General features: G+C 39.3%; 2 protein-coding genes, 1 long non-coding RNA gene and 2 pseudogenes across 8 annotated transcripts; 3 read left to right on the forward strand and 2 right to left on the reverse strand.

Moving 5' to 3' along the window:
- Positions 1-271: 271 nt before the first annotated feature.
- Positions 272-7369, reverse strand: IL12A (interleukin 12A). The gene is made up of 7 exons (XM_036117226.2): positions 7236-7369; positions 6392-6546; positions 3125-3238; positions 2730-2771; positions 2613-2654; positions 2372-2515; positions 272-901 (listed from the first exon to the last, which is right to left on the reverse strand). Exons 1-7 carry the CDS (start codon positions 7249-7251, stop codon positions 746-748), a joined length of 669 nt encoding a protein of 222 aa, XP_035973119.1. The 5' UTR covers positions 7252-7369; the 3' UTR covers positions 272-745.
- LOC118551458 (uncharacterized) lies at positions 7175-52642 on the forward strand. The gene is made up of 4 exons (XR_004925064.2): positions 7175-7311; positions 17415-17525; positions 47972-48052; positions 51558-52642. It is a non-coding gene; the product is annotated as an uncharacterized LOC118551458 (long non-coding RNA).
- Positions 52643-92507: 39865 nt separating this feature from the next.
- LOC118551455 (IQCJ-SCHIP1 readthrough transcript protein) lies at positions 92508-830171 on the reverse strand. Of its 6 annotated transcripts, XM_078069950.1 has the most exons (11): positions 830023-830171; positions 644037-644101; positions 630912-630992; positions 619395-619530; positions 209810-210511; positions 120524-120642; positions 102022-102139; positions 100859-101056; positions 99812-99935; positions 97116-97209; positions 92508-93152 (listed from the first exon to the last, which is right to left on the reverse strand). In XM_078069950.1, the coding sequence occupies exons 1-11, from the start codon at positions 830029-830031 to the stop codon at positions 93101-93103; spliced, it is 1698 nt and encodes a 565-aa protein (XP_077926076.1). In that variant the 5' UTR covers positions 830032-830171; the 3' UTR covers positions 92508-93100. The 6 variants fall into 6 exon arrangements, with proteins under 6 accessions (XP_077926076.1, XP_077926079.1, XP_035973116.1 ...); XM_078069953.1 differs by lacking the exons at positions 619395-619530; positions 630912-630992; positions 644037-644101; positions 830023-830171 and adding an exon at positions 609859-610519; XM_036117223.2 differs by lacking the exons at positions 619395-619530; positions 630912-630992; positions 644037-644101; positions 830023-830171 and adding an exon at positions 211031-211161.
- On the forward strand, positions 137990-138106 carry LOC118551468 (5S ribosomal RNA; annotated as a pseudogene).
- A 248356-nt stretch (positions 830172-1078527) lies between the features above and the next one.
- On the forward strand, positions 1078528-1099246 carry LOC118554687 (uncharacterized; annotated as a pseudogene).
- Positions 1099247-1107927: the final 8681 nt, after the last annotated feature.

A 1107927-nucleotide genomic window follows, 5' to 3' on the forward strand; every position in this document is an offset into this window, starting at 1 on the left:
CCGTAACTCACCCGATGGCCTTGGTATTAAAGCGTATCTAGTCTTAGAAGTCTCCCTTTAAAATGGGAGATTAGAGGAAGTAGGACTTGGGTAAGAATATCGTGGCATTCTTTCCAAGGGAATTTTGTTCACATTGGAGTTTTCAGTTTTCCCACAATGTGTATTTTAACGCTTAAAGTATTCCAATTATATTAGAAAAAATATGAGACTTATTTTATTCAATCATTTTATTTTTAGAACATAAGGTATTTCTCAAATCCATTTGATAATAAATACTTTAATAAATATAACATAAATAAATATAAGTTAATTCACATGCCTTCATGAACACAAAATTATATAAATAATTATTTTAAAATAAATTATGCTTGAGCGTTTGTTTCTACAAACACTTTGGTACAGAAATAGCTTATAAATTCTTGCTCTTCTATTAAAGGGAAAAGAAAAACATGTTCAGTGAGGACATTTTCCCTCTTTAGCAATTTGCTCACAAAAACTTAAAAAATAACTTATCCATAGTAAATGTGAAATCTACTTGATCAAAGGCAGCCTGTGGATATAACAGTCACATCTTTCAGATTTGCGGGGGCAACTAATGTAAACAAGCATGAGAATTATTGTACTAGTTTAAGTAGGACCAGGTCAAGCCACCCCCTCCCTGGTTCTTAACCCACATCCTGTGAAAAATATTTTTGGTTCACATTATTATAAGAATGACTTGAAGGTCGGGAGGGACCTCAGCTTTTTAGGAAGAATTCAGATAGCTCATCATTCTATTGATGGTCACCGCACGAATTCTGAAAGCATGAAGAAGTATGCAGAGCTTGATTTTAGTTTTATAAAAATCCGGTTCTTCAAGGGAGGATTTCTGCGGCACAGTCACACTGTTGAAATTCAGGGCCTATGAGGATAAATATTAAGGATGACATACATGGTATTCCAAAATTAAAACATTCATCCGTAAAAATGGGTGAAGCCAATACATGTCTCAGAGTCTGCAACCCACTCCCTCATTATATCTCCTAAACCCGACCCAAATCTACTCCCAGCCAGATGGCCAGGCAGAACCTGAGAGAAGAAATACTCATTATCCAAGCACATGTATCTTCAGTGGGCTCTGAAAAGACACTTAAAGCTATTTAGAAAATCATCAGTGGGAGTTGCATTTTAGAAAGGAACAATTCTGTTCAGATGACATCTGCTGCAATACCTAATTAATTTTGGTATGTTATACTAAGAAGCTAAGTCCTTTTTAGAACAGAGAGGTGATGAATTGCTACTGATCGGAACTCCTTGAGTAACAGACCTGTTGGCTGCAGACACTCATTTGTACCAGATACATAAACCTGGCAATGGATCTCTCAGTTTTACCCTTTCATTTCATAACACAATGCAAGATCTTATATTTTCATAAGGATCAATACTTCCACTTGTTCCTTGCAAAAAGCCCAAGAGAAAGGTAAGGTGGGTAAAGCCACGCCATTTTAAAAGGGAAAATACCGACTCCCGGAGGGGGTGAATGGTTTGGGCATGGTTGGCTGATTCCTGGTAGAATGGATTCCGATGCTCAAGTCGACTCTTGGACCCCCGAAAATGAGATAACTCTCGAGATGCTAACATTCTTTGATACTTGCAGGAAGCTCATTGCCTTTCAAACAGTGATTTGGCACAAAGAGAGAAATCATACTTATTTGTATTCCATGCCCTGGTCACCAAGGTAGTCACCCTGCTCTTTCTTATGTGAATATTTCTCTGTTTTGTATTAGCATCATGTGCTATGGTGATTCAGAAAATTACAAAGCCAGTTCTTGTCTATGAGTGACACTGTGGATGTCCCAGGTGATAGGTCATTCTTTTATTTCATACACATTTTAGTTCAAAATGGGTCATACCCAGGCATTACCCCACTTGTTTTCTCTGACAGTATTTGCAGATATGCATGCTGGCCCCTCAGTGCACATCCTGGAGCCTTTAGAAGTGAGAGAGAAGATAAGTCTCGTGAAATCTCTCTGATGGGGGTTTCAATCCTGGCTCTGTCACTTACAAGCCATTTGGACAAGCGGCTGACTCTAAGCTTGGCTTTTCTCCGTTGTACACACCCCATGTGGTTGTTGTGGGGATGGTAAGAGAAAATCTATGAAAACATCTGCAGAGAGGCTGGTGTATACCACATGATCAACAAGTGGGAGTCTGCTTTTCTTGCCGTGGCCTCTCACGAGTGCCCTTTGTCAAGAGGCTCTGTAGGGGATATAGGAGGGGGATTTCAGGCCTCTCCCAATCCAGGAAGGGGCGATTTTATACTTCATCATGGACCCTGACTAGCCGTCTCAGCATGAAGAAGGTGCTCTTACTGGTAGTATGAAGTTCTTACCTGTAACAGCTCATCAATAGCTGTCAGCATGTTTTGATCCAGAAAGATCTGCCTCTTAGGATCCATTAAAAGTTTTGCGTTCATGGCCTTGAACTCTACCTGGTACATCTTCAAATCCTCGTAGATACTGCTAAGGCACAGGGTCTAAGTGATATGACAAAATGGGGAAAGAACCACTGAGATGGCTAAAAATGTTTCCCCCACATTGCATTTGAGGAAAGAAAGAGTATTTGTGTCTTACCGTCATAAAAGATGCCTTTCTGGAGGCCAGGCGACTCCCATTCTAGAAGAAAAAATAATGAGACATCAATGATATGAATTCATCATATAGGCTGAAACCTTTAATTTTCTGACTTACAGTTATCAAAGAGATCTCTCTGGAAGCCAGGCAACTCTCATTCTAGAGAAAAAAAATCACATCAAAGATATTAATTCTTAATATACATCTTCCTGGCTTTTCTCACACATATCTTTTTTATTGTGGTAAAAAACACATAACATAAAATTTACCATCTTTACTACTCTTAAGTGTACAGTTCAATAGTATTAAGTATATTCACATTGTTGTAAAACACATATTTGTTGTGTATATATATATATATATTTTTTTTTTTTTAATTCAACTTCTGAAGTGGGACCTGTTAAAATCTCACGATGATAGAAACCAGAAACATGCACATTTTTGGAAGAAGATGAGGTTTGATGCCTAGCTCTTAACTGTATTACATGCTTGGGGAAGAAAATCATCTATACCATGGTTAATTCCAATGGTAAGCAGGCCTCCACTGTGCTGGTTTTATCCTTTGTGATATCTTCATGATCAATCTCTTCGGAAGTGCAGGAATAAAGTTCTAGGGTTTGTCTGGCCTGTAAAAAACATAAAGAGTAACCCAGCTTATATTATTAACAAGGCACCTGGCTTCATATAAGGCTGGTCCTGCAGGGTGCCAGCAAAGAGAGAGCTGGCTGCTTCTGACATCCATCTCTTTGACCTGTAGGAAATTTGGGATCTTCCTAAGACAAAAGGAAACAGGTTATTTACATTCTCTCTCCATCCCTCCTCTCCCTTTGCTTAGGACCTGTTTCTCTGGATGATCCATTTTTCCATTATGTAAACACTATAAATCATTTCAACAGGCTATGCTAATCAGCATCTACACCATGCTGTGACACTCGTTTCTGGTGAAGACAGTTTCTTCCTTTTGCCAAAGCACCTGTGTTTTATGAATATCCTTTTCAAGTATAACTTCTAAAGGCAGAACTGTTAAGGTCCCAACCTGATGGATATAACAAACGTATAGCCCTAAAGACAAGTGGACATTTAATTTGCGGTTCACATACACAGACTGTGTTACCACACTGTCTCCATTGAGACAACCACACACACAGATGTCATCTTACGAGCATGCTGGAAAGCACTGTTGAATTAGAATTATGAAATTTATCTAAGAAGTCCGTAAATCTGATTGAAGATTGAGATCGTTTTTCTATTCATTGAGCCCCAGGTGTACGAGCAGTCCCCCCTCTTATCTGTGGCTTCACTTTCCTTGGTTTCAGTTGCCTGCCAGCAACCGTGGTCCGGAAGGAGACGATCCTCCTTCCAACGCGGAGTCAAAAGGTTACTAGTAGCCTTATGCTACGTCGCAGTGCCCGTGTCACTCACTTTACTTCACCCCATCACATAGGCATTATATCATCTCAGATCATCACAAGAAGAAGGGTGAGTACGGGACAGTAAGGTATGTAGAGACCACATTCCTATAACTTATGTTGTTAGAATGGCTCTATTTTATTATCAGTTATTATTATTAATCTCTTATTGTGCCTAGTTTAGAAATTAAACTTTATCATAGGTATGTGTGTATAGGAAAAAAACACAATATAGGGTTTGGTACTGTCTGCAGTTTCAGAGGTCCACTGGGGGTCTTGGAAAGTATCCCCCTTGGATAAGGGGGGACTTACTGTACTAAGGAACATGACAAAGAAAAGGACTATCATCTGCTGCTCCCTTCCCAGATTCCAAGTTCAACTGCAGAGACAGGAAAGTGCCCAAATGATGAGGAGTCATGTCAGCAGGTGAGAAGTACTGAGAAGGGTATGAAGGCTTCACCAGAGATGAGACATCTGCATTAAGAGGATTAGAAGGTGGCAGGCAGAGGAGAGAGAATTTCAGGCAGAGGGAACTGCATGAACCATAATCAAGACTTGAGATGCAGAGCATGTTTGGAAACAAGTAGTAAAATCTCTGTGGTAAGCAGAATAACGCCCTATCCCCCAACCGCACATCCACTTCCTAACCCCTAGAACCTGAGAATATGTTACACGGCCAAGGGGAATTACAGTTGCTGATGAAATGAAGGTTGTTAATCAGCTGACTTACAATAGGGACGTTATCTTGGATTATCTGGGTGGGTCCAATGTAATTCCTGGGTCACCATCAGAATAATGCAGCATGTGGACAACTCAACTGGCCATTGCTGGCTTTGAGGATGGAAGGGGGCTATACACCAGGGAATGTGGGTTGCCTCTAGAAGCTGAAAAAGGCAAGAAAATGGATTCTCCCCTAGAGTCTCCAGAAGGGACATAGCTCTGCTCACACCTGGACTCTAGCCTATTTCAGATTTCTGAACTCCAGGGCTGTAAGATAAGAAATTGGTGTGGTTTAAAGCCGCTTACTTTGTGGTAATTCGTTATAGCAGAAACAGGAAACTACACACTGGTCCTGGAGGTGTTCACACACACCTGGGCAGTCACCATCCTGAGCAGGTGGTAAAGAGTTACATTTTGGAAATATGGTCCCTCTGTTGTAGTTCTTTAGATCTTTTCAAGAGAAGCTGGAAATCTGGATTCTTATATGAAAGGTCCTCTTTTTCAATGGCATCAAACTCAAAATCAAAGACAAAAGGTATGGACCAAACTCTACAAATCTGTGGGCTGTGAATCGCATGCATTTGCCACCTCTTTCTTCTGTAAGTAGCCAGCTGATTTGTTCTAGCTAATTTGACAAAGGAATGGTATAAAAAAATATCAAACTGAGTTCTGCAATCTTTTGACCATTAGTGCTATACTGGGGAGTCGAAGAGTTAGCTTTTTCACATAAAGCATCTATTTAAATTGCAGCTCCTCAATTGTATCCATATTGAAACTTTCTTCAGGAGTCAAAGCACTTTTCTCTGCAGTTTTCACTTGGCCTTTTTAATTAAGATTGAACTGTGAGAAGCAATTGGCAGCACATTGTGAAAGCTTAGAGGGGGAAAAGAATTCTTTAGAAGGTCTTGTGGCCTTGAGCTTATTTTAATATATTCATAAAACAACAAGCTAGAAAATATTCAGGAAAGATTTACTAGAGAACAAGAAGCCAAAAGACAACTTTTAAAACATCAGTCTTCGGCTGTTCCAGCAGAAGCTATAGGTATAGAAGTACTTTTAAAAGGAAAGAAGATGTTTTTGCATTAAAATATGAAACCTAAAAAAATGAATGAAGCTGTAAATAATATTAGATAACTCTCTCCCTAGAAAATGAAGGCTGGATGCCCACTGTCACAGGCCCCCTGGAATGTGTTGCTCAGACAGAGAACTGTGTTACCACACTGGAAGCTGGTGAGCAATGTGAGGGGCAAGTCTAATTCATCTTTGTAGCCCCTGGAGCACAGAGGCTGCACCTAATAATGGTTTCCTGGATTGATAAGTGTGTCAGAAAAACAGTGTGGGCCTGACACAATTCCATCTCTGTTGGCAGGCTACAGGGAACACTGTAAATATTCACTTTCCTCTGTGTAGACATAGCCAAAATGAGTGCCATTATAATTTATTACCACTCTTCCTTTCTCTGGAGACACAATTCCATTGAGACTCTTTAGCTAATAGTTGGGCCCTTTGTAAAGTTCTGTCTCCCCGTCTTGACAGCTCCTGATTAACGTCCCCAATTTCTCCGCAGTTCTTTTCAGGTGACCAGGGGTTCAGAGAAGCCCCTTCCCTAGAGAGGCTGCAAAGTGGGAACAAGAATATTGAAAAACTCACCTTCTGAAGCGTGTTGCTGATGGCTTTCAGCAGGTTTTGGGAGTGGTTGAGGCACTGGAACATTCCTGGGCTTGGTGAGGCTGTGGGGAGGCTCCTGGCCAAACTGAGGTGGTCCAGGTGGTTTAGGAGGACCAGGATGGTCACAAGGAGGAGGCCTGGAAAGGAAGAGGAGCAGGCTGAGCTTGTCAGCTTGGTTTGGCCTGCCTCTACCTTCTATTCATTCTGGTCATCTCCACCCATCCACATCTTAACCACACCAACTTCCCTGCACCATTTCCAATCTTCTTCAACACCTGAGAAATGAATCAAGTTCTTGGAAGGCAGGGCTCTATTGTAGGGCTAGAAGCCAACCTGTGAGGGCCCCCTAATGAGCTCAGACAAGGATGTTGGATTCAGCGCTCACCCAGAAAAAGCCTCTATTTCACCAGTAGGGAGACTGAGGCCAGGTAGGGAAGTGACTAGCCTAGACTCATGGCCTAGTGTTTTGGAAACAGTGGGGAGACAGCCTCACTTTGAAGCTGGCTGGAATCTGCCCTCTCATAGCTGTAGCTGAGGGACCCTGAGAAAGAAAGGTACCGCGTGGGGCCTCAGTTTCAAACCTGTGAAGTGGGCATAATGATAGCCCACGAGGCTGTTTCTAGATAAGGAGACAGTGTCCTATTTAGGGCATGGTAAGCACGCAGTCATTCTTTCTTTCACCTTTGCACGAGGTTGCGCACTGCCCTCCAGTCTTCCCTTAGCTGCTCCCAAGTTTCTGCCTCCTCCTCCCCGGCTGCCGCCCCTCCCCACCCGAGCGCCTGCGAGCGCGCCCAGCGCGGCGTCTCCGGTCGGGCTGGGTACTCACCGCGCGGCGGGCACATGCTGAGCGGGCACTGCGTGGACACTGAGCCGGCGCTGGACGCGGACTGAGGGCGCAGCAGGTGAGGGCGGTGGTGGGAGGCCGACCCAGGGGGTCACATTTTTATAATTGTCCCGAGGCGCGGCAGGACTTTCCCGGGACTCTGGTCTCCTGCTTGCTTTCTCTCTCTGTCTCTCTCTACATCAGCTTCTGGGTGACACGTGGAGTTCGGCCCGCGGGGTTTGCGGCGCTTTCGGATTAACTCCACGGTGCCCGGCCGCAGCTGTTCTGGGGACGGCCCCGCCGCCTCCAGCTGGCCCAAAGCGAAAGCGAAATTCGCGCAGAGTCGTGGCGCAGGGTCCGCGGGCAAGCCCGAGCCCTCGCCGGCCACCCTCGGTCCCCGGCCTCAGACGCCCCCGCCCCTAGCCATCCAGCCCTCGCCCCGCCGCCCTGCAGCGCCCCCTCCCCACGCAGCGCCGAGTGGTGCCACTCACTATCTATCTACATCCAGCATGTGCCCTGATCGTGACCGCCCACCCAGTCCTGAAGGGGCGTTCATCATTCATCCACTCATCATTTGTTCATTCAGATGGGCCACCGTGTGCCAGGTTGACATTGTGCTAGGCGTTCGACACCCAGTGGTGAACAGGTCCCTTTGGGGGCACTCCCACACTAAATCTGACTCCATGTATTTTATTCACGGTTGTATCTTAAATATGAACAGAGATGAAACCAGACTGGTTATGCAATAAACTATTGTCATAGAGAATCCGGTTTCCTACAGTGAGAGAATGTTATAATTTAGTGGGATGGATGCACAGGGTCTTAGGAGAAGCCCAGAGAGAGGGCACCTCAGCAGGACAAGGGGGTGAGGAGGCAATGAAGGCTCCCAGGAGCAGGGCCCCCCAACATGCTTCTAGGGGCATTAGACTGTTCCCACTAAATGGGATGCAGGTTCTAGGTAGGGGGAACAGGGATCAGAAGCACAGTCAGGGAGGGTAGAGGGAAGTGGGGATCTGGGGGTCCTGCCATCAGGGTGTGAGGTTGGAGAGAGCAACGGGGCTGTGCTATGAGAGTAGTAGCTGCCATGCTAGGGAGCATCTGCTCTGACAGTGGTGGGGAGCCTTCTAAGGTTTTAGGCAGGAGGCATGGTTAGAGAGGCATGAGGAAGATTCCCTTCAGCAGTAGTATGGAAGGTGGATCCCAGGGGTCAGGAGTAGAGCACAGGGAGCAGCTGGGAGGGTATGGCCAAGGCCTCAATCAGAATGGGGAGGAGAGAGTGGGCCAGAGAGACTCTCAGGGTGCTGAGTGGCCAAGGCTTGGTAACTCCTTAGGTGTGATGGGTAGGAAGGTGCTGAGGATGGTGGAATGGAGATTGTTCCAGGGCCCGGGCAGGGGTTACTGTAAGAGGGGAGTGATTTTGGAGGAGATGGTGAGAAGTTCCATTTTGGATGTACTGGGTGTAAGGTTCCTGTGGGGCTTTTCAGTTCACTCATCTCTACCACAAGTGTTAGTCACCCTGGGTATGTGTAAAAGGAAGGGGTGTGTTTGGTCACCTACTCAGAGCTTCTGATGGGTCTGACTGTGCTCAGGCTCCAGGACTACATGATGGAGACACCAGTACCCACTTCTGTACAGATGAGCCAATCTTGAATAGGGAAAAGCCTTGAGGACACAAGAAAGGAGAGTGGATGTTTCCTCTTTCTCTCCTCTAAGTCCCCATTGAAGTCAGGATGGATGAGACACTGTAAGCCTTGAGATGCTGCCAGGAATGCTAAGCAGGGCCAGTTGAAGCTGGAGTGATGAAGCCAATTAGGAGAAAGCTGTGTTAGCCCCTAGTCTGACTCAAGCTCTCTCAGTTGTTAGCATCAGCCCCCCAAGGTGTATCATCTGCTCAAGGGTGATGAGGCACCCACTATAGGGACTTTCAGATGTGTGTAAAATGAGAGCAACACTTGATCTCTAAGGCTCCTTCCAATGCTGCTGTCTGTGAATTCCCCCATGGGGATGGAGACCAGTGTGTTGTCAGAAGCAATTGCATCTAGCAGATTGCGTGAAGCAAGTGACAGGTGCAGAGCTGTGTTGTTGCTATAGGGCTTTAGGATGGAATTAAATGTACTTAAAGTCAGAATGAAGTCAAATTTATCACAACTGAGCTATGTCTCCCCCGGAAGGGCTATCTCCTAAGGAAAAGTAATTTCTGTGGCATAGATAAGCACAGGGCCTGTCTGCTTAGAATGGATTCTTGACCACCAGACACAATTTCTAACCTATACTCTGTGAAACAGTTCTCTGATGTGCTGCATATAGTATAGCCAAGATAAAATGAAAACCTTCTTCTGGGACAACATTGCTTTTTTTAAGAGACATTCTTTGTCCATGAGCTCTTCTACAGAGAGTCTACCATTTACTGGAAGTCTTGGCCAATGCTATAAGGCAAGAAAAAGGAATGAGAAGACTTAAAAATTGGAAAGGACAAGACAAAATGGCCATTATTGACAGTTGATATACCAAAAAAAAAAAAAAAAAGGCAACAGAAACAATAGACCATAGAACTAATTAGAGAAATCAGCAACTTCACTGGATGCAAATATCAACTTTTAAAAATCAACTACATTTCTGGAATTAAAAAAAAAAAAGAACACTGGGTGATGTATGGAATTGTTGAATCACTATATTGTACACCCGAAGCTAATATAACACTTTATGTTAACTATACTGGAATAAAAATTAAAAAAAAGAACAACATTTCTCTACAACTGCAACAATAAATTAGAAAATATAATAAAAATAATTTATCAGATAATGAATGAATAATAATACAAAGAAGATACCATTCACAATAGCAGCCAAACTATAAAGTTTATAAAGTTACTGCCTGTAAATTGAGAGGCAATACAGTGGTTAAGAGTATGGACTATAAACTATTTGAATGTAGGCTCTGTTACTTACTTTACTCACTTGCAGTGAGTTCTTGGGCAAGTCCCTTATTTCTCTGGGCTCAGTTTCCTCATTTGGAAAATGGTGATACTAGAAGATTAAATGGTGGTTGTGATTATTACATGAGTTAGTGTAAGTATAGAATAGTCTTTGGAAAAAAAATTTAAAGGCTAATCAAGAACATAGAGTGATTTAATTTAAATGGAAACACATTCCATACCCTTGGGTGGAAGATCTTAATATATAAAGAGCTCAGGTCTATCTTAATTAATTCACATATTCAATGCCATCCCAATGCAGATTACAAATAATTTTCTGAGGAACTTAATAATAAGCCTACCATAACATGTATATGTAAGAATAAAAGCCCGTGAATATCTAAGCTAAACTTGTAAAGGAGTCATAAACAGGGAGAGTAGCCCAGATATAAAGACATCATTCAAAACAATAGGAATAAGAATAGTGTTTGGCAAAAGAATGGCCAAATAGACCATTGAAACAAAATAGAGAAATTAGAGACAGACGTGTACATATGAGTATTTAGTATAAGATTCAGATGGCACCCAGGTCAATGAAGAAAACATGGATTGTTTAGTAGAAAATGTTCACTATATGGTGAAATATAAAACTGGACTCCAACCTAAAACAGCATACAGAGATAAATCCACTTGGAAGCAGATTAAAGACTAAATAAGAAAAGTAAAATTGTTATAGTGCTAGAGGACAATGTAGGAGGCTATCTTTGTCACTCATGAATGGGGAGGACTTCTTAAAAACATCAAAGCTCCAAGCCATAAGGCAAAATACTGATAAATTTGATTACCAAAAAACTAAGAATTTTTTAAAAAAGATTTTATTTATTTATTTGAGCTACAGATCAAGAGAGAGAGAGAGAGAGCATGAGCAGGGGACAGAGGGAGAGGGAGAAGCAGGTCCCCACTGAGCAGAGAGCCCTATGTGGGGCTCGATCCTAGGACCCTGAGATCATGACCTGAGCTGAAGGCAGATGCTTGACTGACTGAGCCACCCAGGTGCCCCAAAACTAAGAATTTCTGTAGTATGAATTTCTGTTAAGCATGGACAGTTAACAGACAGCTGACTGAAGGGGAGAAGATATTTTGCACTGTCCCATAGGAGAGTAGACCAGGACCTCTTGCAAGTCAACAAGAAAAAGACAGAAATCCCAGTGAAAATTGATAAAGCTTATGAACAAGTGATTTACAGAGAGGAAACCCCCAAGGCTAACCAGCATAATGAGATGCCCGGATATATTATAATCAGAAAAACACAAATGAAAGAAAGAATGAGATACCACTTCATACCTATTAGATTGGCAAAAATTAGAACATTGGATACTGACAAGTGTCGGGGGGAAATGTCGGATTCCAGAATACTTTATATAATGCAAGTAGACCGATGCAGCTATGTCCTGTCATCTGACTCGGTCAGATTAAATACATGCACATCTGATAACTCAGTGTTCTACCTTCGGTGTCTATCCCAAAGAGATTCTTATGCAGGCTCACAAAGGGACATACATGAGGACGTCCAGCAAGTCATTCTTTGTAGCGGCAGGGAGTTGGAAGCTGATCTGGGTGGAATCAGGTTCTGGACAACTCAAAATGAGAATTTTTCCCTAATCCATCGCACAGGAGGAATGACCCATCTCTTCTGGCCAAAACAGTTAAACCGGAAGACATTTAAACTCAACTGTTTGGTATCATATATCTCTGTTTATTTGGTGACCCACTGCATGGGAAATTTATAGGGTCTGATAACACTGATCTCAGAGTATGGAGAAGGAAAATGGGACAGGAAAACACTGGGCATATTTGTACTTCTGAAAGGGAAGAGTTGAATCAGTTTTCTGTTCCCAAATACTACCTTTTGGCAGGAGACCCAAGCTTTTTATTTAGTAGATTTCCAAAGAAGTCCCAGGTGAAAACAACAACCCGGACCTTTAACTGATATCCTACAATTTCATTTCCTCTGTTGTTTTTACAACGTAAAATGTCCCAGGGTTTCTCTCCTAAATAATGACACAAATTTACCCACTGTCAAGGAACTTCAAAGAATCTAGAACACATTCTGAATATTCATGCCACTGGTAGGAAGATCCTCTCAGACAACAAATACAGAACAGTTTTGTTTCTCTCTAGAGCTGAAGACTAATGTTCCCCCACACAATAAATATCTCTATAAAAAATTAAGCTAATGTGTTCTCATAAAACAACTGAAAATGATCTATTTTGGATTTAAATAGAGCTAAACTGATTTCATGCAAGTTTTAGGGCCTCCATCTGATAAACGGCTCTCTACAAATGATTTCATTTATCTTGGGATCACCTCAACCAAAAATTCTGGGGCAGCCAAATAGCAAACTCATTGAATTCCAAATTAATTGGAATGAAATTCTTTTTTTTTTTTTTTTTTGTAAATTTTTTTTTTTTTTTTTTTAAGTTTTTTATTTATTTGACAGAGAGAGCCACAGCGATAGAGGGAACACAAGCAGGGGGAGTGGGAGAGGGAGAAGCAGGCTTCCCGCCGAGCAGGGAGCCCGATGTGGGATTCGATCCCAGGACCCTGGGATCATGACCTGAGCCGAAGGCAGACGCTTAACGACTGAGCCACCCAGGCACCCCAATTGGAATGAAATTCTTAGTTAAGTTGCTCAGGGACTTTAAAACAAACAAACAAACAAACAAACAAGCATTGCTTTCTTTTGAAAGCCTATGGCCAAAATGTAGTAGGTCGATACCTGTGAGGCCTGTGGATGATTAGACAGCTGTTCGTGCTGCAATAGTTCCAAATTGTGGCCATTGCCCCTGGAGTAGATATGTTTCCCTTGAAATAATAAGAAAAATACCATTGTGAAAATAATGTATAAAGCGCAGAAAACACCTTTCAGAAGATCCTCTTTGCTTCCAGGTGGTAACTAAAGAGGCTGCCATTTTTAGAATCCCGAGGCTTTGTGTGTGGATACAATAATTGCGTGACTTCAGCTATAAACAGTTTTATTAAACAGGGAAGCTTGGTACTTTTCCCGACTGTGTTAGGGGATTTTGCACCCAAATATTACGCTGGTTAGGAGTGAATCGGGTGGAGTGATTTTACTGGTTACTGGTACCAGTTGATAATACTTATTGACTGCATGTTATGTGCCAGGGACTATAATAGGCAATTTTATGTTATCATTTCATTTAATCTTTATAACAGCCTATGAGCTGGATACCCCGTTACTATCCCCACTTTACAGATGAGGAAATTGAGCTTTCATGAGGTTAAATAACTTTCCTAAGAGAGTGGGGCTGGGATTTGAACCCAGCACATCCTTGCTAGTCTCTTAGGGTAAAGAGTGGGTGACAGGGATGGTTGAGGGTAGTAGGAAGGAAGTGTAAATTAATACGACCTTTCTGGAAAGAAAATAAATAATAAAACTCAGAAAGAACTTCTGAAACACTTAACAAAAGACTTTAAAAACATCGTATATTTTGGCCAAACAGTTACACATTCGGGCTCTACTTCAGGGCATTGATTAGAGATTTGTTCAGCGATCATGTACAAGAATGTTCACTGCAACACTGTAAGAGTTTATAATATAGGTTGAAAACAATTGTCCATAATAGGCACATAATATAAATTATGACAAAGGCATAGTTGGAACATTACTTTATCTTTTACTAATATTAAAAACATGTTATTAAGGGGTGCCTGGGTGGCTTAGTCAGTTGGGCATCTGACTCTTGGTTTCAGCTCAGGTTTTGATCTCATGGGTTGTGGGTTCGAGCCGCATCAAGCTCCCCGCTCCGTGCGGAGTCTGCTTGGATTCTCTCCCTCAGCCCCGCCCTCCACGTGCTCTCTCAAATAAATAAATAAATCCTTAAAAAAAAAAAACACATGTTATTGGGAAAATGTTCAGAATTTGTTGTCAGGGGAAAAAGAAAGATATAAGACTATGTGTGTACAGTAGGATCAAAATTATGTTTAAAATGGAAAGAAATCCAACAAAATTTCAATAGTGGCTGTCCCTGGATAATGGGTTATTGTGTAATTTTTATTTTCTACCTTATGCTTTTCAGTATTGAAACATTTTTCTACAATGAGTATGAATTACTTTTATAACCAGAAGAAAATGTTATTATTAATTTTGTTTGAAGAACAGTAAATTAACCAACATTGCAATTTTCATTGTCAGCAAATCACGTTTTCTCCTGAAGTTAATTTTTTTAAAATTTCTTATGCTCTTATTTAGTATTATTTTTTTTCTGTGTGACTTCTAAAGTATCACTGTAGAAGAAATTGTGATCTCAGGCAGATATGTTGGGGCAGAGTGAAGCCCTGGGTTTACTCAGACCTGTGTCTTAAATACTGTCAGTGCTCTCTTTGGTCACATTTAAATTCCTCAGACCTTCCCTGCAGATGTAAGAAGATGCCAGGGCAGGGCTCAGGGAGCTGTCCTCAAAAATCTTCAGAATTGGAGAAGAGAGTCAAAATGTAACCTCTGAAATTGACGCTAATCAAAACAATAGAAGAGCACCTACAAAGTAAAGGTACTTTTAGAGAAGATTTGTCAATACATTCTTTTGTTTATCCAGCAAATATTTATATTTATACCACCTTCTGTGTTAAAGATTCTGTGTTAGATGGCTTGGGGAAAATTAATATAAATCAGCTATCATGAGCCCATGTTGCTGCCTGAGTTTTTATTAAGATGACAGGTCTTGGGGCGCCTGGGTGGCTCAGTCGGTTAAGTGTCCAGCTCTTGGTTTGGGCTCAGGTCATGATCTCAGGGTCATGAGATCGAGCCCCACGTCAGGCTCCATGCTCAGCAGAGTGTCTAATGAATAGGAGACCGAGAAGGGGCAAAACACAAAAGTAGATCTGGTCCCATCTTTCTCCCTTCTCTTTTAGTGTCCTCAGACTAGAATCTCAGATCCCTTTGGCCGATATAATGGATCCAAACACCTCTACGAATGGCTGCGAAGCCCCTCGCGGACACTGCTCCTAGTGTGCATTCTCAGGTCTGACCTGGCTCCCTATCCACCCACATTTCCTGCGACTCTCAGGAGTCACTGCCTTTCTGGAACGTGCTGGGCAGGTTCTCACGGCAGGGTTTTTGCACTTCCTGTTCCTTCTCTCTGCACCACTGTTACCCTCGGCTATCTTCACAGGTCCGATCACATGTTTCTTCCTCATCGTTGCTTCCTCACAACTTTGTGTAAAATGCGCTTTTTCCTCTGTCCACTCTGTGACTCTCCAGCCTGCTACTGTTTTATTTTGCTTTCCTAGCAGTTACCACTACTTGACAATATGTTACCTGTTAGTTGTTTGTTTAGTGTCTGTTGTTCTGCCTTAGAATGTACAGTCCCTGAGGGCAGGGACTTTGTCCATTTTAATCACTGTCCTATTCTCAGCATACAGAATAGTGCTTGGTCCAGAGTAGGTGTTCAAGAAATAGTTATTGAGTAAATGAAAGAAGGGATGTACTTTTTGGAGGGCAGTTTGGAAATAGGTATCAAAACATAAAATTATATATGCTTTTGACCTAGCCAAAACCTCTTAGATTTGTATTTTGGAGATAATTATACAGATGGGAAATTATATGCATAATAAGGTTAATCACAGGATTGTTTATGGTATCACACAGAGAGAGAGAATCTAAATATCCATTAATGGAACATTGTGATATAGGCAGACTGACATTATGATATGTAGGTCAATGTTTGTCAACACGGAAAAATGTTTACAACATATTAGGGGCTGAGGAAAATTGATTGTGGAACAACACATATGGAACACATTAATAAAATTCTATCATACTTTGTATATATCTGTGCATACAAGAACGTGTGGAAAGGTATTCACCAAAATAATAACAGTAATCTTGGTGGATGGGAGTGGGATTTGGGGTAGTTTTTACTTGTTTCTGTATACTCTTGTGTATTTTTATTTTTTTTATATTTATATATATTTTTTAGGGTTTTATTTATTTATTTGACAGAGAGAGACACAGCAAGAGAGGGAACACAAGCAGGGGGAGTGGGAGAGGGAGAAGCAGGCTTCCAGCTGAGCAGGGAGCCCGATGCAGGGCTCGATCCCAGAACCCCGGGATCATGACATGAGCCGAGGGCAGATGCTTAATGACTGAGCCACCCAGGCGCCCCTACTCTTGTGTATTTTTAAAAATAAATGAACTTGAATATTTCTGAAAAAATGTTTTAAGCCAAGCTAATAGAACTGTTTTATAAGTGAAAAGTTTTTTCTACTTTAGAATTTATTCTAGTGCATCTTATGTCAGAGCAGCCCACAGTGAACTGACTCGCTTCCTGTGATTCCAGTGAAAAGTGTTGCAGCTTTATCTCACGGATCCTACAGGGGTGGTTCACTGTGCTTCCCGATGTCATTCCTTTCTCCATTGCTCCTGCCACTGCCCTAAGTTAGACTCTTACCCGGACATGCGGACTAGAGAGCAGTTGGTCTTCCTGCCCCCTCCTGGCTCTCTCCTCCAGGGGAGCAAACCACAAGGGCTTCCTGTGACCCATAGAAAAGTCTGGCTGGCTCAGGCTGGCTGGCTCAGGCCTTCCACACAGCCTCTGCTTCTTTTTCTAACCTCATCCTCAACCCCAACCGTCTTCTGCCATCGTATCTGCCCAGTGTGTTTGGCTCTACCTTACATCTTCATGCCTATCTTTCTCTCTGGAATTCCTTCCTCTGTACCTACCCTTCTCTTAAGGCTCATCTCACCTTCAACTTTTTCATCTAAGCCTTAGAGAACTACCTTCCAGCAAAGCTACAGTACTTAAAATCAGTACCAATTCTTAGCTTCTTAGAAAATTGGTTTCTTTTTATTTATGTATTATGTCTGTATAACTGGTAAACTCTTTCAGGGCAGGAATATTTCTTATGCTTCCTTGAATTATCCATAGAATCTATTTATTCCTTCAACAAATATTTGTTGAGCACCCCCTGTGCACCTGACCTTGTGCTCGGTTCTCGAACAGAGCAATGAATGCATCAGAGCTTCTAATCCAGGAAGCCACTGAGAAGGGCCTCACTCATTTGAGATCTCTTGATTGATAGTCTTCCTTCCAAACTGCACATCTACTAGTAATATTTTCTCTGTCCCTTTAGCAAGAGAATAATTTGTAGAGAAAAGGGATCAGTAACTAACACTTGCCTCTCTCTATTATTAATGACTAACAAAAGGGTTTTGAAAGGAGATGGTCTCTTCTCTTGGTCTTCCAGGCACTGTAAACTCTAGGATCTATAGAAGGAAGCCCTCCAGATTTCTGATGAACAAGGTCCTTTGAACCAGGCAAGCCTCCTGCTGAAGAGAGGATAGTCATAATTCTGAAGGTGAGATCCTGACATTCATAGACCTTTGTGAACCTGTCAAATGGATCATTCAAGGCATGATTTCCTCTGTGAAATGCAGCAAAATATAAGATCATGTCATATTATACACATCCCAAGTTTTTCATGGATAAAAACCAGGAGGTTAAATCTAAGAATGCTAAGAGTCTACTGTTTCTTTTAAATACAAAATATGAAGTTATTATCATTAATAAGTTTGAGAAGTTGCATAAATATTAGTAAGCAATCACAGTTCTCAGCAGTTAAATTAATGAAATGCGCAGTATCTCAGTACTCACCCTAAGTGTTTTAGGGGGATCCTTGGCCAATAATTTCCCTTGTTTTTTTCAGACCTTAAAGTAAGTATTTAGTTCTTTTTTGGGGGAAGTGAATGAAAGATTCAGAACCCTGAGAGACAAACGTAATTCAGAAGGCTTTTTCAATAGAACCTCTTTTGCTGTCTACTCAAAGTAACATTAAATAATAATGGGTAATACTATTGCTGGATTTTTTTCCTCTGGCCGCAAAAGTCCAAATGGGGACAGACTTCTAACCCTTTACTTAAAACCAAAACGATTCTCAGTAGACATTCAATTACAACTTTTCTTTTCTCATTTAGATACTGAAAGGTCAACTTTATTTTTTAATAGAAATATCACAAGATAGCAAGCATCTATACGTTTTCAAGATATAGAGCATGTTATAAAATTTTGGAAAACATCTTTTTTTACATTTTATTATTATTATTTTTTAAAGATTTTATTTATTTATTTGAGAGAAAAAGAGAGAGCGTGTATAAGCAAGGGAGAGGGGCTGAGGAGAGGGAAAAGCAAGCTCCCCACTGAGCATGGAGCCCAATGTGGGGCTCAATCCCAGGACCCTGGGATCATGACCTGAGCCAAAGGCAGATGCTTAACCAACAGAGCCACCCAGGAAACCCCAAAAATGTCTTTTTTTTAAAGCTATCAATATTTTAATTTATTTTTATTGAAGTATAGTTGACACACAATATTACATTAGTTTCATGTGTATAATATAGTGATTCAACAAGTCTCCATGTTATACTATGCTCACCATACAACACTATTATAGTACCATTGACTATATTTCCTATGCTATACCTTTTATCCCCATGGCTTGTTCATGCTATAACTGGAAGTCTGTACCTCCCACTCCCCTTTGGCCATTTTGCCTATCCCCCAGTCCTCCTCCCCTCTGGCAACCATCAATTTGTTCTCTGTATTTATGGGTCTATTTCTGCTTTTTGTCCATTTTGTTTTTTAGGTTCAACGTGTAAGTGAAATCATATGGTATTTGTCTTTGTCTGACTTATTTCACTTAGCATGATACCGTCTATGTCCATCCATGTTGTCATGAATGGCAAGATCTCATTCTTTTTTATGGCTGAGAAATCCATTGTGTGTGTGTGTGTGTACTGCATCTTTATGCATTCATCTATTGATGGACATGGGTTGTTTCTTGCAAAGTGTCTTATGCTTGCATTAATTCCCTTGTGGTAACACACATTATCCTTTGAGAATGAGACATCTTGCACCTATAGCTCATACCATTCTCTTCTGGAGATAGGTTCCAGATGAAAGAAGTATTGTCACAAGGTAAATAGCCAAGAATTTTGGTCTATAGGTGCAGGATTTTTTCAAAAAGTACCTTCATTTCCGCCCCCCCCCTTTTTTTTCTGTTGGGAAAAATGGTCATAAAGATGGCCATGCATTGTATTATTATTTTTTTTTTAAAGATTTTATTTATTTATTTGACAGAGAGATAGAGAGAGAGCACAAGTAGGCAGAGAGAGAGGGAGAAGCAGACTCTCCACTGAGCAGGGAGCCCGACGCGGGGCTCGATCCCAGGACCCTGGGATCATGACCTGAGCCGAAGGCAGCCGCTCAACTGACTGAGCCACCCAGGCGCCCCCATGCATTGTATTATTAAGGATGTAAATACTGATGTTATTTTAAAGACAAAGGTAGCAGCAGCTTAAATAAGGTAGGCATTTCTCTAGCTCACTTTCTTAACAATGTGGGTGGATAGCCAAGGTGGGTTTGGTGACTACATGGGGGTAGGGATCCAAGCTACTTTCATCTTCTTGCTCTACCCTAACATGTAGCTTCCACCTTGTGGGTCAACGTGGCTGCTGTAGCTCCAGGCATCACACTTGCATTTCAGCTGTTGGGAAGGGGATAAGTGGAAAGGGAGAGCATACTTCTTTCCCTCAAGGGTATGACCCCAAAGTTGCATACATCATTCTATTTTCATTCCACTGGCCAGAACTTAGTCACATGACCACACTAAGCTGCAAGGGACGGGGCAAAGAAATATCAACTTTACCTAGGCAGCCATAAAACAAGCTAAAAACTCTAAATCACATGTAAGAAGATGAGACTGGAAACAAGGAGACAATTGGCAACCCCATCCCCATGTATGAACAAAGGAGGAAAAGAAAGAATGAAAGAATTTGGGAAGTTAAGAAAGAGTGAAGAGAATGGGAGAAGGATAAGTTGAGATTGTGTTGATAAGGGCAGATTATATTTTATGGTGTTTCTTATTTTCTGTTGTTCAGTTGCTTCTAGACTTCTGAGTTTATTTCTTATCACTGCAATTTGCAGTGCTATGTAACAGATTTAAACCTCTGTTTATTTCTTCTCAGAAGCTCTTAATTATTGAACTCCATTCAAGGAATAAGTATTTGTGAGTGCTTTCAGCAAACCTGAAATTGTGGTAGGTGTTAGTCATACAGTGGAGAAGAATAATTATCAGTTTCTGCCTTCAAAGAATGATGTCAAAGTTTGGGGCAGGAGAGATACCGACCAAATAATTAAACAATGATTAATGATACAAAATGAGAAGTACTATAAGGAACTACAGTGGCATAGAGGTGAGTGCCCAGGCTATGTTGGGGAGAGAATAATTTCTCTTATTAAATTCCTTTCTGAGCAAGATACCTACAGAAGTCCATTGGAAGGAGGATAATTTTTCTGGATTGCATTGATCCCAAGAATGTTACAGTAGAGGCTAAAGATTCAAGCCCATTTAATTGAATCTAATGAAACAACCATATCTTGAGTATCTACTGCATCTGAGGTACTGGGCCAGATACGTTGGGGACTACAAAAGAGAATAAGAGATGGTCTTGCATCTTAAGTAGCTCATGCCCTGATGAAGGAAATAATAGTAGAACTCAGGGCAAATGTGATCAAGAGCTACAGTAGAGATGTCCTAAAACCTAAGGGGAAAGAGACAAATTCTACCTTGGTAAGGTCACTGAGCCTTCAGGGAGAACATGGCGTGTTCACTGAGCCTTGGCTAATGTGATTGGGTTAAAAGGGTCTTTTGGGAAGACACAGCTGGGACAAAAGGCAGAAACTGCAGTGTATGTTTAAGGACTGACATTCAGTCAAATGTAGCAGATGTGGTAGAGGCGGGTGTCTGGTGACCCCAGGGGCATGCAAAACTGATACTTCTGGAAAGGCAGAGGGCAGATGGAGGGGGGAGGCTTGATCACAATGCTAAGGAAGCTGACTATGGAGAGGAGGAATCTGAGGGCAAGGAAATAAAAGGAGGCTTTAAAATTGGCTAGACAGAGAATATCAAAGAGAGAGTCCCTGTTGAAGAGGCATCTTTAGGCTGAGCACCGACTGGATGTTCACAGGGGTTGGAAAGGGGAAGCACAGAGGTGAAGAAAACACAGAGGTTTTAAAAGCCTGAGTGATTAGGAGGGTGATGGTAACATTTAGTGGTTTAGGGAAGAAAAGGAGGAAAGAAGCAGTGTATAGACACTGCTCGTTTTCTCCTCAGCAGCCATGTCCCTGTTCTTCACAGCACCTTGATTTTGTCAGATGTCCAGCCCATCCTCAGCCCCTAGGAACATCCTAACTGGTGTGAGCTAATCAGCTCAAGACATCCCCCTGCAAACTGTCACTGGTCTGGGTGTGGGGCTGAGGCTGGGAGACACGGCACTTAGATTGGCCTTATCATATTGAGTGTGTATTTCACGTTTGGGAATGCATACTCTGTGTTGTGGGAAGTACACAGCCAGGGGGTGGAGGAGACTAAACACCCAGATTGAAAGGGAAGCCCCCGGGAATGAAAACGTATCAAGAAGATCATGGAGGTAGAACAGCTCAGGAAATCAACCCCATCAGATAGTTTATGAACCCCTGGGCTCACTCCTGGGCTCACTTGGACCTGCATCTGTGTGATCCTAAATAGGTTATTGGACTATGAGAACAGACCTGTGGACTGACACCATGCTGGTCCCTTACTGGTCACTGGATGGTACACACAGGGCACAGATCTGAATAGCCCTGCAAAGACACTGAAAACTGAACTGTTGTTGGAACTACGATCCACAGAAGGCGGGTTGGAACTTGTGGACTGACCCCAATCAGGTCAATTGCCTGTTAAAACAAAAATATCAAAATTCCCCATAGGATCTACGCATGATTCCAGGTCTCATTACATACATTTAGAATGTCAAAGGTACAATCCAAAATTACTCGTCATACAGGTAAATGTCATCTCACATAAGAAAAGCTAAGCGACAGATGCCCCTGCTGAGATGACACAGATTTTGGAATTGTAACTTTTAAGTAGTGATTATAGAAATGTTCCAAGAAGTAAAGGCAAGCAGTCTTGAAATGAGTGGGAAGATAGACTCAGCAAAGAAGTAGAAAATATAAAAGAACCAAATGGAATTTTAGAACTGAAAAATACAAACACCAAAATAAAAAGCCCTCCAGATAGACAGAATAGCAGGCCTCAGATAACAGAAGAAAGAGTGAGTACATTTGAAGACAAATCAATAGAAATTATCCAGTCTGAACAACAGAGAAAAAAGATTTGGAGGGGATAGGAAAGGCAGAGCCCCTTTTTCCTGTGGGAGAATATCAAAAGGTCTGATGTTCATGTCATCAGAGTCCCAGAAAGAGTGTGGAAGGAGGAAACTTCAGAAAAAACAGTTGAAAGAAAAATGACCAAAAATGTCCCAAATTTTAAAAATGAACAACAGGGATACAGGATAAAAGGAAAAAGGCAAAAAAAAATGTCATAGAAGACGACGAAGGATTGAAAAGGTTTTGAACACATGAATGCCCAATACTACCCCTTACTTATTGTGTGACCTTGGGGAATTTTGCTTATCCTTCTAAGTCTCAGCTTCATCTGTAAAATGGGTAGAATAAGACCTACTTAAAATAAGGCTATCATGAGGACTGAATGCATTAATCTAAATGAAGCACTTAGCATAATTCCTGACTCACAAGAGGTACTTAATAAATAATAGCTTTTTAAAAAGGAGGAGAGTGGTCAGCAAAGAAGTCAAGGATGGTAAGGACTGAACAGAGAACACAGGGTTTTGCAAGGAGATCTGAGATGATTTTAGTAGCATGGCCCGGGGAAATACTGATATTAATAAAAGAGTGAAAAGAATGACTTAATATGTGAAAGATCCACACACACATATAAAGATAAATATCTGAAAATTACTAGATTTTCTTTTTTTTTTTAGATTTTATTTATTTGACAGAGACATAGCAAGAGAGGGAACACAAGCTGGGGGAGTGGGAGAGGGAGAAGCAGGATTCTTGCAGAGCAGGGAGCCCGATGCGGGGCTCGATCCCAGGACCCCGGGACCATGACCTGAGCTGAAGGCAGACGCTTAACGACTGAGCCACCCAGGCACCCCTAGATTTTCTATATACTAACTATAACCAGTGAGGAAACATAATGGGAAAAATATTGCATTCCCAATAGCAACAAAAGAGATGAAATGCGGAATAACTTAACAAGAAATATGAAAGATTTATATGAATAAATGACAAGATTTTACTACAAGATATAAAAGAAAGCTTCAATAAATAGAACCATACCATGTTCTTGGGAGGGAGAATGGAATATTATAAAAATGTCAATTCCTACCAAATTATAGTTATAATATAACTCCAGTCAAAATCCCCAAAGGGTTATTTTTGGAATATGACAAAATCATTCTAAAGTTCATCTAGAGGACAACAGACAATATAACTAATACATTTTGAGGAAAGAAAAAGAAGAGGGGTGGCGGGGAGGGATCGGCTTTCCCAGAAAGTAAAAGACAACAGAAAATAGCAATAATGTTATCAATTTGTTTCTACTGTTAGCGGAGTTTAGTGAAACAGGAGAGGGCAGAAATAGCCCATAGAACATCCACGGTGATGATAAAGATAGCATCACAAAACAGGACAGCAGTGAAGGGTTCTTCAGTGAATGGTGCTGGATGTCGCTGGGTGGGGGGAGGGGAGGGGAGAGTGGGGTGGGAGGAAGGGATAGAGAGAAGCTGGTTTCCTGAGTGTGTGTTTCTAGGTACGGGGTCATCAACTAGAATCACACTGCCCGCTCCCCTCCCAAGCCCTTACCTTCTCCTTTCTAGGGGAGGAAGAGGGAAATACCTGACTGATGAGTTTAGAATTCTAAGAGAAACAAGAGTGCTTGTGACTCAAGCCCTTCCTCCCTCATTTGGATCTGCTGGCCTGCACATAAACTGGATGCTGGTCTGCCCTCTGCTTGGGGGTCCCTTAGTGAGAGGGTTCCTGCTCCTGCACTTCTGGGATTCACTGGGCGTCTATCAGGGCCTGGGGGGGAGGCAGCTTAATCCAGGGAGGAGGTGCACTAGCAGATTATTTTGGCTGGTTATCTAACATTACATGTTTTAATCAGCTTTACAGCATTAAGAAGACAACATCTGCCCACATTGTATCCTTATCTCTTAAGTAGTTTCTAATTCACGAGGGGGAAATGGTGTTATTTGTTGGTCCAGCTAAAACTCCAAAACTGGAACATTAGTGGTTGGTTAGTTGGAAGAAAAATTTATATGATAACACTTGCCATGCCAGTATATGAAGAGCAACTTGAATAAATCTCAAACTATTAAAAACAAAAACTAGAGGACAGTATCAAATTTCTGGATCAGAGAAGACTCTTCAGGGCTAAAAGCAAATGCGAAGAGTCCCAAGGCAATGATACATAGCTTTAACAAGATTTAAAAACAGTGGGCACAGGGGCGCCTGGGTGGCACAGTCGGTTAAACGTTGCACTTGGTTTCAGCTCAGGTCGTGATCTCAGGGTGGTGAGATCACCCCATGTCATGTTCCTCGCTCAGTGCAGAGTCTGCTTAAGTTTCTCTCTTCCCTTCTCTCTGTCCCCCCCAAGTAAATAAGTAAGTCTTTAAAAACAAACAAAAAACAGTGTGTATATATAAAAAGGCAGAAATGAATGAAAAGGCAATCATCAAACTGGAAAATTACTTCTGCTGAATGTTACACATAATTACTACACTAAATTTATCAAGTGCACACACAAAATGTTTAAAAACATGGGGCACCTGGGTGGCTCACTTGGTTAAACATCTGCGTTCGGCTCAGGTTATGATCCTGGGGTCCTGGAATCGAGTCCCAAATTTGGCTCCCTGCTCCTTGGGGGGCCTGTTTCTCCCTCTCCCTTTGCCCCTCCCCCTGCTTATTCTCTCTCTCTCTGTCAAATAAATAAATAATCATGTTTAGGAACATGAATACCTCAATAGATGAAAGAGAAAAAAAAACATTAATAGGCAATTTGCAAAAAGACAAGTACAAATAGTTAATGAATATGTGAAAAAATGTTATATATAACTTGAATGATCAAAGAGATGCAGTTAAAATAAAACACTATTCTTTGGCTATCCAGTTGGGGAAAAAATGGTAACATGAGAACACCTAGTCTTGGTGAGGGTATAATGAAATGATCACTGTGACTAGGAACATAAATCAGTACAGCTTTTCTGAAAAGAAACTTGGCAAAATTTATCATAAATCTTAAAGTGTTTATACCATTTGGCCCCAATAAATCTAGAAACCTACCATAAGGAATTTGCAGAACTGCAAAATAAAGATTTATGTCTCTAAGTTTTTACGATAACAAAATAACTGGAAAAATATATCTGTGTCCAACATAGTATAGGTTAAGTACATTATTACATAATGGAATATAACACAGCCATTAAGCTTAAGCTTCATAGAGCCTTTTAAAATCACCTAAGAACACTAAAAGAAAAAAAAAACAAAAACAAAAGAAGAAACCGAAAACTTACAACTCTCTCTATTAAAACAAAATGATTTAGGGCAGCTTGTGAGTAGATTGAAAATTCAGCAAGAGTGCTTAAGTTAGAAGTAGATGAGGGAAAGAGGCCAACAAATGTACGGACAAATTAAGAGCTGGAAAAAAGGTATTGCAAAAATGAAAACAACCGCTCAGGTCTGAACGTGGGCTATAGGTGGGACTCTAATCTGGCTCTGTGCAAATTCAAAAAGGAAAGGTGTTCTAGAACATCACAGTGTGGAATTTGCTAGGGAGGCAACATGAGCTAAATACAAAAATGGTTAGGTATGATTAAAGGCACACGTGAGGCTTAGCAATATGATTTTGTGGTGTATCCACTTGGCAGACTCTCAGCAGCCTGAAAATAGTAGAAGCCACAGCATCAGAGGCTGAAAAAAATGAGTGTTATCTAAATTCAAGTTTGGAAATTGACACAGTAAGGGTGGGAGAGAGCCAGGGTGGTAAAGGCATGTGGAGTGCTTGTTTGAGCGATCGTTTATTCATTCAACAAAATGAGTAAGTTACTGACACATGCCATGTGCCAGGCACTGTCCTAGTCTCTCTGGGGATACATTAGTGAACATAACAAAGATCTCTAACCTCAGGAGTGGGGTGGATAGGGGACACAGAATAAATACTAAAGACCATACTTTTGCGTGGTTAGGAACAAAAGAAACCATGGAATAAGGTATAGGGAATTGGGAGTGTGGCCCAAGTGGGTGTGGGTGTGCGTGACCAGGGAGTGAAGATTGGAAGGAGGTGCGGGAGTGAGTCATGAAGATTTCTGGAGGAAGAAATCTGGAGATTCCTTCACCAGGGGTGAAGGCCTCTGGGCCATCAGGATCTAGAATGGGCAGTGAGGAAAGAAAGGTGGGGTGAAGACCTGAGTATTGGAAGGAGAGAATAAAGAGGGTCTAGGTACAGTTCTTGAGGGAAAGAGAGAGAAATCAGGAAGGTCTGCCAAGAGTGGGGAATTCCTGAGTTTGGAATCTTAGAGACTCAAAACCCTTATCTTGAACCTATCCCCTTTCGTCACAGAACTATTTTTAAATTTTCCAATTACACATGTCTCCAGAGGTATACAGCCCTTTCCCTGCCTTGAGTTCAGAGCAAGTGCTATGTGGGCCTACTGAAAATTAGGATTTTAGGATAGAACTCTTTGATAAAAAATTTAAAAAAGAATTGAGTGACTCAACATTTGAAAGTGCCTTCTTCAGAGGTTTAAAAATAAAAAAATAGAATTGTAGAGCACGTAATTGTACAAACAGAATGATCACAACTTTGTCAGATAACAACATGATCCACAATCATATATGCATAGAACAAAAAGGAAAGAAGGATGGAAGAAAACACCAAATTATCTACTGTGGCTGGCTATCTTTGGGTGGTGGCATCATATGAATTGTCTTCCTATATTTCTTCTTGTTTTTTAATACTTTAATAATGGCTGAAGAATCTTTCGCCTAAAAGTAGGGAAAGTCCTGCTAGAAAGAAAGGGTATGCAATGGATGAAGGGCACAAACAGATAATTAACATAGGAAATAAAAACAGTAAAGATAGTATGAAAATATACTCAACATCACTATAACCAAAGAAATGAAAATCAAACATTTAAAAATTTATGTGTTTTGCTTATTACATTGGCAATTAAAAAGTTTATAACGTGGAACTGAAAAAAATCAACAAAGAAATGGTTCAACAAAATTTTCTGGAACTAAAGGAAACAGAAAGAGCTCACTGAGTGGCTATCAGCATAAATGAAAACAGACTCACATCAAGGCCTCGTCTCATTAAATTTCGTAACACAGGGATGTAGATGTGATCCTACAAGTTTCTAGAGAGAAAAGAAAACAGATTATGTAACAAAGGATGATGAATCATAACAGTTCTGGATTTTTCACCAGCAAAACTAGAAGCTAGAAGAAAGTGGAGAAATGTCCTCGAATATATCAGAAACAAAATGTTCTACAATCTATAATTCTATACCCACCAAGCTATCAAGCAAATGGAGATGAGGACATTTCCAAGACCTTATAAATTTACCTCTGATCCATTCCTTTTTTTCAGGGAGGCTACAGAAGGGTGTGCACCACAAAAACTCAGTAGTAAACCAAAAAAAAGAAAAAAAGAGAAAAAAAAAGAATTGCTGAAAAAAAGAGACGGAAAAAAAGAACATCTTAGGGTGATGTTAACAAGTATCCCCAAATGGCAGCTAGCTCTGATCAGAACAGGTCAGAAGTCTCCAAGAGAAAATTCTTCAAGAATATGATTTTATAAATTTCTCATGTTTCCGAACATCTGGAGAGGAATTTAGATGATTAATGGAGACTTTTTGGTTGAATCAATAGTAAGTATGTTCAAAAATAAGTAAATAAAAATAGGTAGTTGTAAACTCCAGGGAAAGCCCAAAGTTTTACAAAAAAGACTATAAATCATAGGATAACATCTGACTCAGTCTGAGTAATGTCTAAATAGTCATCAGAGTGTAAACACTGAATATCTCTCTAATCAAAATGGTGATGTAACTCTATTGGGAGAATGGAGGACTAAGAAGGGGCTTGTGTTTGGTGGGAAAAGAAAGCGACATCCTTTTCTTCCAGAGGGGGAAGTTAAAACATAATGCATAAGTCGGATAGATACCTCTTCTCCCTTTGGGTACCCTTCTATCTGGATGGGAAGTTACCAGAAAGGCAAGCAGCCTGAGGACCAAGGTGACCCAGTGAGGATAGATAGCAGAGTGGAAATATAGAATCTGGGTCCTTGGTGATCCAGCACTGAATTAATCAATCCTGGAGTCTCCCCCAATCTACTTGGTGTGCAGGCACCACCCCCATGACACTGTGCACGTCTGTGGCTTCCACATTCGAGCACTGTGCACAACGATCCCCACAAGTTGGCACATCTTCTATACAAGATTTTCATAAAACTCGAAACGCGAAGAAAGAGTCAATGTTAATGGTTAAGATACATTATTATTCAGTGCTGACAGTGTGCCATGTCCTTAAGGCTGCCTGAACTTTGATGGCCCTTTTGGACCATGAATTTTACTGCCTATAGTTTTAAATCTTTGCATACATGGAATTATTGAAAGAAAAAAAATGACTTACTTAAAATACCCCCTAGTGATTGTATAGAAGTTTATACTTTTATTTAATTAATTAATTAATTAATTAATTTATAGATTTTATTTATTTATTTGAGAGAGAGAGAATGAGAGACAGAGAGCATGAGAGGGGGGAGGGTCAGAGGGAGAAGCAGACTCCCTGCTGAGCAGGGAGCCCGATGCGGGACTCGATCCCAGGACTCCAGGATCATGACCTGAGCCGAAGGCAGCTGCTTAACCAACTGAGCCACCCAGGCGCCCTAGAAGTTTATACTTTTAAAGAATAATTTCAACACGTGACAAGTTCCTATTCTAAAGAGACACACTACTATGTGCTAGTTACTTCAGAAAGGCAGAACTAAAGAAATTAATATGACCATTTAAATTTCTACAGGGACTTTCAACTATATAAAATTACCAAAAGAACCTTGTCCTAACATCACAGGACAATAAATAAATAAGTAAAGATGAAGATAGGTGGAATTAAAGAAAATCATAATCACAAGTATTGGAACTAAGCTTATATATATATCAGTATGTTTGCTGGTATTGGTCGAGATTTAAGGAAACTGACTTAATCTCTAACCATTTATCTCAAGTAGCCAAAAAAGAGCCCACCTACATCCCATGACAATAGCTTATGATTTTTGAGTTCCTGGATGTGGTAGGTGCTATATGCAGTACTTTATGTGCATCCTTTCATTTAATTTTCACAATTATCTTAGGAAGGGGGTATTACTATCATTCCCATTTGGCTTGAGAAAAGTATAGTTCATGGAAGTAGGGTTTGAACTCAGCTATGCTTGGTTCCAGAGCCTGAGCCCTTAACTACTGTACTATATACTCTTTCAGTAAATGTGAAGAAACCTGATGTTAAATATGCTTCAACCATTTTTTAATAGATTTCCATATTAAATATGCAGTGTGGGGGTATGTTGATGTGGGTCAGGGGTTCTCTGATTGCCGGTACACACACCTGGTATTCCTCTCAGCTCCTGATCTCTCTTTATGCTCAGAGGTACTTGACCCTGCACTGGATGTACCATGTAAACACTGCTTTTACATTTGTTTGGGATTTTAGCATTCTGTTTGTAGTCTTCTACTTACTCACCAAATCGTAATGTCTGGTTTTGATCCCACGCTCCCATAGACCAAGGCGTTTTGTCTGCCTCACCTGCTTGTTTCAGAGTTCTGTCACAGTCCTGAATTTTGCCAGTCATTCATGCAACCTGCAAGTAAGAAAAACGGGTGAACAGGAGGGGCTCAGTAAGGGGAAGGTGATGATCAGACCTCACTCAGGCATGGAGCCTGGGAGCTGTCTGAACCAAGTGCTTGGGGGAGCAGAGACCCTTTGGGCACCAAACACAGAATCACGGTCTGAATTCTCCTTATGGCCACCGTTAGCCTGCCACCCTCCAAAGATTTTTCACTTGCTTACCAAGGAATTGGTACAAAATGGCATGTGAACAATGTCCCAGCATGCTCCTGACAAACCCCGAAATGGGATTGGAAAGCATTAAACAAGATTGTATTGTCAATAAATGATATGTAAGAACATCAACATAAAAAGCTTTTATGTCCGTCTCCATTATTTAATCTCTGCTGGTTCACATGCACATCTTTCCTGCCCTAGTGTTAATAAACACTGACATCTGAAGTGAAGCGAGCTGTTTCCATATCCTTTGAAAATGGGAATGGAGGTGTCAAGGGAGTGCAGGAAATAGAAATGGGAAAATGCTGTTCATCATAATAGCCCCTGATTAAAAATGCACAGTAATACCACCAGCGCTGTGAATCCGTACAGCGGGCCTTCTGGATGATAACAGTGTTTGTCAGATTGGGCCTTTGGCTCTGATAGTACGGTAAGCCAGCTGCCCAGGCTGACTGTGTAGATGTTCCTCCAAGTTTCGCTTTTAGGGAAGTCTTAGAAATATGAATATCCTATACTAGAAGAGACCTTAGAAAACATCAGAGTCGGGGCACGTGGGTGGCTCAGTCGTTAAGCGTCTGCCTTGGGCTCAGGTCATGATCCCAGGATCCTGGGATCGAGTCCCGCATTGGGCTCCCTGCTCAGCGGGGAGTCTGCTTCTCCCTCTCTCTCTGCCTGCCATTCCCCCTGCTTGTGCTCTCTCTCTCTGACAAATAAATAAATTAAAAAAAAAAAAAATCTTAAAAAAAAAACAAACCCATCAGAGGCAATGCTTTTGTTCTACAGAAAAGGCAATATAATCTAGAGAGAGGAGGCAGCTTGTTAAGGTCAAAGCAATGGTCTACCTGCATCCAGAACAGAACACAGGTTAACTGTTGGCTGTTAACTATCAAGAGACATTGTCACATGATGCAGACAAGCACATGGTTTAGTTGAAAGGACAGGCCCATGCTGTGAAAGACAGGTTGGCTTTCTCTTAGGCACCCAAACACCTGGGGGCAGACACACACAGCCATGTTTTGTTATTTCTGGAGGGTGGGATCATGGGTGATTTTAATTTTCTTTTTGTCTCTTTCTTTTAAAAAAAAAAGTTAATAGTATTTACACTGTTTCTTTTACAGTGAGTTTGTATTGCTTTTGTGCTTTAAAAAAAGATAAAATATTTAAAACAGCATTTTAGGGTCCAGGATATGACCATGGGAATGGGTTGTTAAGATCAAAGAGTATTGAAACTGGGGGTGGGGGTAGTGTCCACAATTGAACGGCGGGTTGTGAGCTGATTTGGTCATGTGGATGCTGAAGTCACTCTTGGCGATGTTGTGAGATGGGTCAGAGAGAAAGCTGGAGTCAGGGCCAGTGTTTTCAGTCAATGGGCCAAGGTAGGGATGTGTGTGTGTGTGTGTGTGTGTGTGTGTGTGAATCAAGACGGATAGTGGGCGACTGAGCTTGGTGGCATGGATATCAGTGGAAAATAAAAGAGCTTTGCTCTAGGGGCGCCTGGGTGGCTCAGATGGTTAAGCATCTGCCTTTGGCTCAGGTCATGATCCCAGGGTCCTGGGATCGAGTCCTGCATCGGGCTCCTTGCTCAGCAGGAAGCCTGCTTCTCTCTCTTCCACTCCCCCTGCTTGTGTTCCCTCTCTCGCTGTCTATCTCTCTCTGTCAAATAAATAAATAAAAATCTTTAAAAAAAATAAAATTCAAGTGGCAGTAATCTTTGGTCAGCTCTTTGGAGATAGGACTGCATTGTCTTCTTGTTTCCATTATTGCTGTTGAGAAATTGTCAGTTTAATTGATGCTCCTTTGAAGTTGATGCCTTTCTTCCTCTGGAGGTTTTTAAGGTTTTATTTATCTTCATCTCTAGTTTTCTGTACGCTCACTATAATGTGTCTAACATTTTTAGGTATATTGCTAAATATTGTAGTGATTTTTGAATTTTTGGATTGGCATCTTTCACCAACTCTGGAACATTTTCAGCCATTATCTCTTCAGATACTGTCTTGCCCCAATAATATCTAGCTTCTTCTGACACCAGTTAAATACACATTAGACTTTATCCCTCTGTCTTCTGTTTCTTACCTTCTCTTCTGTGATTTCCATTTTTTTGTCTTTCTGTGCTCCACTGTGGATAATTTTTCTGACCCATATTTCAGCTTACTAATTCTCTCTTCAGCAGCATCAAAACCATCCACTGAATTCTTAATTTGTTATTGCATTTTCCTTTCACAGAAGTTCTATTTGGTTCTTTTCTAAATACATTATATTGCTTTTTTATGGTTTTATGTTCTCTGCAGATATCTTCAAGCATGTCTTTCATAAACTTTAAACACAAGCATAATTGTTTTATAGTCTTTATCTGATACTTTCAGTATCTGAGGTTGTGCACGAGGGTTTTTGTTTATTGCTTATTGCTCTGGAGTTGTTAGCTGTGATTGTGTGTGTGTCATTATAGTTGAAAAAAATCTGTAATAACTCAAAACCTATGATGAATTCTACAGAAAGAATGTTCTTTGCTTCTGCTTGGGATCTTGGGGCACTAATAACCTAGGACCACCTTGTAGATTTAAGGATTGAGGTTCCCAGGGTGAGCCAGTTTAGCCTCACTCTCAGGCTGTACTCTTTGGAAATCCTAGCTTACTATGGAGCCTGTCTATGTGTCTCCTCTTAGACCCTCGGTATTGTGCAGGTCCAGGGATTGGTAAATGTGCCCTTCACCCACAAGGCCATTAAAACCAAAGTTCAAAATTTTCAGAATGGACACATGCTCTTAGTAACTTTTCTGCTTATTGAACTCACTGGGCTATCAGAATTTCTCTTCAGTTTTATAATTCCTTGCTGACTTCTTTGATTCTTTCAAGAAGACTTAAAAGTGAATTCAGCTCTTGTTTAGTTGTTTCCAGCAGGATGTTGTTCCAAATAATCTATATTACTAGAAATGGGAGACTTGGAGGTTTTTGTTTGTTTGTTTGTTTGTTTGTTTTTTACACAGAGTGAGGATTCCAAAGGGAATGGTAGGAAGTTTCCTTAGAAAAAAAATCATGGTGGAAAAAGATGAGAAAGAAGCTCTAAGGAATACAGAATTAAGACTATGTGAGGTATGAGGAACTGAGAGAGGCTTACCTTTTTTACTATAAGGAATTATGGGATTAACTGGCTTCTAGTTTCCAGAGAGGACAGGCAAAGACCCCAGTGATATCAATCCAACAACTGGTCAGACTTAGAGATTGGGGTTGTGGGCACCAACTTTGCTGGGAAAACAGCAAAGCTCTGAAAATCCATTGTTCTGGTGATTCTGGAGATTCCTCTTCCTGGAAGGTTGGGAAGGGAATTCTTAGTTCCAAGAATGCTCACCTCTTAAAAAAATTAGTGATATTCAGTGTCTTGGAAGCCTCTGTGACCTCATTGTAATCTGGGATATTAGCAGGAATTATGAACATTGCTCATTTAAGACTAATTTTAAATGGTTATAGAACTCTGTAGTTGTAGCTATGTTTTATGGCACATCATTTGTGGCCCCTGGGATGAAGTGCTGAAATCCAGATCAGAGGCAACCCCAATTATAATTTTCTTCTATGGGGAAATAGACCATGCTTTTAATGTTGTAATTACAGATGTATTCACATATGTTCAGAAAAAAAAAACCTAAGAAAACACATCAAATACTGACAGGGAGTTTATAATTCTTTATTCAGACTTTTCTTTTTTTCCAAAATTTATACAATAAACATATATTATTTGTATAATCAAAAAATAACAGAGGTTATTTTGGAACAGTAACAAGGTGTTGTCTACTCCACAGTTGATTCAGAACAATCCACAAATTCTTTGTAATGTGGGATTAGAATGTAATTACACCATAATTTTAAAATAGAATATGCTGAAGAGCAAACACTCGGGATATGGGAGTAGGTGTCTTTAATTCTCAGGTACAGGAAATAAGGTCAAAAGCCAGGTAGCTCATAGAAAATTTGGCTGCTGTCTTGTCATGGGGATTCTATTAGTCAAGGAGTAGTCATCCATTAATTTGAAGCTATTCTGGGACTGTTTATGGAATCCAGAAAGACCTTTGATGGCTTCGCTCTCTGTCTCTGGAAGATTCTCCTGGACAGGAGCTCTGACCTTGTCTCAATCAGTACGAAAGCCTGAGAGAGAGAGGTGGGATGGGGCAGGGGGGCAGTGGGAGAATGGGAGAGAGGAAGAGAGAGAGAGAAAAAAAGAAAGACTAATTTGCTTCTTGATTCAGTCTTGCTTTATAGCTGCACTTGATGGAAACATTTGTTCTTCAGGTAAAGGGTAAACATTTTAACTACTCAGGAGTCAGACCCTATCACTGCTTTTGGATCAGTTTTTGGAAATGAAAATTGCAAAGTCTCAGTTGGCAAGTTAGAGGATCCCACTTTGTTTCTCTCCAGCAATTTAATGAAGTAGCAGCTATGTCAGGAGCTTTGTGGTGGGAATGCTTTGCTGGAACTTTGCTTTCACTTAGTTCTCTATCACCTCAATAGCTCTGGGAGAATCACCTCTCTTGGTCTCTGCTTCTGACATCCAGCTTCCAGATGACTCCCAATAACTGCTGTCTTCTCCTATTCATACCCTTGTGTAGTCCCCTCCCACCCTATACCAAGGTAAATAAATAGGGACAAATATTTTTATTTGTACTGCATATCCAAGAAAGTGAGTTGTTAAAAGAAGTGACTTGATTAGTTTAATGGGCTAAAGGGAGCAAAAATCTGGTGTCACCTGATACCAAATCCACCTTCTCATGATGCTGTTCCTTGGAGGGAGAGGAAATGAAATGAATGAAATCAGTAGTTTTGCATTCATTCAAATGGCTGCTCACAGGATAAGTAGCGCCCTCACACCCAGAGGAAATGCACAAACACGTATTTACCCTTCAAAATTCTTTTCAGTTAAATACATTAATAAATGATGAGTAACATCAAGAGGGATGTGTATCCCTCTTTCCTCCTCTATCTTTTTAATTAATCAACCCACCCCCTTTTCCGTTGGCTCTGAGATAGATTTGCATAACATCTTGGTTGCCATGGCTGATAACGTCCTTTGTTAGTTAACCCTTAAAGGAAGAGTCATGAAAAAGCCTGTAAATGACCACATGAATTATGCATAAGGAACTCAACTCAAGTCATGCATATAAAATGGGCATTAAGAACACAAGTTTGACTCTCTTATTCTTTTATAAAGAACCCCACACAGGGCTTGCTAGCTTAATCTGTAGCTCTCTCATAGCATGAAATGGAGTTTAATTTATTGGTTTGAACTAATTTACAAAATGGAGATCACTAACCAAGAAAATCAAGTTATATAAACACAGTTGGCATCTGGCAAATAATAATATGCATTTTACAATTTCTGTGTATCTTGTAGACCATTATATAATATTCTGTGCACATGGTGACTGATGAAATCTAACCCTTTCTTCTCCCACCCAGCCAAGAAGAACCAGTTTTAGACTGGTGTGTGATTTGCTGAAGAGCTCAAAATGTACCAGAAGAGATTCATATTCAAATCCCAACTCCCGTTCTCTAACCTTACTCTCTATGATCCTTTGAAGACAAAACTGAGTTTCCACAGGAATAATCCTCCACCAAAAGGACAGATAACTGCTGATTTAGTTAGCTGGAGATGCAGGGTGTCCCCTGCTCTTCAGTATGGCAGCCAAACTCCCTTTCAATCTCTGCTGTCCAAGACTCAGTCCAGCTAGTTCAAACTCATCTTCTCAAATTCCAAAGCTGTTAAAGATTCAAGGACACCAAAAGGGGTGTTTCCTCTATTCTTTTGTCTGAGACTAAGACAACTCTAGCATGGCTTGTTGGAAAAGGGCATCCCTATATGGTTTGACTGAACCTTATTTGGGAGAATTCATTTTTGTTTTTCAACCACCAGGTAACTTAAGAACAGTTTGCTGATGCTTTCCCATGATGGCAATGGAAAAATTGAGATTTGGGTCAGCTGGCATGCATGCCTCATCCAAACCATCACCCTCTCTCACCAGGCTACTGCCACGGCACCTGGTGTGGCCTCCCTGCCCCCGCCTCTCACTCTGTACGGCCCATTTTCCACTCAGCAGTTGAAACCATCTGTGGCTTCTCATCACACTTAGAGCAAAGTCCAAGCCCCTGACCGTGGCCCATGAGGCCTACCATGACATGGTCCTCCTAGCTTTCCTAACTAATTTTGTCCCACCTTCCTCCTGCTCACCACTTTTTAGCCCTTGTTCTCTTTTGGTTTCTTGAACACATTAAGTGCTCCTACCTTAGGTCCTTCATGCTTGTTTATTTGGCCTGAAACAATCATCCCAGTACCCTATCTTTGCCTTCCCAGCTCCTACTCATCATTTCCTTTTCTTATCAAGTGTCACTTCCCCCAGAAAATCCTTTCCTGACCACCCAATCTGAATTAATAGTTCTAGTACATTACTTGGTTTTATTTTCAACCTATTACTTCCAGATATTTACTTGTTTATTCAATCTGTTTTATTGTCTGTCTTCCCCCTACCAAACTGTAAGCTTCAAAGGCAAGAACCTTATATTCTCTTAGAACATTGACTGGCACTAGTAGACACTCAGTGTTTGTCAAAGGAACAAATGAATGAATGAACGCCTTTGTTTTAATTTTTATTGGTCATCTTAGAAAAATATGGTTGGTTTATTTCCACTTGGGTTGATTTGGTCATTTTAAAAAAAACAAATATTTTCCAGTTTAAGTCAATTCATAGTTTAATAAAAATTACTACATGAGCCAGCTCAAGCTTCAGTAAGTTAGTATGCTATACCCCTCATGTATACAATTCATATCCCTGACTTAGATACCTGAAAATATCATTTGAGTTACAGTTGTTGGTTCTGAGATTGCTTTACTTTACTTTGGTCTGGGCTCTAAGGGCCCAACACAAGTCCCATGTCCTCTGTAAGTTTTCTTTGACTTGCTGCCCCCTGACCCACAGAATCGCTTTCCTCGTTGGCTCTTTCCTCTTTTATAGCACTTAGTATTTCAGTCACTTAGCGGGCCTTGGGTAGAGGTGGCTATTAGATAGTGTCCGCTCTATGGGGTGAATTTGCAGGTAGGTTGTTAACTTTCTGTATCTCTGTGTCTCCTGGGCTTCTCTCTTGGACCCCTTCATACCGTGTTTGTCCTAATGATAGTCTGTTGACCAGCAGACCCAATTCCAGTAGCTTTTTCTCCAGTTTTGTTTATTTTTAAATGAGTGTCTCCACCTAGCCGGGGTAGGCCCCCAGGACAGTCTATCCCTAGTTTTGGCCATGGCCAGTGGCAATGGGCAGGGCAGAGTTCAAAGGGGGGCTCTTCCCAGGACACCCAAAATGTGTAGGGTGTTTCCCCTTTTCCTTACTGTTGAGATCACCCAGTGAAGTTATCCTTAGCCAGAAGTGGCTCATAAAAAATAAGAACTATATCCCTTTCCATCCCAAATAGCTTTCCACAAAAGAAGGAGACCCTTCCAGCTGAGATAAAGCCTAATTTTAGCTGAAGCTGTAGGGCAGACCCACGACAAGCCCACCTCCATGGCCAGGGACCCATCGGTATCTCTTAGCAGATAGAAGATGATGCATTAACAATAGACTGCTGACATCTTGTTCCCCTGAGAAAGGGTTTGAGTCTTGGGAGAAATAGTGTCCTTAGTGTAAAGATATGGTAAAAAACACTGCTTTTCTTAACAGCAGGCAAACCTTCCCCTCTCCAGAGAGAAACCTTTAGTATAGGTGATTCTTTTGATAAGATGCTCGGCATGAAAGTGGGGCATCTGAGTTATAATCTTGGCTTTTGGGGATGCCTTCTAAGGAAGGTGGAATCAGATGACTGAAAAGTGCATGGAAAATTCCTGCCCCCCATCTCTCTCACCAGTAAGGAGTGTCTGCCACAGAGATGGATTCCTTTTTTGTCTTGAAAGCCTTTCTGCCTTTCAGCACTTTTATTAAAACGTAATTCTCCTTGACAGGGGTAAACTGTAAGACATTCATCAGGTGGTGGGTTATGGGTATAGACTCTCATGCACACTCCGCAAAGTCTGAAAATAAGATAACCAACTTATGATACAGAATTTACTACATTGCTTTTTTCATGGTTGTGACCCCACCAGGTGGACAGGGACCCTGGAGCACAATTTATCTTATTTATCTTTTCACCCTCAGGGCCTAGTACAGTGCCTGGCACATGGTAAGTCCTTGATAAATATTTCTGAATGAGTGACCAACATTGCTAAATGCTTCCAAGTGTAGGAGCCAGCTGAGCCAAAGAGTAGAACACAGATTTTAGCCCAAGAATAGTTGTGGGGAGAGGGTCTCTATAAAGAGAAGCAAGAGGTTCCCAGGACTTCTGCATCTTTCACCCTTGGCCACATAAAACGGGGATGGTGACGAGGAGACCTGATTTGGCAGGGCAAAAGGGAAAGTTCTCAGGAGATGCCATTGGTGTTTTTTAAATGCTAACTTTCTCTGTCCTGCTGACACAACGAGGCCCCTCCTTCTGCGACTGTGACAACTGAGCTAACCCATTTCATCCCTTCACTCATCAGTAAAAGTCTCTCCTTGCTAAAGCATTTGGAGGGTGAATTCTAAAGATAACCCTGGGAACTGCTCCTTTGCCAAACCGAGGGGATTAATGAAGGCTTCAGGGTCAGCTGTGCCAGAGATGAGGGCAACGTGATTTGCTCGGGTCACATCTGCCCCTGCAAGGAGGAGGCTGCGTTTCCTTGCTGACCGCGTGCTGGGGGCTGAGGCTTGTGGTGACCGCTCGATGGTCCCCGGTGGGCCCCAGTCCCGGGCAGCCCCAAGCCGATGGTGGGGCAAGACAGCCTCTGGCAGGATCCCGGGCGCTGGGCCAGAATGGACCATCCCTACAGCAGGGAGAGGGCAGTCAGCCCGGCAGAATGTGTTTAGAAAACATTTCTAGCATGCTGTCACGAGGCACCTTTGTCACCGAGTGTTGTGTGGGTTCCTCTGGCAACTTTCTTTCCAGGAGCCGTTGCTGCCTCTGTCTGGGTTTAGTAACATCAGCAGCAACAACTAATACTTACTAAGCACGTACTGCGTGCTCAGCATAATTCCGAGTGACTGTAGGTATTTGAATTCACCCAATCCTCATGCCAACTCTATGAGGTAAGCTCTGTCATCATCCCTGTTTTACAGCTAGGAGCTGTATGAAGACGCACAGCTTAAGGGCTCTACCTTAGCCGTCCTCTTCCCATTGAAGAGTGATGTATTATAAAAAGGTCTCAGCTTTTGAGTTTCTGAACTCAGAGGGTCTCTATCTTGCTGGCCCTTCCTCCCGATTTGCTTCCCCCTTAGCGGCCCCCTCACCCTTCATTTCTGTTGTATGTCTGGCAGTTGATTCTGCCCTCTGAGTGCCCTGGGCTCTGTACTCCCGGCCCACAAACCAGCCCTGCCTCACCTGCATCACGAGCGGGCTCCTGAAACCCCTAGCTGGGGTCAGATGGGTGGTGCCACAGGCTGCCTCCGTCTGGGAGCAGAGTACATGATTGTGTGGAAACACCAGGTCCTCTTGCAAAAGCCAGTACTTAGCACCAGGCAGGTCTCTCTATGCAGGCATGTTCCATTTTGTCTACGGGAGTGCTCTCCATTTTCTGGGCCTTTGGGGAGTAAGTCAAGTTCCTGGATAGTAGAGTAATGTCTTTGAAAATCCATGTGCAATAGCCCTCCAACACATCACTGAGAAGTCAGCTTCTCTAAGATACCTTCACTTGAATCCCCACCGAGATAGCTACTCCTCCCACCCAATTCTGCACCTTTTATCTTTTATCTTCTGCACCTGGCATCATTTAACTGTCACTTCAGCCACTTCTCACACCCCTGTCCTACTAGTTAATTCACACCTAGCTTCACCACCACACATGTCAGCAATCTCTATCATCCCGGTTGTATTGGTTGCTCTCGCTTATTCTTCTTCTTGTGTGTTACGTTGTTTCCTTAAGTGGATTGTAGATCTGGAAAGTCATTTATAATTTCTGTACCACCAGTATCTAGTCCAAGGCTGGGCAGAAAACAGATAGCTCAGAAATTGACTTTGCTGTTGGTGAGGTGCCATATTGGCTCCTCACCGCACGGACATCAAGGATTCTGGTGTTGGATGTAGGCCTTCCTTAAAACTGTGGTCTCCTCCATTGCTGTCTGCCTCTCTTCTACACAATCTATGAATCTAGACTAACCTACATTTTTTTAAGAAAAAAGATTTATTTATTTCATTTTAGAGAAAGAGAGAAAGCACGAGCAGGAGGGGCAGAGGGAGAGGGAGAGAGACTCTCAAGCAGCCTCCCTGCTGAGCGTGGAGCCCGATGCCGGGCTTGATCCCATGACCCTTGAGATCATGACCTGAGCCGAAACCAAGAGTCAGATGCTTAACTGACTACGCTACCCAGGCACCCCCAGACTAACATACTTTTATAAAAATTTTATTTTTTAGGTTTTTATAGACTTTTTAAAAGAACAGTTCGAGTCATAGCAAAATTGAGTAGAAAGTACTATGAGTTCCCCTATGCCCCTTTTCCCCACACATGTCCTTTTCCCTCCACTATCAACGTCCCCACCAGAGTGGTACATTTGTTAAAATCAGTGAACCTACAACAACACATCATTATCACCCAGAGTCCATAGTTTACATTAAGATTCACACTTGGTGTTGTACATTCAGTGGGTTTGGACAAATGCATAAGAACATGTATCTGTCATTACAGTGCCGTACTGAGTAGTTTCACTGCCCTAAAAATCCTCTATGCTCTGCCTATTCATCTCTCCCTCACTCCAACCCCTGGCAACCATGGATCTTTACTGTATCCATAGTTTTGCCCTTTCCAGAATGTCATAGAGTTGGAACCATACAGTATATGGCCTTTTCGGATTCAACCTTCTACTTTTCATTTTTCAATTACTTCCTTTGTTGGACTTTTTCAAATCCAGGATTTGTGTCCCTGGATATGTTGGGTAATCGCATAGCATAGCCTGTAGGGTGTCCACAAAGAGAGAATACAGCGGAATACTATGAGTGCAGTTCAAGGGCCAGAAATCCCCCTCCCACTCTACCTGATGTTGCAACTGCCCTTTAGGTTCAGATGTTGAAGTTCCCTGTTAAAATAAACATAGTATCTGGAGGGGATGATACAGATTATTAAACACTAACATGCTGACTCAAATTAGATGAACAGAATAGCTAAAGGATATCATGAATTTGGGAAAATGTGCCCAAAAGCTAGGGCTTGGGAGCCAAAGAATAGCATGAGGGGTCCCCTGGGTTGTTTGTACTTAAACAATCTGGACTCTTTGAAAAGTAGAGAGAGATAAAAACAAAACAAAAACAAAAACACATGGTATGGTGAAAAGAATACACTTTTGGGAGACAAGGAACAGAATGAAGAGCTCTCTAGTTTATTAGTTATCTATTTCTTTTTTAAAAATTAATTAATTAACTTATTTATTTATTTATTTATTTATTTATTTATTTATTGAGAGAGAGACAGCATGAGCAGAGGGGGAAGGGCAGAGGGAGAAGGAGAGAGAGAATCCAAAGCAGGCACCCAGCTCAGAGCCTGACACGGATCTCCACATGAGATCATGACCTGAGATGAAATCAAGAGTCGGAGGCTCAACGGACTCAGCCACCGAGGCACCCCTATTAGTTTTCTACTTCTGTGTACCAAATTAGCCCCAAAACTTAGTGGTTTGGAACAATAAATATTTGTTATCTCACAGTCTCTATGTGTCAGGCATTTGAGAGTGGGTTTTGGGCAGTTCTGGCTCAGAGCCTCTCATGAGGCCACAGTCAAGATGTTAGTTGAGGCTACCGTCACCTGAACCCCTGACTGGGCGAGCCCCCTGCCAAGATGGCTCACTCACAAGGCTGTTGGCAGGAGCCTTCGGTTCATTGCTGGCTGTTGAAAGGGGGCCTTAATTCTCTCCATAAGGCTGCTTGATTGCCCTCACAACTTGTGTGTTGGCTTCCCCCAGATGAGCGAACCAACAGACACAGCAGCAGCCCTCTATGACCTGGTCATTACGTGGTCTTTTCTCCATATTCTGTTTGTTAGGAGTGAGTCATTAAGTCCAGTTCATGCTAAAAGGAAGAAGAATTGGTAGGCTCTATTTTTAAGGAGGAGTTTTGAAGAATTTGTGGACATATTTTAAAAACCAATGCCTATGTGGTGTGTCCTTACACAGTGGACACCTGGAAAAGTGAAGAGAGAGAGAAATGTGAAGTCATAGAAAGAATAATCTCTTTGGTATTGATGACCTGGCTGGAGTACGAACTCTTCCACTCACCAGCTGGTGATTCCTAGAAAATCATGAGTGATCCGAACCTTGGTTTCCATGGTCAGAATTGTATGGATGATATGCTTTCCCTCCAAGCTGCAAAGAGCCTTATAGAGGTCTAAGGGTGAAAGCTGTTTGTCTTTCACAAAATGCTGTGCAGACTTTTGCTCCTTTTCTGTTCTGGCTGGCTTTCTGTGTGGTGGAGGGAAGCATCCATAGCAAAATTTATCTTCACTCAAGCTTTCCCTCTTCCCCTGTGGGCAGAACACAGACCCCCGCCCCCTTTCTCATCAGAAAGTGCAGGTCACAGAGTTCCTACCCAGTTTTACTTCAGGATCAGGATTTTAGATTCCAGGGAGGAATTCTTAGGGTTAGGCCTTCTTGTTACACACTCTTTCCCAAGCTCCCCTGGAAGCCTGGGTAAAACATTCCATCCAAACTCTAGTCCCGTTTCTCGCAGAAACAAGTTGAAGACATCTCTAATTAAGATCAAATAGACTCCAATTCAGAAAGCAGATTTTGTATTTTTGTGCCAATGGAACATTTTATATTAGTCTTTTCTCCCTATTGCTAAGCCATCCTGGACTTTCTGTTTTATTTACTTACATGGTGGCAAATTTTTATCAAAATGTTGTAAAGACAGATTTGTCTATTGGGGATAATATCATTTTCCTTTCTTTAAACTTGCTTGCATTGGCCATGGCATTTCAGGTCCCTTCTTTAAAGGATTATTTGTGATTGAATCATCAAGCACTGAAAAATGTGTATCTTAGTGGCTTGTGATGAGAAGTTCAAGTGATGTGTTTGTTTAGTCCAAGGCTGCTTTCCGCCTCCACCCACCTAAATGGTTTCCATGTTGGGAAGAATCTTAGAAATGGAAAAGAGAGTAGACATTCAAATTTTAGGGAGGGATAAGTGAAATCACTTTCGGCATTGTAGTCATCTGAGAAAGCGTCATCTGAAATACTTTCTCGATGTACACTTAAGAGGGGAAAAAATACACTTTGCAACTTAGAAATGGGCTCCTGCAAAGTTCGTTGTAACTTTTATTTCTCAACCAAGCCAAAACCATCAGCTAATCCTGTGTGGCTGAACATGACAATATATTTTTTAGGTTCTTGGTCTGTTCAGCATTTCTATTCCTTTGGGGGTTGATGGGCCACAGTAGAGTGAACCCAGATTACCTTTAGGGCAAATTTCCCCTTGCAACATGCCAAGGGATTCCTTTGTCTCTGGGCATTCAAAACTTTCACAGCAAAATCAGTTCAAATCCTCTAGAAAATATTTAATAATAGATTATAAATATTTTTTAAAGAAACAAAAGGTTGGGGTAAAGTAGAGCAAGTGAAGAATTAACATGGCTCAAATTGGAAATCATTGATTTCTACCCAATCCCCTTTCTTTTCTATGGCAGAGATTGCCAGGTGTCTTGATATCAGATCTCTTCTTCTTTTACACTCTAGAACCTACAGAAACATGCTTCTAGGTTTTAGCAGGACACTAGGCCACCCAACATCACTTGCAGCAAGGTGCACCATGTGACTGAGTTCTGGACTGTGGTATGTTAAGTAGAAATAGTGTTGGCGCTTTCCAGAAAATTTTCTTGAGAGGAGGGTTGCATGCTTTTCTCTTCTTTCTGTCTTCTTAATGACTGGAATCCAGATGTGATGGCTAGAATTGGAGCAGATATCTTGGATCAGGAGATGATAATTGGAAATGGAAACCATACATAAGAGAGCCGCAGGATAAAAGGTGTGTGGGTTAGCACCATGGAGAGTGATGGCAACCCTGGCCCATCCATCAACTCCACACACCCAGCTGCAAGGTGGTCCAGCTGGTATCTTCTGGCTACCATGTTGCCTCAGGAGCAGTGTCACCTGGTGGTTAAGAATGCTAGCTTTCAGAGTCAGGTGATTCTGGCTTCACCACTTACTAGGTGTGTGACCTTGGACAAATTGTTTAACCTTCCTATGATTATGTATTGCCATGTAACAATTCCCCCCATTTTGCATACTCATAAATTTTAAGGTGAGAAATTTCGATAGGGTATCTCAGGGCAGTTTGTCTCCGTTCTCTGCTATCTGGGGCCTTCGCTGGAAGACTCAAAGTCTGAGGAGTAATTTGACAGGTGGGGGCTGCCCCCCCATGTCATCTGGAGGCTCATTCACTCACATGTCTGGTTGTTGATGCTGGGAGTCAGCTGGGACCTCAGCTGGGACCTCAGCCAGAGCACCTACACATGGCCTCTTCGTGTGGCTTGGGCTTTTTCTACGTGGTCGTTGTATTTCAACAGTGAGTGTCCCATGAGAGAGCCAAGTAGAAAATGAATTGCCTTTGCTAACCTAGCCCCAGAAGTCACACAGCATCATTTCGGCCACATTCTGTTCATTGAGATCACTAACCCAATCTCTAGGGGAGGAGAAACAGAGGCCCACTCTTGATGGGGAGGTGACAAGGTTCTTGAAGGCATGCATGACTGGAAATTTTGTTGTAGTCAACTTTGGAGAAGAGAGTGTGCATACTCTTTAAAGCTTCTGGTTCTTCATCTGCAAATGAGGATAATCATGTCTACCTCCTAAGTCAGGGGTGACATTGGAAATATTTAACCATGGGTACAGCATGGACACTGACCAATCACAACAGTCTCTGGTATCTATGCTTTAGTCCTGGAATAGTCCTGGATGTCCCCAGGGAAGAGGAAAGGGTGAACAAGGTGTTGTGTGCATGGAGACGGAGGGCACTGTCACTCAGTGGTCTCAGGGCAGTGAATATATACTAACTGGTAAAGAAACATTTCAGTTACTCCACAGTCTACCACTGCATCCTGGCTGAATGTCAGCTCTGCTTGTAAGATCGTTTGGAGAATTAAATAAGACACTGCGTATAAAGCAATTGGCACATGGTAAATATGGAATAAACCGCAGCTATTAATGTTGTTGTGGCTCTTTTGCTACTTTTCCATTCTAATACGTAGCATTGAAATTAAAATCTTAAAAACATGAGGTCCCTAATGCTTTCTCTTTCTTTTCACATGAGGACACACCCCACTTTCCCAAGAGCTTATAGACCATGTGAGCATTGGAGATCTTTACAAAACAAGTGGATGACCTTTCAATGGATAGATTATTCGTAAGAAATAAGGAGTCTGTTTTTTTCCCCTTTTATTGGAAACCATGAGTCGTGACAGTATTGCTCTGCATAAATCTCTTTAACTGTTGTACAAAGCTTGAAAATTTCCTAGATGTTTTGGTACATGTTGTCACTGAATTGATGTGATAATGGAATAGAAACAAAAAAGTATTACCCAGCTGTAATTTCAGAAGGGATTCCTGTGGCTTTATAGAGAAGTGTGCTTTGCACCATGGAACCCCACATCCTAAAATTAGAATAGGCTGAGAGAGACAGAGTGCAGATGTATAGTTCCTCATAGGATAGGAACCTTTTTTAATAATGAAATTATGCTAACAGGGCCTGACTCATTAGCACATTTCCTGGACCTGAATGAGCCCCTCAGAGTTGGGCTGGCGGATATGTGAATTCTCTGGAAAAATGTGATTGATGCTGAAGGATTTTCCACAATGCTGTGTAGCCCCATTTTCTGCCAAGCCACATCAGTGGGAAAGGTCAGACGAAGGGTTGGCTAATAACGGTGACAGGAATGAAAGCTAACTTTAGTGTCGAGTAGCTAGCTAACCGACTGGACCCGAACACCCCTCAGGGCTCTCTCCTCGGTCTCAGAGTGACTCCCTGTTCTCCATGGTGCCTTCTAGAGGATTTCTGCAGCAGGTGTAGGCTCCACACATGGTTCGTGCTGGGGGCTGTGAGCAGGAGCTGCTGTAGCTGGGTTTCCTCCAGTTCAGGGATTAACCCAAGGCCACACAGTAGGCATAACTTCTTCAGTAGGCTCAGCAAGGTTGGTAAGAAAGACAACCTTAGAAGTGTTTCCGTTTAGCTCAGTAATAGTGGAAACTCAATAACCTGTATTTTTTTTAAGATTTTTATTTATTTATTTGAGAGAGAGAGTGAGATAGAGAGAGAGCATGAGCAGGGGAAAGGGTAGAGAGAGATGCAGACTCCCCGTGGAGCAGGGAGCCTGATGTGGGGCTTGATCCCAACACCCTGGGATCATGACCTGAGCCGAAGGCAGACGCTTAACGAACTGAGCCACCCAGGTGCCCAATAGCCTGTATTTTGAAGAAACTTTACTTCAAAAATCAAGGCCAGTGTTTTTCTTTCTTTTTTTTTTTTTTAAGATTTTTATTTGTTTTAGAGGGAGAGAAAGAGAGCACAGAGTGGGGAGGGACAGAGGGAGAAGGAGAGAGATAATCCTGAGCAGACTCCATGCTGAGTGCAGAGCCCGATGCAGGGCTTGATCTCACGACCCTGAGATGATGACCTGAGCCAAAATCAAGAGTCAGAGGCCCAAACGGCCTGAGCCACCTGGGCATCCCAAGGCCAGTGTTTTTCAAGTGTTTTCAGGCTGTGATTTTTACATCATATTCCAGGTAAACATCTATATTTAAAAAATGACTGCCAGCTGAAAATTGTTTCACAAAACAATATTGCTCATAATGTGTGGAACGCACTTTATTTTCTCTTTTTCTTCTCCCTCTCTCCTTCCCTTTCTCTCTTGATGGTTACTACCCACTAAATTGATTTAACATGTAACTAATGAGTTTTAAAAACACAGCTCTAGAACACTGAATGAAAAGTTTTGAATTGCCAACCATACCCTCATAGAGCTGAGTGACTCATAAATTAAATGCTATCTTTGTATCATGTCCACAATAAAGGCAATTAGAGCCCAAGGTCAAGGTGGGATCACTGGCTGGATCAAGATGGCTCACCTGGAGCACCATTCTGCTCTGCACAATTGGGTGAATTTATTTTTCTGCCCATGGTTGTTGAAGCTTGCAAGATTACCCAGAGCAGTTGGTCTTGCTGCATCTTGTAGCAACTTTATTCTATAATCCTCAGAGCTTCCTTGACACAATAAACCTAGACACTTGGAAATTACTTCAAATTGCATTTGGAGCCATTTTAGAAAAATCAACTTCAGAATCAATTTGTGCTCATAACGAATACTCTGCTCGTGTTTAACACCACTTCATTTCTTGGGCTTGAGCCTCAGGAGTTGTTAGAAAAAACTTCTCAATGTGTTGTAGTGGTTGTGTTTATGCTTGGAAGTCAGGCCTGCTATTAAACCAATTGAGCCTCCGTTTGCTCGTCTGTTAAATGGGGGTAATACAGGTTCTGCTCTCATCGGAGAGTGGTGAGGAGTGAACGACAGGGTGACTAACTTACTTTGCAGAGTGCAGATGTGCAGTGGCAGCTGAGGTCACTGGTGTCACCACCCCACACCACTGTAAGCTCATCACCTCGCCCACCCTCTCATGTCAGCAGTCCCTGCCTAGGGCTCCTGGAGACAGTTTTGCTGACTATAGATACTTGACATTTTGAGACTTCCTTGTTTAGGGACTACTTGTTTCCTCCCCAGGTGATCTTCACTTGTTGAAAGACAGAAGAAAACTTTTACAATAACAAGGAAGTGGAACGTCCCTGCTCTTCAGGAGGATACGTAAGTGAGGGCGCCAGGCTCAAACTTCCCATAAATATCTTGATTTGAATTTTCATGGGGATGTCCTCCATGCAGGAGACTTGCCCCTGAGTGAGAGATAGTGAGAGAAGACTCTTAAATCTGCCTGAAGTTGGACTAAAGAGTGACAATACTGATTTGTGCTTGGGGAGGGGGAGAATGGGGAAAGATGGGGTCCCATGAATAACTGAAATCTGGAGAGCATTTAATATAAAACATTTATCGTACACCTACTGCTCACATTCCCCTATACCAAAAAACACAGACTTAGTTTTCCAGAAACTTGCCATCTAATTGAGGGTTAAAATATATGTATATGTTCACATTTAAAAATAACCCAAGAGAACTCATGGGCTGTTGGATAGTGGCACTCCACGTCTATGACTTGGTGCAATGTGCTGTGACTTCTAGACATTGTGCAAACCGGAGGTGGGACTGGAGCTGGGTTCTCCTAGGAGTGAACTCCAGATAAGTGAACAGGACGGTGAGGAAGTCTATATTATGGTGGGGGGAGTTGTCTTGGGAGAAAGTGGATGTCAAAGTGGAAATGGAATAGAGCACAGGGGTGGGTACATGTAAGCAAATAGACGGAGCAGTTGGGTGGGGGTCAGATTGTACTCAATGACCAAGGTGCCTCCTTTTATCCAGGTGTTTCATTTTCCTGCAACAAGCCTTTCACTAGAGTTACTAACAAATAATGAATGGACCAGGGCTAGATTAAGGTCAATTGATACCCTAAACATAGTCAACAATGGTACCCTCTTGGCCCTTCCATCGCTTCAAATAAAGGGTCTGTTACACAAATCACTGGTTGGAAGTGAAACACTCATGCCATGAGAGATGGAAAAAAAAAGGAGATATCTGACAACACCTTCAAACCAAACTTAGAGTTGAGTCACCGTGCCAAAGAAAATGCTTAAAAAAAAAAAAGATTGTATTTATTTATTAATGGGAGAGAGCATGGCGGGGAGGGACAGAGGGAGAAGCAGACTCCCGGCTGAGCAGGGAGCCCATGCGGAGCTTGATCCCAGGATCTGGGATCATGACTTGAGCCAAAGGCAGATACTTAACTGACTGAGCCACCTAGACGTCCCAGAAAATGCCTTTTTAATGATGCTGGTTCAAGGTGAACGTAGGCAGATAAAGACAATTATTAAGATATTCCACTCAAGTCAAGAATGGCAGTGAAAGAGTTAAGGGCATCAGCACCAGGAGGAAAACTCCAAGGTGCCCCTTTCCCTTGGTCAGTTAAGTAGTGCTTATTTTGCCTAATAATCCAGGGCTGGAAAGAACAAGGGGAAGAAGAAAGGGGAGTGAAAACTTCCCAGCTGTAGGCAAGGCTAACTGGAAGGTGATAGCTGTGAGCTCCTTGAGGCAAGGCCCTTGTCTTACTCATTTTACTCTGACCCAGGCTCCGTCTCATAGAATTCAAATTAACAAACATTTCTTGACTGTCTACTATGTGCCAGCATTTGGAACTAGGAATAAAATAGAGTCAAGACTGAGTCCTGCCTTGAGGGTACTCATAAACTGGTAAGGGATGTAGGTGTGTGAGGAGGTAAAATATTGTATGATAAATTCAATGAGCAATTATTCACAAATAAGGTAGCCCTAAGGACGTGATATGTGGGCTGGCTCTGAAAGAGAGGAGGAGGCAGAGGGTTTATGTGTTTTTTAAAAAAGGATATTTTATGGGGCACCTGGGTGGCTCAGTCGGTTATGCGTCTGCCTTCAGCTCAGATCATGATCTCCGGGTCCTGGAATCGAGCCCTGTGTTGGGCTCCCAGCTCAGCGGGGAGTCTGCTTCTGCCTCTCCCCCTGCTTGTGCTCTCTCTGTCTCTCTCTATCTCTGTCTCTCTTTCTCTCTCAAATGAATAAATAAAAAAAACTCTTTTAAAAGAAAGATATTTTAGGCAAATCTGACTAGAAATAGAAGGAGATTGATACATGTTTGTTGAATGAACGAAGACGTGATTGAAGAACATGTACCCAAGCATGGAGTATACAAACTTGGGTGGGGGGGCAGACACATAGTCTAGAGAGAGAGCTTATCATTTGGGGTAAGTTTTGTACACAGGGAAACACTAAGAAAGTTAGTCTTGACCTAAGATGCATTATTGCTGCCAAAGTCGCCATAGGCAGACTATTTCATTTCTGTGTACACTGTCCTGGTAGAGCACTAGTTAGTTAGGTACTTTGTTTTGTTTTTTAAACGTTTTTTAAAAATTTAATTCAATTAATTAACATATAATGTATTATTGGTCTCAGAGGTACAGGCCTGTGATTCATCAGTCTTATATAATACCCAGTGATCATTACATCACATGCTCTCCTTACTGTCCATCACCCAGTTACCCCATCCCTCTACCCCCTTCCCCTCCAGCAACTTTCAGTATGTTTTCTATGACCAAGAGTCTCTTATGGTTTGTCTCCCCCTCTGGTTTTGTCTTGTTTTATTTTTTCCTCTCTTCCCCTATGATCCTCTGTTTTGTTTCTTAAATTCTACATATCAGTGAGACCATATGATAATTGTCTTTCTCTGATTGACTTATTTCACTTAGCATAATACCCTCTAGTTCTATCCATGTCATTGCAAATGGCACGATTTTATTTTTGATGACTGCATAATATTCCATTGTGTGTGTGTGTGTGTGTGTGTGTGTGTGTGTGTGTGTGTACATATATATATGTGTATATATATATATATATATATATATACACCACATCTTCTTTTTCCATTCATCTGTTGATGGACATCTGGGCTCTTTCCATAGTTGATTGGCTCATCAATAGAGAGAATTCAAAGGACCTGTAGAAGCACAAGGTATGGATGATTCCAGTGAAAGGACTGGCTTCACACCAATATAAAACTCCTGGTTTTATGTATCTACAGCTACATCTCTCTCTCTCTCTATATATATATCATATATCATATATATGTCTTATGTATATAAAAATTTAAAATAGGAGCAATGTATGGAGCAATATAAAAGCTCCTAATCCTGCCCCGTCCTTCCCAAGGTGGATTGTTTCCAGAGTTGAGAGGTCAGCCAGACTTATAGGTATAAATCGATTGTCCCAGGAAAGGATCAGTATTAACGTGGCAAGGCTCATAAGAATGAGTACACATTGCTTTCTTCTACTGCTGTCTGTTTTACTTTACTTTGTCCTCAGGGAGTGGTTGGGGGAGCAGAGTTCTAGGGCCACAAGAAGCAGAAAAGGATAAGTTGAGTCTCTGTCTCATACTGCCAGGGTGGGGGTGGGGACCTCTCTGCAGCTTTAAGAACTAGCGGGGCCTGGCCTTGCAGGGTGTCCTGGGAGTCTTTACCCCTGATCTGTGACCACATTTACCATGGTGCCTGCTGGAATCCCCACTCCGCTGGTAATTATATGGCTTGTATTTTTATAGCCCTTCTCAAAGCACTAGCACGCATATTATCTCATTTGAAACTTGACAGTAGCCCTGTTTTGTGCTTTATTTTTACAGATGAGGGAAATGCAGCCCAGATCTTCAGGCTATAAAAGGCCTCGGCGCTGAACCAGCCTGTTTGACTTGGCCAGGAAGCCAGCGTTCCTCTCCCCAGAGGGAGACACATATGCCTACATGCATAGAAATTGGCTACTTTTTTTTTCCGTAAAGAAAATGGGCTTCATTTTTTCCTAGTGCCATAGAAACTAAAATGCTTGGACATGTTTTTATATGCAAAAATATCCCCACAGCAGAGAGAAGTAAAGTTAATTCAAGAAACAAATATGTCCTTCTATAGGTACATGGAACAAAGGTGGCCACATAAGCCAGATTTTAAAGGGCAAATTCCAACTTCTAATGTTTAAAAATTGTATAGCTAATGATATATATAGTAAATATATATAGCTGAATTTATCATTTTATATGGATTTGGCTTTAATGATAATTTGTTAAATGTGTCACTAAATAGGATACACAAGTCGGAAAATTATTTGTCATCATACTTTATGTCCTACTTTTTGGTGTTGAAAAGTGGAATCATCATACCTAAACGGAAAAAAAATCAACTTTCAAATGAGAGTGGACTGACCCAAAGCAAACTTCAAAAGGGACCAGATTGGTATAAGGTGGGGATATGTCTTTGGAACATGACAGAACTCAGTGATGGACAAGTGGGGTACTACCATCCGAACAGGACTCTGAAACCAGCGTGATGCTGAGCCACCAAGGAACTGGTCCTGAGCTCCTTCTCCTGCCTGTCCTTCCCAAGGGGGATTGCTTCCACAGTTGAGAGACCAGCCAGCCTTACAGGTATAAAGACATAAAGCCCACGGCTCTCAAAACCAAAGGGATGCTGGGTCAAGGAGCAGATCATTGCTGTGGCGCCGTTTGCCCGTCATGCCCAGCAGGCTGTTGTTTTAAAAAAAATTCTTAGAATTTTAAACTTGTCCTTAAACTTTGAAACAAGTCCTTACACTTGTTGCAATTATGTACGAGATAAAAAATAAGTTGGCTCTGAGTGAAAGTATGAGGGTCACTGCAATGAAGAAGGTGTATACACTTCTGGCCGTAAACCATGAAATAAATGTCTCTTTTGGCCACTCGGACCGTTTCAACTTCGTATTTCTTACCTGCTTCTGACAGCGATTTCTGGATAGATACAATATTATTATAATTAACTGTAAATGCATATAAGGCACAGATGCATGAAAAGTTGTGGATTCCTTTACATCTCTTGGCTCAGGCATTTTCTTGGCATCCACAGAAGGCAAGGGAAGCAGGTGTCTCTAGGGAAGCACGGGAAACTGAATTGTGAATTGGCACTTAAGCTTCTAGGATACATACATGCCCCTCAAAGGAAAGCTACTGCATAAAAACCATACTGACATTAAAAACTGTGGGTGCCTAATTTATTTGAATCAGGTATTTTGGGCAGAAAATAACAATAAATCACCAAATAGCCTCTACTATTTGGGACCCAAACAATCGGTCAAGTTCTTTAATGCCTATGGATCTTATAAAAGGCCAGTAATTCTCTCCTGTGGTGCTTTTTTGCGGGACTCCCTGAAAAACTGACTGCACAGGTAGGAAACTCTTGTGGTTTGGAGAAAAATATGCATTACAAAAATAGTTATTTATTTTTAGGTAGTTTTGAGTCAAAGATATGACTGGCTAAAATATAGCAGAGAAATCACATTGGAGGGAAAAAAGGAACTAGGTCAGCATTTTCCAAACTGAGTTCTTCAATATAATAGTGTTCCATGAAATGTTAGTTGATGTTCAGTGAAAAATAAGAGAGGGATCCCTTGAGCAAGTTTTGAGCAAATCGTCACCCTCTTGGAGATTTATAATGCATACCAGAACTTTAAAGTTTTTGAGAAGTCTTGCAGATATGTATTTAATCCATGTATTCAATTAATAGTACTTACTGTGTATCTATTGTGTGTCACTGGGGTAGAGTGATAAACCTAATATTTTCCCTTCTTATCTGATCATGGAATCCTGGTGTTGGTGTAATCCACTAACTCGACTTGTTTCAAAGAGCACCATTTGTACAATGTTGGCTAGGTCTTCCTGATCTTATGTTAGCATTCCTGCCGGTATTACTTGTGAGCTTCTCCTCCCAGAGAATAGAAGCCTTCTTCAGGGAGCTGAATTGTGGAATAAGAGCTGCTTGGTAATGTTGGGTGGGATTTTCGGATAAGCTGCAAGATATGAAACTGAGGATGAGACGACCAATGAACTGGGGCTGAAAAAAAACCAAAAACCCAAAGTTTCAGGACAACTGAGTTATCCATCCAGAGGCTCTGTGGAGACTCCAGGTTTGGGACAACAGAATGGCATCTTAGGGAGCCACACCAGAGGGAGAGGGCTTGACGCCAAATGCGGTGTGAGAGAAGCCCAGAGAGTTCTTGAAATCTTTGAAGCCTGTTTATCATTTTTATAAGGTGCCAGTGACCTTGGCCATGGGTAGCGAGGGGATTTTGAAGGACAGAAGTGATGGCTAAGGTAATGTGTCTACTTATTCAAAATCTTATATTTTACCAATGATCTCATATTCTGTTAAAGCGTGGTCAATAGCTGTTTGGCAGTCATTTTAAAAAGTGATGGCTATGAAGATAAAGCCATAGAATGAATTAAGAGCATATATGGTCTCGAAACACAAACTTCCAGGTTCTGTAAGTAGCTTTTGGATCAGAGCTTAGTAGTTGGAGGAAGGAGTGTGCAAAAATGGGCTAGAGGACTAGGTGGCTAGTTAAGTGTACTTTCTCATTTCCCCCTGTGGATTTTTTTTTATTTTTTATTTATTTATTTATTTATTTATTTATTTATTTAAAGATTTTATTTATTCATTCGAGACACAGAGATACAGAGAGAGAGAGAGAGAGCACGAGCAGGGGGAGAAGCAGAGGGAGAAGCAGGCTCCCTGCTGAGCCAGGAGCCGGACGTGGGTCTTGATCCCAAGACCCTGGGATCACGACTTGAGCCGAAGGCAGATGCTTAACCACCTGAGCCACCCAGGAGCCCCGACCCCCTGTGGATTTGAAAAGATCTGGCTCACCATCTTTTACATAACTTCTTTTTTGTTTTTTTTTTAAATATCTGATGACTGTTACCAACTGCTCTTCTCCCCAAGGTTCCCTCAGCTTCCCCAGGGTTTTCTTCTTCAACTTAGTTCTTCAAACCATTTCTGGTGTCTTCTCACGTAACTATCAATTTCCCAGCCCATTTATCATTTTCAGTGATCACTGAAAGAGTCCCTTCGTTTACGGATTTATTTTGAGAAGCCAGAATTCGTCAAAGCTGGTCCATGCCTGTCCATGTGGGTCTCACCTACATCAAGAAATCCTCTCTTCTCAGAACCCAGAACCTGAGGGACTGCAAACTCCGGGTACTTGAGCTGTAGTGTTAGGGCAAGACGTGCTTCCACGGGGTGATTTTTATTTTAGACCCCTCCGTAAAATAACTGCTAGTTTCTTGCTTGAGAAATGCTCATCATTCAAGACACGGCTAATATTTACATTTGTCAAGTTTTCATCAGTCTTTTCAAAGTGACCTTTCAAGAGTAAAGACGAATGGGAACTCGGAGCACTAGGGCCTCATGTCTTCCTGAGCTGAGTGCAGGCAGAAACAGAAGGCTGAGGTAATGAATCATTGCTTTCTGTCTTGTCTGGAGATCGGCCTCATGAAACGCTCGTTCCTAAACAGCAAAAGGAAATTCCACTCACGCTGGCTGTGCTCAGGGAGCCACCGTTTACAGTTGTGGGATTTTTTGTTTCCCTCTTTTTTCTAACCAACTCCATGCTGGAACCTCTTCTTTGTTTTGGTTTCCGAAACGGGTGCCCAGTCCTGCTAGTCCTGAGGGCGGGGCTAGGCTTCCTGAGCCCCGCCCCCACCTGGGGGAAGCTCACAGGTCTTTCCTTCTGTCACTTCCCTCATGCTTACTGCTAAGCCGTGTGGGGTTTTTAAACCATTAGCTTGAGTAATGAGGCTCTATCCGGGTTATTTGCCGTAGTAATGCTGTTTCTGGTGAAAGGCCTCAATGTGTTGGTGTTGCTGTTCATACCTGCTCTGAGGCCAAGAGAAAATGAAAGTTCTTGTTTACCCTTTTCTGTGAAACGCCCATGGTCTCCTCACACTTCTTCCTCAAACGCCTAGCTTTGGTTCCCTCTGGTGTTCGCTACTGCAAGTGACCAGACGGTCCCTGACCTTGTGGAACTGTTTTGAGTGAAGAGCTTCAACCTGTTGATTATAAGTTGGAGGGCTTTAGTTTTTCCAAGAGCTATGACTGAGACCTGTTGAATTCCCACCCCAGCCCCACCCCCCCAATCCCGAGCCAGATCCCATCACTTATTAGTCACGGCCTATGTCAATCAAAATTTCCAACTTTCATTCAAATTGAGCTCTGTGCCTTCTCTGCGTGCAAGCTAAGGTGCTCAGGGAGGCCTTTCTGAGAAGGTAACATATGAGCTGAGGGCCAGGTCACTTACCGACTTGAATACAGCCTGTGGTACGATGAGGGGTCAGCCAGACACACTCTTGCTTACATAAAACCCAGTAACGGCCTCTATTTTCTTCATAAATCCACCTTGGGCCTTTGTAATCTCTCCAGCCTTTCTCCACAGTCCATTGCCAACCCGCCCCTCACGTTCTTCACAACATTCATTCCTTGAAAGTCAAGGGTTTCTTCTCACCAAGGCTTCTGCACACGTTCCTTTCTACCTAGAACACTTTCCCACCCAGTCCTCCTTCCTTTGACTTCTGCTTGGTTAAACTCCACTAATTCTTCAGACCTCAGATTACATATCTCTTCCTCCAGAAAGCCTTCCCTGACCACCCACACTGGCCTAAGTTCCCTAGTCCTGTACTTCATGGTCCTGGTCATGATGGTCTGTATCCCCACTGGACCATTCTTTCCTTAAGGGCAGGGACCATATTTGCTTTCTTCATCACTTGATCTCTGGCATGGAGCCTAATGCCTGGCACATAGTAGATGCTCAATAAATGCGGAGCAGATGATGGCCTGAAAGCAACTGTGAGGCCCTAAACCAGCAGCAGGGTCGGGGTTTTTTCAGACCAGATCCCTGGTATTTCAAGGGTATGAAAGGGGCTCATGCTGACACAGATGGGAGCTGGAAACCCCAGCACAGAAAAGACTGGAGTCTGTTCTCCTGCAGTAGGAAGTAGCTGCAAAAATGTTCTGATGCGGAGACGAGAGTGTCTTTGCAGCAGACTCAGGCCTGGCAGGCTAGAGGCCTCCATCCAGATTCCATGGGCCTACCTTACTCAGGGCCAGCTGGAGTGCTTTGCCTGGGAGCCCTCTCGAAGGGGCTCTGACACCACATTTTATGAGCCGCCCCCTGGATCCAATCCGCAGATCTGTCTCGACCCATCTGTTGAAGTTTCTCCACTCAAATGGCAGCTCAAATTGGAGGCTGAGGACTTGTTCTCTCAAAGTCAGGTAAAGGGCAAAGGAGGGTGCAGGATTTGAGAGAGAACAGTGGAGAGGGCTCAGCTGGAAGGATGCGGGGCTGTTTTCTCAGTGCCCGTTGTGTTGCTGGGGCTTTTCTGTGTGACTTGGGAGATTCTGGGAAACCACTCTCTCTGGCTGACTAAAGGCTAGAGGAACAACAGCAGAGGACAAACCCCTCTCTTGTTCATTCTCTGGGTTGTCACTGACAGCGTCTCTGCCCTCTGGCTCAAAACTGGGCCTTGTCGGGCCTGCCGGAAGTGGGGGACAGGACACCTGACGGGTGTGTGGGGAAGGGCTGGTAACCTGGCAGAGGGGCCTGAGGTCCCCATGCTACTCCTCACTCAGTAAGACAGGTTGAGGGTGTGGATGTGGAAGCCCGAAGCTCTGCCATTTATTCCTTGCCATGTGATCTTAGGTAAGTTTCTTAAAAGTTCTTAGGCTCCATTTTTTCCTTTGTACCTATCTCACATTTTAAAAATCCTTAGAATATGGCCTGGCACCTAGTAAATTCTGAAGCAGCGTTGTCATCTGTAAAATGAGAATATTGGACCTCGTGAATTCTGAGAACCTTTTCAGTATAAAATTCCTGACCTGTCTGGGTTCAAATCCTGACTCCACCGCTGCCCAGTTAGGCATTCTCAAGGTCAGGGACTGACTGGACCTGGGTCAACTCTGTACCCACAAGGGGCCTGGGACAGCACCCAACAGGTTGTAGGTATGTGCGTGAATTGCTTGCTGAGGCTCTTGTGAAGAGGTGGAGAGGCTTGTTCTGAAGCAATGGATGCTGGTCTCCCTCTGCCGCTAACAGCTGGACTCAGCCAGGGGCCAAGGCCTTCAGGAAAAAAGAGGGGCCTCCTCTGTCTTCACAGATGAATTTGTGGTCTTGAGGAGCCCTGAAACCAAGAAGATTTGGGAATCAGGAATTTGGGGGAATCAGAGTAGAGGAATATGTGGGGGAACTCACCATAGGCTTTGGCCTACCCTCTTGAGAGAGAGACGGGCCCCCAGCTGACCTGGACCCCAGCTGTCCAGCAGAATGGAAAAACTAGCAGACTCAGAGCCCAGAGACCAGAGTGTGAATCCAGCCCTGCTTTGCTCTATTATGTGCCTCGAGCAGAGCACATACTATGTCAGACAATCAATTTTAATAAACTAGGCCATGAATTTTAAAGCACTTCTCACAATATTAAGAGAATGGATAACTAGGAGCATCACTAAATCTATTATTCTCTCTTCCTTTTTTAGGATGCCCAATCGTGACGTTTTCCACAGACATTTTTAGTCTCCAGAGTGCTCTTAACAATAGCTTGCCACACCCAGAACACTCCTGCAGGGCAGGAGCCATCCTTGTACTCATTTAAAAGACTTGATTCAGAGTGGTTGCTCAGATCGCCTAACGAGTTGGGCCCAGATTTGCAGCCTTCAAATCTTGCCATCTTTCCCTTCTGCCTCCCAGCACACTGCACAGATCTCCAGACGAACACGAGATCTAGCTGGGTGGCTGAATAAAGAAGAAATCTGGAGAACATACACGTGCGGTGTGTGTGGTTATGGCTCAAACTCTCAGGCTAGTGCCGCCATTGCTGGGAACTGGGGACAGAGCGAGAGGACCCATGTGCCGGCGGGCCCAGCTGTCAGCACTGGAGGGCGTTCAGCTCAGGCACGGGCGAGGCGCCCAGGAAGGCACGCAGATAACCTGCTTACTGAGAGTGTAGATGGCGGGCTCACGGTAGAGAAATTCTTCTAAAGAAGGGAAAGCACCGCAGGAAAATAAATGCAATTGCTTCTCATTTCGGGCATTTTGATATATGTCTCCGGAGAATGTCCTCTCGTTTGGAAGGGAGATTGGAAAACTTGGTTTGGGGGTTAGAAGCCTAATGAGAACAATAAAGAAAGTCAGTTACGCGTCTTCACGAGATCTTTACCAGGCAACATTCCAATACACATTCATTCATTCCAGATTTCCTGAGCCCCTATGATGTGCCAAGCACTGTCCCAGGCAATTTGGGGGGTATAGACTCAACCCAGGTGTAGTGCCTGAACTTGACGGACCCCCAGAAGCTGAGTGGTATAGTCAGGATTTGAACCCAGGCAGTCTGACTCCATGTTCTGTGCTCTAAATTAGTACTATGTCTCCCTGTTAGAAAACACACATAACTCAGCCTGGAGCAATCAAGGAAATCTTCTATGAAGAAGTATCTCTTTTGAGTTGAGTTGAGTTCATCAAGTGGACGAAGAGGGGAGGATGTTCTAGGGAAAGAAAACAATATGTTCAAAGGCTAAAAGGTGTGAGGAGAGAAAGGCATATTTAAGGAATTGCAAATTATGTGGAATGACAATAATAATAATACTACTACGATTGACATGTTTGAGGCAGGACAATGACATGATCAGCACTGTGACCTGGGACATTGTTTAAGGGGTTCTTCTAAAATAGTAAAAGTCACTTACTTACTAAAATAACCATTTTTTCTTCTTTGAACCCACTCCTGTGCCAGCCTTCCCCACTGTGGTATACAGTACCCACAAATGTCTGTGTTTCAGGTAAATATCTAGGAGTCATCCTTGATTCCTCACATTCCCACACCATCTACATTCAAGCCATCAGCATATTCTCTCTTCTGCTTCTAGAATATATCCCAGTCCATTCACTGCTCTCCATAGCCATCATCCTGGCCTGAATGATTGTGTCCGTCTCATGATCAGGTTTCTCCTGTCTTCCCCAAATCTAATCTTCATGCGGCAGCCAGAGGGATCTTTGCAGAAATCAGATAATGTCAACCCCCTCCTTGTATCCCTTTCAAACAACTTTCCATTGCCCTTGGAGTAAAATCCAAACTCATGACGGCCATCCGAATGGTGGCCACCACTCCAGGAATCTGGGAATCCACTTACTCGCTCTCTTTTGTTACCAGGCTCTGGCCAGCTGGCCCTTTGACAGTTTCTGGGACTTGCCACGCTCTCTCTGACTCAGTTCTTTGGACTTGCTATTTCCTATTCTTCGAACACCCTTCCCTGAACAGTTCTTGTGCGTTGCTCCTCCTCCACCCTCCAGCTTAAATAGCATTTTTAGGGAGGCGTCTGCCTCCTCACAGTGACTTTCTTTCATAGTATATATATATCTATCCCTAAGCCTAGCACAGGGGCTGGAGCCCAGAGGCACTCAATAAATATTTGTTGAGTGAGTGGTTGAATGAATAAATTGAATGCAATTTACTCCTCTAAGAGCAAGACTTTTTCTTAAGTTGTCTCTCTCATTTTAATAAGGGAAAGGATGCAGAGTGGAAAAACAAAACAAAACAAAAGAAATTATTCCCTTTAGTCTTGTCTCTTGTCTTTCTTCTCTGCCAAATTTCACTTACTAGTTATGAAGATGAATTTCTGACACTGCTTATTCCCCCCCAAGACTGGTTCAGAGTGCCGACTGGTTGTGGCCTGTGGCGACAGCTTTTCATCCAATGGAAGAGGTGTTGCTTGCTCCTGCAGGTCAGAAAACAACCTGAGTCCCGACAGGGGAACAGAAACGCATTCAGCCCACCACTCAGTGCACATAGCAGAGCAGAAGGGACTGGGGAGAGCGACCCAGGCTCAGCCCCTTGGTTGTATAAAGGAGGAAACAGGTCTCTGGGAGGTCAAGGGAACAGACTCTGGTCCTCTTTTCTCTGACGCCCCCGCACCACCCCCCAATCCTGCTCCTAATGAGAGTCTGGATCTGAGTGACATCACTGCCCTGTGGCCTCTTCTAACCAACATCTGTTCTGATGGAGACATGAAGGGCTGCGTCGTCAACAGCCTGCTTGTCCTTCTTGATCCATTAGGAATGTACTTGACATCTCTGAGTGTCCTCTGCAACTCTAATTTGGGTTATGTTTCCATGAATTTAGGGGAAGCTTATTTTTATTCTCAACCCAGATCATGCCTAGGAGTTGATGAGGTTCTGAACTCTCTGATTTATTATGTAGTAGTAGAAGTTTCTGTCATTTACGTTTAATTTACTCCCTGCAAGATCTACAGCAGGGACCAGCATGGCGACCTGAGAGTTGCGTGTGGATTGAGTGTCTCAGAGCCCAGCAGGTGCACTTTGTTGAACCCCCATAACTAGTTTGAATTAGTTGCTAATGGAAAACTTGGGTAGTTTCACGTAATAATCTGAGATTATGACTTCTCTTGGAAAATACAAATGTACCGCAGTGCGGGGCCCACAATTCTTTATGATAAGAGCTGGCTGGAGCTGGGTAGAGGTTGCCCTGCATAGCCCTGGGCACACTCCCCAGTTTGATGCACGTGTCACTATGCTCAGTGGCCTTCCATGCAGCTGGCTCGTGCTCTCCACTGGGGCGTGGTCATCAGGTGCTTTCAGCAGAACAATTGTGACATCTGAAGCAAAGTGAGTCCAGAGAGATTTGGAAGAAGGATGCAGGAGAAACTCAAGATAGGGTGTAACTATTTTAAGTGAATAAGGGGACAGGTAAAAGTTCTGAGAATCTTCCACAAACATTCATTTAATGTTATCTAGTAAGGTCCTACTATATTCCAGGCACAAAGAGCTAAAAATATCAAAGGTTACTCCCATTCACTTTCTACCATTACTATCTGCTTCTGCTCTCCCCACTCCTCTCAAGTTGCTCTCTCAAGGGTCATTAACAGTCTCCACTATGGACAAATTGTGTCCCCATCAAAATTCATATTTTGAAAGCTTAACCCCTAATGTGATGGTATTTGGAGATGGAGTCTTTGGGGGTTAATTAGGTTTAGATGAGGTCGTGAGAATGGAGCCTCTCTCTCCTCCCTCCCACTCTCTCCTCCATGTGAGCACACAGAGGCAAGGCAGCTCTCTGCAAGCCGCAAGAAAGTCCTCACCAGAACCCAACCATGTTGGCACCCTGGTCTCAGACTTCTAGTTTCCAGAACTGTGAGAAAAATAAATGTCTGTTGTTTAAGTCACCCAGGCTATGGTATTTTGTTATGGCAGCCCGAGCAGACTAATCCAGTGTCCTAATTGCCTTTCCTGTGGTTCTCATCTTACTTGGATTCTTTGCAGCCTATGAGAGGGTAAACACTCTTTCCTGCTCAACTCTTATCCCTTGGCATCAGGGAAACATGCTCCTCCTACATCTGGAGCTGCTTCTGAGTGTCCTTTGCTGACCACCTCTTGAGAGTTGGTGAAAACCCAGTGTATATGAGGGGATGAGGGTGGAAGGAAGGGCGAGGGTCCATCCTTGATCTTAGCCCTTCTTGCTCTGATGCTTTTTCCTGGAAATCTCATCTATTTCCAGTGGTCTCAAACTCCTGAGTTCCAGACAAAATCCCCACTCAGAGGCACATAAACCAACAGGACTCAAATAAACCACTGCACTTTTGCCCATACATAGATTCCTCCTCCCGTGGTTTTGCCTATACATGTCACTATTAAATATATCTTCCACCTTACAGACTGGGAGTCGTACTACATTTATTCCTTAGACGATTGGTTTTTGAGTATTTACTGTGTGCCAGGAATTGGTGTTAATGCCAGGGACATGGCTGTGCACAGACAGACAACCATCCCCTGTTCTCATGGAGTTGCCATTCTTCAACTGCCCCTTCACTTCCACGTCCAGTTGGTCTCCATGGACTCAATGCTTAAAACTTCTCCAACCTGTCAGCTTTCCTCCACCTCCACTGCTTTTCTGAAGCTCTCACCACCTCTTGTCTGGACTGCTTCATTGCTTCATTGCTTCCTAATTGGCCTCCCTGATACCAGTCTGTTCCCACTCTCCACCAGAGTTAACTAGAAAAAAATCAAATCTCTTCCATAGCTAAAGACTTTTTCTAGCTTCCTTTTCTTCAAGGAGTCCTTTTGTTTGGCTTAAGGCATCTTTCCTCCCCCTCCCCATCTTCCCCCTCCCTTCCCTCTTCCTTCCCCTTCCTTCCTCTTCCCCTCTCCTTCCTTCTCCCTTTCTTCTCCTTCTTTGTCTTCTTCTCCTTCCCCCTCTTCTCCTTCCCCTTCTTCCCCTTCCTCTCCTCCTCCTCCTCCTCTTCCTCATCCTCCTCCTTCTTCTTCTTCTTCTTCCTTCTTCTTCTTCTTCTTCTTCTTCTCCTTTCTTCTTCTTCTTCTTTCTTCTTCCCCTCCTTCTTCTTCTTCCTCCCCCTTCTTCTTCCTCCTCCTCCTCCTCCTTCTTCCTCTCCTCCTCCTCTTCTCCTTCTACCTCTCCTCCTTCTCCTTCTTCCTCTTCCTCTCCTCCTTCTCCTTTTGATCTGGCCTCTTCCTACCTTTCCAGCTTTTTCCCTAAGAAGTATGCAATACATACAGAATAGTGCCCGCAGTGGACACAGAGTGAACTTTTTCCTGTTCCCCAAATATGTCAGAGTCTTTCCTGATACTTCATTATCTTTACACTCACTATTCCTTCTACTTGCACTGTTCTTGCTTCACCTCTTCTTGGCCTGAAGTTTGAAGAGGTAGTTCAGGAGGTTTCTCCTTTGTGAAACTTAATTTTTCAAGGTAGGGCTCCTCTTTCTGCCAAACTCCCATGAAACTGTTAATTCTATTGAAATACCTGTTGCATTCTAGTGTTACTACCTGTCTGTTTGTTTTGAGGTCAGGCTTTATGTCTATTTATTTTTAAATCTCTAGTACCTGGTGGATTAACCAGTTCATAGGAGGCACGGGATACATCATTCATAAATAAAAATGTGTTCTCAAAACTCAAAGGGCTTTTTAGTCTGCTAGGGAAGCAAGACCTGGTGCTTCACCAGAAACTCTGTGATTAGTGCTGAACAGTATTAGATTTGTTCCTAAGTATCTTAAAGTGTTTATTGCTATTATGAGTGGAAACTTTTGTTCATTATGTCTTTTAATTAGTTTCTTCTGGTGGGTGCTATAGGGCTGTGCATTAGTTCCCCAGGGCTGCCATTTCTAAAAGCTTGATGGCTTAAAACAACAGAAATTTAGGGGCACCTGGGTGGCACAGTTGGTTAAGTGTCCAGCTCTTGGTTTCGGCTCAAGTCTGATCTCGGGGTTGTGAGATGGAGCCCCGAGTTGGGCTCTGTGCTCAGTGCAGAGTCTGCCTGCATTTCTCTCTCCATCCCCCTTCCCACACCACTCTCTCTTTCAAAATAAATAAATAAAATCTAAAAAACAAAACAAACAAAACAAATTTATTCTCTTACAGTTTCAAGGCCAGAAATGCAAGATCAGTATTACTGGGCCCAAATCAAGCTGTTGGCATGGCTATACTTCCTCCAGAGGTTCTAGGGGAGAACATGTTCCTCACCTCTTCTAGCTTCTGGTGGCTGCAGTGTTCCTTGGTTTGAGTCCACATTAATCCAATCTTCAAGGTCAACCTTCAAATCCCTCTCTGCTCTATCTTTACATTGCCTTCTCCTCTTTCTCTCTCTCTCTCCGTATGTGTATGTGTGAAATTGCCCCCTTATGAAACATGTGATTGCATTTAAGGTCCATCCAGATAATTCAGGATGATCTCCTCATCTCAATCCTTAACTTATCACATCTGCAAAGATCCTTTTTCCAAACAAGGCAAGATTTTCAGGTTTCATGGATTAGAACCTGATATCACTGGGGGCCACTATTCAGCCTACTATAGGCTGCTATTGATTTTGGTGTGTTGATCTTGGAATCAACAACATTTAAAACGTTTGTCTGAGAGTCAACTCTTCTATAATAATATCATAAACAACTAATTTTGTGTTTACTTACTGATTAAAAGAGCTTCTGTTCTTTCTTTTCATTCTCTCTTCATTTTCCTGTGTACTTCTTCTGCATTCTTCTCTTTCTTCTTCTTCTTTTTAATTTTTTGGTCTTATTTTCTTATTTTTAAATAATTTAAATAATTTTTGAATATGTTTTGGTGTTTTGTAACAGCTTTATTAAGACATAATTCATATGGCATATAATTTACTCATTTACATTGTAAAATTCAATGGCTTTAGCATATTTACAGAGTCATGTAAGGGTCATCACAATCATTGTTGGAACATTTCATCACCCTATAAAAAACTGCACACTCCTAAGCTCTCCCTCCCTCTGAGCCTTACACAAGGACTAATCTTCTCTCTGTCTCTATGAATTTGCCTATTCCGGAATCTCATATAAATGGAATCATACCATATGTGACTTGTTGTGACTGGTTGCTTTCACTTAGCATAATATTTTCAAGGTTCATCCATTTTGGAGCATGTATCAATACTTCATTTCTTTTTTTATTGTAGTAAAATATACATAACGTAAGATTTATCATTTTAGCCATTTGTAAGTTTACGTGTCAGTGGCATTAAGTACATTCACTATGTTGTGTTATCATCACCATCATCTATATCCCAAACTTTTTCAACATCCCCAAGAAAAACATTTTATCCATTAAGTAGTACTCCTTCCCTTCACCCTCCAGCCGCTGGTAGCCCGTATTTTACTTTCTGTCCATGAATTTGCCTATTGTAGGTATCTCATGTAAGTGGAATCATACAATACTTGTCCTTTATGTCTGGTTTATTTCACTAAGCAAAATGTTTTCAATATCCATCCAAGTTATAGCACATATCAAAATTTCACTCCTTTTTTATGACTGAATAATATTTCGTTACATATGTTACATATATATTATATACATATAATATATATAAAATATATATGATATATATATATATATGATATATATATATATCACATTTTGTATATCCATTCATTCCTTGATGGACACTTGGGTTGTTTACACTTTTTGGCTTTTGTGAAAAATGCTACTGTGAACATTGATGTGCAAATATCTGTTTGAGTCTCTACTTTTTAGTTCTTTAAATTCTTTTCAATTCCCTAGGAGTGAAATTGCTGGGTCATATGGTAGTTTCATGTTTAACCTTTTGAGAAACCACCAAACTGTTTTCCACAGTGGTTGCATCATCTCATATTTCTGCTAGCAACACATGAGGGTTCCAATTTCTCTGTATCCTTATCAACACCCATTTTCATTATTATTGCCATCCTACTAGGTGTGAAGTGGTATCTCACTGGAGTTTCGTCTTGCATTTCTCTAATGATTAATGATATTGAGCATCTTTTCATGTGCTTACTGGGCACTCGTAGATCTTTGGGAAAATGTCTATTCAAGTAATTTACTAATTTTTGAATTGGGTCTTTTTTTGTGGTTGAGTTTTAGGAGTTCTCGATATATTCTGGATGTTATTCTCTTATTGGATATATGATTTACAAATATTTTATCCCATCCCGTAGGCTGTCTTTTTTGCTGTCTTGATAGTACCCTTGGACGCACAGAAGTTCTTATTTTTGTTGAAGTCCAATTTATCTATTTTTTCTTTTGATGCCTGTGCTTTGGTTGTCATATCCTAGAAGTCATTGCCAAATCACTTCCTTTCATTTTGTTGCCAAAAATATTCCATGATACAAACATGCCACATTTTATTTATCCATTCATCAGTTGATGGCTATTTGGGTTGTTTCTGCCTTTTGGCTATTATCAGTAATGCTGTTATGAATGTTCACGAAATCATGGTCTTGTGTAGACTTAAGTTTTTATTTCTCTTGGGTATAAATCTAGAGTAGAATTGCTGGGTCATGTGGTAACTGTTTAAAGAACTGCCAGACTGTTTTCCAAAATGGCTGTACCATTTTACATTCTCACCATTAAGTGTATGAGGGTTCCAATTTCTCTACATTCTCACCAACAATGGTTATCACCTAACTTTTGGCTTATAGTCATCCTGGTGGGTTTGGAGTAGTATTTCAGCATGGTTTTGATTTTCATTTCCTTAATGACTAGTGATGTTGTACATCTTCTCATGTACTTATTGGCCACTTGTACATCTTCTTTAATCCTTTACCCATTTTTGAACCAGTTTGTCTTTTTATTACTGAGTTGTAATAGTTCTTTATATTTTTTAGATAGAAGTCTCTTATCAGGCATATGATATGCAAAGATTTTCTCCCATTCTGTGGGTTGTATCATCACTTTCTTGATGGTGTTCTTTGAAGCAGAGAAATTTTATTTCTATTATTATTATTTTTTAAAAGATCTCACTTATTTATTTGTCAAAGAGAGAGAGAGGGAGCACAAGCAGGGGGAGTGGCAGGCAGAGGGAGAAGCAGCCTCCCCTCTGAGCAAGGAGCCTGATGCGGGACTCGATCCCAGGACCCTGGGATCATGACCTGATCCGAAGGCAGACTCTTAACCAGGGCCACCCAGGCATCCCTGAAGCAGAGAAATTTTAAATTTTGATGATGTCCGCTTTGTGTATTTTTCCTTTTGTTGCTTGTGATTTTGGTGTCGCATCTAAGAAATCATTGCCTAATCTGAAGTCATTTATGTCTCTATTTTCTTTTAAGTGTTTTATAATTTTAACTCTTACATGGAGGTCTTTGATCTATTTTGAGTTCATATTATGTAAAGTAGGGGTTCAGCTTCACTCTTTTGCATGTGGCTATTCAGTTGCTCCAGCACCATTTATTGAAAAGACAATTTTTTCTCCATTGGATCATCTTGATACTCTTGTTGAAATCAACAGATCATAAATAGGAGGGTTTATTTCTGGAACTTTTCTTTATTTAATAGAGAGATGATAGTGAGCATCTTGACATGTTCCTGATTTTATTTTATTTTATTTTTAAAGAGTTATTTATTAATTTGAGGGGTGGGGGAGGAGCAGAGGGAAAGGGAGAGAGAGAATCTCAACTAGACTCCCTGCTGAGCACTGAGCCTGTTGCAGGGCTCCATCTCACACTGAGATCATGGCCTGAGCCGAAATCAAGAGTCAGACCCTTAACTGACTGAGCCACCCAGGCGCCCCTGATCCTGATTTTAATGGGAAACTTTTAGGCCTTCATCTTTTTGTGGTGCTGCTGTTAGTTTTTGATAGGGTAGCCTTATTAATAAAAGGATGTTTATTTGCATTCCTGGTTTGTGAAGAGATTTTTAAAATTTGTGAATGATATTCAGATGTTTTCTCTACATCTGTGAAGATGATCGTATTTTGTTTTTATTCTTTAATCTGTTAGTGTGTTGAGTCACACAGATGGGTATTTCCTAATAGCAAATTCTTGTATTCCTGAGATAAGCCCTTTTGGGACTTGCTTAGGTTTTATTTAGGACTTCTGTATCCGTCTGTGTAAGTGAGATTAGCCCATAGAGTCCTTTTCTTATATAGTTTTGATCTGGTTTTGGTGGCAAAACCTGTTTTTAGTTTTTTTATCGAACATCTCTTGAGCATTAAACATCTTTCCAGCCCTACCTCTAACTCCTGGATGACCAGTTCCATGCTGGCTTTGTCCCAGGACAACCTACCGTACCTTGTCTCAGTTCATGCCATGTTCCTTTCACATCCTTCCTCGGGCTTTCCCAATGCATAGGTGAGCGATGCCCACAAAACCTGCTCTGTGCTGAGGAGTGAAGAGCTAACACCTGTTGGGGGGGCACTCTTTTTTTTTTAAGATTTTATTTATTTATTTGAGAGAGAGAAAGAGAGAGAGTATGAGCGCAAGCAGGGGGAGCAGCAGAGGGAAAGAGAAAGGGAGAAGCAGACCCTCCGTGGAGCAGGGAGCCTGATGGGCACTCAATCCCAGGCCCCTGGGACCATGACCCGAGCCAAAGGCAGATGCTTGACCGACTGAGCCACCCAGGCGCCCCAGGTGCCCAGGGGAGCACTTTTGACCAAGGTCGGACCTTGACCAAACTACTCAGGTGAGCCTATGCACCTTCCTTTCTTTCCCAGGCTGACGGTCCCGAGATGAAATTAATAGGGCCTTTCGGTCTCCCTTAGTGGAAGCCAACTCAATGAAGTATCCTTACATTAGCTTTCCTCCTTCCTCGTTTCAATCTTCCGTCCCTCACTTCGACTTCCCGGGATCATATTCCAAATAAACGACCCACACGCAAGCCTGAGTTTCAGGCTCTGTTTTCAGGGAAGCCCAGGCTAAAACAGTTTTGTTCCAGAAAATAAGTTGGTAGCTTTCTTTTTTTCTTTGAAAAATGTTCTGTTTTTTTTTGTGATGGTTGTATTGGATAAAATAATCTGTTGAATGTTGTTAAAACCTGCCTATGACCATACTGTGCCGCTTGTGAGAGGACAAAGGAGCACTTCTTTCCCTTGCAACTTATTCAAGTTTTTAAACAGTTGTTGGTTTATTCAAGTCTTCCATTTCTGTTTGAATTTATTTTTATAATTTATATTTTCCAAACTTATGTTTTTCTCTTATACTTTAAACTTTCAACTGCATCTGTAGTTATATCTTCCTTTCATTTCTAATGTTATTTTGTGCCTAATTCGTGTCTTCTCTCTTTTTTCTTGATCAGTATAACGGGGGGCTTATTTATTGTCTTTTCAAAGAACTGGCTTTTAGCTTTATTGATCATAATTAGTTTCTGCTTTTGTATTTATTTCTTTTTTCCTGCTTTCTTTGAGTTTACTTTGAGTCAAATGTTTCCTGAGTTAACTCATTTATTTTTCTTAAAAAGTTTTAATATATGAGATATCCCAAATACCCAGAAAAACAAAAAACCAAAAAATATATATGTAATAAATACCCATGTAACTACCACACAGATTTAAAAAATCAAATTATTTTCAATCTTTCTTTGTTACTAAAGATTTCTTACTTACCAATAAATGCATTTAAGACTACTAACATAATGTAATATAACATACATTGCATCTTACAATTCTTGATTTATAGAGCTTTGGTTATCTTTTAGTTTCCAACATTTTGAAATTTATGTTGTAATTTCCTCTTCAACTCATACACTATTAGAATGATATCTTTAAAATTCCAATGTATTTTCCCTTATCTTTCTATATTGATTTCTAATTTTATTGGAAAGAGAATATTAAATCTATTCTTTTAGATTAGCTGATACTTCTTTATTGATTTGGAAAGATGCTCAGGACATATTATTAAGAGAAAACATCATTATGTTCAAAATTATTGCATTGAGGAGAAAAAGCATGTGCATACTTGCAGGGAAAAAAGATAAAGGGGATACAAACCAAAATATTATTCTGACAAATAGTTATCAACAAAGTGAAAGGAGATTGGTTTTCTTTAAGTTTTTATTTTAATTCCAGTTAGTTAACTTACAGTATTATATTAGTTTCAGATGTACAATATAGTAATTCCACACTTTATGGAAGGTTTTCTTCTAATTCATTTTTCTTCTTGAATTTTCAATGATTTCTCTAATGACCATGTTCTCTCTTAAAAAATTAAAAATCAGCTTACTGATTTTTAAAAATATTTCTTTGTAAAAATATTTGATGCCCATTCAAAAAACTTTTTAAAATATAGAGATGTATACTATACAAAGTTCTTGCTTGACTTCTAAACATACAGAGCATACATTTGTTAATTTAAAAATGGTATAGATGTAGATATATGTATATGTAGATATTTCTACAACTTGCTTTTATCCCTTATATTACATTACGGAGACTTTTGCTTTGCTGTAGCAGATTGACCATATGACTTACACACGTATTCTCCTGAAAACTCATTGAAATGACAGCATAGATGTACCCCTAAAGAGACGAAATCAAGATAATAAATTCTGAAAAGGATAACAAAAAATAAAATGTAAGAAAGAGAAACCAAGTCTCAGGAAATGGTGGTACCATTATCAGGAAGGTAGGGGTGAGGTGGGTTGGGGCATAAGGAGCGGACCACCTCCACTTTCTTCTTGGCCCCAGTCAAGAGTTAATTCAGAGAAATAGCCCAGGGAAGCCTTAAATTTGGGGATACCAGGCATGGAAATTACTCCGGGACATACTGGTGAGGGAAACAATGATACACATGAGGTCATGTCTTATATATTAATAGAACAATATATGCACATAAATAGGAATGTGAAAGCATGGACCCACCCTGGAAAGATACACACAATATCTGTGGTTACATGATAGTTTCCCACTGGCATGGTGCTGGGCTCTTCTCTAAATTTTCTCCCTGAGTGATCCTGTTCATTTCTGTGGCTTTAAATGCGGTCTGTGACTTTAAATTTTTGTCTCCTTTGGGTGGGGCCCCCCCCACTGGCTCAGACTAAGCCAACCGTGGTGCTGTATTCCTCAGCCACGGTGCTTGCTTTAGGGAAGCGCATGAGACTAGAGCCTTTGGGACGTGGTGGAGCTCCGAGGCAGACACTTTTCCTGGCTGGCTTTGCACCTGAGAGGGAGAAAGTTCTGGCAGCATTCTTGCTCTAAGCTCTACCAGTTCACATTGCCACCCAACTGTTACTAATCCCGAGTAACATCAATTATTTATTTTTGTCTTTGCCAGTGGGTTAGGAGTAAATATATCTGCTTGACATTTTGTGTGTTGTTAGTGAGGTTAAGCACCTTTTCATATTGTGTAGTCATTTGTATTTCTTTTATAAGTTGTCCATTTATTCTCTTTTGTCATTTATAAATTGCCTTGTTAGCCTGTGCCTATTGATAAGTAAGATGTTTTAACATATTGTGACTATTACGCCTTTCTTATAGGTATTACAAATATATTTAGCACACTGTTTTAAATAACTATTTTCTAATTATTTTAATGTTGTTATTGATGCTGAATGTGTCCCGGGAAGGTCATTAATCTACTGCGCCTATAAATTCACATGGGAATTAAGGAGTGGAGCAGCCTCTTTCTAAGTGCTTATCCTCCTGGCAACATCTCCCAACACTGGTTTACTGTGGATTGGTCAGATATGAAAATTCTCCTTCACAGGCTGTTAAAGGTGTGCAAGCATAGACTTCATTCTATGAAAATTTACAATAAAGAGAGTAAAACATTTGAATAATCATTTTGGCTTTATTTATCACTGAAAATACAAATGTTTCCAACATATTGACTTCACATATAATTTACCTTATTGATTAAGCACAATGTGAGTTTTTGTCTTAAAAATTAAGTCCATTTACTCTGAAAAACAAACTGAGGGTTCTAGAGGGGAGGGGGGTGGGAGGATGGGTTAGCCTGGTGATGGGTATTAAAGAGGGCACGTTCTGCATGGAGCACTGGGTGTTATATGCAAACAATGAATCATGGAACACTACATCTAAAACTAATGATGTAATGTATGGTGATTAACATAACAATAAAAATTTAAAAAAATTAAGTCCATTTAGTGGTAAGTTTTTGTGGCCTCTTTGAGTTCCATGGACCAACAATTAGGAAATGCTGATTTATCTGACCAGCAAATAATACAATAAGAACAAATAGAAGAATAGCTAAACTTTATAAGCATCAGTAATGTGGTACTATTCTAAGTGTGCTACACACATCACACCCTTTATTTCTTAAAAGAACCCCATGAGGGGGCACCTGGGTGGCTCAGTTGGTTAAACATCTGCCTTCGGCTCGGGTCATGATCTCAGAGTCCTGGGATCGAGCCCCACATCGGGCTTCCTGCTCAGTGGGGAGTCTGCTTCTTCCTCTCCCTCTGCCTGCCGCTCCCCCTGCTTGTGCTCTCTCTTTCTCTCTCTGTCAAATAAATAAAATCTCAAAAAAAAAAAAAAAAAACCCAACCTCATGAGGCAGGTACTATGATTATTCCTATTTTCCAGATGAAGGAACAGGCACAGCAAGGTTAATTAACTAATCCAAGCTCACCCAGCTACTGGGGAAGAGCAAGTCTTTGAACTCAGGCAGTCTGTGCTCACTGGCTGCACCTTGAGCCATTAGGCCCACTGCTTTCTTAGTGTTTTGTTTTATTTTGTTTTGTTTTGCTTGTCTTAGGCTTGATTTTATCACTTAAACCCATATGGTTCAGATATGAGTTTATGTTCTATCACATGAAAATGGGAATTCAATGTGATAAGGACTCTTAGTGTGTTTAATCCTGAGTTCCGCAAATGGGCCTGGCATATATTTTTAAGAGATCAAGAATTACTAAAACACTCTGTGGTGTCTCATGCAGCCCTAAACAAGAACTGAAGTCAAATTTTGGAATGATTGCCATTTTGACCTATACCAAGAATATGACATGTATGTATTTTCACTGAGTGTGTCTTTATCAAGCGGTGGCTAGTTATTCCAGATTATCAGAGAAGCAGATACCTGCTGTCTTGGCAGGGTAAATAGGGCTCCTAAGTGTCACCTTAGGGAGTGTCGGCCATTGCCTGGAGCCAGGCTGAGCTAGCAGGCTGCTCTGGGACAGCCAGCTGCCAGGGACCTGGCCACAGAAGCTGAAGGGAAGAGCTAGGAGAATCTAGGTGAGAGGACCTCTGACTCTTGGGTGCCCAGCCTGAGGAAAGGGGTGCTTGGTCAGTAGGCATGTGGGCCAGGCACAGTGGGGCCTGATGCTCAGGGATTGGGCTTGGGGGAGGGATGGTCCGGAGGAGCTCCCAAACACCTGTCTGAGAAGCGTGGTGGCCAGCAGGTCATTCTGAGTGGATTTGGTACCACTTGGGGGGCACAATTGTGCATCTGAAAGCAGCCCCATTCTTAAGCTCCTGCTCTCACTCCGCTCCTCTATCCCAGAGCTGGTAAGGACATTTCACAGCCAGTAACCTCTCATGAGGGATGCACTGGGGAACCCTAGAAACAATGTTTATAAATATTAATAAGAACTAATATCTACTGAGCTTATACCACCGGTCAGGAATGATTCAAAGACCTTCCACATGTACAAACCCTCTGAGGCAAGTATTATTTACAGAAGAGGCAGGTGAGGCAGAGGGAGCTTAGGAAAATCGCCCAGGGTCACACAGCATGTAAAAGGGGCAGGTGGGAAAGGTGGGGGGCTGTTCCATCTGAGCGAGTTTGGCTCCAACCCCAAACATCAAGCTGTTATGCTGTACTGGCTTCTTGGGATATTAGTAAAGGACTCTTCTCTGTAGATGTAAGAGGAACACTGAACTTGCTACACTGCTTACAACAAAATGTCTCAGTCTCAAGGCAATAATTTCTTTCAGCCCCTCAGCTGTCTTCCAAATGTCCTTCACCTCTGGATTTTCCTGAGCTGGGAAGGGGCTCAGTTCTTAGCGTTTAAAAAGCCACAAGAGGCTACATTTAATACATATTTTTACTGCTGCTTTTTTTGTCCTATTGGGCTCATTTTGTCCACCAATTTCCCCTGCAGAACCAAGACCAACCATGTATACTGACTGCTGTCCGGCCACCTCATGACTGCTAGGTCTGGCACAGTGACCTTGGGTCCTGGCTCTCCCTTCAAAGAATTCATCACTTACAGTACTGTCCACTGAAGGCTGCCGGTCAGAGCTGCTGGAACACTGAGAAGTCCAGTAGAGGAAGGCTGCTCAGGTTCACACTCAAGTTCCAGACTCCAATAGGGCAGAAGGAGCAAGTCAGTATGTCATCCCCCTAGAGGTTAATGATAAAACTAGACAGCATTGTCATCAGCATCCACTTCAGGGCTCTGGAAATCGACCAAAGGCAAACAACAAATTGAGAAGTGTTCTTTTCATCCAGAACTGCTGTATTTTGGTACGAAGAATGGGAAGATATGGCATTCTTGCCTGGCACTGTCCCCCCACCACCCCCACTCCCGTCCCAGCTCAGTCAGTGCAAAGCTTCTAGTAGAATGCAGCAAGCCGAAAGGACCCACGGCAGGTTTGCTGCTGGACAGAGCACAACTGAGTTCCAGCAAAAGGTGAAAAACACCTCCCAGTCATGTCGTCAGGATCTTGGAGGCAAGTGAATGAGGGCGGCCAGCACTTCATTCAGCAGAGGTTGTTGTCAGGTTGGAAAAAGCAATCTTATGGCCAACAAGCCAGAAATTTCATAGAGAGATCTGGAAATGAGACAATCACTGAGGAGCTTGAAAAATTCTCCACACACCTGCCTTCTGAGAGTGTGCAGTGTGGGAGCAGAGGGGATCCAAGTTCTCCACACATCCCTGGCGAACTGACACAACAGACTTGCAGAGGACATGTGGATGGGCATGTGGGAATCCTACTGGGCTGATAGAAATGTTCTAAAGCTGGATTGTGGTGATGTTTGCACAACTCTGTACATTTACCAAAAATCGCCAATTTTATACTCCAAATAGGTAAATGATACATCAGTAAAGCTGTTAAAAAAAAATATTTAGGTTCTAGTGAATGACTCTAAAGAATGTTGCTTGGAGAATTTTCCTTTGGTATATTATGGCACTGCAAAACCAACTTCTGACAGAACAAATGAGCTATTTTTGGTAAGAGATATTGGTCACCTGCAATGATTTCGTCAGTCCATCATGCACTGCATTAGAGCTTAGAAAGCGTTAACTTTCAAAGACCATCAATAAGCAAGACTCACTTGAAAACTATATATTTAAAGACAAAGATGTGTGTTCTGAGACATCATGTGTCAACATTGATTGAGCACAGAGGCTAGGAGGCATACTACTTAAATTTGACAGCCTTCAAGGGGTTTATACTATTACAATTATAAGTTAATTTACAATAGTATGTTAAAGTTAAATATTATATTACTGTTACTGGGATAGGGCTCGTAGAAAACGAGATGTTGCCAAACACATCTGATAAATTATAAAATATCTTCTTCATTCGTTACTGCATTTAATCCTTGTAACAATCCTATGGGTATTGCCAAAAGACAGGGAAACTGAGGCTCAGAGTGATTCAGCAGCTTGTTCAAGATCACATATCTTATGCCAAAGCTGAGATATGAATCCATGTGGCTGATTCTCAAGCAAATGTTGGTGAAGATCTGGGATAACTGGCACTCATACCTGGTTCATTGGGGTGTAAATTTGTAAAATTTCCGTGGAAGATAACTTGGTAATATCTAGCAAATGAAAACTGCATATATTCTTTGTCTTTGAAATTCCACTTCTAGGATGTTTGTGGTTCAGTATAAATGGCCATCAGTAATGAATTAATTAAATAAACCTCTGTCTAGAAATGGAATACTATGCAGCCATCCAAGGATGTGTATTTGAATATACTAATACAGAATAATCTGCAAGGTATATTATCAAATTAAAAAAAAGCTGTTCTCCACACTTTTTTAAAAAGATTTTATTTATTTATTTGACAGAGAGAGACAGTGAGAGAGGGAACACAAGCAGGGGGAGCGGGAGAGGGAGAAGTAGGCTTCCCGCCAAGCAAGGAGCCCGATGTGGGGCTCGATCCCAGGACCCTGGGATCATGACCTAAGCCGAAGGCAGACGCTCAACGACTGAGCCACCCAGGCGCCCCTGTTCTCCACACTTTTTTGTATTTTTTAAAAGGGACTGGCTGCCTAAAGAGACAGGGAGTTGTGGATACTATCATAAAACCAATTATACAATTTTAAACTGAGGTCTGTGGTTAATTATTTTTATTTTTTAAAAATTATTATTGTTATTTTGATTTTCCATAGCAAGATTTTATGCAACAAAGTGGTTATTAAAAAGCTCTGCACATATATTAAGTATTTGTTTGTTTGTTTTATTATTAACATATAATGTATTGTTTCAGGGGTACAGGCCTGTGACTCATCAGTCTTACACAATTCACAGCACTCACCATAGCACATACCCTCCCCAGTGTCCATCACCCAGCTACGCCATCCCTCCCACCCCCCACCACTCCAGTAACCCTCAGTTTGTTTCCTGAGATTAAGAGTCTCTTATGGTTTGTCTCCCTCTCTGGTTTCTTCTTGTTTCATTTTTTCCTCCCTTCCCCTATGATTCTCTGCCTTGTTTCTCAAATTCCACATATCAGTGAGATCATATGATAATTGTCTTTCTCTGACTGACTTATTTCACTTAGCATAATGCCCTCTAGTTCCATCCATGTCATTGCAAATGGTTAAGATTTCATTTTTTTGATGGCTGCATAATATTCCATTGTATATATTATGTGGTTAATTTTTTTAAAAGATTTTATTTATTTATTTGAGAGAAAGAGGGAGAGCATGAGTGGGGGCCAGGGGCAGAGGGAGAGGGAGAAGCAGACCCTGAGCAGAGAGCCCGACACAGGCACGGGGTTTGATGCCAGGACCCTGAGATCATAACCTGAGCCGAAGGCAGACACTTAACCAACTAAGCCACTCAGGCGCCCCCATGATTAATTTTTAACTAGTGTCTGTGGTTTCCATATTTACAAATGGCAAAATAGTGAGCTGTTGACTAGGATATGGGATGGCCTCATCGTATATAAGTGAGTGTTTCTATGGTATTAGTTAAAAGGGATTCTTCCTAGTCTTTTAAGCTCTTCTCTTTTCTGACTTGGTCTATCCAAATCTTCAGAGTTAGAAGGAAACTTAGAAACTGTGTGGTTCAATACTTATCAACAGCAGGTCACAGCCTCCCAGTGAATTCTGAAATTAAATTTGTGGGTCAAAACTAACATTATTTCATTCACTAAAAATTGAAAAAAATAAATAATATAGACTAAAACCTTATGGATAAGGAAATGGAGGCTCTGACAGGCCCAGTGACTTGCCCAAGATGAGTAACAGGGCTCGAATTTCTACTCTTGTGTCCAGACTTACAGATTCCTTCTTTGTTTCATCATATTTTATAGATGTTTCTGTTGCCAGGGTCACTGAAGGACTTTAAAGAGTGGAAAGGTAGGTAACTGAACTTTTATTTTTGAAAGACCATGAGGAACAATGTGGAGGGCGGGCTGGAGGGGACCAACGGGAGGCTGGGAGCCCAGGTGGGAGCTCCAGCGAGAACTGATGAGCCCCTAAGGCACTGGCTTTACGCCTTCTAAGGAAGAGAAAGGTGTGAAGTTCGTTTAGAGGACAGCAATGACAGGACCTGGAGATGACTGAGTTTGAAGTGGTACAGGAGAAAGAGTCAAGAAGAAATTCTAGGTTTCAGACTTGGGTACCTGGGTAAATGGTAGGGTGGTCTGCTGAGCAAGAGAAAACAGGAGAAGGATCAGTTTTGGGGGCAAAGACAATGAGAATGGATTTGAGATGTCTTTGGAAGTTTCACGTAGAGACGTCCAGGAGGGAGTGAGAAATCCAGCTTGGAATGCAGAAGAGAGCTCAGGGATAGAGCTTCTTATCTGGGGGTCATCAGTAGAGGGTGAAGGATAGCTGTGAAAGGATTTCTTCTTTTGGGTTCCTTTGGTCCTTACCCCTGAGTGTGGTTTCCAGGATTTCTTATTGGAAAGCCATGAGCAGAAACTTCTCACCACACATCACCTCAACCAAATGCCACAGATATACAAAATGAAACCACTGGGGGCAGACTCAGAAACCAAAGCAACAAATTCTCCTCTCAAATTCTCTTATTTACTTGTTTGGTTTCCATTTGTGCCAGTGTAATTAAACAACTCTTTCTTTTACTTGGAACCTCTTTCTTTGGCCACTAGGGACTTCCCTCTGGTAGTGGCAGCAGTGACTTCAAGGACTTACCCCAGAGACCTCAGAACAGAAACAACTGCTTTTCCACTTGAACTGTTATTTCTCTGCCTGAGGGAATCTTCTTGACCAGTAATCCTGCTAACCCTTAATGGGAAGTTTGGCCTCTGGGCTTCTTTATAGATATTAAATTCACAGTGAAACCGTGTAAGAATCCCATTCATTAAAAATTTCATTCATACTCTCCAAGCTGAAAACAAGAAACCATATTTTGGGTTATATGGATAGCCACTCTCAGTGACCCAACTGACCAGTTGTTTCTGTTATGATACATTATTCCTGTGAATTCCAAGGGAATTAATGAAATAGAAACATTTTCTTATTTCACATTTCATGTAGATGCTAAGGCTTTGTTGGGAGGTTACTTGGTTATGGAGCAGGAATATTTCTCAGTGGAGGCTATCAAGTTGGGCTATGTTAAAGGACACTGGATGTAGAATTTGCCTGGATTGGAAGGATCTAGAGTTTCCACTGGCCACAAATACAAGATCTATCACTGACTAGATTCGTAACCTTGACAAGTCACTTTGCCTTTCCAGTCTTCATTTCTCTTCTTCAAGAAAAGGTGAAATGGCTTTTCTGTGCTGAGGGTCCATATGAGGGTCCACATTGTTCTGGGTCCCCATGGAACTTAAAGGGAAACTTTCACAATGTCTGGAGCCTTTGGCATTCTCCTGCAAAGGGAGGAGGATGTCCTCAAATTCCTTGCAGCAGGAACCCATTTAGGTGGCACCAACCTTGACTTCCAAATGGAACAGTACATCTACAAAGGGAAAAGTGATGGCATCTACATCATAAATCTGAAGAGAACCTGAGAAAAGTGTCTACCGGCAGCTCGTGCTGTTGTTGCCATCAAAAACCCGGCTGATGTCAGTGTCATCGTCCAGGCACAGTGGCCCGGGGGCTGTGCTCATGTCAGCTGCTGCCGCAGGAGCCACTCTGATTGTGGCCGCTTCGCTCCCGGAACCTTCGCTAACCAGGTGCTGGCAGCCTGCAGGGGGCTGTGTCTCCCGGTGGTTACGGATCCCCGGGCTGACCACCAGCCTCTCACAGAGATGTCTCTGTTAACCCGCCTGCCATCGCTCTGTGTAACCAGACTCTCCTCTACGCTGTGTGGACACGGCCACCCACACAACAGCGCGGGAGCTCACGCAGTGGGTCAGAGGTGATGGATGTTCGAAGTTCTGCACACCGTGTGGCACCGTCTCCCGTGAACCCCCAGGGGAGGCCAGGCCTGATCTCTCCTGAAAAGGCCGTGACCAAGGAGGAATTTCCGGGTGAATGGGCTGCCCCAGATCCCGAATTTACTGCTACTCAGCCTGAGGTCTCAGATGGTGTGCACGTGTCCTGCAGTTCCCTACGGAAGACTGGAGCTCCCAGCCACGGCTCAGGACTGCTCTGCAGCTCCCACTGCTCAGGCCACTCGGTGGGGAGGAACAACCCCTGCGTGATCCTAAGCTGCTCTTCCACAGACTCTTAAACAGAAAATGGATATAAGGTTGATGGAGAATAAACAGTTTCCTAAAAAAAAGTAAAGGAGAAATGGGATCAAGTGGTCACTAAGTTTCCTTCTGAATCTAAAACTGCTGTGATTTTATAAATGACTCTAGAGTGGTCCTCATTTAAAGGACAGTTTATCAGACAATTAATTAAGCAAATATGCATGGAGAGCCAGTTGTGTGCCCGCACTCTACCTGGAGCTGGGGAAACGTAGGACAGAGGTCACAGCGCCCGGCCCTTGCAGGCTACCGGGAGACGTGACAGCTGTGTCCCAGGGGCCGCAATGGCCTGAGCTTTCTATTTCTGACTCTATCATGATCATGTCCCTAGTTTGCTCACTGTAAAATGGAGTCAAATTCTGATAACTTCTTGTCTATCTCCTCTACTAGCACAAAGGACAGTCTCTTTTATTGGTTGTTGTATCTCCAGTAACTGGAAAAATACCCACCACATCGTTGGTGATTGAGGTACGAGGTGTAATGATGGGGCACAGATTTGAAGGATATATTTAAAAGTGGTAGAAGAATGAGCTCATACAATGGTGTTCCAATATCAGTATGCAAATCCCAAGAGAGTTTACAAAGACTTTCCATGACATGGGCGGGGATTGATAGCTTTAGGGGAATCAATCAACTTCCACACGAACCATTTCTCAAAGTGGATCTGCCTGGGAACTGCTGAAAAAGTTGTCCTGCTGGCATTTCCCCCATCTTCCCTCTTACAAGCTTCTCTTACTCAATAAATTAATGACTTTTCTCCCAGTCTTACTGAGATGCTTTCCCCCAGGTGGTAAAAAGCACCTGAGAAGAAATGCCTGGTGGTATAGCGGTGGGTTTAAGACAGTAAATGGCTCTAATGACTGACTAATACATTTTTGCAAGCCAAGTGGTCTCCAATTCTTTTGTCAACAAAATTTAAGTAGAACCTAATGGGTTGTCACCTGATAGATGGCTAAAAATAATTTTTGATGGTGGATCAATCACAATGTGATTTTTGGCATATACTTCACAGGGAACTCACAGAATTGATTGACATTGCTGTAACAAGACACCTTCCATTTTCACCTACTTATTTATGAACGGGGTTTCTCAAGGTTTATATCTATAAAAACAAAAATGGAAATAGAAATGATGGCAAACTCTTGTCTTATTCTGTTAATAAGTAATATTCATTGAATACATGAATGAATTGGAAATGAAAACAAGCTCCTCTCAATAAAAGGTGCATTTCCAATATAATTTCCTTTTTATTCTATGATTATTCAAAGTTTATAATATATTTCTATTGTTTTAATTGATTAATAATAGTAATTATAACATTAACAATATAGAAGAATTTTATTACTTAGAACCTTATGGTCACAGGAAACTTAAAAAAAATAAATTGATATTTATATACTATTTTTGTGCAAAGAAGTTTGATCAATAAAACATTTCAATAAATGAAATAAAATTACATTAGGACTGAATTTTAGGCAGAAGTGGAATGGGAATATAAATTCAATAATAAATAAATGATATAAATACAAAATTTCCAACAGTTAAATAAGAGCTTGTTCATTTATTCATTTTTTTAAAAATGGAAGTGCTAGTCAAATTGCTTTGGTATTTAAATTCCATTGGATACATTTAAAAGATACATTCATTGGATGTACCAAATATATTTTTAAATGTTTATATCTAGAAAGTTCTGGAAATTACATTCTTTGCAATTCTTTAAATTCTTATGATTTTAAGAATTTAAATTCTTATGATGGACAAATTTTGAAGTGAATTTAGTGATGTATGAGGAGTATGTTTTTTTTCTTTTAAGATTTTATTTATTTAGAGAGAACATGAGCAGAGGGAAGGGCAGAGGGAGAGAGAGAGAGAGAATCCCAAGTGGACTCTACCCTGAGCATGGAGCCCAATGTGGGGCTCAATCTCATGACCCCGAGATCATGACCTGAGCCAAAACCAACAGCTGGACACTTAACCAACTGAGCCACCCAGGTGCCTCAAGGAGTATGTTGTTTTAAACATTTTGGGGGGACCTACAGGTTTGAAGAGTATTGGTTAGTAATACAAGTGTGACATTCTAGGGGCGCCTGGGTGGCTCAGTCGTTAAGCGTCTGCCTGTGGCTCAGGTCATGATCCCAGGGTCCTGGGATCGAGTCCCACATCGGGCTCCCTGCTCTGTCGGAAGCCTGCTTCTCCCTCTCCCACTCCCCCTGCTTGCGTTCCCTCTCTCGCTGTGTCTTTCTCTGTCAAATAAGTAAAATAAAATCTTTAAAAAAACCCACAAAAAACAAGTGTGACATTCTAATCCTGGCTGCATGGTTGTTATCAAGCCTTGGGAAATGCCCTTCTTAATCCCTCTCTGTCCATTTCTCTTTCAAAAAAAAAAAAAAAAAGGGCACACCTGCTTCCTTTCCCTTATTCTCAGGAAAATTCTGAGATCATATGAGATAATGAAATAATGTGAAAGGTCTAGATTATTTCCTGGGGGCAAGTTGGACACCTCTGGGAAGTTTCAATAACTTTTCAAGGCTAACAGGATACTGGCTAGTTCCCCAGAAAGTATACATGGAAGGTATTCTTATTACTACCTTTATGTCACTGTAGCCTCCTCTTCCCCGGTTTTGATTCAGCCCTTGGAATTTCACGAAAGCAGTCTAACCTCATAGGATTAGTTCTGCATCTCTGCATCAGAGGGTTAGCAAGAAGAGACCTCACTCTATTTCAGGGCACAGTCCAAGGTTCTACTCTGGTGGTCAGAAAGAGAAACCATAGACTCTACAACAGAAAAGCCAACAAGCCTGAACTCCCTTCCCAGATGGCCATGGGGCACATGTATCTTAGCCCAGAGTATATTGTCTGAGGTTCCAAGTGTTGTCACTGTTAACACCTATTCAGGTAACTGAGGTGAGTCAATCCACACCACATGGGCCCCTTCAGCTTGGTAGATTATCTGACATCTTGTATTCAAGCCCTTTCCTCTTTTTTTTTTTTTAAGATTTTATTTATTTATTTGTCAGAGAGACAGAGAGAGCACAAGCAGGGGGAGTGGCAGGCAGAGGGAGAAGCAGGCTCCCCGCTGAGCAAGGAGCCCGATGTGGGACTCCATCCCGAGACCCTGGGATCATGACCTGAGCCGAAGGCAGGCGTTTAACCGACTGAGCCACCCGGGTGTTCCTCAAGTCCTTTCCTCTTAAAGATGCTTGTAATTTTGTAAACAATTAATGGAAAGTTAGACCTCAAGCCTCTCCTCCCAGTTCATAAAGCTCATTAGGTTGTGTTATCAGGTGGGCCTAATGTGCTTCAGAATTGGCTTTGCTTCGGAGGCCTTAATGAGAACATCGAATTTCAAATGAGGACTTTTAAGACACCTGCGGTCTTGAAAAGTCATGGAGTTTTAAGCTGTGGCGTCAGTCTAAGAACTTGTGAGGAAATTGTGGTGGGGAACTGCATAGGAAAAGAGAAGCTAGAGTAGGATTTCTCCATCAGGTGGGATAGCACATTCATTCATTCACTCGTTCAGTGTATATTTGTTTAGCTCCTGTCATGCCATTGGCAGAAATGCAGATAAATGCCCTTCCCCGTTCTCAGGGAGCTTATACTCTGGCTGCAGGAAGGCGAAAACAATGACAATACTATGCAATTACCCAAATGAAGACACTGTTGGAACAAAGGAGAATAAACAGCAAATTCTAAGTAGGGAAGCAAAGGAAGACTTTCCAGAGGAGATGGCCTTTGAGCTCAAGACAGGGAGGAAGGCAGTTCAAGAATAAAGAATGTCGTGTCTCCCTGGAGGCCAAGGGGAACTTGGGGTGAACAAGAAGCTCAGATGCCACCCACTCAAAATCAGAGGGAGCGTGGCTTGAGTTAGGCTCGATGGGAAGACGAGTATAAGCAAAATGGGATATTATGTCCAGGGGAGGATCCGGCTTCAGACTCAATCCAAGAACTCATAGGTTGTCGTCAGTTCTTTCTCCGTATCCCCCACTGTCTCTCAGCTCTGCTGCTCTCCTTAGCTTCTGATTCATAGTGTCTCTCCAGAGTAAATGAGATGGCTACCAGACTCTTATTTTCTCCATGTAGCAACTCCAATATCCATATACCAATTCCAGGGAAGTTTCTGATTGCCTCTGTGGGGTCACATGCACAATCATAAACCAATTATTCATGGAGGTTGGGGGAATGGGGATTCCATTCTGGGTGACCGCCTGGGCCATTCTTATGATCGAGGGGGCAGGCACCAAGTCTGACAGCTCCAGCAGAATCCCAACAGAAAGCTGGGAAAGAGATCTCTAAAGAAACTAGAAGAATAGACACACGTTGGGAATATAAAAAGTGTAGCTACCACTGACCACAAGAGCAGAATTTGATTACAATATGGCAGTGGAGATATGGAAGAGACGATAGACAAAATAGGTTTTCAGGGGCTATAATTGACATTGAGACTTGGTTTTTGCTCCCCTGATCTTCTAAAAAAATGGATTTCTGTCTTTGGCAGCTACCTTCTCCCAGTGGATGCCGCCACTGGGAGAAGATTGAAAGTATTGGTAGTCAGAGAGGGCTAAATAAATATACAGAGATAAATATATAAGTAAAAATAGATAGATGATAATAGAGATATTTATTTGTTTATGATACCTTTCTTGGTTCCTCCAAAGAATTTGAGGCAACTTATAGGGATAATATAGTAAACTAAGAGTCATATTACCCAAGTTCTTATCCAATTTATTATAGGTGGGCTGCAAATGTAGTTCTTTGCTTCCTGGAAGCCAAAGCAAAGGGGGCAACATTATCAGTCAAAAAGTTTACAATGATTGGGCGCCTGGGTGGTTCAGTTGGTTAAGTGTCCAAATCTTGATTTCAGCTCAGGTCATGATCTCAGGGTGGTGGGATCGAGCCCTGTGTTGGGCTTCACACTGGACATGGAGCCTGCTTGAGATTCTTTCTCTCCCTCTGCCTCTGCCCCTCCCCGGTTTGCACGCTCTCATTCTCAAATAAATAAATAAGTAAAGTCTTTTTTAAAAAGTTTGCGATGATCATCAGAGAAACTTGATCATTATTGATTCTGAAACCTGAAAAGGAATATCTCTCTGGCACTCATAAAGTTGTCATTGTGTAAGCTTGTAGTAATATCGTTCTGTCAGTAAACATAATAATACAGTTTGTGGGGATCTTAGAATGGTTTTCAGTGGCGGCTAATATCATATAGCTAAAGCACTGGTTAAGAGAAGTAATGTACTCTGTAACAAATCCAGGATATTTTGCAATCTTGGAAAAGTCTTGCAGAAGCCAGGTTAATCCAACAGTTAGATGAGTATTAGCGTTTATTGAGCTGTGAATCCCTTTAGTCAGGGCATGGGCTCCCCGTCATTCTTAGTGTCTTACACCCAATTTATTTCTGTTACTTGTATTACCAGTCTAGCCCTTAAATGCATTTGCATATATGACTTCTGGAAGAGATGTACATAACCCAGCAGTCCAAGTCCCCCTCCACATTTCTCCACCTGCATATCAGGATACTGTGGTATCTCCGCCCCGCCCCCCCCTTCCTAGCTGCCTCTTATACTAGTTTATCAAATGCCCCTTCCATTCTCCTCCAATCTTCTTTGGGCGAATCATCCCATTCACCCCCTCCTGCTCTTGGCTTCAGGACTGGGAAGGTAAAGCTACCATCTTCCTAAAGACTCAGCACCCCCACTTGCAGCGTGGTGAGACTGATCCATGTTTTTGGATTGTTTGCATGACTGGCCTGGAAACTGAAGCCAAAGGAATTCCCAGTGAAAATGCTTTCATCTTGAGCCAAGAAGCCTGGGTAACTTTGAGTTCGGAATGACCATAGCTGCTTGTCTCGGAAATCTGAAGTAGCCCAAAGATTTGGCTTTCATTTTCTGGTGTGATGTGAAAGCAACACTGCTTGCCTAAGTAATGGGTAGTGGAGGAAAATCCATGCAAACACCTGAAATGAGAGTCATTTGTACGTGAACTCCCTGCTTTCTTTGAAATTCAAGATTCTGAGGATGAGTGAGTGTATTTGGCTCCAGCTAGTAAGTACAAAGACTCCCAAGATGGAGGAAGGCAACTGCAAGGTTTTAAAGAAGTAGCTAACTACCTCAGATGAAAACCAACTGTTGGATGATTTTATCGTCTAAGATTCTTGACAATGAATGTAATTTAGGAAGTGATACACATGTGTGTACTTTTAAAAAGAGGAAGTGGGCATTTAGAATTTTTATTTTAGTGTGTTGGGGAGAGCATTGTTAGTACTATATTGGCACACCAGCTATGCAAATCAGGGGGTTGGGCTGACCATAAAAGAAACAAGAGGGAGAGAGAGAAAATTAGGCTTGAAATGAACTGAGATTTCAAAACCTCGGTGGTTTATCTAGGACTCTTTTTGATAAGGGGCAAATGGACAACAAATTTCAAGTGTAGTCAAAGAGGGCATAATTAAAAACTTTAATTTTTAATTTTTTATTGTTGAATTTGCCCCTGTCCTGCAAACCTCATTCATTTATATTTCCTTAACGATCCTTGCCTGTTTTTGGGGAGGTAGCCCCCAGATCAGCTTGGGAAGTAGAGGAAACTAGAAAGAGGTTGTTTTTTTTTTTAAATTTTATTTTATTGACGTTATGTTAGTCACCATACAATACATCATTAGTTTTTGATGTAGTGATCCACGATTCATTGTTTTTGTATTCGAAAGAGGTTTTTAATTGTTTAGGTATTGCCTACAAAATCCATAAAACCTCAGTTGTTCAGCCCCTCTCAGGCTGCCTTTGGCAAATGCCTTCTAAGCCCCCGCACTCCTGGGGTGGCCCTGGCTCTAAGGCTCACCGGGACCCACTGTGGTGACTGAAGAATGTCCTCACAGGAAATGGCCCCTCCCTGAAAGGCACACTGGGTAGCTCTCCAGCTCTGACTCTCACAGAGGCAACATGCCCAAAAGCACCTGCTTGGCAAATGGGCTCCAGGCACCAAAATGCATTGGAGGAAGTGGAGGTAAGGCCTGGAGTGGAGCTGCCCCCATCAGCAGATGCTGCTGGGGCCCGGGGGTCTCTTACTGAACAGCACTTCTATTCTCCTCAGTCCTCACATTCACCTCTCCTGCCCTTGGCCTCGGGTCCAGGAAGTGAAAGCTCTGTCTCCTTAAGGACCGGCACCCCCACTTGCAGTGTGGGAGACCAGTGTGGGAACTCCGAGAAGCCCCATGTTCTCTTCTACTCCCACTCTTGGTTTAGCCAGAACTGTAGGGAGACGGATTTATTACTCCCATACAAAACGTCCCACGCGTAATTATTCCTCCTGAGGCATGTATTACTTCCCTTAAAAAATTACTTGGCCTGACAGAGTTGCCTGGCACTTCATTCTCACTCTGATTCGCATCTGAGACAATGAAATTTCTTAAAACCAGCCTCCTTAAGCAGAAGGACAAGAGTCCTTCGCATCACTGGAAAGAGGAAATAGATGCTTTGTGATAGATTAGTAAAGTCCTTTCTCCTCCTTGCCTGTGAGAGTCACCACCGTTTTCACCTCGAACCCTCCTATCTAAATTGCTCTTAAGGTGAAGTATGGGCTCCCGGCTGTCTTTGAAATGCCATTCCTAATACGTGGGGATGCTCTGTGACCTAAAAAGCCCCCTCACAAGGTGAGATGACACGTCATTACAGACTGTAATTTCTCCCAAGAACTAAGAGACATCTGGAGCGAAGTAACTTTATGAGGCAGAAAATTAAAGAACTCACTTCCAGCCTCGTCTATGGTCTGCCAGAGTCAGGATACATGCCACTATTCTCTGCAAAGCCTAAAAGCAAATAAGATATTGATTGAATATAAAAGAAGAGAGACTCTAGTAGTAAATAATCACCAAGAAAGTTTGAATGCCTAGTCTGGAGGGTGAGAATAAAATCTCTTTTCCCATAAGTATTGCTTTTCTACTTTGTATTCTTATAGCGTGGTGCAGGGAAGTAGATTGAATAGTTTTTAAACAAAGGCCATGTTATAACCACAAGCAGAATATTGCTCTAGAATAGAGAAAGGTATGAAGAAAATTACGCTATGGCGAAGAATTTCTTACAACCAATTAATTAGTTCTGGTGACTCGTTTCCTACCAAAGCTATTAAATGAAATACCTTTTGGATTCTCATCTTGGAAATTAGGAAGACACTTTCATTTTGCATAGCCAGACCATGAATTCATAAATTATTTAATATAATATTAATTTATACCAACTACTGACTATAAACCTCAATTAAAATATTCTGGAAAACTCATTACCCATCAACCTATCTCATAATGAATGTGTCATATCTTATTTAGAGAAAATAAATGAATGTCAGCGCAAAAGGTAATTGGGTTTTCTGAGCATCAGAATTCAGCTGGGATGGTAATAATCAAAATGTGGTCTTGAGGGTTGTAGAAACCCAAGGCTCTTCCAGATGGACACCGAAGAAGTATCCTGTAGTCACTTGATAAATATTTATTTCTAGCTTCATAAAAAAATATGCTTTCTTGTTTCTGGCATGAATTGTTTGTTCATGACAAATCTCATTTTGGCCCTCTCTGCTTTCTGCCAAATGGCTAGAGAAAAAGAGAGAATGGGGGACAGTATTTCAACCAAACTGAAGAGGTCTATGAATTGAAAAAGCGTGAGTCACTCACTAGAGAAGATCTTCTAGAGGAAAGAGGTGGGTCTCTAGCAGTCATGTGGTATGATCGTTAAGAACACAGGGTTTGTCTTCACAGACCTGGGTTTGTGTTCCAGTTCTTTCTTAAAGCACTGTGGCTGTTCTTGTTTGGACTTGCATTAGTTACAGTAATGCTAGCCATCGTAATAAGGAGATTCGATGCAGTATAATGGCTCAGACATAATCACAGTTCATTTCTCCTGTAACTGCCTGAGGCAAATCCTATAAGCAGCAGGCAGCTGTGCTCACGCAGCGAACGAAGTGACCCAGACTCCTTCCATATTGTGGCTCTGCCACCCTCTAGGTCCTTGGGATTGCAGCTGGTGTAAGGAGAAAGAGAACATGTGAGGAATGCAAACCCCTTCTTAAAAGCCTTGGCTGGAATGAAGACCCCTCACACCCACTAACATCCCATTGGTGAAAATCGATGATGGGTTGCATCTCGACGTAAGGGGATGGTGAGTGGGAAATGTAGTCCCTGTCTGTTCAGCTGCTTGTCAGGAAAAACTCTGTTAACTATGAACATGATGAGGAGGCATACATTTTGGCAGATGGCTGGCTATATCTGCCATAGGGCTGTTTATCAGAGACAATACATTCTGTGGAAGGGAAGTCGCTGGATTGTTGATGAAAAGTTTGGAGAGGTGAAGGACTTAAGAAAGAGTCAACCAGTAATGGGGGAGCAGGCTTGAGAACGGTGAGATTAAACCTGGGTAAAAGTCAGGTCAAGGAGCTCACCTCTCAGCTAAGCGGAGAGGCATCAGACATCAGGAAGACTAGAGTGCCACCAGTTAATGCCACTGTCAAAAGGGTGGGTCCCAATGATCAGAGACTTTCTCTTCCAGGGAAGCCTCCCTCCTTGGTTCTGTGCTGAGGGCTATAGTTACTGGAGTGGCTGAGGCTGGCCTCTACCCTCAAACAGGAAATGGAGAAAATCCTGTATTCAGGAAGCAGATGATGGCCCTTGGAGGCTGTGTAATAGAGAGAGAGACAGTTGTGTCAAGGAAGTGATACCCATGCTCTTTAAAGATGAAATGATGACAGATGAAAATGAGTTGGTGTTTGTCAGAACTTCTCTGCAGAGGCCTCACCTGGTTTTTCCTACCTTAGTTAGCTTTCTGTAATCTGAAGTATCTAAACATGATACCAAGTAACAGTTAAAGAAAAATGAGGTGATCACAGAATGAAAGCACAAGTAGATGTAAGTACATGCATGCTTATTGATTGCATCATTGTTTTTAGTAGAAATCTGGAAAGATCCTTAATGTCTATCATTTAAGAGAATGGCTGAAGGGGATTACTATACAGCTATTAAAAAGAATGGCTTAGATCTGTATATACTGACCTGGAAGGATGTCCATGGATAAAGCAGGTTGCAAAGCCCTGTTTGATGTGATCCCACCTTTGTATAAACAAAGTGAAACACAAAACCCATATGTGTGTATCTGTTTGTGTAAGCATGGGGAAAAGTGTGTAAGAATACATTCCAAGTTTTAACATTGATATTTGGAGGAGGGAGGTGTTAGAGATTGGAGTTTTTAACTTTTTCCTTAAGTATCTGTTTTGTAAGTTAATGATTAATAAACAAGAAAAAAAAGGACCCACAAGGGTGTTTTAAATCTCAGAAACTGATAAAATACAGAATGCTTCCTCCATCCAAACCCTGATCATCTACTTCTCTTTTCAGTAATTATTTATTGAGGATCTACTGGGTGCCAGGTGCTTTCATGGACATTATTTTATTCAAGCTTTAGAATAATCCTGAGAGATCTTATTTACAGGTGATAAAACAAAAGAAAACAGAGCTTTAGTAACTCGCTCAGGGTCAAATCACTGGGAAGATGGTAGTGAGCATTTGTGCCCAGGCCCTCTGGCCCCAGAGCCTGTGTGCTCTTGTCTGGACTTCACGCTCCTAAAATCAGGGAGAGAGGTGGCCCTCTTCCCTATTTCTGAGGTCAGGGAACTGAGCATTCTAACAAAGCCTGGTTAACTAGTAAGGGTCCTAGTTCATGAACAGAAGGGTGACCTAGAGCAGGTCAGAATCCTGTTGGGAATAATCCTAGTCCTTGCTGAAAAACATAAGCAAAAGGACTGGAAAGACCCAATCTTGAAAGAATCCCCTTGGAGGTGAGTCACTTGGTGACAGCCATAGGGGGGCAGAGAAGTACACTGGCTATAATCTTCTTGAGGGTCTCAGGGCAGTGGGAAGAACCGCTCTACTTTTGCAGAGAACCACTTTGCCCTCAGAGGTGTTTTCGGGGGCCCTTGTGTGTGTCAGCTCACTCTCTTCCTTCTCCAGTTAGGAGCTCTCTGGTTATGATCATGCGTTTCCAACAACTGAAGAACTGAGAGGCCGTGGGTTTCTTCAGAACACATTTCCAGCCAGAGAGCATTGTGGAAGACAAAGAAAAAAACTCATTTCTAAGTTTTTGTTGGAATTGGCAATTCTGGCAAGGATTTAAAAAACTAGGATAGTTTCTCTTGGTGGGCTGAGCATTAGTGTCGAGACTCGAGGCTGTGGACAACCCAGGAGGCTTAGGTCACGCTACTGCGCTTCTGTGGGCTCAGGCGTTTTTGTGGCACGCTTCCTGGGTCAGCTCTCTCCAGAAGTTTCAAATTAGTAGGAACGTGTTTTAATTAGACAAAATTGTAGATATTTCAAAAATAGCTAAAAAAGAAGAATGTCTAAGGCAGTGGTTCTCAGTATGAGTATCGAGTTCAGGCCACACCCCGGACCAGTTAAATCAGTATCTGGGGCCAGTGTTTCTACAGTTCCCAGGTGCTTCCACTGAGCGGCTGAAGGTGAGAGCGACTGGCTTACTGACCAATATTCTCACCCAGCTGCCCCAGCAAAGGTCCGGCAGCTGGGCCTGTTCTCAGGGCTGAGGTCACTCCGGGCGATGACTGACAGCTGGTGCAGGACTCCGAACCTCCGAGAGGACCCCTCTTTGGGCCCCACACTTCACTCACTGGTGAGCAGCCTATCCTGCTCAATAGCCAACTCACAAAAGCCAAAATATATTTATGGGCTATAGTATTTTTCCATCCCAAACAAAAATAACTTGATTAAGGCCCATAAAAAATGATTAGTGTTACAACTTTAGGTTACCTATTTTATTAAATAGAAGACTGAAGTTTGGCAACTCTTAATTACTCTTACTTAAAATATCTATCTGGGTATTTTTAAGAAAGGGACAGGTAGACAGTTGTCTAAACTTCTATCTTCATGTTGTGTAAGTGATGAATCACTAAATTCTACACCTGAAACTAAAAATAAAACAAAAATAAACTATCTTCAGATTACATCATGGACCAAATAATGAAACCAGGTGGTCTGTGGGTGGTTCTGGAATGTTGACTGCGCATCTCCGCTTTAGTTTATGATTCTCTAATACCTGCATGGACATTAGCTAATTATTCCATTTTGAAACTCTACTTACTGGGGAAAATCTGTAATCTATTTTAGACTTGGCACGTTTCTTCATGAGACCAAACAGAAGTGGTTAAAATCTGAAACATGGCAACAACTGGCCTCGGGAAAAGAGTAAACGCAGCATCATTTGTTCATGTGGCAAATTTGGTAAATGGAGTTTTGATGTGGTAACAGGCTCTAACAAGACCAGGGGCTTGTAAATGGTAAAGCGCTAACATTCCAGATTGATAACTGAGCACTGACAGAAGTGGTGATGTTGCTGAGGTTGTCCTCTTTGGATCACACACACACTCACACACACACACACACACACACACTCACTCACACACACACTCACACACACTCTCTCCCTCATACACACACACACACACTCTCACATACACTCTCTCTTACACACACACACACACACTCCACACCCTTCACAGTCTTCCTGTCAATTCTCCACATTGCTTTCCTCTGGAGTACTTTATCTTTTTTACTGACAAAAGCTTCACGGTGGGGAGTTCAGTTGAGGGAGTGCGAAGAGGTGAGAAATACAGCCAGTATCAGGCTTGCTAGTGAGCAAAAAGACATATCCTATGAAACAAAGTTTTAATTTTTATTTTACATATTTATACATAAAACTTTCAAGGAACCCTCTGAATCCAACAGAATGTTAATAGCACATCTAAAAATGAACTTCAGGTAGTCAACATTCACAAAATGTTGAAAACTGATTAAAATGTACGTATTACGGAGAGCGACAACTTCACTACGAGGCAGGCATGTATTTTCTGACTTGTAGAGATAGCACCGTCATTTACAGTTCTTCTTTAAAACTACAGTGAAGAATGAAAGTAGTCAGTGGTAAAATACTGCTCCAACTTAAAATCTCTAAACAAATAAAAATAAAGTCAAAACTACCCTCTTTGAGAACCATGACTTGTGATGGTGTCAGTACTGTACATTTTTTGTAACAATATTTTATTAAAATGCCTGATATTTAGTGGCACAGTAAAAAAATTAAAATAAATTAAGAAGCAAAGGCCAGTCACTGGACGTTAAGCTTCAGACATTATCAATGGCTAACACTGATATTCGTTTGTTTCTGCGCCACCTTTAGAAACAGCATTTTTACAACCACGGAAGCAAAAGAAATTCTAGCTTGTCCTCTCGGTCGGATGGCTTCTTTTACTTGGCAGGCATTTTCTCTGCCATGTGTTTCTGCTGACTTTCCGCATGTCTGTAAAATGAATCATACGATCATTTAGTGCCAAGGGGGAAGATTCAAACTGCTTTCTAATCCACAGCTACAACAATCCCCCAAACTGAGGCTCAGAGTTACTCATAGTGAAACCCAGAGAATTAAGTAACAGTACTTAATCCAAATGGCTTTTCCCTCTTTAATTGGTATATTTTATGTACGATTCCATTTATTGAATAAGCCACTAGATTAACCTGAGAATGGTAGATGTCACTACTTTTGAGAAGAAAAAGCACGGTGCTTAAAAAAAAGAGAGAGAAGTATCTGGGAAAATACAGCCAACAAATGTTTCATGTGTTTCCATGTGCCAAGTACTGCTCCTGGTGCTGTGAATTTGGCGGTAAGCAGACACTCAGTTCTTTGGTTTCGTGGCATGTATATTCCAGGGGAGAGGGGCAAAAAGGGAACAGATAGCAAAGAAGGAGATAGCAGATAGAATGTAAGTGCTAAGCAAAAAGTCTAAACAAGGTGTTGTGACAGAAGGGAACCGCATGACTGCTTTATCTAAACATGCACACAGACACAAACATAAGCATTCAAAAGGCTCTTGACAGAAATTAAAGCCAATAATCCAGTTCCCCTCTTACAAAACCTAGTCTTCCTAACAAACTGTGGGTCTCTGGAGATGCCAAGATTTTCCATGTTTGCATACTTCCCCCGCCCCCCACATTCGTCCCAAGGGCATGATCTTGGCAGTGAGAGTAAGCGGTAGAATGGGAGGAGTCTTCTTAGTCATTGAGCCCTATTACGGCCTGTGAGCCCCACATCCAGCCAACCTAGCCACTGGCCAGTGGAGACAGAGGGGGAAGAACGGCCAAGCTGATGACAGCACCTGAATAAGTGCGCTAATTAAACGTTTTCCCAGAGAGTGGGAGGGTTTGACGTCTGCAAAAGACAAATGTTTTGAAGGACAATTTTAGGAATTTATAAATTTGGCAAGAGAAAGCATCTAAGGCTGTGGTTTCCAGCTGTAATCAAAGGCTCAGGGGCAGTTTTTGTGTGCTGCCTAGATTTGGGTAGTCAATGACGTCAAGTTGAACTCACTGGTTTTGTGCAGAATGTCTCCTATCTATGGAATAGGGGAGACAAACCACAAATACTTTCAGAAATAGGGAAGTGACAACAGCGTCCTTGCCACATTCAACAGCCCACAAATAATTGGTGATATTCATTTAACAATAAAGGAACTTGAGAAAAAGAGATCAGCCCTTTATTCCTAAAAAAATATGCCCTTCAGCAGACCCTGTCACGGCCCTGTTTATGTGTATAGAACAGCCTTGATCACTTTCATCAAGTAGCTTATGGGACTCACTTAAATTCAGCTCAAGAAATATTTTGATGCCTACTGAGCTCAGATTCCACTGTAGCTAATTAAATTATAGTTTCTATAGCAGTTTAAAAATCTGTATCCATGTGAGTACACACGCGTGTGCACGTACACATTAGCGAGGGGTTTTTCTGAGCGAGAGGGACAGGACAGGAAATAGTTTCAGAAAATATTGAAAGCTGGGTGTTATTTTGAGACATACATACATACAAGCACGAATTTCATTAGCGTTTTAAACAAAGGAGGGAAAAGGTTTTAGTCCATAAAACTAAAAGGTTCTCATCAACTATTTATATGAAAGTCCTTATTAGCATTTGTTTGACTCAAGCCCCCCCACAAGGACTCCTTTTTTAGCAACAGTCATTACCAAGGACCTGTGCCAGGCGGGCCCCGTCCTGGGCTCTGGGGACACAGCAAAGAATGAAAACGGCGTGGCCTCTGCTTTAGATGGAGGAGGGGGCTGTGTGCAGTGAGTAAGGAGAAACAGCAGACGATTTAACACAATATGATTGGGCTCCACATGGAAGGGATGCCATGTTGCCAGGAACACCGAGAAGGGGGTCCTACCCCAGTCTTGGGGGCTGGGGGGACAGTCAGGGAGCACTTTCCTAAAGGGGTGTTCTTTAAGCCAGTACATCGCAAATTCCGCTCTGCATTGGAATCACCTGGAGAGGTTTAAAAAAATCCGAATGCCCAGGCCACCCCACAGAATCATTAAATCAGGATCTCCGGGGTGGGACCCAGGTGTCAGCAGTTTATAAATCTCTCCAGGCGATTCCAATGTGCGGCTGAAATTGAGAACCACTCATCTGCACTGACACTGGAATGGCAGAATGCCTCATTCTCCACTGGACAGGTGACGGGGACAGGTGAATGGGACTTCCCAGCCGGTCGCTCTCAGCCTTCTGGGATCTGGCTGCAAAATTCTGACCTTGCCACCTTCAGGTATGTTTAAGTACCCTCAGATTCCCCCCATGAGCAAAGGTACAGCTCGTAGCCAGGAAGGGACATAGAAACATCTCCCCACCTGCTCCACTTTAAAGAGTTCCTCTAACAATTGTAAATTAGTAACTCCTCTCCTTTGCACCCCACGGTTCTGCTTGCCCTGTTTCCCATGATCACACCAAACTTAAGGACTAGCTTAACACCCGGAGAGCGGACAGGGGCCTCTCGGCGTCCCCCTGGCGATGAGGAATGCCGGAACTGCTTTGAGGAGCGGAGGAAAGCTCTCTGCTGTCACAGGTAAGTCACAGCGTTTACAAAAGAGCTCACATTGGCTTTAGAAGATGCAAGTTTTGGTCTTAGATTTCACTAGTGATTTCCCATAATCTTAGTATCTATATACAAATCTCTTAGACAAAACAAAAAGGGACGTGTCTTACGGTTGCTGGAGCAGCGCCTGAATACATGGGTAGGGGCAATAATGTTATGTGAGTGTTATTGTGACATTTTAGATACACACGAATGTACTAAGAAGGTCTGAGGCCTTCTGGCTCTTTGTTTTTGTTTTTTGTTAGGGGCGCGGCAATACAATATCCAAAGCATACAACACAGAGTACTGCCCGTAGGTCTTTTTTAAGAAAAAGCCTAGACATAGTTCTATAGCATTTATTTTGCTACCCAAACTATTTTTATAACACTGAATTTAGAAAAATATTTTTTTACCCAGCATTACAATTGAGAAGGGGTCCTGTGGTAGGTTCTAAGTGCATTTTCCCTACATATGTTTTCAAAGCTTCTCTCGGATGGTTCTGGATCGTGTGGTTAATTCCTTATGTTACTGTGACAAGCAGCGTTCTTTCTCTCCTTGGGGAGCCTTCTACTCTCTGAATCCCATTTCTGGGATTAATAGTAATTATTACCTCTTGGTTTAAAGACTTCGTATGTACTGTCTCAGAAAAGGTAGCAAAGTAAATATGAGATCATACGAACGTTCACAGTATTTCATATACTTTATATACTTACGGGGATAGGCTTTTCTACAAAGAAAACTACTAAGAAATGCGAGATCTTGACTGGCCTTAACCTCCTTTCTGTATCCCGGTGGGGCGGGGGAGGCAACATTCTTTCCCTCTGTATAGAGGGGTGCTTGGAGCCAGGCCCAGCTGGAAACTCAAGTCCTGGAGTCTCCTCCCCAGTGAGAGCAATCTGGTGGCACTGGTGTGGTGGAAAGATGCCAGTGTCCCTGCCTTCTGGACATGGCAGGTGCGAGCGAGAGCTGGGTGGCACCCACCGCACGGCTGCTCGTGTGCTGGACGCGTGCCAGCATGGAATGGCTTAGGGCTGACTGCCCAGGGGGACAGTCCTTCAGGAAAAAGTCCTCCTGGGCCAGAACTGCTGACCTGATTTCGGTGGGGGTGTAAGAAATTCGAATGCACTGGGAGGGCGGTTGTGAAAAAGCAACACATTTGTGTGTGTGTGTTTAAGCAATGCATCTGGAAAGGAGTTTTAGGCACTTCCTCTCCATCTCAACAGCTGACACCAGCAGAGATGAGGTGAGTTACTCATGGAAGTAAAGGGAAGGAGTTCTCTAGAGCTTGCTGTTGCCTTAGTTCTTAAACTTCAGAGCCCCCTGGGCTTCTTTCCTTTTTCGGAAAGGGTGAGGCATCACTGACCTGGTCAAGTCCTCGATGTCCACCAGCATGGCGTCTTGCTCTGTGTGCAGCTCGTCTCGGATGAGGAGCAGCTGGACCAGCTCTTCATTCAAGCCTGGAGCAAAGAAAAGGGAGCATTTAAAAAACAGATAAAACTGCGTCTAAGTCACAATGTGCAGCTATACGGACCCATTATACAAGCTACTTTTGCTAAGACTTGGAATTCTTCTATTAGCCTTTCACAAGCCCGGGAGAAGTCCTCAGTTTGAGAACATGACGAGTTTGCATAATTACAGAAGTGTTGGAAGAAAAGGACCACAGTATGAAGGATTTCCAATGACATTCACGTTAAAGTGGGAAATGAAACCGTTACTTGTTAGGGAAATAGCTTGCTAGAAAAAGCAGGGTTTTGTTTTGCACAAATGTGAACAAAAACGTCTGGGCCATGTTAAGTTTTCCACCTTCCGTCTTGAGGATGCTCCCACCCCCGACAGCTGGAGGGACATCCGGCACCAGCAGAGGAGGGGCCTGAGAGATGCTCCAAGGCCTCCTACGGCCCCACAGAAGCAACAGCCCCGGGGCGGGCTGTTCTCAGTAATATCTAAGTCCTATCTCAAGTTATGTGAAAGCCAGATGCGTAAGACCTTGAAATCCCGGATGAGTGCCAAGGAAAAGATTCCTTAGGATTTATGCTGGGAACCAAACACACAGAGAGAGAAACGTTTCTAATCCTCCTGAAACCAGTGCACTGGGTGAATTTAGCTCCTGTTCCTGAAAAACAGGAACAAGCAAGGGGCTCTCTGATTTTTAACCCTTAGATCGAAGCTTCTAGGTCTGGACGCATGGACGCATGGGCCATAGCGTTCATTTAGCAGCAAGAGCTCTGGGCCCAGAAATAAAAGAAAGGAAGGAGGTATTCAGCTAGGTCCTCCTTGGAAATGCTTTTAGAGATCCTGACTTCAAACGATGCATTGATCTACCTTTAGTTCAGACTAGTTTCCAATTTAAAAAAGGGAGGGAAAAAAATCATACGAAGAGGTCTAAATTCATCAACTACTGAAAGGAGCTAGATGATAATTTTAGTATTTAGAAGTCAAAGGAAGATGTTTCAGTGGTAAAATATCAGAAAGCCTTTAGGTCCTTGAAAGAATTATAGTCCTAGTAATTTGCTCTCAACTAAAATTAAAATGTAGTAGAATTAAAAAAAAAAAACCCTGTGAATCTATGGTTTCTTAATTAGAATGTCAAACCCTTTCTCTTGATTTTAAAACAACACTGAACATATTAACTTAACTCTGAATATGCCCAATTCTATTTTTTTCACTATGTTCTCAGGGTAGCTTTTTAAAAAATTAAAAAAAAATCCCAATGGAGTTGCTTTTTATATTAGCACTCAGTAGAGGGCCCACATAGTGCATGGAATTTTTTTTCCCATATGAAGTTTTTCACTTTTTACTCTGGAAATTTTCAAACTGATATAAACGCAAAGAGATTGATTTAATGAATCCCCATGGCCATGCATCCAACCAGCTTCAAAAATGATCAACTCATGGCCAATCTTGATGCATCTATCTCCCCTTCTCCTACCAGATTATTTTAAAGTAAATTTCAGATATTGTATCATTTCATCTGTAAATATTTCAGTATGTATCTTTAAAGACAGGGCTCTTTTTTTTTTTTTTTTAAAGTTAACATACCCACAATACCTCCATCATACCTAAACAAATAAATAAATCTTTTTTTTTTTCAGAGAGAGCTTGTCAGTTGGGGAAGGTGGGGAAGGACAGAGGGAGAGGGAAAGAGAGAATCTCAAGCAGACTCCATGCATGGAGCCTGACGTGGGGCTCTATCTCATGACCCTGATGTCATAACCTGAGCTGAAATCAAGAGTGAGCCACTCAGGTGCCCCATAAATAAATCATTAATAAAACATTCAGTCCGTGTACAAATTCCTTGGTTGGCTCTTAAGTGCTTTTTTATAGTTAGTTTGTGTGAATGCATTTGGTTGGCGTGTCTCTTAGGTGGTTTTTAACCTGTAAATTTTATAGAATCGTATGTTCCCAAGGTTGGAGGGCACATGGTTTCCGTTGGACTAACCACACTGCCCAAGTGAGCATTTTCTATGTTCTCTCTCTCATCAGGCCGAGCAACTGACTGCCCTTTTCTGCACAACCAGCCACCTCAAGGGAGTGCTACTCATCTGCCACCTACTTGGCACACTTCTCTGAGAGGCCCTTCTTTATTCTGGGGAGAAAAAGGCCCATAATTTGTCATCCTGTAATTGTCACATGCTGCTCATACATATTTTCCCCACCTGGAGTCCCCACAAAGTAAGCTTAATCTGACTGATGAGCTAAAATGAAGAGATACACAAGTAAAGTTGAGGGTATAATTGCATAATTAATGAAGTGTAACTACCAAATTGTAGTCTAGAAACACATGTTGCGAGCCAAATACACACCAGCCACTGTGCTAGGTGCTGGGGGTTTGAGATGAATAAAAAGGACCTATCACCTCTGCGAACCTTGAATAATTCTTGAACTTTCTGAACATTTTACGGTAAAAAAACCAAAAACAGAGCCTTGTGATTCTCTTCCTTCTCTTGCAGCACGCAGGAGGAACCCAAGGAAATGGACAAAGGAAGTGAATCAAGGAGGTAGTACTATCCCACGATATTTCACACTTGACACCCCATTTTCAAGCACCCGCACACTTACTTTCTATCTGGGAATGGAGATCATTGACTATCACTTGTAGCTGCCCGAGAGTCATGTCCCGCAGGTCGGTGGGCTTTAAACTTCTTTTCATCAGGCATTCGCTTATGTGAGGCATGTGTGGTAGCTGAAGATGCAGAGGGAAGAAATGGAGGTGTGACCCGAGCAGCCAGTGCACTGAGCACAAGACCCACTTTTCTCCTGACAGACCCGCTCTCACCCACTTCCGTTCAGGTTCTGCGCTCCACAGCTTTCCCAGTCTGAGCTTCCCAGCGCGAGCTCCCTGCCCCCCAGCCCCATACACCATGTTGTCCAAAGCTCTACTGGCATCAAAATGCTACACTACTCAGATCAAAAGCTATCTGACTGGTCATGAACACAGGCTGTGACAACCGTGAGTCAGTGATCATGTCCACAAATGAATGACTAGGGAGCTCCACGAATACCAATGACACGGATAAAATTAATAATATCCGCTCTTTATGAGTTTGCACCATGTTACAAGCACTGTGCTGTGTGCTTTGGATGCTTTGTTCACTGACTTCTCACAATTGTGCTCTCACAAAGGTGTTATTATTCCCATTTGATAGATGACACAACCGAGACTTCAGTAACTTGCCCAGAGCCCCGCGGCAAGTTAACGGCCGTGCTGGATTTCAAAGCCCAGGGCCCTTATCCACCATGCCATACTGTCTTCCCTGAAAGGTGGGAACGACAGCCAAGGCGATAGTGAATTTACCACAACCAGTAGGTTCTAAACTGATACTGCTTTAATGACACTAAAATATTCCCCTGACAGCTAATACCACCTCTAAGAAATACAGTAGATATGAATCAAAAACAGTTTACTTTCGTGTAATCTCTTATGTATCTTTCAGTGATACAGTAGGAAGGAAAAGGAAACAAACTTAAATATTTCTCAATGACAGTACTTTTTACAAACTGCCTTGTAGAAACCCAAGTTTGCATAACTCTGGGAAAGAACTGGGACCACGTCAACCATTTGCAGCCACCAAAACATTCTCTGGCGTTTCAGTGTCTACTGCTTACGAGATCAGCGACGGGAGACTTTTTCCTGTTCTGTTTTTCCACTTCTACTTGCATTTTGGCCATTGGTTTGGCCATGGCGAGGGCCATTTTGGCTTCGGCTTGCAATTTCTTTTGCCTTGTGAGGAAATCCATGTCATCCAGGGATTCGGATTCCTCTTCAGTAGTGTCTCTATCAGAATAGGAAGAACTCTGTTTGCTCTGTGAAGGAAAAAAGAGCAGGCCTGAGCTTTCTGTGTCAGGCGCCATCTTTGGAGATGGGCTACAGCAGTCCCTGGGACCTCCCAGAGTGGCTGAGAGAGAGTCCCCTCCAACAACGCGACTCGCCACCTGATTTGGTCTGTACAAATCTCAAATAACATTAAAGCAGATGGTTTCTTTCCTCAGTGCCAAGAACAGACTCTGATTTTAGCAGAGTCACATAACAATAGGGAGAATCTACTTATGACAATAAACTCGAGAGGTCCCTTTGATTCTTGGTCTCAAAACTTTCCTGAAGGGATCAGACACAGCAAAATATTTAACCCAGAGCTAAGGCAGTGTGTTCTCTGGAGTGGACAGGATCTCAGGCGTCCAATGGAGTTCTGACCTTGCCCTGCACTCATGGACCAACACAGTTTCCCGCTGGTTGGTCTTTGGTAAGAAAGGTGATAAAGACTTCACAGAGAGTAAAGGATTCCAGCAATTAGCAGCCTGGATCATTAAGTCATCCTTTGTAGTATGTGTGCAAGGAATGAGTAAGGAATGTTTTATGCACATTATCTTGCTGGTTTCTCTGAGCAACGTCTCTGCGTGCTAGCGCTCCCATCCTCACCTGGATCCCTGCCGCTGCCTTTTAAAATGTGTCCCACTGCCGGTCTGCACTTAATATTTCTAAGCCCAATGGAGAAGGACTGGCATCTAGCATAATTTTCTGGGGGCATATGTGATTTCTCTCATGGCTTAATGTGAAAGTAGTTGCTAACTTTAACAGAGCTTATGTCTCCTTGTTGTATCACAGCTTTGATTCTTCATTGCCAAATTTTAGGAGCACGCTATGTCAAGAAATGGCACGAGACGTTCCTTTTTTAATCTCTGCCATGTTTTTTTCCTGACTAACAGCAACAAAAAAGAAGCTAGGTGACCAGGAAAGCACACACACAGGGCTTTGGTGGCTTTGGACTCACCATGGGAGACAAGGGGGTGTCCAAGCTGGTTTCAGTCTTACTGTCATCAGCATCGCTGTCCTTATCACTGCCGCTGTCGTTGACGAAGCATATCTGCAGGTTCATCCCACTCTGCAGCCTGCGTGGAAGCAGACAGGACACCAATCCTGCTCAGCTATTTGTTATCTGGGGACACGCGTTACAACTGTCTGGCTTTGGTAACAGAAAGCAGGTTTAGGTGTTCTTCGCGTGGAGAAGTGGGTGACCAGTATCACTCCCAACTTACAAATGAGAACTTTTACTAAAGGACAATGATGATAACTTAATGAGTTCATAAGCTGATAAATGATAACTTTTGCTAATATTATTTTTTTTCACACCAATTTCATGTTAAGTGAAAGATAATTTAAGGCCACATATAATAGCCCCCGGCACAATACCAAACACATGGTGGGTGCATAATAAAAACGTGTGGAGTCACTGAGTTTACATTCCTGTTGATAAAGATGAATGGGCTCCTCAGCCTGCTGTCATCTAGTGTCCTGTCCCATGGGGACAATCCAAAGAAGTGCACCAGAGCCAGCCTCCCAGGGCCACGGCTCTCTGAAGAAAGAATCCTTTTTTCCCTCCCCCAAATAGACAGAATAGGGCTGTCTGAAGGAAAACTATGCTTTGAGTAAGCTGCCAAAAGCCACCCAAGGGAGCTCATTTATGTCATTAAAAAAATACACCACAGGTTCACCGTAGAGAAACTTAAGGAAACCCTGAGCCCAGTCAGAAGGGCCCAGCCTTGCAACCCAGCAGAGCGCCTGGAGCACAAGAGCCTCCGAGGTGGAGACTTCTCCGGAGCTCATGATGTCTGTGGTGAATCCTGTTGCTCCACGAGAGAGGCTGCTGGAGAGGTGACCACAGACAGTCGCCCAGCGGTGTGTCCGTTCCACACGAGGGCGGACCCCAGATACAACTTCTGTCCTAACCTTTTTTTGAAATTGAACACATTTCCATACTGTTTGGCTATGAAGAGTTTTCAAAGAAGTAATTTTCCAAGCATCCCTGGTAGTCCCACTGTGTGTGTCAGGGTAGAAGAAAAGGCAAAGGAAGCTCCTCAGCAGCGAGGGATCATAAGGAGACTTGTCTAAGCCAGGTTTAGGAAGCCGACAGTGAACTGCTCTGGCATTATTACTGTCACAGGGAGGAATGCAAAGAGCAACTCGTCTGATAGTTGACATTAGTATCTTTTTTTATTCCAATGGGCAGGGATGCTTTGTAAAAATTGTTCAGATGACTCACGTAAAGTGATTCTTTGACAACGATAGGGAACCTGGGAAAAGAAAATCTACCGATTTAACACAGGCACCGTCACTGTTACGTGTATGTACTGCCACCTATCGGTAACTTCTGGAATTACTGAAAATCCAGTAAGGAAAGGCAACCTTCCCCTGAGCAGACAAGGAGCCAGGCCCTCGCCAGGCCTGGAAGGCACACGTTCTGCTGTGGTCAGCTCAGGATGCCTGGGGTCCGTCGGACTTAGGTTCTGAATCCTCACTTCTTTCTCTGGGCCCATTACTTAACCTCTATGAACCTCAGTTTCCTTATCAGTAAAATGGGGTGAATAATTCCATGTTTTGTTGGAAGGATGAAATTAGTTCAGCGCTAGGCCAAGGGTAAGTATTCTGTACATATTCATAGTCCTCCTTTTTCTACTTTCTGAAAGCCCAAAGGAATACAGAATTTTAAAGGTGATGCGGCTTTGTAAAGGGACCTCTAAAGTCACTTACTTGAAGACCTCGCCTGGCCTTGAGTAGCTCTGACAGTATTCTCAAGCTGTCTTAAACTATTCGGCAGTTTGGGCTTCTACTGAGCTGGAATTTATTGCCTTTTAATTTTTTTCCATTGGAGTTTTTTTTTCCCCTGGAGAAATCTAATATGTTCAGGTTACCCTATGATCCCACATAATTAAGTTTTAAAATTAATTATCTGTAGTTTGTCAACCACCCCCTCCAATCAACCCATTTTTAATTTAAAACTCAAGATATATGGATTAGGAAATAGTGGGAAGTAAAACTGCAAATTAAACAAAACACATTAAAAGCATATTTTAAAATTAAAAAGGCATTTTAAATTAAACTTAATTTGAATCTAGGAATATGTAACATTTTCTATTTACTGAACTGCTAAAGTCTTGAAAAGAAGTGTCTGGCCACTGGGTGCACAGATTATAAAAAAATATAATAACCCATGATACCATTACAAAATAAGGTTTAAAACATCCGGGGATATATATTTTCATTCTGAAGAAAGTCTGATCATAAATTCTGTCATTCTGCCCCCAACTGACCTTTGTGCTAAGGATCAACGCAGACCTCAATCAACCAAACCATACAGCATTTCTAACTCAGGAAAGGCAAAGGAAAAAAAAAAGGGGAAAGATTTAGTAGTCAGAATGAAATGAAAAAACACCTCAGGTAGAAATTCAGAAAATCGCCTTAGTACCACATTATCACCGTGGGAAACTGAACAGAGCTTCTTACGGGGTGAGACTTATAATTCCTTACAGCAGTAATCACCAAGAATGTTACTCTCAGGAAAAGGAAATTATATGACATAACAGCTAATGGTTCAGAGGGGATTTTAGTAAAGACATCTTAAAATGGACTCAGGTTTCAAGAAGGATTTGTTTGCCTTTAGCCTTTAAGCAGGTTTTAAGATGAAGACGGCTTTGGGGAAACTCAATCGCAGTCCGGCTGGGGGGTGAGTGGGGCCACCTGGTGCTCTCGAAGGCCTCTGTGTCACAGGGTCAAGCAATGATAACCCCTGTTCTGCCTCCCCCCCTCCCTACCCTGGGGGGAAGCACGGCTGCTCTGAGGCTCACTCCTGCAACCTGGAGTCCCCGGCCTCGGTCCCGCACACTGCGGTGCACCCGGCCTCACTTAGACCCAGGCTACACAGTCTTGCCAGATCCATGCTGCCAGGGGTCTAATTTGCCTGGATCTCTCAAGCAACGTCAGAGGTGAAAACGAAACATGATCCTCATCTTTTAATTAGCGATATAATTTAAGGTATCCAAGTCAAGGTTGCTTGATGTTTCGAGCAGCATTTAGCAGAGTGTTGCACGCAAAAGGCTGCCTGCCATCTGCCTTGCCTGTCGATATTAGAGCTGGAAGGTCTGTGTCCTGGTCATCCCGGAAACCTCTTCCCCTTATGAACCGCGAGGCAGTGAAAAAGCACACTGCAGCCCGGAGTTACTGACAGGGAGCCCCGGGACCCGGACAGAGGGTGTTCCGGCTGGACAACGCTCACAAATATGAAGACACAAAGACTGTGTCTTCTGGGCATCTCAGCGTGAGTGGAAGGGGCTTCCTTAGTGACAGCGCCTGCTCACCAGCAGCAGGAAGGCATTTAGTCGGGAGGGCGTTCAGCACAAACATCTGCTGGCTTTTAGGGCGAGGAAGACCTTTTTTTGTAAAACGCCTGTGCTGACTTCCAACTACCATTGCCGGGGATATTATTAAAATACGCACAACGCCAAGAGGATGGCAGAGGTGAAAGGTTTTGAACTACCAAGAGGACGGTATCTCAAAAACCTAGCCAAGTGATAATATAATCTGGTATATAGATAATATTTTTTTCAAAATACAAGGGCAAGACCAGTTTATTCCCGGAGGAGACTGATGATCCTAAAGTCTGCTGTGATTCCTAGTAGGGCGGTAGCCACTGTGAATCTGGCCTTTGTCCTTGGCCGTGGTTTGAGGTGACTGGGACTGGGCTGTTGTGAGGCCCGTTCTGAACCCCAGAGCTACTTGGTGTTTTCTGATTTTAGAAATAGCAGTGTCCCAGCACCAGCTTAGACCGCCGGTGTCTACACAGAAACGTTTAAGATTCTGTGGTTTTTACCCCCTACACCATCCCTTAGTTAACTTCACTTGAACTGTTGCACTGAATTTGAGTTTAAAATGATGTTCGCTCGTATTGCCTTGTTAGGCTGTAAAACCACCTGTGGGTAACAGGCAAGGTAAGAGCTAGTTACTCAGAGACGTCAAAAAAGTTCCCCAGACCCGTAACAGCCTGCTTTGTAAAAATGGTCCCGATTCTCCCCTCCCTGCACCTGCCCCCTCTGTAATGTGACCTTGCAGCTTCTCCCCTCAAGGGCTGGAGTCTATTTCCCTCCCCCCGGGCTGGCTTCTGACATGTCTTGCCAACAGGATGCACACGAAGTACCAGTGTTCCGGTGCCAAGTCTCCCCCTCAGGACAAGTCCAGGCTCGCCTGCTGGCAGATGAGTGACTTCCTAGCACCGAGCTCCATCAGCAGTTGTCCCCACTGAAGCCCCGAATGCCCGAGAGAGCTCGGCCAAGGGCGGTAAAGGCCCCTGACCCACTTGCAGCGGACTGCAGACGCGAGTAAGCCCACAGGAGCCCATCTCTGATAGAACTGCTCGGCCAACCTAGAGGCTCCTAAACAGAAATCAATGTTTATTACTGTATGCCGCTGATACGGCTGTTTTTGGATTAGACATCATCATTGTGGTGACAGGTAACTGGTACAAAGTCACAAAGAAGAGACTACAGGCTGAACCTCTGGCTTTTGAATCCAGGGCCCTTCCCCCCATACTACACTGAACCTCAGGTCTGGGTTTATTAGCTCTTGCCCGTGTGTCTGCTAATAGAATCTTAGGGGGCTTATACCTCCTGCAGTTGCTTATACTTCTAAGGTAATTGTTTGGTTTTCCTCAAGAAGCGGACCGAGAAGGAACTACCCATATGCTTATGGTTTCAAACATGCCTTGCTCATTTTCTATCCACAACCAGAGTGGCTGTGGGAGCCACTGGCCCTGCTCTATCATTTGTTGCTCAATATCCCCAACTAGTTTGTGGCTGGGCCATTAAAATATGTTATTTCCATGTATTTTAATGGATCTTTGATGCATTATTCAAAGACTTTATGCACAATAATCACCCATATTTTTATAATATATCTTTTTTTGTTTCATGAAACCTTCAAAGGAGAAGGAATATAAAATGTGGGTTGTAATTACCTAAGGGTAGCTGTAAACGCATTTCATCTTTCTAAGGATGTGTTGTGAAGAAAGAATGCGAGAACAATTGTGGTTTGGGTGAGCTCCCGATGTCCTGAATGTGTGATGGGTCCCTGCGGGGTGTGCTGAGGTGGGTTAAAATGAGGTGTTGCTACTCCTTTGATAAAAGACTTTTCCCATCCCCAAACCCTGACACCCCCCCTCTTCTGCTACCCAATATTTGTTATTGTGGAAATACTATTCTAAAATGCTATTTCTTATTTTGTGGGATTGTGTTCATTTCTTTTGCTAAGCGGTGTGTAATGCATGGGATGATCATTTATTGGACTTTTAGAAAAGACTGGTATTTATGTAACAGGTGTGAATATTGCTGGTCCAGCATATATCATCACAGACACACACAAAATATAAATGATTTTTATACTAGAGAAGGGATGTTTAACTGTTCACTCATTCACTCATTCATTTGAGGATCAGGGAATACCTTCTCTGCAAACTCCACGGCACCAACATGCTGGTGCTAAATAGCTGCTGTCCGTTTTGGCCAGGGCATAACAGTTTCTAATTTGTTACAGTCCCTGCTACTCCCTATTGCCTTGTATCTGGGCTTTTTCACTCATGTATGTTTCTTGCTGACCCCTGAAGGCATTTATAGTTCATGACCCCTCTGTTAAGTGGATGCATAGTTAGTAGTTGAACCACGAACAGAAATCCGGTTTTTTAATGGGTACCAAGTCTTCCAACAGGTACCATGTGCTTGGATCATTAAATCATAATGTACAAATAGAAATGTGGACTACATAGAGCATTGGAAGAGAACTCGAAAAACACGTAGTAGATACTATCTATCTATCCATCCATCCCTATACTCCCTATATGAGAAAAGAATACTTTTATGACCTGGACATCCATTAGTAAATAAGGTGTTAACCAAGAAGGGTGACTGAGCAGGGAACTGCAGAAGAAAGGTCTTGGGAAATCGGAGCAGGGCGGGGGGCGGGGGAGATAAAGGCAGGAGAGATGGGAAAGCCCACCCTCTGGCACGCACATGCCCAGAGAAGTTCATGGTAGCTCCAAATTCCATGCCGCAGAGAGGACTGGGGACAAGAGGGGACACCATGTCTCTTTATGTCCCATCCTGACCCCACATCTTACAGGACTCAGGCATTCGGCTTCCTCTGCGAAAGCTGAGGAAGGCAGCTCCAAAGGTGGCTGGGGTGTGAGTGGCCCTCTCTAGGTTTTTTTTTCTCCTAATCCTGCACATAATTTCTTTTTCTGCTTCCTTTTCTAAGGCTAGTTCTGGACCTTCCATCTGTACATGTTCGCATGATGGCTGGATGGCATCCAACACCACACAGCCACAGAATCTTCTCACCACGTAAGAAACTGATAGAAAAGGGGAAGAGGCATTCATCAGCTTTTCTTTGGTGAAGCATCACAGCCCCAGTATCCTCACCCGATTCTCCCAAGAACTATGAATACTTGCATTCCCCAGACAGCTGTTGGTTCTAATTTCACATCGGTGTCCAGTTTCTTCACTAATGACCACTTACATGTAATTAAATTTGGAATTATACGATCTTAATGTTGAAAAAAATGCATTTCACCTGAAATATTTTCTACCATGAATTGAAGACCAGAATGAGGCTTCTTGTGTTATTGGAATGACGATGGAATAAAACAGTCATCTCTCTTAGGTACCAAATGTGGTCTACTTTCATCTTAATCAAAACCAAATGATTTCTAAGCAATTTACATTCTGAAATAAAAAGTTACTTTTTTTTTTAGAGAGGAAGAGGAAGAGAGAAAATCCTAAGTAGGTTCCACGCCTAGTGCAGAGCCCGATGTAGGGCTTGATCTCACGACCTTGAGATCATGACCTGAGTCGAAATCAAGAGTCACACGCTTCACTGACTGAGCCACCCAGGCACCCCAAGAGTTTCCATTTTAGATCATCTACTATGTGTTAAGGCACTTCATATATATATTACCTCTACCCCTTAGATACACTAAAGTATTATGAGCCTCATTTTACGTATGAGAAAACTAGGATTCAGAGGTTAAATTGCACAGGTCACAAAGATGGTATTGTACTCTAGAAGAATCTGTTTTGAGAGGCCAGGGCACTTTAAGAGGACAGAATAAATTCATGAATGGAAGAAAAGAAAAGATGAAAAAAGAAAGCAAAAAAACAAAAACAAAACAAAAAACTGGAAACAATTCCAATGGCTAACAATAAGAGATTGATTAAGTTTATTTGGTGAAATATATAATGGCCATTATGCAGCTAGTAAAAATACATATGATAGAAGAACAGTTATGAACATGGGCAAATGTTCCTGATACACTGTTAAGTGAAGAAAAATCAGGCTATAAAACAGTAGGTAAACTACGATTCCAATTTTGTAAACAAAAATGTGAAGATATATTATGCATAGAAAAAATGGCAGGAAATATACCTAGATCTTTTTTGGTGGGAGAAATTCAGTTGACTTTGAATTTCTCTCCTTTGATCTCCTCTGAGTTGTCATGTGTGGGCATTTAGCAGGAATTAAAAAAGGAAAAGGAGAGAAAATGGGTGAGTTGATTAGCACTTGTGTGTTGAAGAAAAGGTGAGTAGGATGAAATGTTTGACAGCTGGAAGAGGACGGCTGTGTGTCTGACTCAGATGTGGCTATGCAGGGAGCATCACTCACATATGAGTCAGGCTGGCCTTTTGGTTTTGGCAAGGGGCTTGGGACAGCAGATCCTCTTGGAGGGCAGCAAGAACCGTGTTCTTTTAAGCAAACATTTCTGGAGATGGACTCTTTTATCAAATGTTGACATCCCTTCCAGGCCCAGTCTCAATCCCATTCTCCCCGCTCGGATCTGCAGTAGATTGTAGACTCGGAAGTAATTGATACACATTTAAATGTCTGTGCTTTTAAAGCCAGCCTGCTTATTTACTCCTCTCAGCCCAGACAGAGTTTAAACTTGTATTTTTCTGACCTGTTACAAATAAATACAGATGAATTTCAGCTGCTGGAGATGAAGAAATGCTTGTTGCCCCCAGACCGATGATAATGTTCATGTGTCGGGGGTAAAGATATGGCAGTTGGAGAGTCAGTGCCTGTGCATGGTTTTGAGCGGTATGACTGGATTTGATGACAATCTCAAGTGCAAATTCTTTTACTCTCTTGTACACTGAATCCTGTTTTCACCACTTTTTATATTCATGTTTTAAAAAAGCTGGGCGATCACTTAGGCTTGGTTGCAGATAAGCTTTATCCCAAAGACATTCTTTTTTTTTTTTTTTAAGATTTTTAAAATTATTTATTTATTTGACACAGAGAGAGCAAGCAGGGGGAGCAGGAGAGGGAGAAGCAGGCTCCCCGCTGAGCAGGGAGCCCGATGCGGGGCTCGATCCCAGGACCCTGGGGTCATGACCTGAGCCGAAGGCAGCCGTTTAACCGACTGAGCCACCCAGGCGCCCCCTGCAAAGACATTCTTTTTCATGATTTAATTTGTGGTCATTTGAATTATACACAGTCATTCAAAAGAACGTAGATCTACTGAATTTCATTGATTCTAAGAAGCGTGGTTGTTCATATTTTGCCATCTTTAAAGACAGGTGTCTCACAATCTCAGCCACTCCAGCGGCTGGTGGCATGACTTTCACTGAGCTGTCACCCCCTCAGCCAACAAACCAGTTAAGGACCACTCATGAAGAGGTGGGATCTGGTAGTTCAGGTATTCATGCCTTCTGATAAGAACAACAAAGCTCCAGCATCCAAACCTGCAGAACAAGGCTTGGAAGGTGATGCACAGCATCTCCTGATGGCAGAGAGGGGGACACTGTGGGGAAAAGCAAAGACTGACAACTCGGAGGCTAAGTGGTTAAATGGAGAGTTGGATGCTGAACATGAAGAGGGTTTCAGACTATCTTAACCAACATACATTACTTTTTTTAATATGTACAAGACACAGGTGATAAAAGTATATATCCAAATAAGTCCAGAAGGCTTCTTTCAATCACTAAAATAAAAACCCTAAGTGTTAAGGAGGCATGTGGAATGGTGGTGGCAGGGGGTTTTCAAAGCATGTGATAATGTGGACGAGAGCAATCTGAGGGGCACGGAAATTTTCCAAGATTGAACAAAAGGACTGTGTTAAACCTCCAGATGACACAGCCCACTTGCAGTCAGTGGGAGTGTTTTCTCGTAGCAGTGAATGCTTTTGTGAACTCTCAAAGGAATGCAGTCTTCATCTGAGCTGCATGTGTCCAGACACATGTATGGGAACAGTGTCCAAAGGGAGTGCGAACAGCAGTAATGAAGTCAGGATCACTTGTCAGAGATGATGCGCCAATGAAAAATCATTCCTAGAAGCTCTTTTAATTAAACATTTAGCTGTCCACTGGAGCCATTTTTAAATATAAAATGGAGCCCTGTGGCCTTTTCCTCCCTGCCACCCACCCTTTTGCAACAGTTCCAACAATTGAATTCTCATTGGTGATAATAAAAAAATTCGTAAGACAGGGTACAGCACAGCTGGCTTTGCCTCTAGCAAGATGTCAACTTCCGCTTGCACAAAATTAATTGCACCTAATTAAACTGGGGTCATTGGCATTATTGTAAAGTGAGGCTATTTATTAGACAAAGAAAATTTCACAAATACCATTTTGCTTTTCTTTCAGGTTTGTGAGAGAGAAGAATTGCTTATATAATTAAATTTGTTTTGCCATTTTCATCTTATGACTCCTCAAAAGATCCACTTCAAATCTTGCTTTACTTTTAAAATTGTGTGCTATTTTAGAATAGTAGAGGTAATCCTTGGAGGAGGACATAAAAAAATGACAGGTTTCCTGTAGATTACCTAATTGTTTTTCAAACAGCGTAAAAAAATAATTTGTAAACTACCATTTACAATGACATGTATCTTGGAATTACTTACACGAAGGGTTTCCTAAGCAAATTATTGGTACATGTGTAGGAGATTAATAGGAAGTTTAAAAGATACGTTGCATGTTATAAATAGGTTGCTAGAGTATGTACCTATTACTTCAAGAGAGATGCCACGGAAAGCAAATTTCATTGCGTTGAAATGGGATTATCTCTTTCCTCACCCATGCTGGGTATATAGGACTACGCTGCTTCTTTCTCCAGGAAATAATGCAAAAATTATTACTGTTAGAGACAAAAGGATGATTTACTTTCCTGGCAAAATGATGCTGGTTCAACTTGGGATTCTGTGGCTATGTATATGCAGATTCCCAATTCCTCATAGTCAAAGCTCCTGTGAATCCAATTTCTTTAAAGGTTCTCTCCATCACTGTTATCTGTCCAGTTGATACAACTCCCTGGGCTGGGTGCCTCCCCAGCCTCCATCCCCAGCCCAAACCCAAGAGAAGGGGGTAGGTATCTATGATTGGTCTGGTCTCAGCCATTCACCAAGAAACCTGTAAGAATAACAAAGAAATGGGTTCTGATTCGGGGATGTTGGAATGGTTGAGATGCGTAAACAGTAATCATTATTCAAACCAGCTGCTCAAAAGCTCCCTGGGGAATTTGCTTCTCATAATATTTACAGTGTTTAGAGAGAAGGGTATAGCCTCTTCCAGGTGCCACCTTCCCGCTGTATGCTTCATGAAAAAGATGGTATTTATATTTATATGTATATGTATGTAAATAAAAATCTATCTTGGGGTAAGGTAAGAAGAGAGGGAAGAGTCAGGTTTATTTTATGGTTAGTCTGGGGCGAGGAGAATGGAGAAGGCCACAGACGTTTTCTCCGCAATGTCAGATCAGGGTGTAATGTCTGAAAAATGAAAGGTCTCCCCGCTGTCTGTTACAATGACCGCTCTGTGCTCCCACAGCAGTCAAGCCGGCTCCAGGCCTTTAATAACACCGAGCTGTACCAACTCAGAGTCCCAAAATATTACGGTGATTCAAGATTAATTTCGTCAATGAAAAAAATAGTTTATAGGAAAGTATGATACTAGTATTAAGAGAAAAGGAGTATTTTTTTTTCAAGAACGTGACTACACTGAATATTTCTTAGAAACCTATTTCAAAAGTAGAGTAGGTAATTCACTTTTCTCCTTTCCTTTTAAGCTTTCTTAAAGGTTTCACCGAAACATTTCTAAACAGGGAAAAATAACAAAGGTCATATAGTCTCAGTTCGAAAAGGCTGATTATGTGTGGATTAGCATGTTCTGAAGAAGAAATGGCGCCTCCTATATTTGCTGTATTTCAGTGTAAGTCAAATTTAGTTAGTTGAGTTATGAAGCAATATCAAAATTTCTTTTGCTGCAGTATTAGGCATGAAATGTCTTTATGGGATTATTATAAGCCTCGCTTACATTTAACAGCTTGTCGCTCTTTTAAGAAGTGCTTTGGGAGACAGCACCAATTAGAAAAATTCAGTGGGGCTGAAACCCAAAGGGCAACTCGGAGGCCCTTACACTCACAGGAACAGCTCATACATGTCTTCCCAGAAGACCCGCAGCTTACTTCACAATTTCTCACACAGTGTGTATGAAGATAATTTTTACAGGTGAATGCACCTTCTTTAAAATACATAAATAGAACTCCATGATTTTGCCAAAGGTCCCACTTACTTGGGGACGTCTCATCTTAAAAGTAAGCTCAGCACCTCAGAATCCATTGCTTGGCCAATTAATTTTAAGTCCTCGGCCTCATTTAAAATTGAGCACTGAGCTCTTTGGAGTCATACAGTCAAAAAAGATTTACCTGGTTCTGATGATTTAATAATTCAGCACATGTACTCTCGTGCATTCTGGAGCATCATATTAATGGACTTCCAAGTTCTAACGTCCCTCAAGTGCTTTTGTAAGTAAGAGGTGAGGTATTTCCGGCTCAATGAAGAATTTCAGGGATTGTAATACATTAGAAAAAAATTAATTCTAATAGGGATGGCGAATGTGGGTTACACAATCGCAACTGAACATTTCCTGAGGCTTTTTTCTTACATTATTACTGACAAGGGGAAATGACAGTCAGTCTTTGCAGACTTTCCATTTACAGGGATAAAGCGATATTTCTTAGAAACATTAAGTCTCATCATTAGCCATCATCCTAAAGGGTATCCAAAAAGTCACCGTGTTCTCACCGAGGATGATCTCATCCCAGAATGTGGAGATGAAAACATCTGAAAAAACAGGATATAAATAATCTTCCTTATGGCGAGTCAACAAGCAGAGCTTGTTATGAGCTACTGTGAGATCCATATGTGTTTCAATAGCTGTGTCTACACCGGGGGTAGATGACTCAGTGATTTTCAAATTTGGCTCTGCCTGAAGAGTTTCGGGTAGGCTTTGGGGGCGTGTAGGGAGTGCTGGAGAGAGGTTCTCTGGTGGAGGCCTGGGGAGGGGCACTGAGGGGAAATGACAGGGAGGCATTTTCAGGGCAGGGGTATCCCAGACCCTCTTCTTCTGTCTTCCCAAACCACAGGAGGACAGCTTGGTTTTACACACAGGGTTTCTGCACAGGATTTTATTTGAGAAGATACTTCTGCTATTAGAAATAATGAAAACCATCCTCCAGGAAGCCATCTGGCCCAAACTTTCAAGAGACTTCTAGTTCAACATGGCATTTTGAACACAGGTATTTGTCTAGTCTCTCTTCTGAAATCCTGGTAAAATAATACTAGAGGAAGAAAGAAGGCATAAACCTCTAGGGACAAAGAAAGTGGGAAAGGAGACAATAGCACACAAGAGAGTGTGAAAAAATATTGGAAGATAAAATGCAGATGGGTGAGAGGTATTTGACTTAAGATTGCAATTTGCTGGGTGCTTGCAGGATGGCTGGGGGAGGAAGTACATACACAAGCACTGCCGAGGCCCAGACACGCTCAGGTACACTGCAGCCCGGGGAGTGCGCTGGCCCTGCACACCAAGAAAGACTCACTGAGCAACCGAAAGGACTATCCAGACCCTCTATTTGCCCTGTCCGCTGTGGCCTGGGAGAACGAGGAAGTTTACTATCTCGAGAGGTTGAACCAGGGGAGCTCTGAAATGGGGCACACTCAGCACAGCTGAAGTATCAAACGGAGGGCCTTTACTGACATCAAAGGAATTAAATAACATTCTACATGACGAACCTTCCACCATTCCCCTGCTAGAGCCTTAAAATACTGGCAGCCAGGCTTAAAACCCCTCAGGATGAGGTTGGAGAGTTCTCGGTGGCAACTTAGAGTCCAAAAGAAAAGAGCTTTACATACTTTTATCTGGAGGCACCCTAATGAAATAGTTGCATTTTTATTTGACCATTCTAAGGGGAAGTTCACAATTCCTTAATTCAACAAAATTCAACAAATCTTTAGGGACTATGTATTAGGTACTAATTATTTTTATTTTTTTTAAAGATTTATTTATTTGAGAGAGAGAGAGAGCATGTGAGCAGGGAGAGCGGGGAGAGGGGAAAGGGAGAGAGAGAGAATCCTCAAGCAGACTCCCCACTAAGCATGGAGCCCGACACAGGGCTAGAACCCAGGACCCTGAGATCAGGACCTGGGCCGAAATCAAGAGTCAGTCGCTTAACCAACTGAGCCACCCAGGCATCCCTGTATTAGGCACTATTTAGTCAATAGTTATGGTGGAGAACAAAATAGACCTGCTCTCTTGGAGCCCATATTTTAGTTTTAGACAAAGACAAAGAATGAATCAAAAGAAGAAAAAATATCTATATAATACAATATTAGGTAGTGATAAGGACCACAAAGGAAAGCAAATTAGGGTAAGAGGATAAGCAGGGTAAGAGGAGAGAAAGTGATAGGTATGTTGGGTGTTCACTTTTTAATTGGGAGGTCAGGGAAGGTCCCTCGGAGGAAACAATGTATGTCACCAAGCCCCAACCATAGAGTTCACTTACAGTATTTAGCATTTTACACTTAATTGTTGATGGGCAAAAATCAAAACAAACAAAAATAAACTCAGAAAACATCATGGACAATGTAGAAATCAGAAGAAAACATTTTAAACAATTTACCTATAATCAATACCTACTGTAAAATGAGAAAGCATCATTTCAAAAATTTTTGAAAACTTAAACAAAGTGGGACAAATTTTTAGAAAAATACAACCCACCAGAACTGACTTAAGAAGAAATAAGAAGCATGTACAATCTTAACACCATCTAAAAACTGGAAGCATTAAAGCAAACACACAAAGTAAATACCAGGCATGAGAGTTATACAGGTGAGAAATAGCATATTCTAATATTATGCAGACTTTTCTTAGACATTATGTAATAATGTAACCAACTAATTTTTTTAAATTTTATTTTATTATGTTATGTTAATCACCATACATTACATCATCAGTTTTTGATGTAGTGTTCCATGATTCATTGTTTGCGTATAACACCCAGTGCTCCATTCAATACCTGCCCTCTTTTATACCCATCACCAGGCTAACACATCCCCCACCCCCCTCCCCTCTAGAACCCTCAGTTTGTTTCTCAGAGTCCATAGTCTCTCATGGCTCATCCCCCCCCTCCGATTTCCCCCTCTTCAATTTTCCCTTCCTACTATCTTCTTTTTTTTTTCTTTTTAACATATAATGTATTATTTGTAGCCAACTAATTCTTAAGCCAGCCTTGCCCTGATACAAAAACAAGAAAAAAATACCATAAGAAAAGAATACAGCAGACCCATGTCACTCATGAATATAAGTGTAGTAATCTTAAACAAAATATTATAAATAAAATTCAATAGTGTCTGAAAAAAAAATCCAACCAATTTTGCTTTATACTAGGTATGCAAGGATTGTTCAATATTTTAAAAATCTATACAGTAATTCATTAATAGATTAACAGAGGTAATCCTATAATGATCTCAACAGATGCAGAAAAAGCATGTAATAGTTATATGCCTAGTCATGATAAAAATTCTTTACAAATTATGAATATAAGGGAATATAATTAACTCATATAAAGAGAGACGTTAAAGAAAACCTAAAATTAACATCATCCTAAATGAGGAAACACTAGAAGTATTCATTTAATATGAGAAATGAGCTAAAGATTCCAACTACTACCATTTTTAATCCTCAATATATTAGGGCGCTACCCATGCAATAAAAGAAAAAAACCAGAGGCGTGAGGATTGGAAAGCAATAAAGCTGCTGTTTTTCAGATGACAGTATTTAAAAAACCCAAAGAATCTACAGACAACTTTATTAGAAGTAACAGGAGGGCAGACAAATAGTAGGAACAATATAACGAAGTGGATGTATTTAAGGCTAGTATAAAACCTAAGCTGCATTTCTGCTCACCAGCAGCAAAGCAACGAGAATGCATTATCAAAGAGAACTTAAAATAATATCAGAATGCCAAGTATCTAGAAATAAATACAACAAAGGATGTACAATACCTGTAAATGAGAAATTACGAACCTTATTAAGAGATACTCGATAAGATCTAAATAAAGGAGACAAAGGCCATGTTGATGGGTAGGGAGATACAATATTGTGAAAAGGCATTCTTCCCTGAATTGATCTATAGATTCAATACAATTCTAGTCAAAATCCCAAGAGAGTATTTTACTGCACTTGATTAGATGATTTAAAGTTGATATGGAAGAATACAAAAGCAAGAACTGGTAGCACACTTCTGAAGAAAAAGAGGAGAGGGACTTGCGTGCCTGTCCAGATATTAGGACTTATTTTGAGGCTACAGTAATTAAGACTGTATGGTATTGGTGCCGGGATAGAAACACTAACCAATGAAACAGAATGTATTCCCATTAATGTATAGTATATGCAGAAGTGGTCTGTCAGATCAGTGAGTAAAAGAGGGATTGTTTAATAAACAGGATGGAAAAAATGGTCATGTGAATGGAAAAAGATGAAATTAGACATCTCCTCCATAACCATATCAAGAAACCAACTCCTGATTGATTACAGACTTTAAAAAATCACTTTCAACTCTTGGTAGGAAATCTAGGTTAATGTCTTTTGGACCCTGGGGTAGAAGATTTTTTGTACAAGACACAGAAAACATGGACTATGAAAATTTGATAAGAAGAACTCTGGTCATAAAAGACACAGTGAGGAAGTGAAAAGACAGGCTACAACCTGGGAAAAGATATCTGCAATACATACAACATATTAAGGATGAGTATCATGACAAAAGAACATTGATAAAACAATTTTAAAAAGCATAAAGAATACAACAGAAATTTGGACATAAGACCCAAACTGACATTTCACAGAAGGGAAAGCAAAGATGGCTAATAAACACAATGAAATACTATTTAATATCCACTGAATTAACACAACATAAAAGGGATGAGCAATATCGTGTGAGAAAGACTATGGATCCACAGGATCTCTGCAACATTGCTGGTAGCAGTGTAACTGCTGCAACCACTCTGGAGAACACTTCTGGCATTATCTTCTGAAGGTGAACATTCACGTATTTTCCTAGTAATTCTGTTTCTAGGTGTGCACCAAAGAGAAGCTCTTGCACGTGGGCAGCAGGAGACATGTTCAAGAGTGTTTACAAGCAGTGCTGTTTACAAGAGCAAAACCCCCGAAACAACTCAGTGCCGATAGTCAGAAGAGTGGCTGAATGAAGTGTGACAGACTCACACAGTGGAAGATAATACAGCAGTAAAAACCATGGACTGGCAAAGGGAAAAAAATGGGGCAGTTCTCATTTCAAGACAAACAGTGATGCTTCTCAAGTAATCACAGCTTACTACATGGTTCAGTGTAAATAATCAAAGATCTTAATAATGTAAACAATGAACGTTATTTGACCCCAGATTATGAAATAATTATAAAGGGAGAATATGGGGAGTTATATTGACATGTCTGTGGGAAGGCTGCAAAAGATGTGAATCGTCATTTTCTATAGTTGGTAGTCAGTAGATGGTTATTTAAAGTAAAGACTAAGAAAATAGGCATTTTACTTAGAGATATATAGGTAAATTACCTTTTATTAAAAAGGAGTTAAAAGTTAGTGTTAAGAGTTAAAAGTTAAAAGTTATTGTTTCTGGAGAGTGGGACAAGATAGAGACAGATGGGACAGGGGACTGTAACTTTTATTTTGTGTTGTTATTATACATCTCGTAGTTATTGTTAATGCTATTTTCAGAGCCTTATATGCACGTGTGTGTGTATGTGTGTGTGTAACTTTGATTTTAAAAACAAAACCTCCCATTTGGGCCAGATGAATGTGACTTCGCTGAGCAGAGAGATGGGGCTTCTAGAAGAAAACTTTTTGGGGCTTTGGGGAATATTAGAGAAAAGCAGTAAAGATCTATATGGTCAAATCTCATTTTACAAAAAACAAAGAAACTGAGGCATGGTACAACGAAATTGTTGAAGTCTCAAAATCAGAAACTGACTAGGACTAATCCTCAGTCTCCGGGTCCCCAGGTGAGAGCTCCTCCTGCCACACCCTACTGGGAGGGGAAAGAGGTGCTTTCCAGCAAAGGGAAGGCTGGCCTTCCAGCTCTGGAATGACACGTGAGAAAAGTAAGGGAATTCTAGGAGACCCAACTAGCACCCAGCTGAGGATGAGATGCCGTGATTCTGCAACTCCTGTCTCCACGTATGAACCCGCAGCGGTGACTCCTACATGTGCATATATGAGAGCGTGTGTGTGCTTTCTGATTTTTGCTGATTCAGATGAGTCTCTAAGGATGAGACTGAAATACAAGGCTTACTGAAAGCCAGACAGAATAGATTTAAATAGACGTTAAAGCGTCTAATTCTGGGCATCACAGTAAGGAGAGAGTGGAAATCTGTTGGTTGAATAAATGCATGAACGCTATCATGTGTCTCCCACACCTGGCTTAACATGGTAAATATAGCCAGTATTTATACAGGGAGTGATTCATATGCATATTAAAGTTTGGGAAGCTCTAGTCTACAGCCCTGTTTTCTAGGTAAAATTATAATTTTAATACGTTTTAACTGGAATTAAAAGCTATGCAAATGACCAATGGTATCCTGAAATAAATTATAATAAATGAGCAATGATATCCTGAAATAAATTAAGATTAAGGAAAAATGCCTGGAGGACAGGTTAAGTACTGTAATAAACATCGAATGATCAAAGTGGGAATTGTATTTCTCAGTTACCAGTATTCATTGCAATCAAATGCATCAGGGGCTGGCGGGGGGGATGCTGGATGCTTTGGGACTGCTTAATGGGAATTCTGGTGGTCTGCCACACTTCTCTAAGCATCAGTTGGCTTGATTAAGAGTGTGGCTTGATTCCCCCATCAAAGTGCAAAATCAGAATTGTGCTTAGGAAAAAAAAATGAAATATAGAAATATGACCTCAAGTGGCTAGGCGAAAACTAAAAAGCAAAAAACAAACCCAACAGGTGGGGAGGGGGCTGTCTAGAATCCAAATAAAGTGGTAGTATTATGGGGAAAAATACTCAAGGGCTTAAAGGATATCTTTTATTAAACGTATAGTCAGATGACAAAATCCATTAGGGACATATCAGAAAATCAACTCAAAAGAACACTCACCGAGAGGAAAGGCTTGGCTTCCCACTTTTGCTACAGCTGGTATAAATTCCTGGGCCATCATCAAAGAAACTTCCAAGTGCCAACTTCTGTCGGATAGATTCTCTCTCATTTTTCTGTGCCTAAAATTTCAGGAAAATAAAAAATGCTGATAAGCGGGCAGATCCATCACAGCCATAGCCTGTCTAACTGCTAAGTTTCTTAGAACTGCAACCTCAGAGGAAACACCAAGAGACCACAGCACAAGAGCATGGGAATTATGAAGAGCTGAAATTCACCCAATCTTTCCTGGTTTCACCTCCGCAAGCAATTTCAGTTCTTCAGAGCCTTTCACGATCACGGGTCTAGGAAATCACCACGGTGGTATTAAATGGTGGTCACCCGAAGACAACTAGATTATTGGGTGCTGCAATCTTTCTTCTTCTTACCTGCTAGATTTGACAGCAGGTAAGAGTAAAGTCGTGGAGGGCAAGCACTTTGTCCCAAATCAAATCACTTTTATCCCAAATGTGGCCTTTCCCAGGATCTTGTCTTCTCTCTTCTGTATATCGTCTCTTTGGCCCACTTTCTCTATTGCAAGAATATTAATTCATTCAGCCAATATGCACCAAGCCTCTAGGAGATGGCAGGTGCCACATTACAATGTGGAACCCAGCCCAGGCTGGGTCATCGCAGCCCCTGACTGCACCTAGCTTACAGTCTTGGTTCAAGAGTTCTCCTGATCTCACCAGGTTCAGAACCCTAACATAGGGCCTGGAATAGCTGGAGAATTCTAATTGGGCCCATCTGTTTCATATTTTGAAGGGAAGTCAGGGTCAGTGTGCATAGCAAAAGAATGTGGGAAACTATACTACTGTGATAATTTGGATATGTTTACAACACTTGGCTTCCCATAAAAGTCCCATAAAAACTCACCATGCTGAACTTTTATACCCTTTAAACAACAGGGGAGAAGATTAGAAATGGTTTCCTTAGTTAAAAATAAAACAACTACAAAAACATAGTGAGTGAGAAATCCTGGGGTGAGAACGAGAGCTTGGTTATCTGTTCTGTGGGATGATGAAGGATGGGAAAAGCACCTTCGGATGTTCTGAGTGGGGGCTGAAGACAATAAGCAAATTTTATTACCAAAAGCAGCTCACATGATTGAGCGTGGCTACGGAAGGCAAGATGGCCCTTGATTCTCCCCGTAGGAGGTTCTGGAGCCACAGCTGCTGCCACAATACCCAGAAATTACACGTGAAAACTCTGAGCTACCATCCGAGCATCACTGTGTCAGTGACGAGACGCACAACCTGCTGGAAGGGTCTCTTTTCACCCCCAAGTGAAGGTGGTGTACTATAGGTTAAGGCTGCTCTAACATGGTGGTTATCAACCACACGTGGCTATTTACATTTAGATGAAAAATTAATTAATTAAAAGTTCAATTCCTAGGTCACACTAGCTGCATTTCATGAGCTCCGCAGCCAGGGGGCTGGGGGGCCCCATATTCAACAGAGCAGAATAAAATACACGAGAGCACAGTGCTGCTGAGACAGTGGTTCTCAGCTGCCAGCTTCCACAGTTCGCGTCAGAATTTCCCAATCTCCCGCAGCCTTTAAAACACACATTCCCATAGCTTCTTGGTCTCTGGCTAAGATCAAGTGTAAAATACACACTCCAGGCAGCAGATTTTTAGTTTTGATAGGTTTGCGAACTTCTAGTTCAAGTACCCCTCATCTCTGTTCTCCTTTTCCCTAACATTTTTCAATTTTTGGCAACCATAGCATCCTTTCGACTCTCACACTTACGGATTATACCTGTATCTATTTACTTGGATAGCCGTCCATTTCGGCACGTCCCAACTGGAGCTGTGTCATGCCCAAGAGCTATAGGGTATGTGTGCTTGCGTACGGCCCCCCCGCTGTAGAAGACTGCTTCATATAGTTACAGATGCGATGCTGATACATTGTCGCGGGCCGAGCACGACAAAGTAACCGTAAGGTTGTAAAGGAGAGCAAGACGGCTTTTAGTTTTATTAAATTTATTTAATTAAAGCGACCCACCCTCCCAAATATGCAGGCTGGTATTTGTGATGGTTCTGCCAAAACAGAACCATTTGATATCATTTGTCATCTTTATAAGTTCATTTCAAAATCCCAATATCTGCCGGGCAGATTTAGTGTAGTTAGTGAACCTATTTCTTAATTCATATAAAATACAAAAGAGATTTTCACCCAATAATCTTTACAGTCAGAAAACTGTTGAGTGAAATTGAATATCCAAAACCAAAATCAGCAGGTAATATGAATGTTAATGACTAAAGTTCAACAATATGCTGGTGCCCAACATTAGCCGGGCAGAGGTTTTATTTGAAGAAAATACCTATCCCAGGGGTGAATGTGTGAACGCACCCTTGATTCCATGTCTATCTTTCCTGATTTACTTGGTCTCCTAGAGCTATCGATACTGGAGAAGGCCTTAAAAATATTTCTATTGACATTAATTACAATTCTCCATACTTGGATATCTCATGACCAGTTGAAGAGGACTGTTTTATAATACACACTCTCTCACACTTCCCTTCTCTCTCTCTCTGGATCCCACTGAACAAATCAAGAAAAGTGTAAATAATATATATATCACCCATAATCCCACCCCTTAGATATAGATCACTGCTAACATTTTGGGTTTTTGGGGATAGCTCTTTTTAGCTTTTTAGCTTATGTATTTTTTCCTTTTTATAAAACTGGGATCATATTTGTTTATTCATTCTGAAAATTCCCTCATATCATTTAATATTCTTTAAAACGCAATTTTTAATGGTTGTATATCATTCTAGCCTATGGAACTACCTTCTATTGTTAGTCATTTGGGTTGTATCCAATGAAAAGTAACACAGAAGTTAGCATTTTTACATAAATCCCTGCCCATGTGTCTGATTATTTCCTCAGGAAAAGTTCCTGGATGTGGAATTACCAGATCAACTGAGTGTGAACATTTGTTGAAGCTCTTGACACATTTTGTCACATTGTTCTAGAGAAAAGCTGTTCCAATTTACATGCCCACCAGCAACGTAAAAGGGTGTGGCTTTCACTACATCCTGGCTAACACGGAGTTATTTTCACTGAAAAAAAAAAAATGCTGTTATTTTTATTTGATAGGCAAAAGTGGTGTTCTTTTATGTTAATTTCTTGGATTAGCAGTGAAAATATTTAGATTTTTTTTAGTTACTGTACTTGCTTTTCTCTGAATTACTTCTAGCTTTGCTTATTTTTCTATAAAGATCTAAAGTTTTGAAATTTTTATATTAAGCATATTAGTCCTTTTTTGAGTTTAAATCTAAGTGTTAATGTAGTTAAGTCAATAGATTGCTTTCTTTGAAGTGTCGTTGAAGGCATTGTGCTTGGAAAGCCCTTCCTAATCCAGAGGTAAAAGATCTCACTGGATGTTGGGAGGAAAATGAGGAAATTTATGGAAATTGCTTAGCAGCAGTGGTGGTGGTAATGTAAATGTGTGATAAATGGTAGCTATTATGGTTAATCCTCCAACAGTTCCTGCTTTGAAGATGAGGGACTGGAGGGTGAAGGAAGTTTACCCTCCTGTTAGACAGAAGACCTAGGATTCAAGGCCATCCTTCTGGTGCCGGATCTTTCTGCCCTTCCACACTGATGAGTGAGGTGTCCAGGCAAATAATGGTGGGTGCCATGTTGGAGATATGATGTGGGACTTACGAGTTATGGATCTACTTCTTTCCAGAAATGGGTGTGATGTGCTTCAGAAAAGGAGAAAACATACACACCAAGGCCCAATCATAGCCGCAAATATTTACAAAACAAATACCTTCTCATCAGAGCCACTCTCCTTGATACCACTGCTTAATCTTCCTTTTGGAACAAATGCCTAACATTTCAACTAACTATAATTCAACTGACTAGTGAAACAGTTTTTCTCTTTAAATTCAACAACTGGAATTATTTTCCTTTCAGTTGCCCACGTGTGTGTGTGCGGGGGTGGGGGGGGTGGGGGTGGGGGGGTAGTTTCAAAATTCTTTTGTTCTTTAAGGAATTATACCTGCAGGGCAATTATGTCCTCCAACCTCCTGAAGCCCAAATGTGCCCCAGTGTGAGGAACAGGGAAGTGTCCAGGAAAAGGAAGAGGCAGACTCAAAACTACACTGTTGGCTGGGCTTCTGGCATGTGGAGCCATGTCCATTCCTAAAATGGCCTTGGGAACTACCGTCTTAAAACAAAAGGAAAACATGGAAAATGGATAACTGCTTGCAAAAAGCAAATGGGCAGCTGAGGAATAGTGGCTCATCACTGTGAGACAGAAAGCCTATTCAAGACCAAGAGAAGAGTAAAAATGTGCTCAGAAATTCACCATTGTCCAGCCACAGGCAGTGAGTTTTTGTCCTCGCCTGTCGCTGAATTCCCTACTGCCAGCCCCTGTGCCCGGGCAGATAAGACTCACAATGGCTTCTGAGGGCACCACGTGAGCCACGACCTCAGAACATAGACCACTGAGCGCTTCCAGCCCCCAAACGCCGATGCTCAGCCCTTCCCACCGTGCCGCTGCTCAACTGCCATTCCCCAAGCTTGATAAGAACAGAGAGGGCTGTTTGGTAAAAGAAAGAAAAAGCAAAATGTTCTGCGTGAGTGGGTACTGGCCCTCTCCAAACGTGGTATGTCCCCAAGTCCTTTGCACACTTTCTTCAGGACGGGGTAGTGCCTGTCCCTTACACATGGATACCATTCCGAAGTCCCCGCCTCTGGCCCTGCCTGTGGTCTCCGGCCTCTGAAGCGGGGGCCACCTTGTCTTTCACATGCTAACCTGCACATAAATTTGTAAATGGAAGACTGGGGCTATCTTGTGCATTTCTAAAATTTATTTGACACACTGTATTTTTTGTGGGGGTAGCTGTGGGGCCACCAGGCCTCTCAGGAACACGCTTTGGGAAATAACATCCTAGACCTCAACCCAGCTGGCACTCAGGACGCTGCAAACAGCTGCTTCCTTCTGACTCCTGCACAGATGATGAAACCCACGTAGCCGGAAAGGGCCTGTCTGATAAAAAGGGCGGTGTTCCTTAAACTCCCCAAAGGAGGAAGACGTTTAAAGAAGTTTGGTCTAGAAAATCAGAGGACCCGACTGATGGGAATGGCACAGCAGTCTGTAGGAATAAAGGCAGATGTGAGCTGGGGAGCAGCAATAATCTGGCCAGGCCGGGATTCAGTTGTGGGCCTGGGAGAAAGAAAACGGTTTCCCCCAAATTTTCTGTCTTCCATCTTTTCCCTGGATTGATCTTCCCCTCCACCCCAGTTCCACTTGTTTCTTACTTTTACTTGTTCACCAAGGGAACAGAAATAACCTTTTATTATTGGATGTACTTGTTTTTTTAAGATTTTATTTATTTGAGAGAGAGAGAGAGAGAGGGAGAGGGAAAGAGAGCACACGAATGGGGAGGAGGGGCAGAGGGATAGAGAGAAGCAGACTCCTTGCTGAGCAGAGAGCCCGATTCGGGGCTTGATCCCAGGACCCTGAGATCACGACCTGAATCGAAGGCAGACACTTAAGCCACTGAGCCACCCAGGTGCCCCTGGATGTGCCTGTTTTATAATGCTAACCTTCTCAGTACTCAGTTCACTTCTAATCCTGGAAGATCCCCCTTCTGGCATCTTCCTTTCTGCACTGCTCAACTGCTGCCTGGTCAGGGCTTCTCACACTTCAGGGTGCATGGGAATCACCGCTGAGGAAAAACTTCCTAAGAACGGGGGTGGGGGGGCTGCATTATTCCAGAAGCTGATGAATACCATGGTACCCCATGGCCTGTAAAGAAACTCAGGATGCCAGGAGGTTGCTGGAACACCAGTATGCCACGTGGAGAACTGCAGAGGCAGACACACGTACAAAGTGGCCCTCTGTCACAAATTTCTTGAATCTGGTAGTTCTCAAACTTGATTATGCATGAGAATCACCTGGAGGCCTTGTAAAGACACAGACTATTTTTCTCATTCAGAAGGTCTGGGGTGCAGCTGAGAAAACGCATTTTTTAACAAGTTCCCAGATGCTGCTGATGCTGCTGGTTCAGATACTTTGAGAACCCTGGCTTTAAGCAATTGAACAGATCAAGTAGCTAGATGGAACACAGAGTGGGTTCTTCTCTAACTGAGTACACATCTGTTCCATGCGGATGGCCAGACTCTGGATCCAGGAGGATTTCATCTGCAGCTGCCCGGCCTTGCCAAGGCCTTGCCAGGATGCCTGTTTTGAAGCAATTAATGAACCCCTCGCTTCAGTGCAATCTATTGCCTAGTGATATCGGCATCATCACCATTAACAGCATCCACCAGGGAATGCAACTGGGATTCTGGAGCTCCCTGTGGAAAAGCACTCTTCCTTTAGGAAAATAGAAGTCACTCTTATTTCTCTCCTCAGCTCTTAAGGAAGACAGCTTTACTCTAACGTTTATAGGCAGCATTCCAGTGCGGAGGAGTTGGAGGCTTTTAAACTCTGGGAACCAGAAGTACAGAACTTATTTGTTCATCAGGCAAATTGTGTGAATTTTCTTAAAAACAAAAAAAATACCCAAAAGAAAACCCAAGTATACTGATACTAGTTATTTTCCTATTGAAACAACCATGGGTTTGCCACAAGATCAAAATATGAAAACATCATTCTATAAGAAGATAAATTGTACACTTTTGGATGTCAAGTGCATAAATACACTGTGCAGGTTTTTTCAAGTTTTTGCCTCTTATTTTATCCCCTGGGAAGAGCTTTTCAATTATTAGTGGAAACAGAGGTTAAATAACCTGGTATCTTTCCATTGTATCACTGAATGGATACTTTTTGGATGTTTTCTTTCCCGTTTGTATTTCTGATGTTTTCCATTTCAGACACTTACACTAATCAGTCCAGAAAGAATTCCTGAAATGCTGTTGAAATCTCCTATCTTTGCATCCTTGCACTGATCTGCCTAAACAAGTCCTCTGGACTAGATGTCAGGCTGGGCTGTTGGGCAGTGTTGAGGCCTGGGTTCGGCTTGCTCAGCATCAGTACTCACGAGAGAGCTGGCCTTGGAGACCTAAAGTCCAGGACGGGCACCTAAGGGGAATGACTGTAGGGCCCAGGGTCTTCTGACACCTATTTCAGAGAACTGCCCAATATTAAAAGTGTGGGGATGCCAGTCCAGAGGATAGAGATCTTTGTTTACAATTAGTTCATCCCGAGGATGGCTTTGCGTATTGACTGTATTCCTTCTCCTCACGAAATAGGGAGGCGATATAAACAGGAGCAGGTGGACACAAGTGCTATTGTGCAGAGTCCCTAACAGTCCCTGAATACTCTTAATTGTTAAGGACCAGAGCGAAGGTATCTAACACCTGGGGTTGAGGTTTAGTAGCCAATTACTGGCTGAATGGGGGAACTCTGATGAAGGTAACAGGGCCCCAGGTGCAATCCACAAAGATGACTATGTAGTGGAAGTGTTTCAATATAAACCCTGAGGGGATACACTGGGAAACTAAAGTTTTCCTCCCCTATGAGTGGCATATTCCAAACAGGAACTGCTGGGAGCATATTGTTTTTGTGTGTGTGTGTTTTTTTAAGATTTTATTCATTTATTTGAGAGAGAACACGTGTGCGCACGAGTGGGAGGAGGGGCAGAAGGAGAAATGGACTCCCTACTGAGCATGGGCCAACGTGGGGCTTGGGCTTGATCCTAGGACCCTGGGATCATGACCTGAGCTGAAGGCAGACGCTTAACTGACTGAGCCACCCAGGCGCCCCTGCTGGGAGCATCTTGAGCTCTTTCTGGTTCTCCCATTACTAGCCACGGAGACTACTTTTTAACACAGGGAAGTGTTGTCTGGGAATCTTTCTAGCAGGTGACATTTTAGAAGTCTCTAAAACCACCGTCATTCAGGATCACAGTGAGAACACAACAGTTCAAAACACCTACTGCATGGTTATGAAACAGCCCAACCTCCATCAACTTCCAGGAAGCTGATGTCCTCAATTTCCCATGTCGGGGTGGATTTAGGATTGGGAGAATCGGACACAGGTATGACCAGAAAGGAGGCAGGGTGTTCAGGGGATTTGGGGTCAAGAAGACCCAAGTTAACATCTTGACTCTGATGCTTACAGATGCAAAATAAAGAAACGCTTTAAGCCTCAGTTTCTTTTTCTGAAAAAAGGGATACTAATACCTATCTTACAGGTTGTTTTAAGGATTAAATGAAATACTATACAGAAAGGACCTGGCACAGTGCCTGGCCCAGAGAGAAACTTACCCAATGGTAGCTGTTGTTAACATTAAAGGGTAGGGGTGGGGTAAGCTGGTGAAAAGAGTGCAGAAATGGATAAAAGAGAGCCAGAAATGTCCAGAACTGGCAAATCTATGAAAACAGAAAGTAGATTAATGGTTGTGGGGGAAGGGGGGAACTAGAAGTAACTGCTAATGGGTACAGGGTTTCTTTTTGGGGGTGATGAAAGTGTTCTGGAATTAGCAGTGGTTTGCACAATCTTAGGAATATACTGAAACCCACCAAAACGTACACTATGGAATGGTGAATTTTAAGGTATATGAATTATATCTCAAAAAAAAAAAAAATACCCCCCCCCACAGGTAACTCACATACCACATATCTGGAAAATCCAGTTACCTGAAACAACCCATTCCTGACCACGCTGGCTGACGAAGGCGTGCCAACAGGGTGATAGGATGGAAAGAACCCTGAACTAGGAGCCAAGAGGCTCCATATTTAGAGCATCTGAGACCAACCAGGCCAGTTCCGCCCTTGAAAGAAAAGGAGACCGTGGCCCAGAAAGCTGAAAAGATTGTCCCCAGGTGGCCGAGGTAAGGCCAGGCTCCAGGGTTCAGTAACTCCACGGAGCTCTTCAGGCGTATTCAGCCCTTCCAGGCAGGAAGACGTGAGGGTTAATGGAGGTCAACGGCTGCTTTCCCTCCGTAATTGTGTGGGGAGGGCAGAGCTCTTGTCTGGGATGGCAGCCGGCATTCTGTGCTCCTGTTTATTGCAGTTTATCTCAAGCAGTCATTTCCATTCACCTTTTAAAAAAAACATGAGGCGCAGCTGTGGCTTCCCTTTAAATATTGTTCCTTCCAGCCTTTTAATTTTTTCACGGGCTCCTCCCTCATCTTTCACCATAATTAGATGCACCACACTGGAGACAGCACCTCGGAGAAACAAAGCGAGCAAGCTGGCTTTTCCATGCTCTGACCACACACGGCACTGTTCACAGCTCCTTCTTCTGCAAGGAGTAGCCTGGGGACAGACCCAGATCCTTCTTCTGCAAGGAGTAGCCTGGGGACAGACCCGCATCCTGTGTCTGCTCTCCTCCGGGACAAAGCGGGGGCCAACATTCTATGTTAAATTCTCCTCATTTCCTTGCCCAGGTCCTGAGATGGCAAAGGCTGCACGTTTCCCAAGTCCCCGCTGGATCCGAACATTCTTCTAGGCAGCATCAATTCCATGTCAGCTTACTTGTTGGTGTGCCTCCCCACGTGGACGCTAAGCTCCTTGAGGCGAAGCCCAGCCTCCCTTCTGTGATCCTGGCCCCTATGCAATGCCAGGGGCTCTTAGGAGTGACGGCTGAGGAACCAGGACGTGGATCCCATGCTGCATGCCACCGGGGTCCTGAGGACAGTCAGCTGTGTGGGTCTTTGCCAAAAGTCAGAGGTTGCTCAGAGCAAAGCAGGACAATAATGGACTGAACATACACACCTGAGATTTTGCCGTGGTGCAGGCTTTCCTCCCTATATACTAAGATCTGTTTTACTACTACTCTACTGAATAAACCGGAGGTCCTTAATGAAACATCTTTCTTACCATTAGGACCTTCCCCCTGAGGAATAGGAACAGATGTATGCTCTTTTCCTTCCTTTGCTAAGGTGGAATCTAATTTTAGTCATCGGAAAGTGACCTTTCCCCCAAAGGCTGTTTGCCTGACTCTAAAACAACCTTGTAAAATAACCCCTAGACACATGTGGCATTTATTAGTGTGACTGGTATAGGAAATTGTATTGTACCTAGGCAGGGGTATACCAATTTTCCAACTGTTTTTGACAACGGACCTCAAAGTGACAGGAAGTAAAAGAAGAAATTATTGAAACTTTTATATTTATAAACATTTTATATTAAAAAGATCTATTTGTGTATAGGTTTTTTACATACAAAATATGTATCTACAGTAGTGTATATGTATAATTTATGAATAGATTTATAGTAGAGGTATGGGTTCAAAAACATTTTACTGATGAATCCAAGGTCAAAAAAGCCTGCAGACCACTGCTTTACAGCATTCTAATTAACTTTTCTACTTAGCCAACCAAACAGGAGAAACATGAGAGAGAAAAAACATAGAAAAGGAAGATGTGAATTAGGAAAAGTGATTTTTATACTAGGTAACTGTTTTCCTAGTCTTTATATTTTAAAGAAAGCATATGTCTTGCCCTGATTCACCAGAAGTTCATGATGAAATTATCAATAGTGTTTTTTTTTTTTTTAGCATACTGAAGCCTTCAGAGTAACCAACATGTACATTAGTTTGAAAGTCCTTGGCTTAAGAAAAGTAGTTACAAAGCTGAAATGACAAGAGTGTGCTCATGTTTAGGGGCCAGAAAAATACAGATTGATCTCTGTTTATCCAACACATCTAGTAGGTTTCATCTCGTGGTCTTTTGTTCTCCCCTATTAGATACTGTTTCTCCTGAAATCACAGGTGGCATTCTCCTGCCTTAGTTAGATAAGGCACTATACAATGCAACTCTGTTTTGTTGCTGATGATGTTTTAAAGCCACTTGAGCCTCACATGTTTGTCATTTTAGTCAGTGCTGTATCAGGTTGCCGGCATATCATCGCTTGCTCATTCCAGGCATGTGGGCTCTCCCAGTTTCCAAGGAGGGAAAAACTACAGCGGTCATTACTCTGTTGTTACTGCAATAGCCACGGTATGTCTTTCATTTTTTCCTAAGTGCAAAGTGACCTATGCTTTTCTACCTGAGAAACGGTTTGAGCATGACCAGTCCTTTGGCACTGGAAACAGAGGCAGGCTGAGAACTGTGTCACTTGTCTTCCGGGCCGGGTAAGTGACCCACTCTGATGGCTGAGTGTCCCATGCCTCTTTTGCACACCCGCTTCTGGCAGGAAGGGACAGCTGAGAGGTGTCAGAGTTTCAGTATTTGGCACACTTATCACTTTGCGCACTCGTTCCCTTCTTGCGGAGTGCAAGGGAAGAAAAATGCATAGGGCAACATGGCAGGTCATTTAAACCTCTTTTACACATTTAAGTTTTGGGTTCTGGAGAAAAGAGCATCAACTATTGTGAACTGCTCTAAGAAATAAAGTACATACTTAAAACATCCCCCACATTCAAACACAACTTAGTGTATAAGATATAAAATGCCATATTTTACATTATTATACTTAAGAAACTATCATGATAGAACTTTCTATATCTTACTCTGGGGGAAAAAAAGTTAATGACATAGTTGATCAAATTAAAAATTGAGCAGCAAGTTTTGTCGTTCAAGGAAGCTGTATTAAGTAGGATTTACCTCTGAAGGAAAAGAGGTCTTACTTTCAGGTCCATGATGGAAGGACCCTTATTCTTCACACTGTGATGTGTTGTGACCTGCACTTGACTTGTGGAAAATAATAAGGGGGAAAGGATGTAGTGTGGTTTGGCCTTCTGTGGACAGACAAGCATATGCTTGTAGTTTAATTTCATGACCTCACCCATATAACTAAAGCTATTTTTACTTGGGCCTGTTATGACCGACAATTACCAGATAAAACATTCCAAAAATATATTTACTGTCTTTCAAAAGAAAAGGCTAGCAAAGTATTGGCAGATACTATATTAATTTTTCAAAACCCCACTCTTCTCTTGGTAAAACTATATTTTTCATGGTTAAAAAAGTCACACTTAAAAGACAGGTTAAACATTCTAGTAATTATTTACTGGGGGTAAACTATCAACATATGTCAAAAATTTTTAAAAATTATTCTTTTACATAAAAAGACTGCCTAGCAACTAAATGCATGATAGGGTTTTTTCAACTTCAGAATAACAACATGTGTATTCCAGTTACTGTATAATATATTAATGAAGACAAGCTGGGAAAAGCAGAAAGAAGAACCCTCCCAACTTAATGCCTCCACCTCTGCATTTAGGCTTTCCTGAATATATTATGGCAATGGCTACCGACTGTGGAATTTGGCCACTCCTCAAGGGTGTTCTTTCTCCCAGCTAGAAAAATGGTCTGATTGTTTACAAACAAAAGAGTTCTCCCCCCACCGCCTTACCTTTTTATAATTCCCCTCCATATCCAATGGGGATTCTTGACTGATGATGTCATCCATTCCATCACTGGCCAAATTCATCCTTTAACTCTTTAGAATTTCACTTAAGTAATAACCTCCCATGAATTCTGATAGGCTGCTGTGCCAATTGCCCAGTACCCTGGTTCCTGCTCATGCTGACATGGAGAGCCAGCTCAGAGCCTGTGCCTGGTTGTGCGTGTCCTTGCCCCTTCTCTGTCCCAGAGACACCGCCCTGCGCGGCCTCCCTGCTCTGTCCTGAGCTCTGGCACGGGGGCAGCTGCTGTTTCTGAGGCTTGCTCTGCCTTGACACACTCAGCTTGTTGAATGTCCAGCCTTCCCACGTCTACTGTCCCCTTCCCCCGAGGGATCCCGCCTGGATTCTTCTCCAGCACCTTTCTTCCTCCTCCCAATCAAGGGAAACCTGATTCAATCCCTCCCCCCACCCCCACCCCCCCAGTTCAGGGCTGAGTGTGGATTGGAGCCCTGCGAGGAAACCAGCAACCTTATTCCGAACCAGGGTAGTGTGAGGGATAAAAATAGATGCAAAACCCCAGCCTCCCAGACTTCAGTAGTGACTTAAAAGCCGGGTATCCCATGACAAAATGAAAACAGTATAATTTAAAGGCTAACCTGTAACACAGATGTTTGCTTTTCCCCCCTTTGTCCTATAACCAATCATTTCTTAAAATCAGATGGGAAAATCTCATCTGGTATTAGCCCGAGCACAAGGATAAAATTTATTTCCAACTCAGAGAAGGACCCCTCTGCCTCAGGATCAGCGCTTTGTTCTATCCATATAGGCAAGAGAAAAAGATCCATCAACTTTTCTTTAAAATCCAGTCAGTGGGGAAAGAAACTCCAGCCAGTGGCGGGCTTTTTCACAAAAGACAACGTTCCTTTCTGCTGCTCTCTTTACCCTTTTCCCATGGCTTTTGGTTTTTACTGGCTTTACATACAGAGAAGGAGAAGGCCCACAGCTGGGGGATGTTTTGCCGCAAGCAGCCAACAGAAGTGCACACACAAGCACATACTCATCATTATCAAATTACTACCACCGTAAACTAAAAATACACGCACTATTTATTTAAAAAAAAAAAAAAGTTACTGTTTGCAGGAGAAAGGGGCCAAAGAAGAATTCAAAGGCCAAGCCCCCATTTAACAAGCCATCTTATACCCTGACATGCTTGGACAGAAAGCAGCAAATGTCCTAATCAGTACATTTTCCAATAGGAATTCCTGACCAACCTCAATGCTGTTAAGACCAGAGTTCTAAAGTAAAAATGCCATTCAAGATAGCCTTGACATGCTCACATTCAGTGGTCTGTTTATCTCCACGAGTTAAAAAAAAAAACAAAACATTTCAATTTGTGGAAGGCTTGTGGCATAAATGTGTCTTAATGTAGTTTACTGCAGCCCTCCGTCTATAAGGCAAATACTGTCCTGTGCAGTCCCTGACTCAAATCCAAATCCTGCCTTTAGTCCAACCTCGTGTCCCGAGCTCAGTCCCCGAGAGAATGACTTGCACGTTTGCCAGATGGTATGAAGACAAGTAGTATCTCAGAAGCCTTGCATTTGGGCAGGGTTTCTTCCCAGTACAGATCTCCCTTATCCTACGCTCCTCCAGACCCCAGAACCCTCACTCTACACAAGGGTCCTACTATGTGCATGCAGAATGCCTTCCAGGCCTGGGAGGCAACGCTGGCCACCAAGTGTGGCCCCAGCGTTGGTGTTCCCAACATTGAAGAATTCTCCAAAGCTAAGGCTTTGGGTAAAAATGTTTTAGTTTCAAGGACCCTGGGACTATTAAATACTGCCAAAGGAGGTTAGTTAAAGTGAAGGAAGCATGCATCTTATTATTGGACATATGTTAACATAGTAACATTAGCCACCCTTTGTGGAGGGGTCCCTAATGGGCCAGGCACTTCATAGGTGCCTCTTACATATGTCTTTAGTCCTCACGGTAACCCTCTGGAGTAGATATTATTATCAACTGCATTTTATAGCTGAGCGGGAGCACGGTGAGGTGAAGGAACTTGCCCAAGGCGTGGCAGCTGGCCAATGGTCAGGCCAGAATTGAAACCTGGGGCCTCCGCTGCTGGGGCTCACATTCTACACGGGCGTGCTAGACCGCCTCCTACTGGTTGCCTCAGTAAGAAACAACCGCACACAATACAATAATCCAGCCTAGCTTTTACAAATTCAGGCTTAGTTCCGACAGGATTCTGGCAGCACACAGAATATCACGCACGGAAACGTTTTCTAAATTGCACATCTGGAACACCCAGCATCGATCACCACTATCCCCTGACGATTAGGCTTCAAGAAATGAAATAAAACTCCTTCACTGATGGTCATGACCTAACACGCTGTAGAGTGAATTTTCCTTTCTCGTTTACCATGGTGTTTTTAGCGCCACTCTGGCTTCTTTCCAACAGCTGTTATGGTTGCAAGCTTTTTCTAAGGGGGCAGGGATTTTGGTTTATCCGTCTTGCCTTCCCCACAGTATCTAGACAACGTCTTGCCTTCCCCACAGTATCTAGACAACGCCTTACACACGTTAAGTGGACAGTGAAGGATCTTGAATAAATACATGAAGAGAGGAGAAATGTATGTGTTACTTAAAATGTTTCCTCTAAATGCTCTACAGTAGGAAACATTAGTAGTTCATATTAGTGCTTTTCACCTGAAATCTTCTGTGGAAATCATGTATGTTCAAAAGGTAAAAATGGGTCTGGATGGGTTGAAGGGGAGGGGCTACCACAAGTTTCAGGAATTTCAATCTCTTGCCTAGGTTAGCATCCTAGTCCACTTAGCTATTTGTAATCAAGAGTTAACATGGATGAAATCATAAAAATCTACAGGTTTACAAGACTGAGTATAATACACAAAACTAAATTGCTAACATCTTTTTACTTTAATTTTAACCAGGTGGGTTTATATATATATAGTTAAAATGACTGAACTCTCACTATTAACTACATATATTTAAGTTAATATATATACACTAATAATATACTGACCACATACATACATATATAGGTATACACACATACACTATTAATATATCATCTCTTGGAGAAGGGCACCTCAAAATCCAAGATGGAAATTTCCCCGCCAAATAACAGCAACAAGGATTAGTACTAAGAAAGTAATAAGGACCATTCCCTTCCTCTAACCCCGACACCTTTTATTGTCATAAGTGGTTCTCTAATAAGTACTACAAAGAGACAAGTGCTAGAACATCACCCCGAAACACGGATGTAAGAGCTTGTGGGGCGGTCCCCAGTGGAGAATTTCCTTTGTCCCTCCACCTAAAGGAGTGCTCAGCACATAGACAGGTTCAGAGCTTAAACCCTTTCCAGGAGGAGCTGTACCACTGCTATCTGAACGGCTTGTGCCATCCTGAGATCTTTAATATTTTCCTACCATGGGGACTGATCTTTGATGCTTTCAAGAGTTTTTGCTACTCAAAGTGTGTCCTTCTGATGCAGCATTTGTATCACTGGCAGCTTACTGGAAATGCAAGCTCTCAGGTCCCACCCCAGATATACTGAATCAGAAATCTCATTTTTAAAAGAGCCTAAGAATTTTGAATGCTCCTTACATTTCAGAAGCACAGCTGTAGACCTTGGGAAAAAATTCATTAGAAGCTATTATCCTTCTATTTCAGACCACACTGCCAGGCATGGCGGCAAGACCCTGACTTTAGATGCTTGGGATCAACACTGTAATTGATTTCACTTCCAAGAGGTCCATCCAAATGAGTAGAGGAAAGGAAAAAACAAACAAAAGACCACCTCGGAAGACTTGAGCTGAGTATAATGTTTGGTGGTTTTGCAGTAGCTATGCAAACAAAGGGATAACAGCCCCTCATGTCCTTCCTACAGATAATTTGCCCTGGTTCTTTCCTCTACCGCTGACCTCTCTAAAATGAACTGTGCTGACATAGCATGGGCCCAGATGTTACCACTTTCCTTTGGAAAATGTACACACAGCCCCTCACAGTCCCTGGGCTTGAGAGGGCCTCTTCTTACCCCCTGCCCTGAAATTTAAGGACTAGAATGGAGAGCTTCAGTTTCCTGTCAAGGCCATAATCTGAACTGTGAGACGCACTGGTCACGTGAGCTAATGCTTTTAAATGATCATTATCGGCCAGTGGTGGAAATGATCGACTCTGAAAACAGTCACCGCATTCCTGGGAAATCACTTATGCATTGTCAAAAGATTTTCCTATTCATAGATGGAAACTCTAGTTCATCTTGATTAACCCTTCAGCATCCCATTGCCTTCCCTTCAGCCTTAACATTCAAATGCCATGTACTATACAAACTGATGCCTGATTTATAATCTCTTTTCAAATGAACCATTTTTTTTCTTTTGTGCAAAGTTTACCTAAATTTGCTTTGCTTTTCCATTAAGGTAGCTAGATAAGCTATGAAAACATACAGGTTATTTATTTAATTTTAGAAAGAGAACACATGTGTGCAAGTTGGGGGAGGGGCAGAGGGAGAGGGAGAATCTCAAGCCCACTTCCCACTGAGTGTGGAACCCAATGTGGGGCTCAATCTCATGACCCTGAGATCATGACCTCAGCCAGAATCACAGTCAGACACTTGGCAGACAGCCACCCAGGCGCCCCACAGGCAATTCCCCCCATCCCACCGCAGGCAATTTTTAAATAGACTTTTTGGTGCAGGCTAAAAAAAATTAAAATAATGGCACTGGGAATGTGGGGTGGAGGAGGTGAAAGTGTTGGCAGTAGACAGAGTACCAGACGTTTACCCATATCAAAAAGACTGAGGACCCCAGACGTAAATCTTTCTGCCCAACTGAAAATCTTAGGATAAGAAACACTACTGCAGTCATTTCGATGGCCGCATCACAACTTCCAAGTGGGACCAGTACTAACGCCCGCAGTGCGTTTCTCTGTGGTCTTAGCATTCTTGGCCGATTAATGGCTCACTTAACGTTGATTGTCACAACCTCTCTGATGTTGCCTTCTGAATTCAAGTGCTTTTGTCAAAGTACTCACTATTTCAGGAAGTTTGGTAGTTCCTGATGCTTCTATATACTGCACAGGGAACAGTAAGTACATCAAGATTTCAAATTTTCCCTTGGTATAGAGGATATAAATAAATACTAGGTCTACGGCTGTACCACCCTGAATGCACCTGATCTTGTCTGATCTCAGAAGCTAAGCAGGGTCAGGCCTGGTTAGTACTTGGATGGGACCGCCTAGGAATACCGGGTGCTGTAGGCTTGGGGTGCCTGGGTGGCTCAGTTGGTTAAGTGTCGGCCTTTGGCTCAGGTCATGGTCCCAGAGTCCTCGGATCAAGCCCCGCATCAGGCTCCTTGCTCAGTGGGGGGTCGGCTTCTCCCTCTCCCTCTGTGTGCTCTCTCTCTCTCGAATAAATAAATAAATACATAAATCTTTTAAAAAAATAAATAATAGGATATGGCTCAATTGGGATATGTCTCTCTTAATGTCGAGCTTCTGCATGTGAAACTGTGATTAGTTACTCAAGATCGTGTGTGTGTGCCTGTGTGTGTGAATGTGGGGTCTCTACTCTCCAGAAATCATCCATGCACTGATATTTACCATAGAGATGTTCCTCTTTCCTCCCCTTCCCTCATCACACCCCCTTTCCAAGAGTAAATACTAGATCTTCATCTTGAAAGTATGTTGCATATTTATTTCTTAAAATTACTTGAGTCTGAATCATGATGTTTGAAGTCTCAAGTGCTACTTTAAATAGGAATGATGTGTTGTGCTAAATTTCTGTTTCAGATCAGGCCCATAGTGAAACCCCGTTGAAACAATTTTTTTTTTTTTCATCTGCGCACTTATCACTGGGTTCCTTTTGTGGTAAAACATATAAATTAGATTTTCAGCTATCTTGGCTAAAAACAAATGCAGATGAATTTACATCCAGAATTATTTTCTTAATTAAATAAGGTGATATATACGTTACCTCCTCCTCAGAGTAACACAATTATACATCAACCAGGCAAAATAATGAAGATGAAGTATTCTTCAACACTATTAACTACGGGAAAATTTTTTTCCAATTAAAAAAATCTATAGACTAAGACAGAACATTGTTTCATCGAACTTATATATAAAATCCTGTATGGTGCCTGGGTGGCTCAGTTGGTAAGCGTCTGCCTTTGGCTCAGGTCATGATCCCAGGGTCCCAGGATCGAGCCCTGCATCAGGCTCCTTGCTCAGTGAGGAGCCTACTTCTCCCTCTCTCTCTTCCTGCCGCTCCCCCACCTGTGCTCTCTCTCTCTCTCTCTCAAATAAATAAATAAAAATCTTTAAAAAATATAAAAGCCTGTATCAAATAGTGCACAGAATGCTTTCAAATTCCCTTTTCTGTTAGGTCAATACATTTTTTTTCCTGGCTATGGATGAAACCAGGCTTAAACTGGGCAGAATCTTGAATGAACTCAAATTTGATATCTTGTTTTCTCATTCACAGGAAGAAAGGGATTGGGAAATGAGCCCTCACTTGGCCTGATGTCAATAGGGATAGAATATATTTCCTTTCCTTTGTTAACTATTAAATAACCCACTAGAATCTTGGCATGTTTACTATTTTCTCCAGCAAGAATTTAAAAAATATCTTGATGTACTACTTAAATTGCTATCTCCCTAATTTTATTGTTTGAGATCAATACAGGGCATCTTTTATCTTATGTGCTGGGTATGACACGTCAACTGGACTGAAACGTTTCACCTAAGAAAAATTTCCTGTTTCAGGAGGCAGTAAAACTACTGCTCTATACGGTAAAAAGATGCACTGAAACTCTGCAAAATCGATACTTTAAGGAAGGCAGCTTAGGGATGAGCACTTGCTTCAAAAGTGCTTGGGGATAGACCATGAGGCTCACCTTGGGAAAATTCTCTGCGTAAAGGAGAAATAGGTACAGAGGTATGTTCTTAATGCATTGTCCCTGGGAAGGCTGGGATGTCTGTCTCATTTATTTTATTCCTTGCACTACATCCCCCTTTTTGGCACATGGGATGTTTGAAATGCTGGGAACCGTCTGACAGGTCCACCAGCCAGATACAAGCAGTACTGTGCTGTGGTCAGCTTCACCACCTCCCTGTTGCAGTGCACAGATCTGAGCTTCCCTCTAGTGCTACGATGGGCAATCCTGATCCTGGGGACTTAGAACAGCACCAGATGTGGAAAATGCAATTCAATCCAACAGACATTTATTGAACACACATTCTATGTGTACAGTAGGGAAGTAAAACAAGGTCCTTCTTTTCAAGAAGCCTGTTGTCTGATAGGGGAGACAGACTTATATGTCACCAGCTGTAAGTGGGTTCTGTTAGAAACAAAAACAAAGTGCACTGAGAAGGAGAAATTTTGAGTGCGGGAAGAAAAGGGAAGTTTCCCAAAGGAGGTGGCATGTGAGCCCTGAAAGCTGTATGCACCTGCAATAGGGTAGAAGCAGGTGGTGTGTGGGTGGGAGCCATCTAGGCTGAGGTACCATAGCAAAGCAAAGAACTGAAGGCAATATGGGGGCAGGAGTGTAGCGATTAGAGGGAGAAGTGTTTCTGCCCGGGGTTCAGATCACAGTTAGCCCTTGAATGCCACGGAAAGGGGTCTGGAATATATCCTAAGGAAAATGGGGGAACATTAAAGATTTCTACTGTGCTTCCTCAAGACCAGGTGTGTGTTTGAAGAAGCATCTCTTTATGTTCCCAAAGGAGGAAAGAGATGAGAGTCATTCACATACCATTTTCCTTTTTTTCCTTTCAAGTCTCCATTCCCACAGTAGCTAAGAATGTGAGGGTGTGATCTGTATCTGAGTCATAGGGGAATTTAAGCGATGGAAAGAAAGGGATGAAAGCATGTCATTGTTTTTATATACACACTAACCCCAAAAACCAACTGCAGGGAAAGAGGAGAAAATATTTGGGAGCTTTTAAGCAAAATGGACCCTTTGACCTAAACTTGTGCTTTCAAGTTAACAATATTTCAAAGCTTGCTCTCAGAGACTATTTAGAAGAATTTGTCCTCTTGAAGGCTGCCAGGCCTGAAGCTGTGGGCAAGGTTCTTTCCTGAAGAGATTGGCTTCCTCCCAAGACTGGAAAATGGAGGTCGACAGCTCTATCTTTTAACATGGCTACAACCGAAAATGACAACACATGCCTCAGTAACCTCTCAGCTAATGTAAATCCTGTGAGGGAGAAGTACACGAAGACGATGACAACGTGAGAACCTTTCGAAACAAAACAACCATAAAAAGTCCTGCCTGAGAATTTCCCTCTGAGCATCCCTCCTTGGGTTAACTTGTTCAAAGCCCAGTGCATCCAAATACGTCAAACAGAGGTTTTCAAGCTCTTGGTAGCAACGAAACGCTCTTTTTCAAAATAATCATCTACTTGGAAAAGCAGTGAATTAATTATACATCCATACCTTAGCAACAAATAATTGGGAAATGAAGTGATACATGGTTTTCCTGGGCCTCTTTACAATCTTCACTGAGCCCCTCATGTGCCTAAGAAGGTGGCTCTTAATTCACGGTAACTGACTTATTCATGCAGAAAGGTGGCTTCTGGCAGGAACCATGCCAGGATGTTAACTAGGGAACATCCCATTTCATAGATGAGAAAACTAACAAGAAACAAAGGGATATTATGACCCACATACGATGAAAACAGTGCAGGTTAATGGTGTGGGGGGGGTGGGGGGAGGAAGGATAGAGTAAGACTGAAAGTCATCCCAGTGGCTATTAAAATAAGAAACCACGATGCCATAGTATGTTTACAATGCCTTTATTCTTAGTCAATTTTATACATAGTAGGCCTATCCATCCATATTACCTGCGGGTTTGTTTTAAGCACTGGGAAAGCACATGGATATAAATATAAACACCCCTGCCATCATGGAGCTTACATAAAGTGAGGGAGACAGAAAATAGACAAATATGTAAAATATGTCTCTGATAGACAGTGATGAGTGCCAGGTATAAAAGTAATTAGGGAAGTGTAACAGAGACACTGGGATAGAACTGGGGAGTTGGAAATTGACATAGTTAAGTCCAGAGAAGGCCTTCCCAAGAAGGTGATGTTTCAGCAAAGACCTGAAGGAAGTGAGACAGTTACTGACAGGAAAAATACAGGATGCCAAGTTGAATCTGAATTTCAGATAAACAGAGAATGACTTTTTAGTATAAACATGTTCCAAACACTGCAGATTATCTGCCAAATCTGGCAACCCTACATGGGAGTACCTAGGGGAAGCACACACCAGCAGAAGGGACAGAAAGTTCAAGGCCAGGCTGGCATAGTGGGAGGGGAGTGAAAGGAAAGGGAAATGTGGAAAGTCCCAGAGGAATCAGGGGCGAGTTGATGCAAGGCCCTCAGGGTCAGGGACCTGATTCTGAGGAGGAGAATTTTGAGATGAGTGACATGCTTTGACTTAAGTTTTAATAGATCGTTCTGGATACTGTGTTGAAAATTAGACACAGTGGGGGGGGCAGGGGGAGAGTAAGAGCAGGAGCAGTTAGGAGGCCGTTATGCTCCGATGATGATGATGATGATGATAGTAATAATGTACACCTAGACATATGCACCAAAATGTGCATATAATTTTGGGGAAATGGTCCCTGGAGCTCCATTCATGGACTCTTCATTAAGAAACCTTGGTATACATTCATGGGAAGAAAGGAATCAGTCCTACAAATAAATTCTTACTCACTAAAAATGCTACCCTAAGGAATTTGCTTTAATCACTGCATTTTCATCCTTAAAAACAAATAAATAAGCTTTCATCCGAAAAAGGGCAAGTTTCTGAAAAACATCCTACTGCTGATACTACCAGGTGCCTATGATAACATCAAGCCAAGGACTTAGAGAAACTGCCCATTCTGAATCCAGTCACGTGCAGTGCCAGGTGGGTTCTAAACCTAAGGTTTCTAAGTAGATTAAGACTTGGCTTCATGGTGAATGTTTTTGTTTTTACTGATTTATGAATAAAGGGAGGGTGTTTCAAACATACACATGAAGGTAGTTCTACTCCAAAACCCCAGAGAGATACAGAATCTACTGACGATTATTATCTGCCTAATACACTTAATTTTATTGTGAAAATAAACAATAAATATTTCAAAACTATTAAACACACAATGACAGTGTTATATGTTGTAGTTCGTGTAAAATAAAATCAATTTGTCTCCTTTCAGAAGCAGTCGGCTAACAAAACCCCTTCTCCTCATGAAATTGCTGATATCGGACCAATTTTTGACCTCTAAAACCAGTGATTTCATGACCAACTTAATGAAAAGGTATAGGGAATAATCTTATAGTAGTTTGCCTTTCAAAAGTTAAATTACATAGCTTCTCTGAAAAGAGAGTAGAAAAATTATTTTAATTTTATAGTAATTTAGTCACCTGGAGCCATGCCATCAATAGGCGAGGCTCTCCACAGGTGTTTGACATTCCCCATTCTCAAACCCTGTATTGTGTATAAGTGAAGTTTTGGGTTTTCCTCAGCATCTTCCCTTTCTCATGGGAGGAATTCCTGGGAACCGCAAATCTCGATATTTAGGCTCTCTGGACCTAGATGTACTATGAAATGAAAATACAATAAAACAAGCCCGTGATTACAAAATTCCCATCTTGAAGCAGAGAGAAGAGTGGATAAATATATTTTACAGGCGCACGTTACTTAGCTGAGAAACCACTGTCTTGAGTCCTGTGAAATGTACGATTCTGCCTGCATACATTTACCTCTGGGAAATCTGACCTAATGAGAAACACCTGCTTGTCTCAGGCAACCCACCTCACACAAGGCAGAGGCATTGTTAAGTTAAAGAACTGGTCTCTTCGAGCTTCTGAACTCGGTCAGTTGAGTAATCCCCCAACAGTAACCACCCTGGACTTGGATTAGCCATGCCTGCTGCCGCAAAGAGCAATTACTCTGAGAACATTCTCGTTGTCTGCTTACATCGAGGACGCTTTCAGTGTTGCCTTGACAGTCCAAGTTGCAGGAAGGAGTTATTAACACTCTCGAACTGGTCTTTTGAAATCGTCTAAGTGTATAATTCAAAACTCCATATAGCAAATTAGCACAAAGATGGATATGTGATACTAAAAAATTTTCCATGTGGAGTTTTTTTATGCACGTCAGCCCCTTAATTCTTATTTGCTAACCACTGAAAACAACATGCTAGTAAAAATAAGTTTGGAAAGACATACAAGTGCAACTTTAAACATCAAGTGCATGCTGGCCGATTTTTGAAAATGTCTCAGACCATCACTTACGCTTCTTATTTACATAACTTCCTTAAAGACAATCCTAAAAACTGGATGCAAAACAACTCCCATCCTATGCAATGAGCAAAAAATCGCATTTTGCAATGTTCCCTGAGTGAATTCTGACCAGGTTTTTCCCTCCGTGAAGCCCCTTAAATTCAATTACAGTTTACAGCAGTTCCTCTTATTTGCCCAGACACAGAGAACGTGCAAAGCACAGATCACCTCAGTGGATTTCACGGTATGCTTTAAGGGCCAAGGAAGCAGTGCTTTCTGCCCCATTACTCCCCAGAAAACCTAATTACAATTCAGATACTGTATGCGGGGAAGGCCAAGAGTGGAGGATGGCAAAATCCCTTGCAAATCCGGCAAGAGGCAACCTGCTGCTTTGGAAGAGGAAGGCCTCCTCTCCCAGAGGATCCCGGCCTCACAATCAGGCTGTAAGTCTTACCTGATACGAACAGTTCTCCTGATGTACCATCTCAGTGCATCCTAGGGCCCAGACCCCAAAGCAGGACGGCTCAGCGAGGCTGCAGAGGCCAAGCGCGGAGCATCCACTGGCGGCGAGAACGCCCTGGGCAGGCAGGGGCTCCCCGCAGATTAAAATGGATGCTGTTTCGCTGAGCAACCTGCGCAGTGGCACCGCCTGTGCCGGGAAGCGCGCAGGGAGCCGAGCCGCTCTCCTCGGAAACCAGCAGCGAGGCTCACAAACATGGAGCTAGGACGGGGCTGGGGGAGGGGGCGCGCTCCTCGCTGGCACAATCAGCCAATTATATTATAGGCACAAAGAAAAGGATCAGTCTGGGGCTGGTGTGACCTTCTGGTGCTTTATGAAGGCAGCTAAGTGATGTGGAAACATGCTAGTCCTCATTAAAGGGAAAAAGGCCAGCGAGGGAGAGGGAGAGAGGCAGACACAAACCAGTGTTGCAGTTGAACGTTTCTAACCTCCGGCATCATCCTGCCAGCCCACAGATGCTGCTTGCATGGTGCTTATAAAAAAGAGGCCTTGAGGATCATTTCAGAACTTTTAACGTGCGGAAGGGAAAACAATCCATTCTGAACATGGACGCTGAAGGGATGTTTCCTGTGTTGAGTTTTTGAAGTGTTTGTCAACTTTATAACGAAAAGGAGGGTCTTCGTTCCTTAAAAGGATGTTATTTGGTAATGCTTTTGATTCCCCACTTCTTTTTGGCTTTTAAGCTTCCTTTTAAGTCACACAGAAATCGAATGAAATAATTATTTCTAAAATTTTTTTAGGGAGGGAGCTTATTAAGGTATGAAAGTCAGTATAAGTCATTCGTTTCATGAAAATGAAACTAGATTGTAAGGTTTTTTTTTTTTTGAAAATAAGGTTATCTCTATATATAATCCAATGCCAGGACTTGAATATATAGATACCCTAATACAGGACATACTATCCTAGAGACAGACCATTCTACCTGAGAGTCTGTAATGGAAAGAATTCTGGACTTGCAGATAGTATTCAAGGGAAATACGTGTTTCTGAGGGCGGGGGGAAAGGGAGACAATTTCCAAAATGCTTCACAGGGTCATTCTGGGATTTTAGGATATATAGAAAGAAACAACTAGCTCTGTAAGTTCTTGAAACTAATTTAATGACGGCAAATTAAGAAAATAAACACAATAAAATAAAATTCCTTATCTAATTGCCACAGGCAATTTATTTTGTTGTTTCTTAATAATATGGCCCTGAGCACATAAATGATACTCAATAAAGACTTGACTAAATTTAAACCACCAAATTAAAAAAAAATTCAATAGGGATATTATTCTTAATTAATTTTTACCTATCTATCTCTCCACCTCCTCAAAAACTCTTACTATTAGCCACACAGTCTTCATCATGCTACTGACAGAGAAAAACAAGTACTTTATGCCTGAGGAATGAAACCAACATGTTTGACATGTTTGCGCATCAAGCCCTATCTTAAGGAATGCTGGGAATTTGCATTAGGAATATATGGTGATGTATTTATAATTTTGTAAGAACACCTCTGTTGCTTGGGAAGAGAAAAACCTATTTTTAGAAATATTCTTCAATTTTGTGATTTGAGATTCAAACAGGAGAGAAGTTTGCTACTTGAGTTCCACTCCAGGGACACATGCACATGCATGGCTTCAGCTTCCCAGTTAGGGGAGTGAAGAAGTGGCAGGGAAGGCCCCATGGATGATCTCACAGGTTCGGGTTTTGGCACCGGGTTCACCGGGTCCCAACGAAAAGTACCCTGGAGGTGTAGCCTGCGGAAGCTCCTAGCTCCTAGCTCTTCTCTGTGGAGGAGAAAGGCCGTGGGACTGAAGGACTCTTTAGGCCTGTTCATTGGCAGGTGGCACAATGAAAGTTTGATGAATGAAGCAGAAACCTGAGCTAGATCATCCTAAACGTAGGATGAAGAAAAGAGGACAGAAACTTTTCAGGGAAAGGAAACAATATTCAATACACCCTCATCCCAAACTCCATCCTTCTCTATTGAGTCATCCACACTGGACAGAGACATAGACTTCTGTGTGGAACACCTTGCTATACAACCCCCTAGATTAAGTTTCTGGAATCATAAGTATGTGTAAGGAAAAGTAGGCCCTAGTAAAAGTTCCTTTTGCAAGGTGATAAATAAGATGAAATGAAAATCCTATTCCTAATATAGAAGGCATACCCCAACTTTCCAAGACAGAACAGCTTTAACTTCAAAGGCTATTAAAACTTGACTCAAGTTACTACTTTGACAGTCTATGACCTAAAGACTCAGAAACATGCTTTCAAGCTGTAAAGGCCTAAAAAGCCGCTTCCAGGACTCTGTTCTCTTCTGAAAACTAAAGGCTCTGGGATAGATTACATAAGCTCCTAAAAACATTTATCATGTGTTGTTTAAAAAAAAAAAGTCTAAACATGATCCCAGTCTTCACAGTTGCTGTTCCATAAATAGTGGAAGTGACTCAGAGGTGGCTCTGGGGAGAACAGATTTCTGACAATTGTATCCCAAATCCTGTCAAAAAACCCTCTCAAGTGGTATAAACAAGATTAAAAAAAGGTAATGTATCAAGCAAGCTTCCCTTTATAGTCATTCATTGGAAAGGACTTTGTGTTACAATTTAAATTATGATTTGCTAGTACAAAAAACTTTAAACAGAAACCAGCTGTTCCAAGAACATTTAAGCTAGAATAACTCACCAAACTACAGTAACATTTGTTATTTTTGGACCAAAAAATATTGGCAAACTGTGTAAGTATGGTCTATGTAGCGTAGAGATTCTTTTTTCTTCTTAGGTCTACACAACTTTCCTTCCCATAAAAACTATTGGGTTTCAGATTTAGGCAGGAGATACAAGAGATACACTGTTATTTTCCAGATCTGGAAACTGAGGCCTAAGAAAGTTGTGACATGCCCAAGAATATAAATCCTCCTCTCCTCGAATATCAACAACAAGGCATCAAAGCAAGAAAAAAACAAACAAACAAACACAAAACTCCAGATTTTCTAGTTCATATCTTGTGAATGTGTTCTTATTAAACAATGCTAAATAGAGGCCCACTAGATTTGGAGAAATAAACCCCTTTGACTGAGCCAATGTAGGTTGGCCTCAAAATCAAAATCTATCATAAAGTAAGAGGCTGCAGTATCGTTCTACCTAAATCTGAATCAAAGGTATGCTTAAAAGGAAGAAAAATTAGAGTATTTCTTGATTAAGCTGTTTTTCTGGGACTGAGCAAACTATGGTGTCTGTAAATCCAGAAAAGTATTTTTTTCAATTGTGGCAGTTAATAGCAATAGAATGAAAGAGATTTTTGGGGTAGTGACTGGAGTGATAAAAGTCACGTCTACAAGTCATGTGAGCACACGGTTTCAAAGTGAATTATTGGGATTAGGGACTAACTCGGAGGGGGCAGGGGGAACTTTCTGGCACAAGCTGTGTGATTTGATAAGGGCTTGGCTTACACAGCTGTGTACATTTGCCAAAACTCATTGGATAATATACTTTTGCACTGTATGCAAAATTTACCTGAAAAGAATAAAAAAGATCTGGTGAACAAATTCTGAACTGTAGTTAATGATATGCAGGCATTTGAAATGCATCAATAAATGAGATGAACTGATGGATAGATAGAGGAGATAGTTTGATGGCAAGCTGTGACAAAGCAAGTTTAGTAAAACTTTAACTGTAAAATCTGGATGGGGCATAAATGGGTATTCACCTAAGAACTGTCCAGTTTGAAAATGTTCATAATGAAATTTTAGGAAACAAGGCAGTTATGGGGGTGGGGAAGATGAGCAAGGAAGTTATTGTCTTAAGCATTGTTTTAAACTTTTAAGCTTTTCCTTAAGAATTTTGGAAAAGCAGGTAGACATTTTTTAAAGCTTTCAGCTGTGCTTCCTTCAGAGCAATGGAAGAAAAGGAATTATGAAAAACATCAATCCTGGCCACATTAGGGCAACTAGGTCCTTGAAGGACCTACCAAAGAACACAATTGGTGTCACCTAGACAACAAACCTTGGAAAATGGCTTTATAGTTTACAAAGTACTGTCCCCGACATTTCCCTCAATTCTTACAACCTTGTAGTTGAGACAGATTCCTATTATGTGCTATGTGAAGAAGTGTTTCTGTCCTCAAGGAGTTTGGTAAGAGAAATAAGGCAGTATACAAATGATTGTATATAATGGTGCATGATTTGTGCCTTCAAAGAGATTTCGTTGTTTGTTCACTAGGAATTCTGGAGACGAGGAGAACTCTTAGCAAGGGTACACCAGGAGACTGCAGTAATCTTGTTCATTTGGTTGTTCACGTCTTGAATACCTATCTTTTTTATTTCTAGATTAATGTAAGTTTACTTAGAACTTGGATCTTGGTTGGTTTATTCAGTGCTAATATCCCCAGCATCTGAAATAGTACCTGGCATGTAACAGGCTCTCAATAAATATTTTTAACTGAATGTATAAATGACCACGACCTTCAGAACGTCATCTCATTTATCTTGGGCCTCAGTTTCCTCTTCTATCAACTGAGGATGTTAATTCCTTGTTTATTGGATTGCTGACAGGATGAAATGAGAATAATGTGTAAAACAGCTCTTGGGTGCTCAGGAGAGGAACAGAAATGGATTTTTCCCCCTCTCCTAATTAAAGGCAATGCAAGAGGTCAAGAACAAAGAGAGGCCTGAACGATGGAGGCGATAGTGGGGATGGAAAGGAAAAGACAGAGGGACGAATTGCATGAGACACCGTGAAAAACGAACTGATGCATCCAGCCAGCGGTCTGACTTGCGAGTGAACAAGACAAGGAGTCATAAGGCTTTGAGGGTACTGCTGGAGTAAAGCTGGTGCTGCGCAAAGAACAGGGAAGTCAGAAGGGGGAACTGATTCTGGGGGACTGGGCTGCAGTAATGAGTTCTTTTATTTCTCCCCATAAGTTCTGAGTTGAAGGTGCAGGAGGCAACTGGGGCTCAGGAGACAAGTCAGGTCAACAGATAGAATTTGGGTTTTTTTTTTGCAGGGACAGGAAAGTTGAAGCTGTAGAAAACTAGATGAAGGGAGAGATTGTAGAGAAAAAACAGTAAGAAAACAAAGACATCCTGTGGTAAGCACAATAATGACTTCCCAAAGTATCCACATCCTAATCCCCACCTGGGAAAGGGGAATTAAGGTTGATAATCAGCTGACCTTGAGATGGGAGATTATCCTGGTTATCTAGATGGGCCTAATGTCATCACAAGGGTCCTCAAAGTAAAAGGAGGAGGCCGAAGAGGAAGGATCAGAGAGATGGTAATGTGGGAAAGGCTTGGCCCAGTGTTGTTGGCTTTGAGGACAAAGGGAGAGCTCACAAACCAAGGAGTATGGGAGGCCTCTAGAAGAGGAAAGGAGATGGATTCCCCCCTAGAGCCTCCAGAAGGAGCACAGCCCTGTTGACATGTCCATATTAGTCCACTAAGACTCCTTACAAACTTCTGACCTCCAGAACTACAAGATAATTATTTGTATCGACCTAAGTCACTAAGTTGGGGTAAATTTTTGCAGCTGCAATAGGAAATTAATACTAATCTTGGGTGAAAGCCCACATTTAGAGAGCAAGAGGAAGCAAAGGGAATGTGGTTAACAGGGTGGGAGGAAAATGAAAACCAATGTAGTGAGGGGATGATGGGGGCTGCTGGCAAATTGCACTAAATTGCTTCAAATGCTTTTCTGCAGGGAAGCAGACAAGACTAGTAGGGTGGAAGGTAAACACAACCAAAAGCCATTAGTTCTGACTATTAGGAAGTCGTCGGTTCCTCTTGAGAGAATAATCTCAGTAGTAGTGTTTTAGGGTGGAAGCCAGGTTATAAGTGGTTAAGAAGTTGAAGGACTGAGTAGAAAGCAGTTTGTAAGGAAGTCTGTTGATGAATTAAAGCATTAGGGTGGTAGGCTGGAGTGCATAGTGGAATCAGAGGGGCTGTGGTTGTGGTTGATTTTTCAGATAGGGGAGACCCAAACATATATGTGTTCAGCAGGGAAGGAGCTAGTGAGAAGGGAGAAATTGACGACAATTGGTGAAAATAACCAAAAGGGCCAGGTCCTGGAGTTAGACCAGGAGCACGTGATGGGTCTTCATTCAGCCGTGGACCTGAAGATATGATGAACAGAGTTATGAAGCAGTGTTGAGTAAGGAGGAGGTCACGGTGGTCCTGGTGGAGAAAGATGCAGGAGCACACGTGGGGAGTATCCTTGGGCCCTTAAAGGAGGAGCAGGTGGTTAAGACCTGAAGGGCAGGGAGGGATAAGGTGGGATCAGAGAGTCTGGACCAATATGGTGGAAAGCTTTTCCAAGAGATTTGGTAGAGGGTGCTGCTGTATTTCTTGAAAATATTCAGCTAATGCTATAGAAGAACAAGAAAAACAAATGGGATGAATGAAACTTATGAGGTGTGAAGAACAGATGATGAATATGTAGTAGCCTGTCAGACATATGTGAAACCGCATAAGATATTTAGATGGAGACAATGAGTGCGCAAGCAGACAGAGGCAGAATTCATGATATGTGTTAAGTATCAGTAAGTCAGTCAGTAACCTGGATGTGTTAGACATGGATCAAGCGTGTGTGTGCAGGGCACAGAAAGGAATGGAAAGAATAAAGAAGCACCTAATATTCACAACACGCTAAATAACCCGAGGCATTCAATATTCATTAGATTGTACACTGACTGTCCACTGGTGACATCCATTCTGGCCCTACGTGTCCTCTGCCCAAAAAATGCAAATACGATCCATAGCTGCTCATCAGCAGAGGCGGCGAGCTACAGAGGAAGCCGGAAGGACTTGCCCCTGTGTCTCTGATAAACCAAGTTGCGTGTCATTGGCAGGCACCTCTGTCTAACTGGGCCTCCCTTCTCCAACTTCAACTCTGGCTCACAACCTTATCATCGACAGGCAAGGTGGCTGTGGCAGAAAGGCTGGACATAGCAATATTGCATAACCTAAGATTCAGGTAGTGTGGTCCTACGCCGTATCCTGTGTATGTCAGTGTGTCCCCTTTCCCTTGCTTTTTGATGTGCATTCTAACTTGAGTCAATGAACTATGATTTGAGCATGTTACTTTGGTCTGCGACTTCTGGGATAGAGTGTCTGTAATGGACTTGGAGGCTCCTGTTGCATCGAGGTCATTTCTCACATGACAGAGAGAATGCTTGGTATCAGAATATTCCCACAAGCTCTGAGGCCCAGAAATGGGAAGTGAGAGAAGTATAAAAATGAGATGGGTTATAATTTTTTTATCCCTGTAACTATAAATAAGGAACTTATCTGAGAGTCTTACAAACCACTGTAAACTAATTTACTCAGAAGTTTTTACTATTCTGACCCTGGTTACCTTTGTTTCAGGTATTAAAAATAGTTTCCTGAGCAAATTATTAGCGTGAATCAATGGTTGTCACATTTTCTTTTCTTTTTTGAAGTATTAGAATCTGTTTTTAAAATGAAAACTGATATGCAAAATAATAGAAGTGTTTTTAGAGCAACATAAAATTTTTAGTTCAAATTTATGATATTTACCGATTATATCCTTTATTGAGAACATGAAGCTGTTTTGTTGTACATAAATATTTGAAAATAGAACTTATAGACGTCAGGGCGCCTGGGTGGCTCAGTTGGTTAAGCGACTGCCTTCGGCTCAGGTCATGATCCTGGAGTCCCTGGATCGAGTCCCGCATCGGGCTCCCTGCTCGGCAGGGAGTCTGCTTCTCCCTCTGACCCTCCCCCCTCTCATGTGCTTGCTCTCTCTCATTCTCTCTCTCTCAAGTAAATAAATAAAAAAATCTTTAAAAAAAAAAAAAAGAACTTATAGACGTCAGTTAAAGTTTTAGTCCAACTGTATTTTTACATTTATTTAGTTTGTTTGATTGCACCACATCAAGAGAATCTGGTTTCACATAGATAAGTAGTGGGAAATGGTAGCCGGCCTTTTTAATAGCTTATGTTGCAATCTCTGATATTCTTCATGAAACATATCTAGAAGCTTGACAGCAAAGTAATAAGAAATTTATTTCCAGATTGACTTACTAACACCATAGAGCAACTGCTCACATTTGTCATAAGGAACAGATAGAGAAAAGACAGAGCGCCCAAACTTCCAACAGGTCATCTCTCTAGAACCAGACCTGCTCATTTGAGGTATGGGCCATTCACTTGGCATTGTGCAATCTACCTATTAGGCTTGATGAGGGAATGTGCCCTAACCTGGCACTGAACTGTGCTGGGCCCCGTGGGCATCTCAGATAATTTTTCCTTCTTGGACATGCACAGGCATGACTTTTTAGTAAGACCAGTCCAGAGGTACCACCTACATGGTCAATGACACATTTACAAGTTCAGTTTTAAGGACCTTTGTAAAAGACTACTTAGCCTGGAGAGATAAATTAATATGCTGATGTCAAAAAGGGGGTGGGGCAAAATACTTTGCATAGATATGAGGGAATGAATCACTACATTTGGGCTGAAATGTTAAATTCTTCTTACCACAGCTTTTCGGGACCACTCTTCTCCAAATGCCCAAGGCCTCACAGACAATCTCATTTGTATCTATATTCAGAATTATTTTCACATCTCTTTAATTACCAATTTGATTTTTTTTGGGGGGGGGCTGGGGGTGAGGTGTTTAGCAGCTCATAGAACAGGTGCAAGTGAGCCTTTAAAAATATCTCCCACAACCCTGGGTTTCTACAGACAACAGTTTGAAACCAGATGCGTCAGGCCGTGTTATAGCAGGCAGGCTCCCTCTCCTTCTAGAATAATGCGATGCTTTATATTTCAATAGAATCTGCCAAAGTGCTTGTTTATTGGACACGGTCCTAGTCCTCTCCCCATAGTATTTTCTGGCCAACGCTGACTGAAATTCGCATGCTGTAGAAAAATAGTAACTGACTCAGATAAATTTGGGTGAAGTCTACATGGTTTCATCCCAAATTTATGTCAGTTTTTAAGGACCATTTCTTTTCGTCTCCATTTCCCAGCCTTTGGAGTCACAGAGAGCAGTGGCAGGAAAGTGAAAGGTAGTATAAACCTGCCAGGGCTAACACAAGACTTTCAAACAAGAATAAGTTGGTCTGTCAAGAGGAGCCAAGCCAGAACTAGCACAAAGTGTGCGTGTGCGTGCGTGTGTGTGTGTGTGTGTAGAGGAAGCAGGGGCACACTCTCCCTCCGTCCCTCCAGGTTTTTCAGTAGCCCAGACAGCTTTACCTACCAATACAAGTACGTGTAGCTACAGCACCACATGGAATCCCCATGACAGAAAAGGCTGTTCATTTCTCCAAGGTGGCGGTGCTTGACTTAAAACCAGGTTAACAGAGCATTAGGGAAGGGGCCCTCATCTTGAAGAAAGGTGACCTCTAGTGGACAACGGTGTTTTAAAACCGGTTCCAATTGTGAATAGCATTAGAAAACAAAAATCATGTGAAAAGTGTGCTTCATTGTGTAACTGATCTTCCCAGGATGTTTTTAAATACCAATTCTAAACATAAATACATAAGTCTCCAGTTACATTAATGGAAGAGTTTAAAGTTACACCAAAGCTAAGACATCCACAGTTACAATCTAGGCTATTTTTGATAGTTCTGGACTTGATGGAGCCTCGGACCAGGAGTCACAGAACTGGGTTCTGGGCTCAACTGTGCTTCTTGCTAGGCAAATTCACTCGGGTAACAGCTTCATATCTAAGAGTCTCCACTTTCTGGGATGCCTGGGTGGCTCCCAGGTTAAGTCGGTTAAGCGGCAACTCTTGACTGGCTCAGGTCATGATCTCAGGGTCCTAGGATGGAGGACCCGGTCGGGCTCTGCGCTCAGCAGGAAGTCTACTTGAGATTCTCTCTCTCTCACTCTCTCCCTCTGACCCTCTCCCCACTCGCACGTGCTCTCTCTCTAAAATAAATAAATCAATCTTAAAAAAAAAAAGGAGCCTCCACTTTCTAATCTACATGGAATGTTTGGACTCAGAACTGTCATCTTCCTTTCCCGCTACCCCCACTACTACTTCTAGGCTGTCAAATAGCTACCATTTAAAATTAAGTTTATTTTATATCCCGAGGTTTCCAAATGAGCAACAATAAAATTAATATCACGGTAGATATTAGCATTGGGCGAGTCAGCAAAAAACTATTAGATTTCAATTCAAGGTCTTCCTTATATAAATGTAATAAAGATAAAGGCACTGATTTTTTTTTCTTTTTTACGTTGCAAAAAAAATATTTCAAAAGCTACACACACTAGATCATCAGTTTGTGATGACCTTTTAGCTTATTATGAAAATTAGCCACCATTTTCAAAAGATTTATTTCAAAGAATAAAACAAAGTAATGATGAAAAAAAGAAACATAATTTATGTAGTATATCTCTTCTGGAACCTGCTCATCAACTGACATATTTTCCTAGTGTGTCACTGAACACAGGAAAGAGGCATAATTTATGAATAAACTCTATTAACGTAATCTCTAAGGAACTATTAAAATTCTTTAATCTTAAATCTTATTGTTCCCCCTCCCAATACCAGAGTAATGTAGAGATGCTATTAGTTATAATGGGATTTAGTGCTTAAGATCTTCCTTGGGTATATTCTCTAACTAGCTTTTCTGGGGCCAGTTAAGCAACAATCTGAAATTTATAATCTTTCTAACAGTCGCTTTTCAAAAGAGGTGTTGGAATGACTTTTATTTGCTGAAGGGTAGGAAAGCAAACATTGGTCCAAAAAGTTTTTCTGAAGTGTAATAAAGATGCTAGAATGTCATTTAATGATTTCATACACTTAACTTTATCTTAAAGCTATCGAATGAAAGTTTCTCATCTTTTAGAAATAAATTCTTTCTGAGGAGAAAGGTACTGGTTAGGAAATTATGCTCCTCCAGACAGTGGACAGTGAGTGGACTCATTCTTGGAGAGGAGGGTTAAAATCCGTCATGGATTATTCATAAGCAGGAAAGGTAATCTGCGTATTAATCCGGACTCTTCTAAAACTCCCCAGCTGAAACCAGTTTTCCTCTGCGAATATCAAAGAGAGCCTCTTTCAGAAACATAGGCTAAGCCAACAAAACATTCACTTATAAGTCCCTGGCGTTTTCATTACTTATTGAGAAAGTCAAGATAGGAATTAGCAGTGTTTTTGAGGTTCAGGGCGTCGCAGAATCCCTATCCACCTCACTCTGATATTCTCCTCTCCCTTCATCTGAGACCATAGAGTTGGCTTGTTTTCATTCTCAACAGTCAAGCAGAGCAAAAAAAGAAGAAGAAGAAAAAAAACAAAACCCTAGGAAAAGAAATACAATCCGTTATGACCAGACACCAATGCTTCCTCTCTTTCTCTCACGGCCTCTGACTTGCGTGAGAATAGCAGCCAGCTAAAAAGGCACACGTCTGCTTTACAGACAGCAGTAGAAACTTATACTGATGGTTTAAGCTACTTGTGTTTTGTTTTGAGGTTTTTTTAAATCAAATTCATGTTCCAAAAGACAGAAGCGATCTCTTCAGCAGAGCTGTTGCTACAACTAAGGTGATCAGACCTCTGGCCCTAATTGTAAATGGCATACATTTATAAAGCATCCTTTTAAAAGAAATTAAGCCTCATTCACTCCCCCAGTTGCCCTATTTGATAGTTTTGAGAGTTGCATGCTTTTTGATATAGTTCCCAAATTGTTATGAAAAATTAAGTGCTTGCAGCCTTAACCTTTGTGAATGAAAAGTACTTCTAAAAACATAAATCAGATTATGTCACGTCTTGGTTTAAAACTCCTGGTGGCTTCCCAGCACCACATGAGGATGAAACATTTAGCATGAAATAATAATTTCCTCTCCCTGCTGCTCTAGGTCCTGACCTACGTTCGGGACTTCTTTGCACTACTCACAGTCTTGCTCACTTCGCCCTGGGCGTACTGGCTGCCTTTCAGTTTCCTAGAAAAGCCAAGCTCGTCCCTGACTCAGGACCTTAGCGTGTGCTACTTCTCAACCTGACCATGCCTCCCTCTTTGGCCAAGTAACTTCTGCTTAACGCTGGAGGCCTTTCCCTAGCCCCTGATCTAAATAAAGTCCGGCCTCAAATGTAGTCAGTACATTATGTTTTCTTTCTTAGCCCTTACCACAATTTGTAACTATTAGATAATTTGTGGGATTTGTAATGTTGACTTGCTCCACTAAGACGGTACGGCCCATGAGAAAGCAGGGGCCGTATCTATGAAGTCTACCATTATATAACCAGCATATGGCACAGTGCCAGGCATATGTAGTAGGTGTTCAACGAATATTTGAATGAATGCATGCCATTCTCAAAGTTCTCTCACGTCAGAGCCTTGGGCTTCAGGGCAGGAAGCATGCCTGCACCCAGCTGGTATTAGCTGAGTTCACTATTGCGGTAAAGCTGGTCAAGTGCCCAGCTCGCCAACTCAAGACAGTGAAGCCTCACCTGGAGAGCCAACGGCTGCCTGCCAGCTTGCAAGCTAAACCTGGTGAGGCCTTCTGACAACATCTCCCTCCTCACTGTGAATTACAGCTTTGGCAGGCTCATCGGGGCCCCCTCCCCTTGCTGATGTGTCTCAGCGGGAGGACTGACCGGGCCAGCTGGACCTGAGGGCAAATAATCATTCACAGCTTCCCATATAAGGCTAACAGGTACTAAGCTGAATCCACTAAGCCTCCGATTTAATTCAAAATCAGTAAGGAGAAAAAAACCCAGCCTAATGTGTTCTCCCCCTTCTCAACTGGCTCCCTTGTGTAATGGATTCTTGACTCCATAGGACAGCCTGGAAAAATAGCAAATAATTTGTCAACTTGTGCACCCCAAAGAAGGATACTGATAAGAGTAAAAAGTCAGAATCCTTATATTTAAGGAATGTTAATGTTCCAGCTAGTTTTCTCATTAAAAGAATAGGATGTAAAATGACCAGTAGGAAGGTGAACTGAGTTTGTGAAAGACTGATACTTTTATTTCTTATTTTTTTTAAAGATTTTATTTATTTATTTGAGAACGAGAGAGAGAGAGCGAAGAGAGAGCACGAGTGGGAGGGAGGGGCAGAGGGAGAGGGAGAAGCAGGCTCCCCGCTGAGCCAGGAACCCGATGTGGGGCTTGATCCCGGGATACCGGGATCATGACTGGAGCTGAAGGCAGACGCTTAACCGACTGAGTCACCCAGGCACCGCTAAAGACCGATACTTTTAAATGTGCCCACGGTGGAGGTTTAGGCTGGAGGAAAAAAGGCAAAAAAAATATTTTTTAGCGTTTTACTTTCTTAGAAGAAAACAAACAAAAATGACAGCTAAAAAACAAGCATTAAGCTACAATTTAGGCTGCGGCTTTCCAGAAAGGGTTCTAATGTTTAAAGAAGAAATGCTGGATGTGGCTTGAGTGGCTCTAATCCAAACGCTCCCTCTCTGTAGAAAATACTTGCTATTGTGTATCACAGCATCATCACTATGATTTCCGCAGTAAAAGAACTACTACATTGTCAGTATTTCAGGTACCTGCTTGCCCGGTCTTGGTGACAAATTCATCTTGAATCTGGGTCAAGGGTGCATCGAGTACATGTCTGGCACTGTTGAATCTAAAAAGCCCGTGTAGACTCCTCATTTAACACCAGTCACCATTATCCAGGTTCAATGGCTTAATCTGTGGAGGGCTCTGCTCTCCCCAGACTATGAGTGCAATAAGGCAGGTCTGCCATCTGCCCCCAGATTAATGATGATTCCACCTGCTATGCATCCTTGTCCTGCCCTGCCCTGCCTGTGTCACCTCTTTCTTACCCAAGACTACGGTTCTCGAATGGACGCACCAGAGGATGTCTTCTGTAAAGACAAGGGGAGAGCTCCTACATGCAGGCATGAAGCATGCTCAAGGAAGGATTCAATCTTCTCTTTGGCATGAACAATAATAATTCAGTCATGCTTCACTTGGAGTTAAGAATAACTTTCAGATTTTCAACTTATTAATACGTAGAGGTAATGGCAATAAATGAAGAATCCTTCTGAAAGTGATGCTAGTTCCTCAGGTTGAAAAAAAAGATTAAAAACTGGGAGTTCATAGGTTTTAGATGAACTCAATTATTTTCTTATTTACAAATGGTATTGTTAAGGTGTTTTTCATTATTTTCAAAATCCCCTTCATCACTAAAATGTTGACACATTGATGGGATAATAAATCAAATGGCCTGACCCCGCCAGGGTCATATTTTACTGTTATTTGGTTTTTTGGAGGGCAGGGGGCTGGAATAAGCACAGGACCAGCTTTGCAGAGCCCTGTGCAAAATGAAAATTGGGAACCCTTTGTTCAAAAATTAAAAATTGCAGGATGGCAATAGCAGAGCATGAAGCCAAGAGCCTTTGTGACTTTAGAGGTTACATGCCCATGACGCCCGTCCTGGGTGGCAGATGGGGGAAGAGAAGGGAATCAGACATACAGTCATTTCATTTGAGAATTATGTGAGTTCTTGCTTTTGGAGGAAAAAAGTATCTCTGGCTTTTGGCACACGAGTACCAATGGAAAGACATAATAACTTCCTTCAGTGAGGAAGGAAGGAGACGAAACTAAAGAGGTTGCTGGGGGGAGAGGAAGAAAATGACCTTTACGAAACACATGTCAGCTGCTGGGCCCAGGGCCGGCCCTGACACTGTCACCGACCTTTGCTGCTCTGGCATAGGATCGATTCCATACTAGAACCACAGAAGCTAACTGAGGCCAATGAGGAGTTGAAGCTTAACTGCTTTGAGTTTAGAAAGAGCAGGTTAAGAGATGCAGACACGGGACACCTGGGGGTATTCAGTAATTCCGGAAGGGATTTCTTTCCTGACCCACATCTTCTGCTTAAGACCACTCACCCCCACTGCTATCAGCTCAAACACCCCAGAACTCTTCCTTTGCCTTCAACACTAGCAGCCTCCCCTCCACTATTCGTCTTGGAGATCAGCCAGCCTTACCATAACATCTGTCCACTCTTAGTTATGCCCCCTTAACTCCCAGGTCACTGCTCATCCACCTAAGTGCCTTCTTATATGGCATCCTATACGCCTTCCTCCTCAGACCCCTGCCCCTCAGTCCTCCACAGGCCTTCCAGGGGGCCCTCTTCGTGGAACATTCCCTTCACTGTCTGGCTCTCACAGGAGCCTGAAGGCCCTGTCTCCCCTATAGCTCTTTCAAGGGGTGGCTATTTTCTCTCCCACCTCCCTTTTGCCAAGGGCCTGTTGGATGGGTAGATGTCTTCCTTGCTCCTGTCTTGCTTCCAGACAATTGTTGCTCCTCCCTAACGACCTGCTCTGACTCTTCTCTACCATCAGACTCCTGATACCACCTCTAATCAGCCCTCCTAGCTGCAGTCACCTCCCCCTAGCTTACCTGCTTCATGCCTTGAAGACGCACTCTCTGACGTGAGTTCTAATTCTTGGGGATTTCCATGTCAACTAGGACATCCCTCCGATATCTTGGCCTGTAAGTTCCTTGACTTCCTTCCTCTTCCATTCTATCTCAGTGACACCAACTCCCATGGTCCTATCCTGACCTTGCCATCACCAACGTCACGACCTCCAAAATTTCAATGTCAATCCTCTTATTCTCCAACAGTCTCATTTTCTCATTCCAGCCAACTCTCTCTAGTATTCTAATTCCAATAATTCTTCAACTACAGCAGGCCCTGCACCCCATACACTGCCCATCTTCCTCCATCCCTCAGTCCCATTATGTCCTCCCTTCTCTCCTACACACCTTAGATTCCATGGTCCATCATTATAACCACCAACTTCATACTCAGTTAGTTAAATCCCAACTGTGGTTAAATTGAGCTCTTTGCTACTCTGTGCCTCTTTTCAGGCTGATAAATGTGGCTGGAGAAAAATATACCACCACACTCACTTTAAATTCATGACAGCTTACCCCAAGTGTGCCCTTGGCACCGCCTGGTTTCCTCTCTATTTCCCCAGTCCATTTACTCCCGCACTCTCCTAGACAACCACAATGCTTCCCGAAAGAGTCGTCCCAGACTTACTGTCTACATTTCCCTCTGCCCTTTATTCTCTTTTGAACACCCTCCAGTCAGTTTTGTCTCCCCCATGTCACTGAAATGGCTATACCTTCCTAAATCTCAAGATCAATTCCCAGTCTTCCAGATCTTCTAAATCTATGAGCACTATTCAAGTATTGTATATTTGGTTTCCGAGACAACATTCTCTTCTGGTTCTTTTCCTGTGTTAAAACCTGTCCTCTGCTGATCCCTCTCTGCTTCTTCCACTTTTAGCTACTGGAGCTGTGCTGCCCAGTATGGTAGCCTTGAGTTACATGTGGTTACTTAAACTAAAATTTCAGAAAACTGGAAATTCAGTTCCTTAGTTGCACTAGTGCTATTTTAAGTGCTCAATAGCCACTTGTGTCTAGTGGCTGTCATACTGGATGAGCACATGGAGAATATTTCCATCACAGAAAGTTCTACTGGACACTGCTACACTAGAATACCCAAGGCTCAGTCCTTGGGTTTGTCCTCTATCTGGAACTCACTCTCTTGGAAATGTCATCCAGTCTCTTGGCTGGTGACTTCAAAACTTATACCTCTAGCTTGGACTGACCCCTTAACTCAGATTCCTTCATCTGACTGCAAACTCACCATTTCCGCTTGCATGTTTAATCGATATCTTAAATTTATTATGCCCAAAACGAACTCCCATCTTCCCAACACCTGACTCCTGCAAACTCTTTACCCACAGTCTTCCCTGTTTCAGTAAATGACAGCTCCAAGCTTTCAGGTGATCAGGCCTAAAATCTGGGGGTCATCCTTGACTCTTTCCTGCCTCTCACACCCTACAGCCCACCAGCAAATCTTCTTTGGCTGAACCTTCACATATATCCAGAATCTGCCCACTGTTCACCACCTCCACTGCCACTATTCTGTTCCGGACCACCATCATCTCTCACCTGGATTACTGCAAAACTCTTCTATCCCGACTTTCTGCTTCTGGCCTTCCAACCTGCCTTACCTGGACAAATTCTCAACAAAATACTCAGAATACTTCTAAGAGATAATCTGATTATATTATTTCTCAGGTTTGCTCAAAGCCTTCTCATAGTCTTCATCTCACTCACAATAGAAGCCAGAGCCCTGCTAAGAGCTTGCAGAGATTTCTATCATCTACCTCCTAGTGCCCACAGGACCTGTTCTTCCTCTCATTTGGGCCCTGCCACAAAGCCCTCTTCAACAGTCCTTGATCAAGCTCAGCACTCTCTTACCTCAGGGCCTTTGTACTCTCTGTTTCTGCTTGGAACTCTCTTACCCCGGATAGCCTGTGACTTGCTACCATACTTTCTCCAGATCTCTCCTCAAATGTTGCCTTAGCTTTCAGGTCTTCCCTGACCACCCTGTCTAAATTTGTAATTCTTACTTGATGTCTCTCCCTGCCCCCACACTCCCTACCCTCTCCCTCTGCTTTGTCTTCCTCCATAGCACTTACCACATTTAAAATACTACATATGTTCTTGTTTGTTTATTGTTTAACTCCCGGTATCATATCAGCTCTAGAATAGCAGGCGCTTTGTTTTGTTTATAAGCTATCCCCAGCATCTAGAAAATTAACTGTAGCATTCACCTCAGTAAACATTTGAGGAGTGAATGATCAAAGAGAGGCACATATTTTCTTTCTTTTCTTCTTTATCCTCAGGTTTCAGTTACTTTGTTCTAGTAACTACCTCTACCCCTTTAGGGTAAAATGCACTTGATTTCAGGCAGAATGAAAGCTAAAGGTTTTAAAATATTCTATACTGATAAACTCACTTGATTATACACACACACACACACACATATTATATATATACATAAATTATATATATACAAATATATATCCATATATTTTTCTTTAAGTATAACTTGTCTATAATTGTAATTTGTAGAAATTTTAATCATTTCCTCTCAAAGGAAGAAATCATAATTTCAAGTGTTTAGTCTTGATGTCTGATTTAAGTGGCAGAAGTTCCTAATACTTATTCTGATTAAGGTAGGTGCAGTGGGTGAAAGGTAAAAACACATTGATTTTAGAACTGGTTCTGCTCTCTTCTTCTAAGAAAAAAATCACTTTAAACTATAGAATTAACCTTAGGGTCACCCTCTTGGAGCTATAGAAGTCTTTTTACGGAATGTCCACCTGGAGTCTGGTCAGAGAGCTGGGAATGGCCAACAGCAGAGTTCTCCAGGTTGCCAGGTGACCCTGGTAATTAGTATAGGTTCATTCAAACCTCGAAATAGCTGGCTGATTCCAACCAAGGTCAACTGGCCCAGGGAGAGATGGCTCCCAGGACCTAAAGACCTGAGCCATCTGTCCTGAGGCTAGGAATACCAGGCAGCAGGCTAATCCCCACCCTGAGGCTCAGGCCTCATCTAGGGCCACAGGAGGAGAAAAGTTTGTGGGGGCCAATCTACGCGAGAGCCCCAGGTACCAGCTCAGCCTTCTGGTGGCCTCCCTTAGGTCACTGGCCTACAGGATAAAGATGGAAGGCAGATTCTAGACCAAATGCCTGGCTCAAATCAGAGCTTCATCAAAAGGACAAGTTGTATTATCTGTACATTTTCCAGTCCCTGTAAATCCCTTGGAGAAGTAAAGATTTCTCTGCTATGCAAATAACCATTTCCTTAGGAAGCAGTTCAGGGGTGGGGAAATGTTTTCTTAACTGAAGCCACTGGGTGGTAAGAGCATGCAAGTGACAGTCAAACAGAAAAAGCAAAGTGATTTACTTTTAGGGGTGGTGGTTTTTTTGTTTCTTTCTGTTTTGTCTTGTTTTCCTCAGAAGAGTGGAGAGAGTGGGGTGGTTTTAAAATATGTCTAAAATTCTTTGATGCTCTTCCCTTAATGAAGTGGAACCTAATTCCCTTCTCCCTGAGTGAAGGCTGAACTCAGTGACTTTCTTCTAAACATGAGAGATGATGGACTCTGAGAAACAAACTGAGGGTTCTAGAGGGGAAGGGGGGTGGGAGGATGGGTTAGCCTGGTGATGGGTATTAAGGAGGGCACGTATTGAATGGAGCACTGGGTGTTATACGCAAATAATGAATCATGGAACACTACATCAAAAACTAATGATGTAATGTATGGTGATTAACATAACATAATAATAAAAAAAAGAAAAAAAAAGAAAAGAAAAGAAAAGCAGAAACAACACACCAGCTACTGTGGAGACTAGGTTTAAAAAGACACATCCGCTTTCTCTCTCTTGTTTTCTTTCTCTCCAATCACTTGTACTAAGGGAAGTTTGCCACTATGTTCTAGAACACTCAAGCAATGTATGGAAAGGGCCACATGGTGAGGAGTGGAGGCCTCCAGCCTCCAGCCACGTGAATGAGCCAACTTGCAAGAGGACCCACTCAAGTCTTTGGAGGACTGCTGCTCTGATGGACATTCTGACCGTGACCTCATGAGAGACTCTGAGCCAGAACTACCCAGCCAAGCAGCTCTCAGATTCCTGACCATCAGAAACTGAGATAATAAATGTTTGTTGTTTCAAGCTGTTAAATTTTATAGTAAATGGTTATAAAGAAGACAGAGAGTAAGGACCACACGGTTAAACTTTTTTTTCATTTTTAAATTAAGAACCTGAAACACAGAACTTTTTTTACATTAACAAAATTATATAATTTGCCAGAAAGGAAAAGGACTTAATGACATCTCTGCAGACCTGGGCAGGGCCTCGAAGCGGGTCACACCCGATCCTGCTCAGTGACTCTTTGCCCAGAAACTTGGCTTCTCTGAGCCTCAGTGTGTCCTCATAGTGTGGTTATGAGGGCTGCATGCGTTCAGGAGAGCAAAGCCCCTGGCACTAAGGGGGCTGATGGTAGTGGCATTCCTGTACCCCAGGCTGGCCTACAGACATGCAAAGGCCCGGCAGACTCCCTGACAGTGCTCTGCCCATAGCTCCAAAATGCCCCTTCCTGGGGAAGAGGATGATATGAACTTGAGGTGATAAGGATCAGAGAGGAGATGGCAGAGGAAAGCTGATGACAAGTTGTTCAGGGCGTTTCCAAGTGGTCAGCCTCGCTACACTATGTGTACACTCTTCTCCGCTTTACTTTTGAATCTCAGAGTGTTACTGTCCCCGCTTTAAAGTATACCCAGCTATGGTTTCCAGCTTTCCAGCTGCTTTCTATCCCTAGGACAGTAGTGTTAGAGACAGCACTCTGACCGTGGGCCCTGGGATAGGAGCACTGAAGCTACTGCTTTGGTGTAAAATGCTTTCTTCATTTAGCACCATCTGAGGATGAATGACATTTTCACACAATGGCAGCTTCCTCCTCCGTGCCCACTCCTGTGCTACTTGAGTGTACTATACATGGACTTGATAAACACTCTTGCACATCACCATTGACTGTGTTGCCTGTCTTTAGGGTGTACGTCTAGGCTTCAGTTGGCTTCAGTTGCTGAAGGTCTCACCATCGGATGAGTGAGAGGGGGCTGCATGTTTATTTTAAATTCGGGTTCTTAGACTGTAGCACACTGGAAGTATATGTGTATAAAAAAGAAAATCCAAACAGTGGGGACACTAAAGAGTCTGGAAGACCATATTCCCGAGGCCATTCAAAACCAAGGTGTCGAGGCTATGACTGGCAGAAAACACAGCGACAAAAGTACAGTAAGGAATTCAACCAGGAGCTGAGAGCTTACATTCAGTTCCTCCACTGTTGTCATCTGGTTGAAAAGAAGTATTAATCTCATGGGTAATTCACCATAGGATCACTTGGGTTAACTTTAATCTGATCTCATCAGTAGTAAGGTGTTCTTTTCATAGCAATCCATGAAGAAAATAAGCCAAATTGTAGGCATTTTTAAAAAGGCAGCCACGGAAGTACAGATATGGACCAATACCCAGAATGGCCACACACAAAAGTGGGAAAATGACTTTAAACCCAGCTAAGCACTTCTCAAAGTGATTGGTTTTCAGGGAAAGAAAGACACAACTCGGTGTCCATGTTGCTTTATACGACACTTTAGGTTATTAGAATCTTCCTGGTGTCATTTTCACTCATGACACCCTGTTGCCCGCTTTGCCTTTTCAGACCTTACCAGTCATCCATGGCAATCATTCTTAATCCACAAAGAGAATTCTTTATCTGAGCATGGGTTATATTCTTGATGTCCAGGAGCTGCTGTTGGCTTAGTTTTATTTATCATAGATATTTAATTCCTTCACTTGGTCCATACCATTCCTTGGTTTATTGAGTGTTTAAGATAAAACAGGCGTGTTAACTGTACAAGGAATACAGAGATGAAACAAGACACATCCTCTCTTTCAAGGTGCAGATAGACACACAGACAGACAATTATACATTGCAGAATTGATATTATTTAGACATAATATATATAACTGGTTAGGGCATCTAACCGAGTCTGGGAAAAGGAGGGGTCAAGAAAGATTCTCTGGAGTAGGTGATGGCTGAGCTCCAGCGATGGGTAGAAGTTAACTTGGCAGGTAAAGGACGGAGTGTGCAGGGTAAACATTTCAGGCAGAAGGTAGAGCAAAGGCATGGAAGCTAAAAACAGCATGAGTTCAGCTGTTCAGCAGATCAGTTTTGGTAGAGCATAAGAAAATAGCAAGAAATGAGACCAGAGATAAGAAGGATCCAGACATGGGAAGCCTCTAATGCCAAATTTAGGAGTTTAGGCTTTACCCTGAAGAATTCATTAGAGGATTTGAGAAGGAGACCCACTTGAACAGATAGACAGGTAGGTAAATTAGGGGAGGGATTTAAAGGGTACAGGACTGGATGGGGGGAGACCACGTGGGAGAAGCTGTAGAAGTTGGGTGAGAATTAATAGCATTTGTAGAAGGGCAGGGATGGCTGTGATGGGGACGGGGATGATTTGAGACACATTTAGAAGGCAAAATTGGCAAGACTTGGTGACTGAGTGGTCATGGATATCATGGATATGATGGTGGAGGCCACTGCCGTTATCTGAAATGAAGGATACTGGCATAGACTCAAGTCAGAGGAGAAGATGATGATAATGAGTTAGTTTTGAATGTGCTGCATTTGGGATGGTTTATGATTGATCTTTTCTCCCACTGTCTTCAACACGCAAAGGAATGTATAAGTTAAACTATAGTCTAAAATAAAGGTAGCAGGGGGCGCCTGGGTGGCTCAGTCATTAAGCGTCTGCCTTTGGCTCAGGTCATGATCCCAGGGTCCTGGGATTGAGCCTCACATCGGGCTCCCTGCTCGGTGGGAAGCCTGTTCTCCCTCTCCCACTCCCCCGCTTGTGTTTCCTCTTTCGCTGTGTCTCTCTTTGTCAAAAAAATAAAATCTTAAAAAAAAATTAAAATAAAAAATAAAATAAAGGTAGCGGGATGCCTGGGATCGAGTCCCATATCGGGCTCCCTACTCAGCGAGGAGCCTGATTCTCCCTCTGCCTGCTGCTCCCCCTGCTTGTGCTCGCTTGCTCTCTTGTTCTCTCTCTCCCTCTCTGATAAATAAATAAATAAAATCTTTAGAAAAAATAAAATAAAGGTAGCAAGGACTGTGTTAATGGATGATGTCACAAATCCATCAGAGCACACTTGCTCAGATAGTCCAAACACAGCTTCAGCATCCTTCTCAACACATTGCTCTGTCCCTGCAAGGTAGCCACCATCTGCTTCAGCACAGCAGGGTGGCCGCTACCTATTCAGTGAAGAGGGCATGCACTGGAAACCCATGTTTCTCCCCAATCTAAAAGCTTGAGAGAGTACCATTCTTTAAAAGATACATGTCATGATTTGGAGGTATCCTTGAAGTGAACTATACCTAGCCAAATTAAATAAGCAGGACCATGTTGATCTTGAGTACCAAAGTCAATGTGAAGTCTTACCATATTTCTGAGAGATTCCTAACTTTGTTTTCCTTTTTTAAAATTAACATATATTATTTGATTCATCAGTCTTACACAATTCACAGAGCTCACCATAGCACATACCCTCCCCAATGTCCATCACCCAGTCACCCCATCCTTCCCACCTCCCTCCCCTCCAGCAACCCTCAGTTTGTTTCCTGAGATTAAGAGTCTCTTATGGTTTGTCTCCCTCTCTGGTTTCATCTTGTTTCATTTTTCCCTCTGTTCCCCTATGATCCTCTGTTTTGTTTCTCAAATTCCTCATATCAGTGAGATCATATGATAATTGTCTTTGAGGGAATCCTAACTTAGTTGAAGGTCCAGGCAGGGCAGACCATGGTAACTGGTATCATCTGATTTAACATTTACTAACTGCCTGTACAATGGACTAGGGTTTCTCAATATGACTTCAGCAAGACACAAGCCTAGTAGATGCTCCTCAGAAGGTGTCAGGAGTGGGGAAAGGTCTTCCTGATGAGTTAAGGTAAGATGATTTAGATTACATCCCCCTCCTTGAGACCACAAGACACAGCAACATATTAAAGACTAAGAAATCCTACAGTAAAGATATCCATTTAACTTAGTTTATTTTTTAAAAGATTTTATTTATTTGTTAGAGAGTGAGAGAGAGAAAGAGAGAGAGAGAGGCAGGCAGAGGGAGAAGCGGGCTATCCACTGAGCAAGAAGCCCGATGTGGGACTCAATCCCAGGACCCTGGGATCATGACCTGAACTGAAGGCAGATGCTTAACCAACTGAGCCACCCAGGAGTCCCTATTTAGTTTAGCCTAGCAACACCCAGAGTTATTTTGGCATAGAAGCCTTCTGTCACGTGATACCAATGAACTGCCTCTGAAATTAGGAGTATTTCAGTCCTCAAAACATACCCATTTTCCAAATGAGAAACAGAAGTTTTAAAGTCACACAAGAAGAAAGTTGGCAAGGGAGATCTTAAATTCAGACTTTCCCTTTCCGGCTTCAGGGCACAGTTCATAGGATCAGATGAATGGGGCAGTAAATGTTCAGGGTCTGGGCCAATATCTCGGTGACACATTCATTTTACCAAGGGAATGTCAGGGTCAGCTCCAATATTCTCACTGGGCATGTGGGTCAGCTAAGGCTTTCTGGGGTGTTCTCCATCAAGGCTGATACCTCATTCTGTTTTTCAAAGTCCTCCACCATTGGGCCCTGTTTTCTAGCTTCTATAAAACACTCTATTCCATTTATTCTCTGCTATGGCCTCAAGAAGAATTCTGGCCTCTATGCCTTTGTTCATGCTGTTTTGGCTCCTTGGAAATCTTAGAGATCATTTGGAAGTCATCAGCAGGAACTTGATCGAGGAGCACGCTGGGGGTCCACAGCTGGGAGGGACCAGAGGAAGTAATATAGGGCAGAAGGGGAAGCTGGCTTCTGATGCAGCAACAGCAAAGCCTAGCTGATCCTGTAAGGGAGCTCTGGGGCTGGGCTGGCCTTTCAGAGTCGACCCAAGTTGGGAGAAAGAGGCCAGGACTTTATGTCCCAGCACCAACCGGGCATTAGATAAGGGCTGCCCTTCAGAAGGGCATGTGACCTTGGGCAAGGCAGCTCTCTTTGGCCATGAGCAATCCCCAAAGAGGCTCCCGGATGAGAACTGTTGACTGCTAACCTTCCCAGAAGCTGGGGGGGAATGAGCGCTCCATTACTGAAGGCAGGTTGGGGTGGTGCATGGTTCTGGGCTGCCTGATAGTACCCTCTCCACCGTTCAGCTCGTGTTTTCCTACTTGATTCCTCAGGTCCAGAGAGTTGTCTGCATTCTAGATGCCAACAGAACTTAGTGTCTGGGCTGTGGGTTCTCTCACACTAACTTTACTTTTAGCATGTTTCATGGGTTTTACCTCCCTACCTAGATTGCAAAGCCTCCCAAAAGTTTTCTATTTCCCTTGTGTTTAAGGGGTTTAAGAAAGTGATCAATAATCACTAATATATGTAGCAGAAAGGGTAAGGGATTTGGAGACCGAATTCCTAATTTTAAATCCCAGAATTGCCACATATAGATGTATAAAATTATACACATCACTTAATGTCTGTGAATCTTCGTTTCATCATTAATAATGTGGGAATAATAAAAACCCTTATTTTACTGAAGCTCCAGGGTTGCTCTGAGAATAATAAGATGGTAAGCTGAAAATGCTTTGTAAACTAATAAACTAAAATCAGTGTTTTCCCATGTTGAATACTAGACACCCATTAAAGGGAAAAACATTGGGTCAATAAATGTAAAACTAGGTAAAAATTCTTTATGCTGATAATACATGAAACAAATTTACAAATATAAACAAACATGATGTACAACCAATTAATCACAGTGAATAAATAGTTATTGTGACAGATGATATTGCTTTATTGGCTTTTACACATTTGGTACTAACTGTAAAGTGAAGGTTCATTCGGGTTGCGTGTGTGGATGTCCTGCATGCCAGGTGCTTACTCAGTTTTCTCATCACCGTCTCCATTGTCCACTGTGAAACTGATCATTCATCTAATGCACCAAGATGGTATGCAGCCTTCACAGAAAAACATTATGTATGTATGTTAAGTCTACTTCTATTCCTTTAATTTTCTATTTTATCTGCCAATTAGAACATGAATCAGGACTTTGATTTAGCAGAAGAAAGTCCATAAAACAGTGACTTTAGAAACTAAGGAACAAAAGATGAGATTTATAAACTGAAAACTATAAATTATTGCTGAGAGAAATTAAAGAAGACCTAATAAATGGAGAGACATTCTATATTCATGGGTTAGATGACTCAATATAATTAAGATGGCAATTCTCCTCAAATTGCCCTGTGGATACAACACAGTTCCCATCAAAATTCCAATAGACTTCTGGCAGAAACTGACAAGCTGATCCTAAAATCTATATGGAAATACAAAGGACACAGAAAAACATTCTTAAGTACAACACCAACAGCATGATCCATAAGACAAAAAAATAGAAAAAATAGATTCCATCAAAATTAAAAACTGTTGTGTTTCAAAAATTATCAATAATACAGTAAAAATATAAAACACAGTTTGGGAGAAAATATGTACAGATATTATTTCTGATAAAGGATATATATCCAGAATATACAAAGATCTCTTACAAACCAATAAGAAGACAGACAAACCCATTAAAAAAATGAGCTAATAAGCACATGAAGAGATGTTCATTATCATTAGTCACTAGGGAAATAAATGCAAATTAAAACAACAGTGAGATCCCATTTCATGACCACTAGAATGGGTATAATCAAAAAGACAATAATTATTGGTGAGAATATGGAAAAACCGAACCCTCATACATTGTGGGTGGGAATGTAAGGTGGTGCAGCAACTTTGAAAAAGTTTGGCAGTTTCTTTAAAAAAAAGTTAAACATAAATTTACCATGTGACCCAGCAATTCCACTCCTAAGTATCCACCCAAGAGAAATGAAAACACATGTCTCACAAAGACATGTATGAGTTCATAGCAGCATTATTCATATCAATGGAGTAGAAACAATCCACATGTCCATGAACTGGTGAATGGATAAACAAAACATAGGAGAGCCATATGATGGAATATTATTCAGCAATAAGAAAGAATAAATTACTGATATATACTACTACATGGATAAACCTCAAAAACGGTAAGCTAAGTGAAAGAAGCCAGATGCAAAAGAATTGCACATTGTATGATCCTGTTTACATGAAATGTCCAGAAAAGGCAAATCTATAGGGACAGAAAGCAGATGAATAGTTGCCTAGGGTTGAGAGTGGGATTGGGCAAGCAGGATCTTTGGAGGGTGGTGGAATTTTTCTAAATTTGGATTGTAGTGATGTTTGCACAACTTTGAAAATGTACTAAAAAATCACTGAATTGTACACTTAAAACAGGTGAATTTCATGGTATGTAAATTATTATCACACTAAGGCTATTTTTAAAGTCAGCTTATTGTTCCCATATAATAAATCGTCTGTAGATAGCCATACTCATGGTTGTCATGATGTTTGTTGGGGGTTTTTTGTTTTTGTTTTGTTTTGTTTTGTTTTGTTTTTTGCAGTCACTAGAGAGTCATACTCATTCCATTTGCAGCCATCCCTAGCATGTTTTCTTGCCCTCCTGGTCATAATTCAGTCTCTTTCTAGGCTAGAAAAGAGGAAAGAATAGAGAGTGCAAAAGGCATTAGCTTGCTAAGTGGCTACATTTAAGAATCTTTCTGGGAAGCGCCACCCAATAACACTTACGTATCATTGGCCAGAACAGTGTCACATGGCCATTCTTAAATTCAAGGGAGTCTGGGTAATACAGGAATATTGCTCCCTGCAGTGAAATCAGTCTTCTGTTAGGAAGAAAGGGAGAGTGGGTGTTGGGAGAGCAGCTAGCAAATCTCTGAGGTGGAGAAATACTTCTTGGTGTCAATGTAAACATAATTAGAACCAAAATTGCTTACGTAGTAGAGTAGTACTCGGTTATAAAGTGATAATCCAGGTGATCCAGAATACGCTTATTATTAATAGTTTCTTTTTCAAAATGAATACAAAGCAATTAAAATCTCAGTGAATATATAAAGGGCTCCAGAGAAACCATTGTTATTGTTGAGAAACACTAAATGGAATAAATGCTCATTGTTGCGTGTATTTTTATTTCAGAGACAAAAACTTGAGTACTGCACCATTTGGTATAGTAGAAAGAACAGGGTCTTTGAGTTTAAGAAATGTCTGGATTCAGAAGTTGGCCACACCCTTTAGAAACTATGCCTGGGGCAAATTTCGTAACTTATCTAAGCCTCAACTTCTTCATCTCTACAAGGAGAATAATAAAACCTGCTTCAAAGGGTTATTTGAGGACCTAATAAGACAGTAGGTATGAAGCACGTTCCTGTGCATTTGCTTCCCTCTGTCGCAAATCACACTGCAGCATGCTACAATGGTGCCTCAAACAAACAAAGGAGAACTCCATTTTCTTTTTCTTGCCAAAATTCAACAGCTGTGTCAGAGTTCTCCAGCCATGGTTTCCCCACATTTCTCAGACTGAGACTTTTTCTCAAGAGAATTCCTAAGTAGTTATTATCTATTACATACACACATACACATACACACACAAATGTGGTGGTATGGGGGGAGCAAAAACCAAACCAAAGGAAACACACTGAAGCTAAAAGTAAACCTGTGGAGAACACAATTCTAAAAATACTTTTATTTTTCTACCTAGTGTTGTAACCTTCCTAATAGTTAATCCTCCTTTTACAGAGTCACAGAGAGCACTTAGAAAAACATACCAACCAAATTTATGTACTTGGCACATTTTTAAAAGGTAGAGCCCGTGTCAAGTGCTTGTGAAATCAGATAAGTGGGGGCAGGGGGGTTCTGCTGGCACGAACCCCAGGTCGTCCATTACTTGCCTGTTATTCATACATCAGTCCCATGAAGCCAACATGGAGCCGCTTCCATCACTTTCTCCCTGAAGCACAAACACAGCTTAAAATAGGACTGTTCAAACTGGTTGATTGGGATTGGTTTGCAACGTAAGTAGCTTTCTAAGTCTCAGTGAAACACTGACTGAATAAAATCTGTATTTCTGTAAGAACACTATGTATCTTAGAAGAGAAGAATGAATCCAAAGTGGAATCAAGCAATTTGTCAGCTGAAAGCGAGAATATTTAGTATCTATCTTCATTCTCAACAAAATACCAAAATTGTATTAATAATGATGATCTTGACAATAAGTAGCATTGCCTTTACTTAAGAGACAAGAGGAGGCTAACAAAACTGGTACAATGATAGAGTTTGATTTTTTTTTTCCCCATCCGTGACCCATCTGACCACGATGGCACGGACTTGCCCATTTCCCTTCTCCCCGTGCAAAGGGGAAGAGAAAGCGAGAGTGTGACTCCTCTCCTGGAAGGGCTCTTCCAGGCTCCTCCTCAGGAGAGCCCCTGGCCAGGAGCAGCCCCGCTCTCTTCAGTCAGCAGCAGCCTGGCCTGCCAAAACCAAACAGCTGTGGGAACTTCTACAGCTGTGGCTGCCACCACTTCCCAGAACACTCCCCCGGACCTCAGACTGAGAAATCCTATCTGTCCTTCGGTGCCCTCCGCAGCCAGGGGCCGCTCATTTCTCCTCAGAGGTTAGCGCCAAATTTCTCTCATCCTGAGAATTGCGACGTTACACTTGAATTGGAAGTCAATTAAAAGCAAAACAAAATTTAGACAATAACGTTATTCCATTTTTCTCAAGATTCATCTTATAATTACCATTTACCTGCCTTTCCTCTCTGCACCTACCCCAAAACATGGAACCCAGGAAATACGCTGTTACCTAAAAAGCATGGACCAAGGGAAGGCCCCATCTAACCCAGCTTCACCCACAGCTCAAAATAGGGCTCCTAGTAGCAATGTTTGCTGATTTGGTTAAAATAAAAAGCTCTGAACAATCAGTGTCTTCTCTGCTACCCTACCAGCATAGTGGCATTCCACGTCACAAAACATGTGAATTTGGGGTTGTTGGCATACTTTCATATTTATATGCACATATTCCAAATACAATTGGTTGCTCAGTAGTTGTTGATTTGCGAACACAAGCAGGCTGATATATTTGATATGTACAAGTGAAAGCAGTGGCTAGGGAGGGGGGCAGGAGAGCTGAGTGACATCTGGGTTCTTCATTTACTCCGCAAGTATTCATGAAACATCCATGTGCCGGTGGCTGGGGGCTTTGGGCTCATTAAAGGACTTCTAGAAACTTCATTTTGCTCACACCCTCATTGTGTGAAGGGATGGCACAGCTTTTGTGATTCTCATTTCAAAGGTGAACCCAAATCTCTGGATTCTCTGTACAATGCTCTACTTTAAACACTAGGGGTCAGCAGCCTTCCAAAAGTCACGAGTCAAGGGATGAGCCCTAATTCCTGGGGTCTTGGGGTGCTGCTAGAAGCGGGTGGGGGCTGATTCTCACAACAGGGAGAGTCCAATAGATACTAGATGCTTTCCCAAGCCCTATTCCCAGTCTTTTATAAATATAACCTTTACGTTTATTTGGGTACCCTCAGCTTCTCATGCAAAGCCCAGGTGCTTGGGGGAAGTTAATCTGGGAGTGGGATTTGTGGCTCAAAGTTAACTTGCATTATCTCACCTCCCAGTTTCACGTATTGGGTCAGGGACAAACACCTGACCTATTTGGACCAATAAAGACTGAGGGAAAATTTGCTGAGAATGACAGGGAAAGTAGTTTCCTTGCTCTTCTTTCTGTAACCACCTTCTTCCCCTCTACTCCTTCCCTACCTCCCTTTCTCCCCCTCCTCATCCCCCACTCCCCCAGGGGGACGAAGAAACCCAAAGCCCTAGAGACACAGTCATCTGGTAACTAGGGACAGCTATAAGATGAAGGCGACTGCGAAAACAAAACAAAACCAAAGAAGCACCAAACAAAAACAAACAAAAAACCCCAGAAAAGTGGTGAAAAGCAAGAAACTGGGGAAAGAGTAGGGCTCCAGCCCAGCTCTTTGCTATGACCTCCCTCCCTGGAGAGCTCTAAGCAGTCTGCTCCTTTGGCTCTGTAACAGCGGCAGTTGCTAAGTTCACTGGTTCAGTAGAGAACCGATGAGAGGGTCCAGGGAGTCCCTGTCCAAGTCCAAGGACCAGGAAAAACCTCTCTACTTTCCCTAGGCTACTTACACAAAAAGAAACATTGAATGGGTCCTTGTACCTTCTTGTATTTTTTAAAGATGAGGGGCTATGGTGATAAAGGGTATGGATTTTGGAGCCCACCAGACACAAGTTCAAATTCCAGCAACTTTCCTTACTAGTTATGTGACTGTCTCTGAGCTTTTACGTCTATAAAATGAGAATGAATAAAGCCTACCTTTCGGAGTTGTTCTGAAGTTTAAGTGTAATAATGTATGTCATGGGTTGAGCATTCCAAAAATAGTTGCTAGCATTATTATTTCAATATTCCTTGAGAGGAAAGAGTACTATGACGGGAGAAAGCAGAAAAGCTGCCAGCTCCCTAAAAATTCTTCCCAATGCATGTATTTACTTCCTACCCATGATGAGATGCCCTGAGTGTATGTGTGCTGACGAGAGCGGGTCGCAAGAACTTCGGAATCCATGCCCCTCGTGCAGTCTGTGTCTATGTCAGGGAGCTCAGACCTTCAAATGGAAGTCGCAAGCTTCTGAAAGTAAGAGCAGGTTTTGAGCTAGTGATTCATTAGTAATGTAATTCCTCAGGTAGGTCTTATTTGTAGTGAAGCAGCGTGCAAAGGAGCTACTAAAAATGATAAAGTTGTCATCTTTTTTTTTTTTTTTCTAAGGCATGGGCTCCTAAACATTTCTATCATTCATTCGAAGGCAGGCACTCAGCGTAAAAGGTGAGGACCCACATCCGCACATTTGTCCCAGGATTCCCATCCTAGGCAAAGCATACATAAGGTATCCTCAAAGACAGGACCTGAGGCAATCTTTCTCTGTTACACAGTGATCTCCTTTCCATTCTTTCTGTGGCAGACTACTAGTCCCCCAGTAGCTGTTCTCTCCCTCTTCCTCATTGAGAGAGTATCTCCTCACCCCCACACCCCAGGATGAGACTCCATTTCCTAGCCTCCCCTGCAACCAGGGCTGTGTCACACACATGTGAGTACATTCCAGCCATGTGAGTCCATTCTGGCTAACTGGATCTAGACAAAGGCGTCAGGTGTGACTTCTGGAAGGGGTCCTGAAAGGAAGGGAGATGGGCCCTTCCTCCTTCCCACCAGCTGGATTACAATGTGATAGAAGGTGTTCAAGTCGCCAGCCTGGACCATGATGAAGAAAGGCCTGTATTGACGATGATGGAGAAGCAAAACACGAAAAAATCTTCGGTCATCTTGAAACTGCCTTCAATTCCTGACCTCCATATTTCTTTTACATGCACGAGAAATAAAATTCTATCTTGTGTGAGGCGCTGGCATTTGAGGCTGTTTTTGGTCACTCACAGCTAAACCTAATCCGAACTGATATTTCCCTATATCCATCGTTTATGTTTTCTCCGTTCATTTGTGAGACCAGAACTGCACTGTTTTTAACAATGACAAGCCACTTACAAATGGGGTATGGATTCATCAGTCATTCCCATCATACTCCCCAAATCCCACTCACATCCTACAGAATGAATTCTACCCACGGTGTAACGTCGGAAAGGTCACCTCCCAGACATGGAAAGAAATAGAGATTTTTTTTTTAAACCAAGAACAAAACCTTTTTGTTTATTTTACAGAAAAACCTATCTATTCAAGATGACTGCTTTCTCCTACTTTAGCCAGCAATTTTATGAAACGAAGACTATTCTCTTAGTGACCTAAACCTCTCAAAGGCTTCCTATCAGTTAAAAATAAAATACTTGCTACTTGCAGCATCAATTAGATACAATGTAATAAGAGACAATGTACTCTGGAAGAAGGTCAGGGGCTTTGGCTTCAGGTCTAGGAGCACTTCTTGGTTTTGCCACTCACTTGCAATGTGACCTTGGTAGGTGATTTAGCCCTTTTGTAATTCCAGTTTCTTCATCTATAAAATGAAACCTCATACAATACAGTTGACTCTTGAACAACACTGATTTGAGCTGCATGGGTCCACATATACACAGATTTATTTCAATAAATACAGTATAGTACTATAAGCGCATTTACTTTTTAAGTGATTTTCTTAACATTTTCTTTTCTGGTCAACAGTAGGGTATTAGTAGTTAAATTTGGCGGGAGCCAAAAGTTATATGCAGATTTTCAAGGGCAGGGGGGTTGGCACTCCTAACCCCTGCATTGCTCAAGGGGTCAACTGTACTTGCAAAAAAATTAAATGAGCTAATATGTGCAATGTACCCAGCACATAAATAGGTGCTCTAATAACAAAAGGTTCTTTTTGTTATAAATGAAAGGCTATGGAGTTTAGGTCAGTAGAACTGTGTCTTAAACTTTTTTTTAGTCTCTAAAACTTACTAGTTTTACAATAATGGACTTCGGTTACTTAAGACTCAGTTTTTTCAAATGTCAACCAGGCTTACAACAGCAGTGATATCATTAAGCATAACAATAACTGTTGACATGTTGCATGGTTATCAAATTTCAGGCACTGCATTAAGTCCTTTATTTTCATTACTTTATTAAAACCTGTATTTTCTACCTCCAAGAGATGTTTTTAAGGATGTAAATAAAAATGAGAAGCTGATTGTAAGGATACCGTGCATAAAACAAATTTATAAAGCTGTAAGGTACCTACTAATATAGTAGTATTGACCAAATAGATTACTTCTTTTAGAAGCAAATACCTTAATTTTTAGAAAGCAAAAGATGACAATCATGAAGGAGATATAAAAAATTTTTTCCTTCCTGAAACTTGTATTCAATTTAAAAAGCAATCTAAAGCTATATAACTCAGAATAGAGGCACCTGCTTTTGTTATTCCTTGCCATAAGAGATGTAACAAAATATCCATGCAAAATATATGGATTTTCTTTCTTTTTTACTTTAAATAGTCCTCACCATTTGATGCAGGAAAAAGTATCTGACAATTCCTAAGAAAAATATATTATGTACTCATATGTTCTGTGTGTAAATATATATTTAATACATTTGCATGCACTTTTTTCTTTTATTTATAAATAATGTTTGTGTTCCATAATGTGTTTGTAAATTGACCAGAATTCAGAAATTTCTCCCTTCAGAGAAACATTTACAACTGTAACTTACTTACAGTAACTGCTACCACCCCAGCTGAAAATTCTTCCTTATATAAAATCCTTGTATATACATAAACTTACTTTGTATATAACTTTTCTATAAATGCAAGAACATTTTGCCCAATTTTGAGTCACTCCTATTGGACATAATGAGGGACCAAAGGACTCAGTGAGGAGTGAAAAGGGGAAAAAAAGTATATGCCACAAGCAGAGGTTTCTGCAGGACAGCCTTCGATAAGATAAAGGAAGAATGCAGCCCACAGAAGATTGCAAACCGTTGGGGTGCCTGGGTGGCCCAGTCGGTTAAGCATCTGACTTTTCATTTCAGCTCAGGTTATGATCTCAGGATTGTGAGACGGAGCCCTGCACTGGTCATGGAGCCTGCTTAAGATTCTCTCCTCTCTCTGCACCTCTCCAAGAAGAAGAAGGAGGAGGAGGAGGAGGAGGAGAAGAAGGAGAAGAAGAAGGAGAAGAAGAAGGAGAAGAAGAAGAAGGAGAAGAAGGAGAAGGAGAAGAAGGAGAAGGAGAAGAAGGAGAAGAAGAAAAGAAGAAGATTACAAACTGCATGTTTTTTTAAAAAAATGCCCTTAGTTGCCAACATTTAAAAATGGGGATTTTCACATAAAAATCCCATGACCTGCATTTCACCACAGCCCCAAGGAGCTGGTTGTGCACAGTGCTATCTAGGTCCCCCTAGTTTAAGTCCGCTGTCTTCATTTTTCAGGGCGGGGTAAGGGTTCCCTTATTTAAGGCATATGAACTTGCATATATGATTGAAGGTATCTTGAGTTTGCGCACACACACCTCTGCCCTAGGTAAAAATAAAAGACTGTGTAACTGTAGATCATGGGCCTCCAGCAGCAGAAAAAAGATCTGGCATGGTTCAGTTGTCCTTCTGTCACTGAGACCCTCCCTGCCCACCAGTGGTCAGAGACCACAAGTGGAGAATCACTGCCATATAGTCGCATAGCAACAATTACTGTGGAGGTTGGGGTTTCTCAGACCCAATGGTCTCATTGCAAAGTTTACCTTCTAGCACCAGATACCACTGGGTAGCAGAGTTGATGATGATATTCTGTCACTGTAAGGTGGTTTAGTTTGTGAGCCTGGCTTTGAATAGCTTTGAATCAGTCCCTTTCCTGGATCTGTTAGTGGGGGAATGGCAGCTGCAAGAGCGGCTCCTGGGGGAGAGGAGAAAATTCTGGCTTTTAGGACTTAGGCATGCCATTATCATGGTCAGAGGTATGCACTGACTGTGCATTGGGGAGGTTGGCCAGAGAAACACGTGGTCAACTAGACTTGACCTTTCCGTCTAAGAGTGAGATCAGGGAGGGAAGCATCAGCCTGGTCATAAAATCAGGTGTCGTGTGGGTTTCATTTATACTCATTTGTGTTACAGGATGACTGTAGCTCCAAGAGGCAGAGACTGTTCACTATTGTATCCAGGGCAGCTGAAGCAGCGCGTAGGCACTCAAAGATGCACAATGAGTATGTGTGGAATAAGCGAATGAATGAAAACACCACTTCTTTCTTCCTGGAGGCCTCTTCTTCCTAAGACCAGCCTACCATCATCTCTCACCTGGAAGACGTCTGCTACCTCTCAGCTGAGTCAAACCTCAGGCCTCCATGTTTCTCCCACTCAAATCCAATCTCTACCCTGAATTATCTTTCTAGAATCCAAATCCATTGTATCACTTCTCCATGTAAAACCCTGCAATAGGTTTCTTGTTATTCTTAGGATAAAGTCCAGGGGTGCCTGTCTGGCTCAGTCAGTAGAGCATGTGACTCTTGATCGTGGCACTTGTGAGTTTGAGCCCCATGTTGGGAGTAGAGATTACTTTAAAAGAAAATTTAAAAATCTTAAAAAAAAAAAAAAAGGATAAAGTCAAAATTTTTAAATGGGACCCCAAACCCATCCCTCTCAACCTGGCCAGCCTTATTGAACTTCTCTGCGTGCCCAGCAATCTCCTGCATGGCCCTCTTTCCCATCTCCCACCAGACTGGGGGCAAACTCCTCGCTTATCCATCGGGTCTCAGCATGAGTCTTCCAGGTGTTCTCACCGCTCCTTATTCCCCACCATTATGCTGACCATGCTCCTCTGTAACAAGCTGCGGGGCCATCTGTCTGCTGGCCAGTTAACACGGTCAGGCTTGTCTGTCTTGTCACTTTGGTCCCTGACACTTGGCTCAAGGAGGGCCTGGCACCAAGGAGGCAGCAGGAAACTTTCCTGGAGAAGTAGGTTTTATTTTGTGCCAGGTCTGGTGCCATGTTCCTTGTGATTCTCCATTTCATGACCTCAGAGATAAGAAAGCTGAGGCTCAGAGTGCTGAAGTAATTTGCCTGGGGTTAGGATTCAAATTCCAGTCAGTGGACTCGAGAGCCTTCCTTCCCACTGGGCCATGTGGTGGCGCTTAGCCTTCCTTTTCCACCAGAGCAGCCCGGGCAGCATACCTGTGTCTGAGTGGGCTTGACGGGGCTTGCATCTGTTACCTCAGGAAGAAGAAATGCCTGAGGAGATGGAATTTTTGGTGGTTACTCAAGACTGTGCACACAAATAGGAATAAAGCCTCTTGAACACCAGAGTAAGGAATGTAGGTCAAATAAATCGCTCTGCCCAGCGTCTCCCTCTATTACCCAACTTTTCTCACTGCACATGTAAAGCCACAAGTAGAAGATAGCTAAATGGAAAATTCCAGGAGCTCTGTAACAGAATTAAAAACAAAGGCTCAAGAAATCAAGGAAAGGATTTTAAAATCACTTTCCTTTTGTATCATTCCAATTCAGAAGTTCAGATTCGTTAATTTAAGAGTCAACCAGGTAGGGGCGCCTGGGCAGCTCAGTCGTTAAGTGTCTGCCTTCAGCTCAAGTCTTGATCCCGGGGTCCTGGGATCAAGCCCCACATAGGAGGCTCCCTGCTCTTCAGGAAGCCTGCTTCTCCCTCTCACGCTCCCCCTACTTGTGTGCCCTTTCTCGCTGTGTCTCTCTCTGTCAGATAAATAAATAAAATCTTAAAAAAGAAAAAAAAGAGTCAACCAGGTATAGAAAACTGCAGTAAGCCTTTGGAAAAATAAGCCTTCTTTGGCTGTTATGAAGATGGAGGAAATGATGATGACAATGACACAGATAACTAACATTACTTATGGGTCAGGTGTACATACACATTGCCATTTAATTCTCTAACAACCCTGTGAAGTTAGGTACTATTAATAGCCCCATTTTACAGATGTAGAAGTCAAGGTACAGAGGGGTCAAGTAATTTGCTCAAGGTCACAAACTAGAAGGGACAGAAAGGATTAGAATACAGCTCAGCTGGTTCCAAAGCCTGCCCTGTTCCACTACACAGTACCAACCTTCTGGTTTGTGTAATACTCATATAAATTGCACTTCCTAATAGATTAACATTTTTAGAAAAATGTGGTAAAGATATGGTCTAACAACATTTCAGTACTAATTTGTGTCCTACATATGTGCTGTCTACAATAAGAAACTTCACAAAGTTGATATAATGCTTAATTCCTTCTAAGGTAACAATGGAAGAAAAAGAAAAATCCCTTGGAGGAAGAATCTGAAGGAAAGACTTAGGAAGTGAGTGGATACAGGATTTCCACATTTTAAGCTAAGAGACATTTAAGGACGTCTAATAAAATCAAGGTTTATAGCGACCTGCTGGATACTGTTACCAACGGAGGCAAAATATTCAGGTTTGAAAACATATGACGACGTTACCAACTTAGCAAATACCATGGCTGCAGAAATAAGCGGTACCATTGCCTCCTGCCGATTTAGAGGAATTAAAAAAATAGTCCTTCATGTTAATAATTTTGCAGGATTTAAGGCTGCACACAAAGATGTGATCTCCTGAGCAGCAGAAGGCCAAAGACGAAACACAACAGGAAAAGCCAGTTAGGCATGGAAAAATGGGTAATTCAGTAGCTGGTCGTTTAAGTCCTTATTCTAACTGAATGACATCATCTAGAAGGAAAACACTGTGGTGCTTGTCCAGAAAGTTTCAGTCACTTCCCTCCCTGATATACAGAGAGCATGGTTTTAGTTTTTATCTCCCTTTCATGATTTCATAGCCTTGGTATGCTCTCAGAGTGATTATTCATTTCTCCATGATCAATGTAAGGCTTTATCTTCACCCAAGTGTTCTTGTTCTTGTACATCTGTTCTTTGTTTCGGTACCATGACTCTCAATTCTTTGCATTGAAACTTATGTCCCACATTTTCAAATTCCCTTTTACTATTGTTATTATTACCTAGCAAGTGTCACAGAAGAGGGGGGACTGTAGCTGTGCAGATGGCTTTCTCCCTGTTACCCCCAGGTATCACTGCCCAGTCATGCTGTTTTCATCTCTGCTTTTCTCTGGGGAGCCGGGGAAGGATGGGTGCATGATGGCTCCAGCCTGGCAGGCCTCCTTTGCAAGTAGTAGCTCATCAAAGACTCTCTGGGTTCCAACCAATCACTTCGTGCCAACCCAATAACCCAGACTCCTCTCTGATCCCCCCTCTCCCCCCCCCCCAACACAGACCATCTCTCACTAGGTTCTGATGATTCAACATGCATTACATGGCTTGTATTTCTGCCCTTCTCTCTTCCACGGCCACCCTGTCTTCATTCAGGAGTGTTTGCACTGCTTCTGATACACAACTCACTCAGCACAACCCTGGAGAAACACTGCTCTGCAGCCTCCCTCTCGCTGCTGGCTACCTTCCACACATGGTACTCCATGGCCATGTGGTCCCCATGCAGTCTCTCTTCTATGTCTCCATAATTTTACACATGTTGCTCCCTCTGCCTCGAATGTCCTCTTCCACATCCTCCTGGCAAATCCAGGGTTAATTATTTTTAAAGACCTAGCCCAAGATTCTCTTCTCTGACCTACTCAAATAAAGTGAATCCTTCCTGTGGACCACCATCGTGCCTAAGCGGATGGGAAGGCCAAGATCAAGGTGCCCCCATATTTGGTACTTAGTGACAGCCTTCTTCCTATATCCTCACATGGTGGAGAGGGGAGAGGGCACTAATCCCATCATCAGGGCTCCACTCTCATGACCTCATCTAAACTAATTACACCCCCCCCAAAGACTTCACACTTCCTAATACCATGACACTGGGGGTTAGGGCTTCAACATACGCACTTTGAGGGGGGACAAAAACATTCAGTCCACGACACCAGCTATGATATTAATATCTCTAAGTGCCATCTGTAAATGGAGTGAATAAAAGTACCTGCCCTATTCAGCTATTGGCACTATCCTAGGAAGTACTGATGTTAGTGAGGAAACTAAAGCAAAGAGATGAAGCACATTTCCAAATATCACAGAGCTAGTAAGCAGAGAAGCAGGGGCTTAGCCCCCAAGCAGTCTAGCTCAGGCCCACATTCTTAACTAGTGGAAACCTGTATTCCCTACTAGGAAATGAACTGGCTAAGCTGTTGAGCTGCCAAGTGTCTAAATTTGGTTCTATCCTGCTCAAAGTTCGCAGAGTCTTCAGCAGAATTTGGCAGAAGCACGGGGCAGAGGCAGGGTGAGCTAATAGACTTATTGCCCATGTCTGTGTCCCAGCTCTATAGTACTGTTTCTAGCTCCTTTACTGAGCCCTTGACTTCAGCCCTACTCTTGCAGGTCTTCCCGCTCTTCTTCACTTCTATGAGACCAAAGTCAACATCATTTCTTTTATGACAGGTATTAGAACTCTGCCAGGAAAAATCAAATCAGAATCTGTTGGTGTGTCCAATAGATTTGGTAGTTTTAAGGGGCACCATCCACCTTCTGCTCATCATCTCAATAAGCAGCTAGACTTAAAAATCATTGCCAGGAGCTTCCCCTTCCCCTGAGCAGCTTCCTCCATCTCATGATCATCTTTTTGGTGACACCTACAATTCTTTTAGGGTCCTATTTGTTGGCCTGTCACTGGAGTTCTTGACCATTTTAATACCATGAAAATTGGCATTCTGGTGAAGCCTGTGGACCCCTTTATAGAACGATGTTTTTATATGCATATAGCAAAAAACATAGGATTACAAGGAAATCAGTTATACTGAAATACAAATATATTGACCATTAGGAGTGACCAGGTTTGACCCTGACCTTAAGGTCAGGAATCCAGACTTCTTGTATCTAGGGGCTGAACACACACTTGGTGGTCAACAAATGTTTGTCAGGAGAATAAATTCAAGAGTAAGTCACACTCTGTTGAGAATTACTGTTCTAGTGGCAGAAAAGTACTCTACCTGAGGGAAACTTTAGCAATGTACCATTTCAGAGCTGATGAGATTCAAATGTTATGCAGTCTATCTCTGAAGCAAGTTCCTAGGCATGTGAAAATTTAAAAATTGTTAGGGTTCTAAAAAATCAATAAAATCAAATTTCTGAATATGGTATCATCACTTCCAGCCTTTGGAAATATTCCTCTCTTGCCTATCAGAAACTAGAAAAGAAATGTGATTAACTCAGAGGTTTCTATACTCAAATGAGAAAAATGGGATTTGAATTTTTTTCCTGCTGCAGTGGACAGAATAATGGCCTCTCCCAAATATGTCCATGTCCTAATCCCCAGAACCTGTGATTATATTTCCTTACCTGATAAAAGGGACTTCATAGACGTGATTAAGTCAAGGGTCTTGGATGGGGAGCTTATCCTGTATTATCCAGATGGGTCTAATGGAATTACCATCTTTATAAGAGGAAGGTAGGTAAAATCAGAGGAGGAGATGTAATGACAAAAGCAGAGGTAGGAATGAGGGGCCATGAGTCAAGGAGGGCAGGCAGCCTCTGGAAGCTAGAAAAGACAAGGAAACAAAGTCTCCTTTAGAACTTCCTGAAGGAATCAGCCCTGCCAACTACTTGATTTTAGCCCTTCAAGACTATTTCAGACCTCTGACCTCCAGTACTATCAGATAATAAATGTGTTTTAAGCCACCAAGTTTGTGGCAATTTGTTATAGCAGCAGTAGAAAACTAATACATCTGCCTGTATCCAATGAGCAACAAAATGGCCAATAGATGCAACGTAAGAGAACGAACCAAGCACACAGGTTGGTTGTTTCCTTTATGCCAGTGTTTTCCAACTGGTTGCATGTTAGGACCACCTGTGGAGCTCAGATAGATACATACATACATATATCCATAGACAGCCAGACAGGTATAGATAGAGATACACGCACACGCGCGCGCACACACACACACACTAATGCTAGGGTCCCAACTCAATCAGGCTCTTAGGATAAGAGAGTGATGCCTTGGATCTGAATATATTAAAGGCTCTCAGGGTTTGTGATACACAGGCAAGGCTAAAAACCCTACCCCATACCAACAAAAGTAGAATAAGATATAGTTTATATACAGCCCTTTTCATCCAAGGTAAATATAATGCTATGTATAAACATTCTTATTAATTCTTATAAGCTACTGTGAATCAAGGAGATGACAAACACAAAATAAAAATAAGCAAAGAATCAAACAGTTTGCCTACAGTTGTTGGCAAATCTCTGATGTGGTTAAACAAAGAATCCAAGTTCTTTCTAAAAATTCCATTCGGCACTCTAGTCACTAGAAGAGAACGCATCTCGTCACCTCAGCCCCGATCAAGTCTCCATCCCGATTAGCCCACTGTCAGCCTGCAAGGAAGGCCTGAAAACCCCAAGGCCTGAAAAACGGTTAAGGCACTTGAGTTATTTATTCTTAATTCTCTTATTAAAACTTTAGAAATGAAAAGCCAGTCACCTAAATCCTTTCTGGAGGTAGGAAAGGGAGTTGCATAAATCCTAAACAAACTAATAACTTTAAAAGAAAAATTCCCTTCCGAGCCAATGACAGCTAAGATGCTGATTAACTGTGCAAATGAAACACAAATATCTCAACAATGAAAACTTTACTATTAAATTTACTAATGTCTAAAATGCCTACCCAAACTATGAATGATTATCAAAATGGTAATAATTAATAACAACAGGGGCACCTGGGTGGCTCAATCAGTTGAGGCTCCAACTCTTGATTGCGGCTGAGGTCATGATCCTAGGGTCCTGGGATCCAACCTGCATGGGGCTCCCCGCTCAGCAAGGAGTGTGCTTGAAGATTTCTCTCCCTCTCCCTCTGCCCCTCCCCCAACTTGCATGTGCATGAGCAAACACACACACACACACACTCTCTCTCTCAAATAAATAAATAAATCTTTAAAAAATAATAACAACAGCATGTTACCATTTATGGAGCACCTCCTACCTCCCAGACACCATGTCAAGTACTTTACACACACTATCTTTTAGCTGCCCTGTGACGTTAGTGTTTATTCTCACATCACAGACGAAGAACTGAGCTCAACAGGGTAAGATACCGATGTGGTAGAGCTGGAACTCAAAGCTGACTCTGTCCGATGCCCAAAGCCATGGTACTTGACAGGCCCTTAAGAAAGGCTTCTTGAACTGCTCTGAATGTGATACAAGGAGGACACTATCATTACCAACTCCATCAGCCCTAAGGATGAACACACAAAGGAATTCTCTAAAAAGAGAAACCATGGAATTCTAATCTTTAGGAGAAAATGAATCATTTTTTTTTTCAAGACACAAGACAGACACACCGAGATAAGAACAGTTATTACGAGGACAGACTTTTATACCCAAATATGAACATGACGTCAAATAAAATCTCAAAGTGAAATAAGAATATTACACCGCATTCTATTCTCTGAGAAACTTAAATGTGATATTAAAAATAAGCTGAGATTTCTGTTTCCTTCATTAACATAAAAGTTATTTCCTAACGACTAGGGAACAATCTGTAGGATAATCTAAATAGATTAACAGATTCCCTCCATTGTTTTTTATAAGCGATCCCTTTATCACAAACACTACCCTTACTTGAGATACCAAGGTTTTTTTTTTTTAAATAGAAATAAGTGAAAAAAACTGATAGTAAAGACCAACAGAGGAAGGAAGGGAAGCAAAGAAAGCCATGAGCCTCTGCTCTATGATGCCGAGGCTGAGATGCTGTAAACCATATTTCTCAGGCTCCTTGGCCACCTGTCTCCCTGCTAGACCCTGCCCATGGGAGGCACCAGTGGACTGACCAGTGAGAGCAGAGGAGGGAGATGTTTCGTGAGGTCCAGCTTCTGTGGGGCATTCCTCCCACAGCTGCAGAGAGCACCAGTCCTAGGACAACCCTTCTGTGATCTGACTGTGGCTGCCAGATATGCCCCAGGGATGGTCCCCACGTGTGGCTCTGTGCCCCCCACCCCCACCACCACAACCTGAGCTATAGCCCAGCCACATGAGGCTCCTCCAAGGAAGATTCTGGTAACACTGTCTCTTCCCTTTTTTTCCCTCAACCCTCAAGGTGGTGGCTGCTTCTTGTAATTACCAGTCTCCGGATTACCTTGGTGTCCACTTTTTGTTCTTCCTTCACTTGTGTAACCAATTCCCTGTACTAAATCTACTTCCTAAAATTTGTAGAATGGTTTCTGTTGGCTGACTGGACCCTGGGATGATATGACAGTGAAACCAGAAGGTTAAACGTGAGAATGCACCTGCTTTGTGCCGTGTTACAGAGACTGCTGTGGATCTACATCTTGTCTGCACTGAGGTCCATGCACAATAACCCATAGGCAGTTCTAGGGCCATTCATCCCCATGTGCTAAGGTTATTTATTCAAATGTTTTTAACCAGAAGTTCATGGCAGGCATGGTGTGAGGGGTTATGCAGACTCAACCCACATTCTGATTTCTCAGAGCCAGTTTTAAGGGTCTGTCTTTATTCAAAGGGCCAAATTTTTAATGCTGGTAAAGGCAATTGCAGGATTCTGGAACAAGAACACTAAAACAAATAATATGAACATAACTTTTTTACAACACAGTTTGGTTCAAATATCTTTATTAAGAAAGGAATCCCATTCTTAATGTAAAATCTAAAAATAGCATGATGGAGGCAAGAAGCCAGAGCTTGGGAAAAACAACTTCTAAATGGACTTGGAACATTGTGAAAATATGAAACATATAAATGTTTTTTCAAAGTCAAGTTCCCTTCATGTGCAAAGAAAGATGGAAATCATCTTATAAGGGGAGATTGTACCTTTACTCAAATTAACCACCAACAAAGGAAATTCAACATATAAAGGACACACATTAACAAATTCTAATGCTGCCCAAGTTCCTCTTTCATAAAAACAGTATATGTTACATCTAATGAAAAGTTGCTATAAAAATTAAATGTTTAATGATTTGCTAAAAGTATTTCCAATCTCTGTGGATTTTGTGCCCCACTGCTAAGTAGGGTTCGCAGTGCCGAGAGAAGCATTCCTACAGACCAGTAAAAACCGAAGCTTTCCACTTAAAGGATCCACTCCCCAAACAATGGCCCTGTCTAATCCTCGTACAAAGTTCAGGGAGAGGGGGCCTTGGCCGGTCAGAACGTGACCATCCTTGGTGGGGGTGGGTGCAGCAATCAATCATCCCATTCCTTGGCTGATTCTCCAGCTCCTTCTGTGTTCCATGGAGCTGCCCAAGCAGGGACTACCGCTCCTAAGCTGATACGATTACTCTGCTCACCATGCTGGATTTAGTTCTTATCAGAAATCAATAAATTTGCACTGATATTTTATACATCAGCCTGGTAAATCTTGATCTATTTGAGTCCATCTATGAAAAATAAAACTACCTTTCTTATGATCACAAAATCAGTTTCTGAGCCATGAGGCTAAGGGGCAGATCCTGGATGACATAAAGCAATGATTCTCAAAGCGTGGTCCTTGGATCAGCAGTATCAACCTCATCTGGAACTTGTTAGAACTGCAATTTCCTGGGCCTAACCCCAGATCTCCTGAGTCAAGGAGGTGAGGGCCAGCTTTTTGTTTTAACAAGCGCTCCAGGGGATTTTGATGCCTGCTCAAGTCTGAGAGCCATTAAATTAAAATGACATAGTTATTTGAGGGTGGGTGGGGAATGGATAGTTAATTTTAGGCATCAACTTGGCTAGGCCATGGTGCCCAATTGTTTGGTCAAATGCCAGTCTAGATGTTGTTGTGGAGGTCTTTTTTAGATGCGATTAACACTTGAATTCATAGACTTTGACTAAAGCAGATTACCCTCCACAATGAGGGTGGGCCTCATCCAATCAGCTGAAGGACTTAAGAGAAAAGATCGAGGCCCCCTGAAGAAAAAGGAACTCTTGCCTGCAGACTGACTTTGGACTTAAGATTGCAGCATTAACTCTTGTTGAAATTTCCAGCCCACCAGCCTGCTCTGTAGATTTGAGACTTGTCAGTCCCGGCAAGAGCCAATTCCTTAACATAAATCTCTCTCTCTCTCTCTCTCTCTCTCACACACACACACACACACCCCTACTGGTTTTGTTTCTTTGTTTCTCTGGAAAACTCTAATACAGGTTTAATATGTGTGTACATTAGAACTGGGATTCCGTGTTTTCCAGTACTGCATGCTTCAGTGCCTGGAACGTAGTAGGCTCTCTATATTTTTGATGAATGTATAAACTGTGGTAAACCCACTGAGAAAAGGAAGCGGATAATTTGGCCCTGTAAGGGGGCTCTTGGAAAAGAGTCAACCCTGAGGACACCTCCACTAAATTCCTGTGAGCAATAAACCTCTCCTCAGGAATCTTCTAGAGTGTATCAATAACCAACGGGAAATCACATTCAGGAATTGTATTTAGTGTTTCTGAGTTTAATTTCTTACCAGTGAAAGAATGCTCAGCCCTCAGCAGGCCATTCTTAAGATTTTGTTTGATCCACAGACCCACTGTTTTAAGTGGCATGAGCACAGCGACTGCATCTTGTCATTTCTGTTATGCTGTATGTTGTAATCTAGAACATGCTTTTAGAGTAGGTTCTTATCAGTACATTGTTTTTTTGGAAAGAGTGAAATTGAAAACCTCGTCTCAAATACTGTCGATTTTAGTTTCTGCCCCAATACATTAATCTAAAGAATGTACTTTCCTGAGTGATGGGAACAGAACTCATGGACTGGGACGCTCCCCTCCACATCCCTGTCAGACATTCAGCAGAATCAGCTAAGAACAAAGGCACAGCTTAGTCTCCAGGCTGAAGGGATTGTTTCTGAGGGTCAAAAGTCATCTTGATTAGACTATTTGAAAAGTTGGGATGGTCATTCTATCTGCCATATGAAATCAGAAAAAGTAAACATTCTTTGGCTAGCCTCCACCCCCGGCCGACTGAAGCCCAAGTCAAGTTTCTTTGAAATCATGCCAGATGTTCAGTGCTGGTGGACTGATTCAGGCTGAGTGAAGAGCTGGTCCAAAGGCAGGCAGAGGTGGCAGAAAGGAGGATGAGGGCCAACAAAGTAGTCAGTCCTGAGGCTGAATTTTGGAAAGCCGTTAAACTACAAAGGTATTCTCTTGGAAAAACACTAAGAATTACTTTGTTGGATTTGCTCCCCGTTCACTTAAAAAGAAAAAACACCCCAGAACTTGAGGAAACTGATTCACATTTCACAATGCATCTATTTGGCTCCCTAAACTCTCAGCAAGGGCCCGACTCTGGGGCAGGGCCTGGGTCAGGCTGACAGTCCCTGAGCTCCCACAGACTGAACTTACAGGCCTGAGCCAAGTCTGTGTGAACATGTGTGAGCTAAACAGGCACTGGAAAATTAGAGGAAGGTGCCACAGCAACTTCTAGTGTTTAAAAGACAGCCCAAACAAAAACGGTTAGAGGGCAGGTAGAGACTCAGACTGGACATTCAACCCAGGTGGGAGCTACTTTGAAACAAATTCCAGGTATTTGCTTCAGAGTTTAAAAGTCTTAGAATAGGGGCGCCTGGGTGGCGCAGTCACTTAAGCATCTGCCTTCGGCTCAGGTCATGATCCCAGGGTCCTGGGATCGAGCCCCGCATCGGGATCCCCGCTCAGCGGGAAGCCTGCTTCTCCCTCTCCCACTCCCCCTGCTTGTGCACGCACACTCTCCCTCTCTCTCTCTGTCAAATAAATAAAAATCTTTTTAAAAAAAGTCTTAGAATAAAAATAATTAGATCTGTAATGAACCTTATTAACAGAAAAAAAATGGAATGAAAACTGTTTTCTTCTCTAAACTAAGCAAAAACGTCTCATTTTGCACGCCCCCAAACCAAGAGGGAGAGAAACAACTCATTATTCTAAATCTTCAGACTGTTTAAAACAGTTTAGAACTGTTTAAAACACAACAAAAAAGAAAATACACATATAACAAAAATACAGACGATGTATTGAAATTTCCCAATCAAATGAGTATCACAAAATATCACAAAATAAGTCTGATGATATCCACCAGTTTGTTTCATATAAACTAAGTCGTCATTGTCTGGGAGAGAATAAGCGGTTCCAGTGACAGACAGCTCTTTTGTTTCTGCAAGCAGTGGCATTCAGTGGTACCCTGGCTGTTTTGTTCAAACTTCTGACTGACATCCTCGTTATTCAGATTGATCAGGAAAATATATTTTTCTTTTGACAGAGTTGGGCTGCTTTTAAAGGAATTACTTGTTTCACATTACATCCTTCCACCGGAGCACTCAAATTTGACACCTTGTGCAGAACTCACAACTTACCTCCCAGCAAAAAAACCACTGGCCTGTGGGGATGGCTCTGTATTTACATTCAGCCACACACATCAGCATTTACCAGGGTGAGGCTGCTGGCTGTCAACTCCTGGCTCTTAGTCAATATTTAATCACTGTGCAGTTATGTAGGGAGAAGAAAACATTCCATCTCCCCATACATGCCTTTAATATGAAAAAAGCTTTCATGACGTTTATAGAAGCATGGTTACGCTTTTCGGAAAAGCTATCAAATTGAGAAGTTGCACAACGGTTCTGCTATGGCGTTTTAAGTGTATTGCCATTAATAGGTGTATAAAACGAATCATACATAATTGTGATTATTTTTCAAAGTACTACAAGCCTTTGGGTTCACTCTAAAACCTTTTTTTTAATGGAGAAGGGTTAGAGAAAAATCACGCAATACTCGTGTGGTTCATAACCTCTAGCCCTAGCTCAGTCTCCAGGTCACAAAGCAAAGCAACCATGCCAAGGAGAAAATTCAGATTCCTTTTGACTTTTACTTAATGTTAAAACCTGCCCAGTTTTGTTTTTTGATAGAGATTTGTAAATAATTTTCTTAGACCCAGCATGATGCTATTTTAAAGGAATAACTAAAGGAACAGAAGCCAATGGTTAAAGAAAACGGGCACCACCCACGTTACAGGGAGTCCTTAGGCTCCAACCAGACAAAAACATTTCATGTTTCTTGTGTAGCAAATGGCTCTTCTAACAAGCTGATCACCTGAGTTGGAGACGCTTTTACCGTTTAAACAAGATCTGCAATGTTCCATAGGGAAAGCTCATGCATCACTTACAGTGTCAAGATAAAAGGAAACCGGCAGTGAAGGTGAATCAGAGTAATAAGTATTTAAAATGCCTTAGCTCAAAGGCACACCGTTCTCTTTCATTCCTTCTACTAACCACCGACCAGATGAACAGGTGTGGACTTGCTCTACTGGATGACCTGTGGCAGGAAACATTTCACTTCCAAGTTGCAAACCGTATTTGACATTCAACAGGTTTTCATTGTGGGTGGGTAGACGAGAGAATTCAGCTTTACATCAGCTCCTACATTTCATTGGTCCTGCGCTGATGGATGGAGGAAGGGAGGGGTTTCCCTAACTTTCCTGCCCCTGCCTGCAGAGCACTGGAGGCTTCTGAGAGGAAGTCCCAGGACTGAGTGCTCACGCGGCTGACATTAGAACGCCTGACTCTCTGCCCCCAATCCTGTCGGCATCTGGCATTTCAACATCTCTGCCCAGTCTCAGGTCAGTGTGCCTAAAGCTTCAGGTAAATCACAAGTAGCTCATCAGGAGAAAGGCTGGGACTCCATTTGAACATATTCCCAGCCCACAGCATCCAGGAGACTTGATAAGAAAACCCCACAAATATGCCAACTCCTTTAAACCAAAACACTCAAGAACTTCCTGGAGCCTGAGAAATTTAACATTAATTCACTACTGAATTCAAATAGCTTCTTCCCACTTAATTCCCTAAAAGGCTCCATTCCCCACAGTACCCCAGTTCTCTGGGTACAAGGAAATGGCATTTCAAGCATTGTGTCTATCATTAAACTCTTTGCAGCATAAAAAATATTTTAAATTTACTACAGGAAAATTACACGGTTATTTTATTGTATAAAAGATGGCTTTTAGGCGTAGAGGTGGGAAGTTCCATAAAGGAGGTGTAGACTCAGATGCCTAGGCTATGTTTGTTAGGAAAGAGAGTAATTTTTCTCAGGCTAGTCCTGACCTGAGTTCCACAAACCTTTCCAAACTCCTTCCCTGTACCCTTGCTGTCCCCCTCCTCCCCCCTCCCTTACCCCCTCCCCCCACCCCCCATGTGGCTCCCTAGGGCGGCTCTGGCCATCCCACCCTGCACTGGGTTCCTTTCTTTCCAGGTCTTGGGTCAGCTGTCCTCCTACAGCTGCCCCTGCAGGTGGCCGAGCCAGAGGCTTCCAGATTCCCTGACCTCCCGTCATGGCCCTTACCTCGGATATTAAATAACCACCTGAGGAAGTTGTTTAATGTCCACCTCCCTCCCCAAAATAAATATGCCACTTGGACAGAGCTCATAGCCCTCTCCTCTCCCTTAGTGTCCAGCAACATGCAGCTACTGAATATAAATGGCTGTTAAGTGACTAAGTACATGAATGGGCAAGAAAAAAATCACGGGAGGCACTGGGTTCTGCTGTAGCCTGAGCCCCCTCGACTTCAGCCTACCTGACCTTCTCTCCCTCCTTGGGCCTTCAGATGGCCGTTGCTTTTGCTAGACTGCCACAGGTGACGCTATGCTGAATGTGGTCCCAGGACTTCTGCGAGGAAAGCTCTCCGGCTGTGCTGCCCAACACATGGCAAGGACTCGGGCATGGCCCATTGTTCACAGCTGCCTATAACCTAGTGACCCACAGTCCCAGTCTATAGGTAAAACAATTGATGAGGAGCAGCTAGCTCAGGATTGGGTGTCAAGAGAGCAGGAATGCACCGTTTTATCTCTCTGAACCTCCACTCAACCAGAGGATCATTATGATTCCTTCAAACCAACACAAAGGGCAAGTTTTTGACTGTCTTAATGGACTTAGCCAGATTTATGGGAATAAGCATAGGGGTATTGGTGGGGACCTTCAAAGCGAAGGGAAGAAACATAAAGGCATGCATTTATGTTGAATGATTTATTTTTTTAAAGATTTTATTTATTCATTTGAGAGAGAGAGAGAGAGAGCGTGCAGGTGCAGGGAGGAGTAGAGGGAGAGGGACAAGCAGATTCCACGCTGAGTGCAGAGCCCAGCACAGGGCTCAATCCCACGACCCCAAGATCATGACCTGAGCTGAAATCAAAAGTCGATGCTTAACCAACTGAACCACCCCTTGAATGAATTTTTAATTAATTAATTTAAAAAAAGTTTCCATTTATGAAGAATTCTCAAATAGCAGCATGTGGGTACAAGCAGATACTGTATATCCAGAGATTACATATGTTCGGACTTAGCAAAGACAAGCAGTTATTATGTAATGAATGTCAGAGAGGCTAAATCCCAAGTACCTGGTAGAGCAGTGTTACTAGTTGAAAATGGAAAGCACATGGCCCTTGGAGCCAGTGAGACCTGCGCTAGCTCTGTGATCCTGCCAGAAGCCTCAGTTTCCTTGTCTGTGAAATGGGAGTAACAGCATCCACCTCGCCTCACTGTGAGCATTAGGCACAATAAATGAAGAGTAGCCAGCTCACTACCTGCCCATAGTTGGCACTCAGTAAGTAATAGCTGTTGTTATTATCATTGAAACAGGTTTGACACATGTCTCTCCCGTTCTCACAGCAGCGTCACCCTCTTCGACAGCACGAGGCACGTTGGCGTGTTTACGGGATTCGGGTCAGCCTCCCCCACTGGGCTGCAAGCTCCAGGAGGGCAAGAAGCCCCATGACGTGACTGCTCCATGTGAGCCTCTGCTCAACCTTACCCTCTATACCTAACACATAGGAGGCACTCAGTATGTCTTTACTGACTGAATAGGCCATGAAGAAAAACAACGGCTTATCTTAAGGAGAGACCTGGCAGACATCATCGTGTGGACTGTGCTTTGCTGAAAAGCTTCATGGAAGCAATTTTAAAATCCAGCTCTTATTCCAAAATGAACTCAGAAAGCTTACTCCTTCAAAATTCAGAGACTTGCTACCCTTAGATCACACAAGAGCATAGTTTCTAGAAAATAAAGAATGGTTAGAAGACATTCTTTAATTCACATTAAAATACTAGTTGTTTTTATCCCAATAATTATAAGGAGGCTACGACTACTATTCTGGGCCAGGTCTGTCTGATTCCAGAGCCTGCTGATGACTACCCTCCTTATACAAAGTCTCAGCTGCATCACAAGAACACATCTGGACTGGCATCAGAGGGTGCTGGGGTCATGTTTGCTGACGTTTCAGCCCCGTGTTTGAATCTTGGTATTAGTATCACCAGCCATAGGTTGAACCCCATGTGGTCCAGTTAGCTTTGATCCTGATGTCTCCCTTAGATCTGCCCAGTCACCCCATGAGTCATAGGAGTAGAATGAGGGTGCGTGGACAAGATGCCCTGGGCAGATGAGCCTACGACATCCAAGCGGGATGTCAATGTTCTGTTTATGACACCTCCAAAGTCTCTCCTGCTCTGTGTGCCTATTTCCTCATCTGTAAAATGAAGCGGACTGGGCCAGATGAGCTCTAAGTTCCATTCCACCTTTGATATTCAATGATTCTGTGAAAGACTGAAAAATATTATTCTATTTAGTGATATTGGGCCTACAGATACATGAACTTGATTCATAAGTCAAGAGACTGCTTCATCAGTTAGGGTTCCTGATTTGAAAGCAATAAAACCCACATCAGCTGACCTAAACTCACAGATTCAACAGGAGGTAGACACTAGGGCAGCACAGAGAAAGCCAGGGAGGCAGGGCAGGTCGGGAAGCAGAAGCAGGCCATGGTCCCTCAGGGGAAGACCCTGGCAGCCGGCATCACTATGAGGGCCTCCAGCTGTCCTGAGGGCCTTGCAGTGAGTGCTCTAGACCCCTAGTCCCAGGGAAGCAGAGCCAGGGGAGGGAGAATCTGGGGCTGAGGTTCCAGAACATGAGTTAGCCACTTGCAATTACCCTCCCACCAAAATCATACACAGCAGGGAATGGGTAACTCCCTAAAATGAAGCTGGGCGCTCTTAGGAAGGGTAACTCATGTGGGGCGCAAAGCCCAAGAACATCCACCATGGGAGGAAGAGCCTAAGAATATAGAGGTCAGTGATGCCAAAATATCCTCTCCTCCAGCACAGCATCTAATGAATTTCAAGAGAGTATATAAATTTGAAACATTTATTCAAAACATTCTGGTCTAGAAAGCACAGTTTCCAATGTGACTTTATGGGTTTTGCTGAAAGAAACATTTACTGAGTAGTATCATAATCCGCAATACATTGAACATGTAATTAGTAAAAGAATTCTGGGAAATTTAAACAAGCCTAAGAGGAAATCACTGATCCTGTCAGCTGAGCCAGGCCACCAAAGGCAGGGAATGACTAACCAGGAAACCCTCTTCATGAGAAATCACTGAGTCATGGGGACATCCTGCTGCTGACAAAACTCTGTCTGGTGCCCATTAGTAGCTTAGTTTTTAAAATTCTGATGATTTCGGTCAACAAATACTGAACATCCTGACAGTTCAGTCTCCTTTCTTTTTCCACGCCTGCAAGAGTCTCAAACCCGCTTCCTCATTATTTCTAATCTGTGAAATCTCCCACATGTGTTTCCGCGACTTATTACTCATTTCACATCTTGAGTGACATTCATCCCCTAAGTCACTTACAGCTCTCTCTAGTCAACTGTAACTTACTCCCTTCTGCCTGAACTTTCATGCCAGTCACAGAGCCTTCACAATTCAACCGGAAGCTTAACTTTAAAGAAGTATACTCCCAAGCCGAAAAGCTGTTTCCTAAAAACAAACAAGCAAGCAAGCAAACAAACAAAAGATCTGGATGTTGGTGAGCCAAATAACATTCCCAAGGACAGTGAAAATTTGTGGCCATTTATAGCCCACAGAAAAGAGCCCATGGGCAAGTATGTAATTTATTCTACCCTCGGGAACTCCGGACACAGCCCCTCACATCCACCCTCCTGGTTAGAGAAGCTGTGCCCTCTACAGGTCTGCATATGCTACTCTCTCTACCTGCCCTGCTCTTCTTCATTGCACACGCTTTCCCCACAGGGCAGCTGCAGAGTTTCCACCGAGGAGGGACAGAGGAAGGCAACCTGGTTGGCAGAGGGGCTAGGAGAATGGTCTTCAAAACACACTTACAAGCAAACACACAGTGGAATATTTGCTTAGGTTTCAGGTTCCCTTGGGATGACTGTGGGGAGGTAAGGGAGACTATGGAGGGACAAAGCTCTCCCCTCTCTCAAGCCGACAAGGATATATTACTCATTACCTTTGTTGACTAGATTTTAATTGTAAAATCTAATATAAATCCAAATAAAGCCAGGAGTGTAGGTAATAATACTGTGTCCATGTTCATTTCTTAGTTTTGACAAATGTGCCGTGGTTATATGAGATGTTAACATCAGGAAGAGCTGGTGAAAGATATTCATGAACTTCCTGGACTATCTTTGTAACTTTTCTGTAAATCTAAAGTTATTCCAAAGTAAAAAGTCATGTCTAAAAAGCAAAATGAACAGTGTTTCCTATTTTTCTAAAGGAAAGTGAATCAAGACCCCAAACTTGTCTCGTTTGCTTGAAATCTGTGTTGACTTTGTACTTGGAGCCAGTGGTTCTAAAGAGGAAAAAAAACAAAACCCAAAACTTCGCAACCTCTATGCTTCCAACAGTATATTATGTAGTAACAGCTGGAGTTAAATAAAATCTAAATATGATTCAGCAATCTTGAAGTTTCATTAGATTCCATATAATAACAAGAAATTTTATCAAAACTCACCTCTACTGCCACCCCTTGAATTAAATGGTCTCAGACGAATTTCCAGCAGATAAAAGAACTGAGACCACATATCCTGTGTGTGTGTGTGTATGTGTGTGTGTGTGTGTGTGTGTGTGTGTGTGTGTGTGATTGTTTAAGGTAACTTTTTCTTAAAGAATTCCTCCCTTTTCATTAATCATAAGTAATGAAAAATAAATCACAATATACTTCCCTGACTCCAAATAAAAAATCAGTTTTTGAACTGCTTTGAATATGAAAGAGAAAAGTAAATTCTAAGTAATGGGATGTGTATAAAAATTAACTAAAACAGAATAAGGTGTATGCTGTTAGCTCTCCCCCCTGCTCCCGGATGTTATTGTTTCAAATTATTTTAAGCCCTGAAAGGGGTGGAGGAAGCTACTCTGGTGTCAGTAAATCAGAACATTGCTTCATGAGTTTTCTTCCCTAGCATCTCTCATTTCTAGTATCTCACCAGACCTCTAGCAAGCCCCCGCCGCCCCCACTTCAGGAAAAGTCATTGAACCTCTCTGGGCCTCAGGGTTCTCATCTGTAAAGAGAGACTAGGTTTGGTGTGGGATGGGAAGCTGGTAGCCCAAAGACCATATTTTGAAGAACTGATATGCTTGTTAGCCCTACAAAATTATGTGGCTTTTTTTTTTTTTTTTGAGTTACTTGTCAAAGTTTCATATTCAAGATATTTCTCATAAAAGCTTGGTCTCGGGCTTCTCCTGATATATCAGAACGTTGACTATATTCTGGCATGGCAACAAGTCAGTCAGTGTGTTAGAACAGCTGCCCCTTTATGTCTGGGACACGCCGTCCAGTTCACCACGGTCCTGCTTCCCTGTGACGCCCTGCCCTCGTGAGTTACCTACACAGCTCTGGAAGCATCTGGGTTTGCCATCCTTACTATGGAATCCCTCCCAGCTCTAATATTTGGATTCCCAGTGTAATTGCTTATTAGGAAATTGCTAATTAGGCTGCCAGCACACTGGAATATTCTGTAGGGGTCTTACTTATAAGTTAGTGCACACACAACAGTTATATATTGGCTTTGTTGAGTGTTTCTGTATGAAACACAAGAAACATAAATCTAATACTGAAACCACCATACCATAGTAGAGCAGGTATTCAAGAAGTTTTAAAACCACTGCTACCTCAAGTTTTTCTTCTAGAACAAGATCTGACTTTAAGGGCTGTTTGGGTCAGACTGTGTGGGGCCATTGCAGGCTGAGCAACAACTCTAACAGGAGATCACTAGTTACATAACTTAAGTATTCAAAAATAAAATCCCAGTGGTCTTCTCTCTTACTCCTTACCAATTTTAGAGTGGAAATAAAAAGGACAGAGCACTCAAGATGCAGTTGCTCATAATAAAATGTCAGACCAGGTCAAATGGACCAAAAATTATGTAAGATTTCACAAAGAAAAAAAAATCGTCTGCAATTTTCATAAGTGGTATAATTTTTAGCTACTGGTGCCATGAGGAGAAAAACAGAAGGCTAAATTGGTTTTGAAACTATTTGAAAACATGTTATTTTTATAGGAGTTGAGATTAGCCTTTAAGTTCTCTTCTAAGGAGACACTGTGCAGGTTCCCACAGGTCCAGACCCTTCTTTAGAAATAAGTTTCACGCTACTCTTTCTTTGCATGGGGAAAAGGGGGGAACCAACCATTGTGCTGCTGGACTTGACGCTCAAAATACCCCAGCATTTCATAACACAGCAGCTTTTTTGGTTCTGTTTTTATTTTTTAATGGTCTAACCTCAAATCTAAATTTACAACACTGCTGGAGATCTTAGGCATTATAAGGAAATTACCTCATTCCCTTTAAACTTTTTTAGACAGCAAAATTCTTTCCATGTATGGCAAACCCAGAAGGAAGCAGAATCAAATGATGTTAGTTTAGTAGTTGCCATGACTTACCTGTTGTTTCGTTCTGAACATGCCTACAATGTATTTGCGAGTGAGGGGCCCCTTGGCCACAGCTAGCGGGCCTGGAAGAGTGCCCGTCCTCGTCTCCTCATCACCAGCTGGTCCATGAGGACACCTGGCCAAGGGCCCTGGTCATCAGAGGTGCCCAGAACTGGATGAACCATTTTCATACAGACTTTGAATTGATTCTCTACAGGCTGAGGATCACAGTTGGGGGGACCTAGGGGAGGTTGCAATGGGTATGCACCACTGAGGGGGCAACACCGTGCCAGATGAGCTCACCCAGGCTCAGGGAGGTCCTGACGGGAGATCTGCTGCCCAGAGGCCTGGCTGTGAGGCTATAGAGATTGCGCTCTGCTCTCCGCCCTTTTCCAAGCACACTAAAAACCAGCCTCATCTGCCTGGGCAAGTGCAGCAGCACCTAGAAAAGCCCAACCCACAGTTTCTTGCTAGATGCTTTTTGTAAAAAAAAAAAAAAACAAAAAAAACCCAACTCTGGATAACTCAGACATTCATTTCTACAAGAAAGAGTTTTGAAGGATCAATCATCTCTATTAGGACATGGGTTTTTGACAAAACCCTCTTGAATTGATATATTTGCAGAAATCAGCTGTTGACTAATGCATGGCTTCTTGTAATCCATAAAAATTGAAGCTTTTTAAAAAAATATATATATATACTATACTAATATCCCAAGGAAGAAAGATCCACAATCACTTTCAAGAACATAAATGCCAAGGAGTAACTTTGAGAAATGGAAGGAAATAAAAGAAGAAAAAAGATGAACATGATACTGTTGATGATGGATATACCAAAAAACGTCATTCAATTACAAATAAATATAAAATATTTGGGTGGAGATTCAAGGGTATCAGTAGAATGTACAGATATAAGTGGCAATTATTAAGAAATCTGATATACAAAACTAGATGGAAGAAAACTGGTTAACTCTTTTGCTTCCAGTAAGCTTTGCTGTAACTTCACATCAGTTACAGGTAACTCAAAAATATTTTACAAGTACTTTTAAAAAACCATCAACCTGGAGCTGAACAAACACTGGTTGAGTTCATTCCTATCACCTGAGTACTTCATGGCCTAAGCCATCATCTTTCGGATTATACAAACTTTCTGGAGAAAATACCACCGAAGTAGGGAAAAATGGGAATAACCCAAAATGACACACACATTGAAAAATAGATCAGGTGGGGACAATAAGATGAGATTAAGTATGTGCAGGAATGGAAACAGAGAAAGACAAGTGACAAAGATTGGTGATAGAACATGCTTGACATAATAATTTAACAGATATATAAGGAAAATAACATCACAAAAGTGAAGTGGTAGCCAAAAACGAAACAAAGCAAAGAAACAAACCAAGAGCATCTGAAACAATGCGGGCTCTTACAGATTTGATGAGGCTTGGCTAAGTGAAGGAGAACGGTTATTATGAGTTTCCTGGCCCTGACAAGAAGAATTAGTGATGGCTCAGTTCTACACATTTAAATGGGAAACTAAGAAACATCATATGGGGAACACAAAAACCCAAACACATCTCCCTTTCCTGATGTCCACTTTTCTATTCCTTGTTCTCACCCACATTCTGACGAAGCCTGATGTCCTAGTGCAGACTATTTCATGGGCTACTACTGAACTCCACAAATACTTTTCTTTCTCGTTTTTTCTTGTTAATTTCCCCTCTGGGAGGCTTATAATCAACTATTCACTTAAAGCTCTACTTGCATGTGGGTGAGCTGCACAGAGATCTTCTCCCCCCTGTCTTTCTGAGCTCAGGCTCGACCTCACAGCCTGACAGTCCACGGAAGGACTTTGTCTGTAGAAGTGACTTGCGGAAGGGTGAACCCAAACCCTCACTGCTCCCCTCTCTGCCTCCCAGAACTCAGGCGGCTCCTTGCAGAGTTCTCAAGGGCCAGTCATCCTCTGGCCCCACAAGAGGGAAGAACTGTGTGGCCCAGTGGTGGAAAGGAGGCTGGACGGACAGGAAAAGGAACAATGACAGAAAATATCGTTGACCCAGGGAGAGCACTGTTTTGTTGATAGGAATACACACAGTGATGAGCTGAAGTCTGCATGGAAGAAAGCAATTTTATAATTGTCTGAAAATGCTGGTTTAACAGAAGAAAAAGAGAAACAAACAATAAAATGAAAACTTCTGATCAAGTGCTAAAAAGTAGAATCTACTTCCAGACTCGGACAGGCCTGGGCTGAGGACGCTGGGGGAAGCTGAGTGAAGGTATTTAATCTCCACAGACCTATTTCTGCCCTTGAAAACGATGAGGGTTTGATGAGATGACCTCTCGGGTCCTTTCTATCTTTAAAATCCTATTACTTTTCTACTTAAAAAGTTTAATTTCATAATTGACACTTAAGTTTCCACAGAAGTTGTATGCAAAATAATCTTCTGGTCACTGACAGTATAAAACATCATCTGTCCCATCTAACAGCTCAAGGAGCCAAAAGTGGTTAAGAAAAGCATTTGCAAAAGCCCTTTTTGTTAAAATACTTGGGACTGAATTTCAAAAGTAAGAAAACAAGACCATTCATGTCTTCAGGGGTAAAGGTCTAGGAGTAAAAACAAATTTCTATTTTTAAATGCAAATGTAATGTCACAGAGTTTAGACATGGACCTGGAATTATGATTACTAGCACTTGCGTAGGTAAGACACATACCCATGAAAAGATAATTGAGAATATCAATTGACATATCACTGAAAGAGCCGGAAGCAGAGTCAGAAATTGACAGGTCTGGTCTGAGTTTTGTCGGGTCTGAGACTTCAGGTAAATCCCTAAATCTTGCTGGGCCTCAGTATTATCATCTTTAAAATGGAAATAAGTACTGCCTTGTGCACATTTTAGGTGTCATAAGGATGGAATGTGATAACATGAAAACACTTAAAACTAGAAAGTTTTTTTTTCAAAACCTAAGTATGCGGAAGTGGTACACAAGTGGAATAAAAAGTTCAGAAGAGCGAGATGATCAGGTACAGTTTCCCAAAGAGGGGAGGCCCTGAATCAGAGCGGGCCATGGAGAAGCAAGTGCTGGGCAGTTCGGTGGACAGTAGCATCTGGACCTGCTCCGAAGAAAAGGGCTCATGCCGGGCCTTCCTGAGTGAAGTAACAAGGAATGCCAGGCAAAGGATCTGGAGTTGAAAGTGTGGCAGAGCTGGAAAAAGATGGGAGGACGGTGACAGGATGTCAGCGGTGAGATGTTCAAAGAGCTCCATGAATGTGTGATGAGAATGTCTACATCTGTTTTTCAGATACGCACCCTGAAAATTTTCCTTAGGACGTTTTAAAGGACCCTATGTGCAAAACAATCGGTGGGCAAAGATCTCCTTCCGTCCAACTACAACACTTTCAAATGTTCCGCTAGAGGATGAATCATGTGATGGTAGTTTAAATACACACACAGCCCCAGAACGTGTAGTTCACCTGCAACCTGATGTTTTTGTAACCCAACCATATATTTCTTTAAAGTCTTGAGTACACGCTAATGGATAGAACAGCCTTTGCAGCTCGTAAACAAATATCAACATCAATTACAAAAACAGGCAATGATGGCACTAAACATTTCAAAGTAAAAGGTTGAAGCACAGAGTACATTAAGTCCTGGTAGTTTCTGGTTGTGATTAAAAAAAAAAAAGATTTAACAATGTCATGTAGCGCTCTCTAACAGGAATAAGAGATAGTTGCACACCACACAGAATATTTTCACTGCTGTGCCCCAGGCTGCCAAAGCACATGACTTATTAAACTTACAAATTTTACAATATTTTGTAGGAGTAATAAAGACCTCTTAATTCAGTCTATAAAAATGGGAATTCATATAATTTAAACATAGCCCAAGCAACTACAGAAACAAGCTACTTTAGCCATTCCAGCTACTTCAGCCGATCATTGATGGGGAAGGAGGACCTGGGCTAGAAGGCTTACAGAGTAATACATTGAAAACAACCTGGGGGCGCCTGGGTGGCTCAGTCATTAAACGTCTGCCTTCGGCTCAGGTCATGGTCCTAGGGTCCTAGGATTGAGCCCCACATGAGGCTCCCTGCTTGGCCGGGAGCCTGCTTCTCCCTCTCCCGCTCCCCCTGCTTGTGTTCCCTCCCTCGCTGTCTTTCTCTCTGTCAAATAAATAAATAAAAATTAAAAAAAAAAAAGAAAACAACCTGTGTTTACTACCATTCTAGGAAGAAATATAGGCAATTTAAAGTTTGCTACTAGTTAATAGTACAAACAAATAAAAAGACAAATTATTTTCAAGTACTTAGGAAAAAACTTCATCAGGAGAATTTGCTGTCAACCATATCGATTAAAATTATTCTTAGCTTCTCATTAAAAGAGGAAACGCACCTGTCACAGGCACTAAAAATAACAAAACCATAATTAAAATGTGTTGGGTCTACAACTAGAACTCTTCTCTAATTTAAAAATGGATATTTTTGAACAATGGGTGTAATGACTCTGGTTGGGTGGAAGATGGGATCCTGGTGCTCTCTCACTGTTTTAAGAGAGAGGGAAGCAATCACCCCAGTCACCTGAAGAGAGATATTTTGCAAGTCCCCAAAGACAGAGATGGAACAGAGCAAACAGTGGGAGAGGAAGCCAAGGTTACAGTGAGTACATGAATAATTGTGGTGACAGAAGCATAAAAGGGTGCAGCTTCTTTGGAAAACAGGCAACCCCCAAAGTTCCCTACCATATGATTCAACCCTTCTACTCCTAGGTATTTACCCAAGAGAAATGAAAGAATATGTTCCTACAAATGAATGTTCACAGCACTTTCATTAGTAATAGAAACTAGAAACAACTCAAACGTCCATCAACAGAGAAATAGGGTATCTCCATAAAATGAAACACTACCTAGCAACAGAAAGTAGTGAGCTATTGCTCTACACAATAACACAGATGAATCACAAAATAATTACATGCTGAGTGAAAGAAGCCAGACAAAAACTGAGTACATATTATATGATTCTACTTACATTCATTTTAGAAAAAACAAGCTAACCTACAGTGATAGAAATAAGACCAGTGGTGGCCAAGGGACAGGATGGGGAGATTGCAAAGGGGCACGTGGATACTTTTTGGGGTGAGAGATATGTTCATGATCTTAATTTTGGTGTTGGTTTCACAAGCGTACACATATATCAAAACCGACCAGATTGCACACTTCAATGTGTGCGGTGGACTGTCAACTCTACCTCAACGGTTAATTTTTTTAAAAAAAAGAATCAGAAGTGGGAAAAGAGAGAGAAAAAAGAGGGTGAGTTTCCAGAGACAGAACAGGCTCAACTTGGAGGACCACACACACTGAGGACAGAAAACCTCACAGAAAGACGACTGAGAAAAAGAGGTGGAATAATAGTCCATTTAGGAAGAGGAGTACCTTGAGACAATGGGCACTGTCACCCCACCTGGCCATGCGGAGGGGAGCCCTTGAGTAGGTAGAAGAGTGATCTGGAGACAAAGTAAGATCCAGGAGAAGCAGAAGAAAAGAAAGTGGACTGCTTGGGTCTGTGCTGCGAAGAGGGAAACCGGGGTTTCCCTCCGATTGCCCAAGCCAGTTTACCAGTCATAGTAGGCAGGGAAATGAGAATTCAGGGTTGAATACGAATATCGGGGAGGAGGTCTCCCTTAAACTTGCCACAGCTGGTTCTAGATCTGACGTCAAAAGCACCAATCCCCAGTATCTTTCTTTACTCCTTAACTGTGTGGGGCCCTTGATGCTAATGCAGGCCCAGGGCAGGACTGTGGGAAACAGGTGGATACCAGAGGCCCAGGGGCTGGCCAGCTGGAGGGGGCGCTTCTGGGGGCAGTTCTGGTGTTGGGTGAACGGCTCCTCCTCCCCATGTGTGTGTGTCAGGCATTTGTGCCAAGCAGGAGGGAGCTACTGGGGATAAGGCAGTGGAAAAAAGAGACCTTGCAGCCCTCAAGGCTCCGACATCAAGATGGGGGGGGGGGTTGCTCCATCAAGGAGGTTGGGCCACCTGAGGGCAGGCAAATTTGTCTAGCAGGATAGCAGGATGGAAGGTCACCACAGTGTTTCCTTCAGGACTTCCTCTGGCACCTCAGAGCCCTGACCCCAAAGACAGTTCCGGCACCATCTAAGCCCCATCCTCTTCAGCTGACACTAAGGGAGAAATAAGCTGCTTAAACCCTTTCACACACAAAAAGGTAAGCCCTAGGGTTAAATCCCACCTAAATGTTGTATGTTTTTTAATTTGCCTCTAAATTTTCCCTAGATTAGGAATGGCTGATGGTCAACACAATTTTGAGATCTCATCCTTCCTTTTGAGATCTTGCTGCAGCCATTATTCCATTAAAACAAACCAAAACTAAACCAGGCCTGTGAGAAGAGACTCCGAAATAATGGGATTTTGATTATTTCCTAATTTACTTAGGTCCTTAATATTTACCAGGAAGCATAAGAGGGGACTTGTCGTTAGGAAATCTAGGGAGGGGGAAGCCTCTTTCCTTCCCTTTTACTTCAAATTGATTTTAGCCTTAAAATAAGAAAAAAACCTTAGTCTGGTATAAGAAGAAAGCTTTCCCTAGGTTACTTAGTGGGCTCTTAGGCAAATCACTTAACTTCAATGGGCCTCAATTTTCTCAGCTGTTAGATGAGGGGGTTAGCTTAAGTCTGGGGCAACTGGGCCTAATAAACCATTCATTCATTCATTCATTCATTCATTCTGTATTTGAGAACCTACTGCATCCCAGGCACTAGGTTACAGCAATTAAAAGAGAGGCAACACTACAACTTGATTCTAGAGAAACCAAAAATGAAGGGGAACCAAACAAGATAATGTCAGGTAGCGGTAAGCACTAAGAAAATACACCAGGGTGCCTTACTTTACTTTGGGGAAGGTGGTCAGGGCTGTGAGAGGTGAGTAGTCTCGAATGATGGAAAGCAATCAGCCACTTGATTCACAATAGAGGCAACCCTACTGGGGGTTTTCCTTCAGGTGGGCAAAGCTTATTTGGTTCTCTTCATAGGTAAAGGAGACAATACCCCTCTTTTTCATTTTATATCCTTCCTCCCAGTACTCTGTATTAATTCCATTTATATACACTTTTATTTTTATTTTTACTTTTTTTAAGATTATGTATTTATTTGACAGAGAGAGAAAGAGAGAGAGAGGGCACACAAACAGAGGGAGCTGAGTGGCAGAGGGAGAGGGAGAAGCAGACTCCCCGCTGAGCAGGGAGCTGGATGTGGGCCTCCATCCCAGGACCCTGGGATCATGACCTGAGCCTGAGCCGAAGGCAGACTCTTAACCGACTGAGCCACTCAGGTGCCCCATGTACACAACTTTTTAAGGAGGAGCAGAAGTATTTGACTTGAACAACTTCCTCTAGATAGGATTTCTCTTCTACAGGACTCCTTTGTTATTCTCAAGTTTCTGTCCTCATAGTTATAAATTCTCCCACTTATTCTGGGCAGGAGTAAACAGGATTTAAATCAGTGTTTTTCAAATTTCATGATAACAACCCACAGTGAGAAATAAGTTTTACATCATGACCCAGTGTATAAAACCAAAAGTTTTTAAAACCAAGCTTACTGTAACTACCCGCAATGGACGGTAGTATATTCTATTTTATTTCATTTCTTTTTTAAATGCTAAGATGATTTCATCAGTAACTTACAGTATGAAAAACACTATTCTAAACCGACACTGGCTAGTAATTTTGTTATTAACAAACCAAAAAATGGTAAAATTGATTAAACAACCTCAAAGGCTCTCCCCTCCCCTTTTTCTGTACACATACTTGCTTTAAAGAAATGGGTTCCAAATTTCTCTGTGTAACTTGTGGAGGAAATTCCCAGAGGGGACATTTTCAGAGGGACTGGGGTGGAGGGTGGGGAGCCAACATATGCAAATTGTTCAACAGGTGAGGCGACACCTTTAGTTTCAAAGATTGCCCAAGAAGGAAAGACTCATAAAGTCTTCACAATAACAACGAGGCTGTGGGTGTGTGTGTGTTGGGGGAAGGGATGCTGTTAAGTAATTTATTAAATTTTAAGTTCCTAGAGGGGAGTCAGTCTGCACCCTTACCTCTCCTCACCATAATTCCAGTCTCACATGGACAGATACGTAACTGCAACACTGAGAATCAGACCTTGCATTTAGCACATAACACACAGGTGCTCAGTAACATTTTGTTTCATAACTTTTAAATAATGGAGCTCACTGTCATCATCAAATCCTAACTTTATGTGTACAGCAATCATTATGTTCTCCTGGAATGTAAAAATGTCATGCAGTAGTAAATGAAATGTGTTTATCTTCAAGTCATTGTTTAAGTCCAGGGAGCTTAATCAGGTATTTTTCTCAAGCACTAAGTGGGAAAGGGATGTTTTCCATTGCAAGGTAAAAGAGAGAGGAGTAGCTGTAATGGAAAGAGTCCACATCTGCTAGTGGCCATGGTAAACAGCTGGGATTAAAATGAGTGTGTTAATTTAATAGGTAGTCTCTCAAGGGACACTAACCAGTGGGCTCAGTCAGCCAAGAGCTCTGTCTGATAGAAACCGTGCCAATTTCCCCGTGAGTCGCAGTTACTGTCCTCACCCCTGAAGTCAGAAGTGCATGCACCCAATTTCCAGTAGCCCCAGGGCCCTGGAGCCGAAAAATTACACCTGCAAGCAAGCATTCTCCTGCACTGCCGTACCGCTGCTACACACAGAAAGCAGCACAGTGAAGCTGGGGGCCCTTCAGCCCCATTTAGGGGCATCATTAACGATTTCAAATTACAACTGTTGCTTTATCTCACAACAGTGATAAACAGCGGAGCTACATTCATGATGTTTTTCTTTTAAGTCATTTATTTGCTCTCCTCTCAGGGGCAAGAAAGATGAGACAAGTGCAAACCTGCCAGAGCTTCTTATTATAGATGGAGCCCTCCTCCTCTCCCTCTCTCGGTTCCACTTCAGCACCCCTTCCTCTCTGGATTTCCTGAACTGAGGCAGTAGCCTCCGGTAAGGAACTGCAAGTGGCTCCTTTTCAAAACAAGGAGGGATTCACCAGAGAGGCTGAGGCAACAGAGGCAACAACCACTCCCTCACCCTAGCAGGTCAATTCACCCCATTCCCCAGGTCAACAATAGGTCAGGTTTCAGAAAGGAACGAAGTCTTAGAGGAGGGCGGCCACCCATTCAAATTCAGGAGCATCCTCTTAAACGCGAGATGTGACAAACCCTGCTGCCATACCGGAGGTGTGGGCAGGCGACTGTGAGCGTGGGCACGGGGACAGCCTATATATAGGCGAGACATCACTGGTAACGAAGGGAGACCCACCACGGTCGACAAAGCCACAACTATTACGACTTGAAATATCACCCGCAGGGCACTGGCCTCGGTGCCAAGATCTCCCCGGATTTATTTTCAGGCAAGTGACTCACAACCTCGTCTCCATAAGTAATTCCATTAAAATGAGTCGCCGGTTCCACTAACCCGACTTTCCGCTGCCCTCTGGCTGCCACTCCCTCCTCTCCGCCCATCAGGCAAACCCAGACAGCTCCCAGACTGAGCAACCGTACCCCAGGGGAGCAGAAGGCAGGCTCTTAGGCCCGGCCCCCTCCCTCGGGGAAGGATGAATGGGGCCGGAGGCGGGTGGGAGCGCCAGGAGGGTGCGTGAGGGCGGTGCGCGGGGTGTGTACGCGTGTGTGCGCGCGTGGGCACGCACCCCGGCCAACTTACGGAGGTGGAGTTGGTCCTCGCTTGGCCCTGGTTCCGCACCTCCTGCTCCCGGAACTGCAGTCCAGCCAGATGCTTCTCCAGTGCCTCCCAGTCCATAGGGGGCACCGGGGGCTCCTCCGGGACGCACGTCCCACCGTCGGTGGGCTGAAGGCAGAGGACCCCAGCCGCCGGGCCCCGGCCGCCACGTCGGCCCCGCGCCGGCTGGGGCTTCTGCACCGCCCGGCGGGGGCCCCGAGAACCGCTGGGCCGGCCGGCCACCACCACCACGTTGCCATTGTGCCTGAGGTCCTGGGGGTCGTGCGGGTGGAGGTTGCCGTTGGGCACAGGAGGCGGCATGACAGTGGTGGCGCCCTTGCCCCTGCCGCCGCCGCCGCGGGTCCTGGCGCTCACGTCCCCCGGCTCCCGGGCCGGACAGCGGTCATCCCGGTACCCCCGCTCGTCGCGCTCGTCTTCCTCTTCCTCCTCCTCCCCGTCCTCCTCCGGCGCCCACTCATCAATCACCTTCTTTTGGTAGACCGGGAAGGGCTCCTCATAGTCCTCCAGGGCAGACACCAAGTCCAGGCTGCCCCCCGGCGACGACGAGGATTTGCACTCGGAGCAAGGGGTCACTTTGGTGGAGTTGGACTGCGAACTGGCGCGGCTGCTGCTGCTGCTGCTGCTGCCGGCGTCACTGCCTAGATCCATCCCATCCTCTCGGTAATCCTGGGGGGGGGGGGGGGAGGAGGCAGAGAGTGAGCTGCCGGGCCGAGCCTGCTCCGGCCGCCCGCCGCCCGCCGCGAGCACCCCGGCCCAGTGCCCCGCGCCCGCCTGGCCTGAGGTGCGCCCCCCAAGGAGGCTTGGGAACCGAAGCCGGCACCAGCCTGAGGCTTCCCTTAGCCGACCCCTCTCACCATACTCCTCCCAGTAACTAACCCTCAAATTAGCAAAGGGGGTGCCCAGCCATCAGCGCGGACACTTTCCATAAGAGGGGCCCCGGGGCTCGCATGGACTTTGTTGTAACCATTTTGCGCCGGGCGCGCCCCTGCACCCCGCCCCAAGGATTCTCCGAGCACCACTTTCCCAGAGAATTATAATTCCCTGGGGGCGGGACCGAGAAGAGGGTGGGCGCTACTGAATTCGCACACCGTTCCGGGCGCCGAGACCACCCCCCGCCCCGGCCCCGCCTCGCCCCGCCCCCGCCGGCGGCGGGGAGCCGGGCTCTGATCGCTAGCTGAGCTTTACTTTCTAAGGAACCGCAGGCTGCTCGGAGGTCTCACTCCCGCCTCCGCGCCTCCCTGACCCGCCCCTCCTCGGCTCGCCGGAAGCCTCGGGGTGGGGGGGGGGCCGCTCTCAGCTTGCGCCGGAGAGGGTGGCTCTCGCCGCCCCCAAAGGTGTGCGGGGCCGGGGCGCGGCGGCAGTAGCTGCAGGCGCTGCCGCCGCCGCCCTGGGGGAGGGAGGACGCGCCCTCCCGGCGGCGGAGCCGGTCCCGCCACCGAGCATGCCCAGAGGCTGCCGGGCGCGGCGTAGTCCGCTCTCCCGGTTTTCGCGGCAGCAGGCTGGGGCGGGAGGCCAGGCGGGGATGGGGTTGGAAAGGTCGGGAAAAGGCCGAGGGAAGGGGGCACTGGGCGTTAGGCATGCAGACCCGGCCAGTTAACAGGGGCGGCACCCTGGGGAGGGTGGTGGATTTTAACCCCCAGACGCACTAATATTTTCTGGGCGCGTCTCAAACCCTCTTTTCGGGGCTCCTTATCCTGCGTAAGCCTCCTGGTGCCCCAAAGCCCGGGCGCGGCGCATCCTAGCCCACGCGGAAGTCCCCGAGTGATCGGGTGAAGGACCTCGCCCCCCCCCACGCGCGCACAGACACTAGCCCATGTGGGAGCCCGAAGTGACGTGTGCTCAGTGGTCATGCACCATCATTTCCCTTCCACCTTCCTCGGCCACTTCCTCTCCCTCCACCGCCCAGCTCCAGTCACCTTGCTGGCTCCCCTTCCAAGTTCAGGCTGTGGGCGGAACCTGTTGCTTTAGCTCACGCTTCCTTCCCCCTCCCGGCCGCACGCTGAGGATGACCTCAGAGAGGTGTGTGTATGGGGAATGGAGGGGTTAAGTGTAAGATGGGACTGATACCTGGAATTTTGGAGGAGAATCTGTTCTAAAGGTTCAGGCGAGCCCTCTAAAGTCCCCTTTGGCCACCTCCAATCAAGGAGACATTAAAGGAGGGGAAGACGTGGATATCAGGTGACCTGCTCCGGGCACGTGCACTGGCTCTGCGCCCTAAAATTTTTCTGGAAACCGAGTCAAAGAAACATATGCTGGCTTTTTCAGAATACACACTGGTTCCCTGAGTTTGGTAGCTCATCTAATTAGGAACAAGGTTCCGTAAAGTGAAAGATACCAACATTTGAAAAGCATAGATGGGTCATAGAACACCTTTTCAGGATTAAGAATTTCCTGTGAACCAACCAATTCTGACTTGTAAGAACTGGGAAACTAAGAAATGCCCTCTTCTCTGGTGCTTATGAAAAACACTTAGAACTTAAATGTTCTCACAGGCACAAAACTGTGAGGTGATGGATGTGTTAACTAGATGGGGGGGGATCCTTTCACACTGTATGCTTGTATCAAATAACTACGGCACACACTTTAAATATTTACAATTTTATATGTCAATTATACCTCAATAAAGCTGAAAATTTTCGAAAAAGAAAAAGAAAAAAACCCCAGCACTTAATTTTACAAAAGATTGGGAGAACCAGTTTCCTTGAACTTCCAGATTTGGGCTGTTACTAATTATTCCCAGTGAATTCAAGCCTGGACCAGGCCACTACCCTGGCGTTGCACCCTCCAGATGGAGGAACAGGGGAATGCTTGGAATTCTTTAGTAGGGAGTGGCTGCCACCCTGACATTTCTTCTAGGTCCTAATTGGGACTGGGTGCAGAAACCCTTTGTTTAAGTAACTTCAGTGAAGTGTGACTCTTTCCTGTCCTAGGTAGGCCTGAGCCAGGGAAGATAAACTAATCTTTTAACTTGTCTGGAAGCAGCAATCTTATGAATACAGGAAAAGGGGCCTCTGGTCTGGCCCCTTTACAGCTCTTCTGTAAAACAGGACTGATTATAATTTAAAATGTCTTTTATGGTAACATCTGTAAATAGTGTGCCTTGTGCTCCAAATATGGTTCGATTTTGAGGTTGCTGTGAAGCACTGGGTCAGTTGGCTGCCCCCCTGTGGGATGGAGGTGACTTTGAGAGTGTTCAGAGATGTGGGTAGGAAACATTGCGTGCTGGGAATTAGATAGCTGCTTTTCAAATCACCATGTGATTTGGCAAGGTTTAGGTCAGGAAGAGCTCCCTGCTCTGTGGCAGGACACAGATAGACAAGTATTGATCAACTGGGTGATGAAGAAGAGCTGTGGTCTCAGTCCCAATTTTTAAACATTAGGACCTCGTTAGCCACCCACCCAGATTCCCTTTTGGGCTCCAACTCATCCCCCTGCTGCCCAGATGGTCTGTGTTCAGGGTATGCAAAATAAGGCCTTAGAAAAACATTTGGCAAGGTAAATCCATTGCCAAAACTGCATGGCATTTCAAAGCCAAATAGAAACCTCTTTGAATTATCTGTCTTTTTAAATTATTTTTCTGACCAGATATTCTGGATCAGATGGGAAAGTACCAGGTTTCCTTTTTTCTTTTCTCTTCATGCAAGGTGCCTGGCTAGCCCAGTTTCCATTCTGTTTCCAGCTTTCCATCTCCTGCCAAGAACTGTCCCATTTTGGAACAGGAAGCCCTGCCAATTCTTAGGCCGGCAACAGTCTACAGATATGTCCAGCAGGATGGAGAGATGATTTGGAAAGTGATTGAAAGGTCCTGTCTTCCTGTTTATAGGACCGTTTCCTCAGGTGAGAAGCTTGGGGCTTACAGACTTAGATTTGTCCCCTGCAGTCTTTGTACATTAGACATCAGAGATGTGAGTCAAGTGGGTGTCATCACAGACCAGCACCTTCTGCCAAAAATCACCAGTCCCTCTTGAATACCCACTGCTCCCACCCTAGTCTACACTACTCTGTCCTGAAATGACTGAACAGTCTTCCTACTACCTATGCGCATTGTCTGCATGCCAACAGACTGCCTTTCTGAAATGCAAATCTGAGCAAGTCTCTCCTGGCTTTCTCAAAGCCCCCTTAGCTCCTCATTGCTCTTAAAGGAACTGCTTCCTGCCCAACCTCCCCCCACCTTCTTCTCGCAAATTTCTAGTTATCCTTTCAGTCTAGGCTTAAATGTCACTTCCTCCTGGAAGGCTTCCTGATTCTCTATGCCCCCCAAAAGGGATCGGGTATCTTTCCCATGCTCCTGAGATACTCACTGCACTTATCACACACGCTGAGGTTGCTGTTAATTGCTTATCTTCTCTACTAGACTCAAGAAAACCATTTTATGTCAAGACCCAGGCCACACATACATATAAAAATACTTAAAAGTTTCATAAAACCCTTATTTTGGGTTTTAAAATCCTATCCTAATTCATTAAAAACAAATTCTGCCCACACGTCACATTGACGTTTTATCCCTTGAATGGATCAGGGCTCCTACCGTGAACAAATACTCTAAATTCCGTGAAGGGAGGAGCTATTTCTATTTTGTTTACGGTAACTGGAATGGAATAGAAGCTTCATCGGTATTTGTTGCTGGAATTATTACTAATAACATTGAATTCATTTAATTCTCCAAAACTCTTACGAAGAAACTAGTATCTCCATTTATAGGTATGGATGCTGAAGATAGTGAGGTTAAGTAAGTTGCCTAATGTCAAAAAAGCAGGAAAGCTGGGCAGCGTAGCCAGGATTTGGACCCAGGTAGCTTGGCTTCAGAATCTTGGCTCTTCGTCACTCAGCGAAAGCCTCCGTGCTCTTTGGCCTGCATGCATATGGATAAATTTACCAAGCAAAACGCCAGAAAGCGTCTCCTTCCAGCAACTTCGAAGGAGTCCTCAGTCTCCTCCCTGCAGAGGCTCCTTGGGCAGTATTTATGTCTGTGCAGAGAAGAAGGAAGCTGGCAAGAGCCGCTGTTCTCCTCTGCTCACATGCGCCCCACCTCCTCAACTGTCAACAAGTTCGGCACTGATATTCAGCAAGTCGGGAGCCTTAACTGTAAAGTCAGAGTATAGACACCTCAGGAAAGGAAATTCCACATCATTATGAGCTACATGCTTCAAGTTCCCCCCCAAAACAAATCCTTCCAGAAGGTAGCCATCATGAGATTGGGATTTTCAGTTTTGTCGTGAACAGAAAACTGGAATAATACTCAAAGGGTAGGGATGAGAGCATGTTTCTCAGAGGCCAGTGCTATTTATAGGATTTAATCTGTCAGGGCGACATGTGAGAAAAGACATGATTGAAATATTTAAATCATAAGGAGCTGGGAAAAAGGTTTATTTGCAAAATTCCCAGACTAATTCGGAAATGATTGCCCCTCACGTTGAACCTTCTCTCAGTTGTGGCATTTAGAGTAATAAAGAAATAGCTGGCAAAGAGGTTCCTATTTCATCTTTATTACATGAATTACATGCAAGTCACATGCAGTACACAGATGCTCTCCCATTTCACCACCTGAATTTAACTACATGGGAATGTTTAACAGCACCATGGGGCCAAGTGTCCTGGATATAGAACATCTGGGCTTAGTTTCCAGCCCGGTCTCTAACCAACTTTGTGACCTCAGTTTCCTTATGACGGGGCTAGGTGGCATGATCACGGCGTTAAGCAAATAGTAAGAATTAATTGAACAAATGAATAAGTTAATGAATTAATAGGCTTCTTCCAGCTTAAAGACCCTTTGGATTTCATCCTAGACACTATGGGAAATATGGTATAAAAGTATCTCTCAATGGTCTCCTCCCCTTCCCTGTTGGGACATAAGAAGTTGGTTCCTCCACTAATTCAAAACCAACGTCTACATCTCCATTAGGCGGGTTGCATGCGTGGTATTTCTCCTGTAGAGCCCACCTTAACTTTTAGTCTGTATGTGTAGATATTTTGGAGATGGAGCCTATATCCAATTTTTTTCTTTCTTTCATTTGCAGAGCTTTATCTTAATGGAAAACATCCCTTAAAAAATTCATTAACATCTTAAATGTTTTGATTCTCTAGAAAACCATGAGAGTGCATTTCTTTCCTGCATTTTCCTCAATAAAAGTGAAATGGCAAAATCTAGGCAACTCAGACCTTAAAAGATAGCTCCAATGACCTATTTTCTAAACGTGAAACCAGGACACTTGGCTTGACAGATGCTATAGTGCTTATAAAAACTAGGTGAATGTATGAAATGAACATTACTCTAAAAAGTCTATAGGCATTGGTGAATAAGGCAGCTCTAACTTCAGCATGGGACGGCGTCTTTCTTTATCAGGGAAAAGTCCCACAGAGGTGTCATTCAGGGCCTCAACATACGGCCACACAGATTGTGCCCTGTCCAGTGGTACTAGGAGGATTTGATCTGCACCACAGGTGCCTGCTGGGAGGAACCATTTGGCACCTTTTGCCCAGGTGGCGATGTAAATGGCACCCCCTAGGGTTATGCAGTGCACAATCTGCACAACAGTACACAGAGGCTCTGTTGGTAATACCACTGGAAGGAAATTTGTTCCCTGTTGATGAGATTGGAAGAGGAAGGCTGCTCTTCTTTTCCTAATGAAGCCATACCTCAGATTGGATGGCATTGACAAAAATTCAACTTATTTAAACTCTCGTCTTTCTTTTTCCAGAAGTTCTCTGTCATCATATTCTACTTTCCTTAAGTTCCTGGCAATTCTTGAAAATGCATGTCTGTAAGCAACTCTGAATTTACTTTTTGAGCTTCACTGAAGGGCATACATTACATAAAAGGACATTTAGGAAAAGCTAGGAAAGTTTGTAGACTCATTGCATGAGCTCAGGGAAGCATTACAATACTGAAACCATGGGCACGTGATCCCAGGACGAGCTGAACCGCCTCCGAAACTGCGTGTGCCTTGTGCTTTGATATGCGAGGCTTGTCAAAGAGGAACATCCTCACAGGATGCTCTCAGAAGTAAAAACTCTGTTCTGGTCACTTCTCGACATAACTTTGGAAGTGTTACCAAAGCAGAAAATAACTGCTGGCATCGTCAGTGCCGAGAGAGCAGGAGGAATGCATCTGAACGTGAAGAAGGAGGTGGCTTGGTGGAACAGGAGGGAATTCTTCCCAGAGTCTTGCTCTGCTTCAGACTAGCTCTGCATTTATGGCCAAGGCAGTCTTTGCAGCTCTTTAGGCCACAGGCCTTCTCATGAAAGGAGAGCTGGATGAAATTGTCAGACGTCTCAAGGGTTAGGCAGCTGAGGTAAATGAGGGAAGTAGGCAGCATGGGTGACAGGGAGTTCCAGACTAAGTCACTGAGTCACGGGACGGCACAGCACAAAGGTATCCATATTAAAATTTGGAACAAAACCTATTGTTATCTTTAATTTATCCCTGGATCACCACTTGGACCTCTGCTCTCAGCTCTAGATGCCCAGAATTCTAAGGCTACATGAAAATCAAAGAGGGAAACCATCCATCTTGGCTTGTATAGGATGGTCCTGCTTTATACCTGTTGTCCTGGCATAATTATGAACAGCACCTTTCTTCACTCTCAAAAGTGTCCCAGTTTACATGATAAATTATATGATCACTCAAGGTAAGGGGGAATGTGAAAAATGTCCAACTTCACTAGTAAAGAAATGCAATTTCAATAATAATGAGGTAAGATTTTGCCTATAAAATATTTTAAAATTATTTAAAACTATAATACTCAGTGTCAGAATGAGTGTGATCAAAGAAACAGTCATATACTATTGGTGAGCTTATAAATTGGTTGATACAAACTTTCTGGAATACTATTTGAAATACTCTTTGATAAATGTCTTCCTAAAGTTTATACCCCATAACCCGTTAATCACGCAACAAGTGTTTATTGAGCACCTACTACATGTGGGAGATATTATGGTGAAAAGACAGGAATGCTATTTGCCCAAAAGGAAACATCAGTCTAGTGGAGAAACAGACATTACAGGAGAAAAAAGATACACAACAATTTAGATTACAATTTGTCATAAGTACCCCAAAAGTAGACTCATACAATGCTGAGAGAGCATGTAGGTAGTATGTGTGTTGGGGATGCCATCAGAAAAAGGTCCGGTCAGCGGAAGAGGGAGGGTGTTCAAGGCAGAAGAAACCTCTTAAACAAAGCTTTTGAGGCTGGAAGAAGCTTGCCTCCATCGAGTAGCTGCAAGGAAACCACTAGGTTGGAGCAAGAGAGTAAGGGGAAAAGTGGCAAGAAAAGGGTTGCCATTAAGATCTTTATCCCAACAACCACTTAAGGTTTGTAAAAGCAGGCTGACATTTTTATTTATTTTTTAAAAAGATTTTATTTATTTATTTGACAGAGAGAGACACAGCGAGAGAGGGAACACAAGCAGGGGGAGTGGGAGAGGGAGAAGCAGGCTTCCCGCGGAGCAGGGAGCCTGATGCAGGGCTCGATCCCAGGACCCTGGGATCATGACCTGAGCCGAAGGCAGACGCTTAACGACTAAGCCACCCAGGCGCCCCCAGACTGACATTTTTAGAAATGTTCTCCTTGACAGAGAATTAAGAAAGGGATAGAAGGACAGAGCAGGACTAGAGTGGATGCAGAGAGACCAAGTAGGAAGCAAATGTGTAGTCCAGGGAGGAGATAAATATGGCTTAGGTGGGGGTGGCGGAGATGGAGAGAAATAGAAATATTAAAGCTATATTTAGATGAGAGAATTAACAAGACCTGGTGACTGAATAGATGGGGGTGGTGAGGGAGACAAAGATGTCACTGATGGTTTCCAGCTTCGTATCATAAGCAATTGAGTGGAAAGGTGATGTCTCTTTACAGAAATGGGCAATAAGGAAGGGGGTTTGGTAGGGAGCAGAGGGAGGGAAGATACTGAATCCTTTCTAGACATTTTCTATCTGGGATGGTATAAGACATACAAGTGGAGATGACAAGTAGATACCTGGATATGTGCGTCTGGAGCTTAGAAGAGAGATCTGGGGCTGGAGATATAAATATGGGAGAGTGTGTATCTGAACGCTTGGGTGTAGGTGATATCTTCTGCAGAGACAGAGAGTAAGAAGAGAAGGCCAAGTTTCTAGCCCCGAGGAACTCCATCACTTACAGAGCTAGAAGAAGAACCAGTTTGTAAGAAAGACAAGGAACAGAATGGGGGGAGGAGACAATAGTTACTCTTTCAAAAATCTAGCCTAAGGACACAGAGATGAGGATCTAGATTTATGCATAAAGACGCTCATTGTGGCATTTACAATAGTGAAAAATTAGCTTCAACCGAAATGTCAAAAAATGGTGAGATGTTTAAATAAATTGTGACATATTCATTCTGTGGAATAAATGCAGTCAAACAAGACGCTTTTGAAAATTATAACATTAAATGAATAAAAGAGGATACACTATCATACATACAACGTGACCCACGTTTTGAAAAATTAAATGTTTATATGCCTAGAAAAAGATGTAGCCACATGTTAACAGCGGTTAATGATAGACGGTAATATTGCAGGTGATTTTTTACCTTTGTATCTATTTGGATTTTTCAGTTTTTTTACAATAGTCACAAAATGGGTAGAATATTTTTATGAAACAAAGAAAATTATGCATATTTATTTTACTTAAAAGGAATGGTTCTGAATTTGCTGAAGAATTCCATTAAAAACAATTGTTCAGGGGCACCTGGGTGGCGCAGTCAGTTAAGCCTCCAACTCTTGGTTTCAGCTCAGGGTATGATCTCAGGTTCATGAGATCTAGCGGGGGTGTGGGACACCGCGCTCAGCTGGGAGTCTGCTTGAGTTTCTCTCTCCCTCCCCCTCCGCCCTTCAACCCCCCCAAAACAAATAAATAAATCTTTTTTTAAAAAAATTGTTCAGGGGTGCCTGGGTGGCTCAGTCGTTAAGCGTCTGCCTTCAGCTCAGGTCATGGTCTCAGGGTCCTGGGGTCGAGCCCCACATCAGGCTCCCCGCTCGGCGGGAGGCCTGCTTCTCCCTCTCCCACTCCCCCTGCTTGTGTTCCCTCTCTCGCTGTGTCTCTCTCTGTCAAATAAATAAAATATTAAAAAAATAATAAAAATAAAAAAAAAACTGTTCAGATGAGCTAAAATTTATTTGTATAAATTCTGTGATGAGTCCTTTTATAAAACAAATAATTTTCTGGTTCCATAAATCACTTACTAGTTTGAAGTTTTTGAATGTCAGATTTTATTTCAAAATATAGATTGGGTCAGCACACTTTTGAAAAAAGGTTTGGGGTTTTAATGGACTGGAACAGGGGTCAGCAAACTTTTCTGTAAAGGGCTAAATAGTAAATATTTTTGGCTTTGTGGGTCATATAGTCTGCTGCATTTTTTTAATCAACCCTTTAAAAATGAGCTCTCAGGCCATTTAAGAGTAGGCTGTAGGCTGGATTTGGCCCACAAGCCATAGTTTGCTGACTTCTGGACTGAAGGATGAATGCACAAGAACAATGCATAATACTTTTTCATTAAAAGCTAACATAATATTGGGACTATAGCTAGGTGAATCTTCAATTACTAGAGTACTAGAACCAGTTTGGGTTCATTTTCAACACGAAGCAGAATAAGTGGAAAAGGTCTAAAAAAAACGCTTTTTTTTAAAGTTTACATATCTTTAGCAGAAAATTGATCCTATGTAAATATGCCAAGAAATTGGTATTTTCACCTAGAAAGTCAAAGCTAAAGGAAAATTTATTTATTTGTAAAACGAGAATCCTTTCATATTTCTTTTTTTTTTTTTTTAAGATTTTATTTATTTGTTTGACACAGAGAGGCACAGCGAGAGAGGGAACACAAGCAGGGGGAGTGGGAGAGGGAGAAGCAGGCTTCCCGCGGAGCAGGGAGCCCGATGCGGGGCTCGATCCAAGGACCCTGGGATCATGACCTGAGCCGAAGGCAGACGCTTAATGACTGAGCCACCACCCAGGCGCCCCGAGAATCCTTTCATATTTCTTCTGCAATCTTAGATTGTTGGTATTATGAGGGGACTGTTGTTGCTACATATAAGAATCTATTCACTTGTTCTATTCACATTCTATTCACTACGCCACAAACCTGGGGGCCATCCTTGTTCCCCTCTCCCCAACCCCTCCCCCTCCAGCATCAAATGTACTTAGTGCTGTTAGTGGCCCTAGCAGGTCTCTGTTCCTGGCCACCACACCTCCCCCCCAGCTGATGGGAGTACTGGCTACAAAGGCTCACAGCTATCCTCTATGGTGCAATTTATCCATCTGCCTTCATCAAGCCAAGCATACCATCTGATCCACATCCTGCTTGGCATTTCCCTCTTCCCTATCCTGCTTCTCTCACTTCCTTATAGATTTGTCTCTCAATAAACCACCTGCATCCAAACCCCTCTCTCAGGCTCTGCTTCTAGAGAACCTGACCTAAGACACCAAGTCTTGGCGAATCTACTTCCTAAATATATTTGACTTTCTGACCACTACGTCTGCTTGGAGAAAGGGTACTGGACTACATCACACTTATAATTGTATTCCAAACTATGAATAAATTTCAAAATTTAATGTATGAGGTCAGTAACTTTTATGAATACGAGGAAATGGTTCTTATAAAATTATGCATTAATGATCTGATAAAAACACCCATAAGGATAAACAAAGAACTTGGAAGAGGTTTAGCTTTCAATTGACAGTACTATATAGAATTATTGCTAATATTATTAGTACCAGTGAGTGGAAATAGCTGCATCTCCAATACTATCAATTTTGCTAATTGTTACTGCTTATATTTTTAAAATTACACTAATAACTAATAGCCTATAAATAATCTTCTATTATAAGACCTTTCCTTTTTATTATACTGTAATAGGTTCACTGATGCTTAGTATGATGTGACTATTTGCTGACTCTGAAGAATACCTTTCTTAGGATATGCATATGTGTTCAATTTATCTTCTCAATTACAGCTACGTTAAAACCTTCAAAATTAGGTTTGCAAAACCAGGCTCTGTTCAAGCAGTGGCGACTGACGGACTTGTGACCTCCTGCTCTATTGCATTCTGGCTAATGATTCACAATAACCTTCAAGAATAAGCACCAAGTAAATCAGACGGTTTTGCGTGGCTCGTGGGGAAATGTTCACCTAGTGCCTAGCAGTCTGAGGACTAGACCTCATGCAGGGTGAGAGCTGAAAGCACCATGAACACAAATCCACGCAACAGTCAGGGAGATGATGTGCGAAAGCAGAGCATTTTTCCAATGGAACGTCAACAGTTTTTCCCAACTCCATCTAAAATGATCCCTCTCTTCACTTCCATTCTGGAAGTAGGAAATTAGCCACTTCTGTGTTTTGTCAATGAAATACAATTTGCTTCAAGTTATTCATAATTGTAACTGGTAAATTTATTATGAAGAACAAAGCAGACCATTCTTGGGTTTAATAATCACTGAAACGGTTTCATGTCAGCCATTATTGGTAAATAAATTACTCAGCAAGAGAGGCTAAAATGCTGTTTTTCTCTTCCTTCCTTCATGGGGAATTGGTTAAAAACAAAACAAAATAGAAACCTCTCAGTACGCTGTTATTTAAATAGCGGCAAGTCTAGATTATTTCAATACCTGTAATGAGTCTATTTCTTAGGAATTTCTTTTCACTTTCATAAAATGACTTCAGTGAGTTATAGCCACATTCCTCAACCTGAGCAGAAGCATAATTGCCCAAATCCCTCTCCCACGCTCCGTGGAGGAGACAGGCTCTCCCTTAGGAGCGCACAGCGCTGGGGGGGCGGGGAGGGGGTGTTTGGCCTGAGCTCACAGGTGGGGCCCAAAGGCAGTATCTGGTTCTCTGCAGTCAGGCCAAGTCACAATCACTAGGCTGCCACCTCAAGGATTTTGTCACACTATATTCCACCTATACTCCTATTTACATAGTATTTTTCTTTAAATCAATTCATTTTTAAATCCATTCAAAGGGAAACTTTTTATCACTATGATAAATGGAATATAAGTATTATCTGGTAAAATACAAGTGAAGTGTACATATATATACTGCATTTTATCAATTTTAAGCATGCTTTTAAAAATAATTTTAACACCTCTGAAACTGGGATGTGTCTTAGAATCAGTAGCATCTTGCAATTAGAATTAGCAGCATGTCTGTTGTTCTTTAGTAGCATATAAACTAATGATGTGTTTTACATATCAATGGTACATTAGGGTTGATGAAATATAGTAAATTCTATAAAAACAATATTATTAAACTTGTAAAAATGAAAAGTAAAAATGCCAAACAAAAATTAGAATAAGTCAAATTGACATATAAAATGTATGGCTGAAAATAACTTTCTTATTGAGAGGAATGGCATTTTTTTATCAAAATAGCTAGATATCCTAATTGATGGTTTCAGACAAAGATGAGGATCCACATCAATGAGACAAATCTGTGAGTTTCTATGAACCCACACTAAAAATCTGAACTTGCATGAGGATACGGTTGGACAGCTCAAAAGATATTTCACTATTTCGTCTGTAACATATAACATATTTAAGAGTACCTATACTCTGCAACTGCAGGAAGTGACATTTCAGTATATCACTGAATAAAAAACAGAGGTGCCTATGGAAGTCAGTGTTTGGGAATCCCTCCCTCTAGGTGTTATTCCTGGCTGTCCATACTTCTAATGGGCCTGGTCGAGGGTTCAGTTACTGAGGGTTTGGAACATTGATGATTATGTTTGAGCACCTTGCCTCTGGTCCATGAGGTCCAGGTAAAGTTGATTACCATGGCACTACCCATATTTGTTTCATCCTAAGCAATATTCTCTGTGATATCACGGGTTTTATGTGCTCGTTTCCCCCTCCTCAAACATACATGAATATAAATACAAGCCCATCAAAAGACACTTGTCTGAGTATCACCTATAAATTATTGTGTACCACACTCTGGGAAACAGTCACTTGGAAGAAGCACCAAATAGGAAGGGCTCAGCAGAAACAGGGACAATTGGGTTACAGCTAGAACCAGATGGGTCAGGAGGGTTAAGAAGGGCAGTTAGGAGGCAAAGACTGCCCAGGGACTGCCCAGGACCAAGAGCTTTGACCTACAGCCCTACCTGTTGGGGAGGGAGGTGCTACCTTAAGGAGATAACAGCACTCATTTATCCATTCTTCTGTTCATTCAATTACTCATTCATTCAAAGACCTACTGTGTGCCAGGGACTGGGTTGGACTTTAGAGAGAAAGAGTTGAAAGAGGTCAAAGAGTTTACAGTTTAAAAGGAAACAAAGAATATCCATGATTTCATTTGGGTTTCAAAGTATGTGGGTGGGCATGGTCAAAGAGTGCTATGAAAGAAGATATTGGAGGGAGCATTTAACTCAATGTGGACAGCTCAGGAAAGCCTTCCCAAAGGAGTGATGCTCGAATTGAGTTTTGAGGGACAAACAAAAGTTGCAGAAGTTCCCCAGGGGCCAACTGATGAAAGGACATTCCAATCTCAGGGAATAGTATGGTCGAAAGTTTGGAGGTGTAAGAAAGCATGGTCTCTTACCTACAAATAAAAGAGATTTGGTATAACTAGAAAAGACAGTGTGAATATATACAAGAGAATAGTAGAGAAAAGGCTAGAAATGGTAGGAAAGCAAGAGCTGGATGTGAAAAATACTAAACTTGGATTTGAACTTGAAATTGATAGGGACCTGAAGGACTGTAAACCAGAAATGGCTGGATTATATATGTGTTTTATGTTTTGATTGATGTTGAGAAAAAGTGAATTCTGTATCAAAACATAGCCTGAAAGCCTTAGCTAGAGTGCTGGACAGCACACAAGAAATCTGCATCATTTTAGAAAAGACTTAAAATATAATCAAGGGATAGTGGGCTGCTGACAAAGAGTAGAAGTGCAGATGATTACCGTCGCAGATGTGAGGCATTGAACAAGTCAAACACCAGCACCAGGAAATGTCCCAGGTGAGAACGAGAGTTTGGAAAGAAAGGAAGAAGAGAAGCAAGTGCTAAACTTCACAATGAATTTAGAAGGATGGCTGAACCAATAAATGACAATGACAAGGACAGCTGGAGTTCTAAGATAATTCATAGGATGGATTCTGTATCTATCTATATTCTTTTGATTCTTTTAAAAATAAATTTTTATTATGGAAACACTTCAAACATTTACATAATTGAAAAGTATAATGAACCCTCACGTACCCATCCCCCGGCTCTGGCAACTATCAATCCATGGCAATCTTATTTCCCCTATAACCCTCCATACTCCCCCCACCCCCCCTAGATTATTTTGAAGCAAATCTCAGACATCATATTATTTGAAGACAATGGTCTTTTTTCTCCACCCAAATCTGTGTTGGAACCACAGGATATGATGAATCTTGTACTGTGGCTAATTAGAAAAACACTGAAAATTAACAAATACAGAAGCAAAGTCTACCTAATAAACAGAAATTAAATATAAGACAATATGAAAATGATTATCTGTTATTTAAGGAAAGGGGTAGAACAGAATAACTTAAAAATAACACTAATTTGGTAAACAAGGTTACTAGCAAAATCTCATGAAATGAATTAAACTATGAAGTTAAATACATGGGCAGGAAACACAAGGAAATTTAATTTGAAAATGTGTAAAAGCATTGAAGAAATAAGCTATGAAATAACTACGAGAAGAGAAAGAAAAACCTGAAAGCAGAAAGAGACCTGGGCTGAGGGTGGGATGGGGAAGCAAATTAAGTGTAAGTTCGAATATAGCCTAGCCCATTTAAAAGAGATCCCAATCAATTTCCCCATTCTGTAATTACTTACAGAGCACCTGCTGCGTGCAGGGCGGTGTTCACTGCTCTGGAATGTCAGGTGCCTTTAGTAAAACCATCTCTGCTATTTGAAGAGGAGTCAACAAGTGACCTGGGGGCAAGCAGCTGCATCTACCTGATTCTGCCTGAACCTCATCCAGATTCTTAATAAACACCTGGCTTCTTGAGACATGGAGGCAGCTGGAAGGGGTTCAAAGAAGTGGAACAGAAAATAATTAGAGGAAGAGATTGATTTTAACAGAAAGATCAAAGGAACCAAATATAGGGAACTTGGCTAAGCTAGGGCTCAAGAAAAAAAATGAGCTATGTGAGGCATGTAAAGAGTGAAGCAAAATAAGGAATACTGAGCTGGTGTACAGAGCATAACGGAGAGCCCTAGCATGGGCAGCAACACAGGGAAAGGCAGGCAGAAGGCAGGGCAAGCTGCTTACCGCACAGCGCGGTCCCATAGCCCCACTGAATACATTCTGATGTTAAACAGGCTTCTGTCCAATGGCCACCTTGTGCTAGAACAACAGCTTCCAGAGAGTACACATTATTTTTAACCTTTCAGCTTTGGAAAAGAAAGTGTGCTAAATCACTCCTGCCCTGGCCAGCAGGATGGGGGGGGGGCCACAGGGGATTTATTTTCTTCCAGTGTAATTTGTAGATAAGTTCTAATGCTCCTCACTCCCATAGTTTTTCTCAGTCAGCAAAAATTTTACCAGTGAAGGCAGAGAGATAAAGAAGGAGAGAGGAGAGATGAGAAAGGGGAGGGGGGGGGCAGAGGGGAGGGGGGAGGGGGAAGTGGTGGGGGGACAGAGAGATTGACATCTGTACTGGTTCTATGGTTTCTGTTTTAAATTTTCACTGAAGGTCTTATTGGCTTTATTTGGACAACTGTTTTTAGTTCCTAATTTCTTTCAGACACTGGGTCTCCATTTATTGGAGGGAGTTAACTTTATCTCTTTACTTTAAAATATATCATACATACAAGGCAGGATATAAATACATATATGCACAGTTTAAAGAATAATGATAAAATGAACACCAGCCTTCCCCACCTCTCCATTTTAAGTCAGATCATTTTGGCATCCTTGAAGCCCTCTGGGTATCCTACCTTGATCACATTTTTCTCTCTGCCTCTCTCTTCCACTTCACGACACTATCTTAAAATTTAGCTTAATCCCTTGCCTTTCCTTATGGTTTAACTGTAAGGTATTGTTGAGAGTTTGGCTAAGTTACCCCATGGTATTGCTGCCTCGTCATCCATTTTGTTGGCCAGGTGGCTGTGGGGCCTTCAACTGACACTAGCTACTTGGGGCAATCACGTGCCCTGGCTAGCAGCTCAGAGTCACGAGCAAACGTATGCTCCTGATATGACACCTCTAATAGCCCTTGTGGTCAACAGTCTCCCCTGCTTCCCAGGGGCTTTTCCTGGTGTGCCCCTTAGATAAGACCCCCTGGAACTTACCAAAAATCTGCTCTTTTTGGTTTGAATGAGGTTTAGTATTGTCATTAAACCTATAGTTGAATACTCACCACTGTCCTCTACCCCACCCCCAGGACAGCACTAATAAGGGCCAAAGGGACTTGCTTCTTTTTTTTTTTTTAAAGATTTTATTTATTTATTTGACAGAGAGAGAGACAGTGAGAGAGGGAACACAAGCAAGGGGGAGCGGCAGGCTAAGGGAGAAGCAGACTCCCGCAGAGCAGGGAGCCCAATGCGGGGCTCGATCCCAGGACCCTGGGATCATGACCTGAGCCGAAGGCAGACCCTTAATGACTGAGCCACCCAGGCGCCCTGGGACTTGCTTCTTTACACAGTGGACAGGAAAATTAAAAATCACTGAGTTCATAACACTTGTTGCTCAAGTTGGAAACGGGGCTTAGGAAAATGGATGGATGAGCCATACATGGCCCATCACTGTGATGAAGCGGAGACGTCCGTTATTCTTCGTCTTGTGGACAGTATCTTGGAATTCAGTATCCTTTGGGGACAGCATTATCGATGCCACACTTTTGGGGGCAGTGTCATCTTGCCCCAGCCCTGGGGTGGATCCAGTGGCAGCATCTTCTCCTCAGTGCCTGGTTCAAGGAAGAGGCACATTCAACTGTGTTTCCCTTTTCCTTTTGGCGCCTTTCCTTCTCCCTTCCTTCCTTCCTTCCTTCCTTCCTTCCTTCTTTCCTTCCTTCCTTCAAGACTTATTTATTTATTTGAGAGAGAGAGAGAGCAGGGGGGCAGGGGTAGAGAGAGTCTTAAGCAGACGCCATGCTGAGCACAGAGCCCGATACTGGGCTCAATCTCACGACCCTAAGATCACGACCTGAGCGGAAACCAAGAGTCAGTGGCTTAACTGACTGCACCACCCAGGCACCGCTTGACCCCTTTCTAGAGGCTGAAGCACTTGTGCATGGTCCTCCCTGGTTAGGCTGAACTCATCAAACATTTGGCCACTGCCCAAAGTTTGGACAATGTGCCCTATCTCAATTCCCCTCAAATCCAAACTCCTGGAACTAGACCAGGCTTAGGTTTGTCCTACTCCAGGCCACCTCTGCTGTGAGTCCCCACTCCCTCACTTCTCAGCACCACCCCTGCAAGGCTTAACTGTGTTAGTAATTTGGCTACACAAGGGGTTTCACCCCACATGGCCCTCCCTAGGTTCTTCAGCAATTATGAGGCCATGAAGTTTACAAGTTAAATAAGTGAAGGATCAAAGCTTTTAAAGACAAGATGCAGGCAGTTTTAAACTTTCTGGTTTTTTTTTTTCTGGGAATAGCTTAAAGAGGCATGAAGTTATAGAGAGACATCTGGAAATTTCTACTCAGGATTTTTTTTAATTGGGGAAGAATTGGATATAACGTTCTATAAGTTTTAGGTATGCAGCATTATCATTAGACATCTGTAGACACTACCCAGTGATCACCAAGTCCACTTACCATCCACCACCATACAACTGACCCCCTTTACCCACCTACTTAGCAATTTTATACTAGCTCTTTATAAATATAAGACATTCCATAAAGTCTAAGTAAAACTCTAGTATTTCTAAAATCCTGTGAAACTGGTATAAGTCAGTGGAGACACAGGGTATTAGAAGCTGTGATATCTGCAAATTATTGCTACAATATCTAAAATTCCCTCTTTCTTCTCTCTCTCTCCCTTTCTTTCTCTCTCTTGCTCTCTTTCTCTTTTTAACTCTAAGTCCAGGATGTTATGGGCAAAATATATGGCTTTTAGCAAAAGCTGGCTCTTGAGCTTTGAATTGGTTTGGGCTCATTCTTCTCTATTTTTATATCCTCTCTTTCCATTCATTCAACAGCAAGCATTTATTGAACATCTAATAAGTGTCAGGTATAGTGCTAAGCACTGGAGATTCTTTTTTTTTAAGATTTTATTTATTTATTTGTCAGAGAGAGAGACAGAGAGAGAGAGAAAGCACACAAGCAGGGTGGGTAGCAGGCAGAGGGAGAAGCAGGCTTCCCGCGGAGCAGGGAGCCCGATGCGGGACTCGATCCCAGGACTCTGGGATCATGACCTGAGCCGAAGGCAGACATTTAACTGACTGAGCCACCCAGGTGTCCCAGCACTGGAGATTCTAAAGAAAAACAAAACTATGGCATTAGTGACTCTCTTCAGAGGAGCTTAAGAGCTACTAGAGGGACAGAGATGTGCAAAGAAAGAAAGAAAAGCGATAATGGTCTAGTTGTGTTAAGGGAGCCAATGGGGACAGCATGAAGAAAGTTATTAATTCAGAAGAGAGAGAAATAGGACTTGGGGAGGTGGATGGTTTTGGTTTGCAAGAGGTCTTAGGGAAGCAGTGAAGACCTTGAGCTGAATTATGAAGTACGGTCTCAGGGCCCATCAGAGTCTGAAAGAACTTTTGATCAACCCTATTTCTCAAGTTCAAGAAGGTGACCCTCTCCAAATTTGCATGGCTAGTTGGTAGCTGGGACAGGACTTACTAGCACAAACCATTTGCTCTTTCCTTCCTTATACATGATTCTGGTTTCCCCTTCTGGGGCCGGCAGCAAAGTGGCCCACCCCTTGCAGGATGACACGTGTGCCCAGAGATGAAGGCAGAACTTCCTCCTCCTTGGCTTTTCCAGGCAAGTGAGATCACTTGATATTTTATTTCCTGGGAGCCTGGCTTGTCGTCATTGGGTGATGGGTTTAAAGATTTAATTGGGGGGTGGTTCTTATCTCACCACTTCTTCACTGATTCTCTTCTTCACTTTCATCTAGAAATTGGCAGGCAGGATGTGGTCGGGAAGTACTTGGCTTCATCAGCTCCAGCTGGAGGCTGTGGCGGATTGTTCCACGGGTCCCACATCCAGTCCCCTGTGTTCCTTTGGCGACTACCCTCCTCTGTTCTCAGAACACAAGATGCTGGTGGGAAGACCCACCTCCTGACTTCCACACTCAGTGAAACCATTCACTGGTGTGGGTAAGGCCTCCAGACAGCTGCCTCCTCTCGCTCCTCCAGCCAGCCCCTTCAGGTCAGCCTGGAAGCCAGGATGCTCCCCCCCCACCCCGCCCGCCCACCCCAGTACGTGAGAGGTGGGTTCCTCTGGAGATGAACCCTGGAGCATTCTGGGGGCCATTTGCAGTGGGGGTGCAGTGAGAAGAGATGGTGATGAGGAGAGAGAAGATAGCAGTGAGGGGGGTTCACTAAAATTCTGGAAGCTGAACTGCCTTTGTGGGGGAGGAGCTGATGCACCTGAAAACTATCTGCAAGGCTTTACTGCTCAAGTAAAATTAGGACTGCAATGCCTGCAATCTCTTCAAGAGATTTTGATATTCACTTAATGTTTCTCTTTCAGCAGAATAAATGTAGACTTGGTCCCTGTTATTCACGCGATTAGGCACTGGTTTTGTGAAATGATATAGGTAGGCTAATTCCTATTGACCCTTCAGGGAGAGAAATCATATATTGTTATTCAAGAAGCACATGTAATTTTATCTCTTTTTAAAAGCCCAAATCAAATAGATTACCTTTCTGAGCTATGAACAACTTGAAATGCACACGGATCCCCAAGGTTAAAGAGCAAGGGGATGAGGACTTGCATTTGAAAGAGCAAGGTCTACTGTCATTTGGTGCTGCAAAGATTCTCTTAAATGAATATAGAGGAAACCAGCTGATTCTGGAACTGAAAAATCTCTCTTTCAAAAAAAGAAAAGGATAACATAGGTATGTCATGGAAAACAGGAGTTTGCATTTAGCTAGCAGTCTTCTTGAAGGTGAAAATTCTTCCCCAAACCCCACCATTCCAGCCCTGCCCAGGCCGCCATCGTGTCTGGACTATTGAAAGAGCTGCCTACTGACCATCCCTGCTTTCACCTTTGTCCCTATAGGATTGACTTTTCACTCGGTAGCCAAAGTGATCTTTTAAAGATCATTTTTTTTTCAATGAATCATGGAACACTACATCAAAAACTAATGATGTAATGTATGGTGATTAACGTAACATAATAAACTAAAAGAAAAAAAAGAAAAAAAAAGATCATTTTTTTTTTAAAGCTTACAACTCTTCAATAGCTTCCCAATGTAGTTAGGATACAATTCAGACTTCTTATGTGGGCCTTAGAGGCTCTCAGGATTTCTCAGTAGGAACAATATCTGCAGCACAGCATGAGCCCGGCAAGTCTCATGTGAGTCCATCCCAAGCAGTGCAAGATGTTAGCATCCCTGGTCCCTGCCCATTAAAAGTCAATTGTGCTCTGTGTTCAACTCCAGCATTTTGCATCCAAATCACCACCTGCATATCTCCAGTCAGGGTTGGGGAGGGTCCAATCACCCCAAGCTGAAAACTGCTGTTAGCTTACTTGATCTGGCCCCTGCTTGCCTTCAACCTCAGGATCTTTGCATAGACTTCTCTCTGCCTGGACTGTTCCACTCCCAGACTATCCATGTTTGGCTCTTTTCCACTTTCAAGTCCTAGCTTAAATGTTACTTCTTCAGAAAGGCCTTCCTTGACCACCACCTAAAACAGCAACACACACACACACTCTCACCATGCACACTTACCACCATACACAATTTTCTTCTTTATTTGTTTACTGTCTGTCCCTCCTTCTAGAATGTAAGTTCCATGAGAGCAGTCTGTTTTGTTTGCTGCTATATCCCAGCACCCAGGCATACATTTTTATAAATATCTATTGACTGAATAAAATAGATGCCATGAAGTTATATGTCATTTAATCACATACATAATAAATGTTAGGAAGAAGCAGAAAAGGATTATCAAACTCATTTTTCAGATAAAGCACTGAGATACTAAAAATAACAAATCCCACACTGAATGTGAATGATGGAGGGAGGAACAAAACTAGAAATGTCATTACCTCCTTATTAAGTCACAGTGGATTATTCAGTATAAAGCAATCCATTAGAGAGGTCACACAAAAAGACACACAACATACAAAGTCCATAATTAACATAGTTCCCTTGTCCCCACCACTTTCAAGTTAAATGCCCATGTGATGACCACTATCTATATAACAGTTGCATTTCATTTTATTTTACAGGTTATCATACCTTCTCAAATCTAGGCTCAAAGACTTAGATTCACCTTCAGAGAAGGGGAGAGAAAAGGAAATATAAGTTTTATTGTTCCCTATGGAACAAATTTGAATACTCATCTCTCATCTAATTCTAGTAACTAACAAAACTGATCCGTGAATGAAGCATAATGTAGGAATGGCAAATACACGGCCCCCGTGTTGCCCCCCTCCACTCCTGCACCCTCAGTGTGTGTGGCTCACTGATTCCAGAACTCCCTCCCGCTGAGCACCCAGTCCCCGTGGGACTGTTCAACCCAGTGCTCCAGGCAGCTGCTCCCAATGTATCAGAGTTGACATACAAGTTAAACATCTATTGCCAGCCTTGGAATAGCGGAAAGAGCCCATCTTTCCAGATAAATCTGAGTTTAAATACCATATCTGTTTTTTGTCACTTATGAGGCCTTGGCTTTTTACCCTCTTTCTGTTCGTTTCATGTTATCAGACTTGTAGGGTTGTTGGGGGAAATTACAAATAATGGATGTAAGGTGTGTAAGCACAGTGCTTGTTACAATTAGAATTCAATAAATAGTAATATTTAACTGTGGTTAGGAGAAGGCTCTATTTCACTCTCAAGAATGGAGCAGGTATAATTTTGGAAGGTGGGAGGGGTGCAGGTCACTAGAAACACTAGAGTGAGATTTAGCATTGGACTAGAGGAGTGGTTCCCAAAGTAGTTCCCAGATCACCTGTGAACTTGTTACAAATTGCAGATGTTCAGGCCCCAGCCCAGACCTACAAATCAGAAGCTCTGAAGATGGGTCCCAACATTCTGTATGCTAACAAACTCTCCAGGTAATTCTGAGGCACACTGTCTCTAGTTTAGGAACCACTGCAATAAAGAGAAGGACAGGGAGGGAAAACAGAAGTGATGATGTCAGGGGAGAAGAATGTTTGCTCACCTGGTGATTAGTTAGAGAGGTATCAAGGAGTGCTGCCCCTCAAAGAGGCTGTGACCCTATCAGCACCACCCCCCGCCCCCAGTGGCAACTTTCCCCAGGCAGGCCAGCAACTTGCCATGATACACAGGACAGAGCAGAGCACGCTAAGAGAAAATGGGCTTGTATTACCAAGTTAGTAAAGGGGTAACTTCCCAAAGGCAGCCCCAGCGCAGGTAGACAATAGAACTGAACTTGAAAGGCTCTTTCCTTGAGCAGAGGCAGGTGGCCATTGGTTTTGGTAATTTTGGATGCAGCTTTGATTGAGGGCAAGAAGTTGGTCTAGACACTTCCTCAAGCTTCCCCAGCTTGGCAATTTCTTGAAAAAAACAGCATCTGACAGCTCAGGATGAATGGGGGTCGGGGGTGGGAGTGGGAGGAGGTGTGTTGAGAGATGCAACTCCAGCTGTTGCATCTAGACCACTTGCTTTCCCCCATGCCACCTCCTTCTTCCAGACACACAAGTACTTCCCATGCAGCCGAAAGTTAAAAATATTTTTTAAAGAACATAATCAGGGGCGCCTGGGTGGCTCAGTCGGTTAAGCAGCTGCCTTCGGCTCAGGTCATGATCTCAGGGTCCTGGGATCGAGCCTCGCTCGCATCAGGCTCCCTGCTCTGCGGGAAGCCTGCTTCTCCCTCTCCCACTCCCCCTGCTTGCGTTCCCTCTCTCGCTGTCTCTCTCTCTGTCAAATAAATAAATAAAATCTTAAAAAAAAAAGAATATAATCAATCTGAGGTCCCGTGTGACCCACCAGGGTCACACCTGTTAAACCTGTTTCCAAAGTTAACCCCTGCAGCAAGATCTAGATTGCCTTATCACCTACTTCTCTTCGGTTCCACCTCATTAGAAACTTAAGTTTTCATTAAAAATTTAATTTACACATCCTTAGAAACATTCTCACTTGCAGAATGTTCTAAAGGGTAAAGACAAGATCTAAGGCCAGTATCTTATTAAAGTACAAGGAGGATCTTGTTAGAGACTATCAGACACTCAGCTCCAACGTAATTATTGAGCACCTACACTGCCAACTTTCCTGCCTTTCCCACAATCGTGTGCATACGTATCATTATCATTTCCGTAACGCAGCATGTAGAACGGAGGCTCAGACACAGCAAGGAACTAGCCCAGGGTCCCACAGCTACTTTAAATGGCCAACTGTGGATCCTAAACACCAGTGTCCTGACAGAGGTGGTAGTGAATCTACAACTAGAAGATCAGCTATAGGGGCGAACTTCCCTTAATTTAGTTAAAATGACAGCTCTTAATTCCCAGCTGATGTATGCACTGTACTTCCAATGGAATGTTTCTGCTGCTGAAATTGATCACCACCTTTCCAAACTACTGGAGAGAATGTTTTCATTTTAAAAGTATGTTATACACAGCCCTCTTGCCAGTAAGTCACACTGTTCTTGGCTTGAAGTGAACAACGAAAACTGTAAAATTAACACTACCCATGTTCTTAATGACAGCTGTGTGAATGTGTTAGGAGATTTTACTAAAAAATAGCAATTGGTTATTAGGGAAACACTGGAAACAGGTGCCTCATAATAACAAAAAAAATGTCCTTCAAAAATGCTTTTAAACTTTCTTTTGGATAGATCACCTTTGCTGAGATTCTAAGAGGGCTTGGTATTGTTCTTCAAACATACAGAATATTTTTATACCAAAGGAAACCAATCAACTGTTCTTCTTATCTCTGAACACAAAATTCGTGGAAGAGGGTTTGCTTTAAGAAGAACTTCCCATGAACCTGGTTAATAACTAGAGTGGGTTTCCTAGGAAGATGGGCATCTTTTTTTGTAGGAGGGTAGGAAGAGGGGGTGAATTAACTATGGTTCTAAAGTTGTGCTGTGGAGCTGGTTTCCGTTCTCATAACACATTTCCTCCCCCAAGGAACAATATAGTTTCCTAAGTCATAGAAAAAGGAAAAAAAAAAGTCACATTTATGGAGGCTCTTCTGGGTTCAGGTTCCTCTAATTCTTTTGACATTGTTAATTATCTACTCTCTTTACAAACAGGAAACCAAGGCTCAGACTGGTGGTGTAACTCGCCTAAGGTTATGGAATAAATGAAGGGACCGAAAATGTAACCCCCATCTGTTCAATTCCAGTAACTGATTTCTCCACTCCACTGAAAGTCCCTCCCAATAACACACAATTTTAATGGTGAGAAAACTGAGGCACAGATAAACTAAAAAGCTTGCCTGAAGTTGTAAAGTCAATATGAGACTGAAGGTCACTGTGTGAAATGTTCAGGAAGCCACATTGTTTTTCCTTTTCCATGCCTTGATTTAGCTTATGAAAGATCACAGTATGTTACTTTGAGAGATTTTCCAGCTTTGGGGATGGGCTTTTGTTTTTCTTGGTAGCATTGATATTTGAAAGCAGTGTATTTGACACTGCTTTCTGGATTTAGCTTGATACAAAATGAAGCAAAGTTAGACTCTCGCACCCTGCTCTCTTCCAAATTGTGAACCCAAACGCGGTAACTTTTTGCTCAGGACATCAGCGTTTCCGAAGGAGTAAGGCCCAAGTGGAGTCTTGTGATTTTTCAGAATCAATAGATCTTGCTATTCAGCAAGTGATAATCACCATTTTGCCCACCCATCAGAAGTGAGAAGAGAGGAACTCTTGCACTAAAGAACCCCTGTTGATAAAGCAATCCTTTTTCATGAACATTCTGTCTTCAGAAAACAAGGGATAGAGGACTTGTTAATAATAAAAAGAATTCATCAGTGAATACTCAGATGAATGAACATTTTTTAAAGGCATGGAGTATGTAAGGAATGTTAATCCAGCATCTATGTTCACTCCCCCACACAACAACTGTAAAGAAATCACTGGCCTCCGAGTGATGAATGGCCCTAGATTCAACTAGGAGGGAAGACAACCCCAAGCCCTATTAATTTGGCATCTCCCTTTGTAAATTCCTGGGTGGACTTCTTTTTCGGCTCTAGCTGATGAACGGGCTCCGTTTAAAGGCTTTGGGATACACTGTAAAATGACCATCAAGTGTTTCTCTTCATATGCCATGCCCACCTCTTTTTATCCTATCAATAAAATCCCAGCCCCAACTGTATACATCTCAGCCTTTCACAGACACATGCTGTTAAAAAGTTCTATTGGTTAATTTCAAATCAATATCTTAGGCGGCTGGGTGGGAGGGGGGTGGGAATCAGGAAGCTGAATTAGTAAATAACAGAGCAGTAATCAGTTTAAATGAGACTTCTTCCAGCCCTTTGCTTGCAGACGACATGAATTTGCAAGCTTAGAAAATCTCTCTTCTCTGCAGGTGGTACTGTGGGGATACCAGAGATGCGTTTCCACAATCACCATCTTATTCATTTATTTAGTCTTCTACTGCAGTCCCCCATACATGCACCGGCACCCCCATCCTCTCGTGCTTTGTGCAGTCCAACCCTACCTGTTAAACAGCCAGCTGCAAGAAGGGTTAAGGCTGCAGCCTTCTATGCCAGTAGACATTGCCAACATTCGGATATACTTTCTCATCTGCAGTCAGCCCTGTAGCTGCGGCTCCTGCAAAGCCTTTAGCACTTGCAGAAACATTATTTCCTCCCAGCTATGTTTGGTTTAAACTTGCAGTTGACCCGGTTCTCTTGCTCAGGATCTTAAACTTAACCCTGCAGGCTTTTACCTAGAATCTGTCCCTCTTCCTCTGCTGAATTTGTTTCCCCTGCCCTGTTCTGGAATGCCTCAGGGCCCGGTGTAACCTTGATGCCTCTTCCCCACTGGAAGTTAGAAGCATCCTCCCCGCTGCATTACTGCACGTTACCCTAGTAACCTTGTTTTTTCCTTCAACTCAAACTTCTCCAAACACCACCCCTGCTGACCCTGAAATTCTCTAGCCCTAGATAACAGCTTTTCCAACCCGCCCTGTCAAGAGAGATGTTGTAGAGGGTAAACTGGGGAAACAAGGTTTGGGAACTCACCTGCACAGCTGCAAGGATCAGACACACGGATGGGGCTGCCGGCAAACTTCCCAGGGACCGTCTGCAGCCAAGTCTCTTGGCCTTAAAGGGACAGGGCACTTTTCACCATATAAGGAAGACAGTTTCCCTTGTCTGCTTTGGGGCCTGTTTGGGCAAAGCAGCTCCTTCTCTTGATGATTGCAGAGGCTTAAGCCTTCCAGGGAAATCTGCAGCCTGTCAGTTCTCAGGGATCTGTGCCTAGTAGGCAGCTTAATAACAGCTGGGTAAGGCACAAGAATGGTGTTTGGCAGGCCATTTTCAAAGGCCAGAAAACCCTTTATATGGGGCTTGTCTCCCTACAGAAAAGGTTTAAGGTGACCGGGAAGACTTTCTCAATTAGATGAAAGGGCTTCTGCCTCTATTTCAGGTTTGGTTTCCAGGAAGCCAGCGATCCTGCTCATCTCAAAGGGGAGGGCAGCTTGATCCCCTTCCTCCTGACTTTGAGACAAAAGAGAGGAGACTCAAGCGCAGTAAATCTTGTAGAGGGAGATTTTGATTAAGACACATTAGCAGTGTGCCCTGACAATGAGTGAAGTGGAGATGATTTTGTTATTTCAGCTGGTGGAGGCCCTTCCTAAACAGATAAACACACACAGTTCTCAACCAAGGCCATGACCACTGCCAAGAGACCTTCTTGGGCTCCTGTGGCTAAAGCCCACAGCTGAAGTTTGAGGGCTGCTTTATCTTTCAAATGTCAGAGATGAGAAGGTATTTTAGCAAAAGCAAACATTTTCTGCTGATGATATTCAAAATGCAAGTCTGTCTTGTTGGTTTGGGGTGGATTAAAAGCAGTTATAAAATAGTGGGAAAAAGTGGAGCTTAAGTTAGTTATCACTTGGGTGGTAATACACTTTTTTCTTCACTGCCAACTGGATATTGTCTCTTTATTGCCTGGCTACTATGCCTCATACTTAGTATTTGTACCATATATTTGGGATCTTTTTAAAAATTCAATTTGGCACCTAATTATATAGTCTGATACTATTTTCACATCTTACCTTCTTACAGAGATTTTGATTCTTTAAGGACAAAGACCATTCATATTCTTCCCTACTCTGCTTAACACCTAGCATGGAACAAGCATATAATAGACTGGGAAATACTTGCTGAATTAAATCAATTGGATGGGGGTGCCTGGGTGGCTCAGTCAGTTAAGTGTCTGCCTTTGACTCAAGTCATGATCTCAGGGTCCTGGGATCCAGCCCGGAGTTGAGCTCTGTGCTCAGTGGGGATCTGCTTCTCCCTCTCTCTCTGCCCCTCCCCCCTCCCCCGCTTATGCTCTCTCTCTCTCAAATATATAAATAAAATATTTTTTAAAAAGATAAAAAAATAGGGGTGCCTGGGTGGCTCAGTTGGTTAAGCATCTGCCTTCAGCTCAGGTCATGATCCTGGAGTCCTGGGATCAAGCCCTGAGTTGGGCTCCCTGCTCACTGGGGAACCTGCTTCTCCTTCTCCCTCTGCTTCCCCTGTCTGTGCTCTCTCTCTCTCTCTCTCTTTCTCTGTCAAATGAATAAAATCTTAAAAAAAAAATAAGTTAAAAAAATAAATCATTTGGATGGAATCCAGGGTTGTTGTATGTCTACATAGTTTTATGAATAAAATGGGTTTTTACTAAATTGTTATTGTCTAATAAATCCATGATTTCTTTGCTTTATCATCTCTTTTATATGAAGTAGTATTTATTTTCCATACCAAATTTCCAAATTTTCCTCAAGGGCAGAGGTTAAAAGAATTTCTTTAAAAGGTAGTCATTGTGATAAACTCTTTGATCCAGCAATCTAATTCCAGGGAACTTAATTTAAGGGAATAACTAAAGAGAAGCAAAACATTATATAAACAAAGATGTGCATTGCACTGCTGTCTGTAATAATAAAAATAAGAAATGACTTAAAGGCTTGAAAGTCACTTATACATCAGTAATGATAGCTCACACTTATTGATTGCTCCCCATGTACCAGGCTCTGATCTAAGAATTTTATGTAGATTAGCTCATTTGATCATGACAAACCCATGTGGTAGGACCTGTCATCATCCCCATTTTATTGACTAGGAAACTAAGGCACAGAAGTTAAGAAATTTGCATTTGAATTGAGGTATTCTGGCACTAGTACTTTTTTATTCTTGCATTTTTATTTATTTTTTATTTTTTTATTAACATATATTATTTGTTTCAGGGGTATAGGTCTGTGACTCATCAGTCTTACACAATTCACAGCACTCACCATAGCACATACCCTCCCCAAAGTCCATCACCCAGCCACCCCATCCCTCCCACCCCCTCCACTCCAGCAACCTTCAGTTTGTTTCCTGAGATTAAGAGTCTCTTATGGTTTGTCTCCCTCTCTGGTTTCGTCTTGTTTCATTTTTCCCTCTCTTCCCCTATGATCCTCTGTCTTGTTTCTCAAATTCCACATATCAGTGAGATCATATGATAATTGTCTTTCTCTGATTGACTTATTTCACTTAGCATAATACCCTCTAGTTCTATCCACGTCATTGCAAATGGCAAGATTTCATTTTTTTGATGGCTGCATAATATTTCATTGTATGTATATATATATATATATATACACCACATCTTCTTTATCAGTTCATCTGTTGATGGACATCTTGGCTCTTTCCATAGTTTGGCTATTGTGGACATTGCTGCTATAAACATTGTGGTGCGCATACCCCTTCAGATCACTACCTTTGTATCTTTGGGGTAAATACCCAGCAGTGCAATTGCTGGATCGTATGGTAGCTCTATTTTCAACTTTTTGAGGAACCTCCGTACTTTTGTCCAGAGTGGCTGGATCAGCTTGCATTCCCACCAACAGTGTAGGAGGGTTCCCCTTTCTCTGCATCCCCGCCAGCATCTGTTGTTTCCTGACTTATTAATTTTAGCCATTCTGACTGGTGTGAGGTGGTATCTCATTGAGGTTTTGATTTCAATTTCCCTGATGCCGAGTGATGTTGAGCACTTTTTCATGTGTCTGTTGGCCATTTGGATGTCTTCTTTGGAAAAATGTCTGTTCATGTCTTCTGCCCATTTCTTGATTGGATCATTTGTTCTTTGGGTGTTGAGTTTGATAAGTTCTTTATAGATTCTGGATACTAGCCCTTTATCTGATATGTCATTTGCAAATATCTTCTCCCACTCTGTCGGTGTCTTTTGGTTTTGTTGACTGTTTCCTTTGCTGTGCAAAAGCTTTTTATCTTGATGAAGTCCCACTAGTTCATTTTTGCCCTTGTTTCCCTTGCCTTTGGCAATGTTTCTTGGAAGAAGTTGCTGAGGCTGAGGTCGAAGAGGTTGCTGCCTGTATTCTCCTCAAGGATTTTGTCTCACATTGAGGTCCTTCATTCATTTTGAGTCTATTTTTGTGTGTGGTGTAAGAAAATGGTCCGGTTTCATTCTTCTGCATGCGGCTGTCCAATTTTCCCAGCACCATTTGTTGAAGAGACTGTCTTTTTTGCATTGGACATTCTTTCCTGCTTTGTCAAAGATTAGTTGACCATAGAGTTGAGGGTCCATTTCTGGGCTCTCTATTCTGTTCCACTGATCTATGTGCCTGTTTTTGTGCCAAGACATACTGTCTTGATGATGACAGCTTTGTAATAGAGCTTGAAGTCCGGAATTGTGATGCCACCAGCTTTGCTTTTCTTTTTCAACATTCCTTTGGCTATTTGGGGTCTTTTCTGGTTCCATACAAATTTTAGGGTTGTTTGTTCCAGCTCTGTGAAAAATGCTGATGGTATTTTGATAGAGATTGCACTGAATGTATAGATTGCTTTGGGTAGCATAGACATTTTAACAATATTTATTCTTCCAATCCATGAGCATGGAATGTTTTTCCATTTCTTTGCATCTTCCTCAATTTCTTTCATAAGTGTTCTGTAGTTTTCAGAGTATAGATCCTTTACCTCTTTGGTTAGGTTTATTCCTAGGTATCTTACGAGTTTTGGTGCAATTGTAAATGGGATCAATCCGTTTATTTCTCTTTCTGATGCTTCATTATTAGTGTATAGAAATGCAACTAACTTCCATGCATTGATTTTATGTCTTGCAACTTTGCTGAATTCCTGTATCAGTCCTAGCGATTTTTTTGGTGGAGTCTTTTGGGTTTTCTATATAGAATATCATGTCGACTTTCTTCTTATTGCTCTTAACTCACCCATCCTTCTCTAGTCCTCTAAATGATGTTATAGGCCTTGTGTCAAGAGGTTCCCTTGATGGTGCCATTATCCCCAAGGAACCTCTCAGACAGCTGAATGATTCACTGGAACTAGAGGTGGGGCCCACGTGCATCACACAGTGTACACCTACATTATCATTTGCCCTTGAATTAACTGTATATCAAAGTATTATCTTACAATGTCCATTTTTACCTATTATTTTGTGATTTGTGGACCTGGCTGGGATAAAGCATTATGTTATAGTAACATTGAGGAAATGTGTCTCACCAAATTTTTCCTTATGTGGGAAGGCTTCCAGCAGCAAGGGTTCTAAATCTGAAAATGTTTATCAATAAACAAACAGATATGTTTCAGAAGATGAGCTTATTCAATGAATAAAGGAGAAACCTTTGGTATAAATTAAAAAATTATATAAAATGCTGACAGCTGTTGAAGGTTGTATTAAATTAATGCATTTATATCTTATAAGGTATTGCAAACTCAAAGAAGGGAAGTTATAAAAAGCAAACTGAAAATTTGCATCAGGAGGCATTAATATTTTTACAGCCTTTGACCCAATATCATATTTTCTTTCCTAAAATTATTTCAGAGATTTTCTCTCATGGGAGATGGAGAGGAAAGGGAGAGAAAATCATGTGAATCAAAATGAATGAATACATGAACTAAGATTTTAATAAGCTTAATAAAATGTTTCAAAGAAAGTAATTATTCTTTTTTCTGATCAAATGTTAATAGTGCAAACTAAAATTTATCTGTTAAAGATGTAAATTGATCTAATTTATTTAATATTCTTTTCAACTAAATACATATGATGTAATAGTATATTACCCATTTTGGAAAACTAAAAACAAGTATAAGAAAAAACCAACCAAACAAAACAAACTAAACATTAGGTTTAGTACAATGGTCATTTTTTTTTCATTAATCCTTCTGCGGTCACAAACCCTTTGCACATTACGCCTCTCACCGTCAGTAAATACCACTTTACATGTGTTATTTTTATGTTTACGTTTAAGGTTAAGTTTATTCTTAGGAATGTCATAGTTTCTTTGTATTCTTACATTTATTATTTGGTTTCACAAATTAAAAAAAATACGTGAATGCTGATGTTAAAAGTATAAAAGGTGAGAAGGGGAAATCCTCCGTAAAAGTACCTGGAGGTATCTGTTAGAGGTTATGGTGGAGCCACAGAAACACATTAATCCCATCATTTCTCTCATGCAAAATTCCCCAGGAGCCAATACACAGAGGACCTGCAGAATGGGAACCAGAGAATAATGTTGCTAGTGGCTTTAAGTGAGCTCTTCACTCCAGTGAGGAGCTGCAAAAGGCCAGGTTGGAGCCAAGGTTACATCAGCGAACCCTCTGATTCACAGCCCAGATCAGAAACAGCTACTCCCTCAGGAGGCAGCATGGAAGGAGATGGGAAGAAGCAGGTTTGGCTTGGAAGTAAATAAAATACTGTCTTACTCAGGCATCTATTATTTATGGTTTGATATGTTTCCTTCCATACATTTTCCATGCTTATGCAAAAAATTACTACTACTACATACATTGTTCTATCATTTGATTTTTCACTTAATAACATTATAACATGAACATCTTTATGTAAGGTATGCATTTATTGCATTCCTTTTAACATCTGAAAAATACTTAGCTGTACCAAAATTTATTAAGTATCTCCCTGCCCGGCCGATGGATGTCTGTTTCCAATTTTTGTTATTATAAATATTCACACTCTAAATAGTAGGCACTATAGAGAAAGATAACGTTTTAGTTGCTGCCGCCCCCCTGCCCCGCAATGCCATGTCTTTCTAACCCTGTATATGCTTACTTATGCACATGGGCAACAATTTCTCTAGGATATGGGAGAAGTTGACCAGCTAGGTAGATGGGAATGCTCATCTACATATTAATAGGTACTGTTAAATTGAACAAGTGCTCTTTTTTAGGTCTATGTTCTTAGTCATTTTTCACTTAAAAATATTTTTTTTTCTTGAAAAGTTAAGACATATACAAAATAAAAACACCAAATGGTATAAAAAGATATATGGAAAAAGGTAAGTTTTCTTTACCCTATTCCCCATTCCACATCTCCAATGGCAAAGTTTCTTGGGTGCTCTTTGAAGTGTGTGTGTGTGTGCGTGCGTGCACAAATGCAATCATAATATATCTCTCTGTATGTATCTCTATGTGTGTATATATATGTATACATACACATAGATATGTCATTTGTGTGTGTGTTTCTGCAACTTGATCTTTACATTAATAATATATCTTAAAGATTATTCCATATCCAGGCCTGCAGATCCCCCTTATTTTTTTAAATAGGAGGATACCATAATGGCATCCTTTGGGAATAGGCCATAATTTAACCCATCTCATCTTGACGTACATTCAGATTGTTTCAAGGCTATTGAAACTATAATAATTCTGTAATGAAGATCTTTATTTGTCACATGTGATTTCAACAATAACCAGAAAAATCCTGTTGATGTTTTTACTGGTATTATATTCAGTTAATAATTTAATTTTAAGAAAGTGAATATCTTTATAATATTTAACTTTTAATTTAAACATAGCAAAAGCCATTTTATTCTCTCAAGATTCAGTCATATACATCCTGCATGTTTTTTGTTATTTTTATTCCAAGGTATTTTATTCCTCCAAGTACTGTTTTAAATGGGAATTTTTTCAATACATTTTCTAACTTGTGGTTCTTATATAGTAAAGTTACTGGTTATTAGTTACTGCATTTAACAACTATTTCCAATAGTTTTCCATTGGCTCTCTTTTATTTATTTTTTGAGATTTTATTTATTTATTTGACAGAGAGAGAGACAGTGAGAGAGGGAGCACAAGCAGGGGGAGTGGGAGAGGGAGAAGCAGGGTCCTTGCCAAGTAGGGAGCCCGATGCGAGGCTTGATCCCAGGGCCCTGGGACCATGACCCGAGCCGAAGGCAGACGCTAAACCGACTGAGCCACCCAGGCACCCCTGGCTCTCTTTTAGTTATGTGGTTATATCACTTATAAATAGTTATTATTTTGGCTCATCCTTTCCAATTTTTTATACATTTTTTTCTTTTCTCTAATTGGGTAGTACTTAAACAATATTAGTTAAATGTGTTAACAATATTTTTTTTCTTAAAAAATAATTTATTTATCTCTTTGAGAGACAGAGTGTGGGCATGCTAGAGCACAAGCAGGGTGGAGAAGCAGAGGGAGAGGGAGAAGCAGACTCCCCGCCGAGCAGGGAGCCTGATGTGGGGTTCCATCCCAGGACCCTGGAATCATGACCTGAGCTGAAGGCAGACGCTTAACGACTGAGCCACCCAGGTGCCCCAATCTTTTCTACACTCTAATGGGAAACCTTTTTGTATTTCACCATTAATCAAGTTGCTTTCTTAAAAAAAAGGAGAATAAATGGATAGCTCCTTACTACTATAAAAATAACATGCATAAAATTTCAATTTGACTAAGAGTTTATCTGGAACAAGTTAATTTTTAATGACTAAACTTGATAGCTCAAACACCCGCTGTCCTGACTGCTAGGTAAAATTCTCCTTCTAACTGTCCCTCAGCTTTTTCTTCAGGTTTCCAGGTGCTCTCAGAGGCCATTTCAAGCACACCCAAGGCAGGCGGGGCCTCCTTATTTTCTGTGCTCTGCTATCACTACCAAAAATGACTTTCAGGAAATGCTGCTCAGCCCAGCTATCCTCTGCTGGCACTGCAGCTAACCCCATTCTGATCTCACTGAGGATGAGAGGGAACTCTCCTCCCTTCTGTCGTTCCAACCAATGTGAGACAGATTCTCCCCTTCATCTCATAAGACAGCTGGTATCGGGATTAAACATAACAAGATGTTACTAGACTAGGAAGTGAATGGAAGAGAAATAGTATCACACATCCCAGACTGGCCTTACGGGTCTCCCCTGTGGGGGCTGGTAACCTGCCTCAATCTTCATCTGCTTCTAGATGTCAAGAGAATCTTTTCCTCCTGGAGTTTGGACAATACTAACTACCTGCCCAGAGAGAGGAGGAAGATAATCTCTGACATAAATGTAAGGTCCACTTCCAGAGTTCTTATTTTCTGTCCAGGATTGATAACTTCTAGAATGGTAGTCAGAAGATCCATTCCCTTCTAGGAAGCGCTTATCCCCCATTCACAGACATATGGCCTGTCCCGAAGGCACCAGCAAGACAATCATAGTGTAACCTGACATCATGAAGATTATAAATTTTAAAAGTGCCCTTGAGAGTTAACACCAGGTGAAGCCCTCTTTAAATTACTGTTAGATTATAGATTGACTTCTTTTTAAAGACTGGAGTTTTAAATTCGGTGATGCCACGGGTGTGACCGGGGCGGAGAGGGCAGAACTGGAATTATCTGGACACCTGTTTGGAGGAAAGACTGACCAGTGCATGCTGTAGGGTATAGGGAGTGTCCTGAATAAAGGCTAATTGATTTGTTGACTATTGTGAAGGCTTTAGTAGCAACACTTCATTTCATATAAACTTACAGGCATGGAACCAATACTCCCTGTATGTATTCCATGGTGTGCCCTGCCCCCCCACTCCTACAGTAGCCAGGAAAGTGAGGTTCAATTGAATTATCTCTTCTAGGATATTTGATCCTTTCCGTAAGATCCATCAATTCTTCAAGCCCCTATTACTTTGTTTGAACTCCTTTTTACTGAATAGACACATGAATATTATTGATATTTGCGGTTTCATTTTTCTATCTTTTGAGTCCACACTCCTTCTGAGGGTAGGAATTTACTCATCCTTTGACAAGACTGTTGAAAGTCATGCTGGGGGACGCCTGGGTGGCTCAGTCAGTTGAGCGGCTGCCTTTGGCTCAGGTCATGATCCCAGGGTCCTGGGATCGAGTCCCACATCAGGCTCCTTGCTGAGCAGGGAGCCTGCTTCTCTCCTGCCTGCCATTCCCCCTGCTTGTGCTTGCTGTCTGTCTCTCTTTCTCTCTGTGTCAAATAAATAAATTAAAGAAAAAAAAAAAAAAGTCACGCTAGGCTCTGTTCAGAATCCTAGAGATACATCCATGGACAAAATGGGCAAAGTCTCAACATTCCGGGAGCTTACGTTCTTGTGGGAGACAGACCAATAAAGAAATAGAGGAGAAAATGTCAGCTACTGATAAATTCCATGAGGAAGATAAAATAGGGTATGTGAAGGGAGTGACTGCATGTTGATCAGGAAAGGACTTTCTGAATTCTTGATTTGTAAGCTCATTACATCTTTCTTCTTGGTCCCCACAGCACTTCACCTTGCAAATGGTTGGTGTTCAAGAAGAATGAAAGAATCATTTATTTATTTATGTTTTGAAACCTGATGCAGATTTCTTTTGTATGGCTTTTAACTTTATTGGTTCAGAAAGCAGAATTTGGTCTTTAATCTCCAAATCAGATGGCATTCTCAATGGCCTTTTAAAAATTTATTTATTTATGTATTTATGTATTTATTTATTTATTTACTCAATAGCCTTTTCATGTAAGCTGCCCTCCTAGGTTTCCAGAACACTGCCAGTTGTCACTTACGCCGAAAGCACATACGCTTTAGTATAGTATATGTGCGGCCGAAGTGAGCGCAGCACGTACACAAAAATAAAGTGATCTCAAATTCTGGTCAAGAAACATCTGCTAAATAATTGGCATTATTCTTAGACCATCTTCTCTTTGAGCAATTTTGGGAACTCCCCAGTTGTACTTCTGTAAAGGGCTGCACCTGGGAAATGGCACGGAGGCTCTCATGAGGAACGCTATTATAGGCCTCTTGCCCGCGCTGAGAGGAGAGGCTGTTGCAATAAAGGCCAATGGGCCTTTTTAGGAAGGAGAGCTAGACCCCTGTCTAAAACTGCTGCCTTCCACAGTCAAAAGACAGCCTTCTTTAGAGTCTTCTGGAAAGTGGTAGGATGTTTATTTAGCTGGCGGAGTGGTTCAATATGACCAGCTGATAAGCAAGGCACTAAGAATTTGCTGACTTCAAGGTGAAAGACTTAAATCCTAAGGTAGCCTGACCACAAACCTAAGCAGGGTGTGGCCGGCAGGGGGTCTGGTTGTTACCTTGACATGTGAACTCTACCAAGAAATACATTTCTGTACCTGGAACCCTCTATCCCTGGACTTCCTAGGAAGTTGGAGTTATAAATGACCATGGTTTGCAGCCCCTGGCAGCTGCGAATCCGGTACAGCAGAAACAGTCCTGCTAACAATGTATTTTTCTTTCTTTCTTGTTAGCTTTTAAGTGAAATCAAATTGGGTGGACGTTTCCCTAAAGATAGCATAGGGCACTGGGCTTCAACATTTTTGTTCACTATCTCCTAAAGGAATTTTGAAAAACTATGCATCTTTTTTCAGTTTTATGTTGTAATGTAAAAAAAAAAAAAAAAAAAAATCATCAGAAGCTTGAACAGTAGCAAAGAATATAATCTACAGTTTGTTGTAAATATTGGCTTTTTAAAGGGATACTATTACCCAACTTGTTATAATAAATCCAATGGAATGCAAATGTTACAGCAACTTGATACCCAACATCAGCCAGCAGGTAAGAGTTGTAAATTTTACATCTTTCTGGTTCCCTCTTGAATTCTTATTTCCATTCCTTTACAGAATTTCATCTTAGTAAAATGTATTTTTGTGCTTAAGAGTATTTAATTATTTACTTTTTTATACTTTGCTATAAAAATAAAGTGGAATTACAATTTGTGGCCATAAGACCCTGTTAAAAAAAATTCATCTAGATTGAGCTGTCATTAACATTATTATCCGGAGTACCTGTGGCAGAGACAATGCTGTGTTCACTACTCCCTTTTCTCTTCCTACAGGTATAGGAAGTTTATATTTCTCAGTTTCCCATTGGGAGTATGGGCTAAAATGATGTATTGCTTCCTGTCCTAGGCAGCTAAGAGTGGCTTGAGTTCTATGCTCTCTTTCTCTTGTCTTCCCAGTTGGAAGCTGGGAACTCTGAGACAGCAGAGATGCAAGATGGAAGCAGAGTTATCTGCCGTGAAGGAGAGCCTCCTTGTCTGTACCAGTCTGAGATGTGAAGGAGCTGTAAACTTTTGTCATGTTAAGCCACTGAAGTTTTAGGTTTCTTACACTATGCTGATCAATATATGGCAGAACTGATCAAAACAACATGAACATATTGTCGCTTTTGATAGGTCATTATTAAGAGAAGAATTTCATTATAGAAAATGTATCTTTTAATAAAAACATTCAGAAATCTTGCTCATGTAGATGGGAATGAAGGCAGGTATAGCAAATGTCACTCAATTCCCTTTGAGTTATATGCATACCTGAGTGTAAATCACCATAGCACAATTTTGTAAAATGGGAGAAACACTACTGGAAAAGGGAGGTAGGAAAAGATTTCCTAGGCCATCAATCTTAGGAACAAGTTACATGAAATTTGGAGATCTGGAAATTAGTTCCCTTAAAAAATATCTATGTCTATGTACCCTTTTGGAAAGTCTGTGAATGCCCCATGTGACACTTGTACCCCACATTAAGAACAAGTCTAGGAATGAGGAAGGAGAGTCATGAGACGGAGTGTCCCTTGACCTGATCCTCTTTTGGCTGCAGACTTTCACACAAATCCTTGGTCCATCTTTTCCTGACCTTCCTTCTGATTTCCACCAGCTCACAATAAAAAAGATCCTGATCAAGATCAAGATTAAAGTCTGTAATATATAAAGTTATTTTAAATCAATAAGAAAAATTTGACTACTTCAACAGAAAAAGATGGGCAAATGATATGAACAGGCAATTCACAAAAGAAGAAATACAAATGGCCGTACCCATAGAAAATGTTAAAGCTCACTTCGAAATCATAGATGTGCGACTTCAAACAATGAAATATAATTTTGGAAATCAAACTGGATAAATCAACCTTTAGTGGTGGTTGAGAGAAGAATATCATTTCTAGAGAGTAATTTGGTAATGCGCATCAAAATTCTTTAAAAATGTATAAAGTTGAGCTAGAATCCCACTTCTAAGAATTATCTTTTTTTAAAAGATTTATTCATTTATTTTAGGGAGAGAGAGAGCAGGGGGAGGGGCAAAGTGAGAGAACCCTCAGGCAGACTCCCTGCTGAGCGCGGAGCCTGGCGCTGGACGTGGGGCTCCATCCCACAAGATCAGAACCGGAGCTGAAACCAAGAGTCGGATGCCCAACTAACGAGCCACCCAGGTGCCCCTTCTAAGAATTATTCTAAAGAAATAATCATGAATAGGTAAAAAAAAAGAAAGAAAGAAAAGAAAAGAAAAGATTCATCCTCAAGCTTTTATCACAGTGTTTTAGCCAAGGTTCTTTTGGTTGCAAGTATTAGATTGCAAGGCATCTTTCATTTAAAATACCTCCTCTCAGCTACATTTTCTGGGTCTCTTAAGTTAAAATTCTTGACTGATTTAGACTAATTGCTTGCTGACTGCCAACAGATTGGCTTTATCCAATCGACTGTTGCTTGTCTGTGAAGAGAACTATCATAAGGATGCATAGGATTACTTCTTACAGGGGCTATATGTGGGGTTAGGTTTAGGTGCCCTATGCTCCATAAGAGACAGGAAATGATATACTATGTTTATCTAGAATGGTAAAGAATAGAAATAATTTAAAAGCCCAACCAGCATGTGAACTATGCACCTGACATCATGTAGTGAAACAGTCATTCGTTAATGACATGGAAATGTACTTGTGATACATTTTTATTTCTAGAGAAAAAAACATGTCCAAAGGGAATAAACAGTTGAAGCTCATTTTAAGAAGTTTATATTTATAAAGAAAGAAAGTGCTATGGATAGAATGTGTCCCCTCCTCCAATTCATATGCTGAAGCCCTAATCCCCAGTGTGATGGTATCCAGAGGTGGGGCCTTTGGGAAATAATTGGGTTTAGATGAGGTCATTAGGATGGAGCTCACATGTTGGGATTAATGCCCTTATAAGAAGAGAAAGAAACCAGAGCCCTCTCTCTCTCTCCACCATGTGAGGACACATCAAGAAGGGAGTTTGCAAACCAGAAAGAGGGCTCTTACTAGACACTGAATCTGCAGGAATCTCGATCTTCGACTTCTCAGCTTCTCAGTTCCTCCAGAACTGTGAGAAATAGATGCTTATTGTTTAAGCCACCCTGTCTATGGTATTTTGTTGTGGCAGCCTAAACTGACTAAGAAAAGATACACATCAAAACTTCAGTGGTAGAAATATTTGGATGGTGGGTTACTGCTGATTTCTCTTTTCTTATCTTTATGAAGCTATTTTTTTTCTAAATTAATTATAGTTAACATATAAAAGTATCTTAATAAGAAAAACATTAAGGTTAAGGAGTAGTTCTCCAATATTAAAGAGGACCAAAGAAAACCAAATTAGAACCTAAATTCTGGATGAACTAAGGTCAAGAACTCAGACAAGAGGCTGCAAAATATTTACCCAGTTCCTGGAGCACTGGACACACATAGGCTTTGGTCATGAGCAACAGCAGATTCTAAGTGCTAGAGCCGGGAGAAGAAGAGATGCTATTGAGTGAAAATACCTCACCTACTCTTTGTGCTAACCACTTTCCAGGAGCTGGGATGTGAACTCTAAAGCCCTTCAGTTATATTTTTTGATTTCTTTTTTTTTTTTTTTTTTTTTAAAGATTTTGTTTATTTATTTGACAGAGAGAGAGAGAGACAGCAAGAGAGGGAACACAAGCAGGGGGAGTGGGAGAGGGAGAAGCAGGCTTCCCACTGAGCAGGGAGCCCGATGCGGGGCTCGATCCCAGGACCCTGGGATCATGACCTGAGCCGAAGGCAGACGCTTAACTGACTGAGCCACCCAGGCGCCCCTATTTTTTGATTTCTATATGAAGGCACACAGTTTAGTGAAAAGAGGACTGGACACAAAAGACCCAAATCCAGTCTGATGGTTTACTAGTTGAGTTACCTTAACGAAGCCAGTAAACCTCTTTGAGCCTCTTTGGAGATAATAATAATAATAATACCTACTAAGCGCTTGACTCTTGATTTCAGCTCAGGTCATGATCTCAGTGTCCTGAGATCGAGCCCTACATTGGGCTCCAAGCTCAATGCAGAGTCTGCTTGTCCCTCTCCCTTTGTTCTTCCCCCCACACCCACCCCATGCTCTCTCTTTCTGTCTCTCTAATAAATAAATAAAATCTTAAAAAAAATAGGTAACCTGCTTTCCTCATATGGTTTTTTGACAATTGAATAAGATAACATGTGAAAGTGTTTGAAAAAATGATATGATACAAATGTGCATGTGCACTCATGCTCACAGGTTTCTCTCTCCACACACACACATGCAAACATGTATACTACAAATGTCTCAAGTGTGTGTGTATATATATATATCAAACTGTGGAAATAATAATTAGAAGCCTAAACCCCTCCTTTGACTTTGGCTAGATGTAAATGAAATTATAGGTCACTATGGATTTGATGAGCTACCTTGAGAAGACAATGTCTTGTTGACCCAAGTACTTTGAGAAGTGCTGAATATTACTCTTCTCCATAAGATAAGAAAGAGAAGGTTAGAGAATATTTACTTGCTGGTGAAAACCGGAGCACAATAAACAAGGAACATTGTTGAAAGATAAGCTAGAGGAACAAAGGTCTTGTTTAAATTTAAATATTTGCCTACAGTGTTTTAGAATAAATTATTGCCCTCTTTTTGAATGTTTATTGAGAAAAGGATGACACTAAGATATTCAAATATTAGCAATAAATATGACCATTAACCACAAAGTCTGAGATTACTGCAAAGCTTGTAAAATACATCTGATATAAGAAATATATTTGTTTGCTTGGCTATAAAGTATGTTTTGGGAAATTATATTTGTTCCCAGGCTGAATATGAACTCTCTGCTTTGGACAGTAAACCCATTCCTCAGTCAACAGACTCACCAACAATATATATTGGATAGATTCTCATCAGCAATTAACCCCCCTACAGTATATACTGGATAGATTCTCTCATGAGTTCAAACGTTCCAAACACTTGGTTCTAGCTTTCTCTTGGTAGACCACCTGGTAAATCCCCTGAAACAAAGAGTGCTTCTAGGATATTCAATTCAAACACAGCGAAGTCTGATTTATTTCACAATGTTATTGAAGGTTACCTCTGAGGAGTTGACAGTGCAAGTGAGAGGAGAAAAATAAATTTTTACTCTAAGTATTTGTGTATTGTTGGAATATTATTTCATCAAGCATTTACTAGTAATAACTACATTTTAAGTGTTTTGACTATAGCACAGGACTATATAAACTGTTATTCATATATCCGTGGGTGGGAGGGGGCAGGGCTTGAGCTTCTTTTCTTCCTTGAGCAGAAGTGGACCAAAACCTACCCTCCAGTTACTTGCCATGAAGCTGAATCTGTTCACGGATGTATCTTATCAACTCCCACATTATTGGCCTGCCCATTAGTTTAAAAATAATGATTTAATTATCAGCATTTAAAAGCTCAAGTGATTTCTGCATAAAAATACAATATGGTGCTAAAATGGATTATTGCTCTGCATACATTCCACATGTCCCCCACCCCCTTCCGTCACACCCCCCCAGAGGCTGAGCAGCTAAAAATGCCCTTTGTAATCTGGGCATCCAGAAGTGATTTAGCTTTAGCTTTGAGTGGGCAAATGCATTCAAGTGAGATATAAAAGGCAGAGATCCCAGCTGCCCCTGGTGGCAGGCATGATCAAGGACGCTTTGGGATTTTCTGCAGTAGCATTCTTGTCACCAGCTTTGTGGGGATCAACAAGTGAGGTCAGCAGCACCTTTTAGCTGTTGTTATTTTTGTTGCCAGTATGGACCTAACAGGTGAAGCTTGGCTCCAGGGCCAACAGTAACAGCATCGGTAGCTTCCTAATCTCTACATTGTTCCTAGAGTTCACGGTGCAGGGGAAACTTCCTGATTTTCCATCTTCCTGACCAGCAGAGTTGACAGCTTCCTTGGGGGCGTGTTCTTCATTGTTCCTCTGGCAGTCAGTCCTGGAAGCCTGGCCTCAGCACACTGTAAGCCCCTAATTCCCTGTTGGAAGCCCTTTGCCCTTTGTGCTCAACATAGCCAGAGTAGTTTCTGTTTTCTGTAACAGAACTCTGACTAATGCAAAGGAAAAATAAGAAATGTGGTAACTTCTGGCCCTGATTTGGGTTATGGTAACAATAGGCTTGTAATGAGCAGTAGGCTCCAACTTGCAGAAATCCTACCACACCTCAGGGTAGCCCCCAACTGGAGGCCATTTATAAAGCACCATTTTTTCACTTTATTTGTAGTGTCTGCTTGTTTTTAACAGACATCCCACTTTTCTTTTTTCTTTCTTTTTTTTTTAAATGCTCAACAGTTTTGTTTTTTTTTTTAAGATTTTATTTATTTATTTGACAGAAAGAGACATAGCGAGAGAGGGAACACAAGCAGGGGGAGTAGGACAGGGAGAAGCAAGCTTCCCGCCGAGCAGGGAGCCCGATGCAGGGCTCGATCCCAGGACCCTGGGATCACGACCTGAGCCGAAGGCAGACGCTTAACGACTGAGCCACCCAGGCGCCCCGACATCCCACTTTTCTTAGTTATTGTACCTGCCTGGACCCGGTAGGGATTTTAGTTTGCCACCCCACTAATACTTACCTAAAGCTTGTTTGAAAAACATTTTTTGATTTTCTAAAGAATGCAATTCTTCCATTCTAAATATACTCCAAAATGCCCCCAGGTCAAAACTAGAAAGCTGTACACCCAAACTGCATTATTTAGGTCGCTGATAGAACTGTTTTTGCTGAACTATGAAACTAGTTGTCTTATTAAACTTAAGGTTGTTGTTGAGTAAAGTGTAACGTCTCTTCTATGAGAACACAGCAAAGAAGGTTCTTTCAAGTCAAGTTTTATCTTATAACCATGTAATAGATCATATTTTGCTTTTACATTGGCTTTTAGAAAGGTGGGGCTAAAGGCTACCCGAGTGATTGACTTCTCAAAGTGTACGTGACGCATACTTGTACACTGTGTACTAACTCTACTCCTGTGTCTCATGGTTACTCCTGTGGTTTTCTCTTCACTCAGATTTCTTCACATATATATATTTTAAATATTTACTTATTTATTCTTGAGAGCGAGAAAGAGTGTGTGAGTGGAGGGAGGGGCAGAGGGAGAGAGAGAATATCTTAAACAGGCTCCACCCTCAGTGCAGAGCTTGAGGCAGGTTTCGATTCCAGGTCCCTGAGATCATGACCTGAGCTGAAATCAAGATTCGGACGCTTAACCAACTGAGCCACCCAGGCACCACTCAGATTTCTTCACATACTAAAAAAATCCTATTGTACTAAGTTTGAAATCCATTTTAAGTCCCTCTTGTATAATGAAGAATAAACATTTAAATAAACTGCCTTCACTTCCCCTGCTCTATTCCTTTTATTATGTCTAATAGACACCTGTTCCTCAGTTCTCTCTGCCTTCATATGCTTGGTTATGTACTTCTGCTAATGTCTTCACAGACCAAGGCTATTCATGGGTATGCTCAGGATTTTGCAATCTAACAAAATTTTTAAAGATGTAGTCAAGTCGAAGAATGAGGAACTTTTAGCAAAACCCAATTTGTTCAGTGATTTTTTACTGAGTAAAAGTCTCAGGAGATTTCTGCGTAAACCAAATGCAAGACAGTCTTTTTGGGAAGCAAAGGATTATACTTCTTTTGAAATATCCAGTATCTATCTGATCTTAAGCTCACCTGTTTTTTTTTCCATTTTAATTAAACATTTTATTTTGAGATAATTATAATTCACATGCTACTGTAAGAATAATATATGAACAATCTCATGTACTTCTTACCCAATTTTCCCCAATGGAAATATCTTGCAAAACTATAGAACATCACATCTACGGTAGTGGTATCAATACAGTCAAGATACAGAACATTCACCAGCAGGATCCCTCTGTTGCCCTTTTATAGCCACACTTCTTTCCCTCCCAACCCCACCCTTGACAACCACTAATCAATTCTCCATTTCTACACTTTTGTCATTCCAAGAATAACTAGTTTCTTTTGATGACATAAATGTTCGTCAAGGTGACAACATGACATTTACCACCATCCTCCCCCAACTTTGATTCCTTATCTGCCCTTTTCTAACCTACTCTGTGCCTGAGAAGGCTGACCTTTGAAGACTATATCAGACTCTCTTGTTCTGTGGCTTCCAATTGGAGTCAGTCATGGCAGAAGATGGAAGGAGCGGGAGAAGAGAGATGTAAGAATATTCATTCCCTTGTGCATTCACCCTCCCCCCATGCCTTGTGGTGGGGTAATGGTGGAGGAGAAGGGAAGGAGGAGGAGGGGAAGAAGAAGAAGGAGGGAGAGGAAAAGGAGAAGAAGCACTACCACCACCACCAGAGAGGAAAGTTCCCAGATGAGGAAATGGACAAAGACTTTGGCTAGTTTATTTGCCTGCCTTCAAGGGGTGAAGTTATCTTGGATAGTGAATTAATCAAATGACTGCGATGGACTGAAGATTAGAATTTGAGATTGAATTCCTTGATCTGGCACAGTTCTTTGATCTAAAAAAAAATTCTTGATCTAGGTAAGGGTAAGGTTTAATTAGATTCAAAGCAAAATGGAGAATCATGGGATTTCTTTTAAAGTTTGTGGACCACAGTTCATACTCCCTACCATTAATGGTTTGGTGCTCCCAGTCTTACTGCTGGGTTACTCAAACCCAGAATCTACTAGTTTGCAGTTTAAAAGGCTTATGTTCTGCCTTCCATGAATAAATTGTCATTGTCATGTCATGTCTATTTATGGATTATAGCCAACGTTTAATAAACACTATGTATTAGGCATGGGCTGAGCATTTTATATTATTTTATTTATCTTAGCCAACAACCTTGTAAGGTAGATGTTTTCCTAATTTGACAGATAGGAAACCTTAAGTTCAGAGATCCTAAATAATTTGCTCAAGGACACACAACTCATAAGTGGAGGATATGGAATTCAAGTCTATCTTTTAATAATTGTGCCATATTGCCTCTCAATGAGGTATATTGTTTTCCACCTGGAAATGGAAAGACGGGGCTGCGCCTTCCAATGATCTTGATTGCTCTTCCCTTCCTTCTTTCCCTGGATAGCTCTTACACATTCTCAATTTCTGATTAAGAGTCATATCTTCAGGGAGCTATCCCCATCTTCCTGCCCAGGTATAGCCCTCATGAACACTATCATAGCAATGTGGATTTCTCACTGTAACAGTTGTCACCATTGAAATTTATATTTGTTTGTGTGATTTTTTTTTTGATCAATGTCTATATTCTCTCCTCTAGACTGTAAGCTGCATGAAAGAGGCCATTTTGCTCCATTACATCTTTAGCACTTATAGCACAATGGCTGACATATGGTGAGTGATCAATAAATGTTCATTGGTTGAATGAATCCTTTTATCTTCATTTCATAGAATTATAGATCCTCAGAGTCAGAAGTCATCCCAGCTGCTAACTATCCCACTCATCCATCAGAAGTCCTGTGGCATTATTGTAATCAAGTGGTCAACCAACTGTTCTTGAACCATCTTTGGACCACTCTGACTACTAGAGCCAGCCATTGTTCAGGAGAGCATACTGATGAGTTCCAGCTCTATCCACCTCCTTCCCCTCCACCCTGCCCCCCAAAAAGAAACCTTCACCCAAGTCTTCTCTTCTTCAGGCTGCATGTATCCAGGACCTTAGACTATTCTCATATAATCATCTTGTCCACATTCTTCTGAATGTGTTTCTCATGCTCAGTATTCAGGACAGAGATCTGAACTTTAGATATGTTCTGACCAGATTTAAACTAAGATTATGCTAATTGAATCTCATCTCTGACTGATATAGACTGCGAAGGAAACCTCAATTCCATTTAAAATATGTGTAATGGAGGTAATTATTTAATCACTATCTAGTGTTTCCCAAGTACCTGTGCTGGGCCTCTCTCTTCCATGCCACTCTATTCCCCTTGCCTCACTAGAAGCCAAGGATTCTCTCATGCACCTATTTAAAGGATGTGTAGGAGGCTCATGGATATCTTGAACAATCAAAAAATGGGACTTATTTACATCGGACAGTGTAGATGGAATTCAGAAAAGTCTTGGAGTGCAAGTGAATGTCCTTAGGCTGGACAAACCACAGGTGGCATGAAGACACCTGTTGATAGAGGGAACAGCAAAGTATCTCTTCTGTCTATGCCTCATGCAATGGTCTTTAAAGTGATGATTAGTGATCTCAGCTTCCTCCTGATACTGGACTCCAACAATGGTGGGCAATCTTCTGATGGTGACCATCCTCACATCCATCAAGCCTCTTCCTGTTGTACTTCACGGGTACCCCAGGTCAGGTCATTTTCTCTTTCGTTTCCTGACCTTAAGAGCTGTCCTATCTCTATATCTGTTGGTCATCTTTAGGACCTCCTTAAGAAGGGTGGGGCCTGGTGGCTTGGCCCTTCAGCTAATCTCTTTCTATTTTGATGTCATGATCTCTGGGCTCCCTCAAGATAGTCCTTTGATTTTCAAGTCTGCCTCAGAGTTGCAAAGCTGAACATGTACCATTCTTCTCTTTTATTCTCAATCTAATCATTCTACTTTCTTTGAGACACTGTGGTCACATAAAAGGAAGTTGAGAAAAGAAAAGCAATAAATTAATTTTTAAAGATGTTATCTTGTTACAATTGTATGGCTACTAAGCCCTATCTGTACTTGTGCCATTGATTCTTTTGGCTTTGAGACTAGGATCCAAATACTTTTAAATGGAGGTCTTCTTGGTGTTGAAGAAACAGATTATTTTCTGTAAAAGAAATCCTATTTTAATTTCCAACAGAATTGCCTAATACAAAAAAAATACAGTCTTTCACTTAAAAATGTTCTTTCATTCAAGAAATATTTATTAAGTTACTACTGGGTGCCAGGAAGTTTGCTTTTTCCATTTCTGTTATTTAAAGAAAGAGGGGTACCTGGGAATCATAGGAATCAATATACTGGTTGGTCATAAATAAGACAGTCTCTGTTCTAGTGAACTAACATTCTAGTGGGATTTTATGGATATGGATATATTTATTTATTTATTTATTTATTTATTTATTTAAAGATTTTATTTATTTATTTGACAGAGAGAGACACAGCGAGAGAGGGAACACAAGCGGGGGGAGTGGGAGAGGGAGAAGCAGGCTCCCTGCTGAGCAGGGAGCCCGATGTGGGGCTCGATCCCAGGACCCTGGGATCATGACCTGAGCCGAAGGCAGACGCTTAACGACTGAGCCACCCAGGCGCCCCTTATATTCACTTATTTAGTTGTTCATTCGACATGTTTTCTGAGTCCCAGCTCAACATGTGGCACTAAATACAGGAAAGACATGTCACCTGCACTCACCATGCAGTGGACGGTTAAACAGATAACACAGTAATTACTTTAAAGTATATTTAAGGTTATTTAATATAGACAAAGAAGGTCTTGACAGGGCATCATGGAGGACTTTCCAGAGGAGGGGAAACTTGGGCTTTACTTTCACAGATGAGTGGGAACTTAAGAAATAAGGAAATGTGGAAGGGACACTCTAGAACATGCAAAACACAGAGGCAAGAGAAGCAAGACTATGTTTGGAGAGTGACACAGTACCCGGTCAAGTAGGTCAAATAGAATGGCTTTTGTCCAAATATAGTTTAACACACAAGAAAAAACTCAAGTTCTCTGAATTCCTGTGTTCCTTCTTTCTTGAGAGTAAAAGCTTGACTGTGCAAGTAGAAACCATTCAAGTACTTGCTGGTATGGATGACCTACATTATGCTGAGAGACACTGGTGTCTCAGAAGTGTTTCAGGGCACTGGAAAGTAGAGAGGTGGCGGTTGGCTCCAGTATTGCCTGGGTGTCCAATTTCTGTAAAATATGGTGGTAGGTCTTGCTGTGGGATCTCTACGTCAATCCTCAGGGTTTTTTGTGGCACATTTTACCCATATCTCTATGGTGGGTCAGCTACAAATCTTAGGCAGAATTCATCCTAAGCTACTCGCAAACATCACTTACTGTCAAGCTTTAATTCAACTTTTCCTCTACCATGTGTTCTTAGGTTAATAAGGGAGAAATGATTTTGGAAAGAGAACATTTACAGAAGAAAATTTGAAAACACTTTCCTTTAGGGGCGCCTGGGTGGCTCAGTCGTTAAGCGTCTGCCTTTGGCTCAGGTCATGATCCCAGGGTCCTGGATCCAGCCCTGCATCAGGCTCCCTGCTCTGCGGGAAGCCTGCTTCTCCCTCTCCCACTCCCCCTGCTTGTGTGCCCTCTCTCGCTGTGTCTCTCTCTGTCAAATAAATAAAATCTTTAAAAAAAAAAAAAAAGAAAGAAAAAAGAGAACACTTTCCTTTAATGCAAATGGTTAATAGAATAAGGTTTTTCATTCACCCTGGAACTCTACTTGATACTGCAGCTCAACTTCTTCATTCACTTGATTCTTTTTGGCTGATCCTCTTTTGCTGCTCCAGGCCAAGCAGAAAGGCACTACGCTGGATTCCGATCACTGACTGAATTAAGATCAGAGTTATGAATTCAGCTCAAGGTCCCAAATAATAGCCTCTTCCTTTATGCTTTAGTACTCAGAGAATGGCAAACAGAGAAAGAATAAATGCATATACTCTGTCAATTATACTGACCATTGTTTAAGGAAGAATTGTCATTTCTATAAATAGAAATGCAAGAAAAATTAAATCACTGACTGCTTTTAACTGATTAGTCTACTTGTTTCAAAAGGTCATCACAAACTCTTGCTACACTTTGGTTTTGAAAATAATCCTTTTAATGAAAATATGAAATATATATGGAAAATGCATTTTTAAAGTTTTGAAATGTGTAAACCATGTATAATAAAGTTTGTATAGTTGAACCTTAGAAAATTAAGTGCAAGAATGCAATTGCACTTTCGGTTTCAAATGCTGTACTCATTCTGAAATTTTCAATCAGAAACTAACATCAGGTTCTAAATTCACCTGCTAGGAGGAATCCAGGCAATTTATTTTCAGAGTGCATTTTTTCCTTCCAGAATTCAGTTTAGCTTCTTGCTTTTGGTGGGTGACTTTTTCAGATGTAGAGAGCTCTGTACCAAACATTTGAAGCTAGGGCATGACTGTATGGGTAATAACTTTACAAATGTCCTCTGCTTAACAGCAAATACTGCTTTCTTTACCCAGGTACAATGCTTATAGGTTATCTGCTGAAAAGATCTCAAAGCATTATAAATGTGTAGGTTTAACTAATGATGTACTATACAGTGGCTAACTGACCATAAGAAAAAAATAAAATATAAAATATCTCGATTAAATGTTAAAATGCCATGTGAGCCAAATGTCTGTAGGCTACCTGTGGTCAACCTCTAGTATAAAACTGTGTTAATTCTTTCTTTGTTTGTTTATTAAACAGGCTAGGATTCCCTTTACCATGGACCATATCTCACCCATTTTGGTTTCCCCAAAAGTCTAGAACAGTGCCTGGCACATAGTAGAGGTCCAAATATTTGTTATTAAACTGAACTGAGCTCTGGATAAATGAGGGCCAGAGTAGGGTACTTTTTCAGAGCTGGACAAACTTATTAAATCTAGACACTTTAAAAGTTAAACATTCAGGGGCGCCTGGGTGGCTCAGTCGTTAAGCATCTGCCTTCAGCTTAGGTCATGATCCCAGGGTCCTGGGATTGAGCCCCACATCAGGCTCCCTGCTCAGCAGGAAGCCTGCTTCTCCCTCTCCCACTCCCCCTGCTTGTGTTCCCTCTCTCGCTGTCTCTCTCTCTGTCAAATAAATAAATAAAACCTTTTAAAAAAAAGTTAAACATTCATTACAAACCATGTCCATTCCACGCAGAATTTTCCTTTTAGCTATTTGCAGACTTTAAAGCTTACTTCTTTCTTTGTATTTTGTCAAGAGAAGATTAGGTTTGGCTTTATGTACTTTTGTGAAAAAAGAGATGGACAGAGTGTCTAAAATAACTTATAGAAGATAGTGATAGGACCAGGTGTTATAAGTAAAATCCCTTTATTATTTTGACTACTATTAATTTCTTGAGATATTAGAAATATTATGACTGAATTAAAAAGTATTTTAGTTTAGTCAGAATTTACTCATAAAGTGAGAACTGAGGAAAGCTCCTCTAGTGCCTCTGAAAACTGGGGTGATAAACCCGTGATTCAGGAACACTGACCGGTCATACTATAATGACCACTGGGGATTTCAGCTTAGCTAGGGAAATTTTTTTTCTTTTTTAAAGATTTTATTTGTTTATTTATTTATTTATTTATTTATTTATTTATTTATAGAGATGGGGAGAGAGAGAGAGAGTAGAGGGAGAGGGATAGAGAGAATCCCAAGCAGTTTCCACGCACAGCACGGGGCCCAATATGAGGCTCAACCTCATGACCCTGGGATCATGACCTGAGTGGCAATCAAGAGTTGGACGCTTAACCAAATGAGCCACCCAGATGCCCCAAAGATTTTATTTTTTTAAAGTAATCTCTACACCCAACATGGGGCTCAAACTTACAACCACGAGATCAAGAGTCACATGCTCTACCAGCTGAGTCAGCTAGGAACCCCTAGGGAAATAATTTTTATAATTTGTTTTTTATTACTACAAGTAGGTAAACTCTCTCAAGCCCATATATTATTCAAAGTCAACATTGATTTATTTCCCAATTAAGACAGGAAATTAGTCAGGATTTTTGCAATGGCCCCAATGTTTACCCCAAGGCACCTCAAGGTGTGGATTTGGATTGGAGTAGGTACTATTATTGTCATCAGCCACATTTTACAGATGAGGAAGTTTAGGTTGAGACATGATAAGCTTCAGAACTAGTAACCACCACACCATTCTGACTTTCATACTGCTTGAAGTCTTTCTAATCTCCCCATTACCCTTTTTCCTATGCTACCATATGTAAACAGTTTACATAAGAAAATAGACTAGAAGGCAAAGAAGATCAATGAGGATTAAGACGACCACTACAAAGCCCTGAGAATACAAGACAAATTACAATAAAAATGGACAAATCCACAATCATAATCACCAATTTTTAAATATATATATACGAAAATGGTGACACTATGTTAATTATACTTGAATTTAAAAAATAAATTAAAAAAATGACAGATCACATAGAAAATATCTAGAACCCTGCATGTAGAAAATATGCCTCTTTTTAAATATTTACCATATATTAGATTAATAGGAAAATAGAAGTTTATTTATTTATTTATTTTTAAAGATTTTATTTATTTATTTGACAGAGAGAGAGAGACAGTGAGAGAGGAAACACAAGCAGGGGGAGTGGGAGAAGGAGAAGCAGGCTTCTCGCTGAACAGGGAGCCTGATGTGGGGCTTGATCCCAGGACCCTGGGATCATGACCTGAGTCGAAGGCAGATGCTTAAGGACTGAACCACCCAGGTGCCCCTAGAAGTTTAAATATAAATTCTTATAGAATGGAGATCTCACAGACCATTTTCTCTAGTGATAGAACAATTAAATATCAAATTATCAGTTAAAAATACTATGCATATGAACATTTAAAATCACACCCAAAACACTCATGGTTCAAAGAATACATGGCTGGTAGTGGGGAAGGCCGCATGCGTGTGGGGCCAGGAGGGATATGGGAACTCCACCCTCCACTCAGTTTTGCTATGTACCTACAACTGCTTTAAAAAGTTATGTTTGTTCATGTTTTTTTAAAAAGGATATACACACATACTCTCACAATGAAAATGACAAAAATTTTATAGTTTAGTGACAATGAAAGTTTATCTAAAATCAAAAAGGGGGAAAATCTACAATTTCTTCTCTAGATAGCCGTAACCACTCAAGAAAGTCTGTTTTATATTGTAGAGGGATATATCAAATGTTTACTCTGCCAGGTCTTGTGCTTAACATTACTATATTTAATTCTTACAGATCTCCATGAGATATCTCTATTTCTATGAGATAGGAACTCTAATCATCCTCATTTTAAATGAGGAAATTGAGTCTCAGAGAGATTAATTTACTCAAGGTTTAACAGCAGAAAGTAGCCTTACACTAAAATCCAGGTTTTCTGATTACCATACCATATTATACCATAAGTGAGAAAAAAAGCAGGGTTTTTTTCTCACCCTGCTTTTTTTCTCACTTTTAATTTACTCTTCTGTCTCAATACTGTATCTTTTTCAATGGATGCCTAGTATTTCCACAATTACAAACAATAGAGCAATGGACACCCACAAGCATACACCTCTCTTGTTCAATTATTTACTTGAAACGACCAGATGTTGTATTATTACATCAATGACTTCTTTTAAAATCAGTATCTATAAAGTATATTTTATTCTATAATCCATTTCCCCTGGGGTGCCTGGGTGGCTCAGTCCTTAAACATCTGCCTTCAGCTTATGTCATGATCCCAGGGTCTTTGGATCGAGTCCCGCATTGGGCTCCCTGCTCAGAGGGGAGCCTTCTTCTCCCTGTCCCACTCCCCCTGCTTGTGTTCCCTCTCTCGCTGTGTATCTCTCTGTCAAATAAATAAGTAAAATCTTAAAAAATATATATATATATAATCCATTTCTCCTTCTTTCATGCCTTTAATTTGTTGGAGAAACTGAATCATTTGTGGTTGAAGAAACAGGATCACTTGTCCTATAAAATATTCTATATTCAGGATTTGACTGATTACTTTCTTGTGATATCATTTTTTTCTCTAATCCCCTCTATTTACTATTTATTAATTAATATAGTGTTTTGATTAGATTCACATTCATTTTTTTAAGAGAGAATACTTTGTAAGAGCCAACTGCATCTTCCTGATGAATGCAACCCACTTTCTTCTGATGTTTCAATATCATCTTTTGTTAAGATTGAAAACTTTCTGAAGAGTAGGCGTGGTTACCTCTGAGGTCTTTACCATGTGAAATGAGATGGCCTGGCATTACAGAACACCAGACCAACAGTGCTTGTTTTATTTACTAGCTGTACGGAGCAGGCATGAGATCTCTGCCTAGTACACTTTATCCACCTCTCCTTTCCTTCTTTGACCAATTTGGAAAGCCTCTCTAGTGTGCCTTTCACGAACCATTGAGAGAAGCTGCAGCACAAACTACTTGCCACCAGTTTCTGGGGATCATTATTTTATAGATATTTTCACTCTAGTTCTTTCTGCCACCACTAGATACTCTTTGAAGGAGAATTTCCACATAATCCTGTCATATCTGGCCTTAATGAAGAAGACCTGGAGAGAATTCTGCTAAGATTCTACTGGCTACCATTGTCGCCGTTCATTTTCCGGCGTCCAATCTTGTCTCTCCCCTTGGATGTGATACTTCATGCAGTCTTACCATCACAATGTGAGCAGCACTCCACACAATAGTGCGGATATCCCGCACAACTTTGGTTCTGCCTTCCTTGTTTACCTCTCAAGTCTGAATTTTTGTGATTAAACACCCTGATGGCTCCATTAAACCCTCCTCAATTAGTGCTACCTGCTTCTTTGGGGTTGATGCCAACCCTCAGGGTGGAACCTAGCCAGAAATCCAGATATAACAGAGTGGTTAAGAACACAGGCTCTGGAGGCAGGCAAACCTGGGGTTGAAAGCAAGGTATAGCACTTTTTGGCTGTCAAGTTTCATCTTCTATAAAATGGAGCTGTTAATATTTGCTATATGGGGTTATGTTGTGAAGATCAAATGAAGTAACAGGAAATGCCTAGGCTTATGCCTGCCCCATAGTAAACACCCAAAGATTGGAAGCATTGTTTTTAGTGTTATCATATTCCCATATTCATGCTAGGTTTCTAGCCCTTTAGTTCCACGGGGCATGGAGACATAGTTAGGATGTCAAAAATTAGTATTTAATAGAGAACAGATACAATAAAATAATGAAACAAAGTCAAGTTTAATAAAATCTACATATTTTAAAGTAATATAATGTTCCTGAGGATAGAATAATAAAATTATACAGCTTGGGGGCGCCTGGGTGGCTCAGTTGTTAAGCGTCTGCCTTCGGCTCAGGTCATGATCCCAGGGTCCTGGGATCGAGTCCCACATCGGGCTCCCTGCTCTGCGGGAAGCCTGCTTCTCCCTCTCCCTCTCTCCCTGCTTGTGTTCCCTCTCTCGCTGTGTCTCTCTCTGTCAAATAAATAAAATCTTAAAAAAAAATAAAATAAAATTATACAGCTGGAAGGGGTCTTAGAGGTAACCAAATCCAATCCCTCACTTTACAGATGAGACAACTGAGGCCCAGAGAGATGGAATGATCTTATTTAAGTTCCTCTACCTACTGAGCAGCTATACATTTTAATGTGAACCCATGTCTGACTTTGGCCAGCTTGTTTTCCTCCTCAATTCACTCACTTGATAATGACTCACTTCATTATCTTTTGGCTTTGTACTAACTACTGAGATGATGCAAAAATTGGGGGAAAAAAAATCTCTGAGGTGTATTTCCTATGTTTTCCAATGAAATGAAAGAATCAAGCGGAAAAAAGAGATACACGTAAAGAGTAGTAGGGGCATATTCTTTGAGTAGTTGAGCTGATATCCATTACCACTCCTGGCAGGCACTGTTTGGTTCCGGAGAATGTATTCCTACATTTAAATGTTATGTTCAATAAAAGAACAGAAAGATTCAAAGACTTCCCTTTGAAAATAATTAGAAAATGACCATGATAATACATGAGAGGAGTTTTGTTGTACCCCCACATTTAAGCTCTGTGAGAGGAACAAGTGGAAAATGGAAAGCAAGCCACCATGACAGCCCATTGCTGAAAGCAGGATCCCCTGGTGCCAAATGTTCAGTTTAAAGGTTGCTCGTTTTTTGTTTCTCTTTAACTATCCCTTTAATCTCTTTGTCTCTTGCTAATTATTATGCATAGACAAATATGATTATCAAATTTTAATTGCACTGTCACAGACACCGTACAAATGATGATAATAAAATAGCATTTGCAATCTGCTTTGGTAATTTTTGGACTGTAACTGTGCCTTAATTTGTACAAATGCAATGCATTTCATTTGTCTTCAAAGTAGTTATTATTCTCTCCAACTTTTTTTTTTTTTAAGATTTTATTTATTTATTTGACAGAGAGAGACACAGCAAGAGAGGGAACACAAGCAAGGGGAGTGGGAGAGGGAGAAGCAGACCTTCCGCAGAGCAGGGACCCTGATGCGGGGCTCGATCCCAGGACCCTGGGACCATGACCTGAGCCGAAGGCAGACGCTTAACGACTGCGCCACGCAGGCGCCCTGTCCAACTTTTTTTTTTTAGATTTTCCATTCCAGTAATGCTTTTCTAAAAACTTGGTTGATGCATACCAATACCATAACAATTTTTATCTTTAATATTTTATATTTAGGCAGTTTTTCAAAGTAGGCTGGATTGTATTTCACACTGTTCATTTATTTGTCCAACAAAATTATCGAAGTACCTACCCTGTTCCAGACATAGTTAATATTAGACCCTGCAGATACAGAGGTAAATAATGTATGACTCTTGCCTTGTTAGACCTACTACCATCTATGGGATCATATCCATCCTCTTGGCCTTAATTATAATCTATATATGTGCTAATGACTTTCAAATCTCCGTTTCCAGACTTGTCTCCATCTTTTTCTCTGATCCCTAGATCCATGTGTATGCAAATACCTCCTGGACAACTCTACTTGTTTATTTTAAAGATACCTCAAAATCAACAAGTTTGAAACTGAGTTTATCTTCTTTCTCTTAAAGCTGTCTTTCCAGGGGTGCCTGGGTTGCTCAGTCGTTAAGCGTCTGCCTTCAGCTTAGGTCATGATCCCAGGGTCGTGGGATCGAGCCCCACATTGGGCTCCCTGCTCAGCGGGAAGCCTGCTCCTCCCTCTCCCACTCCCCCTGCTTGTGTGCCCTCTCTCGCTGTCTCTCTCTCTGTCAAATAAATAAATAAAATCTGTAAAAAAAAAAAAAAAACCAAAAACTGTCTCTCCATCCAAACACTTCCAATTACAGGCATGGCACCCATAATCATCTAAATCCAGAAATCTGGGATTATCCTTGACTCCCTCTTCCTTGTGTCTTTTTTCTAATACGCCAATACATTCTACCAGCTCTACCTCCTAAGCAGCTTTAAAATTTGTCCACATTTCTTCATTCCTACTGGTACTATCTACTCCACTATCATCTCTCACCTGGATTGAACAGTGTCCTAATTAGTGCCCCTGTATCTAGCTTCTCCCTGTCCCCCAAACACTCCATTTTCACAGGCAGCCACAGTAATTCTTTTTTTTTTTAAAGCTCTAATTGGCTCTAAGAAATGATGCACAAATCAGACAGCATCCCAACTAGCAAGTAGAAGGGAGCTTCCCAAAGTGATCATTCTAAAAGGCAAGTCTGATCATGTCATTCCCTTCTTATCATCTTTTAATCACCTTCCTATTATTGGGGGATAAAAATCCAAATTCCTTAAAGAAAGTTTCCCATGCCCTCCACTAGCCAGGGCCTCCATCACCTCTTCATCTTGGTGTCTTGCCAGCCCCTTGCCTGTCTCCATTTGTAACGAACTTCTTTTAGTTACCTGAAAAGAGGCCCCATGCATGTGCTCTCTCATTTCTAGGCCTGCAATGGGCCTTCGTTTTCCTAGAACATGCTTCAGCCTCCACTAAAGGATAGCTCTCTAGGGAAGCCTTTCCTGACTAGGTAGTGTTAAGAACCCCCATTACCCACAGAACCTTCTACTTTCGCTCCGCTGATACTTACTCACTTTATTGCTGTTCCTCAATTGTCTTTCTTCCTTGGTAGACAGTAAGACTGAAGAGTAGAAAACTTGTCTAAGTTTTCTACTATTGTATGACATAGTAAATAAAAGTTGAATAAATGAATGAGACTTAGAAAATAAATATGTTATCTATGATAGGTGCTCTAATAGAGGTAACCACAGAATGCTATAGAAACTGAGGGACATCTAAATTGGAGCTGGGCTCAAGGAACACATATACTGCTCTTTGTACAGTGCACAACACATGGTAAATTGAGTTTGAAGTGCCAATAAGATTAATATGATTTAATTTGACTCTTCATGGTGAAGGGTAGCAAAATATGCCACCCCAAAATGTGCCTTGTAGGCATTAGGATTATTTTGAGAAACAGCAGACACAGGAGATGCTTTGAAAATAGTAAAAGTTGTCCTTACGTAAGGAAAAAAAAATATATCTTCCTCCTTTTTTTGTCTCTCTCTCTGTCTCTCTCAGAGAAGGATAACTTTAAATCACTAGAAACTCTCATCAATGGAGATGTAGGAGAACTGAAATCTGCATAGCAAACTCTACTTTTCATGCTCACCTCTCCATAACTAGCCTCTCCACACACTTTTTCTTTTTCTTTTCTTTTCTTTTTTAAGCTCAAGATGGTATTTAAGCTCCCTCTGTGAGAGTTACTCATTTTTCCCTTAGTATCTCCCATGTATACATGAGGTTTACATCTTAATCAACTTTGTTTGTTTTTCTCTTGTTAATCTGTCTTTTGTTACAGGGGCCTGTATAGAAGAAGTTAGAAAGATGGAAGTGAAGTTATTTTTTCCTCCCCTACAACAGGATGAAGGGCATCCCAGGTAGAGGCAACAGTCAGCACTTGTGAAATAATGGAGGGGTGAATCAGAAGCAGAAGTTATAGGAGCTACACACGGTCCTATATGAGTGGAATAAAGAGAGCATGGGTGGATGGTAGGTTGCTGGAAAAGGAAGCTGTGAATGTAGGCAGGACCTAATAATGAACCATGTGTCCTAAGCCGAGGAGTTTGAATGTTCTTCTGAAAGTTATGGGGATTCAGGCCAGGAAGTGACATATATTTTGGAAAAAAATATCATGGCTGCATTTAGAGGGATGAATTTGATGGGTGAAAGTGGTGATGGGTGGTGGTAGATTTGACTAATTATTTGGGGGGAGGGAGAGGGTAATAATTCAGGCCCAAAGTGTTAAGAACCTAAATGATGCAGTGGCAGTGAAGATAAACCCATAGGGCTTGGTGACGGAGAGAATAAGGAAGAGTTAGTGAGATTCTGTTTCAGGTGAATGTATGAATAGTGGTCTCCTCACTGAAAGTTCAGTCTGGTTGGGGAGTGGGGGGCGGATAAAGAAGTCATGTGTTGTATGGAACATAGAGACATTTACCAAGAGAAGCAATAGGACAAAAGTGGCTAGATCCTCATACCATTACCACAAAGCTTATTTAACCAGAATGTAGCCAAGGAGGCTCAAATCTGAATCCCTGATTCCTCCAATGCCATCAGGCCCTGAACTGTTCAGAGACAAAAGCCCCATGGTGCCTTGGGTCTCCCTGTCTCTTGAACACTTCAAAACTCTAGTGAGAAGAGGGATAAAGGTAGAAGAAAAATGAAACTAGGTATGAGATAGAGCAGCTGGGCAGTTCTAGGAATGGGAAGCTGGAAGCTAGATTGAGGTGAGAGTGGGGATCAAGTGGAAATTTCTTTGGTAATGGGAATGAACTAGGAAAACAGGGAGGAACGAGGACTCTGGAACAAGGGTCAGTTGTAGGACAAGACCTTGGAATGTGAGATGAAAGCCTATGATGAAAGAAGAGAACATGGTAGTAGCCATTTTGAGGCCAGTATAAGGGTTTGGTAGCTGAGGATGGCCTAGGAGTGGGAACATTTCTCTAATACTGTTCACCATGCAATGGGTCCTTATTAGACCCCATTCAAGGTGTTCAGTTACAGGGTCAGCATAGGGCCTCCAGTGCCCAGCACAGCCCCTTCCAAAGGGCAGGAACTCTATAAATATTTGTTGGATGTATTGATAAATGAACACCAAAGATACAAACAGAGATTTCATTTAGGAGGAAATCTTGCCATGGAAAACAGTGGAGCAAGAAGCTTTAGAGTAGTCATGATGGAGCTTGTCTTTCATGGTGGGACAAAGCTTCTAAATAACTTGACGGCCTGTTAATTGCACTATACAGCAATCAGTCAAGCACTGGGACCTGGTGTGATGGGCACATTGGGCACAATCAACGAATCTATCAAGAATCACAAAGCAATTGAGAAGCTCAGTTGGAAGGGATGGAAGTACTGCTGTGTGAACCCCAGATACCTGGTTTCAAGGCAAATTGAGCTGAAATATCCCCTTATTCTATTAGCCTGGTTTCTGGAATTAGCAGTAGGCTCAAGAGGAGACATTTCTCTCTTGAATTAGTGACAGGACTGCTGCTCAGTCATAAACTTAGGGGATTCAGGTTATTCCAACATGAGATCATTTGATTTTTTTTTTAACATGCAGTTGGTCATAATTTTCATTATGAAAATATTTTAGTACAATGTCTGGGAGTCGAAAGTCCTGCAAAAGGATCTGTTGATATCAAGCTTGAAGGTTAAGTATATCATCACATGATAAAAAGGAAAACCTAGTTCTTATAGAAAAGATCCTATCCACACACAGTTGTGTGTGTGCACCTATATTCACCTACTTGTACTCACCATGGCCATGGGCCTGAATTTACTAGCACAGGCTGAATAAAGCACAAAGTGAGGATTCAAGCGAGACAAAGCTGTAGTTGCTGTGGAAACCATGGCACTGATCTTCATGACACATGTACCCTGAGCTCTAACATTCTGTAAATGACTTAATAATGGATGAATCCACTTTTTGGAAACAATTTTCAAAACTTATTAACTGAAATATTTTAAAAAATGGGAAGTTTCTATAGTTTTTGTAAATTTCAGCTCTAAATTTCTGCATACCTGTATCTCTGAAAATTGGAGGATTTTGTCGCTTGCTTTAAATGCAGATGTACAGAATAGATGCTGATTCCATGGGATTCATGTGGGGTCTATCTATAGTCACAATCAAGAATATGCAAACAAAATCATGGATATCTCATGTATTCTTTTTTTAAAAATTTTATTATGTTATGTTAATCACCATACATTACATCATTAGTTTTTGATGTAGTGTTCCATGATTCATTGTTTGCGTATAACACCCAGTGCTCCATGCCGTATGTGCCCTCCTTAATACCCATCACCAGGCTAACCCATCCCCCACCCCCCTCCCCTCTAGAACCCTCAGTTTGTTTCTCAGAGCCTCATGTATTCTTAAAGCTTTCTCCAGTTAGTCTTGAAATTTCAATCCTAACTGAAAGAGGCGCTGTATGCTCTAGCCTAAAACTTTAATAGCCAGTGTACCAAACGTGGCAGCTCAATTACATATAGATTGGGACCAAATTAATCCTTTCTGATAACTTTATCTACTTGGTCTATACCGAAGATGGCTGGCTGGAAAATCATCTCCGAATTTCTTTCCAAATATAAAGTTGGCAGATTTCATCTACTCTCTCTTTATATATATATTTTTATCCTTGAAGGAAAGAAAGATCTTCGAATTTGCATTTTTTTGTGTGAGTGGACTGCTTCTGCTTCAACGAAACCCAAACTTTTTAATAATGTTAAATATTGTCATATTTTTAGGTAATGAGTTATTTTTGAACTGCCAATTTATGGCAGCAATTCTTATTAAGGAAAAAATCCCTCCCTCTTAACATTTAGGGGTGATATAATCTTGGTAACAGCATAGCACTCAATTTCAAGATTTAGAAAAATTGATTCTATCTCCATAGCTCTCTGTGAAAGTAAATATAAATTTTTGTCCAAATCTTCAGTTATCTCAATAACACTAGTTTTGACCTGTGAGAACTGTATGGTAAATTAATATAATTTGCCAGTGGCCTGCTCTTGAAACCTATGGGCTGACCAAATCCTTGTATAATAAAATACTATGGCCCCCACATATTTGCCACATGGTAATTTTGTTATACCAAGTTCATTGTTAAATATGCTTTCTTTTTGTAGAGACTGAATAAGAAAAGTTGTTGATGCAGTAGAATAGTATTTTGAAATGTTACTGGGTCTATTTTTCTATTTTAGTAATTCCCCTTTACCCTCAGCCTGAGAAAAACACACAACTTAGAGAAGAGATAATACAAAGAAGCTGGTGAGAACACAGTCATACTTGTAGCTTTGAGTTTTCATAGAACGTCTTCAAAGACAGAGCTTTTGACTCTGAGCACAAAGTTCTTGATATAAGAAAAATTTTCGATGTTATTATTTGTTTAATTCCAAAAGCTTGGATATCAAGACAAATTATGGAGGCCTCAGAGCATAGACTGGATACAACAAACATAAAACAGGAAGAATTCTTCAATAAACACAGAGTATTTTTCTGCATTGTAGAGAGGAGACAGAAGCAAATCTGGGATGGAGGTTAAGCTTGACAAAGAGGGAAAAAAGGAGAGCTCACTTCTTCATTTTGCTTGAGTCTTGGTAGGGAGGGCAATGGGATTGTGAAAGACAAAACACTCAGAGAAGTTCACAGATCTGAGTGTAGAGGGGAATTGGGCCCTACTTCCTGTCTGGGAAAATACAGCTTCCCAGGTGAGGTTTTGGGCAGAGAGGACCTGAGGCAGATCATATGGCTCCACAGGTAGCCTAACAGCTGGGAATTTTCCGTGTCTTCTAGAAGGCACAGGCTAGGACTAGGTGCAGGTCTGTGGACCTAAAGGGACCTTGTAACTGGGATGAACAAGAGTTAGGAGAAGAAGTGCAGAGTGAGTGTGGGTGCTTCTATAGCAGGTACAGTGAGAAGAGAGGCTAATGAATGTCAAAGAATGAAAAAAGTGGGGCTAGTATCCGGAAGAGGACAGATCCCATAGACCAACCCCCCTCCTAAGATGTGCAAAGCCCTGGAATTTATGTTAGTTCAGAGTTACTGAGTACTGAGTTACTGAATATTTACCCAAAGAGACTGAATGTAACCTGGAGGTGACTGAGTTACCTTTAATCAATACATTTGAAATTTCCACCATTGGCAGAAATAAGGGCCCAGGAGCTAAATTCAATTATAAAAATAAAGACATTTATCTTTTTTATATTCATTCTTGTATTTTTAATTTCTAGAGATCTACCTGACTTTTTATAAACTGCTTTGATAATTTTTATAGATCACTCCTTTCAGGCATTTTCTCACTTTAAAAATTTCTTTAAATATAATGTGTTTCCTTTTAATAATCTGAATGTCATAATTCAACATCTGAAGTTTCTGAATGTCTGATTCTGTTATCTGTTCTTCCTGCTGCTTCTTGCTCATGGTGCTTTTTTTCTTTGTGTACTTGGTTAAACCTTTGCTGCTGTGCTGCTCATACCACTTGAGAAAATATAAGTGAGAATTCTCAGAGGATTAATAAGGCAACATTATCTTCCCCTTGGAGAAGGCTTGGGATTACTGTCAGTCTGATACCACTCTAAACTAAATTTTTTGCAGTGATACAAATTTGGGGCTGCACAGACTTCAAATGTTCCCATGGCTACAGCCTCTTAGGGTGGAGTTTCCTTTTTCTTTTCCTCCCACCCTGCTCTGTCCTAGGTGAAAGCAACTCTCTGTGGGAGGGGGATGGGAGGCCATGGACTTCCCTCTGGTGTGGCCCTTCGTGTTCCACTTTAATATGAGGTTCATCTAGTACATTCTCCACATTTGTGGGCCTTGGGATTTGATTTCCATCCCTCTCTCCCCAGGAATCCATTGAAGCCAGAGCTCACTTTCACAGTCTAAATAGTTAAATGGCCTTGGAACAAAAGCAGCTTCTAGTGCTTGGCCTACTTTTCTGTGTTCTCGTTTATTCTAGGTTTTGGCTTGGTAATGCCTTACTATGTTTTGGCCTATTGATGTTTTTAATAAGGATGAAAGCATATTTTATTCAGTATTTTTAGCAATGTTCAGCGGGAGAATTGCTCTGAATAAATTAGCTCCTCATTCCTGGGCATCAGAAGTCATACCTGAGTTATGTGAGTATAAAATTTCAAGCTCACTGTATCTATTGTGAGGCAAGAAAAAAAGTGTTGCGGATTTCAGAAGGGATTAAGAAAACTGATAGAGTAATATGTTCCCTGTTTTGAGTTCCTTGTAGTTTTTGCAACTAAAGCAAATTGGTTAGGTAAGTTTGGGAATTTAAATAAGCTCTTTTCACAAGAGTGGTAGAGCTATTTAAAAAAGAAAGGGTGAGAAAAATTGTACATCATATTGATTACATAATAAAAGAATTGTAAATAATTATCATTTCTCTCACCTTCTCCCCCAATTTTCGGTCTTTGATTCTAAACAGTATCTGAAACATAGGCAGGAAACAGATAAAGAAACCATTATTCATAATTAAAAAAAAAAAAACACAGAAAAAAAGTCCTTTACTTTAGGTTTTGACATTAAGACATGAAATAGCTTTGTCCTGAATTGTCTGTTGTATTTCCTATAATGAATTTAATTTTTTATTTTTACTAAGTCCTATGGAAGGATGCAAAACTAATAGGAGACCAAGTTCCTATTGTGAAATTTATAATCTCTTTTGGGAGGATATGCACAAAAAGTAAGCTCTACAAGGAGTAGGGACTTTTGTTTCTTTGGTTCACTACTATATTTTCAGGGCCAGGTACAGGTCCTGCTACATAGTGGTGGCTCAATAAAAATTTGTTGAATAAAGGAAATTGCTGAGATGGTTATAATTTGACAAGTTGGGAAGGAAACTGACTCCACTTGCAGTGAGTTCACACGAGTTCAGGATGATAAGAAAAACCCCAAGGTTGGCAGGGTAAGTAGGACCCAACTGCATCTTGAGCAAGGTTTTGAAGTTTGATGGATGGGTCATGGATAGTTGACAAAGAAGCCTCAAAGTGGGTGAGAGGAGAAGGAATTTCACACAAAGGAAATAAAGTGTTTGCAGACAGGAAAGGGATGTCGAGATTTAATCTAGGACAGTTTTTGTTGTTGTTTTGTTTTGTTTTAGATACTAAATGTAGACTTTTTTTTTTTGATTCATCAGTCTTATATAATACCCAGTGCTCATTACATTACATGCCCTCCTTAATGTCCATCACCCAGTCACTCCATCCCTTCATCCCCCTCCCCTCCAGCAACCCTCAGTTTATTTCCTATGATTAAGGGTCTCTTATGATTTGTCTCCCTCTCTGGTTTTGTCATGTTTCATTTTTTCCTCTCTTCTCCTATGATCCTCTGTTTTGTTTATTAATTCCACATATCAGTGAGATCATATAATTGTCTTTCTCTGACTGACTTATTTCACTTAGCATAATACACTCTAGTTGCATCCATGTCATTGCAAATGGCATGATTTCATATATTTTTGATGGAGGAGTAATAGTCCATTGTGTGTGTGTGTGTGTGTGTGTATGTGTATACCACAACTTCTTTATCCATTCATCTGTTGATGGACATCTGGGCTCTTTCCATAGTTTGGCTATTATGGACATTGCTGCTATAAACATTGGGGTGCAGGTGCCCCTTTGGATCACTACATTTGTATCTTTGGGGTAAATACTCAGTGATGCAATTGCTGGGATGTAGGGTAGCTTTATTTTCAACTTTTTGAGGAAAATCCATACTGTTTTCCAGAGTCTAGGACAGTTTTTTAGAAAAGATTTATTCTACCCCCACTGGGGTCTTGTCCTTAAATGATATTATGAGGAAGCACATGGAACTCTGATTGGAATGGAGATGGAAAGCCCTTGAGCCCATCTGTCACCTTCCCTCCCCTAGTGGTAGCCCCTATGGTCCTCTTAGGAACCTCCAGGTCTCCACTGAGCACCATCTGAAGGCATCTTATGTCGGCCCAAGTGAACAAGTGCATATGGGATGAGTTGGGGACAAGGCCAGCAAGAAGCATTGGGAAAACAGAAGGAAGGCCTTTCACCACTAAAGGTCAGGTCTAGTCATAATGAGGTGATCTAAAGGAACCAGGCTAGGTCCTCACTGAAGGATAATATGATAAATCTAGAACCTCAAGGAGGACTATTTCAAAAATGATGGAAGGGAAACACAAGGTCAGGATAGCAAGTAAGAGACAGTTGCAATGACCCAAGTGTGAGTGAGTGTCTTTGATAATTCTTTGCAAGCATCTTTGATAATTCTGCTGCAAGATCAATTTGAACTTCAATTTTCATGTGAATTATCCAGGTAACTTATTTAAAATGCAGATTCCTAAATCTTACTTCCAGAAATTTTGAATCAATAGGTGTGATATGGAGCTCGGGAATCTGAGGGTTTTTTTATCCAGGCATAACAGACACACAATGTTACCTTAGTTTCACGTGTACAACCTGAATGTTGAATCACAACTGGTGATTTGACAAGTTTATACATTATGCTATGCCTATCACAAGTAGCTACCATCTCTCACCATATAATATTATACAATACCATTGACTATATTCTCTATGCTGTACTTTTCCTGCCCATGATTTATTCATTCCATAATTGGAAGCCTATACCTCCTACTCCCTTTCATCCATTTTGCCCATCCCCCACCCACTTTCCTCTGGCAACTATCAGTTTGTTCTTTGTATTATGCTTCTGTTTCTGCTTTTTGTTTGTTTGTTTATTCTTTTGTTTTGTTTTTTAGATTCCACATATAAGTGGAATCATATGGTATTTGCCTTTCTCTGTCTGACTTATTTGACTTAGCATAATACCCTAAGGTCCATCCATCTTGTTTAGTTGGTAAGATCTCATTTTTTATGGCTAGTAATATTTCATTTTATCTATATATACCACATCTTCTTTATCCATTCATCCATCAGTGGACACTTAGGTTACTTACATATCTCGGCTATTGTAAATAATGCTGCAATAAACACAGTCATTGTAAACAATGCTGCTCTATGTTTATTTCTATGGTATAGAAATACCATATGGTATTTCTATTTTTAATTTTTTGAGGAACTTCCATACTGTTTTCCATAGTGGCTGCACGAATTTATATTTACAAAAAAGTATACAAGGGTTTTTTTTCCCTCCACATCCTTGCTAATACTTGTTATTGGGAATCTGAATTTTAACAAGCATCTTTGATAATTCTGCTGCAAGATCAAACTTAGAGAAATATTATCATAACTGAATATTTCTCACTTCTACTTTCCTCGTCTTTGTCATTTTATAGTTAAAAGTATATCAAGAATATGGAGGAAGGAACTACTTCAGTCAACACTATATTAAACTGAAGGCATCAGTGGAGTATATGAATAAAACAGTTGCTTGAATGTCAGTTGTGAAATTAGAGCCCAAAGGACATTTTATGGGGAGTGCATTGGTAGAAATTACCCCAGCTGCCAAGGTGCCCAGATCAAGTAGACATGCTCAGATACTATCCTTTGTCTGTTGTGCTAAGGTCACCGGATGGTGAATCCAGTCCAGTCATTTTTCTATGATAATATCCTTAGGGGGATGTCTAGAAGAAGTACATAGTTCCCCTCTAAAATCTAGATTGTCAAAGATTTAGCATACTCCAATCATCCTCTGTTATTAATGTATCACAAATTCATTTAAACTTTTCTTGATTTCCTTTTTTCTTTTTTAAATATTTATTTATTTGAGACACAGAGAGAGTGAGAGAATGTGTGCATGTAAGCAGGAGGAGGGGCAGAGAGAGAGGGAGAGAGTCTCAAGCAGACTCCCAGCTGAGTGTGGAGCCCTACATGGTGCTTGATGGGGGGCTCGATCTCACGACCCTGAGATCATGACCTGAGCCGAAACCAAGAGTTGGGACACTCAACCGACCAAGCCACCTAGATGCCCCTTGCTTTTCTGTAGTTCACTGACATCATTGTAACCCACATGTAAATGGGCATTAAATAATCAAGCACACAAGATGCACCAGCTGCTTTCTCATATTACTTATCTGGAGCTGAGGTATTTCCTGGAGAGGCATTTCATGCTCAACTGGCTTTTCTGGCAGCAACTACTGAACTTTAGCATTTGTCTTCTTTAGACACTTGGTATTTACCTAACATGGGAAAGGAAAAGGGAAGGAGAGAAAACTATTTATTGAGGGCTTACTCTGTACTAATCCTTTTAAATATGTTCTCTCATTGAGAAGTTGTATTATTTTTATTTTAAAGAGGAGGAAACAGCCTCAGAAAGGATAAGTACAGGTTCAGAGAAGTGAGGTGAGTTGTTCAAAGTGTTTTACAGCAAGACAACAGAGGAAATTAAATAGGAAAGGAAATAGAAAAGACTCATGGCCATGGACAATGTCCCTGGCTATTGAGAATAATGTGTATGCTCTGCTAGAGGGTTTAGGCTAATGTGGAAGCTTCTCTGTGAGAGTTCCAACATCTCCTTCTTGGAAGTCACGGGGTTGGGCTCCATGAGACACTCAGATGAGAATACCTCAGGCTACCCTCTGTCCTTCCCCTTATCTCCCCAGAGATTCATGCAGACTGTAGGTACTGGGTTCAGCTTTACCTTTCCAGAATCTATCTAGTCCAGACCCTCACTTTATAGATGGAGTGAACAGCAGGGCATAGGGAGTGGTGATTTGCCCACAGTCATACAGAAAGACTAACAAAGTTGGGAGTAGAAACCAGACCTCCTGTCCCTGAGCACCTGCCCTGTTACTACCTCTAGTCCAAAACTAAAAAAATGTAGGCTTCCATTTGCTTCCTTGGGGAGTCTAGCTGTGAAATCAATGGGGGAGTTTAGAGATGCTTTTGGGCAGGAAAGGAAGATATGGAAAAAGTCCCTAGACTAGGACTCCTCTGGTTGGAGAGAACCATTAGAATAGTGTTTTTCCACCAGGTTCTAGGAAAGCAAATGCTCCCTCAGATTTTCACAATGTGCTCCAGGCAGAGTTCTAATCTCTGGTGATCAAAGTTTGGGAAAGCTGAATTAAAGTGCCTTTTCTGAAAGACCTCTCAGGGCCTTTAGGCTACTAGTATAAAGCTCAAACTCCAAGATGTGTTATATTAAATATAGAGCTTTCCACATACATTTGCAGACAGGATCCCCTTCTCACTGTCCCCCCACCCCCCGGGACAGATAAACTATTAGTAGCTCATGGAAAGGTCTGTGGAACCTGGTTTGGGTAACACTAAGTTATGCCAAGTTAGGTAACTAAACTGGAAGATTTTTTTGAAGTCCAAATGATGACAAGTCCAATGAAAAGAAGAGAGAAGTAGCCCAGAAAGAAGGGAAACTCCCCCTGAACAGTAAATGTGGTATCTCAGCAAGTCAATGGAATATTCTTTAGGCATAAAAATACGATATTTTGAAAACACTAAGATAATGTGGGTAATGTTTATGGACTATCATTAAGCAGGAAAAAAACCCTAAAAATACAAAATTTTCTCTATGTTATGATTGAAACTATATGGAAAATTACATGTGTATGTGAGCAGGAACTAGAGGGAAATATGAAATAATGAAATCAAATCTTAATTAGGGCCATAGACTCACCAAAGGCTGTTAAAAAATTCTATTACTTGTGATGATGTCAGTTTTACAATAAAAAGTAAAATAAAGAGATGGCCCCTTAGAATTTAATTTGTCCTTCTTTTTCATTAATGATTTTTTTCCCCTCTTCCTTTTCTGGGAACCCAAACCTTCTGCAAGATAATAGTAAGTTTAGAAAAATGATGCTATGCTTGCTTCCTCCACCAAAAAAAGAGAAAGGGAAAAAAAAAGCAATTTCTCATTAAATTGTGCAAACTTCACTTGCTGCAGAGAGGAGATTAATACCCATGTGCCTGGACCACGTGTGGTATATGATTAAAACTTGGCACCTACAGATTAGGAGACACTGGGGGATCAGTAGTCATTTCTTGTACATAGTACTTTTCCGCCTTCTTTCGGATAAGTTAGAGCAGTGAATTACAGGGCCAAAATTCTGAAAGTTGATATTTGGAACATATGTAGCTTTATACTGGCTTTAGGATTTTTAGTTATAACCATACAGAATAAAAATAAAATTTAAAATTATCTATTTTCAGACTGAGCATTCAGAAGAAATCCGGGAATACTATCTCTCCCAGGTTGTGCTGTTCATGCTTTACTGTGTAAAATCCCCAAAGGTATTAATCATTGTAATACATAACTTTAATAATACGTGGTGAAGCAATGCATACATTATTTTAACATATTTATTCAAAAACATGTATTGTATGCCGACTACGTGCCAGGTGCTAGTGATACAGTGGTGAAAAATCCCTGTCCTCATGGGGTTTATATTCTAGGGGCAAGGCATATAATAAAGTAGGCAGATAAGTGAAGCATATATGTGCTAAGGAGAAAAACAAAGCAAAGACAGGAGCTGGGCAATGTGGAAGGGAAGATCTCATGAGACAAGGCATTTGAGTAAAATATCTGAAAGAGGGGGGTTTGTGTATCTCTGGGGTGGAGCACTGCAGGCAAAGGAAGCAGCGGGTGCAAAGGCCCTGGAGTAAGAGCGCCTGGTGTGCTGGAGAAGGAGAGCCGAAACTGGGGCCCGGTGGGCAGGTGGTGAGTGCAGTGCTGCTCTGAGGGAGAAGAGATGCATAAGAAAGTGCACATTTTCGCAAGTGGGTGAACAATGGTGAACTTTCCCTGAGCCCCATACTTCTGAAAACAGTGCTGGTTAAGAAGTCCTCCCCACCTCCTTTGTGCTCTGGGAAATGGCTTAGTGCAAAGAACCACCCTTCTCCATATGACTTGGATATGGTGAATGGACGACCCCCTTGTCCTAGGACAAGGCCAGACACAGACCCTTCCAATCCCAATTCTTTGTGTTGTAAGTGATTAGCTTCTGAACCCCCCAAACTAGCCAGACACAGAGGAAACGTTCCTTATTCCTGACAGACTGAAACTCCCCTTATGACAGAAGCATCCCAATTGGAAAGTCATGTTCCCTGTGATTTGTCCGGTCCTCTTTATACAAGTCTAAGGTGAAACTATGCTGCCAAGGGGCTCTGATTTTTGCATCTGGGGTGCTCTCCTGATAGCAATTGGGAGCATGAAATCAATTTCCTTCCTTTTGTCTTTGACAGATAGATACATTATAAACCCATTTGAGGAATTTTTCCCCCTTATAACATGTTTGCCAACAAGCCTTCTCTAAATTTAAAAGTAACTCTCTTGGGTTGAAATCACCTTCATGCAGGCTTCAAGAGTAGAGACAGTCATGATTCAAATTTAATTACTAAATTCTAAAGTCGTACTCTGAGAATTAAATTGGGAGTCAGAGGAAATAGTTCATCAATAGAATCCTTTGGGCAATGTTCACTATTGAGAAAGTGAATTTCTCCTGTTTTGCCAGCCAGTGTCATTGATCCAATAAATAACAAATTAACCTTAATTAGTTTATTTTCTCTTATTGGGATATTTATTATGTGAGGGTATTTTACTATTTTGGCCTTCATTATAAATAGATAAATTATAAAATTTAAAAAATGTTTTATCAATACCAATAAATTTTTGCTAACACAATTTTTTACCAAGAAAAAGGAAAGATCCTTACCTACTTTGTTTCTAAAATTTGTCTATCAACATCTGGCAGCTGAAATTATTTTGTTTAACTAGAATTTTTTGAAGTAGTCAATTGTACTTGATGTGGTAGGGAAACAATTAATCATTCACACCTTAGTATGAATTAATTGCTGTAGGCTACTTTGCTTTTAACTGGAGAAACCATATTCAGGGAAGAAAGGGGACTCTGAAACAGAGTCATGGGTGGAAGGGAGTGTAGGATGATTTATGGGAATGCCGGCTTGGGTGGGAATGCTGTTGTACAGCTGAGATGTTGGGTAGCTAAGAACAGCACAAAGCCACGGGTCCAAAAGAGGAGATGAGATGGACACGAAAGACCGACAAGATTTATTCATTTAATGTTCCTGACCCAATTCCTAGAGTTTGCACAGGTTTGTGAAATAACTAGAGTACTAAAAACACATCTGATAAAGGTCCCTCTTTCAAAGACGGATTTTGAGTAGCTAAAGATGTACACATTGAGAATTCTCTGTGTCAGTATAACTGATGGACTGAGGTGTGATCAGGAAGCTGCTCACCAGGTAGCGCAGACCCAGGTGATGTTATAAAAAGAGGATGCCCACCAGACCAGGAGATCTGCCAAGCTCGAGTGGAGATTGCCCTGCCATTCCCACTCTCTACCACTGGTGGGCCCCAGGTCAGGAGTGCAGATGAAGGCTCACATACCATATGTTAAAATATTTAGAAGCTGTCAATTAGTCTGGTAAACTGTTAAATATAGATGTTATCTAACATATCTCCTATCTTAACAAATATACCTTCAAAACTACCCAGAAGATGAGGCTCAAATTTAGGGTTCTATAGTGCAGGAAGAGCTGGCTTACTGGTGCTCAGCCTGCAGTCTGACTCCCTTCTCTTTCCACCCCTGCACCATGGGGCTTGTGGGTATGTGTGTGGACCTCTCCCCCCCCTTTGCTATATGTCCAAATCCCATGTCAACAGCTCCCGCCACCCCCCATTGCCCACCCCCCGGCAGCTGGCCACGCCTTGGGCCTCTCAGCATGTATGCTGCTGACACAGTCTGCTCTTGAGAAAAAGAATGAGGGGTAAGAGGGCTGTATAGGTCAGGGAGGTCAGGGATGTAGGTTTGGGATCATCTGAGCAGGGAATTCTAGGGTCCTGGATACTTGGATCATCACCTAGAAGGGAGGGCTTGGGTTCCAGGTAGACAAGACCCCTTGGTCTCTTGAACTCCTCATTATGGGAGTTGGGGATGTGGCTAGAAATATGGCTACAAGATGGCCAGAGAGGGATCCTCTAAAGCATGTGGCCCTTTAGGGACCTTTTAAAGACCTTCTTGCCAGGGTCTAAGGGCAGTGCTGTTGATAGGTATAATCCCATGGCAGTCATTGTCTTCTACTGTTGTGTAGTGTGTTTACTTCATACCTAGTAATTTTCAATGAATGGACTTCATTCCATAATGCGGATTGAGCTCTCAAGGAACCCTTATTATTGACTGTATAAAATCTTGAGTTAAAAGTTGTGGGGAAGCTGGGTGGCTGAACAATTGTAGAGCTTGGAGCACACAGCCTAGGTAGCAGCTCTCTTGGACAGTGCTGCCCCGTCTACTCAGCCAGTGAGTCATACCTTCCCATAAGCCCTCCACTTCTCTACTCCTCACCTCTTGACATCTGCTTTTTGAGGGCCTTGCCCACAGCTAGAGATATTGCCAAGGTCTTTCTGTTTTACTCAGGAAACTCCATGTGTGAAAGGAATGCCTACTTGAAGATTGAGTTTCAAAAATGATCTGTATTGTTTGTTTGTTTGTTTGGTTTAAGGGCTCCGAGAAAAAACTCTTTGTTGCCAATTCAGACCAACAAGATAATATTCTATGTCATGAAAACAAGCTCCTTGCAATAAGGGCTCCCTAAAGCTTCCATTTTGACAGTGAAATAGACGATTCTGAAGTGCTCAATGAGTTTAATTTGCTAAATAGTAATTAGCTATGATTTAAATAGAAGATTATTTGAAGAACTGAATAAAATAACACTGTTTATCGTCAGCATAATAATCTGAGTAATTGACTGCTCTCGAACTTTGACGTAGATAGAGGGAGCTACCATCTGTTTCCTTAGGAAGACTATTTTTGAGAGGAAGAGTTGTAAAGGGTAAATCTTTCTAGAGCTTGGTGCCCTTCCACATCCACAGCAGCACTTGTAATTCCATATGTAAATATTAACACACACTTCTGAGCCCAGACCTGATTCCAAGTTTTCTGCCATGAACTAGAGTGGCCAGGCATGATTTCTCTTTGCATAAGTTTTGATATCTAAGGAGGAGGGATTTCTGTTCTCTCTCAGGTGTGCTAGGGAGGAGTTTTATGAAAGTAAACGGGCACTAACTAATAAGTGAAGTTGTTTAGGGCGATCAGCCCTCCTGAACTGTCCTCACCAGAGCTGCCCCAACACATGGTGCGATCCAAACCCACAGTGTCGACCAAGTCCATGCAGACCCACAGGCAGTTTCCTGGGCTTTTGCTGGCACAGTCCCCAGAGATCTCATAGTGATGCACATTGTGTCTCTCCTACTTAGGGTAACTGTTTTTAGAGTGTGAGGAACAAAGACCCATGATGTACCATACACATAAGCTAATGTACTCATCATCATAGTGGGGGTGGTGTCATCCTTTGATTCATACGAGTATTTCAGGGATGTCTGTGACTCTGCTTTTCCTGAACTCACAGGGACTATGTAATCTAATATATGCCATTCTCCCCTTCCCCATTATCATCAGCTATAACAAACGGGATTTTTCAGAGCATAGAGAAGCTGTGCCCTATAAGCTTAGCAGTTTTTGAGTCTTGGACAAGACATACACAAGCATGTCAAACTAACAAGTTCAACATTTCTGCCTCTGCACATCTAAAGACATACAAATCAGCTGCCTCTGTACTGTTTTCTCCATCTTGACTTCTGCCTTAAAGCCAGGCCCTCAAAGCACAGACCCTCCTAAAGTACAAACCCATGTCTGTGGCTGGGGCTCCACGTGGAGCCCATCTGGTCCATAGTGTCCTCCTCTTCCCTCCTGCTGCTGTTGGAACAAAGTCGCTCCCACACGTGAGCTCTGCAGACCCTGTTACCACTGTGGGGCTCTTCATTGTCTCTTTCTGATCCCCTCCCCTACCTTGTGAGTTATCATTGGTAAGGAGACCTGGGCATGTCCCCGGGCGGGGGGTGCAGGGGGGAGAGCAGATGCCCCTGAGTCATATCCTAATTGGAACCTGCCAAGCCTATGAATTTTTTTTCCTAGGTTCTTATTTACTGGTCAGTGGTCTTGCTTAAATATGTATCATTCCTCCATCCTTATCTTGTTCTCAATTCAAATCTTTTTTTTTTTTTTTTTAAGAGATAGCTTTTCCCAACCTTCTGGAGATTTGAATCCTGACCTATATTTAAGGACAGCGACTCAAGTTTCTGCTATACATGGACAGGTCTTCTCCAAAGACAACTGCTATGAGTCTGGCCATGACTTTCAAAGACTGCCTGAATTCACAGTTGTTGTGTCTGGCTCACCTGGGGATATGACAGGAATAGATACTGGGAATTAAGCCCTTGGGGGGTAAAATTGCCCCTAGTTAAGAATCACTGCTTATAGAAAGTGGCTAACCTGGACTTTGAATCCAAATCTGTCTTCAAAGCCAACTCTTTTCCTAGCTAGAGACCAAATTAACATGTAAACATCAGCACTCATGTAAAGAGACTGCCTTGCATGGCAGTAGAAAGAGTCAATGTATTCTGGTTGTTACAGCAATTAATGTCATTTCAAAGTAAAGGAGCTTATAATAATAATAGCTAACATTTATTGAGTGCTTACTATGTTCCAAGAAGTGTGTCAAGCACTTTATACACATTGGTTCATTTAATCATCTCCATAACCTTGCAAGGAATGATATGCCTGCAGACTCAGCATGTAATAAAATAGATTCAGAAAAGGAAATTTTGCCATTGCAGCAGCATGAGAGCATTCTGCAACAGCTAATAATTTTTCAAAGTTCAAGTCTGGAGTCCTTGTGAGATATTAGATTTTAGTGACATCTACGATTCCAATTATCCCCAACTATGGAATGTACCTGGTCAGGCCTGAGCTGTCAAAAAAGGATTGTTTTGAACAATTTTCATGGAGTCAACCAATTAGTTGATAGGATCACACATCCTTTTTGGTACCAGGCACCCTCTCAGGTGTGGAACTGCATGTCACCCCCTCCCAGGGGAGTGCCTGGAGATTGCTGGGAAAACGGAATCAGTTAAAAATTGGCTTCTTGCATTTGTCAGACTCTTGGTTCCTTAGCACTGTCTCTCCTAAGAAACCATGGGTTTTGAAAGTGTTTTCTAAATCAAAGTCGTAGTCTCAGGAAAAAAAAATGTGATTGCAAATACATTAGTTTGAGTTAAGCCAATGAGTTAATGATAATCATTTCAGGGGAAGAAATTAAAGTCCAATTCCAGCAGAAGAAAGCTTAGACATCAGCACCATGCTCCAAATAAATGAAGGCTGCCTCAGAAGTTCATCTAATAACTTGATAATACACCAAACCATATTATGGTTCCCACAGAAGAGAATTCTGACTCACAGATCAATTACTCAGGCTGAAAATCTTCATTGAGTGTACTGTTGAGGGCTGGTTTATGGAATAAAATGGTTTGAACATGGGATAGAGAGAAAGAAGAGCCTGAGAGAATGGAGCAGTGATGCTAATTCTAAAGTATAAGCCTCGGGACTGCTGAAAAAGAGAAAGATGAATAAAAAGAAGACTCGATGAGGAGAAGCCCCAACTGCCCAGGGCTCAGATCAGGAGGCTATGCTATCAGATCCATGACAGGAGGTCTCCTGAGGCTTCACTATGCCCACAAGACTCTCAGCACCCTTCCTCAAGACAGACTGGGTTGGTTGGGCATATGCAGAATTTGGAGGCTGTACAAGAATGTGGGGGTGAGATTGGGGAAAGCTTGAAGTATCAGTGAGGGAGGGCTTCTGGGAAGTGTGAGAATTTGTACAGTGTTCAAAGCTCTACACACCTGTTCCTTTGGCCATCAGTGGGTCAGCGTTACGAACGTGGCATCTGTGAAGTTGCATGGGGCCCATGCTCAGAAGGGCCCACATTCGGTCTCACACTCTGCTGTCACTCTGTCAATGTTCTCACTAATTTTTAAATAACGGTTCCCATATTTTCATTTTGCACTTGGATCCACAAACTACATAGCTGGTCCTGGGCAGCATATACTACCCCGATGTGCCTCTGTGATATGCCATCTCTACATTATTCCAGGACCCTAGAGAGGATGGGGCTGTTTGGGAGGGGGCTCAGTAGTAACTCAAGGGTTGCGCACCAGACACTAGGCTGAAAGTTCTTAGAGGAAACAGGGAAGTATCCCATTTCCTTAATTCTAAGATAGTATCAAATACAGCACTCCCTTGGCTTAGTGGCAGCTTCTTTTTTTTCCAAATAAAAACAAATCCATTAGCTATACATATAAAATATCCAACTTACACTAATTTCAGAAACATGAAATTGCGAATCAAAAAGAAAAGAGCATCTTAAAATAGCAGAAACCATAATTCATGGTGAGTTTTCATCAGCCCTCCGAATGAATTCTGGACCGCAAAGGAAAGCATTCACCTTGCCCTGCTTGGTCTCTCTTTAGTTTAGAGAACTTTCTGGGCTGCTTAAATCCAACTAAAAATTGGTATATTTCGTGAAAGAGCAATGAAGGTGCTCTTTGACGTGTGATTAGTTGAAAAACAAAAACAATGGGACACTGAGGCTCTGAGGTCTAACTTTGATGTTGTTGAAAATTAGTGAGAAGAAGCCCTTGAGCTTCTCTTTGTTTGTTTGTTCTGCCTGGGATAAGCAGACTTAATGATTTTAGTGCCTTGAATGTTCTAATCCATCAGAAAAGCAGAAGATACATCACCGAGATTTTGCCCACAAGTAGAGCATTGAGCCCTTTTTCCAGATACAAGCTTTCCCTAAGTCAGATCATTTTCTTAAGAGTTTTGGTTGACATCCATCCTCAAGGTGAATGCTTCTTTAGCTGTTCAGAATTTGTGGTCTGATAAATCTCTCTTCCCTAAAGAGCCCCTGAGCAAAGAGCTAGTTGCCTGCAATAGACACTGACTCACAGGTTCACTTATGACAAGCTCAGGCACCACCTTCCTCCCATATGTCTCTTACCAAGAGACTTGAAAAGATTCACCCACTTCTTCCTCCCACAGCTTGAGGACAAAACACAGTGAGTTAACTCTGAAAAGGGCCTCAGCATTTGCTCCTTACCCTCAATCACAAAGAATGCATTACAACTACCTGGGCGTCTGATGCAGTGTCATAGGATTGACTAATACTTGTATTTACCCACCCGACAAAGCTTTGTTAAATTCCTGTTGCGGGTATGGAGCAGAGCATGGTGAGGGGGTGGAGAGAATCTGAAGACAGATGAAACAGAGCCTCTGACCTGGATAGGGTGAGAGGGCTCTTAATCTAGTAGAATAGAAAAGGTCTGTGCCTAAAATCTGTACCGATGAGGAAGGTCGCCCAGCTCCTCCTTCCTATGATCTCCTCACTTCACCTCATTACATAGAGTGCTAGCCCTTCACATCCATATTACCCATCTTAAAGACTTTCCTGCTGGATAGACAGCGGGTCTAATACTCTTAATAAATGATGTGAGCAGAAGGCCGATGCACAAATACTTAAGGATGGTGACGATAGGAATGATCCATTTCCTATTTGGTTGCAGGCAAAATGAGCCTAGCTTTCTTTGGGTCCCCCTAAGAGGAACCTTACTGTAACTATGACAGTGACAACAACAACAAAACTACTGCTGCTTCTACTACTACAACTGTGTTTGAGTGTCTCCACATGGCTTATACTCTCCCTTGTTTATATACGTTGCTTCTTACCATTATGACAACACTGCGAGATATTTATCACGATCCTGCTTTCCCTGAAGAAGAAATGAAATGCCAGGAGCTGGAGTTCAGGCACAGCTTGCCTTCACAGCACCCCACAGCAGCCCTTCCTTCAGGGACAACTCTGGTCTTGTGCACCGCCCCCCCGCCCCCCAGGGGAGCACCCAGGATGAAAGCTCAGGTCCTCTGGGAGCATTGAGGAAAGGGCTGTGGGAAGAACCAGGACTGCGTTGCTTGGAATGGAAATCGCAAATGTTAGGGTAGGACCTACTGTCTCACAAGCATGTTTTTCTCCTGGGCAAGGATTAGCATTCTAGAACAACTAGAGCCCTCGCTTGCTTCTAAAAAAGCACTGGAGCTTTTTTATTGAAAAAGTCTAATGACATGAAGGGAGGAAAAGGAAGAAGTTCTCTTCTGCAGAAAGAGGAAAGAGAGAAGTTCATTTCTAGAAAATTCACTCAGTAGCCTGAACTATTTTAAATAGCTACTCAGCTCTTTCCAGCTAATGGGAACTGCTGGGTTCTGAACACCCTGAAAAAAATATTTTCGGAGAAGCCCAGTACTCCAGGCCCTACCAGAGCATGCAAATTTGACATCTATGTTATCAAGGTCCTCGTGCAAGCCCCGTTGAGAAAAGGCATTTAAGGAAGATAATGGGACACTCTACCCATTCACCCCTCCAAGTGTTTCAAGTTCCACTGAGGTCACTAGAATATACTTGAGGGAGCTAATTTCAGTTTAGTTAAGACAGATTGGTTGGTTAAAATAAGTTTTTAAATGCCTACTTTGCACAAGGCATGTGGGATTAAAAAAAGATCCAGTCTAGTGGGGTCTCAGTGATTTAACCCCCTACAGCCCAACATTTGTTGCCACACTATTTCATGAAACCCTTTGCCATTACTAAGCATCTATTCCAATAAACTTTCTCTCTCACTATTTTGGGCCCAAGGTTGCCCCAAAAGGGACTTTTCCATCTTTTCCATTAAAGTAGTGTTTTTGTAACATATAGAACACCATTAAAAAATGAAGTAGAATAGAAATAATATCCAAGTGCAGCATACATTAAGAGTAAGCACCATCTTGTGCAGTTATGTTTAGTTATACGTGTATGTGTATACTGGGATGTGATGTAAAATAGATTTCTCACCGTGGGTCATGGTTTGAAAAGTGGGAAAAGTCCTGCAGTCTCTATTTTCCCAGCTCTTCTCCTCTTCAAGCCAGACCCCCTTACTCTTTCCTTTTGGAGGTCATTGTGGTCATTGTGGTTTTGTGCCTGCCTCTGGGATCAACATTTCAAACACTCTTCCCTCCCAGAGCTAAATGACTCAAGACTAGGACTTTGGTTCCTGTTCATGTTCGCTACCTGTGCCAGCTCATCCCTCAGCCTGCCACCCACCGTAAGCATGAGGCTGGGGCCCGAAGCTCCTGGTCATCCATGTGGGGGCGAATCAAGAACCTAGCAGGCGTACAGGTCCCTCTGCATTTGCACTACAACTATTGTCAAGCTAATAGCTATTACTTTACAATGCCTCCCACTGGTTGCCGAGAGTGGTGCTTTAAAACAAAACAAAACAAAACAAAAAACAAACAAAACAAAACAAAACAAAACACAGGGGCGCCTGGGTGGCTCAGTCAGTCAAGCATCTACCTTCGGCTCAGGTCATAATCCCAGGGTCCTGGGATCGAGTCCCGCATCGGGCTCCCTGTTCAGTAGGGAGTCTGCTTGTCCCTCTCCCTCTGCCCCTCCCCCCACTCATGCTCAAATAAATAAATAAAATCTTAAAAAAAAAAAAAAGCAAAGGCTTGCCTGAGGGGGTGAACCCTGGGCCTTGCAGAGGGTCAAGAGCATAAAGACTGGACATCTCTCCTAAGATCTCCAGAAGGCTCCTCACCTGGGGCTCCCTGCCCTGTCTCCTCATGCATCCTTCTTTGGCCATCTCAGTGTGTAACTTCAGAATTTGATCCTAGCCACAAGCTTCAGTTCCTCCACCTGGGGTTCGGTAATGAGAACTAATATTTCTTGAGGGCTTACTGTGAACCAGATGCTACACTAAGCACAGCATCACCACTATTCCGCATATGCTCTCACCCCCATTTTACAAAGAAACAAACTAGTCTGTGGCTGGCCCAAATTCAGTGGGATTTGAACCTGGCCAGCTGGCTTCCATGCCTGCAAGCTTTATCACTACATCGAGCAGGTTTGGGATAGCCTTAAGGATGGTTGGCAGAGCTGCCACATATGGCTGTGCAGATTATGTACTGTGCAACTCCAAGGGATGTCATTCACATTGCCATCTATGGAGTTGCTCAGTGTGCGACCTGCGCAACTGTGTGCAGCAGCTCAAAGAGTTTAACTGTGCTCATACAACTCTCTGCTTTTCATCAACTAACTACTGACTGGGATTTGAGTTGTTTGAAGAGGAGGTGGCTGTGGAACAGGGAGGTATTTCATTGTTTCTGTTTCTCCTCCAGGCAGAACTATTCCTCCCTGCTCTGGATTAAAGTCTTAGGAAATGTGGGTGATGAGAAGAGCCCCTCTCTGCTCCCTGTGCACAGTAGCACAGAAGTTGGGAGCCAGGGGGAGGGGGAGAATGGGCCCAAGGAGACGCTAAACTGAGCAGGCAATCAATCATCTGAGAAGCTCTTTCGAGTTTCTTCTGGCTTTATTTCGGGCATTAATTGGAAATGTCTGCCCCTTCACAGAATCTGTTTTCTCACTAGAAAGGAAAGAAGGTTCTAGCTGAGCCTGGGGATGCTACGAAGGGATGTGATAACTTTTCACACTATTGGCATTCTCCACTGCTTCTTCCTCCAAAGCCTCACATTGAGCTGCTTGTATATGCGACCTGTGAGCTGCAAGGAGAGTCCTTTCATCCTGGGCTCCCTTCTCTGGAGACCACCACGCAGGGGCTGGAGAGGATTTTATAAGGGTGTCCAATGTCTGGCTTGTTTTTATTATTTTTCTATTTTTCAGCTTTATTGAGATATAATTATATATCTTTGGCCAGTACAAAACCGGAACACAGGCTCTTCTGAGAGCTGCTTCTGGGAAAGGGCAGTGGGGCAGGGAACCAAGTTCTGCCTTGATCCCATAGCACTGGCTCAACAATCTTGCTGGGATCATAATTAATTGCTCAGAAAAGGTTCGTTGTCACTGGAAATGATACGAGGGTAAAAAGACCCCACTAAAGAAAAATCATCTTAAAATTGGCTCTGCCATAGCGAAGCCGTGCGTGCGTTTGAGTCCTGTGGTTGCACGCACCGTATCCGAACTGGGGCACAATTACCCAGCCTCGGGCAATTTACTTCTCCAAATCTCAGGTTATTTGTAAAATAGGAAAATAGGGATGATAATAACATATTAATGATAATATCTGCATCATGGTAAACACCAACACAAAGTACGGGGCGGGGCGGGAACTCGAAGCCAGTATCGGTCCGTGAGCGACAGGGAGAGCAATGCCATCCCCCTCCCTGAGCTCAGAGGCACGTGGGGCTGGAGGCGACCGGCTGATCTCATGGGGACTGGTTTCTTACGTGCCGCTTGTAGCTCAGCTATTAAGGGATGTTCAGGGGTGTTTGTGACTATCTGATTTTCAATTCATATACCGTCTTTAGAACTCAAGCTGTCTCCCCTGAGGTGTGATCCCACCAGAAGTGCTCAATACACGGTAGTATTCATTATCAAAGGTTGCCCAATTAACAAGCGTCCGAGGATGTGTGACAAGTGAAGGTGATAGTTGAAATTTAAGAAATAGCTTCCTGTTAGACCGAAGGGCCTACAGCTACTTTATTTCTTTAGTTCATAAGGCAAAGTATGAAAATTTTATTTTTCTTCATAGATACTTGTGTCTCTCCCTTCCCTACCACTTTCCCCCCTCCTCCCATTCTCCCAGCCCCCCTCCCAAATAATTGTTTTGTCAATTCAATTTTAAAAAATCGGGTTATTTTGGACCCATTTTTCTGACTGTTCAGTTGGTAATTTAGTCTGTGCCACAAGGAAATTTACCTCATGCCATCTATGCTGAGAGGACTTTCTGTTATTAAGAGTCGTGGAAACATGGTTGCCAAGGGCATGGCCATTGTTAAATGGGTGATGTGAATTACAGATCAATGTCCCTAAGGCTTAAAGTGGAAGAGGGATGGTTATCAATGAATTCTCTCTGAGAGTAAAACTTGCCCTATGATTAGCAAATGTTAGCCTAAGGCAGTGATTCTCAACCTTGGCCCCATGTTAGGACTACCTGGCGAGCTTTCAGAAAATACCCATGCCAGACTCTGACTCCCAGATTTAATTGGTTTGGGGTGGGGATCAGATACCGGTATTTAAGGCTTCCCAGCTGATTCCACTGTGCAGGCTAAACCTTTCGGTATGGTCTATACTCCTGGTTCTCAGACCATTAAAATCAAAGTACTAGAATCACCTGGACAGCTTGTTAAAACACATTGCTGATTCCCACCCCCCGAGTTTTGATTCAATATATCTGAGATGGGGCAGAGAGTTCCCAGGTGATGCTGACGGTGCAAGCTCTAAGCCATACTTTGAGGACCACTTGTACCCACAGTCGCTCACGATCCACATTCTGGTGTCCTCTATAGTCTTGTATTAGAGTTCTCCAGAGAAACAGAACCAATAGGATATAGAGGGAGATACAGCAGACCCTCCTTATCCATGGAAGATGTGTTGCAAGACCCCCGGTGGATGCCTGAAACCGCAGATAGCACCAAACCACACGCATACTATGTTTGTCCCTTTACAGTTGACCCTTGAACAATGCAGGGGCGGGGTCAATGGCACCCTGTGCAGTTGAAAATGCATGTATAACTTTAGGCTCACTTAACTACTAACTTATACTAACAGCCTACTCTTGACTGGAAGTGGTAACATAAATAGTCGAGTAACATATTTTGTATATGTATTATATCCTGCATTCTTTTTAAAAAAGTTTAATTAATTTATTATTTTAAATTCAAGTATAATTAAAAGTGTTATATTAGTTTGAGGTGTATAATATAATGATTCAATATATACTATATTCTTATAATAAAGTAGGCTAGAGAAAAGAAAATGTTATTAAGAAAATTATAATAAAGAGAAAATACATTTACAGTACTGTACTGTATTTATTGAAAAAAAAACCCACATAAAAAAAAGACATGGGCCTACCATTTCAAAACTGTTGTTCAAGGGTCAACTGTACACACATATCTATGATAAAGTTTAATTTATAAATTAGGCACAGTAAGAGATTAACAACAGTAATTAATACCAAAATAGAACAAGTATAACAATATACAGTAATACAAGTTATATGAATGACCCCTCAAACATCTCATTGTACTGTACTTGCCCTCTTCTTGTGATGATGTGAGATGATAAAATGCCTACGTGATGAGCTGAAGTGGGGGGAATGACAGGCAGTGTGACACAGCGCTAGGCTTCTACTGACCTTCTGAGGATACACATCAGAAGGAGGATCATCTGTGCCCAGAGCGTGGTTGACTGCAGGTAAATGAGGACGGTGAAGGTGAAGCTGCAGGTAAGGTAGGGAGGACTACTGGATATAATAGGCAGTTTATTCTAGGAATTGATTCACATGGTTAGGGAGGCTGAGAAGTCCCACCACGTGTTTATCTACAAGCTGGAGAACCAGAAAAGCTGGTGGTGTAATTCAGAGCCGGGTTGGGGATGGATAGGGGAGGCTGTGGTTGTTAAGTCCCAAAGTCTGAAGGCTGGAGAACCAGGAGCTCTGCTGCCAGCGGCAGGAGACGATGAACATCTGAGCTCAAAAAGAGAGAGATTTGTCTGTCCTTCCTCCGCCTTTTTGTTCTAGTCAGGCCCTCTATGAATTAGAGCATGATGCCCACCCACATGGGTGAGGGCGATCTGTGTGTCAGTCTACTGAATCAAATGCTAATCTCTTCCAGAAACACCCTCACAGACACACCCAGGAATAATGCTTTACCAGCTCTCTGGGCATCCCTTTGACCAGTGAAGTTGACACATAAAATTAACTACCACAAGCCTTATTTTTGCTTCTCACTGTTTTTACACCCTCTTCCACCCATCCAGAATGTATGTTCCTCTAATAAATACACTGTGCTCCTTCTACTCTATAGGTCTCTGAACACACCTTTCCTTTTGCCTGCAATACCTTCCCAAGTCACAAAACACACTTCCTTGAGAAGAGGCTGTAAGTCAATTTTCACTAATTGGCATTACGTTTCCTCCAGCAAATGTAAAGTAGGGAAGTTGTACTGAATTTGTAATGTTAATACATACACTTCTACGATATGTAGCTTTTCATTAAGTGAGGTTTTATTTTCAACACTAACATAAATACAAAAATAAACTATGGCCGTGCTTTCTTTTCAACACTTGGGATGTTTTAATACATTTTATATGACATCATTATAAGCCTTTAAAAAATCCCTAATTTGTAAGAAACAAATAAGGAAAGAGAACTGCTGTATTATTAATAATGGAACCACAGATGTGACACTGAGTCAGTATACATCCATATAAATAAATATAAAATAGATTCTAGGTCTCTCCATGCTCTGCCCACACTCAGCCAGAGACTCCTTTCTCTTGTGTGGCTGCCTCTGGGGAAAGGGCACAGACAGTGTTGATCGGAAAGAGATGAATGAAATACCCTTTTCTCCTGGTTTTCCTGGTCAGTTAGTGCCTTATTACCCTTCTTGGCTCCCATTGCTTCCATTAAATCCCTTCAGATGGGTCAAGTAAGAAGAGAAAAGCAAATAAACCTCAAATGATGGAATAGGAGATACTGTCCAATTTAAACTTTGTCTTTTTCACACTGAGTTAGTGATTTTAAAAGTAAGGAAACCTCTTATAAGGTCTGTCAAAATTGAGGTCTAAAGCAATTATTTTTGCACCTTATATCCCACTGTAGCTTGTTGAAATGAATAATTTTGATGTGTTTTTTGTGAGCAAGGAACTGCTGGAAAAATATGATTAAAGCATTCTATATATTCTCTTTCTCTCTCTCTCTCTCATCTATCATATATATTCCTCCTGTTGCAATGAAACTGGCTTTACTTTTCCTGTCCCACGGTTTGTCCACCTAGAGAGAAACAATCTGAGGTGGAGAATTAACATTTGAAAGACTCAAAATAGCTACAGCATATAGAAGTAATTAATGCGTCTGTCATTGTTCTAAGCGATGTATATGTGTGTATATCAGATATTGTACATATATTACCTTATTTAAGCCTCACAAAACACTGTGAGATAGGTGTTGTTATTGTACATATTATTATTTCCATTTTACACGTAGGGAAATTGAGGTACACAGAAGTTAAGCAACACACCTAAAGTCAAGCAGCTAATCAATGGCAGAGCTAAAATAGGAGCTCAGTCCATCTCTAGAATCCATGCACTGTGCTACCATTCTAAACTGCTTCTTTGGTTATCTGAATCTGCTTCACCAAACGGTCATCTAATAAAATAAAATCGCCTAGACAATGGAATTTTCACTTTTCATTGAATTGTGCTGCTTTTATCTACATCTAGGATCAGCTGGTCCCTTTCCACCTTTAGCTAAAACAATAGTGGAGTGGTATTGTGGGGGATGTGTGTGGTGGGTAGAAAGGTTATCATAGTCTCTCAGGTGAGACCTTCTTAAGATCTTTTGGAAGGTGGGGACTGAGAGTGAGGTTTTTTGTTTGTTTGTTTTGTCATTGTGATATTCTTGGTCAGAAAAATCCTATCTGACCTCCAAGACTTCTAGGTCTCTAGGGACATGGGCAGCTCAGGACCTAACCCAGAGAGATGGCCCCTCTTGGTGTGAGTATATATTAATGCCCTTGAGGTCGTTCACTTAAGTTTAACTCAATCAGATCTGAGGTAGGACTTTGAAGGTGGGCAGAGAGGTCAAAGCTTGACTCACCCCTGGGGTGTGTATGTGAGTGTATGTCAGTTGGTAGGACGAGTGGGGAGAGGTTCAGGGGAAGTTCTGAGGTAAGCTCTAACAAAAAGTAGAAGACAGATGGCTGTGAGAACACCTGAGTGAAAGGGAACCCCCCACCCCCCGCATGTGACCTCTACTTCCTGCAAGTCTATTTTTCATATATTTGAAGAAAACACCTCCCACACCTGGATCATCTCCAGATCCATTGTGTATCTAACTCCTAAACAGTCCTCTAGTTCCAGTTTAGTATCTTTTCCAGAAAGGTCCCTCTGCCTACCCTCCCCTTCTCTGAACATCACTGAGATTCCCTCACCATTGGTTCCAGTCGGGCTACACTGAACTCCCATGAGAGAATCTTTACAAGTCCAGATTCTCTATTCCCATCGACAGGTGTTCTGATTCTGTAGGTCAGGGATGGGGCCTCATCCTTGAAAAACCTTCCTCCCCAAATAAGTGTTAATTATCTTTATAGGCAGTGGTGTGCTGATAAACTGGTTTGCCATAAATGAATTAATGAGTGCCCAGATTTTCATGATATAAGTACTCCCACCATGACTGATTTCAAGCTATAAGCTTAACAACCGGCTCACAAGATTCTTGCATATTTAACAATTGGCTTTTGTGAACTGGTACAGACTGCTTTCAGCACACCAGTGTTAGGTAATTTAGAAATCTCTATCAGAATATTTTTTAAAGTTCTATTTCCTTTCACTCAGAAATACTAAGATATTATCAATATACTTACATATGTAGGCCAAGATATATTACAAAGATATTTGTAACAATGAAATACTAGAAATAACCTAAATGTCTACCAAGAGGGGATTGGTTACATACATTACGGAATTTCCAATCAGTGAAGTACTACGTAGCCTTTAGACGAATAAGGTAGATCCATATGTACAGCCATAGAACCTTATCAACTATTCACAAGATGCAGTAAGTGAGAGAGTAAAAATATTGTGGTGTCATTTCTTTTTGAAGAAATGGAAAAGATATAAAAATATATACATTTTTATGCGTTCAAAATTTTCGGAGGGATGCAAAGCAATTATTAACAGCTTTGGTCTAGAGGGTAGAAAACTAGGATTTTGATTATATACCCTTTTGAATGGTTTGATTCTTTTATTTTTTTTTAAAGATTTATTTATTTATTTGACAGAGAGACACAGTGAGAGAGGGAACACAACCAGGAGGAGTGGGAGAGAGAGAAGCAGGCTCCTTTCTGAGCAGGGAGCCCAATGCGGGGCTCGATCCCAGGACCCTGGGATCATGACCTGAGCTGAAGGCAGACGCTTAACGATTGAGCCACCCAGGCGACCCTGGTTTGATTCTTTTAAAACAAGTGCATTATTACTTTTTTTCCACAATGACAAGCAGAGTGTCCTCTTGATTTTTTTTCAATCAGAAAACAAACAAACAAAAGCTCTCAGATGATTCTGATGCATGCTAGATTCAGAGCACAACTGGGTTGCCTAGTCGTGGTGTTTGCATGTGGTTCCCGGGAGTTAGGTTGTCTCCATGTCTGCATGCCAAAGTCCTGAGCAAGGGCCATTGAGCCATCAAGTGGTGTGACTTTGGGAAGTGAATTAACTCTCTTGGGCATTTTTTCCTCACTCATCAAAAGAAGGGCTTCTGCCAGGATTCAGGGAATATTAACTCAAAGCCGTTGGGACCCGGTTATGAGCGGGTGTCCTGGAAAACCACAGTCATACTGCCTCACCGCCCTGCTCCCGCACGCCCTACACACACACCTAAGGGAAACGTTCACATTCAGATTAAACTAAACAAAATACTATGCTGGCCAACAAGACATATTTCACTTGTAGGCCACCCTGAGTTAGGTAATCGCTAATGTCTTCCTAGACTAACAATACTTGTCTTTATGTATTATCATGTTGCAAGCTGTTAATGACTAAAATTTATATCTGTAATACACATTATCATATACATGATGATGGTAAGATGAGAATAATAGTAGTAGTAGTAATAATAATAATAATAATAATAATAATAACTTGAAACCAAAAGCTCAGAGCTCAAGTCTTAGTCTTCCTAAGTGTATATAGGTGTGTGTATATAATTTTATTTTTTTGTAAACTAGGAATCACAATGTTTTCTTTTCCTTTTTTTTAAAGGTTTTTTTATTTATTCATTTAAGAGAGAGAGTAAGAGAGAGAGCGCAAGAGAGTACAAGGGGGAGGAGTAGAGGGAGAGGGAGAAGCTGACTCCCTGCTGAGCAGGGAGCCCGATGCTGGACTCGATCCCAGGACCCCGGGATCATGACCTGAGCTGAAGGCAGATGCTTAACCAACTGGGCCACCCAGGGGCCCAAGAATCACATTGTTTTCTTACAGGATTTTTGCTACATAATGATGTGAAACTTCTCAGCACAAGGCTTGGCACATAATAGGTGCTAATTTAAAATCTGCAAGTATTATTTGATTATGAGCATGGCCTATTTTTAAGCAATGTATAAGGTGTTTAACAAATGTATTCCTATAATTTGCACATAGCTGGGCATGAGCTTGAAAATTAGGTATTTATTTCAGTTCTTAAAACATGGAGAGATACTTACTGGAAAGTGCCTCTAAAACATGTAGAAAGGATTATATAAGTTTTGTGGTATAAATAAAGAACTAAAACAGCTAATTTAGCTTTCGTGGAGTTTAATCCTTACAGAAAGGAGTTGCATTCTGACTCCTGAAAGTCTGAAATCTTGGACGGCTTCTTACTGAATAATAGTTGTCTCTGCACACCTAGCTAGAGCCCCCTACTCCTGCCTCGTCACAGCTCAGTGAATGGCAACCAGATTCTGTGTTTCCTCGCTTCTGTCACCCACTGGGCTGACAGCTCAGTGAAGAGAGCTGTTCTGAGTTTCATTACACATCCACAGGATCTCCGATAGTGACTGACATTAGTATCACTCAGTATATGGCTGGACAGATGGGTGGGTAGGTGGATGGGTGGACGGATTACCCTTTCCTAGGCTGCAGACTGTGCCTGATCCTGTGGGCTGATCTAATTTTCCTTTTGTTTTAATCCCTTTGGGCCAATGTCTAAAAGACAACCTGCAGCAGATAATTTATGGATTGATTCAAGTACCTATTGATTTATCTTCTCTACGGAATCTCTGAAAGAAAACTTTAAATTCATGGTCTTCCTGAGGTAAGTCTTACCCTAATCACTTAAACCCTCATTCTTCATTAATTTCAGCCTTGAGCATACTCACAGCAATTTTCTTTTAAAGTATTTGTTTTCCTGCACTATTAAAATATATTCATTATATGGGTGCGTGTACATGTTACATGTATGTGTATATATGTGTGCGTGTGTGCATGTGGAATATATCATATAGATCTAGCAGAAATTCAATCTCACTCAGACATATTCGGTCATGAGAATCTGTGCACAGTTGAAAGAGACTTCGCTCTTCTTCAGCATATTATAGCTATGTTCTCAAAAGTAGTTTAAGGTAAAAAGAAAACGGAGAAAAGGTATTAAAGCAGAAAGGTAGCTGTGGTGCTTTTGACTTTTATTCCTGATGACTCGCAGTCATCATCCATACCCTGAGCTTCCTTTCAGATCATTGCATATCCGATTCCCATCGTCATTTGCGTGGTAGAGATAAGGACAGACTACACTAAACCAACTGTCGCTCGTGCTGCTTCCTGCTTCCTTTCTTCTCGGTGACCATTCCTTTAGGATTTGGAGATTTGAGTTCAAAAATAGACTTTAATTCACTGGGCATCAAACATTCAGTCTTAACTCTCCCCAGCAGCTGCCAGAGTCAGAAGGAACTAAATGTGGTGTCAAAAGATTTCAATATAATCCCCTCAAAACGACTAGATGGTGTCCTAGGTTGCTTGAACTTGGGTTAACCTTCCAAATGCAAGGAGATCGCTGGACAACACAATGTATGATTCCATCTTTCCAGAAGCCTCCCTTCACCGGGTTTTCATGCTTCAACCTTTTGTAAGAGGGGAAAAAAAAAACCCACTGGCGTCTTATTTGAATTATTCATGCCACTTTCTGTTCTGCCAATTCCAGCACACATTTGAAATCATTAATATGTCATGACTTTCCTTCATCTAGGTTTCTCAGATTTTTTAGAATCATGAATAACCACAAAAAGGCTAATGTCTTCATTAACAAGGATATTATTTTTATATTTTTAGTTCATTATTTTCAGTCTTCTTAGCACAATTTTAGAAGTACTGAATGTTCGATGAAATAGGCACTGAAAATTGTGCCCGTCAGGGGGTTGTCGTGAACAATCTTAGTAGGCACACGGTGGCACTTTGAAATGAAGCCTTGTGGTTTGAAGGTGCTTTGGGCTGTGCCATCTGGGTAAATACCTCATCCACTTGCTACAGCCTCATAATTAGCAAAAGAAAAGATGAACCATTTTGATATGCTGAGGGTCCAGTCTCATCCCAACGACTCTGTTACTCATTCCCCAGCAATCTCTCTTCTCTGATGAGCTTCTTATGTGTCCATTGTGAGCCAGGCCTATTGTTGGCACACAACAGAGAGTAAGGCAGGCATGGTCTCTGTCCTCATGGAGCTCTTTACTCTGATCAATCAGATCACCACAGCATAAGGGGCTACCAAGCCCAAAGGCCTGAGATAGCAGGAAATGCCAACTAGGAACGCCAAGTTATTTGGCTCATGCAACTGAAATGGAATTACTTAGTGAGACAGAGAAGATTATAGGAAGAACAAGTTTGTAGGGAAAGATTAGAAATTCAGTTTGGGGCTTGCTTGATATGCCAGGTCAACATCCAAGTGGAGGTTTTGAGGAAGCAGTTAGTTGGATGCATGAATCCGAGTTGGGGTGGGATGTCCAGAGGTGTTAAAGATGCCTATCTGGAAGTAGTCAGCATGTGGATAAGTTTTAAAGTTGTGAGACTGGGTTAGATCTCCAAAGGAGTGAGTGTGGACTTACAGGAATGGAGGCTTGAGGGCTTAACAGGGGCAGTCCAATCCACAAATATTGGGGAAATGAGAAGAAGCCAGCAAAGGCCATTAGGAGTGGAGTGTCCTGGAATCAACAGAAGACAGGGCATCATTCCTTCCTTTCGTCTGTCTCTAGCATTCTCAAAGTTTAATACACACAAGAATATCTGAACAATGAATAAGTCATGGGGATGTAATGTACAGCATGGTAAGTATGGTTAATAAAATTGTGTTGCATATTTGAAAGTTGCTAGAAGAGTAGATCTTAAAAGTCCTCATCACAAGAAAAAAGAAAAAAAATTGTAATTATGTATGGTGATGGATGTTAACTAAACTCACTGTGGTGATCATTTCACAATGTATACAAATATTGAATCATGTTGTATACCTACAACAAATATAATGTTATATGTCCATTATTCCTCAATAAAAAAAATCTGAAACAGAATATATAAAACTGATGCATTGTAATTGATTTGCAACATAAGGGGTTTTCAACAGTTATTTTTAATGTTTGCCATTTTTCATCTTTTTCACTGACTTGAGAATCCAACCCTGCTCCTCAGGGTCTGATTAAGAGTGACTCCACAATATTGTTATCTGGACATTAGAGTCATGGAAGAGAGACTGTGAAAAAGCCAGATATCATGTTTTTGTTTGTTTTTTTCTGAGTAAGAAACAACATCAGTACTAGGAAGGGCAGAGTTTTATGAATTCACACACTCCCCATTAGGACATCAAGGCTCCCATGCATCGTTTTCACACACATTCACAGGCACTTTGCTGCCCTATCCAGGTGCGAGGAAGTGGGCCAGGCACCATTCTTGGAACATTTGCCAGACTTTAAGAGCATTAGTCCGCAAGCCACTGATTCTGCAAGGACAATGCTGGAAGCAAAATGGCCTTTGATGGGACCCTGGAAGCTTCATAGCTTCAGGTCAGGGTGAAGGGCCTCAGGCAGACAATGACATCCTGATCCCACGCGTCTGTCCTGGGTTCCAGCTTCTGTCTTCTGGAGAACAAACCCATCACCATGGTAACTGCCGCCGCACAATGTACCTCCAGGTGCCCCTCAAATCCTTTCAGTTGCTTCTTCCCCACTGATGGCACTTATTAATTTAAAATCAGATCTCACAATTCTCTTGTCTTCAGGAGGCTAATATCTCTTTTAATCCCCCCTTTTACACTTATGACTGGAAGGTTCAGGACCCTCAGCACTGTTTCCTGAAGAGTTAAATGGCATTCAGGCAACGGAAAACTTCTGCCAATAAAATCAAAATCTAAACCAGTTGCCGTTTATTAGCACTTAAATTATTCTCTCCACTTGGCATGGATTTATTGGTCAGTTTAGACTCTGTGACAGATTTGGCTGTAGTCACGTGGAGCGTGACTAACAGCCTTAACTACAAGCCTATAAACGGAGCGTGATGTACGTGTACATTATCACCATCTAATAATATCTGTGGGCTAATTATATAAAGGCGCAAGTAAATGAACACCACAGCGACCACCATGCACGAGTCCAGAGAGGGCTGTAAATGTGCTTGGGCAGCTGACCCGGGCTTTCAGGTAAAGCTAGGGTAATTGTGGAGGTCACTGATCTGTGTCCTGCACAGTTTATTGGCACCATCTCTGTTTGAGGATGATCACTTGCATCTCTTTTTGGTGATTCCTAATCTCAAAGTTTGTTTTAGCTAAAATAATTGATATAAGCTTCTGGCCCGTTCAATATGTGTAGGCCTATAATAGCACGTGTGATAAATACAGGGGAAACCTAGGATGTTTTTAGTCATTTATTTGATGTGTCCATTCAAGACTGGCACTGTGCTCAAGGAAGGAGCCCTCCTTTCCCCCCCGTCCCACCAACTCACACAGTGTAAACACGATAGGGCAGGCCATGTGACTCAGTGGTCCTCAGGGGTCGCTGAAAGGAAGTAGGAAAACACATGGGAACACATTGCCACATGGGCTTTGTGGAGGGGGAGCTCCACACGGGTAGCTCTGGTGGCAGAAGACCTGGCTTGGAATCCTGTCCCTGACACTCTGAAGCTGTATGACCGGTCAGTTTACAAACTTCTCTGAGCTTCAATCTCTTCATCTGTAAAATGGAGGCAGCACCTTATATTTGAGACTTGAATGAGCTAAAGAAAACAGCTTTATGCAAGATGTTTTATATTCAATTTTCACCAAACCTATGGAGAGATATGATTATTGTTCCCACCTTATAGATGAGGAAGCTGAGGTTCAGAGAATCAAAATGAGTTGCTCAAGGTCACATTGCAAACCAATGGTAGAGACAGGATTCAAACCCAGAACGCATCCTGTTTACTATATTGTGTTGCCCTGAATAGACACTGTGAGTGACTGAAAGCACAGCCGTTTTGTGTTATGAAAGGAGGCAGTCCATGGGCAGCAGGAACTGAGGTGACGTAACATGGCGGGGATGTGGCTGGTACCACCACTTCTGCTCAGCACCGCTCATTGTCACTGATGGGTGACAGATCAATGTATCGTTTTGAATGTGTGCAGATTGTCTTTGCATGATTTATGAGGAATTTTGGTACTCAAAGTTTGTTACTTCTAATTTTTTGAAGGAGAAAGTAATTAAAATCGAAGTGTCCTGTAACTCCATCTATGCTTACACCACAACTCCATGTGGGCCTTGACTTCCTCCTCTTACCTCCCTGGCACTCACACTCAGCTCCTCCTTGCACCTGCTTCCATTTTCCCCCCTTCCCGCACAGACCCATTTCCTCAGATGATGGGCACACAGACACATACCGGTCCGTGCACTTGGAGAGTAAGGAGGTAAAGACAAGACCAACCATACGAGTTGGGGTTTGTAGATCGTGAATCGTAGACCATAAACTGTTAGGAATGAAAAAGACTTTAGAGATAATCTGGCCAACAGCCTAGTTTTATAGAGGAGGAAACGGGCCCAAGGTGACCCAGCAAGTTCACTGCGTCTGCAGAGTCAAATGGCAAACAAAAAGTGAGTGTCGAATCTGAGCGAGTAGGAAAGGGAAGTGGCAAATAGGAGAGGGTGAGGGAGGCTGCCAAGGGAGTGTCCATAGTGCCAGATAGTAAAAGGTGGTCCATGGTTTACTAAGGTTAAAATTTCCTAACTCAGAAGCTGGAGTGGGGGAGTGTCTTTGACATCTTTATGTGATTTGCATGCACCTATCTTTCTAATTATTTATATTAGCAATTTATTTTTTATATTTTTATATTTTTAAGATTGTATTTACTTATTTGAGGGAGAGAGAGTATGAGCAGGGGGAAGGGCAGAGTGAGCGAGGAGCCCGGAAGCTGGCCTTGGTCCCAGGACCCTCGGATCATGACCTGAGTGGAAGTCAGTGGCTTGACCGACTGAGCCACCCAGGTGCCCCTATATTAGCAATTTAAAGAACAAAATTCTCTGATTTGAGAATGATAAAAGCAAGAAATAGTGACTGACACCAAATGTTAAAAACAATGTCCTGAGAATATGCAATGGAATATTTAAGACTTCTTTAGCAAAATCTGAGCTTGGACTCACTTTTATAGAGGTAAGATTTAATGATTATAAGAAGCTAACCCTAAACAGTTAATTTTAAAGATCACCTCACCCTGTTTGTACCATGACTTCTAAGATGTCTCATCCTTTTATGTGGCTACCTCATTCTTGTCCTTCAGGTTTTAGCCCAGATGTCATTTCCTTTGAAAGGTCCCCTGGTGGTCACCATGGTACCCCCTACGCATCCTTGTGATCACTTTCTTTCGTAACACCCTTACCATTTTCTTTGTGACACTCATCATAGGCTGCAGTGGTCTTGTTTATGTATCTGCTTCCTTATTTCTCACCCACTAGGATGTAAGTGCCACTGGGCCACGGACCACCCCTGGCCTACCACCTGGCAGAGCAGACACCAAATGAAAACAGAGCAGGTTTACTACTGGCTGAGGTAAAGCTAATTTTTGAAACCTGAAGATTAGTAGTGATTTGGTTGGTTTTATTTCCGTTTAAGTGTATGTAATTCTTAACAGGGCTATTACTACATTAAAAGTGGTAAAGACTCCCTATAACTGCCTTAGCAAAAGATTATAAATGCAAATATAATTTTTCCTTCGATAATGCACAATAAATATCTTGAGGATTCTAAGAGAACCTAATGAAGATGATGGCCTGAATAATGAATAAACTGCTTTTATTAAGTAAATATGGGCCAACTATACAAGGCAGTCGCAAAGGTGCATTTTACCTGGTCTCTTGAAGTTAAATTGTAACATGTATACTTCTAGCTCTACTTATGGTAATATTTTGAGTAGTTTCACAATAAAATGCTTTAGGCTTTCAAATTTTATGATAGAGTTTTTAGGAAATTAAAAGTTTGCTTACTAAAAAGTAATAGAAAATGATAAGAAAAATTGGGTCTAATGCTTTCATAATTATACTATTTGCATTTTGTCTTGCAATTGCTCTTTACAGAAGTGCTAATGGAAATTGTTAAACCTTTTGTGAACTTACAGAAACAAAAATGCATTTTAATGTGGTTGAGGCAGTAACCAAACAAGCATATCGTTAGCGTTAATGATAGTGAAACTGCCTAGGATGCTGTGCTCTTACAAATGGGAGAAGAGATGGCCACGTTTCCTGTTATAAAAGGCTTCCAGTGACGCGTGGGTGGCTCCGTCGTTAAGCATCTGCCTTTGGCTCAGGTCATGGTCCCAGGGTCCTGGGATCGAGCCCCGCATCGGGCTCCCTGCTCCGAGGGAAGCCTGCTTCTCCCTCTCCCACTCCCTCTGCTTGTGTTCCCTCTCTCACTGTCTCTCCCTCTGCCAAATAAATAAATAAAATCTTAAAAAAAAAAAAAGGCTTTCAGGAATTTGGCTGTCTATACTCTTCACCTATAGGAGATTCAAATGCATGCTGACATTTCCAGATTTACCTGATATACTTTACTAAAAAAATTCTCCCTGTTTTTTTTTTAAAGTTTCAATCATCAGAGTTGCAAAAGTAACACATATTTGTTGTGGCAGTTCAAAAAAAGTGAAGTATCTCCATAAAACTGTCTTTGTTTTCCCCTCTAATTCCACTCCTCGTATAACTGATGCAAATATTTAGGTTGTAAACTCCTTATTTTGTCCTTTGCTTGTATAAACATAAACATTAGCTATACTAATAAAAATAATAGCAAATAACACTCTTGTAGTGCTTAGGTTAAGTTAGGTATTTTTTTTAAGGACTGGACATATATTATGCTATACATATAATCCTATGAAATAAGTATAAAGAATTGCTCCATTTTATAGATTAGGAAGCTGAGACACAGAGAAGTCAAGTAATTTGCCAAAGGTCACACAGCTAGTGTGTGGCTGACATAACATTCAAATGCAGATAGTCTTAATTACTAAGCTATCTCTCACACTTGGGTGTTCTGGTTGGTTTATGTATAGAGGATTGCACCATATGTTTCCCATAACTTTTTCACATGCCTAAAAAAATACCATTGGCTTTTTTCTAGGCAATGAAGATAGATCTAAGATATTCTCGTGCCTGGTGGCATCGCTTTTCATTGGGTAGATGTATCATACTTTGTTCAACTACTCTCCTAAGATGAACATGCAAATTGTTTCTATTTTTTTGCCATTACAAATAATAAACAATAAACAGTCTTGTACATAATTATCTATGTACTTGCACTTTTATTTTTCTCAGAATTGGGCTTTTGGGGGTCAAAGAATATGCACACATTTTAAAGCCAAATAAATACTACCTGTTTATCTTCCCCAAAGGTAGTGAAAATTTATAGCTGTACCAAAAGTGAATCATAGTACTTGCGCCCCATACCCACTCTAGGACTTTTCTCACTACCTAATACTTTAAATAAAAGGTATTTTGTGAATATGTAACTTTTATAACAAATCTTTTATTTTATAGTTTTGCTATTTTGTCCTATTCCTGAGAAAACATTTGTGGGCCAGTCATAAAATGATTATATGAAAACACAAGTAAAATAGTTAAATGGTGGAATTACGAATGGCTGTTGGGAATTTTCCCCTTTTTCCTGATTTCAAATATACAGTTTTTGTTCTTCCCTGCCAACGGTGTTCTTTTCTTATTATTCATTCTCTTTTATCTCTATCATGCTCCAGGGAGGATCAAGGGGGGATAGACCACCATCTGTCCTAGATAGTTTATACCAGATGATCTCTTAAAGTCCCTTCCAGCTCAATGGTTCTTTGAGAATATGAATTTTAAAAAAATCAAGTTACAAATTCCAAGATGCTGGCTTGTGATTTTATGGGGCTTGTGCGTGGTTCTATAAAAAATGTAGCCATGCTATTAAAACAAGTAGAGTGTACTCTCGTGTCTTGGGAAAATAGAATTTCTGGAAATATAGCAGCAACCAGAACTATCTAAAGGTTGTATATTCAGGGTTGTTTTAGATAACACTCTGACGCAGGACCCTCTCCATTTTGATCCTTTTGATTCAAAGGCCACCTTAAATATAAATATCTTAATCAGAACTATAACCACGGTGATAAATTTTCATTGAGGAAACTATTCCTGAAATGGACTTCATTAGAGCAAATGCAAATCTCTTAATCAAATTTCTATATAATGCAGTTATGTCATCTCTCTTTTGTTCAATTTTAATTCTTATTTTACTGAAATTATTTGCATTGGATTTAATTCTTTTCCATCTAAATTGAACAGATTTATCAGTTTTCTGTCTATATAAAATTGCAATGATTCTACTGTCATTTTTTTGATGGACATTATTTCCGCAGAATTCATTTTTGAGTCTACTTTTGTAGGTCTAAGTTTTGTGATGAAGATTTGGTTCTTTTGTCATTTTTATTCAATATTACATTTTACAATATGCAGTTTTAGCCATCGTCAGTGTTGTGTTGACTTTTCAGCCATCAACATCCATTGTTTATCATGAATTTGCATAAAAAGCTGGTGGTTTGCCTGTATCTTCTAGCTAATCCATAATAAAATTGTGAGCACTTTTGTGATAAAGAGAGAGAGAGTGAGCAATAGAGAATGGAGACAGATGTAAAAAGAGAGCATCACAGTCCTGAGGAATCACTGCAGAGATCCTGAGTGCACAGAGGGACCAAAACATCTGCAGGTTTAAGGGTTTGAAGCAAATGCCCTTGGGGTCAAAATGGCAGAATCAAACCATCTGTTTTCTTGTTGCTGATGTGAATGCAGATATCTCTAACTTCTCTCCTTGGCATTCTCTCACCAGGGTTCTTACCCAGATACTCAAGTCCCACTCTGTCTGTCTTTGACCTCCAAAAAGTCAGAAGGTGGAGGTGGCGTATGTTAACTAGGATTCCTTTCAGGTCTGAGTGACTGAAAATCCAGAGTAGATGGAACTCTGTTCTCACTGATCTGCTGGCAGGTTCTACTAATGGTGGAATCTTGGTGTAACTAAGCCAGAGAGCAAGGGAGCCTGACAGAAGCTGCCTCTTAGGGTCAGCTTCTAAGGCACAGAAAAGGGCAGAAAATAGTCTCCATTTGCGCACAAAGACTATCCAGCCTAAGGAGAGAAGACACAAGCTGATTTAAGATGAGACCATATTCGATAAATACCATAAGTATCAGTTTCTATAATAATCCGATTAGCTCCCATTGATTGACTAGTTAGTTGCCTAGCACTGTGCTAAATATGTTCCAGGCAGATCCCATTCAGTCCTCCTGACTATCTTGTGAGGTAGGCATAATCGTTCTTACTTTAAGAAATAGGAAAACAAGGGCGCTTGGGTGGCTCAGTCGGTTAAGCATCTGCCTTCAGCTCAGGTCATGACCCCAGGGTTCTGGGATCGAGCCCCGCATCGGGCTCCCAGGGAGCCCGCTTCTCCCTTTCCCTCTGCCCCTCCCCTCTGCTTGTCCTCTCTCTCTTTCTCAAAATAAATAAATAAAATATTTTAAAAAAAGAAATAGGAGAACAAGGCAGAGAGATGTAAAGAATGTGCTGAAGATTACATAGCAAGTGACAGATATTAGGGCTCTAAACAATTTTTTAAAGATCTTACTTACTTATTTGTCAGAGAGAGAGAGAGCGCAAGCACAAGCCGGGGGAGCAGCAGGCAGAGGGAGAAGCAGACTTCCCACTGAGCAGGGAGCCCAATGCGGGACTCAATCCCAGGACCCTGGGACCATGACCTGAGCTGAAGGCAGACGCTTAACCGACTGAGCCACCCAGGCGTCCCGGGCTCTAAACAATTCTGCTTTGCCCTATAGTCATGCTCTCAACCACAGTGTGATTTCCTACCTGTGGGTCAGCAGGAGCACAAGGCTTCCAGGTGGAGGCGTGCGGCTGCCTCACTCTAACTTCCTGTCAAGGGTCAGTCCAACACTCTTTCCTCCCAGTTTTTTTAAGAAAGGGAAATTGGGGGCTGGGAGCAGAGAGGACTGTGTTGGGGACCGCGTGACAATTTCAGTTTTTCACCATCCATTCCTGTTCCCTTCAAGAAGCTCTTGCAGCTTCCTCTCTCAGCGCCGGCTTGGCTGGCAGCCAGTTTCTGAGAAACCTGAGCCATAGGCAGGTCCAACTCATTGGTCTGGTGGGATTTAGGGAAAGAAGTGGTTTACCTGCCTCAAGAGCTTACTTCTGGGCAGAGATCTCTGGATAAATCGTTTTCCCCATGACCCTGTAGGAAAGAAAGCCTATTTGTTGGGATGAGCTTCTTGAAGATAGAGAATGTATTTAAAATTACAAAATCTTTCCTGCTTCTCAAAGAAACCAAATTGGAAGAAATCCTGATTGAGTTTGACTGGTTTTCCATTTTTGTTTCTGTCAGCAACTACATGCAATTGAGCTTCTAGACAGGACATAGGAAAATGAATGGTGCTGAACAACTATATTATCTTGGACCAGTCCAGTGGGGAAAAGTAGTAAAAAGCATCAGAACATTAGCCCTAATGGCTTTCCAGAGCAAAGTGCAATGGCTATGAAGACACACAATTGGTGAAGTCATTTGACAGACACTCGTGGCCAGTACTTTGTATAGGGCTAGAGCTGTCACTGACTTCTTCTCCGTATGAAGTTTACCATTACCACTGAAAATTCTCACAAGCACATTGTGTGCCACTAATCACAAAGAACCCAAAAAGGACCTACGGTTCCATTTCCCCACAGCCCTGTCTCCTTCAATTCAATGACAAGTTTCCCGAAGGGAGTACTGGGCACTTGGGATCTCGGCCTCATTTCCCATTCAACTCTCAGCTCCCTGACAGGTTGACCCTCTCCTCCTCCAGCCTCCCTAATTTCTCCATTGAGCTCATTTCACTTGGGAATTTGCTTGACCTCAGGAGCATTTGTCATTGTCCACCACTCCCTTATTTCTGGATTTTCTCTTTCTCTTTGTCTTCTGATTTTCCTCTGCCTCTCTGCCTTTCCCCTTTTCACTAACTTCTCTTTTCTCTCTTGCTTCCCCTTAAATTCTAATTTGCTCTTTGGTTCTTTCCTTGGCTATTGAGTCTCCTCCCTTAACACCCTCTCTATATTGTTTCCATTACCTTACCTTCTAGTCTTCACCCAGCAGCCACACACTAAGGCACCCAATCTCTAGCCTCAGTCTCTCTCCTGTGTTCCAGGTCCATATAGATACCCAGCTTCCTTCTGGATGTAGCAGACATCCAGAGTCTTTGCTCTGCCCAGACTCCCTTGGGTCCTTTTCAGTATTTCTGTGTGTCACAGGCTCACGCCCCACTTTTCAAGCCTGCCCTTGTGGCTTCTTCCGAGGGCTGTCTTGGATTACTAGAGCAACTTTGCCTACACGCAGGGAGAGTTGTAACTTTCCAGGTTTCTTTCTATGTGCATGCCCATCCCTTCCCCCAATCTGCCTCATTGTCACTCAAGAAAAATTCTTTATTTAAATTCAACTTATTCAACATATAGTGTATTATTAGTTTCAGGGGTAGAATTTAGTGATTCAACAGTTGCATAAAACACCCAGTGCTCATTCCATCAAGTGCCCTCCTTAATGCGCATCACTCAGTTACCCCATCCTCCCAACTTCCCCTCCAGCAACCCTCAGTTTGTTTCCTAGAGTCCAGCATCTCTTATGGTTTGCCTCCCTCTCTGATTTGATCTATTTTATTTTTCCTTCTGCCTCATTGTCACTCTTAGCCAAGGGCCGGTGGATACAGAGTATGAAAGCCCAGCTCCCTTGTATTGAGTGGTGCGTTGGGTCTGCCAGGAAGAAGATGCCAAGGTGGACTTAATAGTGGAAGTAATTCTTGGAGGGTAATACCTATGAAGGTAAAGGACAGAGGAAGTGAGAGTAGGCAGAGAAAACCTTCACAGGTCCGACGTCTGTGAAAGGAGAGAGAAGGAGGATTAGATAGAATGAGCCTCAGACTTCAGTGCAGTGCTGAGAAAGTCTCAGCTAGTCCAGTGGGATGCTCTAATGCAGACTGTAGAGGAGTCCCAGAAATGGTGAGTCGTTATAATTATACTCCTGTGCTCAGTGGGCTGGAGGCTGCTTGGGAGGCACATGTTCTCTCTGCTGGAAAGCAAAGGCTGAAAGCACCAATAACCAATTGCTAACAGCCAAATGCATTCTTGAAAAGAGGACTTAGTTGCTTGTTCAACTGGTTGCCACAGGTCGGGGAGCTGTGAGATGTATCTGACCCATCAGAATTTAGGCTAAAGCCTGTGTTGCCTCCCCCACGCCCTTATTAATCTCCCCCTGGGAGCACTTCCTTTATAAATAACTTGCACATGAATTCTTGACTTATAAGCTGTTTGGGAGAACCCAACCTAAGACATGGACAAATCCAGTGTGATATTCTACAGACTCTTTAAATACAACATTATCAAAACTGAACACCTTGTCTTTTCATTTAGATTTTTCCTTCTCTATAGCCAGTGACGCCTCTGCCCACCCAGTTACCCAAGCTTGAAACCTGGGCACCACCTTTTGATCCTATCCTTATTCTGCACACGCAATACATGACTAAATCCTGTTTCTTTTCACTCATTATTTCTCAGATCCATATCTCCTCTCCAATCCTACTGACATGGATGCCACATCACGATCTTTTTGCTGGATTATGGCAACAGCTCCGTCACTAGTTTTGGCCTCCAGGATACCCTGCCCTAATCTATCCTCCACATTGCAGCCAGAATGAGCTACCTAAAAGTACAGGGGCTGTGTGGTGGAGGCAGAATCTGTAAATTGCGGGAAGAGCACAATGGTCATTCTGAAGGTTGCAAGCAGTCTTTCCATTCTACAGTGCAAAAAAATTTTACTTTGAGAGTAGCCTATCCCTTGTTCTGAAAAGAACCCTTTGTTTCTTTTGCCTGTGTAGATAAGTCTTTTTTTTTTTTTTTTTAAGATTTTGTTTATATGAGAGAGAGAGTGCACGCACATGCGTACGAGCTGGGGTGGGGGAGGAGAGGCAGAGGCAGAGGGAGAAGCAGACTCCCCGCTGAGCAGGGAGCCCACGCAGGGCTAAATCCCAGGACTCTGGGACCATGACCCGACCCGAAGGCAGCCGCTTCACCAACTGAGCCACCCAGGAGCCCCTGCCCGTGTAGATATACGGCAAAAGCCAACTTACTGTTTTTGAAAACGTCAATATGATGGGTACTTCTTGGCTCACTAGGGTCCTATGGCAAGGATACTGTTGGTGAGTATGAATAGGCAGCACTCCATGTTTCAGATAAGTCTGATCAGAGAGCCAAGCTGGGGTGGTGGTGGGGGTAGGGTATTAATTGGATGGAAGGATATTTTTCAAGTTCATGCTTGAGTCATGGCTTTCCCAACTGTGGCGTGTGTGAATTATCCTATCCTCTTAAGAATTTCTAAAAATGAAAACTAGCCTTTTTCTCCATTAGAATAGTGATTTGTTAGACTAAACAGAAAACAATATCAAGTTATATGTATGTGTTTGGTTAAGGTGGACGTTCTCTACCTCAAACTTTTGGGGGCTGCTGGCCTAGCTATGCTTTGGGGATCAGTCATTTGGGGGATACAAAGATTAAGTTCAACAGTTTATTACAGTCTTCTTCCCAACTAGAGTGTTAGCTTCTTGGGGGCAAAATCTTTGTCTGCTTCAGTTTTTATTCCCTTAAATTCCCAGCATACAGTAGTTGTTCAGTATTTTTGTCTGAATGATAATCTGATTCTTACTACTCCATGTTGCAGAATGCTTATATTCCAAGTACCACAAGATAAACACTGAACTTGAAAAAGTAAGAAAAACAGATAATCTTGTGATTTTATAAAATGATGAAGTTAGCTTTTAATCTGAATTTAGTGAGCATTATTCAGTCTGCAGAATTCTGTTCTACTTTGTTTATTTTGGAGCAGTAAGTACCTTTACAGCCCTGTTTATTGATCAGTATGAGATAAGCTAATCTTGTTTCAATCCTTCTGTGGTCACCAATGTGACAGAAAAATGGCTCATACAAAGCTCCAAATGGATAAAGAGAAAAATATCAAGAAGAAATGTGGCTCATGCCTTTGTATCACACTAGCATTACTGATAGCCCAAATAAAGCAGAGAAAATAATCATTTGTAGAATATCAGTCTATAATGTGTACCTTGGTATTTATACAGTTCCTGATCAATAACAAACCAGTTTTAACATGTTTGGTAGGCTGTAATGATGGGCCAGAGCATGCAAAATGAAATTTAATTGGAACAAATGAAAAATATCATTCAAAAGCTTGAGATATGTAGCATAACTTAAAAAGACAATTTAAGAGAGTTTATTTGAAGCTCAAGACAAATTAACAATGCTATTTTGCTGCTAAGAAAACAAATTCTATCTTAGGGTATATTACTAGGATATAATGCCTGAGAAAAATGAGCGGACAAGTTGTACTTTCTGCAAGTGCATCAAACCATACCAGAGATATTGTGTTTGATTCCACGTATGACTTTTTGAGATGGCCATTGACAACCTAGAAATGTTCCTATGTTGAACGGGGAAAGGGAAGAGTTCAAATTCACTATAACTGTTATTAGTAAAAGGGGGCTATGATGCACCCTCTGCCCTGTTCATCTACCTCTGCCCATAGATAAAGTAGGGAAATATGATAGATCTCTTAGAGTCAAACCATAAAAGTTAACACAAACTGGATGAGAAGAGAGAGATCCCATGAAACAGTATATAAAGTGCTATTTATACAGTATTAATATACATTAAACAAGTCTGAGGAAGAAAGCATCTATTAGAGAGGTGGGAACATGGAAAAAATGAGTCATAGAAGAAACAATGAGTCATGCCTAGCCAAGCCCAGTTCAAGACAGAAGGGGTCTAAAGTTATGGAGTTTTGCAGATAGTCAAGGGCATTTCTATTGTGACTGAAGAATAAAACCAGCTCTCGTAATTTGATCCCATTAAACATTCAAATCATCTATTTCCTTGTGTTCTGATTCTGTGCTCACCAAGCAAGCTACCTTCTAACTTCAAAATGACTTCCCACGTGGGCTTGCCTACAGGGAGGGAATGTGCCAGTGTGCCATCTGAGTATTCTGGGATCTGTGACAATAATGGCTCTCGTTGTAAATGAGTCTGTTGGCATTCTGTATCTCATGGGCTTGGCTAATATGCATCTGCCCTGGAGGGTCAGAGCCACTTTTGATGTACTTACAGAATCTGGTTTTAGAAATTGCAAAGCAGAGCCACAGACTCTGGATCACAGTATATTCACCAAGGTAACAAATTCCACTTCACTGAGAGTTCTTGGGAAACAAGAAAGTCTTCTGGAAACCAGAACAATAACCTTCTTATGAATAACCATAGCAGGCATTGTGATTTGATTTTTAGGTATTACTTCATCAAATCTTGACTTCTCTTACTGAAGGGGCTAAATTTGATTCAATCAGCACAATGAAGTTTCACCAACTAATAGGCCATTCCTGACCACCCTAGATCTGACCACCCACTAATCTTCATGTTCAGTGCTTATTTACCTTTCTGTCCCTCTACTCCACTAAAACAACTAGGACTAGCCCTTTCCTCAGCAATCTCCCCACCCCTACCTAAGAGCAGTTATTCTACTCAGTGTCACAGCCATTTTTCCATTCTCCTCCTACTTTATGCTACAGACCTCACACCTGCTTCTATTTTTGTTCCTGAGTTCTTGTATTCCATACTGTCTCCCATCTGCCAAGTATCCTTGGTTTGCTGGCTTCTATAAGGTCCAAGAGGCCGTCTCTCTCGTTGGCTCCATAATCTGCAGCCTGTGGGCAAGTAGTGCTCTGTCCCTGTGTCCAACCTAATGTTTTACATTCTCAGATAAAGCATTTAGTTTTTATTTCCAGCCTGAACCTTATACCTCCTGAATCTCTCCTTGTCTGAGATAGGTGATCAGGCAGTGCCATCCGTAAGAGCCTTGCTCGAGATAACCCTTCATCGAATATTTGTTTGTTGACTGAATAACCATACCATTTGAGAAATCTATAAACACTCTGGCGAAAGTTAAACAGATGAAAAGCCTTAAGAAGATGGAGTTGAAATCTTCATGCATTGAGAGTTACGTTGTGTGAATAAGGAATTATGTTTGTTATGCGTAGAACCCAAGGAGGTATAGATAGAAATTTCATGGAGTCGGAGGTGGGTGTATATACAGGGGCAAGGAGGTTTGAACACAATGCAAAAACTTTGGTACCAGTATTACTAGTATCCCTATTCATAGTAATATTACCACATTGACATTAAGGTTTGTTTAGCACTTTACAGTATATGAAGGGCTATTTATATGTATTGTCTTATTTAATCCTAATAAACAATGAAATAATTTTATTGTGCTTTGCTATTTTACATACAAGAAACAGAAGCTCCAAAAAGTTAAAAATCACTGATCATAGAGTCAGTAAATGGCAGAGATGGGATTCAAAACCAGGTCCTTGGGTTTTAAATCTCCTCCTCCACATTTCCCCTCAGCTGTACTGCTTACACAATAAAGCAGCAAGAATGAACTCTGTTTGGAGACCCAGCTCAGGTTGAGAACATAAATGATAAAAATCATTTAATGTAAAAGTGTAGCAAAATCATCCCCTTCTTTTGCTTTAATGTAGACTTCCTTGTGCTACAATAAAATGTCCATAAAGAATTTAGCACCATAGTTTCTTTTCTTAGAGACTGCCATTTGTTTTTCTTCCTTGGCAGTCTATCCACTGTGCGGAGTGGGCCTCTGAGTATTTCCCAGTGTGCTGCAAACTGTACACGTGCCACCCATTTGGGTGAATTACACTCACTTAGGAGCCAAGGCAAATGTCAGGTGCTCATTCCGTAATCTACGCTTACAATTTTTCTGAATTTCCTTTGAAACACTGCCCTATTTGGGTGTCATTTCTGAGACAGGTTATGGGTTATGGTTGCCATTTTCAAATGAAGATTTGAAAATAAAAAGCCCTATTCATATCCAGCCACAGAAAACCATTTAAACTCATCTGCATGAAATTGATGTTAAAATTTAAGAACATAACTATATTAACTCTTGAACAAACGAGAACATAGACAGAAAAGAGTTTTGGAGAACATAGCTCTATGCAAATACGGGGGAAGTCATAATTACTAAAACTTACACAGAGGTAAATCTTCAAAATCTAGCTTTGCAGCAGCAGAAATCATTAATGCTAAATGATTAATTATCCAAAAGAATATAAATCCAGATTAGTGATAAATGGTTCTAAAAGCAGAAAATTTCTGTCAAAATTTCACGCTGAGGGGATAAGGTAGATCTAGGAATATCAACCAAAACAGGAAACTTGATTTCATGATATGATGCAGATTCAACAACACCTCTTGAATGGCTACTGTCTAGACATTTTTTACATTAGTTCTCTCAATCAGGTCTTCCAGTAAATCTGTGAGGTAGATATTATTTCTTCCATTTTACATATAAGAAAATTGGAGCTCATATGATAGGCTCTTATTCAATGTCACATCAGTAGTAAGTGAAAGGCACCAGGATCTGATTCTAAGTCAAATGTCTGTCTCCTTGCCACTTTCCAAACAGAATACACAGATTTAACCATTGTCTTTCTAATGGTCGAAAGAACTGCTTCAGAACTCATTAACTTTGTATGTATTTCTGTTCAGAGGGAGCTACCAGCTGGAGAGGCTGCTCTTTTGAAGGCATTTCTGGGGCGCCTGGGTGGCTCAGTTGGTTAAGCCACTGCCTTCGGCTCGGGTCATGATCCTGGAGTCCCGGGATGGAGTCCCACATCGGACTCCCTGCTCAGCGGGGAGTCTGCTTCTCCCTCTGACCCTCCCCCTTCTCATGCTCTTTCTCTCTATCTCATTCTCTCTCTCAAATAAATAAATAAAATCTTAAAAAACAAACAAACAAACAAAAAACCAATACCTGAAGGCATTTCTGTCCCCACAGAGGCACAGAGTGTGGGTCTTTCTGGCCATTCAATGGTGATGCAAGCAACAGCCAGGGTGGGCCATGTATTTCAGGGAGACATTACAGCCATGTCAGATTGCAAGGCTGTACTTTTTTTCTATCTGACATTTTTGAGGAATCTGCTTTCTTGTGTTGGGGCTAAAGACTAAAATTCAGGCCCAGGTTTCTTACAAATGAAGGCAGAGAGTTGTAGAAGAGTCAGTTGCCTATCTCTGCTTTTCTTCATGCATGCATGCACACTCTCGTGCAGAATCTAATCTGGCCCCATATGGATAGAAAAACACGTTCCCTGCTTCCTTCTCAAGAAAAAGATAAGGTTTATCCCCAAAGATGAAGGCCAGAGGATTACCCAAATCACCAAATGGAGAAGATTAGACTTAACCCCCAGATGCAGAGACCTGCATTATGGAACTGACCTGAGAAAGGATTTGCAGGTCTATCATACACAGTCACTGGTATAATCAGATTAGAGCACCTCCATTTCTCATTTGTACCTCAGAACTCAAGATAACTTCAGACCCTGAGAATCGATGTTCTATGTGCTGGAAAAGTGGACAGGACTGCACAAACAGACTTTTTGTTGTTATTGTTATATTGTTGTCAAACTATTTGATCTTTAATCTCCAAAATAGAAGAAGCATCACAGCATCAATTACTTCTGTGAAGTTAAATAAAATTATCAAAGTGTAGGAGATTATCTGTATTAGTCAATGGAAAACTATTGAATATTTACTCCAGAGAAGATATTATGCTAGGTACTAAAAGGGAAAGAGAGAGAGAGAGAGAGAGAGAGAGAAAGAGAATCTTTAAGGATTTAAAAGAGTAGCAAAAACATTTGCCATTTATTGAATATCTGCTATATTCTGGGAACTGTAATAAGAGCTTTATAAACACACCATCTTCACAACAAGTTAAGAGGTAGACAGTGTCCTATTTTGCAGAATATGAAAGTGAGACTCAAAGATTAAACAAGTCAGTTGTTCAAGGTCACACAGAGAGTTAATGATGGGGTAGAGATTGGAACTCTGGTTTAAAGTCCTCTGAAGGCTCTGTCCAGCACACCACACTGTCTTCCAACCTAGGCGGAGAGATCTGTGATGAGGGTCTATGAGGAAATAAAATAGATTTTTAAAAACCATAGGCTCATGTTTCCCTTTAATATGTAAAATGTTATACACTGATTATAAAGATGCCCTCAGACCTCTTTGGGTTTACTGTCAGAATTCCAGGACACATCAATTTAAACAGTCTCAGGGATGGTAAATCTTTGATCTTTTCTCTTTAGACAAAACCTCATTTTTTTTGGTATGGGTCTGCTTTTTGGAAATAGTCAAGTTATTAATGGCTCAATCCAGTAAATGAGTTAAACTAAGTAATAAAAGAAAAAAAAAGGAAAGAAAATAAAGTGTGATAAAATAATGAGAATACGATTATATATACTTCTTGGAGAGTTTGTTTCTGAACCAGCACTACTATCTTACTGTCTTACCTCATGTGCATATAAAAAGAGAGAGAGAGAGAGAGAGGAAGATTTTACAATAAAAAGGAGACCATACTGAAGATCCAATGAATGGTAGAGAAATCTGAGTGATGAGGGTCAGATTTCGGAGGGCTGGGATGGGTCAAGGTTCGTCATAATAACAACTTGATCTGAAATTATTTGCCCTGTAAACTTTTCCCTCAGTTACCTCTTTTTTTCACCGAAAAAGGTGAAACTGACCACCTCACATAAACATATCAAAACTCAGGATTTAATTTTTAAAAATATTTTAATGTTTTGAATAAGAAGTTACTAAGGATCATAAAATATTAGAAAGGAATAGATTTAAGATGTAAATGTCTGGCTCATTCAGAAGAGTCAGCACTTTAAAGCAATTGTCTCAAAGAAGGGCACTCAAGGTAATCCACAAGGGTTCAGGAAGAACACTGTAACTTCCACTTCTTTTAATTTTTAAAAATCTCTTCCTTTTAAAATTTCTATTTTTATATATGTTTTATAATCTATATAACCCGTTAGTTCAATATTACATGAATATAATTGATAAATAGGTAAACACAATATGTAAATATAAGATATACTACATCTATAGTATCTATACTGTATCTATAAACTATATTAATTGATGAGGTGGTATGTGATCAAAATTCTTTGAGGACCACTGCTCTATATCTAGTCAAGAAAGACTGAGCAGAGCAGGGACAATATATACAATATAGTGCTATCAAATGGCAGACGCAGCACCACCTTTATGTGATTATTTTTTCCTGAAGTAGAGCCATAGGAGGTTGTTGGGAATAAATTTTTCAATGCTTTGGCTGTTTACCATCTTAGAGTCTTTCATGTTCTTTCTGCCCTGTGACTTGGACTTAGGCTGATGTAGTTGAATGAGCCACTCTTGCTGGGTGACAGCCAATAAAAGAAAGTCTCAGTCTAATGTGCTCCACTTAAGGGTGGAGAAATAGGATTATGACCTAAGTGAAATGGACAAGACTGGCTACAATTAATAAGATGTTTGATCTCCATGGCTGAGATGCATGCTGAAGAAGTGGTTTCGTTGACTGGTGCTGGGAAGTCATTACGATGCTATGTTTGGTATTGTCAAGCATGAGATTAAAGAAAAAACAAAAAAACTTGTAAAATAACTGTTAGAGCTGAAAGAGCTTAGAGGTCGTCTGGTCCCCCCTCTCATTTTACTGTAAGGAAACTGAGATCCACAGAGTTAGAGTTAGAATGTTACATAAGATTATGTTATATGAGACTTTGTCTCATTAACACCAGAGGTAAAGATAGTCCAGGGTCTTTTGGGCCAGCCCAACTCATGGTTGGGCTCAGAAAAAGGAACTGGTACTTGAGAACAAGAAAATGTTTTACTTTATAAGGAATGCAAATTCCACATGACTTATGTTAGCATGTTTTTCAAAATTTATATAGGAAAACTGTTATGAGGACACAATTTTGAAGAGTCCACATTGTGATATATGGATGGACTACATGTAATGCTCCAGAAAATATTCAAATATAGCAAATCTTGGTTTTATTCTATGGATATAAGCCATTTAGCATTTTATTTATCCTCTAAGGTCAGAAATATTAAATATTATAGAAATGTTTTGTAATGGCCAATGTTGGAATTTTCCCAAGCATTTTTATGGATAATCCTTGGGAAGTTTTCCATGTATTTTTTTATTGAAAGCAACTGAGAACATAATGCAATGGTAACTCTCATAAGGAAAGAATTATTTTACTCTGTATGACTTTTCTGGAAGAAGCTTTTTAGCCTGTGTGTCCATTAATTTAAACATTTCTTCTGAGGATTTCTAGTCTAAGTTTATGCTTCTGCAATATCACTTGCCTTTCCCATATTTCCATTCCCCCTGTCTAGAATGTCCTTCTTGCCTGGCTAATGTCTCTATTTCCTTTCAGATATAGCTCAGGGGTTGCTTTAGAGACTTTCCCTTGGCTACTCCTGCATCTCCCCCTTAGCAGGAAAAATGAGTCTTTTTCTTTTGGAGTACTTATCAGGCTCTGCTGAAATTATCTGTGGAATTTTCTATTCCCTATGCTAACTCTTGAGTTCCAGGATAAGAACAGAGAGTATCCTCTTCATTTATTTTGACATTTTCAGTGCCTAGCAGTAGTCTACCTAGCACATGGTACCTGCTAAAACATGTTACTAGAGAAACACAAATTACTTTCAGAATCTTATTAAAGAACAACTAAAAATATCCTAAAGTCTAATGTAGACTAGTTATAGTAATTTGCTATTTAATTCAAATGATCAACACCTCTTGCATCAAATAAACCATTTTGGTGCTTTGAAAGAAACATCTTGCATTTGATTTACATCAACAGTGTGTTATCGATAAGTCTTCTTAGAGCTTTGGAGTGAGCTAAGAGAATTCTAGGTAATTACCTTTTGAGAACATGAGTTGCTAAAACTACAACTAATAAAGTATTGGAAAGGCAAGATGGTACTCTGGCCTCTGTCTCTTCTTTGAAAATTGTTTATTTTGTTCTGTTTCTATCATCTTACATTAATGCCTATAGTTCAAAAGGAATTATTACTTTAATATACCAGAATTTTTTTTTTTTTTTTTTGTCCTAGGCAGCCATGCAATGCATGCTTTAGAAATGTAGTCCCTTGATAAATGTATTTCATGCCAATTTCTCTCTGGATGAAAAATAAATGTTTTAACCTATGATTCCATGTGTCTGATCCTGGTGGGCTGACACATTATAGATGCATATCACTTCTAAATTTAAATTAAGGAAGGAAAATAGCTGTGAATTTTATGACCTAGATAAAAATCATATTCTTTTACACCCCTTATCCTTAGAGCTTGATAACTTCTTAGTTTTGAGAATTGATCTAAAAAATCTAATTTCCTTCTGACTATTTATGGATCTCTCTCCCTTTCTATTCTTCAATTAGCATTGGCAGGGAAAAGAAAGACTTGCCAGTGTGATGCTTGAGGTTTGATTTTCTTGTATTAATTTAAACCTAAACTATTGCAAAATTAAAATACTGCCAATGAAGTTCCCATTAAAAAAAAAAATTTAGCATGAGTCTTTCCCACTGTATTCCATATCCACCTAACAAAGCTAACAAACTAACAAGGGATATACTTTCATCTTTCTCCCAAATATCCATTATGCCAATGATAACTTTTTTCAAGAAATAAGTCTGATCTGTGTGTGTTTCTAAGTCCCATTGTCCCCCCGAACAACTAGATTTGTGTTTATGAAATGTACCCCCCTACCTAAATTTTAGCATGTTTAATTTCAACGGGGAACACTTTTTATGTCAAGATTAAGGAAGCCAGACTTAGAAGGCATGTGCATGAGTAACTTATAGACAGGAAGTGAATCATGCAGGGGTGATATTTCAGAAAGCCCAGATATGGCCTTATCAGTTGTTCAAACATTTAAATACCCCCATTCTGATTAATTAGAGCTGCTTTCCAGGCTTCTCACACACCCTTCGAGTCCCTCAGCCCCCTTCCAGAGAGCCCCCTCCAGCTCTACTCCTGCTCTGATTAGCCTTTGTGTGGGCATTTCCAGTTGTGAGATCTTTGGCTTTTCACTCTTAGGCAAATGATACGAAGAGGGCAACAGATTCACTGGAAAACATGGAGTTTCCAACTGGATCTCAACTCCCTGCAAAGTTAGAATTGTAAAACATGGAGTAAGAAAAAATAGTTGAGACTCCATTTTGGAGCCCACATTGGGGAATGTCTTCAGAAGATTCTTGTTTTTCTTACGCTACACAAGCCAAGGTTGTGTGCTGGGCTTACTACTAAAGCATGTCTGCTTTTATACATCAGGTGGAGCCTCTCAAAACGCAGCCATGGAAGTTTAGTTCCTTTGTTTGCCACCCATAATTTTCAGCTTGTGTTGTCAAATTTGCATTTGAAGCCCCTATTAAACCACAGCATCAAAATAGTGATGACAGTCGCTGCAAAATATAAGAAATCAAAAGAAAAGAAAAAAAAATACCCAACCTCTGAAGAGAAGAATGGCCCCAAATGCGGTAATTATGCAGAGCTGTGAAGAGCCTCATTCACATATAATGCATACTTGGCGTGAGGGAGGAAGTGCTGTACAAACAAATCTGAGCAGAACCTACAATTCCCATCCGCCAAACACTGTGCAGGGGCTGCTCCTGCCGTCTAGACGGGAGTGACTCAGAAAAATAAGTAATTTGTAGTGGAGCATAGGCACTCGGGGAAATCTGTCAAAATCAGCGTGGAATTCGTAACAAAAGGAAGATAAATTTGGTTTGTCTTTGTTAAACCAAACACTAAACTGAGAGAGGTGGGTCTCTAACTGTTCAGCATTTCCTGTTTGTTTATTCTGGCTGGGAAAACTTTGATTCTTACAGATTTTGATGAAATCTGATATACTTGTTACAAGATAAATACTTTAAATCCAAAATAATACATTTACATAGATTTTCTTTTCTGCTTCTTATTTTTATTGTACCAAATGGAATAAAAAGTAAACCAATCCTTTTTCCATTCCTCATTTCTATCTCCCAGAGGTAGCCGATTTCAACTCTCTTCATCACCTTCTCTTTTGGAATATATAATCTGTCCACATTTCTACCTAGCATGCCTGGCCAATTTTCCTGTTACTAAGCAATCTAACCTATCCAAACCCTTGAAAAACAAATCCCCCATCTTCCCCATATCCTATCTTCTTCACATGTTGCAATATTTTAATAAATATATATTTAGTGTTTACATTTTTTTCAGTAAATATTACTCTACTGCTGACCTAAGGAGTCTCCTAAGATTACAGATTTATTTATTTTTTTAACGAGTTAAGACTTGCCCTACCCCACCCAACTCCACCTTAGGCTTAGGACCACTCTATATTCCTTTTCTCCTACTCCAAATTTTTCAGATCTATCAAATCACCTATCACTAATATTTTACAAATATTTAACTGTGTCAGATAATCTAATTGTTCTAATCCTCCCTCTTTAACGGAAAGTTTTCTTCCATAACCCTCTGTTGCTCTTCCAACTTTGATTGCTTCTCTGTAAGCCTGTTATATGCTGATGTCCAGCACTTCCCTACATCTTTCTTTGACTTATTTCTTGTGCCTGGTGTCCCCATCTTTTTTGGTTTACTTGTTTATATTGCCAAGAATGGATTCTCAATATACTTCCTAATCAAGAATGCATGAGAAGTAAGTTATTTTTTTGGCTCTGGAAGATGGAAAAAAGTCTTTTCTTGCCCTCACGCTTCAGTTTTGGTATGCCTCACTTGAAATTTCATGCTAAAATTGCTCCCCTCAGAATTCTGAAGGCATTACTTCATTCTTTTCTAGTTTTCAGGATTGTTGTTGAGAAGTCTCATGACATTTTTTTTTTTTTTGGATCCTTTGTAGCTGATCTATTTTTCCCTCTCTGAAAACCATTAAGATTTTCGTTTTCCTCCTAGTGTTCTGGAATTTCATGGTGGCATGCCTTATTGACAGGGTCTTGTTTTCACTCTCTCTTCCATTTATTGTGCTGGCCATCAGTGTCACTTCCCAATCTGAAGACTTGTGCTGTCCAGGTCTGGGACATTTTCATGTATATATCTTTGATATATTTCCTCCCTTCACTTTTTCTCTGTTCTGTCTTTTGGGACCTTCTATTAGCCATATGTTGGGCCTCCTGACTTGGTCTTCTAACTTATTTTTTTATCCTTTGTTTTTGTTGTTCTCTTTTCTGGGAGATAGCCTCAATTTGACCCTCCAGTTCTTCTACTTAATGCTTTTATTTTTGACTTTACATTTTCAGGATCTTTCTTGTTCTCATAATTCCTTTTCCATAGCAATTGTGGCAGAGATATCCTACTTTGACCCAATGAGTCATCCTGTAATAAAATCTTCTCCTCTTGAATTCAGGCTTGCTTCTAGCCAATAGAATATGGCAAATGCAGTGGGATAGTCATTCTCTTGATTTGTTTATGTCATACTGTAAAGGTGGAAGTTAAACTACAACTATGTTATGTTATATAAGAATCTGTCTTAGTAGAGTGAGAGATTCTCCCTGGCCTTGAGGAAAGGAGTGTCATTAGTGAGAGGGGCTAGGAGAGTGCCACCTGGTAAAGAATTGCAATCGGCTTCTAGGAGCTGAAAGCAGAGTCTCCTGCTGACAGCCAACAAGAGAACGAGGATGTACGTTATACGTGGACTGAACACAATCCTTTATTCTATTAAGGTATTTAATAATAAAAGATTAACAATTTGTTTAAAAAAGAGAGAGCATGGACCAACAACTTCTTACAACCACAAGAGACTGAATTCTGCCAACAGCCACATAAGCTTGGGTGAGAACTCCAAGCTTCAGAAAAGAACACAGCTCAGCTGACTCCTTGGTTGCAGCCTGCTGAGACCATGAGCAGAGAAACCTGCTAAGCCATACCTGGACTCTTGACCCACATAAACTGTGAAATAATAAGTAGATGTTGTTCTAAGCTTCTAAATTGTGGCAATTTGTTATGTAGTAATGAATACCAAATAGGGCAATCTGCTATTCTAACCCATTGTTGCAACATCACCTCTTATCTTTCTGAAGATTTCTTTGCTTTCCTAATGGTTTGTTTCCTCTACTTAAAAAACACATGTTTTTATTGCTTTCATGTCGGAGATTTACCACAAATCTCTGACAAAAACTGGATGAAAGTTCACAATTAAAGCAAGGGACTAAACAGCTACTTGAGAGTGCTGTGGAACTTACTGGCCAGAGTGATATATCACCTTTTTGTGTTTGTTTGTTAAGGACCCCCCAGTTATACTAATTATAGGTTTTTATCTCTGGGTTCATTTAGTTTTCAAGAGAGAAACTTCTAATCCCCTGCCTGGTGGTGAATGTCTGGTTCCTGCCTTCTGGAGTCAAGGTAAAGAGAAGAGGTTGGATTGAGAGTCCTAAAATGATTTTAACTCAATCTTTCTATCTTTAGTTCGGAGCTTCACACTTGGTCTCCACAAACAAATAAACACTCACCCAGGTTTTTAGTTTTTGCTGATTTCTGTGTGTTAATACTCTCCCTTGGTTGATTTCAAGTTACCAGGAGTGTGTGACATGAATATATGAACAGAGTTGGGAAGAGATGTGTACAATTGGCTCTTGAAAGCCCTTATGCACTGTCTCTAGCACAGTACCGGGTCCCAGAGTCCAAAGAGTCTCCATTTCAATTTCGCTGGAGAATAAACCTTTAAATATACTGCATGTATGTCGGTCACTGCAATAGAGAGCTGGATATTGCAAAGGAGAAACTACATGGAAAATGAGGGTTTAGTGTTAAAATTTCCCAAGTCCTAACTCTTAATTCAATTTTGTAATCACAGGACCTCGGGGTTTGAAAACAAAAGAATGAAATTCCTGGGTGTGGCCATGAGTTTTCTTGGACTTAGGAGATTTTCACATTGGTGCTTGTTCTCTGGTGTCATATTGGATGACTGAACTAAATCAAGATTCAACCTTCTGGGTATAATCCCAGAAGAAAAGACAATTTTTATTCTTAGAGCCTTAATTAGAAGTCTCACACGTGTGCCCTTTAACAGGTAAGGGGCTTTCAAATTAAGGGTCCACATTTCCCTGACATGGTTTAAACCTGTCTTCCTTTGTGAGCATCATCAGCATAAGTGACAGATTTATTGGAGCTCATCACATCACCCTCCTCCCCTAGCAGTTCAGTTGGCCCCCAAGTCAAATCAGGTTAGAGCAAAATCCTGGGCAAACTAGCAGTGCCCCAGGTCCTTGCCGGATGATCCAATTCCAAAGCAAGGCCCAGTTCCAAAACTTTTGTTCCTAGTTTGAGAGACATGGCTACAATACAATAGAATACTGTTTGTGCTTTCTCTCTGACAAAGGAAAGGGCAGTGGAGGCCAGAGGCCAGTTTACTAAGACTAAGCTTCTCTTCTTTCCCTAAAGTAAAAGGCGAGAAGCCTTGGCAGCACCCTGAGGAAGAGGGAGTCCTGGGAAGAAGCTGGCTAGTGTCTCTATCCCTTCTCCTCTCTACTTGAGGGTTTCTATCTGGCCCTTCTAATCTCTGCAGAGTCTACCAGGCCAGCTGGGCAGCTGCATTCCAAGGAAAAAGTGCCTCTTTGAAGTTGGCAGCTGTAGATGTCTAGCCCTATGTCTTGCTGAAGCTCTGCCGAATAATCAAAATAATTGAGACTTGGGCTGCCTTCCTTCCAGAAGAGGCTTCCCAGGGCAAGATGACATATGGCCACATTTTAAGTCCTCCAAACAAGTCAGTTGCAAGGTGGTTGCCAGGTCAAGTAAAATCCACATGGTGTCCTCTGCATTCCCAAGGTACTTTGCACATAGAGAAAGCACAGTTTATTTTTTCTTACCATATTGGTTTTGTCTGCCTCTTTTTTTGAAAAGTGAAATTTTGAGGTTTTTTTTTTTTTATAAAAAGTAGAATATGTATGCATTAGGGAAAATGTAGAGAATGCAAATAAGTGCAAAAAGAGAGAGAGAGATTAGATTATGCCATATTATAAATCTGTACTGCTTAATCCTAAAAACATTTTTCATTGTAGTAAAATACAATCTTAACCATATTTAAGTGTTGTAATTCAATGGCATTAAGTACATTCACAGTGTTGTGTAACCATCACCCCTATCTATTTCCAGAATTTTTTCATCATAATAAGTAGAAAATCTGCAACCATTAATCAATAATTCCCTATCTTCTATTCCTTCCACACTCTGGAAATCTCTATTCTACTTTCTATCTCTATGAGTCTGCCTATTTTAAATAGTTCATATAAGTGGAATTATACAGTATTTTCCCTTTTTGTCTGGCTTATTTCATTGAGCATACTATTTTCAAAGTGTATCCATGCTATAGTATGTATAAAAACTTCATTCCTTTTTATGGCTGAACAATACTCCATTTTGTTTATCAAAACGTTTTGTTGAACAAAATGTTTACCACATTTGTTTATTCATTCACCTGCTGATTGAACTTAGATTGTTGCCACCTTTTGGCTGTTATATATGAACATTTGTCTGCAGGCATGTGTTTGAGTTCTTATTTTCAAGTCTTTTGCATTTATACCTAGGAATGGAATTGTTGGGTCATATAGTAACTCTACATTTAATTTTTTGAGAAACCACCAAACTGTTTTCCAATAGCTGTTCCATTTTACATTCCTGCCAGCAATACACAAAGCTTCTGTAACGGTTCCAATTTCTTCACATCCTTACCAATACTTGCTATTTTTTTCTTTTTAAATAATAACCATTCCAGTGGGTAGGAAGTGGTATTCCACTGTGCTTTGAATTTGCATTTCCCTAATGACTAATGATGTTGAGCAACTTTTCATGTGCTTATTAGCCATTTGTATGTTTTTTCAGAGAAATAACTATTCAAGTCCTTTGCCTATTTTTTAATTGGTTTGTTTTTCTTTTGTTTGTTTCCAGTCACTTTTATACATTTTAAAAAAAATTCCATAGATGAGATCATGCACTATGTAATTTTGTACCCTGATTTTCCACAAAACTATTAAGATTACTTGTTTGTTTTTCTCCTTTATCATACTAAGCGCTTGAAGGGCAGTGACCAAGATTATGTTCTGAACCTCATATTTTAATCAAAGAAAAATTATGCTTTTTCATGCCTCTGTGTCTTTGGACTCCCTCTGGCTGCCATGGTCTTCACAACTTCCTTTATTTGCCTGGTGATCTCCTACTTGTCCTTCAAAACCCAGACTTCCCTGACTTTTATTTATTTATTTATTTTTAAAAGGTTTTATTTATTTATTTGAGAGAGAATGTGCAAGAGAGAGCTCTCGCATGTACAAGTTGGGGGAGGGGCAGAAGCAGACTCCCCACTGAGCGAGGAGGCCAGAAACCCAGGCTTGAGGTGGGGCTCAAGTTGGGGCTCAATCCCAGAACCTTGATATCATGACCTGAGCTGAAGGCAGCCGCTTAACCAACTGGGCCACCCAGGCGCCCCTGACTTCCCTGACTTTTAAAGCAGAGTTGATAACTTCCTTTTTTTTGGTCTCACCATTTATCACAATGTATTGTAATAATTTATTTACTTGTCTATCTTCCCTCCCAGTCTGTGAGGTCCTTGAGGGCAAAGTGATTGCTTTATTGATCTTTGCATCTTCAGTACCTGTCAGGGATCCTGGAACATTACAGATGTTTAATAAAAGTATGTTGAATGTTGTGTGAAGGAAATGTGGACATTTATTTTAAAAACATACAGTATTTGTCTGCAAACATAAATGAAGTTCAATTATTTCTTTTGTACAGGGATCAGGGAACAAAAGTAACAACAACTAACAAAAAAAAGCTTTGTGGTTTACAAAGGGTTTTCGTATGCTCTGTTTTATCTTTATAACAACCTTATTAGGGAAGTGGAATTGACCCCACTTTATAGACACAGAGGTTCAGGGAGGTTGTGACTTGCCCAGGGTTACATAACTGGTGAGTGTTGTACTGTGGCAGGTTGTTTTCATTTTGGAAATCACACTCTGTTGCTGATTGTAAGTGCCAAGGCTGTTAATGGGCAAGACTTACCCTTTAAGCTAATTTCCCAACCTCTGAACTACTAAGACTTGGTGGGAATAAAATGTTAAGTCAGAAGTTCAAAGATAAACTGAAAGTTTTTTTTTTTTAACAAAATGGAATAGAGGGAACTAATCTCTAAAAAAAGGAAACCTCTGAAATAAGCAAATGGAGAAGATTTATCCAGAAAAGGGAAATTCAGTATCTTCTTAAAGATTAAAAATAATTTTAAAAACACAAAGTCAGGTGCTGCTTTGAGATATTGTTAATATTTCAAATTTTATGGCCATGTTATCAAGCATTTATATGATTTGTTATTTTTGACCCTGTTTTATTGCCTTTGTTTCATATGTAGAAAATGCCTATTCATAGCTGTGTCCATGTGTGTTGTTGGCTTTTCCTAAATTCTGAGTTTAAATGAATAGGTTTGGGTTCACATATCTCTTATATTTCATTCTTTTATTTTTCCATTTCTAGAATTTTCATATGATTACTTTTTATAGAGTCCAATTCTCTGGTGAGATTCTAAATCTTACCTATTTTTTGAACCTAATAATCATTTTTTTTAAGTTGGTATCTGAAAGGTCCAATATCTGCATCACCAGTGCATCAGCTTTCATTGTCTGTTTTATTTCGTTTTTCTTCTTTTCTTAGTCTTATTTCTTGACATGCATGGTAACTTTTGATTGAATGTTAGACACTGTCAATGAAGCATTGTAGAAGCTCTGGATGATGTCATCTTTCTTCAGAGAAGATTCTATTTATTCTCTGGCAGGTATTAGCAAATCACCACAATCCAGTCACTTGAGGCTGGGTTTCAAAATTTGTGAGTTTTTTCTTATTTGGTCACTTGCACTTCTTGAATGTAGTTCTCTGTGTGCTTAGAGTATTTAACAGGGCTCTCTTTGGTAAGACTTGACCTTCATTTTTTTTGGTCTCTCTGGTATTATGACACGGCCAAAAACTCCACTCAATTTCTCAGTTATGTTCTGTTTGGCTTCTTAGCCTTTTGCTCTGTGTACCTTAAGAATTAACAAATACCCTGAGATGAAAACTTGCCCAGAATGTTGGGCTCACTTTTATGCATTATCCTTATTTCTTGGGATCTTGGCTCCTGAAGTTCTGGCTGTGTTAGCAAGCCCTTTTTTGTAGTCCATTGAGCTCTATGGGCTTATCTATCTTTTAGCAGCTGCATTCAGCCCTAAGATTTTTAAGAATGAGCAAATGCCCTAAGGACTATAGCGAAGCACACAATATTGGGATCATCTCAGTAAATTTCTCTTCTCTTCAGTATCTTGGTCCTCAAGTCCTAGCAACCCTAGGTGATTAGAGTGTTGGAACTTTCAGTCCCACCCCACCCCACCCCCCAATCTCAGGGTAGGGGAGAGGGGCTGGAGTTTGAGTTCAACTGCCAATGGCCAATGATTTAATCAATCATGCCTATGTAATGAAGCCTCCATAAAACTCCAAAAGGACTGGGTTTAGAGAGTTTCCAGTTTGGTGAAAATGTGAAGGTGAAGGGAGAGCATTGTGCTCAGCGGTAGCCTGGAAGCTCTGTGCCCTTTCTTCCACACCTCACCCAATTTATGTCTTCCATTTGGTTGTTCCTGTTATAACCTTTTATAATAAACTGGTAATCAAGTAAGTAAACTGTTTTCCTGAGTTCTGTGAGCCACCCTAGCAAATTAATAGAGCCCAAAGAGGGGGTCATGGGATCCTCAGATTTATAGTTGGTTGGTCAGAAGTTCAGGTGACAACCTGGACTTGCAATTGATATATGAAGTTGGAGGCAGTCTAGTAGGACTGAGCCTCTAATCTGTGGGATCTGATGCCATCCCCAGGGAGTTAGAGTCAAAATTGAGTTAAATTATAGGACACTAGCTGGTGTCAGAGAATTGCATAATGTATGAAAAACCCACACATCTGGTGTCAGATTGTGAGAGTAAAAGAGACACACGCAAGAACGTATTTTTCCTTCAGAATAGTATTTTCCTCATAAGGTTGCTGTAAGGTTTAAATGAGGTACTTTGCTAAGAACAGTGCCTGGCATACAGTGAGTGCCAAGTAAATGTTGCTTTCTTGCCCTTTCCTTGCTTAAGGCCATCTCTATGGATTAAATATATTTGCCTCACTGTATAGTTTGAGTTAAAAAAAGGACAAATAAATATTTTAGAAGAACTTAAAAGGTTCTTTCCTTCCACAGTGGCTCTGAGAAGCCCATGGTCTATAATTACAAAAGTCCCACTGCCAAGTGGCAGCTGACTACCAGCACTGTCTTCCCCCGACACTTGCCAATCTCAAGGTGTGTCCAAAAGAGAGGGCAGGAATGCAATCTAGACCAGGTTTCTCAGGGCCTACCTTAGAGAGAACCATATAACAGCCTACAGAATACCAGCATGTGAGGACATTTCTTGTAACTGGATGGTCTTGTTAGTTTGACCTGAGTGTGAAAAAGTCAACTACTATCTATACTCTCCAGCACCATTTTGCTTGCTAAGCTTTGTTTAGCAAGGAATTTCATTTGGAGGAATTTAATCTCTTAGATTTATTATTATATAATATAATGGGTCACTCATGTTCTGGTGGACCACCAATGGGAGTTGCTGAAATCATGTCTGGGTAGATCCTCCAAGGAACATAGGCAGGAATGATGGATTCCGGGTCCCATCTGATGCAGTAGCTGAAAGGGCACACGGCCCCTGATGTGAATGTGAAGATGGACTCAATAAGGCTTCGTTTCCAAAATAAGTAAGTTGCTTCCTTTGATTTTTTTTTTTTTTTTAGAGAGGAGGGGGAGGGTCAGAGGGAAAGGGAGAGAGAGAATCTTATGCAGGCTTCATGCCTAGTGCAGAGCCCTATGTGGGGCTCGATCTCACAACCCTGAGATCGTAACCTGAGCCAAAATCAGGAAATGGATGCTGAACCAGCTGAGCCACCCAGATGCCCCTCCTTTGATTTTTTTTTTTTTTTTAAGGTAAAAAACTATGGGCTGGGATCCAGAGCGGAAAACCCTTCAGTGCTAGTTTTAGAAAATGCTACGAATTTGGTATAAAGTAACTATGATCAGTGTTGAGGTCAAATCCTCCTGGGGTAACTATTATTAACCCAGAGTGGTTTTGACAGCATCTCTCTCCTGTTCCACCAAAGACAGTCCTGCCTTTGCCAGTCTTGTTCTCCTCTGTTGTCCATGTCTGGTGAGAAGCATAGTGGGCCCACGTGTTGAAGTGCTGAGGCCGAAGGTGAAGAGTGAAGGAAGGAAGGAATCTGTGAAGCCTGAGAGTGGAGGACAAGTTTCTTCGGGGAGTGGGTGGGAGGGGGAGAAATTGAGAGTCAAAGAGAAAGGTTTTGGAGCAGCTGTGGGGTTGAAGCCATGGTATGCTGATGAACCAGCTCTTAGAAACAAAAAAGAGCCCTGATTGATAGCATTTGCCAAGTTCCATGGTGTAAAGAATCTCACCAATGCAAAGTCAACTAGATAGAAAAATTTAGCATACCACTGGGTGGGAGGGAAGTAAAGAGGAAGGAAACGATTTAGTATTTTAATTGCTGTTAACGTTCTTTGAGAAATAGGGTTGAAAAATCCTGTTACCTTGGGATCTTGAACTATGTCTTTAAAATACAATGCTATTCTAACTGGTCCAAATGAGTCTCCTGGTTAATAAGGGTGACTCTCAGAAGGAAGGAGGGAAAGAGACCAAAATGTGTTGAGTCCTTGTTATGTGTCAGGTGGTTCACCTACTTTATGCTGTTCACACCACACAATAACACTAGGAGGCAACAACACTAGAATTGGTCTCATTCTACGACATGAGGAAATAGCAGGTTCAGAGATTGGAAGTAACTTTCTTAAGGTCATACTGCTAGGAAATGGGCAGTTCAGGGCCTGAACCTGGTCTTTCTTGGCTCTAGGACCCATGGTGTGTTTACCACATGCCCCTGCCCAGACCTCTGTTCCACTGGGACCCAGTGCGAAGGTCCAGCACCCAGGGGATTACTGTGTCATCTTCTGTTTCTCATTGTTCCCACTCAGGGGACACACTTTCTCTCTCAAACCCCAGTTCCCACGTCTTTGACTCCTCAAATGGCCTCTTTCCCTCTTGTAACCCTCCTTTGATCCCAAAGTCCAATATACAATGTTGGTTCAAGTGCACAGCTAACTTCCATCCTGGTGTGAGGGTTTTAGAGGCACAAACCTTGCACCCAGCAGAAGCTTCGAGTTTAAACTCAGGCTACTCAGGGAGCTTTGCCAAAGCCCCACATCTTGAACAAGCCCCTCACCTGCTGTGGTCCACAAGCTTTTTGCTTAAGGGCTTTTCTAGCCCTTCCTTAAGGCTCTGAGCCTCCGGATGGTGGTTCTTAATAGTTTAGCTCAAGAATGCTTCGTTGACCCAAACTGAGCTATTATTTGTAGCTGTCTTTCCAGTCTCTGGGTAAGGAGGTGCCTGTCTTCTGCCTCCAATGTCCATGGCCTTAGGAATCACATTTCAAGTGTACGAGTTCGTGGTCCATGAATTTTAGGTGAAACACATACCCCTGCATCCAGCTATTATTCTGTCCTCTGCCAGCTTCTTGTTTTCTGTGTGGTTTCTAATTATCCTGTAGGAATTGTCTGCCCTGAATACAGATCACCTCCACACTGGGAGGATCCAGACCCTCGTCTACAGTGTCCCCAGTTCATGGTTCATATTATCAACATCTGCAAGTTAAAGGAAATTGCTGATTTATCTAAGGAAAGTCTCATGAGCTTTAATGTTGTAAAAAGTTAAAAAGTACCTGGATGAGAACTCAGGAAGGTAGAGAGTTTAAGTCTGTTAGAGTATGGCTTCAGAGTCAAAGACTACATAATTTTGGTTTCATTTAACAGCTGATCTTTAAACCTCATGTTCTTAATCTATAATATAGGACTACAAAATATAGAGAGTGGTTGTGAGGATCAAATGTAATAACACATATCTAATGATTAGCACAATGCCTGGTCAAATAAATATTAAGCATTATTATAATTATTTCTTAAGATGTAGCACCATACATAATTTTAACAAGTGCCTCTGAGTATGAGATGCTCAATAACAGTTTGTGCTTTGATTGTCTAGTTACACATTAACTTGGAAACACCAACTTTCTGCCTCATAGGAGCATTCTGAGTTTCCTACAAGTAAGAAGTTAACACTCAGATGGGGGGAGACTTTAGCGGGGGGAGGGGAGGATTTTGCTTACCGGCCTAGCCTTCCAAAGTTGTCTATCCTTGTGGGAGGGAGAGCATGGGGTGTAAGTAGAATAGATTCTTTTTAAATCAAGGCAGAGCTTAAACATGTCCCCAGTAGGGTTTTCTGGGATACATTATATTCTCTCTGCAGGATTCTTTTACCCACAACCTTCCAAGTTTTACACCTTGGAAAAAACCAGAAGTTAACAGCACCTTACAGTGTGCACCCGAACATTTACATTTCCCACTAAAGATAATGTAGGAAGCAGTTGCCACGTAAAGTGGAAAACTATTGTTTTTACTTTCTCTTTCATTACTCAAACATTATAATGACATTAAATAAATACTTGAAAGAAATATATACTTCTCAAGTTTCCCAGTCCTATATGTAAAGATCCCCCTTCCACCCCAACACACAGTTTTTTCATATTTCCTTTCAGGTCTTGTCCATAAACATTTATTATTTTGACACAATTAGTATATAATAATAATTAGTATATAATTGTGTAAAAAGAGTATAAAACAAGTAGCATAAAATTTTTGCATTTTTAAAAAAATATCTGTTACATCATGAGCATTTTCAAGTCTGCTATAGCTTCAAATGTATTACTCGTCATGCCCGAACATTATTCAATGGAGAGAATTCAATTATGGTTCAATCAATGTTTTTTTAAGAGGGCATTCAGGCTGTTTCTAACCTTAAGATGATACTATAAGGAACATCTTTGGATGTATACGTATTTATACACACACACACATTTCCTCCATTTGCATTATTCCCTTGCAAAAAATTCTTATATTTGAGATTATTGAGTCAAAGGCAGGAACATTTATAGAGAAGCCAATGTTTTACAGCATTCACATGTGAGGATTAATGAAATTTCAAAGGTCTTTAAGATCTTGGATAAAGAGAATTCTAGTTATACTAGAAGCCTAATACATGACTCTGTGAAATAAAGCTATGTCCGGCTTCGAGGAAAATCATCAGAAACAAATAGCATTTCCTTTCAGTTCAAACACCTTTTCCTTGGCTACAGAAGCTATTGTTTATATAATTATGTGAGTTGGAAACTGGCAGAGCCCTTGAACCTGGACTGGGACTCTTCCGGGCGGACAGATGTGTTGACAGGGCAGGCTTGGATGTGCGCCTGGCGCGGCCGCGTTAGCTTCTGGTCAGCCGTGCCCCCGCCGTGCACTCTGCTTCCCAAGCACCACGCCGGCTCGCTAGGCCCAAGCCTGAAGCCAAGTGGGGGTCTGGGAAGGCTGACAGAAAACCGAGCTGCTCTGGCGCTGTTTTCAGAATGTCTGGAACTGCTCACTTTCTCATTCCTGTGATAAAACGCGATGCGGCGGCAGTGGAGGGAGGGGTCAGAGGCTGCACTGGGGCCTGGCAGCTGGGAGACAGATGTCCCTGTGAAATACACACGCTCACCCCTTCTGCTTCCGCTGCTTTTTAAAAAAGAAGCAAATATAGCTGTTACCTTCTTAGAAAATGAAAGGATTAGCATCCTCACTGGGGAGCACAATGGTTCCCTCTGAGCTGGCTTTGCTCTAGGTTCCAGAGATGCCAATGAATACCACGAAAGAGGGAGAACTAGAACTGGACGCAGTTGAGTTATACTGGAATGTGGAATTCCAAAGATTAAGAACCCTCAGTGCCTGTGAATAGTTTTTCTGCCCCTCAGAAGCCCCGAGTCCTTTCAGCCAAGGAAGCAGTCTTGCATGTCTGCTTGAAATTCTCCAACCTTCTCACGTTATGGTAGTCACTGTGCACTCCAGACTGACGCAGTTGTTGCTTCTCGGGGGCATGTAAGGCCCTTACTGATGCCTGTCCTCTTGTCACCTTTCTACCTGCTGTGGAAACTTCCTGCCACGAACCTGCAGGTTTTTAGGGGCCAGCGTGGGGCACACCTGGCAGTGACAGGCTGATCCCACATCAGCTCGTGTTCCTCATCACGTCACCTGACTGTGCCTTTCTTCAGGACACAGGGTGCAACAGATGACGCGGTGGGGATATGTCAGAAAGGTGTTGAGCATTTGCTCACCTCAAAGAGCATATTAAAAGGTAATATATTTTATGTGCCTAACATAGTTGTGAAAATAGCAGAAAGTACAAGCTTAGAGTTATAATCAGATTGCCAGGCTAATTCCATGCTTAGGTAGTTTAAAGAATGTCATGATTAGAAGGATTTTTTTTTTTTTTTTTTTTTTTACAAAACCTGAAGCTACAATCAAGGAAAGGAAAAGGCTTTGCTTCTCTCGTTCTCTCCCTTTCTCGACACGGCCAGCTCTCTACAACCAGTAAGTCCACAGGCACCGCACCCCCACTAGGGTACACATGTGCCCAGCGCGAGGACACAGCCCAGAGCCTCCGCTTTGCCGCCATGGTCTGCTCACAACATCCTGCAAAGTGCATCATTTCCCAAGAATTACAGGGTCCGTTTACTTGAAAGAGTCAGGGCATGAAAGGAGAGAAGGGACATGGTTGCTCTGTTCCTTGTACTCTACATTTTTCCGGCCAACACAAAATTCTGACGGCGCCATTGTCTATTTCCCTCCCCAGCTGAAGCTGGGCTTTACGCATGTCATAGTTTCCAGATGAATTAAATCTTCAAAGGAATATGCTATGTCACAGAAGTAAGCATGACCTATCATTGTAGTTCTAAGTGTCATTTTTCTCCTCCTCTCTGTGACTCCATTCCTGTTTTGGACTAAAACAAAAGCATTTTGTCTATAGTGGCTTTCACATGAAGTATTTTGCTTCAAAATTAAATTAATCTCAGGGCGCCTGGGTGACTCAGATGGTAAAGCATCTGCCTTTGGCTCAGGTCATGATCCCAGGGTCCTTCATGTCCCAGGGTCCTGGGACCAAGCCCCGCATTGGACTCCCTGCTCAGCCGGGGGTCTGCTTCTCTACCACCCCCTGCCTCACTCCTGCTCTCTCCCTCTCTCTCAAATAAATAGATAAACTCTTTAAAAAAATTAAACTAATCTCCAATATCCTAAGGCAGGGAGTAAGCACAAGGGTCAAGAACTTTGGGACAGTGACAGGGATACTGATCCATCTCTAGCTAATTTTGTGATCTTAAAATGTGTGACCTTAGATGGATGAATGCTAAACTCAGACCGTATATCCATCCATAAAATGGAATACACATATCTTTCATTTACTAGATACAGTTTGTTATGAAGATCAATTTGGCTTTATTAATGCCTTCGCAACTTGGCAAAGAACTACTTTATACACCCTGGACTTAATGTTTTAGTATTCCCCCTTTTTAAGGTGTTATTTTGAAGATGATCAGGCAAATATCAAACATCAGAAACCTCTAATATATAATGTTACACAAAGCACTGCTATTTGTTTGCTTTGTTCCTGGCCAAACAAAACTAGAAAGTGGAGCATAATAGTTCACTCATGCTGCAAACTTTGGACTGCAGCCTAGATTAAAAACAACAACAATAACAGCTAACAAAAAGGGTAGAGTTTCCTTAGCTACAGGAATTGTCTTATGGGCTCCAATAAATTCTTGGCAAATGAAGAGTATGAAGCAATCTGCAGCCTTTGTTTGGCAGAGGCCAAAGGTCACCCATTTACAGGATGGAAGATAGTTTTCCTTGAAAGAGATGGGTGCTGAGGTTTGGAAGAAAGAGGAGCAAGCCTGCCAAGCCCACTGATGCTGGCAGCTCAGCGGGGATCTGTCTCAGGCTCTGCTAATCCCTCAGTTTTCATAAATGAGGGGGGAGGGGACCCATGGCCGCGCTTCAGACTGCACCCCAGAGGTGAAGACGCCAGGCACACAGGTCTGAGCCCAGAGCTCGGGGGTCGGTGTGAAGCGATGTTGGCCATACTGAGGATTTCTCTATTTCCAGCCATTATAAAAAAGGCTTATTAACCAGGCTACTGAAATCCTTCAGTCATTTGCTCTTCATGGGCATTTTTTCCCTTTTCTATTAAAAAAGAAGAGAGAAGAAATACATTCACATTTTTTTTAAAGAAAGGAAAAAACAAACAACAACAAAAAAGAAAAAAACAAATGACATTTTTAGCCAAAGGTAAATGCCAATGGAAACTTTACTTTCTGTATTTTCTTTCTTCTTTTTTAATTGAAAGACTCTCCGTGGTTGACTTGGTATAAATTTATAGCTCAGCCTACCAAACCTGAAGTAAATCTGCATACATATTTTATTGGAAGTCACCTTTAAAATTGCTGAAATGGCGCTGTTTACTCTGCTCAAGAATGCTGCAAAGGGAGAGAGAGGAGGAGTACTTAGGAGAGAGGATGCGGTTTATTTGGCCAATCAGAGGAATGGAAGAGCTCTGGAGGGCGGCTTCTGGCTTCTGGCATGCCGCTGAGAGGTAAAATGAAACGGCTTGGGAAGTAGTATATTCCGTCTCCATATAAAGCATTTCTGGTGCTTTGAAGTCAGGTAGACAGCTGTTGGTCAAGTAACCTAACCTCTCTGAACCTGCTTCCTCATTTTGAAAGCAGGAATTATAACATATGTGTGTATATCACTCTCTATATGTATATATATATCTATAAATGTATATCTATGTACATATCTATATATGCACATATATAGATACATACCTATATAGGTATATATGTGTGTATATATATATCTATATTATATTTAGATATATATAATACATCTACACAGGGTCATTGTGAAGATAAATAAGGTGTATAACCCAGAGGAAGAGCTCAGTGAAATGTCACCGCTATAACTGTCATTCTTGTAATTTAATTCTGAACTCACAACTTACTTGTGATATCTTGTTCTCTTTTCACATTTCCAAATTATGACTGCTTCTTTCCCTGTTCATATCTTGGATGATAACAAAGATAAGGGGTAAATTGTGAGCTCTTCTGAAGCCACAAATGGGTGGTTGTTAATGCTGCTCACTGAATATTTCTGGCTCTCTGTTTTCTGGGCCCATGGTGGAATTGCACTTTTTGGATCCTAGTTTTTAGATGGGACCACATGACATTTAGTTGTTGGTGTAAGATGTAAGGCCCCTACGCCTCAGTGCTCTAACTCAGCATGTCCAGCACAACTTTCTATAATGATGGAAATGTTCTCTACCCACATTGCCCAATAGAGTAGCTACTGGCCATATGTGGTATTGAGCACCTGCAATATGGCAAGTGCAAATGAGAAATAAATTGTAATTAATTTTATTGAATTTTGATTAATTTTAATTTAAATATGAGCAACCCATCCTATGAGGCTAAGGACTACCATATTGGGTAGCATAGCTCCAGTGAGTGGCTGCTCCATCAGCTTGAGTCCAGGAGGGAGGACATAATGATGTAGGGCAGAGTCCCAACCAGCTGGTCAGGGACATGTAGCATGAGTGAGAAACCACCTCTGTTGTTCTAAGCCATTGAGATTTGGGGGTCATTTGTTACCACAGCATAGCCTATCCTATCCTGACTCATGTACCATAATAATTCCTCAGCCACTATCTCCTTTATATGGCATTGTGTCTAGTTCTGGAGTTCCTGAGAGGAATCATCCATGACCTCAGCCCACATATGACTGATCATCTCCTTGGTAATTTCTGGTGTGGTTATTACGCTCTGTCCAAAGATGAATAGGCCTCCTCTGTCCTAGATGAATATGAGAGAAAGTGTCAGAAATGTCCCAGGGCTTGGGAGCCCCAGACTCTGCTCATAATTGTAAGTCAGCTCTCAGGAAGCGAGGAATGTGCCCTTGGCTCTATGAGAGGGTTTGTCCTCTGAGTTTCCACATTCCCAAAATTACCATGGAAAAGGGAAATAAGTCCCAGGGCTTGGGATTTGTCCCAGGGCTTGGGAGCCCCAGACTCTGCTCATAATATTGTAAGTCAGCTCTCAGGAAGCGAGGAATGTGCCCTTGGCTCTATGAGAGGGTTTGTCCTCTGAGTTTCCACATTCTCAGAACTTAACCATGGAAAAAGGAAGTAAGTCCAGATTTGATAGAGTGAGGGATACTGACCCTCTCTGGAGCTTCAGGCAGTTGTAGGTATAGAGAAAGCTCTATCCTAGAGGATTAGGCACTGCTGATCATCCAGAAGCCCCTCACAGTAGACAATTATATTTGGATGCTCTTGCACATTGAAAACGTTAATTCTGACATGGGATTCTGTTCTTTCAAATCTATCTTTATTATGAAATTTTCTTTCTTGGTAGATACTATCACCACTCACATATTCACCCAAACTAGAAATCTGGGAGTTATCCTAGACTCATTTTTCCTCATCTCCCACATCCCGTCCATTCTATCATGTCGCCTGCTTCTTCCTCGTCTTCACACCATTGCTGAGGCCAGTGCATGTGCTGAGCAGTTTGTGCACTGTACAAGGGGTCTGGGGCCTGGCTGAGGGTGATGAGGGTTATTTGTATCCCAGACAGTGGGCTTTGTGGCCCAGAGGGGAGCCTTTTTCTGAAAGTGTCTAGAGGGGGTGCCATTTTCTAAACCCCATAAAGGTGCCGGGGAAGCCAACTGCAGCTCTCTCAATTGCTTTAGTTTACCCTCAACATCTTTCAGTCTGACTAATGAACCACCTCCGAATTGGCCTCCCTGCCCCCAGTCTGCTTTTCCTCCTGTCCATGCTATAACCTGAGTGATCATTCACAAACACAAATCTGACATTGGCACTCTCTTGCTTAAAAACCTAAAGGGCTGTCCTCTGCCCTTATAAACTATGCACTTATTAATGTGGCCTATGAGGCTTGCTGTGATGGGAGCTTGGTTACCTCTCCAGCCTCTCCCTCCCTGCACACTCTTCCCCACCTTACCAAACACTGGCTGAACTCCTTGGAGAACCCAGAACAGGCTCTGTGATCTTTGTCCCTCTCTACCTTCTGCCTAGAATATACCCACCCCCCGACCTCAATTCCTGGGCTGCCTTGAAAACTCTCTTTTGAGACTCAGCCAAAGCATCTTACTATTGATGTAACTTTTCCTGACCATCAACAAAAGGGGGATTGACTCTTCCTATTTCACACCCTCCCTGAACCTACTATCATGGCACCTTTAAATTCTCACATTTGTCTGGCTGACCTCCTTGATGTGTCCCGTGCACTCAGCACAGCCTGGCAGGGAGCAGGTTCTTCTTAAATGTCTGTTCAGTAAATGAATACATGGATAAAACGCTGTTCCATTTTATTCTTAGGGGTCGAATGCAGAGTTTTTCAGTGAAATTTAAGAAGTTGAACTTTAATTTTAAGCTTCTGCTTCACCTTTTCATTTAAACACAGTGGTTTAAACTACAAAATTGCCTTTCTGAATCTGGTCTCTTTCATAGACTTGTCCGAATTGTGAAGGGTTGAGCTGGGAGGAGTTGAGGATGAAGGCAGCGTAACTGAGTATGCTGGTATTATTCCATCACTTCTCTCACCTGATCCTCCCAAAATGCAAATGGAAAAAACAACACTGTGTTATGTTTAAAGAGATAAGGCAGCTGTGACCCACAAATGGAATGAAGAAAACAAGATAAGGACATTCACTTAGAATTCTTAAGGGACACTGAACTCTAAACAGCAATTAAATTACAGTCAAACAGGCAAGGGAAATGTTAAGATGAGAAAATAAAACCCCATGAAGGAAAGGGCAAATTCTAATTTAACCTGAGAAATCATGGTCTTCAGATTTATAGTTACAGGTAGCTGTCTCCCACATTAAATTGAAAATTTCTGCCTGAAGTTCTCAACCAATTGCTATAGAAAAAGAATTTTAATTTCTACATGCAATTATCCTCCTCTCAAAACCCACACTGTGCTGGGGAGGCTGCACTGTAGAGGTTTTGGAGCCATACAACTTATATTCAAATCCTGGGTATGACATTTTCTAGCTGTATGATCTTAGGCAAATTCTATGACTTCTCTAAGCTCTAGTTTTCTCATCTGTAAAATGGGGATAATAATGTATCTACTCCACGATGTTTTAGTAAAATTAAATACATACAAGCTTGGAATAGTGCCTCAGTAATTGTTAGCTGATATTACTATCATTATTATTTTTTAAAATTTTTTTTATTATTTGAAGCCAAAATCATTAAAATCTGCAAAGCAATGCAGTTCCAGTGGTCTCAGACTTTATTCTTTTGTAAGTGACTCTGCATGAAATCCAAGTTTTTGTTTGAATGCTTACTTTTTCATAATCAAAGATATTATTTTCACAGAAAAGTGAGTAGAAATGGCCACATTCACTTTTTTAAACTTCATTTTAATGGCTTACAACTCCATCCAGGCTGGGAACTGGAGGATTGGCCTGTAGTTATCTGAACCAGGACAGCAATCCTTTAGTAGTGGGTCTTGTTGACTACTCTAACCTGACAATTTGTTCCATGGCAGCGACTTTTGAATGCATGCTCTTCGTACTCTGCTAAGAGCAGTCAAGATGCATCTTACGTTTAATGTGTTGGTTATGTCAATCATCTTAACAGAAAATGGAAGTTAATGTAAATACTTTGAAATAGGAATATCTTCAGCGACGTTTAATGTTTTAAGCAAAATTAGATGCACAGTAAATGACAAAACTGGAAGAAAAAAAGTTTTACACAAAATGAGTTCATAAACTATTGATTACTTAATTTTATGCAATGGTATAAAATTTTGTTTGTGAATTGCCTGACTGACTTATTCTCTTATGATTGCTTTGGATAAAGTGTCTAGTTCAATATTAAGTGTAACTTAAATATTCTCTCTTGCCAGGAGCACACAATGTGGAAAAATCAGATTTTCACATGGATCCAACAGTGTCTACTATACTCTATTCTACAGAATTTCCAAAATGAAAGAAAAATGTTTTTTTCTCAGTTTATAAAATAAATCATTTTTTTATTACTTATTAAAGTGACAACGTATCTTATGGCTTTAACTATGTCATTATATGATTAATTGTCTAGCTTTTCATATTCTGTGTTCAAAAAGGAATCTTGCCTGGGTTTCTTTCTGACTTACTTTCATGATCTTTTTATTTATGCTGACCTGAAATTTAGTTTAAAAATTTTTAAAGAATTTAATACTTATCTGGTTAATCATAGAATTATAGAACTTTAGAAACAAGGGGAAAATAATCTATTCCAACATCTTCATCTGAAAGACACAAAAACTTAAGTCCAGAGAAGACATTTTCCTGGCTAAGGAAATAATTTCCAGGCTTTCAGATATACCATGTCATTGATGGAGCGTTTTTAGCACCTACTGTTTTGACCCGATATTTTGAACCCAAGGACATTTTTAGTATGAATATTTCAGTCAGAATTATACCAACATTGAATAATTTGGTTCAAGAAAGGATTTTCTGCAGTGAAAGCCATTAGGACAATTTAATTCCCTGATTAATTTTCTATAGAGTGCATTTAATAGTTTTCATATTTTTCTACTTTCATTTTTATTTTACTAAAATTATTTCACCAAGATCAATTCTTTTCACTTAAATTTTATGTCAGGTATTCATTTTGTCATTGATATGTTATTTTTAAAATGATTCTAGCTTTGGTCATAATGAGTTTTTCTCTTAATGGCCATTACTTCTACAAGGTGCAATTTTCTTGGGTCAATTTTTTCATAACTAAATTTTTTCAGGAATATTTGATTATTCCACTAATTTTTAGTTAACACATTTTATTAAGTACAGTTTTAGTGCTTGTAAAGTTTTGATTCTAACAGTAATATTAATCATTCCTACCAGGATTAATTCATAATGAATTTTATAAATGACCTATAGTTTTTGTTTATTTCTTAGCTAATCCATGAGAAAAATTGTAAGGAAATTTAGAGAGACAGAGAGAGAGAGAGAAATGATTCAGACATATACAGGGAGTTAAAGAGAAAGGCAGAGAGGAGGAGTGGAGAGAAGAGCAGAGCGGGGCCCAGTGGCAGAGATTAGATAGAGAAGCGGAGGCTCTTCTGGTATATTGATGGGCATCCTCTTCAATGCACTGTTGGGATCAAAATATTCATCTGTAAAACATTAGAGGGGATTCATCTATGCTCCTTTGGCAAAATACTGGCAAAAGCTCCTATTTTTCATCAGGTATTACTTGTAATCCCCCATACATTTAATGAGCACCTAGTGTCCAAAGCACTAGAAATGCAAAGATGAAAAGATAGCGTCTGTGTACCGGAGAGACTTAGCTCATAGAACTGTGCACTGAATGTGTCATACAACTTCCCAATGGTCTGATCTCTGACAAACTTAGGAACTGGGGCTGTCGGCTCAGCTCCCAGAACTTGGCTGTGATGAAGGAGTTGAGATATTTTTCTAGTAGTTCATGAAACAGTCTATCCAGAGTTTAAAATGAGAAGAAGCATTTTGCTTTTGGATTACATTTCTGTCCTGCCTATATAAGCTTTCTGCCACATAGCTCATAAATAGTCACTGAAGTTTCTTCCCTATAAACCAGCTTCTGGGAGGAGAAACTCCAGCCTGGAAATACTCTACAACCTTTCTTATTATCTGAAAAGTGCTTTTCCTTCCCATAAGAGTGTTTCTCTAATATTACAGGTGCTTTCATTTCTTGGGAATAATGACATTTGTTTACAAAATGATCTGGGATGTTTGAAGGAAGGCAAATGTGTGAAGGCAGAGACCATCATTTAATATGAGTCTATGTTTTTGCTTTCTTACGTTACTACATATTTTTCCCTATTTATGGCAGGTTGTTATGAAAGTAAAGATGACACTGAGGAGGTATGTGACCTTTGAGTTCTAAGACGGCACTAGCCAAAAGGGCTTGGACAAGTCACCTAAACACTTGAGCTTATTTCTTCTTCTATAAATGGGGATAATTTTTACCCTGCCTGCTCCTTAGAGTTCTTAAGAGGGTGAAGTGTTATAAGAAATATGAAATTGTGTTGAAATCTGTGAAGTGCTAGCTATGCTAGATACATCATGGAGGTCACCGTTCAAAACACAAATACACCTGCCATGAAAGGTTCAGCTGGTTTCCAAACTCTTCTCTAGGTGTTTCCCCATGCTCTTTGCTGAACAATGACCAGAATTTTATTATCTCAGTATTACTGCATTATTTACAACACCAATCTCAACGAAAACTACCTTCCACACAAGCGAGAACTAGCAATGAAGATTCTGAAATGCCATTCCATACCAGACCACTGGTCCAAACAAAGGATGAAATACTCCACTAATGATGGCCCAGAGTAAAATAAGCTGCCCTCCAGCTTTCCAAAAAGGCTGCCAATAGATTTGGTTGCAAGCTCCCCATGGTATGTGTTTGATGTGGAAAAGGAGATGGGAACACCCTAATGGAAATAGAGGGAGGTGAAAAGTCTTTGGAAACATCCACTACAAGTGTCTCTGAATAATAAGAAACCAGACTCCTAGAGAGAGAAACAAAAATAAACCGAATGAGCTTTGAAAGGAATAACAACAAAAAACTGAAGCCAACTTAGGAAAAAAAAATAAGGACAGGTCATAAAATCCACAAAATCTTGGATTAATTCCTGGCTAATGAACCAGTGAATGGATAATTCTTGTTTTCTTAGAAATTCTTAATTTCTAAGTCAGTCACCAATGCCTATCAGTTTTATTTCTGAAATGTATCTCATATCATCTGCTGCTCTCGCTTACCACTGTACTCTATCATCCCAGTCTGGACAAGCCCACCCTTGTACCCACCCCCATCTCTTACCTAGGGGCAGACTGGTGCAGAGGGGAGAATATCAGCTTTGGAGACAGACAAACCTGGATGTGAATTCCAACTTTGTTGCTAATGAGCTATGAGACTCTGGGTATGCTTAACCTGTCTAAATTTGGGATTCCTCATCTCTGAACTGGAAGTAATAATAATATCTCTGCAAGTTATTGTGAGGGTTAAATGAGACACTCTTTAGTAAAACGCCCAGTACGGTATCTGGCATAGAGCAGCCTCTCACAGTCTAGGTCCCTCCATGACTTGTTTCTCTGTTTCCAGTCTCTCTCTACTTCAATTCTCCTGTTACATACATGTACCTGAACGGGTCATTCTTCTCCCCATCTTCTATGGTTTTGCCACCATTTACTCAACAAATTCTAAATTCCAGAATGTGGCTGAATTAGAGAATAGGGTAAGCTGCTGTAACAAAAAGTCTTAGAAGTACAGTATCTTAAAAAAGATAGATATTTCTGTCTCACATAACATTCAGGGGTGAGTGGTCCAGGGCTAGCAGGACAACTGTACCATTTCTAGGTTTTAAGTGGTTGCTCCTGTTGTTTCCATCTTCCAGTCAGTGGGAAGGGGACAGGGCCAGGAAAACTTACATACATGGAACATTCTGGAGGTGCCACTTATCATTTCTTATAATCTCATTGGCTAGAACTTAGTCACACAGCCACATCAAGCTGCCAGAAAGGCCAACAGAAATGTTGCCCTTAGTACCTTTGCATGTGTGTGCTCCTCCTCTGCCTACCTGGTAGGCTCCTACTCACTGAAGGACCACTTTAAATAGCCCTTCCTTTATGGAGTCTTTTCTGATGCCCTCACTCCATTGGAAAATTTTATCACTATACTTATCTTCCCATGGGCTTTATCTATAACTCGAGTACAGTACTTTAATTATTTATGGTTACCTCTTCTCTCTAGGCTGGAAGATCCTCAAGAGCAGGGGTTTGTTTTATTCTGATTTTGAATCCCTAAAATCTAGTATTTGCTGGGCCTATATTTAGTCTAGATATGATGAATGGATGAAGTTTAAGTAAAAGTAGAACAATCAAGCTAGTGACTGCACATTAACTGCTACAAAGGTTAAGATGGCAGACCATTGGTTCCCCCACCATTGCTGGTAAGTTGACAGAGCAGATACATGGAAGAAGTAAAAGAGAAAGGAAGTTGAAGTCATTCATGGACTTATTTAGAACACCAGCTTCCTTTACCTCAGAGTCTTGGACGATCAATCTGTTCATTTGTTGATGAGGAAGTTGAGGTCCAGAAAGATAAGAAACATGTCCTTGGTCATCCAGGTCTTCAAAGAAGAACTAGACTCTTGCTGAGATCTCCAGATTTTCTTTGTAAAACTATTTCTATTATATCTCATTGCTCTAAAAAGAATTTCATATGTGATTGCAAATACTGAAATATTTAACTGGCTGATGGTGAGGTTAGGTGGGTTTATTTTAAAGAATTTTCAAAATCTTGAGTAAGTTAGTGAGATTCTAAAACCCAACCATAATCTGACACACTACAGCTTGAAATGGAGAGTAAAAGGGAACAGTGTGTTGTGTATAGCAAAATAGTATCTGTCTTCGTTCAAATAGTGTACTAGTTTTATAGTCTAGTAGAAACTGAAAGATCACTATTTCTTTTTACTTATAACTATTTCCATCTATATATGTTACGGGCTAATTTCTGGCAAATACAAATTTAAATGATGTGCTTATAAAATGCAAAATATTAGCAATGGAGACAGTATAAAATTTTCCACAAATATAGATTTTACTACAATCCCATAAAGGTAGCAAATTGAATTACTTGGGTCCTGTTGACCAATAGCAGATCCATATTCTCGAATTTCTGGAATTTAGTGTTTAACTGAGACGGGCAGTATAATTACTCTGTCTCGCTGAGATTTAAATAGCATTGGCTTGATGGGGCGCCTGGGTGGCTCAGTCAGTTAAGTGTCCAACTCTTGATTTTGGCTCAGGTCATGATCTCAGGGTCATGAGATGGAGTCCTGCGTCAGGCTCCATGCTTAAGATTCTCTCTTTCCCTCTCCCTCTGCCCCTCCCCCCAATCTCTCTTTCTCTAAGTAAATAGCATTGGCTTGAGCCACCATCTGACTCTCTGAGGGCAGTTCAGTGGCTTCCACAAGTGTTCTGTGAACTCCCGAGGGCTCATACATATTCTCTTGGTCACTTAGAGCTCCTAATGTCTGCTGCTCTGGATTCCACCACTGTTGTCTTCCCCTGCTTCCTGCTAAACCGCAAGTGCAACTCACCAATTTTTGGTTTTCCCTCAGACCATCCTCAGAAGACATTTATATGTATATATGGTTTGAATCAATGGAGTAAGCATTGCATTATAAAATACGAAACAACTTAGAATTAGATAGCACTCATTCCTATTCTTCAGAGCCCTCTGTTTCTCCCACCCCTGGTGGCTACTATTCAACTTTCCGCCATGTTATTCACACCCTCTTTCACTTAGTTTTCCTATGTCTCTTTCCTCCTCTGTTTTCTAATTCTTGACATCCTCTGGAAATTCAGTTTTCTTCACATCCTTATGCACAGCCGTTGTGCACCCATTCTCTGTGGCCCTGGGTCTCTCTTTGGATACCCAGAGCCTCATTAATATGCTTAGAGAAAAGAAGAGCTTCTGCCTTTTATGAGCAAGAACAGGCGACAGAGGCTCTTGACATTTGAGTGTTTCCTTTATCCCTCTCTCATCAGTCTCTGTTATGGTTTTGGGATTTAACTTTCTGCTGACATGAATTATGTTACCCTACCTTTAGAAATAGCTAAAATCAGTTTCAGTTTTACATAAAAGTTTTCCCTAAGATCACTATATATGATTTAAGAATAAGTCAATAAGACAAAGTGCATGAACAATTATTGGAACTGAATGACTAATAGTTATACATCACAAACATATTTGGGACAAAAAGTTTTACAAAACAAAGTTTATGTGTATCTAGAATTTGATTCATACATCACACTGAAATCTTCAATAGAAAAATGGCACTAGAAAGAAAACAGTTGGACAAGAAAGGGAAAGCTATGAAAACACTCTCACACCTGTTCTTTTGCTGATTAGCCCATAAAATAAGTTTTAAGATTCTGACAACTGAAGGACCTCAAAAGTAGAGGGATGACTTATTATAATTCTGGGGTTATTAGCTTTATGTTGGTTATTCTCCATTTCTCCCTCTCCATCCACCACCAGACCCATTCTTTATTCTCTTTTCTACTTTTGGTCTCGGAGGCTGACCCCTGCGGATCATACCACCTGGCCTCTTGCTTCTTGGCTTCCAGAAGGTTCGGGCCAGTAAAAGGCTCAGCAAGAGCCTGGAGACAAGGTAAGAAAGAGGTCAATATAAACCTTTGCAGCTCTTTCCCTACTCCTTTCCTTCCTCTTTCTGGAAGTGGCCATATTACCACATAACTACAATGTCTGCCTGGTCCCTCCTCTAGGGCCCCAGCTCTCCTGGGTCCTGGTAACACCACTGGCAGCCCTCAGGCCTGCGGGTTATAACAGTTTTTCTTTAGTGCTTGTCATTGTCCCTTGTGTCCTTAACTCTGCCCACACCTCTCTAAGTAGTACTACTGGTAAAATCTCTCAATTCCTCTTATTTGGGATCTGTCTCTTTTTAAAGAGGTGAGTAGATATTCTGAATAAATATATGTGGTGGTAGAGGTATTTTCTAATGGAATAAGATCGTGGTCTCCAAATGCCATTTGTGGACTGACTGGAGATAACTGTGACTAAGTTTTCACTGGTCCAGTATGAAATTGCAAAAAGAGGGGCAATATAGATTTTTCATAAAGTTGAACTTGTTCAACTTAGAGTACTATATTTTCTATTACACACTTCCTTTCTACTTTCTGGGGTTTAAAATGATCCTTTTTGCATGATATGAATGTAAGTTTCTAAAATGCCCTTACCTGGCAAAGTAGAAAGTTACCAATGAGTGCCTAGAACTGATGAAAATGTACCAGTCTATAAAATCTAAAAGTTGAGGGACCACTGGACTCTATGCCATCTATAATGTTTATGAATGATATCCACCAGAAAGACATTTACAAAGACTGCCAATTCTGCAGGCAGCATTTTCTGAACAGAATTACCTGGGGAAGTTCATGTAAGAACGCCCTGCCCCAGCTGTCACAGTTCTAATGCTTCCCTGGCATATGAGGCAGCTGCATCTTAGCTCAGTGTTTTCCTCCTGAAAAGCTGGGACTGAGATTTGAGATTCCCAGAGATGAACCCTGTATGGTAGGGCCTGCATCTGGGTTTCCCACAAACCTGGAGTAGGGACATGGGGCAGAATCACTTTGCCTATTTTTCCTGGAGAGCGCTTTAGGCTGCTCTAGGCATCCTCTCTGGGATCCTATAGCTACCCACTCATCTGAGGAGAATCTCTTTATATGATCAGAGTGGACAAGAATGGTTGTCCTCAAGTAAATAATTCTTATTGATTATTAAAATAAGCCTTAACCTTAATTCATCAGTTTCATTAACTCTACTTCCTTAACTTCAACACAGCTGTTTTTTTTCTACATGTGTGATCCCATTATTGGGTCCCTGTCATCTCTCATCTTAACTTGTCAAGTTTTTATACCTACTCTCAAGTGTAGACTCTGTTTTCTAATTGCCACTGCAATGAACTATCTAGTGGCCTTAATCCCTCAGATACTCAGTTTCCTCATCTTAGGGATGATGGCGTTGGTCAGAAAGATCTCTAAATTTTCTTCCAGTTCTAAAGTCTGTGACATGAGCCTCAATTACTTGCCAGTTCTGAGTTCATTCAGGAGTTCAAAACCAGGTCAAACCCATACATTAATTAGTGGGGTTTTAATTCATTTTTGCTAGCATTTTAATGCCTGTGACTATGTCACTGTGAAATCTAATTTGGCAGATTAGTAACCTATCTGATTAAAATTCTTATTAAAAGGATGGTGCTTCCCGAAGTCCTATGTTCATTGTTTCCCAGCCCATCCTCCTTCTAATGCTTCACCCTTTTAAATCTTGTCTCTGACTGTGGAACTGAAGGTTTTAGCCTCATCTCAATGTTGGCTTCACCAGTTTGGGCCTTCCTGCTTGTTGTTTTGGAGCAGCCCTATTAGGTGCATGTTTTGTTCACCCTGTGTCCCTTGATTATTTTTCTCTGGTAGAAGAAAACAATTAATTAAATCAGTGACTCTGTCACTGAATGTCACTGAAAATTTATTGGGTCAAGTAGTGGCTTGTTCTTATTTTATAATCTGATCATTTTAATGGTTTGAGGTTACTGATCATCATCCATAGGAAATTAATTTCCTTGGGTTGTGCTAATACCATGTTCAAATAACCTCTTGGAATATTTTAATGTAAAAACTGTGGTGATCTGGATCTGGATCCATGTCATGCCAAATACTCTGATGGTGAGAAACATCTGGATTGTCAATAATATGTTAGCAAAACATGGCAACAAGGTCTGATATTTTTACCTTTAAATTGTGTTTAGGTACTAAAACCACTTCAAATGTAGATGTAATTCATTTGCTCGTTTCTACCCCTGAAGATCATAATGAACTTCAGTTGCCGGTTTACTTGAATAACTTCCCCATTAACCTGTGAGTGGGCTTCTTGGGAAGGCCATGGTCATCTGTCTTTACTTATCTCAGTATCCCCAGCCCCGGCACAATGCCAGGCACAGTGGAGGCACTCTGCAGTGCTGGTTAAATAAGCCGTCTTATTGTCGGTACCTGCATCATGCTGTTACCCCCTTGCGACCAAGTTCTTGTCACGAGGGGATCTCGGGGAGAGAGACATGTGAGCTCCGCTTATCTAAATGATTTTCTTGGGTCTCCACACTACATCTACTCAAAAGAAGACGCTACAGTAGCCACCAAGGAATTCTGGGGCTGCCTGCCTAGTACTTCATTAGGAATGTGGGGTTAAGGAAAGGCACAAGGCAGAGAAAAGACAACGATAGATGTTGACTTGTTATTGCATTTCACTCAGATGTATTGAGAAAATTGGTAAGAAATGAGTCACAGTTATGTTTACATTTTAGGTGAATTTTTCTCTTTCAACCCTGTACTAGATCGTGGGGCCATAAGTACTGCGTGGAGCTGGAAAAGATTCAGTTATCAGGAAATTTCTTAAAACATGATAGAGACTTCTCTCAACCCAACCTCTGGTTTTTGTTTTGGGGCTGTGTGTGTGTGTGTGTGTGTGTGTGTGTGTGTGTGTGTGTGTGTATTTAAGAAAGGCCTGTATAATATAAAGATATTTCGTATTTTACATATTTTATCATTTACAACAATACCTATGCCATTTAATTTCCACAATAAATCTATATGGTGTGCACTGGGTTGGTAATGTTTTCCCCTACTTTGTAAGAGTAGAAAATAATTGATGGTGGGAGGAAGTTGAGGTAGGTTAGGAAATGACGTGTCAAGATCTCAACCCAGGTTTTGAATTCAAGCCTAGGGCTTGTTTTCACTCTGCCATGAAGCCAACTGGGTCCCTGGATTCGATGCTGTGTTTTATTTAGTTTGTCCCAAGAACAACTGAGTGCCAGGCATGTTCATGACAGATACTGACCTTATTGCAAAGATACTCTTTAATGTTTCTTTTTAGGTTAGGACAAAAGCAGTTTATCTTTCCATATCTAACTTCTGGTATTCTTTCTTCAAACAGTAATGCTTTGGGGGACTAATACCTAGGCTTGAAAATCTGAAATTTCACCTTAAAGTACCTATTGACTATGTGTCTGACGGGGGAACTGTAACCACTGTCCAGTGCCTTGGGACCCAGGTTTGCATGACTTTTGAAAGGAAGTGGACCTCTTCAGGGCCAGGCTTGATACTCTGGTTTCCCCTTTTATATCCTTCCTCACCCTCTGTATCTCCTACTCCCTGCATTCTGTCATTTTTCAGTATCTGCTTATCTTTCCCTTCCCTTATACTACCAGTGAGCAATGAAGCAATGAATTTAGAGCTTTAGTGTGAATTTATGTCTGTCCTTCATCTCACTTAGAACTTGTCCGTTTTACTCAGTGGGTCAGCTGTGAGTCTGAATCCTGGTTAGTTAACTGTGGATCTTATCTTCTGTGAGTCTCAGATTCTTCATCTATGAAATAGGGATAATTATATACCTATGGTGCTGAGTGTCATCTAAGTGCTTCTTCAGACCCACTTCTCACTTTTCTCTGCTAGAAGATACATCAATAGTCCTCCCTGCCCTCTGGCTTCTGGTTGGGTTTAGCCAGTGGAGAGCACCAGCAGGAGTTGGGAAGGTGGTAGGAGAGAGGTGGGTTATTTATTCCCCTGGCTCCCACTCTGGGTCACTCCTATTTGGCCATTTCTCCTGTCAGATAGCCCCCTCAATACATCTACTCTCTGGGTTCTAGTAATCATTCTGAACTCTTATCCCTGCAGGCCTTGGAATATGGAGGACACTCCTCACTTTTGCTACCTCCAGGATATTTCCTAAACCCTGCTATACATGCTTGTAAATAATGACTTTATGGTCTTTTCAGTACTAGTTTAAGTGTGTCAACTCTTTCCTACCAGGAAGTACAACTGTGATAATTAAATGAGACTATATTTTTATGATATATCACAGAATGCCTAGTCTATATTCAATAGATGCCATATCCTTTCCTGGCCCACCCTCCTTTAAATCTCTCACCCTTTCAAATTTTGTCTCTGACAAAATCCATCCAGTCTTACGTAAATTTCAGATATTATTGGAACAAGTTGATGGATCCCTTCGAAGTTGAAGAGCCTTAATCAATGTTCTGAAATCACTCATGTGGGGCTCTCTGCTAGGTCTGTGGTTGGCTTTGCCATCAAGAAAGGAATAGCACTCACCGAATAATGAAAGAACACTCCCAGACAATTAATATAGATATACACCTCCAAATTGCTCGATTTGAGAGCCACGGACACATGTCTCTCCATCCTAAGGACAGCTAGATAATAGAAAGAAGGTCAGTAGGCCTGAGACTTGTTCTCAGCAGTCACACTGGGTCAGCACTACAGACACTGCTTTCCCTGGACCTGCATTTACAAATGCTGTTGGATGCATGCAATTCTCGTCACCAGCAGATGATGCCCCGGGCAGTGACTAATTGAATCTTATTTGCTTCATTGCTCACTGAGTGACTGTAGTACTTTCCCTTCAATTTATGACAAATGTTGGCCAAAGAGCCCTTCAGAAATGGGTAGATTTTTGGTATTTTAAGAGGATTAAGTTCTGGGGCTCCTTAGTAGACACAGGGTTGGAGATCTGACATGCTCCCCATTTTTCATCTCTGCAGACCCAACAACACAACAGCCAATTAAGTGAACAACCATGCTTCGTGCTTTATCAGACACTGTTTCCATCACTGAAGAACTGAGCATACTGATCAATTTGTGTATTCGGTGTAAATATATTTCAGAAATGAATGCACTCAGCCATCTGAGTTTATACTGAGAAATAAAATTATGGTTAAATATAGAAACAATTGACTTCCCCTTATGCTGAAGACATTGGTAATAAATTTTCTAGAGATGAGCTCCATAGCTTTACTCCAGTGATGCTTAGGAGTCATGGTTAATAGATTCCCACTTGGTTGTTTGTGATGGACACAGAACTCTGGGTGACTGATAGCTGGTTTCTTAGAAGCTAAGCTTTTGGAAACATTACGTGTGACTGCAAGGAGTCACTTCGGCTGTAATTTCAAGTGTTATATTCTACCTGGAATGGACGTAGTCCAATATTTTCATTACTAACTTTCCTCAATTAACTTTCCTTTATCTTAGCAGGCAAACATGTCTTATTGTTGCTCAGTGTCAGAAGGCAATTAACCCATTGACATAACATGAGAAAAAATGTTCGAAGACAAAGCAAACATGCCTGGGAAAAATTAATTGGTGATTTTCTCTTCTTAATTTATTTCCCAGCCATCAGAGCCTGCCTTTTGTTTGGCTACTTTCCTTTTTTACAAAGTTGCCATTTTTTTTTGGTCCCAGCCCTGTAAACACAGGAAGCCAATGAATTAATCTAACCCATACTGTAACAAAGAGATGGAGGCAGCCGCATCCCGGGCTTCTGTGGGTTTCTGGAAATGTGTCAGAGTTCCTTTCTGCACCCTGAGAGCAGCCAGGGGTCAGTAGAGGGCATTCCTTGAGCAGCTCCAAGTGAGTGGGGGGTTCTCTATGTTGTACAGGTAAGGGACCAGGCCAGCGAGAGAGATGCCACAGAGGCAATCAGGAGAGAATCACATCTGCCAAGTTGAGCCAGGAGCTCTGGACACAGCCTTCTGGCTTGTGCCCTCCATTACTGCAGAGAGAAACATCCTGGAAAGAAATAAACAGGGTGTCCAGAAACACTATCTATGCGAATACTTTCACAATACAACTCCTTGCCTTTTCCATTCTGATTCCTGCTGAGAAGAGCACAGCATTTCCAATCACGGTCCTGTTCTTCTCTTTCAGATCTCTTTATCCACATCAGGAGGTAGGGAAAAGAGTCAGGGTCTGTCTGTCCAGGATAGCCCTCGTTTATCTTTGTTTTGCATTGGGTCACCTGATCTGCTGAGGCAGACACCCTAGGGACTTCTCATTGCTTCTCTACCTCTCCTGGAAGGAACATCACAGATGAGGCCCTGGAGACTCAGAGAGGTTGAGCTGCTTTCCAGGCTCACACAGCTGATTGGTGACAGAGGCAGCTTCCTCCAGAATCCTTACTCTTGTCCAAAGTCTGGGATATTCTGGGCTGCAGCAGTGGACCGTAGAGATAAGGGCCCTAAATCAGATTAGTCCTGCAGGCATGGTAGGCTGGAGGAAATACTGTAAAGAGGGCAGTCTGCATGTCCAAACTTCCTTGTGGAGGCTTCTTTCAAAGGTCGTGTCCTCTGGCATGTTGTCCCTTGACTCCAAAGTTAGGCCAAGTGCCTCTCTGTGATTCCACTTAGGCACCTACCCTGGTATGTTCAATTTTTGTCTTCTCAACTGAATAATATTAATGGCTAATTTTTATTGGACACTTACTATGTGCCAGGAACTTTTCTAAGGACTCTAAAATAGCATCTCCTTTAGTTTCACAACAATCCTATAGGGAAACTTCTATTATTATCCTCTTTCTGTAGATGAAGAATACCAGGTAAGAATCTTGCTCAAGGGCATACAACTAAAATGTGATAGACTTTGGGGGCACCTGGCTGGCTCAGTCAGTGAAGCATGTGACTCTTGATCGCAGGGTTGTGAGTTTGAGCCCCATGTTGTATGTAGGGATTACTTAGAAATAAAATCTTTTAAAAAAAAAGTGACAGACTTTGGACTTCTCATCTCCTCCAGGGAAGGCCTTTCAGGGTAATATTAAAAAACTGTTCATTTGTTCCCTCTGTTTTTTTTTTTTTAATAGTTCAGGTAAGATCATACATTCTGGAAGAGTAGAGGGGCCAGTAGGGACCATTTTTGCTATTTAGATGAGCATAAACATCAGCCTCCTATTATTTCGTCTCAGTTCATTTAGTTCAATGTATACCGAACATCACACAGGGACAAACTGGCCATGACTTGCATCATGAGAGAGGTTTGGGTACAAAGTGTTAAATAAACGAAGTGGAGGGAGCCACAACTGCCTGGGGAACAGGAGAGATTTCATAGAAAAAACAACCTGGCACCTGGGTCCTGAGCATGTGTGGGGTCCGCCAGGTACAGGAAGGCATAGGACCTGCACAGAGAGGAACAGCAGGTGCAAAGGCATGGTGATAGGAAAACTGTGAACATGCATTCACAGAAAGGAGAGGTCTGGTGGTTTTGTCAGGTCAGGGATGCATGGTAGGGATTTTGAAGACAAGGAGGGAAAGGAAGGGAAAAATCCCATTGGGAAAGGATCTTAAACTGTGTTAAGACGTTTGGAAGGCTTGTCCAAGCTATTATTTAGAGTGTAGGATAAAATTATAATTATTTGAGAAGTTGTAAAACTTTATAACTTGAGGACATTTGGATCCAGCACAGAGCCCCTGAAACCAAGATATTTTCATATTGATGATTGCATTATGTACCCCGAGGTCCCCCAGTTGTCTTTTTCTATTATACTCTGGGCTTTTATGTTACAATGGAGTAGGGAAAGGTCAGTTTAAAGATTTTACTACTCTCCAACAGTACACAGCCAAGTATCTATATACTCTTTCCTGACTTACATCTATCTACCAAGGCAGGTTATGCTTTTGTTGTTCCTGGTAATGGTTAAATTAATGTTACTCCAATCAATGAAATTTCTTTATATAGAGTTGATTACATTAAAATAAAGCAAGCTGAAATATTCTCAGAGTTCTGCTTTCCAATAGAATCAGGTTAGCTTCCTCTGATCTAAAATGTCCATGAAGATAGGAAACTCATCAAAAGAGGGAACATCATAGCATTACCAAAGTCAGGGTTAATCAGACAACCAGAATACAACCAAAAGGCCTGGAGAACTGAACTGAAAAATTCAATTTTTCATGACTTGCCCAGCTGAAAGCATAGGGGAAGGCCCTTCAACTCTCTTGTATTTGGAGTCTTTGGTTTTAGATATGAGAGATCTATACCAATCTCTATACATACCAATAACTGGATCTTTCTGCATCTGAGTTCCCAGACTTCCTGAATTAGAATCTCCATAAGTAGTGCACCAGGCAGAGACTAGGGAGTGAGGAAAATTTTGGAGCAAGTGTATGTTGGGAAATATCCTGCCCACAAGTAAATCGGAGAGAAGGGTCCTGGGAGCACAGCATATTGGAGATTACAGATTTTTATAGATTCCTTCTCTTCAGGAAGTCAAAGAAACAGGAAGTGGAGGGATGAGAAAGTCCCATTTCAGTCCAGCAGAGCCCATATAAGGTGAAAGCTTTGCTATAGTGGGTAATGGGGACTGCAGCTACACATCTACCTGCTTTTGCTGTCAATGTGAGCAAGGGATTTGACCAGCCCCCAAACAGATAGAAAGCTGGGCCAAGGGTAATCCACACTCAATTTCTATTGGCAAATACCCAGCCAGGCTCTAGGAACCAGAAGAAAGTTTTAAAGTACCATTTGGGCTCTCTGGTAGGGTACAATAAGATATAGCCTCTAAGAAATTAGAGCAGAAGCCATAAGGAAAGGTAAAGTAAAAGCAGGATGAGAGCAAAAGGGAGATGGGTAAGATGAGTCAGGATTGCAAGGATGCTAAGAATGCAAAGGCAGAATGAAATCCATTCGGGACATGGTAAAGTCAGAACTGAAGTTATAAAATCAAGTCCTGGGCAAATGTGGGAAGCTCCTCCAGGACGCAGAGGAAAGGGAAAAAGAGATAAGAATGATGAGAGAGACAAGGATAAATGTGGAGGACAGTACATGGTTGGGCATCACGTGCATAGCAGGGGTTCTTAAAAAATGCAGACGGATTCCTGGATTTTACCTCTGACCTAGTGGGTCAGAATTTCCAGAGCTAGGCCCAGAATCTGTATTTTTGAAAAGCTACCCAAGTGGTTCTGATGCAGCCGAGTGGCATTTGCCCTTGGACTGGCATTTGGGAGCCAGTGACTTAGAAACAGCACGGTGCAAGCTTAGACTCCCCAGGTGTGGAGAGACACTCCCTCTGTGTGCTGACTTGCAGGCAGTAACTCTAATGAGGATAAATAACCACTTTTCTGAAGTTAGCTGCTGCCCAGTAAATTTCCTAAGTGCCGGTACCTTTAGTTGCGCCGCTCTGCTTATTTCAAGAGTTACTGAAGTGCTTTAAAAAGGATATTTGGAATCTGTGATGGAAGGGCTCCAAGCCTCACCATCCCAGCTGAGGGCAGCAGCCCTGGGGTCTGCGGAGGAAGGCCTTGGACCAGCCGCAGGTTTAGTGTCGAAGTGGGATCTGTCCTTGTTCCGTTCTAGCCACCCCAGGAATGGAGGCTGCAGAATGAGCCGTTGGAGCCATCTGGGTAAGAAGGCAGAGCCTTACAGCATCCAGAGGAACTCTGATGTGATGCTTTCCATTTGTAAGAATTTAGGTTTAAATGTTAACAAATGTCTTCCGGAGGCAGCATTTTGTAAACTGAGACAGAGGCAAGAAGGAAGAAGAGAGCTAGATGACTCACTAGGAGGCCAGGCAGCCAGGAGTGATTTGCATTCCCTCTGCATTCTCTCAATTCTAGGCATAGTTTTTTAATTTACTTTTATCACTGGGTCCTGATTACATATGCAAATCAGGGCCCAGTCCGGGCTAAGCTGGCTCACCCAGCAACCTTTTGCTTCCCCGGCTGTTGCAGCTCTTTATCTTCTGGGGAAGGAGGCAGGAAGCTGAGGGAAGAGACTCTCCTGTGGCCAAAAGCACCTGGAGACAAATACCCTTATCATTCAGTTTCCCTTAGCTGATCACCTACACAGTTTTTCAATTACAAAACTTCAGGCTTATTTGACAGATTTAAGTTGAGGAAAAGCCAAAGCTGATTAATTCATTTCTGGAGTTTCAAGGGACTGGTTTATCCTAGAGCTGAATGGAGCATCCAGCCTCAAACTTCTATCCTTGTCCATTTGTCCAATCATCCATCCATCCATCCACCCATCCAGTAACATTATGCTAAGCACTGGGTAAATAGAATTGATGAATAAGAAATGGTGCCCCTTTTAAGGTTGTTCAGCCTAGCAGGAAAGGTTGAACTATAAAAATTATGATAAAACATTTTAAATGCTAACACATAGGTATAATTCATTAACTTTGGAAGGTAAAGTGGATACAGTATAGTTGTACGAGCTACACTCTCAAACCAGACCACTAGGTTCAAATCCTGTCTTTTCCACATATCTTCTGTATAAACTTGGGCAAAATATTAACCTTTCTGTGTCCCAGTTTCTCATCTATAAAAGGAGATAAGTGAAGGATCTATCTTCCAGGAGGATTAAATGAATTAAAATATCTTTATTTTAAAAACTTGGAAATGATAACCTGTAAGGCAAAAAAAAAAAAAAACCAAACAGGGAGTTTGCACAAATACTTCTAATTTCTGCCCAACATCATTCTTGAACCTCCTCTACATCATTTTCCTCCAGTCTTTGCAAGTAGCACACACCTAGATTCATGTGCTAAACACATGAAGACAGTGGTAAACACATTTTTTTTTTAAGATTTATTTATTTATTTGAGGGGGAGGGGCAGAGGGAGAGGGAGAGAGAAACTCTAAGCAGATTCCATGCTGAGTGCAGAGCCCGATGCAGGGCTTGATCTCATGACCCTGAGATCATGACCTAAGCTGAAACCAAGAGTTGGATGCTTAAACGACTGCGCCACCCAGGTGCCCCAACACATTGGTTTTAAGAAAGAATTCCTCTGTGAAAGACTGCCCAATTGCCTCTGGAACAGTGTTTTTCTCTCTTTTCAGGGTCATGGATCCTTTTGAGTATTCGTTCATTGATTTAATAATTACTTAGTACCTAATCTGTGCTAAACATTATTCTAGGCGTGCAGGGAACAAAGCAAACATTGCTGCTTTTGTGGAACTTATATTCTGGGGGTGGGGGGTAGACAATAAGCAAGAAATATAATATTCAAGTGAATTATCTAATATGTAAGAAGTGATACATGCTTTAGAAAAATAAAAAGAGTGGATAGTAAGGAGGTTAAGAGTGTTGGTGGGGGTGGGAGTTACCTAATTTAAAATAAGGTGATAGGAATAGCCCTCACCGACATGGTAAAATTTGAGCAAGAATGTGAATAAGATGAGGGAGCTGGCTGCAGAGATATATGAGGGAAGAGGGTTTGAAGCAGAGAGAACAGCCAATGTCAAGGTCCCAAAGCAGAACATGCCTCGGGTGTTGCAAGGAGATCAGTGTGGCTGGAGCTGAGCAAGGCAGAGAGGAGTAGGAGATGAGATCTAACTACCTGAGGAAAGCTAGCCACCCTTTCTCTGAAACAGTGATTCCCAAATGTTAGCATGCATCAGGGCTTATGAAAACACAGGCCGTGGTGGTTCCCCCACCCCCAGACTTTCTAACATTTCTAATAAATTCCCAGGTGATGTTTATGCTGCTGGTGTGGGAAACATGCCTCGAGAACTTCTCTCCTAGTACAACAGTTAACCCTATTTTACACATGCTTTAATGGTGTTCCTGGACTCCTAAAGTTTGCCCGGGATCACAGCTTAGGAATCCTGGCCCTAGGGAACTTTGGACTGGATCACTCATCCACAGACCACCCTGAAGCCCTGAATCAATCTCATCTTTCCAACCAGGTGAAGAACATGTTTGACCTCTGGCTCAAGTTAGGGTAGAAAAATTTCTGATGATGTTTCCAATTTAACTTCTCAGCCACAGTGGTATCTCTTTAGCTCAGCCATAATCACACTCTATTCTATTCACTGAACAAGAATTTGTGGAGTACTTTGTTACAAACACAAATTTGGGCCTCTTAAAAGATAATGTTAGGAGGCACTAAAAGCCTTTCTATAGGGTACAAAATTGGCTTGACTTAATACCTTCTGAAATAGCACACAGCTCTGTTTGTGTCTCAGGAGAGGAAGATTAAAAACCTAGAGTGCCATAGTGTATCCTCATCAGGATGGTACTCTGAAGTTAAGGAAAAGGAAGCAAGAAATCCTCTAGACTTCTAAATAATCAAAGATTTTTGTGACTGTTTTTAAAGAGCAGCTGAAGTAGAATTCAAAAAATCAAAATGACCTGGCAGTATTTGTTGTGAAGAGATAATGGGGAGAATACCAAGTGCAAAACAGGAAAATGTGAAAGCTAAAATGAAGTAACTTAATCACTGGAAGATGAGGTCTGAATTATGTGTAACCTACTTTGTATTTACTTGGTTTTGCAAATTAGATTGGAGTTTGATCTATAGGCTGGGCTTGGACAAGTATGCATCACTAGGACACCTTAAAGAAGAGGGACTCAGGGAGAGAATAAAGAGGCAATTGGCATGTTAGGACTGCAAATAATGAGGACAGAGACATGCTCTGATGGGTGAGCGAGGACAACTGCGGAATGGTTAAAAACATGCACAAAACGAATGTAATCATTTCCTTGTGATAAACACTCTCTGTTCCTACCATGGAGAAGCCTATGCAGCCAAAAGCATTCATTGACACGGAGATACTGATTCCGGAGTACGACAGATTAATACCAGGCCTTAGGGAGATTTAAATTATAAAGCAGTGTCTCCTGTTTTGGAGCAATTACCAAGTCATTTTCAGATACGTGTGTTTCTCTTCGTCTGTCTCTGCTTTGTTACGCTTTGGGTTGGGGATAGTTCTCCTTTTCCAGTTGAAGTCAAAGGAACAATATGCTAGCCATTTCAGCTAAGCTCACGTCTCAAGTAAGTGCTCATAATGCTTATTGATATTATACCTATCAAAAGAAATAGTGGAGCGCTACTTTTTTTTTTTTTTTAAAGGTTTTTTTTTTTTTAATTTATTTGACAGAGAGAAAGACAGCCAGAGAGGGAACACAAGCAAGGGGAGTGGGAGAGGGAGGAGCAGGCTTCCCACGGAGCAGGGAGCCTGATGTGGGGCTCGATCCCAGGACTCTGGAATCATGACCTGAGCCGAAGGCAGACACTTAACGACTGAGCCACCCAGGCGCCCCGAGCGCTACTTTTTAATTATTCATCTTTTGAGAAGGTATTGCCACAGGAGTATCAATTCCAAATGAAAGCATTATTCAATCAATCGGACTACTTTGTAGATTTGAAATATTCACCTACAGGACGTCAGTTTGGTGACTGGGAAAATTTGCTTGATGTGGGCCTATGACGTGCGGGTTAGCCTTTCCCAAGGCTGTGTTACCTTAGGAAAGTCACTTACACTCTGTGGAAAGTGCATAATGATTCTAGTAAAGGGGTTGTTGGAAGTAAATGTTGGCTTGCGTAAATGTGTTTTTAAATCCTCAAATGCTGCACAGAAGTTTGATATTCATATTATCTATGTATGAGGATCACTATTTACACAGTTTTGCAGATGTGTTGCTGAAGGACACACAACTTTTAAATAAACTGTTTACACATCAACAAATTATTGCATTCAGAGTAAAAGTGAATTAACCAGTTGGATAGTGTGCTTACTGACTAAAACTGAATACAGCCCCTCTATCAGAAAGAACAATTACCAACTGTATTAATTAATGCTAATTTGCATTTAGTGAGCTGTCCTGAATTAAAATTAGTTCCCATGAGCTAAGAATGATGGCTGTGAATTTTGGGAGTATGCCTTTTCCCTTAAAAAAAAAAAGAGTGTGCTATATATATTATATGTATATTTTACAATATAGCCCTGACACAGGTAATTCAGACACAGGGTCTCACTTAAATTACCATATGATTAATCTTCAGAGTACAACTATAAATAGAGCCCTTTATTTCTGAATTTACAAATTGTTCTTATTTGTTCATATTGCACAATTACCTAGATAATCTAGTGTAGTTGAAGCTGTCCAGATAGTTGACTAAATTTGGGCTTTGCATCTGGATTTTAACTTTACAATTCATATTCAAAATATTTAAAAATATAAGGCTAAGTGTTACATAAATATGATCCGCAGTACAGTTTTAATTCATCTTCACTACAACTTGTGAAGATTCTGTATAGGGAGAAAACTCCTCAACTCCCCAGTAGTTATTTTTCCTATAAACATAAGTTCATTAAAAAAAAAAAAAAGGGAATAATGAGTCCTATGTGAATAAGTTGGTCATAGCACAAATAATTTTTTAAAAAATTAAGCCTTTCAAGGGGCATCTGGGTGGCTCAGTCGGTTAAGCGTCTGCCTTTGGCTCAGGTCATGATCCCAGGGTCCTGGGATAGAGCCCGGCTTGGGACTCCTTGATCAGTAGGAAGCCTGCTTCTCCCTTTGTCTGCCCCTCCCCGTGCCTGTGCTCTCTCTCTCTCTGCCAAATAAATAAATAAAATCTTAAAAAATTAAGCGCTGTGAATTGTGTAAGACTTGAATTACAGACCTGTACCTCTGAAACAAATAATACATTATATGTTAAAAAAAAGAAGATAGTAGGAAGGGAAAAATGAAGGGGGGGAAATCAGAGGGGGAGACGAACCACGAGAGACTATGGACTCTGAGAAACAAACTGAGGGTTCTAGAGGGGAGGAGGGTGGGGGCATGGGTTAGCCTGGTGATGGGTATTAAAGAGGGCACGTATTGAATGGAGCACTGGGTGTTATACGCAAACAATGAATCATGGAACACTACATCAAAAACTAATGATGTAATGTATGGTGATTAACATAACAATAAAAAATTTAAAAAAGAAAGTTAAATGTAGAGCAAAAAAAAATTAAGCCTTTCATTTTGAAATAATTATAGATTCACATCATTGATCTATATGTCTATCTCTCTGCCAATACTATAAAGTCTTGGTTATTGTAGCTAGATAATAGTTCTTGAAATTGGGTAGATTGTTGCCTCTCACTTTATTTTTCTTTTTCAAAATTGTTTTAGATATTTGAGCTCTTTCTTCTTTCCATATGAATTTTAGGATGACTGCTATCATGAGGTGAGGGAGGGAAGTCCAGCACCTAACTGGGCCTCCCATAACTTGTTGGGGTGATGGTACTGGGTTCGTCTTACAGCCACGAGAGGGAGGAAGTCTGGGCTCTTCCCTCATTCTTTGCGAGTGGGCATGGGGTTCCAGTTTTTTCAGTAGTGTCAGGCTAGGCGAGAGGGGTTATTATCTTAAACTTTTCTGTCTTAAAAATTTGCCCTTCCCATTCCCTTGGCTCTAGAGAGCCAGCCTTTGTTGAGCCTTTTCTTGCCTGCACCCAACTGGTGTTCCTGGTTGCCTGTTTCTTCAGCTCCAAGTTTGGGACATAAAAAGCAAAAGGAAAATGTGGGAAACGCAGCTGTGTTGTTCCATTCTGTGGGTCCTGAGGTCCCTAGTCATTCTTTCTTCTTTTCTCCTCCTTTCAGTGTCTTCTTATGTTTGTTTTAAGTATAATGTTTAGGATTTTTAGTGCACTTACAGAGAGGATTAGGGCTAAGTATGTAGACTCCATACTCCCAGAAGCAGAGGTCCTTCCCCTGATAATTTTTAATATTTATATACAAGAAAGTGCTATCAACATTGCTTAGCCTTTAACATGAATTATAAAATGAAGGTGGTAAAGAGGGGTGAGGCATACTCCATGGCAGGCTTTTCAGGGCAATAGGCTGAAATCCTAAAAAAACAAAAAACAAACAAACCAGGTTTTCAGAATTCCCTGACACCCTTCCCATGAAAGGTGGCATGGATGCTAATTTGGTTCACATTTCCAAGAAGTAACAAGGATCATGGAAAGTGCTTAAGAGGGAGTTCTGGTTTTGACTCTTTTCACCACTAATTTTAATTCTGGAAAAGAAAACCATCTCTTCTGGAGGTTCAAACTAACCTTGAGCCATTAATGAAGCCATATGGAGCTCACTGGGCACTTACAACTTCTGTCTTAGTTCCTTGGTAAGGTGGCCAAATTCTGCTGCTCTCAGGAGAGTGGTAAAGAGACCCATCTGCTGAGGCTCCAACCTGACCAAAATGAATTATCTAGGTGGGCCCAGTGTCATCACAAGTGTCTTTATAAGAAGGAGGTAGGAGAATCAAGATGAGAGGATATGTGATGACAGAATCAGAAGTGTGTGTCTACGCACATGAGAGAGAGAGACAGACAGAGATGGACAGACCGTGACAGAGAGAGATTTAAAGATACTGTGCTGCTGGCTTTAGGCAGGGGCCATTAGCCAAGGAATTCAAGTGCCTTTAAGAAGTTGGAAGAGGCAAGGAAAAAATCAAGAGTCGGTCACTTAACTGACTGAGCCACCCAGGCACCCCGAGGTTAATTTAATAATATATTTTAGTTAACCCAATATGTTTAGTTAACCCAGTATGAAATTTTATTTCAACATGTAATCAAAATTAGAAGTTAATGACATTTTATAAACATTTTTCTTACTAGCTCATCAAAATTCAGTGTGTACTTTATAGTTTCAGCGCATCTCAGTTAGGATTAGCCACATTTCAGGTGCTCAATCACCACATGTAGTTGGTGGCTATTGTATTGCAAAGCCTAGACCCAGATTATTCAAGTCTAACCCATTTTATCTCAATCATTTATGTCCTTATTTCTCAAAGTGAGGTTAACTGACAAGTTTGTTAGGTGATCCGCCTCCTGCTACCCATCTATGGAAGCAGAATGTTCATTTTAATAAGAATGCTAGGTGATTCGTATGCTTATTAAATTTTGAGAAGCAATGCTCAAGCTGTTGGATAAAACCTTTTTTTTTTTTTTTTTGCTTGAATTATCCATGTGAAAAGTTGCTTAAATATTGTTTTAATCACCTCTTTCTCAAATAGTCAGTATTTTCTGATCATTTCTTTGTAACATTTTAACTTGTTGGGAAAATCCAAGATTTTCTGTGGAGAATTCTGCTATTCATCTGGTCCTTCACTGTGAAGGACCGCTATTAAGGTAATCACCTGCAAAAGGATGAGATTTGGTCTCTCATTATAGCTGTCTTCAAAGTAGAATAGTGAGTGAGTCCATTCCAGAACTGGTATGATGCAGTGAGTAGACTTGCAGCCCTAAGTGAGAATGCATGAGAACAAATCCCTCCAGTTTTTCATAATGGTGTGGAAGGTAGTCTAGAGAAATCTGTGGTAGAGTTTCATCATCCAACCCTACTGTTGATTCATAAAAAGGAATTGTCAGTAATGTTGAAGGCTCAAACAGTTGTACTTTTTCTAAGTTCCTTAGAGTAGCCAGCATCTTTTCTCTGGAATTTTATGATTTTCACACTTTAAGATGAGTGATTCATCAGCAAATTGAATGCAATAAATTTGGAATTTAGAAATGTTAGTGGAATTATTTGACAAAATGAGTTCCATTTAAAACTTCAGGTGAACTTCAGTAACTAGGCAAGAGAAGAAACTGAGTGTAATCCCACAGGGCTCACACTTCATCCTTTGTTATCTGGTAATTTGCCTTTTTTTTTTTTTTTTGCTCTTTGTTTGAGGGGAGAGGAGTTGAGAAATCCTTAGTTGACAGTAGGGAAGAACAAGCTTTATAACATTTTGTAATACTTGAAAAGTGTTTTGGAATAATGACAATGTTATTATTTAATCATGTGACCAAGACAAGGGAAAGGGCTGAGGAATTTTAAAATTGTAATTTAAAAACTAGAGTTCTGTTTTTGGTGATGTTGTAGTATAGATTTTACATGTGTACCTTTCTACTACAAAGGACTGAGACATGTTGAATAAAATGCGGGAAGTATCTCCTCAAATGTATACTTGATATCATAGGAATGTAAGGGAAATCCCAGAGGCAAAACCAGAATACAAATTGGTGTCTAGACGAAGCTGCTCTCAGGGTATGTGCCTAAGAGTAGGTCTTTAAATAGATACATGCAGAATGTGGGGGTAGGTAGGGAAAAGGAGGCTAAGCTTTAGGTCCACTTGAAATCAGATGTTGAAACTGAGACCCTTTCATAAAGCCACAATCGCAGAAGGGCCACACTTCAATGAAAGGGTAGACTAAAAAATTCTGCAGGCAAAAGGAGGTGACAAAGTCTCTCACTAGAATGCCAGATGGAGAAAAAAAAATGGGGGATAATTAGTATTCAAAAAGATGTTGGCTGACAAACCTGCAGAACTGATAAACAAACTGGACCCTCAGAAGCAGAAGCCATAATGAATTCCAGCAGATAAATAATAATGAATCCACATAGAGACACATTAAGGTGTAACTTGAATAAAAGAACAAAAAGTGCATCTTTAATAAAAGAACATAAAAGACAAAAGGAGAGATCAAAAAAGCAGCTGGGAGAAAAGATAAATTATTTCAAAAGAATAACAATTAGATTGATAGCAGAATTCTCTACAGTAAACATAGGAGTGAGAAAACTGCTCAGAGTGCTAAGAGAAAATATCCATCAACCTATCATTCAAGTAAAATGGTATAATAGTCATTTTATGGTAAAAAAAAATCTGTGAGGCAATCACTAAATGAACCCCCAAAGTATGTACTATCTGAAAAATTAAATTGAATCTAGAAGAACAAATGCAGGTATAGGAAGGACAAAAAAACAGAGTAATTGGAAAACATGAGGTTACATACAAACAAATACTGATTGTATAAAACAGTAACAAAAGTGGTATTAACCACTAACCTTTGGTGGAGAAACATAGTGGCAAAATACTGAAAATTAATACCATGTGAAAGGGAGAGGATGATCAAGGTCGATTTTACCAGGTGGAGTGTAAAAGTGTTGATTAACTTAGATTTTGTTTTATTTTTTAAAAGATTTATTTATTTACTTTAGAGAGTGAGAGAGAGGCAGTAAGTGAGCACGGGGAGGGGCAGAGAATTCTGAAGCAGACTCCCCGCTGAGCGTGGAGCCCAATGCAGGGCTATATCCCAGGACCGTGAGATCATGACCTAAGCCGAAATCAGGAGTTGGCCACTTAACTGAGCCACCCAGGTGCCCCTCATTAACTTAGATTTTAAAAGTAAACATTCTAAGCAAGGAGACGAAAGAAGGAAAAATAGAATAAAAATAATTCAATCTAATTAGTGAGGAAAGAAGGGGGAAAAATCATAGAAAATTTCAGGGAAACTAGCACAAAATAATATGGTAGAACTCAAATTTAGTGAAAACTACAGTGAATCTACAGAGTCTAACCCTGCTAGTGAAAAGATAGGTTATCAGACTGGATTATAAGAAATCCACCTATAGTCCACTTTTGAGGGACACATCTATGATACAGGGACACAGGAATGTTGAAAGGAGAAAGATACAAAGGAATACATTGGGTAAATTCTTTTTTTTTTTTTTAAAGATTTTATTTATTTGAGAGAGAGAGAGCATGCCAGAGAGAGAGCACAAGTGGAGGGGAGGGGCAGAGGGAGAAGCAGACTCCCCACTGAGCAGGGATCCCGATATGGGGCTTGATCCCAGGACCCTGGGATCATGACCTGAGCCGAAGGCAGACGCTTAACCGACTGAGCCACATTGGGTAAATTCTAACCAAAAATGAACTTTTGCTGCTAAATTAATATTAGATAAAATAGTTTTTAAGGCAAAAAGCATTATCAGAGCTAAGGAGAATCACAACACGATAAAAGTTTCACCTCACTAGAAAAATATGACATCTGTAATTTGCATATGCATAATCAAATATTCAGGGATAAAATTTACATGTTATAAAGAAAAACTGACAAATCCACAATTGTTGAAGCAGTCATTGATAAATGAAACAGACAAAAATTTGGCAAGGATATACAAAATTTAACAACATAATTAACAGCCTTGATATACTGGACACACACACACACACACACACACACACACACAGATTTGCACCCACTAATTAAAAGACATTTCCCCCCCAAACAACATAGAATATTAAAAAAATTGACCACAAAGTATTAACAAATCTATTCCAGCAATCCATTAGAAAGTACATCATGACAATTAAAAAATTCACCAGTAAAATTTACCTTATAAAATTTAGAAAGTAAAACCATACACACACACACAAAAAACCCCACAATATAATTATCTCAAAAGCAGAAGAGGCATTTGATAACATTAGGTATCCATTCTTAAAAAACATACAGTATCCATTCTTCATAGTAATTACACAATGATGAAATGTTAGACTCATTTCTTTTAAAATAAGCAATGAAACAAAAATATCCCCAAGCATTTGCTTTAAGATTGTCCTGAGGGCCTAGTCAATGACTTAAAATGAGATAAAGAAATAGAATGTATATGAATCACAAAGGAAGAAATAATACTGTTTTTATTCTCGGGTGATATGATTTTTTAGCAATCACATTGATATGATATGAAATCTATGATATGATTTTCATAGAAAACCCAAGAGCACCTATAATAAAATTATTAGAATTAATGAGAGAGTTCAGCAGGCTTACTGGCTATTAGACCAATGTAAAAAAAATTGCATTCTTCACTCACCAGGAATAAACAATGACAAAATATAAAATGAAGCACCATTTAAAATCAACAGCAACAATGGCCTTAAGAATAAATCTAACAATGGATGTGCATGGAATACATTGCAAAAATTACAAAACTTTAATAAATGGTGTTAAGAAATACCTAAGTAAATAAAAAGATATGCCACATTTGTAATAAATAGACTCAGTATCATAAAGACATCCATACCCCTAACTTCAATGCAATTCTAATAAAAATGCCAAGAGGTTTTCCTATGGAACTTGACAAAATAATTTTAAATATTTTCATGGGAGAGCAAAGGGTCAAGAATAGCCAAGACAATGTTGAAGAAGAATAAGAGAAATTGTCCACTTGTTCAAATATGTTTTCTCAAGGTTTATCACAAAGCTGTAGCAACCAACCAAAATACTATGCTACTATTATAGGGAAAGAAAATTTCGCCAATGGGAGAGGTTAAAGTATCCGAAAAGGTACCCACACTTGTATAGAAATTTAATAAATGATAAAACTGCCATTTCTCTAAAAAGGGAGGAGGAAGTAACACAGTTGGTCAAAAGAAAAAGAAAAAATCTCTACCACATACCATCCCAGAAAGACATAATTTCTAAAATTAAAAACTGAAATTTTAGATCACTGGGAGAAAGTATAGAAATAGGAAATATCTTGCATATAGGAAATAATTTTTTAAAAAAGATTTATTTATTTATTTATTTGACACAAAGAGAGACAGATATAGAGAGCACAAGCAGGGGGAGCAGCAGAGGAGAGAGAAAAGCAGGCTCTCCGTTGAGCAGGGAGCCTGATATGGAGCTCGATCCCAGGACCTCTAGATCATGACCTGAGCCAAAGGCAGATGCTTAACCATCTGAGCCACCTAGGTGCCCCTGGGAAATGATTTCTTAAACAAGACAAGAAGCATAAACCATAAGGGAAAAGACTGACAAAATTGAATATATTAAAATTTAAAACTTCTATGCATCAATACATACCATAAGAACAAATTAGAGAGGCCACAGACATGGAGAATACAATAGCAGCATATTTAATTGGCAAAGGATTTAATATTTAGAACATATAAAGAAGTCCATGTCAATAAGAAAAAAAAAACAATTTAATAGAAAATTAGAATATGGACAAGATTTACAAAAGGAGGAATCGGGGGAACAGATGAAAAGATCTTCAAATTCACTAGTTGTTAAGAAAATATCCATTCCAATGACAACAGATATTATTTCATATCTGTCAGAAGACCATAGATTTAAGTCTGAAAAGGTCAAAAATTGGAAGGATGTAGAATAACAGGAACGCAAATAAAAGCTCATGAAAGCGTAAACTTGTATGCTTGGGAGCAATTTGGTAATATCTAGCAAAATTACATATACTTATATGTTACCACCCAGAAATACCACTTCTGGATTATATATCCTGAAGAAACTCTTGCACATGGACTCACGGAGGCATGGCCCTCTGTGGCATGCTCCTTGTTACCTCTCTGATGCTATTTTCTACTATTCTTTCTCTCATTCAGATAGCATCAGCCATGCTGGCTTTCTTATTCCTAGAACACACCAGGTACATTCTTAACCTCAGGGCCTTTGCACTTGTTTTCTCTGCCTGGATTGCTCTTCCTCAAGGTATCTCCATGTCTCCTTTTGCATTTTCTTCCAGTTTTGACTTGAATGTCAACTTCTCATTGAGGTCTTCCTAGCTCCTCTAACCTCTATTTCCTTCCCCAATTTAATTTTTTTCACCTTAGCAATTATGAACATAACATACATTTTGTTTATTTACTTATTTATGGAATGGAAGGGTTTTGGTTTGTTTTTGTTCACTGCAGTATCCCTAGTACCTAGAATAATACCTGGCCCATAGTAGATGCTCAATAAATACTTGTTATATGAATAAATGTGCATAAAATGTTTATTACAGTATTGTTTGTAATCCTTCCAACACTTTGTAAAATAGAGTAGGACAAATAACATTCCCATTTGCACACTGAAATGAAACTGAGATATGGAGGGGAGGAGTTCGTCCAAAGTCACAGGGCAAGTGTTCAGCAGAGTCTCAAGTACAAAAAGCTGCCCTATCTCTGGCTTGAATAAATTCCACATTTCAATATATACTAGTAAGCAAAATATTAGAATGGCAAATAGGTTTTTCCTTTAAATATTATGTAATCTCCAGAAAATGTATTACTTTGGAGAGAAATTTTCTATTTATCTCATAAATAAGAATTACTTCAAGCAAAATAGAATGCAAAAGCTTCTCAGTCATCCTTGCCCTGATGTATATAAGGTAAGTGGTTACCCTACTGTGAATTTTACTGTGAGAATTTTAATAGTAAGATGTTCATTATATGAGTCATGTGAAGAATGTTGAGAGTATAAATGTTGTATATTACATGCATTTACTATAACCACATAATATGGTATCATTTCATCAAACAGAATTTTCTATTCCACTTTGTTTGAAGCCTAAAATGAAAACAAGAAAAATGTATTTTAAGGAAGATATAATTGAGCTTTTCCTTATAAAATACAGAGGCCTGCATACTCCATAAAAACATCTAATGGTTATTAGTGTTGATAGAACTTACAAGCCCATGTAAAGATGAAGAAGCCCCCTTAGTGTAAAAACATTTAACAAACACAGTCTATCTGTATCCACAATTGTCTGTCTTTGTGGAGAAAAAGGGGCGGGGGGAGGAGAGAAAGACAGAACTGACATGTTGCTACCATCGTGGAACATAGGAAAATGGGCTCTAGAAAGTCAGGGCAGACACCAATGCCTGGGGCAGAAGTCCATAGTCGGGTCGGTGTTAATATCATATTATAAACATCTAAAGCTGTATTCTTCAAAGGAGGTGGAAGGTGGGGTGGATGAGTTGAGGAGAAATTCTAAAAACTAAAATAGTATAAAATTCTTGCTCTCAATAGGCTTAAGGCTGGTTATGAATACATCACATAGACAAAAATGACTTGCATTTTCCCTAGCTGGGGTTGATGAGATGAAGTAAGCTATACTAACCCTTAGGACATGGGAATTATATTCCCTAAAGAAACTCTTCCACATGCACTCACAGAGATATGAGTGGGTGGCTACTGACTTATAAGCTGAGCACCGGGAGTTGGGTGTGATGTGGCTGTCCACCAGGCTGGATGTCAACATTGACCTCCTACTCATGACTGACTAGTGGGAAACTCCAGCTTGAGAGAATTCAAAAATCAACATAATATATTTTAAGAATTATTTAGAATTATCTATTAATGCTGAGCATATACACATATGTGATCCAACAGTTTGACTCCTAGATATGCCTAAGAGAAAAATGTTATGTTCTCCAAAAGACATGTATAAGAGTGTTCATGTCAACACCACTCATAATAGCTCCAAACTGGAAACAAACCAAATGTCCATCAAAATTCAAATGGACAAGAACAACTGTTAAAGAAAATACTGTACAGCAATGAAAATGAACAAAGTACTGCCATATGGAACATGGATTAAACTTACAATTAAAATGTTGGGTGAAAGAAGGCAGACATAAAAAAATATACACTGTATAGGTGACAATAAGCTATGGTGTTAAATTTCAAGATAGTGGTTCCTCTTGGTGAAGGTGGGAGAAAAGCAACTGGAATGGAGCATGATGAGGGCTTCTGGGTTGCTGATGGTGCTCTGTTTCTTGATCTGGTTTCACTTTGTGAAGATCCATCTAGCTGTACATTTAGAATTTATGCACTCGTTCTGTGAATTATACTTTAGTAAAATTTTTATATTCAAAAAACAACATATGGACAAGTATATGTGAGTGCACAGCACAGAAGTTTGGCAAAGTGAATTTGGGAATGGGCTGATAAAGAAAGATTGGTTGAGGAAGGTGAATTTTGAGATTCAGCTAAAGAATGTGGGTGGCTTAAAGCAGTAGGAATAAGTGTGTTATATATTAAGGAGGGGAAAAAATAGGACATGCAGAGGGCATGCAGATTTCTGCTTTGTTGAGGCAGAAATCCAACAATGATACATAAAGAGAAGTGTGTATGATGAGACAAAATGAGGAGGAAATTTAGATTTTGAATTGCAGTAGGGAACTGGTGTTCTTCCTTTCACCATTTTTAATTTTTAAAAAATAATTTTATAGGTAGCATATGCTACTTTTATTTACATATAAATATAAGTAATAATAATTAAGTACTTCTATATAAATATAGGTAAATATGTATAATTATATACATAATTATATAGGTAGCATATACTACCTATTTATAGAAAATTTTTAAAAAATAGAGAAGTATAAAGGAAAAAATCACTTAAAACTCCATTCTCCTGATATAACATTGTGGGAGCCCTGAGTTTCTATATTGAATATTGTGGAGATAATTTGAAGATTAATATTAATCTTATGGAAGTTTAACATAAAAGGAATTTAAGCAATAAACTCAGATAAGTCAGGAGACCTTTAAGCTTTGCATACTTCCCAATTCCAGCTTGCTGCCACGGAGTCGATATTATGTTAAGAACAGCATCTGCATGATACAATCCCTTTTTTCTTTCCCCTTCCAACAAACTGAGTTATAATATTTCTATTAAAACAAAATGTCTAAAGATCTCTAATCACACCCCTCCCAAATAAAGGTATCCATGGGAAAGGTGAAGAATGTTTGCTTTTTCCTATACATTTTACCAAATCCAGAGTTTGGGATTTTGGAGGTGTGGTATGGGGAGCAAAGGATTTTGGCCATGGTCTAGCTACAATACCAAATACTGGATTTCATTCACAGAACAAGATAGGATGAAAGAACTCCTATGAAAAAAGGTAAAATTTGCAGCAATTGTAGGACCAAATTCATTAATTTTGTCTTTCTTGGTATAATTTCCATATCTTCGGCTTTGTGGTTGCTTTTGGCAGCGAAGAAATAGGGAGCAAACTTGTGAAGTTATTCCAAGTTGAGAACTTTTAAAATCTTCATGAAAATATCTCCTGGAAATGGACTAAGGCAGTACTTAACTCTCAAGGTGTAGGGTACAACTCAAAATAGCCAGAAAAATCTCCTAATATCTGGACACTCAAGGTCTCTCTGTCTTGATATATTTTTCCATAGGAATCAGACAGCATAGCTCCAAAGGATCGTGAGAGCTGAGACAAATTTACTCTATCCTCAGTATGTTTCTATGCACAACTGATGGATAATGAGTGGATTCTTTCTTTCCTCAAGAACAGTTTCCTCTAACACTCTTGAGGTTGGCTCCTTGGGAAGGACACTCACCTACACTGGAGATGGTACAACCCCTGTAACACAATTGGCTATGTGCTATACTTTCCTCAGCAGTAAGCATTTTAGAAATAATTTTCACAGCAAGGATGGTGTTTGTTTATTATATAGATAGGAAATTCTTTAATGAAAGTGGAATATGGCATAAGTTGTTGAAAAAAAGAGGAAGTAAATAATCCAAGGGCATGGCAGTTTTTTGTCCATGAACTGGAAATAGGAACAAAGGATTGCGGGAATTTAGAGTTGATTCCAAGGTTGTAAATTAGGAAATGCAAAGCCTGCTTAAGGAGCATTCAGAGACTAGAGGTAACATTTTGAACCTCATCTCAGGAAATGCAAGGAAAGCACTTGTGTACCCTTGTATGCTTAGTTCAAGGGTATCTGATGCTCATGTGGTTTGCTAGGAAAGAATTCCTGTGCTTTTCACAAATATAAAGCTCAAGTTTACTCTGAGGAAACAATTACTGGGAAAGGTAAAAGCACTGTGGGAGAGGGGAAAGGGCCTCCTATTCTCATATCAACTCATATTAGGAATAATGGCAGAGTTCTATTGTTCCAGAGGGACTAATTTGTCCCCTTGTTTCACTGAACAGTTGCTAGGATCCCCTAGGTGGTTCAGAAAAGTGTGTCTCAGACCACCATCTACTTAAGCTCATTAAAATTGATGTGTCCTTCATGTCATGCAAACTCATTTCTAAAGTCTTAAATTTACAAATAAAATACGGATTATTTGCATCATGAAAGAATTCTTTACACAAAGATAAACTACAGGATTTCTTTAAATAATAAATTACCCTGCTGTGTTTTACAATATGGTTTTATGTGCCATAATTTGATCTACATACAATTTTTCTAGGAGCATGTCTTCAGGGTCAAGAGTGGAATGCCTGTATATTCATGATGGCCGTCAATGTGGCTAAATGTCCCAGCATACAATGTATTGGTCTGATGAATTATTGTAGTAGCAACTTCCCGACCACTGCAGGGTGTTTAAGAAGGATACCAGCCTCATAGAAAGCTTTGTATACTAAATGCTGATACAGGGGAGGAAAACGCAGAGGAGAAGGAGCAAGGCAAATTTTGCATTAGCCTTATGAAAAGAGATATTCTCCTGGTTGGCTTCTGTACTAAGTACAGTTGTTCTGAGCACTCCCTCGCTGTAATGTCTGCAGACGTATTTTACCTATGTAAGAAAGTGAGAATCATAAAAATAATGGCCAGGGTTGCTGTTAGCCTCAAATGGGGCAATGTGTGAGAGCGCATTTACAAAGAACCATATTATACAGATATCAGTCATTATTATTATTCTATTATCCCAGTGTTAATCATAACAAAAACACTCCGGTTTATAAAGTGAATAAACATTGGGTTTGTTTCTGCTTCCAAAGATGGCACTGAAAATAAGTCTCCAACAGGAAAATATTTTCCAAAGTATCAAGTTCCAACTTTAAAAAAAGGAAATAAAAACTGAAAGTCTAAAGGCTCATTAACCAAAATGCTGATGGAATGTTATAAGATTTACACATACATCACTACAGAACTGTCCTGCGATGAGCATGACTGGAGCCCTACTTCCATCTGCTCTGGAATGCGCCAAAAGCAATGAGCCCAACGAACTGTCTTGCAAGTGCTTCAGGCCTCTCAGTACTTTGGGCAGAGCTTATCAGCAGGAAAAATCATTAAGCAGCAGGAAAGAGAAACAAAAAGCATAATAAGTGAAGGGGGGTGACTGCAGGAATGGGGAGAATGAGTGGGGTGGGAATTCACATGAAGAAGCAGCAAGTTCGATGATGGGGATCAAACATATAGTGATGTGAGGGAAAGGAAGCAAGGGGGTGGGTGCCTGTGTGCAGACAGATGCGGTAAAGAGAAACTTGAAAGAAAAGTGATTCAACATGATAAAGAAGAAGAATGATATTAGCTATCAGAAAACAAAACCAATAAACACTAGAGAGAAGACCTTGTAAAAAGACTCCTGTAAAGAGGCTACAGGAGTCAGAAACCTTCCATTTAATTTGCAAAACAATGGACCAGAAAGCTACTTCCTGTAGGCGGTTGCCACTTTAGGAGTAGAATTCACTCTCAGGAGCCATTAGGGTACCATTACTGAGCACAGTGAAAGTAGCTTGCTGCCCAGCCTGGAGGAAGAAATGCACCTTTCACGGTTCTTTTCTTCCACCCAGGAGTGGTTAAATACTTGGCAAGAAGTAGTTCTTGTATTTACATGTTTTTCTAGGGCACTATAATATTAATAAGCGAGTATCAGTGACCTGGCCCAAAAGAGCTCACTGGTAGTATCACAATCTGCTCTCTTTTGTATTCTGAGACTAGTAATCACATGGGGACCATATTTAGAACCTGAAGAACTACCTTGACCCTCCACAGTGAGACAAATGAAATCGCTGACTTATCAAGCAGGGACAATGTGTACTTTATTTCTTATCCAGGCTATTAGAAATGAACAGGCAGGAAGTGAAGATGACTTATGCAATAGAATGAGTCTCCTTTTACTCATTTATCTACAATAATCAGTCATTTAGAAATGTTAAATTTTTCTTGTGTTAAAGCCAAATGTCCCTAAAGTGTGACCGGCTACAGAGGTTCATCTCTAAAACCATTATTTGCATGATTTTTGGCAAGCATGAAAAATACTCTCATCTAAGAAAAAAATCAGAAGAGTTATATAACTCTGGGGGAGTTTGGAGGGTGGGATTGACTGGGAAGGGCATGAGGGAACTCTCTGGAATGATGTCAAAGCTGGACGGAATTTAATATAATATAGAATACTGTATCTTGATAAGGATTAGGATCACACAGATGTATATATTGTTAAAACTCAGCAGATTAAAAAACTCAGATATACACTTAATGTTTGTACATTTTATCATATGCAAATTTTACATTAAAATCTATAACCAAATATTAAATTTTAGCTAATCATACACATGATGAAATATTTAGGGGAGAAATATTTTGATGTCTGCATCTTGAGATGCATAAAACAGTGGGTTTATTGATGGCTAGAAGGATGCATAGATGGATAGATATGTGACAAAGCAAGCACAGTAAAATATTAGTGGTATAGGGGCGCCTGGGTGGCTCAGTCGTTAAGCGTCTGCCTTCGGCTCGGGTCATGATCCCAGGGTCCTGGGATCGAGCCCTGCATCGGGCTCCCTGCTCGGCGGGAAGCCTGCTTCTCCCTCTCCCTCTCCCCCTACTTGTGGTCTCTCTCTCTCTCTGTCAAATAAATAAATAAAATCTTTAAAAAAAAATATTAGTGGTATAATCCAGGTGGCAAGTATACGGGTGTTAACTCTAAAATGTTTTTGTTTGTTGTATGTTTGAAAAAAAATATAATAAAATGCTGGGAATAAAAAAAGAAGAATCCTCTCTTCTTGAAAATGACTCTGTACTGAAGACAACTCTATAATATCAAAGAATTTTGAGCTGAGACCTGGACTTTGAATGCAAATTAGAGACCAAATCAGTAGTTCTCCCTCTAAGCAAAGTTGGGTCTCCAACTCTTGGGAAGATACTTTCAGTTCAGAGAGATACTCCTTTTTAAAAAATGTACCAAGCACTTGGTATCCCAATCCATCTTGCCCACATCCTATTCCTTTGTCCTTTTGGGATATTTTTTTGTCTATTACTTTTGGAGAAGGCATTGAACTGAAAGGGCAGCATGAGAAATATCATTATTATATTCATGAAAAGTATGTGATTGCCATAGTTATAAATGATACAGAGTTGTAAAGGAAATGGAATAGTTTTTGCTCTTCATGGGGTTGTAATGGGGGCAGGAGAGGTGGATTAGAAAATAAGGTTAAATGACCCAATAACCAAATTGCTAACAGAAAGTGTTTTCTCCTATAGATTGCATTGGCCTTGTTGCATTTGTGGAGTCAGGGAGCTTGGGGCAACTGATAAGACCCCTGGGTGAGGAAAGGCACCCATTTCTGGATGTTTTTAACTCCTGGGCTCTTCTCTTTCCTGTGTCTTCAGCCTGTAACTACCGACCTTAGCACCTTTCCTCAAACTCCAAGGATTTACTATCCTTCTTTCCCTCTCTTTTCCTCAGATTTCTTCTCCCCTCAAGCTGGGATACCAAGTTAGATGTAGTCTCCCCCAAGTCTCTTTCCTATTGACTTAGAAACAAGAGGAAGCAGGATTTCCTTTTAAGGGGTTTGCTCTTATTTATTATAAAAAAGTAGATGAATAAGTAATAGGCATGGAGAGGCTACAAAGGTTTAAGAAGTCACATAATTTCTCATGGTCAAAGTTTCTGATGTATATTGTCTGTTTTTCTTACCAGCTGGTATTGAGGAGCCATAGAGAATTATCTTCTAGTTTTATTCTTGAAGGAGAGTTCCTCAAACCTCCCTATGGCTTTTGATGCTTGTCTTCTTCTGACCTCTTGATATCTGGTGCTACAACTCTTTCTTACACAAACAATCCAGATGAAGGTGCAGAGGGAGCTTACAAGGCACATCCCACTTAGGCTCATATTGTTCCCAAATGGGTGGCTACCTCTTGGGGATCCCTTGGCCAGTGATTCTTTGCTCAATAGCCTTCATATTCTATCCAGGAACTGCCTCTCTAAGTCTTTGCTCACTTGGAAAACTTGCTTGCACAAAAGATGTGTACTTATTTTTACTAGACTGATTTTAATCTGGTTTTGGGAAAGGCTAGTTTATATCTCTTCCATAGGGAGAGACTATGTACTGTGATTTCTTTTTCTTCTAAATTCTTGGGAGTATACTAGTGTAGTTCAGAACAAGGAAGATATTTTTAAAGGATCTAATCCCCAGCTTCCAGTTTAATTGCACATGAATTTAGATTCTTACGTGCCTACTATCCCAGTGTTTTATTGTTTTCTGGATAAACCAGTGACCATTCTATTCTTGCCTAGTCCTGCAGATTAAACAAGGCAAATTAAACAGAATCATTCCTTGGAGCAATGAGAAGATATACTTTGATTCAAAATTATGTAAACTTTCTGGACTAATTCTTATTAACAAAAATTTTATTTTCTTTAAAAATTGTGAATTGTGCATATAATATTATTGAATTTTTACATCCTTATAAGAATGATTATATAAGTAAGCTTTAAGAACATTTTTAAAGGGAGTTCTTTGCCATAACATGTATCCTAGATCTTGGTTTGGAAAACAGTCACCATAGAGATAAACACATGTGGCTCAGATTACAACATGTTCTTGGTTTTCTAATTTGAATTACAATAATTATACTTATTTTGTATCATAAGGATAATTACAAATTTCAGATCAATTCATGCCCTCCAATAGAGAATTAAAGTCTAATTTAAAACACCAGACCTAACTCTCACTCCCAGTACATATATATACATGATATATATACATGTACACACACACACACACACACACACACACACACACAGAATTTGCTCATCAAGAAAGAACAGTTATACTGGTTATAAATTACCCAGTATAGTTTGTGCCAAATGACATTTAGCTTTGCAGAGTGCCCAGTTCCCACATACTGTGACCATTAGAAAAACACTCAGTAGTTTTAAGAAGTAGATGCTTTTAGCTTTGAGCCCTGTATAACAAAAGCCCAAAGAAAAAAGAAAATGCATCAAGTGCCAAACAGCAGTAAACCTAATGACCACAAAGACCATTAGGAAATGGGCAAACAAAATTAACTCTCAGTGGGAGTTTTAGGTTCTCCAAGCACATGTCTTTGGCTTCATTAACCTCCCACTACAACCAAGGCCAGAGTCACTATCGATACTGAATCTCCCTTGTATCTTCTGGAAGACACAGAGGAGAATTAACTTTACCCACGGACCTAAGGACCTAGATGGGAAAATGGTGACACAGTAGTATTCTAAATTCAACTATCTGAGCTTTCACTTAACAAGAAAGCAGAGGTCAAGAAGGACAAGTTATAAAGAGAAAATTAAGTGTCTTGTTTCTTTCGATTAATGTGTGTGTGCGCACGTACACGTGTAGTGCTGGTAAACATCAGTTTTGCCTTTTTTCTCCTTTTCTTTACTTTTATGTATCTACATAAATTTTGGTCCCTTTCTTTTCTCCTCCCTTTCTTAGGATTGCAAGTTCCTTTTAAGTCAATAAAGGAAGTAGAAGTGGGAGCATACAGAGGAAAGTAGGTCTAGTATTTGTAATACAAATTGGAAAGTAAGCGGAGATGCCCTAGTTTAAATGGTGATAGAAGAACTAAAAGAGCAAGTAGGGAAAGGTGAGGCAGCCCAGAAAGGAGCAGCTTTGGAATGCCAACACCACTCCTAGGGCTGGAGAGACAAAGGAGAGAAGCAGTGCATTAAAGCCAGGAAGTTAGAACCATAATGGATCTGCCCAGAGGAAGCTGGAACCATTGAGCAGAAATAGTTGCTGTGAGGGTAGCCACCAAAGCATGAGAAGAGGAGAAATAGCCTGGCTTTTCACTTTCTTTTGCATCCTATTTGCTTCTAGTATCTGCCATTGGCTAAAGGTAGCTGGAAGACAGTTGGCAAAAGGGATTTCCCAGGGTCAATACTCCTGCCATTTAAGGCAAAGCAGGGGAATGTGGGAAATGTAGTTAAGGACAGAAAGACAAAGAAGGGTACAAAAGCTTGCCTGGGTTTACTTTCTCTTTCCACTGCCCCCACTCAAAGCCCCTGGTTATGTAGAAGCTCTTCTACGCACAGATATGTTAGGGAAAACAGGCACAATCTATGAAAGGCCGTGGCTAACTCTCTTTTATGATTTTATGACACCCGGTTCTCATCAGAACAGCACAATCAGGATACAGCAGATATGATGAGTTCTGAGGAAGCAAAGTGCTTTAAAAATATAACTCTTGTCACATAAGGTTGAGAGCAAGAGGAGAGCTTAAACAAAACAACAAAAAAGTTAAAAATTCTATTAAAATAAAGTTTTATTTATCAAAATTTTTATTTTCTTTTCCTGGGAAGAGTAACTTTATAATGACCACAATTCAAAATATCAATAAAGGTCACACATTGAACATTAAGACAATCATCAGTTCTTGCCAAGAAGAAACTCAAGAGTTATCTCATTACTGAATCTGCTCAACGTTTGTGTGGGAGACTGAAATCCAAAAGGTAATCGTTTTCTTTCGTCACTCATAAGATAAAAGGGTCAATTTCTTCTTTTCCATGCTTTTTTTTTTCTTTAACTTTCTCTATTTGAACAAGTACTTTTTCACAAATACCAGTTCTATTTGCTCCCATTAAACCAGTTGTGCTTTCGAAACTTGGCTAAAGCACATATCCAAATAACTTCTATGTGTCTAGAAAATACTTGTCATTAGAAATGTTGGTTTATGAGGAAAGGAAAATTATTTTCCTTGCCCGCAGATAATAGGTATTGTCAACCACGCACTGTCTTTCAGTTTTCTAATTTGTAATGTGATATGATGACACTTTTTGACAGTAACTAAAATGATCTATGGCCATAAAGATATAGTCTCATGGTTATAAGAAAGATTTATGATTCTGGTTATGAAAGATATTTTACTCCTCAGCAACATTACAGGCATGGCTGAAAGCCCAACAAAATCGAAATAAATGTACAGAATGAGCAAGCTTGTCAGGTAATAAAAGAAGTTCTTCAAATCAATGGTAAGGTTACATAAGGAGCTGGGGTTTGATTACAGGTATAGTTTTAATGCCATTTTATAATTGTATCTCAACTATTTCTAGACCTGCGTCTCCTTATATATAGGAAACTAATTTCCTTTAAAAAATAACTGAAAGGCAAGAAGGATAGATTAAGCTCCTTAAAAATACTAATCACATAATCCTCTGCCCTAGCATTTGTTTTCAGGGGCATGTTGACTTTATGTAAAGAATGTTTCCGGAAATTGCCTCTATTCACCCCTAGCTATTCTGTAGAATGGTCTTTTAAAACTGAATGGACTGCAATTTAACATGTAAGTAATGTCACATTTAGATTCAGGCTTGGAAAGGAAAACTACTCCCTTTTGTTGATTCATTCATTACCAGAGAGTGATGATTAAGAAACTCAAGGTCAGCTGAGTTATTTCTCGGTCATTGTCCAAAAATGAAGGATCCTAATTAAAATGCAGTGTGGCAGCCTAGAGGAATATCATTTCATGTGAAATTACTATACCAGAAGCAAGTGCAAATTAGGTAATTTCACATTTCTCTCTTTGTACGTATCACAATATGTCTAGCCAAAAGCTAATTTTGTAAATAATTTAATGGCATATTACACTAATATCAACTGTGGATAACTTGCTTCCAATCTGAATTCTGGCATCTCTAATGTGGTTCCATGTACCGACGTAATGCAAATCAATTTGACTTTGTGATTACTTTTTAGCCAATTTTGTTGAAATTTGTTAAATCTTTTTTTTTTTTTTAAAGATTTTATTTATTTATTTGACACAGAGAGAGAGACAGCGAGAGAGGGAACACAAGCAGGGGGAGTGGGAGAGGGAGAAGCAGGCTTCCCGCCGAGCAGGGAGCCCGATGCGGGGCTCGATCCCAGGACCCTGGGATCATGACCTGAGCCGAAGGCAGACGCTTAACGACTGAGCCACCCAGGCACCCCAAATCTTTTTTTTAATAGAAAAGAATTAGAAAGCTACAAACAACATTTTGATAGCATCATAATGATAAAATCTCAATGGTGGTGAAATTCAACAAATGCCCTATTTGAAAAATACATGAGCTGTAAATACTTCTATTGAGCAATCCGGAGGCTTCAAAATAAAACTATTTTATAATTATTTATTTTAAAAATTAGTAGTGGAAGAATAATTTTTATAGCTATTGATTCTACTGGAAGAAGTCTGTTTTTCCTTCATAATAACAGTTTTTTCAATCTTGATTCCCACCACCCCCCCCACCCCGCAGTAAACTAAAGCTGGTGATAAGGCAGGAAAAGAACCCAAATTTATAAAAATACTGCCAAAACTGCAGGCTATTTGAGGTGGGTGGATTGAAATAGTAGTTCAAATGAGATTTAGTATGATGCAAATGATCATATCCCATTGTAAAATTTGGCATTACTCTTTTAAAAGTAAACCTTCTCCAGGCAAGATTCTGTAAGGGCATTACCTTCCCAGTTTCATCTGGGCAACCGAATTCAGATGGTGGTGAAATAGCAGCGGTCCTTAAACTTCTTTGAGGTCATGGACAGATAAAAACTTTAAGCCCTTTCCCCAGAAAAAGTGCTTAGTCACACATCCACACAAAATTTGCTATAAAATTTCAACTTATACCTAGCTGCTAAAAGGGGTCTGTCAACTTCGTATTAACAATCCCTTATGTATTAGATAACTTGGAGTTATTCTTTAACTTGAGACTTTATGAACAGAATAGAAAGATCTCATTGAGAATAAATAATTTTTGGAATAAAAGAATATAAAGTTAAGTCCCATATATATATACACATATATATAACTTTATATAATGTTAATAATTATTTTCAGTAAGTAGAAATATTGTATGTGGGGGTTGTATTAATTTCTTTTTTTTTTTATTTGAGAGACAGAATGAGAAAGAGAGAGCACGAGAGGGGGGAGGGTCAGAGGGAGAAGCAGACTCCCCGCTGAGCAGGGAGCCCAATGCGGGACTCGATCCCGGGACTCCAGGATCATGACCTGAGCCGAAGGCAGTCGCTTAACCAACTGAGCCACCCAGGCGCCTGGGTTGTATTAATTTCTAATGATTTACTGTCTGGTTCAGTAAAGACTTCTCTACTCTAAACTTCTTTAGCTTTTGATGTGTGCCACATGTTAGTCTTGTGAAATGCTGATGTCTGTCACAGTGCCATTTCCTTGTAATATACTTTTTCATAAAATAATTAGCTAAGTCTGGTTCTACAACTCTGAGTTGTACAGTCTACCTTACTTAAGTAGAGGATTGAGTTCAATTGATTTTGTTACCTTATAATATGGTCGACTGAATGCTTGCTCTTTTTTGGTCTTTTTTTTTTTTTCCTCATCAAGTCACGGCTTTTCACTTGATATGGGATCTTGCTTTTCTGCTTTGGGCCCGTATGTCACCTACTCAGGTACCTCCATGCTATGCCTGTTCTACAAAAATGAGAAGGTGGTTTTATGGTTAGGTCTTTTGATGGCTAGTCCCAAGCTGAAACTGACTCACACAAAGAAAGAAAAGATGATTCCATTATACTTCTTCCCTCCTTGTAACAGCCATGTCACTGCTAAAACTATATGGGATTTACAGTTCAATACATTTAGAAAATCTTCGTCTGTGTGAGAGCAGGGATTCTGTCTTGTGCATTACTGTACTCATGATTATCAGAATCGTTCCTGTCATTTATTCATGACCAAAATAATATTTGCTAAAGTTATTTAAGTGATAAAGTAAAAGTCATTGGTGGTGAACTTTTTTACTGGCTATATTTAAACAAATTGGGTCACAATTCAGAGAAAGGTTAACACTTGGTTCTTTAATATATGTTAAAGTTTTTAGTCTGTGAGTCAGTTAAACTTGATAAAAATCTTAAGGCTTTTTTAAAAAACATTTCTTCATTAAAATATATTGGAGACTCCAGCTATGGTAGACTAAGTTCATTAGTTGAGCCATACCACTGAGATAAGTAGAAAAGGTGAAAGAAAAACAAAGACTGAAAAATTGATTTGAAAAGAAGAATTTGAGATGCTAAAATCCCAGAGACAAGGAAAGCCTAGAGAGATGAGTCAGTATTTGGCAAAGCATTTGGCAATTTTAATGTAACAGCTGAGAGGCTGATAAGGCAAGTCCAGAATTTTGGTGGTCTCAGGGGACTGAGGGAACCAAAAACTGGAGTTCAGTACTCACCAAGGAGGAGTAGCCCTGCCAGACACTCCAGACATTCAGTTGTACTCCTGAAGGGCTATATGTCAAGATTAAGAGTAAAACAAAAATTGACCAACCCTCACAAAGGCTGGAGCTCAGTTTTAAATAAGTACAATGCTTGCTTGAAAAGTAAGTGACTCCTCTTCAAATACCTGCCAGAAGAAAAGCAAATCCTCACTAAAGGACAATATCATCACCCACAGCTTTAAATGATGTTAATTATTACTAAAAATTTTCATATACAACGTTCAACAATTAAAACATAAATAGGCATATTAAAAAAAGAATTGAAAAACAAAAAGAGAGAGAGAAAAAATAGACACTAGAAAAATACAATCAGAAGATCTTATATTGCACATATCAAAAAGGACTTAGAAATTAAATGGCAAGATGGATAATTTTAGCAGAATACTGGAGATTATTTTTTAAAAGATAAAATACAAAGTCTAATACTGAAAGACATCAAAATAAATTAAAAACTCATAGATGGATTTAACAGAAGATAGGACACAGATAGAGAAAGAACTCCTGAGCTAACAGATAAGTTAGACAAAAACATCTAAAATGAACAGTAGAGATAGAAAATAATGAAACTATAGAAAAGAACGGAAGTGACACGTGGGATATGATAAAATAGTTTAAGATACATATAATTGGTGTTCTGATAGGGAAGAAGTATTATTTGAGGGGACAATGGTTAAGAATTTCCTCCAAATTGACAAAGGATAAAGCATTAGATTGAAGAAGTTATGAAAAGTTAAGGTAGTAAATGCAAAGACAACTACATCTAAGGATATCACAGCAAATTCCTGACTGAGGATAACAAAAAAAACTTCAGATTCTAGAGAAAAAAGTCATATTACTTCGAAGGAGCAACAACAGCAATGGCAGTAAAGTTTTCAATAGAAACAATGGAAGCCAGATGATTGGAATAGTTTCAAAAATTGGAAGAAAATAAATGTCCTCTGGAATTCTATCCTGAGCAAAAATATCCTGCAAAAATGAAGGCAAAATACTTTTCTTCAGATAAAAATATGATAAAACAAAAACCAAAACTACATGAATTTGTTAATAGTAAATCTGCACTAAAAGAAACACTAACAGGATTTTTTTAGGCAGAAGAAAAATGATCCCAGATGGAAGCAGGGAAACACAGGAAGGAACAATGAGCAACAGAAAGGGTAAATATATGAGTAAATGTAAATTAATTTTGACAGTACAAAATAATAATTATAGTGTGTTGTGAGTTTTAAATACATGTAGAATTAGGATCATAATAACAGTAGAACAGGAGGCATAAGGTGGGGAGAAAGATTGAAATTGTTCTAAGGCACTTACATTGTCTGGGAAATGGTAAATGAACAATCTTATGTTAGCTTTAACAAGTCAAGAATGCAAGCATATGTCTCAAGTAAAATTATAAGAAATATGAAAAAGAATGTATAAATAGCAAGCTACCAGAATGGAATAAATTTTTAAAAATACTTGATTAATTAACCCAATAAAGATAAGAGAGAAGAAAAAAAATACGGAACAGGATGGACAAAAAGAAAGCAATTAGATAGATTTAAGCCAAAAAATATATCAGTAAGGATATTAAATGTAAAGAGACAAAATACCTCAATATTCCAATTACGAGTTGAAGATAACTGGGCTGGATACAAATTTGGATACAAATACAGACTCTAACCTTATGCTAGTTATTTAAAAAAATTTTTTTTCTTATCCTGCTAATTTTAAAAAGACTTAAATAGAAGAAAACAGAAAGCTTTTACTGTTTGGAAATGGAATACAAAAATTCTATGTAAACAAATAAAAGGAAGCTGGGTTACCTATAAGAATATAAGACAATATCAGGGGCACCTGGGTGGCTCAGTTGGGTTAAGCATCTGACTATTGATTTTGGTTCAGGTCATGGTCTCAGGGTCATGAGATCGAGCCCTACAACAGGCTCTGGGCTCAGCAGGGAGTGTGTTTGAAATTCTCTCTTTCCCTCTCTCTCTGCCCCCCTCCCCTTCTCCCCCACCCCTGGCTCTCTCTCTTCCTCTAAAATAAATAAATAAATCTTTAAAAAAAGAGTATTAGACAATATCAGATATGTAGTCTTTTTTTTTTTAAAGATTTTATTTATTTTGAGAGAGAGAGAGGGAGAGAGCAAGCGAGTGAGAGAAAGAGAGCATGAACGGGGGGAGGGGCAGATGGAGAGGGAGAAGCCTGAGCTGAAGGCAAATGCTTAAACGACTGAGTCACCCAGGGGCCCCTCAGATATGTAGTCTTTAAAACAAGAAGTACTGAGGAGCAAGATGGGGGAGGAGTAGGAGACCTAAATTTCATCTGGTCCCAGGAATTCAGCTAGATAGGGATCAAACTATTCTGAACACCTACAAACTCAACAAGAGATCGAAGAAAAGAATAGCAGCACTCTCTGAACAGAAAAGTGACCACTTTCTGGAAGAGTCATATTCTATCCCTTCATAGTAGTTAACCTTATTTTTGGCATATATATATATATAAGTTGTTCTCTCTTTAAAATTTTGGGATACAGTTTCTTCTAACAGACCAAAATATACCCTAAATCTCTAGTGTATGGCTTTGTTCTAGTCTCCTGCCTGATCACATTCTCTCCCTTTTTTTTTTATTCCTCTTCTTTATTTTTTCAACCAACTTCTTATCTTATCAATTCCTTTTATAAAATCTTTTGTAATTTTCCTCTTTACACTCATATTCCATCCTTTCATTGTATTTACCCTTATTTTTGTACATATATAAGTTTTTCTTTCTTTAAAATTTTGGGAGGCACTTTCTTCTAACAGACCAAAATACGCCCAAAATCTAGTGTGTGGCACTGATCTATGCACCAGCCTGATCATATTTGATCATATTCTTTTTTTCTTTTTTCTTTCTTTCCCTTTCTTTTCCCCCAGTTTCTGGTCTCTTCTGATTTGTTTAGTGTATATTTTTCTGGGGTCATTGTTACTCTGTTAGCATTTTATTCTCTCATTCATCTATTTTCCTCTGGACAAAATGACAAGATGGAAAAAATCACCTCAAAAAAAAGAACAAGAGGCAGTACTGACTGCCAGGGACCTAATCAATATGGATATTAGTAAGATGTCAGAACTAGAGTTCAGAATGACGATTTTAAAGATACTAGCTGGGCTTAAAAAAAGCATGGAAGATATTAGAGAAATCCTTTCTGGAGAAATAAAAGAACTAAAATCTAACCAAGTCGAAATCAAAAAGGCTATTAATGAGGTACAATAAAAAATGGAGGCTCTAACTGCTAAGATAAATGAGGCAGAAGAGAGAATTAGTGATATAGAAGACCAAATGATGGAAAATAAAGAAGCTGAGAAAAAAAGAGATAAACAACTACTGGATCACGAGGGCAAAATTCGAGAGATAAGTGATAACATAAGACAAAACGATATTAGAATAATTGGGATCCCAGAAGAAGAAGAAAGAGAGAGAGGGGCAGAAAGTATATTGGAGCAAATTATAGCAGAGAACTTCCCTAATTTGGGGAAGGAAACAGGCATCAAAATCCAGGAAGCACAGAGAAGCCCCTCAAAATCAATAAAAATAGGTCAACAACCCGACATCTAATAGTAAAACTTACGAGTCTCAGAGACAAACAGAAAATCCTGAAAACAGCTCAGGATCAGAGATCTATAACCTACAATGGTAGAAACATTAGATTGGCAACAGACCTATCTACAGAGACCTGGCAGGCCAGAAAGGACTGGCATGATATATTCAGAGCACTAAATGAGAAAAATATGCAGCCAAGAATACTATATCCAGCTAGGCTGTCATTGAAAATAGAAGGAGAGATAAAATCTTCCAGGACAAACAAAAACTGAAAGAATTTGCAAACACGAAACCAGCCCTACAAAAAATATTGAAAGGGGTCCTCTAAGCAAAGAGAGAGTCTAAAAGTAACATAGACCCCACAGCAAATATCATTCTCAATGGGGAAAACTGAGAGCTTTCCCCCTAAGGTCAGGAACATGGCAGGGATGTCCACTATCACCACTGCTATTCAACATAGTACTAGAAGTCCTAGCCTCAGCAATCAGACAACAAAAAGAAATAAAAGGCATCCAAATCGGCAAAGAAGAAGTCAAACTCTCACTGTTTGCAGATGATATGATATTTTATGTGGAAAACCCAAAAGACTCCACCCCAAAACTGCTAGAACTCATACAGTAATTCAGTAAAGTGGCAGGATATAAAATCAATGCACAGAAATCAGTGGCATTCCTATATACCAACAACAAGACAAAAGAAAGAAATTAAGGAGTCGATCCCATTTACAATTGCACCCCAAACCATAAGATCCCTAGGAATAAATCTAACCAAAGAGGCAAGGAATCTGTACTCAGAAAACTATAAAATACTCATGAAAGAAATTGAGGAAGACACAAAGAAATGGAAAAACGTTCCATGCTCATGGATTGGAAGAATAAATATTGTGAAGATGTCAATGCTACCTAGAGCAATCTACACATTTAATGCAATCCCTATCAAAATACCATCCACTTTTTTCAAAGAAATGGAACAAATAATCCTAAAATTTGTATGGAACCAGAAAAGACCCCAAATAGCCAAAGGAATGTTGAAAAAGAAAAGCAAAGCTGGTGGCATCACAATTCCGGACTTCAAGCTCTATTACAAAGCCGTAATCATCAAGACAGTACGGTACTGGCACAAAAACAGACACATAGATCAATGGAACAGAAGAGAGAGCCCAGAAATGGACCCTCAACTCTATGGTCAAGTAATCTTCAACAAAGCAGGAAAGAATGTCCAATGGAAAAAAGACAGTCTCTTCAACAAATGGTGTTGGGAAAATTGGACAGCCACATGCAGAAGAATGAAACTGGACCATTTCCTCACACCACACACAAAAGTAGACTCCAAATGGTTGAAAGACCTAAATATGAGACAGGAGTCCATCAAAATCCTAAAGGAGAATACAGGCAGCAACTTCTTTGATCTCAGCCGCAGCAACTTCTTCCTAGAAACATTGCCAAAGGCAAGGGAAGCAAGGGCTAAAATGAACTATTGGGACTTCATCCAGATAAAAAGCTTTTGCATCGCAAAGGAAACAGTCAACAAAACAAAAGACAACTGACAGAATGGGAGAAGATATTTGCAAATGACATATCCCATAAAGGGCTAGTATCCAGAATCTATAAAGAACTTATCAAACTCATCACCCAAAGAACAAATGATCCAATCAAGAAATGGGCAGAAGACATGAACAGACATTTTTCTTTTTTTTTTTTTTTTTTTTAAAGATTTTTGTTTATTTATTTGACAGAGAGAGATACACAGCGAGAGAGAGAACACAAGCAGGGGGAGTGGGAGAGGGAGAAGCAGGCTTCCCGCAGAGCAGGGAGCCCGATGCGGGGCTCGATCCCAGGACTCCGGGATCATGACCTGAGCCGAAGGCAGACGCTTAACGACTGAGCCACCCAGGCGCCACCTGAACAGACATTTTTCCAAAGAAGACATCCAAATGGCCAACAGACACATGAAAAAGTGCTCAACATCGCTCGGCATCAGGGAAATCCAAATCAAAACCTCAATGAGATACCACCTCACACCAGTCAGAATGGCTAAAATTAACAAGTCAGGAAACAACAGATGCTGGCGGGGATGCAGAGAAAGGGGAACCCTCCTACACTGTTGGTGGGAATGCAAGCTGGTCCAGCCACTCTGGAAAACAGTATAGAGGTTCCTCAGAAAGTTGAAAATAGAGCTACCGTACGACCCAGCAATTGCACTACTGGGTATTTACCCCAAAGATACAAATGTAGTGATCTGAAGGGGTACGTGCACCCCGATGTTTATAGCAGCAATGTCCACAATAGCCAAACTATGAAAAGAGCCAAGACATCCATCAACAGATGAATGGATAAAGAAGATGTGGTATAGATATACAATGGAATATTATGCAGCCATCAAAAGGAATGAAATCTTGCCATTTGCAATGACATGGATAGAACTGGAAGGCATTATGCTGAGCGAAATAAGTCAATCAGAGAAAGACATGTATCATAGGATCTCACTGATATGAGGAATTCTTAATCTCAGGAAACAAACTGAGGGTTGCTGGAGTGGTGGGGGGTGGGAGGGATGGGGTGGCTGGATGATGGACATTGGGGAGGGTGTGTGCTATGGTGAGCCCTGTGAATTATGTGAGACTGTTGAATCACAGACCTCTACCTCTGAAACAAATAATACATTATATGTTAAAAAAAAAAGAAGATAGTAGGAAGGGAAAAATGAAGGGGCGGAAATTGGAGGGGGAGACGAACCATGAGAGACTATGGACCCTGAGAAACAAACTGAGGGTTCTAGAGGGGAGGGGGGTGGGGGAATGGGTTAGCCTGGTGATGGGTATTAAAGAGGGCACGTACTGAATGGAGCACTGGGTGTTATACACAAACAATGAATCATGGAACACTACATCAAAAGCTAATGATGTAATGTATGGTGATTAACGTAACATAATAATAATAAAAAAAAGAAAGTAAAAAAAAAACCCAAGAAATATTGTAGCAATAAAGAAATATATTCCATACTGTTAAAAAGGATAATTCTCTAGAATATAGAACAATTAAAATCCAGAAAAATCAAATCTTACACAAAAAAATCATAACTAAAAGAAGAAATAGACATTTCCATAAGATTTTAATAATTTTATTCAGTAAATAATAGAATAAGCAGTAAAAAATTTAACAAACAATATAAAAGATTAGAAAGGCACAGCTAACATTATTTATGTGTTAAAAAATAAGGCTGCAAAAAATTAATGACCTAAATCTATTTCCATACATCAGGAAAAAAAACAGTAAACTAAGCCTCCCACACAAACATAAAAAGGATAATCAAGATAATCATCTTAGGATATCTTAAGATAATTAAGATAAAAACAGAAATTGATGAAATAGAAAACAAATATATAGTGGAGGGAATCAACAAAGAGATGGTTCTTTGAAAATAGAAATAAAATTGAGGGGTGCCTGGGTGGCTCAGTCAGTTAAGCGTCTGCCTTTGGCTCAGGTCGTGATCCCAGCATTCTGGGATCTAGCCCTGCATCGGGCTCTTTGCTCAGTGGGGAGTCTGCTTCTTCTTCTCCCCCTCCCCTGACTCATGCTTGCTCTCTCTCTCTCTCCTTCTCTGAAATAAATAAATAAAATCTAAAAAAAAAAAAAAGAAATAAAATTGATCAACATGGGTCCTATTTCTCTTATTGTCAAGTAAACTCCTACCACATCTGACTATTCTCTGGAAAGCAAATATGAACTTTGGACAAAATACAGAAACCAAGAAACCAAAAATCTGAAGCCAAGCAGGCAGATTCTGGAAGAAAATCAACATATGGGAGAACGGAATGACACAAAGTGATCTGCCTAGTATTATGGCTTTTAGCCAGAGGACAGGTCAACACGTGTATTAGTTTGCTTGGGCTGCCATAACAAAATACCATAGATCGAATGACTTAAAAAACAGAAATTTATTTCCTCACAGTTCTGGAGACTGGAATTCCAAGATCAAGGTGCTAGCAGACTCAGTGTCTAGTTGGGTTGTTGACAGCTGCCATCTCACTGAGTGTTCACATGACCTCTTCTTTGTGTGTGTGTGAAGAGAAAGAGAGCTCTCTGGTGTCTCTTTTTATAAGGATGCCAATCCTATTGTATCAGTACCTCACTTTTATTACCTCATTTAACCTTAATTACATCCAGAGAGGACTCATATTCAAATATAGACACGCTAGGGTTAGAATTTCAACATATGAATTTGGGGACACAAATATTCAGTCTGTACCAATGGGGTAGCTATAACTCTAATAGAAAACCCACAGTCTTTTTGCCTAAGAATTGGATAATAGAGTTAAGGATAGAAATTAAGAAATAGAAATTGAGGAGGGAATCCTAGAGAAGACCTGAGAAGGAGAGCCTCACATTGTACATTTAATCTTTGCTCAAATCTTTACCTGACTCTGGGTCAGGCATGCATGGGACAGACTCCAGCTAAGGATAAAAGAGTTGGACTGAGCTTTGAGAGGCTACTCAAGAGACAGAGTTTGCAATTTCAGTCCAACCAAGCTAAATGCCTGCTAAAATAAAAACATCAATACTCTTCTGAAGAGCTGAGCAGAATCCAGAGTTTCACAACATAACAATCACAATGTTCAGGATAGAATTAAAAATCCCTCAACATATGAAAAAGCAAAAGAATGTGACCCATTCTCAAGAGAAAAGAAAATCAACGGAGGCTAAACCTGGGAAGACTCAGATGCTGAAATCAGCAATATTTCATTTTAAAGCAGTTGTTATATCTGTGCTCAAGAATGAAAAGGAAATATGCTCACAATGAGTGAAAAGATAAGACATCTCAGCAGAGAAAACTATAGATAATCAAATGGAATTTTAGAACTTAAGAAATATACAATATTTGAAATTTTAAAAATGGATGTACTTAATAGCAGAAGGGAGATGACAGATGAAAGTGTAAGTTAAATTAAAGGGAGAAATAATCCAATATAAAGAAGCTAGAAAGAAATTGAAAAAATATAAACAGAGTTTCAGAAACCTATGAGAGAATATCAAAAGGTCTAAGATATATGTCATTGAGTTCCAAAAGGAGATAGTAGAGAGAATGGGGTAGAAAACAAAATTGGTCTCTGGTAGGGAGAGGGAGAGAGGGAGAGAGGCCAATGTAAGCATGAAAAGTGGGTTATTAATATAGATTCTATTGTCCTTAGAAACAGAATGAGCAGATGTTATGAACAACTTCCTGACAATGATTTTGAAAATTTAAATAAAATTAGTAAACTCTTAAAAAAACTTTTTAAAGCAAACCCAAGAATAAATAGAAAAGATGTCTAATACTCTAACTACTAAAGAAATTAAAATATAAAGTATATAAATAAAAACCTTTAGGAAACTTCAGGCAATGATGTCTTCTCTAACACATTCTTCCAAACATTTAAGGGAGAAAAAAATCAGTTTTTTACAAACTCTTTCAGAGCACAAACAAAGAGGGAGTAGTTCTCATTTTTTTCAAGGCCTGCATAACCTTACACCTTAAGAATATTACAAGAAAGAAAAAGAAAGAAAGGAAGGAAGGATGAAAGGAAAGAAGGAAGGAAGGAAAGAAGGAAAGGAAAAAAAAGAAAGAAAGCAAGAAAGCAAGCAAGAAAGCAAGCAAGCAAGAAAGAAAGAAAGAAAGAAAGAAAGAAAGAAAGAAAGAAAAAGAAAGAAAGAAAGAAAGAAAAAGAAAGAAAGAAAGAAAAAGGAAGAAAGAAAGAAAAAGGAAGAAAGGAAGGAAGGAAGGAAGAAAGAAGGAAGGATGGAGGGAGGAAGAAAGAAGGAAGGATGGAGGGAGGAAGGGAGGAAGAGGGAAAGAAATGGAAAAAGGTAATTTCTGGCAATCTCACTCATGAACATAAATGTGAAAAATCTCAAACAGAATATTAGGAAATAATATAGAATGATATACAAAAGGGATAATGACATATCATGGCAAAGATGAACTTATTCAAGGAATACAAAATTGGTTTAACATTCAAAAATCAGTCCATATAATTGATCACTTTAACAGAATAATTGAGAAAATCATAGGATTATCTCTCAATAGATAGAGGAAAAGCATTTGTTAAATTCAGTATCCAATCATAATAAAAAAATTTTTTCATCAAACTAGGAAAAAAGGGACTTCTTTAATCTAATAAAGGGCATCTACAAAAACACACAGAAAATTTCATATTTAAAAGAAAAATATTGTAAATCTCATCACCTTTCTCTGCTTCCCCTCCTCCAGGGATTGGACCAAGCCAAGTATGCCATCATTACACTTCTGTTCAAAATTTCACTGGAGGTAGAATGAGGCAAAAAAATTAATAAAATGTATAAGATCTGGAAAGGAAGAAATAAAACTGTTGTAAATCATGGATGATATGGTTGTATATGTAGAAAAAAACAAGTGGCTCAGATTAATGACTAGAATTAAAAAATGATTTTATCAGGTTTGCCGTATATGCCTCTGTGTGAACAACAAACATAAGATGAAACAAGAACACCCTTTACAACAGCATGGGAAACATGACATACCTATAAAGAAATTTTATAAAAATATGTAAGACCTTTGCAAAAAAACTACAAAATATTTTTGAGAAAAATAAAAAAGACCTAAAGAAATGGAGGGGCCTACTCAATTCGTGGATTGGAATTTCAATATTGTAATGATGTTAATCATTCCTAAACTGATACATAGATTTAAGATAAGCCCAATATCCCAGCAGATCTACAAATGTGTAGACATTTATGACAAAGGAGGCACTGCCCAGCAGTATATAAAAGACAATCTTTTTGATACTTAATATTGAGCAAATAGAATATCCATATGGAAAAAAATGCCTCTTGATCATCCACAAATATTGATTCCATATAGATTACAGGTTTAAATGTGAAAATAAAATGAAAAAATTCTAGAACATAGCATAGGATAATATCTTTATGATTTGGGGGAGGCATGGATTTTTTTTTAAAGGACACAAAAGACTATATGAAAGAAACGTTGACTTCATTAAAATTAAGAGCTTCTCCTCATCAAAGGCACATTTAAAAAGTAAAAAGGCAATCTACATAATTTACAATATATATAACTAACAAAGGACACATATATAGAATATGCAATGAATCCCACATATCAGTAAGATAACGACAATGCAATTTTAAAAATTGGCAAGGGGGTGCCTGGGTGGCTTAGTCAGTTGAACCTCTGACTCTTGATTTAGGCTCAGGTCATGATCTCAGGATCGTGGGATTGAGCCCTGAGTGGGGCTCTGCGCTCAGTGTGGAGTCTGCTTCTTTCCCTCTGCTCTTCCCCCCCACCAATAAATAAACAAATCTCAAAAAATATTGGCAAGAAGGTTAAATAGGGTCTACATAGAGAGAATATTCAAATTGCCAGTAAACAAATGCAGTGATGCTCAACTACGTCAACATCAGGGAAAATAAATCAATGAAATACACTACACCCCTACCAGAATGGCTAAATCTTAAGCAAAATGACCATACATTGATTTGAGTAACAGGAATTCATATATTGATGGTGGAACTGTAAGTTGGTACAACCCATGCCGAAAAACTGGCATTATCTACTAAATCCTATCACTCAGCAATTCCACTCCTAGGTATATGTCCAATATGTGTAAGAATGCTCTTGATGCATTGTTAATAGTACCCTAACCCTTGTAACAGCCAAAATATTCTTAAACATTAAAACAGATAAATAAATTGTAATATATTCATTCAATGGAACTTACACAGCAATGAAAATGAAAAATTATTGCACAGAGGAATCTCATGAACATAATGTGGAGTGGAAGAGCTCAGATATACACACACATAAACACACATATATATCTATATATATTCATATGTATATATATATAAACATAAATATAAACATATACACAAAATATAAGGCATGACAATAGTCTTATAAAGCTCAAAAACAAAGCTAAACTATTGTGATAGAAGTCAGACTAGTTACCTTTGAGGATAAGGGTGGGATAATGAATGGGAGGTGACCTTCTAGGGCTTTCTGAGTGCCAATACTGTTGTATTTCCGGATCTGGTTGGTGGTTGCTAGGTTATATTAATTTAATCCATCAAGTTGTTCACATGTGATTTATGATTCTTCTGTATGTACTACATATATTATATATATAAATTAAACATTTTCTGTATTATATATTATTATATATTTTTCCGTATTATATAATTATATATTTTGTATATGTAAAATGCTCTGAACTCATTTTTATTCCAAACCATTCTTTAGTAACCTAGTTTCTAGTGCTCAGAATAATAATCTTTTAAATACTTTCAAACCAACAGAATTTGGAAAAGGTGCAAAAACACCTGGGTCAGTTGGCTTTTATTAATTTTGTTGCGACAACAACTATACTTGTAATCTGCACTATTTATGTTAATTTCTTTGTTTTGATCTCAGTACTGAAAGACCTAACAGATCACTCAGTGGGAGGCAGAACTTCATTTTCTCAATTACAGGAATCATAGCTCAATGGCAAAGTTCTCAAATGGCAGGTTCAGAAATTCCTTTGTGGGAGGGTATAATCTATCATTAAGTATCCCATCATGCCTCTTGCTGAACGGACCTGTGGTTGGCACGATTCCTGCCCACACTAACTCAGTTCCCAGCTTCTTTTCAATAGAAGGATCAACATCACCTGGAGCAAACTAAACAGCACTTTGAAAGGCTGGATAAATGACCTTTGGATATTGCCCAACAGAGGATTTCTGCATTTCATTCCTGAGGTCAGAGCTTCAGTTCACTAACACAACATTGACAGAACTTTGATGTTCTTTGTTTTCACTTATAAGGGAAAATAGGAGGAAGGGAGAATTAAAGGAGAGGAGAAATGAAATCCCGATATCACACCCCTAGTACCAAAGTTTCTGTTTCATGCTGTAGCATCATAAAGCTCTGAGCTTCATCCATACATTGTAGCAGGGTAAAGCTTCAGCCTTGAAAACGTGTTCTCTACGTATATCAAAGCAATTTTATAGCTCCTTCTAACTTTGTTATTTCTGATTTTTTTCCTCTCAGAATAAACGCTGAGTTTATCAGTTCGGGTAAAAGAGAATGTTTTCCCTTATAGAAGGCAAACTGCATGGAACATTTCAACATTTGAAAAGTTTTGACCCTACTTTACTTCTAAGACATTTGCAATTCAAGATTCATTAAAATTTTCTTCAAAAGCGGAAAGCAGACTTGTCTTAATTAATTTGGATCAGTTAAGGAATGGCACAAGTTTTGCGTATACATTTATTCCCACCTATTTCCCTTCTTCACCTCCCCCCACCAACAGTTTTCCAGGCTGAGATATTGATCTGGAGAAATATCCATAAATCTATCAGCCACAGGGGAAACTTGTCATCTTTCCCAGGATTTGCTACAGTGGATCTATGAAAGTCCATTTAAGTAACTTCTCTCTGGGAGGTAAATTAATCAAATAAGAAAAAGTGAAGAACCAGTTACAACTGCTCCACTTTTAATCCATTCCAAGATCCAACAGCACATCTTCCATAAAAGCGCTTAAAAAAACTACAACATTTTAGAACGTTTATGCCCCTGTAGCCATCTGCTCCAACTTTTCTTTGTATCACTTTAGTTTATGACCTCCAAAACACGTATTACCAGTTTTCTGACTGGGCTTGCTGATACGCTTTGCTGTCAATTTCATCTAACTCCCAAGTCCTCCATATTTGTGATTCACAAGGGCAACTGATGTACCCATCATTTGGAACTGCATCAGCAGTTCAATCCTTAGGCTTAAGCTTCTGTTGAGCGTCTTTATTACTGAGCAACTCAAGAATATGGCTGAGGAGGGGGTACTGGTTCATCTGCAGCCTGTTACACTAATGAGTTTCTAGGCAGTATTTTATCAAAGCAATGTGTCAGAGCCTCTCTGTTATTGCTTCTTGTTTTGATGGGTTAGTGTTCGTTATTAAAGGAGAACACACATTTTTTTCCTCTCTTTGACAGGCAAGTTGAGGGCTCTCAGTAATAGGTGCCAGAAAAGAAACATCTGGTGTACATTTAACGATGCATTGTTGCATTGTTAACTTAAAGCTGTTACACGCCTTGATAAACACATAATGGGCCTCAAGAAATTAAGAGAAAATTAAAATGTAAATGTTTACCCAAACCATATTTCCCTTTTCTTTTCATCAAGCCATCTCCACCTGCACCTTATATGTAAGTAAACGAAAAGGTCAGTGCAAAATTCTCTTCTAACCCTCTATGGGTCATGTTGCCAGGAACTAAGAGAACCTTTTTTCCCCTTCCAGACAGGAGATAGAGCTGAGGTCGAAATGGCACCAGGGTGGTCTTACAGTTATTTAAGTGCTGTCTGTGTGTTCTGAAAATAAGCTAGGCCATTTAGAAAATCTGCTTCCCCTTGGGACAAAGGACCCATATGGGGTTAAGTATACTGTAAATATGTTGGAAATATTTTTATCGTATCACCAGTTTTCAGCTCCAAATTTTGCTCATTTATACAGGTGATGGTTAAAATGCATTGGCCTCCTTTAGCTACTTTGTTAGAAAAGTACACTATGTAACAGCTGTCCCTACAGTGAAAATTCACAGGTCCGAGGAGAGAGAGTACGTTTCTAGGTCATCACCAATGATTGGGCTCTTTTTCTTAAAACATCATGCCTGTGCACTGTGCAAATGGTGGACCTCTTCCCTTCTCTGAAGAAGGATGGGACGGAACCCCTCAAATGCACTGAAATGGTCAGAGATGTAAAAGGGAGGGAAGGCGGAAGGGATTAAGGACAGACGAAGGAAGGGAAATGTAAAGACAGAGGAAGAAAAGGAAAAGAAAAGACCAAATAAAAAATTTTAAGCTATAATTCATAGCAGTTTCCACAAAATGAAATGCTATTATAGATGTTTTAATAAAACCTGTAACAAGAAGATTGGACCAGTTTTTGAATGAAAACTATACCCTCTCTGAAATGGTTACAATTTGACATAATGGACCGAACTCTGACTCAGAGCTATGTAATTTGATGTAAACGGCCTTATATGGTTATTTACATATTTCCAGCTTTTTGACATATTTCAGGTCTACAGAAATAACTTGACAGGGTGAGTGTTTTTCCACTTTTGAATCCTCTGCTTAAAGTTATTTTTAAATCTAAGCATACATTTGGAAAAAGTTCCATAGTTGGAGGTATTGATTGGCTACCCTTGTGTGATGTTATGTTGGATTATGAACTGTACAAAGCAAACAGTAAAGTTTAGGAAGAATTTTAAGTTTTCTTTTTCTTTTTTCAAGTTACCAGACTGAGATAAGACAATGAAACCAGTTTGCAGATATCGATGCAGCTGCAGTCACTTGCAGGACTAGGGAAAGCTTTTCTCAGGGACCAAGAACAAATGCAAGAGCAAATGGTTTTTCTAGTTTGAGCTTAGAAAATCTACTCAGCCGACACCAGAAAATGACTAAAATAGTTTAATGAGTCTCTTTATTCTGCTTCCATCAATCCCAAAAGATGCTCATGTATCTTGTGGCCACTCACAATATTAAAAATAAATAAACAAATGAAACTGGATGTTCAAGCCATTTACATCCAGGCAATGCAGCAAAGACTATTCTATATTCCTGGCCATCCTCCCCCATTATTTCATTAAAAAAAAACTCTTTCACTTGCATTAAAGTTATTCATGGTAAAGATAATACAGATTTTTCTCCTGTAAATTTTCTGAAAATGGGATGCTGACTACTTCTCTTGGATATAATTTTAAGACTGGCTCAGGATTTTGGAAACTTCATTGAAATGAACTCAAGACAGCCGCATGGAGGGGGTGAAATGGAAGTGGGACTAAATTTGGTAGGTGAATATGAAACCAATTTTCAGGGAGTTTAAAAAGTCTTCGACATGCTCCTCTGAGAGCCTAGCCCTTAATTACCTTATTTCTGGTAGCAGGTAGGGAAATTCCTGTGGGTAGGAAGACTTCTCATGCATTCCTAAAATGATGGGAAGGAAAAATGGCCAAGGCATTGACGGTTCTTGAACAGAAATGGATTATTGTGTGCTCTTTTGAAAAATACCTTGTTTTATAGCATAGACACCATTAAAAATCCAGGAATGGAAAAGCTAGAGGTGACATAAGGAAAGACAGTGCATATATTGCTATTAGGAATTCCTTCTTTGAATTTGTATTTGATTTCTATCCTTCAGAAATCCTGATGGGGAAAAGAGACAAAAGAAAGGAAGAAAATATACATGTATATGTATATATCGTTAATTCTTCTTTTAATTAGGCTTTTGAATTTAAAGGGGGAGAGAGTAGAGAATTATATATCTTTCCTAATTTTAAAGAACCTCTCATATCTTTAGAATAACAGGAGATGGCATTGTCTCTGAAGAGGAACTCTCTTTAGAGTACCCACCATTCTCACTGTAAGATTTACAGCATACATATTTTTTGGTTCCTATCTGTTGCAATGTATGTGCTATGGTGATAGTGAATATTTTCCCCTTTTGTTATGTAGTGTACACAGAAATGATTAAGTAAAACTTGGGGAAAACATGCAGAAGAGAAAATAATGTGCAAAATGAAATAGAAAAAGCCAGAACGGAAAGTGAAATATTGTAGCTCTATCATTACTGAGTCATTCTTACATGGTCCCATAACATAGTACTGACATTCTGTAGATACCTAAGGACCGTATATTTAGCCTCAAGGATCTGTTATTGTTGAGAAGATTTATGAAGGGGGATGGGGCAGAAAATGTGTACCAAATATACCCACTACATTTTACACAAACATTCAGTGGTTCATTACACTTATTGTTCTAATATTATTGTTGCCTTATACACATGTTTGTAGACATTCTAAATCCCATTTGAAACAAAGAATCCTACAAATAAAAAATAACCTAAGTTAATTGCTGATCTTTGAAGATTGACTAGTACTATTGACTACCAAAAATGTAGGGAAAAAGTGTAGATTTTAGAATGTAGATAGAATATATATAGACAGACTCACATAAATTTTAATCTCCAGTGGGCACTGTACTTTCTTATATGCCATCTTTATGGATCAATATAGCATTACAGGGCAGTAGTTTTTATCCTGAACCCTAAAATAAGGCTATTCTTACTATCAGGTATTTGTAAGGACATATACTGTTTGGAGGGTGTGTACATGAACTTGTATAAGCATCCACAGATCAGGAGGAAAAAGTATACTGAATAAACCAGACTGAAGGCAGTCAGGGACCTTGTCCATGAGGCTACTTTGTTTGGATAAAGCACATTCTTTTAGAGGTATAGATAGAAGATATGGAGGGGTTATTTTTTTAAGATTTTATTTATTTATTTGGAAGAGAGAGAGCGAGTGAAAGAGAGCAAGAGAGCACAAGCAGGGGGAGCAGCAGAGGGAGAGGGAGAAGCAGGCTCCCCACTGAGCAGGGAGTCCAACTCGACTCAGGGCTCCACCCCAGGACCCTGGGATCGTGACCTGAGCTGAAGGCAGCCACTTAACAGACTAAGCCACTCAGGTGTCTCGCAAGAGATTATTTTAAAATAAGGACAAATACACTATAAAGCATCAAATATCTGCTCACTGGAAGCCATTTCCAATGGGAAAGGGAACCCAACAAGAATAAAAATAATGCTGAATTTCAATTAATAATCTCATCAATGAATAAAATTATAGGCAGTTATACATAATCATAACGGTGGTTTTCAATGTTATGGCCAAAACCAGTATTTATAGAAAGCAGCATCACCTGGTAGGTATAGACATACAAAACAAATGTTTTCTAAAACTTAAATACGTAAGGCTACTGCAGTGCTCCTTTTATCTTTTTATGACTGTGCTTTCACTATGTCAAGGTTGAAGCTATGAAATATTTCCTTAGCTTCTTGGCTAATGCAAGGTATTATATACAGTAAATTATTGCTTCTGTCACACAAGAGGAGGTTTTAAGTGTTTAGAAACAAAAAGTATACCTTGAGAAATTCCCAAGTACCAGTTCTGTACAAAGAATTTGAAAGAGGACATAAACATATATTTTTACTTAGCTAATTTATTATTTTATAAATAATTTATAAGTAAGGAAAATAATGGGGATAAAAATCAATTCTTTAAATCACTAGCAGGGAAAAATAATAAAACTTTTAGCCCAATATTACCTTCTCATCAACAAGCTGCTACTGCAACTGTTTCTGAATTATTTCTTGTACTTGAATTATCTTTAACTGTATCCTAAAATTTTCTCAACAATCATGACTAATGCTTGGATTGTCTTGTTTAGAATAGTGACTTCTTATATTACATGGCTTTCCTTTTTCAGTCCAAGGGCTTCTCATTTTAATCATTATAATTACATGTAAGTGATGTGCTCTGCTTCTGTAGTTTCCTTCACAATGAGGACACCAAAATCCTCACTCCAGCAACGTGGCTAATCTCCCTTGATCCACGAGTGTGTACAGATCAGGTCACAAACATAGAATGATGTTTCATAATTTGTGTCAAGGGTTAAATGAGTTTGTGTCTGTTGGCTTCTATATTATGCATCACTTTCATTATTTCATTATTTGATCTTCTGTGAACTGCCTTTAATATAATACATATGTACATTTCCACTATCTATAACTATACTTAGACTAAGTTGTTTAAAACTTGTAACAGTTAATTTCTTCTAAGCTCTTTGAAAATGCCACTCTATTTTTATAAAAATACTTTTTCCAAACTCGTGTGTAGCATAAAAGTTAATCTAGTACTAAGATGTTGTTCAGAGTTTTATATTGAGGCCAGCCTTCCTCTGTCTTCCATAGAAGCCACGTTAATGTTTTGTTATCCATACCCATGTGATGGAAAGATACCTGTAAAGGTCTTCAACAGGACTGTCCAGATCAGGAAAGGTTAGGGTCAGATGGCCAGACTGTCAGGTTAAGCTAGGGCCAGTGAGTGCAGCATGACAGGTGTCTACTAGCGTAGGAACAGCAAGAATCTATTATCAGAAATAAAATCTGAAAGGATGAGATTAATCCAGAGGAAAAAAACGATGGTAGGGAAGCAAACATTATTAGCTATGACTGGAACAGGATCCATAACCTATAATGTCTAAGTAATGATAGGGTAGGGAATCAGGGAAAGTCAAAATGGCAAGTAATTGACAGAGGCCCCATAAGACAGGTGTGGTGTTTGGCAATAAAGAGGCCTGGCAACAGGTATCCTGGTTGAAAAGTACTGAAGCAGACTGGTTCAAGGTGTAGGGGAAATTCTAACTCGGGGGATGTTTCTTTAGAATTGAGTGAATTCTAATCAGCACTCAGCTTCAGGAGCAGAGGTCTGTAGTTAGCAGAAATTTTCTAATTTCTTGGTCTGAATTCCTTTCCTCTGCACTTCCTTGATGGTGTCTCATATTTCCCTAATATTCTGCATTTTCTTCCTCACCTTCTCCTCCTCCTTCTTCTTCTCTCTCTCTTTTTTTCTTTTGGCTTTGTGGAGGAGCATGGTATTCTGGTACATGTTTAACAACTCACTCTCTGGGTTAAAAACAGATAAACAATTCTGATTGTAGTATTTGCCTTCTTCTATGGCCAATTTCAAACTACCAACACGACATCCTTGGACATGGAGTTGGGATGTGCAACAACAAACTATTATATAATATTTCTATCACACATATACAATAGACGTATATAATCTCAAGAACATAGATGATAGTAAAATGTAATAAACTAATTAGGAAGAGAAGTTTATGCATTTATTCCCTTTGCTTTTAATATAATTTACCTAATTATAAGTTTATATAATTTCTTTTTAAATAATGGCTGTTTAACCAGAGGTTCAAAGAATTCCTGAACATTTAACAATTGGATATCATGAACTAGTAGGAGCTGGCTCAAGCTCCCTTAAACTGCCCTCCTTAGTTTTTCTGCCTCCCCTTCACCCTTTGCACCCTGGGTGTTACCTCTGGGAGGGATAGTGCCTTCTCCAACATCCCACTTTCTCTGTTTCCATTCTCTTTTGTCCTTGGGGTGCAGGTAGATTGTCAGAATTAGAATTCCTCCCTTTCCCTCTATCTGCTGGGGGGATCACGAGCATCTTGCTGTTGGCCTTACAGATTGATGCTAGAAGTTGGGTAGGATACAGATAACACCAAGAAGTGCAAGCTCTGATCTAGAAGAGAGGTTTCAAAGGCTGATTATCTATTTTCTATTAAAAGCCCAGATCATTATAAAACAAACAACTTGTGGTAAAATTCAAGTTTGCCAGATTGCTGCTTCATTTCTCCTGATTACAGCCCCCACGGCTCATGAGGAAATCACGTAGATTATTATGGCAACAGGGGGTGAGTTAAGTGGGAGGAAAATGGAATAGATGCGTTGAGGGGATTACAATGTGGAGAGGGGATTAGTCTAAACAAAACACTGTGAAAAACTTATTAGTTTGAGCCAGGCTGTAGATAAGTGCTGTCCAGTTGAATTTTCTGTGATGATGGAAGTGTTCAATAGCTTTGTTGTCCAATAAAGTAGCCATAGCTACATGTAGCTTTTGAGTACTTGAAATGTGCCTATTGAACTAATACAACTAGTAGAATGTTATACAATTTAAAATCATTTAATTTTGTATTTAAATAGTCACACACGGCTAGATACCACCATTCTGAACAAGTGCCACTCTAGATCCAGGGTCAGGAAACCATGACCTGCAGGCCAAATCCAGCCTGTCACCTGTTTTTTATGGCCCTGAGTTAAGCACGGCTTTTACATTTTTAAATGATTGAAGGAAAACGAACAAGCAATTATGAGACAGAGACTGTATGTGACCTGCAAAGCCTAAAACGTTTACTATGTGCCTTTTTATAGAAAATGTTTGCTGACCCTTCTTCTAGACATTGCAATTAATTACTTCTCTAATGACAGTGAACATAATGAGGTCAGTAGATTTTCCCAAGATTCTACAATCCAGACTAGTCTGTGTCTTCTCTATATTACCCTGAGGTCCCAAAGGAGGTCAACGCTAACTTAGGGGAGTCCTGGTACTGATAATATGAGACAGGCACTAAGCAGAAGGAAGCCACTTACAAGATATGGGCCTACTGACTGGGGATCAAAGGGCCAAGTTAGAGCGGAAGCAAAAGCAAGAAGAGCCTGAGGCCCACATGGCTGCCAGCTCAGCATCAGTTTCAGCCAGAATTGCAGCAAGGCGGAGGCTCCAGGCAGGACTTAAGCTGGCCCAGCCTCCAAAGTTAGTATAGGAGCCTGCGAGGTCTTTCTAAAATAATGGACCCTCCTCCATGAATATATATGCCTCTGGAAGAATGAAGGGCTGGTGAATGAGTTGAGAATCTGAGAGATGGAAGTGGGGAAATTACTAAGAATTATTGGATGCCATAATAAGTGCTCAGCCCCATTGTGGGTGTGTACAAATATATTATGCAATTTTATTTGCCTTTAACATAGCACTGTTGCCATTGTCTTTTCCACAATGCAGTGCCTGCTTTAGCTTCGAATCATGGTACATAAAAAATGCTCAATAAATGTTAAATTAAATCTTATACTTGTTTTATAGTGGAGGAAACTGGAAACTGAACAGTGGAGAGCAGTAGTGTTGGCTTCGGTCTATATCTGAGAGGATGTGTTGTTAACAAGCTTCTTGTAGTCAAAGAGAGAATTGGGAGAAACGTGGAATGTTCATCAGATTTGGGGGATGAAAGAATAAGAGGAGTCTTCATAGATATATAAAACTGGCTTTAGTGTTAAGGCGTGGATTATATTTCCTCATATCCCAAATTATCAGACTGAATAGAAATTTTAGAAAAGAAAGAATTCTCCTAAATCCTTCTGGTGACTAAGACTGATGACTGGTTTCCTGTTTCCCTTTCCTCCATGGCACACAGCTAGAGCACATGTTCCATTCTCCCCTGCAGTTAGCTGTGGCCTGTGATTGAGTTCTGGTTAACAGAATGTGGCAGAAAGTCCACTCCCAGGCCTGGTCCACAGGAACCCACATGATCCTCTACTTACTCCCTCTTTTCCCAACTGTAGTTGGATGTTACATCCAGGATGACCTTGGGAAGCTGAAGATGGCAGAGCCTCCATCAGCCTGATTTTCTGAATGATGCATGGAACATAGCCCACCCCATACCACTGTTAGAATTTTGAGAGCAAGACACTGAGTCAAAACACTGAGATTTCAGATTTTATCTGTGATAGCAGTCAATACTCCTACTAAACAAATCTCCACCTACTTTGCTTCAATATCAACACCATGAACACATTACTTATTTAGTTCATCTACTGGCATGACTAAGGATGGTTCTTTCATTTGGAAGAAAGTTCAGAAGTAGGAGCAGATCATTTTGCTGCCCTGGAGAGAAACTGACCCTTGACTGAATCTTAAAATAATCCAGAGGCCTCTGAAAAAAGTGAACTATTAAAAGGACAGAGTTTTTGGGTGGCTCAGTCGGTTAAACATCTGACTTCGGCTCAGGTCATGATCTCAGGGTCCTGGGATGGAGCCCCGTGTTGGGCTCCCCACTCAGCAGGGAGTCTGCTTGTCCATCCCATTCTCCCCCTCCCCCGGCTTGTGCTCTCTCTTTCAAAAAAATAAAAAATCTTAAAAAAAAAAAAAGAGTTCAGAGGTTCAGGTCTGTGATTCAACAGTCTTACACAATTCATAGCGCTCACCATAGCATATACCCTCCCCAATGTCTATCACTCAGCCACCCCATCCCTCCCACCCCCCACCACTCCAGCAACCCTCAGTTTGTTTCCTGAGATTAAGAATTCCTCATATCAGTGAGGTCATATAATACATATCTTTCTCTGATTGACTTATTTCGCTTAGCATAATACCCTCTAGTTCCACCCACGTCATTGCAAATGGCAAGATTTCATTCCTTTTGATGGCTGCATAATATTCCATTGTATATATATACCACATCTTCTTTATCCATTCATCTGTTGATGGATGTCTTGGCTTTTTCCATAGTTTGGCTATTGTGGACATTGCTGCTATAAACATTGGGGTGCACGTGCCCCTTAGGATCATGACATTTGTATCTTTGGGGTAAATACCCAGTAGTGCAATTGCTGGGTCGTATGGTAGCTCTATTTTCGACTTTTTGAGGAACCTCCATACTGTTTCCCAGAGTGGCTGCACCAGCTTGCATTCCCACCAACAGTGTAGGAGGGTTCCCCTTTCTCCACTTCCTCGCCAACATCTGTCATTTCCTGACTTGTTAATTTTAGCCATTCTGACTGGTGTGAGGTGGTATCTCATAGAGGTTTTGATTTGGATTTCCCTGATGCCGAGCGATGTTGAGCAGTTTTTCATGCGTCTGTTGGCCATTTGGATGTCTTCTTTGGAAAAATGTCTGTTCATGTCTTCTGCCTATTTCTTGATCGGATTATTTGTTCTTTGGGTGTTGAGTTTGATAAGTTCTTTATAGATTTTGGATACTAGCCCTTTATATGTTAAAAAAAAAAAGAAGATAGTAGGAAGGGAAAAATGAAGGGGGGGAATTGGAGGGGGAGACGAACCATGAGAGACTATGGACACTGAGAAACAAACTGAGGGTTCTAGAGGGGAGAGGGGTGGGGAGATGGGTTAGCCTGGTGATGGGTATTAAAGAGGGCACGTACTGAATGGAGCACTGGGTGTTATACACAAACAATGAATCACGGAACACTACATCAAAAACTAATGGGGGCGCCTGGGTGGCTCAGTCGTTAAGCGTCTGCCTTCAGCTCAGGTCATGATCCCAGGGTCCTGGGATCGAGCCCCACATCGGGCTCCATGCTCCGCAGGAAGCCTGCTTCTCCCTCTCTCACTCCCACTGCTTGTGTTCCCTCTCTCACTGTGTCTGTCTCTGTCAAATAAATAAATAAAATCTTTAAAAAAAAAAAACTAATGATGTAATGTATGGTGATTAACATAACATAATAAAATAAAATTAAAAAAATTAAAAAAGACAGACTTTTTGAATAAAATAAATATGAGCCATTATTTTTTTTTTTGAAAAAACAATTATTTTAGATTATTATTCAGTTTTCTTTCACCATATGGGCTTTGCAGTTGGCTGCGGTCTACAAAGAATGGAGATGACCAAATCATTTGCAGTTATAGAGAGGATCAGGTTTGGCTTCTGTGCATGAAGCTATGGGTGGACTTTCCAAATCTACATTTAGCGCTATTGCAGAGCATTGTTACAAAGTGTTCCAATCTATTTTTCTGCCTAATTCTCATTTTCCCCTCAGCTTTATTGATGTATAAATAACATATAAAATGGTAGATATTTAAAGTGTGCATCGTGGTAATTTGACATACATATATCTCGGGCCAATTCTGGGTTCATATAAGATGCTGCACACTAAAAGTTGCCTCTTTTCCTCTTTGCTTAGCTATAAAACTTCACAATTAAGGCCTTAACTATGCTCACTGAAAACCGTAAGATTAAAACTGCAGCATTAACAACCCATCACTGATCTGAAGGGATACTCTAATGTTTCCTTGAAACTATGACCAAATAGTTCTACACACTACTTCAGTATTCAGGGGCAGAGAACAAATGTGGGCAGACAGATCAATAAAAAGGCTCTGGAGTCAGGCCAGCTAAGGTGTGAATTATTCCTTTGCCACATATTACTTGTGAACCTCAGCTAGGTTACAAACTTTGTTCCTTCAGTACCCAAATTGGAAAAATGTCTGCCTTGTTGTTTGCTGTGAGAAGAAAATAAAATGATGTATTGAAGTACCTAAGGTGGTACCCAATCTTTAGTTATTTTTATTAAAAAAATAAAGGTAATAAATATGGAAAATGGAATGGGGAGCAGTATCTGAATTCTATAAAATTAATTTTATTTGTAATGGTAATCTTTCCTATTAAAACTCAGGGGTAACACCTAGGGATGGTTGGCTCCTGCGTCCCTCCCCACCTCACCTTCACCTCTGCACAAAGTGCCCAGAGCCTTCCTCTGCTTCCTTCAATGCACTGTGTTATCTCTCACTGGGGAGATTTTACACCTGCTGTTTTCCGTTCCCCTCTCCAATCCCCTGCTTTGGCCCCACTGCCTCTCACCCTCCAGTCTCAACTCAAGTTTCCTCTGACCCTCCAGCCCCGATCACCTTCCTTGGCCCATGTGCTCTCACTGAACCCTGTCTTTTCCTTTGTATCACTTCTCTCTGCGTGCAGTTTATAACTTCATTTGTGCCATTATTTGGATATGTTCATTTTGCTCACCAGGCTAGGAAGCTGTGAGACGGGCACAAAAGCAACTGCTAATTAGTTACTAAACTAACTTGTAAAGTAATTCATCTGTGGCTTATTTTTTACATGGTGGAACACTGCACTGTTTTTTCAAATGAACTTCATAACATAATTGTTCATCATAGATAAATAACTAAAAGCATATTGTGTGACTTGGACTTTGTTTTGGGACTTAAAACCCACTTGACACACAAGCCTGCTTCATCTTCACTTGAAATGTAACCACATGACAGCCGCTTAGCCGACCACTTACCCAACAGTTTTAGTGATGTGATAGAGTCCGGTGGCCAGACCACAGGAGGCATTTCCTGCGGGCAGTATAGACTGAAGTAATTACCCTAGCTGGAATTTGGGCATGACACTGGAACAATACACCTCACCCTCAGAAAGCCTATAAAATTAATTTTCTAGTACAGCCACTAGCTTGATTTTTAGATATCTTTCCTTTAGGAAACTCCATTATATTTACTTTCCTCCTGTATATCTTTCTATGATTGAACAAAGAAAAATTAAGGGCAGCAATAAAAACAAATTTTCAAATAGTAAATATGTTTAGCATAGAAAATCATGACAAAGGCTCAGATAATTCACTGTTTTTTATTTGCAATGTGCACATGAGTGAGCCAAATCATGTTTAGATTTTTCTTGGTTCTTTCTCAATAATGGGTCAGATAAATCACTGTCTGATTGCCTATTACATTCTTGAGATTGCATTGGGAATGACTGGCAGTAAAAGCCCCCAATTCAGACTCACTTGTGTGCAAATAATAAACATTGTTTACCATTTTTATATTTATACCAATTGTTATAAAACAGTCAACAGCTAAAAGATACTTAGAAAAAAGCAGCATCTTGCCTACAGAAAGAAATCTTTGACAAAAAATTTTCTCTATTTCCACTTGATTATGTTACTCCACAGCAAGGAAACAATGTGAGATATGCAACAATCTCCAAACAAAGCCATTTATATAGCTTTGCCATCAATTACAAAATAATAAGCTAGAGAATACAAATACGCTGAATATTGAGGAAAAACAATACCTTTGTTTGGTTCAAATATTATATTTCTAAGTGCATGTTTCAGAACTAAGCTTACTGCACAGATTTTTCCTGTGCCTAATTTCCTTTTTCTTCATTTAAATAATACTGGTGATTACTAGCACTTACATCACTTATGAGATCTTTGCTCATTCATTCTCTCATTTAATTTGGTATTGTGTTTTAAAAAAATGAGGAAACGATTTCTAAGACATGTAAAATAACTTGTCTAGTGTTTGGTTAAATGGCCAAACACAGCTTGAACTCCTATCTCATTACTTCCAATCTGAATCTATACTTTTTAGGCATGGATAATATTATTTGGTAAACTTAAGCTTCAGTGTATAACTTTTAGGGCTCCAAATTTATGGCTTTATGCATTGATTGATTAACTGATAAATTGACTTTCTTGGTCATTTATCCATTGACCCAACAGTTTTTGTGGGTATGGTATCTTGCACTCTGGGGGGGTGTTTCGTCTTTTGCATTTAAGCTGTTTTAGTAAGCTCTGCAAAGAAAACAAAAGAGATAGTGTTAAACCTAAAAGAACTTAATGACAAAGTGACCTGTATGCATTTATGTGCTAGTGGGGCTGGAAAGAGAAGGCTTCTTGGACAAAGTGAGACTGAAGTTGGGTCTTGAAGGGAACAATAGATTTAAATTATCAGGGAGAAAGCAGAAGGGCATCCCAGGTGGTGGAGACTGCATGAAGCAACTCTAGGAAACATTTTAATGGCTGTAGTGAGTAATTAATGTGGTTATTCCCTAGTATGTCTGCACACTTTGCATTTTAAATGATAATTTATCATTATAAGTAGTGTCTGATTCTCATGAGTGTTAGTTAAAAATTATTCCATAAAGGTTTTATTAATTAAAAATTATTCAACCTTCATTATAATATAATCTTGAAATCTTTTATGGTCTCTTGGGATAAATCTAAGTACTATATACCACAAATCAGTATATAGGTTCAATTTTGGTGAGGCTTTGAATGAGGGCAGTGAACTATCAGAAGGGGGTTTTACTTCTGGGGATTTTTAGAGACAGAAATGTGGTTGTTGTTACCATGTTAAAAATTATTGCTCCCTCGGTGACTAAGAAGGGTACTCATGACCCTTTGTATGTGGATTTCAATCTTCTGTCTCTGGTGAGTAGAATCTAATAATATTCTGGGCAGGGCAATGCTCATATGGGACACAGACAGAGGGCAAACATGTGGAGGGGCAATGTGAGGTTCTGTCCCCTGTAAGGGCTGGATGTGTTCAAGAAAGCAAGAAATGGGTTTCTGTCAATGCTTACTGCCAATTCATTACTCTTACTTCCATGGTGGGCTTCCATGATAGCACTCTGAGGACACAGTAGAGAGAAGTTCAAAATGAAACCCAAGAATGAATCTGCTCAGTGCACACCATGGGGAAGTGGCAGCCTGAATGGAGAGAGAAGATGAATATTTCCGGGAAACAGGAAGGCTGGTGGTGGAAGAGATTGTAGGAGTAGGGGAAAGGCGGGCATCCGCTGCAGTATGGGAAGAGGGAAATGGGCCTGATCTCCCAGGCTTGAATGAGGATGCTATGGGAAAGGGTGATGGTGCCAGGCCTAAAGATGGTAGCCAAGCCAGCACGACCTCCTTCAGCAACTCTCTCTCAGGCCCGGACTTGAAGCTACTAGTCCAAGTGTTGTGGAGAGATAGTTTGGGGGAGGCCAGATTGCTGTGACCTCAGATGACTTGGGAGTGGCCACCAGCCTGGAAGACCAAGACAGTAGGTGGGAGCCAGCAAAGGTCGGTGGTTTTGTCAGTCGCTCAGGTATCATGGCCTTACTTCCAGACTAGTTTCTGATTTATGCCATGGGCCTCTATTCTGACTAGTGATTTGGTCTTCCTTCAACCTTATACTTATTCAATATTCATTCAAAATGTATTTAGTTAAGGAGGGGAGGGAGTGATTTTCTATTAATAAAAGTAGTATGTACATAATGAAGGATTGATGTACCTTGAAGTTACTACCATTTTCACTCATTTGGATATCCCTTTACTTCTATAGCTTTTCTATTACACACACCTGGGTGGTGTTCAGCATTTGTATTCTGTAACAATAGTAGAAATGTACATGGATGTGGGTCCTAAGACTTATTACTGGTAAACAGCAGTTTTCAGTTTCTGAAGAGAGCTGACATCAGAGGCTCACTTTGGTGATCTACTGTGAATATAGAAATTGTCATGTGTACATAGAAAAATCATTTAACAGAGGTTGGAGTGTTTTAGTGAAGATTTTTTTTAAAAGATTTATTTATTTGACAGAGAGACACAGCGAGAGAGGGAACACAAGCAGGGGGAGTGGGAGAGGGAGAAGCAGGCTTCCCGCCGAACAGGGAGCCCGATGCGGGGCTCGATCCCAGGACCCTGGGATCATGACCTGAGCCGAAAGCAGACACTTAACGACTGAGCCACCCAGGCGCCCCTCTGGTGAAGATTTTTATTTTGGTTTCCACTTTTCATTTGAGGGGTCTCTCTTCCACCCCAGGAGCAGGACCAAATTACATTGTGCTGGTTAAGGAGCCATGTGTGGTCATGTGTCAGATTTATTCCTGTGGTGACACATCTCATTCCCATTATGGGCTGGTGCTCTAGGCAGCTGCCCGGCTCCCCCACCCCCAATTCAGCTCAGGGTATGGGGTATTCTGAGGCTGGTCGTGGCCCGTGAAAGTGGTGGTCTCCAAAAAAAGGAGGGAAGAGAATTTGGGGAGATTTCAACAGAGATACTGGGGTGTGTGTATGTGCACATGTGGGTGTGTTGGAGAGGGTGGGAGTGCTGGAAGGGACACATTTGAGCCAGGAGTGGGTTGAAAGGAGGGCAACAGACTAGAACAGAGTCAAAGTAGAGTCCCTGCTGCCAGAAATTCTCTCTCTGCATTCACTAAGGGGGTGACCTGCCCTTTTTCCTTCCACAAGGGAGACACTATCAGTACCTGCGTCCTGATGATCTTAACATTCTCCCCTTTTCCTCTTACTGAAGGCTACTGGTTGATACAACATCATTGATCTAGATTTCTATATTCTCAGCAAGGCTATTTTACCACTGCTGATCTGCCTAAGAATGTAAATGAGTATATTTAAATATCATGTTCTCAACAATTTTATGTTTTGTTCTAAGCTCAAAATAAAGCTACCCAGGTGTTCTTTTATAAATAGGACTGCATGGATTTAAACAAACCTTTGCATTATTCATTGCGACAAAGGAATTGGAGTTCCTTCTCTAGATATAACTAATTTTAACACTTTTTAAAAGTAATAAACCCCCTAAGGTAATTAGCACATCACTAAGATTTTCTTTCACAGATGTATCAAATTTGACTTGGAAACCATTTTGTTAAATGAACAATTTTCTGAAACTCACTAAAAGTTATCTGTCATTGCTTTCTGGCCGTGATGACTTTGTATTATCATAAATTGTTTTTAATTCAGGCCTTTGGCAAACAATTTAAATGAGATTTGCAATGTAACAGTGCTAATCTCATGGTTGAAATATTAAAACTTCATGCATAAAAGATTTATCCTTTTAATAAGATCAATCACAATGGACATCACTCATACTCCCCAATTAAAACCCACTTAATTCACAATTTGTTAAAAAAATCTGCCTATTACAAATGCACATTAGCATAATAGATTTTCTGCCCCATTTAAGATGGGCAACAACTGGCCATACCTAAACTCAAGCTCTTCTTGCTCTGTCAAAAATTCTTTATTAATAGATGGTTGAGGGGCGCCTGGGTGGCTCAGTCGCTTAAGTGTCTGCCTTCGGGTCAGGTCATGATCCCAGGGTCCTGGGATCCAGACTCACATTGGGCTCCCTGCTCAGCGGGGAGCCTGCTTCTCCCTCTCCCCCCACACCCCCCCATCTTGATTGTGCTCTCTTTTGCCATCTCTCTCTCTCTCTCTCTCTCAAATAAATAAATAAAATCTTAAAAAACACCCCAGATATACCAAGGAGCATGCAGTAATAAACAGTTTAATTCAGTAGGATTTTTCAACATTAAATCCATACATGCTCACAGCTCAGAGGATTTGGTTATTTAGTCATTTGTTTTTTAACATCACCTTGGTGCAGAGGTCTCTGTTGGAGGAATACCTTTAAGTAGCCCCTCTTAGTTTTGGACATGTAAGGCCATTGATACTATACTGGGGAAGAGTGTAACTGGACATTTGTTGGCCTGACAGAGGCTCTGTCTTCCCATCCATTTTGGTTGTGAAAATCAAATACCTGTGGGGAGGGAGCAGGGAAAACTTGCATGGGGGCCAAAGGACATCCTTGGAAGAGAGGAGTTAAGATTCTGATGCCTTGTTTTGAGGTTCAGTGTTTCACTTGCAAGTAGTCCTGATAGGGGCGCCTGGGTGGCTCAGTCGTTAAGCGTCTGCCTTCGGCTCAGGTCATGATCCCAGGGTCCCAGGATTGAGTCCCACGTGGGGCTCCCTGCTCGGCGGGGAGCCTGCTTCTCCCTCTCCCAAGCCTGCTTCTCCCTCTCCCACTCCCCCTGCTTGTGTTCCCTCTCTCACTGTGTCTCTCTCTGTCAAATAAATAAACAAAATCTTAAAAAAAAAAAAAAAAAAAGAAGTAGCCTTGATAGGGTCAATTGTCAAAAGAAGATCTTAGAAAATTGTGAAAGAAAATTTACCTGGAGGATGAGGGCATCTGAACAAAGGGTTGGTTCTTGGAACATTCTTTAGTGAGAGTTGGAAACCTAGCACAGGGAAAATACAGGTGTGTGTGTGTGTGTGTGTGTGTGTGTGTGGTGGGTGGGGGTAGAAGTGTGTATTAAGTGAAGGGCTATAATATTGGACCACAGGAGCATGGTGACATAGGTGATCAGGGCCTCCTTACTCTCCAGCATTTTCTTTTTATTACTCTGAGCATCCTTAGCACAACTACGAATTTTAGCTGATTCTTGTCCCAATTTACCAAGGACCTCCCCACACACCTAACATTCCCAATTCAGTTCATAACTATATTAGATACACCTTTGCTATTACCATTAAAGTATCACTGTGTTTCTGTGTCTCAAAGATAAGAGTTATGCCTAACTTGGTGTCATGCAGAAATCTCCCTAATTCCTTGAGAGAAGAAGTCATTGATTGATTCATTGATTCATTCAGTGTTTACCAAGCACCTACTATGTGCCAGGTACTTTTAGGCACTAAGAACACAGCGGTGAACAAAAAGACAAAATTTACATCCTCATAAAGCTAACTAACCTTCTAGGGAGAAGATGGGAAACAGACAATAAGCAAACTGAAAAAGAAAAAATACAGTGTATAACAAAGTGAAGAAAAATTAGCTAGGGAAGTTAAAAGGGAGATTTGGATGTGAGTGTGTCTGTGATATTTCTAAGAATGGGGGTTGGAGGAAGGTTTCAGAAACAAAGTAACATTTGAACAAAGACCTGAAAGAGGTGAAGAGTGAGCGACAAGGCACCTAGAGGAAGAACTTCAAGGAGAGGCAACTGCAAATGCAAAGGTCCAGAAGTGGGAGAGCATCTGGTGAGGAAGGAGGGAGACCAGTTAAATTTTTTTTTTTTTAAGATTTTATTTATTTGCGAGAGAGACAATGAGAGACAGAGAGCATGAGAGGGAGGAGGGTCAGAGGGAGAAGCAGACTCCCTGCTGAGCAGGGAGCCTGATGTGGGACTCGATCCCGGGACTCCAGGACCATGACCTGAGCCGAAGGCAGTCGCTTAACCAACTGAGCCACCCAGGCGCCCCGGGAGACCAGTTTAAAAGCCATGACATTGATCTAGGTAAGAGATGATGATGGCTGGAGCTGTGGTGTATAGTGGGAGGAGGAGTAGTCAGATTCTAGAAATATTCTGAGGGAGGAGCCCACAGGATTTACAATTGATTGGAGGTAGAGTGTAAGAGGAAGACTGGCTCTGTGTAGGATAGATAATTTGCTAGCCCACCATGCTTCTCCAGCCTCTGTACCTTCCCTGACTGCCCCACATCTTCTCCTCCCTGTTGGATCACCGGGGATCCAATCTTTCTCTTGAGCTTAGCCTTCTCCTTTTACACAGTTTCCAGAGTCACATATTTCAGATTTACTTACTATAGATTCCCACCACCTCCTAAAAAAGATAGCTTGGATATCAGTGAGGTAGGATGCTTAAGGAAGGCAGCAACTCTGGAGGAGTATGCTATAGGTCTTTGGATCCACTGAGATAGATTAGTATGCTCAAGCAGAGGCTGACTGTAGATTGCCTGGATAGGAGTGACACAGAAACCTGGGCAAGATGAAGTCTTACCAAGTTTGAGAGGGGACCTGGCTGCAAGGCTTTCCTGACCTGACAAGGATGCATGAAAATTTCCTGTGGGTTATTAAAAAAGATTATATGAAGCTCTCAGCTAGATCGAGAAGGGAGAAAAGGCCTTTCATTTTTTAGTGAAGAAGTCAACACTGTAAAGCCAACTTTCTGTTCTAAGAGTGCGGAGGAATATCTACTGATGCATGGCTAGGTCACATATGCACTGTGCAAGTATATGCCTGTACAAGCTCACCTTGTGCAGCAGCTGGTCCTTCCTACGTGGTGCACAGTGAACTGGGTCTCAATGGACGCTTTACAAACATGAAGTTAATTGATGAAGGTGATAATGCGTGTAGGTGCATACTGGACTGGAATCAGTGCCTTCTGAGGAACAGAAGTGTAATAAGAAGGTATTGTTGTTCCTGTGTTAGGAAGTGCTGAGTTGGAAATAATCTTCAAGGCACAGAATGTCCACATTGACCCAGATTATTGGGGGATTCAAAAATCAAGTACAAATTTAGAAATAGAGCATGGAGAGGCAATTCCTTCTTTGTTGTGTAATTGGACTGCAGAAATAATTGGAGCACCTGCCACACTGTATTTGTTTATAGTTCTGACTCTTAAATGAGCAAGCAGCTTGAGGGCAGGGAGAAGTGTCTTATTGGTAGGCCCTACCGACTACAGGAGTGCTGGCATATAGAATGCTCAGAGAGTGCTGTTGGATGGATAGATGGATGGGTGGATGGATGGATGGAAGAGTAAATAAATGAATGCCTGCAAGAGTAAATGAGTGATCACATTGTTGCTAAATGTTCCTAAAAAGGATGCTGACTCTCACACACCCATATACTCATTTATACACATTTTACCAAACATTGATTCCCTTTCCCCCCGTTTTAATTAGATATTAATTTTTTGAAAAACAAAAACCAAGTTTAAATTTTATTTCCTATAGTTACAGTTCATTTTAAAACTTAATTTGTTTTATGAAATAAATTTCAAGAAAAAAAAGAGATGGAGAAGGAACCTAACAATATAAAGCAACATAAAAGACGAAGTAATAATTACAATGTAAGTACCTTATTTCAAGCCTGATTTAAAAAAGTAAGTTATAAGAATTATGACATTTGTGAGACAATTGGAGCTTAGAATGCTAATAGGAAATTTGACAATATTGAGGAATTATTTTGTTTTTCAGGTGTGATCATGGTAGTGTGGTTATGTTTAAGGAAAAAAGACATCTTTCAGAGATATGTACTGAAATATTTATGGATAAAATGTTATGATATCTGTGATTTGCTTCAAATGAATTCAAAAGAGGCAAGGTGGTTGGGGTTGTGGGTATGGCAGGATTTGCCAACATTTGATAGTTAGTAAGGCTGGGTGATGGGTACATGGAGATTCCTTATGCTACTCTATTTTTGTATATGTTTTGAAATTCTCCTTGATAAATAATTAAGAAATAAAAAATACTAAAGTAGATACTAAGATCTGGAAAGCTGGAATAGCAGGCACTATTGTGTTTTAAATTAACCAGATTAGCACACTTCTAAATTCTTTATTCATTTAATCTTTTGCTACTGTTGCAGGGCAATAGATGTTTTGGTGAAGAAGGCATTTATTTTTATCTCAGAAGTCATTGAAATAAAACAAACCTTTAAAATATTCTCTTTCTTACTTGTCATATAAATCACTTTATAGAAGACATCTTAAGACCCATGCCTTGTGCTTTAAAGTAACTCTATATTACTTGCAAACCTTAGCATAAATCCTCTTGATATGTTTAACTAAGATTTACTAAAATAAAACCTCAGGCCTATTTCTTCTAACAAAGGTATGTGCTTATACTCCTATCATTTGTTCAGCTTTCTCCTGAGGGTTTTGCCATCTTTACTCTGCATGATTATATTTATGTTGCAATTGAAAAGACTTCAGAACACCTATTTCAAAGGCTTTAATTCCTGCATGGTCTTGCATAACTAACTGCCTGCAGAATTCTGACACCATGCACAGATATATGTCTAATTACACTTTTGAACTTAATGAAATGAATATAATTCTGTCCTCAGATCACGGGCTAGATATTTAAATTTTTTAATTGGCTATTATTTTTCCAAGTAAGCTTATTGCAGTTTGAGTTTGAATTAAATTGGAAAGTATGTGTGAACAAAATTCTAGTATTTCTTGTTTAAAGTCTATTGTTGCATATATTTTCTAATAATAGACTAGCAATTATATTTGTTGTATGCATATTTCAATATAAGAATTATGTATATATTTATGTAAACACATTATGATAAAATCTCTTTATAATGTAGAACTGTCTAGTATGCACCAACTCAGAAGCCCTACTGTTGTTGATACATTTCAGAGGTCATGGTTTGATCTTCAGTACATCTAAATCTCTGTTGTAATTCTGTTCCAACAGAATTCTACTGTTATTTCTGTAAAGAAATAATACTTGGGGTAGAGTTTCAAATTCACGTGCTGACAGGGGTGAGGCAGGTAACATTAATGAGTGAAGCCAGGTAGGTGGGCTATGTAGGTGGTCACCTGGAGGTACCTGCCTTGTCTGAAGGGGGCAGCATGTCTTAGCTCTAGTTGGTTGTACCTGGTGAGCATACTGTTTCCAGATGTCCTATTTTTTTCCTACAAAAGCCATAAATCTAGATTTTTTATGTTAAATCTTCCGATTTAAAAAATGTAGGCAAAAGAAGTCATGCCTGCTGTTTGCATGGAGCAAACACTGATCTAGGCTAAGCAGCACTAGGACTTTGCCTCCGACTGCTTGCTACTGTAGAATTTCCATAGCTTGCTTAACTTGTCAATATATGAACTTATTTCTTCTAATCAGGATAAGAATATCTGTTCTCTAGTCATCTCACAGGAACTTCTGTATGCTGACTACACATGCCCAAGCAAGATATAGGGCCACTTTATAGACTAAGCCTGGCAGTGTGGATTGAAAATAACAGGGAAGATGGAGAAACAGGCACTTCCCACATGAGGGTGGGAGGATAAATTGGAACAGCTTTTATGGAGAGCAATTTAGCAATATGTTAAATTTAAAAAAAAATACACCTTTTTTGCTCAACAGTTATACTTCTATAAATGTATTCACAGGAGAAAAATCACAGATGTTAAATGACATAGTGTTTAAAATCACAGAGGTTCATGTAAGGTTGTCACCTCATATAATTTATAATAGCAAATACTGAAAAAAACCAAAATTTTTAACAATATCAAATTGCTTAAATAAATTATGATGTATCACATCACCGCTGTAATTAGATAAACACAAATAAATATTATTTTAACTGAAAGACAAGGAGTTCTATGCTGATTGTTTTAAAACATCATAAGGAAACTCTAGGTCTAATTCATCGGGATGGGGAGTAAGTTGAAAGTGGTCAATGGCACAGGATGCAAGGAAGTACTAGTAAACCAAGAAAAAGAAAGTAATGAGTAGGACTAATGAGTCTAATGGAAGGCACACTAGAAGGCAAAAATGGTCCTAAGCAGAACATCAAGCTCTAGGTTAATCTAAGGGCCTAGAGAGTGTACATATGGAAGATAGGAGTTTACTTATTCAAAAAAAATTTTTTTGTTTTAGTTGAAGTGGAGTTGACATATACTAAATTAGTTTCAGATGTACCACATAGGATCCAACAACTGTATACGTTACAAAATGCTCACTCCAAGTGTATTAAAATATTATTGACTATATTCCCTATGCTGTACTTTTTTTAAATTTAAATTCAATTAGCCAACATATAGTACATCATTAGTTTCTGATGTAGTGTTCTATGATTCATCAGTTGCGTCTAACATCCAGTGCTCATCATATCACATGCCCTCCTTAATGCCTATCACCCAGTTACCCCAACCCCCACCCACCTCCCCTCCAGCAACCCTCAGTTTGTTTCCCAGAGTTAAGAATTTCTCATGGTTTGTCTCCCTCTCTGATTTCTTCCCATTCAGTTTTCCCTCCCTTCCCCTATGTTCCTCTGTGCTATTTCTTATATTCCACATATGAGTGAAACTATATGATAATTGCCTTTCTCTGATTGACTTATTTCACTTAGCATAAACCCCTCCAATTCCATCCACATTGATATAAATGGTAGGTATTCATCCTTTCTGATGGCTGAGTAATATTCCATTGTATATATAAACCACATCTTCTTTATCCATTCATCTGTTGAAGGGCATCTCGGCTCCTTCCACAGTTTGGCTATTGTGGACATTGCTGCTATGAACATTGGGGTGTAAGTGCCCCTTCATTTCACTACATCTGTATCTTTAGAGTAAATACTCAGTAGTGCAATTGCTGGGTCATAGGGTAGCTCTATTTTTAACTTCTTGAGGAACCTCCATACTGTCTTCCAGAGTGGCTGCACCAGCTTGCATTCCCACCAACAGTGTAGGAGGGTTCCCCTTTCTCCGCATCCCTGCCAACATTTGTTGTTTCCTGTCTTGTTGATTTTAGCCATTCTAACTGCTGTAAATACCCAGCAGTGGAATTACTGGATCATATGGTACTTCTTTATTTAGTTTTTTGAGAAAACTCTATACTGTTTTTCATAGTTACTGCATAAATTTACAAGCCTATCAACAGTGCACAACAGTGCACAGTCCTCCACATCTTCGCCAACACTTACCATTTCTTGAGACAGGACTTCACTGATTGGGCTATTCCAAGGCTAGTGGTCATATCTGTAGCTGTAATGCTAGACCACAATGCACACGTCAGATCTGTGTTTTTGAGCAGTCAGATCTAACACCAAACTGCTTGAAGCTCCTCAGATACATTAGACTCTTTCTTGTCTTTATACCTCAGTCATTACTCCCCAGGGCCGACAAAGCTCCTGTCCTACACTCTCTCTACTGACTGCTATTCATGATTTCAGGTTTGGTTGAGGCACGGTCTCTCTGTAAATCCCCAGTGGTGTTAAGTTTTCTTTTCCTGCGACTGTTTCTGTCTTTGCACTCCCACATTCTTTTGTAACGATCTGTTTATGTGCCTGTTGTTGCACTGTCTTCTCTGAGCTGGGAATTTTTTTTAAGAGGGAGATGATGTTTTCCTCATATTCGTATCTGGCAATAACACTATCCATTACACAATATAAGAAAATAGCCCTGTACTTTCCCCATCATGGTGTATGTGAACTGTACCACGTGGTGTTGTGCTGTGCCCCAACTGCACGTGGTGGCCCTGGACCTCAGTAGCTTTTTAATTACATGTATATATTTGTATTTTTACATGCTAAAAATGCCTTGAGGGTCTGCTCGCTGTCTTTATAGAGTAAATACCCAGTACCCTCCTCCTAACCTCATGTATTTTTTTTTCACTGATCCTCAAAGTAATCTTATTATTGTCATTTTACAAGTAAGAAAAGTGAAGCTAAGCAGGGTTATAATGACTTGTCCAAGTCACGAATATAATTGGATATTTCTGACCACAAATCCTCACCTCTTTACACCACTGAAAGCTTTCTTTAATTGTCTCTCTTCCTTTATTTAAAAGGGATAACATGGCTCTTTTGGTAGACTTTGAATCCACATTTTCTTCATTTACTGTGGTTCTCCTCACCTTTGAGTTGGAGATTCAATCACAAGCTTTTTTTTTTTTTAATATGAATGGTTTTATCTTTTTTTACTGTTTTATTTTTTAATTTAATTTAATTTTATTATGTTATGTTAGTCACCATACATCATTAGTTTTTGATGTAGTGTTCCATGATTCATTGTTTGCGTATAACACCCAGTGCTCCACGCAGTACGTGCCCTCTTTAATACCCATCACTGGGCTAACCCATCCCCCCACCCTCCTCCCCTCTAGAACCGTCAGTTTGTTTCTCGGAGTCCAGACGAACCATGAGAGACTATGGATTCCAAGAATCACAAGCTTTTAAACTTGGACTACCTCTGCTAAATTAGTATTAGTATTTTTTTAAATTAAATTTTGCTTTTTGAGTTCTAAGACATAGGTAAACAATGTTAGTGTTATAGAGTTTGGTTTCTTAAATGAAAGTCATTTATTAAATAAATTGAAAAGAAACATTTCCCCAAGTTGAACAAATAGAAAGCTTTCATTATCTTGGCTTAGACACGTAGATTTTCTACCAAATTTTTACTTGAGTCTCTTGGAAAATCTAATCTGAAATCATCCTTGACATGATTTAATGAGAATGGATTGTTTTATCATTACTAATGCATTTTTGTTTGATTTTTCTTATGAATATGGAAGACATTGTGGTACTAGAAATCGTTAGAGGCATATAGAAAGTTGCTTGGAGTTCAAAGTCAAAAATACTGATCTGCTGCTCCCATTCCCCTCCCCTACATTTTTATCTGCTTTTAGATTCTGAGAGGTTATGTTCCTCTAGGTTGTTTGGCTTTCTGGTATTTTATATTTAACACTCTGAGGGAGTTTCCTCAATGGCTAGAAAACACAATAATCCACACTTTCAGAAATCCACAGCAGTTTCATGCCAGCTTTCTAAAATTAATAGAGCATCTCAGAATGCTTTTGCCACAGATTTGTCTACAAATTTGTCATTGCTGTAATTTCCTCAAAGGGATTTTATAAGAAAACCATTTTTAACAGCAGAAAACATTTTTAAATATGAAATGTTTCAGGTATTCATAAAAGTACAGAGAATAATAAAAGAAAAACTTACATATCCACTACCCAGTATGAGTAATCATATGAAAATAATCACTGAAGCCCCTTCAGAACCTTCCCCAGATCCCATTCTCCCTCCTCCAGAAGCCAATATTCTTTGAATTTGGTGTGTCTCTCTCCCATGCATGTTTTTACTTTTATTACATATGGACATGTCTATAACAATAAATACAGCATTTGATATTATTTTATATGTTCTTAAATGATGTATATAGTCTCAACATTTATATATCCTTCTGCAACTTACTTGTTTTAGCTCAAAAAAGTGTTTTTGAAAATTAGCCATATGATTGCATTAGCTCTAGTTCTCTCATTTTTACAGTTGTATAGAATTACATTATATGAATAGACCACAAATTTGTCCATTTCTATAGTGATGCACATTTAGGTTAATTCATCTTTTTTGCAATTACTAACAATGCCCCATTGAACATTTGCTCAAAGATATGTAGTTTCAAATGGGAAAAGTGCATTGTTAGCTGCATTTACTAAGTCTTTTTTCAATTTCTGCCACCAGTGATGCTGAAGTTTTCTATTTTTTTTTTTTTTTAATTGGCTACCTTCCCTGAATATGTACTTCCATTGAATGTCAGTTGCTTCTGGATACTATTTGGAAGGTTCTGATGTGAGATACACACACATATGTACACACACACACACACACACACACACAGGTTAAAAAAAACAATGAAAGTGTTTATTTGGAAAATTTTAAAGCAGGTTAGAAAATTATTTTCCAAGTTTTTAAGGTATACAGATGAAGCATTTTAATATGAGACACACATCAAATCAGCTATTACATCTTGTAACAATGAAAACATTTCTATATTTTCATTCTTAAAATACTCTATTTATTTAAAAGAAAGTAATGCCAACTCAGCTTTAAATTTGCGAACTGTTTTACCGAACATTTTGTATAATAAGGAGACTGTGATCATTGCTCATCCAGTATCAAATATAATAAAATCCTCCTTTTACTGATAATATTGATTACTTTACTGATAATACTGATAATTCATAAAACCTCTTAGTTGAGCACATTTAAACTAAAATTTCCCACATTATGTTGGGGCTCGATCCCAGGACCCTGAGATCATGACCTGAGCCAAAATCAAGAGTCAGACGCTTAACCTACTGAGCCACCCGAGCGCCCCACTACTTTAAAATAGTTTTCAAAATAGTTTTTGCTACAGGGCACCTGGGTGGTTCAGTTGGTTAAGTGTCTACCTTTGGCTCAGGTCACGGTCGCAGGGTCCTGGGATCGAGCCCCTGGACAGGCTCCCTGCTCGGCGGGGAAACTGCTTTTCCCTCTGCCCCTCCCTCCTCCTGCTTGTGCTCTCTCTCTCTAAAATAAAAAAGAGTTTTGCTACACATAAGCTTCAAAACTATAATATGATAAATAAATATTTCCATTAAAGACAAAGAAATGATTATAAAAAGCAGCTCACTTGTACTTACCACAAAACATATGGCAGGCGTTTATGTAATTTACTTTGTAGTCAATGTATATATCTCCATTTTACAGATGAAGAAATGAAGAAATTAAGTAATTTGGCTAAGTAAACTATTAAGTGGCTGAACTGGATTTTAAACCGTGACCTGTGCCCTTAGTACAGCACTATGCTGACCTTGAAACCCAGAAATAGAACCCATGATTGTTTCATTCACGGATTTTGTCAAACAGGCCAGGGGAGCGGGAATGGAAATAGATGAGGTGGGGTTGGTAATGGGGGTCCAGGTCTGGTTGTGTGCTGAATGAGATGAAAAGCTATTAAAGGCTTGCAGAGGAGTTCCATGGTCTGTCTTAGTTTAAAGAAACATTTTGACTGCTGTGTTGAGAATAAACTAGTGGGGACCTGGGGCAGAAAAAGGGACAGGAGTTTTTAGACTACTAAAATAATTCAGGCAAGAGATGATGGTGGATTAAAACAGGGTAACAGTGTAGGTGGTGTTGAGATGTGGTCAAATTCTTTTTTTTAAATTTAATTTAATCAATCAATTGATTTGAGAGAGAGAAAGAGCATGAGCAGGAGGGGCAGAGGGAGAGAGAGAGAGGATCTCAAGCAGACTCTGTGCTGAGTGTGCAGCCTGATGTGGGGCTCAATCTCACAACCCTGAGATCATTATCTGAACTGGGACCAAGAGTCAGATGCTTAACAGATTGCGCCACCCAGGTACCTGAGATGTGGTCAAATTCTTAATAAGAGGATTTCCTGAAATATTGGTTATAAATATACATAGATGGACTGTAAAGGAAAGAAAGGAGTTGAGGAGGCCTTTCTGATCCACACTTTCAGTTTTCCATGATGGTGGTTTTCTGATCCCTTATGTTCTGGGCCTGCCCTTGGAGGGTAAGCTCTGAGGTTTTGGCCTAAGCAATGAGCAGGATAGAGTTGTCATTAACCAATATTGGAAATTCTGCTAAAGAAGCAGTTTTGGTAAAGGACTAAGAAGATCTGTTTCAGACATGATAAAATTGAGGCATCAATTATATATCCTAATGGAGATGCAGAGTAGACAGTTGGATACCCAAGCCTGGAGTTCAGGGGTAAAGTACAACATATTAGCTGTATTTGAAGCCATGGGGCAGGTTGAAATTCCAGTTGTACTTAGAAGCAATGGACAAAAAGTCTTCAATAAAAATAATGTTTAATGCAAAATATTCTGGCTACCCTCATCTTTTTTAAAATAGAAGTTCAGCAACTATAGAAACTTAGAGGAATCATGAGAAAAGTGAGCCACAGCTTCACTGTCCTTCTTTCTCAGCAAAGAAGCAGTGGCTAATCCATTCATTTAAAATGGTAGAACTGTCAGCTATAGCCATGCTGACTCTGCTCAGTGAAGGACGATCTCAATTTGCTAATAAACCATGTATGTACTGAACTGAAGCCTTGTTAATAATTCATTATAAATTACTTTATGAACAAATATGTAATTCCTCTCAGCAGTTCATTTGAACTAACTGAATGCATTATAGTGACCAATTTCACAAGGCTAATAGTTATGAAAATGTGTCAGCAAGTAAGAATTTCAGTGTATCATCAATTGATACATTCTTTGCATTTCTCTCTGCTAAACAAAAATGGAAAGGCCTTTCTGATGCACATTTGTAGTTTTCAATGATGGTGGCAGTTTTCTGAACCCTTATGTTCTGGACCTGCCCTTGGGGGAAGCCGGTTTGCCTGTGAAAGGTGCTTGGGCCAGAAAAAAGATCTGCTTCCCAGATGTCCATAAGTTAATTCCACTTTGAAACCATTATCATGTCTTTCTGCCTAATGCTTGGTTCATTTTACATCTCGCACCTGAATTTCTACCAAGCTCACCTAATTTGTTTTTATGGGATGCTGTTGTCAAACAGACACAGTATTTTACACCTAAAGAGACCAATGTTTAATCATGCCCTGAGAGGGGATTTGGAACACTGCAATCTAGTGACAATGACTGTTAGGATTAGTGTCTTGAAATGCATGAAGAGGGAGGGTGCTCAGGCTCCCCCCACCCTGTCAATGCATTTCTGTAGCCGCTTTAGTGGACCCCACTGACCATCAGCATCTGCTATGGAAGCATGCTATCTGCTCTGCTCTGTCTAGAGAGCGCTATTTGGAGCAATTTGGAGCCCCTTTCTCCCTTCAATCAAGTCATTTCAGACAGTCACCATGGCACGAGTTCTTACGCACACACTGAGTGGCAACTGGGCTGGTGGAAGCCATGGTAAAGGTAAAACAGCTGGTTCCAGTCCTGGTTCTGTCATTCAATTAGTTGGCCCAGGAAAGTTACTTAATCTAAGTCCTCCATCTAGAATAATGTTACTAAGAAGGTAAAATGAAATAAGAAATGTGAAAAGTCTTATTCTGTGCCAGCCCCTGTGCTGATATGGTACAGGCAATTTCATGATTTGCACCTGGCTTATTCTGCTACCCTCACCCCTCCACATCGCCATCTGGCTCTCTGCACTGCAAGCCATCGGGACCCTCCTTCCTGTGAGCCAATGCCCCATGCTGTCCTCCATCCTCCTGGTCTGTGCAGATGCTTTTCCCTCTGTGTGGCACACTCTTTACTTCCTTTCCATCTCCTTAACTTCTGCTTGCTTTTATTCTTACTCCCTTGAGATGGTTTACTTTCCCCCTTACATGTGGCTTAAATGCTGTGCTCTGAACATCCTTAGCATCTCCCACACCTCCCGTCATAAGCTTCCTCACAGGATATGGAAATTTCCTGTCCCTAATGGACTGTCAGTTCATCAAGAAAGTCTCCCTAACACTGATGGAGTCCCAGCATCTGGCACCTGGTTGGTACTCAATAAAAAATACTGTTGAGTATATAAATATTGAACCTCCACTAGAAGCAAGTCTCTGTAGCAGGCAGTTTGGAGGTATAAAAAATTGACTGAGTCCTCAGGGAGAGAGCTCACAGTCTGGTGGGCTGATTAGACTTGTATGTATAAATTATAATACAAAATAAAATGTAAGAATTATTGGATTAAAGATAAGTGTATAAAGTGCTATTGTGTTAAGCTGGCTTCCCAGACTTACTAGAATTAGTTTTCTATTGAATGTATTTCATTTTATTATAATTTCTCGTGCTTTATTTTAAATGTAAATGTACTTTAAACTTCTCTTGATATTTTCAGCAACTACCATGATCTGTTAAGATTACAGAAACTCTAATCCCACAGCAGGTAGGAATTGATTCTGGCTTCAAATGTGAGGTATGCTATGGGAGAAGAATTTTGGCAAAGCAATTTCTGGTTACCCTCAGGTTGAAGACTCCTTACATTATTTCTTTATGACAGTTTTAATCTTTAGTAGAGAACTTCATGCTTTCTAAACATGATTTAAAAACAAGGAAAGTGACAATTTCATTCTTTTCATTGCCTGAGTTTGGGCTCTTACTATCTTTCCCCCAGATTATTGCTATGTTTCTCCTTTCTCTCTCCTCTGCCCATTGTCTTCCATGACACTACACTTAAGAGTCACAAAACACAAATCTAAATAGTCGGTCCTTTCTTTAATTGCTTGGGATGAATGGCTAGTGGCTAAAGGGTCAAGTTCAAACTTTTAGTTCAGCATAGAAGGCCCTTCATTTCTTGCTGACTTATCTTTCCTTCCCTATTTTCCACTTTGTATCATAATTATTCACTTGTATCATTCTCTCCCTATCTAGACTGTGAGTTCCTCAAAGGTAGGAACCCTGTGTTATTCCTCATTTTATCTATGATGGCTGGCACCTAATGGTTAGTCAGTAAATGACAGATGAATTACTTTCATGCAACTCCTCAGGAAAGCTTCTCTAAATTCTGAATGATTATTGGTGACACCAAACTGACAATTTCGTATGTCTTAATTAAATGTTGAAAAATAAAACTGGTGTTATTTGGTCAAAAGGAAGCTAATTTAGTAAAATTCTCAATTACTATTTTTTCTTGAGAGCCATGCCATTAACATCCACTCATATGGCTAAACACTTCCTGAACATCACATGGAAGGGTTGAGTTGTGGCTGAGCCAGTAGGTCTGAGTCCAGGCGATCTCCTCATGGCTTCCACAGTCAGATTCCTGATGCAATGACAGTGGTCACTGAAATCTTATGATATTGCCAGAGGAATATGTACATGTACTAGAAAAATAACATCTGTAAAAGTTGAAGCCATGTGTCCTTCTATGGTTTGAAAGTCTTTACTATTATTCACCATGTACAGTAAGACTGATGAAAGGAAAACAAAAACTATTTCATGGATGCAAAATGGGGAGAGGCCATAGTTTCATATTGCCTTATCTATCTGGGACTTGGCCAAGGGAAAAACAGCAAGCAAATAAAAAGTCTATGAGCTGTCAAAAAAGACATGCCTCAAAAATCACCATGCCTCCCAAATGAAGGGAGGAGGGCAGTTCCAAATAGCACTAAGCCTAGGGAGCCACCTGTGTATAAGGGATACTTACTCACCTGTCCCCAAATTTTGATAAATGTTAGGAAGAAACACTTTACCTCCAGTACCCCTCCACATTTCCATGGAGTGATGGAATAGTCTATTCCCCAAGAAGGAAAAGTATGGGGGTTCACTTCCAGTGTCTTCCAAGGATAGCAGTCACAACTTATCTGATTAGTGAGTTTGGAGAAGGAACCAGCCATGCCCCACTTAGCCCCTTACAGTCAGTCTATCTGCTTGTGTTTTCCCCACTTCCACCTATAAGCCTGCAGGGGCCGGTCTGCCCCTGTGTAGGGGAGCCTGTGGTTATCCAAATGTACTGGTACCTGGGCAAGTCATTCTGTCTAATTAAGAGGTAAATGCTAGGCCATGTGGTCACACATTTAAGGTGCATGCACCTATCCAGACCTTGTCAGTAATAAAACTGATTTTGATCATTTTGTGTCTGCCCTCTATAGCTCAGTTGGTTAAAAATTTGGGAGGAGACTAGGGGATGTAACTTATTGTCCTTCATCCCTATTCCCAACTATAATCACCTATTAGGCCCACCTATATGTAAACAACATGGCAGATACCCATTCTTCACACACCCTCAACACACACACACACACACACACACACACACACTCTATAACATTATAAACCTATAGTCTACATCTCATCTGTTCTCCCTCTCCCCAGAAGTAACCAGTATCACTAGGTTGATGTACCTCCAAGTCATGCAAGTATGAGACCAGGTTAGTGGTTAGCTAGATTTCTTTTTCCCTTTTGTAATTACATGTTAACACCATTATTAACTTTGTTTTCTCAAATTCACATCCACTGACTTTCTACAAACTAAAACTTTTCTTTACCAAGTTTGTTAGTGCAAATGACTCATGGAAGGGACAGTGACCTGACTTATAGGTAATGATAGACTGCTGAAGTTTGAAAAGAATTAGTTATCAGGAGACCTGAGTCAAAACTTGCTGTGTGACAATGAACAGATCAGACTCATTCAGTTTCCTCATTTATAAAATGAAAATCCCTGAATCCATCATACTGGCTTATAGGATTTGTGTAAGAACCAAATAATCGTGTATGAAATGTTTTTTTTTTTTTAAAAGATTTTTATTTATTCATTTTATTTATTTTATTTATTCATTTAGACAGAGAGAGTGAGCGTGCGTGTGCATGAGTGGGGGAGGGGCAGAGGGAGAAGGTGAAGGAGAATCTCAGGCAGGGTCCATGCTCAGCACAGAGCCAGACCCAGGGCTTGATCAGGACCTGAGCCGAAACCAAGGGTCCGAAACCTAACTGACTAAGCCACCCAGGTGCTCCTGAAATGCCTCAAAAAACATAAAGTGCCACATTGATGTGTCTAATTTTTCAAATGAATTAATATATCAACTAGGAAAAAAAGTAAGCAGGTAGTATACTACTCGTGTTATAGATGTGAACATTAAATTTTAGAATTGCTATATGTGAAACTGAATAAATAGCATAACTCTAGTAAAAAAAAGAAAGTATTACTTTGTTATACCATATTGTTTACTAGTAAAAACTTGTAAAACCTAGTCAGAAGTATATGGTATTTGTATATACTGTGAGGACACCCTATAAGTAATACAAAAATGGAAGTCCATAGTCTTGTGCTGTATCTCTGATGCTGACACTCTTAACCTTATTATTTTAGTCAAGTGGGAATTAAGCAAGCTTCCACTGTGTTATTTATCAGCAACAAAATGTGAATGTGCTTTTTGGGAAAATGATAAGGTTTGGGCTGGCAGGAGTTCTAAAGTATGTGAATCTGTCCTAAGTTAGTGAAGCTACAGAATTCCTTTAGTTTCCAAACATTAAAATCATGCAACTATTTGCCATCCTATCATCTATCTATCTATCTATATATCTATCTATCTATCTATCTATCATCTATCTATCTTTAAATATTTATTTATTATAGAGTGAGTAAACATGGGGGGGCAGAGGGAGAGGGAGAGCGAAAATCTCAACCCGACTTCCCGCTCAGGGGAAGGCTCATGCAGGGCTCCCTCCATTTCATGACCCCAAGATCATGACCTGAGCTGAAATCAAGAGTCAGACACTCAACCGACTGAGCCACCCAGGCGCCCCTATCATCCTTTTTAATAGATGAGGAAATAAATGTCCCCAATTGGGGGTCAGTAAGCCATGCGAAGTCACAGCAATAGAACACAGCCCAAATTAGATGTCCTAGTCCATGAGTCTCTGATTTGAAAAATGAACAAACAACACAGCTTTTTCCCCAAAGTACAAAAAGTTACTTTGGGGGCACCTGGGTGGCTCAGTCATTAAGCATCTGCCTTTGGCTCAGGTTGTGATCCTGGGGATCCAGCCCCACGTTGGGCTCCCTGCTCAGTGGGGAGTCTGCTTCTCCCTCTCCTCTCTCTCCCTCTGCCCCCTTTCTCATGTTCTCTCTCTCTCAAATAAATAAATAAAATACTTAAAACAAAACAAAACAAAAAGTTACTTTGTCCTGGCCCCAGAATGCTGAGATTTTCCAGGAAAATACTGAATTTATAGAATCTGTTTTTCTGAAAATTTCCAAACACTGCAATAAATAACTGCTTGTATATGTATATCTCTATCAAGAGCATCACTACTAATTAACTGATTAAAACAAACATCAGAAAAATAAAGTCCTAGTTTGTGATTGGAACCTGGGATATCCTACACAAATAGCCCAGCTTTGAATTTGTAAATAAACAATTCAACATATGAGTATATGATAACATTATGAAAAATGTGATTTAGGGGAATCCAGATAACATTTTGCTTTTTAGGTAAATGTTCTACTGCTAAAAAGGTACCAAGAGTTTTCAACGTATTAGCCGACACTGGGGTCAATAACACTTTTGGTCTTTTTTTCTTTAGGGCATGAAATAATAATACTTGTTTTCAAGATAACAAGAACACTATGATACTTTAGTCAGTAAGCTAACTACTTAAGTAATGTCAACAATATAGATCTTAATACAAGTGGGCATGGAGAGAATAGTATGAAATGCCCTGGCACATATCTGAGGTCCTTGAGTATTCTGGGGGTGGGGAGGGGTGGAGGGCGGAAAAAGCATTTTTCCCTGGAACAAAAAACATATTTGGAGAGCTTCACATTTTATTATCCTTTGTTACTTTGAAATCAGAGCCACCAAATTTAAGGGCTGTGTGCTGTAATGGAAATAGCCCCAGACTAGAAGCTTCAAGATTTCAGTTCTACTTTTGACTCTTCCATTGAACTATTGGACTCCTGGAAATTTTTTTCTCTGGGAATCACTTTTTTTAAACCTATAAAATGAGGTGATAAGCTAAATGAGACTGATAAACATGTGACTGACCAGGTGAGTGAATCTGTGGCATATTATTACATTGATGTCTCAAAACGAGAAACCTGAGCACAGAACAAATCTAAGCTCATCTTCCCTGGGCCTCAATTTTCTCATTTATAAAATGGATGTAGTGATACCTCATTGGATTGTTGTGGTGATTAAGTAATATTGGGCAGGTAAAACCCTAGCATAATGCTTTCCACATGCTACATATTAGAAATTGATAGCTATGATTCTTACTATGTGCTAGATGTTTTGAATACTTAATCCTGGTGGGTTCACAAACTTCAGCATGATACATCAAAGTCACTTAGAGGTGGGGCTAAATAATTTGCATTTCTAACAAGTTCCAGGTGGTGCTGATGCTGCTGATTCAGAGACCACACTTTGAGAACCACTGTATCATTTCATTTAATCCTCACCAAAGCCCCGTTATACGTAATATTACTTCAACAGAGAGATTAAGTAACTTATCCCAGGTGGAACAGCGGGTGAGTACTTTCACTTATGATTGAAAATTCTTTAAACACAACTTTTTTAAATGACTGAATGAGATTCTACTATTATTATTTTTATTTTCTAAGAATTTTTAAAGTGTATTTATTTATGTAATCTCTGCACCCAGCATGGGGCTCGAACTCATGACACTGAGATCAAGCATTGGATGCTCTTCTGACTGAGCTAGCCAGGTGCCCCTATTTTCTAAGAATTCTTGAAATAGTTTAATGCTTTTGAAATTAGGAAGTGATAAATGTCAAAGGAACATGTGGGTGGCCAGACAGGAGTATACTGTAAAATAGTTGTCATTACCTAAGACTATGTGATCCTACCTAAGGGTAGAAAATACCTGTCCGCTTGAGTAACATCTCAGTCAACTCAACTCGGCAATACCAAATACATTTGAATTTTTTTTTAGATTTTATTTAAATTCAAGTTAGTTAACATATGGTGTATTATTAGTTTCAGGGGTAGAATTTGTTGATTCATCAGTTGCATATAACACCCGGTGCTCATTACATCAAGTGCCCTCCTTAATTCCCATCACCCAGTTACACCACCCCCACCTACCTCCCCTCCAGCAACCCTCAGTTTGTTTCCTAGAGTTAGAGTCTCTTCTGGTTTGCCTCCCTCTCTGTTTTTATCTTACTTTATTTTTTTTCCCTTCCCCTATGTTCATCTGTTTTGTTTCTTAAATTCCACATACGAGTGAAATCATATGGTATTTGTCTTTCTCTGACTTATTTTGCTTAACGTAATACACTCTGGTTCCATCCACATCACTGCAAACTTGTGAAGCCACTCTGGAAAACAGTATGAACGTTCCTCAAAAAGTTATAATAGAACTACCCTATGACCCAGCAATTGCACTACTAGGTATTTATCTAAAGGATATGAAAATAGTGATCTGAAGGGGCACATACACCCCAATATTTATAGCAGCAAGGTCCATGATAGCCAAAATATGGAAAGAGCCCAGATGTCCATCAACTGATGAATGGATAAAGAAGATATGGTATATATATACAATGGAATATTATTCAGCTATTAAAAAGAATGAAATCTTGCCATTTGCAAATACATTTGAATTTGAATTTACGTATGGATTGCTAATGATTTCCTAATGATTTCAAAAATATCACAATATGATAGGGCTTTTGAAAGGAGAAGTTATTGTGTATGCAGAAGAAAGCCTGCCATACCTTAAATAATGGAATTAAAAGCAGTAGAAATTGCCAAATTCTTTATAGTAGATCAGAGTATTTTAAAAGATGGCAGAATAAATGTACCTGATTTATGCATTGTGATGATCTATCATCAGGCACTGAACATCTCTGTCAAAAACTTCCAAATTACTTTGAAGAGAAGCTATTGAATATACGGTGTAATTCAGGAGAGGAAAGAACTCTAAATTTAACCAAAGAGGAAATGCAGACAGAACTCAGATACTTTTTCAGATACCTAGAAATTAAATGGTCACTCACAATGCTGTCAACAGGGTGGGGCTGAAATCAGGGCCTGAATTAAATAAGCCAAATGTCCCTCCTGAGTCACACCAGCTTCCCAGGGTCACAGGACTCAAATGAAACCTCATCCTAGGAGACTGGATAAAGAAGACTCCAACCTCAATTTAAGAGTGTGTAATTGTAGAGATAAATTGCAATGTTGATTAATCAAAAATATTTGGTAAATATATAATTTACTGTGCCTTTTCCACCCAAACACATCTGTGAAGTTGTTCCTTGCCATCAAAAACATCTAAAAAGCAAAGAAATATGGCATATATTTGCACCACAATTTATTTGGTCATGGTTTCCAGCTATTGCTATTATAAAGAGAACGGCTATGAGCACATTGGCCCATTAGAATTTTTCTGTAACTGATGATTTCCTTAGGCAAAGTGTGACTTGGTCTTGAGGAAAAGCTATTTTGAAAATATGTAGGTGGAACAGAGCATTCATTGTCCCTTTTCCCCAAGGTTGAAAATGGACACTCCTGAATTTCTACATAAAGAATCCACCACATTGCAGACTCTTCTTCCACCCAGCTCTGTGGGTTATTGCTTTAGGAAGGAGAAACCAGAGACCAATTCTTACTTCCTTTTTCTCTGACATTTATAGAGGTAAAACGATTAGATTATTTTTAGTTAATCTTCTTAACCTTTTCTTTCTTTTGCAAACTGAAGCAATTTTCTCTCATAGTATAAGGAATTATTGGTTATTCTTCTTTTGCATCTTTTTTCATATTCATGGATAGAATTGCTGCCCTTTGAATAAGACGATTATTCCCTAAAAGATAGAAATGAGTTTACTTCCCCTATGGTTCTGAAGTAATCATATAAACAAAATTTTAGAATGCAAGTGAGAATAGCAAAATAGGAAGAACTGTTGGCAGAGTAAATTGGCTGATCTTCTTATGGAGATCTAATTTGGGATGTCAATTGAATTTTTTGGAAATCATTGCTTATTTCCTTTGAGAATTATTTATTGCTCTCTGTAATTTGAATGTATAATACATAGTTTGTTCACTTGTATTATAGCTTGATTGAGAAAAACTATTTCTATCAGGGAGAAATAAAAAAATATTTTTGAATCAGTTTTCTACACTTCCAGTCCTGGTTTAGAGAAAATATACAGATGTAAAATGAGCACATAATGAATTGCTAAATTTATCGTGGTTTCATTATTTCCTGACATTGGAGAGACAGCAATGACATAGTGGGAAGAGTACTTTGAGTATGTGAGCTTTGTTCTGGGTTTTGCCACTTGCTAGTTGACACCTTGGCAAACTCAACTAATCTCTCCAGTACTCTACTTTAAACATGTAAAACAATGTAACTGATAATAGTGTTTTCTTCCTCCTTCCTTCTTTTTCTGTCTGTCCCTCGTCCCTTCCTTCCACGGCCCCCACCCTTTTATTGGTCTTTGTCTTCCTCTTCATCTTTTAGGGTACAGCACACTGACTTAGAAATTAGACGTTGTTTGGCATCTTAATTCTGCTATGTGATCACACTGGTAGTTTGCCTAACCCCACTGGGCCTCAGTTTCCTCTGCTGTAACATGGAATAATATGTATTTGTAGGGTGATAGTGAAGATTAAGTGAGATAGTCTATGTAAGCAGCTAGTATGATAGGCACATACTGGCCCTCAATACAGGATAACTGTTACCTTATAATGTGGCTGTGAAGGACATGTGACAGAACATTTACAAAAGCCCTTTCTCCATATAAAGAGTTGTATAAACTTGAAACGTGGAAGTTTTCCAGTTATTTTATAGATGAAAACCTCGGATTAATTCCCCTCACTCCTCCTTATGACACCCAAACCTTCCTCCTGTGCGATTTGCAGTGTAAATTTTAGAGTTCATTTCCTCCCCATACACAACCTTCTATATCCACAAGCCTGGCAGACCTTAACAGAACATCAATTAATTCTTACATTCATTATTTCCAGTGTTTATATGTTTGTGTGTGTGCACTTATACATTTATCTTAGCACTGACAAGTTTAGGTACATATTGGTTGGATAAATGACTGAATGAAGTTGAATGAAATGGGTATGCCTGTGTGTGTGTGTGTGTGTGTGCGCTCATGCTGCTTGGTAACACATGTAGCTATAAGAACTCATTTAATTACTCTTACTTCTGTTTTATCTTCCTGATATTTCTCTCTTGCACATCACCTTGTGGTACTCACAAATGCTGGTTATTTTTTGAAACTAAAAATTGCGCATGCTATTTTATTTTTAAACCTGAAGAAGGTAAAATCCAAGATATTTTTAAAAATTACCAAATGCATGAAAGCATTTCTCATTGTAAAGAATCAAATTGTTAAAAAATTATCCCAGCAAAATGCTGAAGGCCTTCTTCATACTCAATCTGCCCCCTGTGTGCTCCCCAGAAGTAGCTAGAGTTGACAATCTGGTGTGCATCCTTCCAAACTCCTTTCTCCAAAATTATATATATATAAACATATACAAATATATAGATTTTTCATATAAAGGAGACCATACCATATGCATTGTTCTACTACCACCCTACTTATCAACATGTCTTGGTATTCTTTCTACTACCTCTGTACACACTGACCATCTTTTTTTTTTTAAGATTTTATTTATTGATTGATTGATTTCAGAGAGAGAGAGAGCACTCGCACAAGCAAGCAGGGGGAAGAGAAGAGGGAGGAGGGAGAGGAAGAGGGAAAGAGAATCCCAGGCAGACCTTGTGCTGAGCGTAGGGCCCCTCATGGGCCTAGATCCCACGACCCTGAGACCGTGACCTGAGCTGAAGCCAAGAGTCAGATACCCAACTGACTGAGCCACCCAGGTGCCCTATTGACCATCTTTTTAAATGGGTATAGAATAATCTAAAGTGTAGTTGTCTTGTAGCTTATTTGACCACTTTGCTTGGAATAACATTTTATTTTAGGGATTTTTTCCCTAAATTTTGACTGTTATTCATAAGCCATACTGCAATATTGAACATTCATCACTATTGTACATATGTGCAAGCATTTCAGTAGGACACACCCATAGGCATGGATGCTGGTCAAAGAGCATGCATGCTTAAAATGTTGATACATGCCACCACATTGCTTTCCCCCAAAGCTTAGCCAATTATTTATACTCTCACCAATAATTTTCAGGATCCCAGAGCAAGGCATTTCCACTCTAAAGAGGAAGATGGTTAATTATCTCCTCACCATAAATTGTGACCAGATAAATTCAGTGATTGTGTATATATGTGTGTATGTAATGTGATACATTAGCACAGGATATTGGGCCCTTTATATCAGACTCATATTAAAAGTCTCCTTACATAAATAAATGTTTCTGAATCAGTGGTTATATCTAGTAGGAACACAAATTCATAGAGACAGAGGGAGTGGACATGGGCAAACACTATTTATCAAGATACGAATTATCAGCACCTCATTCTTAAACAAAATTTTAAAAGAATATGCTCTAAAAGAATTGCATGATTAAAATAAAGAATGGAAAGGACTTTTATATTGTTTAATCAAAATGTACATTTAATCGGGCGCCTGGGTGGCTCAGTTGGTTAAGCGACTGCCTTCGGCTCAGGTCATGATCCTGGAGTCCCTGGATCGAGTCCCGCATCGGGCTCCCTGCTCGGCAGGGAGTCTGCTTCTCCCTCTGACCCTCCCCCCTCTCATGTGCTCTCTCTCAATCTCTCTCTCTCAAATAAATAAATAAATAAAATCTTTAAAAAAAAAAAAAAATGTACATTTAATCAGTGTTATGGCTCGCATTCTTCTATAGGCCAGAGGAGTAAGAGCAATTAAAACATTACATTAGCTCAACACTTATGAATTGGGGCAATAAGCATGTACTAAAAAAAGACCCTAGAGAAACATGTAAGCTTAGAATGATCTTTTTATTCAACATGTGTTCTGTTTTCTTGGGAACTCCAGAATCAATGGCAAAACTCTCACAGCTAGGCTAACTACTTTAATAAGACCTGCTTTATTTAAAAATAAATCCAGAGCAGATGCCAGAACTGGACCTGGTGACAAATATTTATCCTTTTTTACAGTGTTTTTTTTTTCCTGTGGCACTGCACAGTTGGTTCCTGATTTCCATTTTGATGGTACCAAGGGGCAGCATAAGTCTTGCCAAATGCATGCAAATAGAATGCCTATTTTCTATGGGGCTGCTCTGGCCTTCTTTCTGCGCCCTCTCCCCAGATACCTAGTTCCCTAATAGCTGCCAATGCTTGTCCCTAGAGAGCCATCTGCCTTGTCAGTTCTGCCCTTCTCAGACACTCCCCTCCGTCATTCCCACATCCATCCTCTCTGTTAACTTGAGCCAACATTCCCTGATGCCTACTCTGTGCCAGCTGCCCACATCATGCCAGGTCCTAGGATACAGAAAGAAAATCCAATTCTCACTCCCGGGAAAATTTCAATTTAGTGGAATTTTCTAGAGTTAATTTGATAAACTTATCTAAGATCAAGTGTTAGAAAAGATTAAGTCTATTCAATAAGTCACATCCTATATAGCATTCATAATTTAACAGGGACCTTGTGAGGCTAAGCAATTGAAAAACTTTAGCCACGGGGTCAAGGCCAATGGATCACCCTTTATTTTTTCCCTTGTGTGGAGGGGCCTTTCAAACCAAGAAGGTGACTCTACCTCCCTTTGAGATCCCCTCTAACAAACAGGAAGAGATGCTTTTCTTAGGTGGGCTTATATATCACACAGACCTGTTACGTATGTTAACATTTATTTTTTGTATTTACGGCGCCAATCTCAGTTTTATGTACTTGATTTATCATCCCTTCTCAGACAGAGAATTCATAGCAATACCTCTGGCCTGTGTGAGTAAGGCCAAGCTTATGTGAATAGGATTTATATTTCAGTCAAGTGTTCCCCTTTTCACCCGGAAGGAAGCAGCTCCAGCTGTGAAATGCAGGGCTACTGCTGATTGCCCTGCACGCGCTCTGCCTGGCAGGATTTCCATGAACTGCGATAGAGAGCCCAGAGGGTCCAGGGCAGGATGGAGAATGTCCTCAAGTCGCCTTGAGGAGACAGACTTCCAGCCAGGACCATGGGCATGGAGCTGCTGACAGAAGTGTGTCAGTCTGGGTACTTGAGGCAGTTGCAAACCTCAGAAAAACAAAATGATCAAACCAAACCAAACCAAAACAATCACCAGAGATATGAACTGTTTTGCTCAGATGCACACTTGCATATTCCCATTTCCTGTGAGTAAAGTGAGAAAACAAACAGTACCTTATTCCACGTGTAACAATACTACACTATACACTTAAAAATTTGTTAAGAGGGTAGATCTCATGTTGTCTGTTCTTTTTTTTTTTTTAAGATTTTATTTATTTATTTGTCAGGGAGAGAGAGAGAGTACAAGCAGGGGGAGCGGCAGGCAGAAGGAGAGGGAGAAGTAGGCTCCCCACGGAGCAGGGAGCCCGATGGGGGGCTCAATCCCAGGACCCTGGGATCATGACCTGAGCTGAAGGCAGATGCTTAACCCACTGAGCCACCCAGGCGCCCCTCATGTTGTCTGTTCTTAACACACACACACACACACACACACACACACACACACACACACATGACAGTCTGAACCTTATAATTACAAGAATTGTCAGTGCAAAGTCATCTTCTGAAGCAACCCGAAGAGACCTCTGCTCTGCAGGAGGTGCCTCCAGCTCATTCTCACCGGCACACCCTTCAGGAGTCCACACCACGTGGCAGACAGTGTTAGCCAAACAATATCTAGTCTCCCCTCTTCCTTACTACTAGAATCCCAATTTCACCTGGGGCAATAATATGTCCACTTAAACAGTCCCTCCAGACTCCCTTGCAGCTAGGGGGTGGCTCTGTAACCCAGCTCTGGCCTATGAGATACGAATAGAAGTGGCCACCCCAGCCACTTTCTTCCTTCCTGGAATGTGTTTGCACGGTGGCCACGAAGACAAAAGCTACACACTGAGGAAGAAACAGCAGGTACATAGAGCAGCTCATGCCACTGACAGTGCTGCTGGGTGGCTGAGCCTGCTCTGGATTGTTTTCCCCATGTCTTCTGTTGAGATCAATACATCCTCACGTGTTTAGTCTGGATTTCTGATACTTGCTGCAGAAAGCAGATCACGGACTGCGCCACTTTCCTGAGGCAATGCCTTCTTTTGGCCTTGCGTTTCTGAGACTTCAAAAGTAATCAGAACTTTAAGTTCCAAAGGCAATGGTGCACATACCTAGCATTCCTGGGAAGTAGCGACTGTTAAAGCTTTCTGCAGACTGCATATGGGTGTTGAGGGAAAGGGCTTACTGACCCGTCTTCCAGAAGGGCAAAGATAGTAACGAGGTTGGCAGCTCATATCCGCATAGTGCTGCTACAATATTTCACAAAACAATGCTCCTGCCATTTATCAAGTCCCTACTATGCATTGGGAACTTTTGAGAAATTAACTCTAAATTCACATGACAACTCGGCAGCAGAGGTGTTATGGTGCCTGTTTTACAAGTAAAGAGACAGAGTAACTCGCTCAAGGTCACAGAGCTAGTAAATGAAGAGCTGGGACTCAAATCCTCCACTGGATGCCCAAACCCATGCTCTCTCAAAAATGTTTCCCATAAATATATTACTTTATTTTCCCTCGTAACCAGTCCATAAGGATATTTCCCATGTTATATAGGAGAAAATAAGTACTCAGAAATGATTAGTTACGGGCCTCAAATCTCACAACCAATCATTTTATGTTCCAAGAGCACCACTTCTTTTACTCCACCAAAATGTAGCCCTTCAGAGGTTTCTGGAATGCCGCCCCACAACTGAAATGTATTAAGTGTTTACTAGGTGCCTGGTACCTTTTACAGATGAGGAGACTGACGCTCAGAGATGAGGTAATTATTCAAAGTCACCCAGAGGAGTAAGCGGGTGGCTGGGCATCTGAGCCCAGGGGCTGGCTCCTCAGTGTGTCTCATCAGTGTCTCACCACCTCTGTGCCTCTCAGACACTATAATGCCATTCTGAGATAAGGGGCAAGTGGGGGAGGATGGCTGCCCGGGAACTGTGAGGGAGCAGGGGGAAAGGATTTCCTGAAATTTCCTTAGAACCAAAGTCTGATTTTGAGATCTCTGCTCTGTTTGGCCCAGAGGGAAAGCTGAGGCATGTTCCTCAAGGTCAAATATATAAGGTACTAAAGACAGAGCTGTGAAATTACTATCTATGTCTTGGATGTAAAATGTCCATTTACTCTTTAAAAACCAAAAGGGAGAAGAGAACCCAACACATTGCAAAACTAAACGTTATCATCCTTAATAACCCAGCTTGGAAATTAATGAGCTGTAGGAATCGAAAGAGTCATTTTGCTTTGGCTCAGGCAGAAAACACTGATGGAATTCTGTGCCAATGCGTTGTAGAGCTTTGTAATTATTCCCCTAAATGGTCAATAGTTTTAATTCCTATATAATACGTGATTTTAATCAGCCTAGGCAACTGTTTATGTAGGTTTTTTTGTTTTTTTTTTTGACAGAAGCTGCAACATGAGCGATACTTAAGTAATGCCTCTCATTTGATTTTTCAAAGAGGATAAAATGCCTGTATTTAAGAAAACAAAAAGTCTTCTTTGGGTTATATCAAGAAAATATAGATGCAGTCCCTTCATACCATGCAATGACACTGAATTCTGATTGTAATTTAGAACAACTTCTTGGCATCAATCGGCCATTGCCATTTTATGTCACTGAGATTTTTGTCTGCATTTGGAAGACCCCAACTACCATGCAAAATTGAACTCTGGCCATCATTACCTCTGCCACAGTAGGTCTAACTACATGGATGGCTTCTTTAACTGAATTTTCACTTTTCAACCAGTTTTAAATGATGTCATATTGATATAGCCTAAGGGTAAACATTAGAATATACTATGATTTTAATAAAATCATGGCAAAATTTTAATTTGTATTAAATGTTTGATAAATGAGGCAAGTAGTTAGTTGAATGATCTGGTTTACCAGCTAACCTATAACATGTATGAGTCATAATTTTCAACTAATCAGAATATAATATAAACCCCTGTGATTTTGCTTGTAATGTGATTGGTGATTGATTCTGTCCTTTTCCTACCCCCATTTTTAAAGACAGGAGGAAGCGATGCCTCTTTGGAGCTGTCTTAGTTCACAGTACGGTGTGTAGGTATTACAGAAGTTTGACCCTTTTCATTTCATTTTGTGGGCTTTTGAGGAACATTACAGAGCAGCTGAAAATACTGTTTTTTAATGCCCTGCACAACAAAGTGACCCCACATTTGGATTTTTTGACTCCAATAACCTCACCATAATGGGGTTTTGCTTTGCTCAGCAATAACAATAGTTATTATTTGTTGAGCAACTGTAATGTGTCAGAACATTATAAACATATATATAAAGAAGTACTTATACATATATAATATACATATATACATATATAATATACATATGTAATGTTTATATATTTATTTATATTTATGTTTGTGCATTTATTTACATACATAAATCCATATACAGCCATGCATAGACAGTACATCAAGACTCATTTATATGGGAGGCAAGTATATATTTGAAAAACTATCAATTTTATGACAAATTTTATTTCCAATTAATTCCAAATACCAGTGTGTCTCTATTTAGTAGAAACAGAGTGCAAGAAGTTTAAAAAACATATTTCATAAGCTTTCTGGAAAACATTAGGTTGTTTTCACTTCTTCCACCACTTTCTGCCGATTAAACTGAATTATATTTGGACCCGGTAAGGAAAAGGAAATCATTATGTCAAGCACTCCTTTGTCTTTCAGTTAGAAATCACAAAAACAGCATCTATGATAGGGAAGGGTAAATGACAAGAGCAATTTGAGTGCTCATAAAAGTTATTCCTAAATTTGAATTAGTTTAGGAAAAAAAAATCCCCCCAAACAGCTGTTTGGTTAATGGCTAGCGAAAAACTGTGGGAGCTATGTCAGCGATCCCCAAATTGCAGCTACACTAATGGCTTGGGAGGCTGCTCTGAAGACAGATAAAGTATATTGGTCACATTTTATGGAAAGTTACAAATGGTAGGAGTCCTGACCTGCTCCTCAATCAATCTTCAATCACCATAGGCAGTCCAGATAATGGAGGCCCCCTTCCCATCTCTCCCTTTCTGTTACCCCACGGCCCCTGATCCCACTGCCTGGGCATCTGCTCATTTGCCATTGCACAAAAATGGACTACTACTCACTATCAGGCACAACCAGAAATGTGACTGCCTGCCCTTTCTCCACTGTCACTTAGCCTGCCCTGAGGTGGGGGCTGGAGGGTAGAAGAGGCCATTTGATCTTCATGTTGATCCATTCATGAATCGCTCTCCCATCTTAAATTTTCTTGCATTTCAGAGGTAGGGGATAGGGTGGGCATTTGGCTGTTTATGTCTCTTTTTTTAATCCATAACAGCAAAAGCATACATATACTAGAAAAACAAATTCAAAATATAAACGATTTCTATTACCAGCTATGAAATACATATTTATGTAAACTACCTAATAAGAAATACTTCTGCCATAATTTTCACACTGCTTTATAATTAGTACCCGTAGGTCAGCGTACTCAGTACGATGATTAAATTCATGAGCCACATTCAGCTGAGTCTCTCTTGGCTCCTACTATATCTCATGGAATCATTCAAGGCTTCAGTAGCTTGTTGGAAGATTCCCATGCAAGAAATACTCAGAATTTAATTTTAAACTATTTACAGTTTAGGATGGATTTTTCTCTCTTTTAAAAAGGTATTCATGTCTTCTTGAAGGAAGGGCATGCCCCTAATATAGTTAGGTGCATTCTTTCACCTAAGTGGGCAAGACAGAGACAATGGCTTCATGAAGAATCACAAGTAGCATAAGTGTGTGTGTGTGTGTGTGTAAGATTGACATTAGTGCTGAACTCCCTTGTCTCCAACATTCCTTTCTCAAAAAGTTTTTGTAATGACATCAAGATGAAATATAATTTATGTAAAGACTCACGCACAATGCCTGACATGAGTAGGAACCCAATAAGTATCAGTTTCCTAATCTTTTTTGGATCCCTCTCCCATCCCCCATCCAAGCATACACCTATGTGTACACGTACACGTACACATAGACACACACACACACACACACACACACACACACAACTGGCTAAACATTTAGCCCTAGCTCATTCAAGGCATGCTGGCTGCCAGTCAGCGCTTTTATAAGTCATCCTCCCCAACCTCCAACTTATTTTGTCTCACTCTGCCTGATTTTCTGAAATTCCCTGGAGGGACTAATGGGGAGGACACCTTGTGCTTTCCTAATAGGCTATTAGGTTAAAAGTGGGGGAAAAAGGCATTATCTTCTTCTGTGATACAAAATAAACAAGTAATGTTAAGTGTAGTAATTACTGTTTTCCCAAATCACAGCATGCAGCCAAATGCTTATAAAAGGCCCAGGCATGAATTACATGGTTCTTTCTTCCCAGATTGACCTGCTGCAAAATCAAAACAAGGGAGGTCAGCCAGTCCCACCAAACTGTAGCTACTCTTACCTCTCAGAGCTCAATTGTAGAAGAATGGGTTGGTGATAGGGTTGCCAGATTTAGCAAATAAAAATACAAAATGCCCAGTTAATTTTGAATTTCTGATGAACAATTTTTTAGAATTAGTATGTCCCATACAATACTTGAGACAAATTTATACTAACTTTTTTGTTACTTATCTGAAATTCACATTTAATGGGAATTATATATTTAATTTGCTAACATTAGTTATTGAATATGCAAGAATTAGATTATTAGGTTCACTCTTAGTGATCTTTTAAGAGCTCTGGCCTGTATCACCAAAAAACATTAAAAAATAATTTATATGCAGATAGCTCTCACACTTAGGGTACCTAAGAATCATCTGCAGGGTTTTTCAAAAAACACAGTTTTCTGGGTCCCCATCTCCAGGATTTCTGATACAGTAGGTCTAGGGTGGAGCCTGAGAATTTGGATTTCTAGTAAGATCCCAGATGCTGCTGATGCTGCTGGTCATAATAGACATCAAGATGAACTTTGTATACCCAGGTCATCATGAGACAGTCTTACACCATGAAAGAGCCTGGTTTAGCTAAAGAGGAAGATGGAGAAAAAGGAAGAGGGCAATGTTTGATGTGGTTCTTTCTAAATGAGAAGAGGTAGTACTCAGTATTTTATACAGAAACAAGTTTAAATTTTCCAAAGCCATCATCCATCTAAACCCTTCTCAACAAGCCATGATTTATATTGAAGTCAGCCTAAAAGCAATAAGAAAATTATATTTATCTCACTATGATTTGGTAAGGAAGGAACACGTGAAACAATGAGTACTCTTAAGACCAAATACTACTAATGGCATCTTCTGAGGGAGGAGCAGTTTCTAGAAATTTGCAACAATATTAGGTCAAGAGATAATTTATACATACACTTACACTATATATATCTTCCATCCTTACTTCTTTCATGATGGAGCATTTTTTATTCCCAACTTCAAAGAAAAATGGATTTCACCATGATCCACTTAAGCAGCTGCAAGTGGGGCAGGCGGCTGAATGTGCCATGTTCAAGGGTGCTAGTTATTGGAGGCCACAAGCTTAGCCAATGGGGCCTATTGTTCTCTCTGTTCAGAAGGGTAGTAGGCTTCAGAGTCCACATGATCTACATGGGAATTCTGGGGTCTTGGCTAGTTATTAGCTGAGTGATCTTGAGAAATTCTCATAACCTCTCTGAGCCTAATAAGTTTCCCCAGTTCCAAAGCATGGATGGAAAACATTTTTTTTTTTTTATACAGCATGGTTGTGAGGTTTCAAGAGATGGTGTAGGGAAAGGAGCCCTGAAGAAAGCCTGGCACATTAGAGGCTCTGTGAACTTTAGTTTCTATGGACCACAAAACCCAATTTTTCAGGGGCACTTTGAATCTGAATCATAGATGCTTGTGAGCATTTTTATCTCCTACACACATATCCTCATAGTTGCTGAGTCTTCTCCTCCTCCTTAGCTTTTTCTCTGACCAAAAATACATGCCTTTTTTGGTAGGCATTTGTTTTAAACAGCAGAAAATGGCAAGTTATTTCAAGAAATCTTCAGTGTATAGAGAAGCTAACATTTAAATTATATTAATCATTTCTTTGTCTGTCATCTTTTGCTCTATAGATCCTGTCAGCTGCCAAATCAGGATGGCTGGAGTCTAGTCTCCTTCTCTCACTAATCAGACTTTTGCCCAAGAGCCAGCTGACTAACTTCCTTGGGCCTCAGATTTCTCATCTGTGAAATGTAGGGGGAGTGTTGACCTAACATTCAGTGAAATCCTTCTTTTAAGATATGGCTTGTAAGTCTAAATATCCAGTGTTAAAATGTAATTTAATGAAATAAAAACAAACTATCCAGCCAGTTATGTACTATTATGAAAAATAAATGATTTGAGTATTTAAAAGCTAAGCAACTTGTCTAACCATATACAGATTCAATCTGACTATATGTAGGGAAGAAAAGGGGCAGCCTTCTTGGAATATTGCAAAATTTATGACATAAAGGCTATTCCACATTCTGAACACAGAATCCTGTTGTCTTAGCCTTTTTGTACACGTTCTACAACTATGCCAATGGCACCTGGGAAATTCAGCATCCCCAGACCCAGAATTTAAAATTTTGAACTTTATTTTTATCAAACATTTGGGGGGTTTTTTGGTGTTAAAAAAAATAAAACATGAGAAAATTTGGAAAATACAGAAAAATGTAAAAGGAACATAATCATTAATAATCCCTCTCTCTTCCTCAAAAAGTTGAAAATAGAACTACCCTATGATCCAGCAGTTGCACTACTGGGTATTTACCCCAAAGATACAAATGTAGTGATCCAAAGGGGTACATGCACCCCGATGTTTATAGCAGCAATGTCCACAATAGCCAAACTATGGAAAGAGCCAAGATGTCCGTCGACAGATGAATAGATATAAAGACAGATAAAGAAGATGTGGTATATATATACAATGGAATATTATGCAGCCATCAAAAGGAATGAAATCTTGCCATTTGCAACGACATGGATGGAACTGGAGGGTATTATGCTGAGTGAAATAAGTCAATCAGAGAAAGACATGTATCATATGACCTCACTGATATGAGGAATTCTTAATCTCAGGAAACAAACGGAGGGTTGTTGGAGTGGTGGGGGGTGGGAGGGATGGGGTGGCTGGGTGATAGACATTGGGAAGGGTATGTGCTATGGTGAGTGCTGTGAATTGTGTAAGACTGTTGAATCACAGACCTGTACCTCTGAAACAAATAATACATTACATGTTAAAAACAAAAAACAAAAAACAAGAAGAAGATAGCAGGAAGGGAAAAATTAAGGGGGGACATCGGAGGGGGAGATGAACCATGAGAGACTATGGACTCTGAGAAACAAACTGAGGGTTCTAGAGGGGAGGGGCATGGGGGGATGTGTTAGCCTGGTGACGGGTATTAAAGAGGGCACGTACTGAACGGAGCACTGGGTGTTATATGCAATGAATCATGGAACACTACATCAAAAACTGATGATGTAATGTATGGTTATTAACATAACATAATAAAATTTAAAAAAAATCCCCCTCTCTAGAGATAATCATTGTTAAAACTTTGACATTAAATTCTAATCCCTCTTCTCAATTTTTTCTGTTAGCATAGCATAATATATAACATTTGACAACCTGTTTTTCTGGCTTAACATTGTATTAATATGTGTGGATTTCCTCATGTTTTTAAAACCTTTGTAAAACTGCTGCATAACATCTCATTATATATATTTATTATAATTTATGATAATACTTTATGTTGGGACTTTAGGAAATCTTTTTTTCCATAAATAGATCAAATTTTTGTTTTGCTTTATTTTATTCTTGGTGGTATAGTCTATTCATCACAGTGCATAATAGCTTAAATAAAAATTAAAACCACTGAATCTGCTTTTGTAAAACCTTGCTGTAACCAGCTATTTAGAACCCGTGTCAACAAAAGGCAGCCATTCCCTCCCCAACCACAAATGAAAAGCCCTCTAAAAGGGAATCTTCAGTTGAGGTACTTAAGACCTTATAGAAAAAAATAGGGCTGGAGGATGGAGATTAAAGGCATTATAGATATTGACAATAAACTCTACCCACTATGACCTCAGGATTATATCAATGGCATGCTATATATTGTAAATTAATGCTAGTGGGTACAATACAACCAATTTGATTTATCATCCCTTGACTGCATTTAAACGTCTTGGATTCTCTTTGAAGTCTCATTAAAATGCCTGAAAGTCACTTTGAGTTGTCACAAATGGGCTGCCCACTGAGAGGCATAGTTGTTCTCTGACTGGCCCTTCAACCCAAGATGCTTTAAGTTTTTCCAGCTCTGAGCTGTTAACTTCCAGAGGCTTCCATATCCTGTTCAGGCCCCAAATGGCAGCTTTGAGGCACAGCCCCTCAGTCTCTGGCTTACACAGCTCAGCATCTGACTTCCTACAGATACAGAAGTGCAGATCCCTGCACGGTTTACTTGTCCACAGCTTCCTTTATTTCTCCTAAGACTTCATTATAAAAGTTTCAACTCCTGCCATAACTTTTACCTTACTTCCTGTTTCTATTCCCAGAGCTCTCAAATTCTTCTTTTCTGGGACGCCTGGGTGGCACAGTCGGTTAAGTGTTTGACTCTTGGTTTCAGCTCAGGTCGTGATCTCAGGGTTATGGGATCAAGCCCCCAGTCAGGCTCTGTGCTGAGTGTGGAGTCTGCTGGAGATTCTCTCTCCCTCTCTCTCTGCCCCTCCTGCTCATGCTCATTCTCTCCCTCAAATAAATAAATAAATAAATCTTTTTAAAAAAATTCTTCTTTTGAGTGACTCCAAGATAATGGAACAACATTTTTGACGTTGCCAAAAAGAGATGCAGAAGTGAGACCACATTTATGAAAAATTTAAGAACAAGAAACGTAAAGGTGGGTAGTGGGTTTGAGGAGAAAGTTCTATATTTGTCAGCATGAAGCTTTTAAAAGAAAGTAAAACCAGGGCGCCTGGTGGCTCAGTCAGTTAAGGGTCTGACTCTTGGTTTCAGCTCAGGTCATGATCTCAGGGTCCTGGGATTGAGCCCACCTTCATGCTCCATGCTGAGTGAGGAGTCTGCTTGAGGATTTCTCTCCCTCTTCCTCTCCCTCTGCCCCTCCCCCCCTAAAACGAATAAATAAATCTTTAAAAAAAGAAAGTAAAACCAGTAAGTAAATTAGCTCGTATCAATGCTTATTTTTATCGAGATGCAATTTAAATACTACAAAATTCTTTCTTTTAAAGTATACAATTCAGCAGTGTTTAATATAGTCACAGAGCTGTGCAATCATTACTGCTAATTCCAGAACATTTTCCTCACTTCCTCCAAAAAATCCTGTACCCATTAACAATCATGTCCCATTCCTCTCTTTCCCCAGCTCCTGATAACCATTAATCTATTTATTATCTGCATGGATTTATGAACTGTGGATATTTTCTATAAATGGAATCATGCAATATGTAGTCTTCTGCATCTTTTTTCTTTCACTTAGCATAATGCTTTCAAGGTTAACCCATGTTATAGCAGTACTTCATTTCCTGTTTTATGACTGAATAATTTCATTGTATGATACACCATATTTTGTTTATCCATTTATCAGTTGATGAGCATTTGGGTTTTTTCTGCATTTTATATAATGCTGCCATGAACAATGTACAAGATTTTGTATGGGTGTATGTTTTCTATTCTGTTGGGTATATACTTAGGAGTGAAATTTGCTGGGTCATATGGTAGCTCTTTTCAAGGAACTGCCATATTGTTTTCCAAAGAAGCTGTATCATTTTATATTCCATCAGCAATGTGTGAGGATTTCAATTTTTCTGCATCCTCATCAACACTTGGTATTTTCCATCTTTTTTTTGTAGTCATCCTAGTGGGTATAAAATCGTATCTCATTGTGGTCAAGGCTTAATCTTAAAATAATAGTCAAAAGACATCCTAGGATTGGTATAGGAGACATTCAATTTGATAATCTGTACTGGAGGTTTCTGACTGGTGTCCCCTGGGAGCCAGATTTGGCCAGTGGATGGGTTTTGTTTGACCATTAGCTGGGGCCTGAATTCTCCACTTCTTCACCTGCCTAAGAGGTTTCCCCTACCGTAGCTAACATGTGTCTGGGTTCACCCCTTCATGTTACCTGCCTGGCTCACAACTGTGGGCATGAGTTTGGGACCTCATCTATATTTCCTGTATTTGGCTGACTTTATTCCATTACTATTAAAACACTGTATCTGGATATAGTTTGGAAAATTTTTGAAATACTGAGTTTTGGAGATTAAGCTCTCTGAAATGGAAAATTTAAGTTAACCTACATACTTAATTTATAGGATATACTACAGAATCAGAGTCTTAAAATTGTTTCTCCAATTGTAGCATGTTTTGGCACATTATTTTGGGGATTGTGAAAGCTCACTGTCCAAAGACCACTGGGAACATACCTTGCAGTCACAGTCCATCTTACCTAATTGTGTTGCTTTCAGAATTCTTGAGGTTTGCTAAAAGACTCCATGGTCTGATAGATTCTATGAAATGGTCCAAAACAAGTCAAAGCTGAAATTACATTTATAAAACCAAATCACTGAGCCATTAAAGGTACTTTAAAACTGGGATATTTTGGTTTTGTATCCATAATAACAGGACTCTAGGACATCAGATAGATAGTGGAGACTAAAGATTACCAAAAAATGCTTCAAAGAAGATCAATACACTTACTAAGAGATAAGAAATAGCCTGTTTCAGAGTGAATTTGTGTCCATCAGAAACAAGTCACTTTTTAAAAAATTTTTAAATTTTATTATGTTATGTTAGTCACCATACATTACATCATTAGTTTTTGATGTAGTGTTCCATGATTCATTGTTTGCGTATAACACCCAGTGCAAGTCACTTTTTATTTAGACAATTTTTAACCTGTATTTTGGAATAAGAGGCTATCTGTACTGAAGATTGAAAGACAACTGGGGTGGGAAAAAAGGAGGGAATCAAATTATTCATAAAGAAGATGATCTTTTCAAAATATGTTTTATAATCTACTTAGCACTTGAAATATTAGCCATACCAGTTTCTTCTTGATTTCAGTGAATCTCTATTTGAAATTCAGTCTGTGGATACATCAAAAGTAAAATATCTACAAATCCAGATGCTCTGTCCATTCAATTTCTGGATTTAGATTTTTTAATGAACTTTTAGATTTTAGTGGGTTTTTTTTGGTTTTTATCTTCATATTTAGAATTTTGTAGTCACATTTCATGTAGTGTAGATCTCAGGGCATTAGAAACCTCTGTTTCTCAAATAAAATAGGTTTTTAGCCGCAGATACACGGCAACAATTGTACAGGTTGTAGCAAAATTTGCTATTAAGAATTAATAGGATTTCCCAAAGGACCTATTTTCCTGTCAAACCTAATCCTCATGATCAACAACTATAGCTCCAAGTAGTTCTTTATGATTTCCTTTATTCACATTTTTTCTAATCTTATTCTTACATACCCTCCAGGGTAAGTTTTATTACAAGAATTGCTGGCTTTTCTGCCAAAAAATAAACATGCTTTTATATTCAGATGACAAAGTAAGAAAGTCAACGTTGTTTTTTGTTCCTACTGTTATTTTTAAAAATATGGGCAATTTTTATAATTCTGATTTTTTTTCTCCAATTGCAGCCTAAAGCATTAACAGCAAATTGTCTCATCTTTTTCAATAATTGGCAATAAATTGCACAATTTTAGTCAATAATGTTCTGATGGACTTTAATAACTAATTTAGCCTATAACTATATGTACAACTAATATAACTGTTCCAAATGGACCTGGGGCAATATGTTTTTTATTGAGTTGAGAAAACAGAACCACATTCTGTTTCTAGTGTTTTTTCCATTTTTCTATATGATACAAAATAATGACCATGTACTGGGACTAGTCATTCAAATTTCTTGCTGCCTATTGTATTGATAGTTAAGTCCAAGCGAATCAGAGAGGACCAAACATTTGATTCAAGTGCATCCACTCTCTATGTAATTCCACAGGGTATACTCGGTTCTTCCACTGAGTCTAACTGACTTCAAGGTAGAGCCAGTCAAGAAACAGGATAGCCCTGCTGTTCCTCCACCCTCCATATATTCACGCAGAGCACACACTGGCTTTCCAGCTGGTCAGGTCAGAAAGACTGATGGAGCCCTCAACTTTGTAGCCCGAGGGAAATTTCCTTTGGCTTAGACTGGTGGTTGTTCATTCTCTGTCACATCTTCCACCCCTTCCCATAAAGCCTTTAAATACCTTCCACCCAAACATTTCTAAAAGGCATGTTTCATTAAGACTATTACAGAAAGATTGGAAAGGAGAAGTCATCTATAGTATTATCACAAAGACAGCCTAACACAATTACATTCACTTGTGTGTTTCAGGGAGTATGGCACATTGAAGCAATACAGGATAACAGCTCACAGATTGTCTGAGTTCAAATACTGGCAACTGCACTTCATAGTTGTGTGACTTTGGGAAAGTTACTTAACCTCTCTGTAGCATAAATTCCTACAAATGACAAAATGAAAGTCATAGAGTTATAAGGATTCAATGAGATATTGCACAAAAAGATTTTAGAATACTGCCTGTCAGCTGTATAAGCATTTGCTGTTATCCCCACAGCAGTATTTTCTGTCTTTTTCCTCTACTGCATGACTCTCGAAAGACATAGTTGAGCAGATAATATGCACACAAGGTTGTATTATGCTTGTTTCATTTAAGATCATAATAATTATTTCCCATGCTGTTTTATAGTTTGCATAATTAAAATTGTAATGACTGCATACTATTCTATCTAGTACAAGGGTTAACATTTAAATTGATATCCCTTTCTCATTATTATAAATAATGCTATCATAAATATTTTTATGTAAATATTGTTTTCCTTTACTTACAATGTTAATAAAGGCAAAAAATGACCAGAAGAGGGAATGTTTTTTATATTTCTTAAGTGTCTTTCAGAATGGGATGTACAAATTTTTACCATCAAGAGCAAGAAAAGACCTCATAAAATTACTGTATACGTAACAGAATAGGATGCTATGATCAAAATAATATGCATTTTTATATTTACCATATTAAAATATTTCCATAAATTTGGTTTGATGGTTATATTTAATTTTGTGACTGATATGATTAAGTATTTTGCCCAATTATCTGCTGCACAGTTTAATACTTTTTTATTAATTACATTGTAGTTAGGATAGCAAATGTATGACACTTTTTTCTTATTTTCTGGGAATGAATACCTTTTCTACTCAGTATTTTTCTTTTTAAAGTTTTACTTATATGAGAATGTATGTTCTAGACAGCTAGCTCTATTTTGTCATTTATTTATAATATTTCTAAATTTTTAGAGTCTTGGCAAATGATTTTTTTTAAGATTTCATATTGATTATGTAAAAATCCATATAAAACTTATTTTACTTTATGTGAGGTATAAAACTAAATTGAAAAGTGTTCACCAGTTCATATTCTAAAACAATTTTCTGAAAACTCTTGTTTGTCTCCATTAGTTTGGTGAGAACTTTTTACCATATATTTAATTATCATGTAGAATGAAGTTGTGTTCATATCTTCTCTACTAGTGATCTCTCTATCCTCCTGTAAATGAGCCATTGCTTTAATTCTTTTGCTTTTGAATACATTTTAATATCTTATAGGACTGGAGGCAAACAACTCCTTTTCAGGAGGGACTTTTTAAGGTTCATCTTTTTTTTTCTTTTAACCACGTGTTTGTGTTTTGTTTATTATTTATTTAGGTATAATTCACATACATTAAAGTTCACCCTTTCTAGGTATATAGTACTATATGTGTGGACAAACTTAAATAGTTCTATAACCACCACCATCCCAGAAAGTTCTCTTGTGCCCTTTTGTAACTAGTTTCCTCTTCTTCTCTCAGGCAACCACTGGTTTGATATCTGAAACATACCCCAAAAGGACAGAATCATCAGATCCAGTTTACTATGATAGAACTAAGAATTAAATTTAAAAAGTGACTTAGATTCTGACAAATAAACCAAATTTAGCAAAATCAACTAGTACAATAGACCACGAAACTACACACTTCAAATAAGCAGTCACACTTGGAAACACTGAGGTCACAGAAATGGGGGGCTTCTTACATAAATGTGACAATACTTAACTGATGACTAAAAAAATGAGTTATTCAGTATAGTCTTAGGAGAAATGAGAAGAGAGAAATACGTAAAATGGATTAAATTATTACCAGCTCAAGGGTTCTCTATGCAAGAGACTTAAAATGATCAGTTTGGCTCAACATTCCACAATAACTCATCAAAATGTCAGACAATTGTGCTAGAAAGTCAAATGATTTAATTGTGTACTCAGGCATTTAAATGAAAAAGTTTGGTCAGTTTAATTGGTAAGACTTTCTACAACAAAACCAATTTGATCATTTTTTTCCCTTTCCATAATTTTTTCTATTGTTAAGACTTTGCCTTATAGAAGCACACATAACTACTTCTAATTATGTATTTCTATTTTTAAAAATTTTAGTTTCAAACATTAGTTTTAAAAGGGCAGCTGTTTATTTATTATGAATGTTAAGATTGGGGCTAGTTCTTCTTTGAAAGAAGACTTCTAAAATGAAAATGTGGAGATTTTATGTGTCATTTCTGGCTCTAACTACCAAAATTTTAAATGTGCATATATTGTTTGATTCCTCTCCCACTTCTAAGAATTTTTCTTAAAGGGATAATCATATAAGTGGGCCAAAATGAATGTAAAATGATGGTAACTATAGCACTGTGGTACTTTTTAATAGAGAAAAACGGGAAACAACTAAAATGTCCATTAAACAGTTTATTAAATTGTGTTAATATTTATATAATCAAATGTGATAAGCTCATTTAAATATAATAAAGTTTTTTTTACATGGAAAGATATTTATAGCATATTGTAAATTTTTCAATGACAAAATGCATGTACAGTATAATCTTATTTAGGTCATATTAGATAAGTGTGTGTGTGTGCACATGCATGCACATAATGAGAGAAACAAACAGAAAGGCAAAGATATACAGAAAACTTTGGCAGGAACTTAGCCAAAATATTAACAGAGGGCTATATGTTAATTAAAAAGTTAGACTTTGGGTGATTTTCACTCTTCTTATTTTATTTTGTTTACTTATTATTTAAAGTTATTTTTCAGTTGAAGTAAATAAAAGAGGTAGAAGTGGTAGCAACAAAGGAGACCCAGAAAAAATGGTTGAAAAAATTTTTAAAAACTGGAGGAAATATTAACATGATAATTAATCAAGGAGAGAAAATTAAGGAGGATGTGCTCAGGGCCATGGCTGGGTGGATGACTGCTATTTTATTTGCAGTTGTAATGTTCATTACCTCTACTTTATCTACTAATTAATAAAACCCTAGTCCTCTCTCAACCTCTAGTTCAAATCCTACCGCTCCCTTGAAGAGTTGACTTACCATGCAACCCACTTGTAAGAGCTCTCTTTTCTGAAATTAAGTCAAAAATAATGTTTCATTCCAAATCCAGTAATCGTGTACCTCCTTGAATCACCTCCATAAGAGTATTTTCATCTGTCACTTAAGCAATACGTCATTAAAATAGTTTCAACTTCTGGAAGGCTCTCCTTTTGCTAGGCACCTTTTCAGTGCTTTATAGAGTTTTAATTCTTATTATGGACCTATGAGGCCTATTTTCTTACCTCACTTTTATGGATTGGAAACTAAGTCTCAGAAAATCTTGTTGGAGGTCACAGTGTCAGAGTTGGAATTCAAACTCATTAAGATTTCAAATCTCACGTTCTTAATGACTGCGAAATATTGTATTTGCATGTATCTTCTATTTTCCCCAATTAGATTATAATCTTGAAGATATATCTCTATGTTGTTCCTAGTCCTGAACCAAGTAACATTCAAATGTTTGTTTGCTTGTTTGTTTGTTTTACTTACTATGGTATAATTGTTTTTGAGAGGAAAATACTTATTTTCTAAAAAATTCTTTCTATAAATAAAGATGTATAACACTGCACATAATACAGAAATGCATAAGGGAAAATAATTAGCTCAATTATTTATTAACAAGTGTCATATTTAAACTTTTGTTAAAGTTAATTACTCATTTTATTTAAGTCAGTAATGCCTGCTCATTGGTCTATTTAAATAACTTGAGCTTTTCATAAATGAATTTCCTTCATCTTCTATTTGACAATGGGGACTCAGGCCAAGCCAACCTTTATATCAACATCTACCATCAGATCTTGCTAAACCAACAGTGATTATCCTTTACAGCATTAAACATAAAACAAAATGCCTTAGAATTAGCCTGATAATTTTATTTCTCCTGTGGCATTGGATTACATTTAATCATTAACTATAACATAAAATCTTATTTCAGGGTATGGAAATATTTATTACAACTCAAAGGAAATATTGACCTTGGCTGTGCCTTAGCCAGTATTTATTCTCTTATTCTCCCTGGTAAATAAATTTCGGTATTTACTTAAGCAGAAATCAAGATCTATTTACTATAAGTCTAAGACATCTCATTTAATACTACATCATGTGGTCATACATTATCCATTGACCAAAACTGTTAAAATGCTTTTTACCTCCAAAATCCTAACTATGGGTCAAAATTAATTCTTTCTTTCACACACATACACATGCACTCTCTCTCTCTCTCTCAAACACATCAAGCTGGTTGTTAAGAGAAAGGACAGTAAAATGTACATTTAAAGCATTTCTTTATCACACATTTCTTTTGTCCAGACTTCAGTTTGATCTCTGGCCAAAGAAACAGCAATGTTTCTTTGCACAGCAGCAGTAGAATACTCAGCTTCCTGACAGTGAGCAAAACCTTACATTTAGAAGAATCATCGTCTTGACGATACTCCTCTCCTCGTTTTTGGAGGGAGGAGGGTAGAATCCCTGGACTGAGTCCTCTAGTTGCTGGGGGGGGGCTGCCATCATGCAGGGAGAGAGCCTGTAGTATCTTGCTTTAGGAAGCATTCTTTCTGACATGAGTAAGAGATCCAGACTCTTATATCACCCATAGAAAAAACTATACTTCCAGCAAATATCCTGCAGTTCTTATACCACTGTTTCCATATGTATATTCTGGTATTAAATGCTTAAGGGAAAAAAGCAACACCATGGAGAAGTTTAGCTGTGCCCTATTCTCATGGATGAACACACAGCAAAGCAAACAGATGAGTCTGAATAAATGAAAATCAATACACTTGAAAAGGCTTCTTTCATTCAATTGATTCAAGCTCAACGGGTAATAGCACAGCAGAATATGAAATGGTGTTAACGTGGCCCCACCATAAATTCCATTTACAGGAAATACAGTAACTAAAGTGGATAAAAGCATGAGGGATTTAATGAACCATAATGAACTCTTTACCATGGACTTTTATAAATGCCTTTAACATGGTCTTATCACCATGCCATTTGAACTTTCAATGAGGCAAGATAACACTTTATGGTATGTATATTATTTTTCAAAATCTAAGAGGTTAGAATGACAAAACATTATTCTTGTCTTCAGAGTTAAGAAACATGGAATGGAATCTTATTTATAGAGAAGAAATGCAAGTCACCAGGAGTGTCATTTATTGCTCAGGATCACAAAACAACTTGGTGGTCAAGCATTCACCAGAACTCAGGCAATTCACAGCCCAGTTTGCTTTTCCTCTACAAGTCAGTTTGGAGATGATGGAATGACATGTGTGCAGACAGTTCCCAATGCCTAGAGAGGTTGTGAGAGGGAAACAAAGCCGCAAGAGTCCAACCAGCTGGTTCCTAGATCAGATTCCCTCACTACAGCTAAAACTTTTTGAAATTCTGATACAGGAAAAGGAAAAGACCCATATTTTTTTTTAACTAGCAAGTCCATTTCTGGGAATACAAACTTGCAAAACAGTCTCACATGTATACAGACATAAATTTAGATAAGGATGCTCATTTTGGCATTGTTTACAATAGCAAAATTTACAAACAACACAAGTGACCATCCATGTTAAATGATTATAGCACATCCATACAATAAATTACAATAAAGATGTTCACAATGCACTTTTAGGTATGAACAGCCAGGTATACTAATAAAATAATATACACAGAATGATAGTATTTATATTAAAAAACAAAAACTTTTATATGTGTTTCTGATATAGCTCTCTTTCTGTTCTGATCTTCCCACCACGTCATACTTCTGGATATGGGGACAAGGGAAAGTTTTGGGGAGTAGAACAATTGAGTGTGACCTTGTAAGATTGGGAAAACGTATTTTAGTGGCTTTATTCTTTTGGTAAAAATGATACTTCATTATTATGTAACATAATGCCTACGAATATGGTCTTTGGAGGTAGAAAGCCTGAAATTTGAATTCTATCTCTGTCTCTTACTAGTGGTTTGACCCTGGGAACATCTCTTCAATCCCTAGCCCTCAGTTTACTCTTTTATGAGGGTGATGATAACCATCCTTAAAGTTTGGGTGTAAGGACCAAATAAATTATTATTATTATTATTATTAGAGAGAGAGAGAGCACGTGCAAGCGGGGGGTGGGAGGGAATAGGCAGAGGAAGAGACAGAATCTTAAGCAGGCTCCACACTCTGAGATCATGACCTGAGCCAAAATCAAGAGTCAGAGGCTTTAAACAACTAAGCCACCCAGGTGCCCCAGGACTAAATAAATTATTAAATGCAAAACACCAAACACAGTATTTGGCAACTAGCTCTCAACAAATGGTCACTTCTACAATTGTGGTTACGTTTATAAAAATTCAAATTAAATAGGAAAGTACCAAGTACAAAGTAAAAATCAACTAAATTCAACCAATTAGAATTTACCTCTGTTATTTGATGATGTGTTTCCAGAAAGCTCTACAAGTATATGTGCTTTAAAAAAAGGTATTTATAAAGTATTATATAACCTACTCTTTTGATTCACAATATTCTGTAGACTTTCCCTGTGTCTATATAATAAGCTATATCTATATCATTTTAATATCTGTATTTCATTGGATACCTGCATTTCCATAATTTATTTAATCAATCTCTTATTGGTAGACCTTTATGTTGGCTTTAATTTTCTCTATTATAGACTTGACTACAATGAACATCCCTGTGCAAACATTTTCTTATATGTATGCAAGTATCTGAATTCAGGAGGGGAATTTTAATTAATGGAAATACCTGGGTGAGACGGTATTCCTGTCCTGTCAGAGAAAACGATATAAACTAGAGTTGAGGGGAAGAAAAGTTCCCAAGGGAAACAATAAAAGAAAAGAGTTTGACCTTTCTTTTATAGGCCATGGAAAGTCACTGAAGCTTTTTGAACAAAGCACTAACATGATCAGAACTAGGTTTTAGGACAGTTAAACTGGATGCTGTGGGGAAGTTGGGTGCAAGGAGGTAGAGAGGAAAGAAGTGAGAGCCATTAGGAGGCTACTGCCACAGAACAGGGGTGAGTTAATAAGAGCTTAGCAAGGGTGATGGTGGTGGAAATGGAGAGGGATAGGCTCCAGAGGCCCTGCAGATGCACAAGTGACAGGAGGACTTTCTTTGCAACATACTGGGGTCTTAGGCAGCAGGGAGGGTATTGAGGCAGGCTGGGGTAAGCTTCTAAGTGCAGTTTCTGTGTCTGCATCAGCACAGGGGCCCAGGGAGAGGTCTGGTAGGCTGTTCCCCAGATTGCTTACAGTGGTACCTCTAGTGGTAAAATTTCAGATGGTTTTCTTATTGTTCTTTGTGTTTATCTGCAATTGAAAATTTGTATAGTGAACATGTATATATTTATTTGGAAAGTAGCTATATATGCTTATTCTATAAACATTTGAACAATAGAGATGTATGTAAAGTAAAAAATAAAAAGATTCCCCTCACCCCCATTTCTTAGCAGATATTTTTAAGATCATAACTGTTAAGAGTTTGGTACTTCTGGGCATTTTTCCTTTATGTTTTCATATATGTGAAAATACACATATTTTGTTTTTTATAAATATGGATCATTCTAAATATCTAGTGCTTGCCACTTTGTTTTCTCCAGCCTCTTCTTTTCAGTGGTACCATGTGTTCCATAGTGTGGGCTTGGGTAACTGGGAGAATAAAATAGCAGCATTCTCAACAGATGTAAGGCAGTAGGCAAAAGAGGTAATACTGGAGGGAAGGTGAGCAATTAGTGGTAGATATTATGAGTTGGAAGCCCCAGGTGGACTGTTCAAAATGAAGGCATGAAGTTAAAAAAGAGAGAGAGACAGTTTTAAGAGATAGATACACAGAGAGGGTAGTTGAAGGCAAAGAAGGAATTAAAGTTGTGAAGGGAAGCCTGATAACCAAGACTCAAGTAGTATTTGTAGAGCGTCACAATGTGCCCAGCAGTGTGCTGACCATTGACCCCAGGGAACAATGCCTCCTAGTCAGAAGACTTGACCTGGAACTTTCTGCTGTTCCCAAATGCTATATAAACCTCAAGTTCCATGAACTTCTTGAAATAGGTCAAGTTGCAAAATGTCCACAGAATTTATATTATTTATACAGAGTCCCTTTACGCTCCATAGAATAATGTCCTACGACTTACTTTTTCAGCAAGTGTTTCAGAGGAACAATACAGATTTTCTCTCTAGTCTAAACTTCTGTGCATAAAAGGTCCTTCCCAATTAGCCTCAACCAACTTTTCCAATCTTATCTCCAGCCATTGTGCCACATAAACTTTGCCCATAATTCTCCAGACATATAGTGACCAACCATTCCAGTTTGTCTAGGACTGAGGGGATCCTGGGATATAAGATTTCTATTTTAAATAAGATATAGTCCCAGGACAAACTACCTATTTGCCTGGGACTAAAGGGTTCCCAGGACGTTTGACTTTCAGTGCTAAAACTGGAAGTCCCCGGCAAACTGGGACAAGTTGATCACCCTACCAAATACAAGAGGCCCTTTTGTACCTTCTATGCCCCCTCATATGCTGTTTCCTTTGTCTGGACTGTCTTTTGAGTCCTTCTTTATCAGATGAATGTCTTAATTTTCCAAGACCCATCCCAATTGCCCGTGGGGTTACTTTTGCTCAGCTTTCCTAGGTGGACTTATTTGATCCCTTTCTTTGGATCTTTGTGGGTGATCTCCATAGCTGTGTGCCTCACCAACATGACTTGATTTTCCTTTGAGGACTTCACGTTCTGTGGTTTGGATAGATGTGACCCCACCCATCCTCAGGGGTAGGTTCTGATTGGCTTAAGCCAATCCACGGACCCCATTCCTCAAGCATGGCAACTGTTCAGACAAAGGCATAGGAAAGAGTGAGAATCCTAAAATTTGTGGAGAGCTACTAGACACTTCCTTTTGTGGCACCTGGATGATATAGTGAGGCTATAAAGTCTGGAACTACTGATGGTATTTTGTAGCCCCAAGGGTGGTGCCAAGAGTTGATGGGAGCCACCATTAAGTTTGAGATGGTACCTTGTATTAGTTTGCTAGAGTTGCCATAGCAAAGTACCATAGACTGGGTGGCTTAAGCAACAGAAATTTCCGTTATTACAATTTGGAGGCTAGAAGTGTGAGGTCAAGATGTCAGCAGGGTTAGTTTCTTCTGAGGCCTCTATCTTTGGTTTGTAGATGGATGTCTTCCCTCTGTGTCTTCATATGGTCTTCCTTCTATATATGTCTATGTCTTAATCTCTTCTTATAAGATACCAGTGATACTGGATTAGGACTCACCCATATGACCTCATTTTAACTTAATCTCCTCATTAAAGCCCCTATCTCCAAGCACAGTCACATTGTAGGTACTAGGGGTTAGGACATCAACATATGAATTTTGGAACACAACTCAGCCCATAACATACCCATATTATAGAAGGTAAAGCAGAAAGATAAAGGAAAATCAGGACCTTTGTCTTACTTCTGAGCTGCCTTGGATCAGAAATATCTGTTTTAGTTATGTAAGCTAATAAATTAACTTTGCTGTTTGGGATGCCTTGGGTTTTAGTTGCAGTTTTAGTTTAGTTCACTTGCATTCAAATATTACTATTTAATACAGCCTCATCACGTGTTTTTTGGTTATATAGCACTTTTCACATACAACGATAATACTTTGTTCCGACGTCGACCTACTGCACTTGGTTGTGTGTAGACTTCTTCATGCAAGGACTCTGTTATTCATATCGCTTATCTCCAGCCCCTTAGACAGACTCTGTGATGTTTGTCAAATGAATAAACACTGATTCTCATTTTGAGCAAGAAGCCTGGAAGAGCAAGGCTAAGAAGTGCTCCTCTCAACCTTCATTTTATTCATTTTATTAACTTTTTGATTAGTATTTTCTGGGCCATAACCTTAAAATGGCTACAATTAAATCACTGAGCTTTGATCCCAGCATTATAAAACCACCACTGGGTCTGGAGACAAAGTACCTGGGATAACAGCAATCAGTGGCATAGGAACTTTTAGAGTGGTAGAATAATGGGCAGGAACAGCAAGCATGATTGAGTACTGTGTTTATAGAAATAGCAAATGTGCCTTCACTATATTTTGCATAATAAAAAAAGGAGAGAAGAGAAACTTACAATTATCTTTTTGAATTGTCAAATATATATGTAATTTTAGATGCCAAAGTTTAGAACAATGGTGAATAATATGCTCACAGAAATAGCATAAAGGTATTCAGTAAAAATGCAGAAGTACACATGAAGATGTATGTTAAAATGCATTTTTAAAAAGGTCTTATTTTTTTTTTTAATCAGAGCACAATCTCAGGGAAGTGCTGCACTTTCCAGGGAAAATGCAGCTCCCCCAGGATTTTGTTTTTTCATTCCAAAGCCAGATAAAAGAATAGTTTTACTCTTCTCTTTCTCACCTCTCTAGCTCACATGGAGTAGAGATTAATTCCTGAATGACATTTCACCATCATTTATTGTGTTAAAATGTCATGAACTGTTCTTCTTCAGTGTACAAGTTCTCTGAGCAATCACCTTCATGGGCTTTTCCACTGAAGGTAAGTTTGGCTTTAATCCACAAAACGCTTTTACTACTTCTTACAAGGAGCTATTTTAACATCCTTAACCATTAACTTAAAAAATAAAAAAGTCAGTTCATCTGTTATGAGGTTGAACTAAATGTATAACTTTTTACAATCAACAGGGCACCTGGGTGGCTCAGTCGTTAAGCGTCTGCCTTCGGCTCAGGTCATGATCCCAGGGTCCTGGGATGGAGCCCCGCATCGAGCTCCCTGCTCAGCTGGAGGCCTGCTTCTCCCTCTCCCACTCCCCCTGCTTATGTTCCCTCTCTCGCTGTGTCTCTCTGTTTAATAAATAAATAAAATCTTAAAAAAAAAACTTTTTACAATCACCGATGCTGAGTCCGGTTACCTCCTTTCTCCTTTGTTTTCAGGAGCCAGAGAAGGCCAGTCTTGTGCCCTAAAAACCTTCTGATACCCAGCATGCCTCATGAGATTGCCCTTCTGCTCTGTAGTCCTTTTGGCTACATGTGGGAGTGTACTTGGTGGCCAGAGAGAGGCCTGGGGAAAAGGTGGACCTTTTTTTCAGGAGAGAGATGCATGTGGGGCAGATTTGGCCATCTGTTCCTGAGAAAGAACCACCACTGGTGAAGAGAGGAGGAGTATCACTGGATCAATGCCACAAAGTCATACAGACGGATACATTTGCATGAAAATAACTCATGATGATTTCAAACTATTTTTTCTTTTAAGTTTCTTCTGGATGATTTCCTCAGAACTCTGCATCACTTTGAAAATATATACATGATAAAGTGCTTTAAATTCCCTACACAGAAGACAGTTTCAAAAGTTTTATTAATTGCTAAGCCAATTTTGAGGTTTAATATATATTTGCTAGCATTCTTTAAAAATATACTTTTTCCTTTGACATTTCATATTTTTTATGATAAAATTTTGCTGAATCAACATTTGATATGTAATATTTTAAATCAGATATTAATAAAAGTTAACATTTTCTTTACAGCCTCTTCCCTTCCCTTTATCAAAGGATCTCCCATTAAGATCTTCCTTTCCTGGAGGATGGGTTAGCCTGGTGATGGGTATTAAAGAGGGCACATTCTGCATGGAGCACTGGGTGTTATATGCAAACAATGAATCATGGAACACTACATCAAAAACTAATGATGTAATGTATGGTGATTAACATAACATAAAAAAAAAAAAGATCTTCCCTTCCTTATCCAATCAACTTATACTTGCTTACTAGAAAAATTTTCCCAAAGCACAGAACCAATTTTGCAAGTTTCCTACCTCCAAAATGATATACATATTTTAAAAATGTAAATAACACATACACAATAGAAAACAACAATTACTAAAAATGTGAAAGACAGATATTCACCATATTTCTACACCAGGATATCACTTCATACATTTAACATGCATCATTAGCACAATTCACAAATACATTCTAATTTGTTTATAATGATCTTCAATTAGATAAGCTATTATTCTTGGCAATCTCCTCCATTTTAAAAGCATCATTCCCTAATGAGAAAGTTGAGCTAATTAAAGGCATGGTTGTCAGTATCCATGTCCAAAATTTCTCATCATTTCTTATTCTAAAAATATCATGTATATGTGTGTGTATATACATACATCATATACATATTTATACAGACAAGGGAAATAGTTGTGTCCACAGGCTATTTAATTTATGGCAAAAATTCTTATTTTAAAAAATCCCAAATCATAATTTGATTGAGGGTTTTATTTTGCTACTTTAATTATATAAATTCAGATTGATAAATACATACTGTGTGAAGACAATATTATTTTGTTTTTAACAACTCTTCTGGTATTATTGTGTGCTTCTATAAAACCGTTTATTAAAAATCATGATCTTTAGGGTGCCTGGGTGGCTCAGATGGTTAAGCGTCTGCCTTCGGCTCAGGTCATGATCCCAGGGTCCTGGGATCGAGTCCCGCATCGGGCTCCCTGCTCCTTGGGAGCCTGCTTCTCCCTCTGCCTCCCTCCCTCTCTCTCTCTCGCTCTGTCTCTCATGAATAAATAAATAAAATCTTTAAAAAAAAAATCATGATCTTTAAAATTTTCTATTTCTTTATAGGAGTGTACACACTTATTCAAAATGGCTACATGTGACTTTCTCACTCTTTGATACTTCGATACTTCTAAGGCCAGGTCAGGATGACCAACAGATTTGGGATAGAAAAACGCCCATTAAGATTTTAATGAATTAGTTTATGAAGTGGAAGTCTGTTACCTATTAAAGTTTAATCTCATTCTGAAAACCTATTAATAATTTCCCTAAAATTTCATGTGCTCTTCTTTTCCCTCTTCCCTGCCCCCCATGATCTAGACAGTTTATATAGGCATAGACATATTGATTCAATTATCTATTAGATGTGAAATTATAATATGTGAAAGTGTTTCCACTTTCTTTTGCAAAAGGACTTTCTCAATGTGAATTTTTGAGTAGGGAAATTGTGTATGCTGCTCACTGAGAAGACTGTTTAGTAACCAGATATAGAATGGGTTGGATAAGCAAGGAATTGGATAAAGGGAGACTCAACAGAAACAAGAGTGAGGAGACCATTAAAATGATCCAGTTGAGTATTTACCATGTGCTAGGCCCTCTGACGCTTTACACAAATTGACTAAATGTTCTTAACCACCCTCTAGGTAATTCCCATTTTATAGATGAGAAAACTGAGGGAAAGGGAGCTTAAGGGCAAGTTTGCCCACAGACACACAGATGGTAAGCGGCAGAGTCAAATTTGAACTCAGATAGTCAGGCACCGGAGTCTGCACTCAAGAAATGTTCTGTTTTCACAAACATGTGGTTTATTTTTCTACATTAGAGCTTTTGTATTAATTAATCTATAAACATATCACTTTGTGAAAAATGATCACAGTCTTCACAGGCTGGAGAGAATGTGGTTTACATTTCTTATAAGATCACTTTTCCATAGAGGAGACTTTTCTGGGACATAAGGCATTTGGTTGGTTATGAATTTGGGCTCATCTTTCCAATTTAAAGTATGAAAGTTCCCAGTATCCATACAAATGAAAAGATCAATTTATCTGATTTTATCTAAAATAAAGTCCATTATTCTATCTTACTATTCTCTCAGTGTAGAGAAAAGGCACAGAAATACTTTTACTCTTTATGTTAAACAATTTATGTAAGTCCCACAATATTCATCCAAGTGAAATAGAGATGCAAACCATAAGGCAACATCATTCAAATCCTGCCACAAGCCAATCCAACAAGCTCTACTGAAGGGAGGATGAGGGAATGGCAGAGGGAATGTGATCAGTCATCCCCAAACCATCTGATCAGAGTGAAAAATTCCATTAAGTTATTTTATTAGGTCAAGGCTATATCTGAGTGGTCTTTTCAGAGACAGACTTAGCTCAGCTAGCTGAGCTGCTCAGCTGGCTAGATGCCCTTCAGTGCAGGTACAACCTGGGCATACAGACAAGCCAATAATGGTCATTAATAATGACACCTCTGCCTCATCAAGTCCACTGAAGCCCCAGGCATCTGCCCTACTTCTACCCCCCTCACTACCCCAGGAACCCAGGAAACCTCATACCAAGTCTGGCATCTGGGGCTTGCCAAACCTGTGTTTTAGAGCTGTTTTTGCCAATTCTGGCCTCTTCACCTCTCAACTCTGCCTACCATTCTTTGCCATATACTATGTGTGATAATAAAATAGACTCTAAATATGAAATAAGAAACTTGATCATTATTATTATTCTTGTGTCATCTTGACAAGTCATATGATCTTGCTGAACTTAGTTTTCACACCTAATAAATGGTTATCTCCAAACCACAGGGCATTCATAAAGTGTCCTTCTTTCTCTCTTAAAATAGCTTGAGTTGTTTCTACCTATTATGTGACCCTTGCTTGACTTGTATACTTTTCTAGAAAAAAGAAATGGCTACAACAATGCCTAAAAATGTTTTATAATCTGTAAAATGCAATGCCATGTATTATTTTTATTGCTTTGTCTGTTTTCCTGTTTAGCCAACTCCTCCACGGAGATGGGTCTTCTGGTGGCTCATCCTTGGCCTGATACTCACCTATATGGAAATAGTATACATCTGCCGCAGAGTGAGTCCTTAAACCAATACCCTACCTCTAGGAGAAAAATGCACCAAAGACTACTAATTGCACTCCCCCAGCAATCACAGAGCAAAGATATTAGAAATGCTCACTAATTCCTCTCCAGCTAACTGGAAAAAAAATTAAAAAAAAAAAAACCCAGATTCATTTTTTCTTCTAATATAAGTGGCAAGCACCTGACTCTCAACTGCTAGGCCCCCATTTTTTTTTTAAGACTTATTTATTTGAAGGGTGGTTGGACAGAGGGAGAGAATCTCAAGCAGACTCCCTGCTGAGTGCAGAGCCTGACACAGGGCTTGATCTCACGACCCTGAGATCATGCTGAGCCTAAACCAAGAGTTGAATGCTTAACCTACAGAGCCACCCAGGTGCCCCTGGGCCCCACTTTTAATAAAGTGTCTTGATCTACAGTCTCAGAATGAAGAGTTTAAAATATATCTACATCAGTCAGAAATTTTCTGAAAAACATAATCTACTTTAAGAAAGTTTTCTAGTAGTTCTTGACTTGCCTTTAAATAAATCACATCATACACAAGGTGTTTCCATGCCCATTGTTGGAGGATGAGAGAAGACCCGGACCCTACTCTTAACTCTGCCTCCAACTTGGACAAGCCATTGACCTCTCTGGGTCCCAGTTTCCTCACATGTAAAATGAAAAGGTTGGCCTTGCCACCTTCATTTCTGATTCTTTATCAAAGACTCTGGACATGAGATCAAGTCTTCCTGGGCTCAGAGTGAGTCCAAACTTGTAGATATGCACAAATAAGAATAAGCTAAAAGCTGACTTTGGGTTCCATAAAAATCCTGATCTTTCCCACTATAAGGAACACTGTTCCATTATTTTTAACTATGAAGGACCTACCCTCTTATACAACCCAGGATGTGATACAAACAATGCCTAAGCTAGAGGCCCAGATTTAGTCTTGCCACTACCATCCCTTTCTTTGGTGAGTTCTACCTAAGACCTGGTCAGTTGGATTAAGGTACCATTTTGTGTCAGTCTCCTTAGGACTTAGCTTCAGGGCTGGGATTGTGAGCATTGAACATGTTGCTCACCTTTGTTGTAGATTTTGGCCACCACACCCAATGCAGATGAAATGTAGGTTGTCACCAAACCTCACTCCCATCTCAGTTTACAACTTGGTTGGGAACAACCCCCTGTTCAGTGGTTCTCAACCTTGGCTACATATTAGAATCACGTGGATATCTTTGAAAAATCCTAATGCTCAAGCTATACTCCAGACCCATTATATCAAAATCTTTGAAGGTGGGGCCCAGGCATTGTTATTTTCTCAAGTTTCCCACATGGTTCCAATATGCAGCCAATGTTGAGAATCACTGCCCTCTATGAACCTTTTAAGCATGAAGTGAGATGAAAACAGCTGGGAATTTTGAAAGTCTAAGTAACAGAGAATTATAGGCTCAGGGCAAAGAGGTCTGTAATTGTCAAGACTTGACAATATTGTGGCCTGTCTGGAGATCAGGGTCAGGACCATGGCACAGAGTGGCTTGGTTCTGCAGTGGGATTCCTGAAATGAAGGGCAGGGTAGAGTGGAGCACTCCAGAGTAAGGGCATGTGCTATATCAGCACCCAGTGGGCTAGAACCAATGAGGCAAGCAAGGCTTGAAGGATGACCTGAAGGCTTGAATGCTTAAAGGTGACAGCATGTGACAAGCTACATCCAGGGAGGTAGTCTGAGGAGCAAGGATCAGATACTCAGTCAAGGAGTCTAGGTTAGGAATGCAGGCTTGAAGCCTCTGTAGGGCATAACAATGAATATTTATGGGATGATTTAAGTTTGTAAATTGCTTTCATAGCCCTTTTTCTTATTTGATTATTATAGTGAATCTCTAAGATAGACAGGGCAGGCATAATTTCAATACCCACTTTGTAGGTGAGAAAAATGAGGTTCAAAAAGGTCTAATAGCTTCTTTGAGGTCACACAGTTAAGAGTAGCAATAATGGTCTTGGTGACAAAATAAGTGTTTTGCCTCAGTAAGGAAATTTTCTTGTTTGGGGCAAAAACCAACTGGCAATGGTGATGGTGCTGACACAGACCTTCATTGATATTTAGGCAGCACTTTACAGTTTAAAGGTCACTCTCATGTAGCTTATCTCATTGGGAATGCACAGCAACCATGTGATGTTGTCATGACATTGTGCAGATGAGAAAACTGAGGCTCAGAAACAAGATGTTACTTATTCAGGGTCATACCACTGGTTGAAAGGAAGAGCCTTGACTCCAGGTCCAGGTGAACACTCCCTTTTTGGTCCCACACTGCCTCCACTTATGGCTGCCCTGGGCTCTGCAAGTAGAATTGGTTGGGAGTCCCTAGCTGGAATGAGCAGCAAAAGATGAAGAGAGAGCAACTACTGACTGGGAGGTCCTACACTGATAGGACTCAGTTGTGACTTTTGTCCCCAATTTGATTCAGAGGCCAGCTCCATGTGACAAGGTTTATGAAGTTAAATAGAGAGAAAAGTTTGGTTTTCTAAGAATTCTGAGCCAACTTAAATTCTGTCATCTAATGTTTTACTAGCTTTCTTTCTGCATTTTTGTATTCTCTCTTGCTTTGACAGTAGAGAAAATCTGTTATAAGAGATGTTTCAAGTTTTTTTGGGGGGGGCGCTTTATTGCCATGGCTGAATGAAGTTAGGTATCTAGGTGAAATAATTGCATACAACACAGACCATTTAGCCCATGTGATTCACTTTCTTAAACACTTTGTGTAATCATCCTCATAGTAAGATTATGAAAGCTGGGATTCCCTTTTCAGGAAGGGGAAAAAGAAGTAAGTTTATCTGGGGGTCAAAATCTAACTGGCTTTTTAAATAACCACCATAATCCCAACCGTTCCTTCAGCCTTCTCTGATCTCTGTCTTTTGACAGGCTCCAGTCCAATCCTCTTAGCTCTCATAGCACTTTATACATGCATTCCTTGTAGTATGTTCTGCTTTATATCATGGGTCTCTATGTGCATCTTATTTTCCCTTCTAGATTCTAAACTCCCTAAGGGCAGACAGTCTTACTTATCTTTGCATCTTCCATAGCACCAGACAGATTATTCAGTCAATAAACATGTGTTGACTAAGTGCTTGAACAGTTGTGAACAGATTCAGATGTCAACTAAAAATTCTTGGAGGTGAATTTTAAAGAAAGTATTGATTTAACCTTTCAGATGGATACAACACAAGTGGTATAATCTAATTTACAATGAAGTTCAGTTAAAGCATAGTTCATGCTTTTCTAATTGACTGTCTGTTTAGTTAAACCTAAAATGACAAAGTAAATACCATTATCAGACCTTCACAGTGGAAATGTGTGTCCTTAAAGAGGATACAGATGAATGGCTATGATTCTCATGTGGTTTATCCATCTGCTCTCCCTGTTATTTTGACCACAGTGGCTTTGTCCAACACTCCCTTGCCCATTAATATAATCAGATAAGTGTCATCAGGATTAAGAGGGAAGTGTAAGCAGTAACTTACAAATGACCACTCCGGTAGACTATAACATTTACTCTCCAGGTAGAGACTGCTCTTCTCAATTGTATGTAGGTATCAAAATCTCAGCTTATTATAATGAATTATATGTATTATTATATAATGAATTAATAGAAGTAATACAAAATTTCATAGCCACAATAAGAGTACTAATTGAGCAAAGTTAGGTATTTTGTACATCTTTAATGTAATGATTTTGTTCCAGTAAATGTTCTAAACTTTTGATATGGGATGGTCTTAGGGGAGGTCATCAGATTGAAGGGGAGAAAGCCAGCTGGCTTGAAGCTGCATTTGCAAAGCAAGCGTCATATTTCTGCTTTGATTATATATCTATTTGAGGAGGCTTCTGGGACAGAGGCTGAAGGAGACTATAAGAAGGCCTTTCATCATCATAGAAATCCAAGACTCAAGCTCCATAGCAGATGTGTATCAAAACATGCTCCTTGTTCCAAATCTGAGTTGACTTCCAAAAGCCTTAGTTATCCTGAGTAATATTAGCAATACTAGTTATGAGTAGTGTTATTGCTTGTTGGAACTGTGTATTTAGAAACATATAACTAAAGTTTTCTATCAACATAAGTGATTCCAAAGGCAACCTGGATTTAGAGGCACTTTGTTGATGCTTAGATGTGGGCAATAGAATTCACTGATGAAATGCTGCTCATTTCATATGCCTCATAGAGTCACTTAATTGTAAGTTTATGGTATGAATCCCTTGCTGTGATTTTATTGTCAATCAAAACCATGGTCATGTAGAACATTATTGAATGTGGGAAAATATTTTAGCATAGGGAGGGTGAATACACTTTTAAATTAAGTAGACCAATTCACTACACTTAAAACCTTAAAATTTCTTAATTAAAAATGAGTCTCATCTTGCCAATAAGAAAGATATAAAAGCTTACTATTAAGAGACTTTGATTCCTTCAGGTTACTAAAGATATACTCTTCCCTCTCTCTTCTTCTTCCTTCTCCTTCCTTCCTTTTCTCTTCTCTTCCCTTTCTTTCTCTTCTCTTCTTTTATCTTTCCTTCTTCCCCCTTTCCATTCCTCCTTCAATCTCACTTACTTCACCATCTCCATTCCACAAATGACAGTTTATTTTACAGGCTGGGAAACTGAAGTTCAAGTCCCGTTTCTGAAATAGTAGGCTGAAAATTTCATTTCTAGTTTGAAATTAATAATCTAAATGTCATTGGACAAATTATTTTGTATTGGGGCACTTTGAAAAGTACCCCTGGATTTCAGGTTCTACATAATGAAATAGTTGGGTCTAAGTTTAATTTAGTATCTATGTGTTTATTTTTTATTTTATGATATGGAAAAATGACGTACATGGGGACTTTTGTCCTCCAAATAAATAAAATATCCTGTGGAGTATTATGATATTTAGCTGAAAAGAATTCCTACCCATGTTCTTAAGGTATTGTTTTTCATTATTGCTAATGTCTTTGGGCCTAATGGAATCCTGAGCCTCTTTTGCAACAATTAAATCACTATTGACTCCCTTTTCCATATCTCTAATAAATAGGGGGGAAGGTAAGAAAATATATTGGTCCTTGCCAAAGAAACCTCCCCTGCATGTATTACCACGTATTACTGTCCCCTTCTTGAGTTCACCACCTTACAAAAAGCTTTGATTCACCTCACAGGCTTGTGTTCTTATCCAAAATCCGCACACCATTTTACAAATAGAGTCAAGAGAGGTACATTAGATTAAATATTGATTTAAGTGTAAATCCATCCCTTCTAGCATTTGGGCAAAGCAGAAGGGCATCAGGTTAGTTGCAAGTAAGGCCACTTCTACACAAATGATTAAAGTGGGACATGACTATGCAAGCTAAGGCAGCTGAAATCTGGGAGTGCAATCTCTGGCCCTAAACTGAAGACACAGGGAGGAATGGCCTTATTTTGATTTCTTTTTCTTTACCATTCCCATCATCCTTTTGGAACATGAGTTGTGTAATATTTTTAGATAGGGAAAGATAGGGAAATTGACAGGGTTATACAGGGAGTCAGAAAGCCCAGATCCAATTCCTGGCACTACTGCTAACCAGGCATGAGTAACTTCCCCTCTCTCTCTGTCCTTGATTTCCTCAGCTCTTACTAAGAGTAATCATCTCTTCCTACACCACTTTATGGTGCTCTGTAGGGACCACATGAGTTCACAAGAGTGTAAGGGTTGTTGGGATCTTAGAGGGGGGAGAAGAACAAGTTTCATTATCTATAGCACAGGATAAAACCAATCTGCAAAATGACGGTTTATTTCTTTGTTTTACTTCCATTCTTTGTGCTTATTATCATCAAACATGATTCCCTGCAAAGAAAGCTCTCCCGACTTCCTGGCCACCCTTTAAAACAGTTTATTTTATGGTAAATCTTAAAATTATACATCTTAATCAGCACATAATAGGCTCATCAGACACATATGTTTACCTTAACCCTGCCCTCAGTTCTGTTGTGATTAATAAATGAGAGGAATAGACAGAAGAATAATGTTAAAAGGCTTTTAGTTTGCCAAACCCTAATACATCCATGAACTTATTTGATCCACATAATAACATCATCAGGTGGTCAAGGAAGAGATGATTACCTTCACTGGGAGCTGAGCAAACTGAGACTCAGAGGCTAAGTTACTCACCAGTCAGCAATGGAGCTAAGAATCAGTTTCCCAATTCCCTAAATAACTCTATTTCCTGGTCTACTCCTGACTAGATCTCTAAACTCCTAGGCTACACAGGACATAATGAGACTTTGATTATCCTAGGGGAGGGTAACCTTATAGCCTCAAGACCCTAGTAATGCAGAATCAATACATATTTGAAAATGAATGCAAAAGAAAAAAGTTTGGGGGTTACAGTAAGGGGGTATCAAGAAACTGCAGATTTATACAGTAAATACTACCTCCCCTCCCTCATCAGTTAATGTGTTTTTGCAAATATGTGCATTGCAAACTTGTTATGACAGTCGTATTGAGACTGGGGAACAGGGTGAGAGGAAAATCAATATAGAACTAATGCACATGACTTATTATATTGAGAAAGATTCTGAGGGATTACCTAGGCTCAGTAAAAGATTGTGATTTGATTTGTTTGTTTGATGATGTCTGCTAATCACGTGGCATAGCAATGGGTAGCCCAGAAAATAGTCTACAATAGTGGCTAGAAACCAGGTCTGGATGACAGAATTTGGCCTGGAGACATGTTTTGTTTGGAGTGCCCAGTGTTTCAAATATTTTTGAATTTAAAGACCTTTATACTCTCCAGAACTCCCACAGTCTCCACCACTCCCTACATTTTACCTTGACTACCTCGAACTTTTACTGACTCCTGAAGGCATTTTGGTTCATGATCTTGATCTATTTGCCAGATTACTTGGTCTGGCAATGAAATCTTTCTGCAGCTTGAATCCTGCTACTTTCACAGCCTTATTTTCCATTAATTTCTATAACATAACTTTCTTCTCTGGCTTGACTTTGTCACTGTCCAGTTTATTCATACAGAAGTCAGGCTCCTGTTCCCTACTAAATAATATCTGAGTCATTCTTCAAAGTCAAGTTAAGCCCTCTGTCTGTGAACCATTCTTCACCATTTCTACTCAGACTGATCATTTCCACTCAAACAATTACAATATTCATTATCATACACTTCATCCTTGTTCTTAATCTATACTGTCTGGCAGTATTACTTAACCTGCATAATTTATATGTGCATTGTATACCTAATATTATATAGAGAGAGTTTAACTTTACATATAGACTGTAGGATATTTATAGAAATTTCAACTTCTCTGTCTTCCTCATACCTGACATTTATAGTATATGCTTAAAAAATGGTTGTAGAATGAATGATTAGATAAACAAAGGAATAAGTATGTGAAATAACATACTATGCTTTAGGAAGAGTAAATTGAAGAACTATATAGTATACTAATTCTCATAAGTTTTAGTCTCATGGTTCCAGTTTAAAAAAAAGGAATATATATAGAGATATATATCCCATTTTCTATAAGAACTATACCCAAATTTAACAGATACAGTTGACCTTTGAACAACATGAATTTTAACTGTGGAGGTTCACTTATACATGTTTTTTTTTCAATAAATACTACAGCACTATACGTGTACTGTCTCTTCCTTATGGTTTTTTTTAAAAACATTTTATTTTCTCTAGCTTACTTTATTGTAAGAATACAGTATCTAACACATATAACATACAAAATATGTTTTAATTGATTGTTTATGTTAGTAGTAAGGCTTCCAGTCAACAGTAGTCTATCAGTGATCACTAATTTGGGGGGGAGTCAAAAGTTATACATGTATTTTTGACTATGCAGAGGTCAGCACCCCTAACCCTGCTTTGTTTAAGTGCAACTATGTAAGTTGTAATATCCTAGGAACTTTCTTCATATAGAAGACCATAGCTTCACCGAAGAGATATTCTCATCTCATCTAGAATTCCTTGGAGCTTTGTTTCAAAGAACTTTCAAGATCTGCTCCTGAGGGCACCTAGTGATAAAATATCTATGATTTCTCATTTATTAAACTTCTACCAAGGGTCAAGAATTTTAATAAATTGTATCATTCAATCCTTGCAATTACTCTGTAAGGCAGCTCTTATTATCTCCATTTTACAGATGAGCAAACTGAAACCAAGATGAATAACCTACTAAGATCACAGAGTATTAGTCTCTTTCTGCTTCCAGACTTAAAGGAGTTCTGTGTACAGTAAGTGTCCAGTACATAATTGTCCAATGCATATTAATGAATATTGGTGTAAGAGTCTAGATTCTTTCTTCTATCCTTATATTAAAGAGAGTTTTTTTTCCTAGTCCCAGAATATCTTATTTAGTATCTTTCCTTCTTTGCCACATGCATAAGCAGTGTGGTAAGTGGCCTTAACACCTATTTGCATGCACAGAAAATCTCTTACCCATGGAGAACCACAGACAACCAGTGTCACTGCTCATGCTCTTAACAACAGAGCCAACGTCAGATGTGATGCTCTTCTCTGAAAAACCTTGACATGGTTCTACATTGCCTTAAGATGATTAACAACATTCTTTGATTTCTCAGTATACTTCTAAATATTAAAATTGGGAAAGGGGTAGGTGCCCAGCTGAAAGTATTGAGTGGATTATATCTATTGTCACTGAACTACTTACTTGGTTGCCTTTTGCATTTGAGGCGGTGTTTAAGGTCTGTCTATTGCCCTGTCTATGCTTGTTTATATACACACAAGACAGCATCCTCTCATGTTGCAATAAATATTGTTTTGATTTTCTGTTCTACCTCTCTCTACTTGTTCTTTACAAATTGTACCCTGCCCTACACTGTGACACATGACCCACTAGGCTTACTTAAAACACATCATCATAACAGTATGTGTAGAGTGGTGTGTGTGTGTGTGTGTGTGTGTCTGCTGCAGCAAAAATAAAGTTCTCATTTTAATAAAACAAGTGGTAGCATACCTTTAAGGGTTGCTGGTGCCCCCAAGTGCCTGGCACACTATTTGCAAGGGCAAAGGTCAACAACCTGAGCTTGGTGTTTAAGATTCTTCACAATTTGGGCCCAATAACTTTCTAATCGCGCTTCAACTGCTCACCTTCCTTTCCTAACGTCAGGTTAGATTGACTTAAACCTTGTCCCTTGCTTCCCATCCTCTATATCTGTGATTCTGTTTCTTTTCCATGGAATGTCCAACATTCTCATCTCTGCATGTAAAAGCCAAGTGCTGCCTTCTCTAAGAAGTCATTCTCTCTCTCCTCCCATCTCTCACTCTGTACATGACTTGTTAGATCTCTCAGCACTTTGTCTCTTGTATTAGACCTACTTGTAAATACATCCTAACTCCTTTATTAAATTGTAAGTGGTTTAAAGTATGATCCATGGCTGAATAGCTACTCTGAGTGCCTCATTCAGAGAAGAAATCAATCTACCTCATTTAACATAATGGCAAGTTCTTTAAGGACACTTATTGCTGTGAGTTCTGTTTTGTTTTTTTCTACACAGCAGTTAATTTTTCCCAGTTCATTTTGTATCACCTGCTGTTTGTGCCCTGCCCATATTCTCTGGGCCTACTCTGGAAGTTGCCTGTCTGGAAGCAGACAGTTCTTATGCATGTAAATTGTTTCTTGGGGTCATTCTCTGACTGCAGGGGCATGCTTGCCCTGCACTGGTTTGGGGACAGGCCCAAAGTATTAAAGATTTAGCCCTCCAGGAGTGACCTTCAACAAGTGGTGAATAAATGCCCCAGCTTCCTCCGCCCTCAGCTGGACAATTCTGAAGTGTGTCCCACCTAGACTTTGTGAGGGTCCTTGGTGGGACTGAGCTCCCCTTGTCCACAGCTGTACTGCTCACAAATGCATCCTTCATTGTCTTTGCTCCTCTCTTACTCTCACGTCACCAGTGCTTCCTAAATAAACTACTTGCTCCCAAATTCTTGTCTCAGGGTCCGCATGTTGGGGACCCCAACTAAGACAATTTCTATCCTCTCCCTACAGTCCTCTGGTACTCAGATCTAGGATTAGAATATGGAACACAATAAATCCAACTGACTGACACAGAATTGGCTTCATTATCTTAGGCAGATCCTACAAAATAGAACTTGTCCAGAGAATACAAGAGACATGGCAGGGCTGGTAGAAGAAGCTCACTGAAACCACCAGAGCCGGCTGGGGCTGTGACCAGAATGACCTCACCTTGAAACTACTGCTGTTTCCAGTGTTTTGAAAAGTGATTGGCTATACTGAATGACTTGAAAAAAATCACCTATTACTGTTTGGATAGTAAAATAAAACCAGTTATCATATACTTAGGAGTTCTCAAACATGCTTGCTTAATAACACTGAGAATTACAGAACCAGAATCTCAGCTCAAAATCTAATACCTGATCAGAAAGATTAATGTTCTCCACAGTAATGACATTTTTACCATTATAAAAAGAGCAATTTACTTTTCCAACTTCCTCTTCTTCCTATCCTAGCCTGTCAGAGAAAATTGTAGTCTCACACATGAAATATTTTCAAACTGGAGGTGGCAGGTTTATGGAAAATTACTCTGAGTGTATTTGGGCTCAGACCAACTCTCCCGGCTCTATATTATTCATGATAAGCATGACTTCCAAGCCTTGGCTTTGTCAGATTTTCCTATTAATTGTTAATGTAACAGCTAAGTCTCCCTGGAGTGTGTGTTATTTTCTCATTTATAAAATCATAAGCCTTGGGATAATCCCTCATTAGATCAATAATATTCTCATCAAATGAATGTAACACTGCCAAGTGAGGGATGTTCTAGGTAAGCATGGCAGTGGAGTGCTGTCCCTCTCACCCTGTGAATCTGTCTCCTTACCTCCAATCTGCACACACCTACTCTGAAGGCAGCTGTTCTCACCTGGACCAAAGCAGCAGCCTCTTAGCCAGACCACTGGCCCTCCTCCAAACTTCTCTAAACAACACCCACCATGTTGTCATGGAGCACCCACTTCATAGATGTAACCATGTGATTGCACTGCTCTGAAACCATATGTAGTACCCACAGAGGAATTTGTTTTAATCCACCCTGTATCCATTCTCCCCTCCCAGCAGATCTCTCTTCTTTCTTTCTGGACAGTTACTCTTCCCTTTGTGTGAAAAGCTGAAAGGGCCTCTGGATGCTCTTCCCACAGTCCTTTTCCTCAGGCCTAGGGAGGACAAGGGACCTAAGCTCTCCAGCTGGGTTTTATCCTTCCAGATTCTAAATCATTGATGTGTGTTGGAGGACAGAAACATGATTTGAGCTCTCATATCCTGACCAGATTATTCCTGCTAGGATACTACTACTGGTATTTCTCTTTCCTGGCTCTCTGGAGCTGCTATTCTGCAAACAGTTCTGGTCAGTCTGCAAGGCTGCTTCCCCAGCCTCCCTGTAGACTTTGTAAGCTCCCAGTGCATTCCGCTTGAATTTACTTTAGCTTAACATAGAGTCTATTTCTCTTGCTTGCAAGCAAGGAACCCTGGCTGATATAGTTCACCATTGCTTCAGGACAAAGATTTTAATCTCAGCTCTTGCCAGTTTTCCCATTGTCACACTACACTTTGGCCACACCAGCCTAGTCACCACTCCCTGGACATAACACATAGCCACATAATTGTTAATGCTATTTCTTATCGGACTATACTTCTCCTCTTTGAGAATTTTCACCTAACATTCAAGGCCAACATCAAAGGCCTTTCTCTGTGAGGCTCTCATGAGGCTCTCCCTGATCTCTGCCAGGCAGACTTGATCCTTCCCTAGCCCAGGGCCCTGCAGCTTATTATTCCACATAGCACTTATCACTCTTATCAGACTTCTGTATTGGTGTGTATGAGATTCCCAAAGGCAGTCTGTCACTTAGTATTTTTAATTTTCATCACCACACATAAGTTCATCACCACACATGACATGTCAGGTGGAGACATGTCATATGGTGGTTTAGCATATTGGCTTGGAGTCTCACATACCTGGCTTCAAATCCCAGCTCTTTCCCTGACTAACTATTTGGTTTTATGTAAGTCATTTGAGCTTTCTACACTGACTCACCTGTATAATGGGGATAACAGTGCCCACTTTATAGGACTGTTGTGAAGGAAAATTAGAAGCTGGAGACAGGAGTCATCACCACTCAGCACACAAAAAATGTTTGTTAAAAGAGTAAGTGAACAGGTTCAAGCTTTCTCTACCATCCTGATGAAAACAAATAATTGACAAATGAAACGTGCAGACTTGTTTATGGGTAATGGGAAGCACACAGTCCAAGGAATTATAAACACGCACATGTGTGTGCACATGCGTGCACACTGTTTCACAGCCTCTCTTTTGGTCACAGTCTAGCAAAACAAATGGGAAAGACTGGTTTTCTGTGGCCACTCCACATAATCTCATATGTAACAAAAAAGTTAGAAGAACCTACCCTACAACCATATGATTATGGTTCTCTGGATGCAGACATACAAAGATAATTCCCCTGTTTCTTGAGAAAATAGCCCCTGCAGCTTTAAAGTGTGCTAACCGGTCAGAGGGCTGTGATTTAAGAAACACAGATATATTATTTTCTCCACCAAAGTGGACTTCAGTTACTAGTAAAGGAGCCATTGAGTTGAGTGAGGATGTTAACCTGCTCCAAACATCTCTGCTGAGTCAACCAAGTGAGCAACAGGGACTATAGGAAAGGTTGGGTTGATTTGAACATATATCTATTTCTATAATAAGGTAAAATTTCTGATTTATTAAATGGTGTAGATGTATACAGTATGGTCATAGCTTACCTGTTTTGGGACAATGGGAGCACTCAAATAATAGCAAATTAGGATTAAAGATATGCTTGGTGATGAATTAAGGGTGGGAAGATTCTTAAGATATTTGGGAAAAGGAAGAAAAAATGAGTGAATTCCAGTTCTAATTTTACCAAAAAAGGTATGGAAAAATGCATAGTAAAATCACATCTTCATTTGTTGTCCTTTTTTCAGCCTCTAAGATATAAATTTTGGAGTCTGCAGAAGTACACTGTTCTATTGGGCAGAAGACAAAGAGGTATAGCCACATCATTGAGCAAAATTTTTGAGTGGCCACTCAGAAATCACTGCAGAAGGTGGAGTGGTACCCAGCAACCCTGTCCTAATTCTGAATCCTATGGGGGCCACAAAGTGGGGGGAGAGAGACCTGGACTGAGAACCAGGTGACCTAGACCCCAAGCTACTGCTCAGTGGGGTGTTCCTGTGGGGCCTTGGACAATTCAGGCCAAGGCTGGGTCTCAATCTTCCTTCTAGAAAATGAGGGGCTTTGGGGTATTATCAGAGTTTCTCAACTGGGTTCTTATAGTCCTAGGGTTCCAAAAAAAAAAAAAAACCCTCAGGAATAGGCAGGGATGAGCTCTGGTCTTCATTCCAGGTCCCCCTCTCCCCATCTCAACATAACAGCTCTGCATCTATATGTTTTGTAAATGGGTTTCCATGTGTGAAACAAAAGATTATAGCTAAATATTTAAGAAAATTCTGGTCTAGACAATTGTGAATGAGAACAATCACTTACATAGTGCTTACTATGGGCCAGGCTCTTTTTTAAGTATTTTACATATATCAAATCATTTCATCTTCATAACTCATACGAAATAATATTATTATCTCCATTTTATAGTTGGAGAAACTGAGCTATTCCACGTTCATAAAGCTTGTAAGTGGTAGAGCTGTGATATGAACCAAGACAGGCTGGTTACATGATTGGCGTTTGCAATGCCCATGGTATATTACTTCTCACTAGTGTCTTTCTCAAAAATTCCATAATTCCAATATCAAAATTTGGTTTCATCTTTAAATATAAACCTTGTCACATAAAACTAATTTTGGTATCCAAAATAGTCTTCATTAGGAGCTTTCTTTGAGCAAGAATTCAGGCTTTTGCCCTTTAGTTAAAGGTGGGCAAGAAAATGACTTTGGATTCCCTTGCAGGAAGTATACTTTTGAAAAACAGTGGGGATTAATTTTCCTTCTTCATTCTTCCCTTCCTTGCTTTCACATTTACTGACAATCTGCCATAGACCAGAACCAAATTAAGCAGTGGAGATGAGGGAATTGAAGTCACAGTTCCTGACTGTAAGGACCTCAGAGTCTAGAGTAAAATGAAAGTTTTTAATTCACAGAATAAGTCCTGAAGCAGCCATAGGCCAGTATGACATGTCAATAAAGAAGACAGGAGAGAATCCTAGAGGAAGTACCTTTATATATTTGAGGGTCAGCACAGGAGGGTTTAGCCAGATAGATAAAGCAGGAAAGGGCAAAGCTGGCTAAAGGTAGAACAGAAAGGCATGCAGATGAGAGGTAAGACATTTCTTTTCTTTCTTTCTTTCTTTCTTTCTTTCTTTCTTTCTTTCTTTCTTTCTTTCTTTTTTTTTAGAGGTAAGACATTTCTTAAGGCCTTTAAAATAGCTGATATGATTAGAAGCTATCAGCTATCTGGTGTATCAATGAAGATGGCTCAAGAGAAGAGCAAGGACATGGTAAGGGAAGACCTCATATACTAAGTAGATTGGATTTTTGTCTATAAGAAAATAGGGAGTCTCATTAATTTCAGTATGGACTTAGCAGAGGACTATAGGAGCTAGGAGTAGAAAGGATGAACAGTATTTCTATTACCAATAGGTAATTGGGTACCTATAATTCAAGGCTAAGAATTGTTAGGAGTTGGTCATGCTCACTAGGGCTCATTTTACATAGTAGCTCCTTAGAACTGCCTAGAGGACAGATATAGGACCCTAGAGATGGATGGCCCCATGAAAGATAGACTCCTGGAACATGTCATATGCACCGACTAGGAGGAAAACTGACATCTAGGCTGAGAAATCTCATTCCATTGTACCCAGCACATAAGCCCTTACTGCTCACATAATAAATGTGCCACTTGCCCTTTTAGAATTTAATTTCCTTTGCAAATACCTTTCAGGTAACCGTGAGTCCCAATCATTCTTTATCTTCTATAATCTGGTCAAAATAGACTTCACTCTCCAAGTTTAAGGTCCAATAAAATAACTAGAATGTTCATGAGGTTTTCCCAAAATTAATTATATTAGCGATTAATATTTGGAAATAGAAAGAGAGCACAGCCAAGAAAAGGTACAAATCTCCTCTAGTCCTGGTGAAAAACGAAGGGAAAGGAACTATTATTGACTATTATTGATCACTTACTATGGAGGTAGATTCTCTGCTAGATTTTCTCTGGAGATTATTTCCCTTAATCCTCAGGGCAAGCTGGTGAGGCAGGTATTCATCTCATTTTACAGTTGAAAAAAACTGTGGTACAAGGAAGTAAATATCACTCTAAAAGTAGGTACTAAAAATCCAAGCCCGGGTCTGCTTGACTGCAAAGCCTACACAACTCAACACAACTCACCTTAAAAGATTGGAAAATGTTTCTGTTGGCCATTTGGATGTCTTCTTTGGAGAAATGTCTGTTCATGTCTTCTGCCCATTTCTTGATTGGATTATTTGTTCTTTTGGTGTTGAGTTTGATGAGTTCTTTATAGATTTTGGATACTAGCCCTTTATCTGATATGTCATTTGCAAATATCTTCTCCCATTCTGTCAGTTGTCTTTTGGTTTTGTTGACTGTTTCCTTTGCTTTGCAAAAGCTTTTTATCTTGATGAAGTCCCAATAGTTCATTTTTGCCCTTGCTTCCCTTGCCTTTGGCGATGTTTCTAGGAAGAAGTTGCTGCGGCTGAGGTCGAAGAGGTTGCTGCCTGTGTTCTCCTTTAGGATTTTGATGGACTCCTGTCTCACATTGAGGTCTTTCAACCATTTGGAGTCTATTTTTGTGTGTGGTGTAAGGAAATGGTCCAGTTTCATTCTGAAGAAGAATGTAGCAGGAGGGGAAGAATGAAGGGGGGGAAATCGGAGGGGGAGAAGAACCATGAGAGACGATGGACTCTGAAAAACAAACTGAGGGTTCTAGAGGGGAGGGGGTTGGGAGGATGGGTTAGCCTGGTGATGGGTATTGAGGAGGGCACGTTCTGCATGGAGCACTGGGTGTTATGCATAAACAATGAATCATGGAACACTATATCTAAAACTAATGATGTAATGTATGGGGATTAACATAACAATAAAAAAATTAAAAAAAAAAAAAAGATTGGAAAATGTTAAAGAAATTATGTGCAAGAATGTGCATGGGTGTGTAGAAAATTCCACACTCTTACTTGGATACCAGCACTGATTAAATCACTTACAATATTGCAGGGTTACTTTAGGTGACCACACCTACAGAGCATTTTTAGCAGCTTTCTGTTCTCTATTGTTTTCCAGCTGAAGCTTTCAGGTTGAGCTGTCAGATTCCATCAGTTAAGACACACGCTTAGGAGGTTCTTATCATGCAAACAGGATTAATCTGCTCTTCTATTTGGCCTGGCTGAGTGTATCTCCTGCTGGATGATATGATTCAATAAGCTTGGCTAGTAAAGAAATTGAGTTAGATTTCAGAAAATTATTATATTCCTACCTCTCCTCAAATACCTCCAAGGATTTGAGCCTGGTATAGGAGAAATTCACACCTGCTTAGTGTAAGGAGCAGCACATACTTAGTCTGGGGAGAAGACATCATGCAAAGTGTGGCATTTCCATGAGCATAACTGAACATGAACACCGCCTTCTTATTAGCATGTTTAAAATATTTAGCAAAATTAAGACTACATTTACATGCATACTGTTTGAAATAATGTACCTTCTGTTATGAGTGAACCCTGAAATTGTGAGGTGCCTAAGGCAAAGTTCTTCACCTGCCTTTCTCAGTTTGTGTTTAATCATTTTGAAGATCCTCAGAAGTCCAAGGGGACACAATAAAACAAGAGCTCACGTGCTAGCACATGTAGTTGGAAAACTGGCAACTATGATGGCAATGAGCTCAAAGTTCCCCAGGAGAGCTAGCACTTGTCACTGTAGGTGCAAAAGGAAATATTGGGGGCTTGTTTTGAGTGTTCTGTTGCTTTGATATGGTTGTTTTTGTAGCAGAGTTGTGTAAAGAGGTAATGATATCCATTCGTCAGTGAACATTTGGATTATTTCCATATCTTGGCTAACATGAATAGTGAACATGGGGGTGCAGATGCCTCTTCAAGGTCCTGATTTCAATTCCAGAAGTGGTATTGCTGGATCATATGGTAGTTCTATTTTTATTTTTTTGAGGAAACTTCATAGTTTTTTCCATAGTGGCTTAACCGCTTTGCATAGTGGCTTAACCACTTTCCATAGTGGCTTAACCACTTAACCACGAACAGTGTACAAAGTTTCCCTTTTCTCCACAACTTTGCCAACACTTTAAATTCTTTTTTTAAAATTTATTTTATTATGTTATGTTAGTCACCATACAATACATCATTAGTTTTTTTTTTTTATATTAATGGAGAAGAGTTATTCTAACATAGCTACATTGATTAAAAAAAAAAAAAAACTGATGTGGCAAAGACGGGACCAGAGATGTTGATGACCCAGACAATTTTTACCCTTCTCTTTTCTCCTTTTCTTTTTTTTTATTATCATGTTATGTTAACCACCATACATTACCTCATTAGTTTTTGATGTAGTGATCCACGATTCATTGTTTTCGTATAACACCCAGTGCTCCATGCAGTACGTGCCCTCCTTAATACCCATCACTGGGCTAACCCATCCCCCACCCTCTCCCCTCTAGAACCCTCAGTTTGTTTCTCAGAGTCCATAGTCTCTCATGGTTCGTCTTTAAAAAAATAATAGCCATCCTGGGGTGCCTGGGTGGCTCAGTCATTAAGCGTCTGCCTTCAGCTCAGGTCATGATCCCAGGGTCCTGGGATCGAGCCCCACATCGGGTTCCCTACTCCACGGGAAGCCTGCTTCTCCCTCTCCCACTCCTCCTGCTAGTGTTCCCTCTCTCGCTGTGTCTCTCTCTGTCAAATACATAAAAAATAATAGCCATCCTAATAGGTATGAGGTGATATCTTATAGCTTTTCTTAATTTTGTTTAAAATCAATTAATATATAGAGTATTATTAGTTTCAGAGGTAGAGTTTAGTGACTTATTAGTTGCAGTGCTGATGCTCATTCCATCAAGTGCCCTCCTTAATGCCCATCACCCAGTTACCCCATCCCCTGACCCCCTCTCCTCTACAACCCTCAGTATGTTTCCTATAGTTAAGAGTCTCCCTCTCTGATTTCATCTTACGATATCTCATAGTTTTGATTTGCATTTTTCTGCTAATTAATGATGTTGAACATTTTTGTCATACACCTGTTCATACCATTTCTATATTTTCTTTGGAGAAATGTTTGTTCAAGTCCTTAGTCTAGTTTTTAATAAGATTATTTGTTTTTTTTTTGGTTTTTTTTTTTTTTATTGCTATTGAGTTGTAGGAGTTGCATCATCAGATGAATGAATAAAGATACATACAAAGGAATATTATTTATCCTTAAAAAAGAAAATCTTGTCATTTGAGATAACATGGATGAACTTGGAGAACATAAGTAAGTGAAATAAGCCAATCACAGAAGGACAGATACTGCACGATTCCACTTATATGAGGTATCTAAAATAGTCAAACTCGTAGAAACAGAGAGCAGATTGGTTGTTGCCAGGGGCTAGGGGGTGGAGGAAATGGGGAGTTATTATTCAATGGATATAAAGTTTAGTTATGCTAGATGAAAAAGTTTTAGAGATCTGCATAGCACCTATAGTTACCAATATAGTATTGTACACTTCAAAATTTGTTCAGAAGGTAGGTCTCAAAGTGTTCTTTTTTTTAAAAAGATTTATTTATTATTGATTGATTTATTTGAGAGAGAGTGAGAGTGAGACAGAGAGCATAAGCAGGGGGGAGAGGCAGAGGGAGAGAAAGAAGCAGACTCCCCACTGAACAGGGAGCCCAATGCGGGGCTAGATCCTAGGACCCTGGGATTATGACTTGAGCCGAAGGCAGATGCTTAACCAACTGAGCCCCCCAGGTGCCCCATATCAAGTGTTCTTATCACAGGGAGAAAAATAAAAGAGACATAAAGAGACTTTGGGCGGTGTGTGTATTCTCTTGATTGTGGTGATGGTACCACGGGTGTCAAAACTGTACACATTAAATATGTGCAGTTCTGGTTATATCAATTATATCTCAACAAAGCTGTTTTTTTTTTTTACAATAGCTTACAAAGAGCATCCAGCTCAAATCCTTCTTGAAAATGTAGACTATAAATAAATAAAATGCAAATCATACTGAATATCTCATTACACCCTCAAAACAACCTTGCTGGGAGTAATTATCTTTATTTAAATGATAAGAACTCTAAAGTTTGGAGAAGACATGTGACTTGCCAAAATCCAAGGTTAAGAATAGCATTTAGACCTTTTGACTCCAAATATTCCATTCTAATGCAGCAAAGTGCACATAGTGCCTGGCACATAGTAATTACACATAGAAGAATAAGCTGGTTGTGATCAGTCCTTGCAGTCCATGGTTATGGATTAACTCCTTCTAGAAAAGCAAAACTGGATGAACCCTTAAGAATCATCTACACTATCTTCTCATTTTACAGGTGGAGGACAGGATGTTGTTAGGGTACAGAGTATCAAACAATGCCTGTTCTCACTTTTTTTCTCAATGTTAAGGGAAAAGAGAAGAGCAGAGGTAATCAGAGAGCTGTAGACACTGTTGGTTGACCACTGAAAAGTCATTCCCAAGCTCCCTCCTTTTCTTCTGTCATTTTTCCTCACAAAAGCTGCACAAACCAGAACCTTAATTCCCTAGCCTCCCTTGAAGGTTGGGAGGCCATGTGAGAATATCTTGGACAATGATACATAAGAGAAGATGTGCTGGGGTGGCTTGGGGAAAGATATTCTCTCTCTGTTAAAAGGACAGAATAATGGAACCCCATTATTCCTGCCTTTGAAGATGATGCTGTGAGGACACGATGCCTGGACCTTTGGCAGCCATCTTGCAACCTTTAGGGAAAGGCCAATAGAAATACACTAACGTATCATCCAGACCTCACGAAATTAATGAACCTCCTCAGAACCACCGTCTTCAGACTTTTTGTTACTTGAACAGTATGTATCCTTAAGTTTTAAGCCACTGTTAATTGTGTTTCTTAATATCTGCAGTCTAATGCATGCTAACCAATGTGGAGCAGAAATCAGCAAACATTAAGTTCTCCCTTCCTTTCCTTCCTTTCAATTGTCTTGGAGGGATCCAGGATTCTGAAAATAGCTCCATTAAATCATGAACTTCATTACAGCAAGGATGGTATCTATCTTGGTTACTGCTGTATTCCCATACCTAACAGAGTGCCTAGTACATAGTAATGATTAATACTATTTGCTAATTAATGTTAATTAATTAATTAATCTCTCCACAAATATTCATTGTGAACTCCTATTATACATGAGACACCAAGATAGATGCTGATGATAAAGAGATAAATAAGACAATCACTCTACCTTCAATATGCTGGTAGTTCAAGTGGGGGAGGCAGATGGGACACTCAATTATGAAGCAATGTGAGAAGTGCTATAACAGAAAGTGCTATAACTGTTATGGGAGCATGGGAAGTAGAGTAACTAATGCTCTAATGGGAGGCAGGGTGAGGATGGAGTCACCTCTTCTCATAGATCCTGCTCTTAATTTTCAGTCTTGGTGTTCAGTTTAGATAGCAAATATTTATTCAACACCTACTCTGTACATGACATTATTCTTGGTAATAATTAATAACCATTATAAAAATAGCTAACTTTACCATGCTTATAATGCACCAGTCTCTGTTTTTTCTGACATATATATTTATTTATTTCTTCCCCACAACAACATGATGAGGTAGGCACTATTATTTTTCCCATTTTACAGATGGAGAAACTGAAACAGAGAAAAATGAAGTTAGTTTACACAAAGAGTAAGTGGCAGAGCCAGAACTGAATCCAGACCATCTGGCTCCAGAGAGCAGGTATTAGCCAGTACTTGGAAGACATGTTCCCTGTTCTGTAAATATTTCCAATCATTTGAGAAAAATGGAAATGGGTGCTTTCATCACTGCCCTGGTTCCTGCATTTGATTTGGGCACACATTTTGCTGGATTTTAATTCTAGCCAAGAACATAGCACCAGCATGTTCTTTCCTCCTCAAGCAGTCACCCCTTTCTTGCAGAGCATACACATAACAAACCATGACTACATCAATTTCCATCCTTATTTTAAATGTGGTCAACAAAGGACCAAGTCTGAGGTTGGGCTGAGGAAGTCTTCTCTGTCTGTGGAAAATGAGTTTAAAGACACTTTCCACTAAGGGCACTTTTTTTTCTTACAAAATTCTAGAAATGTGAAGTCTAATTACTTAGCTGTGCCAGATATGCTTTTTCAGCTTCTGCTAGACTTAGCTCAACACTAACTGTGCTTACCCTTGCATACACAATGAATCTCATTAATTCCTTCTTCCTTCTTTCCAAGCTCGCAGAAGGAAAATGGAAACAAAACTGGGGGCAAATTCTCCTCTTTTTAATGCATCTGTTTTAGAAGCCTCCCTTAAATCTGGCTCTTTCTACTCATAAAAGGGCTGCCCTGCTCTGACCAGCTGGACAAGTGAGGTAGGAACTTACAGAAATTCTGTGACTAACATTGCTGTTTCTCCTGTGACAAACCTCAAGAAGAATACTCACTGAGGAGATCTGCAAGGAAATAAAGTAACAAATAGAGCCATGGATGCATCCACTTCCTTCCCTGTCATCCGTTCCATGATCAATATCAGCACTGTTTTCTCTTAGATGCCACAGCAGATATAATTTATTGATAGTATGCTCAGAATGACACAGACCTTCTCAGGTATATATAGCAGAATAACATGACATAGTATATATATACTTCATTATTTCACACCTAATGAATTTCAGATCACTTAAGGATATCAGTCATCTCCAATGTGAGAGTCCCCAAACTTTTTAATTGTATCCACCTCAAGATCTAACTGCCAGTGATAGTTTAAAAAGATGTCCATAAATTCTTTTTTTCCAAAGGTAGAGCCCAATTCCATTCTCCTTAAGTTTAGGGACTATTTAAGGACTCATTTCTAATGAACAGAATGTGGTAGACATGAAGGTGTATGACTTGGAAGTCTAAAGGATTGCAAGTCTAAAGGACTCACGGATTTGTGATTCCCTCTTTTTTCTCTCTTTCTCTCTCTCCCCTGGATCATCTGCTGAGGAGAAGCCAGCTGCCATATTGTGAGGGCCCTCAAGCAGCCCTCTTAAGAATTACATGTAGAGTTCCTAAGTCTCCTGTCAACAACCAGCATTAAGTTACCAGGTGTGTGAGTGAGCCATTTGGAGTGGGGACCTCTAGACCTAGGCAAGCCTTCAGTCCCAGCCAACATACTGACTACTCTATCATGCAGACCCTGTGTCATAACCACTCAGCCAAATTACTCCTAGGTTCCTGATCCATAGAAACTGTGAGATAGCAAATGCTTATTGTTCCAAGCTACTACCTTTTAGAATAATTTGTTACTCAAAAACAGATAATTAACATAGTGACAGAATAGAAAGGTAGATGACCTACAAAGGAATGACATCAGACTGACAGACTTCTCATCAGCAATAGTAATGCCTGAAGATAATATGATGTCTTGAAATGCTAAAGAAAAAGTCACTGCTTTTACCTACCTCTTCCCAATGTTAACTCCTTCACCTACTTTTGAGTCCCATCTTTTCTGCTTCCTCCTGATTTTTGCTCTATTACTGCCATGTGCATTTCAATTTCTCTTTCTCTCTATGACTTCCTGCCTACAAACATATAAACATCTCTTTCATCCTAAAACAACAAAACAACAACCAACAAATTAAACTCTTTATTTGGTCTGGTTTCCCTTTCATTTTTTTTTTTTTGTCCATTTCCCCCCCACCTTCTCCTCTTCTTTCTCCTCATCTACCTCTACTCCCTCACAGCCCACTCCCTTTTGAATTCTACCCTACTCCCCCCACACACTGACACCACTTTCCCAAGCATCACCAAAGCCTTCCTAATTGTCAAATGCAAACCCAGTGGCCTCTCAGACTTCATTGTCCATGGCCTTCGGAGGCATCAAAATTAGAAAACAGTAGCTTGGTCCAGGGGCCTTCTGCCCCTGCACATGCTATGCTCATACTTCAGCCAAACTGGCTCTGCCCATTCATTCCTGGTCCTCTCATATCTCCTTTAGTGGTTCTCCTTTCTGGTACTCTTTTGTTTTATTTTCCTCCCTCCACTATTCCTTAAACTCATTAAAAGCTTCTCCATAGGAGATGCTCAACATATACTTCAAATTAGTCTCAAAAGTCCTGGCCCTAAGGTAGATTTTTCTCTTTAGGACTTTGGCTTCAACTCCTACTTACCATTCTAGCTTTGAGTTCTCTCTTCATTTCTAGAATCTCAAGATAACCTTTGCTTGCCTGGAGAATTGCTCTGTATTTCTGTTAAATGTATTATTATTTGGGGGCATTTCTGTATATTATAGGGATGGAGACCCTCCTGAGCAGCTCCACTGCAGAAGTCCACTCTATTGCAAAAGACTATACTCAGTCTCTTGTTATTTAGACATATGTCTACTTGATTTATTCCTGCCACTGTATAGAAATTCCCTGAGGACAGTGCTCTATTTTATCCTTTTTTGGTAGTTTTTGATCTGGGGCTTTCACCCTAGCAGTGCTCAGATGGATAGAAAAAAAAAAATCAAATATTAAGCATCTTAATTTCTCTTTTGAACAAACTTATCAAGCCTAATAACTGTTCACTTCCCCTTTTTATTTTTTTTTCTATTCAATACCCTAAGGAGCCTACAGTGCCCTCAATAAGCACAAAAAAGTCCTGGGAAACCAGAGCAAGCTGCTTGCATAGAACCAGAGCAGAATGTAGCCTCAGGAAGAATTCTTTTTTGTCTGGTATAATCACTAGTTCTGATGACTTTCCTGGCTCCTGGTTTTACAAATGTAGGTTGTATCTAAAATTAAAGTAGATTATTCCATTTTTATAAATCATAAATATGAAATGACAGAAAATTTCCACAGGCTTAGGCTTTTTCCCATTGGAAAATAATAACTTAAACTGAATTTCATTAGTGGTTAATATCTGGATATAGACAACTAGGACTTACAATGCAGTATTATTATTTAAAAAAATCATAACCAAATGTTCATTTCTAATCACACACACATGAAGGAATAGATATCACTTTGTTTTCTCTATATTTACAAATTTCAGTGTCATTTCACCCATGCTCTTTTTTTTCTAACCAATTTCAAATTTTTTCTCTTTGGATGGGAAACAAACAAACCCAGAGTAACCACCTTAACAGCCTGCCTTGGTCCCATGTTAGAAAACATTTAGTAATTTTTCCTTCTTAGGGTTCTTACACAGCTTTCCCAGGAGCAATCACATCATTGATATTCATGAGCAACCACTGTGACAGTTTAGTAAACAAACCTGAAGATAAATCCATCTTTCTTGTCATATGTGACAAAAAATCTTCAGAGGTTTTATTTATGCAATTTAGATCTCCAGGCTAAAGTATGTGGTAATTTTATTTCACAAAGGCCCCAGGCAGCAAAGTATTTATGTTACACTCCTAGACCTCATCAAGGGAATGGCATAACCTGTTCTTGTGTTTATCTTTTTGCAAATGGGCAACATAATATGGAGATGCCACCTGCTTCATGGTGGGGAGGAAGGGTGGGGGAGCAGGAGGAGAGAGGTGGAGGATTAATTAGTTAATATCTATGAGTACTTTGCAGATGGAGAGTGATATGCAACTGTGAATTTTAATTATGGTTCCCTGCTCTCCTTGGCAGATACAAATAGGATAATTTCTTAGAATGAGAAGCAATGGTCTAACTTATCACTCAGATGCTTTGATTTTGGAGAGTAAATTTCTTTGTGGGTTTTGTGGTGATAGGAATATTTATACCTCACTCCCTCCCTCTGCGGGGGGAGATAAGGAAAGTTGTTAAGGACATGTAATTGCAATCTTCATGGCCCCATCCAGAAGCAGAGGGCCCTGTGGAAGCTGCTTTGTAGTCCTCTTATGAAATCATCAAGGGTTTAAGACTATCACTGGATTCTCTCACCATCACATGCTTTTTTCTTGATGATGCATATGTATGTTTTCCTTTTCAGAGAACACACAGTTAACTTAGAGAAAAGTATTAGAACTTGAAATTCCATTTCTAGGTATATAACTAACAAATGTCTACATATTTCCATGGTAAGTCCATGTACTAGAATGTTCATGGCAGCATTATCTGCAATAGCCTCACACTGGAAACTGTCCAAATTCCCATCAAGAGCTGCAATGGTAAATAAATTGTGGTATATTCACACAGTGGACATACAGCAATGAGAATGATCTATAATTAAATCCAATGAAAACATATATATCACCAACATAAAAAAATGAAAGAAGCCAACACAAAATAATACATACTGTATGATTCCACTGATATAAAGAACAACCAAAAAAAGAACAAAAATGCAGGGAGGAACAATCCATGTTGTTACTAGTCAAGATAGTGATTAACCTTGAGGGATGATGGCTAGTGATTTGATGAGATCACAAGAGGGTGTTTCTGAGCTTCTGACAGTGTTCTGTTTCTGAATTTGGGTGTTAACACAAGTGTGTTCAGGTTGTGAAAATTCATTGAACTATAAACTTATGTAAGCTTAAGCCCCTTTTAGATACCAAGTCTCAATACAATATTTTAAAAAGAATAGTACTAATTGACCCACTAGTATTAGGTTAGTTGGATTCCAAAGTGCCTGGTCCTTACTTCTGGCCTATACCTTCTTAGCATAGCAAAGCATTTGCTAGATGTATCTACCTGGAAAAACTGATAAAAATTGGGAGTTTTTCTTTTTTTCTTTTTTTTTGCAAAATTAATAAGAATTTTCCAAAAAACCTAAGTCAGAGGATAACATGCTCCCACTCTTTCCATTTCCTAGCTAGCAATCCAACAATCAAACTGAGCAAGGCAGCTTAGATTTCTACTTGGCATATTACTGTTTATACATGCTAAATTGAGAGCTATATCAGATAAAATATCTAATAAACATCTTCCCTTATGGAGAAGATGCTGAAAATGACCCTAGGGTTTAAGTTCAGCAACTGAATAACAAAATATAATGCAACTCTCACCTAAATATATGGCATTGTTTCTCAGAAGACAACTGGCATTGGAAAATTTTGTCTTCGTTAAACTTACTTTCCATCAAAAGCCTCTCTCTGAAGTGCCATAGTGCAGATAAAATTGCACCATGGTTTACTAGTGCTCTTGAAGGGCTTGAGAGAAACATGCAGTGGACTCAATGTGACTTTAGTTACTGGTAGTGGGTGGTGGTAGGTTAAGAATTCCCTGTAAGAGCTGAATCTACTAAATGAACTGGTGTATCTAATTTGGTTATTTTGCAAGTATATACAATCTCAATCCCAAACTCCAGTGGTTAAAAGCAATATACAGAGTCAATTTTTGTAACTGAGAGATATAAGAGTATGCTCATGTCCTTTTCTATTGGTTCTTCTAAATCAAAAAGACCTGACCTGGTATCATTAGACACATCCAATGACACATTGCTATGCATGTGTCACATCTCAACTAATATTTTTAAAAATAATTTAACTTTAATGGTTCTCCTTTTTTGTAGTATAAAGTCAAAGACTCAGAGAATAAAGAAATAATGAAGCCACAGAATCAGATGAGGAACTGATCCCAGGAGTATGTGATAGTCTTCACAATACCCCAGGATTCGTGTTGCTGATATCACTCATCCAAGTAATAGTTCTTCAAAGAGTTGAAGTTCTCAGACTTCAGGCATAGTTCTAGACCCCCATGATATGGTAACAAACAAAGCAGACTAAAATTTGTGCCCCCTTGAAGTATACATTCCATCAGGTAAGACATACAATGAATAATCAGTAAACAAGTATATAGCATGTTAGAAGGTGACAAATTCTATAGGAGAAAAAAACCATCAGGAACAGGGGTCTAGAATGTAGGGTCACTGCGGGAAGGGGACAGGTTGCAATATTCAATAGATTGGTCCAGATCCCAGGCCTCACTGAAAAGGTGAGGCTCGTCCTTGATGGACATTGGGGGATCTTAGTAAGGTAAGACTCTTAGATTGACGGGTTCCCTTGCTCAGCATCAGGCAGGCTTGTCTTAAGAAATGGCCTAGCTATACTGCATAAACAAATAATTGCTTATATTTAAAAGTTGTACACCATATGATCAGGATGATATGGCCTTGCGTGATCTTCAAAGCAGGTGTTACCAATTGCCCACCACGGCCACAGAAATGTCTCTATAAAGCTTCTCAGTAACCAAATGAATCAACTTATTTTCTGGGGTTATCAAATTGAACCAATTACATTTAAAGGACATCTGCCAAAAATAATGATCTCCATTTTTGAATGGTTGATAATTATGCCATTGTTTCCAGTAATAGTCAGACAGCAGGACAAACTGTCTTCTGAGACCTCGTCTAGTTCTGAATAATCAGATCAAATCATCCATGAAGAAGAAATTTCCCTCCTATTCTCAACGGCCTAAATAGCAATCATCCACAAGCATTCACATCATTAATTTATAAATTAAAATAGGGAGGGACAGACCATGCAACTTTAAGGTCAGAATCTAGCCTATACTTAACTCTCTCACCTTTCTTTGCCACACTACTTCTTTATCCGGTACCTGCTGCCATTAATATTTTTTCATACCCTTTCATGTTTTTACACTGCTCCTTTGTTCCAGCTATCCCCATGCCAGAGAGATACCCCTTTTTCCTGAAGTCCTATCCTCATTTTAAAGCCTCATGATGGGGCGCCTGGGTGGCTCAGATGGTTAAGTGTCTGCCTTTGGTTCAGGTCATGATCCTGGGGTCCTGGGATTGAGTCCTGCGTCCGGCTCCCTGTTCAGTGGGGAGCCTGTTTCTCCCTCTGCCTCTGTCTCTCTCTCTCTCTCTGTCTCTCATGAATAAATAAATAAAACCCTTAAAGAAAATAAAGCCTCATGATGATTTTCCTTTTTGTGAGGCTGTCTGAACCTTCACCCTACCAGCCATTTTTTTTTTTTTTTTTTTTTTTGCTTCCTGAAGCATTTATATAGTGTCTGCACTATTTCTTGGCACCAGCCACAGACTGCCTTGTATAGTTAATTATGTTTTATGTCTGTTCCCTATTTCCCTGGTGATACTGTAAGACCCTTAGGCCTTTGCATTTCTGAGTCTTAGCTCAGATTCCTTTACCTGTTAGGTGCTTAATAAATGTTGGGTATAACTGATGGTAATGAAAATGGCACTAGTGGAAATAACCAGTTTTCAGATGATAAGTGGGAATCCTAGTCCTTCCTCAAATGTCCTTAAATGATCTGTGAACTGAGACATTGAGAGGTTCTAGCTCTCCATTCATGTCACCAAATTCCCCATGCACAGACAATGACATTACACTGTGACTGCAGCCTGGCTGACAGCATTTACAAAATATCATTGATATTAAGTCACAGAGCATTTTCAGAGATGTGAAAATATGGAGAATATGCTCCTTAAATTATATAAAATACTGTAGGAGAAAAGAGTGAGGGAAAGAAACAACCATTCATTTATGGTCATGAAATCCACACAAATTAAAGCACTAAGTACCACTATTAAGTGTCTACTGTGAGCCAGGTCCTATGCTAGGTGCTTCAACACACAGTGCCTCTAATCCTCAGACCAGCCCTGCAACTCAGGTTCCATGTTTCCATTTACAACAGAGGATAAAAGTACGGTGAGATGAACTGACTACACTCAGGATCACTCAGCGACCAAGAGGCATGTTGCGCCTTTCTACTCAGGTTTGTGGTGGTCTCTCCACTTGAGTAGGCTTCCTCATCGCCATGGTACAAGTTGCTCCAGTGGTTACCTTGTGTTTTTGTTTGTTCCCAGGCAACAATACATATAAGAAGAGGACTAGATTTCACAGAATGGTGAATATATATTTTATCATCTTCTTGATGAAATTTCCTTGGTGAGGAAACTAAGGCCCACAGATTTATTTATTTTTTTAAAAGATTTTATTTAATTTGAGATAGAGCAACAGTGAGAGAGTGAGTGAGAGAGAGAGAGAGCATGAGTGGGGGGGGGAGGGCGGGGTGGAGAGACAGGGGGAGAAGCAGGCTCTCTGTGGAGCAGGGAGCCCAATGCGGGGCTTGATCCCAGGACCCTGGGATCATGACCTGAGCCGAAGGCAGACGCTTAACCAACTGAGCCACCCAGGCACCCCAGAGGCCCACAGATTTATATAACATGCTCAAATGCACACAGTACATAAAGGACAAAACCCTAATACAAACTGAACTTGGGTGAACTCTAAAACGCTTGTTCTTTCCATTACCTAACACCAAAGAGATCCAACTCTTATGAAGAGAGATGCAATGTTGGTGGCCACTGAGCGCTACCATCAACTTCCCCAAAGTCTTCATGCTACCATCACATCTTGGAACTGAAGCCTTCATGGGCCCCTGGTCCTTCATGGAAATTTTCCAGGCCAGACATGCTGAGCAAATGAAGTCTGACCTTGAGGACATAATGTTTTGCATTTAAAAATGAAAAAAAAAAAAAGAGAGAGAGAGAGAAGCTCTATATATCAAAACACAAATAATGATGGCAATAGTCAATATTTTGTATAATTTGAAGGCAAAAACATTACAATCCAGTTAATAAAATTTAGAAGTTAATAAATATCATATTCCTATAATATTCTTTCAAAAAGATGTATTACTCTAAAAGAGGCTGAAAGGCATTCTCATCTTTAAAATAAAATCAAGAACTGGCACAGACACTTTAGAAACAAGGTTTTATGACAATCATCAGCAAAATTTAAAGTGCACTTGTCCTTTAGCCCAGTATTTCTACCTCTAGGAGTTTATTCTTTGGATCAATGTGCCAAGTATACAAAGATATCTATCTGTATATGTTCTGTGTAGTGTTGTTTGACTAACGAAAACCTGGAAACAATATAAATGCCTCCACAGAGAATGAATTGAATAAATTAGAGTACTTATATACAATGGAATATTTTTCAGTAGTTAAAACAAAGGAGGTAGGTCCTTATGTGGCCACTATGGAAAGAGCTACAAGACATATAGATCAGTTACCTACCATCATAATAACATTGCTTAACTAATAATCACCAACTTCAGTGGCCATTCAACAAGTGTTCATTCCCCAAGCATCTGGTGTCAGGTGGGGAGAGGAGAGGTAGTCGGAAGTCTTTACTGATTTTGGTTGGGCCTACTCACATATCTAAGGGTTGCAAGGCTGAGTTAGAATAGGGTGTCTGGGATAACTCAACTCTCCTCCATGTGTCCCTCATCAGTCAGTATCCAAAGCAAATGACATAGATGAGTCTAGTATCAGGAAATGGGTCAGGTCAACTACCCATGGCAGGAGAGCACTACAAAGTTATAGGAAGGAGTGAAGAACTGGGGCCATCACTGCAATCTACCACAGTATATAACTTGAATCACATTCATTGATTGATCCCATTATTATCCAACCATCTATTTACCTAAGCATTAGCATAGATAGATATATATTTACCTAGAACATTTTTAGAAGGATGCCAAAGAAAATTTATATTAGTGATTATCTTTGGGGGATGTAGGTTTGTGGAGGTGGGTAGAATAGATTTTTAAATCCATTTCCCATCCTCCAAGACTATATAATTTATAAGCTTATCGTAAAAAATTAATTAAAAAAAATTTTTAAATGTCTATTTTACTTAAGTATCTAAGCTTATGAGATTCAGAGTGACTCTCCACAATTGGGTGACTTTAAACCCCAAATTCTTTATGTCAAACCAGTCTCCCAAGATTTGAATGGTCCTCCAGATCCTTCTGCTAATGATTTGGGTCCCAGCTTGGAAAGAGCTACTCTGCTGGAGGGATAGCTCGTTAGTGAGCAGGATAAGTGACCCCCAGACTTGTCTTGAACAAATCCTGCCAAATGAAGTGGACTAAAGGCATTGAAATAGGACACATGTAATAGCCAGTGCTGGGGAAGCTCTTTTGGCCTGAAATCCAACCTCTGTTCATTTTCAGCCACATTACAGATTGAAGTTGGCTAGAATCATCACAAAATTTATATTTCTTAAACATGATTGTGTCTGGCTGCATCTTTCTGAAAGAAACCGACAACGGCCCTATGCAAAGCTAAAGACTGCTTTCCCTAGAGGGAGCAATGGTACTAATCATAAGCGAATAGATTATTTTGTCTGATGAAACCTCAGGTGTGTTATTAGTATTCTGTGATTGCTATATAATTTAAAGCCCTGCTCAGGAGCCCCATGCAGCCACACCATATGCATTTGTTGGATGCCAAGAAGTTGTACAATTAATGGCTTCCTATTTTCATTGGATTCTTCTACAATAAACATATTAAATCAAGATTTTAAATGTGGAAATCGATCCAAATCTAAAATTTATTCATGTATGTTGATGAATTATCAAATATTTGGGGGCCAGAAATTGAAAAAAGTCCAGTTACATGAACAAATAATGTTTATGGATTTTCTTCTAGTAGAGTAAAACAATTCAAGAAGTTACAGGTAACAAAATGAAACTTTGCTTATTCATTCATTCAACAAGTGTTTAAAAGGTTGTTATGTGTTAGACACTGTTGTAGGCCCTGGGGATACCACAGTAAAAATAAAAAGATGCCTGCCTCATAGAACTAACATTTTCCTGGGTAAAAACAGACAATAAACAAGAAACTAAATAAATAGATAACTGAAATAATTTCAGATAGTGATAAGTGCTGTGAATAAAATTAGTCAGGATAAATGATGGACAGTAATGGGTGGAGGTAGGGCCATGATCTGGGATAGGGTGGTCAGAGGAAGTCTCTCTAGAGAGATCACATTTGCTGGAGACCCAAATAATGAGAAAGTATTGGCTATGTGAAGATTTTGGGAAAGAGGGAATAGTTGATGTAAAGGTACTGGGTTAGAGAACTTGGGGGTCCAAAAATAGTAAATGAAGGGGGCAGTGGTAAGAAATAAGGTCAGAGAAATCATGAAATCTAAAAGGCCATCAGTTTGTTTGCCATTGGAAGAATTTTAGCCCATCGTAACTCCATCAGTATCTTTCACTAATGAGAATATACCTGCAAAGAAAAGCAAAACAAAACAAAAGTAGACCCTTGTCATGTGCACTGAAAATATCACTGTTGTTCTTTCTTTTTAATAACTTTATAATCAAAGTATGTCTTCTTAAATTAATAATAAAAATATTTATTTAGTACTTACTACGTGCCAGGTACTGTATTAGGGGTTTTTAATACATTTTAATTTCCATATTTAATTTGCATATTTTTATTTAATCCTCAAAAATATCCTCCAATGTACTATTTACAGAAACTCAGAGAGTTGGAGTAACTCACCCAAAGTAGGATGCTTTTAAATGCCCAAACATGTATTCAAGTTTAGTCTGTGAATCCACAAACTGTTCACTTTTCTTCACCATGCTGGTGCCAAATCAACTGCTCCTCATTCATTTGGCCTAGTTCTTTGTCTGATCTCAAAACAAATCAATCCTCATTCATATGATTTAACTAAATTCGGTAGACATAGGTATGACAATTCAAGGAGAACAGGTAGCAGTATTTGAGTATTTACATGTACTGGGCACTGTGCTATGCATTTACTTATATCATCACAACTGAGTGGCACACAGGTGGGAGGGCTGGGAAAAACCAAACTGACACTGAAATCATAATACACAGAAGGCTGGTGGCAGGTTGTGGCCTGAACCCAATTGGTCAGTTAACTGCTAATATGAAATTATCAACATTCTCCACAGGATTTAAATAACAGTCAGTCTCAGCATGTAATGTTCAAAATATCTAGAACATAACCCGAAATTACTCAACACACAAAAAAAATCAGAAAAATTGTAACTCACAAAGGAGAAGACAATCAGTAGATGCCAATGACAAATAACACAGATGCCAAAATTATCTGACAAAAACTTTAAAGAAATTCTCTTTAATTAGGAGCAATTTTATGTTATTTTTAATATAATAATACTATGAGGCTAAATGTGAAGAACCAAAAGTTAAAATTCTGAATATATGATCATTTTTAGAGTCTTTAAACTGCATTAAACATGTGTGGGTAGCCCAGAAAGGGAAGTATGTGGGAAGGGTAGGATTCTAGACTCAAATGGCATCTCAACTCAACCCCTTCCTAGCTACTTGATCATGAAGGGTTTACTTGCCCTTTCTCATCCCTAGTGTTCTCATCTTAAAATAAAGTAATAATGTTTACCAGATAGACTCCTTGTGAGCCTCAGAGGTCAGATATGTAAGTCACTTCATATTGCAGACATGTAGAATGGGAACGTTAATGTTCATTTTCTCTCTCCCCTCCCTATATTAGCTTGCTAGTACCAGTCCTGACCTTGAAATGGTGACATTTTTTTCTTACTCTGAAAAAGGGTCACCATCTTTGGAGTCTATTTCTCCATTTCAGATTCAAGAATAATAAGAAGGAAAATAAAATTTCTCCCTTAACTATGGCATGATACCACTGTATGGTTTCTCTGGGGTATTGGTTTACATAAGGCCCACAAAATGCAAAGTAAGACTCTTCTGGGGTAGCTGGCAATGGAAAGGTCTGTTACATGTTGGGTGCATTACCATACCTCCTGGTTAGCTCCTCGGTTGATTTATGTGTTTAACCTTTTGATTTGTATTCAGCCTATGGAAAAACATCAAATGTGTTGCTTTGAGATGGATTTAGATTTTTTTTAAATATTAATAATGAAAAAGTTGAATAAAGAGAGACATTGTCCTTCACACCAACCTGATGAAAATGACAACGGGGTCAAAGGATTTTAGAGCTGGGTGCCTGGGTGGCTCAGTTGGTTAAGCGACTGCCTTCAGCTCAGGTCATGATCCTGGAGTCCCGGGATCGAGTCCCGCGTCGGGCTCCCTGCTCAGCAGGGAGTCTGCTTCTCCCTCTGGCCCTCCCCCTCCCATGTGCTCTCTCTCTCTCTCTCTCTCAAATAAATAAATAAAATCTTTAAAAAAAAAAAAAAAAGGATTTTAGAGCTAGAAGATGCCTGGTGAGGTATCCACATCAGTGCCCTCATTTTGCACTTGAGGGAACTGAGGAGAGAGAATATAATTTTCATGACTTGGCATTAATTGTTCATATAAATACCTTTTTTTAAAGATCCATTTTCCATAAAAGCACTTAGATACACTCAAGAATGAGGTCAGGGAATGTGTCCTGTCCACCACTATATCCCCAGCTCCTAGAAGACTTTCTGGGACACTTCATGGGCTCTCAAAAAATATTTGTTGAATGAATATAGGAATCCTCAGCTCCCAGATATAAGTATGCTTTTGTGATGGTTTAAAAGAATATCTGTGTAGAAGAGTTTAAAAAGTTCCTTTTTAGTTCATTAAAAATAATTAATTCCCATAAAAAGATCAATGTCTGAAAGGAATCTGTATAACTAACATTGAGGATACTCTAGCTTAGCCATGCAGCCTTACTTTTCTGTCTCTCCCACTCCCCACCAATCCCAATCTCTATGCCTCTACCTTTCTTGCCTCTGGTACTGTTCTGACATCCTAGTCAGTCCAGCCTGGACCCATCCAGATGTTGCAGCTGTGCCTTCCTCCTGCTTTTCTGCTGGGCTGCGGGTGTTGGGAGCTGGCTTTGTAACTAGGTCCCAGACTTTCATCGAAATAGTTTCTCGTCTCTATGAAATTTTGTAGTGCAACCTTGCTCCACAAAGTTCCAAAGCACTATTTTGGACGCATACAATTGATTGATCCCCTTCAAACCAGGAAAATAGATTTTCTCCAAGTGCACTAGAGGTCTGTTAACACATCGATATATATATATCATAATGGTTATGATGGATATACATATATATATATATCATATATATATCATAATGGTTACCCTGCAGGTGTTTGTGGTATACGATCTAAGCCTGTACTCTCAACTGCAGTTACAAACTGGTATTTGAATTCTTGCTATATATGCATCATATCAGAATGTAGAGTGGAAATATATTTAATAGGCTGACCATATGTCCCTGTTTCCCTGGGACAGTCCTGGTGGATGCCCAACAAAAAAGACTGTACCCTTTACTGTTAATAGTATTTCAGTTTGAGTGATAACTCTTCTGTTAAAAGATGTAGTCTGATCTGACATTATGCTGACAGGACATTAAACTTAGAATAGAGTCATGGAATTGGTTAGTGGTTAAGAGCATGGACTTTGGGTTCAAAATCTGACTGTACCACTCACTAGCTAAGTGATTTTAAAAGAAGCTGCTTATCCTTTCTACCCCTCAGTTTCTCAGCTATAATCAGGGGATTGGTAACAGTAACTACCTTGTTGGTTTGTTTTGAGATTTAAACAAGATAATATATTCAAAGCAGTTAACACAATCCCAGGCATATAATAAACACTTGATAAATATTCCATAATAACAATAATATATTGATGGTTGTATTAAATGATAAGTGGTTTCATTTCTTGCCCTGATTTTCCTCTTCTCTTTCATTTCAACTCTGGACTTTGCTCTACGACTACACTGCATTTTCCCTAAAATAAAAGGTTCACAGTCTTGGTCTTCGTGCCTCATGAATGGTGTCTGGTTCAATAACTGGAGCTTTACAAAGTGACTTTTATGTCTAATGAACACAGGGCTTAATTCTAATTGCTGTTACTAGGTAAAATGAGAGCATATGATCTGTGTAACCCAATGCCAAGCCACAAGGGTCCAGATAATGACCTGAGAACTGGCTCAGACATGTAGGTGTTTCATTTTATTGTATGGATAAATGACATGCGACTTCATAGACTTAAGTTTAATAAAGAATTAAGGGTTTAATATTAGCAGTTTTTAAAGGCTATTTTTTTTTTTGAGAGGGAGGGAGAAGATTAGAGGGAGAGGGAGAGAGAGAATCTTAAGCAGGCTCTATGCCCAGCGCAGAGCCGGACATGGGGCTCGATCTCACAACCCTAACACCATAACCTGAGCCGAAACTAAGAGTCAGAGGCTTAACCAACTGAGCCACCCAGGTATCCAGGGATCACAATTTTAAATAGTGTGGTCTTGGTAAGGTCTTACTGAGAAGGAAAAATATGAGTAAAGCCTTAAAGGAGTTAGACATGCAGATTTGGAGAAAACATTTCAGGCAGAGAGAACAGTCACTGCAAAGGTCTTTAGGCTATAGTGTGTCTGTGTGCTGGGGCCACAAAAACAAAGGCAGTGTAGTTGGAGCGGAGTAGAGGGTAGGGGTAAGCACTAGGATACAAGGTTAGGGTGGGAGCAAGTTCTCTGAGCTGTGCTATAGCCTGATCATATTGTCCTCGCTTGTTTGAATAATCTTCTACATGTCAAAACTGTAGATAGTAGATCTAACCATTTATAAGACATTTCCACCAGGCTGCCCTAAAATATTCAAACTCAACATAAACGAAAACTCAAAGTATTACTCTCTGCCCCTGCCCCTTCTCCAGTCAACCAAACCAGAAACTTGGGAGTCATCTTTGAGTCTCTGGAACCCTTACTCCTCCTTTCACCAAATTCAATTAATTATCAAGTCCTGACTATCCTCTGCAAAATACCTCCCAAATCCTTTCATGTCCCTGCATTTCCACTACCTCTGAGCTTGGGTCACATACACAGACCACCAGGATCATAGCTGCTGCCTTTTAATTGTTCTCCCTGCATCTAGTCTTGTATTCATGCTACAATTCTATTGCCACAGTTACTCTTCCAAAGTTACCTTTTCAGAAGATCCAATTAGACGTGTCATTCTTCAACTTAAAACTCCTCTATGTCTAACCTACCAGAACCTTCATCACTGCTCTCAAAGCCTTTGCTAACTTGTTACGATTATAGAACATCTTGAGAACTATTCTGGCAAGGACATTGTCTTAAATTTCAGTCATGTTTACCTGTCTTTATTAGAATAGTACTTCAGACATTGATGTGATCACCTTGCCATAATCCTGCTTTGTTGAGGGCTCAAAAATGGCACTTCCTGCTCTGAACTGAAATAGAAAATAGCTTATGACAGGCAGCCAAGGAGAAACATACCAGCTCTGGGATGCTTCCAAAAGTATGCATACTTAAAGAAAGAAAGAAACAAACAAAAACAAAAACAAAAAACAAGCAAACAAACAAAAAAATGAAAGGTCTTTTGGGATCTCTCTTTTCCTCCAGGAAAGGAAAAGTCAAAAAGCCTAGCCAGGTTACTAGTCTTGGTTTACCTTTCACTAGTATTATGGGACTACACCTGAAAGGCAAGCTGGCACAATGAGAGAACTATTAGATTTACAGTTTGAAGGGCTGGATTTTCCATTATGTAGCTGTGTACAAGGACTTCAAAATTCTAGGCCTCAGTTACTCCATCTGTAAAATGTAGAAATTGGCTTTAATGGCACACAAAGTCCAGCTATGTTATTCTATAAATCCATGATTCTGAGACAAATAGAAAAAGGGATAGCAAAAGACAATTTATCTTTGTTTTCCCACTGATGGAATAGCATAATGGATGATGTTTTCTACGTGCTCATTTGTTTAATAAATATTTATCGTGTATCTACTAGGAGCAAAATCAGAGGCTAGAACCTTTACCTAAGAACTGGACTTAAACAAAAGTATATAAAGTTGCAGAAGTAGCTTTTCTACAGATACACATTGTACAACTTAATTGCTTTCAGACAAATGCTCCACTGAGGTTAGATATCTAAAGGGTTTCCTTAGAGAATGTATCATATTTTTATTTTTATTTATTTATTTATTTATTTAAAAGATTTTGTTTATTTGACAGAGAGAGACACAGCGAGAGAGGGAACACAAGCAGGGGGAGTGGGAGAGGGAGAAGCAGGCTCCCCGCTGAGCAGGGAGCCCGATGTGGGGCTCGATCCCAGGACCCCGAGATCACGACCTGAGCTGAAGGCAGACGCTTAATGACTATTTTTAAACTGTTAAATGTCCTCAGTATTATGTATTAAAGCCTTGCAATAAAGAAGAAAGGCTCTGACCTGCCACCTTGAAATCTAACATTTGGATGAAATAATTTTAATTCATGAATTCATCAGGATTGCTATCAAAATGATTGAAAGCAGCAAAAAAAAATTCTAGGAGAACTGGACCTTTAAGAACTGATTTTTTGTTGGCAAAGGAAACATGTCCACTATAATAGGACAATTTAAATGCATAACTGTTAAAACAAACTCTTTAAACTATTCCCTGAATGTCCCAACATTCATCATGTTGACTAGCAAGACATCAATTTTTCATAAAATACTGTATAACTGAAAAGGAGACATTTAAAAGAAAGAAAAAGTTGGATTCACTGTTTTAGCTCAGGCTCTGATGATTTTGGCATTTTATAAGGTGACTAGCTGATTGTATGGGGGGGAAGAAGCAAGTGGTACTTCACAGAGGTACACAGATTGAGTTCTCTCTTCTGTTCTACTTTTTTTCTTCCTTAACCACCTTGATTTTTATCTTCTCCCTGAGGCACTGCATACATCCCAAGAAAATGAGTTGGCTGCACAACAAAGTCTATATACTAGTGTGCTTTCACAACTGCCTCAACAAATACCAGTGTTGGCAGCCCACACGTGGCAAAATGGATTAGAACAGGGCACAGTTCTATTTTGTTTAAATTACCCATGATGCATTTTACCTTGGCAAAGGGAAAAAATAAAGGTTGGGGTAAAAATAATTTTTTTAAATCTTTCAAGGACCATTCCTAATATTTTAATTATCAAAGGAGCTAGGTTTTGTTTTGTTTTGTTTTGTTTTGTTTTGTTTTAATGACTTCACTCCAATGCCTCAATTTTTTGGTGTCTAAAATCCCCTTCTCCTTTAGCATAAATTTCACATAAAGTCTCTTTTGAAGGGCCTTGGGATAAGAGAATACAGAAGCTCCAGGAAATGTTCTCTGGCTTACCTGGTTTTTGGGCACAACAGATAAGCCTTATCTTTGCCTCAACATAGAGTCAAACAGTATCACTAAATACACCTTATTCTTGTCCACAGCATAGTAAAATTTACTTTGATTTTGAATAAAAACAGATGTTTAAAGTCCTAGCAAAGACCATGAAATAAAGAAGTTCTTGTCTCATACAAAGCAACTAGTTCAATAGTATGCTGATGTATAATTTTCAGAAAGGTACAATCCTGACTCTCATGAAATATTAAATGACCACATATCAAAGATTATCTCCAACTCATAAATTAATAAGAGAATCCAGAACATGTAAAGACCAAGGGAGAACTTAAAGAACAAACATATATATAGGCAATCAGAAATGGTGAAATGATTGTGTTAATAGATGCAAAACTGGTTAATATTCCTTGAGGCTATAAGATGTAATGTTTGAGGCTACCTTTTTCTAGGCGGTAGAAAGCAATTACATTTCTATGGGGCATAGCTCATTTGCACTCCCATGGACAAGAATCATTTGTGTTAATGTTCATTTTCTACAACTTAACTTCTTTCTTTTCAGAGTTACAAAAATATTTAGTCTAGTCAATAGAAATATAAGGTTCACACATCTACGGAATCATATAATCCATGGAGAGTCCACTAGACAACATCTACACTCCATTGTAAGAATACCTAGTACTGTCTTCTATTTCCTACTCTTGAACAATTTTTCCAAACAATTTTTGAGGGGGGGGGGAATGGGGAGGGGCAGAGGGATAGGGAGAAAGGGAATCCTATCCTAAGCAGGATCCACACTCAGCGCAGAGCCCATTGCGGGACTTGATCTCACAACCCTGAGATCATGACCTGAGCTGAAATCAAGAGTTGGATGCTTAACTGACTGAGTCACCCAGGCACCTCAACCAAACAATTTAAGGTAAGAAAGTCATCACATTTCCCCACATCACTCTTGGTCTGTTAGAGTAATGCAACATTTATATTGTTCCAACTTTTTTTCCTGTGAGAAACATTTTACTCATTATCCTTATGCATGTATTTTAATACACATTTACTAGTATTTATGCAGGAGAGTTTCCCATTAGTACAATAACTAGGTCAAAAGGTATGATCATTTTAAGGAGTAACCAAAGAGCCAAATTGCCTTCCAAAATTACTTTGTCAATTTTATTCCTAATAAAAAGTATGTGGGGGTGACCATATTCTCAAACTCTGCTAACACTTAATATGATTTTTTTAAAAATTTTCATTCTGAAAGGAAAACAGTGAGATATTTGACCTAAGTGAGTGTGTGCAAAAAATATATGTGTATGTATATATATGTATTTATATATGAATTTATACATGTGTGTGTGTGTGTGCTTGTATAAAATGTTCCTTCTTGGGTCCAGGATTTTATGATTTCCTATAAATGGTCATTTCCCAACTGAAGTGTATAAAAATATTTTTCTAATTCTTTTATAAATTCTTATATATTTAGATTTTAGTCCGTCTGGAATTTATTTCATATATGGTATGAGGAAAGGATGTAAATTTACATATTTGTCTTCAGATGGATAAACTAGTTATATCAAGATAATTTATCAAATAGTGTGTCTGTTTTTTTTATTTTTTAAATTTTAATTCTAATATTGTTAACATACAGTGTTATATTCGTCTCAGGTGAACAGTATAGTGATTCAACAATTCTATACATTATTCAGGGCTCTACATGAATCTACCTTTGAAGTCTATATTCTGTATCATTGATCCACTGCTTACTTTTTGAAACTATACAACACTACTTTAATTACTGTAGCTTTATAGGAGTTCTATTATTTGGAAAGGCAAATCCCCCTCAATGTTCCTCTTTTTCACAATTTACTTAATTCTGCCTTCACATATAATCTTCCCACTGAATTTTAAAGTCACCTTGTCCAGTTCAACAAAAAGCCTGCAGGGATTCTGAGTGGGTTTACATCAATTTTATAAATATACTTGGAAAAAATGAAAAATTTTAAGTTCTTGAGTCTTATCCAGAAACCCAACCACTTTATTTATTTGGGTATTATTTTATGTCTTTTAGTAAAGTCTTGTGGTCCTATCGCTTAGGTTTTATGCATTACTTGTTAAGTTTACTCCTTGGCATTTTTAGTTTCTGACCCTTTTATGAATGAAATTTTTTACGCTTACATTTTATAATTATTATTGCTGGTATACAGCAAAGAAATTTACATTTTTAAGTGTTTACCTCATGGTTGGTTTTCTAATTCTACAAGTTTTTCAATTGATTCTCTTAAATATTCCAGGTAAAGGATCATCACACTTTTAGTGTGACATATATATATATATATATATATATATATATATATATATATATATATATCATACTGATAGTTTGGTCTCCTTCTTTCAAATATCTAGACCACATTTCTTTTGCTTTCTTATTCCATTGGCTGGGATTCTCAAAACATCACTGAGTAATGGAAGTAATAACAGACATTCTTATCATGTTCTTTACTTTAATGTTAGTGGAAATGATTCTAGTATTTTCCATTAATGCAGTTATTTCTTATATGATTTTAATAGTTTTTTTTTAGGAAGGATCTATTAGGGGGGAAAATAGCAACTATTGGGATAATTGACTTTCCTGTCCACTCCCTTTAAAAGCTATATTCATGGGGTGCCTGGGTGGCTCAGTTGGTTAAGCATCTGCCTTTGGCTCAGGTCATGATCTCAGGGTCCTGGGATTGAGCCCCACATTGTCGGGGCTCCCCGCTGAGTGGGGAGTCTGCTTCTCCCTCTGCCTCTGCTATGCCCCCTGCTCATGCTTGCACACACTCTCTCTCTCAAATAAATAAATAAATAAAATCTTTTTAAAAATCCAATAAAATCTATAAAATCTATATTCATATAACTTGGTATTATTTAGAGTAAGCACTCTAATGATGGTGAATTGCAGAGATTAGCAAACTATACATCAGAAAATCCCAAGTAAATAATTAACACTCTAGAGATTCTGAAGGATATGCCAGACACTCATTATTCTAGATTCGCTCTACTTGGTTACTCTTTGAAAGAGATTACCAAAATTCTCTATATCTGGATTATGTCTTCTTAATAAAATTGACTTTACAAAATTATAAATTAATCCCTTGGCATGTTTGTCAAAGATTGATATAAGAAATGCTCCTAAGTAAAACAGCATATTTTTTGGTAAAAGGGCCAAAATCCAACCCAGTTAGGAGTGATGTGAGTAAAAGCTTTTCTCTCTTAATGAACTGGTGTGATCTTTTATTAGGCAGAGAGAGCTATTTAAAACACTCATTTTTTGGCCTTCACTGCCAAGTAGCTTAGATCTAAGTTGTGATATTATTAAGTATATTCACTTATATCTAGTTTTTCTCTATTTCTGATACATAGAAGAGTATAATTCCCTATTCCTTTGGAGGTAGGTGTGGCTGTATAACTTATTCTGGCCCCCAGAGAAGAGGTGATTAGAAGTAATATGAGTCACTTTTAGGTTAAAGCATTTAATTGCTAGAGGCCAACTCTCTAGCTCTTTTTCTTCAGCTAGATTAACCAAGAAAGCTATGGATAAGGTCTAGAAGATGGTACAGCCTGTCAGCTTGGATCTAAAACTGATCAGTTAGAGGCAAAGGCAATTCTCAAACCATACTGGATGCATAACATGAGCAAGAAATAAATTTATGTTGTATTTTATCATGGAAACTTTTAGATTATTTGTTATTTTGGCATAACCTAGCATATCCTAAATGATACCTAGATGTTATGTTAAATGGCTTAAAATATCATTTTAAAAAGTATATTTCTACATCTATCCTCTGGTATTTAGTTTTCATTCTTTTTAAGAGTTTAATTACTTGGACCTTTGAAAGTAATCTGCTCCTCATTTTTGTTATTTTTTTTAGTCTCTTTTAGAATTAGAGTATAAGAAATATGAGCACAAATTTATGAATATTGGATCAACTTGGTCAAAATCATTGGCTCAACTGCATAAAATGAAAAGATAAAAACAAATCTGACTGTAGGAACTATAATACAAAGTCTATACTAGGGCTTGTTGTTGCTGTTTCCTTTTATTTTTTATAACTGGTTAGCTACAGATAGTGACCCTCTCATTACTGTTTTTATTGATAATCTTTCAGGATAGATCTGTGACTAAATTTTTTGTTGAATCTCTTTACCTTTTTGTATGCCTCTATGACTATTTCTTTGTAAGGAGTATCTATAACATCTGCTGATATTGATATTGGTCCTTTCATGCTACTGTTGCTTTGAAGAGCAGCTGCTACCACAGGCAATGAAAGGTATAACTGGGGGCAAACGTAAAGATCACTGTCTCTCTTGAACATCATTTAACCCTCAGAGAGCATGAGACCCTCCTGGTGCAGATGCAGGCCAGTCCTCTACATCTTAGAAAAAGCCAAAGGTTTATTAGATCCCTTGATGGCCATTTGTTTCAGAGACCAGGCAATGATGCCCATGCCACTTCAGTCCAAAATGTTAGCCAAAATGTCAGCATTGTCTATTATGAAATTATCCACTAGCATAAACATACATTATGTTTATAAGATATCTGCTAAATGTTAAAAGATAAGGTAGAACCATTATTTTTCTTTCCCTATACTGGTACCACACCTTTATTTATTCAACATTACGTAAATATTTATTGAATACCTACTATATGCCAAACCCTTTTCTAGGCCCATGAGGTAGGTCAGTGGGTGAAACAAAGGTCACTACTACTCTTCTGATGGCCTGCATTCCAGAGGCATAATCAGTCAGACAGTGGGCATAATAAATAAGTTGATAAGTGCTATATAAAAAAGAAGTAGTAGAACAGGGTAAAGAGGATAGTTGCAATATTAAATAATATGGAAGTTTAGCCTCACTGAGAAGGTGACATCTGAGCAAAAACTTGGAAGAAGTGAGGTATCTGGCTAGGCAGATATTTGGGGAAATCTTCCAGGCAGATGAAGTAACCCATATGAAGGCCTGAGGGTGGAATATGCCTGCGTACTAAAAAAACAGCAAGGGGGCCAGGAGGCTGAAGTGGGGGAGTAAGCAGTATGGTAGAAAAAAGAGGTCAGAGAGGCAATGAGGGGAGGAAGAAGGTCCTGCAGGGTGTATAGGCTCTTGTCCTGAGAGAGATGGGAAGCCAATGGAGGATTAGAGCAGAGGAGTGACTTGCTGACTATGGTTTTAAAAGGATCACTCTGGGGAGGGGGGAAAGATGGCAGAGGAGTAGGGGACCCTATTCCAACTGGCCCCCGGAATTTAGCTGGATATCTACCAGACCACTCTGAGCACCCACAAAACCAGCCTGAGATGTAAGAAGATCTGGATCTCTACAAACAGAATATCGCAGGCAGTTGGTTTCGAGGTACAAAGCGGGGAGCTGTGATTCCGTGGGCAGATATCAGAGGATAAACGACAGTGGGAGGGAGCCTGGCCATGGGGATCCTACACCGCTGGTGAGCAACAGCCTTGCGCGCTGGGGATAGGCACAGACTCGCAGACCAGTAGCAGCGGGGAAAGGACTTTAGGGCAGCCCCAGGGGCGGAAACCCGGAGCGGCGGGGTCGTGCAAGCGAACTGGGAGCGGCTGGCGGTTTTAGAAGCACAAAGGGCAGAGACATGCCCCGACCTGGAGGCAGGACTGGGAGTGCTGGGGAGGGGCGCACAACCCAGGCCGCTGCAGTTTATAGCAGCACAGACAGAGTGTGGCCTGGAGAGCTCACTGAAGAACAGTCTGTGATCTCTCTGCTCTGAGGCAGAGGGTTGGAAACGGTCTCTTCTGCTCTGACTGGCGGAACAGACGTGGAAAGCCGCCAGAGAACAAAAGCCCCAAAACACTGGTTCCCACTGAGCCCATCCCCCGCCATAGGGGGAAGGGCAACTCTGCCCAAACAGGGTTGCCTAAGTAACAGCGTGGCAGTCCTCTCCCCCAGAAGACAGGCTGGGAAAACAAGAGGCCAGCAACCCTAAGGTCCCTAGAAAACAGGTGCATCTTGTTTGGGTTCTGGTCAATAATCTGGACTCTATACATTCCCTCAAACACCAATCAACAGAATGACTAGGAGGAGGAACCCCCAAAATAGGAATGACTCAGAGATTATGACTTATGCTGCAGATTTACAAATGGATGCAGATATAACCAAGATGTCGGAGATGGAATTCAGGCTAGCATTTGTGAAGACAATAGCTAGAATGGAGAAATCTATTAATGGCAACATAGAGTCTCTAAGGGCAGAAATGAAAGCTGAATTGTCTGAACTTAAATGCTATCAGTGAGATCCAATCTAACCTAGATAATCTAACAGCTAGGGTAAGTGAGGCAGAAGAACGAATAAGTGACCTGGGAGACAATTTAATAGATAAAAAGGGAAAAGAGGAGGCCAGGGAAAAACAACTCAGAATCCATGAAAATAGAATCAGAGAAATAAGTGACACCATGAAGCGTTCCAATGTCAGAATTATTGGAATCCCAGAGGGAGTGGAGAGAGAGGACTAGAAGATATATTTGAGCAAATCGTAGCTGAGAACTTCCCTAATCTGGGGAATGAAACAAACATTCGTATCTGAGAGGCAGAGAAGACCCCTCCCAAGATCAAGGAAAACAGGCCAACACCCGGCATGTAATAGTAAAATTTGCAAATCTTAGAACCAAGGAAACCATCTTAAGGGCAGTTAGGGGGAAGAGATTCCTTACGTACAAAAGGAGGAACATCAGAATAACATCAGACCTATCCACAGAGACCTGGCAAGCCAGAAAGGCCTGATAAGACATATTCAGGGTACTAAACGAGAAGAACATGCAGCCAGGAACACTTTATCTGGCAAGGCTGTCATTTAGAATGGATGGAGAGATGCAGAGTTTCCAAGATCGAGAGTAACTGAAAGAATATGTGACCACTAAGCTGGCCCTGCAAGAAATATTAAGGGGGGGTTCTATAAAAGGAGAAAGACCCCAAGAATGATATACAACAGAAATTTACAGGGACAATCTATAAAAACAAGGTCTTCACAGGCAACATGATGACAATTAATTCATATCTTTCAATAATCACTCTCAACGTGAATGGCCTAAATGCTCCCATAAAACGGCACAGGGTTGCAGATTAGATAAAAAGACAGGTCCCATCCATATGCTGTCTACAAGAGACTCATTTTGAATCTAAAGATACATCCAGACTGAAAGTGAAGGGATGGAGATCCATCTTCCATGCCAACGAACCTCAAAAGAAAGCTGGGGTAGCAATTCTTCTATCAGACAAATTAGATTTTAAACTAGTCTGTAGTTAGAGACACAGAAGGGCACTATATCATTCTTAAAGGGTCTATCCAACAAGAAGATCTAACAATTGTAAATATCTATGCCCCCAACATGGGAGCAGCCATCTACATAAGCCAACTGTTAACCAAAATAAAGAGTCATAATGATAACAATATGTTAATTGTAGGAGACCTCAATACTCCAATCTCAGCAATGGACAGATCATCTAAGCAGAAAATCAACAAGGAAACAAGAGCTTTGAATGACACACTGGACCAGATGGACCTCATAGATATTTACAGAACATTCCACCCTAAAACAACAGAATACTCATTCTTCTCGAGCGCACATGGAACTTTCTCCAGAATAGACAACATACTGGGTCACAAATCAGGTCTCAACCAATACCAAAAGATTGAGATTATTCCCTGCATATTCTCAGACCATAATGCTTTAAAACTGGAACTCAATCACAAGAAAAAATTTGGCAGAAATTCCAACACTTGGAAGCTAAAGACCACTCTGCTCAAGAATGTTTGGATCAACCAGGAAATCAAAGAAGAACTTAAACAATTCATGGAAATCAATGAGAATGAAAACACATCGGTCCAAAACCTATGGGACATTGCAAAGGTGGTCCGAAGGGGGAAATACATAGCCATCCAAGCCTCACTCAAAAAAATAGAAAAATCCCGAATTCACCAACTAACTCTACACCTTAAAGAACTACAGAAAAAGCAACAAACGATGCTTAGGCCACGCATTAGAAGAGAAATAATTAAGATTAGAGCAGAGATCCATGAATTAGAAACCAGAAACACAGTAGATCAGATCAACAAAACGAGAAGTTGGTTCTTTGAAAGAATTAATAGGATCGATAAACCACTGGCCAGACTTATCCAAAAGAAAAGAGAAAGGACCCAAATTAATAAAATTATGAATGAAAGGGGAGAGATCACAACTAACACCAAGGAAATAGAAACAATTATTAGAAATTATTATCAACAACTATATGCCAATAAACTGAGCAATCTGGATGAAATGGATGCATTCCTGGAAACCTATAAGCTGCCAAGACTGAAACAGGAAGAAATTGACAACCTGAATAGGCCAATAACCAGTAACAAGATTGAAGCAGTGATCAAAAACCTCCCAAAAACAAGAGTCCAGGGCCTGATGGATTCCCTGGGGAATTCTACCAAACAGTCAAAGAAGAAATAATACCTATTCTCCTGAAGCTGTTTCCAAAAATAGAAACAGAAGGAAAACTTCCAAAGTCATTCTATGAGGCCAGCATTACCTTAATCCCCAAACCAGGCAAAGACCCCATCAAAAAGGAGAATTTCAGACCGATATCCCTGATGAATATGGATTCCAAAATCCTCAACAAAATCCTAGCTAATAGGATCCAACAATACATTAAAAGGATCATCCACCACGACCAAGTGGGATTTATCCCCGGGATGCAAGGGTGGTTCAACATTCGCAAATCAATCAATGTGATAGAACACATTAATCAGAGGAGGGAGAGCCATATGGTCCTCTCAATTGATGCAGAAAAAGCATTTGACAAAATACAACATCCTTTCCTGATTAAAACTCTTCAGAGTATAGGGATAGAGGGAACATTCCTCAAGTTCATAAAATCCATCTCTGAAAAACCCACAGCGAATATCATCGTCAATGGGGAAAAGCTGAGAGCCTTTCCCTTAAGATCAGGAACACGTCAAGGATGCCCACTCTCGCCACTATTGTTCAACATAGTACTAGAAGTCCCAGCAACAGCAATCAGACAACAAAAAGAAATAAAAGGTATTCAAATTGACAAAGAAGTAGTCAAATTCTCTCTTTTCACAGATGACACGATACTTTATGTGGGAAACCCAAAAGACTCCACCCCCAAATTACTAGAACTCATACAGCAATTCAGTAATGTGGCAGGATACAAAATCAATGCACAGAAATCAGTTGCTTTCTTATACACTAACAATGCAACTGTAGAAAGAGAAATTAGAGAAACGATTCCATTTACAATAGCACCAAAAACCATAAGATACCTCGGAATAAACCTAACCAAAGAGGTAAAGGATCTATACTCTAGGAACTACAGAACAGTTATGAAAGAAATTGAAGAAGACACAAAAAGATGGAAAAATATTCCATGCTCATGGATCGGAAGAATAAACATTGTTAAAATGTCTATGCTACCCAGAGCAATCTATACCTTCAACCCATCCTGATCAAAATTCCAATGACATTTTTCAAAGGTGCTGGAACAAACAATCCTAAAATTTGTATGTAATCAGAAAAGACCCCGAATCGCCAAGGATATGTTGAAAAAGAAAAACAAAGCTGGGGGCATCACGTTGCCCAATTTCAAGCTATATTACAAAGCTGTGATCACCAAGACACCATGGTACTGTCACAAAAACAGACATATAGACCAATGGAACAGAATAGAGAACCCAGATATGGACCCTCAACTCTATGGTCAAATAATCTTTGACAAAGCAGGAAAAAACATGCAATGGAAAAAAGACAGTCTCTTCAATAAATGGTGCTGGGAAAATTGGACAGCCACATGCAGAAGAATGAAATTCGACCATTCTCTAACACCATACACAAAGATAAACTCAAAATGGGTGAAAGACCTCAATGTGAGACAGGAATCCATCAAAATCCTAGAGGAGAACATAGGCAGTAACCTCTTTGACACTGGCCACAGCAACTTCTTTCAAGATACATCTCCAAAGGCTAGTGAAACAAAAGCAAAAATGAACTTTTGGGACTTCATCAAGATAAAAAGCTTCTGCACAGCAAAGGAAACAGTTAACAAAACAAAGAGGCAACCCACAGAATGGGAGAAGATATTTGTAAATGACACTACAGATAAAGGGCTGGTATCCAAGATCTATAAAGAACTTCTCAAACTCAACACCCAAAAAACAAATAATCAAGTCAAAAAATGGGCAGAAGATATGAAAAGACACTTCTCTGAAGAAAACATACAAATAGCTAACAGACACGTGAAAAAATGCTCCCTCATCACTTGGGTAACACAAATCAAAACCACAGTGAGACACCACCACACACCAGTCAGAATGGCTAAAATTAACAACTCAGGAAACAACAGCTGTTGGCAAGGATGCAGATAAAGAGGAACCCTCTTACACTGTTGGTGGGAATGCAAGATGGTACAGCCACTTTGGAAAACAGTGTGGAGGTTCCTCAAAAGTTTAAAAATAGAGCTACCTTATGACCCAGCAATTGTACTCCTGGGTATTTACCCCAAAGACACAGATGTAGTGAAAAGAAGGGCCATATGCACCCCAATGTTCATAGCAGCAATGTCCGCAATAGCCAAACTGTGGAAGGAGCCGAGATGCCCTTCAATAGATGAATGGATAAAGAAGATGTGGTCCATATATACAATGGAATATTACTCAGCCATCAGAAAGGATGAATACCCAACTTTTACATCAACATGGATGGGACTGGAGGAGATTATGCTAAGTGAAATGAGTCAAGCAGAGAAAGTCAATTATCATATGGTTTCACTTATTTGTGGAACATAAGGAATAGCATGGAGGACATTAGGAGAAGGAAGGGAAAAATGAAGAGGGGGGAATCAGAGGGAGAGATGAACCATGAGAGACTATGGACTCTGAGAAACAAACAGGGTTTTAGAGGGGAGGGGGGAGGGGGGATGGGTTAGCCTGGTGATGGGTATTAAGGAAGGCACGTACTGCATGGAGCACTGGGTGTTATATGGAAACAATTGATCGTGGATCACCACATCAAAAACTAATGATGTATTGTATGGTGACTAACATAATAAAATTTTAAAAATTAATTAATTAATTAATTTAAAAAAAATAAAAGGATCACTCTGACTGTTGTATTGAGAACAGACCATGAGGATAAGGGTGAGTTAGGAAGTTATTACAGAAATCCAGGCAAGAAATGATGGTGTCTCAGACCAGGGCGTACCTGCAGTGATGGTAAGAAGTGTTCATATTCTCAATGTATCTTTAAGGTGAGACTTCAGGGTTTCTGGATGGATTAGGTATGGGATATAAGAAAAAGGAATCAAGGATGACTCCAAGTTTTTTTGGCCTAAAGTAAATATAGTAGAAGAAAAAAGTCAGGAAGGAAGTAAACCTGTAGTAAATAAGGTTCAATTCAGATTTTTTAAAAGAAAAACTTTACATTCACTAGAAAGTTGGTCTTGTGAAATGAAAGCCAGGGATATCTGCATCAGAGTTACAAACAGGAATTGGGGGTCTTTAAGTTCAAAGGTTAGCTCTCTTAGCCTCATAATATGCTGTGTCCACCTTGTTCTGAGTTTGCTTGAAATTCTTCTGTTCGTATTTTATTAATCCGCTCCTTGTGTAAATGTGAAAATAAACCGTCCTAAATGATTCACCTTACTCAAAAGCTCTCATAAATAACCCACAGTAAATTAGGCATCTTCCTGTAAATGTAGTTCATGAGGTAGTTAAAATTTGCCCACATGAAAGTGACACTTATTTGGCACATTTATGGCATTAACAGAGACTAAAATAGCAACCGCTCTTTAAGCTCTCTTATGAACTGTGGTAGATCGTGTTATTCCATATATGACACATCTTTTACTAGAGCGTGGTCCACTTACCAAGAAAAAGATGCAACAGATATGGTGAAAGTTGCTTAGGTTTTGGAATCAGGCCAGACTGTATTTGAATCCCAGCTTTCATAATTACTAGCTATGTAGCACTGAAAAATTTGCTAAACTTCTCTGAGCCTCACTCACTTTCTTTATCTATAACTCCAGGACAACAACTTCCATCTTGCTTGGATGTTCTGAGGATTTAAAATAACATACGTAAAGCCTGGAGCCTGAAAAGTGCTAAGCAAATAGAGATATTATCATAACATAATATACATGTATCAATGACTACTATTATATATTGGCATACAAAGTTACTATATTTTAATAATGGTATTAATGTATTAATATATTAATTAGGTTGAAGTATGAAAATAAGAATAGTAATAGTAATAATATGACAATGACACCTAAGGCAGATTCAAAGCACAATTAATTCTATATATTTTATTAGAAGAAATAAGAAAGTTCTATCAGACCATGTCATGTCTAGAGTTTGTTGGCCTATATGTTACTAGTTGTTTAGATAAAAAGGAGATACACAATTGAAAATATGTCAGCCTTAAACACATCAACAACTGATATCAAACAAGGTGACCAACAGCCTATTTCCTGATGATGTCGTGACTGTAAGAGCTGGAAGAGAGAAAGATTATTCTACCCAAGGGCCACCTGCAAATGCGATTTGTGCTGTCACCCACTCCCTAGGATTTTAGGACTGCTTATCTCTTACAATCACAGCGTTTTTCAATAACAAGACTTTACAAATATTTCCAGAGACCTTCTGACACTCAAGGAAACTTGACTTAGCATTTCAAACTAGATATGTTTCTGCCATTTTTTTTCCTCTAACATTGATTGGTTAGATTGGGATTGGGTTCAAATTTTAAGTTACGTCCACACCCGAACCATCAAACTAGGGTTCTGAAATGCAAAATTTTGTTTGTGATTTCTTGCTAGAAAGCAAAAGGATGATATCTAGGGACTTCAAAGAGGCAACAGCATTCTTTCTATTATTATTATTAGCATTAGCATTCTTGATTTTTCATGCAGCTCTCTTGGAAGAGATAAGGAAAAATCAGACCACTCTGTGGCACACACTTCAGATGAGTGAACAAATGAAGAAGTCTTGGTTTACTGAGCACCTTTTATTGAATCAACAACTGTGCACAGCACTGTCATAGACATTGTCTCATTGGTCCTCTGAATAAGACAGATGGTATAACTTCCATTTTACATATGAAGAAACTGAGAATGGGAGAGATTAGGTTATAAGCCAAAGTCCACACACCTGGTATGTGGTATAGCCAGGATGAGAACACAGTCTCTTCTGCTTTCCCAGAGAGAACTCTCTTTCTACATTTCTTCTCACATTTCATTTCTCCTTCCCATCTTTTCCCCAGGAGATCAGGCAGCTTTTCTTTTTGTTATCTGTTTGGGATCAACACTACCACTATGGTGGCCATACTCTGAGTTACAGGAGTAATGTAACCCCTCAGCAAAGGGCTGAGGAAGAAGCCTTTGAAGTTCCCAGCATGCACAGTGGGTTGTGCCGACTAATAGGGGACTATCAATGCATTATTTTGAAGCTGACTTGAATCTTCCAAATCAAATAAAAGCCCTAAATATCCATCGGGGGGAATTAAAACTAGTTATTTCCAGTAATTATAAATTATATCATTCCATTTTATGCATAGAGAGTTAAAAAACTACCACAGGCTATAAAATTATTGGCTCATGAAAAGAACATCCTAAGGTTTTGATTTACTGTCCCAACTATCAGAGATGACCACAGCCACTGTTAGAAATGTATAAACAACCTCAATGAAGGTTTAATGGGTTTTTATCATGAGCTTCCATTGCCTGCTGCCCGTGAGATGAAGCTTTGTGCTTCTGTGCATTGTGTAATTAAAATCCTTTCACTCAAAAGAGAAGCAGAGACAGTTATCAACTAATTTATGAAAGAAACAGGAAGAATCTTACATTACCAGTAAGAGCAGTGGTAGGAATTTTTATTTAGGTGTGGACATTATTAATTGCCACTGCGACTTTGGAGGCAGAGTTCTCAGATACAAAGCCTTCATACGAGGCTGTGTCTAGGTGATAATAACAGATGATGGTGAACAGATTCAGCTTTCAGTGTTGTTTTCAATTACCTGCTTTCCTGCCTGTGAGAGCTCAGAGCCTTCCTGAGAACACTGTACCCAGAGTACAAAGAGTACAGTGTAACCCTAACATAAAGACAAGGGTACCCTCACAAGCCCTGTGACCAGACACCAATCAGGGCAATCACACAAGAGAAAGACACAAATTTACTACCACGTCCTCCTTTGAGAGTGAGTTTGTCTGTGAGATTAGATGTGATCAGAGATTAGATGTAACAGCTCCCAAATATTTTGAGTTAAAAACAAACAAAAAGAAACAACCACACTATGAGTCAATGATCTCTTTGATATTATACCTCCAAAAAAGGTTTCCTGAAAATCAATACAAGCCCCAGGAAGAATTATTCTTTTTGTCCAGATACCTCTTCTCGCCACCTTATTGTGGCTGGAACTGACTGGCTGATGTGGCAAAGCTCAGCAAACCCCAGCAGTGCAGAGTGAATTACTGATGACACACAAATACTGAGATTAACCTTAAACATTGTTTGGGCTGTTCCCCCAACCACTACAAATTAGGTAATAACAATGCAGATCTGTGGGGCTGCTGAAGGCAGTTTTTTCAGCCAGAAGTCACCTAAGAAAATACTTTCGCTTTTGAAGAGTTTTCATTGTTAGGGATGGATCCTGTTTTCAAAGGGAGAATGCCACAGTCATTGATTCTACCTTTTTAAGCTCTTAATCATTCCTAAAATTTATCCCTATTCTCTGGCTCCACGTTTCACCCCACCTGCCAGAACCTGGCAGCAAACTGACCAAAGGGAGTACACGATTGAGAGGAACAAAAGACGCAGTACATGTTCATCGTCCTTGAGATTAGATGGCATGGTCACTCCTATTAGTCCTCTCTTACACTGTCTTTGTGGTTCATACATCCCTTCCTTAGGTTTATAAATTCTAAATTATAACATTTCTCCTGGTCAACTGACTTGTTAATAATACACTTTTAAAAAAAGTGTTTAAATACCACAGGCTGATGAAAGGCTAAAAACACAAAATTAATTTTGCATTATATAGTTCCAGATGAAAAACTAAAAATCGCTCCAATGTAAATGACTCATTATCCCCACAAGAGGTATTATTCTTCAATTACTTAAAAATCAGTCACTTCTTCCAGTTACTCAGCATCTCTAAAGACTACCAAAAAATAGATGACTGAGACAGCGGCTGACAGTCCAAGTCAGAACAAAGCATCAGATTTGTGGTTGCCTATTCTTCCTACTTAACTTTATTTCCCCAGTGCTTATAGGACATAGGGCCGTAGACTATAACAAATCACCTGAAAAAAAAAAAAAAAAAAAGGTAACCCTGTGAAACCCAGAGTGTGACCATGAAGAAAACACTTGGGAGAAAATACTTCAGCCATGCTGTTCTTCAGGAAATGAGGACCAGGATCAGATACTGGACTTTTTGGAAACAGGCTAAAATTGTCCAGCTAGTCTTGATTAGAAATCAGGAAAATTAACAGGAGTGTCTAGAAAATGGGTTATTTGTATCAAGGGGACTTCTTGGTTTTCAGAAATATTCATTCTACATTCCACAATCCAGCCAAACAATTAGTTAATGCACCTCTAACTCCGAGCAATCAAGGCTACTTTTTGGTTCCAAAGAATTAAGGAACTGAAAAAGAATAAAGTAAAAACTGAAGAGTACTGCCACCTTTGAAAATTCAATTTTGGTGTAACAATGGAGTAGTTAGCATGTGAAAAGAAAATCCAAGCTCATAAAATCAATTAGATACCCCATCTGAAAACTATAATATTAAGGGTCAAAAACAGCCTTTTCAACGGAAGCCAGTGCATTACCAATTTCTTAAATAGTGTGCTCTTCTCAGTGAGCATTTTCAATATGGAGTCGACCATTAGGGCTATTGATGTAGAGACCGAGGGTGTCCAGGTCCATCAACTGTGGTACACTGGCCCAGAGGTGGAACAAGACTAGAATCATGACATGTTCATCCGCATAGAATAGGCACGGAGAGGAAGAAGGTCTAGCCAAGAATATGAAGCAAAGCACTTAGATAAGATGAAAGAGAGTGGCAGGTACCCATTTAAAAGATGCTGAGGTTCAAGGAAGTGCTTTTTCAAAGTCTCATTACTAGACCTGGAATCCAAGGTCAGAACATAAATGAAGTGATATTTAGTTAAATAATATGCTAAATTAGGGTCCTTAAAGTGTTCCTTACTTAGGAATCAATTGGCTTTAGGATGAGTGGTAGAGTCAAAGCTTTTGTTGGGGAATCAGGTGGCCACAGTTATTGGCAGAACAGGACTCTTAGAGCAGGAGCCAAGCAATGGTTACGCTAGGATGATCAGTTCCTGGTGCAGAACTAGCCCTGAAACATGATTCCTTTACAAAGTCCTTGATTCTATAATCATTTGTCTCTTTTTCATGAAGATTACATAAAGCATGTAAAGTTGTAGTATCTCCTAGACGGTGGGATATTGCTTGCTTTTTGCATAAATAATTAGTGAATTACAACTGAAGGAAGTAGCCTTTGTGTGAGTAACATTTGCATCCTCTAGAAAACTATTTTCTCTGTTACCTAACGGGTTTTGACTTTCAGCACCTTTCTAAGCATTATCTATATTTTATACATATGCAACAATACTGTGGGCACTCCTCTTCTGTTTGACTGGCCATAAGTTAGTTGATTCATGGATCAAATGTGAAGGAACAATCAATATCATTTCTAGACTTCACATTAGGCTCTCTTGGAGAAGGTTCATTCTGAGTTTATAAGTTCTTTTTCAACATTTGTGGAAGATGGTACATTTTCATACATGAGATCAGGTCCAAAATTTCCTTCAAACTTTCCTTAATGCCTGACTTTCAAAGCCCTTCATTAGTGGCCTGTGACTACCTCTCTAACTTTGCTTCCCTCATTCACACAACCTAGTTTTAAATATACCAAACTATTAATAGTTTCTCAAACATAAGCTATTTCAAACAGCTATGCTTTTGCACATGCTGCATTCTCTACCTGGTATGTTCTGCCCTGACGAAAGGTTATCTCCTATTCATCCTTGAAGATTCATCTGACACATCATCACTTGTTGCAGGCTCCTCCTTCCTGGGCTCAGCTGGGCACCTTGCCTAGATGTTGCCAAAGCAGTCCGTGTTTATAATTGTCATCTGTCATTATTTATTTATGTATTGGTTTGCCTAAAATGTGAGCTCCTTGAGGGCACTCATTCTCATTAATTTTAATAAAAATCTACGTAACTCAATATATCTAAAATATTATTTTCTCAACATGTAACCAATATAAATAAACTATGACTGAAACTTCTACATTCTTTTTTTTTTTCATAGTAAGTCTTCACAATCCAGTACATATTTTATACATGGGATACAAAACAGTTTGAATCAGCCACAATTAAAGTGCTCAATATGTGGCTAGTGGTCACAATGTTGAACTCTATGGTTCTATTTCATTGCTCTTAGTGCAGTGTCTAGAATCCAAAAGGTATTCAATAAATGTTGCTGACAAATGAATCTCAGGCACAAGCAGCATTAAGTATTGCATCTTTAATGCCATAAAGTTGAAATTTCCATGTAAGGTCATTATGATAGATAATTTTGAAATTAAATCTTTATATAATCTCTGGATTTTTAATGATTCCTTGATGCATGGATTGATTTAGGTAGTCATGTCTCACCATAAGTAACAGTATAACTAATAAGCTTATTGTGCTTTAGTCTGCTCCTTTGTGATGTATGGAGTTACTTGGGAAGAGAAAGCTTTTCCTAGAGCCAATCTACTTTTTAGGGGCCACAGATTCCCACAGGGCCCAGAGACATGCTTGTTTTTTTTTTTTTTACTCTAATTTGCTCAGTTTTTAAAAAGTGTCTTCTGTCAAATCACTCTCTTGGCCATAACTCTGTTCACCTCCTCTACCCTTTCTGCTTCTTTATGTTTGCTTTGTTCCTCAGCTCCTCTAACATCACAGAGCTGGAGGCAAGAGTACAAATGGAGCCCCACCTATACCAATATGTCTAATACTTAAATTTATAAATTAAGTCAACAATCTGTTAAATAAAATATGTTCATTTCTCCCCTATTGACAAACATATTGAGAATACCAAAATTCAAATGATTCATGCAGCGCTATGTTCTGCTAATGGGCCAGTGATAGTTAGAAAAGTAATAAAATAAAAGTCTTCTTGATAAATTATTATTTATTTAAAATATAAATAAGTTGTTTTTCTTAAAGATACACTATGTTATTATAATTAAGATGTCCACATAATTTTTCTATTGACAGTAATGATCAAAAGCTGGAGCCAGCAAACTTTTCCTGTAAAAGACAAATAGTAAAGATTTTGAGCATTGTTGCCCTTAGGAATTTGTCTCCACTACTCAACTCTGCTGTTGTAATGTGAAAGCAGACATAAGCAACATGTAAACAAATGAATGTGTCTGTGTTCCAATAAAACTTTATGAACATTAAAATCAGAATTTCATACAGTTTTTATATGCCACAAATATTACTGTTCTTTTGATTTTTCCAACTATTTAAAATGTAAAAAAAAGTTCTTAAAATGCAGACTATACAAAAACAGGGGCAGATTTGGTCTGCAGGGCATAACCTGCTGGCCACTGATCTAAATGACTGAAGAACAAAATGTAATTGATTTCAAAGTATACGAAGTTTGAGTATATTATAAAAAATGTAAGTTAAAGTAAACATAAAAATACAAAAATAAATGATTTCTCACGTTTTCTAAAAAGTTATTTTTGTTCTAAAATATTCAAAATTACTAAAATAAAAAGGCAAGATATACATTTTGATCAATACATATAAAAATTTAAAGTCGAACTTATTTAAATATTTCAGAAATTCTCAATTTTTATTTCAGACCTCATAATTCTTATCTCCTTTTTAATGCCAGTGTCAAGCGTGGTCCATTTTCACTTTTAATTTGAAATTGAAGGTCTTTATTTTAAGGCCCTTCTGTTCACTTCCCGCTTCTAATTAACAATTTGTACACTTGAGAAATATAGCATGGCTTATTTTAAGACTAATTTTTTTCAGAGTGTCCTACTTAATTTGTAGTCAGCCTGAAAAATTAGAGATAACAGCAGCATTTAATTACTGAAAAACAGGTTTAAAAAATGCTTAGGCATGCTAAACATTTCATATATTCTTTGACATATATTCTTTGACCAATATGAGTATCTCAATATTGATGATCTATTCCAGTAAAATTCAAAAGTGCATGATTGTCTTTTGCCATAATGTTGTATTTACAGAATATTTTGTGAGATGATGCCAATGGGAAAAAGAAAAATCAACACAGGTAAATAATGATAATTCATACACTCTTTTATTGCACTAGTTTGCAAAGCACTTTCATATACACTGTTTCTTTTCATTTTTTAAACTCTATGATATAGGGAATGCCCTTAAACTTGACCTCTTTCTCCCCTTCGTACTCTGTCTTCATCCAACTGATGGAATGCTACACATCTCATCTTAAAGATTTCCTCCTCTATGAACCTCCCTCAGTCTCTACAAGAGTTTGACACTTCAACATCCATGTGACCAATACTTCTTGTATCTTATTAAACTTACCCAGCTTTTTAGCAAGAGTTGACTCACAACTGCATAATGTGACTTCCCTAAGGATTAGGATTACAATTTTATTCACTTTTGGATTTCAGCAGCCAGCATGATGTATGGCAAGTTACATGTGCTCAGGCAATACATGATCAATTCATTTATTCATTCAACAAATATTTGTGAAATGCTTTTTAGTTCCAACTATCATTCTAGGTGCTGGAGATGCAACAGTGCACAAAACACACAAAAATCTCTGCTCTTGTGAAGCTTTCATTTTATGAGAAGAGTCAGACAATAAACAAGATAAACCAGGAAAACTTATAATATGTTTGATGATTATTAAGTGTCATGGAAAAAAACGAATCAGGGAAGAGTACATGGAGTGTTGAGACAGGACTGCCTCATTAAGAATGTGACATTTAAGTGAAGATTTAAAAAAGGAAGGAAGCAAACCACTTGGATGACTGAGGGAAAGCAGGAGGGAGTATGCTTTGCCTGTTGGAGATAGGTGTGGGTGGGATGGAGTGAGCAAGTCAGAATCAGTAAGGAAGCCAGATCTACAGCCAGAGGAGACACAGGGAGCCAGATCTACAGCTTCAAAGACTATTGCAAAAACTGTGGTCTTTACTTCAACTAAAATCCAAACTTTTAGTTATAAAATAAGTAAGTCATGAGGATGAAAAGTACAGCATAGGGCATATAGTTAATAATACTGTAATAACTTGTATGGTGACAGATGGTAACTACATTGATTACGGTAAGCATTGTATAATATATAATTGTTGAATCATTATGTTGCACACCTGAAACTAAACATAATATTCTATGCCAGCTATACTTCAATTGAATTTTTTAAAAAAATTTAAAAATCCATTGGAGCATTTAGAGCAGAGTAGTGACATATTCAATTTTGGTTTTATCAAGATTACATTCATTAAAAGAATGTACATGTGGAGCAACTGAAGCATAGAGAAAGCATTTGCCTAAAGTCATACAGTTAGTATTTGGAAAATATAGGACCAGAACTCAGGCTTCCTAACCCAAGTGATTCTTTTTCCAGCACTGTTCACTGAGAAATAGTTCTCATGAGTGTGAAAATTGTTGAAAAGAATGATTTTGCTTCCCTTTAAATTGCTCATTGATTATGTCTAGGGGCAGCTGATTACTTGCAAGAAAAATAAAAAGAAATCAATCAATCCTGATATTTTAACTGGATAACATCAACTTTCCAAATACATTGAATGTTTAAAATGTGCATATGTTTGTCATTGTCCAGACAATACAACTGGATGTGAGAATGAATTGTTCATTTTTTATTTGGCTGGCATTGGGTTATTTATGCACCAAATTGGTCTCTTCAGTTTTATTTATATTCATGACAAATAACACTTGGGGTCAATTATTTATGAATTTGAAAGTTATATAGCCGGATAGCATAATTTTCTTTAAAAAAATCCTACATATATTTGCACATAAATTATATCAAACAAATTTATTTTATTCTCCTCACTCCCCAATATTTTTATCCTTAGCTACTGATGATTAACCTGATGTTTAGGTTATATAGACATAATATTGATCACTTATCTCCCTGAAATACTATCTCTATTCTTGAAATGAGAAAGAATATCCACTTGAAAGCTGACAAGTGATATACAATATGAGGTATTATTAGTATTACAATATTGTAAAATTGTCATTATTGAAATAAAATTTCTGAACAGCATATTTATATTATTTATCATTTCACTGGCAAAAAATTATCATGGATAATGGTTAAATAAATTATTGAGGTAAATGAAAGTGATGCCAGACTAGGAATTTTAACAGAGGAAGAGCTGCAAATATTTAATAGGTTTTCATTGAAGACAATGGACTAAAAAATAAAAATTAATTGTCATTCATATCATTAGGTTTTTAAAAATTTCACCTTTATTAAGGTATAATTGACATATAAAATTATAAGGTATTTAAAATGTACATCATGGTGATTTGACATATGTATGCATTATGAAAGGATTTCTCCCACCTAGTTAATTAACACATCCATCACCTCACATAGTTATCTTTTTGTGCATGTGTGAGAACATTTAAGTTCTTCTCTCTTAGCAAACTTCAATTATACAATAGTATTATCAGCTATAATCACCATGTTTTATATTAGATACTCAGACCTTCAACTTACAGCTAAAAGTTTGTACCCATTAACAGCCTCTTCCTAATTTCCCCTAACTCCAGCCCCTAGCAACCACTTTTCTACTCTCTGTTGCTGAATTTTACTTTGACTTTGTTTTGGGCTTTTTTTCTTGTTGTTGTTGTTTGTTTGTTTGTTAGATTCCACATATAAATGATACCATGCAGTATTTGTCTTTGTCTGGCTAATTTCATTTAACATAATGTCCTCAAGCTCAATCCATGTTGTCACAAATGGCAGGATTTCCTTATTTCTCATGACTAAATATTACTTCATTGTATATGTATATATATACCACATCTTTTTTTAATATCTATTCATCTGTTGAAGGACACTTAGGTTGTTTCTATATCCTAGCTATTGTGAATAACACTGCAATGAACATGGGAGTACACATGTCTCTTTGAGACCCTATTTTCATTTCCTTTGGATATATACCCAGAAGTGGGTTTTGCTGGATCATTTGGTAGTTCTTTTTTAATTTTTTGAGAAACCTCCATACTGTTTTCCATAATGGCTGCCCCAATTTATATTCCCACCAACAGTCCACAAGAGTTCTCTTTTCTCCTAACGCTTGTTATTTCTTGTCTTTCTGACAATAGCCATTCTAACAGGTGTGAGGTGATAACTGCATTGTGGTTTTGATTTGCATTTCCCTGATGATTAGTGATGTTTAGTGGGGTTTTTTTTTGTTTGTTTTTTGCTATTGAGTTATAAGTTCTTTATATATTTTAGATACTAACCCCTTATCAGATACATGATTCACAAATACTTTCTCCCAATTAGTAGTTTGCCTTTTCATTGTATTGCTGGCTTCCTATGTTGTATAGAAGCTTTTCGATTTGATATAGTCCTATTTGTTTATTTTTGCTTTTGTGTCATTGCTTTTGGTGTCAAATCCAAAAAATCATTGCCAAGAGCAACGTGCAGGAGCTTATCCCCTATGCTTTCTTCTAGGAGTTTTATGGTTTCAAGCCTTCTGTTCAAATTTTGAAAATCCATTTTGAGTTTATTTTTATTTATGATGTAAGATAGGGGTCCAGTTTTCCTAGCACCATTTATTGAACAGACTCCCATTTCCTCATTGTCTATTCTTGGCTCCTTTATTGTACATCAATTGACCATATATGCATGAATTCATTTCTGGGCTCTCTATGTTCCATTAGTCACTGTGTCTATTTTTATGCCATCACACCGTTTTGATTATTTTAGCTTTGAAACAATTTAAAATTAGTGTAATGCCTCCACAGATTTTAGGATTGTTTGTTCTATTCCTGTGAAAAATGCCATTGGAATTTTGATAGAGATTGCACTGAAGCTATAAATTGCTTTGAGTAACATGAACATTTTAACAATATAAATTCTCCTAATCCATAAGCATGGAGTATCTTTCCATTTATTCAAGTCTTCTTCAATTTCATTCATCAGTATTGTATAGCTTTCAGTGTAGAGTTCTTTCACCTCTTCAGTTAAATTTATTCCTAGGTATTTTATTCTTTTGATGCAATTGTAAGCAGGACTGTTTTCTTAATTTCTTTTTCTGATAATTCATTATTAGTTTGTAGAAATGCAATAGATTTTGTACATTAATTTAGTGTTTTCACAAAATTTACTGAATTCATTTATTAGTTCTACCTGTTTTTTGGTGAAGTCTTTAGAGGTTTCTACATATAATATCATGTCATTTGCAAATAGAGACAGTTTTACTCTTCTTTCCCAATTTGAATGATTTGTGTCTCTTTTTTCTTGCCTAATTGTTCTTGCTAAGACTTCTAATACTACATTGAATGAAAGTGGTGAGAGTGGGTATCTTTGTCTTGTTCCTGATCTTTTTACCATTGAGGTTTTCACCACTGAAAATGATGTTAGCTGTGGACCTGTCATATATGGCCTTTATTATGTTGAGGTACATATCCTCTACATACGTTTCTTTGAGTTTTTATCATAAGTGGGTGTTGAGTTTTGTCAAATGTTTTTCCTGCATCTATTATTGAGATAATCATTTTTATCCTTAATTTTGTTAATGTGATATGTCACACTTAATTGTTTTTCAGATGTTAAACCATCCTTAGCATCCCTGAAATAAATCCCACTTGATCATGGTATTTTGATTGCTGCATTGATGTTCATCAGGGATAGTGACTTGTAACTTTCTTTTCTTGTAGTGTCCTTGTCCAATTTTGGCATCAGGGTAATATTGGCCTTATAAAATGAGTTTGGAAGTATTCCCTGCTCTTATTTTTTGGAAGAGTTTGAGAAGGATTGGCATAAATTCTTCTTTAAATGTTTGGTAGAATCCACCAATGAAGACATCAGTCCTGGACCTACATTCATTGGGAGGTTTTGATTACTGATTAAATCTCCTTATTAGTAATTGGTCTGTTCAGATTTTCTATTTCTTCATGACTCAGTCTTGGTAGGTTGTATGTTTCTAGGAATTTATCCATTGCTTCTACATTGTCCAATTTGTTGGTATATAACTGTTCATAGTAGATATCATTAAATTTTTGAAGCCAGGAAAAAGGGCTCCTACTTTTTCAGATACTAATATAAAATCCCAGAGAGGAGAAGCCCTCCAATGGGTCAGCATCAGGCCATGACCCAGACCCAGATTCTGTAGTCATCTTCCATTGCTTGTCCAAAAGCATCAGGCATTCAATCAAAAGAGTAGGATGTAATCAGCTACAGAATGGTATTATTATTGACTTATTTATATCAAGCTCAGAGGTTACAAAGTACAGTCACATACATTATCTCATTTATTGATGTATCAATTCAGTTATACTAATAACTTACCTATTATTATAATTAGTAGTTTGTATCTAGACATGTCTCTTAGGCTTAACTACTTGCTGATTCTCCAGACCCATCTTTCACAGGCCCTTCTGGATTTAATGTTAAGCATCATTTGATAAAAGCTAAGCTACAGTGTCTCCCTGCCCACATCTACCAGCATGCCCACAAACCAGGAATTGTCAGAGGTGTGGCTTGCATGGGTCAACAACATTTCAAAAGATATGTTTTGCTGTTATTGTTAGGGACAAGGCCTACTTCATAGGGTTGCCAAATTGTTATTTCATCAGGTAACTAAATTTTTTATTTTATTTTTTAAATTTTATTTTGTTATGTTAGTCACCATACAATGCATCACCAGTTTTCGATGCAGTGATCCACGATTCATTGTTTTCGTACAACCCCCAGTGTTCCATGCAGTACATGCCCTCCTTAATACCCATCACTGGGCTGACCCATCCCTCCCACCCCCCTTCCCTCTAAAACCCTCAGTTTGTTTCTCAGAGTCCATAGTCTCTCATGGTTCATCGCTCCTTCCGATTCCCGCCCCTTCATTTTGTAAAGTATATATTTTTAGAATCACTGTTTTATTCTGCGGTTATCACTGAATCAATGACTTGTTCAAAGTTAGCCAGTATGGGGCTCTTTGGGAGTTAAGCTTTGGTCTTCGACTCTTAAGCCAGTGCTAAGAATTAAAGTTTAATTCTTGGGGCGCCTGGGTGGCTCAGTCGTTAAGCATCTGCCTTCGGCTCAGGTCATGATCCCAGGGTCCTGGGATTGAACCCCACATCGGGGTCCCTGCTCCGCAGGAAGCCTGCTTCTCCCTCTCCCACTCCCCCTGCTCGTGTTCCCTCTCTCGCTGTGTCTCTCTCTGTCAAATAAATAAATAAAATCTCAAAAAAAAAAAAAAAGTTTAATTCTTAAAACAAACAAAAAACAAACAAGACATTTAAGGCTGGTAACCAAAAATCACCATGTTTAGACATCAGAATAAGAGAATAAATGTGGTAGGAGGAGAAGCAAGGAAGTGGGTTTTGACTGGTGGATGAGAAATGTTTAGACAAGGAATAAGAGAGAGACAATGTCCTTATGGTAGCCCAAAACCAGCTGGGAAAGGACCCTAGGTAAGTCAATAATTGGGAGTCTGTGAAAAATTAGAGAGGATATAACCATCATAAGGTGGTGTTTGATGAAAATCATTGTATCCAGTGTACATAAGAAGTAGAGAGGCTTGATCAAAGGAGTTAGAAGGATTCAAGATAGGTGAAAAAGAAAAGATGCTGGAGGTGGTGGTTAGAAAGACTCCTGCTTAGATCAGGAGTTTAAAAAGAATCAGAAAATTGAAATGAAAATAGAGATATCTGAAAAATGTAGTGAAGGCAGTAACATGCTGTTTTATGAACAAGTTAACATGGACATTCAAAGCACCAATGAGTGTTCACTAATTTAGGGCTACTAAAGTATAGATTTTTCAGTGCCATTAATTTGGCAATTAATCATATGCTGTCTTGTGATTTTCCTTATACTGTTGTTTGAACAGTTATTACCTCTTACATTATTTAACTTTTTATCTCATTATTCTTTATCTCTTCAGGATGTTCTGGGGTAAGGGCATTATGGGTGAAGCTAGCTGGTGGGAGCAAAGACAAATTCTGTGTGAAAGAAAAAAATCTAATTTGTGAACAAATTTTATTTGGAATATCTGAGATAGCCTGTATATCCCAACTCTCTGTGGATTATACAAACAAAGTGTCTAGGACATAGGTATATATGTATTATCTGACCAACAGTGAGGAGATACTAAAGTGAACTAAGAAAATTTATAAGTTACTATGTATGGGTCGTAAGGTTTCACATGAAATTAAAATTTCTGACAGAGAGTAGGAATAACCATTACAGAGTGTTCAAAGGAGGCTACAGAAACTTCCCTGGAAGATTTTAAAGAGATAAGGTTGAGATCACTTAGGCATGGTAGAGAAGGGTTTTCAAATGACAAACTGGACCAGTGCTTGTCTCTACTAAATTTTCACAGGTATCTAGTGAAATCAGAAAAATAAAACAAAGTCAGTGTAATAGATAAAGATATGGGATCATAAATGACATAGTACAGATATAGTTGCTAGATATTCTTTTCTGAGAAGGACTGTTTGTTCTGTATTCCAAGATTTTATCCTTTCTAGTTTTGTGGGGGGGGTAGTTAAAATATATTTTAGTTAAATCATGCTGATAGTAGAAATTGGTATTTTTAACATGTCATTACATGTTAAAGAAAAATTAGCATTCTTATGATATAAACTACATTTCCCTTTCAAAAAATGTCTTTTTAAATGTTGCTGTCCCATGCAATCTACAGGCAGGCAACTCCTAGATTAGAGGGCATGGTGGAAGATGTGAGGTGAGGGGGAGGACTATGCAGCTCAGCTTTTACCAGATGATTCTTAACTTTAAAGCCAGTGGAGCCTGTAAGAGATAAGTCTGGGGAGGCAGGAAATGGTTAAGTCTAAAGAGGTATGTCTAGATTTATTAGTAATATTAATAGGTAATTGTTATTGAATGTTTATGACACTATTGAGGTAGATATTATCATTGACTCATTTTTTATAGGTAGGGAACTGAATGGTAGGGAGATTAAGTTACTTGCCCAAGGGCACACACTGGTAAGTGCTGACACCAGCATTTGAACCCAGCTTTGCCTGAACTCCAAGTTCTTACTCATCATGATATTCTGACTTTCATTAATGTTTAAGTAGTTGTTAAAAACCCTGAATACAGAAAAGACTGCCAAGAGGACCAATGTGAAAGGATAAATTAAAAACAAGAGAGGGGTCCCTAGCCAAGTGTAGGGGTGAAAGCAAGACACAATGATAATTCACTCTGTTTGATGTGAGAAGTAGCTAAGCACGGGAGCTATTGCTTTTGGCCAACCTGAGGTCACTAGAGACAAGGAAAATAAGCTATTTATGAAGTTATTTGGCTGGAAGACATACTGGAAAGAAGAGAGGGCTACTGATTCAACCGAACTGCATCACTGAATTCCAGTGGTTGACTCTAGATCAGAGTAACCAGATAAATCATTAGAAGCAGTGCATAGAAAAGACATTAAAGCAAAGAGACCCATGCTCAGACTTAGGACTATCACAGAGTATATCATTTATTAATTCAACAAATGTTTTAAGTGTTTATCATATGCAGACACTGTTCTAGACACCAAAGAACAATGGTGAACAGGCAGACAAACTCCCTGCCCTTGTGAACCTTATACTCTGGTACGAGGGAGGAACAATAAACAATAAATATATAATATGAGAAAGTGATCAAGACAAAGGGATAGGGAGAAATAGAGTGGGTGCTATTTTAGACACTTAGTGATGAAATGCATCATACACACCAGCCCTCAACTCCCACTCTCAAGAAATTTAGTACATCTCAACATACCATGCCAGAACAGAGCCACATCATGTAATAACCTGTGACATACAGTTTCTGTTACAGAATATTCTAAAAGTGGAATATCTGTCTACAGAGCAATATCAGTAGACACAGATCAATATGATTATACCTCATATCAGAAGACAGCCCTGTCAAGCCTGCCATTTCTTGGGCACCTGCCCCAATCCTTTACCCTTCAGAGGGTGGAGATAGTAATGAATCCAGCACGATACAGGCATTGCTCCACGGCATCACTGTCAGGCTCAATTCCTGCTATGAGACTAAATACAAAATTTAGTCTCATAGCAGGAATTGAGCCTGACAGTCAAGATGCCTTGACTCTAAGCCTCTTAGGTGCTTTGTTTTGCACTGAGCTGGTTTTGAAACATTATCAACAAACCAAGGATATCCAAGGAAATGCATGGACTCCCTCCCCCAATCCTATGCACACATACGCATTAACTATAAAAGTATCTGATGACTATGAATTTGATAAACACTCAATCTCAATTCTACTTCACCCTAGAGGGAAAGGGCCATATAAATCCCTGTATGATGCGGCGATTAATTAGTCAAGTGGAGGATTTATGATGAACTTTGAACTCGTGAGTCACTTCCACATTGCTCTGCCTAAATCTCTGTACTAGTTGTATCCTTCATTTCTGCTGCACAAATTGCAGAGGTGACATTCAGTTTCTTTCCATGCCAAACCGCAAAGTGCTTCTAAATCTCTGGTAGTAGAGTTGAAGAAATACTGCGTCTCAGAAAGCCACACAGAGAATATTATAAACATTCACCGCTATAGATTCATTGAAGAAATGTTCATGGAGCACTTAACTATGTGCTAGAACCAAAGTCTTAAAGACACAAACTTTTCCTTTGCAGTGCAAGGAACAGAAACAAAGATTCTTTCTCTTTGAGTCTTGATTTTATTGTCATTGATCACTTACATGCTGTTCTAATTCCTATCCTGTTAGTTCTAGGAAATCCATTTCTTTAAGGCCACAGAGTCCTTCATAACAAATCAGAAAGTATTTTTATTTGGTACCTAGTATGTACTTAACTTCTGAAAGTAACATTCTCTTAGATTATATTTTATTGGCTTTTTAGAAGGCTACATCAAACTCTAAATCCCTGTTTCCCAGCTTTGCTAATATGCAGTTCTTATCTTGAGATCAATGGAAAGTAGAGTGATGATAGCAAGATACACTGTCAACAGAAAACAGTACAAAGTGTTCTTCCCTTGGAAAGTTCCCAAATTTTGTATTAAACTGTTATTGGAGCCAGAAACATGCAAAATAGGTATGCAGCATTGTGAGAAAAATGAAGAGTACATTTGGCTATTTTAGAATTAGCTTGTCCAAAGAAATTCATAGTTTTCATTACACAAAAGTTGAAGGGTTTCTATCTATTTTCCTACTTGGCATCAGGTATAGTCTGTTTTCCTTCTTTATTCTTCCCCAGGCATCTAGTAAAAATAGCACTCATTATCAATATCAAAAACTATAGTTTTATTTTTCTGGCAGAATAGGGAGAAATATGACCTTCCACAAGACAATGTCAATTTGCAATCCCAAACATCACCCTTGACATGAGTTGGGATTGCCTGGCCAAACATTGGAATCTATGGAACAGAGATTCCAGGTAATAATCCTGTTTCTAGATAAAAATAGTTGTTTGAGTAAAAATCACAGAAATCCAGATAAAGAAGCATGATAATTTTATCTACCAAAGCCTGCCAGATGGCTACTTGCACAGATGTGAATCTCTCTGATGGGGAGGAACAAAATCTGCAGTATGTATTCAGTATTTTATTATTGGACAACCTTCGAAGGCCCATCATCCTTTGGGTTTATTACTATCACATCACTAGCTTTCAAACCAAAGTAGCAGCTGTTGTGAACATTTATCATTTTTCTAGCCATATTTCACCCTGCTCTTTATGAATGAGGAAATTTTGTTTGCTATCTAAATAAAAGATCCTTGATTATTTTTTACTTTCTTATATACCACATAAAAATACTATTTATTAAAGTGATTTACATATATATTAGGCCAATTTTCTTTCTTTCTTTCTTTCTTTTGATCTTTTTATTCCACTCCTTTCACTTTTTAATGGATTTAATTCTATTGCAGCTATTTATTTTCCTTGTGAACCTTCACTCAGACAGACCTTGGTCATCACCAACTATATACACTTAAGAAGAGTAAGCATGAGTTTATTTTCAAAACAGGTGTAATTGGGAATATCTGGAAATAAGAAACTGAGATGGGGGAGAGTGAAACAGGGTAAGTAATGGGTGTTACAGAGGCTCGTTGAACACTGCTTTTGTTTGTGCAATTTTCCCCAGAAGAGCCCACTCACTGTGGTACAGGAGAAGGTGGGCAGAGGTAGAAGCAGTAGCAGGGAGAGTTCTATTAGAGGGATCAGCCCTCAGGACCCTGTGGTGTAGAGAGAGTAGCCTTTTTTTTTTTTTTAAAGATTTTATTTTTTATTTGACAGAGAGAGACACAGTGAGAGAGGGAACACAAGCAGGGGGAGTGGGAGAGGGAGAAGAAGGCTTCCCGCTGAGCAGGGAGCCTAATGCGGGGCTCGATCCCAGGACCCTGGGATCATGACCTGAGCCGAAGGCAGAGGCTTGCTGACTGAGCCACCGAGGTGCCCGAGAGAGTAGTCTTGAGAGAGGCAATGAACAGGGTGAAAGCAGAAGGGTTCCCCTGACTGAGGTGCGTACTCTGTGTTAGAAAAGCAAAGTCCTGGTCAGATGTGCAAATCCTGGTCTTCACTCTATGAGATGGGGCTTTGTCTGTGCCTGCCTAGTTTTCCTGTGGGCAGCTGAGATAAAGTGGAGAAGGAATAGTTACTTCAGAATGGTGAACACAAGAACATTTTCCACATGATTCCCAGCCATCTATGAGGCTAGTTGTGGTTTCAGGGGAGAGAAAAAGCAGGTCTTGGTTAAACGTAGCTAATCATATATCACATTATAAAAAATATGTATTATTCTTAACTCTTGGCCCTATTAGGCAACTTTAACAGCCCAAACAGTTGAGAATTGGTATGTGAAATGAAAATAAGCAATTGTCTCCACATGCTGGGCAAAGGTTCTTTAGTAAAACTCACTGGCAGCTTTCTCTTTCACAGCAAGGACTAGAAAATTCTTCACCATTTTCTTCAATAAAATTTGGAAATGGTGCTTCCTGACTCTTTAAATGTGGATAATTAAATATCATCTTCATTATTAACTAAGCCTCATATATATTTAGTGACTGGCAAGTATTTCATTGTGAAAATAGGAGAAATGGGATTATATGATCAAATCAAAAGTATACAAAAATCCTTCCCCTTTTCCTTCCTCTTTTTCTCTTTTTCTATTCTTCCTCCTCTCCTTTGAATGGAGGAAGTTGGTGCTGATGGATAAGAAAGCACAGTGGAGTTTATATGAAGAAAGGATGCTGTATTTTGTCAAAAGCTTTTTCTGTATTTATTGAGAAGATCGTATGGTTCTTGTCCTTTTTTTTTTTAATTAAAACACCATCAATATTTTTCACAGAGCTGGAACAAACAATCCTAAAATTTGTATGGAACCAGAAAAGACCCCACATAGCAACTGAAAAAGAAAACCAAAGCTGGTGGCATCACAACTGCAGACTTCTAGTAGTACTACAAAGCTATATTCATCAAGACAGTGTGGTACTGGCACAAAAACAGACACATAGATCAATGGAACAGAATAGAGAACCCAGAAATGGCCCCTCAATTCTATGGTCAAATAATCTTTGACAAAGCAGGGAAGAATATCCAAAGGAAAAAGGACAGTCTCTTCAATAAATGGTGCTGGGAAAATTGGACAGCCACATGCAGAAGAATGAAACTGGACCATTTTCTTACACCATACACAAAGATAAACTCAAAATGAATGAAAGACCAAAATGTGAGACAGGAATCCATCAGAATCCTAGAGGAGAATACAGGTAGCAACCTCTTTGACCTCAGTCACAGCAACTTCTTGCTGGACACGTCTTCAAAGGCAAGGGAAACAAAAGCAAAAATGAACTTTTGGGACTTCATCAAGATAAAAAGCTTTTACACAGCAAAGGAAAACTAAGGGACAACCTACAGAATGGGAGAAGATATTTGCAAACGTCTTATGAGATAAAGGGCTAGTATCCAAAATCTATAAAGAACTTATCAAACTTAACACCCCAAAACCAAAAAATCCAGTCAAGAAATGGGTAGAAGACATGAACAGACATTTCTCCAAAGAAGACATAAAAATGGCCAACAGACACATGAAAAAATGCTCCCTCATCACTTGGCATCAGGGAAACACAAATCAAAACCACAATGAGACACCACCACACACCAGTCAGAATGGCTAAAATTAACAACTCAGGAAACAACAGCTGTTGGCAAGGATGCGGATAAAGAAGAACCCTCTTACACTGTTGGTGGGAATGCAAACTGGTACAGCTACTCTGGAAAACAATATGGAGGTTCCTCAAAAAGTTGAAAATAGAGCTACCCTAAGACCCAGCAATTGCACTACTAGGTATTTATCCAAAGAATACAAACATAATGATTGGAAGGGAAACCTGTACCCCAATGTTTATAGCAGCAACGTCCACAATAGCCAGAATATGGAAAAAGGCCAGATGTCCATTGACAGATGAATGGATAAAGAAAAAGTGGTATATATATTATATGGAATATTACTCAACCATCAAAAAGAATGAAATCTTGCCATTTGCAATGACGTGGATGGAACTAGAGGATATTATGCTAAGCGAAATAAGTCAGAGAAAGACAAATATCAGATTATTTCACTCATATGTGGAATTTAAGAAACAAAACAGATGAACATAGGGAAAGGGAAGAAACATAAAATAAGACTAAATCAGAGAAGGAGACAAACCATAAGAGACTCGTAACTATAGGAAACAAACTGAGGGTTGCTGGAGAGGAGGTGGGTGGAGGAATAGGGATACCTGGGTGATGGACATTAAGGAGGGCACTTGAAGTAATGAGCACTGGGTGTTACATGCAACTGATGAATCACTAAGCACTACCTCTGAAACTAATAATATACTATATGTTAATTAATTGATTTTAAATTAAAAAATAAAAAAGAAAGTACAACAAGGAAAAAAAAAGAAAGCACAGTGGAAGGAAAGAAGAAAGGAAGGAGGGAGGGAGAGCCACTACTGAGAAAAAAGTAGGGCAAACTGCAGGAAATGTTTAATATCTAAGAGAATGAGACTTTCCCATTTTGTTTCAGGTTTCTAGTTCAGTTTAGCTATAAAAACCAAAATAGGAAGATGATCTGGTACCTTTTCTATGTGTTCTAGTCATGACTTTAAATACCATCTCTATGCCAACAACTCTCATATTTATATCTCTAGTTCATACTTCTCTTCCAAATTTCAGATATAACCCAAATCTTCATGGATATCTAATATCTATCTTACATTCAACATATGCTGAATTTCTCTCTCCAAATCTGTTATAGTCATGCCCTCCCATAACTCATTTAATGAGAATTTCAAACTATCTACTCCTCAGGCAAAAATAAATGGAGTCATTTTTGAATATGCTTTTTTTCCTTTTAATCATAACCCACATTCAAATTCTTAGAGAATCATGTTGGATCTACCTTAACGATATATACAGAATCCAACTTTTCTGACCACTGGTGTTAATACCATGGTCTTTATCACCATTATCCCTCTCTTGGATTACTACAATCGATTCCCTATATCTCCATTGCCCCCTACAATCTATTCTCAAAACACTTGCCAGAAAGTTCCTTCTAACATGAAAGTCAGGTCAAGCAATGCCTCTTCTCAAAACCCTGCAATGGTTCCCATTTCCCTCAGAGTGAAAATCTTCCTGAAATGCTCTTTCTTTAGATAACATGACTCATCTTCTCATCTCTATCAAGTAAATGTCACCTTTTCTAGAAATAAATCATTTAAATAGCAACTCTACCCTCCTCTAGCACTTCCTTATTTCACTTTACCTTTGCTTTTATCCATACCATTCTTCACTTTCTAACATGCAACTTACTTATTTATTACATTTATAGTTTATTATTTGTCTCCACCAGCTGGACCATAAATTCTATCAGAACAGGAATTTTTCTTTTGTTCACTGTTTTAATTCCCAGTGTTAAGAATGGTGCCTGACACATAGCACATGATCAAATGTTAAATAAATAAAGGTGAAAGTAATTCAGGTGTTGTCTAAGGAGAATTGAGAATTCCATAGTAGACATCTGGCACCAGGGAGCGGCTGATGGAGAACTTCTTGCTTCTCCATAGCAGAGACAAGGCCTTTTACTTCCCAAATCACCAGCATTGTGCATTACATCATGATTTAAAAGTAAGTGTTTAATCACTATATTGTATATCTGAAACTAATATTACACTGTATGCTAACTAACAGGAATTTAAATAAAAACTTGAAAAAACGCCTGGGTGGCTCAGTTGGTTAAGCGACTGCCTTCATCTCAGGTCATGATCCCAGAGTCCTGGGATAGAGCCCCACATCGGGCTCCCTGCTCCGCGGGAAGCCTGCTTCTCCCTCTCCCACTCCCCCTGCTTGTGTTACCTCTCTCACTGTCTCTCTCTCTGTCAATTAAATAAATAAAATCATTAAAAAAAAAACTTGAAAAAACAAAGAGAAAAAAAATAAGTTGTCATTAAATGATTATGGAATAAAGTTAGGGTCCATAGGTGATAGAAAACTATTAATGTCCTTGAAAAGAAAGCCCTAATGCAAAGAAAGCATTTATGAAAACATAATCCTGTCAATCTCTTGTAGCAAAGAATGAAGAAAAAACACAAGGTTCATTAAAACTAATTCTGTCTCCAATTGAATCTGAGCTTAGCTTTCTTTCGATGGCCTGGTCAACATGCACTTTTATAATAACTTGTCATAGCTCAAAACCAAAACCAGCAACAAACAAACAAACAAATAAAAAGCATCCTGATTAATTCCATTTATAGGAAATCCTGGAAAAGGCAACACTATATATAGGAACAGAGGCCAGATTGGTGATTGCCAGGGGTTAGGGATAAGAGAAAAGTCTGACTACAAAGGATCTGTTTTCTATTTGCAGTGGTGGCTACAACATCTTTGTATTTTTTAAAACTCATAGAACTATATACCAGAAAAAGTGAATACCACTGTATGTAAATTTTTTAAATGACATTCCCCATTTACAAGATACTGCTGATGCTCTGGTGAAATCTAAGCTGTAAGGCTACACACTCATAAATTTGAAAGAAAGTGGAAGCTTAATGGTCCCTGGGCTCCTTATGATGTTTGCATTGAGCATCTTTAGACAACTAGGGAGGGCTCCTCTGGGTCTAGATATTTACATTTGTCCAGTCATGCACTATCTGGCAGTGAAAAGTTCTGGGTATGTGTTTGCTCTAAGGTGTCATTTATTATAGCCTCCCCAGCCTGTCACTTCCACATTTGTGCGTCAGCTAACAAACAAGAGACCTACACAAAAGTCACACCTATGGGTCTTTGTTTTCACAACAGGCCTGCTGATCTAATAACTGCGTGAGACTAAATCTGCTTTCCCTTTACAAGACTTACCTACTCATGAATTAGATGCCTCATTCTTTTACAGGAGAACATTATCTTGGAGTAGCATTCAGTCCTTGGATTACTGGTTTAAAGAATGAGCTTCTTTCTGCTTTTTACTATCCCTACCCCACCATCACCCTGCATTTTTGTTTTACTCTAATCCCCAGTTCATAGGATGTATTATTCATGTTCAAGTAAACTCCATCTTGGAATTTTTAAAGTTATCATATTAATTATTATAATAATACCTTATCTTTAATACGTATCTTAAAGTTTACCATATACTTTTATCTGTGTGGCATCTTTTAATTTTTATTGTAATCAATTAAGTTCACAGGCAGGAAGTATCATTTCCAGTTTAAAAATAAGAACAGAGACTCAAAGTGGTTAAATAACTTTCTCGAGGTCACATGGCCCATCAGAGGCAGGGCAGGGATTAGATTCCTGTTATGTGTAAGGGATCAGTAATTCTCATTTCTCTTACAAAAAAATGAATTCTCACACCATTTGATGCCACTCTGAAACCTATCAGCATATAATCATGTTCTCTCTCACCTTGTCCTTTAAAAGATTGATGAATACTAAATTATATAGACATTTGACTCAAATATCCTATGAAATTCCATGGGCAATTCAACTTACAACACTGCACTTGCATTATTTCCACTACCAAGGGACCCTCTTGTAAGTGCACCTTAATATCTCCTAGTCACCAATATATCACCTATTTTCTAAGTTGCCCTGTAGAATTTTTACCGATTGCATAATTTTAAATCAACATGACATGCCAACTATGGTTCCCTCAAGTTTTAGGTGCCTGTTTTTGGCACGTGTCTTTGACACCCTGTGAAGTATTAGCTTGGGAAGCTTAAAAGCCAATGAAGTTCTCATTGAAACAGTTTCATCAATAAGAGAGTGACTCTTTTTGGAAAGTGCAGACTGTATTAGGGCCTTGGGTCTACCACTGGCCCCTTGGAGCCCCTGCCATGCAGAGAAGGCAATCCTGTCATAGGCAGGTCTTCTAATAGGTAGGGCTGTGGTACTGCACCTCAGGCCCATGCTCCAAATTCAAGCCACAACTACTTGCCATTTCCCAATTATACTGCATTTTAGCCTTTGCATAGGCTGTTCCCTCTACCTGGATTACTTTTCTCTCACTTGTCCTAGGGACTTGACAGACACCTCCATTTACTTTTTTTAAAATTATTATGTTATGTTAGTCACCATACAGTACTTCATTAGTTTTTTGGGTTTTTTTTGTTTGGTTTGGTTTGGTTTTTTTTTTGCAGTCTGCACCATATTTATTTTAGACTTTCTACCTTGGATTCATCTACCTCCTTGTGGCAGTGGCAACTTGATCCTGCTTTGGATGTAAGTCACCTCTTCTCTATCCCATATATATATATTTTAATTTTATTATGTTATGTGAATCACTATACATTACATCATTAGTTTTTGATGTAGTGTTCCATGATTCATTGTTTGCGTATAACACACAGTGCTCCATTCAGTATGTGCCCTCTTTAATACCCATCACCAGGCTCACTCCCCCCACCCCCTCCTCTCTGAAACCCCCAGTCTCTTTCTCAGAGTCCATAGTCTCTCATGGTTTATCTCCCCCCCGATTCCCCCCATTTATTTTTCCCTTCCTTCTCCTAATGTCCTCCATGATATTCCTTATGTTCCACATATAAGTGAAACCATATGATAATTGACTTTCTCTGCTTGACTCATTTCACTTAGCATAATCCCCTCCAGTTCCATCCATGTCGATGCAAATGATGGCTATTCATCCTTTCTGATGGCTGAGTAATATTCCACTGTATATATGGACCACATCTTCTTTATCCATTCATCTGTTTAAGGGCATCTCGGCTCCTTCTACAGTTTGGCTATTGTGGACATTGCTGCTGTGAACATTGGGGTGCATGTGGCCCTTCTTTTCACTACATCTGTATCTTTGGGGTAAATACCCAGTAGTGCAATTGTTGGGTCATAGGGTAGCTCTATTTTTTCCAGAGTGGCTGCACCAACTTGCATTCCCACCAACAGTGTAAGAGGGTTCCCTTTTCTCCACATCCTCTCCAATATTTGTTGTTTCCTGCCTTGTGAATTTTAGCCATTCTGACTGGTGTGAGGTGGTATCTCAATGTGGTTTTGATTTGAATTTCCCTGATGGCTAATGATGTTGAACATTTATTCATGTGTCTGTCACCATTCATGTCTTCTTTGGAGAAGTGTCTGTTCATGTCTTCTGCTAGTCAACAAAACAAAGAGGCAACCCACAGAATGGGAGAAGATATTTGCAAATGACATTACAGACAAAGGGCTGGTATCCAAGATCTATAAAGAACACCTCCATTTACTTTTATGGGGGTCTGCAGAGGTGGGAAGTACTATACCAAGTGCTATGTATAATGACAGTCAGTGGAGCACCCAAGCATGTCCAACAAAACTTTCTAATCTGACTGCCCTTACCCTCTTAACTCCCTCTCCCTGGGCTCTGTGTTTGCTGCCATGACAGCATTTTTTGGATCCTGCTTTTGTACTAAATCAAGCCCCTTCTAACTCTGTTCTTTGGCTGTTATTCAAACATGAACATTTCCCAGATACCAACTTTAATCCTTCAAAGTTGGTTCAAATACCACCACTCCCACCCTCCCACCCCAGCAGAAGCCCCCTTCTGTCTATCCCCTGGTGGGGAGCAAAATCAGTCGTTCTTACTCTGTCTCCTGTGAACATCTGCACATGAGCCTTCATAGCACTCTTACCTCAGTCCTTAGTTCATTGTAGTTTGTAACCCTGCTGGAAGGTGAGATTCTAAGGGTAGGAGCTGTGTTGTATTTACCTGTGTTTTCTCTACATATCCAGGACAGTACCTGGTGCTTAGCAAATTCTCAATAAATGTGTCTTGCTTCAGTAAATAAATAAATACTATTTTACTACTTCTTAAGAGGGTTTTATGCATATTGACATAATAGACAACCTAAAAACTAAAAACAAAAAACTCCAATGAAGTAAAAATGCTGACTCCAAAAACAGGATGAATGGAACACTTTGGTTCCAGAAAATTCCCTATTAGAATTCATTCATAACCTTTGGTTAGATATTTGAGCCACCCTAGTCTACACAGTAAGTTTTCCCTTGAAACAATCTGTTCCAAAGGGCAATAGTTCCTGTCCTCTCATTGATAAAACTCACCTGAGTCTATCTTGACTGTTTATCCAGTTAGTCTGTGTTTGTGTATATGTCACATGTATGTGTGTGTGTGTGTGTGTGTGTGTGTATTGTGCCAAACCCATTATTTGAAAAATACATATTTCCCTAAAATTTCAGTTATTATCAGCAATGTTGATACATGTAAGAAAAGAGTACTTTATCCTCAGTCTATTCTGTGTTTTTACATGTGGACATCTGATAATCTCTTAGCAGGTTCTGTGGGGTCTCTTTCATGACATATATTTTCTTAGCTTTATTTTAATAACATAAACCACCATTGTTAGACAGTGAAACATTATGAATGCAAGTGATATTCAATTATAGGAAAGCTGTCTCTCCATCCTAAAACAAGTCTCTCTCTCTCTCTTTTTAAAAAGCTCATTCAACAAATATGTGTTAAGGTGTTTTATCTTAAATTTGATCTAACCCAATTCAAATAATGGGAATGCAGTGAAATTATGGGAAAGGAACACAAAAAACTGGGTTGGTTGTCTGGATTTATTTTCCTTTAGATATTCAATTTGCTTTAAAAGAATTGAATTCATTTGCCATGTTCTCTTTGGGAAGCATTGTGAGAAGTATAATTTAGAACTGCTCTCTCTTTTGCATGGTCTCTGCAAGACATAAAGGGGGCTCACAATGCATGCTTCTACTATAATGAGGGCTCTGTTCTGTTTGCCTCTATGTGAATTGCTCCTTCAGACAGAAAGTTAAAAACTATGAGTCAAAATGCTCTCAGGGCCTAAACTACTCCTAGGGAGTAAATTGGGCATCTTTGGATGCTTAACTCTTTCAGACCCTAAGACACATTTTCTTTTAAAGTTGCTAATCGCTCAAGAAACTTGATTCTATTGTCAAAGTTGTCTAATTAGCTAATGAGGGGTAGGTAAGTTCACGATCTCTTCAGTCTAATTTTTTCCATATTAAAATGCCTAATTCAAACTCTAGCGACAAAATCAAAAATTTTGTCAGGTTTCTCTGTCTACTACTCTCAAGATAGAAGTAGCAACAGGGACTTGCTAAATAGCAACCAGTACCCTCCAAAACAAAACAAAGAATCCCCATCAAAGCCTGAACATTGACCTACCAGTCTGAAGGAATTAACTAAGGTTTCATTATAAAAGAGAAGGCAGACTGGCATGGCCAAGAAGGACATGTTTCAGTGAGTATGTTGAGATTCTTTCATTGCCTACAAAAACGTATTCCAGGGGTAGCATAGGACTAAACAATAAAGTACTCAACTCTAAGAGGAATTTTTTTGAAGAACAGACTGGCCTTCACTAAAGAATTCTGAATTAAACTACTCTCAGTTTCTAAAATAAGCAGTGAAAAAAATGACTTCGTGAAGCAGTAGTAAAAAGAGTAGTACTGTCACAAGGTTTGTAATCTCCCTAAAGAAATTCTAATTTAAATTGTCCAGGTCAAATTTATCCTCATCAGCAAAAATATAGTAAGGTGGGAAATGGCAGAGATTTGGAAACATGGGAGGGTGGGGGGAAGGGTGTTGGTGGGTAGGTTGGAGGGTTGCACAGAAGAGGGGCCAGGAATTATTAAGACTAGGGGATGGAGAAACATGGATGGAACTGGAGGAGATTATGCTAAGTGAAATAAGTCAAGCAGAGAAAGTCAATTATCGTATGTTTTCACTTATTTGTGGAACATAAGGAATAGCATGGAGGACATAGGAGAAGGAAGGGAAAAATGAAGGGGGGTAAATCAGAGGGGGAGACGAACCATGAGAGACTATGGACTCCAAGAAACAAACTGAGGGTTTTAAAGGGGAGGGGGGAGGGGGGATGGGTTAGCCCAGTGATGGGTATTAAGGAGGGCACGTACTGCATGGAGCACTGGGTGCTATACAAAAACAATGGATCGTGGATCACCACATCAAAAACTAATGATGTATTGTATGGTGACTAACATAACATAATAAAATTAAACTAAATTAAAAAAAAAGGAGTAGGGGATGGAGAAATTCTTTCTCCAAGAAACTACATATAATTTTGAATGCAGGATAAATACTGAGTACCAGAAGCACAACAGATGTTTATCAAGTTTCTATTTCATGAATCTGAGGAAATTGATTTTCAGATTTCTGAGCACGCAGCTATCTGATCTTATACAGCATCACCTTCTTGTGCACTAATGACTAAGATAGATGTCCCCAGCCCTGGCTGTTTTGATCTAGTCATTTCCTTGTTTTTGATCTGAGACAGTAATGGTTTTGGGGGGTTCAATGCAAGAGAGACATTATATTGGAAAGAGTGTCATTGATTTATGTCCTCGGACAGACTTCCAGGGAGTAAATTATGAGGTCCCTTTTCATCCTTTTCGAGGGCTTGTTCAGTTTCTTTAAATACTTCCCCAGTAAATTCAGGAAGTGTATGTGTGAGCTTGTATGCCTGTGTGTATGTATAAATGCATCTAATCCATACTGTCCAGCCTGGATTGTTGCAATGTCTACAGGGCAGGACAACTCCAGAGAGCTGATGATGTGACCCAAAGCCTCCCTTACCCTGTAAGCTGGGTACAATTGTAGCAGATCTAGCAGATTTGGCAAAGGTTTTATCAATAAACACAGACAAAAGCACAATCGACCCTTAGGAAGCAATGGATTCAGTCTTGCCAATCTGTTTACAATTAGCATGTTATCAGGACAGAAAAGGCAAGAAGTTCTTCCAATAGAATCCATTTCTCTCTGTGGTTCCTTTCTTTAAATATTGCCCTGAAGAATCAAAACAGTCTTATTTTCCTGCCTAACATAGTTCTAGTACTAGCTGTGAAATAAATGCTGCAAGTTAATTTCTTATAAATAGCTATTGAGTTTAGCATGCATAAAGTTTTAAAATGCTAGCCCTCGTAGTTCTTTTAGTATAGTTTTCCCGTTTTCCCCCACCAGACTTGAAAGCGAGGGTACCCTGGCCTCAATATTATTTCTTCAATTTAATTTTAAATCACTGTTAAGCCATTTTCACATGTGCTCTTTCCTCAGGAGAAAAACACTTTACATTCTTCAAACTTTTAATAAGAAGAATGTTATAGAAGTCTAGTTTATAAAATTTAAAGCATGACCATGAGAGACTATGGACTCTGAGAAACAAACTGAGGGTTCTAGAGGGGAGGGGGTGGGGGGATGGGTTAGCCTGGTGATGGGTATTCTTTTTTTTAAAGATTTTATTTATTTATTTGACAGAGAGGGAGACAGCGAGAGAGGGAACACAAGCAGGAGGAGAGGAAGAGGCAGGCTTCCCGCTAAGCAGGGAGCCTGATGCGGGACTCGATCCCAGGACCCTGGGATCATGACCTGAGCCGAAGGCAGACGCTTAACGACTGAGCCACCCAGGCGCCCCAGCCTGGTGATGGGTATTAAAGCGGACACATATTGAATGGAGCACTGGGTGTTATATGCAAACAATGAATCATGGAACACTACATCAAAAACTAATGATGTAATGTATGGTGATTAACATAATAAAATAAAATTTAAAAAAAATTTAAAGCATGAAATGAAGCTTTCTTCTTTCCTGAAATAACCATTGAGAAATTTCAGAAGCATCTTTCTGAAAGACAATATGCACTGTCTCTCTTCATAATATTCAGGGGGAAACTCTTACGAATTAATGCAGTGATAAATACTGCAGATATAGCCTCTAGATATATAGTAGCATGATATTTCTAATTAGGATGCAGCAAGATTCTCAAACATAAAATTATCTTATATTAAGAGCCAAAATTAGAATAACTTGTATTAAAGGTTATACTAACTGTAACATCAACCCATTCCCATTGTGTATTTTCAGTAAAAGCTGACTAAATTTATTTTTTTTTAGAAAGTAATGACATTATGGAGTGAATCTAGTTGAAATAACAGATTTGTTTTTAGTGTTGTAAGTCAGTGAGTAGCAGAGTTTTTCATTCAATTTTGCTGTTGTTTAGAAGTTCATGGGAAATGAAAACAAATAAAAATTTAAAATAAATTTAGTGCTAACAGTTGGTTCTCATAAAATGCAATTCACTGGGAAATGAAACAATTTGTAACTTTTAGATTCATTGTTAAACTAGTAAAAGTTATCCTAAATTAAATCAACGAAGTATCCAACAAATATTTATTGAATACCTACTTTGTGTACAGCAGAGTAGAAGGTGGTATTTAATGGAATTGATGTTGCATTTCTTCTGAATCAAAATTTACTTCAGATTCCCCATTTGGTTTTAGTTTACCAGACAGAAGATAAATAAAATACATTTTGGGTGGAGAATCTATTCTCATTTACTACCAAGACTGCCTTCATGAAGTAAATGCTAAAATATCTGTACTTAAGATCTCTCTCTTTTTTTAACTTTGTATCAGTAAATTAAAATCTGTATGTGCTCAGCTCTGTAGAGCTGTAAGTGCAGGAAAGTCTCAGGAACTGTTCACAGTGGATACATCAATTCTTCCAGTGGTTTTCTGAGAGTCCTTGGGTCTCTAAAGAGCTGATATGATGTTTTTCTCACCTAGATCTAATTTTGAAATATTGTACAGATATGTTTTCAAATTTTTTATATCTTTATATAAGGTACTCTCTCTTAATCAATGTACGGATTTTTAAAAAAATAAAATAAAAATAACCTTGAAAATATTCATCAATTTTTTTCCAACAAATTCCAGATAAAAACATCAGGTAGTCTTATTTTGAAAATAAACATTTAAAATAGTAAGTTCATTGTAAGGAAAATACTAATTTTCCCCAGTTATTTTTTTCAACATCACCATTTTTAATTAAAAGTGAGGGGAAAAAAATCAAAACAGACTGTCAAGTTTAGTAGACCTAACTTTACATTTTGGATAAATAATTATAATACAATCAAAACTTTTTACTACACAATCTCTGATTTTACACATGAAATATTTCCACCATTAGCTTCATAAATTTATTTAAAGAAAAACAAAGGTAGCTTAAACTATATGAGATATTGTGTCATGGCAGAACAAATACAAGCTTTGAGATGGAAAGGAGCTGGGTTTTAATCTCAACTTCCCCACTTTCTTGTTTCTCTGAGTTTCAATTTCCTAACTTTGTAGAGTTATTATGAGATTAAAATGAGATGATATTAAATGCAGTGATATATGTAAAGCATCTAAGAGCCAAGCACAAAGTGCTTAATGAATGGCAGCTATTAAGTTAGCATGGGGTGCAATTGAGAGTCTGGATTTTGGAATTCTGAGGAGCTTTATTTGGATGCAATACTTACTAGGTGAATACTTTTAGACAAATCAGTTTAGCTTTCAAAACTTCCACTTGCTTTATTTAAAACAGAATAGTAGTACTTGCAGAGTTTTGAAGATTATTAAGTAATAATAGCATATAAAGCACATCTCCTATGAATTTTATGCCTAGTGTGACCTTAGTATGATTTATCTACTCTACTGTAGATGGCATTTGGATAGTCACAAAAAGTGCTGCTACAAACATTCTCATATATGTCTTTTGCTGCACATACACATGAATTTCTATTAAGTAAATCCTAGGAGTGGGGTTGCTGGGTAATGCGATGGGTGTAGCACAGTGATAGCCATGTAGTGGGTGATCATTAAATAATAGCTAGTAATATAGTTTGATAGTGGTATTCAGATTTCCAGGGTTGACAAAATGGGAAAAATATTTGTCAAAAAAAAAAAACAAAACAAAACCCTGCAAATACTTAATAGAGGAAGGGGATGACAATACCTTATGTATGTGCATGTAACATTACAATTCTGTGTTTACTCTACGATCAGGCAATCTAAAATAACAAACAAGCAAGAAAATAAGTAAGTAAATATTATAGGGTTCCAGTCCACTAGACCCAACTCTCTTCATTCTAACACACAGAAAATGTCCCTTTTGTAGGACATGTGAGCTTTAGACTATGGTGGACCCTTCATAAACAGTGACAAGTATTACATTCATGTATGTGCTGGCAAAGGAAAGTGAAGTCATTCAGCTTTTTCAATACATAAACTTGGACGTCTAAAACATTCTTCAGGAAAATAGTCCTCTCTTGATGTTTATGTGATGCTAAAATCACACATATAAAAACAAAAATACTCAGGCAAACGGGCTGTTCAACATTCTATCCACAGATTCTATTGTTTTGCTGATTTACATTAAAAAACAAAAAGTTTAGTAAAACCAGTGTGGCATGGAGAGGCAGCCTTACCCAGCATTTTTTTTTTTTTTTTTTTTTTGGACAATGCGAAAACCTCCTTAATTTGCAGGCTAAGTGCTATTCCATAGAATCATTTATACACTGTCAAAATTAGGATCAGGGCTCACAGAGTCAGAGGAAAGGTGGCTGGGATGTGTTGGTAAAGTTTAACAGGTCAAGTTTCCAATTACACTGCTTAATTCTGTAAGAATCAGTCTTCTAGAAAGAATTGAACCCTTCCTTGCCTATCATCTTCAAGCCTAACCCTCTGTTTAAGTATTAGGAAGATGAGGTTTAGAGATGTAAATTATTGACCTAAACACCCCAGTAGGTAGTGGCCCCGAGACTGGAGCCCAGGTGCCTTGACTCTCACGCTTTTGCTTTTTCTATTAAATCACACATAATTGGGGGCACCTGGGTGGCTCAGTTGGTTAAGTGTCTGCCTTCCGTTCAGGTCATGATCCCAGGGTCCTGGGATAGAACCCCGCGTCAGGCTCCCTGCTCAATGGGGAGCCTGCTTCTCCCTCTGCCTCTGCTGCTCCACCTGCTCATGTGTGCGCACTTTCTCTCTCTCTCAAATAAATAAATAAATAAATAAATGAATAAATAAATAAATAAATAATCTTTTAAAAAATTAAATAAATCGTACATAGTTGTCTATGATAGTAAAGTAAGGGCATATAGGTAATAACTCAATGTTAATAAAAGCAAGAACAGTTTTAATAGTAATACCTCACATTTTCTCAACCTTTATCCATGCCAGGCACTGGAGTGGGCACATGACATACATTATCTCCCTTCGTTCATAGAACAGCCCCACTGATTGGCATTATAGTTACTACTTTTTTCAAGATGAGCAGAAGGATTTTAAAGAACTTACCCAAGGTCACAGAATCAATAAAAAGCAGAGCCAAATTGATACCCAGTTCTGTCTGACTCCACTGAGGGACTCTTGGCCACCTCCTAATGTAGAATAATACTTGCAGAGTTAGATTATTAAAGTAAGTATAAAACACCTTCCCTATCTCTATCTTCACTTACACTTGAAAATGTGAACATACCCTCCACGATATGGGTGAAAACATAGGTGCTATCTGTTACCACTGGTGAAAAATAAATGAGCTTCTGGAAATTTGGTTAACACACCAATCATCACCAATCTTGAAAAATATAGCTCCAAGGATGAATGTTATCTTTGCAGTAAAAAAGATGGCATTCATTTAAATAAAATAGAAGGCTCTTGCTCTATAATATCCCAATTCCACGACAGTCACCTGTCATTAACTCTTTCATTCAGGCTGAATAATGTTCTGGAAAAGGCAGCCAGACTACTTAAACATTCATACCTATATTGGGTATGAATTCATTTTTTCAACCACTGAGCACTCATTCCTTATGGACAAAAAGAGTAAGATATGAATGAAATATGTATTGAGGAAGGAACTATTTCCCCAGGACAGTTCAAAATAGGGGGAAAGCACCGTAGTAATTTCCTTGCAATTGCATAGTTCCTTTGCTTATTAAATTTTGAAGAGGTTATCAATTTGGAATAGAACCTAAAGAGTTTATGTTTCATAATTTTACTTTATTGCTGAAATATTTATGCAAATATTCAGTGTAGGAAGATGCTGCCAGATGGAAATGCAATAGTTGTGGAATTCTTCCTGGCATTTCCGACAGAATATATAATACTGAATCGCTTTATGCTAATGTTTTGCAATGGAATACATTTTTTATAGCTACTTTGAAATGCAAATTTAAAAGATCTGAACACTTTAGAAATCATGCCAATGCAAAGTAAACTAATATAAAAAGTAGGAGTTAGATAGATAAATTACAGCAGTGTCATATCAACTGCATTTTGGTAAAAGTAATGAGCCATGTCTTTATAGCCTTTGTGTAAATACACTTTAATATTTAGAAGTAAAACTGTGTTTTGGCAAGATTAATGTTAACTAACCTCAAGATATATGTGACATCTGTCAAATATCTAACTTCTAATCTAAAAGGTACACTTAAAGATACTTAACTTTCCTACTCCCCCTTCTCACACTATTTTCATCATTGATAAATTCTGTGATGTGGGGTATGTGGTATCTTTGCTGCATCCAAAATTCAATAGAAAATTTAAGGCATGTGTCACAAATGAATTGGAGTTATAAGGGGATTAAATTTTTATTATTATTGAAAATCTTTAAGTCTGAAATTTGTTAAGTTTCTATTACTTGTCAATCAATTTTATCTCACTATGTTATAAAACCTTGTAAGAATCAATGCAATATCTTAACCTTGTCGTTTCTTAAAATTGTGGTCAGAAGCTCAGTGTTTAAATACCAAAACATTCTTTAAAAGACACTAGAAAGAACAATCTTCTCATTGACTCTATTAAACAATTTTCTCTTTTCAAATTGGGATATATTTCATCACAGGATTTTAAATAAAACAACATCTTGTTTTGAAAGTTATGGTTGTTTTTGACAATGCCTTCAATTTATATTCTCATTTTTAGAGCTATTTTGAACATGACTCAGGAACTGAATCTGGGCAAGAAAAAGGAAACTGTGAGTGTCTCATGAATAATTAAAATTATAAATGGTTAAAATAACTATTTAGGTTCATTTAAGATCCCAAAATACCTGGACCATTTTCTCTTTTACTTCATTCCTCCTCAGTCTCACAGAGGATATTAAAAAACAAACAACATCAACGCCATGGGGTTTTTTTGCACAGTAGAATATCAAATCCAAGAAAAGCAATTTTTGTTGAATTCACTATTAATAAAATATATTATGCTATTTGACCATTACAAATTGTCTTAATTGTCATTATTCCATTCATTCCTTACAATTATTATAGGAGGTGGGTATTATTATGTGTTTTCAGTTAGGGAAATAGACTCCTAGAGGTTAATTGGCTCACCCAAGTCACACATCCAGGGAATGCTACTGCTGGTTTCTTCTGATACTTAAATTTTGATAATTTAGGCTTGGCTTAAGTACATGCTGCAATTGTGAATTAGAATGCTCAGTGTTAATTTCATTCTGCCACTCTAACCAGGGAGAAATTCTTTGGAACAACTACTATCCTCTGGTCTACCTTGTTTTCTCTCAGTATAGTCTATACAGATAGGACATACTTACTATAGTCTAGTATAGTATACTAAACACAGTACTATCATATGGTAATATATATACTTACTACAAAATATATATATATATATATACTTACTACAGTAAGTACATGTGGAACACGTGAAATATTTGTATTTGTGGAGGACAGAGCTTGTGAGGAATTCAGATTTGGTCATGAAGCCAGTGAGGTATAAGGCTTTGGAAAAAAGTAAGGGAGGAACAGTATTATTCCTCCCATCCTCCTTTACTGGAAGCCCTGTAAGTGAAACCCTGTCCAGCAGTATTTCTTGGCTCTGAGGCCTAGCACTCAAATGTGATCCTGCATTTGCAAAATTAAATCTGATATTGCAGGGGTTATATTTATTAACAAAAGCACTAGTACATGCATTAAAGTTTTACACAAAAATCTTACTCATCCCATTAGAATTTCTGGGTGAATATCTGTATGACACATTCACTAATGCCAATGACTATGCCCCTATACACCTACTTACCTCACTTAGAAAGGAGTGCTGTGGGCGGTTATTTTTTATAATAAAATTGCTATTCTCTACAACTCACAAACTCAAGCTAATCAAAAATGAATCATGTGGCTCCCAACACATTTGAGGTAAATTAGGAATCACCATCTGGCAGAGAGCTTCTCGTCTTAAAATTGCTCTCTCCTTTTTTAATTAAAATGTGTTTTAATTAAAAATAGACATGTCAAGAAGCACTGTATATCAATTACATGACTGACAATATGCTTTCATTTTTTTTAAAAACATATGAACCAGAAATGGTATGTCATGGTTTCTCTCAAGAGAAACTGTAAAATATAGGAGGAGAGAGAGTTAGAGAGAGAGGGAGAGAGAGTTGCTACTAGAAGCCATTTCAGCTTTATCAAAATCCAACCAAATCTTTTCTTGAATATTTTATTTCTTAAAGAAAACATTGAAAGGGTGTTTATCCCTCATTTTTTGACAAAACTAATAGTGTTTTTCATTCACTCTGTATCATCAGTGGTTTCAGAAAATTTCTCAAATGTTCTTAGCCAGCTTCCTCTTAAGTGATCTGGGATATTCCAAGACCTATGATGATGTTAATCTTGACCACCTGGTTGAAGTAGTGTTTGTCAGGTTTCTCCACTATAAAGTTACTCCTCCCTCTGACCACCCCATCTTTTTTCTCGTTTATTGGAAACCAAGATGAAACTCAATTTTTATTTATGTATACATATGTTTTTACATAACTCACCTTGCTTAAAAATAATTTTAAAGCATTGAAGCATCTGTGTGGATTAGTCAGTTAAGCCTTCAGCTTCGGTCATGATCCCAAGGTCTTGGGATCAAGCCCCACATTGGGCTCCCTGATCAGTGGGGAGCCTGTTTCTCCCTCTCCCTCTGCCCCTCTCCCCCACTCCTGCTCTCTCTCTTGCTCTGCTCTTTCTCTCTCTCAAATAAATAAATAAAATCTTTAAAAAAATAATGTTAAAGCCTTATTAGAGTTATTTTCCAAATAGCAGCAGATCTTTTATTTAAAAATTAAAGAATTGATAAAAAAACATTTAAATTTTATCCATAAAACAGAAACTCCACTTAATAATTTATTATATACTTCAATTTCCATTCTACATAGGACCTGTGATATATACACACCTTCACTGCATAGATTGATAATAATGCAATGCAATGTTGATAATAACAAAGGAAAGCATTCTACCCATAGCATTGCATAACCAATATGTGATAGATTGAAATTGTTTTAGAAATATCCTCTTGAAACGGATTGTGGTCGCTGGGGTGGGGAAGGAGCTGTGGTCAGAGACAAGGGCAAGAAACAGACTAACACACAGGGAAGAACATGGAGAAAACAAATCCCCATTGCAGTTAGCTGGGAAAGCAAGAGAGGCGAATTTCATGAGTTCTTGCAACCAATGGGGCTTAAGTTCTGGAGTTCTAAAGGTCAGAGGCTTGGCTCAGAGAGAGCCCAGAGACATTGGGGCTGCTCTTGGAGAGAAGGCAGGCAAACAGTCCATGAACATACAGTGTAGAAACAGTGACCTAAAGAGCACCTGGGGCTCACGATGGGGAGGTTATTTGCTCATCTCAGAGCATGTCCCTGAAAGGAAGAATTCACAGAGAAACCCCTCCTGGAACAAAGGGAATGGCAGGTGCCGTTTCCCTCCCCCAACCCCTCATGATAAACACAGAGCCAGTTGCAGGAACTAGCACAGTGCTGACACTCACTACCTAATTTGCTTACACCAAGCCCTGCCCCCCACCCTCCTGTGGAACCACCCTTCCCAGTCATGCTTGCCTCAGTCCCAGCACAGGGAGCCCCTCTCCCAGAAGACTGGCCAAAATCCCTGCCCACAACATGTTTCCCAACCTGAGAGTTTTGCAGGGCCTGAGTTCTGGCAGTTGTGGTGACAGGTCTCATTCCACAGCAGACCAGAGCACACCTAGTTAAAACATGCCACATTCAGGCCAGGAACCAAATACTGCCCATGACAGGCAATAAGAGTCTCTGCAGATAACTAGTCTGAAGGATAAAGCAGCCAGGTCACAACAGCAGAGCATACACAGCACACTTTGGAGACACTCCCTGAAATGCCAGGCCCTGGAGAACAGGGGAACACTACACTGCAGGGCATTTATAAGGCCATTAACCTCAAGAACAGAAGTACCTGACTTTCCTAACACCCAGAAACATGCACAAAGACTTAGAAAAAATGAGAAGACAGAGGAATTTGTCCCAAATGAAAGAACAGGACAAGGTCATGGCCGGAGATCTAAGTGAAACAGATGTAAGTAACATGCCTGATGGAGAATTTAAAGCAATGATTATAAGGATACTCAGTAGACTTGAGAAAAGAATGGTGGACATCAGTGAGACCCTTAACAGAGAGATAAGGAGATAGCAGAGATAAAGGTCTCAATAAATGAAATGAGAAACATGCTTGATAGAATGAACAGCAGGCTGGAAGAAGGAGAGGAATGAATTAATGACCTAGAAGACAAAGTAATGGAAAGTAATCAAGTGCAACAAGAGAGAAAAAAGAATTATGCAAAACAAGAATAGATTTAGGGAACTCAGTGACTCTAGCAAATGTAATAACATTCTCATTATAGGAGTCCCAGAAGAAGAAAAGCGGTAAAAGGGGCAGAAAATTTATTTGAAGAGATAATAGCTGAAAACTTTCCTAATGTGGGGAAGAAAACAGATATCTAAATCCAAGAGGCACAGAGAACACCCAACAAAATCAACAAAAGCAGATCTGCACCAAGACATATTATAATTAAAATGGCAAAATATAGTGATAAAGAGGTGCCTGGGTGGCTCAGTTGGTTAAGCGTCTGCCCTCAGCTCAGGTCATGATCCCAGGGTCCTGGGATTGAGCCCCATGTCTGGCTCCCTGCTCAGTGGGAAGCTTATCTCTCCCTCTCTCTCTGTTGCTCCCCCTGCTTGTGCTCGCACTGTCTCTCTTTCCCTCACATAAATAAATAAAATTTAAAAAAATATAGTGATAAAGAAAAAAAATTTTAAACAGCTAGACAAAAGAAGACAGTCACATACAGAAGAAACCCCATAAGGCTACCAGGGGATTTCTCAGCAGAAACTTTTCAAGCCAGAGGACAGTGGCATGATATATTCAAAGTGCTAGATGAGAAAAATATGCAGCCAAGAATACTCAGTCCAGCAAGGCTATAATTCAGAATAGAAGGAAAGACAAAGAGTTTCCCATACAAACAAAAACTAAAGGAATTCATGACCACTAAACCAGCCCTGCAAGAAACATTAAAGGGGACTCTGAGTAGAAAGGAAAGACCAAAAGTGACAGTATGAAGGTAGGAAACACAAAAGCAGTAAAAATAAATATTTTTTTAAAATACCAGGCAAGTAACTCACAAAATTAAAGGATGTAAAATATGACACCATGTACCTAAAATGTGGGAAAGAGAGGGGTAAAGAATGGGTTCAAATTTACATAACCAACAACTTAATATAGACTGCTACATGCAGAAGGTGTTATATACAAACCTAATGGTAACCACAGATCAAAAACCACTAAAATATGCAAAGACTAAAGAGATAGACATCCAAATATGTAATTAAAGAAAACCAGCAAGCCATGAAATAGAAAAAGACAAGAAAGGATCAGAGAAAATCTTTAGGAACAATGACAAAACAGGTAATAAAATGGCAATAAATACACAACCATCAATTGTTACTTTGAATGTAAATGGACTAAATGCTCCAGTGAAAAGACATAGGGTGACAGAATGGATGCAAAAAAAAAGACCCATCTATATGCTGCTTACAGGAGACTCATTTTAGAATTAAAGAAACTTGAAAATTGGAAGTGAGGGGATGGAGAAACATTCATCATGCAAATGGATATTAAAAGAAAGCCCAAACAGAAATACTTCTATCAAACAAAATAGACATTAAAACAAGGACTATAACAAGAGACAAAGAAGGACACTACATAATAATAAAGGGGACAATCCAACAAGAAGACAAACAATTGTAAATATTTACGCACCCAAATGGGACCACTCAAATACATAAAACAGTTAATAACAAATATAAAGGAACTAATCAATAATACAATAATAGGGGACTTTAACACCCCACTTATGTCAATGGAAAGATCATCTAAACAAAAAATCAATAAGGAAACAATGATTTGAATGACACACTGGAACAGATGGATTTAACAGATATATTCAGGGATGGGTGGCTCAGTTGGTTAAGCATCTGCCTTTAGCTCAGGTCATGATCCCAGGGTCCTGGGATCAAGTCCCACATCGGGCTCCCTGCTCAGCCAGAAGGGAGTCTGCTTCTCCCTCTGCCTGCCATTCTAGCTGCTTGTGCTCTCTCTCATGCTCTTGCTCTCAAATAAAAAAATAAATATTAAAAAAAAAAAAACAGGGGCACCTAGGTGGCTCAGCCATTGGGCGTCTGCCTTCGGCTCAGGTCATGATCCCAGGGTCCTGGGATCGAGCCCCACATCGGGCTCCCTGCTCCATGGGAGGCCTGCTTCTCCCTCTCCCATTCTCCCTGCTTGTGTTCCCTCTCTTGCTGTGTCTGTCACATAAATAAATTAAAAAAATCTTTAAAAAAAAATAAAATAAAGAAAAATAAATAAAAAAGATATATTCAGAACATTCCATCCTAAAACAGCAGAATACACATTCTTTTCAAGTGCACATGGAAAATTCTCCAGAATCGATCACATATTAGCCCACAAAACAAGCCTCAACAAATTCAAAATGATCTAAGTCATACCATGCATCTTTTCTGACCACAACACCATGAAAGTAGAAGTCAACCACAAGAAAAAAATGGAAAGACCACAAATACATAGAAGTTGAATAATCTGCTACTAAACAATGAATGGGTCAACCAAGAAATCAAAGAAGAATTTAAAAAGCTCATGGAAACAAATGAAAATACAATGGTTCAAAACCTTTGGGACACAGCAAAAGTGGTTTTAAAAGGGAAGTTTATAGCAGTACAGGCCTACCTCAAGAAGCAAGAAAAATCTCAAATGAACAATCTAAACTTACATCTAAAGGAGCTAGAAAAAGAACAACAAAGAAAACCTAAAACCAGGAGAAGGAAGGAAATAATAAATGATATAGAAACTAAAAAAACAATAGAACAGATTCATGAAACCAGGGACTGATTCTTTGAAAAAAATCAATAAAATTGATAAAGCTCTAGCCATACTTACTAGGAAAAAAAAGAGGAAAGACTCAAATAAATAAAATTGTGAATAGGAGAGGAGAAATGCAACACCACAGAAATACAATATGAGAATATTATGAAAAACTATATGCCAACAAATTGGACAACATAGAAGAAATGGATAAATTCCTAGAAACATATAACCTATCAAAACTGAAACAGGAACGGGGCGCCTGGGTGGCTCAGCTGGTTAAGCGACTGCCTTCGGCTCAGGTCATGATCCTGGAGTCCCGGGATCAAGTCCCACATCGGGCTCCCTGCTCAGCAGGGAGTCTGCTTCTCCCTCTGACCCTGCCCCTTCTCATGCTCTCTCTCTCTATCTCATTCTCTCTCTCAAATAAATAAATAAAATCTTTAAAAAAAAAAAAAAACTGAAACAGGAAGAAATAGAAAATTTGAACAGACCAATTACCAGCAAAGAAATTGAATCAACAATCAAAAAACTCTCAAAGAACAAAAGTCCAGGACCAGATGGCTTCACAGGAAAATTCTACCAAACACTAAAGAAGAGTTAATATCTATTCTTCTCAAACTATTCCAAAAAATAGAAAAGGAAGGAAAACTTCCAAATTCATTCTATGATGCCAGCATTACCCCGATACCCAAACCAGATAAATACACCACAAAAAAAAAAGAGGACTACAGGCCAATATGTCTGATGAACACACATGCAAAAAAACTCAACAAAATATTAACAAACAGAACCCAACGATACATTAAAAACATCATTCACCATGTTCAAGTAGGATTTATTCCTGGGATGCAAGAGTGGTTTAATATTTGTAAATCAATCACTGTAATACATCATATCAATAAGATAAACGATAAGAACCATAGGATCATTTCAACAGATGCAGAAAAAGCATTTGACAAAGTACAACATCCATTCATGATAAAAAATTCAACAAAGTAGGTTTAGAGAGAACATACCTCAACATCATAAAGGCCATATATGAAAAACCCACAGCTAGTATCATCCTTAATGGGGAAAAACTGAGAACTTTTTCCCTAAGATCAGGAACAAGACAAGGATGTCTACTCTCACCACTTCTTTCATCATAGTACTGGAAGTCCTAGCCACAGCAATCAGACAAGAAAAAGAAATGAAAGAAATCCAAACCAATAAGAAAGAAGTAAAATTTTCACTATTTGCAAATGACATGATACTACATATAGAAAACCAAAAAGATCCCACCAAAAAACTGCTAGAACTGATAAATTCAGTAAAGTCGCAGGATACAAAATCAATGTACGGGAATCTGTTGCATTTCTACACACCAATAATGAAGCAGTAGAAAGAGAAATCAAGGAATTGATCCCATTTACAAATTTTTTAAGCCATTTTTTTATTATGTTATGTTAATCACCATACATTACATCATTAGTTTTTGATGTAGTATTCCATGCTTCATTGTTTGCATATAACACCCAGTGCTCCATTCAGTATGTGCCCTCTTTAATACCCATTTACAAATTTTTTACCAAAAATAATATGATACCTAGGAATAAAACTAACCAAAGAGATGAAAGACCTGTACTCTGAGCATTATAAAATTCTGATGAAAGAAATTGAAAATGACACAAAGAAACAAAAGGACATTCGATAGTCTTGGATTGGAAGAATAAATATTGTTAAAATGTATATACTGCCCAAAACAATCTACACATTTAATGCAATCCCTATCAAAATAGCAACACCATTTTTCACAGAACTAGAACAAACGTAAAATTTGTATGGAACCACAAAAGACCCTGAAAGCAATCTTGAAAAAAATAAAGAGCAAAGCTGGAGGCATCACAATTCCAGACTTCAAGTTAAATCAGAAAGCTGTAGTAATCCAAACAGTATGGCACTGGCATAAAAATAGATCCATAGATCAATAGAACAGAATAGAAAACCCAGAAATGAATGCACAACTATATGCAATTAATCCTCCACAAAGCAGGAAAGAATACCCAATGGAAAAAAGATAGTCTCTTCAATTAATGGCATTGGGAAAACTGGACAGCAACATATAAAAGAATGAGACTGGACCACTTTCTTACACCATAAGACTAACCACTTTCTTACACAAAAATAAATGGATTACAGACCTAAATGGGAGACCCAAAACCATAAAAGTCCTAGAAGAGAGTAGAGGCAGTAACTTCTTGACATTGCCAATAGCAACTTTTTTCTAGATAGGTCCTCTGAAGCAAAGGAAACAAAAGTAAAAATAAACTACTGGGGCTACATCAAATAAAAAGCTTCTGGACAGCAAGGAAACAATCAAGAAAACTAAAAGGTAATCTACAGAATGGGAGAAGATATTTGCAAATGACATATCCAATAAAGGGTTAGTATCCAAAATATATAAAGAACTTATACAATTCAACACCCAAAAAACAAATAATCCAATTAAAAATGAGCACAAGACAAGAAAAGACATTTCTCCAAAGAAGACATACAGATGGCAAACAGACACATGAAAAGATGCTCAACATCACTCATCACCAGGGAAATGCAAATAAAAACCAAAATGAGATATCACCTCGCACCTGTCAGAATGGTTAAAATCAAAAACATAAACAATAAATGTTGGCAAAGATGTGGAGAAAAGGGGACCCTCATTCACTGTTGGTGGGAATGTAAATTGGTGCAACTACTTACAGTGTAAGTGGAGAACAGTATAGAGTTTCCTCAAAAAACCTAAAAATAGCAATACCATATAACCCAGTAATTCTACTACTGGATATTTACCCAAAGAAAATGAAAACACTAATTCAAAAAGATATATGCATCCCTATGTTTATTGAAGCATTATTTACAATAGCCAAAATATGGAAGCAACCCAAATGTCCATCCATAGATAAAGAAGATGTGATACACACACACACACACACACATACACACACACACACACGCGTGCGCACGCACACACACACACAATGGAATGTTGCTCAGCTATAAAAATGAATGAAATCCTGCCATTTGCAATGATGTGGATGGAGCTAGGGAGTATTATGCTAAGCAAAATAAGTCAGTCCAAGAAAGACAAATACCATTATGATTTCACTCATAAGTGGAATCTAAGAAACAAAACCAATGAATAAAAAAAAAGAGACAAATCAAAAAACAGACTCTTAACTATAGGAAAAAAACTGGTAGTTTCCAGAAGGGAGGTGGGCAGTAGGATGGGTGAAATAAGTGAAGGGGGGGCTCCTGGGTGGCTCAGTCGTTAAGCGTCTGCCTTCGGCTCAGGTCATGATCCCAGGGTCCTGGGATCGAGCCCCACATTGGGCTCCCTGCTCAGCAGGAAGCCTGCTTCTCCCTCTCCCACTCCCCCTGCTTGTATTCCCTCTCTCGCTGTCTCTCTCTCTGTCAAATAAATACATAAATAAATCTTAAAAAAAAATAGGTGAAGGGAATTAACAGTACTAAGCAATGTATAGAATTGTTGAATCATTGTATTGTACTTTAAACTAATATAACACTCTATGTTAATTATACTTGAATTTAAATAATTAATTAATTAATTTTAAAAAGATAGGGCAGGATTTGTCAGCCCTGGTCCTGGGGCAAGGCTGAAGGCCTAGCGGGTGCCATATCAAACCCAATATACAGTTGTCTCTTTTAGATCAATGATCTTCATAGATTATCTTCACTTGCCTCTCCCCTGGACCATTGCAAAAACTGGTGAGACAGTCTCACCCACAACTTCTTTATACGCTTCAGATGATCTGGAAGGCCAATATAGAATGGGCAGATATTATCAAGCAATATTTCCACATGATGAAGTTGATCCTTGAAGGATATAATCTCTTATGGCTTTACAAGTTTATGAGGTATTGGAGTTTTTCCTCCATAGAACATGATCTTCAGCAGTGTATTTGAGTAAGCTATTGAGTGCATGTTTCAAAACTGGTAGGTATGTTTTTAATACTTGCTTTCTTTTATATTTATTATCTTTTTTTGGCTCACCAGAAGGATGTCATTCATTCTGGGAATTCAGAATTAAGCCTTTGGGCCATAAGTCCTGCCTATCACAACTAAAGACCTGTTAATTACTTCTTAAATTTCAACGTTTACTTGAGAAATCCCATGAAATATTAGTACTTTCTGTACTTGCCAATTTAATATGATATATTTTTTTATAGACAGAGTGGAAGGAAAAGGGATCCTATCACATGTTGATGATATCAGACAAATATAAAAATTCAACTTAAAGGTTGAATTCAGATCAATACCTTTAAAGCAGGTATTATAAGGTCTATATGTAGAAGAACAGTTTTTAGTATCTTCTATGAATCATTCACGTCTGCTGTGTCCTTTCAGGATTGAATTGTGAGTACTTGATAAATCACGAATTTAATTTCAGTCTCATAGAAAGAGTCAATGGGGAGTGTGTGTGTGTGTGTGTGTGTGTGTGTAAGAGAGGGTAATTGCTAATAGCTAGGCATTGACTAATAGCAGCATTACAGAAGAACAAGTTTTCATTCAGTAATTGTCTTTTCTTATAATAATATTAATGAAATTATAGCAAACATGTATTGATTGTTTACTATATTCCATGTACTATATTAAGTGTCTTACATTCATTTTCTCATTTAGTTTCTCTCATAAATTCTCATACAATATTTTAATCTTCCATGTGTTATATTTTGCACTGGGGAGCCAAATGATGCAGAGTTTAAATGGATGTAAAAAATCATACTTCTGCAACTTTGGATTTATAGATAATTTAATGCCTTTTGTAAATAAGTTTGTATTTTATGTTCCACATTATGAAGGCAAAAACAAAAACAAAAAAACCCTCATGTGAAGCTGACCTAAATTTACTTTGGAAAATTATTTCCTTATAATTTCCAAGGTACATGCTTTACTTCAAAAGTAACATTCTTTCAGTACCGTCTCCTCTTTTGTTGCTTATTTATTTCTAAATCCAATGAGCAATCTGTATTTCCAGCATACTGAAACTGATGCTGACTTTCAAGCATGGGCTGTGGTGCATAAGTAGCTCTTGCAAGAGACTAGGATCCATAAACAGTGCAGTAAAAACCCAGAAACATATCCATTTAACTGCTTTGTAATTGATGGATAATCATTTCACTCCCACAATCAGTGATGTATGAAAATTTACTGCTTATATTTCCAAATCTCCTCACCCTGCCCACCCCCCAGGCCCTCACATATATCCTCTTGACTGTCAAACTGACTGATGCTTATCTAAATTCCACAAGCTCAGAGGCATCACAATTTAACCATGGATATTCATTTCCATGATCTAACCCCCATACATAAAATAAAAGTTCCACTACAAAGTTACAGGCTACTCTCAGTGAGCTCTATACCAAACCTTGCAGGATTTGTATTCTTGGTAGTTGAATATTTCATTTCTAGAAGAAGCTAACTGTGAATACATTCATTTCCAGAAATTTTTTTTAAATTCAGGGGTTTTTTTAATTCACAAAGTGTGAAACAAAGAAAATGTTTAGTGCTTTGCAATGGTAAAAATTAAACTGATTTAATGGAAAGAAATGGGCTTTAGAGGCGGATTTGAATTCAAATCCTGATTTGATCATTTTTTAGCTCTGTGATCTTGAGCAAGGTGTTTAATCTACCGGAGCTCAAAATCTTTATCTGTAAAGCAAAGATAATAATACAATCTCATAGGATCCCTTTGAGGAGTAAAGAAGATAATTTTGGCAAAATAATTAATTCAACAACTATTTATTGAGCACCTATAATGAGCAGGTACTGTGCTAGGTACTGGAGATTGAGACTAATAGAGAAACTCTGCTTTGGGGGCACTTGGAGCTGAGTTGAGGAGATGGACAAATAAGTAGTCAATAACACTAGTGTTAAGGGATGTGAGTAACTGCAGCCACCACTAGGTGAGGAGTCAGGTTAAGGCACCCTCAGGAGGGGATACCTCACAGATGAACCAGGACTGGGCAGAGTCAATGCGAAGATCCTAAAGCTGCGGCTGCTCAGTGTGGCCTGGGTGCATGGTGAGGTGGAAAAGTGACATGGGATGAAAATGGTGATACAATGAACAGCCTCATGAGGAGTACGAGGGAATTTAAACTTCACCCTGGATATCATTAACAATTTTAAGCAGAGAAAAGATATGGTCAGATGTATGTTTTGGAACTCATTCTGGCTTACTTGTTTTGGAACTCTCACATCCGGAAGGAAGAAGGCTGGTAGATGGGTATGACCAGTAGAGAGACTGGTTAGAAGACTAAAATAGGAAAGTGTGGGGAAAATAATGAGGGTCTAAAATAATGTAGCCAGTGTTGAGGGGGGAAAAAGGACAGTTAGAATCTACTGAGGTAACATAAGATTCAGTCCCTGAGAAGGAGATGGTGGGATCAGTCCCTGTCTGGATCAAGGAGTAAACTGTAGCACATTCCTCAGGGTGTGGAGGAAAACAAGTTTGGGGAACCAAGTTTGGATGCCCAGAGCTTGATGGATCTGTATGACATTATCATGGAAAATGGCAGCCCCAGACACTGTGGTACACTGACCATAACCTCTTGTGCGTGAACCTGTGACTTTTTACCTAAGAGTTTCCTCTCTCCCATGTGCATGGATATCCAAACCAACATGATGGAGAGTTAGCCTCTGAAGCTGCCTTCTGGCCATGACAGAGGTAGTTGAGGGATACATACCCCACCCCGTTCCCTCTTCCCTCGGGGGGAGGATAAATCTAAGATGCTTTCTATACTATCTCCCAGAGTGCCCCATCAGGACTGAGGTTCAGTTGCACACAAGCAGTATTCTGCTTCATGATAAACCCTTGATTCCTGTATCATTCCTTCACTCCCCTGCTGGAGCTTTCTGGGATATCCTCCCAAATTAACTACTTGCATTCAAACTCCTGTCTCAGGGTCTGTTTGTAACGAGAGATCCCATCCAAGCCATGCCTAGTGGGTACTGGAGCATATGGATCTGTATAATGAAAGAGATGTCTGGGTAGGAGATATAAATTTAGAAATGCTCAGCATAAATAAAATTGTTGAAGCCAGAGGAAGAAATGAACTCATCTCGAGGAAGGGAGTAGAGGTGAGATATTGGGACATAAAAGAAAAAAAGAAAAAAACCTCAAACACAGTGTGTAAAACCAGATAGAATTAATAAGTACCAGTTCATTTTCAAATAGTGATCTGTGGCGGAGAAGTTCTCAAACAAAGTTGCTGGAAATACTGGACTAATTATTTTATAGTTATGTAATCAATTTAATTTATAGTTCTTCTGCTGTACCTGGAAAATTGAATATTTACTGGTTCTTTATGAGCTGTAACATTTTATGACCTGTCAGGGCATTGATTGATATGGTACACTGAAAAATAATCATATAAGATTACCCTAAAATACATATCAGTATCTGTCATTTTGACAGTGGAATTGCAATACTATAAATCTACAAAGATTAAAATTTTTAAGTGGAATGTTCTAAGTTGAATATTTATTAAAATACCTCAACTACGCTGAAAGAAGAAACAGAAACAAATTACTAATTTGACTTGAAGAAAATTTAGCTCTGGAATTTTAGGACTACAAGGGTCTCATATGTTTATGGACCTTAGAATTATCTGCCATTCTTACTACATTTCTCATGACAAACAATTTCTAGACTAGGGTGCAATCTTATGGGATACCATCTCTCCAATTACATATCTAAGTAATGCCTAGAAATAGAAAAAGGCATTCTTGATATATGCATACTTTAATAATAGTCTACCCCCCAAATCAGGAGAAAAATGTACAAAATTGTGATCGTCTTTCAGCAATCTTAAAGAAAACATGATGAGCTGGTTTTATCTTTCCATGCCTCACAATAGTCCTGCTATGGGCCAGTGACTGCTGGTCTGTTCACCTCCTACAATTCATTTCAATTCCCCAAGTATTTTGAAAGATTTTATGCATTAAATGGCACATTCTGAAAATTAATTTTCCCATGTTTTGTTAATCAGAGGTAAGCAAATCTATTCAATCAATCAGTTGAGAACTTTCACTCAATAGGACACAACCACAGCCATCACCCCTGACTTGATAGAACTCTAGCCAAAGGTTTTTAAAAAAATTATTAAGGGTCCTTGTGCCCTCAATTTTTCTTCCACTGGTATGTGGGAGTTGAGGGTTTTCAAATGGGAAACACTGCTATAGATTTATAACCAGGACTAAAGTCTAATGTATTGTCTAAATGTAATTTTCAACTCCTAAGAGAAAACAGGAAATGTTGGAAAGAAAATGGAAGCGAGATGATGGCCATAGAAAGAAGCAGGATTTGTTGTAAAATTGGAGACCGTTTTTATATAAATAAATATGAAATCCAACTGACTCCACAGACAGTGTTCCACATCCCAGACTTGCACTCCTCACACAGAACCCATCATGCCCTTCCTTCACACAAACTTCCAGTGAGGAGCCCCCAGGACAGTCTCTAGGGGAGGAAGTTTAGTAGGTGTTTTGCTAGACTTCATCTCTTTCTACCTCATAACTGTACCAGGGACCATCTTCATTTTCTTTCTTTATGTCAACATGATCTTCTTGGCTCAATCAAGTTTCTGCTTTTAAGCATGCCCAATCCCTCACTGAAAACTAATCCCCAACAAACACCCCCTCCCACACACAGGTTATCTGATGCTAAAACCACCTTAGAGTTTAGACTATCACCTTGGGTAGGAGAGATTGTGTTTGGGGGGTGGGTGTTACCATAGTTATTTGTGTCCTTGTCCTACTCATCCATACATTCCCACTCCCACTCAACATTAAGGGACATTAGTTAATTAAGACATCAATGTATCTCTGAGGGCCCAGATGGACATCTGTCATTTTGCTTCCTTTGCAACAATAGGCCAAGAAAAGGATTTAAGATTTGTTGGACACGTATTATGTACCAGGGTCTATACTGACTATTTTACCTACATTATATTATTTCATCCTCTTATCATTCCTATGAGGTGGAGATAAGCCTCATTTTATACATGAGGAAACTGAGACTCAGAAAAATTAAATGACTTGGCCAAAGACACAGTGAAATGTGCAGCATTTAAAACATTGATGCTTTGACAACAAACTCTAAGCTTATTCCTTTCCAATTCATATAAATCTGACCCTATAATTCACTCTCCTGTTCAAAAGCCTTCATTGTCTCTTCATTGCCCAAAAGACAAAGTCCTGACCCCTTGGTGTAGTGCCCAAACCCTCCCAGTCTGGCCCCATCCACCTCCCTGAGCTCCATTCCGGCTGCACACTTCAGCCATACTAAACTATGGGCATTTTTCTGAACAGTCCACACTGCTTCACACTTCCTTGATTTCCTTATCTACTTATGCTTATAATGCTCTCCTCTCCCTTCGACTACCTGGGAATACCCACTCACCTTTATGACTCAGGTCATTTCCCCATCCACTCTGAAGCCTTTTCTGAAGAGCTGCTTTTCCTTCTCCTCTTATTTGGCCACCATCCTTTTTAAGCCTCCTTACCCTAGCCTCAACCCCTACAACGGTATGTTGACATTCTTCTATCACAGCCCCATCACTTGAAATGTGATTTTGTGCAAATGAGGAACTGAATTTTTAATTAGTTAAATATTTAATTTTAAGTAATTTATTTTTTTTAAAGATTTTATTTATTTGACAGAGATAGCACAAGCAGGGGGAGTGGCAGGCAAAGGGAGAGGGAGAAGCAGTCTCCCTGCTGAGCAAGGAGCCCGATGCAGGACTCGATTCCAGGACCCTGGGATCATGACCTGAGCCGAAGGCAGCTGCTTAACTGACTGACCCACCCAGGCGTCCCTAATTTTAAAGTAATTTAAATTCAAATAGGCACATGTGACTAATGGCTATCATACTGGATAGTGCAACTTTAGAGCTTATGAAGGGTCTGGGAAATAGTAGGTTATCAGTAACTATTTGCTGAATTGTACAGCCATTCATTTTAGGTCACCCAAGGTTTCCACCTAACCAAGCCCAAGAGCCTTTGTTATATTTTCTAATTCCGCTCAGCCACCTTATTGATGGAGATTTTCTGGACCAGCCTTCAGATTCCCCATACACTTTCTAGGCCTGGCTGGAGGAGCACCTCTCTCTTTCTTGGAACTCTTTCTGACCACTAATTTGCTTCCTTTTCTGTTTTTTTCTGCCTCTCATTTCTACAGAGGCTATAAAATAGGATTGTATTTCCACCAGAGTCTCATTCCACAATGTGTAACCATAAAACACAGAAGCAGAGTTATTAAAGCCTCAAGGGAAAATGTATGAACAAACTATCAGCCTGATTCATTATGAACAGTTATTATAAACAGTGGGCTTGCTAACAAATGACAGGAAAACTAATTTGCATTTGAAACAAAATTACACCACACACATCTACCATGCTCCCATCCCCTCTCCTCTCCCCCACCCCAGTATTACTAGGACTCTTTAAAGAAGTCCTGCCAACTTAGAAAGCTTTATGGTCTGTGGCTCATATTCATGAGGGCTTGACTTGAAATTTTTGCCAATAATCTCAGTTTTGCCTAGGTTTCCAGGTGGCTAGAAAGTCCACTAGATTCCCAAGAAGAGTACCCGAGCTTACAAGATGCTTATAACACTGGTTGCTGGGTGCTTACAACATTCCAGGCACTGTGTTAAAAATTATGCCCCCCCAAGAACTTCTGAATAGGTATTAATATTTCCATTGAACCAGTGAGGAAGAGGAGGACGAGAAAGGTTACTACTTCCCCTATGGCCATGAATGGCTGAGTTGGGAATACAGCTTCAGTTGCCCAACTCCAAAGCCCATGCACTTGGAAACAACCTAAGTATCTGTTGATGGATGAATGGATAAAAAAAATATGGGGTATACTGAATATATATATACATATATATATACACATATATATATATACTGAATATATATATATATACTGAATATATATATATATATATATCCATATAATATCTTCTATATACATAATGGAATGTTTTTCAGCCATAAAAAGGAAGGAAATCCTGACATTTGCAACAACATGGATGAAACTTAAAGTCATTATGCTAAGTGAGATAAGTCAGACAGAAAAAACCAAATACTGTATGATCTCACTTATATGTGGACTCTAAAAAAGTGAAACTCATAAAAACAGAGTAGATTGGTGGTTGCCTATGGCGAGGGATGGGGAAAATAAGATGTTGGTCAAAGGGTAAAAACTGAATTTATAAGATGAATAAGTTCTGGAGATCTAATGTATATCATGGTGATGATAGTTAATGAAACTGTATTATGTAGTTAAATTTGCTAAGAGAGTGTATCTCTTGTCCTGTCCTGATTCTAGGTTGAATTTTCAAGGTGATAATTTCAAGTTCCAGAGACTTACTCTCTTACCAATACCTTCCTTGGCCTGGGAGCCCTTAAAAATATTTTAATACCATGGACATGAATAGACAACTTACAGAAAAAGAAAAACATGATTTAACACATGAAAAAAAATTCTCAACCTCATACAAATTAAGCTACACTGAGATACTTTTTTTTTTTTTTTTTACCTATCAGACTGGCAAAGATGAAGAGTTTGGTAATACATCCTGTTATATCCCCATAAGGCTATAAGGACTATAAATTCATGAAAACTTGACAAAAAAATATATATATATAAATATTATATATAAATTAAAAGGCATATATCTTTGACTCGGAAATTCCACTTTTAGGAATTTATCATATAGATGTATTTGCGTATGTGTTGAGAGACTGAATATGCAAATGAACAATGGTTGCACCATATATACAATTAGAACTTTGACCCACAGCCTGAAGCAACCTGCCCAGGAAACCAACTCCTTATCTGTAATAAATAACCCAGGAAGACAGCCTGCTATATGTCAGACTTGCAAGAAGCCAGACTGGCTATCTCTAGTAACAATCTAGGAAGCTAACCAATAGCTTCTGTAATAATCAGTTCAAAATGTCTAGGATTTTATTAATAATTGATAGGTTCCCTAATATTTGTCTCCACTTCCAACTTAAGACCAATCATAAAAAGACAAATATGCTCCCCTAACCAATTATGTAGGATGCCCTGCTTAACTCGCCTCCAGCCTCCCCATGCTAACCATCTCCAATCAAGGCACACCTGCAGCTTTCCCTTTTTTCCACTATGAAGCTTTCCCACTCTTCTGTCTGCCTTTGAGTCTCTGCCAAAATGCAAGTGAAAATGGCTGCCCCTTAGCTATAGCAAGACTGAATAAATAGTCTTTGCTTTTCTCATTTGGTTGGTCTTTATTTCAACAGTGTGCAAACATGTATGTAAAAGGATATTTATTCTAGCATTGCTTTATGTAGCAAAACCCTGAAGATAACTGAAATGTTCATTTATAGGAGAATGGCAAAACAAATTATGGTTCATCAATAGATAGAATACAGTACAAATATCAAGAGAGAGTTCAAGGTAGATATATATGTGTGTGTAAGGACCAATCACTTAAAAAAAATCATCATTAAGGAAAAAGCTGGCATTGGAACCACATCTATGATACTCCATGGTGTACAATCATTCCATGATGCCCTCTGCACATTTTTTAAAATTATAGAAATTAAAAAGTATCCTTTAAACAAAAAATGCACTTCACAAATAGGAATGACCAAGATTATACTATTTCTAAAGAAAAACCAGGACTTACCACCATATGTCCAAAATAAATGGCCCTTGAGTACAAAATGCCAAGAGGCTCTGAGCCTGCATAAGATTGATGGTCAGAGGTGAACTACTGGAACCAGGTTGCCAAGCAAACCCATGTCTCATTATCTGTGCCACAGGGGGATGCTATTACAGCATCAACAGAACAAACCTGTGACATGCTAAAACACTTAATTGGCCAACATTAAGTATTGCCTGACAGATTCAAATGAAGAGTAAACCATGATTATAAAAAGAGGAGGTAATGTATTTATCATTAATTACACTTGAAAACTGGAAACCAACACATGGATGGATGCTTTCAAAAAAAGAGCAATAGATTTCAAAGCAAATTGAAAATGAGGCATTAATGTCAGAGAAGATAACTGCTTAAACAAGCAGATTTTACATATTAACATCACTGCCCAAGAAGAAGTTGTCCCTACTGACACCTTAATAGAACCTTAACATATTCACCGGAAAAATTATCTGGCCGGTTCTCAACCACAATCCATGGGCAAACAAGCACACCCTAAATAGATACAAAGACCTGCATAGATATTCACAACAGGCATTTAGGTTACCTACAGGCAGATAAGCTCTTGTCAGGGGTTTTGTCTATCTTATGGTTAGCTTTCTCCACTCAAAACCAACAACTAAGGCTTTTCATGCTCCAACTTTTGGAGCACTGACAAACTTTACTACTACTTACAAGTCCAAGTTTCAGCACGTAGAGAAAAATGGAACTTTTTCTCCAGAGAAGTGTCCATATCACCACTGCCCATATTCAAATGTGAATCAAAGAGATCCTTCCATCAAAGCACCTGTTCTCCAGGGGGTATGGGCAATGACTTGAGCTTCAGGCAGCCCTCCTGACCCCACAACTGGTCTTTGGGTTTTGTGTGGATGACAACCAGTATTTGGATAAAAAAAGAATATAAATAAAATTCTTGAGGAGAAAATAAATAACCATAGAATGTCATAGATGGAGGGAAAAATATGGAAGCCATCTACCTCTTTTCTTCACTTTATAGTGAGTCCAAAAAGAGTAAATGATTTGATGAAAGCCCTTCTTTGTATCATGCCTTTTTATGTCTCTCCTATTTGTATGTTTCATTTCTCCCATGTTATAAGCTGAAGGCTTCTATTTTATCTTGCTATTCTACTTTACAAAACAGCTCTACCCTTAGAAGTGGACTAGAGCTTATTCAATGGACAATGTACATATAAGCTTAACATCACTCCTTTTTCACCACCTTACTTCCAAGTACAGTATAAAGACCTTTAGTTTACATGAATATTAATTGTTTTTTGGTAGTTTCTCAACAATATGCATCTAGGCTATGATTCATGATAATAAAGAATTTGATATATAATGAATATGAATATAAACATTAATACATATATAAATATAATTTGTCACAATGTGATACTACTATGCATACACATGAATCAAAATGCCTAAATAAAAAGTCTAATAATACCAAGTGTTGGCAAGGATATGGAGCAACTGTAACTCTCACAAATATTTTTTTATTATTATGTTCAATTAGCCAACATATAGTAAATCAGTAGTTTTTGATGTAGTGTTCAACGATTCATTAGTTGCATATAACACCCAGTGCTCATCACAACATGTGCCCTCCTTATTACCCATTTCCTGGTTACCCCATCACCCCATCCCCCTCCCTTCCTTAACCCTCAGTTTGTATCCCAGGGTCCAGAGTCTCTCATGGTTTGTCTCCCTCTCTGATTTCTTCCCATTCAGTTTTCCTTCCCTTCCCCTATGGTCCTCTGCACTATTCCTTATGTTCCACATATGAATGAAACCATACGATAATTGTCTTTCTTTGCGTGACTTATTCCACTTAGCATAATTCCCTCCAGTTCCATCCATGTTGATGCAAATGGTAGGTATTCATCCTTTCTGATGGGTGAGTAATATTCCATTTATCTGTTGAAGGACATCTTGGCTCCTTCCACAGTTTGGCTACTATGGACATTGCTGCTATGAACATTGGGGTGCACGTGCCCCTTCTTTTCACTACATCTGTATCTTTGGGGTAAATACCTAGTAGTGCAATTGCTGGGTCATAGGGTAGCTCTATTTTTAACATCTTGAGGAACCTCCATACTGTTTTCCAGAGTGGCTGTACCAGCTTGCATTCCCACCAACAGTGTAAGAGGGTTCCCTATCAAAATACCATCGACATTTTTCACAGAGCTGGAACAAACAATCCTAAAATTTTTATGGAACCAGAAAAGACCCAGAATCACCAGGGGAATGTTGAAAAAGAAAACCAAAGCTGGGGGCATCGCAATGCCTGACTTCAAGCTATATTACAAAGCTGTGATCATCAAGACACATAGATCAATGGAACAGAAAAGAGACCCCTGAAATGGACCCTCAACTCTATGGTCAACCAGTCTTTGACAAATCAGGAAAGAATATCCAATGGAAAAAAGTCTCTTCAATAAATGGTGCTGGGAAAATTGGACAGCCATATGCAGAATAAAACTGAACCATTCTCTTACACAATCTCAGAAATTTTTTGGTGAGAGGCTAAATTGATACAGCCTTTTAAAACATATTTGGTTGTATCTATTTTTAAAGCTGAACATGGACATAGTTTATTACTGAGGAATTTCATTCTTAGGCATACATTGAAAGGAAATGCGGACATATTCACCAAAAGACATGTATTAAAACATTTATAGCATCACTGTTCCTAAAACTAAGAACTGGGAACAACCTGAATGCCCATGAACAGTAGAATGGATAGAGAGATTGTAGTATATTTGCATAAAAATCATACTTCACTTAAAGTGATGATAATAGTTATAAGACATTGGATCCAAGTAATTGAAAACCCAAGGATCAAACTGGGCTTAAACAATAAGGAAATTTACTATTGAACATAACTAGAACACCATAGATAAGCTTGGTTCCATAGATGGTTAGAATAGCAGCTGAAAAATGCCAGTAAACAATCAGATTCTTTCCAGGTTCTTTTTGTTCTGCTGTCCTCAGTGTTGGCTTCATTTTCTTACTAGAAACAGGATGGTGGTCAATCATGTGGTCAAGTCTCAGACAATACATCCAGAAACAGTTACATCCAGAGGTAAAAGAAGGTGAACTACATTTTACTTACTTCTTGTATAAGAACAGAAGTTTTCCTTAGGAGGACCATAGCACAGTTTCCCTCAAATTTCATTGGCCAAAAGTGAGTCGCATCCTATTTCAAAACCAATCACTGGCAGGGTAAATGGACTGATAGAATTTGACTAAGACTGATCTTCTGCAATGGACTGGATATTGGAGTATTGACCAACATGACAACTAATTAAGAGTAACAGTTAATATTAAGAGTATTTATTTAGGGCTGCCTAGGTGGCTCAGTCAGTTAAGTGTCTGTCTTCGGCTCAGGTCATGATCTCAGGGTCCTGGGATTGAGCTCTGCCTGCGTCAGGCTCCCTGTTCCATGCAGTCTATTTCTCCCTCCCCCTCTGCCCCTTTTCCCCACTCATTCTCTAAATAAACAAATAAATAAATATCTTTTTAAAAAGAGTATTTATTAAACCTCAAATACTGGATTTTTGGTTTCTGCTGAGAGATGGAAACAAAAACTTAAAACAAAAGTGCTGAATAAACAGCAAATTCACAAATTCTCTTACCCATCAGAGTGCTGAGGGTGCAGGGCAACTAACTACCCAGAATCTAGGGGAAAGCAGGTGTCTACAGTGAGACATGAGACACAAACAGTGACCAAAGTATCTCCTCCAAAATATTTATTAATGAGAAGAATAGTACCTTTAGAGTAGAGAAATCTGACAGGTACTACTTACCCAAGTGATAAAAGAAAACATCACTAATGATAAGTCAGTTTGATACCATATGGCTCCGTATATGATACAATAAAGCAGGTACTTTACTTCTATGGCATTCTTCCCTAAATTCCATAACCTTAATTTAACCCTGAGAAAAACTTATGCAAATCAAAAGTGTTGAATATTCTACAAAATACCTGAAAATATTCTTTGCAAAAGTTAAGGTGATGGGAGACATGGAAATAATGAGTAATCAACATAGATTGGAGGAGACTGAGACATGACAATAAAAGGCAACATGGGATCCTGGATCAGATACTTGTACAGAAAAGGACATTAGTGGAAAAAAATGATGAGATCAAATAAATTCTGTGGTTTGGTTAGCAGTATTATACCAAATTAATTTCTTACTTTTGAAAATTGTACCATGGTTATGTTAGATGTTAACTTTAGGAGAACTGGGTGGAGGGTATACAGGAATTCTCCATACTATGGTTGCAACTCTTCTTTAAGTGTAAAACTATTTTGAAATAAAACATTTTTTAAACTGTTTATTTGCTATTCTTTTATTTTTATTTCAGGATTCAAAACCTTCAATAAATATTATTAGACTTTCACTTATTTTCGCAGTTCTCTACAGTGGTATGTTTGTGCCAACAAAATGAAGTGATATGTTTATGGTTCCTAGGCACTAAACATAAAAACAAAAAAATAAAAAGTGCCCAAGTTTAGGGAGACATAGAAAGATATAAGCCAGTTAACAATAATTTGAATGTCAGGAAACTAATAACTTTGCTTTTATACTATTTCCTTCTCTCCTATGTATCTTGGTTAAGAAGTAATTTTCTCAACTCTTTTAGTGCTTATAAATCTTCCATAATCTTATAATCACTGATAAAGAAGCTCTTTCTCTTATTAACTCCATTATATACTTCAAAGAATAAGGACTGTATAGGGTCTTAGTAGCTGCATAGTTTCTAATCTGAGCTACAAGAGAACAAACAGATTTAATGTATTCTTAATATGATACAAATACTTGGGTAATTTCTCAAGAGGAATAACAGTGAAAAGGAAAGAAGATGACATTTGTGATTGAAGTTAAAGAATAATGCAAGGTTCTATAAAAGCAAAGGTAAGAAAAATGTCTTTTAGTTGGTTATTATCTTTCCCTACAGAAAATGTCAACCATGATGTTTATCCCTATTCCACCATGGTTTACTGAATGTATGGAGAAGGATGGTGGGGAGCTGATAATTTGCCTTTCTAGTTCATGGGTCAGCAGGTTATAAGGAGCCGTATCAGAAGCTGATAAAGAGAACTGGGCACCTCCCAGAGATTCTAAAGTTTGAACTCCATGCAGAAACTATATGAGATTTCCTTATTCTGTGTATAAGAGGAAGAGTGAAATGTGTACTTGGTAACCAGAATGGAGCGGAGTGATAGAGATTGTAATGTGTTCACCAAACCCCATTTTCACTTCCTCCTAGTGGACAGCCAGACCACATTCCCCAGTCTCTCTTGAAACTAGGTGAGGTCATACAATTGAGTTTTGGCCATGGAATATAGGAGAAAGTGAGGCATATCATTTTCAGAATTGGCACATGACAAATGTTCAATCCAATACACTCTTTCTTCTCCCATCTCTTGCCTGTGTGTTTATATCCAAGGCTATCTTGCTTGTCCCAAGTTCAAGAGAAGGGTGCCTCTGTCTACCTTGGTTGCTGAACCATGCCCACCAATCACCATTGCCTCATCAATCTATACTGAACAATAATGTGAGTGAAAAATAAACATTTATTGTCTTACGCCACTAAGATTTTGGATTTATTCCAGCAGTTAGTCTACCCCGACCAATACAGTATTCCTTACGATTTAGTAAATAGTGACATGGAAGATTCCCAACTTTCATCCTGCTAAGTGATATATGTTCTGTCTAGATACATCCAAGTTAGGCAGACATTCCTGAATGGTTTTTTACTACCCCTTTCTTCTAATTCCTTCTTTTTCCTTTTGTCTTGTCTTGCCTAGTCTATGGTTTTATTGTATTGAGCTTTGTGGTAACTGGGGTGACTATATGTTCCAACATTCCTGGGATAGGACTAGTTTATGTCTATGCCTCAGTATGATGATTAATATTTAACCCTCTCATTCTTGAAAGTTTAGATGATAAATTATATGGTCACTCTAATGATAAAGTCACCTTATCTTCTTCTTGGGAATGAAAGAGACAAAATAAAAAAGTAAATAAAATAGATTTATCATGAAGAGCATTATATTTTATGAGTATTTGCAGTTGCATTTCCCCCTATTCTTTTTTAGATAGCCAAAACTATGATACTTTGTCTCCAGGGTATCGTACAACATCATCTCTTTACAAGTTTATCAATCATAATAATTAGATAAAGATTAAGTGGGAAGCCTGTAGAATATAATGCTAGAATTCTTTCACTGATTTAAACCAAACTATTTTTGTGTCTGTTACATGATATTATTATAATTTATTGAGTAATAAATCCATTCATTACATACTAATAATTATAAAACTGTGGCCATAATAATTTGGATAAAGAGAATCTACATATAAACATAGGATTCTCAGTAGAAATATAACAAGAAAAGAGATCTGGATCACATGTCACACCTGGGTAGTTGGGAATTTAAGTTTGCATTAAAGGCTATGTTTAAAATTAATTCCATGTGAATTTTTTCCATTAAAAAGAATTTCAAGATGATAAAAATATTCTTCATTGGCAAACTGGAGATAATTCTTGATTTTCTGGATCATTAACTGAAAATAGACATTTCTTCACACTCCTTAGAGACAGTTTTAAGAAATCACTTTAGTTTAGACCATTTTCCACAACAGGTTTAAAAAAGAAACAACAAAATGGAAGCCCTAATGACTATGATTAAGTTAGGGTTAATTAGAAATTAACATTAAAAATAGTTTCTTTTTAAGCAAGTACAATGAAGTAACTTCGCTTTCAGGAAAGGAGAGTATGAAATGAGCTATAGTGAATATGGTATTACAAAATCAGAAAAACTATCACATGACATGGAAAGGATTATGAACAGGCAAGTAGAAGATTCACCTTTGCTATATCTTCCACAATAATCCAAACCCTGGCCATTTTGAAGATAGATTACATCTCTATTTTAATTCTGGCATGCAAATCTTAATCGATTTTATTCAGGTTGCCACCTGAACCTACATTACTGAAATCTCCCTCACCTTAGCTCTAATTTATTGTAAAAAATGTCATTAACCTTTCATGAGAATTAATCACAAAAGATGTTGAAATTTTTGTGTTATAGCCTGTACCTGCAAACCTATTTGAAACGTGCTCTACTACATTGAATTTCTGTCTGAAATAGCTGATTTAAGCCCTTGATATAGTAGAGCTGGTACCCCATTCATTGTGTTATCATTTTATACAGTCTGTCCATAAAAACCCCAAGAGAAGAATGCACTGTCTGTCCATGAAAAATAACCCACTGTCTGTGGCTTATGGAAACAACGACAGAATTTTAAATACCTTGGAAAAGCCAGGCATAGCCATTTACATGATTTTGCCAGCAATCTTCTGGTTGAATGGCAATATTCAAATATAATGAACAGAGGAACACAATTAAATATGCACCCTAATGAGGAATGGAGAAGTGAGACTTTTGTCATTTTTCAAAAACAAAAGCTCCCAAAATTTAAAATAATGAAGTAACATGGCTGCTGGAGAGAAGTAAGAGATGCATTATTAGACACAGCAGTAAATGTCAAATATAATATACTACAGCAATATTCTTCAGTTTGACTGTGGCCCTTTTATTTCTTGTTCCCATGTATCTCCTGCTGTTAACTGTTCATCTCCCATCAATTTTATTCTCATCAGTAGTTGCCCTGGTCAGGCAGAGAAACCGTCTTGGTTTAATTAAATGCCCCCGCTAATAAGAATAAGCTAAGCAGACTTGGGCATGCCTAAAGTGCTGCTCTCACATTTGAGCAGGTGGTGACAAGCCTTGAGCTTATACTGAACTCTGGATTTTATTTCTGTTTGATTTGAAGACACTGAAGACTAATCTCTTTAAAAATTTCTCTGAATCTTTTGGTCCTAAAATATGAAAATAATTTATGCCAAGATAATTATTATTGATTCTTGTTACATGGAACTCTATCATAATGACTTCAGATCTTTATGCACCCAGAAATTTCGCTTTGAGTATAACTGTAATCCAGATATTGTACTGTGGATCTGGCAAGGTGTTCAACTAAATACGATTTATTACAACTGAAGTTTAGGTGTTGAAACATTCCAAGTTGTTTGCAGGTTGAGGGATAATGCAGGCACCTTTAATTCATCTTTACCAATTTCATCCTGATAAGAGGAAGATGAACAAGGAGGAAGAAGAGAAATAGTAGTGTGTGATCTGATAACCTGGAAGGTTACAAGATACCCTCCACATGTGAGCAGGATTCCAAAGGACCAGGCCACAGCATTATCATTATCAGATGAGCATGACTCTATGTATATCTTTGTAGCATGAAAATGAGTCTAATTCTACATCTGTTTGGTGGAAATTGGGTGAACCAGGGAATGGTAGCAGAGTCTCAGCAACCCATGAGCAGCAGGGAATGTAGAAGCATAAGTCCTGTCTTTGAGGTCCCTGAGAGGAGTATTAGAGCATTGATTGAGTCAATTCACTTGTTTGGACTGAAGGTTGTCTAAACTGGAGATAGTTGTAATTTGTAGGATATTGTAAAAGTGATTGTATTTTTCCATTGGTTGCTCTTTATGGCATATATGTCATAAAATTAAAAAAATAAAAAAATTGATCCACAATCCCCACACACATACCCGAAAGCAACAATTATTTTCCCTTGCCCATATTTCCTGCCATTCCTTGCCATATGTGTGGGCAATAGATCAGTGTGCCAGGTTATGTCCTGGGCACTGTCTGTATTTGCTCATTTAATCCCCACAATGACTCAAGAGAATCATCCCCATTGCACAGGGGCGACTGAGACTTAGGAAAGTTAAGCAACTTGCCCTATGTTGTGCGGCAAGTTGAAAGATCCTAGAATTGAGTTCTGGTAAGTTCAAATCCAAAGCCTCTACTTTTAGTCACTCTGTAGCATGGCCTGCTGTATTATGTGATCAAGTCATGTGTGGACTTTTGTCTCCTGCTTTATTTTTCCACTTTATGTTAAATGAATTTATCTTTTTTATTGGCTGCACAAAATTCATTTGAAGAAATGTATCATACTTTAACTGTTTCACTATTCTTGGGTATTTTTTTATTTTATTTTATTTATTTATTTTCTTTTTCTTGGGTATTTTTTTAAAGAATTTATTTATTTATTTGACACAGAGAGAGAGCGCGCACAAGCAGAGGGAGCAGCAGGCAGAGGGAGAGGAAAAAGCAGGCTCCCCACTGAGCAGAGAGTCAGATGTGGGTCTCAATTCCAGAACCCTCGGATCATGACCTGAGCTGAAGGCAGATGTTTAACCAACTGAGCCACCAGACGTCCCTATTCTTGGATATTTATGTTTGTCTTATTTTTCTGCTTATATAACCAGCACTGCAACGAACATTTCGTTGCTTAATGCTTTTTTTTTCTTCATCCCTTTGAATTAGTTCCTAAGGATAAATTCCCAGGACTGATATTATTTTGTCAAGGGATATAAACATAAAATATTTAATTATTTTAAATACATTTACATACCTTACAGAGATTTTAGAGAACTTTTAATGAAGGGCTAAGAATTATTATATTACATTTTTTCAATATTCCTTATGAGTTTTTGCTACATGCTGGGCACTGAGCTAAACATTAGAGATATAAAAACGCCAGAAAATCAGATTCCTGTCTTCCTGGTACTTAAGTCTACTAAGGTAGGAAATTACATATGTATTTTAAATATATATTTTCTTTATAAGTCATATGATGACAAAATTTAAACCAGATTCTTCTAAGTTATTAGAAATAAAGAAAGCTCAAATAGTCACACATTTGTGTATTTTTTCGTAAAGAAAGATAGCATTTTTTGGTGTCTAGTACAATTCCAGCCCCCATACTTAAATGGCATGTTCTTGGGCAATTTACTTAATCTTTCAGTTTCTACATGGAAATAATGTGTTGTAGGATTACTGAGATAATACCTCTGAGCACTTAAAATGGTGCACAACACTTAGCAAGCACTCAATAACTGTTAGCTAATTCAGTAACGTGCTGGAACCAGCTCAGATATGCTTGTGATTGCTATATTTTTAGGAATTTTGTAAGACAGTTATTAAACACAGCCATTATTAAATATTCCTCATGGTGGGAGTATTTATGTCACAGACATTGGCAAACTCTACTAATCAACAACTTTCATTCAGAAAGCAGTTGTTAAGCATTTACCATCATAACACTGACTATTATTCATGTATGTATTAACCTTCCCCTGGAAATAGTTGCTGCAGACGGTGATTAATACCCACAAGTTAAGTGGATAGTTAAAGAAACAAGTGGTCAGTGAGGTTTTTTCTGTAATGTTTTAGATAATGTGTGTTCTAAGTTGGATAAGAAGCTACTGATTGCATACTCAATGTGTAGATATGTTTTAAATAATTCCCACACAGACAATTCACCAATAAACCATGTTGAAGTGGAATTTAAGTGAATAATTTGTTATTAATTAACAAATATGTTTGTGAAGGAAAAGCAAAGGGAACTTGGAGTGGGCTAATGGAGGTAGCATTCATGGTTTTGTCACAGACCAAGCCAGTTTACTAATTTAAAACATTCGTTAACCTAAGTCTTAGCTTTCTTATTTAAAAAAAATAAATTTTAATTTCTTAATTAAAAAAAGTGGGGATAATAACACATAACTCATAAAATTGTTATGAGAATTAATTGAGATAATATGTTCTCCAGTGACCAACATACAGTAGGCACTTAATACAAATCTGTCTTCCTTTCACGCTTAAAAAAAGAAGAAGATAGCAGGAAGGGAAAAATGAAGGGGGGGAAATCAGAGGGAGAGATGAACCATGAGAGACTATGGACTCTGAGAAACAAACTGAGGGTTCTAGAGGGGAGGAGGGTGGGGGGGATGTATTAGCCTGGTGATGGGTATTAAAGAGGGCACGTTCTGCATGGAGCACTGGGTGTTATACGCAAACAATGAATCATGGAACACTACATCAAAAACTAATGATGTAATGTATGGTGATTAATATAACATAAAAAACAAACAAACAAACAAACTGAGAGTTGCGGAAAGGAAGGTGGGTGGGGGGATGGGGTAACTGGGTGATGAGCATTAAAGAGGGCATGTGATATGATGGGCACTAGGTATTATACTGAACTAATGAATCATTGAACATTATATCAAAAACCAATGATGTACTATACCTTGGCTAATTGAATTTAAATTAAAAAACACATATAAAAAAAGGGAGAGTCTTAAGCGTATGTCCATATTGAAAGAAGGAGCCAGTAAAGATGAAAGAGAACTTATTATTGTTGGAACATGATCTCAGAGGAATCTGGAATGGATAGTATCAGTGGAAGGTGGAAGGATTAGCTTTGGACAGGAAGAGGAACAATACTTCCTCTCAGAGAGAAAAGAGGATTTAAATAAAGACAAATTTTCAGGTGTGGGATGGGAAGGTCAAGAAGTTCACACCCGAAAGGCTCTGTTTTCTCTGTATTGTTAAAGAAAAGTTGTTGAAGAGCTAATAACTGAGGGAGAGAAGAACCTGGAATGGCCCTGAAAGAGAAGGAGTATCAAACAGCCCTCAGGACTCAGCTTGGTGCAAGACCGCATTTGTAAAGTGACCATCTTCTACCCAACCCCAGCAGGGCTTTGCACCAGATGTGGGAGTGGAGGAGGCACCCAGCTGGACTGATCCAAGAATCAGAATCAGCAGGGCAGAGGTAGTAGAAAGATGAGGCAGGAGAGGAGGGTGCTGCAAGAGAGGACGAAGTGATGGGTATCAGAGAGGAAGTCAAGAGCTGGCTTAAAGTCTTAAAGAAAGGGGATGTGTCAAGGAACCAGAGACCTCAACGGAGCTCAAAGAGCAACAGTCATAGAGGGATAGGAATAGGGAAGAGACATGGTGAAGTTGGGATGGAAGATGGGCTGTTAGCAGAAACTGAGGCAGAGGCAGGGATTTCTGAGCTTAACTCTTCTGGGTAGTAACAAGGGTTTGGGTCCAGCCCAGTGTTATTCAGAGCCAAGTCCTCTTTTAAAGCTGGGCTTATATTATGTCTTATAAAGCTTATAATATATCATATCTTACAATATAAAGCTATAAATGAGATATGAACCTACAGATAAGATACAAGACTAATTCTGGGGGGCAATTCAGGCTCTTTCTGAAGGAATTACAAAGAAAAAAACAAATCTAAAAGTTTAAAGTAATTAGAAATGCCAGTGAAATAAATAAATACTTCTCAAAAAATTTTTTTTTGCTTTTTAAAGAAAACAACATGCACTTGGATATGTTACCATGTGTATGCTTGTTTGAAAAATAAATCTTGTTGCTTCATAGCCTCATGGCAGCTAAAGAAAGACAACATAAAAAACCCATGAGAACTAGTTAGACCGTGGGAAAAAAATATAAACATGAAGATGTCATTCTAGCTTCATTTATGAAAGGAAAACACTGGAAACTTGAATATCGACAAAGCATAGTGGTTAAGGGAATTGTGGAATATACCTCTGATAGAATATTGTCTCGTTGTTAAAATGATGGTTATAAAGAACTATAGAACATGGGAAATAGTTATGATAATAAATTAAGTAAAATCAAATGCAGGATTCAGATATATAGGTACACCACGATTCTGAGTGTATAAGAAACAAACATAAGACATTAAAGACCTAAAATTATAGTGGGTTTTTTTAATTTATTTTTTTCTATTTCCCAGGATTTTTATATGACTATGTTAAAATTAAAAATTATTGTCGCACCTGGGTGGCTCAGTTGGTTAAGCATCTGCCTTCAGCTCAGGTCATGATCTCAGGGTCCTGGGATCGAGCCCCATGTCTGGCTCCCTGTTCTGTGGGGAGTTTTCTTCTCCCTCTCTCTCTCTCTGCCCTTCACCCCTGCTCATGCTCACTTTCTCTCTCTCTCAAATAAATAAATAAAATCTTAAAAAAATTATTAATATTCTATTTCAACTCCTTCCTACTCTTCAGAAATCCTCTTGTTGGACACCGGCAGACTTCCTTAAACAGCTCAAGAAAGGAGCTTACAAATCTTCACTCCCTGCTTCCAGTTTCAATCCCACCTCCTCACCTAATAGGTGACCTTGCCTTTGACAAGAGAGGCTAAATCTCTCCAGGGAAAATCACTTTCTTTCTGTCTTCCTCTCTCTCTGCCTTTGCATTTAATTGTCTGCAGTATCAGACAAAGGGCTCCACCCTCTTTCCCAGGCTAACTCCTCCATGTTTCTGGAGAGAATGCTTGGCCTGTTCTTCACTCCAGACCATGGCTTGTGTGATTTCCTTTTTTTTTAATGATGTTTTCCTCTCTTCTTCCTAACTCTCTTAATCCTGCTCACTTTTTAGAGTCAAGGTGTAGTCATCCACCCTTCTGGTGATGCTTTCCCCAGTGTTCCTGCCTCTATCAATCCCTCCCCTTGGAGAACTTTTCCATACAGGACTTAATGACAGTATGTGCTCTAAAGCCAAACATCCTGGGTTTAAATTTTGGCTCCTCCACTAACTAGGTTATTTACCCTTGCTGTGTCTCAGTTTATTGATCTTTAAAATGGGGATAATGATAGAATTTACCTTATAAGCACTCAATAAATGTAAGCTTTTACTACTTGTGTTCCTTGACTATTTGGCTGTTCAGCTTGTTTTCCTACCCACAAGAAAGTTTTTGGAGACTATTTTAGTCTTGTTTTGTTTCCTCCTTGTACGGTGATCAAATTTCTGTGTTTGGCCAGGACTTGGGGGTTTCCCAAGACATGAGATTTTCAGTGCTAAAACTGGGAAAAAATCCCAGGTAAATTGGGATGGTTGGTCACTCTGCCTTGATGCCTAAGACGATGTTTTATATGTAGTAGGTGCTTAAGGATTTCTTATTGAATGAGTTTGTATGTAAAATACAAGCAAAATGATGATGAGCACACACAAATATTTCCTGTGTTAAACATAAATCTAAAAATCTGCATTCACAGTGGGACAATTTCTAAAATGGTGAGGTCTCTTTTCCTGTGTTTATATGACAACTGATATGTTTAAACAAATCCTTTTTTGGACAGACAACGCATTCTGATATTAAAGGTAGCTTTTGCTTTTTTTATTTTACAATACTATTAGTCTTCTGTAATGATTTGCATCATCCTTTGAGGAGAAGTAAACTTTTGAAAGTCTTGTCCAAATTCTAAACTGTATAAACTGCCAGATTTCCTTCCACACTTAAAAAATGACTAGATTATAATTAATTCTTTCTGTGGTTTAAGTTATTTCTGCAAGTTAAAACCAAGTACCTTTCCAATTGCCTGGAACTGAGGATTCCTGATCTCAGAAAAATTCTAGCCAATAGAATGTTCAGTTGAAGCAACTTGTCACTTTGACATCACAAGCTTAACTCTCCTCACTACCCCTAGCAACCAATATGCAAGCATAGCAACGGCAGCTGGTGCACCCGAACAGCATTGTTTAAAATAAACACTTTCCCAGTTGGCATTTGCAAGTGATCTTTTTCTTTCCATCGTTTAAAATGTAAGTGCGAACATAGCATAAGATAAAGTAAAACAAATGAAAATGAAAGCTACTTGGAAAGGTAGGTAGGAGAAACAAAAATCATAAGAAAATGCTAACTGCCAAAAGGGATTTATGCTTTGACCTTTACCACCACTGGAAATTCCATTATCAGATATATTGGAGGTTTTTTCCTAGGGGTTCCCAAAATTTAGAATTCAAGGGCCTCCTGAAAAAATCATCCCCATGTAATTCAATAATTCAAGCATCTGGAGAGTGCCTACCATGTACTAGGAGACACAGGTATGCAGAGATGGAAGAAAAAAAAAGTCATAAGATATTTACACAAATAACTACGAAATATAAGGTAGATAGAGCAGATTACACACTAATGGTTCAGAACATGGTATCTCAAGCCAGACTGACTAGATTTGAACTGTGGCCTAGCCATTTAGTAGTGGGAGACTTCATAAGTCACTTATACTCTCTGTGTTGCATTTCCTTATCAGTGAAATAAGGGGTAATAGTAGCATATACTTCTGAAGGTAGATGTGAGACTTAAGTGAGTTAATTTACATAAAATGCTTAGAATAGGGCCTGACACATAGCAAGTGCTATAAATGTGTGAGCTATTAATTTTAAGATTGAATGTGACAAGTGACATAGACAGTTTCAGAAGATATGCAATGGACATTTAAGAAAGAGAGAGCTTATCTCAGGAGAGCAGGGCAAACTTTAAGGAGGAGGTGAATTGGATTTTAAGTAGCATGGTAAGGACAATAAGAAAAGTATAAGCAAAGTACCAAAGTGACTGAGCAGAGGCAGAGATGAAGCTTTACCACTTGAGGAGGAAGAGGGCAGAGATCGTGCAAGGGGACAGGAAGGGGACTGTGAGGGTATCTTCTGACAAGATATCTCCTCACTGGCTCGCTCAAAGTACAACTCTGTGAGCCCTGAAGGTGAGAACAAGCCATTGAAGCCAGTGCAAAAGCTCTGAATTTGCATGTAACTCCATGTGTTTGGAAAATGTTAAGAGTTCAGTTTTGGCCAAAGGACAATTGCATGGAGTTGAGGGTTGGGTGAAGGGGTACAGGAGAAGAGCAGAAGGAGAAGCTGAAGAAGGGGGCCAAAGGGACCGAGGAAAGGCCAGGAAATCCACCAACATCACACTAAGGAACTGGGCTTTATTATGTAGGCTGGCATTTCTCAAAGTATGTGTCTCCTCAGAGTCTTCACCTTACAATCTACTATAGTGTTGGTTAAAAATGCAGATTTCTTAGGAGAGGAGAAGGATATTAAGTGAAATGGCTGTAGAAAAATGAGGCAGGAAGTTGGCTTAGGGAAGAAGAAAATAGTCCCATAGTCATCTTCTGAAGTTCCTGCTTCTAACCTTCACCTTCCCAAGATCTTCCTTCACTGCAAGGTACTAGAGGATTTGGTAGCCAGATCAATTATACCTCTCCTATCCTCCCCTGTGGGGTTGTAATTACCACCTGAACTCCTGAATGTATGTTTAAACCTTCTTTGAGGCTGAACATATGGGAGCTCACTCCCCTAAAGGGGTAACCAAGGCACATCAGAGAAGAAACTATACTCTCACTCATCAGAAACATATTGTGGTAGATCAGGAGTGGCCTGCAGACAATCAGGGATCACAGTGAGGAACACTTACCCTATGGTGGGACCCACTTAGATGGCCAGAAAGGGGTGACACTACACAGATCACAGCATGCTATATGAAAAATAACGCAATGGCAACAGCAACCCTAACAAAGATGTCAAGGATATCAGCTGCAGAGCCAGGAAAATGAAAAACACACATTTCTCTTAAGCTCTGGTAATCAATCTAAAGAACCTCCCTCCTTGGTGTAGTAAATGCCTATGGGAGGCTATCACTGTAGTTTGATGGGTGTCTCTTCAAACTTTAGTCTTTTGCCTTCATTTTTTGTTGTATTCAAAGAACGATCTGTATCCTTTTCTCAATTTGAGATAACAGAGGCTGGGTCTATTGTGAATTCTATTACTCAAAGCAGCACCTGTACAAGCTCCCTATTCATGTTTCTGTGGGTAAAAAGAAAAACAGTCCTACTGAAGCTCAGACTATCAGAGATGAAGGAGATCTGAAGGACCAAAACATAACGGGTATGTCTTCCTGTGGAAATAACTGGACAGTTTACAAAGAGCAAAGTACACACACACACACACACACACGTAAGCAGCCAAATAATCTTCTTTGTAAAATCAATAAAGAATTCACTAAACTGTGTGTTTTATAATTAATGACTTAATGCTGTCTCTGTTAGAAGGCTTGAAAATTTTCCAATTCGTAAATATTTTAGAATTTGTATCATGGAAAGGTAGATCCAGAACTTTCAACAAAAATTTAAGCAGTAAGGACACTCATGCACTGAATGTATGGGGGAAAAAAGGGAGAGAGAAGAGAGGAACTTTAGACTTCATAATGCCTGCCATGTTCCACACACAGTCCTGAAGTCTTTTCATATGCATCACTTCATTTAATTCTTAAAACAATCCCATAAAAGCAATAAAAATTATTCCAAATAGTGGTTTCTTTTCCAAAGACTCTACAAACCAATATTTCTGATATCTAGTACCTGGAAACAGTATGAAGGTAATCATAATCATAAAACAATTATGTCTGGAAGCCATTTTATTTCATTTGATTTTTTCCTCACAGAAATGTTATGACAGTGAAGGACAAGAACGATCACCTCTGCTTTTCTAAATATAAGTAATAAATATAGCTCAGACAAGATAAGTGACTCAACCAATGAAGCCTAGTTGAATATAAATCCCAAATATTGAAATTTCCAGGCCCACATTCTTTTTCTCAAAGTCAATTCTCAGTAGAAACTGATGTTGAAGAAATCAGCAGCCACCCAAGCTGGGTCTGGGGCCACCCCGCACCCTCTCCCTACCCTCCCTTCCAAAAGCCACCATCTTACAGACATATCTTCCTGCCCCTCCCACTGCTTGGAAGGCATTCCAAGGACATCAAAAGCCTTTGCCCCCATCTTAGCACACAAATATAAATACTCATGATATAAAACAATACAGTGGACTATTAAGCAGAAAGAATATATACACTCACTAAAATGGGTTTTTAAGATAAATTAAGTGGAAAAAAAGCAAGTTACAAGAAGATATGTGTGATCCTTTTAGGGTTTAAGGCTGCATACTTTTTAACAGAGACACACATATACACATGTGCATGTATACATACATACAGTAAATGGAGCACGTTACAGACAAAAGCTAATGGCAGTTACTTTCAGGGGTTTGGGAAAGGCACCACGTGGTAATCAAAGGGGCTATACCATGGTGTTTGAGCACTCAACCTCTAGAGCCACCCCATGTGGTTTTGAATCCCAGCTCATATAACAGCCATGTGACCACAGGCAAATTACTCTGTACCTCAGTGTCTTTATCTGTAACATGAAGATGATAATAGGGCTGATATAAGGGCTAAATGATATAATAACATATAAAGCACTTAGTGTCTGGTACGTAAAGAAAGCTTTCAATAAATGTGAGGTTTTTATAAGGAGAATATATTACTTGTATAACTTTTTTAAAATTTAAGTAGAATTTGAGATAATGAGAAGATAGGTGATTTAGTTTCCTAAGGTGTCCACAACAAAATACTGCACAGTGAGTTGCTTAAACAATAGAAATTTATTGTCTCCCCATTCTGGAGACTGGAAATCTGAGGTCAAAGTGTCAGGAGGTTGGGTTCTTTCTGAGGCTGTGAGGGAGGATATATTCCATGTCTCTCTCCCAGCTTCTGGTGGTTTTCTAGCAACCCATAGCATTCCTTTGGCTTGTAGATGCACCCTAATCTCTGACTTCATCTTCACATGGAGTTCTCCCTGTTGTGTTTTCTTCTGAGTCCAAATCTCCCCTTTTTATAAGGACATCAGTCATATTGGCTTAGACCTGCCCTAATAAACTCATCTGAACTGGATCCTCTGCAAAGATCTTATTTCCAAATAACTTCACATTCACAGGTACTGGGGGTTAGAACTTCAACATCTTTGCAGGGGACACAATTCAACCTGTAACAATGGGAGAAGACCAAATTAGAGGTCATTGCAGTAGTCCAGGTTTTGCCTAGAGTATTGGCCAAGTAGATTTTTTAAATGAAAACGGTTAGATTTGGTGATTGGAAGTAATGTAGAGAAGCAGAGACACTGGAGTTTCTGGCTAAAGCATCTGGCAGATGCTGGTGGTGGCATTTGCTGAAATGCAATGAGGGCTAGAGTAGATGAACTGACGGTAAATATTAAAAAGTCTCCAAAATTAACTTTAATAAAAATGGCCATTTAGCTTAATTCCAGAAAAGATGTGGCATAGGCCCACCAGGCTTATTTTAACAGACTGAAGCTTAATTTTTAGATTTTATTTCCTATGCTTTTAGTCTCCTTCAGAGTTGCCTTTCAGTGTCATGGGTCTTTTACAAACACTTCCATGTTGTTCTCCATGGAGGTTTCTGCAGTCCCCTGGTTTTGAGTATGTGTTCGAGTGGCTTCAGGTGCAGACCTGGTCCACAGGATTAGGACTGATCCACCTTGCAAGCAATGAGGGAGTGCCCATTCCTTTCACTGTTCTATCTGTACTTAACATAAAGGGCCCTTAATTATTGCTCCCAGAATAAACGACTAGAGTAGTAAAGTTATTGGAGTAGAAATGGGGAGAAATCTTGGCAATTAAAGTTTTTTTAATCTCTAGAGTGTATGCTGAATTGTATGCAGTAGTATCATTAAGACACTGAGGAGCCCCTGGGTAACAGATAAGATTTGGTGCAAGAAATTTTGCAGTTAAGTATTAACACCTCTAGATCTATATGGGTGACTTGTGATTAAAGTCGCCTGTGGCAAAAACAAGAGAAAACGTGTTGTAGAAGATAGTTTGGGAAGTAGGATGGTGAGCAGAGGTAGAAATCTTTTAGACTGTAGGAAAGTAAATAGAAAAAAAAAGACCCCAGATTTTCCCATCTTGAGGAACTGTCAGTAGCACTATTTTGAATCAGTTAGGTGAACTATAGAGTCCTCTCTTCTGTATTTGTTCATCCTTTCAAGAAATATATACCAGGAGTCCACCATGTGTGTGTCTCAGGCACCCTTTGATGCTGGGGACACATCAGTGAACAAACCAGAAAAAAGTCCCCACTTTCATGGCGCTTCGGTTCTAATGTGCAGAAGATAGGCACTAAACAAGGAAACAAATGTGTCAGATGGGGATGAATGCTCTGAGGAAAAATATAGCACTGTAGGGGATAGAGTTTGGTGGATGGAGATGGGGTTGCTAATATACAGAGTCATCAGAAAGGTTTTTCTGACAACATGAAAGGACTGATGGTAAGAATAAGTTGACAGGAATTAATCCCCACCCTTTTCAAATTTACAGTGAATTTGTGGCCTCTGGAATATGGAAGCAAACTTATAAAAGAAAGATGGGCTTTCTTTGACAGTGGTGCGTCTGCACATTTTTCTTTTCATTATTAATATTTTAAAGGCATCATTGTTTAGGAAGTGAGATGGGAGAGCGAGGCTTTTGGCCTCTGATAGCCCTGAGTTCAGATTCTGGTTCTAGCCCTTACTGACTGTGAGGGGCTGAGCAAGTGACTTAACCTCCCTTACAAATAAGAATGGTAAAAAAAAAATAAGAATGGTAATAAAAAAGAATGAAATCTTGCCATTTGCAACAACATGGATGGGACAGAGAGTATAAGGCTAAGTGAAATAAGTCAGTCAGAGAAAGACAAATACCATATGATTTGACTTATATGTGGAATTTAAGAAACAAAACAAATGAGCAAAAGGGGAATAAAAGAGACAGAAAGAGAGAGATAAACCAAAAAACAGACTCTTAATTATAGAAAACAAACTGATGGCTAACAGAAAGGAGGAGGGGTGGGGGGGATGGGTTAAACAGGTGATGGGGATTAAGAAGTGTACTTGTGATGAGCACCGGGTGATGTATGGAATTGGTGAATCACTATATTGTACACCTGAAACTAATATAACATTGTATGTTAACTAACTGGAATTAAAATAAAAACTTTTAAAAAATGAGAACAATAATGTCCATCTTGGGGCTACCAAGAACAGTCCCTGCCTTCCTCCCCATCCCCAGCTCCTGTCTCAGGGAAGACATTATTTATTATTGGAAATTGAGGTTTGGGGCAATGAAACATAACTGTGCAACCCAGTAGGAAAAGCAAACATTGATAATCCCTGAAGTTTCCACCCTTTCCCATTTAACCATCATTTTATTTAGTGTTTTTCCCCTACCATTGACATTTATGAGAACAATATTAATTATATATTAAGAAAGATTACATACTAGTGAATTCAATTCAAGACATTTTATGGGATATCTTTAGGTATAAATATCTTGAGAGAAATACAAAGGTCAAAGCCAACCACATCTGCCATCTAGAAGGAAAAACAAGCATGTACAGTTCTAACAAGGGCAGCGGCAACATGACAATAGAGATCTATAAAGTAAGTGCCACAAGGGCAGGGGGTGTTAAAGTGCTATTTCTCAGAGGATGAGAGGTTAGAACTGGAAGTGGATCATGTCTAATGAGAGGAAGGATTCTCTGCCAGATGGGAGGGAGAAGATCCCTGTTAGAGGCAGAAGTAAAATTTGGGGGGAACCAAAGGAAAGAAGGGGCAAGAGAGTAGAAGGTACTGAAGATGATATTTTTAAATGGGCAACTCTTCGTTATTTTGAAATCAGAAATGAAATTGAATGAAAAGAATAATTTGGGGACAGCTATAAACTTCCTTATTGGATGCTCCTTTTATGTAGGGTGTGACTTCTATCTTGAATCATTTAGGGTGATAGAAATATGCTACAGGAAACACGCCATTTCTATCTCCAAAGCCTGAATTTGGGTCAGGTGGCAAAAAGATACTCTGATAAACTAAGATAAGGAGGAGAAAACTACTTTTCCCTCCATCAGTGGTCTGGTTCTGATCCATTCTAAGATGCTTAGAGAAAGCATTTCTAATTCTTAAGGACAAACAGAACAAAAGCATGAAATACATAGGAGACCAGGGAGTTCGGCAGCAAAATAGAAATCTGTTGCCACTCTAGATTTTTTATTGTATTTTAAGACTCTAAAATCTACTTCTGGTTTCTCTGGGTAAAGAAAAAACTTGCTCTCTCATTCTCTCCTTTTTTTTTTTTCCTCTAAAAAGCCCAACCTTAATTCTGTATGAAGACTTCACAGTGTTTTGAAGGTGGACATTTCAGTAGCAGAAAAAATAACTCTAAATACTTACTGGCAGGATTTGAATAATTTTTCAACTTTCTGCAACAGATGCAGACAATAACCAGATAAAATTATAAATCATGGCATGCCACTTGAGAGTTTTGTTGAAAGAAAAAATGTCATCTCAAATCTCAGCCAAAAGGTAGGCTATAAATAAATACTTACAGATTCTCAAGTTACAATTTTCGAAGTTGTTTCACAATACAAAGGAGGACATTTTAACAGCATCTCATTAGCTGTTACAGCTTATAAGTGCTCATTGAAAATCCCAAATCGAATTGATAATACCAGTATTTGTCACTTACTGTTGATGCAGAGATGAAACTACGTAGACATTCTGCTAGTAGTAAGATAAAACTAATCCACATTTATCAAATGCTGCTAAAACAAATGTTTGTGGGTTTTGGAAGCATGCTACTTGCCCTAGTACATGAAGCCATCGAGTGTACTTCCCAAATATCTTAATGAGCAATTAATCCAACCTCTTCATTGTATAAATGTGGAAACTGAGTCCAAGAGTAGTTATATAACTTGTCCACATTGTTGGCACCAGGGGATCCATTCCAAATGGATGATCACCATGCTCCAAAGACATGGCACCTGCACAGCACAGTCTTTGGAGTTAGGATGAACCCAAGATCACTGCCTTGTAGTTTCTGACCTTACCTAATCTTTGTGCCCCTTAGTTCCTGGAAGTCCCCCTGTGTTACTTCAATTTTCCTCTAAAGAAAATAATTATCTGAAAGAAGATTCTCTCTATATCCCTCTCACCTCCCTCCCCCCTCCCACAGAGTAAGAAAGAGAGATAGAGAAAGTATTATTTTCCATTCAATAACTATTGAGTCAAATTGTCTAAATGACATCCTGAGAATAATAGGCTTTCAAGAAAGCTCGGCGGTAATTTGACATCCAGGACAACAAACAGAGAAAAGGATGTATGGAGGGAGAAAAGACACATGCCTCCTATTTGTCTGAGATCTCTTTTGCATTACCTACCAGCTCTTCGCCTTACTTATAATGCTTCCGGACAGGTTGCTACTTGGCATTGTCAACAAGGACCTCTCAGAATTGCAGTGCAGTTTCAGACCATAGACTGGAAACAGGTAAAAGCCAGAGCAAGAAACAAAATTGTGACTTATAGATCAGGGTAAGGAGTTTGCATTTTATTTAATGTATAATTGGATGCTACTGAAGTAAAGGGATGGTGTAATCCAATTTAGGTTTTAATAAATTTAGATTTTGTAGTGGCTGCTTTGTGGAGACTGGGTGAGAGCTGGAGGGGAACTCAACACTGGAGGCTATGGTGGTGATTTAGTGACATATAATGGTGGTTTAGGCCAATGTATAGCAGTGCTAATGAAGAAAAGTTACATACTTAAGAGACACTTTTGTTTTTGTTTGTTTTGGGGGTTTTATTGAGATTTTAACACTTTCATTTTTTATTTTTTATGTTTCAAGTTTTTATTTAAATTCTAGTTAGTTAACATATAGTGTGATATTAGTTTCAGGAGTAGAATTTAGTGATTCATCACTTATATATAACACCCAGTGCTCATCACAAGTGCCCTCCTTAATACACCTCATCCGTTTAGCCCATCCCCCACTCACCTCCCCTCAGGCAACCCTCAGTTTGTTCTCTGAGTTAAGTTTCTCATGGTTTGCCTCCCTCTCTTTTTTTTCCTTTACCCTATGTTCATTTCTTTTGTTTCTTAAATCTGACTGACTTATTTCACTTAGCATAATACTCTCTAGTTCTATGTCATTGCAAATGGCAAGATTTCATTCTTTTTATGGTTCAGTAATATTCCATTGTATACCTATGATCTAGCAATTGCACTACTAGGCATTTACCCAAAGAAAACAAAAATACTAATTCAAACGGATACATGCACCCCGATGCTTATAGCAGCGTTATCTACAATAGCCAAATTATGGAAAGAGCCCAAATGTCCAACGACTGATGAGTGGATTAAGAGATATTTTTGAAGATAGACTCAAAACCTGGTAGATTAGATGTGGATGGGAAAGATGAGGTGATGGTAAGGAAAGGAAGCAATCAAGGATGTCTTCCAGAGTTCTCTGCTGACCATCTCAGTGGCAATTTGCTGGAATGGGAAAACCTGAGGGAGAAATAGGCTATTGACAGGATTATAGAAAGATGGTATGGTGTGTGTATATGTGTGAGGGGTAGGGTGCAACAACTACCAAGTAAGAACACCCTTCCCACAGAGAGAACATTCCCTTTATTCCTTGACAGTTCACATTTTGAAGCTGCTTTGTTTGTGAGTTGAAGCATGTGTCAGCCCTCAAGGTTGTCCACCTTCACTGACTCTATTGTTAGTGCAGGTTCCTCTAAGATTCCAGCAAAAAGCTGTCAATCAGTCTGAGTTTTCAATGTTGATGTTCATTTTCATCTTTTACTGGGACTTCATAAGTATTTCAGTGGAAAATTAGAGGCAATTACATGAGGGGATATCAGCGAGGTATCATCTTAAACTGGAAATATGTTAGACTAGAATTCATGCATAAAAGCTACAAAGGATGTTCTCTAATATTCCAATAAATAATCTTCTTGCCTGTCTCAAAAACGTTTGTTGTTAAAATATTAAAATATTAATATAATTATATATTATATATTATTAATATAATTAATATAAAATATTAATCCAATAAAATAAATAAGTTAACTATGCACTAAGCTGAAGAAATAATAAGTAGAAGGACAAAATATCCCCAAAGCTAACAGGCAAAGTAAACATTAAATTTAAACAATGAAATGTATTATTAGAAAATACAGAAGAATTGATTAATATAATTGCTGATTGTTACAAGAAAAATTAATGAAATTAGAAATATGAGAAGTAATAAAAGAATATATAGAGAGAAATTTCTAAAATAAAAATAACCTTTATAATATGCTAATTAGTCTCAAGGTAGTCACTGATATATCTTGGAAAATAAGCACCAGAATTAGCTTACAATGTAAAAAGCCTGAATATACAACAATTTTGGAAGAAATACAAATTTTATTTTTAAAAACCTATAAAAAAAGACTTTATGTATGAAAGTTTTATTAAGAAGTTTTTTTTAAACTTTCAAGGAAATATTAGAGGCCAAAGGAAAACCTGGGAAGCTTCTCAATACATTTTACAAAGCCAGTATAACCCTAAAATTGAAAACTTGAGAAAAATATCTCAAACTACAGGTGAATTTTACTTTATTAGAAGAGCTGTGAAAACTTAACATACCAGAAAATAGAAATAAAAAACAACTTAGGAAGAAACTACCCATTAAAACCAAACAGTGATGATTACATAATGCGAGAATGTTTAATTTCCAAAACATAACTCATCATATCAAGTAAAGATAATGAGACAACCTACATTGTTTAGGCTGGATTATTTAGTCAATACAATATGACTATTAGAAAGGAGGCACATTTATTATTTTCTGCAGATGAAAAGATTGCATGCTTAAAAACCCCCCAAAATCAACTGAAAACTCTTAAATGCTAATAAGAGATTTCAATAGATGAACAGATACAAATCAACACATAAAATCTTATTACTTCCTATATTCTAGTGATAATCATTTAGAGATAGAGAAAGGAAAAAAGGAACCAATTTGTAAATAAGAAAAGTAGGAAATGTTTATGGTGAAATTTCAAATCTTTCCTGATATCTATAACTACATCTTTACTCATCTACATATACTATATTCCTAGATAGCAAGAACAAATTTGTAAAGATACCGGTTCTTATCATATCAGCTTAAAGATCTGGTACAATTACAATTAAAGTTGCCAAAGATGTGTTTTGGAAGCTAACTTTTAAAGTTTATCTGGACTCATATGACCAACCAAGAACATGAAAAGAAATGAAGTGGATAATTTCTCTACCTGATATTAAAATCTAATAAGGATGGAATATGTAAAATAGTCTGATAAAGGGGCTAAAATTGACAGATGTAACCAGGAAAGTAGTTCAGAAAGAGATTCTAATAGATTTTTAACATGTGACAAAGATCATGTCACAAACCAGTAGAGAACAAAAGAACAGTTGGTAAATGGTGCTCAGGTAATAGGTAAACTACTTGGAATAAAATAATATTATTGCTTTTCCTCCTACCATATATCAAAATTTCAAACGAACTTAAGACAAGTGTTAAAGATGAAACCATTAAAAAAAATATGTAGGTAAAAAGAGACACTAAATAGATTTTATTTTATTAAAATAATTATTTAAAATTCCATACATTGAAACAGTATAAACAAAAATGAACATACAATTTAAGAAAATATTTTCCACAGATATGCAGGCAAAAGATTAATACACATAATATTTAAGGATCTTTTACAAATAATTGAAAAAAAATGAAACCTCAATATAACAATAGGGGAAAACAGAGCCAGACAATTCATAAAATAAAGTTAAATGCCCACAAAACATATTGAAAATGTTAAACCACAAAAATTTAAAAAAGAAATATGATTAAAACACATGCTATTTTCAATCTATCAGATTCATAATATTGGCAGAAGAGTTCCACAAATGTGATGTGTTAATATCAAGACCCTTAGAAAATCTTATAAAAATTTGTATTCTACTTATAGTAATCTCTTGTAAAGAAACAGAAACGTAAAAATACAAAAACACCCCCAATATTGATGCTGTTGATATCAATAGTGGCATGGTTCAATGAATTATAGTTCATATATCTATATGATTTAATATTATACAAACATTCATCAGACTTTGAGGAATTTTAATGACATATAAATTAAAACACTGAGTTTAAAAAGCAAAGCTCAAAATATTGGAAATATTTCTTAAGGTATACATACACATAAAATTTCTACTGTATATGTATAATTCTAAGGAATTCACCAAAATATTAACAATGGTAGTTTCATTTATTGGATTAAGGGGGAGATATATTTTTAAACTCTGTCTATATTTTCTAAAATGAGCATAGATACACATTATAATTAGAAATAAATAAGCATTACTATAAAATGAGCCAGAGAATTTTATAATGTAATTACAAACATTGTCATTGAAAATATGAAAAACAAAAAAAGATAACCTGCCATTATTGGTAGATTTCACTTAAGTAGAAGCCTCATTTCCTAAGTTTTAGATAAACTAGTGGTCACTGTACTTTATTTTTTAGTTTTTTAAGATTCTATTTATTTATTTGAGACAGAAAGAGAGAGAGAGCACGCACAAGGGAGGGGAGGGACAGAGGAAGAGGGAGAAACAGACTTCCGCCCTGAGTGGGAGCCTGAGATTGCCTTGTTCCATTCCAGGACCCTGAGATCATGACCTGAGCCAAAGGCAGATGCTTAACTGACTGAGCCACCCAGGCGCCCTGTACTTTGTTTTAAAATGCAAGTAGCACCCTTCTTCCTAACAAAGCTCAGATTTGTTAGTCTTTATAAAAATGCAAAACATATTTACATAAGAGTAAGCAGGTTTGAAGCTGGACCTTTTAGCTTTTGCCACTGAATAATTCCTATTAACCTCTTTTACTTGAATATATAAATGGCATATTATTATTTTTAAAATATACATAAACATGTATTTTAGGTACATATGGAGAAGCCCTTGTATTTGAAAATGATTCTGGTCCAAATAAAGAAAACCATTTAGAACCTTTCTGTATAATTATTATCACACGGCTTAAATTTCAGTCACATAAATAAATTCTTCCCTGGATTCCAACAAGTTTTCCTGCCTTTCTCTTTCTTCCAAAATCATTAGTAGAAGTTCCAAAAGTACATACTTCTCCCTATCTTCTAATTAGCCTACTTGGTTTAATTGGCAAAAGTGACATTTGCATCACCAATAGCTCTCTTCCAAAGAAGACAATGACGGGGTGATTTTCAAAGGTCTAAAAAAAGGTTCTGTGGCCTTCAGTAGGGCCCATCTGACCATTCAAATGGAAGCCAGCCAGCCACAGTCTATGCGTCAGACAGGGAGCTTCCTTAACATATGCATATATCCCACCCCTTTTCTACTGGCACAAGTCAGAGGTGCTGTTCCAAGTGTGAAACGTGGGTATGAGCAGCAATTTACAGAGTGTGCGTTGCTTTTTTTGTGTCTGTTGGTGGGACACTGGAAAATGGGTCTGGCACAGTTCATCCCTCACAAATGCTTAATGCCATCCCTGGGGACAGAAATATCACAAGCCCAGAAAAACATAGCTTTTAGCTGCTTGGTACTGAAAATTTCAGGCAAAATTCCAAAAGCCCTCAAAGCTAATGTCGAATTGACAAAGTGCCAAAAACCTCTCTGGCATTAAATTTCCACTCTTTATTTTCTCCCTTCAGGTGAACAGCTTGTGAAAATAATAATGTGATAATGCCACCCTGTGTTCCAAATATCTCAAAGCACCATCTTGTTAAGCTTCTTGGTGTCCCTTTGAGACTAATGGGAATTGAACCAACTCATTCATTTTATAGATGAGAAAATCCCACAGGAGGTGGGTCTAATATCTGGGCCCTGGCCATGAAGACTTATCACATAGGTCCCAGGTCTGAATTTGGTTCTCAAAACAATGCCGAAGTATTGTAGGAAAGAACCTGAAAAGTTCAACTAACATCAAAAAAGGCTAGAGCAAGTCTCACAAAGGATACTAGGTGGGTTGAGGTAATAAACTGGTGAGAGTGATCAAAACACATCCCAGGAGGAATAACAAGGCATAGTCTAGGCAGAGCAATAAGGCAAAGTCTAGGCATGAGGCCACTTTATTAGCTGTAAGAATTGGTGAAGGCCATCAGTAGATCTAATGCAGCATTAGGGGCATCTTAAAACAGCAGGCATGGTAGATTTCTGTCATTTATTTTTAGTACATCTGAATTATAGAATCCACTGTTATGGAAGTAACAGCAAGAAATAGGATTCTAACCAACCCCCCTCCCCACCAACTACAAAAGTAACTTTCCTTCCCTGAATCCTAGCAATCTGGCTTTGAACACATGATCTAAACCAGTCAAGGGTATGACCCTATTCAGCACTCTGAATCCGGAGGAAATGTCCCAGCAAAGCAAGGGACGTTTTAGAGCTCCTTATGACCACTGTATCCACATCCCATGAGGCCAGCAGCACTTGAACAATGTCTTGCTGTAGGTGTGACTTTGTCTGAGGTTCTGGTCAACCACATTCCCTTAGTTCCCCCTTTACTTCTGAGCATGATTCTCTTGACTTCCTGTCAATCCAGTGAGATAGCTGATAATAAAATAATTTTTCTAATAAATATATTTTTATTATTCTAATAAATTCATTTTTAGCTGTAATTAACTAGGGTCAGGTTCTGTAATTTGTAACCTGGAAGACTGAAATAGGCAGTGGCAAAGGATGTAGAGAAGTTAACATCAAGCAAATCCAGCAACATATGTCAAGTTTGTAGCAGCAGGAACTGTAGGTTTGGAGGAAGAATTCCTTCCAGGTGGAGGAAGCACAGGTATAGCAGAAAGTACTAAATGATCTAAAATCCATTCTCTTGTCTTATTTTTATGTATCCTATAGGACTATGTTTCCCAGTCTCCCTTGCAGTTAAGTATGTCATCTGACTGAGTTCAGTAAAAAGAACGTGAGTTGAGTGATGTGTGTCTCATTCAAACCTGGCCCACTAAAACCTTCCACGTGTGCTGCTCCATTTCCTTTTCCCTTTCTGGTTTACCAGAATGTAGATGACTTTAGGATAGCCTTGGAAGCCACTTGGTGAAGATGGCAGAGCCCCCAACATCGTGCATTTGCTAAATGACTGTATGAAGAAGGACTGCCGCACTGATCTACTCACCAGTCCAGTATTGATACCTAACTAAGAAATAAACTTCAGCTGTGTTTGAGCTATTATACTTTTGGAGATCTATTTGTTACAGAATAGCCGAAATATACTACATATGGTAAAAACTTAGTTGGTCAAGAAAAAAATTCAAATTCAGAGCAGCACCAGAAGAAAGGCTGTTATTTTTATTTACCTCTGAAATAAGAGGTAAATTTTGAGTCTTTGAATTGGTGAAATTTCCCTCGATTTGGAAAAGAACAGATGACAGTTGAGATAGAATCTCTTAACAGTAGATTTGCAGCTACAGCTATACAGGTTGAAAGGATGCAAGCAAAAAAACTCATTAGAGATTTGACAATCCTGAATAGAATTGTAGAATTTATTAGAGATCAATAAATTTAAAATCTTTTTTTTTAATGCATTGAAGTATCTCTATGCCAGAGATAATGATGAGATAAATTCTAACTCTGATTCTACTTTTTCCCCTTTAACCTTGTTTTCCCTCCCAAATAGATTCCCCAGATAGCATTGGGGTTCCTTGGAGACCACATACCCCAGTAGAAATTCCCTTGCCTGGTTAAAAAAACCTGCTTTCTAGCTCTGACTTTGCAGCTGACCTACTATCTGACCTTTGACAAGTTGTTTCTCCTCTCCTGTGAATGAAATTTCCTCAACTATGAAATGAGAGGTAGGAAAAAATTTATATTTAAGATCATTGATAAAAATAACAGAAACCCATTACACACCACTAGAGATTTATCTCCAGGCTAACTCTGATTAATTAGTTAACACTATTTTGATAAGGCTACTTAACCAGCAAAAATGAGCCAATTTGTATTATTATTTCATCCACAGTTTTTTATCTTCTCAAAGATATCAGAAAAAACACTTCAAAGTCATACTGAAGTCCAGATACAATGCCTTTATTAATATTCCTAATAATTCCAATAAAATTTAAAATGGATAAATTTGTATGACTTGTTCTAAGGCACTGAAGTTTGATATTCTTTTATAACTACCCTCAAATTGTTAGGCTGAGTCTACCTTTGAACAATTACTAAAACATACAGATATCATGGATTATCAACAGATCTGCTTTCTATGCCAAAACTCTGACCTGCCCAGTATAGGTCCATCAGTTCCAGTACACCCACCTTGAAACCCCAGGGGAAGAAATGTTTTTTCCTGCCATTGTGTTGCACAGGAGTCAGAGATCAAACATCCTGGAGAAATATGCTATTGATATCACTGCAGAATGTTGAATTCAAAACGGGTTTTCCACCAAGATGGGTCTTATTAATGATGTCAGGCACTGTGAAATGTAGAGTGTCAAGTGCAGAAGTGCCAATGAGATGGTGTCAAAGATCCAAGTAAGATGAAAATTAGGAGCACAAAACAAATTAGAAAAGATGGAAATGACCTGAATTCATCCCAGTAACTGACTGCCCGGGTATGTGCTTGTGTTTTATATGCTCCGGCTTGAGTTTACTTATGGGAGGGAGCCAGATTCATTTGGAGGTACTGGGATTTGAAGGACTAGTTAAAATGAGAAATGCATGGTATTCAGACTTATTTCTCTTCGGAAGATATTTCTGTTCTTTCAGCTTACTTGGATATCTTCCTTAGGAAGTCTCTAAGCACTTTTCAGTTCTCTGAAGTGGTTCAGATTACTCCATAGTTTCTAGTAATATTTAATATAAATTTCACATCAGTGAAATTTAGGTCATATCTACTTAGGCCCAACATGTACTATAAAGTAAGAATGTATCTTGTGGGTAAAATTGGGAGAGGAAGGAACATTTAATGGTAAAATGTGACACTAAAAACAAAAATCACTTGATGGAAATCTCTGTGCAGAAGCCTCAACCCAGGGTGATTCTCTAAAAAGCTGAAGAACAGCCCTTTGGGCACCTGATGTCACTCTATCCATAATGCTAGAAACTTACTAAAACCCAGAATCCATTTGGAACTAATTAGGGTCCTGCTTCACTAAAATAATCTCAAGAATCCCTATTTCCCCTCTAAGAAACTACCCTTTGGGATTTTCCTACAACATGTTCCACTTTCAGGCTCTCCCCTACTGAGACTGGTCCTGTTGGGATGCTAGCTACAAGAGCTGCTTTCGATTGGAAGCTGTGATGGAGATTGGTGCAACAGAAATGAGTCTGTGAGTGAGTACCTGGGATATAAAAACAATTTCCAAAAACAACTTAACCTTCTTAGTGCCAAAAATGGGTTGAAAATAGCTGTAAGAACCTCACCTGCCAATCAGCTCCCTCTATATTCAGCCACTCTGCAAAGCATCCTAACTAGGGTGGTTTTCAACTAAGTAAATATGCCCTTAAATCCTTTGTAGTCAAAGGTTGTCAAGCCTTTGCAAGGATGGGTGGACCATGAAAAAGAGATCCATGAGCATATTTTTACATTGGCAAGAAAAGCAAAATGTCACTCAACTAAATTTAAGATTGTTCACACACATCTGCTACCACCAGAATGTTATAAACAAAAAAAAAAAAAGAAGAAGAAGAAGAAGAAAGAAATGTGAATGGTTCAGTCTAAATAGCTCCAAATATATTTCTATGGTTCAGATGACCTATGCTATTTCAACAATGATTGAAAGGCTATCAAAGCAGAAGCCAAAACATGTTTATAGTTTGTCATATAGGAATAATTTTTGGTTAAATAAATACACAGACAACCATATCTCAACTACAAAATGTATGTGCTAGATAGCTGTTATTACAAATACATCACTAAAATGTGTGCAAAAAGAAATATAAAATGTTACACTTCTGACAATATCATAAGTGAATCATATCCTTGAGAGAGAAATACAAAGAGAAAGATTGCCAGAGAATAAATTTCTGAATCAGGTATATTTCTCCCCATTTCAGGACATAAAGCAGATGCATTTTATGACATGAGCCTCAAATACTCTAAATTAAAATGTTACAGTTTAATCAACTGGAATGATTTGTCCAAAGTCCACTACCAGCAGAAAATGAATGCAGTTTATCATAAAGAAACAATCATAGTTTTAAAATCACAGAAGTGTACACAATAGTTATTTCAAGAGTGTACAAAAGGCACTACTCTACATCTGTAACAATCAAAGCAGGATTACAAAATTCGGGGAAATGAAACTAAAAGAACTAGAATCATAAATCTACCTTTCATTCTTTCAAAAACTGATTTCTTTTAAATATTGACACCAATTAAAAAAATCATCAGTGGATCTACTAAACTAAGCAGTCAAAATGTATTAACAAGACCTCCTTAATATAAAATCAAGTTGCATCCTCCAAAATCTTGCACTTCATACACTGTCAAAATGTAAATGCCATTTATCTAAAAATCAAATGCCAAATTACTAAAGAGTTAAGAAGCAATAGCAAATTCACTTGGAAATTATTTATAACAAAAAGAATTAGTTATATTTGAATTAGGTGTTTAGCTAAGTAAATTATATTCACTACTAGTTTTTACATAGGAGAAGAACCATTGAGGGAACTAAATTCCGTATTATAATAATATAAAAAGATAGTTTTATTAGACTTTAAAATAAATGGTTCATTGTAAAAAAAATGTTCCAAACCTCACTTAACTGACCTGAGAAAAGATAATTATTTGTTATATTACTTTTTTATGACACTATGTTCTCTTAGACAAATTTGAATAGTTAATCAAAATATCTATTGGGGTCATTTTGGTAGCAATTTGAAGTTTCTTTTCTTCATTGGTTATGTGATATAATATCATAGAATTACACCTTTGACAGTCTTAAGAAGGGTACTAAAAGACATTTTTTGAATAAACCATTTCTTTAATTTCTGGTTTGAACAATTAAATGGGACTATTTTGAAACTAATAAAATATTTTCAATGATGCCAAAAGTATGTCTTTAGTGCCCTATTATCTAGTCATTTTATAAAAGGATTTGTCCTTTCCACTTACCATAGGTTTTTACTGTATATATTTTATACCAGTAAATTTAAAATTTTCATAAGTTATTAAATATCCCCTATATGTCCCAACATTAGAATATTTAGACATTTGCTCTTTTTGATAAATGAAAGTATAACCTGCAATTGAAAAATTTTAAACTGTCCTTCTGAACACAAATCAGAAACTATTTTTCAAAAAGAGTTTTTACAAATGACAACAAATTGCACAGTTGGAATTATAATTGTGTAGATAAAAATGCTATTTCCAAAGCAATTGTTTTGTCCAACTGCAATGCAATTAATTTATGGCAAATTAAAACAAAAACTTAGATTCTCAAAATTCATAGCACCAAACATTCACATACCAACTGTTGCAATGAGAAAGTAATTTTTCAAATTAATATATTAACACTTCCTAATATAGTATCTTTAAGGATTAATACTGAATTTGAAATGCAATGAAAGCCATCACTTTTTATAGCTAAATTTAGCATAGCTCGGCTAGACGTCAGAGTTTCCTTTCCATGTATGCAAAAATATGATACACGTAAAAAAGATAACAGACATTTGGAAAACTTACACTTTCAGATTGCTTGCTCTGGTTGCAGTCCCACATCGTCGTCCCAGATTGCCCAGACCTCTCCATGGTGCTGAAGAGCTACCCTTGCCCATTTGAGAGGAAAGAGTTATTTATTTGAACTGGCTTTGAAAGAAATCCATAAAGAGTTGCCTGTGTTAGCAAGTAAAGTTATCTGAAGAATTTCTGTAACACATACTACAAAGGAGATGCTTTGCCCTTCAGTTATCAACCACGATGCTCAGGCGGCTCAAAGAAGATTTTGGAGCAGAAATCTTCAAGTATTGACAAAAAAGAGAGAGAGTTCTTTGGGAAATGAAGTTTGCTGATTTTCTTCGGTGTTCTTCAGATTGAAAATACACACACACACACACACACACACACACACACACAATACAAGGCTATCCAGAGAACAGAGGATTCCATAAAAGTTCTTGATCTTAATGCAGAAAACAAGCTCCCATTACTCCAAAGCATCCAATTCACTTCATCCTATCATTGCATCTACTTTTTTGATAAAAATAGTAAAATGAAATAAAGCTCAGAATTCAACAAGGCACTGCACACACTATGTAAACAGGTATGCCTTACTGTAGCTTTAGCCTCTGTCTGCTGAAGATTATCACAGAAGAAATCAGGCTCTTGTGGCTTTCACAGATTATCTCTTTCTGAAGCTGAAACGTATAAAGAGCCACATGACACCCAATGATGTCATCTCTAAAGCAGGTCACAGTTGCTGCTGTATGTAGATGAAGTCCTTCTAGTGAAGTGTTTGGCACAGTGATTTTCTTGAAAATCTACTTGCATTAAATAGCATGGTCTTCTATCAATATACTTAACCTTATCAAAATACTGCCATGAAGAGAAAATCAATTTATTGCTCACATGTGAAGCAGTGTGTCTGTTTAACTTAAAATCAGCTTCTGGTGCTGTTTTGGAAATGAATAATTGTAATTAACTCAGTGAATATAGTGAAGAAGGAGCTGTTATGAGAACTAGAGGAACTGTAGAGACATAGAATCTACTCCTAAAAAATCTTACAGAATTTTTAGCAAGCTAAAAAAAACTTACTCTTTTTAAAATCAATCCATGAAAATTGCAAAATAAAAATTAAGGCAACTGTCTTCAACTTCTAACAACATTTTATGCAATGAAAATTTTTTTAAGATTTTATTTATTTATTTGAGAGAGAGAGAGAGCAGAGCGAGCAAGAGAGAGCACAAGATGGGGGGGTAGAGGGAGAAGCAGACTCCCTGCTGAGCAGGGAGCCTGATGTGAGGCTCGATCCTAGGATCCCAGGATCATGACCTGAGCTGAAGGCAGACACTTAACCAACTGAGCCACCCAAGCGCCCCTATGCAATGAAATTTTTTAAATGTTTCAAAGACATAAAAAATTCGTACTGGAAGGATCTGAGTATGTTTTCAAATGTTGATAGGAAACTTTAACTTATTACTTTTAGATATTTTTCAGTTCTGAGTAAAGCAACAATTAAAATTTTAACTATACCTAATCTGTACATGTAACTGGTGATAGTAAACACAGATACTATTTTAAAGAATGTATAATAATGAGAAATGCCCATTTCCATTCTGTGTAATGTATTTCTTTTCTCTTTCTCAACTATGTAGTCACACATCACACTTGAGGATTTTTAGTCAGAGTTGACATTCCCGTCAGCTAATAGTTAAATAATCTAATCCCCTTTCATGCCAACTAAATAATCTTCACAACCAAAGTGAAGAATAATTTAAAACTAATCAGAGTTTATTGAATGTATCCCCCTTTAATAAAAACCAAACTGGATCAAACAACAGAAACCTTTCTGGAAGAGCATAGTATATACTGTCACATTTTTGAGAAAGAACCGTAAGTCTGGAGAAGAGAAAATGGAATTTTCTACACAACCAATGCCACTGGGAAAATTCCATTAAAACAATAGTGATTGTTTTGGTATCAAATCAGGAAAAATTTGCTTCAGCACCTCCCCAAGGTGTATCTATGCCATGCTAAAACACTGAAATAAAAATTGGAAGAAATACTGATCACCTGTGTGCTCTGTTCATGTAAGTTTACTAAATAAAATTTATTACTTTTTTGCGATTCCTATAACAGTGCTTTTTATACTATAATGATGATGAGGATTACATTTAAAAAAATTTTTAAAAATACAGAATCTCAGGCCTCTTCTCAGATATTCTGATGCAATAGATCTGCTGTGGTCCTGAAATCTATATATATATTTTAAAATTCCCAAAGTAATTCTTATTTGGAAAACATTGCAATAATTAATATAGTACAATGTATACAACCTTATAAAAATCAAAATATGTAAAAAAATAAAAGGCCAAGTTGTTGCTACATGAAGCATCCAATGTTGAGGGCTCCCTTCTTCTCATGTCCTCAGGCTTCCATGAGGAAGAACTTTCCTAAATACTCCCACACTTCAATCCTCTCCACGAAGGTGGAATAAGTAACCCTGATTGGAGGATTCGGCAAAGGGACTGGGCAGCCCAGTATCATTCTCTCTGCATCTTTCTATGGGATCCACCTCCCTGCACAAGTTCTGTGGGTGAAGCTGGCAGTTTTCAGTGCTCCCCAGGATTGGTAGGTTTCCCTACAAAGGTCAGTAGTAGGAAGCTCAGTGGTGCCACAAGTCAGAGTTACACCCTCAAATCCAGCTTTGACAGTAAATAAAGATGAGATTTTGATATCACTCTTCCTAAATCTCTTGCCTTTCAAAATAAGTTCCTAAATCAAGATGGGGAAAAGGAGTTATTTATTGGCTTCCTAAAACTACATCTCCAACACTGTTACATTGTTAACTAGGCTTGTCCTTTTTATTTAAACTCTACCAGCCAGCTACTGTAACAGGTTTTACATGTGAAGTAACATAATAATATTTGTATTTGCACAATACAGTTCTATATTAAAGGCCTATAAAAAGGAGTGTAAAAATTTCATCGGAAGTTTTCAAAATGCATTGTTCAACTCCTATTCATTTTATTATTGAGCCACTTAGAAATTCCAGCTCTTGGAATTTTTCTTCAATAAGTACTAATTCTAGAACAGCATTTCCTGAAGTGTTCCATGGATTAATAGTCCAATAAGATGTGACTCTTATTGGGATTCATGGTCAAAGAAGTTTGGAAAACATGAAAAATAGTACTGCCCTCCCCCACAAATTCAAAATGTGTATTAGGTTAGGAAGGCTCTAAGAGGTCCTGATATAAATAATTTGGCTTATTTCACCCTTCCCCAATTAACATCCATCAATATCCAATGAAACTAAAATTCCAGGTACCACAATATGGGAAATTCTGCTCTGGAAGATATTTCAGCAGTCAGATTTTTATTAAAAATAATATCTAAAATCTTCTATACAACTAATCAATAAAATGTTATTATCTCCTATAAGTTACCAGTGCATCTGGGACAAGAATTGCCAACCATGACTGGGGAATTATGTAAATTCTGCAAGGGCAGAGGTTTGAGTGTATTTGGGTGATCATATCACCAGTGCTTGGCAAAGGCCAGCACACAGTAGTATTGAATGAGTGAACAGATGATGCAGACCTAATCTAGGGATGTGAATAACTACCCCCTCCCCAGTGATGTCTTATTTACAAAAAGAAAGAAAGTCCCAAAGAGCCTTAGGCCAATGAGGTTCTAGAATAAAAGGAATACAATAGTAGATCTTACTCCAGGGCTACCACATCCAACTTCTCCTTGGATCCTAAAGCATCTTTCATACTCTCCCAATGAGTGAAATACTGATTTGTAATTCTGAAACTGGATTTTATAACAGAGGATGCACTTTGAGTCTCAACAAGGGGATTTGACACTCCAGCTCACCAGAGCTGCAGAATAAGGACAGCATCTACATGAGGACAAATGCTGAGACTGGACTTGAGGTAAAGTGGAAGGCAAACAAGTTCCTTCTCAACTCTGTTTATCAGAAGTGAGATGCTTAATGCCTAGGTTTTTGCATCTATACCTGAAGGTCAATAACTTTGAGACTGCGAAAGAGGATTGATATTAGTATGGTTGAGTGAGTCTGTTATCAAACAATGAATTGCAAATTTTGCATATCCTTCTGAACCCAGAAAATGATCAGTATTAGCAGTCCTCAAAAAAAAATTTTAATCCCCAAACTGAAACAACATACTTATTTTTAAACCTATTGAGAAAAATGTCCTCAAATCCTTAAGTTAAAAGGACCATTTGGAAAAAGAATCTGTAATATCAACCAATATTCAAAGATATAAAAAGGAGTGTTTTGGCATAAAGATACCAAATATTTTATATAAAAATATATTAATTCAAACTGTCATATATGGTTATATATTATATAATGTAATTTCTAAAACTTTGGGGAAAAATTTGTTCTCTAAGACTCTAGTTTGAAGAAAAGAGAATTACATCTACTTTTATGTAAATACCAAGAAGTCTTCTCTTTTTACATGTGATTACTACAGTCTCTGAACCAAAGTTTGGGATGAATAGACTGACAATTTGTGCTATTTGGGGGTCTGAGAAGCAGGATGGAAGATACAGTTTGGGTACTGAACATTAAAATTCATGGGACCTCAGCTTATAACAACAGCTGGGCATAATACTGTAACTTGTCCCTGACCTGGAAAATCTAGGTTATTAAATTATTAAGTAGCACAAGGCTTACTCTCTAAAATTTCACAGCTTTTAAGACTGCACTGGGAGAAGTCCCAGGAAATCTTCTTTGAGGGTCTGAGTCCCCCCTCCAAAACAAGTGTGACTTTGTAAGAAGCCTTTACCCTTTTAGTCCCAAGATTTTTCGTGATGTATTTAAAGCCTGGAAGTTGTAAATCTCAAAATGGGCAATAAAACTTGAGGGTAATAAAGCAGTCTGAATGTAGGTGTACATGTCGTGTTTGGCAGACAGAAGCAGTACTGGCTTTTGGTAGCATATTGGGAAGGTGTGGTGGGTCACCTGGCTGCCTGTTGCTAACTATCCAGTAACTCTTGCTAAAAGCTAGGGCAACCCAAGCAGCCCCAACCATATGAGAGCTCCATGGACTTCTCTCCAGGACAACTGAAGTAATGGGGTCTTTAGCTGGCCCAGACCACTGATCTTTGAACCTGCTCAGAACTGTAATTCTTCCTGACCAGTTGTGAAGTAAGGCCTTGTGGCTGGAATTGTGCAGCTGTTGGAAGGGTGCTTTTGCATTGACCTGCCTGAGAGGTGAGGCCACATAACCCTGTTTACCCCAACATGCTGCAGATCCCCCCATTTCTTTTTTTCCCAAATCTGAAGGGAGCAGAGTGACCTAAGATTGCTTTTACTATGCATATGGGTATGGTCTCTCAAAAGAGGCCTAGTCATTGAGAAGCAAAAATACTTTCACCTGTTTTTACCTTTGGACCTTGAAAATTAGTCTTTAAAAGAAGCAACACTAAAACAAATACTTGATGTATTACTTTGTAATGTACAGCCCCAATCTCAGAACATACATATATATATTCTGGATATATATATTCTAAGACACGATTTGGTTCTCATGGATTCATGAATCAGAAGCAGGCAGTGTGCCCCTCAATAGGAATAGAGTTAAAAATTCCACTTCTGCTCTTCACAAGCTTTGCAGAGTGTTTTGAACACATGGAGTATTTTCAAGAGCAGATACAGAATCCACTAACATTTATTGAGAGCCTTCAGGGTCCCACACTCTGTGCTACGTTTTACATATGTAGTGCCATTTAATCTTCACAGCAATATCAATCCATCTCTAAGGTGCGTGTTACTTCCAGTTTGCAGATGAAGAATGGTCTCTCAAGTGGTACATCTTAGACTCACAAAAATTGTGGCAGAACTACTATTAAGTCATGTCCTCTTACTAAACCAGGGCTTCATTCCATGAGCCACGGAGCCCCCTACAGGCCACACCATAATAATATGGGAACCCATGGGAATAAGTAGGCGTGGCCAGGAAGATAGAACCAATTAGAGACAAATGGGATTGAAAAAGTCTCCAGACAATCCAAAGATTTTTCTGAATTTATCTGAAGGGTATGCTAATGATTTGTGAAAAGGGTACCAAGTCATTTAGAATGTACCATTTTATAGTGATATTCTATTAGACAAATTACAGATTTTTCAGAGCTGGGAACTAAAAGAACAAGTACTTGGTCATATGAAATTGATTAATAAAAAATACACAAATCATTTTCCACTATTGTCCTCCATGCAATAACTAATATTTTTATGATAAAAAAGTTCTTTTTTCTCACTTTGATACCCACAAGCTCCATGTCACAATAACTTGCTACTCAAAATTGCTATTTCTAAAATAAATTTTTCTGTTACCTCATGATACACTGTGGTATAAGGACAGTTAATATGCAAATTGCTAACATAATTTCATATATATTTTCCCTCCTGTTGCTCTTTAATTTGGCACTGAGCAGCTGAGGTCTGAAGTTTTAATCAAAGAGCATTGAACGAGGCAATTTATAAAATCAAATGAGGATTCTTTTTTCAATTATTTCATTCACTGTTTATACCTACTAAATTGTGAAACAGTCTTAGAAATGCATTGATGCATGGATTATTTCTTCCTCTGCTTGACTATGTCTAAATGCAGGCTTATTTTCAAGTGGTACAATATAGTAGAATAGTGAAGCATGATGGCTCCAGCTCAATGAGTAACTCAAGGCAAGTTAGTTATCTCTTTAGGTCTCATTTTCATCATCTGTAAAATGGAGATAATAATATACCTCTTACATATGGTCAGTGAGAGGATTTAGTGAAATAATCCACGGAAAGCCATTAGCAAGATGCCTGTCACATAACAAGTACTCAGCTCTTATTAAGATAATGATTATGAGATCTCATACTGAAACATTACTGTTCTTATATATTTTAGAGCACGAATATTCTCAGAACTATATTAACCATTATGCTTAGCCAAAAGAGAGCAAAAGCATGCAAGAGCATCATTCTCAGCTCAGCACAGGGACTTAGCCAAGGTGGGCCAGGGCTCATCCTTATCCCCTCCATAAACTTGAGGTCTATTTGTCAGAGAGTAGTAACACTAAGTCTTCCTATTTGGAACTCCCTGAGAATATGTATGAACCCAGTGGGTCTGGTAGGCTGATCAAAGTAGAGCAGAGTCATTTTCCTTTCATGGGGCTGTGACCACCAAAAGATGTAAGAATGAATCTTCTGAAAGAGGTCCCAAACAAAGTGATGATCATGGGAAATAGAACAACCTTAACTAGATATACCAGCTCCAAACAACAAAGCATAAGGTTTTTAAAAATTATGAATTGGATATTTTACCCGCCTGACAAACTAGAGACTTGGGGATGTTCCAGCAACTTATATTTTCATATTTTATTTTACATATTTAGTGTCATGCTACTGCCACCATCAATGCCAAAGTTGTTGTTATAATTAATAACCTCTACTAGATTTCTGGGCAGGGTCTGCTTGCTTTCTGAAGCTAATTCCAATAATGTTTTTTGAAAATGTTTTGACTCTCACTGTTTATAGGCAATCAAGAATGAGCCAGACTTCCACACAATGAAAAGAGTTATCCTGGTCCCATGAGCACAGAGATAAGGCATGATGATACAGTGGTGGAGCAGGATGCCACTCCCAATTCATTCTGAGACACCTTATAGGAAACCAAATTGCTGCGGACATTTGAGAGAGGAGGTCTGTTCTACTAAGAAACATCAGGGGACCTGGAGCCCAGGCTAAATTAAATAAGGTAGAACTGTTAGCAAAACTGTGCAAAAGGTATTGCACATCACATTTATATGATGACCCATGGGGGAAGAACGTGCATTTATGCACAAAAATACTTAAGGTGCTAGAATCTAAGTGGTATGGCAAGGTAAATATAAAACAAAGATAGATTATTCCGGAATTTCAATACAGTCAAAAGGTTAACCACCCTAAAGCAACACTAAAACCATCATATGTCACTGGACACAGCAATGGTTGATACTGTCAGGAATTGGGGCTATGAGAAAATACAAAGGCAGTAAATCCAAACTTTTAACTCATGGGCGGAATGATTTCTGATACTCAGTTTCCATCATTCAAATAAAATATTCAGTCACTTAATTTCTATTAAATTAATTCTATTGTCATTCACGGCAAAGGCATCCTAAACACTTAATTTTCATATTATTTTTGACTTGCAAATCATGAGATAAATACACACTTAAGCCACAGACCTTTTCCAATATGGCTCATCAGCACCCTCTAGTGATCATAAGGCCAGTTCAGACAAGTCACTTCCCCCGCAAAAAAATTGTTTTAAAAAGGCACACAGATTCACTGAGTATTCAATTTCTGCTGTTTGCTAAAAATAGATCTTCTGCCACTGTTATTTGCTCTCAAGTTACTGCTCTCTCTTTAGAATCCATAACAGATAAAACTGTTTATTAAAGAACATGCAATGCAATCATCTGAAAACATGTCAAAGCAACCTTTGTTTGATCCCAATGTGAATACATTATTTTGGCTGCTGGGGAGCCCTTTAACCACTGAATAAACATGATTACAAAGGAGTCAAGAAACATGTTTTTTTGAAAATAATAACACTTGTATAGTTACTTCATTTCTCTTCCTAACTTCTTTCTGTGTATTCCAGTGACTATCATACATGATCACAATGGCCATATTCACAACACTCTGTATTACAGTTACCCGATCACTTATTTCCTACCACATTTGGTATATGTTTGTTTTTGTTGTTGTTGTTTTTTAAATAAAGACTTTCAGCAGATGTTCCCATTCCTTCACTGTGTACCAGGGTTCTTAAACAGGCGGCCTCTGGGATAATTGTGATCTGCAGGCATGGTCTAGTTGCATTTTAAATTTTCTTACTAGTTGCCAACATTTAAAAATCTGAATTTCTGGCATCCCTTAAGAGAAGAAACAACATTTGGCCGTGTCTGTCTGTCCAGCATCCCTGCATAGCAACATATCTGGGATGCAAGTGGGGCTACCCCTTTAGGTAAGGCCTGTGTTCTTCAGTAGCCAGTCACAGCTTAGCCCACATCAGCTACAACGGTTTCTTACCTGGCCCCTGTAGGCATTTGAGTTGCAACTCCTGAGTTTGTGACCCCTTTGAAGTCTTCCTGTAAAAGTTCTCTTTATAATCCTGTAACCAAACTAATCTTCTATCATATTAGCACAACAAAACTCTAACAGAGGCACAGACTAAAGGGAACACACTGTTATAAAGAAAAGGAAAAGGATATTCTTAGTAATAGAGGAATGCAAACACACAAATGAGTGGTTTAGGTTGAGGTCAAATACAATCGATTCTCTCAGACTTGATGAAGTACACTTTATGCTTATGAATCATGTCTTCATTCTCAGATGACAAAACCCTCACCATGGGTTCAAATATAGCAAGTAAGCAATGTAGATACACCTAACAACAAACCACCTGCTCACATCTCAACATTTCCTTCTTGGAACCCAAGACCTGGTGATCAAATGACTGGCCCATCAGGCCATAAAAAGGAAACATGGCACTCACGGGTGTGCTGCTGTCTGAGAAGGTGTTCATGCTGACAGAGCTGCTCAGCTTCTCCGAGGACACAGAGGGTGGGGATGGGCTCCTCTTCTCCAGGGGGTCCTGCCTCTGCAGGTACTCACGCCAGGCTCTCTGAATGCTGGAAAAACAAAACAAAACAGCACGTGCACTGTCACTACCTGGCCACAGCCCACAGACTCAGAAAAGCACAAGGAGTCTGAAGAAATTGGCTTTGGAGACAGGGAAAATGTAGCACATAGAATGTGACACAGGAAATCAGAAGACCTGTACCGGTTCTCTATTTTACTGATTTGACAGTCACAGACTAAGCCAAATCATCTTAGTCAGAAAAAGTCATCAAAGTGAAACTGGCTTGCACATGTAAATGTACTTTGATTTATGGGAGGTAAAATCTTTCAATTTCTCATCCTATATTTCAAATGAAAATAATAAATAGGTTGACATATCACTTATTCATGCACTAATATAGCCTTGTTGAGGGACTCTTCTGAGCCAAGGTCAGCCTTAGGTGCTGGACAGTGACTGCAACGCAGCTCTAGAGGGTGCCATATGCACAGACCTCAAGGCCAAGAAAATCCCATGATGCTATATAGTGTAGTCTACTTGGCCAAACGCAGTGGCCCTGCTCTGGGGACAAGACAGTCAAGAGCCCTGTGGTCATGAATTTTTACATACTGTGGAAGGAAATGGGTAATATATGATAAGTAAATAAAGGAATGGACAGAGAGGACAGAATATCTGAAAGTTATATGAACTATTCAAAAAACTAAAATAACACATTAGATTAGGTGACTATTTGAAATTTTACCCAAGGAAGCTTTTTTATTTCCTGTGATTAGTATCAAAACAAAGTCATCTGCTTCGAATAATAGAAAGCTCTTCTTTGTGAAAGCTAAGTGATTTTTTTCCACCTGGACTGGTTTCTAATCTTTGAGATTAACGTCTAGTTTTTCACAGTGATCAGTGAACCTGGAAATTAACCAAACATGAAGACCAATTTTTAAGAATCAGCCTTTTAAAATAGTTTTAAATAGTTGCATTAATTCCATTACTATCTCTTCTAGACTCCTGGAAGTATCTGATCTTCTATAATTCTTCCCACACACAATTAAGGCAATTAAAGTTGTTTCTCTATAAACAAACTGATTTATTTTCACTTGGCTAGAATGGTTCAAAGACGATTAATTCTCAGTAGTCAGAGGATAGAAAGGCCACAAAAATGCTACCATGTTACTAAATTTATACGTGTCCCCTAATTTATTAAGGCTCTGAATTATAATGCTCAAGGTAAAGTCCAAAAGCTGCAGTTAAACAATACCTTTGGGTAAGAGGCCAATTTCCCCTGAAGCTATGAAACATAAGCTTCAGGGGCCCTTACAGGCCAGGAGTTTCTTCTAAGATCCTATGAGCGGCTCTTCATGGTTTGTATAAAATTGCAAAAGTAGATATCTTCTAGGGTTTTTTTTAAGAGGGCTCCAAATTACATATACACTTCAGACCCTATTAAGGCAGGATATGGCCCTGCTTTGGATTATATGTGGTTACTTTTTTATTATACAAGGCTTGCTCCAAAATATATCCTTATTTATTTACTTTTATTTGGTTTAAAGATTTTAAACGGAATCTCAAAGAAGGTTCTGTAAGAGTTTGTTGGTCCTGTTGCTTCTTCAGGGACCCATTTTATTAGGGAGTAGCAAACTTTTGGAAACTGTCAATAATTTCTACATCATCTGAAGTGCTTAGGGTCTTCCAGAGTCCTGCTAACAAGTTCTGCCACTGGAGGGCACCTAAAGGCTGTAAACCTGCCCATCGAGGGCTTAAAAAAAAGTGACATTGTAAAGGCTATTTAAAAAATATAAAACAGTAACAAGGCATGGAATACCCACACGTTTATATTGAGGTGTTCCTCTCTCTCTCTCTCTCTCTCTCTTGCTTGCTCATAGTCTTGATTATTCAGAAAATATAGAAAGAAAATGTAGTAGCCGTTTCAGAGTTTACATTTTAGTTTATTGAACACCAGGGGGCAGTGTGACACCTTTAAAGAACCAAACAAATAATGCCAGGCAAAACTGGAGATCAGCAAAGGTGAATTTTCACTTAAAGCATCCCCTTCCCCTTCCTGGTTCTTTGGTGCCTGGAAAGTGACTTATCAGTTTTCTTAAGTCAGAGATTAAGAAGGCAACATTCCTTTCTTCCAGGTGGGTGGATATCCTCTTTTAGTTGACAGAGAATGTGACAAAATTAAATACCTTTAAAATGTGTATTAAAATCACCTATAAGCCTCCTCCTTCCTTAATACAAAAGCTATTTTAATTTTTGAATACTTACCTTACTATCCTTGTCCACATATATGGAAACAATTTTACTTAGTTGAAAGCATATTATACTATATTTTATTCTTTTTTAACTCAGAAGTTAAAAATGAGAGGCCAGTCACTTCACTATTATCTAAATTGCTACATTGGATATTTTTTAAACGGTGGAATCATGCTATTAGTACTTTCTGAATCATAGGAAACTATTTACATCACACACTGCTTACTCCCATTTGACCACTTTGTAGATTAAATTGTTCTATAATTAGCTCTCTGAATACAATCTCCAAATGCTATTTTACCGAAAGAGGGAATTAAAACAAAATGTAGAAGCACCTCATCCCTCAGTCATGGAAAATCACTTTTCAGCCTTCTTATCCCAGCTGTACCACAATTCCTACTCACAAGTCTCCTTTAAGGCTGCAGGGTAAGTCCTGAACACCAACTACCTTGACATTTTTATTTCTAAAACTAAGCCTTGCTATCAATACAATTCTTTAAAGCCTGGTTGCAGTAAAGGAACACATTGTGTGTGTTCCTACATTTTGAATTATAAATATAGAGGCTTATTTCAAAGTAGATGAGAAATACATTTTTCAATAATTTTTTTGCTTGTGCAGCTCCTGTTTGTCTTCCATGTCAGGATGGTGTCGTCGCCTGCCTCTGCCATCTCTCTATACATCCCCATTTGTTTCCAAGTGCCAGTGGCTCCCTCCTGCACTCACAGCCACCTGGGAACTTACAGCTGGTGCAGTCCTGGTTGTCACTGGCTGTCCTTACCTACAAGGTATCCTTGCCTAGAAGACAGAGCTCTGTGAGCTGTGATGCTTAGAGGAGGTTCCAGGGAGTCCTGGTGCTTTAAGTAGCCTTGAAGGATGGAGGGGATTTAGATTGATAAGAAGGAGGAGGAAAGGCCTTTGGGCAAAGCCTTGGAGGTGAGGGTACCAGGCAGAAGGCAGGAGGTTCCCAGAGGAAAGTGGTAGGGCATGAGGCTGTGAAGACTGGAGAAGCATCCCAGATGTCTCCGAGGGTGAGGCTGGGGGCAGACTGGGCAGTACCTGCCCCTTGGGAGGAGGAACCCCATCTTGGCACAGTTGACTGTTGCCAGATCTTACTACTTACCAAGAACAGTCAGAAATCTGGTTTTTATTTGAAAGTTACTAGTTTTTAAATGTTACCAAATAATTTTTACAACTTCAAAATACATTATTACCCAAGTAGGCTAAATTTGGGGATGGGAAAAAAGGACACCATCAAAGAAGACAGAAGTCTCAGTATCTTGGGAGGTAACATCTAATTACATATAGCTCTTTTTATGTGTATTCTCCCATTCAATCCTTACCACAAGTGGAATGTGAGGAAGGCACTATTACCATCATAATGGTAGTTTTTGCCTGCCCAACATTAATTTTTCTTTCATTTTGTTCCAGCACTCACCTTTCACTGGGGACCCACCAATCCATGGCCACAATGTTGGGAGAGCCCACACGAGAATGAAGTTATAATATCCTGAGCAGAGCTTACAGAAGAAGGAGGACAGAGATGTCTGATGATGCTTGACTACCTGGGTCTATATATGCTTGAAGCACATTAGCCCCTGGATGTTTCTGTTACGTGATCCAATATAATCTCTTTTTAATACATAAGTTAGTTTGAGTTGAGTTTCTTTTACTCACAACCAGGAGTCCTCGACAAGTTTCAGGAAACAAGATGGGAGCTAACTGACAGACCCGACATTTGGACCAGATCCCCTGTCTTTCCATTACATTGTGCTCCCCCCTCATGGTTCAGCAAAAGGCAGAAAGGGAGAAGAAATCAAGGTGATGGATTTGGCGTGTCACATACTGACTTTGAGTAGATAAATAGAAACCCTATTTGTTTAAGCCTGTTTAATTTTCTATGTGTGACTAAAAGCTACCCTAACAGATAAGCCATGTTTTCATTATTTGGTGTCTGCCTCAACCCTGTATCCTGTCACAAACCTGCTCAAAGGCCAGCGAAGGGCCACTGCATGCAACAGGCAGGTTTTCCGCAGAATTTGCCTGTATCTCTAAGCCTGCTTCCACTCCATTCCAGTTTCTGCCTAGTTTGTAACTCCTGACTTCATTTGATTGTTGGTACTTCCTAAGCATCATGGACTTATGCCCTTCTGGATCTTTCTGCAGGTTCCTTCACCAACACCTATGACCACCTTGATGGTCAGGAACTCCCAAATCCCTCACAGATGGAATTTGGGCAACTTGGGCCTTTTCTCTAGAACACTCTTCTTTCTGAAGATTGAGAAAGCACTTTAGAAATAAGGCACACAGAAGCTACTTAGTCTATGGAAGAGACCAGTGGCTCTCTGAGATATTAACCATGCAAAAAGAGTGTCAGATTAGGCTAATCCAGGTAACTCTTTTCCAAGAAGTCTTCTTCCTCCACTAGACTGTGAATCCCTTGAGGGCAGTGTCCATCATATTGCCACAGTTCTAGAAATATGGTTAGTAGGTGATCAACAAATATATTCTCCTAATATTGTAGTCCAGAAATAACTCAATAAATCCTCAAAGAAGAAAAAGTTTTACCTCATGAGGAAGTGTGCTTAGAAACTAAACGTGTTTATTATATTCCTCAGCTCTGTGACCTCTGTTTGGAACTTTCTTATATTTTCCATCTCTTTACTGAAGTTCTCACTGTGCTCATCCATTCTCCTCCCAAGTTCAGTGAGTACTTTTATGAGCATTAAATTCTTTATTATATAAATTACTTATCTCTGTTTCATTAAGGTTTTCTTTTTTGTTGGTTTTGTTTTGTTTCCTGAAGCTTTATTTTGTTCTTTCATTTGGAACATGTTCCTCTGTTTCTTCATTTTGCTTGATACTCCCTACTGGTTTCTATGTGTGAGATGAAACAGCCACCTCTCTGAGTCTTAAATGGCTGGCCTTGTGCAGCAGGTGAACCCTGCCCTAGCAGCTGGCTGTCTCTCAACCTTTGTGACATCCAAACAGCCCATTTTATTTCTAATAGCTCCCAGTAGCGGAAGGTGTGCCAAGACCCCTAAGTGTCCTAAGGGGGAGGCTCATAATCAGAACCTAAATTCAGGCTGATTGGAAGCCAAGCCCTCAGGCAGCAGCTTTTAAAGTATGTAAATATATACATTCCTGTGGGGCCACAGTTGTAAACTCTGTTGGCTTCCAGAGCCAGGTGATCTGGAGATGTCCCCTGGGTGGCTATAGCAAAATTTGGGGTTCTAGACAAGTGTATTACCTCCTTTCTGGGAGATTTGGGTGAGCTGCAGTGAGGTGTAGAGAGAGCACAAAGATGGCATCCCCAGGCCTATATTCCCTGGGAGCATCTCTGTAGCCTATAGATGTGTGCCAAATCTGAAGCCTGCCCCTAAGGCCCACGCTCCAGGTCAAGCAAATAGACCTCTTTCACAGAGAGGCTAAGGGTGTGTTTCATCTGCTGTCTATTCAGGGCCCTAGGGCGGTAGGCTGCCAAGAATTGTCTTTCCAGCTGTTACAGTCCCACAGGACCCAGGAATGCGAGCCCCCTGGCCACCAGGGCCAAGCGACCAAGAGGTTTCCCCCGGTCAGCCGCAAAACCCAGGGCACCAGATGTAAAGGCCGGGACACCAGACATGTATAAGAGCTCCCTTCCAAGACATGTTAGGGCTCCGGAGTGTGGCAGAGGGACAGTTCAAGGACAGTGCCTGCGCTCTGAGGACTTAGAAAAGGTTGACAGGCAGTCCTTCAATGTGTGTTTAATTAAAAGTCTGCCCTTTAGGTTGCAGCTATGATGATAAGCTAATAGGCCTCTTTCACATCAATACTGAGCTCCTGGGTCTGTTGCCTCTTGCTGTGCCCCTGGGGCGGTAGCTGTTTAAGACTCTTCCTCTGTTGGTTACAGTCCTATGGGGACGGCTAGTGCCACCAGAGCCAGGCGGTATAGAGACATCCCCTGGCAGCAGCAGCAAAAATCAGGGCCCCAAACAAAACTATTAGCTCCTTTCTCTAAGATTCCAGTGAGCTGGAGCAAGGCAGAGGGACAGCACAAAGATGGCATCCACTGGCCTCCATTCCCTGAGACCCGCTCTGTAGGCTCCCAGATATGTTTAAAACCAGAAGCCTGTCACTCAGGCCAAAGCCCCTGGACCAGCAAATAGACCTCTTTCTCAGAAAGGTGGATGTGTGTTTCAGTCTGCTGTCTATGCAGTGCCCTGGGAGTGGTGGTCTGCCAAGAACTATCTCTAATTGCCATAATCCCGTGGGATACAGGACCTCTTTCTCAGAGAGGGAGAAGAGGGAGAGGGAGAAAGAAAAGAGAGAGAAAAAAAGTCAAGAAATAAAAAGAAAAAATTTAAAAAGATGGTGCCCACTAGCTTTAGCAAGGCAGAGAGCAGGAAGATGGCTCCCACCATTCTCTGACCCAAGAGAAAATCCCAGCACGCCTCTGGCTCTCAGACCCATACTTCAAAATTAGGAGACCAGTCTTTTTCACATAAAGTCTGGGCACTTTTCAAAGGGCTACTTCTGCATGGGGTCCTGGGACAGGTGAGTCTGCACACAGGCCCTTTAAGAGCCCTGCCTCAGGTGGCCATAGCCCTGCAGGTCTCATGGGCATTGGAACCCCTCTGATCTTCGAAGCCAAATGTTTTGCAGGCTTGTCTTTCAGGTGCCGGTCTTAGTATTTGGGGTGCCTGATGTACAGTACAATCCTTCATTCCTCAGGAGGAACTTCTGTATTTTGAGTTCCCTCCTGACTCTGAGTCACTGTACTGGGGTTGGGGTTTACTGAAAGATTATGTCCCAGCCTTTCCTACCTGTTTTTATGTGGTTTCCCTCTCGTTTGCCCGATATAAAGGGGTTGCTCTGCCAGTTTTCAGGTTTGTTTTTTTTCCCAAGGGATATTGTTCCATATGTAGCTGTAAATTCAGTATGTCTGTGGGAGGAGGTGAATTCAGGATCTCCTGCATTAGCCATCTTGAACTGAACTCCCCAGAAACTAAGTGTGTTTACAGAGATACAAGTTTTGCTCAGTTTACTTCTCATTAGTTGTGCTCTTTGGGCAGAATACTAACATTACTGGCCTACATTGTGCTTACCCACAAAATAGTAATAACAATAACCTCTGTGCAATTCTTGTAAGGAATCTAAGTCAGCCTCAAACCTGTGCTAATCATATACATTGATATGATATGCTGGGTTCCTAAGGATCCTTAAGGGCAATATTTTATTAGCCCAATTTGGCATAAAAACATGATTGGAAACAGTATAACTCCATGGAAAAGATACATTAGGTCATTTTTTTAAAAATTTTCTCATTGAAAGCTCATTACAATCCTTTTTGACATGGTTAGTGTTATCATTTTACAGAGGAATGCAACTGTGGCCCAGATAGGTAAGCAGTGTTCCCAAGGTCACACAGTGGGTAAAGAGCAGAGCTGGGATTTCTCCTATTTGCTCTAACTCCAAGGTCTATGCTCTCAACCATTCTTCCCTCATGTCTTCTTTAAATTAAACTTTTGACCAAAGTTGATAGGCATTACTCTCAAACAAATGACATTTAACAAGGCTTTATCAAGAAATATCTTTGAAATTCTTCTGGGAATTGTCTTTTTCTTCCAGTGTAGACACTGTCTACACTGTCTGTCTGTCTATGTGTGTCTCTCTCTCTTTTATAGAATCTAAATGTTGTTTCATCACTAGATCATCAAATACATTAATAAAAAATGAGAGAAATTGGATACATTTAACAAGCAGATGTTCAAAAGATGACTTGTAGTCAATAGATGCCTATGTTGTCCATAACAAAATAAATATTTTGCTAAAACAACAGGAGAGGGATTGCACACAGTTAATGAACAACTGTTAAGTGATGGTTTGTATTCAGAAGATGCGTTTTAGATCTTACTACAACATATAACATGTGACCCCCCCCATGTGAAGGGTAGCAGTTTTATGGGATTTGGAGAGTCTGTTTCCTTCCTTTCAGTCAGGCCGCTGTGCTAGAGCCTGTGTTCCTTTGATGTGTGCCTTCATCCCCAGGCCCTCATTCCAGCCTTGCCTCTTAAGAATACATTTGTCTTTAGTCTTAGAGTTGCGTTGAGAGCCTTTACTGTGGTGCTTTCACTATTACTTTTGCTTTCACTAAATTTTCTGACTTGAGAGGCTTGCCTTTGCTTGATCTTCAGAAAACCTGCCTTTCACCTCCCCCAAATGACTTTTTATTAATAGCTGTGCAACCTTGATTGCTTCTTCCCTTTTGACACAGTCCTTTAATCCTTCAAGTCTAAAACTCAAAATTACCCGTTAACGGTTGCATTCATGAACCAGGTAATGTACCCTTCCTGACATTTCCTCTAAATTCCACCCCCACACTCACATGTGTTCTTTCCCTGCAGGTCTCTACTTCTTTCCACTGATACTTTGCACTCCACATAGAGGTTGAGGCTTTCTTATCAAATTGTTTTCTTTTTAGTTGGCCTGAGTGTGAGGAAACAACTAAGAGTCTTTCCTGCCCCATCCAACCCTGACCTCAAGTTCTCACTAGTGCAGGTATATGATGGAGGCGGCCCACACTTGAGAACAGTTCTCATCTTCCTTATTGTCTTTTATGTTCACAGATTGGCCTGCCAAGGTGCATCCCACCTCAGGGCTTGCAGAGGTTGGACTGTCCAGAAAAACCTTCATTGGAACCTACTAACCCTCTCCTCCTTGTCAGGGAAGGGAAAGGAAAGTTTCCAGGAAAGCAGATTTTATAGCATAGTAAATCCTCACTTCCCTCACTTCTCTCGATGTTCAGCAGGTTCCCACCAACAAAAGCCAGAAGACCCTGAAAGGAAGCCTGTGAAGTCTGACAGTGACTCTGGAACCTGGGACAAAGCCCCATCTTTCATAGCCAGTGCTCTGCAGGTCTAAAGAAAATCCCTTGGGAAGTGGGAATGAGGGTTTGCCAAGATCCACCCTTTTGAGGATGCCAAGGTCAGTCTGAGGGAGACAGTCCCAGCAGAGCAAGGGACACAATGAAAGGCACAGCCTACACCATCGGTGGGGACTTAGGGGAGACCAGATGACCCTTCTCACAGAGCCCCAACCCTTAGAGCTATTTTTAAGGAATCAATGTCTAGGAGTTAAGTGTTTCCCATTAATGGGAATCTGGGGCACATAAGGGGTGGGAGAGGTAATACCAAGGAGAAAGGGCAACTAGGAAGAGGAGAGAATACAGAGGAGAACAAGCTGCACAGCTGTAGGAAAGATCTAATGTGTTTAGAGGGGAGATGTTCAACCTGTCATAAGTGTTAAGAATTTTAAAAACCAGATTAGACAAGTGTCACTGAACTGGAGTTCCCGATGGGACTCAAATTCCATTATTGGACAAGATTAAGTTTTCTCTCCCTCATCCCCCTCCAGTGAGTGGAAATGGGGTTCAGAGTTATTAGAAGAGATAAAACCATTCTGTTTTCACCTTACTGAGCTGAGACTCCTCCATCAAGCCAGCTACAGGGAAAGTCCCAGACTCTCTGAGCTGGCTGGAATCTCAGCCAGAGAGTTTTTTTTCTTGCCTGCTCCTTCTCCTGGCACCTGCCCCTCTGCCTACATCTTAGGGATGATGAAAACCAAAAAAGACCGGAGAGGTTTCCTAGCTTCATTTCAGCATTCAAAACAAACACTCTAATTTTTCACACAAACAACTTTCCATTCTAGCACTTTTTCATTTAAGAGGTTGCATAAAATGTGGTAGCCTGATTTATTATTCATTTAGTAACCATGACACAGAGTTTCCTAGTGAGGGACCTAACAGATTCAGAAGCCATGTTTGAATTTTATCTTGACGGTATCTCTATGTTCTCACTCAGAGACAAGCTTTTTATTGATAACCAGGGTTAATGTAAATTGGCAGGGGTTTATGTTAATATTTGCTTTTATCCAGCAGGATATTATATATCTGCATCATTTTTGTTCCTAAATCCATGGCTTATTGTTCTTCAAAGTTGTACACCTCAAGGCTCCCTTCTTCAGGGTGACTTATTTTCTAAAAGATTTCTCTTTGGGCTTTTCTGCAAATAATCAGTGGTCCTAGCCAAGCTCAGACATGTTTAAATTCTCCGATACATGCCTCTCAGCGTGTTAAGCTGTGTGTGTGTGTGTGTGTGTGTGTGTGTGTGTGATATTACATAGGATCTCACTGAAAATTCTTATATGCACCCCTGAGGGAAAATCAGAATGGGAAAGGATCACAGAAAGCAAGCATAGTTTAAAATTGCTTCTAAGGTGATTATGATAGGTCCCTTCTTTACTTAAATATGGTCTTAGAAAGTTGCTATTTTGTTCTAGAATATAGCCTGTCTCACTTTGGAAGTTGCCTGTTTCATTTTTGTTAATATTGAGGTGTTCTTAGCACTATCTTTTTTAATAAAAGATTTATTTATTTATTTGAGAGAGAGAGGATGTGAGCAGGGGACGGGGCAGAGGGAGAAGGAGAAAGGTAATCCCAAGCAGACTCTGTGAGGGGCCCCTGAGGTGGGGGCCCTGACTCAGGACTGAGGCAGAGCTTGATCTCAAGACCCTGAGATCATGACCTGAGCTGAAATCAAGAGTCAGATGCTTAACTAACTGAGCCATACAGGTGTCCCTTCTTAGCACCCTCTTTATGTAACAGTCATTTGTAGTGGGGAAGGGGACTCACATTTGGCCTTATTAAGAGAGAATAAAAAGGAAAATGACAGGAAGTGAAGAGAAAAAGAAGAGATATTTTTCCAAAATATATGGATGAGAGGTGGAATGGAAATACGAGGAAGAGGATTGAAAGTGTGTGTGTGTGTGTGTGTATATAATAAGGAAATGGCCCAATGTAAAAATAGCCAAGTTATTCCAAGGTGGAATCAATGAAGTAACTGAGATGAAAGACAGTGGAAAATGCTAGTGGATGCTGAAGAGCTGCACTCTGCCTAAAAAGGGAAAAACCAAGAAATGAGGACATAGTGACAGTAAAATAATCCCCAAAACTATCCAGCAGATGGTGCTGTTTGCCCAAAACAGTTTTGTTGCTGCTCAGAACAAAGAGGAAATAATGTTCAACATATAGATGTGAAATAAATAAATGCTTAATTCTTGTACTCCCAAATTCCAGAGTAGTCTAGAAGTTCATAAAACAAGAACTATAAAACTAATGCTTTATTGTAAACTTTGAAATAACTTACATTTTCACCTTTGATTCCGGGGGCTGTAGATTGAGGTGATATTTTTCAATATTATTCTCCATATCCATGGCCATCTGGTGACTAGAAACAGAAATAATGGCTCAATATAGCTGAACCTAGACAACCTTTATAGCAATAAAACTGCTAATTTATATTTATTTGAAAAAGCAGATATACATCCAATTTTGTTCATTTTAATTAATCCACAGAGGCTTAAAGGTTGCTATTGATGGATAATGGATAAATAACCATACCATAAAAAGAAAATATTGTTTTGCCTTTTACCTTTTCTGTTCTTTTGATTTTTACTCCTTAGCTCAACATTCATATTTAAGGCATGAAAATCATTTCCTTTAAGCAAAGAAGAAAACAAAATATTGGGCCATTTCAGGGGGAGAAAAAAACATAAGGAGAGTATTATAAATCCCATGGCATTGTCTAAGTTGTAGAGAGGATCTCATTCATTCTCAGCCCAATGGTGCCACCGCCATTGAACCTCTCCTCCTTTCATTCTGTAAGCTTTTGCAGAGCTCCCGCTATGAACAAAGCATGAATCCCCACCCTGGAAAACTCCTGGCAGGGGTCTATAGATATATGATCACTGCTCCTATGGGCTTATTAGGCAATCACTGGGTGCTACAATGATCAAGGAAGATTTCATGGAGATGGTGGTAATTGATGTGGGTTTTGAAGAATGGACAGGAATTAGGTAAGTTGAGATGTGAAAGGTAATACATATGAGAGAGAGATTAAAACAAAGGATTAGAGGTGAAAAATTTCAGGCTATTTTCAGAAAGAGCAATTTGGTGAAAATGCAGGATAAAAGTAGGAAATAAGTTTGGATAAGCAGAAAACTAGTAGTCATTGGCCACAAATTGTATATAAAACACTGTCATAGATATTTTACATGTATTATCTTATTCAATTCTCACAGTAGCCTCTACCAATTAAGTATTTTCCCCATTGTACAGCTGAGAAATCTGAAGCTCAAAGAGATTATGTTTGAGCAGGAAAGAGCAAGATGGCAGAGCAGTAGGAGACCTGGATTTCATCTAGTCACAGGAATTCAGCTGGATAGGGATCAAACCATTCTGAACACCTACGAACTCAACAGGAGATCGAAGAAAAGAATAGCAACAACTCTCTGAACAGAAAAGCGACCACTTTCTGGAAGGTAGGACATGCAAAGAAGTGAATCCGAGGTGATATTCGGGAGGATAGACAGCGGGGGAGGGGCCTCCAATGGCCGCTTCTGGCAAGTGACAGAGCAGCGGAGCACAAAATTGGAATTTTTTAGAAGTCTGCTCTGCTGAGGGATGTCGCTCCAGTGGCTAAGCAGGGGCTGGAACCCTCGCGGGACAGTGTGGTCTCAGGACCCTCGGGGTCACGAAAGACGGGGGGTGTCTGAGTGTGGCAGAGCTCCCAGGTATCGGAGCAGGGAAGCCGGCTGCAGAGACGGAGCCGAGGAGTGGGCTCTCAGCTCGGGGTTGCCATAAACCATGACCCGCTGCGCAGTCGGGCCACTGCTCTTCCAGCAGGGACCCAACAAGTGACAGATCCGGGGAGACTCTCCTTCCACCCCTGGGAGGAGTGGCACAGGAGTGCACCGTGGGGATCTGCTGGGTTTGGAGACTACACACGGGGTCGGGTGCCAGAGATAGAAATGCTCGGTCACAGGCCGGGTGAGCACGGAGTGCGGCTGGAGACCGGGGAGATGGGAGTGACTGACTGCTTTTCTCTGGGGGCACACTGAGGAGTGGGGCCCCAAGTTCTCAGCTCCTCCGGGGCAGAGATTGGGAGGCCACCATTTTCACTCTTGTCCTCCAAAGCTGTATGGAAAGCTTGCAGGGAACAAAAGCTCCCGAGAGCAAAGCGGAGCAGATTACATAGCCCGGACCGGCAAGGGCGGGGCAATTCCACCTCTGGCAAAGACATTTGGGAACCACGGCAACAGGCCCCTCCCCCAGAAGATCAGCAAGAACAGCCAGCCAAGACCAAGTCTGCCGATCAATGAGAACGGCAGAACGCCAGCGCTAGGGGAATACTGCACAGAGAATTCATGGCTTTTTTCCCATGATTCTTTAGTCTTTCAAAGTTAAATTTTTTTAACTGTCTTTTTTTTTTAATTTTTCTTTTTCCCTTTTTCAACCAACATCTTATCAATCCCTTTTTTAAAAAAATCTTTTTTATTTTTCATTTTTAGAGTCGTATTATAGCCCTTCATAGTAGTTACCCTTATTTTTGGTATATATATAAGTTGTTCTCTCTTTAAAATTTTGTGGTACAGTTTCTTCTAACAGATCAAAATATACCCTAAATCACTAGTGTATGGCTTTGTTCTAGTCTCCTGCCTGATCACATTCTCTCCCTTTTTTTTTTTAAATCCTCTTCTTTCTTTTTTCAACCAACTTCTTATCTTATCAATTCCTTTTATAAAATCTTTTATAATTTTCATCTTTACAGTCATATTCCATCCATTCATCGTATTAACCCTTATTTTTGTACGTATATAAGTTTTTCTTTCTTTAAAATTTTGGGAGGCACTTTCTTCTAACAGACCAAAATACGCCCAAAATCTAGTGTGTGGCACTGATCCATGCACCAGCCTGATCATATTTGGTCATATTCTGTTTTCTTTGTTTTGTTTTGTTTTGTTTTTGTTTGTTTTTATCTTTTTCTTTTTTTTTCTTTCTTTCTTTCCCTTTCTTTTCCCCCAGTTTCAGGTCTTTTCTGATTTGTTTAGTGTATATTTCCTGGGGATGTTGTTACCCTGTTAGCATTTTGTTCTCTCATTCTTCTATTCTCCTCTGGACAAATTGACAAGATGGAAAAAATCACCTCAACAAAAAGAACAAGAGACAGTACCGACTGCCAGGGACCTAATCAATACGGACGTTAGTAAGATGTCGGAACTAGAGTTCAGAATGATGATTTTAAAGATACTAGCTGGGCTTGAAAAAAGCATGGAAGTTATTAGAGAAACGCTTTCTGGAGAAATAAAAGAACTAAAATCTAACCAAGTCGAAATCAAAAAGGCTATTAATGAGGTGCAATCAAAAATGGAGGCGCTAACTGCTAGGATAAATGAGGCAGAAGAGAGAATTAGTGATATAGAAGACCAAATGATGGAAAATAAAGAAGCTGAGAAAAAGAGAGATAAACAACTACTGGATCACGAGGGCAGAATTCAAGAGATAAGTAATACAATAAGACGAAACAATATTAGAATAATTGGGATCCCAGAAGAAGAAGAAAGAGAGAGGGGCAGAAGGTATATTGGAGCAAATTATAGCAGAGAACTTCCCTAATTTGGGGAAGGAAACAGGCATCAAAATCCAGGAAGCACAGAGAACCCCTCTCAAAATCAATAAAAAGGGGTCAACACCCCGACATCTAAGAGCAAAACTTACAAGTCTCAGAGACAAACAGAAAATCCTGAAAGCAGCTCAGGAGAAGAGAACTGTAACCTACAATGGTAGAAACATTAGATTGGTAACAAACCTATCCACAGAGACCTAGCAGGCCAGAAAGGACTGGCATGATATATTCAGAGCACTAAATGAGAAAAATATACAGCCAAGCATTCTACATCCAGCTAGGCTCTCATTGAAAATAGAAGGAGAGATAAAAAACTTCCAGGACAAACAAAAACTAAAGGAATTTGCAAACACAAAACCAGCCCTACAAGAAATATTGAAAGGGGTCCTCTAAGCAAAGAGAGAGCCTAAAAGTAACATAGGCCAGAAAGGAACACAGACAATATACAGTAACAGTCACCTCACAGGCAATACAATGGCACTAAATTCATATCTTTCAATAGTTACCCTGAATGTAAATGGGTTAAATGCCCCAATCAAAAGACACAGGCTATCAGATTGGATAAAAAAACAAGACCCATCGATATGCTGTCTGCAAGAGACTCATTTTAGACCCAAAGACACCCCCAGATTGAAACTGAGGGGATGGAAAACTATTTACCATGCTAATGGACACCAAAAGAAAGCTGGGATGGCAATCCTTATATCAGACAAATTAGATTTTAAACCAAAGACTGTAATAAGAGATGAGGAAGGACACTATATCCTACTTAAAGGGTCTATCCAACAAGAAGATCTAACAATTGTAAATATCTATGCCCCTAACATGGGAGCAGCCAATTATATAAGGCAATTAATAACAAAAGCAAAGAAACACATCGACAACAATACAATAATAGTGGGGGACTTTAACACCCCCCTCACTGAAATGGACAGATCATCTAAGCAAAAGATCAACAAGGAAATAAAGGCTTTAAATGACACATTGGACCAAATGGACTTCACAGATATATTCAGAACATTCCATCCCAAAGCAACAGAATACACATTCTTCTTTAGTGCCCATGAACATTCTCCAAAATAGATCACATCCTAGGTCACAAATCAGGTCTCAACCGGTACCAAAAGATTAGTATTATTCCCTGCATATTTTCAGACCACAGTCCTTTGAAACTAGAACTCAATCACAAGAGGAAAGTTGGAAAGAACTCAAATACATGGAGGCTAAAGAGCATCGTACTAAAGAATGAATGGGTCAACCAGGAAATTAAAGAAGAATTAAAAAAATTCATGGAAACAAATGAAAATGAAAACACCACTGTTCCAAATCTTTGGGATGCAGCAAAGGCAGTCCTAAGAGGAAAGTATATAGCAATATAAGCCTTTCTCAAGAAACAAGAAAGGTCTCAAATACACAACCTAACCCTACACCTAAAGGAGCTGGAGAAAGAACAGCAAATAAAGCCTAAACCCAGCAGGAGAAGAGAAATAACAAAGATCAGAGCAGAAATCAATGAAATAGAAACCAAAAGAACAGTAGAACAGATCAATGAAACTAGGAGCTGGTTCTTTGAAAGAATCAACAAGATTGATAAACCCCTGGCCAGACTTATCAAAAAGAAAAGAGAAATAACCCAAATAAATAAAATCATGAATGAAAGAGGAGAGATCACAACCAACACCAAAGAAATACAAACAATTATAAGAACATATTATGAGCACCTATATGCCAGCAAATTAGATAATCTGGAAGAAACGGATGCATTCCTAGAGATGTATCAACTACCAAAACTGAACCAGGAAGAAATAGAAAACCTGAACAGACCTATAACCACTAAGGAAATTGAAGCAGTCATCAAAAATCTCCCAACAAACAAAAGCCCAGGGCCAGATGGCTTCCCAGTGGAATTCTACCAAACATTTAAAGAAGAATTAATACCTATTCTTCTGAAACTGTTCCAAAAAATAGAAATAGAAGGAAAACTTCCAAGCTCGTTTTATGAGGCCACCATTACCTTGATCCCCAAACCAGACAAAGACCCCATCAAGAAGGAGAATTACAGACCAATACCCTTGATGAACATGGATGCAAAAATTCTCACCAAAATACTAGCCAACAGGGTTCAACAGTACATTAAAAGGATTATTCACCACGACCAAGTGGGATTTATCCCTGGGCTGCAAGGTTGGTTCAACATCCACAAATCAATCAATGACACAATACATTGATAAAACAAAGAACAAGAACCATATGATCCTCTCAACAGATGCAGAAAAAGCATTTGACAAATACAGCATCCTTTCTTGATCAAAACTCTCCAGAGTATAGGGATAGAGGGTACATACCTCAATATCATAAAAGTCATCTATGAAAAATCCACAGCGAATATCATTCTCAATGGGGAAAAACTGAGAGCTTTCCCCCTAAGGTCAGGAACACGGCAGGGATGTCCGCTATCACCACTGCTATTCAACATAGTAGTAGAAGTCCTAGCCACAGCAATCAGACAACAAAAAGAAATAAAAGGCATCCAAATCGGCAAAGAAGAAGTCAAACTCTCACTCTTTGCAGATGATATGATACTTTATGTGGAAAACCCAAAAGACTCCACCCCAAAACTGCTAGAACTCATACAGGAATTCAGTAAAGTGGCAGGATAGAAAATCAATGCACAGAAATCAGTGGCATTCCTATACACCAACAACAAGACAGAGGAAAGAGAAATTAAGGAGTCGATCCCATTTACAATTGCACCCAAAACCATAAGATACCTAGGAATAAATCTAACCAAAGAGGCAAAGGATCTGGACTCAGAAAACTATAAAATACTCATAAAAGAAATTGAGGAAGACACAAATGGAAAAACGTTCCATGCTCATGGATTGGAAGAATAAATATTGTGAAGATGTCAATGCTACCTAGAGCAATCTACACATTCAATGCAATCCCTATCAAAATACCATCCACTTTTTTCGAAGAAATGGAACAAATAATCCTAAAATTTGTATGGAACCAGAAAAGACCCTGAATAGCCAGAGGAATGTTGAAAAAGAAAAGCAAAGCTGGCGGCATCACAATTCCGGACTTCAAGCTCTATTACAAAGCTGTCATCATCAAGACAGTATGGTACTGGCACAAAAACAGACACATAGATCAATGGAACAGAATAGAGAGCCCAGAAATGGACCCTCAACTCTACGGTCAACTCATCTTCGACAAAGCAGGAAAGAATGTCCAATGGAAAAAAGACAATCTCTTCAACAAAATGTGTTGGGAAAATTGGACAGTCACATGCAGAAGAATGAAACTGGACCATTTCCTTACACCACACACAAAAATAGACTCCAAATGGTTGAAAGACCTAAACGTGAGACAGGAGTCCATCAAAATCCTACAGGAGAACACAGGCAGCAACCTCTTCGACCTCAGCCGCAGCAACTTCTTCCTAGAAACATCGCTGAAGGCAAGGGAAGCAAGGGCTAAAATGAACTATTGGGACCTCATCAAGATCAAAAGGTTTTGCACAGCAAAAGAAACAGTCAACAAAACCAAAAGACAAATGACAGAATGGGAGAAGATATTTGTAAATGACATATCAGATAAAGGGCTAGTATCCAGAATCTATAAAGAACTTATCAAACTCAATACCCAAAGAACAAATGATCCAATCAAGAAATGGGCAGAAGACATGAATAGACATTTTTCCAAAGAAGACATCCAAATGGCCAACAGACACATGAAAAAGTGCTCAACATCACTCGGCATCAGGGAAATCCAAGTCAAAACCTCAATGAGATACCACCTCACACCAGTCAGAATGGCTAAAATTAACAAGTCAGGAAACAGCAGATGTTGGCGGGGATGCGGAGAAAGGGGAACCCTCCTACGCTGTTGGTGGGAATTATAGCTGGTGCAGCCACTCTGGAAAACAGTATGGAGATTCCTCAAAAAGTTGAAAATAGAGCTACCCTATGATCCAGCAATTGCACTACTGGGTATTTACCCCAAAGATACAAAAGTAGGGATCTGAAGGGGTACATGCACCCCGATGTTTATAGCAGCAATGTCCACAATAGCCAAACTTGGACAGAGCCAAGATGTCCATCGACAGATGAATGGATCGAGAAGATGTGGTATATATATACAATGGAATATTATGCAGCCATCAAAAGGAATGAAATCTTGCCATTTGCAATGACGTGGTTGGATCTGGAGGGTATTATGCTGAGTGAAATAAGTCAATCAGAGAAAGACATGTATCATATGACCTCACTGATATGAGGAATTCTTAATCTCAGGAAACAAACTGAGGGTTGCTGGAGTCGTGAGGGTGGGAGGGATGGTGTGTCTGGGTGATAGACATTGGGGAGGGTATGTGCTGTGGTGAGTGCTGTGAATTGTGTAAGACTGTTGAATCACAGACCTGTACCTCTGAAACAAATAATACATTATATGTTAAAAAAAAAAAAGAAGAAGAAGATAGCAGGAGGGGAAGAATGAAGGGGGGGGAATCGGAGGGGGAGACAAACCATGAGAGACTATGGACTCTGAGAAACAAACTGAGGGTTCTAGAGGGGAGGGGGGCGGGGGGATGGGTTAGCCTGGTGATGGGTATTAAGGAGGGCACGTTCTGCATGGAGCACTGGGTGTTATGCACAAACAATGAATCATGGAACACTACATCTAAAACTAATGATGTAATGTATGGGGATTAACATAACATAATAAAAAAAAGAAAGAGATTATGTTTGAGTCACTATACAGCAGAAGCCACGTTAAAACTCAAGTCTCACAACCACAAAATACTGCTTGAAGGATTTTAATATAATACTTATTAAACTTAATCGTACTGACTGTGGTTTTCATAGGTCAAATATTTGGCAACCCAATCCATTACATGCCTGTGCTAAGGGTGTGTGTGTGTACGTGTGTGTGCATGTGTGTTTAAAACTGAAACAAAAATTTCAGGGAACATTATTTCCCCAACTACATGTAATGTATGTTGATTTCTTTTATTATATTTCAGATTTTTTAAATTATATTTTACTGGTGTCCCATAAAATTGATTTAACAAACCATCAGTGGATTGTTATCTACAGTGTGAAAAACATTGCTGCAAGGAAACATAAAGCATTTGGAGTGGGGAAACTTGAATGGGATGTTTAAGGGCAATTTTTGGTAGGAGTGAGCAAAGGGAATGATGGAAAATATTTAGGAAGGTATTCAAATTGGTCTGATAATAAGGACCAGGATTGTGTTTTTAGGAAAGAAAAGAAAAAGATTAAAAAAAAATTGTGCTGATGGTATCTAGGATTTTCTCCTCTTTTGAAAGGAATAACCAAGAAGTTTGGAAACACGTGGTAGATTACATAAATTCCTATGCAGCCAGTAGATGGAGCCATCAGCACAATATAGCTTTGTGGTTGCCCAGCTGGGATGTTGAGAGGTAAGGGAAAAAACCACTCTTGTTTGCTCTGCGCCATTTGTATTCTGGGTCCATTATTAATTCATCCTTACTCATTCATAAATATATTGTATGTCTCCTATGTGTCAGAAATGATGCAGAACACGAATGGTACAATGGTGAAAACACTAGACATGGTCCCTGTCGTACGGTTTTACAATCTAGATGATGGCTGTTAAACAAATAATTACAAGTGTGATGTATGCTATTAAAGGGGAAACACAGAGGGACCTAATCCAGAGTTGATGGGCATGAAAAGTCTTGTTTTTACAAGACTATGATCTTGTAGGGACAACAGCCTTATAGCAAAGATACTTTAAGATTTTGTTAATTAAACCCCTTAATAACATATTAGCAAACTGGGCAATAGAGATACATGTGAGGTGTTGTGGGACCTGTAATTATGCAGCAACCAAAGGCAAAGCTCAAGTTTTCATAAAAAGAAAAAAAATTACAGTATTAATAAATTTGCTAATTTGGGGTTATAATTTATACAAACTCAACAAACTATAAACTATGAATACCTGTAGGTTTAATTGAATAGGTTTAGCTCATTCCATCAATAATTATCTGTGGGTAATAAAATGATGATATGTGAGGTGAATGTGTGACTAGCAATCACACATTTCCCACCAGAAACCCAGTCTGATTCAATATTTACAACAAATAGCAGTCACCCTAAGGTCTTATTTAAGTTAATAAATGATTATCAAAAACAATACAGTCATAAGCAGGCTCTTAATTAATGGCCTTACTAATTTCTCTTCTGTTTATGGGCACATAGAAAGCTTTATTGAGTACGTGCATGTATGTGTATACAAATGCATTGGATTGGCCCTGCATTAAGTCTCAAGTAGAATAAAGTTGCAGCTTGCCCTCCCTTCACACTGACTGTCTACCACAAAACCCTGTTGAGCATTCAGAATAAATGTAATGTTCCAAGACGGAATAACTGATCAACTGCTATGACACCCCTATCACCTAACTTATGGTCATTGCAAGTAGCTGAGATGAGTTACATCAGCACAGCTATACTGAAATGCCTAACTACTCACTCAAAGTACACCAATTTTTCAATCAAATTTGACAACTTTCAAGGACACAGCCCTGCCCGAAAGCCAACCAGGAAAATCTCTAGAATTCCAGGCAAAGGGGTATAGGTTGTTAGGGTGGCAGCCGCTGTTTTCTCTCTGTCCTGGACAAACATGAAAGGAAAGCTTACCCCACAGGCCTGTGTGCTTTGAGGGGAGACTTTAATTCCCATATCTGAAATTCCTCAATCATGATAAGGAAAAATATGCATGCAAAGCAGATTGGCCATTTCCAAAAGCTTTTAGCTTCCCCAGGCTTCTGGATAACAAGGAAAGAATAGGGGAGGAAGGAGGAGGCAGAAGTCCACATATCTGCCATTAATCTTCACAAATCTTCCTGAGAGCAGAGAGCTGGGAAAGATACATGCTGGTATTAGTGAGAAGTTTAATACAAAGCTGTGGTCAATTAGCAAGGAAAAAAAACTTCTGGAGTTCACTTCTTACATTAAAATCAATAATGAAATACCAGCATAACCAAATTTAATAGATAAAAGTGATGAGGAGAACAAAGGCAGGAGAAATGTAGATAAAATTAAATTTCCTTACAACTTGCAGCCTATTGACAAATACCTGAGACATGCAGAGTGTGACATTCCTCAAGGAACTCCTGGCTGCCTTAATAATGTTGATGTTTTGCTAGAGACTAAAGGCAACCTTAGTTTGAGACCAGCCAGACCTCCAGGATCCTGTAAGTCTTCTTTAGCATATGGAAATCCATTTAGAGACTTTCTTTATCTCTACCCTCCCCCCACAGCCTAAAAGTATATAATCAGTCACTCCTCATGACCCCAGTGCAGCTCTTTATGCTCACTGGTCCTGTCCCCATGCTTTAATAAAAACACCTTTTTGCACCAAAAATGTATCAAGAATTCTTTCTTGACCGATTGCTCAGTGGCCCCATGTCGAAAGGGCTGAAAGTCACAGAGAAAGTGTGTCCTAAGAGAATTAAGCTACATGAGATTACTGAATAACCAAAAGGAATCTAAAATGCACCTAGACCACTGGTTCTCATCCCTAGTTCCTCACTCGAATCACATGAAGTCAGCTTTGAAGATATACTAATTTAAGGACTTCATCCCCAGTGATTCAGATTCAGTTTGTCTAGGGTAGAGGTTATGCCAAGGCTTATACCATTTTTATTAATCAGGTGATTCTAAGGGCATCCAGGATGAAGAACCACTGATCTCATGTCATTACCACCCTAATCTCCATAGAGGAAAATCTTTCTACTTACACAGCCAAAAACTTTTTAATTATTATTGTTTACATATTGCTAGTGATGATGGTGGGGGTGATGAGAACTGAACTAATTTATTCTTAGTTATTCATATTAATGAGACTAGACATGATAAGAATAAATTAAATCTGAAGATAACCCAGAAACTTCATTTAATCAAAGGGCTGAAACTGTCCTTCAAGCGATGACATGGCAAATGCTTAGAATCATGGAGATAGAATGAACCTGAAAGTGTCTAGTCCAAATAGCCACCGGGACAGAAAGAGAAGGAGCTGACTGGCACTGTGCTATTGTGCATGTCTTATTTAATGCTCTCACTAAGACTGTCAATCAGTGTTACTATCTTCATTTTTAAAGATGAGGAAGCTGGGTTCAGGGGGGTTAAATAATTGTCACAAACCTAGGATAAAATCAGAAAGAGGAATCACATCCAAGATTTCCCATTTTCAGGAATGCTTTCCATAGCACTTCCGATGGATGGCCATTTCACTCTTCTTGGGCAGCTCTAGTATCTGTCATCTCACTCCGTAACAAAGAAGTCCATTCTGTTGGGCAGGCAGCATTTTTACAGAAATTATTTTTTTTCTGAGTCACAAAGCTGTCTCTCCATAAATCCTGCTCACAGATTCTTGTTATGCTCTCTAGAGCAAGAAGAGCAATTTAGCCCCTTCTAAATAGGAAAATTCCTTCAAATGTTTAAGGAAAGCCATTATGTTCCCCCTGAGATTTCTTTTCTCCAACTACACATACTCAGCTCTTTGTAATAGTTTCACGTGATTTCAGAACCCTCACAATTTTAATTGACCTCCTCTGATGCTTTTGGGAACGTCTATGCGGTTTTTATTTTATTTTATTTTATTTTAGAAAGAGAGAGAGAGAGAGCAAGTGAGCGGGGGCCAGCAAGGGAGAAGGAGAGAGAGAATCCTAAGCAGGCCCCATTGTGGTGGGTGGGGTGGAGCCCACGGAGGGGCTTGACGTCACGGACCCTGAGATCAAGACCTGAGCCAAAATCAAGAGTTGGACGCTTAACAGACTAAGCCACCCAGGTGCCCCTCTATGTGCTTTTTAAATGTGATGACCAGAGCCACTGGTGACATCCACATGGTCTTTGCATTGGGACTTAGCCAGTGGTTGAGAGCAGGAGCTCTGGTGGCATCCAAGTTCTTACCCTCACTACTCTTAAATATACTTAGACAAGTGCTGAACATCTCTAAGCCTCTTTCCCTGTTGATAAAATGGAAATAGTACCTATGTCAAAGGCTGTAATCAGAATTCTATGAGGAAACATCTGTAAGCATTCACGAATATGGAGGATATTGTAAATGCTCAGTAAATGATAGTTCATTTTTTCTTTTATCTTGACAATGCATGGCTATTGATTAGTCTAATATTGTAATATTTTTAGAAGCCATATAAAATCATGGTCTCATGTTAATATCAGATAAAACCTCTAAGCATCTATTCACAAATTGAAATCAGAATATATCTCTCACATGCTCTAATTGCTCAATTTTTTAAAAATTGAAATGAAAACTTTACTTGTATCCTGTTAAATTTCATCTCTTTCTTTCTTGCCTTTTTTTCAGCGCAGTTTTGTCCCATTCTGTAGTATTATTTTAAATGTTCATTCTATTGGTCTTAGTGTTACATTTATGCTTTTTGCAAATTTTATGACTGTCTTCTATACACGTCATTGATTAAAAGCCAAAAACAGGGCAGGGTTGTTAAGTTTTAAGCCCTCAGACACAGCACCACATCTCCATGCATCATATTATTCTGTTAATCAGGACAGCTTGTGTGTCATAGCTCAACTAGCCTTAAATCTATCTAACTGTATCTCAAATGAGCCGTATTTCTGGGTCCTGACTACAATGATACCGTAAGAAACTGTGGAATTTACTTATTCATTCTTCATTTCAAGGTAAATATTCATTTACCTTGCCAGGTATTTTTTTTTTCTTGCAAGCTTTTTAACCTCAAATATAATTTAATTTCCTTTGGTATTTTTTACTTACTTTTCAAGTAAATATTTTCCATCATTAACTTGTTCTAAAGGATTCTGCAATCTTTTCATTTCTTCCTGTGAAAAAGAAAAGAAGTATCTTACAAATTGACCCCATGTACTTGTGGGTAATAATATTTGAGTATTTGTTGTTTGCAAAATTGAGATAACACACTGTTGAGAGTTCTGGACTTTGCAATGGATAAGTGCTTAAACATACAATAAAATTTGATCCTCGATCAAATTAGAATACAATACTGCCTCTCAAATTGTGTGATTTCTTTTTATGCCACTAAAGATAATACTTCCTGTTATTTTCCCAGAGTGGGGATGTGTTTATATGGATCCACTCGTGCTCTTCCCAGATTTACTCTGTTAACAGTATTATGTTTGCTGGTTGCTGGGTGAAGGGCTCTAATGAGCATGTGCTGGGTTTGGCCATTCAGCAATCATCCTCTCCTGTCTCTTGGTAACTCTAGGTAATCTCGTCCCTGAGTCACAGCGCTCAGAAATGCACAAGACACACACACACACACACACACACACACACACACACACACACACACACACACACCCCTTCCCTGCATTTCAGGCATCCATAGTTTCTGTAATCCCATTCTTCAGGCCACAGTGATTTGCTCAGGGATATGACAGAAGCCACTACTTGCATCTTCACAAAAACTGCTAAAGTGCCAAGAGGAAGCCCCAATTAGAATTAATTACACATTTGTGCCTACAAGACCATCAGGACTAGTCTCAACATGCTTCTAAACTACCAGACATCCAAGTCTCCTAGGTCATCCCCCAAATTTATATTTGCACCTGACCTCTCCTCTAAACTCCTCCCTCTACACCACTTTCTTACTTAACAGCTCCAGATGCATGTCCGATGGGCATCTCAAGTTCAAAACCAAAGTCTAGATTTCCTTGCCTCCACCCTCCCACCCAAAACTTTTTTTTTTAATTTTATTTTATTATGTTAGTCACCATACATTACATCATTAGTTTTTGATGTAGTGTTCCATGATTCATTGTTTGCATATAACACCCAGTGCTCCATTCAATATGTGCCCTCTTTAATACCCATCACCGGGCTAACCCATCCCGCCACCCCCCTCCCCTCTAAAACCCTGTTTGTTTCTCAGAGTCCATAGTCTCTCATGGTTCGTCTCCCCCTCTGATTCCACCCCCCCCTTCATTTTTCCCTTCCTACTATCTTCTTTTTTTTTTTTTTAACATATAATGTATTATTTGCAAAACTTCTTCTTCACCACTTCTTCCTCATTTTAGCAAGTGGCATCACTATTCACCTAGATATGCAGAGCTAAAACCTAGGAGTCAGCCTTTATGCCTTTGTTTCTCTCACGGCACACAATCAGCTAATCTTGTTGATTCAACTTCAAAACATATCCAGAACTGACCTCTGCTTCTCAGTGTGGTCTAAGCCAACAGTGAGTGTCCTATCTCTGTTTCCCATATTGGCCCACTTCAGTCAATTCTCCTTACATCAGCCAGCATGATCTTTTAGTACCTAGGCTTTCATTTTGAAGTGTGTGAAATGCACATATCGTAAACATACAACTTTTGACAAATGCATACACTGGCAGAACCACCACCCAAAAATGAAATAAAGAACATTTCTCTCTCTAGGAAGTTCCTTTCCAATTCTTCTCTCTCAATTCCCCTCTCCTGTTCTGATTTCTATCATCATAGATTAATTTGGCTTATTCTAGAACTTCATATAAAATTACCTATTCTTTTGTGTCTGGTTTAATTCACTCAGCATTATATTTTGAAATTAGTTGCTCAACCAATGTTAACTGTTTAAACTTCACTTTGGTATCTAGAGAAGAATTTTCATTTTTTTTCTCTGAATTCTAGAGTATAAGGATTTTGAAGTGTGAAGAACCCTGGAACAAATGTAAGTATTTGCTATGGTAAGAGCTACTAACTGGAAGAAAAAGTAACACAGCAGAGAGGATGGATGTCAAAGAAAACAGCTAAGGAACCAATGCCCTAGTGATACTGTGAACCTCTGGGTCGAACTGGAGCTTGAAACCAGCATATTGATGGATTTTTCAGTTTCATGATCCAATAGACTCTCTTATTTGCTTAAGGCACTTTTGCTTAAGATTTCTATTTTCTTTCAGTTGAAAGAATCCAAACTCAGAAGTGATAGTATGAGCCATAACCTAGGGCTACTACTATATACAAAACCCTAACTTAGATGAGGCATGGAACTATAGAAGTTCAGAACTGGGCAGTTTTGTTTTGTCAGTGTCTTAAAAAATGTGTTATTCAGAAGAATAATAGATGAAGCAGGTCATGGTCTTCAGTTCCTTTTTATTAAATACTGCTGCTTTTATATCCAATATTGGCATAACAAATTTCAGATGATGAACATTTCTGCATCTTCTGTAAAACTGCTGTATAAGACACTGTACCTTTTGCTACAGGTTCTCTCATATAAAAGAATAAAATTTTAGGATTTACTACGAGGGGTATTTTCCCATTCTGATACAATAGTGCACTTCTTTTCATCAACAATAACAATTTATAAGTCTTACGGAGGTTGTTTATTTTGCCTTGAAGCTTACGCTAAATTACTCAGTTGTCAGAACTACTTTTTCCATGCTGTTAGTACAATTATACACCCTTCTTTCACTATATGGTGTGTGAAATTCCTTATTTTTATTTTTTTATTTTTCTAAAGATTTTATTTATTCACTTGAGAAAGAGAGAATGAGAGAGAGAGCACATGAGAAGGGGGAGGGTTAGAGGGAGATGCAGACTCCCTGCCGAGCAGGGAGCCCAATGCGGGACTCGATCCTGGGACTCCAGGATCATGACCTGAGCTGAAGGCAGTCGCTTAACCAACTGAGCCACCCAGGCAATTCCTTATTTTTATTTTAATTCTTTTACATGTGTGCTTTTCACAGTAAGTGGAAGCCAGTACAAGATCGGCAGAGTATATATATGATAAATGGATAAGAAGATAAAGATGATTAATAGGTAGGTAAGTAGGTAGATAGACAGAGCAAGCATCCTTTTCACTCTTACACATGGCTTTTTATTTTCAAGGTAAAACCAACTCTTCGGCACTACAGACACTGGTTTCTTATTCTAAGAAAAAGTCTCCACATTTATCCTCTATCTTACCCCAAACCTCCAACCCTCCCACCTAATCCTTCATCATATCCTATCCCACCTCCAGTGACATAAGCAATAGATGAAGCAGCTGTTATACAGACAGGAAATAGATTGAATAAGAATCCATAGTTATTCTTGAAAACCAAAGGAGGATTTTTAGGTCATGAACGTGTTCTTTTTTACCCCCTGGATTATGATTAGGAGGTAAGTTAGGTTAGTAGTCCCAGTACTTCTTCTCTAAGATGTGCCTGTGGCGTGCTTTCTTCTTTTCTTTTTCCCTGGGGATTTGGGGGGCAGGAAATAAAGGGCTTTTGCACTCTGTGCCAGCCACTCTCCTTTCCCTGGTTCTTTCATTGCAGAAAGCTTGCTGTGTGGGGAGGGCTTTGATGCAGTACTTTATTCAATCTGACTATCCACGTTCTAGGAAATCATATTAAACATAAGGTCAATGACTAACAAGAGCTTTCTGAACAGCTGTTCTGCTGACAATTTGGAGGATTGATTTCATCATTTGGTTATTTAAGCTAACTATACAAAAACACTTCAATTCAATTGGCCTGGAAGTTCCAAAACATGTCCTCATTTTCTTGGAAATGGATGAGGAAGTTGCTTGCTTAACAGATCTTCACTTGGAGTTTCACTTTTTGAGTAAGTTTTGTTTCAATTTACCATTAAAATCATATACAAATTGGTCTTTCCCATCACTGGTTTCTCCACTAGTCCTTTTTGTCTCTGATTTCATATCTGGCAATGACATTTCCCTACTAGAAACCACCAGTAGCTTCCCAGTGATTTGAGGATAGATTCCAAATTCCTCAGCCAAGGTCTGGTGCAACAGGGCCCAGCTGTCTCTCCCCACTCCACCTCATGTACCCTGCCTACACACTCCCTCCCTAAGTCTGGTAATAGGAAACTTCACATAATCCTGGAACTCACATCCTCTCTTACTGGACATTCAATAACAGTGTGTCCCCAATTATTCTACTTGCCCACTCCCACTCTTCCTTCAGGAAGCCCCCAACATTATTCTTCTCCATAGAAGCTTTCAGAACTCAACAGGAGGGTAAAATACCTTGCCTTGCTTCCTTAGCAAACCATGGTGATCCCTATTTTAGCATTACCTCTCTACCTGATGCACAGTGCCACCCCACCACTAAGATCCTTGAAGTCAGAGATGGTGACTTGCTCACACTGAGATGCCTATTCCCCAGTGAGGCATTTAGGAGGTGCTTAATAAATATCTGTTGAATAAATAAATGATAAATGAATTGAATGCACTATTCAAACTGAAGTGAAAAGAAATCTTAGTAGCTTAATGGCCCCACAAATCCCAAGAAATCGTATGTCCTCTGCTGATTCTTCTCTACCTCTCCCAATAAACTTTTTTTAAAATCATTTGGTAACTTTCTCTTTTTATTTAACATTATATTTTTCCAGCTTTACTGAGGTATAATTGACAATTTAAAATTATATATATTTAAAGTGTACTACTTGATGATTTGATATATGTAAACATTGTGAAATAATCACCATAATCAAGCTAATTAACATATCCATCACATTACATAGTTACCATTTCTTTCTTTTCCTTCCTTCCTTCCTTCCTTCCTTCCTTCCTTCCTTCCTTCCCCTTCCCTTCCCCTCTCCTTTCTTTTTTTTTTTGGTGTAGTAAAAACACTTAAGATCTACCCTCTTAGCAAATTTCAAGTATACACTACAGTATTGTTAACTGTATACTGTTGTTCATTAGATCTCTAAAAGTTACTTATCTCGCATAACTGAAACTTTGTTCTGCTTGACCAACATCTCCCTATTCATACCCTTGACTCATCCCCACTCTCCTCTGAGTTCTGGGAGGTCAAAATTTTGGGCTTTATCAACCAGGCCCCTTTGTCCTGTGGCCTTGGATAGGATTTGAGTAGTGGGAGGCACTGCATAATATCAGAGGTTAGCAGAAGAGAGAAGTTGGAGTATTTATTCTCTTTTCTCCTGTCTCTTATGAAACACAGACTGGTGTTACTAGAGGCCACAGCTCCCATGGGGTGGCCTCTCCCACAAGGTGTTTCTTACCGTAGTCCCATAACTGCTCCCATTTCTTGCCCCTTCAAGGCCTTTCTTTCCTTTTCTTCCTTTCCCTTCCTTATTGTTGCCTTTTCTAGCTATCGATAGGCCAAATGCAGCACCATCCCTTGTGATTTTCCCTACACCCAGCCCATATCTATGTAGCCACTCCATTAACTCTTTCAATCACCCTTTTAAATGAGTCATATGTCTTCTTACTGGACTCGACTGACATGCCCTGAGGATCCTAAATTTGCTTTTGCTTGAATTATTCAAGCACAACCCAGACATATAGTTTTCCATATCCTTAATCCCATTTTCCCAAATAAAACTTACAGAAGGCTGTGAATTGCGGGCTGTACTGTTAGGGGGCATAATTGATTGATTATTTGCCAAAGTCTATGCTTCCCACTATCATAAGAGTTGTTCTGAAGTGACTTGTGTGTGAACTGCTAGACTAGATGGCAGATGCTGGATTTTGTTCTTTTGTGTCTGGCTGTCCCTCCTACCTTACTCCTGCTGGTTTTTCTCCTGTCACAGACAGGAGAATATGGCTAAAAGGTTAGATCAGCTCATCTCTGTGGCTACTTGGTCAGCCCCCTTAATCTGCCCAATAATAAAATATTGTTCTTTTTTTCTTTTTCTGTACCTGCCACTTCTACTGTCTAAACAAGCAGGATATGTTCTTTGAACAAGTTTAAAATAAGAAATCCACTCAAAATTATTTTTTCTCTAAAGTGCACTTATATTTAAATACCAACCTTTAACTTTTCTGACTTATGCCTTGGCCATTTTATTTCCAGCATATCCCAGAACATTTAAAGTAACTTAAAACATGGAAACAATCTGCAATTTACTTCATTGTGTAGCTATGGGTGACAAAGCCTGTGCCACTTACATACATCATTTTTTGTATTGGAAATAATTTCATGTTAACCTAAACGTAACTATTTAACAAAAGTTAAGAGCCAAGATTACTTTTGACACTTTTGACTATTCAATCATTCAATTAAACATCACCAATCTTCCTCACTGCCCACCCCCTCATTGGCCTTTTTTTAATGGAAATGTGATAAGGGCACTAAAAAAGAGGTTACTAATGTTTGCATAATTTGGAAAAGTAGAAGACATAAAATCTATATTAATTTTAGCTCTGCATCATTAAACATGAAATATTGATTATTGCTCTTTGCAACAGAATTTATGAAGCTAGCTAGGCTGCTGTGTCCACATAAAGTGATTCTGATGCTTTGCCCTCAGACCTCAGTGGCTGTAAATGATGCTCCTTGGTGACAGCTGGGAGGCTGGCATTCTGATCCACAGCCTTAAGAGATACATTTCCCAGATTAGACCAGGAATGACCCAGCTGCACAGCCCAACTTCAGAAAATTAAATTGGAGGGAGTCCAACCTCTGTTGAAATAACTGTGTGAATTACAATGCTTCCATGGGCCTTGTTATAATGTAAATGTGCTTTACAATTTACTGTCATTTCCCTTCTACTCCTGCTGTGAATATGGGCATTAATAGTCATCTCATATATTTAAAGGCAAAATGGCATCAAAAATAAAAATGCAAGATTCATGTTTTCTCCCTTGGAAAGCAGAGACTAAATTCCTTCTTTTTTTCTTTTGCCATTTTTTTGCAAAAAGAGCATACGTTTTGTTTATGTATTATGCATTAATGTTTTTTATGGCTGACAGACCTGTAAATTTCACACAGGAAGTTATCTTGCAGCTGAACATGGATTTCTGTGGGAGGAAAAAGCAGCTAATAGGACATCAACAGCTCATTTAAAGGATTCATTCAGGTAAGTTATGGGCACATGAGGCATATATGAGGTAGTAGACTTAAAAAGAGATTTGCCTGTTTCTAGCACTTTAAGGACATTTTGAATGTCCAACGAGATGCAGAGGAGCTGTGATTTTATAGTGACAATCACTGAGTGAGGTAGTTCTAGGCCTCGCTATGCCAGTTCTCAGTGGCATTGTTATTTGCTACCTCATACATAGTAAAACTTACAAATTTACCAACATAAGATATGACGATGCGAATTGTTGTAATAGCTCGTTCTTTATTCCTGTTTGACCAACCAAGCTATGTTCGTAGGCATTAGTACATAAAAAAGCCTTTGACTCCCAATTCTGAAAGGACCAAACACCTGAACTCATTTGAACAGATGCCAAAGAGAAACATATTAAGTAAAAACCGTATATGTCATTAGTCACCTTGGATCTGAGCTGATTTCAGACCTTGAGATTCTCATGGAGTAGTTGTGAGGAAGGATACTCATCTGGAAGGGTATACCTACAACCAGACCATCCACGTCAGCCCATTGCCCTAATGTGAATAAGCACCTACAACTTCATGCAGCTGCACTGGATGGCCCCAGTGGATCTAGGATTGTCAGACAGGTATTTATGTTGAAAAATACCACTTAGGCTTAAATGTCCCCTTTATCTCCTTTCCCTAAGATTATGCATGGTCTCAAGAACTTTTGCTAGTTTTAGACGTTCTAAAGTTATCATTATAAAATAAAATACTCAGCTCATTACAAAAAGTCTAACCACTCCTATTCAATCTAGGATGTGAGAAATTAAAACACTATTAGTAATAATTTTAAAGTAATTACTCTACTCAAAGTTAATTCAGCTTAACAGCTAGACAACCATGAAAACTCAACTGAGACTAAAATACTAAGTACAACCACTAGGGGATAGGTATTTTTACATCTTATATATTTCTGTATTCTAGGGGGAAAAAAAATCCTAGATACCATGCTTCAAGCGGAAAACTCACATGCACACAAGCATACAAGCCATCAGATAAACACCTCTTGGAATGCAGACAATAGCAAAGGTGGATTAGTGAATCCATACACCAACTCCAGTTTTCCTGTGCCAAAGGACAAAAACAAAGTACAGGCAATCAGAACATCATGTAACTCCCAAATCATTTATACCTGATTCTGGAATGTGTTTCATTATAGTGTAGCAAATGCTGTCCAGATTAGATTTTTTTCCTAGTCCAAATGGAAAATGAATTTGCATTTCTTATTTTTAACCAAGTGATGTTGTAGGGAAACAACCCAAATGCATGTTGGGAAGAACTCTCCTAACATGCTCTGCAGTACCTCAGTACCTCAGACCTGTCCTTTTTCTGTTCCTTCCACTATCACCCATGGTCAGGACCTAAAGGACTCTCACCAGAACTATTACATTATTTGCTTTTCTTTAAGTACAATTCCAATAATTTACTCTCCTACTCATAAACTCTAGACAAAAATAATATCCAGGATTAAAAATATTCTTAATCCCATAACTGCAGTATTGCTCCTTCTATACCTTCTGAAATCCCTTAAAGTTCACTTCAAGTGCAATTTTATAAATTTTAATATTTCCTTCCATAGTTAATGTCATGTCATTTCTTTGAACTACTGTTATCACTACTAACATTTATTGAATTTTACTAGGTTCCAGGCACTTTGTATAAATCATATTTTAAAAATTATGACTGCAGCCCCATAAAAATAGCAAGAGATGCAATTATTATTCCCATTACCTGGATAAGAAAACAGACTCAGAAAGATTATATAACTTGACCAAGGTCTTACAGGAAAAATGGCATGCCAACCTAAGCAGTCTGATTCCAGAATCTAAACTTCATCCTTTCTACTCTTTCCCATGAATGACATGGAACATGCAACAATGTGAGCAGTGGCAGTAACTCACCAATGAGGCCTATAAAGAAGTTGTAGTGTTCTGCAAAGTACTCAGATTTCTTACCTGAACCGGACTTGTCATCTACTTGCTGTGTCATCTTAGACAACAAACTCACTCTTCCTAGGTCTCAGTTTCAACATTTGTAAAATGATGATGACCATTCTTACTCCACAGTGTTATGTGAGGATCAACTAAAATAACATATTTAAGCATTCTTTTACAATAAAGTACTGGCCATCCATAAGGAGATTCCTTAAGTGCCTGTCTTACTGAGGACAGCAATCATGTCTCACTTGCTATTCCTATGGCGCCCATCTCTGCGTCATTCTAGCTGTGTAATCTTGGGCTGGGAAACCCCTTTGAGCCCTAGTTTCATCATCTTTAAGATGTAGACACTAATTATACCAAATTCCAAGGATTGCCATGCTGCTTGATTAAAATTCATGTAAAGCATTCAGTCTTGCACCAGGCACATAGAAGATGCTCAATAATGTTATTTTCATTATTGTTAAATTTTTATTATCATATCTCTCTAGCCCCTCCAAAACATGGATGTACACCTAGACAACTTCTCCTGGCTCACTCAACTCATTTCCATTAGTCACTCAGTTCTGTCAATTCTATTTTCTAATTGTCTCCAGAGCATGCCCTCCCTATTTGCACTGTCCTTAGTTAAGGATTAATTGCCTGCCAGAGTGAGCAACCTAAAATGCCAACCTCATCATTAGTTCAGTCACTTGCTTGAAACCCTTCTTGCTTCCCATCACCTAGCTGTTAGAACCTAAGCCTCTGGGTCTAGCAGGACCTCATATGATGGTTCTGTGTAACCTCCCACTCTGTCCCTCCAGTTCCTTTCCTAACAGACCCACCCCCACTCCACTTAATCCTCTTGGAACATCAACATGTCATTAAACCCCTGAGTTAAGATCAGGTGCTCAAATACTTGAAATGAGTTGGTCCATGTGTGAGTTGAAATAAAACAATGATAAAGAGAAGTCTTTTAAAACATAAACACAAGAGTAATAATACATTATAGTGTACATGCTATCATTAAATAATAAACACAGCATTACTTCAATTATCTGGACAGTGGTCTCTCAGAAAACTATACATTGGAACATGTCTCCATACCTGGATATTTGGTTTTCTGCATCCCAAATACCTCTCACACAGCCCCTAAACTCACCCATTTTACCTGAAAGTCTTCATTTAGAGCCTTCTTTATAAAACAATTATTAAACAAGCTTAATTTTGTTTCCTGACTTGTAGCAAATAAAATAATTCATTAAAGATGAGATTATCAAAAGATGTGAGGTGAGGTGATCACAGACTAGGTGTGGGAGGAGGAAACAGAAAACTAAAAAGTAGAACCTAATCTGTATTTTCATTGAACACATAAAAGAAGATTCTTAACTGCCTGGAATGTTGCTTCCTCTTGAAAACTTCCTGGAAGTTCCCCCCCTTTTGAAGTAAAATTTGCTTCTCTGAAATCTTACAGCTGTATGTGTCTATGCTAAGAATAGCCCTTAAGTTGTAGCCCAAGTGTTTAGGGGTAGATTTCTTTTTTCATTAGCTTAAGTATCTTTCAAACTTGCAAACCCAATTTCCGGACTTCACAAACCGGGGTGTGCCAGCAATAGGCTAGGGGTATGTGGAGCTTTAGATCAGGGCAAACACACCCAGGATGTCAATTTTACTCCATGAATAGCAAATGCATGGTTTTAAGATGGAGTTCAAAGTTTGCATTTTATTTTTTTTTAATTTTATTTTATTATGCTATGTTAGTCACCATACAGTACATCATTAGTTTTTGATGTAGTGATCCAAGATTCATTGTTTTCGTACAACACCCAATGCTCCATGCAGTACGTGCCCTCCTTAATACCCATCACTGGGCTAACCCATCCCCCACCCCCCTTCCCTCTAAAACCCTCAGTTTGTTTCTCAGAGTCCATAGTCTCTCATGGTTCATCTCCTCCTCCGATTCCCCCCCCTTCATTTTTCCCTTCCTTCTCCTAATGTCCTCCATGCTATTCCTTATGTTCCACAAATATGTGAAACCATATGATAATTGACTTTCTCTGCTTGACTTATTTCACTTAGCATAATCTCCTCCAGTCCCATCAATTTTAAAGTGAAACAGGTGTCAAATAAAGTTTTAGGTTTGCATATGGCTATTTCTTCCCATATCCCTCCAACAATAATACTCATGCTATTCTCTGCCTTCAAGATTTCTGGGTGGAGAATTGATAAGCACTACCCTAGTCAGGATGGAAAGTGAATATCAGGTATTTTTAAAGTTAAGATTGCTGGGAAGTATGTAATGGTATTTTTTCTATCAACACTGCATAAAGCAAAAGACATTTTGTAGTTGTAAGGGTAACATTCTTTTTTTTAATGCCACTGGACTTTATTTCTATTTCTTTTATGGGACTCATTGGTTGTGGAGGGAGAAGGTAGAATCCATGTATGTCCATCCATATAACAGCAAACAAAGTAGACATTACTATACTTACGGAAGGGAAAACCCACTTCTTTTTTTATTAAGTTTTTTCTTTTAATTCCAGAATAGTTAATTTACAGTATTATATTAGTTTCAGATGTACCATATAGTGATTCAACAATTCTATGCATCATTACTCGTACTCATCGTGGTAAGTGTACTCTTAATCCCCTTCACCTATTTCACCCATCCCCCATCTCTCCTCTGACATGCTTTATTTTAGACAAGTACTCTCAGTTAAAGTTTTTTTTTTCAACAAGAACATTATTTACTTGAAGCATACTTCAGAATACATGGTTCTAAAAGATATATATAAAACGTGCCATCCAAGAAAAACAGAATGCACATTTTCTTAAGTACACACAGAAGAATCCCCTGGTTAAATCACATAAAAAGAGATATAACAAATATTAAAAATTTAAGAAGACTGAAATCATACCACATGTATTTTCCAAACACAATCATATAAAACCAGGAATACTCACTTCTACATCTGATTGCATACCAGACTCAGTGGATGCTGAGCTTTCTGAGCTTGGATTATGATCTCAAGGGCACATCAAGTATGATAAATTTTAGCATCCAGCATAATTCTGGGCACACAGCAATAACTTGGGTGTTAAGAGGAATATTCAACAAAATTCATTAATGGAAGAAAGAGACATTTAAGAGGTTGAATGGAGTCTACAAAACAGAAAGCATAAACTTGAAAGCAGAATTTGAGAGAGAACAAGAAAAAAAAAGTGCTGCAAGTCAGCAAACTTTCCCTTCCTCATTATTCATTGTTCCATTCATTCTTTAACAAAAGCATAGTCACATATGTTAGGGACTGTGCTAGACATGAGTATATAATGGGGACAGGGGAGAAGACAAGCAGGTATAGCCCTGTCCTCCTGCAGCTTCAAAAGCTCGATATAAGCAGAGGAGGAAAGATAAGGGTTTTTGGGTTTTGTTTTTAAGATTTTATTTACTTATTTGAGAGAGAGAGAGTGGGAGCAGGGAGGGGCAGAGGAGGAGGGAGAAAGAATCTGAAGCAGACTCTGCACTGAGTGTGGAACCCAATACGGGGCTCACTCCCACAACTGGGAGACCATGACCTGAGCCAAAACCAAGAGTCAGACGCCTAACTGATTGAGCCACCCAGGTGCCCCAAGATGAGTTTTAAGTAGCCAAAGAGTTATCAATGACTGTTTTTATTCAAAAAACTGGTTTAAACATTTTGCCATTCAGGACAGAATGCAGATCAGTCAAATAAGCCTGACTCCTGGGTGTGTATGTGTAACAACAGAGTTTGAAAGACGATATTCTAGAAAGGGCCAAGAAAAGAAGATTTATTAATCCATGTGCTCCTGGTGGGACAATTGCTAGAATTGACTAGAATGTTGTGCCTGTGTACAGAACATGAAAAGGGTGATGGAAATGCCATGAAAATTGAAAAGCAAAATTCCAAAGTATGGATTAGAGGCTTATTCAATAAGAATGGCATTTATTGAGGAAGAAGAGACAAAGCAGGCAGACAGATGAGAGCAAAAGACAGCATGTCCACATCTGCTTTGTCATGTGATGAGCCATGACATCATTACAAATAAGAATGCCTATTTACCCCCTGCATATTATAATCTATTAAAAATTGAGTACCATATGTGTCTAGTAACACCAAAGGCAGATCATGCAGACGAGTAAGAATTTCTCCTATAGATTTATCTATTCTAAACCAAGAGTTAATTTTCATGAATAGAGAAACCCATATGGAAGGGAAAATATTAGGTTTATATAAACAGAGCATCACTTTTCTAAACCAACAAGAAATTCCCATTGAGATGACTTTATTCTGCCCCTATGTGAAATTCCCCATTAGATTTGTATCATTAGATTTCATGATTTTAGTGATTGCCCAAATTGCTTCATAACAAGTAAGTGAACAATCTTGATAGGAAGTACCTTATTCTAAACCAAGGCATGTTAAAATTGATATTGTTCCCTCAGACAGCTATGGCAGAATATTCAGAAAGAACATTGAAGTGCCAAAGAGGAAATTAAACCTCAGTTGAGCTGTTATTAAAACAACTATTATATCTTTTAGACATGCAATCTCTATGTACTCAAGATATAGTGACACAACTGTTATCTAAAAACCAAGTGGAAATATATAGGGGGAAAATAGGTGGTTTTCTATAGGTAGAGGATGAGGAGAGAGGAAGGGGAGAATAAAAAATGATTGGAACAAAACACAGAATGGCATTCTCTATTATTTAGGATTGCTAGATTCATGAATGCTACCAACTCCCCTGTGCTCTGCTCAGTGAAGTTCCCATTCCCAGTCTGGTGACTAGACTACTAAGACTACTCTTCTCTTTTCTCCCTATTCACATCAAATTGCCCTACCAACTACACTTACCCTTGTATTCAACATGAAATTGTCACTCTCAATATCTGTAAAATCTTCAAATTGAGAATCTCATCCTGAATTCTCCAATGACTGTATTCTTAAACGGTGTTCTTACGCCTGCTCTGTAACATCCATGTTCTCACCTATATTGATTGGAAAGCTCTTATGAAAATGCATTCCTTCTTTGATAAAACATTTACACCATATTCTTTGGGTAAATGCTTCTGCTTTGCTATGTGGAAATCTGGCAGAATGCTCTTTGAATAATGCTACAGGAAAATATCTTCGAGATAATCTTCAAGAAAATAATCTTTGAGAAAATCCTGATGCACACAACAGGCTCCATCCAGTTAGCATTTGTTTAGAGTCCACTCTGAACCTGGCCATTTTCTGCCACCAGGAGCTTTGAAGTGCTAAGGTGAGGAGACAGCCATCAAATCCACAATGCCACATTTAAAGGTCATTGTAATATAACCCAGCATTTACCTAGATGCAAGTTGAGCGAGACGACCAAATGCATTCTGGGACATTTCCTTAAAGAAAAGAGTCCTGATATTTCATCCTCCCAGCAGCCCCCACACAAAATAATAAAGATGCTCACTTTAAGTAAGAGGGTCTTGAAAATATCAATATAAGTGGTTATAAGCTGTAATAGACCTTGGAATCCAATTAGCTACAATTTTGTGGTAGCTTAATAATTTATGATAATGACAAATTCATTAGATTATAATTCACCACAGCCAAACCTATAGATTTCCTGGTATCTTTAAAAACATGCATTCTCAAAGTGAAGCATGGCGTTGTCTATGTTCATTGCTACCGAAATAGTCTAATTTTAACAATTCAGAATGCATTCCATTACTTAAACCTGGATCATTTGGGGATTTTCCCTGCTAATGAAAGACATAAACCTAAGAGCATTGCACCAGTTCATTAAACCTCCCAATTTCAGCAGCTGTCTAGTATTAGCTGAAAGCAATCTACTGTATGTGCTTAAATGGCCCCTATTCACCTTTTCCTCTGCTCCACAAACAAAAGCAAATCTAGAGAAAGTATACATACATGTACATACACAACATATAACACTTGCATAAAAAGAGGAATAGTTTGGTGAATTATTATAAGGTAAACTCCTATAACCATTTCCTAAATCAAGAAATAGAACTTCACCAAACATATCAGAAGCCCCTTCACATGCCCCGTCCTGATTATAACTCTCTCCCTTCCTCCCTCCAGAACTAACCACCATTATTACAACTTATATAGTAACCACTCCCTTACACTTCACTATAGTATTCTCACCCAAATGTGCATTTTTTTAAAAGATTTTATTTATTTATTTATTTATTTGACAGAGAGAGACACAGCGAGAGAGGGAACACAAGCAGGGGGAATGGGAGAGGGAGAAGCAGGCTTCCCGCAGAGTGGGTAGCCGGATGTGGGACTTGATCCCAGGACTCTGGGATCATGACCTGAGCAGACGGCAGCCGCTTAATGACTGAGCCACCCAGGCGCCCCCCAAATGTGCATTCTTAACTACTATTGTTCAGCCTTGCCCATTTTTTTAAAAGGATTCTATTTATTTATTTTTTGAAAGAGAGAGCGAGCACACAAGAGCGGTAGGGTGGGGCAGAGGGAGAAGAAAACTCCCTGCTGAGCAGGGAGCCCAACGGGGGAACTCAATCCCAGAACCCTGGGATCATGACCTGAGCTGAAGGCAGACACTTAACCAAAATGAGCCACCGAGGTGCCCCAGCCTTGCCCATTTTAAAACTTTTTTTTCTGAAATAATTATAGATTCACAGAAAGTTATGGAAAATGCCCAGGATGGTCCCACTCACCCTTCACTCCTTATCCCCCAATATTAGCATTTTGCATAACTACTGTACACTATGAGCTCCATGAAATTGCAATTGACACATTTCACAGAGCTTGTTGGAATTTCATCAATTATATACTCACTTATTTGTGTGTATGTGTTTATAGTGCAATGCAATTTTATCACATGTGTACCTTCGTGTAACCACCACCACAATCAAGATGCAGAACTGTTACATCACTGTAAGGCTCTCCATGTTACCTCCTTATAGCCACAATCTTCTCCTCCTCTCCTAAGTTCCAATGCTGACAACTATTAACCTGTTTTCCATCTCTATGATTTCTTTGAAGAATATTCCAGAATGGATCCACACATGATGTATTTTTCACAAAACATAATTTCTTTGAGGTCCATTGACATTGCTGTCTGTAATAATAGTAACATTCCTTTTTATTGTTGAGTAGTATTTCACTTATAGATATATCAGTTTATTTAAACAAAAAAAAAAAAAAAAGAAAAACATTTAGGTTGCTTCCAGTTTGTGGCTATTATGAATAAAGCTGCTATGAACATTTGTGTACAGATGATTGTATAAACATAACTTTTTATTTCTTTGGGGTGAATGCCAAAGAATGTAATTTCTGGGTCATATGGTTAGTGAATTTTTAATTTTAGAAGAAATTGTTAAACTATTTTCCAGAGTGACTATACCATTTTACATTACCACCTGTAATACATGAGTTAGCCTATTTCTCTGCATCCTTTCTAGTATTCTGTGTTTCCCATTTTTCACAATTTTGATAAATTAAATTTCTTTTAATTTAAAGATTCCCCCTCCATCTTTTTCTTTTCCTTAAAATATGTTTGTTGAAAAACCCAGACAAGTTGACCTATAGAGTTTCCCAGTCTGGATTTTACTGATTTACATGTTCATGGTGAAGTTCATGCTCAAGTTCTCTAGCTGGACCCAAAAGCTTGATCAGATTTTAGTTTGACTCCTTTGGCAAGGCCTTAGGAGGCATGTTCTTTTATCAGGAGACTCATAATGGTCTGGTGGTCTCTGTATCTCTGATGATAGAGTCACTGAAGCTCAGTGCTTACATCCATTAATGGGGGAGGGGGCTGCAAATGGTTATGTGCTAATTATACAATTTTATTGTATTTATTATATGAAATAATTTTATAAAGAAAATTTATTTACTATTGGCTTACCCACTAGTACATTCATCTAAAAGAGGCAAGATAAATCTTGATTATTTTCTTTGATGAGTTTACTAGATGAAGTAGTTCTCTGTCATGCTGCAAACGTGGCCAATTTTTTTTTTAACATCACTAAAGAATTTATGAATATAAACAAATTTGATTGTTTTTTCCTTGTTATTAAATACTAGGTATTTCTAATTATGATTTTTCTTATCATTAAAACTCTAACCCATTTTGGGGCTGTGAGAGCCTCTTTAATTTGGCTCCTGAGTCCTTTTGATACAATCCCAGTAGTCTCTGAAAACTTCCTGGCTATTTGCTCTGACAAAATAATCCAAACTTAGACATTTTCTGGCAGAAACCAGGAATCAGTCATTATTTTAAGAAGCCCTGGTTTCTTTTAGTGGGCAATGGTATTTTAATATCATAATCTGGGCAAAAGGAATGCTCATTATCACTGCGTTGGTCATTGTTTCTAAGACTTCTCAGTGACAGAGTTAGGATATAAAATAAAATACATCATGGGATCTTACTGAGATTGCCAATTCAATTTCAGGACTGCAGAGTTTTAACTTAACCTCTTTTATAATATGTCTATATCTCCATTTCCACACTAAAGTCCTAGCTCTCAAGGACATAGGGGGTAACAGAATTAGAATATTGTGTAATTGTTCACTCCATAACTACATTATATACATAAGAACACACATGTAACATTACTAATGCTACTACCACTCATTGTGATTGCTCAAAATAGTTAAATTTTTTACATATGTTATTCTCACTTTTTATCCCTCACTTTTTTTTTAGAGTAGGAAAATTTATTTGCAATCTGTATAATCAAAGTTATAAACTATATCCAGAATATAATTTAACCCCTCACTTCTTTTAACAGTTTCATTATATCTACATTGTTGCATATGGCTATTATATACTATATTATCTCTCTTTTGACCCTTAGTTAATCTTAATTTTTCAGTAAGTATATATTTAACGCCTACCACCACTCCATCAGCTCCTGTGTCTCTAGTGAGTTTGGTTGTCTGAAGCTTATTCTCTAGTAAATTCCTCTTAGAAGTAAAATTCCCTAAATTCTTATATGTCTATAAGAGTTTGTATTCAAAGAGTTCAGGACATGCCACCCCAAAACATGATGCTTTGGTATATTGATTCTTTCGGGCTGAAGACACTTGAAAAACAGCAAATGCAGGGATAGGCCTTCTCTGAACTCCTCTCATGTACAGATATTCCAAAAGGAACCCATAAGTCCCCTCCCCTGGGAGTTTCATCAACCAAGGAAGATAGACTCATACTAGAGGAGAGAAGACTAGAAATCCATACCACACCCAGAAAAACTGTTTCATAAACTCATATTTCCTATCTATTATTCTAAGGGCTCATTCATCTTTCCTAAAAATCATTTGCTCTCCCATAAATTGCCTACATTTTCTCTCTCCCTCCCCTATTATAATGATATATAAACTTTCAAATCTCACAGCCTTCTTGGCTATTCATTTGCCCCCTATAATGCCCCTGTGCATGTAATATTAAAAATGTAGTAAATTTTTATTTATTATATTAATTTTCTCATTAACCTACCTGATGTCAGTTTATTTCATAACTCAGGTATCAAACCTAGGAGGGTAAAGTCTTTCCTCCCCTACAGTTCTATTTATACTTGGAAGTTTTGCTTTCAAGTATATAACATCTTTGGTTTACATTTTCTTTCCTTGAGTATTTTAAATATGTTACTCCATTTTCTTTGTATCTAATGAAAAATCTGAAGATAATATAACTTTTTGCCCTTATCACATGTTCTTCTTGCCTAAATATCCAATGGCTGTTTTTCTTTTTCTTTTTAATTGAATAAGTTACTAGAATTTGTCATTCTGGGTTGATTAGTCTTGGGTATACAGGGTCCTCCTTCAATATGTAGTTTCAAATCAGGTTTTCCTGATGAATTATAATTATATTATCTGGTTGCCTTGCTTTCATTTTCTTCTTTAGGGACTGAATATGTTGAATATTCCTTGCACGTCTATAGTATCTGTCATATTTCCTTCTCAAATCTCTTTTTTCTATTCCTTCATTTCTTATTGATTTTAAGCTTTTTCCTCCTTTTCACCTTTTACTTCTCTTAAGGCACTGTGTGCTTACTCATTCTTATGTGTCTTCTACTTTAGTGTTCAATTCTAAAGCTCTTTCTTTCTTTCATTCTTAATTCTTTCCTGGCTTCTGTCACCTCCCCAGCAGAGAGGCTGGCTTGAGGATAAGCCCACCAGATTGGAAGAGTGAATGGAGTTGAAACTTCTTTTAAAAGCTAGTTTGGTCTGGCTTAAGGGACTGAGACAGCAGGGGCTTTTGCTACTTGGAAGAATTTGGACTAAGCAAAAAGCTGACAGGCATTCTATATTCAAATCTCCATGAAATCTTTGAGATGTTGAGCAGGACATTATGTGCCTTTTAAAGCCACAGTGTTTCCTCTACTTAGAGAAAATTGTCGTAATTTATAATGACTTCATTTCTCTGCAGGAAAACACTCAAGGACAATCACCTTCAGGCCCTTTCCTCCAGAATTCTAGGACTGCAGCAGAGACCATTTTAAGAACAACTTTTCAGAAAAGCATTAATTAACCCTTGAATGTCTCTTGTTAAGCATCTATGGTGTTAGGGAAGGCGGCTGGAAATGATAGAGCATCTACTCTGCATCAGGCACCTTACATTTATTATACAATTAAATTCTCCCCCAGAAGCTTATGAGACTATTTTAATCATTACCATTTTAAAGAGGAAGAAACTAAAAACAGAGAGTTTAAGTACTTGTCTCGTATCACACAGAAGAGTGGGCATTTGAATACAGGCTTGTTCTGACTCCAGGACCATAAATAATGTTATCTTCTGCTTGAAATTTGAAAAAGAAGCAAAAACAAAACCAAATTTTGGCTCCCCCCGCCGACTTCTTAATTTACCTTCTTTCTGCTATTTTATTCTAAGTTATCTTTCAAATGCTGGCAACCTGAATCATTAGGCTTCTCAGATTCTGAAAGAACTTGAAGGGTAGCAGAACATGCCATCCAAAAATATGCTGCTTTGGTATATTGATTATTTGAGCTGAAGGCAGTTGAGATGAAGCAGGTATAAGAAAAGCTCTCTGTCCTTCCCATATTTGCCTAAAAGCAAGACAAACTTACAAAGGTGCCTCCCCTCCCTTCTCTACCAGAAAGGACAGAAATTTTAGACCCTTATCACTCCAGTGACCACCAGAGGAATCTACTTAACCCATCTTACTAAAACTAAGCCTTCTTTACCATTAGTTTCCCCATATATTTACCTTCCCACAATTTGCTGCCCTAGAAACTCAAAGTTCTTTTCCACTGTCTTATCACTTCTCTAAAAACGTATTGCTCTTTTGTTAAGATGTTATATAAGGCCAAGTTCTAACCACCCCCTTGAGTTACTCATCACTGACTACTCCCATGTGTACATACAATGGACATGTTAGTCAACTTCTGTTTGTTTTTCTCTTGTTAATCTTTCTTTTGTCAGGCTAATATACAGGGCCCCAGCCTGAGAACCTAAAATGAATAGAAACAAAATATTTTTCCCTCCCCCACAAACAAAACATGTAAATGACAACTGGTATGTAAACAGCATGGCACAGTAATGGAGGCTTGTGTTTAGGGGACAGAAACCTTGGTCAAATCATCTTGAACTATCAACATTGTTTTCTAATATTTAAGATGAAAATAACAACAATCATAGTCAGCACCCAGGATATGCAGCCCCCAAATCTTAGTGTTCTAAAACTACAAAGTTAATGTTTGCTCATCTTCCATGTTGATCACAGATCCACTGTTGGGGTGCTGTATCTTTACTGTGCTGATGTGGGGCCTCTGGCCAATGAAGCAGCCACCATCTGAAGTGTTTCCAATCCCCATGACTAGAAAGAAGAGATTGTATTAGTTTTCAAAGGCTGCCATAACATAATATCACAGACTGAGTGGCTTAACCAACAAACATTTCTGAAGACTGGAAGTCTAAGATCAAGGTATTGGGAGGAGTGGTTTCTCCTGAAACTTCTCCCCTCGGCCTACAGATGGCTGCATTCTTGCTGTGTCCCCACACGGCCTTTCCTCTGTGTACATATTTTCCTGGTGTCTCTGCCTCTTCTTATAAGGACACTAATTTTATTGGATTAGGGCCCCTACCCCATGATCTCTTTTAACCCCAATCACCTCTTTAGAAGTCCCATCTCCAAATGCAGTCACTTTGGGGGTTAGGGCTTCAATATATGAATTTTTTTTTGGAGGAGGCAAAATTCAGTAACCTTACTCCCATTTTTAAGCTGCTGCTGAGACTGCCATCAAAAGGCTGACAATGTGAGAATGAAAAAGGAATTATCAAGGAGCACATGTCATGGAAACCTGAGATCTGGGAAGAAGAGAAACACACCCATTGTAGACTCATTCCTTGTCCATTAGGTTTTATTCAGGCCTCAACAGAGAAAAATTTCAAAAACATAAAGAGGAGAGAGAAACCTGTCAAACTTCTCCAGAGACACTGTTGAGTGCAGAGGAAATCATCCCATTTAACTAGGCTTTCTCCTTCACTCACCGAGGGCCTCATCTGGTGGGATGGACAACAGGAGAATATTGCAGTGGAAATGCAATATGAAGTGGAAATTATGAAGATGTCTTTTTAGCCTGGACCAGAAGTCATTTCTCAAATATAGAAAAATGAGCCAGTTTACATGTATCTCCTAATGAGACTAGCCCCTCTATATTAAGGCATAGATACAAGTCAATACACTTAAAAAGAAAACATTAAAATCTCTAGTAAAGGAAAAGTCTTTAATGTTTCACTGGGAAAATAACTGTGATTCTTTTGAAAGATCTGGAATTGGCATTTTTTTCAAATAACCTTTTTGAAGTTTGCTATTTTATGACCACAAAATATACATTTACCTCCTGTGCCAAGCATCAAATGGTCATGTGTCTCTGGAGTATCAAGAGGTCATCCTCCCTTCTGACCACAGAACACTGTGGCAGGGGTGGGGGTCGGGTTCCTACACTACAGTCATGTATAAAAGAAAGCCAGTCATTTTAATATGTACAGAACTGAGATGTGGTCATTCCAAGCTTCTGGCTGAGGAATACTCCCATCCATCCTTCCTGCAACTAAATTCTTAAAAGAGCAGTTTACTTTTAAATTATAAGACTGAAAAAAATTCTGAATCTTTGGTTTTATTTTCTACAGTATTTTCAAACAGATGTAACATATGGGGGGTGTCCTTTGGCTAGACATATTTTTCTTTTTTTTTTAAATTTAATTTAATTTTATTATGTTATGTTATGTTAGTCACCATACAGTACATTATTGGTTTTGGATGTAGTGTTCCATGATTCATTGTTTGTGTGTAATACCCAGGGCTCCATGCAATACGTGCCCTCCTTAATACCCATCACTGGGCTAACCCATACCCCCAACCCCCTCCCCTCTAAAACCCTCAGATTGTTTCTCAGAGTCCATAGTCTCTCATGGTTTGTCTCCCCCTCTGATTTCCCCCTCTTCATTTTTCCCTTCCTTCTAATGTCCTCCATGCTATTCCTTATGTTCCACAAATAAGTGAAACCATATGATAATTGACTTTCTCTGCTTGACTTATTTCACTTAGCATAATCTCCTCCAGTCCCATCTATATTGATGTAAAAGTTGGGTATTCATCCTTTCTGATGGCTGAGTAATATTCCATTGTATATATGGACCACATCTTCTTTATCCATTCGTCTGTTGAAGGGCATCTCGGCTCTTTCCACAGTTTGGCTATTGTGGACATTGCTGCTATGAACATTGGGGTGCATGTGGCCCTTCTTTTCACTACATCTGTGTCTTTGGGGTAAATACCCAGTAGTGCAATTGCTGGGTCATAGGGTAGCTCTATTTTTAACTTTTTGAGGAACCTCCACACTGTTTTCCAAAGTGGCTGTACCAACTTGCATTCCCACCAACAGTGTAAGAGGGTTCCCCTTTCTCCACAATCTCTCCAACATTTGTTGTTTCTTGCCTTGCCAATTTTTGCCATTCTAACTGGTGTAAAGTGGTATCTCAATGTGGTTTTGATTTGAATTTCCCTGATGGCTAATGATGATGAACATTCTTTCATGTGTCTGTTAACCATTTGTATGTCTTCTTTTGAGAAGTGTCTGTTCATGTCTTCTTTTTTTTTAACTCATTTATTTATTTTTTATTATGTTATGTTAATGTTCATGTCTTCTGCCCATTTTTTGACTTGATTATTTGTTTTTTGGGTGTTGAGTTTGAGAAGTTCTTTATAGATCTTGGATATCAGCCCTTTGTCTGTAGTGTCATTTGCAAATATCTTCTCCCATTCTGTGGGTTGCCTCTTTGTTTTGTTGACTGTTTCCTTTGCTGAGCAGAAGCTTTTTATCTTTATGTGGAAAATCCAAAAGACTCCACCCCCAAATTACTAGAACTCATACAGCAATTCAGTAATGTGGCAGGATACAAAATCAATGCACAGAAATCAGTTGCTTTTTTATACACTAACAATGCATCTGTAGAAAGAGAAATTAGAGAAACGATTCCATTTACAATAGCACCAAAAACCATAAGATACCTTGGAATAAACCTAACCAAAGAGGTAAAGGATCTATACTCTAGGAACTATAGAACACACATAAAAGAAATTGAAGAAGACACAAAAAGATGGAAAAACATTCCATGCTCATGGATAGGAAGAGTAAACATTGTTAAAATGTCTATGCTGCCCAGAGCAATCTATACCTTCAATGTCATACCGATCGAAATTCCAATGACATTTTTCAAAGTGCTGGAACAAGCAATCCTAAAATTTGTATGGAATCAGAAAAGACTCCAAATCACCAAGGAAATGTTGAAAAAGAAAAACAAAGCTGCAGGCATCATGTTGCCCAATTTCAAGCTATATTACAAAACCATGATCACCAAGACAGCATGGTACTGGCACAAAAACAGACATATAGACCAACAGAACAGAATAGAGAGCCGAGATATGGACCCTCAACTGTATGGTCAAATAATCTTTGACAAAGCAGGAAAAAATATGCAACTCTCTAACACCATACACAAAGATAAACTCAAAATGGATGAAAGACCTCAATGTGAGACAGGAATCCATCCAAATCCTAGAGGAGAACATAGGCAGTAACCTCTTTGACATCGCCCACAGCAACTTCTTTCAAGATACATCTCCAAAGCCAAGTTAAACAAAAGGGAAAATGAACTTTTGGAACTTCATCAAGATAAAAAGCTTCTAGACATGTTTTTCTTAGAGATTATTAATGATTTATAATAGACAGAATAATGCCTCCTGCCTCCAAAGATGTTCCTGAAACCCATGAATATGTTCCCTTACATGGCAAAAGCGATATTGCAAATGTTATTAAGTTAAGGATCTTGAGATGGGGAGATTATTTTAGATTATCCAGGTGGGCTTAATGTAATCACAAGGGTACTTATAAGAGGGAGACAGGACAATGAGAGTAGAGAGAGATCTGATGATGCTATGCTGCTGACTTTGAAGATGGAGTAAAAGCCCAGGAGCCAAGGAATGCAGGTAGCCTCTAGAAGGTGGAAGTAGATTCTCCCCTAAAGTTTTTGGAAGAAATGCAGCCTTCCATACACTTAATTTCAGCCCACTGAAATCCATTTCAGGCTTCTGACCATTAGGTCTGTAAGATAATAAATTTATGTTGTTTGAAGCCACTAAATTAAAACCTATTACAGCAGCAACAGAAAATAGAAAGGTTTGATCCATACAGCCTCCAAATAGGGTTTAAAATAGAGACATCTTTTTTTATGACTGAGTAATGAATGAAATCTTGCCATTTGCAATGACGTGGATGTAGCTAGGGAGAAATAGGCCAAGTGAAATAAGTCAGTCCGAGAAAGACAAACACCACATGATTTCACTCAAATGTGGAATTTAAGAAACAAAACAAATTGAAAATGGGGGGGGGTGGAGAGAGGCAAACCAAGAAACAGACTCTTAACTATAGAGAACAAACTGATGGTTACCCAAGGGAGGTGGGGGAGGGGTGGGTTATTTTGATGATGGGGATTAAGGAGGGCAGAAAAAATAAAAATAAAATAGAGAATTCTGCCTGCTATATATTTACCCCACTGACATTATAAACCATTCTGAGACTTACTAACTTTCAAATCCTTTTTCTCCTGCCAGGTCACCTAGGGACTTTCAAATGGTCCAATTAAGCCACAGATAGATTATGACACTTCTTCTTCCTCTCTCTTCTTATATAAAAGACAAACTTGTTCAAAAAGCTTTGATACAGTACTACATTTTTATGTTTTTGACTTGACCCCTGGGCCTATCCAGACATGTCATTGACTGACTTGTCATAATCCTGCATCTTTCTTGTGTGTTTGAACTTTTGACAAGATGTTCTCTCTCTTTCTCTCTGCCACCCCCCAATACACACACACACACACACACACACACACACACATACACACATTTCTCTTTTGGGAAAATATGTTTATCACTGTCCCAATCTTTCAGCATAATCCCTTAGGACACACCTAAGTGGGAGCTACATACACCATGTCCCTAGGCCCCCGTGACTCTATACTCACTCACACATACTTGTTCATTCAGTATATTTATTGAACTCAGACTCTGGAGCCAGACTGCCCAGGTTTAAATCCTACCAACTTCTTCTTAAGTTGTGTGAATTTGAATATTCAAGTTAATTACCTTTTTTATTTTGCCTCATTTCATCATGTTTAAATGGAATAACAGCAATAACTGTCAGAAAAAGTTGTTTATGAGGCTTATATGGAGAGATTATACAAAGTAGTTGGAACAGCGACTGCCACCAGTGCTCCAATAGTGAAGACAACACAGGCCCTGTTGTCAAGGAGCTTTCTAGGGGGAGAGTCGGGTAAGCAAAGAGGTCAGTGTGATGATGCAGGGTGGATGTCTCAATGGACAGGTTCTGGGAGCACATAGGGGGATGCAGAACCCCAGGGGTGGGTACAGGTAGGTAAGGCCACTTAAGGAGAGTAATTCCTCAACTGAGACCTGGAAAACAAAAGGAGTTGGAGCACTGGTTGTTATACACAAACAATGAATCATGGAACACCACATCAAAAACTAATGATGTAATGTATGGTGATTAACATAACATAATAAAAAAAAAAAGGAGTTGGCTAGGTAAATAGAAGAATTAGGGGAAGACACTGTGATGTGAAACAGCCATAAAAGGGAAAAGAACAAAGGAGATTCTGGGCAGTGGGAGTTAAGTAGAAAGATGTTCCCTACAGCATGGACAGGATGTGCAGGAAGGATAGTATCTTGGGTTAGATATTGATTTATTGGAACACTGCAAATTGAAGCCTGTTTTCAGTACAATATGCAAATTCTGATTATTGTTCCCATGTAATAGAGATTGAGTGGGAATCCATGCTTCTGATTCCTACATGACAGGAATTATACATAGTCACAAACTTTTAGGCCACCATGATTAAATCTAGCCAAGCACGTCATACATGCTCAGCCAATACAAAAGATATCATTTTATTTTTCTGAAGAAAAATGTCTTGACGGACCACCTTGAAATCTAGATGACAACTCAGTCATCCAATAATAAGAAAATCACAACTTAATGTTATTTATAAGAATTCTATAGAGATAAATATCTAGAGTTTTGCAACCATGGTTAGACATTAGAATTACCTAGGGAGATTTTGAAAATTGCCTTTTCCTGGCCTCATCTCAAACCAATCGAAACAGAACATCTATGGATGGGCCAGTTCATTGGTAGGTTTTAAAACTTTCCTAAGTGATGATAATGTGCAGCCAGGGATACCGACTTAGCACTATCTGTAAGATTTTAAAGAGTTTTGAAATACTCTAAACTTTTCTATTAAGTGATATATTCCAATTTAGATTACTGTTTCGACCCAAATTTGTTGGACACAAAGGGTAGAGATGACTGAGCTCTTAAATTGGTAAAATGGGAGCTATTATTTTAATGATTAAATTGATTTTGTGGTTTGGATTGTCTCTACTTTCATCTATATTCACAGTCAAGTTATTGACTTCTATTTTTTTATCACTTTATTTTGTTTTTAAAGATAACATTAGAGATTGTTTTGATAATACCCCTCTGACATTTTATTGTATTGCCAAACTGAACACACCATTAATGGGAAATGGACTGTGTGCATTTATGCACTCATTTATTTTGAAGAAAAAAATACATGTATGTCAGTCAAGAAACAAGTCACAAGCTTCAGAAAAAAAAAAATGTCCTGCTGAACAGAAAATTAGGCAATGGGCAGGAAACAAAGGGCACCATAATGGAAATCTTTCAAGCTTGAATTAGGTTACTGACTAATGAGGATCCTGCAGGGAACAGTGATAAGGGGGCTGGATGTTTATTAAAGAACTATTCATGTAAATTACCTGACTAATGGTGTTGCTGGCAAGGCCCCTAAGATCCCCCTGATAAGGCAGGACCTAAGGGGCAGCAGCCATCAAGCAATTTAGATGCAGAAGCATCTGAAAAGAAAATTAAGAATTTTATTTACATGTACTGAAGGAGAAGAGCTGGCATTATTTATCAAAAGAAAGATACTTCGGCAAATATGCCTTAAGAAATTAGACCCAATGACAGACAATTTAAAAAGAAGGATCTTCTATTTGGAGTTCACCTACAACAATGTGATGTATCAATGATGCAGTGACACTGTGCAATTCGTAGCAAGTCTAGCCAATGCCTGGAGTTAGCAGGAGAGAAAAGTGGAGGACAAAAGCATCTCAGTTCCTCTTCTGAGTCATGTATGTGTGCGTGTGTGTGTGCGTGCACGCACACGCGCATGTATATGTATATACATATACATGCGCACATATATACACATATATTTTTTTTCCCTCTTTCTTTCCCCCAAATTCTCCCTCTTTAAGGGAGGGAAGAAAATCCTCCAGTTTCTACAGGGGACACAGCTTTCATTCATTCCATCTGCAGTTAGTGAGAGATTTCCAAGTAAAATAAGTTGTCCTAGGCACTGAGTGTGTAGCAATGACTTGAACACAACCCCTATTCCTGAGAAAAACTTGAAACAGACATGAAACAAATAATTACAGCATAGTATAGGAGGAAATTGTGCTTCAGTGGAAAACTATGCATTATCTAAATCTAGCATATCCTCCACATTATCTGGTCTAGCTTTTTATTGCCTTTCAGCTATTTTACAACTCTGTAAATTGTAGACAACAAGTAACAATGCAAAATAATCCTTGCCTACAGACAGCTAAACTCTGTCCTGTCCAATGGAGGTTCAACTGACCTCTCTCTTCACTAAGTAAGGGGTTAGTTTTACCTCCGTTTGTACCTTCCTTTCAATATTCCTGATCTATAAATGTGTATGGTTTTCAATTTCTTCTTTGATTTGGTATAACATCTTTGCTGGTTTTCTCATTGATGAGTTAAATAAAATCTTTAACATGTCTACTTGTAGCTCTATATGAGAGTTGTGATTTTATACTCTTGAAATTATTTTTTAACAGTAGATTTCCGTTCAGTGTGGCAGACTGAGAATGGATAGCAATATCCCCTGTCTCCAAACATATGGACTTGCTAGATAAACTTTTTAAAAACAATTGTAGATACAGAGCCAAGCTCAAAACTAAGAAAGGTAAATCTCCAGCTGCCAGAAACAAAGAAGCCACCAATAGCCACAGCTATGAGCCAGAGCTGAAATCCTGCAACTCACAGAGACACTGGGTTAGTGTATACCTCACAGGTAGGTTTTTATGTTTGTGCATCCCCAGTACCTGATGATAAGGTAGAAAGGGTCTTTTCCATTGCGCTAGAAACCAGAAAGAAGGGGCGCCTGTGTGGCTCTCAGTCGTTAAGCGTCTGCCTTCGGTTCAGGTCATGATCCCAGGGTCCTGGAATCGAGCCCCATATTGGGCTCCCAGCTCAGCGGGAAGCCTGCTTCTCCCTCTCCCACTCCCCTTGCTTGTGTTCCCTCTTTCTGTCAAATAAATAAATAAAATCTTTTAAAAAATTAAAAAAAAAAAAAGAAACCAGAAAGAAGTTGTGATATATGTATATGGGTGGGGGGAAATCATTGCCAGCAGCCTGCCCTTGGCCACATGGAAAAATTGAATCATCATGAACAGGTAAGGACCTAACGCTTATGCTAGTAGATGAGAGGCCTGAATTTGAAGCATTCATTTTGATTAGAAACCTCAAGCCAAGAAACTAAGCTTAAAACCCATGCAGAACCAGTGAATCCAGTAAGGACCCTAATGGAAAGATTTGGGAATAGTCCAAGCAAGATTGTTGAAACTTGGGCAATTGCAGTGAGGATCTAGAGAAGATAGGATGGAGCCAAGAGATCTTTAGGAGGCCAAACAACTAGGACTAGGATAGAATCAGGGAAAGAGGGGGAGTTGTCTATAATAATTCCTAAGGTTTTGGCTCCTGGAACAGATATCATTAATAAGAATGGATAGAGAGAGAGTGAAAAAACAGGTTGGGGTGGGGATAGAGGTGATTATAGGTCCAGTTCTGTGTTTGTTGCATTTAAGGTCCATGGATATGTCCAGAATGCAGGTCTGCAACTCAGGGGATGGTCCAGGATAAGGAAAGAAATTTGGGTATCAACAGGTAGTAATAGGAAGAATGGGATTTCCCAGGGAAAGTGTGTCAAGTAAGAATAAATGAGAAAGAAAGATAGCTCTGAGGGACATGAACATTTAAGGGATGAGCTGATGAAGGGAAGTCCACAGAGTAGATTGAAAATCAGCAGCCAGTTAAGTAGGAAGAAAAAATAAGATCGTAAAAGTTAGGAGTTTCCAATAAGAGGCCACCAATGATTAAGAAGATTATAACTGAAAGCTATCTACTGGTCATGACAAGTAGGAGGTTGTTTGTGGTGGCAGTAAGTTTCACTTCTGTGGTCTAGTCAAGTATTAAGGGGAAAAGCCAGATTTCAGTGGTTAAGGAGTAAATTCCTCTTTCTAGAGCTCTCTGCTGCTGAAGTTGGCTTAGTGTCTCCCTAACAGCATCATCCCTTTCCAAGACGAGGACTTGGAGAAGTGAATTGCCAGCACTCATTCATTCGTCCATTCAATAAATATCAAGCATGCACTATTTTTTTTTTAAAGATTTTATTTATTTATTTGACACAGAGAGAGAGAGTGTGAAAGCACAAGCAGGGGGAGCAGCAAGCAGAGGGAGAGGGAGAAGCAGGCTCCCCGCTGAGCAGGGAGCCCTATGCAGGGCTCAATCCCATGACCTCGCATCCCAGGACCCCGGGATCATGACCTGAGCTGAAGACAGAGGCTTAACCCACTGAGCCACCCAGGTGCCCCACGCACGCACTACTAAGAAGAACTCTGCTAGGCAGTGGGATGTAGGAATCTATAATATCCAAATCTTTAACAGTAGGAGTTTAAAATGAGTAGGCAAATAAAATAAATAGTTACAGCACAGGACAGGCTGTGCATAGGGCCTTATGGTAAGATGCCCTATGATAGCCTAGAAGCAGAATCAGGAAGCACTCCCAAGAGGAGTTGATTTCATGAACTGAGTTTTAAATAATTATAGTTACTTTATGAAGCACTTATTAGGGGCCAGCTTCCATTCCAGATACTACATATTTAACTCATTTCACCTTCACACCCCCACTAACCCACATTTTCCAGATGAGAAGGAAGTCCAGGGATTGATTTGCCTAGGAACACACAGCTAGAAAGTGATAATGCTGGGATTTGAACCCAGGAACTGTGCTTGCAAAATTAGTGCTTAAGACCACTATTCTCCACTGCTTTTTAAAAGATAGTTATGTATCATATGACCTCACTGATATGAGGAATTCTTATACGCAAACAATGAATCATGGAACACTACATCAAAAACTAATGATGTAATGTATCGTGATTAACATAACATAATAATTATAAAAAATAAAAAAAAATAAAAGACAGCTTGGAATTTGTTCTTTGGCTGAGATGGGAACGATTGTTCCTAATCCAAGAAAGGGCATACACTAAAACAAAGAAACGTGGAGGAACATGCAGTTATGCTAGGTTTCACTTACAACTACCCTGGAAATAAAAATTCTCTCATGGTTTATGTCATCCCCATCTTACCTGCTATCTAACTCAGATTATACCTTTTATTTTAAATTTGGTTTGTAGATTTATTCTCTGGATAGTCAGACACTCTTCTACTTAACTCCAGCTGCCTTTACCTACATGGTCCATCATAAGAACACCTTTGTCTCCTTTATCACCTTCCATTGTCTTCCCTTCCATTCTACCTGACTTGACTCCAGTTCTGACAATTTTCAAATTTCACTCTAAAACTTCTCTTCTGTCTAGATTGTGTGTCACCACTATGGCATCCTTCCAAAGAAACAGAAAATTGATGATACACACCAGTACTTCTGAAAGTCTAACCAATGAAAAGAGTTGGAATTTATTGCCGTCTAAATGGATTCATAATCTCCCTTCATTATTCACTGGTTATTCAATATTTATAACTCACAATTGATAGTAAAGCTGTCAATTGCCATTCTTTTTTTAATGAGGGTACTTTTAAAGTTTATTATTATTATTATTATTATTATTATTGTTATTGTTATTATTATCTACACCCAGCATGGGGCTCGAACTCATGACCCAGAGATCAAGAGCCTCACGCTCTTCTGACTGAGCCAGCCAGGCACCCCAATTGCCACTCTTATTAATAGATGGTTCTTAGTGCCCATTTATTTAGAACTACAAACAATACTTCCAATTCTACACTTTGTGCTGTGTGAGCACAGCTTGCCCCTCATCTAAGGGATAACCAATAGGGACCCCTTGGAGAGAGGAAAAAAGCTCCATTAACTATGATGCTGGGTAACAGGCTTAAACTAGAGGTGTCCTACACAAACCAGGACATATGGTCACCTTAATTATTTACATAACTTCCTCCTTTGCTGTAAAATATTTATTAAAATAATGTTCAAATTAACCAGGATAATTTTAAGCAACAGATTTAAATTTGGAGGAATGACTTAAAACCCACCATTCCTCAAGTTCTACATCTGCCCTTCCTCATTCACACAATGATGAACCTTACCTATCTGACACCCAGAATGCATCATTTTTCAACACCTTACCAATAAAATTTATTTTCAGAAATAACCATTTAATAATGAATAATAACCATAGTTTCTGGATTTACTCTTTGGCTTTTAAACAATAATTTAAAAATAATTCATTTCAATTTTAAAGATATTCAAATTCAGTAAAATATTTCATGTATGAAATATAATTTGCGCTTACCAAACAAAAGTAGTACACCTTACAATTTCACTGTTTTAAATTCAATCACAAATAAAAATTCAAAGTGTTGCATAGAGTAACAGAATTGAAGTAACTGAAGTTGTTTTGTCTTTAGAATCCATGTGCTATCATTGCTTCTTATGAATTTACTACTTACACACACGAATATGTAGTCAGGGGTTGGAGACATGAACTGTGCCCAAAGTGACCTCAAATAATTCCTCACTGTATACACTGACTCTCAAAACAAGTACATGTAGTTGACCATGTAAGTCAGGGGTCAACTGCATAACTTGAATTAAATTCAATGTAAAATACAATGTTTGTTAAAGGTCAAGTAATAAAAATGTGCTCTTTTGAAACATACGTATATAATATTAAGATCAATACTGCAGCAATTGTTTAAAACTTATACCAATGAGGGGCACCTGGGTGGCTCAGTCAGTTAAGTGTCTGCCTTCGGCTTGGGTCATGACCCCAGGGTCCTGGGATCGAGCCCCATGTCAGGCTCCCTGCTCAGTGGGAAGCCTGTTTCTCTCTCTCTCTCTGCTGCTCCCCTGCTTGTGCTCTCTCTCTATCAAATAAACAAAATCTTTAAAAAAAAAAAACAACAACTTATACCAATGAAAGATTTGTGGGGAGCAGTACTGTCTCATTGACAAGATTTCTAATTGTTGGACCATGGTGATAATAAAAAGCAGACTGACTTTTAGTTGGTTTTATATTATATTTTAGTTCCATACAGACTATGTACTCATTGCCTGCAATGGACAGACTGTTCCCACTGGCCAGGCACTGCTTCCATAAGACCATGGAAGCCCTTTCAGTCCGTCCAACTGCTCCTTCCTCTGAGCTCTGGCCCACTTTTCCTTAGGTTTGTCAGTTTATTTTGGTGTGCCTTGTGTCTGTCTTTACAATTAAGATAACTCACAAGGTAATAACATGACATTTTTTTTAAAAAAAAGCGTGTGCTGAAACCTAGAAGATAAACTCCCAAGGAGGAGTCAGATTCATCCCTCTCAACCTCAAAGTGGGAATTCACTAGTCTTCACTTGTTTAATTTGTTTTATCCTCACCACTAAGGCCCATCCCAGCTATTACTGTATAAATTCAAGTTGGTATTGAGCAGCTTCATCTAAGCCCATCCCTGGGTGAAGCAGAGAATGTATTAGTTTCCTAGGGCTGCCGTATGAATATTCACAAATTTGGTGGCTTAAAACAACAGAAATTTATTCTTTCAGAGCTCTGGAGGTCATAAATAAAAAATCAAGGTGCCGGCAAGGCCATACTCCCTTCATATGCTCTAGTGGAGAATCCTTGTCCTTGCTTGCTTCTTCCAGCTTCTGATGGCTCCAGGCATTCCTTGGCCTGCATCTGCTAACTCCAGTCTCTTTCTCTGTCTACACATGGTCTTCTTTCTGTATTTCTCTTCCTCATATCTCTGTCATTGACTTAGGGCACTCCCTAATCCAGGATGGCCTCATCTCAAGAGATCTCCAGATCCTTAATTACATCTATAAAGACTCCTCTTCCAAATAAGGTTACATTCACTGGTTCTCAGGGCTAGGACATGAACATAATCTTTTGGGGGGGCCACTATTCAACCTACTACAGGCAGTGACAGTGTTGGCAACCTAAGAGCCTCCCACAAATAAGAAGTTGGACAAAAGAGAAGTCTCCTTTGTAAAATGAGGACTGTTAAAAATTGAGTAGATTTCAGCCCACTGGCCAAGAATTCTGTCCTGGGGCCAAGTGCCTTGGAAAGAGACTGAAAAGTACCCAGAACTCAAGAGGCCAAGAAAAAGAGGCTTAGGTTTGTGTTTGGTGTCCCCACAGGGGAGAGTAATGAGAGCCCAAAGTATCACAGAGAATGCTATGCATGGGCAGAGTGTGGACAGGACAATTTGTGGCCCTTGCTGTGCACGCAGGGGCCAGGTGACTGCTGACCTGGTCCCTCTTATGAGGGAAGTGCGTAGAGCAGCATGGAAACTATAACGTATTCAGTATGAGTAGCTGGGCAAGGTAAAGTTGGGAACAAAGGCTGAACATGGCATGGTTATTCTGGGGATGGCTTTTCCTTGAAGAATAGTCTGGGCCCTTTTCTGTCATCTGTCAGAAGCTCCCCAGAAGCACTCACAAAGGGCTCTTTCACACTGAAAGGTCTCTGGACTTGATGGTCCATGAACACTCAATGAGCTCATTTTTCCTTCTTTCTAAGTTACTCCACTCCCACAGTAGCAAATGCACATTCATTATCTTGTCACAACTGTGCTAAAGGGTAAATTTTAAAATAATGCTGCTCTGCACCACAGCCCTAATTGCCTCCAAACTACTGTATGCTTGCTTTCTTAGCACATGTACAAATGAAGTCAGAAGATCTGGCTGCATTTGTTTTTCAGCTTGTTCAGCTGGGGATGTATACTGGAAAAATCAGTGAAATTTCCAAGTGCCCCAAAGGTTCAAGATGAAGTTAGTTATTACCCCTCCCAACACCAACCAAATAGAGCTAGATTTCTAATAACTACCACAAATTTTCCCAAAAAGATACATATTTTCAAAAACAACTTCCTGGCTTTGTTTGCTATATTCCCCAAATGCTGAACTTCCTTTCTTACCAACTTTTGATGAATGATCAGAAATCTTATTTACAACTTCTGTGAGTGAGAATATGACTCCTTTAGGCCTGCTTACCCCCATGACACCAGAGCAGCAATAGTTCTGAAACCCATCAATGCAACAGTGATTTTCAAAGTCATCTTTTTATTTATTTTTCAAAAATAGTGTACTGGACATTTATTTTTCTCTTTGATCATTTTACAATATCTTGAATTTCCCCATAGCTCTTCATTTTGAAACACCACAGCTGTTAACTTTCATATTTTATTAATAAGGAAAAAAGTTGACAGAAAATAAAATAAAGCCTTTACTGTTTTTCATGACTATGCAGAGTTGAATGCCATAACCACTTGGGTTTTAAAGTAAGGTTCTGAAACAAGAAGAAAACACAGAATATTAACTATGAACTTAACTGTTTAGGTTGATGGCATGAAAGCAAAAGGAGTTACAAAATAGGGCATTTAAATAGACTGTGTATAAACATGTCTTGTAGTACTGCATGTAGAACACAGTTGCTGGGCTCAAAGGCTTTGTATAGTAATTATACAGTTATAAAAGTCTATTATGATGTTGGCTATTGGGTAATAATATCTTGGGATCTTATAGGAGAGCAAGATAGAGAAACCAAATTATTAGGGTTCAAGAATTGAGAGGGGAGTAGATAGTGAAGTAGCAAGTACAGATGCCTCAAGAAATTTGCGAGTGATAGAACTTCATGGGACTTTTTTATAGGATTTTATTTATTTATTTATTTATTTGAGAGAGAGAGAGAACATAAGCAGAGGGAGGGAGAAGGACAAGCTGACTTGGCCCTGAGCATGGAGCCTGACGTGGGGCTCGATCTCACCACCCTGAGATCATGACTGGAGCCAAAATCAAGAGTCAGATGCTTAGCCAATTGAGCCACCCAGGCACCCCTAAAACTATATGGGACTTGTGACAAGGTATATAACCTTTCCTAATTTAAACTTACTTAAATTATCATTATGTTATATACTCAAACTAATGTAACATTGTGTGGCAGTTATACTCAAATTTAAAAAAATTTAAAATAAATAAATTTACTGAAATTAGCTAAACTAGAAAATTTGTTCAGTACATATTAGCTTTCCTCCTCCCCTGTACTTTACAAGATTAATGGAGAATCAAAATGTGCCATCAGAATTCTTTGGTTGCTAGCAGCAGAAACTGACAGGCTAACTTAGGGGAAAAGGAATAATTTATCAAAAGGATAATAGAATTAAAATAAAAGCTGAAGAACTAGGTCTTGGGAAAATACATCAACCAATGCAAGGTTAGAGGATGCAGGTAGCAGAATCTAATGTTCTGCATGTTCCATCAGTCTCAGGGATGAACGTATGCTAACCACTTTCAATCTTGTACCGCTCAGATAAGATTCCTGTTGCAAGGGAGAGCACCTGAGTTACTGGCCAGCATCACACAACTCCTTAGCAAGAATAGGGAGGGTATTTTGATTGATAATCCTAGTGGATTTCTAGCCCTTGATGGAGAAGACATAACTCGGCAAAACTGGGGTGTTATTACCTGACAAAAGGGAAATAGCTAGCTAGGTACACAAAAACAAGTGATCCCACCATGGTATGCAACAGTGTTTGGTAAACTACATAGCACAACATAAATGCAAGGTGCAATCATTATGACTTTACCACTGGAGAGAATTAGGAAAAAAAAAAGGAGGAAATAGCTTAAATTGGAAATTTAAACTGGAAGTTACCAAAATATAGAAAATGGTGGCTAGAAGAAATTGGTGGATTTAAGCACACCACTGAAGTGGGAGAAACTGAAACTGAAAACAGGTAATAACTGAAACTGAGTATCCAGAGGAGTAGGAAGGGGATAAACTCTCAAGGGTGGAGGGACTGGCCCAGGCCAACACTCCCATCTCTGAATTAGGGAGGAGGGAACAAAGAAGAAAAGGGAAGAAGGAAAATCTTCTGGCAGAGATAAGTTGAGACACTGCCCACCCAGTTCATTTCCTTAATGTTTCTAACAAATAAAAGATGGTACCCAAGGTTAGGAGGGGCAGCAGAGAACACTGGGGAAAGAAAGAAAAGAAAACCTTGACAAGGCAAGAAACAACAAATGTTGGAGAGGATGTGGAGAAAGGGGAACCCTCTTACACTGTTGGTGGGAATGCAAGTTGGTACAGCCACTTTGGAAAACAGTGTGGAGGTGCCTCAAAAATTTAAAAATAGAGCTACCCTATGACCCAGCAATTGCACTACTGGGTATTTACCCCAAAGACACAGATGTAGTGAAAAGAAGGGCCACATGCACCCCAGTGTTCATTGCAGCAATGTCCACAATAGTCAAACTGTGGAAGGAGCCGAGATGCCCTTCAACAAGACAAATGGATAAAGAAGATGTGGTCCATATATACAATGGAATATTACTCAGCCATCAGAAAGGATGAATACCCAACTTTTGCATCAACATGGATGGGACAGGAGGAGATTATGCTAAGTGAAATAAGTCAAGCAGAGAAAGTCAATTATCATATGGTTTCACTTATGGAGGACATTAGAAGGAAGGGAAAAATGAAGGGGGGGAATCAGAGGGGGAAAAGAACCATGAGAGACTATGGACTATGGAAAACAAACTGAAGGTTTCAGAGGGAAGGGGGGTGGGAGGATGGGTTAGCCCGGTGATGGATATTAAGGCGGGCACGTACTGCATGGAGCACTGGGTGTTATATGAAAACAATGAATCATGGAACACTACATCAAAAACTAATGATGTACTGTATGGTGACTAATATAACATAATAAAAAAAAAAAAAAGATTAACCACACAGAAAATTAATCAATCAAACCAACATAAGAGAGTCCCAATAAAAACTCTGAACTCCAAGGTTTAGATGAGCTTAGTTGACAATACTTTCTGCGTATTGTCACACATTGGTGATAGGAACATAACATGGCCTGAACAACATGGGGAGAAAACAGTAGAAGCTCTGTATTTGACACTTCCCTGTCTCTGCCCTGTGTGCATCTTCCCTTGGTTGATTTTTAACCTGTATGCCTTCCCTGTGATAAAATGCAACCATGAGTATAAGAGGTTTCAGTGAGTTCTGTGAGTCCTTCTAGCAAGCTATTGAAACTGGGGGTTGGCAAAACTCCTCACAGAGGCACATTGCATGTTGTAAAAGTGCTTCCTGCTTGTCAACATGGAAACAAACATATGAGACCAGGGGAGCAGGATCAGAGTGGAAGTTAAAGAAGACCTGCCACCTGGTGATTCTCAGTTTGAGATCCACAGCAGGACCTGCCTGACAAGCCACCCTTTACAACATCAGTTTGCCACCCAAGGGCACCAGAAGTGACAGGTGCAGCCTATAATGTGCAGAATGCAGAGGCATGGCATTCATTCAGTCCTTTTCAGAAACCTCCTTGTTCTGTTAGATTCTCCTACCTCCACACACTCACATTGGTCACTTGTCTCTGCAGTCCACCCAACAGAAATCACCTCTCCACACACACAAAGATCCTGACCTCTCACATACCCAAGGACCCAGCCCTGTTACACACACAGAGACTCATCCATCATTACAGCAGATTGAAATGGCCATAAATTTTCTGACATTTCTCCCAATGAAAGATGGAATGTTCCATCCCTTTGAATCTGGGCAGGCTGTAGGTCTGCTTTAATCAAAAGAATATGGCAGAAGTGACACTGCCATTTTGGGACTCAGGCCTTGAGAAATACAGCTTCAACTTCTTATCTTTTAGAGCACTAGCTCTGGGGGAAGCCAGTCCCCCATAAGAAGCTCAAGCTAACCACTTGGAAAGATGACTGGGCAGCCTCAACTGTTCTAGCCAGCTGAGCCCAGGTGCCAAACATGACAGTGAAGCCCTCTTAAACATTCCAGCATCAGCAGATGCAATGTAAAGAAGCAACAAAACTGAGATGGCGGACATATGACCCTGTAAAGCCATTCTATCATCTAGTCACTTGAGCCATCCCAGCTGAGGCCAAAGTCATGCAGGAGAAGAGACGAACTATCCTTGATACGTCCTGTGAAGATTTCTGACCCACAAATCTGTGGGATATAATAAAAGGGTCATTGTTTTATGACACTAAGTTTTAGGAAGTTTGTTATACAATAATAGATAACAATAACACTCCTTCACAAATGAGGCCCAGTCTTTCATACACAAGTCTCTGCCTTCTCATGCCTAATGGAGCCTGGTTCTCTCTCATATGCAGAGCTATGACCATCTCACAGCCACAGAGAACCAACCCTGTTATATGTACAAGAATTCAATCCTCTCCCACCTAGGGTACTTATCCTCTCACCACAGAGGGACAGAGATCTTTCATACACAGGGATGCAACCTTCTTACACCCACAAAAAACCATAATTAACACACACTAATGATTGACTCCTCTCCCACCTGGGGGCTGAATTCTCACACACCTGGAAGACCATCCTCTTATGCCCACTTGGAGAGTGGTGCTCATTTTGATGGCCTGCTTTCCATGCTCAGAGATACCTCTTTCTCTCTCTCAAACAAGATTATTCAGTCTTTCCCTCCCTCCCTCCCCCCGTTTCCACCCACCCCTACCTCATGCACACACACACAAGGATCCAGCTGCCCCCTATTACACTGTCTTTCTCTCTTCAGCTACAACTAGCACTTAACAATGGCCTATAGAGGCCATGATGTGACCTTTGGAGTCTGATGTATAAGTCACTTCTAATGACAGACATTCAGACCCCACAGGAGGAAAGAGTGGTGATGGGTTAGATTGCTGGGCAAACAAGTCAGAGTTGAAAGTGATGTCTGGGGTCATATTGTAACAAAAGGAGCACACACTGAACCAGAAAACTCAAGACCTAGAATGTCCATTCTTTGTCCCTGTGAACTTGACAAGTGGCCCTACCTCACAGAGGTGCACTTTCTTTATAGCTAAAGTGGGCAAAATCACTCCACAGACTGTACCCTCCATAAAGGTTGTTGACATGCTTAATCTAGTGTCTCATGTCCCTTCAGTAACAACCCTATACTAAATGACCAGTGAAAATGAAGCAGAACACCCTCTTCAACTCACTTAGTGATGCTGGGAGTTTACATCTTGAACAAAGGAGGGAAAGTCTTCATAAGTTATTTAATTTCTGGGTAAGAATAAACAGCCAGCAGAAAGGGATTTATTTAATGATACATCTCCTAGAATCCTAGACCCACTAACAACTATCAGGTATGGGTCAAAAAGCAGTTAGAAATGAAAGAGTCAATTAAAAACCCATTGTACCTTATCAAAAAGAATCTGTGTTACTTGTCTATGAGCTCAGCTGTGATTATTGAGCTAAAAAGAAAGCTGACTGAGGCAGCTCCCTCCCTCTCCAAATGGCACACCCAGCAATCTGCACAATTATGCTCTACTGCTGCTTAGACAGCCCCAGAACAAGCGTGGTGATTGGGCATTTACAATTTGCTTAGCTCGCCACCATACAGCCTCCCTATGCTTTGGCAGTTGGGGTGCACACTGGGGAGAGCCAACAGGATAAAAAAAAACAAAAACAAAAAAAAACAAAAAAACCATGAAAGAACAGCCACTGTTTTATTCTTATCTGTTTCAAGACAAAATCAAGTTAGACTTGTCAGAAAGACTGGGAAGGGATCTGCAGGAGGCATCCAGGAAATAAAGTCAAGTGAATGGAAATACCTCAGGGAACATAAATTGAGAAACCTGCTGTTAAATCAAATCTTTATATTTCGATTTGCTTCTGTTTTGATAAACCATCTGGCCCTTAGTTTTCATGTTAGAAAATGAGGTTGATCCTTCAAATGATGTTATCTCCCTTCCCTTCTAGTTCTCAGACTGGGAAATATTCTTAGTTTGGAACATTCTAAAAGGAAAATTAGGGTTTATAGATGAGAGTAAGTTTTAACCACTAGAATCTTAAAGGGTCTTTCAAGTTGCAAATGGATCTTTGAGAAGCTAATGAAGCTACAGACATTCCCCCCCAGAAAATATGAACATGAACTTACACACAAATTTTATATAAAATTTCAGGAAATCTATGAGTGAATAGGAAGTCTTAGAAGTGAAGTGACTTTCCCAAGGTCACACAGTAGCTAAAAGGAACTGGTATAGAACCCACATCTCCCAGCTTCCAGTGCAGTATATTTCATGCTCCTAACATTCTATGGATTGGAAGAACAGTCTTCCAACTGAGTCAATCATACTGTAAGTCCCATGAGGGCAAGGACCATGGTGGTTCTGCTTTCCAACCTAGACCATAACTGACTCATTCACTCACTGATGGAAAAAAGTAAAAAAAAAAAATCATTTAGAACCACAACAGTTTTGTCTTTAAAAATGGCATTTTATACTTGCAACTCTTGGCAGATTTGGTCTTCTATTTGACTTGTTCCAAAATAAATGATTTTTCACACATGTACACACATCCATAAAGAACTATCTAGGCATGCTTACATAAATGCACTGGCATTAAATATATCATAGAATCATATTTTAATGATGTTGTTTATTCTAGGTCACATTTTCCCCCCACTGGCATGCTTAATTATTCACAACATACCTTTGGTTAGGTTTTTGTAGTTCATACTACTATATAAAATCCAAAGCTTCACTTTTCAAAAGAATAACAGAGTGGTCTCTGTAGAATTACTAAATCAGGTTATAATTAAACTTGTATGTGTATATATACATAACAATTCCTCATTTAATTATGAAATGTAATCAGCCAGTTACTCTTCGGTTTCTATACTAATGCCTTCTCTTCTTGCAAAAACATATGTGCTCCACCTCTTTTACTTCCTAATGATCCAACCAGGCCTTTTTCAAGACCTCCTTATGATTTACTGAAGAATCTCTCTTAACTTTTATTTTATTTCCTTCTTCACCTCTTTCTTATACTTATCTTTCTCTTCACTCTCAGATTCCACATTGCCATTAAACCATGGCAGCTCCTTGTCAGAACAGAGAACTCCCTACACTTGCTTCTTTAACCATCTCTCCCATAGCATACTTCTATATCACCCAAATTAGCCTGATAGGATCCTCTCTTCTAGCTTTCTCCTCATCTGTCCATGAGGCTTTTTACAAGTCAGAAAAGATGTGGTGTAGTCCTGTATATAGTCTTGATACAATGGAGAGACCAGAAGTCAGATCATTTTCCTCTTTGCCACAGCATAACTAGGGGAAGAGCATGTAGCTAGAACTTAATAACTTAGATGTTCTCTTCCAGGACTTGGAACCTTGAGCAACAGACACAAGGACAAAGGAATCAGACTCATTTAGTGATCCCACCCTAACCTGGGTCTTCCTGCTAGAGGTTCATGGTTAGGCTCGTGCTTCTGGGCTCTACAGCTTTCCCATCAATCCTGAGAGCACCCCAACCACTACCAATCCTACCAATCAGCTCCCTTTCACCTAAGTCAGCCAAGCAGTTTCTGTGGTTGCAACCAAAGAACCTTCATTGATTCATAAATAAATCCAGGGAGCAGGCTAAACCAACCACTTCACTTCCTCTCCAATGCCACAGCCACATCATACCACTAGAAGATAACACTTCTCTTCTACGAGCTTTTTCAAAAGGTCACTCTATCTAACGGGGAAAAAAAATCCCTGAACCAAGAGGCCAAGACATCTGGAATACTGAGCCTGACTGTGCCAATAACCAACTATGAGTCTCAGTGATATTTATTCATCCTCTAGGTAGCAGGTAGTAGTGCTTATACTCATTGAGCACTTACTGTGTGCCAGGCATTGTTCTAAGTGCTTTAGATATATAATCATTTACTCATCACAATAATCTTAGAAAAATACTACAGTTATCCCCTTTTTCAGATGGAAAATAAGTCATGGAAAGGTTAAATATATTGCTCAAGGTCACACAGATATAAAGTAGCTTGAACCCAGAAAATCTGAAGGATATGTACTCTTAGCTACTACACTCTGCTGTCTTTTTGGGTCTTGGTATCTTTTTCTCTCAGTTGTAATTGGACTACTTTGAGCATACTTTGTTTCTGCTTGCAAGAGATATATACTCCAATTGTAGACCATTGTGACCCAGTATGATGGATCCAGGACTGCTCTACATGTGATTGTTTTAAACTTCTTATAGAGGCTTCCTGCATTTCTTGGCTCATGACCCCTTCCTCCAACTTCAAAGCCAACAGCAAGGCATCTTCAAATCTTTCTCTGAATATGATGCTTTGCTTTGGTTATCACATCCTCTTTGACTCTTTTAAGGCCCCTTTTTATTATATATAAGGCCAACCTGGATAATCTCCTGATCCCAAGGTTCTTAATCATATCTTTAAAGTCCCTTTTGCCAAGTAAAATATCATACTCACAGGTTCCAGAGACTAAGATGTGGAAAACTTTGGGGGCCATTATTATGGCTACCACACAGCCTGAATACACAACAGCTAAACCTACTACAACAATGGAAAATACTGTGGATACCTAAGTCCAGAAACAATGAAGGGAATTCTGTATTTCTTGGACTATTTTAAACAGATATTTATTAAAGGGGGCTAATTCTTCCTCTGACTGTGGCAGAAACATGGAAGACACCCAGAAGAAGGGAAAATCACGAGTTGGGACTCCCTCTGATTAACTACAAAAATTGCATGAGTTTTTAATTGTTCAATGCATTCTTTAGTCTATCTTTTATTGCTTAAATTCAGAAGCAGTTGCCTTTTCAAGCCCAGTGAAGCCCTAAATTTCTGGATTCTCCATATTCCCTTCCATTTTTAATCTCAAACTAGCCAATTTTTACTTGAATATCTTACCTAATGAAGCAAGAAAAACCATTACCAAAAGTTCTGCCACTGGGCTTCCAACTTCTCAGCCTGAAATATCTATTTCCTTACTGCTTGACTGCAAATTAAGAACCACATATTTTAGGTTTTCATATAGCAGTCCTTACTTCCTGGTATCAATTTCTATATTAGGGTAATATAAATTGTTGACAAATAGATGTCAAAGGGTATGAGGTCTCCTACGCAATTGAAGTTAATTTCTTGCTGACATAGACCAATGTGAGTGTTCCAGGTTGGTGAGTGGTTTTCTGTCATGAGATAATTCCGTGGCCTGGGTTCTTTTCATCTTGTGGCCCTGTCATCATTTCCGGGGTCCTAGTTGTCATCAGTTTATATCTATCTCACACAAAGTGGGCAGGGGGGGACATGTAAGAACAACAGACACATCTTGAAGTTTTTTGGCCCAGAAATGGATATATTCCTCTTCAGCTCAATTTCTATTGGTTAAAACCTAGTCATATTGAGGTTCCTCAAAAAGTTGAAAATAGAGCTACCCTATGACCCAGCAATTGCACTACTGGGTATTTACCCCAAAGATACAAATGTAGTGATCCAAAGGGGCACGTGCACCCCAATGTTTATAGCAGCAATGTCCATGATAGCCAAACTATGGAAAGAGCCAAGATGTCCATCAACAGATGAATGAATATAGAAGATGTGGTATATATTACAATGGAATATTATGCAGCCATCAAAAACCGAAATCTTGCCATTTGCAACAACGTGGATGGAACTAGAGGGTATTATGCTAAGCGAAATAAGTCAATCAGAGAAAGACAAGTATCATATGATATCACTGATATGAGGAATTTGAGAAACAAGACAGAGGATCATAGGGGAAGGGAGGGAAAAATGAAACAAGATGAAACCAGAGAGGGAGACAAACCATAAGAGACTCTTAATCTTAGGAAACAAACTGAGGGTTGCTGGAGTGGAGGGGGGTGGGAGGGATGGGGTGGCTGGGTGATGGACATTGGGGAGGGTATGTGTTGTGGTGAGCACTGTGTGTTGTGTAAGACTGATGAATCACAGACCTGTACGCCTGAAACAAATAGTACATTATATGTTAATAAAAAAAATAACCTAGTCATATTTCCATACTGATCTGTAAGAGAGGCTAGGGAATGTAGTTTACTTCTGTTTTCAGAAAGATGAGAATATTCATTTTGGTTGGCTTATCGGCTCACCAAAGTGAGAGTGAGTACTGGAGCAACTGCCCTATTTGCTCTAGTCTGTATTAGAAGGTAGTAGAAAGTGCCTGGGAGCCTATGTCTCTTTTCATAGATTAAGATCCCATGATTTTCCATTTATGATATTCTTCAGATCACTGATTTCAGAATAGTACCACCCAACCTTAAGACTCTTTTTTTTTTTTTTTTTAACATTTTATTTATTTATTTTGATGGGGAGAGAGAGAGAGAGATAGTGAGAGAGCGAACACAAGCAGGGAGAGTAGGAGAGGGAGAGGCAGGCCTCCCGCTGAGCAGGGAACCTGATGCGGGGATCAATCCCAGGACCCTGGGACCATGACCTGAGCCACAAGCCGCCTAACGACTGAGCCACCCAGGCACCCCCAAGACTCCTTTTAGTCAAAGTGGAGAAATGGTGGAGTTCAATTTAGGGAACATAGATTTTAGCACTAAATAGTGTTGTGTTTGAATCCTGGGTTTATCCCCTTACTGGCTATTTAATCTCTGGTGAGTTACTCTTTTTCTTTGAACTACCCCCCCTTTTTTTAAAGATTTTACTATTTATTTGTCAGAGAGAGAGCGAGAGAGAGAGAGCGAGTGCACACAAGCAGGGGAGCAGCGGGCAGAGGAAGAAACAGGCTCCTTGCTTAGTGGGACTCGATCCCAGGACCCTGGGATCATGACCTGAGCCAAAGGCAGACGCTTAATGACTGAGACACCCAGGCATCCCGACCCCCCTTTTTCCAAAAAAAAAAAAGAAAGAAAGAAAAGAAAATTTTACCTGTGATTATCTTTTCCATGTATCTCACAGTCTAACCACTGATATCTTACTGGCAAAGCTAATAGCTTTTCATCATTGTTTTAACATAATGTCAACTATTACTTAGAATGTGCCCAGGGGAAGCAAGTGTTCATCCAGCTATATTTCTAAGGTTATATGGACAACTGACACCATAGTTATTATACCTAGCAGTATGCTTTGTATATTGTAGATACTCAGTAATGTTAGATTCCATTTTTTTATTTCCATTTTCCATTTGTTTAGAATCAGGGAAACATGTTTCTGTGAGGAAATGTTGGTGCAGTGAAGTACACATGCTTTTCTACTTGATTAAAATTTCACAGTCCATCTAGTTACCCTACAACCATTGAGGAGATGTCTCCATTTCTGCCACACATTCTTTGTTTAATAGGATAAAGCTCATTTCAGAGATTGCTGGAGAGCACTTTTCATTAGGATTTACAAGACCTACTTTTTAAAATTTAAGGCCTTAGGGTATTTACAATTCAACCAGAGATTCAGAGTAGATGGAGGAGAAAACAACTTTCCCGAGACCACTAGTTGCAAATTAGAGGCCACAGAACACATTAGCAGCCCATGGGCCTGGTTTGTTTCTCTGTACTATGGTAGTCAAAAATTTGATTTGGTTTCCAACATTTAAAAGCCAGGAGATATCATATTAAATTTGAATTTCTGCCTTATGGAGAGAACTGGGAAAACCTGGCCACACCAGGCCTACCTTTACCCAAGGTAAAGATGTGCTCAGTTGAGAGTAGCCACTCCCTTTGCACAAGGCAGAAAGTCTTGTTTGCCTCAGCTCCCCATTTCCCCACCCACATGCTTACCTATATTCTCTGCTGGGTCCTGTAGGCAAATCACTTTGTGACTCTTTTTCTGAATGCTATGGCCTACAAGGCATAACTATACTTTTTACTTTCATAGTTCCTATTACTTCAGGAGAAAATTTGTTGGGTAAAGTCACATTATTTTCTCAGTCTTCTAATATTCTATGAAAATCATTCCCACATTTGAGAATGTACCTCTTACCAGCTGATCCAGGGTGGGCTCAGATGCCATGACCAAACCTGTGTTTCAGCCAGGTTTACCTGGATCAAAGATGGATTCGAGTGGGGAGAAAAGAGTTAGAAAACAAAGGCAATGGTTTAGAAGAGAGGAAATGGTGGATTGAACTACAGCAGTGGAGAAGTACCAGATGTGGAAGATTTGGGGGAGGCAGAATCAATAGCTAACAATCAATTGGATTTTAGTATTTATTTACCCTTCACCTCCTCCATGAATCTGACTAAATTTCCCACACCCACACTCCTCACTTCAGTCAGATTCTACTGGTCATCTTCTAATTTCTGGTTAACATTCTAATAAGTTTCTTACATATAAGGGCCAAAGGAAATGGAGGCATCCAAGTTTAAACTTAAATTTTAGGTGCTTTTAATGAAGACAAACAGTGCAAGAGAGTGGGCAATGTTAGTTTTCTTTTTTGAAGGGTGGGGCATGGGAGAAGGCTGGAGGTGGGGGATGTTAAAGAGTTTAGTTTGGCAGGTAAGATTCAAACGATGAATAGAGATGTCTAGTGATATAGTATAATAGTCAATCACATGGACTCTAGAAGCAGAATGCCTGGGTTTGGATCCTAGCTGTACTACTTCCTACCTGTGTGACATTGGGTAAGTAAGTTACTTAACTTCTCAACGCCTTGATTTCTTCTGAAAAAGGGGAATTAACAATCATGCCTACTTCATAATGGTAGTACAGGAGTGAGTTTGGGACCTTAGAAAGAGACACTGAGCCATTACAGGCATGGACAATGAATGTGCTTCTTTGGGAAGACAATGGAGAGGGAAGAAAGACATATGGGAGCCCTGCTGGGAGGCAGAGAGGCAGATGGAGCCCTAGGACAGCAGTTCTCAAATGTGGCTGCATATTGTAATTCCTGGAGCACTTCCAAAAAAAATACAGATGTCTGGGTCTCACCACCAGAGATGCTGATTGAATTGTTCTGGCATGTGACCTGAGTGCTGGGAGTTTTAATATTTTTACCCAGGTGATTCTAATGTCCAGCCAATTTTGAGAACCACGTCCCTATAGAAGATGTAGGATTTCTCATTTAAAAATGGACCACAGCCATCAAAATGTAGATTTAAATGTAAATTCCAAAAATTCCTTTCTTATAACATTACTATATGTCCATGACTTGTAAAGATATAAAAAAATAATAGCTACCATTTACTAGCAATTAGAGTAAAAGAAGGTACTGATTATGAGCATGGGCTCTGAAATTAGACCTTGGTTCAAATCACAGCTCTACCATCCAAATAGCTGTGTGAATATAAGAAAGATACTTATCTTTTTGTGTTTTAATTCCTCATCTGTAAAATAAGTATTATATCATGATCACATAGAGTTATTTGTGGGGTGAACGCATTATTATGTGAAAAGAACTTACAGCAGTGCCTGGCACAGAGTAAGCATTTAATAAAAGTTGCTATTGTTATTTTTATTGGCATTATTGAGTGCTTATCCTCTGCTAGGGATTGTACTGTGAACTTTATAAGTAACAGGGTGAATTACAGAGATATTAGTTGGTGTCTTGTCTTTCTACCACTGAGGGCCTGTCAACAAAAATAAAGATTAATTTTCTCTTTTCTTCTTGAGACATAATCTGATAGACCTTTGAGTTATGAGTCTTGTGCTTATTTTCAGTGTGGAAGTGACAACTTTTGTGTCTCCAGCCCAACTAGGAAGCTTTATACCAGGTATGCTGGATGCCGTAGTATATTCCTGGGATGTTCTTTTAGGACCAAAGAACTAATTTTCCTGGTGCTGGAAGTGCTGGCTCACAGTTAGGAATGCGCTTGGCAAGAGGAACTGCTTTCACCAACATCACACATCCTTTTGGGGCCATCCACATCCAATGACTGATCAATGTAGGAATACAAAGGCCTAATTCCTTTGTATCAATTTAAGACACCTCTGATGGTACATCAGCACTCCAAAGTTCTCACTGAGATCAGCTGAAGCATCTCTACCATTTTTTTTCACTGTTCCCCCTCTCCCTTCTTTCATGATTCCTTCATGGGCATTGTCCCTGGAAACATACCCAGATACATTTTGTGTACAAGAATCTCCATCTCAGAGTTGTTTCCTAGGGAATCTGAGCTAAGACAGTGAAAAGAAAGACCAAGGGTGATTGACTACTAATTTAAGGAGAAGTATAAAATTCAGAGGGCCGAGGCATCTGGGTGGCTCAGTCAGTTAAGCATCCCTCTCTAGATTTTGGTTCAGGTCATGATCTCAGGGTTGTGGAATCAAGCACTGGGTCGGGCTTTGTGCTCAGCAGGGAGTTTGCTTCTCTCTCCCTCTCCTTCTGCCCTCCCTCCTTTCTCTCTCTCTCTCTTAAATGAATAAAAAATCTTGAAAAAAACCTCAGAGGCCCTCCTGGGCAAAATATAAAGATTTCCTCTCCAGGGTGATTGGGAGTGGGGAGCAGGAGGGAACTCAGAATAAGCTGAGACTTATTCAGGCTGGGAACTTAATCACAATGGTAGCAGAGTTCCAGAGAAGGCTGAATTCACTACCCTAGAAAGTCTGCTAAGAAAGTTTAAGGCCCTGTTTGAGGAAGAATGGGGCCCTGAGACTTGGGCTAGGGACATCTGGTTTGACATACTTAAAAATCTTGAAAAACCTGATCCCATAGAACCATTTGGGCTTACGGAAGAGGCCCACCCCTCCCTGTTCAAAGCTATCACTCCCCCATTGCCTGATGATAATACTACAAAGAACTTTGACTTGAAAGACAACATATGCTTCCACAGAGTCTACGGGTATCTCCCCTGCTGGCCACCTGGCAAATAACTAGGATATAAGCTATAACCTAACCAGCTGAGGGAGGAAAGGCACTATACCCTGAAGAAGATACAGGATCTAGCAATATACCCAACAGGATTCAGGAGAAGATGCACAGGACTGGGTCTTAAGGATGCTGGCTCAAGGAGCGGAAAATTAAACTGGATAAGAAAGAGTTTATAGATTTTATATAAGCACACAATCCAGTGATATAAGATTTAAAACTCTGCCAAGTACTTTCAGAGATGGTGCTAGCATGCTGATAGAATGACTGAAGGAAGCTTGCATGGCTCATCCTAAGTCATGTCATAATTGTTATGACAGAAGATGGAAGGAAAGATCAAAGGGCTCAGAATAGTGGCATGCTAGAATGGGTGTACTATATAAAACTAGAACACCCTTCAGTCAATTATGTTCAGTGAACTCAGAGAGCTCAAATGTCACTTTGAGTGTCAATAATGACAAGGAATGTGCTGCTGATAGGGATATCAGCATCACTGAGAAGCTCAGAAGTGGACATCCTTTGTAGTCCAGGGCTATTGGCAGGAGATGTTGTTATAGAATTGAGCTCCTTTATAGCAACAGACTTGACAGTTCCCAAAGTAATAGAGGCCAAGTGGTGACACTTAACCATCAGGAACAAAGTAGGTACAATTATTCCAGTAAATGGAAAGTCAGAGTGGATTCCAAAGGCATTTAACCCACAGAGAGCTATGGAAATGGTTAACAAGACATACCGTCTCTGGGGCAAGATAGTTGGGGAGCCCATCAGGGTATTGCATAGGTATATAATCAAATTAAGGATGGATTATCAGGAGGTCCAGGATAATTCTTCAATAAATGTTTTTAATTCTTTACACAATTTTCATATCTGAGCAAGTTTTCAGACCTACAGCCCATTGGCTGTAGGAGAGGCTGAATAACCAGGAGAAAAGATCCTGAAACACCATGGCAATTGCATATGGTAATATTTCCTCAGTCCTCCCCAATGGGATCTGTAACCATTTACTCAGGCAGCCATACATGGAGGAAAGAGAAAAATCAACACATTTGGAAGACTCTGGACATTGACAACCCTTCACAACTAAGTAGACAAAATGACTTAGGCACTTGATGACAACCAGTTTGTGCCAGTTTGGGCACAATGACCATATGAACAAAGTAGCCTGATGGCAGGAATGGAAGTTATACATGGACCTGACAGCATGGGATCCTTCACACCAAGTCTTACCTAGCTTTCACTGCTGACAAATGTCCCCTCTTCCAATAAAAAAGACCAGTGACCTCCATATGACACCATTTATTGAGAAGATCAAATATCTTCTTGGTAGCAAGTTGATTACATTAAATCCATTCTGCTTAAAAGGATAATGATTGATCTTGACTGGAATTGACATGTATTCTGGATATGGACTTGCTTTGTCCATCCACAGGGTCTCAGCCTGCATTACTATCCAAGGGTTTACAGAATGTTTGATCCACCAGTATAGAATCACACATAACATCACATTGAACCAAGGAACACACTTTAGAGCAAAGAAGGTAGAGTGGTGAGCATATGAGTACCACATCCAGCTCTCTTAATCACATGTTGTACAACTCACAAGTTTCCAGACTCAGTTGACATTTGGGAGGCTCACTGGGCTATGAGTTTGGAGATGACACCCTTCAAGGGCAGTATGCTACCAATAGTTAAAATGCATGGATCTGGAACAAAAGGGTGGAAGTAGGAGTGGCCTCACTATCATTACTCCTAGTGACCTACTTGGGGAAGTTGTACCATCTTCACAGCTCTAGGCTCTTTAGGTCTACAGATCCTGGCTTGCAGAGAGGTAATATTTCCCTCTGACAAGGTACCTACCGGGGCATCTCTTGATACTCTCCTGCCCAATTTTGAAGGTCAAGTGTCACAGTCATGGACATAGAAGGGCACGGTGCCCAGGGATTCAGACCCTTCAAGGATGAGGGTCTGGGTTGCCACACAAGATAAGCTACTTTGACTGCAAGAGTTTTGAGGGTGAGTGGTGGGTAGTAGAGAAGGGAAATGATGAGTATCAGTGGGGCCCTGAGACCAACTGCAGTATAGGGGCTAAGGCTTATCTTCCAACCTTCCTCTTATAAGTTTTCCCTGGAAAGAGGCTAGCCAGAATTCTTGAGGACCTGTTCCCAAATGGAATGAACTTAATATTTGAAGACAGTGGATTTGAGCATGCAAGAGGAGAATTATAGTAGATACTATGGTGTACTGCCCAGGTTGCCCTTCAGAAACAAGACATACATTCCCCTAGATGCGAAGAGTGTTGGCCAGTGGTGGTGCACAGCAGAATTCCTCCCAGGAATTACTCATGGCTTAGAGGGCTTCCTTGCTCAAATTTACACTGCCTCCCACAGGCAGTCCATATCCAATGACTGGTCAATGCAAGGATATAAAAGCTAGGCCCTTTGACCTCAACTCTGGACAACTCAGTGGTACTAGCTGAGGCCTTGTTACAATTGCTTCACAGTTCAGCTTCTCCCTGTGCCCAATCTTCCTTCCTTCACTCCCTCATATGAGTGATTCATGAGAGTACTCTCCTGTAAATGTCTGACATGCAACTATCCATCTCAAAGTCTGAGGAGTGCATCTATGGCACCAGAATAAAGGTTTTGTACTTAAGGGATAAAAGAGAAACTCTCTTCACCCCAAATTTGCCCTTGATGAGAATGGCAATGCCAGGATTCTAAAGGATGTTTATCTCCAAAGCATGTAATTATTATTAATAAAAATAAACTAGAGAGATATCCCAGGGAGAGTATGCCTTTAGGAGCCAAAATTCTGATCTTCCCAAACATGATCATCTACCAAGATGCCTTAAACAGCAGAGTCCCTCTAATGCTTTCAGCATAAATTCACGTATGAGCTTAGTTAAGAGGGAAGATTTTGCTCTCACCCCTCTGGACTCAAAGGACAGTGTCACTCCTCTAGGGAGAAAATTTTAGCTTCTTAAGGGAAATAATTTTCTCCTAAAATGTCTGAAAGTGTTCCAGTGGTACCATTGGTCTCTTGTATGAAGAAATGTACTAGAGATACAGGCAAGAAAATCATCATAATGATAAAATACAGACCTCTATATAGTCCCTAATGGGAAGAATGGAAAACAGAGCTTGTGTCCAACTGCTTCTTTTTCCTGAATAGAATTTTTAACCTTGGCCAGAGTGTTTTCAGAACAGCTTTATACCAACTTGTAATAGAGATAAAATCTCCCTGTTAAAATAGCTATAATATTAGTTACCTCAGGGGGATCCTGTCAGGCCTTGTAAAGTGCTTTGTAGCTCCTCAGATAAAAGCAGAGATAAAGCTGCAGTGTTATTATTTTTCAACTTGGAGGGCTATTTGGCTAACCCTCTGCATGAACTCACTCTAATAAACCAACTCAAAAGCCTTATATAAGCTATAAATCCCATCACCCACTTCATTTCGGTGATGACAGGGAAAACAAGATGACCACTTGCTTCCTGGGCCTCAGAAAGTGTCAGACTCCCACCTAGGGGAACATGAGAAACTGAGCAATGAATTTCAGATGCATGATAGGGGTATCATTGCTGCTCCCTCCAAATCATGATGTGTTTGGGCAAAATCTTGATTCTCAATCTAGAGCCAAGATACTCAATGATCAGACCTCAACCTCCTCCCCCTCCTCTTCTTCATCGTATTTCTAACTAACAGAGGCAGGGCAGCTAATTGTACACCAAAACCCATGCTCCTCCTCCTGGGCAAAGAATTGTTCTGTGAAGCAGCTGCCAGCCAGGCAGGGCCATGGGATCTGTTCTCATTAAGTTATATGTATTGCCTTCAGGCCTGAGTAAAGATTAAGAAGAGTTGTGTTTTTCCCACCTCCATATGCTGACTAAATGCCACAGGCTCTGAGATCCCAGAGGATGGTGAAGTCACTGAATTGAAGAACCCCTGAGAACAGGAGCATCCTCATAGGACCATTATATGAGTGAAAAATAGACCTCTGTTAAGAACTGAAATTTGTAGGTTTATTTGATACAATGTTTACTGGTACCCTAACTATACAAGAATACTTTTTGAGCCATTGCCATGTGTCATAAACTTCCAAGAATATATCCTAGATATCTCTTTTAATCCTGACATCAGGAATTGCCTGTCACTATCTCCCTCTAGTGCCAGAGGATGACTATGGGCAGCATAAAATGATGAAACGAGCCGTAATTTGCTAGAACCATCCTGGACTTAGATGTCCCAGAGCTAAAGGTTATAGCTGGCAGTTAGTAAACTTGTGAAGGGCTAAACATTAATTTGTTAATTACAGACAGATAAACCAGGCTTAAGAAATTATCAGTACTTCTCCCCAGCCTCAGGGTCTAAGAAAGATGTATTAATTAATAATTAATTAATACTCACCACTTATCATCTCCAAGAGCCCCAGCCTCCCTTTCCAAATTTACCTTTTCTTAGATAGGATAAGGCAAGTTACCTATAGTAGCTGTTATTTCTTTAATAATTTTCCCTCCCAAAATCCCACACAGTTGCTATCTTCTGAATACTATCTTCTATTATGTCAAAGTTTTACCCACAACATGAGACTTTACATAAGCCTGTCTCTATAGTATGAATTCAAATGTGCCATGAAATCCCCAATGGCTAAAAAACATTCCTTCTCCAATCCCATCACCACCACCTCCCCCAACTGAACCTGTAATTTCCTGCTTAGAGCATCATCTACTCGGATTTAAATTAAATTCCAGTTTAAGATGCAAATCCCCCTAGAGGGAAAATTCTAAAGCCATAAAAGGACCTGGGACTATAAAAGTCAGCTTTTCTTAATTCAACTATCCAACAAGTAATTTCTTCAACTCCTACTATGAGCTGGACACATTGATTTGATAAAGGTAACACTTGATTTAAGTTACAAGGTGAAGGAGTAGGATACCAAGGAAAGTCTGAGAAACTGCACAGCCAAGAGGAGCCTAAGAAGACATGATAGCTAACTACAGTGCTATATCCAGAATGGGATTTAGGAATAGAAGAAGGACATTAGATGAAAAATAAGAAAATCTGAGTAAATTATGGACCTTACTTAATAATAAGGTATCAAATATTGTAATAATGTAAAATGTTAATAATAAATGTAAAATGTTAATAATAAGGGAAACTGGGTGTACAGTATATTGGGAACCCTCTGTGGCAGCTTACAGTTTTTCTGTATGTCTAAAACTGTTCTAAAAAAATAAAGTCTATTTTAAAAAAGAAATTAAAAGAAGGCTGAGAACGCCAAAGACAACAAACACCGCAGCAAAGGCATGCATAGTCTCTCCTTTTCCTCTTAGTGCCTGAATTTCCTTTAAAAAATCACCTGTCCCTTAACCTCAGTGGGTAGCTTGGGTGGGATTGGTCCCATCCAGCTTCAGTGAAGAGTTCTGACTGGTTTTAAGCCAGTTAGCATATCCCACCCACCATGACTGGTTCAAAATTAGGCATGTAAACCAATCAGAGCAGTAGGATTCCAGGAGCTGCTTGCTGAGGCTTTTGGAAAGAAAAGCTTCTACTCTCCTTCTGGATCAAGGTGTGAGACTATGATGCTGCTGAGGATGCAGCTATCTCGTTACCATGAAGAGAATGAAACCAAGGGATGCTATGAGATAGCTCATATCCAAAGGAAGCAAAGCTGAGAAACTTGGCCTGGTGCCATTATTTGAGCTTCCCTATGACTGCTCCTAAGGACAACACAATGTTGGCTTCTACCTTTTGCAATATGAAAAATTCTATCTAAATTTATGGCTGTATACAGTTCACAGTGTTACCATGGCGGCCACCTGACTAAGCAGAAAAGGGTACACCCCTTCTCTCTAGAAGTTCCTTTATGCTGAAGTCACTGGGCCTGTGGCAGAGCCAAGTTCATCTGAAGGGGTACACTTAGTCTCAACTTTATAGTTTTTGCTGAGTTTGAGTCTAGCTGGAGGTTCCTAACCATGTGGGCTTCTCCATAGAGCTCCTTGAATTTTCCTTATAACATGATAGCTAATTTCCCTCAGATCAAGTGTTGCAAAAAATCCATCACAATCAAGTTCTCCTCCATTTCTGGGCAAGACCAAGAAAAGCTCAAAAGGAAAGGCCTTTTTTTGAGTTTGATACTGAGTTTTCAGTCAGGAATAAAAAGCTGGACCTTAATGTCTATGGAGGCAGACGCTATTTCTCTCTTATTCACCCTGTATCCCCAGGGCTTAGCACACCAGCAAGTGTCTAGTAAGAGCACCTTAAATATATGCTAAATAAAATAAATTGCTGAAAATTGCCTTTATTTAACTGTGGAATAATTTCTTTAGATTAAAAATATATTCTAACAGCCTGTCTAATCCAGTGTCTTCAGAACAGAAACTTTGAGGCAAGTTCCAAGACTTGCTCAATATCCCCATTAAAGGGAAGCTCAATGGATTTCTCAGAACTCTTCACCCAAGCAACAGAATGCTGTCACCCCAAGGCTTGCTTTTCACTCCAGAAAACTAGCCATGTGCTGCAAAAAAAAAACCTTCAAAGATGTCCAATCTGATGACATTCCGTTTTTTCTCACCAGCTCTCTCAAAAGTGCTATGCTGGTTTAGACCTGCTAGTTCAGATTGATGAGTGAGAAATTTGCTGCTCTGCCATTAACTGCATCTTGCTAGACAGGAAGTAACTTTTCAAAAATAGCAAGTGATTCAAGCTGGTGAAAAAGGAAAGGAAGATATAACAGTAACAGTCACCTTTCCTCCCATATGAATTTGCTGAGCCTGGAGGGTGAGAACATTTTCTGCTGCTCAAAAGCAATGGCTGTCTCCTAATAATATCTAGAGCATGTAGGCCTTTGACTTGCTCCTGACTATAGGTTCTACTTGCTGGTTACAAATGCTGAACAGCATATACATGAGAGTTTCAACCTGGCTTTCCACAATGTTTGAGTTTTGTGAACTGTTTTGAAATGAGTTGTCTTATTGTTAAAGAAGTAATTCAGAACCAAATACAACCAGATTGGTCACTGAATCACCATATTTGAAGGATTAGTTTAATTATGGTTTGGGATCCTAAAAGTTGACATCTATTCATCCAGCCATTATCTACCCAGATTCAATCTTTCCATCCTTACCATTCAACATACATAGCATTTACCATGTATTGTAGTGTTTACATGGTGCAAGGTGCTAGAGATATGTAATTACTTAGGCTGACCTAGATTCCTCAGATCTATTTTAGACCCCAAAAGTTTAGTCTTCACTGAATCAACATTTACTACAGAATGATTCCCATCCTGACAATCCCCCTGCTCTCTGAACCTTTGATGGGTAAAGGTAACTGTGGTGATTTTTATATATGTCCACAAATTCTATGTTACTTTTCTCTTCAGAGGTAGAACCTAATTCCCTTCCTCTTAGGAATGGACTGGACTTAGGAATTGTACTGATGTGATAAAATGCTTGGGGTACAATGCTAAATGAAAAACAGCGTGTTGTAAAGATGTACATACAATTTTATGACAAAATTAGGCAAAAAGATCCACATATCTAGAAAAAAAGACTGGAAGAGAATTCATTCAAATGTTATAATATGTTAGTGTGGCTATATCAGACTGGGGGCTTATGGGTGGTTTTTATTTACCTCTTTTGCCATTTTTATATCATCCATGTTTTCTCACAAATTTTAATGGAAAATATGAAAGAAGAGTTATAGAATAAGGAACACTCACATATGCTTCACTTGGAACCCATATGTACTAACTGTTAATATGTTTCACATGTTATTCTCTTTCTCTGTCTTTCTGTATCTGCCTCTGTCTCTCTCCCTCTCTCTCTCCTTCCTTCTCTCCCTCCACCATTTTTCTTTTTCTTTTTTTTTTAAGGTTTTATTTATTTATTTGACAGAGAGAGAGACAGCGAGAGAGGGAACACAAGCAGAGGGAGTGGGAGAGGGAGAAGCAGACTTCCCGCAGAGCAGGGAGCCCGATGCAGGAGTCGATCCTAGGACCCCGGGATCATGACCTGAGCCGAAGGCAGACACTTAACGACTGAGCCACCCAGCTGCCCCCCTCTATCCATTTTTCTATCTATCCATTCATACATACATCCATACACTCTACTTTATTCTTTCTTAAGAATGGTCCATATATAACGTATAATATATATATATATATATATATATATATGTTATATATACATATACACACTCTTTTTTATTGGATCATTTTTAAGTGGCAGACACCACGTTCCTTTGCCTTTAAGTACTCCTCCTGAGAACAAGGACATTTTGAAGAGGATAATTTTTTAAATCATACTAATTATACTATGTATATATGTATGCACACAATCACTAGGATTATCTGTGCGTGCATGCATGCATGCATGTGTGTGTGTGTGTTTGACAGAGAGACAGAGAGAGAAAGAGAGACAGAGAGACAGCATATGTGAGAATGCTAGCTCTCAGTTTTGACCCATGGGTGAATAAAGGATTCCAATCAAACTTCAGGAGCCAGAATTTTCATGTTTTGTTCTCTGCTGATAATGCAGAATCAACATTTCTATTTAAGCATATTTATAGCCTACAGATAAACATCCCTATATGCTGCAATAGTCTTAACTTTCCTTCCAAGCCCACCTCTGATGCCACATCCTCCATGAAGCCTCTTCTGTTTTTAGCCTAGGTAAGAGTTATGCTTCTTGTCAAATCTCAAGACATATTTGCTCATTGTCCTCCTACAGATCCCATCATATCTGCCATGAACTATTATTTCTCCACTTGCTTATCTTTTATGAGGATCCCTTATACATTTGAATCTACTTGAGTACAAGGGCTGTGTCTTGCCCACAAAATCACAGCAAAGGTAAATCTGGATTGAATTCTGGCTCTACCATTTTTTAGTTAAACATATTATTTAATCTCTAAGTCTTGGTCCCTCATTCAAAATTTCCTCATAAGGTTGTTGTGGAAGTAAAGGAAATAATGTATTAAAGGTTCATCTTTACTAAATAATTAATAAGGGGTAGCTATTTTTATAGCAATTTCATAGTCTCTTTTCATAGAAGTATAAACTAAATACTTGCTTAATAAATACTAACTTATTAGTAGATGACACTGGCCGAATATCTTACATTTTTTCCTCTACACCTACAGCAGGTACTTTAAGCCAAGAAGAAAAAATGTGAGAATTTTAACAACGGTATATATTCCAGCGACATGATAGTTCAGGCCTATAAGAGCCTTTCCGTTTTCCCTCAAATAACTGCATCATGGTAACTATCACTTACATTGGTTAAAATCAGTATTTGTACAAGCCTACCAACTAGTTACCAGTTTGATAGATTCTTTGAAAGGTGTTTGAAAGCAGGAAAAATCTGAGTGGACATAAAATTTCTAGGGTCACAGCTGTTGGAAGTAGAGACTTATGTAGGAAACTCAGACCATGTAAAAACAGTTCAGGGGCGCCTGGGTGGTGCAGCTGGTTGTGTCTGACCCTTGGTTTCAGCTCAGGTCATGATCTCAGAATGGGGGGATCAAGCACTGCATCAGCTCTGCACTCAGTGTGCACTCTGCTTAAGATTCTCTCTTCCTCTGCCCCTCCACCCAACACAGCCACTTAAATGCAGATCAGACAACTGCCACCTTGATGCCCTTGGTTCTATGTCCTATTCCATCTGAACTGTATATTAACAAATCAAGTGACACAAAGGAAATTGTTATATAGTATTTGGATCAAAGAAGGAAATAGACATATTCCTTCATTTAACACTGGTTCTGTATAACTCATATTCATGGGCATTTTGCTCAAGATGATTTGGGCATGTGGGATCTGTATCCTGTACTCAGGAATATCATTTAAAATGAAACAAAATTATGTCACCATTCATAGCTACTTAGACCAAAAATCAGCACAATTAGTAACAAGGTATCATGATAGAGGTGAAAGTGCACTGGACTAGGGATCAGAAGATTCAAAACTGAGAACTGATTCCATCCCATTCTTGTTGGGCAACTTGGACAACTTACAACCCCTCTATACTCCTGTTTCTTCCTACAACTGAAATAATAATATCACCTTTATTTACCATACAGCACGGTTTTGAGGATTTAAAAAAATTAAAGCGCTCTACTTGAACCCAAAACAAAAGATCTTACCAAAAAGGACAATTACAGACCAACATCCCTGACGAACATGGATGCAAAAATTCTCAACAAGATACTAACCAATAGCATCCAACAGTACATTAAAAGGGTTATTCACCAGGATCAAGTGGGATTCATTCCTGGGCTGCAAGGGTGGTTCAATATCCACAAATCAATCAACATGATACACCACATTAATAAAAGAAAGGACAAGAACCATATGATCCTCTCAATAGATGCAGAAAAAGCATCTGACAAAATATAGCATCCTTTCCTGATTAAAACTCTCCACAGTGTAGGGATAGAGGGAACTTAACTCAATATCATAAAAGCCATATACAAAAAGCCCACAGCAAATATCATTCTCAATGGGGAAAAACTGAGAACTTTTCTCCTAAGGTCAGGAACAAGACAGGGATGTCCACTCTCAGCACTGTTGTTCAACATAGTACTAGAAGTTCTAGTCTCAGCAATCAGACAACAAAAAGAAATAAAAGGCATCCAAATTGGCAAAGAAAAAGTCAAACTCTCTCTCTTTGAAGATGACATGATACTTATGTGGAAAACTGAAAAGACTCCACCAAAAAATTGCTAGATCTCATACAGGAATTTAGCAAAGTTGCAGTATATAAAATCAGTGCACAGAAGTCAGTTGCATTTCTATACACTAACAATGAGACAGAAGAAAGAGAAATTAAGGAATCAATCCCATTCACAATTACACCAAAAACCATTAAGATACCTAGGAATAAACCTAACCGAAGAGGTAAAGGATATGTATTCTGAAAACTACAGAACACTTATGAAAGAAATTGAGGAAGATGCAAAGAGATGCAAAAATATTCCATGCTTATGGATTGGAAGAATAAATATTGTTAAAATGTCAATGCTACCCAGAGCAATCTATACATTCAGTACAATCCCTATCAAAATAACATCGATGTTTTTAACAGTGCTGAAACAAATAATTCTAAAACTTGTATGGAACCAGAAAAGACCCCAAAGAGCCAGAGGAATGTTGAAAAAGAAAACCAAAGCTGGTGGCATCATAATTCCAGACTTAAGCTATATTACAAAGCTGTAATCATCAAGACTGTATGGTACTGACATAAAAACAGACACATAGATCAATGGAACAGAATAGAGAGCCCAGAAATGAACCCTCAACTCCATGGCCAACTAATCTTGGACAAAGCAGGAAAGAATATCAAATGGAAAAAAGTCTCTTCAACAATGGTGTTGGGAAAATTAGACAGCCACATGCAAAAGAATGAAACTGGACCATCTCCTTATACCATACACAAAGATAAACTCAAAATGGATGAAAGACCTCAATGTGAGACAGAAATCCATCAAAATCCTAGAGAAGAACACAGGCGGCATCCTCTTTGACCTTGGCCGCATCAACTTCTTGCTAGACACATCTCCAAAGGCAAGAGAAACAAAAGCAAAAATGAACTCCCGGGACTTCATCAGGACAAAAAGCTTTCGCACAGCAAAGAAAACAATCAACAAAACTAAAGGCAACCTTTGGAATGGGAGAAGATATTTGCAAATGTCTTATCAGATAAACGGCTAGTATCCAAAATCTATAAAGAACTTCTCAAACTCAACACCCAAAAAATAAACAAACAAACAAAACCAGTCAAGAAATGTGCAGAAGACATGAACAGACATTTCTCCAAAGAAGACAGAGAAATGACCAACAGACACATGAAAAAATGCTCAACATCACTCAGTATCAGGGAAATACAAATCAAAACCACAATGAGATACCACCTCACACCAGTCAAAATGGTTAAAATGAACAAGTCAGGAAATGAAAGATGTTGGCGAGGATGCGGAGAATGGGGAACCTTCTCACACTGTTGGTGGGAATGCAAACTGGTACAGCCACTCTAGAAAACAGTATGGAGGTTCCTTAAGAAGTTAAAAATAGTGCTACCCTACAACCCAGCAATTGTATTACTGGGTATTTACCCAAAGGATACAAACATTATGATCCAAGGGGCACCTGAACCCCAATGTTGACAGCAGCAATGTCCACAATAGCCAAAATATGGAAAGAACCCAGATGTCCATCAGCAGATAAATGGATAAAGAAGAGGTGGTGTATATATATATAGATACACACACAGTGAAATATTACTCATCCATCAAAAAGGATGAAATAGTACCATTTACAAGGATGTGGATGGAACTAGAGAGTATTATGCTAAGCAAAATAAGACAATCAGAGAAAGACAACTATCATATGGTTTCACTCATATGTGGAATTTAAGAAACAAAACAGGACCATAGGGGAAGGCAGGGAAAAATAAAATGAGACAAAATCAGAGAGGGAGACAAACATAAGAGACTCTTAACTATAGGAAACAAAATGAGGGTTGCTGGAGGGCAGGTCAGCGGGGGGACGGGGAAACGGTGATGGGCATTAAGGAGGGCATGTGATGTTATGAGCACTGGGTGCTATATGCAACTGATGATTAACTGAACTCTGCATCTGAAACTAATGATACACTATATGTCAACTAATTGAATTTAAATAAAATAAGATATAAAAAAATTAAACTGCTCCATAGCCATTAAGCATTATACAAATATAAGGTTATTTTCTACCTGGATGTCCCACAGGTCTAATCCCTTCAGAGAAAAACACAATGAAAAGATGAGACAGCATACAACCCAGGGGCAGAACATGAGGAGCAGATAAAGAAAATGGTATTGGTATAAAGCACATAGGGGTATAACTGTAAGACACCCAGAGGGTGTTGCACTGTGAGATAATGCTTTTGTCACTCTCTGAATATTCACTTGTGCCATGACTCCTGCTTCATTCCCATCAGGAATGACCTTATTGGGCTGACTGCAGGATTGCAAAGGCTTCCATCATCAGAGTGAGTGGTTTCATTACTAGGTAACAAGTCATTCACCCAGGATTAAGTAGCTATCAGTCAAGTTGAATCTCGTACAGAATCATCAGCACTAGAGATATATGATATATCTTAGCACACCCTTTCCCATGATGGGCCTTTTGCTATTCCTGCTAGTACCAAGACAATCTTCTACATAATATCACCTACTTCCCAGTGAACTCACTCTAAGGGTACTGACATCCCAAACATGAGAAGGAAAAGAAATGAACATATATTTCAAAAGGTGCTACTGCCTAGTGTCCCTCTGAACAGTTTGCTTTAAAGATTTATTTATTTGAGAGAGAGAGCGCACGCACGTGCACAAGAGAGCACAAGCAGGGGGAGGGGCAGAGGGAGAGGGAGAAGGAGAGAAGCAGACTCCCCATTGCAGAGCCCCCATGATGTAGAGCTCCACATGGGGCTCAAAGGAGGGGGGGAAGCTCAATGGAAGCTCCATCTCACGATGCTGAGATCATGACCTGCCCTGAAATCAAGAGTCAGACACTTAACTGACCGAGCTACCCAGGTGCCCCCTCTTGGGTTTGCTTTAAAGCAAACATGCTTAGAACTGTATTTACTTACTTTACAGGAGAATAAATTATAAAAATGTTAATTATAAGCCTGTATATGTCATTAAAAAAGTACATTGTTTCTTGAAGTCAGCAACTGTCTTACTATCTATCCATGGACCAAGAATACTATCTGACACAAGGTAGGTAATCAATATGCATTTATTGAGTTGAATTAACCCAAAGCAATATTGGTTTCCAGGTCAAATCCCGTTACTTTGTATGAACTGGTATTGTATCATATTTACACTCTTTTACCTTTGTCCCTCCTTTGGTCCTAGCATTTAATAGTAACCCAATACATTCTTCTTTTACTAATATCTACAGTAAAGGTCAATCTTTTTTATGTATGACTCTATGAGTCTGGCAAATGCCTACATTATATAACTATCAAAACAATCAAGATAAAGAAGTGTTCTATCACCTCAAAAAATTTTCCTGTGCTTTTTCATGGTCATTGCATTGCCCCATCTCTAATTCCTAGAAATTCTTGACTTGTGCAAACTCGAATTTTCATTCACTTCAGTAAATACCTCAGAGTGGGATTGCTGGGTCAGGTGGTAAATATATGTTTAATTTTATAGGAAAGTGTTTTCCACAGTGGCTGTGCCATTTTCCATTCCCACGAACACTGCAGGAGTTTCAGTTGTTCCATGTCCCTTCTAGCACTTGGTATTTTTAATTGTTGTTTTTCACCAGGCATTCTAATAGGCAGGCGGTGACCTAGAAAATTGCTGTATGTGGATTGTTGAACACAAGGAGGAAAGAAGAGCACATAACCAGATTCTTATATAGTGTGGGAATTTTGTGATAATTAAACCGATGAAGACCATTCAGACGGAGCACCATTGATATGGGTCATTGAACAACAAAACTGATAAACTAATAATTCCTTTGCCTGCAGAAAGAAACTTGGGTATACAGTTTCTACCCAAAAGCCTCCCTACTGTTTTCCATTTAATGATGAATGTATTCTTGTTACTAACAGGATTTTTGAGACCTACATCCACTTTCTAGGATGTAATAAACAAATAGAGCTTTAATAAATTACCCAATGGTGTTTCCAGGAAATCTTCAAAGCTGAAATTAATTTTTTATATTCTCCTGGCTACCCAGTTGAATCTCATATATTTTATCAATACTTTGTACAGCATTGTGTACACTGTAGATTATTAAATTGAAATAAATTTTGCCTTTCATTTAGAACTGTACTGGCCAATAAATATGACACACAGTAGTCACATGTAGCCACTGAGTGCTTGAAATGTGGAATGCGCCACATTTTAATATGTTAAACTGAAGAAGTATATCAAAGAATCTAAAATATCTCATTTCTTTTCATATTGAGTGTATGTTGAAATGATAGTATTTTTGGATATACTTGGGTTAAATAAAATATATTACTAAAGGGTGGGAGGAGCAAGATGGCGGAGGAGTAGGAAATCTAAATTTCGTCTGGTCCCAGGAATTCAGCTAGATAGGGATCAAACCATTCTGAACACCTATGAACTCAAAAGAAGATCAAAGAAAAGAATAGCAACAACTCTCTGAACAGAAAAGCAACCACTTTCTGGAAGGTAGGACGTGCAGAGAAGTGAATCCGAGGTGATATATGGGAAGATAGATGGCATGGGGAGGGAGCCTCCATCAGCCAGCTACCCGCAAGTGATAGAGCCCCGGAGCATAAAATTGGAACTTTTAGAAGTCTGCTCCGCTAAGGGACGTCACTCCAGTGGCTAAGCGGGGGGTGGAACCATCGCGGGGACAGTGTGGTCGCAGGACCCTCGGGGTCACAGAAAGACTGGGGGAGCCTGAGTGCAGCAGAGCTCCCAGGTACAGAAGCGGGGAAGCAGGCTGCAGAGATGGAGCTGAGGAGTGGCCTCTCAGCTCGGGGTTGCCATAAACCGTGATCCGCGGCACAGTTGGGCCACTGCTCTTTCAGCAGGGACCCAAAAAGTGGCAGATCCGGGGAGAATCCCCTTCCTCCCCTGGGAGGAGCAGTGTGGGAGTGCACCGCAGGAATCTGCTGGGTTTGGAGACTCCAAATGGGGTTGTGTACCAGAGATACAAATGCTGAGTCACAGGCCACGTGAGCACAGAGTGCAGGCGGAGACCAGGGAGAAGGGAGTGGTTGACTACTTTTCTCTGGGGGCGCACTGAGGAGTGGGGCCCCAAGGTCTCGGCTCCTTCAGGGCGGAGATTGTGAGACCGCCATTTTCACTCCCATCCTCCAAAGCTGTACGGAAAGCTTGCAGGGAACAAAAGCTCCCGAGAGCAAACCCGAACAGATTACTTAGCCTGGCCCCCGACAAGGGCGGGGCAGTTCCACCTCTGGCAAGGACATTTGAGAATTATTGCAACAGGCCCCTCCCCCAAAAGAACGGCAAGAACAGCCAATCAAGACCAAGTTTACCGGTCAATGAGAATGGCAGAACTCCAGCACTAGGGGAATACAACACATAGAATTCATGGCTTTTTCGCCATGATGCTTAGTCTTTCAAAGCTAACTTTTCTAATTTTCTTTCTCTTTTTTTTTTCTGAATTTTTCTTTTCCCCTTTTCCAAATAACATCTTATCAATCTCTTTTTCAAAAATCTTTCTTATTTTTCATTTTTCGAGTCATATTCTATCTCTTCATAGTAGTTAATCTTAAGTATGGTATATATGTAAGTTGTTCTCTCTTTAAAATTTTGGGATACAGTTTCTTCTAACAGACCAAAATATACCCTAAATCTCCAGTGTATGGCTTTGTTCTAGTCTCCTGCCTGATCACATTCTCTCCTTTTTTTTTATTTTTTCCTTTTTTTATTTTTATTTTTTTTAATTTCTCTTCTTTTTTTTTTCAACCAACTTCTTATCAATTCCTTTTATAAAATCTTTTATAATTTTCATCTTTACAGTCATATTCCATCCCTTCATCATATTTACCCTTATTTGTACATATATAAGCTATTCTTTCTTTAAAATATTAGAAGGCAGGTTCTTCTAAAAGACCAAAATATGCCAAAAATCTAGTGAGTGGCACTGATCTATTCACTAGCCTGATTATATTTGATCATATATATATTTTTTTTATCTTTCTCTTTTCCTTTTTTTTCTTTTTTCTTTCCTTCCCTTTCTTCCTTCCCAGAAGAAGAAGAAAGAGAGAGAAGGACAGAAGGTATATTGGAGCAAATTATAGCAGAGAACTTCCCTAATCTGGGGAAGGAAACAGGCATCAAAATCCAGGAAGCACAGAGAACCCCTCTCAAAATCAATAAAAACAGGTCAACACCCTGACATCTAATAGTAAAACTTACAAGTTTCAGAGACAAAGAGAAAATCCTGAAAGCAGCTCGAGATAAGAGATCTGTAACCTACAATGGTAGAAACATTAGAGTGGCAACAGACCTATCCACAGAGACCTAGCAGGCCAGAAAGGACTGGCATGATATATTCAGAGCACTAAATGACAAGAATATACAGCCAAGAATACTATATCCAGCTAGGCTCTCATTGAAAATAGAAGGAGAGATAAAAAGCTTCCAGGACAAACAAAAACTAAAGGAATTTGCAAAAACAAAACAGCCCTACAAGAAATATTGAAAGGGGTCCTCTAAGCAAAGAGAGAGCCTAAAAGTAACATAGACCAGAAAGGAAAACAGACAATATACAGTAGCAGTCACCTTACAGGCAATACAATGGCACTAAATTCATATCTTTCAAAAGTTACCCTGAATATAAATGGGCTAAATGCCCCAATCAAAAGACACAGGCTATCAGATTGGATAAAAAAACAAGACCCATCGATATGCTGTCTGCAAGAGACTCATTTTAGACCCAAAGACACCCCCAGATTGAAAGTGAGGAGGTGGAAAACCATTTACCATGCTAATGGACACCAAAAGAAAGCTGGGATGGCAATCCTTATATCAGACAAATAAGATTTTAAACCAAAGACTATAATAAGAGATGAGGAAGGACACTATATCCTACTTAAAGGGTCTATCCAACAAGAAGATCTAACAATTGTAAATATCTATGCCCCTAACATGGGCGCAGCCAATTATATAAGACAATTAATAGCAAAAGCAAAGAAACACATTGACAACAACACAATAATAGTAGGGGCCTTTAACAGCCCCCTCACTGAAATGGACAGATCATCTAAGCAAAAGATCAACAAGGAAATAAAGGCTTTAAATGACACACTAGACCAAATGGACTTCACAAATATATTTACAACATTCCATCCCACAGCAACAGAAGAATACACATTCTTCTCCAGTGCCCATGGGACATTATCCAGAATAGATCACATCCTAGGTCACAAATCAGGTCTCACCGGTACCAAAAGATTGGGATCATTCCCTGCATATTTTCAGACCACAGTGATTTGAAACTAGAACTGAATCACAAGAGGAAAGTTGATGGGGCGCCTAGGTGGCTCAGTCGTTAAGCGTCTGCCTCCGGCTCAGGTCATGATCCCAGAGTCCTGGGATCCAGCCCCACATCAGGCTCCCTGCTCAGCAGGAAGCCTGCTTCTCCCTCTCCCACTCCCCCTGCTTGTGTTCCCTCTCTCGCTGTGTCTCTCTCTGTCAAATAAAGAAATAAAATCTTTAAAAAAAAAAACAAAAACAAGAGGAAAGTTGGAAAGAACTCAAATACATGGAGGCTAAAGAGCATCGTACTAAAGAATGAATGGGTCAACCAGGAAATTAAAGAAGAATTAAAAAAATTCAGGGAAACCAATGAAAATGAAAACACAACTATTCAAAATCTTTGGGATGCAGCAAAGGCAGTCCTAAGAGGAAAGTGTATAGCAATACAAGCCTTTCTCAAGAAACAAGAAAGGTCTCAAGTACACAACCTAACCCTACACCTAAAGGAGCTGGAGAAAGAACAGCAAATAAAGCCTAAACCCAGCAGGAGAAGAGAAATAACAAAGATCAGAGCAGAAATCAATGAAATAGAAACCAAAAGAACAGTAGAACAGATCAATGAAACTAGGAGCTGGTTCTTTGAAAGAATTAACAAGATTGATAAATCCCTGGCCAGACTTATCAAAAAGAAAAGAGAAATGACCCAAATAAATAAAATCATGACTGAAAGAGGAGAGATCACAACCAACACCAAAGAAATACAAACAATTATAAGAACATATTATGAGCACCTATATGCCAGCAAATTAGATAATCTGGAAGAAACGGATGCATTCCTAGAGATGTATCAACTACCAAAACTGAACCAGGAAGAAATAGAAAACCTGAACAGACCTATAACCACTAAGGAAATTGAAGCAGTCATCAAAAATCTACCAATAAACAAGAGCCCGGTGCCAGATCGCTTCCCAGGGGAATTCTACCAAACATTTAAAGAAGAATTAATACCTATTCTTCTGAAACTGTTCCAAAAAATAGAAATAGAAGGAAAACTTCCAAGCTCGTTTTATGAGGCCACCATTACCTTGATCCCCAAACCAGACAAAGACCTCATCAAAAAGGAGAATTACAAACCAATATCCTTGATGAACATGGATGCAAAAATTCTCACCAAAATACTAGCCAACAGGATTCAACAGTACATTAAAAGGATTATTCACCATGACCAAGTGGGATTTATCCCTGGGCTGCAAGGTTGGTTCAACATCCACAAATCAATCAACATGATACAATACATTAATAAAAGAAAGAACAAGAACCATATGATCCTCTCAATAGATGCAGAAAAAGCATTTGACAAAGTACAGCATCCTTTCTTGATCAAAACTCTTCAGAGTATAGGGATAGAGGGTACATACCTCAATATCATAAAACCATCTATGAAAAACCCACAGCAAATATCATTCTCAATGGGGAAAAACTGAGAGCTTTCCCCCTAAGGTCAGGAACACGGCAGGGATGTCCACTATCACCACTACTTTTCAACATAGTACTAGAAGTCCTAGCCACAGCAATCAGACAACAAAAAGAAATAAAAGGCATCTGAATCGGCAAAGAAGAAGTCAAACTCTCGCTCTCTGCAGATATGATACTTTATGTGGAAAACCCAAAAAGACTCCACCCCAAAACTGCTAGAACTCATACAGGAATTCAGTAAAGTGGTAGGATATAAAATCAATGCACAGAAATTACGGGCATTCCTATACACCAACAACAAGACAGAAGAAAGAGAAATTAAGGAGTCGATCCCATTTACAATTGCACCCAAAACCATAAGATACCTAGGAACAAATCTAACCAAAGAGGCAAAGGATCCGTACTCAGAAAAGTATAAAATACTCATGAAAGAAATTGAGGAAGACACAAAGAAATGGAAAAACATTCCATGCTCATGGATTGGAAGAACAAATTGTGAAGATGTCAATGCTACCTAGAGCAATCTACACCTTCAATGCAATGCCCATCAAAATACCAACCACTTTTTTCAAAGAAATGGAACAAATAATCCTAAAATTTGTATGGAACCAGAAAAGACCCTGAATAGCCAGAGGAATGTTGAAAAAGAAAAGCAAAGCTGGCGGCATCACAATTCCAGACTTCCAGCTCTATTACAAAGCTGTCATCATCAAGACAGTATGGTACTGGCACAAAAACAGACACATAGATCAATGGAACAGAATAGAGAGCCCAGAAATGGACCCTCAACTCTGTGGTCAACTAATCTTCAACAAAGCAGGAAAGAATGTCCAATGGAAAAAAGACAGTCTCTTCAACAAAGGATGTTGGGAAAATTGGACAGCCACATGCAGAAGAATGAAACTGGACCATTTCCTTACACCACACACAAAAATAGACTCCAAATGGTTGAAAGACCTAAATGTGAGACAGAAGTCCATCAAAATCCTAAAGGAGAACACAGGCAGCAACCTCTTCGACCTCAGCTGCAGCAACTTCTTCCTAGAAACATCGCTGAAGGCAAGGGAAGCAAGGGAAAAAAATAAACTATTGGGACCTCATCAAGATCAAAAGCTTTTGCACAGCAAAAGAAACAGTCAACAAAACCAAAAGACAACCGACAGAATGGGAGAAGATATTTGCAAATGACATATCAGATAAAGGGCTAGTATCCAAAATCTATAAAGACCTTATCAAACTCAACACCCAAAAACAAATGATTCAATCAAGAAATGGGCAGAAGACATGAACAGACATTTTTCCAAAGAAGACATCCAAATGTCCAACAGACACATGAAAAAGTGCTCAACATTGCTCGGCATCAGGGAAATCCAAATCAAAACCTCAATGAGATACCACGTCACACCAGTCAGAATGGCTAAAATTAACAAGTCCGGAAACAACAGATGTTGGCGGGGTTGCGGAGAAAGGGAAACCCTTCTACACTGTTGGTGGGAATGCAAGCTGGTGCAGGCACTCTGGAAAACAGTATGGAGGTTCCTCAAAAAGTTGAAAATAGAGCTACGGTACAACCCAGCAATTGTACTACTAGGTATTTACCCCAAAGATACAAATGTAGTGATCTGAAGGGGTATGTGCACCCTGATGTTTATAGCAGCAATGTCCACAATAGCCAAACTATGGAAAGAACCAAGATGTCCATTGACAGATGAATGGATAAAGAAGATGTGGTATATATATACAATGGAATATTATGCAGCCATCAAAATGAATGAAATTTTGCCATTTGCAACGACGTGGATGGAACTGGAGGGTATTATGCTGAGCGAAATAAGTCAATCAGAGAAAGACATGTATCGTATGACCTCACTGACATGAGGAATTCTTAATCTCAGGAAACAGAGGGTTGCTGGAGCGGTGGGGGTTGGGAGGAATGGGGCGGCTGGGTGATAGACACTGGGGAGGGTATGTGCTATGGTGAGCACTGTGAATTGTGTAAGACTGTTGAATCACAGACCTGTACCTCTGAAACAAATAATACATTATATGTTAATTAAAGAAGAAGATAGTAGGAAGGGAAAAATGAAGGGGGGGAATTGGAGGGGGAGATGAACCATGAGAGACCATGGACTCTGAGAAACAAACTGAGGGTTCTAGAGGGGAGGGGGTGGGGGGATGGGTTAGCTTGGTGGTGGGTATTAAAGAGGGCACGTATTGAATGAAGCACTGGGTGGTTTACGCAATCAATGAATCATGGAACACCACATCAAAAACTAATAATGTAATGTATGGTGTTAACATAACATAATAAAAAAGTATATTACTAAAATTAATTTCACCTTTTCTTTTTTTTATTATGTTCAATTTCCAACATACAGTACATCATTAGTTTTTGATGGAGTATTCAATGATTCATTAGTTTCTCATTACACCCAGTGCTCATCACAGCACATGCCCTCTTTAATACCCATCAGCTGGTTATCCCATCTCCCCCACCCCCTCCCTTCTGTAACCATCAATTTGTTTCCCTGAGTCTGGAGTGTCTTATGGTTTATCTCCCTCTCTGATTTCTTCCCATTCAGTTTTCCCTCCCTTACCCTAAGGTCCTCTGCGCTATTCCTTATGTTCCAAGGAAATAGAGATAATTGTTAAAACCTATTACTAGCATCTATATGCCAACAAACCAGCCAATCTGGAAGGAATGCATTCCTGGAAACTTATAAATTACCAAGACTGAAACAGGAAGAAATAGATAATCTGAACAGATCAATAACCAGCAAGGAAATTGAAGCAGTAATCAAAAACCTCCCAAAACACAAGAGTCCAGGGCCAGGTGGCTTCCCAGGGGAATTCTACCAAACATTTAAAGAAGAATTAATACCTATTCTACTGAAGCTGTTTCAAAAAACAGAAATGGAAGGAAAACTTCCAAACTCATTCTATGAGGCCAGAATTACCCTGATCTCAAAACCAGACAAAGACCCCATCCATCAAAATGGAGAATTACAGACCAATATCCCTGATGAACATGGATGCCAAAATTCTCAACAAGATCCTAGCCAATAGGATCCAACGGTACATTCAAAGGATTATTCACCACGACCAGGTGGGATTTATTCCTGGGATGCAAGGGTGGTTCAACATTCACAAATCAATCAATGTGATAGAACACATTAGCAAAAGAAGAGAAAAGAATCATACGATCCTCTCGACTGATGCAAAAAAAGCATTTGAAAAAATACAGCATCCTTTCCTGATTAAAACTCTTCAAAGTATAGGAATAGAGGGGACATACCTCAATATCATAAAAGCCATCTATGAAAAGCCCACAGCAAATATCATTCTCAATGGGGAAAAACTGAGAGCTTTTCCCTTAAGGTCAGGAACACAACAGGGATGCCCACTCTCACTGTTGTTCAACATAGTACTAGAAGTCCTAGCCTCAGCAATCAGACAACAGAAAGAAATAAAAGGCATCTAAATTGGCAAAGAAACAAACTCTCTCTCTTCACAGATGACATGATACTTTTTGTGGGAAACCCAAAAGACTCACCCCCAAATTACTAGAACTCTTACAGCAATTCAGCAACGTGCAGGATATAAAATCAGTGCACAGAAATCAGTTGCATTCCTATACACTAACAATGTAACTGAAGAAAGAGAAATTAAGGAATCAATACCATTTACAATAGCACCAAAAACCATGAAATACTTAGGAATAAACCTAACGAAAGAGGTAAAGGATCTGTACTCTGAAAACTATGGAACACTTATGAAAGAAATTGAGGAAGACACAAAGAGATGGAAAAACATCCCATGGTCATGGATTAGAATAAACAAATGCCTATGAAATGTCTGTGCTGCCCAGAGCAATCTACACTTTCAATGCAATCCCTATCAAAATAACACCAGAATTTTTCACAGAGCTGGGACAAATAATCCTAAAATTGGTATGGAACCAGAAAAGACCCTAATCGCCAGGGGAATGTTGAAAAAGAAAACCAAAGCTGATGGCATCAGAATTCTGGACTTCAAGCTATATTACAAAGCTGTCATCATCAAGACAGCATGTTCCTGGCACAAAAACAGACACATAGATCAATGGAACAGAATAGAGAACCCAGAAATGGACCCTCAACTCTATGGTCAACTAATCTTCGACAAAGCAGGAAATAATATCCAATGGAAAAAAGACAATCTCTTCAATAAATGGTGCTGGGAAAATTGGACAGTCGCATGCAAAAGAATGAAACTGGACCATTTCCTTATACCATACACAAAGATAAACTCAAAATGGATGAAAGACCTCAATGTGAGACAGGAATCCATCAAAATCCTAGAGAAGAACACAGGCAGCAACCTCTTTGATCTTGGCCGCAGCAACTTCTTGCAACACACGTCTTTAAAGGCAAGGGAAACAAAAGCAAAAATGAACTTTTGGGACTTCATCAAGATAAAGAGCTTCTGCACAGCAAAGGAATAGTCAACAAAACTAAGAGGCAACTCACGGAATGGGAGAAGATATTTGCAAATGACATTACAGATGAAGGCCAGTATCCAAGATCTATAAAGAACTTCTCAAACTCAACACCCAAAAAAACAAAAAATCCAGTCAAGAAATGGGCAGAAGACATGAACAGACATTTCTCCAAAGAAGATATAGAAATGGCTAACAAACACATGAAAAAATGTTCAACATCACTAGCCATCAGGGAAATACAAATCAAAACCACAATGAGATACCACCTTACACCAGTTAGAATGGCAAAAATTAACAAGACCGGGAACAACAAATGTTGGCAAGGATGTGGAAAAAGGGGAACCCTCTTACACTGTTGGTGAGAATACAGCCACTCTGGAAAACAGTATGGAGGTTCCTCAAGAAGTTAAAAATAGATCTACCTTATGACCCAGCAATTGCACTACTAGATACAGATGTAGTGAATATAAGGGGTACATGCACCTCAATGTTTATAGCAGCAATGTCCACAATAGCCAAACTGTGGAAGGAGCTGAGATGTCCTTCAACAGGCGAATGGATAAAAAAGATATGGTTCATATATACAATGGAATATTACTCAGCCATCAGAAAGGATGAATACCTACCATTTGCATCGACATGGATGGAACTGCAGGGGATTATGCTAAGTGAAATAAGTCAAGCAGAGAATGACAATTATCATATGGTTTCACTCATATGTGGATCGCCTTTTCTTCTCATTTGTTAATGTAGTTACTTGGGAAATTTAAATTACATATGTAATTACATATGTGGCTTGCCTTACATTTCTGTTGGGCAACACTGCTATAGAATACGGAACTATTACTATTGCTAAAGAGAGTTAAAATTTAGTCACATTTTCAACAAACATAAGGCATTTCAATATCTAGCATTACTTTTAAATAAATATATGCAATTATTAAGTGTTGTAAGATAAAGGTAGATATTTACCTTTATCTTACAACACTTAATAATTGCATATATTTATGCAATTTAATTAAATATTAACTTTTAAAAACTCATTCATTCTATATCAGTATTCTTCTAAAATGTATATGTCAATACCAAATTTTTAAAGAAAAAAATTTTTAAATGAAATAAACAATAAAAACCAAAATAGTAAAAATAAAATTAAATAAAATTAAATTAAAAATTCAGTTCAAAGAGATTTAATGAATTGGAAGTTAGAACTGAGGAAATCCCAGATAATGCAGCTTGGGGGTTGAAATTTATGAAAGGGATAAAATTTATGAAAGGAATGAAAATTATGAAAGAGAATTAAGAGATGTGGAGGATTCACTGAGAAGTTTTAAGGTATGTCTAATAGAATTTTCAGAAGGAGGTAATTGCTAAGAATCTTCCAGTACTAGAGAAAAACATGAGCTGTTAGATGGAAAAGATCACATAATACACAAGCAGAATAGATACAGTTTAAATTCGCATCCACATATACTGTAGTAAAATGGAAAAATATCAAGGAAAAAGAGCTATGAACAGAGAAGAAAGGTTGCCCAGGTTGCTGAGAGTTCATCAGCAACAAAAGAGGCAAAAGACAATGGAGAGTATCTCCAAAGTATGGTAGGAAAGTTTAGAATTCTTTACCCTAATTAATTTGAGACTGGAAATACTGATATTTTCAGGTGCATAAGAATTATTACACACAGATATCTGAAAGAAGGGATGTATTTGAACAAGAAGAGAAATTATCCTGGAATGTCAGAGTGAAATAAAAGGGACAACAGTCAGCAAAAAAGTTGGTAAAATTTGTTTACAGATTGAAATATGTTTCTATTATAAATAATAATATAATAGAAAATGTACCTTCCAAAAAAGGATACAGAAAACCCTTGGGTTAAACATATAAAAATCACCCTGTGTTCCAAGGACACCTCACTTCTGAACACTGTTAATGTCAATAGCTTAGAAAAGAAACTATAAAAAAACAAGTATAATTTAAAAAGAAAAACTTAGCATTAAGAAATACTTAAAGACCAAACATGGAATACAATAATTTTTGCCAATTTGAGTTCTGTGTGCTATCCTAAGGGCTATCCACAGTCTAGTCCTAAAGATAGGAGGGGTGTTTATGGCTGGTGATCTAGTCTTAATAAGATCTGCAAAGCAAGATTGCCCTAAGACATGTACATCTGAGTTCTATTTTAATTATAGTGAGCAATCTCCTGAAATTATATTCCCAGCCATAGGATTTGACATGTTATACATTGTCTAATACGGTGACTTAGAAAAATAACTCTCAACTCCTCTGGTGAACCAGCATAGTACCAAAGAGCATAATTGGAGTTTCTTACAAATCCTTTAGATATTACAGGCATAATGAATAGAGATGAGTTTCATTTGAATGCCTTATTAATTATCATAAAAAGGAAACATCAACATGCCCCCTGCCTCTTTCTTTGGCTGCTCTCTGCCTAATAGGAACATTTCAGTTTTCTGTGTCACCTCTGAGGTAATTAACATCACTCAGAGAATATCTGAACAGGAGCTGTAGGAGACAGAGCACGTGCTATCACTTAGGAAAAGTTGCAATTAGGATCTGCAGGCAAATGAGAAATTCTTAGAAATTTTACTTCAAACCAGGATAAAACCACGTTATCATGAAGAAAAGTGGTAATGAGTAATTTGATGCCAAATATAAAAATGTATGTATGTATAATGTAGTTATAACTATAGTTATAAAATTGATAAACACAGTCATAGAAAATTTGGAAATGAAGGAAAGAAAAAAATCCAATCATCTTGACATGACATTTACTGTTTTGGTTTATATCCTTCTGATATTTTCTTCCTGTCTTACTTTTTCATGGCTGTAATCATAAGCATTTATACATTTTTATGGGGATTTAAATCATGACACTTTTCCATGTTGCCAACTTTCACAGCTATCATTTTTAATGACTATTCCATTATGGGAATATACCATGATTTATTAAACCAATCACCTACTTTTGGACATTTTTAGCTATATAATATTTTGACCATTATAAAAAGCAGTTCTGTGAACATCAAGCTTATAGCCATTTTCCATATCTAGTCTATTTTCTTAGGATAGATTTCCCCAAAGTGGAATTACCAGACCAACAGGGATGAAGGTATTTATGATTCTTAATACATATTGCTACAATACTTTCCAAAAATGCTGTAATTTTCAGTGACACTAGTGGAAGTGTTATGGCTCAGTTGGGCAGCACAGATCATGAGGGTCTAAACTTTGAAGCAATGTCTCTCAATGGATGGTCCATGGACTAGCAACATGACCATCACCTGGGAATTTGTTAGAAATGCAGGTTCCCTGGCCAGCCACAGACATACTGAATCAGAAACTGTGGAAATGGGGTCCAACAATCTGCTTCAAAAAGCCCTCCAGGCAACTCTGATGCACACCCAACTCTGAGAATTACTGGATTAAAAGCATTGGCCTTCACCTTTAGCTGAACGTAAGAATCACCTGTGGAGCTTCTAAAACCTACTGAAGCCTGGGACACATTCCCAGAAGTTCTGATTTATTTGTCTGGTATACGTACATACATATATACATACATACATACAAATCATCAGACCCTACCCCAGAATCCTTGGGATGGGGTCCAGGAGTCTGTGTTTAATAAGCCCTCTAGGTGATGCTAATAGACGTTTAAGTTTAAGAACCACTTGTCTAATGGTCTGTTTGGAAAAGAAGTGTCCAGTGGCTCTGGTGCACAAATGCCTATACAACTATGTGTGCATGTGCAAATATATGTTCATGGCTGGAATCTTAGCATTTATACATTTTCTATTTGGATTTAAATCACAACACTTTTCCATGTTGCCACTTTCCACAACTATCGTTTTTAATGACTATACCATTATGAAGATGTACCATTAATTTATTAAATCAATCACTTGCTCTTGGAGATATATAAATATACATATGTATATTACATATACATACACATTTTTATACATATACACACATATATAGGTACATTCGTGTATGTAATCAAACTAGAAAGTATATAAATACAAGGATATGCACAGAGATTAAGATAGAGATAGGAGTGTTGGCTAGATTCCTGAAACCAATATTACACTATATGTTAACTAACTAGAATTTAAGTAAAAACTTCAGAGAGAGGAGTTAAGATGGAGTAGTAGTAGGGGTACCTTGAGCTTGCCAGCTTGCCTCATCCCTCAAACACAACTAGATAGCTTTCCTCATCTCTCAAACACAGCTAGATTAACATGCAACTATTTTGAACAACTGGGAATATGATCTGAAGATTAAGAAAATAATCTGCACAGTTAGAGGGAGAGAACATGACAGATGTGAGGTTCGGAGCCATGAAACGCGGGAGATGAAAGCCATGGACCTCGAAGGGGAGGGAACCCTTTTTGTGAAGCAAAGTCAGGGAGAGGGAACGAGAGGGAAAGAGCACAGTGGGTAGGGATCACACAAGCCACAGTGAGGAGATCCCCTGGGTCACATTGGGAGAGATCGCTCCCCTTCCTGGAGTATATTTGGAAGAGTGTATTTTGCCTTTCCAAGGACAAAAGGCCAGCAGGGACAGAGGTGTACACAGAGGGCAGATAACCTTGTGGCAGCTTTTCGCTGTGAGCCACAGTAGACTTAAACCACCCTGTGTACGCCAAGTGGCTGCTTTTCTGGGAGAGAACTGAGCAGAAAGCAGACACGGGCAGACAGCAGATAACCTGGCCACTGCTTTCTGCTCTCTACCACAATAGATTCAAGCCTCTGTGTGACTGCTTTTCTGGGACAGCATGGAGTAGGGGACTGAGTCGCACACAAACAGCAGATAATCTAGTTGCAGCTTTTTGCTGTGCATCACAATAAACTCCAGCATCTCAGTGCACACTATGCAACTGCTTTTCTGGGATAAGACCATGCTGGGCGCGCTGCAGGCCTCTCCTCCAGAGGAGGGGAGTGGGTCCACATCTTGCCATGCCCTTCAAAATTTGGAGTTTTGAATCCCAGCCAAGGGCCAGAGATAAAATACAGCATATCTGTAGCACTGGGTGTGCCGAGGGGTAGAGAACAGACAGGTTAAAGGCAGGGAACTGAAGAAAGCCCGGGACACAGGAGATTGTTCACTTTTCTGAGAGGGTCTCCTGAACAGTGGTGACCAGGAGTTCCCCTCCCCAGGTACACGAGGGTGGAGTGACACCATATTCTTCCTCCTCTACCACCCCTCCCTGCCTCCACCCATCAGCACAGTCGGACTTCAGAGAGAAACACAGTGGCTCCAGTGGACACTGGAGGCCCCTACACTAAACCCAACCTCCTGCACCTGGCGAGGGCATCTTTACCCGGCAAGTTGGTTTGTGAGCTAGCCCAGTAGGCCGCTCCCTCAGAAGACCAACAAAGACCCCCAACATGTACCAAGTCTACTGATTAAAGAGTGCTCCAAAATGTCAGCTTCTGATGGAAATAGGACCAGGCTTGCTTCTTTTTTTTTTTTCTTAATTTTTAAAATTTTTAAATTTTTAATTTTTCCATTTTTTATTTTTTATTTATCTTGTATTATATATATTCTCTTTTGTTATATATAATATATATAATATATACGTAATATAATATATATATTTTGTTATGTGTAATGTGTGTGTGTGTGTGTGTATTCTCTTTTTTTTTGTTTTGTTTTGTTTGGTATCAGGCTTATAATCTTTTGTTCATTTGTTGGTTTGTTGGTTTGTTTCCTTCTCTTATTTTTCAGATCAGGCTTCTTATCTTTTCTCTTTTCTTCTTTCCTTACTCTTTTTTCCTTCTTTCTTTCTTATTCTTTGGACTCAGACTTACAGGGTTTTTTTTGTTTGTGTGTTTGCATTTTTGTTCCTTTTTCTTTTCTCTTGTCTTGAATCAGGCTTTTTTTTTCTTTTCCAGGCTTATCTTAACAAACAAATCAAAGCACACCTAGTTAAAGGTCCAAACACTCCTCACTACAAGCAAGGAAGAACTCTGTAGAGGATGAACAAGTGGGAAAAAGCAGCCAAAATGCAACAGCAGAGTGTACACAGCATACACCAGAAATACTTCCTGAAGTTTTAGTTGTTGTTATTGTTGTCTTTTTTCTTTTTCTTTCTTCTTTTCTTTCCTGGACGCAATGATGAGATGGAGAAATTCAATCCAAAAGAAAGAACAGGAGGTAGTACTCAACCAAGGATTTAAACAATACAGATATAAATAAGATGTCTGAACTAGAATTTAAAACAATGGTTATAAAGATACTAGCTATACTTGAAAAAAGCATAGAAGACATTAGAGAATCCCTTACTGTAGAGATAAAAGAACTAAAATCTATCCAGGCCGAAATTAAAAATGATATAATTGAGATGGTGTCCATGTGGAGGCCATAAAAACAAGGATGAATGAAACAGAAGAGTAAACCAGTGATATAAAAGATAAAATTTGAAAAATAATGAAGCTGAAAAGAAGAAGGAAAGAAAACTCTTAGATCACAAAGGTAGACTTAAGGGAACTCAGTGATTCCATAAAATGAAATAATATCCATATTATAGGAGTCCCAGAAGAAGAAGAGTGGGAAAGGGGGGCAGAACAAATTTGTTTATAATTTGTTTATTTGAACAAATTATAGCTGAGAACTTCCATAATCTGGGAAAGGAAACAGACATTCAAGTCCAAGAGGTACAAAGAACTCCCCTCAGAATCAACAAAAATAAGTCAACACCCTGACACATTATAGTGAAACTCACAAATTGCAAAGATAGGGAAAATTCTGAGAGTAGCTAGGGACAAGAGGTCCTTAACCTACAAGGGTAGACACAAAAGGCTGGAGCAGACATGTTCACAGAGACCTGGCAGACCAGAAAGGACTTGCATGATATATTCAATGTGCTAAATGGAAAAAATATGCAGCCAAGAATATTTTATCCAGCAAGGCTCTCATTGAGAATAGAAGGAAAGATAGAGTTCCCAGGACAAACAAAAACTAAAGGATTCCATGAACACTAAACCAGCCCTGCAAGAAATATTAAAGGGGACCCTTTGAGCAGAGAGAGAGACCAAAATTAACAAAGACCAGAAAGGAAAAGAGACAATCTACAGCAACAGCAACTTTACAGGAAACACAATAGCACTAAATTCATATCTTTCAATAATTACTCTGAATGTAAATGGAATAAATGCTCCAATCAAAAGACATGAGGTATCCAAATGGATAAAAAAACAAGACCCATCAATATTCTGCCTACAAGAGACTCAGTTTAGACCTAAAGACACCTGCAGATTGGAAGTGATGGGGTGGAGAACCATTTGTCATGCTAATGGATTCCAAAAGAGTCAGAGTAGCCATTCTTATATCAGACAAACTAGATTTTTAAACCAAACACAGTAATAAGAGATGAAGAAGGACACTATATCGTAATAAAGGGGTCTATCCAACAAGAAGATTTAACAATTGTAAATATTTATGCCCCTAACTTGGGAGCAGCCAAATATATAAATCAATTAATAACAAAATTAAAAAGAAACTCATTGATAATAATAAAATAACAGTAGAGGACTTTACCACCTCACTCACAGCAATGGACACATCATCTAAGCAGAAGATCAAAAAGGAAACAATGGCTTTGAATGATATACTGGACCAGATGGACTGAACAGATATATTCAGAGCATTTCATCCTGAAATGCTGCAGAATACACATTCTTTTTGAGTGCACATGGGACATTCTCCAGAATAGATCACATACTGGGTCACAAATCAGGACTCAACCAGTATGAAAAGATTGAGATCATACTATGCATATTTTCAGACAACAATGCTATGAAACTTGAAGTCAATGACAAGAAAAAATTTGGAAGGACCACGAATACATGGAGGTTAAAGGATATTCTACTAAAGGAAATTAAAGAATAATTTAAAAATGCGTGGAAGCAAATGAAAATGAAAACACAACAGTTAAGAACCTTTGGATGCAGCAAAGGCGGTCCTAACAGGGAAGTATATAGCAATACAGGCCTTCCTCAAGAAGCAAGAAAAATCTCAAATACACAAACTAACCTTACACCTAAAGGAGCTGGAAAAAGCAGCAAATAAAGCCTAACTCCAGCAGGAGAATAGAAATAATAAAGATTAGAGCAGAAATCAATGATATAGAAATTTTAAAAAAACGCAATAGAACAGGTCAATGAAACTAGGAGCTGGTTCTTTGAAAGAATTAACAAGATTGATAAAGACTTATCAAAAGAAAATTATCAAAAAGAGAAAGGACCCAAATAAATAAAATAATGAATGGAAGAGGAGAGATCACAACCAACACTGAAGAAATACAAAAAATTATAAGAGAATATTATGAGCAATTATATGCCAACAAATTAGGCAATCTCCAAGAAATGGATAAATTCCTAGAAACATATAAACTACCAAAACTAAAACAGAAAGAAATAAAATACCTGAACAGACCCATAACCAGTAAAGAAATTGAATCAGTAATCAAAAATCTCCCAACAGGAGTACAGGGCCAGATGGCTTCCCAGGGGAATTCTACCAAACATTTAAAGAAGAATTAATACCTATTCCTCTGAAGTTGTTCCAAAAAGTAGAAATGGAAGGACAACTTTGAAACTCATTCTATGAGGCCAGCATTACCTTGATCAACAAAACAGACAAAGAACCCACTAAAAAGGAGAATTACAGGCCAATTTCCCTGATGAACATGGATGTAAAAATTCTCAACAAGATACTAGCTAATAGGATCCAACACCACATTAAAAGGATTATTCACCTTGTCCAAGTGGGATTTATTCTTGGGCTTCAAGGGAGGTTCAACATGTGCAAATCAATCAACGTGATACACCATTAATAAAAGAAAGGACAAGAACCATATGATCCTCTCAAATCATGCAAAAAAATGCACTTGACAAAATACAGCCTCCTTTCCTGATAAAAACCCTCCACAATGTAGGGATAGACGAAACATACCTCAACATCATAAAAGCCATATATGAAAGACCCACAGCAAATATCATCCTCAGTGGGGAAAAACTGAGAGCTTTTCTCCTAAGATCAGGAACAACACAGGATGTCCACTCTCACCACTGTTATAGTGCTGGAAGTCCTAGCCTCAGCAATCAGACAAGAAAAGGAAATAAAAGGCATCCAAATCAGTAAAGAAGAAGTCAAACTCTCTCTCTTCGCAGATGACGTGACACTTTATGTAGAAAACCCAAAGACTCCACCAAAAAATTGCTAGATCTCATACAGGAATTCAGCAAAGTTGCAGGATATAAAATCAATGCACAGAAATCAGTTGCATTTCTATACACTAACAATGAGACAGAAGAAGGAGAAATTAAGGAATCAATCCCATTCACAATTGCACCAAAAACCATAAGATACCTAGGAATAAACCTAATGAAAGAGGTAAAGGATCTGTACTCTGAAAACTTCAGAACACTTATGAAAGAAATTGAGGAAGATGCAAACAGATGGAAAAACATCCCATGCTCATGGATTGGAAGAATAAACATCATGAAAATGTCTATGCTGCCCAGAGCAATCTACACTTTCAATGCAATCCCTATCAAAATAACACCAGCATTTTTCACAGAGCTGGAAAAAACAATTCTAAAATTTGGATGGAACCAGAAAAGACCCCAAATAGCCAGAGGAATGTTGAAAACGAAAACCAACGCTGGTGGCATCACAATTCCGGACTTCAAGCTGTATTACAAAGCTATAATCATCAAGATGGTATGGTACTGGCACAAAAACAGACACATAGATCAGTGGAACAGAATAGAGAACCCAGAAATGGACCCCCAACTCCATGGTCAACTAATTTTGACAAATCAGGAAATAATATCCAATGCAAAAAAAGTCTTTTCAACAAATGGTGTTGGGAAAATTGGACAGTCACAGGCAGAAGAATGAAACTGGACCATTTCCTTATACCATACACAAAGATAAACTCAAAATGGATGAAAGACCTCAATGTGAGACAGGAATCCATCAAAATCCTAGAGAAGAACACAGGCAGCAACCTCTTTGATCTTGGCCGCAGCAACTTCTTGCTAGACACATCTCTAAAGGCAAGGGAAACAAAAGCAAAAATGAACTTTGGGAACTTCATCAGGACAAAAAGATTTCGCACAGCAAAATCAACAAAACTAAAGGGCAACCTTTGGAATGGGAGAAGATATTTGCATATGTCTTATCAGATAAAGGGCTGGTATCCAAAATCTATAAAGAACTTCTCAAACTCAACACCTAAAAAACAAAAAATCTAGTCAAGGAGTGGGCAGAAGACATGAACAGACATTTCTCCAAAGAAGACATAGAAATGGCCAACAAACCCATGAAAAAATGCTCAATGTCACTCGGCATCAGGGAAATACAAATCAAAACCACAATGAGTTACCACCTCACACCAGTTAAAATGGCTAAAATTAACAAGACAGGGAACAACAGATGTTGGCGAGGATGCAGAGAAAGGGGAACCCTCTGACACTGTTGGTGGGAATGCAAAGTGGTACAGCCACTCTGGAAAACATTATGGAGGTTCCTCAAAAAGCTAAAAATAGAACTACCCTATGACCCAGTAATTGCACTACTAGGTATTTATCCAAAGGAAACAAAAATAGTGATTCGAAGGGAAACATGCACCCCAGTGGAATATTACTCAGCCATCAAAAGGATGAAATCTTGCCATTTGCATTGACGGGGATAGAACTAGTAGGTTATTATACTAAGTGAAATAAGTCAGTCAGAGAAAAATAAGTACCAAATGATTTCACTCATATGTGGAATTTAAGAAACAAAACAGATGAATGTAGGGGAAAGGAGGGAAAAATAAAATAAGATAAAAACAGAGAGGGAGGCAAACCATGAGACTGAACTCTAGGAAAGAAACAGGATTGCTGGAGAGGACATGGTTGGGGGCACGGGGTAACTGGGTGATGGGCATTAAGGAGGGCACTTGAGGTAATGAGCACTGGGTATTATATGCAACTGATGAAGCACTAAATTCTACCCCTAAAACTAATAATACGCTATATGTTAACTAAATTGAATTTCAATTAAAAATTTTTTTAAAAACTTGAAAAAAATATAGTGTTGGCTCATTTCATGGTGGTGGGAGATGTTGAATGGTACCTCATTGCTGGTTTTATCATATTTCTTTAGTGAGACTAATCATGGTTCATATTTGTTCACCTACTGATTCCTAAGAATAATGACTTTAAATATGAACTTGGGATGTTTTGATCTATAGAATCTTTTTTTTTTTTTTTAAGAATTGCTGATTACTGGGGTGCCTGGGTGGCTCGGTTGGTTAAGTGAAAAACTCTTAAGATATCAGCTCAGATCTTGATCTCAGGATCATGAGTTCAAGCCCTGCATTGGAGGGCCTACTTAAAAAAAAAAAAAAAAATTAGCTGATTACTAAATGACTAGCTTATAAAGAAGAAGGAGGCAAAACTTTCCACAAGCATAAGGAGAGATCAGAAAAGTTATTTAAATACAATCATGCCTAAGAGAATGAGGAAAACATTGCACCTTAATTAATTGAGAATGGAAAGCTAATATTAGATTATACTAAAATGACAGATGACTTTGCTGTCACTGCTTTTTTTTTAAACTTGGGCTTTAAGAGAAGGCTGATGAGATAAGGTTTTCGGGCCAAGCTGCCACCAGGCACAGTACATCCAAGATTAACTGCCTCTCTTGTCCATGATGGCAAGAAGGGTCACAACACCTTATCCCAGTTGGGATGATCTCTGACTCAGACCACCATATTTAAGTTAAAACAGGAAGGGAAAGGGAAGAAACAGGAAAGAACGAGTGAAAGAACATTAGGCTAGGAATCAAGAAGGATGCCTGGCTTTTCATTTTCTGAAGACCTTCCTGTTACTCATTAAATTTTTGTTTAATCCATTAAAACACATAAAGGGCTCATTGGCTATAGTCTCATTTCAAAATAGCAAACTGGCTAAAATTGTTCATGGTCCCTCCTGGTCATTAGAACCACCCCAATTAGACTAATCTTCAAAGTTCTTTACATAAGTGACCACTCCAGCTGGAGAAAAAATAAATAAATAAAAAGAGGGATCATATTGTTTGAGTTCTCCCCTTCCTTCCTTCCTTCCTTCCTTCCTTCCTTCCTTCCTTCCCTCCCTCCTTTTCCTTTCTTCCTTCCTCCCCACTTCCATCCTCCCTTCCTCCGTCCCTTCCTTTCTTTCTAACTTACCTAGTAATCTTCAAAAATATACTGAAAAAAATTCATCTTTGATACTGAACATATATACCTGAAGATTTCTTCTTAACTTGGGTTCCTTGACCTCTCAGTGCAAGTGTGAACAGGCTATACAGAGTCTCTGAATGCCCTAACATCGTAAATAATGAGTTGTGTCTAAGCATGTTACAGATATTTTTCTGAGGTGGGAGATCACAGGATGTATCAGATGATCAAAGATATCTGGCCACCAAGAAAGGCTGTTAACCACTTGCTGCCATAAAGCAAACTTCCTTCTAGAATTGAGTCTCCAAAGTATATTCAGGAGGTCAGTTCTAGAAATGGTGGAAAACAATCTACTTGCAAGTATTGAACCAGATGGTGAGCTGCTGAGGTATGGTGGCCTGACACTGGATGGTCTCAAACAGGTCAGAATTTTCACATCTCGTCCTCCCTAAACCACTCAGGAAGGACATTTGAAGATGGCTAAGCACCTCGGGGCTATTCCCTCCTCTCTCAGTACTGCCTCTGTATACCCCCCAAATCTGAAAACCCCCCCTCAAATTACCCTCAAGTTCAAGGAGTACAATTGGGCCCAAGTAATCTAAGCTAGAGTCAGGACCCTGAAGGGGCATGGGACAAAAAACCAAAGCTCCCAATGCCTCTCTTAATTCCTCTTTATTCTGGCAACTTGCTAGAGCTGTGATATGATAAAGAACATGGGCTTTAGGGCCATTTACACTCATGTTCAACATTTATTTTTATATGCTATGTTCCTTGACAAGTAACAAGAAGTTTTTTTAGCCATCTGAGCCTGGGTTCCTCAACTATAAGACAGGATACCAAACATATCTCTGCTATAGAGCCAAAATAAGGATTTAATGAAGTAATGCATGAAAAGAGATCAGTACAGTGCCACAGTGTCCTTGAGATATGTTATATAAGTATGTGTTAAAGAAAACCATAATTACCATCAGTATCATTGTGAGAGCTTGGTCAGCCTGGCACTGAGAACAATTCCCATGCAAGAGTAACTTCAGCTGTTTGGATCCATTGACTCTGTTATACTAAATGGAGGCGGGGGGGCAGTGTTTGGTATTTGTTCTTAACATATGGCTTCAAAATATTTTAAGGGTAGTAACCAACAGGAATAAAGGCTGTGGAGTATTCCATGAAGACAAATCAAACTAATAGTTCAATCAGTACCTGTCTTCAATATTAGAAATAAGTGGTTTCAGGCAACAATGAGAGGTAGATGTGCAGAGTGTTCTATTACTAATCTCAGTGATGAAATAACAAATGCACTTAGAGGTTGTGAAAAAGTCAGTCATTCATATGTCTTCTCAAAACTTGGTGATTTTGTAAAACCAGTGTATAGGCAGCTATGACCAATGAAATCATTTCTAAGATCACTTTGTACTGATGATTGTGGTAGATGGGGAACAACAATTATACTTCACTGAGTTTTTATTATAAAAATTTACATTACAAGTATAATGGACAAATGGTTTTAAAACCATTGATCACTAGTAATTTTGTAAATCACTTGCAAGTTACATAGTATGTATAATATAGGAGACTATACTGTAGGAGTCTCTGATCTTTGCTGGTTCATGTTTTAGTAGGACTTCCTTCAAGAAGATTCTTCAAGTTCCTTCTCATTCTAGTCTTCCTCTCTGAAGTCTCCCCACTCAAGCTCACAGTATACAGTGAAAGGAAATGAGTAAGCAGGGATCCAAAACAGTAGGCCTCTTCTACAGATGGGCCTCAAGCAGGACTGGTTGGTCTCACAGCCTGTTCCTTCAACAACATCAACATCCTTTCTCTGGGCACTGCATCCTCCTCTCTGAGGCCATGCACATTCCCAGAATGAAAAAAATAAAAAATAAAATAAAATAAAAGGCTATTTTCTCTGCCCAAGGATTTTATTGATAGCATCCACTAGTCTTCCTTATCCTTCCTGTTTGCTCCAGCCTATCCAGGTAATGCAAAACTTCCCTGAAAAGAATAATGACCCCCAAATAGTTTGAAACCCTGTGCAATAAAGTTTTATCTCTTATGTTTTCTCCTCTTCTTCTCTGTCATGAACAGGATCTGATAATCTTACCCATGTCTTCACATCAGAGGTAGCTTTGGATAAAGACAAAATATATTAATTTTGTGAATACAAATGAGCTGCCTGGGATATAAGATATATGAGAGTAGGGATCATGTCTGTTTTGTTTCCTATTGTAATACCAGGGCCTTTCACATGGTAGAAACTTAGTTAATACTGACTTATTAATTAGTTCAAGAATTCTGCTTGAAAATACCATCCTCTGTCTTCTAAAGAATTCATGACACCTGAAATTCTCACCTTTATTGGCTTTTTTAAAGCATGGCATTATATTCAAGATTGAGACTCAATGTTCCCTGTAAAGAACAATGCTTTAAGTTAAGAGAACCCAATGAAAATTTAACTCAATTTTAAAAATAAGCTTTAATGTATTAATTAATCTAATGTATTTATTTTAATGTATTGATTAATCAAACACTTAGCAGAGCCCACTGAAAGAGACACAAGACAGAAAAATTGTGAATTCAGCTCTGTGGCAAAACTGAGCATGGGGAATTCTAGGTTCCAATTCAAGCCACCAAGTAGATGACCTGTTTTCCTTATTGGAAAATGTAAAGAAAGTATCCTGCCTTGCCTCGTTGATAGGATTGATGTGGGAAGCAAATGATGTAAGGAATGTGAAAACTCATTTTATAAAGATATATATATATATATATATATTGTATATATAGATATGCAAGAATTCTCACTAGCTGAATCCAGTGGACTCTTATGTTTGGATGGCAAGAGATACCTGCACTAAGATTTTAGGCAACTAGAATTATCCCCTGGCACAGCAGAGGAGATAAATAGGAGTCAAAGACAAACTCTGCCACTTCCCAGTTTGATCAAAGGCAGCCTGTATGTGCAAGACCACCAACCAGACTAGGAGATACTTGGTTGCCTCCTACAGAATTTAATTATATGGTATGATTAAGAGTAAGTTTCTATAATTTCCAAATGTATTAGACACATGCTCCTTGGCACCAGGATCTGCCCCAGCTTTCTAGAGGTTACTCCCAATGATCTCTAGAAAGCCATGCCAGGGGAGCACATCTTGAATACCAAAATATTCTTCCATCTTTCCTCAAGGAAGAATTCTAGGCCTCTGTGGGTCTTAAAATCATAAACTGGTTAGATGGAGTCACTCAGCTCTCCCTTTGCATAATGTGTTCCTGGAACCCTAAGAAACCATCCACCTGCCATCACACAGCAGCAGAACTGATAAATATATATAAATGCCCCCAATTATGTTGTTGCACTTGGTGCTGAGAGAAGTAGTATTCCCAAATTCCGGAACTAATTCTCTCATATCAGATCACTTGATTTATTTTGGGAAGTGAGGGAGCTAGCATTAAAGCTTAACTACAATTCAGTGCCAGCAAAGAATCCACTTTTCAGAAGCACCCAAGACTTGTGCTAACATAATTTTAACTCAAAGAACATAAAAAATGGATTACAAGAATCCTTGTACCGATGGATGTCAGATTGGCAAAGCCATAAGTGAGGAATTCTAACAATATTTGCTATGTTCCATGGTTAGCTTGATGCAGGTCCAAAACTGCACCTTTGAAGATTGTGGCTTTGTTCATGAAAGTTATAAACATAGGAAACAGAAAAGGATGATGTAATTTTTAGAAGTGGTGTGAGTTCATTTAAAGCTGGATAGAGAGTTGTCTAATTTTTCACATGTTGCAGGCATTTAAAAGGAAGGTTTATTTGGATTTTTTTTAAATACTGAAAATGGTTGCTTAGCAACGCCTTCCTGCATTGCATGATGCTGTTATGATTTCCACCTGCTGGAGTAAAACATCAATAAAATTATTTCTTTGCAAATCAGAAAAGTGGGAAAATGAGCCAATGACTTAAGTGAATGCATGAAGTACTTGGAAGATTCCAGAGACTTTCAAAGACACATATGCATTAACTTTTAAAAAACTAGAGGTTATATTTTACAAAATGTACTTTAACAAAATTTAACAATAACCCACTCTTCCAAAAATGAGGTTGTTTCAGTATAGTTGCTGTTGTAACTGAAAATACAGAAGCAGCTTATGTTCAGACAGAAATAACCCAAGAAGTCCTACCATCTCCAAACCTCCCATTGAAACACAGAACCTAGAGTTACCACTCTTGAAGGCAGTCTCTGAGTTGACAGTTCATATTCAGAGACCCTGTCAACACAATGTGCTATCTGGAGGGATAACACCTTAACACCCTGTGATATGTGCTATGGTCACACTATATATTTGGGCTTGCCCATATATGTCCAGAACATTTATTTTCCTCATAAGGCTACTGAGCTTAGGGTATGCTGCCCTAGTGAAGCTTCAATCATAATGAAAGCATCCAAATAATATGTATGACAAGGCTGCTAATTGCATGCCTCTATCCATTTTCCCCTTCTCCCATAGCTGTAGAACCCTTTATTTTTTGTTTGGTACATTTGTCAGTCTCCCTTGCCTAGAAGTGAACTTGAGCCTAATTTTGCCCAAAAAGATGTAAGCACCAGTATTTTGTGGCAATAGACTTCATTTAAAACACTGCTGGCAGACATTTGTTGCTCTCTTTCCTTCTTTTTTTTTTCCGCATTTTTTAAAAATTTTATTATGTTATGTTAATCACCATACATTACATCATCCAGCTCCCTGGAAGAAAGATGACACTCCTGGGGCTTTAGCAGCCACAGGAGACCATAAGTTCAAGGGCCAAATGTAAGGATTGTGGAACCAAAATCTGGAAAACAGCTAATCACAGTGTACATCCCAAAACCTCTTTGGAATGACTAGAGAAAAATAAGCCTCCATTGGACTTAACACACAATTATTTTGAGTTTTCTGTCTTACGCAGCTGAAGCTAAGCCTAATTATAGTAGGCTGATATAATAAGGTAAAGCTTGACTGAGAGGGTATAAGTATACTTTCCCCTTATACTTTCAAAACAATAATACAAAGTGATGTTCCTGAACTTTAGTAGCAAAGAATAAGTAGACACTCTCTACTTTACAAACATCTGATTTATACAAATCCAATACTGTAAAAGGCAAGGTCAGTGAGGAAGCAAGAAGTCTAACTAGAGACTGAGGCTTCTTTCTTATTGTAGCAAAAAAGCCAGTAGTGATCAAGGCTCTGATAGAGCAATCTGGGACAAGTTCTTGCTGTGACTCAGTTACTTTGAAGTTTTATGGGCCCTTATAAGTAATATAGAGTAAGTTTCAAAGAGGTTCAAGGGGTGAATCTAACTTGCCAACTAATTCATTGACAAACATAGCTTAATCACACCTTGAATTCATTTCCAGATTTCCTTTTTCTAAATCACCTCGAATATTTATCATAGAGCCTTCTGAACCCAACAACTAACTAGTCCCATATTTACACTCAGGTTGGCATCCAAGCTTGTGTAAGTTCAGACAATTAATCACTATGAATTCTTGGTAAGAGAAAATGCTCTCTTTCTGGTACACATATTCAGAGTGTGGATCCCAATCATGCTTGTATCTGAAGCATAGTGTATGTAGTATTCAGTATGTGGGGACTGTAGCCAAAGTACCCAACTTCAATATGGCTCTGTCACTGATATGTGACTTTGGGCAGGTTATATGCACACCATGCCTAGGTTTCCTCACCTGTAAAAAGGTAATGATAACCACATCTAGTTCATAGAATGGCTATGAACAGCAGATGAGATAATACATAAAAAAGGTATACAATTGTGTTGGACATGTGGTAAGGATTCAATAAATCACAACATTATGAATATCTCCTCCATTTAGCAAAAGGTCAGGTAGGGAAGGTTAAAACAGATGAAGGTATGGATGTTGGTGGTGGGACAAAGGCAGAATCTCTTGCAATAACTTGTTCCAGTCCTAAGTTTAGATAAACTTAAGTCCACAAGAAAGAAAAATGGAACATGCAGGACAATTAGTAAGGTAAGAAACTGAATCTCTCTTTGGAACTTAATGTCTTTGAGCTGTGGACCATTTGACAGTCTGGTGAAGACCATGGTCTCCTCAGAACAGTGTTCATAAACAGAAAGTACAGTACAGAGAGTTACAAAGGGAGCTGATTAGAATGAAATATAATCACTGAAATATTTTTAAAAGCACAACTGTGATTATGTAGTACCTGTGCGTCATTATTAACACATTAAATAATATATATCTAGCTGTATTGAGTATAATTATTTTCTGTATTTTTAATGCTCTGGCATTTGGGACCTTGATCCTGGAGAGATGGCCCCTTCCAGGGCTGGGTAATTCCTAGAGATAACAAAGGACTCCCCTGCAAGCACACCTTTGATATACAAACCAAGCAATCCAGAGCCCACACCCTCAACCATCTCCTTTATCAAGGAGCCACTACACACCAAGCCAATATTCCCCCTACCCCAAATCACCCCAGGCCACGTACAAGACAACTAGAGACTGCCACTATAACCCAGATCCTGCTAAAATTATTCAAACTATCCAGTCCTAAATTTACTCAGCATACCTACCCCTGCTTCACCCATTCCTTCCCTTGAAAACCCCAATAAAGGCTTTGGGCCATGCTCTTCCTTCTCTTCCTTCTGCCTCCCAACCAACCCAGGTGTTCCCCATGTGACCCTGTATGGTGTGGCATGCCTTCTATTTCTAGAGATTAGTGAGTTCCTTTATTCCTTTATGACAGCCATTTCTATGTGCACGTGTCTTACTATACTGAATTAAAATAAATCTTGGATACAAATTTTAGAACACTAGCAGAGGATCTAATTAACTTCACCATTTTGATATAATGATGAGTGTAAATGATGTTTTGGCATATTTGCAATGGCTATAATGTGACATGGATATAACTCTGATTTCTTCCAGTGACAAAGTCACAGGTGTCAATTCTCCTATGGTTTTGCCTAAATTCACAATTAAAGAAAATGTTTAATTTCAGACAGAGGTTAGTAAAAAGAAAAATGTCTATTTCCCATCTAAGTTCACAGACCCTGAATTCTATGATCTGTGGATCCTAAAGTAAGAACTCCTGTAAATACTGTCTTTTTTACTCATTATCACTATAAAACTCAGGTCAGATTTGGGTTCTGAGAGTTCCTAAAACTTCCCTTATAGACAACCACCAAGGAAAGACTAATGACATAACTAGGAAGCTTCACTACTCTGAACACACAAGACTTCTTTTAAGTGTTTGGAATCAGAAGGATACACAAAAACCTAGTAACAGTGGTTATCTGCATATGGGGCCACAGGGATCATGACGATTAGTAGATAAGGACAGGACAGAATTGTTCTCTTTTACGTTTATACATATTTACATCTATATAAATACCCATAGACATATATTTAAACTAAGATTATATGGATGTAACACCTATTTTAAACAGTCTTTCAGAGAATGCCTCCATGGTTTTACCTCAAACCTACCAATAGGCTGGAATGATTTCATTATTCACACTATATAAAGATAAATGTCTGCTTACACAACAATATTGCCTAAAGCTTTCTCTGACCAGAAACATTATTAAATGTTTGTTTTTACTGAAAAAAAAAATAAAGACAATCACCAGAAATAAGCATATAGGACAGGGACGAGAGAGGCACAACTTGTACTCGTGAATTTGGAAGGGACCCACTTATAAACCCATTGATTTTGAATAGAATACAGCAAATTGTAAAACAACTCTAGTCAGTTAACCAGACCACAGTTGATTGTGATTACCTGTGAGAGGACAGTCCACAGGGCGAATGATGTGTGACAAATTCCAAATCCTGAGCCAGTTTCCCTGAACAATAGCCCTCCTCCCTTCATTTCTTCTCCTCAATCTCCTTCCCCTCCCTCCAACTGTCCAGCCATTGTGTGCTCATGGAATACAAATTAAGTTCAACACTGGACTAAGCAAAACACAATTAGGAAGATAAATCTGCCCCTGCAAAGATCCAGCAGCACATTACAAAGCCATATTTTAACTGACTTTTGGATCATCTGCTAGTTTGAAACACTTAGTCCATTGGTAAAAATTATCCATTAGTTTAAAGAAATTGTTTAGACTTAAGAAAATGGAAAATAGCCACTTGCTTGCTTCCAGTTGGTAGCCAGGTTGGGCGGTGAGTCTTTATAAGTTACCAGTCCCTAAATGGGCTCAAAATCCTTTAATGTCTTTTCACTGACTGTGGCACCGGTTTTTGCACTTTTACTTTGGTACTGGAACCCTTCAATGTCTTCTAAGCACAGCTCAGGGCCCTCATCGATGCCCACTTCTTTCAAGAAATCTTCCCAGTTGTCTCTTACTTCTTTACACTTCTGGGACACTCACTCGAACTGGCCATTTTAATCATCTCTTATAAATACATTCCACCTTTCCAATAAAATTAGAAGCTCCTCTAAAACAGAATCCAGTTTTGTCTTAGATTTCTCTCATTTCCAAGATCTAGCACATAGCAGGGCTTAAGAAATATTTGATGAAAACATGTAGAGAATTAGATTAAATCAGGAGGCTCTTAAAATGCATAAAGAGTGCTAAATATGTGTATATTTAGAAATGAGATGTTATGGCTACAGTTCAATTTTCAAAATAGGTTGGGTAATTTTAACACTAGCCAGAAAAGCCAAATTTCACTATCTCAGAGATGATCTACAGTCACTTAGTAGATGTTCACTAGGTACCAGTCTGGTGTCTGTACTGTAGTTAGTTTGGTTAAATGAGTAATAATATTACTTTAAAAAACCATAAGTTAGTGATTATTTTATTTTATCTAAATATTAGCTGTTTTATAGAATTTTAAATGATTTGTATATATATATATATATATAAAAGATTTTACTTATGTATTTGACAGAGAGAGAGAGACAGTGAGAGAGGGAACACAAGCAGGGGGAGTGAGAGAGGAAGAAGCAAGCTTCCTGCTGAGCAGGGAGACCAATGCGGGGCTCGATCCCAGGACCTTGGGATCATGACCTGAGCCAAAGGCAGAAGCTTAATGACTGAGCCACCCAGGCACCCCAATGATTTGTATATTTTTAAAGCCTTATGATATTCAGTTTCTACAATAATCCTTTATAAAGGCAAATTAAAATGAACACATTAAAATTAGCCCGAGGGACTGGAAATTCATCAAGAATATTTATTTTCTCATGTCAAAAGTTGAGATAAAAACTATCTTGTTTAAAAATTGCCTGTATTCAAATCTTTTCTTTTGTAATACCATATAAAAACTACATGAAGACAGTGTTAATATTTTAGGAGTACATGTGGTCTTCTGTAAAGGTCTTGGGGTTGGAAGGTGGGATCTATGTTACCTAAGTGTTTGGCAAGAAGAAATGACAGATTAGTTGCTGTTCTTCATTGAAGACCAGTCAGAAACATCATTTAGCAAAGATTACCACAGAAACTTCACCTCTGTGTTCAATGAAGGGAATTTCTGCTACATTTCTTACCAGGACTTCAGCTGCACTGGCCTAGAAGAGGGAATTGTGAAAACAAGGAGGGGAAGGGCTGGAAAGGCTGAAAAGAGGGTGAGGGAGACAAATGTGAAGGAGAAAGTAAAATGAAAGAGAGAGAGAGAAAGGAAAAAGAGAGAGGGGAGAGAGAGGAAAGGAAAGAACAATAGGAGGAAATGATCTGAGGAAATAAGAAATCTATGTATGTATTAGAGGACAGCAAATGTTGAACATGGCCACTGGCTCCAGCTATGATACCAGACAGCTGTGACTACAATGCTGAATGACACCCTGCCTAGAGATTACCTGAACTCACAATAGCTTCAGAGAGAGATTTTCAACCAAAGGAGCTGCCAGAGGTATAAGTCCTAAAGGGGTATCTTGAAGTGAAAGGAAGTCTTGCTCAAAGAGATAGGCCAAGCCCTTACAACTGCCTGAGAGGCAGAGGCCCAAAGAAGCCAATGGTGGGGTGTGAAGAGGAGGCTCCTCCTTGGACATGACTTCAAAGCTCAGATGCCTCAAACTGTATAGAAGTCTCTGTACCTAACAAAAGGCAAGGTTGATAAACGGTTGGTGGATCAAAGTGATCAAAGCTGAAAATTATCAAAAGTGATTCATGAATAATTTAAATATTTTATTTTAAATAAAAACTTATCAATGTACATTTGTCTTCTACCTCTTGATGGTGAGTCAAGACCTTTCTTTCAGCATGGGTCCACTGATTGGTGTCTCATCACTCTATGTGCACCACGCCCCACAATGCCACAGCACTGATTTCCAATTTAGGTTTCTTTAAAGTAAAACTAATAACCAAAACTAATAAAAAATTGTGAAGCAATCTGAGTATGAAATCTTTCTAATTATTTTTATCATCCCCTTAATGTTGCACATTGTTTTGCCCACAAACAACTTGACAGTGTGTGTGTGTGTGTGTGTGTGTGTGTGTCTGTGTGTGTGTTGAAACTTAATTATTAAAAGTCTTTCCAAAGGATTTGTAATGGTTGGGGTTCTTAGCTGCAAACAACAGGATTCATTATGACTGGTTCATTAAGAAAAGGAATCTATCAAGAAATACTTGGAGACCTACAGAATTTGAGGAAGGGGAAAAAATCAAAGTGGGCTCAAACCAAACTTTCAGGAATTACACTACAGAACTGATCTGAGGAAACTGTCAGCACAGCTGACACTGTAACCTCAACACAAAATAGATGCCTCATACCCAACCCCATGTCCATTAGTTACAGGGGCATCTGATCCTGTAACATCGTAGGTCACAAGAGAAATGGAAACTTCAGAAGGAATTTAAAAGATCTTGGGTAGTAGGACAGATGCCCATTATAACTTTTTAACTTAATTTTCAAAAAAAATCAGCAATTCTTTCACACTTATTTTTCACTACTTGGTGAAATTTTTAACTAAATTATATAATTATAATGCTAAATACAACTAGAATACAATGGACATTGGTCACTGCCACATCCCTAGTACCTGAAGCAATACCTAGCATGGAGCAGATAATCAACAAATATTTGTTGAATAAAAGAATGAACTGGAGTAAGCAGATATAGTAACCAGGACTCCTGACAAGCATACAACTCAAATGGTTGTAGCAGACGTGCATAGTCATTATACGCTGAACCTTCACTGTGCTGTGGGCATCTGTCAGATTATTTTATAGAGGGAGTGGAGAGTCTCAGTTATTTGGGGAGTTGATTAAAGAAAAGTTAAGAGATATTCTACAGAAAATTTTCTTACTGTCATTAAGGTATGCATTGTAAGGATGCAGGTATGATTTTTATTTTCTTTTCCTTCAAGTTTATATCCAATTCCACATAATTTTAGTAACTATAAAATCATTATTGTATCTGACCTACACAACAGTCCTATGAAAAAGGAAGAATACACATCCTATTTTACAACTGATGTGGCTCATTGTGTGTAAATGCCTTGCAATACTTATACAGCTAAAAACTAGCAGAGCCAAAACTAGCTCCCAGACCTGTGTGTTCCTAGTTTGCTGTTCCTTCTACCTCACTACCTACATTTGTGCCTTTGCACAAAATGGCCATCACAGCTCTCCAACAGTGAGTAACCTGCAACATACTGCCTTATCTCACCTCTTTGCAGTAGATTCTTTTCTACCAGGTAGGAGATAAAGAAATCTTATTGAAATTTCCATATGCTGTTTGCAAGTGAATTATTAATTCATTGAAGCTATTTTTGGATTTACCAGACTATGATGTAATTATTTGTTTCTATTTCAATCTTCCTTACTAGAATAGAAATTGAGGTGGAGAAAAGATTATGCCTATTTTTTCTTTGCACTCCTCCCCCCAAGCTTAACACAATAATTGGGTCTTAGTAAGTACTCAAAAATTGTTTATAGAATCCGTTCTTATATAATACTGGAAAGTAGGTATTATCCCCATGTTACAGGTGAGGAATTCAAGGTTCAAAGAGGTGAGAATCACCCATTTTGCCAATGGCTGAGAGAGTATTTGACCCAAAGTTTTTTTTGTCTGCCTTTATAACCTGTGGTCTCCCCCTCATCTAGACACACAGAAATACATTAGAAGGTCCTAAAGAGCCACCTACAACCTCCCTCATACCACAGCAGTCAGCCAAGAGAACCAGACTGTGGAGGTTAGGATCTTCAGAGAAGGCGGGGACCATGGCTTCAAGTAGTCAGATTTTACAGTCTTTTTCAGCTTAGCACTTAGTTCCTATCACAAGGTTCCACTAATGCCAATTGTGACCTGATTTCACAGACATCGTGACCGAACAACCTCCAGGATTAGTTCACTTTCCTTTGCCAGAGGGACAAGTTGGTGACCATTTCTCTAACCAGATGGTGGGTCCTAGAGACAGGAATCATTTTGTGTCCACCTCACTCACCCCTCTACCCAGCTGAGGGCTTTGTACCATTCAGAGCTCACCAAAGTGAGCACAGATTGCTAACCTAGAAATTATACATCCATGGCAGGGAGAGGTGGTGGGAAAAATCTTAGGTCATAGAATTTGAATCTGAGGCTTAGAAGGAGTCTTAAAAGTCACTTAGTCTTGGGACACTTGGGTGGTTCAGTTGATTAAGCATTGGCCTTTGGCTCAGGTCATGATCCCGGGTTCCTAGGATTGAGTCCTGGGTCAGGCTCCTTGCTCAGCTAGGAGCCTGCTTCTCTGTCTGCCTACAGCTCCCCCTGCTTGTGTGCTTGCTCTCTCTCTCTCTCACAAATAAATAAATAAAATCTTTTTTAAAAAATCACTTAGTCTGACCCCTTTGGTTTTATTTGTTTGTAAGTGACTGGACCAAGTTCACTCAGGGCCATGGCCACAAGAAAGGCAGCTCCACAGAGGACAGACTATAGAGAAAGGAGGCAGGTGGAGGAACAGCCAGAACAGCAGGTGGAAGATGGGAAGACAAAGATAGGCTGGACAATACAGTGGGAGAAAGTGCTCTGAGAAAACACAAGTGAGTGGCTACAGCAATTCTGCAGACAGAGTTAAGCCAGTCAGACCAAACTAAAAGGCGTAGGCCAAGTAGGCTGGATCTAAATAACCCAAAACACAAGGTAGACTGGCATTCAAAGAGGACACATAGAGAGGATGGGTGTGGGCTTCCCATACCACCAGGCTAAGATTATTGTTTTCAGGAAAGGGGCCCCTGCTCTTTGCCCTGGATTTGAGCAGACTTCCTGGTGGAAGAGAAGTTCTGCTCCTTAAAAAAAGCAGGGCTCTGGGAGTGTCTGTCACCAAATTTTGGTGTGTTAGAGGAGGAAAGTGGAAGGCAACACAGGAACTAAAACCCTGACACCAATTCCACTCTCCACCACCTTCCCATAGAGCATGCCCCCTACCACTTTACCTCAGTTGAAAAGGCCTAACAGAGTCAGCACATCTCAGAGTAGAGGATGGAACTGACCACAGTATTCCTCTAAAAGTAGAAACATAAAAGCACCAGGGTAGTCATCTGACATATGGAGTGACTCTCTCTGAACCATGAGAAGGAAGGAAGGAGAGGAAGGTGCTTTAATGATTGGTAGAGTGTGCTTATGGGGAGGTATCAGAAATCAAAACTCAGGGTGGTTCTGCCTAATAGGGCCACTCAATCATTCCACACTCACTGCTTCAACAAATGTTCACTGCATAGTTACTGTGTGCTGGGCACTATGCTAGGATATGGAGGGCACAGAGATGAATAAGAAGCACAAATTACAGAAGCACAGCACCGGTGAGTGTGCGTGTGTGCGTGTGTGTGTGTGTAGCTGGGGCAATGCAGGAGATGCTCTGGTGCTGGACACATATGGCCTTGGTTCTCACTGCTCCAGTACTTATCTATGCATTCTACTGAATGCACCTGCACTTCTCCACCAGCCTTCTTTTCACAGCCTGGCGCAGACCAGCATCGACAAGGATTCAGCACCTCCAGGAGCAGTCCTCAGCCAATGACAGATGGGAACTAGAGGATGTAATTCAGCTCGCTTCTTCCTGTGTGGCCTAATTCTGCACTGGCTCCCAGAGTCCCCCAGCAGGTTCCAGCCTCAGTTGCCCACATAAACTGCTTATAATATACCTTCCATTGGCTTCCTTCACTCCTTCTCACCTACTTCCCTACCAGTACTTCTTGGAATCACTTCCCAAAATACTACTTGCACTCAAACTGCTGGCTCCGAGTTTATTTCTGGGGAAATTCTCTACTCCAGGCAATAAATAACCAGTTCTGAGGAGGAGATGAGCACTAACTTAAGTTTAAAGGATGAGGAAATAGGTAACAGTAGAGAGAATGGAGGTGTCAGTGGGTAAGGCATGCTGGCATTTTAGGCAAATACAGCAAGTGCAAAGAAAAGAGACAAAAAGAACCCTCTTGGTGGGTGGAGAACTTCACGGACTTTGGAATGGCTGGGGTATTAAGTGAAGGGTGGGGAGAGGTGACTTAGGAGAAGTAGGAGGAGCTCCATCTCCCTGCCCTGTGAGGCCTCCATAAAGAGCCTTGCTTTTCTCCTCAAGGCTGCAAACACAGGCTCAAAGCTTAGTGTCAAATGGGGCATAAGAACAATAGGATCAGCAAAATAAATCCCTTTCATCCAATTTACTTAAGATTGCAGTGAATGAGAATAAATGTGAACTCTACTTTCCTGAACAACGTTTACAACAGGACTGTGCTAGAATTTTCAAAAGCCCAGTCCACTTTCTCAGGAATATCATATTCTCATTATAGTTCTCTGTTCTCTCCTCTTTTACTTGGAGAAGTCTTAGAATTAGGCCCCAAACGCCTCTTAATGTTTAATGTTTTGCTAATATAAGCCCACCCGGAAGCACCCAAGAGCAATCTGCTATAGAAAAAAAAAAGTTCTATTTTTAAAACACCAGCAAAAAAGACGCTGCCTGTGAAACTGTACCATAGAAACTGTTCATATCCGATATCTGAAAGAGCTACCATTGGTATGAATAATTCAAAAACAGCTCCAGACAAATGATCCTGGGATTATATGGAAATAGAAAAAAACCTCCAGAGTCTGCTGCTCCTTTTATTAAAGCCTGGTTCACACTGAACACTGTTTTCTCTGGGGTTATTCTACTACAAATGAGCAGTCAATAAGGCAGAATCTCTCCACCATCACACCAACATGGGAGCCGGAAGGGAAGTCATTCTGATCTTCTATTCATTTTTACCTTGTAAATTATTAACTAATGTGGATTGGTAAAAATTAAAAGTAAGCAAATTAGTCTTCATTTGTTTTATTTTAATTATTCAGTGGGCTCACAAGCTTCATTACAAAATATACAGAAGGATGAATCTTCCCCTAAATATTTGTTGTTTGCTGCACAGATCTAACACAATTAAGAACTGTTAGAGGTGTCATCCATAAGTTAAATAAAACAGGGCTTTGGTGACCCAGATCATATGGCTGACATCAGGCTCTATTCTGACTTTATTAATTACAGCGTTGCTGCCAAAATGTGTCAGAGACATCGGAAGGAGTGGGTATTGTGTGTTTGAATGTCCCTAAAAGTTGACATTTTACAAAACCTTTGACATTACCCGTCTTAAATAAAAGCACTTATAAGAAAAATCCTTCTTTTACAATCAAATTTTGGCTCTCAATGTGTTAATAAAGCCATTAGGTAGAGGTGATTTTGCAATGTCAAAAAGAATGACTTTGATGGCAAGGGAATCCTTGATGAAAAATTTCACTACCATTAGGAAGACAGTGCCTCTGAGAGGTAAATAGGACTTCTCAGTTTCAATGTATTTAAGTTAATGGATCACTTTGTACTAGAAAGATGTCAGTATGTGGGAGCTATCAGATAAAATGAGTCTGAGTATTTAATCTTATGTCTTACAGATTCTCTCAAGAATATCCCAAATGAAGTTTTTAGTTTGTACATAAAACAAACACACTGAGAACTGACACCAGGGAATTGTATCAGGTATATCCATTTAATATTTATGTCAATTAACAAGTTTGCTTATTTAATACATCATCTTTCAAAATTTTCAACACGTAACATAATTGTGTGGGGAAATTGGGACAAAGGGACAATAGGGTTAGAAAATAAAAAGAGAACTAGGAAGGAGGCCATGAGATCTTGTACAAAGCCTCAAATTTGGCTCTGAACTTCCTAGCAGCCAAAAGTAAAGAGGAAACATTAGTTTTAAGAGGAAACATTAATTTTTTTAAAGATTTTATTTATTTATTTGAGAGAGAGAGCACATACACAGAGGAAGAGGGTGAGGGAGAAGCAGGTTCCCAGCTGAGCAGGGAGCCCAATGGAGGACTCAATCCCAGGCTCTGGGATCATGACCTGAGTCCATCCTGAGCCGAAGGCAGACGTTTAACCGACTGAGCCACCCAGGCACCCGAGGAAACATTAGTTTTAAGAGGAAATACTAGTTTTAAGATTAGTTATAAGAGTCACAGAACCCATGGGGGAAAAGAACAGTAAATGAAGAATATAGCCAAGTAATCTAACCTTCCCAAAGTCAGATGCTACTCAACTTAGTTCAACAAATGAACATACAGAATATGTAGAATGCTATAAATTAGCGGTTCTCAAACTGTAGCTTATATCTGAATCACCTGGAAAGCTTAGACAAGCAGAGCTTGTCTTGTTTTTTCACTCCAGTAAAAATCAGCATAAATTCTACATTGACATATTAAAGGGAAATTTCACAAACTTGAAAAATGAATAGAATTTTCTCAAAGCTAAATCCTGGCATTGAATGAGGAATGTTACTTAATTCATAGATGCTGAAAAACTCTGTGTGAAAAACAGGGATACAGTCTTTGTTCATTTATCTTAATAACTGACATTTATTTTAATTATTTATGATAATTCTTCAAAGTATAGTTTTAATAATAATGAAGTCTTAGGAAGTTGAGCCCACCTGACAGCCCTTGACTATTTAATCTTAGCTGAAAGATGTGATGGAATCACAAAGTTCTTAGGAGAATTACACAGTTTATGAATTAATGAAGTAAGAATGTATTTCCTTTATGTCTGAGGTTTTTATTTATACAGTTGAAAATGTATTTTAAACCACTATAGCCCTTTCTGATTCTAATATTATGCTCTTATGAACTACTTGGCTGAGAGGTTGTTTTGTCCTGACATATGAGAAATCCCAGGAAGTTAAATGACTTGTCCAATGTTAAACACAGTGTAGGTATCAGAGCCAGGCTCAAAACATACTCTTGACTCTCACCCCTCACTGTCTATGGCACCAATCCTGTGTGGGAGCAGAGTTAAAGGAAAGCTATATTATGAAGAGTAGAACTCAGCTCTCTTCATTCTTTCATATGACTGAAATCTAAACCTTCAAGAGTCACCACAGGGCAGGAGGCCCAGAAAATAAGAGTCTGGGGTGTAAAAGGAGTGACTGTACCCTGTTTGGTATTACATTCTATCGCATTTACGCTCCCTCCTTTTTTTTTACACTCTGATTTTGAGCAGCTACAAATGTTTATTTCCAAAGCCTTCCCAATATCACCTACACCCAAACCCAGATATTAATTTGCCATATCTTCAAGCCATGTTAAGTTGAGCTCCTGCCTTCCAAAGGCCAATAATGTAAGTGAAAAGTGAAGAGCATTTCTACAAATGGCATCAATCTCTAAGGCTGAAAGAGGCCAATGTAATCAACTCTTTTTTTTTATTTTTTAAAGATTTTTATTTATTTATTTGACAGAGAGAGACACAGCGAAAGAGGGAACACAAGCAGGGGGAGAGGGAGAGGAAGAAGCAGACTCCCTGCTGAGCAGGGAGCCCGATGCGGGGCTCGATCCCAGGACCGTGGGATCACGACCTGAGCCGAAGGCAGATGCTTAACGACTGAGCCACGCAGGCGCCCCTAATCAACTCTTTTTAATCACAATTGTATACACTTCCCTCACATTCTTCTTCCCTTTATCCCACCTCCATGTGCCTTTCAAGGTCCTTCTTGTCCTTATTTTTCTCCCATATATCTCCTTCATGTAGCCTTCCTTGAGGCAGAAAAAGCTCAATGGCTCTGATGATTATATTCTTCATTGCAAGGATTGTGGGTCTAAACTATTTACCCTATCCCAGTTTATAATCACTTTGAAGACAGACTTCACCCATCTGTGCATCCCACATCAACCTGTATGTTGTCTTGTGTGTAGTTAATACCTAATAAATATATGTTGAATTTATTAATATTTATTGAACTTATTAATGTATCTGGAGCCTGGTAAAAAAATAGATATTTGTTGAATGAAAAATGGAAAGTTGGAGAAATGAATGAATAAATGAATAAAAATGGATTGACTAATCTACTTTTTCTCCAGATAAGTCTTTCTCCTATCATTTCAAAAAACTCTTTAATAAAGCATAACCTTCAGAACTATTTCAAGAATCAAAATGTCTCCTGTCACAAAAATTTCTTTTACAATGTATATTCACTATTCCTGTTCCTAGAGAAAAAAAAATATCTGGGGACTTTTAAGGTTACTTATGATGCATTTTCCTATACATGTAACAAAAACACTTCACTGCTTCTCAAATGCAAATTGGTTGTTTGTGATCACTGTGGATGAATTAACAGTAAACTCAGAAGACATGACTCTATCCATGAGTAGATGAACCAAAAATACCCTCCTCAGCCCTGCATGCCTTTTCCTCAGTCCGACCAGCTTCTCCATCACTCTCTTCAACACATTCTTTTCCTTTCTTCACTTTCTATATTGGTAGGGAATCACCATAGCAACAATCAGAAATAAATCAATTCAGATACTATTTTCTGGATGTTACAGCCTTATTCAGAGGTCAGATTTCAAAGAAAGCAAAAGACTGAAGATCTTGACAGATGAAGGAGGCAGACTTTTCTACTAACTTGAATAACACCAATGAAAGGAACCAGAAGGTGATCTAATTGCTTCAAACTCAGAGTAAGACAGCTGGAAAGAAAGAGAGAAAGAGAGAAAGGAGGGGGAGGGGAGAAGGAGGGAGAGAGTAAGGAAGGGTTGGAGGGAGTAAGGAAGAAAAAAATCAAGAAAGAAGAAAAAGAATATGATCACTCAGATTTCCTTCTGCCGAGACTTTTGATCATCTGTGAGCAATGCTATAAGAAAAGGTGGAAACCATTTAAGAAAATTAAAAGAGGATGAAGATTTTCCTTATTTGATATGAGGCCATTCATTTCTTCATATCCAATTCCTTAAGGATAAAGACATTTCTTTTAATGATAAGAGTTGTTGATGTATTTCCTCTTATGGGTAGTAAGGTTATCTTTTCTGCCTGAAAAAGATACCAAAATCCTGCAAAGTTCTACCCATTTTACAACAGGAAGTGTGTGTGTGTGCTTAAGTGTGTATGTGTGTGTGTGTCTATACATTGAATTTATTTATTTATTTTAAAGATTTTATTTATTTATTTGTCAGAAAGAGAGAGAGCACAAGCGGGGGGGTGGCAGGCAGAGGGAGAAGCAGGTTTCCCACTGAGCAAGGAGCCGGATCTGGGACTCGATCCCGGGACCCTGGGATCATGACCTGACCCAAAGGCAGGCACCCAACAAACTGAGACACCCAGGTGTCCCTATACATAGAATTTAGCAGAAAGGCTGAAAATAGACCAGAAGTCAATAGATCTAGGAATTAGTTGTGGCTCAGTCACTTACCCAGCAATGTGACCAGGAAGAAGTCATTTACCATCTTTGATCCCCGATGTTTCATCAGTGAATAAGACTAATACTATCAGTCAGCTTATAGGGTTGTTGTGAGGACTGGTGAGATAATGTGCATGAAAGGATTTGTCCACCATAACATTGTTCTACCTATAACCAGTATCAGAGATCCTTATGATTCCTTAATCATGCCTAAGGTTTGCTGGCTATTCTATATTTGCATACACAAAACCTTCAAGTCTAGAATGCTTGCACATCATTGAAAACTCCAGACAACTAGTTTGCATAATCACAGTAAAAGTAAAGTATCAAGAGGCTTGGATTCTAGTCTTGGATCTGCAAGTGAATAAATGCACAAGACTATGTGGGTCACCTCACCTATGACAGCAGCAATTTCTTCCCTGATGTCTAGTATACTTCCTGGCTCCACTTTTCCTAAAGAGCACAGTAAGAACTGGTTAGAATTTTGAAGAAAATGCTTTTTCTTGCTTATTTTAGAGATAATTATTTACACATAGAGTTTCACACACTTCTTTTCTTCCCCCAAACCTGGTAAAGACCACTTAGGCAACTACTGTTTAGCTTCCCTTCCCCAACTTTTACCATTTCTCTGAGGAGAACAAGGTGTCCATGGAGTGTTTGTGGCATGTGTGATATGAAGTATCATGCAGAAAAGTGCAATAAAAAGAACTGAATGATAAAAACAAAAGTCAGCATAGATGAGACAGAAAATTCTTCTGGGATGGGGGGTAAGGTCAGATGCTATCAGAAGGTTCAGGCTACTGAATAGGAGAAATAACACCAAGAATCTGTGTTTAAACGGGAGAAATACAAATAAAGAACATATTTAGGCCCTGATTCTTTAAATGTAGCCCTGCTCTTGACCACTTGAGCCACAGCTTTATAAGCATTGCATACCAAATACTATGAGTGACTTCTCAAACCTCACCATTGGCTATGTGACATTGAGATGGTGACTTCAGTGTTTTGTTCCAAAAACATAAAGTTCCTTTCTCAAGAGCTGATGTGTGGGTATGCTGCATAAGTCTAATGGTTAATATGCAATAACGTATCCAAAACAGTTGTCCAAAGGTGATTGTATCTTGTATTTTCATGGAAATCATTTTGGGCAAAATGATGACAAACACATGGCCACTTAAACTACCAAAACTTTATATATATCAATTATAGAAATATATATCAAAGGCTTATATATAACAACTGTAGTACCCCCTAAGGCTACATATCTAAAACTTAAGAAATCAGTTGTAATAATCAAATTACTAAGACTATAAAAAGACTCAATGGGATGAGAGAAAGCCAGTATCATAGATTTGGGGCCATCATTTGGCACTACATTCCAAAAATAAAACAAAATATAAGTCCTGCCCCCTCAGTGCATGGCCTCTCAGTGACAGCTTCCTGCTTAGCATTTACCATCATCAATATCTAAACAATACAACTTTCTCACTGATTGCCCTTGGGGCCTTGGATACCTACTGTGAAGAACACAAGATCTCCTGGTGTGCTAACAACAAGCAGTTGTCACCTCTGAACATTCCTTAGGAACCTTTAGAAAATAGACTGAACCATGATCAGATCAATTGAAAGTCATAGGTTTTTTACTGGACTACAAATTAAAAAACAAAATTGAATCAAATATTTATCCTCCATTTCAAGGAACTGTGACAACCAGTTGTTCAAATGGAGGAAACAATAATAATGTAGTTAGACTCTAGAGAGGCAGGACTAGTAAGGACTCTGCAAAATGCAAGGTAAGTGATTACTCGGTACTTCAAGTTACTCAAACCAACTGAAGAACAAACACTCTAAAGGAGGACACTAATCCTTATTTTTTTAAGCAATAACAAAGAGGTACGACTAGAACTGATTAAATTGTACACACTCAAAGTAATCAAAGGGCAATGGGACATGTTCTAATATGTCATCATAAGTAATTTATTCCATAAAAGTAGATACATTCATGATTTAATATAATTAAAGCCTGAATATACGGGATGTCTTTAAGGACTTCTAGCAGGGTCTATCATAGGGGAGAAATGCCAAGAACTGCCAGCAAACCACAAGAAACTGGGAAGAGAAAGGAAGGATTCTCTCTTACAAGTTTGAAATGGAGCACAGTCCTACCAACAACTTGATTTCAGACTTGTAGCCTCCAGAACTGTGAGGTAATAAATTTCTGTTGTTTTAAGCCACCTAGTTTGTAGTATTTTGTTATAGCAATCCTGGGGAACTGACAGAGATAGGCACCATAATTCTCACTTTACAGATGAGAAAACTGAGTCCCAGGGCAGCAGACAACACGCCTAATGTTTCACAGTTAGCGTGTGGCGTAGTCAAGAGAGAGGATCAAGTACTTTGATTCCAGAGTCTGAACCTGGAACCCCTATATATTCCTGCCCCTGTGTTGAACTTTCTTTCACATTTCATGCTTTGCTTTTAGGCATCTCTATGGAAACTATCTAATGATTTAGCACTATGGACATGTGCCAAAATTTTAAAAGTACAGTACTACTCAAAAACTAAAGATGCTAGAGATTTGTAACAAGCCCAGCATATAACCCACAGACCTTTGTACAGTCTCTATGGCAGTCCAGCCACAACTGTCCATCTCCAGGCCTTCCCCTTCCTACTCCTGGGATTGCTTGTCAATGGGAAAGTCACTAGAATGGGAGTCAGAATATATTTTTTGTTGCCCTTTTAAAAATTTGTGAAACTGTTCTGTATTATACCATAATAAGGGATGCATGTCATAGTACATTTGTCAAAACCTATAGAATGTACAACACCAAGTGTGAACTCTAATGTAAACCATGTACTCTGGGTGATAATGATATGTCAATGTAGGTTTATCAATTGTAACAAAAGTACCACTCTGGTGGGGGATGTTCATAAAGGATGAGGCTGTATGTGTTTAGACAGAGGAAGAGGAAACTATATTCTCTGTTCAATTTTGTTATGAACCTAAAACTGCCTAAAGCTTATTTATAAAATGTTTAATTTTATTCTACCATTTTCAAAAAAACATGGCTTTTGGGTGCTCATCAGAAGACCTTGGTTTGTATCTTAGTCCTGCTCATCACTGGATGTGAAACTTCAGGCAACATGTCTAGGATATGATATGATATATGATTGATGTAACTTCATTAGTAAGATGGCCATAATACGGCATCCTAAATCTAATCCTCACATGATCTGCGATACAGCTACAGGAAAGCACTGAGTGCAAGGCCACATAGAGACTGTAAGTTCTCCATAAAGATTTGTTCAAGGCCTGCCTCATTAGCGGTTGCTTCAAGTGGAGGTAAGTGTGTGAGGAGGATCTTTCTGTTGAGTTGCCCCCTAGTGAGTGTCCCTGCCCACTGCTGCTGGGCTCCTGGGCTCCTTAGCAAGTACATAGGCATTTCCCCTGCTGGTCTCCACAGCAATTGCTTCAACAGTTGCCAATCTGTTATCCCCAGCTACTGAGCAGGGTCAGTCAACCAAGCAGGACTTTGGTAAGTAGACTTCAGCCTTCAGGGAAGAATGGTGGAACCAGACCTCATGGAAGGGGGTCATTTATCAGTCTGACAGTAAAGATATGTGTAAATAATATCAGGAAAAAGAAACTTTCCATGACACAGTTGTGAGAATTTGGGATGTATCCAAGTCACAGTCTCACAATAAAAGGGTTAACAATATACTATCACATAAGACGTATTTTTCCAAATAAAGTATTTTCAAATATACTTCTATAAAAAAGAAATAAACACAAAAAATAGCTAACTGATTTATTTTTTAATTTTGTTACTTCAGGGCCCAAGTGTTGACAGATTAAGACTCACTTTTTCAATATGCCAATGCCAGTGCAAAGATATAAATAAAAATGTTAAATAAAAATCCAACATGCTTACTATGCAGAGCTCAAGAAAAAAAAATGTTCCTTGATTTCATATCCTTTCCTTATTCAGGAAAACCCATTTTCTAAGATATGAATGCAAATGGATAGATTTACTTAAATATTAGTTTGGCTTCTTAAGGAAAGAAAGGCATTGTTTCAAGGCATTGGAGAAAAGATAATTGTTTGATTTTAGGCCAAGGGAAAAACAGATCCTAGGTCTTGTTTTCAGGATACCATTCTTGAAAGCAAACAACTGATTTTCATATAAGAATCAATAGCTGTTTTATGAATAAATTCCCAAATTACTTCTTATTAAAGAGCACTACCAATAAATATAGATACAAAATCAAATATGAAATATAAGGTCTAGAGTATCAATCCCAAACGTAAAAGGGAATAGTCTCATCTAAAAGCACTGGAACACACCCACCGGGTAAATTTAGATCCTAGGTGTGAAGGAATATATGTGAACATAACATAATCAAATAATGCACACATACAACTCTGACATGGGGCCCCTATGCTAATGACCAACTTCTCAATCAAGTATTGGTTTAGACTCAATCCAGTACCAGAGCCTTGTTATCTAATTTGCTGTTAAACTCAATACAGGTAAGTCTAAGCACACACAGAATATCAGAACAAAAGTCTTATTTTGGAAGAAATACAGGTAAAGCACAGAATATTTTAATCCAGATAAACAAGAGGCTTGAATTCTGATTGTGCTGTTATTAACCATGAACACTTGAATAAATCAAGTACATTTTCTATATTTTAGGGGTTTTCATCTTAAAAAAACAAAACAAAACAAAACAGTAACATTGACTCCAAAGCGCTATTATGAGGATGAAATTTCTTTAAGAGGAAGGCTGAATGCCTGGCAGATTTCTGGGAACACGCAGAAGGCCCTTAACTCCTGGCTTGACTCCAACTACTGGCATTTCCATGAAAATACTCACATTAATCCTCTGCCCACAGAAAGAGGCAGGAAAATCCAGATCCTGAGTCCTTGCAAAGAAACGGGGCCTCAAGCTGCCTGTTGTGTTTGTGCAACACTACAAGTCCCCAGCATCTCAGGCCTCTGTCTCTTTATGTGTAAACTGAGGACTATAATTATATTTACTTCCCCAACTGTGATGAATATATTGAATGAGTGGTTTTATAAAATTAATCTCCCAACTTCAAAGTACTCTGAAAATATTGTGATTTTTGGTATAAAGACAAAAGAGAGATCCATTGAAATATAAGGGGTTAAGTTGAAATGATAAAAATCCTATGCCCATCTGTTTTGTTTTTAAAGTTTGCTTTTACAAATATTGTTAAGGTTAACAAAACTTTGCTTTTTTTAAAGAGATTCATTATACTTTTTATATTGACATTAGAGATAAAAAATAGACTTCCTAAAGCAGTCATTTGTTATTGATGTTAGAATCATGTCATTTATAAAACAGGCGACTAATAAGCTCATAACTTAATCCAAAGAGATCAGGTATGTGGTCTTGAAACTTAAAATTAAAAAGTCTGAATGTTGGGGCACCTGGGTGGCTCAGTCGGTTAAGCATCTGCCTTTGGCTCAGGTCGTGATCCCAGGGTCCTGGAATCGAGCCCTGCATTGGGCTCCCTCCTCAGTGAGGAGTCTGCTTCTCCCTCTCCCTCTGGCCCTCCTTCCCGCTTGTGCTCTCTCTCTCTCTGTCTCAAATAAATAGATAAAATCTTAAAAAAAGAAAAGTCTGAATGTTGTGTCCACCCAAAATTTTGAAACCTAACCTCCAATATGATGGTATTAAGAGGTGGAGTCTTTGGGAGGTGATTAGTTTATGAGGGTAGAGTGCTCATGAATCGGCTTAGTGCCCTTATGAAGGAGGTCTGAGAGAGCTCCCTTGCCCCTTCCACCATGGAAAGACACAGAAGAAAGATAGCCATCAATAAAGAATCAAATCACCACCAGACATGGAATCTGCCAGCACCATGATTTTGGATTTCCCAGCCCCCAGATTTGTAAGTAATAAATGTCTGTTGTTGATAAGCTGTAGTATTTTATTACAGAAGCCTGAATGGACTAAGACAGTAAGTCAAAAATAAAGAGCAGCTAAAATTATAGAATTATTTCAAAAATGTACTTAAAATGACAAATTAGAGATACTGTCCCAATTTTTTTAAATTGTATTGTTATGTTAGTCACCGTACATTACATCATTAGTTTTTGATGTAGTGTTCCATGATTCATTGTTTGCATATAATACCCAGTGCTCCATGCAATACGTGTCCTGCTTAATACCCAGCACCGGGCTAACCCATCCCCCCACCCTTCTCCCCTCTAAAACCCTCAGTTTGTTTCTCAGAGTCTATAGTTTCTCATGGTTCGTCTCCCCCTCTGATTCCCCCCCTTCATTTGTCCCTTCCTACTATCTTCTTCTTTTTGTTTATGTTTTAAAGGCATTATTTTCCTATGGTGAATTTGATAAAAATCTGAAAATTCAAGGAAAAATGTTTAAAAGACAAATCCTTAGATATTATTCATAGACTGCTATATGAAGTGTAAAGGTCAGCTCACTGGCTGTGGAATATTCTTTAATACTCTTCGTAACCTTCACTCATAAAGAAGCACGAAGATCACATCAATAGCTCTATGCATTATTTTTCAACAATAAGTAAACTTGAGTCATGCAAAGGATTTTCTAAAGCTTACTGAAGTCCTTAATACATGGTTTCTGGCATCACCTGACACAGAAACATTCTTGATATTTGTGCTATTAATTCCTACCATGCTGAAGACCTCATGACAGCTTGAAGGTGACAACATCTGAAGTTAATTCATACTCCTGCCCTTGCCCTGCCCTTCTTGGATTAAGTGAGTCTTTTACCTCAGGTGAAACATTTGTATTTTTGCCTATAATAGTAGCACCAAAATGCTTTCTGAAGGGAGCACTCTCAAAAGTCGCATCGACAAAAACCAGATGTGGCCATGAGAAATGTCAAATTTATTTATTTATTTTTATTATGTTCAGTTAGCTAGCATATAGCACATCATAAGTTTTTGTTGTAGTGTTCAACGATTCATTAGTTGTGTATAATACCCAGTGCTCATCCCAACACGTGCCCTCCTTAATACCTAAGTAGAATTCTTCCCACAGAGACATGGTAATTTATTCTCTGTGAGATTTGGGGAGGTTCCTCAACTTTTGTGGACTACACTGCATTACCTATATAATGGGAATAATACTGCCTTTCATCAGGGGGCTGTTGATGAAAGTCACAGTACTGATGAAGTTGGAGAGTCCATGTAGCATAATGGTAAAACACAGACTCTGAAGCCAGGATACTTGGGTTCAAATCCTCATTCCTGCTACTTATTGGTGCTATTACCTTGAGCAATCTACCAGACTACTCTAGCCCTAGTCTTCCCATCCCCATTTAATGAGGACAATAATAGGACCTACTTCATAGGGTTGTATAAGAATTAAATTAGTTATTATTTAAAAAATACTTAGAGCAGTATCTGGATCATACTAAGTTCTGCATATATGTTCCATAAATAAACCATTGGTTACTATCATTTTCCTCAAAGGTGCTGCCCACTAAGTTTTCCCAACATGCATATGGGCATAGGTTCATGGCTGCCAAAACAATCCATGTGACAGAAATTGCTAGCTAAATATCCCCTTCTTCTTGGCCACAAAGATCACATTTCCCAGACTCCCTTGCATTGTGTGTAGCCAGTGAAAGTGAGAAGTAATTAGCACTACTGCAATCTTGGCCCAGAAATTCTTCTATGCACAACCTTCCATAATCCTTTCCTTTCCACAGCTTAATGCAGATAAACATAGTAATGGAGGAAGGTGTGTTAAAGATGGTAGAGCCACAAGATGAAAGGAGCCTGGGTCCCAGCATCATTGTACCTGTGGGAGAGTTGCCTGACCAGGAATGCCTGCATTATCTGGTTGTGTCCCTAAGAAATAAATTCTTATTGTATTATGCTCCTGAAATTTTGTTTCAGGAGCTAGCAATGCCATCCTAATCACACAGTCCAATATTTCCTGCATGGGGCTGTATATTGGGGTAAAGTCATTATAACCTTCAATGCCTAGAGGGGATGGCTGGGTCAAAACTGGGGTTGGGCTGAGATCAGATGCCAAGCATGGATGATACAGAAAAACCTCATCTAGAAAGGAAAACAGAGTTTTAGGGAGACAGGTAGAAACAGATACCATATAAAACTTGCAAGAAATGTCAGATGCAAAGAATAATCACAAAAATCTAGGAGAAAATATGAGCTGAAAGATGGCTGTAGTCAGCAAAACTGCCGAAGGAATAAGAACAAGCACTGGTCCAATTGGTTTCAGATAATTCCTTAGAAGACAGTCATCTCTCCTGTCCTCCCTTCCCCTCCCCTCCCCTCCCCTTTTCTCTTTTCTTTTTTCTCCTTTTCTTTTTTCTCTTTTCCCATCCCTTCCCTTTTCACTTTTCTCTTTTCTCTCTCCTCTTCTTTCTTTTTTTTTTTCAGAGTTCCTGTTTCCATGAGCACAAGCCAACTGTCCTAGAAGTGTAATTTCCTAAGCCTACATTTGTCATAATGTGCCCAAATATCTTCCCAGGTGGGCTTGCCTCAGTGACTAAAATCCTTGTAATTCTTACAACTCTGGACTGATACAGTATTGTCCCCTATTAGCATGAAAACACAATCTGTGTTGGGTAACAAATAAGGTCATTATCAACTCTGAATACTTGAGTTTTGTAGCTTTATAAGAGCAATTTCCCAATTGCTTATAGGGACCTAAGAGAATGGAACGAGGTATGGGTAATTTTTGCTGAGGGAGGGGCTCATATTCTGCATGGACTGCTGCTGAGAAAGGCAAGTTTGGGTATTCTACTTTTGGGGGAAATGTTAACCATTTGGGTAGCAAGCCCTCTGCAAGGGTTCCAGGAAGGAGGGAAAAGGCCACACCTGAAAGGGGGATGTATAAGCTTTTTGTAGAAGTGTGGTTCTGGTCACTCTTGAGTTTGTTCTATGACTCTCTCCACAAGTAGAACTGTTCTAAATGCCTAATCAAAAAGGCTGAATGAATTCATGCAAATGAATAGATTCTTAGTATTCTTTGTTGGATAGCCTTTAAGGTGGCTGCCCCATGATCCCCACCTCCTGGTGTTCACACTTTTTTTTTTTAATTGAAGTACAGTTGACATGCAATGTTACATTAGTTTCAGGTGTACAACATAGTGAATCAACAACTCTATACATTATGCAATGTTCACCACAAGTGTAGCTACCATCTGTCACCATTCAGTGCTATTACAATTCCACTGACTATATTCCCTATGCTATACCTTTAATCCCTGTGACTTACTCATTCCATAACTGGAAGCCTGTAGAAGGTGTTCACACTTTTGTATAAACATCTCCCCTTGAGTGTAGAAGGGAATTATGACTTGCTTCTAATGACAAAGGTAATGGGATGCCATTCTTATAATTACATTATGGTATATAAGACTGTCATGCTATCATACCGGACTTACTCTAGAGACTCTCTTTGCTGACTTTAATAAAGTAAACAGCTGTGTTGGGAAAACCAGCATGGCAAGGAACAGCAGGCAATCTCTAGGAATGGTGGGCAGCCTCCAGCTGACATCTAGCAAGAAGGTGGGCCCTCCATCCTGTCCAACCACAAGGAAATGAATTCTACCAACAACCTGAATGAGCTCAGAAGCAGATTTTATCCCAGTCAAGGCTCTAGATGAGAATATAACCTGGTTGACATTTTGACTACTGCCTGCAAGACCCTAAGGAGGGACCCATCCAAGTGATGCCTTGAGTCTTGACTCACAAAAATTGTGAGATAATTAATGTGTTGTTTTAAGGTGCTAAGTGTGTGGCAATTTATTGTTGCACAGCAAGAGATAACTAATACAGTCTATTAACAGAAACAGTGCCCACAACTCCCTTCTACTCTGTTAATGTTGCCTTAGCAGGACACTGCTAGAGAATCCCATTCTAACAAACCATAAAATGTTTCTCCCACTTGTTATCCCCTGGCCACATTTTAAGTCCCTTAAAGGTCCCATGTATCTTGATACTCTTGGAGGCCACAGTCCACATGACATAAATATAATGCACCCAAATCACACATTAAATATAATTTTCTCTGTAGGAAAATGAAAATGAACATGCAAATTTTTAATTTGCAATTTTACCTTGAAAATTATTTAGCTCAAAAACTCATTTAATTTAGCATGTCAATGATTTCTTGGCAATTATCATGCATACTTGGGAACCTGTGAAAGAAGAACATCTCACCTTCAAATGTTTTACAATATAATGAAATTTTTATACATACTAAATTGAACACTTAATGAAGTTGACAATGTTATTTTAGAAGATGTTTAATTAAATATTTATTATTTTCATTTTTGAAGGGTTCTCTAAGAATTTTAGAGTCAAATATTTCTTGTTCAGGCCTCAATATGTTTCATTGTTCCCTGAGAACCGTGACATGGACTTTGTGCCAGTAGTATATGATGAATAAAAGTGCTTTGCTTGCATACTTTCTTTTTTATTAAATTTATAAATTTTCACACAAGCAAATGCCATGGGTACATCAAAAACGATGCTATCAAAAGAAAATAATGAAAGAATGCATACATAGAAATGCCAGAAAAATTGGAACCAAAGATTATAGTTCTTAGAGATTGTTAGAGAAAAAACAAAAACAAAGAAAGCAAACATGCACACAGAAGCGCACACACACAATACACACGTGCATCCGGATTTTCTTCTTCATAGTGTGTCAGTATTCTCACATTTCTTTCCAAAAGAGTCAGTGGAAACGGGAACATTACTCCATCCTCAAGGTCCTGAGGTCAACAGGAACACTCAGATTACACTTTTGAATTCACTATCCCTAAAAAACTAGAAACAATGTCTTTCCAAATGATCAAGTCAGTTCCTAACTTTAAACCTCAGTAGCCTTTTCTGTAAGAAGGAGGAACTGACTCATGATCAGTAAGCCTCCTTCCATCTCTAAAATCTCAGGAATCTAAGCATCCAAAGGCAGGAAACAGACTTGAATTAGACCCTGAATACTGGCAATCATATTCTTTGTCTCTGTCATGCAACTTCATTATTTGTGAATCTTTTTCATCCTAGAAATCCTATAATTTAAAAAAAAATCACTTGCAAGTACCTAAAGAGATTTGTAAAATTAATTGTGCTCACTCAATCATTTAGAGAAAGAAGAAAAATCTAACCAGAAATCTTCAAATGGCATCATCTTAATCCATGCCTAGATATCATGGGGGAAGTGATAGAGTTTTTAAGAATTTTTTCTCCATATCATATTCCTTAATTACCTAGAGCTTGAAAGGACTGGGTACCCATCTGCCACGAATGTTGTTGAGACTGTGTATAGAAGGGAAGCTGAAGGAGAAGACCCCCAGGTAGCTTCCAATTCTGAGCCTAAATCTTTAAAGCAACAACAACAACAAAATTTTCTCAATCAAAATACAAGCTATAAAAACTCCAGAAGAACCTAGGTTAACTAGCACATGATCTTAACCACTTAGTACAAGAAAAATTACAGTTTACTAACTAGGATGGGGATGAGGGTCTAGGAATTCACTGGAAGGGCTGGTAGAAGAGAACGCATGAAAGCATAATCTATATGAAAAATCAAGTTTCAGGGCGCCTGGGTGGTTGGTTAAGTGTCTGACTCTTGATTTCGGCTCAGGTCATGATCTCAGGGTCATGAGATCAAGCCCCCAGCAGGTATCTACTTGAGATTCTATCTCTCCCTCTCTCTCTGCCTCTCCCTGCCTCCCTCAAATAACGAACAAATAAATCTTTAAAAAAAAAAGAAAAAAGAAAAATTAGGTTCACTTTATTTTATGTGTTTAGTGTAAAAAAGAAGATTTGATGTAAGGCATGAGAAGTAAAAAAGAAGTTACTCTCTGCACAAAAATGAAGCAAAACAATGTAGCAAATGAGAGCCCAAGAACCCATGTTTATTATTATGTGCTAGATTCAAGGCTAAATAATGTTCTTTTATGCTTAAATTCAATACCTTCCCACATATACAAGTTGGGATTTCAACAGGAATAATAATCAGCACAGCTGATCCAAAGGAACAGACCTTAATGAAGGGTACAAGGATACAGATGGAGTTCATAGAACCAATAATGAGTGTCAAGGTACCCAGAGACTAACACTAGGAAGCCATCACCACCCCCCAGGAAAAGATAGTGTTCCTAGAGCAAAGAGAGAACTGGAACTGTTGAGGAGGGGCTGTCCAGGGTGCTGAGTCCAAGGAGGGATATAATCCTTGCCAGAGACTAGGCACTGAACCTGAAGAGAGCAAAGAATTGCCCAGCCTCTCTTTCCTATCACCATCTGATCTGCCAGTGCCTCCCACTAGCCAGCCTTAACTGGCAGCCAACTGACAAGTGAGCCTGCATGATTCATTTACAGGTATCAGATGCTCAGGGCATTGAGAAAAGCAGAAAAAAGATTGGGGCAGTGAGGAAGAGGGCACAGAAAGTAACCAGACACAACCATAAGACATATATATGTAATGGCATTCCTGTTTGACATGTTAGGAAACTGAGATTCAGAGCAGTTAAGTTACTTGTTCCAAGTTACACAACCAGCATAAGATGGCAGTGCTGGGGTTTGGACACAGAACTGTCTGGTTCCAAGTATGTGCTCATTCCTTTTTGCTACTCTCATGACACTTCACATTTGCAAGCCCTTTGCTATTTACCAATTCTTTTACATATTTTATCATACCTTTCCCTAAAATAACCCTGAGAGGTAAGAAAGTTAGATTTTAATGATATTTTACAGATGAAGGAGCTAAGGATCAAAGAAGCAATTAACACTCTTCTTCTAAAAAGTAGGTGATAATTAATGTCTTTGATCGAAGAAGAGAATAAGCAATAGAGTGTGGGGGCTTCCTGGTACATAAGTTAGCAAAATACAAAAGAGTAAGCACTAACTGATAATATGTGAAATTTAAACTGAGAAAGGCACTAACAGGTATTTGTTATGATAATTCTTATTCAGTTTGCATATGTCTTTCATCACTAGTCTAAATTTTATTTTTCCCTAAGAATTCATAAACAAAGATAAGAATTAACATCTAGCTAACTGAGTGCTGCTATTTGAATGGCATACCTTCTAAAAAAAGATCACCCAGTAAAGCTGTAGACTACATAATGTTAAAGGTGTGATACAAAACTATTTCTAATTCTCTAGCATCTTACGAGCAAGGGATTGCAATCTTTGTTAATTAACAACATGGAAGGGATTGTTAAATGGTAACAAGGGAAGGATATTTTTAATTTATAAAAAAGACCTTAACCAAGATAAGTATGATTCTACTTAAAACCTCTACTTTTGTAGAAAAGTAGATCAGACTAGATTATGCTCTAGTCCTGCTTCCATATGTCATCTGAAAACACACTCCAGTTCACTAAAAGTGGATATTCTATAAAGGTCCATCTAGCCTTGCTCACCATTTTATCTGACCCTGGCACTTCCTGGCATATAGCAGATATTCTATAACAACCCGAGGAACTATTATGTTTCAAACCCTATATGCCAGAAAAGGTATGCAATGTATATATTTCATCCTCTTCTCAACCCTATGAGGTTGACATTATTATCACCCCCATTTTACAAATGAGGAAGCTGATCTTACACAGCTAGCAAGTTCTATGACCAAAATGCACTCCGTGTCAAATATTGCCTAATGCGATACCATCTATGCCCTCTGGCCCCTCAGAGACCCAGGTATGAGGGGCTCAAAGATCCACCAAATCTGTGGTCTTTGAAACTCAAAACTCTCCCTAAAACTTCTGCCAATTCCCAGGACATGGCATTCCACCACATACTGTCTCTGGCGTGGACTCAGCTGTAAAGGCCACAGTGCGCAGCACAGACTGTCTTGGAGAGGACATAAGGAAAATGGAGGAGGTGCTTACATAACAAAACTTCCCAGCAAACAACTGAAAAAGTCCTATCAAAGGTTTCTGTTTACTATGGGATTACATTTATAAAACACTCTTGAAATAACAATTACAGAGCTGGAAACCAAGTTAGTGGTTTCCAGAGGTTAGCAAGGGGCAGGGAAGGGAGGTGGCTGGGGCTATAGAAAGACAACACCAGGGATCTTTATGATGGAACTCTTCTGGGTCTTGACTGCTGCAGTGGTCACACTAATCTACACATGTGAAAGCATTGCATAAAACTAAATACACACATGTGCACACACACAAAGCACACATGTGCATGCAGATACACACAGTCAAATGAGGGCATGTAAAACCCAAATAAGGTCAGTGGGTTGTAGCAACACCAATTTCCTGGTTGTAGTATTGAACTATAGCTATGTGAGATGTTACCATTGGGGGAAACTGTGGGAAGAATATATGGGATCTCACTATTTTTTAGAACTGCATGAGAATCTATTACCTCAAATTTTAAAATGGAAATATTAATAATTACATCATAGACTTTATTGTAATTTTTTCTTCTCTGTTTTCCAAAATTAGCATAATGTTGTTTTAGTGATTTTTCTAATTAAAGTAAAAAAATGTGTTGTTGTTGAATATGTCATGAGTTGGCACTTCCAGTTATTTTTACCAATGGATAGGACATTAGCAGATGAAGATAGGGATAAGTAAGACGGTGGGACTAATTTCAGGACTGATGGACCGGAAGAAAAAAAAGGCACAAAGGCAAGAAAGCAAAGGGCACATATGTTCAGGCAACAAGGTGAACCCCATTTGGATAGAACACAGGGGAATATGTAAGATTTGTGTGAGAGGTAGGGAGAAAACGGTGAATCAGTCTTTATCATGAAGAGGAAGAAATCCATTCTTAAGGCATTGTGGGAAGAAGTGGTCTGTGTATTTGGAGGGAGAAGAGAGAGTGACATGTTCAGAGTGGAGTTTTGGGGAAACTAATTTGACCACACAGAATTGACTAAAATGTTTGTGGACTGGAAGATGAGAATGGCAGTGAAAGATCTCTCCTGCCAGAGTCCAGGCAAAACATAACAAGGAGGGAGGTAAGTCTAGAAACAAGGGACCAACATGCCAACATGGCAAAGAACGTGGGATGTGCAGATGAAACTCACACTTGGGAAGGGAAATTCCAATGGGAATTACTAGAAAAATATTTGTGAACTCTGTCTGTGTATTCTCAGATAATAAGAGAAGAAAAAACATATTTCTAACATCCATTCCATTATCAGATGGATAAGAATATCTTTGTCTGTACTAGGTGAAATGACATAGGCAGTCTGAAATTAATTCCTGATGTCTAGATTTCTATCCATTTCTCTGGCTCATATATAGATATAGCCACAACCAATTCTAATCTCAGTTATTACTAATTTTCAGTCCTAGAATGTACTTCAAATTCACAGCCTCCAAATTTTTTCTTATGAATGTATTCTCTGGTAATCTCAACTTATTATCCCATGGATTTTAACATGTACCTTTGCCTGATAATAAAACAGAACCATCTCACTAGACTATGGTTTATTCAGCTAAAATGAAATGAAGAAAAAATCTGAGTTGCTTTACAGGTTTATGGAGATGGTAACCTAGAAGCAATGATTTCCAATATTTCACTCTACAGCCTTTCAAATACACTATAATAAAAGTGACCGAGGTCTCTTTTTAAATAGACAGCAGTAATAACTTATGAGAGATCAATGATAACCATTTATCACATAAATAAGCACTGTGGAGTCAGAGAACTCCCAGATTAAATGAGAAGCATTTATTATACTTCTGCATTGCAGCAAAATCTTTGGTACATAGTGTTCAGAAAACCCAAAGGCAACCCCCCACTGGTTTTTAATTAAGTGTCATTCCCACTGAGTTAATAAGCATGCTATCAATAATGTGACTTTCCTTTAAAGTTTTGATAATAATAGTTCAAGCTATATTTTGTAATTACTGATAATAGATTTGATAAAATTCTCTAATTGCCACCCTCTTCTCAACTAACACAACTAGATTTATTATGCCTTCTGTGTCCAAGAACAATCAGTCTTTCCATTTCTAGAGCCTTAATAAATGCAAACTATGTGAAATTGATGTTCACTATGAGAATAACATACAACTGGGAAGTTCAATCTTGAAACACAGATTACTTTATGATTAAAGGAATACATATTGCCAAGACGTAAAACAACTACAGTTTCCTAAGTGCTTCTTTTGTACCAGGCACTGTGCTAGGAGCCTTTATAACCATTGTCATAAGGGCTCACTGCAAATAAAAATCAATATAATATACAGAGGCATAAACAGTCAGAGGGATTAGCTACCTGGTCCAAGTTCCCACACCTGGTCAGTGGAACACAAATCCTAAAAGCCTGTGCCCTTACCACAGCCCACCAACTCCTTCTGTAGGGTAGAAACTTTGTCTACTTATTATATAAGTGAAGAACACAGTAATTGGTTCCAGATAAACCATGGCTTGGATAATATCACATCCACTTGTCTGTGATGATGCTCTGCCAACAACAGGCACTCAAAACATGCTTATTAACTACATGGAATTCCTTGTTACCAAATTAACAGAAGCATGTCAGCATCATGCCCATTTGCCTCACCTCAGTTCCCCCTAATCTGTGCCATACAGCAGCCAAAAACACAGCACCAGTGCCCAGAGTGGCTAGTGGCCAAGTGAATCTGCCCAGGGCTTCCAGTTAGGGGTCGTCAACCACTGGCTGACCCTCATGTGTTAATCACTGGTATCTGGCTTTCCTTAGTTTTCTGTCCGCCAAGTAGGATCAGCCTAGGCTGAAACAAGTGCATTAAGGCAGTGGCAAACTCATTTCTGTTAACTTAGAAGCATTTTATTAACAGTTGATGATCAAAGTCCTTTGTCAAACAATGAAAATAAATGTCAGTATGTTGGCTAAGACAACCTCTACCTAGGTTGAAAGAAAGCCTTAGGTAGCTCCCAGGGGTGATCAGGTGGGCTTGTCAACTATAATCTAATTCCCTAACAGTAAGAATCACTTGAAAAACACCCAGACTTTTCCATCAGTTTAATTCAATTCAATTCAGTTTAGTTAAATTGATCATTTGTTCAGAACTTATACTGCTCTGTTTCAGGCATTGGAAATACAAATATAAATTAAACACGATTCTGGCAGAGAGTTAAGATAGCAGAGTAGTAGGAGGACCCTATGCTTGCCTCCCAACTAGATAAATATCAAATCATTCTGAACACCCAAGAAATCCATCTGAGGACTGACTGAACAAACTGTACAACTAGAGGAAGAGAAGAGACCATATTGTGGAAAGTAGGAGGTGCAGAAACACGATTTGGGGGTGAAGAGGATCATGGTTGTTGCGGAGGGGAGGGGGCCCTGATCACGGAGATAGAGGCAAGGGGGGAAGCAGGAGAGAGAGCAGCGCACAGGGGACTGCACAAGGAAAATGCTTCCCCAAAACCACTGACTGGGAAAATGAGAGGGGCTGATTATTGTGAGTTGTTACAACCAGTGGAGCTCAAAGAATGGAGTTTTAGAAGTAAGCATTGTGGCTGGTATTGAGCCTGGCAGGTGCTGCAGTGCTACTGTGGAGAAGAGGACAGAGGCCCAGGAATGGATAGGTGATCTAAGGATCCCCTGGGACTCACTGGTAGAGACAGTTCCCCCTTGTTGGAGTGCCTCTGGGACAGGTGGCATTGCCTCTCAGGGGACAAAAGAGCTGGCAGGTGCCATTGCGTTCCCCTGTGACTTAAGCATAGGGGCACAGACATCTGCTGAAGGCAGCTAACCTGGACCCAGGCTTTTGCTGCACTTTACTCTAGACTCAAGCTCCTGCCCTTCTGGGACAAACTGGCACCAGCCCCAGCACAGGAGACTATCCCCCAGAGGACCAACATGGGTCCATGCCACACCGGGTGTCTTAAGTATGGAATTTTGAAACTCAACTGGCATGTCTAAGATAAAACACAGATGCACTGTGCTGCTGGGCAAGCAGAAAGCCCAGACCAAGACCGGGTGAAGGGCAGGGATCTAAGGGATGCCGGGCACACACGAGAGAGATTGTTTGCTCTTCTGTGAGGGCTTCCCAGACAGCAGCAGACACGAACTCCCCTCTCTGGGGACAAGGGAGAGGGCTGGCATCATTTTTTTTTCCCCTGCCATCAGCCAGACTGACTTTAGTAAGCAGCACAGTGCCAACAGTGGAGGCCTGGGCAGCTTACACCAAGCCCTGCCCCCCTGCACTCTGCAGGTGCTTCTCTACTAGGTCAAGTGTGCCTGAGAACCAGAGGAAGGGGATCCTCCCCAAGAAAGCCAGCACAAACACCCCACACACGACAAGTCTATTGACCACAGAATGCTGCAAAGCTTCAGCTCTAGTGGAAATAGCATCAGGCTTCTTTTAACAATCAGACCAGAGCACACCTAGTTAATACTCACCACTTTCTGGACAAGGTCCAAACACTCTCCACAGCAGGCAAGGAGAAAATCTGCAGAGGATTGACCTGAGGGAAAGAGCAGCAAAACACAGCAGCAGAGTGCACACAGCACAATAGAAACAACTCCTGAAGAACAAGGCCTGGACAGTATATGACCTCTTCTTCATAAAGCTATTACTCTCAGGAGCAGGAAAGATAGTAGGCTTTCCTAACACACAGAAGAAGACAGAGAACTAGACAAAATGCCAAGATGGAGAAATTCATCCCAAAAGAAAGAACAAGAAAAGATCACAGACAGGGATCTAATCAAAACAGATATAAGTAATATGTCTGATCCAGAATTTAAAACAACAATCATAAGGATACTAGCTGGGTTTGAGAAAAGCATAGAAGATACCAAGGAGTCCCTTATTGCAGAGATAAAAGACCTGAAAACTACTCAGGCCAAAATAAAAAAGGCTATAACTGAGATGCGAAACTGACTGGATGTAACGATCACAGGATGGAAGAAGCAGAGGAACAAATATATAAGATATATAAGGTGAGGGGCGCCTGGGTGGCTCAGATGGTTAAGCGTCTGCCTTCGGCTCAGGTCATGATCTCAGGGTCCTGGGATCGAGTCCCGCATCGGGTTCCCTGCTCAGTGCAGAGCCTGCTTCTCCCTCTCCCTCTGCCACTCCCTCTGCTTGTGCTCTTCTGTCTATCTCTCTGTCAAATAAATAAATAAAATCTTTAAAAAAAAAAAAAAAAAAAAAAAAAGATATATAAGGTGATATAAAAGATAACTTTATGGAAAATAATGAAGCTGAAAAGAAGAGGGAAAGAAAAATACAGGATCACGAATGTAGACTTAGGGAACTCAGCGACTCCATGAAGCATAATACATTCCTATCATAGGAATCCCAGAAGAAGAAGAGAGGGAAAATGGGGCAGAAGGTTTATCGGAACAAATTATACCTGAAAACTTCCCTAATCTGGGGAAGGAAACAGACATCCAAATCCAGGAGGCACAGAGAACTCACATCAAAATCAAAACCAACACCAAGATATATCATAGTAAAATTTACAAAATACACAGATAAAGAATCCTGAAAGCAGCAAGGTAAAAAAAAAGTCCTTAACCTACAAGGTAAGACAAATAAGGTTCACAGCAGATCTCTCCACAGAAACCTGGCAGGCCAGAAAGGACTCACGTGATATATTCAATGTGCTAAATGGAAAAAATATGCAGCCAAGAATATTTTATCCAGCAAGGCTCTCATTGAGAATAGAAGGAAAGATAGAGTTCCCAGGACAAACAAAAACTAAAGGATTCCATGAACACTAAACCAGCCCTGCAAGAAATATTAAAGGGGACCCTTTGAGCAGAGAGAGAGACCAAAATTAACAAAGACCAGAAAGGAACAGAGACAATCCAAGCAACAGCAACTTTACAGGTAATACAATGGCACTAAGTTCATATAACTCAATAATTACTCTGAATGTAAATGGACTAAATGCTCCAATCAAAAGACATAGGGTATCTGAATGGACAAAAAAACAAGACCCATTTATATGATGCCTACAAGAGACTCAGTTTAGACATAAAGACACCTGCAGATTGAAAGTAAGGGAGTGAAAAACCATTTATCATGTTAATGGGCATCAAAAGAAAGCCAGAGTTGCCATACTTACATCAGACAAACTAAATTTTTTTTTTAAGATTTTATTTATTTATTTGAGAGAGAGAGAGAGCGAGAGAGAGCACATGAGAGGGGGGAGGGTCAGAGGGAGAAGCAGACTCCCTGCTGAGCAGGGAGCCCGATGTGGGACTCGATCCGGGGACTCCAGGATCATGACCTGAGCCGAAGGCAGTCGCTTAACCAACTGAGCCACCCAGGCGCCCGACAAACTAAATTTTAAATGAAAGATTGTGTAACAAGAGATGAAGAAGGATACTATATCATAATAAAGGGGTCTATCTATCATGAAGATCTAACAATTGTAAATATTTATGCCCCTAACTTGGGAACACACACACACACATATATATATAAAACAATTAATAAAACATAAAGGAATTCACTGATAATATTATAATAATAATAGGGCAATTTAACACCCTACTTACAGCAATGGACAGGTCATTTACACAGAAAATAAACAAGGAAGCAATGGCTTTTAATGACACACTGGACCAGATGGACTTAACAGATATATTCAGAGCATTTCATCCTAAAGCAGCAGAATACACATTCTTTTTGAGTGCACATGGGACATTCTCCAGAAGAGATCACACACTGGGTCACAAATCAGGCCTCAACAAGTACAAAAAGATTGAGATCATACCATGCATATTTTCAGACCACAATACTATAAACTTAAAGTCAACCACAAAAAAAAAAATTTGGAAAGACCACAAATACATGGATGTTAAAGAACATCATACTGGACAATGAATGAGTTAACCAGGAAATTAAAGAAGAAATTTTTAAAAATACATGGAAACAAATGAAAATGAAAACATGATGGTCCAAAACATTTGGGACACAGCAAAAGTAGTCAGAGGAGGGAAGTATATATCAAACAGGCCTTTCTCAAGAAGCAAGAAAAGTTTCAAGTACACAACCTAATCTTACACCTAAAGGAGCTAGAAAAAGAACAACAAATGAAGCCAAAAGCCAGGAGAAGGCAAATAATAAAGATTAGAGTAGAAAGAAATGATATAGAAACAATAACAACAACAAAACAGTAGAACAGATCAATGAAACTAGGAGCAGGTTCTTAGAAAGAATTCATAAAATTGATAAACCCCTAGGCAGACTTATCAAAAAGAAAAGAGAAAGGACCCAAATAAATAAAATCATGAATGAGAGAGGAGAGATCACAGCCAACACCACAGAAATACAAACAATTATGAGAGAATATTATGAAAAATGTCAATTAATTGGGTAATCTGGAAGAAATGGATAAATTACTAGAAACATATAAACTACCAAAACTGAAATAGGAAGAAATAGAAAATTTGAAGACTGATAGCCAACAAAGAAATTTAATCACTAATCAAAAATCTCCCAACAAACAAAAGTGCAGGATCAGATGTCTTCCCAAGGGAATTCTACTAAACATTTAAAGAAGAGTTAACACCAATTTTCAAAGAAAAAATAGAAATAAAAGGACAACTTTGAATCTCATTGTATGAGGCCAGCATTACCTTGATCCCAAAACCAGATAAAGAACCCACTGAAAAGGAGAATTACAGGCCAATATCCCTGATGAACACGGGTGCAAACATTCCAAACAAAATACTAGCAAATCAAATCTAAGAGTACATTAAAAGAATCATTCACCATGATCAAGTGGGATTTATTCCTGGGATGCCAGTGTGGTTCAATATTTGCAAATCAATCAATGGGATATGCCACATTAATAAAAGAAAGGACAAGAACCATATGATCCTCTCAGTAGATGCAGAAAAAGCATTTGACAAAGCACAGCATTCATTCTTAATAAAAATCCTCAAGAAAGTAGGGATAGAGGGAACATACTTCAACATCATAAAGGCCATATATGAAAGACCCACAGCTAATATCATCCTCAATGAGGAAAAACAGAGCTTTTCCTCTATGGTCAGGAACAAGACAGGGATGTCCATTCTCACCATTGTTATTTAACATAGTACCGGAAGTCCTAGCCTCAGCAATCAGACAACAAAAAGAAATAAAAGGCATCCAAATTGGCAAGGAAGAAGTCAAACTTTCACTAGTCACAGATGACATGATACTCTATGTAGAAAACTTAAAGGCTCCACCAAAAAATTGCTAGAACTAATACATGAATTCAGTAAATTTGCAAGATACAAAATCAATGTACAGAAATGTATTGCGTTTCTATACACCAACAATGAAGAAGCAGAAAGTGAAATCAAGGAATTGATCCCATTTACAACTTCACCAAAAACTCTTAAGTTACCCAAGAATAAACCTAACCAAGGAGGTGAAAGATCTGTACTCTGAAAACTGTAGAACACTTATGAAAGAAATTTAGGAAGACACAAAGAAATGGAAAAACATTCCATGCTCATGGATTGGTAGAATAAATATTGTTAAAATGTCTATACTACCCAAAGCAATCTATACATTTAATACAACCCCCATCAAAATACCACCAGCGTTTTTCACAGAGCTAGAACAAACAATCCTAAAATTTGTATGGAATCACAAAAGACCCCGAATAGCCAAAGGAATTTTGAAAAAGAAAAGCAAAGCTGGAGGCATCACAATTCTGGGACTTCAAGCTGTATTACAAAGCAGTAATCATCAAGACAGTATGGTACTGGCACAAAAACAGTCATATAATCAGTGGAATAGAATAGAAAACCCAGAAATGGACCCATAACTCTATGGTCAACTAATCTTCGAAAAAGCAGGAAAGAATATCCAATGGAAAAAAAGATAGTCTCTTCAACAAATGGTGCTGGGAAAACTGGACAGCAACATGCAGAAGAATGAAACAGACCATTTTTTTACACCATACACAAAAATAAATCAAAATGGATGAAAAACCTCAATGTGAGACAGGAATCCATCAAAATCCTAGAGAAGAACGCAGGCAGCCACCTCTTTGACATTGGCCATAGCAACTTCTTAATAGACATGTCTCTGGAGGCAAGGGAAACAAAAGCAAAAATGAACTATTGGGACTTCAAGATAAAAAGCTTCTGCACAGCAGAGGAAACAGTCAACAAAACTGAAAGGCAACGTTTGGAATGGAAGATTTGCAAATCTTCTTAAGGGTTAGTATCCAAAATATATAAAGAACTTATGAAACTCAACACCCAAAAAACAAATAATCCAGTTAAGAAATGGCCAGAAGATATGAATAGACATTTTTCCAAAGAAGACATACAGATGGTCAACAGACACATGAAAAGATGCTCAACATCACTTAGCACCAGGGAAATACAAATCAAAACTACAGTGAGATACCACCTTACACCTGTCAGAATGGCTAAAATGAACAACACAGGAAACAAAAAACAGTTCACGAGGATGTGGAAAAAGGGGAACCCTCTTTCACTACTGGTGGGAATGCAAACTGGTACAGCCACTCTGGAAATGGAGGTTCCTCAAAAAGCTAAAACTAGAACTACCCTATGACCCAGCAATTGCACTACTAGGTATTTATCCAAAAGATACAAAAATACTGATTCAAAGGGGCACATGCACCCCAATGTTTATAGCAGCATTATCAATAATAGCCAAATTATGGAAAGAGCCCAAATGTCCATCGACTGATGAATGGATAAAGCAATTATAGAATATTACTCAGCCACCAAAAGAATGAAATCTTGTCATTTGCAATGATGTGGATGTAGCTAGAATGTATTATTCTAAGCAAAATAAGTCAGAGAAAAACAAGTATCATATGATTTCACTCATACGTGGATGGAACAAAACAGATGAACACAGGGGAAAGAAAAAAGAAAGGGAGAGGGAGGGAAACCATAAAAGAAACTCTTTAAGTATAGAAAACAAACTGAGAGTTGATAGAGGGGAAGTGATGGGGGAGATGGGCTAAATGGGTGATGGAGATTAAGGAGGGCACTTGTGATGAGCACTGTGTGTTATATATAAGTGATGAATCACTAAATTCTACTACTGAAACTAGTATTGCATTATATGTTAACTAACTGGAATTTAAACAAAAACTTGAAACATAAAAAAAAAATTAAACATGATTCTGCCCTTCAAGGAATTTGTGGTCTTGTGGTGACACAGTCATATTTATAACTAATAGGAGAGATTAAAACCAGGGCTTAATAATGACATCAGAACTGTGGTATGACCCCATGAAGAGGACAATGGGAAGGAAATAAAGGAATTAACTCCTACCTAGAATTTATTACATGCCAGGCACTGAGCTAGGTACTTTCGTATTCCCCCTTCCTTCTATTCTTCACAATAACCCTAAGTAGTAGAATTTCTATCCCTATTTTTAGAGAAACAAATTGAGCCTCTAAACAGTTGAATACCTGGCCTAGGGTCACATGACCATGACCAGCAGAGCCAGGATGCCCACCCATCCATTCTAAAGTTCATGCTCTTTCACTGCTGACTTCAAACTGCCAGGATTAATTTTTTATGAGAGGATCAGAGTAGCTTCATGGATGACAGGGGTATTGGAGATTATATTCAGGATTTCAACAGAAGGAGATTGAGGGAAGTGCCATCAAGACATCAGCAATGAGCCCATCCCTTCTCTCAGCATAAGTTGCTGGGGAAATTACCTTACTTGCAGCCTGCCACAAACCTAGTGTGAGTGTAGGGAGTATCTCCACTCCCCAAATCACTGCCTACAATCCTGCTTTAACCTGGTTAAAATATTGTCCCTGTAGCACACTTATGTCCCTGCTACAACTGGAAGTCCCCCAGACTGGTACCCTGTGGGTATCAAGACTGCCACAAATCACATCCAGATTTGTACTGAGTGGGCCAAATTTGAACACTGAATTTGGAATGGAGAGGTTAAGAGCAGGGAATATGGTCAGTTAACAGGGGACTGAATTTTGGCTACATCCATTAATAGCTTTATGACCCTGCCTGTTTTTATTTTTTATTTTTATTTTTTTAAAGATTTTATTTATTTATTTGACAGAGAGAGAGATAGCGAGAGCAGGAACACAAGCAGGGGGAGCGGGAGAGGGAGATGCAGGCTTCCCGCCGAGCAGGGAGCCCGATGTGGGGCTCAATCCCAGGACCCTGGGATCATGACCTGAGCCGAAGGCAGCCTCTTAACTGACTGAGCCACCCAGGCACCCCAGACCCTGCCTGTTTTTAAAAAATAAACTTTAGCCTTTAGAATAGTTTTAGGTCTAGCAAAAAAAAAAAAAAAAAAAGCAAAGATATAACAGAGTTCCCTTATTCCCCACACCCTTATTATCAACATCTTACATAATATGGCTCATTTGTTGCAGTTAATAAACATATTGATACATTCTTATTAACCAAAGTGCATATTTTATTCATATTCAGATTGTCTTAGTTTCTAGCTAATATTCTATTTCTGTTCCAGGTTCCTATCCAGCATGCCATAATACATTTAGTCTTTATGTCTACTTAGCCTCCTCTTAGCTGTTACAGTTGCTCAGACTTTTCTTGTTTTTAATGACCTGGACAGATTTGAGGAGGACTAATCAGGTATTTTGTAGAATGTCCTTCAGCTGGGATTTGTCTGATGTTTTTTTCATGATTAGTCTTGTGTTCTGAACAGGAAGATCACAGAGGTAAAGCACCATTTTCATCACATCATATCAAGGAAACATATTACCAATATGATTTATTGATGTTGATGACTATTGAGCTTGATCACCTGGGTGAGGTAGTGGCTGTCAGGCTTCTCCACTGTAAAAGTACTCTTTTTCCTCCTTCTCCATACTGTAGTCTTTGGAAGAAAGTCACTACATGCAGCCCACACTAAAAGAATAGGCCCTTTGCCTTTCTGTGCCTCAGTTTCCTCAGATACAAAATTGAGCTAGTAATAGAACATATTTTGTAGATATGTTGTGCATATTGAGTTAATAAATGTAAAACATTTAGAACAGCCCCTGGCATTGAATAAACCACAAATATTAAAACTCTATTGTTATTTTCCTTTTACACCAGCTTCCGTGGAAAAGCACATTGAGATAGTTAGTCATACATTTATTCATTCATCGATTTGATAAACATGTTTTGAGCATCTATTATATGTCAGGCACTGTCCTAACCCTAAGGTTACAATGAGCAAAAACAAATACAGCCCTTACCTATAGAATATAGAACAACCTATCAAGAGAGAGAGATTAATGAAGTAATCACACAAATGAATATATACTTCCAAATAATGAGAAGTACAATGATGAAAAAAATCATGTGGTTCTATCAGGGCATATTCCAGGGGTACCTACTTATTTCTTCTCTGAAGTGACAGTTGAGCAGGCAGCTGAAAGATGGAGCCGTGGGGGTACACATGACTAAGGAAGCAACTGTGAGAAGAGCAGTATGAGCAGGGTAAAGAGAAGGAGGAGGAGAGTAGTATGATAGGAGGCTAGACAGGTAGGCAGAGCCAGACCAGATGGAGCCCGTGGACCACACTTTGGGTATTTATCCATAGTAGCCTTTGTGGATTTTGAAGCAAAGAGTGACCTGATTCGATATCAAATATCAAAGAGATTACTCTAGCCACAGAGTGGAGCCAGGATTGGATGAGATCAGAGCAGATGTGGGGAGGCCAAGCTTCTGCAGTAATCCATGTGATAATGATGATAACTCACACCAGACAAATGGTTACAAAGAAATGAGAAGCAGAAGGACTCCAGAGTGGGACACAGACTAGCAATGAGAGGGAGGGAGTCAGAACTATGAAGCATGACTTTACTTTTCTGTTTGGGGAATTAGATGGCAGGTAGTGATATTTAAGGAAAGTGACACACTGAAAGAAGACAGGTATGAAACATAGGGTGCATGAAAGGATGATGCAAGGGTGCAAAAGAGATTGGGGGCCAGGTAGAGTAAGGACCCTGAAAATCACCTGAAGGAGTCTGGACACTGTACATTAGAACAGAGGAAAGATAGAAATATTTTAGGCAGGCCTGCCCCTAACATTTTCGTGGCCCAGGGAAAGAGTCTAGATGGTGTTCGTAATTCCATATGTTCTAAAACTTTTCCTCACCACAACTCAAAAACAGGTAACCTCTACCCTCAAGGGGTCCCTAACCCCTCACCCCTAACAGCATTGCCCTTTTAGGTTCTTTAAAAGAACCTGAGGCTGGAAGGTTAAAATTTAGACTTCCCAGACTCCCTGGAGTTTGGTACTTGAATGTAGAGATGTGGGGAAAGTCAGCCCTTAGCTCTTGGTCCCCAGTCCCTGGCCTGCCTGCCCCTTTGTTTCCACCCTCTCACCTACCCTGTGCCATGAAGGACCTCAAGTGCAAGTCTATGGACAATCCAGCCCACTCATTCAAGCTCTAAACCATTACCCATTGCAACCCCTGGGAAAAGCAGCTGTCCCTTGGCCACCCCCACACAGATTCCAGAAGCTAATTGGGCAGGAGTGTCCAGGGTCCTGGACATCTACAGTGAGGTCTATAACAGGGACATACTTTCCATGTGGGCGCTGTGAACTCTTCTCCCACTTGGTGCTTGTTTTATGTCAGTTACATACCCCGTTAACATCAATACACTGTTGTATTGCTTTGAGTATAACTTACTTACTGCCTGTCACATTTAAAATTTACTATCTTGAAATAATGGAAAAATTTAATGCCCCTACCTTCCCAAACTCAATGACTGACTGAAATAAATGCTGCTTCCCTCTGAAAGTTCAAATAAAAAAAAAACCATCATAATAATAAACATCATAACCATTCATCTTGGTGGTAATTACCCATTCATGCCAACCCCCCTCAAGATTTAAACTCTAGTTAAAATGCAGAAAGATGAACAGATGGAAGAATGTAGCTTATTTATTTATATCCAAAGTGAAAGTGCCATTCTACACTCCAAAGACTTTAAGACAAATCTGACAGCCTAAATTACTCCCTACCAAAGGAAATGGTTTTGATAGAATAAGACATTAATAAACAATCTGGATTTTCCGCATTTATTTTTACTTTAGTTTTCACTTCTACTCTATATTTCAAAAGGCAGTTTATGATAAAAATCCATACACAACAGCAGATAGCTAAAAGTGGAGTTAAGAAAAAGATATCAGAAGCTGTTTAGAGAAAAATGGGCTAATTTTATCAGGAATCTGAAATAAGACATTATTCATGAGTACTAAATTAGCTCTGAGTTTCCTAGCAGCCAAGGTAAAGAAAAAAAAAAAAACTGAGGAGGCTTATATATCTCTCAGAGCTTGAAAGGAGCATATTCTCAGTTCTTTAAAAGAGACACACTTCCCCTGCCACCAAAGTCATATCAAACAGTGCCTCCATGTAACAATGTTAAGGGCCGCAAATATTTCTTCATTTCATTATTGCATGTCCTGCATATAATCTAAATGTGTACCAAGAAGACGTGTTTGTGGAGAATAATCTAATGCCGAACATATGCTTCCTGAAGAACAGGATTGTTGCAGGGCTCAACATTATAGAACCCAGAATATAGAGAACTGGTGTGTCTCTGATGCTCTCTGTCACACATCAGTTGCCCCAGGAGCATTTGTAACCAATACAACGCTGAGCTTTAAATGCTGGTGCTCCTGTTAACTAGAAAATGTGTTTCAAAAGGTTTATATTATAGTTAGCTAAAAGGAAATGCACATGTAAAGAATTTCAACCTCAAAGAAAATATGGCTTAATTTATAATGCCATTTATAAGTGATCTCAGCAGCCAAATTGAACCCAGACAAAAAACTGCAAAAGCGTAAGTTATGCCTTGGTATATGTCCAGCTTGGTAGCATACCAGCCTCCTTTCACCACAATAGACTTATGCAGAAACTGAGATTTTCGAATTATCAAATGGCTGTAGATAGTAGTTTTTCTCTTCTTTCTAAGTAATAGAACCTCTAATTTGTTCAGATTAGCAATATACCCAGCTTAAAATAATCAGTTTCCATTCCCTTGCAGCAATGGCTGGATATGCTGGTCTTGGGACACAGTTATGGCCAAGGAGAAATGAGCAAAGTCTACCAGAAGGGCCTGCAGGGAACTTGCTAAATAGGACAAACTCAATTCACACTTGTGCTCTTTTCCCTCTCCATCCTTCATCTTGTTAGAAAACAAACAAGATATCTGGAGTGAGACCAGCCATCTGGGGACAAGTATAAAAACCAGAAATGAGAACACTGAAAAGGGAGCTGGAAAGAGCTTGGGTACTTGACAACTCCCTCAAGCAACTCCACCAGCTCTGGACTGCTTACCCCCACAATTCTTCTGACATAAGAAAAATAAAATCTTTTTTAGTTAGCCACTGTAGATGGGTTTTTGTTACACTCAGCAGAACGTAATCCCTAACTGAAAAATAGGCACATACCCCCCTCTCCAAATGCCTCATTCAACAAACCAAAAGTAAAATTGAGACTTCAAGTCCAGGGAGAATGGGCAGAAGAGAGTAAATCTCACCTTCAGGATAGCATTCATTCTGGTGGCAGAGGCATTGCAGGTGTTCACCAAATCCTGTTTTCCTCTGGGTCCCACAGCTGAGCACATTTCACAGCTTTCCCCAGATGTGGCCATGCGTCTGCATTCTGCCCAGTGAAACAGGGAAGGGAGTAATGTATGCCATTTGCAGATTTGATGCATTAAAACCTTCCTTTGCTATTTACCACGCTAGCTTTATTCCCACACTCCAACTGAATATACAGGAAGAGCTCTGGAAAATGACAGAGCCAAACAAAGAGGCCTAGGTCCCTGACCCAGAGGGCAGACCCCTGCACTGCAGAAGCTGGACAGAGACACACACAAAAAAAACATTGATTGTGTTAAGTCACTAAGATTTTGAGGTTGCTGTTACAGAAGTCAGCCTACTATGAATATAACTCTAGGAACGGTCTCCAAAGTGGAGGGCAAGCACTGTAGGGAGTATGCAGGATGATCTGCTGGGGTAAAGGGTAAAAATATTACAACTACATTTTTAATTAGCCAATTGGAGGCCATTTTTAAATGTGCATAATATGTTGGTAAAGTGCTATATAAATATATTGAAAGTATGCTCAAAGAAGTTTTTTACTAAATGGGATGCACAATTCTAAAAAATCATGAATGTCATTGTTCAAGAGAACTAGTTTTAAAGCATTTTTAAGACACAAAACTCACTCTTCAAATGAGAACTTCCTTGTGAAGCTGTTAGAGAAAACGGGTGATGGCACCGCTGCTGTGGTTAATGAGGGTGGAAACCCCAAACCCCATCCCTCTCAACCCCACCCCAGAAGAAATGAAGCTACATCAACGAAAGAGTAGAAGTCTCAGTATTGAGGTTTTACACAAGACTTTGATTAGAAAGAGGATGACATTGCTTAATTTTTTAAAGCAATCATGCTATAGAGAATCTATGGAACATTCTAAAGATCCTTATAGTTGACATATATCTCTTGGTTTGAATTGGTTTGAATTGGTCATTTATATATTGGCTCTTACTACTGGGTGAAGGGGGTTGGGAGACCTGACCACTTAGCTTTGTTTGATTCTGTTGTGAAATTTCTTCATCTTCATCTAAACTGTAGAAATAGAGCAGGAGGATGGAAAAAAAGAGAGGAAATGGCAAAGCTAAGAAAAGGGGATAGTGTTTCTCAGGCAGCTTGAGAAACCAGCAGCTGCTTTAACATCTCTGGCTTCTACCTGCAGATGCACGAAAGGGCCAAGCAGAGGCCAAGCCCCATATCCCAGCTCCTCTTTCATTAGATTGAGGGCGCAAAGGAGCTCAGAATTTAACCCAAAGAAACTACTTAAAACCATTTAGAAACAAGAAGTCTTGTGTGAAATTAAACCTCTGTTACAGATAAGTGTGAAATATAAAAGAATTATTCACACAACAAAGAAACCCAGAAAATACAGTATACTCTTACTATGGCAAGATTATCTAGAAACCCAAATGCACTCAGGGAACTTGGAGCCTGTTTCTTATTTATTTATTTATTTATTTGAGCACGAGCGGGGGGTGCGGGGGTGGGGGAGAGGGGAAGAGGGAGAAGGAGGACCAGACTCCCCACTGAGCAGGGAGCCCAATGTGGGATTCGATCCCAGGACCCTGAGATCATGACCTGAGCTGAAGGGAGATGCTTAACTGACTGAACCACCCAGGCTCCCTGGAGCCTGTTTCAATCACTCTCTAATTCATAAAAATGAGGTCAGCAAATTAACAAGTGTCAATTTGAAGTATACAAACCTCTGACTAATTTCTTCTTTTTCTTTAGGGTGGAGAGAAGGAGAAGGAGATAATAACAAAATTACCCTCGGCAGCTAAGTACGGACTGAAAGGAATAATCAAATAGAACAGTTATTTGACTTTCCGTTGTCTCTAGCAAGCTTATGCTGTCAAATATTTGCATCTGTTTTTAAGCTATCACTGTCTAATAATTTTTGAATGTATAAAAAACATGTTTTTCGACTTTCCCCCCTATTATGGCACTATCCATCTTATATACTACTTCAGGCTCCATCGAGTCCATACAATTTATATGTCAGAGATCACGGAGTAAGCAGTAGTTAATTAGAGTTGCAGGTCTTGCATCCCTAAGTGCTTTCCCCAGCCAGTGCCTCCACTTGGGTGCCCAGCTTCTGACAGGTACCGATGATGTAATTACTATCTCAGCCTACTGTATCGAGGTGCCAAGGATATTCATATCATCAGTGTTGTAAGGGCAGAGCTATCTTTGAACTCAGTGTTGCTTATTAAATGAACATAGAGCAACTCAGAGAACAATAAAAAGCAATGCTTTAAATGGAATGTCCCTATAAGAATATTCATTTGCTTCTTTGTGACAGATGCTGTCACAAAGCTTATATGTAACTTCTCTTTCTTTTCCTTCCCTTGAATATGTTTGCTGTCCTCATGATAAATCTACAGTCTACGCTGAGCTGAAGAAAAATAGCTGGGGTATTTCTGTATGCCAAGGCTATGGGCCACATCTATCATCCTCTTTCTTTGTTTTCCTTTTAATTATCTCACTTCAGTCAGAAACTAGACTTCAAATCATAAGCCTAAGGAGAAACTAGATTTTAATTTACAGAAGCGCAGCTAAGTATTTTTGTTCTAAGACTATATTTCATAATAAAGGTGGGAGCCCCAGGGCTCCTTAAACCAAACGGCAACTATAAACATTTTTCTTCATGGCATGTTTTTTTGCTTCAAAAAACAAACCTGACTTCACCTACAGCCCATCAACCAAAAAGTTATTATAAGATTACATTCCCCTTTTCCAATCTGCCACTCCACACACAATACCGGGAATTAATCACATATTAGAGATGAATTTTCTTAAATGGGCCATTTCTTCAGGAAATTCTGAGGTTGATTTAGACCTCTAGCTGGGGCTAGGTGACCTTTTTGGAGGAGGGCCCACTCTACTCCACCTACTCCATTGGGAAAGCACTTCTTCTTTCTCCTTATTTTCCCTCCAGCTCTGCAGGTCCTACCCCCAAAGAAGCTAATAATCTGGGTCTGCATTAAGACTGCTCAAACAAGCTCACCCATTCATTAAGCACAAGGTCTATCCAAAGCACCACAACTGTGCTGCCCATAGCTGAGTTGTTCTAGCTCCTTCATAGCCCCAACATAACAGTGAGCAGGACTATGGATCAGGTCCCATGTATATCATAGTTCTGGAGATATTTCACACCAATTAAGAGAACTGATGGCCCAGGATCAGAGGGAGGGGAAGGAAGAGTTAACATTCTCCAGCATTCTGTCCAGCAGCCTTTGTCAGAGATATTAAAGTCTTTCAAAGGGGATATATTGGTTCTATATGTCCAAAGGTCTGGGTTAAGCGCTTTCCTTTTATATTTGTTTTCTTTCAAGTAAAAAAAAAAAAAAAGACTTTATAACTTCCAATAAGAAAGGTGAGTTCATGTTTCAAGAAAACTGACTGAATGAACTCAAACATGTCAGTATTGTCAGTGATGTCTAAGAAGTTGAGAAAAAATCCAATTTTATAGGTCAGGTTGGGTGATGGGGTGGAAAAGTACACAAATGACAGAAATCTGTGGAGTAGGCTCAAATTTTAGAGATGGAAAGAGTTAAAAGATCCTTAAATCCAAGCACCAACTCAGTTAGATAAGGAAACCGAGTCTGCAACTTGCTCACACAAGGCAGGTGGCAGAATGAGGGCAAGAACCCAGGGCTCTCCTCAGGTAATCAGGGACTGTTGAGCACCTATGGCAGCAGTATCTAATAAGGGGCTCTCAGGGTACCGACAAATTCTTCCCAAAAAATCAGCAACATAAGTAGGACCCATTATAGCATTTCTCAAAATGGACTAATTATATGGTTTGCCTTCAAAGAACTTGAAGAAAAAAAAACTCAAGACACAATATTGCATTACACTAAAAAATTAAAATGTTATTTAAATATGTATAAATGTAAAACTAAATCCCTTATGCTTATTGTTCTTTTAAGCAACTATCAAACCAGAACAAATTTGAAAATTAAATGCAAATAGAACTACAAAACCAATACAACCCAATTAAAAGCATTATTTTAACGTGACAAATTTATGTGCTTTTGCTAAAACCAAATCACCTTTGGGAATATGCACTTGGTGCTGACTGCTAAAGCACAAGTTCATTTGGGCTGAGCAGGCCCATTTCACCGTGTACAAGGGATGTCATTTGGCCAGCTTCTGGTCTTCTTCCCGAGCCACAGGAAGTTGGGATCATTTGGCACCAACACTGGCATGTATGCAAGCCCAGTGTTCAGTTACAGGATGGTCCAGAAGATGCTTAGCCTAATTTTTAAACTATTATCAAAACAAAAGCTCTAATTTTAAAGATTGTCATAGAACATGCACTGTAGCCTCAAGAATATAGTCTCGGACCACTCTGAAAGATACTGATCAATTTATTATTTGAAGTTATTTTTTCATTGTTTTCCATTTAAAATCCTAGACTAGAAAGCTGGCTCAAAGAGAAATATTTTCAATATGATGTGATTAAGACAGAAGAGTTTTTATTAGATGGTTTTATATAATTTCAAGTTAGAACATCATTTAATACTTGAACTCTATCCACTACCATGAATGCACTTCACCAATTTTCTAGCAAGAGATTAGAGGACACTCTCTATATTCACAAAGGTTGGTCTTACAGCTTACTGGGAATATGAAAATCATAAATGTAAATCAAAACTACGCAGCAGTTACATATAAGTCTCTAGTAAAGCTAAACCACAAGGTAGGAATACTGGCAGTATAGAGGCCTACAGCAAGAGCAGTGAGGCCCAGGGTAAGCATTTAAAACTATGATTTGCAAAACGACATCAATAAGGTTTGCTGTAAACTTCTTCTATTATCATAAAGGACCTAGTCATTTTCTTATGCATGTCATTTTCTTTTAAGCTTCATTGTGTACAATGTTGCGCTATAATTTCTTTAACCACAATTTCAGATTGGATACTATTGAGTATGAAAACAGATTTCAACTTGATGCCACAGGTGGAAAGAAGACTATTTATTGTTAAACACCCTTATTTCTCAGATTCACAGTCATTAAACTCTTGCAGCACAGCCTGTAATCTGTTAGAAATTCAACTGAGGAATCATCCATGGGGTGCCCATTGTCTGCCAGGTACTACACTGGATCCTGGTAATACACAATGAATAAGAGGGAACAGTTGCTTGTAATGGTCACAATCTACACAAGGAGAGGACATTGACTCAGTCAATAACCATCATGGCAGGGCATCTAATGTTACAGCAGAATCAAGTACAAGGTGAGGAAGGGGCACTGAAGAGGAACAAATCATTGTGCCCGGGCGGGAGGTAAGGAAAGCCTTCCTAGAAGAAATGACTTTCTAGCCAGGCTTTGAAGAAATAAAAAGGAGTTCACTAGAAAGAAGAACAAATAGGAGAAGATGCAGAGGAAACACAGATGCAAAGGCACATAAGGATAAAACAGTATAATCTGATGACAATGACGATAATCATAGAGCTAGCCTTCACTGAGTGGCTCTGTGCACCAGGCACCATGTTAAACACTTTAGGTGCACTATTTCATTTAATCGTCATAACAGATTTAGCTCCATTCTATTGATGAAAATTTGAGCCTTAGACAGATTCATCTGCCAAAGAGCCTACAGCTAATAAGGGGCAAAGTTCAGGTCAAAACTGGCACAAGGTCTTCACAGCCTACATTTTCTACCTCTCTGCTCTACTGTTCAGAAAGCTATAAATAGTCTGATATTGCTAAAGCCCGAATTAGAAGGCCGAGAAAAAATAACCATATCTGATCGCTAGAATACTACATTTCTATCAACATTTATATGTATGAGCATAAAATATTGTAAATCCCTCTCAAATGTTGTTGCAAAAGATAGGAGCGATGCTTCATATACAAACTATTATTAATGTTTATAATGTATTAGAGATCTTAGTTATATAATTTCCAATATCGTTCTTCACAGGAAAGGTGAATTTTTGTTTGTTTACTTCTTATTTTTAATACTTAAGTGGATATGATGAACATCTTCATAAGTTAGTCATGTGTAAATAAATCATAAACTAGACAAAATCCTTTATTAGTTCGCATGTCCCAATTCCATGTTTAGAAATCAACACACATACACACCAGCTACACCAAATATAGAACCTGAGGCTGTCTCTAGAAACCAGTAAAATAACAGGGAATATGATTATTTGTTACTGAAAAGGTAGAGCTTTTAATTGGCAAACAACACAAAATTATAACAACTGGCATGTTTTTCGGCTAATATAATTAAAAAGTCTATGGTATTATGTGCTCACAGCCTTTAAGAAACTGTATTTGCTGTTTGTTTGTTTTTTTAATTTGGCTATTTGAGAGTTAAAGTGCAGTTTTCTCTATAGTTGAGAGTAAGTAAATATCATTAACATAGGCTCCTAAGTAAACCAAGAGTTAACAGTTGTGGGTTAACCTTAACTGTCCTGCTCTCATCAAGTGAGCCTGACAAGAAGGGTGGATTTACGTATTTAAATTACCACAGTTGGAGAAAGGCCTTGTAGGGGAGCTAGTCCCTTCTACCCAACAAAAGGGGAAAATCATAACAAAAACAGCAGGCATGAAAACAATTTTCCAGCAACCTACTCAGTAAATGCCAGGTGCTAGATTCATTTTACCCAGTTTCTACCCAGTTCAAGGCTGCCTTAAGACTAGAGATAGGCAGAAATGCCCATGTATAAAGACTTCTGGTTGAGCTCAGTGCTTGTCATTGATAAATCAAGAGCAATTATACCCACCTCACAGGGTTGTTGGGAGGTTTAAATTAGATAATGTGTTCAAAGTGTCTAGCAGTCCTGGGACCCAAGAGGCATCCAATATAGGCTGATCCCATCCCCACTCCCACACAAATTCCATTCTCTCTCTACAGTCTGGTGGAGACTTCCAAATAACACCATTTTTCATTATAGTAGTTTCTTAGAAATCTGAAGACAAAAAAAAAAAGCAATAAAATAGAAGGAGTTTATAGCATAATCGTTTGATGTTTTTGTGACTTCAAATAGTTGCTCCTGTGACTAAGTGGTAGGCGTGAGAAGGTATCAAGATGATGGGGATTTACTGCTGAGCCCCATTTTGGGGCATGAAATTCACCAATAAATTATTGCAGAACAGTTTCACAGCTATGTATATCACTGTTTGAGAGTCTTTTTTTTGGAAAGACTCAATGTAAGTAAGCAAAGAGAATATAAGGTATTTTTGCAAACAAATCTGCCCCCGCCCCAAAAAACCCTCTTTGTTGTTATCTTTCTTCATTACCTATTTTATGTAAGGGAGAACACATTCCTCTCTGACCCCAAAAATTAAACAACTAAGAGGCCAAAGAATTGCCTTTACTTTTGAATCAGGGAACATTATTATAAAATTAAGTTTCTATCTCTTCTAGTCTTGTTGCCATCTTTAAAATTTTTTTATTTTATTCTACAAGATGAGAAAGTATCAGGTTTGTAGGCAATGAGTGATTAACAAAATGCATGTAAATCAAGTAATTAATTTTAACCAGATCTTCAGTGTCCTTACTGCTGACAGAAAAGGGGAGATGGGAAATTTAACCTCAATTTGTCAATATTTATAATGTCTAAATAAAATAGCAATCACAATGGTAACTTCTCAGGGCTCCTGGCAGGCACTTACATTATGCAAATTTTCAATTCACTTACTTGAACTAGAGATTATTGTCATCTTCACCAACCCAATATTAAAGTTCTTTTCACACCCACCAACCCAATATTAAAGTTCTTTTCACACCCATAAAACAATATTAAAGTTGTTTTCTAAAATTTTTTTTAAAAAAACCACAGATGTAACATGCACATGCTCAGTTCACACAGCTATTTTGGGACAATCTGGGTAAGCAGGAGTTGAGGATGACAGAGAGTTCTTAGGGTGTAGATACCTTTATCCCTGTCACGAGTACCCAAAACCTAGAGAGCACCCAATGAAAGAGTGAATACATGAAGACAATCTGTCTTGATGGTTAGAAAGCTTAGGCTTTGGGTACTTAGTACCTCCACTTACTAAATGCCTGACCTTTGGCAATTTGCTTACCCTCTCTGTGCCTCTCTTTCCATAAAAGAAAGTAATAACCGTACTTAGATTGTTGTGAGAATTAAAAAAGTAAATGAATAGAAAGCACTTAGAATAATGCCTGGCATATGGTAAATGCTTAATAAATTATTATTAATATTATTTTCAGACTTATTACTATTATTACTTATCAGCTTATTAATATTACTATCGGACTCAACGGCACTGTCCTTAAATAAACTGGAAAGAAGCTTCATTAGCTGGTAGATGGTCATTTTTCAGAAAATAAGTATAAAGACTTTAAGGATTTCAAGCAGTTAGGTAGATCAGGTAAAGTAATGAGAGTTTTACTTAAGAAAGAAAAAAGAAAGACATCTCTACATGAATCACATTAGAAAAATTGGGGGGGGGTGGTAATTTGCAGTATAAGAGAATAGCTAACTTCACAAAAGGACTCCCTTCCATAAAGTCATCTTGGTAATAGGATCTTTTGGTGCCTATAAAGCAAAACTTGATTTATAAAAATATAAACAACAAACAGAAAGCATCTACATGAGCTTTTCAGCCACACTACTGGAAGTGGGCCTTGGGAAAGTCATTCATGAGTCTGCTTTTTGCCAATTCCAGTGACCAGTGTCCTTTCAACCGCATATCATATAGCTGACCATTCTCCTTCCTGAACATTTTCTCCACTTTCCCTCTCTCTCTTCCCTTCTACCTCAATGGCTACTCTTTCTCGGTCTGTTTTGCTGGGCACTCCTCCTCATCCTGACTTCCAAGTGTTGAGGTACTCTACAGCTACAATCCTTCACCCTCTTTTCTTCCTTTACTCCCCAGAGGCTGGCTTTAAAACTATCTATACACAGATAGCTTTCATGTTTGTATCCCAAGGCCTAAACTTTCTGCCAAGCTCTGGGCTGTATCTCTACTTGATAAGGTCCCTAGATGTCTAGTAGATATATCAAACCAAACATGTCTAAGACAGAGCTCCTGGCTTTCCACCTGAAGTCTGTTCCATCCTAAGTGTTTCCCAACTCAGTCAGTGGCTACATCATTCCCTATAGTCAACCCACTTTGGTTCCTTCATTTCCCTCATATCCATCACCCAATCATGCCCCTTCTTCCATACACACATTCAATGAATTATCAAATCTTATTTGCAATATTTTGAAATGTATTTCAGATCTGAGCACTACTTAACATTCCTACAGCTACAACCTTGGACTACAGTAATAGTCTCCTAACTGGTACCTCACCTTTCATTTTTTTTGTCCCTATAATCGCTCAAAGTGATCTTTTCAAAATGTAAGTCAGATCACATAACTCCCTGGCTTAAAATCTTACAATGGCTTCCTGACACAATGCCCACATCATGGCCTATAAAACCTTGTAAAGTATCACCTGCCTAAAAATCTGCTATAGTTTGAATGTTTGTGTCCTTCCCCCACCTAAATTAATATGGTGAAATCCTAACCCCTAAAATGATGATATTAAAAAATGAAACCTTTGAGGTGATTATGTCAAGAGGGCTTTACCTTCATGAATGTAATTTGTGTCCTTATAAAAGGGGCCTACCATGAGAGAGTATGGACTCTGAGAAACAAACTGAGGGTTCTAGAGGGGAGGGGGGTGGGGGCATGGGTTAGCCTGGTGATGGGTATTAAAGAGGGCACGTACTGAATGGAGCACTGGGTGTTATACGCAAACAATGAATCATGGAACACTACATCAAAAACTAATGATGTAATGTATGGTGATTAACATAACATAATAAAAAATTAATTAATTAATTAAAAAAAAAGAGGCCTAAAAAAATTCTTTCACCTATTCATGTGAGGATAAAATGAGAAGTTGGCAGTTGGCAACCCAAGAGGGTCCTTACCACAACCCAACAATGCTGGCACCCTGACCTTGATTTCCAGCATCCACAACTGTGAGCAACAAATTTCTGCTGTTTATGTGCCACCCAGTCTATGGTATTTTGTTATAGCAGCCTGAATGGACTAAGACAGCATCTCCACTTGTTCACTAAGCTGCAGCCTCAGGGGTCTCCTACTTGTTCCTCAAATCACCAAGTTTGTTCTCCCCTCCCAGCTTTCAAACTTCCTTTTCCTTCTACCTGGAACATTCTTGGTCTGGATTTTTCTGTGACTAGACTCTTCTCATTCCCATTTATTAAAATGTCTTGACCAATGAATTTAAATTATTTACTACCACCACAAGTCTTTCTCAAGCCCCTTAATACTACCTGAAACTATATGTTTACTTATTCATTGTCTCTCTCATGAGAATACAAACTTGAATGCAATAGATATTTTGCTTGTTACTCTACCACTGTATTCTCAGCTCCTAAGACAGTGACTGGAATATAGTAGGAGCTCAATAGAGATGTCCTGATGAATTAATCTACTACCTTCCCCTTCAGCCTATAGCTCCAGAAGAATGGATTAGGTATCTGCAGCTAGGAGATGATTCATTGTAACAATATCATCAGTAATAAAAAGGCTTAGCCTAGTCCCCAAAGGCTTCTGAATCTAAAATACCACCACACACAAAGATATATGTGTTTGAATCTCATCTCCATGATTCCTCTGTATATAACTTTAACAACTCATTTAATCTTCCTGAGCTTCAATTTCCAATAAAATGGGGATACTATTACTAACTGGCTGTGTCATTAGGAACATTAAGAGTTCTTGGATTCAGTGGTCATGTCTCAATTTCAATCATGCATTTGTCCATTCAATCAACATTTTTATAGAGCATCTAATATGTTCTACACATTGAATTAGTTACTGAGAAGTTAACCATCCAACAGTGAGCACAGAAGACATGATCCAGCCCCTTGGGAGCTTATTGGCTAGTAGAGCATTATAATAAAGTACTATTTTTGTTTCAATAAGGGAAATACAATTAACATGGAATGGGAGCTTAAGCATACTCTGGAGAGGAGATCAGGAAAGACTTCTTGAATTAAATTACATTTAAGGAGAAACATAAAGAATGTATAGTAATAGGTATTATCTAGGTGGTAAGCATGGCGGCCAAACAGGAATGCAAAGACTTCTGCTACTTTAGAGGAATGTAAAGAAGTCAATCTGACTAAACTTCAGGACATGGAGAAATGATGGGAGGCCACTGCGGTGAGCAGGAGCTCTAGGAGAATAGATAAGTAAAATACGGTAAATGTATAACATAAAAACCTATGCAGAATTAGAAGGAGTGAACTAGCTGTATGCGCATGAATAGATATGCAAAATGTATTAAGGGAAAGGTAAGAAAGAAGGAGAGCTATAACACAATAACACTTACATGAATTTAAATACACACCAACACTGCATATTTTAAAAAGAATCACACATCAAACACATTTGAGTGAATGTCTTGGAAAGGGAGAATGAGTGTGGTATCAGAGATTAAGAGGAAAATAAATTCATAAAACAAGAAAGGGACCTTGCATGACCTGCTAATGAGTGTCCAATGAACTGAAAAGTGGGATTAACTCAATTCTGAATCTAAGTCCAAAGAGAAGGAACAAAAGGAGGCGGGTAGTGGGAGAAGGCCAGAAACTAGATCACAAGGAGACCAAGGAGAGAACACTTAAGGCACATTTGGGGAAGAGCAAATGGTCCTGTGTGGCTTGATATCCTCCTGAGATCACAGACATTTGCTTTGCTCATTTCTAAACTGTCAACTCCCCACTAACTAGCCCTGTTGAGGCCTCGGGCCAAGAAGCACAGAGACTGGACAGAGGTTCTCTCTGACTCATTAGCTTGTCCTTGAAATGAAACAAAGAAACCCATATAGGTGTGTGCAAATTTAATATATGTGGAATTAAATCACTGCAGGGTTTCCATTACAAAAATGGGAAACTAAAACTACCCAGAATTATTCCTTCTCAAAAAAAAAAAAAATTATTTCACATTTCAGCCCCAGCAGTTACTAGGAATTTAAAGTGTCCCTGTCTGGTGTAAAGAGAAATGAGGGATGCATCTGTCCCAGGAAATCACCAACTTAGATATAAAATACTGCAGACAAGTGGGTGATTAAATGTCAACTCTGGGAAGATCCTTCACAAACTTCTATAAGAAATACCAGCATTATGGAATTTTAGATTTAGCCCAAAAAAAGGAAAACACAAAACATGTTTCATAAATATTTTATTTCAAAATTGCAAGTTCTAGATTGGACTTTTTGCCCCAAATTACTCTATAAAACATATTTGCTCTTCTTTTTATTTTTTTACTCAAGCGTAATAAATGTACAGTGTTACATTAGTTTCAGGGGACAATATAATGATTCACCAATTCTACACATTTCTCAGGGCTCATTAAGATAAGTGTACTTTTAATACCCTTTACCTAGTTCACACCTCACCTCACCCACTTCCCCTCTGGCAACCACCAGTGTTTTCTTTGTATTTAAGAGTCTGGTTTTTTGCCTCTCTTTTTTATTTTACATTTTTGCTCTTGTTTCAAGTTCCTATTTAAATTCTAGTTAGTGAACATATAGTGTTATATTAGTTTCAGGAGTAGAATTTAGTGATTCATCACTTATATATAACATCAGGTGCTCATCACAACTGCCCTCCTTAATACCCATCACCCATTTACATTTAGCCCATCTCCCTGCTCACCTCTCCTCCAACAACCCTCAATTTGTTCTTTATACTTAAGAGCCTCTTTTTTTTTTTTTTTGAGCTTCAATTATCTTTCTTTTTTTTTTTAATTTTATTATGGTATGTTAATCACCATACATCATTAGTTTTCGACATAGGGTTCCATGATTCATTGTTTGCATATAACACCCAGTGCTCCATTCAATACGTGCTCTCTTTAATACCCATCACCAGGCTAACCCATCCCCCCACCCCCCTCCCCTCTAGAACCCTCAGTTTGTTTCTCAGAGTCCATAGTCTCTCATGGTTCATCTCCCCCTCCGATTCCCCCCCTTCATTTTACTCTTCCTACTATCTTCTTTTTTATAACATATAATGTATTATTTGTTTCAGAGGCTCTTTTATGGTTTGCCTCCCTTTTTTTTTTCTTTTGCTTATGTTCATCTGTTTTGTTTCTTAAATTCCACATATGACATATTTCACTTGCATTATACCCTCTGGGTCCATCCATGTTGTTGCAAATGGCAAGATTTCATTCTTTTTTATGGTTGAGTAATATTCCAGTGTGTGTGCGCTTGTGTATGTGTGTGTGTGTACCACATCTTCTTTATCCATCATCTATCGATGGACACTTGGGATGCTTCCATAATTTCACTCTTGTAAATAATGTTGCAATAAATGTAGGGGTGCATATAGCTTTTGGGATTAGTGTTTTCATTTTCTTTGGATAAATAGCCAGCAGTAGAATTTCTGGATCATATGGCAATCCTATTTTTAATTTTTTTTAAAGCAACTCCATACTGTTTTCCACGGTGGCTATACTAGTTTGCACACCCACCAACAATGTATGAGGGTTCCTTCTTTTCCACATTTTCACCAACACTTGTTATTTCTTGTGTTTTTTATTTTAGCCATCATCACAAGTGTATAGTGATATCTCATTGTTATTTTAATTTGCATTTCCCTATGACAGTATCTTTTCAAGTGTTTGTTGGCCATCTGTATGTCTTCCTTGAAAAAACATCTATTCATGTCTTCCACGCATTTTATTTTGTTAGTCACCATACAATACATCATTAGTTTTTGATGTATGTTCCATGATTCATTGTTTGCGTATAACACCCAGTGCTCCATGCAATACATGCCCTCCTTAATACCTATCACCAGGCTAACCCATTCCCCCGCCCCTCTCCCCTCCAAAACCCTGTTTGTTTCTCAGAGTCCATAACCTCTCATGGTTCATCTCCTCCTCCGATTTCCCCCCCTTCATTTTTCCCGTCCTTCTCCTAATGTCCTCCATGCTATTCCTTATGTTCCACAAATAAGTGAAACCATATGATAATGGACTTATTTCACTTAGCATAATCTCCTCCAGTTCCACCCATGTTGATGCAAAAGTTGGGTATTCATCCTTTCTGATGGCTGAGTAATATTCCACTGTATATATGGACCACATCTTCTTTATCCATTCATCTGTTGAAGGGCATCTCGGCTCTTTCCACAGTTTGGCTATTGCGGACATTGCTGCTATGAACATTGGGGTGCATATGGCCCTTCTTTTCACTACATCTGTGTCTTTGGGGTAAATAAACCAGCACTACAATTGCTGGGTCATAGGGTGGCTCTATTTTTAATTTTTTAATGAACCTCCACACTGTTTTCCAAAGTGGCTGTACCAACTTGCATTCCCACCAACAGTATAAGAGGGTTCCCCTTTCTCCACAACCTCTCCAACATTTGTTTTCTTGCCTTGTCCATTTTTGCCATTCTAACTGGTGTAAAGTGGTATCTCAATGTGGTTTTGATTTGAATTTCCCTATGGCTAATGATGTTGAACATTTTTTCATGTGTCTGTTAGCCATTTGTATGCCTTCTTTTGAGAAGTGTCTGTTCATGTCTTCTTCCCATTTTTTGAGTTATTTGTTTTTTGGGTGTTGAGTTTGAGAAGTTCTTTATAGATCTTGGATATCAGCCCTTTGTCTGTAGTGTCATTTGCAAATATCTTCTCCCATTCTGTGGGTTGCCTCTTTGTTTTGTTGACTGTTTCCTTTGCTGTGCAGAAGCTTTTTATCTTGATGAAGTCCCAAAAGTTCATTTCACTTTTGTTTCCCTTGCTTTGGAGACATGTCTTGAAAGAAGTTGCCATGGCCGATGTCGAAGATGTTACTGCCTATGTTCTCCTCTAGGATTTTGATGGATTCCTGTCTCACATTGAGGTCTTTCATCCATTTTGAGTTTATCTTTGTGTATGGTGTTAGAGAATGGTCAAGTTTCATTCTTCTGTATATAGCTGTCCAATTTTCCCAGCACCATTTATTGAAGAGACTGTCTTTTCTTCTGCCCATTTTTTAATTGGGTTGTTTGGGTTTTTGGTGCTGAGTAGTTTAAGTTCTTTACGAATTTTGGTTATTAACCCTTTACTGAATATATTATTTGCAAATATCTTCTTCTATTCAGTAGGTTATCTTTTTGTTGTTGATGATGATTTCCTCTGTTGTACAAGAGCTTCTTATTTTGGTGTAGTCCCAATAGTTTAATTTTGCCTCAGGAGACCTATCTAGAAAAATGTTTCTATGGCTGATGTCAAAGAAATTACTGCCTATGCTTCCTTCTAGGAGCTTTATGGTTCCAGGTTTTACATTTAGGTCTTTAATTCTTTTTGAGTTTATTTTAGTGTATGGTGTAAGAAAGTGGTCCAGTTTCACTCCTTTGCATATACCTGTCCAGTTTTCCCAACGCCATTTGTTGAAAAGACTATGTTTTCTCCATTGCATATTCTTGCCTTCCTTTTGAAGATTAATTGACCATAAAAGTGTGGATTTATTTCTGGACTCTCTATTCTGTTCTATTGATCTATATGTTTATTTTTCTGCCAGTGCCATACTGTTTTGATTACTACAGCTTTATAGTATATGTTGAAACATGGGATTGTGAAACCTCCAGCTTTTTTTTTTTTTTTTTCCTGAAGATTGCTTTGGCTATACAGGGTTTTTTGTCGTTCCATACAAATTTTAGGATTATTTGTTTTAGTTCTGGGAAAAACGTTTTTGGTATTTAATAGGGATTGCATTAAATCTATAGATTCTTTGGGCTGTATCAACATTTTAACAATATTGTTTCTTCCAATCCATGAGCATGGAGTATCTTTCCATTTATTTGTGTTATTTTTAATTTCTTTCATCAGTGTTTTATAGTTTTTGGCATACAGATTTGTCCCCTCCTGGTTAAGTTTATTCCTAGATATTTTATTATTTTTGGTGCAATTGTCAATGGGATTGTTTTCTTAAATTTTCTTTCTGCTACCTCATTATTAGTGTATAGTAATTCTGTATATTAGGGTATATTAATTTTGTGTTCAGTCACTTTACTGAATTCATTTATCAGTTCTGGTAATTTTTAAATGCAGTCTTTAGGGTTTTCTTTATAAAGTATCATATCATCTGCAAGTAGTGAAAGGTTTAGTTCTTCCTTGTCAGTTTCGATACCTTTTTTTTTTTTCTTTATCTTGTCTAATTGCTGTGGGTAGGCCTTCCAGTACTATGTTGAATAAAAGCAGTGAGAGTGGACATCCTCGCCTTGTTCCTGATCTTAGAGGAAAAGTTCTCAGTTTTTCACCATTCAGTATGACGTTAGCTGTGGGTTTTCCACATATGGCCTTTATTATATTAAGATATGTTCACTCTAAACCTACTTTGCTGACAGTTTTTATCATGAATGGATGTTGTACTTTGTCAAATGTGTTTTCTGCATCTATTGGAATGATCATATGCTTTTTATTCTTTCTCTTGTTGATGTGATGTATCGTGTTGATTGACTGGCAAATAGTCCTGGGACTTGCATCCCACTCGATCATGGTGAATAATGTATTTAATGTATTGTTGGATTCAGTTTGCTAATACTTTGTTGAGGATTTTTGTTTCTATGTTAATCAGACTTACCAGTCTATGGTTCTTTTTTTTTTCTTAGTGTCTTTTCTGGTTTTGGTATCATGGTAATGCTAGCCTTGTAGAATGAATTTAGAAACTTTCCTTCCTCTTTTATTTTCTGGAATAGTTTGAGAAGAATAGGTATTAACTTCTGTAAATGTTTGGTAGAATTCACCTGTGAAGACTTCTGGTCCTGACCATTCGTTTGTTCGGAGTTTTTTGATTACTGATTGAATTTATTTGCTAGTAATTGATCTGTTCAAATTTTCTATATCTTCCTGATTAATTTTGGAAGGTGATATGTTTCTAGGAATTTATCCATTTCTTCTATGTTGTCCAATTTGTTGGCAAATAATTTTTCATAATATTCTCTTACAGTTCTTTGTATTTCTGTGATACAGGTTGTTATTTCTCCTCTTTCATTTCTAGTTTTGAGTCTTCTCCCTTCTTTTTTTGATGAGTCTGACTAAAGGTTTATTAATTTTGTTGATCTTTTCAAAGAACCAGCTCCTGTCTTCATCAATCTGTTGTATTGATTTTTTTTTTTTTAGTCTTTATTTCATTTATTTCTGCTCTAATCTTTATTATTTCCTTTCTTCTCCTCATTTTGGGCTTTGTTTTTTCTTCTTTTCTAGCTCCTTTAGGTGTAAGTGTAGGTTGTTTGAGATTTTTCTTCTTGAGGGAAGCCTGTACTGATACAATCTTCTCTCTTAGAACAGTTTTTGCTGTATCCCAAAGATTTTGTACCATTGTGCTTTCATTTTCATTTGTCCCCATGTATTTTTTTATTTCCTTTGATTTCTTGGTTGACCAATTCAATTTTTAGTAGCATGTTATTTAGTTAGCTTCCATGTATTTGTGTTCTTTCCAGATTTTTTCTTGTGATTGACTTCTAGTTTCATAGCATTGTGGTTAGAAAAGATGCATGATATAATTTCAATCTACTTAAATTTATTGAGACTTCTTTTGTGGCCTAACGTGATCTATCGTACAATCTCCATGTACACTTGAAAAGACAGTGTATTCTGCTCTTTGGTGATGGAATGTTCTGAATGTATCTGTTAGGTCCACCTGTCCAGTGTGTCATTCAAAGCCACTGTTTAATTGTGGATTTTCTGTCTGGGTTATCTAGCCATTGATGTAAGTGGGGTGTTAAAGTCCCCTACTATTATTGTATTACTGTCAATTTCTTCCTTAACGTCTGATAATAGTTGCTTTATGTGTTTGCTTCTTAGTCGAGGAGAATGTAGATCTTAAAACACCCTTAAATCAATCCATAAGCTATTATGACTCCATTTTTCTTTAATTTAGTCACCAAACACCTCAAGAATAGAACATAACATATTTCAGGAAGCTTTATAAATGTCTGTTAAATCATAGGTCAGTGCCTAACAGTGGAAAGCACAAGTCAAGTCAATACACCTACAAAAGAAGTAATTATCAGGGTCGCCTGGGTGGCTCAGTCAGTGGGGCAGCTGCTTTTGGTTCAGGTCATGATACCAGGGTCCTGGGATCGAGCCCCACATCAGGGCTTCTCCCTCTCCCTCTGCCTGCTGCTCTGCCTACTTGTGCTCTCTATCTCTCCCTCTCCCTCTGCCTGCTGCTCTGCCTACTTGTGCTATCTCTCTCTGTCAAATAAATAAATGAAATCTTAAAAAGAAAAGAAGTATTTCTCCAGGTTTTAAAAATATAAAATGGAGGGCACCTGGGTGGCTCAGTTGTTAAGCGACTGCCTTCGGCTCAGGTCATGATCTCGGTCCTGGGATCGAGTCCCACATCGGGCTCCTTGCTCAGCAGAGAGTCTGCTTTTCCCCCTCCCCCTGCTCATGCTCTCTCTCTCTCAAATAAATAAATAAACTCTTTAAATATATATATATATAAATATATATATATATATATATTATGGACATTTTCTGCAAATTTATAATTATGTACACATTTTGCAACTGAGAAGACATTTAATAATATTAAACATTAAGTTTATACTGATTTAAGAGTAACTTTCACACAGAAACTTTATGAACAAAAGTGGATATTTTCTCAGTGATCTGAACCACAAACATATCTGAAATATACCACTAATACAAAATAGCCTAAACTCTGCTATAAAAATAAATGAAAAGCCTAGTGCCAGATATAAGGTACACTGATGTGTAGAAATGCACTTTGATTTGAACAAAAAAATTTAGAGAAAAACCTATGGAAATGGCAAATCATTTTATGCAGTTTTTACATAAATGAAGTTGGATCAATACAGGATGATCATATCAGGAATAGAGAACTAAACCTTACTACTATTGGTTCTTCTTTAAAAAGAAAGAGAAAGAGTAAGAGAGAGAGAGAGATCCCCTCACTCAAAGCAAAAATGTCAGAAGTCACCAGGAATTCTAATTGCTCCCATACAAAATCAAGAAAAGAAAGCACAATATCTATACCAACTAAAGAGACAGTACCAGCTAATGTCTTAGTAGAACCAATTCACTAATTATAGCATTGTTTACACATCTCCTGTCAAAGCTAATCATTTGTTTATTTTTTGAAATAATGTTAGCAACTTTAAAGCCATCAGGGCAAATTAAAGGGTGATGTATTAGAGATGCCACAGGTGAGGACTGGTGTCTAGTTCAGTACTCAGGAAATTCAGTTTATCTAACATTTGCCCGTGTGGATACATATGATCAGTATAGGGCATTTCATCTGGAAAATTACTATCTTTCCTAATTAGAGGCTAGAAGCTAATTCATAAATTAACGATTGTTCTTCCTGCAACGGATATTAGTTATTATTCCTTTTTAAGCCTTTAACATACCTGCCCTCCCTCTGCAACTATTTTTCCCTGAAATTTTGAATAGATTTGTCTTATCACTCTTCTTCCAAGGTGCTGAGAGGAATAAATACTATTATCAAAGTGTATTGCAAAAGTGAATACATTTTAATAGGATTACGATAACAGAATCTTTATCCAGCGACTGTTGCAAAGAGAAGAGAAAAGGAGACTTCTGTTTTAAGATTAGAGTATAGACTTTGAAATGAAAAGAGGATTATCTTATTAGCTTGGCAACTGATGTACAGCACTCAAAGTCATGTTTCTTGTTTGGGAAAGAATCATTTCAGGTAAACATGATTTTAACTGGCTATGAGTATGACATTCATCATAGAGAAAGAGCTAGGGAAAATATAGTCAAAGATAGCCATTCTACAGATCTCATGCCAGCTGTGATTACTTTTTTCTGAATCTGAAAAGCAATCTAACATCCCAGTAACTAAGTATGTGCAGCTGCTATGTATAAATAGTAGATAAATGAAATTGTATACAGAAACATACTTTCATGGAGATTTGGATAGAAATATTTTCACTTGAACTATAAAATAAGTTAATGAGTTTAGCTTTTCTGACATCTTAAAAAAAAAAATGTTTAAGTGAACACGAGCTAGGGACAGAGGTACTGGCATTAGGAAAGTGTTGATCCCAGAAAGATTTGAGCTGTATCTGGTGAAACCACAAGACAAAAAGAATCCAGGTCTGGAAGACATTAAATGGGTTTAAGACCATGGTCCAAGAGAAAGCATCATGGGGGATAGCTAAAGCCAACTCCTAGAGGTCATTATCAGGAGTTCTGTGGACAAAGATGGAATAAAGAGAAAATCAATAACTGGGGAAGGCTGCCTTTAAAGCAAAACACATTGATAAGATAGCTGATATCTACTGACCAGTTCTCTCTTCCACACTGAACAGCCTCATTCCCTACAGGATGATCTACCAACGTGCATGGAATACCTCCAGTATGCAAAGTACATTGTGCTTGGTTCCATCTTAATTTTCCTCTTGACTAATGTTCTCTATACTTCAAAAAGAGACATCTTCTCTAACAAGCATTCAGTAGTAGTATCTATACACATTTAATTTTACTATTTTAATTAGAAAACTACTGAGTTTTCTCTTTTCCACTTAATGTCATGATTTTGAAATAGTTTTAAAAGTTCTCCCAGTTCTAGGGGCGCCTGAGTGGCTCAGTCGTCAAGCATCTGCCTTCAGCTCAAGTCATAATCCCAGGGTCTTGGGATCAAGCCCTGCATTGGGCTCCCTGCTCAGTGGGGGGCCTGCTTCTCCTTCTCCCACTCCCCCTGCTTGTGTTCCCTCTCTCGCTGTATCTCTCCCTCTGTCAAATAAAATAAAAAGTTCTCCCAGTTCTAAACTGTGAAAATATTTTAGAGGAAGAATTGAATGACTGATTGGCATGAAATTAGAAACTATAATTAGTAGAAAAAGGAAGATATTCAAAATATATACCAACCAGTTTCCTTGCTATGCCAAGAATTAATTCTTTGGTTGATGAATTTTGGAGGTGGAGATGGTAGAACGTGCTAGGAGAGTAGAGATGAGGGATCTCACAGAGCAATGGTTATATAGAGCAATGGTTATTACCAAGTGATTGGAAGTGTGTCAATATTGTAACAATATTGGCCCTGCTGTACAGGTGCTTACTAGATAAATACCAACCTGGTTATAATGAAAATGATTTACATCAACAAACAGTTGAAAACAAGGAAAATGTCTTTAAGATATCATTCATGATTTGATCCATCCAAGATCAAATCATATCTCCTAAAACACAATTCCAGAAACTTAAAACTGGATAACTATCAGATATCTTTTAACAACATTAATTTCACCCTCTCATTGTAACGGTTCAAAAGAGGCTCCTCTGTCACTCTTTGCTCCTCCATGAACCCATCCAATGGGGACACATTTGGCTCTCTCCATTTTATAGATGTGCAAAGAAAGATAACAGTGAAGAAAGTGATAGTGTGAGGTGTGGTATGATATCTGTTCTTTTGACACTTCTCCAGGCCTGGGCTTGATTCTAGAATCAAAGGAATCATCAGAAATGCATGTTTAGCCACAATTCCCAATAATGAACAGAAACATCCAGTGTTCAAAGAAACAGTAGATTCTCTCTAGAAAACTCCAGAGACTTACAAAAATAAGATCCTAAAGACCACAGAGGTGACTTTAAGCAACTTCTCCACCCTCCTTTTTTACAATACCTAATTTATATCTAATATAACATCTGATTTCTATACGGTATATCTAATGTCTAGTTCTTTTCAACACACAATAGCATTTTGAGGCCAGAGACAATAAAGTATTTGTCTTTGTTCCTGATGTCCAGTCTTGGCATGGACATACAGCAGATTCTCAGTCAACAATTGTGACTGAAGGAAATACCATTGCAGGAATGGCTAGAAGCACAGGATCGGGAAATTGCTGAGAAGTGTATAAAGAAGAAGCCTCAGTCAGAGTACCAGGAGGCTCAGACCCTGTTCCTATCACTCACCCATGAATTACCTGTGTGGCACAGCTCATTTCTAGCTTCCATCTCCCTGTCATGAAAAGAAGGAGGGTGGCCCCTATTCCTCCAGCCTAATGAAGGTCCATTGGGAAGGTAATATACGGGACCCCTGGGTGGCTCAGTCAGTTAAGCATCTGCCTTCGGCTCAGGTCATGATCCCAGGGCCCTGGGATTGAGTCCCACACTGGGCTCCCTGCTCAGCGGGGAGCCTGCTTCTCCCTCTGCCTGATGCTCCCCCTCTAGTGCTCTCTTTCTCTCTCTCAAATAAATAAAATATTAAAAAAAAAAAAAAAAAAGGAAGGCAGTATGTGATGCAGTTAACTGTGGCTGCCATTTTATGGAAAATGGGGGAGCCAAATCTTGAGTTTGAAAATATATAAAATTTTCATATATATCTTTTATTATCAAATAATTAGTTAACAAAAAGCTTTGGAAGTGGTAATATAAAAGACCTGACTTTTCTCTAAATGATTGTTCTCTAGGAAACTAATGAGTTATATTCATTTTCAAGCAAAGGTTAGCTGGAAACAAGGAAAAGACCTAAATGCCTTTTGCAAAATTGTTGTAGGAATCTAATAAAATGGTAAGGACCATGCAGGCTTATTATGCCAATGTATACCTACTGACCAAGATGTGGGGAAAGGATTCTAAAGGACACAGGAGGTTAATACAAATCCAGGCATTTGCTTTATCATTGCTGAGAAGGTATGAAGGTGAAAAGAAACCAAAAAGCTGATGAAAGAGGAGACAGAGTTCGAACTACCATAGAGGGATTTTAAATGAACTGTTATAACTTTAAGAAATGAGAAAAGTCCAAATTAATAACCAATAAATTAAAGATCTAAACCAATTGCATCAGATTTTAAGTCCATAAAAAATTTAGTTATTTGAAAGTAGATCTTGTTAGGTATGATACGATATTAAAGATCATGATACTTCATCCCTAAATATTTCAGCATATCTCTTCTAAGATTAAGAGTATTCTCTTACATGACTTCAATACAATATCCCAGCTAAGAAAAATTACATTAATTCAATATTATCTTATATTCAGTCCCTGTTTAAATTTCCCTTATTTTCTCTAAAATGTCGTCTACAGCCTTTGCACAAAGTGGGAGTGGAAGATACTGCATAGAAGCAGCAGTCTGAAAAAAGCCTGGGGTATACAAGAAGGAGATTTGTTTACCTCTCTCAGAGTATGTGCTGGAGAAGCAGGGAACTTTGGGAGACTTCTCCAGGAACAAATAAGCGGGTGGAGCAATTTCCCTCCTGCACCCCCCAGCCTAGACACACAAACACCTGCAGGAACTAGCATAGCACCAACAATGCTACCTAACTTGCTAACAGCAAGCCCCGCCCCCTTGTTCTCCTGCTGACACACCCACTCCAGCCAGACCTTATTTCCTTCCCACTGCAGACACTCACAAACCTTGCGAACACCTTGTCCTATCCCCATGTACTTCTGCAGATCCACCCCTTCCAACACAGCCTGCCTCTGACACTGGATACAGGTCCCCTCCTGCAGCAGACCAGTGCAGACCTTGTTGGCACAGCACACCCCACCCCATGTTCTCCTGCAGACCTGTCCCCTCAAATATGCCCTTGGCTAGAGCCCATCTAAAGTGGTGCCACAAGCCTGACAATGTGCAAGTAGCGAACACAGGGGCCAGTACCATACCAAAGTAACTCCTGCTGCAGGAAGGAAGGTCCCCACACACCCATTCAACTGTGGCCTCAGTAGTAGGCTGAAGGCAGACATCTAGATTGAATGCCAGCCCCACCCACCAACAAAAGCTTCTCGGGAAAACACAGGGAAAATGCCGTGCAGTTTGGTGCTACTGCATCTCTGGCAAATGCCTGGTCTGAAAACTTAAGCCCAAGGTAGACCCAAACTGGTCCACTAACAACACAGGAAGAAAACCATGCCCACAGAAGGCAAAGACAGCCATTGCAGATGACTGGACTGAAGGCAAAAGTGGCTCAGCCACATTAGGGCATACACAACACACATAGGAAAAATGACTCTGAAGTGCCAAGTTCTGGTGAACAGGGGACATCAATGAATAGATCATCCAAACAGAAAATCAACAAGAAAACAGTGTCTTTGAATGAAACATTGGACCAGATGGATCTAACAGATATACTCAGAACATTCCATACTAAAACAATGGCATACACACTCTCTTAAAGTACACATGACACATTCTCCAGATAGATCACATATTAGGCCACAAAATAAGTCTGAACAAATTCAAAAAGACTGAAGTCATGCCACGCACCTTGTTCAACCCAACACTATGAAAACTAGAAATCAATCACAAGAAAAAATCTGGAAAGAACACAAATGCATGGAAGGTAAATAACAAACTACCAAACAATGAATGTATCAAGCAAGAAATCAAAGAGGAAATAAACAACTACATGGAGGCAAATGAAAATGAAAGCACAACAGTCCAAAATCTTTGGAATAGAACAAAAGCTGTTCTACAAGGGAAGATTATAGCAATATATGCCTATCTCAGAAGTAAGAAAAGTTTCAAATAAAGAAGCTCACCTTACACCTAGTGGAGCTAGAAAAAAATAAAACAAACAAAACCCCAAACCAGTAGACAGAAACAATAAAGATTAGAGCAGAAATAAAATAGAAACTGAAAAAAAACAATAGAACAGCTCACCTTACACCTAGTGGAGCTAGAAAAAAGAAAAACAAAACCAAAACCAGTAGACAGAAATAATAAAGATTAGAGCAGAAATAAATAAAATAGAAACAAACAAACAAAAAAAACTATAGAACAGATCAACAAAACAGGAGCTGGTTATTTGAAAAAGTCAACAAAATTGATAAATTTTTAGTCAGACTCATAAAAAAATAGGGAACTCAAATAAAGAAAATCAGAAATGAAAGAGGAGAAATAACTGACACCACAGAAATACAAAGGATTGGAAGAGAATATTATAAAAAATATATGCCAACAAATTGGACAACCTAGAAGAAATGGACAAATTCCTAGGAACATAACCTCCCATAACTGAATCAGGAAAAAACAGAAAATGTGAACAGACCAATTACCAGCAATGAAATTGAATCAATAATCAAAAACTTCCAACAAACAAAAGTCCAGGACCAGAAGGCTTCACAGGTGAATCCGACCAAACATTTTTTAAAGAGTTTTCTCAAACTATTCCAAAAAATAGAATAGGAAGGAGAGCTTCCAAATTTATTCTATGAGGCCAGCACTACCCTGATACCAAACCAGATACCAAACCAGATAAACACACTACAAAAAGAGAGAAGTACAGACCAATATCTCTGACAAATATAAATGTAAAAATCCTCAACAAAATATTAGCAAGCTGAATCCAACAATACATTAAAAAATTATTCACCATGATCAAGTGAAATTTATTCCTGGAATGCAAGAATGGTTCAATATTCACATATTAATCAATGTGATGTATCACATCAATAAAAGAAAGAATAAAAACCATATAATCATTTAAATAGATGCAGAAAACACATTTGACAAAGTACAATATTCATTCATGATAAAAAAAACCCTCAACAAAGTAAGTTTACAGGGAACATTCCTCAACATAATGAAGGCCATGTATGAAAAACCCACAGCTAACATCAGATTCAATGGTGAAAAACTGAGAGCTTTTCCCCAAGATCAGGAACAAGACAAGGAGGTCCATTCTCACCACTTTTTTCAACATGGTACTAAAAGACCTAGCCACAGCAATCAGGCAAGAAAAAAGAAGTGAACGGCATACAAACTGGTAAGGAAGAAGTGAGACTTTATCACTTTTTGCAGATGACATGATACTATATATATAGAAAACCCTAAAGACTCCACCAAAAACTACTGGAACTGATAAATGAATTCAGAAAGGGTGAAGAATACAAAATCAATAAACAGAAATCCATTGCACTTCTCTACACTAATAATGAGGTAGCAGAAAGAGAAATTAAGAAAATAATCCCATTGAAAATTGCACCAAAAATAATAAAATATCTAGGAATAAACTTAACCAAGGAGGTGAAAGACCTGTACTCTAAAAACTATAAAACACGGATGAAAGAAACTGAAAGACACAAATGGAAAAGATTCCAGCTCATACACTGGAAGAACAAATATTGTTAAAATGTCCTACACTACCCAAAGCAATCTAAAGATTTAATGCAATCCCTATCAAAATACCAGCACCATTTTTCACAGAACTCGAACAAACAATCCTAAATTTTGTATGGAATCACAAAAGACTCCAAATAGCCAAAGCAATTTTGAAAAAGAACCACACTGGAGGTATAAAAATCCCAGATTTCAAGATATACTACAAAGCTATAGTAATCAAAACAGCATGGTACTTGCACAGAAATAGACACATAGATCAACAAAACAGAATAGAAAGTCCACATATAAACTCACAATTACATAGCCAATTCATCTTTGACAAAGGAGGCAAGAATATGCAATCGGAAAAAGTCTCTTCAACAAATGGTGTTGAGAAAACTGGACAGCTACATGAAAAGAATAAAACTAGACCACTTTCTTTTATCATACATAAAAAATAACCTCAAAAGGATTAAGGACCTAAATGTGAGACCTGAAACCCTAAAAATCCTAGAAGAGAGCACAGTTAGCAATTTCTCTAATATCAGTCATAGTAGTAACATGTTCCTAGATGTCTCCTGAGGCAAGGGAAACAAAAGCAAAAATAAACTATTGAAACTACATCAAAATAAAAGGCTCCTGCACAGCAAAGGAAACAATAAAACTAAAAGACAACCTACTGAATAGAAGATATTTGCAAATGACACATCTCATAAGGGATTAGTATCCAAGATATATAAAGAACTTACATGACTCAACACCAAAAAACCCCAAATAATCCAATTAAAAAGTGGGCACAAGACATGAACAGACATTTCTCCAAAGAAGACATCCAGATGGCAAACAGATATATGAAAAGATGTTCAACATCACTGACCATCAGGGAAATGCAAATCAAAACCCCAATGAGATATCACCTCACACCTGTGAAAATGGCTAAAATCAAAAACGTAAGAAACAACAAGTGTTGGAGAGGATTGGAGAAAAAGGAAACCTCATGTGCTGTTGGTGGAAATGCAAACTGGTGCAGCTACTACGGAAAACAGTATGGAGGTTCCTCAAAAATTAAAAACAGAACTACCATATGATCCAGTTATCACACTACTGGGTATTTACCCAAAGAATTAAAAAAAAAAAAAAAAACACTTATTGGAAAGGATATATGCACCTCTATGTTTACTGCAGCATTATTTACAATAGCCAAATTATGGAAGCAGCCCAAGTGTCCAAAGATAGATGAATGGATAAAGAAGATGTGCTATACATATACAAGGGAATTCTACTCAGTCATAAGACATAATGAAATCTTACCATTTACAGCAACACAGATGGACATAGAGAGTATCATGCTAAGCAAAATAAGTCAGTCAGAGAAAAACAAATACCATATGATTTCACTCATATGTGCAATTTTAGAAACAAAACATTAAAAAGAGAGAGAGAGAAACCAAAAAACAGACTCTTAACCATATTGAACAAACATCGCTACCAGAACAGAGGTGGGTGGGACAGGGTGGTGAAATAGTTGAAAGGGATTAAGAGTACACTTATCTTAATGAGCACTGAGTAATGTATAGAAATATTGAATCACTTTTTGTATACCTGACACTAATATAACACTGTATGCTAACTATACTGGATTTTTTTTAAATGATACCAGCTACTTGTCTTATAAAATGGATTCTGGACTTGTCAGATTATTTCTATGATTATATACAGATTTAACATTTTTATCAAGAGTACTATGTAAGTGATATTATATTCCTACACATGAGGAAATAGGTAATATCAGTTTGTCCCACTCTCAGCAATGCTAATTTGGGTAAGGTGGTGTCCTCTGAATCTCTCCACTATAAAAGCACATTTCCCCCTTGGTAAAAATTTAAGTCATCTGAGGGCTGATATGTTAAGATTATGAGAATGCCCTGAATCCTCAAAATGACTTTCAAAATCCACTGATAATCTTTGACTACTTTATTAGAAATTTAAAAATAGTAGTTGTCTCATTCCATCATTTTTTCTTCACTGATTAGCTGGCATTTTATGAAGAACAGCTTTTCTTACTTTCGTCCTTTCTCTTTTTAATATCACTATCAACTCATGGACTTCTGAAAATTTTATTTAATGAGTTATAATCCTTTAATGTTATTATTATTTTGATGTTCAAATTGTCCTGAAATTTGCCAAAGGGAGCTCCTTCATGTCATCTTGTGTGTGTGTGTGTGTGTGTGTGTGTGTGTGTTTAATGACACTTTGAGGTTTTCAGAACTTCCTTGATTTCTTTTTTCCAGCTTAACTGAGTATAATTGGCAAACAAAACTGTAATATATTTTGTTGATTTGATATATACACACATTGTGAAATGACTCCCACAATCAAGTTAACACATCCATCACCTCACACACTTTTTTTTTTGGTAAGAAGGTTAACATCTCCTCTCTTAGCAAATTTCAAATATATAATACAGTATTATTAATTATAGTAACCATGCTGTCCATTAGCTCCTCAGAACTTATTCATCTTATAACTAAAAATGTGTGCCCTTTGACCAATCTCTCTCCATTTTACCTCCCCCCACCCCACACACACACCCAGCCCCTGGCAACCACCATTCTGTTCTTCATTTCTATGATTTCACATGTAAGTGATACCATACTGTATTTGTCCTGTGTCTGGCTTACTATACCTTATTGGTTCATCCATATTGTCATAAAGGGCAGAATTTCTTTCTCTTTAAAGACTGAATAATATTCCATTATATATATATATATATATATATATATATACCACATTTTCTTTATCCATTCATCAATCAATAGTCACTTAGGTTTCTATATCTTGACTATTGTGAATAATCCTGATTGAAACATGGAAGGTACAGATAACTCTTTGAGATAGTGATTTTGTTTCCTTTAGACATAAACCTAATAGTGGGATTGCTGGATCATATAGTTCTATTTTTAATTTTTTAAAGAACTTCCATACTGTTTTTCATAATGACTGTACCAATTTACATTCCTACCAACAGTATACAAGGGTTCCCTGTTCCATATACCCTCACCTATGTTTATCTCTTGTCTTTTTGATAATAGACATCCTAACAGGCATGAAGTGATATCTCACTGTGGTTTTGATTTGCATTTCCCTGATTATTAGTGATGTTGAGCAATTTCTCATATACTTATACTTATTGGCCATTTATATGTCTTCTTTGGAAAAATTTCTATTTGGGTCTTTTGCCCATTTTTCAGTTGAGTTATTTGGTATTTTTGCTACTGAGTTGTAGGAGTTCCACATATATAATAGAATAAAGTAGAATGGAATAGAATAATGATATTATTAAATAACATAATTTTATATGAATATTAACCCTTTGTTGGATATATGGTTTGCAAATATTTTCTCCCAATCCACAAATAGCCTTTTCATTTTGTTGTTTCTTTTATTGTGCAGATTTAGTTTGATGTAGTCCCATGTGCTTATTTTTGCTTTTTCGCCTTTGTTTTTGGTAACAATGTCAAATCCAAAAAAAACCATTGCCAAGACCAATGTCAAGGAGCTCTCTACTGTTTTCTTCTAGGAGTTTTATAGGTTTAATTCTTACATTTAAGTCTTTAATCCACTTTAAATAGATTTTTGCGTATAGTGTAAGATAGGGGTTCAATTTCATTCTTTTGCATGTGGATATCTAGTTTTCCCAACACCATTTATGGAAGAGATTATCCTTTCCCCATTGTGAATTCTTGGTGTCTTTGTTGAAAATTAACTGACCTTAAATGCCTGGGTTTATTTCTGAGCTCTCTATTCTGTTCAACGGATCTATATGTCTGTTTTTACACCAAAATCATACTGTTTTCATTACTATAACTTTGTAATACAGTTTGAAATCAGGAAGAGAACTGCCTTGATTTCTGGCACTATAGACTCACCTGTATTTCTCTGCTCTACACCTATAATCATCCATTTATCCTAGGGGTATTCTATTTAAGCAATGTTATTGTAGTAAAAACTGATGAACTATAAAAATAACAGTGCTGAAGTACTCAGAAATACACTAAGAAAAAATCAAATTAGGGTTATTGTGTGTCAATATTAATTATTAATATAATTTTGAAAGTTCCCAATTGGTTCTTTTCAGTATACTCTAGGGATTTTGTTTTTTTAGCTACATCTTTAGGAATTAAGATACAAATCAACAGGTGAAATCAGCACTCAAGAAACTAAAAGCTAGATGGGTGAAGGGTATTAAGGACGACCTCTGTTGTGATGAGCACTGGGTGTTGTATGTAAGTGATGAATCACTGAATTCTACTTCAGAAACCAATATTGTACTGTATGTTAACTAAATAAAATTTAAATTAAAAAAATAAGGTGGAGCAAGATGGCGGAGGAGTAGGAGACCTGGATTTCGTCTGGTCTCAGGAATTCAGCTGGATAGGGATCAAACCATTCTGAACACCTACAAACTCAACAGGAGATAAAAGAAAAGAATAGCAACAACTCTCTGAACAGAAAAGCAACCACTTTCTGGAAGGTAGGACATGTGAAGAAGTGAATCCGAGGCGATATTCGGGAGGATAGACAGCGGGGGAGGGGGCTTCCTTGGCCGCTTCTGGCAAGTGATAAAGCTGCTGAGCACGAAATTGGAACTTTTAGAAGTCTACTCCTCTGAGGGACGTCGCTCCAGTGGCTAAGCGGGTGTGAAACCCTCGTGGGACAGTGTGGTCTCAGGACCCCTGGGGTCACAGAAAGTCCGGGGGTGCCTGAGTGCAGTAGAGCTCCCAGGTATGGGAGCAGGGAAGCGGCTGCAGAGATGGAGCCGAGGCGCGGGCTCTCAGCTCGGGGTTGCCATAAACCGTGATCCGCAGCACAGTCAGGCCACTGCTCCTCCAGCAGGGACCCAACAAGAGGCAGATCCGGGGAGACTCACCTTCCTCCCCCGGGAAGGAGCAGTGCGGGAGCGCACTGCAGGGATCTGCTGGGTTTAGAGACTCCACACCGAGTCAGGTGCCAGAGATAGAAACACTCGGTCACAGGCCGGGTGAGCACGGAGTGCGGCCAGAGACGGGGGAGATGGGAGTGACTGACTGCTTTTCTCTGGGGGCTCACTGAGGAGCGGGGCCCCGAGTTCTCGGCTCCTCTGAGGCGGAGATTGGGAGGCCGCCATTTTCACTCTCTGCCTCCAAAGCTGTACGGAAAGCTTGCAGGGAACAAAAGCTCCTGAGAGCAAACCCGAGCAGATTACTTAGCCAGGACCCGGCAAGGGCGGGGCAATTCCGCCTCCGGCAAAGACATTTGGGAACCATGGCAACAGGCCCCTCCCCCAGAAGATCAGCGAGAACAGCCAGCCAAGACCAAGTTTACCAATCAATGAGAACTGCAGAACTCCAGTGCTAGGGGAATAATGCACATAGAATCCATGGGTTTTTTACCATGATTCTTTAGTCTTTCAAAGTTAATTCTTTTTAAATTGCCTTTTTTTAAAATTTTTCTTTTCCCCTTTTTCAACCAACATCTTATCAATCCCTTTTTTAAAAAACATTTTTATTTTTCATTTTTAGAGTCATATTCTATCCCTTCATAGTAGTTACCCTTATTTTTGGCATATATATATAAGTTGTTCTCTCTTTAAAATTTTGAGATAGTTTCTTCTAACAGATCAAAATATACCCTAAATCTCTAGTGTATGGTTTTGTTCTACTCTCCTGCCTGATCAATTCTCTCCCTTTTCTTTTCTTTTTTTTTAAATCCTCTTCTTTCTTTTGGCAAACAACTTCTTATCAATTCCTTTTATAAAATTGTTTATTATTTTCATCTTTACAGTCATATTCCATCCCTACATCAAATCAACCCTTATTTTTGTACATATATAAGTTTTTCTTTCTTTAAAATTTTGGGAGGCACCTTCTTCTAACAGACCAAAATACACTGAAAATCTAGTGTGTGGCACTGATCTATACACCAGCCTGATCATATTTGATCATATTCTGTTTTTTTTTTGTTTTGCTCTGTTTTTGTTTCTTTTTATCTTTTTCTTTCTTTTTCTTTTTTCTTTCTTTCCCTTTCTTTTCCCCCGGCTTCAGGTCTTTTCTGATTTGTTTAGAGTATATTTTCTGAGGACATTGTTACCCTGTTAGCATTTTGTTCTCTCATTAATCTGTTCTCCTCTGGACAAAAAGACAAGACAGAAAAAATCACCTCAACAAAAAGAACAAGAGGTAGTACCGACTGCCAGGGACCTACTCAATATGGACATTAGTACAATGTCGAAACTAGACTTCAGAATCATCACATTAAAGATACTAGCTGGGCTTGAAAAAAGCATGGAAGTTATTAGAGAAACCCTTTCTGGAGAAATAAAAGAACTAAAATCTAACCAAGTCGAAATCAAAAAGGCATTAATGAGGTGCAATAAAAATGAGGGTGCTAACTGCTAGGATAAATGGGGCAGAAGAGAGAATCACTGATATAGAAGACCAAATGATGGAAAATAAAGAAGCTGAGAAAAAGAGAGATAAACAACTACTGGATCACGAGGGCAGAATTCGAGAGATAAGTGATACCATAAGATGAAACAACATTAGAATAATTAGGATCCCAGAAGAAGAAGAAAGAGAGAGAGGGGCAGAAGGTATATTGGAGCAAATTATAGCAGAGAACTTCCCTAATTTGGGGAAGGAAACAGGCATCAAAATCCAGGAAGCACAGAGAACCCCTCTCAAAATCAATAAAAATACGTCAACACCCCGACATCTAAGAGTAAAACTTAGGAGTCTCAGAGACAAAGAGAAAATCCTGAAAGCAGCTCGGGAGAAGAGATATGTAACATACAATGGTAGAAACATTAGATTGGCAACAGACCTATCTACAGAGACCTGGCAGGCCAGAAAGGACTGGCATGATATATTCAGAGCACTAAATGAGAAAAATATGCAGCCAAGAATACTATATCCAGCTAGGCTGTCATTGAAAATAGAAGGAGAGATAAAAAGCTTCCAGGACAAACAAAAACTAAAGGAATTTGCAAACATGAAACCAGCCCTACAAGAAATATAGAAAGGGGTCCTCTAAGCAAAGAGAGAGCCTGAAAGCAACATAGACCAGAAAGGAACACAGACAATATACAGTAACAGTCACCTTACAGGCAATACAATGGCACTAAATTCATATCTTTCAATAGTTACCCTGAATGTAAATGGGCTAAATGCCCCAATCAAAAGACACAGGCTATCAGATTGGATAAAAAAACAAGACCCATCTCTCTGCAAGAGACTCATTTTAGACCCAAAGACACCCCCAGATTGAAACTGAGGGGGTGGAAAACCATTTACCATGCTAATGGACACCAAAAGAAAGCTGGGATGGCAATCCTTATATGAGACAAATTAGATTTTAAACCAAAGACTGTAATAAGAGATGAGGAAGGACACTATATCCTACTTAAAGGGTCTATCCAACAAGAAGATCTAACAATTGTAAATATCTATGCCCCTAACATGGGAGCAGCCAATTATATAAGGCAATTAATAACAAAAGCAAAGAAACACATCAACAACAATACAATAATAGTGGGGGACTTTAACACCCCCCTCACTGAAATGGACAGATCATCTAAGCAAAAGATCAACAAGGAAATAAAGACTTTAAATGACACACTGGACCAAATGGACTTCACAGATATATTCAGAACATTCCATCCCAAAGCAATGGAATACACATTCTTCTCTAGTGCCCATGGAACATTCTCCAGAATCGATCACATCCTAGGTCACAAATCAGGTCTCAACCGGTACCAAAAGACTGGGATCATTCCGTGCCTATTATCAGACCACAATGCTTTGAAACTAGAACTCTATCACAAGAGGGAAGTCGGAAAGAACTCAAATACATGGAGGCTAAAGAGCATCCTACTAAAGAATGAATGGGTCAACCAGGAAATTAAAGAAGAATTAAAAAAATTCATGGAAACAAATGAAAATGAAAACACAATTGTTCAAAATCTTTGGGATGCAGCAAAGGCAGTCCTAAGAGGAAAGTATATAGCAATAAAAGCCTTTCTCAAGAAACAAGAAAGGTCTCAAGTACACAACCTAACCCTACACCTAAAGGAGCTGGAAAAAGAACAGCAAAGAAAGCCTAAACTGAGCAGGAGAAGAGAAATAACAAAGATCAGAGCAGAAATCAATGAAATAGAAACCAAAAGAAGAGAACAGATCAACGAAACTAGGAGAGGGTTCTTTGAAAGAATTAACAAGATTGATAAACCCCTGGCCAGACTTATCAAAAAGAAAAGAGAAATGACCCAAATAAATAAAATCATGAATGAAAGAGGAGAGATCACAACCAACACTGAAGAAATACAAAAAATTATAAGAACATATTATAAGCAACTCTATGCCAGCAAATTAGATAATCTGGAAGAAATGGATGCATTCCTAGAGATGTATCAACTACCAAAACTGAACCAGGAAGAAATAGAAAACCTGAACAGACCTATAACCACTAAGGAAATTGAAGCAGTCATCAAAAATCTCCCAACAAACAAAAGCCCAGGGCCAGATGGCTTCCCAGGGGAATTCTACAAACTTTTAAAGAAGAATTAATACCTATTCTTCTGAAACTGTTCCAAAAAATAGAAATGGAAGGAAAACTTCCAAATTCGTTTTATGAGGCCACCATTACCTTGATCCCCAAACCAGACAAAGACCCCATCAAAAAGGAGAATTACAGACCAATATCCCTGATGAACATGGATGCAAAAATTCTCACCAAAATACTAGCCAATAGGATCCAACATTACATTAAAAGGATTATTCACCACGACCAAGTGGGATTTATCCATGGGCTGCAAGGTTGGTTCAACATCCACAAATCCATCAACGTGACACAATACATTAACAAAAGAAAGAACAAGAATCATATGATCCTCTCAATAGATGCAGAAAAAGCATTTGACAATGTACAGCATCCTTTCTTGATCAAAACTTTTCAGAGTATAGGGATTGAGGGTACATACCTCAATATCATAAAAGCCACCTATGAAAAACCCACAGTGAATATCATTCTCAATGGGGAAAAACTGAGAGCTTTCCCCCTAAGGTCAGGAACATGGCAGGGATGTCCACTATCACCACTGCTATTCAACATGGTATTAGAAGTCCTAGCCTCAGCAGTCAGACAACAAAAAGAAATAAAAGGCATCCAAATTGGAAAAGAAGAAGTCAAACTCTCACTCTTTGCAGATGATATGATACTTTATGTGGAAAACCCAAAAGACTCCACCCCAAAACTGCTAGAACTCATACAGGAATTCAGTCAAGTGGCAGGATAGAAAATCATTGCACAGAAGTCAGTGGCATTCCTATACACCAACAACAAGACAGAAGAAAGAGAAATTAAGGAGTCGATCCCATTTACAATTGCACCCAAAACCATAAGATACCTAGGAACAAATCTAACCAAAGAGGCAAAGGATCTGTACTCGGAAAACTATAAAATACTCATGAAAGAAATTGAGGAAGACTCAAAGAAATGGAAAAACATTCCATGCTCATGGATTGGAAGAACAAATTGTGAAGATGTCAATGCTACCTAGAGCAATCTACACCTTCAATGCAATCCCCATCAAAATACCATCCACTTTTTTCAAAGAAATGGAACAAATAATCCTAAAATTTGTATGGAACCAGAAAAGACCCTGAATAGCCAGAGGAATGTTGAAAAAGAAAAGCAAAGCTGGCGGCATCACAATTCCAGACTTCCAGCTCTATTACAAAGCTGTCATCATCAAGACAGTATGGTACTGGCACAAAAACAGACACATAGATCAGTGGAACAGAATAGAGAGCCCAGAAATGGACCCTCAACTCTATGGTCAACTAATCTTTGACAAAGCAGGAAAGAATGTCCAATGGAAAAAAGACAGTCTCTTCAACAAAGGATGTTGGGAAAATTGGACAGCCACATGCAGAAGAATGAAACTGGACCATTTCCTTACACCACACACAAAAATAGACTCCAAATGGTTGAAAGACCTAAATGTGAGACAGAAGTCCATCAAAATCCTAAAGGAGAACACAGGCAGCAACCTCTTCGACCTCAGCCGCAGCAACTTCTTCCTAGAAACATTGCCGAAGGCAAGGGAAGCAAGGGCAAAAATGAACTATTGGGACCTCATCAAGATAAAAAGCTTTTGCACAGTGAAAGAAACAGTCAACAAAACCAAAAGACAACTGACAGAATGGGAGAAGGTATCTGCAAATGACATATCAGATAAAGGGCTAGTATCCAAAATCTATAAAGACCTTATCAAACTCAACACCCAAAGAACAAATAATCCAATCAAGAAATGGGCAGAAGACATGAACAGACATTTTTCCAAAGAAGACATCCCAATGGCCAACATGACATGTGGCCAACAGACACATGAGAAAGTGCTCAACATTGCTCGGCATCAGGGAAATCCAAATCAAAACCTCAATGAGATACCACCTCACACCAGTCAGAATGGCTAAAATTAACAAGTCAGGAAACGACAGATGTTGGTGGGGATGCGTCGAAAGGGGAACCCTCCTACACTGTTGGTGGGAATGCAAGCTGGTGCAGCCACTCTGGAAAAAAGTATGGAGGTTCCTCAAAAAGTTGAAAATAGAGCTGCCATACGATCCAGCAATTGCACTACTGGGTATTTATCCCAAAGATACAAATGTAGGGATCTGAAGGGGTACATGCACCCCGATGTTTATAGCAGCAATGTCCACAATAGCCAAACTGTGGAAAGAGCCAAGATGTCCATCTACAGAGGAATGGATCGAGAAGATGTGGTATATATATACAATGGAATATTATGCAGCCATCAAAAGGAATGAGATCTTGCCATTTGCAATGACGTGGATGGAACTGGAGGGTGTTATGCTGAGCGAAATAAGTCAATCAGAGAAAGACATGTATCATATGACCTCACTGATATGAGGAATTCTTAATCTCAGGAAACAAACTGAGGGTTTCTGGAGTGGGGGGTGGGGTGGGAGGGATGGGGTGGCTGGTGATAGACACTGGGGAGGGTATGTGCTATGGTGAGCGCTGTGAATTGTGCAAGACTGTTGAATCACAGATCTGTACCTCTGAAACAATGCAATATATGTTAAGAAAAAAAAAAGAAGAAGATAGCAGGAGGGGAAGAATGAAGGGGGGGAAATTGGAGGGGGAGATGAACCATGAGAGACGATGGACTCTAAAAAACAAACTGAGGGTTCTAGAGGGGAGGGGGGTTGGAGGATGAGTAAGCCTGGTGATGGGTATTAAAGAGGGCATGTTCTGCATGGAGCACTGGGTGTTATGCACAAACAATGAATCATGGAACACTACATCAAAAACTAATGATGTAATGTATGGTGATTAACATAACAAAAAAAATTTTTAAAAAATAAACGAAAAAATAAAAGACATTTTTTTTTTCCTAAAAGCTGGTGAGGCTTTATGTTATGCCCACATGAAACCAGACAACTGATTAATCTGACTGATTCTTTCCAATTGGCCAATTTAATGAAAACAAAAGGTAGGAAGCCTGAGACTAAGTCAGACAAATGGGTTCTATTGGACCCAGATCTGCCTCTTCAAGGGAGGGGCCCTTACTATCTCAGATCTTGTAGAAAGGAAAGTCACTGCGGGCTCTCTGCAGCCCTGGACAGAGCTCCAGAACCATCTCATTTCATCCACTTGCACATTGGTATCCTCACAGCTGACCTTTACTTACTCTCATTCCTTTCTTCCCAGTTCCTCCATTATGATATAGCCACTGCATGCTTCCCAGTTTTCAGCGTGGGCCAAGTCTCCTGATTACTGCTCTTACTTCCCTCCCTTGGTCCTTGATCCACTGACTCCAGTAAGAGACTCAGTAGCAGCCCCACCTACCAGCTCTGTGGACCGCATGCTTACAAGAACCAACCTGCCTATTTACCAACCTCATGCACACAAAGTTTATCCATTCCCCCTTGGTAACACACTGGGATTTTCTGAAAGCTGAAGGACAGTACTAGAATAAAATCTCATTAAAGCTCAAGATACAAAACTGGGTGAAATGGAGTTACCATCTCTGTCACTTTCATGAGCTTCTCTTTTCCTGCCAAGACTTGCAATGATCATGCTCCTTTTGCTTTTACCCAGGGCTCTTCTCTACTGCTGGAGGCAGTGTAACCTCTGGAATCACACAGACTAGTTCCTCTGGTTACCAGCTGTGTGACCCTGGCAAAGTTACTTAACCCTTCTAAGCCTTAGTTTCCTCATCTGGAATTGGATATATTAATAATAGGTACATTATGGATCTAAAGGAGTTGCACAACATCTGGCACTTAGTAATGCATCAATTATATGAGCTCCTATTATTATTATGGCTTTATTCTCACTCCCAGGGACTCTCACCAAAGACTTCCCTAACCACTTTCATGCAAACAACCTCCAGATTTATTAACTCTCCTCATCCCTAACATTGTCCTTAAACTCTAGAACTGTCCTAGAAACATCCTACTAGGCTTCTTTAGCTCCCCAAACTCAACATTTCTAAACAAATCTTCTCTGGTACACTCATTTTTTCCTCACAATTTTTTTTTACTTTTTATTTTTAGATAATTATAGATTTGCATGCACTTGTTAGAAATGATACATGGAGAGCTCTTACATACCCTTTACCTAGTTCTCTGCTAGAGAAATGTGATGGTAATTGGAAGGTTTTGGTAGATAGACTACACAGAAAGAATGACATGCTCATTTGCAGATGGCAGTAAAACTCCAGAAAAGCAACAATATACTTTTCTCCCATTGAAGAACCTCAAAGTATATACACAATTATTTAGGAAAAACAAATCCCCAAACCTCCCCAAAACAGTGTTGGTAGCATTTTCAGTTGCTTCTTCCTGCCACCTGGCCCTAGTTTCAGGGTTCACTCTTTCCAGCCCTGAGGGTGTATTTGATTGGCCTAAGCCATTCTCCATGCCAGCGTTTGGTTTAGGAAGGGGCCCATGACACAGTTCTGGGTTATGAGGCACAAGAGAGAATCTACTGAGCAGTTTGTTTTGCTCTTAAAAAAAGGTGGGGGGGGGGAGGAGCCATTCCATTTTTCTGTCTCTGAACATTGTTTTATAAAGATGTACTCAGAGCTCCTGAAATGACCATACAACTATAAAAGGCAAATATGAGCCAGCACTGAACATAGCAGAGCAGTAAGATGAAAAGAAAGTAGGTCCCTAATGAAATCACCAAACCTCTGCAAATACCCAAAACCCCTCTGTCTCAGGAGATCTTGCTCAGCAAGATAGTGGGTTTTCTGTTTGGGCCCCACAAGAGTATCCTAACTGAAACAGCATTTGTAAGTGGATCCAGTCTCTAAGCCTGCCTGACATGCTGACTTTTATGAGAGAACCTATAGTTTAGTTGGCTAATAGTGTGTTCATACTTAAAATGAATATTCTAAAAGAAAAACAGTCAGATTTGCTGTATAACTGGTAAGAAAGAGCATTATAAAGAGCACAGCCTCCAGAAGCAGGGAACCCAGGTTCAAATCCCACATTTGCAGCTCACCAGCTGTGTGGCCTTAGGCAAGACAATTTACTTAGTTGCTTCATTATGCCCACAGTAATACCTACCTCATAGGTTTATAGGGAGTATTAAATGCAATCATGTAATAATAAAGGGCCCAAATAAGTGTTAGTTTCTTTTCCCCTAATTAATCCTTTGCCAAAATGAAACACTAACTCAGTTTATTAGACCATTAATTCAGACACTTTCTTTCCAGCAGGAGTTACTCTGACAGCAAAGCTGGTGTCATCAAGAGTAATTTCTACTGAAAAGGTTCCAATCTTAACATTTCCACTGTGAAACCTAGTGTGGTGCAGAAAGGATCAGGCAGGGTTACTTTCAACTCTAGAGAAAATTGATGTGACGATAACCATAGTGGAAGGGTTTATATGTCCTTGATTGTTTTATTCTCACACCTTAAAAAGGTATGTGAGTGGAATTAATGGGCTGCAGTGGAAGTGTGCTTGTAGCAACTTTTCCTCCAAATTATTTCCAAATTTTGTTACATTTCATCAAAAGCTAATCATATTATATTGATATCATTACCAAACTCCCCAGAAAAATGAACACACTATTTTATGGATATATTGTGTTTGGAGTACGAAAACAAAAATAGAAGTTGGCATTAAAAAGAAATACTCTTTATTCTTGGCATAGCAATTCAGGCTATTATAAAAGTATTCACCTTTTACAATAAATGAACACAAGTTTGTTTACTTAAATATTCAATGATCTAGTTACACTTGTGCACTATTAATAATTAGGATAAAATTGGTAAAATTTACCTGGAAGACAATTTGACACCAAAATCCTTAAAAATACATTTATATTTTGACCTAGAACTCCACTTCTAGGAATTTATTTTAAAGAAAGAATTAAGTGATTGTACAATGATTTTTCAAGAAGAATTTTTCTTGCTGGAAGAAAACAACCTAACCATTCAACATTAGAAGACTGTTAAATTAGGAAATGCCCATCCAAAGGAATACTATACAATCATTAAAATGAAGTTCTAGAAAAGCATTTATTGACATGGAAAGATGTGCATGATATATTGCTAGGATTTGACAGGCCATAAACTATATACAGAGTGCTTTACAGTTTTGTTTTAAAAAATATTCATTCATAAAAGTATCAAAAATGTATACCAAAATAAATGCGAATGATGCTTCTTTCTAAAAACTTTTATTTCTTCTGTTTTGGGTCTATGTATTTTTGGCAGTATGTAAAAATTAATTATATAGTAAAGAAAATTAAGTTTTAAAAAGCTCAGAATAATTAGTAAGGTTACTTTGAAGCTAAATAGCAAATAAATCCCTTCACTATTCATTACATGGATTCTGAGCTCTGGTTTCTCAGATTTCCCCCAAAATCTAATTTAAGAAGTTAAAATTTAAGAGACTTACCTACCTCATCTTACTGTTGATCACAAACTGGAAAACTGGTGAGCTCTATTTCCGGCTGGGGGTGGTCTCTTAAGTCAAAGATTCCCAAACTCCTGCAATGAGGCTCAGTGAAGTTTTAAGCAACTTTTCTACCTGTTTAGTTAGCTCTTTCTGGTTCCAGGGTAGCTTTCTCCAAAAAGAAAGAAACTGATTGGTGTCCACGCTGGGATGCAACTCTTGGATGCCATCTCCAAGTGCACAAAAGCTCTGGTCTCTACTAGAGCCATGCTTATTGTACCCACCTGGACTCTTATTTATTTATAATATTATTAACAATTATTATTGTAGCTGGTGTTTATTGACCCTTGCTCTATGTTCCACACATTCTATCAAGCACTGTTCATACATTATTTTGTTTAAACTCTTAAAAGCATCCCAGGAAGATTAATGCTATCCTTATTCCCATTTTATAGATGAGAGAACAATTTACGCAAGATTACATAGCTAGTAAGTAGAGTCAAAATGAGAACCTGGATCTATCTCAATTTTATTAGATGTCCCTTAGCCATTTAAATGAGTATGTTTATAATTCACATTGGGGAGAAAGTTCAATTGGTCATGCCTGGGTCTTCCTAAACCAGAATAAAAGTGATTTCAAGAAAATATTAGATCAACATTACAACCATAGAAATGACTCTGCTACACAGCCATGCCCTTGGCTACCAGTGCCAAGGACAGCCAAGACATAATCAGGATAACCAAGAGTCCTCGTGTGTTCAGCTCCACATGGACTTGCTTAAGCTTGTCACTTAACCTCTCCAAACCTCAGGTCCTTATGTGGAAAATGAGCTTTATAATACTTCTTTTAATACCTCATTTGTGAGTATCAAATGAGACAATGTATGTGTAAGCACTTTTAGAAGTACAAAGGGCAAAATCTTGATTAACCTCTCCATGCAAATTACTTCTGCCCTCAAAACCCAAAGCAATGTAACTTTTATATAGCATTTTGCAAAAGATTGAGTGAGGGGCTTTAGAAATACAGAGGAACAATGTAAAAAAATCCCATGTGTAATGTTTTCCTGTGTTTAGCACTCAATTAAGTCCTGAGGAAAAGTCACTGAATAGATGTTACCTTGCCCCATTGATGCTGTTTGACTTAATGTTTCCTCTCTAAGTGCATGAACTTCTGAACAACAGGAATTTTTGCCACAGGACGTAAGACTCTCCTGTGACTTGATGTTAGGAAATCTCCTTAGTCATTCTGGTTTCTGCTCTCTGGGAGCAAATTAGAGCTTTGGCTCTGAGTTGCTACACATTCTGTCTTAACTTAGGATAACACTTGGCTCAATAATTCAAAAATATTACACCAAGGCTAAGGATTATACTTGCATGATGGAATAATTTTTTAAAAAACTAATATCTGGGACTAGGGGATATAAAGGGATTTTTCTTGACCACTTTTTAAATTATAAAAGCAATACATGTCCATCTTAAACAATTCAAATAGCACATGTACAGGGGAAGGTAAAAGTGTCCACTCAATGCACATTTCCACTTCTCCTTAGTAAACGCTACTGACAGTTTCTCATATATATTTTGAAAGTTTTTCTATGCTTAAATAAGCAAATGGATATAAATATATCTATTTTTTAACAAAAACAGTATCACTCATTCTATAGAGACTGCTCTAAAAAAATGTTTTTTTCTCCTAAAAGTACATTTGTACAGTTTTTCATATCTATTTCTATGGCTCTAACAGTTTTTAAATCTCCTCTGTAGTATTCTATTGCATGGATATACCATAAATTATTTAAATATTTTTCTCTGCATATACATTTAGTTGTTAATAGATTTCTAACATCATAAATAATTTTGCAAGCAACAACTCCATCACATTTTTACTCAATCATGTGAGTACATCTCTAGGAAAATTCTTAGAAGTAAAATTGATTGGTCAAAAGAGATGTGCATTTAAAATGGTGACAGATATACTAACAGCATTTTTCACAGAACTTGAACAAACAATCCTAAAATTTATATGGAATCACAAAAGATCCCAAATAGCCAGAGTAATCTTGAGAAAGAAAAACAAAGCTGGAATTATCACAATCCCAGATTTCAAGATATACTACAAAGCTATAGTAATCAAAACAGTATGGTACTGGCACAGAAAGAGACACACAGATCAACAGAACAGAAAAAAAATCCACATGTAAACCCACAATTACATAGTCAATCTTCAACAAAGGAGGCGAGAATATGCAATGGGAAAAAGTCTCTTCAACAAATGGTGCTTGGAAAACTGGAGAGCAACATGCAAAAGAATAAAACTGGACCACTTTCTTTCACCATATACAAAAGTAAACTCAAAATGGATTAAGGACCTAAATGTGAAACCTGAAACCACAAAAATGCTAGAAGAGAGCACATGCATCGGCCATAGCAACATTTTTCTAGATATGTCACTTATATGTGGAATTTGGGAAATTAAACAAACAAAAGGAAAAAAAGAAATATCGAAAGACAGATTCTTAACTATGGAGAACAAACTGATAGTTGCCATAGGGGAGTTGGGTGGGGGGTGGGGGGTGAAATAGATGAAAAGGATTAAGAATGCATTTATCTTGGGGCGCCTGGGTGGCTCAATTGGTTAAGCTACTGCCTTCGGCTCAGGTCATGATCCTGGAGTCCCAGGATTGAGCCCCGCATCGGGCTCCCTGCTCAGCAGAGAGTCTGCTTCTCCCTCTGACCCTCCTCCCTCTCATGCTCTCTGTCTCTCATTCTCTCTCTCAAATAAATAAATAAATAAATAATTTTAAAAAATGCATTTATCTTGATGAGCACTGAGTAATATACAGAATTGTTGAATCACTATATTGTACACCTAAAACTAATGTAACACTGTATTCTAACTATATTGGAATTAAAATAAAAATACTAAAATAAGATAAAATGGTGATAGATATTGCAAACTGAAAAATACTAAAATAAGATAAAATGGTGATAGATATTGCAAACTGCCATTTAAAGGTGGTTGTACCAATTTACTCTTTCCTTACAATTGGTACACAAGAGGCTGACTTGCACCAACAATAGTACAGACTGTACAAGAAACTGTTAGCTGAGGTATATATAACATTAATGATTCAGTGGACACTGGATGCCAAGAAACTGTAAATTCCTGCCTTTAGGTATACTGTGAATTATCAGGCTCCTCATTCTGAAAAGAAACAAGATTACAGTGAACTCAATCTCATAAAGAGGGGCTTAACACTCATGCTTACCATGTGCCAGGCACTATTCCTAGTGCTTTACTTGCATTATGTCATGTATTCCCCCTGCCAATCCTAAAAGGAAGGTAATTTTATCATTCCCCCATTTTTACATACAAGAAAACTAAGCACAAAGAAGTTAAGTAAATTTCTCAACATCACTCAGGTGATAAGTGACACAGTTCAGATTTGAACCTAAGAAGTCTAAGTCCGGAGTTGGGTGCTTTTAACCACTTACACATCTATCTGCCTCTGTGCACCTACTGATGTGGCTAAACATATTTATTAAATGCCTGTTCTGTGCCTGAAATAACACATGAACCATCTTCTCCTCACAACAATGTATTATCCCTATTCCTCAGAGATATTAAAGTGGCTTGCCAAAGTGACAGAGGGAGAATTAATAAGCAGGCATGTCTAATTCTGAAGCTTCTATTTATTCTACTGCGCCATACTTCTTTAGAGAAGCTAATTGTCGTAATACCCATTTTACAGTTAAGGAAATCAAGTCTTCAGAATGAGGTGTATAAGGAGGCAAAATAGGAGTTGTCCCTGTCAACAAACAGAGATTACCAGGGGCTGTATCATACCTAATTCTTCCTTTTTTGGAGTTCTATAAAGTTAGAATGTTTATGTACTTTCATTCAAAGGCATGTGGTTATATAGTAGCATATAGTGGCAATTTGCTCTCTCCCATAAAGTGTGAGTTCAAATTGTCCAAAGTGAACCAAAACTGAAGCAGAATTATAGTCTCCTAATTCTAAGCATCAACAAATCCCTTTTAAGAAGAGTGACATAGTGGGGTGAGGATGAGCAGGTACACTCCCACACTGCAGAGATACGCATCACAAGAATAGGGTAGCAACATATTTTTAATCTCAGCAAGCAAATGATTATCAGTCCTTCAAAAAAACAGCTTTGGTGCTGGTTCCTGAGTTTACAACAATTTTTCCTTATTGTGTACAGAAAAGAGCTAGGACGCAAGAAGATAAGAGCAGCGAGAGGAAGGAGGGCACCACACAAGAGGCTTCTAGTTAGAAAAGCCCTCTTACTGCTCTGCTTACACCCAGTGTCCAGAGCTACATATGAGAGTTTTTCAGGCCCTGGGTTCAAATTTGTTCTGCTACTTATCTACTGTGTGACCTTGGGCAAGTTACTAAACCTCTCTAGCCAGTTTCCTCATCTGTAAAATTAGTAATAATCAATAGTATCAAAAACATTAGTCTATCATGAAGATTAAATATTGTCTAGTACAGATCAGATCCCTGAAAGTTGAGGGTGAAGCAATGAATCACCCAAGTCCACAAAGACCCTTCGCTTTCATATTTCAGTGTCTTATTGCTTTTCTGTTTTAATACAATCAGGAAAACATACTGTCCTATATATAGGTCTGGGATTAGGAAGGAGATTTCTAATCTTCTTGTGATAGTTTCCTATTCTGAAGGTCAGAGTGTGCAAATGGCAAAATATCTTCTTGAAAATTATTAATAGTAATAATGATAACAACAACAACAACAACAACAAGAACAATTCACTCAAACTGGCAGTAAGAAATTGTGTGATCCAAAAAAAGTTGAATTTAGAAAAAAGAACCTAAGCTCTGTCGGAATGGCTGGTGTCTATAAACACAATTTTTGTCTTCTATGCCTTAACATTTTGTTCAAGTGATTAGGACAGTGAGGTAAAATCAGGAAAACTTTAGGAGTTGAATAGGCAGTGCCTGAGGTGAGAGAAAAAATGAAAGATCTGTATGTCATTCATTTGAAGAAATAAATGAGATGGTTCATCTGCAGACATCTCTTGGACTCTTGTGTGTGTGGGAATCAGAAAGGGACAGGAAGAGACTCTTTTGAGGGAAGATAACAAGAGTCCAAGAGATGTCTGCAGATGAACCACTGCAGTGCAGTGTAGAGGCTGCACTGAATGGAGAGCAGTCAGGAGTCAGGGAAATCAGTTGGAAGGCTGTTTTTTTATTATAGGTAAGAGGAAATGAGATCACTAAAGTTTATTTCTTCATCTCTAGGTCCAGGTCCAGATTGATGTGATCAGTTGCTTATTATATGTGTCATTTAGGTCCTCTGAGAACAGATGCTGAGAGAGAATTATTGAGCAAGTAGTTTATTGGGGGGATGGTATAAAGATAAAAGGGGAGGAAGCAGAATTGGACAGAGAAAGCCTTCAGATATGACTTCAGTCTCATCCAACTCAATGGTGAACTTCAGAAGGAAGATTGCCTGTTAAAGTAGCCCCACCTTGGACAGAAATTGACGGGCTGAGTACCCCTAACCTATCCAGTCTCTGACTAGGGGTTCCTGGGAAGGGTATGGCTGTGACTCAAAAGCTGGGACAGATCCTATCCTGAATGTTCTGCAACTGGAGGCTCTCAGCTAACTGCACTTTTTGCAGCTAAATGGCAAGTTCTTTCTTGAAGGGAGAACTGAGTGGTGTACCTCCTTAGATGCCAAGGCGTATCTCTACAAAATCTGTAAGAACTCAAGGTGAGGCAAGGTAGGCACCTAGGGTGAAGAATTTAAGGAGGCATTCACACTGCCGTAAGTGCTGAGTGGGCACTTGGGAAGTTAATTTTGCACCATAGGTATTTTGCCTGCCTCACCCTAATCCTCAGGATCTCAAATTCAAAACACTTAGAATTTCGTTCATCATTTTCCTCCCCCTAACACAGCCCTTTCAGTCTTCCCTCAGGCAGATGCAATAGTTGCTTAATGGGTCTTTCCAATGGATCTTGCTCCTATCTAATTCAGTATCCACTGCTCCCATCTAATTCAGTCTCCACTGCTACAGCGTGATCTGAGTTAAAAGCAACTCTGATTTATAATTTCAATGCTTAATACTCTTCATTGTTTTCCCTATATCCTAGAGAATAAATACCAAGCTTCTTTCTATGGGCATAGAAAGACCCTGCATGATCTGATGGTATGAAAATCTGGACCCAGGGGTGGAGGAATTTTAATTCTACAGCTAAGTGCTTGTTTTTATATGTAGCATAAGTTATATTTAATTTTGGAGTTGAAGGATAGGCAGGAATTTGTAGAGCTGAGAAGAAGGTATTCCACGTGAAGGAAGCAGAATGAAGTAATTTGGGAGAGATTAGAGGGAATGGGCAGTTTGTATGGAATTTGGAAAATATATAGGAGGTTAATAGAAATATGCCTGGAAAAGTAAATGAGAACTGATCAAAGGAATGTAGCTGTGGACTGTATAAGTTTTCATCTGAAGGTTTTGGAGCAGAGGAGTGACATAATCAAAATGGTCTTGTGTGAAGGTGAATATGGTCACGATGTAGAGGCTGCACCGAATGGAGAGCAGTCAGGAGTCAGGGAGATCAGCTGGAAGGCTGTTTTGCTGTTACAGGTAAGAGGAAATGAGATCTTGAGCCAGGTGTGTAAAGAAAGAAAAAGATATAAGAAAATATGATGTGTGAATAGGATTTCAGGACTGATTAAAGGAAGGGGGATGAGGAAGAGGGTACTCAGAGGGGACTTAAAAGTTTGAATTGGGTGACAGGAGGCTGATATATGGGAATCAGAAAGGTTCAAAGTCTGGGCTCCAGAATCTGGGTTCAAATCCCAGCTCAGCCACTTCTGACTTTATACAACCTTAGACAAGTTATAGGACTTTTCAGTGCCTCAGTTTCTTCATTTGTAGTATAAGGATTTTAATAGTAAGTGAGGACTATACAAGATAATGCATTGAAAGTATTTAGCACCGTGCCTGGCCCATAGTAAATGCTCATGAAATGTTAAGTTATGTTACTGAATAGACTTTTAAATGCTGTTTACAGAGGTTATTGATTATGATAAAATAGAAGAAATGTTTACTTTCACAAAATTTTCCACAGGATATGATAAAGCTAATGAAGATTAATCTTCAAATTATTCTATCTTCAAATATTTCAAACTCAACCCTGTGATTTTTTTTCAATTTCACTTCCTATCACTGCCAATATGGTGCCTCTTCTCCATGCAATGTTATTACCTTGTTGTCTCCTGTTAACATCTTTCTTTCCCATTCACCCCAAATGCCTATTCCTGCCCTTTCCATCAGTTCCTGCTAATAATCTCCTCCAAAACTTGGTTGAGAACTCACCTTCCCCGAAGTTTCCTTCACCAGCCTGCCTGCTCTACCCACCCCAACTGTGATCATTCCTCTCTATGGGCAAACCTTAGAATGGTATCATTTTGAAACTAAGAACAAACAAACTATATATACACACAAACACACCACACAAATATAAATATAAATATATATATATATATAAAATTCTCAGGCTATGTTGAAGGTGTGTGTGCCTCCATAAATAATTGTTAATGATGAAATAGCAGGAAAAGCATCTCCTGTCTCTTTAGATAAGAACCCTCCTCCTCCACCCACTCTTTTGCCCAAGGATAGAAGATGGCTTGGCAAAGCTATGCTCAATAAATGCTTACTTTAAGGATGTTTTCAGTTGTTGGTGCATGGTCAGTCTACAAATTATATTTCTATATCCTCTTTCTATATATCAGCCTTAAAAAATGAAATGTTTCATAAAGCAATCTCAGTCATATAACAGGTAAACTAATGTATGAAGGAAGTGTTTTACAATCATTTCAGGTATTGTAGATAATACAAATGTGCTTTTATACAATAAAGACCTGGTCTACCATACATCTAAAAGGCAGTAGGAAATCATAATTAGAAACAGAAACAAGGCATTTTTCCTCTCACTAAATAGTTCCTGCGATATTCCCTACAAAATGGCACTGGATGTTTTCCCGCTACTACACAGTGCCATACAGGTTCAGAAAAATAAAACCTCTTTTTATGCCTATGAAACTGATTTCAAACAAAATAACCAACTTCAAAGGTTGGCTGAAAGCTAGGAATGTTTTTACATAGCCCAATATTTGTATGAATGCATTAATACATATTGCAATACATATTTAAAAAGTGCTACTAAATCTCCAACCATCCTATACATTCAATTTGAAACCCTCATCAAGACAAGGTTCCTATATCAAATAGGTCACAATCTTAGGTGTATTTAAATACTGGAAATGAATGGTACCTAAAATAAAAATCCTTTACACACAGAGCAATACATGAGTATAACATTAATAGCTTACATGGGTTTTTAATGGCTCCTAATATAATATGCCCTTTCAAGGAACCATTCATACATATTGAAATGCATTTTTACTGTGTTAGTTTGAGTAATTGCGAATTAGACATGGTTGACAAAATCAGCATTAAAAGTTAGGTAATTTTCTTGAAATATACACAATCTTCTGTAAGTACACAGCTCTCTAAGTGATAAAATATTAGATCTTGAATGCTAAAAAAAGTAGTTTTCACACTGATTTTTAAGACCATGCATTTTTATTGTTACAATTCAGTAAACTATTTTACCAAAGTTTACAGTGATCCAATTCAAAGCCAATAAAAAAACAATCGTTGGTTTTATAATCAATATCATGAAGGAAAGGCAATTAATAGCCAATGTACTACCTCATTTTAAATGTAGTGAGGAACAGTAACAAGAAGGCATTAATATTATCCCAGTCTGTTCCACTTAACAAGTTTACATTTAAGATGTTTCCATTTTCAAATATCAAACCCACTGTACATTTAGAAAACCTACTTGGGAAAATCTATTATTATTTAATTTCTCAGAAAACTGCTATTTCAACCTACTTTTCTTTGAATTCTGAGTTGCTACATTATTCTCATCTTTACAACAATTATTGATCTCTCAAAAGCAAGAACATCATACAAAGTGGAAGAATTATTATAATATGAAGACAAGAAAGAAAATGTCTGTTATTCAAATGAATAATAATCAAGTTGTATTTCTTAAACATATAGCACATTATAGTCATAATTGGCTCACCACCACAGTTAGAAATATACATACACATTTTTCAAAATAAGACTTTTAAATAAAGTATTCCAAGCACCTTTCTAGCTTAAAGATTTGAAATAGCAATTAAGTCTGAACCTTAAATCATTCGTCTCTATAACTAGAAGAGCAAGTCCCAAGGATGTAAATCTCACCCAATGAGATAAGGGATGCTGAATGTATTATTAATTGCTAAGTAATTTCTTAATTTTAGAATCTACCACCCAACACTGGCAAATAAATAATGTGATATATGAGCCCAGACTCTCATGCTGCTTTACTAGAGTTCAATAAACACATGCACATCCTAAATGTACAGTGTGATTGTGATTTCTACAAGCCAGGAAACATAGCAGGACTCGGCGATAGCAAATCTACCCCATCTACTTATTATTCAAGCAGTAGTATTTAGAATACCTAAAATGCCTGCTGAACACTGCGGCTCAATGTCCCCTGGGGTTACTTCTAAGCGGAACCACATCTCTTCTCCTCAGTGATTAGTGAGTTTTAAGAAGGCAGGTAACATGGGGTAGACATTCTCATGCAGCAGGAAGATAACTCTTCTCTCCAAATTCTCAAAAACCAACACCCCCACACCCAAAATACACACACACAATCACCCCCTTTTTTTAAGAAAGAAAGGAGGGTTTTTCAAATAGGTACCTAAAACATGCCATTTGCAAGGGGATGAAAAATGTATTTTTCCTCTACTTGCTGCTGTGTAAGATGTTTACAGATCTGATTAGAAAACCTGCATGTACATAAAAAGTAGTGCTTCCATTAAGATTCCTTTAGTGAAATCTGCCTGTGCAGACATATGTGTACATAAATCATACATATTTATGCAAACATGCCTACATTAACAAGGACACACACACGAACACCTAGACCACTAATTAAGCTTACACAGTTCTACAAGCCCCCCTTGACATTTCTTAGCATGCATGTTATTCAAGACAGATTTTTTAAAAAAATAATAAGCAGCTGCATATAATGCATGCCAAAGTGGCATGTTTAGAGAAGCAAATACATTACCAGACGCATTTTGAAGTTTCTGGAACACCTGCAGGTAAAAGGAGACTGTGAATCGGATGCTGGCACACGGTTTTCCTCAGAATCACAGAGCTTGGTGTGACTGTGGGGGAATGTAAGGCGAGTGTGAGGCTGGAAACCTTTGAGTTGAGCTCACTCTAAGCATCAGAAAGCCTCAAAGAGGGGAAAGAAAAAGGCAGCCCACAGACAGCTAGATGAGAAACTTCTGGCACCTCTCCAGCTCAGGAACGAATGCTCTGTAATTTGGAGACAGACGTATAGTGATGGAAATGAAGAGAAACTTGGATTTACGGGTGAATTTGCTCAGCCATGCAGAAATGGGCAGGTAACAGTCTCTCAGCTCATTTTAAAACAGTCATTCAAGAACAAGACTGAATCAAAAAATTAGCAGGCATCCTTTTTTGAAAAAATAAAAAGGCTACTCCAGCCAGCTTCCCAAGATGCCTCTACAAACTTCAAATGGATCATTCCATCAGCTATTTGTTGCACATTTTATTAATCCCAGTGCAAAGGTAAACTGGAAAATCTAATTCCTTTTATGTAGAAAACTGGATTTACTGCTTCTTTTTATAATGCACTTTAGTCATATAAATACACAGATTTACTTACAGAGTTCTCGTTTCTTGTGTAAAACCACTACTGTTTGGTCCAGATAAAATGTTAAAAGGCTTGTTTGCAGCTTTTCAAGGAAGTAAAGAAAAAAACGTTTTAATACTGAGAAGGTAAGGTGAGTACAGATATTTAAATGTTGAGTTTGAAGCAAAGAGGGTATAAAGGAAGAGCCCTGAACCATTAAGTGGTACATAAGAGATATGGTTATACACGAGCATTGAGCAGGCAGGTGGCTCAAGTCTATAAATATATACATAATTAAGGGTAGGAAGAAAAGAGCTTTGGCAAATTAACTTCTTAGAGACAATAGCTGTGATTTTGTTTAGGCTTACAAATAAGTCAATAATGTCTGGGGAGCACATGTGGACTTCACCTTGTCTGAAAAATTCCACAGCTCACGAACAGAGAGTGAGGTTGGAAGCATCACACACTAGCAATCTATATTCAAATGTAATGAGGAGAAGGACAATATTACCATGAAGAATGTTGTCATATTACATTGTGCCTGTGTGGCTTAACTACTCATCCAACCTTGCAAATGGCCATTTGCCTGGACTCAATAGCAAATGTGCTATCTATCGATGGGAGGGTCGAGGTGGGAAGCCGATTTTATTTGTTTTACTACACATGCACCTTTGGGAGGCTCGAGGATAAAACGCATGGGCTGAATGTAGGAGTGACTCTCTTTTCAAGGCCACATTTATCTATAATAAATTCAAAGTGGAATTAATAATGACCAATTAAGGTATTTATTATTTTAGCTGTTGAGGTCAAGGGCAAAACAGTGTTTATGTTTATTGATAGAAGGTCGATGGCAAGACGGCTGAAGATGGCTGGGCTCACCCTTAATCACGCTCAATAAACATGTATTGACTGAGCAGCCTCTGGGCTTCCTCACATTCCAATGCCCAGTCTTTTTTGTCTAGGATATTTTTTCTTATCTCTCCACTGCCATCTGCTTCATCCATTTACTCAGCAAATATCTAGTGAATTAGACACTCCACTTGGTGGAGAACATAGAGACACTTAAGACAAGATCATCCCTCAAGGAGCTTACCATTGTCAGATGGTACCACAATAGGTCCCAGTAAGGGATAGGCAAATCGGAATTACTTACAAATACCCATGCTCACTTCTGTCTCCTCTATTTTGGATTCATTTTTGGTGGGATGAGGCAAGCAGAGTTTGTACACATGTCCTGAAAATCTCCCCAGACGATTCTGATTTAAATCCCCTCCTCTACTCCATAGTACTAACAGCAATTTAAGATGATTGCTATCAGCCCTCCAGTAACTGAGAGGAGGATATCCCATCCACTGCTGCATATAGACTCAAACTACACAACTACTCAAGCTGACCTGTACTTCTGTGTCTTTGCTCATCTCTCTACCATGGGCAAGGCCCATATTTAATTAATGTGACCCAGAGCCTGAGTCTGCAAGGTTCTAAATGGATTTGGAAGCCAAAGCTGATGGGGGGCGGGGGGGGAGTCCAAATCTTTTGGTTCATTCATATAACTTTTCTGGGCCTGTTTCCTTATCTATAAAATGAGAGGTTAGGACTGGCTTTGAGTCTATAATTTCTTTGCCAAAATGTATGAGCACCTTCTTTGAGAAAGACAGTTCTATGCCACGTTGACACTTACACAAGAGCACACCTGAGTTTAAAACTTAGAATTCCCGACTTCTGCTATCTTACTGCTTAATGTACCTAGTCAGCAAATCAAATCTCATGAGGGTGAACCTTCAGCCTGAGGATCTAGGGCCCCAGCACCATAGGTTTCTCCTTCTCCATTTTCCCATTGGGGGGGGGGACGACAGGAATTCAGAGCATGAAAACAAGCATATTATCTGCCAACTCCACCCTTTGCTTCAGCAACTGCCTCAGCTCCAGCCTGGAGGACCCCCTGGTGAATGACAGATTCTGGAACCTTCAAGCAGAATGGTCACAGAGCCAGAAACCAGGCTACCACCTGACCCCCTTCCCCTATGGCCAATCCCATTCAACTAAGTGTGAGGGCCTAAGAAGGTGGGTTTGGGGGCTTATGAGAACAGCTCCTCCAGGCTCTACTTCTAATCTGTGGCGGTGGAGGAGTATCCCATGCTACTCCTCAGAGGTATAAGGAGAACATAGCCATGACATCCTCAGAGGCCAGTCTGCCTGCCCCCTTTGACTTTCATCACAGCTCACTCTATGTCCCACAAGCCCACCCAACGTGACAATAAAAATAGCTCAGAGAGGACTCATTCAGCCTCCTTCCCTCTGTGCTCTGTCCTGTGTTCAGCACCACCTTCATTCACTCAAAAAGAAACCAACCTTAGCAGATATTTTTAAGACAAAACTCATGTGACCAACTAAAATATAAACCTCTTCATGCAGCAATTCTATTAAAAAAATAAATGTTTTCTATCTCCTCTAGTTCTCAGTTAAGAAAATCAGAAAAGCCTGACCTTGAAGCACTAAGAGAAGGAAAAGCACAAATTTCCAAAGATGGTAGCATTGCAGAGATATTAAAGACACACAGACCTGAATTTGAAGATAGGATTCTCTACCTTGGGGCTCTGTGTCTTTGAGTAAGCCATTTAAATTCCCTCATCCTGCTTCCTCCTCTGTAAAAGAAAAAATACCCTCCTTATCAAGTTATTCTGAAAGTTAAAATATGAAAAGTTCCTGAGGCATCATAAGTTACCTAAGAGATAGTAACTCATGTTTTAATAATCAAAAGTATCCAATTGTCTTCAATACACCATTACCCTGTAAAGACAGGGACTATGTTTTAGTCATTTTCATATTCCTCCTACCTAGTATGCCATGTGCCTCCATACCCATTCTGTAAGTTTTTTTGAGCATTGTCGAAGATTAGTTGACCATAGATTTGAGGGTTCATTTCTGGGCTCTATTCTGTTCCTTTCATGTATTTTGTGCCAATACCATACTGTCTTGATGATTACAGCTTTGTAATAGAGCTTGAAGTCGAGAATTGTGATGCCACCAGCTTTGCTTTTCTTTTTCAATATTCCTCTGGCTATTCAGGGTCTTTTCTGGTTCCATACAAATTTTAGGATTATTTGTTCCATTTCTTTGAAAAAAGTTGATGTTATTTTGATAGGGAACTCTACATCAAAAGCTAATGATGTAATGTATGGTGATTAACATAACATAATTAAAAAAAAAGTTCTGGTTCTTGGACTTACTGTTTTATATCCAAGCTGTCTGAAATGCAGTAACATTTTTTTAAAGAGCAACCGGGATTTTAATTAAAGTACCAGGGATCCAGCCAAAGATATTTTTCTAAAAGAGAAGAAATATGTTTTTGGAGACAGAACATTTTGTAACAGAGATCTCATATATTTTGATGAGTAATAAATAGCAACATGGACTGTACCCTCATAAGAATCTGACCACAGGGTTTATGTGTGTACACATGTGCATGTATGCACACACGTGTGTGTTTAATGCTCATCCTACCTAATGCGCACAGAGTCAGGGAGACAAATGCACTCTAGTTACTTAAACCATTCAGATATTTAAGGCAAACACAGTTAATGGAACAATATAAGGGCCTGTCTCTTAAGGGCAGAAGATTACCTTTTGTTCTCCCTGATTTCCTTTGATTTAAAAGGCTTTGGCTACAAGACTCCATGCAAACAGCACTAGGTAAGAATTCAACTTCTGCAAGTGCTGGTTGGCAGAAGTCTACCATATCCCTAATGCAGAGTGAGACCATGTGGGATACTGCAATTCCATGCCACTCATACTCATAGGTAAAGGAATTTAAAATAAAACAAAGCCCCAGTATCATAGATGAGAGTCTGGCAAAATTATTTTACCTATGAGTTCTATTTTTGTAAATTCATGCTACTGCTTGGAAAATCCCTGATAATTCCCACACATCAAGCTAGTCAGAAGCTAAAGAAAGTGAGCTTCAAAACCACCCAGCTTCCTCCATGAACCTGAAAGCCTATGTGCATACCAGTGCAGGCAACAGTGCACCCATGTCCATTTCGGGTCCACAGATACTACAAAATTGAGGCATTAGTGGAAGACTTGTTAGGAGCTGGCAGACCATCTCAGGCAGAAGGGCTGGAAGTTTGGAAGCCTCTGGTGTCTACCCATCCCCAGAGGCATGGCACTGCCATGGGGCCAGCAACCACAGATGGCGCCCTGCACAGACAGCTGAGAGGCAGACAGCCATGGGTCTGTGGGAAGCATCAGACAAGTTGCTGGCTGGGTGCCATTACTGGGCCTGTGGACCTGGAACAGGAAGCTGGGGTGGTGATATTAACCCCTTTTCCCTGACATTATGGGTGTTATTTCTCTGGATCTAAATGACGAAGGATAAGGAAGTGATTTTTTTGAGAGGAAAATAGACATTGCCATGCTAGACAGACATCTCAACCCTAAAAACTAATTTACCTGAGGGAAAATTGATATGATGCCCCCCTCTGGTAAAGCAACAATGTTTAGGCTAAATTACACCAACCAAGCTTTTTACATTGATTCCATCTGGTGATAGTAGATATAAAATCACAAGATACTATAATACACACACACACACAATTCTATATTGATTGTTATATATTTTGCTATAAAACAAATATATTGTATTCTTTAAGTGACAACAGCAAGTGAGAATCTTTCAAGCCCTGAAAGGCTAGTCAGTGGAAGAAAATGAGAACAGTGTGCAAGCACCACCCACAGAAATCCAAAGTATGGAAAGCAAGTGACTAGGAGTCAATTGTCAACTCCAATTAAGAAGTGACATCCATTCACTGTTTCTCAAAGTGTACAGAGCATGAAGTGCTTCCACAATAAGCCCAATTGATCCTCACTTCAAAGGAAATGGACCCATGTGTCATGTGGTATAGGGGACAAGCACTGGACCAGGTGTCAGAAGATCCAGGGTCTCAGTTGCTGCTCTATCACCTAACACTGTGACCTTAGCCTCAGATCACCCATCAGTGTGGTGGGGATTATGTCTGCCCGGACCACTTTATAGTGGTGATGTATGGAAAACAACAACATGTATACCAATTTGTATATCAATCCAAACATAGCATACTAATGTATTGTGATCTTACTGCCCTACTTCAGCCCAAGGTGTCAGAGTATCACTAGTAAATCACTACTGTTCTATCCACATAATGTCTTAGCAAAGGGAGAAAGTGCCTATAAAAACCCTAAGAGGGAGTCAGTGTATGGAGGATTAAGCCATAAGAAAGAGAGAGACAAGAAAATCAAACTCCCACCCCTCATGCCTAACAATCCAGCCCAGTCAGGGGTAATGCACTTCAATTAAGTGCTAGGCTTCCAGAGAGCCTTGTAGATTGACTATCAAAATTCTTGCTCAACTGAACTGAAACCTTACAAAGTGGCCACCACTAAGACTCACCAAGGAATTCCTGATATAGACAGTAGTCGATGTCAATTAACCTTTGTGAACACGAAAAATAAATGGAAAGGTTGAGGAATTAACAGGGAGACAAACACAGATGCCAGACACAAGCATGATGTTACAGTAAATGCTACAATCACATGGTAGTTAATTTTAGTATAGTAGGAATGGTTCTCATGATAAAAGATCTTTTCTAAAAGTGGAAGTACATTACAAATAGGGGCTGAGTCTAATCTATATATTTCCCCCTATCGCACTCTGATTAGTCCCACATCTGCACTGAGTACAAATATTTATTTAAGATAGCATATTGATGCCTTCTGAATGTCTGAAGAATCAGTAAATATAACTGCATTCAGCTGTGTATCATTCAACTTCCTTAATTGATGATTCAAGCAAAATTAATTAAATTCCTAAATTATGAAGACATCTTTTCTCCTAAAGGGAAAAAAGGATTCATGGAGTATAGAACTGAGTGACAACCTCACTCGAATCCAATACCAGCCTGGGGTAGTAATGCAGTTGGAACCTACCAGCCCCCCCACCCCTTGGCCTAGCCCCTTTCTCTTCACATCTCCACCTCCATCAAGCAATACGTGGGGCCTCACAGTCATGTGATGGGGAAACCCAGACAAGTGCAAGCTCTGTTCAGATCACTCTCAATCCATGGCCATGAACACCCCCACTGCACACCCCTTGAGCTTAGATATGTACACACTAATTATGCAGACCTGCCCTCAAGATTTTAGACCAGAGAAAGATGTCTTCAAGGGTCCTGGAAATGACTTTGGGGTCATTTAGGTAGGGACTTCTGAAGTCTAGTTTATGAGACCATGCTCTAAAATGGGGGCCAGAGACTCCAGATGAGCAGGTTCCTGGGTTCCTTAACCCTTGACCTAATAGGAAAGGGCATGGCTAGAGAAGGACACAAGCCAAGGCCTCTAAGATGCAGGGCTCAGCACAGGGACCCTGGGTACCCAGGTCTCAGAAGGTAATTCTTGAACCCATGGCCCTTCTATCTAAACTGTCTTCTTTCTGTGATTCCTTTAATGGTAAAGTTCATGAATAAATGATCTATATGCAAGGTTCATTTTTTCATCAGCCTTTTTTTGTTAGCCTTTGATTTTGCAACTTGTCACATTGTAGCCTGTATCCTTACTACCTAGTATAATTATTTTCTCTAGGAACACTCATAATTTTCTTCTTACCAAATTTAATTCCCCCAGCATTTTTCCCCCTCCTGCTTTTAAATTTTAAGATCATTCTTCACCTACACCCTATGTAGCCTTGTTCTGTCCTTGTGCCCCTTTAATGCTACTTTCATCTGTTTCTTCTGCCACTACTTTAACTTCCTTTCATTCTATATCCATTCGTTAAAGGTTAAGTACTGCTCTGGACAACTATCCTTCCAACTCTGCACAAAATATTCATCTACTGCCATGTATATGCCCAAATGCACTTGTTCAATTTCCTTTGACCCAGAATTCATCTCTCCCTGCTTTTTAGCAAACCAACTACTTTTTTTGTTTTTAAACACTTGAAGATCATCTTTTCAAAATACTTCCAATTAACTCCACTCAGTCCTAATCACTCTAGATAATATATAATAATGCCAAAGTTAGGGCTCTGAATCTGGATGAGTGTAACAGAGAAGCACACAGAGATGGTAAAGAAGGTTCTTCTTATTTGCCAAGGCTAACTGATATTATCTATATTCCTAGAGTCATGTTTCTCATACTTTGATATGCACAGGAATCATCTGGGGATCTTGTTACAATGCAAGTTCTGGTATAATAGGCCTGGGTGGGGCCTGAAAAGCCTCTCCACCGAGGTGATGGCTGGGCTGAGGCCTGACAAAATGGAAACAACTCAGACAAGTGGTTACTAAGGGAACAGCCTTTCATGAGAGGAAACAGAAAAAGCTACAGCCCAGTCAGGAATTAGATCAGAGTGAAACATATTTGCCATCCTAGAAATGTAAAAAAAAAAAAAAAAAAAACATGGACTTTGTATTCAGGCAAATATGTGTTCTAATCTCAACTGACCCACCATGGACAAGTTATTTAACCCATTTTCTATTAAAAAAATTATTTCTTGCCAACTGTTGGAAGCTTTGCTAGATGCCAGAGAATATGACAGATGTGATCCTACTCTTACGAAGCTCCCATTCCAGCCCTCTTAACCTGTTTCCTCATCTATAAAATGGCTAAATAATGCTAATTTTGCATTAGTCATCAAATGAAATAATGTTTTGAAAATTTTAATATATAATACTTAATAAGTACCTAATAATTATTAGAATCTCTATCTTTCCTTATATATTTGGCAATGAAATGTCGACAAAGTGTATATGCCTTTTGTGTATTTAAAATTGATTTTTAAATCTGTTTTATTTTTCCCCTAAGATTATAAATTCTTGAATTTAGAAAAATAATCTCTTATAGCTACTTAGCAACTTGAAGAGCACTTCATTCACACATTTCTTCAACAAATATTTTACTGAGTACCAAATAAATAAATAAATTGTTTGGTGATTGTATTATAAGGAAAACTAGAGCAAGATAAGAGGAGAAAAGAGTGATGGAGAAGGGGAAATGTTATTATACTTAGAGTGGCCAGGGAGGCCCTCACTGATAAGGTCACATTTAGGCTGAACTGAGGATTGAGAGTGCAAGCAGTGTGAGTTTCTGAGAAGAATTTTCAGGCAGAGGAAACAGCAAGTGCAGAAGTCCCAAATATTCTGTGTGTCTGCGGAAGAGTAAGGAGGCCAATATAGCAAATTCCTTCATTTTATAAAAGAGGAAGTTGAGGCCTTGAAAAATAACTTTGGCAGACCCAAGCATATCAATTAAGTTAATTTTAGTTGCTGTAACAAAATAAACATAAACTCAAACTCGAGAAGTATATGCCTTGCTTACAATACCAGTGTCCCAGAGTAGCAGGCACTCTCCTCCAGGGACCCAGGCTCCTTTCATATTGTATCTTTGCCATTTTCAAAACAGGGCTTCTGGGCTCAATTCAAGCATCAGATCCCAATGTCTGATAGGGAGAGATTATGGAGGATCACATATAAGAGGTTTATAACAGGCCAAGCCTGGAAGTGGCACACATGAATTCTGCTCACACTCACTATCATTTTTTTTAATTATTTCTAGCATTTTATTTTATTTTATTTTTTTAATTTTATTATGTTATGTTAGTTACCATACAATACATCATTGGTTTTTGATGTGGTGATCCATGATCCATTGTTTTTGTATAACACCCAGTGCTCCATGCAGTACGTGCCCTCCTTAATACCCATCACTGGGCTAACCAACCCCCCCCCCTCTAAAACCCTGTTTGTTTCTCAGAGTCCATAGTCTCTCATAGCTCATCTCTCTCTCCAATTCCCCACCCCCATTTTTCCCTTCCTTCTCCTAATGTCCTCCATGCTATTCCTTATGTTCCACAAATAAGTGAAACCATATGATAATTGACTTTCTCTGCTTGACTTATTTCACTTAGCATAATCTCCTCCGGTCCCATCCATGTTGATGCAAAAGTTGGGTATTCATCCTTTCTGATGGCTGAGTAATATTCCATTGTATATATGGACCACATCTTCTTTATCCATTCATCTGTTGAAGGGCATCTCGGCTCTTTCCACAGTTTGGCTATTACGGACATTGCTGCTATGAACATTGGGGTGCATGTGGCCCTTCTTTTCACTACATCTGTGTCTTTGGGGTAAATACCCAGTAGTGCAATTGCTGGGTCATAGGGTAGCTCTATTTTTAACTTTTTGAGGAACCTCCACACTGTTTTCCAAAGTGGCTGTACCAACTTGCATTCCCACCTACAGTGTAAGAGGGTTCCCCTTTCTCCACAACCTCTCCAATATTTGTTGTTTCTTTCCCTGTCCATTTTTGCCATACTCACTATCATTTAATCTCTTGATTACCACCTACTACGCAGGAGAATGGGAAATGTAATCCAGCAGGAATATGAGGACAAGGGATTTGGTGAGCAGCTAGCTAGGCTCTACCAGGCCAAGGCACCTTCCTCCTAACCCTATGCTTTCTTCCTTTGCATATGCATGCATGAAAATAATGCTCTCTATAAAGTGGTCTTTATCTTAGTCATAGTTGGCACTAATAATAATATAAGACAGGAGATAGAATTCCTAGTTATCTGCTGTCAGCTAAAACACATTCTACTGTCAAGCAGTTTAATCTTCCTGAGATGGGAATACAAGAGAAAGAAAGATACTTATAATGGATTGAAGGATCAAGCAGAGAGATATGCTGTGATGAGGAAGGAAGATTGCATAGACAGAAAATAGTATCATAACCCCACTTCATTTGCCTCCACTGGTTCACAAGATCCAGCTATAAGTCAGCAACCAGCTGTTCTCTGAATTTTCTTACTCCAGCATCTCACATCAGTAGGACTGTTGCGAGGATCACTTGAAGATTATATAATCAAGAATAAAATTTAGGTATTGTTGTTATAAAATGCAATTAGATAACTAGATAGAGGTATTTTCAATGTACGCTGGGTAGATATTTAGAACATAATGCTATTAATTTATTGAAGTTAATTGTTTAAGTTGGACACACTGTTGATATACACACCTGTCAGGGCTATATCTAGTAGTATAATCCATAGCAGTTGTGATAGACTAAATTACTGGCTCCAATACTTCACCTTTCTCTGTATCTACATCCTTGTCATGCCTCTCTTCCTCTCTCTCTTTTTAATAAAATGCAATTACAAGTAATGGAATGAAAATATCAGTGTGAGGGAGGCAAGAAATTAGAGTCATACAGTAGAATTGGAGTACTCTGTAGAAAGTCTTTTTCAATACCAAAAACAGTCCAATTAAAACTTCCAAAAGTAATACCCATCTGAGGAAATCACGATTACCAGAGAATAAGTCAGTATGTAAATAATCACTAATGAACAAAATCTATGGTGTGAAAACTCTATACTTTTGTCTTGAATTAACAAGGCAAAATGCCTTTTTAAAAAATAGTCTTCTGCAGCTTTAAATTTCTTAAGATAGGGCTAAAATTATAAAAGTAAAGTCAAATGAACCCATACCATACAGTTATCTGCAATAATATCAATACATGGATAAACATAACGTGGATAATATCTCAAGGTTTGAGATGAATGAAAGTGGTCCTTTGACAGAAAATATTACTTAAAATGATATTAGGCTGGATTGTAACTAATACTCATTAATGACCAGAAAACACTGTGTAAATTAAATCCACCATGGATTGTTAATTGAGTAATGCACATAACAACTGAAAAATCCTCCCACAGTAAATACTAAATGAAAGTCATGAAAAGATTAAAATAATACATAACAAAAATTTAGGAAAGTGTCTATCAACATGAAAAAATAGTAAGAGCCGATTCATATCAATATATTTTAATAAATATTTGCTGAGCCTTCACCATGAGTACTTTATGCTGAACACCTCCTGCAAATAAGACTATCTGAAAATAGTCATAATTTCTCCACATCTGAGTATGAGCTTTACTACTTTACTTGCATCTAGTACTTAAGACTTTTCCTCTTACAAGGGTAAGTTAATGATGATATGGAGAATTACTGTGGCTTCTGGGGCATGCCTGATGTAGTTAAGTGGTAATGGGTAATATATGGGCATGGAGTACACACAATACAAAGATAATTATCCTTACTCAGAACTCATTATATTTACTTCCTGTTCCACTGATTTGCCAAATAATCATTGATCATGTATGTGCTCCCTATGACATTTCTTGTCAATCTGTATTAATACATTATTCTTATACTAGTTTAATTTCTTCTTGCGAAGAAATTCTTGCGACTCTGAGAACAGAAACATACATGTTTTGACTTTTTTAAAAGCACTTTGCACACTTTTGTAGGTGCCAAATTATAATATCTGTTGACGTAACGAATGAATTCAGAATCTTTGAATCTTTTTTAGATTAGGCCAGAACAAATTAAAAGTAAATCCATGATGGAATATAGTCTTCTCTCTATAACTGAGGATTTGAAGCCTCTATTGGAAGTGTTGAGGTTGATTTTTTATCAGTAATTATAGGAAAAGCTTTGAGTAGAGGAAACACAGGGATGATGTGGAGAGAAGGGAACACCAGTGGACTGAAAAGCACATCACAACCAAACTTCATAAAATCCACCTACCAAAGAGTTGATTAATATCTCTGTAAACTTCACATCCAAATACCAAAAACATTTAAAGATTAAGACTGAATGGTCAGTTGGGAAAGACTTTTAGTCATACCATCCTAATTATAAAAAAAACAAAGATTTTTTTTTTGTAAATAAAGTTTTATTGGTACACAGCCACAATCACTTGTTTACATAACATCTATGGCTGTTTTCATGCTACCACAACAGAGTTGTGGAGTTCTGTGACTGTATAGCCTGAAAAATTTGAAATATTTCCTATGCGACCCCTTACCAGGAAAGTTTGCCAAGCCCTGCTCCATTAAAACATGGCAAATGATCATCTCCCCACCAAAAATACTTAAAAAAAAAAAAGATTTAATAATGAATTTAAATCTTTAAAATACATGTCTCCAGGAAATGTTAATCTACATAATGAGGTATATTTGATTTTAAAATGAATTTAATTGATAATTACCTTATAATAGATTCATATTTTGCCCAATATATTTTTATTTTTAAAAGTCTAAAGATACGGGCTTCTGGGTGGCTCGGTTGGTTAAGCATCTGCCTTAGGCTCAGGTCATGATCTTGGGGTCCTGGGATCAGAGCCCTGTGTCAGGCTCCCTGCTCATCAGGGAGTCTGCTTCTCCCTCTCCTTCTGCTCCTCCCCACCCTCACTCTTGTGCTCAGGTTCTCTCTCTCTCTCATTTAAATAAAATAAAATCTTTTTTTAAGATTTTATTTTATTTATTTGAGAGAGAGAGAGAAAGAGAGAGCGCAAGAGCAGAGGGAGAGGGAGAATCAGGCTTCCCGATGAGCAGGGAGCCCGACGTCGGACTCGATCCCAGGACTCTGGGATCATGACCTGAGCCAAAGGCAGATACTTAACCAACTGAGCCACCCAGGCATCCCAAAATAAAATCTTTTCTTTAAAAAAGTATAAAGATAGCAGGAGGGGAAGAATGAAGGGGGGGGAATCGGAGTAGGGGACAAACCATGAGAGACTATGGACTCTGAGAAACAAGCTGAGGGTTCTAGAGGGGAGGGGGGTGGAGGGATGGGTTAGCCTGGTGATGGGTATTAAAGAGGGCACGTTCTGCATGGAGCACTGGGTGTTATACGCAAACAATGAATCATGGAACACTACATCAAAAACTAATGATGTAATGTATGGTGATTAACATAACATAATAATAAAAAAATTATAAAGAGATAACTTTGAAGAAAAGACTGCAGTAAGCAGAATAATGAATGGTCCCCCAAAGATGTCTACATCCTTGAAAATGTAACTAAATGACAAAGGGGATTTAAGGCTCAGATGAAATTAAATTTGCCAGTCAACTGACCTTAAGAATGGAGAGTTTCCTGGATTATCCAAGTGGGTCCAATGTAATCACAAAGCCCCTTAAAGTAGAAGATGGATGAAGAAGGATTAGTGTCAACACGACACAATTCGAGAAAGACTCTGTCAGTCACAGCTGGCTTTGAAGACGGAGAAGGAGGTCTATGAGCCAAGGAATGCAGGCAGTCTCTAGAAGCTATAAAAAACAAGGAAATGGATTCTTCTCTACAGCTTCAAAAAGAAATGCAGCTCTGCTGACATCTTCACTTTAGCCAATGAGACCTGTATCAGACTTCTGACCTCCAGAAATGTAAGATAATAAATTTATCTTATTTGAACACATTAAGATTGTGGTAACTTTTTTTTTTATTATTATGTTATGTTAATCACCATACATTACATCATTAGTTTTTGATGTAGTGTTCCATGAATCACTGTTTGCGTATAACACCCAGTGCTCCATGCAGAATATTGGTATATTGCTGCTATTAAAAGTTACCACGAGGGTTCTAGTGTGGTAACTTTTAATAGCAGCAATATACCAATATACAAAGGCCAAACATTTAAAAAGCCTACAGGCTACTATTTATTTGATATTAATCTCAAATTCACTAAAAAAGAAGGAAACAAAATGTACGCTGTTAAAAATTAGTTGCAGCATCAATAAAACAAGTGAACCCAAACCAAGAATAATAAAAGTAACAATAACAAGAAGACCCAAATAGGATAATATTTTCAGGGGAAAAAAAAAAAAACATTTATGTGATTTTAAATCTGCCCTCTTTGAACAGCTTAGTAGCTCATTTTCTTTCACAGTGAAGTGTAAAGTATAAAATATATTAAGAAAAATGTGATGAAATATGTCTTAGAGAAAAAAAAGTGCCTTATCACCCCTACCCCCCAAGTGTATTGCTTTGGTGTAGTCCTAAGCCCTACTTTAGCTTCAATTTTAAAGAGCGTAATATAATACTTCCTTCAAGTTCTCTGATGAGAAGAGGTACTATACTAGGAATAGAGAACAGGTAGACTGTGAAAAGGTCAAAATAAACTGTTCCCAGGGTAATAGCAAAACTTCATCAAAGGCAATGTAGTAGAGTACCAGGGGAGGATGAGATCTTGCTGAGATTGAATTTAATTCAGTCTCTTAATTTTGAGAAACTCCAAAATTCAAATTCCACATATACTGCATTTAAATATAAATAAGTATATACAAATAAGCAAGCAGATATGTAAAGGGAATAGTAAATCTACTTAAAGAAGGCAGGAAAGCAATGATCAATTCATTACTAAAACCACCAAACATAGGGGCGCCTGGGTGGCTCAGTCGTTAAGCATCTGTCTTTGGCTCAGGTCATGATCCCAGGGTCCTGGGATCGAGCCCTACATCGGGCTCCCTGCTCCATGGGAAGCCTGCTTCTCCCTCTCCCATTCGCCCTGCTTGTGTTCCCTCTCTTGCTGTGTCTCTCTCTGTCAAATAAATAAAATCTTAAAAAAAAAAAAAAAGCACTAAACATAGCTAGTTACAAGAGAGTTTGGATGGGCCACACCCTAAGTTGACAGGTTACCTCTAAATAGCATCCCACTTCTGTGTTTTTTTAATTGCAGGGAGAGGGAGCAGGGAAAGATCGCAGATCAGGAGACCCAGGTTCCAGTGTTGACTTGCCCAATAATTTATCTTTGTGAATCTAGGTTTTCTAGTTTGAAAACTAAGGAGATGCAATTAAGTTAATATGTCCCAAAGTTTGGGATCTATATTAGTGGAAGTAACAGATGAGTTGGTTAAAAGTATTAAATAATATTGAATCTCTCAGTAAAAAAGTTATTTCCTTTTCAATTCTCTTTTTAAACTTTCTAAGAAGGTCAAGGAGAAGTCTCAGCTTGGTGCTAGTATAGCTTTGACACCTTCCTAATACCAGCAAATCTTCTTTTTTAACAGAGGGCACACCTTAAATTTAGAGTCTTCCAAAGGCAAAGTCTTTAGCTAGAATTAAAATGTTGTTTTATCTTTATTGTATTAAATTATATATTTTTCTATTTATGGCATATAAAACTGGTTTCACTTACAGTATACTGTAATTTATTTAAATAAAAACAGGAAATTGATTTAAGACAAAAATATTAACAATATATAGGTGATAATTATATAGAATTGAGAAATGGTAGGTTAAATTATTTCTAGGATCTTTTCCCATTCTAACTATAAGCCAATGATCAGAAACCTGGCCTTCACTATCAAGGGAAATTTTGAAACACTGTCTATTCCATTTAGTTGCTAAGATAACTCTTGGAATTGTTCTATTATTATTTTTTTAGAGATGGGGAGGGGCAGAAAGACAGGGAGAGAGAGAATCCTAAGCAGGCTCCTCACCCAGCACAGAGCCTGATGTGGGGCTCAAGCTCACAACCCTGAGATCACGACCTGAGCTGCAATCAAGAGTCAGACACTTAACCGACTGAGCCACCCAGGTACCCCGGAATTGTTCTGTTACTGAATTAATGTATACATGTCTTGTTTCCCCAAAAGAAATAATAAAACCAAGAAAAGCAACATATGTACCTCATTAATGTATATTGAATGAATAAATGGATTCTTCCTTCGCTTATATAAGGATCTTTCTAGACCTAAAGAGACCTTAAATTTAAAGCCACACCTAAATCAGCATAACTATATTATTTCCCTGTTGATAGTTTATATACTCTTGGGAATGTCAGAAACGTAAATCATTTCAAGCACTGTCTCAGATCTCAAGTTCTTCCAAAACAACACTATTTGAAAGCTCAAACCTGTATCTCAAAGTGGTATTACTGGCATGCATTGTCTATCTAATCTGCCAACCCAGTTCTTGAGGTACAAAATCAGGAGAAAGGAAAAAGGGATGGGGCCATCCAAAAGCCAGGCCAGACAAGGAAAGTCATGAAAGTACAGGAACTACACACTCCTATGGGCCTTGGAGAGTAATGGCTTGTTGCATATGTAAGAATGGGGAGTAGGGAGAGAGTTGAAGCAGAAAAAATTATGGGGTTCAAAATGGAGGTATTGTCCTCCCGAGTAGAAAAAAGTAATTCATGTGTCAGCCTTCCTGGGTCAGCTACTTGCTGATTGTGTGACATTGGACAAAGTTGCTTAACCTCTTTTGCTTCAGTTTCCTCAGCTATAAAATGGGGTTAATAATAGTACCTAATTCACTGTGTTTCTCTGGGGCCTATATTAACATTAATACGTGTAAGTGTCTATAGGAGTCCCTTCAGCATAACACATGTCCTATATCGTCTGTCATCTGTAGCACTACTACAATGGATTATCTTCATCTACCTGCAGGTCTAGCCCTGAGACTCACTGTTCCCTTAAAAGGCAGGGACTAGGCATTATTCACTCTTACTTCCAGAACCTTGAACAATCCATAACACACAGTCGGACCTTAATAAACTGTCCTTGAATGAATTCATTAACAGACCAATGCTACTACAATGATTCTCATCAATATATAGCCCAACTACTTGAAAGGATATACTAACACATGTAGTCATTAAAATTAGAAGAAGAAGGAAAAGGTTTATTAACTCACCTCAATATGGTTTGGGTGTTATTTTTATGGAACTGAAGGAAACTTTAAAACACACAGTGTGCATCAAGAAAAGAAATGATAAAGAAGGAAGAGTGGGGGATTGCACAGAACATTATTGATATGTGCTAAGAATTTTAAAGCCCAATCTGGTCTTTCATGCACACACTGTAGAAGATAAATAATTTCTTCAACAGTCCTTTATTTTTCCCAACATTACTAATTAACCTGAGGAGAGGGACTTAGCCAAACTGGCTAGGACATTACAGAATTTGGATAAGGACTTGATGTGGGACGTTGTTTTCCAACAGCTAGCTAAGAGGTTCTCTATCGACATGTTTAATAGCCTCTTCAGCAGGCGCCTGGGTGGCTCAGTTGGTTAAGCGACTGCCTTCGGCTCAGGTCATGATCCTGGAGTCCCGGGATCGAGTCCCGCATCGGGCTCCCTGCTCGGCAGGGAGTCTGCTTCTCCCTCTGACCCTCCTCCCTCTCATGCTCTCTGTCTCTCATTCTCTCTCTCTCAAATAAATAAATAAAATCTTAAAAAAAAAAAAAAATAGCCTCTTCAGCTTTCATAATGCCTCCACCTCAGACTCACACAACTTTTTTCCCAAAATATGGTGCAACTTGAACTTACCCCCAATTGAAAGTATTTTGAAAGGCCACACCAGGCTTTTTAAAATATGATTCTGAAACTGACATGATGATTGTAAGAAGATGCTATAATAAACACAATATTTTTAAAGTAAATTTTGTAAACCAAAGTTAGTTTATCTCCCATATAACATTCTCTCTTTTTGCAGGGGGTGGGGGTGGTATTTTAAACAATACTTTGAATGCCTGTGGCGAGCTAACTTTGCTGGTTCACTTTGCTTAAAGCTGAACCTAGAAGAACAACAAAAACTCTCATTCACCTCCTGGGAGCCAATTAGTGGAGAATGTGCATGCTAAAAAAGTCATCTCCAAACACCACATGTACTTCATTTAAATCTGTAATTCACCTCTCACATTTAAATCAGCAGACAGTTCTAAAAATCTGCCAATTTGGGATTGTTGGAAACTAATATGGCTTAATATTTTCTGAACTTAGCTTTAAAATTTAGTTTGCAGAAATTTCAGCCACTTGTTAATGTGATGGCAATAGAAAACGGCTATTTTGGGGGGCGCCTGGGTGGCTCAGTCGTTGGGCGTCTGCCTTCAGCTCAGGTCATGGTCCCAGGGTCCTGGGATGGAGCCCCGCATCAGGCTCCCTGCTCCGCGGGAAGCTGCTTCTTCCTCTCCCACTCCCCCTGCTTGTGTTCCCTCTCTCACTGTCTCTCTCTCTGTCAAATAAATAAATAAAATCTTAAAAAAAAAAAAAAAAAGAAAGAAAATGGCTATTTTCTCTTTGCTTGCTACTATTTCCTTCTAGAAAATAAGGATGCAAAGACTCCACACCATCAAACAGATCTACAGTCATTTGGGACATCTAATCTCTCTTTACATTGCTTCTGCTTTATCAATTAATCAGTCCCTTTATTAAACAATACTAGGTAACAAGGAGTAATGATGTCCACAAACCTAACTTTGACCCACTAAAATAGCCTTAACAGATTCAACTGCAACCTTGTTGACAGTTTTATTGTTAAATGTGACTTGATCTTTAAAATGTGGTAGTATTAAGGTAACAAACTTAAGTAAATTGCAAGCAGCCTTGAGTCTATTAATATAAAGTACATTGACTATTATATTATGTAATTTGCTAATAAGATTAACAATTAAGTTGGTTGGTTCCCCAGAAATTCCTAACTGGCTCACTTTCAAAGTGTGAAGTTTCAGATATATAAATAGCCCTTAGGAGAAAAGCATTTGATGATTGTGATTAATTCAGTTCTAGGCACCTAGGTGTCACAAAATAAAAGAGCATTTGATGAATCCCAAAGTTTCGTGTATTGTTTGTTATATTAGTTTGCATAAATGGAAAAAAATCTCAAAACACTTTTTCAATAAAATTTAGGTATTTCTAAAAAGCATTCCATAAAATGAATATCATGGCATTAGTAATAACAAGCATAACTAGAAGGGAAAAGCACTTTTATTTTTCTAATTAACTTCATAACCAAGACTGATGTCTTTCCCTAGGGTATTTGACTCCCTTTGTTTTGCTTCTAATATCTATGGCTTCAAACATGTAACTTTTTCACCTAGCAGGGGATGATTTCAATTGCATTTCGGAACATGAATTTCCCTCTCCTGGGTTCTAAACCCTAGAACATTTCCTATTTTTGCATTTTTCAAAGGGAATGTTTGGGGAATGCCAAATGTGTCCCTCCATGTCAAATCTCACAGTCTCATATATTTGCTAGGAAGATGGCTGGAAATAATTAAGATCCTCAAAACCATTCTTCTGGGTACTCAGAGTTCTGCCACTCAAACTTTTAATTATAAACTGACATCTAATAAAGCAGAATGTCAGAGAGCTACTGCAATCACACTCACTTTGCAGTTTTACTGTGGACATTACTATAGCAAAAGCCTGCCTTGGCGATCATTTTTAATTAAATAAAAGGCAAGCCCTCCCAGAGCAAGAATTACAATGAAATTCAGCTTTTCAGTGGAGCAGCTGTGTAAACGGGTTCTAAAATTAGTCTAGTCATTTCCAAGCTGTGTTTTGCAGCTTCAGTGTGTCTTCTGCAGTCCATGTCAGGATGAGAAAATGAATTTTCTCAAGAACATCCCAGTCATTTTGGGTTCAGTCCATTTTAATGGTGTCATAGCTAACTCAAAGCTCTCAGTCCTAAGCAGTCTGGACATAGGGAGACATGATCAAAAAGTGCCATTTGAGAAGAGTGTTTGCTTTAATTTCGATGGTGTTGACAGACTGATGGGTACTGTAATAAAACCACCCAGCCTCTTCCCCAGGGGATGTATAATCTAAACAAGACAAACAAGAATATAATGAACAACTTAGCCTGACAGACAGTAGCTAGCTTCAGATTTCAGGCTTCCTGTCTTTTACTAGAACAGTAAGAAGGAACCTTTCTAATTCCTATTTCTAATACTTGTTTTTGCAAGGAAGCAATGGGGGTGATCACAGAAAAAAATTTATGTAAGACAGGACAGCCGTTATGCATCTCCTCACCACAAAAAAAGAAAAAAAAACCAAAATAGGTTTTCACCCTTTCTTAACCCAAATTCCTGCACTGTCTATCTTAGAAGATTAAGGGGTAGTGGGGAGAAAACAGGTAAGGGAGGAGAAGAGGAAAAGAATGAGAATGGAGTTGGCACCATATAGTAGGAGAACAGTAATAAGAATTTAATTTATATCTCTGAGAGCATTCAAATCTATACAGGACTACAAATAAGTGAGCACTTGCCTTTCTTATCCTTTATTAGTGATAATTTAATGTTGCTAATGCATATGGCACTATGAGATTCCTAAATATAAGGGGCATCGGACCTTGCAGAATCACTAATATTTTCTTTACAAAGCAGGTATTCTAAGGCTGGAAATTCAAGATTATGAGGTCATCTCTGAGCTAGGAGAGAGGGTCAAAGAGATCAACAGGGAGAGGGAGATGGGGGTTATGTCAACATAACACACTGGCTGCTGCTGAACCCACACCAGAAACTTTAAACCAGTAGCTCAACCCATTCACAGAAAGTCACCCCCACTACCTGCCTAGACAGGAACTGTTCCAGAGGATCTAAATGGTGCCTTACTGGGCTCAGGGAACTATAAAGTGGCCACTCTGAAGTGTCTGTGGTCATCCTTGGACATGTATTTTAAAATGCTGTGTTATCTTATCAAGTAGTAAGCACCACAAACATTCTAGGTGCTCAACTTATTTTCTAAGTAACCTGAAAATGGTGAGCAGAAACAGACCTACCATGAAACTAATGTAGAGCTCTGGTTTGCACCACCCCTGTGAAATCTGGGTGTTGTAGAATGTTCAATGCAGGGAGGGAGGCCAAGTTGCAACCAAGGGTTTATGGTAATATTCCCAAATAGATCTCAGAAGAAAGAGATGTGAATACCCAAGATTCCACTAATTTATTGTGATCTCTTTCTCATAAAAAAATTCATTTTGATATTTAATGTATTCATAGCTACCATGTTCTTTTTCTGAAGGAGGGCCCTCAAAATTCATAACATCCAGGCCCCAGAAAACTTGGATCTGCCCCTCATGGTGATATTGAGAGCTTTCAGTACGTTCTTAGCCTGTCACTTGAGAAGCAGTATAGCTGTGGTGCTGTCTGGGAGTACTTATTATGAGTGCCCTCTTCCACTCTCAAAAGTGTCTTGGTTTGAATGATAAATTATGTAGTCACTCTTAAGTATAGCATAATAGATAAGAACACAAACTCTGAATCAAAGTGGTTAAAACCAATCACTGCCATTTATAACTTGGGAAATTTAACTTGTGTCTCAGCTTCTTCCCCTGTAAAATGGGGTAACAGTACATACTTCATAGGTGATTGTAAAGATTAAATGAATCCGTATATATAAAATACTTAGAGCATTGCCTGGCACAGAGGAAACACTACATGCTAGATGTTTGTTGTTGTTGTTGTTATCATTATTATTAACTCTTAACTAGTTGTTTTTTAAAAAAACTAAACCAATTAAGTATTTATTGATGAGAAAGTACTGTGCTTATAAACAGCTAACAATCTACTGGTGGTTATTAGTATGTTGTAATCACTGATTTAAAGTCTCTTTATTGACTTCTGATCTTTTTTTCCCACTGATATTGAAATATAATTGACATATAACATTATATTAGTTTAAAGCATACAACACAGTGATTAGATATTGCTTATATTGTAAAATGATTATAATAAATTTAGTTAATATCCATCACCTCACAGTTATAAAATTTTTTCTTGTAATGAAAACTTTTAAGATCTACTCTCTTAGCAACTTTCATATACACAACACATTATTACTAACTAGTCACCATTACATCCCTAAAATTTATTTGTAATTGGAAGTTTGTATCTTTTGACCACCACCTTTGTCCATTTCCCCCATACTCCTACACCCCTCTGCCTCTGACCACCACAAATCTGTTCTCTATTTCTATGAGTTCTGTTTTTTAGATTCCACATATAAATGAGATTATAAAATACTTGTCTTTCTCTGACTTATTTCACTTAGCATAAGGCCCTCAATATCCATCCATGTTGTTGTAAATGTCAAGGTTTCCTTCTTTGTAAGTCTGAACAATATTCCATTGTGTATATATACCACATTTTCTTTATCCATTCATCCACTGATGGACACTTAGGTTGTGCCCATGTCTTGGCTATTGTAAATAATGCTGATGTGAACATTGGAATACAGATACTTCTTCAAGATATAATTTCATTTCCTTTGGATATATACCCAGAAGTAGAATTGCTGGGTCATATGGTAGTTATACGTTTAATTCTTTGAGGAAGCTCCATATTGTTTTCCACAGTGGTCGCAGCACCAATTTACATTTCCAACAGCAGTGCATACGGATTCCCTCTCCACCTCCTTTCCAACACTTGTTAACACTTGTCTTTTTTATAATATATGATTTGCAAATATTTTCTCCCATTCAGTAGGTTGCCTTTTTATTTTGTTGAGGGTTTCCTTTGCTATTCACAAGGTTTTAAGTTTATTGTAGTCCCACTTGTTAATTTAGCTTTTGTTGTCTTTGCTTTGGGTGTAAAATCAAAAAAAAAAAAAAAATCACCAAATTTGTTCTTGAGTTCAAGTCCCTTAGTGAATACTTGACAAATATTCCTTTCTGTGAAACTTATTTTTAATCATTATTAAGAACACTGAACATGCCTGCAGAATATTATTTTATACATGGGCACCTGGGTGGCTCGGCTGGTTAAGTGACTGCCTTCGGCTCAGGTCATGATCCCGGAGTCCTGGGATCGAGCCCCCCATCAGGCTCCCTGTTCAGCGGGGAGCCTGCTTCTCCCTCTGACCCTCTCCTCTCTCATGTTGTTTCTCACTCTCTCTCTCTCAAATAAAGAAAGAAAAAAGAAAAAAAAAGAATATTACTTTATACAAAATCACTTTGAGAATTACCTAATCACATGTAATTGCTCCAAGAAAATAAACTAAAATTAGTGGCTCATTTAGAGGTAAAATTAAACTCAAAATAATAAGAACTTTCCCAAACACTGTCTAATTGTAAGTCAGGGCTGGCTTGTGAGGTGGTGAGCTCCCAAACACTGAAGGTATTCAAGAAGTAACTGGCTGACAAACCACCTGGAGATGTGGTACCTGGATTCAGCATTAGATAGATGATTCAGCTCTATGACTTCTGAGGTCATTTCCAATATTAAGAATCAATGTTTCTATCATTCTTAAGCAGAACATCTTATTATCAGACAATTTCCTTCCCCTTACCACATATTCAGCTCTCCTCACTGCTACGTTTAGCATAATAGGTAACACTCTCTACCCTGAAGGATTCTTGGCCTGTTAATTCACCTTTTCCTTGTAGAGTAAAAACATCACAAGTAGAGATTCAAAATTGACAATAAATGCATACAAATAATGGAGAAAAATGAAAGTGTTCAAGGGGTTTGAGAACTTTGTATCAAGGAAGTTTTAAATATTTAATGTGCCTGGGCAAGGTCTTTTTTGGAGAGATTAATATTCAAATGCAGTTTGTTTGTATTAAAGTATTTAAATGCTATTCATTTAATATAAAATACATATTCTCACTTCTTCCCTGATGCAAAATCACATTGGGAATTATGTGATCATGTGTAATTTGTTAAATGCAAATCACATTTTAAATATTTATATACCATATTTGCATTCTTTTTTTTAAATTGGAATTTTCAAAAGTAGAAGGGGAAGCAGAGGAGGAACAAAATTTAAAATACATTCTACTGAAGACACCAAAGAAAAGAAAATAATATGCAATGGTGGACAGATAGATCCCTGTATCTATTGATAAGACAACCAGAGAAATTTGCACAAATTTGAAATGTGAAGTCCACACTGAGAGGTGGATCAGAATCTTGAATCCAAATGGGATCCTGAGGGCAGCTGGCCCTACTTCTTCATTTCCTGAATGAAAAAACAGAGGTTGAAAGAAGAGAAGTAACCTGAATTTTGCTAGACCAAGAGGAAACAGATCTGGTTAGATTCTATGATGAATGTCCAAACAACTGGGATGTCCTTTTACCCTACAGCTCTTCACTATTTGCTCAGCCTAGCCCTTTCTGAAGACTCATTAAATAGACTCTGTAGACTCCAACAGCCAAAAATTAAAAATCATAAGAACACTAATTGCCTAATAGATAAATGATAATGTCCAAAGCTGGCCACAGTGCCCTGAAATATATTCTTACATAGCTGGCAGCAGTTAGAATTGGTATAACCTTTTGGAAAGCAATTTGGCAATCCTCACCAAAAGTCTTAAGTGTGTTAATGTCTTTATTTCTAGTAATTCCAAATCTAAGTATCTAAGTGCAAAGAAATAATGCTTTAAAAAAGTCTATGCACACTAAGTTTTATTACAATATTATATATTAAAGCCAAAAGTTGGAAATGGCTTAAATGTACAACAAAGGAAAATTTTTATTTCCCTTGTTAAAATATATTGTAATTAAAAATGACAGTTATACGAAAATTATAACACTTAATAATGTATCAAGCAATGTTTTTAAGGATGACTAAACCCATAATCTGAAATGAGAACTATATAATGTCTACCCCATATTAATTCAAGCACAGATAGTTAGAACCACCAAGAGCACTCAGGAGTCTGACGTCAACATCTAATTTCTTCTTGCTAAAAAATTGATGGGAAGCCTTAGGCCAATTCTAAAACTTCACTGTAAGCAACTTGTCATTCCAAGAGTTTGTCAAAAAGTCATAACCTGATTGGTGGGGTCTGGACAGGATTCAAGAATGGACATTCTAGAAAAAAAAAAAAGAAGAAGAAGAAGATAGCAGGAGGGGAAGAATGAAGGGGGGAAATCGGAGGGGGAGACGAACCATGAGAGACTATGGACTCTGAAGAACAAACTGAGGGTTCTAGAGGAGAGGGGTGGGGGGATGGGTTAGCCTGATGATGGGTATTAAGGAGGGCACGTTCTGCATGGAGCACTGGGTGTTATACGCAAACAATGAATCATGGAACACTACATCAAAAACTAATGACGTAATATTGGTGATTAACATAACTAATAATAAAAAAAAAAAGAATGGGCATTCTGACATTCTTGGTCCATGGGTCAAGAGAAAGATTTTTCTCTGCTCCCTTCTGGGTCTGTCTTCTGCCAGGCTTCATGGATTCTCTCATACATTTGCCCCAGCAGACTGATATGTGATCAGGGGAATCATTGTTTTAGGGTTTACTAACTCATCTCTACCTGTGCTTTCTGGGTGTCTCAGCTCAGTGAAGGACGCAAAGTTGGAGTGGTTTCCCCCAAATTTTCTGTTATGTTTTATTGTTTTGATGAATTTAAAAATATACTTTCAAAAAGAATTTAGAAAATAGATGTTTTTATAGAACCATGGCTAGATGTAACACCAAAAGAAAAAAGCTTACTTAATAAATACACAGAAGCTATAATTTAAATTATAGTTAATTTAAAATTATTTATTTTATTATATTTATATATTATAATTATTAGCATCTTGGAGGAATGCTGGAAGAGAGAAACAAATAAAGTTATCATCTGATTTTGTGGGGTTTCTTTTGAAGACCTAACATAAAAAAGGTCTTTGTTTATTAATAGAAAAGATCATATCTTTGCCCTCTAAGTTTTACATACTTAAAGTACTACATACAAGAGAAATTATTTGCTTTGGAGAAAAGTGAGTGACCAATGATCCTGACATCCACTTCCAGGAGTATGATGGACCAGAACTTGATACTCTGAAGAAATAAAACAAAAGCATAGATTAACTTAAATATATTTTATAAAGCATTTTGAGGTTTAGTAAATATCCTCAAGAACCAAGAGGAAAGAAAGAAAAATGAAGAGCTGAATCTTGCACAATGCCACTCAGTTAACACTGATGAAGAAGCAAAGTCATAGGATTTTCCTGGAGCCAATGATTATAAGATAGCCTTTCACAATGTGAAAGAGCTGAACCTGAACTCCCACATTAAACAAGGACTCTTAAAAGGGGCTAAAGCTTTCCAAGTTGGCAATACCTCCTAGATATCAGTGGATGCAACTGTAAATCTTTTCCACAGAAAAACAACCAAAATTTAGTCCCTCAAAATTTCCACAGGATAAGTTCAATACTATATGAGTTTACAATCAAAACCAACCAAACACACAAGGAAACAAGCCTTCATCAGTAAGAGTCAAGAGACTGAAAAAAACAGGCCTCCAAGAACATCTGAAGTTGAAATTATTAGATACCATATATAAAATAAAGACCTGAATAGAAATGCTTTAAAATTCACAATTAAAAGTGAGCACAGAATAGGAGACTACCAAAATGACCAAGGAAATTTGAAAAATACAAAAACAAAAATTTTGAGTAATAAATAATATACCTTTGAAATTAAAAACTCAATACGTGAGTTATATAGTAGATAAGATACAGCTGAAGAGAGAGAATTATAATTGATCAGTAGACAGTACAGAATATAGCTTAAATATACAATGGTAAAAAATATAAAGCAGACATATGGACAGATTATATAAGATATGTTTAATTGTGGGCCCAAAGAAAGAGAATATAGAGAATGTAAAATAAATTTTTAAAGAAATAATAGTTGAGAATTCCCATAACTGATCAAAAATACTGTATAAGTTAGCTATTGCTATAAAAAAAATGATCTGAGTAGGAAGGTCTAATGTTGCAAGGAGGAATGGTAAGTGAAGCAAATGGAAACACAAATGATACAATATGATGGTATCAACAGATATGATAGTAACAGAAACGTATGAAGGTAAAGTCCAATTTTAACAGCAAAAAATTAAAAACAATATAATGGACAATGTTAGTATGTAAACCAGTCAGGAGAAGAATAACCAGATGGCCATCTTTGTGCATATGTGGTTTTTTTTCCTTTGGGAGGGGGCTTGACATACTAAGGAACTTCAGACTTTGTTGGACTGGTAAGTATGTATGTAAGATTTCCAACAAAAAGAAGAAAAACCACTAAAAAAATATAGTACAGAAATTCAAACCTGTCGAGGGGGAAAATTTGTAAAAGGAAAATCAGTAAGAGGCAGGAGGGGACAAACAGCATAGACAAAGTAAAAATTGTACATATATAAACTCTAAGATGATTGAAACAGTTCCAGATATTATCAGTAATAAAATAATGTGAATAAAATTAATTTGGCAGTTACAAAAATAAGTTGTTTAATTGGAAAAAAAAAACTATATCCTGTTTACAAGATACATACATAAAAGAGAAGGCGACAGAAAGGTTGAAATAAAAGGACAGTAGTCCTCCTCTTATCCCATTTCACTTTTTAGGTTTCAGTTACCCCTGGTCAACTAGGGTCCACATGCAGATGAGCCTCCTGATATATCATCAGAGGGTCAATAGTAGCCTAATGTTATATCACAATGCCTATGTCATTCACTTTGCTTCATCTCATCACATAGGCATTTTATCATCTCATGTCATCACAAGAAGGGTAAATACAATACAAGAAGGTATTCTAAGATAGACCACCTTCACATAAACTTTATCACAATATATTGTTATAATTTTTATTATTAGTTGTTAATACCTTACTGTGCTTAATTTATAAGGTAAACTTTATCATAGATATATATATATATTTAGGAATATACATATATATATTATATATAATACATATACATGAAAAAACATAATACAGATAGGGTGCAGGTCTATCCATGGTTTCAAGCATCCAGTGGGATTTTTGGAATATATCCCTTGTGGATAAGGAGGGATACACGTATAGGGGGTGCCTGGGTGGCTCAGTCGGTTCAGCATCCAACTCTTGGTTTCAGCTCAGGTCATGACCTCAGGGGTCTTGGGATTGAGCCCCACACGGAGCCCTGTATCAAGCACTGCAGGGGGCTCTGTGCTCAACAGGGAGTCTGCTTGAGGATTCTCTCTCTCTACCCCTCACCCCACTTATACATATAAATACACTCTCTCCCCCACTCTTTCTAAAATAAATAAATAAATGTTAAAAAAATAAATAAAATAGAAGGAGGAATAGTGTATAGAATAAGATATATCGTGCAAATACTAACCAAGAGAAAGCTGGGGTAGCTATATTAGTATCAGTTTTTAAAAAGAGTGAATTTTAAGACAAAGGTATTATATAGCAAATTCTCTTCTAGAAAGACAGAGGCTCACCTAAGAAAAAAATTGTTGGAAATTAAAAAAAAAAAAAAAAGTTGAGCAAGGCAGGACCCTGAAGGCCATGGAGAAAGAAATTTTAAATACAATATATTGAGGAAGAGTCCAGAGGAAGCAGAACTCAAGTAATAGTGAACAGCAAAAATACTACATCTAAAGGTAAGAACACTTCTTTTGAAGACAAGGTCTTTAAAGCTCTACGACAAACAGGGCTAGGGGCAGAAAACCTTCCTGAACCAGAGTCTGTCCGGAAATAGCTGTGCAGAAAAAGCCATACTTAAGTCTCTTCTAGTAACAATAGAATAGAAAGTCTTTAAGCTATAAAGTTCTGAAAGCTACTTTGGACAATCCCCACATCACTCTGAAACCTTGTCCTTGTAGCCCAAGAAAACTCATCTCACTGAAATATGAAAGGAATATGCTCTCTAATTCCATACTAAATGATTGCCCCCCCAAAAAAAACAGAAAAAAATGAACTATAAAGTACCCCAACGACAACAAACCAGAAAAATGTAGACTCAAACAAATGAAAACCATAATCTTAATACATCCAAATGAGCTAAATCAAGAAAACATAGTTTCTAAAAATACAGCACATATCAGAAATAAAATGGCTAGAAAAGAAGAGAATAAAATGTGAAAATCATCAGAAATCAGAACAGAAATGTTGCAGGATACAAAGCCAATACACAAAAATCTGCTGCTTTTCTACACTAATAACAAACTATCAGAAAGAGAAATTAAGGGGCGCCTGGGTGGCTCAGTGGGTTGAGCATCTGACTTCAGCTCAGGTCATGATCTTGGGGGTCCTGGGATTGAGCACCGCATCAGGCCCCATATTCAGCAGGGAGTCTGCTTGTCCCTGTGCCCCTCCCCCCACTCATGCTTTTTTTCTTTCTCTCAAATAAGTAAAATTTTTTTTTTTTTAAAGATTTTATTTATTTATTTGAGAGAGAGAATGAGAGACAGAGAGCATGAGAGGGAGGAGGGTCAGAGGGAGAAGCAGACTCCCTGCTGAGCAGGGAGCCCGATGCGGGACTCGATCCCGGGACTCCAGGATCATGACCTGAGCCGAAGGCAGTCGCTTAACCAACTGAGCCACCCAGGCGCCCTAAGTAAAATATTTTTAAAAAGAAAGAGAAAGTAAGAAAAACATTTCCATTTATAATTACATCAAAAATAGGGGCACCTGGGTGGTTCAGTCAGTTAAGCGTCGGACTCTTGGTTTCGGCTAAGGTCATGATCTCAGGGTTGTGAGATCAAGCCCCAAGTCGGGCTCTGAGCTCAGCATGGAGTCTGCTGGAGATTCTCTCCCTCTCCTTTTCCCTCCCCCTCTGCTCTTCCACCCTGCTTGCATACACACACTCTCTCAAATAAATAAAATCTAAACAAAACAATTGCATCAAAAATAATAAAATATCTAAGAATAAATTTAACCAAGCAGGTGAAAGACCTATATGCTAAAAACTACAAGACATTAAGGAAAAAAATTGAAGAATACAAAAATAAATGGAAAGATATTCTGTGCTCATGGATTGGAAGAATTAATATTATTAAAATATCCATAATACCCAAAGCAATCTACAGATTGAATGTAATCCCTATCAAAATTCCAATGGCATTTCTCACAGAAGTACAACCAGCAATCCTAAAATTTGTATGGAACCACGAAAGACACCGAATAGCCAAAGTAATCTTGACAAAGAAGAATAAAGCTGGATGCATCACATTCTCTGATTTGAAGCTCAATTACAAAGGTACAGTAATTAAAACAGTTAGGGCATGTGGGTAGCTCAGTCAGTTAAGTGGCTGCCTTCAGCTCAGGTCATGATCCTGGGGTCCTAGGATCGAGCCCCACATCAGGCTCCCTGCTCAGCAGAAGCCTGCTTCTCCCTCTCCCTCTGCCTGTTGCTCCCCCTGCTTGAGCTTGCTCGCTCTCTCTGTCAAATAAATAAAATCTTAAAAAAAAAAAAAAACAGTATGGTATTGGCAGAAAAACAGATACACAGATCAATGGAACAGAATAGAGAGTCTAGAAACAAACCCATACATATATGATCAATTAATCTACGACATAGTAGGCAAGAATACACAATAGGAAAAGGATAGTCTCTTTAGTAAGCGGTATTAGTAAAACTGGACAGCCACATACTAAAGAATGAAACTGGATCACTACCTTACATCATATACAAGTATCAACTCAAAATGGATTAAAGATTTGAACAGAAGACCTGAAACCATAAAATTCCTAGAAGAAGAGGTAGATGGTGAGCTCCTTGACATAGGTCTTGCCAATGATTTTTTTTAATCTAACAGCAAGAGTAAAAGCAACAAAAGCAAAATAAACAAGGGAACTATAACAAACTAAAAAGTTTCGACACAGCAAAAGAAACCACTGACAAAATGAAAAGGCAACCTATTGCATGGGAGAAAATATTTGCAAATCATAAATCTGATAGTTATTGTCCAAAATACATGAAGAACTCACAACTCAATAGCAAAAACACAAACAATCCCATTAAAAAATGGGCAGAAGCTCTGAATAGATATTTTTCCAAAGAAGACACACAGATGGCCAACAGTACATGAAAAGATGCTCAACATCATTAATCATCAGGAAAATGCTAATCAAAACCACAATGAAATATCAACTCATACCTGTCAAAATGGTTAGCATCAAAAAGATAAGAAATAAGTGTTGGCAAGGATGTAGAGAGAAGGGAACCCTACACACTGCTGGTAGGAATGTAAAGTCATTCCGTCACTATGGAAAACCTCTAGCATGGAGGTTCCTCAAAAAATTAAAAACAGAACTACCATATGATCCAGCAATTCCATTTCTGGGAATTTATCCAAAAACAAAAACACTAACTCAAAAAGATAACTGCACCCCTTAAAGTACATTGACAGAGATAAGATATGGAAACAAGTGTCCATTGGTGGATAAAGAGATAAAAAAATTTTGGTACACATATACAATGGAATATTATTCAGCCATAAAAAAGAATGAAAATTTTATTTTTTTTTTTTTTTATTTATTTTTTTTTTTTAAAGATTTTATTTATTTATTTGACAGAGAGAGACACAGCGAGAGAGGGAACACAAGCAGGGGGAGCAGGAGAGGGAGAAGCAGGCTTCCCGCCGAGCAGGGAGCCCGATGCGGGGCTCGATCCCAGGGCCCTGAGATCACGACCTGAGCCGAAGGCAGACGCTTAACGACTGAGCCACCCAGGCGCCCCATGAGCCACCCAGGCGCCCCAAAAAAGAATGAAAATTTTAAAAAAAAAGAATGAAATCTTGCATTTGTGACAACATGGATGGACCTCGAGGGCATTATGCTAAGTGAAATAAGTGAGACAATCATATAATCTCTTATATGTGGTATCTAAGTATGTATATATTTATATACACACATATACACATAGAGAAAGAGATCTCAAAACCAAGCTCACAGATACAGAAAAAGAATGGTGGTTGTTATAGGCAAGGGGTTGAAGCAGGAGAAATAATAGGTGAAAGGGGTGGTCAAAAGGTTAAAAAAAAAAAAATAGGTTGGGAATACCGTATGCTTTTTTTTTTTTTAATCTATCTCTTTGGAAAGAAATAGTTTGGCAAATTTTATACAGTTTCATAGACATAAGTCACAGTTCCCTGGCTGAATTACCCAAATTCCTTATGGATTCTACTTGGTACCCAAGATCTTAGGGGTAGAGGGAACAAAACAAAAGAAGATGAAGAAGAAGAAGGAGAGGGGAGGGGAGGTGGAAATGGAAGAAGGAGGAGGAGAAGAAGAGGAAGACAATGAAGAAGAAAAAGAAGAATCTCTCTAGCATAGCTTAACAAAAGGTGATGTAAAAATTAAATTTCCACTGGTCATCTAACCTTTGCCTTGTCTACCAACCCTACCAACAGAATAGATGATCCAATAAAATTTTTCCTAATTTGTAGCTTACATGAAAAAATACTTACAAAAAAACAAAAAATCAGATTACATTTTGTTGTACAATTGACAAATTCTCTTTATTGAAGACAATAACATTACATAAAAAGAAATACAGGGGCACCTGGGTGGCTCAGTCATTAAGCGTCTGCCTTCGGCTCAGGTCATGATCCCAGGGTCCTGGGATCGAGCCCCGCATCGGGCTCCCTGTTCAGTGGAAAGCCTGCTTCTCCCTCTCCCACTCCCCCTGCTTGTGTTCTCTCTCTCGCTGTGTCTCTCTCTGTCAGATAAATAAATAAAATCTTTAAAAAAAAAAAAAAAGAAATACAAAATTCAAGAGTGTTTATTATTAGGAATGTAAAAAAATCAGATAGAATTAGAAAAAAAATGATCAAAAGGAACACAAGAGGAGATAGACCTCTGTTCCATATGGATAGATGTTTCTGTGATTTGTCCTGCATAATTGACCCCCTGAACTTGCATATACACAAGCAAGCTAGGAAATGTTGTCTGTGAATTCATGCTATGTAAATAACCTTGGGAGCCTGGTTATTTAAAATACATTATCTGCCTCCAGGTCAGAATTGGCCCTTCTGTTCTGGACGCCAAGAGCTACAAATCTTATGTCCCATCCTCTCTGGCTCCAGGCCCCCTGGAATGGAATCTGGGAGGAGAGGCAGACACATGTAGCCCAGGCTCTTTGAAAATATAAAAACATGATAACATAGAAATGCAGCTTGCTCCAAACTGCACATAAGCGAACAAATGTTTAATTTCAAACCCTGTTATTTTTCCTATAAACATGGCCCTAATGGGGATGGTCAATTGAAAGTCTCACCTGAGGGGAGGACACTCTGCCCAGGCCTCTAAACTGGGACTCCGGCCTGGCTGTTTCCATGGGGCTTCTCCAGCTAATGAGGTTGGATGTTTTTTTTAAATTTAAATTTTTTTAAATTTAATTTAATTTTATTTTATTATGTTGTTAGTCACCATACCAATTTGATGTAACTTTGCCTTATTCTCCTTTATTGCATACTATTACCTTCATCTATGTGTAGATTCCTTTCCTCTTCTGTTTCTATTAGGTTTCTATAATAATAATAAAGTTTTCTTTCCTTTTCAAAACTGAAACACGGCTATTATGAATCTTTTTCTCAGAACAACCCCATGGAAATTTGGGGAGCCAAATATACAATAAAAAGGAAAATCACATGAAAATATGGATGAAAATACAGAAAGCAATAACAAAGATCCAAGAGAAAGAAATGATGGGCAAAAAATGCTCAAATATGCATATAATTTGAGTCCCCCAAAAGAAAACTAAAGCAAATAAAACAAAAAAAATTTCAAATAATTTAAGAAGACATGCCTGAAATAAAAAAGACTTAAATCTTTATTCAAAAAAAGACATACTATGTACGCAAAGAAATTATCCCACAATAGTTAACACCAAGATATATTCTAGTAAAACTACTAGACTTTAAAGAAAAGGAAAAAATTATTTGGACATCCAAACAAAAGACCAGGTTACATATGAGGAGCAGAAAATAAAACTGACATCAGACTTCTCACAAGCAAAATTTTCTGGTGAGAACAATGGAACAATATTTTAAGAGAGATTCTGAGAAAGAAACTATAAGCCAAGGATTTTATATCCATCTTTAAAAATGAATTCTTCAACAAACAATTATGAACATGCAAGTACTCAGAGATATTGATTCCATAAGTTTTTCCTGAGTATTCTACTGGAAAATGAGCTTCAAATAAATTATTGAGTAAGCTTTAGCATATAAAAACTGGATTGAGCATTGAACATATTTATATAATTAAGGTTAAAAGATGATGATAGGGCAGGGGTGCCTGGGTGGCTGAGCTGGTTGAGTGACCAACTCTTGGTTTTGGCTCAGGTCATGATCTCAGGATCATGAAACTGAGCCCTGCATCAGGCTCCCTGTTCAGTGAGAAGTCTGCTTGGGATTCTCTCGCCCTCTTCCTCTGCCCCTCCCCCAACCTGCATGCACGCTCTCTCACTCTATCAAATAAATAAGTCTTTAGGAAAAAAAAGATGATAGGGCAAAAAAATAGCATGAAAGTGCTGTACGCTCAATGTAAAGGTGACACAGCTAGAAGGAAAGGGGGAAGAGTATGTGGAAACATCAACAGCATTGGTGAAGTTCCCCTTCTTAAACAGGGAATGGGTCTATGAATGTTCACTTTATTACTATGCTTTAAATGTACATATGTGATACATATTTTTAAACATTTTTAAAAGAGTTTTTGAGGTGTTAAGATATCTCTTCACTCCAGATGTAAATAAATATTGCCATATCCAGCAAATTTTGTAAAATGGGATAATCCTTATCAAAGCTCAGCCTTCAGAAATGGGTAACAAAGGTAAACTTGGGGGCTTTTTTTTTTTTAACCAACATAAAGAGTCCAAAAGAAAATATGCATTGATTAAAATCAGTAAGTAGCCCCTGCTTGGGGATATGTACTGCGGGGTTGGGGGCGAGGGAGGACTATTCTTAAAGAAATTAAAATTCTTTAATCTCTTGTGGAATAAGATTCTTTTTTTAAAATTAAAATGGGCCTGACATTTGGAAAGCCAAGCCAATTGCTAAAGCATTTGACTTTAAACCATGTTTTAAACACTGTTGGAAATGGAAGTCTGAAGCAGTAGAAGTTCTCACTTGTGGGTTAAGACAAGTACCAATGCTCTCCAAGTATGTCTTAGTAATTAGTGGCTGGCATGGCTCCCTTTAAGTCTGTTGCTTACCATCTGTGATGTCTTCTGTTAGCCAATCTCTAACTCCTTATTAAACAAGAAGACTATTCAACCAAATGATATTTTGAGCTATTGATTACTGAGTCAAGCATCAGTGCTACATATGGAGCCAAAGTTCTTGATCCTTGTATTCTGTGAAGAAAGGGGCTAATGAGGTGCATGAAAGAAAGTTGGTCCACCTTGTGGTGAACAAATAAATACAAGTGTGTCTTGTCTTTTATATATGTGACTTCTGGAAGAAAAATGCATTTGTGGATAACATATAGGCCCCCACAAACTGCCTTCATGTGCATATTTTCATACCTCAACTGAGTAGTAAATATTTAAATCCATCGCACTATGGCACTGCTGCCTGCAACCACTTTCGTTTTGGCAGTCACCATCTTTATATAGCAATTCATGCAATTACACGAATATTTTATTGCATTTTGTCTTTTTTGGTTTATAAAATGAGTGGAAAATGTAGAAATGAAAGTGCTGATACTAGTGATAGGAAGTATAATTCTCATAAACTTAATATAATTGGTACAAACTTGGAAATCACTAAGTGTGCTGAAAACAGTGACTCTTTAGACTCAATTGGAAGCTCACTGGACTCAAGCCAGTTGCCTGTGTCTTCAACTGTGAAGGCAAATAAGAAAATTAAAGAACATGCATGAAATGCTGGCACTGTATAATCAAAGATAATGTCTACAAGGACAGTGAAATTAAAGATTTTATATATTTTAGCTCTATAAAAACAGTGGAAGTAGTAGTGGTTGAAATAGTACCTACCATTACTATGTGCCAAGCTCTGGAATACGTACTTTATTTACCTCTTTGGCTGAGTGCTCTCAGTTTTCTTCTCTTTTGCTTGACCTCTAAATTGCTGGAGCTCAGATCTCAGCCCTCTTTTCTTCTTCCTCTATACCCACTTTCTGCAAGATCACATCCATTCCTGAGGCTGTAAATGCCACCAGCCTACCAATGACTCCCAAATATCTATCATCATATCTTTGCTGAGTCCCAAATCCTATACCCAACTGCCTATGTGACATTTCCACATAGATGTTTAATGTCTAATGTCACACAGTTATTACTAAAGCAGAACTCTTTATTTCCATACACTGTACCCTATAGTCTCCTCTCCCCCCAAAATTTTGTTTTCTCTATCTTAACTAGCACCCACCCAGTTGTTGCTCAAGCCCAAATGTTAAGAGTTTTCATTGATCCTCCTCCTCTATATTCTCCCACATTCAATCTATGAACAACTCTGTGGACCCACATCCAAAATATATCCAAACTGTTCCACTTCACTCCATCTCCACCTCACCACTCTGGTCCAAGACACCCTCTTCTCTTATCTTAGACTATTACAATGGGTTTTAACTGGTCTTCCTGCTTCTAATTTTATTCATCCCTTATCCATTTACCATACAGTAGCCAGAGTGATCTTTTTTAAAACACCCAAATCAAATTACAACTGTTCCTTGCTTAAAACTCTCCAGGAAATTTTTATTGCATTTAGAGTAAAATCCAAATTCCCTAACCTAGCCTACAAGGCCATATCCAAGCTGTCTCCACCTGCTTATCCATCTACTCTCCCCCATTCACTGTGATCCAGTTCCACTCCATATTTTTTTCTTTCTCAAATATAACGTGCTCATTCACAACCTCTGCACTTGCTATGGTCTTCCATTTAGGATGCTCTCCCCCTGTATCTGTGCATAGCTGCCCCTTTTTCATTATTCAGACCTTAGCATTCTGAGGAGGCCCTACCTACCTACCTACTTGAATCCAGGTACTTTGACTCTATAGCCCATGTCTAAACCCTTCCTATTCTGACTCTTTAGAATAAGACTACTATGGGGTGCCTGGGTGGTGCAGTTGGTTAGGTGTCTGCCTTCAGCTCAGGTCATGATCTCAGGGTCCTGGGATCGAGTCCCACATTGGGCTCCCTGCTCAGGGGAGAGTCTGCTTCCCCTTGCTAAACACCCAATTTTCCCTCACTTCTTCCCTATCAAAGCCTGTTACCTGGCTGCTCTACAAGAGAGAATCCGAAGAGACTGCTTTATACTAATAACCTGATACTGCTGCTCTCCAGACACAACTCATTCAATTGAAAGGACACTTCATTGCAGTGATATCAGGCATCAAAGAATTAAAGGGAGGCAAACGCCACTGCTGAAGCAACCCCCTAGACTCTCTAAACATAAACCCCTCCTGCCTTTGCCTTCCAGCTAGAAGTGATGAGTGAGTGAGCAGGGGAAGTACGGATGGAAACAGAAGCTATAACATGGACATCTTAAAGAAGTGAAACTATGAAGTAGTCAACCAAGGAGTACATGGAAACTTGGTATTTTTTGGTATTATTTTTTATTTGATATCCTTAAATCTAGAAATTTGTGTCCTTTCTCTTTTTCCTTTGTTACTCTGGCTAGAGGCTTATTACTCTTTTCAAAGAACCAGTTTTTGGTTTTGTGGATTTTTCTGTATTAATTTCCTGTTTTCAATTCAACTGGTTTCAGCTTTCTTTGTTATTTCTTTTCTTTTGCTTACTTTGGTTTTTTGTTTCCTGTTTTTTGTTTTAACTTTTATTTAAATTCCATTTAGTTAACATACAGTATAATATTAGTTTCAGGTGTACAATACAGTGATTCAGCACTTCCATACAACACCCAGCGCTCATCACAACAATTGTGCTCCTTAATCCCCATCACCTATTTAACCTATCCCCCACCCACCTCCCCTCTGGTGACCACCAGTTTATTCTCTATAGATAAAAGTCTCTTTCTTGGTTCGCCTCTGTCCTATTTTTTCCCCCTTTGTTTATTTTGTTTCTTAAATTCCACATGAGTGAAATAATATGGTATTTGTCTTTCTCTAACTGACTTATTTTGCTTAGCATAATATTCTCTAGCTCCAAACACGTGGCAAATGGCAAGATTTCATTCTTTTTTATGGCTGAGTTTTATTCCATTGTATATATATACTACTTCTTTATCTATTCATCAGTCGATGGACACTTGGAATGTTTCCATAATTTGGCTATTGTAGATAATGCAGCATGTATCCCTTTGATTTAGTATTTTTTTGTATTCTCTGGGTAAATACCTAGTAGTGAAATTACTGGATCATAAGGTAGTTCTATTTTTAACTTTTTGAAGAAACTTCATACTGTTTTCTACAGAGGCTGCATCAGTTTGCATTCCTACCAACGGTGCAAGAAGGTTCTCCTTTCTCTACATCCCTGCCAACAACTATTGTTTCTTGTGTTGTTGATTTAAGCCATTCTGACAGGTGTGAAATGGTATCTCATTGTAGTTTTGATCTGTATTTCCCTGATGATGAGTGATGTTGAGCATCTTTTCACGTGTCTGTTGGCCATGTGTATGTCTTCTTTGGAAAAAAAAATGTTTATTCATGTCTTCTGCCCATTATAATTGGATTATTTGATTTTTGGGTATTGAGTTTGATAAGTTCTTTATATATTTTGGATACTAACCCTTATCAGATATGTCATTTGCAAATATTTTTCTCCCATTCTGTAGGTTGCTTTTTAGTTTTGTCGATTGTTTCCTTTGCTGTTTTTTACTTACTTTAGATTTATTTTACTCTTTTTCTACTTTCCCAAAATTCCTAATGAAACTTAGATTATTGATTTTAGATCTTTCTACTTTTCTAATATATGCACTGAATGCTATAAACTTTCCTCTAAGCACTGCTTTTGCTGCATCCCACACATTTTGATGAACTGTATTTTCATTTTCATTTAGTTCAAAATGTTATTTAATTTTTCTTGAAATTTCTTCTCTGACCTATGTGTTATTTAGAAATGTGTTGTTTAATCTCCACCTATCTGGGGGATTTTCTAGTTATCTTTCTGTTATTGATTTCTAGTGTAATTCCATTGTGGTCTGAGAGCAGACATTGTATTACTTCTGTTCTTTTAAATGTGTTAAGGTGTGTTTTATGGCCCAGAATGTGGTCTATCTTGGTAATGTTCCATATGAAATTGAGAAAATTCTGTATTCTGCCATTGCTGAAGGAAGTACTCCATTGATGTCAAATATATACAGTTGACTGATGGTGCTCTTGAGTTCAACTATGTCCTTACTGATCATCTGGATCTGTTCTGATGGATCTTTCCATTTCTAGTAGAGAGGTATTGAAGTCTCCAACTATAATTGTGGATTTATCTATTTCTCCCTATAGTACTATCAGTTTTTGCCTCATGTAGTTTGATGCTGTTAGGTGCATACACAGTAAGGATTGTTAGTCTTTTCAGTGAGTCAACTCCTTTATCATTATGTAATGCCCATCTTTATTCCTAATAACTTCCCTTGCTTTCAACTCTGCTTTGTCTGACATTAATATACCTACTCCTGGTTTCTTTAAATTAGAGTTTGCATGGTATATGTATCCATTTACTTTTAATCTATATGTGTCTTATATTTAAAGTGGGGTTTTGTAGACAACATATAGTTGAGTCTCATTTTTTGATCCACTCTGACAATCTCTTTTAATTGGTGCATTTAGACCACTGACGTTCAAAGTGACTATTGAATAGGTGGATTGATATCTACTATGTTTGTTACTTTTTCCAATTGATTGCCTTTGCTCTTTGTTTCTATTTTTGTCTTCTACTATTTTTCTGCTATTTGTGGTTTTATTTAATTTTTATTTTTAAAACACAAACATGAGGGTGCCATTTATTTGTTCTTATGAAAATAATTCAGTTGGTAGCTGGTGTCTCTGCTCTGTTTTTTTGTTTTGTTTTGTTTTTTCTGGAGAGGGATATCAAGCCCAGGCTGCCCAGGGCTCCCCTGGTATTAGGGCATAAGCTATCAGCTCCTGGTCAGGTTAGAGGTTGATGGCCATATAGAAATATGTGCTCTACCCTTTTTCTTCCTTCCTTGGAATGAGACATTTTGTATATAGGAACAAACAAGAATTATTTCTTTTCTGAGCTAATTTCTCAGTAGTTGTGTACTTAGTTGTTTTTTTAAATTTTTTAAATGAGAATTTTCTTTTTTTAGTTTCAGAGGTAGAGTTTAGTGATTCATCAGTTGCATATAACACCCAGTGCTTATTACATTAAGTGCCTTCCTTAAATGCCTATCACGAAATTACCCTATCCCTTCACCCACCTCGCCTCCAGCAACTCCCAGTTTGTTCCCTATAGTTAGGAGTGTCTTATGGTTTGTCTCTCTGAGAATTTTATAATGATTTCATTTTCTCTCCTTTTTTAAAATATCAGGTATACTTCCCTTTTAATTTTTTTAGCAGTTGTCCTAGAGTTTGCAATATACATTTATAACTAATCCAAGCACAAGTAACACTGTACCATTTCACAAGTAGTATACACTATAATAAAAAAATAATCTTAATTCCTCCCTCCCTTTCGGTTTCATCACTGTCATTCATTTAACTTACAGATAAGCATACATATGCATTTACAGATAAATAAGATATATACATAAGAATACATAATCAAATAGATTGTTGTTATTATTACTCCCAACTGTTACCCTGTTATCTGTTAGATGAATTAAGAATAAGAAAAATAGAGGGAGGAGCAAGATGGAGGAGTAGGAGGAGGAGACCTAAATTTCGTCTGGTCCCAGGAATTCAGCTAGATAGGTATCAAACCGTTCTGAACACCTACAAACTCAACAGAGGCTAAAAGAAAAGAATAGCAGCAACTCTCTGAACAGAAAAGCGACCACTTTCTGGAAGGTAGGACGTGCAGAGAAGTGAATCCGAGACGATATTTGGGAAGACAAACCATGGGGGAGGGAGCCGGCTACTGGCAAATGACAGAGCACTGGAGCACAAAATCGGAACTTTTAGAAGTCTGCTCTGCTGAGGGACGTCACTCCACTGCCTAAGCAAGGGGTGGAACATGCCCTAGAACCGTGTGGTCTCAGGACCCTAGGGGTCACCGAAAGACGGGGGTGCCTAAGTATGGCAGAGCTCCCAGCTATCGGAGCGGGGAAGCCAGCTGCAAAGACAGAGCCAAGGAGTAGGCTCTCAGCTGGGGGTTGCCATAAACCGATTCACGACATGGTTGGGCCACTGCTCTTTAAGCAGGGACCCAACAAGGGGCAGATCCAAGGAGACTTCCCTTCCTCCCCCGGGAGGAGAGGCGCAGGAGCACACCACAGGAATCTGCTGGGTTTGGAGACTCCAAACAGGGTCGTGTGCCAGAGATGGAAACACTCGGTCACAGGCCAGGTGAGCACAGACTGCGGCCAGAGACCAGGGAGACAGGAGTGATTGACTGCTTTTCTATGAGGGCTCACTGAGGAGTGGGGCGCCAGCTCTCGGCTCCTCTGGGACCACAGATGGGAGGCTGCCATTTTCATTCTCGCCCTCCAAAGCTGTACAGAAAGATTTCAGAGAACAAAAGCTACAGAGGGCAAACCTGAGCAGATTACTGAGCCTGGCCCCTGGCAAGGGCGGGGCAATTCCACCTCAGGCAAAGACATTCGAAAATTAATGCAACAGGCACCTCCCCCAGATGATCAGCAAGAACATCCACCCAAGACCAAGTTTACCAATCAATGACACAGGCAAAATACCAGCGCTAGGGGAATACAGCACATGGAATTCATGGCTTTTTTTTCCCCATGATGCTTTAGTCTTTCAAAGTTAATTTTTTAAACTTTTTTATTTTTGACATTTTCTATTTTTTTTTAATTTTTCTTTTTCCCTTTTTTCACCAACATCTTATCAATTTTTTTAAATCTTTTTTAATTTTCATTTTTAGAGTCATATTCTATCCCTTCATTGTAGTTAACCTTATTTTTGTATACATGTGTTTTTCTCTCTTTAAAACTTTGGGATACAGTTTCTTCTAACAGACCAAAATATACCCTAAGTCTCTAGTGCATGGCTTTGTTCTAGTGGCCTGCCTGATCACATTCTGTCCCCCCCATTTTCTTTTGTAATTTTTAAATTTCTCTTCTTTCTTTTATTCAACCAACTTCTTATCTTATCAATTCCTTTTATAAAATCTTTTATACTTTTTTTTAAATTTTATTATGTTATGTTAGTCACCATACAATACATCATTGGTTTTTGATGCGGTGATCCATGATCCATTGTTTTCATATAACACCCAGGGCTCCATGCACTACGTGCCCTCCCTAATACCCATCACTGGGCTAACCAATTCCCCTCCCCCCTCCCCTCTAAAACCCTGTTTGTTTCTCAGAGTCCATAGTCTCTCATGGTTCATCTCTCCCTCCAATTTTCCACCCCCATTTTTCCCTTCCTTCTCCTAATGTCCTCCATGCTATTCCTTATATTCCACAAATAAGTGAAACCATATGATAATTGACTTTCTCTGCTTGACTTATTTCACTTAGCATAATCTCCTCCAGTCCCATCCATGTTGATGTAAAAGTTGGGTATTCATCCTTTCTGATGGCTGAGAAATATTCCATTGTATATATGGACCACATCTTCTTTATCCATTCATCTGTTGAAGGGCATCTCGGCTCTTTCCACAGTTTGGCTATTGCGGACATTGCCGCTATGAACGTTGGGGTGCATATGGCCCTTCTTTTCACTACATCTGTGTCTTTGGGGTAAATACCCAGGAATGCAGTTGCTGGGTCATAGGGTAGCTCTATTTTTAACTTTTTGAGGAACCTCCACACTGTTTTCCAAAGTGGCTGTACCAACTTGCATTCCCACTTACAGTGTAAGAGGATTCCCCTTTCTCCACAACGTCTCCAACATTTGTTGTTTCTTTCCTTGTCCATTTTTGCCATTCTAACTGCTGAAAGGTGGAATCTCAATGTGGTTTTGATTTGGATTTCCCTGATGGCTAATGATGATGAACATTTTTTCATGTGTCTCTTAGGCATTTGTATGTCTTCTTCAGAGAAGTATCTTTTCATATCTCCTACCCACTTTTTGACTTACTGGTTTTTTGGGTGTTGAGTTTGAGAAGTTCTTTATAGATCTTGGATACCAGCCATTTATCTATAGTGTCATTTGCAAATATCTTCTCCCATTCTGTGGGTTGCCTCTTTGTTTTGTTGACTGTTTCCTTTGCTGTGCAGAAGCTTTTTATCTTGATGAAGTCCCAAAAGTTAATTTTTGCTTTTGTTTCTCTAGCTTTTGGAGATGTATCTTGAAAGAAGTTGCTGTGGGCGATGTCAAAGAGGTTACTGCCTATGTTCTCCTCTAGGATTTGGATGGATTCCTGTCTCACATTGAGGTCTTTCATGCACTTTATCTTTGTAAATGGTGTTAGAGAATGGTCGAGTTTCATTCTTCTACACGTAGCTGTCCAATTTTCCCAGCACCATTTATTGAAGAGACTGTCCCTTCTCCATTGCATGTTTTTTCCCACTTTGTCAAAGATAATTTGACCATAGAGTTGAGGGTCCATATCTGGGTTCTCTATTCTGTTCCATTGGTCTATATGTTTTTGTGCCAGTACCTTGCTGTCTTGGTGATCACAGCTTTGTAATATAGCTTGAAATCAGGCAACGTGATGCCCCCAGCTTTTTCCTTTTCAACATTTCCTTGGCGATTCGGGGTCTTTTCTGATTCCATACAAATTTTAGGATTGTTTGTTTCAGCACTTTGAAAAATGTCATTGGAATTTTGATCGGGATGCCATTGAAGGTATAGATTGATCTGGGTAGCATAGACATTTTAACAATGTTTATTCTTCCCATCCATGAGCAGGGAATATTTTTCCATCTTTTTGTGTCTTCCTCACTTTCTTTCATGAGTGTTCTCTAGTTCCTAGAGTATAGATCCTTTACCTCTTTGGTTAGATTTATTCGAGGGTATCTTACGGTTTTTGTTGCTATTGTAAATAGAATCGTTTCTCTATTTTCTCTTTCTACAGTTGTGTTGTTAGTGTATAAGAAAGCAACTGATTTCTGTGCATTGATTTTGTATCCTGCCACATTACTGAATTGCTGGATGAGTTCTAGTAATTTGGGGGTGGAGTCTTTTCGGTTTCCCACATAAAGTATCATGTCGTCTGCTAAAACAAAGAGTTTGACTACTTCTTTGCCAATTTGAATACCTTTTATTTCTTTTTGTTGTCTGATTGCTGTTGCTAGGACTTCTAGTACTATGTTGAACAATAGTGACGAGAGTGGGCATCCTTGACGTGTTCCTGATCTTAAGGGAAAGGCTCTCAGCTTTTCCCCATTGAGGATGGTATTCGCTGTGGGTTTTTCATAGATGGATTTTATGAACTTGAGGAATGTTCCCTCTATCCCTATACTCTGAAGAGTTTTAATCAGGAAAGGATGTTGTATTTTGTCAAATGCTTTTTCTGCATCAATTGAGAGGACCATATGGTTCTTCTCCCTCTTCTTATTAATGTGTTCTATCACATTGATTGATTTGCAAATGTTGAACCATCCTTGAATCCTGGAGATAAATCCCACTTGGTCGTGGTGGATGATCCTTTTAATGTATTGTTGGATCCTATTAGCTAGGATTTTGTTGAGGACTTTGGAATCCATATTCATCAGGGATATCGGTCTGAAATTCTCCTTTTTGATGGGGTCTTTGCGTGGTTTGGGGACTAAGGTAATGCTGGCCCCATAGAATGAGTTTGGAAGTTTTCCTTCTCTTTCTATTTTTTGAAAGAGCTTCAGGAGAATAGGTATTATTTCTTCCTTGAATGTTTCGTAGAATTCCCCAGGGAATCCATCAGGCCCTGGACTCTTGTTTTTTGGGAGGTTTTTGATCACTGCTTCAATCTCGTTGCTGATTATTGGCCTATTCAGATTGTCAATTTCTTCCTGTTTCAGTCTTGGCAGGTTATAGGTTTCCAGGAATGCCTCCATTTCATCCAGATTGCTCAGTTTATTGGCATATAGTTGTTGATAATAATTTCTAATAATTATTTCTATTTCCTTGGTATTAGTCGTGATCTCTCCCCTTTCATTCATAATTTTATTAATTTGGGTCCTTTCTCTTTTCTTTTGGATAAGTCTGGCCAGTGGTTTATCAATCTTATTAATTCTCTCAAAGAACCAACTTCTGGTTTCGTTGATCTGATCTACTGTGTTTCTGGTTTCTAATTCATTGATCTCTGCTCTAATCTTAATTATTTCTCTTCTAATGCGTGGCTTAGGCATCGTTTGTTGCTTTTTCTCTAGTTCTTTAAGGTGTAGAGTTAGTTGGTGAATTCAGGATTTTTCTATTTTTTTGAGTGAGGCTTGGATGGCTATGTATTTCCCCCTTAGGACCGCCTTTGCAGTATCCAATAGGTTCTGGACCGATGTGTTTTCGTTCTCATTGATTTCCATGAATTGTTTAAGTTCTTCTTTGATTTCCTGGTTGACCCAAACATTCTTGAGCAGAGTGGTCTTTAGCTTCCAAGTGTTGGAATTTCTGCCAAATTTTTTCTTGTGATTGAGTTCCAGTTTTAAAGCATTGTGGTCTGAGAATATGCAGGGAATAATCTCAGTCTTTTGGTATCGGTTGAGACCTGATTTGTGACCCAGAATATTGTCTATTCTGGAGAAAGTTCCATGTGCGCTCGAGAAGAATGAGTATTCTGTTGTTTTAGGGTGGAATGTTCTGTAAATATCTATGAGGTCCATCTGGTCCAGTGTATCATTCAAAGCTCTTGTTTCCTTGTTGATTTTCTGCTTAGATGATCTGTCCATTGCTGAGAGTGGAGTCTTGAGGTCTTCTACAATTAACGTATTGTTATCAATATGACTATTTTGGTTAACAGTTGGCTTATGTAGATGGCTGCTCCCATGTTGGGGGCATAGATACTTACACTTGTTAGATCTTCTTGTTGGATAGACCCTTTAAGAATGATATAGTGTACTTCTGTGTCTCTTATTACAGACTTTAGTTTAAAATCTAATTTCTCTGATATAAGAATTGCTACCCCAGGTTTCTTTTGAGGTCCGCTGGCATGGAAGATGGCTCTCCATCCCTTCACTTTCAGTCTGGATGTATCTTTAGGTTCAAAATGAGTCTCTTGTAGACAGCATATGGATGGGTCCTGTCTTTTTATCCAATCTGCAACCGTGTGCCGTTTTATGGGAGCGTTTAGGCCATTCACATTGAGAGTGATTATTGAAAGATATGAATTTATTGTCATCATGTTGCCTGTGAAGACGTTGCTTTTATAGATTGTCCCTGTAAATTTCTGTTGTATATCACTCTTGGGGTCTTTCTCCTTTTATAGAACCCCCCCCCCTTAATATTTCTTGCAGGGCCGGGTTAGTGGTCACATATTCTTTCAGTTTCTGCCGGTCATGGAAGCTCTGCATCTCTCCATCCATTCTAAATGAAAGCTTTGCTGGATAAAGTAATCTTGGCTGCATGTTCTTCTCATTTAGTACCCTGAATATGTCTTGCCAGGCCTTTCTGGCTTGCCAGGTCTCTGTGGATAGGTCTGACGTTATTCTGATGTTCCTCCCTCTGTACGTAAGGAATCTCTTCCCCCTAACTGCCCTTAAGATGGTTTCCTTGGTTCTAAGATTTGTGAGTTTTACTATTACATGCCGGGGTGTTGGCCTGTTTTCGTTGATTTGGGGAGGGGTCCTCTCCGCCTCTAGGATGCAAATGTTTGTTTTATTCCCCAGATTAGGGAAGTTCTCGGCTACGATTTGCTCAAATACATCTTCTAGTCCTCTCTCTCTCTCTCCACTCCCTCCGGGATTCCAATTATTCTGACATTGGAACGCTTCATGGTGTCACTTATTTCTCTGATTCTATTTTCATGGATTCTGAGTTGTTTTTCCCTGGCCTCCTCTTTTCCCTTTTTATCTATTATATTGTCTTCCAGGTTGCTTATTCGTTCTTCTGCCTCACTTACCCTAGCTGTTAGATTATCTAGATTGGATTGGATCTCATTGATAGCATTTTAAGTTCTGCCAATTCAGCTTTCATTTCTGCCCTTAGAGACTCTATGTTGCCATTAATAGATTTCTCCATTCTAGCCATTGTCTTCACAATTGCTAGCCTGAATTCCATCTCCGACATCTTGGTTATATCTGCATCCATTTGTAAATCTGCAGCATAAGTCATAATCTCTGAGTCTTTTCTATTTTGGGGGTTCCTCTTCCTAGTCATTCTGTTGATGGGTGTTTGAGGGAATGTATAGAGTCCAAATTATTGACCAGAACCCAAGCAAGATGCACCTGTTTTCTTGGGACTTTAGGGTTGCTGGCCTCTTGTTTTCCCAGCCTGTCTTCTGGGGGAGGGTCCTGCTGCGCTGTTACTCAGGCAACCCTGTTTGGGCGGAGTTGCCCTGCGCCCGTGTGGTGGGGGACGGGCTCAGCGGGAATCAGTTTTTGGGGCTTTTGTTTTCTGGCGGCTTTCCCTGGCAGCTTTCTGCATCTCTTCCGTGAGTCAGAGAAGAAGAGACCGTTTCCAACCCTCTGCCTCAGGGGAGAGAGATCGCAGTCTGTTCTTCAGTGAGCTCTCCAGGCCACACCGTCTCCGTTTCTATCTATGCTGCTATAAACTGCAGTGGCCTGGGTTGTGCGCCCCTCCGCAATACTCCCAGTCCTGCCTCCAGGTTGGGGCATGTCTCTACACTTTGTGCTTCTAAAACCGCCAACCGCTCCCAGTTTGCGCGCACGTGACTCCGCCACTCCGGGTTTCCATCCCGGGGGCTGCAGTTCGCATGCGCGACCCCGCCACTCCGGGTTCCCACCCCGGGGGCTGCCCTAAAATCCTGTCCCTGCCGCTACCAGTCTGCGAGTCTGTGCCTGTCTGCAGCGCACGAGGCTGTCACTCACCAGGGTGTAGGATCCCCACGGCCAGGCACCCTCCTGCTGTCATTTATCCTCCGATATCTGCCCGCAGAATCACGGCTCTCCGCTTCGTATCTCAAAACCAACCGCCTGCGATGTTCTGTTTGTAGAGATCCAGATCTTCTTACATCTCAGGCTGGTTTCGTGGGTGCTCAGAGTGGTCTGGTAGATATCTAGCTCATTTCTGGGGACCAGTTGAACTAGGGTCCCCTACTCCTTCGCCACCTTTCCCCCTCCCCTCTTCTTTTATACTTTTCATTTTGCAGTCATATTCCATCCCTTCATCTATTTACCCTTATTTTTGTACATACATAAGTTTTTCTTTTTTAAAAATTTTGGGAGGTAGTTTCTTCTAAGAGACCAAAATATGCTCAAAATCTAGTGTGTGGCACTGATCTATTCAACAGCCTGATCATATTTGATCACATTCTTTTTCTTTCTTTCTTTCTTTCCCTTTCTTTTCCCCCAGTTTCAGGTCTCTTCTGATTTGTTTAGTGTCTATTTTTCTGGAGTCGTTGTTACCCTGTTAGCATTTTCTTCTCTCATTCATCTATTCTCCTTTGGACAAAATGACAAGACGGAAAAACTCACCGCAAAAAAATAGAACAAGAGGCAGTACCGACTGCCGGGGCCTAATCAATACAGACATTAGGAAGATGTCGGAACTAGAGTTCAAAATGACAATTTTAAAGATACTAGCGGGGTTTGAAAAAAGCATGGAACATACTAGAGAGTCTCTTTCTGGAGAACTAAAAGAACTAAATCTAACCAAGTCGAAATCAAAAAGGCTATTATGAGGTGCAATCAAAAATGGAGGCTCTAACTGCTAGGATAATTGAGGCAGAAGAGGGAATTAGTGATGTAGAAGACCAAATGATGGAGAATAAAGAAGCTGAGAAAAAGAGAGATAAACAACTACTGGATCACAAGGGCAGAATTCAAGAGATAAGTGATAGCATAAGACGAAACAATATTAGAATAATTGGGATTCCCAGAAGAAGAAGAAAGAGAGAGAGGGGCAGAAGATAGATAGGGGAAGGAAACAGGCATCAAAATCCAGGAGGCACAAAGAACGCCCCTCAAAATCAACAAAAATAGGTCAACACCCCGACATCTAATAGTAAAACTTACAAGTCTCAGAGACAAAGAGAAAATCCTGAAAGCAGCTCGGGACAAGAGGTCTGTATCCTACAATAGTACAAACATTAGAAAGGCAGCAGACCTATCCACAGAGACCTGGCAGGCCAGAAAGGACTGGCATGATATATTCAGAGCATTAATGAGAAAAATATGCAGCCAAGAATACTATATCCAGCTAGGCTCTCATTGAAAATAGAAGGAGAGATAAAAAGCTTCCAGGACAAGCAAAAACTAAAAGAATTTGCAAACACGAAACCAGCCCTACAAGAAATATTGAAAGGGGTCCTCTAAGCAAAAAGAGAGCCCAAAAGCAACATAGACCAGAAAGGAATAGAGACAATATACAGTAACAGTCCCCTTACAGGCAATACAACGGCACTAAATTCCTATCTTTCAATAGTTACCCTGAATGTAAATGGGCTAAAGGCCCCAATCAAAAGACATAGGGAATCAGATTGGACTCATCGATTTGCTGCCTGCAAGAGACTCATTTTAGACCCAAAGACACCCCCAGATTGAAAGTGAGGGAGTGGAAAACCATTTACCATGGCAATGGACACCAAAAGAAAGCTGAGGAGACAATCCGTATATCAGACAAATTACATTTTAAACCAAAGACTATAATAAGAGATGAGGAAGGACACTATATACTACTTGAAGGGTCTATCCAACAAGAAGATCTAACAATTGTCAATATCTATGCCCCTAACATGGGAGCAGCCAATTATATAGGCCAATTAATAACAAAATCAAAGAAACACATGGACAACAATACAATAATAGTGGGGGCCTTTAACAACCCCCTCACTGAAATGGACAGATCATGTAAGCAAAAGATCAATAAGGAAATAAAGGCTTTAAATGACACACTGGAGCAGATGGACTTCACAGATATATTCAGAACATTCCATCCCAAAGCAACAGAATACACATTCTTCTCTAGTGCCCATGGAAATTCTCCAGAATACATCACATCCTGGGTCACAAATCAGGTCTCAACCAGTACCAAAAGATTGGGATCATTCCCTGCATACTTTCGGACCACAATGCTTTGAAAGTAGAACTCAATCACAAGAGGAAAGTCAGAAAGAACTCAAATACATGGAGGCTAAAGAGCATCCTACTAAAGAATGAATGGGTCAACCAGGAAATTAAAGAAGAATTAAAAAAAATTCATGGAAACAAATGAAAATGAAAACACCACTGTTCCAAATCTTTGGGATGCAGCAAAGGCAGTCCTAAGAGGAAAGTATATAGCAATACAAGCCTTTCTCAAGAAACAAGAAAGGTCTCAAATACACAACCTAACCCTACACCTAAAGGAGCTGGAGAAAGAAGAGCAAATAAAGCCTAAACCCAGCAGGAGAAGAGAAATAATAAAGATCAGAGCAGAAATCAATGAAATAGAATCCAAAAGAACAGTAGAACAGATCAACGAAACTAGGAGCTGGTTCTTGGAAAGAATTAACAAGACTGATAAACCCCTGGCCAGACGTATCAAAAAGAAAAGAGAAATGACCCAAATAAATAAAATCATGAATGAAAGAGGAGAGATCACAACCAACACCAAAGAATTACAAACAATTATAAGAACATATTATGAGCACCTATATGCCAGCAAATTACATAATCTGGAAGAAATGGATGCATTCCTAGAGATGTATCAACTACCAAAACTGAACCAGGAAGAAATAGAAAACCTGAACAGATCCATAACCACTAAGGAAATTGAATCAGTCATCAAAAATCTCCCAACAAACAAGAGCCCAGGGCCAGATGGCTTCCCAGGGGAATTCTACCAAACATTTAAAGAAGAATTAATAGCTATTCTTCTGAAACTGTTCGAAAAAACAGAAATGGAAGGAAAGATTCCGAACTCATTTTATGAGGCCAGCATTACCTTGATCCCAAAACCGGACAAAGACCCCATCAAAAAGGAGAATTAAAGACCGATACTCCTGATGAACATGGATGCAAAATTCGCACCAAAATACTAGCCAATAGGATCCAACAGTACATTAAAAGGATCATTCACCACGACTAAGTGGGATTTATTCCTGGGCTGCAAGGTTGCTTCAATATCTGCAAATAATCAATGTGATACAATACATTGATAAAACAAAGAAAAAGAACCATATGATCCTCTCAATAGATGCAGAAAAAATAATTGACAAAGTACAGCATCATTTCTTGATTAAAACTCTTCAGAGTGTAGGGATAGAGGGTACATACCTCAATATCATAAAAGCCATCTATGAAAAACCCACAGCGAATATCATATTCAATGGGGAAAAACTGAGAGCTTTTCCCCTAAGGTCAGGAACAAGGCAGGAATGTCCACTATCACCACTTCTATTCAACACAGTACTAGAAGTCCAAGCCTCAGCAGTCAGACAACAAAAAGAAATAAAAGGCATCTAAATCAGCAAAGAAGAAGTCAAACTCTCACTCTCTGCAAATGATATGATACTTTATGTGGAAAACCCAAAAGACTCCACCCAAAAACTGCTAGAACTCATACAGGAATTCAGTAAAGTGGCAGGATATAAAATCAATCCACAGAAATCAGTGGCATTTCTGTACAACAACAACAAAACAGAAGAAACAGAAATTAAGAAGGGAGTTGATCGAATTTACAACTACACCCAAAACCGTAAGATACCTAGGAATAAATCTAAGCAAAGAGGCAAAGAATCTGCATTCAGAAAACTATAGAACACTCATGAAAGAAATTGAGGAAGACACAAAGAAATGGAAAAACGTTCCATGCTCATGGATTGGAAGAACAAATATTGTGAAGATGTCAATGCTACCTAGAGTAATCCACACATTTAATGCAATCCCTATCAAAATACCATCCACTGTTTTCAAACAAATGGAGCAAATAATCCTAAAATTTGTATGGAACGAGAAAAGACCCCCGAATAGCCAGAGGAATGTTGATAAAGAAAAGCAAAGCTGGTGGCATCACAATTCCGGACTTCAAGCTCTATTACAAAGCTGTCATCATCAAGACAGTATGGTACTGGCACAAAAACAGACACATAGATCAATGGAACAGAATAGAGAGCCCAGAAATAGACCCTCAACTCTATGGTCAATCAATCTTTGACAAAGCAGGAAAGAATGTCCAGTGGAAAAAAAACAATCTCTTCAACAAATGGTGTTGGGAAAATTGGACAGCCACAAGCAGAAGAATGAAACTGGACCATTTCCTTACACCACACACAAAAATAGATTCAAAATGTATGAAAGACCTCAATGTGAGACAAAAAATCATCAAATTCCTAGAGTAGGACACAGACAGCAACCTCTTCGACCTCGGCTGCAACAACTTCTTCCTAGAAACATCACCAAAGGCAAGGGAAATAAGGGCAAAAATGAACTATTGGGACTTCATCAAGAAAAAAGGCTTTTGCACAGCAAAGGAAGCAGTAAACAAAACCAAAAGACAACCGACAAAATGGGAGAAGATATTTGCAAATGACATATCAGGTAAAGGGCTAGTATCCAAAATCTATAAAGAACTTTTCAAACCCAACACCCAAAGAACAAATGATCCAATCAAGAAATGTGCAGAACACATGAACAGACATTTTTCCAAAGTTACATCCAAATGGCCAACAGACACATGAAAAAGTGCTCAACCTCACTCAACATGAAGGAAATCCAAATCAAAACCTCAATGAGATACCACCTCACACCAGTCAGAATGGCTAAAATTAACAACTCAGGAAATGAGAGATGTTGGTGGGGATGCGAAGAAAGGGGAACCCTCCTACAGGGTTGGCGGGAATGCAAGTTGGTGCAGCCACTCTGGAAAACAGTATGGAAGTTCCTCAAAAAGTTGAAAATAGAGCTACCCTACGACCCAGCAATTGCACTACTGGGTATATACCTCAAAGATACAAAATGTAGTGATCCGAAGGAGCACCTGCACCCCAATGTTTATAGCAGCAATGTCCACAATAGCCAAACTATGTAAAGAGCCAAGATGTCCATCAACAGATGAATGGATAAAGAAGATGTGGTATATATATACAATGGAATATTATGCAGCCATCAAAAAAAACCCCAAATCTTGCCATTTGCAACAACATGGATGGAACTGGAGGGTATTATGCTAAGCGAAATAAGTCAATCAGAGAAAGACAAGTATCATATGATCTCACTGATATGAGGAATTCTTAATCTCAAGAAACAAACTGAGGGTTGCTGGAGTGGTTGTGGGTGGGAGGGATGGGATGGCTGGATGATGAACACTGGGGAGGGTATGTGCTATGGTGAGCACTGTGAAATGTCTAAGACTGATGAATCACAGACCTGTACCTCTGAAACAATTAATACATTGTATGTTAAGGGGAAAAAAAAAAAAAAGGAGATAGAAAAAGATGGTGGAGGAGTAGGGGACCTTATTCCAACCGGTCCCCGGAATTGAGCTGGATATCTAGCAGACCACTCTGAACACCCATGAAATGAGGCTGAGATGTAAGAAGACAGATTTGGATCTCTACAAACAGAATATTGCAGGCGGTTGGTTTCGATATACGAATCAGGGAGCCGTGATTCCGCGGGCAGATATCGGAGGATAAACGGCAGGGGGAGGGAGCCGTCAGGATCCTACACCACTGATGAGTGATAGCCTCCCCCATTGGGGATAGGGCACAGACTCGCAGATCGGTAGCAGCAGGGAAAGGACTTTAGGGCAGTACCCCAGAGTGAAACTGGAGCGGCAGGGCTGTGTATGTGAACTGGGGTGGCTGGTGGATTTAGAAGCACAAAGGACAGAGACATGCCACGACCTGGAGGTGAGGACTGGGAGTGCTGCTGAGGGGCGCACAACCCAGGATGCTGCAGTTTATAGCAGCACAGACAGAAACAGAGATAGTGTGGCCTGGAGAGCTCACTGAAGAACAGACTGTGATCTCTCTGCTCTGAGGCAGAGGGTTGCAAACACTCTCTTCTGCTGTCTCGGAAGAGACGTGGAGAACCACCAGGGAAACCTGCCAGAGAACAAAATCCCCCCAAAAATGGTTTTCACTGAGCCCATCCCCTGCCACAGGGGGCAGGGCAACTCTGCCCAAACACAGTTGCCTGAGTAACAGTGCGGCAGGCCCCTCTCCCAGAAAACAAGCTGGGAAAACAAGAGGCCAGCAACCCTAAAGTCCCTAGAAAACAGGTGCACCTTGCTTGGGTTCTGGTCAATAATTTGCACTCTATACATTCTCTCAAACACCCAACAACAGAATGACTAGGAGGAGGAACCCCAAAATACGAAAGACTCAGAGATTATGACTTATGCCACACATTTACAAATGGATTCAGATATCACCAAGATGCCGGAGATGGAATTCAGGCTAGCAATTGTGAAGACAATGGCTAGAAAGAAGAAATCAACAAATGGCAACATAGAGTTTCTAAGAGCAGAAATGAAAGCTGAATTGGCAGAACCTAAAAATGCTATCAGTGAGATCCAATCTAATCTAGATAATCTAATAGCTAAGGTAAGCGAGGCAGAAGAATGAACTAGTGACCTGGAAGACCATTTAATAGATAAAAAGGGAAAAGAGGAGGCCAGGGAAAAACAACTCAGAATCCATGAAAATAGAATCAGAGAAATAAGTGACACCATGAAATGTTCCAATGTCAGAATTATTGGAACCCCGGAGGGGGAGGAGAGAGAGAGAGGACTAGAAGGTATATTTGAGCAAATCGTAGCTGAGAACTTCCCCAATCTGGGGAATGAAACAAACATTAGTGTCCTAGAGGCAGAGAGAACCCCTCCCAAGATCAAGGAAAACAGGCCAACACCCCGGCATGTAATAGTAAAACTCACAAATCTTAGAACCAAGGAAACCATCTTAAGGGCAGTTAGGGGGAAGAGATTCCTTACGTACAGAGGGAGGAACATCAGAATAACGTCAGACCTATCCACAGAGACCTGGCAAGCCAGAAAGGCCTGGCAAGACATAATCAGGGTACTAAATGAGAAGAACATGCAGCCAAGAATACTTTATCCAGCAAAGCTTTCATTTAGAATGGATGGAGAGATGCAGAGCTTCCATGACCGGCAGAAACTGAAAGAATATGTGACCACTAACCTGGCCCTGCAAGAAATATTAAGGGGTGGGGGTTCTATAAAAGGAGAAAGACCCCAAGAGTGATATACAACAGAAATTTACAGGGACAATCTATAAAAGCAACGTCTTCACAGGCAACATGATGACAATTAATTCATATCTTTCAATAATCACTCTCAATGTGAATGGCCTAAACGCTCCCATAAAACGGCACACGGTTGCAGATTGGATAAAAAGACAGCACCCATCCATATGCTGTCTACAAGAGACTCATTTTGAACCTAAAGATACATCCAGACTGAAAGTGAAGGGATGGAGAGCCATCTTCCATGCCAGCGGACCTCAAAAGAAAGCTGGGGTAGCAATTCTTATATCACACAAATTAGATTTTAAACTGAAGACTGTAGTTAGAGACACAGAAGGACACTATATCATTCTTAAAGGGTCTATCCAACAAGAAGATCTAACAAGTGTAAATATCTACGCCCCCAACATGGGAGTAGCCATCTACATAAGCCAACTGTTAACCAAAATAAAGAGTCATATTGATAACAATACGTTAATTGTAGGAGACCTCAATACTCTCAGCAATGGACAGATCATCTAAGCAGAAAATCAACAAAGAAATAAGAGCTTTGAATGATACACTGGACCAGATGGACCTCATAGATATTTACAGAACATTCCACCCTAAAACAACAGAATACTCATTCTTCTCGAGCGCACATGGAACTTTCTCCAGAATAGACAACATACTCGGTCACAAATCAGGTCTCAACCGATACCAAAAGATTGAGATTATTCCCTGCATATTCTCAGACCATAATGCTTTAAAACTGGAACTCAATCACAAGAAAAAATTTGGCAGAAATTCCAACACTTGGAAGCTAAAGACCACTCTGCTCAAGAATGTTTGGGTCAACCAGGAAATCAAAGAAGAACTTAAACAATTCATGGAAATCAATGAGAATGAAAACACATCGGTCCAAAACCTATGGGACACTGCAAAGGCGGTCCTAAGGGGGAAATACATAGCCATCCAAGCCTCACTCAAAAAAACAGAAAAATCCCGAATTCACCAACTAACTCTACACCTTAAAGAACTACAGAGAAAGCAACAAACGATGCTTAGGCCACGCATTAGAAGAGAAATAATTAAGATCAGAGCTGAGATCAATGAATTAGAATCCAGAAACACAGTAGATCAAATCAACAAAACTAGAAGTTGGTTCTTTGAAAGAATTCATAAGATCGATAAACCACTGGCCAGAATTATCCAAGAAAAGAGAAAGGACCCAAATTAATAAAATTATGAATGAAAGGGGAGAGATCACGACTAACACCAAGGAAATAGAAACAATTATTAGAAATTATTATCAACAACTATATGCCAATAAACTGAACAATCTGGATGAAATGGAGGCCTTCCTGGAAACTATAAACTCCAAAGACTGAAACAGGAAGAAACTGACAACCTGAATAGGCCAATAACCAGTAACAAGATGAAGCAGTGATCAAAAACTTTCCAAAAAACAAGAGTCTAGGGCCTGATGGAATCCCTAGGGAATTCTACCATTCAAAGAAGAAATAATACCTATTCTCCTGAAGCTGTTTCAAAAAATAGAAATAGAAGGAAAGCTTCCAGACTCATTCTATGAGGCCAGCATTACCTTAATCCCCAAACCAGGCAAGACCCCAACAAAAAGGAGAATTTCAGACTGATATCCCTGATGAATATGGATTCCAAAATTCTCAACAAAATCCTAGCTAATAGGATACAACAATACATTAAAAGGATCATCCACCAGGACCAAGGGGAATTTATCCCCGGGATGCAAGGGTGGTTCAACATTTGCAAATCAATCAATGTGATAGAACACATTAATAAGAGGAGGGAGAAGAACCATATGGTCCTCTCAATTGATGCAGAAAAAGCATTTGACAAAATACAGCATCCTTTCCTGATTAAAACTCTTCAGAGTATAGGGATAGAGGGAACATCCTCAAGTTCATAAAATCCATCTATGAAAAACCCACAGCGAATACCATCCTCAATGGGGAAAAGCTGAGAGCCTTTCCCTTAAGATCAGGAACACGTCAAGGACGCCCACTCTCACCACTGTTGTTCAACATAGTACTAGAAGTCCTAGCAACAGCAATCAGACAACAAAAAGAAATAAAAGGTATTCAGATTGGCAAAGAAGAAGTCAAACTCTCTGTTTTCGCAGATGACATGATACTTTATGTGGGAAACCCAAAAGACTCCACCCCCAAATTACTAGAACTCATCCAGCAATTCAGTAATGTGGTAGGATACAAAATTAATGCACAGAAATCAGTTGTTTTCTTATACACTAACAATTCAACTGTAGAAAGAGAAATTAGAGCGATGATTCCATTTATAATAGCACCAAAAACCATAAGATACCTCGGAATAAACCTAACCAAAGAAGTAAAGGATCTATACTCTAGAAACAACAGAACACTCATGAAAGAAATTGAAGAAGACACAGAAAGATGGAAAAACATTCCCTGCTCATGGATGGGAAGAATAAACATTGTTAAAATGTCTATGCTACCCAGAGCAATCTATACCTTCAATGCCATCCCGATCAAAATTCCAATGACATTTTTCAAAGTGCTGAAACAAACAATCCTAAAATTTGTATGGAACCAGAAAAGACCCTGAATCACCAAGGAAATGTGGAAAAAAACAAAGCTGGGGGCATCATGTTGCCAGATTTCAAGCTATATTACAAAGCAGTGACCACCAAGACAGCATGGTACTGGCAAAAAAGCAGACATATAGACCAATGGAACAGAATAGAGAGCCGAGATATGGACCCTCAACTCTATGGTCAAATAATCTTTGACAAAGCAGGAAAAAATATGCAATAGAAAAAAGTCTCTTCAATAAATGGTGCTGGGAAAATTGGACAGCCACGTGCAGAAGAATGAAACGACCATTCTCTATCACCATTTACAAAGATAGTGTATGAAAGACCTCAATGTGAGACAGGAATCCATCCAAATCCTAGAGGAGAACATAGGCAGTAACCTCTTTGACATCGCCCACAGCAACTTCTTTCAAGATACATCTCCAAAAGCTAGAGAAACAAAAGCAAAAATTAACTTTTGGGACTTCATCAAGATAAAAAGCTTCTGCACAACAAACGAAACAGTCAACAAAACAAAGAGGCAACCCACAGAATGGGAGAAGATATTTGCAAATGACACTACAGATAAAGAGCTGGTATCCAAGATCTATAAAGAACTTCTCAAACTCAACACCCAAAAAACAAATAATCAAGTCAAAAAATGGGCAGAAGACATGAACAGACACTTATCCGAAGAAGACATACAAATGGCTAACAGACACATGAAAAAATGTGCATCATCATTAGCCATCAGGAAAATTCAAATCAAAACCACATTGAGATACAACCTTACACCAGTTAGAATGGAAAAAACTGACAAGGCAAGAAACAACAAATGTTGGAGAAGTTGTGGAGAAAGGGGAATCCTCTTACACTGTTGGTGGGAATGCTAGTTGGTACAGCCACTTTGGAAAACAGTGTGGAGGTGCCTCAAAAATTTAAAAATAGAGCTACCCTATGACCCAGCAATTGCACTCCTGGGTATTTACCCCAAAGACACAGATGTAGTGAAAAGAAGGGCCATATGCACCCCAACATTCACAGCAGCAATGTCCGCAATAGCCAAACTGTGGAAAGAGCCGAGATGCCCTTCAACAGATGAATGGATAAAGAAGATGTGGTCCATATATACAATGGAATATTTCCCAGCCATCAGAAAGGATGAATACCCAACTTTTCCATCAGCATGCATGGGACTGGAGGAATGCTAGTGAAATAAGTCAAGCAGAGAAAGTCAATTGTATGGTTTCACTTATTTGTGGAACATAAGGAATAGCATGGAGGACATTAGGAGAAGGAAGGGAAAAATTAAGGGGGGGAAATCGGAGGGAGAGATGAACCATGAGAGACTACGGACTCTGGGAAACAAACTGAGGGTTTTAGAGGGGAGGGGGGTGTAGGGATGGATTAGGCCAGTGATGGGTATTAAGGAGGGCACATACTGCATGGAGCACTGGTTGTTACATGAAAACAATTAATCATGGATCACTACAACAAAAACTAATGATGTATTGTATGGTGACTAACATAACATAATAAAATTAAATTAAAAAAAGAAAGACGAAGACAAAAAAAAAAAAGATAGTAGGAAGGGAAAAATGAAGGTGGGGAAATCAGAGCAGGAGACGAACCATGAGAGACTATGGTCCCTGAGAAACAAATTGAGGGTTTTAGAGGGGAGGGGGGTGGGGGAATGGGTTAGCCCAGTGATGGGTATTAAGGAGGGCACGTATTGAATGGAGCACTGGGTGTTATATGCAAACAATGAATCATGGAACACTACATCAAAAACTAATGATGTAATGTATGATGACTAACATAACGGAAAAAAATAAAATTAAAAAAAAATAAGAAAAATAATTTTTTTAATTTACCTTCAGTTATTCCTTCTTCGATGTTCTTTCTTTTCTTCATGTAGATCAGAGTTTCTAACCTTTATCATTTTCCTCCCCTCTGAAGAATTTCTTTTAATATATCTTACAAGGCAGGTCTACTGGCAATAAATCTCAATTTTTGTCTCACAGAGTTCTAGATTGGTGTTTTTTTTTCTCTTAACATTTTAAATATTTCACTCATTCTCTTCTTGCTTACCTGTTTTCTGAGAAGTTGGATATAATTCTTATCTTTTTTCCTCTATAGGTAAGGGATTTTTCCCCCTTCTGGCTTCTTTCAGGATTTTTTATCTTTAATTTTCTGTAGTTTGAAAATGATATGCTTAGGTATAGTTTTTTGGGGAAAGTATACTGCTTGGTGCTCTCTTAGCTTCCTGAATCTGTGGTTTGGTGTTTGACATTTATTTGGAGAAATTCTCAGTCATAATTGTTTCAAATATTTCTTCTGTTCCTTTTTCTCTTTCTTCTCCTTCTGATATTCCCATTACGCATGTGTTAATATGTTATACCTTTTGAAGTTGTCCCACAGTCCTTGAATATTCTGTTCTAGTTCTTTTTTTCTTTTTCTTTCTTTCTTTTTTTTTTTTTTTTTTTTGCTTGTTTGTTTTGTTGTTGCTGTCCTTATTATTTTTGTTTTTCAGTTTTGGAGGTTTCTTCTGATATACCCTCAAGCTCAGAGATTTTTTTCCTCAACTGTATCCAGTTGGCTAATAATTCCATCAAAGGTATTTTTCATTTCTGTTACAGTGTTTTTTATCTATAGCATTTCTTTTTGGTTCTTTCCTAGGATTTCCTTCTCTCTGCTTACATTGCCCGTCTGTTCTTATATGTTCCATTAGAGCCCTAGCATATTAATCATAGTTGTTTTAAATTCCCGGTCTGATAATCCCAACATCCCTACAATGTCTGGTTCTGATGCTTGTTCTGTCTCTTCAAATTGTGCTGTTTGCCTTTTGGTATGCCTTGTAATTCTTTTCTTAATAGCCAGACAAGATGTACTGGGCAAAAGGAACCACTATAAACAGACTTTAGTAATGTGGTGGTGAGGTGTTAGGGGAGAAGTTTTCTATAGCTGTATGATTAGGTCTCAGTCTCTTAGGGAGCCTATACCTCTGGACTGTGAACTTCACAAATGTTCAGATTTCTTTGTTCCCCCTTAGGTGGAACAGGATGACTATAATGGGCTAAAGTTCAGTATTTCCCTGCTCCCAGGTCATTTAGGCTCTGATACCGATCCAGAAGGTTAGGCCCCAGTAAAACAGTTTCTCTTAAGGTCAGGTCTTGTTAAGAATAGGATGCTCTGGGGATACCTGGGTGGCTCAGTCGGTTAAGCGTCTGACTTCGGCTTGGGTCATGATCCTGAGGTCCTGGGATCAAGTCCCATATTGGGCTCCTTGCTCAGCGAGGAGCCTGCTTCTCCCTCTGCCTGTGTTCTGTCTCTCTCTCTCTCTGTCTGTCTCAAATAAAGATAAAATCTTTAAGAAAAAAAAAGAAGAATAGGATGCTCTGAAATATTTCAAAATAGTTCCTCTTCCCCTCCCTTGCTAGAAGCATAAAGGGATTTTTCTCTGATATTCACAATAAGAACCCGATGGAGCTGGAGATAAAACTCAGAATATTGTGAATGCCCCCTATATCTGGCCCCTCTGGCGTTTTTAGCTCTGAATTGTCCACACTGAGCGTCCAACAATTTGTCCCTTACAGTTTAGGTTTTTCTACCCCAGCACTGGTCCCACTGCAGTCTCCACTCATGAGTCTCTGCTCTGATAAACCATGATTTCTTGTATTCCTCTGTCCATTTCCCCAATCATAAGGCAAAAGTTTGCCCCTCTGACCTCACTTCTCTTACAGATCCTACAAGAATTGTTATTTTTCAGCCTGCTCAGCTTTTTATATTGTGTTAGGATGGAGTAGCAACTTCTAAGCTTCTTACATGCAAAACGGAAACTACAGTATCCTTAAATTTACATAGCCACAATTAATCTATGGTGGTAAAACATCAGAATAGCAATTACTTTGTAGGGAGACTTCTGGGGTGCCAAAAATGTTCTACATCTTGATCTGAGTGTGGTTACACATGTATATGCATATGTATAAATTGTCAGCTATACATATAAGATTTGTGTCCTTTGCTATATGTAAGTTATACCTAAATTAAAAAGTAAATTTTAAAAAATCTTTAACAAATATTAGCCTGTAAAGTTCATCATTGTATAGAAAAGACTACTCTATGAAAAAACTATATGCTAAACCTTATATGTGATGAAGAAATCAAAGTCTTAGGCTTAGCTTACAAAAATTAGCATGTCTTCCTGAGGCTAAAAATAACTGTTAGAAAATGGCTAAAAGTAATTCAGAATCTCTAGATGGGAAAACTTAGGCTCAAAATAAGAGTGCCATTATATGAATAAGGTATGTTATTTTAATTTCATTTTAAAAAGTATATTTAATGTAGTACTAAATAGCTTCCCTTGAAAGTTAGCCAGATGTGTTTAACAGATAGGTGTTCAAGAGCACAAATCATCTCTCCAAACTCCTAGCTTTGAAAATCTGCAACCTAAAATTGGGGATTTGGCCATTTCCACAGCCTTCAATGTCACTGTCAGCATTAGCAACTTCTGGTATCTAATAATGCTTGAATTCAATGCTGCCTCACATCCTCTCATCCTCTCATCCTTTTCAAAGACATTTTAATCCACAGCTAAATATAGGAATTTAACTCAAAAATCAGTAGACTGTGGTGCTATCAGATCCCAGAGTTCAGCTGAGGTCATAAATGGTTGAAAAGGTTCTGCCCAGGCTGTATCTACACATGCCCAAGGCCTTAACAAGTTTTCCAAACCCATTACTGCACCTGGATGCTGGCAGGCATCCTTGAGAGCCATTATAAGATATCTCCTGAAATATCTAAGTGTTGGAGAGGAAGGGGGGAAAAGTGGATCTTAGAATGAAAGAAATGAGTGTAAATGACCACATCAGCTGTCTCTGTCTCAATACACTCCAATCAGTCTTCTGTTCATTATATCTCTGAACTTTCTCAGCAAAATCACCAAGGACTTCCATGTAGCTAATGGAATGAAGGCATTTCTAAGCTTAGAATGCTTGATGGCTCAGCAGCCCTTGACCCTTTGTTGACCCCTGCTAGTACTCCCTTCCCTTGTTTCCATGACCTCATGCTTTCCTGGTCTGCATCTCCGAGGTTTCCTTTTGTGACTCTCTCTGCTCTACTTATCTCAGTTAGTTATTGGCAGTCTTTAAAGGTCCAGCCTACTATGTTTTGTTCCTTTCTCAATCTCACTCTTGTCCTTGGTGATCTCACCCTGCTCCCATGTAGAAGTCTATGAGAATCTACTTGTCATGTAATGAAAGAGAAACCCAGGTATTTTGATTTTTCTATAATTTATCACAATAGGCCTTGTTTGGAAAAGGAAAAATACAGTAGCTCTTAATCCTCCCCATGCCCTCCATTCCCATTCCTCACTCCCATCCCCCAGTAGCCACCACCCTTGTCACTTTAATATATTGAAAGGATAAGGACGGGGGCGCCTGGGTGGCTCTGTCGTTAAGCATCAGCCTTCGGCTCAGGTCATGATCCCAGGGTCTTGGGCTCCCTGCTCAGCAGGAAGCCTGCTCCTCCCTCTCCCATTCCCCCAGCTTGTGTTCCCTCTCTCACTGTCTCTCTCTGCCAAAAAATAAATAAATAAAATCTTAGGAAAAAAAAAAAGGAAAGGATAAGCACTGACCATTCTCTTCTTTTAGATGTTGAACCACTAACTTTGAGATTAGGTATGTGAATTTCAGGACAGAAGATGACTAGGAGGAAGGAAGTTAATATGAAAAGGAGAGAAAGGGAGGAGAAGGAAAATGAAGAGAAAGTTTTGGGCTGAACAGGAAGAAAATGAAATATGATTAATGAGTATAAGATGATGAATTTGAGAGAAAAGAACTCTTTGCCTACTCAAGCCACATGGCTGAGCCATACCACATCATCTCAAATCCTTTCCAAGGAATTAGTCTAGTCCTATTTCCAAAATGAATAGTGTATTAAGTGATGCCCAATAGATACCATTTTTATTTACTAGAAAATGCTCATAAGTAAAGACTATGGAGTATTCTAAATACTAATGACATAAAGAATTAACTAACATCCAGATGATGAACATTTTAGTTTTCGTTCAGCAATACAATTACGTCCACTGCCTGTAATATGAAGAAATCTTTGTTTATCAGCAGTTTAGCAAGTTCATACAAATTAAATTCTTCCATCTAACTTTTTTTGAGGGGTGGGTAGGGATCCTTAGGAATTCTTAGAGGAGTGAGGAACAAGACTGAAATGATCAGCACTCAGGTAATGCTTTTGTTTATAGAACCAATGACTATTTCAACACAGAGGGATAGCTATTAATGCTTCACTATTGTCTTTCTTGAGTTCTAATGTCTCTCAGAAGAAACACAAGATAAAGATTGGGAAGATTTCTTAATGCAACATCAATAACATGATGGAGTAACACTCAGCTATCAAAGCCAGAATACCTTAACCTTCTAGAAGGAAGACTGAGAAAGAATAGTTTGAAAGGGTAGAAGGTTATAGTTTTAAAGCCAAGTGCATTGTCCTACTAAAGGTCCTGAAACAGAGAAAAGTGTGCAGAAGCCAAGAAATAAAATAGATAACAACTTGAAGATTAATCTTTTACAACCAAATCTTGTTCCAGTACTCTGTCTACCACTCACACCTCAAGAGCTTCCTTCAGTGCCCACAATTATTTCACTTCCTCCTTCATTTAGTCTCCAGTGAATAATCATAAAAGATGGCAAGGCCAGGAACCAGCCGAGCTCATAACTGCCAAAGCCTTTCCTTAGGTAAGTACATTTATAAAAATACAATTTTTGGTGCTGTTGGCGATCAACAGCAGGAATGAGTAACTCCTCTCACAAAAGTATCCACCAAATTAGCCTAAGTCTGAGTTTCAGGAGAATATGTGGGCCACATTTTACTATGTTATATAAATGAGCTTAAGATGGTCTCAGTGCTTTGGCTACTAGGCTGTTTATTTCTTCCCTGCAGACTGAGATCCATTAGCTCAAAAGTCCACCAGTGCCAAACTCAAATCTTAACACTTTCAATTATTTTAAAATTAGCCCAAACTAGCAAATTTTTAGCCATTCAGAGCCTGTCTGTTTTGCATACCCCATAAAATGTGACCCAATAGATGTCACCTAGTAATAGGACAGGGCCTTGTAGCTACAGGCTACAAACAACTGCTCTCTGGTCTAAAAAGCTCTCAGACCCAAAGATGCCCCAAACTGTGCTGCTTACGGACGTCATACAGATGTTCAAGCCCTCTTTCTAATTACCCTCTCCCCGAGAATTCACTTGTCCTCCTCCCCTTCTAGATGCCCTCCTCCCCTCACCATAAACCTCTGGATATGAGGACTTTCCTTCTCCTGCAACACTGTCCAAGCACCAATAAAGCTTGTGTCCTATCTTTTCCTAGATCAGCCCCTAAATTCCTTCTGTGGTCATATCTTTTTCCTAGATTGGCCCCTATATCCCTCAAGCTACCATACAACTATTATTTCATTTAATAATTTAATTTAGTCAGGTAGCCAGTTGGCCACTGAGATCTTATTACTAAGGCAGCATGTTAAGCAAGGTACAAGGTGAAGTTCCTGTCTTCAAACTTCATACACTCTAACTGCGGGAGTTAAGAATCTCACCTACAAGAATAACAAATAGGTACATAGGCTCTGAAAGGCAATAGTTGAATTTCATTTCCACTACTTATTAGCAAGATGACATTCCTTTACTTTGGCTAGCCCCTGGCTCCTCTTCTGAAAAATGGTAACATTATCTCATGCATAAGGCTGTTGGAGGGTTGGAATGAGATAATATGTGCCTAGTGCCTATCTTCTTTCCCTAAAGTTAGTATCAAACAAGCCAAATGAGTAGGATCTTCTTATGTCCAGTTTTTTTCCTTTTCAGAGTTATGACAATAATAATTAAATATTTAATTGTGTAATTATTTTTTTAGAGTCCGTCTTTCCCACTAGAAAATAAGAATAGAAATAAAACTAGCATCTGTCTTATTGCCTGGATACAGAAGATTCAAAATATTTGTGGAATGAATGAATGAGTGAATAAAGTAGTAAAGACAGCAGATGCTTTTGGATCTAAGAGGAGGGAGCATGAATAGAGAAAGGTTTATGAAGTATCAGGACTTCACTGGGGTTTATTAGGAATTACCTCCCTGAAGGAGAAGGAGAAGTTACGGGCAAAGCTGTCAAGGTGGGAATGACTGACTAACTCTCTGTTGCCAGAGAGAAGTCAACCTGGCTAAGCAAATCCTTCCATTGGAAATAATGAACAATAAGGTTGAGAAATAAGGTTAGGACTGGAGCTTAAAGATTCCCTCACCAACGAGGCAAGTGGAATCCAGTCAAACTCATGGATATCCCCAGGCCTAAAATCATACATCCCAAGCCCTACCCAAACCCACCTCAACCCCCAAATTCATATTGTGAAATGAGAAACACTTCAATTCATATCCTCAGACCAAGTCACAATATACCATATTAATTATATTAATTGAATACCAGGATAGAAATTAATCCTAATTACTGGATGCCCTAAATGGAGTTTTCTAAATATATACAGGCTTTACCTTCAGGGTTTTAAAACTTATTGTGGCTAGCAGAGCCAATCCTGATAACAAAGGTGCAAACCTCAAATACCTTTCCATGTTTCTAAGCTAATTACAAAGGTGTTTATTCTCCAAATTAGATGCCATCTGAAGTCGTAAAAGGAGCAGTTAGCCTAAAATGTAAAATACCCAGGTCTCCTCTGAGACTTAATGCTCTGGTATCCTGTTAAGTAGTAATCTAATCACTGATTCTCCCCCCAAGTGAGGCCTGAAATAGGCCCCTAAACTCAGCAGGAGGCCCAGATACATAGCACATTCTTTTTTAACAGAAAAAGAACTTGCCCAGTTTTGTTTGCCTTCACTGATGTTTAGGTAAGCTCTCCTTCAAAACTGGTGGCTGTTTTGAAAAGTAGCAACTGCATTTTAAAACATTTTTTTTAGGGAAAACTCTACTAATGCAGAAAATTTTATTAGGGTAGGGACAATACTACTAGGGGGGAACATGTGTGTGAAGATGTATAGAGAAAGGGACTGAAGCATAATTTTATGAGACACCACTGTGTACAAACCAAAAAAGGTGCCTGATATTTATAGGTGACACCCACCTGGGCCTCTCTGTGTCATGTCATGAGACTGCAGGGACAAGGGAAACTGACATGAACATGAAGCTCATGCTTCTGGTTGTGCCATGAGTAATAAAGTCCTTTGCTTCTGATCTGGGCAACCTGTGTCTTCTGGCAACATCCATGAAGCTGCAGTAGGCTAACTTATTAGCTTGCAAATAGGATCAAATATCAGACCCTTTCTAGTTCCTGACAAATGGCAAGATGTAATGTCTATTCCCCCATTTTGTGTATGAGTCTTCATGCAAATGTTCCAGTTCTGTTTTGTGACTAACTGAACATGCATAATTGGGATTTTTTGTTTTCATTTGAACTAAAGGCTTCACTGAGGCAGCTTTCACGTGATATTGCTCTCTTTTCTGAAGGCCCTGTGGGGCTTCCATGTGCTCTTCTAATCCATCTCAAACCAGTCACTTGGGGAGCTAATGACTTAGGGTGGTGTCCACATTGTTTTCTCTTTGTAAACACTACGTGTTATGTGGCACAAGGCAAGGGTTATTTATTAAGCAATAGATAAAGGATAGATATTTTTAATTGAGCACCCTTTACTAACTAATCAGAGGATTCCATTTTTGTGTTTAAAAAAAAAAAGACAAACATTTTTAAAAAGCATAAAAAGGATATACACAACATTTTAACAGTAGTTATTTCTGGATGGAAGGATTATGAATGATCTTTTTTCTCATTTTTATTAATTTGTATTATCTGTATTTCTAATATGAATGTGAATTACACTGTGTAATGTTTAAAAATCTACCATAGCTTCTCACCTAGCAGGATAATACCCAACTCATGGCTTCCCATAGCTTTTATGCCCCAATGCCAATATGTAAATAATCCTGCCAGTAGTCTCCTTACTGGGAGTGGGGATAATGCAACCTTCAAATAACTAAATATTAAAGTAATATTTGGTTATTCAAATTAGCTTAGCCAACATAACCTTTACAGAACTCTTGTTAAAATGTACAAGAAGAGTTTTATCAATCCTGAACACAAATACAAGATCTAATTTAAAACATCTTGTGTTTCAGCTGAAGCCAAAGCAATGACAACCCCTGTAAATTCCCTAAGGTAAGGCCAGAGATGCACTGAGTGATATATAATAGCTATCTCCCAAGAAAAGAAGAAGAAGCCATTTATGAAATCTTACCATGTAGGAAGACTAATGTGTCTATTAAAAGCAAAAATGTGAACTCCAGGTCCTCTCATTGGGGACTGATTTAAATGCAGTTTTGCTAAATTAGCTATAGAAGGAATCTGAAGGAGAAGGCTAACAATGAAGTCATATAAAACAGTACATCTTTGGTAGGAATAATTTATATGGTATTATTCCAATACAGCACAAGTGAGCAAACATGTAAACAATAGATTTTTTTTTTCTTTAAGGAGTTAGTACATTGTATACAGAAACAATGCCTTTTTCATGAAATCCACATCAAATTAGTGAGAAACTGTTTCCAATATTCACTTTATTGTTAAGAAAAATAACCCATTTTTTAAAAAGTTAAGCATTCATAAAAATTAACTATACTTTATAAATGGAATGTTCTTCCAAACTAAAGCTTCCTTTAACTAGAAAGCCAGTACCACAGGCCAACATAATAAGAAAAGCAGTCAGTGCTACATGACTTCTAATTCTATCAAACTCATTGGAGAATTTGTAGAGAAACAGTTTACAACATAAGCATTTTCTTTTTCCTAATCTATTCTCTTATTTGCCCAACATTTAGGACTTTTTTTCAAACTTTAGGGAGCAGCATGGGTCAACCACTGAGCCACTTTGGGCTAAATTTAAATTCATTTGTGCCTGCTACACAGACAAACATGAGAATTTATAAGAAGCATGACGAAATGTGTTTATGATATCTTTAGAAGCCAGGAAGTCTTTCCTTTAGAAAAGATTTCAAATGTTCCACTGGCCCTGCCCCATCCCCAGTGCCTCTGCCCTCCTCTCAACACATACACTTTCGATTTCAAACATAATTAAGCAAGATATTTAACAGTATGAAAATGACCTTTATTGAACAAGGAAGTCATTAATTCTCCTCTATACAGCAAAACAAAAACATCTGTTATTCCAATTCCTCTTTTGGCTTTTACAATAAAGCTCAGAGGTTCTATAGATAACAACAAAAAAACACACACCCAAAGGCACAAAGAAAGAAAAATGCAACCACCAAATAGGCAGCAGTAACAGCAGGCAGGGAAGGTACCCTGGGTACTGTGCTAAAAGCCACTAGGAGCCTTGAGTGTTTTGCAAGACATCAGGCTTAGTTAGAGCAGATGTTTCTCATTCACCAGAGAGACCTGGGTATCACGCATGCCTGCCTGCCTAGTGAAGGAAACATTATTAGACTGAGGAGTTAGTACACTCTGTTCAAGTTAGTACACTCTTGTACACAAGTTAGTACACTCTTGTTCTCTTTCTTTTCAGAGTTGTGGAAAATTTAAAATAAAGGCAAAGAGGGTAAAGCAAGTTAAGATGCTCTATTCTGAACTGTCATGCAAGAACATGGCTTCTGCTCTGGGCCTTGTAGGGGACATGGCAATAATATGACAAGCCAATATGCTCTTGACAGCAGGGAGAAGAAGAGTACCTGGTAACAGCCAGGGACACTGCAAGACAGAGGTTTCTAATGGATAGTGAACTAATCTGTCCATGTCATTTGAATGAGCTACAAACAGTAAGTTATTTTTCATTCATTTAGCAAAAAAAAAAAAAAAAATTTTTTTTTAAAAGCCTACTATGTGCTGGTGCTATTCTTAAGATGTTAAAGATACAACCTGAATAAGGTGAAGACAGTTCCTAGCCCTTACAAATCTTATATTATAGTAGAAGAGACAGATAATAAAGCTAGGAATAAATAAATTCAGGTAGTATTAAGTGATGGAAATGAAATAAGGTAGGATAAAAGAATGGGGAAAAGTCCATTGGTGGGTTGGGTAGGTTGATGGAGGGCAGGCTGATGGAGGTGGATGGGAGGGAGAGAAGCTGGTAGCTACTTTAGACAGCAGTTCAGGATTGACCTATATAAACAAACAAGGATTCCAATAAGGTCCACCCTTATGCTGCCTGCTAAATGTGATTTAAGATGTGCTGCCTGAACAGGACCCATTCATTTATTCAAACAAATATATACTGGAAAACAACTGTGTACCAGACACTGTGCTGGGCACTAGGGATGCAGGGCCAGGGCAAGCTAAAGACACATGCTGTCTGCCCACATGAGGCTTACTATCTATGAAGGAGGTAGGCATTAATCAAGTACATAGCCACAAAAACTGAGGATTATAGCTGGTGACCATGGCAAAATCTGCAATGAAGGAAAGTGAAATAGTTCTGTGTTAATGCTATCAGGAGTCTTGCACACTACGATGCTTTCTGGCTTCTTCAGAGATCAGGTGGGAAGGGAGGGGGCAGGGAACATAAAAAACTATGGAAGTAGAAAGGTAGGAGTCTGGGCAGGCTCCAAGCCTAAGATTACTGAATGTCTGGAAAGATAAGATGGCACCTCAGAGGGTGGAGAAGGTCATAGAAAGGGGATGTGGGGCATGTGCCTGGATCCAGAGCTTCTTAGGGCTAGAAGGAACCTTGGAGTAAATTCATCGAAACCCATGCCCACTTCTCAGGTGAGGCAACTGAAGGCCATAGAGATTAAGTGGCTTGCTCAAGGTCACAGAACTAGATAATGGGAAATCTGCAAAAGAATCTCCATCTATTTGTCAATGAAGTGCTTACTTCAAAACATATATATATGTTTTACATATATGTGTATGTATATACATTTAAACTTCTATTTTAACTCAGGGTGAAAGGAGAGAGAGGTGCTTTTCCTCTATTTCCAGAATTTGATTAAAAATAAGAAAAAAAGAGAAGGAATAAGGAATCAGAATTTGCCACCAGACTGAGAAGTATCATGCATATCATAAATATCTCTAAGCCCTCCTTAAAATGAATCAGAATTTTATTTTAAAACAAAATTGACCTCTAGACACAGTAGACATGAATTTTTTCTGTTAAGAAAGGGATTTTCTGGGGCTCATTAATTCCAAGCCAGGGTTGTTTTCTGCCCAACGTTCTTCAGTGTGTATTTTCATTTTTCATGCCTGTACTTTTTTGGGCACTGAGCCCAGCTCTCAAAGACTCCTGGGTACATGCATTTGGAGAGCAGCTGCTGTTGGGCCTGCGTGCCGGTACCATCCCACAGCAGAAAAAAATGAAGATAAACCACCATTTATTTCTAAGTGTAAACCTTTTAGTTACTCAGAATGGTGATGCTCTAAATAGCTGGAATGTTCTAAGTGGTGACTTATCTTCATTCCCCTGACACAGAACAATGTCAGTGCAGCCTGCTGGAGTGGGGAGGAGTGCCAGCTAAGGGCAGCTGTCTTCAGGACAAACCGAAGCTGAGAAAAGGATTAACAGTCCAAATGTTTTGGAATCACTACTGTACACCCCACCCCACCTCATCCCAAATGATAAAGGAAGGTACTTTATTTATATCTCTTTGATAATCCTTTTAATTATAAGTAAAAGGCCTTGGCAGTCACTAAGAAGGATTGGAGAGTTGCTGTTTCTTTCTGAAATTTCACATCAGTGGTCAGTTACCCAAGTTCAGCTTCATTGCCACAGGGCACAATGCTTTTAGATAAGAATAACAGCACCAAACCCTGTTTGCTTTCACTAAAGGATTCTTTAAAAAACAAAACAAAACTTCAATTCTTTTGGCCCTGTTTGCTGGAACCATGTAGAATCTGAAGATGTGCTATCAAAGTAATGTGGCCTCACCCAGGTGCATGAGGGCATAGCCCACAGGAGGTCTCTCTAGATCCTACCTGGGATGCAGAAGCAGAGCACCCTTTCACCTCAGCGTTAAACTCCCTTACAGAATGTTCCACTCCCCATCTGCAAAAATCAGGAAGGGGGAACACTGGAATACATATCTTTTATTCCACTGACTTCCTTCCTTTCTCTCTTCTTCCCTAAATCTCCCAGGGTAGAAAATGGTCAGGCTTTTCTCTGATTTCCCTTGCTCCTTCTACCATTAAAGATATGGGGAAAAGCCCTATCACTTTGCTGTCATAGGCAGGAGATCATCTCTGGTTGCTTCCTATGTCAAAGGAGAGAAATAGTGATATTTGCAAAATCCTCTTCAGACAATTGCCTGACTTTCCAGGCTATCACCTTGCTGTACAATCCTACTTTGCATGTCAGAAACTGATTATTCTCCCTTCCCAGGCTGATGAGCTTCTCAGACTAACTGCAGATGCTCATGGGTTCAAAAAGAAGAAAGAGAAAAACACAGTAATAATTTTCTAAATATTACCCTTTTACTCAGATGGATGGACATTTACATATTTCTTTCTTTTCCTATTACAGATAATGCTGCAAGGTTAGACAAACATGTTTGCCTACATGTGCTAGTTTGTCAATAACATAAAATCCTAGAAAAGGAATTGCTAAAAATTTTATATTTATGGAAAACGGTTGCAAAACTTAAAAGTCAAAATGGACGGGTAGCGGAGGAGGAGAAATAAAACTCTGAAACTGTGGGAGAACAGAACTCAAAAACATTACAAAAACAACTTATCCAGACACTACCCGCATTTCTCATGCCAAATTTGAAACTTCTTGAGAAAAACAGATGAGGAACCTGCTTTTTCATTTCAACCAATCAGATTTCTCATTCGGTTTCCAATTCAGTTCATAGTTCCAGCCTATTCTGGATCATGTTCATTTGCACTTCAGGTTTTCTTTCTTTAAGATGACTAAAAAACTGCTAATCGGATACAATGGCATTAGACTCTGGGTTACTGGTTTTCACATCAACTAGGCCCATAGCAATGTTTCCAATAAAAATAAATAATAACTAGGCCTATCACTATGGTTACTTATTCTAGTTGATTTCCTTCTCAAGTTCATTCCTTTTTCATCCCTTTTTGTTACATTAATGTTTTTAATTACAAACACTGAATTGAAATTTTCATTATATTATAATCTGAAGGTGTTTTTCCCTTATGTTTTAGGCTCAAGCTTCTCATATTAACCTCTCCTCATTTTCACTCCGCTCCCTAATGGTCTTTTCCTCATTCACCTATGCCTGTTACTTTTTCTCCTTTATCCAGGTCTGTCCACTGTGATTCATTCTGTTACCCCAGCATACATGCATACACAGTCTTTCTTTTAGTCACAATTCATTGAATGCCTGAGGTGCAAACCCCCTTACATTCTTTAGCCTTTTCCTATCACTACATTCATCTATAATTTATTTTATTTTATTTATTTGTGAGAGAGAGAGAGAGCACAAGCAGGGGGAGCAGCAGAGGCAGAGGGAGAAGCAGGCTTCCCACTGAGCAAGGAGCCCAATGTGGGACTCGATCCCAGGACCCTGGGACCCTGGGCTCATGACCTGAGCTGAAGGCAGACGCTTACCCGACTGAGCCACCCAGGCATCCCTCATCCATAATTTCTTTAATTAGCATCTTATCTATAGTCAATATTTACCAGTTCGCATTTCTGCTATGTTCTAATAAAATTTTCTACAGGATTTAACTGGGGAAGGGAAGGAACAACAAAAACAAAAGAAATCCACCTGAGCTCTACTTTAAAAAGTTAAGCAAAAAAAAAAAAAAAAAATACTATATTCAATCTTTTTTGTGAACATCCTTTTATAGGGTTCCATTGCTCTAGTCTTTTAATCAAAAGTAAAGATCAAATCAAAATATTTTCAGAAATTGTGAGATGACTCAGTTAGCTAAGGAAGATATCACTGCTGATGTATAGATAATGCAATTATCTCAAGACAGGGACATAAACCCCTGAACCAGATGGCCTTGCAATTGAATTTCTCAAGAAATTCAAAAACATATTACAGGAACCACCCTGCACTCCCAACCAGACTATACTTTTTTACCAGAGCATAATATCTCAGAAATGTCTAAGTGATTGAGTTTTATGCAAATCAAATCACCACCGACCAAGCCCTCTATATCCCCATTTCCTAAGATAACAATGTAAAACCTCCTAGAAGGAGAGAAGGAATAATACGATTTTTTATAAGGCATGGTCTACACATGTTTTTGAATGCTTTCTGAATTTAGGCACACAAAATTCTGGGAGGGGCACAGAGGGTCAGGTGGCATGGGAGTACCCAGGAAGCAAGAATAAGAAAGAATGAAAAAAATATTTCTTCCAAGATATGAGGACTGAAGCTAGACTGGCTTCAGATGAAGCAATAGCAATTCTTGCCTCTCTTCGTCACCTCTTCATTACCCGATCCCATATGGACACTCTTCCAATCCCATCTCTCTGTCTTATGAGGCTGTGAGTATGTACATGTTTGGATTTTAAAGGCATTTTTCCTCTCTGGCTCTCTGGCCTAGCCATCCTTGTGCTGAAGGTTAACGTTAACAGAGACAGAAGAGCCATATGTTGACCCCCATGGTATTGGCAGACAGAAAATTAGGCTAAAATGGTTAATCATCATAACACTTAAATAGCCCCACACTCACTTCTGGCCTTGGAGTGTCATTCACAGCAGCAGAAAGAGAATACACTCAACCCAGAAGTGCAAGGATTTCAAGTTCGGAGCTTAGTATAAATAAAGCTTGAGTGTGATGAAAAATTTTGATCTACAATATGCCTTTTTAATTTCTTGCTGATTCCTGGAATATTTTTCTTTCACATAAGCCAGGATTAAGTCACTCCAGGACTAGCTGGTTTCCTTACCTGGCAGTAGCAGCAGCTCTGATACAAGGGGCTCTCACAGTGGGCTCTGCAGTGAGGGGTCTGCAGATACTGCGGTGATGCATCTCATCTCAACCTATGAGTCTTCTCTTTCACCTCTGGAAATGAGATTTGAGGCAGGCCATGAAGCTTTTCTCAGAGGTTCAACATGATTCTCATGACTAGAAACTGCTGAAAGTTGGGTGCATTTGTTTTTCCACCATTGTCCAGCTAATGCAAAGCCCTCAACATCTGTTTAAAGATGAGTCAATTATCCAAATAAGCAAAAACTTTTCCAATGTTCACAAAAGAATTGAAACAGTCTGCTTCTTGTGCCAATTCCCGATCAGTACCTACCTACTATGAGGACAAAATAGATAAAGGGTAATATCTTAATAATATTAATTATAATGTTATTGTTATTACTATGTATTATTATATAAAGAACAGTAATTCATGTAAATTAAATGAATGCACTTAAAACAATTGCATTTTTAAGAAGATATACAAACAAAAACTTATACATTAAATAGGTTGAAATGGTTGTCCATATATAAGGAGGAGAAAGAAGGAATAGGGCATGGGGATAAAAGAAAATTATCCGTTAAGTAATTTAGTAAATAAGTAATTAGTAATTAATACTTAAGAAACAATTAAATTGAGTTAAATATTCAAGGAAATCATATATTAAAAATTAAATCCTTGGACTGGAGAATTGAATAGAGAGTCTTGGGGAAGCAAGACAGATGGCCAGTGGTGAGTGTTCTTTAGAAAAACCCTTGCACACTGCCCACCCCCAGACACGGCCTATGGTGGAGAGAGGGGAGGAAATAATAGGTAAGGCAACACCTTTTCCAGTTGCCCTGGAAGCTCCCATGCACTGCATGGCTGGTGAACAGTAGCATAGCAATGTCTACGGAGAGCACCCAGGGGTTCATAGTTTCTGAGCAAAACTGAAGGAAGAGATCTGTGCCCCTTGTAGCCAAGAGCCAGGAAGGTATGGCATCGAAGGCAAGCAGATCTGAAGAGCCTTATTGTAAGAACAAGGACACCACAGCAGATGCCAAAGGAGGCTGATTACCACAAGCCAGCTGGGAGCTCAGACATCTCAGCAGATGCTGGCAGAAAGAGATGATGTTCAGGGACCAGATGGGCCAATACACTGTTCAGCAGATGCCAGCCTGGACAAACGAAACCCACAGACCTAATGCTTCCCTCACTTGCCCTAGATGCCCGACTCTGAAAAGTCTCTGGGAAGTCTCTGGGAATTTAGAAGCAGCCTTCATAAGAAAGATGATGGTGTAAGAAAATCTTGAATTGAATGAGAAACAAAGGAATATATTATCCTGATTTATTGAGCTTTCCCATTGAAAACATTTGGCAACATGGGACTACAAACTCGAAACTAAGTAATTCGTCTGACAGATTAAGAATTCATTCCTTCTACAATAATAAGCAAATTTGTCCTGTCAATCACATGGCTCAACTTCTTCATGTGAGACACCTTTGAAGGCTCTCACAAGTGATTTTGTTCAGATCAGTAATGGCTCCAGAAAATTCTGAAGAAAAGTAAACTCATGTACCAAAAGAGATGAGAGGAGATGTGGCAGTTGATGGAAAGGGAACACAATCTCTAGTTAGCAGGCTTAGGTTAGAGCCAAGCTCTTGTCCAGTAACCTTGAGCAAGTTGCTTAAACTCCCTGTGTTTATTTCCTCACTTATAATGTAGAAATGATGACAATAACACCCATTTCACAAATCTTCTATGAGGATAAATGAGATAATATATGCAAAAGTGCTTTATAAACTATACAAAACATAACTGTTAGTCATCATTTTCATCATCACCTGAATACTAAGCAGCCTTACAGAAGGTATTTGTATAGATTCCAAACATCTAATATATTCATAGGAAAGCACTTATGCACTGGAAAAAATCTGACTTATCTGCTCTGTTTTGGTCTCCTTGGAAGAATAATGCTATCCAAAATCAATTATTAAATGGATGAGCAAAATGAATGTTCAATGACTAAAATAAATTAAAGATAAGATTAAAAATTTAGTCTAGCTTCAGAATGATGGAGACACATATATTGTTTTCTGTACAATCAACAGCTCTTGCCAGCTTTTAAAATAGTGAAATATTTACTTGATATCAAAATCTTCCTAGAATATTAAAAGCGATCACTCGAAGTTGTAGGTAATTCATACTAACCTTTTTGCTGAAATTCTAAATATCATGTATGAATAATGTTTCATATTCAATCAAACTTTAAAAATATGACAGTGACATAATGAACTCAAAATTACTTCTTTCTTTATTCTGTATTATCTAAGCATCATCTAAGTACAAAAATGACCTTGCAAGTGAAAGTTCAGTGATTTTTTTAAAAAAAAATAAATTCAATCAGGGGCGCCTGGGTGGCTCAGTCGTTAAGCGTCTGCCTTCTGCCTTCGGCTCAGGTCATGATCCCGGGGTCCTGGGATCAAGCCCTGCATCGGGCTCCCTGCTCCGCAGGAAGCCTGCTTCTCCCTCTCCCACTCCCCCCGCTTGTGTTCCCTCTCTCGCTGTCTCTCCCTCTGTCAAATAAGTAAATAAAATCTTTAAAAAAAAAAAAAAAGAAAGAAAAGAAATTCAATCAGAATTTGATGAATTATTACACTTTTTGATAAAATAAAATTCACACATTTTATTTTTAAATATACAGACTGGCCAGAACAAGATTATGACATACCTGCAAGACATCTAGGGAAAGATGTTCAGTCTAGAAATGGAAACTGGGTTCTCACCTTCCTAATAGGTCATCCATATATGGGCATTTGTTGATAACCTGGATGAGAAATCTAGTGGAGGTTTTTCCGGGAACATCTTTAGCGAATAGATATAAACACTTCACACTTAATGCAGCATTGTTCTTTGTGCTCTTTTAGCCCTTGGTGTTCCCTATTAAATTGTTTTCTAATTACATGTTTGTTAGTCTCCTCTCCCAACTTGATTATGAGAATGTGCAAGGCAAAGCTTCTTTTCTCCTGCCTCTGTGCCTCAATGAATGTTGGATACTTCCATGTAAATAAATGCTTCTAAGCCATATTAAAGATGCTTGAAAGATGTGCAAATGAAATGGCAACCCACAGAATGGGAGAAAATATTTTTAAATCATATCTGATAAAGGATTCATATCTAGAATAAATAAAACACTTCTATAACTCAACAACAAAAAAACAAACAACCTGATTTAAAAGTGAAAAAAGGACTTGAATAGAGTTTCTGCAAAAAAAATATACAAATGGCCAATAAGCACATGAAAAGATGTTCAATATCACTAATCATTTGGAAAATACAAATCAAAACCAAAATAAGATACCACTGTACACACATTAAAATGGCTATTATCAAAAATAACAAAAAATATTTCCCTGATGCCGAGTAATGTTGAGCACTTTTTCATGTGTCTGTTGGCCATCTGGATGTCTTCTTTGCAGAACAGACGAATGGATAAAGAAGATGTGGTGTGAGAAACAAGACAGAGGACCATAGGGGAAGGGAGGGAAAAATGAAACAAGACAAAACCAGAGAGGGACACAAACCATAAGAGACTCTTAATCTCAGGAAACAAACTGAGGGTTGCTGGAGGGGAGGGAGGTGGGAGGGATGGGGTGGCTGGGTGATGGACAATGGGGAGGGTATGTACTATGGTGAGCGCTGTGAATTGTGTAAGAATGATGAATCACAGACCTGTACCCCTGAAACAAATAATACATTATATGTTAATTTAAAAAAAAGAAAATGCAAAATAAATAAATAAATAAATAAAAATAATAACAAATGTTGGCAAGGAGAAGTTATAATCCTTGTGCATTGCTGATGGGAAAGTAAAATGACACAGCCGCTGTGAAAAACGGTATGGTGGTTACGCAAAAAATTAAACACAGAATTACAATACAATCCAGCAATTCCACTTCTGGGTATTTACCCAAAAGAACAGAAAGCAGGGCCCCAAACAGATATTTGAACACCCATGTTCACATCAATATTATTCACAATAGCCAAAAAATAGAAGCAACTAAATGTCAAATGCATAAATAAAATGTATATACATACAATGAAATGTTATCCGGCCCTAAAAAGAAAGGAAATTCTGACACATGCTACAACATGAATGAACCTTGAAGACATTATGCTAAGTGAAATAAGCCAGTCACAAAGAGACAAATATTGTATGATCCCATTTATATGAAGTGCCTAGATATCTTAGTCAGTTCAGGCTACTATAACAAAATACCGTATTACCCCAAAGATACAGATATAGTGAAAAGAAGAAGCACATGCACCCCAATGTTCATAGTAGCAATGTCCACAATAGCCAAACTGTAGAAGGAGCCGAGATGCCCTTCAACAGATGAATGGATAAAGAAGATGTGGTCCATATATACAGTGGAATATTACTCAGCCATCAGAAAGGATGAATACCCACTATTTGCATCGACATGGATGGAACTGGAGGAGATTATGCTAAGTGAAATAAGTCAAGCAGAGAAAGACAATTATCATATGGTTTCACTCATATGTGGAACACAAGGAATGGCATGGAGGACGTTAGGGGAAGGAAGGGAAAACTGAACGGGGGGAAATCAGAGGGGGAGATGAACCATGAGAGACTATGGACTCCGGGAAACAATCTGAGGGTTTCAGAGGGGAGGGGGCAGGGGGATGAGGTAGCCCAGTGATGGGTATTAAGGAGGGCATGTGTTGTAATGAGCACTGGGTGTTATATGCAAATAATGAATCATGGAACACTACATCAAAAACTAATGATGGGGCGCCTGGGTGGCTCAGTTGGTTAAGCGACTGCCTTCGGCTCAGGTCATGATCCTGGAGTCCCTGGATCGAGTCCCGCATCAGGCTCCCTGCTCGGCAGGGAGTCTGCTTCTCCCTCTGACCCTCCCCCCTCTCATGTGCTCTCTCTCATTCTCTCTCTCTCAAATAAATAAATCTTAAAAAAAAAAAAAAAACTAATGATGTACTGTATCGTGACTAACATAATAAAAAAATTTTTTTAAAAATACCATAGACTATAAAAAACAAATGTTTATTTTTCACAGCTGTGAAAGCTGGAAAATCCAAGATCAACATACTAGCAGATCTGGTAGCTGATGAGATCCCACTTCCTGGTTCATGGACAGCTGTCTTTTTACCATGTCTTCACAGGGCTCCTTCTCTGGGGTCTCTTTTATAAGGGCACTAATCCCACTCATGAGGGCTCCACCTTCTTGATCTAATTCACCTCCCAAAGGCCCTACTTCCCAATATCATCACACTGGGGACTAGGCTTCAATATATGAACTTCGGGGCGACAAAAATTTCAGCCTATAGCATGAGGATAGTCAAATTCATAAAAACAAAAAGTAGCATGATAATTGCCAGGGGTTGGAGGAAGGGAGGAATGAGAAGATTTTGTTTAATGAATATGAAATTTATTTGGGAAGATGAAAAAGTTCTAGAGATGGAGGATGGTCATGATGGTCATGAATGGTCAACAATGACAATGTACTTAATGCTACTGAACTGTACACTGAAAATGGTTAAAATGATAATTTTTATGTTATGTATATTTTCACACAGTAAAAAATAATAATAAAAGGACACACAAAAATGTCTTGAGTAGTTTTAAACATTCCCTCACAATCTTGTATACAGGTTAATTTTTTCTTACCTAATTCTTTCTTCATAATTTAAGCAAAGCTAAAAGTCTACGTAGTCTTCTTAAGGGAATTCTCATGGCCCACCTGTAGACTGAAGTGTTTTAGAGTTCAGAAGGTAATTTCTCCACCAGGAAAGACTCCCACCTGGCAGTAAGACTTCTTTCATATTCACTTTACTCATACACACTTTTAGTTTATCTTTAAAAATTGCAAGTTACCTTAAAAGCTGCAAGTTAGGGGGCTATACACCTGGCAATCACACAGTAAATACTTAGAAAGAATTAACCAATTACAGGATTGTTAATCCTCTTAGGAGAGGATTCCCTCTAGTAGGTCAGTGCTTGGCACATAGTTGGCTCTCAATAACTAAATACAGAATTAATTGTTTCAATTAATAAATTCAGTGCTTAATAACTATGTGCTAAATGAATGACCTTTATTTTTTTCATATATGGAATTAGGAAAGATCTTTTTTTTTAATTAAAGTATAATTACCATACACTGTTATATTAGTTTCAGGTGTATAACATAATGATTCAACAATTCTATACATTTGTTTCTGGTCCAAGGTGGTAATGTAGAAAGACCCTGAACTCCCTTGATGGAACACACCAAATTACACCTATATATAGAACAATTCCTCCTGAAGAAGAACTGAGGGCTGGCTGAACAGCTCCTGCACAACAAAAGACAGAAAGACTGGCATAAGAGAACAGCAAGAGAGACAAAGACATGGTAACAAAGGGAACTCCCACCCCTCAGTGCTGCAAACTACAGTGGGGAAGGACAGTACTAAGGAACCAGAAACAGAGTCTTCTGTCCTCATCACAGTTTAAAGAGCAACTAGCATATAAAAGAGACAACACTAGAATTCCACCAAACAACAGTAGCAGGAAGAACAGCGGAACCCTCTCCAGGTCAGAGGGACTGGAGAGCCCAGTTTACATTCCCCCTACACCTTAAAAGCCCAGACTGGAGCAGGGTTTGGACATCATAACTGGCTTGATGCCTCAGCAAACCCTGGGTCCACAGACCCACACCAGCCCTGGCAGCACTGAGGCACAGAAAGACAGGGTTTAAAAGGGCCAAAGAGCTACAAGAATGCACTTTGGGCCAGAGGCATTAAAGAGTGACACGGCCACTGGGTGGCTCAGTCGGTTAAGCATCCAACGCTTGAATTTCAGCTCATGTCATGATTTTAGGGTTAGGGGATCCAGTCCGACATCTGGCTCCACGCTCAGCAGGGAATCTGCTTGAGATTCTCTCTCTCCCCCTCCTTCTGCCCCTCTCCCCATCTCTCTCTCTCTTTCTCTCAAAGAAATAAATCTTAAAAAAAAAAAAAGTGACATGTTTTTCTCTATACCTTAAAAGCACAGATGGGAGCAGGGCTGGGTCCCTATAACCAGCTTGCTATCTTAGCAAGCCCAGGGTTCCCAAGGCCCATACCTGCCCTAGTCACTCTAAGGCACAGAAAATAAGCCTTAGAGTTTTTTTCTTTTCTCTTCTTTCTTCCTGTTTTTCCTCTCTTCTTCTTTTTCCTTTCTTTTTTTTTTCTTCTTTTCTGCTTTCATTTTTTTCTTTCTTCTTTTCCTTTTTTTCTTCAAAAAGCCACAGTTTAAAAGAGCAACTAGCATATAAAAGAGCCCTAGAATCCCACCAAACAGTAAGGGGAGCTGTTGGAACACTCTCAGGGTGGTAGGGGCTGACAGACATTGTCTACACTCCCCCTTGACCTTGAAAGCACAGAACAATCTACATTCTGGGTGCTTTATTTGGCCTGCTGCCGCAGTGAGCCCTGGGCCCATAACCCATACCAGCCCCAGCCACCACACCAAGGGCACCAGAGGGTGGTGCATACCAGGATACCCCTAGTCAGTGCTCACTACAGCCCAGCCTTAATGCCAAGGTGACATAGGTGCAAAGCACCCCAGAACACTCCAGGACCACACTACTTTGGCTTCAGACAGCTTGATAGGGCACCTCAGTGCAAAGTGCTCCAGAACCTCTTGGCTCATCTACTTCAGATCCAGCCACCCTGCCACGGTGCCCCCTGTGTAGAGCACACCAAGAACCCCAAACCCATGCCTACATCGGTTTCAGACACAACAGCAGGGCACCACCTGTGTGGAACATTCCAGAACACTCCCATGAGCACTAACCTAGGCTCTAGTCACCCAGCCAGGGAACCCCCTGTACTGAACACCTTGGGACACGACAGCTTGCATCCAATTCAGCTTCAGCTGTTCCACCAGCTGTTCTCCCTGTGGAGAACCCCAGGACAACCCAGCTTACAACCACTTCAGCTTCAGCTGTCCTGCCAGGGAGCCTCCTACCCAGAGCACCCCAAGACCTCCCATCCTGAATCCCACCTCAATGACACCTGCCCCTTCAAGGCAACCTCTATGTGGAGAGTCCTGAAATACCCTGGTTTACATACACTTCAACTTCAGCTATTCTGTCAAGGTGGTCTCTGTGTATAGAGCCCCAGTATCTGCTGGCATGCACACACTTTAGTTTTAGCCACCTGCCAGGATACACTCTGCATATAAAGCTCAGGGCCCTCCCAGCCCACACACCACATCAGTTCCAGCTTCCCCATCAAGGTCTCCTTGCACAGAGTGCCCTAGGACACTCCAATTTGCATCTATTTCAGCTTTAGCTGTTCTGCAAGGGTACCCTCAGTGCATAGAACCCCAGGACACCCGAGCCTGCACCCACTTCAGCTTTAGCTGTACTGACAGGCACCACTACATGGAAAGCCCCAGGACCACCAGCCCACATCAGCCACAGCTCCAGCCAGCCATCAAAAGTCACCAACTACCTAGTCTACATACGGAACGACCATACACAAGACCATTCCTTCAAAGTTAGAAGGAGTAGCTGTTCTGCCTAATCCATACAAACACAGAAAGGCAAGCAAAATGGGGAGACAGAGGTGTATACTCCAAAAGAAATGAAAAAACATCAGAAAAAAAGAATTAATTGAAATGGAGATAAGCAATATGTCTGATAAAGAATTTAAAACAATGATCATAAAGATATTCACCAGGCTGGAGAGAAGAGTAAAGAACTCAGTGAGACCTTCAATAAAAAGATAGAAAACATAAAAAAAGAACCAAAAAAAATTAAAGAATACAATAACTGAAATAAATAACACACTAGAGGAAACCAACAGAACAGAGGATGCAAAAGAACAAATCAATGATCTGGAAGACAGGGTAATGGAAATCACCCAAGCTGAACAGCAAAAAGAGAAAAGAATTTTAAAAATGATGATAGATTAAGGGATCTCTTGGACAATATCAAGCAAACAAACATTTGAATTATAGGGATCCCATAAGAAGAAGAAAGAAAGGGGTAGAAAACGTATTTAAAGAAATAGTAGCTGAAAACTTCCCTAACCGAGGGATAGAAATACATGTCCAAGAAACACAAAGAGTTCCTAAAAAGATGAACCCAAGGAGGTCCATACAAATATACATAATAATTAAAATGTCAAAGGTTAAATATAAAAAGATAATTTTAAGAGCAGCAAGAGAGAAGCAAAAGTTACCACAAGTGGAAAACTATAAGGGTATGAGCTGATTTTTCAGCAGAACCTTTGCAGGCCAGAAGAGAGTGGCATGATATGTTCACAGTGCTGAAAGGAAAAAGCATAGAACCAAGAATATTCTACTCACCAAGGCTATCATTCAGATTTGAAAGAGAGATAAAGAGTTTCCCAGAAAAGATAAAGGAATTTATCACCACCAAACCAGCTTTACAAGTATTGTAAAAGGACTTCTTTAAGTAGAAAAGAAATGGCCAGAAATAGACATAAGAAAATTATGAAGTAAAAAGATGTAAAATATGACAACATACACATAAAACATGGAGGAGGAAGTAAAAAAGAATAACTTAAATAACTTATTTTTAATTTTTCTTTTTCTCTTTAGAATGTGTTTGAACTTAAATGACCATCAAATTAATATAGACTACTATTTATTTAGAATGTTATATGTGTACCTCATGGTAACTACAAACACAAAACCTGTAATAGATACACAAAAAAATAAAGAGAAAGAAAGTCAAACATAACACAACAGAAACCCATCAATCACGAAGAAAGAGCAAGGAAGAAAGGAAAAGAACTACAAAGACAACTAGAAAACAAACAACAAAATGGCAGTAAGTAATAGTAGGGGACTTTAACATCCCACTTACATCAATGGATAGATCACCCAGGCAGAAAATCAACAGTCTCTTTGAACACTGTGTCTTTGAATGACACACTGAACCAGATGGATCTAACACGTATATAGAATACTCCATCCAAAAACAACAGGATACACATTCTTTTCAAGTACACATGGAACATTCTCCAGAATAGATCACATTAGGTCACAAAACAAGCCTCAATAGATTTAAGAATACTGAAACCTACCATGCATCTTTTCTGATTACAATGGTATAAAACTAAAAATAAGTCACAAGAAAAAAACTGGAAAAAAACACAAACATGTGGAGGCTAAACAAATGATACTAAACAACCACTGAATCAATGAAGCAATCAAAAAAGAAATCAAAAAGTACATGGAGACAAAAGAAAATGAAAACACAATGGTCCACAATACTTGGGATGCAGCAAAAGCAGTTCTAGAGGGAAATATATAGCAATACAGCCTTACCCCAAGAAACAATAAAAAGCTCAGATAAACACTCTAAACTTACACCTAAATGAACTAGAAAAAGAAAAACATACAAAGCCCAAGATGAATAGAAAGAAGGAATAATTAGTTCCAGAAAAGAAATAAATGACATAAAGACAAAAAAAAAAGATCAATGACACCAAGAGCTCATTCGTTGAAAAGATAAGCTAAATTTCTAAATCTATAGCTGACTCATCAAGAAAAAAAAAAAGAAAAAACTCAATTAAATAAAATCAGAAATGAGAGAGAAATAACAACTGACACCACAGAAATACAAAGGATTATAAAATAACATGATGAAAAATTATATGCCAACAAATTGGGCAACCTAAGAGAAATGGATAAATTCCTAGAAACATACAATCTTCCAAAACTTAATCAGGAAGAAATAGAAAATCTGAACAGACAGATTGCAAGTAATAAAATTGAAGTGGTAATCAAAAAACTACCAAAAAATAACAGTCCAAGACCAGATGAATTCACAAGTGAATTCTACCAAACATTGAAAGAAGAGTTAATACCTATACTCCTCAAACTATTCCAAAAAATAGAAGAAAAGCTTCCAAATACCTTCTATGAGGCCAGCATTACCCTAATGCCAAAACCATACTCAAACACCACAAAAAAAGAAAACTACAGGCCAATATCCCTGATGAACACAGATGTAAAAATCATCAACAAAATATTAACAAACCACATTCAACAATATATTAAAAGGGTCCTTCCTTCTCCATGATCAAGTGGGATTTATTCCAGAAATGCAAGGATGGTTCAATATTTGCAAATCAAACAACGTCATACATCAACAAAAAGTAAGAATAAAAATCATATCTCAATATGGAGAAAAAACATTTGACAGAATTCAGCAACTATTCATGATAAAAACTCTCAACAAACTAGGCTTTGAGGGAACATACCTTAACATAATAAAGGCCATATATGAAAAACCCGGCTAAGTCTTACTCAACAGAGCTTTTCCTGTAAGATCAAGAACAACACAAGGGATTCCCCTCTCACCACTTTTATTCAACACAGTATTGGAAGTCCCAGCCATAGCAGACAAGAGAAAGAAGAGGCATCCATACTGATAAAGAAGTTAAGCTGTCACTAATTGCTGATGGCATGATAATATACATAAAAAACACTAAAAGCTCCACCAAAAATCTACCAGAAGTAATAAATGAATTCAGTAAAGTGGAAGGATAAGAAACTATGCCAGAAATCAGTAGCATTACTATACAGTAATAATGAAGTAGCAGAATAATTTAAAAACATCATTTAAAGTTGCACCAAAAAGAATAAAGTACCTAGAAATAAACTCAACCAAAGAAGTAAAAGACCAGTACTCTGACAACTACAGAACACTGATGGAAGTAACTGAAGATGACACAAACAAATATTCCAGCTCATGGACTGGAAGAATTAGTATTGTTAAAATGTCCATATTACCCAAAGCAATCTACAGATTTAATGCAATCCCTATCAAAATACCAACAGCATTTTTCACCAAACTACAACAAATGATCCTAAAATTTGTATGGGACCACAAAAGACCAAAAATAGCCAAAGCAATCATGAGAAAGAAAACTGGAGGTATTACAATCCCAGATTTCAAGATAAACTACAAAATGAAGTAATTCAAAACAGTATATTACAGGCACAAAAAGACACATAAATCAATGGAACAGAATAGAGAGCCCAGAAATACAATTATATGGTCAATTAATCTATGGCAAAGGAGGTAAGAATATACAATGGAGGAAGAATGGTCTCTTCAATAAATGGTGCTGGGATAATTGGACAGCTACATGTAAAAGAATGAAACTGGACCACTTTTTAACACCATACACAAAAATAAACTAAAAATAGATTAAATACTTAAATATGAGAAGAGAAACAATAAAATTCCAAGAGAACACAGGTAGTAATCTCTCTGACATCAGCTGTAGCAACATTTTTCTAGATATGTCTCCTAAGGCAAGAGAAACCAAAGCAAAAATAAACTGTTGGGGCTACACAAAAATGAAAAGCTTTTGCACAGTGAAGGAAACCATCAACAAAACAAAAATGTGAAATGTAATCTACTGACTAGGAGAAGATACTTGCAAATAACATATCTAATAAGGGGTTAACACAACCCAACATCAAAAAATAATCCAAATAAAAATGGGCAGAGGACCTGAATAGATATTTTTCCAAAGAAGACATATAGATGGCCAACAGACACATGAAAAAGATGCTGAACATCACTCATCATCAGGGAAATGCAAATCAAAACCACAATTAATAATCCTTTTAATGTACTGTTGGATCCTATTGGCTAGTATCTTGGTGAGTATTTTGGCATCCATGTACATCAGGGATATTGGTTTGTAATTCTCCCTTTTGATGGGGTCTTTGTCTGGTTTTGGGATTAAGGTAATGCTGGCCTCATAGAACAAGTTTGGAAGTTTTCCTTCCATTTCTATTTTTTGAAACAGCTTCAGGAGAATAGGTATTATTTCTTCTTTAAATGTTTGGTAGAATCCCCCTGGGAAGCCATTTGGCCCTGGAATCTTGTTTTTTGGGAGGTTTTTGAGTGGGATTTATTCCTGGGATGCAAGGGTGGCTCAAAATTCACAAATCAATCAACGTGATAGGTCACATTAATAAAAGACAAGAACCATATGATCCTCTCAATTGATGCAGAAAAAGCATCTGACAAAATACAGCATCCTTTCTTCATTAAAACTCTTCAAAGTATAGGGATAGAAGGAACATACCTCAATATCATAAAAGCCATCTATGAAAAACCCACAGCGAATATCATTCTCAATGGGGAAAACTAAGAGCTTTTCTTTAAGGTCAGGAACACAACAGGGATGCCCACTCTCACCACTATTAGTCAACATAGTACTAGAAGTCCTAGCCTCGGCAATCAGACAACAAAAAGAAATAAAATGTACTCAAATTCAAAGAAGTCAAACTCTCACTCTTCACAAATGACATGATACTTTATGTGGGAAAGCCAAAAGACTCCACCCCAAAATTGCCAGAACTCATACAGTAATTCAGCAACATGGCAGGATACAAAATCAATGCACAGAAATCAGTTGCATTTCTATACACTAACAATGTGACTAAGGAAAAAGAAATTAAGGAATTGATCCCACGTACAATTGCACCAAAAACCATAAGATACCTACAAATAAACCTAACCAAAGAGGTAAAGGATCTGTACTCTAGAAACAACAGAACACTTATGAAAGAAATTGAGGAAGACACAAAGAGATGGAAAAACATTCCATGCTCATGGATTGGAAGAATAAACATTGTGAAAATGTCTATGCTGTCCAGAGCAATCTACACATTCAATGCAATCCCTATCAAAATACCACTGACATTTTTCACAGAACTGGAACAAACCATCCTAAAATTTGTATGGAACCAGAAAAGACCCCAAATCGCCAGGGGAATGTTGAAAAAGAAAACCAAAGCTGAGGGTATCACAATGGCTGACTTCAAGCTATATCACAAAGCTGTGATCAAAACAGCATGGTACTGGCACAAAAACAGACACATAGATCAATGGAACAGAATACAGAGCCCAGAAATGGACCCTCAACTCTATGGTCAACTAATCTTCAACAAAGCATGAACAAATATCCAATGGAAAAAAGACAATCTCTTCAATAAATGGTGCTGGGAAAATTGGACAGCCACATGTAGAGGAATAAAACTGGGCCATTTTCTTACATCATACACAAAGATAAACTGAAAATAGATGAAAGACCTCAATGTGAGACAGGAATCCATCAAAATCCTAAAGGAGAACACAGACAGCAACCTCTTCAACGTCGTCTGCAGCAAATTCTTGCTAGACACATCTCCAAAGGCAAGGGAAACAAAGGCAAAAATGAACTATTGGGACTTCATCAAGATAGAAAACTTCTGCACAGCAAAGGAAACAGTCAACAAAACTAAAAGGAAACCTACAGAATGTGAGAAGATATTTGCAAATGACATTATCAGATAAAGGGCTAGTACCCAAAATCTATAAAGAACTTCTCAAACTCAACACCCAAAAAACAAATAATCCAGTCAAGAAATGGGCAGAGACATGAACAGACATTTCTCCAAAGAAAACATACAAATGGCCAACAGACACATGAAAAAATGCTCCACATCACTTGCCACCAGGGAAATACAAATCACACAAATCACACAAATCACACACCACTTAGAATGGCTAAAATTAACAAAACAGGGAACAACAAATTGTTGGTGAAGATGTGGAGAAAGGGGAACCCTTTTACACTGTTGGTGGGAATGCAAGTTGGTACAGTATGGAGGTTCCTCAAGAAGTTAAAAATAGAGCTACCCTATGACCCAGCGATTGCACTACTGGGTATTTACCCCAAAGATACGGATATAGTGAAAAGAAGGGGCACATGCACCCCAACGTTCATAGTAGCAATGTCCACAATAGCCAAACTGTGGAAGGAGTGGAGATGTCCTTCAACAGATGGATGGATAAAGAATATGTGGCTCATATATACAATGGAATATTACTCACCCATCAGAAAGGATGAATACCAACCATTTACATTGATATGGATGGAACTGGAGAGTATTATGCTAAGTGAAATAAATCAATCAGAGAAAGACAATTATCATACGGTTTCATTCATATGTGGAATATAAGAAATAACACAGAGGATCATAGGGGAAGGAAGGGAAAACTGAAGGGGAAAAAAATCACATGAGAGACTCTTGATTCCAGGAAATAAACTGAGGATTGCGGAAGAGGAGGTAAGTGGGGGGATGGGGTAACTGGGTGATGGGCATTAAGGAGGGCACATGATGTGATGAGCACTGGATGTTATATGCAACTGATGAATCATAGAACACTACATCAGAAACTAATGATGTACTATATGGCTAATTTAAACTTAAAAAATAAAATCTCTGGCTCAATTCCAAAAAACAAAAAACAAAACAAAAATACCACAATGAGATATCACCTGTCAGATGGCTAAAATAAAAAACACAAGAAATAACAAGTTTTGGTGAGGATGTGGAGAGAAAGGAACCCTCATGCACTGTTGGTGGCAATGTAAATTGGCGCAGCTGCTGTGAAAAACAGTATGGAGTTTCCTCAAAAAATTAAAAATAGAACTACCATATGATCCAGTAATTTCACTACTGGGTATTTACCCAAAGAAAATGAAGACATTAATTCAAAAGGAAATATGCACTCCTATGTTTACTGCAGCATTATTTTTCAATAGCCAAGATACGAAAGCAACCTAAGTCAGTGTCCATCAACAGATGAATGAATAAGGAAGAAGTGGTGCGTGTGTTTGTGTGTGTGTGTGTGCACACACAAAATGGATGAGAAGGAGCAGGATATCCAGGCTTCCAGTTATGAAATGAACAATTCATGGGAATAAAAAGCACAGCATAAGGAATATAGTCAGTAATACTGTAATATCGATGTATGGTAACAGATACTAGCTACACTTACAGTGAACTTAGCATAATGTGTAAACTTGGCCAATCGCTATGTTATATACCTGAAACTAATGTCAACTATACTAAAAAAAAAAAAAAATCTCTCTATACATTACCCATTGTTCACCAGGATAAGTGTAGTCACCATCTGTCACCAAACACATTATTATGATCTTATTGACTATATTCCATATGCTGTACTTTCCATCTCCATGACTTATTTATCTTATAACTGAAAGTCTGTACCTTTTAATCACTTTTATCTATTTCATCCATCCCTCAACCTACCTCCCCTCTGGCAACCATCATCTGTATTTAAGAGTCTGGTTTGGTTTTTTTTCTGTTTGTCTTGTTTTCCTTGGTTTCTTTTATTTTGTTTCTTCAATTCCACATGAGTGAAGTCATATGGTATTTGTCTTTCTCTGTCTGACTTAAATGAATGGAATTTAGAAGCTGATACCACTCACATCATTATCATCACCCAGGCTGTTCCCTTGAGATCTGGACCATATTTCCAACCACCCCTGAACATTTCAACTCAGATTTTCTGCAGGAAGACAGAAAGAAGGGGGGAAACGGTAAATTAGGAAGGGGAAAACAGGTAATAAAGTAAAGCAGCTTGTATGTGTACCAAAAAACAGGTAAGAGAATAAAGCACAAATTTCAAATTGCTATGAACAACTCTATATCTTTTTGTCCTCAGAAAACCATACAGAAAGCCTTAAAAATGTTTCTCTAAAAAAAAGAAAAAGGAAAAGGCTGTAAATGAATAGATAAAAATGTCAATGGTGATTATTTTGTAGGACCAAATTAATGAATATGTTTTTATTTACCTTTTATAGTAAGTATTTATTATACTTAATTTTTTTTATTGGTCTTAGGAGCATATACATTGTCATTATTTGTTCTTACAAGACCTCTCTCTTGTCTCTCTTGTTTTTTAATCTTTTACTCCCATTCCTTTCCCATAGGAAACCATGGTCCTGTGCAGTAAAATGTATTGCTGCTTTGATATGTGTATTTTTAATTGCATAAATGGTATTGTGATATTTCTTTCATGATTACTGCTTTTCATTCAGAAGTACATTAAGATCTATCTATAGTATGTGCAAATCTTGTCTGTTGCTTCTAATAGCTTCATAGTGTTCCACATTTATCACTTTTATAATTAAAAAAAAACTGAAAAATGACTTTCAAAAGCTTTCTTTTTAAAGCCAATTTGGGGAAATCAGGGTAAAGTAAGCAAGAATAGATGATGATTGAAGCCCATTACATTAGATAGTTCTTTAAATTTTGCCCTACATTAATGAATCACTTTTCCACATAAAAAATTAGAGACCCACTGATAATTTTGTTTTATTTTAACAAATTATTTGGGTTGTGCTCTATTTTTATACAGATCTGGTAGTAACTTGGTCATTAATGCCAAGATATCAAATATTCCTTCTGGGTAAAATCCACAAATTTCAACATAAAACCTTAGAGGAAAAAAGATAAAAGCAAATACCACATGGGCCAATTCAGTTAAATACTCAGTACAATTGATGTTTTGACTAAACTAACCAACTGAAGGATGGTCTTATTAATTGTGACGCTGTGCTGTTATCAGATGAATTTTTAAATTGCAATATCTTCACTGGTCTATTGAAATTATTTCCTAAGAAATATCAGGCCTACCATTCTCTTAGATTGAAAGCTCAATTTAGTTAAACAACTAGAAAAGAATTTTTTCCTCCTCTGAACTCACCAAATGTGCCCCTTGTTTCACCAGGACTGGATCCTACATCGAAACATCCACTTTGGAGTGTTACATGAGAGTAAATCAGACTCAGAAGCAGTTCAGCATCATGAAGCTAGAAAAGGGAGATATGAAGAAGTCGTCAAATCACAAAATTGGGATCAGAAACACCAGAGAGTAGAATCTGGGATGAAGAAAAGAAAGCAGCATAGATTTAACCAGGCCCCAAACTGGCATACTAGTTTCTCCTCCCCTTTTTTCCTCCTCCATCTCCTCCCCCTTGAGAGTGATTATTTATATGAGTTTACAATATGTATACCTTTGAATGTTTTATATCTTTTTTTTAAAAAAAAAGACTTATTTATTCATTTGAGAGAGAGCACACACAGGTTTGGGGGGCAGAGGGAGAGAGAAACTCAAGCAGACTCCAAGCTGAGTGTGGAGCTCGATGCAGGATAGTTAAAGAACTATCTAATGTAATGGGCTTCAATCGTCATCTACTCTTGCTTGCAGGCTGGATCCCAGGATCCAGCAATCACCACCCCAGCCAAAACTAAGAGTCTGGCACTGTACCAACTGTACCACCCAGGCACTTTTGAATGTTTTGTATCTTAAGTACATTTATCAATCAGTTTCTCCAACTGCTTATGTGTTTAAATGCCTAGGTTTTTATTTTTGTCAATAATGAAGAACTGACTGCTTTTTTATTTTATTTTTTTTAATGTTTCAAATTTTTATTTAAATTCTAGTTATTTAACATAATTGTAGTATTAGCTTCAGGAATAGAATTTAGTGATTCATCACTTACATATAACACCCAGTGCTCAACACAAGTGCCTCCTTAATTACCATCACCCATTTTAGCCCATTCCCCACCCACCCCCCTCCATCAACCCTGTTTGTTTTCTATAGTTAAGAGTCTCTTATGGTTTGCCTCCCTCTATTTTTTTTTCTTTCCCCTATATTCATCTGTTTTGTTTCTTGAATTCCACATCACTTAGCATAATACACTCTATCTCCATCCATGTCACTGCAAATGGCAAGATTTCACTTTTTTTTTTTTGATCCATGGATAAAGAAGAGGTGGTATATATATATATACTCAGCCATAAAAAAAAAAAAAAACTGATTGCTTTTTTAAAAATAATTTTTCTGGTTAGTTTATTTTTCTCTTTTTCATGGTAACTATAACCATTTAGAAGTTAGAATTTGCTTCACTTAAAACTTCATCCCAGTGTGGAATTTTTTATAAAGACTGGGTAAGAAATATTTAGGCTGCAAATCTCAAACCAGCAGTTCCTGCACATAAAATTATCAAACAAAGAACTGTATGAAAGGAATTAACAATTCAGGTCATCTACATCTAAAAGGTTAGAATAGTTAATATCTATTGAATCCTAACAATGTGCCACTGTTCCAAGGTTTTTACATGCATTCACTTATTTAATCCTCACGCAATACTAGGAGAAAGTTTCTCATCTTATACCCTTTTACACTTGAGGCAAAGTAACTTACCCAGGTCACCCAGCTCATTCAGTGCAGGGCTGGGGTTTGACCAGAGCCCACTTTATTAATACACACTTAAGAATGTAAAAGATTCTGGGGTTCCTGGGTGGCTCAGTGGTTAAGCTTCTGCCTTCAGCTCAGGTCATGATCCCAGGGTGCTGGGATCGAGCCCCGCATGGGACTCCCTGCTCAGTGGGGAGCCTGCTTCTCCCTCTGCCTGCTTCTCACTCTGCCTGTTGCTCCCCCTGCTTGTGTTCCCTCTCTCGCTGTGTCTCTCTCTGTCAGTTAAACAAATAAAAATCTCTAAAAAAAAAAAAAAAAGAATGTAAAAGATTCTGTCGCAGAAAAATTCTGTAGTTTTTATTTTCAGTGAAATTTCCTTAATAAAAGGTAAACTTTGCTTCACATCTTTAAAAACAATAACTAGTTGCTTTTCATTATACAAAGCAGTGAAGACTCTTGCTCCTGACATAAAATAATGAAATACATGATGAATTGTGCATATGACAAGATAGATCTCATTGACAAAAATGACAAGTTTGGATACAAGAAGAAGCAAAATATGCCACCCCAAAATATGCCACTTTGACACGCTGACCATTCTGAATTAAAATTACTTAAACAGCTGGTGCAAGAAGGACATTCTGGCCATCCTTTGCCTCCCAAAAGCAGGAAATAAATTCCCTATGTGAAGGGTACTGTCCCTGCACCTGGAGGATAGAGGAGGGCATCCTTACTGCTAAAGATACGGAATTCAGGGCCAAGAAGGCTGCATAAACAAATCTTGTTACTTCTTTATTAATAAATTTGCTATTCCAAGTCCAAATTTCTTTGTCAATTCTTCACAAATAATTGTTTCTTTAAAAGGTATAAAAGTTTCCTTCCCTGGCCACTTATTTGAATCTCATTTTTATAAACTCTCATACATTCAAAATTAAATTTTCTCCTGTTAATCTGTCTCATGTCAATTTAATTATTAGATCAACCAAAGAACCTAGCAGGGAGGAAGCAAAAAAGTTTTTCTTCCCTATAGATATTAGAGTAAAGTAGAAGTTTATAATAGAAATCCTGAAGAGCTTCAGCCTATCTGGCACTAATAAGAAGCAATGTTAATCCTATTATGCAAATTCTCTCCTGATTCCTAAATCAGGTCAAATAAAGGATGTTTCTCCTGAGAACTGGATTTTTTTCACTTCCTATACTGACTGGTTGATAAAGTGAATGAGAAAGAAGTAAATCCAATTCTCATCCTCTCTTGGCTATTTATTAGAACCTAAAAACTTCAAATTTCACTTTTAAACAGGAGATTTTAATATACCTTCTGCTGTGGACAGTCTGGAGTTTTGTCTTCTAGCAGCTATTTCTCCCTTTTCTGGTAAGAATATTCTGATTTTCCTTTGGGGAACTACTCCCTTCCCTAATCTCTTTTCATATGGTTCAGGTGAAATTTACCCTAACTTCAATATTCAGGGGTGGGTACATAGCCAAGACCTGGCCTATTAGCACAGTCCACCTGAACGTTCACAGTAACAGATTCAAGGATGGAATAGGACTCAAGACAGGCCAGTCAGAGCTAACAGCCATCAGCCCAAGACTTTCTGCTAAAATTCCAGAGAAACTGGTACTCTCCTCCCACTGATTTTGCTAATCTAGAAGAATGCAAGTTAAGAGAATATTTACCATCTCTTAAGGAGAATCTAATGGAGAAAAACAACTGAGAAAAAAGCAGGACTGAGGAAAACAGATTCTTCAACACTGTTTGAGTGTGTCACTCTAGTCATACCTGAACTCAGATATCCCTGGACTTTTCAAGTATATGACATTTAGACATACATGTACACACAACATATTTGTGCAATCATACTTTTTTTTCTGCATATGTTAGGCCAACTTGGCTTTCTCTCTCTTGCAATAAAAATTTTCTTTCTAAAGTATAGGAGTTAAAAATCATTAAAATTAAAGGGGCACCTGGGTGGCTCAGTCAGTTAAGTGTCTGCCTTCGGCTCAGGTCATGATCCCAGGGTCCTGGGACTGAGTCCCTCATCAGGCTCCCTGCTCAACGGGGAGTCTGCTTCTCCCTCTGCCCCTCCCCCTGCTGGTGTGAAGTAAGTCTCTCTCTCTCTCTCTCTCTCTCTCTCAAATAAATAAATAAATCATTAAAATTATGGCATGAAAAGTAGGACATAGGGTTTCAGGGGAAGGAAAAAACCCCATCTTAGGTTCTCCAGCTAGGGCCCTGTAAGTTAGACTGGCAAAAGATACATTAACAAGAAGAAAAGGAACAAAAGTCTATTAACATGTGCATTGTGCATTTACACAAGAGCACTCAGTGATGAGTAACTCAAAGGGGTAGTTAGAACTTGGACTTATAAAGCATCTTGGCAAAGGAAAATAATTTTTTAGAGAAGTGACAAGGCAAAGAAAACTTTGAGCGTCTGGAGTAGCAAAGTATGGAAAGGCAAATATATGGGGAAACTGGTGGAAGATAAGAGCCAGTTAGTAAGGTTTATGTTGATTTTTTTTTTTTATGTCATCTCATCCCCAGTGATAAGGCTATTATCCCCTTTCTGGTATGGGAAGTGGAGGTGGGGCTGACACCTTCACAGGGGGAACTTATGTTCTGCTTCAAGGCAGACAGGGGAAGGCAGAGAGTTCATCCCGGGTGGCTTTTTCTCAACTGCCTTCAGCTCAAAATAATCCTATGCCAGAATGGCATATTTTGGGTTGACATACTCTGAACTCCTTCAGGTTAGAGGGGATGTAGAGTGAAGGACCCAGGCCAACATTCAGTAAGGAACCCAAGAAAATCATGCAGCCCCCTGCTTCTGCTCCCTTTCCTCAGATGTTTATACAAATAACGTATCTTTACAAGGGCCAGCAAGGCAACCTTGCAGGGGAAGAGAAATCACTCAAGGACAGACTAAGCAGCGTGTTAGTAATGGTGGGTGCAGGTGGAGCCTTATGTGATTTGCGCCTTGAAGACAGCAAGGGATGGGAAAATTAACAGCTCAATGTATAAGACCATCATTTCAGGAACACCTCAAATATTAGCTAGCAGAACCACCTCCATTTTTGCTAGGCCGTCTCCTTGGTTTAAAGCCCCAGATGGGTATTGCCCCCTGCTTCCCTTTACACTAACCCTAATATGCCCCTCCCTCTCCATTTCTTATGGATGGCTCTGCTATGGGTGGTTGGTTCTTTTCTACACACATATTTCTGAAGTAAGTAGACCACACAGGTTCAAATGGACTTACCTCCTGAAGACACCATGCTGCTGCTGACTCCACTGCTGCTTTTAGTAGTTACATACATGTAGTCTCCCACTATCCATGATAAATAGCAAAAGGAAGAATCCCTATATGATTCTATCCCACCAAAAGCAGAACTTATGGAATTGGTGCAATGCTACTAAAATTTACACATCTACAAACAAGCTCTATAGTAGGTATGGGAAATGATAGATAGCTGGGGGTGGATATCAAAAATATCTTTTATTTTGAGGGTGCCTGCGTGGCTCAGTTGGTTAAGTGACTGCCTTCGGCTCAGGTCATGATCCTGGAGTCCCAGGATCGAGTCCCACATCAGGCTCCCTGCTCAGCAGGGAGTCTGCTTCTCCCTCTGACCCTCCCCCCTTTCATGTGCTCTCTCTCTCTCTCATTCTCTCTCTCAAATAAATAAATAAAATCTTAAAAAAATATATATATATCTTTTATTTTGAAATTTAGAGGAGCAAATTCCTTCTGTGAACTCACAGAATTCCTTCTGTAAAACTCACTTCCAGAGGGCCCCAAAACACTTCCTTAGATCCACAGAAAACCACACCCTTTGTAAATGGCAGTACTATATCAAGACCGTGAGTCAACCTCAGAATTCTAGGTACAAAACAAAGCCCACAAGTGGAGTTAAACACAACTTCCTCCTCCTCTGGCCCTTTCACATAGAGTCTAACGTCCCTCCGGCTCCTGCTCTCCACCTCCCTCCCAAATCAACTATAAGGGAATTATCTCAACGTTTTCTACTTTCCCTTCTTCAAATCCATTTCTTACTTGATATTTCTTAATTTTGACTTGTTTTCCAGGTCATCACTTCAATTTTCAAATGATTTACAATCTTTAGAATTCTCATTTAGAAAGTGGTTGTGTCTATTAATCACTACTTCTGTGTCTTCACTTTATCTTTGCTTCATGCAACCTTGAAAGAGAGCTGGTGAACTTTATATTCATTACACTTACTCCTGCCCTAAATGTCTTTAACCTTTTACTAATATCTGAACATGTCTGACTAGGAGAACTTGAGAAATAATAGCCAAAGTCTTAATAGCATGATACAAATTTACAACATTTCCTGAAGTGTGGTCCTTCCTCCTAAATCAGAATCATTTAAAAAACTCTGTTTTTTTGTTTGGTGTTTTGTTTGGTGTGTTTTGTTTTGTTTTGTTTTGTTTGTTTTGTTTTGTTTAAAAGCAGGTTCTTGGAATTCACAGAAGACATACCAGGTCTGACCCTCTGGAAGTAAGACCCAGGAATCTGTAAATCAAACAAACAGGATGTGATTCTGATACATTCTAAAGCCTGAGAACGAAGGGCCTGTGTGTTGAAAAAGGATTAAAAACTAACAAAATAATCTTTTAGTTGAAGAATCAAGCAATGGGCATGTATCAATCAGAATAAGTTACGCTGTGGTGACAACTGACATTTATATCCTAGAAACGTGAAACAAAACTTTATTCTTTGCTCACATTGTAAGTCCAGCTGGCAATGATGGTGATGCAGGTGAAGGTGGGGAGGGAGCTCTGCTCCATAGCTTCTCACTAGTACTCAGGCTTATGGAAGCTCCATCTGGAACATTTCTGGTTGCAGGAACACAGGCAAAAGAATGCTGGAGGTCTTCCACTAGCAATGAAATGCTCTGATTGGAAATGACACACATTACTTCTACCCATGACTCTGGCCAATATTGGTCTCATGGCCCTACTGAACTGCAAAACAAGTTGGGAAATAGAAACCTTTCACACACCCAAAAGGTGAAAAGAACTAGATATGGGTGAGCTGAGAATTGGAAAATATCTCCCACAGGAAAGCATCTAATTTTGAAAGATGAGAAGTGAGTAACAGAGAAGTTAAAATATTTTCACAAATCCATACCAAAGTCAATATTGGGAACTCACCTCTCTAAATTCTCTCCAGCAGTTTTAAGGAGATGAACACACTTACAACCCTTCCTATTTCAGCAGAGTTTTGTTAAAGTGCCAGTTATCACAAAGGACAGACAGTACTGGAATTTAAATGTCATACTTCCTGAAGCAGATTGCCTACTGTATAAATTGAGAAAAGAAACCAGTTTGAAGCCTTTTCTCTGAATTAATCATCAAAGAAACATATTACATGTATATGTCCCGCTCAGTTGTACTGTCTAAGGACTTCAATCAAACTGTTACTTGAGCACCAAGAGGATGCTCAAGTACCAAAAGTGTGCCCAAAAGGATGCCAGGCACCTTCTAATTGCATCAATAGAGGTCTGTCTGCCCACAGGTCAACTCACTCAGTCCTTTGGGGAGAAAAGGTGTTCCTGCTTCTCTTGCTATTCATTTCCCCTTGCCATTTTGATGGGCCCTTGTCTGGATGCCTGCTCCCAGACACAGCTATCAGTATGCATACCCGCCATAGCATCATGTAGCCACACAACCACTTCCCAGCTCTTTGAAAAGTATCAGCCAGAATTGAGTGTCTCCAGTTCGGGAGAGCTATGTGGGGCCAGAATTGGGAACATATTTGCTCAGCACAAAAAGAAGGACTCATAGGGTGCATCTGTGACCCTCTGCCATGTCAGCACTCTTTTCATATACTTTCTGGGATAGATGAGAGACTTAGGCAGATAACAGCTTTGATAAGGAAACATATAGGATAGTTCCATATAGGATAAGGTCAAGAGATAATTGCAGGTTGCAAAGGGGAACAAATCAGATTTGGCTCCTTCATATTTACATATTTTTAAAAAAGATGAAAAATATTATTCATTTTTTCAGTGATTACAAGTAAAAGAGTTCTTAATCTATTATCCTTTTCTTCTGAGCACAAACACATCCCTCCTTGTCAGAGGTGGTTTGCTTGTTCAATCTGAGCTCATTCCCTACCCTGCAAGACCTCATGCTTTCCATTATGGTATCAAACAGATTTTGATGGAAAAGTCCACATTAAGCACCACTCTAGTAATGTCAGTAGTATCAAAATTACCAATAGGATTTCATATCAGGTTACCGATTCTATCTATAACCTCTAAAGTTGCTATCCTGATAGTCATTTCTAAGCATATGATTTTAGCATTATTCTATTATATTTGTCATCATGATATTACTTCTTGCTATCAGTATAAGTTTCTGTGATTTGGATCCCAGCACATTTTCACACCAAAGTCAAGCCTTGCTACTGTACTTCCTTGAGAGCCATGACAAGCAACAGTGCTTTAGCTATGGTGTTCTCAAGATTTCCTCAAAGAATCCCCTTGCTATAAAGTCCTTATATGCAAATCCTCATACCTTCCCACAGGACTCTTATAACCAGGTTCCAGTAAATTTAAACTAAGCAGCACGCAACACATGTTGCACTTCCTATGACTTCTGAGATCATTTGTCTTATTTCCTTTCTAATATGTTTTGTGCCTGCTTTTCATTGTATTAGAGACTACTACTTAAGTGAAAATGGAGAAAAAAAATAAACCAAAGCATTTTTATTGATTTCTTTTGCTCTGGGTCCTCAATCAAAAACTGCAAGTCTAATGTTTGCTTTTCAATATGCTTTCTCATCCCTGTTTTTTCTCCTCTATCCCTGCTCTATGAATCTGGGATCCTTGCTTTCTTTTTCCATGTAAAAGGCTATTACCTAGTCTGTGTATTTCGTAAACTGAGGAGTCAGCAATATCTCTCAACATAGTTTCATTTAACTTTCAATTAAATTTAGACATGAGATAAACCTTATTATGACTTTGACCTGAAACCACCATGGGACCTGGAAACAAACTTTTAAATTTCTTTTTGCTCTGGTATCTCTCCTGGCTCCAACTGAAAGGGCTAAATTTAATTTTTCTCAAGGAAATAACAATTTTTTCACAAAGTTTTATTCTTAAAGCCCTTGAAAGTTTTTAATAGATTTATAAAGTGGGGATGGGAGAGTGGTTAATTACCAAAAACAACAGAAAATTAAGTGCTTAAAATTATATATACCTTTCCCCCTACTACCCATCTCTAATGTAGCAAAGGAAGACTTTGGAGCAAAATCACAGAATGTTAAAGCTGGATAAGACCTTCGGAGACCATCCAGATAGGTCTCATTTGGCAGATGAGGAAACAGGTTCATAATGGATTGGCACTTTAATAGTAATAAAAATCAAAGAAACAAAGCTAATATTGAACACTTATTAGCTAAACACTTTGCTTGCATTATCTCACTAAGCTTCACAACAGCCATTAGAGGCAGATCCTATTAAGAACTCCATTTTAAAGACGGAAAAATTGAGGCATAAATAACCTTTCCAAGGTTGCACAGCTAGTAAGTAGTAGAATTAGGGCTCTAATTGTAGAACCATGGCCCTACTTCCACTCCCTGACACTGCCTGCCAGCTTTCTGATGGTCCCCAAATTCCTTCCTTTAAAATCACCTTAAGGAGTGTGTTTTCAGCCTTCATCACAGGGGTCTGTAGGGTCAAAACTATTTTTAAATCAATACTAAGACGTTATTTGTCTTTTGTACTCACATTCTCTCACAAGTGTACAGTAGAGCTTTCTAGAGCCAACTTAACATGTGAGATTGCAATCTGAGTTTAGAAGCCAATCTGAGAATCCAGCTGCCCTCTATTAAGCCAGACATTAAAGAGATTTGAAGAAAAATAAAAAAGTAGAACACTGCTACTCTTCTCATTTGCTTTTGAAAAATGTGATTATTTTTTGTTAAAAATTTATTTATGTAATAAGTAATGAATTTATTTGTGCTATTTTAAGTGAATTAATAAATAATTTCTAAGATGGTAAATCTAAATAGATACAACACATAAACAAAAGCTCTTTGGGGCCCTCAATAATTTTTAAGAGTGTAAATGCGTCCAAGGATAAAACGTTTGAGAACCACTGTTTCAGAAGATCTGCTACTAACCTTAGCTCCACTGGAGTCTGAGGTTTCTCTCTCTCTCTCCCTCCAGCACCAGCCTAGACCAACAAGTCAGGGCTTCAACAATCCTGATACCAAAGGACAAGGAAAGGGCAAGAAGCACAAAGAAATCCAGGTGGATATGAATAGTGTCACAACCTTCCCCATACATAGATAGGTCATTCCATCTGTATGTGCGTGTGTATGTGTGTGGGAGCAGGGGGAGGGAGGGAGAGAAAGAGAGAAGGAAAGAGAGAGAGAGACAGTCTCACTTCTGGAACCCCTGAAAACCTCCAACCATTAGGTGGTAAGATCCACAAGAAAAGGGATCCATGATTTTTTCCTATCTTTATATTTTCTCCTATATTGGTGATTGATAAACTCTCTTCATAAGGTTGACTTTTTTTTTTAATTTTCACTGCTGTGTTTATTCGTATCAGTTTTTTTTAATTTTATTTTATTATATTTTGTTACTCACCATTCATTACATCATTGGTTTTTGATGTAGTGTTCCATGATTCACTGTTTGCGTATAACACCCAGTGCTCCATTCGATACGTGCCCTCCTTAATACCCATCAGCAGGCTAACCCATCCCCCCGCCCCCCTCCCCTCTAAAACCTTCAGTTTGTTTCTCAGATTCCATAGTCTCTCATGGTTCATCTCCCCCTCCAATTCCCCCGCTTCATTTTTCCCTTCCTACTATCTTCTTTTTTTTTTTTTTAACATATAATGTATTAATTATTTCAGAGGTACAGGTCTGTGATTCATCAGTCTTATACAATTCACAGCGCTCACCATAGCACATACCCTCCCCAATGTCTATCACCCAGCCACCCCAACCCTCCCACCTCCCACCAGCAACAATAGGGTTGACTCTTGAAGATGTTTAATGAATTCACCATCCTAATGTTGACATAAAGTACCTAGCCTAATTTGTCCCCTTTCTCTTCACCCCTGCACCCCCCCAATACATATCTATATATCACTTTCCTCAACTGGGATGTACTGCCTCACTCCCTGACTTCTGATTTACAAAGAAAAGAGAGTAATTATAGCTAAGGGGGACCTCCCCTTCTCCTGTGTACTGAGCTCTGAACTGTCAAGGGCAGAAATTGAGTTCCCTGATATAGGCCAGAGTAAAAAATGTGCACCTGGAGCTCCTGTCTGTAACTTGGAAAGAAGAATCGTAGTTAGCTGACTAGTTCCTACATACATTCAGTTTAGGCCTCTTACATCCTCATGCTTACTTGGAGAGTTCCATTTGCATATACCAGCATTATAAGGATAAAGTCACCAATTCTGTAGTCCCTCCATAATTCTTTCCCTAATCTCTTTTACAATGTATCTTTTCACTTTTTGTTAAAATAATTGTGGGCAGGTATCTGCAGAAGGTGAATAGTGATAGCAACAATATCAAGTGATTACTTTATGCCAAGCCCCGTGCCAGGTGCTTCACATGAATTATCTCATTTACTTATCTTGATTCTATGAGGTAGCTATGACTATTATGGAAACAGAAGCTTAGAGAGTAAATCCCCTTGTCTAAGTTCACCTACCTGGCTAGTAACAGAGCCAGAGGGATATAATTCATTAATTAATAAGCACCCACAAAGAGCAGATTCTAATGCATATTTTCAGTGGAGTACCAATGCAAAAGATAGAATTAAGATGGCATCAACCTTGAAAAGCAATTCCAGCTAGTGATGACCATGATTCTTGGAAACTTTGCCAAAAGCATCACTGATAAATTTCTGATTGCATTTTCTCCTTAGTGGATTTTTGTGTGTTTCTGACCATTTTTCACTAGCACTGCTACATACTTCTTGATTAGAACAGCAGCAGATACTGTAATATCACTTTAAGTTCCACTCTATGCTCCCTCCTTGGCCTTAATTCAATGGAAGAATGATTTACTAGCACATGAAGCATGTGCTCCTGTATATCAATGCCACCCTCACCGGCTCCCAAAAAGATTTAGTAGACACTATATATTAGAATAGCAATTATCACATAATGGTCTGAACATTAAGCATTTTACATTTTCCAATGATACATGAATAATTTGAGCCCTGTGTGTACATAGCCCTTATAAATCAAGTATTTAATTTTCAAACAGTTTTGAAAGCTATAAAGGCATCTCTTCTTAACTTTAAAATAGCCCATGGGCTTTCCTTCCATGCCTTGATTTATCCCTCCATGGAAACACTAATTCTTGATTCACAAACAACTGTGCAAGCACCCTAAATTTTTAAAAAATTAGATTTTAAATCACACCCTAAAACCAGAAGCACCAAACATTATTAAAGCACAGAAATTATTTATGAACACAAAAAAATGAATCAGCTTTCCAGGCAAACAGAAGAGGTGCTGGGATGGTTTGTAGTCAACTGAATAAAATTGGATAATGACAATTGGTAATCAACTTCATTTCATGGACATAGTTCCTCCAGTTAAAATGTAATTAAAACAAATGAAACAAACAAAACATGATCCTTAATAGTGCCAAATTAAAGAAATGGATGATTAAATTTGTAATTTTTAATACCAAGAAATGGATGATTACATTTATACCTTTTAGTTTTATCTGCTTATTCTGATACTCAGAAGAGAAGCTCCTCATCAGGTGTCTGGCTTACAATTAGTGTTGATGCTACTATGGTCATTAATCCTTCTCCAAATGACACATATGTCCAGATAGGAACCCATTAAGAATTTAAAAAAAAAAAACAAGAGAAGTTCATTCTCATGGCTTCTATCTTGTAACCAAAAGTCATATTAATCAACATGTTTGTTTGACCAAAAGGAAAGTAAAAGATATCATGGAAATCTCCATTGTCCAAGTACTGACACCTGAGACTAAATACTTGATTTTTTTTTTAACCAGAACTCACATTCAGGTGAACAAAGCTAAGAATCAGGTAAGACTTACCTGTTCAGCAACTCCATTAAATATGTGAGAGCCTAGGAGAAACTGAAGAAACCAGACTTTGAAACTTCAGCATAGGAAAGCAATATTATAGAGAAAATAAACTCTGACAAAATGGAAGCTTTGAGTTGCCTGGGTGAAAAGATGGAAACCAGTCACATAGTTTAATAAAGTAATTTCCACTTTACCATAAAATGCTGAAGCATAAACAATCACATGTTGTCTTAAAAGAAGGCCACTAAATACAACTGTAAAGAGTTTTTTCCCTAAATCTTTAAGTTCATATAAGGACAATGTCACAAATGTCAAAATAAAAATCATTCCACATCCACTTTAGTAGTCCACCTTTAAATAGCTTAATTTACTTAAAAAAGTTCACATTTCACAACCTAAATAAGGTGTGTGCTCAAAACAAGCTACTTTCAAAACTAACCTGAAAAAATAAAACATGGGACTTCAGTACCAAGGAGTCCCTCAACCAGAATTGCCTCAACTTGAAGGGAAAATTACTTCAAATTTTCAAATATTGCTTTAAAGGATTTCAGCTGACACAGATTGTGACCTCCCAAACTAACCCTGGGGTAAGCATCCTATAACTGTGTACCATCCACCATCAGCTCATAATTAATGACAGCTCAGGAGGAAAACATCTCTATTCCCATGAGCAATCAATTGTTGTCTTGACCATTCAGGAAAGATTTGAATTCCATATCTGCTATCCTTGATCGCCAAATCCACAATAAAATTTGATAAACTATTACTCCAAGAACAATAAGTACAAAACACCACATAAAATGTCATGTAAAACATAAAGAAGCATGGTCTCTTGTCTTGAATTTGTTTAAAATATAAAGTGGAGAAGCAAGAACAATATTGGAAAATAATAACTAAAAATGTAAGCAACAGGGGCACCTGGGTGGCTCAGTGGGTTAAACGTCTGCCTTTGACTCAGGTCATGATCTCAGGATCCTGGGATCAAGCACCACATCGGACTCCATGCTCAGTGGAGAGTCTGCTTCTCCCTCTCCCTCTGCCCCTCCCCCCATGCTCTCTCTCTGTCTCTAAAATAAAAAAATAAATCTTTTTTAAAAATGTAAGCAACAGCTCAGGGCAGCTATAAAATATGTCACAAAACATTAAACAATTATCAAATCAGGATTATGTATGGTATACCAGTCAGAGACACAGAGAACACTCTAGGTTATTTCAACAGAGAGAATTTAATATAAGAGATTGGTGTTGGAGGATGGTTTAAAACAAAAAGGGAACACTGATGCAACACAGAGGTAGTAACTGCAGGAAGCAGCTACCATCCCTAGGACTGGGGAACAAAAGGAAGCAGTTGGGATATCAGATATCAGACCTAGAAACTTGGAGGAGAGGACCTATGGATCTGAGACCCAGACCTCTGGAGGGGGTGGTGGCACTATCTGCTAGTACTGGTAACAGGAACTTAGAGGGATGGCCTGGGGGAGCTAGGATACAGATTCCCAAGGAGAAGACACTGTCCAAATGCAACTGGTCCTCTGAAGGGCCACAGTATAGGTACCTGAGCTGGAAACTAGCACTAGCCACTGCTGTCAGGATGAACAACCATTGTTGAGGACCAGGCAGGTTAGAGCAAGCAAAGAGAAAGAAGCAAGTCCATACCATCCCACTCTTATCTTCCTGTCTCCCTCTATTGTGTCCTATTGGTTTAACCTGATAAGAAGATCAGCTATAAAAGAGAAATCTAGTTTGTAGGATGCCAGCCTCAGTATCACAGAGCAGGATATAGAAGGGGAGCTAAGAGAAAATATCTTCATAATCAGCACAAATGGCTAGAGATAATGGATAGAACACAGCAGGCTAACTTAACTAAAGAAGATCTCAGGGAGGAGATGGCTATAATAGGAGTCCTGAAGAAAGGTGGGAAGTAATGAGAAGAACAGGCACAGTAAGGACAAAACACAAAACATATCTGGGCAACTAAGTAAACCATTTGGCTAAAACTAGTTTCCATTTAAGGTAAATAGGTATTTATTTTTTTCCCTAAAATTGCAACTATCAGTTTATTTGGGAATGCTCTATCAGCAAATCAATATTAATTAGTGAGTGTTTATTATAGGGTTGTTGGCCTCTATAGAAAACAAGAGAGAAGAGGGTATAAGAAGATGTATAAGACTCTCAATGACAGAAAAGACAGGAGACAAATGGACACTATCAAAAATGGCATATAAGTAGTAGACTGTATTTTTCGAAACAACTGCAACAATATATCCCATCCCACATGGTCTTATACAATATGACCTTAACATATCCTCATCAAGAGGTGGAATATATTTCTCCACACCCTTAAATCTGGTTGGGCCTGGTGACTACTTTGACCAAAGAATATGGCAGAAATAATACTATGCCAGTTCCAAGCATAACCCTTAATTTCCTGGCATCTTCTGCTTCCTACCTTTTAGAAGTCAGTCACCATCTAAGAATAGCAATCACCACGAAACCACCCTTTTGTGAAGCCTAAGCTATACTGGAGAGACCTTAGAGGATGAGATGCCATGTGGAAAGAAAAAGAAGCTAAGAAGTACTAGACATGTGGGTGAAGAAGCTGTCCTGGAAGTAGATCTTCCCCCAATCATGAGATGAAATGCCCACTTAAGCCCTTCCAAAATTCCATGATACCCACAAAATCATGAACTAAATAAAACCAATGTTTTAAGCCTCTAAAGTTTGGTGTTGTTTCACAGCAATAGAAAGCTGAACAATGACCAAGCTATAAATGGTAGAAACCGTGAAATATTTCTTGTATCTGCAAATATAATCACTAATTTGTAACAGACAAAAATAAATAAATAAAAAGATAAGATTCTCCCTTTTCAAAAGCAGCCTTTACAAAAACTAAAGTATTGTATCCAGGGTTGTAGTAGTTGACAAAGAATTATTCAGTTTAAATAGAGAAATGATACAACTCTAAATTCAAAGTGATAGGAAACGACTTCTTTGTGATGGAAAAGGCACTCATTGGGGCAACTATGTAGTTTTCTTCTCTTTCCAGTTTGATCATAATATACAGGAAATAGCCAGGGAGCCAAGAACCCAGGAGTGACCCAGTGGTCAGGACCAGGCAGGACGAAGGCCATGTTTTCCTTTTCTTCTAACAGTCTAAGCAAGGTGAACAGACCATTTTTACCATTTGTACCTATCACAGAAAGAAACTATGCCTGAGGCATCCCCTTGGAAGGACTTTAACAACAAGCTGGCCTGAAGTCTGAATCAGGCAGCAAGCCCCAGAGAGGCTGACTCCAAGAAGAAATTCAGCAGAAAATATCTTCTATTCATGCCTCAGAGAATTACAGGGTTATATTGACTAAAACATAATAATTAAGGATAATACGCTGCCTAATTATATCTAGGTGTTTCTTTAATATTCCCTAAATTGTACCTCATTAAAAGACAGCATGCATGTGATTAAGACCACAGTTCTAGAACTAAGTGGCCCAGATTCAAATTCCAGGTCTGCCACTTGCTAACTCAAGACTCTGGGCATATTAGCCATTCTAAGTTCTAGAACGAGCTCTGTTGGCAAATACGGTAGCCAACAGCTACATGTGGCTACTGAGCAGTAGAAATGTGGCTATTCTGAGTGGAGATGTTCTGTAAACATGAAATACACACTGGGTTTCAAAGATTTAGTACAAAAGAAGTTAAATATCTTACTAATATTTTATATTGATTATATGTTAAAATTATAATATTTTACATATATTAAGTTAAATAAAATATACTATAAAATTAATTTTACCTGTTTTTTTTTTTTTTACCTTTTTTAATGTAGCTACCATAAAATTTGAAATTTCATATATGGTTCACATTATATTTCTGTTGGACAGTGCTTGCTTTACAGAGATAATAACTTCGAGGGTTATTGTAAGGATTAAGTGAAATTATCCAAGTTAAGCACCTAGAACAGTGATTGACATGTAGAAAGTTTTCCATTCATTTATTCATTCATTCATCCATTTATTCATTCAATAAACATCGACTGAGCAACTACTGTATGTTAAATACTTTCTAGGTATTTGGATTATAGCACTAAGAACAGACAAAAAAAAAAGCATCTATCTCAATGGTAGTGATAATTGCTTATTTAAATTCAATGTTTATTCATAGAAGCTAATATATATGTTCAGTGATTCTAATAAAAGTCATTCCAATGCCTGTTGTTCTTGGGTATCATTTTGGGGAAATGGATGCTGCTACCCTTTGCTGTTAACTTTCCCTGTGGAGAACCCAGCTGTTGGAAACATAAGATCATAAGAAGGTATATTCATCTGGGGACAGCAGGAGGTCCAACCACAGTAAAGATGCTAAACTCTGACCTTGCAAAGCCCAAACTAGAAAGAGATTACAAAACCCAAGAGGAGTTCAGAGAAGTGCTAGGAAAAGAAATCAAGAAAGAGATAGACTTAACATTAGATCCTATAGGATGCCTAGGACTAACATGGAACTGAGAGAGGAGCTGTATTTCAGGCATTCTAAGATTTATAACAGAATAGCATCTAAGATGGGCTCAGTATTTCCAGGTTGTATCTGTGGGTCATACACATATGTGTTTGGAAAATTGATTTTTCCTGTCAGATGCTAGCTGGCACCTGGAAGACAGCCTGCAGAATGACTGGGAAGACAAATACCCAAGACTTACAAAAATGACTCATGCCAGCAGAATCATCCACCTTAACTTGGACCTCTCCAACTTGCTCACTTAAGTCTTTGTCTATACTGGTGCCCCCAATCCCTTCAGGCTCCTTCCCTTTTGTTTCCCAAACTGCAGCCACAGTAACAAAAATCTGGCCATGTTATCCCCATAATTACAATCTTTTAATAATTTTCTATTGCTCTCAAAATAAACACCAAAATCCTTCTTGAGACTTATAGGGCTCTTGCCCACCTCACTGCATTCCCCCCTTGTTATCTTCCAGCCACCCTGATCTTTCACTTTCTCAACCTCCCTCCTGTCACAGGACATTGGCTCATGCTCATCCCTCTGACTCACTCCTCTACCTCAACCAAGGCACTCCTTTCACCTTTCAATTCAGTTATTACTCCCCAGAAAAGCAATTCCCCTCCAGCATACATTTGTATGGCACCATGTCCATCCCCCCATGGATTTTATCTCAGTGTAATTTACATTCATTGGTGGGATTATTTGAGTAATGTCACTTCCCTCTCTACATTGTAGGCCCTGAAGATAGAAACTTTACCCTTTTGGCTCACCACTTGGCTCGCCAGCATATAGCACAGGACCTGGAACATGGTACACACTCAATAAGTACTTGTTCATTTCATTTATTCCACATTTTGTGTGAAGATTAAATAAGTATATGTACAGAAAGCTTATAACAAGGCACAGCACACAGTAAGTGCTGTGCAAGTGATTGTTCTTATTATTACAAGAGTTAGCTGAGCTACAGTTGGTTAAGCAACTGCCTTCGGCTCAGGTCATGATCCTGGAGTCCCGGGATCGAGTCCCACATAGGGCTCCCTGCTCAGCAGGGAGTCTGCTTCTCCTTCTGACCCTCCTCCCTCTCATGCTCTCTCTCATTCTCTCTCTCGCAAATAAATAAAATCTTAAAAAAGAAAAAGAGTTAGCTGAGCTAGGCACTGCTTTTTCATCCATAACTATGACTATGGATTTTGTTCTACTTAACTCTTGAGCTTTCTTGGTGTAACGTACCAGTCACAGGCCTTTAACACCATTCTTATACCCAATGGAATCTGATGTTTACACACTCTGCCTCCAAATGAATTCACAGGATATCCTCCATTTCACTCTCATTAATGCTTCAGGTTGAGAAGGGTCAATCTCAGATATCAAGACCATAGTTGGCAGGAATCAAATAATTCTATTCATCAGGATATAGCACAGAACATGATTTAATATTAAATACTAGTGATTACTTTTGTAACTGTGGTATAGTACGAAAAAAAATCTCAGAACTTCAGAACAGTAGAGATGAAGAAACAGAGGTTCAGAGAAGATGTTGCGAGTAATGACAATAATCAGAATCATCAATCAGCATTATAACCTCTTACACATGAGGCTTAAGAAGAACCAAATATTAAAAATAAAAAACCACAAGGAAGGTATACAAATGACCAATAAGCATATGAAAATATACCTGATCTCATTAGTCATTAGGGAAATGCTAATCAAAACCACAATGACAGTCTGGAAAATGGAAGAGTAGGAGGATCCTGAGCTCACCTCATCCCATGAATATACCAGGCAACAGCTATATCTATGCAACAAACTCTGAAAACTGATTTGAAGACTGGCAGAACAGATCATCCACAGCCAGTCATAGAGAGAAGGCCACATATAAAAGGGCAGGAGGGCCATAGATGCAGTTGGGAACCAAACCCTTGGCATGGTTAACTATAAATGGGACAGGCATCACAAGCACAAAAAGCAAGAGACTCAGACCCCATACCAGGGGGTCTGGTATAATACAAGTACAAGTACTACAAGTACAATACTAAAGAAAGCCATCAAACCACAAAGGAAGAGAACAAGAAAAGAAGAAAGGAACAAAGAAGAAATACAAAACAACCTGAAAACAATGAACATATAACAAGAAGTACACACTTAAAAATAATTAAATGTAAATGAACTAAATGCTCCAACCAAAAGACACAGGGTGAGTGAATGGATTAAAAAAAAAAAAAGACCCATCTATATGCTGCCTACAAGCATTGGGGACCCATGCTGAGAAGATGAGTCCCTATAGTGTCTGGCTTTGAAAACCAGCAGGGCTTAATTCCAGAAGAGCTAGAGGGCCATAAAATCCAAGTCTCTGTGCTTAAAGGGCCAGCATATTAAATACTTGGTCCAAGATATGGCACAGAAGCAGCAGTTTGAAAAACACCTGGGGAATATGTGAAGGAGATTTATTGATTAATCTTAGAACATGTGCTGGAGGGACAGTGATCTGCAGGAGACTTCTCCAGGAACAAAAGTGCTGACAGGTGCCATTTTTCTTCCCCTTCCCCAGTCTAGATAGCCTGACACTTGAGGGAGCCAGTTCTAACACTCTTCAACCTACCTTTCTAGCACTGCATGCCCCACCCAGACATTCCCCTTTGGACCTACCACACTGAATCCAAGGCTTCAGCAAGCATCCTGCCAAAGCAGCTTCTGCCCCATCACACCTGGCAAGCAACCCCAGCCAGGAGTGGCGCCATTCCAAAGTGACTAATGCTCTGGGGAGTAGGGGAAATAATCCCACACACCAGTGCACCACAGTTACCGCAGCTGGGCCTCTCAGCTGACTGCACATGGAGCAAGTCCTGCCCTTCAGTGTGTCTGCAGCTGAGGCAAAGAGGCTACTTACAGACAGCCACTCTGAGTACTAGCCCCGCCTACCAGCAAGCCCATGAGCTGCAACTAAGCCTCTCGACAGCATAAAAGCAAACCCTGCCCAGTGCACCACAGAAGGCAAAGTGGGTAATTGTCGCCAGTTGGGCTGAAGGCCATTCCAAGCCACCAGTGTGCCCAAGGCAACAGCAGCTCAGCCACAATAGGAGAAGACCTCTAGAGACCACAATGGTGATATCCCCAGAGTACCTGGTTCTGTGACCTGGGGAGATGGTACTATAGGGCACCAAAGGACTTCTTCTACACAAGGCCAACACTTTGAAGACCAGGAGACATATGTGACCTATCTAATACATAAAAACAACAGAAAAAGTTAGACAAAGTGAGGAGACAGAGAAATATGTCCAAAATGAAAGAACAAGACAAAACAACAGGAAGAGCTAAATGAAACAAATAAGGAATATGCCTGATAAAGAGTTCAAAGTAGTGGTCATAAAGGTACTTATTAGACTTGAGAAAAGAGTGGATGAACTCAGTGAGAACACCAAAAAAGAAATGGAAAACATAAAAAAGAAATAGAGAATTCAGTAACTGAAATGAAAAATACACCAGAGGGAATCAACAGTAGATTAAAGAATGTAGAAGAATGGATCAGCAATCTGGAAAACAGGGTAATGAAAAGCAGCCAAGCTGAACAGCAGAAAGAATAAAGAATAATAAAAAATGAGAATAGGTTAAGGGAACTAAACTACATCATCAAGTTTAATAACATTTGCATTACAGGGATCCCAGAATGAGAAAAGAAAGAGAAAAGGGCAAAAAACTTATCTGAAGAAATAATAGCTTAAAAAAAAGAAGGAAAAGAAATAATAGCTGAAACTTCCTTAATCTGGGGAAGGAAACAGATATTCAGGTCCAGGAAGTACAGAGAGCCCTAACAAAATGAACCTAAAGAGGTCTGCACCAAGACATAATAATTAAAATGACAAAAAAGTAAAGCCAAAAGGAGAATTTTAAAAGCAGTAAGAGAAAAAAAAAGTTACATACAAGGGAAACCCCATAAGGCTATCAGCTGATGTTCAGCAGGAACTTTGCAGGCCAGAAGGCGGCGGTATGGTATATTCAAAATGCTGAAAGGAAAAAGCCTACAACCAAGAATACTCTACCCTGCAAGGTTATCATTCAGAAGAGAAAAGAGATAAAGGTTTTCCCAGATAAACAAAAGTTAAAGAAGTTCATCACCGCTACACTGGTCTTACTAAAAGTATTAAAGGGAATTCTATAAGTGGAAAGAAAAGGCCATAACTAGAAGTAAGAAAATTCTGAAAGGAAAAAAATTCACAGGTAAAAGTAAATATATAGCAAAGGTAATAGGTTAATCACTTATAAAGCCAGTGTGGAGATTAAACACACAAAAGTAGTAGAATCAATTATACCTACAAAAATTAGTCAAAGGATACACAAAATAAAAACATGTAAAATATGATATCATATACATAAAATGTGGAGGGGAGAGTAAAAATTTAGTACTTTTAGGATGTGTTCAAACTTAAGTGACCACCAACTTAGTATAGACTGCTGTACAGAGGATGTTCTATATGAACACAACAGTAACCACAAATCAAAAACCTATAAGAGATACACAAAAAATAAAGAAAAAGGAATACAAGTACAATACTAAAGAAAGCCATCAAACCACAAAGGAAGAGAACAAGAAAAGAAGAAAGGAACAAAGAAGAAATACAAAACAACCTGAAAACAATGAACATACAACAAGAAATACATACTTATCAATAATTAAATGTAAATTAACTAAATGCTCCAACCAAAAGACACAGGGTGAGTGAATGGATTAAAAAAAAAAAAGACCCATCTATATGCTGCCTACAAGAAACTCAATTCAGCTCTAACGACACATATAGACTGAAAGTTAAGGGATGGAAAAACACATGGAATTCAAATGGAAGCAGGAAAAAAAAGGCCAGGGTAGCAAACTTATATTAATCAAAATCCAAAGACCATAGCAAGACAAAGAATGGCATTAATGAGAAAGGAATCAATCCAACAAGGGGAGATAATAATTTTAAGTATCTAAGTACCCAACACATGAGCACCTAAATGTGTAAAGCAAATATTAACAGACATAAAGAAAGAAATCAACAATAAAACAATAATAGTAGGGAAATGTAGCATCCCTACTTACATCAGTGGTAGATCATCCAAACAGAAAGTCAACAAGGAAACAGTGACTCTGAATGACACATTGGACCAGAAGAACCTAAGAGATATATACAGAACATTCCATCCAAAAAGAGCAGAACACACATTCTTTTCTAGTGAAAACGGAACATTCTCAAGGTCAGAACACATGTTAGGCCACAAAACAAGTGTCAGTGAATTTAAAAAGATTAAAATCATCAATTATCTTTCCCAACCACAATGATATGAAATTAGAAATCAATTACAAGGGAAAAAATTGGAAAAAAACAAAAACACATGCAGGCTAAACAACATGCTACTAAAAATCCAATGGGTCAATAAATAAATGAAAAGGAAATTATCAAAAATACATGGAGACAAATGAAAATGAAAACACAATGGTCCAAAATCTTTGGAACACAACAAAAAGAGTTCTAAGAGGCAAATTTATAGTGATACAGGCCCATCTCAAGAAACAAGAAAAATCTCAAATAAACAAACTTACTTTACACCTAAAGGAGACAGAAAAAGAATAAACAAAACCCAAAGCTAGTAGAGGGAAGGAAATAATAAGGATTACAGTGGAAATATATGACATAGAGACAAAAAAAAAAGCAAGCAAGCAAGCAAGCAAGAAAGAGCAGAAAAGATCAGTGAAATCAAGACCTGGTTCTTTGAAAAGATAAACAAAATTCCTAAACCTTTAACAAGACTCATGAAGAAAAAAAGAGGATTCACATAAATAAAATCAGAAATGAAGCAGGAGAAATAACAACACAAGAGAAATACAAAGCATTATAAGAGAATATTATGAAAAATTATTAGACAACCTAAAAAAAATAGATAAATTCCTAGAAACATATAATCTTCCAAATCTGAATCAGGAAGATATAGAAAATTTGAAAAATTACTAGTAACAAAATTGAATGGGTAATCAAAAAACACCCAACAAAGCAAAGTCCAGGACCAGATGGATTCACAGGTAATTTTACCAAACATTTAAAACAGAATTCTTCTCCAACTGTTCCAAAAAATAGAAAAGGAAAGAAAACTTTTAAATTCACTCTGTAAGGCCAGCATTACCCTGAAAACAAAACCAAACACACTACAAAAAAAAGAAAAGAAAAAAGAAAACTATATACCAATATCTCTGATGAACATAGATGCAAAAATCTCAAACAAATATTAGCAAACCAAATCCAACAAATACATTAAAAGGATCATTCACCACAATCAGGCGGGGTTTATTCCAGGAACACAAGTGTGGTTCAATACTCACAAATCAGTCAATATGATATATCACATTAACAAGAGAAAGGATAAAAACCATATGATCATCTCAGTAGATGCAGAAAAACCATTTGACAAAATACAACATCCATGCATGATAAAAATTGTCAACTAAGTTGGCGTAGAGGGAACATACCTCATAATAAAAAGCCATATATGAAAAACCCACAGCTAAAATCATACTGATAAAAAACTGAAATCTTTTCATCTAAGGAACAAGACAAGGATGTCCACTCTCACCCCCTTATTCAACATAGCACTAGAAGTTCTAGCTGGACAGCCTAACTGGACCACTTTTTCACACCATAGACTAAATTAAACTCAAAATGGATTAAAGACCTAAGTGTCAGACCTGAAACCATAAAACTTCTAAAAGAAAACATAGGAGGGAAGAACAAGATGGCGGAGGAGTAGGAGACCTAAATTTTGTCTAGTCCCAGGAATTCAGCTAGATAGGTATCAAACAATTCTGAACACCTACGAACTCAAGAGGAGGTCGAAGAAAAGAATAGCAGCAATTCTATGAACAGAAAAGCAACCACTTTCTGGAAGGTAGGACATGCAGAGAAGTAAATCCGAGGTGATATTTCAGAAGACAGATGGTGGGGGAGGGAGCCTCCATCAGCCGGCTACTGGCAAGTGATAGAGCAACAAAGCAAAAAATCAGAACTTTTAGAAGTCTGCTCCACTGAGGAACGTCGCTCCAGTGGCTAAGCAGGGGGTGGAACCCTCACTGGGACCGTGTGGTCTCAGGACCCTCGGGGTCACAGAAAGATCGGGGGTTCCTGAGTGTGGCAAAACTCCCAGGTATCAGAGCGGGGAAGCCAGCTGCAAAGACAGAGCCAGGGAGCAGGCTCTCAGCTGGGGGTTTCCATAAACTGATCCACGACACGGTGGGGCCACTGCTTTTTAAGCAGGGACCCAACAAGGGGCAGATCCAGGGAGACTCCCCTTTCTCCACCGGGAGGAGAGGTGCGGGAGCACACCACAGGAATCTGCTGGGTTTGGAGACTCCAAACAGGTCGTGTGCCAGAGATAGAAACACTCGGTCACAGACCAGGTGAGCACAGATTGCGGCCAGAGACCAGGGAGACAGGAGTGATTGACTGCTTTTCTATGAGGGCTCACTGAGGAGTGGGGTCCCAGCTCTCGGCTCCTCTGGGACCACAGATGGGGAGGCTGCCATTTTCATTCTCGCCCTCCAAAGCTGTACAGAAGGATTTCAGAGAACAAAAGCTACGGAGGGCAAACCTGAGCAGATTACTGAGCCTGGCCCCTGGCAAGGGTGGGGCAATTCCACCTCAGGCAAAGACATTTGAGAATTACTGCAACAGGCACCTCCCCCAGATGATCAGCAAGAACATCCATCCAAGACCAAGTTTACCAATCAATGACAACGGCAAAATACCAGTGCTAGGGGAATACAGCATATAGAATTCATGGCTTTTTTTTCCCATGATGTTTTAGTCTTTCAAAGTTAATTTTTTTAATTTTCTTTATTTTTGACTTTTTCTATTTTTTTTATTTTTATTTTTCCATTTTTTAACCATCTTATCAATTCTTTTTTTTTAATCTTTTTTAATTTTAATTTTTAGAGTCATATTCTATCCCTTCATTGTAGTTAACCTTATTTTGTATACATGTGTTTTTGTCTCTTTAAAATTTTGGGATACAGTTTCTTCTAACAGACCAAAATATACCCTAAGTCTCTAGTGTATGGCTTTGTTCTAGTAGCCTACCTGATCACATTCTCTCCCCTCCCCCGTTTTCTTTTGTAATTTTTTAATTTCTCTTCTTTCTTTTATTCAACCAACTTATCTTATCAATTCCTTTTATAAAGTCTTTTATAATTTTCATTTTACAGTCCCTTCATATTCCATCCCTTCATCTATTTACCCTTATTTTCGTACATATATAAGTTTTTCTTTCTTTAAAATTTTGGGAGGTAGTTTCTTCTAACAGACCAAAATATGCCCAAAATCTAGTGTGTGGCACTGATCTATTCACCAGCCTGATCATATTTGATCATGTTCTTTTTTTTTTCTTTCTTTCACTTTCTTTTCCCCCTGGTTTCAGGTCTCTTCTGATTTGTTTAGTGTCTATTTTTCTGGAGTCGTTACCCGGTTAGCATTTTGTTCTCTCATTCATCTATTCTCCTCTAGACAAAATGACAAGACGGAAAAACTCACCTCAAAAAAATAGAACAAGAGGCAGTACCGACTGCCAGGGACCTAATTAATACAGACACTAGAAAGATGTCGGAACTAGAGTTCAAAATGACAAATTTAAAGATACTAGCTGGGCTTGAAAGAAGCATGGAAGATACTAGAGAATCTCTTCCTGGAGAACTAAAAGAACTAAAATCTAACCAAGTCGAAATCAAAAAGGCTATTATGAGGTGCAATCAAAAATGGAGGCTCTAACTGCTAGGATAAATGAGGCAGAAGAGGGAATTAGTGATGTAGAAGACCAAATGATGGAAAATAAAGAAGCTGAGAAAAAGAGAGATAAACAACTACTGGATCACGAGGGCAGAATTCGAGAGATAAGTGATACCATAAGACGAAACAATATTAGAATAATTGGGATCCCAGAAGAAGAAGAGAGAGAGAGAGCGAGGGGCAGAAGATACATAGGGGCAAATTATAGCAGAGAACTTCCCTAATTTGGGGAAGGAAACAGGCATCAAAATCCAGGAGGCACAGAGAACGCCCCTCAAAATCAACAAAAATAGGTCAACACCCCGATATCTAATAGTAAAACTTACAAATCTCAGAGACAAAGAGAAAATCCTGAAAGCAGCTCGGGACAAGAGGTCTGTAACCTACAATAGTACAAACATGAGATAGGCAGCAGACTTATCCACAGAGACCTGGCAGGCCAGAAAGGACTGGCATGATATATTCAGAGCATTAATGAGAAAAATATGCAGCCAAGAATACTATATCCAGCTAGGCTCTCATTGAAAATAGAAGGAGAGATAAAAAGCTCCAGGACAAGCAAAAACTAAAAGAATTTGCAAACACGAAACCAGCCCTACAAGAAATATTGAAAGGGGTCCTCTAAGCAAAGAGAGAGCCCAAAAGCAACATAGACCAGAAAGGAATAGAGACAATATACAGTAACAGTCCCCTTACAGGCAATACAATGGCACTAAATTCCTATCTTTCAATAGTTACCCTGAATGTAAATGGGCTAAAGGCCCCCATCAAAAGACATAGGGAATCAGATTGGACTCATCGATTGCTGCCTGCAAGAGACTCATTTTAGACCCAAAGACACCCCCAGATTGAAAGTGAGGGAGTGGCAAACCATTTACCATGCTAATGGACACCAAAAGAAAGCTGGGGTGGCAATCCTTATATCAGACAAATTAGATTTTAAACCAAAGACTGTAATAAGAGATGAGGAAGGACACTATATCCTACTTAAAGGGTCTATCCAACAAGAAGATCTAACCATTGTAAATATCTATGCCGCTAACATGGGAGCAGCCAATTATATAGGCCAATTAATAACAAAATCAAAGAAACACATGGACAACAATACAATAATAGTAGGGGCCTTTAACAACCCCCTCACTGAAATGGACAGATCATGTAAGCAAAAGATGAATAAGGAAATAAAGAACAAATAATCCAATCAAGCAATGGGCAGAAAACATGAACAGACATTTCTGCAAAGAAGACATCCAAATGGCCAACAGACACATGAAAAAGTGCTCAACATCAATTGGCGTCAGGGAAAATCCAAATCAAAACCTCAATGAGATACCACCTCACACCAGTCAGAATGGCTAAAATTAACAAGTCAGGAAATGACAGATGTTGGCGAGGATGTGGAGAAAGGGGAACCCTCCTACAGTGTTGGTGGGAATGCAAGCTGGTGCAGCCACTCTGGAAAACAGTATGGAGGTTCCTCAAAAAGTTGAAAATAGAGCTAGCCTACGACCCAGCAATTGCACTACTGGGTATTTACCCCAAAGATACAAATGTAGTGATCTGAAGGGGCAGGTGCATCTCAATGTTTATAGCAGCAATGTCCACAATAGCTAAACTATGGAAAGAACCTAGATGTCCATCAACAGGTGAATGGATAAAGAAGATGTTTTATATATATATATATATATACACACACACACACACACATACACACACACACACACACACACACACACACACACTGGAATATTATGCGGCCATCAAAAAACGAAATCTTACCATTTGCGACAACATGGATGTAACTAGAGTGTATTATGCTAAGCGAAATAAGTGAATCAGAGAAAGACACGTATCATATGATCTCATTGATATGAGGAACTTGAGAAAAAAGACAGATGATCATAGGGGAAGGGAGAGAAAAATGAAACAAGATGACACCAGAAAGGGTGACAAACCATAAGAGACTCTCAATCTCAGGAAACAAACTGAGGGTTGCTGGAGTGGATGGGGGTGGGAGGGATGGGGTGGCTGGGTGATGGACATTGGGGAGGATATGTGCTACGGTGAACACTGTGAATTATGTAAGACTGATGAATCACAGACCTGTATCCCTGAAACAAATAATACATTATATATTAAAAAAAAAGAAAACAAAAAAAATTAAAAAGAAAACATAGGCAGTAATCTCTTGGACATCAACCTTAGTAACATATAGGCCTTAGATATATTTATGGATATGTCTCCTCAGGGAAGAAAAACAAAAGCAAAAATAAACTATTGGGACTACACCAAAACAAAACGTTTTTGTACAGGGAAGGAAACCATCAACAAAACAAAAAGGCAACCTACTAAATGAGAGAAGATATTTGCAAATGATATATCCAATAAGGGGTTAATACCCAAAATATATAAAGAACTTTTAAAACTCAACACCAAAAAAACAAACAATCCTATTTAAAAATGGGCAAAAAACATGAATAGATAATTTTCTAAAGAAGACATACAGATGACCAACAGATACATGAAAAGATGTGCAACATCACTAATCATCAGGGAAATGCAAATCAAAACCACAATGAGGTATCACCTCACACCTGTCAGAAGGCTAAAATAAAAAATACAAGAAACAAGTGTTAACAAAGATGGAAAGAAAAGGGAACACTTGTGCAGTCTTAATGGGAATACAAACTGGTGCAGCCACTGTGGAAAACAGTATGGAGATTCCTCAAAAAGTTAAAAATATAACTACCATATAATCCAGTAATTCTACTACTGGGTATTTACCCAAAGAAAAAGAGAATACTCAATGTGGTTTTGATTTGAAGTTCATCATCATTAGCCATCAGGGAAATTCAAATCAAAACCACATTGAGATACCACCTTACACCAGTTAGAATGGCAAAAATGGACAGGGAAAGAAACAACAAATGTTGGAGAGGTTGTGGAGAAAGGGGAACCCTCTTACACTATTGGTGGGAATGCAAGTTGGTACAGCCACTTTGGAAAACAGTGTGGAGGTGCCTCAGAAAATTAAAAATAGAGCTACCCTATGACCCAGCAACTGCACTCCTGGGTATTTACCCCAAAGACACAGATGTAGTGAAAAGAAGGGCCATATGCACCCCAACGTTCATAGCGGCAATGTCCGCAATAGCCAACCTGTGGAAAGAGCCGAGATGCCCTTCAACAGATGAATGGATAAAAAAGATGTGGTCCATATATACAATGGAATATTAGTCAGCCATCAGAAAGGATGAATACCCAACTTTTACATCAACATGGATGGGACTGGAGGAGATTATGCTAAGTGAAATAAGTCAAGCAGAGAATGTCAATTATCATACGGTTTCACTTATTTGTGGAACATAAGGAATAGCATGGAGGACATTAGAAGAAGGAAGGGAAAGACGAAGGGGGCGAAAATCGGAGGGAGAGATAAACCGTGAGAGACTATGGACTCTGAGAAACAAACAGGGTTTTAGAGGGGAGGGGGAAGGGGGGATTGGTTAGCTCAGTGATGGGTATTAAGGAGGGCATGTACTGCATGGAGCACTGCGTGTTATATGAAAACAATGGATCGTGGATCACCATATCAAAAACTAATGATGTATTATATGGTGACTAACACAACATAATAAAATTAAAAAAAAAAAAGAGAACATTAATTCAAAAAGTATGCACCCTTATGTTTACTGCAGCATTATTTACAATAGCTATGATATGAAAGCAGCCCAACTATTCACTGATAAATGAATGGATAAAGAAGATGTGATATGTATGTGCATTATAATATTACTTAGACAGCCATAAAAAAAGAAGAAGATCTAGGGACGCCTGGGTGGCTCAGTTGATTAAGCGTCTGTCTTTGGCTCAAGTCATGATCCCGGGGTCCTGGGATCGAGTCCCACATTGGGCTCCCTGCTCAGCGGGGAGCTTGCTTCTCCCTTTCCGTCTGCTGCAGCTCTCTTTCTCTCTCTGTCAAATAAACAAATAATATCTTTTAAAAAAAAAATCTTGCCTTTGCGATAACATGAATGGACCCAGTGGGTATTATGCTATGTGAAATAAGTCAGACAGAGAAAGACAAATACCATATGATTTCACTTATATGTGGAATCTAAAAAAAATAAAAATAAACAAACAAACAAAAAACAAACATACTCTTTGGGGAAAGAGCCGAGATGCCCTTTAACAGATGAATGGATAAAGAAGATGTGGTCCATATATACAATGGAATATTACTCAGCCATCAGAAAGGATGAATACCCAACTTTTACATCAACATGGATGGGACCGGAGGAGATTATGCTAAGTGAAATAAGTCAGGCAGAGAAAGTCAATTATCATATGGTTTCACTTATTTGTGGAATATAAGGAATAGAATGGAGGACATTAGGAAAAGGAAGGGAAAAATGAAGGGGGGCGGAATCAGAGGGAGAGATGAACTATGAGAGACTATGGACTCTGAGAAACAAACTGAGGGTTTTAGATGGGAGGGGGTGGGGGGATGGGTTAGCCAGGTGATGGGTATTAAGGAGGGCACATACTGCATGGAGCACTGGGTGTTATACGAAAACAATGAAGCATGTGTCACTACATCAAAAACTAATGATGTATTGTATGGTGACTAACATAACATAATAAAATTAAATTAAATTAAAAAAATAAAAATAAAAAAAACAAACATACTTTTAAATACAAAGAACAAACTGATGGTTGCCAGGGAAGAAGTGGGTGGGAAGATGGGTGAAATAGATAAAGGAGATTTAGAAGTATGAACTTCCAGTCATAAAATACATAAATCACAGAGATGAAAAGCAGCATAGGGAATATAGTCAATAATATTGTAATAATGTTACATGGTAACAGATGATGACTATACTTATGGTGAGCACTGAGTAAAATATAGAATTGTCAAATCAGTATGTTGTACACATGAAACTAATGTAACACTGTATGTCAGTGATACTTCAATAATAAATAATATTGCTTTTTAAAAAAAGAAAAAACCACAATGAGAAACCATTTCACATCCACTTAGATAGCTATAATAAAAAAATTTACTGGAAATTAAAATTTGGCAAGGATGTAGAGAAATCAGAATCCTCATACACTACTGGTGGGAATGAAAAATAGTGCAGCCATTCTAGAAAATAGTGTGACAATTCCTCAAATGATTAAACATAGAGTTACCATATGAGTTACTAGGAATTCTACTCTTAGATATATACCTAAGATAAATGAAAACATATATCCACAAAAAAACTTGCACAAGAATGTTTTTAGCAATGTTACTCATAACAGCCAGAAGATGAAAACAACCCAAATATCCATCAACTGATGATGAATAGAAAAACAAAATACATTATACAAATGTGCTATATTGGAATAGTAAGCAGCCATAGAAATGAATGAAGTATTGATACATGCTACAACACAGATAAATCTTGAAAACAGTATGCTAAGTGAAAGAAGCCAACACAAAAGACCACATATTATACAATTTCAGCCATATGAAATATCTAAAACAAGGAAAATCTACAGAAACAGAAAGCTTAGTGATTGCTTGGTCCGGGGAAAAGAGGCAGATAAGGGGATAATAACTAAAGTGTACAGAGTTTCTGTTTGAGGTGATGAAAATACCCTAAAACCGATTCATATAATGTGATTCATATGTACATTAAAGTTAGAGGGCGCCTGGGTGGCTCAGTTGGTTAAGCATCTGCCTTCAGCTCAGGTCATGATCCCAGAGTCCCAGGATCAGAGTCCCAGGATCAAGTCACATCAGGCTCCCTGCTCAGTGGGAAGAGTCTGCTTTTCCCTCTAACCCTCCCCCGTCTTGTGCTTTTTCTCTCTCACTCTCTCTCTCTCAAATAAATAAAATCTTAAAAAAAAAAGAGAGAGAGAGAGAAAGTCTGGTCTTCTCTACAAATCAGTATCTTTTTTTTCTTTTTTTTAAGATTTTATTTATTTGAGAGAGAGAGAGACTGAGAGGGCACAAGAGAAGGTAGGGTCAGAGGGAGAAGCAGACTCCCTACTAAGCAGGGAGTCGATGTGGGACTCAATCCCGGAACTTCGGGATCATGACCTGAGCCAAAGGCAGTCGCTTAACCAACTGAGCCACACAGGCACCCCTACAAATCAGTATCTTAAAGGAAATGGGGATCAATACAGAATAAAGAGATTTATAACATGGGCACCTGGGTGACTCAGTCATTAAGCGTCTGCCTTTGGCTCAGGTCATGATCCCAGAGTCCTGGGATCGAGCCCCGCATCGGACTCCCTGCTCAGTGGGAAGCCTGCTTCTCCCTTTCCCACTCCCCTTGCTTGTGTTCCCTCTCTCGCTGTGTCTCTGTCAAATAAATAATAAAAAATAATAAATAAAATCTTTAAAAAAAGATTTATAACAGCGTCCAACTGCAGTGTATGACCCTTGTTTGAATAGATTTAAACAAACAAATCATAGAAAGGCATCTTTGATATAATCAGGGAAATTTAAAAATGAACTGAATATTAATTGATATATAGAATTATTAATTTTCTTGGGTGTAACATGCCATAGCGGTATGTAAAAACAGAAAAGTTATTGGAGATGCATACTTAAATATTTACTCATGAAATAACCTGATGGCTGAATTTACTTTAAAATATATAGGAAAAAAATTTTTACGGAGACACGGATGAAATGAAAAATATTGATAATTGATGGAACTAGATGATGGGTGCACAGAGGTTCATTCTTCAATTTTATCCATTTTTATAGCTACTTAAAATTCTCTTCATAAATAACATTTCATTTTTAAAAATCACCTGGAGTATTTAAAAGTCAGATTTCTGGGCTTTCCCACTCAAAATTACTGAATCCAAATCTTAAGTATGAGTCCAGGCATGTGAGATGCTAGGACTCTAGGTGCAGTACCTGCAATGAACCACAGGCAACTTCCTATCCTGTTCAGGAATAAATCCATGCAGTCTATGAACCTTGGCTTCCCAAGCCCAAAACCATCATTAATTTACATGAATCAGGCCTCTGTTTACTCAGTTTGATGAATATTATTCCTGAAGTGAAGGAGGACAGAAAAAAGAAGGAAGAGAAAGGAAGGGAAGTAAAAGAAAAAAGAAATAGCAATACCTCTTTCTTTACCCCTAGACTTCACATCCACCACCATCGATGATGGCAATTAGCCAATTACCGGTCTATCTGCATCCTAAGGGTAATATAGCATCAGTCCTCCAGTCACTGAGAAAAGAAATCAGCAGGAGAGGGTAGTCTGGGGAGAAGTTTAGAAGTTAATACAATGGGAGTGGATGGATTTCTGCCCTTAAAAATGGAATCCAGAGGCATCTCTCACCTCACCCTGATTCAAATGTCCAGGTAAATGAAATTTCAAGCAGAATTCTAAATGCAACTCCAAGCATATGATTTGCAACTTTAATGTAATGCCTACTGCTTTTAATTAGATGAGATGTCCTTTTTGAAATCAGTTACAGACACTTGCCATTTTCAAAATGTCCTCAGGTAACTTCCAACATTTGTGCCCTTCAAGTAGGCAGTTAATTTTCACTCTCACATACATAATTCACCCAGGCCATTGCTGTCTGTACCTATCATCAGAAGAGATTTACAGAAGTTTCACGACAGTAAATATACCAGGTCAGCACTGCAAGGTTCCAGGACAGTTTCAAGACAAAAACTTTGTAGATAAAGTGGAGACCTGAAAGGATAAATATGCCCCCAGGTGATATCCAAAAAGAGTAAAACTTGAAGGTTTATATGTCTTTCCTGAAAAATTTTAATCTTTTTGGCTTTACTTCTAAATGGATTACTTAAATCTTAACACCACTTTTGGATTTAAACTTACTCTTTTGACTACCACAGCATGACAAGTGGTAACTATTTACTTCATTTTTTTTAATGATTTTTTTTTTATTATTTGACAGACAGCAAGAAGAAAACAAAGGAAAAAGTGAAGGCAACTCCTCATTTTCCAGGAAAGTGAGTGGACAAACATGGAAAGGGTTCATCACTCTGGGAGCATTAGGCTTTGTCACTTGTGTCCATCAATCCATTTTCATTCATCACCTGAGTCTAAGCCAGGAAGATAAGAAATGCGGATTAGACCTTCCTTTTCCCTTGAAGGCCTCCATGAATCTGAAGGCTCTGTCTTACTGAACAACTATCATTTATCTTCCTTTCTTTTTTTCAGCTCTCCGTTGATATACAAGTATCGATTAACTAGACAGGATGGGAGGAATGAGACGAGGCAGAGCCTTTCCTGCTTAAACATGTGGTTCATTTACTAGATGACAGCTGCTCACTAGCTTCTCGGTGAGAGACCAAGTTGGCAGGACGACCCCATATTTATTGTGAGGCTGAGGAATGCTATTAACATCTAGACTGATTTAGAGGGAGGATAGGAAGAGGTGCCTTTGTGAGTTTCCATTGCCAGGAAGGTCAAGACCTAACTCGTTAGCATATCTTAGACAGCTGATCACAATCTGGCTCCTTCCTAGCCTCCCTGCCGTAGTGACCACCATTCCCCTACCAAATCTACCCCAATCTGCCCCAAATTTTTACCTCTGTGGCTCCATGCACTCCTTTTTTCCACCTGAAATTCTCCCTCAGATATCCCACACATCTTCCAAGGCCCAGTTCCAACATCATTTCCTCAGAGAAAGCTGCACTCACCTCCTTCTCCCTCCTCTTTGATCTTATAGACTTTCTATATGCCTCTATTGAAGCTCATGAGGCTATTGATGTGGGTGTAAATATTAATATGCTAACCTGTTTTAATATGTAAGTGGAAATGTTTTTTTCTTCCCTCTTTTGCTGCAATTATAGAATGAGAGGAAATACAACCCCTCACTATCTGCAGACATTAGAAGATTTTATTCCTGGCCTCCAGAAACATTAGGAAATGTCCTTCCAATAAGTTCTACTATGAGAGAAGAGAATGGAGGAAAATTTATGCAGAATACAGAGGGAAACATGGGACTCAAGAGGACTAAGGGAAAAGGGAAGCGAGTGCAGGGAAGGAGATGGAAAATGATAGGGTTCCTGAGGCCTGAGAACCAATGGAAGCCATGTTGAAACTGAGTCCTTGCCCACAGACAGCTCAGCTTTCATCTTCATGGAGAGCCTCCCATCCTCTGCACCCAGGGTCTATGCCATTTGATCCCTCTTCTGTACCAAAGAGGATGCCCCTTTTCCCTACCCTCCTTCCCTTACCTCTCTTCTGAGTGTACTCATTCTCAACTGCCAATACATCCCACACCAGCAGATATTACTTGGTTCTTATCCTATCAAACCTCCCCACACTCCAGAAAATCCATAAATCCATAGGGGCAGGGGGTCCTGAACACTCATTGATGGGAGAAACCCACATTTATCCTAAGGAGTGGAGAAAGTGCACTTACTGAGCAAACTAGGGATCATAGTTGGTGACAGCCCTGCATTTATGTCTATCTCCCTAACTTGACTATAAACTCAAGGCCCATGTCCCATTCATCATTGATTTCCCAGGAATATCTGTAATGTAATAAATTTATAGTAAATGTTAGTTCAATGAATACCAGAAGAAAACTGCTGGCTTTTCCCCTAAAAATATGCCTTGTATATTTGCAGTAGGTAAAAGTTGTTTTTTTTTTTTTTATTAACACATAATGTCTTATTTGTTTCAGGGGTACAGGTCTGTGATTCATCAGTCTTACACAATTCAAACTCAACACAGCACATACCTTCCCCAGTGTCCATCACCCAGCCACCCCATCCCTCCCAGCCCCCTCCACTCCAGCAACCCTCAGTTTGTTTCCTGAGATTAAGAGTCTCTTATGGTAGTAGGTAAAAGTTCTGAAAAGTTTTCTCCATTATTACTTTTTTAAGTAAACATTTATTTGTTGAGCACCTACTATGTCCAAGTTATGGACACAGGTGCAGAAGAGGGGAGAGGTTCTATAGTAATGGATAAATTAAAAAATTACATTCAATGTGAGGTGATTCAAAATATGAAAGTTATCATTTTTATAGGAGCCAACATTCATAGCCAAAATGTTAACATGTTAACATAATTTCAACCATTAGTACACATCATCACTTTATAATGGGCACTAAAAACTTAACTTTTCAACAGATATCCCCATAAATCCTGCCAATAGTATTCTAGTCTGTGTGTTGTAGAAAAAGACTTTGACAACCACCAACTCTGGGCTCATAAACACTGAGGGAAGAAGTGCTCAACATCAGCATATTATGTATGAGTAAAATACTCTGTTACTTGTAATCTGTGTTGGATTGCAGAATTCATGATTAGAATTTAAGTTCCAGAAGGAGAATTATAAAGCCTTCTACTGATTTTCTTCAAGCACAGGATTGAACTTTGTTATCTGGCAATTCAAAACAACTAACACATCAAGCTGTGATATTGGAGTGATGAAATAAATCAAATATATAGGTAAGTAATGAGCCTATGGCTGAAATTTAAAAGCAGGGTTCAAAGATTTATACAGCTGAAGATCTTGAATTTATCTCACAGCAAGACTACTCAGGCCAACTCAGAAGGTTCATCTCCTCCTTGCTTTCTTTCACCCTCAATTCTCTACTCCATCTCCTTTATACCGAACCCCCTTTCATCTTTACTCTTCTAACTTCACATATTCTCCCCACTTACAAGATGAGCTGTGAACTAAATTCATGCTCCAAGAAGAAAATGCATCCACACATCCCTACATAGGCAAAATTCCTTTATTCTCTCCTTTCACTTTATCCCTTGATGTGGTACTGGAAGCATATTAATATTTATATACTTTCTCTGGTCAATTTTCCCACATCAGTTCATACAGATGCAGAGGCTCCTCCCAGATTTGGGAAGGGCTTCACCGAGTGACCATGAATATGTGCTACATGTTCTTCTGGACAAGGTCTTCTTAAAGCAATTGTAAAGAGGCAATGGACTTAAATGGTGCACACCTTTGGAGTAGGCTAAAGCTTAATTTGTAGATATCAGAACTACCAGCCAATTGTCACAAAAAACAAATACTGAAGAAATTCAGTTATTCAAATGAAAACTTCAGTTAACCTACCATGTTGGTGTCAAGTCCACAAAACAGCTAGTTTAATTTTAAATTCTTTCACTTTCCAATAGTAACTTTGCAGGGCAGTCATTACAAATATAGTATATCAGGTTAATGAAAGAACTAAGTACCAGACAGGCTGCAATGCAAAGCACTTAAGCCGAAAAACTTATCATTTGGGAACTGGACTGAAGTTAGAATTACCCTTCTCTCTGTAATGGTTGAAACCCTACCTCAAAAGCAGTCAGTCAATGGACATGACATAAGTAAAGATAAGTCATTGTATGAGAGATTATGAAGTAAATTCTAGCACTGCCAAAATAATAAAAACTTACAAGGAGTTAATCTCAAATATGTTGCAGCATTGACATTTTAGTCTTAAGCAGCCTCTTGAAATCCAGGGCCACCACACAAACTGGTGGGGCATCATCCACTTTTATCTGTAAAAGCCATATACTTAATTGTGACCTATAATTCTCCTATAACCAATGCTGGACCAAAAAAAAAAAAAAAGACACTTCTTTTATGCTATATTTCTTTTCTCTAAAAGGGGAATTATAATTTCTGATTCTACATAGGGAGTTTTGGAGCACTGATAAATATTAAATTTGCCCATCCCCTCCCCTGGACATTTGGATTCAGCAAGTCTGAAATGAGGTTCAAAGAGCTTTCTTTTTCTTCCTTCCTTCCTTCCTTCTTCCTTTTTACTTTTCATTTTTAAATAATTTTAGACTTACTGAAAAGTGAAAATAATACACCCAGATTTCCTAATATTAACATCTTAGACAATCATAGTACAACTATCAAAACCAGAATATTAACATTTACACAATGCTCTTAACTGAAGTGGGTTAAGTTGTGGCCCCAAAAAGGTATCTCCAAGTCTGAAGCCTCAGCATATGTGAATGTAACCTTATTTTTTTTTTAAAGTGGTCTTTCCAGCTATAATTAAGGATCTCAAGATGAGATCATCTTAGATTAGCAAGGTAGACTCTAAATTCAATGACAAGTGTTCTACAAGAAAAGACAACACAGAGGGGCACCTGGGTGGCTCAACCAGTTAAACATCTGCCTTCGGCTCAGATCATGATCTTGGGGTCCTAGGATCCGCCCCACATGAGGCTCCCTGCTGGGGAGCCTGCTTCTCCCTCTCCCTCTGCTGTTCCCACTGCTTGTGCTTTCTCTCGCTCTCTCTCCCTCTCTCTGTCAACTAAATAAATAAAATCGTTAAAAAAAAAAAAAAAGACGACACAGGCAGATGAAGAGAAACAAGGGAGAAAGCATATACAGAGGAAGAGATTGAATTTCATTGTCACAAGCCAAGGAACACCTGAATCAACCAGAAGCTGGAAGAGGCAAGGAAAGATCCTCCCCTAGAGTCTTTAGGAAAGAACCAACCCTGTCAACACCTTGATTTAGTACTTCTGGCCTCCAAAACTGTGAAAGAATAAATTTCTATAGTTTTAAGAGATGCAGGTTTCTGGTGCTTTGTTACAGTAACCCCAAGAAACTAATACATACAGGTAACGATAATAAATAAAATAAATATTGTCTATCATTTCTGAGTACAGTCACCTCTGCTTACTCTCAATAAGGGACTGATTAATTGCAAAATTATTTTTTACCTTGGCTTATGTCCTACAACTACACTCTCTTCCCCTCTGTTCTAACGTTATTATTTCTTAAGTGGCCTTTCAGAAATCTGAAATTTCTAAAGAAGGTTTTCAAAGATAATTAGTTGATCAAGGAGGACTCAGTTTTCTTCAGAAGTAATTTATTGAGTATATGCCCCAAATTTTGTGATTATTAAGCTTTGACATAGAAAATAAAGCTTAACACTGCCAAGGAACTAGGAAAAGCTTTTTTACATAAACAGTGACACAGATGGATTTTCGTACGTTAAATACTTTAAGACATTTTAAATGTGCATGGCATTTGCAACTGGATACCAAGTTAATGTAATATTTTTAACAATGATTTAACTTTTACGTTACATAAATAATAGGTGAAGAGTAGATCTTAAGTTTGATATTTTTGAGCTACGTGTTTTGATGTATAATCCATAAACAGGAAACTTGGACTATATTAAATGATCAAAAATATGTTGACACTGGAACTTCTGGTGATTTGTATCCAATTCTGACATTTCAGGGTATGACTAGCGATGTGTTTCAATAATGTCATTTGATACAGATTATCAGTTAGAGCAAATAAATGAATTTACATGATTCTTATTAAGATATCCTTTGAATCTACCACTTTGCCCACAACTGTAAATATGGGTTTTGTTCAAGAAAAATCCTTTAAATTTTTATGTGAAATGTAAGAACATGTATTTTATCTCTACCATGTAAATAAGCACTGATCTATAAGCCTAAGAATTAAAGTAGGGGCACCTGGGTGGCTCAGTCATTAAGTGTCTGCCTCTGGCTCAGGTCATGATCTCAGGGGCCTGGGATCGAGCACCGCATCGGGCTCCCTGCTCAGCGGGAAGCCTGCTTCTCCCTCTCCCACTCCCCCTGCTTGTGTTCCCTCTCTCGCTGTGTCTCTGTCAAATAAATAAATCTTTAAGAAAATAAAGTAAACCATTCATCAAAGTAAACATTTTAGTGGGAAGTAAAAGGGGCTCACAGCCCTTTCAAGGGCTAAACTAAAGAATAGTTCCTTATATGAATGGAACCCATTGCCATTTGCCTAATGCTGCCAAGTATGGAAAGATTCTGGTGAAATCTCAAGAGAGACCTTAAAAAAAAAAAAACTGGCAGGTTTGAACACTTAAAATACCTTCAACCTTTCCTTTGACTGTGAAATATATTCCAATATGATTGACTCTTAATAATCTTCCTTATATTCTGAAGAGTTAAGTAAAAATTTTCACTTTAATTGACCTTTATATCCTATAATCTGAGAAATCTAACCAACATCCCTGTCATATAATACCAAGCAGACTTTCTCTCATTATGAAGTGTAACTGATTTCCCACTTCTCTTGACACAGCTCAACAGAATGAATGTGTGGTGATTAATATATTCCTATCTGCCTAAAGATCTGCATCAAAGGTACTAAGAAATTTAACCAATGACAAGTTTGTTTTTAAAAAGCAAAATGTGAGGATTATAAATGTAAATTTCATTTCCCTTCTCAATAAATATATTCTGCAGCTGTTCTGAAAATATGGAAAGTTGAATCTAAAAAAAAATTCAGATATATTTCTAAATATTAAAGAAAGGATGAAGTCCCAAAAGTTCATTTTTGCTTTTGTTTCACTAGCCTTTGGAGATGAATCTTGAAAGAAGTTGCTGTGGCCGATGTCAGAGGTTACTGCCTATGTTCTCCTCTAGGATTTTGATGGATTCCTGTCTCACATTGAGGTCTTTCATCCATTTTGAGTTTATCTTTGTGTATGGTGTAAGAGAATGGTCGAGTTTCATTCTTCTGTATATAGCTGTCCAATTTTCCCAGCACCATTTATTGAAGAGACTGTCTTTTTTCCATTGCATGTTTTTTCCTGCTTCGTCGAAGATTATTTGGCCACAGAGTTGAGGGTCCATATCTCGGCTCTCTATTCTGTTCCGCTGGTCTATATGTCTATTTTTGTGCCAGTACCATGCTGTCTTGGTGATTGCTGCTTTGTAATATAGCTTGAAATCAGGCAACGTGATGCCCCCAGCTCTGTTTTCCTTTTTCAACATTTCCTTGGCGATTCGGGGTCTTTTCTGATTCCATACAAATTTTAGGATTGTTTGTTCCAGCACTTTGAAAAATGTCATTGGAATTTTGATCGGGATGGCATTGAAGAGCTTCTGCACAGCACTGAAAAGCTTCTGCACAGCAAAGGAAACAGTCAACAAAACAAAGAGGCAACCCACAGAATGGGAGAAGATATTTGCAAATGACACTACAGATAAAGGGCTGGTATCCAAGATCTATAAAGAACTTCTCAAACTCAACACCCAAAAAACAAATAATCAAGTCAAAAAATGGGCAGAAGACATGAACAGACACTTCTCCAAAGAAGACATACAAATGGTTAACAGACACATGAAAAAATGTTCATCATCATTAGCCATCAGGGAAATTCAAATCAAAACCACATTGAGATACCACTTTACACCAGTTATAATGGCAAAAAGTGACAAGGCAAGAAACAACAAATGTTGGAGAGGTTGTGGAGAAAGGGGAACCCTCTTACACTATTGGTGGGAATGCAAGTTGGTACAGCCACTTTGGAAAACAGTGTGGAGGTGCCTCAGAAAATTAAAAATAGAGCTACCCTATGACCCAGCAACTGCACTCCTGGGTATTTACCCCAAAGACACAGATGTAGTGAAAAGAAGGGCCATATGCACCCCAACGTTCATAGCGGCAATGTCCGCAATAGCCAAACTGTGGAAAGAGCCGAGATGCCCTTCAACAGATGAATGGATAAAGAAGATGTGGTCCATATATACAATGGAATATTTCTCAGCCATCAGAAAGGATGAATACCCAACTTTTACATCAACATGGATGGGACTGGAGGAGATTATGCTAAGTGAAATAAGTCAAGCAGAGAAAGTCAATTATCATATGGTTTCACTTATTTGTGAAACATAAGGAATAGCATGGAGGACATTAGGAGAAGGAACGGAAAAATGAAGGGGGGGAAATCGGAGGGAGAGATGAACCGTGAGAGACTATGGACTCTGAGAAACAAACTGAGGGTGTTGGGGGGGAGATGGGTTAGCCTGGTGATCGGTATTAAGGAGGGCACGTATTGCATAGAGCACTGGGTGTTATACAAAAACAATGAAGTGTGGATCACTACATCAAAAACTAATGATGTACTGTATGGTGACTAACATAACATAATAAAATAAAATGTTTTAAAAATTTGAAATTTAAAATAAAATAAAGAAAGGATATCCTTCTCTGCTCAAAAAATAGGAAGACTCAACATTGTCAAGCTGTCATTCCTTCCCAACTTGATCTATAGATTCAATACAATTTCAATCAAACTCCCAGAAAGTTATTTTGTGAATACTGACAAACTGACTCTAAAGTTTACATGGTGAGGCAAAAGATCCAAAATAGCCAACACAATATTGAAGGAGAAGAACAAATACAGAAGACTGACACTACCTGACTTTAAGATTCACTATAAAGCAATCACAACAGTGTGGAATTTATAAAGAGTAGACAAATAGAAAAATGGAACAGAATAGAGAGCCCAGATATAGATCAACATAAATATAATCAACAGATCTTTGACAAAGGAGCAGAAGCAATACAATGGAGCAAAGACAGTCTTTTAAACAAATGGTGCTGAAACAGTGAGAGATCCACATGCAAAAAAAATTAATCTAGACACAGACCTTATATCCTTCACAAATCAAAAAGGATCACAGGCCTAAATGTAAAATGCAAAACTACAAAACTCCTTAAAAAAGGAGAAAACCTAGATGATCTTGAATGTGGTGAAACTTTTTAGATACAACAACAAAGACAAAATCCATGAAATAAATAACTGATAAGCTGTATTTCATTAAAAGTAAAAACTTCTGCAAATGACAATTTCAAGATGATGAGAAGACAGGCCACAGACTAGGAGAATATATTTGTGAGATACCTATCTCATAAAGGACTGTTATGCAAAATACACAAAGAACTCTTAAAACTCCACAATAAGAAAACAAACTACCTAATTAAAAATTTGGTCAAAGACTATAAAAGACACCTCTCCAAAGAAGACATACAGATGGCAAATAAGCATATAAAGGGATGTTCCACATCATATATCATCAGAGAAATGCAAATTAAAAAATGAGAGACCATAACACACCTATTAGAATGATAAAAATCTACAACACTGACAACACCAAATGCTGACAAGCATGTGGAGCAACAGAAACTCTCATTCATTGCTGGTAGGAATATAAAAAGCTACAGCCAGTTTGGAAGACAGTTTGGTGCTTTCCTACAAAATTAAACATACTTTTATCATATGATCCAGCAATCATGCTCCTTGGTATTTATCCAAAGAAGTTGAAAACATGTCTATACAAAAAAACTACACACAAATGTTTATAGCAGCTTCATTCATAATTGTCAAAGTCTAGAGGTAACCAAGATATCCTTCAGTAGATGAATGTATAAACAAACTGTGATACATACAGACAATGGAACACTCTTCAGTGCTAAAGAGAAATAAGGGGTGCCCGGGTGGCGTAGTCAGTTAAGGGTCTAACTCTAGGTTTCGGCTCAGGTCATGATCTCAGGATCGTGAGATTGAGGCGCACATCGGGCTCCATGTTCAGTGCAGAATCTGCTTAAGACTCTCTCTCCCTCTGCCCCTCCACACTGCACTCTCTCTCTCTAAAATAAATAAGCAAATCTTTTTTAAAAATTAAAATGATGGGTATTAAAGAGGGCACGTACTGAATGGAGCACTGGGTGTTATACGCAAACAATGAATCATGGAACAGTACATCAAAAACTAATGATGTAATGTATAGTGATTAACATAACATAATAACAAAAATAAATAAATAAAAATTAAGATAAATAAAAAGAGCCATCAATTCATGAAAAAACATAGAGGAATCTTAAATGCACATTACTAAGTGAAAAAAAATCTGAAAAGCTATATACTGTATGATTCCAACTATATTACATTCTTAAGGCAAACTATGGAGACAATAAAAAGATCAGTGGTTGTCAAGGGCTGGTAGGAGATGAGGGACAAGAATAAATAGGTAGAATACAGAGGATTTTTAGGGCAATAAAAATACTCTGTATGCTAATGATGGATGCATGTCATTATACATTTGTCCAAACCCATAGCATGTATAACACCAAGAGTGAACACTAATGTAAAGTATGCACTGGGCGATGATGATATGGCAATGTAAATCCACCAACTGCAAAAAATGTATCCCTTTGGTGAGGGATGTTGAGAATGGAGGAGGCTATGTATGTGTGATGACGAGGTTATATGAGAATCTCTATACCTTCCCCTCAATTCTACTGAAAACCTAAAATTTCTCTTAAAAATAATAATAAAGTCTTAGTTAAAAAAATAAAAGAAAGAAAAAATATGCTGAGTTCATATTTCTAAATCTTCCCATCAAATTGCTTCTCTTCCAATGGTCTCCATTTCAGTAAATAGATCCTGGATCCAACCAATTTCTAAGGCCCAAATTCTGCAGTTTTCCATGATACACCGTCTCCTCCAATACCCAAATGCCCAATACCTCAACCAGTCTTAGAGAGACTTCCTCCAAAATACATTTTGAATTCCTTCATTTTTCTCTACCCTCACCTGTCTCATCCAAAACACCATCATTTCTTGTCTAATTTATAGCAATGCCCTCTTAATTGGTTCCTCTTACTTGATGCCAATTCATTATCCACACATTGATCAACACAATCTTTGAAAAATGTAAATTTTACTCCCTGTCGAAAGCTATTCAATAGCTTCTCAATTGCAGTTAATGTAAAGTCACAATAAACTATCACCTTACACCTGTTAGAGTGGCTACTATCAAAAAGACAAGAAATAACAAGTGTTGGTGAGGATATGGAGAAAAGGGAACCCTTGAGCACTGCTGGTGGGAATGTAAATTGGTGCAGCCACTATGGGAAACAGTAAGGAGGTTCTTCAAAAACTTAAAAATGTAACTGTCATACAACCCATCAATCCACTTCTTGACATATCCAAAAGAAATAAAATCAGTATTTCAAAGAGATTTATGCACTCCCATGTTCATTGCAGCATTATTCACAGTAGCCAAGACATGGAAACAACCTAAGTGTCCATCAACAGATAAATGGATAAAGAAAATGTGGTATGTATATATACAATGGAATATTACTCAAACATAAAAAAAAGAAGGAAGTCCTGCCATTTGTGACAGCATGGATGGACCATGAGGGTAGTATACTAAGTGAAATAAATCAGACAGAGAAAGACAAACACTTTATGATCTCACTTATACACAGAATCGAAAAAAGCCAAACTCATAGAAACAGAGAGTAGGATGGTGGTTACCAGGTTCTGGGGAATGGGGAAAATGGGGAGATGTTGGTCAAAGTATACAAAATTCCAGATATAAGACAGATAAGTTCTAGGTCTCTAATGTATAGCATTGGGACTATAATTAAGAATACTGTATTATATACTTAAAAGTTGCTCAGAGAGTAGATTTTTAAATGTTCTCAGCACACACACACAAAAGATAATTATGGATATGTTAACTAACCTTATTGTAGTAATAATTTTGTAATGTATCCATGTATCAAATCATAATCTTGTAGACTTTAAACAATGTTATATGCCAATTTTATGTCAATAAAGCTGGGGAAATTTGTTTAAAAAACACCTTAAGTCCTTTATTTTGCCTACAACACTCTGAATCACCTGGTCCTGCATACTTCTCCAGACTTACAACTACCACCTAACACCTGCTCTCCATGCTGTAGGTCTCTTGGCCCCTTGGAGCTTTTGCAGTTTCCCTCTATCTGGAATGCTCTTATCCTTCCTTTTCACCTAGCTAATCTACTGATCCTTTAAGCCTGAGCTTATTCTACTCTCTCATAGAAGTCCTCAAGCACTCTCTGTCCCCTAATCTAAATCTATTTCCATTATAGTTTTTTTAAAGATTTATTTATTTATTTATTTATTTGAGAATGAGAGAGTGGGGGAGGAGCGGGGGAGAGAACCTTTAAGCAGACTTCCCAATGTAGGACTTGATTGCATGACCCAAGAGATCATGATCTGAGTTGAAACCAAGAGTCAAACACTTAACAGACTTTAGCCACCCAGGCACCCCTCCATTACAATGTTTAATTTCACTGTTTAAATTTCCCTCCTAGCATATGTGTACTATATGTATACTGGATATAATATAATGTCTATATTATATAATACATATAATTTATATGTATACACTTATTTGTGCAAATATGTGTTTAATATTTATCCTCCCACTAGACTCTATGTTTTCAGTTTTGGTTTGTTTTTTTTGCAAAAAGTGAGTTCTATTTCCATAGAGTTTTTTAAATTGCTGTTCAGAAGTAGATTCTATACTTTTGGAGGCAAGAGTGTCTGTGTTGTCCATCTTTATCATCCCAGTACCTAGCATAGTGCCTAGCATAGAAGGTGCTCAGTGTATTTCTTAATATATAAACAACAAGAACTTTCATCTTCATGTCAATAAGAAATATTGCCACTCCTTTCTTCCCATGACTACCCAAATGTATCCTAAAAGTTACTCTGTTATTCCTACTATCTTCTAGATCTAACATTGGGAAGCTTTTATATACCCTGTAACTTTCATATATTGAATAGCAAACACAAAACAGAGAGTGCAATATGAGAAGAAGGCATGAATTAGTATTATGACAAACACCTAACTAAAACATGGGAGGAGGAATCTAGAATCTTTTAACTTCCATTTTTATCAAGATTCTAGATAATTTGTGTTAAAAATATTATATTTGCATGCGATTTTATAGTTAAGCAAACGTCAAATCAAAATATTAAATAATTTCACAAACCAAACAACTAGATCTATAACAGCAAACTTCTATACATGTTAGGAATAACATTTACAAGCATGGTGGGAAACAGTAACCCTCAACTGTTGATTCATTCTTTCATTCAACATTCATTTATTGAATATTGTTTACATGCCAGGGAACAAGCCAAATGTTGAAGATAACTTTCTCAATGGAATCCATACAGCAATGCTATGGAGTGGTCAAGGCAGATATTATCATTCCCACTTTACAAATGAGATACCAGGGTTTAGAAAACTCAAGTCTCACTACCTTAAAAATCACATGTAAGCCAACTTCTGGAAAAGATGGCAGAGTAGGAAGATACTAAGTTCACTTCATCCCACAGATACAACTAGATAACACCCCCATCAGTGTACATAATCCAGAAAAAGACCCAAAGACTGGCAGAATAGACTCTGCACAGCTAAATGTTGAGAAGAAGCCAGCTCAAAGAAGGTAGGAAGGACAGAGACCCAGTCAGGAGCTAAAAAAAAAAAAAAAATGGGACTGTCCATGGGAGGAAGGGATGCCCTGGGCCCAAAGAATAGAGAGAAACAAACCCTCATATCAAGCACCCCAGGCACGGGGAACCTGCATGGGGAAGACAAATCCCTGTAACATGTGACTTTGAAAATCAGAGGGGCTGAATTTTGAGATTTCTTAAAATCAGTGAGGCTTAACACCTGGAACTTTAAAGATCAGTGGGCTCAACTCTGGAAGAGCCTAGAGGGTGAGAGGAAACTGAGTCCCCAAGCTTAAAGAGACAGCACAACAAACAGCCCCATGGAGAAACAACATAGAAGCAGTAGTTAGAAAAATGCCCAGGGTAAACAGGAAGGAGATTTATTTACTAATCTCAGAGTGTGTGCTAGAGGGGCAGGGATCTTTAGGAAACTTCTCCAGGGACAAAGGAGTTGGCAAGTGCCATTTCCCTCCCCTGCTCCCTAGCCTAGACACACAAATATCTGCAAGAACCAGCGCAGTGCCAACACTCTTCATTTAACTTGCTAATAGCACGCCCTGCCCCCTGCATTCTCCTGCAGACATATCCCCTTGAGCCAGGCCTCAGCTCCAGGTCTACCCCCACAGCAGAACTCCAAATTTTACTTATACCACAGGTGATGTCCTTGCACTCTCCTATGGACTCACTCCCTCCAGCCCTGCAGCAGGAGTTTTCTAAAGTGACTTCAGGTCCCCTTCCAGAGAAGAACTGCACAAGCCTTGCTAACACCTCAAGCCCAATCCCCGCATTCTCATGTAGACCTTCTCCTTCCAATATGCCCTTCCTTGGCCAGAGCCCATCCATAACTACAGGACACTACAGAACCTCTTCTTCATAAGGCCACTACTTTCAAAAGCAGGAGACATCAGTGACTTTCCTAATACATAGAAACAGACACAGAGAGTTAGACAAAATAAGGAGACAGAGGAATATGTCCCAAATGAAAGAATAGGACAAAATCACAGCAAGAGAGCTAAATGAAACAGAGATAAGTAACATGACAGATAGAAAATTTAAAGTAATAGTCATAAAGATACTCGCAGGACTTGAAAAAAGAGTGGAGGACCTTGGTGAGACCCTGATCTTAACAAAGATAGAGAAAACAAAAAAGACATAGGGTGATGAAATGGATAAAAAAGCAAGACCCATCTATACGCTGCCTATAAAAGACCATTTCAGAACTAGAGACACATGCAGACTGAAAGTGAAGGGAAGGAAAAGCATTTATCATGCAAATGAAAGTGAAAAGAAATCAAACAAGTAATCAAGAAATACATGGAGGGGTGCCTGGGTGGCTCAGTCGATTAAGCGTCTGCCTTCAGCTCAGGTCATGATCCCAGGGTCCTGGGATCGAGCCCCGCATCGGGCTCCCTGCTCCACAGGAAGCCTGCTTCTCCCTCTCCCACTCCCCCTGCTTGTGTTCCCTCTCTTGCTGTGTCTCTCTCTGTCAAATAAATAAATAAAATCTTAAAAAAAAAAAGAAAGAAATACATGGAGACAAATGAAAATGAAAATACAACAGTCCAAAATCTTTGGGATATAGCAAAAACTACTCTAAGAGGGAAGTTTATAGCATTACAGACCTACCTCAAGAAGCAAGAAAAATCTCAAATAACCTTACCTTACACCTCAAGGAGCTAGAGAAAGAAGAACAAACAAAACCCCAAACCAAGAGAAGGAAGGAAATAATAAAGATTAGAGCAGAAATAAATGAAATAGAAACTGAAAAAACAGATCAATGAAAATAAGAGCTGAGTTTTTTTTAAAAGATCAACAAAGTTGATAAACTTTTAGCCAGACTCATTAAAAAAGACAAAGAGGGGGGAAAAAAACTCAAAATGAGAAATGAAAGAGGAGAAATTACAACTGACACCACAGAAATACAAAGGATTGTAAGAGAATATTATGAAAACCTATATGCCAACAAGCTAGATAACCTAGAAGAAATAGATAAATTCCTAGAAACATATAACACCCCAAAACTGAATCAGGAAGAATTAGAAAATTTGAACAGACTGAGTACCAGCAATGAAATTAAATCAGTAATCAAAAACTCCCAACAAACAGAAGTCCAGGACCAGATGGTTTCACAGGTGAATTCTACCAAACATTTAAAGAAGAGTTAATAATACCTATTCTTCTCAAACATTTCCAAAAAATAGAAGAGGAAGGAAAACTTTCAAATTTACTCTATGAGGCCAGCATTACCCTGATACCAAAACCAGATAAAGACACCACTAAAAAACAGAACTACAGGCCAATATCTCTGATGAACATAGATATAAAAAATCTTTAACAAAATACTAGCAAACTGAATCCAAGAATACATTTAAAAAAATCATTCACTACAATCAATTGGGATTTATTCCTGGGATGCAAGGGTGGTTCAATATTTACAAATCAATCAACGTGATATATCACATCAACAAGAGAAAGGATAAAAACCATATGACCATTTCAAAAGATGCAGAAAAAGCATCTGACAAAGCACAATATCCATTCATGAAAAAAACCCTCAACAAAGTAGGTTTAGAGAGACCATGCCTCAACATAATAAAGGCCATATATGGAAAATCCACAGCTAACATCATACTTAATGGGGAAAAACTGAGAACTTTTCCTCTAAGATCAGGAACAAGACAAGGATGTCCACTCTCACTGCTGAATAGCCACAAAAAAAAAAAAAAAAAAAAAAAAAAAAAGCAATCTTAAAAAAGAAGAGCAAAACTGGAGGCTCAAATTCCTACATTTCAAGATTTACTACAAAGTTGTGATAATCAAAACAGTGTGGTACTAGCACAAAAACAGACACATAAATCAACAGAACAGAACAGTAAACCCAGAGATAAACCCACAATTATATGGTCAATTAACCTTCAACAAAGGAGGAATGAATATGCAATGGGAAAAAGTCTCTTCAACAAATGGTGTTGGGGAAACTGGACAGCTACATGCAAAGGAATGAAAATGGACCACTTTCTTATACCATACACAAAAATAAATTCAAAATGGATTAAAGATCTAACTGTGAGACCTGAAACCATAAAAATCCTAGAAGAGAGCACAGGCCATAATTTCTCTGACATTGACCATAGCAAAACTTTCTCAATACATCTCCTGAGGTAAGGGAAACTAAAGCAAAAATAAACTATTGGGACTATACCAAAATAAAAATCTTCTGCACAGAAAAGGAAACCATCAACAAAACTAAAAGACAACCTACTGAATAGGAAAAGATATTTGCAAATGACATATCCAATAAAGGATTATTATCCAAAATATACAAAGAACTTATACAACTCAACACCAAAAAACAAATAATCCAACTGAAAAATGGGCAGAAGACATGAACAGACATTTCTCCAAAGAAGTTATACAGCTGGCAAACAGTCACATGAAAAGATGCTTAACATCACTCATCATCAGGGAAATGCAAATCAAAACCACAATGAGATATCACCTCACCCCTGTCAGAACAGCTAAAATAAAAAACACAAGAAACAAGTGTTGAGCATGTGGAGAAAACCAAATCCTTGTGTACCATTGTTGGGAATGCAAACTGGTGCAGCTGCTGTAGAAAAGCAGTATGGAGGTTCCTCAAAAAGTTAAAAATAGAATTACCATGATTTAGTAATTCTTCTACTGGGTATTTACCAAAAAATATACAAAAACACTAATTTGAAAAGACATATGTACCCCCATGGTTATTGTAGCATTATTTACAATAGCCAGATTATGGAAGCAGCCCAAGTGTCCATTGATAATGAATGGATAAAGATACACACACACACACACACACAGTGGAATATAGTCATGAAAATGAATGAAATCTTGCTTTTTGCAACAACGTGCATGGATCTAGACACTATAATGCTAAGCAAAATAAGTCAGTCAGAGAAAGACAAATACAATATGATTTCACTCATATGTGGAATTTAAAAAACAAAACAAATGAACAAAGAAAAAAGAGACAAACCAAAAAACAGACTTTTTTTTTTGGAAGGTAATAGAATTTTTTATTTTTATTTTTTTTATTTTTTTAAATTTTTTTATTAACATATAATGTATTATTTGTTTCAGGGATACAGGTCTGTGATTCCTCAGTCTTACACAATTCACAGTGCTCACAATAGCACATACCCTCCCCAATGTCCATCACCCAGCTACCCCATCCCTCCCACCGCCCTCCACTCCAGCTCTTAACTACAGAGAACAAATTGATGATTACCAAAGGGGAGGTGGGTATGGGGTGGTGAAATAGGTGATGGGGATTAAGAAAACACTTACCATGATGAGCACTGAGTAATGTATAGAATTGCTGAATTACTATATTGTACACCCGAAACTAATATAACACTTTATGTTTACTATACTAGAATTAAAATAAAATTTAAAAACCACATATTGGAGGCCCAGGATTCATGCCTGGTTGGTCTAATTCCAAATTGAGAATCACTATCCATTATGCAGTGTAGTCTCATTGTGTTCAACGAGAACTTCATTCTGAGGTTGTTGAGATACTTGGCTTTATAAAGGTGTCCCTTTCAATGAACTAAGCAACTCACAAGATGCAAATTCTAATCTTGGTGGGCTGAAGGGATGAAAAAAGATAAATTTTCCTCTTCATAATGAGGGGATAGCAAAGAGAATTCCTCATGGGGAACAGGTGAAAATAACTTCATATACATGGAATGTGAAACAAATATAATGCAGCATAAGCTAGCTTCACTCTCCATCTTGCCAGGTCAGAAATGATAAAACATAAGATAGGAAATTGCAGGGGGCTGGAGCGGGGGAGGGTTGTGCATAAGCAACTAAGTCCCCCTAGAAGCTGCAAGTGGTTTTTACCAAAGCTGCTTCTTTGTAGTTGTTTTAGCTGATGCTAATGAAACTCCTTTCTGGCTAATAGGCCATCTGCTCCATTCTGTCTCCCGGAGAGGGAGCACATACATTCTCCCTGAATTTAGTCTCTGCTAGCTCCAGGGAGACAATGGCTCTTCTGGAGCTGACAGTTTAAGCAAAGCCTCTGGCTCAACATTTTTCTGTTTGTCTCTGAGAGAAGCACAGTGAGGTGGTAAAGGAGTTGTTGAGAGGTCACTGCTTCATCTAGGAAGATCACTCAAGGGGCACGAGGAGCCCCACAGTGGAGTCAGCCATCTTCCCAAAGTTAGGGGCCAACGTGTGCAGGCACAGTGGCATGCAAGGTAGTGAGGTGCCTGTTCTTGGAAGAAAGATGTGCTGGAGGTGGTAATTTATAGGGGTGGATTGGGTGGCAGTAAAAAGTCAGAAACTTTGGGGGTGCCTGGGTGGCTCAGACGGTTAAGCATCTGCCTTCGGCTCAGGTCATGATCCCAGGGTCCTGGGATCGAGCCCTGCATCAGGCTTCCTGCTTGGCGGGGAGCCTGCTTCTCCCTCTCCCTCTACTGCTTGTGCTCTCTCGCGCTCTCTGTCAAATGGATAAATAAAATCTTAAAAAAAAAAAAAAAAAGTCAGAAACTTTAGCCACAGCAAAGAGTTGAGTATATCTGATACCATACTTTTAATGTTTTCCAAAATGAGTTTCACCAAGAGATGTTATACTAAAAAAGACATAGATGCCATAGGAGGTGATGGGGATGGGGGGAGGAAGGAGATGAAGAGAGAGAAGCCTTCATGGTTAAAAATATTTGAGGGGTACCTGGGTGGCTCAGTCAGGTTAGCCTCTGACTCTTGGTTTCGGCTCAGGTCATGATCTCAGGGTTATGAGATCAGGCTCTGTGCTGGGTGTGAAGCCTGCTTAAGATTCTCTCTTTCCCTCTCCCTCTGCCCTCTACCCACCCCCCATGCTTGCTGATGCTCTCTCTCTTACTCGCTCTCTCTAAAAAAAAAAAACTTAGGAAACACTGGGGTTAACAGAACTTCTTTAAAGCCTCTGAGTTGCTTTTATGAACTATAATGCTTTAAGAAAAATGGTAATATTCAACATTTCCCCAATCTATTTAACCATTTTCTATATAACGTCTGTAGAAGTTGGGATGCTGTTGGCTATGAATGGCAATACCTAGCCAACAATGTCTTAAACAATACAAACATTTAAAAAGCTCATATATCACGATGTGCAGAGGAAGGTTTTCCTTATTTGGTCCAAGGGCTCAGGGAGGTCACAGTGCTAGGTGTGAAGCTCTGTGATTCTGTTGACCTTTCTCTCATGGTGGCAGAAAACTAGAGCAGCATCAAGCATCACAGTTTCACAGAGCAACATTCCAAGAGCAAAAAAAAAAAAAAATCTCTCCCCACTGGCCTCTCTCTCCTTTCACCTGGGAAGAGAATCTTTTCCCAGAGTCATCAGCTGACATTCCCTTATATGTCATTAGCCAGAACTAGATCACACAGTTACCAGTAACTGCAAGGGAATTCGAATATCTGATTTTCCCAGCCTCTAGTGGGAAGTGAGCAAGAAAAGGGGGATTGGAAGTAACTGTTGGGCATGCAACCAATAGCTACAGCCCTACTTGGGGTTACTATTCTAAGTGTTATGGAGATACGTTTCACCATTTTGGCAGGCCAGGAGAAAGACAAGCTGGTTTAAGTTCTTTTATGGGTTGAATTGTGTCCCCCCAAAATTCATAATGTTAAAGCCCTAGGATTACATGTTTTAAATATGAGAGGGAATGGAATGGAATGGAATGGAATAAATGGAAAAGGAACAGAAGAGAATAGATCAGAGCTTATCAAAAGGAGAAAGATAAGTAGTTTCATAAAATTTTATTTCAATTATGTATGTGCGTATACTAGCTAGTGAGGTAAAGTATGTATTTTCTGTGAGTCACGTTCAAAATAATTTGAAAGCCATTTCATTAGATTCTAGGGCAAGAGTCAGCAAATTATGTTGAAAGAGCAAATCTGACCTGTCTTTGTAAATAAATATTATTGGAAGACAGCCACACCCATTTGTTTATGTATTGTCTATAGCTGCTTCTACCACCCGATGACAGAGTTGAGTACTGCAACAGAAACCATACAACCCACAAAGCCAAAACTATTATCTGGCCCTTTACAGAATAAGTTTGCTGAACCCTGCTCCAGCAATGTGGACCAACTGTTGAAGGAGACAATCAGTTACTTAAAGGAAAATGGAGATGCAATTACGAGAATAAGAATACGTGAATGGGGGAAACAAAAACAAATTTCTTTAGTTACCACTGAAGAAGAAAGCCAAAAGCAAATATACAGAAACGAGCACAGAGTCAAAGATACCCTGGAGGGGAATAATGCAAGCATCAAAGTGGCCTGGGGCTTGACAAGACAGCCTGTGAATCAAAGAGGATCCAGACTGAAATGTCATCCATTCCTGGCCCTGTCCTTCCCAGGCTTCACCAACAGACCCAGTGCTCAGTCTCCTTGCAGCTAAGTTCATTTGTACCCTTTGCTCCCTATACAACCACATCTTAGACCTGGGCCTCAGGGTTCCCCCATGTTTTTGGCAGTGCTGTTCCAGAGAAGCACCCTTGGTCTAGACCGGGTCCTACTTGGATACCAGTCAGGAGAAGCATCCCTCTGCTACCTGGGACATGCCAGGGACAGCTGTACCATTCTCTGTATTTGAACCAGGACCACCTGGGCCCAGTTCCCATTCCTCCCCGTCAAGGAACTCTTGGATCACTTATCCAAGCCCTTGCATGTGGAAACCCCCACACGCTTCAAAGAGCTCCAGAGTTCCAGTTGTCTTAGAGAAGCTCCCAGTTCCAAGGGAGTGATGTGGCCAGAGGAGTGTTTCTTCATGGGATAACATAAGATTGGCCTATGAAAAGTGCTAACATACTGATTTGGAGAGATCCTCACTTATGTTGGACACATCACCTATGATGGGTCACAGCCATCCTGTAAGCCTGAGCTGTAAGTGTGGGTCTCTGCTACAGCTCTTGCTTGTGCTCTGACCAGGGTGCCACCTCCCATCTATGGCACACAAGAGTGGCAGGGTGGCAGCAGGGGTCTTCTGATCCATGTCCTTACTTGACCCCACTGACATAGTGACTTGATGCCAAGCTGTGCCAGATGAGGAATGGATATTCCTTACTCACATGGGCCCCTCTTCTCACTCTGCCCATAGGCCCTTCCCTTCTCCTCTCCACTGAGAGGATATAGACAGATTATGATGAGCCGTGGCAGTGTGAACAATAATAGCATTGCTACCTTTTCCTGACTGTGGGAGATATGAAATTAGCCAGGAAGAGTACATTTAACAATAAAGAACACAAAGAGATGGTTTCCAGATGTGAACAGGAAGAGATGGTGCCTGGACACCACAAAGGGTCTTCACTGGTACAGACTATACAATAAACCAATACCTAAGTCAATAATGCCTACCCATTATTCTAAATCTTCATTGATAAGTCACTTAGCTCACATGGGCCCATGAATTTTGTAAGACACTTTAACTAGACTTGTTTATATAGTAAGGGCCCTGCAAAATATATTTGCCCAGGGTTCCATACATCCTGGCATGGCCCTACTTTCTGCAGAATGGCTGTCAAAGTGGTAGATCTGGGGGTGCCTAGGTGGTGCAGCTGGTTAAGTGTCTGACTCTTGGTTTTGGTTCAGGTCATGATCTCAGGGTCATGAGATCAAGCCCCACATTGGCTCTGCACTTAGCATGGAGTCTGCTTAAGACTCTCCCTCTCCCTTTGCCCCTCCCCACTGTGCTCTCTCTCTCTAATAAATAAATAAATCTTTTTTTAAAAAAGTGGCTGATCTGATGTCTCTGCCTTTCAGAGGCCAGAAGGCCCAACCATTCTGAAATAAAGTCCACCCACTGAGAGCCTTACTGAGTCACGTACTCATCCTAAGATCCAATTTTTAAGGCCTACTGTCCTTTGCAGCTCTGAAGTGGGAAAAGTTTCCATTATCACCTCATTACCTATATCTTAAGCCATCCTACTACTTGGGTCTTTGAAAAAACTCCTATGCTAAAACAAATTTATGGCTCATCCTAGGTCAGGTTACAAAAGATTTGAAAATACTGAATCCATTCTAAGGAGGAGCCTGCTTTATATATATGCTGGATGCTGAAGCAGACAAAGTATGTCACTTAAACTGTATTTTTATATCAACTCATAAATGTTTTTTCATTATACAAAAATAACCTCTCCCATTTTATTCTGTCAAAATGTCTCTTTATTAGGTTATGGTTAATGGTTTAAGAAGTAATTTGCAGTGAAACATGTCAGTGCATTTTATAGCTATCAGAGAGAAGCACAAAGACACCATTTTCAGGGTGTCCATGTCATTATCTTGGGGCCTGCCTTCCTTGTGGAACTGATAGGTGCAAAAAAGTAATTAAGTATCCCTTTTTCCTTTCGGTATTGTCGCCAAGTTCTCAACTTCCCAGATGTCAGATCTGAGCTTCTGGCCTTTAAATAAGGGAAACAGTTACAAGGAACCAGGCACAAAGGAAGGTGACTCCACTTAGCACTTAGTAATGAAGCTCTCCTTGTCCTTTTGTAACTCTCAGAAGTAAAACTCTGCCTGGCTTCAGAAGAGTGGCCGAATTGAGTTCATGTTTATTAATTAGCTCATTATATTTGTTAGGCAGGAAATAAGCTTGTTAAAGAAAAGATTTAGTCATTTTATAGCCCAGAATTAACCTTTCTTGAAGTCAATTTTTATGGAGATTAGGCAAACAGTATTTCCATCAGACCACCAGAATTATGAAGGTGTTTTGTAAATCCAATTGTGAAGGAAACTTGAAGATCAGAAGTACAAACTGTATACAGTATTCATCTCTATTTCTAAATTGTTCATGGAATTTGCTTTGAATCTGAGATGACTCAAGACTACAGAGCTCTTTTGCATAGCTGCACAAGCCACAGCAGAATTAGAACATTGCCTCCAATATATACCATGTTGTTGTTCTTGTATTGTGTTTGCCTGGAGCCATTAGAGGAGTTCGTATCTCAGGACACAGAGATTCTTACACAGCTGCTTCAGGGTACAAGTTCCCAGGAGTTCTTCCCCCTGCACACACTCCGACATATCTGATAAATTTACAAATAAAGGAAAGAACCTGAGATGTGGGACACCCCAGCCATGTTCTCTGCAGTCTGATCCCTTGCACATCTAAAGCACATACTCTCTGGGAGCCCATCTAAGTTCAAGACCAGAGGGAACATTGTAAGTGGAGTCAGAAAGTCCCAAGTTCAAATCCTTCACTACTTATGAAGAGAGGTGGTGTGGGCAGGTTACATAAACTCCCAGCAAAATGGTAATAAAAATATCTACCTTCCAGGGCATTCATGAGGACTGAATGACGTATTTGCATGTGAGCTGCATAGAACTTGGTAGGCTTTAAATAAATAGAAAGTGGCCTTAAGATGCAAACTCTTCTGTCTTTGTGACTGTTAATCATCAGAAAATGAGAGGAAAGGAGTTGTCTCTTGTATCCTTGAATTTGGCTGCCCTGAGATTTATAGCATCTGTGGAAGCAATAAGCCACCAGCTCTAAAATGGGCCGGTTATAAGAGTATCTATTCCTCCTTCCTCCTTCTCTTCTCCCCTCAGCCTTTGGCTCTTTACTCAATAACACTGTATGAAGCATTTTTATGTGCCAAGTACTGAAAAGTATATAATTTAGTAATAAAGGTATATTACATTATCATTAAAATAGCACATTTGTTTAGTGCTTACTATGTACCAGGCAAAGCTTTAGTTTTATTATCTCATTTCTGGACTGGGCTTCTTATTTTTAAATAGAACCCAAAACACCTCAAGCAGGCAGGGATTTCACATCCCTATCCAAAAGTCACCAAGCTCTAATGTTTGATTATCTCTAGAATCTATCATCTCCTCTCATCTCCCCACCACCATTACCTCTTGTCTAAGCCAACAGGACTTCTGAGCAGAACAACAGCTTCTCATAGATCACCGCTGCACATCCATTTAGATCTATCCAGAACACTCATTTGATCACGCTGATCTCCTCTTAAAACCACAGTGACTCCCCACTGCCCTCAGATTAGAATCTAAACTTCTGAATATGACCATCCAGGACTTTCATGAACTGGCCAAAGGCCCTGGTTCTTGCCAAAAAATAATGGGATTTGGATAGCTGAACTTTCATGCCATACCCACCACTGAATATTCTATTATTCTTTGTCTAAAAGACTTCACAACTTACTTAAAAATTGTTAGTTGGCTTCATTAGCTTTTAAGAATTATCCAGGTCAAGGGGTGCCTGGGTGATGTGGTAGGTTAAGCATCTGACTCTTGGTTTTGGCTCAGAGTCATGATCTCAGGGTCATGAGATCAAACCCTGAGCTGGGCTCTGTGCTCTGTTTCATCAATTGCTGACTATGCTGCGTAAGAAGTTATTATAAAGTTAGTGCCTAAAACAACACATATTTATTATTTCAGTTTCTGTGGATCAGAAATCTAAACATGACTTAGATGGGTTCTTAGCTTAGAGTCCTACAAGGCTATAATTTAGGCGTCAAACAAGGCTGGGTTCTCATCAGAGCTATTTCCAAACTCCCTCAGCTCATTCCCAGAATTTATATTCTTATGGCTATAGGATTCATTGTAGATTACTTCTCCAAAGCTAGCAACAGGAAGAGAAAGACTCTAGAGCAAGTCGGCTAACAGGATGTAATCTTACAACAAATGGTTTAAAAGCCAATTAAGTATTTTAGAGGCACCTGGGTGGCTCAGTCAGTTAAGCATCTGACTCTTGATCTCAGCTCAGGTCTTAATCTCAGGGTTGTGGATATGGAGCCTATTATAAATAAATAAATAAATAGCCATTTAAGTATTTTAATGTAACCTCATCACAGGAGTGACATCCCATCGTCTTTGCATAGTCTGTTGGTTAGAAGCAAGCCATATTTACAAAGAGAAGATTATGCAAGGGCATGAACACCAAGAAGCAGAGATCATGAGGGTCAACTTAAAATTTGTCTGTAATAGACCACTGTAAGTCATTATCGTGCTCCTTTCTCCCAGAGCAATGATTATACCACAACCTAGTGAATAATGTAAGCTATTAGGTGCCTCGTATCTTTAAGTCCCACCTCACATTTATATATCCATTGCTTTGACCCAAAGGAAAGGAGGGTAGGAGTGGGAGAAGACATATTTACATATATGTTTATGGAAGGTCCATCAGAGGTTTTAGAAATGGGGACTGTCAGAGCTGGAAAGAACTTCAAAGGTTATTCAATCCACATCACTGTTTATGGATGAGGAGATGAAGGCTGAGAAAGTTGATTGTTGTAAGGCCCAGAGCAAACAAAGACAGTGAGTAGGAGATATTCAGACACCCAGGCCAATGCTCCTTCTGCTCTCTCTGCTCCTTCTCAAGGGTCTCCCAGTAGTCTCTAAAGTTAGTTTGACCACAAAGATTAGAACAAGTTCTTATTAAAAAAAACACATTTCTGAGACTTGCTATCAGAATCTCCAGGGTGCAGGAGCCCAAGGTTTATATTTCAACCAAGCTTCTCAAGGTGATTCTGATTAAGCAAGTTTGGGAAACTCTCTTCTCACTTCATTCCATTAGTTGACAAATTATTTATTAAGCATATCCTCTGTGCCAAGTTTTAGGAAAGATGGTGGGGATATAGCAGATGGATATAGACACCATCCCTACCCTTATGAAGGTTGCCACCTAACAAGGAAAAGAGACATTGACCAAGAAACTCCAAGTGTGAAGAGTGTTAGATGAAGTACAAAATACTATAAGGGGAGGAGGAACAAGAAAGGCAGCTAACCTCAGGATTTGGGGAACCTGAGGAAATTACATTAAGCTGGGCCCTGTAAAAGGGCATGCAAGTAGGGGATAAGGAGAGCAGGATAAAAGCATTCCAGCGAAGACACAGCGGGTTCAAAGGACCTAAGGCAAGAACACAGACCCCACCATAAGACCCCACAAGGATGTAGGCAGTGAGCTGAAAGAAGACAAGAGCACAGATAAGCCAAACATGAGCTTCCATAAAGGCCTCAGGAACAGTGCTAGGAATCTATAAAATGTACAGAATCAGCATAAAGAAGTCTGCACCCTAGTATGTGGGCAGCCCCTGACAAGTGTCAGCCATGGTTTGTAAACCTCACCAATGTGCTGATTTACAGCCAGCATCAACACCGTGACGGATGCTGTTTTTTTTTTTTCAGGTATTCCTGATGCTCTATTTGACACGGCCTTGGGAGCTTAGCAAAGAAAGCATTTGCTAAGACGTTTTGACTGAGAGGACACTGTCAAACAAAAAAAAAGGAAGAAAGAAAAAATGGCCATAAGAGCAGCTGTAGCTTAACCAAATGAATGACAGTGGGGAAAAGCAATTTCTGTGTGGTCAGGAGAGGGCAACAAAGACTTAAGGGATTTCCTTATACGATGCTCTGAGTTCACATCCTCCAAACTCCGGACCTACTCACACAGATGATTTCCTGCAAGTGAGATACAAGTGGTCTTTCAAGTGTGACAGAAGCAGCAATTATATTTTCTGGTCAAACTGGGTGAAGAAATTCTATGGCTGTCACTATTCAGACTTCATACTCCTCAAGAACAGATTTTTTTTTCTTCTCCAAACTCTGTAGGGCTTTGTCCATAGAAAGACAAATGCTGTACAAAGAGCCTTGATGAGAAAAATCCCCATTTTTTGTAGAAGTTATCTGGAATAGGAAGAAAAAGTTTTACTTTTTATTTTACATACTCATCACTGCTTAAATTGTATGAAAATACCATGTCCTATAACTAAGAATTTTAAATTAAAAAAATGCAAACACACTAAAATCCAACCCAATTAATATGCTCATTCAATATTTAGTCTATTAAATTATGTATAATTAACTTAAATCTTCATGTCCCCCATCATAATGAGCCTAGCTACACATTTAAATGTAATAGGAAACCTAGTCCCAAAAGCCTTGAAAATCAATGAAATTCTGAAAGTTGGACAGAAGCATGGGGGTGGGAGATGGGAAGATGTACAAGTCTCTTTGCTATCTCTTTCCCCAGAGCCCACTTGTCAGAGAACCTCCCATCTCCACACTCTCCTTTCAAACCTCCCGCTGCACTGACTCACTGCTACATTTCTTCTTGCCCTGCCCCCTTCTTCCAGGTCCCTAGTTGTTTCCATTTTTCCACAGGTGGTTGAAGCTGATCTGCTATCCCACCATTGCTATTCTGCACCTCCTACCCATTACCACATCTACACCACAAAGGCCAGGAGCCACAGCAGCAAGCAAAGAGGAGTCCACACTAAGTAGGACCTGGAGAGAAAGACTGAATCTGATACTTCAGTGTTTTGTTTTGTTTTTTTCTCCCTGTCACGCATGATCCTGGGCATTCAGGAAACCCTAAGATAAACAAAACATGGCCCCTGCTTTCAGAATCCCTCTAATTTGAATGGGGAGATGAGGCATGAACATAATCATTTCAAGGCAACATGGTATGTGAAAAAATGCCACAGAAGAGAAACAAACGAAGAGTTATAGGAAATCACATGGATTTTTTTCAAGATTTTATTTATTTATTCATGAGAGACAGAGACAGAGAGGCAGAGGCAGAGGGAGAAGCAGGCTCCCTGTGCAGGGAGCCTGATGTGGGACTCGATCCCAGGTCCCTGGGATCATGACCTGAGCTGAAGACAGACGCCTAACCAACTGAGCCACCCAGGTGCTCCAAGAAATCAGATGGATTTTTGTTTGAGTAGTCTTACACATTTAAATGGATGCCCAGCACAATGTTGAGGCGAGCACAATGTCTGAGATCCCTTAGAAACCCAAGGAGAAAAACAGCTGCAAGAGTCATCATGAGTTTCAATCTGCAGCTAATGGATTTTACCCTACCCTTCAACTTGCTGAGAGGAAGTGTAGGACAGAAAGAAACCCTATTTCCAAAGGTGCTGCATGCTGTCAAATGTTTTCACATAGACATCAATGCTTAATAACACCTAAAATAGCTCACTGCTATGGTTGATATGTGGTTAGGATTTAGTAGGGCTGTGTGGGTCATGTAGAAGGGATTTCTGTGTGGTTTTGGCATATAAAAATAGGAAGGATCAACAAGCCCCTTGAATGTTAGATGAAAGCCATGGACGTTCTGCTCATAACAATGAATACACAGGCCAATAAAATTCTGCCTATAATTTTAGGGATGGTGAACCCAAGCCCATCTCTTAACTTCCCAGGAGTCCATGAGCTCCCAGACGAAACATAGGTTTTGGAAACAAACATATATCTAAATCTTGGCTCTCCCATCTTTGGCATAGGGTCTTGGACTTCGCCTCTCTGATTCTGAGAAGTCTCTTCTACAAATCTCTTCTAAAGACCCCAGAGTTGTTGAAATGACTAAATTAAAATAAAACTAATATGTAAAGCACTGACATGTATATAGTAAGTAATCAACAAATATGAGTTCCTATTATTAACTATTCCTTTGAGAAATGTATTCTTTAAAAATAAAAAAGAAATTTCATTAGGACTAGGTTTTAAACTTCCATCCTAAATGTGCATCTTAAATGTGCACACAACTTGAATCATGGGCAAAGTACAGAGTAAATCCAGTACAGGGGGATGTATTTTATGTAAGGGATAAATTACTGAAGACCTTGCATAAATGAAAAGTTGCATAATTCACAACCAATTTTCCTATTGGAATAAATACAAAGTATAAAGATGCTGGCACATCAATCTACAATCATTGTAGCAATATTTTGCTGTAAAGCAGTCTTTTATTTCCTTAGCACTGTCTATACCATTTCATAAAGTACTCCCTCTGACATTAAGAGCACAGTGTATTGAAGCATGTGTTTGTCTTAACAGTATTTTATCACATCTACCTTCCTTTCCAGTTACTGATTTTCAGGCATATTTTTAGAACTAGCACCAACACCAGTACCACCCTTAATGAAAACATGTATGACATTATTTCATGATTACAAAAAAAAAAGACTCAATTATACTAATAGTGAATATTTAAATAAAGGCACACCAGCAACCGACATCACCTGTAGAAGTTCCTGTTCTGACAAACCATGGTGGGTTTGTCCATTTACAGGGCAGAAGTAAATGGGGCCCCTGTGAAGCAAAAGTTAAACACAGCTACCATTTCACTCAAGCTGCTTTGAAATTACACAATTCTTATATTTTTCTTTGAAATATTTGCATTATTTCATTTGTGCATAAGGTGAAATTTTGTTAATATTTAATAGACAAACCTTCATATGCACATAAAATATGACTATACAAACTGAAGAACAAAGGAAATGTAACCTTACCGTCTGTCTCACAGCTTTAGTTAGTGAATCTGATCAGCAGCAGACTTTATCTATTATGCCTGCTGGCTCTGATACCCTGGGTGTTATCTGCATTGGTATTAAAGAGTAGAAACCAACAGATGGCTACAATTTCATAGCAGAAGAAACACTCTCTGACCTTATCTCACAGGGACTCCGAAGAACATCAGTGCTTAGAATTCTGAGAATCTAGAACTCACACACCTGTGCAAAGACATCTGGAATACTGCCAACCAGGCAGGCTAACTAGGAGACCCAGCTCAGCTGAGGAAAAGGAAAAGCAGAGGAGGGTGTTGATCAAAGAAAGAAATGTGCTTGAAAATGCAAAACTAGACCTTCCCAGTAGCATGTCTACAACATCTGTCTGGCCAAAGCAAACTAAAAAACTAAAAATAGGCATTGAGGGGTTGTATCAATGTCAATTTCCAGATTATGACATTGTCCCACAGGTATGCACTATGTTATCTGACCATTGAGGGATACTGGTGAAGGGTACGAGGGATCTCCCTTTATTATTTCTTACAACTGCATGCAAATCTACCAAAAAAATTATCTCAAAAAAAAAAAAAGAGGAAAAGAAAATTGGTATTCAAATAGAGAAGGCTAATCAGTTATTTGATCAAGGATTTAGCTACAAGGAAGTTCCTCACAATGCTGCTTATATCATCAAAATACTGCACAAACTATTTAAATGTCTAAAAGCAAGGGATTATTAGTTCATTATAAAAAAACTATGGCATGTGTATACAAAAAATACTATGCAGCCACTAAAAAGATTTCATAGGAAAACACACAACTTGGAAAAATGTTCACAATATATTTTCACAAAGCAGATTTTAAAACAAAATGATCACAGTTTTATAAATTATAAGTGTACTTTATCATTTAACATACAGAAAGGACTGAAAGGATAGGTGATAAGGTTAGGGATGATTTTTCTTTTTTGAAATTTGTATTTGCTAGAATTTCTACCATGAAAACTAATTCACTCATGTACAGATAAGTATTAAGTCCCTGTGGCATGGGAGGCACTGCAGGGTACCATGCGAGTAAGAGATACCCAGGTCCCTATCTTTTTGGAGCTTCCTGGCTATGACAGCTGGACACAACTAAGCTACCAATATAGCAAATGCTGGTAAATGCTGAACTTCCCTGAAATAGCATCCTCAGCTCTGAGAAGCCTTGCTCTGGATCAAGTGTCTTTTGGAAACCAGATTTCAGTCCACATAGTCCAATCACTCAGTAACCAAACCATCATCCTTGACTTTCATCCCTTCAGCTCCAATCTCATGTAGCATGGTTTCTGATACACCTAGCAGCCCTGTCCTTAGAAGGGAGAAATTTGTAAAGTATCTGCCAAGTGCTAGGCAATGTCATGGACTTTTGTTTATAGGGCATTATGGAGTCCTACCACAGCCATAGGAAGGAGGGGGTTTTTTGTCAGTATTTTACAGAAGAGGAAAACAGAAGCACAGAGTGATTAAACGATTTGCCCACAGACACACAAAGCTTCAAACCCAGGCCTGACTCCAAAGTTCATGGTCTTTCCACACATACCAGTCTGCTCTCCCCATTTATCTGTCAGGACATCTTCCAACAGAGCTGCTTCTTTAGATTTCCATCTACTGCCCTCACCTCTTGTATCTGGCCACATTGATAACCTCTGGGATGTCAGACTCCAGACCTAAAGATTCAAACTCTCTGGGAAGAGCTGGTAAGGATGGAGATGGAATCCAAGGAAAACGGATTTAAACTGATTGGCTTCCAGCACAGCTAGAGTTAAGGAGGAGAGGGCTTCGGACCCAAAGCCAGGGAGCAGCCCTCCTTTCTCCAGCTGCTCCCAAGGTTACATGGACCAAATTGCATCATGAACAGTCTGTGAATCCCTTCTCTGCTAAAGAAAAAACTTCAAATATTTTTGTTCCCCTGACACTGCTCAAGGTTCCTTTTTACCTCTTAGGACTCAAGAGGTCCTTGCTGGAGTATACTTTGCAAGCCTATCTGGTAAGAAATGTGCTTGTCTGTCCCTGATCTTTTGATCTCCTATACTCACTGCCAGTCTTGATAAATAAAAACCTTCAGCAAAGCCACCTTTATGAAAGTCTAGAAGTCAGTAAGTCAAGCAATATTGAACCCACAAAAATCAATTCAATGTATAAAAGTAAAATGCAGAGCAGTATTTAGAGTATACGCCTATTTGCAGTTAAAAATAAAATATTTTTGTTGGGGCGCCTGGGTGGCTCAGTCAGTTAAGCGGCTGCCTTCGGCTCAGGTCATGATCCCAGGGTCCTGGGATCAAGCCCCACGTCCAGCTCCCTGCTCAGCGGAGAGCCTGCTTCTCCCTCTCCCTCTGCCTGCCACTCTGCCTACTTGTGCTATCTCTCTGTCAAACAAATAAAAATCTTTAAATAATAAAAATATGTATATATTTGTGTATTTGTAAACATTTTTGTCTTTTAAAAGCATCTTTAAAAAAATAAAAAATAAAAATAAAAACATATTATGAGAAATGTCAAACATCATAAAAATACACTGAACCTCCCCACCACCTAGCATTAGACCTTGAGCAATGCTCAGATGGACTAATCAGTGGGTTCAGGTGTTGTCAGCCTGATCTATACATCATGAAGCTCTACACCTGCCTTTCAGTCATTGTTTTTACCACACATTGATACACATGGCCTAGATCCATCTATTTGTGATTATATAATTCCTTCTTCATTTTAGCTGAAATTCTTCTATAAGGAACTATCCATCCTTAACATGTGGTTAATTTCAAATACAGTGTATATAAGGAAGGCAGAATAAATATTTGAGTCCTCTTATCCTTTTATTGTTTTCAGAATGAGCTGGTGTCCTAGGAACCTTCCATGGTGACCAATGAGTTCTATTTTTTTATTTCATTTTTAGTGTCACTGTGAGCCCATAGATTTGTTTATATTTTGTGTATTTATTGAACCGCAGTCTGATGGTCATTCTTTTTATGATATACATATGCAAAAATATAGAAGTAAGTAGAGTGTTAAAAAAAAATCCCACCCCAATCCCTCTCCCCAGAGGTGATCCTACAAAATCCTTACAATGAAGTTCTCATCACTAAGTGTAAGTATGAGTAGATCTGTTTCTTCCAACTTAGGAAGCCATGTAGGATCACTCTAAATAGCAATGCCTTAAGAGATAATTTACTTCAGTTCCTTGGAAGCAGAAATTTTGAAAAGGAAGATGCATTATTTAATTAGACACAAAGGAAAGTGCCAAATTAGGGGCTAAGAAATTAATCACACAAGGTTTAGGGAAAATGTTACAAACAAGAGTTTTCTTTTTAAGGAATAAGAGTAGATCATGAAATAAAATTTTGGAGAATCTTAACTATTTTCCCACAGAAAGATGACCAACAAAGGCTGTCATGTGACCTAAGCCAGTGAGGTGACAAGAAGCATTAAGACTTTAGAATCAACAACCCTGTGCAGTAGCAATATCAGTGCTGCAATGGAACCAAAATGTGCTTTTATAAACTGATCTAAACCAAATTCCTGCACTTCTGGCACTGCCCTGCTTTCCTCAAGGTCTTCCCCATCCTAGTTAACTGCCATTCTATCTCTCCAGTAGCTCAGGTCAGAAACCTGCCTTATCCTTGGCTCTTCTCTTTCCCTCAGATACCCCATACTTGGCAAATCTTGTTTACTCTACCTCTAAAATATTTTAAGAATCTGATCCCTTCTCACAACCTCTGCTTCTGCCACCCTGATCCAAGCCACTTCTATCACTCACTTGGAATACTGCAACAGCTTCCTAAGGGTCTCCTTGGTTCACTTTTGTTCCTGTGGAGTGTAGCTTCCATTTACCACCAAGATGATCTTCTCGAAATTAAGTTGTGTCTCCTATACCTCAGCTCAAAAGTCAACAATGGCTTCTTGTCTCACTCAGAGGAAAAAGCAAACTCCTTGCTGTGACCGCTCATGCTCTCTCAGGCCCCTTGTTACCGCCCTGACCTCATCCTACCATGCTTTCCTTCTTCTCTCCATGCTACCCTCACTGGTTGGTGATTCTGCAGACACTTCAAATGTGCTCCTGCCTGCCTCTGGGCCTTTACACTTACTGTTTAATATGGAACACTTTGCTCTCAGATACCTGAATGGTTCATCCCTTTTTTCCCTTCAGGTCTGTGCTCAAATGTCCCTACCACCCCTGCCCATCACCACTCCCAACACAATAATGCTTTATTTTTCCCCATAGCAATTACAACATCTATGGTACTATATAATTTATGTAACTATTTATTTTGCTTATTTTTGTCTCTTCCACTACAATGTACACTCCATAGGGCAGGGGTTCATATTTTTTTTTTCAGTGCTAGAAATGGGACCTGGCACATCACTGACCCTCAATAAGTACCTACTGAATGAATATAAAATACTCTAATAGCCAGCACTGTGTGTCTCCCCCAACCCCTGCCCCCAAATATACAGGCATTACTTTTTATCCTCAGCTCTACAGCCCCATGGCCAATGAAAGATAAAATATCAGATTTTACTATGTCAACTTGCTATTCAACAGGCATTTAAATGTGGTTTAAGAACAATTTTTAATAAACTGTTCCATTTCTTAATAGATACGGTGAACAATAAATGCAAAGTGTCATAACATATCAGACTTTTATTTGCGTTGTAAAATCGAACTGGCAGCTGTGTAATAATAAAAACTTATGATTATGAGCTGCACAGGAACAAATAAAGCCTGATCACTCAGGTTTAAAATTCTCTTGCCTTTCATACTGGCTGCCCATTTCTGCCCTGGTTAGTAGTTCTTCCAGATTGTGCTCTGGGAGTCAGAAATATCAACACCCTAAGTCACCTTGCAGTGCCTCATTAAAGAAGCACCCATCATAAACTGCTTTGGTTTTAGATTATTTTGCCTTTCTCTTATCCTAGCCCAGTGATTCTTCACTACAGATGAAATATCAGAGTTGGCTGAGAAGCTTGTTCACAATACCCATTGGCCCCATCCCAAGAGATTCTGATTCATAGATCTGTAGGTGAATTGGGGGAGGATGGATATTGGACAAGTGTACTTTAGGAAAACTCCCCAATGATTCTGAGACGCTCCTCTGGTTCAGAACCACTGCTCTAATTGATATGTACACTAAATATAATTACTATGTGAGTCATTTTAATTGAAGAGGGGAAGGGCCTGGGAAAAACTCTCAGTATTCAAGGACAGACAAGTCACAAGTTTTCCAATAACCAACATCTCCCAATTGAGGAAAGGACACAGTGGCTATCTGACCCCAACTAGAATAATCCCCTGATCCCTGATAGAAGGGTCCTTGATGGAAGTGATGGAAAGGAAGGGATTATCAAATGTTGCCATGAGGTATAAGATTTCTGCAATTTATTTAAGCCTTGTCCATAATACACATTTTAAGATCAGGTATGAAATGTCTGTTCCTTTTCTCCTAAGACTCTTGGCCACACTTTGTGACAATAAAATCTCCCAAGCTTCTGTGATCCAAATTGGTCTCTTTCTTCCATAAGTTGTCCTAGGTCTCAAAAGGCAAGGGGCATAGCTCCTGAAAAGGGGGACCTGGCATGAGAGATGAGAGTAAAAAATATTCAACAAGAGCAGTGCACAGCAAAAAGGAATCAGACAGCCAAACAGTGCAGGGAGAGCTTCCTTAAGGAAGTGGATGGATATGTAGGAGTCAGCCAGGAAATGAGGAGGGGATGGAGAGTGGAGAAAGGACTGTTACAGTCATAGGAAGTGACCTGTGCAAAGATACATATGCAAAGGCAGATCACCATGTGGAAGGATAAAAACAAGCCCAATGTGGCTAAGGCAGAGAGTTCAAGGACAGTGGGAGAGAATACCCTGAAGAGAAAGGCTAGGGCCAAGGGCCTATAATCCATGCCAAGGAACCTGGACTCTATTTTAATGCTGAAGAGGAGCTACCAGAGTGATTTTTAAGTAAGGGGATGACTTCATTCGCTCTGCAGATGGTAAAAGCACTCTACACTGTCCTAGGGCGAACAATTACAGGAGCAAGGCTGGACATAGGGAGACCAGGTAGGAAGATGCTATATTCATTCAAGTGAGAGGTGAGCAGCTTAGATCTTCTTCTGCTGCTGCTTCCCCCCAAACAGTATCCTGATGGTCTAAAAGCTCTTTAAGTCATCCAGCAATCTTCTTTTTAAAACATGTTTATTGAGTGCCTATTATTTTCTATACCTACACTGCCCAACACAGTAGCCACTAACTACATGTGACTATTGAGCATTTGAAATGAGGCTAGTCTGAATTGAAATGTGTTTAAATGTAAAATACACCCAGAAGACATAGCACAAAAAGAAAAGTGTAAAATCTCACAATAATTTTTATCTTGATTACATGCTGAAATATTTTGAATATATTGGGTCAAATAAAATATATTATTAAAGTTAGTTATTAAAGTTAGTTTCACCTGTTCATTTTCAGTTTTTTTTAAAATGTGGGTACCAGAAATATTAAATTACATATGTGGCTCATATTTGTGGGTTATATTATATTTCTATTGGACAGAGCCATTCTTGGCACAATGCTTAGCACCAAGAATACAGCACAGAACAAATCAAACCCCCTGCTCTCATTCCCCTAGAAAGCAATCCCAAATCAATATCAATCAAAAAATCAAAATAAATATATATTTTAACATCTGTATAATAAATCCCTTTATCACCAAGAAGTGCCACACAACGTTGGTACCCAAGCTTGGTTTTGTGATCACTTTAGCACCAGGGAGTTGTGCACAGACCAATATAACATCTTTGCACCCAGTGGAGGCCAAAGGACATCAAGGCCTCTATACAAACAAAGGCCTGCTGGTTGTTCCTCCAGACATACATGGCAGGATGATGGATAACTGACACATGAAGAAGAGGTCACAATGTCCAAAAAAACCTGTAGTGTCAATGCCACATACATGCAGTAAGTTGTGGCTGTTTCAGCAAAACAGCATCTATCACATTAAATCAGTGCCACTAATTGGAATATTATTGTTACTGTAATTTTGTTTCTACTTGGTTTTACCAAACTGTTTAGGTTTTATAGCTGTACAACTAAAATTGAGTAATACATAACTAGTTTTCTGTTTAAACGTATTTAAGTAATACCATACTATGTTTAATTTCACTTAACACTAGAATAAACTGTAATATTTTTCCCTGAAAAGAAATTCTTATGTTATTCAAGTTTTAGAAATCCTGCCCTGGATCATGGTTTCTATCCTAATCACTATACCTCCCCTGCCTTCTGCCCATTCCCTCCTGGTAATCCAGGGGCTTCCCAGTGGCCTACAGTTTGCTACTTGTCAGCAGCAACTGAACAGCCTCATTAAACAACTGGCTCTCTCCTTCTCCTGGCCTAAGAAGATGGTCCATGATCATTCAGGGGCCTGTCACCAAGGCAGCTATATTTCTCCAGGGGAGGTATATACATCCAGGAGCAATATTTAAAACATTCAATGACAGGTATGCCATGGCACTGCCCAGTCAGAATGGATGCTGCCTGAAAGGAGAAATTTCAGCCTTTCCATTGCATGCCACCCTGCATACCCCCACCACCACCCCATCTGCCCCCAGCCCTGGTTCGTCAGGTGAGGAAAGGCTCCTAGGAGATCCCTGTTGTTTTGCCTGCCACCAGACTCCTCAATTCTATTCAGGGCTTCCTCTGAAGTATCTTACCTCTCTGTCACCCCCATTTATGATTCCTAGGCCAGCATAATAGAAGGGTGGAAGCATAAATCCCAATAGATTAGGAGACAGCAGAGCATAATAGCTAAAATGATAAACTCTGCAGCCAGACAATCTGGGTTGAATCTTAGTCCCCACAAGTAGCTGGGGTGGCCATGGGCAAGTTCTCTGTATCTCCATTTCCCTTTCTGTAATATGAGGATAATAAACTCTCAGTAGGATTTATGAGGCTTAATTACTACATATAAAGCACTTAAAACAGTGCTTAGCACTCATTAATAGTTACTATTACTGGGAAAACCAAGAGTATCTTTCTCTCCCACAGTAGAAATAAGATGTGGACCTAAAAGTCTCAAACCCTGCAGAAACCCCATCCTTCCTGACTACAGAGATTAACAACCCTGGCTGCCTTTGGTTTGAGAAGACTCCATCCCTAGTTGGTCTACACAGGTCCTCCCACCTACAGCCACCACTGGTCCTTGACAGAAAAACAGACTTGGGACCTGCCATAGCTGGAGATACATTTGGCAGGGAAATGAGAGAATTGCTTTGGCACAAGCCAATATATTGCCTGCAAATCCACACATTTGCAGTCTTATTAATGGAACTCCAGGATTCCATAACTTAACTTCAAAGGAGAGGGTACATGAGGTGTTCCTAGGCATGAAGTTTTTGAGGCCCCTGCTGATTTTAATCACAGCCGTGGAATGCAGGAAGTAAAGTATCACACCTAAAGCAGTGCACAATAGATTTGCCTCCCAGTTTATCATGTCCAGAATCAACCTGAAGCTACTAAAGCAGCTTAATACTCTAAGCAGTGGCTCTCACACTTCAGTGGGTATCAGAAACATATGGGAAACTTAATAAAAATACAAAAAGCCCAGGCCCTACTCTAATGAGCCCAGGCCTTTGTGTTCTTTATTAGTTCTTTAGGTGTTTCCCTATAGCCACAAGAATGTGAGAACCATGGCTCTAAAGAAAAGATAGATACAGAAGGGTCAGCAGCCCACTCCCATGCTATAATCCAACACTTCAAGAATGCCTTAACTGAATACCCCTAATCATAGGCTCACTCTTTTAATACTTTAATTAATAAAATTAATAAAGACATAAAAGTACTAATCATGTTTAAGTAATGCAGTCTACACATACGGTGGCATTTTGAAAAGTTATTTGCATAAGTTTATTTTAGACTTGGGGATTCTTACAGCTCTCACACTGTCTCTCTATTACTGAAAGAATACTTTAAAAATTATGATGTGAAGACAATTAACTTTTAATTGAAATGGTTCCAGGAAGAAAATTATAAATAGCACATTTGTCTTCACTGTATTTTCATTATAAGACACAGAAAGTAATCGATGGACAAGAAAGCATAGTGGAACTCAGGGCACAGAGAATATGGTCGCCAAAAGCAGAAACACAAGACTCCAGGATAATTATGTAGTCATTCCCAACAAGTGAGTAAGTTCTAGAAATGGCTTATGTAGATTCTAATAAGCATCTTGTAAATACCAGAAATGATTTATATTCCATATTCTCAAACACTGTAACTGATTTGGGCTAGGAAGTCTCCAACTTAATAGAAGGCAATATTCTAAAATTTTGTTCTTTGCTTTAGAGCACAGCATTCTGCCACAGCACGGTGTTATAGATGGCTTTGTGGTGGCCAGGAGGCAAGATATGCAGTGGGGAGCATGACCCTGCAGCTCAGAAGACTTGGTTCTGAATACTGGCCCCAACATGAATTTGAACCACAATTCTTCTAGCTGTTCAGCCACCAAATCTGAAAGTTACCCTACATTTTCATTTTCTCATACTCCGCAACCAGTCCAACAACAACAAATCACATTTAGTTAGCTATTCCTTTAAAGTATGTCCAGGATCCAACCCATTTTTCCACTTCACTACGATCAAGATTCATGTTACCATCATCTCTCACCTGGATTATTACACAACAGCCTCCAAATAATTCTCCCTACAAGTCATTATTTACAATATCCAAGATATGGAAGCAACCTAAATGCCCACTGCCATGTTCTTATTCATGCACATGACTGTCATCTCCACGAGAGAAGAAGTCTTTGCTGTCTTGTTCACTACCACCATACTTAGCTCCTCAGTCAATGTCTGGCACATAGTGGGTACTCAATAAATGTTTGTTAAATAAAGGCATTAATTCCTCCAGGACTTCCCAGTCTTCTTCTCAACTATACATATTTAATACAATAAATATTTGTTGAATAAATGAGTCAAAACTGAATGTCATCCTTTTGGCTCCAGGGTGGGATCTTGGCTTGGATGAAATGTAATTGGCTAGAAACATGAGTGCAATGACATGGTAGAAAAAGCTGGAAGAACCAGACAAAACTGATGGAACTATTGTGCACACATAAAGTTGTTTAATTCTCCAATTTATTTTCATTTTAGTGTATGTCTATTTAAACCAATGCCCCAAAAATTATAGCCTCTGACTGGTTAGCACATAAATTTCTGACTTTAAAACCACTTTATTTCAAGCTTGATAAATAGCTTTTGTCACTAGGTAGAGTAATTAAGGTGTAGAATTGGCCATAGCTAGGCTGGGCTGACATTACTTTCTTTTCAGTGTTTTGTTACCTGCCTGTCTGATTTGGCAGAGCTCATAGAAAGGCTCAGGGCTGAGTTATGTACATTCTCTTCTGGCAAGAGCTTTGTCAGGAAGATATATCTCCCCCATCTACTGAGCAGCCTCTGTTTTCCAAGACCCATGGCAGATATGCCTGGCACACACTGCCAAGCCCCTCTCATCATCTCTAGTGGTCACTCTGTCACTGGCAGAGAAAAGGATGGGCTATTCCCTATTTGAGATCTCCATGCTTTTTGGCTTCTCCACTGTGTTCTAGCCTTACTCTCTACAAATGGTATTTTATTAATAATTCAATATAAATTCCAAAACCCATGCTTCAGAGTGCCAGAATTGCTATGTTGTAGAAAGAGCAAAACAAAGGAGTTTAACACACCTTGCAAAGCACAATCTCCACGGTGTATCCAAGAAATAGACAGAGAATTGATGGGAATTATAGGCCATTACAGATAAACATTAACTTAAAAATTCAACCACATCATTTTATGGATGATGAAGGTGAGTTCCAGAGATGACTTAACTTCGTTACTTCACATGGCTCACCACTGGTAGAATAACTATGTATATACTTATTTGTTCACCTGAATGTTAAGAAGACTAAAGTTCAGAAATTCGTATTGAGCCAGAAATCACTTAATGAGTCCCACCTAGGACTATTTCCATTTCTTTCTTTGATCCATAGATTCAAATCATTCCTTAGGTTCTGCCTAATTGCATCATGGCTCAGGACAGGAAGAGCTGCAGCAAAATAAATTGTATTGACAATTATCTTTAGGGAGCAGGTCTTTCTTTGTGCAGTTGAGCTCTTTATCCAGCATCTCTTTCAAGACATCTTAAAAGGATCTTGCCCAACAGGGCTTTTACCAATATGAGAATATCCCAGCAGAAAGGTACTAAGTGGGTCATCCTTCTAGAGATCAGTCAAGGAGATGTTACTTACATCAGGAGGATTCTGTGCATCTCAGAGGTCCCTGAATGGTGGGGAAGGGAGTATGACATGTGCATGAGCATCTGCCTCAGAGAGGGCACCAACGGCCAGATTACTACCTCAATTTATGACAGACTCCACCCTTTGTCTTTCATTCTTCACTGGACTGTGGAAAGAACAGAAGTAGAGTGACCAGAAGGATAAAAAATGAAAGAGTAATCACATGCTCTTCTCCACTGCAGGTCCCTCAGTCTATGTCTTTAGGAGGGAAAGAAGCTTGACAGTAAATGAAACCATAAAGTTTGGGTTTATACTGGCCTGGACTTGTTCATATCTGAATGTAAAATTGTTCTAATGACTAAAAGTGACTATAAAGCAATGGGTGCTGTCTGAGATGCTGCCAAGAAATGTGAGAGAGCCAGTATTGGTTAGAAATTATTAGTTAAGTATAGGTAGAATTCAGGGAGTGGAGGGATGGAGAAGCTAAAAAGTTGAACATAGGGAAGTGCAGGAGCTTATGAAGAATTCACTCCACTTTGCGAAGGATCTGGGCTTTATCCCATGTATGCCCAAGAAGAGCCAAAGCATCTTACTTAAATGAATGATATCAGATTTACATGCATTCAGTAAATATTTATAATAGACCTATGAAGTGTCAGGCTCTGTTCTAGGAACTGGGGATGCATCAGTGAACAAAACAAACAACAAACCGTCACCTTGGGGAGCTTACATTCCAGTGGGAGAGAGGTGACAGATACTAAACAAAAATGAGTATGTGTTTAATATCTAGTATGTTAAAAGCTGGTAAATGTTACGGGGAAAAAAGAAAGATTATGGTAAGACAGATTGGAAATACTGAAGCAGAGAAGATGATAGGATTAGATTTCATTGTTTTCACTGAGGGACCAGGGAGCCAACACTGAGAAGGTGACATTTCACCAAAACTCAAATGAGGTGAGGTTAAATATGAGACAATCTGAAGAAAGAGTATTCAAGGCAGAGGAGATGGTCAGTTCAAAGGCTGTAAGGCAGAACCCTGCTGTTGTATTTAAATAATAGCATGGAAGCCACTGTGGCTGGAACAGAATGAGAAGAGAAAAGCAGAAGGAGATAGGGTCAAAAGAGGCCATGACCAGGTATAGTCTCAAATACCTTTGAATAATTTTGACTTTCATCCTGAATGAACTAAGGAGACACTGCAGGATTTACATGCAGAGGGGAGACATAGAGGGCTATCTTGATCTCAATTAGATTTTAAAAGGATCATTCTGTAATGAAGTAGCAGAAAGATAAATTGAGAAAACAATCCCATTTACAAAAGCACCAAAAAAATATATATATATCTAGGAATAAACTTAACCAAGGAAGTGAGGGTACTGTACTCCAAAAATTATAAAACACTGATGAAAGAAACTGAAGGCACAAACAAATGGAAAGATATTCAATGCTCATAGATTAGAACAACAAATATTGTTAAAATGTCCATACTACCCAAAGCAATCTATAGATTTAATGCAATCCTTATCAAAATACCAATACCATTTTTCACAGAACTAGAAAAAATAATCTTAAAATTTGAGTGGAACCACAATGGCCAGAGAAAAAACCTTTAAAAAGAACAAAACTGGCAGTATCAAAATCCCAGATTTCAAGATATACTACACAAAGCTATAGTAATCAAAACATTATGGTACTGGCACAAATATTGACAGTAGATCAACAGAATAGACCGTCCAGACATAAACCCACAATTATATGGTCAATTAATTTTCAACAAAGGAGGCAAGAATATGCAATGGGAAAAAGACATTCACAAATGGTTCTGGGGAAACTGAACAGCTACATGCAAAAGAATTAAATTGGAGGACTTTCTCACATCATACACAAAAATAAACTCAAAATGGATTAAAGATCTAAATGTGAGACCTGAAACCATTAAAATCCTAGGACACAGCACAGACAGTAATTTCTATGACACCAACCATAGCAACACTTTTCTAGATGTGCCTCCTGAGGCAAGGAAAACAAAAGCAAAAATAAACTACTGGGACTAGATCAAAATAAAAAGCTTCTGCACAGCCAAGGATACAATCAACAAAACAAAAAGACAACCTATGGGAGAAGATATTTGCAAATGACATATCCAATAAAGGGTTATTATCCAAAATATACAATGAACTTATACAACTCAACACACACACAAAAACAAATAATCCAATTAAAAATGGGCAGAAGACATGAACAGAGATTTCTCCAAAGAAGACATACAGATGGCCAACATAAGCATGAAATGATGCTCAACATCACTCATCATCAGGGAAATGCAAATCAAAACTATAGTGAGATATACTTCACACCTGTCAAAATGGCTAAAATCAAAAACACAAGAAACAACAAATGTTGTTGAGCATATGGAGAAAACCAAATCCTTGTGTACTGTTGTTGGGAAAGCAAACTGGTGCAGCTACTGTGGAAAACAGTATGGAGGTTCCTTAAAAAATTAAAAATAGAATTACCACATGATTCATTAATTCCATGTTGGGTATTTACCCAAAGAATATGAAAAAAATAATTTTTTTTAAAGATTTTATTTATTTATTTGACAGAGAGATAGAGAGAGAACACAAGTAGGCAGAGAAGCAGGCAGAGGGAGAGGGAGAAGCAGGCTCCCCGCAGAGCAGGGAGCCCGATGTGGGACTCAATCCCAGGACCCTGGGATCATGACCTGAGCCGAAGGCAGCCGCTTAACCGACTGAGCCACCCAGGCGCCCCGAAAAAAATAATTTAAAAAGACATATGCACCCGTGTTCATTTCAGCATTATCTACAATAACCAAAATATGGAAGCAGCCCAAGTGTTCACTGATAGATGACTGGATAAAGAAGATATGGCATATATATACACAATGGAATATTATTCAGCCATTAAAAAGTATGAAACCTTGCCATTTGCAACAACATGATGGAGCTAGAGAATATAATGCTAAGAAAAAAAGTCAGAGAAAGACAAATGCCATATGATTCCACTCTTATGTGGAATTTTAGAAACAAACAAAAAGAGACAAACCAAAAAACAGACTCTTAACTATAGAGAACAAACTGATAGTTACCAGAGGGGAGTTGGGTGTGGGGATGGGTAAACAGGTGAAGGGATTAAGAGTACACTTATCATGATGAGCACTGAGTAATGTATGGAATTGTTGAATCACTATATTATAAACCTGAAATTAATGTAACACTATATGTTAACTATACTGGATTTAAAAAAAATTTTTTAAAACACTAAGTGGAGAAAAATAAATTTTTTATATTTGGAAAAAAAATAAGCCTACCATTTTACTTTGTGGTACTTAATAGACATGTTCCTATAATTTGCATGTGTACACACAATCAATTTTCTGTGAATTGTATTTAGTTATTAAACAGAGAATTTTTCCTTAAAAAAAATGGAAACAATCCAAGTGTCCATCAATAGATGAATGAATAAAGAGGTAGTGTGTGTGTGTATGTGTCGTGTGTGTGTGTGTGTGTGTGTGTGTGTGTGTAATGGAATATTACTTGACCAGAAAAAAAATGAAATCTTGCCATTTACAACAAAAAACATGGATGGATCTAGAGGATATGATGCTAAGTAAAATAAGTCAGTCAGAGAAAGACAAATACCATATGATATCAGTCATATGTGGAATTTAAGAAACAAAACAAACAAAGAAATAAAGAGAGAAACCAAAAAACAGACTCTTAACTATGGAGAACTGGTGATCACCAGAGGGGAGGTGGGAGGATGGGGATAGGTGAAGTAGGTGAAGGAATTAAAGTACACTTATCATGATGATCTAATGTATAGAATTGTTGAATTACTATATTGTACCCCTGAAACTAATATAATATTGTATGTTGATTATGCTGGAATAATTAATAAATTAAAATAAATTTTAAAATTAAAAAAGAATCATTCTGGCTGCTGGGTTGAAACAGACTATGGTGGGAGGTGAGGGGAAAGGTGGAAGCAAAGGTGGAATTAGTAGGTGTTTGTAATTATCCAGGAAATTACATAATTTAAAAATCACTATATAGACTATGGGGAGACAGGAGCAGAAAAGAGTGAGACTGAAAAGACCAAGGTCAGATAGGACTGCAATACTGCCATATTGCAATAATCCAGCCATGAAATGACTAAGACTTTCAATAGTTCTGACCTGCATCCACAGTCATTTATACTAAAACAATCAATTTTACAGAAAGAATGAACAAAGTGAAAGTACCAAAAATTGAGGCCTGGGGAACACGAAATAAACAATAACATATCACAGGGTATGTCTCAACTTGGCATGCATTCAAAAACAATTATGAGTGTATTTAACCTGTGACTCTAACTCAGTGCCCTGTATATAAAAGACGCTCAAAAATCTCCTTTTGGACTTTTACTTATGCATAAAGGATTAATTGCTACAGGGATTACCCCTAGAATAAACAATAAGAAACCTGGGGAAAATACATAAAACAACTTTTCAGGTACTAGGCCATAGGCAGCTCAAACCTGTGATCTTTCAGAGAAGGGAAATGATGAGATAAGTGCTATGACAGCCTGGAGACATTTTCCAGGCTGCAGCTCAGAGAGCAGGAACTCAAAGAGAATCTGGCAGACTCATTTAGCTGAAGAGACAAAGATCAGAGTTTAAATCACTAATGGTAAATAGAATTTGTAGATCAGAATATTGGAGGGAGCTAAAGAGAAAGAGAGCTCCAGATATCTTCAAAGGGTCCCATCAAATCTACAGCCAAGTACTGATGTGCACATGCCTGGGGTAACTCCATGAGGCTGGGGAAAACCTGAAAGCAATAGGCTGAAAATGTCCCTGAAATCATAAAGTAATGGAAATAGTTCACATTCCCTTCACTCAGAGTGGATAAACCTCATTAGCATACAGAACATTAGGTAGAATATTCAAAACAGTCATGCCTTAGAAGCAGGGGATAAATTAGGTCTGGAGTAAAGACTGCTCTGGACCTGCCACAAGAAAACTTAAAAACAAGTTTCAAAAGATCAAACTAAACTGCGAGGGCAAGAACAAAGTCCAATACTCTTTAAAGGAATAAAACAAAACCTGGCATTGACCAACGTAAAATTCAGTGTCTGGAATCCAATCAAAAATTACCGGAGGGGCGGAGCAAGATGGCGGAGGAGTAGGAGACCTGGATTTGGTCTGGTCTCAGGAATTCAGCTGGATAGAGATCAAACCATTCTGAACACCTACGAACTCAACAGGAGATAAAAGAAAAGAATAGCAACAACTCTCTGAACAGAAAAGCGACCACTTTCTGGAAGACAAAATGACAAGATGGAAAAAATCACCTCAACAAAAAGAACAAGAGATAGTACCGACTGCCAGGGACCTACTCAATACGGACATTAGTATGATGTCAGATATAGAGTTCAGAATCATCACTTTAAAGATACTAGCTGGGCTTGAAAAAAGCATGGAAGTTATTAGAGAAACCCTTTCTGGAGAAATAAAAGAACTAAAATCCAAGCAAGTCGAAATCAAAAAGGCTATTAATGAGGTGCAATCAAATACAGGGGCGCTCCCTGCTAGGATAAATGAGGCAGAAGAGAGAAAGAAGGTGAGAAAAAGAGAGATAAACAACTACTGGATCACGAGGGCAGAATTCGAGAGATAAGTGATACCATAAGACGAAACAACATTAGAATAATTGGGATCCCAGAAGAAGAAAGACAGAGAGGGGCAGAAGGTATATTGGAGCAAATTATAGCAGAGAACTTCCCTAATTTGGGGAAGGAAACAGGCATCAAAATCCAGGAAACACAGAGAACCCCTCTCAAAATCAATAAAAATAGGTCAACACCCCGACATCTAATAGTAAAACTTAGGAGTCTCAGAGACAAAGAGAAAATCCTGAAAGCAGCTCGGGAGAAGAGATCTGTAACCTACAATGGTAGAAACATTAGATTGGCAACAGACCTATCCAGAGAGACCTGGCAGGCCAGAAAGGACTGGCATGATATATTCAGAGCACTAAATGAGAAAAATATGCAGCCAAGAATACTATATCCAGCTAGGCTCTCATTTAAAATAGAAGGAGAGATAAAAAGCTTCCAGGACAAACAAAAACTAAAGGAATTTGCAAACATGAAACCAGCCCTACAAGAAATATTGAAAGGGGTCCTCTAAGCAAAGAGAGAGCCCAAAAGCAACATAGACCAGAAAGGAACAGAGACAATATACAGTAACAGTCACCTCACAGGCAATACAATGGCACTAAATTCATATCTTTCAATAGTTACCCTGAATGTAAATGGGCTAAATGCCCCCATCAAAAGACACAGGCTATCAGATTAGATTAAAAAACAAGACCCATCGATATGCTGTCTGCAAGAGACTCATTTTAGACCCAAAGACACCGCCAGATTGAAAGTGGGGGGTGGAAAACCATTTACCATGGCAATGGACACCAAAAGAAAGCTGGGGTGGCAGTCCTTATATCAGACAAATTAGATTTTAAACCAAAGACTGTAATAAGAGATGAGGAAGGACACTATATCCTACTTAAAGGGCCTATCCAACAGGAAGATCTAACAATTGTAAATATCTATGCCCCTAACATGGGAGCAGCCAATTACATAAGGCAATTAAAAGCAAAGAAACACATTGACAACAATACAATAATAGTGGGGGACTTTAACACCGCCCTCACTGAAATGGACAGATCATCTAAGCAAAAGATCAACAAGGAAATAAAGACTTTAAATGACACACTGGACCAAATGGACTTCACAGACATATTCAGAACATTCCATCCCAAAGCAACGGAATACACATTCTTCTCTAGTGCCCATGGAACATTCTCCAGAATCGATCACATCCTAGGTCATAAATCAGGTCTCAACCAATACGAAAAGATTGGGATCATTCCCTGTTTTCAGACCACAGTGCTTTGAAACTAGAACTCAATCACAAGAGGAAAGTCGGAAGGAACTCAAATACATGGAGGCTAAAGAGCATCCTACTAAAGAATGAATGGGTCAACCAGGAAATTAAAGAAGAATTAAAAAAATTCAGGGAAACCAATGAAAATGAAAACACAACTATTCAAAATCTTTGGGATGCAGCAAAGGCAGTCCTAAGAGGAAAGTATATAGAATACGAGCCTTTCTCAAGAAACAGGAAAGGTCTCAAATACACAACCTAACCCCACACCTAAAGGAGCTGGAGAAAGAACAGCAAATAAAGCCTAAACCCAGCAGGAGAAGAGAAATAATAAAGATCAGAGCAGAAATCAATGAAATAGAAACCAAAAGAACAGTAGAACAGATCAATGAAACTAGGAGCTGGTTCTTTGAAAGAATCAACAAGATTGATAAACCCCTGGCCAGACTTATCAAAAAGAAAAGAGGAATGACCCAAATCAACAAAATCATGAATGAAAGAGGAGAGATCACAACCAACACCAAAGAAATACAAACAATTATAAGAACATATTATGAGCAACTCTATGCCAGCAAATTAGATAACCTGGAAGAAATGGATGCATTCCTAGAGATGTATCAACTACCAAAACTGAACCAGGAAGAAATAGAAAACCTGAACAGACCTATAACCACTAAGGAAATTGAAGCAGTCATCAAAAATCTCCCAACAAACAAAAGCCCAGGGCCAGATGGCTTCCCAGGGAAATTCTACCAAACATTTAAAGAAGAATTAATACCTATTCTCTGAAACTGTTCCAAAAAATAGAAATGGAAGGAAAACTTCCAAACTCGTTTTATGAGGCCACCATTACCTTGATCCCAAAACCAGACAAAGAACCCATCAAAAAGGAGTATTACAGACCAATATCCCTGATGAACACGGATGCAAAAGTTCTCACCAAAATACTAGCCAATAGGATCCAACAGAACATTAAAAGGATTAATCACCATGACCAAGTGGGATTTATTCCTGGGCTGCAAGGTTGGTTCAACATCTGCAAATCAATCAACATGATACAATACATTAACAAAAGAAAGAACAAGAATCATATGATCCTCTCAATAGATGCAGAAAAAGCATTTGACAAAGTACAGCATCCTTTCTTGATCAAAACTCTTCAGAGTATAGGGATAGAGGGTACATACCTCAATATCATAAAAGCCATCTATGAAAAACCTACAGCAAATATCATTCTCAATGGGGAAAAACTGGGAGCTTTCCCCCTAAGGTCAGGAACACGGCAGGGATGTCCACTATCACCACTGCTATTCAACATAGTATTAGAAGTCCTAGCCACAGCAATCAGACAACAAAAAGAAATCAAAGGCATCCAAATCAGCAAAGAAGTCAAACTCTCACTCTCTGCAGATGATATGATACTTTATGTGGAAAACCCAAAAGACTCCACCCCAAAACTGTTAGAACTCATACAGGAATTCAGTACAGTGGCAGGATAGAAAATCAATGCACAGAAATCAGTGGCATTCCTATACACCAACAAAAGACAGAAGAAAGAGAAATTAAGGAGTCGATCCCATTTACAATTGCACCCAAAACCATAAGATACCTAGGAATAAATCTAACCAAAGAGGCAAAGGATCTGTACTCAGAAAAGTATAAAATACTCATGAAAGAAATTGAGGAAGACACAAAGAAATGGAAAAACATTCCATGCTCATGGATTGGAAGAACAAATTGTGAAGATGTCAATGCTACCTAGAGCAATCTACACATTCAATGCAATCCCCATCAAAATATCAAAATACCATCCACTTTTTTCAAAGAAATGGAACAAATAATCCTAAAATTTGTATGGAACCAGAAAAGACCCCGAATAGCCAGAGGAATGTTGAAAAAGAAAAGCAAAGCTGGCGGCATCACAATTCCGGACTTCCAGCTCTATTACAAAGCTGTCATCATCAAGACAGTATGGTACTGGCACAAAAACAGACACATAGATCAATGGAACAGAATAGAGAGCCCAGAAATGGACCCTCAACTCTATGGTCAACTCATCTTTGACAAAGCAGGAAAGAATGTCCAATGGAAAAAAGATAGTCTCTTCAACAAACGGTGTTGGGAAAATTGGACAGCCTCATGCAGAAGAATGAAACTGGACCATTTCCTTACACCACACACAAAAATAGACTCCAAATGGTTGAAAGACCTAAATGGGAGACAGGAGTCCATCAAAATCCTAGAGGAGAACACAGGCAGCAACCTCTTCGACCTCAGCCGCAGCAACTTCTTCCTAGAAACATCGCCAAAGGCAAGGGAAGCAAGGGCATTAATGAACTATTGGGACTTCATCAAGATAAAAAGCTTTTGCACAGCAAAAGAAACAGTCAACAAAACCAAAAGACAACCGACAGAATGGGAGAAGATTATCTGCAAATGAGATATCAGATAAAGGGCTAGTATCCAAAATCTATAAAGAACTTATCAAACTCAACACCCAAAGAACAAAGAATCCAATCAAGAAATGGGCAGAAGACATGAACAGACATTTTTCCAAAGAAGACATCCAAATGGCCAACAGACACATGAAAAAGTGCTCAACATCGCTCGGCATCAGGGAAATCCAAATCAAAACCTCAATGATATCTCACCTCACACCAGTCAGAATGGCTAAAATTAACAAGTCAGGAAATGACAGATATTGGCGGGGATGTGGAGAAAGGGGAACCCTCCTACCTACACTGTTGGTGGGAATGCAAGCTGGTGCAGCCACTCTGGAAAACAGTATGGAGGTTCCTCAAAAAGTTGAAAATAGAGCTAGCCTACGACCCAGCAATTGCACTACTGGGTATTTACCCCAAAGATACAAATGTAGGGATCCGAAGGGGTACGTGCACCCCGATGTTTATAGCCGCAAGGTCCACAATAGCCAAACTATGGAAAGAGCCAAGATGTCCATCTACAGATGAATGGATAAAGAAGATGTGGTATATATATATATATATATATATATATATATATATATATACACACAATGGAATATTATGCAGCCATCAAAAGGAATGAGATCTTGCCATTTGCAACGACGTGGATGGAACTGGAGGGTATTATGCTGAGCGAAATAAGTCAAACAGAGAAAGACATGTATCATATGACCTCACTGATATGAGGAATTCTTAATCTCAGGAAACAAACTGAGGGTTGCTGGAGTGGGGGGTGGGGTGGGAGGGATGGGGTGACTGGGTGATAGACACTGGGGAGGGTATGTGCTCTGGTAAGTGCTGTGAATTGTGCAAGACTGTTGAATCTCAGATCTGTACCTCTGAAACAAATAATGCAATATATGTTAAAAAAAAAAAAAAAAAAGAAGAAGAAGATGATAGCAGGAGGGGAAGAATGAAGGGGGGAAACTGGAGGGGTAGACGAACCATGAGAGACAATGGACTCTGAAAAACAAACTGAGGGTTCTAGAGGGGAGGGGGTGGGAGGATGGGTTAGCCTGGTGATGGGTATTAAAGAGGGCACGTTCTGTATGGAGCACTGGGTGTTATGCACAAACAATGAATCATGGAACACTACATCTAAAAAAAAAAAAAAATTACCAGGCATGTGGCAAAGAAAAAAAACTATGACATATAACCACAAGATTCTACTAACAAATATAGAATCAGAAATGACAGAGATGATTAAATTTGCAGAAAAATACATTAAAGTAGCTGTTATAAATCTCAGAAAATGTTCAGTGATGTAAAAAAAAGAAAAACATGAGCATAATTAGCAGAAAAGCAAATGATATACAAATACTCAAATGGAAATTCTGGATAAAAAACACAAAATCTGAAATGGAAAATGCATTGAAGAAGATAAGCAGCCAATGGGACACTGCATAAAAAAATATTAGTGACACAGTGAAAATATCAGAGTCATAGCAATAGAAACTATTCAACATAAAGCAAGCAGATCAAAAAGGACTGTAAAACAAAAAACAGACTTCCAATTTCGGGGAAATATACTAATTTACAGATTCAAGAGACTCAGAGAACTTCAAATAGGATAAACTCAAGAAATCATGCCCAGATACCTCATAATCAAACTGTACCGGGGGTGGGAGGAGAGAAATGATACAACACATACAGGGGAACAATTTGAATGACTACAAATTTTTCATCAGAAGCCATGAAAGCCAGAAGGGAACAGAACAACATCTTTAAGGTGCTGAAAGAATATAACTGTTAACCCAAACTTCTATCAGTAATATCTTTCAGGAATAAAGGCAAAATAAAATCATTCTAAGATGAAGGAAAACTAAGAGAATTTGTTGCCAGCACACCTGCTAAAAAATAAATGCTTAAGAAATTTCGTCAGGATGAAGGAATTTCTTCAGGAAAATACATAACTTCAAGAATGAAAGAGCAACAAAAATGGTAAGTATCTGGGCACCTGAAACAGACCATTTTTATCCTTTAAGTTCTTTTTTTTTTTTTTTTTAAAGATTTTATTTACTTATTTGACAGAGAGAGACATAGCAAGAGCAGGAACACAAGCAGGGGGAGTGGGAGAGGGAGAAGCAGGCTCTCCGCAGAGCAGCGAGCCCGATGTGGGACTCGATCCCAGGACCCTGGGATCATGACCTGAGCCAAAGGCAGACGCTTAATGACTGAGCCACCCAGGCGCCCTATCCTTTAAGTTCTTAAAAATATGTGTGACTCTTGAAAATAAAAATGTGGAAAATCCTAAAGAATCTACAAAAAACTTCTAGAATTAATAAATGAGTTTAACAGTGTTAAAGGATTCAAGATCAGTATATAAAAGTCAAATGTTTTTCTACATACAATAAATGAATAACTGAAAATTTTAATTTTAAAAGAGTATCATTTACAACAGAATAGCATCAAGAAACATGAATACTTAGAAATACATTTAACAAACTATGTGTATGATCTGTATACAGAAAACTATAAAACATTACTGAAAGAATCAGTTAATACTTAAATAGAGACATATGCCATGTTCATGATTTCTTAAGATAGCAAATCTTTCCAAATTGATCTATAGATTCAACACAATCCTTACCAAAATACCAGCAGGAATTTTTTTTAATTGACAAGCTGATTCTAAAATTCATATGAGAGTACATACAATAGCAAAAGAACTTTGAAAAGAAAAACAAAGTTGAAGGATGCACATAGCCTGACTGCAGATTTACATATAGATCAGTGGGAGAAAGTAGAAAGGCTAGAAATAGATGTACATACAGATGGTCAATTCACTTTCAACAAAGCTACCAAGGTAATTTAAAGGAGAAAAGATAGTTTTCAACAAATGGTACTAGAACAATTGGATATCCATATGAAAAGATATAAACATCAAATCTTATTTCACACCATAAATAAAAATCAACTCACAGTGGATCATAACCATAATGTTAATAATTAAATTATAATATAGAAGATAAAAGAAGATATTTGGAACTTTTGATTAGGTAAAGACAGATAAGGAACAAAAAGGAAAAACCTTAAAAGAAAAAAATTATAAATTGAGCTTCTTCAATTTTTAAAACTTTTGCTCTTTGTAATATTCTGTTAAGGAAATTAAAAGGCAAGTCACAGACCGGGAGAAAATATTTGCAAAACATATATCTGATAAAGGCTTTATCCAGCATAAAGAAAGAACTCTCAAAAGTCAATAATAATAAAAGATCCAATGAAACCAATGAGCCAAAGATTTGAAGAGACACTTGACCAAAAATATATCTGAGTGACAGAATACATGCAGAATTTCTCAAAATCATTATTCTATTTTGAAAATGCAAATTAAGACTACAATCAGATGCTCCTACACACCCAGTACTTTAAAACTTAGTTGATTAAAACAAAAACCACATAATTCTATTTTATGTTTTTGTGGGTAATAAATTCAGGCAAAACTTAGACAGTTCTTCTGCTTTATGCAACACTGACTGAGGTCAGTCACTGGTACTCAGTTTGCAACTGGGCTGGACTTGAGGGATCAAGAGAGTTTCACTCACTACACAAATTGTTTCAGGAAAGAGAATAAAATCAAGAGAAAGAGAATAGAAAAGACGTTACTATAACCTCTATATCAAAACATCATAGAACATTTCAAAAAGGGGAAAACTACAGTCTAATCTCTGTCATGAAAATACACACCAGTAAAAAGCAATACAGATACAGATATTAATAGATAATACACAATTATTGAACAAAATTTATCCAAAGAATTCAAGATTAGTTTAACGTTTGAGACTAAAATATAATTTGAAAAGTATAATCTACCACATTAACTAATAAATAAGAAAAATCATACGACTATCTTGATATATGCAGAAAAAAAGCAATTGCTAAAAGTCAATGCTCTTTAACAATTTAAAAATAACTTAGCAAACTAGGAATACAGGGATCATGTTTAATCTCCCAAAAGGTATCTACACAAAAATCCAATAGCTACTATCATACTTAAATGTAACATTTAAATGACTTCTTGAAAAGATAAATATGTTTACAGTCATCACTTATATTTAGCCTTATACTGGAAGTCCTAGCCAATACAGTAATATAAGAAAATTAATAAATGCTATAAGATTGGAAAAAGCAAGATAAAGAACTCTATAGTTGGCACATGGCATTATTTATAATCAGAAACTTCCAAAGAACTTCAGATAAACTATTACAATGAATTAATTTAGTAAAATCACTGTATAGAAAGTAAATATATAAAAGCAACTTTAATTTTAAACACAAGCAACAAACAATTAGAAAAATAAATTTTTAAAAATACTCTTTATAGGGGAAGTTGGAAGATGGTGGCAGAGTAGGACTCTAGGCTCACCTCATCCCATGAATGCAACTAGATAACTATCAAATAATCCTAAATACCCCAGGAATTGACCTGAATACTAGCAGAACAAACTCCTGAAGACTGGCAGAACAAACTCCACAACTAAAGGTAGAGAAGAGGCCACATCAAAGAAGGTAGAAAGAGTAGAGAGGCAGTTTGGGAGGCAAATGAATCATGGCCACTGCAGTGGAAAGGGAGCCATGGTAGTGGAGAAGGGCAAAAGATAAACTAGCACACTGGGGAGTGCATGGGGAAAATGAATCCCCATAGCAATTGGCTTGGAAAGCAAGATGGCCAAATTTCACAAATTCTTGAAACCAGCGGGGCTTAAAGCCTGGGGTTTTAAATGTCAGTGCGCTTGAATGGGAAAGAGCTCCAAGGGCATTGTACTGCTTTTGGAGAGAGGCAGACAAACAATCCCCAGACAAACTGCATGGAAATACCAATCTGAAGAGTGCCTGGGCACACAGTGGAGAGGTTATGTGCTCATCTCAGAGCACAGCCCAGAGAGACAGCATTCACAGAGAGACCTCTCCTGAAAAAAAGTAACTGGCCAATGCCATTTCCATCCCCTGCTTCTCAGCATAAGCACAGGACCACCTGCAGGAACCAGCACAGTGCTGACACTCCCTACCTAACTTGCCTACACGAAGTCCTGCCCCTCCATGTTCTGATGGGACTGCCCCTCCCAGTCATGTTTGCCCCAGTCCCAGAATGGCAGGCCCTCTCACTCAGAAGCCCAGCCCAAAACCCTGCTCATACTGCATCATCTGACATGGGAGTTTTGCAGAGCATTGGTTCCCACAGCAGTGGCAACAGGTCTCATTTCACAAATAGACCAGAGCACACCTAGTTAAAACGTTCCACATTCAGGCCAGGGACCAAACACTACCCACAACAGGCAAAGAGAGCCTCTGCAGACAACTGGCCTAAGGATAAAGTGGCCAGGAAAAAAACAGCAGAGCACATGTAGCATATATTGGAAACACTACTGGAAGCACCAGGCCTGGGTAACAGGGGACACCATACTGCAAGGCGCTCTAAGACCTCTTCTTCAGAAGGCTATTATCTTCAAGAACAAGAGACATAGCTGACTTTCCTAACACAGAAAGACAGGCACAGGCACAGACTTAGATAAAATGAGAAGACAGAGAAATTGATCCCAAATGAAAGAACAGAACAAGGCAACAGCCAGAGAGCTAAGTAAAACCGATATAAGTAACATGCCTGATGGGTAATTTCAAGTAATGATCATAAGAATACTCACTGGACTTGAGAAAAGAGTGGAAGACATGAGTGAGATCTTTAACACAGAGATAAGAAATAACATAGCAGAGATAAAGGGCTCACTAAATGAAGTAAGAAACATACTTGATAGAATAAACAGCTAACTGGAAGAAGCAGAGGAACAAATTAATGAGCTAGAAGACAGAGTAATGGAAAGTAATCAAAGTGAACAAAAGAGAGAAAAAAACAATTATGCAAAAAAGAAGAATATACTTAGGGAACTCAGTGACTCCATCAAATGCAATAACATTCATATTATAGGAGTCCTAGCAAAAGAGAGAGAAAAGGGGAAAGAAAATTTATTTAAAGAAATACAAGCTGAAAACTTCCTTAATCAGGGAAAGGAAATAGATATTCAGATCCAGGAGGCACAGAGATCTCCCAACAAAATCAACAAAAGCAGATCCACACCAAGACATATTGTAATGAAATTTGCAAAAATATAGTGATAAAGAAAAAACTGTAAAAGCAGCAAGACAAAAAAAGACAGTAACTTATAAGGGAACACCCATAAGACTAGCAGGGGATTTTTCACCAGAAACTTTCCAAGCCAGAAGGAAGTGGTGTGATATATTCAAAGTGCTGAATGAGAAAAATCTTCAGCAAAGAACACTCTATCCAGCAAGGCTATCGTTCAAAATAGAAGGAAAGACAGAGTTTCCCAGATAAGCGAACACTAAAGGAGTTCATGACCACTAAACCAGCCCTGAAAGAAATATTAAAGGGGACTCTTTGAGTGGAAAGGAAAGACCAAAAGTGACAGTATAAAGGTAGGAAACACGAAAGTAATAAAAATGAATACTTCTGTAAAAAAGCAGTCAAGGAACTCACAAAATAAAAGGATTTAAAATATAACAACATATACCTAAAACATAGAGAAGAGTAAAGAATGACTTCAAACTTAAATGACCATCAACTTAATATAGACTACTACATGCAGAAGAGGTTATATACAAACCTAATGGTGCCATATATCAAAAACTACTAATAAATATGCAAAGAATAAAAACAAAGAAATCCAAATATATCTATCACTAGAGAAAATCAGCAAACCATGAAAGAGAGAGAGAAAGAAAGGATCAGAGAAAATCTTCACAAATAACCACAAAACAAACAATAAGTGACATAAATACATATCTATCAATAATTACTTTGAATATAAATGGAGTAAATGCTCCAACCAAAGGCATAGGTTGACAGAATGGATAAAAAAAATAAGATCCATCCATATGCTGCCTACAAGAGACTCATTTTAGATACCTGCAGACTGAAAGTGAGGGGATGGAGAAACATCTATCATGCAAGTGGATGTCAAAAAAAAAAAAAAAAAAAACCTGGAGGGGTGCGTGGCTGGCTCAGTGGGTGGAGCATAAAACTCTTGATCTTGAGGTCATGAGTTCAAGCCCCACATTGGGCATGAAGCCTACTTAAAAAAAAAAGCTGGAGTAGCAATACTTTATATCAGACAAAATAGACTTTAAGACAAAAACTGTAACAAGAGACAAAGAAGGACACTACATAATAATAAACAGGGACAATCCAACAAGAAGATAAAACAATTGTAAATATTCATGCACCTAACAAAGGAACACTGAAATACATAAAACAGTTAATAAAAAACATGAAGGAACTAATTGATAATAATACAATAAGAGTAGAAGACTTTAACACCACACTTATATCAACGGACAGATCAGCTAAACAGAAAATCAACAAAGAAACAATGGCTTTTAATGATACTGGAATAGATGGGTTTAACATATATATTCAGAACATTCCATCCTAAAACAGCAGAATACACATTCCTTTCGAGTACACATGGAACATTCTCCAGAACAGATCATATATTAGCTCACAAAACAAGGCTCAAAAAATTCAAAAAGACTGAAGTCATATCATGCATCTTTTCTGACCATGATGCTATGAAAGTAGAAGTCAACCACAAGAAAAATCTGGAAAGACCACAATTACATGGACGTTAAATAACCTGCTACTAAACAATGAACGGGTCAACCAGGAAATCAAAGAAGAAATAAAAAAGTACATGGAAACAAATGAGAATGAAAACACAATGGTCCAAAACCTATGGAATGCAGCAAAAGCAGTTCTAAGAGGCAAGTTTACAGCAATACAGGCTGACCTCAAGAAGCAAGAAAATATCTCAAATAAACAATCTAACCTTATACCTAAAGGATCTAGGAAAAACAACAAAGAAAACCTAAAAGCAGAAGGAAGAAAATAATAAAGATTAAAGCAGAAATAAATGATATAGAAACTAAAACAAACAAACAACAACAACAACAAAAAAAAACAATAGAACAGATCAATGAAACCAGGAGCTGATTCTCTGAAAAAAATCAATAAAACTGATAAACCTCTAGCTAGAATTATCAAGAAAAAAAGAGAAAGGACTCAAATAAATAAAAGCACAAATGAGGAGAAATAACAACCAACACCACAGAACTACAAACAACTATAAGAGAATATTATGAAAAACTATATGCCAACAAACCGGACAAGCTGAAAGAAATGGATAAATTCCTAGAAACATATAAACTACCAAAAATGAAACAGAAAGAAATAGAAAATTTGAACAGAGGGATCAAGACAGTTTCACTCACTACACAAATTGTTTCAGGGAAGAGAATAAAATCAAGAGAAAGAGAATAGAAAAGAGGTTAGTATATAGTAATGAAAACAAAATACTATTGGCTCAAGGTTAAGCCAATAAAACAGACTAGAAAGTCCAGATACACCCAATGATAAGATTGGGTGTATCTTATCCATACAGATGGATATGTACTGTTACGTATATACACCCAATCTTATCATCAATAAAAAGTGGAAAAGCATAGTCTTTTCAATAAATGGTGTTGGATCAATGATATCCATAAGGAATAAAACAACCTTGACTTCTATTCATACAGGAATAGAAATCAATTCTAAATGGATCATAGGCCTAAATGTAAAAGGTAAAAACAAATCTTCTAGAAGATAACATATGATAATATCTTCATGACCTTGAGGCAAGCAAAGATTTCTTCAATAAAATATAAAAAGCTCTTACCATAAAGGAAAAGTTAGATAAACTAATTTAATTAAAAATAAGAACGTACATTCATCAAAAGATACCATTAAGAGAAAGAAAACAAACTACAGCCTGGGAGATTTTTTTTTTAAGATTTTATTTATTTATTTGTCAGAGAGAGAGAGCGCGCACAAGCAGGAGGAGGGGAAGGCGGAGGGAGAAGCAGGCTCCCTGCCGAGCAAGGAGCCTGATGTGGGACTCAATCCCAGGACCCTGGGATCATGACCTGAGCCAAAGGCAGACACTTAACCAACTGAGCCACCCAGGCATCCCAGCCTGGGAGATTTTTAAACTACATATATCTGACAAGAATTCTATCTAGAATATGTAAAATACCATTATAAATTAATAATAAAATGGTAACTAAATCCAATTAAATAAAGGGCAAAAGACAAAAATCAATACACAAAAGATGGCATCCAAATGGCAAATTAACATACAAAAAGATGCTCAACATCATCAGTAATTAAGGAAAGGCAAATTAAAACCACAATGAGATCTCACAATATATTCACCAAAAGGCTAATTTTTTCTTAAATATTCAAGGCCAGGCAAAGATATAGAGCAACTGAAACTCTTATATGCAGTTGGTATGAGTGTAAACTGTGTAACCACTTTGGAAAACAAAGTATCCGCTAATACTAAATAAATACATACTCTATGACCCAACAATTCTACTCATAAGCATATACCTAACACAGCCCCATATGTATGTGTATCCAAAGACATGCACAAAAATATCCACAAAGCATTATTCATAATTGCAAAGACTGGAAGTAGTTCAAATGTCTATCAGCAATATCATGGAAAAATAATTACAACATATTCATAGAACGGAATACTATGTAGAAAAGAAAATGAACTATAACCATGTGCCATAACATGGATGAAACTCACAGTCATAAGGCTGGGGGGAAAAAAAGCTAGACACAAAATAATAATAGATATCAAATTCAAAACAAGTGAAGCTAATCTATGCTGCTAGATGTCATAATAGAAATTATTCTAGATGGATAATAACTACAAAAGGCATGATGAAGCCTTCTTGGTTGCTGGTAACATTCTATTTCTTGATCTGAGTGGTAGTTACATGACTGTTCACTCTGGAAAAACTCATTCAATTATAATTTATGGACTTTCCTGCATGTATGTTAAATCTCAATAAAAAGTTTACAAAAGGGATGCCTTGGTGGCTCAGTCCATTACGTCTGCCTTCAGCTTAGGTCATGATCCAGAGTCCTGAGATCAAGTCCCACATCAGACTCCTTGCTCAGCGGGGAGCCTGCTTCTCCCTCTGCCTGCCGCTCCCCTTGCTTGTACTTTCTCTCTCTCTCTCTCTCTCTGACAAAGAAGGAAAGAAATCTTAAAAAAAAGAAAAAAAGGAAGAGAATTATGCTATGTATTTGAGACATTTACCAAAAGAAAAGGCTCAGACTAGAAAGGATTGTATTTGGCCATGCATAAGCTGTGTGCAGGAACAGTTCTGGGCACAGGTACTGAGTTGAATAATGTCCCCCAAAAGTCATGCCAACCTAGAACTTCAGAATGGGACCTCATCTATGAGGAAATAGTCTTTATAAACGTAATCAAGTAAGACAAGGTCTTTACTGGATTAGGGTGGACCCTAACCCAATGACTGATGAACTTAGAAGAAGAGAGAAATTTGGACAGAGACACAGAGAGAAGAACACCATGTGAAAACAGATACACAGGGAGAATGCCATATGATGACAGAAGCAGAAACTGGAGTGACACGTCTACAACACAGGAAACCCCAAGGGTTGCTGGCTACTAACAGAAGTTAGAAGAGGCGAGGAAAAATTCTACCTTAGAGCTTTGTCAAAGAGCATGGCCCTGCCAGCACCTTGAGCTGGGCATTTTTTAAAACATTTTTTAAAGAGCTTGGTCTGGTACACCTGTAAATTAAAGATAAAATGTTCTGCCTATAAATTACCATTCTGCCATGAAGAGACAAATGTTTTTTCACATTAAAAGTAACAGCTGTGTTATTTAACTCAACAGAGGAAATACATGCAAAAACACCATCTCAGGTAACCCTAAGAAAGATGGCTATGAATTGTAAACTTGTGATACCAAGAACATAGAAATCAGGTTAATTCACTGAATATTATTCTGTGGTGGGATAGGGTGGGAAATGACTGTGTCATATAAGCACTTCTCCAGAAAGGTCCAATCCTGACACTTAATCATAAAAGCTAAAAGGATAGATCTGACTGTTAACTCTTCAGCATCTCACACTTACTGTACTTACTGAAAGGGTATCCAAGGGGAAGGCTGCAGGGAGTAAAGGGGATGAGAAACAGTATCTCTTTTTTTTTTAATGTTATGTTAATCACCATACATTACATCATTAGTTTTTGATGTAGTGTTCCATGATTCATTGTGTATAACACCCAGTGCTCCATTCAATACGTGCCCTCTTTAATACATCACCAGGCTTACCCATTCCCCCCACCCCCCTCCCCTCTAGAACCCTCAGTTTGTTTCTCAGAGTCCATAGTCTCTCATGGTTCATCTCACCCTCCAAGTCCCCCACCCCCTTCATTTTTGCCTTCCTGCTATTCTTTTCTTTTTTAACATATAATGTATTATTTCAGAGGTACAGTTCTATGATTCAACAGTCTTACACAATTCACAGCGCTCACCATAGCACATACCCTCCTACATGTCTATCACCAGCCACCCCATCCCTCCCACCCCCTACCACTCCAGCAACCCTCAGTTTGTTTCTTGAGATTAAGAATTCCTCATATCAGTGAGGTCATATGATTCATGTCTTTCTCTGATTGACTTATTTCACTCAGCATAATACCCTCCAGTTCCATCCACATCATTGCAAATGGCAAGATCTCATTCCTTTTGATGGCTGCATAATATTCCATTGTATATATATATCACATCTTCTTTATCCATTCATCTGTAGATGGACATCTTGGCTCTTTCCACAGTTTGGCTATTGAGGACATTGCGGCTATAAACATCGGGGTGCACGTACCCCTTCAGATCCCCACATTTGTATCTTTGGGGTAAATACCCAGTAGTGCAATTGCTGGGTCGTAGGCTAGCTCTATTTTCAACTTTTTGAGGAACCTCCATACTGTTTTCCAGAGTGGCTGCACCAGCTTGCATTCCCACCAACAGTGTAGGTAGGAGGGTTCCCCTTTCTCCACATCCCCGCCAATATCTGTCATTTCCTGACTTGTTAATTTTAGCCATTCTGACTGGTGTGAGGTGAGATATCATTGAGGTTTTGATTTGGATTTCCCTGATGCCGAGCGATGTTGAGCACTTTTTCATGTGTCTGTTGGCCATTTGGATGTCTTCTTTGGAAAAATGTCTGTTCATGTCTTCTGCCCATTTCTTGATTGGATTCTTTGTTCTTTGGGTGTTGAGTTTGATAAGTTCTTTATAGATTTTGGATACTAGCCCTTTATCTGATATCTCATTTGCAGATAATCTTCTCCCATTCTGTCGGTTGTCTTTTGGTTTTGTTGACTGTTTCTTTTGCTGTGCAAAAGCTTTTTATCTTGATGAAGTCCCAATAGTTCATTAATGCCCTTGCTTCCCTTGCCTTTGGCGATGTTTCTAGGAAGAAGTTGCTGCGGCTGAGGTCGAAGAGGTTGCTGCCTGTGTTCTCCTCTAGGATTTTGATGGACTCCTGTCTCCCATTTAGGTCTTTCAACCATTTGGAGTCTATTTTTGTGTGTGGTGTAAGGAAATGGTCCAGTTTCATTCTTCTGCATGAGGCTGTCCAATTTTCCCAACACCGTTTGTTGAAGAGACTATCTTTTTTCCATTGGACATTCTTTCCTGCTTTGTCAAAGATGAGTTGACCATAGAGTTGAGGGTCCATTTCTGGGCTCTCTATTCTGTTCCATTGATCTATGTGTCTGTTTTTGTGCCAGTACCATACTGTCTTGATGATGACAGCTTTGTAATAGAGCTGGAAGTCCGGAATTGTGATGCCGCCAGCTTTGCTTTTCTTTTTCAACATTCCTCTGGCTATTCGGGGTCTTTTCTGGTTCCATACAAATTTTAGGATTATTTGTTCCATTTCTTTGAAAAAAGTGGATGGTATTTTGATATTTTGATGGGGATTGCATTGAATGTGTAGATTGCTCTAGGTAGCATTGACATCTTCACAATTTGTTCTTCCAATCCATGAGCATGGAATGTTTTTCCATTTCTTTGTGTCTTCCTCAATTTCTTTCATGAGTATTTTATACTTTTCTGAGTACAGATCCTTTGCCTCTTTGGTTAGATTTATTCCTAGGTATCTTATGGTTTTGGGTGCAATTATAAATGGGATCGACTCTTTCTCTTTCTTCTGTCTTGTTGTTGGTGTATAGGAATGCCACTGATTTCTGTGCATTGATTTTATATCCTGCCACTGTACTGAATTCCTGTATGAGTTCTAGCAGTTTTGGGGTGGAGTCTTTTGGGTTTTCCACGTAAAGTATCATATCATCTGCAGAGAGTGAGAGTTTGACTTCTTCTTTGCCGATTCGGATGCCTTTTATTTCTTTTTGTTGTCTGATTGCTGTGGCTAAGACTTCTAGTACCATGTTGAAAAGTAGTGGTGATAGTGGACATCCCTGCCATGTTCCTGACCTTAGGGGGAAAGCTCCCAGTTTTTCCCCGTTGAGAATGATATTCGCTGTGGGTTTTTCATAGATGGTTTTATGATATTGAGGTATGTACCCTCTATCCCTATACTCTGAAGAGTTTTGATCAAGAAAGGATGCTGTACTTTGTCAAATGCTTTTTCTGCATCTATTGAGAGGATCATATGGTTCTTGTTCTTTCTTTTATTAATGTATTTTTTACATTACAGTATCACATTGATTGATTTGTGGATGTTGAACCAACCTTGAAGCCCAGGGATAAATCCCACTTGGTCGTGGTGAATAATCCCTTTAATGTACTGTTGGATCCTATTGGTTAGTATTTTGGTGAGAATTTTTGCATCCATGTTCACTAAGGATATTGGTCTGTAATACTCCTTTTTGATGGGTTCTTTGTCTGGTTTTGGGATCAAGGTAATGGTGGTATAATAAAACGAGTTTGAAGTTTTCCTTCCATTTCTATTTTTTGGAACAGTTTCAGAGAATAGGTATTAATTCTTCTTTAAATGTTTGGTAGAATTTCCCTGGGAAGCCATCTGGCCCTGGGCTTTTGTTTGTTGGGAGATTTTTGATGACTGCTTCAATTTCCTTAGTGGTTATAGGTCTGTTCAGGTTTTCTATTTCTTCCTGGTTCAGTTTTGGTAGTTGATACATCTCTAGGAATGCATCCGTTTCTTCCAGGTTATCTCATTTGCTGGCATATAGTTGCTCATAATATGTTCTCATAATTGTTTGTATTTCTTTGGTGTTGGTTGTGATCTCTCCTCTTTCATTCATGATTTTATTTATTTGGGTCATTTCTCTTTTCTTTTTGATAAGTCTGGCCAGGGGTTTATCAATCTTGTTGATTCTTTCAAAGAACCAGCTCCTAGTTTCATTGATCTGTTCTACTGTTCTTTTGGTTTCTATTTCATTGATTTCTGCTCTGATCTTTATTATTTCTCTTCTCCTGCTGGGTTTAGGCTTTATTTGCTGTTCTTTCTCCAGCTCCTTTAGGTGTGGGGTTAGGTTGTGTATTTGAGACCTTTCTTGTTTCTTGAGAAAGGCTTGTATTCTATATACTTTCCTCTTAGGACTGCCTTTGCTGCATCCCAAAGATTTTGAATAGTTGTGTTTTCATTTTCATTGGTTTCCCTGAATTTTTTTAATTCTTCTTTAATTTCCTGGTTGACCCATTCATTCTTTAGTAGGATGCTCTTTAGCCTCCATGTATTTGAGTTCTTTCCGACTTTCCTCTTGTGATTGAGTTCTAGTTTCAAAGCACTGTGGTCCAAAAATATTCAGAGAATGATCCCAATCTTTTGGTACCAGTTGAGACCTGATCTGTGACCTAGGATGTGATCTATTTTGGAGAATGTCCCATGGGCACTAGAGAAGAATGTGTATTCTATTGCTTTGGGATGGAATGTTCTGAATATATCTGTGAAGTCCATTTGGTCCAGTGTGTCATTTAAAGTCTTTATTTCCTTGTTGATCTTTTGCTTAGATGATCTGTCCAATTCAGTGAGGGGGCTGTTAAAGTCCCCCACTATTATTGTATTGTTGTTGATGTGTTTCTTTGCTTTTGTTATTAATTGACTTATATAATTGGCTGCTCCCATGTTAGGGGCATAGATATTTACAATTGTTAGATCTTCTTGTTGGATAGACCCTTTAAGTAGGATACAGTGTCCTTCCTCATCTCTTATTATAGCTTTGGTTTAAAATCTAATTTGTCTGATAAAAGGATTGCCACCCCAGCTTTCTTTTGGTGTCCATTAGCATGGTAAATGGTTTTCCACCTTCTCACTTTCAATCTGGGGGTGTCTTTGGGTCTAAAATGAGTCTCTTGCAGACAGCATATCGATGGGTCTTGTTTTTTCATCCAATCTGATAGCCTGTGTCTTTTGATTGGGGCATTTAGCCCATTTACATTCAGGGTAACTTTTGAAAGATATGAATTTAGTGCCATTGTATTGCCTGTAAGGGGACTGTTACTGTATATTGTCTCTGTTCCTTTCTGGTCTATGTTGCTTTTAGGCTCTCTCTTTGCTTAGAGGATCCCTTTCAATATTTCTTGTAGGGCTGGTTTCGTGTTTGCAAATTCCTTTAGTTTTTGTTTGTCCTGGAAGCTTTTTATCTCTCCTTCTATTTTCAGTGACAGCCTAGCTGGATATAGTATTCTTGGCTGCATATTTTTCTCATTTAGTGCTCTGAATATATCATGCCAGTCCTTTCTGGCCTGCCAGGTCTCTCTGGATAGGTCTGTTGCCAATCTAATGTTTCTACCATTGTAGGTTACAGATCTCTTCTCCCGAGCTGCTTTCAGGATTTTCTCTTTGTCTCTGAGACTCCTAAGTTTTACTATTAGATGTCGGGGTGTTGACCTATTTTTATTGATTTTGAGAGGGGTTCTCTGTGTTTCCTGGATTTTGATGCCTGTTTCCTTCCCCAAATTAGGGAAGTTCTCTGCTATAATTTGCTCCAATATACCTTCTGCCCCTCCCTCTCTTTCTTCTTCTTCTGGGATCCCAATTATTCTAATGTTGTTTCGTCTTATGGTATCACTTATCTCTCAAATTCTGCCCTCGTGATCCAGTAGTTGTTTATCTCTCTTTTTCTCAGCTTCTTTATTCTCCATCATTTGGTCTTCTATATCACTAATTCTCTCTTCTGCCTCATTTATCCTAGCAGTTAGCGCCTCCATTTTTTATTGCACCTCATTAATAGCCTTTTTGATTTCGACTTGGGTTAGATTTTAGTTCTTTTATTTCTCCAGAAAGGGTTTCTCTAATAACTTCCATGCTTTTTTCAAGCCCAGCTAGTATCTTTAAAATTGTCATTCTGAACTCTAGTTCCGACATCTTACTAACGTCCATATTGATTAGGTTCCTGGCAGTTGGTACTGCCTCTTGTTCTTTTTGTTGAGGTGATTTTTTCCGTGTTGTCATTTTGTCCAGAGGAGAATAGATGAATGAGAGAACAAAATGCTAACAGGGTAACAACGACCCCAGAAAAATATACACCAAAGAAATCAGAGGAGACCTTCCAGAAAGTGGTCGTTTTTCTGTTCAGAGAGTTGCTGTTATTCTTTTCTTCGATCTCCTGTTGAGTTCGTAGGTGTTCAGAATGGTTTGATCCCTATCTAGCTGAATTCCTGGGACCAGATGAAATTTAGGTCTCCTACTCCTCTGCTATCTTGCTCCCCCCCCCTTTCTTTTTAGACTGAAAAACAGTATTTCTTATATCGATTTCTCACTTTCACAATGGTTGCTTTCTTCTACAAATTAACAACCACCTTAATGTTCTAAAATCGCAATTGGAATCAAAGCTCATATTCCCTGAGGTTTGAACTACAACCATCAGATCATGCATTCTTTGTTATAAAGTCAGAGTTTATGTATTAGGGTTACTTTAAAATGGGGTGATGACAAGTTTGGTCTCATTGTATTCTACTAACAGTTTTGCTTCATTTTGTTTCGAAGCAGTGAATCCAGGAAGGGTGAATCTAAAGGGCAAAGCACACTCTTGCAAGTTTAAACACCTTTCTTTGAAAACTGTGATAACCTGCCCAAGGCCTAAGTTACGTCTGCATTAGTTCTGAAAAATGTGTATTTCTAGTGTATCCTCAGGGTACATATAAATACAGAGAGAATGCTAACTCAACCACAGAAATCATTTTTTAAGGGCTCTCAGATATTTTGAAAGCATTTATGTGATTTGCATATGCTAATAACAAAACATTCTGATTAATTCAAAGACCTTCAACCACACATTATTGATTTGCTTATTACAATACACAGTTTAAAATAATAAATTAAATTAATAGAATAATAAATCCTTTTTAAGAATATATACCCAAGACTTTTCACTCATTTAAACTGTTCTTGTCCATCACTCCTCTATAACATCTTAATCTAAACAAGTATAACTTGTTTAAAGTGAATTTAATCTGTGGAAACTTGTACTCACAATGCAGATTACTTTTAAGACATAATTGTTCATTTTATCAATGGGATCTTCATTTTAGAGAGAGATTCACTAAAAAGAATTTTTAAAGTCTTTCCATAATGTGCTTAAAATAAAACTCAATTTACATCTTACTTGTCAGGAATATATCTGAGTAAAATAAGATATGAATCCAACTCCCCACTAGACCAGCAGACACTTACATGGTCACTCCTACCCTTAACTCCAACCAGTTCAAATTCCTCCAACCAGTAAGAACTGCTCTGACCACCCTGTATGAAATAGTATCCCATTCCCATAATTCTCTATCTCTCCTTACTCTGCTTTATTAGTTTCAGAGTATTTATCACCATCTGACATATTACATAGTTATTTGTTTTTGTTGTACTTAATTTCTATCTTCTCTCATTAGAATGCAACCACCTTGAGGGCAGAGTCTGCTGAACTCCCACTCCAAGAATAATCCCTGGCAAAGAATAGGCAGTCAATAAATAACTGTTAAATAAGTGAATAAATACCATAAAGTAATATAAAATAAAGTCTTATAATCTGTAATGAAAAGAAACTTAACTTTTTCTTAGATGTACCAGATTAGGAAGAAATTATCCCACTTGGAGTAGGAATATAATTTCCTAGAAACATTTTTCATTGAGTAAAAAGCTTCAGGGCAGATCTTTTATGAGCTGGCTATCAAGCTTCCATTTTTAAGTCAATAAGGATAATTAACTTAGTACAGATCTTTTTTAAAAACAATAAAATTACTGGGGCACCAGGGTGGCTCAGTTGGTTAAGTGTCTGACTTTGGCTCTGGTCATGGTCTCAGGGTCCTGGGATCAAGCCCCATGTTGAGCTCCTGGTTCAGCAGTGAGTCTGCTTCTCCCTCTACTCTTCCCCCAGCTCATGCTCGTGCTCCCTCTCTCTCAAATAAATAAAATCTTTTTTAAAAAAACAATAAAATTATTAAAAACTGAAACTGCTTAATGGTAGCAATAATTAAGAATAGGGGATGGGGTGGAGAGTAAATCAAATCTCTCCAAAGACAGAACAGCTCTCTGATTCAGGTGCAGCCCATTCTGACTAAAGTATGAGGTTATGCAGTGATTCCCTTATGGGAGTTCTGACCTCTAGCTGTCAAACAGGAGGTGATGAAGCACTTGTCCTTATTATTATGCATTTTGTGTAGATAATGGATGGCTTTTTTATTTTCTTGAAGGTAGTACTTTGTTTATGAGTCACCTCTGAAATCTGTTTTCTTTCTTGGGTGGCCTTTCATTGTGTTCTATCGTGGTAACACCTATTCTTCATCCTTGTCACACCTGGAGTAAGAGAGCATTTTAGAAAATGAATCTGCACTATACTTTGCACCACAAATGATATGCACCCCATAATTTTTCAATATGTTCATATCTACTGTGTTAGGTGGTTTGCGTTATGCTGCAGAGAGCTGCTCCTGACCTCAGACACTCCTCGTATCAGTAATTCTTTCCTGGGAAACATTAGCCACAGGGCAGATGAAAGAAACAGACCCAGAGTGGCTCCCTCTACCAGAAAGGATTGTGACTCAGCAAAATGGGCTCACTGACCCTAACAGACTGACCCTACCAAACTAAGGTCTTATTTCTGACTCTATGGGAAAAACTTGAAGGACCACACAGAATCCATAGGAAAAATGTGTCACTTATAATAGCACCAAACCAGAGGAAGCTCATTATACTAATGCTTTCCACTGTATCCTGTTGAATGTAACTTGGGCTTCCTGTTGGAGCAGTCAGTTCAGACTAAGTTATGCTGCCAGCAGCAAAGAATACCCAAATCTCAGTAACTTACAACAATATGGTAGTTCTCACTTATGTAACATGTTCAAAAGTCACCTTCAGCTCTATCATCTTCATTCCCAGCCCAGGCAGTAGGCACAACCCCTCTCTGAAATATGTTAGTCTATGCAGGGGTAAAACAGTAATGATGGAATCACACATGGCTCTTAAAGCTTTTGCTCAGGAGTGTCATGTCATCTCCACTCACATCTCATTGGCCAAAGCAAATCCATGACGAACTCCAGGATTAGTGGGGTGGGACTCTAAACCTCCTATAGAAAGGGGCCAACAGGGAGGTGTAGAAAAAAAGTGTTGAACAATAATACAATCTACCATCCCTATGATCTAAAATCTTGAATGGTTTAGGACATGGTTGCTTGACCAGTATGGGAGTGTTCACACACCATTTTGAGAATCTGATAAAACGTACAGAACCTATCCCCAGAAAAATGTACACACATACAAACCTAATCCCAGAAATATACACAAATAAAAATATCCACAAATGTTTGCATATAATTTCAAGAGTCAGACATACCTAGCTCTATGTATGAATTCCAAACCTAGAATAGTAACTTGCTTTGGAGAGAAATTTTCTCCATCGAGCATTCAACAAGTTGCCGTTTGTCAACATGAGGTTAGCTTTCTCATTCTACCTGAAATTAGAGGAAAAAGACCTCATCCAGGAGGGACATCTAGGTTATCTGCAAACTGTCTGCTCATTCTGAGAGCCAGGGCCCTAAATCACTGCCCTCCACATCACCTGGGAAAGTTCACTGAAAGGGGAACACGTTGCCTTTAAAATATATTTTCTTCCAGTTTAAACTGTCCAGCATTTTGGGGCACCTGGGTAGCTCAGTCGGTTAAGCGTCTGCCTTCAGTTCAGATCAGGTCTCAGGGTCCTGGGATTGAGCCCCACACCAGGGTCCCTACTCAGCAGGGAGTCTGCTTCTCCCTCTCCCTCTGCTTCTCCGCCTGCTTGTGCTCTCTCTCTCAAATAAATAAAATCTAAAATATATATATAAATAAATTGTCCAGCATTTTATCATATTGCCTTTTTTCCTTTTACTGTTTTAGAAATCATATATATGTATATATATTCCCAAGTAATACTGAAACTTAGTAATACAGAGCGATATTACTAAGTAGTAATATTAAATAAAGCATATTTCCTTATCCTAAGGCAACCAAACGTGGTAAGTTTACACACACATAATACCTTTGTGTATCTGTAGCTCTCTCACCTCCATGGGGCTGAGGATCATACACAACAATCAGCATTTTTTCTAAACTCCAGCAAAATCCTCAAATGTAGACACAGTGAAAATTGGATAAGGGAACTGAGAGAGAGGGGACAAGGCCATTCATCACCCTACTCAGAAAGCAACTCTACCAAAGGAGCCTGATGAGGGCATGTGGTCTGCCATAGATGCAATGACATTTTATCAAATGTCAAATAAGGTGAAATCAGCCACCTCCTAAAGTAACAAATACCTGACAGAACTGTCAGCTGGCTCCTTCTGAGAGCCATTTTTGTTCACACTATAATTTGAGTTCCCTTGTTTTTTTAATTATTCAAAGTAGCATCGTGAGTGAACTTGGATGAGGTTCTGGCTTTCTGACCCGCACATTTCTCTGTGGGGTTGAGTAAAATATGGAGTGAACATTTTAATTTGAGAAAAGAAAATACCCTGAACATTTTATGACTGCAAATTTCAACTTAAAGCAGACACAACTGGAAGTGCTCCTCCTGGATCCAGAGGGAGAGGCCAAGCAAGTCACAGGCCCATGTCCAAACTGGGCTCTGCTCATGCCTCATGGCACAGGCAGCACAGTTCTGTGTGCCAAAGGACCTGCTGCCTGGGCCTTGAGGGCTAACGGGGACACAGTGTTCTCAATGGAGAATTCACTTCCCATATTCTCATCTAAAGAGACTCTCAACATCAGACTTATTTTCTATTAGGGGGAAGAAAACACTTTGAATGTGCTATAAAATCTCACTGAGAATTAAAACAAAATAACTTTACCTTGGAATTTATCCACAATTCAGAAAAGCTTTCTGTTGGATTCTAAAATCCGGTTTGAATTTTATATATAACTGCATGCCTTGCTTTAAGCAAACCCAACACATAAACATCCTGATTAAGGAGTGAAAATTTGCTTTACAAAAGCTCTCACTAAGGATTCCTTTAGCAACCTTCTCTGAATAGATTTAAAAATAAAATACATATTCTGGCGCATAGCTAAGATATTAGGTGAGTACATCATCCACCCATTATTTAGTTATAATAATGTTAAGACTTTGCTAAAACATACGTATCAGAACAACAACAAAAACCCTCCAAGTATAAAGAATAGTCATATGCTATGATCTGCCAAATAACTTGCTGTTTAAGATAATAATAAAGGGAGTAATATTTGTGCAAAATATACAAAAGTATAAATGCTATTGCCCTCTGAGAAATAATGATTAACTATTATTAATTTCATTTTAAGGGATTTAAGTATCAAATCATACAGCATATCGCAATTTTTATTTTTTAGTAATAATGACTGTGAAATAATTGAGTGATATACATGTAACATTTTTCCCATTTCAGATGTCCCCCCTTCTATATTTCTCAATGCTCTGGAACTATCCCATACCAGTTATCAGTCATAAAATGCCATGTCAGCTTCAACCACAGTACCATACCAACTAGCGCTACTCTGCTCTCCTTTGTCAGGGCTCCAGGAATGGATGGCTATGGAATAAGCACGATAAGACACCTTTCAAGCTTTTATAGACCAATGAGAAGATAGGTCTCCAGATAATGGGCCATTTTAATATTCCAATCCTCAGATTCAGACATTCCCATTACAGTGATGTCATGATTAGAAAACACAAAGGAAAATCACTTTACGTGATTTACAACTATTCCCTAATATTTAAAAATATCACATACCTCTCCCTAGTGTTTTTATTATTTCTGGCAAGACATGCTACATGCTGATATCAGCTGAAAATTGGAATAAAATATAGGGAGTGGGAGGGGTAGGAAGACTTATCAGGGACAGAATGGAGCCCAGAAATCTTGATTAGCAACCATCTCCACCATGTAATGAGTTTCTGGACCAGCAGGGGTGAAATTGCATGCCAAAATCACAATAAATTATTCTCCATTTGAACACAGACTAGCCATATCATCACCTAGTTCCAGATTTAGAAGACTGCACTTATCAAATGCATTGCTGAACAAAAGCTGGGCTTCATTTCCTAATGCAGTTGATGGTGCTGGATGATTGATTGAGTGTGGATGAAGGTTCAGTATTATGGAACAATGATCAAAGACCATATATCAACCACTGGGCATGCAGTGCTGTTATTACAGTGTCAATCAATAAACAGAGTCTTTTAAGAGACTCTACTAGCAACACATTAATTCAAGAGCTGAGCCAGTATATTGAATAACTGCTCCACAGAGAAATTCACAAGGTACCACAGTTGCTATGGCCCTTCCTTCAAGTAATATCACCTGTTACTAGAGTAAGCTATCTATGCCTTCTGGATGTTTAAAAAAGCTGGTTAAGTTTTTTATAAAAATGGTTTAGAATAGCCTTGAAGGCAGATTGTAAAGAAACCATTTCAATGTCCTCACCCACATTTGCCAATACCTCCATTCCCCTCAATCTATATCTTTGAGTAGCATCACAATAAAAGATACAAGTATGCCTAACAGTTCCCAACAAACACCAATTGCAAAGAAAATCAGGCAATGAAAAACTGAAATGGCAGAGAAACGCAGACTTCTCTAAGGTTCTCTGCTTCAGATTCTTTATAAATATGAGCAAAGATGTGCATTTGTGTTTATATGTGGTTTAATAAAAAAATTCTCCCTGAGATATTTTGAGTCAACAATGTCATGCTTATCTGTATACAAACAGTTGCTGAATTTCAATCACTCATTCATTCATTCATCTGTTCATTCAAGACTAATTCAACAACATGTTAAAACATGTGGTAAGCTCTGAGTTCAGCATAGGAGATACAAAATGAAAATGTTTATCTTTGCCCTATGCTTAAACAGGAATTATTTAGAAGGAAAAAAAAAGAGTAGGATAAGTGCAATGATAGAAATAGGCTTTAAGTATTTTGAATTTCCTGTGAAGACTACCTAAACAAAATGAGAAGCCGTCAAGGGAGACTTTCCCAGGGGGTGACACCTGAACTGTCCCTAGAGGAGAACAAACATCACTTCATTCAAAGATAGAGTGGAGCGTACTGAGCATACAGCCTGAACAAAGAAACAGAGACCAGAAGAGACTACAGCTATTCTGCAATGTGGAATGTGAAAGAGTGCCAAGCAAAGAGTAACAAGAGTTGGGTAGAGGGGTGGGCAGGGCGGATCAGAGGGTCTTGTGATAACAGCCCAAAGACTGGCTTTAACCAAAAGCAATATGAAGCCACAGAAGAGGAGTAGCCTAGTAAGATATGCATTTTTAAGAGACCCCTATGGGAACTGTATGAAAAATGGGTCTGACCAGAATCAAAGTGCCCAATTAAAAATAGTCCAGAAGAAAATGGTTGAAGAACCTGAATTATGGCAGAGGAGAGAAGAGATTAAAACATAGGAGGCAACGGTGATGGGTATTGAGGAGGGCACGTACTGAATGGAGCACTGGGTGTTATATGCAAACAATGAATCATGGAACACTACAACAAAAACTAATGATGTACTGTATGGTGACTAACATAACATAATAAAATAAAATTTAGGGGCGCCTGGGTGGCTCAGTCATTAAGCGTCTGCCTTCGGCTCAGGTCATGAATCCCAGGGTCCTGGGATCGACCCCCACATTGGGCTCCCTGCTCGGCAGGAAGCCTGCTTCTCCCTCTCCCACTCCCCTGCTTGGGTTCCTGCTCTCTCTCTCTTTGAAATAAATAAATAAAATCTTTAAAAAAATTAAATTAAATTAAATTTAAAAAAATAAAAAATAATATTTTAAATGAATGAAAAAAAAAATAGGAGGCAAAATTGCCAAAGGCTGCTGCCTCATTGGATATAAGGGTGAGGGAAAGAGAAGACGCAATAAGGCCCCTGGTTTGTGGTTCTTGGTAAATGAGTGAAAGATGATGCTGTTGAATCAGATGGTGAAGGGAGGAAGAGGAGAAGCTAATATAGAATGTAAATAATGAGTCCAGTCATCATCTGGGTTTGATGACCTATAAGACCACCAACAGTGGCTGGATTTTTTAATCTAGGGCTCAGGGTAGGTCTGCTGGTATATAAAGATGGAAAAGTTTTTTCCCAATTGTACAACAGTTGATACCTAAAGCATGCATATCACCCACAAAGAGCATGTATAGCAGTAAGAACCATGGCTGAGGCCAGAACCTTGGGACCCCTTGATATTTAAGAAGTGTGAAGAGGAAGAGGAGCTTTTGAAAGTGAACTCTGAAAGAGAAAGACTCTGAGAAAGAGGGAAACATGTCATAATTGGAAGGAAAGAGGTAATGAGCAATGCTAAATATACAAATCCAGCAGGGAATGTTTCATAAGGCTTGAGACTAGAAAATATCCATCAGATCTGGCAACCAGTGGATGTCATCATTGACCCAAACAAGAGTCATATCAATGGTTTAATAGTGGTAAACATGGACAACAGTGGGTTGAGGAAAGAATAATTGAAAGTAACAAGAGTAGACTATTCTTCCAAGAAATCTGAGTAATAAGGGGGATAAGAGATTATGTACTAGTTCAAAAGGGAATTGAAAAGGCGGGGAGCAGTCATTTTACATCTTTGTTTTGTAAACATGAGGGGTTTGAGTGTGCTTATAAACTGGGAGGTAGAAGCTATTAAGATGAGGAGGGTTGAAGTTTCCAGATTCAGGGAGATGAGAAACTCTACATGGAGTCATAAAGGAGGTGGGAGGTGCTGTGCCAAGAGAAAAAAAAAAGGGGGGGTGAACTAAGCCTGGTGCCAGTTTCAGCCTTCTAGATACCATGCTTTCTGCCATGCTTTTTTCCAAATGATTTTTTAAATCATCTGTGCCTTCCTAGAAAATTTCCTGGCATAAGACAAATAAGTTCAGACACTTTAGCACCAACTTCAGAGTCTCTATTGACTAAAAACTATGCAAAGAATAAAAAATCCACAAAACAAGTTACTTGTACTGATAAACAATATCACACAGAAATACAAATACATTCATTAAGTATACGTTATACCAACTTCTAAACAATGTCCTATTGTTTAGGTCAAGAGCAAAATGATTTGAAAAATATATGGAGTCTTCAATCTCAAAAGCATCTCTGTGACCTCCCCAGGAAGTCAGCCTCTACTCGAAGGTCCAAGAAGCCTGAATCTCAAATAGTAGGTACCATTTAGCCTTGTATGCACCTGAGGCTTAGCTTCAGCTTTCTCAAGGCCTCACCACATAGACATAAGTGTATTCGTACCTGCTTGTTCCTTTTTACCAAAAGGAAGCAGGAAGGCTAATTCAATTCACCCTCAGGGTAGGAGACCCTTGTAGAAACATACAGGAATCAGATTAGAGCAACAAAAATCAAGAGCAGCCCAAGTAGGAGCAGGAATAAAAAGAAGAAACAGTCCAGGAAAAAAAAAAAAAAAAGTCAGAATTCATCACATGGATCCTCTAGAGTGTCTTTCCACTTGCTCTCACTGCCATAAAAACTTCTTATACCATTCTAAAGCCATCTTACAAAGTACTGCATGATGACACCACTGGCTATCCAGACAGTGGAAAAAATAAGAACGTAAGGTCATTATACTTCTTATAGTGTACACTTTCTAATAAACTTAATTTTCTGATTAAATTAATTATAATAAAATTTTCTACACTCTCTAATAAAATTAATTATAAATGGATCAAAGATATAAATCTGAAAAATCAAACCATAATAGCATAAGAAAACCCAGGATAATTTTTTTTAATCTCAGAATGGGAGTGGTCTTTCTAAGCATGATACAAAATCCAGAAAAAATATAAAGAGCAATATATTTGACCAATATTTAAAGTTTATGAGTTGTTAAAAAATAAAGTTTTAAAAAATGACAAATTGGAGAAAAGTATTTGCAACTCATATGGCAAAAAACTGATTTCTTAATAAAGAGCTCTTACAAACAATAAAAAAAAAGTCAGCAACCTAAGAGAAAAAGAAGCAACAGATACCTCACTAAAAAAGAAATATGAATTGTCTTAAACATATGAAAAGATATTCAAGCTCATTTGTAACAAGAGAAATACAAGCTAAAATTAAAATGAGATTTAATCTATTAGATAGGCAAAGATCAAAATATTTGAAAACACTAAGTATTAAAGACAGTGTGGGAAAAAGGGAATTTCATACATTCCTAGTTAGATGGGAAATTGAAACAACATATATGGAGGACAATGTGGCAATACCTAGCAAAATTTAAAGTGTACATACCCTTTGACTCTGTAGCTCTACTTCTAGGTAGTTATATGCAAGATATTTATATAGAAAAAAGAAAAAAAGAAAAAAAAGATTTATATAGAGATCTTTATTGAAACATTTTTTATAGAAGCAAAAAATGTAAAACAACTTAAACATCCACCAATAATAGTTAACTAGTAAATAAATTCTAGTTTATCCTTAAAATGAAATACAATGAAGCCATGTAAAAAAAAAAAAAATGGGATAGCACGACATGATAAGGAATGGTCTCCAAGATATATTAAACAAACGAAAGAGTAAGGTGCAAAACAGTATAAAGTATGCTATCATTGATGTAGGGACTAATAAACACCCATATACCTATGTTTGTAAATTGCAAAAATTATCTCAGGAAGAATAGACAAAAAAAGTAATCTCCATTCAGCAAGCACAGCTAGGCAACTGGGAGACAGAAGGCAGGCAACTCACTTTTTACTATATGCCATTTTATATCTAGAATTATATACCATGCACCTGCATTACCTACTCAAAAGTAAATTTAAAAATATATCTCACAATTATATAAACTCTTTATGCTACAGTCATATGATATCATCTATACGGGGAGACATATTGTCAGAACAAAGACTTCTTTTTCTTCTGTGAATTTTAAAGATCCTGTATCTATTTTCATTATTTATCATCACTAGATAACAAGCATATGTGCCTGGAAGTTTAGAACAGCAGTCTTCATTGCTTCTGATAAATGGGGCTTAAATAATTCAAATACAGAGCACATCTGAAGCTAATTACAATAATTTTTGAACCTCCTTTAAATCCCTTTTGGAATAGAGTACGGTCTAGATAGATTTAAGTAAATTCTTTATTAGCAAACTATAATTTTATAGCTTTTGTATTCAAATTAGACAAAAAAGATCTAAGAATATAGAACTGTTATAATCCCAGGATCTACATAGTGTCTACCATAAAGTATAGGCTTAACAAAAACTTGTTGGATGAACAAAAAATTTAATTAATTAAACTATAAAATTTTATTTCAATTGAAAACAGTCATAAAAAGAGTGTAAGATCTAACTGGAGCCCTCCCAACTTCAATGCGATTTTTTTAACAAAACCGTAAATATCAAGCCTAATTACAATTCTTGCTCTGCCCCCGTTTCATTCATAGTCAATACCCCACCCCCTTCCTGGATTGTACACCTTTAATTCAAAATTTAAAGCAGCAATTGCTAATTTTGGCCCCAAGACACTATTTGGCAATCAGTGATCTTACTCTAAATACACTTGGATGCATCAGGGAGGCAACTGGGATTTGGGTAAGTCATCATTGATATTATTTATTTCACAATTTGGACACTGCATGCTTTTGTTTCTTTACCAGCCTTTCTTAGTAGAAATTAACCTTAGAGGTAGCAATGTTCTTCCTACCTAATCCCCAAAATTTTCCCCAGTATCAGAAAGGAGCCCACCATTATGTGGGTCTATGTGGGATGTGGTGTACATGTCATGCACTCCATAACCTCTAATAAGAAACCCTATATGCAACAGGAGTTTTCTGAGATTAATGCAATAATAGTGTTCTATAGTTTATGTCTTAAAGACAGATTTTCTCAGATACTATTGAGGACAGGTAGCAAAACTCAATAGTTTCCTCTGTTTACATCAGCCATACCCTATTGTCCCCAAAATTCAATTAAGAGACTATTTTAGTTTTGTTTTCACAATTAAGACTTATTACTACAATCTGCCAAGCAGCCCTGTGGCAGAGTGGCACACCCTCACTCACAGACAAAAGCAGACTTTCAAAGAGAAATGGAAATTGCTGCCCTGAACCTTCCCAGGGATATTGGCAGAAGGCCTGGGTTGCAGCACTTGCAATGGATACTGCCTTAACCAAAGATTTTTGGTTTTAACTAACAGAAACCCATTCCAAAGCATCTAAGGGGACAGAAGGGGAGGGAAGAGGAGAAGATTTACTACAATAGGCATGTGCCTCACAGAATCCTAGGGAAAGATAAAAACCAGAAACTCAAGAGCAATCAGGAACCAAAGCAGCAGCCTTTCCTTCAGACTCTCTCTTTCTCCCTCTCTCTCCTATTCTCTCTCTTTTTCTCTCTTCCTCCCTCTCTCCCTCTCCTTCCTCTCTCTCAGAGTCTCTTGGCCTGCTGCTCTCTGCACATGTACTTCATTCAGCTTTCTCTGAAACTGCTGTTCTCTACTTCTCTGCAATACAAGGGTCCAGCAGCGCCCTGGTCAATGTCACTCGTTACTCATGCACCCAAACCCAGGACTCCACTTCTCTCAGTGTCTGCTTTAAAGTCTTGGGAAAGATAATTTGATTGGCCCAGCTCTGGGTGAGGTATCCCATCAACTACAGCCAAAAAAGTTAAGGTCTAGCAAATAGTATAAATTTGGCTGTTAGGTACTCATCCCTGTGGGGATCAGTGTGAGAAGGGGTGTGTTATAATGAGCTTGAAAGAAACCTAAATAGGTACCTCTTGCCTCTCAGTGCTTCCCAACATTTGTAAGAGGCTTGTGTCTAGTAAAATAAGCTAGGCTATGCTGTAATAACAATCTCCAAATCTTAAAAGTCCTCTAACAACAAAGGTTTAGTTTCCACTTACACTCCATGTCCGCTTCAGGTAAGTAGGAGGCTCTTCTCCATGTCATCCTCACTCTGGGAACCAGGCTGACAGTGCCTCTAGCCTCAGAAATGTCTCTGGTCAAATGGAGGACAGGGACATGGCAGCCACACACCATTCTCACTTGCTTAGCCCAGAGGTAAACATGTCACTTCTATTCATATTTCATTGGCCAAAGCAAGTCACATGGCATCATCTAATTTCACAGAGCCAGAGAGGATGATCCTGGTATATGTCCAGCAGGAGGCGAGCTAGGCTGTCTATAAGTAGCAGTGATGACTACCACAAGGGCTCAAGACACAGATGCAGAGGTAAGAAAACACCTTGATTCAGAAAAACCACTGAACATCATGCCAGGAGAAAACCTAGAATCCAGCTACATCCATTTACATTCACTGAAAGGATGTGGAGAAAAAAGGAACACTTATATACTATTGGTGGGACTGCAAATTGGTGCAGCCGCTATGGAAAACAGTATGAAAGTTTCAAAAAACTAAAAATAGAACTACCCATATGATCCAGTAATTCCACTACTGGGTACTTATCCAAAGAAAACCCTAATTTGAAAAGATATATGTACCCCTATGTTTGTTACACAGCATTATTTGCAATAGCTAAGATATGGAAGCAACCCAAATATCAATAGATGATTCTGAATAAAGATGTGCTGTATGCATACACACATACACAAACACACAATGGAATATTACTCAGCCATTAAAAAGAGTGAGCTTTTGCTATCTGCAATAAGATGGATGAACCTAGAGAGTATTATGCTACATGAAGACAGACAGAAAAAGAAAAATACTATGTGATTTCCCTTACATGTGGAATCTAAAAAACAAACAAAAAAAACCAGACTTTTATTTTTTTTGAAGATTTTATTTATTTGACAGAGAGAGACACAGCGAGAAAGGGAACACAAGCAGGGGGAGTGGGAGAGGGAGAAGCAGGCCTCCCGCGGAGCAGGGAGCCCAATGTGGGGCTCGATCCCAGGACCCTGAGATCATGACCTGAGCTGAAGGCAGACACTTAACGACTGAGCCACCCAGGCACCCAACAAACAGACTTTTAAAAACAGAGAACAGGGACACCTGGGTGGCTCAGTTGGTTAAACGTCTGCCTTTGGCTCAGGTCATGATCCCAGAGTCCTGGGATCAAGTCCCACATCAGGCTCCCTGCTCAGTGGGGAGTCTGCTTCTCCCTCTGCCTGCCGTTCTCTCTCTCTCTCTCTGACAAATAAATAAATAAAATCTTAAAAAAGAAAAAACAATGGAGAACAAACTGGTGGTTGCCAGAGGGGAGGTGGTAGGATGATGCATAAAATAGATAAAGCAGGGAGCCTGGGTGGCTCAGTTGGTTAAGTGACAGGCTTTGGCTCAGGTCATGATCCTGGAGTCTCAGGATCGAGTCCTGCATCGGGCTCCCTGCTCAGCAGGGAGTCTACTTCTCCCTCTGATCCAAGCCCCTCTCATGCTCTCTCTCTCTCAAATAAATAAAATCTTCAAAAAAAATAGATAAAGGGGATTAAGAGGTACAAGCTTTCAGTTATAAAATAAGTAAGTCACAAAGATGAAAAGTACAGCATAGAGAATATGGTCAGTAATACTGTATTTATATTACTCAATGACGGTGACTACAATTTGTAGTGAGCACTGAGTAATATATAGAATTGTTAAATCATTATGCTATATACTAATATACTAATATAAAATAAATATAAAAACACTGTATTGTTATAAAAATTTTTTTAACTTTTAAAAAAAGAGTCCTAGCCATTTCTTTTCATTTCATTTATTCCTTAGTTATTGGGGATAAAACCAAAAATAATTTAATTATACTTTAATTTATATTAGCTATCTTCAAAATTAAAATAGAGAAAATTAAGAAGTTTAAGTTATAGTAAAAAGATCCTATATATACCTACTTAATTTCTAGAATTATTTCTTTAAGGACTAGTTCTAACCCAGTCACATGGGTGATATATAAACCTGTGGGACAACAGTCCATTAAATCAACTGCTACAGTGGTGTAAATAATAATCTCAAGTCAATTTACCCTCTTAAATGAGAAGATCAAGAATATTACATTAAATAAGAGTTCTACCTCTATCAGTGTATAAAATCTCATGACTTTTGGTTATATTTATGTCTAGAAATATTGCCAATACAACTTCATTTACTTGAAGCACTACATATATATATATCATAAAATATATCTATCATAAAATATATCTATCATAAAATATATCTATCATAAAATAGCATAAATCAAAAGCAAATTGATTAGTACAATATATCTGATGATTTTTATACATTTTTATATGATGATTTTTATATATCCAGTATAATATATCTGGATAAGGCTAAATTAAGGAAATACATAAATAATAAAAACACAATAATTTCCTTCCTTAAGGTGCTTAGAGGATGGATTTTGTTGCTTAAAATTCATACATTTCAACAAAAATTTATGATTGATGCTGCCATGGAACTACTATGTCCAACAATGTCCAGTAGTAAAAAATACCTTTCCTGGACCAGCTATAATGTGGCAAGTTCAGGATTAAAAACTAGTGAACAAGGTTCATTAGTGAACAATGTGCATTATGTGAATTTCAAGAGCAATTAGTAAAAGAGGGTGTTAGTGTCATATTGGGAGACTGTATATGCACGAATATGCATCTCATTTACCATTAAACTGCATTAGTCAACTGGGTGGACAAGATACTTATTTCAGAGCCTGTGTTTTAATTATCTCTTCTAGTATGCATTAGCCTTTGAGGAATAATATAGGTAGTATTTAAATCTAAATGAAAAAAGGTGATTGATTTTATAGTAATGCTGGCACAATTGGTTATGCATCTGGAAAAAAAGAAGGTAGAATTTTACTTCACACCACTTAAAAATACAGATTCCAACTGAATCAAACGTTAACATATAAAATTAATAGATTACTCTAAAATATAGAAAATACATAAGAAAATATTTTTATAAACTGGGAGCTGAAGAGACCTTTCTCAGCTAGACAGGAAATCTAAAAGCCATAAAGGAAAAAAATTTTTTTTAATTTTATTTTATTATGTTATGTTAGTCACCATTCATTACATCATTAGTTTTTGATGTAGTGTTCCATGATTCATTGTTTGCGTATAACACCCAGTGCTCCATTCAATACGTGCCCTCCTTAATACCCATCACCGAGCTAACCCATCCCCCACCCCCTCCCCTCTGAAACCCTTAGCTTGTTTCTCAGAGTCCATAGTCATAAAGGAAAATATTTGATGACATAAAAATTAAGCAATCTGTTTTAGCAAAACATACCATTAAAAGACCCAAACAATATGCAGTGAAAAAGACTATAATCCAGATGGACAAAAGAAGATTATTGTTCATAAAATACATAAGGCTACTACATACTGATAAGAAGAAAATGCAATCAATCAAAAAGTAGGTAAAGGCTATGTATGACTAGGCAAGTGGCAGAAGAACAAAATAAATGGCCACAGAAAAGACCTGACCAGTAGTCAAGAAAAGACAAATTAAGTAAAAGCAAGATGCTTTGTTCAATGATGAGACTGGCACAAACCTACAAGAAGAGTAACACCCAGCATGGTAAACTGGAGAAACACACTTTTATGAGAACACAGTCACAACTGCAGCTCAATAAGCCTATGATTTGACCCAGTAGTCCTACTTCTAGCTTCTTATGCTTAAAAATAGTAAAGAAAATAAGAATATGAAGAAGCAAAACAACTGTACTTCCTTCAATAGGAAGTAGATATAAGCTTCATCAAATCCTTTTCTAAAATTAAGCAGGATATGAATAAATTATAAGTAAAATATTTAAAAGATACACTCATATATGTGTATATATACATTTCTACATAAAATCTGGCAGAATCTTGGCTCAGCTAGAATAACACTTTCATCTGTATTTTTAAAAATTCAGAGACTACACAAACATGTGTTAACAGTGAGCTAAAAGCTCTTTTAAAAGTTTTTTAAAACTAAGTTAATGCTATTAATTTGCTTCAGAAGTCATATTTCTTAACACAATGAAAATCCTGCCCCCCCCCCAGGCTTTTAATTTTCTTTATGTTTGTTAAATTTCTAAATCAGGGTTGCTGAAGATGGCAGGAAAGTAGAGGACCTCGTTTCATCCGGTCCCTTGAATTTAGCTGGATATCTATCAAACCATTCTGAACACCCACGAATTCAGCGTGTGATGTAAGAAAATATATCTGGAACTCTACAAGTAGAAAAGCGACTGCTTTTTCCAGGTAGGAGGTGCACAGTTGTGAATCTGTGGGGAGGTATCAGAAGATAAACAGAGAGGGGAGGGAGCCTTCACAAGCTGGCTACTGGAAAGTGATATATCCCTGGAGCACAAAATCGGAACCCTTACAAATCTGCTCCAGTGAGAGACATTCCTTTCTGAAAGGGGCTCATGGGATGAAAAGGACAGAATTCTAGGTGGGTCATTGTGCTCTGAGGGTCCCAGGGTCCCAGGAGACACAGAAAGGACCAGGGTGCCTTAACTGATAGAGTGCCCGAGCAGTAGAGTGGGAAAACTGGTTACAGTCAGCAAGCCCAGGAGGGGGCTCTCAGCTTAGTTTGCCATAAACCTTGAGCCAGACGGATGGGTGACCGCTCTCTGCCTGAGAACCCTGAAAAGGACTGGAATTCAAGGGCCATTTACCATCCCCCAGGAGGGGCGAAACAGCTGCACCTACCACCAGGCAACAGCTCTCAGGGCAGCAACCCAGAAAGGACAGTAGGGTGACACCCAGCACTAGCCCTGGAGTAGGGGAGCGGGTACCCGCAAGAGCCTGCAACCGCTCTCAGATCCTGGGCACACAAAGGGCAATGATAGGGGTCTCTCGGACTCCCCCCAGGAGGATTACAGTGGGCACGAACTGCAAGAGTCTACAGAGTTTAGAACACACAAAAGTAAAGACTGTTTGTCCCAGAGTGTTTATTGAAGAGGGGGGACCTCGATCTTTCAGCTCTGGGGCTGGAGACCAGGGCAATTTTTATTCTGATAAAAATAAGAGGTGTGGAAATCTTCCTGGGAACAAAAGCCACACAGAGGACCAGCTTACACCCAGCCCAGCCCCCTGGCAAGGGGTGGGGCAACTCAGCCCAGGCAAAGACACAAGAGAAGCAGCACATCGGGCCCTTCCCCCAGAAGACCAACTGGAAGAATAGGTGGACAAAGGGTTTATGGATCCCACAAGACTGTAAAAATCCAGCGCCAGGGGAAAATAGTATATTGAGCTTGAGGTTTTTTCTCACGATTTGTTTATCTTTCAGTCTAAAATTTTCCTTTTTTTTTTTTACCTTTTTCTGTTTCAACCAGTTTCTTATTTTACCAACTTGCATTTTTAAGTCACTTTTTATTTTTTACATCTACATTTAATAGATATATGCTTAATTTTAGTCCTTTTTTTCACTCTATTCAATTTTATTTTTTGTATATAGGTAAGTTCTGCTTTCTTTGCAATTTTGGGAGGTAGTGTCTTCTAACACACAGACCAAAACTCACTCAGGAACAAGTGGATCACCCTGCTTTGTCCACCCTGTGAGATTATACTCTCTTCTCCCCTCCCCCCACCACTTTTTTTTCTTTTTTCTTTTTTTCTCTTTTTCTTGTATGTTCTGGTTTGTTTTTTGTTGCCTTTTCTGTTTTGGTTTCCAACTACTTTGGATTTGTCTAGGGTGTATTTTGCTTGGGTCATGGTTGATACTTTGGACTCTGCTCACTTGCTCACCCATCCTTCTCTGGGCAAAATGACTAGAAGGAGGAATTCACAACAAAAGAAAGAACCAGAGGCAATGTTCTCTGCCACAGAGCCAATTGATATGGATATAAGTAAGATGCCAGAGATGGAATTCAGGATAGAAATTATAAAATTAGGGCGCCTGGGTGGCTCAGTTGGTTAAGCGACTGCCTTCGGCTCAGGTCATGATCCTGGAGTCCCTGGATCGAGTCCCGCATCGGGCTCCCTGCTCGGCAGGGAGCCTGCTTCTCCCTCTGACCCTCCCCCTTCTCATGTGCTCTCTCTCTCATTCTCTCTGTCTCAAATAAATAAATAAAATCTTTAAAAAAAAAAAAAAAAAAAAAAAGAAATTATAAAATTAATAGCTATGCATAAATGCATAAATGACAGTATAGAATCTCCAGGGGCAGAAATGAGATCTAATCAGGCCAAACTTAAAAATGCTATGAATGAGATGCAGTCTAAATCGGATGCTCTAACAGCTAGGGTAAATGAGGCAGAAGAGAGAATAAGTGATCTAGAGTACAGACTGATGGAAAGGAAAAAAGTTGAGTAAAAGAGAGAAAGACAACTCAGAGCCCATGAATAAAAGACTTTGAGAATTTAATGATTCCCTGAAAAGAAAAAAATGTCAGAATTATTTGGGTGCCTAAGGGGGTGGAGAGAAAGAGAGGGTCAGAAGGTATATTTGAGCAAATCATAGCTGAGAACTTCCTTAATCTGGGGAAGGAAACTGGCATTCAAGTCCAAGAGGCAGAGAGGACCCCTCCCAGAATCGATAAAAATAGATCAACACTCCAACATATAATAGTGAAGCTTGCAAATTTTAGAGAAAAAGAAGTTATCCTAAGAGCAGCTCCGGAGAGGAGGTTCCTAACATATGGAGGGAGGAACATCAGACTAACATCAGACCAATCCACAGAGACCTGGCAGACCAGAAAGGGCTGGCATGATCTATTCAGGGTACTAAATGAGAAGAAGATGCAGCCAAGAATACTTTGTCCAGCTAGCCTGTCATTCAGAATGGAAGGAGAGATAAAGAGCTTCCAGGACAGACAGAAACTGAAAGAATATGTTACCACCAAGCCAGCCCTGCAAGAAATATTAAGGGGGATACTGTAAGTTAAGAGAGACCCCAAAAGTAACATAGACAAGAAAGAAACAGAGACAATCTACAGAAACAGGGACTTTACAGGCAATACAATGGCACTAAATTCGTATCTGTCAATAGTTACTATGAATGTAAATGGGCTGAATGCTCTAATCAAAAGATACAGGGCATCAGATTGGATAAAAAAGCAAGACCCATCCACATGCTGTTTATAAGAAACTCACTTTAGACCTAAAAACACCTCCAGACTGAAAGTGAGGGAGTGGAGAACAATTTACCACACTAATCGACCTCAAAAGAAAGCTGGGGTAGCAATCCTCATATCAGATAAATTAGATTTTAAAACAAAGACCATAGTAAGAGATGTAGAGGGACACTATATTATACTTAAAGGGTCTATCCAACAAGAAGATATAACAATTCTAAATATTTATGCCCCCAACATGAGAGCAGCCAATTATATAAACCAATTAATAACCAAAGTAAAGAAACATATTGATAATAATACACTAATAGTAGGGGACTTCAACACCCCACTCACAGCAATGGACAGATCATCTAAGCAGAATATCAACAAAGAAACAAGGACTTTGAATGACACATTGGATCAGATGGACTTCATAGATATATACAGAACATTCCATCCTAAAACAACAGACTACTCCTTCTTCTCGAGTGCACATGAAACATTCTCCAGACAGATCACATACTGGGTCACAAATCAGGTCTCAACTGATACCAAAAGACTGAGATTATTCCCTGCATATTTTCAGACCACAATGCTTTGAAACTTGAACTCAATCACAAGAGGAAATTCAGAAGGAAATCAAACACTTGGAGGTTAAAGAGCATCCTGCTAAAGAATAAATGGGTAAAACAGGAAATTAAAGAAGAACTTAAAAAATTCATGGAAACTAATGAGAATGAAAACACACTGGTTCAAAAACTCTGGGATACAGCATAGGGGGTCCTAGGAGGGAAGTACACTGCAATACTAGCCTCTCTTAAAAAGTTAGAAAAATCCCAAATATACAAGCTGACCTTACACCTAAAGGACCTAGAGAAAGAACAACAAATAAAGCCTAAACCAAGCAGGAGAAGAGAAATAATAAAGATTAGAGCAGAAATCAATGAAATAGAAATCAGAAGAATAGTAGAACAGATCAACAAAACTAGAAGCTGGTTCTTTGAAAGAATTAATCTATAAACTCTGGCCAGACTTATCCAAAAGAAAAGAGAAAGGACTCAAATTAATAAAATCATGAATGAAAGGGAAGAGATCACGACCAACACCAAGGAAATACAGATAATTTTAAGAACATATTATGAGCAACTATATGCCAACAAATTAGGCAATCTGGAAGAAATGGATGCATTCCTGGAAACTTATAAACTACCAAGACTGAAACAGGAAGAGGTAGAAAATCTGAATAGACGAATAACCATCAAGGAAATTGAAGCAGTAATCAAAAACCTCCCAAAAAACAAGAGTCCAGGGCCAGACGGCTTCCCAGGTGAATTCTACCAAACATTTAAAGAAGAAATAATACCTGTTCTACTGAAGCTGTTTCAAAAAATAAAAATGGAAGGAAAACTTCCAAACTCATTCTATGAGGTCAGCATTACCCTGATCCCAAAACCAGACAAAGACCCCATCAAAAAGGAGAATTACAGACCAATATCCCTGATGGACATGGATGCCAAAATACTCACCAAGATACTAGCCAATAGTATCCAACAGTACATTAAAAATATTATTCACCACTACCAGGTGGGATTTATTCCTGGGATGCAAGGGTGGTTCAACATTCACAAATCAATCAACATGTTAGATCACATTAATAAAAGAAAAGACAAGAACCATATGATCCTCTCAATTGATGCAGAAAAAGCATCTGACAAAATACAGCATCCTTTCTTCATTAAAACTCTTCAAAGTATAGGGATAGAGGAAACATAGCTCAATGTCATAAAAGCCATCCATGAAAAGCCCACAGCGAATATCATTCTCAATGGGGAAAAACTGAGAGCTTTTCCCTTGAGATGAGGAACACGACAGGGATGCCCACTCTCACCACTATTAGTCAACATAGTACTAGAAGTCTAGCCTCAGCAATCAGATAACAAAAAGAAATAAAAGGCATTCAAATTAGCAAAGAAGAAGTCAAACTCTCACTCTTCACAGATGACATGATACTTTATGTGGAAAAGCCAAAAGACTCCACCCCAAAATTGCCAGAACTCATACAGGAATTCAGCAACATGGCAGGATACAAAATCAATGCACAGAAATCAGTTGCATTTCTATTCACCAAAAATGTGACTGAAGAAAGAGAAATTAAGGAATCGATCCCACTTAAAATTGCACCAAAAACCATAAGATACCCATGAATAAACCTAACCAAAGAGGTAAAGGATATCTACTCTGAAAACTAGAGAACACTTATGAAAGAAATTGAGGAAGACACAAAGAGATGGAAAAACATTCCATGCTCATGGATTGGAAGAATAAACATTGTGAAAATGTCTATGTTGCCCAGAGCAATCTATACATTCAATGCAATCCCTATCAAAATACCATTGACATTTTTCACAGAGCTGGAACAAACAATCTTAAAATTTGTATGGAACTAGAAAAGGCCCCAAATTGCCAGGGGAATGTTGAAAAAGAAGACCAAAGCTGGTGACATCACAATGCCAGATTTCAAGCTCTATTACAAAGCTGTGATTGAGACAGTATGGTACTGGCACAAAAACATACACATAGATCAATGGAACAGAATAGAGAGCCCAGAAATAGACCCTCAACTCTATGGTCAACTAATCTTCGACAAAGCACAAACAAATATCCCATGGAAAAAAGACAGTCTCTTCAATAAATGGTGCCGAGAAAACTGGACAGCCACAGGCCAAAGAATGAGACTAGACCATTCTCTTACACCATCCACAAAAACAAACACAAAATGGATGAAAGATCTAAATGTGAGACAGGAATCCATCAAAATCCTAGAGGAGAACACAGGCAGCAACCTCTTTGACCTTAGCCACAGCAACTTCTTGCAAGATACGTCTCTAAAGGCAAGGGAAACAAAAGCAAAAATGAACTATTGGGCCTTCATCAAGATAGAAAGCTTCTGCACAGCAAAGGAAACAGTCAACAAAACTAAAAGGAATCCTACAGAATGGGAGAGGATATTTGCAAATGACATATCAGATAAAAGGCTGGTATCCAAGATCTATAAAGAACTTCTCAAACTCAACACCCAAAAAACAAATAACCAGTGAAGAAATAGGCAGAAGACATGAACAGACACTTCTCCAAAGAAGACATAGAAATGGCCAACAGACACATGTTTGTTTGATATAATCCTACATGGTAAGTAAATTACCTCCTGCAGTATATATTAAACTTTTGATAATTTAACAGTTCCAACGCTTTAGGGAAGCAATTAGAGTAGTGGAGAGGGATTTGACACATTTATGAAGACTGTAACTCTGTCTTCCCACTAGTCCAATTTGTGCAAAGGAAGCAGCCTCCTTGGCTGGCAGAACTAGATTCAACACGTTCATGTCGAGATCAAAATATCCTGCTACCATTACACTTTTTTTTTTTACGTACTACAAAAGTAATTAATGTTCATGACAGAAAATCTGGAAAATGGAGAAAAACAAAAACAAAGACAATAAAAATCACCCACAATGCTTCTATCCAAAGATAACCACTGCAAACCTTCTGGTGCATTTCCCTCTGGTGTCTATACTGGGCACACAATTAACAATAACAGGGGTCTGGAGAAAAGGAAGTAATGATCCATCCCAAACCAGAGAGAAAAAAAACAGTCAACAGGACATACATTTATTTAGTAATAGAAACATTTTTTAATATTTACTATTCCATGGTTGCTTTCATATAAAATTGTATTGTTGTTCAATTTCATAGCTGATCTGTCCTTATTTCAAATGAAGACTGTGCAGCATCTGCTTATCAGTAAGCAAATTATCCTCTCATCTTTCTAAAGAATCCAGCAAGATAGTCCAGACAATAAAAGCCAGCATTAGACATGACTCTGTTTCTACTCACTGGCCACCAGACATCACCATTCTCATGAACCCTGCGTTCACCCCCAACCCCATCAAGAGCACACCATAGTGTCACACTCTCCTCCTTCCACTTCAGGCCAGGACCACTCCAGGCCAGAGATAACATCATCATTATCCCTCAGTGCTTCAGACCTCAATTCACAGCCACCCCTGTCAAGCCACAAATTAATATTATTTTCACAACTGTTCTCTACCAGAAAACTGATTCACTGTCATAGAGTGGGCTATTATGTATTTCCAAAAGACAGAGGTCTCCAATATGTACATGCTTTCAATTATTTTAGAAATGCTACTCTTTAACGAGTATACCATGTATTATTATTTCTATCACTGTCCATCCAAAGCTCAATCTATCTCAGATAATTAAGAAGTTGTATTTTATTTTATTTGCAAAAAAAAGGATCAATCTGTTTCAACATGCAGTATCTGTAACCTACTTTTTTTCTTTTTTTTTGCAACATTGGGATCATTCTGGTTTTGTGCTTACTGTTTTGTAACATATTGTATTGGTTAATCAGAAATAGAAGTAATTAGAAACATAAATAAGAAAGCCAAGTTTCTGAAAACGATCTTTCACACATCAAGGTTGACCATTAGCAAAAATTTTGAAGGAACCTGAATTTACCTTCAGCAAAACTCTTTCTATATATTTTTCCTTCAGTTTAGAGGCCTAAAATAACAATATGATATGTGTTTCCATAACACAAAACAAATACAACTGAGAGAAATTACGTCCTACTAAGTTTTTTGTAGTGTTTGTTTTTTTTAAAGATTTGATTTATTTATTTGACAGAGAAAGGGGACAAGAGGGGGAGCAGCAGACAGAGGGAGAGGGAGAAGCAGGCTCCTCGTCAAGCAGGGAGCCCGATGCGGGGCTCTATCCCAGGACCCTGGGATCATGACCTAAGCCAAAGGCAACCGCTTAACCGACTGAGCCACCCAGGCACCCAAGCTTTTGTAGTTTTTTTTTTTAAGATTTTATTTATTTGAGAGAGAGAGAGAGAGAGAGAGCATGGGAGAGGGAGGGTCAGAGGGAAAAGCTGACTCCCTGCTTAGCAGGGAGCCCAATGCGGCACTCGATCCCGGGAATCCAGGATCATGACCTGAGCCAAAGGCAGTTGCTTAACTAACTGAGCCACCCAGGCACCCGTTTTTGTAGTTTTAAAAGAAGATTAGCCAAAGAACATAATGCTTAACCCAAAGTAGCAAATATCATAAAGTAGAATTTCAGGTATCCTAGAAATGGAAGAGATTTCTGGGCAGGGCTTTCTTACTGCCCTCATATAGTATCTGCAAGGGACCATCCACAATGTCTATCCATAAATCAAATTCTGTCAACCAGGACTAAACCGGGTGAAACTCTAAGAAGTGCACATTAATCTCCCTGGACACAATGTAGTGACAATCAATATTAATACATTCTGGAAAGCAAGCCTTCCTTCTAAAAGATGCACAGGCACCTAAATTATGCAAAATCCATCAGGTTGACATCAGAAAGACACAAATGAATAAAAGTTACTAAGCAAGAGGAATGCTATACTAAGCAAGAGGAATGCTAAAGAATACTAACGAGATTTTCATTGTTTAGCACAATTTAGTAGGAGATCACTGAAGTTTCAAATGGTAATGTGTTGGTTTTAGCCTATATAAGAAAGGTGGGTATCTGAATGATTCAAAAATTAAACTATGGTTCAAAGGAGTGTTTTCTATTTACTAAAATTTGCCATGATGCACCTAATGTTCAGAATTACAATAAAAATTCTCGGAGAGAGGCTAGTTTAAAAAACAAATGTTCGAGTTTATAAAATGTTCCATGTGCCCTTTTCCACCTATTGCACTTATAGCTTAAAGCCCAGCTAGAAAAGCATTTTAATACCCAAGTGGTAATTGTAGAGATTCTGAAGGCACTAAGCTATGATTTCCTCAAGTGGAAAGTGTCATTTGACAGCCCTTACAAAACACTACAAGCATAAAAGTGGAAGGTTGGAACAAGCAATCCGCTCAATCTCCTAGATAGACTTCTCTGCTCCTTAGTGTAAGATTATTTGTCAAACCAATAGGAAGTCACTAGTCATGCCTTTAATTTGTTCAGTTCTTTTGGTAGTAGTGGTTCTGATGTTCTTTAGATAATTAGACTTTTGAATAGAAAATTATAAGATACTTAGACCTATTAAGTAGACTTTTCCATCTAGCTATAAAATTCAGTATTTCCAAGTAGTTAATTATATACATGTTTTCCACCACAAATATCATCTGCCTTAATAGGTGAGAATAATGGTAACATCTGTAGCCGTCATATAAATACAGAATACAAATAAAACAACACTCATAAAACTCTTCAACATGTTCTGGTTATACTGCAGTACAATGTTATCCTCATTTTCATTCCCTCTAACAGTTATCTTATCTCAATTATGAGAAGCTGATGGAGAAAGACAAGATTTAATAAAAGATAAATATATACACAAGTAAAATGATGTTTAATATCTGTTCATTTTGAATGCTAGAGTTATATTTATCAATGTAGTCTCTGTTGATTCTTACTCTAATACCAGCCTACCTATAAAATAATGACAGGCCTGTTTCCATTAGAGGTGTTAGTCTCATGGTTTGGTTTTTTTCTTAATCATCATATATCTTACAGTATCAGAGAATACTGTAATAATGACATGGGAAGAACATGATTAAAAAACTAAAGAGTGGGGGCACTTGGGTGGCTCACTCAGTTAAGCATCTGCCTTCGGCTCAGGTCATGATCCCAGGGTCCTGGGATAGAGTGCCATGTCGGGCTCCCTGCTCAATGGGGAGCCTGCTTCTCCCTCTCCTCCCCGCTGATGCCTTCTGTCGCTCTCTCTGTCTCTCTCTCTCAGATAAATAAGATCTTAAAAAAAAAAAAGAGTGACCACGTAGAATAAATATACTGCAAATACACTTAATTTCCACCAAACATGAGTATATTTCAGTTTTCTGTTAAATTAGACTGGAAGAAAAAAGAATCCACACAGATTTTAGTTCTGTTGCATCATTGCAAGGCCATTTCAAATATAAAATGGAAGGATTCTCTGAGGGAAAAGAATCATTTCCTTTTGCTGTTAGAAAAACATAGTTCCCTAAACACTGTATCAGGATATTTCCCATCATATCCTTGCAGTCCAAATCACTGAAACATTCCAGTGTTCATTCTGCTCCCCATAGGTTTAAAAAGAAGAGCCCACTGACTCCACTTCCCAGTAGCAGTAGGTGGCGGGGTGGCCCGAGGCCAGGGTGGCTGCCTCCACAAAACATTTAAAAATAATCCTACTTGTAAAGTTCTCTTTACTTGCTCAAGTTCATTTTCTGTACCATTTTCTAGTATCCACACAACCCAGCCCTACTCCTATAAAGGAGCTAAAAATTGTCTGAAAGCATATAAAAAAAAATTAATCATTCCTTAATTTTGTTCCAGGGATAGAAGTCAGATACCCTCAATGGAAAGATAAAGCTTAGCCATGAAAATTATTCCTCTTGCAGGAAATATTCATTCAATTTTAGTCTTTTAATTACATGGAAAAAGCTGAAAGGATAACTTTCTGTGGTGAGTAGAATGAATTCAGAATTCCTATTTACCACTTATATTCATGCAAAATGAATTTATTTTTAATTTACCACATGAAAATTATTTGGAAGCAATATATCAAATTCTGAATTCATTCAAATCTTTTGTTGCACAGTTTTCAAAAAAGATGCCACAATTCAGTTATTTCAGTACCTTTGCTTATTAAGAGCCATTATGGATTAGAGGAAAAGAATAAACACTTGCTGACTAAAAACGATGCACTTAGTACTAGTCTCCATGGGGACAAAAAAAAAAAAAAAGTAAGAGGGCCTCCCCTCTCCCCTTAAAGAGCCTACAGAAAAGATGGAGAATAAAATGCAGCCAGATATCGATAACTCCCAGGTCTAGTCAGTCCAGCCTAATGGCCTAATCAATCAGTGTGTTCCATCCTCCCCATCGCTAGCGATTGGTTTAAAGTCAAGCATATGTCCAAGTCTGGCCAAACTAAAGTCCATCTGGGACTTTGGCTATGGGGCCTTTAACTGGGGTTGCCGAGCAGGCAGGCTCATTCATGTATGCATTCAGCAAATCTTTGTTAGATATCTATCCTGTCAGGTACCCTTCTAGATGGCAGATGTAAGCCCACAGAGGAAAACAAAAGGGAGGGAAGAAGGGAGACAGATGGTTGGAGCATCTGGATTCAGTCATGCCTAAAGTCGGATCAACCCCTGGACTTTTTAGTTATATGAGTCAGTAAATCTCTTTTTAGTTTAAGGCAATTTGAGTTGGGGTTTCTGTCTATGCAACCAACAGTCCTAACCAACACGCCACTCCCACCCCAGAGTCTAGGATTGGTAACTGGAGTAAAATCTCACCTTCTTGTACTGGAGCCTTGCCTGCTCCCAGTTATGGTCATGGACATAAAACCAGTTGGAATAGTCTCATGGCCCACTCCTCACCCCTTCCTAACATTTCGCTACCTAATGTGTAAAGACTCTCCAACTCTTAGACTGGTCCCAAAAATTTGGAGGTAACCTACCTCTAAATCCAACTTAGACTGGTCTTTTTTCCTTTGGGGATAAAAGAAAACCTACACAGTACCTGCATCTCCACATAAATACATGCAAATTACACCACAAGAATCACAGATATGGAGCTGAAAATACACTACCAAGGCACCTCCTCCTACCTCTTATCCAATGCAGGAATGCTGCCTTGCTGCCCCTGGTCAAGAATCAACCAGCCTCTGGTTAAATACTTCCAAAGACAGGAAGCTCACTACCTCAACCACCATGTGTCCCAGTAATGGACAGCTTCTATATCTGAGAAGTGTCATTATGATACCAAATAAAAATTTCTCTTCCTGAAATTTCCATTGCTTTATGCTATTTCTGCTAAGTGTGGCAACAAAGAATAAGCTCCTTCCCTGTCTACTTGTCAGCTCTTCAAATATTTAAAGGCAATTAGCATGTCTCCCGTTAGTGTGCGTTTTTCTACAGTTCCTTCAGCTATTTCTTAAAATACATGACTTCCAGATCCACCGATATCCTGATTCCCCTTGTCTAGGCACACTCTAGTTTGTCAACATCCCTTTTATAATGTTATCCCTCCGACCCACCCCACCCCACCCCACCCCATCCCTGAATGACCCTTGGGTGGTCTGAAAGGCCCAGAAAACTGTGGTCAAATCACTTCCAAAGGGCTGAACATTGCCTTTATGAAAACAAATCCTAAGATTTCATTGGCTCTTTTTCTTTTAGCAAACATACCACATGCTTAACAATTTTAGTACAATTCCTAACACATCCAGAAAGTCTGAGGCATTGAAGCTCCTAATGATCAAAAGCCTCCAGATTTTTTCCCAAGAACCTGCTGCACTGTGGATCTTTCTTCTCCTTTCCTATTTTGGTGAGGGGAAATTTGGTCTTTGTCTATTTTTTTAGCCCAAGCATCAAAGCAGGACCCTGGCAGGGTTGTTCATCACTGTAAAGCCAAGACCTGGATTAGTGTCTAGTACATGGTAGGGACTCAATAAGAGCCAGTGAACTAAATAAATCTCAATTTAGGAAACTCCATCCATTGCTATTTACTTAATTTTTGAATCAGCCTTGAGATTCAGTTAGTTGAGATCATTTGCAGTCTAAACTCAGCATTAGTTATACTTCTTAATTCATGTTCCCTCTAAATTTAATAAGTCTGCTTTGTTTAGCTTTACCTAAGACATTGATGAAAACACTGGACAGGCTGGAGCCAAAGTTAGAGCCCTTTATTTTAGAACTCAGCAAGACACACCAGTCAAGGTGACACTGAGCCATTATCTATACACTAGGGCTGAAGCAGCTAACTCAGGTTAGATTTCATCATCTCACTCTTGGAAAGCTTTTTAAAAAATGCTTTGTTAATATCAAAACACAGTAGTCAGTAGGCTGAATCTTATTAAGACAAAAATCTTCCAATATCACCAATTTCAGGTGATTCAACCTAATAGAAAGTACCTCTAAATAGCTAGCCAATGTTTTATTCATTAAGTTACCAAGAGTTTCCTTAGAGACTCTATACTGGTTCTATTCTACTATTCTACCAGAATCTATTACCAGGTTCTATTCTACCAGAATCTACCGTTTTCTACCTCAGAGATCAAGATATTTGCCCAAATGGGTGATAGACACTGGGGAGGGTATGTGCTATGGTGAGCTCTGTGAATTGTGTAAGACTGATGAATCACACACTTGTACCCCTGAAACAAATAATACATTATATGCTAATTAAAAAATAAAAATTAAAAAATTAAAAATAAAATTTAAAAAAAGATATTTGCCCATGTCTTCTCCAACTAACAGATCCCTGTGCAGGTTCCTTCTTCACTTAAATTTCCATTTGCTCGAACTTAGAGACCAAGGCCTATTCAGTGTAACTGAAAGGTGGTCTATGAATGCCTATATGTATCTTGGGCTCTCCTCCCACTAGTGTTTTACCATATATCACCTGAAGATGATTCTCTTTTCTCCCCAAAATAAATCCCTATCCTTCCTGAAACAGGTAAACAGCATTTTACAGTGTCTCAAATTATGAATATTAAGGCATTTCTAGAAGTATGTAGCAAGTTGATTATTTATATTATTATTAAATGCCTCCCTCTACCCCAAGAGTCAAATGACAATTAACAGTACTAAGCCAAGAGAAAGAAATTTCTTATTTTATTTTTAAAGATTTTATTTATTTCAGACAAACAGAGAGAGACAGCAAGAGAGGGAACACAAGCAGGGGCAGTGGGAGAGGGAGAAGCAGGGTTCCTGCTGAGCAGAGAGCCCGACGTGGGGCTCTATCCCAGGACCCTGGGATCATGACCTGAGCCTAAGGCAGACACTTAACGAATGAGCCACCCAGGCGCCCCAAGAAAGAAATTTCTTAAGACGGAATTGTATGTGACAAATATTATTGAGCATAGGTCCAAAGCTGTGGAATATATGATTCTGAAATGAATGCACCAACACATGGAATTCTTTGAAAGCTATACTACACATTATGGCCACAGATTATATAGATATTTACCTGGAAAAGATCAGGAAAAAAATTAAGTATAGAAAATTGTCTCCTTCGGGGCGCCTGGGTGGCTCAGTCGTTAAGCGTCTGCCTTCGGCTCAGGTCATGATCCCAGCGTCCTGGGATCGAGCCCCGCATCGGGCTCCCCGCTCCGCAGGAAGCCTGCTTCTCCCTCTGCCACTCCCCCTGCTTGTGTTCCCTCTCTCGCTGTGTCTCTCTCTGTCAAATAAATAAATAAAATCTTTAAAAAAAAAAAAAAAGAAAAGAAAATTGTCTCCGGTTATGTGTCTGCCTTCCGCTCCAGTCGTAATCCCAGGGTCCTGGGGTCAAGCCCTGTGTCAGGCTCCCTGCTCAGTGGGGAGCCTGCTTTTCCTCCTCCCGCTCTCACTTACCCTGCTTGTGCTCTCTGTCAAATAAATAAAATTTTTTAAAAAAGAAAGAAAATTGTCTCTGTATGATTACTGTTTTCAAAATCAATAAAAGCTGATTACTAAAGCTGTGTGCCATAATATTCTAATGTGATCGTGGATCTTAAAAATATAAATGGGTTTCTAAAATGTGACATCCTGTGCACAGTATGTCAGGTATGTCATAGAATTCATTCTCCTAGTCTTGTTTTTTGTTCATTTCATATTTTGTAATTAGTGACAGTGGTCAGAGATGAAGAGTGGAAGGAAAAAAAGTTCCAGTAATGCAACATCACCAATGTTTACTATTTTTAAATACATGAAAGCAGTTTTTTTTTTCCTTTTAAAGATTTATTTATTTTAGAGAGAGAGAGCAAGCATGAGCGAGGGGAGGGGCAGAGGGAGAGGGAAAGGAATCTCAAGCAGACTCCCTGCTGAGCATGGAGCTCGATGTAGGGCTCGACCCCAGGACCCTGAGATTATGACCAGAGCTGAAACCAAGAGTTGGACACTTTTTTTTTTTTAATTTTATTATGTTATGTTAGTCACCATACAATACATCATTAGTTTTTGATGTGGTGATCCACGATCCATTGTTTTCATATAGCACCCAGTGCTCCATGCAGTATGTGCCCTCCTTAATACCCATCACCAGGCTAACCAATCCCCCCTTCCCCCTCCCCTCTAAAACCCTGCTTGTTTCTCAGAGTCCATAGTCTCTCATGGTTCATCTCTCCATCCAATATATACTTGTTTGACATTTCATCTGATTAAAGCTTAGATCTGGCTTGCTTTTTAAAACTGCTTTCATGGAGGAGAGAAGGAATGATGGCGGAGGAGTAGGGGACTGTATGTCAACTGGTCCCCAGAATTGAGCTGGATATCTACCAGACCACTCTGAGCACCCACGAAACCAGACTGAGATGTAAGAAGATCTGGATCTCTACAAGCAGAATATCGCAGGCGGTTGGTTTTGAGGTACGAAGCAGGGAGCCCTGATTCTGCGAGCAGATATTGGAGGATAAACAGCAGCGGGAGGGTGCCTGGCCGGGGGGATCCTACACCGCCAGTGAGTGACAGCATCGCGCGCTGGGAGGGGGCACAGACTCGCAGACCAGTAGCGACGGGGAAAGGACTTTAGGGCAGCCCCCAGGCAGAAACCCCGAGCGGCGGGGTCATGGGGAACTGGGAGCGGCTGGCGGTTTTAGAAGCACGAAGGGCAGAGACGTGCCCTGACCTGGAGGCAGGACTAGGGGCGATGCGGCGGGATGCACAACCCTATAGCAGCATGGACAGAAACAGAGACAGTGTGGCCTGAAGAGCTCACTGAAGAACAGACTGCAGTCTCTCTGCTCTGAGGCAGAGGGTTGGAAACGGTCTCTTCTTCTCTGACTCACGGAAGAGATGCAGAAAGCTGCCAGGGAAAGCCGCCAAAAAACAAAAGCCCCAAAAACTGATTCCCGCTGAGCCCATCCCCCTCCACACGGGCGCAGGGCAACTCCGCCCAAACAGGGTTGCCTGAGTAACAGCGCAGCAGGACCCTCCCCCAGAAGACAGGCTGGGAAAACAAGAGGCCAGCAACCCTAAAGTCCCAAGAAAACAGGTGCATCTTGCTTGGGTTCTGGTCAATAATTTGGACTCTATACATTCCCTCAAACACCCATCAACAGAATGACTAGGAAGAGGAACCCCCAAAATAGAAAAGACTCAGAGATTATGACTTATGCTGCAGATTTACAAATGGATGCAGATATAACCAAGATGTCGGAGATGGAATTCAGGCTAGCAATTGTGAAGACAATGGCTAGAATGGAGAAATCTATTAATGGCAACATAGAGTCTCTAAGGGCAGAAATGAAAGCTGAATTGGCAGAACTTAAAATGCTATCAATGAGATCCAATCCAATCTAGATAATCTAACAGCTAGGGTAAGTGAGGCAGAAGAACGAATAAGCAACCTGGAAGACAATATAATAGATAAAAAGGGAAAAGAGGAGGCCAGGGAAAAACAACTCAGAATCCATGAAAATAGAATCAGAGAAATAAGTGACACCATGAAGCGTTCCAATGTCAGAATAATTGGAATCCCGGAGGGAGTGGAGAGAGAGAGAGAGGACTAGAAGATGTATTTGAGCAAATCGTAGCTGAGAACTTCCCTAATCTGGGGAATGAAACAAACATTCACGTCCTAGAGGCAGAGAGGACCCCTCCCAAGATCAAGGAAAACAGGCCAACACCCTGGCATGTAATAGTAAAACTTGCAAATCTTAGAACCAAGGAAACCATCTTAAGGGCAGTTAGGGGGAAGAGATTCCTTACGTACAGAGGGAGGAACATCAGAATAATGTCAGACCTATCCACAGAGACCTGGCAAGCCAGAAAGGCCTGGCAAGACATATTCAGGGTACTAAATGAGAAGAACATGCAGCCAAGAATACTTTATTCGGCAAGGCTGTCATTTAGAATGGATGGAGAGCTGCAGAGCTTCCACGACTGGCAGAAACTGAAAGAATATGTGACCACTAACCCGGCCCTGCAAGAAATATTAAGGGGGGGGGGTCTATAAAAGGAGAAAGAAGCCAAGAGTGATATAGAAAAGAAATTTACAGGGACAATCTATAAAAACAAGGTCTTCACAGGCAACATGATGACAATAAATTCATATCTTTCAATAATCACTCTCAATGTGAATGGCCTAAACGCTCCCATAAAATGGCACAGGGTTGCAGATTGGATAAAAAGACAGGACCCATCCATATGCTGCCTACATGAGACTCATTTAGAACCTAAAGATACATCCAGACTGCAAGCGAAGGGATGGAGATCCAACTTCCATGCCAGCTGACCTCAAAAGAAAGCTGGGGTAGCAATTCTTATATCAGACAAATTAGGTTTTAAACTAAAGTCTGTAATTAGAGACACAGAAGGACACTATATCATTCTTAAAGGGTCTATCCAACAAGAAGATCTAACAATTGTAAATAACTATGCCCCCAACATGGGAGCAGCCATCTACATAAGCCAACTGTTAACCAAAACAGTCATATTGATAACAATACGTTAATTGTAGGAGACCTCAAGACTCCACTCTCAGCAATGGACAGATCATCTAAGCAGAAAATCAGCAAGGAAACAAAAGCTTTTAATGATACACTGGACCAGATGGACCTCATAGATATTTGCAGAACATTCCACCCTAAAACAACAGAATACTCATTCTTCTCGAGCGCACATGGAACTTTCTCCAGAATAGACAATATTCTGGGTCACAAATCAGGTCTCAACCGATACCAAAAGATTGAGATTATTCCCTGCATATTCTCAGACCACAATGCTTTAAAACTGGAACTCAATCACAAGAAAAAAGTTGGCAGAAATTCCAACACTTGGAAGCTAAAGACCACTCTGCTCAAGAATGTTTGGGTCAACCAGGAAATCAAAGAAGAACTTAAACAATTCATGGAAATCAATGAGAACGAAAACACATCGGTCCAAAACCTATAGGACACTGCAAAGGTGGTCCTAAGGGGGAAATACATAGCCATCCAAGCCTCACTCAAAAAAACAAAAAATCCCAAATTCACCAACTAACTCACACCTTAAAGAACTAGAGAAAAAGCAACAAATGATGCCTAAGCCACGCATTAGAAGAGAAATAATTAAAATTAGAGCAGAAATCAATGAATTAGAAACCAGAAACACAGTAGATCAGATCAACAAAACTAGAAGTTGGTTCTTTGAAAGAATTAATAAGATCGATAAACCACTGGCCAGACTTATCCAAAAGAAAAGAGAAAGGACCCAAATTGATAAAATTATGAATGAAAGGGGAGAGATCACGACTAACACCAAGGAAATAGAAACAAGTATTAGAAATTATTATCAACAACTAGATGCCAATAAACTGAGCAATCTGGATGAAATGGAGGCCTTCCTGGAAACCTATAAGCTGCCAAGACTGAAACAGGAAGACACTGACAACCTGAATAGGCCAATAATCAGCAACGAGATTGAAGCAGTGATCAAAAACCTCCCAAAAAACAAGAGTCCAGGGCCTGATGGATTCCCTGGGGAATTCTACCAAACATTCAAAGAAGAAATAATACCTATTCTCCTGAAGCTGTTTCAAAAAATAGAAACAGAAGGAAAACTTCCAAACTCATTCTATGAGGCCAGCATTACCTTAATCCCCAAACCAGGCAAAGACCCCATCAAAAAGGAGAATTTCAGACCGATATCCCTGATGAATACGGATTCCAAAATCCTCAACAAAATCCTAGCTAATAGGATCCAACAATACATGAAAAGGATCATCCACCATGACCAAGTGGGATTTATCCCCGGGATGCAAGGGTGGTTCAACATTTGCAAATCAATCAATGTGATAGAACACATTAATAAGAGGAGAGAGAAGAACCATATGGTCCTCTCAATTGATGCAGAAAAAGCATTTGACAAAATACAGCATCCTTTCCTGATTAAAACTCTTCAGAGTATAGGGATAGAGGGAACATCCTCAAGTTCATAAAATCCATCTATGAAAAACCCACAGCGAATACCATCCTCAATGGGGAAAAGCTGAGAGCCTTTCCCTTTAAGATCAGGAACACGTCAAGGATGCCCACTCTCGCCACTATTGTTCAACATAGTACTAGAAGTCCTAGCAACAGCAATCAGACAACAAAAAGAAATAAAAGGTATTCAAATTGGCAAAGAAGAAGTCAAACTCTCTCTTTTGCAGACGACATGATACTTTAGGTGGAAAACCCAAAAGACTCCACCCCCAAATTACTAGAACTCATACAGCAATTCAGTAATGTGGCAGGATACAAAATCAATGCACAGAAATCAGTTGCTTTCTTATACACTAACAACACAACTGTAGAAACAGAAATTAGAGAAACGATTCCATTTACAATAGCAACAAAAACCATAAGATACCTCGGAATAAACCTAACCAAAGAGGTAAAGGATCTATACTCTAGGAACTACAAAACACTCATGAAAGAAATTGAAGAAGACACAAAAAGATGGAAAAATATTCCCTGCTCATGGATCAGAAGAATAAACATTGTTAAAATGTCTATGCTACCCAGAGCAATCTATACCTTCAATGCCATCCTGATCAAAATTCCAATGACATTTTTCAAAGTGCCGGAACAAACAATCCTAAAATTTGTATGGAATCAGAAAAGACCCTGAATCGCCAAGGAGATGTTGAAAAAGAAAAACAAAGCTGGGGGCATCACGTTGCCCGATTTCTAGCTATATTACAAAGCTGTGATCACCAAGACAGCATGGTACTGGCACAAAAACAGACATATAGACCAATGGAACAGAACAGAGAACCCAGATATGGACCCTCAGCTCTATGGTCAAATAATTTTTGACAAAGCAGGAAAAAACATGCAATGGAAAAAAGACAGTCTCTTCAGTAAATGGTGCTGGGAAAATTGGACAGCCACATGCAGAAGAATGAAACTCAACCATTCTCTAACAACATTCACAAAGATAAACTCAAAGTGGATGAAAGACCTCAATGTGAGACAGGAATCCATCCAAATCCTAGAGGAGAACATAGGCAGTAACCTCTTTGACATTGGCCACAGCAAGTTCTTTCAAGATACATCTCCAAAAGCTAGTGAAACAAAAGCAAAAATGAACTTTTGGGACTTCATCAAGATAAAAAGCTTCTGTACAGCAAAGGAAACAGTCAACAAAACAAAGAGGCAACCCACAGAATGGGAAAAGATATTTGCAAATGACACTACAGACAAAGGGCTGGTATCCAAGATCTATAAAGAACTTCTCAAACTCAACACCCAAAAAACAAATAGTCAGGTCAAAAAGTGGGCAGAAGACATGAACAGACACTTATCCAAAGAAGACATACAAATGGCTAAGAGACACATGAAAAAATGTTCATCATCATTAGCCATTAGGGAAACTCAAATCAAAACCACATTGAGATACCACCTTACACCAGATAGAATGGCAAAAACGGACAGGGAAAGAAACAACAAATGTTGGAGAGGTTGTGGAGAAAGGGGAACCCTCTTACACTGTTGGTGGGAATGCAAGTTGGTACAGCCGCTTCGGAAAACAGTGTGGAGGTTCCTTAAAAAATTTAAAAATAGAGCTACCCTATGACCCAGCAATTGCACTCCTGGGTATTTACCCCAAAGACACAGATGTAGTGAAAAGAAGGGCCATATGCACCCCAACGTTCATAGCAGCAATGTCCACAAGAGCCAAACTGTGAAAAGAGCTGAGATGCCCTTCAACAGATGAATGGATAAAGAAGATGTGGTCCATATATACAATGGAATATTACTCAGCCATCAGAAAGGATGAATACCCAACTTTTACATCAACATGGATGGGACAGGAGGAGATTATGCTAAGTGAAATAAGTCAAGCAGAGAAAGTCAATTATCATATGATTTCACTTATTTGTGGAACATAAGGAATAGCATGGAGGACATTAGGAGAAGGAAGGGAAAAATGAAAGGGGGGAAATCGGAGGAGGAGACAAACCATGAGAGACTATGGACTCTGAGAAACAAACTAAGGGTTTTAGAGACTATGGACTCTGAGAAACAAACTGAGGGTTTTAGAGGGGAGTGGGTGGGGGAATGGGTTAGCCCAGTGATGAGTATTAAGGAGGGCACGTATTGCATGGAGCACTGCGTGTTATATGAAAACAATGAATCATGGAACACTACATCAAAAACTATTGATGTACTGTATGGTGACTAACATAACATAATAAAATAAAATAAAATTTAAAAAATAAAATAAATCAAAGAAAAGAAGAAGAGAAACCAATGATTTTAAAATTATCTAAAACTAGAAACGAGATTATTCTTAAAAGAGGCCTTAGACAAATGAACTTTAGCAATAAAGATTTCAAATGAGACATTTTAAATAAGTTATTCCCTCAAATGGGCAGCCCAGTCTGAACTGTGAAAGCTTCTAGCACATAATTTCAAAGGTCACCTTTCCTCCCAGGAAAGTAATGCTATGCCTCTGTACTTGCAGAAGCAGGCTTCTGGACAGCGCTTGCATAGGCTGCTAAGCTGTCAATTACTTGTTAAGTTTTCCAGTTTGTGGTTTCTCCAAAGCTCTTTGCTTCACACCCACTTTGAGCCAAGTCCTATGTCCTTGCTCATTAGCAGTAACACTGTACATTCAGAAAGAGAAGGATGACCCTCAAGCCAAGCTCTGTAGGTGTAATTTGTAGAACCAGTAAAATAGGCAATGGGGTGAACAAATGAATATACAGTTTTCAACTAGGCTCTAGGGATCAAGTGTGGATTTGAGTTTTTCCCTAACTTGGCAACACTGTGGAACATCTTGCTCACCTTAAATTGGTCACCTTTCTTTTTTAATTTTAAATTTTACTTAGTTAACATATGGTGTAATATTGGTTTCTGGAGTAGAATTCATTGATTCATCACTTATATACAACACCCAGTGCTCATCACAACACCCATCTAGCCCATCCCCCCACCCACCTCCCTCTATCAACCCTGTTTGTTTGTTCTCTATAGTTAAGAGTCTCTTACGGTTTTTTTCTTTCTCACCCTTTCCCAAACCCCTTCCCATATGTTCTGTTTTCTTTCTTAAATTCCACATATGAGTGAGATCATATGTTATCTTTCTCTGACTTAGTTCAGTTAGTCTTTCTCTAACTAGTCTTTCTCTTATTTCACTTAGCATAATACACTCTAGTTCCATCCATGTCATTGCAAATGGCAAGATTTCATTCTTTTTGACGGCTGAGTAATATTCCATAGTGTATATATCACATCTTCTTTATCCATTCATCATTTGATGGACATTTGGGCTTTCTCCATAGTTTGGCTATTGTTGATAATGCTGCTATAAACATCAGAGTGCATGTACCCCTTCAAAAAAGATCTGTATTTTTGTATACTTTGTGTAAATACCTACTGGCGGAATTGTTCTAATTTTACCTTTTTGAGGAACCTCCACACTGTTCTCCAGAGTGGCTGCACCAGTTTGCATTCCCACCAATAGTGTAAGAGGGTTCCCTTTTCTCTGCATCCTTGACAACACCTGTCGTTTCTTGTGTTGTTAATTCTAGCCATTCTGACAGGTGTGAGCTGATATCTCATTGTGGTTTTGATTTATATTTCCCTGATGATGAGTGATGTTGAGCATCTTTTCACGTGTCTGTTAGCCATATGAATGTCTTCCTTGAAAAGTGTCTATTCATGTCTTCTGCCCATTTCTTAACTGGATTAATTGTTTTTGGGGCATTGAGTTTGATAATTTTTTTATAGATTTTGGATACTAACCCTTTATCCAGTATGTCATTTGCAACATTGGGGAGCATTCTGCTCACCTTAAATTGGTCAGCTTTTATATTTCAAATGTCTAGGCTCACTACTGCTTTGTCTTTTCAGATAGTCAGGAAGCACATGTTTGGTCTATTGCCCTAAATAACTTTTCAAAGGCAACTCGTTGAAAAGGATTTGCAGCTAGAACAAAGGTGACAAGTTGACCTTTGCTGGCTGCAAAGACCTTTGTCATAATAATCGGCTGCTTTCTGGTCTGTAAGAGAATGATTCTTTTGGCTTTCATTTTATTGTTTCCAATATCAGGTCTGGGTCATTATAAATATTATTCTGCAAGTCTGCAAAGAACCAGGGTTTGAGTGATGATGCCCTTGAAATGGCCCAGACCTTAATTTCAGCTGGAAAAGTCAGGCAAATGTTTTCTCCTGTTGCTGTATCTTTTGGAGGAAATGTTTACCACACTATTGATAAATTAACCAATAAAACAGAGTTTCAGATAAAGATGTTAATCCTTATATATTTCCTAGCTATTTAAGTTTGTGATGGAATTTGCCTCAAAAGAGACCATGAGTTCTCACTATAAATATTCCCCCAAGTTTTCCCTAAAAGACTGTGGCCATTTACTACAATGTCTATACACTGAAAAAAGGAAATACCCAAATCTTTCAAAAATTACTAAACACTGGCTCTGAACTGACACTAATTTCTAAGAGACCAACAATATCACTGTGAGCTATATGTGGGGCTCGTAGTGCTTATGTGATAGATGGGAGTCTTACATGAATTTCAAATTACAGTGGGCCCATCTTGCCCATGGACCTACCTTGCAGTTATTCCTCAATTTCTGAATGTATAATTAGAATAGACACATTTGGCAAATGGAAGTATCTCTATGGGTGAAAGTTATTGGAACTTCCCCTCCCTACCAAGATAGTAACCCTGGGGGAATTTCAGAGATTAATGTCCCCATCAAAGTCTTGAAAGAAGCGATGGGGTACCTATCACATACCCACTTAACTCACCAATGTGGCCTGTGCAGAAATCAGATAGATTTTGGAGAATGACTGTGGATTATCACAGTCTTAATCAAGTAGTGACTATAAATGTAGCTGCTGACCTAGACGCAGTATCTTTACTAAAGCAAATAGTCCGTCACATGGTATGTAACTAATGCCTTTCTTTCCATAGTAATTTGCCAAGACCATCAGAAATGGTTTTACTTCAAAGGGAAGACAGTATACCTTCACAGTCTTGCTTCAGGGAAACTGTATATTTCGTGGCTATTTGAATTTGTGATGAAATTTGCCTCAAAAGAGACCATAATTTCTCACTATAAATTCCTCCAAATCTTCCCCAAAGAATGTATAGCCATTTGCTGGAGTGTTTGCACACTGGAAAAAAGGAAATACCCAATAAATTTTCTTGCTCTCTGCCATAATATAATATGCAGAGATCTTGTTTGTCTTGATGTTCCACTAACTTCACACTACACTGACAAGATTATGCTGATGGGATCTAACGAGCAGGAAGGAGCAAATACTTAATGTCTTAGTAAGACATATGGGCAATAAACCCCCGAAAATTTCAGAACCCCCACACCACCACCTCAGTGAAGTTTTTAGGGGTTCAACGGTCTGGAACAAGTTGAGATATTTCCTCCAAGGTTAAAAATAAGTTCTTGCACTTCATACCAACTACCACCAAATTAAAGGCACAGTGATTGAGAGGCCTTTTTTTAATTTTGGAAGCAACATATACCACATTTCAGTGTGCTACTTTAACTCCTTTAGAGAGCCACACACAAGTCTACCAATTTAAAGTGGTGCCCAGAACAAGAAAAGGCACTGCAGTAAGTTCAAATTGCAGTACAAGCCTCTCTACCACTTGACCTTTACTATCTAGCAAAGCAAATTCAATGACAGTTGAAATCTCTGAGGCAAATAGGGATGTTGGTTAGAACCTCTGGCAAGTACCAATAGGGGCCTCACAATGCAGGCCACTAGGATTATGGAAAAAATGTATGCCCTTTTCTGTAGATAACTATTATTCTTTTGAGAAACATCTTTTGGGTTGCTACTGGGCCCTGATAGAGACTGAACTCCTAACCATGGGACAGCAGGTGAGCATGAGGCCTGAGCTCCCCATGATGAACTGAGTGCTTTCTAGCCATAGGTTAAGCGTGTGCAATAGCAATCTACCTATCATAAAACAAAAATGAAGCAGATTTGGAAGGTATAAAAAAGTTGTGCTGGGAAAGGCAGTTTCATGGGCACAGTCTTTTGACCCCAACTTAGCCAAGTTAGAATGGGCCGTGGGTCTGGAACATGTCTTTCTCAAGAGATAAAGAGTTCATGCAGCCTGTGCTGGGCTTATTGCCTTATGTGGTATTATCTTTTCCTGTTTTTGGCTCTATGTCTACTCCTTTGTTCTCCTTAAGTGTGTGCATCAATAACCCAAAGGCATAGCCCTAGCTTTCAGTATTTCAGACTCCATGGTAGTGGGGGAGAAGTCCTTCTGCTAAGGCATGACAGAGGTGCATATAAGTCAATTGTCCTGCATTGGCTGCCAGGGGCAGCCTCTAGCCATGAGAGACCAAAGCACACTACTAGAACTGATCTTGCTCTGTCTCTTCTCTATGTAAGAAAAGCACAGTTCTATCCAGTGCATGACAGTGTTGTGTCTTCCTTGGTGACTCCAATGCTAAGATATAGTGGGGTAGAACTGTTTGAGTTCCATTCCTGGTGGCTAACATTTGTGATCTTTGCTATCATCCATGTAGTTGGAGTCCTCCCCTGGCATTGGTTAGTAGTGTCGTATTCTACTCGACAAGCTGTATTAACAAGTCACTCAGACCTATTTAACACAACTCCAGTTGCATTGCCTCCTCTCTCTCAACCCTTGGCTTCCTATGACACCGGTGACTGAGAAAGATATTTGTGTTCCACAAGAATCCCCATATTTATCCACTGCAGAGAAGCTCTTAGTAATCAGATGGCAAAATGATGCCAGTTATTCTCTTCCCCCAATTACCCCAGGGCTTTCTCAATGGAACCATGAACAAAGTGACTATGAAGGCTATGCATATGCTCAACAGCATGGACTTTCCCTAGAAATGACTAGGCTAAGTGTGATTAATTCTGTCAATAGTTGAGATTAGCACTGACCCCCAGTTAAGGCACCATTTTCCAGGAGTACAGACACTACCAGGTGGCAGGTTGATTACAATGAACTCCATCCAACATGGATGGAGCATAAATTCATCATCACTGCAATAGACACTTATTCTGAATATGGATTTGCCTGCCCTGCTGAAGTGGGAAGGTGGCAGTGGAGCATCACCATCCATAAACCCACAAACTGTATTATACATAGTCATAGCATTCTTCATATTGTTGCTTCTGACCAATGAACTTATTCCACAGCAAAGTGCAGCAATGGGCTTATACCCATAAAATAAACTGGCTAGTTGAAAGGTGGAGTAATTTACTGAAGACTCATTTATGACACTAGTTAGGACCCTACACAAGACTCATTTATGACACTAGTTAGGACCCTACACATGGGAGTGGCTCCTCTTATTATTATAGCTAATAAATCACTCCCAGAATTGTTGCTTCCTGTCCTGGCAACTTGAGCTCTGCTAGTTTGGAGGTCTTAGTTCACAAGGGGGCAATGCTTCAACCAGAGGGCACAACAATGGTTCCATTGAATTAGAAAATGAGACTGGCCTGGCCATTTTAGGTCTATGCCACTAAACCAAGAAGCAGGGGGGAAAAAAAAAGATTACTCTTCTGGCTGGAGTAATTGATTCCAATTACCAAGGGAAAATTAGGCTGTTGCTACAAATGAGGGCAAAAAGAACTATTTCTGGAACACAGGAGATTTTTTGCAGTGTCTCTCCACATTTCCAAGAACAACAGTAAAGCTTAATGTAAAACTATAGCAACCAAACAAAATGCTGGCTAATTGAGGAGTCAGAGCCTTCAGGAAGGTTTGGGTTACTCCACCAGATAACCCCAACCAGTTGAGGTTCTAGCAGGAAGGAAGAGGAAATAAAATAACGCCACTGGTATCAATTACAGCCTTATCACCATTTAGAGAAACAAGATCTAGAGTAGCTTTGCATATTTTCTCTTTGCTTGCCACATGTATGTGTATATTTATATATGCTAACAATTTTCTTCTTCTATCTCCTCATCTTTATTTTATATACAAGTTGTTGGAAGTTAACTTTACAATTTCATTTGTGAGAAACAAAATATTCTGTGGGTCTTTGACAGAATTTGATGAGTAATGAATATAGCCAGTGATAGATACAATGACTGCTGGGACTGTGCGTCCTCTCATTTTGGGAAAAGAATAAGATCTTCCTCACTTGTAAGGATTTGTTCATTGTTGTACAGAAGTTCAAATGTTTATTGCAGAGTGTATATGGAAGTGGAGTAACCAAAGGACTGTACTGTAGCAATTATCAATGTACTGCCCCTGAGGAGCAGATAGACCCATTACTGCCTCCTCTATGGTATTGAGATCTGTTAATATTTCTCCTTTGCCAGCTGGCATAATAGGTTTAGTCACTTGATGGTTCTGGAGGTACACTGGAGAAGGAAGGGATTCCTATTCTAGTTGGGTGTGCTCCTCTCATGAAGGTCCTACAGCATACATGGTCTCACTAGCATCTGCTCCTATGGCATAAGCAGCTTCTCCAGCACCAGTTCCTATGGCATACAGCATCTGGCAGTCCCCAGTGGCCAAAAGCTTTCCCCAGCACCCCTTCAGGCAGCTTCACAGTGGCAACACATATGTCCATGAATGGCTTTCCCCAGCCTCCCCTTGGGTCGCCTTGAGGCGAGTTCCAAGGTATGGTACCTTCTTATGGATGCTTTCCTGAACCTCAGAGGGCAGACTTCCAGTGATTCTGCCAGCACAGCACAGCAGAGCACCTAAGTTCTTAGAGACAGAAAAAGTGGGAGGGAGGGAGGGGCAGAGGGAGAGAGAGAATCTTAAGCAGGCTCCATGCTCAGCATGGAACCAAACACGGGGCTCAATCTCACGACCCTAAGATCATGACCTGAGCTGAAATCAACAGTTGGTCGCTTAACCAACAGCCACCCAGGCACCCCTGAATGATATATGGTTTTGATCCCTGTCTACTGTAAATATTCATATTAAATTTTAAATGATGTGAAGCAGATATCTCAAAATATAACTGCAAGCATTTTTGTTGCCCTCATCATCTAACTGATGTTCACATTTCTTTTTTTTTTTTTAAGATTTTATTTATTTATTTGACAGAGACAGACACAGCAAGAGGGAACACAAGCAGGGGGAGTGGGAGAGAAGCAGGCTTCCCGCAGAGCAGGGAGCCAGATGCAGGGCTTGATCCCAGGACGCTGGGATTATGACCCGAGCCGAAGGCAGAAGCTTAACCACTGAGCCACCAGGCGCCCCCACACCTTTATCAGCTCTGTACACACCTTGAAAAGGGAATGAGCATTTCTTGAGCCTCTAGCAAGAGAAAGGCACTCAATCCTCACAGAAAACCTACTACTGATCCCATTTTATAGATGAGAACACTAGATAGGGAGCTAAACCATTTGATCAACATCAAGTAGCTAATAAGGAGCCAAGCTAGAATTTGAATCTTGGTCTTCATGGTTCTAAAGTCCAAAGAACCCTAGCACCATGAAAACCAAATGAGAACAGAAGAAAAATAATCCAAAAATAATACCCTGACTCTAAAAATGAGATCCACTTAATTCAACTGTTCAACATTTGTCGTTTGTACTAAAGTAACCTTTTAAGATGGCATCAAACCTTTTGTCCCAGAAATTCTGCTTTAAGGAATCCATGTAAGAGAAGTCAATAAGGTGCAGTCAAATGTTTGTGCACCAAAAATGTGGGCAAACCCTACATGTCTATATACAGGTTGAATAAGTTATGGCCCAGACCCAAAATCAAATATTATGTAGTCACTAAAAATAAACTTTTCTAGAAGTTTCAATGAAATGGAAAATGAAGAAAGTCATGATACAAAACACCGTACAATGTAAAACTAATTATGTAAACATACAAACACACATTTTTAAAAAAAAAAAATAAAAGACCAGAAGATCTACACAGATCAGCCTAATGGGAATGCAAAGAATTTTTTTTCTGTACAGTTGTCTGTTTTCTAAAATATCTATAGTAAGCATTGTTATATTTATAATAATAAATGTAAGCTATTTGTAATAAAGCACTTTTCAAACATTCTAAATAGGCAAATATTTGATTTTCCAAACAGTCTATGGGAAATAATTCTAGAGATGTACAGTTGTACTTATAAGGAATATTTGCAAGACCTACATTCCAATGTTACTTCAATTAACAGTCAAAATTTATATTATCATATGCAAAGCATGTATAAATTCAATCATAGCCCTCCTAATCAATTTATATATATGGATAACACCCTAGAAAATCTGATCTTAACCAATGACACAGAATTCTTATTTCAACTTCTGAGAACTATCAAGTTAAGCTCCAAGTCTCTCTTCAGTTCATTTCCTTGAGTTGAATTTTTGTTATAAAGACAAACCCAGAAACTACTAGTCCTCTATGCCTGAATGCAGCCCTTCTTCCTGTTTCCCCTGATAATGGCATTCAGCTCAGGACAACAGATTATTATAATTTAAACTACACACTTATTTTAATTACTTTCCACGTTTTCCATTTGCCATTCTGTCAGAACAATGTATGAATCACAGTGAACAATTAGTGCACTGCAAGAAAAGATGTGCAAAGCTAAATGAAAGCCTAGTTCAGTTAGTTGCTCAGGCCAATGTTGTGATGATTCTGACAGTCCCATTTCCTTAAGCCTGAAGCCACCAAATTACATTTGACTTGCTCTTCATGAGAGAGAAGGTCTACTGATTCAACGACCAAGACCTACCTCTCACTTTCCCCAGGTTCTTCAGGAACCACACAAAGCAAAGCCATATACTAAGAAAACTTCTTTAGGACTAACCTAGGACTTACCTTCACATCTTCACATTGCCCACTGCAGCCCCTGCACAAAGTTGGTATTCATAAATGCTGAGCAGATTAACCTACATGGCATACTCATTTGGTGAGGGAGAAAAGCTGTTTGCAGCAGTCTAGGGTTTCATTCTTGTTCTCAACCATAAAAGATAAATGTGTTTATTTCTAGTTGGAATATGCTACTGCCAAATTGACTGGTGGTTTAGTTCTAAGAAAAGAAAGGCTTTGTTGCTTAGGTTTTCTCAACCGACATAACTTCTGTTTTTGTAGAGCCACAGAACCATTGGGGTTTTTCTGGTGGCTTTCTCTTATTTGATTCAGGAACCACGAGTAATAGAATTTTTACTGTTAACATTTGGGATTCTAAATAAGACCTGGGTATGAGTAAATAATAACCCAAAATGGCAACTGAAGGGCAACAAAACCCTTGCTCCTGAAACCTTCTTAGAATCTTTCCAGATTCCAGAAAATTACCCCACTGTTTATTGCTTTGGATTCAATCCCTGAGAGCATCTGATAAAAAGGCCAAGAGTATAATCTGAAATAAATAACAATATATTGGGGTGAAACTTCTTTATAGTTTTGTTCTTATAAACTTTTAAATTAATTCTGAATGTGTTTTGGAAATACACATGCTGGTTAAGCTTGGATTTGTTACTAGGAAGTGATATGGCCCCTATGACAGAAAGCTGTTTGTGTTCTGAACCACGTTTATGAGTTTTGAGCTTCAGTGAAGTGGTTAATGAGTACATTTAACCACTGTACTTAAATTATCTGAAAATTTCAACTAGCACCTGGCAAGATGGAAGGGAGAAGGAAATCTCTCTCCGTTGCTAAAAGAGATTATAAAGTTATCCCACTGATTGGGAAAACGAGTACCTGGGGAAGACAGAGACGAAGGAGCCACCACCACTATGTCACCTTTCCTTCTGGCTTCTGTTGAAAGTGGAAAGGAAACTCTAAAGGGAACTAGGTTAGAATTACGAGATAATGGCTTCAGTAGCAGGCCGTATAAAAATACAGTCAATGAAATGATTCACTAATTTGAAATAGTCATAGGTACTACAACATGTAATTTCAAGAAATTTTGGAGCCACACTGGTCTACCATAGCCAAGAATAGCACCCAACTCTGCACCAACAGTAGATTCAAGGAGTGGCTGTAACATCATTCTTACGTCATTTTTCCAGATACCACTCTGGAGCACTCTCCAGATATCTGCCTATTAAAATGAAGAATTTCTGACCACCTACTTCACCATAGTAATACCACTTCCTGGCCTTACACTTCACAGACTTTTGCTGATTTCCATATCCAAGTTGACTAGAACATGAAGCATATAGAATTAAACCTTTATGAAATACTGAAAAGGCAACTTCAACAAAATGATAGAGAGATAGACATAGAGATAGAGACAGAGAACAATAAGGAGGCTGGAGCACGAAGAAAGAGAAAAGAGAGGGAAGGGGTTATGGCCTTCTAGGAATTTTCATCATATCGTTAAGGTCCAACTCAACTGCTCCCATCTTTTGAAGACTTCCCAAATGTACCTCCCCACCACCACAATTAATTGGTTCCATGTTTCCGTAGCATTTTGACTATGATTCCTAACAGCAATTTTGCTCTATATTGAGGTCAGCAGACTTTCAATAAAGGGCTGGGTAGTTTCTGTTCCAACTATTAAACTCTTCCATTTTACCATGAAAACAACCACAGACAATATATAAATCAATGGGAATGACTGTGTTCCAATAATTTTATTTCCAAAAACAGGTGGCAGGATGGATTTGGTTCATGGACCATAATTTGCCAACCCCTGTTTGATAACACATTTATTTATGTATTATCTCCCACTCACCCTGCATATTCTTTGACAGCATATCACATTCATACTGAATCCTCTGTGATTCACATACACTAAGTGCTATGGACTGAATGTTGTATCCCCCCCAAATAAAATCCTATGTTGAAGGCTAGTCCTCAATGTGACGGTATTAGGACATGGGGCTTTTAGAAGGTGATTAGGTCATGAGGGTAAATCCTTCATGAATGAGATTAGCCCCTTATAAGAAAGACCCCAGAGAGCTACCTCTTTCCTCTTTCACCCTGTGAAGACACAACAAGAAGACAGCCATCTATGAACCAGGAAGACAACTCTCACCAGATACCAAATATGCCAGTACCATAACTTCTTAGAACTGTGGCAAGTAAGTTTCAGTTGTTTATAAGCCACCCAGTCTGTGGTATTTTTGTTATAGGTAGCCCAAATAAACTAAGACAGTAAGGGATAAATAAGTGTTTTCAGAATATATAAACTGACAGAAGCTATCAGAAAAAGCATTGTCTCTTGCCTTTCTGAAGTCCGGGTCAACTATGACTACCAGACTTCTCTTATCTACAGCTAGGAGCAGAATAATTCCTCGGCAATTATGAGCATCAATTAAAAAATTCATAGGGAAGTTCTTCTATGACCTTGAATATAACACAACCACTTTTAAAAAGCCAGAGGTGTTGTTATAACACCACCTCCCATCTCCAGCCCCTCAAAACTTTTATCACTGTCCACTCTTCCTTTTGATGTCCAAAGAGCATTCCTCATGACACAAAAAAAGGAAAAAACAAAATATGGATTGAGAAGATCAAGTTTTTTGCTGAACAATCAACATTATGCTAACCATCTTTTAAATTGTTTTCCCTACCACAAGAACATTTTCATCTCTTTTCTTCCACTACTGCATGCTTAGGTAAGCAAAACAAAACTGCACTAGAAACTTATTTAAAATACTGTAGAATGATGTTTTAAATACAGTTTCAATAAACTTTAGGAGTCAACACTATAAAGACTTGAAATATAGTGACTCATTAAAAAAAACACTCCCACTTAGAACCTTCTCTAGTGGCCAATCACAACTTTGGGCTGCTTTAATTTATGACATTGGCCACTGTGGCCCAGCCATTTAATCTTATAATCAACATCAATCATCAATTTTTATTACAACATTTTGCAGGCTGAGCAAAAGATATTTCTCCTGAGGACAAATTAGGCACCCCAAAGTGACTCTTGCAAATAAATACTATTGGCCATAACTTGCTGTGCTACAGTTCACTCACAGCAATTCATTCTATAAATGCCACAAAAGCCAAAAGCAAGTGTATAATTTAAAAAAAAAAATGTCCAAAGAGATTCATATAATATAATGGCTATCTAGTGACTGAATAAAGATTTTTAGTGGTTCAATGACAACATGTACTTTCACTTCTGCCTCCAATGGTTGTCATCCAAAAGATATTAAGTGTGTCCAAATATCCTTCAAGACACATCATAATTCACCATTAAGATGATGCAAGGCCCTATTAGGTTGACAGGCCAGACTTCCCCATTGGTTCAAGGTGCTCATCTCTGAGCTTGCATTCAATAGTGAAAAAGTAATGGCCAAACAAAAGACACTATGCAGAATGGCTAATTGCCAGATATACCACCAATAAATCAGCTGGACCCCATTAATAAGTAATGGTGCTCAATTTTCTGTTAATTCAGATACTCCCTGAAACCCAGGGAGCTCTTTAAAAGTAACTGCTGTAATAATTCCCCTTTATGTAAGTCAAATAAAATTATCATTTAATCCTAGAGTTGTATCCTGTAGAAATAATCATTATGATAAATTATTTAAGTATTTCTCAGCACAGATTCTAGGAAACCAGAGTCCTGGGTTCACTATTCCAGTCTGGCTATCAATACGCATGCAGCTTGTTGTCTCTGAGTACCCTTGTTGCTGTTGGTAAAACAGGAAAGCCCAAAATATTACATAAATAATACATAAGTCTAAATTTAATCACTATTGACTATAATAACAAAATAGTTTGTTTCCTCTGACAATCTCTACGTGCTTACTTGATTCTCCAGATTTTACCGTGTTTGGCACAAGAGGGTTATAGAAAAGTGTTTTTAAACAAGAAGGATATAGAGAAGTGCTCGACAGGGAATCCAAGGGTTTTCTGTTAATTGCTGTGAACTGGAAGTGGATCCCTTAATCTTGCAGTTTTTCCTCCAAAAAAGCACTCAAATATTTTGCTTTTTTTTTTCCTACTAGGCAGAAGAAATGATGAAATACCATCTCTCCCTGGAGACTAACATGTCCAGAACCAATCTAAGCAATTGCTATGACATTGGTCAAAAATACAGTAAAAAAAATGCTTGTGTTTCTTTTTTTTTTTTTTTTTTTTTTTTTAAGATTTTATTTATTTATTCAACAGAGACACAGCGAGAGAGGGAACACAAGCAGGGGGAGTGGGAGAGGGAGAAGCAGGCTTCCCGCTGAGCAGGGAGCCCGATGCGGGGCTCGATCCCAGGACCCTGGGATCATGACCTGAGCCGAAGGCAGACGCTTAACGACTGAGCCACCCAGGCGCCCCAAAATGCTTGTGTTTCTATAGCATCTTCCCCCTCACCCCGCATTACTAGGAATTTATCTCCAGCAAAGGATTTCAATGTCAACATTTGAAAACATCCTAACTTTCTTCCCAGGCTTGCCGTAAGGAACAAATGAGATGACATATGCAACAGCACTCTGTAGAACAGTAAAATGTCATACGCATGCTGGACATGTGTAGGATATTATTATTAATACAGTTTAGGAATAATAATAATATGCCCTTAAACTTTGCATAAAAATAGCCCTCCACGGTCTATTAATCCAAGCCCTGTCTGCAGCCTGGTATTTATATGTGCAGCATATCCTCTGAGAGCTATTCTAGACTGAATGCATACATTTAAAAAATATAATCACTCCCAAATTACAAATTATGAATTATTTTTCAGAAGACTACAGTGGCTATTATGATGGGTAAACATATTTAAAAAACATTATAAGCTTTTCAAAAACTGTATTAAGAAATGTCACATGGTGATTGCTTTGTTGGTCTTCAAAAGACTGAGCTGATTATATATAGCTGCGCTATCAGAGCCTTCTTCTTTGCAAGTTGCCCAAAGGTCATCTCCCAAACTCTTTATTGTCCTGGATCTTGTAAGATGACTCCATCTTCCCCTACCAATATGAACCATATAGATAACTCAATTAATAAAGTCAGTGCTGGGGTGCCTGGGCGGCTCAGTTGTTAAGTGTCTGCCTTCGGCTCAGGTCATGATCCCAGGATCCTGGGACTGAGTCCCACATCGGGCTCCCTGCTCAGCGGAGAGCCTGCTTCTCCCTCTCCTTCTGCCTGCCGCTCTGCCTACTTGTGCTCCCTCTCTCTCTGTCAAATAAATAAAATCTTTAAAAAAATAAAATAAAGTCAGTGCTTGGGAAGACACTGGGATCCAAGCAATGTGAATTTCTGGCACCTTAACCACAAGAATTCCTGTAGGTTTTAGTGTTGCTTTCAGTACTCAGATATTTTTAAATAAATACATAAAAATTTTCTCACTTTATCTTCAGTACTTGAAATCTATTTTAAAAAAGATCAGGACCTTTTGTTCAAATTAATAACTAGCTTATGATGTGCATAAATTTGCTTAATTGAGTTCAAAAGGCTCAAAGTCTAAATATATAAGATAAAATAAATGAATTACTGCTACAACTCTAAAGTACAATTAAATTCAATGTTCAAGACATGAAGAATATTTTCCTACCATCTCTTAAACCAAGTTAACGTTTTGGATTAGAGAAAATAAATATTCATATGACAGTTCCTATTGTGAGTTCTTATAGATGGAGGTTACCAACCAGGGATGAACTTAGATTTTTCCACAAAGCCAGGTGAAGAATACAGGTCCTCAGCCTTGGGGCAGGATCACCATAAGGACATAGGTCATTATATGTGCCCAGCACATCCCATATCCACCAAGGCACCAGTTTCTCCCATCACCACATAAAATCCTAGGAAGACCTGACAGATTGTGAGAACTACACAGATGTTGCCAAGTCCCCCAGTGATTTTGTTTCATGACTGTTGTATTATACATTATACATTTCCAACACTAAGCCAAGGAAACTCACTGGTGACAGAGACATAAAGAGCTACAATTTGCATGATTTTTCCATCAGAAGCAGAGGTTCCCAAACAGTAGCAAATGTGCCATGATTTTAGATAATACATAAACGAACCTTCAAATGAAATTAGTAGTTATATATTTATTTTCATTGACATTTAAAAAACACAACTAGCAAACCAACTTCATATTTTTATTATTTAAGATGTGGCTATTCTTAAAATTTTAAAATTCAAAAATTTAAACTGAGTCAATTTAAATTTTAAAATTTTAAGAATGTAATAGTAGGTGGATATGGTTTAAAAGATGATGGTGGTTTGCAAATTTCTGAATATTTAGAAGTGCCAAGGCCTATTTTGATACTAAAAATGTATTTGTTTTTAACATTTAATAGTTAAGGATGCCAAAAGTTTAAATTGAGAAATTTACAGGTGTAAGTAGTCCTGGGAAATTTTCCGCCTTGGGGTCCCTTAATGGCATTGATAGGGTGAATGTGAGTAATAATCCTGGTATTTGTGTGCTACGCTGTGACTATAGACATTTACACATATATAACATATATGTAAATACATTTTACATATATATAAATACATAGAAATTAGATACATTTCTGTATATGGAAACATTCAAGCTTAAAATTGTGGCCATGCACAATGCAGATAAAAAATTTTTTTAGTTTTAAATTTTAAAAAAATTTTAAAAGGTTCCGGATGCCCTGCTGGGCTGAGTGACTAAGACCTGGGGCAGGTGCTCTGACCCTTCTCTAGGGCTCATCTGCAAAAGAGGGGCAATTATAATCCCCACTTCAACAGGTCATGGTCAGGTGGAAAGGAGTGATTTCTAAAAAGGCTTTTTAAATAAATTAATATATATGTATGTGTATATATACATATATATACATATATATATATACACACATATACACAGCTAGGGGGGCGGCTGTGTCAAGGGTCTCAAACTGAAATGCCTTCTGAGGCTGAACAGATAATGAACAAAACTAGACAAATGTGGGCCATGCTGAACTGGTGAGCAAACGCCTCAGCTAAGAGAGGCAGTCATTACCCAGTACTAGCTGACTGTCATCAAATGAGACGTTTCATTTGTCATCAAATGAAACTGACTTTTCAGGAGAAGTTGGAAATCATTTTTATGTGAAATTTCCCGCTTACTAATTAGGAACTAATTCCCCCCAAAATGTTAAATCCTCTGCAAGCCAAATAAAAAAGAAGTCTGTGGGCCACTCGCCATTCTAGAGCTGCCATTTTGCTAGCATTACTGTTCCAACCCAGGAGACAAGTGGAGAAAAAGAAAATCACAGTGGGAAGGCTATTTTTTAGGCATTTTCTAATGTCACACCAAAACAAACAAAGATAACCAGCCTGTAAACTAGAGCTAACAACTCCCTTGCAGGAGTGTTCAGAAGACTGACCAAAATGCTAGTTTTCCTAATTCTCTGAGAAAGTTTACCAGTGTTTGTCTTTGGCCCTGATCGGTGTAGCACCATTACCTCCTGCCTATAGGTCCCCGGATTTTGAAGCAGGACGACAAACCGATGACGCTGCAAACACGCCCCCCAGCCACCTGGCTTCCTAATGAAGAACTAAGAGATTTTCTGCATTTCCCAGCCTTCCCCCTCAACCTCTGAGATTCGGGTCTCATTCAGGCCCGAAGGATGGCACACTGGCCGCGCGAATGCAATCACCTTCAACGGTTATGCCTGTTCAGGCAAAACTAAATTGAGCCGGCTCAACTCTTGCTCTCCACATTTCACTGCAATTGGGGGTACTCTGGAATCCAACAGAGAAGCGTTTCTGAGAAGACCACACTCATTCCACACTGACCCCAACACCACATCTGCTCTCCCAGGACCCCTTATTTGTGAATAGGATCTTAATTACCTGCCTTTCCGTCCTGGAGGATGCCTCCCAGAGCGACAGGCCCACAGAAGTGCTACAGCCGTGAACTTCGTCCTCCAACGCAACTGCAACTGCAGCCACCCGGGTGTGAGGCGGCGGTGTTCTCCGCCCTGTTCCTCGTGCATCGTCGCGCCTGGGCGCCGAGCGCGAGCTGCGCGGGCTGCTGCCTCCTCACTCCCACAATGCCGCGCACCGGGCACAGTCCGCGAGGGCCTCCGGGAGGACTGACTGCCCGCCGCCAGGTTCCCACTGCGTGGAGGGGGGGCCTTCTCTCGGAAACGGAAATGATTAGTTCCCCTAATCTTAGGTGTCTCAGTAAGTAAGAGACGCAAGGGTTTTGTGTGCGTATCTGCCCTGATGAGCCAGCAGAGCTGCTTAGAAGATCATGAGAGGGGCGCCTGGGTGGCTCAGTTGGTTAAGCGACTGCCTTCGGCTCAGGTCATGATCCTGGAGTCCCGGGATCGAGTCCCACATCGGGCTCCCTGCTCGGCAGGGAGTCTGCTTCTCCCTCTGACCCTCCTCCCTCTCATGCTCTCTGTCTCTCATTCTCTCTCTCTCAAATAAATAAATAAAATCTTTAAAAAAAAAAAAAAAAAAATTTAAAAAAAAAAAAGAAAAAAAGAAGATCATGAGATTTCTGTGCACGGTTGTTAAGATCTAAGCAGTGAAACTCAAAAGCATTTTCCCAAGTATTTGGAGGCCGGATTTGCCCCCAGCTCTATAAGCCCTACTTAACCCGGGTTTGCAAAAAAAAAAAACCATATAATAAGATATCAGATACCCTTAGTTTACATTTCAGCTAGTAGGTGGTTCCTTACACACTGTATGCTAAGGAATTTTTTTTTTACTGCTGAAATTTTTTTTTAAGCATATGTTCTAAACAATTCCAGAAACACTTTCAATTCTACTTTTCAATTGGTATTGTTTACTAAATGCAAGTTATAATACATATGCATATATATGTATGTATATCTACATATCCTGGTCTAACTGTATTTTTAAAAATATGTCCTTAACTAATCTCAATGTAGACTCAAAGAACAATAGCACTGAAAAAATATTAGAGCTCAATCTTCCCAACCTCTTTATTAAAAAAAAGAAGAAAAAAAGATAGCCAATATTCACCTGGAGAACTTTACTCTTCGGGAAACACAAGTGGATAGGCTTAGATGAAGAAAATATTATAATCACCTATTATCAAGAGAAAACTTTTAAATAAGGAAGAATTTGCCCTACTGGGAAAAGCAAGTAAGATTAAAAAGGCCTCAATGAAATAGGCAGTTACAATGAAATATCATCCTGTGTATGCCGGGCTCAGGAAAGTGAGACATGCCACTATGGAACATGGTACAAAAATCCAGCCAGCATAGGTATGTCAGCACCAATGGGAGAAAGCTGAACAGACATCTTCACTCAGTTCTCTAAACAGAGACAAGACCAAGGAATAGGGGAGGGACTGTGGAAATGATTCTCAAAATCAATCCTTCCTTTTCAGTGACTGAAAACCTCAAATCTGACAGTACCAGTTTCTTTTTCTAAAGACCACCATCTGGAGTGAAATCCACCTCATTCTGTGAGTGACAAGGCCTTCATTATTCCTGATGGGAGTTTTTTTTGGGTTTGATTGTTCTTTTGTTTTTTTGTTTTTTTTGGTGTGTTTCAACTCCCAAAGACATGGCAAGAAATCTCCATGCTAGCCCAATCAAGACGCCAGAATAGTGCCTGCTTGTACCACGCATGGTCGGCTGCACAGCCACCTATGTGACCATGTCCCGGGCCATCAGGACAGCAACTGAACAGGGTGGAGGGAGGAAAGTGCGGGGAGGACACCTGAGCAGAGCTAAGAGTGTCTAAGAGTAAGCGCCATGTGTGGGGCATGCCAGCATAGCAATCCCATAGCAGAAACACCTGGAAACCAAAGAGCAGCACAACAGGGTTGTAAAGTTGGTCTTAAAATGCCAGTCCTGTAGTTATCAAAAAAAAAGAGGTGGGGTAATCTTACAAACACAGCTTGCCTGTCCCCAGACCCACACTCTAATCTGTTTGCTGGGGCTCTCCTGACCCCAAACAGCAAAGATGAGAACTCATGCTGGGAAAGCTCAGGATCCAGGAGTTGCTCTGGCCTTCCTTCTGAGAAGTGGCTATGGTAACAGCAGCCTGGGGATAGGGAGGAGACACAGTGTCAAAGAAGCAGCCAGGAAGCAAAGAAGGAATGCTGGAAGGCCACATTCCTCCTGCCCCTCCATTCTTCCTGAAAGGTAGCTACACAACTAACTAGCCAGTCACTTCCCCAAACAGTTCAGTTCCCTGAGTATTGTTTAGTGCCAGGTTATAGGATATGGAGGGGACAGTTCTTTCTGAGGCGAGGGGGAGAGTGTTCAAGAGAGGTTTTAGAAAACAGACAAAATTTGAGCTGGCCAGTAATAACAATGAGGATAACAGCTAAATGTACTGACTGTTTCACACAGTTTAATTAACTGTGTTCAGTGCTTATGGGGATTATATAATTTAATATAATTATATAATGAACTTGACAGGCAGGAAGGTGCATAGAGAAAGCATTGCAAGAAGGAACAGCATGAGCAAAGGTAAGGAAGAGAGAAAGTGTTGTCAAATTCAAGAAATGGTGAGATGAAAGAAATAATAGGTAAGAGAAGTGTTGGGGCAGGGATAGCAAAATGCTTCCAAGAAGCCCTCCCCCGTGGCTGTTCCCCATTCTGATCACTGCTCTGCATATTGTCCTCTCCACACTTAAAATGTACACTTTGCAGGATGTGCCTGCCAAGATTATATTTGGCTGAAGTATCAGATACCTAAAATAACAGACAGATGGCAGTTTATTGCTCTCTCACATAGAAGCCCAGAGGTAGGCTGCCCAAGGCAGTCCCATAAACACAGGGCCCCAGGCTCCTTCCAGACTTCACTCTTCCATTCCTAGGTGAGGCCCTCAACTGCAGGGTCCAATATGATCACAGGAGCTCCAGCAGTTACATCCACATCCAGTGAGCAAGAAGAAGACATGAAAAAGAAAGGCCAAAGGGGACATAGAGCAAAATAAGGGTCTCAGTAGCTGCCACAGAACAGTTCCTCTTACACAGCATTGTCCAGACTTAGCACAGGTCACATTTAGCTGCAAGGGAGGCTCAGAGATGCATCTTTACTCTGGGCGGCCATGTGCCAGCTAAAAACTAGGAATTCTGTTACTGAAAAAGAAGAGGAGAATAGATGTTGGGGGACAACTACCAGCCTCTGTCCATCGTAATTTATATCTTCTCTTGCCTCTAGAGCATTTTCTTTGACTCAACTAGATCACAACTTCCTTAAGAGTAAAGACTATCTTCTCTCCAATGCATTTCATGGCATCTAGTACATATCAAGCATCCAATAAATGATGTAGGAAATAAATTGATGAATAACAAATGAAACAGGCAAATTCGTAAAACCTTGGTAGACTCTACTTTCATGGCTGAGCTACACACAAATAGTGTGACCATATGATAATGAAACTAATTTCTTTTTCCAGTAGGTATCATGGGAAGATAAAAACTTTTTCAGAGCCATAATCATAATACCAGTAGAAACAGAATTTTTTTTTAACAAACAAACCAGATCCCATGTACCCAAAGGAGAGTCTTTATCTTCAATGCAATCTTTATAGCCCCCTGCACTTTTGTTTCACAATAACCAATTATGTTGAATTTTCCATCTTCCAAGGGTCTATTTGGAGTTTGGAAGCATGAAAAAGCAATCCAGAACCATGTCTGATAAATAATAAGCTAGAGGATCCAGTATTATTACATTTAAGGGGTTTTTTAAGATAATGGTAAAGTAACTGGCCTAGATCTCCCATATGATTTTAAAAATACCTTGTGGGAAGTAATTTTAGGAGTGCAATTCCTAAATCTTTTCAAGAATGGTGAATTACCTAAATGTCATAATTAGTAGTTACTTATCATATTTACTATTTCAGTAGAATAATAGTGCAGACATAGATAAGCATATTAACATGATATATATATTTATTTATCCCTATTACTTAATGAACAGGATTATGCACTATGGATAAAGCAATTTAGATTTTATATTTATATATACATATATGTCTATACATACACCACACATATATATTATATATATTCAATATGTATTATATATTATATATATTATATATATATATATATATATATATTTGTGCAAATACACACACATCCGTGTCCCCCTATTATTTGATGAACAGGATAATCCAGAATGGATAAACAAAATTTACCAATCTAGACCTTCCATAATGTAAAGCATTTACTGGGCACAACATTACTATAGACAGTTACTAAAAAACAAATCAAACCAAACAAATAAGAAGAAAATACTCTGATAGGCAAATAAAAATACAATAACAATATATAATCAGTTTAAATCATGTAATAATGTTTTTTCAGAGAAATTGAAGGCATTTTACAGACATCAATTTTCCTAAGGGAAAACAAAGGCCACATCTCTTCTGCCAGCAATTCTTGGCTGTATATGCAATGCTGAGCCATTATCTGATATGTGGAGGATTTTATATTAACCACAAGGAAAAAATTGAATCAATAATGTTGCTTAGAGTAGACACAGCACTTCTTATCTTCCTAGCACTTTACCAACATTGATGAATTAAGCCTCCCACCGTCCCAGTGAGACTAAACCAGAGAGTCCTACTCTTTCACTCGGGGAAGGAGGCAGAGAGAGGTCCAATCAGCTGCCCTCAGCAGTGTGGGGAGTTAGGGTCAGGGCCAGCACTGAGGTAAGAACTGCCATGTAGAGTAATAAACACTACACCCAGCACACTCAAGGCTTCCACCGCACTCCTCATACCATCTTCAGAGAACAGTCTTAAAGCTCGGGCGCCCCATTGTCTGAGGCAGCGTGGAGAATGTGTTTTCAAGTCAAATATCTATCAATCAACACACATTGATTTTCTTTAATTATCTCCACAGAGCAGACTTCATTCTGAGGAGCTTATGTGATTTGAAAAATGTATCACCTATTTGTCAGACATGTATAATTTATGAAGACCTTTCACTCAAGGTCTGTAGTCCAAAGCTGGCAATTTGTGGGTTATTAACATGTTATTAGACATACCCTACTAAGATTTGCAGACTTTCAATCCCTTACACAAAAGCAAGAGAAACGCTATATAAATTTTCACTTGCACTAGTAAGCTCAGAGGATTGGGTCATGTTCCCAGAGTCCTGGGATCGACCCCACATCAGGCTCCCTGCTCGGTGGGAAGACTGCTTCTCCCTCTCCCACTCCCCCTGCTTGTGTTCCCTCTCTCGCTGTGTCTCTCTCTGTCAAATAAATAAATAAAATCTTAAAAAAAAAATGATCCTACTTTAGTAATCAAGCTCTTCGGTTTAAAACAAGTCTGCTTCAGGGCGCCTGGGTGGCTCAGTTGTTAAGCGTCTGCCTTCGGCTCAGGTCGTGATCTCAGGGCCCTGGGATCAAGCCCCACATCGAGCCCCACATCGGGCTCCCTGCTCCGCGGGAAGCCTGCTTCTCCCTCTCCCCTCCCCCTGCTTGTGTCTCTCTCTGTCAAATAAATAAATAAAATCTTTAAAAAAAAAAAAAGTCTGCTTCAGATAGACTTCTACTTTCCTAGAATGTGTTTCAGTGACTTTTTTCCTGTGCATAGTGCTTGCCAATACTGATATTAAACTCAAGAGAAATTCTAAGGATTTTTTATTACCCATATATGCTCCTAAATTGGAGCACAGATCATCTGTTTTACAGGTACCTGACTTAAAAATAATGACTAACACTTATTTCATGATTCCCTTTATATTATGTGTCACTTACTAAATACTAAGTAATATTAAATTTAGATATGTCCAAAACCCATGGTAGGAATTTCCATTAGTCTGGTAAGATAATTAACTTTATACCTATTATTGTCTTATGATAGCAAAAATGAAGCAAGAATAAATAGACATATCACCGTTCATAAAGAGGGATAAGTAGGTGTTAGGGTGCAACCTTATTCATTTAATCTCTACAATTCTAATTTCAGGTTAGTGAGAGTTAATAAATATGTATTGATCATGTGTCCTAGGAACTGTGGAGATTGAGCAGAGAATGAGACCAACACAGACCCCAGAGAAGGGGTCAGGGCTGACCTTAAAGAAGCACCTAGAGCTTAAAGCTGAAGGGAAATGAGGGATAACAGTAAGCCAGGCAGAGCTGCTGACCTGTGAAGACCCTGGACAGGGAGAACAGGGACTGTGATAGGAGAAGTCAGAAGTCCAACAGTCAGGGGAGAAGCCTGGGGCTGGAAGCTGCAGGGCTGCAGGCTGCCTGGGGCTTCATTCTGAGGACAACAGGAGGCCATTAGAGAATTTTGAGCATGCAGGAGGCAGAAGTGGGGGAAGAGTCTCTGGGATATGTGAAACAAATCACTGTGAACAAAAAGGCCCTGATTGTCCAGCTCTTTCTCAAAACCAATCTCGAATCTGAGTTTGAGGTAATGTTTTTAAATTTAATAGAAAGAAGAGGTCACCTTCTCCCGACCACATGAAGTAAACCCCGACTTCTAGAAGTTGTTTTTCTGCATACAATGCTATTAGATTGCTTGGAGGTTGGTAGGATGAAAAGGGAGATAATTAATGGGGAAGGGGGATGAACTGTTTTATTACTAAATATTTCCCACATGCCAAAAAGCATTAAGAAACAGTAATGAATAACCTCATGCTCACCAGCAGGATTTAGCCAAGGTTAACAGCCTACAATATTGGGGTTTTTGTTTTTTGAGAAATAAAACATTACAGACAGAAACTACTCCCCCTATGTCTATCTTCCCCTCCTTCCCCAGAGGTAACCATTATTCCAAAATTCTTGTGTACCCTTATCCTACATTTTATTTTTAATTTTATTATAAATGTGTATCTATATATAATATGCAGTCTTGTATTATGTTTTTGAACTTTAAGTAAACGGTTTCATACTGTATGTATAATTCTGAAACTTGCTTTTTTTTCACCCAACATGTTTTTGAGATATATTCATATTGATACAAATAGTTCTAGCTCATTCACTTTAATTGCTGCATGAATATTGTATAATTATAGTACAATATATTCATCAATTCTATTGATATTTGGGCATTCGTTTTTTTTCTGATCACAAACAATATTGCAGTGAATATCTTTGTGTTTATCTATCTCCTGATGCTCATGTAGGAGAGAATCCCCGAGGGACAATATCTTTGTAAAATGTTTTAACACATTAGAGGAAAGTAGTCCACCAAATTGAACTAATATCCTAATTGCTATAGTGACAACAATGACAGCGATATGTTTAAGTTATTGGGAATAAATCAAAGCCACCATTTTCAGGAAACATATTGGACAATATATGAAATCACTTATATGGAGATGAATGGACATGTAGAGGTCAACCAGAACTTGGTCAAGTGTTTAATTCAGCGGCTGAAGCTCTGCAGGGTCTGATCTAAGCTGAAAATCTGGTTGAAAAGAGCTGAGTGTTTCTAATTTAAGACATATTCCAACTAGACCTAAATAGCAAGAAAAAACAGGAATAGGTGTACTGAGAGAAAAAAAAAATCTTGACAGGTTCAGGTTAGCTTCTCACTGGACAAGTTTCCCATAACCCCTGAGGCTCATCCAACATGAAGAGTTATACAGAATTAGTTGCAGATGGATGAGATTTTTAAAGTTTGATTTCATTTTTCTTAATTTTTTCTTTCCAAAAACTAACAGTTTAGGGCCAGGCTGGAGTCAGGATTTCCATTCACATCTTACTGCTTGTTGCTTTTTTTCATCATCACTCATCGACAATACTCAAACAGCCACCTTGTCAGAACTTGCCCTCTGGCTAAGTGAACTGAGAATGAAAAATCCTTTTAAACTGAACAGTAGTCTCATGTGGGCAAGTGGCAAGGCTTCAGGTTGGAAGAAATTAAGTACAGGATCCATCCCCTGAAAGTTGGCTGAGGGTGGAGGTCTTAGATCTCCCCACTTGCCTACAAAGTGCAGAGCAATGCTTTCGAACAGCCCTAAGATGCCCCACAAATTGAGCCCTCAATTCTGCCATCACTTGGACCACCACCCATCATGTACTTGGAATCAGAGGAGCATAGATATTTCTTATTTATAATGAACTTGAAGATTATCTCATTTAAACCCTTTGTTTTACAGAAATGGGAACCCAGCAATAATAAATGTCTTGTCCAAGCTCACACAGTTAACTGTTGGCATACAAAGACTCCAGATCCTCCATTTCATGCTCTTTTCCCTACATTATGTGACTAGCACATAATGCTAATACATCATAACAATTAAAAATATTCATTCTTTTTAAAATTTTCATTTATCTCACATTGCCATAACTTTTCAGCAAGAGTATTTTAGGTCTTCAGTAGAAAATTCCTGTGGAAGATTATATTAACATTCTCAATCATTTGCTCCACCTTTCTGCGAGAGGATTAAAACCACCTTATTGGTAACAGACTTGACTGTGTGACTTACTCTGACCAATGACATGTGACTAGAAGTGAAGCATGCTATTTCTAAGCAGAAGCTTTAAAAACTATTTCATGTTTCCTCTATCTCTCTGGTTTTCTCTCTGCTATAAGACAAGCATGTCCCAGATTGGGACTACTCCTTCAGCCTGAATCCTAGGATGAAGAAGAGACACAAAGAAGAGCTGAACCTGACTCACAATTAACACATTGGGAGTGAGAAACAAGACTTTGCTATTATAAACCAGCAAGATTTTAGAGTTCTTTGTTGTTGCAGCATAATCTAATAAAAGCTGGCTGATACGGTTATCAACAAAAAGCAAAAACAACAGGGGTGCCTGGGTGGCTCAGCAGGTTGAACATCTCACTCTTGGTTTCAGCTCAGGTCATGATCTCAGGGTCTTGAGATCAAGCCCTACATCGGGCTTCATGCTCAGTGGGGAGTCTGCTTGAGATTCTCTCCCTCTGCCTCTGCCCTTCCCCCTGCTTGTGCACACACTCTCTCTTTCTCTCTAAAATAAATAAGTTAATATTTAAAAAAAAAAAGCAAAAACAACAAAAATGTTTGGTCAGTTACCATAAACAACTCAAAACATTGTGACTAGAGAGACTAGCCCAATACACTATTTTTAAAGATGAGAATGAGCCATAATTCATGTTTTTTCTTTTATGTATTCACTTCCACATTGCACAGAACTTCCTTTCCAAGAGCTGTGTGAAAAGTTGGTTGTGGGATTACTCCTGGTGCTTTTTACTTATCCTTCTCAAGAATGCACATTTCATATCAAAGGTAACAAGATCTTTGCGTGAAATTAAGATTGCTCTAAATTGCTCTAAATTGGTTTAGAGCTCTAAATTGGAGGCTAAAGAGAAGGGGCCAGAGAGAAGTCCAACACTCCCAGAGTCAAGGCCTTGGAGGATGAAGGCTCAAGCTACTTCTCTTTATGCCCATCCATGATGGTAGTCATCCAACAACCACTGTCTCAGAAGCTAGCCCATTATCATCTGTAAGAATCCAGCAATAAAGTCCATCCTGCTGGGGTGGGAGAGGTGACATGACCCTCAGCAGAGCAAGCCACTTGTCTCCCTCCCTTCTAAGAAAGTAAAAAGGATCATCCCTCATTCATCTAAGATCCACTGAGTACGTACTATGTGCAAGGCACTGCTAGGCCCAAGGATATAAAGAACAAGACAGACAAGGTCCCTGACCTCAATTAATTTACATTTTAGTGAGAGATACACAAAAACCAAGCAAAATAATAAATAAACACAGATTTTTGTAAAAAAAAAAAAATATATATATATATATTTATACACACACACACACACACACATACATATAAAGTAAACATGTTCCTATAGTAAGGGATTACAGCACAAATTGTTTTAGATAGTAAAAAGCCCTCTGAGAACATGACATTTTAGCTAAGATCTGAAGGATAAGATGAATTCAGCCATGTAGAGAAAAGAGCTATGGTAAATGTGTTCCAAGTAGTGGGGCAGGAATCGCAGAGACTCTGGGTCATGAACAAGCATGATATGTTCAAAGAATAGACAGGTTTTCAGGGAAATGGCCTTGTGATTTGAGTCCTAGGACCAAACTCAACATCAGAACAATCCGGACTGAGTAAAAGTCAGGGAGTGGACTATGGGGAAACAGTCCCATTTACTGAAATTATGAAGAATGTTAAGCAGAGAGACAGATTTGGTGGGAGGAAAAAAAAGAGGAAACCAGGAGCTCACTCTTGGCCACATTAGGTTGGTAAAATCTATAAATATCCAGGTAGTGCCAAATGGGCAGTTGGATACACAGGTCTGGAGCTCAGGGGACAGAACTGGGCTGTGAGTATAGATGAGGGGGTTATCAAGACATAGGTGGCATGAAAAAAGCAAGCTTCACATACTGGTTAGAAATTATTCTTGTGGAGTCACAAATTTATTTTCTTCAAATAAACCTATAACATGAAAGCCAAGGCAAAGGGTTCTAATGGCTTCTGACTAGAAATTGGGTTTATGAATTTATGTAGAAATGGAGTTATGGAATAAAGTTAGTGAGGTCATTAACAGCGCTGGTTGGCATGCAACAGCTTAGGTGCATAAATCCATACTCCTACCCAGACATATTCTAATACATACAATTTCTTATAATTGACACATAGTGAATAAATGCAATTCCCCACAACAAATATGTAAAACAAACTTTGCAGTAACCATAGCCTCGGGTTAAAGATTATATTCCATAGATGATTACAATAAACCTCTGTAATAAAGAAGGAAAATATCCCAGGAGATTTCTTTACCTTCCCAGCAAATAAACCAGCCAGAAATTCAATTTCACATGCAGAAGAGCACATATATGGAGATTTAACCTTAAGAGGACTTTTAACCCACCTGACTAATACATTTTATTCTTTGTGCATTTATGGTAACTATTTGTAAATATTTTCCAACCTTGTCCCTTATCTTTGGAGCAAAGGATAAGGAGTAGCTTGATGCTCTGCATTCTCAGAAACACTTATGTCAACAATCATCCTTCCTCTCAAGAATTCCCATTCAACACTCTTTCTTATTAAATTCCATGCCTACAGTTTCAACTACCATGTTAGTCAAGGTTGACTCAAAATGTCCTGGGCTATGCCAATCTGCTTTTGCAATGGCCTGAATAAAATTACCTTGAGAGTAAATATAGACATGGAAGGGGAGAAGGTCTGGAACTGGGCCCTGAGGATCAAGTTGAGGAGGCAATACAGTCAATAAGACTGAAAAGAGTGTAAGGAGACATACCAGGGCACTGTCACATCAGAGAAGTTGTTATAGGCATTTGTTGGTTTTGTTGCCTGGTATTCATTCCCTTTCTTGTAAGAAGGCCCCAAATATGCTTTAGGAGAGCCACCACTCCCTCACTCTAAATATATGGAATTTGGATGAAGCCAATTCTCTCCCCTGGGTCCGAGGGTTGGAGCATTTAACCAAAGCCTATGCCAATCAATGCATTCCATTCCCCTGGCCACAATGGTTGGTTCAGAGATAAACATAGAACTTAAAACAAGACAATAGGACCAATCAGTGCTAATCCCAGGAATTCCTGGCTGAGGCATAATTTTTCCTGCTGGATTTACACATCATTAAATGAAAGAGTGGAGTCTATGACAGCCATCCTGTCACTATGACAGAAGAGTACATATGAAAATGAAGCCAATTTGGAGAAAGTGGAGCCAGGAAATATAGAGAGAAAGCAGTCTTGGTAGCACCATCTATAAAGCCAGCCTTACCAGGACAGTGATTATATGAGCAATAAATTATGGTTTTACTTGGTCACCTTTGGCATGGGTTTCCCTCACCAGCAATGAAATCCTAACTAGTGGAGAAAGCAAGAGAAAACTGTTTCAGTGAATGCAGCATATGCTGATTAGAGATTTAAATGGAGTCAGAAGTTCCCATAGGATTTGGCAACATGGAGGCCAGTGAGAACCTTGACAAGATCAGTTGCAGTACAGTGGTAGGTTGGAAACCAGATTCAAGTGGTCCTGTGGAATGTCCTCCCTGCACATGCATTATTAGTCATGGCTCCTAAATGATAAAATGGAGCAGAAAGGGCCCCGGAGAGAGAATCAGGAGGTCTGGAATCCAGACACAGCTCAGCCACTAACCATCTACCTGACCTTGGACAAATTGCTCACTTGACAGTTTCCTCATCTATCAAGTGATTACATCTGCCTGGCACCCAGGGGCCCCTCTGGCTCTAAAAATCTTGGTACTTTCTTATTTTCAGCAAATTTATTCTACTCTGCAACTTATTGGAAGAAGAAGTCATCCAAATCCAGTTGGGTCTTATTAGCATACTCTCCAGTACTGCTAAATTAAACTCTCTTTGGCTCAATCTTCATTTTGTAGAATCACTTCATTGAAGGCCCTATCACTGCTGTGGTTGGCTTGTGCAGACCACGAGGATGTGCCCCTACCTCTGGCATTCCAGACTGAGTCTCTCCTCTGCGGTCACCTGTGGCCAACACATCCCCAGTGTCCTCTATGTCTTGGGGCCTCGAGCTGCTCTCACAGTTTACTGAAGATACAAGTTATGGGCTCCGCAGCATCTAACCCAGAGAGTTTCCCAGGCCTTTTGATCCTCTAAAAGGCAAAGATTTTTGCTGATTAAATCAGCTTTCATTCTTGTCAAACTCTTTCCTGAAGAATGTTGAATATGCATTGCTCTTTACTTCACACCACACACCGGTCCCATTGCAAACTAAACTTTGGCCATGAAGCAAAACATACACAAAAGGTCAGCAGTGTTGAAATGTATCTCTCTTATTTAGCTCAATCGAGAGCAGAACAGGAGAGGTTAATTTTTCAACAGGGTAACATACCGTATATATCAGCACTAACAATCAGGTTTTATTTCCCTGAGTCAGCTTTAAAAATGTTGACTTTTATGGTCGATACATTATAGATCACCATATTTATGTCAGAACATATTGGCATGAAAATAAATCAATGAAAATATTAATACAGGAGCCTCATGTTTAAATGAAACCCCTTGCAACTCCAACACCTTCCCCTCGTATTTCACTGTAGTGCTTTCTGAGACCTCACCTCTGACATGTTTTACTGAACATGACATCAAGGCCTGTTTTCATTCTCTATGACTACTGTTTTTAATCTGTCTTGCATATAATAAGGTTCAAAAAATATCCACTTTGTTCTTTTACCATAAACATACATAACTGCATTCCATCATTAATAGGACTGTCAACTTAAATTTATGGTTTATGTATGAACAAAATATCTCAGAGTCAAAGCTCTGACAGGCATACTATTAATAAATGAAACTCTCTGTGTTGGAGGCCAGCTTCAAATATTATATTTGTTATCCACAACTGTTTTAGAGTCATGAGAAGTTTCTATTATAAGTATGTGTTTTAGAAAGCAAGTTCATAATTTAGACATTATTAAAGAAAAATGGGGTTTGGTGAAAAAGAAAATCCATTCTCATAAGTGGGTCTTCTCTTTCTGAATAATGGTGAATACCTGGGTCAATCAGAGTCTCTTGGGAACATTTCTTTGGCTCTGTGTGCAGTTAGCCATCTGCAATAGTAGTAGAAGCCAAAGGATGCCCAGAGGGAAAGCTGAGTCAGAAGAAGAAAGGAAGAAGCAGAAACTGAATAGAGAGAAGCAATAAAACAGAGAAATAATAGACAAAAGGATGAAAGCGTCGGTTGGTAGCAACAGAAAGTAAAGTCACTGAGGTAGTCCTTAACCCCTCCCTCACCCCCATATTTAATCATCACCAGGACACGTTCATTTACCTCCTAAATATCAGCTGAATCCATCATTTGTCTGTTGCCACCCTTACCACTCAAGTTAAAGCTACCATTTTGTTCCACTTAAGCTAGAGCAAATGCCTCCTAACTTATTTCCAATGCCCCCTGCTCTCCACTCTCCAAAAAGCATCTAATCTAATGTTGTTCTGCATTTCTCATACACACACACGTACACACACATACAAACATTAAACCCATTAATAGGACAAAATCACTTAGACCTAAATGGGAAAAGCTTTCATATGTAATATAGAAGAATATCTTTATGACCTCAAGACAGAGGAAGATTATTTTAAGATTTTATTTATTTATTTGAGAGAGAGAGAGAAAGTGCACAAGCAGTAGGGAGGGGCAGAGGGAGAGGAAGAGGGAGAAGCAGACTCCCCACTGAGCAGGGAGCCCAATGTGGGGCTCAATCCCAGGACCCTGGGATCATGACCTGAGCTGAAGGCAGACGCTTAACCACCTGAGCCACCTAGTCGCCCCAAGAAAGACTTTTAAACCAGATACAAAAAAGCACAAGCCATAAAAGAAAAATTGATCATTTCAACTATGTTAAAATTGAGAACTTCTATTCTTTAAAATATATATATAATATATATATACATACATACATATATACACACATATATACGTGTCATTAAGCCAGCAAAGCCACAGAGTAAAAAAAAAAATTTATAGCATGAATAACTGAAAAGACTTCTCCAAAATATATAAATAACTCCTAAAAATCAGTAACAACACAAACAAGACAACTCAATAGAGAAAAATGAGCAAGAAAAAACGAAGAGTGACTTGACACAAACAGGGGATCAGATACAGCAAGAGACCCTCATCTCCCGTGCAAAAGCAACCCAGAAGTGCATGTAAAGGAAGAGGGTAACACCTTATAGGGCAAAAGAAAAATGGGGTTTGGTGCCAAAATGCGTTTTTTTCAGTGTGTTTCCTCTTTCTGATGTTCTTCTCTACTCACAGGACATGCCTGGCCAGTGGGAGAGAAAAACTGGTGGACAAATGCCTCCTTTCTTCTGGCCCTGGGAGAACCTTCCTGGTTCTGATTTGGGCAAAGTCTGGACTTCTTTTACAAAGTAGAGACTCAGCTGATTCAAGAGGACAGTCTCTTGGGATTGAACACCAAGTTGCTTTTTGTGGGGGCCAACTCAATAACCCACCTTTGAGTCCTCCTATTAGTTCTCCCTCATTCACCAGGTTATTCCCCTTTGTCCCTCCCTTCTGCTCCCTGGGACTGTACTCCCTAATGAAATGGTTGCACACTAAACCTCGGCTCTGCTTTCTGGGAAACTCAAGCTAAGACAACAGCAATCTCCCACCTCCCCCATGTGCTGAGTGTCCAGAGCCCCCCACCTTAGCAACACCCTAGCAATGGGAAAGGCTCCAGTGATGGACAGCCTGTCAGCATGTTACTGATTTAAGCAGCATTTTAAGGGCAGGCTGTGAGTGGAACTTGCTGCCTGAGGGTAAGAGTGGATGGAAGGAGGGGTCCTGGGACACAAGCCCTCCACTCTGCAGATGCCTTGGGCAACTTTACCACTAGTCCTAGAGCCCCAGGCTCTGCTACCGATCTCTACTCTTGCCCCAAACCAAACCAGGTTTCTACATTTCTTGACACAGAACACAGGTGGATTAAAGTAGGTGGTGGTCCATTTAAAGATCTTTGATGCCAAATGAAAGGAAGAGGAAAAAGTTTCATAAAGATCCCCTTTCAAGCTTGTGAGCCCAAAGGCAACAATGAACTTCTACAACCATAGGACAATATAGCTACAGTGATTTTTCCTGCATCATTAATGTTAAAAATTCCAATTTCAAAGTCAGTTTGAGGGGATCACACAATTGTACAGATGGAGTAAAAAAAATTATTTTTTTAGTAGTGATTATTTTTCTAGACAAAGTAACTTGGCTTTCAGAGCAACCACCTAGTCTGTTATGACAGTACAATGTCAGAACAGTGTTTCCCGATCACTCCCCATGTTTACACTAATTTGAAGCTGCCAATTATGTCAGATCCTTGTCAACAGAAAACAACAATGTGCAAGCTGCTATATGAATTAATTGCTGAAATTAAGTACTCACTGTCTCTAGACAGTCCTCTAAATTATTTAAAGGATCCAATTTGCTTTCCTTGAGGGGAAAAAAAAAAAAGCCCTTGGACTCCAATATTTTGGGACAATTGAAATATGTAAGAGGAATCCAGGAACATAGCAGGGGTAAGCTTACAGTGTAAAAATATAGTATAAAATCATTAAAAAGCTAATGTCAGTGCCTTTTATCTTAAGACTCAGGTATAGTTTAAAACTGGACAGAGAGTTGCTATGTAGGTCTCATTCTTGATAGGTTTTTTTAAAAAATTCTATTTATTCTGTTCTCTCTTTACCATTCTTTCCAGATCATGCTTTTTAAACTAGGGGTCTGTCATCTATAACAAAGGCACTACATAAAGTTACTTCAGGGATGAACCGTTCTTTTATTTCTGTGTCCTCTTTCTTTATTGTATGACTGGGGGGTGGGGTTGGGGGGATGGGGGGAGTAGTAAGGAAACATTTCCTGGAAATGTGGGAATGAGCTGAGTCTCTACTTTGTAAAAGAAGTCCAGACTTTGCCCAAATCATCACAGATACGACTTCCACCCAACCTCTCTGAACCTCGGTTCACTCATCTATAAAATGGGGGAAATAACGTCTGCCACAGTGCCTGTCTCATAAGATCTTTTTTAAAAATCAATCACAATAACAGGCTGCTTTTGGCTGACTGTATCTCCATTTCATTGTGTGAACCGAGCACAGTAACTGTAGACATTAAGACAAATAAGAGGTAGTTTGATTGGTGGGGTTTCCTGTATGTCCTCAGTGAATTATACCTCATCCACAGCTGCTATTCCTGGACCTGAGCCCGACCCCAGTTCCTACTTCCTCCGGGGAGGGGGGTTGGGGGGGGGTGGATTGTAACCCGTCGGTCTTCATCGCCACCCACTGGTCTGCTGGCCAAATAACACCAAGTTATCTAGTGAATTTGAAACACAGGAAAAGTAATTCAAAGTAAACCACCACCTACTTTAATCCACCACCTCATTAAATGTACCTGGGGGCCTCATTTTTTTAAAGATTTTATTTATTTATTTCACAGAGAGAGATACAGCGAGAGAGGGAACACAAGCAGGGGGAGCAGGGAGACCTGAGCCGAAGGCAGTCGCTTAACCAATTGAGCCACCCAGGCGCCCCTGGGGCCTCATTTTTAAAAAACTTGTTGAAAAATCAAATAATTACATTGTGGTATGAATAATAAATCCCTAATTCATCTTTGGAAATTAAGAAATACACATATTAATCAACAGTTTTGCAGAATAACTTGTAAAAATGAACTTTCACTGTCTGAAGGTATTTATGAGACTCCATTAAATAGCTTCATCTGTTTAAGCAAGAGAAGTCTTCAGATATATTAAATATTAAATATTAAAATCAATTCATAGATTAAACATGTATAATACAATAGTGGCATTTTAAAATGAAAATGAGCAATGCCCACTCCTTTGGCCCAGAATCTTTTCTAAAGATTTTCTCATTCAACAACCTTTCCTCCACAATTGAAAAGTAGTAACATTTTGTTGTTACTCAAATTTATTCAAAACTTTTCCCTTTTCTGAACTCTTGAAATATGTATCTTGTAAACACTTGTTAAAGGAGAGAAAACAGTTCTTTCATCTTAGGTGTGTCTTTTCCCTGGGTGGTGATAACTATTTTAGACCATTAAGATGAAAAAGACTTCCCCATCCCCTTTGGAAGATGTCCAGTGTGGTACCCAGAGATCACTACTGCTCCTGGGAGGGCTTGCTGAGGCCCCTGTTCACAGAAGGCCGGAAACAGACCCAGGCTCTTGGGAGACTCACACTGGGAAGAACCCTGGGCTCAAGGTCAGAAGCTGTCATACCCATTTAACTACACACTGGGGACACCGGCTTCATTCTTTCCCTGAGGCTCATCTTTCCACTGAGCCCATTTAAAAGAAACTAATTCCATCCCTAAATTGTGTCAGTCTTTTTGAAAGCTCTTGGGGAAATGGTGACAAAGAGGGGGAACTGCATTATGCAGTACACAATTTCTAGAAGTGTGGGCTTCTCCTTAGAATCCCATTCATCATGGCAGATGCTTCCTAAGTTCTCATCAATTGTAAAACCCTAGACTGCCTCTCTTCCACTCTTTGCCTTTATTCTATGAATAGCTACATGGCCCTTCAGTTCTGCATCCCAGTGAATGGGCAGAGTTAGGAGTTCCAGGGAAGCAGGAGAAAAGCCAAAGGGTGACAGAAGCCAGAGAAGAGAGGCTTCAAGGAGGAAGGAGTGGTCAACACTGCCAGGGCTCTGGAAACTGGGAAGTGTAAGATTGAGAACTGCAGGGTTTGGTTCCTGGTGAGAGCGCTCTTCCTGGCCTGTAGGCCACCTTCTCACTATGTCCTCACATAAAGCCAGCTCTCTGCTGTCCTTCATTACAAAGACACTAATCCTACAGAATTAAGGTCCCACTCTTATGACTTCATCTAACCTTAATTACTTCTTCACTCCTACTGCAGTCACATTAGGGGTTAAGGGTTCAACACATGAATCTGTAGGGGACACAATTCAGACCATAGCAGAAGGTAAGAGCCATGAAGAAAAGGGACTTTCTCCAGTTATGGCATACCAAAGGCACACTTGCCCTCCCATCCTCCCACACAAACAAAAGAGCTCAACAGTCTCTAGGAAAAGAGGGAGGAAGGCGTGGGAAGAGAACTAAAATGTGTTGAGTCTCTCCCCTGGGGCAGGCCGGTGGGGCCTGTGTGCTTTTCTTCTAGCTAATTCTCACAGCAACCTCACCAGAGAGACTGTCCCATTTTATAGCTGAGGAGAGCATGGCTCCGAGAGACAAGGTGGCTTAGTTCAAACTGTGCTAGTGGTCCCTGGCAGCTAGATCTGAGCACTTTCCACCACATCACAAGGTGCTCTGAGGGAGCAGAAACCCACCATCCACATCAGAAACAAGCATACTAGATTAGAGGGCCTAGTGAGCCCCATATGGGTGTCTTCTCTCTCAATTTCCTCAGCAGTAAACAGGAGCTAATAAAAGTTTCCTCCACAAGGTTGTTCTGAGGATTAAATAAGATCACAGTGTGAACTGGCTGGCCGAGCCTGCACTAAGCCCGGCTGGTCCCCCCTCTTTGGCTTCCCTCTGAGAGCCCACACCAAGCAGAAGGGAAGGCAGCTTTGCTGGAAATAACTAAGCATTTGCCAACCCCCCACATGAAAGATTACAGGGAACAAAATGAGAGAAAACTATGTTCTTTTGACTCACCCAGCCAGAAAGCTTTGCTCTCCTTAGTCAAGTAGATTGTAAAGTCAGTTAACAAGGTGGCGAGCCCTTCGGCAAGCTGGAGCACAGAGAGCCCTCGTCCCCCAACCTCAGAACATCAGGCCCAACCTTCAAGCTCCAGGTTTCGGCTCAGGCACTGGCCTCACCACCTCCTCATCCTGTCTCAGGGACACCCGCAACTCCTCCTCTGGTGCATGCTCCATGTCCACTCAGTCCTGTCGGTCCTGCCTCAGCAGCACTTCCGGGGACAGGGCCCTCCCCTCCATCCACCCTGCACAGCCTCACTTGGGGAACTGAGCGTCCCTCACCTGCATGCACCACTATAGCTCCCTTACAGTCTGACCACTCCAGGCCCAGTGCTGGGCTGCTACTGGGTATCTTCCTCAAACACAACCTATCCCATCACCATCCTGCTGAAGAACAGCCATTCTCCTTCTGGTGGCAGCCCTCATGCTGGCTCCCCTGCCATCCCAGGACACGCCAGCCCTTAAGCTCCATTCCCTTTTGTGGGCTGCCTCCCCCACCCCCACAAGAAGGCCCCTCACCCTTCTTTGCCTACCAAGCTCCTCTGTTCTTTTCCCAAGCAGCTCAAATAGCGCCTCATTAAAGAGCCTTCATTCGACTCCCTTAGCAGAGAACTGCTGCATCCTGCTGGTCTTCCCAGCATTTTGTTGACCATTCTTCACATTGTTCCAGTTAGCTATATTGGTTTCTGTCTTCCCCACCATACTGAAATCCTGGAGGACAAGAGCTGTATTTTATTCATGTTTGTATCCCTAGTGCCAGACCCAATAGATGCTCAATAAATGTTTGTTGACTGACAGAGTGAATGAGGTCTCTGTTCCTTTTGTTGTGAATAAACTCCGTGTTATAGCTTATAGTCAACACTCAATTTATCCCAGTTTACCTATCTTAAACCTTTCTCTCTTGCCCTGTATTAGCTTGTCTTTCTGAATATCAAACCCTAGAAATCAATTTCTTTTCATTCCTGTAGGCTCCATGGTGATTGGCTGACCAACCCACTGACCTCCCAGTGCGACAGAAATGTGCAGGCTCCACACACAGTTTCCTCAGCTCCACGGATCTGCCTATTGGATCTGCTTCCAAAAGGCAGAGATGGAAATATGGAAGAAGTTGCACCTGGCTTCATGGCTCAGATTTGTTTTTTGGATGTTCGGGATGCCGAGATGGTTAATAAGCAAAAAGCAAATCAGCCTCAGTATTCAAACACGCAGTTAATAAATCTCAAAAGAGATACAAATTAAAATCCCCTTGGAGATTTCCTGACTCTATGCAAAGGATTCTAGCCACAGGAGTCATAGTGCGTGAGGTGGTGTGCCCTGTTTAAATAAGAGCAGCACCTCCCCGCACCATGTATACTTGAGTTTCCTATCACAACCCAGCCTCGAGCAGAGAGCATACATGATAGTGTAAGGCCAGCCCTTTGCACCTGGTAAGTCTACAAGCCCTGCTTTTAAAGACTCCTGTGCCCTTGGGTTTAATTTCTTTTTTCCTGGAGCTGGTCCATCTCAAACAAGGACTCTGACCAGACTTTGGTAACACAGAGTTGAATGCCAGATCAAGGGAGAGGCTAACACATACCCGGCCAAGTTCATGATGCTATGCTGCCCATTTTGTTTCCTCCCAAGAGCAGTTGTGCTCCGAGAGGGAGCCTCCAAGGAGATGGAGATGCTGCATACTAATGTCTCAAAGGAACAGAGAGTCTGCGAGTTCTTGGAGGACTACAAGCAAATCTACCTCTCCCTGACCTACAGTATCATCCTTGGGCTAGGGCTGCCCTTAATGGCATGGTCTTGTGGCTCGCCTGGCGCCAAACTGAGCGCTGGAGCTGTGCCACCATCTATCCGGTGAACCTGATGGTAGCTGACCTGCTTTATGTGCTGACGCTGCCCCTCCTCATCATCACCTACTCCCTGGGTGACAGGTGGCCCTTCGGGGAGCTGCTGTGCAGGCTGGTGAGCTTCCTGTTCCACACCAACCTCTACAGCAGCATCCTGCTACTGACCTGCATCTCCGTGCACCGCTTCCTGGGCATATGCCATCCGCTGTGTTCACTGCCCTCCCGGAGCCACCGGCACGTCCTCCCGGGCACTGCGACCACCTGGGCTCTGGTGGTCCTCCAGCTACTGCCCACCCTGTTCTTCTCCCACACAGACTACGGCGACGGCCAGATGGTCTGCTACGACATGACCGGCCCAGAGAATTTTGAACAGTTTTTTGCCTACGGCATGGTTCTGATATTGTCCGGCTTCGTCTTTCCCTCCTTGGTCATCTTGGTGTACTACTCGCTGATGGTGAGGAGCCTGACCAAGCCAGGAGAGACCCTCATGAGGACAGGCAATGCAGCCCGGGCCAAATCCATCTGGACCATCTTGCTGGTATGCGACCTCTTCACCCTCTGCTTTGTGCCCTTCCAAATCACATGCTCCTTCTATGTCACACTCCACTTCCTATCTTCACAGGACTGCCAGCTCTTAATGGTGGCTAGCTTGGCCTATAAGATATGGAGGCCTTTGGTGAACATGAGCAGCTGCCTCAACCCAATCCTGTACTTTCCATCAGTTGGGAACAACAGAGTCAGGCTCTTCCAGGAACTCAGGCATAATAAGGTGGGTGAGCACCCAGCCAGAGCCAAGGGAGAGAGACCCAGGGATAGGCAGATCTGGGTACTGACAAGATGAAGTTTGGGGAAAATGAGCTCCAAGATGTTGACAATGACTTGTTTGAACACAGTCATGTGCTATTGGGAGAAGGGCTCAAGATCTCTGAGTGGTGTCCTGCTACAAAGGATTTTATATTGATGTTAAGAGATTTTAAAGTAAGAATATGGAGAGAGGCACCAACACAAAGGAAAACTTTCTTATTTTAATCAGAGCTGACAGGGACGCCTGGGTGGCTCAGTCATTAAGCGTCTGCCTTTGGCTCAGGTCGTGATTCCAGGTCCTGGGATCAAGCCCCGCATCGGGCTCCCTGCTCGGCAGGAAGCCTGCTTCTCCGTCTCCCACTCCCCCTGCTTGTGTTCCCTCTCTCGCTGCGTCTCTCTCTGTCAAATAAATAAATAAAATCTTTAAAAAAAAAAAATCAGAGCTGACATTTATCTCTTATCACTCAGGCCTCAGCTTGAATGTCACCTCCTCAGAAGCTCCTACCCACCCTAGTTAACATTGACCTCTCTCCCCATAACCCAGTCACTATTTCCCTATTATCTTTTTAGCACTAATTAGTACCTGACCTTGTTAATTTGTTTACTCACGTAGTCTGTCTCTTCCCCCTAGAATTTAGGTTCCAATAGGACAGGGACCTCAGCTGTCTGACTGCTATCCCCTAAGGCCAGCCTCCGCAGCAGGGCCCAGCACACAGTGAGTGTACAATGGACAGGAGTGGAATGAATAAGTAATGAACGGATGCATGGATAAGTGAATAAAGCCCTTACTATGGAAGAGCACTTTACATGGAATAACTCATTTAATCTTCACAACAGCCCTTGGAGGTGGGAACTACCATTAGCCCCATTTACAGATAAGGAAATGGAAACACAGAACTTTAAGTAACTTGTCCAAGGTCACCCAGCCGGAGAATGCCCAGATCATCATGCTGGATGGAAGCACTTTGAAACCAAGCACTGGCCGCTGAAGCACACACACTCTTAAGATGGAAGAATATGGCCCAATCCAAACATTGGTCAAGTGCCAGCCAAGTTCTCCTCGACAGCACCAGCTCATCATTTTCGGTCAGCTCACCTATATAGTTGCTCTCATGCACACTGAGTATACAGTATGTGTTCTTTTACTACACTTCTTAACCAAGGTTCTGATTAAGCTTAGAAAAAAGCTCTGCGGGAAAAAGTGACTGCACGAATGACGATTCACCTTATTATTATTTGAACATATTGTCAGTTTATGACAGAAAAGTTTTACCACTGTCTTTAATCATAGTATGATGTTCATTCTTAAAAAAAAAAATAAGATCCACTGTAATCCAAAAAGATAACCTTAAAAACCTCTCATATTTGAACAATAATGATCTCCAAGGAGTTCTCAGATCTAAACATACATTTTTTAATAATTCATTATAATCTCCCTATGAAGAGGTGGATAAGCCTTTTTAATAAAAACCAAAGTGTAACCCCTCATTACTACCCCACTCTAATTACAGGAAGTGTCTGAGTAAGCCATGTATGTGTCTAAATTATAAAATTTTATTCTAAAAGTGCAGTTTATTGCTTTCAAGGGCACAAAATAATTAGAACTAGACAAAGTATTGCCTAGCAGAATTCCTTAGGATAATTAATTTAATGAATAGGCAAAGATGTTTTCTAATTAGCAGGTCAGCTGTTTCCACATTAAGTGCCTCTATAGCAGCTAAGAGAACTTAAAACTGTTTCCTCTTTTGAATATTCTCTCAGCTCTCTTGCTTATTCATTTTTGTCCCTTTCTTTGCATAGCAAACAGGGAAGAGTCAGATATCCAAAAGTCCCAATTATCACCCCTTACAAATTAATATGGTTTACATTACTGGAAAAATGGTGCACTAGGTTCCTCAATAAAAACATAATGCCATCTCATATGTCCCCTTAGCCCTTACCTCGAATGCACACCAGACTGCCAACCCTGGAGGTGGGAAGAAAACTAATCTAGAATCCTCAGGATACATCACCTTTACCTAAAAAGCAAGTGCTTTAACACCCGTGATCAAAGTTTTCCAGCCTTTAGGCTTTGTTAACTTAAGTGCTTGCAATTATTTCTCTGATCCATATAATGCTAATTTTGCTTCTGCAGAGTTTTCTGACCTACTTAACAGCATCCATTTTATAAGCATCCATTTTTAACTTAGTTCTGTATAGTTGAGATCAAAAAAGTTTAACTTAGTTGACATCACATCCTTGGTTTCAGGGACAATTATCTCAAGACAAGAATCAAACTAGACTATTCCCTTTGAAAAAAAGACCCACTTGTAAGGGTTGCTGGGACCCCCTGCCCAACATAAGTCAAGGGGATGTTCCTGACTCCTCTGTGGTCACTGAAAATTCACCCATAGAAGGGGCAAGAAGACTAGAAGAAACAAAAGTTCTTCCTGGATCTAGTCGTCCAATGTCCACCACCTTGATAAAAGCTGGGATCCTCAAATATGTTATCGCCCTGGGCCCCAAGAAGCTTGCAAAATCTGCCTGGCTGTTTGGAACAGGCTAAAACAAAACTTCCGTTAGCAAATATTACCATGTTCAAAACAGCATGACTGGGGCAGTAGCAGATGCCAATATCATGGCTGTAGCCACCTACAAAAATGTCAAGCACGATGCCAGCCCTTAAGGACGTTACAGACTATTGGAGAAACAAAACAGAAACGTACAAACAACAATGTGAACATTTACTAAACAGCTTCAGCGGCTACAGAAGAAATCATGCCAGTTGTCAATTAACCAAAAACGAATAGTACAGGTAGTAGTACATATTAGGGAAGAGCAGGGGTGAGATTACTACTGCTGGCTGAGATGACCATGAAAGGCAGCATGAGCATGAAGACTGGTGAAATTTCAATTAGCACAATTTCCCCAGCAGTATTCGAGAAAATGGAATGTGAGAGCCAATGGGTGGTTCTTGAAGGGGAGGAGGAGGAAGAGATAATGCTGGAAAGGTGGGCCAAAGTGTGATTACAAAGGCCACCCCAGAGCCAGCAAAAGAACCACTCGAGGCACAGGGAATCTCCAAGGGCATTTAAGCAGGAGAGTGATATAATCAAAGCTGTGACCCAGAAACTTAACCTGGCAGCCCCCATGTTTTGAATGAATTAGAGAAAAGGAACAAAACTGTCACAGCCAACTTGCATAAGGTCTCCTAATGGGGCTTCCTTCCCTTCAAAGCCAGCCTACACACCACCTCCACATTTTCTTTAAAAGAGCATTTTTCGTATATGACACTCCATGCCCTCCCTATACCCTCACTTCTATAGGACAAAGCCCAGACTTCTCATGCAGGCATACCATACCTATCACAGTCCAGTCCCAGCTGAACTTTTCAACTCCCAGCTCTCCTACCACACCATGTGGATTTCCACCGCTCACATGTTTACTACTCATACCTTCCCCAAAACCTTCTCCACACTGGTCTGACTCTCCCACTGGCTTATCACCTTGGAGTTGAGGATGGGCTCCTTTCTCATTCCAGGTCTGTTTTCTCTCCCCCACTACTCCATTTTCCAATCTATAGAACATGGCATGCTAGCAACATTCTGAACATGGTAGACACTCGGAAAGCAATGGTGATGCTGATAATGAAGAAGGCAATCCACATTCAGAAGACCACTGCAGTGATCCAAGCATACAGATAATGGGCATAAATAGAACTAAAAAGATTTTAAAACATATAAGAAAGAATTTAGAGAAATAAAATACTTATTTAGACATGAGTGGTAAGGAGACAGAACAAAAATGACTCTGAGACTCCAAGCCTGAGAAATCAAAAGAATGATAAACTAGCACCTAGCACATAGTAGGCACTCAACAGTCAAAGGGGAAAGAAAAAGGAAGAGAGGGAGGGAGGGAGGCTGCGCATTGCAGGGGAGAGTTCAGATTCAGACAAGTTAGACGTGAGCAGCTAGGGAAGCCTCAGCTGGAAATGCAGGATGGAGGTTCAGAGACCGCTTAGGCTCAAATTCTGAGTTTAGAGGTATCTGTCCATGGAAATATTCAAAGCTGCAGATGTAAACGGTACCTTTGAGAAAGAAGGAAAGAGAAAGAACAGAGGACCTAGGAGATATGGGAACCATAAAAGTCTTGACAGGTAACACAGGGATGGGGGTGGTGTTGGATAATAGAATGCTAGAAAATCAAATGAGGGAACAGTTTCAAGAAAGAGGGTAATTAATCAAAGGTGTCACATGAAACAGACTAGTCAAAGAGAATAAACAGCTGCCTCTCAGAAAACAACTCAAATGCCACCTCTTCCAAGAAGCCTTCCCTGACCATGCATCAGAACGCCCTTTCCCTTCCCTGGCCCATTATCCACACCCTAAGGAACATCTCCCCTTCTACCAAGTATGAGCAGCAATATTTAAATCCTCTTACTTCCCCTCCTACAGGATCTAGCAAAGACTTCAACATATGGGTACTCACTAAATCTTTGTAGAATAAATGAACACAGAGCAAATGATTCTCCTGTGTATGCTTTTCTGGAATTACTGCCTAAATCCAATTTATGAATGTGTGCCTATAAAATTAAATCACAAGTTGTCTGGGATTTATTTGTTCCAACATTCACCAACTCCAATTCAAAGCAATTCCAGAATACACAATACCTGCAAGCATATTCACTTTTTAGCCCATATTTTATTTTATTTTATTTTATTTTTTTTTAAAGATTTTATTTGACAGAGAGAGACACAGTGAGAGAGGGAACACAAGCAGGGGGAGTGGGAGAGGGAGAAGCAGGCTTCCCGCCGAGCAGGGAGCCCAATGCGGAGCTCGATCCCAGGACCCTGGGATCATGACCTGAGCCAAAGGCAGACGCTTAACGACTGAGCCACCCAGGCGCCCTTAGCCCATATTTTAAAGACAATAAAGGGAAATGTTTCACAGAGTTGTTTGCAACGAAGCATAACTTAACCTTATAAAGTTATGTATTCTCATTATCTTTTACTTTCTTGTAAACCAGCCAAATCTCTTTAGTGTTTCAGTTTCTCAACTTTTTGTTTTGTTGAAAGTTTTCTTTTTTTTTTTTTTTTTAATGTATCAAACAACTTCGAAGGTAATGGCCTTAAGAAGAAATCCATGATGAGAAGCAGAACTTACGTTCTTGCAGGAAGCTGTAGCTGGGAATGTTTATAGTGGTTAAACCATGAACAAAAAGCAAAAAGAGCCACTTCAAGAAAATTAAAGAATTGCAGAGTCTGAGAGTGTTCCACTCTGCAAGTAGAGAAACACATTAACAACAAGACCTTTATAAAGCATTAACCTCACAATCAAAAGAACAGCCGCTAGAGACTCCTTATGTTCTCTCTTCCTTTATAGCCTAGTTTCTTGCAAGAGTAGGCTACACTTCTTTAGTGTAATTTCCACCTTGGTTCATACTCCACATCATTACAAGCTGGCTGCTCTTTCTGGGTAAATGGTGCCCCCGTCCACTCAAGCCGGAAATCTGGGAGTCATGCTCAATCCCAGCCTCTCCCCCACCTCACGTGTCACAATCACGTGGTCAGTTCGACCTCCCAAGCTTCACTAGAACTTGTCTTTTCCATCTCCCTGCCACTGCTTTGGTTCAAATTCCATCACCTCTCGTGGGCCTCACTGCTCCAACCTATTAAACATCCTCCTGACTCCAGATTTGTTCCCTCAACCTCAATTTCATTTCCTTACTTCTGCTCCTGGGGTCACCTTTCTGAAACGTAAACCCTCCCTTAATCCCCAACAGAAAAATCTTCCAAAAATCCTCATTCACCTTCAGGATTAAGATCATGTTGAACATGGGGGCACCTGGGTGGCTTAGTCAGTTAAGCCTCCGACTCTTGGTTTCGACCCAGGTCATGATCTCAGGGTCCTGGGATGGAGCCCCAGGTCAGGCTCTGTGCTCAGTGGGAAGTCTACTTCTCTGTCTCTCTTTCCTTCTCCCTCTGCCCCTCCCCCCACTCAGGCGCACACTTTCTAAAATAGATAAATCTTAAAAAAAAAAAAAAATTATGCTCTATATGGAATGAAAAGGCTTCACCAATCTGCCTCGTATCAAAACTTTGAAGCTAAACTCCCCCTACATCCCCTTCACTCCATTTTCATTAACCAGCAGGCTCACTCAGGATTAGCTCCAGGACCTCCTTCCCTCCTCACTCTCTCCCCACTCCTTCCCTGCTTAGGTGAATCATCCTACTCACTCTTTACAATACAGCTCAAAGACCATCTCCTCTGGGAATCTTTGAAGTGTTCTAGGTCCTCTGAACCCCATTAGCCATTGCTCTAGGACAGTGCTCATCACACCGTATCACCATCACAGAACCACTGATCCTTTGTCCATTTCCCCCATGCATCCATGCAACCCTTGAGGAAGATGACCTACATTTTCCACATCTCTGAATCGCCACCTCTAGTAAGGTACGTTAGGTTCAGTGATGCCAGAAACAAATGATGACACAGAAGTCTGTGCATATCTTACATCATCAAGCATCATCACATTATTATAGCATCATGCTTGGTTTTCCCAACAACTGGTTTCCTTTGAATTATAAGATGACATCAAGCATACATCCCAATTTCAGAGATGTTTAAGGTGAAATATTGTAGTCCATGAAATACAGCATATTAAGTAACATGATCATAAAAACTTTTAGTCATCAGGCTAGAAAAGCATTTTATAAGTTCAAGTGTAGAAAATAAACCAAACTTAACTCTTAAATGAAGGTACCACATGTGCATTACCTTAAAATATTACAGTATTTTTCCTATGAAATGATCATTGAGGAACTGTTTGTTCTGTATCCTAATTGTGGTAGCCTGAACACAAATCTCTATTAAAATTCACAGAACTGTAAAATAAAGCCACAGAAAATATTTCTAAACATCCACTAAATATGCCTGCCCTCTTTCCCCCACTTTCCATCCACCGAGCCTGGACTCCACCTCCATAGACCCCACCAGAACCCAAAGAGGACACTTATTTCTCCTCTGACACTTTCACTCCATCTCATGATCAGTGACCCTAAAATCTGTGATAACCTGTCTCCAGGCCCATCTGCCCACTCCCTCCATGTCCCAGCCCAGGATTCCTGTTGCTAATATAGGGCCTGTTCTCCCTCCAGTCATTTCTCTCCCAACCCAATTGCTGTTCAAGCCCAGCCTCTCCCCTCATCCTCCTCCCACCTCACTCCATCAACTATCCATCTCTTGTGTACTGTACCCTGTGAAATCTGGGCTCTATTGAGTGGGGGAGAGGGGAAAGAGACAGAGGGGCTCACCTTGTGTCTTGACACTTTTATTTACCTCTTCCCCAGGGCAGACAGGGTCTGCTTTGAAAGGTTAAAAACTAACTGAACATGCTAAGACACAGAACCCTGAAATAATCAGATTTCCCTCAGAAAACTGAACAAGCCTCAATATTGGGGGAGGAGGGGATGAGTTGGATAAACCTCGCAAGAAGCTTGAGTGTCATCAGCCCATACTTTTAGCTGTTCGTGAACCCACTGTATCCTAGAAATTTCTGAGCATGCTCCATTTATTTGCCAGAGTGCCCAAAGGAATCTGAGCACAATCCTAGGAAAGTCATCTTCTCCAACCCATCAGCTAAATGCAAAGAATGGATCGATATTTCTCTAGACAGTGGTTCAGGTCATCCATCAATGAATATAAATCTAATATGTGATAATCAACCATATCCGTATGTTTCATAAATTAAGTACATGAGTGCTAGAAGAAACTCTAGTAATATTCCATTTTGCTAATCAGGAAATGGAAGCACAGAAAGCTACAACCTAGTGTAACTTAGGAGACAAGCATGGAAGGTGATCTTCTTCAAAGAGACGAAAAAGACAAAACTCCTACAAAGTACACACTAATCCCAAATGGAATGTCCACTGATGTTTTTTTTTTTTAAGATTTTATTTATTTGACAGAGAGACACAGCGAGAGGGAACACAAGCAGGGGGAGTGGGAGAGGAAGAAGCAGGCTTCCCGCTGAGCAGGGAGCCCGATGTGGGGCTCGATCCCGGGACCCTGGGATCATGACCTGAGCCGAAGGCAGATGCCCAACGACTGAGCCACCCAGGCGCCCCGGAATGTCCACTGATTTTCATTACACAATTAATTTGCAGTCAAACGTATGGGGAAAAAAAATCATTTTAGGAAGTTGAGTGAGTTAGGCAGGGTCACTGCCAAGATGTCGGACTGATAAAGATCCACCAAGGAGAAGACATGTGTACTTGAGTACATGACCTTATATATGAACACCTCATGGGACTAAGTGGTAATAACTTTGTAAACAGTTTGGTTGTCTGGCCCACCTGCATGATGTCAAGGACTTTTCAGGATTTCTTACAAAACATCAAAGTGTTCCCCCATTAACCTCTAGATAGCAAATCTCTGTTCGGGGCCTAAACCCAGTATCCCCCTGGTGCACTCCAAGAACATGCAAATGTTAGAAGCCAGGGAGTATGAGGCTCAGGTTGAGGCATTCCAGAAATCATGGATAGCTTGCAGACAACTTGAAGCTGTTTTTGCCACCACTGGGACCAGAAAGTGTGTTATTTTATTAGCCCTTAACCCATTCTCTATTCTGTTTTGTCTCTCAAGGTTCCCTTCACATGCAATTTTTTTCCTGTCAATGCAAATTCTATTTCTAACTCAGGGACCTGTTAATTCCTACCTACAACCCCAAAGTTCTTTGGGAAACACTACCTGCTACCTTCCTCCTTTCTGAAAACCAACTACCACTTTCCTCAAAAGTAGCACTCAAACTTGTGTTGAATTTTGTTCTTTGTGGGTTTTTAAAAGCTTCTACTACAGTATTTACTGTTGAAAAATTAGAAAATATAAATAAGCCAAAAGAAAGTCATC

The sequence above is a fragment of the Halichoerus grypus genome, chromosome 1 (assembly GCF_964656455.1).
Source record: "Halichoerus grypus chromosome 1, mHalGry1.hap1.1, whole genome shotgun sequence".
NCBI classification, from domain to species: domain Eukaryota; kingdom Metazoa; phylum Chordata; class Mammalia; order Carnivora; family Phocidae; genus Halichoerus; species Halichoerus grypus.

Coding starts and splice junctions, on each gene's coding strand:
- IL12A (XM_036117226.2), bottom strand. Junction 3,239..6,391: donor TCAGCAACACGCTTCAGAAG/GTGAGTTTTTCA, acceptor TGTTTTTTACAG/GCCAGACAAACCCTAGAACT. Junction 2,655..2,729: donor GAGAGATCTCTTTGATAACT/GTAAGTCAGAAA, acceptor TTTTTCTTCTAG/AATGGGAGTCGCCTGGCCTC.
- LOC118551455 (XM_078069950.1), bottom strand. Junction 619,531..630,911: donor CCGGAATCAAAGGTGAAAAT/GTAAGTTATTTC, acceptor TTGTTTTTCCAG/CATTCAGAGAGCCTGGCGTG. Junction 93,153..97,115: donor GACATCGAGGACTTGACCAG/GTCAGTGATGCC, acceptor TTCATTTTACAG/ACATGCGGAAAGTCAGCAGA.